This window comes from Anabrus simplex, chromosome 9 (genome assembly GCF_040414725.1).
Source record: "Anabrus simplex isolate iqAnaSimp1 chromosome 9, ASM4041472v1, whole genome shotgun sequence".
Taxonomy (NCBI): Eukaryota; Metazoa; Arthropoda; class Insecta; order Orthoptera; family Tettigoniidae; genus Anabrus; species Anabrus simplex.
Window position 1 is genome coordinate 84,861,652 of NC_090273.1, and position 1,153,433 is coordinate 86,015,084.

The 1,153,433-nt window shown below is 39.9% G+C and overlaps 4 protein-coding genes across 11 annotated transcripts; 1 reads left to right on the forward strand and 3 right to left on the reverse strand.

Moving 5' to 3' along the window:
* Positions 1 to 168,771: 168,771 nt before the first annotated feature.
* Positions 168,772 to 402,878, reverse strand: lace (serine palmitoyltransferase long chain base subunit). Of its 3 annotated transcripts, none has more exons than XM_067153519.2 (12): positions 402,745 to 402,878; positions 310,557 to 310,773; positions 309,886 to 310,062; positions 303,581 to 303,735; positions 295,545 to 295,690; positions 269,699 to 269,917; positions 269,266 to 269,429; positions 241,783 to 241,944; positions 218,214 to 218,340; positions 187,791 to 187,926; positions 174,283 to 174,412; positions 168,772 to 172,859 (listed from the first exon to the last, which is right to left on the reverse strand). In XM_067153519.2, exons 2-12 carry the CDS (start codon positions 310,728 to 310,730, stop codon positions 172,749 to 172,751), a joined length of 1,701 nt encoding a protein of 566 aa, XP_067009620.2. In that variant the 5' UTR covers positions 310,731 to 310,773; positions 402,745 to 402,878; the 3' UTR covers positions 168,772 to 172,748. The 3 variants fall into 3 exon arrangements, with proteins under 3 accessions (XP_067009620.2, XP_067009622.2, XP_067009623.2); XM_067153521.2 differs by lacking the exon at positions 402,745 to 402,878 and adding an exon at positions 383,496 to 383,513; XM_067153522.2 differs by lacking the exons at positions 168,772 to 172,859; positions 174,283 to 174,412 and adding an exon at positions 180,221 to 180,718.
* On the forward strand, positions 310,946 to 885,448 carry LOC136880962 (reticulon-1-A). 6 transcript variants are annotated; one of them, XM_067153514.2, is made up of 6 exons: positions 310,946 to 312,426; positions 760,803 to 760,838; positions 859,848 to 860,055; positions 868,355 to 868,563; positions 879,882 to 879,987; positions 883,673 to 885,448. In XM_067153514.2, the coding sequence occupies exons 1-6, from the start codon at positions 311,112 to 311,114 to the stop codon at positions 883,734 to 883,736; spliced, it is 1,938 nt and encodes a 645-aa protein (XP_067009615.2). In that variant the 5' UTR covers positions 310,946 to 311,111; the 3' UTR covers positions 883,737 to 885,448. The 6 variants fall into 6 exon arrangements, with proteins under 6 accessions (XP_067009615.2, XP_068085292.1, XP_067009616.2 ...); XM_067153515.2 differs by lacking the exon at positions 310,946 to 312,426 and adding an exon at positions 717,934 to 718,245; XM_068229191.1 differs by lacking the exon at positions 760,803 to 760,838.
* A 40,059-nt stretch (positions 885,449 to 925,507) lies between these two features.
* On the reverse strand, positions 925,508 to 996,814 carry RfC3 (replication factor C subunit RfC3). The gene is made up of 8 exons (XM_067153466.2): positions 996,660 to 996,814; positions 996,461 to 996,525; positions 988,431 to 988,558; positions 983,800 to 983,962; positions 968,048 to 968,207; positions 953,924 to 954,135; positions 936,231 to 936,308; positions 925,508 to 930,357 (listed from the first exon to the last, which is right to left on the reverse strand). Exons 1-8 carry the CDS (start codon positions 996,740 to 996,742, stop codon positions 930,203 to 930,205), a joined length of 1,044 nt encoding a protein of 347 aa, XP_067009567.1. The 5' UTR covers positions 996,743 to 996,814; the 3' UTR covers positions 925,508 to 930,202.
* A 43,025-nt stretch (positions 996,815 to 1,039,839) lies between these two features.
* On the reverse strand, positions 1,039,840 to 1,118,351 carry RnrL (Ribonucleoside diphosphate reductase large subunit). The gene is made up of 14 exons (XM_067153996.2): positions 1,118,217 to 1,118,351; positions 1,112,317 to 1,112,405; positions 1,106,745 to 1,106,922; positions 1,096,779 to 1,096,939; positions 1,088,224 to 1,088,426; positions 1,087,447 to 1,087,672; positions 1,081,341 to 1,081,582; positions 1,076,250 to 1,076,451; positions 1,071,215 to 1,071,364; positions 1,070,867 to 1,071,088; positions 1,063,056 to 1,063,268; positions 1,057,791 to 1,057,886; positions 1,056,220 to 1,056,408; positions 1,039,840 to 1,044,269 (listed from the first exon to the last, which is right to left on the reverse strand). The coding sequence occupies exons 1-14, from the start codon at positions 1,118,257 to 1,118,259 to the stop codon at positions 1,044,045 to 1,044,047; spliced, it is 2,439 nt and encodes an 812-aa protein (XP_067010097.1). The 5' UTR covers positions 1,118,260 to 1,118,351; the 3' UTR covers positions 1,039,840 to 1,044,044.
* Positions 1,118,352 to 1,153,433: the final 35,082 nt, after the last annotated feature.

Consider the following 1,153,433-nt stretch of genomic DNA (forward strand, 5'->3'; position numbering starts at 1 on the left):
TTCCTCGGTCTCAGCGAGGCATCCCACCTCTACCGCCTCAAGGGCAGTGTTCTGGAGCGTGAGACTTTGGGAAGATGGGCCAGTACCTCACCCAGGTAACCTCATCTGTTATGTTGAACAGGCGGTTTTGTTGGGGGTTGAGAAGATCGGAAGGGATGACAAGTAAAATGGAAGGAAGCGTCCGTGGCCTTAAGTTAGGTACCATCCCGGCATTTACCTGGAGGAGAAGTGGGAAACCACGGTAAACCACTTCGAGTATGGTTGAGGTTGCAATCGACCACCCCCTCTACTCAGTTGACCTCTCAAGGCTGAGAGGACCCCGTTCCAGCCCTCGTACCACTTTTCAAATTTCGTGGCAGAGCCGAGAATCGAACCCGGACCTCCGGAGGTGGGAGTTTATCGCATTAACCACTATACCACAGAGGCAGACAGAAAGTATTCCGCATTTTAAAAACCGAGGCGAGAGACCACCCGAGCTAATTGCGCTACGACTATAGGGCCAATGTTTCGGGAGACGAGCGGGTTCGAACACCACCCTTGGTGTGTGTGTGTGTGTGTGTGTGTGTGTGTGTGTGTGTGTGTGTGTGTGTGTGTGTGTGTGTGTGTGTGTGTGAAATCTATCAAAATGAGCATATTTGTCGTAAAGGCTACTGCTTATCCTTTATATTTCTGTTTTTACTTGTATAGGTGAAGGAAGCATTTCTTACATTTCATTTGAATGTTTCAGCTACAACCTTCTATTGTTTTTACGATGCGGTCACCATAAGTGAAAATGAAAATCTACAGCCTGTTTCCAGTCATTTGACCGGGTCTGGAATGGAATGAATAAAGCCTCCATCTAGCGGCGGCGAGGATAGGAATATTGTGCCGGCTGCCGAAGCCTGTCGTACTTCTCTGGGGCAATGATTAATGACTGACAGATGAAATGAAATGATATTGGAGAGTGTTGCTGGAATTAAAGATGACAGGGAAAACCAGAGTACCGGTACCCGGAGAAAAGCCTGTCCCGTCCCCGCTTTGCCCAGCACAAATCTCACATGGAGTGACCGGGATTTGAACTACGGAACCCAGCGTGCTGCCGCCTGAGCCACGGAGGCTTCATTCGCCATAATTGGCTTACATACATTCTGGCAACTTTCCTTTCACCCTTAGTCCATACTATAGGCTGGTATAGGGGTTTTTTTTCCTGATTTTGATGCCTAAAATAATTGTTAATGGTAGCGAGAGAGTTTTCTTATCCCTCTAACTTTATTGGCCACTTTCTTATATAAGTCTTCAATTGGATTTGAGATCAATTTTCACTCTATACCGTCAATAAAATACGGTACTTCTGGAAGTACATGTCCTTGTTGTCATGCTCGTACCGGTATCGCTTTCTCCTTTAACGCTCTTCCACCGTTGACCAAATTTCATTGTACGACTAATTTAACGTTTATGACATACTCCCAACTCCCCTCCCACTACCCATGACCGTGAGTAGAGCCCTGCGCGGATATATAAAATAATATCTGCATCCGCCCTTCCTTCATCCGCACCCGCATCCGCGAATGGTTAGCCGCATCCGCAAAATGGTTATCCGCGGATAATTTAAATATTGAACTACAGTATATTACACCCAAGGTGTTAAAACGGATTGATCTGTTAACATCATACAATAGACCTGATACCCCTGCAATCGCAGGTTTATGAGGGATTTTCTCTTGCGACAACTACCGACATACTGACTTTTGTTCCTTCCTTCCATTAATTGCGGGCAGGAGCCAGTTAGGCTTAGGTCAGATTTATGGCTTTATTATTTCAAGGCTCTTTATATATCACTATTCTCCCCTACCAATGTCAAGGGTCGCCTAACCACAAGCAAAAAGCAAGAGTATACCTGAGTGAAAATCAATAAACGTCACTATTTAGAAATTATCAGCAAAATTATTCGCATTGCCATACAGTTTGTATCCGCCAAGACACTAACTTCGCAGATATCCGCGGATATCCGCACCCGTGGATGGCTCTAACCATGAGCTCTTAACTTGAGGACATGAAGTAGCGAACTTTTTGTGCGTGCCGCTACAGAGAGTATGTACACACCTTTGCCCGTCTCCTCGTCGTGCATGAGGTGAGATAAAATTATCTAGCATGCTTTTACGGCTGGATGCCCTTATTAACACAAAAGACAAATATTTGTCTTTTATACTTCTGTTTTACTTGGATAGGTGAAGTAAGCATTTCATTTGAAGGGTTCATCAACAACCTTCTATAATTAATACGATACGGTCTCTATAAGAGGATTAAATACATTCTGGCAACTTTCCTTTCACCCTTAGTCCATACTAGAGGCTGGTATAGGTTTTTCTTTTCTTTTTTCTTTTCGTGATTTGGATGTGTAAAATCATTGTTATTGGTGGAGAGAGATTTCTTTTCCTTCTAAATAACTTTATTGGCCACTCTCATATATAAGTCTTCCATGGAATTTGAGATCAATTTTCACTCTGTACCGTCGATAAAATATTTCTGCAAGTACATACACTTGTTGTCACGCTCGTGCCGGTATCGCTTTCTCCTTTAACGCTCTTCCACTGTTGACCAAGTTCCACTGTACGACTAAGTTAACGTTTATAATATAGGTACTCCCAAATCCCCTCCCACTTCCCATGACCATGAGCTCATAACTTGAGGACATGAAGTAGCGATCGATGAGCCCAGGCTTTGGTATGATTTTGCTTCTCTTTACAGTACTATTGGCAGGCTCCTCTTCGCCATTCTTGCTATACAACATCCCTTGCGTAACTCTTCTTCTCTTCCGATCCCGACAGCAAGTGTGAGACGCATATTGAGCCTTTCCCTTTCTTTTATCGGTATATTTATTACTCCAAGGTTCACACATTTTTTCCCTATAATTTGAGTTAAGAGAGGAATGATTAACCCTCCATACTGTCGTAAAATTATAATCGTCACTATTGTCACACTTGCCCTTTCAGGTTAAGAACTACTATTTTTCTTTCTTTTTTTTTTTTTCTCAGTTGATTGTCAACGAAGCGCTATGAAATATGTGGCCAATTGATGAGTTACTAGTAGTTTTAAAATGTTTTGAAATGACTGGATTCTGCCACTTGTCGGTTGCTATTTTCGTGAGTTATTCCATATTTCGAAGAGGATTTAAGCATTCTCCACACCTGTTCCTCAGTCTTTCCCTGAGATGGTTGCCAATGGGTTATTTATAATTTATTCGAGTCATTAGCAATAATAACATGCAATTCCATAGAGGCATATTACAATCATAAATTGAAAATTGGAAAATAAATAAATAGCATGCTTCGGATTATATTATCTCCACACAGGCCACTTTTATAGCACTATCACAGCCTACCATTAACTCTTGCGTTGTGCACGAGTATGGACACAGTTCGCAGGTACGCGGGTGTAGCATTGACTGTCTCTCTCCACACTCGCAGAGATCTGAATCCTGTAGGCATCCCCATTTGCGCAAATTCACTCTACATCTCCCCACACCATTCCGAAGGCTGTTGAGCGATAGCCAGATTTCCCAATTGGTGTCGTGACCTACAGCAAGGCTTTCTTTGGCCTTCGTCCACTCTGGTGGTAGAGTGGATTGCTACAGCAGTGTCCTGGCTACCTCAAGTTTTGTACTGAACATTGTTGTTGCCTACACAAAGCTTTTTCTTGATTTGATCTATCTCCTTATAGTTTGATGAAGAAATAGTGGGTGAGCTTGGTCTTCTATCGACTTTGTTCGTGCAGATTGAGCAATGATATCAAGACGTACCAGAGGAGGGGTTATTCCTGTCAACGAGTATAGTTTATAGACAGGTGCAGATTTCAGGCAGCCAGAAAATATTCTGCACGAATCATTGAGAGTAATATCCACTTGTTTCCCATGAGCTGAATGATACCGTACATTGCAAGCGTACTCAGCAGCAGAAGAACAAACAGCTAATGACGTTGTACTTAGTGTCTGAGCATGGGTATCCCCGTTTGCCCCTATCAGTTTACGAAGTACACTATTTATCGCGGACAATTTTTGTTTGGTTTTCATATAATTTTCCTTGTAAGATAGGGTGCGATCCAAAGTAACCGCTAGGTATTTTGTCGTAAAACAATGTTCAAGGTGATCTCCTTCCCAGCAAATGTTGAGATCCCTTGCTGCTTCCATGTTTCTGAGGTGAAAAGTGCAAAACTGCGTCTTGGATGGATTCGGTTTGAGTTAATTTCTCTTGTAGTAAGTAGAAATATCTTCCAGAGCACCAGTGCAACTGCACCTCCTCTTCAAAATTTGCATGTGTGCTGTCAGACAGCGATCATCAGCATAAACTAGGCCTCCTTAGTATACACAGGCCCCGATTTACAAATGGGCGGATCGAGTAATTATGGCCTGCGTGAATTACGTCTTAAATTCATTACACTCAAGTTACTTTTACTTTCCACAAATTATTCCAATTATTTTATTAGCCTATATAAAACACTTTAAACTATTCTAACTTTAACACCTGAATTTAATCTATATATTTAAATTTTATGAAGAAAATTAAACAACTGCAAACAATAAGAAAGGTATTATGTAACTCGTGAGTGTGCTGGATGCGCAATTGTAGTTGGTGGCTTGGCAAGCCTGTCAGTCTAGACTGTCACTGCCCTGTCTGTCATTGGCTCGTGATGGTTCGTGTGCGTATTGTTGTTTACAGTCCGGCTCCATGGCTAAATGGTTAGCGTACTGGCCTTTGGTCACAGAGGTCCCGAGTTCGATTCCCGTCAGGGTCGGGAATTTTAACCTTGATTGATTAATTTCGCTGGCACGAGGGCTGGGTGTATGTGTCGTCTTCATCATCATTTCATCTTCATCACGACGCGCAGGTCGCCTACGGGAGTCAAAAAGACCTGCATCTGGCGAGCCGAACTTGTCCTCGGACACTCTCGCCACTAAAAGCCATACGCCATTTCATTTTGTTGTTTACATCCGCTCACCATCAACCTGATAACCTCACCTAGCCAAATTGTCTTGTGTAATTTTTACATGTTTTTCAGTATTTAACCATAAGTAAAAAAGTTAAATGGTTCTAAATACAAAAAACGCGCTGCTAAAAAGCAGAGTGACGAACTTGAACTACTTAAGGAAGTGCTTAAAATGAGAAAGTTGTTTACTTTGACTCGTACAACTCCAACCTCGGAATCGGAATGCCAAGATGACTTAACAAAATCTTCGACTTCGTCATCGGTCCCATTTAACTTCACACAAGATGATTTACAAGGCCTAGATAAGCAAACTGATCAGCCGTGTGTTAGTATTAAATTGAACGATGAGCCTGAAGTTGTCCAGCAGCCGTTTGGAACTATTTCACAATCACAACCTGAGGTAACCTTACCTCATTCATTTCCTATACAATACGCGAACCTTTTCTTTAGCCCTGAGCTCCCTAGTGCTGAATCAAGACCGACTACAATATATCAGACCTTAATGTTACTATCGATTGGGAGGAAAATGGCGACTTCGTGGGCGAGCTTTTGATACATGTGGTTGGTTCATATCTGTGTTTACATTCTGTTAAAGAGTGTTATTTTGATCGAGTAATTGAAGTATAAAGTATATGTTTGGTAAAATAGTAATCTATAACGGTTTATCAGTATGGTGTTTTGTTAGAAGTTTATTTGATGGTATTTTAAATGTATAATAATGTTCATATTGCCGTGCTGTAACATAGCACAAAATGGGTCGTTCCTGCTGCGTTCGTGGTTGTAGATCTAATTATACCGTTGCTGACGCTTTTAAATTCCCTGAAAATAGATCTCTACAGTAGAAATGGATAAGGACTATTCACCGGGAAAATTTGGAAATCAAAGACCAAACTATCGTAGGCTATGTGTGTAACCAAAATTTGTGGTTAGGGAAGATCTCTTTCCAGCCTATAATGGTGAGCCTATTCGTTTTTGTTTTCTTATTCAGTCGGAGTAATTTCATGTAAGTTGACGATAAGTATTAGTTTCTATGTAGAATATAAGTGTGTGAGTGTATTTATATGGGTCAGTGGTCACTAAGATCTGTAATTATACATAGTCATGTGAGAATATGTTTGTTTTGATCGTGCTGTGAACCGGATTTAAATCGAACTATGGCAATGCCTCTCATACATCTATTCTTAAGTTCGCTAAGGAATGAAACATTAAGAGAGAAGTGGATCAGGAACATACATCGTGAATATTTCTACAAAACAGTAGTGTGCATATGTCATCTGACAGTAAGTCTGAGATTAGGGAAAACTATTTTTCTAATTCTAAATGGTGGACCTATTCGTGTTCCTCGACAAAAAAAAACAACAACATTTAGATAGTGATAATTGATATGGTGTCTATGTGCTTCAAAGTGTCGTGTGATTTAGATGCAATTGTATTTTGAAAGAATCTGTGCTTGTCTGCGGGAACATTTGGCTAGATCTTGGTGTATAACAAAACTTATAGTGTGACAGATGGAGCAATCTGTACACTGTTACACAGAAGAAATAGTGACTTGCAGGGATAGTGGTGGTGGTGATTATTGTTTTAAGAGGAAGTACAACTAGGCAACCATCGTCTATATAACACTAATCACAGAGAAAGAATGGAAGGGGTCCGACACTTCGAAAAATGAAGGTATCGCCCGAAGGAAGACAAGGGGCACGAAGGGAATGAAAATGAGACACCCTAGGAATCCATACATAATACCGTTGGAGTCTGAAAAGAACAAGTGTTGGCCAAGGGAGGACGGATAGGATAGATGAAAGTGAGGAGCCTGCCATAAGTAAGTGGAAGCAATTCCAGGACTCAGGTGAGGGCCCCGTGGTCGCCAACCCACGCTCCAAAGTTCAGATCCCCTGGGATACAGGGAGGGGATACCGTGGATGTTATTCTACCGCCCCTACCCACAGGGGGGGACTTGCAGGGATTAGCTTTGTTTGTAACTCAGGGGTTTTATTGTACCAATACCTTCCGATTCATACTGTAGATATCAGCTATCAAGCAGTCTACACTAAATTGTAGCTCGTCCATGTAGGTTAAAGACATCATTGTTTAGAGTCAATAGAGTTGTTTTACTCATGTTCTTCAATGGGGAAAATCCTATTATATCTTTAGTATCTGAACGCTTCATTTCTAAGTTTACCATCATGGTTGGAAGTGCTACTATATCATATGTCATTATACGATTTAAGAGTTTCCAGTAAGGAAGGCTTAACATCACCGGGGCTGTTCATTGAGCTGGCGTAATTATTTCGGGTGTACTTCATTTTCATCGAGTGCTGAACATTAGAAATTGTCCACCACTTCGAAATTAATGCAACACGTTATGTTTCATAGTTCTTATGAGAGTGAATGAATTGAGGAATTTCGAACCTTAAATTACTTTTAAACATCCCAAATGATGTTATAAATATCATTTTAACAGTTTTATAATGTATTTCCATCTATCCAGCGAAGTGTAATCTAAGAGAAAACGTTGACTAAGTGAAATTTCGAAATAATCAGCTTGTTGTTCTCTTTTGCTGTGGGGTTGTTCATCTATTCTAGCACAATATGTGTGATTCTAGTTGTTTATATGTGATGAGTACTTGTTCGCGAAGCGTTTTCATCGGTGCAACAGTGATTTTTCCCTATGATGTTACATTTACTATGTTAAATTACCTACCACCGTTTGCAAAATATGTACGTGATCTTTTCGTAATTTCTGGCTGATTGAACTAGATATTGTGTAGCTCTTTCAGTGGTATCAACACAATAATTTAATGTGACGCCGGGCTGAGTGGCTCAGACGGTTGAAGCTCTGGCCTTCTGACCCCAACTTGGGGGGTTTGATTCCGGCTCAGTCCGGTAGTATTTGAAGGTGCTCAAATACGTCAGCCTCGTGTCGGTAAATTTACTGGCAGGGAAAACAATTCCTGTGGCACTAAAGTCCGACATCTCCGAAAATCGTGAGTTAGTTTATCGTCGAAATGAAGTTATTGTGTGCTACCCTAACCTTCATCAGTAGACAGCTACTGCGCCCACGACGTCCACCAACTTGGTTTTGATATTACGGTCTGATATATTGTAGTCGGTCTTGGCTGAATCGATAGACCTCGGCGGGCAATAAGCAACTAGCTGTGTGTGGTTCGTGCATAAAATCAATTACTGCCGAGGACGACTACATCATCTGTGACGGTAAGTGCCATAGAAAACATCACAGAGCGTGTGTTAAATTAAATAAACGGGAATTCAAGACACTAATTGAGGACAAATCAAAGAAGTGGTACTGCGGCAAGTGTGATAGTGTGAATGGTGATCTGGCTGTAGGGCCGAGTGACCATAAGCTTGGGGATATGGAATCTGTAGTTAGGGACATCCACAAAAGGTTGTGTAAACTAGAAGAAATAGAAGCTGAACAAGCGGAAATTAGAAAGTCGGTGACCTTCTGTGCTGAGAGTTTTGACGATATTAAGCGTCAGCTGCACAAAATAACTGATGACTTTAAAAACGCTATGGCAGAAGTAGCGGCATTGAAGTCTAAGGTTGCTGTCCTCGAAAGGGAAAAGACAATAGCAGACGAAGAAGTCTCTAAGCTTAGAGAGGAAAATCAAGACCTCCAACAGTACGTCCGGAGGAACAACGTAGAAATTCATGGACTGCCTCAGCTTGGTGACGAGAATCCAGTCGCAGTTGTGAAAGCACTTGGCAATGCACTCGGTGTCGAAGTGACCGACAGTGATATTGATGCGTGTCATCGTCTACCCCAAAAGAAGCAGGAACTCCCTCCTCCTCTCCTTGTAAAATTTTGCAGCCGGTTAAAAAAGGATCAGCTGCTCGCAGCAAGGAAGAATAAATCAACACTAAACTCAAAAGATTTAGGTATCCAAGCAGCTAACCGAGCTGTATATATCAACGAACATCTGACATCGGGGAATAAATATCTCCACAAGATGGCCAGGGATCTACGGCAACATGGATATAAATATATTTGGACAAGGGACTGCAAAATCTACGTAAGAAGGACTGAAAACCATCGATCAGTGCGAATTAGGAGCATTGATGATATTAGAAAGTTGCAGAGCGAAGACACAAGTGTAACGGCACAGCCAAGATATCATACCAACACTCGTTAATGGCAGTACCTAAGTGTTACAACAAATATTCCATTTTTCCATTAGGCTGTTATGAAATACAATACGATTCCATAAATAATTTTGTTTTACAGAACTTCAGTTCATATACAGTTGCTTCTCACCTGGACGGAAACAGCTCTACTGGCCCGTCAAAATCTTACAGTGCGGTTAGGTGCTTGTACCTAAACAGCAGGAGTATCCGAAACAAACTTGAGGAAATAGAAATTCTGTTGCACATTATAGGCCAGGTAGATATATTGGTTGTGACAGAAACTTGGGTAAAAAGTGAGGAGGCGAAATACTATAATATACCAAATTATAGAAGCATCTTTTCACACAGAGACGGCAAAGCTGGAGGTGGCTTAGGTATTTACATTTCGCACTGTTGGAAAGCAAATGTGAAAATGAATTGTGAACTTGATCATAGCTTGATATGGGTTGAAATTTATAGGGATAAATTTAGTAGTAGTAAATATAAAAGTATTGATTTGATTGCAGGATATAACCCAAATAGGAATAATGCCATACCATTTCTAGCATCCCTCGAAAATTTTCTAAGTAAAACAAATAAGAATTTATGCCTATTTTTGGGTGACACGAATATTGATATCTTAACTAGTGACCAACTAAAAAGAAAATACATGAACCTGCTTTCTTGCTATGATTTCAAGCAATGCAATAATGTATATCCAACACGAATATGTGATACCACAAGCACTTTAATAGATCATGTGTCTATAAATAATTCTGGAATATATTATTATTTATCAAATGTTGGTAGCTATATAAGTGACCATAATATATTAATATTTGATATTCTTTTGCCAAATTCTAAATCTCCATCACAATCGATTGAACAGAAAAGGCTGAAAGCAACTAATGTAGACCAAAATAATGATAGACCTGAAAATAGTAATATCACTGAACATAACACAAAAGTCATAAACAACACTACTAGTAGAATTGACATAATGTATAATTCCTTTATTGACCAGCTACCGCTTGGTACACAAAAACAGAAAGCACAAAGTCATCGAACACAAAGAACTGGTAGCTTGCCATGGATATCTTCTGAACTTCTCAGCCTTATTAAGCGACGTGACATTTTACATGCAAAACTTAAAAATCCCACCCTAAAGAATAACATCAATCTCAATCAGGAATATCGCAGGTGTAGAAACAATGTGACAAATCTAAAAAGGAGCTTAAAAAACAAATATTACTCTGAAAAATTTAGAATTCATAACAAGAACCCAAAGGAAACGTGGAAAATAATCAATGAAATCATACATAACAGAAAAACAACAAAAGGCGATAATTGTACATCTCTAGAAATAGTTAACAAGATAATTACAGACAGTCAGGAAATATGTGAATCATTAAATTTATATTTTACAAATATTGCTAAAACCCTGGCTTCAGCAATCCCTCCCCAGAGCACTGAAACACTTGCAGTTCCTAGTTACTTGAACTCCTTTTACCTATATCCAACTGATGAAACGGAAGTAAGATCTATAATATCAAATCTAAAAAACAAGAGTAGCTGTGGGCAGGATGGTATAACTGCCAACTTTCTAAAAGAATTCCAGGGTTCTTTAAGTGGGATGCTAACAGATATCATTAACGAATCCTTGGCATCTGGTACATTACCTAGCGAGCTAAAAGTAGCTAAAGTAGTTCCTGTTTTCAAGGGTGGGGATGGGAGGAATCCTAGTAACTATAGGCCTATCTGTATTCTTTCCATAATCTCCAAAATATTAGAAACTATTGTTAAAAAGAGACTTCTCACTTTTTTAAACAAAAATAATTTCTTTTACAATGCACAATATGGCTTTCGTGAGAACTCTAACACTGAAATAGCAACCGTAGATCTCATAAATATGCTGCAAGAGTCAATAGATTTTAATAGTTTTGCTGGTGGGTTGTTTATAGATCTAAAGAAGGCCTTTGATACAGTGGACCATGAAAGACTGTTAGCTAAATTAGAGAGAGCAGGAGTTCGTGGTGTTGCATTGAAGTGGTTTGATAATTATCTGTCCGATAGGAAACAGTATGTAGTGCTGAATAACTGTAGGAGCTCAGCAATTAGGGTAACCCATGGCGTTCCACAGGGGTCAGTATTAGGGCCGATTCTCTTCCTAGTCTACATCAATGATATTGCAACTTGCCGCTTGAAAGGACGTATCACACTGTATGCCGACGACACAAACTTGTTCTATACTGGTAGTAATATAGACTCCATTGTTAAGGATATGCAGGAAGACCTCAATACTCTGTGCTTTTGGTTTCAAGCAAATAAATTAACTATTAATGTGCAAAAGACTAATTATATGATAATGACAAAACAAGGTCAGAATGAAATCCCACACAGTAAAATATATATGCAGAATACTGAAATAAAACTAGTTAGTACTGTCAAATATCTTGGGTTGGTGATTGATAGGAACTTGAACTGGACAGACCATGTTGAATACATTACTAAAAAGATCACACCTGTTGCAGGAATTTTAAAGAAACTTAGTTATCTTATCCCACAACATCTTCTAAAACACATCTACTACTCTTTAATTCATAGTCACCTACAATATTTGAATGTAATCTGGATGCGCTGTAAGAAGTCCGACTTGAATGAGCTAATGGTAGTACAAAATAGAGCTGTTAGAAATATACTTAATCTTCCCTACTTAACACCAATAAAATATCTATACCTAAGTGCTAAAATACCACCCCTAAACATGAGTGCAGAATTCAATACAGCTGTACTCATGTATAAAATAAAACATAAATTTATACAACACAACACTACATATACTCTGAATTCTGACAACCATCCATATAGTACTAGGCATGCAAATGACTTTGCCTTATACAATGTTTGCTCATATAAATATGGTATAAACAGCTTGAAGTTCTCTGCGATCCAGTTATTTAATAACATCCCTGTGGAGATAAAAACAGCACCAACTTTGGCAAAATTCAAACAAAGAGTCAAGCATTATTTTTGGGAAAGGTACAGTGCTGTTTAAATCAAAATATCAGATGTCATTTAAGGCATTCTCCCAAACAATCTTGCAAACTGTCCGGAACTATTCTTGTACCTCTACAACTTTTATGTTATGTAAATGTAAATACTCTGTAATCTGTTCTTGTGCCTCTGCAACTCTGAGTTTTGTATATATACTGTAAATACTCTGTAATCAATTCCTGTACGTCTGCAACTTTTGTGTTATGTAATTGTAAATAATCTGAAATCTATTCTTGTACTTCAGCAACTCTTATGTAAATGAAAATACTCCATAATCCATTCTTGTGCCTTGCAACTTTCATGTTACGTAAATGTAAATACAGTCAGAAATAATTCTCTGTAATCCTCATATTGATGATGTACATATTTTATATATTGTATGTGTTTATATGTTCAACCATTTACTAATTATCTTATATACACAAACTATATTTTGATGTGTAAGTGCCCGCCAGTATGTAATGTCCTGTACAATTCCTATGTATGAGCCTGCAGGCTCGTTGGAATTAATTGAAATAAATGAATGAATGAATGAATGAATCTTCGACATCCTTATTGGCAACCTTTGAAACACAAACTATGAATTGCTTGTTCATCACTGTGCGACACCTGGCGTACACTTTACGAACTAGTACTGTTGTTGTTTACACAGCAAAGCCAAACTATATAATTCATGCTAGTAACAAGATTCGCATCGAGAAACGTTATATAGTGATAAATAATGTATGTGTGACACAGTTGTTGACGTAAGATAATAAATGTGTAAAAAATTTATATCGAGCGATCATATCATCGATTCAATTCAGATTTCATTTCCATCCAGTTGGCAGTATAACCGGAAACTGCAGCGCTCCCTCCTTACTGCTCATCCCGTAAAAATCGGGCTCAAGGAAAGGTTCGCGTATAGTAGGTGAACCTGCTACTTGAAATGTAAAGTTAAATTCTGAAGTTCAGAATATTATTAAACATAGTCCAAAACAAAACGTAATGGTGGATTTTTCGAAATCTCTGCGAACTTACAATGATGATAAAAGAACATTGTATCAAAACATGTTTAAGAGAACTCTTCCTAATGGAGACGTTGTTTTAAGAGATTGGTTATTGTATTCACAGTCAACTGGGAAAGTATTCTGTATTTAATGCTGTTTATTTCAACCAAGCAATGCAAAAACACATTTTTCTACCGTTTTTAATGACTAGAAGTACAGCTACGAACTACTGAAACATCATGAACATTATCATGACCACAAGCGTAATGTTCTTACGTACATAACCAGACAAAAAAGTTAATGCAGGTTGATAAAATTTTGTTTACATATTATGAAGAAGAGGCAAACGACTGGCGAAGTGCCGTATAATGTCAAGAAGAGTTTCTGTTGTACGATTTTTGGCAGTTAGGGATTTACCTTTCCAAGGAGACAATGAGGATTTTGGTTCAACTTCAAATGATTTATATTTTTAATGCCTCGAGTTAATCAGTGAATATGCCCTTTCCTTGCCCAGCACATCGGGAAATATGGTAATAAAGGTCCAGGGCACACCTCATACCTGGCTTCTCAAATATGTAGGCCTAATGAATTTATTGAAGTTATGGGGAACTGTGTTCTTAAAACTGTAGTTTATGAAGTAAAGAAGCTAGATACTACTCTCTCATAGTAGCTTCGACGCCTGATTGCTCTCACACTGACCAGTTGGCTATTGTTTTACGATATGTACTTCAAACAGAGCCAAAGACTGTAGAACGACTGCTTAAGCTTCTGCTTGGAATATCAATTACATCTGCTGGACTGGAAAAAGCTGCAGTTGACTGTCTTGAGAGTTTCGAAATCAACATCAAGAATAGTAGGGATCAAAATTAGGATAATGCTTCCAATATGTCAGGAGCTTACTCAGGTCTTCAGCAAAGTCCCCTTGCTGAATATATACCGTATGCAGCACATTCATTAAATCTTATTGGTTCGGGTGGCAAAGAATGCTACACTGCCACAGTAGTTTTCTTTGGCTTCGTCCAGGAGTTGTATAATTACTTTTCTGTGTCAACGTAGAGAGGGGGAAATGACTGCATATAAAAATAATATTTTATATGCAGACGCCTAACGAATGAAGGGACGGATTATCTCCCGGTATAAGGAAATCCTCTATACCAAGTGCCAATAGTCACTTTGAGAGTGGATGAGCGGGTATGGGTAAGGACACTCTATTGTCCTGGGGACAAGAAATTGTTCCCAAAGGCGGAGGAAGCAGTTTGGTCAAAGGCATTAGGATCTAGAAGGCAACTGCCTGTATCCTGAGAGATACATACATACATACATACATACATACATACATACATACATACATACATACATACATACTTACATACATACATACATACATACATACATACATACATACATACATACATACATACATACATACATACATACATACATACATACATACATACATACATACATTATCATTATAGACTGTTATGCCTTTCAGCGTTCAGTCTGCAAGCCTCTGATAATTTACTAAATTTACTACATTTACTGAGAGATATTCCAATAAATTCACATGGCATGGCTGCAACGTCAAGATCAGAGCTGGCTGTGTGAATCGTCTACCTCCGTTTGGAGACGTCTTAAGAAGAAGAAGAAGAAGAAGAAGAAGAAGAAGTCAACGTACAGGTGGAATATTTTGAAGCAATTCTTGGCAAAAAAGACGGTACGCCAGTGGTAAAATTTTGATGAGAAACCAGATGGTCTGCAAGAGCAGACGCTGTCAGAGCTTTGGTAAAAGTTTGTGAAGAAATACGACAGTCGTTGAGGCAGCTATCTGAAGATTCCAGTGTAAAACCTGCTTGTAGACATGAGGCACAAAACTGTGAACTTAAATTTCAGAATTTCGAGCTCACTTTTCTGTTAGTTGTGTGTAATAATATTTTGGAAAGAGTTGACAAGTGTTCTAAAACCTTGCAGTATGAAAATCTTAATCTTGAGAGAAGTAAAACAATTTAAAACCCTGGAAGGATTCGTCAAAGGGAAAAGGAATGAGTTTAGACATATATGAGCAATATGCTTTGAAAATAGGTAGATATGATGTTCCAAGCTACTCAAGAGTAAGAAAACGGAAAAAATTTGCGGATGAAATACGTGGGATTGAAGGAGCCCTAGATGCAAAAGCAAATTTAAAAAATAATGTGATCCTTAAAATAATGGACACACTTAGAGGAAACTAAGCAAGAAGGAAAGAAGCATATGAAGTCGTAGCTTCCAGATTTCAAGTGTTGCCTCTACTACTGACTTGCTCATCCGAATTAACAGAAGTGAAGAACGCTGCTTTGAAACTTACTTCGCTGTACCTCGAAGACATTAGTCAAGATTTTGTAAATGACGTGTACACTTTCAAATGCATGTTGAACTCGGGGGATTCCAAAACTTGCTTAAAGTGTTATTCTTACATTTAGCAAAACAATTTGTCAAGTACTTTTCCCAACCTTGAAATTGCAATTAGGTTTTTACCTTACCAATATCCAACTTTACTGCAGAAAGGGATTTTTCAGTTTTAAGCAGAATAAAAAAATGGCAACTCTTCTTAATGAAATGTTAAGCTCATTAGTCCTTATGTGCACTGAAAAAGATTTAACTTTGAAAACCAACTTTGATGAAATTGTTCAAGAGTTTGCCAGGAAAAATATTTCATGTAAAGTAGTATTATATACAAGTAGCCTATAAAAAACCTGTATTTTTAAATGAGATAGAAATAAATTAAGATAAATTATTGATAATGTTGTATGTGTCTTATTTCTAAAAGTATTTACTTACACACAAACTATCAAAAGGAACCAACGGCTTTTTAAATAAAAACAGCCCGATCCTTATTTGGCTGTTACCTTTATTTGGCTTGATAAATTTAATTATGAGAATGAACTTTATTTTCATAACGTGCTGTTTTAAATTTCACAATCTTGAAAACTGTAATCTTCAATTTGTAAATAATTATTTTTATTAGAGGAACAGAAAAACAAGCGGGGGGGGGTCCTAAATATTGTTTGCCCATAACGCTAACTACATGAATTTGGGGCCTGGGTATACTGAGATATAGGCAGATCATTGGTATAAACCTTAAACAGCGATGGTGAGAGAACACTGTTGTATGGTAGATAATTTCGTTGAGTGTTCCAGCAACTACGTGTTCCTTGAAATTCAATGAAGAAACTCTGGTTTTGGATAAGGCTAGCAACCATTTTTGTGAGTCCAAACTCTTTTGTAATATGGTATAGTTTACGACGTAGAGTCTGATGTTGAACATTATCACAGACAGCTTGTCAGATCTACAAAGATTGCTCCAGTTAATTTCCTGTTCTCAAAACCATCTTCAATATTTTTTATTAGGTTCAATACTTCCAAAGCACAGCCCTTTTCTGGTCTAAACACCGTTTGTTATGGGATCAGTAGAATCAGATAAGAATCCTTCTCTAAGATAATTTATGTAAATTGCACAACAGTGAAACCGGTCTGTCGCGCTTAGAATCATATGGATCTTTTCCAGGCTTCAGGAGGGATACGACTTTGGCTTTCTGCCATGTTTTAGGAATCTCTTTGCTGCATAGGATGTTATTGAAAACTTGTAGGAGCTATTATTTTGATTTGTTTCATGTGATGTCATCAAGGCAAGCCACTTCACCACTTTTCCACATTCTTATGGACTTCTCTAGATCTGTTAAACTGAAGAAACATGAAAGGTCACTTGTTTCATTCTCACAGTCGCTTTGGATTTTTGATTTCTGCTGGTGTTTAATGAAAGTTTATGAGCTATTTGATTGGGAGAGACTTTACATGGACGTTTCTTTTGGATGGTTCGTTGTTCAATATCTTCAACAGTCTCCAGGCACTCTGGCAGTTTTGAGATGTGTCAAGTCCTGATACTCTTTGCGCCCATATCTTTGAATTAATTCTGCAATTGCAGTGGTAAATTAACGACCTAGTTGAACGTTTCGCTTCCAAGTGGATTACAATTTAAGAAACAAAAGTACTCAGAATATACACTTATTGTTTCTGAAGTAAGACCTGCAACGTACATGGTTCTATAATTGATTATTATTGATTGATTTATTATTATTTTTCTCAGATCTACAGTAACAATACCCATTTGATCCGTTCAAGAAAAAAATAACAGTGTCCAGCCTAAGCCAAAATTCACACTCCATGTACTGTACAGAAAAAGAAAGAAAATAATACACGCAACAACGGAAAATGAATAGATCAATTTAGTAAAAGAATGATACTCTTTGGGCATGGCATGAATCCCCTCGGATACTCCGGAAACGTGACCCCCCCAAATGCAGGTCACCACGGTAGTCATCCTCGGCCTTTCCATGTCAGGTCCAACTTCTCTCCTGAATATTTCTATTGTCTTCCCCGGATATGCAATTTAAGCGGTATTATGAATGTCACAGACCTTCATGCCCCTGCTGAGTATACACGCAACCCTTTGCACATTCCATTCCTCCTACATTTCCTCTACTTGACTCCCTCGGGGTTGCTGATTCCATACTTCCGTTGCACTCACATTCTGTTACTAGGTATACTGCTCACGTTGCAACTTTTTCACTGCACTACTTATCCGTTCCTGCTCGTCTTATTCAACCATGCTTAATCCAATTTAAATCATCATCTACAACCATCTTTGCTTACCGATCACCATTAACTAATAAATCACTTACAAATACCATTTAAACTGCGCTACCTCTCTTATTATCTATCCATCATCATCTTTCATACTTGAATAAATACCATCTAACCTTCGCTACCTCTCTTATAATCCATCTATCGAACTCCACAATTCATCCATCTTATACCTAAAGACACCATCACTTGAATAAATACCATACAATTACAGTACACTTAAAAAACATTATCACCTCGCTACCTCTCTTATCCTTCATACATCATAACACTTCTATTCCAGGCCACATTTGCTTTAACCATTACAATGCACATACTTAACACTTCAATTCAGCCCTCATTTGCTTTACAATTATAATACACATTAAAACACCTTCATTGAATATATACCATCTAAACTTCGCTACCTCTCTTATCATCCATCTATCGAACTCCACAATTCATCCATCTTATACCTAAATACACCATCACTTGAATAAATAGCATAGAAGTACAATACACTTAAAAACACCTTATCACCTCGCTACCTCTCTTATTCTTCATCAATCATAACACTTCTATTCCAGGCCACAAAAACACCTTGTCACTCACTACCTCTCTTATCCTTCATCCATCATACAATACACATGCAGACACCATCACTTGAGTCTAACCATCATTACATATTTATCGAACAACACATTCTTCCAACCTCCCATAACACGTCTATTCCAGGCCACATTTACTTTAACCATTACCATAGACATACACTACACATACAGACACCATTACTTGAGTAAATACCACCTAAACTACGCTACCTCTCTTATCATCCATCATAACACAAGCAAACCAGGTTACTTACTACTGTTACTTGTCTTTTTATTTCTCATAATTACTCCTTCTTCCATTTTTCCCTTTTTACCCCATAACTCCTTCAAACTCAAGCTTCTCCGTTTAGCCACAACACTTCTTACTTCTGCTTCTTCCCTTAAACCACTATTTTCGCTCTGATTATGTCCACTTGTCATCCCCTGTGTTTCTTCTTCCATCTTCTCTTCCTGCATCCTGCTTTCTTCTCCAACGCTGACCTCCGTCACTAGTTCGTTCATTAATTTCCTGACTTCTTCTATCCTCCTTGCATTTACACTTTCCTCAGCTCTTTTTACGATCGCTTCCAAGGAACCCCTTCTGCTCGGTGCTCCTCCCTTAATAATATGTACATCAGCCCTGCTAGTTTCTTCTTGCCTGAAACTCTCATCCATTGATTTCAGTTTCGACACTGTCCACTTTCGGGTTCAATTCCTGTCGCTCACCACAAGTATCTGGCCACTAATATACGCTCTCAACCCCTGAATTTTTGCTTTCACTAAATGTTTCTTAAGAATTTTGAAATTCATACTCTCTTGTCTTCCGAAATCCCTCTTAACTCCAATTTTCCGACACCCTAGATTACCAGCGTTCCTTGTCACTATATCTGCCATCAATGAAGATAGCAGCGACACTTTTATGGGCCTGTGCCCTCCCACCTTGCACAATATTTCGGTTTGCGATGACATGGGGAAGGGGGACCTTTTGCATCTCTTGAAACAAAACAAGCCCCAGTACCCAGTTTATGTGGTGGATAGCCAGAAGGAACGGGCATAAAGTAGTTCAGACGATTATGTTGAAGACTTTATTATCTCTTTAGGGTCAAGCGAGAGTGAAACCTCAACAGACGATGACAATGCCGATAGTGACTGAGAAATGAGTGGTATATTCGCTTTGTAGGATTATTTCGTTCGTTACGGGAAACTGAATCTAACAGCAACGCGAAATCTTCTACATGGTGAGTAGAAATTTAATTTAATTTTCTCACGGTTTATCTCTTCGAGCATTGACATATTTTTATCTTGTAGCCTTATCCCAAATGTGTTGTGCATTATTGATCTTACGTGAATCATGTATGTTGCTACAAGGAATAACCGATTATGGACTTATATTCCAGTATTTACATTTCTGTTCGTGTTGTGTATCGTAAATCAGCTGTTTGTATTCGTGGCAATTTGGCACCACCGGCTGACTTCCGGCTAACTGTCAAGTCGAAACTCATAAAAACGGAACTATATACTTTTCAACATCTACACCAATGATAAGTCTCGCCCACAAGGGACAAAGGGCCTTATTTATGCAGACCCTGTCGCTCTGGCAGCTCAAGAGGAAATGTTTGAACTAGTTGAAGGAAAGCTCTCCCATGCTCTACAAATTCTAACTGGTTATTTCCCAGAGAACCAACTAAAGCCAAACCCATCAAAACACAAGTCTGTGCCTTCCACTTAAAAACAAATCGACAGACAACGAGAAAAATGCAAGTGATTTGAGAAGGTAAAATATTAGAACACTGTTTCACTCCCAAATATCTAGGAGTAACACTTGTCCGAGCACTAACCTATAGAACAGATTGTCTGAACACCAATAGGAAGGAACAACATTATCCGGAAATTATCGGGTTCAGCCTGGGGGGCGCATCCTCTCCTTTTAAGAACATCATTAATAGCCCTCAGTTTTTCAGCATCAGAATACGCCTGCCCTGTCTGGTGTAGATTTAGTCATGCTAATCAAGTGGATGTCGCCTTAAATGAAACCTTCTTTTTCTTGAGGCGCCTTCTCCTAGCGGAGGTTGGCGGTCCACATAGCCAGCTCTGGACGTGATGTTGCAGCATGGAAAGCATCTTCTGAAGTGCAGTTGTGCCATCTTCGGATGTCCTTCAGCCATGAATTCCTCCTCCTGCTAACAGACCTTTTCTCCTGTATTTTACCTTCAATGATGAGTTGTAATAGGTGGTACTTCTCGACTCTCATAATGTGCCCTAGATATTGGGTTTTTCTTTTTTAACAGTAAGTAATAGTTCTTTTTGTCTCTTCATGCGATGAAGGACTTCGTCATTTGAAATTTTCAGCACCCAAGGTATTCGGAGTAGGCGGTGATATGGATACATTTCAAAAGCATCATTACAGGATGTTTGAGATCTACACCACTTGATAAAGTTTATTGTCTAGCAGGTATCCCACATCCAGATATTCGCAGTGAGTGTGCATCCAGACTGGGGAAATCTAAAGCACTGAACCTGACAACCCATACTTTATATGGGTACCATCCAGCAACCCAACGACTCAAATCAAGGAAAAGCGTTTTCCATTCAACTGAAAGCCTCACTGAATCACATGGAAATTCAGAGTGAATTCATGGCGTTCCACATCCAGCCACCTTGCAGGATGGATGACGCCAACCGAAAGACTTCCTCCAGGCCACAAGGAAAGCTGGTCAACATGGAAGACGCTCAACAGGTTGCGTTCAGGAGTTGGAAGAACAAAGACCAACATGAGAAAGTGGGGTTTTGTTTGTGACTCCACTATATGTGAATGTGGTGAAGAACAGACAATGAGCCGTCTTCTTGTTTGTAACTTGTGTCCAACTAATTGCTCTCTCCAGAACATGATCGACACTACCAAGGAAGCATCTAAATTAGCCGCTTATTGGTCACACCACAATGAATTAAATTTGTATTTATGTAGAGCTTAAATCACATCGTTCCCTGCCATCATCAGAAATGATTAATGATTATAGTACCAGGTTTGTTATTGTCCTGTATAATTGTAAGTATAATGTATGTTTCTGACACGATTAAATAAATAAAGCGAATACGGCGGTCTTCCCTTTTGAAAGTGGCTCGTGTGATGGTGGAGGGGAACATTCCGGTCTTCTTTTTTACTTATTATTTAATTTATTTTTTAATTCCAACGAGCCAACGGCTCATATTCAGGAATTGTACAATACAATTTGTTTATCGTCTAAAATTAATACAATACATATAAATTGGCTGCAAATAAATACATATATTTGTTATAATGAATGTTACTCTAAATATTTCCTTTACGTTAACATTACACAAAGTTTTATCAATAAAGTGGTCTACTTACTTTGGTACTGAATCCATAGAACTTTAATTTAATTTTGAAATATGACAGATTGGAAACTGATTTTAAATAACTTGGAATATAATTATTTGATTGAATGGCTGAGAAATTAATGCTTTGAAAAAGAGCTATGTCGCCTGTTTGTTGTATGTTATAATTATGAATGTCTGAATTCAGTGTGTAGTTACTATCGTGCAGGACACTGTTTAGTTTAATTTTGTGAATTAATATTGATGATCTAAAAGCAGTGCACATAGATAAGGGCATAATTTTACTATTAGCGTATAGAACTCAAGGGGGTGTGTCAAAAGGAAGATTATAGATATTTTTGATTGCTCTATTTTGTATTACCATAAGTTCGTGAAGGACTGTCTTCCTGCAACGAGACCAACTTACGTTTAGGTATTGTAAGTGACTGTGAATATGTGAGTAATATACTGTGAGTAGTACTTTTACGGGCAATATATCTTAATCTCAATAGCCCAGATACTGGAGCTATCTTTTTTGCAATGTAATCAACATGCTCTACCCAGCTTAAATGTTATCTGTTATTAGACCCAGATATTTAAAGTGTTCGAACTCACCTATTTCCGTGTTGTTAATATCTCTTTGAATGATTAATATTTTTTATACTCGGCTTATTTATTATCATATATTTAGTTTTATTGACGTTCATAATTAATTTATTGATACTGAGCCACTTGTTTATTGCGATTATGTCTTCTTGCAAATTATTGATTACCGAGTCCACTTTTTCACCAGTGTAGAATACATTTGTATTATCAGCGTAAAGCATAATTTTACCTTTTAAATTTAGAATACTTATATCATGTATGTATATCAGAAACAATGTAGGGCCCAAGATAGACCCTTGTGGACCCCACAATTCACCTCGTTATCCGTGTTCTGACAACAATTGGCAAAAATAAATTGCTTTCTTTTACTAAAGTAACTGCGGAACACGTCTAATGCAACACTACGAAGTCCAGCATCTTCTAATTTAGATAACAGAATTTTGTGATTTCCCGTGTCGAGAGCTTTAGCGAGATCAATAAACAATCCGGCCGTAATCTGGTTATGGTCAACGCTTTCCTGAAGCATCGACACAAGATCAGTAACTGCGAGTTCTGTGCTGGAATTCTTGCTGAACCATACTGGGTTCGATAAAAAATCTGTTTTTAGAAAAACCTTGAGTCTTACCTTTATAATACTTTCTAATATTTTGGAAATGATGGGTAGAATGGATATAGGTCTACAGGCCCTGCGTTACTAGTGTTCCCTCCTTTGAAAATCGGGATGACTTTAGCAATTTTTAGAGCCTGCGGTACGAATCCAGTTGCCATGGTTTCATAAATTAATGTAACAAGCTTAGTTATTAGCTGTTCATCAAACATTTTGACCTTAGTAGCTGTAATCCCATATACTCCATAACTTTTTTACATTTTAATTTCTTAATTACACACGTGACTTCTATGTTATCTGTTGGATATAAAAAAGTTATTCAAGCTGGCGGTTACTTTTAAGATCTGTGATATCATGTGTGGTTATCTGAGATGCCAAATTATCGGCTATGCATGTAAAATATTTATTGAATTCATAAGTAATTTCTTGTTTATCACTAATTACCACGTTCCCTATTGACAGAGTTTTAAAAGTTTCTGAGCTGTGCTTTTTGTTATATATCATTTCATTCAGAATTTCCCACGTTTTCTTAGGATTTTTATCATACACGTTTTATTTTTCCGAAAAATAATTTGCCGTAAGTTTTCTTTTTAGGAAATTTACTGAATTTCTACATTTAATACACTCCTCTCTCAAGGGAATATTATCTTTGTGTTGCCCAATCTTAAGTTTAGAGTGAAGAGTGTTCCGTCACGTAACGAGTTTTATCATTTCAGATGATATCCAGGGAGTTGAAACATCTGTTTTGAATGCGTTTTTCTGCTTTATGGTATGGTGAATGCCTCTATTTGTGGTTTTTTATTTGAGAAATGAGGGAGTTGTACATGCGGTTCATCTTAATTACCTGGGCAGAATGTCTTGCATTCTCTGGCAGGAAATTCGTGTTATTTAAATTTATTTTATCCATGCATTTTAAGGGTTAAGTCAAAGTGTTGTTTTGGATTGTGATAGTACATATATCACACCCCCGTATTATATGCAGAAGTTAGAGATATTATTGTCAGTATTCGATTTATTATTATTATTATTATCATTATTATTATTATCAGCATTTCATTTGTATATTTTGCCATTTATATTGGAAAGCTGGAAGATATCCACATATGTAGGTATGAGTAATTTGTTTTGCACGAGTGGGAAAACATTGCTTTAATAACTCTGGTAATTTGAATGAGTCATATGGCTACCCCAGTATTTGTTGTGGTCGTCGGGAAGTTCGTATGAGTCATGTATATATCCCAGCCTGATGAAATGAGCTTGTTGTTGTATTAGGAAAATTTGGTGATTCATGTAAAACTCCCGAGAGTTTGTTATTGTCTTGGGAGGAAGAAGTAGTTCAGGGCTTGGTCTTGACTAGAGATCACTCATGATTGGTGGGCAAGCACCAATCCAGACGTATCATCTGAGAGGAGGGGGATGTTGATGTCTATAAAGGTTGATGATACGGCGGCAACCAGAGACATTGTAAGGAACATTGTAAGGGTGATTGTAGAGGTGATTGTAAAAGGAACGAGAAGGAAGATAACTACAACTACAACTGAGGCACTGTACGGGAAGGAAGTGGTGCTGATACACGGTACTGGAGTGACACGGCTGCAATGGACTGGACTTCAAACGTTCGTGGAGCGTAGTCTAGTTATGTTTGTGGAAAGTGGCTGATTGTGGAGAGTGCTTGCGCATTAAGTATTGTAGCACTTGTGGCGGCCTAGCATTATATGTTGGTGAAAGCTATCTCAGACTTTCCATAAATTTATATGTTGAGGATCGACAGACGTGTGTATATATCTTTACAACAAGTGTTAAAATATGTGAACACAGTAGTACAAGGTACAGTATCTGTGTGATGTGATAACTGCCGATTATGAGAATCGGTAAGTCGAATTGATACAGAGACAGTGAAGGGTATTTATCTTCATACATGTACATTGTTCATCGGACTATTTACAAATGGTAACATAGTTCTCGCTTTCGTTTTCCCACGATTTTCATTATTATTGTTGTTGTTGTAAATATGGAGTCTTCCAGCAATATTTTATGTGTGTATTATATGTATAATGTTGTATGTTGATGAGGTGCTCATGCACGGAATTTGTTAAGAATATAGTTAGCTATTTTAGAATCAGTGTTATTGATGAACCTAGGTGCAGTTCCTACCTAATTAGTCGTTTTCAGGAGGTTAGGTAAGGCCTGCAGCAGATGTACCAGTACGCAGCATTATGTACACGCCCTGGGATATAAAGTTTATCATGCTCTTATCTAAATTCGAGGGATCCATTCTGGTGAACTCTGGCGCCCATACTATGGACATTTCGGTTAATTATGCTTATTAATTTTATTAAGTTTTTGAGTAATTTTATTTATATATTTTTATTATTATCATCAAAAAGTTACAGGATATAGGTTCTCTTATGTGGCTGTACAGTATCTGTGATAAGAATGTTATGATCACTTGTGTCATTATCTACATTCGAATCTGTGAAATATATTTTAACTGTGTTAACTGCTACATGATCCAGAAGAGTTGATGATTTGTCAGTCGTGCGTGTTGCACAAATTTTGTTACAAATGGGGAACCCATAGCATGAAAGGATATTTATATATTGTTTTTTAATGATCTTCAGTTAAAGTGGCAATGTTTGTATCACCAATAAAAAATCAAGGATTATTGTTAGCCTGAGAAAAGAAACTTTTCAAAGATGTAAAAAAATGACACTGCATTGGCCCTCACGTGATTGTATCCTCCAATTATTTGCAAATTATCTGAATTGGATTACCACCTGCGATGTCTCCCCAAATCTCAACCCAGATTAAGCTATGTTTCATTTCACATTTATTAAGTACCGGTATTTTAAATTTCCACTTCTTATGGATAAATATCCCTGACCCACCACCCCCTTGTGTATCTCTGTGAGCAAATTAAGATGAGTAGTTACTTAAATTGCAATATTTGTCCTCGATACTTTTAACCCAGCTTTCGGATATACCTAACCAAGAAATCGACTTCACCTAAGATATGGAGCAGTATTTCTAATTCGTCTGGCTTATTTTTAACAGTTCTACTGTTAATATGCAGTATTTGTAGTTTATTACAGTCTGGAAGCATGTTATTACTATGAATATTGTAGTCATGCACACTCACGAATTTTAATTCCCTACAGTCGTAAGGACAAGACCAACTCCAATCCTCAGACCGTAATATTAAAAAAACATGGTGGACGAAGTAGCCGGACTGCTGGTATTGGCTAACACGAAAATTTCACGAACATATTATATAAACGGCGGTAAATTAACATGATAAATGTAACATCATAGGGAAAATCACTTTTGCTCGTATGAAAACGCTTCGCCAGCAAGAATCACATATATTCTACTAGAAAAGAGACCAACAAACTGATTATATAAAAATTTCAATTCGTCAAATAACGCTTTTTCTTAGATTTCATTTCGCTGGATAGATGAAAATGCATGATAAAACTGTTAAACTTCTAACAACGTTTTGAATGTTTCAATTTTTTTCTTTCTTTCTTTCTTTCTTTCTTTCTTAATCTGCTCACCGTCCAGGGTTGGTTTTCCCTCGGACTCAGTGAGGGATTCCACCTATACCTCCTCAAGGGCAGTGTCCTGGAGCGCGAGACATTGGGTCGTGGGATACAACTGGAGTGGATGACCAGTACCTCGCCCAGGCGGCCTCACCTGCTATGCTGAACAGGGGCCTTGGTTGGGGATGGGAAGATTGGAGGATAGACAAGGAAGGGGGAACGAAGTGGCCGTGGCCTTAAGTCAGGTATCATCCCGGCATTTGCCTGGAGGAGAAGTGGGAAACCACGGAAAACCACTTCCAGGACGGCTGAGGGAGGAATCGAACCGACCTCTACTCAGTTGACCTCCCGAGTCTGAGTGGACCCCCTTACAGCCCTCGTACCACTTTTCAAATTTCGTTGCAGAGCAGGGAATCGAACCCGGGCCTCCGGGGGAGGCAGCTAATCACATTAACCACTACACCACAGAGGCGGAATCATAATAAATTAAGGTACGAAATTCCTCGATTTATTCACTCTCATGAGAACTGTGAAACACAATTTGTTGCCTTAGTTTTGAAGTGGTGGACAATTTCTTAAATTCAGCACCCAACGAATAGGATGTACACCCGAAATAATAATGTTATTGGCTTTACATCCCACTAACTACATTTGTTACGGTTTTCGGAGGCGTCGAAGTGTCGAAACTTAGTCCTTCCGTAGTTCTTTTACATGCCAGTAAATCTATCGACACGAGGCTGACGTATTTGAGTACCTTCAAATACCACCACCGGACAGCCAGGATCGAATATCCAACTTGAGGTCAGACGGCCAGTGCCTTAACCGTCTGAGGCACTCAGCCCAAGTACACCCGAAATGATTATGTTAACTCAATGAACGGCCCTGGGAATGTTAACATAATATTGACATACGGCATAACAGCACTGATAACCTTAGTAATGCAACGTTCAGACACTAAAGATATAATAGGTTTTTACCTATTAAAGAACATGAGTGCAAAAACTCTATTGACTAAACATTTATATTTAACCACATGCACGAGCTTCACTTCGGCGCAGTTTGCTTCATAACAGATAACCACAACATGAATCGGAAGGTTGTTGGCAGTGTAAAATTCTCCGTTACAAACCTAGCTAATCCCTCGAAGTCACTATTCCTTCTGTGTAACAGTATACAGATTGCTCCATCTGTCAAACTTAGAAGTTTCATTATACTCCAAGATCCAGACAAACATTTCCGCAGGCAAATTACGAATTATTGTAAAATAAACTTGCATCTAAATCACTCGACACTTTAAAGCACATAGACAGTGACGGAATAACACAATATCAATTATAATTTTAATCTAAATTTAATTTTTCGAGGAACACGAATAGTTTGGAAGTAGAGAAATGGCTTCCCTAACCTCAGATTTATTCTCAGAATGATGTATGCACGCTACAGTTTGTCGTGAACTTCAAAATAATCACGATGTATACTCCTAATCTATTTCTATCTTAATGTTCTATTCCGTAAGGAACGTAATAATAGTTGTATGAGAGGCATTGCCATAATTAAACTAAAACCTGGTTCACCTAGTGCACTCATGTTCTGGGTAAAAACACGATCAAAGCAAGCATATTCAAAATTACTGTGTATAATTACATATCGTATGTGTCCACTGGCTCATATAAATACACTCGCACACTTATATTCTACAAAGAAACTAACATTTATCGTCAACTTTCATAAAATTACACAGACTACATACCATAATAACAAACCAAAACAAACCCAGATTTTCAACAATTCCGGCTACTCGATTCGCCATCTTTGAACGATCGAGAGGAGCATTAAGGTCTGAGCACCGCCGTCTTAATCTCTATATACTGCCTGTTCTGTGCCACGAGAATTGCGTTTACAGCGAGTTTGCAGATGGCAGCACTTACCGCACCCAGAGCACTTGTTGGTTAAATGAGAGTTGGTCCGTAACACCAATATAAAATGAACGTGTTACTAACTGAGAAGATAATGCACAAGCAGAAACAACCTTTTCACATTTGAGCTTGGCTTAAGATATAGAAACGTAAAATATATAAAATCTTACCAGTTACAGTAGATATATTAGGATCATCCCATGCTGCATTGTACACACAAATTTCAGAATTTTCTAGACACGAGTAACCGAGGTGGACACAAAAATATTCTATCACTATTTTGCTGACCCTTTATTCATGACAAGTTTTCAGGATACGTTTTATAGCACAATGCAGTGCGTGCGTTCGTCATGTCATTACATCCACCACTCAATCTCACTGAACTAAATAGAGCTTCTATTGCGTCTGCAGAAAATCATCTTGTAAGAACATAAAATAACCAATTTTGTAACAGATAAGACACACATTCCACTGTAGATTTCACATTTAGCGAGACAGCATCTGCCGTCTCATTAGTCAGACACTTCAGTTTTTCACGTTTTGATTCCAAGCGAATTATTTTAACGTACTCGATGAAACCATCATTCAACCATTGTAAGTATTTTATCTGCTAGTGAATAGAAATGCACACAACCTGGATTGTTTTGCCGAAAGGCATTACAGTAATCATTTTTGAACTAAAAGGGATAGATCGAAGACTTCTAAGCCTTTAATGAGGAAGTAGGCAATAGGACTAGGACTAAAGTCGGATTACAAGAAAACACAACAGTTTATTCGCGAGAGCTGGAGATTTTACAATATATGTGCTGCATACACCTTCAACATTGGCCACGCAAAGGAACTTGTCACTGGTTCGGTCGTAGAGGAGCCGTACCTGATTAGCCATTTAATCGGCGATCACTGTTACACTCCTCTCTGTTGGTCTGAGAGTTTTACATTCAGCTCTAAGTATTTCCTTCACTAATTGAGAAATCCCGACAAACACTATCAATATTTTCCATTTAGGCTACCTGTCCAGAGTAGTTTGTGACGGAGCTGACACTAGACCAGGAATCCTGCCATATACGTAACCGTTTGGGATACTATTCCAAGTGCCACATAGTACCGCGTGATTTGTTCTGACTGCCCGGAGATTGTCTTGCGAAAATTATGGGTTCGATTTTTTAAACGGTCTTTTTCCTTTATATTTGGGCGTTTCATTAACTTTATTCAGACGATCAATTTCTGGGTTGTCTTCAAATAGTTTCTGTAGTCTCTTAACTTCATTATGGTTAGTCATCAGCTGTTATCGCAGTCTCAGAATTCTTGATCGGAGCCTTATCACTGCTGTCATTCTTACTCGTTGGAATATTGACTTGGATTGATACATCGTTGTTCAAATGAATTTCGTACTCGTCATCCAATGTATTTCCTGCGGTTGAAGAGATTGTTTCATCAAAGATTTCTTCCGAAGAAATATCTTGTCGCCGTCTGGTCTTTCGTGGAGCTATTTTCCTGATTTCAGGGTAATAGGGATAATTCAAAGACCGACTAGGCACGCTCTTTGGCTTCAATATATTTTTCTTTTAGTTATATCTTTTATCTTCATCTCCACAATTCAGGCTACAAACACGAGAATAATCGGATGGAATCTATTGATTACCCTTGGTTGATCCTTACCTTGATAAAGCGTTTAGCCAATTTTCCCAAAGTTCTTTATTTGGGGGATAACAGGAATCCTCACACCTGAAGAATTTGAATTTCCTGCTTTGATATACGCAGAGGAACACTACAATTAATCATTTTACAACCAGAGACACACACATAAATGCTCGATGCAAACGCACTGGAACACAATAACGTGGGTACGGAGATAAGTTGGGTGCGTTAGCTGGCGCTCCTAGCGGAGGTTCGTGACACTGAGACCTCACGCTGAGAAGCATGTTAACCGCATAGCACAGAGCAGGCAGTATATAGGATTGAGACGGCGGTGGGTCTGAGCAAGACCAACTACAATTACATCAGACCGTAATCCAGGAAAAACATGGCGGACATCGGTGGGCGATATGAGAGGTTGCATGTTTATTCCGAGTCACCTAAAGAAAAGATCGCAAGTCGAACGTCATAAAATTCAACTCATTAACTCGAAATATGAATAATTAAACACCAAAAGTAGCGTTATCGCGTATTGTAAGTCTAAATGTAATTTCAGAGGGGAAAATAACGAAGGGAGAATTATTGTATCAACGTCCGGTTGAAACAGACACAGAGTACTGTATAAATATATTTCATATATGAATCTCCGGTCAGCAAATACGATATATAGATGTCAACAAAGCATTATTATCCTTATATGGAATACTATGACACCACCATTAACCACAGCCCATTATGTAAAAAACGCAAAAAAATTTCTTCAACAATATTTCAACCCTCCAAAATCCACCTTTATTGTTGAGTAGGTACAAGCGATATTTGTATGATACACTTGACCATCTAAAGCACTCGTCACCTTAAAACTCGCCAGAATTGATGGCATAATTGTATATTATATAAAAAAGAACATAATCGTCATGTTAACTCACGGGAAATGGGGTTAGGTTTAGTTTACGCACGTTCATTGTAAAACGTTGAAAATTAATTACATCATTCTTGCACCACCGTTTAAGATTAATTTCGTCTCTAAGTCATAAATCTTGATCATGATTTTCCGGATCTTTCTGGGACTGATTTAATTTTCTTTGTAGTAAGGTACGTTGGCTGATAGGGCATCATTAGTTTAAACTTCGAAAGTTTGCGCGGCACTCGAATTAGATCATCACCTTCTATGGGTATATAATGTCTTCCCTAACAATACATTTGATTTTTAAAAATAAAATGATTAATGCACAGAACATTATTAGGCCTATGATTCGGTTCGAAGTTTTCCTTACGAATGCTCTTAACCCAACTTTGCCTTAATACTAGGTCTTTTGGAAACGGGAACACTGAAACTCTTATACTTACACCCAGGCACACAGCACATTAAACTATACACATATTGCATAGGTAACTAAAAATGAAGAAAATACTTTCAGAGAACAACACGAGAATGAACATTAACCTAATCACTACCGATATTGTTGGAATAAATAACCTCTTTGAGAACAAACAACTTCTTACGGCACTGCAGGAAGATCTATAACCTTCTTAAGACTATAAATAAATATAATGTACGATTAATAATATTCAAAATTCGGTGTAAATACTTGGTAACAACACGACTTTCACAAATCAAAACAAACGCATGCTAGCACTCCAGCTGCCGCCATTATGGACAGTTTCGATAGGTCGGTTAAGGTCTGAGATATTGTAGTTGGTCTTGGTCTGAGGATTGGAGTCGGTCTTGGTAGGGATTAGTGTAGATAGTGTGGTCTATCGATATTGTCCCTGTCGTCATTGGCGCTTTACCGCCAAGGCCATCTTGAATGTCCACGGAGATGCTGTTTCTAGTTGCTGCTAATACGGCTTCCATTGTCTTGGTAAGATGTCTTGTTCGTTATTTCGGACTGAAGATCGCAGATGTCCAATATGCTGGTCCTTCCAGTGTCGTCCTTTTTAACCTTCGAGCATACAAATAGATCGAGGGGGCGCTGCCAGCAGAACGTGGCGCCAAGATACAAATCAGCTGATGTTGGGCACCTATCGTAAATTGCGCGGGCCATCGGCGTAAGCGGGGAGATATCAAGGATTCATTGTCGACAAACCAGACATTTTCTATGCAATTTTGATGTGTTACAAACATAAAACATGCGTATATTCGTTTATGTGATAAGTGAATTACACCAGTCTGAAAGAATAGCAAAAATGGTCACCTCTTGCTCTGCTTACACTTGCAGTCAGAGATTTGAAAAGGGGAGTAAGATATCTTTTCACGGGTAAAGATTAAAATCTGTAACTGAAAAGGCACTGTCTTGATTTCGTACAGTATCTAGGCTGCCAGAGAAAACGAGTATAAGTTAGAAAATGACTTGTACTCTTCTCCCATACATAGATATTAACATGTTTACTTGTACCGTTGGGACCAAATGAAATATTAAGCCTTGTGACTTATAACTACATCGTGGACATATCTTACTTTGAACTTTTCTGGCATAATCGTTTTACCTGGTAGCCTAAATTTATTTCTGGACCTCACAGCACAGCCATAAGTCGCGCACTATGACTACGCGGCTGATCCGGATGTCCGGAGATAGAAAGTTCTAATCCCGGTACTGACTGGCCATCCTTAGAGTAGTAGTTTTCCAATAATCCTTCCAGGAAAATACCAGGATGGTACCTTGTTTAAACCCCCCTCCCCAACCTACCTGAATCCTAGACCTTAAAAACTAGTTACACACACTAGGTTATGAGACAAATTCAACAAACACCTGAGGATAAGGGGATGATGGCCAATACGTCCCAAGCCGCTCAAATGAAGTAACGTCATAATTTATTTAATGCAACATATAAATGTTTGGGGAGGGGGAATAACAGTGGGTTATTGTGGGATACATTGCTGGATATCACCCTCTAAGCATAACTGATTATGTTATTATCTTATTTCAGTTTCCCTTCAGACCCCAAATTGCTGAAGAAATGGGTCATGAATATGAAGATAGAGGGTTTTCAGCCATCAAAATTTAGTAAATTTTGTTCAAAGCATTTTGAACCTAGCTGCTTCCTCTGAAAGGATCAGTTCCAACTGTTTTTGAATTTCCAGAACACCTGAGCAAACATTCCAGGCATCATAAGCCACCTAAAAGTCGAAACACCCCTTGCACTTCATCTTCACTTCCAGTAATTGAAAGTAATGATAACTGAGCAACATGCTCCATCCACTGAAAACATTCTCAATACTAGTTCTAACATTCCTGGCAAGTCTAAAAAAAGAAAGCATTACATTGGTGATTTTGAAGAAAGTGACATGAATTCCCCCAAAAAGGCAAAGAGATGTCTCTTCAATGCACACAGCACAATTTGTTCTCAAAACCTACTGAAACTAAATACAAGAATTAAGAAATAATTATTTAAATTCATTGGTGGCTCATTTACAGAAGGAACTGATGATAAATGAAAATGCTGCAGCAATGTTAAAAGTCAATAAAACTCTTTTATACTCACTACATTTGTTTATTTTTCCAGATGTGTGCTACATGCTGAAATTGGTGAGGAATTCTTTGGCTTCTTTGGGCACAGTTTTTAACAGTGAAGGTAATGCCATAAAATGGACATACCGGTATGTATAAAAACTAGTGGAAATACAACTAGAAGAGGGATTAACACTTGCTACTAAGATTCGTAAGTGCCATATTAATTGGGAATCGGAAAAGATGAAAGTCAAATTAGCAGCCCAAACTTTGAGTAACAGTGTGGCTCAGTTTCTCAGGTATTTGAAAAATTCAGGGTATGATTTATTTGAAGACTGTGAAGCTACAGCTGAATTTGTAGATATTTTTAATAACATATTTGACAGTTTGAACAGCAGGAATATATTACAAAAGGGATTTAAGTGTGCGTTCTCTCGGAAAACAGAGGTTTTTATAAAGGATTTCCTCAGCAAGGCAGAATCATACATCATGCAGCTATTAACATCAAGTTCGTTAGACTCTTCTATCCTTCACTCAAGGAATAAGACTGGATTTCTTGGAATTTTGGTGTGCATTAGAAGTTGCCTCGGCCTTTATAAGTATTTAGTCCTCAGTGAACAGCATAAATTGAAATACCTGTTATTGTACAAATTCAGTCAGGGCCACTTGGAGGTATTGTTCTCTGCCATTAGAAGGAGAGGTGGTGATATCAATAACCCTACTGCTGCTCAGTTTAAAGCTGCGTACCAAAGAATGCTGGTTCGACAAGAGGTAAAAGGAGCAGATTCAAGCAACTGCATTGCCTTGGATCAAATTAATGTATTGAGTGCATCTAGCTCCGAACCCAGTTCAGATTTACAGTGTCATGCAATTCTCGCAGTATCACAAGATATGGTTGCAGATATCCCACTAATTCCAGGTTTTGATCATGACTACTGTACTCATCCAGCATTTGAACAGTTGTCCCCATATGTGAGTGATGTGACATACCGGTATATTGCTGGATTTGTGGTGAGGAAGGTGGAATGCACTATGCTTGAGTGCTCTGAGGAGTGCCAGAGAGAACTACACAGACTACGCTTTAATCAAGGAGAAGATTTCTGAGTGGTATTCTTTTCGCTCTTTTTATGAAAGATTTTGAAGCGGTCATTTTACGTCATGCTCGACTACAGGCGTATGCTGATGATTTTTTGCTTTATTGTACACATGAAGATTTACAGCTCTGTAGACAACATATTAGTTTCACGCTTCATGAAGCTCGAACATGGTTAGAGGCCCATGGGTTAAATCTTTCCATAGCGAAATGTCGAGCAATGATATTTACACATCACCGAACCTCTGACCGATCGCCACTTGCTTTTGATCAGTATGAAATACCAGTGGTTAGTCACCATAAATATCTTGGGTTATTTATCGATCAAAAACTTACATGGAAACGTCACTTTTTATATTTGCGTTCGAAGAGTGAACGGTATATTCAGGTAATACTGGCCGTAACCCGTAGGCAATGGGGGGCAGATCCCGTTGTGGTGCTATCTTTGTACAAAACCACTATTAGGACGATATTGGACTACGGATCACATATTTTTGACGTAGCATCTTCTACGAACTTGAATATTCTTAATACTTGTCAATATAAAACAATACGCTCCTGTATTGGAGCTTTAAAGTCCACACCTACCAATGCACTTTTAGTTGAAGCCTGCGAAGCTCCCTTACAAGTACGTAGAAAAATACTTGCGACGAAATATTTACTTAAAAAGTTTTCTTTAACAAGTCATCCTTTAATTCCGAAGTTACAGTTACTCTTGGAGTATTATTCCGTTCGGCGCCAGGGTTTACGCAGATTGCCTGTACTGTTTCATGCTTTTAATACATTGAAGTCGAAACAGTGTACCTTAATACACAGTGTTACTTTACTACCCTATACCTTACCCTATCAGGTTTCTTATTTTAAGCCTCAAATAATTTGGCCTATGCGTAAAGGCTCTACTAACGTTCCTTGTCTGCAGGGGACCGAGATATGTCCTGTTAAAAGAGTGAAATTTTCTCATATTCCACGAAGCATAAACATTTTTACAGATGGGGCAAAGAATATTAATGGAGTTGGTTCCGCTTATTATATACCTTCTCTAAATGTTAAAGAACAATATGGTTTGCCTAGTGACTGTTCGATTTTTACGGCGGAGCTATTCGCCATACAGCAAGCTTTACTTTTTGTTCAGCGACAGGGATATACGCGAGCTACAATCTATACGGATTCGCTGAGTGCATTACAATCTTTGGTTTCGTATGAGTTATCCTATAATTGGTATATATACAATGTCAAGAGTCTCCTTTATATGCTGGACAACGTCGGTATTTCCATAACTTTAGTATGGGTACCAGGTCATGTGGGTATCGACGGTAATGAAAAAGCAGATTGTTTTGCAAAACAAGCTTCTCGTCATCCTGTTCCGAATACTAACAATATTGTTCCAGCTTCTGATTATGTAGTTGTTATCCGACAGGAGGGGCTTCAAGACTGGCAGAATTTCTACCGCCAGACTCCACAAGTCAAAGGTAACTTCTATTATCATTTACAACCAACACTTTTAGTTAAACCTTGGTTTGTACGAGGATCTTATACTAGACGACATATTATTAACATCATTCGGTTACGGTTTAATCATGCCCTTACACCACAATATCGATCCCGATTCCATTTAACGCAGGATACAAACTGTTTGTGTGGTACAAATATACGTAATGGCGACTCCAACCACATTTTATTTGAATGTTCTTTATATGCTACCCCACGTAAAAAACTTATGACTAATCTTAGGCGCCTCAAGCAGGTTTTTCCAACCAGTGTTTCTTGTTTGCTCAGTAATCCTACAGTCGAGATTATTCGAGTGCTAAATTTGTTTCTAGATGAAGCCAATATCGTGTTATAATTCTGTCTGTAATATAGGGTGAGAATTAGTCATGCTTTTCAACGTTCCATTTGAGTGATTCCTCATATCATTGGTGTATTACTTGTGAGTGCTATTTTGGATTCTTCGTGTGGGTAAAGCTTTAGACGCAGTGTGATTGCAAGATTGGAAGTTTCCCGTATGCCAACAGACTACTTTAACAAAATGGGGTTGTTATGTGATATAGTGAAGTCCCGTGTTTTGTTTTTTTCTACTTGCAAGCTCCAGCATCAATTATTGAAGTGAAGTTTTCATTTATACTAGTGTGTTTACATGAGTAAGCGAGTATTGACTGGGTGAAATGTCGTAGACACAGCCCATAAGCATCAGCAAGCAAGCAAGCAAGCAAGCAAGGAGAAGATGTGCTCTGGAGGTGAGGGATTAATCGTGCCCTCCTAAGATGTGATAGTGTTGTGTAAGGTGACTGAAAGTGCACTCAGAAATATCAATGTACTAAGGAGCAAAGAAGTTTGTTGAGGTCAGTGAATGGAACCTTGTTTTATTGTATAAAGGACCATTTACTTGAGCAAGTACTTGCAAAGAGCCATGAAATTGACTTGGTTAAGTTAATTGTGAAGTGTTATGTCAATTCCAGAATGCGACATGAATGTGCTAAGGAAGAGGATAAAAGAGACAGAAAAAAAAGTAAGAAGTGTATTGAATAAATAGATATTGTTCAATCATCAGTGATTTAGGACAGTATTGTGAAGACATGCAGTTCTGTATTTTCAAAACATTCCTGATTAGCAGCCTGGAGAAGAATGGTGAATAACTTACATGTAAATATTTGTTTCCTGCGTTCTATCATCCATTTGGGTATTAACTGTCTGCAGCTGTTTTGGTGACTTGTAGCCTACATGACTTCCTGTCTTCCATCATATTGTACATTTTAAGGATAGTTTTGTGAGTGTTACATCTCATTAGGCTTAACTAACTCAGTTATAGTTTGATATAGCCTGAGTATTTAGAACAGCTGAACAACATTTGGTGTGTGTGTGTGTGTGTGTGTGTGTGTGTGTGTGTGTGTGTGTGTGTGTGTGTGTGTGTGTGTGTGTGTGTGCTTTTTCATATCTGATAGTGGCTGATAACCTAGATGTTAGGTTGTTCTATGTGCGTTCATGCATGATAGCGGCTGATAACCTAGATGTTAGGCCCTGTAAAACAATAATTATCATCATGCCTAATAAATGTACATTTGCAAACTAAATGTGATGATGGTGATAGCTGTTTTTTTTAACAACAGAACCTAGAGGTTATCACCTGCGTTATTGGTAATTTCAAACTTTCTTTGATCCTAATTATTATAGGTGCAGTGGGAACGATTGCGTTATTATCGGTCATGTTTCTTGATTTATAAGGCTTAACCAGCATTTTATCGGCATTATTAGAAATACAGGTTATTGGTATGTTTGTTGAGTTTATTATTTGCAGCACTGTGAAAATATTTTAAAAATAACTATTTCAGACAAATATTACGGAGAAAAATTAAACTTGCGAAATTAGGAGAACTAAAATAGGTTAACAACGTGAGACCTATTCGTGTCACCGTATCGCTTAACTGATACATAAACACATCAGAATATCACACATATAAAATGATACTTAACATTTTTCATACAAAAAAGGAATGGAAATATTCCTAGGGGATTGCGTTTATCACCATCTTCAATAGTTTAAATCAATTAATCATAAGGAGCACGCTTAAATCGGGATTTAAAAACACTCCGCAATGCTCTTCTTATGGAAGACCGCCTTGTTTTGCCCTACATCAGCTGATCACTCAGAGCATGATATTGGTGCCACGCTTGGCCGGTAGAAACATACGGAGCGTCCTCTCTATCTATGCTCGAAGTTTTTAACATAAATTTTACAGTCCTCCGTCCAAACATACTTAAATCCGTACTGTCGAAGATCCCTTGCCTTTTTTGCAGATATTTATTCTAGGATGCCATGTGTTCGTTGGTATATACACTCCGTGACTTAGCTTGAATCCCGGCACCACTGGAGGCGTTGCCTACGGGATACATAAGGCGCCACTCACAATGCACACGTAACCGTAAACTTAACGACGTAACGTAACCGTAAAATTAACGTAACATTGTGGTACTCACAATGGAGGAACGTAACATGAATGTTAGAGTACACAGAAGCCAATCAAAACACTAGCATGTTATTTCGCACGGAAGTCGGGTTTTGGGCTACCTCGCAGTTTTATATTTCAGTACCTCGATGGAATCAAATAACGTGGTAGCGGAATTCTTATTACATCAAACATCTATTGCTTTGTTCCTGGGAGCTGTGTACCTGAAAAGGCGATCTAAACAACGGTGCCGAAAATTGATTCATCCCTTGAATCAAATAAGCTTATCTCAGGGCGATTTCGGTAAACTACTGCAAGAAATGACCTACATCAGTTCGTTTTGTACATGCGGATGAGACCTGAAATGTTTGCCTTTCTTACGAGTTGCTTCCCCTTTTCTAATTAAAAGAAATGTAAGGTCTCCTTTACCGACATCTATGCCCCTATCTATCGCACTCCGATGAGATGTTTGGATGATATCGATTTCGTAAACTAGTAGTCTGTCGTAATGTTAAGAAATATGCAGGGAGACTGTTTTATCCGTTTTTACTTATGACAGGGGTCGTCCCTCGCCCGGTCGCCAGCGCTGCGAGCTTGTCTCCCGCCATTTACCGTCAGATTCCATTGCTACAACATATTTATTTTCACATATTCTCTTTCGGTACAGCGACTTTGTAATTCTTTTCCTTTTTATCATGCATGCACACAAAGATTATTTGAAAGAGAATTACAAGTGTTTCATTAAAAGAAGTCATTATATCGCGCACAAAATATAATGTTTGCGTCTGCTTTGATTGGCTGGTTCTTAGACCAAATACAGTAGAGACAATACGCGACACTGAGCGAGATATCGAGGGACAGCTATTGGAGCGCACTCTAGCGGATAGACCTGAACGGTTCTGATTCTGTCATAAGAGCACGTGTATTTTTGTCTGAAGTTTTTGGTGTTATTTATGCGTTTTCAGTGAGTTGACATAATTAAATAGTAGCGTGTGTCATTCCTTGATATCTCCTCTCAACATGAGGGGAAAGGTATGTGCTGTGTTTGGCTGCAGTAATTACAAAGTAGAGAAAAATGCGCGGTCGTTCTTCAGGTTCCCTCGTGACAAGAACATGTTAGTAATTGTGTTTGCATATATATTCTTCCAGTGACAGAGATTTATATAGTACTTCATAATCTTCTGACCTGCTCGACCCATGTTTTAACGGGCTTAAAATACACTGACTGACAGAGCAAATGCAACACCAAGAAGGAGTGGTTCGAAAGGGATGAAAGTTGGGGAAAAAACAGAAACGGCACGGACGAATAATTGATGTTTATTTCAAACCGATATGCAGGTTACACAATGCGCACGGCATCGACTCAGTAGGATGTAGGACCACCGCGAGCGGCGATGCACGCAGAAACACGTCGAGGTAAAGAGTCAATAAGAGTGCGGATGGTGTCCTGAGGGATGGTTCTCCATTCTCTGTCAACCATTTGCCACAGTTGGTCGTCCGTACGAGGCTGGGGCAGAGTTTGCAAACGGCGTCCAATGAGATCCCACACGTGTTCGATTGGTGAGAGATCCGGAGAGTACGCTGGCCACGGAAGCATCTGTACACCTCGCAGAGCCTGTTGGGAGATGCGAGCAGTGTGTGGGCGGGCATTATCCTGCTGAAACAGAGCATTGGGCAGCCCCTGAAGGTACGGGAGTGCCACCGGCCGCAGCACATGCTGCACGTAGCGGTGGGCATTTAACGTGCCTTGAATACGCACTAGAGGTGACGTGGAATCATACGCAATAGCGCCCCAAACCATGATGCCGCGTTGTCTAGCGGTAGGGCGCTCCACATTTACTGCCGGATTTGACCTTTCTCCACGCCGACGCCACACTCGTCTGCGGTGACTATCACTGACAGAACAGAAGCGTGACTCATCGGAGAACACGACGTTCCGCCATTCCCTCATCCAAGTCGCTCTAGCCCGGCACCATGCCAGGCGTGCACGTCTATGCTGTGGAGTCAATGGTAGTCTTCTGAGCGGACGCCGGGAGTGCAGGCCTCCTTCAACCAATCGACGGGAAATTGTTCTGGTCGATATTGGAACAGCCAGGGTGGCTTGCACATGCTGAAGAATGGCGGTTGACGTGGCGTGCGGGGCTGCCACCGCTTGGCCGTGGATGCGCCGATCCTCGCGTGCTGACGTCACTCGGGCTGCGCCTGGACCCCTCGCACGTGCCACATGTCCCTGCGCCAACCATCTTCGCCACAGGCGCTGCACCGTGGACACATCCCTATGGGTATCGGCTGCGATTTGACGAAGCGACCAACCTGGCCTTCTCAGCCCGATCACCATACCCCTCGTAAAGTCGTCTGTCTGCTGGAAATGCCTCCGTTGACGGCGGCCTGGCATTCTTAGCTATACACGTGTCCTGTGGCACATGACAACACGTTCTACAATGACTGTCGGCTGAGAAATCACGGTACGAAGTGGGCCATTCGCCAACGCCGTGTCCCATTTATCGTTCGCTACGTGCGCAGCACAGCGGCGCATTTCACATCATGAGCATACCTCAGTGACGTCAGTCTACCGTGCAATTGGCATAAAGTTCTGACCACTCCTTCTTGGTGTTGCATTTGCTCTGTCAGTCAGTGTATAATGCGCATATTTTATTGTATAGTGCAGCAGTTAACCTTCTATACCGATGTGTTGTTGTAGGTGTGATCTGTGGGTTTTGAAATGTCACAGAAGCGATTTGGATAAAGTGTACAAGAAAGAAGGGATGTTACGCTTGTATAAGAATTATAAGATCTGTTCAGATCATTTCCAGGCCAGCGACGTTAAAAATCCTCGACTATACAGCCAAGGGTATGTTACATTTTTACTCTAATTGTACGTAAATATTCCTCAAAGCATCACTATCGACAACATTTTCAAACTTTTCTTTCTTTTATCCCTCTTCTCAGATTAAAGCCGGGATTTATAGATTTTCTTTCTGTTAGTAGGCTTCATGTTAAGAGGAAAATTGTCCAGCTATTAAATGTTAATTCATTGCATCATATGTGTAAGGAATGTGCCGATATTTTTATTGACAAATGTCTTAATGTGATGATACAATGTTTTTAAATGAGGAAAAAAGACAAATCCAACCGTAAGATTTCAGGCAGGTATGCTAAAGCTAAAAAAGTAATGCATAAATGAAAGATCAAGCCATTTCACAGCAGTCCATTTCACACCTTGTTTATATGTCTAATTTCAGTCTTTGAATAATAACCGTTTAAGCAATTCTTCATTCATTTATCCAGAATTGCTTTAGCAAGTTCGAAGTTAATATCTCAATGCCACATTCTTTCTAGACGTAATTTATTTATCCATTTCCGTATATACATTTCCATTGATATTTGAATTAAGCGCGATTTGTTCAGGTCAAGTCACTAGGAGCGCCACCGTCGAATTGTCTCCCATTTTAGCAAGACGAAATCCATAAGTGTCGTGTATTGTCTCTACTGTATTTGCTTAGAATTAACGTAAAATTAACCGCAAGAGCTTGGAGTTTGCAATCCCTTAATTTTACCAACTAGCAGTTTACATTGGCGCATTGTGAATAGTTCCATTAGATAACATGGCCGCTAACTTCTAAGTTAACGTTAATTTTAATTTTACGTTACGTTTGCATTGTGAATGGGGCTTAAGGCCGGGAAATACAGCACACTACACTCGGCCTCGAGGTACTTCCGACAAGCGCCGCTAGATTTCTCTTTACTGAGCTGTCTCGCCCGCTCATTCAACATGTTCCAGTACGAAAACCTATAAACATTCATTAAAACAAGCTATATCAGATGACACAAAACAGATGTGAGATAAAAAATAGAACAAAAGCAGTTGTGTGACTTACTTTCTACAACGTATTTCTTACACATTGCTTAACGAAATAAGTAATTCACGAAAACGCAGAGGAGTCTATTAGCGAGTTTGTCACTTCTTTCGGTTTTCTCTAATTCTGTCTCAGTGTATCCGATAAAATAATCGAGATTGCGGTCATAAATAACTTTGGGTTTAATCACTATGTTATAAATTATAAAGTATCCTCCTTTTCCTGCACATATCTGATGTTGCGACATTCGCATTGAAGCCGCAGTTTTGGGGAGCGATGTTATGCCCGATTCGCCATTAGAAAATCCTATATACATTTTTAGAATCTTCTGATGTGGTACAGTTAGGCAGTTCAAGGATCTCAAATCTGTAGCCGGTAGGTGCTTTCCTATGCCAGAGAATGCAAACTTTTAGCGTCGTTTCCCCGTATTTCACGTTTTCTTGCCGTAAGGTTCAGTTTGTTCTAACGGGAATAAAGGTCGTAAATGATCATTTGTAACATTATTTTCAATTTGATTTATTTTTGTTCAAGTTCAGATACCTTAAATCATTTTTCTGATATCATTGCCGTACCCTACTTCTCAATATAAAGACTGTTTTCCGTAATCTGGAATTGAAATCTCATCAATATATATTTAGATTTAACAGAGATAGTCGTAGACTTTCATTGACACAGACACGAGAATTGTAAGTACTTCTTTTTTGTTTGTGGGTGACGTAGATCAGTTATATGCTGAAGATATGGTATGTTTATCGTTACCTGATTCAGAAATTTGGAGCCGGCCCCGTGGTGTAGGGGTAGCGTACCTGCCTCTTACCCGGAGGCCCCGGGTTCGATTCCCGGCCAGGTCAGGGATTTTTACCTGGACCTGAGGGCTGGTTCGAGGTCCACTCAGCCTACGTGATTAGAATTGAGGAGCTATCTGACGGTGAGATGGCGGCCCCGGTCTAGAAAGCCAAGAATAACGGCCGAGAGGAATCGTCGTGCTGACCACACGACACCTCGTAATCTGCAGGCCTTCGGGCTGAGCAGCGGTCGCTTGGTAGGCCAAGGCCCTTCAAGGGCTGTAGTGCCATGGGGTTTGGTTTGGTTTGGATTCAGAAATTTGACTACATTTAGACGGCAATACGTCATTTATTGGAGCTGGAGCCTTCCTGCGTTTCACACTTTTCTGTTGTGAACAGGATATACACTAAAAACAGAAGGAACTTCATTGGGGAGAATTCGGTTGATTTAATGCTTACACTGAAATCTGATGTATTAATTCCAAGCTATATACTCGTGCCTCGAAATAGCTTGCTTGCAATTCTCTCTTAAACCGCACTCCGAAGGAAAATTATGGAACGTCATATTTTCTTGCTTTTTAGCGCTATCCTAAGTACATAGAGGTACACAAGAGTGCACCATGCTTTTAACCTCACGAACACTCACCGACAGAAACAATACGCACAATAAATTGCATAAAATCAACACATAATCACAATTACTCCGTAGACAACGACCTTAAAAACATAGACTGATAATCTGATGGCCATCTTTGAATCTACTTGTTCCACTGGTAGCCATGACACTTGAAGGCAAAACATATGCATATTTCCTCTGAATTTGCCATAGAAAGGATCTGAAGAAGTTGTTGTGTGATGGTGTACGGTCTTTGAGAAGGTGTGCAAGGTTAAACTAACTAACTAACTAACTAACTAACTAACTAACTAACTAACTAACTAACTAACTAACTAACTAACTAACTAACTAACTAACTGACTGGCTGACTGACTAACGAACTAACTAACTAACTGACTGACTAACTAACTAACTACCTAACTGACTGACTGACTAACTAACTAACTAACTAACTAACTAACTAACTCACTCACTCACTAAATAAATAAATAAATAAATAAATAAATAAATAAATAAATAAATAAATAAATAAATAAATAAATAAATAAATAAATAAATGCAGGCTGATAGAATGAAGTCAGGCGAGGTTTGACCAAGAGAGGTCCGGTAGAAACATTAAAATGGTGAAGCTGGTAGGATACCGTAAGTGGAAGGAATGCTGCACTCAACCGGGGATCCGGTGGTCTCAACTTTCGAATCTGTGGTTACACCATTTAGTGGCCCCTTACGACAGGAAGAGGATGCCGTAGAGATATTCTACACCGCAACCAACAGACGTATGTGCTGAATGTTGCACAGCAGTTCTTAGAAAGTAGCCATAATTAGCAAAAAGCATAGAACATAACAAACTAGACCAAGAAGAAAATTCGTACATTATACCACAATGACACTGAAGGTATGTCATGAAAATGCAGTGGTATCTTTCTCTACGCGTCTAAATTCCTCAATGAACTGCTGTTACGTACAAAATGTCTTTCTGTAGTGAATGACTTTATTGTTAGTGCATGACGCCGAATTATCTATACTTCTACATACATAATTCTTGTTTTAACCAGGCAAATGCTCACCATATTCACTGCGCTTATTTCACTATAACATCAATGCAAAATTAAGCATGTTTGAAAATGTCGTGTTTATTTTTAAATAAATCTTTAATTTGCAGTATTATAATTATAATCTCATCAATTCATTGAACTGTCAAGACCAAGAAGTGGCAGCCCCCATGACAGTTACAGGCAAAAGTTAATTCGCTGTGCTTCAACCAGGAGCGATGTAACGAGTATGTCTATATCTTTCATGTCGTTGTCCGTAGATCACAATATTAAAGTCCACCATTAGCAGAACAGAAACCTGACATCTAGCGGCCAAGCCGTGAACACGGTCGGCCGTCTTTTCAGCGGCAAATTAGTATTTATGTCCCAGCCTTAGGTCAATCTTGGTTTCCTTCTCTTTGCTGTTAGAATTTCTTATTTATTCAAGCGACTGCAAAATTTTACCAACAGAAGGGGCGGTAGTTCTGTTTTATTTTGAGGAAGTCTGTGGCACGCGTCAATGTCATTGGTGTTTATGTCTACTCCTAGACACTAGCCAACATCTTTCACGATTTGGTTAGGCTTCTCATTGATAACCACAGGCAGCCCATGAATTTCGAGGTTATTTATGCGAACATATTGCTGGAGCTCATTATTTTCAGATCTGAGCCACTGTACCTCGTTGTTAGTTATATCACGCACGTTTTGAAATGTTTGAACATGGTTTCGCAGAACAGTGATTTCCATCATAGCTTTGTTGAAATTATCGCTCATTTTGATTAGCTCAGCTTTCATTTCGTCAAAACTTGCGGCACAAAACGATACAGACTTTTGAATATCTTTCTGTTAACACTCGAGACAGTTCCTTCCCGTGTCCACCGCTACCAGTTTCGATGAACAGTTGATACATCACTATCAAGTCTTTCTGCAATATCGCGGGGAAAAAACCGCATTCTCGTAGTCTAATTACACGGTAAGTTGCAAACCGAGTAAACTGCTGATATTGCCTTTTTCGTCTCCTTAAAGGCATTTTTGACTCACGCCTACCTCGCCACTTTGACACGCACGATGCCTAACGGTCACGAAGTGTACAGTGAGTATTTAAAACAATCTTCTTCGTTACTCTTCGTTGCAGAGTCGGCAACCGATCAGAAAGCGACCTTGACGCATACAATTGTTTAAATGGGCATTATTTTCTAACAACAGATGTAAGATTTACTATTCCTCAACGCAATCAAGCTCTGTTTCAAAAATAATTTGTTAGACCGAATGGTGTTGTTATTTTGGCAGTCGCATTGAAGCCAGAATTCATATCACCCTCATGAGATATTCTTCAAACCTTATCACTCTACCAATCGTCAATTTAACTTTGGGGGAACAATATTATAGCCTGTTCCGAAATCAATAATTAACATTAACGTTGTACTATGCTCAACTTATAATTTATATTGTACCGGGAACAGCGGTACGGAACTAAGTCTCCGCAGGTAAAATTTAAAACTTCGCGCTACGCGCCGTCCAGCAACAAAAGTCAGCCAGAAACAGCGAGCAACCTGTGTGTGTGTGTGTGTGTGTGTGTGTGTGTGTGTGTGTGTGTGTGTGTGTGTGTGTGTGTGTGTGTGTGTGTGTGTGTGTGTGTGTGTGTGTGTGTGTGTGTGTGTGTGTGTGTGAGAGAGAGAGAGAGAGAGAGAGACGTAGAGCGGGTTGACGTCACAGCTTGCCTCCCCGTGACACAGAGAGAGCCTACGTCAGTATGGAATGTTCCATATGTTCCTCACAATAACAGCTGGATAATTTCAACCACATCATCATGTAGCCCCATATTTTATCTCAATTCCTACAAGGTTTGGTAAAAATCCGGCAAGAGACTGCGAAGTTGTTGAGCAAAATGTAAAGACATATTTTGGCTTGGATCGTTTATAAATTGAAAGCTCCTTCCCTCAGCAGAACAGTGTGTCACAGTGTGTGTGGAGTTCGTGCGGCGAGCTGCGGGCGGTCGGCACATGGGGACCGCGAGTTAAAGACTTAAACCCATCAGAACGGAGTTCGGACTTTAAAGATCTTCATCGCTACGCGAGTGACAACCTCATTTCACCGAGTTCAAAACTTAAACACCACATTTGAACTTATAAATATTTCAGCGAGTTTCAAGTGATAATTTTATTTCGCCGAGTTCCCGCGATTCACGAGTGATAGAATCTAGCCTCAGTTAAGATTGATTTAAACTTTAATGGTAATTTATTCGGACAGACGTTTCAAACCTACATTTCTTAAAAGTGTTCATGACCCATGATTGATGAAACAATCCGAACATTGACACATTGTGAACGACATTCGCATTGCCAACTAATTGAAATATTTCGCAAATTTTGTATGTCACTACTCTTCAGACTGTGACAAGTGATTAAGTAATGGATTAACTTCAATCTATGACTGTGTCTTCCGACTTATAGAAATCGTGAAATTTTCCAATATCTCGTGTATTCAGAGTAGACATTGGACTGTGATTAGTTTCAATCCGTGTACTACGCATTTAATCTGTGCAGACCTTGTACTGTGAGTTAACGATAGACTGTGAATTACATATTCGAACTTTGCATTTATGGTAGACATTGAAACGTGTTAAGAATTGAATTACATATTCGAACTTTACATTCTTGATATACATTAGACTGTGTTTAAGGTGTACATTTACCACAAATTAAACTGTTTATTTATGACTAGGAATGAACTGTGCATTTAAACTGTGAGTTTTCAATAGACAGTGTTTTCTTTTGTGTGATCAAACCACGGACTGTGGAAGAGTGAAACCTATTTCATTTAATTTCAAATTAATGAACTAAATTAGTTTACAGGTGAAACATTTTCTTTTTCAAGTGACTGAGTTAAAATAGCACGTAACCGTAAGCAAATATTTCGCGTGTGATAATTTCAAGCTGTTTCAAGTATCGCATTTTCTTTAGTCAATTTTATTGACTTTTGATTACGCCACACTACGAGTGATTCTTTGTTCAACATTCAAATCCGTGATTCGAGAAACTCTTTCCGTGCCCCAGGTGCTAATGTGTACAGTCATAAGTCATTCCCCGTGCAACCAAATATCATTGCTCACATTACTACGTTATTCCGATCTTCTGGATGTCGTATGGATATTCCAGAACTTCTAGAATTTCCATCGTGGGAGAAATCGTAGTTCCATGGTGCCGAGAGGAGACTGATGGCAGTACGAGGAGGGCAGCCGGATTTCGAGTACATCCCCAGCCTGATCGAGGAAAGAACCATTTCCTGCATATCTGCTGTATGAAAGTGATGAGATTTGAACTTTGTTAATAAATTCAGAATTTTAAAAAAGAACTTAAGTATCATTTCAAATAACCCCTCTCCCTCTGTAAGCACTCCAATCAGAACGGTACACGCCCTGCGTCTAACTCATGCTCATCAAAGTACCATATTTACTGTTATAATATATATTTACTACATCATACATATAACAGTTGATGGTTTACCTCTACTGTTCTTACCGCCAAAAAGTTCCTGAAAAATTAACTGAACAAAGCCTGGTTGCCTCAAGATGTGTCCTATCACACTTTCTCTCCTTCTAGCTGACTCTGCGGATCAGTGGTAGAGTGTTTTATAATATGTATTTACTACATCATACATATAATAGTTGATGGTTTACCTCTACTGTTCTTACCGCCAAAAAGTTCCTGAAAAATTAACTGAACAAATCCTGGTTGCCTCAAGATGTGCCCTATCACACTTTCTCTTCTTGTAGCTGACTCTGCAGATCAGTGGTAGATTGTCGTCCTCTGTATCGCAAGATAGGAAGTTTCAAACCAGGCAGAGGTAGTCGGATTTCTGAAGAGCTGAAAAATGTCCACTCGACAATCCACGTCGTAAGATGTCGGATTGCAAAAGATACCTGGTGACACGTTTGGTGTTTATCCGATAAATTTAAATAAATCTCAGCCACAGACGCCCTAAACGGATACGGTTTACTCTGTCTGCCATCTAGCAGACCTAGAGTAAAACGGAACGTCGAAATTGACGAGCAGACAGCAAGATGGCATCAAATTAAATTGTCTACAGGCGGTAGGTGGTGAGACCATACGATTATTATTATTATTATTATTATTATTATTATTATTATTATTATTATTATTATTATTATTATTATTATTATTATTATTATTATTATTACTGTTCCGAGGTATATGTGGAACAGCAGAGGGGAAAGAAGGTGCTGGGTGGAATAGGTCTCAACTTACGAAATTAAAGTTAATTTAAAACTAACAAAGGTTATATTTTCTTTCAAGGTAAATAAATAACAGAATATAACAGGTACCAAGTAGCAGATCAACAATTTAAGAAAGTGCAATTTTAGTTCGTTACAAAATTTGGGCTTCGAGCCCGACACTCACGAACCTTGAGCTATAAGCCCAACTTTACCTATATACCAAGTTCAAACAAAGGGGCAGAAAACCCCAATCATGCCAAGGAGCATTGGCTCCTGATTACCATATTAAGCATCCTCGAGGCACGCAGAAACCAAATTTAAGAAAGAGCAAACCCGCTCTCAAGGTTCAAGCCCATCAAAGGCCACAAAATAACTATACTTCAAACTGCCTCAAGGCATACCAAGAACAGGGGTAATAAATACCCAACCTACTGGGCCTATTCAGTAAAGAAACAGGTCAATTACATGGCCCAAAATTCTGAGTTGAATGGAGGCGTAACTTGCACTCCTAATACACTTTGAAAACCTACTTGGCAGGTAGGCCGCATACACAAGGGCTAATCCCATACTAAAGAGGTGACTTGTATAAGAAGACTTTATTACATTAAGAAAGGAAGAAACGGTTGTGAAAACAAAGTCACCTCAAAACAATAGGAGTGGGAGCTCGAGAGGGTTTAGCACTCTCTATCCCAATTTATAGTTAAAGAGACGAAGTTTTACCAAGTGTCTATTACATTTTAAAGATAGGTTACATGAGAAAAGTTTCGAACCTGCCCCGAGGGTTAAATTGCTGAGCTAGCGAGAAATGAAGTTATTAAATAACCATTACCTTATGGATGAACTGCTGCCCGAAGAAAGAGGCGCTTCCCGCCCGCTGCTACATAATCACACTAGGAGAGATGTTACTGAAGTGGCACCGAGACAAGAAAATCAGCAGTTTATATACCCTCGTGGAACATTCAAGACCTTTCATGAATGATAAGACACACCCACAGCAGTTTATTGGTTACATAACACAGTTACAGAGCAGGTTGGGGAAGAAAGCCCCGATTGGCCGAAAATTAATTTAAGAAATTCGGGATTGGCTAATTTAAAAACTGGCGGAAGGAAAGGATAATATTGCCAACCTACAACTGACAGAACAAAATTTAGTTAAGACAAAACTTATGAATACAAAATTTCTTCAGGAAGGTACATTCCTTTACACCAGAGTGCGATATTAGTTTTGGTAGAGACGTCTGTTAGAGAATGTTCAAATTTCTTGATCCGGCGGAAACACACACAAGTCGAAATAGACACCGTTCAGACACTGCAAAATTACCAAATTTACTGTGGTGACATCTTTCGAGAAACCATTGGATTAATATAGTTGGTTAAAGTTCAGGCGTTCTCCTGTAGAGGAGTTTAAACTGGCGCAATATTTGAATTTGCATTGTGGAGGTGTACCGCCCGGTACAATTATTATTATTATTATTATTATTATTATTATTATTATTATTATTATTATTATTATTATTATTATTATTATTATTATTATTATTATTATTATAGTCAAATTTCACCAAATCGTTCTCCTCCCACCAAATTGGCCACCTGGACGACTGCCCTAAATGCAGATCAGTAGTGATTGATTGATATGGAAATAATCGAATGAACCTTAAATATACTTAAGTTCATTAATTGGGAAAAATTTTGCTCACCTGTTTCATTTTTATACAAAAATAACAATATTTTTATCTGTCGTGTACTCCAAGCCATCATAGAGATCTTTTTGATTCATCTATATCAGTTAATTGTTTCTTGTGACAACGTTTTGTTTTATTTGGCAAATTAATTTAAACACTTGCTAAAGGTTTTGAATCGGAATATATGTTTGCAAACAATTAGCTCAACTAAACCAAACACTTGCTTCCTGTTCGATCCAATATTCTCTTTATATTTTGGACATGGGTAGCCAGCCAGGCATCCTCAGGTACCTGGACATGTCCTTTTTAGACCATTGTCCGGGGGTCTATGTGGATTATTTAAAAAAGCTAAGTGCTATATGTCAATGTCATACTATTATAAAGTGTACACACCGGTCATGTTCCAAACCCTTTCACACCGTCTCACGCCATTGTCTCTGGTTTTCTCCAGATACTTTCTTTCCATTTTTCCTTCAGCTCTTGTTCTGCTCGGTCCTGGTGTCTTTCGTTAGAACTTATTTTATTTTATTTTTATTTTATTTTATTTTTATTTTTTTATTTTATTTTATTTTATTTTTATTCTATTAGTTTCTATTTATTTCTTCTACAGCATTCGTCCCTGATTCGTCTGATGTCCTTTCTGATACTTCTCACGCACACACGGTGTGATAGAACATCCCAATTGGAGCTTAATGTTGTCATCAGCTTCCGTTTGGACCGCTGTGCCAACGTACAGTGAGCCACCTGGTTACGAACGAGCGTGCCACTAGAGCTTCAACGGTAAATCACTCTTAAATTCAAGTCCTCATTATTGTAGAAATCATCCTCGTGAACAGTCGAGATGTTCTTCTGAAGACGTGGAGCAAAGCTCTCAGCGAAACGTGAAGTGTTTTACCTTGCTTTCTTGACACGACATAAGTTCCATAAGCCCATATCATTTCTAAAAGTACGGGACGTGAAAGCATCAATTTTAACATTAGAAACCTCTATGGGAGGCATATTTTTGGAGGGCTTCTAAACTCAGCAAAATATGGAAAAAGACATCCATTCTTATTTATGTTTCTTCTGAGATGCTGGGACCATAACATCATTCCCAATGGTGTGAAGCTGAAGCAAACGTAGTGCACTAGCAAGGCTCTTGTTATCGAAAGAGTGCATCACACTTGGAACTTCAGTCTCCCGAGATTTGTTCAACTTACACCTGCTTTTAAGCAACACTCTTTCTCAGGGATCGGGGTTGTCTTTCGATAGCATTACTGCTATACTGGCTGAACGAAAATTCAACAGAAGTCTAAGTTCTTCCGATTTGTTCAAAAGCAGGCGGACTATCGCACGAACCCGGATGCTAGCAAAATTGTCGTCAATCTTTTGAAGAAATTCTTCGATGAGAACCAAACGGCAGTTTTAGCTAAGGGACTTAATTTTGCTATCGGTCCCTCTAAAATTCCCATTGAAGAAATAGTTATATCCGTTAAGGCAGTCATCCACAAACTACCTGCAGATGAGGCTGAGGAAGTACGACAGAAATTTGTGAGTCTTGAAAAGTTCTGCTGATGTACCCGCGCATAATTTAACTAGAGGCGAGAGGAGAGCTCTGAAGGAACTTAAAGATGAACGTGAACTGACCATTCTCTCAGCTGATAAAGGGGAATTCCGACGGTGGTAATGGATACTGACGAATACAAGAACAAGATCTCGGCTATATTGTCGGAGACTGTCTACAGACTAAGCTCACGTTCCCTTACCGCTCGTTCACTAAAGCGCCGAATGACTTGGTCATGTCTCTCATTGAGGATATGTTCCCTGAGAACATTACTAAGCTATTTCAACACTGCATGATTTCAGATACTTCTTGTGGGATGGACAATTTTACGAACAGACGGATGGGGTGGCTATGGAAAGACCAGTCTCACCGGTAGTGGCTAATTTATGCAGCATTCTGAGAAGGAAGCTATTGATTCGGCGCCCGTCAAACCTATGATTTGGTGGAGGTATGATGGTTACACATTTTTGGTATGGACAGAATGTCCTGAGAAACCTCATGTATTTTTAAACCACTTAAATCTACAACATCCTTCAGTTAAATTCACTAGAGAGAGTGAGTCGGACGGATGGTATTGGAATAAATTATCTAGGGAAATGTTCAAGAAATTTCCTAATTCGTTTAAAATATTTATGAAAAAGCTAGGTAAACAACTGATACGGTATCTGCCACCTGAGCGACAGCCCTAAATGCAGATGATTGATTGATAGATAGATAGATAGATAGATTGATAGATAGATAGATAGATAGATAGATAGATAGATAGATAGATTGGTTGATTGGTTGATAGATAGATAGATAGATAGATAGATAGATTGATTGATTGATTGATTGATTGATTGATTGATTGATTGATTGATTGATTGATTGATTGATTGATTGATTGATTGATTGATTGATTGATTGATTGATTGATTGATTGATTGATTGATTGATTGATTGATTGATTGATTGATTGATTGATTGATTGATTGAGGTCAGTGTCCTTGATGACGGTTTACTGCCTGCTGTGAAGCAAGAGCTAGGCAATGGTCTTAAGTTCTGGATAAAATCATCAAGGCCGGTAACTTCCATAAAGAATCATCAGTATTAACTGTGTTCACAAAGTTAAAAATTACGAAATCATATTACTTTTCGTCTGAAAAATCATTTAAGACGCGAACAAACATTCAACCCACGCCCATTAGCTTACAACTAGCAAAGTTAAAAATCATGCAGGCCTACTTGTACAAACATCTGCCATAAAAGAGTAAAACAGTTTTAATGGAAAAACATAAGGCACCTAGTCCATTGCCATTAAATGTCGTTATCAATTCCTACGAAGTACAGTAGCCAACTTCAAATGTGCATTAACAATGTATTTTTAAAATATCTGTTCACCTTAAAGAACATCACCTATGATTGAGAGGGGAAAATTATAACCAAGCAGACACGTTATTTTCTAAAGATAATAATTTGCTGCCAAGTTTTAACCAATCTTCAGTTCTTGGTTTGGAGATTATTAGAAAATTATTTCTTCTCCTTCTGGTCCCTATCCGTTCCGGATGTCGGCAGCCATCTTGGCGGTGTCTTCTCTGTTGTGAGCTGCCTTGAGTAACTCTGCCGATGTCTTGAGAGTCCGGTCTCTGAGGTTTTTTAGCCAGGAGATTCGTCTCCTGACAACACCTCTCTTTCCAGGTATCTTTTCTTGCAGGATTTCTTGCAGTATATGGTACCTGCTTCCGTTTCTCACGATGTGGCCAAGGTATTGTAACTTTCTCGTTTTTAAAGTGGTCAGTGCTTCCGTATCTTTTCTCATTCTTCGAAGGATCTCTGCACCTGTGACATGATCTGTCCATGACACTCTTATTATCCTTAGGCATAGCCACATCTCAAAAGTCTCTAATATTTTACTAAACGATTTCGTTAAAGTCCATGTTTCAAAACCGTAATAGAGAACAGAAAATACATAGCAGTGAAGGAGTCTCATTTTTGTAACTAGTGTTATCCCATGACTTTTAAACAGTTTTCCCATTTTGTTGAACACAGTCCTAGCTTTTCCAATGCGGGACTTCACTTCAACTGAATCACCCCATTAATCATTAACGATGGTGCCGAGATAAGTGTATTTCCGGACTCGTTCAACAGGTTTATGATCAATTACTAGATGGCATGCGGGGATAAAGTTTTTACTTATAACCATAACTTTGATTTTTTTATATTAATGTCAAGACCGTATTCATGGCTAGTGAATGCTACTCTTTCAATGAGATATTGTAAACTCTCTAAACTATATGCAAAAATTACAGTGTCATCTGCATATCGAATGTTGTTTATCCATTGTCCATTTAATGGCACTTCCATTTGTATATCATCCAGTGCTTCCATGAAGATATAATCTTAATAGGTGTTAAATAGCAATGGAAACATTATACGACCCTGCCGTACACCAGCTGGACATGTACGTCTTCCGTATTTTCCTCTCCCAGTCTAACAGAAGCAGTCTGATTCCAGTAAAAGTTGACAAAGATTCTTAGATCTTTATCATCTAGACCAATACTTCTTAATATTTCAAGCATTTTGTGATGTTGCACTTTATCAAAGACCTCATGATAGTCAATAAAACAGGCATAAATATCACGTTTGATGTCTCTACATCGCTGAAACAGTACCTGAATGCAAAATAGAGCTTCCCGTGTGCCAACTGCATTTCGGAAACCAAACTGTGTAGGTGAAATTTAATCTTCGCAGAGTTTGTATATTCGTCTTTGAATGGCCTTCAGAAAAAGTTTCAACAAATGGCTCATAAGACTTATCATTCTGAAATCTACACATAATTTAGCTCCGGGTTTTATAGGTAATGCACCCCCTCGTGTGTGCTTTTACAATTGTAGGTGGCTAACCTTAGTTGCCCTCTTCAACTGAAGATCCTCTGCGAGGTGAGGGGGACCAGTAGCTCCTTTCTTGTGATGCCGAATGGAGCCCTGTTGGGTAACCATTCTGTATACAAGGAGGAGGAAGCTAAAGCACCACCCAACCCTAAGGTGTAACGTGACCCTTGCCGATGGGGTGCATGGCACATGGGAAATGTGTCTTGAACAGAGACTTCGAGATTCTTGGCGCCCTCTCGAAGTAAGTATCCTTACCCGGGTATGGGGGGCTCTGCCTGGGCGGACATCATATTTTCCTAACTACTCGTGGGACCTACATGAGTACCGTAGCAACCCAAAAACTGGTGAGCTCATCTGCTGCCTCTGAGAGAAACACCAGCTCGACGACAACCGATGGGGACTCTTCGGACATACCGCCGGACTGCACGACCTCAACTGTAAGAGAGCTCACTCCAAAGGTGGGCAATCTTCTAGTTCAGGGGAAGAAGAAGAAGTAACAGCGCTCCGGCGCTGAGAAGAGAAGGTACAAGAAGGCTTTAAAGGCTCGGGAACAGGCCAAAGAAGGCCTAGCTTCTGGAGCTGAGAGGCCTTCTACTGCCATGGCAACGACGACTGGACGACTGCGGGGGATCCAATGGGCACAGGAGTCGGGACCCTGAAAAGGGCTCTGCTTCCAGGATACAGAGGACTCCTCCCACCAAGACGCCAGTGGGAAAACGACTCCTGTCGGGGGCAACCTCAGAAGAAGATCGGCAAGCCCGCAAGACACAAAGTTGAGTATGCCAGGATGGCCATAGTGCCTGAAGGATATCCTGACCAGCAGCTAACTGAAAAACAAGTTGAGTCTGTAGAGGAGGCTATCACCAATCTGATAGATGAGTTTCCGGAGCAGGGACCAATTAAGCCTAAGTTCCTGGAATGCTATCTGTCCAGAGGTGCGGCCATCATCATTGCAGACAATGACGAGACGGTAGAATGGCTGTCTAGCCTTGTTACAGATATGCAGCCGTGGAAAGGAGCAAGGATCACAATTGTGGGCATGGATAAACTCCTCTTCTATAAGAGAGTCATGGTCTGGATACTAGGACAACCAAAGTACAACAATTTCCTTTTGGGAAGAATGACACGCCAGAACCATGGTCTAAACCCCAGTAGCTGGAGAATCTACGACCGCAAGGAGAAGAAGGGTGTCCGCCTTGCGGTCAGCATGGACTCCAGGGATTTGGAAAGAGTGGTGAAGAAGAAGATCTTCTGCGGGGTGCATGTTTCTACCTTCAACCTGGTGGAGGGAAAACGCAACAAGCAGAGGACCAACCCCACCACAGACAATACTGAGAGCAGCAGGGGCAGGGAACAGGAGCCTGGACAGGAGCCGGGGCCAGCCAGGCCTCAAGATTCATCGCGGGAGACGGAGCTACATGTTGCGGAGACTGCATAAAGTAAAGCATTGCATGAAGGTAAGGAATTATTACTTTCATACAATCATACAACATTGTATAGCGGCCTCTAGGGTACTTATAAGAAGTAACCAGAAAGGTGGGTTTTCGGTCGCCCTGATACAAGAACCCTGGCTTAGACAGGGACATATCATGGGACTAAAATGTGCAGGCTTCACTATCTTCAGTGGAGTAGTGGAGAAAAGGCCTAGAACATGTATAATAGTTACGGATCATAACGCCTGGGCTATACCGGGCTTCATTAGTAGAGACCTAGTAGCAGTCTTAGTGAGATATGAAGACGGCGGACAGCCAAGAGATTTGGTTGTCTGTTCTGCATATTTCCCAGGAGACTCTCAATCTCCACCCCCGCCGGAGGAGTTCAAGAGACTGGTGCCATACTGTAGGAAACAAGGACTTAACCTCATAGTAGGATGTGACGCCAATGCTCATCAAAGCATTTGGGGAAGCAAATATACAAATCGAAGGGGAGAGAATTTCATAGAATTTCTATTTACAACCGATCTTGAGATCATGAACATAGGTGATACCCCTACCTTCATCAATAATAGGAGTGAGGGGATCATAGATCTTACCCTGGGTTCCATGGGAATCATACAGGAGTTTAAAGACTGGAAAGTTTCTTTAGAGACTTCCTTGTCAGATCACAGACACATTGGTTTTCATATAGAGGGCTCCTTCTTACAGGAATCCTAGACAAACCAATTTGGCGTCTTTTAGGGAGGACGTGAGGAGGGGACTAGAAGGAGGACTCTCAAATATAATCAAGAATAAGGAGGAGCTGGAGATCAGTGTAAGTTTTCTCACACAGACACTAGTTACTTCTTATGAATTAAACTGCCCAGTCATTAAGGCAAAAAGAGCAACAGGAAGCTTCAAGTGGAACAGTTATCTGGAACACCTGAGGAGAAACACATGAAGGCTTTGGAACAAATACATGAAACTTCAAGATCAAGACAGTCTAGATTCTTACAAAGAATCACAAAGAAAGTACAAGTCAGAAGACAAAAAGGCTTCTAGGAAATGTTGGAGACAGTTTTGCGACTCCATCGAGAGTCAACATGAAGCGGCAAGGCTTCACTAAATTCTAACTTTGGATGGAACGGCAAGGCTGGGCTTAATTTGAGTCTCCTTCGGGTGGATATACATCAACAGAGGGAGAGACCCTGAGCTTATTAGTTGATGCCCACTTTCCAGGTTCAGTAGTCACGAATAGTGAAGCATAATCGAGCAGATCCTTCCGACCCGATAGAAGTGGCTAGAAGGAAGCCGTAGAGATTGTTACCCCAAGAAGCGTGAAGTTGGCATTAGAATATTTTGCACCTTATAAAAGTCCAGGAATGGATGGGACCTTCCCAGCACTTCCTCAGGAAGCGGGTGTGTTCCTTATACCATACCTGGTATTTTAGAGCCTGTCTCACTATGGGGTACATATACTCCTTGTGGCGTTAGGCGAAGATAGTGTATATACCTAAACCCGGAAGGTCTTCATATAGACCTAAGAATTGTAGACCCATTAGTCTAACGTCTTTTCTTCTTAATACTTTGGAAAGACTGGTGGATAGACATATGAGGGAGAAAGTATTAATAGATTGTCCCCTGCATCCTCATCAACATGCATACCAACCAGGGAAGTCGGTTAAGACGGCACTACACCAGCTTGTTTCCAGGCTGTAGAGCGCCTTGGATCAACAACAACTTGCTGTGGTGGTATTCCTAGATATAGAAGGGTCCTTTAACTACTCATCTTTGGGCTCCATAGAACATATCATGCGAACAGTTGCCAAACAGATATATTGTATGATTCATTCATTAACCAAATACGTCAAAAGGACAATTACCGGTATACGAGCTGTCCTAATAAATACAATACAACATTAAAGGGCATAAACAAACCAAGGAAAATTCCGTGGGTTTCTAATGATCTTCTTACCCTTATAAAGAGACGAGACTGCTTGCATGCAAAACTCAAACATCCTACTCACAAGAATAACATGCTTCTGAGACAAGAATACTGCAGGTGTAGAAATACAGTAACCGACTTAAAAAGAAGACTCAAACATGACTACTACTCAAACCTTTTCAAATCTCATAATAACAATCCAAAACAGACATGGAATTGAATGAACGAAATCATTCATAATAAAAAAGTAACGAATGTCTCGTGTACCACGTTTGAAATTGTAGGTAAAGTAATAACTGATAAACAGGTTCTGTGTGACTCATTCAACTCCTTTTTTATAGACATTGCCAAAAACCTAGCTCTTATTCCTGAACATAATACTGTGGCTTTCAGTGAATTTACTAGGCGGGCAATAAGCAACTAGCTGTGTGTGGTTCGTGCATAAAATCAATTACTGCCGAGGACGACTACATCATCTGTGACGGTAAGTGTCAGAGAAAACATCACAGAGCGTGTGTTAAATTAAATAAACGGGAATTCAAGACACTAATTGAGGACAAATTAAAGAAGTGGTACTGCGGCAAGTGTGATAGTGTGAATGGCGATCTGGCTGCAGGGCCGATTGATCATAAGCTTGGGGATATGGAATCTGTAGTTAGGGACATCCACAAAAGGCTATGTAAACTAGAAGGAATCGAAGCTGAACAAGCGGAAATTAGAAAGACGGTAACCTTCTGTGCTGAGAGTTTCAACGATATTAAGCGTCAGCTGCACAAAATAACTGATGACTTTAAAAACGCTATGGCAGAAGTAGCGGCATTGAAGTCTAAGGCCGGTATTCATAGTCAGCGACTTATTTCTCTAATAAGAACGACTTAACAAAGCTGTACTTATTCGTGAAGTCGACTTAAACGTTTCTCGTATTCATAGTCCTTGGTCAAGTTCTACTTTATTAACCTGGACTTGATAAAGCGTTACTTATTATGCAGACGCTCTGCACAATTAAGTTGAACTTTATAGTATGAGAAATAGTACAGCCATCATCACAACAATTGAATATGCGAGTCATCCTTCAGACACGGCCAACTAGATCCACGCTGCGCTCCTTATTCCGAGTTTATTTGTTTATTTATTTGTCTTATACCTGTTCCTCAGCGGCTAAAATTGTAGTTACTTTTTCTTAAATGGATATGAAAAGCAGTCGCAACCATTTTACTTCCGTTGAAAAGGAGGCTTTCAAGGATATTTTCTTGAAACATTCTCAAATCATAACAATCTAATATAAGCAAGTCGGTCTATAAATATATATATATATATATATATATATATATATTTATATATATATATATATAAAGATACAAAAATGAAAATAGACGTGAATTAAACAGGCAGTTCCAGGCATCTCAGAAACTTACAACTTACTAGAAAAATCGAAAATTCTCAAAACTCCCTGAGGGCTTCAAATTTTGGGCTCAGCATAAGAACGCACTTATATATATTTACCCAAAAGCAATAACGTATAGGTTTAGTGGGCTTAAAAAAACTTTCAGAAAATTCCTCATTTTTATCCCCCTTCCCCCCCAAATCAAGCTGGCGGCACAATCTGCCAGACGAGCTAGAAAATTGAAATTTGGCGAAGTTATAGGTTTCAGCCTGTAAACGACGGAAAAATTCCAAGAATTTTTAATTTTTCACTTTTTACTCCCGATTTTTTGTCGTATCTCTCTCCCTTATACGTTGGATGTGGCTGTATTTCTCGATTGTACGTACATTTTGTGATTTTTATAGGTATATTTCATAGTTTGACACACTTATAGGAAAGAGAGAGTCATCGAATTTGGCACGCAAACTGACACGGCCAATGCTGGCCATATGCGAGCCAAATTTCATGATTCTAGCTTCCACGTAAGTATGCGAAAAATAATAGTTAAAACGTATCCAAATTTCACCCCATTCAAATTTTCTAACTCAATTGAACCCATAAATATGGGAGATACGAGAAAATGTTTGAGGATCAAACATGTAGAACGATAAAAGCGGCGTCTGACGGCTTAAACCGTCTGTCGATATGATGAACCGTTTAGGAGCAGTATATCTAGAAATGAAGGTCTGCACTTACAAACGTGCCCATGTTTATCTGTCATTTATATATAAAAGCAAGTCGGTTTGGAGCGATGTAGAAAGTGTGTGTCATTATTATTAATACTTTACAAATTGATAGTGACTGTCAGCAGGAGAGCGTTTCCTGTTGTTATAAATTCTCCCCACATCTACTTTGACTGACAGTAAGAATGGGATCCACCGAGCTCGACAGCTTCAGTCTCTTAAGTGCGGCCAGTATCCAGTATTCGGGAGATAGTGGGCTCGAACCCCACTCTCGGCAGCCCTGAAGATGGTTTTCCGTTTTTTCCCATTTTCACACCAGACAAATGCTGGGGCTGTACCTCAATTAAGGCCGCGGCCGCTTCCTTCCCACTCCTAGCCCTTTCCTATCCCATCGTTACCGTAAGACCTATTTGTGTCGGTGCGACGTAAAGCAATTTGTAAAAAAAAAGAATGGGGTCCTTCTCCAACTCTTGTATAACTGGCATTAGTAAGAAGGGCCTACCATTTTAATGAATAATTCCCTTCTCAGTTTGGCTAGCAGATGGCAAGGGAACATGCAATTTTGTTCAAATCCCCCCTACCCGATTGTGTCTGGCAGTAGATAAGGGTGCCCGCCATTATAAACAATTTTACCCATTAAAATGTGACTGGCATTAGGCAAAGTGGCCTGGTATTGTAATTGAAACTCACCAACTCGAGTGTGACTGACAGTAAGCTGACTGGCATTAGAAAGGGGCCTGTCATTATAATGATAACAGCATAACTCAATAGTGATTGGCAGTAGGGAAAGTGCCTGCCATTGTAATAAAAGCTCCTCATCTGTAATGTGTCTGGAAGTAGGAAAGGGGCCTGCCATTGTAACGAAAACTCCCCAAATCGATTGTGACCGGCAGTAGACAAGGGGGCCTGCCTTTATAGTGAAACTTTCCAACTCGTTTGTGAATGGCAGTAGACACGTGAGCCTGCCGTTATCATCAAACTCCACAACTCGTACGTTACACGGGAAAGAACGTACGGGGTCCTCCCGTGGCCTTTCTTCGATAACGCTAAGGGACATGCTATTTAATAAAATCTCACTCACCGCGTGTACAGTAATTCAAGTAGAAATCTGTATACAATGTAAAATACCGTAGCGAAGCACGGGTACATTTACTAGTAGAGAATAAGAAGACGAACGCGGTATCTACTAAGCAAAAGGAAGATGCTTGGTTAAGTATTGCTGAAGAATTCAATTCAAGTATTATTATACCTAGCACTAATTTGGTTATAATTTATTATAGCGATATGCTGACAATTGCGGGAGGTATGGGCGAATATGAAATGCCATCACAGGAACCTTTTTTTGAATTCCACTTCACTGTAAAATTCAACATTTTGCAAGTATCGCTTTGGAGCACGGATGTCTTCTAACACTTCCTCAAAATCTTCATCCAATTTATAGGTTAAGATGCGAAATAATCAAGGGTCTGCTTGACTTGACGAAGTTCAACTTATTTCATCACATACACATAAGTAACACTTAAATGACTATGAATTCCAATAAGTCCAGCTTCATGAAGTTAGACTTTATGAAGTACATCACCATTAAGTAGGACTTATTTGTGCCGGAATCTGAAAAAAGTCGAGATTTAAGTTCGACTTGAAGGCCCTGATTATATATCATATGATATGCTCCGGATCCTCCCTCTACGTGCTAAACAAGCTTTATTAGCTCTCTATAATAATATACTTCTCACTACTTCTGTTCCTACCTCTTGGAATGAACTTTTTTTGGTGCCTATCCCCAAACCTGGTCAACTTCACACTGACGCTAACAGCTTTCGAGGGATTGTCCTTGGTTCGTGTATCCGCAAGACGTTTTTAAAAATTCTCCTTCAACGAATCCTGTGGTCTCTTGAATATTATAATTTGGTTCCCAAATATCAATTCGCCTACTTTAAAGGCCGTTGTGATCAAGATGCTATTAACATTTTAATTATAGATATCTTACTAGCGCAAATTCGTAAGGATTGTCTTACTGCTATTTTTTTGGACATACGTGGAGCTTTTGACTCCATACCACTCCATCTTCTCTGGACTAATCTCGCACAGAAAGGTTTTCCTGTCATTTTCTCCACATCTTGCGTAATTTGTTTTCGTATCGGAAACTTTCACTTAAATCCGCTTATTCTTCTCTTCCTTGTCGTCTGTCATCTGTCGATGTTCCTCAGGGAGACATTTTAAGTGGTCTGCTGTTCGCCCTGTATATGAGTAATCTTGAACAATTGGTTACACAAAAAGCTCGCATTCTCTTTTATGCTGATGATATAGTTCTTTATTATTCTCATAGTAATGTCGATGTGTGTCGTCATCATATATATCAGCTAATGAAGCAAGTCATTACATGGCTTACTTTCCATGGTCTTCAACTTTCCACCTCCAAATGCTGTGCAATGTTTTTTACCTCTAAACGTAGGTTTTACTCTGAGCCACTTGTTTTCGATTTTCATGTCATTCCTTTTTGTTCCTCCCATAAATACATTGGTGTCATGCTAGACCGCTCGTTATATTGGAAACATCATATTACTCAGTTACGTAATTCTTCTGATACGCATATTAAAAATCTCCAAGCGGTTACTAGACGATCATGGGGTGCTGACCCTGGCACAGCTCAGTTGTTATATTCCGCTACTATTCGCTCTAGACTCGACTACTGTGCGTATGTTATAGATACTGCGCAGGATACTTTTCTTAACCACTTAAATACTTTACAATTTAAAGCCCTGAGAACTTGTGTTGGAGCATTGTTGTCTACCCCTACTAATGCTCTCCTTGTCGAGACCGGTGAGCTCTCTCTTCCAATTCGCCGTAAAATGATAACACCTAAATATTTACTTAAACAATTTGCCCTGGCTCAACACCCATTCCTTCCTAAATTGCAGTTATTAGATGAATACTCTCTTCTTTCACAGGCCCGCCGTCGTAAGATGCCTGCTTTGTTGTATGCATATCAATTTCTTCTCTCCTATAAAAATACTATCTTACGCACTGCTTCTTCTCCCTTTTATTCAGTACATTTTGACTGTTTATTTTTTGTCCCTTCTATCATTATCTCCCCTATATCTTCTTTTTCCTCTTCTATTCCTGGTTCTTCTTTGACTGGCCTTCCTATTAAAAACTACGTTTTGCTCTAAGCGATTCTGGCGTCAACATATATACAGATGGCTCAAAAAACTCTTGGTGTTGGAGCAGCGTTCTATATTGTCAATACCAATGTTGCTGAACTCTATCGTTTACCCAGTGACTTTTCTATCTACACTGCGGAAATTTTTGCTATTCGTCAAGCTCTCATGTACATTAAGCATCATTCTATACCTAAAGCAGCTATTTATACGGATTCTATCAGTGCCGTTCAGTCGCTCATATCCTCTCATCTTTCTTTAACTGGTATTTGTATCATGTTAAACGTCTAATTTATTCCTTGCATCAATCTGGAGTGGTTCTCACTTTTGTCTGGATCCCTAGTCATATAGGTATCTATGGGAATGAACAGGCGGTTTTATTCGCTAAGCGAGCTGCTCGTGATGGAAAATCCCTACTTAAAATTGCAGTTCCTCTACCTGATTTTTACCCTGTTCTTAAACATTCCGCTTATCGTCAGTGGCAAGAAGATTGGACTCGATCAGCTTCTTATAAAGGTCGCTATTATTACAATATTCAGCCTTGTATTCTTCCCTATCCTTGGTATTTGAAGGGCAACTATTCTCGCCGTCACATTACCAACATTATTCGTCTTCGCTTTAATCATGCCCTTACTCTTCTGTATAAACATCGTTTTAACCTCTCCCCCACTCCTCCTGTCTATGTGGTACTCCGAGTGCTGATGTAAATCATTTATTATTCCAATGCCCTGTGTATGATTCTTTTCGTCCGGCTTTTATTTCTCGTCTTATCAGTCTTCAGAAAGCTCTCCCCACCAATGTCTCCTGTTTGCTTACCGATATGTCTCCTGCTATAATACATGCTATCAATCAATATTTGGATGACTCTCATATTCATTTGTAAATTACTGTCTTTTTATTGTTGGCACGGTTACATACTCCTGCTTTCACTGTTTTTTACTTCTACGCACTTCCTTTGTTATGTTACGCGCTACTTAAGATGTGTACATAGACATGATGCTCAACTTTGTTCTTGTGACCTGCGTAGTGAGACTCATTGCGTGTGACCTTCGTAGTGTGAATAATTGCATGTGACTTCGCATTATAAGTGTAATATTACGATAATAAGTGTAGTGGCTAGGTGAAATAATAGAGCCCATAACCTCTCCGACAACAACAACAACAACAACAACGACAACAACATTCATTATCAAGGTTATGCTACACATAGATATTTTCCAGATAGGGCAATGATTGCTTTAAGTGTTCACTGCAGATGTGTGTGTAACATAAGTAAATTAATGAGTTTTGACTTATTATTTTCCTTACTTATGAAATATATTTTTGTTCTGTGTGTGACATATTTATATAGGATTAAATGTTTTTCTCGTTTTTGTAAGAGCCTAACTTTTGTTTAATATATTGATAATAATGTTATTTGCTTTACTTCCCACTAACTACTTTTACTGTTTTCAGAGACGCCGAGGTACCGGAATATAGTCCCACATGAGATCTTTTACGTGCCTACGAGGCTAACGTATTTCAGCACCTTCAAATACCAACGTACTGAGCCAGAATAGAGGTGGTGGTGGTGTTATTGTTTTAAGAGGAAGTACAACTGGGCAACCATTCTCTATATACTGTAACACTAATCAGAGGGAAAAATGGAAGGCATCCGACACTTCGAAAAATGAAGATATCGGTCAAAGAAAGACAAGGGCCACGAAGGGCGTGAAAATGAAAGACTCCCTAGCCCTCGCAAACCAAATAGCGTTGGGGTCGGAAAAGAACAAGAGTTGACCAAGGGAGGTCGGATAGGATAGATGAAAGTGAGGAGCCTGGCACAAGTAAGTGGAAGAAATGCCAGGACTCGGCTAAGGGCCCCGTGGTCGCCAACCCACGCTCCATAGTTCAGAACCCCTGGGGCCTGAGCCAGGATAGAACCTACCACGTTGGGGTCAGAAGGCCAGCCCCTCAACCGTCTGAGCCACTCAGCCTGGCAGGTTATTATATAGTTATTGGTTCTTGCACTCAAGTCTTCAATTGTACTGTAGTTGGTCTTGTATAAACCAAGACCGCCTTCTGTATCTTAGATTATAATGCTACTGTCGTTTGGCGAGATAGTGGTGGAATTTGTAGTATTCGTAAGGGGTGTGTGGTACGCACATATTTATGTTTGCATTGTGTATAGAGAAAAATAATACCGGTATTATTGAAGTAAAAGTTTATATGCACAGTATATAAGGCGTAATTAATATTTTGCTATGATGTCTATAACAGTATCTGCATAATAGTGTGTATTGTTGAATTCAAACGTCTGTAACAATTCTCAAAATGGGTTGTTCGTGCTGCTTACATGCTTGCAGAATAAATTATACTGTTCGAGATACCGCTATTGCAAATTCCTTAAATTTAAAGTAATACACACCTGGAAAGTTTCTAAGTTAAAACCCAAACCGTTTAACATACGAACTAAGATCTGTGGCTAAGAAATATACCATTCCAACGGTAAGTGGTGAGTATTCTAAGGAGATAAGGTGAAGGTTGCTAAGTGCTGAACACAAGTTTTGATATTATACATTTGATGACTTCAGAACGAACAGCTGGTTCCGTTTAACGTCATGATTAATGATTATTTTGTTCTTTTTTGAGGTTGCCGATGGTAGTAGATTTGACGATATCTGTCAATTAATCAATTAATGTATGTTTTGAAGTGTCCAGTTCCTTGCATGTGTTTATAACAAATATACCTTCTAAGTAAAAGCTGGGATAAGCTATAGAATTTGGTGAGTCATCTCTCGATTTATAATTATGAAAATTACTCAAACTCCAATGGGCTTCATAACATAGTGCATATTTTAGAGGATGCTGGATTACAGATACTGATATGATATCCTCTAAAATATTCACTAGTGTATAAGTCCTATTGGATGTTGAGTGATTTCGATAATTGTAGGACCGAGCTCGATAGCTGCAGGGAAATGCGGCCATATCCAGTATTCGGGAAATAGTGGTTCCCGAACCCCACTGTCGGCATCCCTGAAGATGGTTTTCCGTGGTTTCCCATTTTCACACCAGGCAAATGCTGGGGCTGTACTTTAACTAAGGCCACGGACGCTTCCTACCCATTCCTAGGCCTTTCCTGTCCCATCGTCGCCATAAGACATATCTGTCTCGGTGCGACGTAAAACAAATTGCAATAATAATAAATAATTGTAGGAAAAACATCCTTTGGAATGAGAGATAGATTTATTAGATAAATAATAAATCGTCCATCCTCCAATGAGCGTAACCATTCGTATCCGGAAAACAATCAGGTTGCAACATCAATATAATTTACAAGCATCAAAAATTGGTAATCTGTAATTGTTAATGTTATTATTCTCTCCTTTTCTTCAGAGGGTGGGGTGGAGTAATGTTAACCATGTTCTCAGTTATAGATGGAAATGAACGATGTGTAGAGAGTCCCTCGGAATCTGTACCATTACATTTTCTATTTTGCAGAATGGAATTTTTAAAAAATATTACGGACGTATGACTAGGGAGGGTGCTTCCAATTCCGAACAGCAGGCCTCTGATAATCCACTGATCAAGAGGTATTTTGTACTTTGTTGACAGGTAGCGCAAGCATAGTTCATAAATAGCTTGTTTTTCTATATCCACATCCTTAGCCTGATTTGAATCTCTTTCGAAGCGAATGGTAGGGTCTAAAACGATTGTTTTACTCTCCTTTCTGCTGATGGCTATGCCAGCTATCCGTTTAGAATCACCGAACCTCCTCGCGTAACTCCCGTCCATGCTGTCTCGTACACTCTGGTGGCGATTGTTGTGCATAAAGTCAGTTTTCCGGCTGAATCCCAGAACATGTCCAAAATTTGCTGTCTCGTTGCAGCCATTTTTGCTACAATGGGTTATGGTGAATAACCGACCGGGACACGATCTGACTGTGGTGAAGTTGCATGATATCTTCACAGCGTTTAGGTGCTCAGAAGAGGACAAAAGTTATTTATGTAATTATTATTAGTTCCAACTCATGTACAGTATTTGCCAGATTTTCTGATATGGGCTGCTACAATTTCTTACACATATCTCGTAGCCTATCAGTCAATACAAAGGACTCATTATATGACTCTCTCTCTCTCATCATGAATATTTTGAATATTGAAGCTTGCTCCAAATGTTTGCAAGAAATCTCTGTATCCCACAGCTATCGAGTGGCAGAAGGTTTCGCTAGCTATGAACATGAATCATAACATTATTGTGGCATTGGAGATTTTACATAATGATGATGCACTTACTTCTGATGGCAGTACCGGTACCCAATTTCTGAAATATCTAAATAATGGTGCTACAGAGATGTGCTATATGTTCACGTTAACATACTTTAAATATTCTACCGTAGCAATTTTTGTAACTGCTCAGTTATGCAAAGCTGCTTGTTAGATAAAATGTATGTACTGCGTGTCATAATTATTTACGTACATGTTTCGTTATGACAGTATAGTGTTATTCATCCGTTAAATCATGCCAAAGTATTGAATTAATCTAATTAATGTCATTATTAGTACCCTTCTTCTTGTTTATTGTGCAACAGTTTAATTATTGTCTAAAAAGTTCATGTTTTACGTTAATATTTGAATTCCTAGAAGAAAGTAATCTAACAAACGAAGCTTTCGCATCGAAATGAATTAATTTAGATGATGGCCTAACCTTTATCATTCGACAACTGATCCCCCTATGACATCCACCATTTATGTTTTGATATTACTATCTGTGAAGTCGGTCTAGTAATACAGCACATGCGATTATTCCATGCCTTCCTTGTATTGTAATAATAGACGCTATTTACCATTCTGTGTATTGCATGCTCCTCCCTCAGCAATACCGTTGCCTACGTTATAGACAACGGCAATACAGCACCTGGACACTGCCATCAATGTTTAACAGCTGATAACGTGACAAGTGACTGGAGATAAAAGCGGCATATAAAGGAAGTAGTTCACGGACGCGAAATGATACTTTACCCCGTACTTGACTTGCCTTTAACGATACATACAATCCATTTAGTGTTTCCTATTCCGGTTACGACATTCGCATTCGGTCTCCATCTCCACATGGACAAGAGTTGATAGCTTGAGGTATTATTCACATGTTTCTGTTGTTTCATTAGTTAATCGTGTGTTAATCATATGTGCATTCCTATTTACGTGGCAAATATCTAAATCGACACACACGCATTAAGAATGCCTGAACGGAAGTGTAAATTTGCAGACGTAGTCGATAATAATTGCAGGAATTAATTTGTAGCCGAGTGCTAAATTTTTTGGAGTATCGGTTTTAAATAATGTTGAATAATATATTACTTATTGCAGGAATGCATATAATACGATATCATAATTGTCAATGCTTATAAGGTTTTCTTACTAAGCAGCCAAGATTTGAGACATATATATCATGTCAAAAAACATAAGAAAAATCTTCAAGGTTGCAGTTCAAGATCCAAAACTTCTGCTTTAACTCACCTGGTTCTTCCTGGAGAGGCACTGGCAGTCGACACTATTAGTCATCACTCTACCTACAGATCCATGGACTGTACACCAAAATTGAGTGAGGCTATTTTCTTTGATTCTGATGACATACGGATATATATTACCAGAACAAAAACTGTGTGCGTTTTAACCAATGTTATTGTTCCTCACGCTTTAGCTATAACTTCAGAATGTATTAAATGGGATATCACACTTTGGAGTTACTGCTGATGTAAGTAACCACGGATGTGTAAAACTATTTCCAATTGTTATTCAGTGTTTCGATTAAAAACTGGGTGAAATTAAAAACAAAAGTTGTAGAGCTTAAATCAACCCCAAGTGAAACATCTGAAACAATTGCAGGATGTGTTACAAAAACACTAACAAATTCGGGCATTGCGAATAAGTGCGTAGAATTTACAGGCGATAATACAAATACCGGTACTGACTTTGGTGGCATAAATCGTAAGGAAGGTAACAATGTGTATAGCAGATTAAAGAAAACTTTGAATAATGACAATTTAATAGTTGCAGGCTGTCCGGCCCATATATTACATAATACAGCACCGCATTCAGCTGGCTTTTATATGTTGATACAGAATATTAAAATTTGAAAATATGTCGTTAGTTTTCCACTTTTGCTGTGATAACAGAAGATTTAAATTCTTCCTGTGAATTTGTTGACATTAAATAGGCCTACATACAGTTACTCTCTCAAAGCAAAACTAGATGACCGTCTCTTTTCTCCTGCATCGAAAGAGTGTTGAAAATGTATGCTAGATCAAAGTCTTATTTCTTACCTTAATGCGGGCTCACTACGACATCATTTGCAGTTATAAAAAATAGATTCAGTGAAGCCTATTTATGACATTTACATTAATTGATGTCCGCGGTTTATGGAAATAAAAATGGACGTAAATTACATTTTGGAAAAAATAAAAACCAGGCTATCGTTTTTCATGTCCTTCAAAACAAATTGCAGGGGAAGTTAATTTGCCTTCAGAGTAAAGAGCAGTTAGAAAATGTTAGATAAGAAGGGTTTTTATAAAGAAGTTAATGTTTTATGGAGGAAGCACGCTGTTGTGTTACACATGCTATGAATACTTAAAACAATGGACCCCCTGTGGGTGGGGGCGGTAGAATAACACGCATGGTATCCCTTGCTTGTCGTATGAGGCGACTAAAGAGAGCCCCAGGAGATTTCACCTTTGGAGTGTGGGTTGCGACCACGTGGCCTATAGCTGAGTTCTGACATTGCTTCCACCTACTTGTGCAAGGTTCCTCGCTTTTCGCCTACTTTTCTGACCTACCTTGGTTCCCCTGTGGTTGGGGGCGTTAGATTAGCGCTCTCGGTATCCCCTGCCTGTCATAAGAGGTGACTTAAAGAGGCCCCAGGAACTCTGAACTTTGGAGCGTGTGTTGGCGACCACGGGGCTCTTAGCTGAGTTCTGGCATTGCTTCCACTTACTTGTGCCTGGCTCCTCACATTCATCTATACTTATCGACCTCCCTTGGTCAACCCTCGTTCTTTTCCGACCCCGGCGGTATTACGTATGGAGGCCTAGGAAATCTTTCATGTTCACGCCTTTCGTGGCCCTTGTCTTGCTTTGGCCGATACCTTCATTTTTTAAGTGTCGGACCCTTTCCATTTTTCTCTCTGATTACTGTTATGTAGAGGATGGTTGCCCAGTTGTACTTCCTCTTAAAACAATAATCACCACCACCGCCATCTCCCTTGGTCGACTCTAGTTCTTTTCCGACCCCGACGGTATTAGAACAGTCGAGGCCTAGGAAGTCTTTAATTTTCACGACCTTCGAGGCCCGTATCTTTCTTTAGCCGATACCTTCATTTTTCTAAGAGTCAGACCCCTTCGATTTTTTTCTCTCTGATTAGTGTTATTTAGAGGATGTTTGCCTACTTCTACTTCTTTCCCGGCCAGGTCGGGGATTTTAACCTTAATTGTTAATTCCAATGGCCCGGGGGCTGGGTGTATGTGTTGTCTTCATCATAATTTCATCCTCATCACGACGCGCAGGTCGCCTACGGGAGTCAAGTAGAAAGACCTGCACCTCACGAGCCGAACTCTTCCTGGGATATCCCGGAACTAAAAGCCATACGACGTTTCATTTTTACTTCTACTTCCTCTTAAAACAATAATCACCACCGCTAATAATCACCAAAATCACCTGACAGGAGAAATCTAGCATACGTAATAAAATGAAATGAAATGTCGTATGGTTTTTAGTGCCACGATTTCCCAGGACAGGTTCGGCTCGCCAGGTGCAGGTCTTTCTATTTGACTCCCGTAGGCGACCTGCGCGTCGTGATGAGGATGAAATGATGATGAAGACAACACATACACCTAGCCCCCGTGCCATTGGAATAAACCGATTATGGTTAAAATCCCCGACCTGGCCGGGAATCGAACCCGGGACCCTTTAAACCGAAGGCCAGTATGCTGACCGTTCAGCCAACGAGTCGGACTTAGCATAAGTAATTAGATATAATAACCACAGCGAACCTAGGTCAGTACAAATTCTCAAATAAAAAGCCTTTCTAGGTGTAACTGTAATATTGGAGGAGACCCATTCTTCAGAAATATAGAAGCCCGCCTGATGGCCGTGATCGTTAAGGCGCTGAAACCTAAACGGTCTGACACCATCAAAATGTTAGCCGTCAGGGTATGGGAGGTGTTGGTATAAAATTACTAATCGCTAGATTGCGTGCCAAAAGCCTGGATAAAATTACATAACTTTCCGCAGTGCTCATATGGAGTGACGGCATATGACGCTGTTGATGGTATTTCGTCCGTCGGATGCGGACGTTAATCCTTGAGTAGACCCCTTGGTGCTATTCGACAGGAGTAGGCTATGTGCCGGCACCGGGTTTCACCCTCTCCCTAATATCATATATCACGTCATTCATTTCATCTCATTAACTCCTCTGATGAGGTTGACGTTAGGAAGAGCATCCGGTCATAAAAATCCGCCACGACTGATTTATCTCACCTCACACCCGACCACGTAGAAAAATGGGATAAGGGATGGACAAATAATCTTGTCCAGAAACATAGGACATGAAAGCGCGCTGTTACCAGCCAATGTATTTCCAATATTGAAATGATGCTAACTTTCCATTGGTTCAAATCATCGCGTCACCTACGCTTACTTTAAAACCCTCTTTGTGCCAAGTCATTTTCTGAAATTCTAGCCAAGAATGCCAAGTTATTTTTAGTGGTTCAGCAGACTTTCAGATAAATATTCATTAAAGATTTATTTTGAAAAATATATGCATTATTCTTGCAGTATTATATAAAATATACTTCTAACTTTATCAAGAAATGCTTAAAATGGAGAAAAACATCTCCAATTCAGTTTTAAATTGGCAACAATTTAACAATTGTTAATTTTTTATGTTTAATTCTAATTTTGGAAATACAGTTTGTGACATTGCCTAAATCCAAAACATAGGTAAAATATACACACAATTCTAAACAAAACAACATCATTAAAAATTTTATCAATTTAACTACAACTGCCGCAAAAAGTATGTTTTTAATCTGCACTCACCATTTTCCTCACTGAATTTTTTGTTCCGACGTCAATCGTACCTGACATTGAACAATAATTTAATGCTAAACCCTTTTGTAGTACACAAATAATTATTAGTGAAAACTGTAACAATGAACATATTTCAACAGTATACACCCTTAAATTCCTTTCTATAGTTGATGAAAACAAATTGTCAATGCCACGTGACCATGTCCTCTACATTTTGCCGTCATGATGTTTACATTCAAATTATTCAAACTACAAGGCAATAAATACAACAATGTAGCCTACAAATGATTAAAACTGCAATACAATGAGTACAACAATATAGTCTACGTCTTGAAGTTTATCATCCCCTGTGGGTGGGGGCGGTAGAATAACACCCACGGTATCCCCAGCCTGTCGTAAGAGGCAACTAATAGGGGCCTCAGGGCTCTGACCTTTGGAGCGTGGGTTGGTGACCATAGGGCCCTTAGGTGAGCCCTGGCATTGCTTCCACTTGTGCCAGGTACCTCACTTTCATCTATCCTATCCAACCTCTGTCAACTCTTGTTCTTTCCGACCCCGACGGTATTAGTTTCCCGAGGCCTAGGGAGTCTTTCATTTTCACGTCCTTCATGGCCCTTGTCTTTCTTTGGATAATACCTTCATTTTTCGAAGTGTCGTGTCCCTTCCATGTTTTCCCTCTGATTAGTGTTATATAGAGGATGGTTGTCTAGCTGTACTTCCTCTTTAAACAATAATCACCACCTCTTTAAGTTTCCTTATACTGCGGAAGATAAAAAATATTCAAGAGCACCAGAGGAGTTATCAGCTATCAGCAAAGATAGGGCTGACGAGGAGGAGAGGGGATCAAATGAGGTGGGTAGGGTTGAGGCTCTGGTTGTTCGGTCTCGTTTTAGAGTTGCTTACTCGTGTTGAACGAGGCCTAGCTCTTCCCACAGTCCACGAAATGCACTTCATTAAGTGGAAAGGGAAGGCCAACATAATGTACATTACATACATCCTTTATTCACAAAACTATTTACACTGTACAAAGTCTACATTAGGACGCCGTGGTCCATGTTGTAGCACACAAACACAATACCATTACCCACACCCGTCCAAGTCTCGGAACTCACTGACGCCGGTGAGGCGCGTGACTCTGTCCCCCTTCCACTGGGGCTGTAGCAGTCTGATTGTGCGGACGTCTGACGAAAAAAAAAACACATGGCGTTCAACATAGCGCCCACCTAATTTATATATAAATTACAAACATAAATATTATTAAGAACAATAAAAATTAGCACTCACACTGAAAAAGTCAAATGAAAAAACCAAAGTTTTAGCACATAAAAGATTACACCTTTTCACTAATTACACTTTTTCACTATATACAGTTTCAACCTCTTCTGGGAAGACACAAAGTTTTGCAATTGGGCGTTTGAAGGTCTCCTTGGGAGTGCGAATAGTGGACACTCGCACCAAGCCGTCGGCACCTGCGTGCGTATCTACCACGATCCCTGTCTGCCACACGAAAGGTGGCAAGTTGTCTTCCTTGAGAAGAACCAGAGTTCCGGGTTTAAGGTTGACCCTTCCTGCTGACCACTTAGTCCGCTGCTGGAGTTGACATAGATAGTCCCTTGACCACCCCTTCCAGAAGTACTGTCTGCAACGCTGAAGTACCTAGTTGCCATCTGGACAGACGAGAACCTGAAACTGCAAGTAAATCTGGCTCTGGGATGATTGTGAGAGGTTCTCCAATCAGGAAGTGACCGGGAGTCAGGAATGAATAGTCATCAGGGTTATCAGACAATTAGGTTATTGGTCTCGAATTCAGGCATGCCTCAATCTGGACTAACAACGTGGACACTTCTTCAAAAGTCAGTACAATATTTCCTGCAACCTTCTTCAAATGGGACTTAGTAGACCTTTATGCCAGCCTCCCACAGCCTACCAAAATGAGGGGCATGCGGTGGAATAAAATGCCACTGGATTCCACATTGAGATGCGAAGTCATCCACCTTCCTCTGATGTACTTGAGATCTGAAAAGGGTGTGAAGCTCCCGTAGATCGTTTCTTGCTCCCACGAAGGTACTTCCATTGTCGCTGTAGATATTCTGGCAGATACCCCGACGCGATGTGAACCTACGCAGAGCAGCTAGGAACGCATCAGTAGAGAGGTCAGAGACAAGTTCAAGATGGATCGCCTTGGTAGCCATGCAGATGAATAGAGCAATATAACATTTTAGCTTTGTTTTGCTCTTACGAGTCCCTTGCTTAATGTAATGTGGACCCCCATAGTCAACTTTGCAGTTCAAAAATGGTCTGTTGGGTTGTACCCTGTAGTGTGAGAGCTGGCCCATGAGTTGATTTGATGTACTTGCCTTCAACTTGTAGCAAGGGAGACACTTGTGTGTTATGGGCCTAATGACAGACTTACCATTAGGTATCCAATATCGTTGTCTAATGGTTGCAAGCAAAAGTTGGGGTCCAGCATGCATAAGTCGCATGTGCTCACACATTACTAACAACCTGGTCACATGATGATTAGGTGGTAGGATGATGGGATGTTTCTGGCTGTACGGAGCTTGAGATTGTTCCAATCTGCCGCCCACCCTAAGCATCTGGTTTGCATCTACAAAGGGATGAAGAGACTTCAACTTGCTGTCCTTTGCGATCGGTCTGCCAAGTCGCAGATATTGAAGCTCCTTACCATATTCTCGTTCTTGGGCAGTACGAATGATCCTGTGCGATGCCTCTTGAAGTTCTACTACAGTCAGACTTCCCACCTGTCTCCTTGAAGCATCAAGCCTGAGGTTGTTCATGTATCTCAGTATGAAGGCCATGACTCTCACCAACCGTGACCAAGAAGAAAAGCGTTGGACGAAATCTTCAAGGTAATGACTGACAACAAGTAAGCAAACAGCTGGTTTCCGTTGCTCTGGTACATCAGTGAGTTCGGAAGTTTTCTTCATGTCGCTGACAGGCCAGGTTGACGGTGACTGGTAGAGCCAGGATGGTCCCGCCCACCATAACAGATTGTCTTGAAGAAGATGTGGTTCAATCCCTCTCGAAATGTTGTCAGCTGGATTGTCCTGTGACGTCACATGGTTCCATTGTTCTACAGATGAAAGTTGTTGTATCTCAGACACTCGGTTACCAACAAACGTTTTCTAAGATGCGGGCTCTCCTGCAAGCCAAGCTAGTACTATAGTAGAATCAATCCAATAGTAGTTTTGTTCAATTTTGAGGTTAAGTGCAGTTTTAACCTTATCCATTAATTTTACAAGGAGTAATGCACCACATAGTTCAAGTCTAGGGAAAATTATCTGTTTCAGTGGTGCTACTCTGGATTTGGAGCTTAACAGCACCACTGTTACATTATCCTTGACCGTAGGTAAACAGATGCTCCAAACGCTCTTTCTGAAGCATCAGAGAAACCGTGTAACTCATATCGTTTAATTTCTCCGTCTCCCGTCACTCTTCGATGGATGCGAATGTCGTTGAGTGATGGCAAATGTGCGTGAAACTGTTTCCAAGTATTTAATAGCTCAGGGGGCAAACTCTGATCCCAGTCCACTTTCGCCTGCCGTAAGTGTTGCAAGAAAATTTTACATTTTATTATTACTGGACCTAAGAGGCCCAACGGATCAAAAATGGAAGAAATGCAGGACAACACACTACGTTTTGTCCAGGTTGTGGTCATCTGCATGTGACTGGTAGCTACAAACTGGAAGATGTCCTTTAGAGGATGCCACAGTAGTCCCAAGGCCTTAATGGTATCCTCTTCCTTGTCATCCAGACTACAGGGCAGTTGTGATTCTTGGTGCTCAAGAGGTATGTGCTCTAAAAGAGTGGGATGGTTAGCACACCATTTACGAAGAGGAAAGCCTGCGCTACTGAGTAGTTTGATCAGCTCTTGTTGCAGATTGAGTGCATCTCCAATGGTTTCTGCTCCACTCAGAACATCATCAACATAGAAGTCTCTTCGTAATGTCTCCGACGCTCTTGGCTATTGCAGTGCACCATCGTTGGCAAGTTGTACCAGGCATCTCGTGGCTAAAAAAAGGCGCTGCCGAGGTACCATAAGTTACAGTGGAAAGTCGATAAATCTGGATAGGCTCATTCGGAGATGAACGCCATACAATGCGTTGCAGATATTGGTCATCAGGATGAACTAGAATTTGCCTGCAGTGAAGGCATACTTATCTGTTCTAAATCTCAAGATGATAGAATACAAGTCTTCTTGCACCGTAGGTCCAACCATCAAGATATCGTTCAGTGAGTAGTTACTAGTAGTTTTAGCAGAGGCGTTGAAGACGACTCTGACCTTAGTGGTAGTGCTCGACTGCTTAATTACCGCATGATGTGGCATGTAATATGTTGGCTTATTGGTTTGCGTTGTCACAAGTTCCATGTGATGAAGATCAGCATATTGTCATGAACTCAACATAGTCCTTCTTCAAGTCTGGTTGGCGATGTAACCGCTGTTCAATTTGACTGAGGCAACGAGTGGCATATTTAAATGAATCCCCAATTTTCTCAGGGTGTGGTTTAAGAGGCAGTCTTACAACATATCTTCCGGTGCTATCCCTAGTAGTGTTGTTCACAAAGTGTTCTTCGCACTGACTTTCTTCCTTAGAACGCGGGGGAGACATCTTTACTTCCTCTTGTTGCCAAAATCGTTCGACTTGTACGTGCAGTTCATTGCCGCGCACAAGACAATACATTACTTTCTTGCTGGTAGACTTGAGAGAGTGTGGTGGTATCTTGCCTGCTTCTACTACAACCAAATTCAGTGTCCTGTAGTACAGGATGATTTTCTCTCGTGAGTTGACCACGACGCAGTATGTCAAAAAACACAGAAGCCCCCAGTAGTAAATCAACTTCACCTGGTGTACTAAACTGAGGATCCGCCAAGGGAATGTCCTGTGGTAGCTGCCAGTCAGACGTGTCAAGCTGTACTGTAGGAAGCTGACCAGTTATGCGAGGAAGTACAGTACAAACAATAGGGGTAGTGTAATCTGTGACCCTAGATGTAACTTGGATTTGACAAATATGTGATGATTCGGTTGCCTTAGTATCACTAATTCCCCTTATAGGCATTGAGTGCCGACACAATTCAATCACTAAGCGATCTGCCAAACGCCTGGACATGAAATGCATTTGAGACGCACTATCAAGTAGAGCTCGGCACTGATGTGCATTCCCACGTTTGTCTGTGAGCACTACGAGAGCTGTTGACAATAGAACTTCTACATGAGTATAGTTGCTCTTCACAGCACAGTAGGTTTGCTGCTGAGTCTGGTTGGTTTCTGATGTAGAAGCATTGTAGGATGTACTCTGCTCCTTGTGCAACAGAGTATGATGTCTATTATTGCAGATTCGACAATTTCCTGAACTACACTCCTTTAAAGTATGATTAGCACCCAGACAGTTAAAGCAAAGTTTACACTTCTTGGTGAAATCTATTCTATTTCCAACGCTTGCTTCGCGAAACTTAGGGCATCTTGTTAGGGTGTGAGAAGCCTTACAAAACTCACAATGAGTTGCTGTTGTGACAAAGGACTTCTTACTGCTCTTATCACCACCATGTTTAACTATTCTCCAAGAAAGCTACTAAATCCTTCAAGCGAGGGAACTTCTTATCTGAGGATTTAACTTCCCACTGTTTTCTTAGACAGAGGCTGATTCGATCTAGCACTAAGCGAGATAACAAAATTTCATGCAGAGGCACATCTATTTCCATTACTTCAATAGCGCTCAGGTTGCTCAGCAGTTGATTTAGCAGCACTCTTAAATCCTTAGCTGGTTCTGTTTTAACTGACGGAAGATCTAGCAGTTGCTTAATGGGTAGGTCTACATTTCATTTGGGGTTATTATATCTCTGAAAGATTAATTCTCAAGCTACCTTGAAATTGCTTTCAGTGACAGGCAAGCTTTCAACTAATTTATGAGGTTCTCCCGATAAGCATGATAGTAGGTAATAGTACCTCTGTATGTCTGTTAAGGCATGATTGTTAATTACTAGTCTCTGGAAGGTATCTCGAAAATGAATAAATTCAGAAATAATTCCTGTAAATTTTGGCAGTGAAATTGTAGGGAGTCTTATTTCATGCATGCTACTGGTATGTGAAGAGCTAGATGTTGCGGGGGAAGTTGCACTCGAATTTGCATCGTTGTATTCCTCCTTACTTGAACATAGCAGCCTTTGCCTAACTCGAATATCATTCACATTTGAGCCTTCATTAAATGTACTGACAAAACTAGCTCTACGCTTTATACGAGACTTAATAACTGCTCTCTTTTTTTATGAGACCTTTCGCTGGACAGGATCCATGGTGAAGGATAACAAGAAATAATGGATATATTATAAAGGACTGGGAATGCCAGACTACTTACAGATCAGGAGGATGTATCCTTCCACAGCAGGGCTGAAAACCAAAGAGCACTGCGCGGCTGGGCTGCACTCTGGTGGTCACTCCTCGAACTACTGCTACGGATCTGGATTACTACTCCTTGGAATTGTGTTGGCAAGACTGTATTCTTCCGCGCAAGATGGCGGCAACACACGCTTCAATCTCGAAGTTTAAAATGAATGAGAACTGTATTAGAACTCAGTTAATCACATCACAAGTCACAGTGTTTCATGTAGAAAATGGTTGTGAATCACATACACGGCACGTTAGTTGAAGTCACTCATTTGTACCTTACTGCGCAGTACTTAGCACGTGGGTGGTTGTAAGTTTGGCGGTAAAACGAACACTTTCGTACTTCACAAATGTAAACACGTGTAAATAAACTGGAATCACTAATAGGCCTAAACGCGCAGATTATGAGATGTAATATCGTCACTGAATCACATCGGGCACTGGAGGACCAAAATGTTCGGTCTCGTTTTAGAGTTGCTTACTCGTGTTGAGCGAGGCCTAGCTCTTCCCACAGTCCACTTCATTAAGTCATCGCCCTCTACTATGACTGCGCTAATACGCCTTCTCATTCGCCCAGTCACATATATAAACGAGCGAACACGGTGTAGTTACAAGTTCAGGCGCTTGGAGCGCTGAGATGCTGGCATTAGTCTGCTTGACGAGACACGCTCAGTGATCTTTGCTAATATTGCTGCTGTAATTTTAGCCTGTGTTTACCTTATTTGGCTTGTTTCGTTGGTCCTGAACCTTTTTAATGTTTATGTACATAATATTGTTTACTACTGTGTGCCTTAATGTAAGATGAAAAGCAGATCGGCAAGTGGGATTTCGTTTCATGAATTTACTTTCAACGAGTAACAACGTAATAAATGGCTAATTGCTACTTCAAAACAGAATTTCTCACCGAATTTCAATTCAAGATCATCGAAACGATATGTTTACCACACCGAATAAATCCACACTTTCACGCTACGTAGGAGATATAAACTGCGAGACTGGAATAACACTCTTAGTAAAGGAACGCCTCTTAGCAGAAAGTCAGTGCCTAAATGAAGAACAGAGACTGTGAATGTTGGTAGTCCATCGAACAGCAGATGTTATATGACAAGTAACTCGACACCTTCTTTCAACAGTAAGACGCTTCATTCCATGTTGAGCGAATAAAAGCTACTCAAGATGACTGTCATGCTAGCGAAAGTAGAAATCGAATTACCTTAGTCAATAACCTTTTCTGTTTTATTATTTCTGCTGTGACTACAAAATAAAGATTACAGCAGTATTTTTCTACATACTTTAACACTCAAAACAACAAAGGAATTCGAAGCTTGCGGTTTTTTCGTTTTGCGCATTGTGAGTGACAAACATAAGACTAATGTCAGCAGGATAAGAAGAATGTCTTCCTCAAAACACATTAAACCGAAGATCTGTTATCCTATTGATAGTGAAATGCCTCTTCTTGCTTTCGGCAAATGACACATTCTGAAAAGTAAGAAATTCTTTACTAAATGAATCTGTGTTTGATGGTTCCCAGGTAATAAAGGATGATTTTATCAAGAAACTGTATCAGATGCAATCAAATAAAACTGTGAAACAGGTTCATTTTTCTTACATGCAAAAACATCGAGCCGCCTAAATTTTAAAAAATGAATGTGCGACGCGCGAATGATATTTTCGCGACTGAAGTAATAAGAGCTCTATAATATTTCAAAAACCATTCGTATACAGATATGCACGATTTTTAATGCAGGTACCACTGTCAAATACAAGTTATCGATAAACAATTGGTTCGAAATACGTGTCAGTAGCACAAATGTAGCAACGTTACAGCCGGACAAGATGCTTGATTCTTTTGACAAGACTAAGGTGTTCAACAGTGCTAATGGACTTGATATATAAAAGAGATTAAAACAGCAGGCTGCAGTACCCATCTGATTTGCCACTGTGGATTTTGAAAGTTATTCATGATTTTGTATTAAAAGCACAACCATTTGTGCATAAAAATCCTGTTGCATCTATGAGTGACAATGTACCTGTGTGAGCCGGGCTGAGTGGCTCAGACGGTTGAGGCGCTGGCCTTCTGACCCCAACTTGGCAGGTTCGATCCTGGCTCAGTCCGGTGGTATTTGAAGGTGCTCAAATACGTCAGCCTCGTGTCGGTAGATTTACTGGCACGTAAAAGAACTCCTGCGGGATAAAATTCCGGCACCTCGGCGTCTCCGAAAACCGTAAGAGAGTAGTTAGTGGGACGTAAAACAAATAACATTATTATTAGTATTTACCTGTTTGCGTGATTTTCCTCATTTCAGTTGTCCTGAAATCGGACATTCATAGTTATTGAGTGAAGTTATTTGCGAGTGTGCTATTCCTGTATTCTTAAATAACATACCCACATAAATAACAGAGATCTTTGAAAGATTTGAACGCGAGAACGCGAAACACTTAAACAGAAAAGTGTGCGAATATAATTTTGTACAGTATTTACTACCTACCGTTAATATTATTTTGTACGGTTCTTCTGCTGCGGAGGGGTACGTTCTTCACTGAATTTCTTTATTAAGGTGTGATTCAAATATGTTTTTGAGTGATTGGCTATATATTTGAACAGAAATATACTAAGCACTTAACGTGTGCTGTAATGAACAATCGTGTTTCAATGCCAGCGATGCAGCGCTCGGTGGTAGAAGTGGGAACCAGGCCCATATCGCTCATATTGCTGTATTGGGAAGGCGTATTAGCGCAGTCATAGTAGAGGGCGATGATTAAGTGCAAGGGGAAGGCCAACATAATGTACATTACATACTTCATTTATTCACAGAACTATTTACACTGTACAAAATGTACATTAAGACGCCGTGGTCCATGTTGTAGCGCACAATCACAAAACCGTTACCCACACCCGTCCAAGTCTCGGAACTCACTGACGCCGGTGACGCGCGTGACTCTGTCCCCCTTCCACTGGGGCTGTAGCAGTCTTATTGTGCTGACCTCTGACGAAAAAAATGGCGTTCAACACTGGTCATGGGGGATTCCATCGTTAGACACGTGGGAAAAGTGTGTGGAGGAAAGGGAACCAGGGTAGAGTGTTATCCAGGAATTAGGTTGAAGCAGATGTTGAGGAAAGTAGAAGAGAGGGAGGAGGGGAAGGAGAAGGTGGTAGTGTTTCACGTTGGTACCAACAACGTAAGGCAAGCTAATATAAGTACCAACATAGTTGAAGATGTGTGGGATCTGTTAAATGCAGCAAGGTAGAAGTTTAGGAAAGGGGAGATTGTTATCAGTGGAATACTGTGTAGTGGGATACTGACTGGAGGATGATTGGGGATTTAAATGAGACTATGGAGTGGGTATGTGGGATGCTGGGAGTGAAATTTCTAGATCCTAATGGGTGGGTAGGAGATAGGTATCTGCGCTCAGATTGCCTTCACTTAAGTGGTACGTATAAGGTAGGAAATTTGGTTTGAAGGGTAAAATGGAGATACATTAAGGGAAACGGGGTGGCCTAGGGAGCGGTGATAAGGGAACAGGGAACTGGGAATCAAGTAGGGATGACATAAAAATGTTAGTGTTGAACTGTAGAAGTATTGTAAAGAAATGAATAGAATTAAGTAATTTAATAGATAGATATTTACCAGATATTGTAATAGGAGTTGAATCATGGCTGAGAAATGATATAATGGATGCAGAAATTTTCACACGGAACTGGAGTGTGTATCGTAGAGATAGGATATGAATGTTGGGAGGGGGAGTATTCATTCTGGTGAAAGACGAATTTGTAAGCTACGAAAAAGTTAAAGATGAGAAACATGAAATTCTAGGTGTAAGGCTCATTTCTAAAGATAATAGGCAACTTGATATATTTGGAGTATACAGACCGGGAAAGGGTAGTGTTGACACGGATTCAGAATTATTTGATAAGATAATCAGCTATGTGGGAAACGACATGGAAAGGAATGTGATTGTAGCGGGAGATCTGAATTTACCAGACGTCAATTGGGAAGAAAATGAGAACGACAGGAACATGATCAACAAATGGCAAATAAGTTAATATGGGAATGACAGCTGAATCTCGATGGAGCCAACGAGAGGGAAAAATATCCTGGATGTGGTGCTGGTAAAACCAGACGAACTCTACAGAGAAATCGAAGTAATAGATGGTATTAGTGATCACCATGGGGGTTGAATTTGCTCACGTCCATAGGTTTGGAATGACATTAGTAGACGAATAAGTTTGAGTGGCGTTTATAAAAGTAGGAAAGATCACAATATGAAGATAAAGTTGGAATTCAAGAGGACAAACTGGGGCAAATATTCATTTATAGGAAGGGGAGTTAAGGATTGGAATAACTTACCAAGGTAGATGTTCAATAAATTTCCAGTTTCTTTGAAATAATTTAGGAAAGGCGAGGAAAACAAGACATAGGGAATCTGCCACCTGGGCGACTGCCCTAAATGCAGATCAGTATTGATTGATTGATTGATTGATTGATTGATTGATTGTTTGATTGATTGATTGATTGATTGATTGATTGATTGATTGATTGATTGATTGATTGATTGATTGATTGATTGATTGATTGATTGATTGATTGATTGATTGATTGATTGATTGATTGATTGATTGATTGAACCTCACATTGCCCTACACGTGACCCCCGGGTGGTGCTAAGCGAGCAACAGAGATTAGATGCCGCCATACTGTCCTCAGTGACCTCACGGCAATGACAATCAAAGAGTTAGCCCTTTTTAGGGCGCAGCATCCTACACATGGACACTGGGCCCTCAATTAACCATCTGTCAACTAAACCTTGAGGGTATAAGTAGAGCCAAAAATGAATACTTATCCAAGATACTTCTGGATCATTCTGTTGATATTCTGGTACTACAGGAAACTAATTGTGAACATTGATTACCAGGGGGAAAATACCTGGGTACAAACTAACTACCGGACTTCACCACCCTAAATATGGCATCGCCATCTATATGAAGAACAATATTGACAACTATGAAGTTCTGCCACCAGACTCAATGCATAATATCTTCACCACATGTGTCAAAGTTCAAAATATTACTATCACAAACGTTTACAAACCATCAATGGTTAATTGGCCTGACCATATCACACGAAAACCCACCGAAAATAGTGTTATCCTAGATGAGTTTAACAGCCATCATACATTATGGGGCTATAAGGATAGCAATGAGAATGGCGATAGACTATTGCAATGGATAGACATTAATAACCTGACACTGGTGTATGATGCCAAGGACAAAGGTACATTCCATTCAGCACGATGGGATCATGATTATTCTCCAGACTTGTGTTTTATGTCACATGGACTAATGAACCAATCTTCACAAACACAAAGGCAAGTACTGAACGATTTCCCACGAAGCCAACACAGGCCCATAATCTATAAAAATCGGCCTACAAATCCCAATAATGAGATCAACACCTAAAGCTCGGTGGAATTTTCAGAAAGCTGACTGAAAACTGTACTCCTCGTACACTGATGCTAACATACGATGGCAAAAACCATCTCCTGAGAACTACGTCCGTTTCTTGGGACTAATCAAAGCTGCTGCTAAGCGAAGTATTCCGAGAGGTTTCCGTAAAAATTACATACCTGAGTGGAGTGAGGAAACTAGCCGTATATACAAAGTGTACGAACAAGACGACAGTCATGAGAAAGCTACTGAACTGCTGGCATCCTTGGACAGTGACAGGAAAGAAAAGTGGAACAAAACTGTTGAAGGGTTCAGCTTTAATCACTCAAGCCGGAAAGCTTGGGCACTTATCCGAAAATTGGACTCATCAAACAAGCCAGCAAGAAAACGATCATCTATAAACTTAGAGAACATTGCCAACTACATTGTCTCCTCATCCAGGCCCATGAAAGATAAAAAATATTCGATCTGAGCTCAAGCGGTTAAGACAAGAAGCTGAACCTCATACCACCTACTCTCGACCATTTTCTCCAGAGGAAGTGCAACATGGCCTGAAGTCCCTTCAGAATGGTAAAGCAGTTGGATTTGACGGTGTATACCCAGAGCTACTGAAGAACTGTGGCCCCGCAACTGTACGCTGGCTGGCGTCTTTCTTTAGCAGTATACTGCACTCTGGACGTGTATAGTATTTCGCCTCCTCACTTTTTACCCAGGTTTCTGTCACAACCAATATATCTACCTGACCTATAATGTGCAACAGAATTTCTATTTATTCAAGTTTGTTTCGGATACTCCTGCTGTTTAGGTACAAGCACCTAACCGCACTGTAAGATTTTGACGGACCAGTAGAGCTGTTTCCGTCCAGGTGAGAAGCAACTGTATATGAACTGATGTTCTGTAAAACAAAATTATTTATGGAATCGTATTGAATTTCATAACAGCCTAATGGAAAATGGAATATTTTTTGTAACACTTAGGTACTACCATTAACGAGTGTTGGTATGATATCTTGGCTGTGCCGTCACACTTGTGTCTTCGCTCTGCAACTTTCTAATATCATCAATGATCCTAATTCGCACTGATCGATGGTTTTCAGTCCTTCTTACGTAGATTTTACAGTCCTTTGTCCAAATATATCTACATCCATATTGCCGTAGATCCCTGGCCATCTTGTGGAGATATTTATTCCCCGATGTTAGATGTTCATTGATATATACAGCTCGGTTAGCTGCTTGGATACCTAAATCTTTTGGGCTTAGTGTTGATTTATTCTTTCTTGTTGCGAGCACAAGATCCTGTTTTAACCGGCTACAAAATTTTACAAGGAGAGGAGGAGGGAGTTCCTGCTTCTTTTGGGGTAGACGATGACAAGCATCAATATCACTGTCGGTCACTTCGACACCGAGCGCATTGCCAAGTGCTTTCACAACTGCGACTGGATTCTCGTCACCAAGCTGAGGCAATCCATGAATTTCTACGTTGTTCCTCCGGACGTACTGTTGGAGGTCTTGATTTACCTTTCTAAGCTTAGAGACTTCTTCATCAGCTCTTGTCTTCCCCCTTTCGAGGACAGCAACCTTAGACTTCAATGCCGCTACTTCTGCCATAGCGTTTTTAAAGTCACCAGTTATTTTGTGCAGCTGACGCTTAATATCGTCGAAACTCTCAGCACAGAAGGTTACCGACTTTCTAATTTCCGCTTGTTCAGCTTCGATTCCTTCTAGCTTACATAGCCTAACTACAGATTCCATATCCCCACGGTTATGGTCACTCGGACCTGTGGCCAGATCGCCATTCACACTATCACACTTGCCACAGTTCCACTTCTTTGATTTGTCCTAGATTGAATTCCCGTTTATTTAATTTAGCACACGCTCTGTGATGTTTTCTATGACACCGTCACAGATGATGTAGTCGCCCTCGGCAGTAATTGATTTTATGCACACAGCTAGTTGCTTATTGCCCGCCATCTTTGGTATTTTCGACACGGTAAATCACGAAATTCTGTTATTTAAATTACAAGATGCTGGAATTCGTGCTGTTGCATTAGAGTGGTTCCGCAGCTACCTTAGCAGAAGAAAGCAATTTGTTTCCGTCAATGGTTTTTCAGAGCACGGACAAGGAGGTGAAATGTGGGGTTCCACAAGGGTCTATCTTGGGCCCTACATTGTTTCTGATATACATAAACCAAACCAAACCCCATGGAACTCGAGCCCTTGAAGGGCCTTGGCCTACCAAGCGACCGCTGCTCAGCCCGAAGGCCTGCAGATTACGAGGTGTCGTGGGGTCAGCACGACGAATCCTCTCGGCCGTTATTCTTGGCTTTCTAGACCGGGGCCGCTATCTCACCGTCAGATAGCTCCTCAATTCTAATCACATAGGCTGAGTGGACCTCGAACCAGCCCTCAGGTCCAGGTAAAAATCCCTGACCTGGCCTGGAATCGAACCCGGGGCCTCCGGGTGAGAGGCAGGCACGCTACCCCTACACCACGGGGCCGGCTTCTGATATACATACATGATATAAATATCCTACATTTAAAGGGTAAAATTATGCTTTGCGCTGATGTCACAAATGTATTCTACACTGGTGACAATTTGGACTCGCTGATCAATAATATGCAAGAAGACATAATCGCAATAAGCAAGTGGCTCAGTGTCAATAAATTAACTATGAACGTCAATAAAACTAAATATATGATAATAAATAAGCCGAGTATAAAAAATATTAATCATTCAAAGAGATATTAGCAACACGGAAATATGTGAGTTCGAACACTTTAAATATCTGGGTCTAATAATAGATAACATTTAAGCTGGGTAGAGCATGTTGATTACATTGCAAAAAAGATAGCTCCAGTATCTGGGCTATTGAGATTAAGATATATTGCCCGTAAAAGTACTACTCACAGTATATTACTCACTCATCCACAGTCACTTACAATACCTAAACGAAATTTGGTCTCGTTGCAGAAAGACAGTCCTTCATGAACTTATGGTAGTACAAAATAGAGCGATCAAAAATATCTATAATCTTCCTTTTGACACACCCACTTGAGTTCTATATGCTAATACTAAAATTATGCCCTTATCTATGTGCACTGCTTTTAGATCATCAATATTAATTCACAAAATTAAACTAAACAGTGTCCTGCACAATAGTAACTACACACTGAATTCAGACATTGATAATTATAACATACAACAAAAAGGCGACATAGCTCTCTTTCAAAGTATTAAGTTCTCAGCCATTCAATCATATAATCATCTTCCAAGAGATTTAAAATCAGTTTCCAATCTGTCTTCTTTCAAAATTAAATTAAAGAAAGTGCTATGGAATTTGTACTTAAGTAAGTAGATGACTTTCTTGATAAGATTTTGTGTAATGGTAAAGTAAAGAAAATATTTAAAGTAACGTTCATTATAACAAATTTATGCATTTACTAGCTGGTGTACCCGTGCTTCGCTACGGAATTCTACATTTAAGTATTATCTGCGCACTTTTTATCGATTGATTTGTGCACGGGTTTGAGGAGTAAGGAGGGAGCATTTCCGGTTCCAGTAGTACTGCCAACGGAATGGAAATGAAATCTGAATTGAATACCTCTGCAACTCTGTGTTATGTATATATACTGTAAATACTCTGTAATCATTCCTGTACGTCTGCAACTTTTATGTTATGTAATTGTAAATAATCTGAAATCTATTCTTGTACTTCAGCAACTCCTATGTTATGTAAATGAAAATACTCCATAATCCATTCTTGTACCTTTGCAACTTTCATGTTATGTAAATGTAAATACAGTCAGAAATAATTCTCTGTAATCCTCATCTCGATGATGTACATATTTTATATACCGGTATTGTATGTGTTTATATGTTCAACCGTTTAATAATTCTCTTATATACCGGTACACAAACTATATTTTGATGTGTAAGTGCCCGCCAGTATGTAATGTCCTATACAATTCCTATATATGAGCCTGCACGCTCGTTGGAATTAATTGAAATAAATGAATGAATGAATGAATGAATGAATGAATGAATGAATGAATGAATGAATGAATGAATGAATGAAAGTACTTGCAGTCAGAGAAAATTGCGAACAGCATTGGTGTCCTACTTTATCGGAATTGTGTACGAGTATAGAACTAGTACTAATATAATCAAGTATCGTGTCTGGGTGAAATAACGAGCCCAAATCCACTTCAAGAACAAGAACAGTAGTGTACCTAGTGTACACCTTGTGAGCAAGATTGTATTATACTGCATAGCAACGTTACCCTAGAAACGCGATGGGGAAGTCACCGAACGTCTTTTCTCATATGAAGACTGGGTTAGGGAATTTTCATTGTGATGGTAGGTCTGCTTGCCTGCTCTGTCACAGTCAGGTTGGGGAGTTTTCATTATACCGGTAATGGCAGACATTCACTCTCCACCTGACTTTTTACATTCTCAGAAAGACTGCCTTAGTGGTTTTCCCAAGTGAAATGAACATAGGTCATTACAATGACGTCAGTAGGAATGGCGCGATTAAAAGCAATATGAAATACTCGATCAAATGAAAACAACACATTTTCTCACTTTTAACGAACAGTACTACGCTGCCGATCTAACAGTCCAAATTTCCAGAGCTAAGCCGCACAGCCTTGATCCGTGAACACTCTTCGTCTTTTTTCGTCGGGAGGGGGGGGGGGGAGGGGTGAGGGTCGAATAGCGGGGAGTCCCAGGAGGACAAATCTATGCCCTTTTACTAATCACTTTCCTAGGAGTACCCAATGAGCCGGAAAATCTCATTTCAGTACACTGGTGGCAGAAAAATCTATCTGACTTGGAGGCAAATTTTCCCTCCAAGCCAGAGGAGAAAACCCCTCTTCAACGCTAATTTTGAACAAAATGAATGTAGAATTTAATAAAAGTGACCATTCCACCCCAAGAAGGACATTTACTTTTATAACCTAATAAAGATTATTACACGCCATGTTAATTACTGAAGTAGGTACTTGTATACTTATTGGCCAATGTAAAGTGGCACGTGATCACCTTCCGGTCAAGTATGTTGATGATAATCCGTTACCAACCGCATCACAATAAAAGCGCAACTCGTATACGAAACTAGGGGCCTAAGCTGCTTCTAACCGTCCAGACCAATGGTCTTGTCCACGGCAAGTATCCTAACCGTCCAGACCAATGGTCTTGTTCACGGCAAGAATCCTAACCGTCCAGACCAATGTTCTTGCCTAGATCCTATCCTAACCGTATACGAAACTAGGGGCCTAACGCCGCTTCGCGGCTTCTAACCGCCCAGACCAATGGTTTTGTCCACGGCAAGAATCCTAACCGTCCAGACCAATGGTCTTGTCCACGGCAAGAATCCTAACCGTCCAGACCAATGGTCTTGCCTAGATCCTATCCTAACCGTATACGAAACTAGGGGCCTAACGCCGCTTCGCGGCTCCTAACCGCCCAGACCAATGGTTTTGTCCACGCAAGAATCCTAACCGTCCAGACCAATGGTCTTGTCCACGGCAAGAATCCTAACCGTCCAGACCAATGGTCTTGCCTAGATCCTATCCTAACCGTATACGAAACTAGGGGCCTAACGCCGCTTCGCGGCTTCTAACCGCCCAGACCAATGGTTTTGTCCACGGCAAGAATCCTAACCGTCCAGACCAATGGTCTCGCCCAGATCCTGTCCTAAACGTATACGAAACTAGGGGCCTAAGTCCGCGAAGTCCGCTTCGCGAATGGCAAGAACGAGGAACAATTCGAAGCATAGTTCCTAAGTACAGACGTTGGCAGCACTAAGCACTGCTGCAGAACATCCTTTCCAAGAAGGCCGCGAGCGAGAAAACAAAGGACAGTCGTTACGCGTCTGTGTGAATAGCGGTCCATGAGCTGGACTAATGATGCAGTGTGTTACGTACCAGCAGTATCAGACAATGTATGAACCAGAGGAATGGCATGCTAAAGAAAACCGTTTTTTAACTCCCCAGCTCTTTCCCGCCAATATTAAGTCAGGCTGTTAGGCCCCATTCAAAATGCAAACGTAACCGTAAAATTAACGTAAAATTTGTGGTATTCACAATGGAGGAACGTAACATTAACGTAAAGAGTACACAGCAGCCAATCAAAACACTGCCATGTTATTGAGTACGGAAGTCAGGTTTTGGGCTATCTCGCAGTTTTATATTTCAATACCTCGATGGAATCAAACAACGTGGTAGCGGAATTCATATTACTTCAAACATCTATTGCTTTGCTCCTGGGAGCTGTGTAGGCCTACGGTACCTGAAAAGGCGATCTAAACAACGGTGCAGAAAATGGTTTCATCCCTTGAATCGAAGAAGGTTATCTCAGGGCGATTTTTGGACATGCGGATGAAACCTGGACTGTTTGCCTTTCTTACGATTTGCTTCCCCTTTTGTAATAAAAAGAAATGTAAGGTCTCCTTTACCGACATCTATGACCCTATCTATCACACCCCGATGAGACGTTTGGATCTATTTGTTTGGATGATATCATTTTCGTAAACTAGTAGTCCGTCATAATGTTAAGAAATATACAGGGACACTGTTTTATTTATGACAGGGATTGTCTCTCGTCCGTTCGCCAGCGCTATGAGCTTGTCTCCCGCCATTTACCGTCAGATTTCATTACTACAGGAAATTTATTTCCACCTAGCCTATTATTTTTCGGTACAGCGTATTTGTAATTCTTTTTCCTTCTATCATACATATCCTATACACAAAGATTATTTTGAAAGAGAATTACAAGTGTTTCGTCGAAAGAAGTCATTATATCATGCACAACACACAATGTTTACCTCTGCTCTGATTGGCTGGTTCTTAAAGTTAACGTAAAATTAACCGCAAGAGCTTGGAGTTTGCAATCCCTTAATTTTACGGACTCGCAGTTAAGTTTACGTCGGCGCATTGTGACTGGTTCCATTAGACAAGATGGCCGCTAACTTCTAAGTTAACGTTAATTTTAAGTTTACGTCGAGGCCAACGTGAGAGACCTCGTAGGCCTCGGTTTACGTTACGTTACGTTTGCATTGCGAATGGGGCTTTATATTCGGTACGCAACAGTAATCCCATCTATCAGAGTTGAGGGCACGATAAGAGGCAAAGAACATCACAACAATGGTCAATGTAATGTTATTGTTGATCAATGTTATGCGCTTTCCATATTGTAGGCCTTCGCATTTAGTTTTTTTTCCTCCTCTGAAATACTACTCCTGTCACAGTTGGTACAGTAAAACTGAATAAAACATAAATGATCGGAAATTGTATTCTCTATAGGTAACTTTTGTGTTGTACCGGTAGTACTTTTCTATAGGAGCAATAACGAAGGTATTTAAAAATTAAATTTTAGGCGCCTACCCCTAAACTACCATTTCACCCATGTTCAGTAAAATTGTTTATAGCTTAGACTACAGTTTTTTCTTCCCCGACTCTATATATCGATTTTCATTAAATTCTGTTTACCCATTTTCTCGTGGCTCGGCGTTGATGTGGACTTAGCAACAAAAATCGAAATTCATGAATATCAGTGTTATCATAGCCAGTACGGTAAAATTGTATAAGACATAAATGATCGGAAATTTAATTCTATGTAACTTTAGTTATTTATCGATAGGACCACATGAAATATAAATATTTGAGAATTGAAATTTAGGCCTTCCCCTAAACTACCATTTCACTCAGCGTAAATGATTTATAGCCTAGATTGAGTGGCTCATCCCCCGACTTTATATACCGATTTTCATTAAATTCTCTTCAGCCGTTTTCAAGTGATGCATGTACAGACAGATAGACAAACAGACAGAAATTACTGAAAAGAAAAAAGTGCGTTTCCTTGTTACTGTGGACATGAACGATACAGAAATACCATTTTTTTTCAAATTCTGAGCAATGTACAGACAAAACTCTTACCGGTATTTTATATATATAGATTTGCAGCCAATCTATATGTATTATATATTAATTTTAGACGCTAAATAAATTGTATTGTACAATTCCTGTATATGAGCCTTGGCTCGTTAGAATTAATTAATGAAGGTAAAGTAAAAATATCTGGAAAAATCAGTACTCATGTTCAATAATACCTTTACACTGTTTATTGAAGTTTTTCTTGACGAGTAGTTTTCCTAGCGTTCCTGAGAGTGGTATACGAGGAACCTCATTACTATCAGAATTACATGTAGCAGAAAACAAACCAAGATCACTCTGTCAAGCAACTGCACATTCTCTCATCAAGCTTAAGCAGGCGACTGAAGGTATGGTGAAATAGCATTGCAACATCGCCGGATGAAGGGTGGAGAGCAAAGTGGTGAGACGGTTGACCTGACGCCTGCAATGATGTGTCCCAAACCACAGAGGTTGCCAGGGTGCCTAGCAAGTCTAAACTACGGGGAGTCACTAAGAAAATTTCACCAAAAATAAAATTGAATCTTGCTACTTGGAATATTCAAAGTGGAGCACAGGTTGGAGGGTATGTATGTTCAGTCGTCAGCCCTAAGGCTGGTTGGATCCTCAACAGCTCCGCCATCAGCTGTCACAGATGGCCTGGGCATCACTGGGTCCTGCCAGCAAGATGGAACAAAAATGTACTGAAGTTCTGAAATTTGGAATTGAACTTGTAACCCTTACAGAGTTACAATTACCAAGATTTGGCAGCAAAGAAACCCTCAATCTAGATGCCAGTGAAAACATGCAAATTCACTTTTTTACAGGTCAAGACAAACACAGTACAGAATTGTATTCCTCATTAATAACAACTGCAACAAAACAGTAACATCTTTTGAAGCAGTCTATGACAGAAATGGTGTCGAACTTAAATAAATACCAGTATACATTGTAAATAAAAGGAACTGTGCTAGTCACCATTCTGGCAGCTTACGCACCTACAGGGGTCAACAGCCACCAGGAAAAATATATTTTTTAAATTCACTTGCAAGATTTGGTCAACACCTCTCTAAAATGTGGCATGCTACTATTGACAGATGATTTTAACATACAAACTGGGATGTACGGTTCAGAATGGAAGGATGTGATGGAAAAATTTGGTTATTATCACCTGAATGATAACAGTCATTGTAGCAAATATGATCAACTTCTTTCTTAGTAGTAGACAATTTCAATCATCAGTACAAGATGTGAAAGTGGTCAGAGAAGCCGAAATTGTTTCCGACCATCGCGTGCTGAAATGCAAGGTTCATATGAAACTGAAGGCCATGAGATGACCTTCTACTGAATCCCGGTATCAGCAGCACTTATTGATGTCACAGCAATATCAATTGGATTACCAGATAAATTGTCTAACCATTTCACACTACAAGTTCTTACAGAAGTTGTGGAATGAAATTAGAGATGGCATGAAATGACAAAGTAGCAACCATTTGCTCAAAAGTTGAAAGAAAGTACCACCAGAAATGGATTTTCAACGGTATAATAGACCTGATACAAAACTGAAACCAGACCAAATATAACAACTAAGCATTGGCAAAAGAACTAACCGAACAGATCCAAACAAAGAGATAGAAGACTACAGGGACAACCTAGCTGTTGACGTAGAGGAGGCAACAGAACGTGGTGATCATAGACCTCTATTCACGACTCTGAAAATGTATTAATACCAGCATTCCAGATGAAAGTAGAAATATTTTTAAATCAAAGGAGGAAGAACTCAAATGCTGGAAAAAATATGAGGATTGGGGCAAAAGTCATGGCAACTATTTTTTTTCTTGTAGATATGTGAACGGATCACAAACGTATATGTGTCGTGTGGAAGTTCTGCAGACATAGTGTGTATGCAGAACAACAGATGGCTCTGTGATAGCTGGTAGTAGTGCAGCGAGGGCTGTGAAATAAGTCAGTTGGTGAGTGTCGTGCGAGATGGAAGTAACCCGTGTTGAGCAGCGCGCTTACACCAAAATAGTTGTTCTCCAAGGGAGAAATGCGATGGAATGTCACAGTGAATTAGTGGAAGCCCTTGGGAATAATGCCCTACCATACCATACAGTGGATAGGAAAGTTTCAGCAAGGATGTGTGTCAACCAGTGATGAGCAACGTGTGGGACGACCTGTCAGTGGGCGGACCGACGTGGAATGTGCCGTCATCGAGCAGCTCCTGGATGAAGACGGACAATGGACGCTACTGGAGTTAGAGAGGGCAAGTGGCATTGAGAAATGCACCGTCCACAGGATATTGCATAATGAGCTGCAACTACGTAAAATCGCATCACGCTGGGTACCGCATGCACTGACAGAAGTTCAGAGGTGGGTGCGCTATGCATTATGCTCTGACCACCTTGCACGCTGGCAACAGGATGGCGATCAATTCTTGTCACGAATAATCGCCATCGATGAATTTTGATCCAGGGCATACCGAAACAGAACTGAAACATCAGTCCGTGGAGTGGCGACATGCTGAATCACCAAGGAGGCAGAAGGTCTGTCAGAATCCTTCCCCAGTCAAACTGATGGTGATCGTCGCGTATGACGTCAGGGGTGTCATTGTTTGCCACTTTGCTCCACATGGCAGAACAGTGACCGCACAGTACTATAGGGACTTCCTGGTGCGACAGATACAACGTGGCATTCGGGAGAAACGTCCGGATCTTGTGGACAGTGCAATAATCCTGCACTTCAATGCACAACCACATAAAACAGAGTGTGTAGGGCAGCTACTGTGAAGTTGGGGATGGGAAGAATTGGAGCTCCCACCGTACTCTCCCGACATTTCGCCCTGTGACTTTGATCACATTCGAAAGATTAAGGAACCACTATGTGGTAGGCGGTTTGCAATACGAGAGGACATTGCTAATGCTGTGCACCAACAGGTGACCTGATTCACACATGGTACGGCAAATGCTGAGGCAGATAGTATGCAGCGCCTCCCAAATCGTTGGCAGTGTGTGGTATCAGTAGCAGGGGACTACTTTAAGGGTCTTTAGGCCCAGGTTTGTCATGTCAACTTTATGTGTACTGTGTTGTCATACTTTTGCACCGGGAAGGCCATATTGCCCTGTATACTACCATAATAAATTAGTGTGTTATGATATTTCAGTGCTATTCATTGTCTACACATGTAGTTATCACCTTGTCCTTTCGTCTGTATATGTCACATTTTCCAACCGGACTGGTATCTTCAAGAAAAAAATTAGTTGCCATGACTTTTGCCCCAACCTTCGTACTTTGACTCATTGCTAAATAGTGAATCACCTACCCAAAATCGTATCAACAACAGGTGGTATGCAAGAACCCACACAGATAACAAAAGAATGAGTTACAACAAAACTGGCTCGCATGTTCTGTGAGAAAGAAAGGTGAGATCAATTCACGCAGTCAAGGTTGGCTGCATGCAATTAAGTTTCATACGTAAACAAGCAGCCACAACATGTAATGGAAAGTTTAATCACAACCTGGTTAGAATGTTCTTAGCCATTTTGGAGGTATTTTCAACAGACAAAGACTACAAAAGGAGCTGCAATATCAATTTTAAGTTTTAAATTTTCAATGCACACACTGTTTTTAGAGATATATCAGAATATTTTAAGAAGAAAAGATTTTTTTTAAATGTTATTTTAAAGCTTTTATTTAGATGACAATTCTTGTATTTTAATTTATGACTTATTTGATTGTATATAGTTAATATATTTTTGAATCAAGTCCGCAGATTATTTGGTGGATTTCTCGGTTGCTGATGAGGAGGATCAATGTGGTTCTCAAACCATGTACAACATTTTAATTAATAAGAAATTAATAGCTTTTGATTAGTATTGACTGTGCAGATATATAACATTACCAGTGATTTTTCAGCGTTGTTATTACAAACCGCATAGTCGAGCATCTTGTCTCCTTACTCTAAACTCTTTCCAGCCCTAAGTTTGCAATATTTTTGTAACACTACTCCTTTGTCAGAAATCACCTAGAACAAACCTTGCTGCTTTCCTTTGGATCTTTTCCAGCAATTGAATTGATGTTACTAGCTCTGCATATGACAGACAGACAGACAGACAGACAGACAGACAGACAGACAGACAGACAGACAGACAGACAGACAGACAGACAGACAGACAGACAGACAGACAGACAGACAGACAGACAGACAGACAGAAGTAACTACTTTATTGATCTTTTGAATGGTGGTGAGGGCAGTGAGAGACAAGAGAGTGAGCAAGTTAAGATGAACCAAGAGAATGGGGTATAAACCATGCAATCCCAATCACTGACTGAAGTGGAACTGACAGTGAAATCTTTAAAAAGTAATAGCTGTACCTGCACAGATGTTTAAAGTAGAATGAAGGCAGATGCTAAACAAGTTATTTGATCTGAATACTTAAGTGTAAATGGAAAAAAAAAAAAGGAAGTGCTTTTTCTTTTACAGTTGGCTTTACGTTGCACCGACACAGATCGGTCTTATGGCAGCAATGGGACAGGAAATGGCTACGAGTAGGAAGGAAGCAGCCGTGGCCTTAATTAAGGTACAGCCTGGTGTAAGTAATAATAATAACTTAAATGTTTCCACCTTTTCAATACAATATATTCACAAGATTACAAAATTATACGGTACTAGTTTCGACCCATCTAGGGGTCATCATCAGCCGTATTGGAGCAAAGATCATTTGTGGCGAAATCCTAAGACAATATTATTTTAAAGAATAACAAGTGAAATGAGATGTTGTGGTAATAGTTAATAATACAAGGAATATACATAATAAGAGGTTTTTAACAAAGAATAAAGTATAAATGGGGTGTTGTAAAAATTATAATCATGGAAATCAGTAAGTTCTTTGTTAAAAACCTCTTATTATGTATATTCCTTGTATTATTAACTATTACCACAACATCTCATTTCACTTGTTATTCTTTAAAATAATATTGTCTTAGGATTTCGCCACAAATGATCTTTGCTCCAATACGGCTGATGATGACCCCTAGATGGGTCGAAACTAGTACCGTATAATTTTGTAATCTTGTGAATATATTGTATTGAAAAGGTGGAAACATTTAAGTTATTATTATTACTTATATATTGTTCAATACGGACCAAAAACATGAAATTCATAACCATCAACAGCCTGGTGTGTAAATGGGAAACCACGGAAAACCATATTCAGGGCTGCCAACAGTGGAGTTTGAATCCACTATCTCCCAACTGCATGCTCACAGCTGTGCACCCCTAATCACACATCCAACTCAATCTGCAGAAGAAAAGAAAGTAATTATGCCAATCGATAATAAAAGTGAAAAAAGAGAACTGCAACAATTGCCTCATATCACTACATAATAAAATTTGATTAAGTTTTTGTTTATCTTATTTTTTTGTGCATTTATTGCTTAAATTGGTGATGCTGATTGTGAATATATGAGCAGTTTTTCTTAATTGTCAATATTTTGGATGTAATAATGAATTTTTCATATTTTCTTAAAAGCTACTAATATTGCATGCTTATTTAATACAACTAGAGTCCTATAAAAGAAATCTAACATACTGGGATTTTATTGGTGATGAGGTCCACTCTGACTACCATTGTTGCTTGATCATAAATGTTTTCCAGGAACTTTATATACCTTGAGTTTATCATGGCATTTTGCAGTGCCTTCATGATTGCCCGAATCTCCACTGAGTCAAAAGTTTTTTTATAATCAATGAAGGCCAGATGAATCTTGATGTTTTACTCATTGTTTTTTTTAAGAATAAGGTGAATAGTCTGGATGTCTTCGACAGTTGAGAAACCTTTACAAAATCCCGCCTGCTTGGCAAGTTGATAAAAATCCTGTTCTCTTGTGAGGTGGTTGGTTACAATTTTAGTCAGGAGCTTGTAAAGGTGTGATAACAAACTCACAGGACGATAGTTCTCTAAATTTTCCATATCACCTTTCTTGGAGTGTAGTATCACTTCACCAATTTTCTAATAATAATAATAATGTTATTTTCTTTACATCCCACTAACTACTTTTACGGTCTTCGGAGACGCCGAGGTGCCGGAATTTTGTCCCGCAGGAGTTCTTTTACGTGCCAGTAAATCTACAGACACGGGGCTGTCGTATTTGAGCACCTTCAAATACCACCGGACTGAGCCAGGATCGAACCTGCCAAGTTGGGGTTAGAAGGCCAGCGCCTTAACCGTCTGAGCCACTCAGCCCGGCACCAATTTTCTAGTATTCTTCCCAAGTTAATGCACTTGTTGAGGAATATTCTCACAGTTTCTAGCAGATCTCTTCCGCCTAATTTCAGCATTTCATTTGCTATTTTATCCTCCCTTGGGGATTTTTTTTCCTTAGTTGTTTAACTGCATTTTCAGTCTCAGCAGTGGTTACTTCCGGTGTTACTTAATGTGTATAATTCTGGGCTAGTTGTTCATCACTGGGTGGTTTATTAATGGTTGATGTAATAATAACTTCAGTAATATTTTGTCTGTCTGTGACTATTTCTCCATTCTGGTTCTTAAGTTTTGTAATTTTTAGTCTTCTTGTAGACATGCTGTTTTTTTAAAATCTTCATGTTTTTATTTTCTTCAATTGTCTGCATGATCATGTTATTATTGATGTGGAATTGGTTCAAGAACAGGTGTGAAAGAATGCAAAAATGTTAAATAACACAATCTTCATACAACAATGGTGACCTTCAAAAATTTACATCAGAACAGCTTTTCCTCTATGTTCTTCTGACTCTTCTGCTCGTACTATATTGTACCTCACACATAGTCTCCCATCATAGCACAGTCCCAACGTCCCTGATACCTTCTTTTCATGAAGCGAATGCTCTGGTGAAAGCATTCACCGTGTTCTTCGCTTACAGCTTACAACTCCTAAATTTGGCCTGAAGAAATCAATATGAGAAAAGAAATAGTGCATTTTCACATTCTACATCCAAGTACATGATAACTATGTATCAAATTTTCTATCAGTTTCATGTAATTCTCACTTCTATTGCTGCCCAAAAAACTGTTGCACTACCATTCTGGAAGCATCCCAAGCATTTTGTTTATCAAGAATCATTGCATCTACAAGTTCTTTTTATTTTAACATCACACGAATCTGAGGTCCGGTGAAAATTGCACCTTTTATTTTTGCTTCAGATAACTTGGGGAACATTTGTCTGATGAGGCACAGAGCCTCACTCTTGCTATTTAAACTTTTGATGAATTGTTTAGCAAGTCCAAGTTTGATATGGAGTGGTGGTAACAGAATCTTCTCCCTGGACACAAGGAATTCATTTCTTAAGTTGTGTTCACGTGGAATGAGTTATTTTCTTTTTTGCCATTCATTCCCGGTGTATTGCTGATCATCTGCTCTGCTATCCTACAGGCAGAGGAAGCAAGAATATTTAGTGTAGCCACCTTGAACCCCAGGAGAAATCCCAAAATCTTAAAATCACCCAAACATACCATTTGTTACATCCATATTTTAGTTTTTCCAAGAGTAGTTTCATATTTTCATGAGTCTGTTTAAATTGTGCAGAATAAGCTACAGGTAGGGAAGGAAACTTGTTCCCATTGTGCAGTAAGACAGCTTTGAGACTTCTACTTGAACTATCTGTAGACACCATTGATCTGGTTCATGAGGAATCTTAATGTGTTCAAAGAGACCATTAACATCACAACAAAAACAAAGATTTCTGAAAATTTGGTAGAAGCAAGCAAAATCCTTATGCCTTACCCAATATTTTGTTATTTTACAGGATTTATCAAGCAAGTTATATTGCTTTAGATAGGATGCAAGAAGTTCAGCCTTTATTTATTTATTTATTTAGCGTATGGCTAACACATCACATTATAGATACAATAATAATAAATAATATTTACAATTTGAAGTATTTACAGGTTCAAATTATTTACATATTCAACACACAAGGGTGAGAGCAGAAAAAAGTCTCTTGGGTTTCCCTGGTAGGCAGTGAGAGGACACTGCTCCACAATGTGCCGAACTGTTTGCTTCACAGCACCACAACTGCACGCTGCCGAATTAAGTATTCCCCATTTATGGAGGGAGTCGCCACATCTGCCATGGCCAGTACGAATCCTGTTGATAGTTGTCCAGGTCTTCCGTGGAAGATCAAAACCCTCTGGTTTGTTTTTCAGCCATGGTAGATAGTGATATTCTGATGGAGCACTGGATATCCATACTTGCTTCCAGGCCTGAAGCAGATTAAAGTTAGCGTCTGCTAGGTTTCTGGCTGTTCTAACAGGTGGGCGTCTTGATTTTAGCCTGTTAATAAGAACATCATTCATGTCGCCATGAATTGGCAACTGACTGTTGTTAGTTATTTTCTTATAATCTCGTAGGAGAGCATTTTCTCGGCGGAGGTGAGGTGGTGGAATATGGGATAGAACAGGTAGCCAGAAAGTGGGAGTAGATCTAATTGTCCCTGATATCATACGCATAGTGTAATTCAGCTGAGTGTCAATTAATTTCGTGTGACTGCTGTTCAGCCATATTGATGAGCAGTATTCTGCAGCAGAGTATACAAGACCAAGAGCTGAAGACCGTAGGGTAGATGCTAATGATCCCCAGGTGGTTCCACACAGCTTCTGTAAGATGTTGTTTCTTGATCGTAACTTAGCAGCCGTATTCTGAAGATGTTTCTTGAAGGACAGAGTTCTGTCAAGAGTAATCCCTAGATATTGTGGATATCTGTTGTGGGCAAGACAAGTGTTCTCAAACTGAACCTTCAGTTCACTATTGGCCATTTTGTTGCTAAGGTGAAAACATGTAACTTCACTTTTATTTGGATTCAGTTGTAATCTCCATTTGTGAAAGTACTGTCCCAAGGTGGTAAGATCAGCCGTCAGTGTTTCTTCAGTGTTTTCCATGAATTTATCTTGTACTGCCAGAGCCCAATCATCAGCATATCCGAATTTCCTAGAGCTAGTTTCAGGTATATCAGCTATGTACAGGTTGAAAAGCAGAGGAGCTAATACAGAACCTTGGGGAAGGCCATTGTTTAGAGTTTTCTCACTGCTAGTGCCATTTCCCAGTATTACACGAAACTTCCTCTTGGTGAGCATGCTATCAATAAGTCGTGCAGTCTTCTTACATGGCAAAACATGTAATAGTTTGTAGATAAGTCCTTGTTTCCACACAGTGTCATAAGCTGCAGTCAAATCAATAAATGCCACAGAAGTTTTCAGTTGTTTTTGAAAGCCTGCCTCAATAAATGTTGTTAGTGACAAAACCTGATCTGTACAGCTGCGGTTTGGTTGGAACCCTGCTTGTTCAACAGGCAAATTTTGAAAAATTACGGAACTAATTCTGTTATAGATTAGCCTTTCCAGAAGTTTGTATATTATGCTCAGAAGAGCAATAGGACGGTAATTTTTGGGTTGATCGTTAGATTTTCCTGGTTTTAGGATAGCAATGATCTTCGTCCGTTTCATAAGCCGAGGGATAGACCCTCTCTGCAGGATGTCAGAGTAGAATTTAGCAAGCCATATTCTAGCCTTTGATTTGGTTAGTTGCAACTCCCTAACAAGGTCATCAAATTTTGGCTGAATAAAAAGCTATGGTTCCAAATTGCCATCATCACTAAAACTGAGATCACTGTCATCACTTGAATTCATCTCTACATCCTTTTCACTAGTATTCTGTTTTGGCGGTGATGGAATTGGCAGCTCTTCACTATGTGGTTGTGGGGCAATAAATGAGAGTATGCTACAATTTGGAATATTTTTTTCTGCTTTTGTAATGTGTAATAACCACCATTCAAAAATAACAGTTGTGATGATTTGTAGGCTCTCGTCATATTTGAGGAATTGCAAATGGCATACATTTTCTTGTTCCACGTAGTCAACCCTCTAAAGTAGATGGCCAGGTACCACAAGTCACATGGGGAACCCATATAACATGTTGGTCTTCTACTTGCACACCTAAATAAGCACAGTACGCCTCGCAGAACTTTGTACCAGGCACAATTTTATGTTTCACTTGTTTAGAGTCAATGTATTGTCCACAAACATAACAAAACATGTCTGCTCACAATTTACAACTTCTGGATGTTAACATTTTACGTTAAAATACAACAATCAACGTTACTTATAACCTCAGAACTGCACCTACGTTCACAAACAACAGGAAGACATTTTGGGAAAAACATCAATACATCTCAATATATACAGCTGGATTTTGAAATAAGTTGATATATTGAACCATTCAGATGTATACCAATAAAGTTGGAACACTACATTGGAGCAATCTAAAGTGATTATCTCAAACAACTAGGATTGCCAGAAAAAGTGGTAAATTCACAATTTTTTGAAAACCGTTGAAATATCAAAACGTGTCAACATTTGTCAGGCAGCAGGTAGAGACCCTCTTTGGAGGCAGCTCTACCCAGGAGTGGTACCCCTGCGTATGTGAGTCCCAGAGCAAACTGACCCGGTGTGTAGTATCTGGTAAGGGTCCCACCTCAGGGTTGTGAGTGAAGACCTCAACGACACCAACGGCGGAGAGGGTGACCTTCGCTAAGGCGGAGATATTGGAAGAGGCAGCCCTGTACTTGGGGATTAATACCAGTACAACACACAACGGGCGCGATGGCTCCACATGTTAGTGGCGGTACCCCGACAGCGTCTTTTCCTCAGGTTAGGGGAGGCTGAATCAAAATTCACCAGCATGTGTGGCAAGCATGATGTTTTATTTCCAAGCACCTTCCATAAACTCCTATGACTTCAAATTTTCAAACAAAACTATCCCAGGTGATGAGAGTGAAAGACTCAGAATCTCACACTGATAATACATCGGTCTCCCTCAAGGATTCTGGGGGAGGCAAAAATTCAGAAAGAACGACTAAAAAAGTAAGAATAGCCACATTCAATATAAGAACTATGAGCCTAGAACAAGAACTCTATGACTTAAAATGGGAAGAGCCCTGATGGACAAACCAGGAATGAGATAGATTTTATCCTGCCCAACAAGAAGAAATATTGTACAGATGTTACTGTTCTCAACAGATTTGATACAGGAAGTGACCATAGGCTTGTTCGAGCAACTTTCACATTTCACTCAAACTTGAATGATCCAAAACGACAATGGGGCACACTTTTCCAAAAATAGAGGACTTAGAAAAACATCAATCATCATTTCAACAAGCTCTTACCGAAAAACTTAACCCAATAGAAGATTTGAAATACTTGGACATGAACGAACTCAATGATAAATTTACAGACAGTATTCAAAATGCAGCAAAGAAGATCCCATTGAAGGAAACTAATAAGAGGAGCCAACATTCACTTAATACCATACAGCTCATTAAGGACAGGAAGAAAATCGACAGGGATACAACAATGGTTATCAGAGTGGACCTCATCACCGCGTAGAGGCGCACGGCTGTGAGCTTGCATCCGGGAGATCGTGGGTTCGAGCCCCACTGTCGGTAGCCCTTAAGATCGTTGTCCGTGGTTTCCCATTTTCACACCAGGCAAATGTGGGGCTGCACCTTAATTAAGGCCACGGCCGCTTCCTTCCAATTCCTATCCTATCGTCGCCATAAGACCTATCTGTGTCGGTGCAACGCAAAAAAAAAAAAAATAGATCCAAGAATTAAAAACTGCCTCTGCTAAGATTGGTTTGGAAATGAACATTGGTAAAACGAAAATATTAAGCCCAGACAGTCAACCACTTAAAATGGGAAAGCAATATATAGAAGCACAAAGATCGGAGCGTCTGAAGAAGTGCTGGGAGGACCGCAAAGCCCAAACAATCCCTTCAAAGAGACCTGAATGATGGACTGACTAAAGTGATCCTATGCGGTCATAAAAGAAGAAGAAGAATAGGTATGAGTTGGATAGCATTCCGAAAATTAAGATTCATCCTGACCAACAAGGATGTTCCAATTAACCTGAAGACCAAGGTTTATAATACGTGCATGCTGCCAGTTACTGCTTACGGTCTAGAAACAATGACTCTGACTAAGCCAAGTGCTTGCATGCTTCAGCGAACACAACGAGCCATGGAGCGACAGATGCTAGGGATCAATCTTAGGGATAAGATCGGTTCAGAGGACATCAGGAGAAAAACAAATGTAACAGACATCCTGGAGAGAGTAGCAAGTCCAAAATGGCAATGGATAGGACACATAGCTCGACGAGACTACAACAGGTGATCTCTAGGATTGTTCACTGGAGACCATGGGAACACAAGAGAGGCATTGGAAGACCCCAGAAGAGATGGCTCGATGACAGAAAGCTGTTGCCTGGAACATGCTGGTTCCAAGTGGTTCAAGACCGAAGACGATGGAAGCATATGGAAGAGGCATACATCCGGCAGTGGATTGAAATAGGCTAGAAAAGAAGAAGATTGACATTTGAAAAAGTCTAATGGCATATTTGCGTTCAGCACTTTGAATTTTTGCAATAAACACAAAGAAATAAGCATAAACAATTTTTTATTGCGTAGTTATTCATAAAAAGGAACAAGAGATTACCAGTGTAGATTCCAAGCTAACTGCTCCACAGTCATCAGATTCTTACCATCAAACAGATTCTAGAGAAAACCTGGTAATGTGATGTAGCAACAAGGCATATGTTTATATATATTTTCAAAAGGCATATTGTGAAATAAATAATATAGCAGTTGATGATATAGCTTCCTCTACAGCTCAGTGGTAGTGTGTCAGCTTGTGGATTCAGAGATTGCAGGTTGAAATATGGTAGAGGTAGTTGGATTTCTGAAGGATGCAAAACAAACAAATTGGCGGTAGGCTATTGCTATTGTAACGGCCGCATGGTTTTGAGGGTTTTGTAAACTTACTTATTAGAAATAAATGACAAACATTATGAGGATAATAAATTTTATTCAATATATCTGTGTAATATGGGTCTGTGATATGAGAAATAAGAGATATAATTCAAGATTTTGGGAGTAATATTACGAGTAAGAGTTAGATCAATAAATGAATTGCCCAATGTGCTGGGATAGTTGCTTGGCACAACATTCAAATTAAAGTGATGTTTGAGAAAATCAAATGCCTTTTTCTTTTCTATGGATGTCTATATTCAAATCGGCCATCATGATAATTGGCACATCAACATCAAACTCGTTGTCAATCCTTAAACTTGATTCAGAGTAAAGCATAATGGACATATCTTCTTGTTATACAGTGAACTTTTGCAAGAGCCACACAACATAAATCTCTCTACATTTGAATCTGGAAATGCTTCTCACAATATACTAACCATATGTAAGTAAAGTAAAGTAAGTTTTTGCCTTCAATGCACACAGTATTATGCAACCTGGACTGTTCACGCATCGCTTGAAAGCTTTGACCCGACCATCATATGTGTCAATGAAACGTGGTTGTCCAGCAAAATTAATGACTCAGAAGTGCTTCCTGACTCGCTGATACTGTTCCATAAAGACCGATCCCACAGCTTTGCAGGGGGAGTTCTAATTGCAGCCAAGCCAGAATGTCATCCAAGAGTTCATCACCTGGAGACAGCAGCCGAAGCACTGTGGGTGAAAGTGACATGCAACAAACACAAATTCCTTACTGGATCAATTTATCAAGGGTTGAGTGTGTTGTTTGTGTCGTTCCCGGAAATGAACGATGAACTAATCCTCTCTCTCTCGAGTGTGTGCGACATGTACAACAAAATCACAATGCCAATTATATTGTCGGCGATTTCAACCTAGAAATTACATGGTCCAGATGTGCTGCACCTGTTCCAAATAACCCCCTTGCCAATAGATTCCTTTCCGCTTTCTATGATTTATTCCTTCATCAATTAATATTCGAAGTCACGCGTATTACACAAACAACACACTCAACCCTTGATCTTTTCCTAAGTAACATACCACAATCTGTCCAATATTAATATTGTTCCTAGATTCTGTGAGCATCAGGAAATTCTCGCAACACTGACCTATATAAAACCATCCCCCAAGCTCCATACCAGAACATCTTATAAATTTTCCTGAACAAACTGGAACGATCTATCCACTTTACTATCATACCTCAGATTTCACCGGTAGTACAGACATAAACAAGATATGGCAAGACTGGAAGAAAAGGAAATATAACCAGCAGATAGAAATCCCCATGTATTACCAAGGAGACAGTACAAGAGATTCGAAGAAGGGACTGCCTGTACCAGAAATGGAAAAGAAACAAAACCGATTCTGAATGGGAGAAATACAGGCTGGCTAGGAACAAGGCTAAACAATCTATCAGAGATTCCTACAATTGTTATATTCACAGTCTTAACACCAACTCCAAGGAACTGTGGGCTTTTCTCAGAAGTAAAGGTTGCAACAGAGTTCCATCTGTACTTAAACATAATGGTACAGCAGTCTCCACACCACAAGAAATTGCAGACGCCTTCAACAGGAAATTTAAAAATAACTTCTCTGCCCCTACTGAAGAAGAGAACATGCTCTATTCAAGGACAATATCTACCCCTCTCTTCCCTCTAACCAACCTGTATTTCTCAGCAAATGAAGTCAAGAAGAGCCTTCTGAAAACACGACCACATGCCGTGACCAGGCTGGACCGAGTGCCAGAAAGAATTCTCAAGAATTGTGCAGTTGCCTTAGTGTCCTCTCTTTGCGCTCTCTTCAACTATTCCATGAATACCGGATCTGTGCCTGTGGAGTGGAAAGAAGCCAACGTAGTCCCAGTTTTCAAAGTTGAGATAAGGAAAACGTAGATGATTATCACCCAGTTTAGATAACATTAGGGGTCTGTAATTGTATGGAACGTCTAGTTGTTAAATATATCTTGGATTTTCTCAAGAACAGAAACCTGTTGAACTCAAACCAGCATGGCTTCATTCCGGAAAAATCCTGCACAACACTTTCAACAAAAGTCATTGATGGCTGGCATTAATGACTTGGAGCAGACTGATGTCTCACAAATAGACTGTGTGACTCTGGACTGGAGCAAAGCTTTTGACCAGGTGTCACATCAAAGACTTCTGTTAAAACTTAATAACTACAGCATTCAGGGTAAACTTCTGGCATAGCTGAGGTCATTTTTGGTGGGTCGAAAGCAATGTGTTGTGTATGGAGGAGCCAAATCAGATCAAACCACAATTACTTCTGGAGTAATTCAGGGCAGTGTGACAGGGCCCCTCCTGTACATGATTTATGCTCTCGACTACTAGATTGTGTAAATTCGACCATGGCGCAGTATGTCTATGACACAGTCATTTACAGAGCCATGAAAAAGAATGATGATATTGTACAATTCCGATCGGATCTGGATAGTATAGCTCTGTGGTGTGAGGTAAATAAAATGTATATAAATATTGAAAATGAAAACCTACAACCTGTTTTCCAGTCATTGCCCAGGTCAGGGATGGAATGAATGAAGCCCCCATCTTGCGGCAAGGATAGGAATTGTGCCGGCTGCCGAGGCCTGTCACACTCCTCTGAGGCAGTGATTAATGACTGACAGATGAAATGAAATGATAATGGAGAGTGTTGCTGGAATGAAAGATGACAGGGAAAACCGGGGTATCCGGAGAAAAACCTATCCTGCCTCAGCTTTGTCCAGCACAAATCTCACAAGGAGTGACCAGGATTTGAACCACGGAACTCAGCAGTGAGAGGCCGACGCGTTGCTACCAGAGACATGGAGGAGAAGTGTAAATATATAAGACTAAGCAGAGCTAGACAACCACTCCAGAACCAGCCTACTTTATGTGGAATCCAACTAATGACTTCTAACTCCATCAAACTGCTCGGTATTCATATTACGGACAATCTAAAATGGGATAAGCACGTGGAGGAAGTGAGGTGTACGGCATGCACAGCGCTAGGTTTTGTCCATTGGAGGTGGGCTCTCAGGAGCACATGAGCAGGGGAACACCCAGTTGTAACGCATATTCACACATTCATGGATACCGGCAATTAAAAACTGTTTCCTTTTTTCGACCTGATTTCGTCAATCAATTGAAAGCATTCGACTTATATCGAAGCTCCGTTACACCGACAGCTGTTCGTTTCGACTGACAATGCCAGGGAGCACACTGGAGATATTGGTACGTACCTTAAGACTATGCACAGATATATCTGTAAGCGAGGAGCATGGTAAGGAATGTGCCTTTCCGTCTGTCTACAACCACCCTCAAACCAGAGATAGTATTACAGTTGAACACAAGAGCCCGCCATCTCCCCTGTTACTGTTGGCCACAGCTCCCAGAAGTTACTATTGCATTACATTGCCGGAAGATTTCGCTAGTACCTAATTCTGAACAGATTTTCGTAATCACGGGATCAGAAAGCCAGAGCCTCAGCCAAAGCCTGAGAGACTCAGCTTGGCAGTTGTAATTTTACTTTTCTTGTACACTCACAGATCAGTCTCGGGAAAATGCATCCTTGGTTATAAGGGTTCTACCATGTTATGAGTAGAGAAGCAACCATACTAGGAACTTTTAGTGAAATGATTTAAAAGTCTACATATATGTAAATATTCAGTAGAGTTTATATACACATACATGTGGGGATGGAGGCACTTCCGTGTAAGTGGGGTTTGCCCTTTCTTGATCTATCACCGATATAATAATAATAATAATAATAATAATAATGATAATAATAATAATAATAATAATAATAATAATAATAATAATAATAATAATAATAATAATAATCTTCTTCTTCTTCAGCTTTTCCCGCTCATGCAGGGTCGACATTTTTGACAAGTCTTTTCCATTTCCCTCAGTCCCAAATGGTGTTTTCAGTTAACTGCTTCGATATAATAATAATAATAATAATAATAATAATAATAATAATAATAATAATAATAATAATAATAATAATAATAATAATAATAATAATAATAATAATAATTGTACCGGGCTGTACACCTCCACACTGCTAGTTCAAATATTGCGCCAGTTGAAACTCCTCTACAGGAGAAAGCCTGAACTTTAACAAACTGTATTAACTCAACAGTTTCTCCGAAGATAGCTCTGTGTGAATTTTGATGTGTTTTCGTTTGTATTTGATCAAGAAGTATGGACGTTCTCTACCAGATGTCTCTACTAAAAACTATGATTACGCACTCTGGTGCGAAGGAATGAACTTTCTTGAAGAAATTTAGTATTCATAAGTTTTGTTTTTACTATATTTTGTTCTGTTATCTTTGGTTTGGCAACATTAATCCTTTCTATCCACCTGTTTTGAATTTAGCCAATCCGAAATTTCTTTAATTTATTTCCAACCAATCATGTATGTCTTCTTCGACATAGATATGTTGCTCTAAGCTATCCAATAAAAGCAAAAGGGTGTGTCTAATCATTCCTGAAAGGTCTCGAATTTTCCACGAGGGTATAAAAACTGCTGATTTTCTTGTCTCGGTGCCACTAGTATAACATCTAACTCAGTGTGTGAATATGTAGCAGGGGGCGGGAAGCGCCTCTTTCTTCAAGCAGCAGTTCTTCTACAAGGTAATGGCCTGTTAACATCTTTATTTCTTGCTAGCTCAGCAGTTTAACTCTCGGGGAGGGTTCGAAACCTTTAGTATGTAGCCTACCTTTTTAAAATGTAAATTCCTTTTCTGTCTATGTAAAATCTATAAATTTCTTTTACTGTAAAGCGGGGATAGAGAGTGCTTTGCCCTCTCGAACTCCCCTTCATTTTGAAATTGAGGTGACTACGTTTTCATAACCGTTTCTTCTCTTCCTTAAAATATTAAAGTTTTCTCATACGGGTCACCTCCTTAGCTTGGGATTAGCCCCTGTGTTTCGGCCTAGAGCCACTTAGGTTTTAAAAGTGTATTTAGGAGTGCAAGTTCACGCCTCCAATCCCTTCTGTACTTTGGGCCAGTAACTTAACCTGATATTTTGTTTTCTTCTTGTGAAGGTCCAGTAGATTGGGTACGAGGTACCCCTGTGCCATTATATGTGTGCCTTGAGGGCAGTTAGTGTAAATTCAGTTTATGGCCTCTTAAATAGGCTTGAAGACTTTGAGAGCGCATCTGCTCTTTCTTGTGTGTGAAAGGTGCCTCTGGGAGGCTTGAGTTAAAAGTTGGGAGCAAGGGCTCCATGCATTTAGGGGTTTTCTGCCCTTTAGCAATTGTGGTGGTGAGTTGAGAGCTCAGAAATTAATCTTGGGGCTCGAAGCCCAAATCTTGTAATGAACTGTAATTTGTTAATTTGTTGATCTGCTACTTGGTACCTGTTATACTCTGTTATTTGTTGATTTTGAAAAGAAAATATAACCTTTGTTAAAGTTTTAAATTAACTTTAATTTTGTAGTTGAGACCTATTCCAGCCCGCACCTTCTTTCACCTCTGCTGATCCATTAAAACACGGTAACAATAATAATAATAAAAAGTTTTCACTCATCATTGCCATTGTCACATCTTTCATAAACCAAAATCTGCGCAAACATCACATGCAAAACCAAATTCATTGTCCAGAAAATGCTGCTTAACTACTTGCTGTACGATATATCAATGCAATTCCGATGTTGTTCACGAGCAGTGCAGTCACGTCCTATTGTGGAATTTTCAAATCCACTGGTTCACTTTTCTTGTTTTCTAACAAAGTTGTACTTGACGTAGATGCATCTTATTTACTTCAAAGTAGTTACTGTACTTATTGTAAATTGTTTTTGCTCTGTCAATTTCTCATAGTAATACCTACTGAGCTCTTTTTGTGTCATTTCTTTTATTCCTTCATCATTCACTTTCCTCGCTTCAACTCTTTCTTTTGCACATTTTTGCCGAAACCTAATCAAATCTTTTTCTCCCATTTTTAAATTTGTTATTCTATACAACTGACCATGATGTATTCACAAGACAGTTAACCTCCAACTGAGTGTGCCGGCTCCTTATGAGATGCCATAAGGGTGCTTGCGCAAGATGGCTGCTACTCTTATTAAGAAAGCTAGCTTAGAGGCTGACGTGCCGTGCTGGTTCTATTCATTAAATTTGGGGCTTAAATACAAAATGTTAAATATCTCGGAAAACGGTGTGTCGTAGAACAAAACGGACAAAATTTTTCTGCCTAATACTGAGTTTTGCAGTATAAGGAAGATGATAGCATAAGAAAAACAGTAGTCTAATGATGAGATCAACGGTTCGGTTCCTACTTAGGCCCTTTGGCATTTCGTCTGTTTTAGCTTGTATTGAAGCAAGTTTTCGTAACTTAAAATTAGGTCTCCCTATGGTAGAGAGTGTAATGTGCCATGCTTGTTCGATTCATTAAATTTGGGGCTTAAATGCAAAATATTAAATATCTCAAAAACGGTGCGTTGTAGAGCAAAACGGACAAAATTTTCCTGCCTATTACCCAGGTTCGCAGTATCAGGAAAATGATAGCATAATAAAAAAGTAGTCTAATGATGAGATCAACAGTTCGGTTCCTACTTAAGCCCTTTGGCATTGGCAGCTATCTGATTCTACAAGAGGGCGGCTATACATAGCTTCTTATGAGACAGCTTAAGGGTGCTTATGGCTGCTGCTCTTATGAGACGCCCTACGGATGCTTGCGCAAGATGGCAGTGACAAGATGACGGCTATACACAGCTCCTTATGAGACAGCCTAGAGGTGCTCACACACGATGGCTGCTATATACAGGCTCTTATGAAGAAAGCTAGCTTAGAGGCTACTGCGCAAGATGGCGGCTGCTGTTATGCATGCGGTGGAGGGCAATTAAAATTCCACGTGCTCTTCAAAGCTACGTACTTTTTGACAGCGGCCATCTTTAATAAACAAAGCATCGTGCTGCCATCTTTAGCTACTACCTTTGAAATGTGGTGTTGACAATTTCTACATGCTTTTTTGATAGCGGCCATCTTTAATCAACAGAGCATCATGCTGCCAACTTTAGCTACTACCTTTGAAATGTGGTGGCGGGTAATTTGAAAAATCTACGTGGTTTTGACAGCTGTCAGCCACCATGTTTTAACAACAACACATCGTGCTGCTATCTTTACGGCACTAAACCTCATCATGGTGGAGGGTAATTTGAAAAATTCGACGTGCTTTTTTGACAGCTCTCATCTTTAATCAACAGAGCATCGTGCTGCTATCTTTACAGCACTAAACCTTATACCTTTGAAATGTAGTATTGGGTAATTTAAAAAATTCTACGTGGTTTTCTGACAGCTCTCATCTTTAAACAATAGCGGCTATATATAGGCGCTGTTAAGGCCCCATCCTCCTCCTCCTCCGCCTCCTCCTCTGCCTCCTCCTCTTATGTCAAGGCATAGTTTTATATCTCTATCGAACATGCATCGCGAAGGCAAGAGTGTGCAGCGATAACAATATTGTGCATGTTTAGACTTGCAGATTACAAAAGAAGTGATTGAAACGTAACAAGACTAGAATCGAACACTGTACTCGATGTCGTTAACTTCAACATGTGATCAGAACATTGTTTGATGTGTTCAGATCACTACATAAGTGATCAAGACTAGAATCGAACTCGATACAACATGTGTTCAAAATCAAAATCAAATCAAAATCTCTTTATTTGCAAATGAGGTGTCTACCTCGGTGGCAAATGGTACACTAAAATACATTATTGTCAAGCACTAAATATTAAGTTAACAAGAGAAGAAAATTTTTCCTATAATACAATATTATACAATTTACGCTAACAATGTTTTCTATTAAACACACAGCTCATCCTTAATAAATTTATATTGTTTACAAAATTCTACTTATAATATATCCTGTCCTACTTACAAATATAGTCAACTGATATACAGTATGTGGAATTACTTCAAATGATACTATACAACTGGTATAACATTAATATTTACATTGCATTTATTTATTTATTTATTTATTATTTTTTTTTTTACCCGTTCTGGATCCTAAGTAGCATAACGACCTGCTGCGTCTTAACCAGAGCCCCTTTTGCCACCACTTTTCAGAGTTCCTGAAGGGCCTTCACAGCTACCATAGCGGTCCCAGGGCCCTCGAAGTCCCCACTGTACTTCACCCCTACAGGCAGTCCCCTACTTTGGCTGTCCAAACTCCTTAGACCAGGGGATGGAATTAATTTATTCACACACATTTTTTTATATACAATAACCTGCACTGGTCGAATGCCCTCTAACATTTCATTTAGAACATGTCAGGGGATACTTTTGTTCTAAGAAGATTAGATTACAAAAGAAGTGATTAAGACTAGAATCGAACACTGTACTCGATGTCGTTAACTTCAACATGTGATTAGAACATTGACTGATGTGTTCAGAACACTAAATAAGTGATCAAGACTAAAATAGAACACGATACACGATACAACATGTGTTCCGAACATGTCAGGGGATACCTTTGTTCTAAGAAGATGCATTTGAACAGAGAAAAAAATAAAAAGACTAAAATTCTGAACAGCTTGTGCAAGATAGCGGCTGTTATAACGTCCTCCTCCTCTTCCCGCTCGGTTAAGACATATCTCTATCGGACATACAACGTGATCTTATGCATAAGGCAGTGCACATATTGCGTAGCCAACTCGATAATATGAATACAACAAAAGTACAACTTCAAATGATTTGCCTTCTATCATTTGTCTTGTACGAAAAGCAGTCAAACAAGTTATCGCATAAACATATAACATAAAGTATCGGTTCGGAAACATATTATTTCAATCTGTTAGCATGGGTTACAAGCATGTAGCTTGTGCAGGAGAGGACTACTATGCAAAATGCGTCTGTATGTGGTGCATGTGGACAAGTAGCTCACGGTGCAGAGCAGTGCACAACTCCGTACAAGTGCACTAACTGTTCTGGTTTTCATTCTCCTCGGGATTGGAACTGTCCGACGTATCTGAGTGCGAAGAAGATCCACGAGATCAAGACCCTGGATGGTCTTTCCTACCAGGAAGCGTGCCGTAAGTTGAATTCCACGAATACACCTGCCCGTACACTTGGCTGTAGCATGATACCTCAGAGTCTCCCAGGTTCATCATTTACGACATCGTCACCTGTGCTGATCACTGCGCCCAAGGCTACTGTTGCTCCTCAGAGCAACGTCGCAAAGAGTAAAAGCTCGAAGAGGGGGACCACCCCACCTTTGACCAACCAGAAGTCTGTGCCGGCTGGCAGTTCTAAGTCGGCACAGCAAGTGGGTAAGGCTAAGTCTCCCCCCCCCCCCTAAGAGGTCGGCGAAAGACGTGCCCCAGTCGGCGGAGGCAGCATCATCGACCAGGGCTGGGAAACCAACTCCCATCCCATCTAAACTAGAAAAGAAAGCGACGAAGATGAACGTCCTTACCGCGGGCTCTCGCACTTCCCCTGTGAAGGAGAAATCATGCCCTCCATCTGGAGGGTATGAGTCTGCGCCAGCAGGTACTCCTGCTCCAAAACCTGCATGCTCCCCTTGTAGGAGAACTTCCCGCACCCAAAAAGCATCGAAGTTCTGGCCATCGTCCCCCTGCCTTGTCGATGATGGGATGGACGTCGCGCGTTGATAGTGTTTAGGCTTCCAAGCATCTTGTCGCTCATAACCTAACACTCCTTTTATAGTCCACACTATGGCACTGTTACAGTGGAATTATAACGGTTATGACAGGCATCTTGCTGAGCTACGCCAGCTCATTAGTGAGTACGCAGCAAGTACAGTCTGTATTCAGGAGACAAACTTCAGACCAGGTCTTCATATGGTCTCGGGAAATTTCAGACTATACTAGACAGAACGATATTATGCCCACCGGGCGTCTGGTGGCGTGGGTACTTTTGTCCGTTCTGATACTTATAGCGAAGAGGTTCCTCTAAGGACCCCACTGGAAGCAATTGCGGTGCGGGTACCTCTGCCTGTCATAGCAACAGTGTTGTAACGTTTATTTTCCACCAGGCCAGCCTCTTAACATAAATGATGTCACTGATCTTATAGATCAACTTCCACCTCCCTTCATCTTGTTGCGAGATTTTAATGCCCATCACCCCACATGGGGGCTCTGAGAAGCCTTGCACCCGGGGACGAGAGCTGGTACCGGTAAGATTAGTAATAGAGCTGGATTTATGTATTTTGAACACAGGGGAACCAACTCACTTTAGTGTACGTTACGGCACATATTCTCGCATAGACGTGAGTCTATGCAGCCGAACGTTGGTTTCGCTGTTTCGGTGGAATACACACGATGATCTCTGTGACAGAGACCATTTTCCCGTCATCCTTACTTTGTTGAAACAAAAATCCGTCGAGGCTCCCCCTCGATGGATTCTTAAACATGCTGATTGGCCAAAGTACACATCACTAACTGTCTTCAACGACGACATCAGGTGGACCGTCGGCAAGGAAATCACTTACCTCACTCAAGTTATTCTTGCTGCTGCTGAGGAGTCCATTCCGTCCTTCTCGGGGACTCCTTGCTGAAAACTCATTCCTTGGTGGAACGAAGAAATAGCAGCAGCTACCAAAGAACGCCGTCCAGCTCATAAACGTTACCATAGACAGCTACTGTGGCCAACTTGGTAACATTTAAACAACTCCGTGTTAAGGCGCCAGTTCTTAGTCGCCAAAGTAAGAAAGCTTCGTTAGAGAGATATGTGTCATCTATAATGTCACAAACTCCATCATCTCAAGTGTGGACTAAACTGCGATGCATTTCGTGTATCCAAGGATCATCTTCCGCACCGTCCGACTCGTTGTCTGAACGGTCAGCGTACTGGCCTTTGGTTCAGAGGGTCCCGGGTTCGATTCCCGGCCAGGTCGGGGATTTTAACCTTAATTGGTTAATTCCAATGGCACGGGGGCTGGGTGTATGTGTTGTCTTCATCATCATTTCATCCTCATCACGACGCGCAGGTCGCCTACGGGGATCAAATGGAAAGACCTGCACCTGGCAAGCCGAACCCTTCCTGGGATATCCCGGCACTAAAAGCCATACGACATTTCATTTTTACTGAGTGTGCGAGTCAACACAGCACACAGAAGAGGCAAACATGCTCGACTTTGGCTATCTAAGCTAGCCACTAATATTTTTCAGACTGGCAAGCTACCTTGTTTGTTTAAATTGATGAAGATCATAGCCATATTGAAGCCTAGGAAAACCACCAACAGATCAGACAGCTATAGACCTATCTCACTGTTGAGTGTATGCTACAAGTTAATTGAGAGACTAATCCTGAACAGAATCGCCTCAAAAGTGCTTGAGGTAATTCGCATAGAACAATTAGGATTCAGACCACAACGGAGTTGCATGGACCAAGTACTCTTATTAACCACCTACATTGAGGCAGGGTTCCAGAATCACCAAAAAAAACATCTGTGGCATTCATAGACCTTAAGGCAGCTTATGACACTGTTTGGAGAGAAGGTGTTATTTACAAACTACTTCAGGTTATCTCTTGTAAGTCATTGGCTCGTCTTGTAAGCAACATGTTGAATGATAGAAGTTTCCAGGTTATCATTGGCAGTAAAATCAGCAAGCCAAGTAAATTAAACACTGGACTTCCTAAAGGATCAGTGCTTGCGCCACTCTTGTTCAGCCTGTATATATCAGATTTACCCCCCACAAAATCCAGGAAGTTTGGGTACACTGATGACTGGGCAATTGCTGCTAGTTATCCATGTTTTGAGAGAACAGAATTGATGCTGACAAATGATCTCTCGTTTTTGGGAGACTACTTCCAAAAATGGAGAATTCAACCAAGTACAACTAAGACTGAAGTTGCTTGTTTCCACATGAACAATAAAATGGTAACAAGGGAACTTGCAGTTTCCGTTAATAACACCCTCCTTTTCCATAACAGACATCCCAAATATTTGGGTGTAACACTGGACAGAACACTGTTATTCAAAGAATATCTACGAACGATTGCTGCCGAAATGAAGACAAGAAACAACATCCTGCAGAAATTTACTTGGGGTACCAGTGCAACTACTCTCCGTTGCTCAGCTTTAGTTTATTCTGTTGCTGAGTATTGTGCTCCAGTGTGGATAAACAGTCCTCATGCAAGATTAATAGATGTACAACTGAATAACACCATGCACATGATTACAGGAACAATTATGTCAACTCCCACACAATGGCTCTCTATTCTCAGCCACATCCCTCCACCTCATTTGCAGCGATACAACATTCTGATAAGAGAATATCGGAAGATCCAGGCCAATAAACAACTACCTATTCATGGTGACCTTACCAATCTACATGTGAAACGATTATGTCCAAGAAATCCACCTATCTGCACAGCAGAGAACCTTGTAGCTAACAAATTCAATCTGGCTGAGAGATGGTCTCATGACTGGAAATTGTTTGCCCTCCAGAGAGTTCAGAAATGCCCTACCAGGGTTCATTCAACCTAGAAAGATCTGGTCGAAATTAAATAGAATTCGGACCAATCATGGTGTACGTGGGGATCTCTCATACAAGTGGAGGAAAAGACTTTCACTATCTTGCAAGTGAGGCGCTGTAAGACAGACTGTTAGGCACTCAGTTTAAAAATGCCCACAAACATCTTACAGTGGTGAATTAAGAGACTTCTTCCTAGGGACAGCATAGGCACTTCAATACATTTGTAATCTTGAAGTAGAATTATAAATCATTTTCATGTATGCCATACGATAAAAAAGTACAGAAGTGTGTGTGAAAGAAGGTTGTGTATCAAGGCAAGGACCAGACTTATCTTGCATAGTGATCTGAAAATGAAGTGGAAACCTACAACCTGTTTTCCAGTCATTGACCAGGTCAGGGATGTAATGAATGAAGCAGATATAGGCTGTTAGTACGATGGGGTCGCCACTCCCAAAGTGATTTATTAATGACTGATAGATGCTATGAAATGAGAATGGAGAGTGTTGCTGGAATGAAAGATGACAGGGAAAACAGGAGTAACCGGAGAAAAACCTGTCCCGCCTCCGCTTTGTCCAGCACAAATCTCACTTGGAGTGACTGGGATTTGAACCACGGTATCCAGCAGTGAGAGGCTGACGCGCTGCCATCTGAGTCACGGAGGCTCTTTACACAGTGATCTATTTAGAGGATTTTCTTAAATATGGAATAAATTGAGGACATAAGGCATTTCCAAGTAGATTTCATTTTTATCTAGCAGGAAGAAAACTTGTTAAAACACCAATATGCACTTCAAGTATAAATGACATTATAGTGAAAGGTAAATGATCCAAATCTTACCTTGTATTACTTGTAAGGCAGTGAAATTTTTATAACCTCATCATCACCAGTTCCCCTTTTCCAGCTGACACCAGGTGTGGGCACATATGATTCCTCTCCACTTCATCCTGTCCCTCCACCATCCCTCATCCAACAGTGTGTTCCAGTCCAAGTTCTGTTATTTTTCACTTTGTAATCTTGGTCTCTCCCAAACTCTCTTCCCTGTCATATGTCTTTCTAGTGTTTGTCTCAGTAGTCTTTCTTCTTTCATCCTCTTGACATATACAGACCAGCTGAATCTGTTCTGTTCCATTTTTTCGTTTAGATTTTGTACACTTAGCTCTTTTTGTATGTCTTCTTTTCTCACTGTATTCCTCCTTGTTTTCTGTCCCGCACTCCTCATGAATGTAACAAAAACTTTTCAGTCTGTCAAACACACAGCAATTACAATATAATTTATAACACTATAAATATACCTGTAAAAATACACACTATTATAGAAAGAATGACATGTTTCGTTCTACAAGAACATCCTCAGATTCTATCAGATCACTTAAAACATGCCTATATATATACATATGTCATTCTTTGTATAATAGTGTGTATTTTTACAGGTATGTGTATAGTGTTATAATTTATACTGTAATTGCTGTGTGTTTAACAGACTGAAAAGTTTTTGTTACATTTAACTAAGTCGACACTGAAAATATGGCTTCATTCTTAACACACAAACTCCTGAGGAATTTCATTTCTCCGAGTCATTATTCAGGTTTCTGCTGCATATGTCATTATAGGTAAATAATAATCCTTGTAGATTACTTCTTTAGCCTTCATTGGTACATCTTTATTCCATATTAATCTCCATATCTGGTGATAAAAGGCACTCCCCAGTTGTATCCTTCTACTAATTTCCATATCCATTCTTCCATTTTCTGTCAGTTCACTTCCCAAGTATTCTACTATTTTCAGTTCCTTGTCTCCAATTTTGATAGCTCCTTTTCCTTCTACTTATCACCATTGTCTTGCCCTTCTCTGCAGTGATCCTCAATCCCTGTTGTTCAATCCACCTATTCAGTATATTCAGCTGTTATATCTCCTCCTTGTCTTCTCCCCAGATTTCATCATTTGCAAACATCATTACATTCATTCCTTTACCTCTATAATCTTCCCTCGCTGCCTTTACAATGTCATCCATTACCATTATGAACAGTAAAGATGACAACACACTCCCTTTAGCTAATTGTCAGTTCCAAACTATTCTGTTCCACCCATTATTGTCTTCACACATCTGTAATAGTTTATATATTGCTTTTACCTTTGTTATTAGCTCCTTGCCAATGCCCCTGTGCATCAGGCTTTCCCAAACGTTTGGTCTGGGAATACTGCCATATGCCTTTTCTAAGTCTATAAAGTCAATACTATATCCTTCCCATATTCCCAGCTCTTTTCCATGATTTGTATCAGAATGAAAATGTGTTCTATTGTCGACCTTCCACTTCTCAATCCAAATTGTTCCTCCTGTAAATGACTTTCCACCTTTCCTCTAATTCTTCTTTCCAATATCCTTTCTATTATCTTGGCAACAGTGAGAGAATGATGATTCCTCAGTAGTTATTGCACATCTTCTTATCTCCTTTCTTGAATATTGATATCATAACTCCCTTTTCCCAATCCTTGGGCATATGTTTCTCTCTCCATACACACTTAAGGATTCTATAAGTCCACTGGACTCCTGCTGGTCCTGAAGCCTAATATAAATTATGCAACATTTTCTATACTTCCTAGAATAATATCACTTTCAATGGCAGAAATTAATGGAATATGGCATCTCTCCCACAATTCAACACACACAGATTCCACTACCAACTACTGAACAATAAAAAAACATGTTAAATCAATGGGTTTTGTCACTAATCAGGGCATTCAAAGACCAATAAAGAAGGAGTGTTTCAGCAGTTGGCAAAAGTTAGTAGGAAGTACCCAGCTAAGCTGGTAACAACAAAAGACTATCATGCTGCAGCAAGATGCAGTGTGCTGCTGTGGAACACCTAGCCTACGAAGCTGATACTGGAGTTCTACAGGAATATGGATAATAAAACACAAAGAAAGATCAGTGTGATGCCATCTTCCTACATGCGACTATCACCGTGCGGCTTCATGGCTAAATGGTTGGTGTGCTGGCCTTTGGTCCACAGTGTCCCGGGTTCGATTCACGGCAAGGTCAGGGATTTTAATCTTCATTGGTTAATTGTAATGGCTTGGGGGCTGGGTGTGTGTGCCATCTTCATAATTAGAATTCATCATAGGTAGGGCCCCATTCTCTCAGATGCACAGGTTGCTTATATGACGTCAATTTGATGCACCAGGCTTCTCAGGAGGCCACACACTATTATTATTACTGTCCCTCGTTTGTTCCTTATTTACTATATATGTCCATATATGCAGTATATACCTTTACAAATAACTATGGAACTATACACTAGTGTCCAAAAGTTAAGCATAATCACTAAACGAGGCCATACCGCCTGATAGGAATGTCAGATGGATTGCTGAACAAACAGAAGCAGACTCACACACCATGTCACACAACTTGTCCAAAGAAACAGTGTCACAAAGGTTCTGATAGCTAAGGTACGCCTTTGACAACAACTAACAAAACTTGACAATACCTTCCACAACAAAATATGCCGTTAATAGGGCGTATGGTTACCCCTAATGGCCACACATGCTTCGCAGCGACGTGGCATGCTCTCTATCAGATGGTCAATGAGCTCTTGTGGCAGTCGATCCCATTCCTCCGAAAGGTCAATGCGAAGGTCTTGGAAGGTCCTTGGTGGAGGCTGACGGGATGCAATTCACCTTCCCAATGCATCCCAGGCATGTTCTACAGGATTCAGATCTGCAGACCTCGCTGCCCAGTCCATGCAATGATTGTCTTCCCCAGCCAGAAATTAATCCAACAGAGCAGCGCAGTGCAGTCGGGTATTATCGTCTATTAAGAGGAAGTCTGGAACAACCGCACCTCTGAAGAGTCAAACATGTGGTCTCAGTACCTCATCCCTGTATCTCCAGGCGTTAACAGTGTTCCTTGAACTACCCATGAAGATGTGCAAGTCCGTACGGCCATTCAACATGATGCCCCCACCACCATACTGGTCCCGCTCCACGATGTTCCTGTGGTTGTATCGGCTACCCGGTTCTCTCCAGATTAATGAGTGACGAGAATCGTTCTGCAAACTGAAGCGAGATTCATCTGTGAAGAGCACATGCCTCCATTCATTCATAATCCAGTTTCGATGTTGACGGCTCCACAGTAAACAGTAAATGGTCTCTGTGCTGGAGTGAGTGGGACGCACACCGCTGGACGTCGGGCAAACAGTCCCGCTGTCTGAGCCTCCAGTACATAGTTTGCCGGGAAACAGCAACCCCTGAAACGGCTGCAAGCTCCGCCAACAATTGTCTTGCAGGTGCTCTCCAATTTCGTCGGGCGGTTAAGGCCAGATATCGGTCCTGCTGTGGGGTGGTTACCCTTGGTCGACCTGGTACTGGCCTACGACTAACATCTCCTGTGTCTCAAAATCGTCCCCAAAGCCTGGAAATGACACGTTGTGGCACATTCAAGGATACGGCGACTTCGGTCTGTGTCTGGCCTGCTTCCAGGCAACTGAGTATTCTACCCTGCAAAACGGGGTCCAAATGGCGTCGTTGTGCCATTATGTTGTCACGTTCACCACGAGGCTACGCTCTGCACACCATAACAGGGCAAACACAACTCAGGGAATATGGGGCACAGGTATTGGCTGTGTTTACATTGTGATTACGCTGCTAGTCAAAGCAGGGAATGCTCCTTTCCTATACAGAGCGAACATGTAAGGTTGATAGGTGCATATGTTGTGCGATTTGCGGTCTATTTCCTGTTGCTCTGCTTACTTGTAACCTATGCTTAACTTTTGGACACTGGTGTACTTGTACAAGATTCTTGAGGCTAGGAATCAAAACCTTGAGAATTTCATGACACATCTGAGTAAAATTTATATTACTGCACTCTCTGTTCTGTATAATCACTCCCTTGAAGAGCAAGACTTGAGTTGTTTTACAGGATCACATTTTCAATTAATGTGTCGTAATGCATACGCAATATCCTTTTCGAATATTTAGCCTTCTGAATACTGCACATTTGTTAATATTAACATAACTGTTCACCTGCAAAAAAAATAAATAAATAAATAAAAAGGAACTCTTCGAAAACAGCCAAAACATTATTAGAAATTCAGTAAAATTAAATGCTGTCATTCCTTTGAATTATACTATCCCAATCCCTACAAATATTGATTTTGCAGAAATATTACCCATAAATGATCCAAGGAATACACCCTACTTTGTCAAATGAACCAGTAAGGCTTCTTCTCCCCAGCTCACTGCATAATTTCTTATTCTAAAAATGCTTCTATATTCTTGATAAGAAAATATGCAGGTAAATATGAAAAAGTAAAAAGGTGAAAATAACAGTGCTGACTAGATCAGATTTCAATTTGAAAGCAACATCTTTTCAAAATAGTTTATTTCACATGGTGGAATGAAAAAATAAAGACATTTCTGCCACATAACATAGTGTAATACATGTTTCTTTTGGAATAATGGTTTATCACTATTAAAATATCAAATTAACCAGAAAATCACTGCATTAGGAAAAGTAATATAAATTTATAATAGCTAGTCAAGAAGGGAATAACAATGCTCATAAATACAGCAATGATACAAAACAAGAAACATTAAAAAAATATACATATAATATTAACACCATGAAAATGGTTAAGAATGAATTCTGTTCCCATTATCGGTCATTTAAAACATATACAAAGAAAAACCAAAAAATGTTCAGTTCAGGAAACTAAGGGCACCATACTTTGACACTATATGCTGCAGGAGGAGCAGAAAATGAAGGATCCAGGCCAATGTGAACCTGGAAGCTATTTGGTCAATGCAATTCAAAATATAACATGTGGTGAGGAAGATTTAAGAGCAGAGTAAAGAGAAAGGTAATTTAAAAGTACTAGAAATAGAGTAGGTATACATATCTCAGGCAGCAAAAGTATATGAAAGGGTAGTTTTCTATGGAATAACCAAATACTTTTAAGTATAAAGAGAACCCTTTATCAGGTATATTTTGTGCTATTAACTACATATGCCCTTGAAACCTGTACAATCAACAGTAGAGATAGTAGGAGACTTCAAGCTGCAGAAATGAAGTTGCTGAGGTCAGTGCTACAGAAAACAAGAAGAGATAAGATCTGGAATGAAGAGATACATCATAACATACAAGTAAAAGCAGTTGCTAAGTGAAAATGTAAGAACATCAAGACTATACGGTATGGCTATGTAAAAAAGATTGATCAAATGAGAACAGCAAGAAAATGGCTACAAAAGGAACTGGAAGGCAAAAGACATAGAGGCAGACCAAGGAAACGGTGGATCAGTCAAGTAAAGCAGTACCTGGAAGGAAGAGGAGTGGAATGGCACTAAGTTGAGGAGGAAGAAATGTTCCTGGATAGACAAATATGGAGGGAGTGCTTTTGTACTGCCCCCAGGTGACTGGAGACGGTTAGAGGATGATGATGATGATGATGATGATGATGACTAGAAAAGAAAATAAGGAGAAAGGTGGAAGGACAATTGGATAGTGTTATGCATCACTTGACCAAGCACCAAAATTAATATTTTAAGATTATTTTTCCATCTGGTAGCTAAAATTGTAAACTTTATGTAGTTTATTGTCTGGACCTTTGTTCTCAGTAAGGCTTTGTGGGAAATTAATTTTGACCAAACCCAACACCTCAATCATTAAAGTTTTGCATCAAGTAACTAACCACCATTTCTGAGTCTGAATTACACATCATTTCATGTTGTATTCTGTTATTATATAGGATGTTGTTTAGGAACATTTTATATGAGCAATCTATGGCGTAATTCTTACGTTTAAAACCTTTTTGTTCTATTTGGTGTTAAAATTGCAGGCATTTGTGAAAGAGGTCTGTAGATGAATATGATCGGGTAACACATGATTGGTACTTGAAAGAATATAATCCTGTACTTAAATAGGCAATAAAATTTGCTTAAAAGTGCCATATCACTGCACTGAAAATTTTAAAGTCAAACTGAATCACTAAATGATAATTTTGTTGGTTAGTAAAGTGATGTAAAACAAAAATCTAAAAGGAACCACAATAAAGCATCAAATGACCATGCGCCATTATCTCAGATTAAAATATACCAGTACTTAAAATATCACTAATGCTGATACATTAACAAGAAAATATATATATTTTTATCTTCATTTTGGTAAACAATACAGTACATAGGAATTAAAACAAAGGATTTGTCGTTTGTATAAATATCTCGGAATCTACTTTTGGTGTTTGGTCAAATGATGCACACCACCATCCAATAACAAGAAGAAATGGACCCATAAACATAAACATTTGGAATACTGAAGAGGTATAGTGAATACATTCCTTGATTTAGAAAAACGGTTTACGATAGTGTACCCTGAGCAAAGGCATAGGAAGTAAGGCAATGGAAAGGATGTGGAAAATAATGATACTCTACGTGCAAGCAATATACAAAAACTATTGCAACAGTGTCTAAACACATATAGGAGGAGAGAGTGATTTTGAAAAGAAACTAAACTACAACAAGGAAGTGTGCTGTCACTACTCTGATTCATAACTTATGGATGAAATTGTGAAGGCAGATGTTATTGTTATTGTTATTGTGGTGTGGGGAGAAAACAGAGAAGAAGTACAGTACAATTAGACATGTTGAGAGATTATTTATGGAATGAAAATTAGCGTGGAAAAGAGTATGGCGTTGACTACAGGAGAAAAGGAAGGGAAAGAAATTATAAAAATAAAAGGATAAAACATTGAAATTGTGGAGAGCTTTGAGTACTTGGGAAGTGAACTGATGCAGGGTTAGACATGGAGATCATCCAAAGGATTCAACAGGGAAATGCATTCTACCAGAATGTGGAAAACCTGGTGTGGAGGAAGTACCAATGAAGTGTAAAGAGATGATGTATAAGATGTACTACTACCCAATACTGACATACAGTATATGGCAGAGATTTCAACACTGACAAAAGGATAGGAGAATAAAATGCAGGCCAGTGAAATGAAATTTTAAAGAAGTATGATAGGAAAAACAAGAAAATACAGAGTAAGAAATGTGGACATAAGGAAGGAAATCATAGTGGAAAAGCTTTATAACAATGGAGAGGGATAAATTTAGATGTTAAGAGGATGGAAGCCGGTAGAATGCTGAAGTAGATGACGGAGACCCTGCTAGGAATGAGGACAAGAGGGAGACCCAGACTAAGGTGGCTGAAAGCAATCAAGAATAGTGTAATTAGAAGAAAACTGGACTGAAACATAATTAAGGAGGAATAATGTTGGTTGGATAGAGGAAGATGGAAACGTGCCACAAACCTCCCAACCCGATGGCAATGAGAAATACAGTAGATGGAATGCGAAAAGGACAAGGACATATTAAATGAATGACAATATCAGATCACATGAAGTTAAATAAAAGATGTTGACAGTAGAAATTCTCTTGTACACAGAAAACATAATTAGTGGTGGTGATTGTTTTAAGGGATATCCTTAGCTGATTTTCGTAGAGTAAAAAACAAAATTCTGAAATGTTATTACATTATCAGGCTAAGGATACTCAATAATTTGTGCTTTCACATATTCACAGTGGTCTGGATTGAGTTTAACTCACATAATGCCATAAGGAGTATAAACATCCAGAGGTTTCTATCACATACAAATTAGCAAAGTTTCTTCTAAAATTAAAGAAATTACCAGTCATGATCTAATTCTCTTGAGATATTAAGGCTCATTTCACAAGGTAGAGGGACTAGAATTCATTCTGTAAAAACAAGCGTTAACTGCATGCCCAATAAAAAAATACATTTAAGTAAATCTAACAAGAATATATTAAAATATAAAATGAGCATTCCTTTATCAAAAATTTAAAATGGAACAAAAGAAATGCTTCATTCATTGAATCTATTTTAGCAGAAATCACAAAACTGTAACAAGCTTCTTTCTTTTGTTTCAATTTAAGCAAATCATTCTGTAATATAACTTACAAAATATTCTTGCATGTACTTTCTTTTCTTAATTATCCATGTCCAGTAACATACAGTCGTCAGAAAAAAAAAGAACTCTGCACGCAGAAATCGTCTCAGAATTAGCTATAAGTTATGAATAATTCTCCAGTTGTTAGACATCAGCCACAAATTACTACAGCTAAATAAATATATCCTATAAAACGAATAACATTTTGTGACCTTTTTCAAAAAAAAGAAGTTTCAGAAAAATGAGTGGTACAGCACATTAGAACACTATCCTTAAAATAATGAAGATATGAATGGTACTGTAATAGTGTAATATCATTTTCCAGAGAACAATGAAAGGAAAATAGCAATGTCTAATGAATAAATATCTCAACAAATATAAGAACCCATAAAAAGACTAGCCCCCTTAAATATATGTAATCCAGTTGGTTTTATTTGTACTTGAATTGACCGACTGACAATATCCAAAGAGCTGTTAACAAACACGATAATCTAAACAAATTATAATTAAGATCATCTTGTTTGACAATTAATAAATTAATAAATAATGCCAGTCTGAGTAGTTCAGATGGCAGAGTGCTGGCTTTCTGACCTAACGGTGATGGGTTTAATCCCAGGTCAGTCCAGCGGTATTTGAAGGTGCTCAAATATGCCAGCCTTGTGTCTGTAGATTTACTGGTATATAAAAGAACTCTTGAGGTAAAAAATTCTAACACACCTCAGCATCCCCGAAAATCAGGTGCTCAAATATGCCAGCCTTGTGTCTGTAGATTTACTGGTATATAAAAGAACTCTTGAGGTAAAAAATTTTAACACACCTCAGCATCCCAGAAAATCATAACAGTAGTTAGTAGGATGTAAAACCAATACTATACTACGTGTTTAATGTCTCTCTAACAGCTACAGATTGTTTAGAAATGGAGTGACTAAATATTTTCCTGAAAAGGGATTTTCAACAGCAAATATCTGATAATGATCTCTCATATTTAAGCAGTCTTAAATGCCAACTGACTGGTAGAATATGGTGCCACAACTTTGAGCATACAAGCCATGCAATTACAAACTAAAGGGGAGTTTACTTACATCAGAACATCGCTGAATACCTGGTGTTCTTACATAGGGTATCCACAGCATGACAAAATGAGCAATTCTAAACTGTAATAGCCTTTCTTTGTTTGAGCTAATTTTCTTTTCCTAGTGGTTCACCATCACATTAACACATCAACGGAAGGATGGGAAAGGATTAGGGTTGGGAAGGTGGTGGCCGTGGCCTTAATTTAAGGTAAAGGTCCTTTGCCTGGTATGAAAATGGGAAAATATGGAAAACCACTATCAGGGCTGCCGACAGTGGGATTCAAACCCACCATCTCATGAATGCAAGCTCACAGCTATGTGACCCAGCCAACTCTTTCAGTGTTTGTGGTAGTAGTATGCATATTTTTATATAAATGACCAAGATTTCATACTATACAGGATGAAATAAGGTACATCATTTGAACCACTGGTGAAAGATGATATTCTAAGCAAACATCTTCAACAAAAATGTTACTTCTGTCTTAAATAGTGTAGGGAAAAATAAATTTTAAAAATTCAGTCAATGTTTTTGAGCAGTCAATAGGTACTGGAATTTCTATTCTGCTTAACAGAACGTCAACACAGCTGTGATCTCCCAGGTCACCCTCCCATCCAAGGCTGTGCAATGTAGGTCAATTGACTGCGACCTGCAGACAAGCTCTGAGTACATGTGAAATGGCTTTATTAAATCATGGAATGTATGATATAATTTTAATTTATGGAGAGGCAAAAGGTAATAGAACAACAGAACAAGGGCAGGATGAATGTATTGGGAACATTTTCCCAACCAAAGACACCAAAGAGATCAGACGTTTGTCTCTGTTCTTCAGACTTCCTCACTGAGGCTGATCAAAATTATTTCGTCCTTTAAAACAACAATCAATTAATCAATGACTTCCACACTTATTTAGTAGGCTACAGAGTACTACTGGTCAAAATATACAGAGTCTTTCATTGTGAGGTTGCAGCAACAACAGCTATTAGTTTACATAGGCATTTTACAACACAAGCACTGCTATTCTCTTACTATCAGCCGACTCCTCCCTGCCAACATGCAATGTCATGTTAGTATTTTGCAACAACTTCCCCTCACTGACATTGCCTCACCCCAACTGCCTCTAGCTATAGCAGACTTGGTTTGCCACTGCTGCCTGAAGAATTACTGAAAACCTAAAAACTTTGCCTTTTTAATATTTAATTTTAAATTTAAAGATAGCAGGCAATTTTACTGCATAGGTTGCTTAGAATAGTCCCTTTTATCACTTATTAGACAGACATACCTTATTTCATTTTACAAACTGTTTTACGTTGCACCGACACAGTGGTCTTATGGCGACGATGGTACAGGAAAGGCACAGGAGTGGGAAGGAAGCAGCTGTAGCCTTAATTAAGGTACGGCCCCAGCATTGGCCTGGTGTGAAAATGGTAAACCACAGAAAATCATCTTCAGGGCTGCTGACAGTGGGGTGTACCTTATTTCAATTATCCCCTGTATTATATCCCATATTCCATTATACTGGGTGCAACATCAGTCAGATAACAGAAAATGCATACTGCAGCATTAAAAATTTATACAAAAACAATTGATGTCCCATGGAAATTGTTCAAACACTGACTTACATATCACGTCACACAAATCCCTATTATTATTATTATTAAATGTTTTCAAATTCTTGTTGAATCAAATCTCTTAAATACTGTAGGTTTAGTGGCTTTGTAGCAAAAACTTCCTCTTTTAATATCCCCTAAATTAAAAGAAACACATGTCGAGAGATCTGGTAATCTTCGTACCCCTCCTTCCTATCCACTCTTTAAAAATTCACAAGCATTTAATCAAGAGTGCAGTGGGGCACCACCTTCCAGGCAAATTAAGGTTTATTCGTACTGCTTCAAATACAGGGATACTGTCTAATCCTTTTATAACTTCTCTTAGGCACAACTTAAACCTTCAATATTTAGTTGGAAAATATGGATTGAAGGTCCAATGTCTATCGTTGAGTGGTTCTGAAAAGAACTGTTATTTCCAAAAGTTTGAGACATTATGTCGTTCAACTGCACACCTTATGTCACTGTTGCTCTATTAGCACCACCCGGGGGACACGTGCAGGGCAATCAATAGGTAAAATCCTGTGGATGTGAGCAACGGTCATCCCCGGTCAAAATGAATTTGTTGTTATAATCATCATACGATTAAATAAATAACTTCTCTTAACATTTGAAGATACCTGTTCGCTTTCATGGTATCATCACTCCTTTGCCGCACATATCTATTCAAAACATGACTCTAGGAACATTTAATTCCTCCTCAATTACAAATCATACTTTTTCAGAAGCCTAATACATGCAATTATATTTGTTAACTTTTCCATTTAACTTACAACATGCTTCATCAAATCACAAAATTGTTTTTTAAAAGTTAGGATTGCTTTCACTTGGAATCACATATCACTCTCAGAATTCATGTCTTCGATCAGGATCATCCTTGTTTAGGGCATGTAACGATGCAGGCTTGAGATGCAATGTTTTAAACATTCTCTTTACACACTCATCAGAAACTTGTAGTTGCTTAGAAGCTCTTTCTGCCAATTTCTTTGGTGAATGAATTAATGCCTCGTCAATGGCCTGCAGACATTCTTTCCCTGTTACTCATTTTGGGCGGCCACTGCATGGTAAGTCTGCTACAGAACTTGTCTCCTTGAATCTTTGACTTAATTTATTGATAGCTTGCCTGCATGGTGGCTCAGTATGTGGGAACTTTTCAACAAAAGATAGTCTTGCTTCTTCATAATCCAATCAAGTTGCCACCACTCTTCAAAAATTCACAGACAATGGTAACATGTGCTGTTCTGTGGACAATTTTTTATTCATAATGGAAGCTTCTCACACTGCCAAAGAATACACAACTGAAGCCAGCATGTCACTTGTTACCAATAAGCCAGTTGTCCTACCATTACTACTTCTTCTTCTTCTTCTTCTACTACTACTACTACTACTACTACTACTACTACTACTACTACTACTACTACTACTACTACTACTACTACTGATTTTCCTCCGTTTGTGGGGTTGAGAGTGCGAACTACATTGCACATGTGGATTTGGCCCTGTTTTACGGCCGGATGCCCTTCCTGGGACCAACCCTATGTGAAGGGATGTAATCACTATTGCGTGTTTCTATGGTGATTAGTAGTGTGGTATGCTGTCTGAATATGAAGAGGAAAGTGTTGGGACAAACACAAACCCGCAGTCCCTGAGCCAGAAGAGTTAATCACGTGCGATTAAAATCCCCGACCCGGATAGGAATCGAATTCGGGACCCTCTGAACCGAAGGCCTCAACAATGACCTTCAGCCAAGGAGTCGGACTTGTCCTACCATTACTCTTGAAACAAATTTCCTTCTGCACATAGGTTCTTCCATTATTTGATAAGCTTAAATTTGACCATTGACAAAAATGTGCAACGGTTAACTGACTTATACAGCTTCCTGTAAATGACATGGAAGTATTATCACCCTAATATTTTGATATATTCATACACTGTATGTGTTAATAAAATATTTGTAGTGTGAAATTCTGTACGTGTTATCAAAATGAAGAATTTTATGTAATTTTTTTATACCTTTATACTTTTACTTATACTTTCACATATGCAACGTCATCACGAGCTAATTAAGGTATTCTGAGTTACTTTTCAGCAATTAATCATTACACCACCATTGATTTTTCAACAGAATGATTATCACTATTAAATTTAGGACCTGTAAAGTGATCATTCATCCAAGTTCCATTGACATATGTCTAGTTCCACCCAAACACACCACATTAAAGTAAAATCCCCATTTGTAATAATGTTACTTGTTCAAGGTACCTTTAATTGCTACAGATTTTAAAACATGTCAGTGTGTTAGAATTTTGTCCCACAGAGTTCCTTAAATTGCTGGAAGTCAATGACTCCAGATTAAACACTTTCAAATGCCACCAGCCAAAGGATTGGAACCTCTGTCTTCAGAACAAAAGGGCAAACAACTAATAGACTACACCACAGAACTCAGAAAATCCCCATTTAATAATTGTTTTATATCTAAACACTACAGGAGGATGAAGTAGGTATAATATTCTACTTGTGCTGTTGAAATTTACAGAATGCAGCAAAACTTAAATGATTGCATTCTGATTTAATTTCATAGACAATGGAAAGTTTTTAACTAGAACAGAGTTAAAGACATGATGACTGATCTGGATTTGAACAGGCAAGAAATTTGAATTCAAAAATTACCATTAAGGTCTGTGTTACAAAGAAAGTTCTGGACAGAACCACTATACATAGGAAAGGGAACTAAATATGTTTTTTTTTAAACCTTAAATACTGTCAGAGGGTTTATAAAAATTAGACCAAATTCAAAATCTGGGAGAGGGGGGCGGGGGAATAATTTCTGCTGATAAATAGAGCATTTTTAAAATGAATGAAAACAAGCTTTCAACTCTCATTCCATTTCACTTGTTTCTTCTTTTTAAACACAGGACCATATTCCCCTTTACTTAAAACATATTTTCAGTAAATCCATGATGGACATACAAGAAAAGAGAATGAACATAATTCTAAATGGTCATTACTTGTTTTGTTAGAAACTTGCATTTATTTTAAATGTAAAACCATTTTTTTCTCTACAATGATATTCTGATATTATCTACACTAGAAGAGGATTTGGTGTTGTTACTCAAATAGCAAAGTTAGCTTTCTACTGACTGGACAAAAAGACTGAAGATAAAATTAGATGGCAAGAGAAATAGATCTTAAAGAGTGTTAATTACTGTGAAGTCTTGTTTACTATCAAGCATATCTTTTAAAGTTTGGTGAAAGCTAAGAAAGCAAACCTCAAGTATTCTGGTAGTTATATGTCCTTCATTGATGAGCAGGCAGCCTAAATGATATCAAATTAAGATGCCTGCAAACAGCAGCCAAGGCCATACAATTATTATTGTTATTAATTATTATGTACCTTCAAACCCATGTACTTAAAGCTAGGAAAGTAGTAGTCTGGAAATGTCATGTGTTAGTCAATTACGATTTGTGTGCTAGAAAATGTAGTCTATGTTCAACACACTTTTAACATTTCTCATTGGATCTAGTACCTTCTTCCAAGGAATTTTTAAAATGGGACAAATAATTTTCTACTGGCTATAAATGTCAAAAGTTTCTTCCTTAACCATCAGTTTCTGATAACAGATGCATGCCAAAACAAACAAAAAACAAAAAAACCAGTACAAAAAGAATTTAACTTCAATATATGCTGCACCAAAATAGCACAGACATCAATTTCATATTGAGAGGTACCAGTATTTCTTTACATAATATAAATGTTATAATCAACATCTGTAACATAAAGTGAACACATTTCAATCATAATGCAACAATAATGTTCTGGACTTGGTTTGTTAATTCTTTTATTATCATCTACACTTACCATTCCTTACCCATAACAACTTAAAAGAAAATGGACAATGAGTCTTTTGTATTGTTTTTTCTTCAAACTAGAAAACCATGTCCATTACAGTTTTCCCAAGTTTCTAATATTAGGTGTACAGGAAGAGTCCAATATTAATACTTCAAAAGTAAATACACCAATTTTCTTATGTAAAAAGGAGTAATTACATGTTAAAGAAGAAAACTGTAAGACTGGTAACACTTAATATAAATTGTTCCTTTTATTATAGACAAAGTATTTTTATTTACTCTACTTCTTTATGTCAGTTCACTGAATGTTGCAGGTCGCTTACAAGATACTAGAATATGCAGCAGCACTTGTTCTCTTCTTGATTTTCAAATTTGCACTCATCCATGGTTGAATATATTTCACAACATTAGCTTAAAAATTATTACATATATGGTAATAGTTTCATGATATCCAACTATCCTCACATGTTTTCCAAGAGCTCAATATAAAAGATACCAAGTTCAACTAAAAATAAAAATGAACTAGTGGCCTGTCACAGCAATAGCTGTGAGCAAAACTAAAAAACTAATCTCTGAGCCTCAACTTGAGTATATTGATCAACTAATTATTCATGGAATCGTTTCTTGACCTGATGTAAATATGAGAAATTTTCTCTGATTGCAAGCCTGAAGCAGATGAATTGAAGCATGGTAGTTTATTTGCTTGATGAATACTGTCATTATGTGCAAGTTTCTTGTCCCAAACAGAATCAATAATTAGGTTTCAGTTACGTGCAGACTATGAGATAAGCAAGTGAAGTTAGTTGTATGCACTAAAGGAACCACAAACAAAACCACTGTCGGAGAGAATACCCATTCACTGGTACTATGGCGCTGTGCGCGTGTAATGAAACGGCCAACATTTCATAGAGCTACCTATCAGATTAACATAGAAAGATCTACACAGACAACTTTCACAGAGCCATCTATCGGGCTGGCATAGAAAGAGCAACAGAGACAACTACCATAGATCCATCTACCGGCAAATGCAGTTAACTGCAATGACCTATTGATCGTATTGCGGTTTTCTCACAATACTGCATTACATGTTCGGCTCGCCAGGTGCAGGTTTTTCGATTCGACTCCCGTAGGCGACGTGATGATGAATGATTATGAAGATGACACATACACCCAGCCCCCATGCCAGAGAAATTAATCAATGATGGTTAAAATTCCCGACCCTGCCGGGAATCCAGTTCAGCAAGCTAACCATTTAGCCATGGAGCCGGACATATGTATAGATGAATAGAATGTAAAATCATAATAAATTTAGTATATTTTTAGAAATCACAATAAAAAATCCTGAGGTAGAGACCTTTCATTTGATGTATAACATATAGGCGTTAGTATTGCGGTTTTCTCACAATATTGCGTTACATGTTCAAATTATATGTATAGATGCTTAGAACATAAAATCACCGAGCTCGATAGCTGCAGTCGTTTAAGTGCGGCCAGTATCCAGTATTCGGGAGATAGTAGGTTCGAACCCCACTGTCGGCAGCCCTGAAAATGGTTCTCCGTGGTTTCCCATTTTCACACCAGGCAAATGCTGGGGCTGTACCTTAATTAAGGCCACGGCCGCTTCCTTCCCACTCCTAGTCCTTTCCTGTCCCATCGTCGCCGTAAGACCTATCTGTGTCGGTGCGACGTAAAACAACTAGCAAAAAAAAAAAAAAAACATAAAATCATAATAAATTTAGTATATTTTTAGAAATCACAACAACAAAGACATTCACTCTCCATTTCAACAATAGTAGTGAGCGACTGAGAAGGTAATGATTCTCAGAACAGAGCAAGTCATCTCAACTTCTCCTGTAATTGATATGCAGAAGAGAAGAGATAATCCACCCGATTGCCGCCGCAATTAAGGAATCGAAAGATCGGCCACCTAATCAATTCATATGAATAATATTTATTTTATATGATGTTTGAATTAAGCAGGGCTTGAGTCATAACTCAAGAGTACTATTGCCACCATCAGGCAGATTGTCTCTTTCAGATTTTATTTGAGAAAGAAAATCCAGTACATGCTTCTTCAAGTTAAGCAATGCAAGTGGTGTCTTACAATCGCCAATGAATTTTTTTATGCTGAGTTCGCTGTGGTCTGGATAGTAGTGTCCAGGATTTTTGTTTATTCTTAAAAAGTTCAGCGTCTCCTTAGGAATTGTCCCTCTAGTGCCAATCATAAGGCCAATAACTTGCCACTTTGCAATTTTGTACTTCTTTCCAAGATCCTCAAGGCATGGTTCATATATGGCCTTTTTCTCCTCACTCACTAATCGAGGCTGCTGTTCATTTTTCACGAATCTTACAGTGGGATCAATCACCGTACCTATACCTATCGCCCAGTCAATGACAACAACATCAGCTCGTCTTGTGGATCCATTTGTGGAAAGACATCTTACTTCTTCATGGATCTCCAAATGATGATGTTTATGGAGATTTCCAGCAATGAACTGGTGAACTGTATTGTGCCTGTGGATCCTCATCAGCTCTTCCTTACGACAGAACCCTAATACATGAGGTAAGGTTTTGAACTCGTCACATCTTCTACAACGGGATATAGAGAAATATTTATTAAACTTACTCAACTAAGGAAGATAATTTTATAGGAATCTGAGTCCAGAAGAATAATACTTCACATTTTCCAAGTTGAGTTGCAACACTGAGCTATGTACCCTTTCCATTTATATGTCATTAAAATGGTAACATTATACGTACAATAATATTTGATTTTATTTACCATCAAGTGGCCGCAAGTGTTAACGTGCTACAGCTAAGGAGCAAGCTCTGCATTTGGGAGAAGAGTTGGTTTGAACCCCACCATTGGCTGTCCTGACTATGGTTTTCTGTGGTTTTTCATTTTTACTTCCAGGCAAATGTTGGAACAGTTCCTTTTCATAAGCCAAAGCAGATTCCTTCCACCTCATTACCCATTTCATTCACCATCATTCATTTCATCTTCGTAAGCTCCTCAACTGAGGTTCGCAAAAGCAAGGGCATCCGGCCATAAAATTATGCCAAATAGTTTCATCTCACCTCATCCCAGACTCCGTATCAGGAAATGGGACTAAGCTCCGGACATGCACATATATGTTTATTAGTGATTTAAGCCCATTAGGGAGCACTTCTGACAAGTTCTTTGTGGAAGTTCGCTTTTGTTACCAATACCGCTTGAGTCCTGGTACAGTAGAGTCTTGATTATCCGACCTAAATGGGACCTGGAGTACATCGGATCACCGAAATTGTCGGATAATACAGAACAACCTTGAAAATTAACTGAAACAAACAGGAAGGCTGTACTCTAGTACTAAAACAATTACATGTTTTACGGTATTCTATTCAATTTAATTCAATTGTACAGTACATGTAGTATTGAACGAAAGCATTCCAAATGTCTTACGAAAAGAAACTTGTCAACAATGTCTGCTTGCCTGCTGATCCATGTTTTCTTGCTGCGAGATCTTGCCATCGACGAAAATTCAGCACTTATGTTGCGCTTGCTTCCGGCTGTTGCTCAACATAGGTTAATGCCATTTCCAATGCACTTAATCCTTCACTGTGAGTCATCGTTTTCTCCTCTTGTTCTGCAATGCCTCATTCTTCTTCATGATCCTCATTTCCATTAGCATTCACAAAATCAATAATATCAGGGTCAGTTAGTTCACACAGCTGATCTTGTGCACACCACTTACTCACATCTTCAGTCGTAGCATCCTCACAGCCAGGAATGCAATTCAGTAGGGGCACAATATTGTCCAGGTCTTCTTTCACCACCTCCTCTGATGTTCAACCTCACTCAACAATATGTTCCAAGACTTTGCTAATGTCGTTGTTTCAACTTCTTCCCAAGACTGCGCTATCCAGTATACCACGTCTTTCATGTTGATTCGTTTGAACTTTTCTATCATGTTGTTGCCATTGTCCATTTCCTCTATCAGGGATGAAAGGAGTTTCCGCTGATATTTCCTCTTCAATGTTTCCAGCACACCTTGGTCCATTAGCTGGCATAATGACGTCACATTAGGAGGGAGGAACATGACTTTGATGTCACCACTTCTAAGTTGCTCTTCATTTGGGTGTGATGGAGCGTTGTCTAGTAGAAGCACTTTTCTAGGGAGATTGTTCGAAGCTAGAAATTTTTCTACATCTGGAACAAACTGTGTAAAAGTAGTCTTTAAAGATGTCAGCAGACATCCAGGCAGCCTTCTGATTCGTGTAATGGACTGGAAGAGCATTAACAGAAATGTTTTTAAAAGCTCTAGGCTTCTTTGTTTTACCGATCATAAGCAATTTTGCTTTTAAGTTCTCAGTAACATTACTACAGGCAAGAACAGTAACTCTTACCTTACTATGCTTGTAGCTAGGTGCAGACGTCTCGGCTTGGGCTGCAAGAGTTTTTGATGGCAGCATCTTGAAATTTAGCCCAGTCTCATCACAATTAAAAATCTGATCACCGGTTAATCCTTCAGCAAGAATTATTTCCTGAAATTCCTTTTAAATTTCACAACCTCATCGGATTTAGCTGACAGTTTTTCTCCACAGATATTAAGCTGCCTAATGCCGTACCGTTTTTTCCACCGATCAAGCCACCCCACACTGGCAGTAAAATGAGGGTCCCTTTCATTAAACTCCTTCTGGAAATACACCGCCTTTTCTTGCAGAATGAGGCCAGATATTGGCAGGCCCTTTTCCCAGTGTTGAGTGAACCAAAGAAATAGCGCTTCACTTACTTTTTCGTACTCACATTTTTTCATTGTTTTTCTAATTTTCAGTGCATCACTTGTTGCTCTGGTAGAGCACCACTTTTTAATTTCTTCCCTTCTTTTTCCAGTCTCCCACTGTAACACGTCCAACACCATAATCTGAAGTCACTTTTTGAAGAGTTTCCCCTTTGTCCAGTCTCTTTAATGCACTCAATTTGTCTTCCATAGAGACCATCACTTTCTTCCATTTACTCGCCATACTCACAGAGGATATGGAAACTATAACATCCACACCCAACCAATACTACAATGAAAAATGACTGAAGGCTCACTGCACCTGTCCTTGAGAGAAAAACCGGTCCTACCGCCAGCGGTCAGACCAGTGCTTGTCCCACAGTCGCACCCTCCACACCGGGAGTCCCTGAATTTAGTCTCCACCAAAAGTTCAAATTAAGTCTACCAGTGCCGGATAACACAGAATGTCGGATGAGCGGGACTCTACTGTATTAGTTTTTACTTTCTTTACTGTGCAAGAGGTTTGCGAGATTTAACATTTCGTAGAGGAGACCACGAATTTACCAATTTATCTTAAACAAAAAGCTGAAGATGAATTCAATTCTCTCCCCACATCAACATAAAGTTTAGCTCCTAATTAACTACTTGTACCTTTTGTCTTGAATATGGAAATGTTTACAGAATTTGTTCACCTACAGAACTGTCACTCTTCACCATTTAAGAAAACATTTTAAAAAAGGGAAGAGAAAACATTAAATGTTTAATATTTGTCTCAGATGGGAAGACATCCTGGAACAGAAGATTTATGCAGACAGGAAGTGATGGCGAGCACTTGTACGCCATACTCGGGAAACTAGAGTTGAAAAATGATATTTGCCCAAGACAAAGTAAACTTACTTTTTGAAATATTCAGTAATGTAGCTTTGAAAAAGTATATATAATAACAGATTCCATTATTTTCCAGATGGCCATGCACAAGAACTGGCATCTACTTTGTATTAGATAGCACTAGCATATGCTAGCTTCTCTGATGCAATGCTATGAATATTATTGCTCACAAGGACACAGGCCTCTCCGCCATGTGAATGATAATATTTGACTAATTGCAAGGTAATCCAGATCAATTCATTGCAAATATACCCAACAGTCCAAAATGTTAATTTAAACCCACAAATAATAGTATAAATAATTGTTTGGTTCAAACATTATTGAGAGTTTAAATGGCAACATATTAAATGAGTAGAAGCCTGCCTGATGGCCATGTTCGTTGAGGTGTGAAGTCTACATGCTTTGACACTGTAGTTGGCTGGTTCGAGTCCTGTTCGTTGAAATATCTTTCACAAGCAGAATGTTGGCAGACAAGGTAGAAGAGGTAGTGGTATACAATTTCTAATCACTACATATTAAATGAGTAGAGATAAACACATCCAAACCATCTCAACTATTTTGTCTGAATATAATGTAGTGATGTTACCCTTCAATACTTTTTTCTGTAATAATTGTATTTCAATTTTTTGTCCTCTTGATTTCCTAGTTGACTCTTGCCAGATTACCATTTCTGCTGCTTCTAAATTTTGTAGATTATTATTTCTTAATTGTCATACTTTTGATTCATAAATTACTAAGCTCTTCACCACTGTATGGAAATATTATGTTTTGCCCTTTTAGTATCCAAAAGAAATTTAAAGTTGAATTTACAGTAAATATCTTGAACAAGCAAACAACCTTCAGTTTTAATCATCATAATCATCATCAGTTCTGCACTCCAGCAGGCCAGGTGTGGGAATGAACAAGCCTCTTCCATTTCTCTTCCACTATCTTCTTCAACTTCAGGTTCTGCCTAGCCATGCTCTCTACATAATCATGCCAGATAGGGTGGTGTTGAACAAGTCTTTGCCATCAATGTCTGTCCAGAAATGCCGCCTCTCTCACCAGTGACTCCTCTTCTCTCCATATCCTCTCAGCTGATGGAGTCATCTCTTCTTAAGTCTTCCCGCTGGCCTTCTTCCTTCAACCCTTCTTTCTAGCCATCCTCTTCGGCAATAGGCCTATCGAGTCAGCTGGAAGAGTACAAATTGGTATCAACCAAAAAAATGAGCAATGTCCTCTTGTATCGGTTATTTTTAAAATATTCTTTTATTACAATTTTTCTTTATGTACACTCACACACATAGGTCTTATGGCAATGATGGGAGAGGAAAGGGCTAGGAGCGGGAAAGAAGCGGCCATGGCCTTAATTAAGATACAGCCTCAGCATTTGTCTGGTGTGAAACTGCACCTGTTCCGGTGGTATTTGAAGGTGTTGAAATATGTCAGCCTCGTGTCGGTAGATTTACTGGCATGTAAAAGAACTCCTACAGGACAAAATTCCGGCACCTCGGCGTCTCCGAAAATTGTCTAAAGAAGTCAGTGGGACGTAAAAACAATAACACTATTATTATTAAATTGCATCTGTTTTGTCCTTATAAGGTGACAAAACCTTTTCAACTTATGATGCCTCCAGAATGTCAAGTACACTTCATTCCAACCCTAGCTGGAAGCAGATGGATTCATTTATTATTATTATTATTATTATTATTATTATTATTATTATTATTATTATTAAGAACAGACCACACTAATACCAACACTTCACTGCTACTTCCTCTCTCTCCATAAGATGCAATAAGATATTGATAAAGTACAGTATTAAACAGAAAAGCAGCAATGCATCAATCCACGTTTATAATGTCAATGTATAGTATGTGCAACTGGAAGACTCTGAGGGAAATACTGTAGGCTTAACATTTATAGTCTTCATTTATGAACAGGTTACACCATCAGGTCACACAAAAATGCCTTGTATTGTAACAGTTTCAAAAAGAGAAAGCATACTTTCATTTGATAATCACATACCGGTACACTTTAACGCAGTGATCCTCCATTGAGATCACATCTTTCATAAATCACTATCATTAGAGGTGGTAAAAGGAAGATGATGAACATAGAAGTGAAAATTTCACTTATGCTTTGTCAGCTTTATGCAAGAAGAAAACTTGCAACATATTAATGGGGTATTATGAAAAAATTAACGATATTATAATAAATCCCCCCCCCAATGGCACAACAGTCCCGAAGGGCTACGGCCTACCAAGCAACCGCTGTGCTCAGCCTGCTTTTTTTTTTTTTTTTGCTTTACGTCGCACCGACACAGATATGTCTTATGGCGATGATGGGATAGGAAAGGCCTAGGAATAGGAAGGAAGCGGCCGTGGCCTTAATTAAGGTATAGCCCCAGCATTTGTCTGGTGTGAAAATGGGAAACTATGGAAAAACATCTTCAGGGCTGCCGACAGTGGGATTCGAACCCACTATCTCCCGATTACTGGATACTGGCCGCACCGAAGCGACTGCAGCTATCGAGCACGGTGTGCTCAGCCTGAAGGCCTACAGATTATGATGTGTCATGTGGTCAGCACGACGGATCCTTTTAAAGAAATCACTGATTTTTTTTCTTTTTCATTCGGCTGGAATAATACAAAAGTGAGCACGGAAAAGAAACTACTACATTTTTCGTTCTGTTTCAAAGCATAGAGAAATTACGAGGCTACCATCAATATGCAAGACTGAACATGATATCTTGTAACTTTCAAAATAATCTTTACCTATCATTTTTATTTCAGTTAGCATTTCAAATAATTTGCCATTTACTTGGCAAATAAATTAATTGTTTTTAAAATAATCATCATAAACCTAGACAACTGGGGGGGGGGGGGTGTACATCTTTGAATTGACTAAAAAGACGCCCTACAGAGGCACCTGAAAAATACCTGTGTTTAATTTTAAGAATATCATTGGAATAAGTATGATGATTTCGATAGTACTGAAGAGATAAGAAAGTACCTCATCCAGAACTGGTGAAGTTATTGATTCTGCTGACGTAGAAATGAAAGTTACCTTCATCATCTTTTATTTTTCCCCCATTTTGGCTTCCAGTGATGTACTGTATATCAATTACTAGATTGTAACAATTAGAATTTTATTTCAAGAAGGAAATTACATTTTGAAAAACTTCACAATTACAAGTAAAAATTACTAAAAATGTAATTGCTACAAGTGATTAGATTACTTTTACTTGATTACTTCCCAACTCATCATGTTGCTTAGTAAACCGAGCATGAGCACTGGTATATGATAGAAAGAAAGTGATATTACAAAGTCAGTCTTGGAACATAATGTTTTGTGTGTACAATCTCTTTAAGGAATGTTCCAGTGAAGAATTCAGAGCAAAAATTGACTTTCCCAAAAGTCAAATTCTGATTGTTAAAGCAGGTGGTGTAAGTAAGTCCACCATATCATGTATGGTACATGTCAGAGTCCAAAGTCGAAATTGCCAGGTACTCCAACATTTTTGAGACACTGGAAATGCATTCATTTTTTTAATACTGTTTGTAGAACTGTTTTTTAATTTTATGATTCAGGAGCATTTCAAACTGTTCATAAAATATCTGCAGCTCTGATGAAATCACTCAAAAGCAGAAACATTTATTAGATTCCTCGGAAGATCAGTGCTGGGACGTCCGACCCATGATTATAGGTTCAGTTCCAAAAAGCAAAGAAAGAAAGCAATAAAGCTGAAAAATTGCATTTCATTTTAGCAGATCTACCTATAGAAACATTATATGAAACTTTCCAAAAAGTTACAAGAGGACTATTTTAGACATGAAATAGAATATGAATAGATTTTACAACCTCTTATTACAAACCCACATGGCACTGGATTAAATTTTCAAGGTATGTTTTGTTTAATAATTCTCACTGTTCCTTTTTAGATAGGGGGATGGTGAATACTCTATTTACCATGCTATAGTATGCTGCTTTTTTATGAGATTGGAGATGGAGAGAATCATTTTGGATTATACTAACTGTTTGAGTTGGTTTTCTAAAGATACGATAAGATAGTCGGTTGGGATGTCTAGTAATACTTAAATCTAAATAATTTAGATTCTGTTGGGATTCAGATTCCAGTGTAAAATTAATATGCGGGTCTAGGGCGTTTAAACTGGATAGGGTATTTGTCGCATTTCCAAGGTCATGATTTAATATAGCCAGAACATCATCCACATAGCAAAACCAGTAGCAGATATAATTAAATATGGGTTTGTTTAAGATCTTTGCGTATTCTAAATTATCTAAATAAATTTTTGCCAATATCTCTGAAACTGGCGATCCCATGGCCAAACCATTCTGTTGGTAAAATAACATTATAATGTCCTATCTAAAAGAGACCTTCAAAATGAACTAAATGTTATACAATCAATAGCTAAATCAAACGGTTATAATGCGAACCCACTGCCCGGTGGGAAACCACTGCAATCAGTCACCCGAGTATTGGCGGGAAAACCATAACGTTTGAGGGGTATGGAGGAAATGCCTACTCCCAGCCCTGAACAACCAGGATGAATCACCTTCCCAGATCACATCTGGGATTGTAACTCCTGACCACGGTTGGAACATAGATCAATGATCAGACAATCAACTTATCATGGAGAGTCTTCTAATGAAAGAATCCACCAGCTTGGACATCCAACATTCTATACCCAAGCAAAGACACCATTCGGATACGGTGGGGTGTCACATGGAAGATCATGGCGAGTCAGAGAGCCTGAAAACCCACCAGACGAACCATGGATACAGACACAGACTTAAATCCAGTAAACCAGGAAAATTCTCTTTCTTTGCAACATTAAACATCAATTCAATAATGAAAGTTGGGAAGTTGAAACACTTAAGTGATGTCATGGATCAACACAGGATTCTAATCACAGCCCTACAAGAACTTCGGAAAACAGATCAGGACCCATTTGAATCTGGGGGATATCGTCTTTACAAAGGACCTCCAGGAAAGAGAGTAATGAAAAATGTTCCCCAATTTGGAATGGGATTCCTGGTTCATACTAGCATATTAGATTCAGTGGAGGAATTCTCATCGAACTCATCAAGAACTGCAACCTTAAACGATTAGAGTAGAGAACAAAATACAGTATATACACTGATTAATGTCCATGCCCCAACAAATGAAAAAAACAGGACAAATAAAGAGGAAACTGAAATGTTTTGGGAGGAGCTTGACCAACTGATTTCAAATATCCCTGACAACCATGTTAAAATTATGCTTGGAGACTACAACGCAAAAATTGGACAAGAGAGAAAATATCGCACAGTGGTAGGTAAATGGCAAGCACACAAATTGACAAATAGAAAGGGTCAAAGATTAATTGAGCTTTGCACAGACCGTGGGCTTATTCTTGAAACCACACAAATTAATGACCTGGAAATGCCCTAATGTTAAACTGGGTTTCAAATAGACCAAGTAGTAATGGATAAAAAGTACCATAGAGAAATTTATAATGTCAAAGTCCTTCGTGGGGTGGACATCGATTCTGATCATTATATTTCAAAGATTAAAATCAAGTTAACCCCAAGAAAACATCACAAACCATCTAAATTCACTAGAAGGAGGAAATATTACCCCAGCTACTTAATAAATAATGCTGTGTATACAGAGAGATCCAAAACACCTCTAAGCAACAAACTGGAAATGATTATTGATAAACTAAAAAATATTGCCGAAGAAATTGCTCCTATGAAAAGGAGAAAGAAACACGCTTGGTGGAATGAGGAATGTGATATGGCAATACAGAAAAGACATAAAGCATGGCTTAATGACCAACGAAAGAAAACGGCACAATCTCGAGATGAACTAACTATTGCTAGAAGACAAACGGCCAAAGAACTTAGAAGAATCAGAAGAGACCATAAAAAAGAAAACCTAACTAACACAGATGAATCATTCAAACAACATAAGACACGAGACTATTACAGGACATTTAAACAATATCAATCAGGGTATACTTCACCTACACTTATGATGAGAAATAAACAAGGACAACTAGCAAACAATAATCAGGAGAATGCCAAAATTCTAGCTGATCACTTCAAAGAATTACTAAATGCTGAAGACCCTAAAGAATACCTAGAATTTTCACCTGATCCAAAAAATAAAACATGCTTAGACAAGGTTATTCCACCAGACTTCCATGAGGTACTTCAAGTGATTAATTGGCTCAAGTATTATAAAGCTGCAGGAGAAAATCAAGTGGTTGCAGAGCTGTGGAAGAATGCAAATAACCAAACACTTCAAAACCTACACAAACACATAGACATATGGAACTCTGAAAAACTGCCTGCAGAATGGAATACAGCTATAATTCATCCAATACACAAAAAGGGGGGTAGACTGGATCCAAATAATTACCGAGGGATCTCTCTTCTTGATATCACATGTAAGATCCTGTCTAGAATTATCCTCACGAGAATTCAAGAACAGCTTGACCAAGAACTTGGAGAGTATCAGGGGAAATTTCGACCTGGAAGAAGTTGTCCTGACCAAATCATTAGTCTTAAGTGGATTATGAACCATCAAAGAATGAGAAACACAAATTTAGTTATCACTTTTGTTGACTTCAAGAAAGCATATGACAGTATTCATCGTGAGTCATTACTTAAAATCTTTAAAGAATTTGGGTTACACCAGAAACTCATTAATCTTGTTGGTGTTACCCTCAAGAACACTAGAGCAAAAATTAAATTCCGAGGAGTGTTGTCTGAATCATTTGAAATCCGGACTGGACTTCGACAGGGGGATGGTCTCTCACCAATACTGTTTAACTGTGCATTTGAGAAAGTAGTGCGAGGATGGTCTAAGAAATCTCAAATGGCAAAAATATCAAACTCAATTGTCTAGCATTTACAGATGACCTTGCGATACTTGCAAGTAGTGTGGAAGAGGCTATACTCCAAACTGAAGAATTAGAACCAATAGCATCAAAATTGGATTACAAATCTCCTTTGAAAAGACGGAAATGATGCCATCCCTCAAAGTGGAAACATCACCTATCACACTGACTAATAACAAACAAATCAAGGTTGTTAATAAATTCAAATATCTTGGAGAGATTATAACGTGGAACTTAAAAGAGAAATAATCAGTTGAAAATAGAATTACCAAATTAAAACAAGCGCAACACATTACTTGGTCAACCTACAAGAAGAAATCTCTCTCGATAAATGAAAATTTTAAACACTACAACTCCGTTATTAAGCCTGAAGCAACCTATGCTAGTGAAACCTTATTCAATTTGAATACAAAATCAACTACAGATAAATTACAGAAAATAGATACACGAATCATTAGAACATTTCTAAACAAAAAACACCAAGTAGATGGACAATGACGATTACTACCTAATGAAGTTGTATACCAGGAGACTGAGTCTATAATAGATACAATGTGGAAAAGAAGAGCTGCTTTTTTTCTGTCACATATCACAACTACCAGAGACTAGGATACTCAAACATTTATTCAACTACTTTTGGAATAGTAAAACTAAAAATCACTGGTTCAAAGAAGTCCTAGAAGACTTAAATGAATTAGGCTTGACAATGCAACAAATTGAAAACAGGGAAGAGAAGAGGATCCTGAGAAATAACGACGTGAGACTTAAACTGAAGACCTATACACGCAAACAGTACAACATAACTGACGAAGAATGGGCAGTAAGGTCAGAGGGAATTCATTTCTGGGAAAAAAAGAAGAAACATCAACCAAATTTGTAACCAATATTCAGAAGACTTGACTATATATAGATTGATTTCAGTGCTCCAATATGGGCGTAAAATAAGTTTTTTAAAAATCATCAACACAACTAAAAGACGTCAAATTTCCACTTTAAACAGAGAATAGTAGACAAAAGAACATAGTCCTCCTTCACGTTCAATAATATAAACATATACCAAATTACTAATATTTTCAAGAAGCATAACCAACAAATAGCTTTTAAAACAAATAATAACAATTTAACCAATTTCTTTAACACACGTACTGTCAATCAAACTAATAAGTTTTCTCAATCAGGTGTCTACAAACTGCAACGTAATAGCTGTGAAAGTATGTATATTGGGAAAACAGGACGTAATTTTTCAATAAGATACATGGAACAAGTCAATGCTTCAAGATAGAGCACATGACATACTCAAAACATAAGAGAGAGAGAATCCACAAGGGATAGCTGCCCTAGAACAAGGGGTACCGTACGGTAACAGCATCAAATTATTATCTATTTTTGCACTATTTTTCTTAGGATAAAATGGGCTTATATATATTTTTCAATTTTAAATTTCCCCTGTTGTAGCCCTACAGCTATCCCCGATCAGGGAAACTATTTTTCTTTACACATACCATACAAATGATGATTTACCATTGCCAAAGAATCTCGTAAATTATCTAAACAAATATCTTTTAGATACGAAACGAAGGAAGAAATTCATTGAAAATTTTGTGACAGATCCTCGCGCACCGAAGAGTAACCCAATCACTTCCCAGTAACTGGCGTGTATGTGATACTTTTCTTCAAAGTATTTAAAACAGTAGATAAGAAGGGCACCATGCTCAACATATTGCAGAATTGTTACATTCATTTAGAACAATACTTTAACCCTAACCATAATATTAATAAATATTCGATATTATCATTCCTATATACACAAAGTATAAACGGAAAAAAGACACATAAAGTCCACCGATCAGTTCAAATCTACCTACTCGCACCCCACCTGCCTCTCCTCACACATCCCTGCCATCATAAGCTATACTCCTGCTCCCTCTCAACAATCAGTCTGGTGTTGGTATCTGTACCAAGTGCATGTAACTTACGAACAACATAGTGATGAGTCTCATATAGCTATACATTATATCTTGATCATCTTGTTTCCTTATATTCTCAATTAATTTACTTCAAATTATTTTCTTTTCAGACATTCACCCTCAAATAAATTAAACAACAGATCACTACATTGATAAGGAAAACCTATTCAAAGTACAAAATAATGTTCCCCTTAAAGCTCCATACTGTAAGTCTTGACCCATATTACTATTGAACAGACATGAATATCAGTCAAGTTGCTCATCTACACAGAAAAGGATACCAATTCCCAGATCAACTCAAAAAGAATGGCTGCTGTAGGAACGACAAAATATTTCGCCACCAACCACAACACTCTTGGTGTGTTATTTAGTTCAAAGTGTGGACACGTTATTCGGACTTCATCAATGGTTTAAATTAAGACTATAAATTGTGTCATACAAGTGTTTATATCATTACTGGTTATATGTGTGCTTATGTCTTCCAATTGGAGCATGGCTGAAGATGACCCAATATATATGGGGTCGAAAGTAGTCCCAGTGTTATAAGACAATATACAAACTAATAGTATTGAACAGGCGGACCCTTCCTACCCTTTGATAGTGATCAATTGTCAATACGGACCATAATGAAATTCATAACTTATGATCAGCAGCCTTGGAAATAGAACAAGAATACTCTTCCAACCATCTACATTTAAAAGTGAACAGAAAATTATTGTTCAAAATGGACAAATTCATTATTGTTGTAGAAGCAATATTTTCATTAATAGAACTCTGGAAGCAAGTTATGTACACCCAACCACACAAAACTTGGTCGTTGCAGAAGATGAACTTTCAAAATCCTCGTTTAAAATAGGATGAATATATTGTGCGCAGGTGGTAGGATTCCAAGTATCATCTCTTTGGCCACCAGCTAACCATAGTATGAATATCCTCGCATTTTGAGAATGTATAAAATTAAATATTTCTTTGTAGGCTAATTTTTGTGTGGTTGGGTGTACATAATTTAATGTTATTGGTTTTACATCCCACCCACTACTTTTACGGTTTTTGGGGATGCTGGAATTTTGTCGCACAGGAGTTCTTTTATGTGACAGTAAATTTACAGACACGAGGTTCGTGTATTTGAGTACCTTCAAATACCACTAGACTGAGCCAGGATTGAAACCACCAACGTGAACATAGGCCAGTGCTCTACTGTAAAAATTTATCTTTATATAAAAAAAAAAAGATACTGGCATTTTATTTCACAAAAGATTTGCTAAAAATTCACACTTATTAACATGTTACCATGAAAATACCAGCCCATTCTGATAGCTTCAAACTCTATGAATATAATATAAATGTTGCAGCATTATATGAATCATGTAGTTCCAAACACCGTGAATCCAGTTTCTATGAAAATAGAGATAAAGGTCCTTTGGATTTTGCTCTGTGAATGTCACTGCAGTATACTATTACTATACATCAAAACTTGCCCTAACCATTCGAAATTCAATGTCAACATAGGGAGTTACTTTCATATTCCACCATCTCCAACAACCTTGCACTCTGACATAAATAACATAACCAGCAATCTCTGTCTGCCAATAGGAAGGCAATAAGCGCCCATACGCGAGGAGATCTTGGCGCGACCGTGAGAGGAAGCATTTCTGTTGACAGTGTTGTGCAGATGTCTATAGAGATTCATCTCATAAACATATTAAGAAGTGTAGCCCTGGCAAGGATAGGAAGAAGTTACAGAACAGCTGTGGAAATGCAAGAAGCAAAAGTATCAAGGTATGTTTTCTTACAGTAACAATAGTAACATTGTGTTATTACATTCCCCTCTTGTCAGCCTAATTGTAGTACTGTATCAGAAACTGCAGTTTTAGAATAAGCTTTAGAAAACATTCACTGCTGCATGAAGTCGGTGCGTGATGTTGCGCCGGATCGGTCATTCTCCTCTTGCAATGACAGCTGCAGTTTGAATCCTAGCAAGTGCACATTCTATTCCCAAAAGCCTGTACCACTGTGGCTCGATGGTTCTGTAGCATCTGATATTACTTTATATGGACACGTTGAAATGCGCAATTGTCTTTCCTTCCTGATGCAGACCATTCATAAATAGCTATGATTTAGTAAGCATACACATTCTCGTGTCAAGAGTGTTTATTACACAGGTACTCGGTGGCTGGACCTCCTGTCACACCAATATCAGGCCACAAATCTAAGGCCAACCAGGGCAAAGATATTTCTTTGTTGGATGTGAAGAAGTTTCACTCTGTATTCTACTGAACAGCATAAAAATGCAGCAGGATAGTTTCATTATCAAGCATGTTTCTTATTTACCAGTGGCGAGATGCAGGCCAGTTAACATATCAGATCCAGAAAAGCGCACACATTCAAGTACACTGTTCGTAAACAGGATGGAACAATACCAGTTTGCCGACAAGCATTTATGGGAGCTCTCCTATTGAAGGAGGGTAGAATTCAAGGGGTACTAAAGCATCATTCTGAATCTGGGGGAATGCCTGTGGAGAGAAAAGGGCAAGACAGAAGAAGCTATGCCAATGAATCAAAACAAATGGCTATCGGTAAACTTATTGAATCGTTTCATGCTAAAGGGCTGCACTAATGCTGTACCAAGTCAGCAGCACGTATGCACCTGCCATATGAGCGAAATATCAAAAAAACTGTGGAAGGAATACAATACTACTACTGAAACTGAATTGCAAGCAAACCACTCCTCCTTCAGAAAGATCTTCAATCGTAACTATGATATTGGTTTTGGAAGTCCAAAGACTTGTGTTTACTTAACCTGCTCACATCTAGACAAGGAACTGAAAAATGGCACGCCAGAAAATGCAAAACTTGACCTGCAGACCAAGAAATGAGTCCACAAGTTAAAATGCAATGCTTTCTATGAGTATATAAGAGAATAAGATGAGTCTATTCAGTCTGTTTCCTTTAATTGGCAAAAGAACACGTTATTGCCCAAGCTAAATGACCGAAGTGTGTACAATATCACCGCAGTGTTTGGAAGCTCTAAGAAGTCACAGATGCATGAAAATGTGATCTATTTGTGGAATGAAGTTGAATTTTGTAGGAGTGCAAATAAAGTAGTAAGTTGTTTGTTTCATACTCTACCTACTGTATTTGTAGATGGATGTGGTGGACAGATTAAGAAGTGTTCTTGTGGGTATGGTTAGTAAATGGCTTCTATATACACCAATGAGTGTAAGAAATTTAAATTTACATTCCTGTAGTTGGGCATTCCTTTTTACCACCCAACATGGTGTTTGCACATATGGAGAAAGATGTGCAAAAGAGAGGGGTTATCCTTAAAGCCGGAGGAATACAATGATATTTTCAGTGAACATGGGATGCTTCTCCAGCCTGGTTGTGAAGTGCCAATATTTGACTGGAAGAATGCTGTTCGAGATATTTTGAAACCTGTCGGGCCCGTGGCACTTTCAGTTGTCCTGCAAAAAGAATTTTTCTAAAAAGGAGGAAAAATAATATATTGGTACAAGGGAAAGTTGCTTACCATTGCACATTTGGCCAGCCAAAAAGTGTGTTAAAAAGAGGCAAAACCTTTTCCGGACTGGTTCCACAGTTAATCGAAAAAGATAAGATTCCTTTAAACAATGAAAAAGTGAAGGATGCTTGCATATTGGTTGAGAAACACTACAGGGCTAGATGGAGGGAGCTTGCATATCTCCAGTATTAGGTTTTGTTGTAAACAAGACAGGCTGAACATCATCGCAGTATAGCAGAAGAGCGCAGGAAGAATACTGTGAACCAAGGGATGATTCCATATCCTTGTTGTATTAGGCTGCAACAATCATTAAGAGATGTTTTCTTATTTTTCATCAGAGACAAATGCATTGCATATTCTGAATGAACATTTAACCATTTTATATTCCATGTCAATTCTTTTTCCATTTGTGTGTTGCATAGATGCTAGTAGGTGAAATAAAAATAGTTTCTTTGAGCATTAGACGGTAAGAGTGTGTTTGCAATATCCACATTTACTTCCAAAACTTGCCATGTCCACCTGCGACTTTCAAAAACTTCTATGTTCAAGATAAATATTGCCCTAGTACAAAAATGTAGAGATGAAACTCCATAAATTTTGTGTATATTGTTTAATATGAGCTAATTTAAATAAAAATAAAGAAAATGTTATAAAAGACTGTAAAATGCAGTTATGGCATTTTTTGCCCTTCCTGAAAAATTAGTTTACTTGGAGATAGGGTTTTTTTGAAAACACATGACTCCTGTTCATACGTAATGTTGAATTAATTGTATGAATTTGGTAGCAACAGAAACTTTTGTTCATATTCCTGAAGTATGTTTATACAAAAGATAAGTTTAACCTTCTAAAATTGCAATATTTCCCCATCTAACATGTTTTCAAAACTCTCTTTTTTCCTAAACACCACAACCTACAATTAGCAGATGTTTGAAAGGAAAAAAATGTTTATCTTCCTTGCATGGTACTTCCTTATTCTAGATCGAATTTGTCACACTTTAATAAAAGGCACTTTCCTGTTGTATCCTTTTACTGATCTCCATGTCCAATCCTGTATAATTTTGCTTCCAAAGTACTTGAAGCTTTCCACAATTTCAGAGTTTTGCCCCACCAATTTTTACAGTATCATTCTCTTCTCTTTCTCCTCTAGTCAACACCATTGTCTTATTTTTCTCCTTACTTATTTTCAATCCATAATTACCAATATACTAACTCAACATGTCCAATGGACTTTGTACTTCCTCTCCAGTTGCTCCCCGAACCACAATGTTATCTGCAAACATCACCTCCTGAGTCATGTCCCCGTACTTTTCTTTTGTCTCGTTCACTTTTTCATCCATTACCATTAACAACAGCAACACTAACTACACCACACTTCCCTGTCTTGGTCAGTTAGATTTCAAAATTTCTTGAGGAAATTGTTCTAAGTAAATAAGAATCCAGTATACTTTGTCGCAAGGCAGACTCTGCATGAGAGGAAGTATTTCATAAAATAAAATAAGCATTTATGACACCCCACCAATTTTGTTTGAACAGCATAAGGACTTCTAAATAATATTGGGTTCCAAATGAAAATATGTATACTTCAATACTAGTGATGGGCAACGTTCCCGCTCGAGACTCTCGCGAGAATCCCGAGACCGATCCTCCTGTAGTGCAAGCTGTGCGACGTACCAGTAACTACGACTGTAAACTTGATAGTATATCATTGGCAGTTATTGCATGAAATAACATTCTCTTATGAAAACGTGTGAACCAATTCATTTTGTCAAAAGCCGGTAAAATTACTGCATGTTCAACTATGAACCCCTTAATACCATTAACTAAAGTGGAAACAGAATGTCAGAACAGAACTGTTCACGACTTATTTGGGCTGGACATCTTAGGTGAATAACAATGCATAATTTGTGAATAACTGTAGATATGATGTACACCTACTTGGATACTAGAGGCGTGCATTATTCGAACCTGCGACGGGGAAGATGTGCTTTGCTACATACGCAACCCCCATTACACATGAGTGGAACGTGTAACAGCGATGATGGGCAACGCTCTCGAGACCGATTCTCGTGTGCTGTGAGACGTCCCAGTAACTACGAGTGTAAGCTTGATAGTTATCATCAGCGGTTCTCACATAGAAACGTGTGTGATGATACATTTTTCAAAATCCTATGAAAGCACTGCATGTTGAACTATGAGCTCCTTAGCATTAACGAAAGTGAATACAGAATGCCAGTATCTTAAACTGTTCACGAGTTATGTCAGGTGGACTTCTTAGCTGAATAACCTGTATTTGTTAATAATTGTTATTAGGATGTAATCCTACCTGGATGCCTCACAATCGTTGTCGGCAGGGTAGTTTCTTGTGATTCAGACTGGGCCGGAGGTGTTCTGCGACGATTCCTCTTCATTGATATTATGCATTTGTAAGTGGACATCTCTTAAAAACAACCAACATCCATGACTTACGTTGCATTTCAGACATCGTCTTCAAGTTGTTGCATACAATTCGACACAGTTCACATTGCACCGTCATACATCGAAGTACCTACCTAATTATGACGCAAATACTCTATAGCAATTTAGATTGCACATTCCACTCACGCGTCATGGTGGTTGTACATGCAGCAAGGCGCATCTTGCCTCGTCTTGAGTTCGAATAATGCAGATCTCTAGTATCCAGTTACGTGTACGTACAGTAGCCGTCAGGTTCTGTACTTAAACCACTCATTCGTGTACCTACCAGTGCATACAATGCCCGAATGCGTATCCTTTATAATTATGTTATACTGCGTCAAAATAGACCTCAGTATAAATGAACACCCTAGTCGCTTGTTGACACGTATTTACGAAAATGAGAAGGCCCGTGGTTGGCTATTCGCATATTCGGAACAAACAACATTCAGCTCCGACTACCTGCAGGCCTACAACACGCTGCTCGCCGCACGTTGTGGGGACAACGCTCTCGAGATTTCTCTAAATTTCTCGCGAGAAGTAATGCCTGCGCTAGTCTCGAGAAATCCCAAGACCTCGTCTCAGACTGCCCATCACTATTCAATACTAATATATATAACTTTTTAATTTGCTTTACGTTGCACCAACACAGATAGGTCTTATAGAAAGGCCTAGGAGTGGGAAGGAAGCGGGTGTGGCCTTAAGGTACAGTCCCAGCATCTGCCTGGTGTGAAAATGGGAAACCATGGAAAACCATCTTCAGGGCTGCAGACAGTGGGGTTTGAACTCATTATATCCCGGATGCAAGCTCACAGCTGCGCTCCCCTAACTGCACGTCCACTAATATATAAAGACAGACTGAGTTTGTTTATACAGTATGTCATTTTCTTATTCATACAGTTTCATATTGTGAAAAGAGCAGTAAATTTTGGACATTCAAATGGATGTTATTTTAATTGTCTTTTAAGAAATTTATTTCTGGTAGATTTTTTTACAATGCCATACAAAAATAATATTTATAATAACAGATAGTACAAATTACTCAAGAATACAAGAAAACATGAACTTTTACTACGTCACATTGTTATTCATACAGATGCCAGTTCTTCATGCTGCTTCTTGTTTTAAGGGGCCTAACATCGAGGTCATCGGCCCGCCAGTTCTTCAACTGAACATATGAATGAAATGAACCATAGCACCAATCCTAGTATTTTGTGGAGTAACTCTAGGCTTTAATGACAGCTTGACACCTACGCTGCATGGAATTTACTAGCCTCGCACACGTTTCATGGCTGACACTGTACCATTCTTGGGTCACCACTCGTTCTAACTCATCTTAGGATGAACCCTAGACTTCAAAAATGCCCATAAATGTTCAATATGGTCAGCAGACTGGGGAAGTGTTTTTAATTGTTTTGGAATGTTCCAAATTAACCACTCCTTGTTCAGAGCAGCGGTAAGTTTGGGGTCTTTATCCTGTTGAAACATGTAGGTCGGTAGCATTCCCAAATTTTCAGCACTTCATTTAACATTGTTCTTCAAAATATTATTGTACACCACTTTGTCAATCATGCCTTCAATAAACTGAATATTCCCTACATCTACTGCCGACATACACCCCCACATCATAACCGATCCACCTCCGTGTTTCACTGTGGGAATTGTATTGGCCACATCGTTGTCCGCATTGGCCTTTCTCCACATACTGCGGGCACCATCGGAACCAAACAGGTTAATCATCGGACCAGACGACATTATTCCACAACTCCTGGCCCTTGTTTTCGTGTTCTTTCACAAAGAGCAGTCTTGCAACACGGTTCTTCTTAGCAACATAGTGACTCTTCCTTGGTACACGGCCATGGTAACTGTGTCGATGTAAAACTCGCCAGACCGTCTGAGTACACGTTTTCTTCCCAGTAACAGCTCTGCCCGCAGCTTTGGAGCACTTGTGAGAGAGTTGGATTTCACTCGCCTCACAATAAGTCTTTCTGCTTTTGGACTTCCTTTCTTTTGTTTGGGTTTTCTTGGCACATTCTCCACTGCCCCTTCGTACTGAAACTTATTCACGACATATCAGTCCTATTTTTTGCAGGGAGTACCCTCTAAGTGCTAAATTGACAATTATCTGTTTCAGCTCATAGCCAAACTCTTTACCCTTGCCCATTTCTACCAGCACTCTCACAGGTCTAAGACGAACACAACCAGCAACACCTCTCCTCGCATCACACCTACTTATGTAGGCCTATACCCCATTCAAAGCTGTCGGATGATGCCATCTATACTAGTGTATGAATAAAAAAGTGACTTGAAGTTTTGGAGTGTATGCAGTTTTTATTTGTTTAAAATTTGCACTCACGAAAAAAAAAGTGCAATAAGTGGTTACGTCTTGTTATTACATTCATGACACACAAATCAATAATTTCCATAATTATACAGGCACATGGAACGCTTTACAACGAAATGGGTTGTGTATGAATAGGAAAGTGACAATGTATGTAACAGGTTATCTCAGAAACTACCAGACCAATTTTTAAATTTCTTTCACCATTTGCAAGATATTATCCCAGAATACTAAAGGGTTCCTGCGAGAACTATGATTTAAGGAAAAAATGGCAGCAATAATGAAACTCAAATTTTGTATGTTTGCTGCCTGTAAAAACTACTTGAACAATGGAGCTCAAATCTGGCAAGTATATAGCCGATACCATCGGTTAACATACAGGCTACTTATTAATCACACTACATTCAAATGGACTATGTAGCGAAAGAAAATATGAAGCAAGTCAGAGGGAAACGTATGCTTGGGACCATTTAGATTGAATTCACTGCCTAAACACTAAGCACTATTGAACAATGGAGCACACCAAGTGTACCAGAAAAATTGATTTCCCAGAAAAATGTTTATATGAATTTTCTTTGTATCTCTAATAGTTTTCAAGAAAAAGTTTTGCTGTGTTTTTGCGCACGCTTTATACTTTGTGTCTGTCTTGGTTTCTTTTACGTAAAAACTACCTGATGGACCACGCTCAAATTTGGCAAGCAATTAACAGACAGGCTACTTACTAATACAGTGTAACTTAAGAGGGCCCTGCACGGAAATAAAACATGACAAGTCTTAGGAAAATGTATGGCTGACACCTTTAAAAGTGAATATCCTGCCTAAACAGTTAGTCCTATTGAATAATGGAGCCAACGAGTGTACTTAATATTCTATTTCGTAAAAGAAAGTTTCTAAGCATTTCCTTCATAATTCTAACAATGTTCAAGAAAAAGATGCTTTTCCGTGTCTTACTATCACTCTCTCTCTCTTAAGTGGGCCATGTAGCAAAAGAAAATGAGAAGCAAGTCAGAGGAAAATATCCGCTTGGGACCCTTAAAAGCGACCAAGCCAGCTGAACATTTAATCCTATTAAGCACCAGAGCACAGTTGGTGTACATAAAAACTGATTTCCCAGAAAAACGTTTATATGAATTTTCTTCGTAACTGTAGTAAAATTTCTGAGAAAATAATATTTCTGTTTCGGTGCATACTTTTAGGAGTTGGAGTATGATGTACTTACTTTGAATGAATAAAATAAGCCACAAAATGGCAGAAGCTGTACCATTTAAACTGAGAACTGCTACACACATTCGTGTGTGATTCATTTGCGCCCACTCACCTTCTTGCCTTTTCTATAATTTTTGCAGTAACCGAGTACAAAACATATACATCAGACTCAGTTTCAATTTGAGGTCTGTACACTAGTGTAGAGTGCAAGTCTTATTTTGAATGCTTTTGATTGGCAAGGAACCTGAATAGACTAAACAAATGCAAAACAAAAACACTCGGTCAGCTATCAGAGTATGGAGGTTCACTCAAAGATACTGCACTAATGTAATAACAGAGATCACTCAGTCGTAGACTTCTATAAGGAACTGTTTTACACGTTATCTATACGCAGGCCAATTATCCAATATATTATGCCAACAATCAAATACAGTAGAGTCTCGCTCAACCGACCTTCGCTTATCCGACACTCCGTGTTATCCGACACTGGTAGGCTTAATTTGAACTTTAGGTGGATGCAATTCTGGGACACGGGGTGTGGAGGGTGTGACTGTGGGACAAGCACTAGCAGTCATGCGGTAGGATTTTGCAATGTAGTATTGGTTGGGTGCGGATGTTATAGTTTTCATATCCTATGCGAGTATGGCGAGTAAACGTAGGAAAGTGATTGTTTCTGTGGAAGACAAGTAGAGTGGGTTAAGGAGACTGGACAAAGGGGAAACTCTCCAAAAAATGGCTTCAGATTATGGTGTTGGACGTGTTACAGTGGGAGACTGGAAACATACGAGGGAATAAATTGAAAAGTGGTGCTCTACCAGAGCAACAAGTGATGCATTGAAAATTAGAAAAAAAAAAAAATGTGAGTACGAAAAAGTAAGTGAAGCACTATTTCTTTGGTTCACTAAAAACCAGGAAAAGGGCTTGTCAATATCTGGCCCCATTCTGCAAGAAATGGCGGTGTATATCCAGAAGGAGTTTAATAAAGGGACCCTGATTTTACTGCTATTGCTGGGTGGCTTGATCGGTGGGAAAAACGGTACGGCATTGGGCAGCTTAATATCTGTGGAGAAGAACTGTCAGCTAAATCCGATGCGGTTGTGAAATTTAAAAGACAATTTCAAGAAATAATTCTTGCTGAAGGATTAACCGGTGATCAGATTTTTAATTGTGATGAGACTGGGCTGAATTTCAAGATGCTGACATCAAAACTCTTGCAGCCCAAGCCAAGACGTCTGCACCTGGCTATAGGCGTAGTAAGAAAAGTGTACTGCATCTACTGTACAATTAAATTAATAAGACAATAAATAGAGTCCCGTAAAACATAGTACGTAATACAGTATAGTCTTCCCGTTTGTTTTAGTTCATTTTCAAAGTTATTCTGTATTATCCGACATTTTCAGTGATCCGACGTACTCCAGGTCCCGTTTAGGTCGGATAATCGAGACTCTACTGTATGAATAATATTTAATCATTTTTCCCCTGAATTTGTACATCTGCAGACATTTTTTTTTTTTTAAACAACACTTTTTTACTTAATATTGCTGTCATGCTTGTTTTCTGTCCACTGACTTGTGGAAACCACACAGAAAGTCTTTCTGAGTACGTAAAAAGACAGGTGTCGAGTGAATGTCTGCCTATTGTAAGAGGCGTCTAAAAGTGCCACACAGGCTCTTAATTTGGGAGTGTTACCGAGCTCGATAGCTGCAATCGCTTGAGTGAGGCCTGTGCCCAGTATTCGGGAGATAGTGGGTTCGAACCCCACTGTCGGCAGCCCTGAAGATGGTTTTCCGTGATTTTCCATTTTCACACCAGGCAAATGCTGGGGCTGTACCTTATCAAGGCCACGGCCACTACCTTCCCACTCCTACCCATATCCTGTCCTCTCATCGCCAAAAGACCTATCTGTGTCGGTGCGACTTAAAACAAATTGTAAAAAAGAAAAAGGAACTTGGGACCGTGGGCTGGGGACCACGGGGCCCTTAGCCGAGTCATGGTATTGCTTTCACTTGTGCTAGGCTTCTCACTCTCATCTATCCTATCCAACCTTCCTTCGTCAACTCCAGTTCTTTTCCGTCCCCGGCTATTAGAAACATTCGAAGCCTAGGGAGTCTTTCATTTTCACGCCCTTCGTCTTTCATTGACCGATACCTTTATTTCTTGAAGTGTTGGATCTGTTCCGTTTTTCCTCCTCTAATCAATGTTAATATAGGATGGCTGCCCAGTTGTACTTCTTCGTAAAACAATGATCAATACCACCACCACCCACCTCCTGTAAAAAAGGAAATGGAGTTTGAGTGTGTGTCAATATAATGAAAACTGCCGAACTCAATTATGGTTGGCAGTAGACAAGGGGACCTTCCATTAAAAGTAAAATTCCCTAACCCAGTCTTCAAATGAGAAACGACGTACAACAACTTCCCCATCGTGTTTCTGGGGTAAAGCTAAGAGCTATGCAATTTAATAAAATCTTACATGTACCGGTACACTACGTCATCTAGAATTCTGTATACAATGAAGAATTTCATAGCGAAGCACACGTACTCCAGCTAGTTTAACTTTTCAGTGGGTGAATTTAGAAGGAAATAAATTCCTCTCAACTGAATGGTATCGTGAACAGTTCAAATATTCACACAATAAAATAAGTCCCTCAGGAAACAAATGCACATTGTTTTACTATAATATTTCTTTGTTTTTTAAAGTAATTTGGAACTAACACTCTGCCTATCAACATACAGGGAGAGTATGTTGGAGACAAAGAACAGCCATGGTAATATTCAATTATTGAGCAAACCAAAATTAATGAGTTAACATATTTTAAAAACCAAACGTTTCAGTCATTTGTTTATTGAGATGAACACAAGACTAACACGTGGATGCCAATATAAGGATCCTGTTTTTAGAGACAGTGATGTCAACTGAAGCCTTTGAAACAATTTTTAACAATTTAATGGTATTAACAAACAAGTAATCTTTCAGTTGGAACTATAAAAGTTTGTTCAAAATGTCAGTTGTTAAAAATGTAGATAACATTACATTAACAGATAAGAAAAACAGCTACAACTGAAAGTGGAAATACTGATGACGACATTTTAAGGGACCTAATATTGAAGTCATTAGCACATCTGGAAACACTATTAGCAGTCATTAAATAGAGAGAAATATGGCACTCATATACCTTCTTTTGGTTTGGAAGTATCACTTAATGATTCCATAAAAGATTTCTCAGCATATTCTGAAAATGTTCAAAATATTTGTATGTTAAAAGATGTACAAGATCAATAACATATAAGCTCTTTCTTCAAAAACGTAATTTAAAAAAATTAAAGAACAACATAAATGCTGATGATATGATACTCTTTTCAACAAATATTGAAAATATCCTTGAAATTCTAATTATCATTCAGTCCAGGAAAAGAGAAATTTAAGTATGAAATAAATCTGCAAAAATAATAAACCAATACAATACATAATACAAATTACAGTGCTCACAGTAACAATCCATTACTTTTCACATAAATATATACATAACTAGAAATATAAACACTGGACAAGTTTGTACATAACATAAAGTTTCAGTACTAGTCTTTAAAAAAAAAAATAAAGCTGCAGTAATGCATTTTAGACACAGCAAAGCAGTCTATAAGAAAGAATAAATAAGAAAGTTGTAACGAATATATTTGACAACGAACAACAAAATAATATGTATATAATGTGATTTTATCACTATCACGGCTGGATGGATAAGATTATATGGTACATAGACGACTGTAATAACTGCTGTTTCCCCTGTCCAATTATATGTACAATGATTTAACAGGTAATAATGTCCTCAAATTTCAGAGACACGGGAACAAAAAAATTATAAAGAAAGAGAGATCAGTTTCTCGTTATTTGAGGCAAAGACAAAATAAGTTTATTCTGATAAATTATGTGCATGTCTTTCACATCCTTGCCATAGTAACTCTAAATGAAGCAAATTAAATTAAAAAAGAGAGAAAAAAGGCAGATAACTCTTCAATAAAATACAGTAAAATCTGTCTTAAAGCGGAAATTTACCTGTAACAGAAAATTATCCTAGTCCCTTGACTTGGCAGTAAAATGTAATACAAAGTAATTGGATTAAGCAGAAATGGGAGACAAACTATGCCCTTAAAAATGGGAGACAAACTATGCCCTTAAACAGAGTTTCCAATCCTTATAGTCTATTGTTTAGTAATATCTTAACATCTTATACATTCTAGCCAGTCTGTAATGCAAGGGAGGTATTTTATATGGCACAGTACATTACTTCTTTCCCAGTCTTTTTGTTATGGGTTTTCACTTCCTGGCATTTCCTTTGATTGCTTGGAAAATCCACTTTCTGTACAATACTCTACTCTACAAACATCCTTGGAATTCACCATCTGTGGTTCGGTCGTTCTCACCATGGGTAAGAAAACAGAAGAGGAAAAATACGATGACACTATGTTCAAAGAAGTGATTGAGTACAGACTGAAGACTTATAATAATGCTGTCAGAAGTGTGAAGGAGCAACACAAATTCACCCTTTGACAACATTATTTGGATATAATTTCTGTGGCTAAAGTTTTAGTGGAAGGCCAGGCATTCAAATATAAGACTACTGCAATTCAGGAATACCATGATTTTTGGAGTGCAATTAAGTTGAAAATGTAGACTATTTTCTAGTACACCTTCCTATATATTATAGTCTCTGGTATAGGGCATATACTGTAAGTCTGTAGTAAGACCCCAACTAGAGTACGGTTCCAGTGTATGGGACCCTCACCAGGATTAGGCCTACTTGATCCGAACACAGGAAAAAAATTCAAAGAAAAGCAGCTCGATTTGTCCCGAGTGATTTCTGACAAAAGAGTAGGCGTTACAAAAATTTTGCCAAGTTTGGGCTGGGAAGACTTGGGAGAAAGGAGACGAGCTGCTTGACCAAAGGCCGGCTCTACCACCTACTGGTAAAGTAGCGCGTAACTTGCCCTCCGTGTAAAAGGATACTTCCGTTCGACCACTCCCAGGTAGCGCTATCGGCAGCATAAATCGTTGCTACCCGGCGCATGATTTATCGGCCACTTCCGAGGGCCCGATATGGCTTTACCTGCTGGGCAAGTTTTGAGAACTGAACATTATTAGCTGGATTCTCGTGACATACAACTTAAATTAGCTTAGTACATTGATAAAAGCATGAGACCATAACAGTGATCGATACTGTATTGCAGGATTTTAAACATTAATGCTTCCCGTGAGTTGCAACGGTTACACCAGCCTCTCGCATCGACAGCGCCGGGGAAACACTTTATATGTCGAGCTTTCGCAAAAAACTCTACAACTTATTGTTGTATTCATCTGTACGACTCTTTTCATAGTTCTTTTGTTAATATATTTCATTGAAATGTTTAATCACAATAATATGTCTACTAGGAAAATGCTTTATATGTGTGCTACTTATATAAAGTGATGTTATGATTAATTTCAAACATCATTATAGTAGTAAAGCATATAGCAAATAGGACTGTCGCTCAGGTAGCAGATTCCCTATCAGTTGTTTACCTAGTCTTCTCTTAAATGATTTAAAAGAAACTGGAAAGTATTCCATTCCCAAATTCCTCTTCCTATGAATTGATATTTACCCCGATTAGTTCTTTACATTTACAGTACAGTACCTTCCAACTTTATCTTCATAAAGTTAAACATTAGAATGAAATGCAATATCAATAAATGGGAGCACGTGGAACTAAACAAGGTCACAGAGCTAGTTGCAAATAGAGGATCATGGAGATACTTGATGAATTCTCAGAAGCCTGCAGATAGAATGCTCAAAGGCAATAAGTCTGTAAGGAAGATGTGCGTGTATATACGCATATGAAAGCCTGTAAAAGAGTTAAGAACAATGGCAGGGAATGAAAATAAAAGCTTTAATGCAAATTAGAAAGACGGAGAGAACCTGTGTACCTTCTATTACGGAGCTAGTGACTTGACCAATTACTACGAGAATACTTTCCAAAACGCTGCCTTACATGACGGGTTATAACTGGCGTAAGAAAATGTAATCTTGACATTTTAATCCCAATTAGGTGTTGATTTTGAAGCTCATAGATTAAAATCACGAAAGCTTGACAAAAATCGTTCTCCATAACTCATAAGACTTCCCTTTTATTAGGCTGTTTGGTGACAATCAGCAGATGCAAGCACAGGAAAATAAGACAATCGAAATGAACTTCATGCATCTAACGATAGATAGCACCTCCCTCGAAAGCGAGAAGTCGCTGAAAATCGGTCTAGCCAACCCTGTATATCGGTGTCTAGCTCTGGGTACCTACCTAGCGCTTGCGTGGAGGTGGTTGCACACAAGCAAAAGTACCAGCTGATTCACAGCCCCAGGTACTTAACCTCCCATACGCTGCCAGCCACTTTACCAGCAGATGGTTGAACCGGCCCTAAGTGGTATATACCAATATAGTTGGTCTGTTTTTGGACATTATAAATTTTCCAGCTAACTCATTCCTGGTTGCCAGCGTTTCACCCCAGTTCATTCGGAACAAATATTTCAGGTTCCTATGGGAATCAACATCTTTATCATAACTAGTACATTCCAAACTGTCAGAGGGAAGATGGCGTGGAATGACGTTAGTAGATGAGTAAGTCTGAGTGGTGTATTCTACTTTTAAAAAGATCACAATATGAAGATAAAGTTGAAATTCAAGAGAACAAATTGGAGCAAATATTTGTTTATAGGTAGGGGAGTTTGCGATTGGTAATTTACCAAGGCAGATATTCAATAAGTTTCCAAATTCTTTACAATCATTTTAGAAAAGGCTAGGAAAACATCACAGGGAATCTGCCACCAGAGGGCGACTGTCCTAAATGCACATTAATGTTGATTCTAAAGCAGAAACGGTCATCTCAAGAAATTTTTCCCAGCCCCCTTAAGATTCCACTGAAGAAAGGTTTTACTGTAATAATAATAATAATAATAATAATAATAATAGCAGCAGCATAGCCTTCCTAACCCTATTTAGAAATTTCAAATTGAATTTACTGACTGGTAAGGAATGTGGGGCAATGTAACTTTGGGAGTCTGAAAAAAGCAATAATTTGTGCAAATGTCGCAATTCATTTCTCAGGGTAAGATTTACAAACTGATACCTAACAGCCAGCTGATGAAGGTTCAGCATGAAGTTCAATTGCCATTACGTATTAGAATATTTATAACTCTTCAATACAGTTAATTCCTCATTAGGTATAAATGACAATAAGCTTACGTGGGACAAGTCAAAATGCCAAAATGATTGACAATGAAAAATGGCGTATGGCTGTTAGTGCCGGGAGTGTCCGAGGACATGTTCGACTCACCAGGTGCAGGTCTTTTGATTTGACACCCATAGGCGACCTGAGCGTCGTGATGAGGATGAAACGATGAAGACACACCCAGCCCCCGTGCCAGCGAAATTAACCAATGATGGTTAAAATTCCCAACCCTGCCGGGAATCAAACTCGGCACCCCTGTGACCTAAGGCCACCACGCTAATTAATACTATTAGCCCTACTGACAGAATGACAAAGTACTAGTGTCTTTATCTATAAAGTCAATGTAATAGAGAATTTTGTATACAAAATATCTTCCTTGGATGTTGCAAATAAGCTTGTTAGTACATGTGGCAAATACGCCCATCGTTACAAGATACTGACGTGTTCCAGTTTTAATGCATCTTTCAAAAATCCATATTTGTACTCAATTTGAGTTGTATGCCATTGTTTGACAAGTTTGCTCAACAACACAAGAGTACCGTATATCACTGCATTATCGTCCCACTATTTATACCAACATTTTTGAAAAAAAAATTTTAAGGTACGACTATTACGCGAAGAATTTTTAATACCAATATTTATATTACTCAAAAAAATAATTTTTAACTATATTGTATTTGATACTAGAGTAAGGTGCACATAACACTCCTGTATATACATAGAAATAATTATAATAGTCCAAATCAAACATATAAATAAATGAATAAATAAATAATGCCAGTATACATACGACGCATGATAATTAGAGTATGGTTCCAATGTATGGTACTCTCATCATGATTGCTTTATTTGAGAACTGGGAAAAAGTCCAAAGAAAAGTAGCACGATTTGTAGTTTGACAACAGGTCGCGAGACAATATAAATTTATTCACCAGTGATATGAGTTTTCATTTGAAATGCATAAGGCTGTAAGTTATCACTTGTTGGCAACGTCACTGGGAAATACCAGCACCGCACACACTCGTCTACTAGTACGGCTTTCAAAGCCTAGTAACCAGGGGTACACTGGTATCAGAACATGCAGGTAAACGGCGACAAAATGAGTTGCTGAGAATCTAATTTTTTTTTAAAGTTTATATTCGTTCTTGTCAGTGGTAACATTGAAATTAATGTTTCCTTTTTTCATTAACGTTGTATAATCAGCCGCCATGGGCCACATTCTTGTGGTCTGCTATAATGCATAATCGAATATTCAGGTATTGGGAAATTTACGAGTAGGTACATCCCTGCTTACAACTCTTGTACTTCACCACAAATGAGCCTCACATGTCCTGGGAATATGATGTATGTTTCTCCTGTTTCGTGTTTGTCAGGTACAGTACTCTTGCAGAAGTATCAACTGATCTGGAATGTACAGATGCATGTGCGTGTGTAATGTACAGATGCATGTATGTGTGTGTGAGTGAATTGATTACTGTGCTATAGACGTGTGTGAATTTTCAGTTTTCTGTTTTTTGGCGTGTTTGTAGAAATATTTTGTTTTTTAATACAATAATACTGAACAGTTATCAGCAGTAATTTACATAGTAATACATTGAAGTATTTGTGATCATGGGTAATTGGAGAAACTATTCTGCAGTCTTCAAGCTAAACGAAATTGTCTTCGCGGAAAAGTATGGAGACAGAGCTGAGGAAAGAAAAGTTTCTGTGAGTGAAAAGGAGGTGCGTAACATGCAAAATTTAAAGGCAAGTTAAAAAACAGAAACTATTCTATACGTGCATTCGTCAGCTGGAGCGGCAGCTTTGTTTTACGTCACGTGATCACAGCTGATCAACATGGCGGGATCCTGGTTCTCTGACAGTCTCCACATTGTTGATGGCAACGTATTCGACAAAAGTTGTGCCGACATCTCGCAAATGTGCTTGTGTTGCTAAACTCCCCATACACCATGCACGTATTTAAACTGCGCTTTCATATGCAAACTACATTGCAGTTCCGTTTACCTTTTAAGTGGCTTGAGAAACAAAATTTGAACACATGGCGATTATACAATGAAATTTTAAAATCCCATTTTGTATTGAAAATAAAGGATGCGACGATTATGCGGTGAAGTACGGTAAGATTCTAGAGTAACTCATGACAAGGTTCTGTTCCATTCTTCTAAGTATTTTAGGATCTGTTTGTGATCTTCATGAACTCACTTATTACTCACACATTTTTGTTTCACATAGTAGGCTATTGCATGTATACTGTTGTAGCCCACGAATATTTTACCTCTCATGAAAAAGAATTTGTCACTTTTCAAAGCAGGAAAGCAAAGGTCACATAAGATCATGTTAAAAACAATTTATTCCACAAAACCACTCAACATCCCCGTACAGTCAGCCATCTAAAATCTGGTTTATTCACAGTAATCTTAAACTTGTTCACTTTGATGTAAATTCCTTCCTCATTGCCGTAAATGTAATTACTTTAAATTTAAAAAAGGAAAACAAATGTTAAGTAAGTATTGGAAAGGAACAAAAGTGTCAAATCAAGTCATGTACATAAATGAAGATATGAAGGTCCCACACCCAGGAGTATATGTGAAATTTGTACTGTATTTAAAAATATCATTACGAAGTTATTAAATATACTAACCTTATTTCTGTAATCCCCCTATAACCTTGCGCACAAAAAAAACCCACAGTGTTTGAATTCTGGCCAGAAAAATATTCTATGATGAGCCAGTGAGTACAACAGGTTCTTTCATTCAAGCACTCTTAAATACCAACAGAATGATTTTATTCTATCACATATAACCTTCTCCCAGCTAACAAGTCATTCAATGCCCATACTCATTAAACAAATAAGACCATCCATTCTTGTTTCTCCTATTGCCCCTCTAAATTGGGCATGAATACACTTACCAGCAAAAAACATATTTCAGACAAAATTTAATGTCGGTCTGTTTTAAACCTTACATAAATCTATCATGACATTACAATAATAAGGAAATATATCTTAGGTTAAAAAGTTTCTGTGCAATAAATCAGAAATATCACTGATCATAAAATTTGCAACAGCAATATTACCGTTTCCTGCTTTTGGGCCACATCAAATACAAACAACTGTTAACTACAGATTTATTGCATGAATTCTCAAGCACTGTATTTTTATGATCATTATGGCTTGTCAGCAATAATTAATCTCACTTCTAAATCAGATACAATGGCTCTTATCTTCTGAAAATGCAGCAAGGGCCATATCATTAGCAGAGGAAAGGGGACAGTATACACTATGTGGCAAACGTTATAAGCACATCTTGTTCTAACATGTAAAGAACTGTTAAAAGGTACAGAGAGGAGGCCCGGTTTTGGTCGTAGGAGAAGCACTACTGAGTGTGACAACTGCTCTCGCGTAATACAAGACCTCCATGATCAACATAAAACAGCTGTGGAGGCCGAAAATAATCCGTAGTAAGTAGAAAGCACAAACATCAGCAAAAGGATAGTACAAAGGAGCTTGTATGAAGCAGAATTAGTCCAAAAAGTCCACCACAGGCCTTCTGCTTACACATGCACACCCCGTCTCTCGGATGCAATTTGCCGACACCCATCCAAACTGGACTGTGGAAAAGTGGAGCTTGGTGCTTTTTGCAGCTGAATCCAGATTCTGTTTGAGGGCACCAGATGGAATGGAGAGTGTTTGGAGAAGGCCCAGGGAATGTTATTCCTCCAGCACTTTCTCTACAAAGACACCATTCAGTGGAGAATCTGTCATGGTCTGGGCTGAGATTACCATTGGTGAGCGAACAGAGTTTGTGTTCGAGAATGACAGTCTGACAGTCCACCAATACATCAAGATTTTAATGAATCACGTGGTGCCTTTTGCATCTGTCATCAGCGAGATCTTTATCCTGATGCATGAAAACAATTGCCCACACATTGCCGTCTATGTACACAGGGACCTGAATGAAGGAAATGAGCGCATGGTGTGCCTACTTGTCATCCTGACCTAAACCCAGCAGAGCATGTCTAGGATATGCTTAGAAGACATGCTAGGAGTTACTCCATTGACACACTGAGGCAAAACAAACGTGTTCAAACAAGTGGACAAATGGACTACCATAAAACGGTGCACAGCTCCAGGTTTCTTTTTTTTTTGGGCTATTTGTTTTACGTCATACCGACACAGGTCTTAGGCGACGATGGAATAGGAAAGGCGTAGAAATTGGAAGAAAGCGGCCATGGCCTTCATTTACAATATAATATATATGTCTGGTGTGAAAATAGGAAACCACGGAAAACCATCTTCAGGGCTGCCGATAGTGGAGTTCGAACCCCTTTTCTCCTGGATGCAAACTCACAGCTGCTCCAGGTTTCAACATATCCGAACTCATCTTGGTGCATTGTTGTGATTGTCACAATCAATAGTGTTTCTCAAATACTGTGCTGAAACTTTTCAGGTGGGCTAATTAATATAAGAAGCCTTGGTTAACAAGACCTACAGTTTACAGTCCAGTATATTTTCTGGTAAGGACTAGGCAATTTTGTTACTTTTATTGATCTGTCTATCTTAGTCTTATCCTTGGGTTTGACAACATAAAAGTGACAGGTATGAGCGATGCTAGTAATGCCATTCCTTATGCAGCCAGTCCCTGCTATAAATGGTGTGAAAATGTTGCTCATAAGGACAGTTGGTGCATGCATTTCAGTGGGCTTAGTGAAGTGATATGTAATAGGAACTTCTGGCTCCGTGATGAAAGCAACGGCTTACTACCTCACTCCACATTTCCCTAATACGCCTCTTCAGTGATGCCTAGGCCATCTATGACAGCTAAAGGTAAAGCTGTTGAGGATCCAACCAACCTTTGGGCTGAGGACTGAACAAACAAACAAACAAACAAACAAACAAACAAACAAACAAACAAACAAACAAACAAACAAACAAACAAACAAAGAAACAATTCATATACAATATATTTTTATGTCATAACACATTAATTTTACAAGGTTTCAAATGGACTAACATTAAATTTTGTCTGAAATCCATAGTTTTGCTTTTAGCGCCAACCAGTGAATTTTATTAAAGCTTCCACTGAATTAATGATGAGAAGCTATACAAAGTATCCCTGGCATTCGTTTCATACTTACCAAAAAGATCACAGTTACAGAAAGAGGGTAAAATGATTTACAAAATCCATGAATAAGACGTATTTTGAAACTGTCAAAATGTTGCTGGTACTAGAGCATCCAACAAATTTAAAGTATACCTAGGCATTAAATAAAACAATGCCAGCATCAGTAAACAGTGAAAGCGCCATGTTCCTCTACAACAATGCTTTATTTACGTTTCATTCAAGACTTTCAAACATTCAATGCGATACTGGTAACATCAAGTGGGTTGGCCAAGTGTCTCTCCTCTGCCTACCATCTATTTGACAATTTTCACAAATCAATGTCAAACACAACATTGCCTAAAGGCGCAGGAGAACACAAAGATTACACACGAAACAATACTACGGAGGAATATACACTAATGAGCAATCATATTAGAGGTACATAGCTAGTAGCATGTAGAACCACATTTCCCCCTGATGATGCCAGAGATAAGGGTGGTTCAGGCTCGACAAAACAGCAGAAGTATTGGGAAGTCATCTTGATCAATGCACAAACCTCCCATAATGTATATATGTCAGAAAAATTTTCATGGCATGCACGTCTCTCTCGACAGCATTCCAGATGTCCTCAATAAGTTCGAGGCCAGATGACCTATGGGGTTACGCAAGCATCCCCAGGCCCATGGAGCGTCAATCGAAGCAGTTGGCTACAACGGGAGCAATTAGCTTGCTGTAGATTTAGATCTTTTGCAAGGTGCTGAAGGAAAAAAAAAAGGTGGATGTGATCCGACAGGGTTTCTGTTTTATTCACCACGTGAGGTACATTGGCAGATGTATCAGGGACCACACCATCTCACGTTAACAGTTTCCACACAAGGATACCACTACCACCAGCCTGAACTGCACCCCGCTAGCATTGCCTCATGCGCTTGGCTACACACTCGTACCCTATTGTCAGCGTGTACAAATTGGTATCCCGATTAATCTGTCCAGGTGATCTTTTACCATGCTTTGAGAGTTAAAAGGCGATGTTCCTTTGCCTATGTCAGTCTTCGTGTCTTATGACATGCAGTGAGGAGATGTCCTCTAGTGAGATGGCGGCTTCTGTACCCCAGCATTGGATTTGTGGGCAATCTGTCGCACTGTGACCCATCTATGTGCTCTTACCATCCGAGCTAACCGACAAAAAACCCTTATATCAACACCTAGTACACCACGGGAGTTGACTCTGATGGCAGTGGTTTTTCCCAAATCCAAGCATTCACGGTGGCCAGTGGAAAGCCCAGTGCTTTCACGACTTCAGAGACTGAATGACCCACACATCAGCAGCTGACAATATGGCCACCACCAAATGTGCCGAGATCTCGCTCTTAGCCTGCCTGAGTTAATTGTTACTCGCACTGCCAGTATGAGGTCTGGCAACATCACAGTCGTGTGTCACACTATACTATTACACTCGCCAGGCCAACTAAAAGGCAATTTCTCCAAAAGGGTTGTTTTCTCTAATTCAACTGCTCATCAGTGTATTAGCCAATTTTATAACTGGAAAGAGGTGACTACAATTTTCTTGTTTATAGTTGCTCCTGTTTGCAAGTCTTATCACATCTTAAGTCAAATGATCTCTTAATTACGATATTTCCAGCCAAAGAAATGTCGCAGACAATCACTTCAGTAGGGTTGCAACGAAGTACTGCTTGGTATTAAGAAAGATAATTTATTTCAAAATGAACATCAGCAGTGTGTTTTTGTTTTATACTGATACTATCAAGCATCTGTAACTTCCTACATCTCTAATCTTTTATCGACAGCCACAAAAATAAGGTGATTATTTCATGGAATAAATTGCATTCAAACAGAACCTCATCACCTTTTCTTTTTTGTGCATATGGTTTATAGATACTACATACAACTATTCTCCAATAAAGTCTCAGATCGATCAGTAATACTAGTAACTGTACTAAAAAAATGAACAAAATTAGGATTTTTACATAAAGTTTTCCTATGAAATTATAAATGAACTCAACAAACATGCAGTCAGCAGGCTTTACAATTACCCTTTACAAAACAGGTAAGATGCAGTAATTTATGCAATAAATTATATTTAAAACAAGCATAAACAATACTTTGTAAATGGAAGAAATTCAATAGCAACAGATATAATGAACTCCAGATAATGTATAGAAATGAAACAAAGTCTTGTTGGAATCATACATTGGTAACTTTCATTAAACACAGTACTATGACACAGAACTGGGCACACAGCAGCCAATTCATAGCACTGAACTGTAAAAAAAAAAAAACCCTCTTAATCATTGCACACACTTCAGGACTTCATTTTCTTCTACAGTCTCTAATGCAGTGTATTTTGAATTCTTACAGTTTTCACCTTCAGGAGAGGGTATAAAAATGTCTTTGTATTCTTAGAATGCTCTGTTCTTATGGTTGCTCACTGATTGAAATAAAATGGCTCAGAAAAAATCTAGTATAGCTTACAGACTTGTGCTTCCAGAACTGAATAACCTAGTCAACAGCAGACCTAGTGATCATTCAAACAAATAATCCAGAACGGGGGGGAATGATTAATTTTAAGCAGTAGCAGCCATAAAATATTCATCACTGAATAACAGAGCCAACCAGACTTAACAAAACAAAATACAACATTTATTGTAAAAACTTCTACATATATCTGTATGAATGGTTCTTTTGACTTATGATATGTATCACAGTTGTAGAATGCAATAGGAAATGGAACGTCGACGTTATAAGCATTGTGCTAACACTTCATAAAGCAGACCAAAATCCTCTTACAACAATTTTTGTTTTATATGGAATCTCCACGTTTTAAACTAAAACAAACTCAATTCACTTGTAAGGCAGGATGCTCATCACCAGGAGCGATGTGATGTTCCACTGTCTCCTCTTCATTCTTCTCCTCTTCTTTGTACACACAACTCCCAACTTAACTCAGACCTATACATCAAATACACTATAATCTATACCATTACTATCACTCGTCGAGTTCATCTTCTGCACCATATATGATTGGACCCTTAGGTCTAGGTTGTCGTGAATACCTGAGTCCTAAAGTATCCGATATTTCATCTATAACATTCAAGGCCTGTAAAACAAGGAAAGAAAGAAAGTTAAGTAGAATTTATATTCTAGTATTTTGTAACAAGCAAGGAAACTGTTTTGAGCTGGACGAGACAAATTTCAATGATACATATTTGGGTGAATGATCAACGAACACATATCCTAAATAGAAATATAATAACCTTTGTAGAAATATACCAATAGTTCTACTTTTAAATTACATATAACACTTTTAACCCTCTACTGCATACTGTTGCCATTAGACAACAAATAACATTTCACCTGTATAAATGGATACAGAGGTAGGGACAGAGGTAGTTTTACGGCAGACCTTCAACTGTACAGTCAAACACATATACCAATGATGCCTTGTTTTTTTTTTTTTTTTTAACATATGACAAAACAGCCCTACAACCAAAGGTATTCCTTCCACCCTGTCAACATCCACGTGTATCAACCACCGTTTATTTTACATGGGCCCTTCCCATCACATTACCACAGGCTTCAGGAATACCTCTGGCTCAACCTCAAAGACATTACCGACCTACGGTCGTTCAAGTATACTTGCGCCTTGCAATACGTACCCATGGCCACTAGGCAGTAATGTTTGGTCTTTGAATGTTAAAAGCTTAGAAGTGTGAGAAATCATATATATACCCCATTATGGCAATCCACATCACATACAAGTGTTAAGCTATTAGCCCCAGTTAAGAATTGCTGGTATATCTAAAACAATAAACGTAAGTTGAACATTAAAGCTTGAAATTTTCTTCACCAAACGAAAACGAAGAATAATTCACGCAGTAGAAAATTAATCAGGATTTTAATACGTCTGTACTGTTTTTATATATATAGCACATTATGGCCTTCATTGGATCAACGAAACTCTAGCCAACTAAAATATTACATAGTCATCTTTTAAATAGTCAGCTGTATATACACGTACACGCTATTAATGTGATCTTTTATTAGTGCAAATGAGGGAACTGCCAGATGCCTATTTAGAATCACTCATTTTGTCATGCTGTGGACAGCCTATATAACAGCAGCAGCCACCTAGTAATATTCCGACATCTTCAATGATCAGCCTACCAAGTTTTACTGCAACCAATACCTTCGATACACCATGTCCATTTAAAACCGCTTCAACAGATTACTCATTTTTCCGTGTGAAACTGATGAACAGGGACTGATGAAGAGCAAGTCAATCTGTTTAAAGACAGCAGTTTGTAAAGAGGTGGAGATTGTCCTTTTACATTTGTTCTTGTCTCCTCTTTCTGCTGTTCCCTCTTCCCATCCCATAAGGACCTGTCATTTGTTCTATTGTGTGTTCTCTCTCTCCCCTCCCCCCTCCCCCTCCTCCTCTTCTCAGCAACCAGCCTGGTGCAACCCAATAGTTCCCTCATAAGTGTCCCTTCTAAAGTTTTGTCTTAAATAAAGAAACGTACCATATCAAGCTGCTCTTTCGTATGTGAAGCTGAGAGACAGAATCGAATACGTCCTTCCATAAGAGGTGTTGCAGGAAAACCAACACCAACAGTAGCTATTTTCCTCGTCACTAGAGTCCGAACAACAGCTCTGAAAAAAAGAGGAAAATGCTTCAACAAATCAGAAAAACAAAGAGAAAACACATAATTTCAATATTATGAAAAAGTACATAATTTGAACATAGTTAGAAAAGATATTCATAATAGAAATGGAGGTTGGACCACATGTACTGTACATTTTCTGAAAGCTAGTACAGTAGTTTTACAGGAAGCTAAGTTTCAGTTCAATCGAAAGCCAAGCTTTGCAATTTTTATACTACAGAAGACTCCATCAGGAATAGTCAGGAGGCCTTAAAGACTATTTTTCTTGTACAAGGATCAACTTTGACTGAATGCTTCAGTATGAACAGGTTAAGATCACAAAATACCATACTCACCGAGGAGACTGTAACAGGGACATTTTCTTTCACGTGTGGGATGTGTAAAATGAGGAGAAAGTTTAATTAAAACAAGAAAAAGGAGAGGCAAAGAAAAAAAGACAGAGGAGGTAAAGGACAACAAATATATGAACAATACTGAAGACAGCAGTGTGTGAAGATGTAGACTTGATTCCTGCCTTTGTGAAATTATGTGTTTGTTCTTGTCACTCCAATCTGTTGCTTCCACTGCCCACACTGGCCTACGAGTATCATGTTCTTCCTTATATATGTTCTGATCTCACTTCCTAGCTGCCTATTTTTTAATACTGTACTACAGTATAATGTCCGATTATAAACTGAACTTGGCAACTGATAGTGATATAGTGGAATTCTCTACGAAAGTGTTCCAGCATAAGATAAGGAAGAAGAGTAGAGGACCATATACAACAATCAGGAGAATGCCTAAAGAGCTAGACATTTCACCAATAAGAAATATACATATGTTAAAAATCCCTCTAGATGGAAATAAATTATTGGCCCAGAATTCTGCATGCTCAACCCGATTACAACAATGGCTGATAGATCTATGTTCTGACTGGAACTTAATATAGAACCAGAAAAAGTCACCTTCCAAACTTACTACAAACTACCTTTTGAAGATTGGCTGTGAGAGTTAGCAAACAGACAAGACAGACGAGAAAACCTGTCAGAGCCCTGGTTCGATAGACATGACAATTTTAAAATGCAAGGCCCAGTTTCTTCAACAATGTTAACACATTGCAGACCGGGTGCCCTTCACCCCAAGCACTGCCCTGTTCCCGGCCACTTTTTACCTACCTCCAAACTGGAGTGCATGCATTCAAATAAACTGTCAGAACTTCACTAGCTTTTGAAGGACTACTGTGTTTTTTTCTGGTGGCCTTCCTGAATAGTTGTTGAAATGCAGGTTGGTAAGTATTTGTAGAAATCTATTTCGGCTCATAGTTTTCGGAAATATGGGGTTTTCTATTAGGGTTTCGGTTGGCCAGTAATCTTTCTGACATGATTTCTTCACCTACCCTATCAATATACACGGAGCAATATATTTTTAATTTCCCTGCTAGTGACATTCGTTCCCTTTAGTGTTTTAGGGGATTCGTTATAAGAATGGGAATTCTGCTCATAGTATAAGTTTGTCTGCTCAGCTACATACTGAAAAAATTCCTCACCAAACATAAGTCCTGTTACTTGTCCTACATTTTCAGATTCATTAGGCCACACCTTTATACCAGGAGCACCTTCAAAATTCTCTAGCCTAGGTTCACTGTTGTCCATAACCCAGTTGTCAGAAAACACTACATTTACAATATTTAGAATATTTACACCCGTAACACAATTAACAGACTCGTTTTGCGTTACGCGAGTTCCACACCTTGAAGATAAGGCTATATCCTCGTCATCACTTGAAACATAAGCCTTACATCTGATATGTTTTTGACATGCTCTATTGGTGAAAAATATCTAATTCCCTCTATGGGAATTTAGAATTTTCCATTTGGAATTGCTAGGCGGGCAATAATTCCATTGTGGAGATATTATCTCCCGTATGCAGTTATCAGACTGTGCCTCATATAAGGCTTCTGATAAGTTCACCTGCATACACCCAACGTGAATGGGTAGGGTCTGACACATCCCACTCTGACGAGTCTAGTGTCAGACCTAAGACGAAACGCTGGTTAATAGAGCAAACGCCTGAAAAGCCTTACATCTGATATGTTTAAGAAGATGTTTCGTCATCGAACTCTAAATATTCAGCACAACTTGGATATTCAAAGCTTGTATCAGCACATAATTCGCGAATAATTTAATTCTTGTCTAAACACGTGCGATCCCTGAGCGCTGCGTTGTCAGGAAATGCAGAGAAAATCTATGATATGAAGAATAATAGAAAATAAATGCAACTATCGATTGTGTAGAACCATACATAACAGAGTTCTAACACCCTTGACCTCCAAATAGTTCCAGTATATCTCAAAGGATAGCACTAAACTTCAGTCTGCTGGGTCTGCTGCTAACATGAGATAACTCGGGACCAGTCCGCAACGCTCGGCCAGGCAAACAAGTTTTCTCGGGACCGGTCTGCAATGTGTTAAGTCTAAAAAGTGCTGTTAAAGACACTTCCTATTATAATTTAACAAAATGGCTGCCTCATCAAAAATTGTTAACTCTAACAATTTGTTAATATTTGTGTTAAATTAACATGTTAGCAGCCCTGTGTTAAACCTCGTAACAGCTGTTAAAGGTAGCATATAGAACACACAAGTTAGAAGATTTACTGCTGTTTGAAGACTATTTATAAACTGAAGAAGGCAAAGGACGACCCGTACTAAGAATAAAAGAAGAGTTGTCAGAAGGTAGGTTTTCGACAAAGTACCTAATTACCAAAGCCACTATGAAGAAGGCACTAAAAGAAATTGAAAATAAGTTGGAATTTTCCACAAATTGGAACTTATCAGTGTGTCCAGTGCAGCAGTTGCTTACAATTCTTAGATATTATGCTTCAGACTCTTTTCATGTAATTGTAGGCGACTAATCACGAGTGTAAGACAGGAGTGTGTAGAATTCTGCATTATTCACAAGGCATTGCATTATTTTCCCCACAGTAAGAAAACTGCCCGAAAATCATTCAACACATTATCACATTTTCCCGGTGATGTAGGAGCCTTAGATTGCACTCATATAAGAACATACTGAATGCTGTGATAAAACAGTGCGTTTTCATTTTTCAAGCACACTCTCACATACTTTCAAATTAAATCTATAACATTTGTCTCGTGTGTTACCTCTTACTTGACATGTTTACGTTTTAGCAGTGTTTGCTAACCATAACATATCAGCAACGTATGACAAAATACTATTCCAATATACTGCTAGGAGCGCTTTATGTAAAGAAACAAAACAGACTCACTGCCAAATGCATTCAGAAATCTCATGGAAACTTGTTGTTTTTCAGAATTGTTTCGTAACAAATGTTGGAAATGTGGGTACTTTTAACAGAAGTTTCAAATTAATAACAATTGTTAATATTTGTTAAGCAAAATTTAACACAAGAGTTCAAGAAACCAGGCCTACGACTTTACATAGACTTGTGTGGTATGACTGTATAAATGTGGAATGGGTGCTAACAGCGTAAACCAAGAAAAATGCAAACTGGGCAGTGAAGACAAGAGGATGGCCAAGAATGAAATGTAGAAACAGGGCGAGGCATTATACACAGGGTTTCCACCGTTTTCCCTGTATTTTCCCTGGGATATTCCTGTTTTCCCTGCATTAAATTTAGTGGGATATGGTACATAAGAGTGACACTCAAGCATGTTCATCATACTCTGGAATTATCATCTAGAAACATATTTTGCACGAACCCTTGCAATGGCATAAAGAACTTGAGACAACTGTATCAAGTCAAACAAGCTAGAACTTGTCATAAAGTGCCAAACTGGGAAGTGGGTTATCAGTAATTCCATCGTACACAGCCACTACAAGAAGAACAATCAAGGAAAACTAACTGCACTGCTTACAGCCAAGGCTGTAGTCCCAAAATTTTTACACGGAATACTCTAAAGTTAGGTCATTACTAATCCCGATTTTCAGACCGCCACTGTCCCTAAAATTAGTAGTTGGCACTTCATAAGCAACTGATTTAGTGTAATATAAAACAAACGTGATACACAGAAACAGAAGACACTTTAAGATGGAACAATAATATAATGCATGCATTTAAACCTAAATACAGAAAACAGCTTGAAAACATAACTACAGGTATTTTGTTTATGTAGTTATCTTCTATGACAGCACCTTTCATCTAAGACACTCCAAAATACCTCCAAAGTAGAGACAATTTCCGGCATAGCCCTAGTGTAGGCACTCCGCTTGCTGTACACGGAAGCTCGGCGGCCGGTGATGCTCTTATTTTTAGTTCACGGGATTGCCGATAGAAGTGCCCTTTACGTTCTGCCAGTGATCTGCGAACTGTTGCCAACTGTTAAGGAAATGTCCAACGGACTGTTGTTGCGAAATATGTTATAGGTTACAACCACTAAATTACTTTTTCCTTGCCGCGCGGGCGATAGTTAAGAGCCTCTCGAAAGGTGTGTGGCCCCCCCAAAAGGGGGCCACTGTTCTCATGACAGAGCTTGGCCTGGATTTGGAAAGATAGGTTACAGCTACTAAATTACATATTTTTCTTGGCGTGTTTCTTGATGGGTTTTTATTCTGTGCGGGTTGGTAATGAAAGCAGCGAGTTAGGAATTATGGGAATTGCGTCATGTCGGCCAATGGCCGTGCTCGTAGATGGCCAGCTAATGGTCGATGACGCGTGAAAACTTTTGTTGTGTTATAAAAGTAAGGATGTCTTTTTGGGCGGACTCGGTGGGTCCCTGGCATTGGTAATGAACAAATCTCTCTTCTAAAAGAATTTTAAGGCACAATTCATATATATTTCTTCGCAAAGTTGTGTGTTATGTACTGGAGTGCCTACACTAGGGTGCTACTGAATTTCCAAACTGATGTACTGCTCTTCTTCTGACTACTCACTCTTCAGTACCACTATCTTCGTTTTCAGACTTTTTTTTTTACTCAAACTACCCGTTTTCAACTGATGATCCATATCATCTTGTTGCTAAACAGCGTATTGTTTGTTTTCAGTCTCAAAGGAACTGTTACTAAACACAGAAGACTCCAGAGGACAGGGATGCAAACTCATGAAGTAATTCACATTTTGATGTACGGATGATACATTGACCCAGAGCAACAAAAAACTGATCAATATACTAATGTTAGATATTTCGATGGAACACGCCCAAAAACAAACATCAGTTCACACATTCAACAGATGGCGAGAAAAATCTGATACATGTTACAACATTCATGATTATAATGAGGTAATGCTTAAGTAGGAATGCTGAAACTCAGTCGATGAATAGTGAAATTAAATCAGATCAATAAAGCAAAGCAGAAAGTATGCGCAAAAAAATCAGAAGGTATACTCTACTGAATTAAGTTAAGCAGAAGGCATATGGTGTATACCCGCGTATGCCAACTACAGCCCTGCTCACAGCAAGCCATCAGCCATCAACTCTTGACACTAACACGCCTGTGTTCATCAGGGACTTTGTTCTTGAAATTGGCGTGAGTGAGCTTGCCAGTTTCTAAGCACACTCATAACAGAAATGAACAGTTAGTGTCCTGAAACTCAGGAATACGTTCCCAGTTTCTTTAGCAAACGGAAGTGTGTTTGAATACGTATGCTGGTCAACTAGTGTGCATGGAAAAAAGCATCACTGACACATTCCATTCTTTGTAGAATTCTTTTGTAATAATTGGCTTTTCCATAATTTCTCCTTAATATGAGGCAAAATCCATAATTACGAGCAGTCCATAATAGTTAGCACCTCTACGTCATGTAAATTACATGGGGTGCTTCACTAACAGAAACCGAACAATTATTTAAACTTTACATTTTATTTTATCTATGCATTGTTTTACACTTATTTGTAATCGGCTGATGATCATGAATACTGGTCGAAACCGGTACCAATTTTAATTAAATAGAATACATTTCTTGTTTTAATAGTATTGAAAGGTGGAACCTTTATATACATTCTTTTAACTTAATATTGAAAGTCTTGGAAAGTTGTGAAGCGAACAACAATCTTAAATTGTTTCTTAAAAGCACGATTCTTCATTAATCATCCCAACTCTCGCAACAACAACAACAACAACTGTACGGAGAATGTTCAGTCAAACTGCACTACTGAGGACTTCCTTCGGCTGGATGATTCTGTGATAACTGCAGAGGAAAGAAGTGTGGAGGAGTTGGTTGCGGAATAAACAGCAGCCAAGTCTCTCACCAGTGACAATGAAGAAGATGAGCACAGTGAAGCGATGCCTACCAGTGCTGAGGCAAGTGCAGCAGAGGACACTAAGCAGATATCTGCCATCTGTAGAGAGAGAGAGGGAGTGAAAATAATTTTTATAACGTTTATGAGCTTGAACAACAAATAAGAGGACATTAAAAATAAGAAGTGTAAACAGAGATCGTCGATTCTGGACTATTTCAATAGGAAGCAGCGATTGTTTAGTTTACCATCTCGAATTAGTCTGTTAATCTTGTAAATAGGTTCAATAGTAGCAATTAAAATGTTCCAGAGAAAGAAAATTTACTGCGTGTTATATAATTCTATAGCCATTCTAAAAAGGATTTTTAAAAAACAACTAGCAAAAATAAGATTAAAATAATTTACTGTATTACACAATATTTTTAACTACCGACTGGTACCCTTCTTGTGGTCACTGGATGAGCAGAATATTTGCATTGGACCTTTACTTGAGGTAAGTACTGTAATAAGATTAACACATTGACTCCCGAAGGTGCCTTAAGGCGGATAGCATTTCGCCAGTGTATTCTCCCATATAAGAACTTTTGCAAAAATTTCAAGTTAAAAAATGCGCTACGGATCATAGTTACTTTGTTCTTTCATAGATGGTGGTTAGATGAACGTTCTGACCTTCGTAAGCATAATGTGAAAACAGTAATTTCCGCCTAGAATCACCCAGTAAAAATTTTTTTCCCGGCACATTCCAAGCCCACGCTCTTGCCTCCAGTGTTGTTGTGTTAGTGTCACTAGCAAGACACAGTATTGCGAGCAGTAAGTTTATACCTGTTGAAGAGACTGTTGAAATGATTTATAATGATGATTACGGTGATGAACTCATCCCAGATTTAGATAGTGAAAGTGATGAGGACGAAACAACAGTGCGAGATAATATTGAAATACCAGACAGTGTTGTTCTATCTGACACCTCTCCGAGCTATTCTCCCCATTACCCGAGTTTTTAGGAAATGTAGGCCTAAATGTACAGGTTCCAAACAGTGAAGATATGTCTTTTGTAAATATATTTATCAATTATATTTTTTTTGCGTATGTTTGTGAGCAGACTAATTTATATGCACAACAGGTTTATCAGTAGTGCGCTGCATCCATTCACTAAACTTGGAAACCTGTGTCAATGATTGAAATGAAACAGTTTATCGATTTGATGTTAGGTAACGGAATTATACAGAAGCCAGATCTAAAAATGTACTGGACCAAGCAGATCTAAAAAATGTACTGGACCGATGACATTTTTTTGGCATATGTTTGTGAGCGGATTAATTTATATGCACAGCAGGTTCATCAGTAGTGCGCTGCATCTGTTCACTAAACTTGGAAACCTGTGTCAATGATTGAAATGAAACAGTTTATCGGTTTGATGTTAGGTAATGGAATTATACAGAAGCCAGATCTAAAAATGTACTGGACCGAAGATCCTGTGTTTTCAATGCCTGTATTTTCCAAGACAATGTCCAGGAACAGATTCGATAGTATCATGATGTTTTTACATTTTAGCGATAGCAGTAACTAAGTAAACAGTGCACACAGGCTCTATAAAATCAGGCCAATATTAGAAAAACTTTTGGATTAGTTTTCAGCGCTGTACAATCCCGACCGAAAGATCGCTTTAGATGAGGGCATGCTTGCTTGGAGAGGCTGGTTACGTTTTCGATTACAATCCATCTAAAATAACTAACTATGGCATTATGGTTAGGATGGTATGTGAATAAAAAACTGGGTATATTTGCAAATTGCTTATATATGATGCAAGTGGAATGGCTTTAAATAGTACTGTCCTTTGAACTTCTCAGTCCATATTTAGGCCTAGGGTATTCTGTTTACATGGATAATTATTACAACAACAACAACAATCAATCAATACTGATCTGCATTTAGGGCAGTCGCCCAGGTGGCAACAGTGTTGCTCTTGCAAAAACCTTACGTGAACAGAATACCACCGTTTGTGGGATAATCAGGCAAAACAGGGGAGTACCAAAGGACCTTAAAGAACAACAAAAATCTTTGAAAAGAGGGGAAATGATATTCAGACGTGATGGGGAAATTCTTCTCGTCTCTTGGATGGACAACAAAATAATCATGATTACATCCATGCTTCTGCTGAAATGGTCGAAGTCACTTCAAAGTTCGGCAGAAAAACACTGAAGCCAGTATTATCGATTGCAGATTACAATCAGCACATGCAAGGAACAGACACAGCTGACCAATACCTTGCTCTATCTCCCTTCATGAGAAAAACTTGTAAATAGCCAAAAAAGTTTTTTTCTATTTACTACAATGCACCCTCTTCAATTCTTTCCGTCTCTTCCAGAAGTCCAATACCCCACACAAAAACTACCTATCTACACTTCATAGACAGTTTCCAGATACTATCTTGGAGGTCATAATCCTCCTGCCACTGTCCCAGTCTCAGCCCAGACTCAAGTCAGAACAGGTTCTCCAGCTCTCTCCGACGTCATAACTAGCATCCACCGCACCGCATTCCATTCACCAGTCCCCTCCCATGAAGAGCACCAGCTAAAGATCCACCATCACCTCTGGATGGAAAAGTGAATGAATATATTCTGCTCAAGTTTCCACGACTGAAAACTGACCCTTACCCGACAAGAAGATGTGGAGTTTGTCTCAAGAAGAAAAAAGTATGTGACACAAGATGGTACTGCAGGAAGTGTGGTGTCCCTCTTCACCCTGGAACATGTGACACCAGATATGACACCTTAAAATCATACTAGCATCCCTTCCCCAGGCATGTTCTAATTTTCACATTATTTCAAAGCGTAATATATGAGTAGTAAATATTTTTGTTCCACAGTGCTGAAGGCAGGACTAGCAGGCAAGGACTTTTACAAATGGCTGGGCTGGAGGTTTAAATGCCCCGGGTACTTCCTGGTAGGGTTAAGATTTTAAAACTCTGTAAATTAATGATATGTATTTGTGTAATGTTTATGCCCTTTTCCAGAGCATTTTTAAATATCGTCCCCCCTCTAGCAAACTAACAAATCTGCAAATTGTCAAAAAATTAGGAGAGCTCAAAGAAGTTGTGATTGTTCATGACAAATCAATTTTTATATTGAATGATTAGTTTTGTATGTTAGCAATACAGAACAAGCTGTAGACATGAGACTTTGTCAGAGGGTGGACATTATATATGGTAAATAATAAAATCTAGACTGAAACTTTAGAATTACAGATTGCCTAGTCACACACACACACGCGCGCGCGCGCGTGAACGTGCTTTTACACCAGTATTCCTTGAATCCCTTGAAAAGTGTAAAAGAGGGGTAATATTATATGTCGAAAGTACAAAGGATGATGACCAAAACAGTGACTCAGTACCTTCTCTGGAAACTATGCTGGGGTCTTGAACTACAAATACTGAAATATATAAATTACCTGTTACACGACTGTTTGCAAACAGTGAATATTTTATTACGAAGAGCACAACTGAACTCTAAAACCTAACTGAAGGTACAGTACTTCCTCCAACTTTAATGGCGTTGGCCATACTGTATAAAACAGAGCTAAGTTTAAGCCAATAATGCCACCTCATTCTTCGTAAATGTCTTTTACACTTTCCTAGCAGGAAACAAAGTAGTGAGGTTGAGGAAAATACATTTCTTGTATTCAACAAAAGTGAAAGTTCTACTGCATGAATTCATTCAGTTAGTTGTGAAGGCCAGTACTCGGGAATCAGCAGAAGGGTATACGATACTTAATACCACAAAGTACGAAATTGTGTCTAGTTGTGAAATACAGGTTAGCGTACAATGTGTGTGGCTGCTGACCACGAAGGCGCTTGCTAAAATGAGGGCATATTTACGCTGGTCTTGAAAGAAAATTAATCGGTTCCAGAGAGAAAAAAAGACAACTTCTTAAGGGAGGCTGGGACTGAGTTTTTGGCGAAAAAAGTAAAAATTATTGATTTTTAAATTTGTGCATATTATTGTACGCTGGACTGCTGCGGATCATTTGGCGGTGCTATTTTTTTGGGTTCCGTCATTTTTAAAGTACTAGCGTGACATTTAAATGTCCAGTTGAGTGCTGGGGAAACGCCCCCATTCACTAGCTTCTACACAACAGATACCGCTCTCACCAATGCCCCCTTTTTTTGTGCAATATTTTTGATGTTATATCTTCAAATTGCCTCCAGAGCTGCATTGGGCTGCTATCTAGTGAGCTGATGAGGTATCATTACTACGGTAACTATAGAAATACCAATGACACTAATAAATTCGAAGGCACATGTTTCTTCTGTGTTAAGTTTTATTTTTTTATATAACTTATTATTAGTTTACTTTACTTTAGTCTCAAATAATGTATTAGAAGGTGAAGTAGGCCTTATGATTAGCCTACATGACCATTTCCTTGTAGTTGTTTACAAACACATTGTCGGTATTTCCTAAAAGTTCAGAACAGCAAATAAAGTAGTTCAATAGAAAAGTGCATCTGTGTGATTGTGGGTTCATGACGAATGGTGTGAATTGTCGGTGGTGTCCTCCTAAGGGAAGGAATAACAAAAAAAGGTCTCGTACATATGCTGCTCGTGAAGGTTTAGCCAAGAAGAAAATGTCCCTGAAGTCTGATGCCAATCAAGAGATACCGGTAGGCCTATGTGATACTTCCCAAACAAAGTTCTATTCAGTCTACTCAGTCATCAACTCTGGATTTTCCTCACAATGATACCACAAGTTCATCTAAACTTCCTTCTTCAAGCTCTTCCCATAATCTCTTTACCTCCCCTCTTCACTCCAGAAGTGAGAAAAAATTTGGCCTAACCACCATCACCCAACCACCTGCATCTGTCAATATTAATAATACTTATACTGTGGTTCACTCTGACACACAGAATCAGGTGATAAAGAATTTAAAATGCCCACTTTGTGATCAGGTATCTCTTGAGGCTAATTTAACACACTGTCAGGGTTTTACCACCAAAATTTTAGTAATATGTAAACACTGCAATCAAACTGTAAGCCAAAGTTACAGTAGTCCTAGAATGTCAAGGGATAAAACAGAGCGACCTCCTTTCCAAGTGAATAACAGAATTGTAGATTCCTTCCTTTCTATAGGAGTTGGCCATAGGGGTATAGAAAGATTCTGTCAGACAATGGGGATGCAAGGAATAGATGTGAAATCCTTTATAAGGCATGTAAATATCTTAGGAGAAGAAACAATAAATTTTCAGAATTCTTTGCTTGAACAGTATCTGAATGTTGCCCGCAAAGCACATGAAACTGTTGATCCCTCTTTAGTTGGCCAAGACATAATTGATATTGCAGTGTCTTATGATGCTACTTGGCACAAGAGAGGTCATACAAGTCTGTATGGCATTGGGACAGTGATTGATATTTTGACAGGTCTTGTTTTAGACTACCAGGTCTTATCAAAGTATTGTGCTACGTGTAACACCATCTGGAACACCAGAGTATGATTTTGTACAAGTAGCTCACAGGAACAGTGGTGATTGTAGCAAGAATTATGAAGGCTCTTCTGGCTCAATGGAGGTAGCTGCAGCTGATCTTTTGTGGAGGAGGTCGATTGAAAAATGCAAAATGCGCTACACAACAGTTCTCTCATATGGGAATGCTAAGACCCATGTTCATTTGAATAATGTCCAAATTTATGGACCTGATATTCAGGTAGTCAAAGAAGAATTTGTTAATCATGTAGCCAAGAGGATGACAGCTGGGCTACTAAAAATTCAGAAAGACAAGTTAGGAGGTCATGGTCCTGGGTCTTTGAAAGTTGAGACAAAAAAATTGAGCAGGTTTTACAGAAAAGCAGTAACTGACAACCTCTCTGACGTCAACACAATGAAGAAAGCCATATTTGTCCCACTTCATCACTATTCCTCTACAGACTTCAAGAAAAGGCATTACAATTGCCGAACTGGCCTAAAATTCTGGTGTTTCTATAACAGAAGCACTTCTAAGGGAGAAACACCCAGGAGTCATAAGGACATGAAAATTCAGTTTTCCCCAAAGCTTGTGGAAGCAATAGTCCCTTTATGTGAGAGATTGGCATCAGATGAACTATTTGCTTGCTGTGTCAGAGGTGGCACACAAAACTCAAATGAAAGTCTGCACTCTGTTATTTGGAGACAGTGCCCTAAAGAAACATTCATCTCTCTGAAGAGGCTGTAATTAGGGGTTTGTAATGCAATTGCAAAATTTAATATGGAATGCTGTGCCACCCAGGAACTGAAGCAGGAAAGCAGTGGTGAAATTACACCATCAACTTCAAGGGTGATAAGTAAACGTCGTGATGGTCGACGTATCTAAAAAAGCCAGCAGTCCAGTACTGGAAAAGAAAAAATTGTCAGGAAGTTACTCAAAGCTGCGAAGTTATCTGCCGAGGCTGCTGCTAGGAAGAAGGAAGGTACTACCTACAAGTCTGAAGCATTTTAAGTAATAGGTTAGCCTTCAACCATGTTTTACTTACTAAAATGTTTTTTTTTGTTTTTTTGTTTTTGTTTTTCATATATACATTTTCAGGTATTTAAAATGTTCCAGCTGAACCAATTTGGTTTCAAATTCCATAAGAATTTCATGGGTTGTTAACACCTATATTGTCTTGATATTAACAGAAGGAATTTTTTCTAATGTTGATACTGTAAAAGATAGTAGCCTTCAAAGGGTAATTTTTTTTAGCATAATTTGAGAAAAACAAACACATAAAACATTTCTTCCTCACATTAATAGACTACATATGCAAACTTTCTCTCTGTTAAAATTCTTTCCATACCTTGAAGTGCCTGTACACCAGTTTTCAATGTGATATTTGAAGTAACTGTTCAGCTGGAGCATATATTTTTAAGCTTATTGATTTTTTTTAAATGTTATATTGTAAGTGTTAATTTCTCAGAGAGTTCTGTTGCTATTTTCCTGACAATTTGTGTATGGCCTTATTTCACCATCAGGAGATGACAAACCAAATTTCATTCAATTCTATCAATAATTACTATTTTTCATAAATTCAGTCCTAACTTCCCTTAAGGCGGCAACCAAATACAGGGCACTGTTTCAACAGGTTTTACTGTACTATGTAAAAGCAAGTTGACATTTTTTAACAAGCAAGTGTGAACTAAATTTTTTTTTAAATGCTATGACTTTTTGCTTACCCAATCTTAGAGAACATATACACAAGAAGAGGTACGACAGGCGAATCTTCATTGCCATAAGTAATGACGCCCATCTGTCTCAGTCTTTTTCGGAAATATCTTGTATTTCTATGAAGCTGCATGATACGACGTTGACCTGCACATATACACAAAATTAAATAAGAAAATTTCAGCCAAAAATACTATGACATTTATACAACCCTATAAATACCACATACATATTGTATATTGGAGGGTTTAAACTTTAATAATTGTTTCTACACACATGGAGCAGTTTGGAAGTAAATGAGTAAAAGTAATCAAATTAATCGTAATACTTCTTTACTAACTTGTTATCGTTACTGTTTACAAAACATATTTACTTAACCTTACTTCCTGAAATAATTTGTAATCATTGTTGCTTGAATCATCAGTCTATAGACTGGATTAATGCAGTGCTCCATGCCACCCTATCCTGTGCTAACCTTTTCATTTCTACATAACTTTTGCATTCTACATCTGCTCTAATCTGCTTATCATAATCATACCTTTGTCTACCCCTACCATTCTTACAGCCTACACTTCTCTCAAAAACCAACTGCACAAGTCCTAGGTGTCTTAAGATGGGTCCTTCACGTCAAATTTAGCCAAATTGATATGCTCTCACCAATTCAATTTATCTTCATTCATGATTGTATATATCCATTTCACCTTCAGTATTCTTCCATAACACCACATTTCAAAAGTTTCTATTCATTGAGCTAGTTATAGTAATGTTTCACTTCCATACAATGCCATGCTCCAGACAAAAGTCTTCAAAAACATCTTTCTAATTCCTATATCAATGTTCGAAGTGAGCAAAATTTCACTTCTTGAGAAAGGCTTTCCTTGCTTGTGCTAGTCTGCATTTTATGTCCTCCTTACTTCTGCCATCTTTAGTTATTTTAATACCCAAGTAACAATATTCATCTACTTCCTAAAGACTTAATTTCCTAATCTAATATTTCCAGAATCACCTGACTTTGTTCGACTGAACTCCATACTTTTGTTTTGGACTTTTATCAAATGCCTTTTCTAAATCTACAAACACAATGTATGTGGGCTTGTCCTTAATTCGATCCTCTAAGATCAGACGTAAAGTCAGGATTGCTTCACATGTTTCTACATTTCTTCTGAAGCCAAACTGATCCTTTCCCAACTCCGTTTCAAATTATCTTTCCATTCTTCTGTAAATAATGTGTGTTAAAATTTTGCAGCCATGAAATACTAAACTAATGATGCAGTGGTTTTCACACTTATAAGCACCAGCTTTATTTAGTATAGGTATAACAACATTCTACCGAAAATCGGATGCCACTTCTGTCTCTTACATCTTACACATTGCTGGTTTCTCCTAGGGCAGTCAGTAATTCAGAGGGAATATCATCAATTCCAGGTGCCTTGTTCTTATTTAGGTCACTCAAAGCCTTGCCAAATTCTGACCTCAAAATTGGGTCTACCATTTCATCAGCATCAACAGCCTCTTCTTGTTTCAGAACCATATCATCTACATCCTGACCTTAATACAACTGCTGGATATGTTCCTTCCATCTTTCTGCCTTGTCTTCTTTCCCTAGAAGTGGTCTTCCATTTGAGCTCTTAATATTCATACACCTAGTTTTCCTTCCTCCAAAGATTTCCTTGATTTTCCTGTATGCAGCATCTGCCTTTCCTAGGACCATATAACCTTCAACATCCTTGCACTTTTCCTTCAGCTATTCTTGCTTAGCTGTCCTGTACTTTCTATCCACTTCATTCCTTAAACACCTGAATTCTTTTCTGCCCACTTCATTTTTTGCATTCTCGTATTTTTGTTGTTCATCACTCAGGTGATGCCCTAGAGACCTCATTCTTCACGAGTTTCCATTCTTCCTCTAGTGTCTTTCCTTCAGACTTTTCACTTAGTCCTTGAGCAACATGTTCCTTGAAACAAACCCTCAGATTCTTTTCTTCAACTTGTCTAGATCCCATCTCCTTGCGTTCCTTCTTTTCTTCAATTTCAACTTCAGATGGCATTTCATGACCAACAAGTTATGGCCAGAGTTCACGCCTGTTCCTGGGAAAGTTTTGCAATCCAACACCTGGTTTCTGAATCTTTGCTTAATCATAATGTAGTCTATTAGATACCTTCCAGTGTCGCCAGGTCTCGTCCATGTATACAGCTGTCATTTGTGGTGTATGAATCAAGTATTAGAAAGGACTAAATTATGATTGGTTGCAAAAATTCAACCAGCCAACTTCCTCTTTCATTTCTTTGTCTCAATCCGAATTCACCTACTGTATTACCTTCTCTTCCTTGGCCTACCACTACATTCCAATCTCCCATCACAATTAGATTCTCGTCATCTTTTACATATTATATTAAATCTTGTATCTCTCCATATACTCTTTCGAATTTTTCATCATCCGCTGAACTAGTAGGCATATATACCTGCACTATTATTGTGGGCATTGGTTTGATGTCTATCTTGACAACAATAATCCTTTCAATATGCTGGTCGTAGTAGCTTACCCACTGCCCTATTTTACTGAACATTATTAAACCAGCTCCTGCATTTCCCCTGTTTGATTTTGTGTTGATAATTCTGTAGTCACCTGACCAAAAATCCTGCTCTTGCTGCCTCACATACCTCACTTATGTCAACTACATCTAACCTTAGTCTACCCATTTCCCTTTTTAGATTCTTTAACCTACCACAATTCAAACTCCTAACATTCCACGCTCCGATTTGCAGAATGTCAATATCCATCTTCCTGATGAATGCCCTCTCTCTGTAGTCCCCACCCAGAGATCCAAACAGGGGGACTATTTTACCTCCGGAATATTTTACCCATAAGGCAGCAAGTAGGGACCCGTTTCGGAGGCAACCCTGCCCAGGGAGTGGCGCCCCTGCCTATGTGAGCCCCAGAGCACACTGGCCCCGTGTGTGTAACATCTGGTAAGGGTCCCAGCTCAGGATTAAGAGTGAAGACCTCAACGGAGGAGATGGACTTTGAAATGGTGGAGATTGCGGACAAGGCAGCCCTTGCCCAGGGTTACGAGTGAAGTCCATAACAGCACCATTGGCAGAGAAGGCAACCTTCAGAATGGCAGAGATGGCGGATGTGGCAACCCAACCTCTCTGGGGTTAATTAGAAGAGGATACCAATGCTGCTGCCTTGTAGAAGTGGCAGGGGACTGTCAAAGGCTAAAGGAGAAAACCCTAACAGAAACTCTCCTCCAGTGTTAGGCTTAGCAAGTCAGCTGAAGAGTAATTTGGATTGCTTTCTAAACTAAAACGAGTCTCAGAAAGAAAAACAAATACCGGACTGACAAATCTTCTCACACATTTGTAACATACACTAGTGTCAGAAAGTTTAGACTCGCCCATGAATTTTCACTTACCATTAAAGATAGGGGCTATTTGTTGAAAATCAACAAGGAAATACCTATGTTTTTAGAACTAACTAGTTTTATTGCACATTTCACTAGATTTTCCTTTACACTGATCATTTACAGGAAGCTAGAAACACAATCACAACATCTTAAGCAATCAAACTGCCTCTTCATCAATGTATCCACCCTTTGCTTTGATTACTGATTTACAGATGTGTGGCATTCTAGCTGTTAATTTTTCCAAAGTCTCGGTATTTATACATTCCCAGGTTTCTAACAGATATTGCCACATTCCATCCACACTGCCTGGCACCTTTTCTTTTCACTTTTCTGTCAAGTGGCATCATATTTAGTCTCACATGGTGAGGATCAGTAGAGCCCTGCGCGGATATAAAAAATATTATCCGCATCTGCACTTCCTTCATCCGCACCCGCATCCGCAAATGATTATCCGCGGATATTGTAAATATTTAACTACAATACATTACACCCAAGGTACTGAAACAGATCTGTTTACATAATACAATAGGCCTGACACCTGGCACCAGCCCCCCCTCCACAATCACAGTTTTATGAGGGAATTTCTCTTGCGACAACTACCAACGTATTGACCTTTGTTCCTTCCATTAATTGCGGGCAAGAGCCAGTTAGTATTAGGTCAGAGTCATGGCTTTATGGTCTCCAGGTTTTTTATACATCACCATTCTCCCATATCACTGTGAAGGGTCACCTAACCACAAGCAAAAATAAGAGTATACCTGAGTGAAAAATTAATAAACTTCATTATTTAGAAATTATCCGCACCGCCATTCAGTTTGTATCCACCAAGACCCTAAATTCGCGGATATCCGCATCCGTGCAGGGCTCTCATGATCAGGGCCCAGATTTTTATTTTTATCTTTAAACTGGTGCATCATAGACAACACTAACTAATACATAAATTTTGATCATGGCCCCCTGATTACAGAAAGTGTATAGTAAGTCATTTTTCTTTTCTTTTTTATTGAGGAAGCCATACCTTCTAGTGTCGGCTCAGTTAATGTAACTTGACAGCTTTTCAGCCTGTCGAATGCTATAATGCCTATAATCTATAAAATAACATGTCCTGACTGACTGATTTATCATCACCGAGCCAAAACTACTGGGCATAAAGAAATGATATTTTGGGGATACATTTATAATAGGGTGTTGGTGCCCACCAAGGGAGGATTTTTGGATATTTCAGCACTAACGGGGTGAAAAGCAGGGTGAATTTTTTAAATGAGGATATCTATATCTCAAAAACTTAAAAGTTTACAGACGTAAAAGTTGGTATTTGGAATCTCCTTTAAAAATAAAGAAACACGCACTTGGCGGGGAATCAACTTCATAAGGGCGGGGATGAAAACTGAGTTGAATTCCTTTTAAGAGGATATATATATCTCAAAAACTGAAAATGTTATAGTGATGATAATTCGTATTTGGAAGCTCTTTTAAAGAAACGGGTACTGTTTATTTTTTGAAAATTCACTTAAGTGGGGAGTGTGAAAGGTAGTGAAAAAAATTGAATTCTTTTTCTGGAGAGACATCTCAAAACTGAAGGTTACAGACGTGGAAATTGGTATTTGAAATCTCCTTGAAAAATAAAGAAACTCGCATTTTTTGGGTGGGGTGAAACCAACTTAATGGTGGGGTTGGAGTGAAAAAGGAGTTTAATTCTTTTCATGAGGATACTTATATCTCAAAAACTGAAGATGTTACAGACATGAAAATTTGTATTTGAAATTTTCTTTCAAAGTAAAGAAACACGTAATCTTTTCTCTATAGAAAATCCACTTAAGGGGGATGAATTAATTGAAAAATTAGTTGAATTCTTTGTATGAAGATATTTATATCTCAAAAACTAAAGATGTTAAAGATGTGAAAATTGGTATTTGGAATCTCCTTTAAAAATAAACAAACATGCACTTTTGGGGAGGGGAGAATCAGCTAAACGGGTAGGAAGAGGGTGGAGGGGTGGAAAAGGAGTTTAATTACGTTTATGAGGATAGTTATATCTCAAAAAAAAAAAAAAAAAAAATGAATATGTTACAGATGTGAAAATTAGCATTTTGATTCTCCTTTAAAAATAAAAATAAAAACCACGCATTTGTTATTTTCAGAAAATCGACGTAAGGGGTGTGGGGTTGAAAATAAGTATATAAAGAGTTGGAATATGTTTATGAGGATATTATCTTAAAAACTGAAGATGTTACAGACGTGAAAATTGGTATTTGGAATCTCCTTTAAAAATAAATAAACATGTATTTATTTTTTCAACTTGAGAAGAATGTTTCTCACATGTACAGTTGTATGTCGCATGGTCGTCTTAGGCCCAAAAGGTAATACCACAAACATGGTTTACAAAGAATTTCTGGGGTAAATGAAACTCAATTTTTGGGCGAGTTTTTATACTTTTCTTTAAATGGTAACACCATCAACATGTTAAAGTGTTAAATACTGTTTCATTTAACACTGTGTTGACACTACATGTTAAACTTGACTTCCTTTGTGTATATACAGGTAGTTCATCATATCAATTTGTGGTAATACATTTAGGTGGTGTCTAGTACTTTCAAACAAGGACTCAGATGAAGAGGATTTGGCCTTTAATATTGCCACTGTTGCTTCTTGTTATAATTTAGAAATGCAATTTTATTAGGCACATTTCATACCCTCATCCTACTCACTGCTTCAAAAGCAAACAACTTTGAAGTATAAACTTTGTCCGCTCCCGCCCCCGACTTCCGAACTTTTTGCAATTCTCGACTGTATTGGGAGCGGAGGGACGCTAGATTTTTTTGACGCACTCGAGGGAACAATTATAGATAATTCCAAGTTCCTGGAAACTGTCAACTTTCTTCGCCTTATCTCTGTATTCCTTTGATGAGACATTCCACAAACAAGGCCTTTCTGTTATATCGTTAATTAAGTGCAGAGTAATCTCCTTGCTCCACTCCATTACCGACTATAAATTTTAGTATAGTGCAGAGAGAAAGGCACAACTGTGCCTACTGTATTTGTAGCTTATAACAAAAGAGAATGAGTGTTGCGGAGCGTTGCAACTATAATCCTACTTCACGAGGAGCACGTCGTTTGCATCATTTAGGCTATTTGTTGGCATGGAAACAGCACGGAAGTTGCCGAAGCTGTGCCAACATCTTACGAACAACAAATTGACATGTTTTCCACATGGAGCGGAAAACACGCCAACATGTTAAAAGTGTTAACCTCAACACTCTGAGTTTACATGCAAAGTCAATTGGAAGACACAATCACAATATACATGTCAATTGTAACATGTTAAATTTAACATGTTGGGGTTAAATGTTAATCAGTGGAGACCGGCCTTTAGGAATTTTCAGATAATGTCTTAGTACAATGCCGACGAATGATTACTTTGATCAAATTAAGAAATCCACACGAACAAAGCTGCGGGTAATTGCTAGTACTATAATATACCTGTAAGAAAATATCATTAAACAAAGAACATTTCATTCTTCAATGAACATCATCAGATTCTTATCAAAACAAACTTTTCTAACTGATGGAAACTATTTAGAAATGTTGAGAACATTTATGTTTAAATTGTGTTTATACCATTTAATACTTGAAAGTTAGAACATCTGACAAAGCATTACACCACCTTGCACTCTTTGTTGGACTAGCAAGGAGAGAGGACATACTGCTGGCACACTTCATTAAAATAAGGTCTAACTAGTATTCTGCCATTTTCAGTATTTTGTTATTTTTCTTTAAGTTGTTTTATTTGTTCTGCATTATTCTCTCTCGTGTTTCTCTACCTATTATTAGTATTGTTAGATGTCGCTTATCTATTATATTCACTCCATTATGAATTAAAGATAATGTGGCGAAAGCACATTTATTATTTTGGGCATTTCCATTCATACTTTTGGATCAATTTCTTGCTCATTTTAAGTAACTGAGGATTTTTATGTCATTTTATAGTTCACATTTCAGGTCTTCAAAATCCAAGCCCTGGTGGTGAAAGTCTCTATGCTAAAGAGAAAGAAACTGAAAACTAAGCAGTATCTTTTTCTTTGCAAACTTTGGTATCATGTGAAAATGTACCGGTTATTGTAATTTTACTGATTACCAGTTGAAAACATAATTTGTAATTGATAAAGGTAAATGTAATTCAGCCTAGTTAGTTTTCCTTGTGCTTTTCCCTTCACTGATAAGAAACATTACTTCAATCACTAGTTTGGAAGTACGTGTATTGGAAAGGAATAAATCATCGTCATACCAAATAATATATAAGTTAGAAACAAGGAAAAGGAAAAATGATACGATGAACACACTGGCAGGACAGTGTGGGAAGAGGGAGGAACAAAAAGAGAACACGTATCTTTATACACTGCCGTCTTCAAATAGATAGGCTCTCGTCTCATCAATCTCAGGTTTTCTTACATCCATCCCTTCTCAGCACCCAACAAGAGTTCGCTTCTGCTTTCCAGCTTCATCAGGAGGGTGGAGGATGGGCATCTTGACAGATTTTCAGTCTTGATGTGGAAAGTGTAGGATAAGAAGAAAGCCGGATAAATACAGGAATAGGAAGAAACATAATACAAAGATAAATACATGTGTTAAAAAAATAAGGAACACAGGAAAAACACAAAAGGATCCCAACAGGATAACAAATGTACAGAGAAGGAACAAACAAATGTCAAATCAAGTAACATACAAAAGATAGGAACAGGAAAAGGAACAAATATTAGGATAAATACATTGGCAGTTCATTGTGAAAAGAGGGAGCGAGAATGGGAAAATTTGAGATGAAACCTAGCCACATTCAGAACTGGACCGTACAGACCTGAACAAGCAGCTATTCATACCTTTTGGAAGTGGGATTTAACATGTCTAGCTAGAAAAGTACGTACAATGTACTCCTGTATAATTTGAAGAATAAACCACCTCTATGCTATGCACAAGATATCTTGCATTTCTAAAAAGAATGAAATAACTATGACATGTTAGCTGCTTCCACTCAAGTTAATGCTGCTGATCTCTAGTGTCATCTTGAAGTTACATGATATTTAGCAAGGCTGAACTCATGATTTGGAGTATATCTTAACCCATAAAAGATTGCCATAACTGCTGCAACACTATAAAAATCCATAATTTTCAATGCTTCTGAACTGATCTGACTATAGCCTCCCATCTCGCCACATGGCTATGTTGTCAGGGACAGGTCTCGTTACAACCATCTTCTAGGATTCGGCTACTAAGATGGTTTTCCTCTGTACCACGTGTCATCTCAGAGGAACCTCCTCCACTGTTTTCCCAGTCATTATATGTATTCAGGACAAGAAATTGACAGCACAATTAGCTGCCGTCCTTAGAGGTCCAGGTTCGATTCCTGGTAGTGCCAGAGATTGAAGAATAGCAGGAAAGTTGGTAAGCGGTTAAAATGGTACATGCAGTTCACCTCTGCTGGGAGTGTGCCTAGAAAAAGAGCTGCACTATCTCGGGATGAGAACACAAATCCACTTCTCACATGCCTATCAGGCATCAACTCAGAAGACCTGCATCAGGCCTCTCCAGAAGCAACACACCATATGAATTATCTTGTGAAATCCTTAATAATCGGTAAAGCTTCCATCAACGAAATATACTCAGAACATGTAAGCTGAAGCTTGGTGCACATATCCACAGAAAGGAAGAAGTTTTATTTGCCCAGTTCCTTCCACTAATTCTTGGATTATCAGAAGGGATGGTTAAACTTGTTCAGAATGGAAAGATATGTTGAAGATGACACGCTGGTTGCATCAGTGCATACTCTGCCAGGATGTTCTACCAGCACAGGCCACTGCAGATGTGCTGGGGAGTTGCCCTCAAGGAGAGCTGCTAAGAATCAAATGCCATATCATCATCAGAAACATGATTGCTAATGCTCATCGCCTCAAATCTGAAAGTGTACAAAGAAGTCCGCTACATCGCCGATGGAGGCAGCACTCGCAGGATTGATATTATAGGGATAGACAGAGGAATGAAGCAGAAATTATTGATCCAATGGTACGCTTTGAATCTTCAGTCTCTCAGCCGACTGACGTGGATAATGAGAAAAAGAATATATATGAACCATCTCTTTCTTCCTCGAGTCATAAAGCCTTGCGAATATTACTGTGACTCGACTCCTCTTTGGCACAAGGGGAACTATTCACAAATCTTTCGTGACATAGCGATAGAACTATTAACTGTCGAGAAATCTGCCAGATGATATATACGTCTCAATCAAGTACTGCGTCTCGATTCTTCGACATCATTTATATGGTTATCATAGCATTTAACATGGTTAATTATAACTGACATTATTTTTCATATTAATCTGATTTATTTGTTCAGAAAAATAATCTTTTTTCAAAAGTTTTACCGTGTATTATTGTGTCATTTGATAAAGATGTTGATTCCCATAATAATAATAATAATAATAATAATAATAATAATAATAATAATAATAATAATAATAATAATAATAATAATAATAATCGTCTTTCTTCAAAAATTTTACCGTGTATTTTTGTGCCATTTGATAAAGATGTTGATTCCCATTGGGCACTTGAAATATTTGTTCCGAATGAGTAAATTTATAATACCAATATAGTTGGTCCGCTATTGGACATAATAAATTTTCCAACTAACTCATTCCTAGTCGCCAGCTTTTCGCCCCAGTGTGCTAACTTGGGTTCATCAGTTGGTAAATAGCACACCCACCAAGACACATGGCTAGTGCCATCTCACCATTTAATAGCTCCTCAATTAAAAGTAATCGTAGAATGAGTGAACCTGGACCAGCCCTCATGTCCAGGTAAAAATGCCTGACCTGGCCGAGAATCGAACAGGGCCCTCCGGGTGAGAGATAGGCAAGTTACACTGCGGGGCCGGCTTCAAACAACAATTACCAGCACGTGACTTAAAAATCTCAAAACTTTACATTCAGTTTTACCGAGAAAACTTTGTTAGTTTCCTCTGAAAACTTTTAAGTTCAGCAACTTTGATCAGCCAAACTCTTCAAAAAATTTAATACCCGTAACTCCAAACCAAACAGCAATCGACCACAAGTAGTTTTTAATTCTCTAATCTAATATTACATACAAGATTTTATCCAAGATTTTATACACAAGAATCCAAGAACAACTCAACCAAGAACTAGGAGAATATCAGGGAGGATTTAGAAGTTGCCCAGATCAAATCATTAGTTTAAAATGGATAATGAAGCACCGAGTTCGAAGTAAGGGTCTAGTCATCACGTTTGTAGATTTTTAAAAAAGCATACGACAGTATTCATCGTGAATCATTATTAAAAAGCCTTAAAGAATTTGGCTTACACCAAAAACTTGTTAACCTCATCAGTATGACTTTTAAAAATATGAAGGCAAAAGTTAAATTTAGAGGTGAATTATCAGAATCATTCACTATAAGAACTGGACTTCGACAAGGAGTCGGACTTTCACCATTTTTATTTAATTGTGCATTGGAGAAGGTTATGCGTGAATGGAACAAGAAATGCCAACCAACTATCAAGATCGGTAGAAATATTAAACTCGACTGCCTTGCTTTTGCGGACGATTTAACATTACTTGCAAATATAATAGAAGAGGCTAAATTTCAAATTGAACAACTAGAAAAAAAAAAAAAGAAAAGGGATTACAAATTTCATTTGAAAAACAGAAATGATGCGAACTTTTAAAGTTGATTTACCAGTTATTCAACTGAACACTAATAAAGAGTTTAAAATTGTTCAGAAATTCAAATATCTTGGGGAAATAATAACATGGAACACAAATGAAAAAGAAGCAATAGAACACAGAACAACTAAATTTAAACAAGCACAAAGACTTACCTGGCCAACCTATAAAACAAATCTCTTTCGATAAACGCTAAGCTGAAACACTATAATTCCATAGTTAAACCAGAGGCAACGTACGCTAGCGAAACTTTATTCAAATTAAATGTAAAATCTACAAAAGACAAATTACAGAAAACTGATAGAAGAATTCTTAGAGCAATTAATAAAAACTCAAGTTGATGGACAGTGGAGATTGTTGCCTAACAACATTGTCTATAGTGAATGTGAATCAATAATATCTACAATGCGTAAAAGAAGAATTTCCTTTTTCTGTCACATATCAAGATTACCAGAAACCAGAATATTGAAACAACTATTTGATTATTTTTTGAAAAATAAAATCAGTAATATTTGGTTCAAAGAAGTTCAGGATGATTTGGAAGAATTGGGTATAATTCGGCAAAAAATCAAAGAAGAAAAGAGAAGAGGATTTTGAGGAACAAAAGTATAAGTCTCCAACTAAAAACAGTTGAACGCAAACAGTATACTATATCGGACACACAAAGGGCTTCCAGATCGGAGAGGATGAGAAAGTTCTGGGAGAAGAAAAAGAAGAAGTTAACTCAAATGTATTGATTTAAGTGCTCCAATGTGGGCGTAAAATATGTAAATAAATAAATGAAGCACATTAGATACAAAAGCACCCAACATGATGGCGAAATTCCTTTTTTATCTTCTATTGTAATTTGGTCACTAGTATACGGTACTGTTCGTAGTCAGTTTATGGAAATCTTGTACTGCATAAATTAGGCCCACATCGACTTTTAAAGATTATGTTGAGAATATGGTTTTGAATGTAAGTATCGATCCTCAAGTTCTCAAATGCATTATATTCAAGACCAACTCTGCCCGTCACTAATCATAATAAAATTGGAAAGAGAAAAAATATCATTAACACTTCCGAAATTACGGTTATGAGCTCAGCTGGAAAGCGCGCTCGCTGTACAAGTCGGTATGAGTGCGAAATGATACAAAGTTTTTAAATGTAACGTGTGCAAATAAAACGACAGCAGTTTTTATAACATTTTAACACAAAAACGTGAAATTCCCAGTCTTATTTTAGGACCAAAACAGTAATAGGCAATCTCATGGCTTTATGTAAGGTACAACATCTGTTCTGGTCTCAATAACAAAATCGTATACAATAATATTAAAACACTAAATTTGTGTTACTTAAGAAGGAGCAGTTTTGATTCCTGCCTAAAAGCCCAGTGACTATACAGTGCCCTGAGGAAAGTGCCATAACCTGTTCAGCGATACACACTAAAAAAGTAACAAAGTAAACATGTTACCCTAGACAATAATGTAGACGTTTTGCAAGTACGAACATTTGACGAAACTCATTCTGTCTTCAAGTAGAGCGCTCTCTCTCTCCTTCCAATTGTTGTCGACACTCACTGCTTTATGATTTTTGAGGATTCTCTAAGCAATACCACCCGAATGCGATGCTAAGATGGTGCATTATGCAAGTTCACCGGTGATCGCTTTTCCAGTACAGTACAGTACTTCCTCAAATTATCGCAATGACAGGACGTTAACACCAAGATACGTAAGTATGCCGTAGCCGTCCTTTAGTGAGATACAGTTTCTTGAAAAAACACGCGATTGAGGATTTAGCGTTGATGGAACTAAAATTTTTGGAAGGTTGATCCGGGAAATCATTTCTTCGAGGAATGGATAATGCAAGATTTTTACAACGTGATTTAGGATGCCCGCGGGTCCATGTAATTTGAACAAAGAATACGGGAAAACGTGGCCGCCTCTCGCCGCTGCGTTCCGTGGTTCAAATCCCGGTCACTACATGTGAGATTTGTGCAGGACAAAGCAGAGGCGAGACAGGTTCCTCTCCGGGTATCCCAGTTTTCCCCGTAATATTTCATTCCAGCAATACTCTCCTATATCATTTCATTTCATCTTTCATTCATTAATCATTGGCCCAGAGGAGTGAGACAGGCTTCGGCACCCGGCACGATTCCCACCCTTGATGTTAGAGGGGGGGCTTCATTCATTCCATCCCTGACCCGGTCGAATGACTGGAAACAGGTGGTGGATTTTCAATATGGGAAAACGTAGTTTCCGGGAACGTATAATCGAGGTTCTACTGTATTGTGTCATTTGGCAAACATAAAATGTCCTGGGTCAGATTAAATAAATAAAATATGTGAGAAAAATTTAGGAACTAATGGAAAATCTAAAGTAGCTGGCATATCTGATAAAGAATGCTACAATGCATTTGAAGTGTCTGCAACATGTACACAAGGTGAATAAGAAGACTACAAAGTCCACCCCAGAGGAACTTCATGATACTTTTGACGACTGTTTCATATTACATGTAACTAATCTCATGATTAAATGCTTACTGTATTGTGATTTTTATTCCACCTTTTCAATACAATTGGTTTTATGTTAGATCATAATGCTACAACACTATTTTATAGGGACATGTTTCGCTTGAATTTCAAGCACCCTCAGCCTATATAATCATCTCAAGGTCAAGATCACAGAAACTACTTCGACAACGCATAAAGATACCCCTCCACACAACACGCCAAGGACCAACGCCCAACGCCCAACGCCCCGCCTACAGTCTCCTCCCCTACCCCCACCTCGACAACAGATAAGGACTCCTCACCACATGATACGCCAATGTCTAACGCCCCGCCTAATATTTCTTCCCCTAAATCTCCTACCCGCCCTTCACAACAGCTTTTCCATACGTATAACACAAGGAGCAAAACCACAACACATAACGTAATGTAACAAAGTCCACAAGGTTTTGTAGTAGCAGTCAAAGGGGTAAGTGAATACATACCATCAGATCACTGTAAAAGCACAATAACACACAACATTATTCATGTAAATTTCCTTTGTTACAGACGCACCATCATTCAAATAATATGAAAGAAACAAATCAACAAGATTTTTGGATTGACGTCCCTTTTGACTAAAACCCTCATAAATACAAACTACAGTAGAGTCTCGATTATCCGACTTAAACGGGACCTGGAGTACGTCGGATCACCGAAAATGTCGGATAATACGGAATAACTTTGAAAATGAACCAAAACAAATAGGAAGGCTATACTGTATTATGTTTTACGGGACTCTATTTATTGACTTATTAATTCAATTGTATAGTAGATGGAGTAGTCTTTTCTTACTACGCCTGTAGCCAGGTGCAGACGTCTTGGCTTGGGCTGCAAGAGTTTTGATATCAGCATCTTGAAATTCAGCCCAGTCTCAACACAATTAAAAATCTGATCACCGGTTAAGCCTTCAGCAAGAATTATTTCTTGAAATTGTCTTTTAAATTTCACAACATCATCGGATTTTGCTGACAGTTTTTCTCCACAGATATTAAGCTGCCCAATATCGTACCGTTTTTTCCACCGATCAAGCCACCCAGCACTGGCAGTAAAATTAGGGTCCCTTAAGTAAACTCCTTCTGGATATACACCGCCATTTCTTGCAGAATGGGGCCAGATATTGACAAGCCCTTTTCCTGGTTTTTAGTGAACCAAAGAAATAGTGCTTCACTTACTTTTTCGTACTCACATTTTTCATTGTTTTTGTAATTTTCAGTGCATCACTTGTTGCTCTCGTAGAGCACCACTTTTCAATTTATTCCCTCGTATGTTTCCAGTCTCCCACTGTAACACGTCCAACACCATAATCTGAAGCCATTTTTTGGAGAGTTTCCCCTTTGTCCAGTCTCTTTAACCCATTCTACTTGTCTTCCACAGAAACAATCACTTTCTTACGTTTACTTGCCATACTCACGGAAGATATGAAAACTACTGTATAACATCCGCACCCAACCAATACTACATTGAACAATCCTACTGCATGACTGCCAGTGCTTGTCCCATAGTCGCACCCTCCACACCCCGTGTCCCAGAACTGCATCCACCTAAAGTTCAAATTAAGACTACCAGTGTCGGATAACACGGAGTGTCGGATAAGCGAAGGTCGGTTGAGCGAGACTCTACTGTACTACCAACAGAAAATCTGATCGTAAAAACAAGACTAGTTCAATGAAACTAATTAATTCAACATTTTACTGTTCAAAACTATTAAATTATAGTAGCAAGCCTCAACATTAAAACGTGAAGCTGAATTCCAATGTATCCAAGATTTTAATCTTCATACACCAATAAGTCTTAACTACAATTACGACTCAAATTTTAACATAGAAGTCAAATTACAGTTGTTTTTAATAAACTAGAACTTTGAGAAAATAATTTTAGCCAAATTTTCAACATTTGAAGATACTTTTTTTTGGACGTCAATATCTTTAGAATTAACGGTTATTCCAATTTTAGTATAATCATTCATGTTGTTAAACTATTAATGTGTTCACAAATTCCTATGTTTATATGGTTTATTACTTAATTTTAGAATTATAATTAAGCACAAATTTGTCAAAACAAAATAAATATCGTCCCCACTCTGGCAAACTAGCGAAAGTGACAAACTAGGGAATTTGGACTTCTGAAGTTTTGGTGTAGATTTTATTGGTTAAATATTGTCTACCCTCTGACAAAGTCTCACATCTGCAACTCGTTCCTTATACCTAACACATGAAACCAATAATTAAATATAAAAATTGATTTGACATGAGTAATCACAACTTCTTTCAGCTCCTCCAACCTTTTGACAATTTGCAGATTCGCTAGTTTGCCAGAGTAGGGACGATATGAGATGATTATATAGGCTGAGAATGCTTGAAATTCAAGTGAAACATGCCCCTATAAAATAGTGTTGTAGCATTATGATCTAACATAAAACCAATTGTATTGAAAAGGTGGAATAAAAATCACAATATTGTAAGCATATTAAGATTGTTTCACAGTCAAGAATTTTAACATTTACTCTTTTCCTCCTCAAACCCCCCTCCCACAGAAGATTGTATCAGCTAATCTTTGAGTCTGGGCAAGATCCAGCCTTCACATCACATAATCATTTCCATTTACCTTTTATGTATTTAACCTTAACACTTGGTACTTCTAGAGTGCATTTTTCATATTCAGTACATATATTCAGTATCTTTCTTGTATATATTGGTACCTCTGACACGAATAAATAAATAAATAAATAAATAAATAAATAAATAAATAAATAAATAAATAAATAAATAAATAAATAAATAAATAAATAAATAAATAAATAAATAAATAAATAAATAAATAAATAAATAAATAAATAAATAAATAAATAAACCTTAACACTCAATGTTATCCATGTAGACATTAATCCGAATGAACACATTTCTCTCCCCTACTTGTAAAAACACAGCCAAAAATTTTGAAAGATGTATGCCATCAATTTGCATTCTTACTTGGCAAGTCACTACCCCCACATGTTTCTGTTAGTGTGAATAAAGTTAACCTCACAGTTCCAGCTTCAATTTGTTTGTTAACTGACCTACCTGAATATTTTGTATTGATGGATCACTACGCATTTAAAGCAGGAACAGAAATAATCCCTCAGATTTCAATCAAAGGGAAGAAAGTTTGTATTTAAACAAGATCTGGCTTCTAGTACTCAAATAAATGGCTACTGTCACAAATCTCGCCCAAACTGGACTGTGCAGTAAAACAAGTGTGCCTCTATTTAAACAGAAGAAGTTAATCAAGCTAACCTATCAGACCAGCACGAAAAGTCTACTATATCATAGATGAAACAGACACTACAAAATTGCAACCACAGCCTTAACACAGGGAAGATAACAGCTTTCCCTCAAAATTACTATAATTTTAATGTTTCTATTGTATCTAATAATGTATTATTTTATAGCAGATATCTTCAAAAATGCTGAATATTTTCTGTGATACCTATCATATTGAAGTGAGGGAATAGATACCTCTGTGTATCAAAGAGCAAAATTTATTTTGAAATAATACTTTTAGGTTCTTCAATCTGTTGAAATTAATTTATGAATAAATAAATTTAGAAACTACTCAAAGAAAATATAGCAGAATCATACCTGAAAAAAAAAAAAATAAAAAATAAAAAAAAAATAAAAAAAAAAATAGAATGACATGTTTCGTTCTTGAAAGAACGTTATCAGATTCTATCATTTCACACTCTGAAATATTTAATAATATATTTATTGCAGCCAAATAGCCATACAGAAAGAGAGAGAGAAAAAAAAAAAACATTTATATACACTGTACTCACGCGCTTGCACCTTGGATTGCATATTCTTTAATTGTTTTTGTTCTTTTGATGCAGAGTTCTATGTGGTAACATTCACACATGTATCCACATAGTTTGCACTTGCATGTCCCTGTCGGGAAGTAAGTATAAATAACCACCTAATCTATACTTTATTAATGCCTCAGGCAAAATTGAATAAAATTAAAACTTACAGGACATGTTTCGACCACTTAGTGGTCCTCTTCAGCTGTATAAATAAAGAACTGAAAAGAAAAACATTGACAATAAACATCGATACGGTCATGAAATGGACAACTTGTAATGTCCCTGTCGGTTCATGGTATGAGCTGTTGGTACAAATTAGATGGTGCAAACCATGTACTGCCAGTCTGGTGAACACGTGCCTCATCTTGAAGTAGGATGTTGTCCATGTCCGATCTATCATGGCCCCAGTTCCGAAAAATTCCGAAGGAATATCTTTTCTTTTTTTGTTGAGTGTTGCTAGGAGATTTTCTGATGCTCTGGTGTTGGGTAGGGTCAGGTGTGTTCTGAAGTCTTCAATGAGGAAGGATTCTAGCGCTAGGAGGTAGACGAGTCGGTCTTGTTTACTCCGACTGCTCTTTTTATGTATAGAGCTTTTACTCTTTATAGAGAGGATAGGTTCTTTTCTGTGGGGTATGGCCATATGATTTCTAACCCATATGTTAGTATAGGCATGATTTTTTATCTAAATAGTGCCATCGCCATCTCTAGGCTGAGTGTTCTGATGTAGTTGATTTCGTGCATCGCCCGTACTGCCTGTTTTGCTTTCTCTATTACATGCTTTGTAAAGCATTTGGCACTTGTTTGCAGAGTAATGCCAAGGTACTCGAAGTCGTTTACCATGGCTACTTTCTGCCTCTTTATCTGAGATTTCTGCCATTGCTGGGATCTGTCCTCCTTGCCTAAATACCATCATTTTTGTTTTTGATGTATTAATTTCAAACTTATGTTTGTAGCACCATTCATCCATATCTTTTATCAGGTTCTGTAGTTTCGTGATGTCTCTTGATCCGATCACTATATCATTGGCATAGGCGTATGATACTACGTCTTCCTTATGGGTTATTCTCATTATTTCTTCAGCTGCCAGGATGAAAAGTAACGGGCTGATTGGGTCACCCTGTAATACTCCGTTCGTTTGAAGTATTGGTTCTGAGAGTGATATATTGTCAGAGATTCTTATTTTGTTCCATTGTAGTATCGCTTTTATGGTTTTAGTCCACACATTGTTTCTGTTGAGGGCTTCTTCCAGCTTCTGGGTCACAAGTTCCCGATTTATGAGGTCAAATGCTTTTGTGAAGTCTATAAACACTACGTAAAACTTTTCTCTTTTTTCAAGGACTTCCCATATGTTATTGAGTAGTAATTGTATGGCGTTAATAGCTGATCTTCCTTTCCTGAATCCGAATTGATTTTCTGGTAGATACTCATCTATTTCTTCCCTGACTCTCACCACGATTGTTTTTGTGAATATCTTGAACGGTATGTTCTCCAGAGCGAAGCCTCCGTATGTGTTTGTGTCATATGGGTCACCATTTCCTTTAGAGAGTACTTTAATAGTTGAATGTCTCCATCTCTCCGGTATTGAGGCCGTCTCAATGCATTTCTTTGTATAACTTTGTCCATATAGGCAGTAGGAGATGAGCAGTGTCTGGGTACTCACTGTATATGTTGTCTGGTCCTGCAGCTTTGTTTTTCTTTGTGCTTGAGATGATGTTTTGAACTTCAATTGTCAGCGTAGTCCATTCTGTTGGCGATATTGTATTGGTACTTTGACAATTTTCTGGGATGTTTGTTATTCCTTCTTTGTTGAGTATATTGCTAAAGTGTGTCATCCATTCTTTCATGTTTATATAGTGTGTCTGTGTTTCCTTCCTAGGACGTAGAGCGAGATATAGGCCTTTCTTTGCCTCTTTTACTATTCTTCTACCGTCTTCCTCCCAGTATATCCTTTTCTTTTCCTGCGCGAGCGTTTTATACTTTTTTTTTTCAGATGTATACCTGAGTGTAAGGTTCTTCTTGTTAGTTTTCGGTTCATGCAGGGCCTTCACTACTTTTCTTAGCAGGTAGCATTCCTGGTCGAACCAGTTATGACTTTCAGGCCTTTCTTGGGGTTGCGGCTTGTATTAGCAATTCCTCTCGTGTTTGTGCCGCTTCTTCTAGTCTTGATTCTTCAGTGAGCGCTTCTATTTTTCTTATCTGGTCGACCTGTCCTATTTTTTCGACGTCAATTTTTCTTAATAGGATTTTGCTTGTTTGTTTGGTGATCGCCAATCTGGACCTAGACCTACCTACAGACCAGGTGAATGTTATGCTCCTCTTCCTTAATATTATTAACTCAGTGTCTTTCTAAATTTACTACTATTATAAACTTACTTTAATTCAAAATAAATATTATCACCGCATGCACAAAGGACGATACAAGTTAAGAAAATTTATTATTTTCGCAAAATGGAAGTCCATAAATGAATGTTAAGTTAGTGTACCATATTTTTGTAGTACAGTCTACATGTTAGGCCTAAACTAATTTTATGCGTTCTCTTTTTATTTTAAAATCATTTACTGTCTATTCAGTGCCTATTTAAATTGAAATATGTTTATGAATTTCAGTTCAGTGTGTTAGCAAGTCAGCCTGGAGTAAGTTAACATTGTAAAATGCTGCCGTGATTTAAAACAGTGTGTCATTTATCTTTAATGACAGAGTCCCTAAGATACGGTAATAACGGCAATATAATTCAATGTCCTTTAAAATTTAAACTTTATTTGTTGGTAAATAAGTTATTCCACAAGCTAAAAGTATTAAAATCATGTTTTGTGCGACCATACTTTGCGTTTCTTTGGATTGCGATCGCCTCCTTAGCGTGACGTCACAGCGCTGTTGTAAGGCCTTATTATCTAGGTGTTCCTCGGTGCCGGTAGGTGACACTGCTTGGTGGCTCCTGTTTGCCTCCTGTATGGTGTTGGTAGGTGTCTCTTCTTGCTGATTCTGGCCGTTGCCGGTAGATGGAACTCTAGGTTTGTTCTGTTCGTCGTGTGTCAATGGCATTACTCGGACCGTAGTGACGTCGTTTGCTTTCTGGGTGGTGTTGATAGATGGGACTTTTTGCTGGTTCTGTTTGTAGTTGCTAGATGGCGCTAGTCGTCCCACAGGGGTGCTGTTTGCTCCCTCAGTTGTGGCATTTCCTTGGTCACCCGTAACCTCTTTTTGGTTCTGTTCGTTGTTAGATGGCGCTAGTCGTCCCGTAGCGGAGCTGCCTGCTCCCTCAGTTGTAACATTTCCTTGGTTACCCATAACCTCTTTTTGGTGTATCGTTTTTTCCTCTTTTGCTATAGTTAGTTCTATTTTTAATGCATTAAAACAGGTCTTCAGAACACTCACCATTGCTAGAATGTTCTACTTCAGTTCTTTTTTCAGGTGTCCTCCTATTTCCGCAATTTTTTTTCAAACTTCGTAGAGCTTCTTCTACACGTTCTTCCACTTCACCCACCATTTTGTCATGAAATCATTCGGAAATATTTAAAAATGTATAAACATGTATGTAGAAATCCTTAAACACTTCAAATCTGGAACTCATCTTAATGAAGTCCTCCAATAATGCTTCCTCACTCCTTTCTAGTCTAGCATAGAATGCAAGGTGGACTAATACTCTGTCGATGTGATTTCAGCTGCCTACTTAGTCAACTTTCCATTATGTCATGCTCCAGTCAGGTCAATGACATGCTGAACTGTACTCTTAGGTTTTATTACTCTTCTTCTTCTTCTCATGATTATTATTATTATTATTATTATTATTATTATTATTATTATTATTATTATTATTGTTATTATTATTATTATTATTATTATTATTATTATTATTATTATTATTAGACACACACCAGGCTACAGACCAAGATCAATAAAAGGTCTAATGGGAGGGTGTTTTCAATTGAAGAAAGGAAGAAAGCATTTATCAGAATGAGATACTGGGCTGACAGGAAATAAAAAAAATCTTTTATATAACTCACTCGAGTCACCCAATGTAGGCCATAATTGCACAATACAATTAAATAAATAAAGAAGTAAATAATCATCAGAGACACATCTGCACCTAGGGTGTAGAAACAAGACATACAACTCTAATGAGTGTCCATGGTTCAATCAATCAAGACAAACTCAAGGATCCAGGCAAAATTCAAAAGTTCTGGAAAGAAATAGAAGACAGACTGACAAAGATTCCAGACAGGAACATCAAGGTACTGATGGGCGATTTCAATGCACAGATTGGCAAAGAGAGAAAGTACAGAAAGATAGGAGGATATCCAACATACTGACAAATAAGAATGGTGGAGATTCATTGAACTGTGCCGTGCATTTGATCTCCGGCTGATGTCAACAAATTTCAAACATTTACCAAGAAAACAGAAGACTTGGTCCTAATGCTACCTTGGGAAGGTTTTAGATTGATCACGTAGCAATTTCTAGGTCAGCAAAGAAAGAAATCTTGAATGTGAAACTAGCAACGGGAACAGAAGTCAAATCAGACCATTACATGCCCAAAATTAAAATGTTTCTCCCAGCCAAAAACGGAGTGAGAAGACAATTTCTAAGATATGACATAAGTAAATTAAAGTTCACTGAGGATGTAAAGAAAAAACACCAAACACCAAACACCAAGAAGAATTGAAGAATGCTGAATCACGAAAATGGGATGATACCAGATACAAGATCAAAGGTGCGGCTGAGAGGACGATCCTCCAGGAAAAGCAAAAGAGACGGGAGTGGTGGAATGAAAAGAACGATGAGGTACTCTGACACAGGACAGAGGTGTGGAAGAGATGGAGCACAACCAAAAAAGAAGAGGGTTTATTATCTTTCAGAACCCAGATGAAACTAAGGGACCAGATATTCTGACGGATCAGAAGACAATACGAAAGAGATCAGTTGAAGAAAACACAAGATGACTACCAGAAGAAGAATAATACACGCAACTTCTACCAGACCTTCAAATCACATTTTTTTTTTTTTTTGCTAGGGGCTTTACGTCGCACCGACACAGATAGGTCTTATGGTGACGATGGGATAGGAAAGGACTAGGAGTTGGAAGGAAGCGGCCGTGGCCTTAATTAAGGTACAGCCCCAGCATTTGCCTGGTGTGAAAATGGGAAACCACGGAAAACCATCTTCAGGGCTGCCGATAGTGGGATTCGAACCTACTATCTCCCGGATGCAAGCTCACAGCCACGTGCCTCTACGCGCACGGCCAACTCGCCCGGTCAAATCACAATTAAAAGGATATCTAGCACCAGGAGTCTGCTTCAGACACGAAGGGAAATTAGGGATGAACAACATGGACAACTCTGAAATTCTCACCAGATACTTCAAAAATATACTGAATTGTGATGGTCTGCAGGAAAGTTTGAAATGAAGTCATCGAGGAAAAAAACAACTAACTCATTACCACCTGATGAAAAACTGACGCAGATTATTCAAGGGTAGATGGACAACAAAGTTGCAGACAACGAAGACATTGGGGCCTACTGAAGTCGTAAAATCTCTGACTCTCTCGGGAACATGTAAAAAACCGATAGGATCCTTAAAGACTGGCTGACAGCTGTGATACATCCATTGCATAAGAAAAGTGATAAGGTGGATGTTAATGATTACAGAGGAGTAACTATAGTTTCGGTCCCATACAAGAATTTCTCTAAAGCATTACTAACCAGAGTAGAAGGTATACAGTATCGAGAATTGGGTATCAAGCAGGCTTCTGGAAAGGTAGATCATGCGAGGAACAAATCTTCAACCTAAGGAATATCATAAAATACAAGACGCTGGGGCAGAACAAAATAATATGTAGGAGTTTTTGTGGACTTCAGAAAGGCATGACTCCATTGACAAAAAAACCTTGAGAGTTCTAGAAGAGTTTGGAGTAGGCAACAAGAGAAGAAATTTAATCTGGCAGACAATCAGTGACACTTATAGTAAAACCTCGTTAAGACGTTTCTGCAGGGGACATCAAAAATGAACATGTTAAGCAAGAAATCATACCACTGAATATACAAATAAAAATTATCCAACATGGATATGGAAACAGTAGATACGATTTTTTTTCCGACATGAGGGCATTTTAAGTCGTGTATCCGCGGGTACAGTGAAAACTATCTCTACTATTTCTAGAGATGAGAGGAAAGTATTAAGAGGTGTGAAAAACATGAGAGAACAAATATGTAAACCTTTTCTGTTGGGGCTTATAAAATAAATGCACTGAAAGGTATGAAAAACACCAAACAATAAACATGAAAACATATGCACAGGGGTCAATAAAAATATCCAAGCATTATTGCAGAGCACACTCTTTCTAAAACAAATGTTAGTAGATGCCTTTTAATTCAGAGGAGTGGGTTATTAAACATTATTTTCTGGCAACACTCTTACACAATGAATTGGAGGTTACACTCTACCATGTGCGACCAGGAGGAATCAGGAGGAATGACTGACCGCCATTTTGAAAAACTTTGACCGAGTCGAATAATAAAGTCGAAACTCAAAGGTGGCGAGTTCAACATTCGCGACCTATGCGCACTTCAAGATGCAGATGCCAGTCCACTTCTGAAATATTCTAATTTTGTCTTCATTAGCAAGGAATTTCACGACTTTTTCTGTATCCGTAACTAGGCTACCACAAGACAAATATGCAGTCAATTTCACACGATTATGTTCCTAATCCAGATATAGGCTACCATATCATGCAACATATAATCACTACACTTCACTGCACCCCTTAACACAAAATAAATTTCTAACTTCGGAATGGAATGCGAAATACAAGACAAATAGACTCATTATGTAATTCAGCAATCTTACTGCTAACCGGCAAGCAAAACTGAACATTCCCGAGGCTAACGGCTTGCTCCCCGCACATGCAACTTATCCTGTGAAGTTCAGGAATTTAACGCCTTTTTCCGTTACTCACGCAACTGTAACGATGGATCTTACCTGACTTGGAAATCACGTTTGTTTCACAAGGGATGACAAATAACATTTTCAGGACTAGAAAAAATGTGATCGTACTAAGTGGTAATAGCAAGAATTCATGATTCGATAAGTGAGGTATATTTATATAGATTTAATATGATGAGAATCGGGACTTCGAATTTACGACGTGCTAAGCGGAAAAATGTGTTAATGAGGAATGCACTAATGAGGTTTCACTGTATTCCAAAATTAAGCTCATGGAGGGAGATCTCTGGGCTCTTCAAAATCAAAACTTATGTAAGACAAGGAGACGGACTCCCACCAATCATGTTCAACTGTGTTCTGGAAAAAGTCATAAGGGAAGAAGGGAATTCCTCATTAAGGGACTTTCAAAACTGGGAGGGGTAAGGAGAGTATAGATTATTTGGCATTCACTGACAATATAGTGATCCTCACCAGTGATATAGCAACAGCTAAGAAAAGTACTGAAGAATGCCAGACGACATTAAAGTGACTGACTGGGCTTCTAATTTCATTTGTGAAGCCTGAGTTCACGACAAACATTAAAGAGGCTCCCGAGCTGCTGAAGTTGAGACGAAAAAATAAAGTAGAGATAAGAGCTTTAAGTATTTGGGAGAAAACTTGCAGGAGAATGGGCTGGAAAAGAACGGCATTAAAGACCGGGAGAGAAAAAATGGAAATGGCTTTTCAACTTACGAGGAACACCTACAACAAAAAGGATCTATTCTTTAGGGCTAAACTGAGGCATCTAGACACTGTTATACCTGAGTGCCTGCATGCAGCATAAACACTGGATATGATTAGAAAAGAAGGATTTGAAGATATCCAGAAGGAAAATGCTCAGAAAAATTCTAAGCCCAAATGTAAAATACAGTCCACTCCCGATAATTCGCGGTAATTAATGCACGCACTTCCGCGAATTATCCGCAGTCAATTTTAAGCCTGGTAAAAACAAAACCATAGGTTAAAATAATGAAATGTATTTTATGAACAAGCAGAAAATAATTGTAACACTTCATATTGTATTGTAAGACACACTAGAGAAAAATTACAAAATGCCATGTGGATTATGCCAACATTCGTATCTAACGAAAAAAATAAGTCATCACTTTTTGTTTCTTAGAAGATTGTTCATTTTTTCTAATTTTGGATCATACATTTCTCAAGAAAACAATATCTGAAAATGAAAATTCATCACTATTTTCTATTTAAGAGATAAGCGTGACTATGGAGACAGTAGCTTGGCTGTGGGAAATTTTCGGAGTTTCCGTTGCATCACTCCCGCACTCGATATCATCTGAATCTCAGTCTTCCTCACCAACCGTCAAATTCAGTACAATATCCTCCTCACTTTCATGTCAGAAACCATAATCATCCTTATCGACGTCTAACCACTCTATAATGTCACTTTCTTTTGCATCTTGGCATTTATCCAGGTTATTCAGTAATGATATCATCGTAGCGAGACTAAGTTGCCCGTTCGAAATATCGTCACTGTAGCCAGCATATGATTGCTCTTCACCTAAAACAGATTTCCATGACCGTGCGAGTGTAGTAGCGGTAATTTTGTCCCATGACTTATTGACTGCATGATGAGCATCCAACAAACTGAAGTCCTTCCAAAATGTTGGAATATCGATGCCTTCCTCAACCAATTGCTGGAACAGAGATGACCTGTAGTTCTTTAAAGCAGCAATAACGCCTTGATCCATAGGTTGGAGAGGTACATTCTCTCATTTAAAACAACGGGGTTTTCTGAATTTCCCTATCGCTAATAATTTTAATTTATGATCACCATTTGCGTTAGCACACACCATAATTGTTATTCTTTCCTTGAATGTTTTGCGGCCTGGGGCTTGCTGTTCTTGTTGCATCACTAATGTTTGGGACGGTAAACATTTCCAATATAACCCTGTTTCGTCCGCATTGTAAAGTTGTCTAAGGACAAGCTGTTCTTTTTCAATGAATGACTGAAATTCTTGTGCGAACTTTTCAGCGGCACCCGTGTCTGCGCTAAGACGCTCTCCGTGAATAGCAATTTCTTGTATTCCGTAGCGTTTCTTAAACCATGTAAGCCAGCCAGAAGATGCTTTAAAATCGCCTTCTAAAACAAAAGAGCATTGTAAAAATATTTTGCTTACTCAGCACACAGGAATACCTTCCGCTTGTTTTTGATTAAACCACCGTATCATGGCTTCGACTAGATTTGCATAGTCCGATATTCTCATTGATTTCCGGGACAATGAAGATCACAATTAGCAGAAAATTTGATGAGGGTTTCCTTTTGCTTCTTCATGTCTCACTGTTGTTTCACCCACACCAAATTCGCAGGCTAACTTTGACGACGCCTCGCCTTTCTCCAGTCTCGTAATCTATAATCTTCATTTCCATATTGACAATTGCACAATTAAAAATAGGAGAGGATTTCCACCAATCAATACTTATTTATTGTATATATTAAACTACAGGACCGGTTTCGACCTCATATTCAAGGTCATCTTCAGCTGAACCATATATACATATTAATATAATGAAGCTTTGATTAAGATTGTGGTGTTGAAGGAATGCCATATGATGATGATGTACATTTAGTTACATACAAATGGGGCACGTCTTAGCGTGAGCTGGCGTATATGTCATTCTGTGCAATATTGCAACTGTATGTCTAAAATGTTGAAGGTCTTAAAACTAGTGTATAAAACACGTCTTTTCCTAAACTAACTTATATATATGTACAAGATAAAAACAATACATAAAAACACTCCATGTACATGAACATTCGTTCTTGCTTGGTGGTCAATACATCGACTAACTTCCGTATTTAAGTCTTATTCACAGTTGTACACTTCAGCTGCTATTCTTAGATGGATGGATAAAAGTTTTGTCTTCCTGTGCGTATGTGAGATAAAACACTTTCAATTTAAAAAGGGTGCCAAATGTATGGATGAAATTCAAGTAAAATATGTTCAGCTCTGCTGTGTGACCTTTTATAAGAACCAATTCATGTTTTCTTATTGGCGTCCGTAAATTTGGGTGACATTGGTTTCAAAGTAGTGGCTCCTTTCCCATTTGTAGCTGTGCAATGATGTTATGTTAATCTGTGGAAGATAAGATTGAGTTATAAGTGATATTGTGCGGAGGAATGTCTAAGGGTTATGTGTGTGAATTGGAATATGTACTTACTGTTGTTGGTGTAGCTGAGTTGTGTTTGACATGCGAGCTTGTAATGTACTACTTCGTGTTCTTCTTGGGCTTATGCTAGCTGCTGTGAGGGGAAGGAAAGGAGGGGTAGGGAGAGTTGTTGTTGTAGGGGTAGGGATGGAGCTGGGTGTGTTGTTTGGTGTTTTTCTGTTGCTTGTTGCATTCTGTTTATCGATTAACTTAAGGTAAGGGTTTTTTAAGGCGGGGATAACTGTATTGAAGATGTTAGTTTTTTCTGTGATTTCATTTATGTTGTAATTTGGATTGGTGTACTGATCCAAAGTGATGTAGAATTCTTCTGTTATGTTGAGCAGGGGGCCTTTGGGGTTTATGTTTAGGATTTGCATATCGTTATCTATGTTTGTGAAACTGTGTTTATAGTCTGCGACATGTTGTCCTATTGAGGAAAAATGATTGTGTTTCACTGCATTTATGTGTTCGTTATATCGGGTTAGGAAATTTCTACCGGTACGTCCGATATAGCTGGTCTCGCAGTTATTACATTTGATGCGGTATACCCCTGAGTGGTTGTATTTGTTGTTGCTGTTGATTGTCCTGACACTGTGTATGATGTTGGTACTATTGTGTGTAGTTCTGAATGCTATTCTTAGGTTATGTTTTTTTAAAATGTTAGTTATGGGGTATATGTGTACATTGTTGAAAGTGAATAGTCTTTCTTGGGTTCGTTTACTTTTGTTAGTTTGGTTTTGGGTTGGGATTTTATTTTGTGAATGATTTTGTTAACCATGTCTTTCTTGAATCCATTGTTTTTAGCTATGTCATGAATTAATTGTAATTCTTTGTTTAGATCTTCTTTTGTTAACGGTATATTGAATGCTCTGTGTATCATGCTATAGTAGGCTGCTCTTTTGTGTATGTTGGGGTGAACGGAATCCATTTTAATTGTATTTGAGGTATGCGTGGGTTTTCTGTATATTCTGTAAGAAAGGTGGTCATCATGTCTAGTTGTCGTTATGTCCAGGTAGTTCAGTTTGTGATTGTTTTCGGATTCCATGGTAAATTTTATATGGGTATCTATTGTATTGAGTTTATCTAATATATCAGTTTCATTTGTGGACCTATTGTCGAGGATGATAAAGATATCATCAACAAATCTACACCAAAAAAATATATGGTCTATTTTGTTGATGAATGTGTGCTCTAAATAGTCTATGTAAATTTCGGCAATTATACCAGAAGCGGGAGATCCCATTGGTAAACCCTGTTGCTGATAGATAGTATCATGGAATTTAAAGTAGTTGTTACTAATGGCAAAATTAAGTAATTTAATGAACTCTTCTATTCCCAAAGTGCTTAGATTGCTATGACTTTTTAGGTTAGATTCAATGATTTCTATTGTTCGTTTTGTGGGAATATTTGGGTACATGTTTATTATGTCAAATGATGCGAGTTTGTGATATGGTTCAATCTTTAATCCTTTTGTCCTATTACAAAATTCTATTGAGTTCCGTACTGTTTTATTAGCTAAGAATACGTAGTGCTTTTTGAGAAATCGTTGAATAAATTGCGAAAGTTTATAGGTTGGGCTTGCTCTGTAGTTAATAATGGGTCTCATTGGAATATGTTCTTTGTGTATTTTGGGATAAGCTTTAGCAGTAGGTATTTGAGGATTCATTGCTATAAGTTTAGAGGACTCTACTTCTGTTAAAAGAAAGTGTGTATTTTTTAATAAGGTTTTGAGGTTCCTTTGTATGTTATTGGTCGGGTCTTTACGTTTGATGAGGAAAGTGTTATCTTGAAAACATTCTTTGGTTTTCAATATGTATTGGTCTTTGTCGATAATAACTGTGGTATTGCCCTTATCGGCTTTCGTTATTAGTAGATTATTCTGTTTTATCTTGTCTTTGAGTTTGTTTATGTGTACTTTGTTGGTTGATTTATTATTTTGGGAATTACTGTGAATTTTGTCAATATATTGTGGGAGCCTTTTTTTAATATCATATCTCGGCTTACAGTTCAGCAACCTTGGGTCGTGGGGAAAGGGAGGGTAAATTCCGAGTGCATTCCTCTTTCATCGTCTCTGCTTCCAAGATTACAGTAATCTGTGCTGTGCCACGCGCAGCAACATGCTCGAATGTTTTCAAGTTTGCAGCAGTGGGCATATAGGCCTACTGCTACATCGTAGAGAAACGAAGTCCAGTCACCTCAAATATCAATGATTTTGTCTCCACGCATTGCATTAAAATTCTTTTAAACTAGGCAGAGATAATTTTACTCAGCCTGATGATTAGTGCGTGTAAGAATTAATACTTTAAAAAAATAACTCTCCGAGACCCGCAAATTAACCGCGTGCGAATTTTCAGGAGTGGACTGTATATATACACGCGCGCGCGCGCGCGCGGGGAGAGGAGACTCAAATTTAATACAGAAATGTACCAAAGAACAGAAGGAGTGGTTGTATTGATAAGAGAAAGGTACTATGGACACTTTTTGGGGACGGACAGTAATAGACTGATGAAGAGAATGAATTCCTTCAGGAAGAGGAAGACAGCTGAGGCTTTGGAAAGCAAGGTTGGACTTTACTAAGGTGGAGGTTACAGAAGACGATATAATGGACAGAAATAGATTTAGAAAACTTGTCAAGAAGTTCTGCAGTTTATAGGAGAATGAGGAGACACTAGTGGTGATTATGATGATGATGATAGCAGTGAAGACTGAAGAACCCAAGTTTTCAATTAAGTGATTCTACACTGAAAAGAAATGGCTTCAAATCTCACAAAGCTTTTAATCAATCAATACCTTCATTTGTTCCATCTAATCCCATGATTATTTTCATAGATGTGATAATCTGCATTGCAACAGGTGGCGACATTGATGAAGCATAACATGAGGCGTGACTGTATGCCCTTATGTAGTTAACGAGTTTCTGAAAAGAAAGGAGAAAAAAGAAAATAAACTTCCACTCCCTATGACATCTGCTGTTTTAAGGTGGAAAACAATCATTGTCAATCTCTCAAATGAATTGGTACACAGAGAAAGCAAAATATCAAAGATTCAACAAAAGAATTTGTAACAAAGAACAAACACTTCAAAAGGGAATATCTGTTTCATACGTAAACAAACTGTCAATCCCAAAATCTTATCCTCCTCACCCACACAGTAAATGATGAGATCACAAAGAGCCTTGTCATCAGCAAATACGAAATCCAAGCGCTTCAGGTAGGTGAAGGTCCTACTCAGGGTCAGAGTATTCTACATACTCGGCTGGAAAAGTAGGGCACAGTAAAACTGAGTCCATATGAACGCACTGGGAGGGTCTTCTCTCTTTGAGAGGTAACAGTTCACAGATCTTCCAATGACCCATCATAAAACTATGTAAAAGCTCCCTCTGTATCAGAGGTAGAGTGCCAGAATCTGAATCCCCAGATTAGGAGTTCACACCAGACAGAGGGAATTGGACTTTTGAAGGGCAGAATAAAAAAAAGCATTCGGTACTTCATACCGCAAGATGTCGGCATGTAAGACATCTAGTGTACACTTGGAGTTTGCCCAACAATATTAATGAAAACTCTGCCACAGATTGCAACAGGGGTGCAATATTCCTGAGTAAAACTGAACGTCAAAATTCACAGGTAGGCAGCCTAAAAGGTGTCCAATTAAAATGTCTACATGCAGTAGCCGAGTCCATTCAATTAATATTATTATTGTTAGTAGTAGTGATTCAAGCCCACTTGAGAGCGCTTATGACTAGTTCTTTTGGATGCTAGCTTTCGTTCCCAATACCTCTTCAGACCTGCAATTAGTTCTTCCTTTCTTTCCTGTGAAAGAGGTTTGCGTGTTTTAACAACTTTTGGTAGAAGATACCATGAATTTGAAATATATACAAAATTTAGGGCGGTCTGAGACATCAGTATCAGAAATCCCAGCGGAAGCCAAGTTTTTTTTAATTATTATTATTATTATTATTATTATTATTATTATTAACTCGCATAAAAAGATGAGATCTTCGTGATCTACTTTCACAAAGAATAGAAGAAAAAGGCCACAAAACCACTGTTGTCCTAATTGCTCTCAGCTTACTAAGAGTTATGACAACTAGCCACTCGTACTCCCATGAGACCAGAATTGGTTTAATATACCTGAGAACCAAAAATTCCAAACAGGATCTAGGGTCTAGGTGGTAGCTGGTCCTTTCACAACTTGGTGTGGTAATTTTCCGCTCTATTCCTCAATGTCTTAAACGCCTTGCTAAGACTATTCTGATGACAGCTTTACAGATCTCCGATAGGTCACAGAACTGCTGCACCAACAGGTGATATTCAAGAGAATCAGTATACATGAATTCTCTGAGCCAAAAGCTGCAAAAAAATAGTCTACTCTAAAAGGGAATGAATCAAAACAGTATAAAAATGCAGCTCCAACACCACACAGTAAAAATGGTGTCCCAGAAATGTGCAAGTATGAACTACAGTGTTTCACGACAGAAGTTCCAGGAAAGGATGCAAAGTTCCAAGTTGAGAAAGTGTACAACAGAGGATTTTACTATAGAAAAATGTACCTTTTTGATGATATTTTGTGGGTGGGGACAGTAAAAGAACATCCATGGTAAACCCTGCCTGTCATAAGAGGTAACTAAAGGGGGCCCCAGCAGCTCTTAACTTGGGAGCGTGCGATGGTAACTAAGAGGGCCTTAGCTGAACACTGGAATTGCTTCCATTTACTTGTGCCAGGCTCCTCACTTTCATTTTTCCTATTCTACACCACTACAACCGTTTTCTCCAACCCCAACAATTGTTAGGTTCCCAGGCCTAGGAAGTCTCATTTTCATGCCCTCTGTAGTCCTTGCTTTCTTTGGACAATACCTTCATTTTTCCAAGTGTAAGACCCCTTCCATTTTTCCTTTTGGTTAGTGAATAGAGGACGATTGCCCTGTTGTACTTCCTCATCTTGGCATGCTGGGAATCTGAGTGGTTAGCTATCCAAACTCCCAACAAGCTGAGAGCAATTAAGATAACTACCGTGTGGTGGGCCTCTTTCTGGCCTTTGCAGAGAGCAGCAGTGGCTGGAAGCTTGGCCTGCAGGAGACACTCCAACTCACAACTAGATGATGACGTGAATACTGTTTATCCCATTGTTTGCTTTATGTGTGAGTGGATTAATTAAGGGCATATAAATTTAAGGAGTTTTGTTACTTAGGGAGCTTACGTTCCCTTTTGATGAGTTTGTGACCTTTCCAACTTAATTTATTTAATTTTCAAATTCCTTTGTACATTTATTCTATTTTTTGTCTCCATTTAATTTGTACAGAGAGGATAATTACCTAGTTGCACTTCCCCTTAAACTTTTGATGACTTCACTAATACACTGCTCCAACTGTTTTTCAGCAACCATCATCCTTCGAGAGCTAAGGGCCGAATTCATAGTCAGCAATAAGGGATCACTTATAAGTATTCACTTATATGAGTTTACATTTCATAGACAGCACTAATTGATACAGTAAGTATCACTGGAGATGTGGCAATGCTGTATATTATACCCATGCTTCCTGGATCTGTAGTTCTGGCTACCAAATAGTGGGATGATCTATTGTGCTTTTCTTATCGAAGGACATCGCGTGACTGAGCGCAAAATTTTTGAGGTTAAAAGATAGTCTATATTGTAATACCAATATAAATGGTCCGTTATTGGACATTATAAATTTTCCAGCTAGCTCATTCTTGGTTGCCAGCGTTTCGCCCTCTTGTGCTAGGGTGGGCTCATCAGTTGGTACCTAGCACACTTACCAATACGCTGGCTAGTGCATACCGTGGAGGCCACTGCGTAGGCTAACTGGAGCCACCAGCAGTGCCAATGCACTAAGAGACTTTGTCTCATCACTAAAAATTGATGCCTGCTTGGCCATCAGATGATATAGATGTTGATTCCCATAGGGAATCTGAAATATTTGTCCTGAATGAGCAAATTTATAATACCAATATAAATGGTCCGTTATTGGACATTATAAATTTTCCAGCTAGCTCATTCTTGGTTGCCAGCGTTTCGCCCTCGTGTGCTAGGGTGGGCTCATCAGTTGGTACCTAGCACACTTAGTGCATTGGCACTGCCGGTGGCTCCAGTTAGCCTACGCAGTGGCCTCCACGGTATGCACTAGCCAGCGTATTGGTAAGTGTGCTAGGTACCAACTGATGAACCCACCCTAGCACACGAGGGCGAAACGCTGGCAACCAAGAATGAGCTAGCTGGAAAATTTATAATGTCCAATAACGGACCATTTATATTGGTATTATAAATTTGCTCATTCAGGACAAATATTTCAGATTCCCTATGGGAATCAACATCTATATCATAGTCTATATTGTATTCAGTTATCAGAATGGATAACAAAACAGCGAGGTGAGGCGGGACCTGCAAGAACTTGTGTCGAAGTACATGCACATTATATAGAACAAGTGGACCGACGCAGTTTCTAGTCAGAAAATGAATGACTTGGGAAAAACTTCTTGTGGATAATGCAAACTAAGAAAATGCCCAGTCTGATATAATCCGGCAAACGATTGTTTGACTAACCTGATATAATTAGCACAAATCAACCTTAAAATAAATGGCAGTAGTGCAACACGTTCAGTTTTCTTATAACTCAGTACCGGTATAGGTTTTTACTATTCCACAGGCCTACAGTCTTGATAACTTGTAACACGTTTCCAATTAAGCGAAATAACGGTAATGATGATGGTGATGATAATAATAACAACCTGAAATTAAGAGGTGGCATAAAATCTCAAAACAAGTATCATTAATGGTGAGATAGCGAGTCCTCTAGAGGTTATGTTCACTCTCTCAATCAAAGGAACAAAAATATTCATAACTCTCACTTTACTAAAACGAAACCTTCTTTACATTGTTGGTCACATTACATTTCAACAGGATTTTCCATCTTTTCTGTGGGCAAGGAAAATATTCTGTGAACGAAATGCAACATATTCAGCAAAATCATCCTCCATCTTGCTGCAACATAAGTGAGTCACTTAAGTGTGTGTGGGAGGTCCACTTATAGCAATAAGTGCGACATTTAAGTAGGTAATATGAAATGAAACCTGGCCTTATAAGGGGCACTTATGTATACGTGCCGTCTATGAATTCGGCCCTAAATCTACACACAATGAAACAACTGTAGGCCCAGAAGCAGGAACTATTCGACTGACAGCAATTGCAAACGGAATGACACACAATACAGATCTCTAAGGCACTCTTTCTTGAAGGTAATATGAACTTGCCCACTCAACTTGAACTCACAGTAGCCGGAGAAACATAATATTCTCAATATACAAAGGGTGCCAATAAAATATACACACACTTTGACAGGAGATTATTACAAAGCTGAACACACAAAAAAACCAGTAATGTGTAGTATGATGTTCTGTAAAGAGATATACTGTATTTTTAGGTAGGTATATGTACAAAATTACGCATTTACCTGATGTCAAGTAAATTAATGTGAAATTCAACTCTGCTGCTCACACTACTGTATTGCATTGCTACTGCAGTCAGACGGAAGATTGTGTAGTTGTGTAGCTAATCTACAGTAGTAGCTGTGAGGCGGGTCGTTGGTAGAAGATTAAGCAAAAAGCACAGGTACGTTATGCTAGTGTTGCTATGCCACAGGCAACAATGAACAAATGAAGCAAAGATTATCGTATGATGTTCTGTAAACCGATGTGTTTCACATGACGTTATGCTACGTATTGCTACTGTTTGAACAATGGAAAGTAATTTTGAAGTGGTATTGGAAAACTGAGATTGTTATTGAATTTCAATGGCAATAGAGACATGTGGAGAACAGAACCGCCAACACGAGTGACAACTGAACGCAAGAGACAAATTTGAGACTCATGGTACCATATGCGATATTCACAAGGGCATATCTGGGAGACCTCACACAGCAACAAGCCTTGCGTCTTCAGCTATGATTCTGGAATGCCTTGAGCTCTCAATGCAGAAATCTACAAAGCAATCTGCACACGAGACTGGGATTAACAGAACCAGAAAAGGCAGTGTTATTAATACAGCAAAAGTTGAAAGTTTTCATCCCCAGACTTTTGCATGGATCAAATGAAGATGACCCTAATCGGAGAATGTAGTACTGTGAGTGGTTTCGTAACATGGTGCAAGAGGATGAGGCCTTTGTAGGGAAAGTTGTTTGGTCCAATGAGGAACAATTAAACAAAACTGTTAACTGGCATAAGTGAGTCTACTGCTGAAAACAATCCACATGTTTTTGTGGAAAAGGCTGTTAATTTACCTGGAATTAATGTTTGGTGTGGGTTGTTATCTAGGGGTCAAACTGGACCATTCTTTCTAACTTTCTGTATGTTGCTACATAATTCAATTAATGTAATCAACGCCTAACAATTGGTTGTTATACAGTGGAACCTCGATTATCCGTTCCCAGAAACTACGTTTTACCGGGTACTGCGTTCAAATTATGTGGTCCCACGAGCATCGTAATTAAATCACGAAAAAATCCTGCATTACCCGTTCCACAAAAAAACAATTTCCCGGATCAAGCGTCCAAAAATTTCAGTCCCATCAACGCTAAATCCTCGATCAAGCGTTTTTAAATAAGCTGTATCTCACGAAAGGACGGCTATGGCATACTTATGGATCATGGCGTTAACACCCCGTCATTGCGATAATTAGAGCAAGTACTATACTGAAAAAGCGATCGGCGGTGAACTTGCATAAGGGACCATCTTAGCATCGCATTCCGATCCGGGTGGTATTGTTTAGAGAATCTCGGAAACCATAAAGCAGAGAGTGGCCACAATTGTAAGGAGAGACAGCGCATTTCGACAGCTCTATTTGAGGACGGAACGAGTTTCGTCAAATGTTCGCACTTATAAAACGTCCACATTATGTCCAGGGTTAGATGTTTTGGTAGAAATATAGTAACGGTGCCTTAAGGATTATTAAATAAAATGTTACTTTAAATGCTGTTATTCTCACCTTAAAATTATCATGAAAGAGAAATGTGTTCAATACGCTTGCCAGGGACCAACCCACCCGCCCTAGAAGTACATTTACGTTTAAAACCAAAAATTCTGTTTTAGACGCCATACTCCATACTTTATAACGGGGATTGGTTCACGTATGGAAGAGGACGACGTCATTGACACCTAGGACGAATCCAAGATTTTGTTACCAACCATTGCAGAAGAAAAAAAAAAATATGAAGCGGCCACGGAAGTTTAAAAGACCGCGACGCATACTGTCCACCTGGCAAGAAAAAAGGTAGTTTAGTAGCTGTAACCTATCTCTGCACATCCAGGCCAATATTTGTCATGAGAACAGTGGTCCCTTCGGAGCCACACTCCCTTCAAGAGGCTCTTTTCTATCGCCGCGGTGCATACTGTCTGCATGGCAAGAAAAAAAAGTATAGCCATAGCAAACTGACAGTTGGCAGCATCGTCGTTTCTCTCGGGGCTACTAGCGTGACAGTCAACGTGCGTGCGCCACCTAGTGGTGATTCGTGTTATAAACCTTGAGGCCTCTTTACTATAGTTTTGCCTAGATGTTTATATTTTTACCTTTTTCGATTGTATTGCCGAACAGATTTTCGGCACTTTCCTCAGGGCACTGTATAGTAACTGGTCTTTCAGGCAGCAATTGAAACTGCTCCTTCTTAACACAAATCTAGTATACGATTATGTTAAGTTCTCGAGACAAGAACAGATGTTGCACCTTACTTACAAAAGGCCATGGAATGTCTTGGGATTGCCTATTACTGTTTTGGTCCTAACATAAGACTGGGAATTTTACGTTTTCGTGTTAAAATGTAAAAAATCGCAGTTGTTTTATTTGCGCACGTTACATTTAAATGGTTTGTATCATTTCCAACTCGTACATGTGCAGCGAGCGTGCTTTCCTGCCGAGCTCAAGGTCATGAACAACCGTAATTTCTGAAGTTTTGATTATATTTCTTTTATCTTTCTAATTTGATTGGATTAGTGACTGGCAGAATTGAATATAATGCATTCGAGAACTTTTGAGAATTGAAACTTACATTCAAAACCACATTCTCGAGTTCAACATAACCTTTAAAAGTCACTGTAGGCCTAATTTACGCGTTATAAGATTAAGAGAAACTTCCTACGAACAGTATAGCGTAGTCCAAATTACAATGGAAGATTAAGAAAAGAGGGGATTTCGCCATCATGTTGGGCGCTTTGTATCTAATGTGCTTTATTTTATGAGATGAGAGAATTAAAAACTACTTGTGGTCGATTGTCGTTAGGCTTGGCATTATTAGATTTGTGGCCTTGGTTTGGCTAATCAGAGTTGCTGAACTAAAAGAAGTTTTCACAGGAAACTGACGAAGTTTCCCCTGTAAAACTGAATATAAAACATCAAGATTTTGAACTTGCGTACCGGTAATTAATGCTTGATGCTGGTGTATGGTCTAAATTGCCTGCCTCTCATCCGCAGGGCCCGTGTTCGATTCGCAGCCAATTCAAGCATTTTTACCTGGACATAAAGGCTGGATCAATGTCCACTCAGCCTACGTGATTACCTTTAATTGTGGATCTATCTAATGGTGAGATGGCGACCCTGGTCGAGAGAGCCAGGAATAACGGCCAAGAGGATTCGTAACACAGACTATGCGTCACCTTGTAATCTGCAGGCCTTCGGACTGAGCAGCAATCTCTTGGCAGGCAAAGGCCCATTGGGGCTGTAGTCTGGTTTGGTTTAGGTGTGTTTGTAAGATTATAATTATACATATTTCATTTTTGTGATGTTCGTCAAATTTATTGTTGATGGTTTTTATTAATTCCCAGATTTTCCGTTTTCCCATGTTGTACGTTTTATTTTCAGGGTCCCTCCGAAAACGGAAAATTGAGGTTACACTGTATTATTATTATTATTATTATTATTATTATTATTATCAAATGTGCTCTTAGATTCTTCAAAGACATTTTCACGAAGAGCTTCAAGAACCGATGGATGGCTCAGAGGATGTCGTCATGTGGGACAATACAATGGATACGAACAACTGCACTGATGAAGATTATCCAAGAAAGACTTGAGCCCGGTTTCCTCAACACATGTTAAATATATACTGAGTTAACATTTTAACATCTTGTTAGGTTTCTTGAGTTTCATCAAACTTTTCTTGTGAAATGTTAACTAATCGACTGTTAACTCTCCCAATATCGCGAACTGGTGCGAATCAAGGAGGCAGTGGTATGAACATGCTGTTTTACAGCGCGCTCCGATGCGCTTTTGTTTGAGTACAGCTGTAAAATATGGTGCGTGAAATGGAACGGAATCATAGTTCTAATTTTTCCTCCTTCAAAAAAAGAGCTGTTAATTGAATTAGTTAGTAAATATATATAAGTTATTGAGTGCAAGCGCACAGATGGCTTAACAATAAAAGAAAAGGACGAGGCGTGGGAGAAAGTCCGCGAGGGTTTCAATGGGGTTAACAGATACTTTTTAAGTGGGTATCCGCTGTCACTTAACAAAATCACTTCGTTAATTGTCCCACTTCAAACTGTGCTCCGATATGGGAGTTATTAGATATTGTATTGTCGTGTGCGGAACCAGACCACCTAGCAAGTATATCCCAGATTTGGAGGTTAGGCTCACTAATCACCTGAACATTAACATTAACAGGGAAATATCCCTTTCAATTACGATATATTTCGGTCCAATCGTCTCCAGGTGATTGGATTCTTACATGTGTGCAATATATTGCACCTAGAACAAACACAGGGAAAAGGGCTTATTTCATAGAAGTCGCGGATAATTTGCTGACGCCCTTCTACTAAAAGGAATGTTATATACCTCCTTCTCATGGATGCTATTGCTGCAGACACTCGACAAACAACTCTACTAACAGTGGCTTTAGAAATTCCAGCACTGTCTCCAACCATTATGTGAAAATAACCAGTAGCAAAAAATTGTAATATTATCAGTACCTGCAACATTGGAGAAAGAGGTAAGTTTCCCTTCGTAGGATATTCCAACCTCACTTGAATTTCGTCAACAACCTTAGCAACGACTATGTTCGATAACCTGTATCTATGAAGAAATTCCGCATCCGTCAAATTTTCAAAGTCATTATGTCGCTGAACTCTTCTTCGATAAGGATTCTTTTGAAAAGATCTATATAGAGCAATTCCACATCAAAAGCGATATTCACAGCAGCCATTTTGAAACAGGTTGCTAAATGCTAATGTTAGCCATTTAACATTGGAAATGGCTGATGTTAACTTTAATACGCAGTTTAACATTTGTTAATGTTAACAGTTGTTGATGAAACGCAAATTTTCTTAAATCGTATGTTAAAAGTATTTAACACATTGTTAAGTACTAACATGTGTTGATGAAACCGAGCCTTGGGAGACTAGAGGATAGGTACATTGATTTTATTTATGCACCTAATGAGCTAAGTTTGATTCGCACACTTTTAATGCCTGCTATTTATTAGAATCAACAAATTTGACCATTTTCGGTCCTCAATTGGCCTGTATCGACTAAGCTCATGGAAAACTACCATGGGTAGTCGTTGCGTCCACCCTGTCAATATTTATAAAGTTGTTAGTTTACAGAATTATTATTCGTACAAGTTTCGAGAGATGGCCCACTCTCTTCATCAGCAAATTTGACATCATCAACCTAAATTCCTCATATTGTAAGATGCATAAACCTAACTTACAGCAAATTTGACATCATCAACCTAAATTCCTCATATTGTAAGATGCATAAACCTAACTTACAACAAAAACACAAATAGTTAAAAACATAACAAAAGAGTTAAAATCAATGTAGAAAAAGAAAGCTATCAAGACTCGTGACATGGAAGCTATTACTACGGATCTTCAAAAAGTACATTCCCAATGTCATTACAAATGAAGTTTATTACAAGAAACAATTACATTTTGTATCATTTAAAATTCATGTTCTCTTTTATTTAAAAAAATCTGTTAGACCTATGATGACAGTGTAGCCAAAAAGGGAGCTGATGAAGTATGCTCGATAACTCTGACAATTTTGCGACTTCCATTCTACCTACAACTGTTTGTAAACTAGCAATATTCTGCGATAGTTTTCCCAGGCAGAACGTAATTTGCATTATTCAGTGGCAAAACACAAACGATTTGACAGTGTGAAGGTTACCTTTCCAATAAGGGTTCAGAGTTACAGTAAAAACTTGTTAATTCGAAGTCGTTGGGACTCAAAAATCGGACTTCGAATTACTGCATGAATTTAACCTTGATTCACAGTTTATACCTTTCAAATGCTATGAAAAAAGAACTATTTCCAAAATGTATCCAAGAAGGTGCATTTATAGTATTCAAATAATGCACTCGGATATCTCACTGGTAAACATAACCTCACGCAACGAAAGAAAGAAAAAAAAAGGACGATTTAAAGACGAGGAGAAATGTACGCTCGCTCCCATGTGCACATGCTTTAATAATTGGATTACTATACTGTATGCATTTTAGATACCTTGTGTTTACACAGAAAGTACCCGATGCCCTTAAAATCGAACTTTCCTATGACTCTATCCTTGTACGATTTTCCGCCATGGCACTTCTCTCGTACTTCAGAAATGTAAACACTGGCCGCGTCACGAAGTATTCTAAGACCCATTAATACATGCAATCACCTCGATTCACAGTTTAAACCTTTCAAATGCCATGGAAAAAAACTATTTCCGAAATGTATCCAACAAGGTGCATTTACAATGTTCAAATAATGCACTTGGATAAATCACTGACAAACATAACCTCACGCAACGAAAGAAAAAAAAAAATCACAGAATTCAAAGACGAGGATAAATTATGCCGGTTCCCCTGTGCAAATGCATTATTTTTTGGGATTTCTTTACTGTTTGCATTTTTATTATAAATGCTTTGTACTGGCATGGAAAGTGCCCGACGCTCTTAAAGCATTGTGGCTTATCGAAGTTTTCAATGACGAGGGGATAAAGTATCTCGCTTCCATGTGCATTGCAACGCACTACTATGACCCCCATCCCTCACACTGTACGATTTTCCGGCTGGAAATTTCTCCTTTAAAAAACCATAAGACCGTTTGGGCTCGCATTAAAATAAAGCAATGCAGTTTCACCGGCAATGTCAATATTGTTCGGTGCCTACAAATTTATTATATTTGCCACGCTTTTTGGTCAACTGTCGACATCACCAGTGTTCGCGGATTCTGTTTTCCCGCACACTGCATGTTGCGTGTTATTACGGCGTTCCTTAAAAGGTTGAACACAAAACAGTTCAGGTTTCATTCAACTTAGCAATCATGAAGCACACTGTAGACCCACCGAAGTGAGTGTAAGTGCGGAAAGCTAACCTTCCACGTGCCGGAACGCGCATTCTATTATGACGCGGAGCAGATAAATTTCGAGTTGACATACTATTGTTTTAAAATGTAAAGGCAGTTTCGAATTAAAGTCTGAATTTCGGTAATGGGGCCGACATTGTACTTCGAATTACGAATTATCCGTATTTCGAATTAAACAATTAAAATAACATGCAAAACTGTATCTCATGTTTCCGGGAACGAGAGCTTCTTCGTGTTAGGCGGGATTTTGAATTAACCGATTTCGAATTATCGAGGTTCTACTGTATTTAGAATGTGATGTTGATTTGAGTCTCATTAAACATCCTACATCATGTTTCCAGAGGAATGGAGGGAAGTTACAAGAAATAATCAAACAAAACAATCTATTTTCAATGTGACTGACTGTAAACAAAAAATTGTTTAAAACTTTGACAGATTTTTAAAGCCTAGATAGATAGATAGATAGATAAAGCCTTTATTTTCTGTGGCAAAGTTAGGGCTCTTGGCCCTTTCTTACACTTAACCACACACATATTATTATTATTATTATTATTATTCCATACAATGACATTAACTTAAAATACTAAGAACTACAAATAACACTAATTTTTAAGACAAAAATTAGAATATATACATGCAAAGAAGAATGAAAGAAAAAGTAACTGCCTACATAATACAGGTTTGAGGAAAAAGAAAAAAAAACAACAAATCAATACACAACAAAAGAAATAAGAATGTAAAAATACTAATAAGCTTAATAAAAATACTAAGTGAAAATTTAACTAATTGTATCTGTACCGGGTGGTACACCTCCACGCCGCTAATTTAAAATGTGCGCCTTTTGAAACTCCTCTGCTGGAGGAACTCTGAACTTTATCTACGCTATTAATTCTCTACCTTCTCAGAAGATGTCACCACGTGGAAAATTTTGAGTTTTAGAACTGTGTCACTTTTGATGTGTTTTTGTTTCGCTTGAAGTAAGAAGTGTGAACCTTCTCTTCTAGAGGACTCTACTGAAGATCAACAATAGTGCAACCTAGTGAGGAGTCAAAGAACTATTTTTTTGGAGAAAATTTAATTTCAAGAGTTTGTTCTTTGTTAAATTTCTTTCTGTCATTGTTTAAGTTGGCAATATTTACCCCTTTCTTCCCCTTGTTATGAATGTAACCAATCCCGAATTTCTTTAATTAATTTCTGACCAATCAGGGGTACCTTCCCCCAACTTGAATCTGTTGCGGGGTCCTATCCAATAAAAACGTTGTGGGCGGGTGTTTTCATTCCCCTAATGCCTAGAACCTTCCACGAGAGGTTATAAACTGCTGATTTTTGGGTCTCCGAGCCACTTCTGTTCCATCTTTCAGTGTGTTAAGTACATAGCAGGGGGCGGGAAGCGCCTCTTTCTTCGGCAGCGGTCAACAACAAGGTAATGGCCGATTAATAACTTCTTTCCTTGCTAGCTCAGCAGTTTAACTTTCGGGGCGGGTTCTAAGCGTTCAACCATGTAACCTTTTCCTAAAATGTAACTACTCTTTTCAGATATTATCTTTTAAAGCTTCATACTGGGATAGAGAGTGCTAACCCTCTCGAGCTCCCACTCCTATTGTTTTGAGGTGAACTTATTTTCTCAACCTATTCTTCGATAACGTAAAACAAAGTGTTCTTTTCTAAGTCACCTCTGTAGTATGGGATTAGCCCTTGCATCAGTGGCCTAAGAGCCAAAGTAGGTCTTAAAATCAAAGTGTATTAGGAGGGCAAGTTCGCCTCCTCTCAAATTTTATTTTAGAGGTCATGTATTAATCTTCTTGTTATTTAACAGACCTCAGTAGGTTGGGTATTTTGCCCCTGTGTATATGTCCTTTGAGGACGGCTTAAAGGTGGAGTTCGGAGTGGCCTATGATAGGCTTGTATTTTTAGGGGGAAGTTGCCCTTTTTGAAAATTGTGTTTCTGCCTCAAGGGGGCTTTTGGATGTAATTGGAAGCAGATGTTTCTGGCATGTTTGGGGGTTTTCGGCCCCTTTGTTGTATGGTGTTCATTGTAAGGTGGGGCTCATTGCTCAAGAATTATGTTTCTGACTTTTGAAGCCCCAAATGGGGTACCTATGTAAATGTATTTGTCAATCGTGTTTCGGCTACTAAGTACCTGTTCTATTTGTTGTTGCCTAATTTTGAAAAGAAAATATAACCTTGTTAAATTTTAAAATTAATTTCACTTTAGTAGCTTGAGACCCGTTCACCACCCCGCACCTTCTTTCATGCATAACTACCACCAAAACACGGTAACAGTATCCTTGCAAGACTAGATCTAAGTTAAATACTGTACTTACTACTAGCTATTTTTAGACTACTTCTACTCCGTAAATACAATGTGGATGTTTTTAATTTAATTTAAATTATTATATTAAACCAATATTTATTTTATTGTGCAATAATCTCATATCATTTTCACACACAATCACTCGTTCCACTCATACAGGTACTGTACCTTGCTGGAAGCACTTAACGAGGAACTGCTGGTAGGAGGTTTTAAATATACTTTTTTGATGCAGCATCCTTGATGTCTTTGGGAAGAGCATTCCACCATCCCGAAGCGGTGATAGTAAACGATCGATGGTATGTGGTTGTTCGGTGGACAGGTATTTCTAGGAGGGACACTGAGCGAGTATCATGGAGATGTAAAGAACCAAGGTGACGAAAATTGCTGGAGAGATAAACAGGGATGTCTTCCGAAAGTACCTGGTACGTAAGAGTATTTGCATGTAGTTTACGCCTGTCGTCTAGTCGTAACCAAGATAATTGTTTATAGTAGGGAGAAACTCGAGCGTCATACCGTAAATCCATAGCATATCTAAGACAAGCATTTTGAGTGCGTTGTAGTTTCAAGCTTAATTCTTTTGTTATATCCGTAAGAATTACATCACAGTAGTCAAAAATGGGAAATAATAATGACCGAACAAGTTGAATTTTTAGTGATCGAGGGAATACATTTCTGAAACGTTTTAAGGGGTGCAAGCCACAATAAACCTTTTTGCAGATATTCTTAACTTGCGCTGACCAGTTTAGAGTTTCCGTTATAATAACACCAAGGTTAGAAACTGATTCACAATAAGGTATAACAGTACTATTTAAAGTTACGGGAGGAATGAAATTTTGTTTTAAAATGTGAAAATTCTTTGATGTACCGATGATAATGGCTTGCGTTTTATGGGGATTTAATTTAAGGTTGTTTTTAATTGCATAGCTATCTATTTGCTCAAGGTCAGCGTTTACATTACATATTGCTTGTTGTATATTATTAGTTCTAGTGTGGTAATAAATTTGCAGATCATCAGCATAAAGATGGTACTTGCAGTGCTTAATTGATCTGGTGATATCATTTATATATAAAGTGAATAGGAGAGGGCCTAGGACTGACCCTTGTGGAACACCAATATTTTTTGTTCGCCACGTTGATTTATTATTATTTGCAACCACACACTGCCGGCGGTTTCTGAGGTAAGAATAGAAAAATTCCAGCACTTTCTGACTAAAGTTTAAGGACTGTAATTTGGAAAGAAGCAACCTAGGATCGACAGTATCAAATGCGCTACTGAAATCTAAAAGAGTAAGTATTGTCACTTGTTTGTTGTCCATTGCATATCTAATGTCATCTGTCACTTTCAGCAGAGCTGTCATGGTACTATGTTTTTTCTTAAAGCCTGATTGGTAAGAGTCGAGTAAAGCATATTTATGCAAGTACGTAAGGATTTGCTCATGTACCAGGCGTTCCAGCACTTTGGACAGGGGTGGTAGGATAGAAACTGGTCGGTAATCTGAAGGAATACTGGGTCCATCCTTTTTTGGGATTGGGATGACGAGGGCATCCTTCCACGCCGTAGGGAAAATTCCTTGGGTTAAACAGTAGTTAATAATGTGTGTTACGATCGGCAGGATGGCACCAATGATATATTTGTAGAAAGACAGAGGTATGCCATCGTGTCCAGCAGCATCTGATCTGAGAGAATACATAACTCGTTTTACGTCATTTATACCAACCTCTTTAAACACAAATGTATCTTGAATTGGCATAAAATGAATATTATTATTATTATTATTATTATTATTATTATTATTATTGTTATAAAAATTATTATTATTACTTGTACAGTTATGAAAATTATTATCATTATTATTATTATTATTATTATTATTTGCTCTTACAGTGGATTCGGCCGACGTGAAGTGTAAATTTAAGTCATCAAGGGATACATTCGGCGCCTGCTTTGTTAACGTTCGACCTATACCCATCGTTCGTAATTGTTTCCATATTTCTGTCGAGTTCTTGCATTTCGATACTTGACATGTGTTTATATTTACTGTTTCTGATTAACTGTTTAACCCTGTTGCGGAGAACGCGGTAATTTTCAAAGTCATTAGCATTACCCGTTCGTTTAAACCTTCTGTACCATGAGTCACGCTTTGCCATTTCTGATTTAATCTCACTAGTCAGCCACGGAGAAGGTGGTCGAGTCACCCGGATCTCTTTCTTGGGAGCAAATCTGTCATACAGTTTATAGTTTATTTATTTTTACGTCAATATCATCCATGTGTAAAATATCGTTCCACGGCAGATAATATGCTTCGTGTCTTATTCTTTCCTTGTCCAGATTTTTTATATCCCTGCGTGTTATATATTTAGTTTCATATTTTGGCATCTTTAATGAATAGCAGACATATATTAGATCATGGGTAGAAATACCTGGCACTGTAAGCTGTCCGTGATTTAAAACTTTCTGAGTATTGCTAGTTATGATGAAGTCAATCAAAGTATGAGTCGTCCGGTTTACTGTATGTAGATGGTTAGTAGCATTTAGATGTAGGATGTTCAGGTCTAAGCTAAAGAACATATTTTGTAAATGTAATGAGTCGTTTGTCGCAGTCAGCAGATTTGTATTAAAATCTCCAAGTATAATTATATTTTCGTACAGTGGAATTAACTTTGCTAAGCAAATTTCAAGGTCCGATATATGTCTTACGTCTGGGGGTTTGTAAACTACTCCGATCAGTACTTTTTGATTGTTAGCTAAAACTTCTATAAACATAAACTCAGGTCGATTGGGAATCGTCTGGTCTGAAGTAGCCACTATTTTACTTTTGAGATCATTACGACAGTATATAGCACACCCTCCCCCTATACGTTTTCTTCGGTCTAGACGATGTAAAGTCATGTTATTTAATTCAACCAGGCCTGAGTTAAGTGAGGGTTGTAACCAAGTCTCAGTTACACATATGCAGTGCAAGGTATTACTATCATGAAAGAGGGATTGTATTTCGTCAATGTGAGCCATTAACGATTGCGCGTTAATATGACAACACTGTAGGGCTCGCCGATATCTTGAAAGACTTTCCCTGAGAATGTTTCCCGCTGACGCTGCTGAAGGGTAGGGTGAGGGGGGCGACTGGGAAAGGGGTGGGAGCGGGTCACTGACATCAAGGTTACCACAATCGGTAGAAATAGCACTTGTATTGTGACTAGCCATTATCTAGAAAAGACTTCTGCTTACTCACCTTGTTTTCACCACAAGTACTTCCAGGGGCACAATCACATTCACTCACACACATACACGCACATTTACTTAAAACTACAACATTATCCATTAATGCCATCTCAGTAATGAGTCCGTATCAATGCTCACTCGTGTTTTACATTAAACTAACAAGTTGTACCATTGTTGTAATTAACACCTTTCGTCCATTGTCACATAGCACAACAATGCGACCGTCCTGGCTCCAGACACGATTTAGGCCAAAGTGATCTCGTGCACGATTTAAAATGTTTTTCCTGGTAGCCATGAGCGATTCCGTCAGGAGAAGGTGCGTGCCTTTTAGCCGACGTTTAGCCCTCCAAATGCGGTCACGATCCTGGTACCGCAGGAACTTAATAATCAGTGGGCGTTTACCCGTGGCAACCACATCAGCCGTTGTTCGTTTCGGAACACCTAGGCGATGGCAACGGTCAATGTCTGACATATTAAGCTCGATATCCAGTTTTTCTTTAATAGTTGATAATACTTTAGCGTACACGTTTTCACCTGGTGCTTCCGGGACGCCATGCAAAATTAGACAGTTTCGGCGGCTGTATTGTTCCGCTTCGTCCATCCGTTCTCTTTGCTCGTCCAGCTTTTCTTCTATTTTTAAAATATTGTTTTTTATGTCTTTCAGTTCACCAGACACTTTCTCTTGAAACGCACAGAACTCCTCCTCCAGCCGCTGTAGTTTCTCCTCCCGGTTGGCGCTGCTGGTCGCCTCCTTGAGTTGGGCGCGAAAATGCTGCATCGCATCTTCAATTGCCGATACCTTTTGAACTACATCCCGTAGCGTCATGATTTTTGTCAGTATTGGACGGTGATTATTAAAACTATGGAGATTAGGTCGCGAACGGCAAGATAAACAGCAACTATCTTGCAGATTTACGAGTTAGCCTTGACACACACTTTACACTATGACTGAGCTCTCCGCCATCTTGCCATTGTACCAGAAAAAATGCCCACTGCCAACAAGACCTATCAGACGCATTTTTGCAGATAGATCTACATCTCAGTTTATTACAATTTAAGTTACTGAGCTAGATACTCAAGCCATGAAGTTACTGTTCAAATAAAGATGCAAAAAGTGAAAAAGGATCATCAACTAGATATGGGCATGCCTATCTAACAACTGAAAATTTTGTTCAAGGCCCCAACCCCAATCTCTCCTGCAATGTACGACCTGCTTCTGTATCTTTAAGATTCAAATCAATCAATCAATCAATCAATCAATCAATCAATCAATCAATCAATCAATCAATCAATACTGATCTGCATTTAGGGCAGTCGCCCAGGTGGCAGATTCCCTATCTCTTGCTTTCCTAGCCTTTTCCGAAATGATTTCAAAGAAATTGGAAATTTATAGAACATCTCCCTTGGTAAGTTATTCCAATCCCTAACTCCCCTTCCTATAAATGAATATTTGCCCCAGTTTGTCCTCTTGAATTCCAACTTTATCTTCATATTGTGATCTTTCCTACTTTTATAAACGCCTTTCAAACTTATTCGTCTACTAATGTCATTCCACGCCATCTCTCCGCTGACAGCTCGGAACATACCACTTAGCCGAGCAGCTCTTCTTCTTTCTCTCAATTCTTCCCAACCCAAACAATGCAACATTTTTGTAACGCTACAATTTTGTCGGAAATCACTCAGAACAAATTGATCTGCTTTTCTTTGGATTTTTTCCAGTTCTTGAATCAGGTAATCCTGGTGAGGGTCCCATACACTGGAACCATACTCTAGTTGAGGTCTTACCAGAGACTTATATGCCCTCTCCTTTACATCCTTACTACAACCCCTAAACACCCTCATAACCATGTGCAGAGATCGGTACCCTTTATTTACAATCCCATTTATGTGATTACCCCAATGAAGATCTTTCCTTATATTAACACCTAGATACTTACAATGATCCCCAAAAGTAACTTTCACTCCATCAACGCAGTAATACTCATTGGCTGAATGGTCAGCGTACTGGCCTTCGGTTCAGAGGGTCCCGGGTTCGATTCCCGGCCGGGTCGGGGATTTTAACCTTCATTGGTTAATTCCAATGGCTCGGGGGCTGGGTGTATGTGCTGTCCCCAACATCCCTGCAACTCACTCACCACACATAACACTATCCTCCACCACAATAACACGCAGTTACCTACACATGGCAGATGCCGCCCACCCTCATCGGAGGGTCTGCCTTACAAGGGCTGCACTCGGCTAGAAACAGCCACACGAAATTATTATTATAACGCAGTAATTAAAACTGAGAGGTCTTTTCCTATTTGTGAAACTCACAGCCTGACTTTTAACCCCGTTTATCAACATACCATTGCCTGCTGTCCATCTCACAACATTTTCGACATCACGTTGCAGTTGCTCACAATCTTGTAACTTATTTATCACTCTATAGAGAATAACATCATCCGCAAAAAGCCTTACCTCCGATTCCACTCCTTTACTCATATCATTTATATATATAAGAAAACATAAAGGCCCGATAACATTGCCCTGAGGAACTCCCCTCTCAACTATTACAGGGTCAGACAAAACTTCACCTACTCTAACTCTCTGAGATCTATTTGCTAGAAATATAGCAACCCATTCAGTCACTCTTTTGTCTAGTCCAATTGCACTCATTTTTGCCAGTAGTCTCCCATGATCCACCCTATCAAATGCTTTAGACAGGTCAATCGCGATACAGTCCATTTGACCTCCAGAATCCAAGATATCTGCTATATCTTGCTGGAATCCTACAAGTAGAGCTTCAGTGGAACAATCTTTCCTAAAACCGAATTGCCTTCTATCGAACCAGTTATTAATTTCACAAACATGTCTAATATAATCAGAAAGAATGCCTTCCCAAAGCTTACATACAATGCATGTCAAACTTACTGGCCTGTAATTTTCAGCTTTATGTCTATCACCCTTTCCTTTATACACAGGGGCTACTATAGCAACTCTCCATTCATCTGGTATAGCTCCTCTGACCAAACAATAATCAAATAAGTACTTCAGATATGGTACTATATCCCAACCCATTGTCTTTAGTATATCCCCAGAGATCTGATCAATTCCAGTCACTTTTCTAGTTTTCAACTTTTGTATCTTATTGTAAATGTCATTGTTATCATACGTAAATTTTATTACTTCTTTGGCCTTAGTCTCTTCCTCTATCTCGACATTATCCTTGAAACCAACGATCTTTACATACTGCTGACTGAATACTTCTGCCTTTTGAAGATCTTCACATACACACTCCCTTTGTTCATTAATTATTCCTGGAATGTCCTTCTTGGAACCTGTTTCTGCCTTAAAATACCTATACATACCCTTCCATTTTTCACTAAAATTTGTATGACTGCCAATTATGCTTGCCATCATGTTATCCTTAGCTGCCTTCTTTGCTAGATTCAATTTTCTAGTAAGTTCCTTCAATTTCTCCTTACTTCCACAGCCATTTCTAACTATTTCTTTCCAGTCTGCACCTCCTTCTTAGTCTCTTTATTTCTCTATTATAATAAGGTGGGTCTTTACCATTCCTTACCACCCTTAAAGGTACAAACCTGTTTTCGCATTCCTCAACAATTTCTTTAAACCCATCCCAGAGTCTGTTTACATTTTTATTTACCGTTTTCCACCGATCATAGTTACTTTTTAGAAACTGCCTCATGTCTGCTTTATCAGCCATATGGTACTGCCTAACAGTCCTACTTTTAAGACCTTCCTTTCTATCACATTTATTTTTAACTACCACAAAAACAGCTTCATGATCACTAATACCATCTATTACTTCAGTTTCCCTATAGAGCTCATCTGGTTTTATCAGCACCACATCCAGGATATTTTTCCCTCTGGTTGGTTCCATCACTTTCTGAATCAGCTGTCCTTCCCATATTAACTTATTTGCCATTTGTTGGTCATGCTTCCTGTCGTTCGCATTTCCTTCCCAATTGACATCTGGCAAATTCAGATCTCCTGCTACAATCACATTTCTATCCATGTCGTTTCCCACATAGCTGACTATCCCATCAAATAATTCCGAATCCGCGTCAGTGCTACCCTTTCTCGATCTGTACACTCCAAATATATCAAGTTGCCTATCATTTTTAGAAATGAGCCTTACACCTAGAATTTCATGTGTCTCATCTTTAACTTTTTCGTAGCTTACAAATTCTTCTTTCACCAGAATGAACACTCGCCCTCCCACCTTTCCTATCCTATCTCTACGATACACACTCCAGTGCCGTGAGAAAATTTCTGCATCCATTATATCATTTCTCAGCCATGATTCAACTCCTATTACAATATCTGGTAAATATATATCTATTAAATTACTTAATTCTATTCCTTTCTTTACAATACTTCTACAGTTCAGCACTAACAATTTTATGTCATCCCTACTTGATTTCCAGTTCCCTGTTCCCTTATCACCGCTCCCTAGGCCATCCCGTTTCCATGAATGTACCTCCCTATTACCATTCCAAACAAATTTCCTAACTTATATGTACCACTGCGGTTTAAATGAAGGCCATCTGAGCGCAGATCCCTATCTCTTACCCTTCTCATTAATCCTGAAGCTAAGAGATTTTACAACTTGATGTTGGATGGACTGAGTGCAATGAGAAGCACGACGACATGTAGTTCAACTTCATCAACAATAATAACGACTAAAGGTAACATACTATTTATCTACACCAACAATCATTTTTACCAGCTTATACCCGATTTCACCATACCATGATCAAATAACATTATTTAATTTTATACACAGTTGCATCGATCCAGAAGAAAATGCAGGAAAGCCGTCCACGCTGGTTTGTGCATGTGTTGCCAATGCTGTACAAAGCACCCAAATCTAAAAATTTTAAGACTATCAAAGACTTTGAACTTATTTCTACGAAGCTTCTCAGCTACTGTTTTTTATTTTATTCGTGAATGACAAGTTGTCAATCTTATACTAATTACATATTCAAACCTGGACATTTAGCATAAATATGCTTTGTATTTTAACTTGTTATAGATAGTTTTAATTACGAGGGTCAATTTTGTGTCTTTGTATAATGACCCTATTTGGCTGATGATGACGTCCATAGATGTTGAAACCGGTACCATTTAATAAAAGAGGTTGTAATTTTAATCAGCAACATATCTTATATTCAAAAAGTGGATCTTGTACAATTTCACTTATTGTTTCGTAATCTCTATTCAATACCGAAAAAACATGAAATTCTTGACTTTAAATACATGTGTTGCAGGTCCAAGACAATACATTGGTAAAGTCAGCGTACATCAGAAGTCAATGGAAAACGACAGAAGGGATGACCAAGACAGCGATGGACTGCTACAGTGCACAATGATCTGAAGGCTGTAAATCTCCATCCAGACATAGCCACCAGGCAGGACAAACGTTAAAGAAATGGAAGACGAAGTAGTAGTAGTAGTCTGGAGAATCCTTCCTAATGAAACTGCCTATTGAGAGTTTGACCCAATCACCAGCACAATGAAGAAGAAAAGACTCTTCGTATTTCTTTCACATCTTGCAACTGCCAGGAAACAGGATTTTAATGACAACTGGTGATGAGAAATCTTGGAAAGAAGACAGGAGGACAATGGATCCATGAAATTCAGCAAGATCTCAAAGCAGTTAGGCTTGAGATAGCAGATGCAAAGAACAAAAATAAAATCAACACCCTTCTTAAGATTTGCAAATTTTCAACAGAAATGACACACAGAAGGACTATAGCCATTTTGGCCTAATTGAGAAAATTACAATCTGAACAAATGAAAAAGTACTGAGCAGATCATAAGAACCAAACAGTACAACTTTCAAAGAGAAAGAACGTGGAACAACTCAAACAGCCCAATGTGATCAATAAAGTTAATAATATGTACCATTATTTATTATTTACATTTTATGGCCTTCATTGGACCACTCTAGCCAACTTTATACAAATAATTTTTCAGTTTCCTGTCAGCCCAGTACTTTTTCATTCTCTCTGATCTTATCCTTCTTTCTTCATCGGAAATCACCCTTCCTATTGTCTGTTTGTTGATTCTGATTTGCAGTCTTGATTTTGTCGGTTTTGTATCTTAAAAATTAAGTTTCTAACACTGTAATTATACTGGATTTACACTGAAATTTTTTGTTCAATGGACTTCTTCCCTCTAAACCTTCATTTACATTGTTAATTTTTGGGGAAACTAGACGATCATTGAAAACACTCATAAAAAATTTGATTCATATAATTTTCTATTCAGTTGTTTTTATTTTTCAGGTATAACCTGTTATTATATGTTTTCTTTTTCAGGTTTCTAAACTTTTATATTCATAAATTAGGTTCAACAGACTGAAGAACGTAACAGTTATAAATTAAGAGTCAAACTAGGAAATGGCTTCCACTACAACAAATCATGTCCATTAAATACAAGTTCAAAGTTCTTCATTATCTTACCTTTGATCCAGCTATATATCCACCAGCAGAGCCAAAACTTTTTGTAAATGTTCCCATTAAGATATCCACATCATTAGGGTCACAGCCATAGTAATCACAAACGCCTCTGCCTCTTTCGCCCATGGCACCAACGCTGTGTGCTTCATCTAGATAGATATAGGCCTACAACAACAAAAAAAGCAAACAAGACTTAATACATGTAATAAATATGCAAAAATCTAAGCTACATATTAGCACACCACCCAACTGACGAGCCTAACTTAGCACACGAGGGCGAAACGCAGGCAACCAGGAATGAGTTAGCTGGAAAATTTATAATGTCCAATAACGGACCATTATATTGGTATTATAAATTTACTCATTCGGGACAAATATTTTAGGTTCCCTACGGGAATCAACATCTACATCAAGTGTTGTCATCATCGAGTAGGTTTTTGATCTGTTATTTTTTCTTGCTTAGTCCTTCTGCCTTGTAAGTACAGTACTTCTCTTGATAGCATGCTATGATTCTACATGTAAACGCATTAGGTACAAATTTCATCAGAGTACATTTCTTTTATTTCATTCTGAGTTTTTATAGTCATTGTTCTACCCAAATAGCCCTTGGCATTGTACTGTTCCCCTGTCTGGCTAAATAGTTATCACACAAAACTGACCGACGTTCAACTGAAGCTATGAGTATTATTTATAGGCACAGTAAAATCCAACTTTCTAGCTGTCATCCCTGAGTCATATTCCTCCACCTCATCTGCTCTATGCAGAGAGAATTGGATAATAAATACGGAGCTAATCAACCAATCCACGACAATACTGCAAACTCCAAAGTAAACAAGCTCCATTCTAGACATCCTCCGATAAGGAAAGCTGAAGACCTGGCAGTAACAATGGATTACCAACTCTCTACCACAGCTGCACAATTTTCTGAAAAGGCAGTGTAAAATTTGATACTCTGAATTTCCCCTGCAGAACATGGTTGATGCTGAACAGGGTAAAATATGCTGACTTATTTTACTAAAGGAGGAAAATCAACGAGTCCAATATGCAAATGTGGATTTCACTAACAAACCATCAATCACACTGTCGAGCAATGTCCTCTGTCTTCCAACACTGGATGCTCCTGATTAAACAATCTCCATACTTGCAGGAGCCAAGAATATGAGCAAAAGTTTCAAATTCATTCGTACTTTAAAAAGTGCTTTTGTGCAGTTACTTCAATGGATGATAGCATCTTATGTGCTGTTTCACAGAGGAAAGAATGTAGTTCCTAAATATACCAGGGAACACATATATTCATTAATTTCCATTCAAGGTTATAAATTTCATTATTGGTTCCATGTTGAATTAAAATTGCATATAATTTACAAAGCAACAAAATTACTTTCTAATGCACACTGGACACTTTACTATTAACTAGCTGAAGACAAAATATTTAAAGATTTAGCCAAAAAACAACATAATTTAGAGCATAAACTGAATAAATTAAAGAACTCTAAACTTTACGACAATCAAATTAGATACATTAGCAGACCTGTAGACGATTGCAAGCAGTTCCATCCACCTATCATCAATTTGTTCATTTTCACTTAGGGGTGTCTTGGATAAGTAATTTTAGCCAAAGGACCCAAGCAAAACTGGCCCAATTTGAATATAATTAGTTCAACCATCACAATGATCACAGAATCAGAGCTAGCTATCTCAAAAATGCCATTACATACAAGATGAATTAGGAATTGAGGTAAAAAAAGCAGCTCAACAACATCCTTTCTCTTAATAACTCACCCAACCTTTCTGACAACATTAGAAACAAGAAAATAATAGCCAAGCAAAAACTTCTACATGCCCTAAATAAGAAAATAAAAGACAATGACCAAATTGTGACTAAAGCCGACAAAGGCAACACAACAGTAATTATCGATAAAAATGAATACATCAGTAAAACATTCCGTAATTAAAAAAGATCCTACACAAAAAGTCCATAGACTCCTCAAACAATCCTTAAAGAAAAACACCACCTTTCTGCTTACTGAACCAGATAAAGTCAACTTATAAGTATGAACCCGGGTCTTCTTACTGCCATAGCTCTCCCGAAAATACATAAGGCCAGCGTTCCCATTCGACCAATCATTAATTATAGACCGAGTCCATTGTACAAAACATCGCAATTTATCCAAAGGTTCTTAAGGAATAACTACCAATTCTTATTTAAGAAGTCCATTAAAAACACACATGAATTAATAGATAAACTAAATAAATTCAGCATGCAATCCGATTATTCTTTCCACTCTTGATATTGTAAACATGTACCCCAGCATCCAAATTTCCAAGTTAATTCCCATCATTGAAAATAACCTGAACAAAAATATAGTCATTTGAGTAAATTAGAGATTCAATACTTTATTACGTTACTTAAATTGGCCGTAAACAACAACTTGTTCACGTTCAATGGTACCATCTACCAACAGAACGGTCTGGCAATGGGTTCACCAGCCTCAGGTAATCTTGCGGAAATTTACCTCGATTTCCTTGAGCACACCAAAATTAAAAACAAATTCGATAATATCCTTTTCTGGGCCAGGTATGTTGATGATGTTCTAGCAATTATAAATGAAAAATCAACAGACGCTCTCACCACCCTTCAAGGGCTAAATAGCATTGACTCCCATATCAAATTTACTCTGGAATCAGAAACAGATCAAGAGATCAACTTTCTAGATCTAACCATCATAAGACATCCAGATTCTTTAACCTATAAAATTAATAGAAAACCCACCAAATCTGCAGTTACTATTCGTCAAGATTCAACTCGCCCCCAATCTCACAAAAGAGCAACATATAATAGCCTAGTTCACCAAGCAATCAACATACCCATGACCAAAAAAGGTCTTTCCATTGAATTGAATACTATTTGCGGTATAGCCAAATTCAACGGCTTCGGTAGCCACTTTCTATAAAGTATTATCAATAAACATAAATTTTGTCCCAAAATAACACTTTTATTAATTTTTTTATTTATTTATTTTTTTATTTATTTATTTTTTTATTTATTCACGAAGCACAAGATACAGCTACACTGAGCAAATTTCACTTGCACTGTCAACAGACTATTTAACAAACGTAAACTTTCATAATAAAATATAACAAAATATAACAAGATCAGGTACACAGCCTACTAATAACTGTCCAAATCGAAAACCATGAGAATGTCCATGTTCATAGCCAAGTCGTCGTGGGTCAAGATGGCGGTATAATCCCTCCACATCAACTTATCCTTAAGAGACTATTTACATGCCTCTCGAATACACTTTTATTTGATGCTATATCAAGCTCTTGTCTCCTATTAATATTTTTTAAAGAGTGTTGGGAGGCGGATTAGGAAAGATCATTGAAGTATTGAGTGCTGAGTACGGGGAATGTTGAGAAGACCTTTGGTTCTGGTGGAGCGAGAAGGAACACGGAGAGAGAAGAGATAAGATGTTCCAAGCGGTAATGCCCATTTAAGATCCCGTGAAGGAAACTCAGGTCGGCTACCTTTCGCCTGATGTGCAGCGGTGACATAACTGCCATTAATACCTGCTGCGTAGACAGATTTCTGAGCTTGGGGTTTCTGTTCCTTACAATTGCAGCAAAGAAGGACACTGTTCTGTCTAACTGCTTAGTATTGGAGGGGGAGGCTGTTGTCCAAATAGGAGAGCAGTAGTTTAAGAGAGGTTGAATGATCGTGAGGAAGAAGTGACGAAGAGCAATGGGGTCAGAAATTTCTGTGAAGCCATAGAGAATGCCTAGTAATTTCATAGCCTTGGTTGTATATGTTTCCATGTGGGTCTTAAATTGTAATTTTGTATCGAATATTACACCTAGGTCACGCTGTTGCGTAACTACGGTGATGGGCTTGTCGAGTAGGTAATATGATGTCGGTAGAGGAGATTTACGTAGTGTTATGGTCATGTGGCTGCATTTTTGTGGATTGGGGATAAGTTTCCAAGTACGGCACCAGTTCGAGAGGGCATTAAGTAAGGACTGTAGCAGAGCTGCATCTGCTGGATTCCTGATCTCCCTAAATATCTTGCAGTCATCAGCAAAGAGTAGGGTATTCGCTGTTTCGTTGAGTTCGGATGGCAGATCCTCCATAAACAAAGAAAACAGCAAGGGGCCTAGAGTACTGCCTTGTGGGACACCGGAGGTGACTGGTAACCATGAGGATGAATTGCCAATGGTTATGTAGGAAGCCAGAAAGAAGGGTCAGAAGACTGCCATGTATATTAAATCGTTCGGAGAATTTATGGAGCAACAGAGTATGGTGTACAGAATCGAAAGCTTTCGAAATGTCTATGTAGCAGATATCCAGCTGTGATTTAGCTGCAATGGCATGTGATGCAAAGCTATGCAGAGTGGCCAGGTTTGTTAGACAAGAGTCACCTGGTAAAAAACCATGCTGCTTGGTTGAGATATACGGCAAAGTGAATGAGAGGAGACATGGGTGTATAATTTTTTCAAAGATAAAGGATAGTGTGGGGAGAATAGAAATTGGTCGGTAAGATGAAACATTAAATTTGTTGCCTCATTTGAAAAGTGGAACAATATTTGCCTGTTTCCAGGTAATAGGAAAATAGCCCGCAGCAAAACATCTGTTAAATGATTTAGACAGAGGGACGCAAAGAATGCTGGCAGTCTTTTTTAGGAAAAGAGGACCCAGTGTCGGCACCGGTAGCTTTGTTGGTACGAAGAGTTTGAAGAAGGTTATGAACTTCACTTGGTGTGGTAGTTATGCTTGATAGCGTTCTATTTGAAGCTGTACCAACGGGAGGGAGCGGTTGGTTTTGTAAGAGAGGGGAGAAGTTGGAGAAGAAATACCTGTTGAACAGTTCATTGCGATCAGCGCCGTCTGCTGTTGCATCGTTGTGGTTCACGCTGACAGGAATCTGCTCCGTCCTTCTCCGTGTGTTGATGAGACTCCAGTAGCGCTTGGGATTGCTGCGAACGTTTTCAGTGACGATGTCTACGTGTGTTTTGTAGTCTCTTCAGACCATAAACCTCGCGTGGCGGCGAATTTTAACGAAGGTATTGTGAGTGTGTGGGTTAGGGAAATCTTTCCACAGGCGCCAAGCTCTCTTCTTATTAAATAGTATCAGTCTGGTCTCTTGTGACATCCAGTGTTGATATTTGCTGGTAGTAGCCCGTTGTGCAGGTACGAAGTCTTTAATTGAAGCTTGCAGCCAGTCGTACAGCAGGTCAAGAGCCGATTCGATATCAGCTATTTCGAGCAGACTCCAGGGAAGGCATTCCAGAGCACAACACATTGCAGGCCAGTCGGCACGGCGCCAGATGTAGGTAGGGCGGTCGGATGTACTGCTGTGAGGCTTTGAGGCGGGGTGGGGAAGGAGGAATGTAGCATCGAGATACTGGTGGTTGCACAGGAAAATATTCCTGCCTGGGGTTAATGTTTTAAGTTCTAATGAAGAGAGTATGAAGTCCAGGATGTTGGGTCCACGGACTGGGTACATATTAAACTGTTTCAGTCCGAGGCCATTAATAAAACTGTCTATAAAGTATGTGTCACAGTTGTTAGCTGACAGTTCGATAGTTGGAGAAGACCACTTTATAGACAGGTTAAAGTCGCCCATTAAAATTACTTCACCATGAGGGAGAGCCGCAATGACTGAGTCCAGGCACTGTTCAAGGTCACAGAATGGGCTGTTTGGTGGTCTGTAGTAACATCCCACAAGTACAGGGCGTCGAGGAAAGAGTAGCTCCACCCACACTAACTCACAGTTCCGTTCGAGATCTTTCGTTTACATGGTAACGCACTGTTCACTGCTAGCATCACTAAACCACCTAGAGTAGCGTGATCACGACGGAATATGCTGTAATTAGCACTGAGTGGTAGTTCACTGTCACTAGCTCACGAGAGCCATGTTTCAGTAAGTCCGACCACGTCAACTACTCTTAAGTCTGGCAGGGATAGTTCACAATCAGACAGCTTATTGTTTAGGCTTTGCACATTCTGACAATAGATGTTTATGTCTGTTTTCATTTCACAAGTGGTGGGACCGGGGTTTAAGTGGACATCTCCAGCCAGTAGTAGGAGGCAAAGCAAGCCCCTAATCGCTGAGCGACCAGGCCTAGGCTTGTTCGGCTCAGAGCTAGTAGGGAGGCACCTGTAAGTCTGGAAAATGGCGCATCCAGCCAGAGAGAACGCCGGAATGTAGTAGTTTCTCTCTGCTAGTAGCCATGCAAAAGGAGAACTCACTTTTTCACTTACACACACCGATATCTTAACTCGAGTAGACCCGTGCAGAGAACCGTAAAGCGCAACAACTCTGATAATTTCCACACAAACAACACAAACTGCAGCAGCACTAAGCTTGCGCGTGTCTATTCTCTACTTAACCTACACTTAAGAAAGAACTACCTAAACACGAATCCTTTTCCACTTTCACTTCTAATAACGAAATTCATAAGATCACTAATATTTCCAAGAAAAACAGCGTAAAAATAGCATTCAGAACCAATAATAACAGTACACACATTCTACATAACATAGCACACAGCAACAAGGTCAACAGGTACGCAAAATTAGGTGTTTACAGGCTCAAATGTAACACCTGCACTAATATGTCTTATGTAGGGAAAACTTGAAGAAGTTTTAATATAAAATATTTGTAACACATCAACGCAGTCAAATATAATAAATTTTCAGCTATCGGCCAACATATGGTTGATTACAATCATAAATTCACGAGTATTGAACTAGCCATGGACATTCTCGAAATAGCAAACAAGGGCCCTCTGCTTAATATAACTGAGAATTTTTATAATCTGGACCAGTACTTTAATGCTAAGTATAACCTTAACGAAATAACAGAAAAGTCTACTATTTTATTTGATTTATTCATTACCTATTTCAGAAAAAAAATTTAGCAGATCCAAAATCTTTTCCTTAAGTTAATTAAAGGTGCTCCGCCGATACAATCACCATCATTCCCCCACCCACCGGGCCCGCCTTAAGCCACTTACCATTTCCCCGCCCCTCCCTTCACACGTCACCCGCTCCACTGGATTGCTCCTCCCTTCACCAACTTTCTTCCCCTCCTATTCCATGCCATTCTCATTCCCTTAGTTGCACTCTACCGGTCAGGTCGTTCACACTGCGCGCAAGGTGAGTACTCATTGTTTTCTTTCTTCGTTTTTCATCATTCCCTTCCTTTAAAATATCTCGCGTTAATTCCAACTTTTTCATCATCAGGTTCTATTGGTTCCAACTTGAATTGGGAATTTTCCTCACACCACAGCAAGAATCCATTATATTATAAGAATGTCATAGGGTTTTATCTACATTTAACCCGTAGAGAGCCAGACAACCATATATCGTTTTGTATATACGCGTAAAGTGCCAACCACGATATATCGTTTCGATAGCGCGCTTTTCTGTACGAGTTAGTACAACTTGTGCCATCAGATGACAACGTCTTATGTGTCGAATCCATAGAGAAGGGTCAGATTTTAACTACGCCGCTAGACAGTGCGTAAATTCATTCATTATCACGCACTGAATTTCTAAAATCAGCGTTCATCTACGACGTACGATCTCCATGCCGCGTGAGTAAAATGGCGACCAGCGTGGGAAGCTGTTTTGTTAACGATGACGAACTGGCTGTATTTTCTTAATAATTTAAATGAAGAAGAGGATGATGAAGACTTGGATGAGGAATTCATTCCTCCAACAAGTAAGGGGAAAGTGAAAGTGTTATTGGGAGCGATAACAGAAATTTTTCTGTTAACACCCAACCACGTGCTCATTGTCCGAGTGTAAACAATGAAGGTGGTAATGACCGTCTGAGTGACAGTCCTGATGATGACGGCTGTAATAATATCCAACAGCAACATCTCCCTGTTTTCCGTGAAATTCAGTTAGGTCAAGATGAAAAATACCAACCCCCACCTGGTTATTATGAGGCTCCTAGCCTGAGACATACTCCTTTTTCAGACGCAAAACCTACAGCGTATTTTTATTTGTTCTTTTCATGGTTCAATTATGGAACCTCGTAACTACAGAGACAAACAGATATACTAATCAGTTTTTAAGAAGTCATGCCAGAGCACAGCAGTGGTGCCCGATTACATTGACTGAAATGAAGGCTCTCATTGCTGTTTTGCTGGAAATGGTTATAACTAGAAGGCCGAGGACCTTTCTTATTGGTTCAAAAACTCCCGTTATATTCCATGGTTTGGAAATATGTTCTCAAGAAACAGATTTAAATTGATCTTGAGATTCTTCCATCTTGTGAACAATGGTAATCTATCACTATCTAGTCACCCAGACTACAACCCATGTGCCAGGTTCAATCCCATTGTTGAACATGCCCATTGTGTACTCCGATACCGTTGTGCATAACTCTTACACTACTCAAGATAAAAATGTGAAACTTTACATGTTTATTCATCTGAAATAGGACATTTCAAAGAAGGCATCCATATTTATCGTTCCGTTGAATTTTATGATTTTTCTGTTTTGTTACTAATTTTTAATTTTTGGTGTTTTAAAATTGTTTGAATTTTTTTTCAAAATATCGAAGAGCATTTTCATGTTATAATTTAGTTCAGCAGTAAGAGTGTATTCTTGTTAACATTTATCAAAAATTTCAAGTCATAGTGATAATATTTGTGAACCATATAGCCCAGAGAGTGAGAACCTGCAAAATCCTGTAAATCTGTCTGGCACTCTTGGCATACTATGAGGCACCTGGGCCTGGCATTAAGAGGGTTAATTTCTGTATCAGAAATATTGGACCTCAAGCAAGACAGACATCCTCTACGCCAATGTTCAACTTTCAATTCTCTACCTGAAGATGCACTTGAAATTTAGAACTCAACAGAAGTATCTGGACTTTGAATTCAACCAGCATATTACACTTTTAATGTGCAATTTTAGAGGATTCACTAACAAGGGCATATTTTAATCATAATTGTAAAATTTGTGCGATACTATTCTTACAGTTTAATTGAAATTGACGTAAATCTTGAAAATTTTATTTGTCATTGATCAGTACAACATTATTTTATCTACAACATTTCATCACTCCACCATTTTATATGTACATTATCGCATCACATACACAGTTCGTTTTTTAAAATCTTATTTCCACTATGTAATTTTGTCTTAGGACTTCAGCAAATCCATAAGTGTATCTTAGTTAGGCTGATGATGACCCACATGGGGTTGAAACTAGTACCTTGATAACATATTGTAATGTTTTTATGGGCATTGAAATTATTGTACAGTATTGAGTAGGTGGAATAAACTTTGTAAATTATATGTTAATTTCCATATAACTAACTAGCAGCATGTGCCCGCGGCTTTGCCCGCGTTTAATTCAACCGTTAGATGTTTCTAAATTACTTATTTAAAAGCAAATTAAAACATTATATTTATTAACTCACATTGTTTTGACGTAAAGTGCATGAAATACATTATTTTATTTTTATTATATTGTTACTTTCAATACTTAAGACATCGGGTTGATGGATGGTACATATAATATTAAAACCATCTAAAAGACCATGTTATATAATACAAAATATATTGTTTCCTTATATTGCTTCGGGATAAACTATATTAATATCCTTCCATTTGGAGGTAAGAAGTATACTGTATTGTGTTTGCCTTTTGAACTCTTGAACAATCCACATACACCTGACAATGGGAAAAGCACCGTTTTCAAAGATGGAGTCCTACAACTTTATGATATAGATGTTTATTACCATAGGGAACCTGAAATATTTGTCCCGAATGAGTAAATTTATAATACCAATATAAATGGTCCGTTATTGGACCTGGCAACCAGGAATGAGTTAGCTGGAAAATTTACAATGTCCAATAACAGACCATTTATAGTGATATCGAACAACTTTAAGCAATTGTTATTGTGTCTTGTTGATGCACACAGTGAAACTCAAACGGGGGAACTGCAATCATCTAAATTGAATCTATATATCCGAAGGAATTATGTGAATCCGAGGAATAAATATTACTTTGCTCGCGGTATGTCAAGTCACGAGAGTGGCTTCAATAATATTCTGCATCAGTTTCTGGACTGGAAGTCGTGTTCCGTTGCAGAGGGAAGCAGGATTCATATCCCTGAGAAGGATAGTCTGTGGTACATTCATCCACTCCAAGATGTTCGAGGATACCGGTACTCGAGGTGACTCCAAATTTTTCAAAAGCTCTTGTCGTGTATTTGACAGCCTCAGCAGTAGTACATATGTCCATAGACTTGTAAATTTGGAGAACAGCAGGTAATTCTTGCGGCCAGTATCCTGTAATCGAGAAATAGTGGGTTCGAGCCCCACTGTCTGCAGCCCTGAAGATGGTTTTCCGTGGTTTCCCATTTTCACACCAGGCAAATGTCGGGGTTGTACCTTACTTAAGGCCACGGCCGCTTCCAACCAATTCCTAGACCTTTCCTATCCCATCGTCGTCATAAGACCTCCCTGTGTCAATGCGACGTAAAGAAAAAAAAACCCGGTAATATAAGTAATTAATGAAATGCATAAAGATTCATCTGAGAATACACCTATGTCAAAATTTTAGTCTCTGCGTGTCGTAGATTTGACTGGACTTCGTACACAAACACTTCCGAATAGTACGAGCTGATTGCTCCTCGTGTCGCGGACCGAAAATGGCTTCCTACTCAATGGACTTACAATCCGAGGAATACTACTTCGCCTGCGGCATGTCCAGGCATGATGGTGGCTTCAATAATATTCGTCATCAGTTTCAGAGTCGTGTTCACTGCAGAGGGAAGGTTTCATATTCCTGGGAAGGATAATCAGTGCCACAATCGTACACTCCAAGATGTTCGAGGGTACTCGCAGTGGAGAGCCTCATCTGTATAATATGTCGTGTCGATAGACTTTTCAATTTATAGAAAACTGGATAATTCTTGAGACTGTTGCTTGATGACTGACAGCTTCATGTCTTGGTGAAAGAATTGCTCTTACACACAGCCATGTGTCTTAGGTGAAAACCTGTGCCCACCGATGACAAACATTTCAGATCTTTGTTTGCCATAGATTTGGCTGGGCATCGCATACATGCACACAGACAGACATCATGGACTGAAGGAAAATGGCTTCCTATTCCATGGACATATGGCATCTTGACTGATATATGTATTAATCCTTGTTTATTATTATTGTCTATCTTGTGTCCTATATGTTTCCTTTAAATGCATACATGTCCAACCTTTGTCCCCTTTTTTTTATGGGGTATGGGTATGACGTAAGATGAATCTTCATAGCGAGCGTTCACGACAGGATGACTTTCATGACGTCAACTTAACCAGACGAGTTAATGAGATGAAACGTATGATATATGATAGTAAGAATGAAGAGGATGAAACCCGGCGCCGGCACAAAGCCCACTCCTCTCGAATAGCTCAAGACTTAACGTCCCCATCAGACGGACGAATCACCATCAACGTCATATGGCCTGAAACAATATGTAATAGTAAAGATTCTCACAATGTGCAAAGAAAATAATTTTAGCTCTCATTTTCATCGAGGCAGAATTTAGTCAGTGACACCAATCTTTTCCTGCATGACATTGCGTGGTACCTTTCACAGCCCTTGCCACACAATTTGCAGAAGCACTGTGAATCGTTTGGTTCATGGTAGTTGGTTCTGCTGCATAACCGGTGGTGAAATCCATGAACAGCAAATCGAGTCATTACATGTCTAAGCTGATAACCGGGCTTTTTCCATTCGCTGTTTAACATAGCGTCTGTAGAGTAGAAATCCAGCCATATTTCTTCCCTTTTTCTCTGAAGGTCAATGAGCAAATTTTCGTATGCCGGTGTAGAGGGTAGTTGCAGTTGTAGGCGGAGATCTTCTATGAAAAAAGTTTCTCTTGCCAGCACATACACCAGGCGTGATCGGGTGTACTTTGATACACATAAAGCTTTTTTTAAGAATTTGGCTTTCACTTTTTCTATATCTGCTAGATTGCTTTTGGTAAGATACTCCCAAATTAATGCCATACCATATGTTATTACGGGGGTAATTTTCAATTTGAATATTTCCATTGCCATCTCTAGTACTTTAGTACTAGATCTAGTAGTTCATGGATATTTTTTGTACGTTAGTTCTTTTTATGGAAATCTAATACCTTTTGCGGAGGTAGAGTAGAAGCTCTTCTAGTGCAGCAGAAGAATAATGAATTTGATAAGAAGTTTCAAAGCCAAGTGCCCATCTTTTCATGTTGAATTCGGCAAACATATTTTGAAGATGGTGGATTCGTGATCCAATTTTTTAAGAAATCTGTCCATGCCGAACCTAGAAAATTGCAAAAGAAATTGCAGTTTCATGAGTATAATACCATTAGCTATATATATTTCCCCAATATAATTACAGAAAGTGTTTCTGAAGTTAGATAAGAAATGGCAGCAGCCAAGTCCACAGAAACTTTAAAATATTTTCAAACTGTCGAACACACAAGCTCAACATAAATACCGTATTTACTCGTGTATTAGACCCCCCTGGCTCTTCGAGACGAAGAAAATGGAAAAAATCTCGCCTATAAGACCCCCCCCCCAACGTAATTCGCCAGAGAACAACAACGAATCCGCTTCAAAGCGGGTACAATTCTTTTTGCAGCTCTGATGACATCACACAAATTTGTGAATAGTTCCGTCCATACGACCTATGCAATGGAAATGCATCAAATCCATGCGGTACATCTGTGCTCCGTAGTTAAGAAATGTCCGCCTCTGTAGCATAGGTCTACTGCAGCTCTGATGACGTCACACAAATAGATGAATAGAGCTAGCTTCGTGTCCAGCCCGCGCATTGCAAGCATGCATCAGTCATGCTATATGTCTGTTTTGTAGTTAATAATGTCCGCCAGCGTAATGGTTAGCACAATTAGTTCCTGTTTTCGGGGGTCTGACTGATTTCCGGTACCGTGCTGGCAGAGATTTGCGAATGGTAGAAAGGCTGATATGCGGTAAAAGCAGTACATGCAACTCCCTCCACTGGGGGGTCTAAAAAGAGCTGTACCACCTCGGGATGAGGAAACGAGTTTACTTTAGTTGAGAAATATTTGCGGTTGTTGCTATTTATACAGCAGGTGAGATCATTAACAAAGTGGTCGTTTAATATCTCATAACTCGGACTAATATAGGAATATATTTGGAGAGAAGTAAGTTTAAAACGTGATAAAAGCTATCCAATTAAAACGATTGTTTTACTCACCAATGTACTTAATAATGATTTTATGTCCTCACGTACTTTCAACGATTTTCGAAGACGCCAAACAAAACATACTAGGGTGTGCGTTAATTAAAAAAAAGGGAGAACGAACGTACTAAATTAAACATTATGATAATAAAACGCCAAACCTGTAGATATCCATAAATGCGGTATATTTTCCTATTGTTTATTTTTATTTTTTCCGTCAAACTTTTGGCTCTATCAGGGCGATAATATACCTAACCTAAACAATGTGGTCTGTCTTATCTCACGAACAGCTGTTTACGCAAATCCTGATGTGATAAATGTAGAGAACAAGCATGAAATGTACTTAAAAATAAGGGTTTGTGTTTCAACAGCCACAGTTATCAAAAGAATGTTTCCAGTTACTATGTATTACATTCGGAAGTACAACTCGTAACATACGCTAGTTATCAGCTGATGGTTTGACATGGTTTTATTCGGAAGGAGTGGCTTCTGTTACATATACAGCAACTGGGAATATCAGAGACCATCTGGGAATAGACTTGCACTGTTTAGACTCTATAGTCAGGAACAATATTATTTTTAAAAGGTTCAAAAAGACGGGACCTCATACGCTCTTGAATGCAGTGCATGGCTGAAAGAGAATGAAGCATGACTGACGCGACTGGCGAGAGATAGCAGTGAAGATGACGTCACTTAGAATGCCGACACGCCAGTAGCAAGGCAGGGAAGTTGGCAACGCAAGGCGATAATTCAAATGAAAGCAGTGATCAGGTTTACTGTGTGCTAGGCCTACTGCTGAACTGACAGAGACAAGTAACTGGCCATTTTTCTTTTGTAACAATATTTAATTACACTATAACACGGTACCCTCATCCCTTTCTTCTACGGGATCGAGTATGAATCAAGACGAATCTTCGTAGCGAGTTTTTACGGCCGTATGCCCTTCCTGATGTCAGCCTCACCTGAGGAAGCAATGAGATGTAAGAAATGATGTGATACGAGTATCCAAAACGGACTTTTATATTTACCGTAGGCCTAAAAGTCGTGTTCACCATTTATTGTCTTTACGTTTAGAAATACTGCGATGCTTGTTGTTTAAAGGGGCCTAACATCGAGATCATCGGCCCCTAGAAATACTGCCTTCCGATGAAAATAGCCAGTATAACTTAAGTACATTCTAAGTTTGTTAAATAACAGTACGTTTAGAATGTTTACACGTACAATTTATAGCTCTTTATAACCTACAAGTCATGTATTCGCTGCACAAAATGTTGAGGTTATCGCATATTGGACCCCCCTTTACTATTTTTTGCTATGAAAGTGGGGAAAAAAGGGGTCTAATACGCGAGTAAATACGGTATTACACTAGAACATACCCGTAAAAAACACAGTATTAAACAATATTTCAAGTGAATTTGTGTGCTTGACAGACAGACCGAGACACTTAACTGAGTCGCCACTGGGAAGTATGGATTCCTCATTAACAAACAAGTACTCAAAATCGCTGAAAGAAAACTAAGAATTTATGAAATTTTGGAATTCTGTTTTCGAAATGAAAAAGCCTGTAGGCAAGTACATCTTTCTAAATTTGACGAAGTTTGTGAAGGCAGTGCGCTGTTTACCACATTCTTCTGCTCCAACAGAATGGTTTTCCCCCTGCTTTTATTATTAATAAAAACAAATTCAGAAACTAACTCCAATCCTGTATACTGAATGGGCTCCTAACAAAGTGGAAACTAAAACACATGTCTGCCAAAAATCTTCATATTTCAAAACAGTTTATCGCTTCGGCAATGTTTTCGAAGGATTAACCCATTGGACGCCGACCCATAATAGGTCATCATATGCATAGAATGCCGAGCATGTTTCAATGGATTTTGCATCACTGTATAAAATTTTTTATTTACGTCCCATTTTAAAAGATATGGAGGTAAAATTTGGTATGTGAGTTTGATATATTCCAAGGAACATAAACATGTGACTTGCATTTCAATAAACAAAATTTTGTGGAATAATGTGCACAGAAATATTACTATTTTTTATTTTAAAAAGGGAAAAACATAATTTAAATTTAATTAGCAAATTTTTTTTTTGCTACGGGCTTTACGTCGCACCGACACAGATAGGTCTTATGGTGACGATGGGATAGGAAAGGCCTAGGAGTTGGAAGGAAGCAGCCGTGGCCTTAATTAAGGTACAGCCCCAGCATTTGCCTGGTGTAAAAATGGGAAACCACGGAAAACCATTTTCAGGGCTGCCGATAGTGGGATTCGAACCTACTATCTCCCGGATGCAAGCTCACAGCCGCGCGCCTCTACGCGCACGGCCAACTCACCCGGTAATTAGCAAATTTTACACTGAATCCAAAGTGACTAAGAGATGATATTTAATCTTAACTCTTATCTGGGATCATATATACCAATTTATATTGTTAAAGTAGGCCTATTTTCCAATTTATAAACTAATTTCCAAAAACATTGAACACATGGAAAGAAAGATACCAACAGTGTAACCTATCAACGATTGTATATTTTATGTATTTTGGGAGAGTAATAGTAATCATCTGAGAGAACTGTGTCTAGTAGCAGTATTTGTTACTACAGAACAGTTCAGAAGATCAGAACAACATACAAAATATACTAATAGTGTCAGGAATGAAACTGTAAAGAACAGATTGAAATATTCTATGGGTGAAACATCAGGTTGAGGTAGGACTACATGTTTTGGCCCTGGGATTTGATAAAACTGGTGGGATGGACAACATTACTTTCCGGGAATATGCATTCAGTCCAAGAATCATCTAATTCACTGTCATTTTCTTTAGCACTGTCGCTGTAGTTTTCATTAGCACTGTCACTATAACTCTTTGACATTGCACGAAATGTTGTAAGCCCATTAGCCAATGACATGGCTCCATCATTCTCTGGTGCGCTATCTGAAGACCCCAAAAACATCATAATCATCACTTTCGCTAAAATTACAGTCACTTACATTTTCAAAGGAACCCAAAAGTTCCTCAATTTCTTCTCCCGAATTAGGCCTACGTGATGACATGCCTTGTTGTGATAAATGTACTATTTACAACTTTATTACGACCTAAATAAATTGATAAGTAAATATAACTACAGTAGAAATAATAATAAGCTTAATATATTACGATAAATAACTCCAATGCGTTAATTAGAACGTAAAATCATTGAAAACAAATCACAACCCGCGGACATAAACAAACAAGGAGGCTGCCATATTGGATCATAGACGTCAAGCACTCGCAGATTATACACTCGCAATCGAGGAGTAAACTAGCAAAAATGAAGCTACGTCAGAGCCATCTAATGAAATAAGAAGGAAATACAAACATTCTACCTTCTTTCTACTTGATTTGTGGCGCAATCTAGCGCCTTACAGCATAACCACACGACTTATAACAGGATTACAAGTAACTATTGCCGATCGAATCGGCATCCTGGCATTTTTCGTACAGAATGCAAGTGCCGATGCATTGGCATCTTGGCACTGTAAGAGTTAATAAAACACGCGCGTGTGCGTGGTGTGAATGTTGAAATGAAATGCGTGAGAATATTCAATAGTGTTCATATTCTAAACATAAATAAATGACACTCAACTCGTAGTCAGCTTGGAACTGGAAGTTTAAGAATGGTGGTGATTGAAGCTGCAACATTGCTGCTTCCCATCAAAGATATCAAAACCAGTAAGTTCCAATCATTACAAATCTCTCACCTAATAAAAGCATATTTTTGATAGGCATATTTTGTTTTCTGTACTGCCTTTATGAATAATCCTACTCCATTATAAAAAAATGGATTTAGTACTTTCTTCCATAATCTAGTACCTTTAGTACTGTGCTGTTTCCATGTGGAACATGAGCCACAGCGCGAGTGAAAACAGCGAGCACGAGGTCCGGAAACATGGCGCCGGAACAGTCTAGGCGAGAACTCAACTATATACGTTGAATACGCGAAGAAGTGATAGTGAAGAGAGAGACTTTGCTTTCATCTTTGAACGGAAAGTAGTGTAAATACATGTAAATAACTTTAAAATTAAGTTAAATGTAAAATGGAAAATGTACAAAATGAGACTAAACCAGAGATCGTACGTACAAGGGTAATGTTATGCAATGTAAAACATCGATAGTTGTTAATAAGGACGGTGGCGACAACTAGGTATCGATAGTTGTAAGTAGGTACTTAAGATAAACTTCCACATCTAGTGTGTAATTCTGTTATTCCATGTCTTGTTTTAAAACGAAAAGGCGCAATACAAAGCCTGGTCATTGTTCATTGTTGGTGTCGATGTAATGGTAGTGTGAAATTGATACACGGAAGCTTAAGAAAAGTTGTTGCTAAATGAGCATACAATGACTATGTAAATTGAATGTGAAAAGAAGTTATTAGGTGATATGTACGCGGTAAATGAGTGCAAATAGGGTGAAATAACAACGAAATACTTAAGAGTCGTACAAGGCAAAGCCATTACACGGAGAGCAACGTGATACATAATAGAAATTGTCTGTATCTCGCAAAAATCTACATACAATTGGAAGTATATGCATTGTTGGTTCAATAGTGATTGTGTGTGTATTGAATAATCTAATGTTAGCCTTTTTCAGGTGTGATCTGCACGAAAGTAAAATAACAATGTTAGAAAGATATCCAGGAAATACAAGTACGCAAGAGAGCATGGAGAGTTAAAACTGATACAAGCAAGTCCAGCTGAGATGATGGCGTGGTTACAAGGAAGGATAACCTAGGCCATGTGCTTTCCGATACCCTGGCCATCCAAGTCAGTAGTTTTACATTCTTCTTAATAATAATGCCTTGTGTATTTTATTTTATGCAGCATTTATTTACATACTATTTTATTTACTAGTATCCTCAATGTAGATAGTAGTGTATATTCAGTACATGTCCTGAAGTAGTTCGTTAAGACATAATAATGATTGCACAATGAGCGACGTGATATGTTAATTTGGGCTGTAGTAATCCATACACGCGTTTGGTGACACGGTATTCAAAATTCTATGGTATCTTGTGAGTGAACGATTAGTTATGTCAGTAGGCGACTTCGGCATTGTTTATATAATGTTGTGGTATCGCGATTACTGAAAGGCACGAGCTTATGTATGCATATGTAACATGCGTTAGCATAGAATCTGAGCATATTTATTGTGAAGTTAACACAGGTAACGCAGGTAAATGGATACATGATTTAATACAAGTACGGAGACAGCAAATGATGCAAGTTCAAGGGTACGCTGCTCTTCGAATGATAATTGCAGCAGGTTTACTATAATTACGAGAACGATCATGAAGCAACAGCATATCGAAGTAACAATGGAGATGTTCTGCAGGTAAGTGATACAAATATAACAAAGTTACGAGTGATGATACTAATGTGAATCGACGTGAAATAAATATAATAATAATAATAATAATAATGATGATGTGAGTGCCAAGTGTATTAAGTGCTTGCGATGGTAATAGTTATTGTGTTGATAAATAATATAGAGTAGGGTGATATCGTGATACACAAGGCTCATGTGAGGTTCAGTGATTGAAATAGTGAAAAGTGCTAGTGATAGTGATAGTGAAAATTCATCCAAAAGCGGTTACGTAGAACGTGCATTTTAACTTGTTACGTTGCTGTAAAGTAAGATCATGTAAATGGAGGTGTGATGTTCATATACAAGTTAATGCTGAGATTGTAATATCCATGTGTAAGTGAATGCTAAGATTGTAATATCCATACATGAGTGAATGCTAACATTGTAATGTTCATATGTAAGTATAAGCTAAAATGATGATGATGATTATTAATTGCGATGCGATGTCGGCCACGGTTATTCAATCGATTACCACGACATTACGGATGCCATATTCAGAATTTACGTTCGGTTACTATGATTTCAGTTGGTACGATGGCGATACATTTGCGGCGTGCAGGAAGCTTATCACGGACATAACTACGAGGACACATGCCATGATATCGGTTAGGTTAGGTGTTTCACTTCATGGGCATAGTAGTCAAGTTTAAGTAGTAGAGATATCATGTGATGTTTGGTTGGCATTTGAGTGCACATATTTCTTGTTCTTACTCTGTTGTTTCTTATTATTCTTTCTAAGCAGTAGTATTAAGTTAATACGATCATCGAAGGTATGTGCAAGGATGGGCGTCTAACTATTGTTGCGTCGATACGCCCCTCATCAGGACAGCATAAGTTAGTTAGGATGGTGATTATTGTTGATTTTAGGTAGGATAGGCATCACATGAAAAGGCATTATTATTAGCTGGACTTGTTCGAAGAGAGTAAAATTAAACTTCTCGTTATGTAAACATTGTATGAAAGTAAAACAAAAGGGGTACCCATAACAATGAAAGTAAACAAAGAGTATGATCAGATAAGTGATATATGCAAACAGAACAGGTTAAAAATGAGATCTCAAAAATAATTATTCATTTCAAGGTTCATGTCGATTAATGAATAAATGTAAACATGTGTTCGTAATTTCGAATAGCTCTTGGCAAAATGAAGATTAATTAACTCAAGATCACTGCATTATGTTGAAATAGGTCTAAATTAATTGAAGTAAGTCAGCCGTCTTAGTGTCATTATCAATGATTTCAAATATTGAAAATTAGGGTCACGCTTTGGTTTCGCCTTAGTTAGGCAGGTTCACTTAAATCGATAAACAAAATCCAATCCAGAATATCTCCATCCTTTCATTATAACCTAGATGTAAACAACCTTACCGTTAAACTTAATTCAAACCTCAAGGTCAATTGAAATATGAGTAACTTTAACCTAAAACAAAGTCACGGTCATTACATGCATGGTACAAATTATAAAAATAGATAATGCAAACTGAACAGCGATGGACTGAAAACCTCAATGTAGAAATTAAGAAACTAGGTCGCCCGATAGGATTCCAAATCCAATTTTTCACTACAGATGTGACACGTATTCATCTGAACACCTTAGCTATCTGTGGCACATACAAAAACCTGCGACTCTCTGAAATAGCCCCACAACAAGAAGAACCTGTTAAGGCCCTGAGTGTAGAGTGCTCCCAGTGCTAATCCACGGGGCAGACCCGAGAGGATACAGTACGAACACTTTTTGCCTGGTGGCAACCCTGGCCATGGACGTAAAATAGCTCCTTGAATTGTGTTCTCTACCTATCTTATGTAACTTGCCTAGCGACAGTGACTATGCATTTAATCTTGGTGACAGCATGTTGGATTGTCATATCCCAATATACATTTCCCGATGGTTTTTCGTTTGTAACTCACTAACACTCAAAACACACACAGACAAACACTTCCTTTCATTATTATAGATGTTCAAACTTCACATCTGTCGCAGGTCATGTAAGATTGCACTCAGCAGTAGATGTGATTTTTAAGATGAGTTGGTTGAATTTTAAAACAAAGTACAGTAGAACCTCGATAATTCGAAATCAGTTAATTCAAAATCCTGCCTAATTCGAAGAAGGTCTCGTTCCCGGAAACATGAGATACAGTTTTGCATGTTATTTAAATTGTTTAATTCGAAATACGGATAATTCGTAATTCGAAGTACAATCTCGGCTCCATTACCAAAATTTAGACTTTTAATTCGAAACTGCCTTTACATTTTAAAACAGTAGTATGTTACAGAGTAATTCCAACTCGAAATTTATCCGCGTCATAATAGAACGCGAGTTCCGGAACGTGCAGAGGTACCATAGCTTTCCGCATTTACGCTCACTTCGGTGGATCTACAGTGCGCTTCATGATTACTAAGTTGAATGAAATCGGAATTCTTTTGTATTCAAACTTTTAAGGAACGCCGTAATATTACGCAACGGGCAGTGTGCGGGAAAACAGAATCCGCGAACACTGGCGACGCCAACAGTTGACGAAAAAAAAAAATGTGGCTCATATAATAAATTCGTAGGCACCGAACAATATTGTCATTGCCGATAAAACTGCATTACTTTATTTTAATGCGAGCCCAAACGATCATATGGTTTTAAAGGAGAAAGTGCCAGCCGGAGAATCGTACAAGTGTGAGGATGGGGGTCATTGTAGTCTGTAGTGCGTTGCAATCACAGCCGTGGTTGCAGTTGCAATAAACTGCACATTGAAGCGAGAAACTTTATCCCCTCGTCATAGGAAAGATCGATAAGCCACAATATTATGGGCATCGGGCACTTTCCGTGCCAGAACAAAGCATCTAAAAATGCAAACAGTACAGAAATACAAAAAAATAAAGCATTTGCACAGGGGAACCAGCAATAATTTATCCTCGTCTTTGAATTGTGTGATATTTTTCTTTCGTTGCGTGAGGTTATGTTTGTAAGTGATTTACCCAAGTGCATTATTTGAACATTGTAAATGCACCTTGTTGGATCCATGTTGGAAATACTTTTTTCCCATGCATGGCATTTGAAAGGTTTAAACCGTGAATCGATGTGATTGCATGTATTAATGAGTCTTAGAATACTTTGTGACGCGGCAAGTGTTTACATTTCTGAAGTACAAGAGAAGTACCATGGCGGGAAATTGTACAAGGATAGTCATAGGGAAGTTCGATTTTAAGGACATCGGGCACTTTCTGTGTAAATACAAAGCATCTAAAATGCTTACAGTATAGTATTTCAATGAATAAAGTACTTGCACATGGGAGCCAGCATAGATTTCTCGTCTTTGAATCGTGCTTTTTTTCCTTCTTTCTTTCGTTCCGTGAGGTTATGTGTGTCAGTGATATATCCAAGTGCATTATTTGAATACGGCAAATGCACCTTCTTGGATACATTTTGGAAATAGTTCTTTTTTCATGGCATTTGGAAAGGTATAAACTGTGAATCAAGGTTAACTGCATGCAGTAACGGGCCTTAGAATATTTTGTAACGCAGCGAGGGTTGGTACTTCAGAATTGTGAATTGGCGGTTAATTCGAAATCACGTAATTCGAAGCCCGATTTTTGAGTCCCAATGACTTTGAATTAACGAGGTTTTACTCTAACACAAAATTATGGAGAAGCTCACATTCCAAACAGATCCAGCCTGTGGCTGAAAACTGTGCTAAATGAAAATGACTATTAGTGATTGCAAGAATTACATTGAAACACATGAATACTTTACACCACCATCCGAGGATGAAAACAAAAATACTGATAACTAATTAACCAGGTGACTGCATTTTAATACTGATGAAATGGTCCTAAATGTTTTGTTTACATTCGACATAGAACAACTTAATTACTCAATATTTGTATGCAATATTTTCTGTGATTACTTCTTCAGACAGGAATTTCGGAGAAGTTGGGATATTTCATCAAGGATTGGAATTTTTTATATTATTTTTCTTCCTTCTTTTAAATTTTTAATCTTTTATGTGAACAAAAGTTTTGATATTTTTATACTCATTTAAGATCATGCCACCTTATACAGTAAAACCTGTTCAAGATTGAAGTGGTCGGGTTCCAACATTTTTTCCGATTTGGACAGTATTTAATGTGACATTGTTATACACTGTCATTTCAAAAGTCTTAAAAGTGAAAGGCATGCTATACAGTGTGTGAAAACTTGTACACTAGGCAACAATACTTACGTTACTAAAAGCCTCCAGTGTCTTATCCATCAATGAATCTGGATGTAATTCCAATTCACAGCACAAATTTTGTAAACACTTAAAACACTAAAAGTTTAATAACCACATTAAATTAAAAATGAACACTAAGGCTACTACAAAACTGTTCGTCCATACACACAAATTTATTTCTTGCTGCTGGAGCTCCAAAAGTCAGTCATCTTCACCTGCTTGGTGTTGCGCTGGATTGAACTTTTCTCGACGGTTTCTTTAACCCGGTATAAATATTCATATAGTTGAGGCAAATTCCGTGTGGCAGCGAATTTTTTATTAGACCCTTATGTGCGCAAGAGCTTCACTAAAGTTAAGAGATTTCTAGAGAGCGACTCCTCTTCCTCATTACTTTCATCATCATTTTGCCCTGTTTGTTTCCTCAAGTCTCTCAACAATGATTTCTGTCGCAAAATCAGCGGTTTGATATGACATCACAATTGTCGATGTACTGGGCAGGATCCATGTCAAAGTTCCCAAATGAACACATGGATGATATGGCTGCATACTATCATCCACTTCATCCAAGAGTTTGTTATCTCCAGTGCTGGGAAGAAAATTAGCCTTCCTGAAATATTTGTAACAGTTTCTTGCTTTATTTTCTGTACTGCCATGTGGATCCAGTTCAATGCATCCAGCACATAAATAGATTTTGCCATGTCACTGGCACTAGCTTCCCTTCTCCATCTTCGCAGCTATTGCCTGTAGAACTAGTCTCCTGTAGTGACTTTTAAAGGTGTAGGTATCACCTTGGCACATGGGCTGAGCGATACTTGTGTCTGTGGAAACCATGCTAGTGTTATGTTGGAAAATTTAATGTGTGGATGGCATGTAGCATTTTAAAGGAATACCAACACATTACAATTTTCCCACTTCATTTTGGCATTGAAACTAATGAGCCATTCCTCCATCAGAGCACCAGTCATCCACGCCTTTCTGTTTGCTCTCCATATGACTGGAAAATTACGTGGATCTAGATGTATGAAGCACTGTGGCTTAGCTGATTTTCCTATCACCAAAGGTTTTTCAAGTTTTCCCGCCAAATTCCCGCAAAGAAAAACAGTCAACCATTCTTTAGACATTTTGCTGCCTACACATTTTTCTCCGTGCAACGAGAGCTACTTTGAAGGAAGTACTCTATAGAACAAACATTTCGTCTCCATTGTAGATGTTTGGAAAAAACCCATCCAATAATGTCAGCTTTACCTGCCACTCACAGTAAGGTGAACATCACTTGCTTCCCCACACACCTGATTCCAAACGATATTATGCATATGTCTAAAGTTTTCAAGCCAACCATCTGAAGCCTTGAATTCTGGCTTATTCAATTTTTTGGCAAGTTCAACGACTTGGCTTTGAAGAATAGGTCCACAAATAGGCTTTTTTTTTAAGGAGCATTAACAAACCACTCCAACAGCAACTCAATTTCTTCATACCCTGTCAGTTTCTGCTTCCATTTCATGTCACCATTATTACCTCCCAGTCACTTGCTCATTACGAGATCTGTGTTTTACCGCAATGAAACTGTAACATTATATCCTGAACTTTTCTTTGTTCTTTTTCCTTCATTTCTATCACTTTGACTTTGTCGTGTAATGACAGCGCCACATTTTTACACAAGAATAACCATATTCACTCCACCACTTACAGGGACTGGAAAGCCAGATTGCTCCCCTGTAAGCAATGCGGAGGTTCTTGCCGCGACTGTCGCCCTAGAACAAAGGAAGTTTGTGTTTACCTCCACAGCCTACTGTTGCGAGTTGCTTGAAACTACAAACTGTTTTAACATAAAATTTACTTCAGCATAGCCTGTTCAAAAAGTGAATCCTGTTTTAAACATAATTTACTATAGAATAGCCTGTTAAAAATGTGAATTCAGTTTTGAAAACTCAAACAATTTCCGTTTCCGCATTGAGCAGTTTCAGTTTTATTCAGAAAAAATAACAGGTAATACATATAATTTTAGTCTGGATCAAGAAAATATTCCATTATAGACAGGATTCCATGTTATCCAGTGTCCGATTTGGACAGGTTTCACTATATAAATCTATCAGCAGTAAGGTCAAAATTTTGGTGATGATTCAATATACAGGGTTTTAAATAGCACCTGCAGAATGCTGTGAACTGGTCTGGCATTCTAGTCATATATTTAGCATATGGCCTGGGCGCTAAGAGGATTAAATTATTAAAACCAGCATGAGTTTTGAGATATCAAAGTGATAGAGTCAAACACCCCTTATTATATCCAGAAAATAAAAGTGCTCTCTTTCCTCCAAAGGATGAATACAGAAAGAAAGAATGTTTAGCTGAACATGGGACTTTCATCGAAAAGGCAACTGAATAATGCCCAAACAGAATTGAACAGTACACACATCCAAATAGCCTGAAATTTTGAAACACTTTCTTCCCTGCTTTTTCCGCACCCTGGTGGAATCACGAATATGATCTGTTTCTAATATGTGGACTTGATCCTCTTTTATGGCCAGATGCCCTTGCTGACCAGTATCGTATGCGGAGGGATGCGTTTACTATTGTGTATTTCTGTCGTGGTTGGCAGTGTAGTGTTGAATATGTGTGAAGATGAGATTCTTGAGACAAACACAATCACCCAGTCCCCAAACTGAAGGAATTAACCAGACGCGATTAAAACCTCCGACCTGACGAATAATTGAACCTGGGACCCTCCGAACCAAAGGACTCTACGCTGACTTGGCAGTCTAGGAGCTGGACAATTTCATAACCTACTTAAAATATTTTGTAGAAAGTCGTAGAAATGTCCCACATTAGTTCAGATGTTATTACAACATCCACCTTGTGCAAGACCAAACGTGCTAACAGACTTTTTTGGTTTCAATTTCTGATGATAAATATTAGGACATACCAAGCGTTTTCAATTTTATATTTGATGATTGTTTTTTTATACTTTATATTATTCCCTATTATGGCATCTATGACTGAGGATGACCTCATATGTAAAAATTGTGATAAATTGTCAGTACAGATACAGAATGAAATTTTTTACCTACTTCAGTGCTCTCCCTAGAACAATTTTTAATGGGTGCAACACCCAGCTGTTTTTACAGACCAGCCAGCTAACATAACCTACACAGGTGCTAGTTACATAATATTCATACATATTTGAGTCATTTTGGGTACTCCAAATTCACAAGTAAATACTGTAAACAGTTTATTCATTATTGTCAGCATAACTGCATCAATTACATTGGAGTTCAAATGTTTAGCTTGACTATCAAGTAGTGTTGTGCGCGAGTGTTGTCTGGATTAGCGTGGAATCACGTTCTAGAACGATTCCACTTGTCACAAACCCGTACAACAATCCACGGCAACGGAGTGGTAGGCCTAAGCCCGTATTACATGATTATGAACGAGCAGTAGAAAACTAGAAATTAAAAATACTCTTATGTCTTGCTCGTGATAACATTAAAATAGTCCAGCTTTGCAGTTAATGTTTATTATTTATTTATAGTTAATGCCCTGAGGAGAATATTGAAATTGTTTTCATATTGATTTCTTACGTAGTATTCCCTGCCCGGCTACTCATTCCTACCACCTAGCTGACGAAAATTTCTGGGTGGAAAACTGTACATATAGGGTCAAATTTGGCAACAATGTGTAAAGGCGTCTTATGAGAAATACATCTACCTGGATTGAAAGCACCGTGTGTCATTACTGACGATCTAGAGAGAGATTTATTAAAGAAATAAATCGTCCGTCCTCCAATGAGGGTGACCATTTGGATCCGGAATAAAATTTAAATGGAGTTTAAAAATATCAAGAAATGAAAATTTAATCGTTGAAGCTGTTATCTTTTTTCCCAGGGTTGGTGAGGGAGAAATGTCAATCACGTTCTCAGGTACAGATGGAAGTGAATGATTTGCAGAATGTCCCTCAGTATCTGTATTACTATTTTTTCTAACTCGCAGAATGGTACTTTCAAGTTTTGTAGGAAGTTCGATGTCTGACTAGATGAATTGTGTAATGTTTCATGAACTTACTAACGATTCAGGAAGTAGTTATTTTTTTCAAACTGAAAACTGTACCATAAAAACTTTGGTTCACTACAACAGTGTGTACATATTCAAATGGATTCGCTGGGAAATAATTCTTAGACAAGTGTAAAAACAAAACTAAATTACTGATAGTGTCATCATAACATCAGGCAAACTACTGTAGTACAGTATAAGTTAAATTAAGGAGAATTTTTTGAGATTGTATGTATGTTTTGTTGACTGACTTAGATATTAAGTTTAAGCTTGCAAGGCGATGTTCACAATGATGTAGGTCAACAATCATTTGTTATTTTGAAATACAAGTAGCTGGGTCTTGATTTTACCCCCAGATGTGTCTAGTTAAAGGACAGCAACCACCACCCACTGCGACGCTGTTCCATAGCATACACAATGCCTTGACTAGTGAAAGCTGTGATTAAACACAAAGATGTCTGTAACACTGTAAATAAATGCCAGTATATTTGATATTCAAAATGTTGTTAACACAAAAGTTGGTATTAAAAAAATTAAGCATTACAGGACTGGAATGAAAAATGTATTAAACTAAAAAGTCACAAGTTTCACATGTTATTACCTTGTACTTTTTTTTAAGTTCAATTAGTTCAGGTAAATGGACAATGGATCCCTCCATACTGTACACACCCTCAACAACAATCAGGATCTTCTTCCAAGGTTCTCCAGTTTTAGGCTGACCAGAAACAATGCTACGTTGCAATATCTTCTCCAAACTCTTCATATCTACAAGATCACAATGTGTTTTTAAATTTTTCAAACGAAGTACAAATATTGTAAGCTTTGTCAATAGTGACAATCTTGTAAATCAAGAAAAAGAAAACAAAATACACTGCTTTATGCTAAATCTGCCTTAATAACTCAAAATGTTAAGGTAGTAATAGGCACATCAATAAGGCACTGTGAGGCATTTTAAATGAGAATTAATGTACTTGAACACTAGTTTTTGATCATGTATGTAATAGTAGTAGTTTAATAACTGAACGGTAACATACTATTGTGCTTGAAAACCTTGATGGTAGCTCCAGACATTCGCAGTCCAAGGATGAGTGATGCATGGTTCTTTTCGTCGCTCACAACTAGACAACCAGGAGACAAAATGGTGGGAAGGTTCAAAGCATTTGTAGCAAAACCCATTCCAAACACAACAGCATCTTCCACGCCCATAAATCTTGCAGTTAATGCTTCCAATTCTTGTATTAATGGTGTAGTACCTACAAATAAATAAATGAAATAGCTTAACAATCATCATTTCCTCTATTGTAAGGACAAAACACTGAAAATAGAAAAAAGTTTTAAGTCATTACATGAAAAAATCCAAAGGCTACTAAAAGGTAACCTGCATCATAAATCAGAACTTATGAATGGACACCTTGTATCTGCAATTTTGTCTACAGAGCAAAAGAACAAAAATTAATTTCTGTATAATAATAATAATAATAATAATAATAATAATAATAATAATAATAACAACAACAATAATCTGAAACCTGTCAAGACATGATGGTCAATGAGGTAAATATTTATTGAAGGATTTCCTTATATATGACATTCCTTGTACAATTTTCGTTACATCAAACGGACACGTCTTACGGCAGCAATGGGATAGGAAATGGCTAGAAGTGAAAAAGAACTGGCCCTGGCCTTTGCCTGGCATAAAAATGGGAAAGCATGGAAAACCATCTTCTGTGCTGCTGACAGTTTGAAGCTACTATCTGCCAAATGGAAGCTAATAGCTTAGTGACCCAAACCACGTAGCCCCTTGCTCCGTGCATTCCTTGTACCTGTCGGCATTATTCCAACTTTAAAATATCGCTCTCTTGACATTGAAACCTTTAATTGGCCATGGCTGAAAATTGCCTGAGGTAAACTGAGATCTTTATGTCCCTTGGGGTTTACTGGTCATGATACCAAATGCCAAACGAACTGGAAATTGATGCCTCTTGAAATAAAATAGAAGTGTTTTATCAGATATGGTGAAGTCAATTTGAGGGATCAGAGCTCTGTCCAGCCTTATCTTCACTTATTTTCTCCAAATCTAACCATTTTTGTACATACTTCTTTGAATTAGGCTCTAATCTGTTTCTGATGAGGAGCCGTAGGGAAACATTCAGATTATTAAGGAGCATAAAGGCTCTAATTTTTAGAATAAGCATACATGGAGGCAAACCATAATGCCAATGAATTCAAGAATTCTGAAGGAAATTGAAGTAGCTAGCCTTCCTTTCATTTTCAGTATTAATTTGTTGATGCTAGTGTATGGTTTTGAATTACTGGGCATAAGCTCAATGACTTTCCAATTAATTCATTCATTCACTTCTTAAGAATGACATCTTTGAAGAAAATTAATATATTTTGCAGAAGTGAACGCTTTGCTGTCAATTTCAATTACACTATCAACATGTGCTAAAATTCTGGCTGGTTGTTCAATAACATTTGATCAATCACCATCTACACAGAAGCAGTCACTGTTACCAATGTCTTGCAAAACAAATCAGGAAATTCCATTTTGTGTGTTTTGCCCACATATTTCTATGTAGGTTGGAGTATTTTGAGAAAGGTTAAAAGAGGATATTACTTAATATATTTATGAATAGATATGATCTATAAAACCGTGAAAAATGCCTGAGAGGATCTGTTGTGCTGACCACACGACACCTCGTAATCTGCAGGCCTTTAGGCTGAGCAGCAGTCGCCTGGCAGGGCATGGCCCTTCGGGGATGATACAAAATGGGGTATGGTTTTATAAGTAATTATTTGGCATATGACAAAACATTTATGAAATCTCTACCGAGAACAAGAAGGAATGGAATGTAATTTTCTATGATATATATTTTAGAAGACAATTTACACACATTAATAAATGACTATTTGCCACTGGGACTTTATCCTATATTGGGCAGTGGTAATCTAATATCGCCAGCTGCTTTGGAATATAATTTTAAACCAGACACCGAATTCTCACATAAATTTAGAGGAATGTTGAATGTAACATGCACTGTTCAACAGCTGGATTATCAAAACAATGGTTTTCCCTGTCCACAAACTCCCCTTCCACCTCCTCTATCGTGACTGCCTCTCAGCACTCTCACAGTTCAGGCGGGCTTGGGCTCGCCAGCAGGCAAGCGCATTAGCCAATCAAAATGCTACATTTATTTTCATTATTTAAAAATATACGGCAAGAAAATTTTATGCTTTTAAAGACACACTGTAAATCTACAGGCCAAGAGCTTTTGTCAGAATGCTTTATGATGACCATTGGTTAAGCGGTTCTCTCAAAATCAATGTTAAAAAAATCAGCCTAGTGTTTTAAATATACAGATAATTGTATGGACTCTGCTACAGTCATTTTGATTAGATGCCATCTAGGCTATCAATTTCAGTGTTCCATTTTACCAAATGACAGAATGAAACAATCTCTCTTGGGTGATTTTAATGAATTCTGTTATGCTCACTTTGTATGCCATGGAATGTCAAATGGACTTTTTTTTTCTTTCATACTTCAAAAATTTAACCACCTCTACTGTTAATGTAGATTTCAATTCCCATAGGTCTCCACTACGTGCACTAGTCATGTGTTTTGGTAGGGGTGCTAGTTACCAACTGATGAGCCCAAACTGGCACACAGTGGCAAAACTCTGGCAACCAAAAATGAGTTAACTCGAAAATGTATAATTTCCAATAACAGACCAAGTATATTGGAATTACACCTCTGCTGGGCTTGGGATCCAGAGACCATCACTACAACTGATTCACAAAGGGAGCCAGTTTTTTGTATTTATCAACAGGATTATCATCAAATTGAATTTATAATTTGTAACTGGTGCTTCATTCTCTCGATTCTCAATCACACAGGACAGGATTTTTGTTTGTTTGTGAAATCAGACTTGTTGTTACACATGAGGTCTCCATTCCTAAGCAACAAAATACGAGACTGACAGAGCTATTAGTAAGAAACACTTTCCACACATATCACAAAACACCCACACACACACACCAGTATATGCACACAAATACACACACAATATAAATGAGATTGTCATCAGCAAACCAGTATATGCACACAAATACACACACAATATAAATTAGATTGTCATCAGCAAAAATAGGGCATTATTTAATACAAAATAATGAGCCATACACTGCTACTAAACTCCAGCAGAAACAAGCAATTAAATAGGGTTGGTTTTTTTTTTTTTTGGAAAAAGGAGAGAGCGATCTAGTCACATCCACACTAGACTACTCAATCTACTTCAAACAATGGATGCAACAAGAAAACTTACCAGTTTAACTGATAATAGTTATATATCTATACAGCTATTTGTAGCTGTATATGACCAACCTGTAAAGAAGACAGTTTAATTTGCTGAAATCAATGAAAGTACGACACGCATCGTTTCACTACAATACATAAAATACGGTAACGATATGATAACATTGATATTCAACAATAATTACGTACAGAATGCTAAGAGTTGTTATTACAAGATATTAGAATCATTGCGTATTGACGGTTTTCACTTTACAAAGGAAATATTATATGTATCCTCCTAATTCAGTACAAAATGTAATTCCATCATTAGATGGAGCAATAAAATTCAAACATATTTCGACTCGTTTGAGCCCCCACTTATTTCATTGAAGAAGTCTAAACATGTTTGAATTTTATTGCTCCATCTAATGCTGGAATTGTTTTGTATTGAATTAGGATACATTTAATTTTTCCTTTGTAAAGAGTTGATACTGTCGACTGCTTTAAACATTTAGGTAATATATCGTCAGAGGAAAGAAAATAGGACGAAAAGAGACAGAGAGAGAAACACAGATTGAACAAGCCACAAAGTTCCACGGAACAAGGACATGCCACCAAATTACAAGGATGTTCTCAACGAGACGGACGCTTCAGCAGCCTGGACACTGACCGAGAGAAGCAAGAGCATCCAAGCAACTGAAATGAGGTTCTTGAAAAGAATCGCAAGAAAAATAAGACAAGGTACACAATAAAGTGATAAGAGAGCTGGTGATGACAGGTTGTAGGACAAGACTGATTCAAAGATGAAGTAGTTTGGGCACATTATGAGAATGCCAAAGCAGACACACAAGGATAGGATGACAGGGAAGAGGGCTGGAGGCCTGCCCAGAACTAGATGGAAAGATACAGTGAGGGAGTGCAATAAGGACAGAGGAATCAATGCTCACAGTGTTCACAGAGGAGTGGTAGAAGGACAGAGCGAGGTGGATGGCCTGCCACTACCGTACCCAGAGGATCTGGAACAGGGAATGGATGACTATGTACAACAGCAATACTTACTAGTCCTGAAGCAGACTACACAACACATCCAAACTTCCTAATTAAATTGAAAAGGCATGCAATGCATTCTGAACAATTTCTTCAGGTCTCTAATGCATTCTAACGTGGATTAATAACTGCTGTCCACCCACTTCCCTTTCCTGCATTTCAACACAATCCAACTGATATCTACAATATTCAGTCTACATATTTCAATACTGTGACCACGTTTGAGTGATTTGACTCTTAGAGCCATTAGTTAAGTTACACTACAGTTTGCATTCAGCAGGTAAAATGAAGAAAGATTTCAAAATTTCTATTCAAACTAAGACAATGGAACAAGTATAATCTTTCTAATACCTGAGTAGGATAATATTGGAGGACAGCTACTGTCAACAAGACGTCAAAGTGTGGGTTGGAATGGAAAGAAAATGCTAACCATCTGTGCATTGAGCCTAGAGCTCAGGAAGCTATTGGTTAAAATATTTGTGTGGCGAGTGGGATTGAACAGTGTGAAACATGGACACCTAATTCACCCTGACTGGTTGTGTTCTGCATTTGTGATGTGGTGTTGGAGGTGCCTACTTAAGATTCCCATGACAGATCAAATCACAAATGAGTACGTACTTAATCGAGTTGATGAAGGAGGAATAATTCCTAGACAACTGCACGAAAGACCACTCAGCCTGGACTGCGCACACACTGTGAGGAAAAGAAACAGCAAGACTACAGCTCACTTTTATAGATCAACTAAAATAAGAAGCACAAGATCAGACATTTCGGCAAATGAGGGAAAGGGCTCTCTGTCAATGAAAGTTGAAGGAAACCAAACTGACAGATGGCTGATACGCTGCAGAGGGATGGAGTTTGCATGTATGCACTGGAAGAGCTTTAAAAGCTATGCAGAAGAGCTAGAACTATTGCTTTATTAGCACCTCCAGCAAGTCACAACTAGGATACCTTCACACTAGCACGACTGGGGTTAGAAGCATACCTAGAAGGACCATCATCCATCATTTTCACAGCTGTGAAATATATGTCTAGAGTAGGGTCTTTCAAATCGCAAATATATCGTACAACATTAATATAATAATTTTCTACATTATAGAGCAAAAATACACAACTATATAATGTAATTTAATGTGATAAAACGAATACAATGTAAGACAAAAATATTCCTCATATCCATTCTTTCCTCTGCAACCTCAAGTGTCTTCAAATTTCACACAATTAGTATGGAACTGCTGGAACAGTCAGCTGCAAACTCAATTTGCTGGAATGGTCCAGCTGCAACATCAATCATCATCACACTTCACACAAGTGTACTGGACACCGCTGGAGAAAGGTCCACATGCATACTTGCTACATTTGACACACGTGATGAGATCTATTCTTGTATCTACAACCTCCAGTGTGGTAAGTCTTTCTCACTGAATTTCTATACGAGACTGGATTAGGAATGTACACTGGATGTCTTGCCAGTGTGTTCGGTATAGCCATTTCTTCTCACAGCTCAAAAATGAAGTCCTGGGAAGATATTTTGTCACCTATGACTTCACGATAAATGATGCATGCATTTATTGCGGCAATGACTAACATATTGAAAAATACATGCATGGGCCACCTGCGACCTCCATATTTATTTATTTATTTATTCATTCTTGACTTACCTTTGTGGCAAAGTTAGAGCTCACGGCCCTTGCCTATGCTTGACCACTTCCAATAAGAACATTGAAAAATTTAAACAGAAAAATAAAAGGAGGGCAAAATAATTCTTAAAAAACCAGAGGTGCCAACCTTTGAAGTGGGTTATCAGTAATCCCATTTTTAACAACCACCCCCCCCCCCCCCCCCCCCCCCCGCGCCAAAAACTTTTACGAGTTAAATCCAAAGCACCCCGTTTGTCCTACAGCCATCTATTCTAAAGTATATCATATAACGCAATAAAATTTGCTCATTACCTGTTAGTTCTGCGATAAAAAATTCTTTGTAGCTTTTTTCGCACCCAGCAGCTGCTTTTCGGTGTAGGTTTTCTTGTAACATACTTCCCCCTGAGATGACATTTTCGTCTTCAGAACCATAAGCGATTCCAGTGTAGATGTACTTAGTGTAGGCCTGAATTCTGTCTGATTTTTCCTAACAACACTGAAAACTCTTTCTGTGGGAGAGTTACTATGAGGTACACTTAGTTCTGCAAATACAACATTACTTAAGGTTTTATACTTAATCTGTCCACTTTCATTTTTAAGCTCTGCAATCTGGCCCCAATTCACATCAATGTTAGGTCCATGTACAATATATTCCGGGAAAGTATCACATTGGTAAACTGCAAATTCCTCTTCAAGTTTGTCATGTTCACTTTCTTTGACCAAAGTTGGGAATCATCGAATAAAGTATTCAAGAGATGAATAGGAAACCTTCGTTCTGAGAGAGATGTCTACAACTTCGGCATGATGAAGAAATTCATCATCAAGGGGAAATTTCCTGGTAATGTAACTGCAAGCTGCCATATAAAACTCTCTTACAGAATTATAAAACATCTCTTCATCACAGTCATTATCTTTCAAGTATGCCCTACCTTTTGCTCCAATTACCAAGTCCTCATTGGCTTTCTGGTATTTCCTCCTCTTGAATTCAACACTCAAAATGGAGGTAGATTCTGACTGAAGAGAACATGGCTGAACAAATCTGACCAACAGGTCAGTTAAAAGACCAGTAAGTTTCCTCCTAAGATGTATGGCTGGAGCATCTTGTTGCAGAAATATATTCACAGAGTTAAAAACAGGAAGTGTACTCTGAAGAAAGTAGCAAAACAGTATTGTGTGTGGGTCTTGTATGAAAGATTTCACAGTTTCAAATTGCTTGGTGGTCTCACTTTTATGGTGGGTCTCACTACAAAACATGAGTGTCAAAGCTTCCCACTGCTCAAGAACTCTATCAATAGACTGAAGAAGCGAGAGCCAACGGGTACTAACATATTTCAAAATTTTGTGACCCTCTGTGCCACAAACAGCCTGATAAACTTTCAACGTGTTTTGTCTTTTAGAACTCTTGTCAAGATAGTAATATAACTGAACCAAAAAGTTCTCTACATTGACTGGCAATTGGGCTGATGCTTTTTGCGCACAGATGTGTATGAGATGACATGAACAACCCGGGACATAAACAGAAGAATGCCTGTCCTTCACAAATTTGGCAACACCTTTATTTGCCCCTATCATTGTGTATGCATTGTCAGATGAAAAAGAAATGCAATTTTTCCATGGAATGGCTAAAGAAGACAATTCACGATTAATTACAGAGAAAATTCCCTCACCAGTACTGTCACTACTCTCTAACAATGACAATAGAAGAGTTGATATTTGACCTCTCTGAGCATTAAAGAAAGAGACAACTATAGGATCTGCATTTGAATCCGTACTACCATCAGTAGCGAAGGAAAAAGGCGTTATTTGCAAAAGTTCACTTAATTCCCGTTTTGCCTCAGGTGCCGTGTATTGAACTAAAGCAGAGGTTTTAATTCCTGCACAACCATATTTCTGAGATATTTTTGAGTCGGGGAACATTGATCTAAACAAATTTCCAGCGTGGTCTGAAACTGATAGCGGAATATTATGCTCCAAAAGAAATGTGAACAATAATTCGGCATTTGTCACCGCAGTTTCATTACTTTTTACGAAGAACGATGAAACAGACTGGTTTCGTAATTTTGATTCACCGTATGTGTGATGTTTCTTGGATTCTATGTGTCTTCTGCAATCATCTCGTCCACCGTGAGCCACAGAGAAATCAAACGAACACACACTACAGAACACGTGGTTTTCACTAACACGTGAGGCAAGCAAGCATGGCCATTCCTTTGTGTAACCGTCTCGATATTTCTGTAACACTGCTGTCTTCTTAGAAGAAGATGCAATTTGACAATTGCTCCGCTTCATTTCACAAAACCAATCACTACTTTTCGAATCAACGTCTAGGATAATTAGAATTGAAATGCGCTAAATATACGAGTATACCATTCTTTCTACGAACACAACAGAGAGCCGAATGTGCGCACTGGAGAACAGCAAGGCAAGGAGTAGCGAGTTGGCAAGGAGTAGGGCCTACCTCACGGCCGACTTGATACGTCACGTCTTTCCCGCGTCATTCTTGCTAAGAGAGCAGCGTATATCTATGTAGCTGGCCGTGATTTCACAACGCTCACGGGAAACAAAAGGAAGTGACGACCAAATAACTGCCAAATATGTTTGGTAGCCAACGTACAAGCATTGAAACGAGGCGGGTTGACCAGTAATGCTCTAAGAGATTTAACATTTTTTACTTCTTTCCTTTTTTTTGCAGAAATTAATTTTTATCGTGACAAGGTTGCTTTTCATATATAAGTAATAATTTCCCCTTCGACCGTAAAGCCGTAATCGCGAAGTGAAATCCGTAATCATTACGGACAATCCGTAATAGTTGGCACCTCTGAAAAACCAAATACTGTTGACTGATACAATATAAATACAATTAAAATTAAATGCTTAATACTGTACATATAATGTTATCTAAATACCTGCACCTAACAGTCAAGTGAAACAAATTTATATTATTATTCTTATAACAGATGCAAGGAAATGTAAACTTCTAAACTACTGTTGAGTATTTTACATGTTAATTACCAAAAAGCATGATGAAAATACGAACAATTAAGATCGGGTAACAAATTCGTAAGGCAATAAGAGTCATAATACTAGTAATAATAATTGTACCGGGAGGTACACCTCAACGCCGTGCATTCAAAATAAGCGCCTTAAAGAACTTCTCTATCAAACAAAAGTGAAACTGCTATCACAACAAGTTGGAACTTTAATCAGAAGATGTCACCACTGAAATACTAAGTAATTCTTTTGTTGTGAAATTTCCTAAACTGACTGAATTTCTCCCCGTTTTGCTTGTCTTTCATCAAGAAGTTTGGACATTTTTCTACAGATGACACTACTAAAAACTGGGGGACGAGCGTTGCTTTACGTCCGTAGGTGAAACCTTAAATTACCCTACACGTGTCCCCCGGGTGGTGCTAAGAAAGCAACGGCGAAGAGATGCGATCGAACTGTCTGAAAAGACCTCTCGGTCATAATGCACAGAGTAATGAAGAAATCGGTCCTTATCAGGACCCGGAAGCCTATAGCCGAAAAATCGGACCTTCAATTCGAATATGCCATCTTAACATCGAAGGCATCAGCAGAGCAAAATGCGAGTGTCTAGCTAAAATTCTGAAAGGTCAACAGATTGATGTCATTGCGCTACAAGAAACTCATACAGCCAATGAAATGCAACTAAGAACAAGAGGCAAGATCCCAGGCTTCAAGTTAGTGGCTCACAATAACCACGAGATGTATGGCTTAGCTACCTATGTGAGAAACAATATTACTAACTACGCAGTAGTCGACTGTAGCTCAAGTGATGACATTTTCACTGTCACAATTAAAATCAATAATCTAACAATAATGAATGTATATAAGCCACCAAACACAATGTGGCCCACTCCTCCTCTACCATCCTTACAACACCCAACCGTAATCATAGGAGACTTCAACAGTCATCACACATGTTGGGGCTATCAACAAAATGATCTAAATGGGGAGGCAATTGTTGACTGGATGGACATGGAAAATCTTAAACTAATCTATGATGCTAAAGAAAAAGGAACCTTCTTCTCTGCCCGATGGGGTAAGGAATACACTCCAGATCTTCCCTTCATAACCCAATCCCCAAACTCTCCAAACCAGATACTTCGCTCAGTTCTCAACAGTTTCCCTCATAGTCAACACCGGCCTGTCATACTCCAAATTGGCATGTATATTCCTGTCATTCGATCTTATCCGAAACCTAGATGGAACTTTAAAAAAGCTAATTGGAAAAAATTTAAAGAACAAACTGATGCAAATATAAGATGGATTAAGCCAACCTTTAATAACTATGACAGATTTGTTGGAGTTATAAAAGGTGCTGCTCGGCGCTGCATTCCAAGAGGATGCCGTAAAGAATATATTCCTGGATGGACTGCAGAGAGCGAGAGCCTTCTTAAGGAATTTGAGGAAAATGGCAGCAATGAAACAGCCACAAAACTTATTCAATCACTGAATGACAATAGAAAACAAATTTGGAACGACACTGTGTCATCTCTTGATTTTACCCACTCAAGTAGAAAGGCCTGGTCTCTCATTAGAAAGCTTGACTCATCAAAGCCAGCTGGCAGGCAGAAGCTGAGTGTTAACATTAATGATCTAGCCAAACACATGATCTCTATCTCAAAGATCAATAGAGATAAACAAGTTGTAAGGGAAATCCGGTCAGCACTGAAACATAAAAAGCAATTAGCAAAACAGTCATCCCAATTCTCTTGTCCTTTCACAAGAGAGGAAACCCTAGAAGGCATCAAGAACATAAAATCCGGGAAAGCAGCAGGTATAGACGGCATCTATCCTGAATTCCTGCAACATCTTGGACCTGCAACAATCACTTGGCTCACCAAATTCTTCTCCAATATTTTGGAGACAGGTAACCTTCCTTCACTATTCAAGAAGACCAAAGTAATATCGATCTTGAAACCCAACAAAGACCCTCTGAGAGTGGAAAACTACAGACCCATTGCACTGCTAAGTGTTACTCTAAAGCTCCTGGAAAGACTAATATACAATAGGATCTCAGAAACCATCAATAATCTCCTTCCCACAGAACAAGCTGGCTTCAGACCTGGAAGAAATTGCGCTGACCAAATTTTTGCATTGACCTCTCATATTGAAAATGGATTTGAGAATCGGAAGATTAGTATGGCTGTCTTCTTAGACTTATCAGCAGCCTATGATACTGTCTGGCGAGAAGGGCTTCTGCTAAAACTTATCTCTGCCATCCCCTGTGTCAAGCTTACTAATCTCATTGGCAATATGATTAGCAACAAAAACTTTCAGATCTTTTCGGATGATGCAGTAAGCAAAACCTACAAACTGAATGATGGACTTCCACAAGGATCTGTTCTGGCACCCTTACTTTTCAACCTCTATACTGCTGACTTACCAGCAACTAAGTCCAGGAAATTTATTTACGCAGATGATATACTACTGGTTAGCCAAACACCAAGTTTTCCAGAAGCTGAACAAATTCTTACAGCAGATCTAGAAAAGCTAGATACATACTTCCAAAAGTAGTGTCTCCATCCAAATCTCCAAAAGACTGTTGTATCTGTGTTTCATCTCAGAAATAAATTTGCCAACTACAAGCCTTCAATAACATTCAGAAATCAATCCTTACAACACTGTCCCTTCCCAAAATATTTAGGTGTCACATTAGACAGATCCCTAACATATAAACATCATATTAACAACACAGCCGCCAAGATTAAAAGTCGGAATAATATTCTTCAAAAATTAGCCGGCACATCTTGGGGCGCAAACAACCAAGTGTTGAGATCTACTGCTCTAGCTCTTTGCTATTCAGTTGCTGAATACTGCGCTTCAATTTGGCTGAACAGTGCTCATACTGCGAAGATTGATGCTCAACTAAATCAAACAATGCGCATCATAACCGGTTGTATTCGCTCTACAAACGTGGCCTGGCTGCCTACACTCAGTAATATTCCTCCGCCTTGCTTAAGAAGGTCTGAAGCTCTTCTAAAACTGTGGAAGAAGACCAGCCAGGACTCCAACCTCCCCGTTCACCAGGATATTACTCAACCTGCCCCTCCTCGACTTAAGTCTAGATCTCCACCCTGGCGCACTGCACTTACACTGGAAGAATCTGGGTTCTTCATCACGAACGCCTGGTTACACCAATGGCAGCAGTCTTCTGTTCCCAATCAACATCTTGTGACTCTACCTCATGTTCAACCTCCTGGATTCCATCTACCCAGACGTCAATGGAGGACTCTAAACAGGATAAGAGTCAATCAAGGAAGATGCGGCTATACGCTTTATAAATGGGGCTGGCAGAAGTCTTCTGGGTGTGATTGTGGAGCTACCTCACAGACCATCCACCACGTAATTGCCGAGTGTCCACGGAGAGCATTTCAAGGTCCTTTGGAGGACATTCATAACGCAACTGAGGAGGCCTTGACATGGATCAATGGACTTGATTTGGAACTATAGGCTTCTGCTTGTATATATTGTGTATATATTGTATACTTATTTATATAATCTATCTGTGCACATCATACGATAAATAAATAAATAACTACTAAAAACTATTATCATGCACCCTGGTGCAAGATGAAAGAACTTATAATTTTAAAAAGTTTTGTATTTCTAGGTCGTCCATAACTGATCTATGTTCATTTATTTTTGGGTTGGCAATACTTCATTTTCTTTCCGCCAGTTTTCAATCTAGCCAATCACTAATTTTTGTAATTAATTTTCAACCAATCCCACATTTCTTGTTCACTTTGTGTTAACCAATAAAATTTTAGAGGGTGTGTCCTGATTAATCTTGAATGCTCTCGAACCTTCCCTGAGGGTTTATAAACTGTGGCTTTTCACCTTTCCTGGCCAATTGATCATCGTCTATCTGAGTGTGTGTGTTTAAGCAGGAGGCGGGCGGCCTCTTTCGTCGGCAACTAGACCATCTAGAAGGTAACGGCCACATAATTCCATCTTTCTTGCTGTAGCCGCAAATTATTCCGAGGGGAAGGTCCGAATCTTTAACTATGTAATCTACTTTTCTAAAATGTAACCTTTATTTCGACTGATGTAAAAACTTCATAAAATCTACAATTGTAAATCTGGGATAGAGAGTGAGTTACCCTCTCGAGCTCCCCTTCATCTTGGTTTGAGGTGACTTCATTTTGTAACGATTTTCTTCCTGTAATGTGTTAAAGTGATTTCCATGCAAGCCACCTCAGTAGTTTGGGAATAGCCCCTGCTTCATCGGCCGAGAGCCCTACAGGTTTTAATACTTTATTATCTGGAGCGTAGTGTTCACCTGCATTCAGTTTGTGTTTTGGGCCGTTTACTTAACCTGCTCTTTTTCACAAAGGCCCCATAGGTTGGGTACTAGATACCCCTGTTTCAAATTATAGTTGGGCCATGGAAGGCCAGAGAGTGTAAAATTTTGATGATTGCCTTGAGTGGGCCATAAGAAACAGAGCCTGTTAGCTCTTTTTTCAAAGTTTTGTAACTGTGAAGGGTGCCTCTGGGAGGCTTGACATTGTAATTGAGGGAGCAAATGCTCTTGAATTAAGGGGATTTCTGCCCTTGGATAAATGATTCCTTAGTTTGAATTAAAGTTTTGGTAAACTGAATCCGGTATCTCTGACATTGTAAAATAGGGGCTTGAAGCCCAAAACTGTTAACATTCTGAATCTTGGAGTTTCCTAGTCTTGTTTGAAGTTTGCTTTTGTACCTGATGTATTGTTATGTTCACTCAGTGAAAAATATTGTTGTTAAGTTTGCTTTTGGAAAAGAAACTTAACCCTTTAAAGTTTTAACTCAACTTTGATATTGTAGATAGACCCATTCACCCCGGCACCTTCTTTAACCTCTTTCTGCTCCATGGGTATCCCCGTAACAATAACAAAAATAAGAAACACAGCAAAAGGATGAAGAGATTTTGGGAAGACTAGAAGAAACGTTGTGCTAAGTAAGTTCACAAGCGCTCCTTAGTTGGGCATAACGAATCAAGAAAATAATAATAATAATAATAATTGTTACGGAGTTATCCGTGGTAGTTAAGAGGTGAAAGAAGGTGCTGGGATGAATAGGACTCAATCTACGAAATTAAAGTTAATTTTAAAATTTAACAAGGTTATATTTTTCTTTTCAAGATCAAGAAATAACAAATATAACAGGTACTCAGTAGCCTAACAACAAATCGAGAATGTTCAATTACAGTGTTACAGGATTTGGGCTCCGAGAGTCAGACACACAATTCTTGAGCAGCAAGCCCAACTTTACCCAAATACAAGATTCGACAAAGGGGCAGAAAACCCCAATCATGCCCAGGAGCACTTGCTCCCAATTACCTAATAAAGCCTCCTCGAGGCACACAAAATCAACTTTTAAGAAAGAGCAAACCCGCTCTCAAAATTCAAGCCTATCAAAGGCCACACCGAACTCCACCTTTAAGCTGTCCTCCAATTACAATAACACAGGGGTAAAAATACCCAACCTACTGAGGCCTATTCAGTGAAGAAACAGGACAATTACATGGCCTCCAAAAATACCAACTTGAGGAGGCGAAACTGCACTCCTAATACATTTTGTTTAAAATCTACTTGGCACTAGGCCGTTAATGCAAGGGCTAATCCCATATTAAAGAGGTGACACGATAGGAAAACTTATTACATTTCGAAACGAAGAAAAATGGTTGAGAAAACGTAGTCACCTCAAGAACAATATGAAAGGGAGCTCGAGAGGGTAGGCACTCTCTATCCCAATTTGTAGTTTAAAGAGATAGAATTTATACCAAGAGTCTTTAACATTTTAAAGGAAAGTTACATGATAAAAGTTTCGAACCCGCCCCGAGGGTTAAACTGCTGAGCTAGCAAGAAAGAAGTTATAAGGCAGCCATTACCTGGTGGTTAAACTGCTGCCCGAAGAAAGAGGCGCTTCCCGCCCCCTGCTACATAATTTACACACTGATAGATGTTACTGAAGTGGCGCAGAGACCCGAAAATCAGCAGTTTATATACCCTCGCGGAACATTCGAGACCTTTCAGGAATGAGAACACCCGCCCACAAGCCTTTTATTGGACGACCAAAAGATTACATGTCAGAAGTGAAGAAGAAAACCAGGATTGGTGGAAAATTAATTACAGAAATTACTCATTGGTCGAATTCAAAACTGGCGGAAAGTGGAGGGTTATACAGCCAACCTAAACAATGACTGAAAGAAATTTAACAAAGAACAAACTTATGAACAAAAAATTTCTCCAAAAACACAGTTCTTTCACTTCGCACTAGGGTGCATAATTGTAGTCCTTCAGTAGTGCCATCTAGAAGCGAATGTTCACACTTCAGGCAAAACAAAAATACATCGAAAACAACACCGTACAGAACACTTCAAAATTTACAAGTAGGGACATCATCTGAGAAACTAGGGAATTAACACTGTAGTTCCAAGTTCAGGCTTCCTCCAGTATAGGAGTTTCAACTGGCGCAATGTTTGAATTAGCGGAGCGGAGGTGTACCGCCCGGTACAATAATAATGAATGAAGTGTATACCAGATAAAAGAAAACCTATTCACATAAAATACGCACACCGAGTCGCACAACTCAGTTTTATGTTCTAAGGAAAAACTGTCAGCAGGCAGATTTGAATTTAAGAGGGGAAGTCAAGAGCCGAATATCAACTGGGAGTGCATTCCAGAGTCTTGATACAGTAACTAGAAAAGAATTCTTGTAAGAATTCAATTTAGCAGAATTTCAAGTAGGGAACCACAACAGGTACTAATTTTATGGAACGAGAGAAGAAAACTAAAATTGGAAGAAGTGTTTGTCGAAAGTAGTTGGTAAATAAGTGTCATTAGGTGAAAATTACTCTTGTTCACTTATGCGTAGCCATCCCAATGTTTTGAAATATTATTAGTTGTACAAAAGCGGGATACTGGACGAAAATGTCTACTCCAAAATTAGTAGTATTATAAAACTTTGCAGATTCTGGAAGCTGCTTCTCACTTTGTCAATAGTCACCAAAGTGTGTACAGTAGTCTTTGTAGACGGTGGCACCTCCCAGCATGTTCTCTTTACAGTATGAACCAAACTATTCTCCAGACCACCTTTTGAGCAGACTAAAGCGGAAGTGAGTGTATGGACCAGGGGAAGGCACGGGCGATAGGGGCAGCGCCTACAGTGTTGTCATTATCAGATACCACGAGCACACTAACGCAATAAAATACAACAGGTTTTCAGCCATCGGCCCCAACACATGCAAGATTATAACCATAATTTCACCAATATTGAACAAGACATGGACATCCTCGTATTAGCAAACAAGGGCCCTTTACTCAACATAATGGAAAATTACTACATACACCTAGACCAATACTTTAATGCCAGTCACAATCTCAATGAAATCTCAGAGAAACCCAACATACTCTTTGATCTATTTATCACTTTCCTCAGAAACAATAATGCAGCCAACCTAAACTCAATCCTAAATTTAATCAAAGGTACTTTTCCAAGACAATTACACTTTCTCCCAGACCCTTCAGCCCCACCTTAAGCCCTCTTCCTAAGCCATATATAATTTTATATATGTCATTTCAATACAAGAACTTACTGATTTCCATGATTATAATTTTTACAACAACCCATTTATACTTTATTCTTTGTTAAAAACCTCTTAGTATGTATATTCCTTGTATTATTAACTATTACCATAATAACATCTCATTTCATCTACCACATTCACTTGTTATTCTTTAAAATAACATTTTCTTAGGATTTCGCCAAAAGTGATCTTTGCTCCAATACGGCTGATGATGACCCCTAGATGGGTCGAAACTAGTACCGTGTAATTTATAATTTTGTGAATATATTTTAGTATTGAAAAGGTGGAAACGTTTACGATGTTATTATTATTACTTATATATTAGGAGTTTTTGTAAGATTATAATTATACATATTTCATTTTTGTGATGTTTAGCCAAATTGTTGATGGTTTTGATTCATTCCCGGATTTTCCGTTTTCCCGCGTTGTATGTTTTATTTTCATGGTCCCTCGAAAAACGGAGAATCGAGGTTTCACTGTACTGAGGGAAAGGACAATAGGCTTTACAGTGGAATAATTGTTCATCCACTATGATATTCTCTGTTGGTTTATAGCAAAAAATTGCAGTTCTCTACAATAGGTTTCCAGATGGGTGATGTTGCTGTAAAGCAAATTGTTTGCAGACGTCACAAATATGCGACTCATCACAACGAATGGGGTGCATGGTGTCCTGGTAAAAAAACTGTGGTAAAAAAAAAGTCTTAATAGGAAGATTTTGAACCCGTACACTCTACAAACACATTACCACAAAGGGAACACCTTGTTCCTCTAATGACAAAACTCAACTGTCGTCCTGAAGTTCTTCCCTAGCTCAAGCTTCCCTGCAGGATTTTATATTTCTTAGCATTTCATTAAGCCGGCCCCGTTGTGTAGGAATAGCGTGCCTGCCTCTTACCCGGAGGCCCCAGGTTCGATTCCCGGCCAGGTCAGGGATTTTTACCTGGACCTGAGGGCTGGTTCGAGGTCCACTCAGCCTACGTGATTAGAATTGAGGAGCTATCTGACGGTGAGATAGCGGCCCCGGTCTAGAAAGCCAAGAATAACGGCCGAGAGGATTCGTCGTGCTGACCACACGACACCTCGTAATTTGCAGGCCTTCGGGCTGAGCAGCAGTCGCTTGGCAGGCCAAGGCCCTTAAAGGGCTATAGTGCTATGGGGTTTGGGGGTTTTTAGCATTTCATTATCAATGAAGAGCCACCACGTACTCGAGTGATTACCATTAATGATGTTCATCTTAACATGTGCAGTTGTTCCTGAAGTCTCCCTTCGTATGTTCTGTTGCTGCCAGCTAAATTCCCGCATGCAATGATTGTCCATTACGTTCTGTCGGCAGAGTGTTCTTTATCTCCTATTGCAAACATCAGCAAGCATTCTTCTCCTCAACTTCGACAACGCGCAGGCCTAGATGAAGTAGCCATTGTTGATGTTCTTGATAAGCCTCTGATAATGAAATACTGTATACGTTACATTCATATTTTATCCCTGGTTGAATAATTCCAAGTGAAAAGATTGAGCTGTCTATTCAGTTACACTATAACCACTGTATTAGGTTCTTCAGTCTCTCAAAACTAGTTTATGAGTAAATAAAATTTGGAAAATACCTGACAAAGAAAACATTAAACAACAGATTATATCTGAATACAAAATTAAAATAGAATGACCTTTTTCCATCTTGAAAGATCAGTTTCTATCGAACTACACACTTTTTAAAATTATTAATATTATTAAAAAATGCCTATCAAAAAAATGGACAACAGACTAAATGCCATGGCATTTGCTGAGGATGTGCAGTTATGGGAAGAAACAGAAGCTGATGTAGAGAAAACACAATATGTTCAATAAATTTGAGATGAAGATAAGTAAAACAAAGACTGTAGATATGACCATCAGCAGGAAAGGAACAAACTCAAACCTCTTTTTGGAAGGAGCTAAATTAGAATCAGTTTCTCACTTCAAAGGTCCTTGGAAGCACAACATCCAAAGACAGCACTGCAAGCAGGAAATACTCAGCAGGAGGAGAAAGCATCAAACTTTTCTATCAAGTCGGAGATCTACTCTGGGACTGCAAAATACCACAAAAAAGCAAAAACAATCCTGTACCACACCTAATTTGTACAGATTCTCACATATGGTTTAGAGACATTTTATACCTACCAACCCAGTTTCAACGAGGCCGTACCTAACCTGGAGAATAAAAGCATTTTGCTGCCGCCCCTAACCTGGAGAACAGACGCTGCCTTCTGGGTTTCAATGGCATTTGCTCCACATGGGGACCAGCACCATACGAAAGGAACTCCCCCACCAAAAGATGTTGGCCCCTTCAGAAAGTCTCATTTACCACCACCCAACATTGTCTCATTTACCACCACCCAACATTCAGCTTTGAGTTGTTGGCCTTACTGTCTGCTCCATCTCATAGAAGTTATGTCCATATAACCACATTACTCAGAAGAAACAATACATTATAATGGTACAGTACCATGTCATTACAAAAACACTGCTTATGAACATTTACTCGGATTCACAAGCAGAGGCGCTAGTTACACTTTCGTTGTGTTGATACCAGTTGGGAATGCGATATTCTTCAGCAATGTTTTGCAAATATAATGTACGGAGGTAGTTTACGGCCATTGGCAGTAATGGCCAACATCGCCATACAATGTAACTTTTCGTTCTTTATAAATAAAAAAATCCGTTACCAGTCACAATTCTTATTGATTTTTCTCCACAACGCATTTCAGAGTCTGGGCTCCATTGACAGGTGGCAAAATGATGACATTCAACTGTTGCTCTACCCGATACACAACTGTTTCGAAAGAGTTAATCTATTCCATTTAAGAGTACAGGCTATCTGTGTTATGAATTTATAACATCTACGTTGGATCAGTTGTGTGTGGTCGTCTATGAAATATACAGTAGCTATGAAGTTTAATATTGATTTTAAATATTAGTTTTCAATGTTATCATTGAGAATCTATTAACCAATTGCTATAAATTTTTAGAGTTTCTAAAATATTTAATTTTATTCGTTTTGGATGTGTGTGTAAAATGAGAGAATTTTGAATATTTGGTATTTCATGTCCTGTGTCATGTAAATGTGTAGCAACTGATGATTTTTATGCTTACGTAGCCGAAGTGCTGCCAGGTGTTCTTGAAATCTGATGTCAAATCCTCTTCCAGCTTGTCCACTGTAAAAACATTGTTTTTTCACAGGTGATTTTTTAAATATATTCTTGGTATGATACCAAATAGGCAGAACCCTCCAGAAACATAATATATTCATCAGCTTCTCAACCATAAACAACCTGGATCAGATTCTGCCACACTTGGTCAATATACTTGAGAAATTCAAGCAGACTTTATATAAAATCAGAATCATGGGTTGACAGAATACATAACCATACCTGCTAACTTTGGAAAGAGCTATCAGTAAAAATTGTCCGTTATTGGACATTACAAATTTTCCAGCTAACTCATTACTGGTTGTAGCGTTTCGCCCCCGCATGCTATGTTGGGCTCATCAGTTGGTACACAGTACACCCACCAAGACGCTGGCTATGGGAATCAACATCTATATAATACCCCGGCTTGACGGAAAATAATACTTCTGGGCTACAAAATACAATAATTCATGCTTTAAACAGGATACTTCAATGAAATCATATCTACTTACATCATAGGCCAATAATTTGTAGATGAACATAACGATCAAGAAGAAATCCATGTTAATCAGCAGCAGGCATGGTGAATATTAGTTTGGATTTGACTTAAAAATCATAGTTGTGACCTTTTTAGCTTCCTTCAAAGAGTCTTGAGAAAATATGTCATAACAGAAACCAGAACTCCTGGTCTTCAAAATAGAAATAGACTCCAGAGATTCATTGGACAAGCATGATCTGAAATCTGTTCTATTTTTATTCACATGGCTGAAAACACGATAACATTCTGCATTGCTATGGGGTATGGTGAGAATAGAGAGCATTACTCTAGAAATTGGGCCATACTTAAGAAGTACATCAGCTCCACGAATTCTTGATATTTGTGCCCAACTGGAATGACTTGCAGCAACTTGATTTGTATTGCTCGCACACCGTCTTTATCATGTATCATATCTGTATTGTCTTGTTTCCTCTAATTTAGCAGAAAGTGAGAGGATTACAGTGGAACTTCGATTCTCCGTTTTTCGAGGGACCATGGAAAAAATACGTACAACACAGGAAAACAGAAAATCCGGGAATGAATGAACTATCAACATCACAAAAATGAAACAAGTATAATTATATTGTTACAAACACTCCTAAACCAAACTACAGACCCAATGGGCCTTCACCTACCAAGCGACCGCTGCACAAAGGCCTGCAGATTACGAGGTGACACATGGTCAGGGTAAAGAACTTCATTCCGGTTCCGTGTTGACTTTAAATATGGAGATAGAGCATGGTCAGTGCGACGAATCCTCTCGGCCGTTATTCCTGCTTCTCTAGATCGGGTTTGCCATCTCACCATTCGATACCTCCTTGATTAAAGGTAATCGTAGGCTAAGTGGATCTGGAACCAGCCTTCATATCCAGGTAAAAGTGCCTGTCCTGGCCGAGAATTCAATCCGAGCCCTCCGGGTGAAATGCAAGCAAGTTAGACCGCAGGGCTGGCAGCAAACATTAATTATCGACTCTCGAAACTTTACATTTAGTTTTACCGGGAAACTACTTTCTGTTCAGAAACACTGATCAACCAAACTCTTCGAAAAATCTAATAATGCCAAGCCAAACAACAGTAGACCACAAGAAGTTTTTAATTCTCTAATCTAATAAAATAAAGCAAAGCACATTAAGATACAAAAGCGCCCAAGATGATGGCGAAATCCCTTTTTTTTAAATCCTCTATTGTAATTTGGTCACCGCTACACTGTTCATAGTTGGGTTTCTGGAAATCTTGTACAGAGTAAATTAAACCTACATCAGCTTTTAAAGGTTACATTGAAATCGAGAGTATGGTTTTGAATGCAAGTATTGATTCTCAAAAGTTCTTAAATGCATTATATTCAATTTGTCACTAATCGTAATCAAATTTGAAAGAGAAAAAATATCATCAAAACTTCAGAAATTATGACCTTGAACTCAGCTGGAAAGCGCACTCGCTGTACAAGTCAGTACGAGTGGGAAATTATACAAACATTTTAAATGTAACATGCGCAAATAAAACGACTGCGGTTTTTATACCATTTTAACACAAAAACGTAAAATTCCCGGCCTTATATTAGGACTAAAACAATAATAGGCATTCCGAAGCTCTCCCATGACATTCTGCATGTAAGGTGCAACATCTGTTCTGGTCTCGATAACATAATCGTATATAATAAATTTTATTGCGCACAATGTGCAAAATTTACATATTACATCAATTAAATTACAATTTGCTTAAGGAGCACTTTGTTCAGAGCAAAATTGCTTCAGAGAGACTGTTCTCTTCTTGCACTTCATTACGTGATATGTATCACACTGTTCTTTGCACAGTACACATACACACTCCTGGCTGGCCCGGTGGTAGGACTTCTTGGCACAGATACGGTGATGAAAGCCGTGTATTGCAAAGCGTGTCACCAAATGTCTCAACTCATATTCCTCTTTCAACCAATCCTTATCAGTGCGTCTGTACTGTAAAAGCTTTCCTCGATCGAGTCCCTTTTCTCTCGTAGTTCTCGTAACAACTCCTCGTATGCCGGAGTTTGCTGTAGAGGCATTTGTAATCTTAAATCCTCTATCAAGAAGGTTTCCCGTGCTAAGACATATACGTACCGGGATTGGGTGAATTTAGATACCCCTAGGACCCTCTTAAGGTATCTCGGTTTCATGCTTTCCAGTTCTCATAGCTGTTTACATGTTAGGTACTCCCATATTACTTCTAATCCGTATGTGAGCGTTGGTAGCACTTTGACTTGGAAAAGTTTCATGGCCGTCTCCAGCGACATTTTTTGCAGATGTTTGATTTCACTTATGCTTCTAAGTGCAGCAGCTAATATCTTCTTTATGTGTACTGAGAAGGTCATCCCGGAGACTTGTAGTGTGTCCCCCACATACGTGAACTGGTTTATCAGTGTTAATGTGTGTCCCCCACATACAATGTAGTCACCTTTCGATAAGTGTCCTCTCCTGAATACCATTAATTCTGTCCTTAGATTCATCCTTAGCTCGTCATCCGCCCATTGCGTGACAAGTTCCATTCTGTTTTGCAAATCTTTTATGTTATCAGCGGCTAGTGCCATATCATCCGCATATATGTATATGCTTACATTTTGTGCTCCCTCTTTGATTTTTGTAGGGAGATCCTGGGTCAGCGCATTGAACAATAAAGGGCTCAAGGGGTCCCCTTGTAGCACTCCGATGGTCTGATCTATCCAGTCTGTTTGGGATACCCCGTTACTGGTTTGCACTTGGTTTGCTGCTAGTATATTAGCTATTAAATTCGTCATATCCGATCGTCCGACCTGGCTTTCCAGTTTCTCGATTAATTTCCTTCTACTGACAGTGTCAAAGGCTTTGGTGTAATCAATGAAGATTACATACTTCTTCCCGTGGGCTTGTGTTCTTTCTTGTATGTCCTTTAGCAGGCAGCTCGTCGCTATCAGGGTGGATCTCGCTTTCCGGAATCCAAATTGTTCATCAGGTAACAGTGGTTCCATCAGGTTACTTATTTTCTGTGCTAATGGTTTGGTGAGTATTTTAAATGCCACCGACTCCAGGGCTATCCCTCTGTAAGATTCTGGTTTGCTTGTGTCCCCTTGTCCTTTATATAGCATCTTTATGACTGCCTTCCACCATGCATTAGGTATGTTACTAGATTCCAGGCATTTGTTCATTAGCATTGTCCACACTGGTTCTAGGTATGGTAATGTAGCTTTTAGATGCTCTGCGCAAAGTCCGCCTATTCCCGGTGCCTTGTTTACCTTGCTTGTTGAGATTCTCACTTCCTCACTTGTGAAGATTGTAGTTCGTTCTATCACTTTCCTCTCCTCTAACTTCGGTCTGGTTTCCTTAAGGGCTAACACACCTCTCATATGATTCTCCCAGGTCTCCATGGGTATGTCTGCTGGAAATCGCGGCTGCCGTGGTCTGAGTGGCTTATAAGGGTTCTTCTCAGCATCCTTTACAAGCTTTTCGTCTTCCTTTGCCCTAAATTCCCGTTTTTTCAGCTTTAGTAGCGCCTTGAATTTCTTCCTCGCTGTCTGGTAGTATTCCAAGTCTCTTTTGTCTTTCGTTCTCCTAGCTATGTGCAATTTTTCTAGTGTAATTCGCCTTTCAATGTAACACTCCTTGTCGAACCATTTTTTCGCTTTCCTGGTGTCCTCCCTTGGTGCATTTCCTTCTTCGATGAATTCCGTTATTCCTGCTATGGCCTCATCCAGATTTCCCTCGCTGATATCTTGTAGTATGCGTGGTATCTTACCAGTGTTCTCCTGGAGCATATGTGGGTCCAACCTTCTTTGTATCCTTTGTGTTTTTATTTGTTTATTCATGTGTGTGTTTGTCTTGAGTGTCGTTCTTACTGGTGTATGTTTCCTGATTAACGCTGCCTCATTTCTTATTAGGACGTTATGCTCCAATGCATCGAAACCTCTAATGGGTGTGAGGTCTATGGCGCTTCCTCCATTGTGGCATATGTATGTGAGTGCCTTTTTGTCATTCACTAACGTGAGCCCTTCCCCTAGCAGTTAGTCCAGTACTATTTCTGCTTTGTTATTTGCTTTATTTATTGGGCAGTTCAGGTCGCCTGCAATAATCACTCTTTCATTCGCCTGTATAGTGTCTAATGCTCTCTGTATACCGTCTACTATGTTTACTGCGCTGTACTCTGGTCTGTAATATATGCCTACTAGTGTTCCTATTTTTGTTTTAATCACCAATTGATTCTCCTCCTTGAGAATTGTTTCAAAGGGGGTAAATTTTGAGTTGATTAGGCATGTTATTCCACCTGACGGCCTTCCTCTATCGCCTTTCCTCGCAAATGCATGAATGTTATAGAATCCTTTCACTTCACACTGATTCCGCGGTAACGAATATGTCTGTCAGTATACAGATGTCGAACTCACTGAAAATGTCCCTCGGCATCTGTCTTAATACGCCTTCTAGCCCTTCTACGTTCCAGCTGAGAACTTTCACTTGATCCGGTTCCATCCTATGATCTATTCCTGTACCTCCAGGGATCTCGAAAGGGCCGGCATATGACGTCCTTTGGCCAAAATGCCCCCTCATATACTTTGTCATGTTCTTTCATTGGGATGCCTATTATGAACGCTCTCCTGGTATTGGTGTAACTAACCATTCGACAGTTTATTGTTCCAGACACCCCATTTTCCTTTAGGTATTCTTCTATGTCTTCTTCCGTGGTTTCCGGAGTCAGATTTCCCAGATATAGCCACGCGTCTCCCTGCACTGCTTTCAGCTTGCTTTCCCCTTGTCTTGTGCCCCTTATCCTTTCTCTTGTTTCTTTTTCTCCTTCCTCCTCCGATATGATAACATTGAAATACAAGATTTGTTTAAGAAGGAGCAGTTTCGATTCCTGCCTGAAAGCCTGGTGACTATACAGTGCTCTGAGGGAAGTACCGAAAACCTGTTCGCCGATACAATCGAAAAAAATTTTAAAAAATAAATGAATAAATAAATAAATAAACATTAAGCTGGACAAAATGTAGACGTTTTCCTAATACGAACATTTGACAAAACTCGTTCAGTCTTCAAGTAGAGCTGTCGAAATGCGCTCTGCCTCCTTACAATTCTTGTAGCCACTGTCTGCTTTGTGATTTCCAAGGATTCTCTAAACAATACCACCCGAATGTGATGGTCTTTTATGCAAGTTCACCGCCGATCGCTTTACCAGTACAACACTTGCTCTAATTACCGTAATGACGGGACGTTCACACCACCATCCATAAGTATGCCGTAGCCATCCTTTCGTGAGATACAGTTTCTTGATAAAAGCTTAATCGAGGATTTAGCGTTGATGGGACTGAAATTTCTGGATGGTTCATCTGGGAAATCATTTCTTCAAGCAGCGGATAATATTGGATTTTTACGAAATTTAATTAGGATGCTCGCGGGACCACAATTTGAATAAATAATCCGGGAAAATGTAGTTTCCACGAACGTATAATCGAGGTTCTACTGTATATGCCTCTTTAACACGACCAATGCTACCTTACCATCTCTCGTCACAAGTTTCCACTAACGATTCTTTTATTCTGTGAAGTCTTTGGATCTTTCCATACAATTCCATCCAAATACAAATTAAAGAAAAAAGAAAGCTCCACTAACCTAATTCTTGAACTGGACTGCATGCAGCTAAACCATATTTTCTTATTGCATCTATAGCACTCTCAGCACATGGACCCGTTGCTTCAGCAAACCCCAGGTAATTGTAGGATCCTAGATTCAAGCATTTTGTTTTAGTGCCTGTGAATCTGCAATGAATAAAAGAGCAAGTCATTGTAATGAATGATGAATGTGCAGCAGAGCAACAAAATATAAAAGATCCAGCTAAACAATGACGTCTAATCTATATACAACAGGAAAATCACTTTTACAGAGACATAAGTAGATAAGGCAAGCTATTCTTATAATATGCACTCATGAGCTAAAGAATTAAGAGACAGCTGCTGTAGTGGGGACATGGCACTGTGCTTGGCCCAGCAAATGTAACAGGAAAGCATGGCATGTAATAGTGAGGATGTCAGACCTCGTACGGGCAATATGAGTAACAAATGAACACAGGAGAGCAAGACACGAGATCTCGAATTCGATCGAAGCCAGATTGTCGGCGCCAGACATCTAGGCAACTCCATCTCTGAAGTCGTGCAGGCACTAGGCTTCCCAAGGGCCCCATTTTCAAGAGAGTATGGAGTATGGATTCGGGAAAAGCCATTGCTGCCACAGTCAACTGTCATGGTGTACAATGCATTGATGATAGAAGTAATCATCAGCTAGCTCAGATTTTAAGAGAAAATAGACAAGCCACACAGCCGCAGATCACTCGTCAATTAATTTTTATTTTTTTTTGCTATGGGCTTTATGTCGCACCGACACAGATAGGTCTTATGGTGACGATGGGATAGGGAAGGCCTAGGAGTTGGAAGGAAGCGGCCGTGGCCTTAATTAAGGTACAGCCCCAGCATTTGCCTGATGGGAAACCACGGAAAACCATCTTCAGGGCTGCCGATAGTGGGATTCGAACCTACTATCTCCCGGATGTAAGCTCACAGCCGCGCGCCTCTACGCGCACGGCCAACTCGCCCGGTCGTCAATTAATTGCAGGACAATAATGACGTATGAGCAGCCATTCCATCCACAACCATCTCCTCACCAAGAGGCCTCCACGGTATGCACTAGTCAGTGTCTTGGTAGGTGTGCTAGGTACCAACTGATGAGCCCAGCCTAGTACACGGGGGCAAATCGCTGGCAACCAGGAATGAGTTAGCTGGAAAATTTAAAATGTCCAATAACGGACTATTTATGTTGGTATTATAAATTTACTCATTCGGGACAAATATTTCAGATTCCCTATGGGAATCAACAGCTATAGCATAGCAAAAAGTCGCCTGGACAGATGAGTCAAGGTATCAGTTTGTATAAGCCAATGGCTGGGAACAAGCAAGTCACCAACCACCAGGCAATGGATCCTCTTGCTGGTTCAGGCCAATATTGATAGTATCACCGTATGGGGATTGCTCACGTGGGATGAAATGAGACTGAAATGAGACCCCTGGTATATATGACAACGTCCCTCAGCAGAGAACGTTACATGAACCTGATAGCAGATAATGTTCACCACTTTGTTCACCTCAAGCACGCTGCAGGCAACCTGTACCTCCAGACAACAGTGCTCCAGCCCATCACTTCTGAACTTCAGCTGACTGGTTCGATGAGCACTCAACGGATGATTTGTTTAGAAGGAAGCCATACTTTCAGTGTTGACTTAGTTAAATATAACTTAAAAACTTTTTAGTCCATCAAACACACAAATCAAATATAAATATTACACTATAACATATCTGTAAAAGAACACATTATTAAACAAAGAATGTCATGTTTCATCCTTAAAAGATTCTATTAAGTCACACTCAAATACTTAGAATATTTACGTTTATTTCTGTTTAATATGAACTTGAAATCTGGATCTTATCTTAATGCTGGAGACAAAGGAGGACATTACTACAGCTAGGAATTTTAGGTGTTGAACCGTAACTCTTTTTCACTATTAAAATGCCCAAATTAGGCAGTCTTGCAAAGAAAACGTAAAATGAAAAACCCTGTCTTTTAGAGGCACCTTTTTGGACCTTTTCTCAATGCTAGCCATTTTTGCACCTTTTCTTAATGTCAGCACATTTTTCCACTCGTTTAATATTTTTTGACTCCTTTGCGACATCTTATTCCTAAAGAAATTAAACAAGAAAAGCCGACTATTTCCTCTGTAAAGCTTGCTTCTATGTAGTTCCTCAATTCATCGCTAGAATCGTAAGCTCCCTATACTGCACTAATAGGGAGCTTAAGTACAAACCTGGTGATTGTTGAACTAGTAGTTTGTCACCCTTCGTCAGCTGTTTAACTTGTAATCTATCAGTTTCATGTCCGTATTGATACTTAGTATCTATAATCACAAAGAATGGGTACTGTCCACCTAATCAATACTTTATTATATCTTGTTACTAAGCAGTACCGGTTTCGACCTTCACAGAGGTCATCTTCAGCTGGTCATAAGATCTAAAGTTAACTTAAAATAATTTTAAAACATTACTAAATCTAATGAAGAATGTCACATGATGTGAGTAATAAGATTAAAATATACAATATATAGAATATACAATGATATGATGTATCTTCTGGTTTAAAAACAAGCGTCAAAATTCTATGACATGTATGTGTTACATAAATTTCTAGTGTACCGGTACTGTTTGTGAGTAGTAGATAATTTGGTGAAATACAATTTCAACAAGTAAAATGTTTATGGCGTTCTTGAAGTACACTTTGAAGTTCAGTCCATATTGGTGAATTGTTCTATACATTCATTGGTATGTTTATACTAAACATTCTGGAACATTCTATGATATGGATGTAATAAAATTTATCAAATAATACATTAAAATACGAAAAAAATGTTCACATGATTCTTGTGGTACGTTTTGGAATTATATTAATTTTGTACATTCACAGATATGTTTGTACCAAGCATTCTAGAATATTCAACTATGTATGTTGTTTTTCTTTTAAGTTCATATGATTAAGAATGTTAAATAATGAACATGAAAATATTATGATGTATCATTAGTTTTCTTGGTACTAATCTCGTTAAAAGATATTGAGTAGGTGCAGATGCTCCCTCTTTGTAGTTTTGTTGCTGGACATTCAGTAATCTGCGAGAACAGAGAAGAATGAAGTATAAGAATTTTCTCAGCGGAATGTCTAATGAACGTGTGGAATAAGTGTTTACTTACATAATCCTGTTGACTGGTCGAATGTGTACTGTTAGGGAGCACGTCGTGTACTGCTCCGTGTACGTCTAGGGCTAGTACTTGCGGTAACGGAGAGGGGAAGTGGAGGGGCATGAGGGGTATTGATTGGGGAAGGTGAGGTAGAGTTGGTAGAGAGGGGAAGTGGAGGTTCAATAGGGGCAGCGAGAGGTGGAGCATGGCTGGGCGTGTCTTCGGGAGGTTCCTTGATATATATTGGATTCTGTTTTATAACTATTTTTATGTAGGTGTTTTTTAAAATCGGGATGACTGTATTAAAGAGGATATTGACTTTATCTGTAATTTCGTTCAAGTTATAATTTGGGTTTGCGTATTGATCTATAGTAATGTAAAATTCTTCCGTTATATTGAGCAATGAATGTACAAAATGTACAAAATGAATATAATTCCAAAACGTACCACAAGAATCATGTGAACATTTTTTCGTATTTTAATGTATTATTTGATAAATTTTATTACATCCATATCATAGAATGTTCCAGAATGTTTAGTATAAACATACCAATGAATGTATAGAACAATTCACCAATATGGACTGAACTTCAAAGTGTACTTCAAGAACGCCATAAACATTTTACTTGTTGAAATTGTATTTCACCAAATTATCTACTACTCACAAACAGTACCGGTACACTAGAAATTTATGTAACACATACATGTCATAGAATTTTGACGCTTGTTTTTAAACCAGAAGATACATCATATCATTGTATATTCTATATATTGTATATTTTAATCTTATTACTCACATCATGTGACATTCTTCATTAGATTTAGTAATGTTTTAAAATTATTTTAAGTTAACTTTAGATCTTATGACCAGCTGAAGATGACCTCTGTGAAGGTCGAAACCGGTACTGCTTAGTAACAAGATATAATAAAGTATTGATTAGGTGGACAGTACCCATTCTTTGTGATTATAGATAGCTGTTTAACTGCCGGCCTTCTTAGTATTACGTACGTGACTGCTCAGAATACGCTTTCACTGTGTGTGTGGTGTATGCCACTGGCCTATTAGCAAATAGGCTAATATTATGCTATTTGCTATTACTGTAGTATCAGGTATGCTGAAACAGAAAATGAACGCCGAGAAAATACGTGATAGTACTAAACGGTTTAGTGCTGATGGTATTCAGAGCGACGGGTCAGTTCTGAGGTTCAATGTTTGTGATATATCAACAACTGATTTTTTTAAAACACAGACGTAATCCTGTTATGCAGTATACAGCTAGGGCAAAACATGTGACGAATAACTACGCTATATGACGTAAATGCGCTCTAGTAATGGACACAAAGGAAGCACTGGACAGTATTGCAAAGCAGATACTAGAATAGAGCTTAGCCTAAAACCTTGATGTTAAGTATGTTGTAACAAACAGGCATTTAGTATCGACTGCAAACAAAATATAATACACCACTTGTGTCTGTTGACAGTGAACATTCCTTTTGTAAGTAATTACTTAGTGACCGGAGATGTAACCTCACTGAAAATAACATTGAAATGTTAAATGTTATCTGTTTTTACAGTTTTCTAGACATGTGACTTTAATAACATTGTGTTCTGCGAATTGTTTTAGGCAGATTTTTAATACACAATGACATGAGCGAATTTCGTGCCCTTTTATATGATGTAAAATTGGTTTTGTTGATGTTTGTATGAATGTTTCCATTTAAATTTTGCACCTTTTTAGACTACATTAAAACACTTTTTTTTTTCTTTCTTTTTTTTTTTTACCAAACTTTTGCACGTAGAATTCCTAGCTCAATTACCTAGTAAATGCTGGAGTAGTGATGAGGGAGGACATAATTACTGCCAGTAATGTTCAGTTTCTAGAAAGCTTGACTCATGAATCATTTTATCAAGAACACGTTCGAAAACCTGTTCTTGGCATTTTAAGTCCTTAATAATAGCTCAATTATTCGACCATTGGAGTCTTTCTGTTCACTTTTCAGGCAAAGCGGCAAGCCTTCACAAGACAGATGGAGAAACGTTTTCTCATGAGTGCAATTACAAGGTTTTCATTGCCTAGGAACGACACTTTGAAAATCATGAACTTTTTTCTGAACTGCTCACTGAAAACAGAAGCTACACTAAATCTGCGAGACGACTCAACGTTCTCCTAGCAGTACGCATACCGTCATTTGAATACCGCTGAGCTACACCACACTAATGCAATACTAGATAGTCCGCACGCCTTGTGTACTGCCATCTTTAAGCGTTTAGCGAAAGGTCGTCTATCTTTTTCATTCACTCTCTTTCACTACCAAGTGCACTCTATCATTATCTATCAAAGTATGATTCGCTGCATATGACTCGCATCTCGTCTACATATCAGTCTCGCTCAGTTATTCCGCTTAGGTACAGTCAGGTTGAAAATTTAATTTGGGCATGGGAAGTCATTTCCCTGCGTTTTCCCTGTATATTTTCTGCATTTTTATTTCCCTGTTTTTCCAGAAAATGGGTACTCTGCCTATTCAAATGACTGCAATTTCCTGTTGAAGTACACTTTGCTATGACAAACAAAGCTCAGAGGCAGTCTTTGAAAGTTGCTGGTGTGGATTTAAGGAATGATTGTTGTTTTTCCCAGGGTCAGTAACATGTGGCCTGTTCACGTGTAAGCTCTCGACAGCCTTGTGATTCTGCATGCACAGGAGCAAACGAAAAATGCAGTTAACAAAGAAGTTTTATAAAACAACCCAACTTCAAGAAGACCTGTGAACAATATAATTTGAACGACAGTAGAATTCAATTGTGACTGGCTGTAGGCAAGGGAATTTGCCATTGTAACGAGAACTCCCCCAGTCGATTCTGACTGGCAGGAAGCATAAGGAGTCCCACCATTATAATAAAAATACCCCAACTCAACAGTGAACGGCAGTAGGTAAGAGAGGCTGCCTTTGTAATGAATCCCTAACTCAATTGTGACTGCCATTAAAATGAAAACTCCCCAAACCAGACTTTAAATGAGAAAAAAACCAATGGCAACCTGCCCATGGTGTTTCTTGGATAACGTTAAGAGCATGTAACAAAACTTTATTTATAATGTGTACAGCATTTTATCTGTATACAATGCAGAATTCCGTAGCAAAACAATGATATATGAACTAGTTTGTAATATAATCAGTGAGAAAGTGTAAAAGGAAAGAGCAAAACTGCAGTATAACTGGAAGTACACGTATTGGTATGTTATTAAGATGCATGAAAAAAAATGTTCCAGTGAAATCAACAAAATCTAGTATCAAGTAACAAGCATATTATTTAACATTTTAATTTAACTATCACAAATTTAGTTCTCCTCCTCTGTAACCAAACATTCATGTAAATATCCATATTTATGTTATTAGAATATCAAGGTCTCCTTTGAACTGGGATTTTTTTGGGGGGTGTTGCATAATAACTACCATTATCAGCTTACTTTAATCCTTGTATCCTTTAATCATTTTGTATCACTTCAAGAAATAATCATGAAATGGTTATGCAAGAAATGTTCATCTTGATATGAGAAATCCGTTAAAAATGGTACGATCGGTTTTGTAAAAAACATGTCTGGACAATTATACTTAGAAAACCATCTCTTGGAATATCTTCTTAAAATGTTTAAGGAGAGAACAATCTTGTTTGAGAATTTTTTTCCTACGTATGAATCTGAGAAAACTCGCTCACTCCACCCACTCCGTAAGCTTCTGAAGGAGGTGAAGTTCCCATGGCAATCTCACGATCCACTTCCATCCTTTTCAATATTGAGCCCGCTTTTCCCAGTTATCAAATTGGAGGGTCCGTGATACCTTGTTGATCTCCTTCTTACAGGTGCTTCGGGATCTTCCTGAAGGTCTTTTGCCATTAAGAGATCCCCTGTAAAGTTGTACTGGTGCTCTGTTATCCTGCATCGTTAGTACATGTCCAGCCCAGCGCAGTCTGTTGGATTCTATCACACCCATAACACTGTGTTGTTGAGAGATGGTGTAAATCTCACAATTAGATCTTTTCTGCCGGCTTTGGGAGATAGGATCGAACCATGGGCCAAATATTTTTCTATAAACTTTATTCTCATAGACTTTCAACGGCTGCTGCTCTTTCTTGGTTATACTCCATGTCTCGAAACCATACAGAAATACTGGTTGGATGACTGTATTGTAGACAATCATTTTTGCATTCCTTGCTAAAAAACTTGGGAGCCTAATATAGAGCTCAGAGTAAAATGCCTTATTTGCATTCTTAATTCTAGCTTGGTGTTTGTTGCCTTTGGTTTTGATCATCAAATAATTAAATATATGCAGTAACACACACAGTGGAGAGTACAATTATGTCAAACAAGCTCGCGCTTGGAGTCAACACGAAGCATTGATTTTCTAGATGAAGTTAATGACTGGTATGACATTCCAATTTAAATTTTTTTTTGACATGTTGAATGGAGGAATCTTAAAGATAAAGAATCCCTTAATTTGTGAATATCAGCAAGAATCACATCTACATTTGACACGTATTTATCGGAACCTCCACAAATACCCCACACCCAGACATAGTTTTTCTTGGTTCTGCTCTATCTTGCAATAAGTGCAAGATTCAAATGTTAACTAGATTTCCAACAAAAGGGGAAAGACGAGGGTTTCTCAAATAATTAATTGAAATATAAATCCATACTAATGGCGAAGTATTAATAAAAGAAAAAGTCTTCAGTAGATATTGGCTTCCTATTTTCCATAGTTTTGCCTTTGCATAATTCAATCCCTTCCCTTATGCACTGCATTGCACTGTACAATAAAAGTACTGAATAATTTTTTTTTCCAACCTTACAATCGTAATTGCGAAAGAAATCAAACACTTACTCAAAAGTCCAACCATAATCCCTGGTGATCCTGTCCTTGAGAACTACTTCAGCACCAGGTACACTACAAATAGGTCTGTTCCAACAGTCACGAACTCTGCGATAAACGTAACGAAGATAAAAGCTCTCGAACTTATTATACAACGGCACATAGCCCTGAAAAAGAAATAAATATTTAGTCATTTTAACATGTACTACTTGTAAATATATCTCTACTGTACTACTGAGATGTAAACCACAAAAAGCATGGTGTAGGACAGTATTAAAATCTGAATAAAAACTATTAAACATAAAGAGAGTAGTATAATGATCTAATGATAGGCTGAACTTTCAAACTATACTTTGGTTGTGAAAGGTGGGCTGCAACTTATGAGTGAAATTTCACAGAAATATCCTTTAACAAAACTCATATCGTACATAGAATAATTTAAAAATATAACCTGCACCTCAGCTGAAATACTGCAGTATATATAGGTATTGTTTGGAAATAAGCAATGAAGTGTAAGGCTATTAAATTCTGTAACAAAGCAATGTTTGATACAGACATTTGTGACTGTTGATACTGTGTGCATTTTCTTGTTTTCAAATGGTGGAACTAATAAATAATCTTTGCATTCTGCCAGTGTGAAAAAAACCACTGAAGAGCATCAAGAAGATTTTGGGAATTTGGTGCAACTAAGGTTTTATAAGGAGATTCCCACCTTCCAATACTTGTCAATTACCTATATAGCTAGTTTATTGTTTACATGATATAATCCAGCTTAATCTCTAGGTGTATACAATATAGAACATGTTTCGTTCTGATTATGGAAAGTCATCAGCTAATAGATTTAACAAAAATAGCAGGACAATTAAACACATGTAATGATTATGGTGATGAAATAAAATGTTCATTCGTGTTGGGTTAAAATTTCGAACAAGTCAATGTCCAAGTAACTAATAAAATCGGTATAAGTTGAGCTCAACTTCAACAATGGTTGTTTCAAGAGTTCCCCCAACAACCATATTTTAAGAAAATCTTTTATATTCTCAATTTTATCTTCAAGATTAACAAGCATACATGTCTCTAGCATAAAGACCCCTTATGGCATTCTAATAATTTTTATGTTTAGTCAAACACCTACAATGATATCCTCTTTTTATGACTTGTAAGAATAATTAGGATCCTGATTTTTCACCATACAGGTTTGAGTTTGAGGCTGATGATGCCCTTAATATGGGAGAAACACGTCCCTTAACATTTTATAATAATATTTAATTTTTTAAAAAGATCTCTTTGTATAAGTGGTGGATATAATTTTTTTTTAAATTACACTTGTAACATACTTTGTATTCAGGCACTTTTATCCATGTAAAGGTTAATCCTATAGCTGTCCAGTCTTGGCTGAATGGTTAACGTACTGGCCCTTGGTTCAGAGCACCCCAGGTTCGATTCCAGCCGAGTCGGGAATTCCAAACGTGTAGTTAATTTTTCTGGTTCGGATCCTGGGAGAGTTTCTCTCAATACACACAATCTATACAAAACACACCAAACTACAAAAGACCACAGAAACGTGTAATAATGAATGCATGCATCCACGTAGGGTTGGCATTGGGAACGGCATCCCACCGTAAAACAAGGCTGAATCCATACCAAGTGGCAACGCCAGGTAATGAGAGAAAATGTCCAGGAAGACGAAGAATACCTCCACTTCAGGGACTGGATGTCATCATCATCATCCTAAACCATCTCCAGTTTCCCGGGTCTGGTATATGAGCCTCCTCCATCTCATCCTGTCCTTGTACCATTCTTCCTCCACCAACTTGTCCCAATCATGACCTCTCAGCAGTACATCGTTCTTAACTAAATCTATCCATTTCCTTCGTGGCCTCCCCACGGGTCGTCTTCCTTCTACTTTTCTGTCAAATTCCTTCCTTGCAGTCTGTTTACTGGCATCCTCTTCATGTGACCAAACCACTTCATTCTTGATATCTGAATCTTATTGAGGAGAGATATCATCTATTCCTTCTTCTCTAATTTTCTCATTCCTAATCTTGTCTTTCCTGGTTTTCTGGATCATAGTGCGTAGCACTTGTACAATGTCATTTTTCTTTTCATGGGTATTTGCTCATCCCACAGCAGGTGTCTTACCTGGTGGTAAAATTGTGTTGCCTTATTGATTCGATTGTTCACCTCATGTTTTGCTAGGTTGTCATTTGATATAACGCTACCCAAGTATTTGAAAACTGGAACGCTGTCCAGTTGGGCTTCATTTAACATGACTATTGGTTCTGCTCCTTCCCCATACACTTTCATCACCACCGTTTTGGTCTTGCTGATGTTTAAACCATATTTCTTAACTCCTCATTCCAGCTTTGCATTCTCTCTGCTGAATCCTTAGTTTGTATTCTTCCTTTATTTGGACTTCTTCCAACTTCCAAGTTTTAACCCTTGGTTTTTTCATAAGAATTTTCTGTGTTTCATTAGTCTTATGTTTAAAGTCTACTACCAACAATCTGTGGTCACTATCTATGCTTTCACTAGGGATGACCTTTACATCTGTGATGTACCTGCCACCATCTTTATTCGTGATTACGTAGTCAATCAACGTTCTATACTGGTACCTTGTTATTCTGTGACTGTCTTTTTTTTGAAGAATGTATTTTTGATTATAAGATCATTTCTTCTGCACAGATCTAATAGTTGTTCTCCTTCTGGGTTCATTTGTCCAAATCCATGTAGACCAATGATGTTCTCGTACCCAAGTCTGTCTACCCCAACTTGTGCATTTAGATCTCCAATCATAATAATAATAATAATTAATTATTATTATAACAACATTTTCCTCATTAACTGTATCTTCCAGGTCTTGCCGAAATTTCTCTTTGTCTTCTTCACTGCAGCCTGTCTGTGGGGCATACACTTGTATGACGGTGTACTTAGTGTTCACCAGTTTCATGAACATTTTAATGATTCTATCACTTTTGCAGGTAACTTCAGCTGTAGCATCAGTCCCTTCGTTAATTAAGAATCCAACACAATTTTTCGCTACCTTCTCCTGACCACTCCAGTATAATTTATATCCTCCACTAAGTGTCTTACATCCAATCCCTTTCCATATGGTCTCACTTAATCCCAATATTGATATTTTTCTTCTATCCATCATGTCCGGGAGTTCTTCTACTTTCCACTTAATGATACAATGTTCATAGTTCCGATTCGTTATTTGGGTCTCTTCTTTATTTGGGGTTTCCTTTCAGAACATTTTATATCATCAGCCTTACGGTCATCATACTTTACAATTGTCTGAGAGGACATATCAGTCCGGTCTATAATCTTCTTTCCAAGGCTCTTTTTCTTGATGATGTTTGTTGTTTTAAGGGGCCTAACATCGAAGGTCATCGGCCCCCAGCTCTTTTTCTTATTGAAAGCGCCTGTACTCAATACTCTCCTGCTGACTTGCTAGGCATAAGAGGATTTTCTTTCAGGGTTTACTCCCTTAGCCTTTGAGGATGCCTTCCTCGTCCTACAAGGCAGTAGGTTCCATCTGTACACCTCAGAAGGATGGGTTGCCTCTCCCGCCATCTCCACCGTACCGAAGAGGGACTGGATGTATTGATTTAAATACATGTCTCTTCATCTACATACAACACACACACTATCAACCAACACAGAAACACGTAATAATGAATACATCTCTCCAAATACGACTGGCATCAGGAAGAGCATCCGAATGTAAAACTGGGCCAAAATCATACGAAGTGTCAACCCTAAGAAATTGGGAAAGAAATCAATGATGTTATGAATGCTGGGCAATACAGGCATCAAAATTATGACAGTGACTTAGTGTGAAATGTCAAATTATTGGTCTTCTTTCAGTAGGCCACCCGCCTGGTGGCCATGATTGTTCAGGCGTTCAAGTCTATTATGGTCTGACATGGTGGTTAGCCAGTTCGAGTCCCGTTGGTCGAAAAAGATTTCACCATCATAATGTTGGCCAGCAGCATAGGGCAGATGGTGGTATACAATTTCTAATCACTAGACTGCGTGCCAAAAGCCTGGATTAAATTCGAAAACCTCTCTGCAGTACTCGCATGGAGTTAGGGCATATGATCCAGTGAATGGTGATTCGTCGGTTGGATGAGGGCGTAAAGCTTTGAGCAAACACTTTGGTGTTATTCGACAAGAGTAGATTACGTGCTGACACCGGGTTTCACACTCTCCCTACCTCATCATCCGACATTGAGACCCTCAGGTCGCCTATGGACATCAAATAGAAAGACCTGCACCAGGTGAGCCAAGCATGTCCCTGGGCAATCCAGGGACTAAAGGCCATATGATAAATAAAAATAATTAAGCATATAGGCTATGCCAAGCAAATTGAGGCGTAAGGCAGACTTCATTTAGGTGTACAAAGAATATTAATTTACCACCATCGGTCTGCTTGCCTGCCATCAGAAGTCAAACTTTATTTCGGTACAGTAGACTCCGCCTGGTTTGACTTCAGTTAGTTTGGGCGCCGGACAATCCGGGCGGCACCTGTCCTTGAATGAAGAAGGAAAAATTAGTCATGCTGAGGGTAGTGCAGCTTTGCAATCGGCAGCGACTTATATCGAGCAGCAGACAGAAGCAACAACAGTAGATGTACTGTAATGTTTATAAAGAAGTGGCGTGATTCTGCTTCTTAAAAAGCAACTCACAAAAAAAAAAAAAAAAAAAAATAAGATTACTTTTAATTGTTGAATTATGCCAAAGTGTCAGTGTACCTTTAAAAATTGAATTCTGAGTTTCTGTAATGTTTTTCTGCATTTAATTTTCCACCATGAGTGTTGATCCTTCATAGGGAGTGAAACTTCAATAATGTCTGGAGACATCCTTGCATCCGGGAGATGATAGGTTCGAATCCCACTGTCGGCAGCCCTGAAGATGGTTTTCCGTGGTTTCCCATTTTCACACCAGGCAAATGCTGGGGCTGCACCTTACTTAGGGCCACGCCGCTTCCTACCAACTCCTAGCGCTTTCCTATCCCATCGTCGCCATAAGACCTATATGTGTCGGTGCGACGTAAAGCCACTGGCAAAAAAAAAAAAAAAAAAACAGCAACTCATTTTGGGTGAGTAGAATACACTTGGGAAAGACACCTTGATACTACTTGCCTTATAATTAGTTCTTTATTTATGTACTGTATTTCGCTTACGCTAAATATTGGTATTTATAGCATATTGTCGGATAGTCCGGCCTAGGATCCGGTCGTGAGTAATATTAATTTACCACCATCAGTCCGCCCGCCCAGCATAGCAGGGTTAGACTTCGATCAGGTGTGTGTATTAACTGATCACCATTCACTTGATGAAAGAGGTTAGACTTCGTTTGAGTATGTATACATTTAAACAATGCTGGTAGAGATGGGTAGCCAACTGTCTAGATGCCAGCAGTACCTACCGCTTGACAATTCCACCACAAATACGGTCCGCGTACCTTTTAACGATATTACTTTGTACAGGGGCGTGGAGTAAGGAGGGAGCTCTCCCAGTTTCAGTTATACTGCCAACTGAATGGAAATGAAATCTGAATTGAATTGATAATATGATCGATCTGTTATTATTTATAAGTTTAATTTTCCATACTGATTGGATGCACTATACAGACAAGAAATGTGTTCCACCTATCAATACTTTATTATTTATTATAAACGGATTTGGGATTTTTTAAACATTTATTATCTTACGCCAACAACTGTGTAACACATACACTATTTAACATTATATACTATTTCTCGATGCAAATCTTGTTCCTAGCATGAATTCTAGTTTGGTTTTGATGTGAAAACAACAACAGTACTAGTACATAAAGTGTACGCCAGATGTCGCACAGCGATGCATAAGCGATTCATAGTTTATGTTTGAAAGGTTGCCAATAAGAATCTCTAAAATAACCGAGGTCGACCCATTCAGCACTAGGCTGTGCATGTATCACTAAAAGGTGCGCGTACTGTATATATTCTATAGTTACCATACTAAGAGGGATATTAAGTAGTATCCTTACTAGCTGATAACTGTACATGGCATCCCAACAAAGAAATTGTTCAGCAGTCTTGTTTAATAACCTCACTCTTTGTCAATCATAATGCTGAAAAGACATTATGTCAATTCTTGTTTTCAAAGTTCAACCCGTACAGGTTTCAAATAAGAACATATGAAGCGATGGAAAGTTTTCACATGCGATTTTACATAAGGGAATTTACCAATCCCATGCAATATTTAAGCCAAATTGAAGGCCCTGCAACAGATCATAAGCGCATGCACTTACATTCACTACTACCATACCTCTCTATTCATCTCTTTGGCTTCTTTTGGTGTAAAAAGCAACTGATTTAGATATCCTAAGAACATTAGTAGATAGAACCCCAAGTATGTCATCACAGCTGTAATCAAGGGCACCTCCTCAAATGATTCCCTTGATCTTCTTCTTGGTACTGATGCATCGGCCGACTGCTTGACTTCCTAGAAAATACGGAAGGAGATAGGCGAATAATAATTCTGAATCATATAGAACAGTCCCCAAAATAAACACTGCCAGACACACATGAACCATCTTAAGATATACGTTATTAACATTACAGATTTCCACACGTTAGGTGAGAACAACGGTTTTTAAATCCATGCCCAAATACCGTACCTGGACACTTATTTTAGCAACATGCCATGTTATACGAACTATAAACAACTGATGTTTTATTTTTATAATAGCGGCTAGAGAAACACACCCCACACCGCAGAGCGCCGGTCGGCGTTTTCGCAGAAATAATAAATCATATCTGAATCTTCCATATTGAGATGGACAGAATGCAATATGCAGTTCCAGTCGCTATACAAATTATTGAATAAATTGAAATGTTTAACACAAAATGTCATGAATTTTACAGAAACAACATTCCAAAGCATATTCTATTTAGTACGCAGACAATGCACAATATATAACAAAAATGACTCCTTACCTTTACTTTTCCATTTTTCCATTGTTCTGGGTGTATTTTATGCTTGCCGTTTATTTCATTTAATACGTGTTTTCCATTCTGGTTGCCTGACTTAGAGGTACACACCACACCATTCGCAGCCATATTTGAAATGAATGTGGCACGCGAGCGCCGCAGACGGGGGTTGGGCGTCATTGCAGCAATAATGTTCTGCGCAAGCGTGTGGTCAGAGTAGAGACTGAAATAAATAAATATAGTTACAATAAATGTTTAGAACACTTTTACTAATATTTTTAAATATGACCTGAATTAATATATATAGATAAATGCAAATTTTTCTCCAACAGTTTATATAAATACTCAAGTTTGAAATATCCATAGCTGCCCCTCCTCATGACTCATCCTGCTGCTAGAGGGAGTATGTGATAATACCGGCGTTCGCTCGTGACATTTGACAGCCGCTCAAACCAGCCGTGCTACTGGAACTGTTTGGACTACTATTAAATGGTAAATTGAAAGTGAAGCAGTGTTCTCTGCGAAAGAAGTTCTGTTAAATAGTGCAATTGAAGTTTCATTATGGAATCTACACCTGTAACGAAGGAAGACGTGAAAAATCAGCTGAGCGATGTCATACCGTCCTTCACGCCCGTCGGAGCAACAGGAATGCGAAGGGATCATGAATCTATTGATGATTTCGAGCATTTGGAACCAGAGCCGTCACCCGTTAAGGAAACCGCTGGAAAAAATTCCCCGGAATTATTGGATAAGCTTGTAGGTATTGAGCAAGAGTCTGTAAGCGGATCTGGCAGAGAATCTTTGATCTCTGGGGCTAAAGCACCTGAAAGTCAAAATTCTTCAGATTTCTCTCTTTTAAGTGATTCGAAATTGGATTCTCCGTTGGCAGGAAATACTCCCGATATGATTGAAGAGATGACAGTACCATCAGGTTCTCCCGGTAAGATAATTGATATTACTAATGCATTTAAAACGAACGATAATGATGTATTGCCCGATGTATCCATGCATGAGAAGAAATCTCCCATTCAGCAGCCCGAAGAGCTGTCATCGACTGTGAAACAGGAAACTGAAAAATTGTTTTCGAAGGCACAAGATTTATTTTCCTTACAGCAATTTGACACTGATCCAAAATCAGTTTCACGATCATTTATGACCACGGAAAGGGTAGAGGCTATGGCTGAGGGTGATGTACCAAAAGTCGAAAAATCAAGCAAGTTTTCTGATGACCTAGAGTTTCTGAAGTATGAATCACAGCATGAACCCAACTTGGATACTGTTAAAATGTTGAAAGATCCAACCGATTTAAGTATTCCTACCGAACTTGGCTCATCTCTGCCAGCACATGTCAGAGATGATCTTCATGATGATGACAGTTTTAAGGATACAGATTCACTGCCAGAATTAGTGAAATCAAGTGACAGACAGGTGGATATTCTCCCTGAGGATCCCAAAGTATATAAGTCTCCAAAGGAAGACGAATTTGAAGATGGTATTGAAGATGATTATGATATTCCTGGTTTGTCCTCTCATATCCAACTTTCTGATAAACTTGAGCAGTATCAAACCAAAGCACGGAATGAGGCAATGAGTGATAATGAACCCAAGAAATCTGATGACTTGCCATCTGCAGCAAGTAATCTTCAACACCCTGACAAAGAGCCACTTTTCACTGAAATTGCAAAACCTGACATCACTCCTGAACCTATCTCTAAAGCAGTTTCTGAACCTTCCATAAAGCCAACACCACTAGTCTCTGAGCCAAGTCCTGAAACTCGTTCACTACCTAAAACTGATATTAAGACTGTACCACCAGCAGAGAAGCATGTTCCTGAAAATATTGGTGAACCATCCTTTCTTGCTGCCATGGCATTTGGTAAGTACTTTTTATTTATTTATTTATTTATTTATTTATTTATTTATTTATTTATTTATTTATTTATTTATTTATATAGGTAACCTTTTATTCTCAATTAGGCCTATAGCTTTTTAATGTTTTGCTTTTTCAAGTATTCCTATCCAAAGTCTGATATAACAAGTTAGCTGTTAGTTATGTAAAATGAATTAGATGGAAATAATTCATGATCCATCTTGTAAGCTGCATGCATAAGATGAGGGTTGACAAAATTTCATTTTGTATTGTACGAATTATTATTTGGTGTTCCATAATTGTTCAACTTGTGTTTAGATATTGGACAGTACTAGTAAAACTTTGTCTGATCTGTAAGATGTGTTTTTCTGTTCAGGTTTTATATTACAGTCATTTTTCTTAGCAGTTACTTAATTCCAATTGATCTTATTTCTTCCCCTAAAAAAGAATGATAGACTGTATTAATCAGTGCATTTCTGCACTTTGTTTCTAGCTGGGAATTTAATAAAAGGAATGTGCACAAATGTGCAAAGAGATTAATGTTTACAAGTCTCTGCTATAATTGGACAGTACAAGAAAAAGAAAAATCTGACTGTAGGAAGTGCTTTTCTGTTCAGGTTTCTTATTTAGCTCATTTTTCTTCGCAATTTAAATCCTATTCATCTTATTTCTTTCTGTGGAAAAGTATGTTCTGGGTGATTTCTGACGGAAGAGTAGTGTTACAAAAATGTTGCAAAGTCTGGGCTGGGAAGACTTGGGAGAAAGAAGACTAGCTGCTCTTCTAAGTGGTATGTTCAGAACTGTCAGTGGAGAGATGGCGTGGAATGACATCAGTAGACAAATATCGATAGCTGCAGTCGCTTAAGTGTGGCCAGTATCCAGTAATCTGGAGATAGTGGGTTCGAACCCCACCGTCGGCAGCCCTGAAGATGGTTTTCCGTGGTTTCCCATTTTCACACCAGGCAAATGCTGGGACTGTACCTTAATTGAGGCCATGGCTGCTTCCTTCGCATTCCTAGGCCTTTCCTATCCCATAAGACCTATCTGTGTCGGTGCGACGTAAAGCAAGCAAAAAAAAAACAAAAACAAAGTAGACGAATGAGTTTGAGTGGCGTCTTTAAAAGTAGGAAAGTTCACAATATGAAGATAAAGTTGAAATTCAAGAGGACAAATTGGGGCAAATATTCATTTCTGGGAAGGGGTGTTAGGGATTGGAATAACTTACCAAGTGAGATGTTCAATAAATATCCAATTTCTTTGAAATCATTTAAGAAAAGGCTAGGAAAACAACAGGGAATCTGCCACCTGGGTGACTGTCCTAAATGCAGATCAGGATATGACAGACTATATTAATCATTGCATTTTTGCATTTTCGGCTCTAACTGGTAAATTAATGAAGGCAGTATGCACAAATGTGCAAAGAGATTGAAGTTTACAGGTCTCTACTGTTCTCATTAATTTTGCCATTGATGCTTTCACGGCCCGTACTTATAGACATGATACTGTATGGCTTTTAGGGTTATGCCGTGTCAAGAAAATAAGGTGAAATTCTTTATGAAGAAGCCTTTCTCATGGACAGTTCAGATTTTCTTCTGATGACACAGAGCACAGTTCTCTGCAAAACGTAAAGAATTTCACCTTATTTTCTTGACACGGTATAAGCCCGAAAGCCTATACAGTATCATGTTCTCACCAGTTGTCTTTTGTTTTGTATGATGCGATATCAATTACATTTATCTTCCCACAGTGAGAAAACACAGTTGTTATTTGCTTTGTGAAATTGTGCTGTACATAATTTATGATGGAATCCATGTACTGCCATCCTTGCGACTGTCGTAGTTCATAGTTTGCTTCGGTCCATTTCCGCTGTATCATAGTGGCAGTGCCTAACTGGACACAAGTTAGTAGATCTAAATTCTATAGCCCTGCTTATTTTTTTATTCTTTTTCTATGACATTCTGCGTGTTCCCATCAAAGTTTTTAAAAAGAACTCTCTTGTTACAGAATCCTTCAAAAAGCAAATACGTCACTTCAGGTCATTGAGACGAGTAGAAAGTATATTCTTGGCTATAGAGGTGTGATCAAAAGAAGCAAATTATGAAGTGTAAGAGGAGAAATGTTAAGGCTGAGAATACATGTAAAACCTTCAGACCTCAAGGAAAGAGGCTACTGCAAAAAGTTTTGCTAAAGAAGCTCAGTTTTGGCACAGCTCTCCCAGTAAATTATTTCAATATTACAGTGTCCCCCATTTCACTAATTTTATCAAAGATATCATTCTGCCATTGGCAACAAAAGTGTAGATCAGTAGCCCGGTTTTATTTCTTCTATATGAATGAATGAAGTCTTATTTCATATTTAATGCAGCCTGTGACCACATATTACACCATCACTGTGTGGTGGAGAAACTTGTCAGGGAAACATCTCTCTCTTTGCAGTAGCCTACATTACATTGTATCTTCCGCACATCATCCAGCAGTGTTTGCTAATGCAAACTGATCCTGGCTATGAAATCTTGAATTTCCCCATATCAGATGGTGAAAGCTGTGCACCGCAAATCTCGTTATCACATGGCATAGCTCATAATTTGCTTGCATCCAGTCCTGAAAAAATCGTACCATCACTGGCAAAGAAGTCGGTCCAGATTTATCTTTTTATCATTTTTATCATTAGCTCATGCAGGAAAGTCTTGTGCCCAGTTGTTGCTGGCAGAAACATTGTTAGCCATAGCTCTTCTACATAATACTGTTCTCTGGCTTATACATGTACAAGACGGAATGGTGTGAACTTGGTATTCCCAGATGTTTTGTCTGCCATAAGTTATGTTGCTACAGGTGATATGTTTACGTAGAATAGTTTTATGTCTGTTCTAAGTAATGAATTGGTGTATGGCTTTTAGTGCCGGGGGGTGTCCAAGGACTTCAGCTCACGAGGTGCAGGTCTTTTGATTTGACGCCTATAGGTGACCTGCATATCGTGATGAGGATGAAATGATGATGAAGAAAGCACATATACCCAGCCCCCATGCCAGTGGAATTAACTAATGATGGTTAAAATTCCCCGATCCTGCCAGGGATCGAACCTGGGACACCTGTGACCAAAGGCCAGCGCACTAACCATTTAGCCGTGGAGCTGGACTTCTAAGAGATAATTTGCAGAGGTGCTTTATGTTGTTCGTTGCTTTTATTGCTGCACTGTGCAAAGTGTCAAGTTACATTGCTGGGTGTTTGAAACATCGCGCAGAGATATTTGAAGTCTGTCACTGTAGGTTTTGGTCGGGTCTTACGATGGAATACAGCTTGTTTTCCTCCTCTCCTGAAGGTCAGTGACATGGTCTTTCCCTTGTTAATATACAGTTCATTTCTTTCTGCTCAGTCTTCCAGCCAATTGAAGGTTGCCTGTAGTTCATTTTTTGACGTAGAGGCTATTACCACATTGTCGGCATAGGCCTACATTTTAACCCCTTCAGAGGTTACTGACTGAGGGACATCTGCTATAGCTGTTATAAATAGTAGAGAGCTTAGGATCTAAGTAACTTGAACACTCCTGCAGAAAAGAAAATGCTTCCCTGATCTCCCTACGGCATCTCCATTCGCCAAAGTCACAGAGTCTGTACAGCGCGCCCCACTGACGAGACACGCCTAGTAAGATTGTACCACTTTACTTGGATAACTGTGGTAATTCTACAGCTAATACATGCAAGCAGATTTCGATCAAAAGCACAACTCCTGGCATTATCAATTTCTCGAAGTAAAATATTAAGAAATTAAAAGAAATAGGAGAAAGAGGGACTGTCTGAAAATGTTGCTCATTTCAAGTAGTCGTAATCAACATGAATGACAGCAGTTCCAATTCATCGGAACAGTGATTTTCAGACAAAGAATATTGAATATTGATTGTAAAGGTATGTAAATAATGTAAGTTAAATAGTTACGTAAAAATTGTACAGTGTGACGGTTCCAAATTAGGAAGCCAACCATTTCTAAACTGTAATTGAATTCCCAAAGTCCTTATGAGAAAGATGATGGAAGTGGAATTTGTATGAGGAAATGAAAGGAATGGTTGAAAGTAAACAAACAGCTGTGTTTGTTGTGCGCTGTGTTTACTACTGTAGATGATGTTGGCTGGGAAGGTGCTCACCAAAGATGATGTGCAGAGAAACATCTGTGGTGGCTGTCTAGCGATCTCTCCATTTCTCCAAAGGGTCATAGTTGGTAGAACCCTTATAACACCATCATATAATGTTGGGGGATGTGACTTGAGCCTCTGCAGTATTAGAGCGGAGAGGTTTTCTAAACCTGGTACCAGTAGTTGAGAGTTTCTGCAAATCTTCTTGTACTCCCCAGTTAGAGCATTTGTTCTTTTTAAATCAGGTGGCATTACATCTGACAGAACTGGGAGCCAGTAAATGGGAGTGGATTGGCTGGTGCCAGATAATAAACGCATACTAGTATTTAGCCGAGTGCCACACTGGTGCACATTACTCAACACAAGAGAAAATCAGTCCAAAAGCAGAAGCTCTTAAAGTATTTGTAGATGTTCTTCAACTTGTGCCACATAGTTTCTGAAGGGTGTTGTTGCTGTTTTAAACTTTTTAGACTAAAATAAATATAACTAATGTATATTCATGAATGATCATACAACACTGGACAAAGAATTCAGAATTTTCACCTAAACTAAATAATACCCTTAATGAAGACGTACTAATGATTTAATATTAAAACTAGCCCATCAAGTCATTATGGTCTGACATCATGATTAACCATTTTGAGTCCCGTTGGTGGAGAAAAAGATCATAATCAGGATGTAGGCAGGATAGGAGAGGTGGTGGTATAAAATTTCTAATCACTAGATTGCATGCCAAAAGCCTGGATTAAATTCCAAACCTCTTTACTATGTTCATGTGGAATTAGCGCATATGAAGCTGATTCGTCCATTGTATGGGGACGTTTAAGCCTTGAGCAGACCCCTTGATATTATTCGACAGGCCCCCTGTGGAGGAGGGGGGGCGCAGGCGAAGAATACACCCACGGTATCTCCTGCCTGCCATAAGATGCAACCAAGGGATGATTGATTTAAAACCATGATACTACTTGGGATTAGTACATCACGTGGGGAACTCCTTTACTTGAGAGTAGTACCACTATTTGTCATGTCTCTTTTGTTTTTCATTTGTTCCTTTATTATGTTTTTAACACATTTTTGGCTTTTATTATGTAAATTACTTTAACCCTCTTCTTTCACTGAAGATGGCTCAAACGAGTCCAAATACGTTTGAATTTTATTCCTCCATCTAATGATGGAGTTATGTTATTTATTGAATAGGAGGACATATTAAATTTTCCTTTGTAAAGTGAAAACCGTCAATACGCAATGATCCTAATATCTTGTAATAGTACCACTATGTTAGGTACACAATACATTTGTAATTAGTAGCAGCAGAGAGTGGTTCACTGTGGGTTTACAGTACCAGTACCCGTGATTAGTACCACTACATGTGGAATGCCACAGTCTTACGTTGCCTGTGATTAGTACCATTGTGTGAGAAACACCACGGATTTGGGCGTTGCCTGTGAATAGTACCCACTGTGTGAGGAACACTGCGGGAATACCGGCGCCCGTGATTAGTACACCTAGGTAAGGAACACCATGGGTTTGCGTTGCCTGTGAGTGGCGCCATTATGTAAGAAACGCAGGTCTGTGTTACCTGTGCGACATACAATACTTGTGAGTAGTACCATAAAATGTGGAACACAGTGAGTCTCCGCTACTTTTGATTAGTACCGCAACATGATAAATACTATGGTTCTGCTTTTCTAGCGATAGTACTATTATGAGGGGCCATTGACCTTGATTTTGGACCCTTTTAGACAACAAGCGTCATCGATTCAGGATTGTGCTTGGAAGCAATCCCTTCGTCAGTAATTCTATTTTAAGATGGTTTCTGGAAGTTGGGGCAATGCGGGTTGGATACACTGATTGTTTTAAGTTCATAATCATTGTTCATCGTCGTCTTTTTGAATTCTAGTCAGTGGAGTGATTTTGGAATTAGTTTTAACTTACAGTATTGTGAGTTGGATCTGCTAATTATTTTAAATTCTTATTCATCCATTAATTCTTCATAATCTCGTTTTGAATTCTGGTCAGTGGATGAATATTGGACTTTTAAATTGTCGTGACATTTTCTCATTTTGTACCATTAGGGGCTGATGACCTAGATGTTAGGGCCCCTTTAAACAACAAGCATCATCATAGTCATTATTCGACAGGAGTAGACTATGTGCTGACACCGAGTTTCACCCTCTCCCTGCCTCAAAACCTTTCAGTCCGTGTATGCACAATTGTGTGGATTAGATGTTTATTTTATTTCTGAGAGTGTATTGGATGCCTTCTTCAGGTCAAACCAAGCTACACCATTTGTGCAAGTTGCATGGATCATTCTTCTCTGGCTTGGCCAGCAGATTGCAGTAAGAATTTACAGGTACCTGGTTATCATTCAGGTTTGAAAGTGTTATCATAATCATCTTCATGCATCCAGATGCGTAGGTCGCCCATGGCCTGCACCAGGTGAGCCAAACATGTCCTCGGATACGCCTGGTTCTAAAAGCCATGTGCAAAATAATAATAATAATAATAATAATAATAATAATAATAATAATAATAATAGATAAATAAATAGCTAATAACTCAGAAATAAGAGTAGTTGCATGTGCAGTATACTGCTCAAACATTTACAAGCTTCAAGTTGTCATTGTCTAAAATATCAAAGCACAATGGTCATTCCTGGTTAATTACAAGAATACTGGTAAAGATTTGCGCGGCCAAGCAAGTTGGCCATGCAGTTAGGGGCGCGCAGCTGTGAACTTGCATTCAGGAGATAGTGAGTTCGAACCCCACTGTCGGCTGCCCTGACGATGGTTTTCCATAGTTTCCCATTTTCACACCAGGCAAATGCTGGGGCTGTACCTTTAAGACCACAATCGCTTTCTTCCCACTCCTAGCCCTTACCTTTCCTGTTGTCGCCATGAGACTTAGGCCTATCTGTGTTGGTGCGACGTAAAGCCAATCGTTAAAAAAATATTTACGCACTTTGGTTTTTGTTTTACACTGCAAGACCATAAGCAAACGTGGAAGGTGATCATAGTCAACTAAATTCACATCTTGTTCTTTATCTATTCAGTATTTTCAAGGTTGAATGTGCACTCAACAAAATCACTTTCTTGGGATCACTTTTTACCATTTTTACCCATGATTGTCAATATGTCCTGTATCACTAAGAAATTATAAATTATTTATACACACATCTGAATTAATTCACCTCTGCTCTCTAGTCTTGCACCCTTCTGGAAGAAGTTTAAAAGTGTGTATAAAGTATGGCAGTGCATAGCATTAACTTACGAGCAAATAATGGCACTTCATGCCAGTTTGGTATAATGCTAGCGTTTTCTAGCATTTTCTCTGGTTTAGAGCAGACATCCCTTGACAGTCGTAAGAGGCAACTAAAGAGTAACCCTTAGGAGTTCTCAACCTGGGAGTGTGGGTTGGCCATCATGGAAACCCTGGCTGATTCTAGTAACTTCTAATTGCTTATACTAGGCTCCTTACATTAATCTTTCTTACCTGACCTTTTGGTCAACTATTGTTTTCTTTCAAACCCACCGAGCAAGTTGGCCATGCGGTTAGGAGCGTGCAGCTGTGAGCTCTCATCTGGGATATAATGGGTTCGAACCCCACTGTTGGCAGCCCTGAAGATGGTTTTTCGTGGTTTCCCATTTTCACACCAGGTAAATGCAGGGGCTGTACCTTAATTAAGGCCACGGCCGCTTCCTTCCCATTCCTAGGCCTCTCCTGTCCCATCGTCGCCATAAGACCTATCTGTGTCGGTGTGACATAAAGCAAATAGCAAAATATATATATATATATTTCAAATCCACCAGTGTTAAGTTTGTTAGACCTAGGGACACTGTCATTTTCACAACCTTCATGGCCCTTTCCTTTCTTTTAATGATACTTTCAGTTTTTGAAAGGTCAGAGCACTTTCTAATTTTGTTCTCTTAGTTTAATGTTAAGAGAGGGTGGTTGCCAAGCTGTACTTTCTGTTAAAATGATTATTACCACCAACTTTGTGGGGCTTGCCCTTTACAAATTGTCCTCTTTTGTGTTCTTCATAATGACTGAATTTTTGCTGTTATTATATTGAAACAATCGGCTATGGCTATGCAAGCTACCTGTCATTTTTCTTTGAGGCTTAGACCTTTTGCTTTACATAGTAGGCTACCCAAATGTTCCTCAGTCTTTGACTTCACTTCTGTCACTGCAGTTTAAGAGCACTCCCAGGATTCTGTCAAATCTGCAACTTTCTTCCTAAAGATGGTTCTGTCTTGGAATTTCTTTGGGCCTTTTGCCAACTTCCTTTATATCTTCGTGCACTTCTAAAAGTCAACAGGGATGAGTTTTCCATTTTTCCGGAAGAGAGTATTCTATATGCATATCTTTCCAGGTTTCTTTTCTTTAGAGGTCTGTAAAAAGTTAGCCTCTTTCTGATTGTGGTGGTAATTTTTTTTTAAATTCTCGTTTCGGTCTTCTATGGACATGCTATTTTAATTGCTTTCTTCTATCTTTCACGTTTTCTCAGTGTTCTCGCATTCTTCTTCGGCGAGCATCCCTCCGATCTTCGGTCCACTTCTTGCTGGTTTTCATTTTGGGTATTCCCCAAGTTTCTTCTTCAAAGAGTTGCATTCCAAGATGTCCTCATGTGAGATCCCTAGTTCTTGTAGGTCTTTTTCTACCTCTGTAAACCAGATCCCTTCAGTTTTCTTTCCCGCAAAGTATGCACAGATTCAATTGGACGATCTTCTGGAGCACATTCCTGCCAAGTGGCCATAAAAAGAGATTCTCTTTTTGCATATGGTGTCTGTTATCTTCTCCACGTGTAGATACCGTTCATTGTTGTCATCTTCTGTACTCTTCGTGTTCTTTGACTGGGCCCGAGGTCTTTCTTAAAATCTTCCTCTCTTTGGCTTCCAGTTGTTCCGCCAGGACTTTCTTATTCAAACTAAATCTGAAGCCCTGCCTTTGCTGCTTGCATCTGTAGTTGACTGATTTGTATCGTGGCCATGTCAAGAGAATTAGAGAGAATTGCAAGGTCGCCTACAAAGGCTAAACAGTCGATTGTCAGGTCCTCGTTCTTATAACCTAGTCTGACCCCATTCTCTAAACCTTCCTTACACAATTGTTTACGCCATTCGCGAATAATTTTCTCGAGGACACAGTTGAATAGCAGAGGTGAGAGCCCATCTCCCTGCCTTACCCCTTTCCATATTTCGAAGGACTCTGAAATCTCTCCCCTGAATTTCACTTTGGAGGTCGTGTCCGACAGGGTTTTCTGAATGATTGTTCTTGTCTTATTATCTAAACCCAATTCTTTTAGAACCTGGACCAGGGTACTTCAATCCAGCGAGTCGTAAGCCTTCTTGAAGCCAACGGAGGTTATTATTATTATTATTATTATTATTATTATTATTATTATTATTATTATTATTATTATTATTATATAAGTCTTTTCTGAAACAATAAAGCAATGACCCTTCCCTTTCTTTTGCTGATACCTTCATTTTTTGAAAGGTCAGAGCTCTTCCAATTTTATTCCCTCAGTTTAGTGGTTGCCAAGTTATACTTTCTCTTAAAACAATTACCACAACCAACATTGTGGGGCTTGCCCTTTACAAATTGCCCTCCTTTGTGTTCTTCATAACGGCTGTGAAGTGTCGTTATATCGAAACAGTCAGTTATAACCTGTGAAAGATGTTTTTTTCCTAACCATAGAGGATGGTTGCCTGGTTGTACTTCCCCTTAAAATAATAAACACCACCACCACCACCACCTTAGGAACCATTAGAACCTCAATGCCAGCCCCATGGTCTAGGGGTAATGTGTCTGCCTCATACCCACAGGCCCCAGGTTCAATTTCTGGCCAGGTCAGGGGTTTCACCTGGATCCGAGGGATAGTTTTGTGGTCCCTAAACCTACACGAAAACAGTTGAACAGCTATCTGACTATGAGTTAGTGGCCCTGGTCAAAAAAGCTAAGAATAACAGCCGAGGGCATTTGTTGAGCTGGCTACACGTTGCCTCTTCTCTTGTGTTCAATTCATGTTTGTTAAGTTTATTTAAAATATGTTCATTCACATTTAAATATAGTTCACATAATGGAATTGCAGAGCAACTATGATAATAAATGTATAATACTTGCTGCATAAATCATTTTTTAGACTACCTTAACTTGATTTTACTGTAAACTTTTCAGTCCAGGGAACCTCCAATAATGGGGAGGTTTGAGGTAAAGTGATGTTGATTCAACCATTTGTTTGGATGAGAATTAGGATTTTGTCTGGTGCCACATTTTCTCTAGGGTTATGCTTATTCCATTCACCCTATAATATCCAAGTTATCAAAAACAAAAATACACGGCAGAGCATGTTCTCCCTTTAAAATGCTACACTTCTATTGGCAATATTTATTTATATCAAACACAGTGTATGTAGTAGAGCTGTGCAAAACAACTCTCCCAAACTCATTTACAAGAACTGGGTCGCACTCAGTTGTGATAGTACATATATCACACCCTCGCACTGTATTCAGAAGTAAGATATGTTATTGTCATTATTATTGTTACGGGGTTACCCGTGGAGCAGAAAGAGGTTAAAGAAGGTGCGGGCTGGAATGGGTCTAACTACAAAATCAAATTTAATTTAAAACTTAAACTGAAGGTTCTATTTTCAGAATTTCAAACTTAACAATTTTTCATCATAATAATGAAACATCAGGTACAGTGATAATCATGAACAAGTGTAGGAAAAGACAAGATTAGTGGTCTTAACAAATCCTGGGCTTCAAGCCCTCGCTTTACATTTCCTGAGCTCCTAGCACAAATTTATACAAGGACAGAAATCCCCTAATTCAAAGAGCACTTGCTCCCAAAATTACAGTATCTAGCTTTCAAGAGGCATTCATAAATCTTACAAAACTTTGAAAGAAAAAAAAGAGCAAACAGGCTCTCAGTTTTCCCAGCCTCCTCGAGGCAGCCTCATCTTACAGTTACAGGCCTCTCAAGGCCCTATTTACAAATGGAACTTATTTTTACAGGGGTATTAAATACCCAACCTACTGGGCCTTCGTGGGATAAGAATAACAGGTTAAATTAATGACCCGAACACAAAATGAATGGAGGCGAATATTTGCACTCCTAGATATGAACACTTAAAACTTAAAGGGCACTAGGCCGATGAAACAGGGGCTATTCCCAAACTACTGAGGTGACTCGTATAAGGATAAATTAATGCATTACAGAAAGGAAGAAGAACAGTTACAAAATGTAGTCGCCTCAAACCAAGATGAAGGGAAGCTCGAGATGGTAAATCACACTCTATCCCCGATTTACAGTTAAAAATTTGTTTTTACATTTGCCGGCAGAAAGTTACATTTTTAGAAAAGGAGGTTACATAGTTAACTATTTGGACCTTACCCTCGGGTTAAACTGCAGAGGTAGCTACAACAAAAAAGATGGAATTATGTGGCCATACCTGGTAGCAGTTGTAGCTGCCGACAAAAAGGCCCGTCCACCTCCTGCTGTGACACACACACTCGGTGAGATGATGATCAATTGGCCAAGAAACGTGAAAATCCGCAGTTTATAAGCCCTCAGGGAAGGTTCGAGACCATTCAAGATACCGTTGAATGGTTAATTTCAAAGTTACACTCAGAATCGAAGAAGAAGCCGGTGATAGGTGGAAAATTAATTACAGAAATTAGGGATTGGCTAGATTCAAATAAATGAACATCAATCAGTAAAAAAACTTATGAATACAAAACTTCTTTGAATTATAAGTTCTTACACCTTGCACCAGGGTGCATGATCATAGTTTTTAGTAGTGTCATCTGTGGAAGAATGTCCAAACTTCTTGATGGATAGCAAACAAAACTAGTAGAAATTCAGTCCGTTCAGGAAACTTCACAATAACAAAATTACTCAATATTTAGGTGGTGACATCTTCTGATTAAAGATCCAAGTTGGTGTAGTTTCAGTTTCACAGTTTCTCCAATAGAGGAGTTGATTTAGGCGCTAGTTTTAAATGCGCAGTATTGAGGTGTACCTCCCGGTACTATTATTATTATTTCATTTGTATATTTATTCGGAATATTTTAAGCTGGAAGGTGATATGAGTAATTTGTTTTGTACAAGCGGGTGGGAAAACAGTGCTATTAACAACTCAGAAAGTTTCCGTGGGTCATGCGGACAGCCCAGATTCCGATGATGCGGCCTGGTTGTTAATGTCTTGGGACCTGGAAGAGGTTTGGGGCGTGGTCTTGGTATTGCAAGATCATCTTCCACTCATGATTGGATGGCCAGGAGCAGTCTAGACATATCATGTGAGTAGGGGGAAGCTGAGGTCTATTTAGGCATGTGAGAAAACAGCGAAGAGAACTTGACAAAAAAAACAGCGGAGGAGTTGATTTAAATATTTTGGTGTACGTAGAGGATATGTAACGTTTGTGGAAGATGTTAAAATTTTGGTGGAGCGGACTTTTCTTCAAACTTTCATGGAACGTGGTTGACGTGAAATTTTGTGGAATGTGATATGTGGTACTGACTAAAAAACTGTGGAATGCTTCGGCACTGGTATTTTATCACTTTAGGGCGGCTTAGTGTCTTATATGTTGGTGAGAGCTATAGGGTGCTGTATTTCAGACTTTCCATAATTTATGTTCTGGAACAACAAGCATGTGTTGCTCGAATGAATGTATCTTTAAACCAAGTGGTCGAGTCACAGTATTATAAAGGTACAGTATGTGTGTGATATAACACGTGCCCATTATGAGATTATACAAGTTGCGTTGCTACACAGAGGCAGTGAAGGGTATTTATCTACATATGTATGTGCTTTGTTCAACAAACTGACTTCAAATGACAGCTTGATCCTCGCTTTTGGTTTCCCACTCTTGTTATAAATATGGAGTCTTCCAGCAGTATTTTGTGAGTATTTTATGTATATTTTGGTGTTTTGATAAGATGCTCATGCATAGATGTTATTTAGAATATAGTTAATTATTTTAAAATCAGTGAAGTTATTGATGAACCCAGGTGCAGTTCCTACCTATTTAGTCGTTTTCAGAAGGTTAGGTAAGGCCTGAAGCAGATATACCAGTACGCAGCTTTATGTAGCCTACATGCCCAGGGAGAGAGGATTATTATGCTTTATTAAAATTTGAGGGATCCATTCTGGTGAACTCTGGCGTCCATACTACGGATATTTTTATTTTATTAATGTATTTTATTTTTATTATGTTATTTATTTATTTATTTATTTATTTATTTATTTATTTATTTATTTATTTATTATAATAATTTCTCACCTTCTAGACTTGTTCAGAGCTTCCAGCTCGAGGACTCTGTTCAGCGAGTGTTTCGAAGGATTAAACTCAAAAAGGCACCCATCTTCACTGTACAAATGAGTCTACTGAACTGTTCTTACTGTCTGATCACAATGAGCAGAAACAAGTGTGGACAGATTGAGAAGCTTTGAAACTTGGAAATTCAAATGACACTCTCATTGTTACACTGTTGCCGCATGCATTGGTTCTCCGCACGTCTTTCTTGTACTGACACTGCATGTAAAGCATGAATGTGAAGCAAAACCAAGACAACAACTCAGTCTGATCACCCACTGATTGACTGAGCAACTGACTGGTCTGGTATACAAAGCTTGTTATAAAGTTTCAAGTTTTGGTTGAACCCCACAGTCGGCAGCCCTGAATATGTTTTTCCGTGGTTTCCCATTTTTCACACCAGGCAAATGCTGGGGCTGTATCTTAAGGACACGGCCGATTCCTTCAGACTCCTAGTCCTGTCCTATCCCATTGTTGCCATAAGATCTATCTATGTCAGTGCGACGTAAAGCAACTTGCATATAATTAATCTCATAATAGAACCGTATTGAAGATAATATATTAAAATGATAAAATACTTTTATTTACAACCACCTACTCAATACAATACAATACAATACACTCGTAGAATTATGAAATAATCATGAAGTGTCTTAAATAATGGGACATGTTTCGTTCGGCATAGCGAACATCATCAGCCGTTAATGTACAAAGACTAGGTCAGGGCCCTGAGCTTAAAAATGATCAAAATTGTGTTCTCATATTAAAAGAATAACAATGTCGTAATAAAAAGTAATAATATAACATTAGACTTAGATTGGAACAATATGTACAGATTAATAGCGAGGATTTGTCGTGGAATGCATTGAACGAAGGATTGCTAGAACTCTCCATATATTAAAGATCTTCGTTACTCTTTAATGAGTCCATTATTGGTGTTCTGCGTTACATACAATTTTAGTTTTACTGCTAGCGCGTGAATATTGACTAGTTTAACTTGTATTTTCTTCTGGCATCAAGATTCTTTCTCCTATAGAATTCGCAGCTATTGGAGATCACGTCATATATCATCCTTAGTTCCGTCGTTATGCGCCTTTTGACTGGTTCAATTTGGACTCGTAATATTCAATGAACTCTATCCTCAATAATTAATCTACGCTTCACACATTGACGTACATTTTAATGTCCACAATATCTATTGTTTTACTTTAACAACCCCGTGATTGTTTTTAACTCACAGATTACCATCCTTCAATGCATTCCACGACAAATTCTCGCTGTTAATCTGTACATATTGTTCCAATCTAAATCTAATGTTATGTTATTATTACTCTTTATTATGACATTGTTATTCTTTTAATATGAGAACACAATTTTGATCATTTTTAAGCTCAGGGCCCTGACATAGTCTTTGTACATTAACGGCTGATGTTTGCTATGCCGAACGAAACATGTCCCATTATTTAAAACACTTCATGATTATTTCATAATTCAATGAGTGTATTGTATTGTATTGAGTAGGTGGATGTAAATAAAAGCATTTTATAATTTTAGTAAAGCAATTTGTAAAAAAAAAAAAAATTTTGGTTGACTCCCACTGTTCAAATATCCCCTTTTCAACTAAGCAGCAATGAATCTGGTTCATGCCTGTCCAGACTCGTTCATTTGAGTCTCTCTCTGTTCATTCTAGTAGCAGGCTCATTCTCAGACTCTTTCTGTAGTGTGTAGTGAACTAGCTCATGAGGAGAAATGGAGAATAAAGCATTACTGGGAACTTGGAGAACAGTTTTAAAAACTAGATATTGTGGCATAGATTAATAGCAGGAGATTGAGATGGGGAGGTCATTTCATGAGAAGGGAAGACAATAGCCTACCATTACCTGGAAAGTATGGTGTGGTGAAAAAGAGGGAAGGTGGCCACCAGAAGATCTGAAAGAAGGTAGTGGGATCAGGTCCGGAAAGATATGAGAAGGATAGGCCTGGCAGAATGATGCATCAGACAGAAATAAATGGCAGAATTGTGTTGATGAGGCCAAGTACCAATTGGAGAATCAGTGGCCACATCATTAAGTAAGTAAATATGTTGTATATAGTTAATATAAATTGTTTATCTTTATTTATTTCCTCGGATCTTACAGTATTTAAACCAAGCGATCCTTCAAGGAACACATTAACTCTAACCTAAGCTATATATTGGTAAAACTAACAAAAAATTATATTAAATTAGGGTATGCTAACTAACAAAATAAAATAAATTAGGGTGATTAATCATCACCACGGCAAGGTGGCCCTTGGCCAGCTCCTATTGGAGATCTGATCGCCATGGCAATAAGTCACCAACCAACATATCAAAACAAATTTAAAAGTATATTCCAAAATTACGAGACAACTAGAATAAAAACACAGTAATTAAGTAATGGCAAAGCAAACAAAATTGAGCTCTGATTTAACAGTAGCTGGCAACTCGGCATAAGTATAAAATACCTTGCGGCAGAAACAGAACAAAACAAATAAAATAAGGATCGCACACCGGCATACCATGGAAGGCTAATGGCCTTTCTCATCCTGTGATGTCAGCAAAACCCGGCTGACTGCTTCCTCCCTAACCCAGGCTAGCTGACACCAACTCACCTCCTGCTCAAACTCTGAGCTGTGCCTACCTATTCAACAACATATGCACTGTTCTACTTTAAGAGACATTTCCAGGCCATTATGACCCAAACTATATATTAAATTACATACTAAATAACTTACTCACTTTAACTCAAATACAGTTAACAAACGCACTCCACTACCTACCTAATTTAGCTTCTTAACATTACCTCTAACCATTCACAGACCAAATTTTAACCACCTTGTAGCTGCCCCCAAATTCCAATCGCCTTCTATCTGCCCTTCATTCTAACACCAAACTTCATAAGTAATCGCATTCATAAACCACCAAATCAGCCCTTTATGAATAACAATACAATTCCAGCATTAACTTGCTCTCTTGTACAGTTCACAAATACAACTCTAATCACTCTTAGCCCAAACTCCTCTTATAATTTAAATACATCTATCACTCTTAGCAAACCGTAAACACTTCCAATCCGCAATGACCCAAACTCCACATTAAATCACTTAATCATCGTCACTGTTACTCACTATGTACTCATTATCAAATACTCTACTACTTAACCCTATTCACTCCCACATATCACCAAATCAACCCCTTTGAATAACAATCCAAATACACCAATCCAAACTCCACATATTACCTAGCTTACTTACTAATACTACTTAACTTTTTACTTCTCTTTACAATGCCTTCATCACTTTTCCCTTCCTTACCCCATAGTTCCTTTAAACTCATGCTTCTCCCTTTATTCATAGTTCCTCTTACTTCTGCTTCTTCCCTCAAACTATTATTTTCACTATGCGTTTGTCCGCTTGCCATTTCTTGTGCTTTTCTCTTCCTCAGCACTTCATAAATTCCTTTTGCAATCGACTCTCTGATCTCTTCCGATCTCGACGCACTAAGATCACACAGCTCACTGATTCCATTTGATCTTTCCTTTTCATCATGTCCGTCTTCTCCAGCGCTACTTTCTATTGTCTGTCTTTCCTCCACTCTCTTCCCTATCACTTATTCCTACCTCAGTCCATCCTCTAAAGCCCGTAGTTTCATCACATTCCAAAATCAGACCCATATGCCATTAGTTACCACTAATTGCTGCCCCCTAATGTGTGCTCTTAATCCTTGTAGTTTGGCCCTTACTAAATGTTTTTTTAGGATTTTCAGATTCTTGTTCCCTTCTCTACCCATGTCTCTCTTAATCCAGATTTTTTCACTCTGTAGGTTCCCCGCATTTCTTATCACTATTTCAGCCATCAAAGTGGATATTAACTTCATTTTTATAGGCCTGTTTCCATGCGCTGAACCTATCCTTTCTACATCATGTATGTCTACTTAGCTGAAGTTAATTTTCATTTTGTTCTGGATGACGTCCACAACTTTATAAATTGTCCCCACTTTGTCCTCTCCCTTTTCTTCCGGTACCCCATATATAAATAAGCATTTCTTCCTCTGCTCCTGACTACTGCGTTCTATTTCTGTCTTCAACTTCGACATCTCTTCCATGTTTCTTATTTTCTCTCTGAGCAACACAATTTCTCCCTCGTTGTTCCCCACATTGGTCATTGTTTCGTCCGCTTTTTTCTGGATCAATTGTCTCATATTTTCGAACTCCTTCACTTGTTCTTGTGAAGTTTTAATCTGTTCAAACGGGCAAACTTCTTCTACAACCACTCTCTTTATGACTTCCACATCTTCCCAGCTCATGTTGCCACTGGAAATCGGCCCGGGGTTAATTTCCACGCCTCCTATGATTAACATAACCATAACCACCGCTGCCACCAACATCCAGTCACCCTTCATTCCTAGTTCCACAATACCTTCTTCTCTTTTGGCTGTATTCTTCTTCCATCTTCCCTGCCATCTTCCAATAACTACCCGATACTGCTCCACACCAATCATCTTCCTCTTCAATTTCTACTTCCCTCTAGCACTCACCGCTCACACTCCACTCCCGTTCTACCGGCACGCTCGACTCAGCACATCCATACCCGTTACTGGCTGAGGTTAGGGTGAAATTGTTTATCATTGGCTGTAAGTTTTATGGTTAGTTGCCACCAGATGCCAAAGTAGTAATCCTTTCCTCTGAGACTAGGGGTGGCTTTCAGTTGATAATTCATTCTCTGGTACACGCTGTCAAACGCCGACCTGATTCAGGGAGTAAATAGAAAACAACGCCAGCTGAGGACCGATTTCTTCGTTTACAGGCCCTCTGAAATTGCCACAGTACAGCCAGAATCCTGTAAGGTGAGCTAATTAATGCACACAGGACTGTCGTCAGTACACACAGTCCACAATAGACTAATGGAAGGTCAGCTGAATTTTGGAGACCGCTTAAAGTGCCCCGGTTTACCCCTCATCACCGAAGTTACGGTCTGCAGTTTACAAAACGGTGTGTCAACTGGCCGCTCAGACACTGGACTCCGGTATTCTTTGCCGATGATTCCAGATTTCTGGGTCAGACAGTTGTATCAGTCTGGTGACATCCAGAAGAATGAAATTTGCCTTGGAATGTGCAGGAAACAGTAGCTTACAGTGGTGGATCAGTGATGATTTGGAGAGGAATTTCTTTGAACCATAAGTGACCTTGTAGACATTCAAGGGCATTTGACAGCTTTGCGCTATATTGAGGAGGTTCTGGAGACCCATGTACTACCCATCACAGACAAATTGGGCAAAATTTCACACGAGTGCATGATGAAGCCACTGCACGTTCTGCTAGGGCCACCAGGGACTTCCTTGCAGCTGCTGGAATTCAAGTAATGAACTGGCACGCATGTAGCCCTGACTTCAGTTGTATCGAGCATCCATGGCATCTACTTGGTAGGCGTATCCAAAATCGCCCACAGTAACCCTGCACACTCCAAGAGCTGACAGCAGCATGATTGGAAGAATGGGGAGCCATCCCCCAGGATGCAATTCCGAGGCTTATCAGAAGCATGCCACGCTGGTGTGCTGCTGTGCTATGAGCCACAGGTGGGAACACAGAGTAGTGTTAAGTATGTTTGTTTGTTTGTTTGTTTTTAGTTGCATTCAAGTGCCATGACTTTTGGTTTTGGACCACTGTATCTGTTCGGGACAATCAAGCATAAACATGTGTATGGTGTATTTTTTTATTTTTTTGTTAATTTTTTGTTTCTGTTGAAATTAATGAACATGTTCAGGTTCTTTGTAATCTATGTCTGTACAATAAAGGCACACAAAGTATTACAGCCAATCAAAAGTTTGATATATGTGTATATATATTTTATTATTATTATTATTATTATTATTATTATTATTATTATTATTATTATTATTATTATTATTATTATTATTATTATTATTATTATTATTGTGAGCTGTATAGTTAATACCCACTTTGGATTCCGTAATAGTTGGCACCAAAGAAGCATTGTTGGGGATGCAGGTTCTAGTGCGAGGATGCGTAGGTATGTCTATGGATGTATACACTTGTTTTATTGATTTGATGCATATTCTACATGATACTGGCCTGGATGATGGAGACGTCGGCATTATTGCCTACCTTCACTAGGATCAGACCGCACACTTAAGATTGATAACACGAACACCTGTGCTATTGAAATAAAGCTAGGAGTGAGGCAAGACTGTGTTCTGTCTCCCCTCCTATTCAGTATCTTCTGTAAAAGGGTATTTTCTGAAGCACTGAAAGGAAAAGAGGAGGGTATTATTGCTAATTGGATCACAATAAATAATCTGCAATATGCAGATGATACTTTTCTGCTTGCAACAAGCGCTGAAGATCTACAAACTTTACTAAACTGTGTAGTCAAACACAGTGCTGCTGCAGGTCTGCGTGTAAGCACAAAAATGACCAAAGTAACTGTCTTAAGCAAACAGATCATTCAGCATGTTAACTTGACAGTAGCTGGCACACCACTGGAGAAAGTCCAACACTTTAAGTATCTTGGCTGTGTACTTGATCACAGTTGGAAAAATTCTGTTGAAATTAGGTCCTGGATTGAACAGGCAAGAATTGCATTCAAGAGAATGAGTAAACCGCTCTGCAGCAAGGATTGTAATATTAATCTCGGTCTTCATTGACTTTGATGTGTTCTCGATCTTAGTTTTATGGTGCTGGGACTTAGAGACCCTAACAGAGGGGGGGGGGGGGGGGGGGGGGGGAAACCCTTTGAGATGTGTTGCTACCAACGTCTGCTCAGAATATCCTGAATTGATAACATACGTAACACTGAAGTCCTCAAATACCTCAATAAAGAGCTAGAGGTCATGCACATCATCAAAAAGAAGAAACTTGAATTGTTTGGCCGTATCATTCAAAATGAGTATTACTCCTTCAGCTTATCTTACAAGGTAAAATTGAAGGAGAATAATTATCTTGGCTAAAGAATCTATGAGAATGGTATGGACTCTGTACCCACCCACCCTCTTTGCTGGCTTACTGAGAACAAGAATCAGATAGCCCTGATGGTAGCAGACATTGATGAATATATGATTCAAGATGATGATACTTGACTGCAGCCCCCTGTCCTAAGACTAGTGTTAAATTCTTTGATGACGAGTTGAATCGGCTTCGTGTAGCTGTGAGCTTGCATTCAGATTATTATGGGTTCAAATCCCACCATCAGCAGCCCTGAAAATCCATGGTTTCTCATGTTCACATTGGATAAATGCTGAAGCTGTACCTTAAGGTCAGATCTGCCACCTTCCCAATCTTAGCCCTAAGGTGATAATTTGGTCCTAATGGCAGACTGTACTGAAATAAAAGCAGACAGAGATGAAGACTTTTGGTTTTTAATGATTTAAGTAGGTGTGAAAAATAAGGCCACAGAGATAGTTGTAAAATAGAAGATTGTGGAGGCATACAGTTAATTCACAGAGGGGGGAGGGGGGCAATGACCTTTGCTGTTAGGCCCCTTAAAACAACAAGCATCATCATCATAATTCACAGAGGCTTGCAGACTGAATGCTGAAAGGCATACCAATCATTAATGAAGACAATATGTAAGGATATAAAACTGAATTACATGTTCATGTCTTGCCTGGTGGCATATGTATGCTGATTGTGAGCAGAGTGAGAGTAATCATGACAGTTTACATATGACTGATCATTTTATAACTGTTAGGTTCTTCAGTACACTGAAACTAATTTTGAATAAATAACTTAAATTTATAAACTAGGTACCGGTACCTGAAAAAGAAAACGTATATACCTGAAAAATATAATTGAGTTGTTTCTTTTTCAGATAGTGTGTAAATATATTTATTCAAAATTAGTTTCAGCGGACTGAAGAATCTTGCATTTATAAATTAACTGGGACAAAACTGAAAAGAAATGACTTAATATATCACAAAATATGGCTGATCATACTGTATGTATGTATAAGCCTACATTATAGGTTCTCAAGATTTCTGGAATACTTGATATTAAGTTCAAATATTTTACATAGGCCTAAATCTGTAATAAAACGTATGTTTTGGTTTCAACAATATTTTAGTACAGGTACAAGCGAGGTCAGTAATACTATTCCTTATGCAGCTAGATCTTCTGTGATGAATGGTGTTGTAAAGGTGTCACTGGTCAGGTCAGTTGATAAATGAATTTCAGTAGGCCTGGCAGATTAATAGCAACTTCTGGCTTGATGAAAGAAGCGACAGGAAACTACCTCGTTTTTCATTTTACTAGTATGCCTCTTTGGTATCATCCAGGTTCTCTGCGACAGCTGAAGGCTGTTGGGGTCAACCTGCTACTTCACTGAAGGCTCAACAGAAAATCAATTATTTGAAATACAGAGTAAATAGAAACTAAAGATAAATACAAATACAGGGTGGTCGGAAACAACGTGAACCGGGTATCTCACCGTTAAAGGGTTGGTCTTGCTGATAAATGATTTGAAAGAAATAATCCTATATCCCGCAACGTTCTTGTTCTATCAGCTGCTGAATTTAGCCCATCAAATCACTTCGCAGGCGAATACAAATGGGTTTTGCGCGGCACTGTTGCTAATTCTGCACATGGCTTAAGACCGGCATGAGAGCACCAGTCAAAGAATAAAACTTCGCCAGGGGAAGGGATTGAATACAAACCTCCGAGGTGACAGGATTACGCCAAAGCAACAACGCAACGGTGATGCTGGCTGAAACCAATGACGTGTTTGAATCTAATTTCTCGGCATGGCTCTCAAGCCATTCTTAAGTCTCATGTAAATTTAGCAAGAGTGCTACGCAAAGCCCATTTGAATTCGCCCACGAACGACTTCATTGACTTACTTCAGCAGCTGATAAAATGACAACGGTGCGATATATAGAGTACCGGTATTTCTTTCAAATTATTTATCAGCATGACCTACCCTCTAACACACACATACCCGGTTCACGTTATTTCCGACCACCATGTATATTGATATAGAGGGTTTATGTCTTGATTTTTCCGGGCTGAGTAGCTCAGATGGTTGAGGCGCTGGCCTCCCGACCCCAGCTTGGCAGGTTCAATCCTGGCTCAGTCCGGTGCTCAAATACGTCAGCCTCGTGTTGGTAGATTTATTGGCACGTAGAAAACTCCTGTGGGACAAAATTCCGGCCCCTCGGTGTCTCCGAAAATGGTAAAAATGTATTTAGTGGGACGTGAAGCCAATAACATTATTACAATCTTTATTTTTATTTTTTTTTCCCCTTACATGAGGTCTCAGCCACCTTCACTGACCTGTAAATATGATGGAATTACTAGTTTTCACTGTTATGGTTCTCGTTCAGAGCTTTCCTTTACAAGAAATAAGATTGTTAAATAGCTTTGATTAAGATTTAGAATATGACTTGCACACTATAATCAAATTTGACTTGGGACCATTGCTGTAGTTGGACAATATTTTTAGTGCGTACTGTGATTACCATTATGTCAGAGAAGGCTCCGGATGGACACATAGACTTCTTTTGTGTGATTGCATTTATTATACTCATGTCACCTAGCCAACATTAGACTAAAAATTGCCGCAGTGAAATTGAAAATGGCTAAAGTCCTTTGTAACAATTATGAAATATCTTTAATGGCTAAATGAACTTTCGAATAAGGCTGAGCTTCATTTCAAAGCTAAAGAAATTATTTGTCTGAATTGCTGTTTAGGGTTAGATTTAGCCACAAGTGGTTGGATTGACAGCAGTGATAAATTCATTCCCCTTCTACAGTCACCTGACTACATGGTACCTTCGTGATGTTTTAAATAATCAAACCACTGCAATGGAACTCTTCGGCAAACCGCGAAATTTTGAAATTATCTAATCACATCGCAGAAACTCTTGAGGTGGCGTGCATGCTTTTCAAGAAAAGCAAACAGTGAACGAGTGTTTCAATAAATGCAATAAAATACCATTTTAAAAGTGAAAAAGGTTATAATTCTAGCGTATTTATAAAGGTTTAAAACAGCTGGCAAAAACTTCAATGTTTTATTAAGATTAAAGGAGTAGTTTCAGTTTTATAATGTTTTGAGAGTACATTAACCGTTAACCAACTACAGCACTGCTCAGAACAAAATTACTCTCACTTATCGGTTATAAGGAAACATGCTTGGCAGCTTGTAGTTCAGAATTTCCCCAACACATTTTTGGAATTCCTAGAAATATTTAAGCAAACGTTGGAGGACCTTGGCTGTATGGTGTATATGTTGACCAGGGGCCAGATAAAGAAGCGTGATTTACTGTAGGTCGGCCAAATGACTATTTGTATATTTTCAATAAAATTTTAGTTAGTATTTATTAAATACTCTTCAAAGAAAGACGTTCATTTTAATTTTACAACTTATAAAAACTGTCAACAGAAATATTAATTTCATATGTATACAAAAGCCTTTCAATAAAGAAATTCCTATTAATAATTGTCTCTGCAAATAAATACATATATATTTTAAGATTATCAGTTAGAATGGTAAACATTACTTTAAATGCATAGTTCTATTGGCACTAGCAGTTAAATGTGGCATTTGAGTTTGTCTCTTGGAACACAAATCTGTAGGCAAACAGGAAGTTATTCAACAGTTCGTTAATGTTGTTTTGGAAATTGACACGCTTACATGCAGTATCAGTAATGGGAACGCTTGTCATGCACTGCTTGACAGATATTGAAGGAGGTTGGGGGAGAGATCCAGTAGACCGTGTATACTGACCAGTTTCAAAGCTAAAGAAATTATTTGTCTGAATTACTGTTTAGGATTAGATTTAGCCACAAGTGGTTGCATTGGCAGCAGTGATAAATTAATTCGCCTTCTATAGTCACCCGACTACATGGTACCTTCGTGATGTTTTAAATAAGCAAACCACCTGCAATGGAGCTCTTCGACAAACTGCGAAATTTTGAAATTATCTAACCACATCGCAGCAACTCTTGAGGTAGCGTCCATGCTTTTCAAGAAAAGCAAACAGTGAACGAATTTCTATCCATGGTGCCAGACGGCAGCATGTCGAATCAGCAACGTTCGTATGCAGCATCCACTACATGAAGACAGCGATTGAGTAATGACGGTTCGTGAAAGATGTTATACATTTTTGGAGGAAACCGAATTATATTTGCTATTGAAAATAGCATGGAACTTATACGTTAAAGTCTAAATACTCGCATCCACTCGCAAGGAAAGCAGTATTAAAGTGAAAGCGATATTCATGGAAGTGGATATGCAGTGACCACCAAACAAGAGTTTGCAGTAAATTCAAGCGAGGCGCGCATCGCGAGCTGACGGGAAGAAGATGCTATGGTATTCTCCGTAGAACCTTATTGGTCCTTCCCCGCTGGAGACTGCCGCTGTTCCCTTCTACTGTAATATCATAGCAGCTGCTGAAAATGACTTGCATTTTACTTTATGCAGAACTCGCATTTTCGAAAGAAATTCTGTGACACGCCTTGTGCCTTCTCCTTCTGTTATTTCACTTATACTGTCCTAATTCCACTTTCCAGGACCTCAGTTTCACGCGGGAAAAATCAGAATTTTAAGCCTTCTCAGCACTGATTTGGGTGTGATGCCGCACTCCTGCGCTGAACGGCAGACGATTTACGAGAGCTAACCTGCAGCAAATAAATACTTTATTAAAGTATTTGCCTGCAGTCTGGCATGCATATCTTAGTTATCCGTCATTTCTTTTTAAGACGAATCCGGTTGCGCGTCACTTTTCAAAGCACGGACATACGGTTTTGATGGTATATAACTTCCCGGAAATAGTTTGGAATACCTAATTCTGCACGCACACCTATCATATGATTTTGTTTTAAATATGTGTTTCAAAAATACACACTCGTTGCTCAATGGAGTACTTACTGTATATTGTTACTGTGCAGTATCACATAGCGCGTCAAGTGAATCGCGTGTTTCATTATTACAATCACAGAGCTCTACTAAGGACCGTGCCTTGTAGGAGAGGAAATGGGACAAATAAGCTTTTGCATGTCCTTTGAGTGGGGGGAATACAGCCTGTCCCCGTCAGCTCGCTATGCACGCCTCGCTTGAGTTTAAAACTCTTATTTGGTGATCATTGTACTAAGAAATGCTAGTATACTATGGAGAGGTTGTAAATCATAATGGCATCTTAAAATCATTTAATAAGATGATGGAATATATTAAACGGAAAGATACTGATACTAAAGTACAACACAGAATGAAGCATGATATAACATTACGCACGTAAGGCTGACCTATTAACTATGTATGGATGCGGGTGGTGTAGGTGGTGATTGTTGTTTTAACACTAAACAGAAGTGAAAATCGAAGGGGTCGGCCAAAGAAAGACGTAGTAGTTAGTGGGACGTAAAGCCAATAACATTATCATCTAAAAACTTACCACTTTGTAGGTATTTGTTTCAGTTTTGATGTATCCTACCCGCTCCCGGCCCGCTATATCCCTGAAATTCGGGTACTTTTTGTTCTTGTGCCCCCTCCCCCGCCACTTAATTCCCTATCGCCGCTACTGGTTAGAGAAAAGAGGTCATTGGAAGGAGCTATTAAAATGGAGAGAGATTTATTGGACGCTTGTACAAACACATGTTTATGGTTAATGTTTTGGGCGGGAAGAGAAAAAGGCAGGCCAATATTGCAGTTCATTAACCAAATAATTAATTATATGAGGGTTTACTGAAGAATGGGATTGGAAAAGAGAATAGTTGCCCTGCAGTCACCTGAATGATGACCCAAGAAGAAGCGTAGCCATGACAATTTTTTTCTGGCATCGCGACAACTTGATCAGTTTATACATATTTTTTTTCAAGTTGCGTTGCGTCGCACCGACGATTTATGCCGTTTTACTCATCAGTCGTACTTCCCCTTAAAACAGTAATCACCACCACTACTACAGTTTTATCCATCCCTACTCAGTACTTCTCCCTTCATCGACTTCAGACTGCATGCTATCTACATCCGCAATAGGCCTTAAAATCTATCCTACGAATTGTAGCTGAAAACCGAAGTATTTTCTTTCTCTTACATGAGGAGCAAGAATATTCTGATCTGATCATTTTCCTGTTCTGTGATTGTTTGCTTCCTTACTCTAACAGAAAGGTTTATTATAAACCAAGTGTTAAAGACCTTAGTATTGTGCTTGCGTGACATTTAATTTGTTTTACAGTAATTAGGCTTATTATAAGAGGAGTTCACCTCAGTTTACCACGACTTGCCTCGTGTGTGTTAATTACGGTCTGCTTATTTACTGAGCCACATGAAAGTAGTTCTAAGTGGTCTGTCTACAAAACATTCGGCCTTGGCTGTAGCAAATAAACATTCCCTCAAGAAGTACCTGCAATTCTGCATGATATTTCTGCATATGCGGCTAGTCAGTCCCCTGTTTCTCCATTGCAAAGTCATCTCCGTACAGGCCATGAAGGCCCCTGGAAGGGTGGAAGGTAAAGGCTCTACGCCCGGCCGCTTTTGGCCCCAGGAATTAACCTGGTACTCATTATTTGTATAGGCTGAGTAAACCTCAGGGTCTTGTGCACCTTCGGAAGTGGAAATCTCGTTTCTTAAATGTTACGGCTTCCTCTCGGGGAATCGAACCCACGTCCTTCTGGGTGAACCGAGCACGCCTGTACCACCTCGGCAGGCAGCTCCTCCTGTTTCTCTATTGCTGATGTAAATTGGAGCCCAACCGTGATGATTAAATTCTTCTATGGCCATTTAATGTCCACATTTAGTGGCTACTGTGATACACCGCTTGTAAAAACAGCTACAGTCATTGAGTACTGTTGGAAAGCTTTGCTATCATGTTTTTGATCGCTGACTTTTTGTTTCAATATACAGGGAGAGTCAGCTAAATTGCTCATTTTAAGTAACTCTTCAACAGTTTGAAATTTCAAAAATCTTTTTCCCTTTCAGTAATATTATCAAGAGGCTCATTATCTTTCAGCACTTTTCCATGGCACAAATATATGTTGAGATAACGGCATCATTCGAATATGCCTCATTGCTAGCGAACGAAAGTTTGAAGACATTTCATTTTTTCGACAGTACTTGTCAGATTTTGAAAGTAATATCTCCACTGAATTTGGAATATGCATGGGCAATCCTCTTCGAATGAATGTTGTCGTTTAAAAGCATATCCTTTTCTTTCTTTATCTGTTACCTACGATGACATTAGAAGATTTAAGTCGTAGAATGTTAACCGTACTATGTTTAAGGGTACTGTACAGCGATATTTAAAGTAGCTGTCGTAAGGAAGTGAAGGAAATCGTACGTAGCGTGCTCCGTTGGACGGCTCATTCTAAAATGCCGCATTAGTGTTCGGTGTATTTAATTATGCTATTGGTTTGTTCTTTAGAATAATAATCATTACCACCTCTACGGTGGGGTTTATACCACAAAAATAAATAATGAAATGTTACAGAGCAGAAGTCTGCGGGGTAAAAATTAAATGAATAACTGTATTCCTCTCGCCGACGGGTTAATGAACAATTTACAGCCATAGTTTTATAAATTTTGTTACATTCAGTGTGTTGATAAAACTAATTTCCGGAGATAACGTAATTTGGAAGTTTGTGAAACAGTCATAATTGCGTACATCTCCGTTATTTTTTGTGCGATAGGTCTACTATAAAATCACTAGAAAGGTAAGAGTCGGAAATTATATTGTACGTAACTTTGAATAAGTAGACAGGCTCAAGTTTTTCAATATAGCTAACATTAGGGGAGAAATTTGACATGTCCTGTTATAGCCCACTTAACACTGCTCCGCCACTGCATACAAATCGAATTAATACTGAATATGGCCATTATGCAGCGCGCAGCTGTGAGCTCGCATCCGGGAGATAGTGGGTTCGAACCCTACTGTCGGCAGTTGTGAAGATGGTTTTCCATGGTTCCCCATTTTCACACCAGGCAAATACTGGGGCTGTACCTTAATTAAGGCTACGGCCGCTTCCTTCCCATTCCTGGGCCTTCCCTGTCCCATCGTCGCCATAAGACCTTTCTGTGTCGGTGCGACGTAAAGCAAATAGCAACTTTTTTTGAGAGAGAAAGTCCACGAGAATCCCGGGGCTAATATTATGCCCCTCTACTCATCTGTTTCAGGGGAATGCCGATGAGTCGGAAAGTCTCTGGCCTGCTACACTAGCGGGGGGAAAACAATCTGGCTGAGAGACAGTATTACCTCCCGTCAGAGATGAAACCCTCTCTTCGGTACGGGGAATGAAATCAAATTTAGGGGGTTACCCCTGAACTAAGAGACTGTTCCGATAGATTCTGTTTAGCTGTTTCCCCATGATGGGGCACACACACACGCACACACACACACACACACACACACAGAGAGAGAGAGAGAGAGATTGAACCGAACGTATTTCCGACTTTGTTAAGGCCTATACTTAATCCGAAATGCAAACAACGTGAAATGAAAATCCACAGCCTTTTTCCAGTCATACGAACGGGTCACGAATGGAATGAATGAAGCCTCCATCTAGCGGCAAAGATAGGAACTGTGCCGGCTGCCGAAGCCTGTCGCACTCCCCTGGGGCAATAATCACTGACAGATGAAATGAAATGAAATGACATTGGAAAGTGTTGCTGGAATGAAAGATTACAGGGAAAACCGGAGTACCCGGAGAAAAAACCTGCCGCGCCTTCGCTTTGTCCAGCACAAATCTCACATAGTGACCGGGATTTGTACCACGGAACCCAGCGGTCCGAGGCCTGAGCCACGGAAGCTTTTATGGAAACAACGTATGAGGCTCAAATTTCAGATGTATTGACAAAATTTTACACTGCTTAAAAATTAAATGTGGTCATTTTTTTTATGTTCACGCCTCCATGATAAGCATACATTGGAATGGAGTTACTTGGGCGCTCATTACACGACGTCATTGCACAACGTGTCATAACGTGGTCCCTCGTAATACTGTACACCGTAATAGCTACGTGGTAATTAAGCATCTTAATGAATATTGCCACCCCTCACATGGATAACAGCTTCACAGAGCCTTCACATTCTTCTGACAAGGTGCTGCACGTTCAGTTGAGGTAGACTTCTTCCCTTTTCCAAAAGGGAGTCTTCAAGAGTTTGTAGTATTACGGGTGGTGGATTTCTTGTTAGGATGCATTGCTCCAGATGATACCAGATTTGTTCCATCCGATTTAAGTCGTGACTTTTGCATGACCACCGTATTCGTTGCACTTGGTGCTTTTGCAAGAATCTCCCAACGATGTTGGCATCATGCGCTTTGCCATTATCATCATGGTAATTACATGTGGCACTAAGATCTCGTAAATGTACCGTCGAGCAGTTAACGAACGATTGGGAATGATCAGGAGATCGGTTTTCGTGTCAAGACTTATGCCTGCCCACACCATTACAGATCCACCTCCATAAGACATGGTAGATAGTACAGCTGTCAGATGAAATCTCCTCACCCCCCCTCCCCTCCCTCCATACACACACGTCTTCTCCAGACTCGCTGTCGACCATCTGAACTATATAAAGCGAAAAGGGATTGATCCTAGAACAGCGTTGGACACCTATGCAGGTGAGCTCTAGCAAACTAGCCTCTCGGAGCCTTTTTCTGACTGTTTTGTCAATGGATGGTGTGAAAAAAAATGAGTCTAAGCGAGTGAGCGTGTGCTCTCTGAGTGCCTGAGTGTCTCCCTGCTGATGAGCTTCCACTCCGCATTTGCGGTGAATAAAAATATAGAGCGGAAGCACAGCGTACACTCGAGTGTCTGGAGCAGCCACTCAGTTCACTGATCAAGGTCGTGCACGTGCCATGTATATAACACCTTAGACTGTGATAACACTTCGATGACTTCCGGGTAGTTCAATGCTTAACATGGCAGACGGCAGTGTGAAATTCCAGTCCGCTTTTATCTCCATTTTAAAGGAACATACAATTATGTTTTCAAAGTCACAGTTATCGGATAAGAAGCACAAGAAAACAAGTGCAATAAATGCAGTCCAGTGTGAACTACTCGCTAAATTTAACTTAAACTTTTCCGTCCAACAACTGTCTGATTGGCTGAATGGTCAGCATTGAGGCCTTCGGTTCAGAGGATCCCGGCTGGGTCGGGAATTTTAATCGCCTCTGATTAATTCTTCTGGCCCGGAGACTGGGTGTTTGTGTTTGTCCCAACACTTTCCTCTTCATATTCGCACAACACACTACGCTACCAACCATCACAGAAGCACGCAATAGTGATTACATCCCTCCATCTACGGTTGACGTCAGGAAGAGCATCCGGCCGGAAAACAAGGCCAAATCCACATGTGCAACACAATTCGCACAGAGGTGGGAAAAGCGGTAGAAGGAGAATAATTTCCGTCCAACAACTGTTGATAATAAATTACAAAACATGAAAACAAGACTGAAATATAAAGTAGAATTAAAGCGTACGGGAAACAAATGCATATCGTTAAAATAATGGGAGAAGCGGCTGATGAATCTGATGCAGGGGAAGAATAACCCTACCATCGGCCGTCTGAAAGGTAGGAAATAATAGCCTAAATATTACGACATTAATATATTGAGGAAATTGGTAGACCTATAACGTAAATAACAAACATTAATTATGAAAATAATATATTGACAAATGAATAAAATGTTTAAGGAGCCAGGTCTACAGGACCGGATGAGTTGGCCGTGCGGTTAAGGGCGCGTAGCTGTGAACTTGCATCCGGGAGATAGTGGGTTTGATCCCCACTGTCAGCAGCCTTGAAGTTGGTTTTCCATGGTTTCCTTCCGACTAGGCAAATGCTGGGGTTGTACCTTAATTAAGGCCACGGCCGCTCCCTTCCTACTCCTACGCCATTCCTATCCCATCATCGCCGTAAGACCTATCTGTGTCGGCGTGACGTGAGCAAGTTGTAAGATCTGCAGAAGTTGTCATCCCTTCGACTTCCTGCAGAGGCGTCATAACTGTACAAACATCGGAGTTCCTCCAAATTCGGGAGTCATAGACAGTCAGGCCGTGATACATCTACATGGGTTGAATTCTTCCTTTCCATTGCAAGTGGCCTGTACATTAATGCTAGGGACGCCTTTTTTGTAAATGTAGTAATTCCCATGAACATGTGGCTTCTGAATGTGTACACGAGTACAGTCTACAGTTCCAACAGCATAAGGGAAGCTCAAACGTTCTTGCCACTATAATCTGCTTTCATTTCTGTTCATGTCAGAATCTGCGAAAATGTTTTTGACACGGTTCTCAGAGATGTCTTCACCAACTCCACTCTGAAACCCAGGGTCACCAACATAACACAAGATGATTTACATTTTTTCTTCATCTGTTAGTGCACCACCTCTTGTTTCTTTGGAGAGGCCAAGGAAATGCTCCGCTAACCGTTCAGCATGCTCCTTGAAAATCCACAGCCTGTTTCCATTCATCTGACTGGGTCAGGAATGGAGTGAATGAAGCGGTGAGGATAGGAATCGTGCCGGCTGCCAAAGCCTGTTGCACTCCTCTGGGGCAATGATTAATGACTGTCAGATGAAATGTAATGATAAAGTGAAATGGCGAATGGCTATTAGTGCCGGGAGATCCCAGGAGAGGTTCGGCTCGCCAGGTGCAGGTCTTTTGATTTGACGCCCGTAGGCGACTGTGCATCGTATGAGGATGAAAATGATTATGAAGACAACATATACACCCAGCCCCCGTGTCAGGGAAATTAACCAATGATTAAAATTCCCGACCCTGCCGGGAATCGAGCCCGGGATCCCTGTGACCAAAGGCCAGCAGGCTAACTATTTAGCCGTGGAGCCGGACTAATGTAATGATATTGGAGAGTATTGCTGGAATGTAAGATGACAGGAAAAACTGGAGAACCCGGAGAAAAACCTGTCCAGCCTCCGCTTTGTCCACCACAAATCCCACATGGAGTGGCCGAGATTTGAACCACGGAACCCAAAGGTAAAAGGCCGGCGCGCTGCCGTCTGAGCCACGGAGGCTCTTCAGCATGCCCCTTACTGGACCTTTATAACACTCTGTAATCAAGTTGAGATGATTCTCTGCGAAATGTATATAATTTTCTTTTCCGATTAACCACCACCATTACCTCTGCCATGCTGTTGGACTTGATACTATCATTTGGAGTCACCTACTGAGTTAGCTCAAGGAAACATGAGCAGGCGCTTACCGGAAAGATTGCCTGCTTTATCTTTATTCACCAGAAATCTGGAGCGCCCACTCTGCTACTCGAGCGACTGGAGTGTGCTCAAGGCCACAGGTCTGCTGTGAGTGACTGCTTCCGACAGGCGGTTTTTATTCAGCTCATTGCGAGTGCCTGCTCTAAATTCGCGAGTAAAGAGTGCGTGCTTATTTTTATTCACACCACGCAATTAACTTGTACTCAGAAGCCCGGTGTAGATTCACCTGTAATGCTCGTGGTGTGTCTTAGCTGTTTCGGAGAGCTTGTTGACGCGCAAGACGATCCTGCCCTGGGGTTCTTTGCTTTTGGTGACCCGTGCCAATCTCCGCAGATACCGAATCGTATTCTGGCAACATATATCTGCGAGTAGCTTTCTTGAAGCAAGTGCACGAGTGGCTTCATATCCCGTTGCGTAGCTCTATCCGCCAGGACTTTTAAACACCAGTCCAATGTTCCCCCTAGGACCTATCTAATGCGCGCCTAATGACCGTCTGGCTAACATAACCTAGATATGTGCTAGTTAAATAATATTAATACATATTTGAATCATTGGATGCTCCAAATTAAAATGTAAATACTGTAAATCTGTTTATTTAAATGATAAATTTTCGTTATTGTCAGCATAATTGCATCAATTATATTGGAGTTTAAATGTTTAAATTGAATATCACGCAGTGTCGTGCACGAGCGGTGTCTGGATTAGCGCGGAGTTGCATGCGAGCACTCGATTCCGTACGTCGTCACAAACCCGTATGGCACTCCACAACAACAGAGTGGTAAGCCCCAGGTTTACGTGATTATGAACGGGTGGTAGAATACTAGAAGTTCAAAATACTCATGTCTTTTCCGTGATACAATACATATACAATCAGCCATTTCAATCATTAAAATGATGTGGCCTCTTTAAGTCGTGGGTATAGGTAGGCCTTCAACAGTCTTCTCCAAGTAGAACGGTCTTGGGCAGATCTCATCCAAGTGGTACCAGCGATCTTCTTGATATCTTTGTCCCATCTGTCCGGTGGTCTTCCTCTAGGCCTTCGATGTTCTCTCGGACTCCACTCCAGCACTAGTTTTGTCCATCTATCATCATTTCTTCGTGCAACATGGCCAGCCCACTGCCATTTTAAGGAGCGTACTCTCTCTAAGATGTCTTTAACCTTTGTAACAGACCGGATGTCATCAGCTCTTTTCCTATCTTTCTTTGTATAGCCTAGCATTGACCTTTCCATGGCTCTCTGCGCGGTCCGAAGTTTCCCTTTTGTGAATTCGTTCAGAGTCCAAGTCTCACAGCCATAAGTCAGCACAGGAAGGATGCATTGGTCAAATACTGTTTTCTTCAGATTTGCTGGCATTTTTGATCTTAATACTGAAGAATTCCTTCCAAATGCTTGCCATCCGAGCTTGATGCGCCTATAGATTTCTGGTCTTATATCACCTGTCATATTTATAATCTGGCCAAGGTAGATGTAATCACTGACCTCTTCTAATGGCATGTTCTTAATATTCACATTTCCAGCTTGAACCCATTCGTTGGACATAACTTTTGTTTTGGAAAGGTTTATGCTTAGGCCAATCAACTGACATTCTAATGCAAGATCTGTAATTAAGGTCTGGAGCTCTTCGAAGTCGTTTGCCAGTAAAGCAATATCATCTGCAAATCTCAAGTTATTTAGCCTTTTCCCATTAATTCTAATTCCCTTTTCTTCCCAGCTCAGCTTAGACATAGCCATCTCTAGGACCGCTGAGAATAGTTTCGGGGAGATGGGATCACCTTGTTTGACACCTCTGTTGATGGGGAATTCTGGGGTTGATTTACCGATATTAACGAAAGCTGAAGAAGTCTCATAGATATTGTTGAGCACTTGGATGTAAGCTGCTTCCACTCCTTGCTCATGTAAAGCTTGCATGACAGCTGTATGGCTGACAGAGTCAAATGCCTTTTCAAAATCAACAAAGGCAATGCAGAGAGGCAAATGATATTCATTTGCTCTGCTTATCACTTCTCTTACAGTCAGTATGTGGTCTATTGTGCTAAAATTACTACGGAAACCTGCTTGTTCAATAGGTTGGGCTGAGTCAAGGATGAAACTGATTCGATTTAACAAGATCTTTGTAAAAAGTTTATACAAAATAGAGAGCAAGCTGATAGGACGATAATTTTTGATACTGTGAATATTTCCTTTCTTATGTATCAGTATGATCTTTGCTTTGTTCCATGATGTTGGAATTGAAGCCGAGTGCACACAGGAAGTGAATATTTTTGCCAAGTGATTTATTGTCTCCTCCCCTGTGAGTTTCAGGATGTCCACACAAAGCTCATCATCACCCGGCGCAGTTCCCTTTTTCATACTATCTAAAGCACACTTGACTTCCGAAGGGAGAATATCTGGAACATTAGATATATCATTTAGTTTAGGTCCATTCAGGGCTTCCTTTGGTTTGCTATACAGATTGCAATAAAAGTCTCTGATGAATTTCAAAACTTCCTCCTTTTCAGTAATTCGACCATCATTTCCATCTAGAGCAATTAGCTGCTTTTTACCGATTATGAGTTTTCGTTTGGCTGTCTTGAAACTCGTCTTGCTCTCTAAGCTTGTTCTTAAAGTGTCTTCCCTGAATTTCTGTAAGTCAGTTTTCATTTCTCTTCGTACTGCCTTACATATTTCAGAATATTCTATCATGTCACGATCAGTCTGAATTTTCTTTTCTCTCCTTCGCTTTAGCAGGGTTTTAGTTTTGTCACTGAATTTCTTTGGTTGGTCACTTTCCTTACATATGCCCCCGATTTCTTGAGCACACGAAACAATCATTTCTGCTAGATCTTCAGCCTTAGTTACATGGTACTTACTTTGAAGAGCTGCCCGGAATGATTCCGAATTGTTTTCTAGGTTTTTGAGATTGATTCTGTTGCTCTTCCTTCTTATGAGTTTGTTCCTTTCATATCTTACATTAAGTTCAACTCTTGCTCTCACAAGACGGTGATCACTCCCAGTGCTGAATCGGTTTAACACTGATACGTCTTTTACAATATGCGGTCTATTCGACAGAATAAAGTCAATCTCATTTTTTACACTGAAGTTAGGGCTCCTCCACGTCCATTTTCGTTCAGGATGTTTTTTAAAGAATGTATTCATGATGGACATATTGGTGTATTCAGCAAACTGGACTAATCTCTCACCTCTATCATTTCGGTCATCAATTCCATATTTACCCACCACAGTGTCACCTTGTTTCTTGGTACCGACTTTTGCATTAAAGTCTCCAATAACCATCTGGAAGTGGCAATCACTTCCCTTTTTGCAGGTGTTATCAAGGCTTTCATAAAAGGACTCAATTTCTTCGTCTGGATGGCTTGAAGTGGGAGCATACACCTGAACGATCTGCAATTTGTATTTATTCGACAACTTAGCACTAAAATAGTTCAATTTTGCAGGGGAATAAATTGAAATGTTATCATATTCATTTTCTGCGTAGTATTTCCCGCCTGGTTACTCACTCCTGCCACCCGGCTGAAGAGAATTTCTGGGGAGAACACTCCACACCAACCATCGCACACACTTTGAATTTGAGGTACTTGTACGTTTCTACAGACACCTTCCAAACATCTAGATGACGGTGGAGCCCCCTGTTAAGTAAAATGGACGTGTTATTTTCGTAATAGACCAATTCTCATCCAACTGTGCATTCGTGTATTCGTACAATATAGGCCTAATTAGCGACATTTAAAGACGCGAGGATTTTTAAAAAGTGTAATACAGTAAAAATATGTGAGCGCAGAAATCGCAATGATTGTAACATGTCTCAGGGTGAAAGGATAAACACTATTGCCATTATTTATACTTGTGTTATGAAATATAGAAAATATTATGGTTATCCCGTTATACTTACTCTAAAAGCATTATCGTCGTAACCCCCACTGCCGCCACCACCACAACTATAGAAAAGCACTCGCACATAATCAGCCTCTTGCACTCGGCTTTAACTTAAGTAAATTGATTATAAAATTATCCTAGCCTAAATGTAACATACATGTTTTAATTAGTACAATAAAACTGTAGAGCTACAGACCTATAAACGTATCAGTCTTTTGCGATGCCGAAATGGCCATTAACAATCACTAATGCTGATTCCCCCCCAAGTCTTGGGATCAGGAGACACTCTCTACTCCTGATCTACAGAGAACATTGGCATTTGATAAAGACAGCAGTGTGCGTTAGGAAACACATTTAAGTGCTCTAAAACGCCCTCTCCATAACCAAGACCATGTCATTTTCCAGATATCGCAGCAGAGGAGATTAACAGGGTGTGCATTAAAATTGGATCACGGAGCTACTGTTTGCTCAGCAGCACCTAAAGACAATAGGAGCGCTTAGCATGTACATACAACACAGCCGTTGTGAAAGGGTATTTTAAATTAGAGGAATTAGCTTTTAGAGGAGACTGTGGTTGCGTTTCGTCATCTGGTGTCCTCCTTCACTTAAAAATATATACTAACCACGTATATTCAAGAGATTAAGATTGATTGAGGAAAATGATACGGGTTAGAAATTTCAGCTAGGTGAAATATGTATAGGGGTATGATGCGCTTAGGTATCACCCAAATATCACTGTAAAATTTCTCACAAATGTAACATAACTATTGCTTTTACACATATCAAGTGAAAAATCTCTGGCAAATTAAGAAATACCGTCGTTATTTGAGAAATATGAAAACATACTTAAGGCTTGTAGACAGGACTGGTTTATGTCGTACTCTGCTGCTAATGCCGTCTTTTGCTACTTTCTTGAGGTCCAGGGCTGGCACCGAGGAATGCGAGTGCTATGTCTGTGGATTCTCATTATCCTTGTCCATTCGCTGCTGGTGCTGTCTTTTGTTACTTTCTTCAGGTCCAGGGCTAGCACCGTGGAATGGGAGTGCTATGTCTGTAGATTCTCATTATCTTTGTCCATATGACTAGAGTGGCCAGTTCAAACAGCAAAATGGAGGTCAACAGAAAAATAGCATGATCCCTGGACCAATAAATATTTTTATTTCTGTTCGAACGAAATGGACCAATAAATCACCAGTCCACTGAATTTTTCTTATGTACATTGGCCATACCATTTTGTCGCCTATTAAATACTGTATATCGCGATACAATTCATGAAATGATGTCATTGACAAGTGAAGCAATGAAACGAAAGCAAAGAACTTCAGTGAACACAGATATCATACACGAAATTGTTGAAAGTGTAAGACAAAAAACATACGTGTGTCACTGTGAGCGCAACACCAAATGGGACCAAATGTACTTGTAAAGTGGTAAAGTACGTATACATAATATTCTCCAAAAATCAAATATTTCTTAATTTGCCAAAGATTTTTCACTTGATATGTGTAAAAGCAATTATTATGTTCCATTTGTGACAAATTTTATAGTGATATTTGGGTGATACCAATGCGCACTATACCCCTAACATGAATTTATCAAAGACAGTCTGTAGAAGATATGTGTGAGTGAAGTATATTTGACAGCCTTTGTTTACCTCGAATGTATCAGTTGAGGAGTTCGTTAGAAATGAACTAATACCATCTACTATTAGGTCTATTCGTTATAGTTGTCAGATTCCAAAATACCCATAATTTCGGCCGAATGCGTTCTTGTAATACGTTGTTCAGAAAGGGAATAGTAGAGTAAAATAAAATAACCTCACTTAAAAGCAAACTAATAATGTATTAATTATTGCAACTTTTTTAACCACTGCGAAAGTGAGGAAGTTATGTTCACATCTAGTGAGGTATATACACTCTTTACCTTATTTGTTAAGTCTCCTGAACATTTTTCCTGGAGTTACGAGATCACATGGGTAAACCACACCAGCAGGACATGGCGCACACGGTGAAACATGTGTGAATTTTCTCACCGCAATCGAAGTCTCTTTCACAGCAGTTGCAGCATTTACTCTCGGTTCTAGACGCAGCCGTTGTCGTTGTCGTTGTTGACGTTGATGACCCTAGCGATGATTCTGGTTGTGCTTTATTTTCCATTATATTTTTCAAATAAGTAGTGGTAAAAAAAATATACACAAAGTAAATAAATAGCTTATTGCATTTCATTATATTCTAGTAGATGGCGCAACAATCTCTAGAAAGGAGCCTTAAATGTAGTCCTTGAAGATTCAATGTCAGGTTGTCTCCTCTTTGGTGGACATTCCCTTCTGTGTACTGCCTTTGAATTTCGTAGCATAAAATCTTGTACGTTGCAAATTGTCACACACATCACAGCTGTTAGTGACATTATTCATGTAACCTAAAGGCTTTACCAAGATGCCATTGAATTTTGCTACTAACATTTATATTGAAAAGTAAACGTGTTACTCTTCATCCCTCGTTGTCTATAATCTCGAGTTTACTCGGGGACAGTCGACTGGACAATAAAACAGGACATGATAGTATTTTCCTCGTGTACACGAACGATTCTAGGACAGGACAATGACTAAGCTATTGTCTTGCGAGATAGACTTGCTTCCTAGCTACTCTACCATCGTACGTATTGTCCTGCCAATCGTGTGAATGCCCTCAGGACAAAACAGTAAGAAAATAAACGTGGATTAAAGGCTCAAGTATTCGTAAAACTGCCGCCAAAGTGAGATTCTGACTTGAGTTCGAAGTTCATTGTGTTTATAGAGAACACAAATGCCTAAAAACTATAAAAGCGATGGCTGAGCCAGATTTAGATGAAAATGAAGTCAAAGATGATCAAAAGTGTAGGATAGAAGTAAAAAAAAAAAAAAAAAAAAATACAGGTTTCTATACTGTCTGGCGCTGGGGTCGACAGCATGTACAAGCCAAAAATACCTAGATTTTAGCGAATGGATGCCTTTCAAGGCTTCATTTTTATAAGTTTCCTTGAAGAGCACGGCGTCGTGGATCCATTTTTACTTTAACGATGAATGAACGGTCTTGTCATGAGAGCTGTTCACAGAGCATATATTTCAGCCAATGCCCATGCATATAAATAAATAAAGTATTATATCTCTTTGACATAGTTGTACCAAATATTTTCGTTTCGGTACACCAAGGGTACACAGTTCATAGCATGATATATTTCACATGCTTGTTCACATCATTTGCACACGCTGTCAGTACCTGGATCATGGAATCCTACAATTTCACACTTCATGGTGAAACCTATATACAGCGAACCTGGTGGCTGTATGCCGTAGGTCGTATCATGTACGTCTCAAAACTCTTATCATCGCATCTGTTGTATAGACATTTATTGTTCCACAAGCCTAATTCACACGGGGATAGTTTATTGGGGTCAAATATTTAAGCAAGTCGACTTTCCTTCAACTTTTCGCGTATGATTAGCTCAGGACAGTAAAGTTTTAACTTTCCTTGCAAGTAAATTTGAGTTGCCGAGCCGTCAACTTTTGCGTCCTCTTTCCCGTCATGTTTCCGACTTAACTCCCTTAGTTGTCCCGTCTGAACCCCGACCTCTACGCAAATTTGAAAACAGAGCACGTGCACTTGTCTCGAGGTTTTTAGTGTATTTGTTGGTATATAATAATGGATGCTTCTAACAATAAGTGGAATGCAAACCAAATATTAAAATTTCTCGACATTTATGAACCTATAAGCTAACAAATCCTCTCCAGCTAGTTATTTCAACAAGTTGTTAGATGCACCATGCAACGCCCTTCTTTTAATCCATCCTTTAACTCAGATTTCCCCTCTTCTGTTTTAAGACAAGTTTGTAATTCATGCAACAGTAATGTGCAAATTAGCTGTACGCATTCTTGTATTTGTCCACTTGGCATCTCCACTTTAATAAACTGAATGCACATTCACAGAAGTTGCTAGTGAATTGCAGTATTAATCAAAGAAGTTTACGTGCGCTTCTAAGAACCGTTAGCGTGCGCTTTCCCCGTCTGATTAAAAGTATTGGCTTTAAGTTTAAAGGTTTCAAGTACTTGACTCCAGTAAACTATTATTCTCGTGTGAATTAGGCTATATTGTAGCTCTGTTTTGTGAAGCTCCTGTTGTAGTTCCTTTTAGCTCCGAGTAGATGACATGAAAAATTGGGTCTTAACCACAAACTGTATGCTCCCGCGCGATCTTCAGTTCGGAAAGATTGGGAACAATTATCGCAGTTTGCCGAGTGGACTGCTCACATTATCACTACACTCCGCGATCTTTGACAACCAGCTACACGGAAGACATTCAGGACCTGTACTGCATTGAAGCGGAAAGTGGCTACCAGAAGTTTCTGATGGTTGTCAGAATTTTATTATATCTTTCAGCATTAATTCTGAAGTATATATACAGTAAAATCTTCTTTCATCCTTCAGGATTTGGAAGATCAGTGTATACAGTTTTCCCAGTTCCTCTCTCGAAACAAGTGCTTCTTCTTTTCCGCCTAAAACAAGAGCATGAACAATAACCACTGACCTATATTTAATTAAAAATGACTCTATGCAATTAAAAATGTCTGCACATCCATTATATGTCTCGGCTTGCATTCGGGAAACAGTGGGTTCGAACACCTCTGTTAGCAGCCACTGAAGATGGTTTTCGACGGTTTCCCATTTTCACACTAGGCAAATGTCTACAAGAGCCATATCGCGCGGTCTATTGTATTTCCTCGTAAAGCAGTAATCATCATCATAATCATCACCACCACTCGCGAAGTCTACCGTGTAAGCTCGGTAGCCTGAAGTACAGAGACGATATACCGACTGCGTCAATACCGCGCTCTCGGGAATACCGTACTACCGGGCGAATTGGCCATGCGGTTAGGAGCGCGCAGCTGTTGGGTCGCATCCGGGAGATAGTGGGTTCGAACCCCACTGTCGGCAGCCCTGAAGGTGGTTTTCCGTGGTTTTCCATTTTCACACCAGGCAAATGCTGGGGCTGTACCTTAAGGCCACGGCCGCTTCCTTCCCATTCCTAGGCCTTTCCTGTCCCATCGTCGCCATAAGACCTATCTGTGTCGGTGCGACGTAAATAAAAATAAATGCCATGCTAGTGTGGGGACTTCCATTTACTGTAATGTAATTGGTCATCGTTCCGAATTATCCCGGACTGAAATCGTGTCTGCGTATGGGAGCCTTCATCTTACTCTAGGAACGTCTCCTTCGCAAGAACAAAGACCAGTTGGGATAGCATTTATGTTGCACGTTCAAAACTCGTTTTAGGAACCTTACCTTCAGATGTTCAATTTCCTGGTGTTGTCCTTTCGAGGATAACTTTCATATTAATTCCATACCGTAATATGGCTGACGGCAACACTTTCACTCGGTAGACTGCACGATATCTCCTCGGCAAACAGTCGGGAATCCATCTTTGGAGGAAGAAATTTTACTTCTGTTACCGTTGATGCTTTCACGGCCCGTACTTATAGACATGATACTGTATAGGCTTTTGGTCTTATGCCGTGTCAAGCACACGTTAAATACACCGAAGGCCAGGAGAATATATATATATATCAACGCGCTAAAAAGGCTCTTCTGGGCGAGAGACTGCATTACACTCGTAGGGAACTGGACTGTCTTCCGAGAGTGGTTCCGTTTACACATGCTGTTAAGCAACACACTCTCGCAGGAATTGTGGTTGACTTTCGATCGCATTACTGCTATAGAAGCTGAACGAAAATGCAACCAGGTGTCATTCAGCCAGAAATCAAAGTTCCTCCGACTAGATCAGAAACAGGCGGTCTCTCGCTCGAACCCGGATGCTAGTAAAACTGTTAATCTTTCCAAGAAATTCTTGGACGAGAACCAAACGGCAGTTCTAGCTAGGGGTCTTAATTTTGCTGTCGCTCCTTCTAACATTCACACTGAGGAGTTTATTACTTCCGTTGAGGCAACCATCCACAAACTGCCTACGGATAAGGCTGAGGAGTTAAGACAGAAATGTGTGAGGCTTATAAGGTTCGCTGTTGTACCCGCTCCCAATTTAACAAGAGGCCAAAAGAGAGCTCTGAAGGAACTTAGAGATGATTTTGAACTGACCATTCTCTCAGCTGATAAGGGTAATGCGACAGTGGTTATGGACACTGACGAGTATAAGAATAAGATCTCGGCTATACTGACAGAGCCTGTTTACAGGTTGAGCTCACGTGACCCCACCACTCGTGTGTCCAACGCCAACGTGGAGCTCTTATAAGGCAATCTTCAATTCCAAACGCGGAGGCTAAACATCTGTCCCCAGGGGATGCAGTGCCACCTAGATTATATGGACTGCCTAAGATCCATAAAAAAGATCCCCCCCCGCCCAGGCCTATTGTTAGTGCGATAGGTTCCCCTACATAGCCCTGGCTTGAATACCTAAGCAAATTGCTTCAGCCACACATAGGACGTACTGAATCATACGTCAGGGACTCTCGGTATTTCGTCAACAAGCTGTCAACCATAACCCTTTAACCTAATGCACTTTTGGTGAGTTTCGATGTGGAGTCCTTGTTCACTAAAGTACCAGTTGACTCGGTCATGACTCTCATTGAACACCTGTTCCCTGGGGACATTACTAAGCTATTTTATCGCTGCATAACTTCCTGCTATTTCTTGTGGGGTGGGAATTTTTACGAACAGACGGATGGAGTGGCTATGGGAAGTCCACTTTTGCCCGTAGTGGCTATTTTTTATGGAGATTTTGAGGAGGCTATTGCTTCGGCGCCCGTCAGACCTATGATATGGTGGAGGTATGTTGGTGATGCATTTGCGGTCTGGACAGAAGGTCCTGAGAAACATCAACATCCTTCAATTAAATTCACTATGGAGATGGAGTCGGACGGATGCCTTCCTTTCTTGGATGTTCTGGTAAGAAAGAAACCGGACGGCTCTTTAGGACATACCGTCTATCGTAAGCCTACCCACACAAATCGCTACCTTCATGCAGATTCTCGCCACCATCCAGCACAAAAAAAAAAGGCATTCTCGCGACTCGAAGAGAGTGCGAGACGAATTTGTGAGCCATCAAATATCCAGAGAGATGGACACACTCAGTCACGTTCAAGGATAATGGTTACAGCGATTTGCATATTCATAGAGCATCCCAGAGAAACGACCAATCAAAGCTCACAGAAGGAAGAAGGGAACTGCCTACTTGCCTTACATTCACAACACCCCATATCGAATTGCCAAGGTCCTCCGCAAACACAATATAAAAACCGTGATTGGCACCGCCACTAAAAATGCTGACAGTCTGAGTAAAACTAAGGACAAAGTTTCCCCACTTTTACATCCTTGCGTATACGAAATTCCCTGTACTGGCGATAAGGTATACATCGGGCAAACATGCCGGTCCATTGGTACCCGTATCAAGGAACATGAACGTAACATTCGTCTCAACCAGCCAGACAAATCGGCAATAGCTGAGCACGCTCTATCGTCGGGTCATGATATCATGTTCCAAGATGCTCGAGCTCTTACCCACACTAGACACTACAGGTCCAGGATTATACCGGAAGCTATGGAAATACGTAGAAATCCTAACAGTTTCAACAGGGACACTGGCTATCAGTTAATACCTGGTTGCCAGCCATTAAGGATTTACGTAGGTAGTTCCCTTCCCTGTCCCGTCACTATTGTTATTTCGTCTTGGTGGTGTTTTCCAAATTCGTACCGGTACGTTCCTCATTGCCAGGTGTTTCATTCCAGGCTTGTGTCAATGTTATACACCTGTCAATGTCATATGTTACGTAGGGCCTACACATGTTATGTGATCCTCTTAGACTGATTCTGATGGTTCGGTCAGCTTCCGCTTCGAACGCTAGCGCTGTGCCACGTCCGGGGAGCCATCTGGTGACGAATGAATATATCATTTCCACCTCTATTATAACGTCTAAATTTCAAAAAGTCGTTGTTTAAGAAGCCTTTCTCGTGGACAGTCGAAATTTTCTTCTGATGACGCAGAGCACAGTTCTCTGTGAAACGTAAAGAAATGCACCTTATTTTCTTGACACGGCATTAGCCCATAAGCCTATACAGTATCATGTCTAAGTTTTACTTCTGACGGTCGCTCTTGAAGAAGACGAAGATGAGTTCCAGTAATTAATTTCACCTATTCAATTTAGAAGGTCTGTTAGCATGCATTAAACCCACAGAATATGAAGAACAATCTGGACCGGCTGTATTGTGATCAGAATTTAAAAAATATATAGCTGAATTAAAGAAAAGTAAGGCACTAGTGTTAGATGCCATTCCTCCTGAGTTAATCATCAACGCTGGCGAGCAGCTTATCTTACGTGTGCTTATGTTTCCTGGTTATCTGTTCTGTATGTCTTGGAGCTAATTATGAGAAATCGATCCTGTCAGTCGTGGTGCCAGCTACCACATAAAGGAAAAGGAGTAGTGTTATATTCAGACTGCCCGAAAGCAAACTCCTGGATGACTCGTAAATCACCTCTGTCCTCTTCTGAATACATAAACGCAGTGAAGATGACATGCAAACTCACCGCAGTCAGGTCGGTTCCCGGTAGGTCATTCAACACAACCCGTTGCCGCCAAAATGGCTGCAACGAGACAGAAACCCTTGGACATGTGTTGGGATTCTACCGGAGTACTGAGCTAATGCGCAACCATCGCCACCATCGTGTAAGAACGTCGATTGCTCAAGGCTTGAGACAGCGTGGATGGGAGGTGCACGAGGAGGTTCACTCCATCTCTACCGATGACTCTAATCGGAGGGCGGACATCGTAGCCATCAACAGAGAGGACATGAAAGCGATGGTCTTAGATCCCACCATTCGCTTTGAAAGAGACCTTAATCAGGCACGGGATGTGGACCTAGAAAAGCAAGCTATTTATGTTCCATGCTTGCCTTACTTTTCATCTAAGTATAAAATACCTACTGATCGGTGGATTGTCACAGGCCTGCTTTTCGGAGCAAGAGGCACCCTCCCTAGTCAGACATCGAACTTCCTACAAAATTTGAAAGTTCCATTCTGCGAGCTAGAAAAAATAGTAATACAGATACTGAGGGACTCGCTGCAAATCATTCATTTCCACCTATACCTGAGAACGTGAGTTACATTCCTCCCCAACTAACCCTGGAAAAAAGAAGATAACAGCATTAACGATTAAATGTTCATCTTTTGATATTTTTAAACCATTGAAATTGAAACTGTATTCCGGATCCAAATGGTCACACTCATTATTTCTTTAATAAATCTCTCTCTCTCTCTGGGCAGTAAATTTGTATATGACGGAAGAAGCAATCGACACACGATGCCTTAAATGGTACACATTCTGTCAGGAAAATGGCTGACCGTGAAATCGAGGCAATGGTAGCTGTTGTTCAAGCGGTTACTTCTGGGGTAATTTATTCTGCGACGTCGCCGGAGAAGAAAAATTACGGTGGTTGAATAGAAGATAGTGGACAAAAGCGTGGATATTACGGCAAGGCGAAGGTGGACATGAATTACATAGCATCTTGAGCGATGAACTGAGGACAGAGGGCATTGATTCCTTATCTCTTCTAGACAGTGTTGCCAACTTATATTTTCAAGATCCGCTAAACACTACTTAAAAACCGCTAAAATTCCGCCAAGAAATCCAATATCAAATAATGAGCAATAATAATAATAATAATAATAATAATAATAATAATAATAATAAAAGTAAATGTCTGCACTCACCTGATCTGTTAGTTTCACTGGCATTAACCCCCTGCCTGCGAGCCAGCGACCTAAAACTTGTAGGCGTTTTAGTGCCGGGTGCAAACTAGGTGAATCCCCTACCTCAAGTGCCACACACAAAACAGGCCCATTTATTAAACGGCCTTCCTTCATAGCATGAATATAAATGCTACTCTTTCACAGTTTCACTATCTTCGTCTTTCGTCAACTAAGAGATATGTACCCTTTCCCCACGCATTAGAAGTTTATAATACCATGATATCATAACGGTTACGTGCCAGATGCGACCGTGCCGGATGCGACCCGGTCATTATCGTGCCAATAGCGACCGAGCGGAAAAGCATCGTGCCGCATGCGACCCATCAATCACTTACAATTGATCTGCATTAAGGGCTGTCACCAAGTGGCAGATTGCTTAAGTAGCTAACTTGGTCTTTTCTAAAATAAAGGTCTGACACCGTTGTTAGCAGGTTCGAGTGCCGTTGGTCGAAAGAAAAATATAATAATGTTGCTGGCTTTACATCCCAGTAACTACTTTTATGGTTTAAGGAGACGCCGAGGTACCGGAATTTAGTCCCGCAGGTCTTATTTTACATGCCAGTAAATCCACCGACACAAAGCTGACGTATTTGAGCACGTTCAAATACCACCGAACTGAGCCAGGATCGAACCTGCCAAGTTGGAGTCAGAAGACCAGCCATCTGAGCCACTTAGCCTGGATTTAAAAAAATCACCAACAGAATGTTGGCCGACAGGGTAGGAAAGTTGGTGGTAGACAGTTTCTAATCACTAGACTGCATACCAAAAGCCGGGATTCAAATCCAAAACTTTTCGCAGTGTTCAAATGGAGTGCGGGGATATGATGCTGTTGATGGTGATTCGGCCTTCGGATGGCGACGTAAAGCATTGAGCAGACCCCTTGGTATTATTCGAGTGGAGTAGGCTACGTGCCGAAACCGGGTTTCATCTCTCCCTACTTCATCATCATAATCGCACATCCAGACGCGCAGGCCGCCCAAGTGTGTTACGTAGAAAGACCTGCACCAGGCAAGCCGAACACGTCCTCGGACACTCCTGGTACTAATAGGACACGATAAATAAGTAGGCCTAAGTCGTAAATAATTTTAGAGGATTAGGATCTTTTTTTATTGCTAGCGGCATTACGTCGCACCGACACAGACAGGTCTTAAAGCGACGATGGGATAGGAAAGGGCTAGGAATGGAAGGGAAGCAGCCCTGGTCTTAGTTAAAGTACAGCCCCAGCATTTGCCTGGTGTGAAAATAGGAAACCACGGAAAGCCATCTTCAGGGCTGCCGACAGTGGGATTCGAACCCACTATCTCCCGGATGCAAGCTCAGGGCCGCGCGCCTCTAACCGCATGGCCAACTCGCTCGGTGGGAAAAAACATAAACGCATCACCATGTTTCGTGTTGTAAAACGCGTTTCCCCCAGAAGTGTTATGTAAAGTAGGGGCAGTAGCTGCTTATAGGACTTAATGAAATGGCATTGCACACCGTTTAACTTACCTTATCTTGGGTGATGACACAACTTATGAAATGACAATTTGCTTGTCAACGCCGGTCGCATCCGGCACGGTTACAGATTATGCGGTCGCTAGTGTCACGGGTCCCATGCGGCACGGTCGCATCTGGCACGCCACCATCATAACATGAAATCCAAATAACATATTTTCCTCGTGTGACCTCGTGTGACTGCTAGCTCCTGACAAGAAATACGGAATAGCTCGGAGACACTTGAGTACAAATTTAAAAAGAACGTAAAATGGATAAAACACTAAATTCCGCTATAATAAATCTAGAATTCCGCCAAAAATTCCGCTGTCCGGTAAATGATACATTTATCCGCCGACAGTCTTCTAATTCCGCCATATTTAGCGGAAAATCCGCTAAGTTGGCAACACTGCTTCTAGTACGTCGACACTGCATTTGTGTTTAATCAGCGTGCTAGTTGGCCAGTGTCTTGTAGAGGTGATGTTTACAACTGATGCTCCCAAGCCACACTGGGGTGAAACATTGGTGGTTTTAGGACTAAGTTTCCTTAACTTATTATGTACGTATTTTACTTTCCATAAAATTAATAAATCATTTAATAATATCCAACAATTTTTATGTAATTGTATGTTGGAGAAATAAGGTGGTATTATAAATATAAGCTGACACGTAATGCTTAACATAGTCGCCTAATTTAGATGGAACAGTTTCCTTATCATCATTATGTCAGAATCTGGCAGCAAGCTCACTTCTGCATTACAAGTTCTTCATTTTGGCAGAACATGTTCTGTTAACGCAGCTTATCATAATACAAAATTGTGGGCTTACGCATTTGCCCTGAACCTGCTCCACTTTTCTTCCACTGTTTTATCTTGTTGAGTTCAGTCACAAATGAAGCACCGGTACGTAAACTTTCCATTTTCATCATAATGCCACTGGTAGTTCAAGATCTAAAAATATCCAATGCACTTGCAATTCTTTCCAGAGGGTTTTTTTTAAATACTTATTCCGGTAATTTAGTAACTTAATATTATAGCAACAAGTCTCTTCCTTGTACGGATTGGTTAAACATTTACTGCCAGCCTGGTCCATTCCATTTGCTCACACATAAACACTGGTAGCACTACTCCAGTAACCAGTATCCAACTACAATGGCTAGGAAAATGGCACAATATGCCATCATTAGTTGGCACGCAATCTACAAACTAGTTCATTGCTTGCCACGAGATGGCGAGCAAGGGAGACATGTCTCCATCTGCACAGGTCTGAAGTTAAGTCGAACTTCATACCGAAAATACACTCGAAGATTACATTAATGGTGGAATGATCAAAGACGCGTAAATGTTAGTAGTCTCTGATTGGTGGAGGAAAAATAAAAAAAATAAACGTGCGCAAGAACAGTTTTTTCCTAATTCTACTCTGGGTCCGTTGTGGATCGTGAGAGTCTGAGCTGAGATAAACCTCAGTACGTAGTCATTTTGAGTTAATATATAACCTAGTGTTGAATGAAGCTGACTGATCTTGTGATGTTTTGCTGTACGAAGTCTTAATAGTAAAGTTCACTTAGTATATTTGCAGAATTTGTTTGTTAAACTGTAGCTTGTGATATGCATTTGTGGGTTCTTTGGTTATACGTAATGATGGCCCAAGTATTACTTGGTAATTACTTCGGCACTTGGGTAAAGGAGACTCTTCAGAACTGGAATTCTTGTAAGTATGATTGTTTTACGGTTAGGTTGACCTTTTATCTCTGGAGTGCTGTAGTCTTCATTTTGATATGGTTAGGACTGTTTCCTTTGACTTAACTGGTAATTCATGTTTACGCTGTCATTCGAGAATTAAATTAAGATTACTTCTATTCATTATCGCTGGAGCCTCTCTGTGAAGTCTTTTGAATATTCATTAATATTCGAAACCATTGAACTTGGTTATGTCATTATGAGTCATGCATCTGAATTCGTTGATGCAACATTGTGGCCTTTCGTTATAAATGTTTATGTTCAAATGGTTTCTTTGACAGTCGCTTATAAATATTTCAGATATATTTTATTTGATTCGCTGTATGTATGAGGTACTATTTTTCTATAGTTCTCTTCCTAAATTGTATACAGTAAAGCAAAAACACCTTCGTAGATGTATACAGTACAAGTATTTTAGTATACGTTTTTGGGAATTACTCGTCAAATTCTGTAGTTTACGTTAATCTTCATTGAATAAATAGAATTTAGATTCCGTTCCTAGCTTGTGTAGTGTTAAGGTTCAGTTGATGGTGAAGACATTATCGCATAACTCCCAAAAATCCCTTAACCAATCGATATTATTTCCTCCCACCACCAAATTAAACATTCTTAACTTCCTTTCACTATACCTCCAAATTAAACTCTTCTCTTGGCCAGAGAGTGAACGTTAACCACAAGGTAGCATGCCTCACCCTTTAGATGGGAAATGACATAATGTAGGTAGATAATAATTATGATTTTAGGGAGAAACAAGAACGTTGATTTAACAGGAATTGTTTACCGATTCTCCCATCCATAATACTTACCCGACATTGTAAACAATATTTTATGAGTAGTATAATAATGTAGTGTAATTTGAAGTATTGTCTGCTGAGACGGCACTATGGAAGAGGTTAATTTGAACCGAAATGGCAAAGACAGACATGGCTATATTTTCTTATGTTTACATTTGCCATCTGTTGTACAGTGGAAAAGCTGTAGAAACGGTATCGAATGAAAGATGTGCAGCCACTCTCAAAACCTACCGTATATGATGACGAAACTTGCATTGATAATTGTGATAACCAGGGAACGGATTTATATGTAAATGCATATCTCTTTAGGAAGCTAAAATTAATTATAGGTTGCATTATCTTTACGAATCATGACGTGTGGAGCTGAAAATTTGAGTATTCATTTTCCATATTTTGGAGTTTAGCACATATGTTCCATATTCTTCGTCATTAAATTCAATATAGTCCATATTTCGGCTAAAAAGTATTAAATTGTATTAAATTAGCAGTCCTCTCAATAATGGGGAAACAAAATTAAAAATCTATATTCGAAAAATTAATATTTTAACTGATGTGCAGGTCATTATCACGCCTGTCCACGTCTGGGCTGATAAAATAAGCTGATAAGCAGTGCGAAGAAAGAGAAAGGTTGAGCCCAGAAGTAGTGGAGATCAGCCGGTCAGTACCGTGACCATCTGAATCTCACTTACAGCACTGATAAGCTGCATTACATAACATCGACTGTGTCTGTGCCATAATTTCGTAACTAGGGAAATCTCATGCATCGACGATGTACTAGTGGTTTCCGGATTAGTTCGTAATTCGGGAATTCCCTTTGATTACTTCATAACTCCATCTCGTTCACTACCAGACAATCACAGTTTGAATTAGCAGTGAGACGGATCATAGTGTTCTTGTATGTTAAGTGTGTGGAGTTGTATATTGATATTCATTGAAGACATTAACGTTGTTACAATATGCCTAAAGTAGCTCAGTCAACCAGTTTAAAATTGAAAAGTTACGTATCAGAATTTAAAGAAGAAAGTTTATCAACTGACAGTAAGATATTATTCTATTATTTGTGTCATTGTACAGTGACATCTACTGAAAGGTTCCTTGTGTTTCAACCAGTAAACACCAGGCTAACAATCAACGAGATTCCAAGCAGAGACAGTTGTTTCTGACACAACCACCAACTTCCAGTGTAACGTCCGAGTTCAACACCGATCTTTGCCGTACTTTCATCTCTGCTGACATGCCTCTCTTCAAACTGAATAATCAGTGCTGCAGGGAATTCCTCGAGAAATATACTAAACGATCCATCCCGGATGAGTCAACGTTCAGATAAACGTACTGTTCAGCCATATACGATGAAACTGTTCGGAAGATAAGGCAAGAGATTAAAGACGGTCCAATTTAGGTTTCCAGTGATGAGACCACAGACAAAGAAGGCAGGCTAATAGCCAACGTAATCATTGGTTTGTTAAGCGAAGATTATTGTAAACGGATTCTCTTACACTGTGATATTCTAGAAAAGTGCGATAACAAAACTATAGCAAAACTGTTCAGTGAGGCTGTGGGTATCCTCTGGCCACAGGGCGTTAAGTATAATAAAGTGTTAACTTTTATTAGCGATGCCGCACCGCATATGATAAAAGCCGGAGAAGCATTATGTGTTGTATATCCTAAGATGACTCATTTAACATGTGTAGCATATGCCTTTCATCGTGTGACAGAAGTGGTTAAGAGGCAGTTACCAAAAAGTAGTTTTATTGATTTCCTCAGTGAAATTTTTTTCTCAAAGCCCACGAAGAGTTAATCTTTTGAAAGAAATGTACCCAGAGATTCCATCGCCGCCTAATCCGATTCTTAAAGCAGACCCTACACGATCAATAAAACTGTCAGTACCGAAAAATATTGACAGTAATACTGATCGCGTGTGGACTGGAATGATGGAATGAAGGCCAGTACTGAAGCAGATCCGGATTTCCTGATCTGCGAGCGTCAGTACTGTAGAGTGGTGGGGATACTGACAGTTATACTGACCGTGTGAGTGCGCTTGTCATTATTTCTGTCAGTATCAACGGAGCAGCGGTGGGCGACAAATGCGTTTCTCACCAAGGCCAAGTAGAGGTGCTTGTGGAACCGTCAAGTAGGCCTATTGCAAAAGTTTATCGAGCTATATGAAACGCTGCCAGAATAAACGTACTCAACACAATACTTTACATGTTTCCACAACTGCTGTACTGATGGAAACTGGTGACATTATAGCGGAAAACTTTAAAGCTTCAAAATGTATACCAGTTTGTAAGATACCTCACTGTCACCGCTAATCTCTCTGCCACCGATAAACAGCACCGCATGTTTGTATTTTGCCTTATTACAAAAGTCTCTACCATTCGTAGTAATTTCGCAAAAGTACCCTCACGCATTCGGAGATACCGTAGTTCTGATAATCTTCTGCTTCGGTATATTGTGTTTCCCTCAACACTTCATATGAGAATACTCTTCTCTTTTCCTAAGCCAATCTTGAACCCATCGTTTACGTTTAAAACTGCGTTTCGTGCAGTACTAATATGATAGCTACAAAATACCCGTCTTTTAAGATCCATTTTGATAGAATACCGCAATTGCATGTTATGAATCTCATTCCGTAGTGACGGTTATTGACTTTATTTGTAAAGTGAGAATGCCGCGATGGTAAGTACTGACCAAAATATTGACAGTAATAATGATCGTGTAAAGTCGCTACAATATTGATGCATACTGTCAGTATTATTGACTCAGTATTACTGATCAGTATTACTGGCCGTGTAGGGTCTGCTTAAGTAGATGGGGTACGTGGTGGCTGCAAGCGGTTGAATATTATGTTGAATATATAGACTGTATTAAGAACGTTCTGCATGCCATGGACTCTGAAGATGCAGCCTCAATTGAAGCTGCGAACAGAGTTGTCTGCGATACAAGTGTGAGAAATGACTTATGTTACATTCATCATAATTTTTCATGCATCACAAAAACACTGAAACGGCTCCAAAACTCGCATCTCTCACTTTCTGAAAGTTGTGAAATTGTGAATAAAGCTGAGGAATAACTAAATTGTGGTTCAGGTAAAGTTGCAGATGTAGCAAACATGATGGCCACTGTATTTTCAAAGAGCCCTGGATATGAAGAAATGACAAAGGTTGCTACAATGCTGTGTGGAGATTTAAGTGTAAAATTAATATTGGATTTAACTCCAGCAGATATTGTGAAGTTGAATTATGCCCCCATTACCTCTTCCGATGTTGAACGCAGTTTGTCAATATAAATCTGACCTTAGAGATAATAGGAGAATATTCACTTTCCAGCACTTAAAAGAACCTTTTGTAATCCATTGTTTTGGTAGCAGAGAATAAAAGATTGTGTATTCTTCAAATATATTAAAATGAAGTACAACATTATGTTGCATGTTGTTTAGCTTCTTTGAACTTTGATATTAAATAGAAATTAATGTTATATGTGTAATTTTAAGTCCATGTATAATTCCATATTTCAATAAAAATAACTAAATATATATGTACCTATTTCAATAATTATTAGTACATATAAATCCGTTCCCTGGTAATAACTATTGAGACTTAGATGTTAACATAGTTTTTAAAAAATGTTAATTTTCACTTATGCAAGAGATAGTTTGCTAACTACTTCTCCTCTTAAAGGTGAAAAGGATGAACACACAAGTGCCCATTTACTCTATTCTAGTATCAGAAAATTAGAAATTAAAAATTGCGAATTTTCCCCTGACGGGGCCTATCATTGGGGAACCTCATGCAATTTTCTTCTAAATAGACTGGAATTGTGCCTTACTTAAATTTTCAGCACATCCTGTTTTGATCCCCTTAATAGTGCCACACCACTGTACACTTATTAAATATGATGTAGCCTTGAACAAACTCCGACTATCCTTCAATTTCGAGAAATTCTAGACCGGCAGATGAAAATCGAACAGAACCTACTTTCGAATTTTGTATACTTAATCAGAGATTTTAAAAGATGCGGAGGATGAGGCAAAAATTTCAGGTGTACAGACAAAATTATAATTCTGTCTAGTGCCTATATAGATGAGGATGGATTCAGATGGATAAAAGAAATTAGGGAAGATTTGAAAGAAGCTGGCCTTAAACCGAATGACACTATGGATAAGAAAAAAGTAAACACAACACTTTACAATATGATTTCCACTTTACACTCATAGGAAGAAAATCCCAACTGGAATATTCTCTACACAAGAAAGGGCAAGATTATCAACACGTATGAAGAAGTACTGGGAGGACCGCAAGGCTCAGACAATTCCTACCAAGAAATCAACAAACCAGAGGGTTGATTAAAGCGATCCAATGAAGAAGAAGATAGGGGCGTGGCCAGAATGAAAGGGCAATGCCACCCAGCTGTGGCCGCAGAGATCGCTACTCGAGGCTCAGCAAGCTCCTGGGATCTCTTACCCATACACATGCTGTTAGATGAGTTATATGACTTATACGTATGATGTCCTTATCGTAGATTTCGAATTAAGAGGGGGGGGGGAGAGATTCTTTATTTTTCCGGGCTGAGTGGCTCAGACGGATTAGACGCTGGCCTTCTGACCCCAACTTGGCAGGATCGATCCTGGCTCAGTCCGGTGGTATTTGAGGGTGCTCAGATACGTCAGCCTCGTGTAGTAGATTGACTGGCACGTAAACGAACTCGTGCGGAACTAAATTCTGTCACCACGGCGTCTCCAAAAACCGTGAAAGTAGTTAGTGAGACGTAAAACAAATAACATTATTAATTTCTTCCCCCCCCCCCCTTTTCCTTAGTTCCACATACCAAGCAAGTGGCTGTGCGATTTGGGTCACTTAGCTATGAGCTTTTATTCGGGAGATAGCGGATTCGAACGCCTTCCCTTTAGGCAGCCGTGAAGATGGTTTCCCATTTTTACACCTGGGAAATGCTGGGGCTGTACGTTAATTAAGGCCACGGTCGCTTCTTAAACTCCTAGCCCTTACCTTTCCTTTCGTCGCCATGTGTCGGTGCGACGTAAAGCAGATAAACTTATTTTCACGTATCGGTCGACCTTGTGGAGTGTAGTCTTTTTTGTAGTAATGTCTTCAGTTATACTAGTAATTTGCTTCATGTCTAAAATGAACCTTTCCGATTTTTCACCTTCTCGGCTGACTGGAATCGAACAGTTGCCATGGACAGGAAGTGGATTACGTCACGAACCATTTTCACGTCTGACTCACGCTACGCTGCACAGGTTGTAGGGTTTCATTTTGAGTCAACTAAACTCTGTTACTGGAAATGCCTGCACGTCGCGCTACTACAAATAACCATGCTTCATTCTGTCTACATCTTCCATCCATGAAAGTACACCTTATGAGACGTGTACATGACAACCACAGGGATGTAGTTGAGTCTAGTATTACCGAGCGAGTTGGCCGTGCGGTTTGGGTCCGTAGCTGTGAGCTTGAATTCGGGAGATGGTGGGTTATAATCCCACTGTACAAGCCCTGAAGAGGGCTTTCCGTGGTTTCCCATTTTCACACCAGACAAAGGCTGGGGCTGTACCTTAAGACCACGGACACCCTCTCCCATCCTAACGTCGCCGAAAACCTTCGAGGATATATCCTGCAGTCTATTGTACTGTCAGGTTATAATCCCGTCATATTTTGATACTGGAATCAGATTAAGAAGTTAGATTCTAAATGCCGCGAGGGAGTTATTAATGCGATAAGATTAGATATTGCAATAAAATGGAACATATTGAGTGTAATTCCAAACGGTTTGTTACAAACCTGAGACAATGGGAACATAGTGTACCTGTAACTGAAGTCCCAAAATTCTTTTTCCATTTGTTTGCTTTCCTCTACTATTACACATAATTAAAAGGTGCTTGATCTTGAATATCTATTTTTTTAATAGGTACATAAATAGTTTTTAGAAGTGTACCTGTAACGCCTATTATTGGGACACATTGACAACAATATTATTGTACTGAATATGTAAACAAAAGTGAACAGTAGATGAAAAATAGGATTGCCATTTGGTCAAAACATATGAGACATGCTAGTCTTTATCATGCTGTATGAAACCAGAAGATTTACCTGAATTATTGATCTTTTGCGATGACATTATTTTGTTGAAGAAATCACTATAACCGAAATCTTGTCAAAAAGCTGTCCCAAACTATGAAACTCAAAAACACCGTGTTGATTGTACCTGGTCGAGAAATGAACATGTGGTAGTGGGTTCGAACTCCACTGTCGCCAGCCCTGAAGATGGTTTTCCATAGTTTCCCATTTTCACACCAAGCAGTTAGGCCACAGTCGCTTCCTTACCAGTTCTAGCCCTATCTTATTCCATCGTCGCCTTAAGACCTATCTGTGTCGGTGTGACGTAAAACAAATGCCGGATAGAAAATGAATATGGAATTAATAATATAAAGATGATATAATAATATGGTCTCAGCTACCATGGGTAAGCATTTTGATTTGACGTCATGTTTGACGTTCCGTTTTTCTCTACCACATGGCAGACAAACGGATCACTGTTGTGCGGTCTATAACGTGAGTTTTGTATTATTGTTGTCGGGTAAACGCCACTTGTCACGATATATCTTTTATATGTCGATATCGTGTGATATGGAGTGCCGAATTTACTTTTTTTCGCCCTTCAGTATTCAGACTACCTCTACCGAGTTTGAACCCTGAATCTTGGGATCCGGAGGGCAACACTCTACCACTGATCCACAGAGAGAGAGAGAGAGAGAGAGAGAGAGAGAGAGAGAGAGAGAGAGAGAGAGATAAATATGGTGCTGAAAACTGACAACCAAGAAACTTCAATAATCTTATTAATCAAGAGTACTTTCCTTAGCTGTAGTTATTATTAATCACTAATGAAGCTCCAACTGAGCGGATGACCGGGAAGGAAGTCCACAATGTAATCTGAACATTTACAGATCCCTTGGACGTTTCATCCATCGCAAAAGAAAAGAAAAAAAGTAGAATAATTAAATTCTTTGTTGAATGATGCACGCAGTTTCATATGAACTTTCTGTTTTGTTTCGTTTTTGTTAAATTCGGCGTTAAAACGTTTGCAGCATTCTGTTATAAGGACACATTGCCATTTCATAGTTACTTATATAAATATTTTTGTAATGTTAGAGGACAACAGTATTGTATAACATAATTACCGGATGTGATTTATATAACCAGCTGTGTAATTATTTCTTAAGCTTCCTCCCTACCGTCCTTCGTAATTCTTCTGTTGCAGCGTATCGTATCGTACATGGATGTCAAATATATGATCAACCGAAAGGAGCGATCGCTTTGTAGCAAGTTCCTATTCCAGCTTAACGATGGTTGTACCTTTCATGCGATGAACTGTTGTTTTGTACATTTAAAATCCCTGTTCTCTTCTATCTGTTATAGCCCATTCAATCCCCTCCTGGGACAGATGCCTCCCACAACTTCGTCCAGATTCGTCTGTCTCGTGCAGTCTTCATCCACATTGATCCCGCAACTCCGTTTCAGAACATCAGACCATCTGGTTGCCTCACTATCAGTCTCTGGGGGTATCATTCATTTGTCATCCGTGTCCAGTTCATGGGATCCATTCTCGTATGATCTGCCCAGCTATACTTTTGAACCCAGATTTCTCTTCCAACGTCCTTTACTCCGGTCTTGCGCCTGATTTCAGTGTTGCGCAGACGGTGTTTCAGGAAAATTCCTAGTAAACTTCTTTCCATTCTCCTTTGGCAAACACTCGGTTTATTTCACTGTCTGTTGGAGACAGCCTGAGCATCACATGCAAGAACAGGCAGTACACGCGTGTTGAATGCCTTTCCTTTGACCACGACGTTCATAAGAAAATCACTTTTGAGGATAAAACTTAGTGACCAATACCTGTGGTGACCAAACAAGTTCATATACGGTCAAAAGATTCATCTTCCTTAGTATAGTTCCGGCAACTTCCCTTGCATTACTTTAATGCGAGAGGACAAGTTTTATCCAACTAAATCTCAATCTTTAGTTGAAACTCCTGAAAGCGAGATGTTAATATGTGAAATAACTGCCACTTTCAGAACCTAATTATTATAACAGTGTATAGTTGTACTTCGCACTCAACAAATACAGTTCAAAAGCTCCCAACCATGTTAGTTGCATGTAAATTAATCCCAAATGCAGGATAATACAGTATGCGGAAAAAACACACGGTACTAAATTTACGAGTACAAACATCCTTTGAACATCAAACAGTACTGCCGGGATTAGTGGCTCTTCTGACCCAAACTTGGCAGTCCGGTGGTATTTGAAGGTGCTCATATACATCAGCCTCGTGCCGGTAGATTTACTGGTACGTAAAAGAACTCCTGCGGGACTGAGTTCCGGCACCTCGGCGTCTCTGAAAACCGTAAAAGTGGGTAGTGGGACGTAAAGCCAATATTATTATTCTTATTATTCAGGCGGTACTGAATGTCGCCAGGAACCCCCCACTGCAACGACAGTGGATGCAGTAAGATGAAGATACAGTCTACAGCGCGAGGGGGGGGGGTCTCTTACCCTACTGCAACATCACTTTGAGGATCGCTTAAATTCTCATACCCCTCCCACTCCCCAGATCGCACGCCCCCTGATGCCTACATATAGGGCATGCTGAAAGAATCCGTTTTCCGGTCAAATGACCCACCTATTAATGTTCCCGAATTACGAGAGAAGATAGTAATTGTTTGTGTCCTTGTGGCAACATGTGTTCGACACGTTTGACGGTCTGCAGCAGGCATGTCAAGGTCACGAGCTGACAGTTCTGTGCGCACGAGAAACAGTTGTTACAAGCGCTAGCCCAGGACGTTATCAGATAACGCAAGCCTGGAGGGGTGTACATTATTACATTAACTGCGGTACTCCGTACAATACATGTATATTTTCTTTCTTAAAAAGACATACATAATTGTGTTCAGCGCAGCGTTTGCATGAAATGCGTGAAACAGCATGCTTTGTAATCACTGTGTACCGGAAAAATAATTATTTTAAAGGTATTCATAAAGTATGAAGCACAAAATAAAAGGCATTTTTAAGGGCAGAAGATGCTCAACTCTCCTATGAACAATTATGAAGCAGAATACTGCCAAATACAAAAGCGCTTCTGTAACAAAACGTTATATTTTTATTAACTTAAAGGTAAATAGGCTTCGATTAAAGTAGCATCTCCTGAAACTCCCCCTGTGGATGAGGGTGGTAGAATGACACCCACGGCATCCCCTGCCTATCGTAAGAGGAGACTAAAAGGGGTCCCAAGGGCTCTTAATTTTGGAACGTGGCTTGGCGATCACGGAGCCCTTAACCGGTCCTGGCATTGCTTCCACTTACTTGTGCCAGGCTTCTCATTTTCATCTATCCTATCCGTCCTCCCATGGTAAACTCTTGTTCTTTTCCGATCCCGACGCTGTTAGCTTTCCGAGGGCCAGGGAGTCTTTCATGTTCACGCCTTTCGTGGCCCTTGTCTTTCTTTAGCCTATACCTTTATTTTTCGAAATTTCGGACTCATTCCATTTGTTCTCTCTGATTAGTGTTATATAGAGGATGGTTGCGTAGTTGTACTTCCTCTTAAAACAGTAATCACCACCACCACCACCACCACCACCACCACCACCACCACTCCCCTGAAACAGCCGTATTTATACAAAAGTACACAAGTATGAACACACATTAACAAACGACTGTATCTACCCTTGCCACAACCTATGTAGCTGTGCGTTTCAACCATTACTTATAGACCAAAACAGGTAACTGGAGCCTGTCATTGATAGCGTGCACAGCCCTGGCACAGCCCTGAGTCAATAACTTCGGGAAGTACAAGTCGACATTGGGTAAGGGACGTCCGCGTGCAAAGGTTTTTTACGTCGCACCGACACAGACAGGTCTTTTGGCGACGATGGGATGGGATAGGAAAGGCCTAGGAGTTGGAAGGAAGCGGCCGTGGCCTTAATTAAGGTACAGCCCCAGCATTTGCCTGGTGTGAAAATGGGAAACCACGGAAAACCATCTTCAGGCCTGCCGACAGTGGGATTCAAACGCACTATCTCCGGGATGCAAGCTCATAGCCGCGTACCCCTAATCGCACGGCCAGCTCACCCGGTACAGGTTTTTCTAGCACGGGAACTGCGGTTACTGCGGGCAAGCAGTAGCGGCGATTGAGTGGGGGGCGGCGGCGAGGGGTCCCCACTATCTGAAGAAAATACTATTTTTAATTTCATTTTGGACGGCTTAAACTAGGATTTTTTAAAAAAAGCAGTTTGTACAAGCACTGCTGTCTTATCAGCTGGTTCTTTCCTTTATTTTCGTTAATTATTGACAAAATCATTAGCGGAAATACGAACAAAATATTGTTCCTCCCGACTAACCTATTTGTATAGCGCCACAGCAAGTAGTGTAGACTTTGCAAGTGCTGTGAGGAAAGGTAGCAGGGATATACAGTATATATATTCCGTCTTGGACACTGAGGCATGGTTCACCCGCTTGCCACGCGCATTTGTCAGTCTGGCAGTCTCATTAGTGTCTGTTAGTGTCTTAATAGTATATATCGTCAAATACTAAATGATTTTAATTGCATAATCACACCGTACTTCTTTTTAATTCTAATAAATGTGTAATATTGTTCCTTTGGTCAAAGTTTTATTGTATAGTATTGAATAAAAAATCTCAAACTATTGTTACCGCACGTAAGTTGGTAAACTGTCAGCCTTTACATCTCTGTTGAAATTCGCTCAGAGAGCATAAAATAACTTACCCTTTTGTAGCTTTTCCTTTTTCAGTTTTGATGTGTATAACCCCGCCCCCGCCCCCCGACCGCTATATCCCACAAACCCGGGTACTGTTTATCAGTGTATTTTTTGCCCCTGCACTTTTAATTCCCAATCACCGCTACTGCGGGCAAAGTTTGACACGCGTGATCTACAGGACCTTTATGAACAATGCCTGAAATTTCAGAGTGCCCATGTTGAACTAGTGCTGCACGGACGCAGTTAGATAAGTGTTGCCATTGTCACCTTGCTATTTATAATGACTTATCTTGATGTTCAGAACGTGCAAATTCGCTCCTGTTTGTTTTGCAGCATACCGAACATTCACGATATCGCCTACCTGTCGTAGCGGTGACCCTCGGGGACTGTTAGCTTGGGAGCGTTGATGGGCGCCCACAGGACTCCTAGATAAGTCTGGCATTGTTTCCACTTGTCAGGTTCCTTACATTGATCGTTCCTGTTCGACCTTTCACCCCTTGTGTCTCCTTACTTTTGCCGATATCTTCATTCTTCCAAGGGTTGAACCTCTTACTTTTTATGTAGCCTACTGTATACGACACAAATTTTGTTTAAGTGTGTATTTTATTGGGTTAGAAGGTTGGTTGGTTGGTTGGTGGATTTTTTTTTTTTTTTTTTTCTTCCGAGAGCAGTTTGCAGTTTAAACTCGTCGGAATTTGACAGATATCTGGGAGGTAGAAACAAAAATATTTCCAGTTTGGTAACTGAATCGAGCTATTTAGCTCCAGCTTTAATTCACCATTGTTTTGTTCGCTAGAAGCAGTACGCTGGTCAGTAATCTGACAGGTAATGTACGTACAGGTACTCATATATATATTTCAACTAATTTTCCTGCATCATGTTCTGGACGCCTGGCATTCGTAATTCAAGAACAATGCTTAGCAGTTTTCTTTCTTCAACGAGCCTCCGACGTTTGTTTGCATACGGTAATGCGTTGGGGTTTCGCTTTTACCTGGATGAGTTTTTTGAGTGACGTCGTTCGATGCTTTGCTTCGAAGTGTTTCAAGAGTACAGTATTACGATAGTTCATATTAAACTCTCGTTCAGTTGTGAGCATCTATGTTTACGCATTCGTAGTTCGTTATTGAACGCGTTGTCATTGAAAAAAATACCGTCTAGACTTTTTTTTTTCTTTCTCCGATGTAACATTGCAGATTACTTATACTTCTCGGTGTTGTCAGATACCGACCTTCAGAACATTCCGATTGATTGTCGGTATGTATACGTTTCTCCGAACTATTTAATTCCGTAAGGATGGTATCAATGCCTTGATAATACAATGACTCTGCTCATTACGTGCATTCGTAATTAGGTTGATGTGCTAATCCTGTGGACTGAGATACGCTTATCTCGTTTCCAAGCTAGTAATCAAGAGTATGTCTGTCGTTGCCACACCCAGTTGCCATGGCGGTTATGGTTAACTTTAATTTCCTTACAAAATATGTCACCCCTTCGTAACGTTAATCAAGGGGAGAAATGTGAAGAGTTCCGAGCCTTCGGAGTATGAAGGCCCCAGCAAAAGAAAGGAAAGGGGCCTATGAGGCGTGAAAGTGAAACTCCCGTAAGGACTTGCAAACCTAATTCTGTCGGAGTCACACGCGAATGCAAGGCGCACCATAAAATCGAAGATGCTGTCAAGGGTGTCGTTAGAGGTGGGGGAGTTTGGGGGGAGGGGGTTGGATGGAGAGGGCAGGTGGAACGTGTCCCACCCAGTATTTTTCTGTATCCTTTCTCATGTCAGTGTTTTATTTCTTCTACAATGATAAATCAGCACGTAATCATAAGTGCTGATATCAGGCTTATATCGTGCAAGGAGGTTCTTTTTCTATATTCCGATTACATATTTCAAGTAACTGAGGATTTGTAGACTGCAGTGCTGAGTGACATGTTGAAACAGTGCTGAGCTAGCGGTCTGCACCTCTAATATTACAATAACCGCTGCGTTGGAAAACGTGTTACTAACGAGGAGAAACTTAGGCTGTCCGGAGATTGCCACATCATATTTAGATTTGCAGTCAAAATTGTTGTTACAGAATAAAATCATTACATGTGTTGAGGACGCAGTGGTTGCTTCCTGTGGGATGAGCCCGGATAAAAATGTTAAGTTTCAAATATGGTTACCATTCTTCGACTTCTGTTGGTTTCACCGAAAGCAGAAAGAAGTTTCAGTACCCTACGTCATTTTAAAACCGCAGACTATTTGCGTTCTACTATGACTTAAGAGACTGGAGCATGAGGCTGTTTGCTATACACACGAAGACCGCTTAGACAGTGTTGATAACAGCAAAAAAAAAAAAAAAATACCGGAGGGAACAGTGAGGGACTGTCTCGCTGGGTTTTCGTGACAACGTCGCACGGCGCAAGTCTGGTTTAGGGTGAAAAAATCTAAAATAAGAGTTTTAATAAATAATAATGTTATTTGCTGTACGTCCCACTAACTACTTTTTAAGGTCTTCGGAGACGCCGAGGTGCCGGAATTTAGTCCCGCAGGAGTTCTTTAACGTGCCAGTAAATCTACCGACACGGGGCTGTCGTATTTGAGCACCTTCAAATACCACCGGACTGAGCCAGGATCGAACCTGCCAAGTTGGGGTTAGAAGGCCAGCGCCGTAACCGTCTGAGCCACTCAGCCCGGCAAAATAAGAGTTTTATCTATACATTGGTCACTATTTAAAAAAGAATGATAGTTCTGTATCAGTCGTGTCCACAGTAACAAGAAAATGTCTGTAGACTATGGATTGATGTACGTGCGTCAGGAGAAAATGGCTGAAGAGAATTTAATGAAAATCAGTATGTACAGTCGACGAATGAGACGCTGCAGTCTAGGGTATAAATAATTGTATTCGTGCTGAGTGAAATGGTGGTTTCGAGGAAGGCCAAAAGTGTAATTCTTAAATATCTATGTTGTTATACTCCGCACGGCTTTACTTTTAAATTGACGTTTCGCAAAATAAATTATAGCATCGTCTTACCTTTGTTGCCAGCGCGCTACTGCCGCGAGAACAGCTGATGCAACACGACAGCGGTAAACAGAACCCCTTAAAATGTAATACCGTACCCAGGAAAGCTAATGAATCGGAATTGAGAACAAATTCGCAAAAACTACACTTACTAACAACATACGACACTAAAAAGAGAATACATTATTAAGAATAAAAGGGAATGAAGAAATAACACACCACTCGTCGCTAATGGCTGGCAAAGGAAAGAGGCATGGCCTACGAAGGGAACACTCCACTGATCTCGGAGTCACTCTCTTGCTACTTGTCTTTCCCAAACTACACTGAGACCTGAAGTAAATACACTAACCAATACACGGACGTAAATAAACGTACAGTTACTCTTATACACTGAATTATTAAACCTGTCTTGTTCTAACTTACGCTATGCTAAACTGTAAACTACGCTGTATTATACTCGAGAGATAAACTAATATGAAAAACACTAATTACTGAAGAAAAATGCAAGAGATCCCGAACCGTACCGAATACGATACACTCTGAGCGAGATAGGTTGACCACGTGGTGAAGAGTTGGCAACTAGGTTTCGAGAACGCTCTCTGCCGATACAGGACCAATATTAATGGCAGTTCGGGATTGGTTGGATGTCTGCGTTTCATCGCTTAACCACCAGACAGAGCCAAAGTCGGCCTAAACGTCAATTTAGAAGTAGAGCAGCGCGGAGTATAGTGGTCCTATCGATAAATACTACGCAACTAAAGTAATATAGAATTACATTTCCGATTATTTATATGTCTTATACATTTTTACCGGGGTACTGGCTATGATAAGATAAGAGATACTCATGAATTTCAGTCTGTCTTGCTAAGTCCATATCAATGCCGAACTACGAGAAAATAGGTGAACAGAATTTTTTAAAAATCGGCATGTAAAGTTAGGGAATAAGGCACTACAGTCTAGGCTATAAAATATTTTAATATTTTTATATCATTTTACAGGGCGAGTCGGCCGTGCGGTTAGGGGCGCCCAGCTGTGAGTTTGCATCCGGGAGATATTGGGTTCGAGCCCCACTGTCGGCAACCCTGAATATGGTTTTCCGTGGTTTCCCGTTTTCACACCAGGCAAATGCTTGGGCTGTACCTTAATTAAGGCAACGGCGCTTCCCCACTCCAAGGCCTTCCTATCCCATCGTCGCCATAAGACCTGTCTGTGTCGGTGCGACGTAAAAAAAAAAAAAGTAAAAGATATTTTATTCACGTTGGATGAAATGGGAGCTCGGGGGAGGGTGCTTACAATTTAATTTTTAAATACCGGTACCTGTGTTACTGGTTCTACCGAAGAGTACTACATAAAAAAACAGTTATAGAGAATACAATTTCCGATCATTTATATCTTAGTGTTTTACCCTACCAACTATGGTTATAGAATTGCTGAATTTAAACTTGTGTTTCTTAGTCTATATCAACGCCGAGCATTGCCAACATGAAAATATTGTTCAGTGGTGATAACTGGCTATGATTTTTGTCATGACCGTCTTAAGGTGTAAACCCGTGTGGTTATCGGTCCATGTCGACATGAAAAATAGAATAAACCGTAAAAGAACGATCGCTTGAAGAATAAGACAAAGGGGAGTCGCGAAAGGAGGAATGACTTCCTCTACATTAGAAGCCCTAATATCACAAAGTCGGAAGAAAAGTTTCGATATCGATATGAATATCAATATTGATAGCTCATAAAACCGATCAACAGTAGCATTATATTGACCATTGTTGCTATGTGATTTGTCTCTTCTGCTGCCACTCGTCTCCGATAGATGGGATTACCACTGTGTTCCGAGCAAGGGCGCCCATATGATAGTTTGTACGGGGAGCCTAGACCTGGGTATATGTAGTATTTTTAACATTTTGGAAGATGAATAGCGACTTGTATTCCGCGGTAGAATAACACCCACAGTATCCCCTGCCTGTTGATAGAGGGCGGTACTATGTCTTCTACGTAGGCCTAATACCGACTTTTTAATCATTTTCTTGAAAGAAAAACACCTGACTACTTACGATTTTTCCTTCCCTTGAGAGGAGGAATTGGGGTGGGGGGCGGCCCCACCATTCCCCCGGGCATGGGAGCCCTTGGTCCCGAGTAAAACAGCATGCCTGAATATTGGCGAAATGTATAGTTGGGCCCACGAGAGTTGGGGTCTGACATTTGAGCGGCGAAGGCACTAACTACGAAGTACGCTGCATTGTAATAGTTACCTTCGTCTGCTGCATATCACCCTCTCATACCGGCAGAGTATGTAATTAAACATGTAGGCCTAATGCAATTCGGTAAACTTTGACCCGTTCCTAAGCTCGTGCTAATAATTCCAACATTTAAGACAAAGCACATCATTGTCGATAAATGAGATTTCATAATCACTAACAAAATCATCAGTTTCTGATATCCTTAACAATAACGCATATTACATACTGAATAGAACTGTACAACTGTAGCCAGTTACACACAAAAAACGACGAAAATAATATTCGGAAAACAAACGCTTAAATAAATAAAGCAGCAACAACCAAGACAGCTAACACAGTACCACTCCGAATATCATAAAAGCAACTGACAGCAAGCCAACCTACGTGGGATTGGCTTCCTTAAATGTGGCATCGCTGTTATCGTTGCCATAACAGACCATTTTCGAGCAGCGTTGGTCAACTTTTCTCGCCGGTGGCGCCAAACGTCAGCCTCAAACTCTCGTGGGCCTTAAATGGCACCCTGCACTACGGGTGGTGTGACATTAGTCATCTCGGGCTCAGAGAGAGCCTACACGAGGGGTCGTAATTGATATTTAGGCGGTCAACTCTCCGATTATTCAACAATTTTATTGCAAATTTTCAGTGTTTGGTCACTTACCATTCACATACTGTAGGCCTACTTACGTTCGCTAAAATTGCTTTCATGTATATTAGCCAGTCTATTAGCAAACAAAAGGAGACCAGGATCGCTACGGTGCTTCGAAGTGTAGTAAGTGCAAGTAATTGAGCCCTCAGAGCACGAGGCCTCGCGGGGAGAAGTTGTATCATTGCACTAAATTTACTGTTGTGTCGTCCGGCTCCATGGCTAAGTGGTTACGGGTTCGATTCCCGGTAGGGTCGGGAATTTTAACCATCATTGGTTAATTTCGCTAGCACGAGGGCTGGCTGTCTGTGTCGTCTTCATCATTTCATCTTCATCACGGGCGTCAAATCAAAAGACCTGCACCTGGCGAGTCGAACATGTCCTTAATGTTGTCATTTATTTGAGGCCTTGAATGACTTTGCGATATCGGAATATCGAACGTATCGCTTATGGGTTGCCAGAAACTATAAACTCTATGTGCATTCAGGTCTGCGGAGTGAGAGATTGCGCCAAGAGAGGCCAAATTGTTGTGAAGAAAGACGAAAGACTCGGTAATGGCTGGTGAGTCGATGTATTGTCTTTTAGTCAAATGTGTATTATGTTTACATAAATGATGTATGTTTGTCTTTTCAGCACATTTTACAATAGTTCTTTAAATTCGGTGGCGGTGACCCTCTAAGACAGGTGAAGCGCTGGATTCAAGTAACAAATTCCTTTTCAAAATATCCTTACACACACACACCTTCATCTAATGAAATAAATAAATTTAATCTACATTTGTAAACTCTAACATTCTAGAAGTGTATATATGAAGTGAAACAACAGTTGACGTGAAACAAATTTTGAGGAACAGAAGTAACTTTTAATTACATCATCATTGTCATTTATTACGTAGACCTGTTCAGTGCCAGACTCATTCTGACTTCATCATACAACGTCAGGCGACTCTTTCATATAATGACTTTCTCAGCATGCACTTATTTTTAATTTAAAAGTATATCATATCAATGTATAGTAACTATTTGTGAATACTAATAAATAATAATAAAATATCATACAGAAAATTATATAAATAAATACAATTACTCAAAAACGTAATAAAATTAATAAACATAATTAATCGAAATGTCCGTAGTATGGGCGCCAGAGTTCACCAGAATGGATCCCTCGAATTTAGATAGAGCATGATCATTCTTTATATCCCAGGGCGTGTACATAATGCTGCGTACTGGTACATCTGCTTCAGGCCTTACCTAACTTCTGAAAACGACAAAATAGGTAGGAACTGCACCTAGGTTCATCAATAACTCCACTGATTCTAAAATATCTAACTATATTCTCAATAAAATCCGTGCATGAGCACCTCATCAACACACCAAAATACACTTACAATACACAAACAGAAGATTGCTGGAAGACTCCATATTTAGAACAACAATGAAAACAGTGGGAAAACGAAAGCGAGAACTAAGCCACCATTTGTAGTTACTTCGTTGAAATATGTACATATATGTATATAAGAACCCTTCGCTGTCTCTATATCAACGCGACTTACCGATTCTCAAAATCAGCACTTATAAAATCACACAGATACTGTACCTCGTAATACTGTGTTCAGTCTTTTTAACACTTGTTATAAAGATATATACATTTGAGCAACACACGCTTGTCGTTCCTGAGCATAAATTATGGAAAGTCTGAGATATAGCACCTCCCAGTTTTCAGCAGCATGTAATACCAGGCCACCACAATATGATACAATACTAAGTTGTATGTCAGTCGCTTCTCACAAACATAAAAATACTACGTTCCACAAACAAGACTACGTTCCACAAACGTTTGAAGTCCAGTCCAGTATAGTGCAGCAATGTACCGTTTGATCAACCTTTATGGACATCAGCATTCCCCTTCCTCTCACATGATACATCTGGATTGGTCCTTGCCAGCCAATCATGGCAGATCCTCTTGTCAAGACCACGCCGTGAACTCCTTCTTGGTCCCAAGACATAAACAAAATCTGGGGTGTTTCACATGAGTCATAGAACTTTCCGAGTACAACAAGAAGCTCATCTCATCAGACTGGGATATATTCATGACTCGTGCAAAGTTTCCAAGTTCCAACATAGCAATGTTTTCCCAGCCGTATGGTCAAAACAAATTACTCATACTACATATATGGAGACCTCCCAGCTTACAAATATTAATGAAAAAATATACAACTGAAATACTGACGATGATAATAATAATAATAATAATAATAATAATAATAATAATAATAATAATAATAATAATAATAATAATAATAATAATAAATCGAATACTGACAATATCTCTCACTTCTACATGTAGTGTGAGGGTGTGATATATGTACTATCACAGTATTGACTAGGTGCAACCAATAATCTGGAAGAATAGTTTTCTAACGGTGAAAGGATGACTGAAATTGGTTTAGTGTTCTCGAGATTACCCTCCATATACAAACAAGCTCACAAACTTGTTTTATTTTTCTTTCGTTGGGTCGGCACTAACGTGAATTAAGCCCTCTTTTTTCATCTGATGCCCTTCCCGAAGCCAACCCAATCTACATGTGCTACATCACTCGCACATGCGACCCCATCCGGATGTGCGAAAGTGGCAGAAGCAAAATACAGTGTATAATATTCAGTCAGGTACCGTACATTTGCAGATACTTTCCTTAATCCAGATTCAATCTGAACTGTGGACGATTCCTAAAGTAGCGTCATTAGATAAAAAAAAAATGAACTCTGAAATACTGACTCACAGCAATCTTGCTTCAAGAACAAACTTATCGTGGAAGGAATGTGTCACAGTAATGATAAAGAGACTCTGAATGACAGTGACGTTAATGTTTTCTTGGTAGATTATCAGGATTATTTATCTCCAGCGGACGTAACGCTTTTATACGTTTACTAAGAATTAGATAACTTCAAGCAGTGTTCTTCCTCCTGAGCATATTCCTGAATCGATAAAGTTTGGTCCATGTCATATTATTCATGTCTTAGATTCTCAGTTACATAAGTATCAGCTTTGCCAGGCTGTAGCTCAGATGGCAGAGACTGTGGCCTCAGCCCAAGTTACCGAATTTCATCACGGCTGTCCTATTTTTTTTTTAAATTTTTGAAGGTGCTCAAATACGCCAGCGTCGTGTCGGTGGATATGCCGGCACTTAAAAGAACTTCTACAGGACGATATTCCAGCATCCTGGAGTCAAACCCCGTAAAAAGAAGTGTGGCGTAAAACCGTAAAATGTTATTATTATTATTATTATTATTATTATTATTATTATTATTATTATTATTATTATTATTATTATTATTATTATTATTATATTTTACCCATGGACCGGGCGAGTTGCCTGTGCGGTTAGCGGCGTGCAGCTGTGAGCTTGCATCTGGGAGATAGTGGGTTCGAACCCCACCGTCGGCAGTCCTGAAGATGGTTTTCCGTGGTTTCCCATTTTCACACCAGGCAAATGCTTGGGCTGTACCTTAATGAAGGCCACGGTCGCTTCCTTCCCATTCCTAGGCCTTTCCTACCCCATTGTCGCCATAAGATCTATCTGTGTTGGTGCGACGTAAAGCAAAATAGCAAAAAAGAAAATATATATACACCCATGGTTCAGACCACCTCGATCATGTTTTGCCAATCCAAGTTACAGTGTCCTTCGAGTTTTGTAAAACAGAAAAGAAACCGCATACCTTTTTAAAGAAAATCATTAACGGTTTAGGTAGTATTAAGTCAAGCCTTTAGGAATGCTCCTACAGTACTTAGCATAGGGTTTCTTCTGTTAACAATTAAAGAAAAAATATGTTTTGCTACATTTTAAAGGTAGGTATGTGGTCCTGGGGACTTTTTGTATAACCGTCTATGATCTACTATTCTTGCGCATGTAGTTTGTGGATATCTTAAAGAGTTTAGGCAGTACAACCCGAGAAAGGGTTCGCGTGGCGTCACTGTCATCGTTTTTTCGGTGAAAGAGTTACTTTCCTTTCGTCACGATTCAATGTTTAATACACGGAAACCTTCCTCGGGATACCTTCTAGGCAACAGCGAAAATTGGATAAGAATCTAATCAATACATACATACATACATGTATATGGCCACGTAGAGATTATCCAGCTTCTGAACCAAACAGTACTTGCCTTGGCGCACGATAATGATAAAATTCCATCATGTCAATGCTATATCGAAGTCCTAGGTAAGCGCCTTGTTAATTCCCTTATCAGCAGTAAACTTATGATTCAACTGTGGCGTGATACATGGTCACATGTAGGAACGCCCAATATTCACGTTTCGCTGCACGAGCGTCGACCTACTCGGAAGATTGTGGACAGCCTTGCGAGATGAATACTTTCGGGACCCACTGCTAACCAGTCAGGCGTCAGGATTATCGAGAACTGAGGAGAATGTATAGAGTAGCATCGAACCAGTAGCGGTGATTGGGAATTAGAAGTGCAGGGGCAAATATATACTGTATATACACACAGACGTAATTCAATATTAAAACTTTCACTAAAGGAACAATACTGCTCATGCATTACAATTAAATAGAAGTCGGCGTGATTATACAATTAAAAATAATGTAGTATTTGACTACACACTAAGAAACTAACACCAAGGAGGCTGCCAGAATGACGAATGCTCGCGGCAAGCGAGTGAATCATACCTCACTGCCAATGACCTTGGCAAACGAATATACCCCCGCTACCCTTCCTCGAAGAACATGCAAAGTCTCCACTACTTGCTGTAGCGCTATATAAACCAGTTGGCCGCGACGAACGACATTTTGTGCGTATTTCCGCTAATAATTTTATTAACAATTAAAGAAAATGAAGGAAAGGACTAGCTGAAAAGACAACAGGGTTTGTACAAATTGCTCTTTCTTTAAAATAACAAAAAAATCCTAGTTCCAGCCGGCCTAATCGCCGCTACTGCATCGAATTAGTGTGTAAACTTCAGATTTCCTCAAATTGTCGAGGTTTGTGTTTCTTAGAAAACGAGAACTGTTCCTTGCATATGATTAAATGCAGATAAGTGCGTATACGTTTTCGTAGCGAGAGAGATATTACACGATACCAAACCAAACCCAATGGCGCAGCAGTCCCCAAGCGACCGCTGCCGTTTACGAGGTGTCGTGTGGTTGGTACTTCGAATCCTCTCGGCCGTTATTCTTCGATTTCTAGACCGGGGCCGCTATTTCAGTCAGATAGCTGCTCAGTTGTGATCATGTAAGCTGAGCGGACCTTGAACCAGCCTTCAGATCCCGGTGAAAATCCGTGACCTGGCCAGGATTCGAACGCGGATTCTCCTGCTAAGATGCAGGCACGCTACTCCTACACCGCGGAGCCGGCTATATTATACTACTTCGAGATTAAAATGTACTGTAATTTATTATGTATAGGAATGGTAAGAACAGTAGTTTCTTTTGTAAATTTTAATTTTATTTCTGTAGTTGGAAATCGCTTGAGTCTTGCTGACTTGCATTGAACGAAAACGAATTAGGCTAATCGACTTCAGAAATCTAGAAATGATGTACTTTTGAATACCTTACCTTGTTCCTCTAATCCTTTCCCTTGCCTATCTAGAGCTTCACTATACAATGTTCATTTCTGTCTCATTAACTCCATTCTCTGCTTCTTCCTCCAAAGAACTCGTTTGTCGTTTGTACTGTGTGTTCTCAATAGGGGTTCCTTCTACTTCAATCTTTCCTATCCGTCCTCCTTCGGTAAATTCGTGTGGTCTTCCGATCCCAACGGTGATGGGTGTGGTTGACAGACTGAACTCTTTAATATTAGGACTGTATGACAAACACGCTCCGAAGAAGCAAATTCGAGTTTCTCACCCTTCGTCTCCTTGGCTAACAAATGAAATTAAGTCGGTCATGGCAAATCGTGATGCTTGGTATAGGCGATTTAGGCGAACTGAAAGCACTAGTGATTTCGAAAATTACCGTATTCTCCGAAATCAAGTTAAGAAATTAATTCGTAACAGCAAGTATAAATATATTCAAGAGATAACAAACAGACGAAATTCAGCACTAATATGGAAACATTTGCATCAGATGGGTATAGGTCGCAGCCTGACCATGCAGACACCCAGTATACCACTTGATGATCTAAATTCTCATTTTACGAAAGCAGCATACACTAATAATGATATTACTGACAATAATGACTATGATGCTAACTATCCTAATAATAATAATAATAATAATAATAATAATAATAATAATAATCATCAACCAGTTGATGACCTAACTGATGATGATATTAACGCCATAAATGCTCATTCCCGAGTAAATCAAGTAAAATTCACTTTCAAAAAAGTTGGGGCGAATGATGTGAAGCGTGTAATTTACTCCCTCAAGTCTGATGCTCCGGGTAATGACGACATACCATTATCTTTCATAAAAAATATTATTGGTGCCATATTACCTATTCTGACGCATATATTTAATCAATGCCTTGTACAGGGAGTATTCCCAACTGTGTGGAAGCACGGTATCGTTATTCCTATTCCTAAGAAGAATTCTCCTAGTTTACCATCAGATTATCGCCCTATATCCATTCTCCCACCCCTTTCCAAAGTACTAGAACGCTTGGTACACGAACAAGTCCTCACTTACTTGACTAACTTCTCACTGCTTGACCCTTACCAATCTGGTTTCAAGAAAGGACACAGCACAACGACTGCCCTACTGAAAGTAACTGATGATATCCGACAGGCAATGGACACTCGACAAGTGACTGTACTGGTTCTACTTGATTTTTCTAGTGCTTTTGATACTGTTGTTCCTCAACTGCTACTTTCAAAATTGGATTCATTAAATTTCAGCAAGACGGCAATAAACTTTTTCAGTTCGTACCTCAAAAATCGCCGTCAGTGTGTCAAAGTAAATAATAGCAGATCTGAGTGGCTTAACAAACCCCTCGGTGTCCCCCAAGGGTCTGTACATGGACCATTGCTGTTTGCAATTTACTTACACGATGTTGCCAAATCGATTACACATTGCAAGTATCATCTTTATGCTGATGATCTGCAGATCTACTACCACTCAAGAACTGATAAAATTCAGAGTGCTGTAGAAAAAGTTAATGCTGATTTAAGTCTCATAAGTAATTTTGCATTGAGTAACAATCTCAAAATTAATCCTCTTAAAACGCAAGCAATAATCATTGGTACTTCAAAAAACTTACACGTCTTAAAACAATACGAAATTCCTCCTGTAGCACTAAACAATACCATTATTCCATTTTGTGAAACAGTTATGAATCTTGGTGTGGCTGTAAGCGAAACATTGAACTGGTCGCAACATGTGATGAAAGTGTGCCAAAAGGTATATCAAAGCCTGCATCCTATGAAGCGGTTTAAAAATATATTTCCTCGGTCCTTGAAAATAAAGCTCATTCAATCACTCTTGTTTCCAATTCTCGAATACTGTGATACAGTTTTTATTGATATCAATAACGAGCAAAGCATGAGACTGCAACGTGCCCAAAATGCATGCATCAGGTATGCATTCGACATACAACCATACGCCCATGTATCCCCATTTTATACACAATTATCTTGGTTACGACTGAATGACAGACGTAGACTCCACGCAACTACTTTGGTGTATCAAGTGCTTTCTGAAAACACTCCTCCTTACCTATCCACCAGATTTCGCTACCTTAGTTCCCTGCACCTGTTCAATACCCGGTCAGGCTGTACGCTAGAAATTCCTGTGCATCGAACCGCAACCTACAACAGATCGTTCACTATCACCGCCACGAGCTGGTGGAATGAACTCCCCAATGACACCAGGGAAGCTAAATCTGAGACAAAATTTAAAATCCTTTGCCAGCGTCATCTTTTAAGCACTTCCAGTCTTTCTTGAGTGTGAATGGGATGCATGAATGAGAGTGAATATGGTTGTTTATTGCAATGTGTTCCTGTATATAATTTAGTTATACTTTACTCACCTTAGTTTAGTTAGTGATACTTTAGTTGCTTTAGTTATACTTTAAGTTGTAAAGATTTCATATGTTTAAATTTTATGTAAAATATACATTGTATATACATGAAGTGGTTAAGTGTAAGAAAGGGCCGGGAGCCCTAACTTCGCCACAATAAAGACGCTTTAATAATAATAATAATAATAATAATAATAATAATGGGTTTATATGGCAGTCTCGTTCATTTTCCCGCCTTTCTTGGCCTTTCCCCTTTTCAAATTTCTCATTTTCCAATGGTCAGATATTATTCCGAACACACTTTATTAATTTTACTTTACTCAATTTCTTTTTTTTTTTTAGGACTATCAAGGCGGGGAAGCGTGCTCATTTCATCCGATAGAACATGGGTTCGTTTCCCCTTTAAGAAGGCGAAAATTTAGATACGAGACCTCAATTCTGGAGGGGCATGTGATTTTGGAGTGTTCACAGCCTTCGCCAGAAATGAGTAGCAAGTTCATTCGTAGGGGCAAAGGCGGGCGGGCATAGGACTAACGATTCTATCGGACTTGGAACAGATATTTCCGCCATAGGTTGTATTGACATGTACGGTGAAGGCTTTACTACTTTTACTTATTTGCTCATATTTGTTTTACATTAAACAAAAATATCAAGATCCTTCGATCATTTTACCGGAAAATACTTTTCTGACAATTAGGACACATTTGTATCCATTAAAGTATGAAATGCCGATTTCTGACTACTGTTTGTTATGACATGTGATTAAATTTTAATCATGGAAAAATTAATTTCCGATACATCTCTGTTGGGCAGTTGTTGTGTGAAGATCAGTTCACACCATATGTCTTGCACTCCAGAGCTTCGTAAGGTCACACGTTTTTATCAACGAAGGCTGAGACCACACGATTCATTCTCTTCAGTTCTAGACCAATAAAAAATATATGTATTTTTGCCGGTCAGGGTTAGTCATGCCATCTGCCCTGAGAAAATATTCATTATCGGGTTCTCGTTTTTATCCTCTCGCGCTGCTGGGATAGGTTTTGTTAAGACATCGCTATCTCGTCTGGTAACGTGCCGGAGGGATAAGTTCAATTCTTATTTCCTCCGTAGTGGGTTCTGTTGATTATTCTTCGATTTGCTATGAAAATACACGGAAACGAAAACTGAGTTTTAATTCGGGTCTCATAATTTTTCAATATTTCTGCTGAGTTTGCACTGCTGCCCCATTCCCTATTCCAAATAAATTTGTCTAGGGTGAGCATTGCAGTTTGGCTTCCCTGTGAGCCGGACTGGTTGATAATCGCCACAGCAGCATTTGTGTTGTAGCAGAACATTTGTTGCGCCTAAACCCCCTTAAAAGCCTTTAACGGCGTGTGCCTTGGCTTCTAATACCATGTTGCCAAGCTGGCCCGGACTTTTTTCAAGTAATTTGGAAATCAAAATTAGACTATATTTGTGGTCAGCGTGTTGTTTCTAAACTTAGAGGTTTCAAGTTCGATTTCCGGGTAGGGGAGAGAATTTTGCTTTGAATAGAACGACAGGTGTCGTACCATGTCTCGTCGAGGTAAATGAGAATACAGTCTTCTGTCTATAGTCTCGTTCGGATTCTGGGGGAGACTCGACATCATGCAAGAGACGAGTCGGAGCGTCTCGGTGTACCCCGAAGAGTCAAAAACTCAGGCCAAAATCTAAAACCTTTCTAGCAACTTTCAACATAAATTCACTTACACAAACTGGCAAGCTGAAAACCCTCACCAAAGCTCTTCACGAAAATCAGATATCTATAATGGCCCTACAGGAAACAAGGTACCCAGATGAAGAGATTTTTGAATCCGAAGGCTACCGATTTTTCAAGAGCAAAGCGCAAAGAGGAATCCTCAATGGAGCTGTGATGCTTGGAACCGCGTTTGCTGTTAGAACCAAGATCCTTAAATCGGTTGCAAATTTCGAACCTGTGAATGACAGATTGTCTATACTCACAATTAAATGCGCGAACAAAACCTACGCCCTAGTTAGCGCACATGCTCCTACAAACGATAAGAACAAGTCTGATCCAGACGAAGTTGATAATTTCTGGGACCTACTGGATGAAAAATTAAGCAAAATCCCCAAACACCATGTCAAGCTTCTTTTGGGTGACTTCAATGCCCAACTAGGTCGTGAACAGAAGTACAAGAAAGTTATAGGAAATTACCCTGCTCACAAAAGAACCAATCCCAACGGCCAAAGACTGGTGTCCATTTGCGAAAATCACAACCTGCAGGTCATGTCGACCCACTTTCGCCATCTACCCAGAAAGCAAATGACTTGGCGTTCTCCCGTCCAAGCTCTCGGAGAGTTCCAAATTGATCACGTTGCAATCTCCAGAAGAAACAGCCCTGAGATTATGAATGTGAAGGTAAAGAAAGGCATCAATGTGGCCTCAGATCATTATGTCTCTTATCAAATTCAAACCAATTCCCGCAAACACAAGAAGACAACCAAACAGATCACACGCTTCGACAACGATAAACTTCGGCAAAGAGTCGAGGAGTTCCAGGAGAAGGCTAGACCAAATGACTGTGACTTTAACAACACCAAAAGTCTCCTTGTTGAGGCTGCCAAAGACGTTGCAGAAATCAAGAGAAGCAAAAAGCATGCCTGGTGGAATGGTACCTGCGAATCAGTCCTCCAAGAAAGACTCAATGCATGGAAACAGTACTACTCTACGAAATCAGAAAATGATTGGGAAACCTACAAAACCCAACGTGCCCAAGCAGCTAGGGTGTTCAGAACTGAGAAACGTAAATACGAAAAAGCTCTCATTGAAAAGATAGAACAAAACTTTAGGAAGAATGAAAACAGAGAGTACTACAGAGCCTTCAAACGCAAACTCACTGGCTATAAACCACTATCTCTATGCTTTGAGCGAAAGGACGGCACACTGGCGACGTCAAATGAAGAAAATTGCAGCATTCTGGCAGATTACTTCAAGAATTTACTTAATTGCTCTAAACCGCAAAGCGCCATTGAGAGCAAGGAACCCTTACTCAGGTACCCAGATTCCAGACCACCCGACAGAGATGAAATCAAGCGCCACATTGCCCGTCTCAAAAATAACAAAGCGCCGGGTGAAGACTCAGTAGTAGCAGAACTATGGAAATATGCCCCAGAGGAATCGCTTGATATCTTGCAAAAGCAAATAGAAGAAATTTGGAACAAGGAGACCCTACCCGAAGATTGGAAAATAGCTTTGATCCATCCACTACACAAAAAAGGCAGCATGAAGAACATCAACAACTACAGAGGAATATCTTTGCTACCCGTGACTTACAAAATTCTATCACTTGCCATCCTGGAGCGTTTGGAAGCACAAGTCGAACATCAAATAGGTGAATACCAAGGAGGGTTCAGAAAAGGTCGCTCAACAGCTGAACAGATCCAAAATCTGAAAACGATCATCAGATATTGTACACTAAGGTCCAAGCAGTATGTGTCTGTCTTTGTGGACTTTAAGAAAGCGTACGACTCCATTGACCGGGAAGTCCTGCTAAACATCTTAAATGAATTTGGAGTTGATTTGAAACTGCTGGCATTAATTAGAGCCACCCTGACCGATACAAAATCCAAGGTGAAGTTCCACGGATGTCTCTCGCATTCCTTTGCCATCAAAACAGGAGTCCGACAAGGTGATGGGCTATCCCCGATACTCTTCAACTGTGTTCTTGAAAAGATCATCAGAACCTGGCGGGTGAGATTACAGGAAACAAACTACAGTCCATTGAGAATAGGAACCAAATCCAAGGGGATCGCAACAGACCGCTTAGCATTTGCCGATGATATTGCTGTTCTCTCAAACGACATAGAAACCGCTAGAGCTCAAGTTGAAATTTTAAAGGAAATTGCCGAACAAACTGGTTTGCAGATATCGTTTGAGAAAACAGAAGTAATGACTAACATCAAGGAGGCTCCACCAAAACTCCATACAAAATACGGGGACATCACCCGAGTAGACAAATTCAAATACCTGGGTGAGATCATCATGAAAAATGGACTGGACAAAGCACTCCAGGAGCGAGTACGCAAACTGGAAATAGTCTACCAAACATCCCGCACAATCTACAACAAAAAATGCTTTTCCCAAAACGCTAAGATACGTCACTATGAAACAGTTCTAAAGCCAGTAGTTCTATATGCAGCCGAAACCCTATCTCTAAATGCCAACAAAGGACTCCTCGAAGAACTGGAAAAAAGAGAACGCAAAATTGTGAGAGGAATCTTGGGATCAAAGTACAGAAATGGAATCCATCAAAAGAGATCCAACAAGGAAGTCTACAGCAAAATAGAGAAAATTACTGACACATTCAGAAAAAGACGGGCACGATTTTACGGTCATCTGAAAAGAATGGACGGAAGAAAGTTAACTAAAGAAATCTTTCACTTTTTTGATTCAAACCCCAAAACCACAATTCCCTGGTTTAGAAATACCAAAGAAGACCTGCAAATGCTACATATCTCAGCTGAAGACGCCCTTAACAGAGATCTCTTCCGCAAGAAATTATTGACGAACGGGCTAAACCGAGACGAACAACCGAAGAGAAGACACGGTGCCCCTTGGACAGAGGAGCGTAAGCAGGCCCACTCACAAAGAATGAGGGAAATTTGGGCTCTAAAGAAGGCCAAGTTCAGTGTCAAATGCAACAAGACTTAACGTGGTCCTTGATGGCCCCAGCGAATTATATATACAGTCATAGGAAAAAGTATTCGTACACTTAATACTGAAACAAAAAATACTTTATTTAGTGCACTTATTGCCATGTGCGTTGTATAACATAAATAGGTTAGCTTTCTGTACACTATGTAAAGACATACACACCATAAAACATACAATTGATGGACGTCCCTGCCATTAATACATAAATAAATGAAAATGCCTTGATTTCATACTCATAAAAAGTATTCGTACAGTCCGGTTTTACTTTCATTCCCCACTGATTTTAGTGCATATTTAGTATTTGTTGGCAATCCTTTTGATTTTACAATGGCCTCAAGCCGCCTAGGCATTGAATGAACTAGCTTGGGGGTGAAGGTGGGGTCAATCTTACCCCATTCTTCCAAGAGAGCCATTTTCAAAGCTGGCTTTGATGAAATATTAATTGTGCCCAGTCTCTCTTTACGATAATCCCGCACATCTTCAATCGGATTCATATTCGGGGATTGGAGGTGGTGCGGGGAGTTGTTCCATATATGTGGGCGTGTTTTATAAAATCCACAGTCGTGTATCCAGGGCCGTATGGTTTGGATCATTATCCTGCATGACTACATAATCACCCAGAAGTCCCATTTTTTCGGCACTAGATACTAGACGTTTCTTCAAAACTTCAGTACAATGTTTACGGTCCACCTTTCCATCTATGAATTCTAAGGAACCTACTTCCGCTGAGCTCAAGCACCCCCAAACCATTAAACAACCTCCACCATGCTTCACTGAAGGAAGCGATTTTTTCTTCCAGTTCTGTGTTCTTTTTCCTACCCCCCTTTCTGTAATGTTCTTGAAAAATAGTGAATTATGCTTTCATCCGTAAATATAACTGGATACCATAATGCTAGAGAAGCATGTTTGTAGTCTGTAGCGTATTGTAGTCTTTTCTTCCTGTTTGCTGGGGTAATTAAAGGTTTTCGCCTGGCATTTCTACAATGATAGTCATTCGTATATAAAACCTTTTGAATTGTGGAAGCATAGATATGAAGTATTAAATCATTTCCTAGTTCAGACCTCAGTTTTGCAGCACTGATTCTAGGATTTTTCTTAAGTTTCCTGAAGTTTAGTCTTTCAGTTCGTTCGTCTAGTGTGCATGGACGTCCACATCTACGTGCATTTTTGAAAGATTTTCTCTCACCATACCTGTCAATAATTCCCTGAATTGTAGATCTTGGTCTCTTCACAAATTTAGATATTTCCGAGAGAGATTTACAGGAATTATGAGTCCGAATTATAATCATTCTCCCTTCTTGTGTTGATTCTTTCATTTTGCGGCCCATCTTACTGATAGACTGTATCACTTGTTGTTTACAACGATTGAAGCACAATTGACTTGGTAAAAGACGTGACCTTTACTGCTTTCCTGCGTTGCAAGTGATGTCATCAAGGTTTTTGATCTGAAGATTTTCCACCTGTACGAATACTTTTTATGCATCTATATTTCGAAATTATTGGATGATATGCTTGTTAAAACAAATATTACCAAAGTACTATTGTTATTTCCGGTACATATTCATAGTCATGTTTCGTGAAATACCGAAATAGAGGAAAGTAGTGAAATTTCTAGCGGCCTATGGACAATGCGTCAATTACAAACGACAATATTGCTTAACGTTTAAGGTGTACGTATACTTTTTCCCATGACTGTATATATTATTATTATTATTATTATTATTATTATTATTATTATTATTATTATTATTATTATTATTATTATTATTATTATTATTATTCACCTTCGCTAATCGGCCAACTAGGGGCCACGATAAGCCTCACTTTACAATCTGGCATTTGTTCATTTTTCGCTTGATCCACATCGTCTTCAATAGCTCACTGTGTTTAGCACCACGTTCTTCTGTCCATTTAGTACCAGTTGCCCGTTTTTCGTCCCGGAAGGTCCCAAAAGTCTTGATGGCTGCTCTGAAAAGATTTCGGTCTTGTGCATCTTCTGCTTGTAGGCCCAGTTCTTTAAGATCTTTCTTGACATTAACGTACCATGACATTGCCGTTTTTTGTTTTGAGTCAACTATATTGAAGATACGTTTCGTCCATCGAGAGTCGATCATCCGTCGTATATGACCGTAGAAGCGAACTCTGCCTTTACGCATTGTGTCCGTGATCTTCTCTATCTTGGAGTATACTTCTTGCCTGGATTTTCTAATGTAGATGTCATTTTTGTAGTTTGGGCCAAGTATGCTGTGTAGGATCTTTCTTTCTTTCTTTCCTCTCTAAATCCGCAAGCAAACATTTCTCGGATAGGATAAGGCATTCAGATGCATACAGTGATACTGCTTTGATGACAGTGTTGTAGTGACGAATTTTTGTGTTCAGGGAGAAGCACTTTTTGTTGTTGAGGCTGGTTTGGAAAGTGACTTCCATTTTCTTGATTCTTGCTGCTATGGCCTCTTTGTCAAGTCCATTTTGCTGAATATATTCCCCAAGGTATTTAAATTTACTAACACGGTTTATCGTTCCATATTTGGTGTTTAGTTGTGCCGTATCATCTTTGATATTTGTCAATACTTCTGTCTTTTGAAAGGAAATTTGTAAACCTGTTGGTTCTGCTACTTCCTTCAACACATTGATCTGTTCTGTTGCGCTTTCGAAATTTTCTGTAATAAGGGCTATATCATCAGTGAACGCTAAGCAATCTATTTCCACTCCGTTTTTCTTTGTCCCAATTCTTACGGGTTTGTAAAGGTTTCGTTCTTTTAACGTCTTTCGCCACTCCTGTATTACCTTCTCAAGTACGCAGTTGAACAAAAGAGGTGACAGCCCATCTCCCTGTCGAACGCCTGTCTTGATCTCAAAGGGATCAGAGTGACATCCTTGGAATTTTACTTTGGATTTGGTATTAGTTAGTGTTGCCCTTATTATCGCCAGCAGTTTCTCATCGACTCCCATTTCTGCAAGGATGTTAAGCAACACATCACGGTCGATGCACTGTCTTCTGGTATGGGGTAGAACAAATTTGTTAATTTTCCTGTCTTATATTCGGTTGCAGAAAAACTAATAAAAATTTGACCGAAATGTGATTGGCAATCATTCTATTTGAGTTTCCGAAACAGCAGTCAGTGTTTGATCGATCAATTTTCCATCAGATTTTGCCAGCACGTTCATACTGATCAAGCACTGATTCTCCAATCAGTGCCTAGAATCTTTAAACTCAAGGGTACTATTATTTCATTAAATAAATCTGTTTAAACGTTTTAATGATATTAAATTAAAGTTCATGTAGTTCACGTAATATTTTGTTTCCCATAGCCATTAGTCTCACATGTAACCTCAATCTTATACCGCTTTTGAACAAAGAACAAATTAATTTTTATCACTAAATTACTCCAAATATTGAAATAAATACTAATCTCTGGCATATTAATATTCATGTAAACAAAACTTCAGAATTAATAAGTCAGTATGACAAAACTTGAATCTATCTGCAGCATATTTGTGTGCTCTTTTGTCATTTTCGTACCGTACTCCGATCATTGCATGCAGTGTATCGTAGCCTGTTCGCTAGTCTGATTGTTAATTACAGTTATACCTCGTAATTTCTTTACATGTATTCTTCTGATGAAGAAATCTAACCGTCTTCTTTTCTTTTTCTACCGCTTTTCACGCACCTGTGGGGTCGAGGGTGCGAACTGCGTCGAACATGTAGATTTGGCCCTGTTTACGGCCGAATGCCCTTCCTGACGCCAACCCTATATGGAGGAATATAATCACTATTGTGTGTGGCTGTGAGTGGTGGTTGGTAGTGTGGTTTGTGTTGTGTTGTTGTGGGAAACCATCTCACTCCTCATTTCGCTTGTATGCCTCTTCAGTGATGCCTAGGTCATATGTGACGGATAATGGAACTTTTGTGGATCCGACCAGTCTTCGGGCTGACTACTTAACAAGAGGATGGTTACTTTGTTGTATGTATGTTCAGTCCGTCAGCGATTCCGCTGGTGGGATCCTCAACAGCTCTGCCATCAGTTGTCATAGATGGCCTAGGCATCACTGAAGAAGCGTACTAGGGAAATGAGGAGTGAGGTAGTTTCCCGTTGCTTTCCTCACCGAGCCAGAATTGCTATTACATATAAGTCTGCCAAGCCCACTGAAATGCATACACCAACCGACCCTATGAGCAACATTTTCACACTATTCATGGCAGGGACTGGCTGCATAAGGATTGGCATTACTAGCATCGCCCATACCTCAGTCACTTTCATATTGTCAAAGCCAAGGATAAGACGGAGACAGATCTATGAAAGTAACAAAATTGCTCTAGCCTATACCAGAAGACATAATGCACTGTAAACACTAGGTCCTGCCAGCAAAGGCATTTACTTAGTTGTACTTCATCTTAAAACAAAAATCACCACTACCTCTACTGACTGCTTCACACACAGATGGCTGAGAAATTTATATCTGTTGGACGATCTGTGACTGAGTTTTAATGAATTTTGTCGGGTGAATATCAGATGTGTGTCTAAAAATATTTTACAACCCCATATCGTACGACATGTTCTATAGAATGGACTTTATTCCGCCTTTCAAATATCAGATATCTTTGCCGCGATCTTGGGATTCGGAGCCCGTCACTCTACCACTGGCCCAAAGAGAGAACAGACATATATTTACTCTTTGAATTATCGAGTGCTTATATGTATGTATCCGAGTGCAGTTTTCCTTGGCTACTGCCAGGCAGTGGATTTTTCCTTAAAAGATTTCCTTCCATGTTTGACTTCCAAAGGCAGACCTTGTATGAAGCAAGCTCCGAGTTACAACTAAAAATTGAAAAAACATAAAAATACGATTTAAACCAAAAATAGACAAACGACATACAATGAAAAGGATATTTACAGATGAGGGACGACAGCAAAGATCAGAACGAATGAAAAGCTATCAAAGATGATGACCAGAAAATGATTGAATGAAGTGGTCCGATAAGGTCGTGAAAACAGTAGTTTGTATGTAAATACTGAGGTTCCAGCCATCTTTCATTGAATTTCTCGTCCTTCCTCCCCTGTATGCCTTTGCTGGCAGGACCTAGTGTTTACAGTGCACTATGTCTTCTGGTATGGGCTAGAGCAATCTTGTTACTTTCATTGATCTGTCTCAGCTTTAACCTTGGCTTTGACAAAATGAAAGTGACTGAGGTACGAGTGATGCTAGTAATGCCATTCCTTCTGCAGCCAGTCCCTGATGTGAATGGTGTGAAAATATTACTCATAGGGTCGGTTGGTGCATGCATTTCAGTGGGCTTGGCAGACTGATATGTAATAGCAGCTTCTGGCTCGGTGAGGAAAGCAACGGGAAACTACCTCGCTCCTCATTTCCCTAGTACGCCTCTTCAGTGATGCCTAGGCCATCTATGACAACTGATGGCAGAGCTGTTGAGGATCCAACCAGCCTTCGGGCTGAGGACTAAACATACAACACATCCTCCCCTGTACGCTTCTCCTAAAACACAAACAACACTGAGGAAGTAGAGGAAATATCTAATATAATACTGTATTTCATATCATCTAGTTATTAGAGCAACTGCGGGGCCTCACATTTCACGACGTGTAATCGGGCTGGTGTCCTTGTTGAATGTCGTCCAACAGCATTCTTAACTGTTTTCGGTAAATTGAGCAGCGCACTCGTGTCCGAAAACGTGAGTAGAAGGGGAACAGCTAGACGTTGTCAAGACGTTCCCTGGACTAAAACCATAATTACAAGGGAACCGATTGCAATGAATCTGAGTAGCATGATCAATGAAAACATCGTATACTTACTGGTAATAGAGCAGAAATTCTGGCGTAATATAATGTTTACGTACGCAAGAGATGGTAATTTATTGCTGCAGTTTTAAATGCAACGAGGTGTATCGAAGGTATAGATTACAATTAAAACATGGTAGTAGGTTTGTCAGTTAAGACATCAGAATGTCGTTGCACGCTTGCCGTTGTTACATTTAAAAAATATAGTGATTATGAAAAGGAATAGCCTATGTTTCTTCGTTCGTGCTAATACGAGGTCATATTAGTATCATGCACGCTGAAATGAAATGGCGTATGGCTTTTAGTGCCGGAAGTGTCCGAGGACAAGTTCGGCTCGCCAGATGCAGGTTTTTGATTTGACTTCTGTAGGCCACCTGCACATCGTGATGAGGATGAAATGATTATGAAGACGACACATACACCAAGCCCCCCGTGTCAGCTAAATTAACCAATTACGATTAAAATTCCGGATTCTGTCGGGAATTGAACCCGGGACCCCTGTGACCAAAGGCCAGCATGCTAACCATTTAACGATGGAGCCGGACATCATGCACACTAATGTATCGAGACAAAGATTTCATTCTACATTATTATAGCTTTCATTATAAACGATGCAGAAGTATTAAAGCCCTAAAATGGTGATACATTCATGTACTGTACGTGTTAGTAACTAAGTAGGTTTGGAGAGCCTGAAATTCTGTTCGTGTTGTCAAAATGTTTTATATTAACTTTAATATAGAACTATCAGCCTAGGAGATTTGTATCGGAGAAGGTAAGAGGGCTGGAGGCCGTGGACCTATATTAGGCACTGCCCCGGTGCAGGAGAATGGAAAACCACGGAAAACAATTCTTAGGAGAGTCTGCTATGGAGATTAGTCCTTCTACGTCTCCCGAATACAGGGGCGTGCCGTGTCCACTTCTGTGCTCGGTTGGCCGGTCGGAGTACAGAGCTGTCGAACCACGGACCAGCCGTAGCCACTTGTGAGCCGAGACCCACTTTGCGTCCGCCGACCTTAGCTAGACAGTGCATTCTCAAGGTGCTGCTCCAAGCCGCCAACAATCATTTAGAAATTAGTTACAACACTGCCGTTCATTTTGCGATAAAATTATTATTACCATTAAATTTAACCCTAGAATGGTAACAAGGAAATTTAACGCTTATTAGTAACTATACGCTTCCAAGGCGTACACGGCGCAAACAACGTCTGTACCGTCTCCTATGTTTCTTTTCTCCAACGTTCTTCATGTTAACTACATCACTAAGTATAGAGGTTAAGTCAATTATATTTTCTTTCTGAAACTTGAATTGCGTGTACGTCTATGAGGCGTATTGTTACCATTCTAGGGTTAAGATACGGCAATTCGTTGTTCACCCAAGTTTCATTGAAATCTGTGCGGTCTAACCTAAACAGGTCCCTTGTTAGTAGTCTAGGGGTCTACGTCGGTGATGGTACCTTCGCAGTAGCACAGAATGTCCAGAAGGGAAGGGAAAACAAAATTCTCGAAAATTTCAATGAACCGATTTCATAAGATCATTGACATTTTACATAATAATTCTAGTAGATACAGACAAATAAAGAATAGCCCTACGCATAGGTCATTTCACTACAAATTATACAATATTTTATTCACAAAAGAGACCATGCTGGTGGTGATTGGTTATTGTAGGAAATACAGCTGGCCAACCATCGCTATTAACACTAATATCAGAAAGGAAAAATGGAAGGAAACAGACACTTCGAAAAATGAAGGTATTGGCCAAACAAAGACAAGGGCCACGAAGGGCGTGAAAATGAATGAATCCAAGGCCACGGAAACCGAATACCGTCGGGGCTGGAAAAGAACACGAGTTGACCGAGGGCGTCTGGTAGGATATATGAAAGTGACGAGCCTGGCACAAGTGGAAGCAATGTCAGGACTCGGATGAGGGCCGAGTGGTCGCCAACCTACGCTCGCAAGTTACGAGCTCCTGGTGCCCGTTTTAGTCACCTCTTGCGACAGGAGGGGATGCCATGAATGTTAACGGTAGGAGAGATACATTCAAATATTGAACTTAAGTTCACACTTTTTACTGACGACATGTTGAATATTGAAGAGAACGAGAAAAGGACAAGCCCATGTATTAACAATGATGAAATTCCTGGCTTGGTTTTGACAGACGATATCATTCTGCTCTCTCTATCATAAGCAGCATTACGAGAACTACTGAATATTGCAGAAAACGGTATTCGAAAATTGACATTAAGGAAACAAAGTAATGGTATGTAAAAAGGAAATGAAGAAAAGGGGGTGTAGAATTATTCGTAGTAGTAAGTAAAAGAGAATATTTAGAAATCACACAAACATGTAATGGGAGTGGAATGAATAAATAGGACGAACCAGAATGAATGGGATGGCCGATATACCTAGCACGAGATGTTTGGAAAGGAAGATGTCAACTGCTGAAAATTTGCTGCATCAAAAGTATGTTAAATGTGCTTTTATAGAATCCAGAGCATTGTATGTGGCAGTATGGAGCATTGAAGTAAATAGTAAAGAAATAGGTGTAATAAGTAACACACTCTGCAGGGTGAAGAGGCGTACTAGGGAAATGAGGAGTGAGGTAGTTTCCCGTTGCTTTCCTCACTGGGCAGAGTAGGAATGAGAAATTATTGGAATAGAGAGATTCAGAACGAAGGTAGGAATCGGTAATAAAGTAACCATCAGGGTATTTAAGCAGACGATAATGACAGACTGCAAGACCAAAGAACATTAGAATCCGGCGAAATGATCCAAAAGTTGTCAAAAAAGAAAGAAAGAAAGAAAGAAAGAAAGGAAAAAAAAAGTAAAATGTTTACCAATAGAGAAGTGAGAGGTATGGCTATATGGTAGCTGATAGTTACATATTAAGAACAAGGGTTAAAGAGAGAAACATAACGACGTTGTTTATTTTGTGGAGAAACAATGGAAGGGGTGTATCTAGTGAGTGTGTACGCAGACTGAATAATGCAGGATTAAATATCTGGGTGGTGAATATAAAATAAAAATGGAAAGAGGGAAAGAATTCCATACAATTCTAGAATGATTAAACAGTGGATTGCATTTTTTGTGCATTTAAAAAATATCAAAAGAGAAGAAACGAAAATAAAATAGAATTTAAGCATTAACGAAACTAATATAGGGTAGGATACATGCTTGTCATAGAATATGTAGCATTGTATAAAAAATAAGACAAAACGTGTGATAATTTATAGAATGGATATAAACACTACCAGATTTAAGTATATTTAATGTAGTAATATATAAATGGTTGTAACAAGTAAAATCGTATGCATGTATCAAATAAATGGATTGCAATAAATTAATGCTGTCTCCCCAGTTTTAGGTGATCCAGAAACTAGGGGATGAGAGTATTCTATTGGAATACGAGGGTATGCTTTTTTAATTCTGAAGGACGTCCTGATTTCCCTAGCACTTTCATTTAAGTTAAAAGTCCTTGATCATTCAGTTGAACGGGAAGTTCCCGAGAGACCTTGCCAGCGGCGCATGTAGTATCCGCCCCCTTGACGCTATCCGTCACGAGAATCTACTGTAGTAATAATAATAATAATAATAATAATAATAATAATAATAATAATAATAATAATAATAATAATAATAATAAGAATAGTCTGTAATATTTTCTCCATCTTTTTTGCATTGCTACCGAATGAACCAATCCCTTTCCCTTTTCTTTTTTTCACAGCCTACATTTGTTTTAACATTCTGAAGCACCTAGCCCATTCAAACAAGGAATGTACACAAATACTCCAAACAACGCATTAACAAAGGGTCGTAGTTACAAAGTCAGAGGAATTAACCAGACGCGGCTAAAATCCTCTGCCTGGTCAGGTATTTTACCCGGGGCTTTCTGAACCAAAAGCCTGACCATTCAAACATTGTTTTAGAGGAAAATATATTGCTATTACTATGTGTATAAGAAACATAGTCCTGGAAATAAGGTAACAATGAAAGGAATAAACGCATAATAATGTTAAAATATGTTTATATAGATATGAAATTAAACACACGAACGAATTATAAAGAAAAATTAAAGGAATGTAATTTTAAATTAGAAATGAACGTGAATAATTTCGTACCTCATATATTTGGTTTCGTATGGAATATTAAGTCATCTATTATTCGTTTTGAGCATATGATATTACTTGCATTTTAGCATACACTTTACGGAAGTACCGTAAAGATCTGACAAGATATTTCCGACCTATTTCATTTACCGCAAATGTACTTACTGAAATTTCTCTATGAAGTGAAGTAATGTGGCATTTCTACAACCGTATACATTCAGTGTAACATTCTTGATATGCAGTAAACAAGGAAAATTACTGTGTAACGGTGAAAAGGATGCCCCTTTTCAATGGCACTATAGCCCGAAGGCTTGCAGATTATGAGAAATGGTTAGTGCAACGAATCCTCTCGGCCTTTATTCTTGGTTTTCTAGAGTGTATAAAGGAAAATAAACCCTTCAAATAAGCACTAATGTAAGTAATGAAGGATAGGAGAGCGTACATTTTTGTCGTAGTGTATATATCCTGTAGACAAACGACTGATGTGTAAAACGAGTATAAAACTCTTCTTAGGTCTGATTATAATAATTAATGAAGTAAAAGGCAAACTGCTTGTAATAAGGATTGGATAAACTAATACTCTCTCCTCAGCTGCTGGCGATCCAGAATTAGGGTAAGTGTGTTCTAGTCTATTACAGTAAACATAATCTGAGATGAACTTGTTAGGCCTGAGTTGTTTTTCTTCTGGTTCTCGAATCTATCATTCATTCATACGCCTGACCGCGTTTGTAGCTTGTCAAGTTCGAAAGGAAGTAGTACTTGAATGTAGGTTAGTAGACATACTCACGGTTGTTTGTGTCCTGATGCTAATGGAAATGTTTACTTGCTGCAGTTGTCTACACTCCTGGTTAGTTTCTCTTCATGAGAGGGTGGTAGAAGAACGGAACACGACACTAACAAAACACTGCACTATTGACTTGACCCAACAAGTGCCACTGTCACGCAGCAGCTGTTTTGTCTGATATTAAACTGGCCGGTCATGTGGGTAGCGGCCAGGAGTGGGGGAACAGTGACATAATACCGTACTCAAGCGAGATAATGTTGCTGATAGCTTAAAATCAAATGAAGCTGTATCACTGAACCAAAAGAAGGTCGCTTGCTGGCTGGATCTGTTAGAATCAAAACCCCACAATGTAGGAAGGATCAGGGGCCTTGGGATCTATGCCACCTACTCATAAACATAATTTAGATATTACATTTCGAACCTTAACCAGTCTCGAAGAAATGGGAAAGTAGAATTATGCTCTGAAATATTTGACAAGTGATAAGAACGGTCGTTTTAATGGTAGCGAGCCTGCCTCCGGTTTGATTCCCAGTCAGGTCGGAGACTTTTACCTGAATCTAAAGGCTGGTTCGAGGTCCATTCAACACGTAAGAACGATTGAGGAGCTATGTGACAGTGAGATAGCGGCCCTGATCTAGAAGGTCAAGACCACGCATCACCATGTAATCTAAAAGCTTTCAGGCTGAGTAGCGGTCACTTGGTGGGCCAAGCTGTAACACCATGGACTTTAGTTTATAACAATAGTATCAGTTTGCCTTCAGCCGGGTTCAGACGGTAGAGGCCTCCCGAGCCCAAGTTGGCGGGTTCTATCGCGGATCAGTTTTTTGGTATATGAAGGTGCTCAAATACGCCAGCTTCATGTTCGTAGATTTACCAGCCCGTAAAACAACTCCGCCAGGACAAAATTCTGGCATCACGGCGTCTCCGAAAACCGTAAAAGTAGGGGTTTTCTGCTGTTGGTTTGATGCCGCACTGACTCGGACAGGTATTACAGCAACAGTGGTTTAGGTCATGACTAGGATTTGGTAAAGTAAAACGTAACATCCAAATTGATACGCAGACAGCCTGTATAGCTTCAAATCAAAATGTCTGCATACTGTAGACGAGACCATTCGATTATTATTATTATTATTATTATTATTATTATTATTATTATTATTATTATTATTAATGTTTTAGGGTGTTGAAAAGTCCCCAGAAGCTTAAGCATGTTGCAATTACTTAATTCATATTTCCGCTACCGAGCAAATGGCTGTACGGCGTGAGTAACATAGCTATCAGCTTGCATCCGGGACATAGTGGGTTCGAACCCCACTATCAGCTGCCCTGAAGATGGTTGTCCGTGGTATCTCGTTTTCACACCAGGCTGTACTTAATTAAAGCCACGGTCGCTCACTCCTAGCCCTTTCCTATCCCATCGTCGCCATAAGACCTATCTGTGTCGACGCGTCGTAAAGATTGTTTAAAAAAGAAAGCGTTCTGCTCGGCAATTCTGTCAGTTATCCAACCATTGTTTTTACCTGTTCTGTCAAGGTTTACAAATACAGCTAGTGAATTTCCATACTCCCGTCACAAGATGTATATTTTGTAGAGGAAAATATTAGAAACTGGTGTCTCCTCCTTCCATGATGGTCTTTTCCTCATGACGCATATTCTTGTAAGCTATTATTAATTGCAGCGAGACGTAATACTAACGTTCAGGTTCCCCAGCGGGAAGTTTAGTCCAATGAACAAGATTTATTAAATGGCTGTTGTAACTGAAGTATCAAATATGAAAATGCCTCAACTCCGTAACACAGATTTTTTTCCGGAGGAGGTTTTTTTTCCCCCGTCACGAGTCTAATGTAGACGGTTACTGAAGGATAGTTATTTACCTTTGAAGGGTTGTATACGGGATGCTGTTTGCGTGCACTGACGCATTAGTAAAAGCGGTTTAGGGTGTTTGAGAAGTTGGGTTATTTTGCAATGGTTTCAATTTCAATAGTTGTTTGCTACATGCAAATAGCATTTGATTGACCGATATATTTCTACAATAACAAATAAGTTGCCGCTGTGAATCAGTGGTAGTGTCGGCCTCCGCATCCCAAGATAGCAGATTCAAACCTGGCAGAGGTAGTCGGTTTTTGGAAGGGCGGAGAAAAGTCCATTCGACACTCCATGTTGTACGATGTCGCATGTAAATGATCTCTGGTGACACATTTGGTGTTTACTTACTTACTTACTTACTTACTTACTTACTTACTTACTTACTTACTTGGCCACACAAACCTAGTCGGTCTTTGGCCTCGCCAATTAGCCTCCTCCACCTTTTTCAATCCGTGTATTCTTCGGTTAGTCCCATTTTACTCATATCATCTCTCACCCCATCTATCCATCTCAATCGTAGGCTTCCTTTGGTCTTTTGCCTTGTTTTCTTCCACCACGTGCCTGGTTATCTGACCTGCTCGACGCACTACGTGTCCATTCCACTTCATCCTCCCCTGTTTAATCGCTGCCACAATGTCTAGCAATTTGTATAATTCCTGGTGTTCTAGGTTTTTCCTTTTCCTCCATTCTCCTCTATCCCTCACTGGTCCAAAAATCTGTCTCAGCACAGCATTATCAAATGTCATGAGTTTTATTTCTGTCTTTTGGGTCAGAGTCCAGGTCTCTGCTCCGTATAGGACCACGGGTTGTATTACAGTCCGGTAGATCCTTACCTTCGTGTGTCTCGATAGAAGCCGGGACTTGAGCAGCTTTCCAACTGCAAACACCTTGACCTGTTTCCTGCGTGAATTCTAGCCATTATTTCTTGGTCTCTCATTCCTCTCACTGATTACTGCCCCAAGATATTTAAATGATTTTACTCTTTGAAAGATTTCTCCATCCACATCTAAGGATTTGTTTTTTCTGCTCACTGCAAGGTATTTGGTCTTCTCCATATTCATCTTTAAGCCCACACTAATTGCTTCTTCTCTTAAAACTCTTGTCATTTTAACAAGATCTTGCTGATTCTGTGCTATCAAGACTGCATCATCCACGTTTGCCAGGGTGTTGATTCTTCTACCCACTTGAATTCCTGTCTCTAGGTTTGTTACTTTCCTCGGCGCTCTTTCTAGTACCAGTTTAAACAGAAGGGGGGAGAGACAGTCTCCCTGTCGCCCTCCAGTCCTCACTTCGAACTTCTCCGACCTCTTTCCATTCACTTGCACTGAGCATGTTGCTTCTTGTATACATGCTTGTGTTAATATTATTAGTTTCCTGGGAACTTGTACCCTTTCCAGTTCCTGTCATATTGCTTGCCTGTTCACACTATCATATGCTTTTTGGAAGTCCACAAATAGACAGTGTGCATCTCTGCGAAATTCCCAGCTCTTTGATAATACTTGTCTTATTATATGCAGTTGGTCAGTGGTTGATTTTCCTTTTCTGAACTCTGCTTGCTGAAATCAAAGTACTTCCTCGACGTATGGTGTTAATCGTTTTAGTAGTAACATGCTCAAGATTTTATATGCTGTACATAGTAAGGTGATTCCTCTGTAATTGCTGCAACTCATTGGATCTCATTTCTTAAATATCGGGCAGATGATACTGTTTCCATTCTGCCTGAATCCTTTCTTTCCTCCAAATTACACAGATCAGATGGTGCATTCTGTCTTGTAAGATCTCTCTTCCCTCTTTCAACATCTCTGCAAGTATTCCATCAGTTCCTGGTGCCTTCCCTTTCTTCAGCATCTTCATGATTTCTCCTACTTCTTCCCTGCTAGGCAAATCATTCTCCCCTGTTTGTATTGTCGCTCTATTTTCTCTGTATATTCCTTCTTCTCCTTCTCCTTCTGAATCTTCTTCTATTCTTGTAGCGTTATTAATGTTTTCCTCCACATTCAGGAGATTTTCGAAATAGTTTTTCCATTCCTCCATAGCTTTTGTTTACCCGACAAAATTCATTAAATCTCAGCCATAGACGTCCAAGAGTATTTCGGTTTACTCGGTCTGCCATCTAGTAGGCCCAGAGTTAAACGGAACGTGGAAATTGACGAGCAGACAGCCAGATGGCGTCGAATTGATCGCTACACACGGTAGCTGAGGCCATACGATTGTTATTATTACTGTATAATAAACAGAAACTCATCTTCAAAGCACTATAATTCTCCCCTCCCTACTGACAATAGAACTATTCAGGTTGGTTCAGACACATTTCTATGAAACTTGAGTGACTGATGAGTTAACATAATATCCTAAATATAATGGCAACAATCACTTTGTCGTAAAATCAACAGCGGTGTTATAAATGTTAGCATTAATTGCTGACCAATATCTAGATGAATCGGAGCAGTTAGCTGATAACGTGGAACGACTTTCCTTATGCAGGATAGAAATATACTGATAGTTCTATTAAGTTAGCCAACGGCCGTAGCCGTGTTGAAACACCGGATCCCGTGAGATCTCCGAAGTTAAGCAACATTGGGCGTGGTCAGGGGTTGGATGGGTTACCACACGCTGTTGGTGGGGGGTAAGGGAATGGAGGAGCGGAAAGGAACTGGCCACCCTACCGCACGTAAACTCCGGCTCAGGAACACCTCTCCGGAGGTTCGGACCTGCCTTCGGGCAGAATAACACTTACCTTATTAAGTTACATGAAACACTTCATACCGAAGGTGAGTTTTTGACAAAACGATCGGAATTTAGCGTTCTTCAAACCTATTTTACTAACACGCACAGTGTATGAATATATCAGATTTTGAGAGTTTAAATACTTCTTCATGGTGTGTAATGAAAGAGAAAATATTATGTACTGTAGTAAGAATTCTTTGTCATCTATATATAAACATGCATGGTATTAACATAATTGTATATTAGCACAAACGAGGAAACCGCCGGATTTCTGTCATGCTGTGGACAACCTGTGTAACAACGGCAAGCGTGCATCGATGTTTGGAATGTCTTCATTGACATCCTACAAAGTTTCATTGTAGTCTTTCTGGTCCAACGCAATAAGTTCCCTTGTGAGCAGTGTACAAAATTTATTTTCACCATCCCTTCGGTTTAGTCTTCTGTTAGAGAACTGTGACAGCTTATGACTCTACTATAACATACTTAGTTTTTTAAAATCACATAACGTAGCTAATTTCATCGTCAGGTTGTCCCTATAAAGCGGTTGACCAGGAAAAGTGGTAAGACTCCCACACAAGTTCTGCCGTCGACTTTGTTACATGCATGCGTTTAAACATCTGAATACTCCAGTTTCTTTTACCTTTATATCTGAAGCTTCCTGCTCTTTTTTGTAACATTGTTCGAAGCTTTTACGGAGATCAGTCTCGCAACATGCCCTTATTCATAAAAATTACATCAAAAATTTCTTGGATCATTTCTTCCCAATATGAATACATGTCAACTTTTTGAAGTTTCTTTTTAATTTTACCAATAATACCAAAGAGACGCCCACAGACAAAACTTCGGCCACACATGGAAATACGGTGAGTGATGTTCTTAAATCTTTCTACATACGCAAAGAAGTACAGATACATCATTATAAAGTTAAAACATTTCCCTGAGCAGTCTTCTGTGAAAAGATGGTACTCGGTGACATTTTCTAAAATATGGAGCAACGTGTAGAATTACTGACTTTTGAAACCGACTGGGTTGGATATTGGATATTGATTTACTGTTTTCACATGTTGCAGTTCAGTTGACTCTTACCTGGAGTGGGTGTATTATACTGCATAATATCGATTATCATAGCAAAGCAAAGTAATCTCCGTACAGGCCATGAAGCCCTTGGAGTGGTGGAAGGTAAAGGCTTCCACTATTCGTAACCTCGGCAAGTGATGGTGTACAGTGGTTAGCTCTACGCCCGGCCGCCTTTGCTCCCAGGAATTAACCTGGTACTAATTTTTGGTGTAGGCTGAGTGTACCTCAGGGCCATATGCACAGCCGAAAGTGGAAATCTCGTTTCTTAAAGTTTACGACTTCCTGACGGGGATTCGAACCCACGTCCTTTTGGGCGAACCGAGCACGCCTTTACCGCCTCGGTCAGGCAGTCGCTTATCGATTATCAAAGAAAAGGTGGAATAGTTTGGATTTGGGGTCTTTTCATATTGGATGCTTCATGTGTAGAATGTAAATAGTTTTGGAATGTCTTACACTTGACACCATCGTCTGTGAGGGAGGGAATCTTGTATATCTCAACTCATGTTTATGTCTAAGCAGTTGTTTCTTGTTCAAAGATCAGAGTCCTTGTCATGCCTCATGTTTGTATATGTTGACTGACTTATTCTCGAACCACTGGAAGTTAAATATTGGGTCGACGCTCTTCCAAGGCTTATCTAGCAGAGTATTTATTTTATTTCTCGGGTTTGGAACGTATTAAGTCTATTGGATTATCTGCGTGTTACTTCCATGCGGCGGTGGGAGACCTGTATTAAGCGGGGGATATAATGAGATTCACAGCCATTTTTAACATTAACGACGAAAAATCACGATCCCTCTAAGAGTTTTAAAAGGGAAGGGCTATGAAAATCGTGAGAATTAGACAAGAAAATCTGCGAGAGCCTTACATTCAATCCCACCTTCGGGCGAGGGAGGTAGAGTACGTCCACCACATTCCCTACCTGTTATAAGAAGCGTATAAAAGGGGTAACCCCTAGCTGAGATTGCAATGTTTCCACTTGCTTATGCTAGGCTCATCTTTCCTACCCAACCTGCCTTGGTCAATCTTTGTTCTCTTCCGATACCGATGGTATTACGTTAGCGAGACAGAGAGTCTTTCGTTTCCACTTCTTTTGCCGAAACCTTCATTCTTCGTAGTGTCTGACCTCTTCCACTTTTCCTGTGGTTAGCGTTAAGAAGAGGTACAGTGTTAACAATCCATTGTATCTGCTAGTGTGAGCTAGAGCAAGTTTGTTGCTTTCTTATCTTTAGCTTTGTCGAAGGTATCACTAATAGGGTTGGTTGGTGTTCCCGCTGTGGGTGGGGGCGGTAGAATAACACTCACGGTATCCTCTGTCTGTCGTAAAAGTCAGTCCTCTGCGTATAGGATGAATGTGCGTAAAAGGCCCGATGAATAATTTAAACCAGAATGTATGCATCAAACCGTGAAGCATCCTACCTCTGTCATGTTTTGGGGGAGTAATGTCTGGCCATGGTACTTTGTAGAAGATACTGCGAGGCAGGACCAATATTTAACAGTGCTCCAAAAATCAACAATTGTCTCAGGCTCGTCAGTGATTTCGAAACAAAGAGTTATTTTTCATCCATGGTGCGACACCTTCTCACAAAGCGAAAACTGTCAAAGTTTCTCCTAGATAATGAAGTCAGTGTGCTCCCATGGTCAGATAATTCTCCAGACATGAACCCCAGTAGGAAACCTATGGGCATTTCTGAAAAAATCTGATCAGATAAACATTAAACCAAAGATCAACTGAAGCATGAACTTGTTAAAATATGATTTAACGACACTCATGGTTGTACATCAGGTATACATTTCATGAAAAGTTTAAGAACAAGCGGATGCATACCGCGTTCTAAATCTCTTAATATTCCAGTGAAGTGTGTGATGTGACGATTGTAGGTATTATTTTTTAAAAATCATGTGTACAATAATGTGGCCACCCCTGTAAGTGCAAGAATATGACGAGCACAGCTTTCTGCATCCTTAAAAGAAACGCTTAGAGTGGTATCTTATTTTGGCTTTCTAAACTGTGTCAAATTATTCTTAACTCTCTGAAACAGCTGTTCAGGACTTTCTTGAAGTACGGTCTGTTGCTGGTATCATCTGAGCTTTTCAGGCTGGTCACGAAGTGGTTCATAACTAGGTAGGCATGATGCACCCTCGATGCCGTAGCTTAATTTGGAATTCTTTCCCTTTACTTGTGATAGACTTCTCATCTTGCCTGTCCGACATCCTTTGATCCGCCTCGTTCTTTTCTTTCTTAAATGGTGTAAAGTTTGTAATTCTTAAGGAATTTCATTTTCTTTTTTCATCTCCGTCTAGTCTTTCCCCGTATTTATCCGATTTTCGAGTTGTCAGAATTACGTTACGAGGAACTGATAATCTCGTTGTTTTGTCCCATGAAAACATACTCAACCAGCCAGCATTACAGAGTGGTGTAAAATCATTTGGTTATATTAGATATGTTCACACTATACTGACACGAGACTCGGAGAACTGTTACACTTTTAACAAATTCCAATCTATTTCTCTTTCTTTGATATTAAAGCTTATGTTGTACGGTTTGCTTTCCAGGTTTCTGGTTGTGAATTTAATGGTAGGTAATAGCTATGCAGTGAGCTACATAGTGGACTCAGTGACGAGAAGGCTATCCTCCATTTATTACCTGATGTTTTTGTTACTTGTTTAACGTCTTCCAGACTCAAACATGTCTTATTACGAGTATGGAATAGGAGAGAGTTAGGACTGGGAAGGAAGTGGCCGTGGCCTGGTTAAGGTACACCCCCAGCATTTGCCTGGTGTGAAAATAGGAAACCACGAAAAGCCATCTTCAGCGATGTCGATAATGGGGCTCGAACCCACTATCTCCCGAATGCAAGCTAACAGCGCAATGGCTCATCTAGATCGCTTAGAATTTCAGATAATTCTGCATGTCTTCATTCATAGACACTACTACGTCGGCAAGATGACAACCTGAATGAAACCATTGTTCAGGGGGGAAAATTAAGGAAAAGATCTTGAGGAAGGTGCCCAAAGCGATTTATAGACCAGAGGAAAAATAGAATCAACAAAACGCTGGATCAATCAACCCATTAAGCAGAATATCGAGTGCAATAGAAGTAATTGGACAAACATACGACATGATAGGTCGCCTACTTTCATCGGTGAAAGACGGAGTTAATATGAGCTGTATAGTTATTCATACAATTGTTAATGTTGGATAACTGATTGAGCTGCGTCTGTGGGTGAGAGGAAGATAGCTGGCTTAGTTGTATAGCTGATACTTCACTGATGACTTTGCTGTCGTGATTTTAAGAAAGAGTTCTTAAAAACCTACGACCATAACTCTTCGCAGAGTCGGACATTGCTTAACTACCGTCTTGTGCCAGAATCCTCATGGCATTATTTCATTCCGACCTGCCCTTATCTATTCTTGTTATTTTGCTGTTGTAACAGTATCATTCTATGGACTGCATTGTATCATTTTTAACTTTTATTTTATTTTATGGACCATCTTCTGCACTCGACATCATGCAAAGAATCAAGAGTTCTTGCTGTTACTGGACTCGTGGAGTGTCAAGTACAAGCTAATTGCATCATTCGTTTCCTAAATATTGCCCTCTTGTCACAAGTCGGAGAATGTTGTAACTATGTCATGACTAAACGAGGAGTTGAAATACCTTTTCGACATATGGGTTGTTTTGTAGACCGTGGAATCAGGCTAACGAATATTCTCTAAATATCCAGGACGAATGACGTTTGCTGGTGGACATTGTGAGAAAATTGTGGAAATATTGAAAATAGAGATAAAGCATACATTCTTTGCTTGAATTGATGAATTGATGCCTTTCTAGTTGACGCCTGTGTGTGTGTGTGTGTGTGTGTGTGTGTGTGTGTGTGTGTGTGTGTGTGTGTGTGTGTGTGTGTGTGTGTGTGTGTGTGTGTGTGTGTGTGTGTGTGTGTGTGTGTGTGTGTGTGTGTGTGTGTGTGTGTGTGTGTGTGTGTGTGTGTGTGTGTGTAACCCATTGTGGACACAGGCTACTACTGTGGAATAACACCACGGCGCGTGTTCAGTGCTTAACGTCTCCATCAGCGGACAAATAGCAATCATACTTCCATGATAGTCGACTATTATGCTCGAAAATACGATACCCACATTTAACCGGATGTTTACTGCTGTAGAATCTTGATCAGATTTTAAGCACTTCCAGTTTATTTCTTCCGGTAACTGCCGTGTGAACAGGCCGGAAATGTGGGAAAAATATGTTCCTGTCGTAAAATGAAACCTCCTACATAAATTATTCTAAGTACTGCCCTTCACGTTTTCAAAATCAACGTTATGACAGATACTAAAAATAGAGATTCTGATACTGTATTTGAAACCATTTCTATGGCAGCAATCTTTTTATGTTCTCCAGCTACTAGTTGACATAATGTATTCAAATGAGCACAGGTCATAATTTGCTTTTTGATTGCGTGTGACCTTCGTAGAAGCATGCTGCAGGCTTTTCTGGTTGACGACTCGTGGGTGACCTGCGCGTCCGGGTGGTGGTGAGTTACGGAGAGGGTGTAACATAATGTTGGACGTAGTCTAATCCGATCGAATTACACCAAGAGGTCTGCTCAGGGCTTAACGTCTCAATCCGGTGGACGAATCACCACCAACAGAATCATACTCCTTCACTCCATATGTTTGGAATTCACCAAAAAGGCTTTTTGGCACGCAGGCTAGTGATTAGAAATTGTATGCCAGTACCTTTCGTATCCTGCTGGCTAATCTGAGGCTGTCAGACCATAGAAACTTGGCGCCTCAACGATCATGGCCACCAGGCGGGCTAATAATAATAATAATAATAATAATAATAATAATAATAATAATAATAAAAAGAGGAAGAAGAATCCCTCTTGAATTGGCTGAGGAAAATCAGCCGAAATTTGACTTGCGTTCAAGGATAAAAACATTTTTTTCGAAGCCAAAGGGACGACCATTTTTGAAAGAATAAGATGTAAAATGCCGTTGGATAATAAGCCAGGAACAATTTATCCTCCCTTGAGAGAGGTATGTTCTGCAGAACAGAGTAGGGCGTGATAGTCCAGTGACATTGTGACCAATGCATGTCAGTACTTTAAAACAAAGTCTCATCCCAGTGGTTCGAGTCCCACTGGTGTCCGGTTGGCCATATTTGTTCTGTATTTAACCTCTCTCCAGTACATACTGAGTATGGCCTAATACGTCGAAAGATTATTTGGATTTTTTAAATTATTATTTTACATCTTCACTGTAAACTGTTATGTCTACGCGTTCAATCTGCTTACCTCTGTGAATTAAGCACTGAAAATCATTCTCCATAGCCGTAGCGCGTTAACACGTAATATACAGCTATACAATATTTGCATTAAAAATCTGTTACGGATATTTCAGGACTTTCTCCTGTTGGACATCTTCGAACACCTCATGCCATGAGCTCATCTACATACACATTTTTACGCGGCGGTGGCGGCGGCGGCGGTGGTGAAGAGTGCCTGTTCAAAAGGCGCTATTTCCATCACAAGAACGTTGTGCGAAAAAACTAATATTACCGAGCTCGATAGCTGCAGTCGCTTAAGTGCGGCCGGTATCCAGTATTCGGGAGATAGTAGGTTCGAACCCCACTGTCGGCAGCCCTTAAGATGGTTTTCCGTGGTTTCCCATTTTCACACCAGGCAAATGCCGGGGCTGTACCCTTAATTAAGGCCACGGCCGCTTCCCTCCCACTCCTAGCCCTTCCCTGCCCCATTGTCGCCATAAGACCTATCTGTGTCGGTGCGACGTAAAGCAAAAAAAAAACAAAAAAAAAAAACTAATATTACGTACCCATGGTCGGGTATGATACAGATATTAAGAAATTTCATCTTTTTAATCTCGTTTGCTCATGGCATTCGATAGTATTAAATTACTGCAATGCATGTGGACTAAATACTAATTTTTATTCAGGAATGGCACCTTTTGAATACATATCCTCAATTATTCTTAGTGCGAATTCCAAAAGAATACCCTTACTTTTTTGTTTTAACATATTCGATGATATACTCTTCTTCTTGTGCAGTCTTGTCACAGGAGTATCAGAGTTGCCGTGTCGTGGATCTCGAACCCCTGTTTATTTGCTTCAACGCTCAGGATACTCTCCGCTCATGTCAGCGTTTCTACCTTACGTTTTATGATTGTGTCAAGGCTACATTCGTCATTTCGGAAGGTTTTGCGATGCAAGAGTTTACCTGGTATCATCGGTAACAATAAACTCTATATACATCTCACGCTAATTAGTTTCGAATAGGTTTTAATTTCTTGCATGACGATTCCGGTTTGATTTCTACATCCGGATTCCTTCCGCGTTTATTTGTTCCTATTAAATTTGATTCCTTCTTCAACTTCATGTCAGGTTCCATGGCTGAATATTTAGCATCTTGGTCTTTGGTCCCCGGGGGCCAAGGTTTCGTTTATCGGCCGGGTCAAGCGATTTTAATCTGGCTAATACTTTCGGCTGGGAGACTTGTCTGTGTTGTCCCCAACATTCCTGTCCTGTGGGTGGGGGTGGTAGACACACCCCCGGTATTCCCTGACTGTCGTAGATGAATCAAAAGACCCCGGAGGTTCTCATCTTGGGAGCGTGGGTTGACAGCCACGGGGCCCTCAGCTGAGTCCTGGCACTGCTTCCACTTGTGCCAGGCTTCTCACTTTCATCTGTCCTATACGACCTGTCTTGGTAAACTCTTGTTATCAATCAATCAATCAATCAATCAATCAATCAATCAATCAATCAATCAATCACTATTCTGCATTTAGGGCAGTTACCTAGGTGGCAGATTCCCTCTCTGTTGTTTTCTAGACTTTTCTTAAATTATTGCAAAGAAATTGGAAATTTATTGAACATCTCCCTTGGTAAGTTATTCCAATCCCTAACTCCCCTTCTTATAAACGAATATTTACCCCAGTTTGTCCTCTTGAATTCCAACTTTATCTTCATATTGTGATCTTTTCTACTTTTAAAAACGAGCTCGATAGCTGCAGTCGCTTAAGTGCGGCCTGTATCCAGTATTCGGGAGATAGTGGGTTCGAAACCCACTGTCGGCAGCCCTGAAGATGGTTTTCCGTGGTTTCCCATTTTCATACCAGGCAATGCTGAGGCTGTACCTTAAGGCCACGGCCTCTTTCTTCTCACTCTTAGCCCCTTCCTGCCCCGTCGTCGCCATTAGACATATCTGTGTCGGTGCGACGTAAAACCAATTGTCAATAATAATAAACCTGCTTTTAAAGATACCACTCGAACGCATTCGTCTACTGTCATTCCACGCCATCTCTCCACTGACAGCTCGGAACATACCACTTAGTCGAGCAGCTCTTAGGTTTACGAGGCCTAGGGAGTCTAATTTTCACGCCCTTGGTGGCCCTTCTCTTTATTTTGCCGATGCCGATATCCTCATTCTTCGAAGTGTCGGATCTCTTCCTTTTCCCTCTGATTAGTGTTAAGAGGATGGTTGCCCAGTTGTAGTTCCTCTTAAAATAATGATCACCACCACTATCATTCCTGCAACTCAGACCACGCACGATAACTATCATCCAAAACAATAACACTCAGTTTTCCAAACACGGTAGATGCGGCCCACCCGCGCCGGACCGTCTACCTTACAAGGTCCGCACAGTGTATCAATAGCCACTGGACATTTATTATTATTATTATTATTATTATTATTATTATTATTATTATTATTATTATTATGCATGAGGTATTTTTTGGGCTTATGCCACGTAATTATAAAAACACACTCAACGCGTTTCGAAAGGAACCTTGCCTTTCTTCATCAGGAGAGACAGAGAGATGAAACGACGCATAACAGGTTGCTAGGAGAAAGCAACAAGGAACTTAAAATGGTGCCCTAAGATGTAAACGGGACGCCATTTTAGTCCCAGATAGAGACAACGAATGGCAACAGTAAAGCATTACTCTCTAATGGTTCTGATAATAGGTAGCCATGATTCACTGAGGTTGTAGCTTGTATCGCGGTTGAAATTATCTGGGTGTTTGCGTATTTCAACCGCCTCCCTGATAATTCTTGGGCGATGTTGCTTTATACGGGCAAGAATATCCACTTCTTGGAACAAAACATCATGACCAGGTGTTAAGGCATGATCAGCAACAGCTGATTTATCAGGTTGGTTGAGTCTGATACATCTGGTATGTTCTTTGATGCGAGTACATACCGTTCTTGAAGTCTGCCCAATATAAACCTTACCACAAGTACAGGGAACTCTGTAGATACCAGGTTGTTGCAATTTAGGCAAACTATCCTTAGTTGGTCGCAGGAGTTGCCTGATCTTAATTGATGTTCCAAAAACAGTTCGTACATGGTACCTACGTAAGATTTTGGCAATGCGATCCGTCGTGTTATGTAAGTAAGGTAGGTAAGCAGTTCCTTTTACATCTTTTTCCTTAACAGACGTCCGATTATGTGTTCATTTAAGAACCGTTGAGATCAAAGCTCTGCTGTAACCGTTGCTCTCAAAGGTGGTTCTCAAGGTGTTAATTTCCTCTTGTAGAGCTGACACTTCACAAATCCTCCTGGCCCTGGTAGTCAGAGTTGTTATTATTATTATTATTATTATTATTATTATTATTATTATTATTATTATTATTATTATTATTATTTTAATCTTGGATAACTCTAAAATCAGTTTCAGAATGTAAGTTACACGAGAGAGAGAGAGAGAGAGAGAGAGAGAGAGAGAGAGAATGGAATTTTCTCACACCTTTTTATGTATTCATCTCTTCAGTAACGTGCTGTCCAAATTTTATTTATCTGGTTACTTTTCTTTACTGCTTGTAAAGATCCGTACGTACTACTGGACGTACTGAACTCAAACTCCTTCACATATTTCATTACACTGAAGAAGAGAATCTTCTGTTTTTCAAAATACATGCTTCAATTCCTCTTCAAAAATATTTTTTATTACTCGTCATGTATGGACACCTGATTCCATTGTCAGGTATCCTCCGTACTTCATTGCGAAAATTCCCAAGTTAAAGGCATTGTTGGGTGTAGCCTGGGAGCAGCATGTAGGCAGGTCACGATACAGGATGTCCCACACGCTCTTAACGAGCACACACCATCTTCTCATCAGTTGTGATTTATTGCGACTTGGACCACGCAGTTCTCTTGTACTGGCCTCATTCATCTTTACTGCTGAAGCTATTCATTTTCGGACATAGTGCAACTAGTTCGTCGCTGCTTGTTTCCTGTTTCTACTGAACCTTAAGACTCAATTTTACTGTATATCCTGTATACTGTGGAGTTGGTATATGTTCCTCCTTGCATCCACGTTCGCCTTCCAGATACGAGAAAACTGAATTTAGATTTCTTCGACCTTATGATTGATTGTAGAAGTGATCAGGGACAAAATGTGATAACAGCTCTGCTTATGTTCATGTTAGTGTTGTAGATTCATTCCGGTTATTGTACTATTATGTTAAGTTTCTTTTGATGCAAACCAGGACCAATTTGCTGTCAAAGATTTAGTTCTTGGAGATCTAGCTTTTCTTCGAAGAGCTCATATATTGTCAGTGACAATTGTTTTAAGTCCATTTTTCCTGTTAGCCTTACTGTTATTGATAATCAGGTTGTTTTGTCCCTTAAAACAATAACCAGGACAGTAATACTATCGTGAGAGGTAGCGTGCTTGCGTCTTACCCGGAGGCCGCGGTTTCGATTCCCGGCCAGGTAAGGGATTTTATCTTGATTTAACGGCTGTGTAGAAGTCTACTCAGCCTTCGTGATTACAGCTCGAAGCTATCTGATCGGTCAGATAAGAGACCCCGGTGTTGTTGTAGTAGTAGTAGTAGTAGTAGTAGTAGTAGTAGTAGTAGTTCGAGTTTCTTTCGTATTTATCAGCACCAGAAATAAACATTTTAAGTTTCGATAGTTAGTATACGTCTCATTGAAGATGATAGAACACTAACATGCAAACTTTACCATTATGGATGGTTTAAATGCAACGCTCCCAGACGGACCTCGATGACGAAAGTAGTCTACTAAATATAGAGGTAGAACATACAATCCTTTGTTGATTGTAATTTTAAAATTGACTTTCCTAAGGAGATTCTTTACTGAATATCAATTAATACGAGTAGGCTATTTCATTTTTTAAGATAAGAAAAGATCTCGTTTCTTTTTTCTGTAATTCTGTTACCAGATTTTTAAAGATTTATTTTCCATTCTTTCCTGCACCATATCACCCTGCTATGTATAGTTGCCCTCTTCGCTTGCTCTCTCCCTTCTCTCATTCCTGTTGTTGACGTGGTCCCCTTCCTCACTCCCTCCGGTTCATTATAGCTTGGGCGTGGTCGCTCATTGTCTGCCTGTTTGTCGCGATGCGGCTTTCCAGCTGATGGGACGTCCGGAAACGCGTGTTTCGATCCTACAATTCATTGCCCTTGGAATCTTGACGCACTTCCGTCTTTTTGCGGCAGCTTTGAAACTCTTCACCTATGACTACTGCTCGCTAATATACTGAAGAAGCTGTTAAAAAGTTCGCGATAAATCATTTGGACAACTTTATTGCATTAATTTTTCACTCACAAAAATGAGATCAAGGTTATATCCGCGTTACTATCTTCCGCTATTCAAAGAATAGATGGGGGATTTTGTTATTATGGACCAGAGATAGTTGTAGTTCTTCTGCCCTCTCTAGTGTAGCATCTCCGTATGGATCATCTTGAGAATAACCCCAAACACCAACAATAACAGATGCTTTCAGAAATTTGGAATTAGCAGGTAGATTAAATGAAAAAAGCTCATTAGAAGTCTTGTAGACAGATTACAAGGTTACTAACTTCGACAGTGATAATTTTGATGTGTTCCTCTGAGATTGAATTCGACAGAATCTGAAGATTTGGCTTGGCGAATATGGCACTACCATACTGATCACGTGGTCGTCCGGCCACTAATTTCATTCCTGGAACATTAGGCCAATGCTGGTGAATGTCCCTATGCGGTCGTAAAATTAAGCGTGCATTACAGGTTAGCAACATTCACATTTTAAAATTCCGTTTCAAGTATTCAGGATGTGCATTCTCCCAGGATGGTAGTATATTAAGGGAAGTTGATTCATAGTGCACCAAAGCTAATGCAGTGTGCTCGCAGTTGCGAACAACGGTATTTCGTAAGAAAAACAGCAGCTCTCGGACGAAATTAGCTTTCCATCGCTCTGTTTTAGACCGACGTTTTACGGGAGTGACAGTTCGGTTGACACAGGATATCGTCTTCCCGAGTTGAAAAAACGTAAAAGTAACGAGAATAATTACTGTAACAAACAGGTGGGAACAATGTCAGGAACGTACTCGGAATGAGGACATAAGGCTAAGTTAGGAATAAACACGTCTTTGACATCCGATTATTTCGCTTGAAAAAGGCGATTAGTTTACATGTTAAGTTACTAATTTGATAATCTCAATTTAATAGTCACAGTACTCCATTTCTTGTTTAAATATATGGTAACGGTTATACCAGTCATTGTAGGGAGATGGGTTGAGACATAATCCTGCCCGATCTACAGGATATTACCGAGTACCTCAACGAACACAAAATAGTCCCGCTACTTTATTAAACTAACAAAAGCGGTGTGAGTAATTTCTGGTAAGACTGTGCACTTTTGGCTCACGTCTGACTCGCTTACACTTCAACTGGAAAACCTTAAAAGTGCATGAGGTGTTCTGTTTTCCGTGGGAACGTTTTGAAGCTGCAGGAAGTGAACGGAAGTCAGTGCAGGATTGCATACCACGAGAGGTCTTCTCAGAACCGTCCTGTGTGCGGCTGCCCTGTGGTTTCCGTCCCATCCTGTATGCCGTCAACTTCTGCGCGTTACGAAATTTAATTTTGTACTCCTTTGTCGCTGTCGGGTCATGGGCATCATATTTCTGTACTTAACACCAATCTTGCTTCGCCCCGCTCCTTGGCTGATTGGTCAGCATAATAACCATCGGTTCAGAAGCCTGGATTCGATTCCCGGACGGACCAGGGATTTTAACTGCGTATGGTTAATTTCCCTCGTCTGGGGGATTGGGGGTTTGTAGTAGTCTGAATACAAATATCTTAATCTACTCACTACACTACACTACACTACACAACACAACACACCACACTACCAACCACCACAGAAATTCGCAGTAGTGAATACATCTCTTGACATAGGGTTGGTATCAGGCCATAAAACAAGGCCAGATCCACGCGAATAGCGGACCCCAAGAAATTGGGAGATAAACTACGAAGAAGATGTACCATTCATGCTTCATTTGTTTTGTTTTAATATGCTGGATTTTTAAAAACTATTTAATTGCTATCTTAAGAATTACTCTCGTGCGCCGAGCCGAGTAGTTCAGCCGCTAAGTGATAAAAACGCAGAAACTATTCTAGGCTCAAGCTAATGGTATCTTCGCATCTTCTTTCGGAAAATGTTCAGACACGGATCATCTTTTAAAGACTGTCCTAATGGGATGTTTATCACGTGTCATTAAGTTAGTGTCAGGCTCCGTGGCTAAGTGGTTATCATGCTGGCCTTTGGTCCAAGAGGGCCCAGTTTCGATTCTTGGTCGGGTGGAGGTTTTAACTTCCATTAGTTAATTCCTGTGACTCGGGGTTTGGATGTTTATGCCTTTGCACAATTAGATTTCATCTTAGGTAGAGCTCCATCGTCACAGACACCTGTGCGGCATCAACTCGAAAGACCTGCACCAAGCCTACCTATCCTGAGGCCACATGCCATTATTATTATTATTATTATTATTATTATTATTATTATTATTATTCATCTCGTTTTATTAGTTTGATATAGTGAGTTAGCTTAGCGGTTTGGTTCACATAGCTGTGAGCTTGCATTCGGGAGGTGGTGGGTTCGAACCTCACTGTCGGCAGCCCTGAAGGTACTTTCCCATAATTTCCCATTTTCACACCAGGCAAATAATGGGGCTGTACTTTTAAGCTACGGCCGCTTCCTTCCCGCTCCTAGCCCTGCCCTACCCCATCATCGCCATAAGATCTGTCTGTGGCGGCGCGTTGTAAAACAAATAGGAAAATAAATGTCAGGTGGTTCGTTGGAATCGTGCTATTAGGATCTTCGATCCCGGTCAATGTAGCACACATTTTGTAGGACAGAAAATACAGTGAAAAGGAAATTTATAACACGTACGATAACCACCAGATGATCATCTCAGTAGGTCTTTCTGTGCAGAGGTTGGGCTGAGTGGCTCAGAGGGTACAGTGCTGGCCTTCTGAGCTCGGGTTAGTGGGTTCGAACCTGGTTCAGTGCGGTGATATTTTAAGATACGACAGCTTCATAGCAATAGATGTATTAGCGCATAAAATGTCCGACTCGTTGGCTGAATGGTCAGCGTACTGGCCTTCGGTTCAGAGGGTCCCGGGTTCGATTCCCGGCCGGGTCGGGGATTTTAACATTGATTCGTTAATTCCAATGGCCAGGGGGCTGGGTGTTTGTGCTGTCCCCAACATCCCTTCAACTCGCACACAACACATAACACTATCCTCCACCACAATAACACGCAGTTACCTACACATGGCAGATGCCGCCCACCCTCATCGGAGGGTCTGCCTTACAAGGGCTGCACTCGGCTAGAAATAGCCACACAAAATTATAATTATTATAGCGCATAAAATAATTCCTGTTGAGGGAAAAATTCCGGCACTTCGGAGTCTTCGAAAACAAAAGTATTCGGTGGAAGACGTAAAAACAGTATTATTATTGCTTCTTGTACACAAATTAAAAACTCCCCAGGCGCTACCGGTCCCGGAGGCCCTTTAACCTACCAAGACCCCGCTGCTTAACCTGGGGGCCTGAAGATGAACTCGTAGTTAGCTTGACGAATCCTCTCTATCGTTATTGTTTGCTTTCCAGACCGGAACCGCCATCCCACTGTCAGATTGTTCATCACTTGTAATCACGTTAGCTTGAGTGGATCTCGAACCAGTTCTCAGGTGTCCGTCTCCATGGCTAAATGTTTAGCGTGCTGACCTTTGGTCATAGGGCTCCCGGGTTCGATCCCCGGCAGGGTCGGGAATTCTAACAGTCATTGATTCATTTCTCTGGCACGGGGGCTGGGTGTATGTATCGTCTTCATCATTTCATATCATGACGCGCAGGTCGCCTACGGGAGTCAAATCGAAAGACCTGTACCTGGCAAACCGAACTTGTCCTCGGATACCCCCGGCACTAAAAGCCATATACCATGGAACTTGAATTCTTCGAAATGGGTCGACTACTACTACTACTACTACTACTACTACTACTACTACTACTACTACTACCGAAAATGATCCTATTTCTCTCGTTAAGATGCGATTGTTTGTTCTAATTCCGATCAGTGCATATGAAATAATAGACAAGAAACCTTACTTTTTATGGTTTGGTTCTACAGCACTTAAAATTGTTATTCGGAAGACATACGCCTGCAAAATTTAGTCATATTGTTTCAAGGGGCAAACTTTTTTGCTTTACGTCGCACCGACACAGATAGGTCTTATGGCGACGATGGGACAGGAAAGACCTAGGAATGGGAAGGAAGCGGCCCTTGCCTTAATTAAGGTACAGCCCAGCATTTGCCTGGTGTGAAAATGGGGAAACTACGGAAAACCATCTTCAGGGCTGCCGACAGTGGGGTTCGAACCCACTATCTCCCGGATGCGAGCTCACAGCTGCACGCTCCTAACCGCACGGCCAACTCGCCAGGTACAAACAATATTGGCACTTGCTCTCTTTAACTCTTAAATGTTTGTTATTTTTTTCTTTCTATTATTAATTTGTTAATTCCAATTTAATACATAATAATCAGAAATAGGCCTATATATTTAAAATTTTTGTCAGTCAAATTCAGAATATGAAGAGATTTTAATGATTTTATTTATATGCAAAGCTGTGCAGTTAGCTGCCGCGGTTTCATCATCAGACTTCATTCTTATGGAATGTGCGTATTCATGAATGCTCAGAGTTAAACATCATTTAAATGCTGAAATATCTACACTGTTCACTCCAGTTAATTACGTGGTAGTTTTGAATAATTTTTCTTCCCTGTTCAGACAGGTTCACTATTTCACACAAGTGATGGAAGACGTACCGCTACCGAGCTCGATAGCTGCAGTCGCTTAAGTGCGACCTGTATCCAGTATTCGGGAGATAGTGGGTTCGAACTCCACTGTCGGCAGCCCAGAAGATGGTTTTCCGTGGTTTCCCCATTTTCACACCAGGCAAATGCTGTGGCTGTACCTTAAGGCCACAGCTGCTTCCTTCCCACTCTTAACCCTTCCCTGTCCCATCGTCGCCATAAGACCTATCTGTGTCGGTGTGACGTAAAGCAGCTTTAAAAAAGATGGACCCTTTAGATACCTCATCTACAGGTCTTTACGCTAAGCAGCGGTTGCTTGGTAGGTCCCTTCGGGACCGGTAGAGCCCGGGTTTTTTTAATTTGTGCACAGGAAGCAATAAATAATATTAGTTTTCGTCTAAAATCTAACGCAAATAAACGATAATAATGACAAGTTTACAAATTGTGTTGGCTTTCAACCTGTCCCATGTATGTTCGGTGCAGTTCATGTCTGGTGAATTAGCCGGCCAATTCATACGTTTGATACATGCCTCTCTCATGGAAGTTCATCACGGATGCACTTCGATGCAGGTGAGCATTATCATCGACGAAAATGAATTCAGCGCCATGTTCCCTTCGAAGAACTTCTTCAGTGTACCGCTAGACAGTTAATATTCCTCGAATTGGTATTAGAGGTGCACGACAGCAATCCGTAATCCCAGCCCAAAACATTACATCATCCCCTCCAAATCCTTGCATCTCTTGACAGTAGCGTAGTCAGGATCGAGCGATGGGGGTGGGGTGCTTATAATTACAAATTGATGACAGAACATAATGAAGTTGCTTGTACGGGTGTGGTGCGCACATACGTAAGTGGTGTTACAAGGATATACAAGTGAATTACGTTGGTATTCAGATTGCAGTATAGTGAAGAAAACTTACATTAAAATACAGAACGAGAACAATATGCTCAAGGTCAACAGTTTTACAGCCAATCTTATGTTCAGATTACAATCTAAAATCCAACTTTGGAGGCTTCTTTGAATATAGATCCGAAAGATCTGTTGGTTGTAAATATTTCTCTGTGAATGACGATTGTGATGGAACACGTCGAATGGGTCGAAATGACCTTAATTGGACAATATGCAGCCTATTGCGTACAGTTTGTACAGATACACGGATCTCTATTGCGCTTAAGTCTTCTGGTAATTGTTGAGCTGTCGATGTTGAACTTCTCTGCGCAGTTTTACGCGGATATACTGATCTTGACGTGGCGTTGTCACTATCGGTCAATCTTCCCTCGGTCTGTCGCATCATTGGTCTCATAGTACATTTTCCAGGTTTTTTTACACTGGACTTTGGGTAATCCCTACGATGCTTGATACTGCCCCTTGTGTATGGCACAATTCTGGCTCGATCAAAGTACGAAATACGCACGGCATATGAAACGTAAACACTGGCTGAAGCTTGTACTTCACTGTATCCACTACCAACAGTCTTCACCTGTAATGATATTGTTCACTCCTGGTTCAACAAAGAACGTAGCTAGCGACATTTGCTGTAGGCTAAGCACAGTACTTTGTACCAATTGCAACAAAACTACACACACCTTACCACATATCGTAACTTGCCTAAGAGCACAATATTCCAAGCTGGTTTTTGAGGTGTATATAATACCATTTTGTCATTGCAAATGATACACTTCATCATGTCCCTCTGCATAAAAAAATAAATAAAAGGAAGGCGGTTCCTCTAGTGAAGGGTTGAAACTTGTCGTCCTTGACCTTCATTTCATGAACTTCATGGTTGAATGAGCCCTTTACTTCACGCCTAGGGTGCAGGGAATCCCTAATGGAATTCATTGAGAACAATGTTGGTTATCCTTGTTCGTCGCCCTCCCCCCTCCTCTCACACGTACTCATCTCCCCTTCTTGTTTAATGAATTCTGCGGGCTGATCTTGAAAGTTGATGACCTTGATACTAATCCTTCGCTGCATTGTCTTTTCTAAGCCTTGATAACTGAAAGCACATTTTAAACTGTTCTTCATTTCCATAATTATATTAATATCAGAGGCCGATAATAGTATGACCATTGTTGTAGTTTGGGTCATCAGTCCATAGACTTGTTTAATGCAGCACTCCACAGCCACCTTATCCTCTGCTCACTTTTGATCATCAGCTCCGCGTACGTACTGTATGTGTGCACCTTTTTGAGAACATAATCTATCCCCAAAAGATTACATCTTGTGAGACATGCGTGACTACTTTGATGTCTTTCTTTGGCTGGCTCTTGTGTACTCACGAGTTCCCTCGGTTAATTCGTGTCCTTTTCCAACACTCGTTATATTAGATGTGCGGGGCGTAGAGAGCCTAATTTCCTGCCCTCTTTGGTCGTCTCTGTAATATTTATTTATGTATTTAATTTATTTATTTATTTATTTATTTATTTATTTATTCACGAAGCACAAGATACAGCTACACTGAGCAAATTTCACTTGCACTGTCAACAGACTATTTAACAAACGTAAACTTTCATAATAAAATATAACAAATATAACAAAATATAACAAGATCAGGTACACAGCCTAATGTACTAATAACAACTGTCCAAATCGAAAACCATAAGAATGTCCATATTCATAGCCAAGTCGTCGTGGGTCAAGATGGAGATATAATCCCTTCACATCAACTTATCTTTAAGAGGCTATTTACACACCTCTCGAATACACTTTTATTTGATGCTATATCAAGTTCTTGTCTCCTGTTAATATTGTTAAAGAGTGTTGGGAGGCGGATTAGGAAAGATCGTTGAAGTATTGAGTGCTGAGTGTGGGGAATGTGGAGAAGGTCTTTGGTTCTGGTGGAGCGGGAAGGAACACGGAGAGGGAAGAGTGAGACAAGATGTTCTTCATCGAAGAATCTGACATCTTCCTTCCTAATATCTCGGTAATTCTAAAAAACAAAACAAAACAAAACAAAAAAAACACCACTCAGCAATCGCTGCTGATAATCTTTCCGTTGAAGTTTAGCTGTAGTTTTTTGAGCCTAGCTTTAAAGAGAGCTACTCCAGCTACTCCAGTAACTTGCATTTCCTTAACACTCCGTAATTTGTTAGCAGTCCAGAACATACAGAGACCAGCCTTGGAAGAGCGTTCGTACTGACAGACTTTCACATTGATACACTATTAATAGTTTCGTATCGGCTATCAGTTTCATGTATTAGACCCTGATTATAAATTCTGTGCCAGTGGTGAATCTCGACAGGTCTTTAATCTCACGGAAAATCTATAGATGAATATATTAGAGTGTATGATTTCTTTCCAGCTCGTCGTGGTGGTAATCTAGGTAATGGTTTTTTGAGTTGCTGCAGAGGCGTTCGGGAAATCTGGAAGTGAAGTGAACACACTGGAACTATAGCAATAAAGTATCTTTCACCCTGCTTCACAGACTTGAAAACTGCTGCCAGCTTTGTTGGTTGTAGTGAACGAGCGCCTGGTTCTAAATAAATCACAATATCGACAAATTTCTGAAGCGCACGCTTCGCAGCAAGTCCCGAATGCATATTTACTAGTACACAGTGTGATAAGTTTGAAACAGGCAACACAAATCACATAAATTACTCTGTAGGTTGATACTTCAACCGAGCACCAGAGAGTATTATAGAGAATATTAGTTCCTGCCTCCTTGTACAGATTGTGACATTAAATTGAAGCGTACTACAATTTTTAGTGTTATAAATCTATTCCTTGAATCGGTGCGACGTAATGAAAACTGTAAAAAAAAAAAAAAAAAAAAAAAAAAAAAAAGAGTTCGTCTGTTGTCACGACGTCACGGGAAAACATTTCAACGAAATTCAGCAATGTCAAATTTCTCTGTATCGAAAACTTGTGCAGTATATTTTTTTCGATACCTTACGTTTCCTGTGTTTCTACTGTGGTAGGAATTATAACGGAGATATTCGCGATTATAGTTTTCACAAGCTTCCAAATGTATTCGGAAATATTCCCAAACCCCGAAGGGCCATGGCCTACCAAGCGACCGCTGCTCAGCCCGAAGGTGTCGTGTGGTCAGCACGAATCCTTTCGGCCGTTATTCGTGGCTTTCTTGAGCGAGGCCGCTATCTCACCGTCAGATAGCTCAATTGTAATCACGTAGGCTAAGTGGACATCAATCCAGCCCTCAGATCCAGGTAAAAATCCGTGACCTGGCCGGGAATCGAACCCGAGACTTCCGGGTAAGAAGCAGTCACGCTATCCGTACACCGCGGGGCCGGCTATTCGGAAATATTACTCCACGTAATAACGAAATGTGCATAATGAAAGTGATAGAAAATTCAATTTCCAGGCCTTGAGTGCCGTAATATCTGAACCGGAAGAAAATATGTGATGCACTCTAAGTTCCTAAAACCATCTGTCGAAGGTGTCAGTAGAAGAGACAAAGAACATCACGACAAACGATGATCAACGTAGTTTTCTTCCGACTCTGAAATACCATTCTTATCGCAGTCGGTACGGTTAAACTGAATAAAAGTCCGACTCGTTGGCTGAATGGTCAGCATATTGGATTGACCTTCGGTTCAGAGGGTCCCGGGTTCGATTCCCGGCCGGGTCGGGGATTTTAACCTTCATTGGTTAATTCCAATGGCTCGGGGGCTGGATGTTCGTGCTGTCCCCAACATCCCTGCAACTCACACACCACACATAACACTATCCTCCACCACAAAAACACGCAGTTACCTGCACATGGCAGATGCCGCCCACCCTCATCAGAGGGTCTGCCTTACAAGGGCTGCACTCGGCTAGAAATAGCCAGACGAAATTATATTATTATAACTGAATAAAACACAAATGATTGGGAATTGCATTCTCTCTAACTTTTGTTATGCAGTATTTTTTGATAGGACCAATAACATACGTATTTAAAAAGTAAATTTTAAGAGCCTTCCCCAAAACTACCATTTTATCCAGGGTGATCTGGGTGAATACAATTTATATCCTAGACTGTAGTTTCATATTCCCCGACTCTACATACCGATTTTCATTAAATTCTGTTTACCCATTTTCTCGTGGTTCGGCGTTGGTATGGACTTAACAGATATTCATGAATTTGTATTTTTGTTGCTATCATAGCCAGTACGGTAAAACTGTATAACACATATATGATAGGAAATTTAATTGTATATAACTTCAGTTATGTATTTATCAATAGGACCGCTAATAAGCTAGCCCCGGTTTGACGAGGATTGTTACACCCAAAGGAAAGTAACCTTGGAGTAGCTCTACAGATGGAGAAAACACAAAACAGAAATAACGCTGGAAGAATATTCAGAAGAAAGGAGGAAATACAAGGAAATAATCAGAAAGAAGCGACAAGACTTCATTGTAAAGCAAGAGCTGGAGACATTAGCAGTCGCTGAATCAAAACCGTACAGAATACTTGAACGAAAGTGATTCCCACTATACCGATGAACATATAGGAGGAGCATTTTTCAAGTATATATCAAACGACCCAGATGGTCGACATACAGACTCGAGCAACGCATCAGGATCCAATCGTGCCAATCACAGTGGAAGAAGTATGAAATGCATTTCAAAGATGAAAAAAGAAAAAAGAAAAAAGGAAAAAGAAAAAAAAAAGCACCAGGTCCGGACAACCTCACAAACGGGCTTCTAAAAGAATCAATTTCTCTAACTGTAGTTATATGGACAGCAATATTCAATGAATGCATCGTACAGAGGAAAATCCCCAGGAGGTGGAGGGAATCTAATATCCAGGTGCTATATATATATAAAATAAAAAGGGCCAAAGGACTCGCCAGAATCTTATCGTGGGAGAGCCCTCGAATGTGCTTCTTTTAACGTATTTACTAAGTCATTATTAGATCGCATTCTACCACAAGCTATGATGTACATACAAGAACAACAATATGGATTTACTGCCGGTAGATCAACAATCTACGCAATTGAGAGGGTACTTGGCATCATATGGGATGCTACAAGCGTAACTGGAGGCTTCGTTTATGCAATCTTTGTGGATTGTACTAAAGCGTTTGATGGAGTTAACAGAACAATTCTAATTAAGAAACTATCGGATATCTTAGAACCGGGGAATCCGCTATTGCAATTATTGGAAGATATACTAAGTTTTAACTGGCTTACGGTTAGTGATAAAGTAGGTCGGTCTGGACTTGTAACCCAGACTAACAGCGTACTCCGCCCAATGCTTTTTAATCTGGTGACCCACGATGCCATCAGTGAGGTAGCCTCGGAAGATACTGCGATGCTGTACGCTGATGACATGATATTGCTATTAAAAAAAAAACAACAGAAAATCCCTGCAACAAAGACTCAATAGGCTAAACGAATGGTCTCTGAGAAATGATCTAGAGATAAATACTGGCAAAACAAAAGTTATAAAATTTAGGCGAGGAAGAAATATTTCCACAGAAGATCTCTTCGAGTGCGGCAATAACAAATTAGAGCTGGTAAATTCGTATCATTATTTAGGCTTAACCTTGCAAGTAACTAGGAAGACGTTTACTTAACACATAGAAGAACGATACACTGCAGCGATCAAATCCATATTTGAAATAAAGAACATTGAGAAACTATCAATAAGAACCGCCCTCATTCTCTTCAACATTAAAATAGCACGAATAGTTTGCTATGCTATCAGCAAAATATGGACGCACCTCACTACGACCAACCTGAGGAGACTGGAAGCTGTGAAACCCACCTACTTGAAAAGAGCATTACTGCTACATAGAACCTTCCGGACACGGTTAGTCTACCAACTAGTAGACAGGGACTTTTTCATCAGGGAGATAAGTAATAATCTAGAATCCACTCCAGCATATGAGTCCCACATCGAACAAACAGAGCAAAAGCTTGCAGCAATAGATCCAGACTTCTACGAAACACCTGCAATGAACACAGATGAATGGAAAGAGCCCAACTTTGAACTCCGATATGTCTTCACGAGAACTGCAGCGCATGGCTTTCACCACATAATTTGTCTCCGAGGTTACCATCATGCTTCAACCCAGTGTCCCTGTACGCTCTGCGGCTTGCATTGTCCACAGTACCACTTGATTGATTGCAAGGAGAGGATAAATTCCCTGAATTTCTATGCAAACGATAAAAATTTTCAAGGGACCTTGTAATCATCCTTTGTTAAAAGTACGCAGTGTGTTTAATACATGTATATGTATAATATTTGAGAATTAAATTTTAGGCCTTCCCCTAAACTACTATTTCACTCAGCGTGAATAAAATAATGTATAGCCTAGATTGTAGTGGCTCGTCCCCCGACTTTACATACCGATATCCATTAAATTCTCTTCTGCCATTTTCTCGCGATGCACGTACAGACAGACGATTAAAAAGTGCATTTCCTTGTTACTGTGGACACGACCATTACAGAAGTAATTCTTTTTGAATTCTGAGTAATGTACAGACACAATTCTTATGTTATATTCTGCGATATGTGGACACAACGTATATGAGATAAATATTCATTCGAGAGTCATTTTCATAATTAGTTGAAATGAAATTTTAAAAAAAGGAATGCTCTTCGAAATCTCACCTGACAGCAATATTGCAAAAATTTCGAATTATACCATACGACCGAACTTCTGCAGTCATTAAATACTGCAATAACTAACGCAGCATGAAGAATGATTCATGGCTAATACATTCAGAAATTTAACACCTAATAGCTTCGTCGTTCTATGAAATTGGCGCGACTTCTTCCATATCTGTGTCGGAATCCTCACTTTCACATGATATTATGCTTTCACATTAAGAATAACTGATTAACAGCAATATCCGTAATCCAGTCAAATTCTCACACTTTCGCATTTGCCTTTAACACAGGGTTGACTCATTCATGCCTGTCACTTAATAGTTGTCTTGAGACAGTGCTGTATTAACTGAGCTGCGTGGTTTTCGTAATATAAATTGTTTTGTACCGCAAAAAAAAAAAAAAAAAAGACGACTTTCATAAGGACTCTCACAAATTCGATAGGTTTCAATTCAGTGAATTGGTGGTTATTTTAATACACAATGCCTTGTTTCTTTGCAATATACTGTAGTTGGACTTTAATGACCCAGAATAGAACTTCCTGATTTAACCAACCATACATAAGCAAGTGTTCATTATTTATGCTGGGCTACGTTGTACTGTCTATTATAATCCCTCTCTCGAATTCTAATTTAGAGATTATGTTTAAAGACGTAGTCTTCAAACAGGTCCCTTTTCATTTCCTCGTTAGGTGCTTCAGTCTTTTGTTTGAATAACACGTGACCACCACCAATAGCGTAGCCAGGATCGACCGATGGAGGGTGGGGGTGTTACAAAATTGATAGAACTTAATGAAGGTGCGTGTGTGCGTTGCGCGCAGCAATGGGTGTCATAAGGGCACTGACACAAGTGAATTATGTTGATATTCAGATTGCAGTACTGGTACACTACGAAATTTTACATTAAAACACAGAACAAGAATGATATGTTCAAGGTCAACAATTTTTTTAGGCGAATAGTATAATCAGATTACAATCTAAAATCCAAATTTCGAGGCTTCTTAGAAAATAGACTCAAGAGATATGTTAGTTTTACGACTGTGTATCTATGAATGTTCAAAAGAGCTGACCAGTTGAGTCGAACTTTACTTGTTCATTGTGAGTTTCCATTTATTTTCTTTTGTAAGTATTCCAGGGGGAGGGGGCATGTGTGGTCCAAACCCCTTGGTTACGCCCCTGACCACCACCAAAGAAACTGCAATCACTTCAAATATGCCGTAAACCCAATCCTTTCCACTTACCAATCAGTTTGTTCAAGTCTTGGTAAGCCAGATAAAAATTCTTACTGCCTACCTGTGCAAGGTTTTGCTGTATTTCAGCCTTCATTCACTAATGCCTTGCCAAAGGAAATACGAATTTCGCCCTTCCTTCCTGTGTTGACAATTTCGCTTTAATTAGTCGTCGCTCCACAATATTTCTATCAATAAAACGGATTTATAGTTTGTCGTTACGAACTCAAATTCCCACCTGTTTCTATTTCTTTATCAGTGCATTTTTTCTCGTCTGTCAGTTGATACGGGCCGGAACAAAACTGAAGTCCCAGTCTCATAGATGTGACTGTGTATAAGCTGACGAGGAATCCTATTCGGAGCACTACTAGTGAGTCTGAGTGTTATGTAACGTGTTGCTCAGGGTCATAGGACCCGCCATTCGTTTTTTACGGTTTCCCCACATAACTTTCGGTGGTACTATAAGAGAATCCAGTCAGCCTCCGGGCTTAATGACCTAAGAGATACTCAGATCCATTGGACGTTAAAAGTTCAAAGACCGTTGGCCTCTTAGAATGTGGAAAGTCCTAATCAGAATGTCATTCCAGTGTTGATTTCACATGAGATCGTCGTCACATCTAGAATAGCCTGCTCTCATTTGCATTTCACAACTGGTGATTATAACGAACTGATCCCATTAAATTTACCACCAACACTTGACACTACTGATGCTTAGTGAATTCAGCTGTTAAATTATTTGGATACTTCTAAGGAAACTTGGTGAGCACATTTAAAACCGTTTTTTAATACTTCCTAGAGACTGTCTGAATGATGTTTCACAACGTCCATTATCTGCACGGAATTAAACATGACTACGCGTGGACAGCTTTAACACACTTCTCTTAATTTTGTCGTCCGCTATATATATATATATTTTAATTTCCGGCACATTACTTAAAAAGAATAATGTTGGAAAACTGTTTGTGGTTTTAACATCGCACTGGGTTTTGGGCGTGGATGGGATAGGAGAAGGGCTAGGATTAAAATGGAAGTGGCCGTGGCCTTAATGCACATTACAGCCCGGCATATTCCTGGTAGAAAATGGGAAAGCATGGAAAACGGTTTTCAGAGCTGCCGGTGAATGGATTCGAACCCACCATCTCCCGAACACGAGCTTACAGTTGCGCTGTCTGTACCACGAAGCAAACATGCTCGGCACAAGTAAATTAAAATATTTCAATTCAATACGGTGGGAAATAATGGTCGAATGCAGTGGTGTGCGCTGAACCCCATCTACCCCAGCGCTGCTGGGGTAAAGAACTTTGTATTAACATTTTCCAATTATTCCTTAGAACGCTTTTTATAATGTTTATAACATTGCGAACATCTAAACCAAGCCAAGGAGGCCTACAGCTGTCTCGACAATCCGCTCGCACTACCGTAGTTCAGCTGCTCCAGCGAGCTGGGTTTCTTTGCCGGCGCGATAGCTACCCCCAGCGAAATTTAAGGTCTCTTGGGTGACTCATGCACTTGAAGCTTCCTCAAGGCGAAGCTGAAGCCCCTCCCCCGACAGCAATTTACGGCGACAGGCCAGCTAGCTAGGTAAGGGGTGTTAGTTCTAATACTTGACACTCGAAGTCTTCAGCGCCACACACCAGAGACTGCTAGAAAAATATCAACATCTTAACAGTATAGCCACTTGCACATCGTCTTGCTAATAATAATAGAGCCAGTGTATGAAATCAATTGTAATATAGAAGAATATATTTTAGTCTTGGGTTTCGGCATGTATACAGTTTTTTCGAGCAATTCATTGATGGCACGTGTAGAGTATGTGTTCCGATATCTGCAGAAAAATATTTAGGTTGCTCAGCATGAACACAGAGTTAAGCGCGAATGGTTTTCTGTGATGGTGGTATATAGTGAATTTTTGTAGTGTTCCTTTTGGATTAAGGTGAAGGTTTGTCGAGTTCTGTGGCATTCTTCATGAATATAACGTGTGTTATACGTCCTGACAAATATTTTCCCTCATTTGCCGTTGATGCACGTACACTCAGTATGCGAGTGAAACTATAAAACTTCAGCGACGATAAAATACCAGTTAAATTTTGCTGACTAGTTCAGATTAAGCTTTTTAAGTAAAAAAATAAATAGTCCCAGTGTATTTTTGTGAAAACCATGACTGTACTATCACGAAGCGTCACCGGATGAAACTGTAAGTACATTGTTTAAAATCTGCTATAGATTAAGTCAGGGCCTCTCAAACGCCCAAAATCTCACGCGTGCAAACAGCGGTGCAGAGTTCCTGTGCACAGTCCATCGGTCCCGCTCGGCTCGGCTCGGACCAGCGCTTCGTCTCTGGGCTACTCGGCTAAGCTCGGCTCAACTCGGCTCAACTCAGCTCGGATTTGGAGCGCTATGGAGGAAGTGAGGAAGAGGGAGACGGGGGTGGAGTGGGGGAAGCGAGCGAGACAGGCGTGGGGAAAGAGAGAGACAGCGCTATTGCTCCAAATCGGAGTGGGGGTCTGCACTCTGGTCAACCAAGCGAAGTCGTCTTTTGCACCGTGCACGGTGCATGCACCTGAGAGGCCCTGGGTTAAATTATAATGGTGTCGTCACTGCCGTGAATATCAATTTGGAAGTATGGGCGAGCGTGTGGTTGAAAATATTCTTAAAAGATCTTTCTGAGGTAGACCTTGACACGAAAAATGCAGCCTTTTAAAATGGTATTGTTGACTTTAGAGAGTGCAGTAGGGCTACGATAGTTTATATTTCACCGAGCTCGATAGCTGCAGTCGCTTAATTGCGGCCAGTATCCAGTATTCGGGAGATAGTAGGTTCGAACCCCACTATCGGCAGCCCTGAAAATGGTTTTCCGTGGTTTCCCATTTTCACACCAGGCAAATGCTGGGGCTGAACCTTAAGGCCACGGCCGATTCCTTCCCACTCCTAGCCCTATCCTGTCCCATCGTCGCCATAAGACCTATCTGAGTCGGTGCGACGTAAAGCAACTAGCAAAAAGTTCTTGAAATATAAACTTTTTTTTTTTTTTGCTAGTTGCTTTACGTCGCACCGACATAGATACGTCTTATGGCGACGATGGAACAGCGAAGGGCTGGGAGTGGGAAGGAAGCTGCCGTGGCCTTAATTAAGGTACAGCCCCAGCATTTGCCTGGTGTGAAAATGGGAAACCACGGAAAACCATCTTCAGGGCTGCCGACAGTGGGGTTCGAACCTACTATCTCCCGAATACTGGATACTGGCCGCACTTAAGCGACTGCAGCTATCGAGCTCGGTCAAGAACTTTTTTTGCAGCTGGGGTAATGCATATGTTCACCGCACGCCACTAGTTGAATTTCGCAGGATACGAGACAACCAATCATAGCTAGCTGCTGCCTTATGCAGTTATTTACGCCGGGCTTCGGGCTACGACAAATTGTAGGTAGATACGTTTGGTCCTAGTATTGTAATTGATGCCGTGAGCAGTCATCGTCGTTGAATGTGATGTGATACGTGTGTCTGATGAATCAATTCATAACTTTTGTTTATGGATGTGACGTCAGGTTACGTGATGAACATAATGGGTTTATTGATACAAAGCTATGCTAAGAACGCACACATATCGTTATATTGCCCTAACGAGGTATGTACTTTCTCGTAAAATATATGCAGATCCACCAGTAACAATTATTCTCGTGGGTTCGAACCCCAGTGTCGGCAGTCCTGAAAATTGTTTTCCGTGGTTTCCCATTTTCACATCAGGCAAATGCTTGGGCTGAACCTTAATTAAGGCCACGGCCGCTTCCTTCCTATTCCTAGCCCTTTCCTATCCCATCGTCGCCATAAGACCTGTCTGTGGCAGTCATCCAGGATCCAATTAACAACTTCACGCGCCGAGGTCAGACGCTGTTTCCGGTGCCTTGATGTCAGCAGTGGTACTGCGGCATATCTCCTGCTCTCATAGCACAGAGGTGTTAAAGAACGCTGCAATGACCTGCTAGGTATGCGTCTGGTACCTTCTCCATTGAATGTGGATGTGATTTGAACCAGTGTGGCTTGTCCGTTACCACGAACAATTCTAGACAGACGCCGCTGATTTCCATCATTAAGCATCCGTGGTCAGCCACTGCACTGTTCTCTGTGGGTGGTAATTCCTTCCATGAAGTATTTCCGACGCACACGTGACAACGTCGATCGAGGAATGTTAAATGTCTGTACAGCTTTGACAGTGGAATGTTCCATTAATCTGGGCTACCACTATCATGTCCCGTTCGAAAGTCTATAATTCACGTCGCCTTACCACGACCATAACATACGGTGTTTACACTCTCTCTATTCTTTTTTTTTTTTATATATTTATATATATAGCTGTCAGATCACACCTGATACAGGTCTGAGCGCTTCCAAGACGTCACTGTGCGGTGGCGCCGCCGACTACTACCTTCAAATACATACTGCAATCCCATCACTTTTGGCATGAGGAGAGAGTATTCATTTTATTGGCAATTAAGTCATATACATATTACTTATAACAAACAAACGTAATTTAAAAGAAGTACACTATGGAGTACATATCGGTGAACAGAAATACTACTAGTATCAATCAATCAATCAATCACTACTGATCTGCATTTAGGGCAGTCGCCCAGGTGGCAGATTCCCTATCCGTTGTTTTCCTAGCCTTTTCTTGAATGACTGCAAAGAAATTGGAAATTTATTGAACATCTCCCTTGGTAAGTTATTCCAATCCCTAACTCCCCTTCGTATAAACGAATATTTACCCCAGTTTGTCCTCTTGAATTCCAACTTTATCTTCATATTGTGATCTTTCGTACTTTTAAAGACATCACTCAAACTTATTCGTCTACTGATGTCCTCCCACGCTCTCTCTCCACTGACAGCTCGGAACATACCACTTAGTCGAGCAACTCGTCTCCTTTCTCCCAAATCTTCCCAGCCCAAACTTTGCAACATTTTTGTAACGCTACTCTTTTGTCGGAAATCACCCAGAACATATCGAGCTGCTTTTCTTTGGATTTTTTCCAGTTCTTGAAGCAAGTAATCCTGGTGAGGGTCCCATACACCCGAACCTTACTCTAGTTGGGGTCTCAGAACAAGATATTAAAATTATCTAACGTAATGATTGTTGTTTTTTTATATTATGCTGTTCCACACTTCTGAGTCACAATTTTTCGTTGTGTTCATCCATATTTACGAAACGTCATTTTTACTTCCCCATACAGATTGGTTCTTTAGAAATAAGTAATATTTTTTGCATTGTCTTTATCTCCACGAACCTACCATGTATCGTTTATTCGAATCGCTGCTAACAGTTAAGATTGCCTGCGAAAAGAATGCATGAGCTCGAGGCGAATTGAACACCAGTCTATGGTTAGAATGCTGAGTCACTACGTTGTATATTTAATCAGAATTTCTAGAAGCGTTGGACTTGCGTAAAAGGTTCCTCATGATCAAAATACCATGTATTAGATATTTTAAGTTATCGTTTCCTGGAAAAGTAACAATGTTTGGAACCGTTAGGGCTACTTCTAAGGATCACAGAGACAAGCTTTTATTAGTAAATAACCCTGGGCCTGATATGAATTTGGCTGATAAAATCAGAAACTGTACTGTAAATAGTATACTGTACATTGACTCATATTTTTCAGAACCTTCAATATTACTTACTCAGACTTCCTATGACGTCTGGCTGCTGTGTCTGTGCTTTAACAGACACCGTTTTCGTTCGTTTATTAGAGCAGAGCTAGAGAGTGTATGAAACTCCAATTGAGTCCGAGGAAGAGCTCTGCGCTCGGCTGCTTGCAGGAATTCTTTCTCATTTTTCAAAATGGGCTTGTTAGTTCTTGTTGTATTGGTGTACGCTTGCAAACCCGTTAATGAAAACTTGTTCCATATTTGCTCGTTAAGATTTAAATAATATTCTGGAATATTCCAACAAATCTTATTTTCCACGCATGTGGCTATCTTCACAAATCGTAAGCTTCAGATATATCTACTCCTCTTTGTTTCTCTTCGAAGAGTTTGGTGAAGTTCCAGCGCCTTTCAGTCCTTTCTAAACTAGCTTTCATTATTTTAAAAGGTTTTGCAGGGATTGTAAATTCCTTTATTAACTTTTGTGGAAGCTATTGGGAACTATTGCATTTTTGTTAAACTGAAAAATGCTGTAAATGTTTATAATCAATCATTAATCGGTCTTACCCTTGTAAATACCATTAATCCACTTTTGAAGAACGTGGAAAAGAAGGGGACAAGTGAAAGAGCAGTGTTTTGGATAAGTAGCCTACAGTACAGACGATCTCCCGGTGTAAAGCCTAAGACGTTGGACAGAGAAAAGGGATATTATGAATGTGATTTTTAAAATAGATGATTCGTTGAAGATTTTCGTTCGTTCAGAGATCGTCTGACGAAAGGTCCAAGTCTGTAATGAAAATGTAGTGTCTGGCATTCATATTCAGGCTACTCACTTGAAATTACGAAAAATAATCCTAATGTAGGGTGACCAGACGTCCCTTATTTTACGGGATTGTGCCGTATTTCTCTAAAGTATCCAGTTGTCCCAGCAAAAAATAAACGGGACGCTTATTGACCCGTTTTTCTTGAACCGTCCCGTATATTTTTTAAATACCGTGTTTAAACTTTGTCACAAAGCTCTGACGTATAATTCTAAATGTGTAAAGTAAGTACAATTTGTTTTGGTGGCACGAAATGTAACAATCCAGAGAAACAGGCGTAAGTTAAAATGTAAAAATAGCAACTTAAAAATCCTGCATAGTGAACATTTTTTTTTCACTTGATGTTTTTGTTATGCACTGGAATTGAGCCGCTTGCGGTTTTTATAATCTACTTTACGTTGCACCGATACAAATAGGTCTTACAGCGACGATAGGACAGGAAAGGGTTAGGAGTGAGAAGTAGGCGTCCGTGACCTTAATTAAGGTTCAGTCCCAGCGTTTGCCTGGCGTGAAAATGGGAAACCACGGAAAACCATCTTCAGGGCTCCCGATAGTGGAATTCGAACCCACTGTCTCCTGAATGCCAGCTCACAGCTGCGCGCCCATAACCGCACGGCCATCTCCCTCGGTATAATAATAATAATAATCCATACTAGTTTTCTATAAAAAACGGTATTCTTTGTGAAGTCTGTGTTCATGTTAAAAAATTCTTATCTTAAATAGGGCGTAAGAAGCAAAAGCAGTCGAAGCGTCCCGTATTTGCATGCTTGTAATCTGGTCATCCTACCGTAATGTTTGGTATATTTTTGATCCTGGACTCTCTTGTCCAGCAGTAGAGCAGTAACTAACTTTTTAAATAGTATGTTCTCGTTAACAGTGCAATTACGAATCGCAAATCACGGTCTCGCCGTTCGGTGTTTAGTCTGTACATTCGACCTAAATATACTCTTTACGATCCCCTTGCATAGAGCAGACAAGGCAACCACCGTATCTTGGTTTGAAATACTCTCTGTATCCTTGTCTGTCCCCTTTTCGTTCCCACGCTGACTCGTTGAGGGACGGGCATACAAGCATACGAATTCCCTCAAACTCTCGTAAAACTGAGTTGTTCCCCACACTGATTCAATACATGACCATTAAGAGACAGTTCGCGGTGCAAGAGATTATCACTTCCCGATTCGTCACTATGTTGTTTCTGTGACATCGCACTGCACTAGTTAAAAAAACTCACAAAGAAAATAAGTTCATAAACGCGCGAATCACACCTGACTACTTGCTAGCGACGACAGACTATAAACAGCAGCTCTTTAATACGGTAGTCAAGCTAGTTACAGATGGCACCACTATACTAGCCATATAGCAACGGCAATCAAATTAAAATATTTTATCTTTATTTTACGACTAGCTTAAACCTTACAATTTTTCAAATGCTCACATTTTTGTAAGTAAATAAACGATTACAAGCACTATACGAACTTAAATAAGAACTGATATGTATACAATGCGTAACTGTATCTAACATGAAAAGTAAGGGATTGGTCATTCTGATTGGCGGGTGACTTTTTTGTTGAGTTGGTGCAAACATGAATTAAAACTGTCAAGTGCAACCTTGTGTGCCGATCCATCATTGTGTTCCGAGACAAAGAGCTCAAAGCAGAAATCTTCGTTATCTCCATTCTTACCTTCACTATCCTTCCGCCATTGGTCAACTGTAATCTTTTCCCAATCCGTCAGTTACGTTTTTTAACTTAGCGTCTAAATTTCGTGTATCACCTTTCAAGAAATCGTTTAATCCCATGAGGGTGGACGGTATCTGCCGTGCATGGGGACACTGTGTTATTGCGGTTGAGAGTAGTGCTTTGTTTGGTGTGTGTGAGTTGCAGGAATGTTGAGGACTGCACAAACACTTCGTCACCGAGCCAAGGGAATTCCCCTATTTACGCTTAAAATCCCACGACGCAGCGGGGAAATTTAGTCACCACTCAACCATGGAGCCGGATTCAATTTTCATTGAAATACTTCAGACACTTCCAGCAGTACAAACACACTGATTATCTGAGTACACAGTCTTGTCTGTAGTTCGTTCTAAAAATAAATGCTGCAGTTTTCTTCGTCTAGGTTCCTCCATGTCCTTATGGCCCTTCAGAACTTCTCAACTTATAAAAGAAAAATGAGAGAACGCCTCTGAGTTAGTATTTGTTTTTTCTCGTTAGTGTCTTGTATTTTTAGCTGCCCGCTAGTTTATTTAGCTGTACTTCCATCGTAAAGAAGGGCGTGATCTCTTTAAGATCAGTTTTCTAGTTTGACTTGCAGGCTCCATCACCTGCTCGCTCCAAGTTCAGACTGCAGTAATGCTCGACATTGAAGGAGACGAGAATATTTTTAGAATTTATGTGAGCTTGGGTCTGTTTCTCATTCATATTTTTAGAATGTAGAATTCTTTGGCCGTTGAGTGTGTTATACATTCGGGAGTAAATATAGAATTACTTAGTTTTCATGCACAGCTGGATAAGTTTGGTTGTTGCGGTTGAAGTTCACAGAGCACCCACTCACAGAAGTAACCTGCACTGCTGAAATCCCTTTTCTCCTTCCAAGTCGGTTGTTTTTTTGCAAATGGTTAGGCGTTCATCGATTGTATGCTAAATACTGAGATCATATTTCAGCTGTGTAGTCAGTGGTTTTTTTTTTCGTAGACCTACGTTCAAAAAAACTTTCGAGGTCAAATGTTCGGTATCTCGTAGAATCTCCATACCATCTCAAGACAGCCGCCGCTGTGGTCTAGGAATGTGGAAGTGGATTCTAAAATTCTACGTTTTTCAGTTGAGCAGAAGAACTCAAATAATAATTGTGAAGTGATTGTAAGAATGATTTTTGTTTTACTTCATGAAACTTAACACTGAAATGCTATTGCTAAGTTTGTATGCAATTTATACTCTAAACCTCCAATTTGTAGGCATGAGTGAAATTGCACTAAGCCATATGGCAGTTACGGAGCTGCCAGTATTTCGAGGATGGTTACCTAGTTGTACTTCTTAAAACTAGTCACCACAACCACCTGCCAGTATTTTCATCGAACGAAGTTCGCATACTCCTCGCTGGCTTTTTTTATTTCCTCTACACCGATATAAAATGTCTGTCCGTTAGGTCATCAGCCCAGAGGTTGGTTGGATCCTCAAATAGCACCACCAAAGGTTATGCGGTTATAAGGAAACCGCAAAAACCAATGGCAGCACCAAAATGAGGCGTACTAGGCAAGACGAGGAGTGAGGTAGTTTGCCATTGCTTTCCTCACTGGGTCAGAAAATGCTATTGCAGCACGACTGACCTTATGAGCAACACCTTTCATAACACTCAGATGCACTAGTCGTGCTCCGAATGCCATTACTCAGTACCACCCATACCCCAGCAGCTTCCATATTGTCACAGCCATGGATGAGACTGGTACTTCGGTGAAAGCTACACTTTACTCTGGCCTGTGCCAAGAGATGGATACAAAAGTACTGTATCCATCAAGAAAAGGCAGCAGGCAAAACCGATATAAAACATTCTCTTTAGATCGTAGTGCACGGGTAAATAAATGCGCAGAACAAGAAGTCTTTGTACACTCCACTTTTGACCACGCTGCCTTAGCTCTCACGAAATGTATAGTTGCATTTTTGCTAGTTGTTTGACGTCGCAGTAACACATCGAAGGTTTTCAGCGACGGAAGGATGGGAAATGGCCTCAATTAAGGTACTGCTACAACATTTGTCTGGTGTGAAGATGGGAAACCACGGAAAATCATCTTCAGGGCTGCCGCCGGTAGGATTCAAACCCACCAACTCCCGAATGCAAGCTGACAGCTACGCGACCCCAACCGCACGGCTAACTCACTGGTTTATAGTTCCTCGCAACTCGCAATTCTCACTTTGCATGGACACTGTATATCCTAATTATACCTCTTCAAGGAAAGTCAAGTCGCACATCTACATAAGACACCGAAAAGAAACGTTCTGTGTTTTCCACTTCTTGCCAAGACGACCCTCACTCTCCTCCTCTCATTAAAGAGTGCAAGAAATTTTGCAAGGAATAAACCGATGAACACAATTCGACCCGTCCCAATTGAAGGAGGAAAAGCTTCAGTTAATACGCAGTTAACAGCCATCTTCTTGAAATGAAGGTACAGCTACCAGTTTTTTTATCGGCGCTGACCGCGGTCTCTCTGAAGTTGGTGACAATGGAGTCATTCGCTGGAAACATCAAATTTTTGTCGGCTATGGATTTCAGAATGTTTGACTTCTTACAGTATCCCTTTGTGAACAATTTTTACTCCCTTCTTTAATTTCAATGTTTTGTTTGGATGATGTGAATTTAAATTAGTACTAAATTTTCAAATCTGCCTGCGGTCCACTTATCCCACGTTCATGTACCAAAAGTTGAACAACGTTGGTCTAGGTAAAAAGCCAGTATATCTAAATTAATGCGTTAATCATGCCTCTGTATAGCGCTCTTAATACCGAAATGATAATAATTGAAAGTAGTTGAACGGAAGCACTGAATGAGCAGTTAGGTATGTTCGTGTTGAAAATCCGGTGGGCATACTTCAGAGAATATTTACTGTAGTTATCAATGTGATGTTCTGTGAAGGAGATGACATATTTAAGGAATGTGATATCAAAGTATACATCTTACACACCTTGATGATGATGAAAATGGATGCCGACTAGAGTATCGTAAATGATCGGTGCCGCAGACTTCACGCCACAAAATAGACGTGTTTCTATTAGTGCCGGGTTTAAGAGCGCTGTAGTACAGGAATTTTGTACTTAAAAAAAGATTCCTAAATGTGCCTTTCACACCTGTCAAATGCGGGCTGTATCTTACGGCCACTGTCCATTCCTTCTTACTCTTAGCCCTTTCCTGTCCCATTGTCGCCATTAGACCTATCTGTGCCGGTGCGCCGCTGGAAATATTTATTGAAATGGGGGCTCTCAACTTAGGTTGCCCTTAACCGAGTCCTGGCATTGCTTCCATTTCCTTACTTACGCCAGACTTCTCACTTTCGTCTATCCTATCCGACGTTGGTCAAATCTTGTTCTTTTCAGACCCCGACGATATTAGAGAACTCGAGGCCTAGGGAGCCTTTCAGTTCCTTCTTGGCCCTTGACTTTCTTTGGCCGATACCTTCATTTTTCGAAGTGTCGGATCCCTTCCATATATTCTCTCTGATTAGTGTTACATACAGGATGGTTGCCTAGTTGTACTTCCTCTTAAAACCACCACCACCTGATAAGAAGAACCCTTCAAGTACTTAATTAGGGATATTGAGTATTCCATATAAGCAAATATTTCAACATTCGTCGATGCCATATGCTTTTACAGTTTTTGTCGACTGAATGGGCAATATTATTTTCACCGTCGCATTTAATACAAGATAAGCTGCTCCGTGTTCCCTGGCGGAACTTTTCCTCAAAAGAATTTGACGTGTAACATGCGTAGTTCTTATGAGAGGAAGGTTTCCAATATAACTATCACACCAGGAGAATGTGAACAAGAACTGTTTCACTAACTTGCCATTGACCTTATGTTCGGCGACTGCGTCAGTTGCGCTATTAATAAACCGTTTCTTTTTTAACGCTGGAAGAAAGTTTTGAAAACAAACTGCAAACTGCATGTGCTGGTCAACGTTTCTGAGGCTTAGCGCAGGACCTACAGTTGACGAGTCTGTATTAAGAATTCAATGGTCAGTGAACAGTTACAAGTTTGATGTTGTTCGGTGATACCTAAACGTATTATAAAACTAAGTCGGATTGTATAGAGCATTTGTCGAGGAAGGTTTAGGTTTAAAAATATTAATATACAATGAAAGGGAGCCAAATAGTGGCGATTTTCGTGAAGGAAGTCAAAGGGGGAAACAGCAATCAGAGTGGTTTCTTTACTTTCGCTGCCTAAACCATCAGCGACAGACAGCAATTATGTGTGGAAAAATTGTAGAGCATAAAAATCTCTATAGAAAAACAATCCGTGATGGTGTTAATCTACGGTATTTGTAAAGCGTTGCCCTCAACAAGTTTATGTTCTAGGTTGCAGTTAAAAAGAAACTAAAATTAACTAAAATTGAGATAAATAACGTAATCGTTTTTAAAATTTAATCTTATTAAGATGAAAGTACCCATTACAGTATATAAATTCAGTGAATATTTTAGGAGTTACCGTCGTTTTAGTGAAAGAGCAAGAAGGTTTTAAAAATCGTATACGGTGAAAGGAATGAGCTAATAGGTAGGCGGCCGGAAAGGCCTTGGTAAAAACCGCACTGAACTACGTTACATATCATGCATCAGTGCCCTCTGTGCCAAACATCTTGCACAGAGCATTATATCCTACAAGCCACTCAGAGTGCATTGGACATAGCAAAATACTGGGCATGTGTAATATGATCTCACATGTTATGTTTTGTGTACTTCAAACTGACTTGTATATTAACGTATGTTTTCGACTCGAGTATGATAATTTATAATCAGGAGGAAACCAATCATTAACGTCATCTGCAAGGAAATCATCCTAAATTCAGCATTGCTCCCTTTCAAAGTCGGGGCCGGTCGCTAATACATACAGATATATACTGTATGAGGGAGAGAATAGCCCTCTTGGTGGCCATGATCATTAAGGTATCTAGTTTATATGGTCTGACACCGTGGTTTGTCCGTTTGAGTCTCATTGGTCGAAAAATTTACGCTGTTTGTGATGATTCGTCCGTCGGATGGCGACGTTAAGCCCTGAACAGACCGCTTGGTGCTATTAAACTGAAGTAGGCTATGTACCGGCACTGGGTTTCCCCTTTCCCTTCCTACTATCATAAATCACGTCATTTAGGTGGTTCTAAAGAGCAATCCTTTTGAACTAAAATTACTACTTACGACAAAATTGGAATGTAAACCGTTTACATTTTAGTCATGTACAGAGTTGTACTAAATTCTTCGTAATAGGCCGCTTATGGACTGTGTATAAAATATTCCAGGCTGCACTTGGATATGTTCGGTCAACTCTTCGTTTTGCGTATGGACGGTTCTGGAAGTTGTTCGTTGCAGCTTGCTCGAAGCTCGAGTCGGCGTGAGGCTGATAACCTCATCTGTCGTTACCCTTCGAAGTACTCTGTGTACGGCTTAGAAAGAATTACAAGTTTCCATATTTCATTGTGGAAAAAATAATCCTGGAGTGAATAAGAATTTAAAATGTTTGGGAAAAGGATTGTAATTTAAGAGAAGTAATGCATTCAGACAACAGGTAAATTACATGATTGTGAGAATGCTGCGTACATTGACCATTATTCAAACCACGTCATGTTAATACAGAGCAAAGAACTTTGCTCCCCCCCCCCCCAATTTGATTTCTGGGTTTTATACCCTGGGCTTCGTCTTCATAGTTCTGTCAGCACTGCAGTAATTACTCGAAAGCTAATACCTCCTCCTCCTCCTCCTCCTCCTCCTCCTCCTCCTCAGTATTTTTCCGTTCGTACAGGGTCTACTTTGTGGATCAATGTTAAGTGCAACTCTCCGAATATACCCATACCAGCGAAGTCGTTTTCACGGACCTCCTCAGCGATCGGTGCCACGCCAATACGCTGCCTGATGTGATAAAGTAGAGAAATGTTTATCCACATAAGCTTCCTCATTTCCATGCTTTGGTGGGAATGCTCTGCACATTTTATGGTGTTACTTAACAGCAAATTTGCTTAGAGCTAATTCGAACAGAAATGCAGGGCATATTCGGGGAGGGGGGAGGGGAGAGAGAGACACTTTACTTGGAATCAGTAAAATAGTTTTCCACGTCTCAGGAACTGAAATATTCTGGAATTATTATTTTATTATTCTTTCTTTCTTAATCCGTTTACCCTCCAGGGTTGGTTTTTCCCTCTGACTCAGGGAGGGTCCCGCCTCTACCGCCTCAGGGGCAGTATCCTGAAGCGTGACACTTTGGGTCGGCGAATACAACTGGGGAGGAGACCGGTACCTCTCCCAGGCGGCATCACCTGGTATGCTGAACAGGCGCCTTGTGAGGAGATGGGGAGGTTGGACGGGATAGACAAGGAAGAGGGAATGAAGCGACCGTGGCCTTAACTTAGGTGCCATCCCCGCATTTGCCTGGAGGAGAAGTGGTTGACCTGCCGAGGCTGAGTGAACCCCGTTCCAGCCCTCGTAACACTTTTCAAATTTCGTGGCAGAGTCGGGAATGGAACTCGGGCCTCTGGGATGGCAGCTAATCACACTAGCCACCACACCACAGAGGCGGACTTTATTATTATTATTATTATTATTATTATTATTATTATTATTATTATTATTATTATTATTTATGGTCTCGTCTACCGTGTGGAGGTATATTTTTATTTGACGACATTTAGGGTGCCTGTGTGACAGTTTCGCCGTTCCGTTTTAGTCTACCAAATGATAGAAAAACGGATCTCTGTTGGGCGGTCTGTGGCTGAGTTTTAATTAATTTCATCGGGTGAATATCAGATGTGTCACCAGAGAACTTTTATATGCTTTTCTGCCTTTCAAAATAATACTATCTGTGTCGGGTTTGAGATCCGGAGGCCGGCATTCCACCACTGATCCCCAAAGGGAACTGTTAGAATGGTAGCCTATTCAGAGATAGAAGCACTTTATTTCATATCTTACCTCCAATTAATGGCATATTCATACATTAGGGTAACAGAAGTTACTGTATTCGAGATAAGTTGTATCACAGCCAGTAAGTACTCAGGGTTGATGACCTCTATTTCCGTTGTAAAAAGAACATTCAGGAACGCCATACAAGGGCGTTAGACACGGTACACCTCCTGACACACAACTGAGCAGACTCTTCCGTATAAGGCACTATTTTTGAAATGTAGAATAACCTGTCGCATGTTACCAAAGGTAATATTTGCTTGCGAAGATCATTAATTTTGTGTATCAACATAATCAAATGTAGCAAGAAACTGCCACCTACTGGATCACATTATGTAGAACCCCGATACTTCTGTAATCATAGTAGAATTTAGTCTAGCCTTGTAAAATGTGAAATATTGACATTCTGACGATTTTATTTTAATATGAATCAGATAGAACATAAATCATATGTAAAATGAACATGTTACAATGTTGTAGTTATTGAGAAAATCTGTGTTCTGCGTTGAGATCTGGTTACAAATACTAAATAACAAGATAAAATATTTCAAGTTACTAATTAAATCTGTCACTATACTTCCGGTAAATTGAACATACACATGCTCATAGAAAATTGAGATGCATTGAATGAAAAACACTAGAAAGCAAATCTGACAAGTTATGGCAGACACGAGAATGTCTTACTTCGTGGGTCCTTTCGTGACGTGTTCTGTTTTTAATTCCAGCGATAGTTCGTGATCATGGAAACACTCCAAGCGCCCCGGTGGCATGTTCCATCCATTATCGTGACAGCATGATAGCAGCTTTTCAACCAGTGACCCATATTTCGCATTTTTCATGTTCCGTAGAAAGTGTCCCCTGGTTCTTCTTTTAAACTTGATTGAGCATGTGCTCAATATGTGTACCTTCTATTAAATATCGTATCTGAGGACCTTAGTTTCTTCGTATCTTCGTTTCTATGTATGAAAATTCTCTTCAGATACTGAGTGCCCGTTCTTTTTTCTTTAAACCTTGATTAAACCTAATATTATTTGTGGGGGAAAGAGGATCAATTTAGGAGGGTCAACTAGAAGTTCTTGATTTCTAAAAAAAAAAAAAATATAGGTGTAATTGAAGCATGGGAATGTCAGGTTCTTTCTGCATAGTGGTTTACTTCACCCTACTAAAATATTCGCTTAAAATACAGAGTACACGGTGCAAGCTCTTTAATCTCAACTTTCCACGGTTTCCTCCTCAAAATTGGAGCCTGGAAATAAAATTAAAAACGAATATTTTAATGTTGAAAACATTTCTTAGTAAAGTAAGAGTCCCTATACTACGAAAAACGTAAAATTAAGCAAATTCCTCAATTGTGCCGGAAAGGTTTCAAATTGTCACTCTTGGACAATTCTATCAAACTAAAAAGACACAATATTTCGAAAATCACTTCCGGCTTAAATGCAGTTCCGGAAAAACAGCCTAAAATCGCGTGTTCCTTTACTCGTTTTCTTTTTTATTCAGATCCGAGCCAAATTAACATATTTACATAATTTTTCTATTATGTGCTCCTTGGTTCAATACCCTCAGGATTTTTTTGAAAAATGGTCACAGAGAATGTAGTTATAAGGGCTTAAGTGAAACTCTGCATTGACTCACATTAGCGCTCGTAGTGATAGAAAAAGGCAAACTGCTAATCTAATCGACCGGATAACGATGATTAAGAAAAGGATTGTAATTTTTAGGAATAAATAAAGCTTATATTCTCATACTTTATTATATATTTTATTCACCTAAAATTCGTAGCTCATATCCCAAGGATGTTTTCAACATTGAGTTATTTGCCTGACCTAGAACTGACTTTTTATGTAATTCATCAGGAAAAGTGCTTTCAGGAACACCCAGTATTTTTCAGAAAAGTAAAACTGTGTAACGCAATAATGCACACTTAGCTGCTGCAGAACACAGTAGTCTGTACACGGAGATAGCGACAGTAGTTACTCTGTGCCTGGAATACACCCATTGACAGTAAATAGCATGATTCACTCTTGGAAATCTGATGGAGTGATTAATGTTAACACAAGAAATGAATTTCATAATTAGTCCGTATTGTCAACCTTAACAAGTTAGTTGTTAATGGTTGGGTAATTCCACCTTTACAGTACTATACAATTTTATTCCGTTTTTCTATTTTTAGATTATCTTTAGATTATTAGATTAATTCACACAATCCTCAATATATGGAATCGCATGGTTGTCCAGCAACGCAACCAATACATTGAGGACATTCAAAATGAAATAAGCCCCGTTCCACTACAAACATACGTACTTCAAAACATCAATAAGCCTGTGACGAATTCAATTAGTCGCATAATACTATAATATTATTGTATTCAGAACATTGTTACTCTAATATTGAACTTTTTAATTTAAGAATTATAAATCCAGTGGAACCTTCAATTTCCAGCAGTTTACCTTCATGATATAATATTTTCATCACAATATATTTGAACAGTATGAACTACTTTCAGTTATTTTTATGCTTGATTTGACTGAGTCATATTGACTCCTAGATGTATGGATAAGTCGTTGTTTTAGATTGTTATCAGGAATATTGTGTTTCACTATAATTGTATCAAGGCTGAAGATGTCTCATATTAGAGAGACGATGCATGTCCCTTTTTAAATATAAAAAAGAAATAAAATTGTATAGTATTGTAAAGATGGAATTATCCAACCATTAAGAACTCCTAACTTGTTAATGTTTAACAGTAATTGTCTTCCTCGGGCATGGCTAAGTCGGGGCCCGATCCCGGCCACCATGAAGTGATGCTGGTGTTGCGACGGCCTGGCGGGTGGGTGCTGCGGCCCAATCAATACATTGCTCGCCGCCCGCCGCCCGCCGTCTGCGGCCCGTCTCGCTGACTACTACAGCGTTCATTCATCTGCGCACTTAAAGGTACTGTATGTACGTGTGTGGGCCCGTCTTCTACCTATGTCCGGTGCAGTTAGGCTACTCTGCGCTACATTCTGAACAAGCATGATTTCATGTCGTCGTAGAGGGGTTCGTTATTTCGGGGACTTGCTTGGTTCTAGACAAAAACTGTGTCGGAAATAGTCCATTTCATTGGAGATTGGGAAGGATTGTAGAACAATGTACGACAACTCCCCTCATCTTTCTAGACCGAGACCGCTATCTGACCGTCAGATAGCTCCTTAAACGTTCTCACGTAGGCTGAGTGGATTTCAAACCAGCCCTTAGATCCGGGTAAAAATCCCTGACCTGGCCGGGAATCTAACTCAGGGCTTCTAGGAAAGAGACATGCTCGCTACTCCTGGACAACTGGGCCGGCATCTGCTGTATTAGGTAGTACGAGGGCAGATCAGAACATAAGTTGCACTTCCCAGTTATGGCCATTTATTACACCACCTATACAACAGCAACACGACTATAACGACATACACTGTAAGTCACTTTTCCACATACTTTCCAAGAGATTCCAAACATTTTTGCGAACGCACAACCAACTTGTTGATGCCGGATGCATAGAAATTTCCTCCAGCGTTCTGCAACCACTCGGAGACAGCGGCCTTCGCCTCCTCATCGGTCTGGAAACGTCGACCACCAAGCTCCGTTTTGAGCTTACCGAACAGATGGAAGTCACATGGCGCTAGGTCGGGACTGTAGGGTGGATGTTGCCAGACCTTCCACTTGAAACGCTGCAGCAGTTCTCTCGTTTGGCGGGCCTTGTGAGCTGTTGCGTTATCGTGCAACAAAATCACACCGGCGCTCAATATCCCCCGGCGCGTCTCTTTAATCGCTTTACGCAACCGGTGCAACGTTTGACAATACGACGCCGCGTTGATCGTCGTTCCTTTCGGCATGAATTCCACGTGCAGCAAACCCTCCATGTCAAAGAACATTGTCGCCATAACCTTACCGGCTGGAGGTTGAACCTTGGCTTTCTTTCGTTGTGGTGATGAGGGGTGCACCCATTCCATTGATGTTCTCTTCCTTTCGGGGGTGAAGTGGTGGACCCACGTTTCGTCGCCTGTGACGATTCGCCGCAGAAACCCGTTGCCGTGTGGATTGGAAACGTTGCCCCTTGTGCTCATTGGTGAGAAGACGTGGGACCCATCTTTGACACAGCTTACGATATCCAAGGTCCTCGTGAACAATGGCGAACACACTGTCATACGACATGTTCAGCTGCGTCGGGATTTCTCGCAGTTTAATGCGCCGGTTCTGTCTAATGATCACATTCGCACTGTTGACCTTTGCACGGGCCTTGGACGTTGCGGGCCTGCCTTCGCGATGGTTGTCCGTGATATCCGTGCGTCCGGCTTCGAATTGCCGATACCACTTTACGATACCTTGCCGGGCAATGGCCCGCTCCCCATACACAGCACTAATTTCACGATGAATGTCCATGCAATTCTTCCTTTTGGCCCATAGGAATCGGATTGTCGCACGAACCTCATATTTGGAGTGAACGTCCAGTTGACGCGCCATTGCATTTGGCCGCTATTCATACAATACTATACGAGACACCACAGCGACCTGCCTAACAGACGTGTGGGCAGTGTCTGTCCCTTTCTCCGCTGTGCCCACGTTTGCGACACACAGCGCGGTACTGCGCCGCGTTAGTGCAACTAACCTTTTGATCCACCTACGTATATAAGAAATGATTACGAATACATCTAGACACAAACCGAACTGGAATGGTCATATATTATTTCAGACTATAATGAGTAGTGTATCTGTGAGGAATGTGCGTTCTCTTTCAATATTGAATACTACTTTTTTCCTCCTGGTGGTTTTACGTTGCATTGACACAAAGTTTTTCAGCAACGTAAAGATGGGCAAGGGATAGGATTCGGAAGGTAGTGGTCGTAGTCTTAAGGTACAGCCCCCCAATATTTTCCTGATATGAAAAATAGGAAACCATGAAAGAACCATTTTCAGTGCTAATGACAGTGGGATTCGAATCTTCCATCTTGCAGATGGAAGCTCACAGCTAAGTGTCCCAAGCCGCGCGGCAAATATTATCGGTGGAATTCTACTCTACGGAAACTTCTGCCGGATTTCTGAAGTATTGCTTCTGCATAAGAAATCAGTAAATGTGACAATTCCCTATAACTGCCCAATGCTGGCAACATTTTGTTTAACGTTTATGACTGGTACGAATACACATACAGTGACTTGCCAGAAGTCATGGTAGAGGGGTCTAGTATCGTGTAGGCCCTCCTCTAGCTCGGCCAAGTGCAGAAACTCGTCGCGGATTCGATTCCATAAGTACAAGAAACTCCTGTGGAGAGATTCTGACCCATACCGTTGGGATAGATACGTACAGCTTCCTGCTATTTGCAGGTGCACAGTCTTGGGTGTGAATGGACCTCTCCATCACGTCCCATAAATTCTCGACAGGGTTCATATCAGATGAATGAGATGGCTGCAGCAGTCGTTGAAACTCTACAGAACGCCCTTCGAACCTATTCTAGACAACTTGAGCCCGACGATGCGATGCATTATCGTGCTGGAATATCTCGTTGTTGGGGTACGTGAAATCCATGAAGGGCTGCAAGTGATCACCAATCAGTTCAGCATAGCAGTCGCTGGTTAACGACCTGTTCAGGAGGATCAGCAGATCCAACCCATGCTACCTGAACACATCTCACACCATTATAGAGTTACCACCAGCATATAGGGTGCCTTGTTGACAGGTGGAATCCATGGCTTCTTGGAGCCTACGGCTTATCCGAACCCTGCCATCAGCCCGGTACAACTGGACCAGTGACTCATTGTACGAAGCTCCATGTCGCCAGTCCTCTAGGCTCCAGTAAGTAACGTCACGCGCCCAGGTGAGACACTCTGCCGGGTGTCGTGGTGTTAAGTGGTACTCGTGTAATTCTGCTCCCATATCCCATTGACGTTAAGGAACGCTGCACTGACCTGCTGGATATGCTCTTGTATTAAATGTGGATGTGATATGAGCCAGTTACCACAGACAGTTCTAGCCAGATGCCGTTAATCTCCATCATTAAGCATCCGTGGTCGGCCACTGCGCTGTTCAATGAAGGTGGTAATGCTTTCCATGAGGCTTTCCCGATATTCACGTAATACTGTCGATAGAAGAATGTTAAATGTTCGCACAGTTTCGACAATGGAATGTTCCTTTCATTTATCTGCCCCCAACTATTATGCCTTGTTCGAAAGACTGTAATTCTGGTCGCCTTGCCACGACCAGCACAGACTGTGTTTGCACTCACTCTCGAGACGTCAGATCACACCTCGATACAGGTCTAGGCACTTCGAAGACGTCACAGAATGGTGGCGCCACCGACAGTGGCCTTTAAATACTGCTATCCCATGATTTCAGGCATGTCAGCGCATTTAAAATGCACTTATTAAGGTATATGGAGGAACCAGTGAGATCGTACTCAGAAGTAATGTTCACAAGTATAATGCCAAGTCACTTAAACAAATCGATGTAACTCGTTACAGACTACAAAATACAGGTTCAAGCCATTGCATTCTTCAGTTAAAATTCTTTAATAAATTGCCTTAGTTCGGATATTACTATTCAAACCACCTATCTCGTGACTCATATCGATAACTTTCAGGTATGAAAGATCTACGATTCAATATATTCAGATGTAAGCTTAAAATGTGGTTAATCATGCGTCGTTTTTAATCTTTCGAAATGAGCGAGTATGTTATCTGTTCTATTATTCCAAGTATGTGGGCCTATAATTCGGCGGCATTAAGCAGAAAGGAACCAACCTTCAAAACCACAAAAAGAAATGAGTTAATGAGATTAAGTGTTACTTCCCAAGGCATATTTTCAGCAAAAGGAACTCGTCCTAGATCTATACATCATTAAATATTCTTGTTGGTAAGTTGTCTCTATATGAAATACAGCATTTGCATTTTGGGAGAAGGGAATCTCGTAGTCGCCACTTTCGACTGTAGAGAAAATGGACGCCACTAGCCAGTGGCTCCTGTATATAAATAATCTTATTTTACTGTTTGTATTCACTATAAAGGAGTCATTGGTTTAATTTCGACTTCAGTTTTCTCAGAATGTAGTATATGGTGGATTGTCTCTTTATGACTAATGCTGTCCAATTATGGTATTATTTTCTTTGACAACGTTTATTGTAACATACTTAATGACTTCAGTAAATAAATTATATTCTATTGCCATATTCCAACACAGGTTTCTCTCGGATAAAATACTGTTTAGCTCCTCAGAATGAATCGTACATATCCTCTGATTGTAACTACTATTTTGTGTCTGTTTCGAACGCTCTTATTCTGCAGGCTCTAATTTCCTTCCGTTCATGCAATAGCTTACAAGTCAACGATAAATCATACCTCCATTTGTAAGTACTACCCCGCTCCAAGTAAAAGCATTAATGATGTACTTATCGACTTCGATCTGCGGAGTGCAGGTGTGAACAAGTCAGAAATATGCATTGAAAAGGACGTTTGAGGGCGAAAAATATCGGAAATATCAAAACAGCATTGAATTTTAAAACGACGGACATTTGAGACCATGTTTGTCTTCAACGAAAATCTAAAAATGAATGCACGACCCAGGATATAACAACAATTAATGTCGAGTTGGAAGAGATATTCAATTTAATGTTCCCGGGGGCTTGACACAATCCTGTCAGGGTCTCAATCACGGAACTGCAGCTGAGCCTGACATTGCTTCCAGTTGAAGGGTCCAGTGCAAAAAATACATAAGTCCACTTACTTTTGTGGTAAATGAACTTTCAGTACCTACTCTAAATGTTCCTTGAATTAATATTTTTCTATCAAGTGCTACTCCTTGACTAAACGGCCGGCACCGAGGCCTTCGGTTCAGGTGGTCCAGGGTTAGATTCTCGGCCAGATCGTGGATTTTAATCATATATGATTAATTTCTTTGACTCCGGGACTGGGTGTTCGTGTTTGTCCCAGTATTCTCCTCTTATGCAAACACTACCAACCATCACAGAAGCACGCAATAGTGAATGCATTCCTTCAAATAGGGTTGACGAAGAAGAGCATAAGGCCGTAAAACACAGCCAAGTCCATGTGTGTCGGTTCTCACCCCTGACCCCATCAGGGTGTGGAAGAGGGGTAGATCATGATGATTCCCTCAAGTTGTTATTTTTGTAACATGAAATAACGAACCTTTCGTAGCTTTATCCATGAAAGACTAGCATAAAATAATAATATCCTTCTAAAATATGAAGAGTGAAAAAAGATGGACTTCGGCATTTTTGTCCACAAATAATTGAAATCGGAATTTGCAGTAATTTATGAAAGAACATTTTCTTAGCAACGCAAACCACGCTACTATGAAGTACGTATGTTACAGGGTGACCCAAAAGTCCGTTAACATTTGACGAGGTAATACTTAACGGAATATTGGACGTAGAGAGATAATAATCGACACATATGATTGGCATGACATGGTGTTTTATTGACACCAAAATAGAGTACACAAAATGACCAACAGATGGCGCTTCAAACGATACACAAGCAATAATCAGCATAGCAATCGAGGTTTAGCAAAGACGATGCTCTTTATTATCACACGCTCAGTATGTCGGCTGTCATTCATCAACAGTACCTGAGGCCAATGTTGTGAACAGCACTGTACAGCATATCCGTAGGTATGGTGGATAAATTTCCGTCGGTTGTTGTCTTTTAACATCCCTAATAAGGTCCGACGATCGCGGTAGACTCGCGCCTTTAGGTAACACCACAACCAATAATCGCACGGATTGAAGTTGGGGGACCGGGGAGGCCAAGCATGACATGCCACGCCGCGATTGTAGGCGTACTGACGTGTTGCTGTCCAGAGTCATCTGTTGTTCATTTTGTGTACATTTTTAATGTTAGAAAACTCCATTTCATGCCAATCGTGCGTCAGTTATTACCTCTCTACCTCCATTATTCCGTGAAGTATTGCCGTGTCAAATGTTAACGGACTTTTACGTCATCCTGTATGTAAGCATTTTACAAATGCACAAAAATCATCCTATAGTTACTTACCAGAGTCCATTTTTGTTCTAATACGTTGATCTGGCGGCTTCAGTCGACTACTCTTGTAACCATTACTCAGACAAACACGTTGTTCGTTAAATTCATCAATGTAATCTATATCATTCTCATTATCTTGGATCATTACCATCGCCTTCACCTCCCTTGCCTTGTATGGTTTACTATAAAGTTAGCTTTTCACTCTGGTGTATAGTGCAAGAGTTGCAGGATAAGAACTTTCTTTGCATGTAATTGTGACATAGCTCCCATTAAAATAAGGATGGTACGGTGTCTTCCCCCTGCGGCATCTTCACATCCAATTTGTACATTGATCTTGTCATCGTATGGATATACCAGTGACACAAGTTTTTAAATCCTTCCCGAATAAACCTAGACCTCTTAATGTGATCGTTACAAATACATGATTGGACTAGACATTTCATTCTAAAATGGATTTAGTTATTTTTAAACAGTAAATATTTATCTTATCTTAGATGCTATAGTTGTATGGAGAAAGGTGCTACTTTCAAAAGAAACAGAGTACACGTTCAAAAAGATCGCTAGGGTAAGCACCTTATATTATGTATAAAACAAGAAAAGCTCAAAATTAGACTTAAGCATTTCTTGGATTTGGCCTTTCAGTTATATTCCTGATAAATCTTCAATGGTAATGTTCTTGTTGGACCATTGGCACTCACTACAGCTCTTTTTATAACCAAATTGTCATTCCTCTCAACTGCTGAACGACCTTAGTTAATATTTCGTTTTCTAACGCCTGTCCTTTGTGAAAGGATCCGATAATCCCGTTATTTTTTCTTAAATCGGTAACAACCACCACCAGGTTTACTGAACGTTACAATCTTGTTCTTTTGTCGTCAGCCCATAGATTGATTTGAAGCAGTGCTCCATGTCACCCTGTCATGCGCTAGCCAACAGTACCATTTCTGTTTTACTGTTACATCCTATATCTACTCTAATCTGTTGTCATATTCTTGCTTTGCTCTGCCAGTACTGTTCTTAATGCCTACACTTCCATCAAAAACTAACTGAACAAGTCCTGGGTATCTCATGATGTGTTCTCACTCTCTATCTCTCTTGTTCTCGTCAAATGTCGTCAAGTCATTCTCCTCTCACTAACTCGATTCAGTCTGTCAATTTGTGATCCGATCCAGTCATCTGACCTCCAGCATTCTCCTGTCACACATCTCAAAAGTTTCGATTCTCCTTTCTGCTGTAGTTATTGTCCATGTTTCACTTCCATACAGTGCGACGCTCTACCCTTCTAATATACATATTCGTGTTGTCTGTGAGAAAATTTATTTTGTTAAGAAAATCTTTCCTTGCTGGGGTAGTCTGCATTAGCCCTCGTCACTTCTACCGTCGTTACATTGTTCTGCTGCTCAAGTAAAAAAAATATTGTCTGCTTCCTTTTAAGACTTAATTTCAGAATCTCATATTTCTTGCATCACCTGACTTCAGTCGACTGCATTCCATTTACTTTCGTTTGGATTTATTGATTTTCATCCTGCATTACTCATCCTAGACCAGGGTTGACGAACCTATGACACGCGTGCCACTAGGTGACACGCGAACACGACTTCTGTGGCACGTCAGACCACATATTTTAATGTTTTTAACATGTAATAAATAGGTCGAAAATCTAGCAACGTACCACATTACGCTTTAGTAAAGTATGTCCAGTTAATTCTATGGCCATATTTAAACAAAAAGCAAAAATATGCCTTATTCTTAAAATTTACCTGTTTTTAAAATGCAGTTTTCAATGCAAAATAAAATAGTAAAACATTCAGTTGAATGGATTTACATGTTATGCAATCTAATACCTAATTGAAGTCAAATGAGGGGTTTCATGATGAGTTTAAAGGAAAATAACCGATAGCGCACTAGACAGTAAAAGGTAATACATAAGACCTTAAATAACACGCTAGTTGGTGAAGTTTGCCATCGCTGTCCTATACTGTCATTTTCAATCAACAATTTCTCCAGATCTGCCGTAGACTCAGATAAAATAACAATTTTATTGGCGTGTCTCAGGGTTTTGATTACCTTTACTTGAACTTTGATTTCTTTTGATGATGATGGTGATGACGATGCTTGTTGTTTAAAGGGGCCTAACATCGAGGTCATCGGCCCCTAATGGTACGAAATGAGACGAAATGGAATGACAAATTAAAAGTCCAAAATTCTCCACTGACAACAATTCAATACGTGAGGACGAAGAATGAATGGATGGGCATGAATTTAAAACAGTCAGTGGTTGCGACCCGCAATGCCTTACATTCACAGAAACTGACGTAAAACAATAGGATTACTGACCAAGGGACTGCTGCTAGAGCATGACACTGAATCGATGATGCTTGCAGTCTATAGGGGGTGCAAAATCCAAGTTATCGGCCCCTCATAACGGTAATTATCGCTAGGAAAGTAGAACCATGGTATTTGTCATGTTGCGGTACGAATCAAAAGTAGCAGAGACTCGCGGTATTCCACACATAATGGTACTACTCACAGGTTATGAAATGCGACATATAATACAGACCTACGGTTTTTCACACTTTGCGGCGCCATTTACAGGCAACGCAAACCTATGGCATTCATCACGTAAGAGTACTAACCACTGGGACTCGTACTATCCGGTCGGCTTTTGCAGTACCTGTGACTAGTACCACCATATGAGCAGGACCATGGGACCTCATATAGTGGGTACTAATCAGAGGCAAGGCAGAACCATAGTAGCTATCATCCCATGGTCGCCTCTTACGACAGGCAGGGGATACCGTGGGTGTATTCTTCGTCTGCGTCCCCCACCCACAGGGGATATTGTGTTTGGTCCGCGAGATGTATTTTATTTCCCTCAAGTCCGCCGGCAAGCCGGTTAGGACCACCCATCCGCCACCTGAGACGCGCCACGTGGGAGTATCACCTCTCCCCCTGCTACGCCAGTGTAGTAGGTTCGTAGTGATTTCTTTTATCGCTTGTTCTGTATAAATACTGAAAAGGAGCGGGGACGAATTGCAACCATTCTTCTTACGAACTAAATTTCAACGTTACTACATATAGAAATATACAAATACTGCTGCTCTACCCGTCGTTGACGAGACAATCACTTAGTTTAGTATTTGCATGATTTAAGTTTTGTCGCCCATTTATTGAGCATTCTATATAGAACGCAATCAGATCAGATTAACTTACAACAAAATAGTCCATATGGTACGTATCTACGTATCTAACGATATTTGCCCAGTATTTAGGATGTCTTCCAAGTGTCAGGTATTTTTCGACATTGAATCCTCTTAAATTTTAAACTTCTTTCAGAAACGTCTGTTTGTTCAAATTATTATACTATGGTGGTATTATAAACGGAGATATTAGTTCATTACTTTTTTTTTCACACCTCCATCTCTGCTCTCCTCCCTTCTCACGGATCCAAAAATTCAGTATAAATACAAAGTATCACGTTAATATTAAAAAGCACGGTCAGACGTAGAAAGCGTTCAAAACGTTGCCGTGATTATTTCCATAGCAGCTCTCCATGCAGCTAGTTATCGGCTAATGGACTTCAACTTCCGCACAATCGCCACTGATATTTCCCTCACTTTCTCACTGTATTGGAAAATAGGTATAAAGCAAAATAGTTTGTAAATAACATTCTAAATAGATGTTGTCTTGAACAATTTGCTTGTAGAACCAGCTGTTAAGAAATATACTGTATATCGAATTTTACGTTTTAGGTTCCTCTGAATTCTCCCCTCCTGATGAATTATTTTGAACAGTATGCCGGGTGAGTCAGCCGCGCCTGGCGTTTCTGCCTTTTGGCATCCCAACGAACGTCAGTGGCTTGATGGTCCATTTTCCTTTGCCGTATACCAAGCTACAGTCGCCTTTAAAGCGCTTATTGAGTCATCACTGCACGACTTTTGCAAAAACATCTATGCGACAGGTATTTACATAGTACATCAAACTGTCATACGGTTATGTAAAGTGTACGTACCTATTATAAGCTTTCGATTGGTTATGAAATTATCGCTAAAAGTGATGGCATACTGATAGAAAACGTATCTGAGTTTGTGAAGCAGGACGTAGTTTTACACCAAGTAAGCTTGCTGATAAACTGGAGGCAACAGTCACCGTGGTGTAGTGGATGTGTTGACGCATGTTGCGTTGGTAGGTGGGCTCGAATTCCACGAGCGATAAATATTTTTATTCACATTTTAAACTTTTGAGGACTAAATAAGAGGCCATTCGTTCCCCATTCGACCAATACCATGCATGTTGAATGTGTAGTGGCCTGACACTTGGTATAGCCTAGCAGTCCTGGTCATTTCTTCGCTGTGTATTCAAAGGATGAGTATGTTGACATGCTCCTCATCTACGGTTAAGAAAGACAGAACGCACAGGAAGCACAGTGCCTGTACCAGGAAAGATTTCCACACAGACAACAACCAAACGCAAATACGTTTAGGAGGGTGAAGCGACGTTTGCGTATAACTTCGTCACTTTCCCGAGCAGGTCCTGTTCGAGATGCACCAGTTACGACCGGTGAAACTGCTAAGATGGTTTTGGACACTTTCCGGGAGAATCCTCACACGAGTACCCGGGCAGTAGCACAACAGGCCAACATCAGCCAGTCATCTGTTGTAAGGATATTGCATTTCAGTTTTTTCGTCCGTATCACCTGCAACTACATCAAGAGCTCCACGGACGAGATTTCGAAACTCGTGTTGATTTCTGTGCGTGGATACTGACGCAAGTGGCAAATGATCCAGCGTTTGTATCTCAAATTTTATTTTCGGAAGAGGCACGATTGCATAATAATGGCTCTGTGAATCGTCATAATATGCACTACTGGAGTGTTGAAAATCTTCACTGGGTAAGGCAGGCAGCATTTCAGGCACGATGGGAAGTAAATGTCCGGTGTGGTATACTGAATGAATACCTAATTGGACCATATTCCTTTGAAGAACATTTGACAAGAGCCCGGTACCTACAGTTTCTTCAAGACCAACTACCATTGCTGCCAGAGGATGTGCTCCTGGATGAGCGTGTAACCATGTGGTATCAACACGACGGAGCTCCCCCTTACATGTCAGCAGATGTTCGCAACTACCTGAATGTTACACATCCCGGTCGATGAATAGTAAGGGGAGGACCTGTCACCTGGCCTGCTAGATCGCCCGATTTGACTCCAGTGGACTTCTTCCTGTTAGGCTATTTGAAGTATGTAGCGTACGCTGAGCAGCCGGAAAATCCTGAAAGCCTTCGAAACCTTATTACGGAAGCCTGTGAATCCGTAACACCTACAATGCTTCAAAGAGCCCGAATGGCAGTTCAACGACATGCTGAAACGTGCATTACTGTAGAAGGCCATCTATTCGAACACTTATTGCGCTAACAGGCTGTTGCTCAGTCAAGCGGATTCAAACCCCCAACCATTCTATCCTCGTCCAGCCCTGCTTATAAAACATCCACATAAGCAGCCTTAATGGCCTAGAACAGTGCCAAGATACAGTAAATAAATAAATAAATAAATAAATAAATAAATAAATAAATAAATAAATAAATAAATAAATAAATAAATAAATAAATAAATAAATAAATAAATCACAATGTGAGGGCATTCGGATACATTGGCTCTATGGATGATTCTCGAAGTACAAAATGCGAATAAAATTTACAGGCTTAAGGGGGATTCGAACCCACCTACCACACGCAGCTGTATTAACAGCACCGCACTTAACCTATGGCACCACGGTGACTCCAGCGAGTAGGTTTCCAGAAAGCCTACTAAATGGACTACTACCGGGCGAGTTGGCCGTGCGCGTAGAGGCGCGCGGCTGTGAGCTTGCATCCGGGAGATAGTAGGTTCGAATCCCACTATCGGCAGCCCTGAAGATGGTTTTCCGTGGTTTCCCATTTTCACACCAGGCAAATGCTGGGGCTGTACCTTAATTAAGGCCACGGCCGCTTCCTTCCAACTCCTAGGTCTTTCCTATCCCATCGTCGCCATAAGACCTATCTGTGTCGGTGCGACGTAAAGCCGCTAGCAAAAAAAAAAAAATGGACTACTACTTCCGCTTCATAAATGCACACAAGTTTTCTATCAGTATGCCATAGCTTTTAGTGTTCATTTCATACCCTACTGAAAGCTCGTAATCGACACGTACTTTTTACATAACTGTACGACAGTTGGATGCATTGTGTAAATGCATGTCGCATACGGTACATGTTTTTGCAAAGGTAATAGTGCAGCGAGTGATTAAAGACGATTGTTGCTTGGTATGCTACAAAAGAGAATAAACCATAACGACACCAGTAACGTTCGGTGGGATGCCTAACAGCATAAAACGTTAGGCGTGGCTGACTCACGCGGTATAGCCAAGACCCTGCTTGCCCTTATCCCGAACGCAAGTGCCAAGTTTGATTTATTAAAAAAAGCCACCTCTCGTAATACTGTAACAAACGGCCATACAAAAAGTAAACTAAGCCTGACATAAGCTATTTTTGTCCTGTTATAAAAAAAACTAGTATCAGAAACATATTCAAAAAGTACAGACAGAAAGATGATTCTATATACAGATAGATGTGATCGGCCTACATATTATTGCCTGGTATGAAATATCGAGTTGACTGCACGGTTCGGACCGTGTGACTTGGCTTATTTTCGGGAGATGGTGGGTTCGAACCTCTGTCGGCAACCCTGAACATGGTTTTCCATGGTTTATTTTCACAACAGGCAAATGCTGGGGCTGTATCTTATTTAAGGCTTCGATTGCTCCCTTTTCAGCTACAGCCCTATCCTCTCCCAACGTCGCTATAAGATCAGTGAGTCGGTACGACGTAAAACCAATCGCAGGAAAAAACTCTTAGTACTATAGTGGAGAACTAGTGGAGGTTGAATCTTAATAGAAATGTTTCAGGACGCCATTCCATGGACTTTTCCCATTGATCAACTCAAAGTACACGAATACCGGGTAAAACGTGTTTTGATTTAGGAAGTCACAGATTTATAAGTTCGATACCGTACGTGGCTATTGACGCGTTCGGTTTCAGTTGTGAAGAGCAAAGCGGGTCGTCTGTAATTTCACTCCGTCGTTTCGTGTTACATTGAAAGTAGGGCGTTGAGCCGCACAGCAACAGAGTGAATACATGTGGCGCTCTGGTGGGATTGTGACTTGCTTCATCATCGGGGGTTAACAGTATCTCCCTAGATATTCACGTAACCAAAAATAATGCTCATCTTAATAAAAGAGCGTTCCAATAAATGTCCCACGATAGGACCGCGAAAGCAAAGGTGAGCAGTTTATTCGTCGATCACGGCAACTTTCGCTGGCCATTCTGGGTTGTTGGTTGTCCTTATTGGAAGACTTGGCCCAAGTAATACAGAGACATATTTCTACAAACATCTGCGAGATTTGGTCGTGCGGTTAGGGTGGCGTAGCCGTCAGCTTGCATTCAGGAAATAGTAGGTTCGAATACCACCGTCGACAGCCGTGAAGATGGTTTTCCACGGTTTCCCGTTTTCACACCATGTAAATGGTAGGACTATACCTTAAGGCCACGGGCGCTACTTTCTCATCCTTGTGTCGCCGAAAACCTTTGATGTGTTAGTGCGACGTTAAACTACTAGAAAAATAAGTGTATCGACTGTTCTGAATTTAATTTTGCAGCAAAAGCATAGTAAAATGTGATGCACAGTTGATTTTCATTCGTGATTAATAAGGCACGGATGTTGATGACGTAAAGAATATTAGAAAATGCACTTTAAAATTAAAAATGACATTATTAAATCACCTAAAAATTAAGAAAATGCATAATAAAATGTAAAAAGTTAAAAGAATTAATGTTTTAGAGTCCTTCACAAAATAATAGGTTAGACACAAACTTACAAAGTACATGATATAGGTCTTACATTTGGAGCCTGCTTGAAGACAAAAAATACATTGAATGTTGGTTGAAAAAGAAAGTCTGAAACGAACTAGAAATAATAAGACGATTTGCGAAATTAAATTGTAATTTTTTAAAAAATTATAAAGGATTTGAGAAATTAATTTCTACAAAATATTAAAATATAAATGTGATTCAGAAGCAAACTCGAAATAACAAAAATAAGACTACGTATTATATTAAAAATTTTTATTTCAGTATTTGTATAACTACTAGTTAAGGCTTTCAGACGTAATTTCATAAAATATGATAACATGACAAAAAAACAAAATGGCCTAAAGAGAAAAGATCCTCTAAAATCAAAAAATGATCTCAAATTATAAAAAAACAAATATGTAAAAAATGCAATTAATGCAAATTAAAAATAATACATTTGTAATCGAGGTTCCATGAGCAGAGTTTGTATATATTGGAGCATTTCACCTGACCACTCAATAAAACGACAGGTCATCAACATCCGGGCTCCCAGTGATTTATGAAGAAAAGTATATTTCCTGGTTCTTAAAGACCTGTACCGATTAAAGCTGACGTTAAATATAATATAATAATACAATAATAGTAATAGTCATTTTCACAGAAACAATCAGGAAACGCAGACTAACCACAGTATACAACGTTCAAATGTCTGACTTGCTGTTATCTTCTATGGACGAAGTGGAGATGAGGTGCATTTTCAAGGTGCTTCGCGTTAAAGAACAGTGCGAGGAGCTATTTAATAAGGAATATTAGGAATTACTTACCCTTTTCCAATGAGACTTTGGATATCGTAAATTTCTTGTGGAACTCCATTCCCGTGCTCTTTCTGCTCCACGAATCTCGTAGCCCCAGATACCTAGAAGAGGCGATCAAAAAGTTTTCGTTCGACGGCCGTACAGTCCTGAACCGGCATGCCAATCCGGCAAAATCGCCGTGAACATTGAGGCACGCTCATGCCTGAACGTAATAACTCTAGGAAATGATACACTTAGTTTGCTTCTAAATTAATTTATTGAACAGCGGAGGAGCGAAATGGACTTCAGGTAGTTCCTTCACTGCCTTTCGAATATTCTTTATTAGCTGTTATATACCGTCGTTTGATGGGCTGGTTTTTGTACTTGCAGCAGTAATGTTATCTAGCGGTGTAGAGTGGCTGCGGAAGAGAGAATAGAGAATACACCTCATCTAATTAGCCAGTCGTTATTGTTGGTAAAACTAGACGGCCATCGTACTCCATTGTCCTGGATCAATCAACTTAAGTATCTCACCTAGCAATGGACAAAGGTCTGACATGAAGAGAGAATATAGAACAGGCCCTGCAACGAGCGTCGGCTGCCGTGGCTAACCCAGAACTTCTGCTTTATAGTAAATATATCTCTGTTAGGTCATCAGCCCGGAGGCTGGTTGTATCCTCAAACAGCATCACCAAAGGTTATGCAGTTACAGAAAAACCACAAAAAACAATGGCAGTACCAAAACGAGGCGTACTAAGCAAGATGAAGAGCGAGTTAGTTTGCCATTGCTTTCCTCACTGGACCGGACAGTGCTATTGTAGCACGTCTAACCCTATGGACAACACCTTTCATGATACTCAGACGCACTGGTTTTGCTCTGAATGTCATAACTCAGTACAACCCATACCCCAGCAGCTTCGATATTGTCACAGCCATGGATGGGACTGGGACTTCAGTGGAAGCTACACTTTGCTCTGGCCTGTGCCAAGAGATGGATGCAGAAGTACTGTATCCATCAGGAATGACAGCAGGCCATCTCTATGGACCCTGAAAAGGCCCGTTTTTTGGGTAGCAAGGTTCCCCCCCCCCCCTCCCACTCACTAAATTCTCCATTATTCTTTTTCCCCAAATTATCAGCGAAGACGGGGTTTTCAGCTCTGGCTTGGAGGAAAATACCGCCTCCAGGTCAGATTGTTTTTTCCGCCGTCACTGCAGTAAAATAGAGATGTTTCCGACTCATCGGGTAATTCTAGGAAACAGATGAGCAAGAGGCCATAGTTTTCGTCCTGGGACTCTCAGTTTACTCGTCCCAACCAACAAAGAAGAGATAAGGCCAAGACCTAGCAGAAAGCCATTTTACTCTTATTTTGTTTTCTTTTGGCTTTGCGATATTAAGGTATTTGAGACATAGCTCTTCAACCCTCCCTTCCCCATTATGATTCCCCTTTCCCCTATCATTCGAGTGATTGTTCCTTCAAGTTTTTCTTATTTCGATATACCGTATGCGGCAAAACAACCGATACTGAAATGCTATTTAATTACTTTGCTATAGCATGTGTTCAAAATGTGTACCATTACGTGCCACATTGTTAATAACTTTTCGGAAGATTAGTGAACATGCTGATGAGCAAAGGTTGTTGTAAGCACACACAAAAATGCCATTCTTGCGTAGGTCGGAAATATTTGTAGGTGGGTCTTGAAAACCGACTTTTCAATATGCCCCATATGTACTGTATAAGGTGTAATCAAAAAGTTTCCGTTTGAGGGCGTTGCTGCAGCGAACATGCAACGTAGCGAGACTCCAATGCGGGTATATAAGCACATGTAGGCAAAGAGATTAGTGTGGCACGTGTGCGGGTCGAGTTTCGACTCAAGACCCTGGTCGATCTGGGAGGCCAGCCTCATCCATTGAACGACAAGCGGACGGCCCTGTAGTCCTGATCTCTCTCCCCATGCGATTATCACTCCTTCGGTTCTCTCAAAAAGGCCTTGAAGGGTCCACGCTTCCGTCGGACGAGAATGTGCGGACTTCTGCACGCAGTAGGACACGGTGTTTTACCACACGGGGATCTTCAACCTTGTGCGTCGGTGGAATGAGTGTCTCGATGCTCGCCTGATTGGCATCCCGATTCAGGATTGTACGACCGTCGAACGGAAACTTTTTGATCGCCTCTCATAGTATCAGCATTTGATCCTGTTCCGTCGAGTTCCGTCACTGTCCTTGTGCTACAAAACTAACTAACCACGAACTGTCGCGCTTCAGCGGACAGTATTGAGGAAGTACTCAACAGTTATTGTCTGTCGGGAGTCTGACTGTAATTTGTCACTGACTTCTCACCAGGACTGTCACGGTTCAGATCTCGGCTAGACTTGATGTTTCATGCAGATTCTGAACCACTTCTTCTGTAATAACCCGCGAATGCTATAATAGCGGTGAATGTTTTGGACGCTGTGGTTTTGGATTAAATGTCACCACTGCTCTGTTCGTAATACAATAATAATTACGTGTGGCTCTTACTAGCCTTTGCAAGGAATCTGTGTGTTACTTTGGAGAATGTTTTGTGTGATTTGTAGGAATGCTGGAATAGCACAAAGACTCAGTCGCGAGGAAAGGAAATTAACCGTTTAAAATGAATATTTCGACCCTCTCGGGAATCAACCCCGGGACCAAGATACTGGCCACTTAACCATGGAGCCGGACGCTTTATTGATGACCATCTACTCTCTAAATACTGACTCACTTAGTCACTGAGCTCAGTTTCCAGACCAAACTACAATATACTGTATGTTTACACTGCGGTACATAATACCGCAACTTACTGTATCCCGTTATGGATTTGAGACTTGGACTACTTACAGAAGACACTTAAAAATCTGGAAAAAATACCACCAACGCTGTCTTAGAAGAATACTGAGAGTAAAATGAGAGGACCGTCGAACGATCATCACCGACGACCCAGACGTTAGGCCCCTTTAAACAAGCAAGCAAGCGTAATCTTGGAAGAGACCGGTTCCGCGAGCATTTGAGGCAATGATTGTAAATTATCAGCTTTAATGGGCCGGTCACGTTGCTCGCATGCCTAACACACGCCGCTCTCAAAGCAAATTGTTTTTTCAACTGAAGAATGAATAACTTATTCAGAGGTGACATTAAAAGCTATTCAAGGAAGTTCTAAAAAAAGTCAGATATGATGAAGTGCCAAAATGACATCGGCATCTGGGAAGATATAACTTCTGATCGGCCGATGTGGCGACGTCTTGTCCAAGAGGGCCCACAACATTTTGAAGAACAGTGACAAAGGCATGAGTTCGATAACAGATCACAGAAAAGAACGAGGAAATCACAGAATTGTCCACCAGGTTCCACTACCGCAAGGAACTCTGGCGGTTTTGATGTGTTAGCTTTTCGGCAGAGCTTGTGCTTCCAGAATTGGTTTCTTTAGACATTAGGCTATTCTTCACCCACAATCGGTCACCTTGATGCATTCGGAAGACTAGATAATCGCCAGCTGGTGGATGATGATAATATACCGTATAGGGAAGGTAATTAGTCTAGCCATATTTGCAGGGAAGTCTAGTTGTTCCTCAGTGGAGCGTTGGGTAAATATTTGAATACAAATAGGATATGAAAAGATCGCCCTAGAAAAAAGAAAAAGAAATATTTCATGAGAAATAAAATTAAAGGCAGTGAATGACACACTTTTTTTTACACCACATTTTAATTTAAAAAATTATAATCATTATTATAATCATTATTATCATTTACAGTATCTAGATCTTGTAATCTGCCGACTTTGAAATCCTGCCAGTATCCTTTAAAGCCATTCGATCAGTGCCTTCTTTCGCTCCTTTGACAGAGACCCCCTTCAGTCTTCTGGGCTCCGATTCACTTTAAAACATGGATAACTTTTGACCATCCACCTAAATTTATCCCTGTCATTGATTTCATTTCTTGGAATAACGATCCGTCTCGTATCTTACGATCTAGGAGCCATCTCAGCTTCGTCGCCTTAGTCTGTCCTCAGTCATAGGGAACGTGTGCCCATAGTTATCTTTTCTTTCGAAGTCGCTGTGTTATTGGTTTTATCTTGCTGTGTAATTTCTGATTAGATCTCAGTCGTACCTGTCCGTCAACCCATCTGTTTTTTTTAAATCTTACGTAATTTATCTTGCATTCTCTTTTTACTAGCTGCTAGATTTGTCCCTGACCACTCAGTCTCCGAAGTATATAATCCTTCTATTCTAATCCTTCTCGCTTTCAGATAGTGATCCCTACAGCACACCTTTTAAATCAAGCATGTCTTCTCTCTATTGATACTTATCGACAGCCCTGCATAGAGATTAAGATGGACGAAATACTTTATCTGTCGGGAACACAATACACAGTTACTGTACCAGACGTCATAAATGGCCTGTTACGCTCGACTGTTACCTCTTTTCAATATACAACACGTATGCTTCAACCTGTAGCATTCTCCCATAGGCAGAAGCCACATTTATCAGCTGGTTGATGTTTTTCGAACGGAATAATACCGGCGATATTTTAACGACTACGTCAGAAAGTCAAGAGAAAATCTAAAACATATGTGCTTAAGAACACAGAAAATATGGAAACAAATTCAATGGGCAAACTTATCCAAAGATAGAATTAGAATAAGTTTATTCAGGATTAAAGTGTTCCAGAAAGTCTACACATACGTCGTCACTTGTTGCGGACCAAGATTCTACGAATATAATTAAACCCTTACGCTAGAACGTTAAAATTCCAACAACGATGAAATGCAAGCAATGCTTTGGTTCGTCGTTTACTACCATCGAAACTGCAAGAAATCATTTTCATGACAGCATTATAAAATTCACGAATTATTTAGTCTAGAGCAACATTACCGACCCTTCATAGTCAGTGTAAAGTTTCCTCCAGACATCAAAGCCCTTGAAAGTACCACCAGATAAGGCAAGACTTTCCTTGTGGAAATCTAAGCAACAAGAATGGATGGAGCCGCGTGAACAACTTATGAAGACTGGAGTGTTTGGAGGTCCCTTAACCGATTAAGAACTGGTATCGGCAGGGCTAAGTCCTCACTTAAGTTATGGGGCTTCACATCAGAGGACAGCAAGTGCAACTGCGGTAAAGAACAAACATAACAAACAGTGAGCCATATGTGTCAACGTCCTCTCTGCCCATTTTCATGCTCAGAGCAAGATTTAATGCTTGCTGATGACAACGCCGTAGGTGTGGCTCAGTTTTGGAAAAACACCATCTAGATGTACAGTAAATTTGGTCAGTTTCCTTTGTTAATTTTTGTAAATAGTTTAATTATTAGTTTATTTTTAACTTTATGATTAAGTATGCTTCTTACACGAGTAAATAAATAGTCGGAGTGTAAAACTTTCACACTTCCTTACCTATAGCGAGAAAAGAAATGCAAAATTCTAACATGGGATGAATAGTTTCCGTAATGCAGTATATGGAAAAAATTGAGCGATTATGGAAATGAATTCATCTCGCAAAATCCGTAGATCGAGGAGACCGGGTGTTTCTCACAGAAATTTATTAACGGTGGAAGAACATTGCTTGGTGATGGGTATTTATCGTGGTTCCTGTTCTGTATAAGAATGAATACATTTTACAAGTTTTCGGTCGGTTCCTATTCGTGTAACTAACTATTGCCAGGGGTAAGAGGGTTGATAGCCAATTATATTCCGATCACAGGCGATCCTGTATTTTACCAACTACAAATTTCACTTTGTAGTTCATGTAAGAATGCTATACGTGTATTCATTCATGTATGCCCCAAAGTGTAAGCCTTATCGCGCAGCCACAGAGTTCTATCTTGAGCAGTTCTGTGCAACAATCACAGGCCATTCCACTAGCCAGCTTTTTAAATTCGGGCTCGTATAGCCGTCCTATTCCCCTTTCACCAGCAACTTTTTCTTCAAAGATGTTGCAAAGGAAGTCACTGTATCTGGAAATGTGCTCTAGTGTTTTTGATTTGTGTTTAGATCACAATGGACCGGATGTTTTTCACCAACGTCTTTGATAATATTGTCGTTATTTTTCATTTTTATTATTGATTTCACATCCCACTAACTACATTATGATTTTCGGAGACGCCAAGATGACGGAATGTTATCCCGCAGGAGTTCTTTTAGTGCCAGTAAATCTACAGACACCTTACAAAACACCAAATTGAGCCAGGATCGAACCTGCCAAGTTGGGCTGAGAAGGTCGGTGTTCTACCGCCCGAGTTACTCAGTCTGGCTTAGTGTTCTTTTATGTTTAGTTTGTTTGTGTCACCCTTCTTCACAGCCACATTTCAGCTGCTTCCAACCTTGCATTTCGCGTTTGCCTAGTATTCAGCATTGACATCCATTATGTAAGTACACTCCAGACAAACATCTTTACCAATACCTTCATCGTTTCGAAATTTACGTTCTTACTGGTTAGCAGATGATTTTGCTCTAAAAGTCTTGCTTAGCCGTATATATTCTCTTCTTCAGCGTTTGTCACTGGTCACTGCATTTCCGATATAGAAAAACTGGCGTATCTGTTCAGTTTCTGAATTTCCTACCTTTCAGTCTGAGGTTTTGGACCATGGGTAGTAAAACTATAATGCACTGTTTCTCAAAGTTTACAGCATCGGACGGCAGGAGAAGGTTTAAGATATAGACGGTAGGACGGCATGGTTCAGAAGAGCTTAATATTCAATATCTACATAAGTACACAAGTAGAAGACAAAGCTCTTCACAAATACAGTGCCTTCCTAGTTTCGATATTTTTGTTTTTACTGGTCAGCAAGTGATTTTGCTCCGAGCCAAGGACTCTTTCATTTCCCAGTCCTGTCTCAGCATAGATTTGTAGATAGGTAAGACATGGTTTTGCCCCGGATAGGGGACGTGTAGAATTTCCAGAAGTGTTCAGTATACTTCTCAATATCGTTACCGCAAGTACTCGAGAATACCGAATGGTCTTCTCAAACGGCGAACGATCAGGAACGACATCTCGTCAAGACATGCTGAAAAGAGCATTTTGTACATTTTATGACAAACTCTGTTCTGTAACCAGCAATTACGTTACACTATATTATCAGGACGTTTTGTTTCAACATCAGATTTCATGTCAGTAAAATGGAGGTTGACATAATATGCTCATCGCGCACAAAGCATGTAGCACATTCAACAAGTATTCCCTTTTTTAATTGGACTGTTTACTAATCTAAACTTGAAATTCGTTTTTGTCTTACTAAGGAATGGAGACCTAAAAGTAACAAATGCTAACATTCCATCAGAGATCTGGAATGCGAGAAGCAAGCAGTAATAAAGAAACTGAACGTCCGTAAGCCAGACAACCACCACTGGACGGGTAGGCGAATTCGGAAAGTCCTGAGGTCAAGCCTTGCGCATCTGGTCCTCTCACAAATTAAGGGGAAAAGGCATTGCAGTATATGCAGACCATACTAAAGCGAAATTCTGGGTTAGCAATCGAACGGGATTATCAAACTCTGAATGGGCAAACGCCCTGAAAATGACCTGTAACCTATTGGCGGTTCCCGCAGTACCCGGCAGATGCTCAGGCACAACCTACTGCCGTCATCCAGACTGTGGCGAGATCGAAACTATAGGACATAATGCTTGAATTCTGTCGTAAGGGAAAATTGCACCACAAAGTGAGAGAATGCGGGAATCAGGTTGGAAAGTCCATGTGTATCTTCTACTGGATCTGTAAGAAGAGCAGACATCGTTGCGATCCATTGTCAGTCGCATCGAGCCGTGGGGGTTGATCCAACTGTCCGTTTAACTGGACGTTAAACAAGTCAATGAGGTCAATTCTGAAAAGATCTACGAACCGTACATCCCGTACCTCAGTAAACACTACAACGTCCGTTCGGACAGATCGTCTCTAATAGGCTTGTTATGCGATTGTAGAGTCAGTGTAATCAAGTACACATAGTGTGATGATAATGATGATGATGATGCTTGCTGTTTAAAGGGGCCTAACATGTAGGTCATAGACCCCATACATATGGAGTTTCAAGAAAGGGTTGGGTATTTATTACCCTACATTAGAGAACGTAATAATGAATATCATAAAACACTGTCAGCATCCTAAATCACCAACTCTATTATACCTAGGTCACGGCATTTTACAGGTTCTGATTTGTGCTACTCATAGTATTTTTGCGAGTCATTTTATTCTATAAAGTACTAATGTACCTTTGTAATAATATCGCTTCCATTTACAATTCAGGATCTTAGTGGTCACTGACATTTGTCATAACTGTGAAAATATATCAACTCTCTTGAAAGCTGAAGTCCTGCGTCTGAAAAGCATTAAATCACTTGGCAATTTCCTGTACTGGTTGGGATCAGAAACAGGTGTTGGTTTAAGGGTTATCCACCGTAAAAAATATGGGGTTTGGGTGAGTTTAGAGGAGTTCATCGGGAGCCGCCCCTTCCTGGCCCAGTACTTACTATACTGTTCTCAGCCTAGGTCATTCAATTCTTGATGAGATTTAAAACTCGCGCGATGCATCGTTCGTAATGTTTAAATTGCCTGTAGAATTCAGCGTGTGCAGTGACAACATTCCAGCAGTAATAAGGTTTTATCAAGTAGGGTAAGCAATCTGATAGCGTTGAACAGCACTGCTTGTTGGAGATAGTAGCAGTGATCGTATCGACGAGACTTTTAGTTTTACGTGGAGTCTAAACCACAGTGCAGTAAAATGTACATACTTTGCATATAAATGTCCACTGGAGGAACATATGAGAACCAAGGACTGATTTTTCTTTCCCTTAGGGAAGAGCTTTTCTTTTTGTTGAACATAAAGCAATACTTTCAAACGATACTTTTCTTACAGTATATCCACACGAGTACTCCATCGTCGCCATAATTACTGTCAGTGCATGTGCGATACAAAACAAATAGCAAAATTATTATTATGACGTTACTGCAGAATATTAATCTGAACTCCATGAATTAGAAATCAACCAGATACCTCGAGTGGGGCCTGTAAGGTATACATGTATAATGTTCTGCATATTTTGGCTGGATGTTATAATGTATGTCGAATGTAAACTTTCGATCATGCGAAATGTTAGGAATACTAACATATTTCACAGGTACTGGGGTCGCTATACATTAAGCGCGCGCAAATTGCTATACTTTTTTGCCTGCAATGTTTTGCGACCGAGAATCCCTTAGAGTCGATCAAGTCGATGACGTAGGCTGTATGGCATGTTCGTTACTAAGTACTGATACAACATTGTCATAAATTGATTGATATTATTGACCCTGAAACTTAGAGTTCAGAAAGGATCAAGGATCTGCTTACACTTCACGCTGATAACCGCAGGACGTAAGGTCAGCCAACGTGTATCACGCTCAATTGGTACTGCTGATTGTTGTAAGCGGCAAAGCAGCGGCATAAGTGACCTTAGCGTCTTAGTTGATTATCTGTGCGCCTTCTCTTCTTTTCCCAGTATGGCAGTTGTGATCCTAAGGTCAGTATCATTTGATGGTATTTAAATGCTACAACTCAATATAATTTGCTTCAAACATTTTCAGGACAGAATCGAGTCACCCTTGAGTCTGTTACTTCGCTTGCAATAAGAACGTACGTTCAATAAATAACATTAATCATTTGGAGAGTTCAGAATTAAGATGAGCCAAATCCACGAAATTTATTTCTGAGAAAACTGATCTCGAAGTTGATTACGTGCAATTGAATTGACTTCTTATTCTTCTTGCTGATTCAATAACGTTAAACTATCTTTGATTTAAATTATTTTGTTGGTGTGTGTGTGCATATCAATACTGCAATTATTGTATCATGGCATTCGAGTCTATGCTGGATTTGGATTAATTTAATTACTTTTACTGATTTTTTTGCTTTGTGAAATTGTTGGAATTAGACTAGTCATAAGGATATAATTAAACTGATGTGTTATCTTACTAAATGTTAACTCTGACAAAACAAATATTACATTTTGATAACAAAAATCATGGAATTACGGTTTCATTTGTAGAATCTGTTTTCCCGATGTTCTAGTCGTAAACTAATTCATAATTTTCCCCACCCTCACTGTGCATGGAAGCACCACTTGCTTGAACATTCAGAAATACGGAAAGCTGTAATGAGCTGGAGAAGACACATTTTGTAAAGACTGCAGACCTATTGCTACTCCTGGAATGGAAGTGTCAAACATCGCTGAATGTTTCCTTGAAACTAATATTAAAGGTCAAACCTTTCACAAATCTCAATAAGCGTATCTTCAATTCACTGGATTTCTCTGTGTCCTTTTCCTGTTGGATATTGAAAATTGAAATTTGAATGACTTGCTGTTCAGGTATGAAAACTACATCGAAATGAGTCTTCTTCCTCACATCTAGGACATGGGTTACTATAACTTTGAAAGATACTTTCCTGTTGCAAACAAGAACTGCTGTTATCTATTCGATAAGAATTGAACTGGAGCCTTGGTTCATTATTACACAGAAAAACACAATATTTCTGATGTACCATGGCGAGCGATATTAGTGCAAATTCGACAAAACATAGATTTCGTTCATTTCAACTCTAAATCCTCCATTTATTAATGGAAGTATCAGCCTTTCTTAACCATAATATTCGGAGAAAGAGAAAGAAGTCCAACTTTCGAAGACGGAAAGTGTCGGAGACTATTGAAGACAAAAGAAGGTCGGATAGTGAAGATGAGTCAAGCAGTATTCGTTCTTCATCTCGGTACCTGTAACTGCAATCTTGAGGTTCTCTTAAGTCGCATGAAGAAAATTCGCGGATATTTAACGGAAACGAAAAACAATACGTAAAGTCGAGTTAACAAAAATAGTCATATCGTTAATATAAAACAAGAACGAAGTCTGTGAAATTTACTGACAGAAGGAAATTCAAGCGTCTCATTTCTCTTCTGGTTAACAGTGTGTTACACAATTGTCAGTTGCATGACAGGTGGAATTGGAACATAACAGTAAATTCCTGGAAGTTAATCTCTAAATCTTAATTTGATAACCCTTCATTTAAATGGCAATGTTCTTGATCGTTGATATGAAATTATTTCGTGACAAACATAATCGCACGCTGGTATATAAATCATTACTACAGTGGGAGGAGGTTGAAGTAATGACTGGGTATTTTCTTCTCTGACTGACTAGAGTAGCAAAACCTGGCTCCGTGCCATGTAGATTGAATGGTGCTGAACAAGAGGAAGTCTGCTCTCCAGAGAAGTATTGCGCCACATTCTTTTGCCTTCCTGACCTTGGTGTTTAAATGACTGTAAAAGTTCGTTATCAACTAACTTCCTGTGACTTCTGATGTTCTGAATATGATACCGGCTCTGCTTGTTGGTAGTAGACTTGTACCTGTATCGGTCATGTCCACAGTAACAAGGAAATGCACTTTTTACTTTTCCGTAATTTATGTCCTGCCTGCCTGTCTGTACGCGCATCACAAGAAAACGTCTGAAGAGAATTTATTGAAAATCGGTATGTAAAGTTGGAGAATGAGCCATTACAATCTAGACTAAAAATCATTTTATTCACGCTGACTGAAATGGTAGTTCAGGGGAAGGCCTAAATTTTCATTCTCAAATATTTGTTATTAGTGGTCTTATCGATAAATACTACATAACTAAAGTTATATAGATTTAAGTTTCCGACCATTTACCATGCCGTTCCTCTTTACGTCGCACCGACACAGACTAGGCTTATGGCGACCATGGGACAGGAAAGGACTAGGAGTGGGAAGGAAGCAGCCGTGGCCCCAATTAAGGTACAGCCCCGGCATTTGCCTGGTGTGAAAATGGGAAACCACGGAAAACCATCTTCAGGGCTGCCGACAGTGGGGTTCGAACCCACTATCTCCCGAATGCTGGATACTGGCCGCACTTAAACGACTGCAGCTATCGAGCTCGGCTGCCATTCCTCTGGTTCATACATGTTCTGGTACTGCTGGTATGTAACACACTGGTTCATCGTAGTATTCCAGCTGTTCGATCCCAACTCTGACGCGCTGATTGGAATGATCAGTGTGCACACTTAACGAAATGATGGTAGAGGCTCATGTATGACCTGGTGTCTACAATTACAGTTTCGGCCTATTCCAAATTATAGCACCGCAATTCACTAAATAACTCAATTCAACCCTGAAAAGAGCCATTTCTTAATAAAAGCTTCTTTCTCCGAACTTTCATTAAATTGTACATTCATATTATTCCAAATTAGCAGCGAAGAGCGGGTTTCTCCTCTGGCTTGGAGGAAAAAATTGCCTCCAAGTCAGATAGTTTTTCCCCCGCCAGTGTAGTGAATTGAGATTTCAGACTCATCGATCGGGTACTCCTATTAAATATGTAAGTAAAAGGCATAGATTTTGTCCTGGGACTCTATGCTATCCCCCCTCCCCCCCTAAATTAGTGCTCACTGCTGATTGCGGCCTGGTCATTCCAGCTCTGGAACTTTGGACTGTTAGATCGGCAGCGTAGTACTGTTCGTTAAAAGTGAGAAAATGTGTAGTTTTTTATTTGATCGAGTATTTCATATGAGAGCATTACTTTTAATCGCGACTTTCCTACTGGCGTCATTGTAATGACCTATGTTGATTTCAGTTGAGAAACCCCCTACGACAGTCTTTCTGAGGATGTAAATAGGCAGGTAGAGAGTGAATGTCTGCCATTATGATGAAAAGCCCCAAATTGATTGTGACTGATGGTAGGTAAGAGGGCCTACCATTACAATGAAAATCCCCTAATCCAGTCTTAACATAAGAAAAGACGTTTGGTGACTTCCCCGTCGCGCTTTTAGTGTAACGTTAAGAGTTATGCAATTTAATGAAATCTTACTCACAACGTGTACACCACCTAACCTAGACCGGGCGAGTTGGCCGTACGGTTAAGGCCGCGCGCTGTGAGCTTGGATCTGGGAGATAGTGGGTTTGAATCCCACTGTCGGCAGCCCTGAAGATGGTTTTCCGTGGTTTCCCATTTTCACACCAGGCAAATGCTGGGGCTGTACCTTAATTAAGGCCAAGGCCGCTTCCTTCCAATTCCTAGGCATTTCCTATCCCACCGTCGCCATAAGACCTGTGTCGGTGCGACGTAAAGCCACTATAAAAAAAAGATGAACAGCTTTTTTGCATTCGAACTTCAAGTCTCTGTAAATGAACTACACTTCGCCATAATAGCGGCTACAGTAGCACTCTTTCACTCCCGTTTTTGCGCATGTTATCTTTCGGCATTAAAAATTACGTTAGTTCGAACAAGCTCAAATGCCAGAAGAACGCATAGCGCGGAAGTTCAGGGCAGGTGACGTAGATGACAGCAGGGAGTAACCATAGCAGTGCAGCAACGAAGTGTAAAACTTCACTTGATGCGTATGCTATATTCAAGTATTATTATTATTATTATTATTATTATTATTATTATTATTATTATTATTATTATTATTATTATTATTATTATTATTATTATTATTATTATTATTATTATTAAACTTCGGAACAACAATGAAGTCTAAAAAATGTGGAAAAATTTTCAGAGACCATGAAGAAAGAGGTTATCATTTCTCGGACATTTCTACAGAATAGACAAAACCAGTCTAACCAAAAAGTCATTCGACTACCTCTGAAACAACAAGACAACGATGACATGGATTAAGGTAGTTAGTAAAGATCCAGAGAAGTCCAACATCTAGGAAGTTCAGATGTTAGACAGGAAAACATTTCGGAGCATGATTGAAAATTTGGAAGGATTTCAAGTCGAAAGAACTGCAAAGACGGGAAGAGCCTGGACGGATAAACGGAAGAAACAGCGTAGCGCCCATATGAAGCAATACTGGAAGAGGAGGAAACTTCAGAGAAAAAAATGAAATTGTAGCGTGATCCTAAGTGGTCAATTCGCAAATAAAATAATTGTAGCAAGGATAGAAAAGCAAATCATATCCTCTTTAGTGCGCATCTTAAAGCCTAATTAACCTACGCTGCTCCATTCGCCTCACCTACCCCATCACCTGAGCCGGTTCATCCTTAGAGGAACGTGCTCATTCTTGATCTAGCGATCGTTTAGAATACCGCTTCGTTGTTGCCTGGTGTTCGTGAAAGTAATTCTTCTTTCCATTTTTATGTCCTGTTACTTCCGTTTATGCGTTAAATATCCCGAATCCATCCAGCTGTGCATTCGTGCAGCAAAGTCGACCTGAAAACTTTAAACGCAGATCCTAATAACTTTAATTTATTCACCTTATCCTCTATAATCATTTTGTGTGGCTATTTCTAGTCGAGTGCAGCCCTCCTAAGGCAGACCCTTCGATGAGGGTGGGCGGCATCTGCCATGTGTAGGTAACTGCGTGTTATTGTGGTGGAGGATAGTGTTATGTGTGGCGTGTGAGTTCCAGGGATGTTGGGGACAGCACAAACACCCAGCCCCCGGGACACTGGAATTAACCAATGAAGATTAAAATCCCCGACCCGGCCGGGAATCGTACCCGGGACCCTCTGAACCGAAGGCCAGTACGCTAACCATTCAGCCAGCGAGTCGGACACTGTCTCATCTGTCTCATGGCTCCATGGCTAAATGTTTAGCGTGCTGGCCTTTGGTCACAGGGGTCCGGGTTCGAGTCCCAGCAGGGTCGGGAATTTTAACCATCGTTGGTTAATTTCGCTGGCACGGGGGCTGGGTGTATGTGTCGACTTCATCATCATTTCATCCTCATCGCGACGCGCAGGTCGCCTACGGATGTCGAATCGAAATACCTGCACTTGGCGAGCCGAACTTGTCCTCGGACACTCCCAGCACTAAAAGCCATACGCCATTTCTTTTCATTTTCCTCTGTGGATCAGTGGTAGTGTCGGCTTCCGATTCCCAAGATTGCGGGTTCAAAACCGGCAGAGGTTGTTGGATTTTTGAAGGGCAGAAAAAACCTATTTGGTGCTTCATGTCGTAGACTGTCATTTGTCGGTATGTAGAACATCTCTGGTGACAGATTTGTTCACCTGTCGAATTTATTAACAGATCGCTCAACAGAGTCATGTTTTTCTGATATCTGATAGATTAAAAGGGAATGTTGAAATTGACGCGCAGGTAGCCTAGATGGCGTAAAATCAAAACGACTTATCACTGTATAAGAATATTTATTTATTTATTTATTTATTTATTTATTTATTTATTTCATCGTATTAATTGCAGACTCAGAAAAAGACGTGGATAGAATGCTGAAAGTCCTCTCAGGCACTCTTAAACGATGGAAATTAAAAATAAACAAACGGAAAACGAAAGTAATGGTAGTACGGAAAAATATGGAAGAAATTAAAACCAATATAAAAATTGGTGACGTCAGAATTGATCACGTGAAACAATTATGTTATCTTGGTAGTATGATAACAGAGGATAATTGATGCTTCCTGGAAGTAAAGAGAAGAATAGCATTGGCAAAACAGGCATTTATGAGCAAGAAAAACATTTTAACCAGCACACACATGAATATAGATGTCAGAAAATCCTTTGCAAAATCATTTGTGTGGAGTACACTTCAGTATGGAAGTGAGAGTTGGACTCTGGGTAAATTAGGAAGGAATCGACTTGAAGCTGCTGAAATGTGGATATGGCGGAAAATGACCAGAACGAGCTGGACGGAAAGAAAAACCAACCTGGCAGTCTCAAGGGAATTTAAAGAAGAGAGACGATTTTTAAACGAAATGGAAAACAGAAAATTAAAATTTATTGGACCTTCATCACTAACATAATTGAAGGGAAAGTGCTGGGAAAGAAAGGCAGAGGAAGACCTAGGATGAAGTATTTGGACGACATCAAGAAAAGGTTAGGTTGTGTCAATTACATGGAAGTGAAACGAACAGCCAATGAAAGAAAAGAGTGGTTTGCATGGACAAGGCATTAGCCTTTAGAATATTGATCGATTATTTATTTACATTATGTTTTCGAGATAATATATCTGATATAAAGATCTTCATGCCACTGCATCATTATTGTATGCCATGTGTTCGACTCTTGGGCTGAATAATCAGTACAGTGGCATCTGAGTCAGGGGGTTCGGTTCCCGATCGGGCTGGGGAATTTTTCCTAGATCTGATGGCACCTGGGGCCATCAAAATGCTCCTCAGTTGTGAAAACGTTCTCATCTGTAAAGCGTATTTTCCTGTGAATATTTCGCACGTACTGCTTAAATAGGTCTCGGCATTTGACCAGCTTCTCCTTCAGCTGTATTGTGAAGAAGTGTCCATTGCTGCGACAGATAACTTACGGACCAAGATGACTTCTTAACATCCTGGACATTGTTCGTCTCGAAACGTTCATCTCTCTTGCCATTAACCTTCGTTTTCGCTCAGGATTTCGGGGAATTTGAAGTAGCGAAAGGCAGTATTGAGAAACTTTAATTTGCGTTCTCCTCATTAATGCAGAGTAGGGCGCTGTAACATTAGGAGACTTCGCAGTGTACCTTGTGTGGGCGGAGGGCGTGGATAAACTGGCTCTGGGTACGAGTATCGATTAGGGATTCTAAATGTACGCAGCACTTACGTAATGGAGTTTCATTCATGTACCTTTCCAATCCTCTACCCAGTACGTTACAGTAATCGACCGTGGCATAGCAGTTGAGTACGGGCCGAGGGGTCGGGAAAATCAGTGAACAATGCTAAAACAAGGGTGTTGGAACTGGTCAGTCACCTGTGTGAATACAGCAGAATCTTGGAATGAGGCGAAACTGAAGTACTCTTGCGGCAAACTGTGTTCAACAACATGTTCGACAATTTACAGGGCCATTATGAACAATACGGGACACGTGAGGGTGCACATTTTGAACACACGCTGTACCGATGCTGTGATGTACCTGTCACTGTCGTCTCCTTCCATGTTATAATGCCGGATATTGATGTTCAGGGCATGTTTATAACCACATTACTACTCGTTTAGCCGTATGTTACAATACAACTTCTCTTGCCAGAAACAATCTGGGACACAACCATATTGCCTACAAGTTTGCCATTTGCAGGTTTTCGATCTTTTGACTTGTATATTTGATTCGGTCCAACAGCAGCTCACAACTTACGAGACATAATGTGCCGGTCATTGATTGAACTAAGACGTCCGTTATCTTCATTTTTGCCAGCCTTCCCTCTTTCGTCCACCGAACCCTTGCCTGTCGTAAGAGGCAAGTGCTGGCGGCAATCTCTTGAGGCTTTCAACTTCAGCCAGAGTCTGCGGATTCCACTTCTGCCACACTTCTCACTTTGAACTTTCCTACTCGACTTTCTTGGTCAACTCTTGTTCCTTGTTCTCTTCCAGAAATCTGGCTTCTTCCTACAATCCTATTGTTAGTCACTAAAAGCAATAGAAAAACAACAGCCGCCACCGTCATTTTATTCAGTCCTGTGACTGTATTTGTTCTTCGAATAGTTCATAATCCTGCGTTCTCAAGGAATGTCTTCACTTAAGTATTTCTTCTTCGGAGTATCACTATATTTTACGTAAACTGAGGGACATAGACTTAATAAAATGTCGTCTAATCTAACAACCAAGCCCAGCTCCATGATCCTACAGTCCTGATGGATTTCAGCCTCCCGTAAGACTGCTACTAAGCCCAAAGGCCTGCAGATCAGGGTGACACGTTGCCAGCGCTACCAGTTGTTCGTACCGTAGGCTGACTGGACCTCGAAACAATAATACCTGACCTGGATAGTAATCAAATCCAGGGCCTCCCGGTAAGAGACAGATTTGCTTCCCCTAGACCGCGGAACTGCCACCAATCTAAAACTGTAATCAGTTAACATTTGTACTGTATCCATTATAGCACGGGTTCCTTCGTGACTCAGACGTCGGTCTTTCATCGCTATATCCTGGGTTCAGATTTTGTTGACTCCATAACAAATATTTGCTGGACAAAGCGGAATATGGGCAGTTTTTGTCCAGGATCTCTAGATTCCTCCATCAGTTTAATCCCAGTAACGCTCAGTTATCTTCTTTCACCTCCGAGGTGTGCAACAAGTTTCTCTCTTCGTGTTAAACACATCACCCGCCACTTGGTTGAAGTCAGATTGAGTATATATTTTGAATCCTTTCAGGCATAGACGAGCATTCGTCAAGCTGTAGTAGTATTAGTGGTGGTGTCTTCGTAGGTATCTGCTACATGTACGTAATGAAGTTGTAGTCGAGAATTCTTCAAAAAATAAACGAACTTTTAAAAACCTCTGTAGGGGCTTTCCTGCAGCCTGGTTAACTTTGCCTCCTTCAAAGTATTCCTCCACACTATAAATACAACGCTCCCAACATCGTTCTCACTTATGGAAGCAGTCTTGGTAGCCAATCTGGGAGATCGCGAACAGATTCGTCTGCGATGTGTTAGATCTTTTCAGTTCACTGAGATCTTTCTGGGTGAATTTCAGTTCGAGGAATAGGAAAAAATCTGCCGGGACTAGTTCAGGTGAGTAGGGTGGTTGGAAGTGCACAGATATCTTCGTGTTTGTTAAAAACTCGCGAATTCTGGTCTTTTTCTCTTGACATTTTCTCTGACGTCTCAAGACTTCGAGATATAAGCAGTTCACCCTTCATACCGCACAACGCCAACAAAGCCAATGTTACGTTCGGTTTGACCTGTCTCGCTTTCTTTGGTCTCTTCGAATCACCATAAACTGTCTTCATCATTTATTACGTCTCTGTAATAGTTTTCCCCGGTGTGAATCAAAAGCGAATGTTGATATGCTACTTGCCAACGGCCGTAGCCGTGTTGAAACATCGGATCCCGTGAGATCTCCGAAGTTAAGCAACATTGGGCGTGGTCATGAGTTGGATGGGTTGCCGCGCGCTGTTGGTGGGGGGTAAGGGACTGGAGGAGCGGAAAGGAACTGGCCACCCTACCGCACGTAAACTCCGGCTCAGGAACACCTCTGCGGAGGTTCGGACCTGCCTTACCTACCTACTTGTAACATTGAGACATCTCGACCGTCGCAACATACGCTCAACATATTCCCATGCACATAGTTGCTGAACAATAACTCATTGTTTCAGAAATATGCGGAAAATGGCTAATTTACTTTAAAAAATTCCCTACTGGAAACTGCTAAGACTTCACATTCGCGCGGTGTTTTCAAAGTTCGGTTATTTTTTGAACAGGGTGTCTATAGTAATGAAGTCGCCTGTAATTTGAGTTTACGTCTGGAATGGCGGATACCATAATCTCTCTGTACATGTGCTATTTTCGTGTCTGTGGTCAATGTACTAAAATTATTCAGAAAGGGCAAGCTTCGCGGGAGATGACTGTGTACAAGTTAGAATGCTAAAAATATACTTTCTTCGTTATTCTCTTAGAGGGTAGAGGGGGATTAAAAATACAATCCTATTATCTCTTCTTTCATTTATTTTTCTATTCACGGAGCTTGCAGTGATGTATGAGTAAAAGTCGAACACTTAACTTCTATCATCATTCGTTTTTCTTCAGCTCGCGTTAAGTGATACGCTTATTGTAAACAAGTTGAAAATAACCTTCTCATCTCCCGAGTCTCGTGGTTAGGATATCTCGCCTGCTGTTAGTGATCGTGGATTAGATTATTTCTATCCACCTTCTTAGCAAAATGGGCATTGTTACGTTCAGTGATTCAGTATACCAATTTCGGCGCTAACAGAGACTTTTAAGCAAGTACTTTTTTCTTAGATTATTTCTCATACAGCCACTATTACACGCTCGCGAGGTGAATTTTTTTTCAACTTATAGTTCTGTTGATTACCTAAAACTCTCTTGCGGGATTCGTTACAGTAATGCAATATTTAGAAGTGTATCAACCGGCGTTAAACATAGTTAAGTTTCAGTATACAATACTAGCTGTTGTGTATCCGTCGCGTCTTTGATAAGTTAGTTCTTGTATAATTGCAACAGTTACCGCCACCGAACGGGGAAGAATGACAAGAGAAGAGACAAAGCACACCTCAGCCAACAGTAGTCAGTTTAGTGTTACGTTTTATAAGTTTTGGGAGCTTGGGACTTTGTATAGTCTGTCATTAGTTTTTCTTCCTGCTCTGCGGTATTAGGGCATACTGGGCCTAGACTTTCAACCTCCCCCCTCCCCCGTTCCCTTGTATGATTTTTCTCATTCTTCGAGTGTTTGCTCCTTCACGTTTGTACAGTATTTTCATTTCGATAGCCATCTTGATTATCTTCCTGGCCAGTAGGAGCTAGTGCCCATGCAGTTTTGTAGCTTATAAAAACAAGCATAACAGCAACATCCACGACCTTCGCCAGTTGGTTCGTTACCATGATGACTCAACAATATTTTCACGCCAGCTGTGCTTTCTATTTATGGACTTGGTAATAGGAATCGAAACTCATGAATATATTATCGCACGCCGGCCCCGTTGTGTAGGGATAGCGTGCCTGCCTCTTACCCGGAGGCTCCGGGTTCGATTCCCGGCCAGGTCAGGGATTTTTACCTGGACCTGAGGGCTGGTTCGAGGTCCACTCAGCCTACGTGATTAGAATTGAGGAGCTATCTGACGGTGAGATGGCGGCCCCGGTCTAGAAAGCCAATAATAACGGCCGAGAGGATTCGTCGTGCTGACCGCACACCTCGTAATCTGCAGGCCTTCGGGCTGAGCAGCGGTCGTTTGGTAGGCCAATGGCTGTAGTGCCATGAGGTTTGGTTTGGTTTGGTTTTATTATTATCACACTGAAATGAAATGTCGTATGGCTTTTAGTGCCGGGATATCCCAGGGCGGGTTCGGCTCGCCAGGTGCAGGTCTTTCTATTTGACGCCTGTAGGCGACCTACGCGTCGTGATGAGGATGAAATGATGAAGACAACACATACGCCCAGCCCCCGTGCCATTGGAATTAACCAATTAAGGTTAAAATCCCCGACCCGGCCGGGAATCGAACCCGGGACCCTCTGAACTGAAGGCCAGTACGCTGACCGTTCAACCAACGAGTCGGACATAATCGCACTGAAGTCCTGCAATAACCTTTGAGAATGCTCAAATCGACTAGCAAAGAACGCTGTGTGCTGTAAGACAACATGCACAACGTTCGTGTCATGCAGACTGCATACTTGACCTGCAAGGGGAATATGTGCGATATTTCGATATGTTGAAAATATATTCCCATATTTTCATGGTCTTCATGGCGTTCATCGCGACAGAAATATAACTGTATTGTCCATTTGAACAGGACAAAGTTCGGGAAGTTTTTTAGATTGAAGAAGGTTGTGACAACATGGTTGCGTGCGCAAATCCTAACTAAACAAAATGCTGCATGTGCTGTTATGGACAAGTTTTTGAAGTGAGATTAATTTCCAATTAACATACATTTAATTGATGTTAAAATGTTCAGGTTTCGTCCCCGAGTTTTTAAAAAGGCAGAGGAGGTCGCCATTTAACGACTTAAAAAAGGAAAACTCTTTCATGTGCAACGTCTGTATTAATAACTCGGGTAATTCGTCTGAAAAGTGTGATAGTGTAACAAGGAAGAAACTTGGAAGTCGTACATCCTCTGGTGACGTCACTAAAAGTAAGGCAACTAGTGGATACAAATTTATAGGTTTAGACGTTTTATGTAATGCGATACCTTCTTTTCGTGTGGCAACTGTGGCATATACTAAGAATACTTATGGCCTGCATTAATTATTTGTTTTAGGTAAACCATAATTCAGATATTCTTTATTTCTCATAATTAACACTTCGATTGCGTAAGGGGCATTTCTGCTTAACTATTAGAACTATTGTGCTGAAATTTATTTGTTATTTTAGACACTTCATTTTACAATTCTGTGGAACAGTTTGTTTCATATACATTTTGAAATATATGGAGTCATATTTATATATACTTTCCTTATGCACAGTTTTTCGACACAGCTTTTGTATATCTAATCGGGGACAAAAATGAAGCATGACGCAAAATTTCAAGTTTACAGACAAAATTATAATTTTATTAAAATATATGCACTGTTTCTTAAGAAGATTACAGATGGATTCTAGATTTCCTCCTATATTTGCTTAAGTTCTTGGTGGACTAATTGGCCCAGGTAAAGTACAAAAGCGCTTGTCCTCAATTCGTTACGTTCCGCTGGCGATCATGATTAGCTGAGATAGGTATCCTGCAACTCATGAGAGCGAAACCTATTAACTTTATTGTGAAGCCACATGCTCGTGAACATTCGTATGGTTTTGAAGATAGTGGCTAGTCTATTCATACAGAGGGATAAATGCTGTTCCTGCCTTACTTTTGTAGCCTACGTCATAAATTGCGAAGAGAAGTGTCAGAAGACGCTCAAAATGAAATAATAAAGGGTGTCTAAATCGACAAGTAATCTCCTGTCATGTGTCCTGAGTGAAGAGAGATCTTTTAGAAGACCATATACGCCTTACAAGAAATTCCAAAAGACGAGTTTTTGTGGGGATGCAACAGTGTTATGCCACTCAAATATCGATTTAACATTAACAATTCAACACATTGTTTCAAAACTGTGTAGCATGGTATTTTAATACGCGTCGTCTTTCTTAAATTCCCCATTTTATTGGGGTCCGCACATATGGATTTGTCCCAGTCTTACGGCCGAATGTCCTTCCTGACACCTACCCTATATGTAGGGTGGTGGTGGTGCTTATTGTTTTAAGAGGAAGTGCAACTAGGAAACCATCCTCCATATAACACTAATCAAAGAGAAAAAATGGAAGGGATTCGACGCCTCGAAAAATGAAGGCGTCGGGCAAAGGAAGACAAGGGCCACGAAAGGCGTGAAAATGAAAGACACTCTAGGATTCGCAACCTAATACAGTCGGGACCGGAAAAAACAAAAGTTGACCAAGGAAGGTCGAATAGGATATGAAAGTGAGGAGCCTGGCACAAGTGGAAGCAATACCAGGACTCAGCTGAGGACCCCGTGATCGCCAACACACGCTCCAAAGTTGAGAGCCGCTGGGGCCCCGTTTAGTCGCCGCTTACGACAGGCAGGTTATACCATATGTATTATTCTGCCGTCCCCACTCGCAGGGGGAGGGGTGTATTCACTGTTGCATGTTCCTGTGATAGTTCGTAGTGTTAATGCTCTAAAGTATATTAAGACAAACACAAACACCCGGTTTCCGAGCCATAGGAGTTAACCATATGGAGTTAAAATCTCCGGTTTGGCCCGGAATCGAACCCGAGGCCCTGTGCACTGACCATTCAAGGAGCACTCTTCTATTTAATTACTTTAAATTATTTTTTCATTTTTACAAATTTCTCAGCGGTTTGCATCGTTACCTCACAGAATGCCTTTTTGTACAGCAAATTTTGCTGAATATGAAAGAGATCTCTGTATATCATGAACTATTCATTGAAGTAAGTTTGAAGTTAGTTAAATACTAGGGCACGACAGAGAAGGTATTTCCTGAGTCTTGATTGGCATTAATGCAATCAGCATGGTACATCACTCAAGCAGTCTCGCATTTACCAATGCCCGGTGGAGTGGTTCAGACGGTACAGCCCAAGTTGGTGGGTTCGAGCCCGGCTCGGTCTGGTGGTATTCGAATATGCTTATATACGCCAGCCTTGTGTCGGTAGATATCTTTTTAGCATGCCTGTCCACCTCGGACGTTGGCGATCAACATGGATATTCTGGCTTTATCCATTGAAATTCGGAACAGTTCTGCAGATGTTTTGTTGAAGCAGGTTTTAAGGTTGTCGAGCCAGGAAATTCTTCTTCGCCCAGGAGATCTTTTCCCTTCTATTTTCCCTTGCATGGTAAGTTGAAGCAGCTCATATATTTTCTGATTCCTCGTGATGTGTCCAAAATATTGTAGTTTACGACACTTGGTGTTGTTCAGCTCTGGTTTCTTGTTAACTCGGCGTAGAACCTCAACGTTTGTAACTTTCTGAGTCCATGATAAATCGGTATGTAAAACCTGCGGGACAAATTGACAGCACCTTGGCGTCTCCGAAAACGGTTCAGTACGGTGGTTAGTGGGACGTAAGACCATCCTATTATTAATGAAGAGTGAGAGGCATGGGGATGCTTTCATTTTTCCGTCTTTCATGGACTTCCCTTTCTTCAGTAGATGGTATTGTTCTTAGGAGATGGTCGTTTTGAACCTCACGAGCGGTAGCCCTGGAAATAGTTTTCCGTGTTTTCCCCGTTTTCACACCAGACGAATGCTGGGACTGTTCCTTAATTAAGTCCACGGTCGCTTTCTTCCCAGTTCTAGGCCTCTCCTATCCCATCCTCGTGAAAACCTATCAGAGTTAATGCAACGTTAAACAACTAGCCAAGGAGATATTGGGAGTCGCGACGCCTCCTAGTTGTTTTGTCCGTAAAAATACAGACCACCACCACCGTATTCATTGTACGTATTCACATCTACATTTACAAGTATTATTCTCTGGCGTGATCTGTTGTTTAGGATAAGTTTATCATGCAGTGGACCCGGCTTTTATTCTTGAATCTGCTACGAATTTGAGTGGTTTCAAGGTCTCGGAGTATTACCTGCAAATTTTGCGTAAGATAACGGACATTTCTGTTCTGGTCACCTCTTCAATTGCCATTGAAGACGAGGTTTTCCTTTTCCCGATATATTTATTTAAAAGTGATCATAAGATCTGCCGGTCCCACAGTCTAGGGATACAGTAATTGCCTCTCACCCGCAGGTCCCGGATTAGATTCCAGGCCAGGTAGGGATTTTTACTTGAATCTGAGGGCTGTTTCGAAGTCCATTCAGCCTACGTGATTGCAATTGAAGAGCTGTCTATGAGGTAGCGGTCCCCATATTAGAAGCAAAGAATTACAGCAGAGATCATTCATCGTGCTGACCACATTGATTCTGGATCGTAAGACCTAACTGGTTGGAGTACAGCGAGTAACTATAGATGCAATTCTACGTTATAGATCACTTTGTATCTTTATTTTAAAACTTTAAAAACCAAGCGAGTTGGCCGTGCGGTTAGGGTCGCGCAGCTGTGAGCTTTTATTCGGGTGATATTGGGTTCGAACTCCACTGTCGACAGGCCTGAAGATGGTTTTCCTTGGTTTCCCATTTTCATGCAGCCATATGCTGGGGCTGTACTCTAATTATGGCCACGGCCGTTTCCTTCCCACTCCCAGCCCATCGTCGCCATAAAACCTGTCGATGTCGATGCGACGTAAACCAAATTGTAAAATAAATAAATAAATAAATAAATAAATAAATAAATAAATAAATAAATAAATAAATAAATAAATAAATAAATAAATTTCTAAGAAAGATCAGTCTTGCAGAGATTGTGAAATGTTTTGTACTGGGAGTATTTGTGTTATTTGGTGTGTACATAATATTAACCATATAATTTTTTCTAATGTATATTTGCTTTCTTTATTTCCAGGTGAGTATCGATTTGGTACTTGATGCTGCCTAATTTTGTAAAGAAGATCGTTCTGCTTACTGTAAGTTCTTCATAACATTCATAACCTCTAGTCTGTTACGGAATAAGTAACTGTTGCATGTTATAAGTACATAATTATGAAGTTAAAGCCTATCTGTTGTCACGGTATTGTTTTCATAGACATTGTTAAAAGTTATTAATCTGCGACGGGACAGTTCAGTTTAATAAATAGTTGTATCTTCAGTTTTTTCTCTCCCCCAAGATTGTATAGCTTGTCTGTTTTATTGAGCGCAGGCGCAAACAAAGATTCTTTAAACTTAATCTGGCTAGAGAGCGCTCATCGGGCGCATCTCTACATTGCGCCTAGCGCAGAACTATCTTCATGTCGAGTGTAGAGGAGGAAGGTAAAGTTGACAGTTAGGTCGCTCGACAGTGCCTCTGTGACCTTACCAGCCTGTCAGCTGGTCCATTTTTGAAGACGTTTCAAGAATTCTCAAGTCTCGAGCCTGACTTTGATTGAATATCAAACCTTTTTCGCTTTTGGCTGAGAATCTTCCCCATTACTTCCAGTTCCAAGTGATAGATCTGTAGGTCAATACCCAGCTAAAGGGCGTATTTCTTCAATCCCGAAATGTGCACGATTTTTATAAAGTACTTCAACAGTGATATCCTCGACTGCATGGGCAAGCTATTCAAGTTCTTTCAATGTTCTGTTCCATGTATGTATGTATGTATGTATGTATGTATGTATGTATGTATGTATGTATTCCTGGCCATGGGGTTAGGGGCGCGCAGCTGTGAGTTTGCATTTGGGAGACAGTGAACTCCACTGTCGGCAGCCCTGAAGATGATTTTCTGTGGTTTCCCCCTTTTCACACCAGGCAAATACTGGGGCTGTACCATAGTTAACGCCATGGCTGCATATCGTTGCCATAAAACCTGTCTGTGTCAGTGTGACATAAAGCAATTGTAAAAAGAAATTGGCAGTCCTGAAGATGGTTTTCCGTGTTTTCTCATTTTCACATCAGGCATATGCTGGGGTTTCCTTCACAGTCGTAGCCATGTCCTATCCCGTAGTCACTGTAAGACCTATGTCGGTGTGACGTAAATAATCCGGGATAGTAACCATGTGTTGTCACGCCAGTGTGCACTCTACCTTAGACTTTTAGGCTCTGTGCCTTCTGAAACTGCGCCAACAAGCACCGGTCTTGCTGCTTGAGGCAAGTGCTGATTATCATATGTATGTCACAGTTTCTATTTGTTAAAGTCTCGGCATGCTTTTAAGAACCATCAGGGATAGCTACGGGCTGGAACAGTGTATCACAATGTTCTACTTGATATGCACAGCCCTCATTCATAACACTCGTCACCCGAATTATTTGAAGAATCCATAGATCTCCTATTGCATTTCAAATATTCTCACTGTTGATAGTTGTAGCCTTCGAAGTCGATAAATAGCAGGTATAAAGCAGCTAAGAGCTTGAAAAACTGGCTTTCCTTGCTGCTCAGTATACTGCATTGCCATTGCAGCAATATCTGTTACCTAACGGCTCCAGCAACTTGTAATAGAGCACGGGTCATAGATGTCTTCTATTATAAAAAGTAATTAGTTTTACAGCGTCACAGCCGACATCGACCGGATATGTTCTATTATAATTTGTAGAATATTTAGTGATGAAAGAGCATTTAGTCACCCAGATTCCGCTGTTTATTTCTGGTGATTAGCAAAATTGTGTACGCTGAGATTTTTCAGTCCAGATCTGAGTTTAGTTTCCTCGTTCGCAGAAATTATCTAGAAGGCGAGGAAAGGACGTCCGCAACCAATAAACCGAATGTCGTGGGGAAGTATTTAATATCCGTAAGTTGGGATCTTCAAGATTCTCGAGAGGACATTGCGTCATGGCCATTTATGTGGATTAAACTGTGGGTGTACAACATGGAAACTCGTGACATGCATGACACGCTGACCACGAGACTGATTAGTGTGCCTCAGACAGTCCGTGTGGGCAGAGGTCTTGGGTAAAGCGGTTCTGATTGCGTGCTGTGCGCGTTTGGCTCACAATATTGGAATCGTAGGGAAGCAGAATGGCATAGCGAACACATTTGCATGGCAATACGTGTGGCTGGATCATCGGCAGATTATAGGCCAGCCACAGTCAGAACGAGGTGGGCCGGTAGTTGAATGTCGCTCGTAGTGTCATTGCACGAGTGTGAAGAAGGAACGTTTAACTGCATTACGGACAAAGTCCACCACGTGCAACAACCCAGCGTCAGGATCGTTATATTGCCCTAAGTGCCCGAAGACTTCCAATCGGCACAAGTACCTGCACTGGCTAGAGACCTCGTAGCAGCCTCTGGGTCACACATCTCCCGTCAGACTATCATCGGCTTCGAGAGGTTGTTCCGTTTGCTTAGCGACCTGCCGGATGTATTCTTCTCACACAAAGGCGTCGTGTAACTCGTCGAATGTGGTGCCGTTCCCACCGTGATTGCACCCATGAACAGTGGGGTTGTTTTCTTCAAGGATGAGTCGCGGTTTAGCCTAGAGAGTGATTTTCGCTATTAATCTGGCGTGCCCCTTGGACTCGTTACTATCCTGCCAATATTGTGCAAAGGGACCGATATGTTGGGCCACTTTTCTCGTCCGGGGAGCGATCATGTTAGTACGTACAGATACTCCCATAAATATTCGGTCACTCTGATTTTTGACACACTTTCATTGGTTAGTTACTCTTGCACTATAACGATAACGTATAATACAACGAAACATGTAGGAAGACATAATAACACGTGCTATAAACATTGTGATGTAAGTCAAGCTCTTCTGACCGTCATTAGTACGCCATCTGTCGTATATTAAATAAAAGCTATAATTCCAGTGCCGCCTCAAAAATATTCGGCCACTATACAAAAAGCAACATAAACTCGCATAATTCACAACCCTATTACACATTCATTTACTTTTTAGGTCACCTTGATGTTTCATGACCTCTTCCAGTCGATTAAGCATTCTGTCTATGAAATTCTTGATATAATCAGGACTTAATGCCGCCCATTCTTGTCGAAGTCTTCTCTTCAAGTCTGTGAGGGAACTTGGAGGTCGCAATTGCAAACCTGCTTTCATTTGACTTCAAACATTCTCGATGGGGTTCAGGTCGGGTGATTGTGGTAGAGTATCCAAAACCTTTAGGCAGTTGTACAGCAGCCACTCTCTGGCAAGTTACGACTTGTGCTTGGGGTCGTTATCTTGGTAGAACTTCAAAGTACGCTGTATATCAAATTATTCCGCAGATTGTCACAAATTGTTTTTGAGGGTAGCCAAATAGTCCTCTTTTGTCAAAGTATGTTCACTGAAACTCAGTGCACCAACCCCGTTCGATGCAACACATCCCCGCACCATCGCATATCCTCCACCATGTTTTACCGTTACTTGTAAATTGCTTGTTTTCAGTTCCTCGTTACATTTCCGCCACGCCAATTGCTTTCCATCGGACCCACTGTCGTTGAACTTTGACTCATCAACAAATAACACATCCTCCCACCAAGCACTGGGTTTGCTTACGTAGGTTTTTGCGAACTCGCCACATCTTTTTATTTACCGCAGTAATGTATGCTTTCCTCCTAGTTCTTCTCCCAAAGAACTTATTCCTTCGCAGTGCTCTTCGCATGATTTCAGTACCCACTTTCTTTCCACACTCCTCTAAAACAGCTCCTACCAGTTTCGGGGCACTAATTGTCGGATTACGTTTCACATTCTGAAGCACAAACCACTACTCTCGTTCTGCCAGCCTTCTTTGTCTGCCTGTCTGGGGAACTGAACCAATTCTGTCTTCGTTTTTGAATCGCCTTATTGTACCTCCGACTGTTGTTCTGCTTATGCTAAGCATCTGCGATGTCTTTCTAGCGAATTACCTCGAGCATGATGGAATATCACGAGCTGGCGTTCTTGAAACGTGGGGCATCTCATTTCACCCAAGTGAACAATGTCCTTTCTTTTACATCATACTGTACATCAATGCCCCTTGATTCCTCTTCGACATAAGCAAGCACATGTAGTATACATGTATAGACACATTTGGTTTCACATTCTGCTCATGTTTGCGTTATTGTCATCACTTTTTCGCAGATTTTATCAGTGGCCGAATATTTATGGGAGTGACTGTATTTCGTAAGGGCAGCGTGATGGATTCGGTCTATAGGAATGGTATTCTGCTGAAGTTTGTGCGATTGCTTCGTGGTGCATGTAGACATGGGTGACGATGCCCCCCCCCACACACACACACACACCCAGGACGAGTACCTGCAGCATGGACATCACCTGTTTAAAATAACCAACTCGCTTCCCGGACATAAGTCCGATTGAACATGCATGGGACGCTCTAGACCGAAGGATTACAGCTCTAACACCGCCACCCCGGACAATTGTTGACCTCCAAAGGACACTAGTGCAGCAGTGAGGTACGTTACCGCAAGGCATGATGGACGGCCTGATCCACAGTGAAGTTCAAGACGGTGACCACTCGACCTTGGATTAGTGTAGAGTAGTCCGACTCCTTGACTGAATGGCCATTGTTGTCTCATTCGCTTCAGAGGGCCCCGGGGTTCGATTCCCGGCCGGGTCAGAGTTTTTAACCTTATATGGTTAGATTAATTCCCTTGGCTCAGGGACTGGGTATTTTTACTGTCCGCAACATCCCTGCAACTCTCATCTCACTCACAACACTATAATAACAAGCATTTTCCTATACACAGCAGATGTGTCTCACCTTCACCGAAGAGTCCGGCGTATAAGGGCTGCACCAGGCTAACAATAGCTACTACTACTACTACTACTACTACTACTACTACTAATAATAATAATAATAATAATACTTGGATGCACCACTCCAGGAATTATCGTGGCAATGCTCAGCGATCAGTGTTTCTTTCCTTTTAATTTCTTCTGTAATGTTGAACAAATAGGGTTTTTGCGTGACTGAAAATGGAAGACGACATTTAAATCAATACGAGATTTTACTACCGCCTAGGAATGGTTCATGAATGTTGTAATTTTTTTGTTCCTTGGCTCGTCTCCCAGGCGACTCGCTGCCGAGTATGACTCACAAGGTGAAAATTATGCACTAAGTGGTGCCACGACCCAGTTTTTTTGTTCTTTCTGTCTGTCTTTTTCTTTACTCCTAGTATATGGAGTGTGTCATAGCAGTGCTAATTGAAACTCAAGAGTAGGAATTATATTAGTGTGTGAGTAAGCGGATAGACTGCAAGAAAGGAATCTTGTCCACTTTTGCATTAAAAGAAGTATTCGAATACCAACGACAATTTAGTAAATATAGTTTTCTAACCAGGTTATATACAGTATATTCACCCAATTCAATCCGATGAGTAACCGAACGGTATCTCTTAAAAATGTATCGCCATGAAATTACACATTTATCTAGGCCATATGTCCCACTATTTTTACAAACGATAGACTTAAATCTTAAACGGCTACTTTGATGTTTAAGATTGATGTTCCGAGTATTATGAGTATGTTGAACATGTAAGATTTCAGAACAAATTATTCCATCTGTGCTCAGATTAACAGATTTTCCCATGTTCTTAAAAAATTCTTGCACTACACCAATCGTTGGAAAGATCTCACGGTCCGATATCTCTCCTTCTCTACTTCACCACATGGAACAGAGTACAATTTGTAAGACTTTGGTAGAATGACCGCAGGTTCCCAGCTGAGTCTGACAATACTCACACTTACTTTTGCTATACTTTCCTCTTTTATTTTTAGAATTTGCTTTACGTCGCACCGAGACATATAGGTCGTATGGCGATGAGATAGGAACAGGCTAGGAGTGGGAACGAAGCGGCCGTGGCCTTACGGTACAGCCCCAATATTTGTTTGGTATGAAACTGGGGAAACCACAGAAAACCATCTTCAGAGCTGCCGACAGTGGGTTTCGAACCCGCTATATCCCGAATGCAAGCTGACAGATAAGTGCCCCCAAACCACGGGGACACTCGCTCGGTCTCTTTCATCATTATCAGACCTCTCTCGATCAACTCTTAGAGTCATCCTATAGATGAATATTAAGTTTTAGAGACTTAGGGGGTCTCTTACTTCCGTTTCGTGTTTAGTCCCTCATTCACTCCTTCTTTATCCTATTCTCTCAAGGAAGAGTTGAGAAGTTGACGACGGAAACCACAGCACAGAGCGATGGTGGGCTCCAAAGAAACATGTGGAAAACATTACGTTTTAAAACTGCCCGTAGCCCCCGAACAAGGATGAGAAACCTGGAGAGCGCGCACCTACTACCTACGTGGTTCGCGGCAGAGCCACCCTCTGGGAACGCTGCAGGCCCATTGCCTATTAAATTTCTCTGACCGGGCGAGTTGGCCGTGCGGTTAGGGGCGCACAGCTGTGAGTTCGCATCCGGGAGATAGTGGGTTCGAACCCCACTGTCGGCAGCCCTGAAGATGGTTTTCCGTGGTTTCCCATTTTCACACCAGGCAAATGCTGGGGTTGTACTTTAAGGCCACGGCCGCTTCCTTCCCATTCCTAGGTCTTTCATCTGCCATCGTCGCCGTAAGACCTATCTGTGTCGGAGCGACGTAAAACAAATAGAAAAAAAAAAAACTTCTCTGATAGTCGGTGTTGTCCTGGCTGTTGTGAATTGCCGTCTGGAGTAGTGAGACTTTCTGCATAAGTCGATGCTCCTATGAACAAAGGTTGCGTACAATCTCGAGAAGAATGTTTATTATTGTTTACACGAGTGTGTGTTAAACTTGTGTTATTTGGGAATTCTTTAAAGAAGCGATTGAATTTTTGTACTGAAGGTTTTATTTTTGAATTTCCAGTTAGTCTCTTCTATAATATTTTGCACATGCTGCTTTTGCCCCGTCACCTTTCTATGCCATGGGTTTCGTCGTAATGAAATGTAATGTCGTATGGTTTTTAGTGCCGGGATATCCCAGGACGGGTTCGACTCGCCAGATGCAGGTCTTTCTATTTGACGTCCCTAGGCAACCTGCCCGTCGTGATGAGGATGAAATTATGATGAAGACAGCACATACACCCAGCTCCCGTGGCATTGGAATTAACCAATTAAGGTTAAAATCCCCGACCCGGCCGGGAATCGAACCCGAGACTCTCTGAACCGACAGTACGCTGACCGTTCAGCCAACGAGTCGGACTGGTTTCGTCGTGATTCTCCTCGATAATTCCGCAAACCACCTCTTTTTATCGCTTATAGAGACTGTCACCTTAAACCACCACCACTCTACTTAATTTCTTTAACAAACTTATCCATTTCGACCTTAAAGTGTAACTTCATTGGATACTAGCTTTTATTCTGGTATCATACACAGGATTAGTTTGTATGCCCATTCATAGAAATGATGAACGCTGGAAATTATATCAGAAATGGCTGGATAGTTTTTGAGAAACTATGGAACTTACAGACTCTTTGAAGTCGTTGGCCAGAAAGTGCGATTTCAACCAATAATAGCTCCCACCTAGCTCCATGTGACTGTTGTGAAGCTTGCTTGTATGAACGTAGGTGGCAAGTGCGTGCGGGACGTTATTTCCTTAACCATTTCTTGATGGATGGATACTACTGATCGAAAGAGCACATTCCAATATATATTCTGTTATTCCAACGCTTTTCTCACACCCTGGCGGGGTCGCAGAGGCTGATTGTTTCGCACATGTGGATTTGGTCCTGTTTTACAGACGAATGCCCTTTCTAATGCCAACCCTTTGGATGAATGTATTCACGAATGCAATTTCTGTGGTGGTTAGTAGTATGGTGTGTTAACAGAGAGGAGTGTTTTGGAACACACAAGCCTGCTGTAGTGGGCATTTCTTTTTTCGTAGATGTTATTAAGAGGTACAAATGTTACTCATATATGATAATTGGATGTCGACCTATCTGTAATAGTTCAGGCAGCGTATTCATTTTTAATGGTTCCAGGTACATATTTTATCGATTTGCTCCTCTTTCTATTCGAATTGCTTGCTCTCCAGATACACTAGCATAATTATAAAACGCGCGGCCAGTATGCAGTATTCGGGAGATAGTAGGTTCGAACCCCACTGTCGGCAGCCCTGGAAATGGTTTTCCGTGGTTTCCCATTTTCACACCAGGCAAATGCTGGGGCTGTACCTTAATTAAGGCCACGGCCGCTTCCTTCCCACTCCTAGCCTTTTCCCTGTCCCATCGTCGCCATAAGACCTATCTGTGTCGGTGCGACGTAAAGCCACTAGCAAAAAAAAAAAAAAAAAAAAAATATATATATATATATATATATATATATATATATATATATATATATATAACGTGGAAGAAATGCTCTAGTGTCTGTCGCTTAAGTTCGGAGGCTGATTGGATCCTCAAATAGCACCACCAAAGGTTACGAGTTCATGGTGAAGCCACAGGAACTGACGGTGGTGTCATGAGGTATACAGGTGTAAAGAGGAATGAGGTAGTTTGCCGTTGTTTTCGTCACTTGACTAGAATTCGCTGTTGAAGCATAATGTGTCTTATGAGTAGCATCTTTCATAATATCCTGACGCATTATTGCCCTAATGCCATTATTCGGTACCACCCATACCTCATCAGCTGCCATAGCATCTCCGCTTTTTTTTTTTTTAATGATAAAAGAAATAATTAAATCGGTTGAGTGAATCGCGAGATTGGCCTCCTCATACAAACTCACAAACTTTCTCTCTTTATAATAGTACAGAATAGTGTAGCTGTGAGCTTGCATTCGGAAGATGGTGGGTTTGAATTCCACCGTCGGCTGCCTTGAAAATGGTTTTCCGTGGTTCTCATATTTACACCAGGCCTTAAGGCCATGGCCGCTTCCTCCCCAATCCTTGTGTCGCTGGAAACCTACAATATGTTGGTGGCACATTAAACCACTAGCAAAAAGGAGAGCAAGTGCACAGTAGACTTTATCCGACACTACATTATTATGGTGCTTTTCGTTATTGCAATATATTTTTATTTCCTCGTCAGTTACGCAATTTAAGGGAATTTTAATTACACTATGTTTCGATTCGGCCATGTCCAGTTGTAATCGCGCAGGCGAAGAGGAAGGTTGTTGAGTGAGTGAGTGCTGACATGGGGATTTCAATAGAATTGTACCGGGCGACGATAGGTCGTTGGCACGGTAGAGGCAGGCCCACAAGGCGCAACATGGGTTGCAGAGCCGGACAGCAGATGAGTTTGATTTCAATTTTGATGGCTGCATCAGTGATGGCAGTGTTGTTGGTCATTGGAGGGGTCGAAATGAACCCCCGGACCTGATCATGATGATGCAGTTGGATGGGAAGAGATGGAGAAGATAAGGGAAATCGGTAAGGCTCAAGCTCAAGCTGAACAAATGAGAGAATTACTACGAGTGCAATCAAGTGAACTACCAGAAATAGTGAAAGAGGAGATAGGCAAGGTGACAGAAATGGTGGTCCAAAATAATAAAGAAATATCAAGTTTGAGGGATAAGGTAAGAAGAATGGAGGAAGAGATGAAAGAATTGAGATGGCAGGAGAAAAAGCGACAGCAGGAAACCAGAAAGAAAAATATTTTTATACACTGACTGACAGAGCAAATGCAACACCAAGAAGGAGTGGTTCGAAAGGGATGAAAGTTGGGGAAAAAACAGAGACGGCACGGACGAATAATTGATGTTTATTTCAAACCGATATGCAGGTTACACAATGCGCACGGCATCGACTCAGTAGGATGTAGGACCACCGCGAGCGGCGATGCACGCAGAAACACGTCGAGGTACAGAGTCAATAAGAGTGCGGATGGTGTCCTGAGGGATGGTTCTCCATTCTCTGTCAACCATTTGCCACAGTTGGTCGTCCGTACGAGGCTGGGGCAGAGTTTGTAAACGGCGTCCAGTGAGATCCCACACGTGTTCGATTGGTGAGAAATCCGGAGAGTACGCTGGCCACGGAAGCATCTGTACACCTCGTAGAGCCTGTTGGGAGATGCGAGCAGTGTGTGGGCGGGCATTATCCTGCTGAAACAGAGCATTGGGCAGCCCCTGAAGGTACGGGAGTGCCACCGGCCGCAGCACATGCTGCACGTAGGGGTGGGCATTTAACGTGCCTTGAATACGCACTAGAGGTAACGTGGAATCATACGCAATAGCGCCCCAAACCATGATGCCGCGTTGTCTAGCGGTAGGGCGCTCCACAGTTACTGCCGGATTTGACCTTTCTCCACGCCGACGCCACACTCGTCTGCGGTGACTATCACTGACAGAACAGAAGCGTGACTCATCGGAGAACACGACGTTCCGCCATTCCCTCATCCAAGTCGCTCTAGCCCGGCACCATGCCAGGCGTGCACGTCTATGCTGTGGAGTCAATGGTAGTCTTCTGAGCGGACGCCGGGAGTGCAGGCCTCCTTCAACCAATCGACGGGAAATTGTTCTGGTCGATATTGGAACAGCCAGGGTGTCTTGCACATGCTGAAGAATGGCGGTTGACGTGGCGTGCGGGGCTGCCACCGCTTGGCGGCGGATGCGCCGATCCTCGCGTGCTGACGTCACTCGGGCTGCGCCTGGACCCCTCGCACGTGCCACATGTCCCTGCGCCAGCCATCTTCGCCACAGGCGCTGCACCGTGTACACATCCCTATGGGTATCGGCTGCGATTTGACGAGGCGACCAACCTGCCCTTCTCAGCCCGATCACCATACCCCTCGTAAAGTCGTCTGTCTGCTGGAAATGCCTCCGTTGACGGCGGCCTGGCATTCTTAGCTATACACGTGTCCTGTGGCACACGACAACACGTTCTACAATGACTGTCGGCTGATAAATCACGGTACAAAGTGGGCCATTCGCCAACGCCGTGTCCCATTTATCGTTCGCTACGTGCGCAGCACAGCGGCGCATTTCACATCATGAGCATACCTCAGTGACGTCAGTCTACCCTGCAATTGGCATAAAGTTCTGACCACTCCTTCTTGGTGTTGCATTTGCTCTGTCAGTCAGTGTATATGGGCTACCCGACGACACTAAAGATGATCTGGTATCCAAAGTGTTGGAGCTAATTAACGAGAGGTTGAAGATTAGCTGCAGGGAGGCCGATATAGACGTGATACAGAGAATGGGGAAAGCAAAAGGCAAGAGACCTGTAAGAGTGAGGTTCGTATCAACCCTACTAGTGAAGATTTTGTATAATACAAGCCGATTGAAAGGTGAAAAATTATTAATCAAACAGGAGTTGGAGAAAGAAGCCTTCAGGAACCAGAAAATGCTGCAGTTCCACCTAGGAAAAGCTAGGCGTGCAGGATTAATGGCCTACATAAGGCGCAACAAATTAGTGGTGGGTGACGGGAAGTGGACGAGAACGTGGGGGGTAGAGCAGTTTAAAAATATGTACAACACAGCGAGTACATTGGCCGAGGAGGAAGGTGAACGCACGAGGCAGCTGAGATCAGCAGAAGGCGGAGCAGCGAGTGAAGCGACAAGAACAGAGAGAGGAAGAAGCAGACGCAGAGACAACTAATAGTGAGGGCCGTCCTGGTGACCTTCGGCGACAGCTGAGTGCTGAGTCCATGAGAGAAGCAACACCGAAACGCAGACGTGTGAGTCTCAAGGATTTCTGGCACAGAAAAGGTAATTTAAACGAGGGTGGCCTCGATAGGGAATGTGTTAATACTCTAGATGAGAACTCTGAACTGGGTGTTACTAAGATTACGAGGTCTAAGAAGAACAGCCAGAGTGAGGGACAGGGGAGAAAGAAATAACTAGAAATAATAGTAGGGTGCGTCAATATTGAAGGCCTTAGAAGTAAGTTACAGAATGAATCTTTTAAAGAGTTAAGTAGCTTGCATATCCTCGCATGTGTGGAAACCTGGATTCCACCGAAAAGTAATGTAGAAATAGAAGAGTTCACCGTCTATCATAAGGCAAAAGAAATACGAACCGGCAGGGGTAGATATCCGGGTGGGATAATGGTTATGGTTTGGGAGGATTTGCAAGCTAGAATAGTCCAAATTGAATCAGAAATGGAGGAGATGATGTGGGTCAGAATAAAGATGTACGATGAGAATGAACCAGATTTATGTATTGGTTTTGTCTGCAACCCTCCTGAAGCCTCGCCATTTGCGAAAAGGGATTTCTTTGATGAGTTGGCACTGGAAATTAATAGAATTCAAAACATTTTTGAGGATGTAGGCATTCTAATAATGGGGGACTTCAATGCGAGGGTTGCAGATCAGAAGCCGGTGTACGACAAGGAGGCAGAAGAAGTTTATGTACAAAAGAGAGTGAGCCAGGATAAGGGTTGTAATAAAAATGGAGGAAAGTTGCTAGAGCTATGTGGTACGGTAGAACTATATATTTTCAATGGGGGTGGCATGGCGACGAATTAGGGAAGCTGACATACATAACGGAAAAAGGGGGTAGTAACATAGACTTGGCGCTATGCTCTAGGAATGCGTTGCCTGTGATTAAATGCATGAAGGTTAAGGAATGGGGTGAGTCACATCATCTACCAATTATTGTTAGAGTAAGAGAAAGAGAGGGTAGGGCATTAACAAGCAATACGATAACATTCAAAGAAACGTTAGTTACTAAATACAGGTGGAGAGAGGAGCTAGAGGAGGAGTTTATGGGTTATTATGAGGGAAAAATAGGCCAGATAGTGGAAGCTGGAATAGATTCAATGATCGAGATTAACCAAACGAGTACAGCAGTTAAAATAATAGAAAACACTATAAAGATGGCAGGGGAGAAGATGAGGATAAAGGAGGAGCAGAACATAATAGGAAAATGTTGGTGCAATGACGAATGCAGGCATAAAAAGTATGAAGTATTGAAAGCATTGAAGGCATATAGGAAGCATGGGGGAGAAAACCATAGGATGGAATTTTGTAACTTGAGAAGAGAATATAGGGAATTACTGTATACAACTAAGTCCGAATGGCAGGAGCTGAGAGTTGTTGAATTAAATAGCAATGCAAAACAGAATGATAGTAGGAAAGTATGGAGTACAATTGGGAGGATTTGTGGAATGCGGAAGCTTCCGCGGCAGACTGAAATAAGTCAGGCTATTTGGGTGGAGCACTGTAAGAAACTATTAGAGGTTGAAGATAGGTGGAGACCGAGAATAAATGAAAACGGAATATCGGTAGGGCTGGAGTGTACTGTGCCTGCATTAGACAAGGAAATATCAGTCGAAGAAATAAGAGAGGTGTTAGGGAAAGCCAAGAAAGGCAAATCAGGAGCGATTTCGGGCATCACTAACGAATTTTGAAAGCAGGTGGCGCAGAATAAGGATATTCTAGAAAGTATGGTGAAACTACTTAACAGAATATTTGAAGGAGGGGTGTTTCCGAAATCTTGGCAAGAGGGAGTGATCTGCCCAATCTACAAGAAGAAAGGAGATAAATCTAACCCAAATAATTACAGGGGCATAACATTGCTGGATACATTAAGTAAAATATATACAGGTGTGTTAGCGAAAAGGTTAATGAAGTGGGCAGAGGGGGGTTCGATTCTGGAGAGACTTCAGTCAGGCTTTAGAGAAAGGTTGAGGACAACAGATAATATTTTTGTAGTGAAAACAATAATGGATAAATATATTTTAAAAAAGGTGGAAAATTGTACATTACTGCTATTGACTTGGAGAAAGCATTTGATTCTGTGAATAGAGGGGCGGTTGTGGCCAAGATGAGAAGGATCGGGGTGTCTCAGAAGATAAGAGCGGTTGAAAAACGTGTGTTTAGAAGTGAAGTACTCAATTAAAACTAAGAAGGGAGCAGTATTTGGGGAAATATTCTCTAAAGTATGGCTGAAACAGGGTTGTAAGTTGTCACCAGTACTGTTCCTACTCTTTATAAATTATATCTTTCAATCGAAAGGTTTTGAGGCAGGGGTTTACCCAAGTCTTGAGAACCAGGATATTCCGGGTCTCATTTTTGCTGACGACATCCTTCTGCTCACTTTGACACCCAATAGTATGCAGGGTAGTATAAATGTAGAGGTAAATTACTGTACAGAGTGGAATTTAAAAATTAATGCACAGAAAACCAAGGTAATGGTGTGCAAAAAAGGATATACATTTTCAAAGAATGAAAAATGGTGGATGGGCGAGACGAGGTTAGAAGTTGTCAAGAAAGTGGAATACTTGGGTTTGATATTAAGTGGAAATTGGAAATGGACAGAGCAAAAAAAAGATCGAAACAAAAAGGTATGAGTGCACTGTCAGCCATTAACATACTGGAGACGAAGATGCCCAACACAGACTACAGAGTGCATAAAAATGTTTTTAATGCAGTGGTTAAATCTAGAGTGTTGTACGGAGCGGAAATTTGGGGAGTTGAAGGGAGGGTTGATTCACTTGATACAATTACGAGTAGATTTGGTAAAATAATTATGGGTCTACCCAGTTGTACAGCTAACTGTGGAGTGAGAATGATGTGCAAAGATATAAGTTTGCAAGTGGATATTATTAAAAGGATAATAAGGTATTGGCTGAGAATGAAGCTGCGAGAAGGAGGCGAAGTATTACAGATTGCATATCAACACCAAATGAAACATCAGAATCAAGGATACTGGGTGGATGGGGTACGGAACATTTTGGAAACGATAGGAATGGGATATTACTGGAAAAGAGGCTGTATAGAGAAGATGAGAATATGTAAAAAAAAAAAAAAAAAAAAAAAAAAAAAATAGTTCTAAGAATTAAGGATATTAAAAAGCAATGTATTGATGCACAATGTAGAAGTAAGAGGTCATTAGAAGAATTTTGTAATGTAAGTGGGAGAATGAGGATAAATGTAGAGATTATAACTAAAAAGGGAATGAGGGGTATAATATGGTGGTTAATGGGGATACATAAAAATAAAGCATACAGACAAAACAGAGATGAAAATAAATGTTTACTATGTTGTGAAGAAATGGGATGGGCACACCTGATAAGATTATTCAATGACAAAGCAAATACGAGAGAAATTTATAGATGAGGAAGATGTAAAGAAAATTGAGAACGAAAATCAATTGTGTACAATTGTAAAGTTATTGAACAGAGAATGGATGCACACGGGGAGAATCGCAGAATTATTTAACATTATTAGGGGGAATGTGGAGCAGGAAACTGAGGGAAGGAAAGGATGTGATACATGTCAGCCAGGAACTTAATTGTACCTAAGGTATCCTAGACAATATAACTCCGTTGAAATCTAGAGCCATTAGGTACATTGGCTTAAGGTATAGTATGGAACTACCTTGTTGCAGTAGTTCTATTAAGGCCGCTTCACACTAGGCGACTGGAATGGGCGACAGGAATCGGCGACCAGCCGCCCGTGCTTGTGAAACATTGTTTTAAATGGAGCTCTTCACACTGGGCGACTCGGTAGCCGAGCTACAGAAAGAAGCCTGGCGACTGACCTTGCAGTAGCTCAGTCCCGCTACCGGGCGCCGAGGCAGATTTCTCAACCCGGGCTGGCGACAGCTGGTGAACCATTGTTTTGCATTGGGGTCTTCACACTAGGCGACTGTGTGGCCCAGCTACTCGTCCTCTTTGCGTTCCATTCAGAACATCATTGAGTGCCTTTGTGCATTTCAAATTCCTTCCCGTTACGTATTCCGTTTCAGAATATTATAAATTGTACTAATTAAATATATTACATTCAGTAATTATACAAATTGAGCAGCGTCCACCTGGAACTTAAACTGTGACGAGTACGCCATAGTAATGACGTTGAGAAGATAAATGCATACTATGAAGTAATGACAGTTTTTCTGCGAAATAAGCTTTGTAATTTAAGTATTACAAATATAAGCGACATCACTTTTATTAAATTTCAATATAATTAAGATTTTGCTCTCCGATTCGCTTGGCTGTATGCTCAGCACAGCGTCCTTCGGTCCAGAGGGTCCTGGGTTCTATTCCGGGACGAGTTTTTTTTACAATTTGCTTTAGGTAGTACCAAACAGATACGTCTTATGGCGATGAGGGTGTAGGAAAGGGATAAGAGCGGGAAGGAAGCGACTTTGTCCCTAATTAAAGTACAGCCCCAGCATCTGTCTGGTTTCAAAGTGGGAAACCACGGAAACCCATCTTCAGGACTGCCGACAGTGGAGTTCGAACTTATCATCTCCCGAACGCAAGATGACAGCTACGTGGACCAAACCGCGTGGCCGTTTGCTCGGTCGGGGATTTTAATCTCGTATGGTTAATGCCACTGCCTCGGGGACTGGGTGCTTTTGTTCGTCTGTACACACAACAGACCACACTACCAACCATCACAGATACACGCAATAGTGAATATATCGCTCCGTAAAATTGGGTCAGATCCACATAAGGTACCGACAACTGATTGGGAAAACGCCCGGCAGAATAAGAAGATAATGGAGATTTTGTCGATACAAGGACAGGTATTTTTTTTTTATTAATTTGTGGTTGGAACGATATTTAAGGCACCTTGTTGCGATCGTTCTTGATTTTACTTGAAAAATCAACTTATAATTGTCAAAATGCGGCTGTGTGTACTAATCAGTAATCACTCTACAGTACCGTCTTCTCAGTAGTCTACAGAGAAAAACGAAGTGCCGGTAAAAAAAAATGGTACAATCATCACATAAATCATTAGATAGTTTATAGGAAAGTACTTTTTCCAAACGATCTTTCAACATAGGATGTGCATCAAACCTACGAAGCTTTCCTTCTTTCTTTCCGACAATAATAATAGCAGCAAGAGACACTCCTCTGCCTGAGAACTCATTAATGAAAACTGTCACTAGGCCGGGGAAGGCGGCTGAGTAGCGCGGCCGACTACCGCACGGCGACGCGGAATTCACCCGAGCTACTCTGTAGCCGATTCTGGTCGCAGATTCCTGTCGCCTAGTGTGAAGCGGCCCTTAGTCTGCCGTATTGCCGAATACTTTTCAAAATGCCATCTGTCAACGTAACTCCAACATTCAATTTACATTATTCTTTCTCTGTTCAATCTCTAATCATCTGTTCTATATTATAGTTGGGGACAAATGACGACCTCGCCTCACACCACTGCTTTCCAGCGGCAGCTCTGTGTCTATTAGCGACTTACAGGATTTACTACCTCTACTGCAGCCAGAGTTGCCAAATCGGCTACTGCATTCCACATGAAGAAAGGGTAAATACTACAGAGTGAGGAAGAAAGTGGTTTGGCAGCCTCTCCGAAACAAACAAGGATCACTTGGAACTCGTTAACTCAGCAGGGTGCAAGGTGTGATTGACTGCTGGCTTCCAGCTCGCTTCTAGGAACTGAGGCCGTCATGTTTTGTCCCCAACTATACCAGTTATTAACACAGTTCTCAATAGTTATCTCAAGTTACTCCTTCTAATTTTGTATACTGCATGCATCACAAATTATGAAACGATTACAATAAATAATACCCTCTCCCTAATCTATGGTTTTCGAGATTAAGGGAGACGGGTATCTTTGACTTTGACTTGACTTTGACTTTATTCGGCCATGTATGCACTATGGTACTTCAACTGGTTTTCTCCATCGTCCTTAACCTTTGTCGTATTTCTGCATTCGTCTTCGATGAGCTCCCTTCCTCTCTTCCGTCCACTTATTATTGGTGTTGTTGTTGGTGTTGCCGCCGACGCCGCGGTGTAGGGATAGCGTCCCTGCCTTTTACTTGGAGGCCCCGGGTTTGATTTCCGGCCATGTCAGGGATTTTTTAGCTGGATGTGAGGGCTGGTTCGAGATCCACTCAGCCTACGTGATTACAGTTGAGGAGCTATCTGACGGTGAGATGGCGGCCCCGGTTAGAAAGCGAAGAATAACGGCCGAGATATTGACCACACGAGACCTCATAATTTGCAGGCCTTCGGACTGAGCAGCGGTCGCTTGCCAGGCCATGGCCCTTCGGGGCTGTTGCGCCATGCATTTCAAAAGTGAGAGGTATTCTGGTAGGAAAAATAAGTATTCGATACATTGACAAGGTTCTAAATATATCCTTTCTCGATGTACTGCTGCATCTTACCCAAAAGGTTGCTCTTCCTGTAGGTCATTGAGTAAAGTTTATCTGCAGTGTGGTCTTCCGATTATAATGGGAAAAGAGGGTCATATTCTTTTCAATATGATTCATAAAGTGTCTGTGTAACTGTCAGCACATAGTGTACTTTTAAGATCGGGACAATTGACTTGCTGTGATTTCCGGTTGAAAGGATGCCAGTTAAGTAGTTAAATAGTTGGCACGGGCCCCATTAACATTCCGTGATGTGGCCAATTAGTTCCCTCTCATTTGATTCGCCATTGTAAACGTCGAGAACTGTTTCTAGATTGTACGTTAGCAGATGGATGACCGATTTTCTCCGACCCACGTAATCGTCGGAATAAAAGAGGATCAGAGAGAAAGAATGCCAGTAATGCATGAATGTTTTAAAAACCACAATGAAGACAGAAATTAATTCCTTAGCGATCACTACTCATTAAACTTGAATGGGGTTGAGTGGCTGAGACAGCAGAAGCGGTGGCCTTCTTAGCCTAAGTTCATGGTTCGTTCCCGGCTGAGTCGACTGATATTTGAAGGTGCTCAAATACGTCAGCATCGTGTCGTTAGATTTACTGACACGTAAAAGAACTTCTGAGGGACTAAATTCCGGCACTTCGGCGTCTCCGAAAACCGTAAAAGTAGTTAGTGGGACGTAGAGCCAATAAATGGCATTATTATTATTATTATTATTATTATTATTATTATTATTATTATTATTATTATTATTATTATTATTATTATTATTCAAGGGATCGCGTGTTGCCACTTAGTAAGCGGGATACAACCAGTTGTAAGTGCATTATAATGCAGTGTTTCTGAAGCAGGGGTACTCGTGAGGATTGATAGGGTGCATTTATTTTTGCCTGTAATATTGGTAATAATGTAATATATAAGATTAGACAGTGCCGAAAACTCATTCGAAAATGACTTTTCATTGCCGGATTGTCATAACGTACTAGAGTATTACTTTTGAACTACTGTATCGTATAAAGTTATCACGAAATCGATCTCATATTTCCCATTAAATCAACTTTTCACAACCAAACTAACATTTTCTTTATACCTACTTTTCTAACTACTAAGGCTTTGAACTTCCTTTTAATAATAATAATAATAATAATAATAATAATAATAATAATAATAATAATAATAATAATAATAATAATAATAATAATGATGATGTTATTTGTCTTACGCCCCACTAACTACTTTTTAAGGTCTTCGGAGACGCCGAGGTGCCGGAATTTAGTCCCGCAGGAGTTCTTTTACGTGCCAGTAAATCTACCGACACGACGCTATCGTATTTGAGCACCTTCAAATACCACCGGACTGAGCCAGGATCGAACCTGCCAAGTTGGGGTTAGAAGGCCAGCGCCTTAACCGTCTGAGCCACTCAGCCCGGCAAAAACTTACTTTTTGCAGCCCTGAAGGTGGTATTCCCTAGTTTTCCATTTTCACTCTAGGTAAATGCTGGGGCTGTACCTTAAGGTCATGGGCGCTATTTTCCCAACCTAGGCCTTTCCCATCCTTGCGTCGCCGAACATTAAGCCACTAGCAAAATAAATTTAACTTATTTTTATGTAAGTTACAATAATGACATTCCTGTATTTTTGAATTAATAAAATAACTTCGCCAATTTCATATTTCATGTTGTGGTATTCATTGCGTTGATCCTATTGATGACTAAATAAAATAACATATGTTCGTTCTAGTGGTTCAACGTCGCATTAGCACAGTGAACGTTTGGAAGGTAGCGGCCGTGGCTTTAATTAAGATAAGCCCCAGCATTTACCTGGTGTGGAAATTGGAAACCACGGAAAACCATATTCAGGGCTGCCGACGGTGGGATTCGAACCCATCATATCTCCCGATCGAAAGCTCACAGCTATGCGACCCTAACTGCACGGCCAACTCGCTCGATCAAAAATAATGACTGTATATCTAGTAACTTAACAATGGTTGTTAAATGAGCTTGTTATGTTACTGTGGGGGGGTATTTCGTCATTACTTCTGTTTTGTTCTAAACACTTTGTACATCCTAAAAGATATGATGTATCGTACTTACCTGCGAGAGTAAAAAACTTAATTGTAAATTGTAATACACACTTTCAGGCCGTTCAAGTTACATAACTTACTGCAACATTTTAGTGGTTATTTGTATATGGAACACCCTCCTGTTTTCAATAGCTACTTCTTAGCATACAATTAAACCATAAATGAGTTTTAAGGAAATTAAGCAATACATTTATATTCTTGTTTCCCTCTCAACTTTAGATGCATGAGCTACAGGGTAAAGTTACGCTCTAGCATCTTTCTGACCGTACCCGTGGCAAGAGGTCCCGAAATAGCAAATACAAATTTCGTAGGGGTCCAAATTGCATATCAGTCCAAAATACACTTATTTTCTCCGTGCTAACATTCGTTTCATAGAAATGAGACTAGCGTTCAGTTCATTTTCCTTCGCTTCCTCTAATAAATATTCTGGGTAATGTTTCTACCAAACCTCAGTGAAGTTTCTCATGATTATTTCACGTGAGAATATCTCTATCAGCTTGCATTCGGGACATATTAGATTCAAATCCCACTGTCGGTAGCCCTGAAGGTGGTTTTCCGTGATTTCCCATTTCCACACGAGACAAATGCTGGGGCTGTACCCTAATCAAGGCCACGGTCGCTTATTTCGCGCTCCTAGTCCTTTCCTATCCCATCGTCGCCATGAGACCTATCTGTGTCGGTGTGACAAAGCAAATTGTAAAATAATAATAATAATAATAATAATAATAATAATAATAATAATAATGAAAATAATAATAATAATAATAAATAAATAAAATATCTAGTTTTCAGGATGAGAAAACGAGAGGTAGCTGTAGTTTGCGTGGCAGCGTTGCTAAGCGAGTAAGTTTACTGAGGTAGCAATTCGGATACTGCTTGAACTGAGAGACCTTTTTCATGTCGGAGATTTCTTGCTGTGAACTCTCCCACGGCATTGAGTCTGCAACTCGTAACTAGTCGTATCGCGACGCCCTGGAATTAAGCGGTAACAGAGCCTATTGCAACTTATTTGAAACTCAAATCAAATTATGAAACTTTGATATATTCGGGCTTATAACGTCAGTTAAGCAATATTTATAGTGGTCTTTCGTTGGGTGGGTGGGCGCTTCAAGTCACGGGAGTTGCGTGAGAACTTTCACTCATACCTACATTGGGATACAGTGAGACCGTCCACACACCGTACCTATTCTGGTATAGTTAGTAGAAGAGTTTGTAGTAAGGATGTGAAAGAGAGAGCGTATAAGTCTATTGGTGAGACCCCAGTGAAGAGTATGGCTCCAGTGTGTGGAACACTCACCAAGACAACTTGATACGAGAACTGGAAAAATTCAAAGAGCAGCACGATTTGCTCTGGATGACTTCCGACAAAGGAGTATTGTTACTAAATTGCTGCAAACTTTAGGCTGGGAAGACTTGGGAGTAAGGAGACGAGATGCTGAGCTATGTGGTATGTTTCGAACTGTCAGTGGTGAGTTGGCCTGGAATGACATAAGTAGAAGCATAAGCTTGAGTGGAGCTTTTAAAAGTAGGAAAGATCATAATATGAAAATAAAGTTGGAATTCCAGAGGACAGATTGGGGCAAATATTTGTTTATAAGACGAGGAGTAATGGATTGGAATAAATTATCGAGGGAAATGTTCGATAAATTTCAAAGTTCGTTGAAAATATTTAAGAATTATAAATAAACTAGTGGACCCGTGCGCTGTTCCACAGCATTCCTTATAAATATGTCAGATAACTTATCTTGGTATGCCTGTCGTCATATTGTTTTTCCTGCCCATTTCAATAATTTTATGAGCATTTAATACCGATAATATAGTTCATGGACTTTCCAAAAATTTTTAAAAAATGTGTTTATTTTTAAAGAAGATTCCAAATACCAATTTTAACGTCTGTAACATCTTCAGTTGGACGATCCCGTCCGTATGTGTGTCTTACCCTACAGTTTTCTTTCCCAAACAGTAAGTCATAATATGTTTACCATACAGACTGGGAACGAACTTTGACTTAAACGGCATTCAGTGTGTGTCAGTTCATCTCATCTGTCGTTTTCGGATTTTTAAGTTTTACCCCCTTCCTTTAGGGGTGCTAGGGGTTTCTTGCCCCTATAGTAATTTTTCCGGATAAAAGCAGAAATAAGTTTTAAGGAACTCATCATAATCTTCACATACTGTTGGGTAGGCAACCCGCTGATCGGACTTGTCTTGCGGTTTGCTTATCTTCCCCTATTATATTTTTCACCCCTTAGTGCCGAACTGCCAATCAGATTTCGTTCAAACTACTTCATAATCCCTCTCAGATGCAATAAGAACAAACTGTGAAAATGTCATCGAAATCGGTCCAGTAGTTTTTGAGTCTATTAGCTTCAAACCAACATCCAATTTTATATATATAAATATGAGGTAAACAATTGATAGGGGTTCTGCCACCTGGGCGACCGCCCTAAATGCAGATCGTGGCTGATGGATTGATTTGATACGTATCATCCACAGAGTTAACAAATATTCTCCGGAGTTACTCCATGGATTGGTGACCACTCGCTTTTCTACGCCCGAGTACGGTGAGAGTCACAGTTACACACACGCACGCGCGCGCGCGCGTAGGTTCTGGACCTTCTCATACAAGGATAATCTGGGTATGTCTTGAACTCATGAAACTCATTTTCTTCAAGTAATCTTGCCGCATCCTTCCTGAATGTTGGATTCTAACACAATTGAACTGCCAACTGACTCCGTAGTTCCAGTAGTCTACAGTTAATTTATATATGCATGTCGGCAATACCCTACGTATAAGAACAGACATGTGGTGTTAATGTTCCCCATCAGCTGTTGTCGGTTCACACGCCATGGATAAATTGTTACGAGCCACAGACCGTTGAATTATGGCTTGTAATCGTCTGGACATCCGCTCATGTAATAAGCCTTCCGGCTCATTTTTGTTCCGCTCTTTGGCTCAGAATGGGCAGATTTCCATCGTTATTTCATCCTCGATATCGTGGATCCTTTTATTTCCAGTTTGCAGAATTTACTAATACTATGGCCTCTGATGTGAAGTCAATCGTTTCGAGTCGCTGTGTTAGAGAAAATGTCGCTAGTGGAATGCTGAAAATGCTGTAAAGCAGAATTCCTTAAATTTTAAGCTTCAACCGCAGTACAAGAGAAGTGTGGTGATTTACGTACCGGGCGGAGACCTGAACCTAAGTAAACTCTTTAGCTTCGGTGTGTTTCAAGCTTATAAACCTGTCCTGCGTGTGAAATTTAATCAAATTTCAGGTATCTCCTCCGTTTGGCGATTATCAATCATTGCCCCAGAGGAATGCGACAGGCTTCGGCAGCTGGCACAATTAATATCCTCGCCGCTAGATGGGGCCTTCATTCATTACATTCGTGACGCGGTCGGATGACTGGAAACAGGCTGCGGATTTACATTTACAACTAAAATACAATTATTTCAACTCATTTAGTGAAGAAGAGCACATACTTATTCACCATAAGGAAATATCTCCCTTTCAAATTTGTGAATTTGCGGGAGGAAAATATAAACAAACTCGTTTACATCGGTATTCGCATGTCTTTTATATCACAGCCATTATAAAGAGTGCAGTTTATTTTAGAACATTAGCTTCAGTCTTTACGTTTTGAGTTAGGATGAACATAACAAAATAACTGGTCTTCATTTCGTCTTTCCATTATCAAAAGATCATAGATTACAAAGAATACGCACCGGTATAAGGATAACACGCTACAAGAATCTGTTTTTGAGTGCATGGGTGATCGGATAATGCGGGTACCCACTTATTTCCCGTGTACCCGAGTGCCACTTCCCCTAATCAAAACTGTGGCCTTCGGGTAAGAAGCACAGGTCAGGCAGCCTTGGGATATCTACGTGCAACATGCTTCGGCAGCTGGCACAATACTATCCTCGGCGCAAGATGGGGGCTTCATTCTTACATTCCTGACGCGGTCGAATGACTGTCGATAATGTCTGGATGTTCCAGTTGCTTTTTTTGACAAATGTCCTGTTCGTTCCCAAGTAATATTATTATTATTATTATTATTATTATTATTATTATTATTATTATTATTATTATTAACTTATCCGGCTTTTTGGATGAATGGTTAAAGTACTGGCCTTCGATTTCCGGCCGGGTCAGGGATTTTAACTGCGTATGGTTAATTTCTTTGATCGGGGACTGGATGTTTGTGGTCGTATTAATACACTTATCTGCATACAACACACCGTACTACCACCCAGCACAGAGACTCGAATAGTGAATACATCCCTACACTTAGGTTTGGTGTCAGGAAGGGCAACCGGCTGCAACATTTGGCCACCCTAATGCTTTAGAAAAACGCCAGGAGGAATTGTTATTTATTACACTTATGCGAGCTTACCCAGTGCTGCGTCGCACCGACACCCAGCTCTTACGGCGACGATGGGATAGGAAGAGCCTAGGAATGGAAAGAAAGCGGCCCCAGCATTTTCCCGGTGTGAAAATGGGAAACCACGGAAAACCATCTTCAGGGTTGCTGACAGTGGGGTTCGAACCCACTATCTCCAGGATGCAAGCTCACAGCTGCGTGCCTCTAACCGCTCAGCCGACTCCCCGGTAGTACTCTTTCAGTGTATGCCTACCCGTTAGTCCAGTTTCCTGTTCACCGAGCTGGATAGCTGCAGTCGCTTAAGTGCGGCCAGTGTCCAGTATTCGGGAGATAGTGGGTTCGAACCCCTACTGTCGGCAGCCCTGAAGATGGTTTTCCGTGGTTTCCCATTTTCATACCAGGTAAATGCTGGGGCTGTACCTTAATTAAGGCCACGGCCACTTCCAACTCCTAGCCCCTTCCTGTCCCATCGTCGCCATAAGACCTATCTGTGTCGGTGCGACGTAAAGCAAGTAGCAAAAAATTTTCCTGTTACGTGGTCGGGGAACTCCGTGCTGGAGAATTTCATTCCTGCATACATATGGCCTTTTACACATGGTTTTTAATTCATCATATTTACAGAACTACCGAAGTTTTCCGTTGAAGGAAACTAGTCACCGAGCGAGTTGGCCGTACGGTTAGGGTCGCGCAGCTGTGAGCTTGCATTCATTCGAACCCTGCTGTCGGCGACCCTGAAGATGATTCTCCGTGGTTTCCCATTTTAACACCCTGGCAAATGCTGGGGCTGTACGTTAAGGCCACGGTCGCTTTCTCCCCACTCCTAGCCCTGCCCTCTCCCATCGTCGCCGTAAGACCGATCTGAGTCGGTGCGACGTACATTGAAACTAGTTTTTGTTCTCGCATGATTAGCTTGAATTGCCAGGGAATATTTCATGGTAAAGGATGCTCATTTCGCGGTAGCCTGTACCTTGTTAACAAGATGTGATGGACGATGATACCGTGGTGTATTACACTGCTCCCAACTGAGCATGTTGTAATGTGATATAAACGGTAAGTATTTTCATACTGCTACTACAGTGTTAAGTATTGATCTCGTCTCGCAACCACGTGGTTATGCCGGTACAGGTGGCTCCATGGCTAATGCGTATCTCGTGTCATTTGATCCCTGAAGGAGTAGGAATACATTGGAGTTAATCTAGTATTCACGGGTGTTAAAGTAAGTGGCCGCGTGGTTTGGGTTACGTAGCTTTAGCTTGCATTCGGGAGATAGTGGGTTCGAACCCCACTGTCGGCAGCGCTGAGGATGGTTTTCCGCGGTTTCCAATTTTCACACCAGGCAAATGCTGGGTGTACCTTAAGGCCACGGCCGCTTCCTTCAAACTCGTAGCCCTTTCATATCCCATCGTCGTCCATAAGACCTATCTGTGTCGGCTCGACAAAAAGCAAATTGTAAACAAAAAATTAAAAAAATGTAAAATTGGATAGATCCAACAAAGGGAACTAGGCAATTTACCGACTGCAGTTCATCATATCAATAACCTAGTTTGTCTAGCCTTTCTGTATCTTGGATATGATAATTCTGTGATATCTCTGCTCTAGGTAAATACTAAGACCTTAAGAATGGCTGTTTTGAGATGAGAGCATTTAAATATTTAGTTTGTATAGAGCAGCGGTTTCCAAAAGGCGGCCCGCGGGCCGCATGTGGCCCGCGAGAGCACTGTAAGAAATAATGTGAAGAAATGTCACAAAAATATTAAATAACTCGTTCAAAAACGTATTAATTTTTATACACCATATAGACCCAAGTCAAAACTAATCTTCTTGAATACTAGTTCTTCTTTTCAAGTATTCACTTGTTCTCAATAGATTACTGTATTTTTAATTTTAAAACATTAAAAATCCAAATTTCATGTAATAATGTTGTTCTTTTTGCATCCCACTGACTACTTTTGATGGTTTTCAGAGACACCGAGGTGTCGAAATTTTGTTCCGCAGGAGTTCTTTTACCTGCCAGTAAATTTACCGACACGAGACTGACGTATTTGAGCACCTTCAAATACCACCGGACTGAGCCAGAATCGAACCTGCCAAGCTGGGGTCAGAAAGCCAGCGCCTCAACCGTCTCAGCCACTCAGCCCGGCTCCAAATTTCCCTCTTTTATGGAAATTTAAAATAATGTTTTAAGCAGTTAAAATTATTAAATCCTCCTTTCAATTGAACTATGCATATTATTTCATAATGGTGCTTCTGTACTGTTTGCAGAATTTTACGAAAACTGGCCTGTTCATATGCGGCCCGCGAACATCACTAAGGTTTCCAAAATGGCCCTCGAGCCCTTAACAAATTGGAAACCCTTGGTATAGAGCAACAACTGTGCTACTTGTGTCCGGTTCCATGGCTAAATGGTTAGCGTGCTGGCCTTTGGTCACAGGGGTCCCGGGTTCGCGCAGGTCGCCTACGAGCGTCACATCAAAAGGCCTGCACCTGGCGAGCCGAACATATCCTCGGACACTCCCGGCACTAAAAGCCTTACGCCATTTGTTTTTATTTTTTATTGAACTAGGGCAGTGATATACTAGCTGTTTTCTCATGATAAGAGGGACGTGATATTCTAGTGATATAGTTACTGACTTATCATAAAGGTGACTGCTGTTCGAATTCTGAGCCATGCATGTCGGATTTTCGAAATTAAGTCGTGTTGCTGTGTTTTGGATTCCATATAAAACTAGATATCCCGTGGCTATGACCAGGAAATCAGCAGTCACCTCAACTACAAGCTTACTTGCTTTGCTGATTTGTCATTGTAACCGTAATTTGTATGATACCAATGAAAATGATGCCTTATCGTCCCTAGGCATGTGATATTGTCGTTTTCGTCCGACTCGTTGGCTGAACGGTCAGCGTACTGGCCTTCGGTTCAGAGGGTCCCGGGTTCGATTCCCGGCCGGGTCGGGGATTTTAACCTTAACTGGTTAATTCCAGTGGCACGGGGGCTGGGTGTATGTGTTGTCTTCATCATTTCATCCTCATCACGACGCGCAGGTCGCCTGCGGGAGTCAAATAGAAAGACCTGCACCTGGCGAGCCGAACCCGTCCTGGGATATCCCGGCACTAAAAGCCATACGACATTTCATTTTTTTTTTCAGTCAAATGAATGTACAGTAGTACTGTTTTTGTATATGTGGGTTTTTTGTTCACCCTACGCATCTATGGAAGTCTGTCAGCTTTTAAACTTACTGTAACTTAAACTGCTATCTTATTTAATTGAAATTTAATTTCGTGTGTCTATTGCTAGCCTGGGCCGGCCCCGCGGTGTAGGGGTAGCGTGCCTGCCTCTTACCCGGAGGCCCCGGCTCGATTTCCGGTCAGGTCAGGGATTTTTCCAGATTCGGAGGGCTGGTTCGAAGTCCACTCAACTTACGTGATTACAATTGAGGAGCTATCTGACGGTGAGATAGCGGCCCTGGTCTAGAAAGCTAAGAATAACGGCCGAAGGGACTCGTCGTGTTCACCACACGACACTTCGTAATCTGCAGGCCTTCGGGCTGAGCAGCGGTCGCTTGGTAGGCCATGTATTTTATTGCTAGCCTGATGCAACCTTTGTAAGCCAGAACCTCTGACGAGGATAGGCTGCGACTGCCGTGTATGGCGGAAGCTACGTGTTAGTGTTGGGGGATATTGTGTGTTGTGTATGAGGTGCAGGAATAGTGGAGACAGCACCAACATCTAGTCACTGAGCCAAGATAATTAACCGTTTATGAATAGAATCCTTACATCCGGCCGGGAGCCGATCCGGGGAACGCGAGAACCAAAGGCCAAGACTCTGATCACTAAGCCACGGAGTCGGACGTCTAATTGAATGTTAATCTGAAGTTTTCGTAATGTGACCATTATCTAAATAATAATTTAGGTGGTAGCTGAAAAAGTATTGTCTGTAGTTGGCTGAACTGGTAAACACTTTAAGTCCTTTTGTGAACAATGTTCCGTTTCGTTGAAATTGGAACAGCCATTGAATTTCTGCGTTATTGGAATGTAAATTAGAATTGAGAGGTGGTAGCATGAATAGTAACACATCAGTCATGGATAAAAAGTAAGAGTAACAGTTCTGTCTTAAAGAAGTTTGCTGGAAAAGAAAATCTATGCCTATCGGTTGTAGTTGACAGAAACTAATAACTCTGTATACATTTAACGCCTTCTTGTTAGTTCGAGCGAACTGGCTACGTGGCACGTGTCGTGTAGCTATAAGCTTGCGTTCGAGATGTAGTGGGTTCGAGCCTCGCCATCGGCAGTTATTTTCCCATTTTCACACTATGCAATTTCTGGGATAGTACCTTAATTTGGTGTACATCAATTGCACTCGAATAATTAAAAGGTAATCAGTGGCGCTCGAACCATTTCGTTGTAAGTACGTCAGTTATGCTCGGAGTTCATTTGTCCCCAGTAAGTGCCAACACTTACTTTCTTTCTTCTGATTATAGGAGCACAATGATGTCGGAAAGTGGTTGCAGTGGACGTTGGTTTAACAGTCCTGGATCCAGTAGAAATTGGAGATGTTTTTTTGATGAATTGATTAGCGTCCAACTAGTCGATCAAAAACTCAGATTTCAATGGTTATTAGGTTACAAAGTTCACCTCTGATTAGCTTGTTTGGTGAGAACGAGTCTGCTGCTAGAATGAACAGGGAGACAATTGAATTTAGAGAGAGGGGGAGAGGGAGTCGTAAATGAATTGGTCTGGACAGACTCGAACCAGCCTCTTTGCTGTTCAGTCAAACTGGGCGATATTTGAACAGTGTGATTCAAACTCCATAACAGGTTTGGTATACCAGACCACTCAATAGCTTAGTCAGTCAGTCAAGCGTACGTGGTCAAACAGCGAGTAGTTGCCTTGTTTTTCCGCTTCACGTTTGGGTGTTACGGGGGTTACTTGCAGTGGCTGTACAAAAGAGATGTGCGGAGAAACAATGCGTGTGGCAATTGTGTACCTATGAATGAGTCACTTGAACTTCCGAATTTCCGAGCTTTTTGATCTGTCCAGACTCATTTCTGCTCATTGTGATCAGACTACATGGACAGTTCGTTAGACTTACTGTACTTGTTCATTGAAGTTGAGCTCCTTTTCGAGTTTGGTCCTTTCAAACGTTCATTGAACAGAGTGCTCGAGCAGCAAGCTGGGAACGAGTCTAAACTAAGCGGGACCCCATTTGTTGTAAATTAGTTTGAGCGAGTCTTGACTTCGTTTTGCACAAATGCACGTGAGACATTTTCATAGCCCTTTCTCCCTTACTTTCCAAAGTGCACGCCCACATATAGTGTTCACAATTTTGTAAACGCTGTTCTTCAAACATAAACGAATACATATAAATTTATTGTCCAGCTCCATGGCTAGATGGTTAGCGTGCTGGCCTTTGGTCACAGGGGTCCCGGGTTCGATTCCCGGCAGGTTTGGGAATTTTAACCATCATTGGTTAATTTCTCTGGCACGGGGGCTGGGTGTATGTGTCGTCTTCATGATTTCATCATCATGACGCGCAGGTCGCCTACGGGGGTCAGATCGAAAGACCTGCGCCTGGCGAGCCAAACATGTCCTCGGACACTCGGCACTAAAAGTCATACGCCATTTCATTTCATAAGTTTATTAAATTGAATGACATAGAAAATGTCACTTGTCAATCAAAAATATAAATAAACAAACATTACGTTGAAGAACTATTTTCTCAGCGTAGGCAAGGAAATATAATACTGCTACTATATTATACTATTGCATTTCTTCAAAAGCAGTACGATTATAAACATAAAGATTAGTTTTGTTCCGACTGTTTTGTACACTTTGACGAATACAAAGCTATGGGTACATTATTTTACACAGCAAATTTAGCCATACTCGTTGATAGCAAACTGCTCCACAGAGTGCCCTATATGTCTCTATAAAATGGGAAGGAAAACGTTACCGCGCGGAAATTGGGCCGACTGATATACAGTATATCTTAATTTGACTACCCAGCAACTGATGTGTTCCAGTGAGGTATAATTTTATCTTGAACCCAACTGATGAACTCCTCTTCAAATTGAGGTCACGGCTGCTACTTTCCTATATTATCCTCTAGCATTATACCAGTCGCCGATAAGCTAAATGCGTTACGACAATGTTAAACCACTAGACAAAGAGAAATAACCATCTGTTTTCGTTTAGAGATGCAGTAATTGTTGCGTTGCTTTGAAATAAACTTGGTGTGCTTGTGTTCATGTGTGGTTGTTGCGTGTCCTTGTGAAACATTAGATATGACCTTGCCCTTGTAGATTCATTACAAGATGATAAATTTGTGTGGAATGCGTAGTAGTTCTATCAGCAACATCCTTCCAGTGACGTGTAATCATAAGAATGATAATAACTCTCTCGTTAGACAATCTCATCAGTGATTCATTCAGAATTCCTTCTTGTGTGAAGAGTTACCATAAAAAAAAGTATTGGGCTGAATTAGTTACTTTAAACATATTTCTCACATTATTGCAGACTACTTTTTCAAGAAGTAATCAGTAGGGCCCAGATTCTTATATAATTACTCATTCCATTACTTTACTTTTTTGCAACTGAAAATGAAAGTCAGCTAATCGCGGTTCTGATATAGTTATACCTGTGCTTCATTTTACATATTCTTAGTAATATTACATGGTACAGTATTATGTGAAGAATGTAACATCTTATATATATATATATATATATATATATATATATATATAAGATATCAATCAATCAATCAATCAATCAATACTGATCGGCATTTAGGACAGTCGCCCAGGTGGCAGATTCCCTATCAGTTGTTTTCCTAGCCTTTTTCTTAAATGATTTGGAAGAAATTGGAAATTTATTGGACATTTCCCTTGGTAAGGCACTCCAATCCCTAACTCCCCTTCCTATAAATGAATATTTGCCCCAATTTGTCCTCTTGAATTCCAACTTCATCTTCATATTGTGATATTTCCTATATTTAAAGACGCCACTCAAACTTATTCGTCTACTAATGTCATTCCACGCCATCTCTCCGCTGACAGCTCGGACAGTAGCGTAGCCAGGATTTCAGTTTGGGGGGGGCCCATTCATCCAGAATTTTATTTTGATAGGTGTCCAAACTTCCATAGTTTAGGTGGTGTAGAATACCTTAAAAGGAAATGGGTGTCCTTGGATCCAAGTAAGAGTAGTGGATTCGTGCGGATTCCGGAAGCTAATAGTAATATCCTTCTTCTTCTTCTTCCCCACTTTTCCCAAATCTGTTGGGGTCGCGGGTGCGAAATGTGTCGCACATATGGATTTGGCCCTGTTTTACGGCCGGATGTCCTTCCCGACGCCAACCCTATATAGAGGGATGTAATCAGTGTTGTGTGTTTATTTGGTGGTTGGTAATGTAGTATGTTGTCTGAATATGAATATGTTGGGACAAACGCCCAGTCCCAAGCCAGAAGAATTATTCAGATGCGATTAAAATCCTCGAACCAGCCGGGAATCGAACCCGGAACCGGCCTCAACACTGATCATTCAGCCAATGAGTCGGACTCCGGAAGCTAATATTAATGCACATTATATATAAAATGCTCAATAAAAGAACTTTAGTTAAAACTCCTGAGGTGTCTGGACTCCTTGGACGACAGCCCACCCCCGGCTACCTCTGTTACTCCCATCGCAACATAACTGCAGCATTTCATATATTCCGCGTAGAAGTGAAATGAATGCAAGAATAAACACTTTGAGTAAGGATGAAATATTCTGGTTTAGAACAAATACGGTAATGTTATAATAATAATGGTCATGTGATAAGCAATAAAGAAGTGACATTTTATACAAATAATGCGGCAAAGATACACACACAAACACACACGCGCGCACTTGCGCGCGCGTCGAATACAAGTTTCTCGTCCTTCTTGTCCATGGCTAGATGATGTAGGCAAGAGAATGATGGCCCACCGTGACTCGTTATTTCGACATTATAAACAAACCCTGGATGACACAGACTTCGAATCTAACCGCATCTTAAGAAATCGCACAAAGCAGTTAATCAGAAATTTAAAAAATGCATATATTTTCGGATTTTAGCTAACAACTTAAATTCTAATCGCGCATGGGACCAACTTAGAGCTCTGGGAATAGGAAAACGTCAACAGAGACAGACAACTCCTGACATTCCACTTGACGAACTGAACGATTACTTTGGTAGAATAAATATTCAACCTACCCAAATTAACTGCACCGACTCACCGCCCTCCCCTCCAGCCAATCCGCCATTCACATTTCACAGTGTCACAGAAAATCAGGTTAAAAGGCTTTGTACTCGATTAAATCAAAGACTACAGGTGTATATGATATTTCTATTACTTTTATGCATAACATTACGGGTGCTATCTCGCCTATACTGACGCACATACTGAACTACTGTTTACTAAACGGAACTTTCCCTACTGTACGGAAAACAGCCAATATTATATCGGTACCTAAGAGTTTAGACCCACAATCACCCTCTGACTATCGTCCTATGTTCGTACACCCTGCGCTTTCTAAAGACTTTGAACGTTTAGTATACGAGGAAGTTCTGGAATACCTAAATAAAAATGCTCTTTTGGACCCTTTGCAATCTGGATTTGAGAAGGGTCACAGTACCGCGACAACACTTTTGAAGGTTACCGAAGACTTTAGAAACGCTATGGACAAACGACTGCTCACTATACGTATCCTTCTTGACTTCAGTATCGCCTTTGACACTGTACTAATTCCGACTATGATACAGAAAATGGAACTGCTAAATTTCGACCTGGCTGCGCTTAAGGTTTTTAGTTCTTATTTGAGTAACCGTCAACAGCGTGTAACAGTAAACGACAAGGCCTCTAAATGGAAAATGAAACTTAGTGTTGCCCCACAGGGCAGTATTCTACGGCCCCTACGTTTCTGTATTTATATCAATGACATACCATCTGTGACAGGAAATAACACACATGACCTCTGTGCTGACAATCTTTAAATAGGCTATATCGACACTGCAAGACAAGATATTATCAGGGACCTCCGACGACTCAGTGTATATGCACAACGAAGCTCTCTTGTACTAAACTGCAAAAAAACTCAGACAATTATAATTGGATCACGAAAATTACTGAGCTTCTCAAACAATGTCGCAATCCCGCCTATCCTACTGAATGGTAACATTATTCCCTACAGTAAAACGGTTAAAAATCCCGGCGTAATGATGAATGTAACAGTTGATTGGTCTGATCAAACGAAAGAAATACGTAAAAAGATTTTTGGAGTACTTCACCCTCTTAAACGACAGAGGAATGTATTTCCATTTGAGCTACAGGCCAAAGTAATACAGACACTCATTCTCCCTATTCTTGATTATTGTGACGTTGTTTTTGTTGGCATGACGAGAGAAGAAACACTTAAACTTCAACGAGCACTGAATTCTTGCCAGCGATTTATTTACAATATCGGGTACGATGATCATATCACCCCATACTATCAGGCTGTCTCATGGCTGATGTCTGATAAACGTCGGCAGCTACACACTTTAACGATGGTGATCAGAGTGGTAGCTGAAAGTCAGGCAATGTATATTTCTTCTAAATTCATCTTTTTATCATCTTTTCACAACTTAGTCTAAATACACGTTCTAGATCCATTCTTTCTATTCCACTGCACCGCACAAATAAAATTATTAGATCATTTGTGGTGACTGTCGCCAAATTATGGAATTCCCTGCCAGTTCAGGTCAGAGAAACTAGCTTTTTAAAATCACGATTTAAGGTCACCTGCCGAGACTACCTGCTGAGGACAGCTGACAGAATGGTTGAAGTATGAATGTGTGCGTTCCTGAGGATTAGCCATGTTTAAGAGTTTTTAATATTAATTAGTTCTAATATTAATTTAGTAAGTAATTTATTTAAATTTATTTTAAATTCTATTAATTTATGTAGTTTTAACTATTTTAAGAATCTCGGTATTTTATTTAAGATTTTGATTAGTATGTGGTTAAGTGTACAAGAGGGCCTGGAGCCCTAACTTCGCCACTGTACTGAAGGCACTAATAAATAAATAAATAAATAAATAAATAAATAAATAAATAAATAAATAAATAAATAAATAAATAAATAAATAATGTAAAACGTATGGGTATAGATATTTTGTTTAGTTGGTAAAGGAAAATACACGTTACAACAAATGCTATGTAGGATTTACCTTGTCCTGTTAGTTTCCAACGCGGTTAGGGCCACGCAGCTGTGAGCTTGCATCCGGGAGATAGTGGATTCCAACCCCACTGTCGGCAGCCCTGAAAATGTTTTCCCGTGATTTCCCATTTTCACACCAAGCAAATGTTGGGGCCGTACCTTAATTAAGGCCACGGCCGCCTTCTTCCCACTCCTAGGCATTTCCTATCCCGACGTCGCCATAAGACCTATCTGTGTCGGTGTGACGTAAAGTAAATTGTTACTTACTTTTCCACGCAAGTCTGGGATACAGAATATAGTAGTATAAAGTTAGAGTATGCCTTTGCTGGCAGGACCTAGTGTTTACAGTGCACTATGTCTTCTGGTATGGGCTAGAGCAATTTTGTTACTTTCATTGATCTGTCACTGTCTTATCCTTGGCTTAGACAATATGAAAGTGACTGAGGTATGAGCACTGCTAGTAATGCCATTCCTTGTGCAACCAGTCCCTGCTATGAATGGTGTGAAAATGTTGCTCATAGGGTCGGTTGGTGCATGCATTTCAGTGGGCTTGGCAGACTGATATGTAATAGCAACTTCTGGCTTGGTGAGGAAAGCAACGGGAAACTACCTCACTCCTCATTTCCCTAGTACGCCTCTTCAGTGATGCCTAGGCCATCTATGACAGCTGATGGCAGAGCTGTTGAGGATCCAACCAGCCTTAGGGCTGAAGACTGAACATACATACATACATACATACAAAGTTAGAGTTTCGTGACACTAATATTCGTATCTATAATTTTTATTAACGTGCCAGAAATCAACGACACTGAGCTGTTGCCATTTCAACACCGTTTTAAGGGTTACCGATCCAATCCGGGATTTGAACCTGCGAACTCAGACTCAGAAGGACAGCGACTCAACCAACTGAGCCACATGAAAAGGAGGCGTTTGTGATTATTGTTATAAATAGATGCAGCTAGTATTTTTACAAAGGTTTTATGAGGAGCATTTATTAAGGCGTACGTTTTCTTACTGTCCTAAACGCACGAGGCCGTACAGAAGAACTAGCTGGAAGCTAAGGAGCCTTGCAGGGGTGTCGCTTCCTTCTCTGTTCACTTTTCCAAATCAAACTCCATGACGTAACAGCCCCGAAGCGCCATCGCCTACCAAGCGACGGCTGTTCAGCCCGGAGGCCTGCAGATTACGAGGTGTTGTGTGGTCAGCACGACGAATCCTCTCCGCTGTTATTCCTGGCTTTCTAGACCGGAGCCGCCATCTCACCGTCAGATAGCTCCTCAATTATAAACACGTGGGCTAAGTGTACCTCGAACCAGCCCTCAGATCCAGGTAAAAGTCCCTGACCTGGCCGGGAATAGAACCCGGGGCCTCCGGTAAGAGGCAGGCACGCTACCCGTACACTGTGGGGCCGGCTGGTACTTTTAGGTCTCCTTATTTTCGAATTTGACATAAGACATCCTGCATTCGATTCCCGGCACTGACAGAGTTAAGAAAGGCATGGGATGGGGAGGATACAGCCTAGTTTTTGGGTGCAGTAGAGTTTTCCTTGAGTCTCTCGCAATCGAAATATATACGGCCTGGAAGGTAGTCACCTTCACGGTGGTTCCTTTTTTTTTTAAGAAGACAAATTAAATGAAGATTCTACTTCCTCACAAACGAAGAACGATATTATCAATTTTACGAACAGTTTCAATAATGCAGCCGGTTTATGTTAAGGACCGGCTTTCTTTTCATATTCACCGGGCGAGTTGGCCGTGCAGGTGGGGCGCACCGCTGTGTGCTTGCATCCGGGAGATAGTGGGTTCAAACACCTCTGTCGGCAGCCCTAAATATGGTTTTCTGTGATTTCCCATTTTCACACCAGGCAAATGCTGGGGCTGTGCCTTAATTAAGGCCACGGCCGCTTCTTCCCACTCTCAGCCCTTTCCTTTCCCATCGTCGCCATTGAAGATCTACGGTGCGACGTAAAGCAAAATCTAAATAAAAAATAAAACATCTTTTCACAACCCCTTCCAAGGAAAAGTTGTATCCACACTACTGGCCAATACTGAGGCCTCTACAGGGAAATATCCTCGCGCATCACACTCCTAAGTGTCTTCCTTTCATTCAAGCAGTACAAATATGGAGAATTATGTATGTGCCTATTGAGTCCTACTAATAGATTCTTGTCGCTACGTTAATTTAACATTTCGGCGTACGTTTTTAAGTTGTTCGTACCGTACGTAAAACAACGGCTAATCCTCGCTCTAGTTTCAGAAAATATTTTGGGGGGGGCCCGGCCCCCCTGGCCCCCCCCCTGGCTACGCCAGTGAGCTCGGAACATATCACTTAGTCGAGCAGCTCGTCTTCTTTCCAGATGTCATTCGCCAATTAGTTTACTATAGTCTGAAAATTAAATAAGCTGACAATTTCTAAAATTTTATTATCTACGGGTTGAGGCTCTTGTCATGGGGGATTACTCTTTGACCGCGTGTGAGCTTGCATCCGGAATATAGTGGGTTCGAACCCCACTGTCGGCAGCCATAAAGTTGGTTTTCCGTGGTTTCCCATTTTTACACCAGGCAAATGCTGGGGTGTGCCTTAAGGTCACGGCCGCTTCCTCCCCATTCCTAAGCCTTTCATATCCCATCTTCGCCATAAGACCTATCTGTGTCGGTGAGACGTGAAGCAAAAAAAAAAAAAGCTGCTCTTTGAGGCTAAACGTGATACTTTGGAAATGATTTTTCCCCAAAGTTATTTTATTTTGTGACTTTAAGCATTTCAAACAATTTGCCATTTACTTGACAAAATAGTTTTTAAAACACTCATCGCTAAGCCTCTATCTCTTGGGGCAAAGTACATCTTTGGTTTTGCTGAAAAAAATGTCCTACACGGGCACTTGAAGGAATACCCGTGCTTAAGAACATCCTTGATGGTGGCAGATAAGTCTATTGTCTTTTGAAGTACTGGACAGATAGGGAAGTACCTCATCCAGCTCTGGTGAAGCTACTGGTTCTGTTCTAGTAGAACCGAAAAAGTTACCTTCCATCATCACATTTGTTCAATTTTTGTTTACATGTTATGTGACCACGTGTGGAATGTAACGATTACGGTACAAGGTAATTTCAGGAAGTAAATTAAAAGTAAAAATTACATTTTGCAGAAGGTAACTATTGCCGATAAAAATTTCCAAAAAACATTCGTTACAAGTGATTCGATTACTTTGACTCAACTACTTCTCAATTTTGAAAGTATTATAAATGAAGTCTCATCGCATAGCAGTCATAAGCATAACTGTATTGTATTTTCCTCGTTTGACCTTCCTCTTCGTCATCCTTCCATTGTTCCTTCTTCATACCTGCAATCATTTTCTCTGTAAGTTTTGTACAGTACTTCTCGAATCCACTGCCATGGATTAGGGCTTAACACAGTACAGGGATTGGCAACGGCTCGGACCGCTGTCAACTGTTCCGATATTGCCATTTTTGGATGACTCCTCCTAGCGGGCTTGTGAACAGGCGACTCTGTTTATGGCTGACCGTAAGCGGACAGTGTAAAATCTAACTTACACATTCTCTGGAACTCTCTGGAATGCTTTTAAGTTGACAACCATAACGCATCTCGAAAGTTCTTGATCGTAGTATTATAGAGTGGCACTGACTGTAAATACGGTAGACAGGTGACGTGTGGATTAGCTGTGCCACATGCGATCGAACTGACTTCATTAGTATATTCCTTTGCTGTGTTACTGTTGCCTTTTGGCAGTGTAATTCTCACCAGTTTAGTAGAAGCCTTTCGTCTTACTGAGTCATCCAGGAGGCATTAAAAAAAAAGACTTGACCACTATTAGTAAAATGGGTGAGGGGCGGGAGAAGTTCTTCGACTACTTATGCTGAAAGATAAGTCCTCTTCCTAACCATTCACCAGAAATTGTCTACAGAATACGCTATGGGTAATAAATTTGGGAAGGTTAAAATGTCTGCTCTTTGATAGAATGCAGCGTCAAGGGTCACTCGTCAGCTGTCTCTTGAAAAGTTTACCCTTTTTTTTTTTGGATAGAACTAATAATTCCACAGACCTGTTAAGTTTGTGAAAAATGTAATAATCGAGTATATCTCCGTTATCATTCCTCTCCAGCTTCTTGGTTGAATGGTCAGCGTAGAGGCTTTCCGTTGATAGGGGCCCGGCTTCGATTTCCGACCGGGTCGGCGATTTTCATCGCATGTGGTTAATCCTCGGACTAGGGAACTGAGTGTTTGTACCAATACACTCTTCCTCATACACACACAACACGTTACACAACCAACCACCACAGATACACGCAATAGAGGATACATCCCTCCTCGTGGGTTTGGCTTCAGGAAGGACATTCGTCTGTAAAACAAGGCCAAGTCCTCAGGTGCGACATTCGCACCCACGACACCATACACCCCTTTCTTGTAGGCCTAAGCTAAAAACGCATGGAACATGTAAAATCGGAAATTATATTTTACGTACCTTGTATTATGTGTGGTTTTGCGATACAGCTAATATTATCGGAGATAATGGACATTCCTGTTTTGGTTTCTTTAATATTGCTTCGACAAAATATTGTAATCAAGTGATATAATCTAGTGCACTGCCCGGCTGTTCCACGACTTGAATATCGAGTTTTCATAAATTCTGTTTCCATTTTATCGTGATTCAGAAGACAGAATAAATGAACTGAACCTACTTTCGACTTTTATATACGAAATTAAAGATAAGAACGAAGTATCAGGCAAAAAATTAAAGCTTACAGACAAAGTTATGATTTTATTGTATTAGGTTCCTGAAAATGATCAAGGCTGCCACAGGGACAAAGCATAACAAAGACACAAAATATAATTATACAATTGCTGATAAAATATAGGAAAATAGTAGAAAAGATGAAATGAAATCTCGTATGGCTTTTAGTGCCGGGATGTGTCCGAGGACTTCGGCTCGCCAGGTGGAGGTCTTTTTGATTTGACGCCCATAGGCGTAAAGAGGATGAAATGATGTTTAAGACGGCACATACACCCAGTCCCCGTGCCAGAGGAATTAACCAATTGTGATTAAAATTCAGGACAATAACACATTATTTTGTAGCATATAAGAAATTTCTTAAAATCACCACAGATCCCTGAAGGGCCGAGATTGCAGTATATTTTATAGTATTATTAGGGATGCCTAGCATTTTGCAGGTCTTCACAAAAAATGCTCGGTATCGTTCCATGAGCACCCACCGTCAACCCAATCACGTCAATACATTCAAAGTTGTACTTTTTTTTTTATAGTAGGGCACCATAAGTTCGTACATACCCTTCTCATTGTCAACCTCTTGTGGCTAGTCTGAACTCGGTTCAAATCTCGCAGCTGAATGTAGTAAATAGCCAGGTTTTTAGTCGGCTTTAAATGCTATGATGTCTATTCGTCTTGTGCTCCATTATACTGTATATCGATCTCCGAGTCTTCCTTTGTAAACGAGTCTCCTAGCATGTGACGAATGATGTGGTGACGGGCATTGCGAAGAGTTTCACCGTGCTAGCAAAAGCCAAGGACGAGTGGAAGGGTTTTTTCGATCTCACGTGGCAACATCATCCGATCAGAATAACGCATCCTGCTATCTCTAACCATTCATATAAAACAGTAGGCAGTGACTTTTGCATTTCGACATATGTACAGTTTCTTAATTCGGTTGATTAGTGAGTCATCGGAGTTTAATCCAGTTTATATAATGTATTTACGTCCAAAGGGAAGGAAGCTCCAAGAAGTGGAGCTGGGCAGGGCATGTAGCAAGATCAGATCCCCGGAATTGGACATAAACAGTAACGGAGTGGTATTCGAGAGATGGAGAACAGTGGTCAGATGTTGTGGGACCATTGTGGAGATCTTCCCAAGAGAGAACAACTTGGAAAACGATGTGGGCGGCCTTTGTTCGAAAAGGGGATTGATCAGGATAATGGATCATATAATACTGGCTTCCAGAGAGTTCTTGGTGCAGGTCTTTTGAGTTGACGCCCTTAAGCGATCTGCGCGTCTGTGAAGATGGGCGTACCAGGGATGAAATCTAGTGTAAAAGTCAGCACCAGTTCCAGTCTCCGAGCCAGATAAAATGATAAATGAATGTAATTCCCGCCCTAGCTAAGAACTTAGCCTTAGACTAAAGACCAGCATGTTAACCATTTAGCCACGGAGCCAGGTTATGTCATCCTGGCACTCGGCTTACCAGCCATGTGGGAATTGCAGGGAACGAACTTGGGGATCTAGCTGAGAAAGAAGCGGTATTTCTACCACCTAGGAACTCGTACATCCTATGAATATCATGTTCTCATCTACGTCGAACCATCTTTAACAAGCTGAGAACAATCCAGAAAGCAACTGCCATGTGGCGATATTTTCCCGGCCTTTCACAGAGAGAAGCTAAAGTTTTGTGTAGGCTGAGGTCATGGAAGATCTACGTACAAACCTCCTAAAGGGGGAAGATTCCAGCGTGTCCATGTGGTGCCGAATTCACTGTGGCGCACATCCTAACAGTGTGTGCCGATCTCTGGTATAAGACGGAACCTCCGCTTGCAGGAAATACTCGAACTCATTACTTGAAAATACTGCTGATCTCGTCATTCGCTTTTTTTGTTTTTGAGTGGATTAATCAGGCGCTTGTAAATTTGAAGTGTGTTCTTCTTCTACTCAGAATTTAAGCTCCCTTTTGGTATGTTTGTCTCCTTTTCCGTACAATAAAATATGTTTTCTTCTATTTATTTTTTACTTAATTATCAAATTCTCTCGTTGAATACATAATTTCAATTTATTTTCTGTTTTTTTTTTTTAAATTTTGTTGAATAAAGGATGATTGCCAAATTATACTTCCTCTTAAAATAAAAATCACCACTACTACGGAGTCGATGATGATGATGATGATGATGATGATGATGATGATGATGATGATGATGAACTACAGTATTTGTTGTTGTACTGTATTATAAGACTTATTGTCGTCTGAGGCAGGTACATGCTTGGGGATCGTTAAATTTCGTTAAATTAAGTGGTAAATCCAGGTGTACTAAAATATTTCACTTGGCCTTCATGAAAGAGAGAGTACTCATTATTTGCGCTAGGCGTTCGCCTCGGAAGTGTATTTCATCATTATTCATTACTTTACTTTGATCTCCATTGAGCGTGACATTGCTGAAAACCTTCGTTAGTAGTTTTGGTGCAGATAGTTGATGTACATGTTTTGAGAATTCCACGATGAGTGTTTTGAGCCCACGCCTGAGAGACCGCGGAGAGCTTGTAGTTAGTTAATCCTTTGTTTAGATTGTGAATACCAGCATGTTCGCTGCTCTCCATTATTCCCTTGTATTTGTCTGAACGTGGGTAGGATTTAATTTTTAAATTAGATTTCATACTGTAAATCGTACTTTCTAGACCTGCGTTCTATTTGTGATATGAATTGTATATTATCAGTGCATAAATGAGCATTTTGGCCCTGGTGTCACTTGAGATATCTTTCAATCGATAAAATAAACTAATTAGATGCCAGGATGCATATGCGGACACGTGTGGGATGGTGATGACAATAATAATAATAATAATAATAATAATAATAATAATAATAATAATAATAATAGCGTGTGACCTCCAGAGAGGCCTGGTGCAGGACTTTCGAGTTGACACGTTATAGGCGACCTGCGCCTATAAAGAAGACGGCACAACACACCCAGCCCCCGAGCCATCGGAATTAACCAATGAAGATTAAAATCGGGGGCCCCCTTGGACCAAAGGCCAGCACGCCATGAGCCGGACACGTGCACGATGATGATGATGATGATGATTATAATAATAATGATCGAATAGCCTACACTACTGTGTGGGGATATTTTGATAAGTTATGACGCCATTTTGGTTGCCTGCTTCTTGATTGCGGCGTTCTGTTTTCTTTACCAGATGGCAGGGAAACTATGAATGATTCCTCTGTGGGTGGAGGCAGTAGAGTGCATCCACAATATATCCTACCTATCGTAAGAAACGACTTAAAGGTGATCCAGGGGCTCTCAGCTTGGGATCGTGGGTTGGTGACCACAGTTCCCGTAGCTTTGGCACTTCCATTTGTGCTAGGCTCCTCGCTTTTATCGTTCCTGTCCGACCTCCCTTGGTTAACTCTTTTTTCAAACCCGACGGTTTGCGATGTCTGGGCGGGGGTCTTTTATTTCCATGCCGTTCCTGACCCTGTACTTACCTTTTGCTGATACCTTCATTCGAATGTCAGAAGTCTTCCTTTTCCTTTTTGATTAATGCTAAGAGAGGGTGGTTGCCCAATTGCACTTTCATCCCTACCGTCACACTTCTGGGTGATCTGTGGCCGAGATTTTAATTAATTTCTTCGGGTAAACCCAAAATATGTCATTACACCACATGGAGTGCCGAATGGTTTTTTCACCCTTAAAAAACCCGGTTGCCTGTGCCGTGTTTGAACTCGTGATGTTGGGATCCGGAGTCCATCAGTGTACTACTGATCCGTCTTCTCAGAGGAAGCTAGTGTGGTGTTTATTGCATTAAAATATCCCTAATTTTTTTCTGCCGGTGGTTAGTTATTCACGTGATTTTGAGATGGAGGTTTCAGAGTATACCGAATATATTGATAAGTTTATATTTGTTTCATCTTGGACGTTCTGATTCAAGTGCTTTAGCCATGCGTACCGTGTTATCAGAGAGGTCTTTAGCAGTGCTGATTTTAAAGAAAACCTCGCCTGTTCGGCATCCGATTATCACCTTAGCTAAGTACATTCGTTGGGAAACCTTTACTCATTTGAAGACGCCAGTAGGAAGTAGTGGCTGAGTTACAAGTACTTACAAGAGTACAAGCAATCCACGCAGTTTTATACTGTTCCTTTCCTTGTCAAAGGCATAACTATGTTGAAACACTGAATCCCGCGAGATTTCCGAAATGAAAATGTTGGTCGTGCTGTTCGCTAGAGGAGCGGAAAGAAGCTGGTCACCCACATCAAGTAATCACCGACTGACAGTGTCTAATCAGTGGCCTGCTACTTAGTTGGGGGCACTAACTAGTTTGGATAAGGCTGTAAGGTTTTCATTCCCTTCTTGTTAGAATACGTGGAATCTGGAGTTCTCTCCTAAGTCTTTTTAGCCAAGCCAAGGTGGCATTGAACAAGAAAAGGATCATTCCAACCACTAAAATCCTAGTCCATGGGTAAAAGGTTAGCGTGCTGGCCTTTGGTCACAGGGGTCCCGGGTTCGATTCCCGGCAGGGTCGAGAATTTTAACCTTAATTGGTTAATTTCGCTGGCAGGCTGGGTGTATGTGTGGTCTTCATCATCATTTCATCCTCACCACGACGCGCAGGTCGCCTACGGGAGTCAAATCAAAAGACCTGCATCTGGCGAGCCGAATTTGTCCTCGGACACTCCCGGCACTAAAAGCCTAGTCAAAGAAGTTGAAAATACAATATTGATAAACAATTACATCTAGCATGTTTTCCATGGTTCGGAAACATAGGCCGTTGGCAAAAATAAAGAGAAGATTAGAGACATTCGAGCTGTGGTCTTGGAGACGACTGAAAATAATACCTTGGACGACAAAATGTACTAGTGAAGATGTGTTTCTCAGAATTGGAGAAAAGATAATTCTTGGTAAGGAGCTTCTAAAACGATGAGATTGGTCTATTAGACACTTGCACAGGCACAGCGCCTTTATAGTTAATGTTTTGGAAGAGAAAGTTGAGGAAAAGAAAGAGGAAGAGGCAGACAAGATTGCAATTGTATTCATAGACCAAATGATTGGAAAAAAAGAAGAAGAAGAACGCTGATAAATTAAACTAACAGAGTTTTTGAAACTAACGGCGTTTTTGAGTCTTCATCTTGCTAGCATTAATGTATACAACAAGCACACAGGATGGACGTTCCTTGAACTATAATGTTCATCATGTATATCACTGTTTCATGTCCTTACCTGATTTGGGATCTACTGTAGTTATGTCAGTAATGTTAGAAATAATTATTTTAGGGGAATGGATGGCAGAGTTAACCGTGTGATTCTACCCGTATCAAAGAGAATGAAGTTCTGCTTAAATAAGCTGAAATTATCTTATTATACTAGAAAATGTTTTCTGTGATTTATAGAACACTGTTTAGTCTACAGTCAGTGTTACTATCAGCTGTTGTTATTTTAAATGTGACTTGCTTGGTAATATAACTTTTTCATTGAAACTTTGAAATATAATACCCAATTACCTAACTTTAGCCAGAACTTTAAAAAAAAAACCGAAAAGCGGGCTAGAAACGTTATGATAATTACTATCATATATATGAAATATATTTGGTAGCGTTTCTTGCTGTGGTGTGTAGAGTGATATCTATAACTTAGGCTAGGAATTAGAAAGGTAACAACCGTGGTGCATGTTGCTGGCTTCTCCCTAGCTCTTTTCTGGGATGACACGAGAAACCACGGAAAATAACTTCGAGAATAATAACATTAGAGTCCCCTTGGTTCCGGAATGTATAGATCATAGAGGTTAAAGATCCTAATGACTTGCCATAGATCGGGTTCAGCGTTAGGATGATGTTTGTAATGATCAGCCATATAACGAATTCGAGATATCCATTCTGTTTCTACAATAACTGGTATTTGCACTCTCAGGACTACTTACTTCCACGAACGAGGAAGTGACTGCACCAAGAATCACGTGTCATGTGAGGCGAATAGAAGAGGATGGGTTACCTAGGAGAATAATGGACTCTGCCATGCAGGGTAAGAAAAGCAGAGGGAAGCCCAGGTCGACGATGGTTAGACTCAATTTTCATGCTTTAATGGTAAGAGGTGAGAAACTAAAGAAGGCCACACAGCTAGTTGCAAATAGAGGATTGTGAAAGCGCTGTTAAATTAGACACTGAAAGGCATAAGTCTATAATAAAGAAGTATCCACGTCTCTGTTACTTTCCTTCTAAAGTCTCCTCGTGCAAATGTTAATACAATTGAAAGTACAGCATTACATTCGCAGGAGTCCTTTGGTTTAGTCTTAATTTCTCTGATTCGAGTGCTTGGTGGATTGGTGAGCATATTGGCCTTCGGTTCAGAAGGCTCTGGGTTCGATTCCCGTTCAGGTTGGAGATTTTAATTGCGAATGATTTTATTTCACTAGCTCGAGGACTGACTCTTTTTTTTCTCAGTGCCTGAATGTCTACATACAACAAACCACACTATCAGAGAAACACACAGTTTAGTGATTTCATCGCATTGGCGCCAGAAAAGGAACCTGGACATAAAACTTAACCAAATTTACACGAAGTGCTGATACCAAGAAATTGGGGAAAAGGCCAGGAAGAAGTCGTAATTTCGGAAGTTCCTGCGTTCTTAATTCGTTCGTCCTTCGGCAGTCAAATATGTCTGCCCTTATTGTCTATAGAATAGATCAGTGACACTGCATGGTAAATTTCTATAGATTTTTTTTAATGCGGTGGAGATGAAGTAGTCGTCGTGGTCCAGCCAGGCTAGACGCCAGCTGCCGTAGCGACGGAGCGGGTCGATGTGCCGCAGCGTGCCGCAGTCCCCCGCCAGCCTGTTGCTGGCTTATTCCTATCCTTTCCAGTACCGAGACGTATCTCAGATTACTCTCCTCTTCCTTTCTAACTAGTGATGTTCCTCATTTCCAGAAACCATCAATATCACTTCCAATGACTGTCTCTGTGATTTGTGTATTAGCTTGCAATTTTTATTTTTATTTATTTATCTTTTTTTTTGCATCCACAAGCTTAAGGTACCCATTGCCGACCTTCTGAGAGCAAACTTCTTGAAAATGCCGGTCGCAATTTTTAGTGAAACGTTGCGAGTTGCTTCCCCAATTCGATGGCGGCCTACAAGCTCGTAAAATAATTTATTTCATACTATAAGCCATCGAATTTCGTATGCGTACGTTTTTCTAAATACACTATATGGAAAGTGGAACTTTACGTTACTGTTATTACTTACCGCACTCTTCTTCCTGTCCTTATCCCAATTATTTGGGGTGGCACTACATGTAAAATTGACCCATTTTTACGTCCCGATGCCCTTCGTGACGCCAACCCCATGTGGAGGGTTGTGAGCTGTAGCCTGTTCACTATTGCGTATCTGTGGTGGTTGGCAGTGTGATGTGTTTTGTGTGTGTGCATGGAACCGCACTCGGCTTCTGTAAATACAAAAACATACCGTCAGAAACTTTTCATTATATGTAAAATAGTTGTTACTTAGGTACTTATCATATGGCTATACTACGTCATGTGAAGAGTCAATAATTTATCGATTTTCTTTAATGAAATCGAGTTCTTTCATGGATGTCGTCCGCTCTTCGAAAGCTGGGCCCTGAACTGAGCATAATGAGTTCATCTTAAGATTATTTAAATAAAAAACACACATTCAGCACAGTAGACTACAGTATTAAACATTGTACGTTATTGAGGGTGGTAAAACATGTCCACGGTATCCCTTGAATGTCGTAAGACGCAATTGAAAGGGGAACCCCTGGGGCTCCCATTTTGGAACTGTAGATTGGCGACCAGTGGGCCTTGCAGAGTCTGGCATTGCTTCCACTTGTGCCGTCTGCTCGCTTTGATCTTTCCTTTCCGAACTCCCTTGGCCAACTCTGGTTCTCTTCCGAAATCGATTTGCGAGGCCTATGGAGTCTTTCGTTTTCACACCCTTAGTGGCTTTTTTTTTTGTTTCGATACCCTCATTCTTTGAAGGTTCAGATCTCTACCTTTCTCCTTTCGGATTAATGTTAATACGTTGCCCAGTCGTAGGCCTATTTCCTTTTAACTAGTAATCCCGACTCCGACTGTGTAAGGATTTCCAACCTTGGAAAGCCTTTCATTTTCCTGCCTTCCGTGACCCTTCCCGTATGTCATCGCCACATCTAACTAGAGTTCCACTGCCACCCGGTCTGTTGAAGGTATACCAGCAACGGTATGTGACTAACAACAATCTTTAGATGGATTTCTTCAGTTTTTTCTACACTCCAGAATACTTTCTCAGTATCATTCTCTAACATCGTTGGCACTAAAATAACAGAAGTATTTAGAGAGAAAATACAGAGTGAAGCTGCAATAATCTTAGCCATTAATCGAAGTAATATTAACAACCAAAATGTTTCTAGATGCCATCCTCTCTACATATGTACTACGCTAGTGTCCAAAAGTACAGTAAAGCATAGGTTACGAGTAAGCAGTGCAACAGAAGATAGACCGCAAATCGCACGAAATATGAACCTACCAACCTTACGTGTTCGCTCTGTATAGGAAAGGAGTGTTCCCTGCTTTGAACAGCGGCGTAACCGCAAGGTAAACACAGCCAGTGCCTGCGCCCCATATTCCCTCAGTTGTGTTTGCCCTGATATAGTGTGGGGAGTGTAGCCTCGTGGCGAACGTGACAACATAATGGCACAACGACGCCATTTGGACCCCGTTTTGCAGGGTAGAATACTCGGTCACCTGGAAGCAGGCCAGACACAGACCGAAGTCGCCGTATCCTGGAATGTGCCACAAAGTGTCATCACCAGACTTTGGAGACGATTTCGAGACACGGGAGATGTTAGTCTAGGTCAGTACCAGGTCGTCCAACGGTAACCACCCCACAGCAGGACCGATATCTGGCCTTAACCGCTCGACGAAATCGGAGTGCACCTGCAAGACAATTGTTGGCGGAGCTTGCAGCCGTCTCAGGGGTTGCCGTTTCCCGGCAAACTGTGTACCGGAGGTTCAGAACAGCGGGGCTGTTTGCCCGACGTCCAGCGTCCCGCTCACTCCAGCACAGAGACAGGCCCGTTTTTTGTGGAGCCGTCAACATCGAAACTGGTTCATGAATGAATGGAAGCATGTGCTTTTCACAGATGAATCCCACTTCAGTTTGCAGAACGATTCCCGTTGCACATTAAGCTGGAGAGAACCGGGTAGCCAACACAACCACAGGAACATCGTGGAACGGGACCAGTATGGTGGTGGTGGCGTCATGGTGTGGGGCGGCATCATGTTGAATAGCCGTACGGACCTGCACATTTTCATAGGTGGTCCGAGGAACAGTGTTAACGCTCGGAGATACAGGGATGAGGTATTGAGACCACATGTTCGACTCTTCAGAGGTGCGGTTGGTCCAGACTTCCTCTTAATGGACGATAATGCCCGACCGCACCGCGCTGCTCTGGTGAATGAATTTCTGGCTGGGGAAGACATTCATCGCATGGACTGGCCAGCGAGGTCTGCGGACCTGAATCCTATAGAACATGCCTGGAATGCATTGGGAAGGCGAAATGCATCCCGTCAGCCTCCACCAAGGACCCTCCAAGACCTTCGCATTGCCTTTTCGGAGGAACGGGATCGACTGCCACAAGAGCTCATGGACCATCTGATAGAGAGCATGCCACGTCGCTGCGAAGCATGTGTGGCCGTTAGGGGTAACCATACACCCTATTAACAGCATATTGTTGTGGAAGACATTGCCAAGTTTTGTTAGTTGTTCTCAAAGGCGTACCTTAGCTATCAGAACCTTAGTGGCACTGGTTTTTTTTGTGGGGGGGGGGGGGCGAGGGGGCAAGTTGTGTGACATACGGTGTATGAGTCAGCTTCCGTTTGTTCAGCAATCCGTCTGACATTCCTATCAGGCGGTATGGCCTCGTTTAGTGATTATAGTGATCATAGTTGATACACGATCTACGAGGAAGGGGAAGAACAATATGTTAAAATGAAAAAGTACTGAAACTCCCTGAAACTTCGAGTATCTTGACGGTATCGATAAGACTTGACGGTCGAAGCGCGGTAGTTTTTCATGGGAAAGGAGTAGGTTGTGGTTGTGGTATACCGAAAAACGAGTGCCATAATTGTGATACATCATCAATGTTGTATTAGTTAACGACTTTCTGGTTATATGTTAAGTGTGTGAATAAATTATTAAGGGAATCAACAAAAGTGTGATTTCTCTAACTACAAACGTCACAACAGAATAAAATACAATGAATTCAGTTTACGTTTCAAGTATTGATTATAGGAGAGTGCCATACACTGTAATTCTTAACTTCGAATTTTCCAGACTTAAATATTATAATAAAATTGAGAAGCCACCACACAAAGGTAGCTAGTGCTAATTTGAGTGAGAAACTTTAGTCGTAATTGTTACCAAATTTGGAAGATAATTGAACAGCAAATCACTACAGATTAAGAGGCACTGGATCACTGAATTCTCGATTAATACACGAAGCGCCACTGCCCGATGTGAATACTTTGCTATGTTGCGCTATAACTTCACTAAGAATGACATGCAGTGTGCATATTTTCAACAAGATTTGGTAGCGGCTCGCATTGTTCAGGATTCCTTGGAATCATAAGAGGGAAATTTTCGATCACAGGAACTTAAATGCAAGTATTATGGCCCCAGCGTTCTCGCGACTTTAGCATATGCGACTTAATTGTAGGGATTCCTAAGGGTGCATCGACAGTTGTATCAGACCACCGTTGTGAAAACAGAGTTCTATATCGAGATCGTGTATCAAATGTGATACAATGATCGTATCGGGGATGTTCCCACTGAGAGTCTGTCTTTTTCCGTCGCATCAAAGGAAAGGTACGTGATACAGATACAATGTGGACGGAGCTTTTCCCCGATCAGCACTCCGTATCATGGCCTCGTGTGCTGCGCATGCTAAGAGACCCGGTAACTCTTTTCAATTCACCGTCCTTCCGACTTCGTTCACTTTTGAATGAACCTTTGTTTGTGGATCTTCCAATTTGAAGAAAAATGGATTCGGAGTGGTCCATGGAAAAAGTTCAACAGTTGATAAGTTACTATCAACAAAAGGCCGTTTTGTGGGCCCAAAGGATACGCCCCATTGTAATCGGTTGAAAAAGAGTGGCACATGGGAGGAAACCGCGAATATATATTGCAAACGCTATTGAACTGTACAACAATAAAAAATTAAAAAAATCTGATCGCGGCTCTTAAGGCCTGTTTACACGCGGACAGTAATTTAGTAGTAACTAAATTTTAAACTTAATTATAAGTGACTTGCAGCGTGTGAACTGCGACTTTAGTGGCAAGTGGTAAGTAAACGATTAAGTAACAATTTAGTTAAGTGGAATAGAATCCAATCTCTTTCCTTTCAAGTAGACCTCCCACAAGCGGCACGCGCACCCGTCGGAGTAGTGGGGGAAGCATTGTACTTGCTACTTACCACGTGTGAACAGGCGCTATTTATTAAAGTTCATAAGTTGTGGGTGAAATTACGGTGTTGATCATCCCTATGGGTTCGTTTTTCTTTCGATCGTTCCTTCGAATTGCTGAGAACAATGGCTACATGGACATAAGATACATAAATCATTATAGACAGTTATGCCTTTCATCGTTCAGTCTGCAAGCCTCTGTAACACTCTAAAATTCATTAGTGAATACGTTCATCACGAGTAGCTTTGGAATACTAAAATGCACTGCGCATGATAGTATCTCTCTTTTGTATCAAAGGTTCAACTTTATGCAGTAACTCATTAAATGTTACTTCTGACGTTCGCAAGGTTAACAAATAATGTCATTCACTTTACGTCCCAGCAACTGCTTTTGCGGTTTCTGGAGAGCAGAGGTGCCGGAATTTTGTCCCGCAGGAGTTTTTACGTGCCAGTAAATCTACAGACACGAGGCTGACGTATTTGAGCACCTTCAAATACCACCGGACTGAGCCATGATCGAACCTGCCAAGTTGGGATCAGAAGGCCAGCGCTCTACTGTGTGAGCTGCTCAGCCCGGCTATTAACAAATATTTCTGTCGATCCTCCTCGGATAATTATTTAATAGGAATTGTACCTGTTCCGACATAACTCCTTCTGGTTATCCGTTTTCACTCCTAATTTCGGTCACCTAATCCTCAATTTCCTCTAAAATGTCATCTATAACACGCAAACGTCACTAACAAGTTTTACTCGCTGTTGATGGCCGATCATCTTATCTCTGATCTAGTTGACGATGCAAGAACGACTGAGTCAACTAACTTGAGTGACAAATTGCCATTTGTCAAAGAGCTGGTAGCAGCCAACTGTATTTGAGAGCCAACACTGAACAGGCGATACAAGACCGATGTGTGGAAAACTAAGAGATACGCATAGATGATACAGATCGGGCAGCATCGCTTACCAATTCTTGACACAGATACGCTGATCTGATAAGTGTGGTCGCACCTTAAGGAGTGGTGTCTACAGGAATAACCCATATATTGCAGAGGAATTCAAAGGGCATAATAGGAAAGGAAATTTTAAGAATTACTGAGTGGTGGTGATATTGATATTTTTTAAGTATTACAATTTCGTAACCGTTCTCTTAACAAACTAAATGTAAACACAAATTATATGTTTCAACAGATGAATTTTTGAATAAGAAAGGGCGAAAGAAACACAGAAATGAATTCAAAAAAGGTCGATATGGACACTAATACATCAAAGTTCCCTGAGTAAATGGACTACTGAAATATAAATGCATTTGATTAATCCATTTTCACACATACAGCGAATGACGAGATCACCAGTATTAGCGACATCGGCTAGTAAATGTTAGTGATTCCTGCGGGCCGAGGTTCCGTCTTAGGCCAGATAGTGACGCACTCAATTAGGAGGTGGACCTCGGTGAATTCCACTCCACATCAACACACTGAAGGGGTCTTCCCTCCTTAAGAGGTAAAAATGGGTAAATTTTCCATGACCTATCCTCAACTTGCACAAAATTACCTCTCTCCATGAAGGCTTTCACGGAGAGAGGACCTCCATACGGCAGTTGTCTTCTTTATTATTCTCAGCTTTTTTGGGAGTTCGGATTGCTCGCTTCTCTGATTTCGAGGATGCCAAGATGGATCAGCGTAGCTGAGGGCAAATATGCCTGATATACCTGGAGGATGATGATGATGATGATGATGATGATGATGATGATGATTGTCGACGACGATAATACTATTGCCTGAGCTACCGTGTGCAAGCATTTTAATTTGACGCCACATGGCTCCTCAATTTCGACTTCCGTTTTACTCTAGGCCTACTAGATGGCAGAGTAAACCAAATCTCTCTTGGGCCGCGTCTGTGGCTGAGTTTTAATGAATTTTATCGGGTAAACACGAAATATGTCACCAGAGATCTTTACATGCTGACATCGTACGATATGGAGTGTCGAATGAACTTTTTCCCGCCTTTCAAAAATCCGGTTACCTCTGCCGGGTTTGAACCCACTCTCTTGTAATCCGAAGGCTGGCACTGTACGCAGCTTGAACTACCAGTTTGTTGCCACAATGACACAATCTAGCTAGGTCATGAACCTACTGAAGCAAAGCTGTCGGGAGTGAATGCAGATTTGTTTTTTCCGACACAGATAGGTCTTATGGCGACGATGAGACTGAAAAAAGCTAGGAATAGGAAGGAAGTGGCCATGGCGTTAATTAAGGTACAACCCTAACATTTGCCTGGTGTGAAAATGGGAAACCACAGAAAACCATCTTCAGGGCTGCCGGCAGTGGGGTTCGAACCTACTATCTCCCGAATACTGGATATTGGCCGCACTCAAGCGATTGCAGCTATCAAGCTCAATTCAGATTCCATTAGTCAGGAATGGGTGTCTGCAGAACCATGTGTAAGGAGTGAAGGTGGTGTAAGAAATATCAGGAGTAACCAATTTTCCAGGAATCATTATTTCTTTCTCAGTTACATGTTCCTCTCTTTCTTTCTGTGACATACACACGTGCAAGAACTCGCCATGTTTCATCAACAGTGTTATTAAGATGTATTAATTAGTGTACAGTATATTGTTAATATCTATACCAAACCCCACAATTTTTTTGCGGAAATATGTTCGGGCAATTCTTGACATTAGTGTCACAAAGCAAACGGTATACCCTAATCCGACCAGTTTCAGCTAGCTACAAAATGAAAGTTGGCCACTCTCTTGTCATTATTATTATTATTATTATTACTACTTTCTTTAATACACCGAGTTGAGCCTCTATGGACTGCGTGGTAACAACCACCTTCATTTTAGTGTCTAGGTCTTGTTCTTGTTCCGGCTTTGACTTCCTGCCAGTATCTTCTGAGCCCAGCGACGAGTGCCTGTTTATGCTCTTCAGACAAAGGTCCTTTCCGTCTTCTGGAAGTTGATGCCATTTTGAAACCTTAATAGTTGTTTACCAATCTTCTGAATGCGTTCCTGTCATTATTGTAATTTTACACCGTGGAAGTTTTCTCGGAGAAAGCTCTCTCGGCTCATATTGCATATTCAAGCTAATACCACTTTAACTTTTAGCCTATATTTTGATCCTGGCGGTTTGTTCATGTTACATGAACAGCATCAAGCAAGATTTGCACAGACCATATCTGCATTGTTTTACACGAAGTAGGAAATATCCTCCACATCGTGATGTTGCTGTGGTCTTGGTGCTGTGAAGACTAAATAATAAATAGCCGTTTCAGTCTATATTGTGTAACGTTTCATAACGGAGTGAAATCAATAGTCACCCGATAAGCGTAAAAATGGATGCTGGTTCGGAGTCGAATAGCGGCCTTTTAGCTATTGCGCAATCAGTCCTAAAACATGAATATTCATAGGTTTCTGAGACTGTTGATAGTTTTGTAAGTTTTTTCATTTAAAAACGTATTTTGAGCGTACAGCATTTTCATTTATCTCTAAACGAAGCAAGAATTATTGGAACTCTTACTGGGGTAAACTAGAACCAATTGACCCGCAAAATAAAATGAAAAATCTTATCGAAGAGTTAGGTTGGTGCTTTCTACATATCCTTTCTTAGTAGTCCTTCATAACTCATTACAGCAATCTGCTGTTAATTTCGACTTTCTGCATAGTTCGTTAAACGTTCGCCTCCATTGTTCAAGGTGGCCAGGGACAAATCCCACCATAATCTGTTGACATCTAAGAGTGCATGAATGTAGAAAGCTTCAAAGAAATTATTTGTTAAATTAAAATTGATTCAATATTTTATCACTGCCCGACAGTGGCTCATACATTAGATGGACTGTAAAAACTAGTTACGAACTGACTTAAATGGAGTTACATTTTTATGGATCAAAAAATTGAATTTTTAAATTATCAGAATTAAAAACTATTAAAGTCATTTGCATGGACCCACTGTGAGTGGGGGGGGGACGCAGACGAAGAATACACCTACGGTATCCCCTGCCTGTCGTAAGAGGCGACTAAAAGGGGCGACCAAAGTATGATTTAATTAGAACCATGAGACTGCTTGTAATTAGTACCATCACGCAAGGAACACCATGGGTCGCCTTCACTTCCGAGTAGTACTACTATGTTAGGTACACAATAAGTTTGTGATTAGTTGCAACAGAGGTTGAATCAGTATGATTTTACAGTGCCCGTGATTAGTACCCCTATATGCGGAACATCACGGGCTTATATTGCCTGTGATTAGTACCAGTGTGAGAAACAGCACGGGTCTGGGCGTTGCCTGTCATTAGTACCAGTATGTGAGGAACACCACGGGATAGTACGAGTCCCTGTGATTATGAGGGGCTGTTGACCTGGATTTTGAACCCCTTTAGACAACACTAATCATAGATTCAGGGCTGTGCTTTGGAAGCAACCCCTTGGTCAGTAATAGTATTGTTTTAAGATCGTTTCTGGGAAGATGGAGTATTGCGGGTCGAATCCACTGATTGTTTTACGTTCCTAATTGTTCATCGTCTCTTTTATTTTTTTAAATTCTAGTCAGAGGATTAATTTTGGAATTATTTTTAACTTTCAGTATTGCGAGTTGGATCCGCTGATCATTTTAAATTCATATTCATCCATTCATTCTTCATCATCACGTTTTGAATTCTGGTCAGTGGATGTGTTTTGGACGTATGAATTGTCAGTACATTTCGTCTCATTTCATACCATTAGGGGCCGATTACCTAGATGGTAGGCCCCTTTAAACAAAAAGCATAATCATAGTCATCATTTGCATGAAATTTTGCATGGCGTTGTATTTTATTTTCATAGCCAACATGGTCTGGATTATTTTATTTAATACTATTAATTTAACTTTTGCAACTTTTTTTTTTACAACTTGCTTTACGTCTCAGGGACACAGATAGGTCTTATGGCGTCGAAGGGATAGGAAAGGCCTGGGAGTGGGAAGGAAGCGGCCGTGGCCTTAAAGTACAGCCCCAGCATTTGCCTGGAATGGGAAACCACGGAAAACCTTCTTCAGAGCTGCCGACAGTGGAGTTCGAACCCACTATCTCCCGGATTAATGCTCACAGCTGCGCGCCCCAAACCGCACGGCCAACTCGCTCGGTGCAAGGCAATTAATTGTAAAAAAATAGTACATTGATAAACCTTCTTCCCGGCCTTCCAATTACCTGGAGTGGGCACTTTGTAAGGATTTGGCTCAATTTTACGGCGGGATGCCCTTCCTGACGCTAACACTATTCGGAGGTATTACAGTATTGCGCGTTTCTGAGATGGTTTGTGGTGAGATGTGTGTATGAAAATGCAGATGTGTATTAAGACGAACACAAATATCCAACCCTCGAGGTAGAGGAATTAACCAAAATTAAAATCCCCGACCCTGCCGGGAATCGAACCCTGGACCCCTGTGACCAAAGGCCATTTAGCCATGGAGCCGGACAACGATTAACAAAAAATATACTTCATATTGTGTCAGCGAAAGAATCTTATAAATGTTCAGTGAACAGTATTGATAGTGCAAACGTCATTTAGCTGCAAAAAGAAATGTGCAAGTTGAATTTAAAATTATACATAATTAAAAGGCTTTTTTTTTTTTAAGTGAACAATATTTCATGAATGATAACGAATATTTAAGCATGCATCAGTTCAAGTAGCGTTTGTAGTTGTTACGCTATGACAGTTTCAGGTTTCAGTCTGAACGAATCCATAATTTTAAACTAGATGGATTTGTATTACAACCACTATATTTGAAGAAAATGAACTAATAGAAATGGAAGAGAATGTTAAATTGAATGCGCTTGCTAGTACCGTATTTCTATCCCGACATATTTATTACATTCTGCATCGTTTCTGTTACAAATCCCTTTCTCGGTGGAATGTCTTTCTTAATGCACAATGCGTTCGAGCACAAAGTTTCAAAAGAGAAAAGACTTTGAAGGAATCCAGTGTTATTCTGCCCTGACGGAATATAAAGGAACCAGTCAGTGCTATGGAAATATGTTTTGTTCGTTGCCTTGAACCTGTAACATGATTGCAACCAACATTTGTAAATATAATTATGCTCAATATAAAGTACTCGCCCCTCATTGGTCGTCAGTTGTTACATTACTTATTCTACTTCCCATGAACTATAAATAAATAAATAAATAAATAAATAAATAAATAAATAACGGAAATTTCCGTAACTTGGGCGCTGGAGTTCACCAAAATGGATCCCTGGAATGTAGATAGAGCATGTTCTCTCTCCCAAGGCGTGTACATAAAGCTGCGTACAGGTACAGGGTACATCTCTTTTAAGCCTCGCCTAACCCTCTGAAAACGATTAAACGGGTAGAATTGTACCTAGGTTCTCCAATAACTTCTCCACTAATTTAAAATAATCTTATCTGTGTTCTGATATAACCATAATCCATGCATAAGCACTTCTCGACACATGATAAATCTATTTATTTATCGTACGAGTTCTACATGCAGAACTACAGTATTGATTGAAAGATGACAAAAAGTACTGTATACATTGTATACATACACATGATATAAAACGTGTCTATATTCCTAAGTCCAATCTATCCAGCCATTGTATCACAGAAGATGTGGCCTGGACGAAGTCACTTGCGTCAACTTCGTCGGCCCGCAGACTGCACTCGAATGTGATGTGTTGTATAGACTGGGAAGGAGTACCACAGTCACACTGGGAGGCCGAACTTTGCGCAGATTCCGGCGTAAATATACATTATAAACCCACGCAATCGACAAACATTAACAAGTTCTGGGAGATTCGCTCTATTCACAACAAAATAGTCCTATAATAAAATAATTTGGGAAATACAGGAAGAAATGAGTTGCCGTTTGTAGCAAGCCCGGCGGCATGAAATATATATATATAATATGCATTTTTGAAATTTTACCATCAGTGTATAGCTTATTTCAACCTCTACAACCTCCGAAAGTCACAACAAAAAATCTGATTTATTCACGCCAGGAAGCACTTTTAACAGTTTTCAATGTTCTGACATTAGTCGCTTTATTTAATTCGAAAGGGTCATTTTGAGTTGTAACTCTTTTTCAGATTATAATAAATGATGTAAGAACACACCAGTTTTCATAACATTTTTGTAACAAGTGTAATTTTGAGAGGCAATCATGTAAGCTGCTAAAACAACTCTTCTCCTGAAAAGTAATTGATTTTGTAATTGTAACCCTTTCGTTCTCGGCCGTCGACTTGTTTTGTGTATAAATAAAAGTTTCAGAATTTCACCATCGACACTTGGTATCCTGAGTTGAATTCATTCTCTTAAATGCCGTTCCTTTTCTATTTACTGATTTCATCACTTGAGTAAATTAATTATACTTTCACTTGAGCAAACATAATCTGCTTTTCTATGCCTTGGAACCGGGCCATAGATTTTTAAGCACTTTTACCCTTAACATAGTTATTGCTATCCATGGGTAACAAATTTGTCCACACAGTAGGTAAGCGTGCTGTAGTAAGTCTGAAACAAAGCACAAGATGCTACGAAATAGGGAGCTCTAGGCTACCCTGTATCAATGATATAACGACGACGATACACGCTGACTAGTGACTCTTGTATCATAGTTATCTTCATTTCCGCAAGCAGTGTATCTACTCTAACAAGGGTTTTGCAATTACTATGCAACCCCTCACAGGATAATGAATAAACTAAGTTACCCCACAGGCAATTCCATAAATTCTGTTCAAGCGCACGTTAGACATTTTAAGACAGTTTTTAATCTAATGAAGTGTGCACACACTGTCTTCCAGACAATTTCGATTTCAAGAAAGCTATTTTCAATATTTTGAATGTGTTTATAATAAGACACAAACTTGTATGAGGTTACAGCGATCTTAGTTTTAGGCGTATATCAAGTAATGTGTGTCTTAATATTAATTTCTTCTTATTTAGTGTACTGTATAAACTGAAGATGATTCCAAAGGAATCGAAACCGGTACTTCTTTATTAAATTTGTATAAGTTGTACCTAGCAAAGTGTTGATTGGTGGAACATTCATCGTTTGTGTTATATGAAAATAGTGACTCTCAATCAGTAGTTGAAATGGAAATAGCCACAATTCTCAGCAGTACCGCGCGAACCCGGTACCATGAGGAATTTTAGCCCTTCGACCTATTGAGGCTTTGAGTACTCTTCCGTGATATTTCTAAGGTAAGGCTGCATTAGTGTTGATAGTTTGTTGAACTTCGAAATTTTAATCGCACTGAACAAGATATGGTCTGCAACCCTGAAGGGGGTGGTTTAAAAGATAATGTCCTTAGGCCTCCTGTACCTACGGTGTCATAGTTGCCTATGTTCATGGTCGGTGAATGTTTACTCAGCGAGCACGTCATAAAACTTAGTGGCTGTTACTTATCCTGCTATGAATGGTAGGAAGTTTGTACCGTTCAATGCAGGTCATTGTCCTTTCATATCACTGAGCGGGCACCTGTTAAGCGGCGCTGTACCTTTAACAGGTGGAGTGCCCCAAATAGGGCTGGCATACTCGAGTATTGGTCTAATTGTCGACTTACACAGCTGGAGCTGGTTTTTTTATGGTTAGCCCATTCTCGGCTTTTATTATCGCCAGAAATTTAAATAATCACACTTGGCTGCGCAGTCATGCTATGTAAATATGATCAAACGTTTGTCCTCTGTCTAAGGTGACACCTACTTCTTGGTCCATCTGATGACTTCGCCGAAAAACATGAAGGGCGCTCAGTGGACAACGTTTCGTTAAGAGCTTGACACTGCTTTTCGAAACGTTTATTTTAATTCTCAATTTCTTTAACCAGGGTCCGAGAGTGGAGAGTGCGTCTTGAAGGTTGTCTTTCAATTTAGATGGGGGCCAATGACCTTAGATGTTAGGGCCCCTTTAACCAACAAGCATCATCATCATCATCATCATCTAGATGCCTGCCACGAGATAAAAGATATCGCTCTGTCATCCGTATATAAATGTAATTTCGCATACGTTGGTTTTGGCATGTCTGTCATAAATAGATCGAAATTGTCGATGAGATCATACTGCCCTGTAGGACTCCCGCCTCAGTCAAGCATGTCAAGGCCTTTCTCAGCAGTTTTTTAAGAAACTATACTGACTCTTGTCAAGTCGAGGCGATTTTCTGTTCTTGAGTCTCTTAATAGCAGCGAACAATTCGGATGGCGCTATGTAATCAATTTAAAGTAACCTCGTGAGGTTCGTTTTCGGCGAATTCTACGAAATATTTGTCGCAAGGCTCGTCGTTTGGCGTACTCGTGCTCCGAACGTGTCCTCCACAACGTTGGCCTTTTCTTTGCGTTGCGTGCGAGTGGTGCCATTATACGTGACATACCATGGGTCTGCATTACCTGTGATTAGTACCACCATGCGAGGAACACCGTGAGTCTTCGTTACGTGTGATTAGTACCAGTATAGGAGGAACGGTTCTGCTTTGCCAGTGATTAGTATGAGGGGCCGGTGACCTGATTTTGGTCCCCTTTTTATAACAAGCGTCATCCCAGAAAAAAGGCATTGTGAAGTGGATCCACGGATTGTTTTAGATTCATTATCATTTTTTTTCATGATTCGTTTTTTATTTTAGTCAGTGAATAAATTTTGAAGTCGCCGAGCTCGATAGCTGCAGTCGCTTAAGTGCGGTCAGTATCCAGTATTCGAGAGATAGTAGGTTCGAACCCCACTGTCGGCAGCCCTGAAAATGGTTTTCCGTGGTGTTTCCCATTTTCACACCAGGCAAATGTTGGGGCTGTACCTTAATTAAGGCCACGGCCGCTTCCTTCCCACTCCTAGCCCTTTCCTGTCCCATCGTCGCCATAAGACCTATCTGTGTCGGTGCGACGTAAAGCAACTAGCAGAAAAAAAAAATGAAGTTTTAATTATAGTTTCATTTCGTTGCACCTCGTACCATTAGGGGCCGATGACCTAGCCTTTAGACCCCTTTAAACAACAAACATCATCAATTTTGTCTGAATAGGCCATTCCATTCCTACCATGGAGGGTGGATATAACAGACATATTTATTTTATTTATCGTATGGCTTTACAGATACAGTACATTCGTACATGATTTTGGAAAGCAAACTATATCTTTAGCCAGACATACTTTCAGTAAATTTCCGAGCCAGCCTGTAGCGAGCCGTCAGCCACGTTCACGTCCACGATTCTAGACTGCCAGGCGTCTCTAATGATGTTCTTTTCTTTATCTTAATTTGGGTAATTATTTCTGATGGGAGCGTGTCGTCCTTACGTTGGACTACGCTCGGTCCCACAGCGGCAGTCTTGCAGTCCGTTAGGCTGTTTATCTCGACCGCGCTTATCACACTGGGGTTGGAACCCTGTGGTGGGTAATGCTAGTTTTAACAAATATGCTGCCCAGCCTGCGACCGTTGCCACCAGGGCGGTCGTTCCTGTAAGAAGAGTAATTCGGAACGTGGCACGACCAGCCAGGTTTTTAACCAGGTTTTACAGGCAAGAACGATGTGTCGGTGAACTCTAAATGATCTCCTGAATGCTCTCGCCATTCCAGTAGATAACTCTTAATTGTTTCGGATGTGTCTGCCTAGGATTGTGCGACATCATTAAAGAATATAGCAGCGTTCGTCATAATTTCAAGCTTGTATACGGGGATAGGGGCTTGTGAGATTTTGTATGTCTCCCTGAGGATTTAGAATATTCCTCGGAGGGAGGGTCTGTGAATAGCTTCATAAGGTCGAGGAAATTGTATGTATGTGTCGTTGCGCCGGGAAATTTTCTTGAAGTGGTGGTGGCGGTTGGGAGTGCTGGGAAATTGGTAATCGAAAGAACAGGTGGAAGAGGCCCTGGACGGAGTCCCGTTACACATTACAGACCTCCTTCCCACCTCAAAACTCTCCATGCCGTACCCCGCTTGTATTGTGGCTGTTCAGCCAGGAGGGAATGATATGCTGCGCTTAATCTCCAGTGTAGTCGTCCTGCGAGGCACATCTTGAAGTAGAACTTTTGGGGCTGTAGGTACCAAAGTGTCATCATTCTCCTGGCTGCGTTGTTGACGCATACGCGTGATTCATAAAGTTTCCCAGGTTTTTGTCAGCTCTGTAAATATCTATGTATTTCCCAACTACTGTACAAAATAAATTACGTTGAGGATTCAATATGGAGACCTTCCAGCTTCTCACATACATACATACATACATACATACATACATACATACATACCAGTGGCGTATACTGAGGGCTGCCAAGGCTATCGGTGACACCCAAACCTCAAATGAGAACGCTGGAAATCTAAAGCGCATTATAATGTAAGCATCTGACACATTGTTCCATTTACAAAACCTGACAGTAATGAGAATAAAACGTCAATCGCGTTTTTGAGAGGAAGGCATCGGAGACTGATCTTGCAGCCCAGGCTCTGCGTCCCTCTCCCCTCGACCCAACCTCGTGCGGCTTGCTGTTGCATGTCTGATAGGTGCAGGGACCGGCGGGGGGGATAGGTGCGCTAGGCTTCGCTCAGTCAGATCGCCACTGCTAACTAACAACCATGCGTTACTCATCGGGGTCATCGTATATATTTTCACCACCTCATACTTCTGACTTAATTATGTAGATAAGAGTGCTGCTATTTCACTCCCGTTTACTTCTACATCCTTGTAAGAAGACACTGCAGGGCTGCTGTTATCGGAGTAATATAGTTTTCGTTTTATAGGTAGATCTGCTGAAATGAAATGCAATCTTTCAGGTTTAGTCTTCCGTTTTGTTGGATGGAATCGAACCCGTGATTATGGGTTGGACACCACCACTGATCTCCCGAGGAAGCCAATGAACCAGTGAACGATGGGTACGACCGCTGTAAAATTTTAATTCAGTGATGATGATGATAATAATAATAATAATAATAATAATAATAATAATAATAATAATAATAATAATGGTATCTGTATAGGCTTGGTGGTGACCTAATGAGGATGAAATGAATGGCGAAGAGTCAAACCCCAGTCCATACGCCAGGGCAGTTAACAGTACGAGGGGGGTGATTCTGAGAATTGAGCCGGGGCCATCGGACCAAAGGCAAGCATTCTGTCCATGTAGCCACAAAGCCAGACTTCAATTTGCTAAACCTTAGGCTACCATCTCCACTGATCAGGCGTTTAGTATTGACTGTAGCAGAGGCCAGGGCAGTAGCTTGTGAAGCAGCCTTGACAACACAGCAGGCGTCTCCGTTGGGTATTGGCTGCAGCTCAAAACGCTTAAGGCTTGACGTTCACTAAACCAACTATCGAAAAGGAATAACCTAAGTCTATTGGTAGCCTACGTCTTGATCCTAGCATACACCAGTGATACATACATACATACATTTCAAATGCCCGAATGAGATTAGTCAAACCGGCATTCAGCGTCCACGTTTCTCCATAGTATAACCCTACCGAATAAACACATATCTTAACAAATCGCTTCCTGAGTCTAGGCTCAAAGCACTGTTGGTCAGCATTTTATGGTATTTGTAATGCACTGCTTTTGCTATTCCAAGACATCTTGGATACCTGCTAGTATGTTTGTTCATCCGCAAATTTCAGTGTGCGCACATCTCGACTTGCAAACTTTGGGCCCATGTTTGTTCCTCCGAAGTCCGAAGGTCTTGATGATTGCTTCAGCAAAAACATTGCAGAGACCTGGTGACAATAAACATCCTTGGCGAACTCCCTTTTAAATTCTTGCCGATTCTGAATAGGCACCACCTCTTAACTACTGCTGAGAGGACCTCGAACCAGCCCTCAGATCTAGGTTAAAATCCGCGACTTGGCCGGGAATCAAACCAAACGGCTCGCTACCTTTAGACCAAATGAGGTATTTGATCCTATAGGCCGTCTCCTAGAAAAATACCTGCACCAGACCTCTCCGGACCGAGCTCGATAGCTGCAGTCGCTTAAGTGCGGCCAGTATCCAGTAATCGGGAGATAGTGGGTTCGAACCCCACTGTCGGCAGCCCTGAAGATGGTTTTCCGTGGTTTCCCATTTTCACACCAGGCAAATGCTGGGGCTGTACCCTAATTAAGGCCACGGCCGCTTCCTTCCCATTCCTAGGCCTTTCCTATCCCATCGTCGCCATAAGACATGTCTGTGTCGGTGCGACGTAAAGCAAATAGAAGAAAAAAAAAAAAAAAAAAAAAAAAAAAAGACCTCTCCGGAGGCCATTCGCCATTGTAAGAAATATCACACAAACTCAACTGGTGCTCCGTGACTACCACCGTCGCTGGGGTTCACAACAACTTGAGAGAGAGAGAGAGAGAGACCAAAGAAATTGAACGGCGATGAAGCTGAAGTACAATTCTGCGTTAGTCGTTTTTATTGCGATACCAGTTTGTTAGAATGCTTGCTCTTCGTAATGTTTCAGATCAAAATACCTCCCACCTCCGCACTCGCTGTGAGAAACATCAACCAAGATCGTGGATATATCATCGGCGTCGATCGGCTCTTTATCCAAACAGCAGTATTCCTTCACTTGCCCGGAAAGTAGGAGATGATTCGGTACCCAACTTTTTCTTGATGGAGAGATAGTTTACAGTAACAAAGTAGTGGTATGGTCTGATGATTAATACTTAATTTGTGTCTCTTTCCTGTCTGTTGATAACAGCTAGCGAACTTGGACGGTGTTATGGACGGAAATTGGATCATACTTAACTCTGCTTTCGACAGGAACACTTCATCCATTAGCGTTTGGTTTATTAGCCGGTCATTTTCTGGTATGAGAGTTTTAAGAGCGCCAAAGAATTCAGAGAAAGCAAGAACGGCGAAATACTGTATGCTTGCAAATACCTAACTTCGCTTTCGATATCGACGGGATTTCGTAGGCCTACTGTAGTTAACATTGATGAAGCCGGGGAGTTATTGTGGAAAATCATGAGGCACGGATCTTTTGCATGCAAAATTTCTATTTCATTATCACAAGTTTTTAAAATCAAAATAGGCTTTCATAGGAAGAAGGTATGATTGGCTGTCAGCAAACGGGGAGTACCTATGTAGTTCCGAGTTTGTAATTAAAATAATAAATTTCCACGTTGGAATAAATACCATATTATGTTGAAAACTTACAAGGAGTTATTATTATTATTATGTTTATTATTATTATTATTATTATTATTATTATTATTGTGTTTTAACGTCTCTTTAATTGCCATAGATTTGAAGAAATACCAGGATATCGTATATTATCCTACATGAGCGAATAACTGGGGAGTTGTTGTATTTGAACGCCCTCAAATGCTGCCGACCTCATCTAATATCGAACCCACCACCTTGAGGAAAACGAAAACCATCACCGACTGCTGCACTGAACTGGGCAGTGAAAGATATACTATGGAAGACTGAAAACATCAAACTTCAGTGCTGGACTACTTCGAGTACTTCACCGAGCGAGATGGCTGCGCAGTTCGGGTCGTATAGTGAGCTTGCATTCGGAAGAGTGGGTTCTAATCCCACCGTCGGCAGCCCTGAAGATGTTTTTTTGTGGATTCCCATTTTCACACCAGGCAAATGCTGGGGCTGTACCTGAAGACTACGGCCGCTACCTTCCCAGTACTAGACCTTTCCCATCCTTGCGTCGCCATAAGAACCTTCGTGCTAGTGCTATATTGAATCACTAGCAAGAAAAAACTCGAATACTTAGGTTCGCAAGATAACTGTAGAATAATACATTATAATCAAATTGTAGCAATGCTTACACTGGGTGTATCATAATAGCGCAGATTGAAACGGCTGTAAGTACACATTACTAGTTAGTGGCTTTACGTCGCACCGACACAGATAGGTCTCATGTCGACGATGGGACAGGAAAGAGCTAGGAATGGGAAGGAAGCGGCCGTGGCCTTAATTAAGGTACTGCCCCAGCATTTCCCTGATGTGAAGATGGGAAACCACGGAAAACCATCTTCAGGGCTGCCGACAGTGGGATTCGAACCCACTATCTCCCGGATGCAAGCTCATAGCCGCGCGCCTCTAACCGCACGGCCAACTCGCCCGGTACACGTTACTAGAAGCAAAAAAAAAAAGGTCTTAGTAAACATGGGTCTGCAAACGAGCCACCTCTGATCTGATTGTGCGCAAACGCCATCCTAGTTAGGAATAGGAAAAGGTACCAACACAACATTACGAGCAGTTATTAGATAATTTGGTAGAAGTGCAGTTGTTTTTAATGAACAAAAAACAGTTACACGTTACGTTACAATGACTGTACAATGTACTTATTCGTCGTTAAATGAAGTGTTCAAAGTGTCGTCCTTGTACTCTGATGCAGACAATCCTGGAAGATGATGCCGCAGAAACCGAAGCTACTTCCGTCCGTTGAGTTTTGTTTGCTAAAACGTACGGCCTAATAAGAAACGTCACTGGGTAACATACTACGCAAGACTACGCATGGATGACGTTTGCACACAATCAAGCCAGTGGTGGCTGGTTACCACACATTCTAAATTATCTCCCTAACGGCTCGTTTGCGGCCAAATGTTTCCCAAGACTTTTGGTTCTAGTATCGTGTACTTACAACGGTTTCAGTTCGAGCTGTACTTACGATACATCCTATATAATTATATACATAACTGTCTGAAAGTCATTATGTATTTCAAACGTAATCAGTGCAAAAAATGAAATTACATCGAATGATTTGATTCTATATAACTGAAGTATCAGACTTTTTTCACAGTTTTATTAAGAATAGAATGCTTGTGTAGCCATCCGAAAAGACTCGAAAAGAGGAGTGGAAAGCAAGGCTAAACAGTAGCAAATAATGGAGCATTGTTTTTACTTACTCTCTGATATAAACGGAAACCTTGAAAAATTATTATTCAACCTTGAACTCTCGTGTACCGCATTCTTCGTAGTGCAGGAAGTCTTTGCATATACCTGTTCTTCAGTTCGTACCTACACACGTGCAAATTAGAACATTAGTTTGTTGTTTTCTTTGCTCTATGCGATCATTATCGTTATTTCTCAGGAAGCTGAACATGAAAATATTTACCTTAGCACTTTTTGTGAAGGGTCGCTAGCGGAGAAGATTCGAGAAGGTGCCACTGTTCCGTTCCGCTACGTGTCATCATCGTATTGAAGCGTCCGGGTGTCGATCACCTTCAACCAAGGTTCTTAAACACTACTAAAGGTTGGGCCCAACGCGAGCCGAGCTGCTATTGGTTAACGAAATGGCGTCACAGTAGGAGCAAAGCAGCCGAGCCCAGAGCGCGCAAATCAGTAGGAATCTCATAATATCAGCAAACATTACAGTTTCTCAGAACTAATTGCAGACCAGACAAAGATGACTGCTGTTATAAGATTGAAAAAGAGTACAGCATAGTAACTTTTAATTATTTCCATTACGAATAAGGCGTAAATGAAACGTGACGGCACACTGACCAACACTTGAAATTTATTAACATTTCCAAGTTCCTCTATATAGTTTGAGGAAGGTTACGCGCTTTCAAATCTATAAACATAAATATTTAGAGATATGAAAACTTTGTCATATTAAATCTTTACAGCAGAAATTCCGTTATGGAACTAGCGTATGTTAACATACGATATACTGTCTCAGTTCCGCAGGTATCGAGTTTAAATCTTAACACATATTATAACAGCAGCAGAAGTAAGTTCATATTCTAAACCATGCATAGATAGTGCTGGAAAACCTGCAACCTGTTTTCCAGTCTTTGACCGGGTCAGGGATGTGATGAATGAACCATATATAGCCTATTATTACAATGGGGTCGCCACTCCCAAAGTGATTAATGACCTGATAAATGCTATGAAATGATAATGGAGAGTGTTTCTGGAATGAAAGATGACAGGGAAAACCGGAGTACCCGGAAAAAAACCTGTCCCGCCTCCGCTTTGACCAGCACAAATCTCACATGGAGTGACCGGGATTTGAACCACGGTATCCAGTGGCGAGAAGCCGACGCGCTGCCGTCTGAGCCACGGAGGCTCCGCATAGATACGTCTACTTTTTAAAAATTAAACAATAAGAAAGAACAGGAAAAACACTTCATTAGAACACAGTCCTACCTGTGAGATTAGATGTCATGAAGTGGTTGCTTTTGAAGATGTAATCCACTGTCGTGCCTTTCGCCGATGAGCTGCTATGGATTTTTCAGTTCTTCTCCGAATGTTTATTTGTGGTATACGTATAAATATTCTCGTTCTAACGTACAGTTTAATATTTCTGGTGGTACAGCGGGGAATTTACTGCTAATTATTTGACACACTTTGCGTATAATATTAGGTATGCGTCACAGTTCAGCACGTCCGTGAGTGTCCCTGAAAATTAACTCAAATTCCTTTATTATTTTTGGTTTACCATTCTAACGATGGAACGAGTAGACCTCCCCGAGATAACATTTCTATCCATCCCACAGGGCCTGTACCAGAAGAAATGTAAATCATTTCCCCAGTGGGACTTAGCATTGACCTGTCATATTTTCTTTCACGGTAGGCGATGTATCCTGCGAGGTACCGAAATCCCTCTGCTGAACAATCAGGTGTCGCTGTAGATTGCGGTGAGTCTTTTGCTATTCGCTTTACGTCGCACCGTCTTATGGCGACGATGGGACAGGAAAGGCCTAGGAATGGGAAGGAAGCGTCCGTGGCCTTAATTAAGGTACAGCCCCAGCATTTGCCTGGTGTGAAAATGGGAAACCACGGAAAACCATCTTCAGGGCTGCCGACAGTAGGGTTCGAACCCACTATCTCCCGAATACTGGATACTGGTCGCACTTAAGCGACTGCAGCTGTCGAGCTCGGTCGGTGAATCATTAACGGCACAGTTTTCTGTCGCAATGACACTGTACAATGAACACATAAATTTCACTCCAGCTACTATGACACTGTTCACGCAACTAATGAAAAGAAAATAAGTGCACCTCACTGCACGAAACACAGCAACAGAGATCTCACAGAAACGAACTACGACACACACACTACGCAAAATACAGCAGGCCACTATATAAACCAACAGCAATATACGGAAAGAAATTACGTATAGTTATTACGTGGAAATCATTTCTTTATAAGACGATAATATATAAACGCAGTCACGGTGCTCCTGTGATGACGTCACTACAGAACGAGGGAAAACTAACATCTACTGCGCAACCAATCTGGGCCACCCGTGACCTTCAACTGCCGTAGAAATCGTAGCTTATATGACATCTGTAACTGTTGTAATTCAGAACAGAACGAAACTTCCAAAAGACCGCGTAAGGATGCAGAATATGAGCTGCCGCAAACAAACAATGGACTTCAGTAACACAGGCATTTTAATTTTTACATCGCTTTGTTGATGATCAAAACTATTCCTGTGTGGATGGCTTTTTAAAAGAATTGTGAACTATTTTTCTTTTATGTTATTGTACCGGGCGGTACACCTCCACTCCGCTAATTTAAAATTTGCGCCAGTTGAAACTCCTCTGCTGGAGGAAGTCTGAACTTTATCTACGCTATTAATTCTCTACTTTCTCAGAAGATGTCACCACGTGGAAAATTTTGAGTTTTTGAACTGTGTCATTGGTGATGTGTTTTTGTTTTGCTTGAAGTAAGAAGTGTGGACTTTCTCTTCTAGAGGACACTACTGAAGATCAACAATAGTGCACCCTAGTGCGAAGTCAAAGAACTATTTTGTTGGAGAAATTTTTATTTCAAATGTTTGTCTTGGCTAAATTTTTTTCAGTTATTGTTTAAGTTGGCTGTATACCCCTCTCCTTCCCCTTGTTTTGCATTTAACCAATCCTGAATTTCTTTGAGTTATTCCGACCAATCCGATGCATCTTCCCCCAACTTGGATATGTTTCTGTACCCGAGCCAATAAAAAGTTTGTGGGAGGGTGTTTTCATTCCCCTAACGCCTAGAACCTTCCGCGAGAGGATATAAACTGCTGATTTTAGGGTCTCCGGGCCACTTCTGTTCCATCTTTCAGTGTATAAAGTACATAGCAGGAGGCGGGAAGCGCCTCTTTCCTCGGCAGCGGTCATCAATAAGGTAATGGCCGATTAATAAATTCTTTCTTTGCTAGCTCAGCAGTTTAACTCTCGGGGCGGGTGCGAAGCGTTCCTCCATGTAACCTTTTCCTAAAATGTAACGATCTTTTCTTCTATTCTCTTTTAAGCTGCATATTGGGATAGAGAGTGCTAACCCTCTCGAGCTCCCACTCACATTGTCTTGAGGTGAACTTATTTTCTCAACCTATTCTTCGTTAATGTAAAACAAATTGCTCTTTTCTAAAGTCACCTCGGTAGTATGGGATTAGCCCTTGCATTAGTGGCCTAGAGCCAGATTAGGTTTTTAAAAAACAAGTGTATTAGGAGTGCAAGATCGCCTCCTCTCAAATTGTTATTTTAGAGGTCATGTAATTGCCCTTTTTTTTTAATAGACCTCAGTAGGTTGGGTATTGTACCCCTGTGTCTATGTCCAGTGAGGACAACTTGAAGGTGGAGTTTGGTGTGGCCTGGGAGAGGCTTAAATTTTGAGAGCGAGTGGCTGTTTTGAAAATTGAGTGTTGTATGCCTCGTGGAGGCTTTTCTGTGTAATTTGGAGCAAGGGCTCCTAGGTATGAATGGGGTTTTCTGCCCCTCTGTTAAAACTCGTGTTTGGGGTAAAACTGAGCTGATTGCCCAAGCAGTGTAAAATCAGGGCGCGAAGCCCAATTCCTGTAAATATTGTAACTACCCTGTTTGATTTGCTACTTTGTACCTGCCATGCTTGTTATTTCTTTGTTTTTGAAAAGAAAATATAACCTTGTTAAATTTTAAATTAATTTTGCTTTCGTAGCTGGAGACCTATTCACACCCGCACCTTCTTTCACCTCTACCTACCACGGAAAAATCCGTAACAGTTATAAAGCATTTGTACATATCAAGCCCACTTAAAATATAAATTATGGGAGTAGGCATTTAAAATTGTTTCACTCATTCATTATTCGTCTAATGGTCCTAAATGCATACTAAATGTGGTTTTTTTCTTTGAACACGCCATACCGTAAATTCCTTCGCATTCAATATGTAGGACAGATTCCTTTTTAAAACCTACTACTACTACTACTACTACTACTACTACTACTACTACTACTACTACTTTTTAAGTGGTATTAACATAAAGTGACCAGACGTCCCTTATTTTACTGCATTGTCCCTTATTCTTCTAAAGTGTCCCGTTGTCCCAACAAAATATATATACGGGACGCATATTGTCCCGTTTTTCGCGAACCGACCCGTATATTTTAAAATGCCGTGTTTAAACTTTACACAAAGATACATCAGAACTTTGTGATGAATACAGTTTATTTGGTTGGCACTAAATGTAACAAACTAAATTGTGAAAATGGCAACATAATCCTGCACAGTGAACATTGTTGTGTCATGAATGTCTTATGACTGAGGGTCATCCGAAAATTTGTGTAACGTGACAAAATATGTGACGGAAGTGGTCACATTAGTCGTTACCGTAGGTCTTAGACGCCAAAAATGCTCTGTGAAATGGTGCAAATAAATCGTTCTATATCAGTATTTGAGTTTCATTTATTGAAAGACATACTTATAATCATTAACTTTTCGCAAAGGATTTTTTTTTGGCAACACTTTATATACGGAAATTGGTCCGCTTCCATTTCATTTCAAAACTTCAGAGGGCATTTAGACTGACATGAGATCACTACAATAAACGAGTAATGTCACGTAATGCTAAATTGAAACATTACAAAACAGTGATTCTACCGGAAGCACTATATACATCAGAAAACTTAACTTTAATAGGTCATTCTAAAATTGCAGATATTGAAAAACTAGAACGTAAAATTCTTAGACAAATTTTCGTCCCCATAAAAGAAAATGGAATTTGGATCAAAAGGCGAACTGCAGACCTCTATATTTACACAGATAGTTTCAACAGTACTGTACGGATGAGACGTTTGAAATTTTTGGACACGATTTTAGGATGGATAATAATAGACTCACAAAAAGGTTATTCAGTGTAATAAATTCTCAAAAGAGGAGAACAAATTGGCTGGAGGAAACAAGAGGAGACCTGAATGAATTGAACATCGGGGAAGACATCATGAAAAATCGTCAAGTCTTCAGGACCTCAGTAAATAAACACACATTTGTGGTCAAAACTAGCAGCAGAACTGGTACAAAGTGGTCAGAAGAACAGAAGAGGCAACACAGTGAGTTCATGGAGATATTTTGGAAGAATAGGAAGGCGAAAGTCAGCAAGCCAATGAAAAAGTTCCAACGCGCTCTTTGAATGGGGATAACGAAACTATGGAAGCAGGCTGGAGACAAGACTGTAAGCAAGCTGACAGAAATTCTACAAAACATCTGGGAGACCGAAACATTACCTAGTGACTGGACCACTGCACTGATTCATCCCTTGCACAAGAAAGGAGACTTGACTGACATCAATAATTATCGAGGAATCTCATTGGTACCAGTCACATACAAAATTTTCTCTAAAGCCTTATTAAATAGAGCCGAACCTCAACTAGACCCACAATTAGGAGAGTACCAGGCAGGATTTAGAAAAGGACGCTCTTGTACAGAACAGATACTCAATCTGCAATCAGTATTACATCAAGCAAAAATGGCCGGTAAGAAATACGTTGTCATTTTCGTCGACTTTACAAAGGCGTATGACTCGGTAGACAGACCTACTCTTATGAAGATTTTGCAGGAACTAGGACTTGATGAGAAGACCCATAAGCTAATCAAACAGACTTTAAGCAACACCAGGTCACGAGTAAAGTTCAGAGGAGTCATATCAGAAAGTTTTGAAATTAAATCAGGAGTGAGACAGGGAGATGGTCTGTCCCCTCTCCTCTTTAACTGTGCCTTGGAGAAAGTAATAAGAGAGTGGCGAAAGGAGTTAGCTAGAATGGAGATTCCAAGTGGCATTTATTTGGGACATAAGCGCAATGAGCTCAATGTTGACTGTCTGGCGTATGCCGATGATCTGGCCCTGATATCTAATTCAATAGAAACTTCAGTGAAACAACTAAATGTTCTCAGACAACAAGCAGCAAAGGTTGGGCTACATGTGTCTCTCGAAAAAACACAATTCATCACGAACATCGGTGAATCTCCTTGTACGTTGCATCTGGAACAGGGAGAGATCAGGAAAACCAATAGGTTTAAGTACTTGGGAGAATGGTTGGAATCCAATCTCTCTGAAGGAACAGCTTTGTCAACTCGAGTTAACAGGCTTGAAATGGCCTACCAACTGACCAAGAATACGTATAATAAAGTGTCTCTCTCGTAATACTAAGATGAAGCACTACCAGACAGTCATCCGCCCTGAAGCCTTATATGCTTCAGAATGTCTAACATTCAACAGGAAGGGACTCATGGAAAAACTTGAAATCCAGGAAAGAAAGATAATGAGGAAGATACTGGGGCCAGTCAAGGAAGGGGACAGTTATAAAAGACGGCCTAACCAAGAGCTCTACAAGTACTGTGAAAGAATAACGAATGTAGCAAGGAAGAGACGCCTAGCATTCTATGGGCACGTCTACAGGATGCATCCTACCAGGTTGACCAACCGGATTCTCAGCTACTGGCAAAATAGGAAGACCAAGTCACCATGGTTGATGGAAGTGAATAAAGATCTACAGGAACTGGGAATAACAGAAGGAATCTTAAAGGATCGTACAGCACTCAGGAAGATGCTTAAACATAAGAAGTTCCAGGACAGATTATCAACAAAGAAGACTGGCGCCCTTTGGACAAAGGAGAGGAAGGAGCAACACAGCCTGAGGATGCGCAACTACTGGGCAAACATCAAAGCCCATTCCAAAATGCAATAGTTGAATGTCGTGGTCCTTAGCTGGCCTATACGAAACAAGAATAATAATAATAATAATAATAATAATATTTGTTTTCTATAAATAAATGGTACTCGTGTCTAATTCTGATCTTAAATAGGGCCTAATAATCAACGGCAGTTGAAGTGTCCCGTATGTTCATGCTTGTAATCTGGTCACCCTATATTAATACAATGACACAGAGATCATTATCCGCATGACTGAAATAGAAGAGCAATATGACTATATGATTGAGGGTTTTGGGTAATGGATGGAGAGGACCACATAAGACTGGAGACGGAGTCCTTAGGCCTCGCTAACAAGAACAAAACATACAGAAATGACGCTCGTGATAGGAAAATAATAAAATCACCAAGGGATGTCAGGCAAGAAAGAGGAAAAAAGGTGGGCCGAAATAATTTAAAGTAGCGCCGCTGTTACTTGGGACCCCGTGATTGCCAACGTCTCGTCTTAACCTGAGTCTTTTTTTAGTTAAGTAAAATCTCAAAACCATTACTTCAGTTCAAGCGAGTGCCAAGCACGACCTGTCTACATTTCATTGAACCATCTCTCATCGACCATTTTCACACGTTTGTGACGTATTTGGCAGTAAAGCTGCACTGCAGTCCGAACACTGTTACATGCTTTGCTAATTCTGTTCAAAACTTGAAATAGGCCTAATAATAACATAGTTCCCAGTCTTGCAGGGGGAATAAAAAGGACATTTTGAATGTAGGCTGTCTTTCCTGCATCTCTCATGTTGAATTACATGTGTTCTTAGCCTCGCACCTTGGTATTACGCAAATAAAGGACTTAATGAATGAAATAAATTATATTTTTCTAGTAATCCTGAGATGGAGACCTTTCTTTTGATGTATAATAGGTGTTAATATTGCGATTTTCTCACAATATTGTGATACACATTAAGATTATGTATACAGTACACACAGTAGACGTATTATCGATATTTGAATATGAAGGAGGCTATTTCTTCAGATTTCCAACAGGGAACTCCGTCATTGGGGAAAAATTACTTAAAACCTCTTAGCGTGTATAGTACATGGATTGACTTTCTCTGTTTCTGAACTTCAGCGGCTTCTGAAGTTAATGGTGGCATATAAAATGTGCTTTAGAGTAGACTTGCTGTAGTGTACCCGTCCTTCGCGGGTTGGTTTTGTAACTGTAATGTCATCTAGTGGAGATGAGTAGCAACATAAGAGACAGAGCAAATCTCAACTAACAATAGTCATTCAAAGCATGGCGTTATGTTTTGGGATCTTATGGAATTACAGGCCATCGCATTTTTCTTCTGGTGCGGCGATATTAGGGCATTCGATTCCTAGGCTTTCAATCCCCCATTTTAATTTCGTTTTTCCCCTTTGAATGATCGTTCCTTCACGTTTTCGTTCTCATTTCGATAGTAATCTTCATTACCTTGCTGATCGACATAAGCTAGTGACACCGCATTTCTGGACGTGACAACCACCACCGTCGCTAGTTTGTTCATTACCGTGACGACTGAGTAATATTTCTTCGTCACCAATGCACCCCGTTACTATTTCTCGTACAATAGAAACGGCTGAAACATAAGATAGATAGTTTAATTTTCCGTAACCATTATTATGCACAGGTTTCGATAAAGCCAATATTAACAGAGAAATAAGACACGAGTACGGACAGAATTAAAATCGTATTTATGTACATATCATAAAACCCGTTAAAAGGAATTCCTCACTAGGTTCCGATGAATGTTCCGTATAGTCGCTGTTTAAGAAAATCTTATATCGATTGAAAATCACGTCACGTCTTCAAGCGGCCATACTTTACATCCTTTTAATGTCGAACACAGAAGCTACAGTACATGCCAAAACTATAGGCAAATCACACCGGCTGTTCGCGCGGTAGTGTAGAAGGACGATGTGGTATTTAAGTTTCATATCATAATTTTATCAAAATACGTATAATTAAGTATTTCATCAAGTCTGAAAAAAACCCACTATGTATTCCACATATATATAGTCACATACGTTTGTAAAAACCCGATATTTCGTATGACATTAAAAGGTATCATATGTGCATACGTAATATCTAGGCTTGTATTAATTCATACTAATTATTCATATGTACCGTATAATACCGTATTCATGCCTAGAATTGTAATATTGTAACTTACACGATCGTGGTGTTCACTTGCCTGGAATGTAGTAAAGCACTCTGACAGGAAGTGTATAGTGGAGTTATTCCTTGTGTTAGTAGTCTGATCGTGTTAGAATTAAGGAGTGAAAGGTAAAGTACACAAATTATACACACATTACAGACCGACAGAGGAGCGCGATAAGGTGCACCGGTATCGGTACCTCACACACCACCTATCTAGTCACATACAGGGAAGGTAGTTAGAATGCACGGCCGCCCTATCCTCGGATGAAGTGAACGGACTATATCGGTATTTCATGGAATTAAGTTATTTTGAAACTTGTGTGTAGATAGATTTTCGGTGGTCATTTCTTTTTACTTTATAAAGAGTTGTATGCTCGCTCTCAATAATACCGTCATTATGCCTCGTTGAGCAGCTTCATTGACCCTTTAACGAAGGAAGGTTTTTGTTCATATCTTCGTGTTATAAGAATCGAACTGTACTTTACCAGTTGGTTTAAAATCTTCAAACATCACAAATATATTGAATATCCCAACTAACATGTATCGGCAAAATATTTAATATTTGAAGTTCAAAAACCTATTCTAAGGGAAACAATTTGTTTTTAATATACTAGTCCAGTAAATCAGCATTATTTTCGTTGCTAAGGATGGAATTACTGGCAGAGAGAGGATAAATTTAGATTCCAACACGTGCGAGCTCGTACTCTGTATTGATGACGTCTTGATGTCTGTGAAGTAAAGATTATCTCGATTAACTTGCAAATAAACTATTAAGCTCCGAGTCATGCCAGATGGTCTATTCGACAGGCGATGTTTCCACTGAATAGCAGAGAATATTTAGATAATTATTGTCCGGAATATGGCAGCGCTGCGCAAGTTCTATTTCAGTATTCTGGTTATTGTACATCTTGACCATCCTGCTTACAGTAAAGATTGTATTGATACGGTACAAGCCACGTAACATACGTTTTATTGAATTTCAATTAGATCAGAAGATGCCTTCAACTCGAGTTCTGACTCTAAGAAATTAAATAAATGTCGGATGCAAGAAGTTAACACGTAAATAAACTGAAGTACATATTTTGAAACCAAATGAGACCAATCTGTCGCTAGAGTTACAGCTGAGTACCTCAAAAAGTCGGGAATCAGTTTCCACTTTTCGGCTCTACAGCAGAGCCCGACACCGAATTGAACACATTTCCCTCAGAATACTTGCCAGACTAAGAGTTCAATATTTTTCCAAAAACTCTTACAAACACACACTGGTCAGGTGGGGCTGCATACCACCCTGTGTCGTCGTCGTCGTCGTCCCTCCCCCCAGCTTCTAAATATTTCCACTATAAGAAACATTCTAGGCCCTGAACTCACCGACGGGCAATATCGACTCAGAGGCAGACTGGAAATCGAACAATACACAAGTATTCATAGTGACATTAGAAAACGCGGGTTAAGATTCTATGGACACATAAAAAGTATGCACCCTGACAGACTTACACACCAAACAATCGAATTCTTTGAAAGCATGAGTAAAGCCAAAACAGACGCAGTGAAATGGATTGGTGAAATCAAAACTGATCTGAAATAGGCAGGAATTACTCCAGCAGAAGTCCAAAACTGGGTAATCTTCAGATCCAAAACTTCACAAATGGCAAGTTGATAAAGAGGAAAGATCAAAGATGACCGGAACAGCCTGGTCTGAAAACAGAAAGAAAGCCCACAGTGAAATAATGAAAGAAATACGGGCACAAAGGAAGGCAAAGGCTCGCCTCGAGGTACTCTGCATAGTCCTAATGGGCTTATTCGCATATAGGTATATATATATAAATATAAAACTAGCAAGATACCCGTGCTTCGCTACTTATACTGAAATTTATAATTGAATGCTTAACGTTTTATATATAATACGCCGAAATTAGCGATCTGACTAGTTTTCTGAGAGAATTCGCCAAAATTCGCGATCTGACTCGTTTTCTGAGAGATTACGGCAAAGTTCCTCCCATTCTTCAATCTTTCTTTCCAGCAATCGATTTCGTACTTCCCGGGCTAGGTCCAGGTATTCCTCCCGGTCAGTTGGGTCCCTAAATCTTCGCCATCTTTTCCTATAAGCATTTTTAATATGGATCAAATACTTGAGGAGATTCGGCGTGGTGTCGTCTTGGGTGCCTTGGCGGTACTGAACCCACGGTCGGACTGCATTCGTAGTTATTACCCGGCCAGGACCGGTTTCCAGTTGAATTTAGGTTATCCGTTCTTGAGATATGTGTCCTCATAAAAGGAATTCAACTCCTTTTCACCCCCGCCCCCCCCCCCCCGAGATGATTTCCCCCCAAAAATGCGTTTTTCTTTCTTTTTAAAGGAGATCCAAATACCACTTTCCACGTCTGTAACAACTTAAGTTACAATTACTTCAATTAATTTTTCAATTCTTTCTTCTTCACCGCCCCACCCCCTCTTCATTGGATTTTCCGAAATCAAAGGATACGTGTTTCTTTACTTTTAAAGTAGATTCCAAATACCAATTTGCACGTCTACAACATCTTTCGTTTTTGAGATATCAGTATCCTAATAAAAATAATTCAACCCCATTTTTAGTCATTTTACCACCCCCCTACCCCCACCCCCCACCCAAGTGTTTTTTCCGAAATAAAAAATACATGTTTCCTTTTATAGAGATTAAAAATACAATTTTTCACTTCTGTAACATGTTAAGTTTTTGAGATATACTGTAGACATGCTCATTTTAAAATTCCCCCCTTTTTAGTTCCCCTTAAGTGGAGTTTCCGAAAACAAATCACCTATGTTTCTTTACTATTACAGGAGATTCTAAATACCAATTTTTAAATCTGTAAACTTTTAAAGTTTTGAGATATAGACACTCATTTTAAGAATTCAACCCCCCCCCCCACCTCCCCCTATCGACGGAATATCCCAAAATCCTTCCTCGTAGTTTTGGCTCGGCGATGATGAGTGAGAGTCAGGACATGTTCTTTTATACTGTATATATAGATGAAAAAACTGTACATTTAAGCTATGAAAGTTCTGAACAGTATGTTCGCATGTCGCAAAACAACATTGTGCGCACTGTTTTTCTCGAGAAATATTTTTTAAAAAGACATAGTAAAACTGCGAATTAGTTCGTTGTGTGGGTTACTGTAGTCTCGTCCTGCTTCGTAAACCAACGGCTGAAGATGACCTAGTAGTAGTCCTGACAGTCGGGATACCAGTTACTATGGAATTTGAGTGGACATCTCGTATATCTTGAATCATGGCCCTCCTTGTGCTCATGCGGCTAGGACTATAAAATCCATCGGTGGTCCCTAAACCGTTAGAGGAGAGATTCTCGCTGGGACTGTGTATAAGTGGGGTAGCATCCTCCTTTACAGAATTTTTACCGAGCACGCTCAAAACGTTGTAGGCAAGCCTCGGACCTATGAGAGTAATGGACTCCCACTTTCTTTTGACAGATGAGGGACTCCTTGGAAACAACTCTGCAAACGAAATGGAATTCGTTGTGGAGCCATTAATATAAATGGGGCTTATGGAAGAAAGAAAGTAGAACTGGCTGAGTCACTGAAGCGAATGCGTCTGGATGTTAGGAATTAATCATATTCGGGTAAGGGGAGATAATTGGGAAGGGAGAGAGATCATAAAATATTTTTTACGGGTGTTAAAAAGGGAAGGGCAGAGTGTGGGGTAGGAGTACTATTGCATGCAACGTGGTTCCTGTTAAGCACGAATGATGTGTCTAGATTTGGCTGTTGGAGGAGTTAGGTCGAGAATTGTCCCAGTGTATTCACCATGTGAGGGTGTAGATGAGGATGAAGTTGACAAGTTTTATGACTCACTGAGTGACATCGTAGTCAGGGTCAACAGCAAGGATAAGGATGATGATGATGATGATGATAATGATAATGATAATAATAATAATAATAATAATAATAATAATAATAATAATAATAATGTTTTATTTATTCTGGCAAAGTTAGGGATGTGCTCCCTTTCTTACACTTAACCAGTCTTAACCTAGAACACTTCATAATAACTACTGATGATCATAATATGATAATGTTAACAATAGAAACAATAATAATATTAATAAAAGTAACCACACTTAATAGAAAATAAAAATCATATCATATATATTATACACTTCATACGTAGAGTACCTTAAAATATATGAAGGAGTACTATAACTACTACTTAAAAGGAAGATTAGAAAAAAGTATACTTTTCTACAGTACACCGAAATATCGCCTTCAATGAGAGGTGAAGAGAAGGATTAGTGAGAAGAAGAAGTTAATTATTAAATTAATGCTATTGGCTTTACGTCGCACCGACACAGATAGGTCTTACGGTGACGATGGGACAGGAAAGGGCTAGGACTGGGAAGGTCACCTGATTTTCAATTACAAATACTCTCCATAGTGAATTTAAAACTTTAATTGGAAGTGGCCGTGGCCTTAAGGTACAGCCCCAACATTTTCCTGGTGTGAAAATGGGAAACCACGGAAAACCATATTCGAACCCACTATCTCCCGAATATTGGATACTGGCCGCACTGAAGAAGAATAAGAATAAGATGGAAAGGAAGAAAAATATATGTGAAAGGAAGAGTGGGAAATAATGATGAAGAGGCGGTAGGAGGAGGTGTTTGCAGGTCATAATTTGATGATTCATGCATGTTTACCTAGTATTTCGACACAGGCATGTTTAAAAGCTAAGCTTCTGGACATGCTTCTGACGTCTACTGGTAAGAGATTCCATTGTCGGGCTGCGGTAACGGTGAATGATTTCGTGTAGATTGCTGTTCTGTGTACAGCAAGGGATAAACACATGGTGCTGCAGGATCGGGTATTTTTGTTATGGTCTGTGGAGAGGAGCTTGATGAATAGGATACTGTTTATGGACGATTTCAATGCGAGATTTGGAAATACAACTAAAGGATATGAGAAAGTGGTGGGTAAATATGGAGAAGACACGGAAGCTAATCGGAATGGGAAGCGTTTAATGGACTTCTGTGCTAGTATGGAAATATCAGTTATGAATACATTCTTCAAACATAAGAATATTTACCGCTACATATGGGAGGGTAAGACCGCCAGGTCCATAATGGACTATATCATAACAGACTTTGAATTCAAGAAACCTGTTAGGAGTGTGCGGATATTCTGGAGATTTTTCGATGATACAGACCACTATCTGATCTGTAGTGAACTAAGTATCTCCATGCCCAGAATAGAGAAAGTGAAATCTGTCTGCGGACGAATAAGGGTAGAAAATATCCAAGATGAGGAAGTTAGAAGTACATGGATATGATTGCTGTGTGGAACCTTTCACTAGACAGTAAGCAGGTTCAGGGTAAAGGGAATGGGTGGCATACATAGATTCTGTAGCAGAAACAGCAAGGGAATGTCTAGGAACAGCTGTGTGTAAAGATGGTGAAAAAAGCTATCATCTTTTTGGAATGGTTTTGTTTCATGCGGTGTGGTTCGGCCCTAAATTATCAAACATACCATAGAAGTGAGGGCAACGTGTAAACGTAGAAAGACGTATCAGAAATTGCTCCAAGCGAGGACTGATACATACAGGGAATTGTACGTGGATGAAAGCAGCAGAGCGAAACACCTTGGTTAGCCGGTTCGAGTCCCGTTGATGGTTCTGTTGCTCTCATTTTACTGTAACTGTAATAAGGCCACTTTCCGCTTACTTGTAGAAAATAAATCCTCCCCCCCCCCCAAAAAAAAAATTGCTGGCAAGGTAGGGGAGGTGGTGAGGTCGCATTTGCGATCAACGGTATTCTGTAATAAAGAAATCGGCTCCAAGACGAAAATATCTTTACACCGATCTGTTTTGAGATCATCTTCGCTTGCGCGAGTGAAAGCTGGGTGGACTCAGGATATCGTATTAATAAATCAGAAGTAACAGGCAATGGAAGTAGCGAGAATGACCGCTGTTACAAACAGGTAGGAACAATGGCAGGAGGGTATTCGGAATGAGGAGATAAACGCTAAGTTATGAATGAACTCGATTAATGAAGTTATACGCATACTTCGGCCTCAGTGGTTACCTTGGAGAATAATGGGTTCGATTCGGTCATAGAGGGTAAGAGAAACAGAGCGAGACCAAGATGACCATGGTTCAACTCTGTTTCCAATCTTTTAAAGATAAGAGGTATTGAACTACACGAGGCCATAGAGCTAGTTACAAATAGAGGATTGTGGAGGTGTTTAGTAAATTCATAGAGGCTTTCAGACAGAACGCGGAAAGGCATAACAGTCTAATGAAGATGCACTTTTTTTTTAAAGCGTGCTTGCATCCCACATAGTACTTCTTGTGTCTCTTGTCAAATTTTAATGTGTGGCGTCTTCAAAAGATTTCTCAATAATTATCAAGTATTTCAAGCTATTTTACAAGTAAACTTGTGAAATATTGACAATTCTTGTGGAGTCATGAAGTCTTGAATTTAAAAAAAAAAACTGATCGTGCACAACAGGCTTCAGACGAAAGGCGGGGGGGCAATGAAAGAAAATGTGGACGAAACCAAAGAAAGTATACGTCTGGAATCCTTAAGAGTCTACCTAATCTGTTCTCGAAGTACAGGTTCTGGAGCAAGTAATATTTCCTAGCTACAGTCTTAGACACAGTAATTGATGTACAGGCCATTGGGTGGTGTGGGGGCGAAGGCAGATACAATTAGAAAGAGAGGGTGATCAATTTTTCATCAGCCTGTGTAAAATTAATATAATTCACGTAACATTAAGGCTCTCTTCAGTCTGTCAGTTGTAAACTTGCATTCGAGAGAGGGTAGGTTAGAAGATGATTTTCCATTTTCACACCTGTCATTTGCCGAGGCTGTACCTTACTTCAGGTCACGGCCAATCCTCAACCCTTTCCGATCTCAGCGTCACCGAGTGCAACATCTAACCGCTATAGCGATTCTGTTTTTAATCGAAACATTCTTTGGTCATAAGTTTTGTAACATAAGGTTTAACCTGGTGATGTATCAGCTAGAATGACTTCCTCTTGCGAACACAGCTCGAATTATTTACTGTAACGCGACACAAGGTTATCATGTCTATCATCTCATCTCATTCCGGATGTTCATGTGATACTATGACCAGTTCATAGCGAACTTCCTCATCTTTCATAATTTCATATTTCCCACGACACAGCTTGATGCATCAACAGGGTATGTCAGAATTATGGTCTGACCAAGCATAGTCTAATTTAAGTCTTTGGAGGCAGATAAAAATTAACACCCAGGCATCTTCAAGCATGCCAAGCAAGTTCGAAAGTATGCCCAGTGAAATTGTAAGATATTTTGTACCACAATTTTATGACTTGAATGCGAATTGTAAACGAAAGGATCACTCAAAGTTTACGGTACGCCAAAGGAAAAGTTATATTCATAAGTGATATCAGTGTATCCGGCTAATTGTATAATACTGGACATACAAATTTGTTAAAAATGAAGCCATGTTTTCCAGTGTTGACTTAGTTAAATGTAGCAAAGGCTTTTCAGTCTATCAAACACATATGTGTAACTTCTGGCACCGCACACAATGGACATCCTATTCCAACTTTTTACACGATTACATTAAAAAGGAAGCAATCCGGAAACAGAAGGTTATTGACAATAAAATACGTAACCTAATGATTAAACAGAAAAGTCCAGAAAACGCTAAGCACAACAAACTCGCGAATTTTCACCCTAGATTAATTAACAGATCAGACTACCTTTTCAAAGAATGAAATAGATCTGCTAGAGAAAGGTCTCAAATTCAACTGCCAGGAACGTCATAACGAAAACAACATAAAACAGCTCATCACTGACGTAGAAATTGCCTGCGACAAAATACCCTCTCCACAAAGAGAAATAATAAAAAACGTAGCCACCAACGAAGCCCTAAAAATAATCGCACATGAAAATTCCACTAAGCAACCGAATTACGCCACTCAATACTCGGCAATGAAAACAGTTAAGAACAAAATTAAAAACGACAACCTTATCATCACGAAAGCGGATAAAGGTAACACAACAGTCATAATGAAGAAAGACGAATACATAGAAAAAACAATAGAATTCATCAACAACAACGGTATTCAAGAATTGCAACGCGACCCTACAAATAAATTTCAAAACCAAATAAAGCAAGCTATCAAGGAAACAGACTTAATTTTCACAAAACAAGAAAAAGAAAGCCTCATAATCAAAAATCCTAAACTCCCCACACTAAGAGCCCTGCCCAAAATACACAAAGAGCTTTGTCCCATTAGACCAATAGTAAATTTTAAAGATGCACTATGTGTTTGATAGACTGAAAAGCCTTTGCTACATTGGACATACAAATCGCAATGAAAGAACTTTAATGATAAATGCATATTTCCAATGTAGTGGACTGTTTTACATAACAATAGACTACAAGTGAGCCAGGCCGATCGCATTCTCAAATTAAGAGTCGAAAAACATTCAGTAAGTTGATAATTGATTTGATACTCGTATTACGGTAAGTATCAATATACGTGTTTTGTTCCTAAACATATGTTTTCAGTGTACCTTATAGCTTTCAGAAAAACTTTCGCGCTGGGTGAAAAAATGCTTCCGCCAGCTTACTATTGCTGTTTTCCTTCTGAGTCCTAATTTTGAATCATCATGTATAATAACCCCCCCTCCCTCCAGTTCCTAGAATCATCCAATCTGAGGCACGACGCCGGATATGGTTCAAGAAGATGACACTTGCGCTTAACTTCCTAGGCGTGACGATCAGACCTGCAGTTAACGGAACTGGGTTCCGTGCGGTTTCATTCCCTTCGAATCCAGGCCAGGTTAGTGACTTTAGTTACGTTACAGGCTCATTGCTTTATCACCTTGCATGCGGCATGAAATGCTGTAAATTTTGTCGAACGCTCGTCTTATGGTGGCTGTTATTGTTTTAAAGATGATATAATCATTCCCTCTGGACCGTAATCAGGAGACTAAATGACGAAGAATGAAGGTTTCTGTAAAAGTAGAGTCGCGTAGATCATGAAAATGTGAGTCCTGGAATCGTCAGAGAACAAAGGTTGTCCAAGGAGAGTCTGATAGGGAAATACGAAAGCGAGGAAACTGGCAAAAGTAAATGGGAATTAATGTCAGATCTTCGTAGAGGACACATGACCGTCACTTCACATTCTTAAATTAAGAGCCCCTTGGAGGAAGTTTTCTACAGATTCCATTTTCATTCAGTACTGTAAACTTGTGGGGTTCGGCTCCTTGGCATTCGATTCAGGGGTTCCCGTCCTCGATTCTCAGCAGGTCCAGAGATTTCAACCACATCTTGTACCACGAAGGGCGTGGAAATAAGATACCCTAAGCTGCACAAACCTTATACCGATGGGATTGGTCTGCTTGTTTAGACTTTATTCCCTTTCCACTTGCTGTTCATAGCCAGTTAATTGTAATGATTAATAGTTGCGTGATCAATTTATCCATTTCATAATAATAATTGTTTCAGTTTTATTACGTGGAACGGATGCAATAAAAAACTATATCAAAAAAGGCAAAATTACGACATTATAAAACATTAGTTAAAACAGAAGTACTTCATGCATCTGAAACTAATATAATTGGTGGCAAATCTCGAATAAAGATGATCGAATAACAAGAAAGGAAAATCATCAGAAAAAATCTTAGGCCCAACATGAGAAAATGGAATTTGAATAAAAAAGAAATCACAGAAATCGAGTAACAGAATAAATCAGATACCATCAGGAAACGGCTATTACAATTTTATGGTCACTTACATAGAATGGGTAATAACAGGTTCACAAAAATGTTAAACTTAGCCTTATCAATGAGAAATCACAATTGGCTAAAGGAATTCAGTGAAGACCTAAAAGAGATTGGCGTTAATGAAGAAACCATTCAGGATAGAATAAAATTGATAACCTTAATTCACAAACACACATTTTCTGTAAAGCCCACCTCACTAAATACAGGATAGACTGGACAACGCAAAAAGGAACACGGTGAGAAGATCAAGAGAGATTGGGAAGAGAAAAAGAAATTTCTAATAAGTTCAAACGCGCTCCTTGATTGGGCACAACGAATCAAATGATGATGAAAATAATAATAATAATAATAATAATAATAATAATAATAATAATAATAATAATAATAATAATAATAATAATAAAGTTTGCAGTTCTGTTAATTCCATATACTTCAGTCGGTGAATATTTAGTTGGAGTATTGAGAGTGATTAGAGCCTCCGTGGCTCAGGCGGCAGCCCGCCGGGCTCTCATCGCTGGATACCGTGGTTCAAATCCCGGTCACTCCATGTGAGATTTGTGGTGGACAAAGTGGAGGCGGGACAGGTTTTTCTCCGAGTACTCCGGTTTTCCCTGTCATCTTTCATTCCAGCAACACTCTATCATTTCATTTCATTTGTCAGTCATTAATCATTGCCCCAGAGGAGTGCGACAGGCCTCGGCAGCCGGCACAATTCCTATCCTGGCCGCAAGATGGGGGCTTCATTCATCCCATCCCTGACCCGGTCATTGACTGGAAAACAGGTTGTAGGTTTTCATTTTCATTGAGAGTGATTGATGGTTTTCATAATTCTGTATGAAGTGAGCTTTTAGCAATTCCGCTATCATGGACTGGAAATTAGCAATAATAAATGAGAATAGTTTTTCTCCGCTTTGTTGAATGTGAATTATTTATACAGTTGAATGTATATTACGCGAACCTTTTCTTGAGCCCTAATTCCCATTCAGCACTATGGAGCTCAGGGCTCAAGAAAAGGTTCGCGTACTATACAAAACTTCGGTTCTTGCAAAGAGTGGTATGTTTTCACTGCTGACAGGAGTCATTTTAATGAGCAGGGGGAGAACGCAACCCGTAACGTCAAATTATACGGCAGGCTCGTCGCATTGATTATTCTTTAAGGGGCATTCCCGCCTCTTCCCTTAGAACGGAGTTTCTTAACCTGGAATCAGTTGACCCGTTGAGGATCCGTTGAAGGTCTACAGGGGGTCAACGGAAGTCAAATAAAAATGTAAAATTTGCATACACTACAGTACGCAGCAGAATGCTGTGTGCGAATTACAGATAATTTTATTTGCCACTACGTAACTTCGTGAGGCGGGGCTGTCAGCTTTTGTTTATACATAAGTTGCTATACGTGTTGCCTTGTCAAAGACAATTTCACAGCATTATCTTATTCATGCCGGACACGTTCGAGTTGGGCCCACGGTCAAAACATTCCCCTGCGGATTACGGATGATCCTGGAAGGGCCGAAGTCTAGTTGCGCCCCTGTTCAGTGGGGTAGGTTTCTCTATTTGTTAATGCTTGGCCACTCGTTTTTATTTGAATGTCCTTAATATTAACAAGTATAAAAATGACATGTTAATATAAATAAAACAGTTACTGAAATTATTACATCCCCATTTAATGATTACCACAACGTCTTAATTATACACAAAGTTATGGCAAGTGAAATTGACAAGACTTCCGTACACGCCAAAACAATGAGTAAAACACACTCTTCCTAGAGCTAAGAAACTTTGAAGAACCAGGAACAAAAAGAACAAAACCGTGAAAAAATACACGATATTCCAATTATCACGCACCCAAACCAAATATGTAGCCAGAACAAACAACCTGACAAGACAGACACTGTTACTTCAGGCAGTCTAACATCCAATGAGATTGAATTTCAAGATCAAGGAACAAGCCAACAGAACAAGGAACACACTAAAGTAATCACTACCGGGCGAGTTGGCCGTGCGCGTAGAGGCGCGCGGCTGTGTGCTTGCATCCGGGAGATAGTAGGTTCGAATCCCACTGTCGGCAGTCCTGAAAATGGTTTTCCGTGGTTTCCCATTTTCACACCAGGCAAATGCTGGGGCTGTACCTTAATTAAGGCCACGGCCGCTTCCTTCCAACTCCTAGGCCTTTCCTATCCCATCGTCGCCATAAGACCTATCTGTGTCGGTGCGACGTAAAGCCCATAGCAAAAAAAAGTAATCACCTGGACAACAGTAATAGGGCTTAAACAAAGGCCTATTAGAATTCCGACGTATACACAAACCCCACATAATCAGCCACGAATAAGAAGACCCCCAACCATTCAAAGAGGAACTGCAACATCGGGTAATTTGAAGGCAGCAGAAAGAAACGTATGGGTCTATCTCGGACACCTAAGCCAAGAAACCGCGGCAAAAGACATCACGCAATATCGCAATGAAAACGGCATTTAAAATATCACCGAATGTGAAATACTAGACACGAAAGGTACAAACAGAGCCTTCAAAGTTGCAGTACCCTTCAGGTATAAGGAAACTATATTCAGTACTGACTTCTGGCCAAAGGATGTAACATTTTGGCCATTTCGGTTTCGTCAATTCCGAGCTGAAACTACTTCTCTGGAATGTTGAAGGACTAAGATCCCTAATGAAAGCCCAAGAATGCTCTTTAATGGACCATGACCTATTAATAGCCACAGAAACTTTTCTTCTGCAATCAGTGGATATAAACGATTATTACTCTTTGCATGCATTAGCAGAGGCAGGACACAAGGGGAGACCCGCTGCTAGTGTCATGCTTTTATAAGCCATCCCTTGGCCAACTAATTAGCAAACATATCGAAGACAACACTCTGATCGTTGTATTCAAACAATTGGCAGTCATCGGTATGTACACGAAACCCACAGCTACAACCGAGGCCGTCATAGAATCGTACACGACCTTCACAATGTTGATATACATCCTCCTAATATTAGCCGGTGACTTTAATTGTCGCAAAGACAAACCCGACAGGAAAGCTCTCGCGGTCTTTCAAATGCTGGAGAAAGGATTCTCTCTAGCCAGCAAGGAGGTATTACCAACCTATATTGTTCACAACGGTTCCAGTATGATAGACTAAATATTTTATAGAGGAAAAAAGTAAAGCCAGCGAATCAGAAGCACCTATGGACGTCCATACGGAAGCACATACCGATCCAGATCAACTTCTACATAGACTTAATAGAATCCAAAAGAGTAGTGTAAAGATGGGACACCTCGCCAAATCAACACGAAGGGGCTCAATGGAAATCTGGACAGAGTCACAATCATAGCGCTTATTCAGACTGGAAATATAAACAGAGTATTAGATACGCTCGAGGAATTCATCATTAGATCAACCAGAGAGAAACCGCCAAAGAGAATAAGCAAACCTTGGTTTGATGAAGAATGCTACACCCTAAGAAAATCGACTCTAGATAAAATGCACAAATGGAGAGACGCAAACAACCGAAGCACTGACAGAATTCACAGAGGAAAGGAGGAGGTATAGAATTCTAGTGAAAGAAAGGAGTCTTCAGTATGCCAGAAAAAAAGAGCTCGAAAACATAACGGAAGCGGAAAACAATCCTTATAAAATACTGGCACCTCGACGATGTAACAAACTCTGAAGTGCCGAATGGAGATATGGGAACAACACTTCTCAAGGGTCTATAATAAATCACAAAAGTCCGAAGTGCAAAACGAATTCACAACAGAAGATAGTATCACAGTAGTCACAACAGAAGACGTCTGGGTGGCATTCCAGCAAGGGAAACCGCGAAAAGCAGCTGGTCCCGACAAACTGACCAATGAAGTCCTAAAGGAGTCGCTACCATTCACTATCGGGCTCTGGACTGCTCTGTTCAACGAATGCATCAAACAAGGAAATATTCCTGAAAAGCGGAGAAAATAAACTATCCAGATTCTGTAGAAGGGAAAAGGACTGAAAGATGTTCCAGATTCTTACCGAGGAATTGCGTTTGAATGCGTTCCCTTCAAAGTTCTCTCAAAGGTTATATCAACATATAGCACATATGCCAGAGAAACAGTTCTGTTTCATACCCGGCAAATCCACACTCCAGGCCATTGAGAAAATACTTTGAAACATATGGGACGCCACCAGTAAAATAGGACATTTGTACGTCGCCTTTGTAGACTTCACTAAAGCCTTCGATAGTGTGAATCAGAACATCCTGATAAGGAAACTCTCTGCCATTCTAGGACAACGTAACCCGCTCCTGCAACTAAGCGAGAGTATACTAGCGTTCAGCTTGCTATCAATCACCGATAGAGTAAATCGATCTAAGCCCATACTCCAAACAAACGGGATTCTCCAAGGAGACCCTCTTAGCCCGATGTTATTTAACATCCTAACTCATGACTTGATCAGAGAAGTTGCATCAGATAAGGTATCAATGATCCTTTACGCAGATGATATGGTTCTTCTTTCGAAAAGCAGATCTGCCCTGCACGTAGGACTAAGCTCTGTAAGTGGTCACAGGAAAATGAATTAATGATAAACACCAACAAAACAGAAATCATGAAATTCAGGAGAAGAGGCAGTATCTCCAAACTAGACAACTTCCACTGCGGAAACGATGAGATAGAATTAGGGAACTGTTATAAATACCTAGGAATAACCCTTCAAGTCACAGGGAAAGCGTTCACAAAACATACAGGAGAAAGATGCACCGCAGCAACTAGAGCCATCTTTGACATAAAGAACATTGAAAAGCTATCACTTGACACAGCTCTAAAACTCATTTACATTAAGATTGCCACTATAGCCTGTTACGCAATCACCGAAATTTGGATCCACCTCACTCCCGCTAATCTAAGAAGGCTGGAGGCCGTGAAATCAATCTATCTACGGAGAGCCCTTCGGTTATCCCGAACGACAAGGACCAGACTCGTTTATCTACTAGCAGACAGACTTTTCATCAGGGAGGTAGCAATAAAGAACAATCTGCCGCAAACCTTACCATACAAATCCCATATAAGGGAAAGGAAAGAAAAAGCTAATACAATAGACCAAAGCCATGAGCACAGATGAATGGAGGGCCCCTAACTTCCCACTGCGACACCACGTCTATACGAGAATGGCAGCGCATGGATTTCATTTCAGAATCGGATCCAACGAGGATTTCACCAGGCGTCGCCTCGATGTTCCTGCACTCTACGTGGACAACGCTGTGAACAGTATCATCTACTCGATTGCATAGCAAGGACAAACTCTGACATTTTATGCAGATGATAAAAAGTGTCTGTAATATACAACTCTCATGTACACATTGTGTTTAATAAATGTTATTTATAACGTCTTAATTAAAACGAATTTTAAACAAACATGAAATAAGGTTTAAAAAATTTCATTTATGATTAAATCATTACTTAATAATCTAACCGCATTTAAAACTTACTTCAAATGTATATTTTAACTGATTTCCAAAAGTTATGGCTACTGCGAGCAGTTTCATGGAGGCAATTCGACCCTCACTCCGAGCTGACCATGGGCCCAACTTAACAGTCCTTATCACTGACCGTGGGGCCAACTCATCATCCCCTTTCATGCCAAACAACAAAAACAACGACGATATCACTTGAATGAACTTTAAAGCTGATTTAAAGATTTGTTTTTCTTCAGTTTGCACTCGATTATATTTTATTCTTGTATGGAGTTGTCATTTTTTTTTTTTATGATTAAGACTGAAAGACGGTTTTTTGGGTAAGGTTGTTTACTTTATTCATACCGTGTGGACGTCATGCACTGCACGAGGTAATCCGTTTTCAATAAAGTAAATACGTTGTATGTGTTGATCTGGTTTATTTATGGCAGAAATTACCCTCCCCTGAGCGTGATTACGGTGCAACAAGTTAGACCATGCAATACATCACCCAAGAGTGCACTTTAAGACCGTACCCTGGTGATCTTGCGAACTTTTTGATGGCAAATGGATCATCCATCATACTGTCAATACTGTCTGCCCGGAAATAAATCATCTCCAAATTTTGCAGAAATCAAAGCAGTTTCATTCTTACATAGGACGACTAAAAATAGAATGAAGTGCGTTCGTTTACCATAAAATATGACATTCTTTCAAGTTTGGTTTCACTGTTGTAGCTAAGAAGTAGTAACCTCGTCTTGTGTTATCAGAATGCTTGGCATAAAATTCGATGTTTCTCAACCGCGGGGCCAGGGATACTGTAGTATACAAAGTATGGTACTACTGGGGGTACGTGCATTTATCGTAGCTTCTGTTTTCAGTGAGCAGTTCAGAAAAGGGTTGAGGCTGCTCATTTTCAATAAAATCTTGTTTTCATTTAGTGTTTTTGTCTCCCCCTACAGAATCCCCTTTCCGAACTATTCTTTCTAAAACATGTATCAGTTTGTACCTCCCATTGACTAGGTATGTAAAAATGCATACTTATGCTGCATTGCTCTTTCTAAAGTTTTTGTTTCGAAATCCTCTCATTCACGTTAATTTTTTCAGTAGCACTGTATATACGAGGGTCGAGTCATAAGTCATGGCAACTATTTTTTTCTCGCGAACAGGAGACAACACGGAAAATCTAAGATATGCATTTGGAAATATAGGGCGTGTACTTATGCATAGTACCTGACGACAAATTCTGACTTCAGGTGATTCTCGTAGGAAAGTGACAGAACACAGGCCATTGGTAAACATTATTTTATTATGGTATAGACAGCAAATACACAATATTACGTACAAAGGACAGGTCTCCACTGGTTACAGACCTTCGAAATAATCACCCAAGGTTTCCACTGTGCGTTGCCAGCGGTGTGGCAGGCGCTGAATACCATTCGCTGCATGTGTATCGCTAACGTGCGACACCTCTCTCTGAAATGCTGTTACGATGGCCTCTTTGTTAGCAAACCGTCGTCCACGTAATGGCTTCTTGACTTTGCGCTTCCCGCAGCACTGCATGGCATTGGCGTGCATTTCTGCCGCGGAGAACTGCTGTTTTAATATACGATCGTTGCTCCTGCTTGTTGACTTCCATTTTGCGCCGTTCTTACTCACACACTGAACTTGGGGGCATGCTTAGACCCACACTGTTGTTTAGTACATACACCATCTTGTGGCATCATACGCAATTAAATACCGTACGTTTCCAAATGCATATCTTAGATTTTCCGTGTTGTCTCCTGTTCGCGAGAAAAAAGAATCCCCTCCGGAGAGGCCTGGTGCTGGTCTTTTTCTAGTAAACGGCCTATTAGGCGACCTGCATGTCTGTGAAGATGAGGGCCCTACCGAGGATGATTTCTAATGTTAAATACGCCACACACACACACACACACACACACACACACACACACAGCCAGCCCCTGAGCCATTGGAATTAACCAATTAAGGTTAAAATCAACGACCCGGCCGGGAATCGAACCCGGGACCCTCTGAACCGAAGGCCAGTACGCTGACCATTCAGCTAACGAGTCGGACATAGTTGCCATGACTTATGACTCGACCTCCGTAGTAGAATAGTAATTGTTACATTAATAATACTAGTGTGTATATATCGTTGCTAGGCAATGAAAACCTCGTAATTCCACTCACGAGAAAACCACGTTCCTCCATCTATCTTATGAAGGCTTGCCGCATTGTCTGAGATGGGAACAGAAGACTCCAATAATTGGCCTATCGTTAAGCAATAAAAATGCCATTGCTGACCGCTCAATTTTGGGCGTCCCCTGTAAACTTTACTCCGAAGGATTTTCGAGGTTTCCTTTGCCCAGCGACCATTATATGCAATACATTAACCAAGGGAGGTTGGATAGGATAAATCAAAGTGAGGAGCCTGGCACAAGTACACAAGAACCTCGTTTATCCGGCCCTCATTAATCCGGATCTCCGGTTTATCCGGATCGAAAATAATTTATTTTTACTTGTCGAGTATTTTTGTGTTACGGGGTCGACTCTTCTTGAATGTCTTTTCCGCCAAGGATAGTTAAGGACAGGAATTGGAAGTAATTCGGGCACGTTCTGTCATGGTACTGTTCCGGCATTTGCCTGGAATTGAGAATAGGAAACCGTGGAAAACCATTCCCAGGACTGCCGAGGTGGGATTCGAACCCAAGCTTTTCTGAATGCAACGCAGTACTAACGTGTCTCAGCACGCAGAGCTACGACGCTCGGTAAACATTGTTTAGTCACTTCATCAATCACTTTTTTAATGACGGTCCTGCTGACGTGGAGTCCATGACACTCATCAGCTACTGCAGACGTTGTTATCTCGGGTTCGTATCGTTACTCAATAATGACCCTCTGTGTGATTGCTTAAATAAGACGATGAAAGTGGAAGGGAATGAGTCATCATATACAGTAGTCTGAGAGAGATCACAAGCAGCTGAAGGTTAATACCACGTTGTACAGTGCAGTATTTTCCTGTGCGGTATTGCATTGTTTGAGTGAGAGTGAAGTGGCTTCAAAACGGAAGAAAGTGGTTGTTTCCATGGACAAAATGTTACTAGCATTAAACAGGCTGGACAAAGGAGAATGTTTGAAAAATATTGCTATAGACCATGGCGAAAGGACTTCCAACTGTCTGATTGGAAGAAAAACCTAAAAGAAATTGAAGACTTCTGCTGTAACATTATGACGAAAGATAGTTTAGAGAATCGTGCCACAGTAAAGAAAGCTAGAAATGAATCTCTAGATGACGCATTATTCGTGTGGTTTAGTGAAAATGTGAGCATGGTGTTCCGATTTCAGGGCCGATTTTACAACGAAAGGCGCTTAGTTTAAACAGCAAGCTAGCAAATGGAGATCCTAACTTGGAAACGTGGAAAGCTCGTCATGGCATACGCCAGCTTTCAGTGACTGGTAAAAGTTTTTCAAGGGATAAGTCGCTGCTGACAGTTTCATAAAGGAATTTCAGGACATTACTTGCTCCAATAACTTAACGCCAGACCAGATACATAACACCGTTGAATCTGGGCTGTAAACGTCTTCGTGATCGTGCTGCGCGCAAACGCTATACACATGTAATAGGGCCTACAAAAAAACTCCATTTTTTTGCATAAAACAGTCGTAAATGTAAGAAAAGTTTTCTTATATTTTTGTACAATTGGAAAAAGGTATTACTGTACAACCTACGTTAATAGATTATATAACATGTACTGTATTTGTTTTTTAGTGTTTCCAGATTATTCGGATTTTTGATAATCAGTTCCGGTCCCACTCAGTCCGGATAAACGAGATTCTTGTGTAAGTGCAAGCCATATCAGGACTCGGCTAAGGGCCCCGTGGTCGCCAATACACGCTCCCAAGTTGAGAGCCCCTGAGGCCCCTTACGACAGGCAGGGGATACCGTGAGTGTTGTTCTACCGCTTGAAAGCTCTGGAGCTTGAGCATGGAGTGACGATTACACTGGTTTCTGACCTTTCTTGGTCAAATCTTATTCTGTTAAGAAGGAAGCCATACTTTCCAGTGTCGACTCCGTTAAATGTAACTTAAAAGTCGAACGCACAAGTTCGGTATACCTATTACACTATGACATAATATCTGCACAATAAACCAAATTAAACAAGGATTAAAATACACACTATTAAACAAAGAATGATATGCTTCGTTCTTAAAAGATCGTCATCAGATTCTATCAAGTCACACTCAATATTTGGAAATATTTATATTTACTTTTAAATGTTAATCTGACTGTTGAGCAGTAACCTTAGTGTCTACTGTTGGTTTTTTTAAGGTATAATGTGCCTTTAAGAGCCTAAACCTGTAAATTTTGGAGAATAGTCTCCTGGAGAATAATTGTGTGGAGCAAGGACGCTCTTTTTCTACTGTGGTAAATTCTGGAACTCGGTCCCCTTGAGTGATGGTTGAAGGGAGCAGTAGTGCTCTTGTTAAATTGGTGACTAAAGAGCTTCAAGCTCATGTTGTTAAATTGTTATTGATTTTTCTAACATTGTTACTCAAGCTCACGAGCTAGACTTTGTACCTGATTCATTGTTATTTGCTTAGCAAAGTGTAATGTTTAAAAGTTGAAAAGTGACAAAAGGTCAAAGAAATAAATATAATCACAAATTTTTAAAGTTTTAAATTAATATTCCATTTTTTTCTATATCCACCCATTCATGCCCGCATCTTCCTTAACCTCTGCGTTCCACAGAATCCCCGGAACAATTATTATGTATCTATTCACTAAACTTAAATGTAGCCGGGCTGAGTGGCTCAGACGGTTGAGGCGCTGGCCTTCTGACCTCCTTCTTGGCAGGTTCGACCGTGGCTCACCCGTGACCACCTCGGTGGTAATTGAATGTGCTCAAATAAGTCAGCCTTGTGTCGGTAGATTTACTGGCACGTAAAAGAACTCCTGCGGTACTAAATTCCGGTACCTTGGCGTCTCCGAAAACCGTGAAAGTAGTTAGTGGGACGTGAAGCAAATAACATTAAAAATTGTATTAAACTTAAATGTATTTATTGGAAGTCGCCAAAAAATAATCCCCTTCAGTTATGGTACGATAATTAATATTGTTATGACATATATTTTTTAAATGTTTAAATTGATGCTTAATGATGGAGCGAGTACCTTTTGTTATGTTAAGTTACAATTAACGCCCAAGTGTGGGGCAATGGTTATTGGTATATTACTACAGAAAATACACTGTTTGGAGTTCGTGGTTATGTCTAATGCAGCGTCGTTTTGACCATAAATACCGTATATGATGTCATAATTGAGTAATTCTTGATTTCAGCAGGTACAGTAAATAAAACTCTGGTCTGTCTTGTGACACTCTTGTGTTGAGAAGATAATGATACTTTGTACAGACACTCGCTATGTTGCGTTCGATTGCGGGTTGTGGTTTCGGTTTTAATGAGGATGAGGAAATGGCTTGAAACTGAAGCTTTTATCTTAAATCGTCTTCCTTGTAAACATTTCAAGTTGGAAAATTCTGAACCATAGATACAAGACTGAAACGATAGCTAAAGTAGCCATAAGTGTTCGTGGTGTTTTTTAAAAGCAATTCTGAATGCATCTCATACGATGATGATGATGATGATGATTATGATTATGATTATTATTATTAATTTCAGATGCCAAATATATCTCCCTAGCTTTCATCAGATGCAGTATTTCGGATGGACTATGCAGTATGTGTCAGCTAAAATAATTCGTTAACTTTTAAGAGATCTTGAAAATCTCTATCCGCTCTTGTTAATATTCTTAAAGGGCTCATCGAACTTGCGGTACCTTTATGAGTAGGAGAGGCAATGGAAATGTAATAAATTAATACATTTAATAAATGAATGCATACTTAAATAAATTAATAAATAATATAAAAATTTAATAAAGGTATATCTATCTAATTGATATGAAATACTTCCATTACATAGGTTATGCTTAAAAATGTATAAAAAAATAATACAATTTAGTACAGTTTAACGAAAATGCCTATTCACGCTATTATCACCCTAGACGGAAATTCAATTCGAAGGGTGTCGCAGTTCAAGTACCTAGGCTGCTGGCTAATATAAGAATAGAATCAAGTTGTAGAAACCATAACCAGGATCGCCATTCAAGAAGTTTGTTTCTGAAATAAAAACAGCCTATGTAACAACGACCGGCGTGCGGCGATGGCCCCTTCGTGGCCTTTGCCTTTCGTACGTCGATACTTGCCATTCTGCGTATGATCGGAATTCTTTCAATTATCCTACGATTAATGAAGAGGGACACGTTACGTTATTGTTTCACTCCTTAAGACAATTACATAACAACCACCAAGAATCATTATTGGACACGTTCCACATGTAACTTACAAGCCTATGGAACTGATATATTATAATTTTGTCTGTGCACCTCAAAGTTCTGTCTCATACTTTCTTTTCATCTCGAAGTATGTGATCAGAATCGAAAGTAGGTTCAGTTCAATGTTTGCTTGTTTGTTACATCACGGGAAAACATTTGAACAGCAGTTCTCGAACCTCTGTATTTAGATTCAGGGATAGTCTGGTTGTGCACTAACTAAATGTTATTTTATTAGTATACAATCGCGTAGTAATATTAAAGAGAGGAAAACTGGAAACGTCAAATTTCTCCGTGATACTTAACTGTATCGAACTACCGAGCGAGAGGCTACGTGGTTTAAGTCACGTAGCTGTCAGCTTGCATTCGGCAGATGGTTCGAACTGCCGGCAGTTCTGAAGATAGTTTTCCATGGTTTCCCATTTTCACATCAGGCAAATGCTGGGTCTGTACTTCAATTAATTAATAGCCCTTTCCTATTCCATCGTCATCATAAGACGTGTCGTGTGTCGGTGCGACGTTAAGCAAACTGAAAAAAAAATTAATATTCCAGATTATATATTATTGAATAACTCTCAAATGTCGATAAATATTAATTCTGTATATCATGTGTGCACAACACAAAATGGAAAATCCAATTTCCAATCCTGTATATTGTACGGTATACTGTTTTTACATTAAAAGCTGCAGTAATGGAGATATTTACGTATTTAAATTGCTAGGCCCATTAACGACGAGCATCGCTGGCATGTAAATATAGTTCAATCGTCAGCGTATCAATTTATCTGGCGATAGTGATTGTTGTTATCCTGATTCCTTTTTTTCCCTGTAAGGTGCAAAATCATATCAGGAATATAACATTTCGGAATTGTTTTCAATTACTTTTTGCTGCTAATTTTTCGGTTGTTACTTATTGAGTATGCTCTAAAATAAAGAAAGTAAATTTACTGTAGAAACCAATAATGCTTCGAATCTAGTTTTGTACGTTGCGTTAAGTTGTGCAGTGTTAGTGTACAATTAAAACTTAAGGTCGGGAAATGACAATACACAATGCATTGCATAGTCAGCTTTGTAACGCAGTTTGCTTCGTGCTCGCCTCTGCTCGAGTCGGCGAATCTAGATTGAGGTGTTAACATTAAGGAAATGATATGACATAGCATGGTACCCCTGTGGGTGGGGCGGTAGAATAACATGCACGGTACCTCCTGCCTGTCGTAAGAGGCGACTAAAAGGGACCCCAGGGCTCTCCACTTGGGAGCGTGGGTTGGTGACCACGGGGCCCTTAGCCTAGTTCTGACATTCTTTCCACTTACTTGTGCCAAGCTCCTCATTTTCATCTATCTTATCTCTTCCGACTTCTACGCTATTAGAGCATTCGGGGGCTAGGGAGTCATTCATTTTCACGCCCTGCGTGACTCTTGTCTTTCTTTGGCAGATACCTTTATTTTTCGAAGTATCGGATCCCTTCCGTTTTTTTCTCTCTAATTACTATAGAGGGTGATTGCCTAGTGATACTTACCCGTAAAGAAATAATCACCACCACCACCACTACGTGACATAACAAGGCATATCACATTTGTAAATAAAGACGAATGCTTTCACTTCCTGGAGTTTCAATACTACCATTAGATCTGTATTTAGTATTAGCTTGATTTTCCTTCAACCAAAGTTCGCAGGGTTAAATTCGTTCACATATATAATACTCAGATCTCTTCCTTTTCCAGATGAATGTGTATTTTAAATTTAATTTAATCGTAATATTTTTTTTAAAAATCAGAGGTTTTCCAGAAATAATAAATATGTAGATTGCTCATCTTCTTCATCGACAGATTCTGGGTCCGACTCTGTAGGAAAAACAGACCCGAAAATTAGTCATCGCTTTTCATAATAAAAATAACAAGGAATATTGGTTTTCTTACCCTAAGACCAGGAATGCCCTAGGAAGGGCTACGTAACCGTAAGTGTAATCCTATTGTGGTTTGGCAACATCTCCGTACTTACCACACAAGCTGTATCTTCCACCAAGAACATTAGGCGACGTTTTCAATCGTCTGTTATCAGCCCAGTTAAAGAGCCACAAATGGGTTATAGGATGTTAATACTGTAGCTTTACAAAGCAAGTTTTGAGAACACACCCTGAATAAAATTGTTCGGAAATTCGAATTACTTTAATATTCAGAGATTAAAATGTATTTGTCCTCATATGTGGACATTGGATCCGAAGAGTATATTTGAACGTAGGCATGAAAAGGCATGCTAATTTGATTACGGTGTTCTAGCTTATATGTAGATGCATGACCTTTCGCATTAACGATAAACGCGATAAAATATTTTGAAGCCATTTTGAGATATCTTAACGAATTACATGATTATGGTTAAGAAATTCGTGATTTCGTTTTCGCGAATTATAGCGAATTAAAGCGAAGAGTTGGTGAAGGTTCCAGGGCATTGCCAAGGCATTATAAACACTACAACAAAAGTGGTTTTCATCTGCCCTGGAAAACTTGGTCAACCCTAAACAGGATTAGGACAAACAATGGCAGATGTGATAATCTTCTCCACAAGTGGGGACAAGTTCCCTCACCAGAGTGCAGCTGCGGTGCTCCCAGGCAGACTATCCGACATATCGTGCACGAGTGTCCGTCACATTCATATAAAGGCAATTTCAGCGACCTTATGGAAGCATGTCCAACTGTGATAGACTTTATTAACAACTTAAAGGTCAGATTGTAAATATGTAATATACTCTATCTAATTTTACAATTATTTTTGATATGTACTGCGAAACGCTAAATAAATAAGCGCTATCCTTAGCCCATCGACAACAATCCTCTTAATTACTATTGTCCTTGACCACCAGGTTTTGCAGCCAGAAGCTCTATAGATCATTCCATGTTAAGAAAACAGAATTGCTCTTATGGCAACAGGGATGCCATATCGAACGGTTCTGCTCAACTGCACCATGGGAAAACGGTGACACGTAAATTTGTGAAACTCTGTATTTAGGTTCAGGATAAAACGGGGAAGAAAATAAGCTGAAAATTATGAACTCGGGGAAACTTGGGGTTTAGAGGGTGGGGGGGGGGGGCTCATTTTATTATTCACAGCATTACGGGAAAACGGTGGCACATAAATTTATCAAACTCGGTTTTCAAGTTCAAGATAAAAGGGACAAGAAAGTAAGCTGCAGATTAAGCACAGTTTGTAACTGTTCCACCTCGTCCAAACACTTGGGGAGATGAAAGTTATTATCTTGGGACACATGAATATTAAATAAACTATTTGTGGCTTGCCCGCAAATTGCCACGGAAATAGAAACAATTAACATTCCATGGTTCCCCATTTCTCTATGTAATGTTTGGGCGCCATGGTTACACCAAAATTTATATTTACTAGCATAGAGACTTGTACTTAGATCACAGGGGTAGGATTTTAAATAATTAACCATTAAGTATCGCTTAAGAAAGAAAATTAACGCAATATAAAATACAAATGAATTTATTATACAAAAAAATGAGATGAATCTGAAAAGTTTCCTTAAAGCGTGGAGGGATTTAGAATTTACTGAATTTACTATTGCTTGCTTTATCTAATTGAAGCTCACCAATTGCAGCTTCCGTTGAAGTCATCTGGTTTCCGTGGTTACTCGTTCTCTCCTTCTCGATGTAGAATTTGCTCCATGGACATCCTTCCTTCCTTCTCTGATATGGTACGGGCTATCTGGACTAACACTCCCTACTTGCCTAGTCTTTAAAACAGACATTGGCCCTATACTTGTAAAAACTGATCAGCGTTGATCGTGAGAGGAGAAAATTCAGAGATATGAATTTTTCCATATTAGTAGAAATCTCAATCCAACTGAGCTATACTATTTATACGGTACAGACTTGTATCAAATTTCCGTAGACTTGAACTAAACATAGTTCTTCGTCCACAATATTTACTGAATATCACACAAGCCATAAGCTTGTTTCGTTTCACGTAGATCCGATAACATAACCGCACCTAAGTACTGTATCGAAGCGATTATACATTGTACAAAAATAACTATGTCGCGGAGCGACCACACACTGTTTCAAAAATCAAATAACGTCGTTCATAGTAGATGTTCACAGTAGAAGTAATAGTGATGGAGTATCTCGTTAGGTTGTAAGGTTGTCAGGTTGTAAGGCTGTAAGGTTGTAAGGTCGTAAGGTTGGAAGGTCCCCTTCTCGTGTTGAGAATCAGTATATATCCGGGCTCACCCCCACTCTTGGTAACAGTTCAATCTCAAAACTCATATACAACGAAGTATCTGATTCGATAGATCGAAGCATCAACTCCCCTTCCCTTCTTCCTCGACAAGTCCAGAAGGCGTGGCGATGATATAGCTGACCAGCTTGCAAGCCTCGCGCACGGGTCGCTGTTTACTAGCCTGGGTCATAAAATAAACCCATGACTCACGCAAAATCCCAAGCTTCAAGAATAACCCTCCGTATACACAAATATGAGATGAAATGAAAACAACTATGTCTCAACATATTGACCGTATTTACAACATAATTAATTCTTATCCTACATAATATAATAATTTAAATAATAAAACGATGTTATCATATATACAATATGATTCCAAAATGCCTTGATTACAAATGATTGACGTTGAATAAATATGTGATTACAAATAATTGCCGATGGCGGATAAACTTGATATCAAATGATATCGCGTAAAATGATATTATATTAAATTAGTAGGGCTGGAGAAGCCTGGACGGTTACAAGTTTACTGTTGTTTCTTCCTCAGCCTCATCCAATAAAGTAAATACATCACTGTATTAATGTTAGCGAACGAAATCGCGCACGTAGCTAATTAATCACATAACACTCACTCGACACAAGACAAGTACACACTGATATAAGGACTAAAAACATACGCATCGTATAAATAGATTATCTACAACAATAATAAGCTTTCAGGATTCATAGACGAATGATTTACGTGTTACATGTACCAGAGCAACACAGAAGGAAAATGAAGGAAGACAACAAAGTTATGGCTGTTCGCACCATTGTGGTTCCTCTCCACGAATGTATTTATGAAATAGAAAAGCTTCAGTAGTTATTTTAATAACTCATAGGAAAAAAAGTCTCATCCTTTTTTTCTTTCTATCATAATACAATATAAAGTAGATTATAATATTCCTTAATCACGAGGAATTAGGGGAGTCTTGTAGGCCCATAAGAGCAATACTGTTCACTTAACATGGAATGATCTATAGTTAATTTGTTGTGTTAGCATTGCGGCAGAGATTGTGGTTCTAAGAATTTAAAAACCATGCTCACCAGCGACAGAATGCGTATGTCTGTTCCCACCATGTGTGTCTGCTTTTTGCTATCACTGTAAGTAGGAATATGTGCGAACTATTTTCTAATAGTATAATCATGACGAATAGAATACCAAGTGAGATCACTCACCTAGTTCAAGCGCTCTCCCGCAGAGCGGCGCTGGTGGAGCCTAACACCAACGCTACACAGTCAGCTGATTTAATGGAAATTACACTGATACGCAAATAATCAAATACAACACATGAATAACACTGTCAGAGAGTTATATATAATATTATCAGTCCGCACGAAGAAATATCTTTGAACTGTAATAAGAGAACACGCGAAATAAAATGAAACATTACGAAAAGCGAAAGCATATTGTGCTTTACATACTTAAAGAATCCTTTTTAAACAGAGCAAATTAAACATACACCATACTCTAAATAACACTGACACTTTACTCAAATAAATTAAGTAAATTGCTCACCAAAACTAGTTTGAGGCCACTTTCGATAGTTTACGAGTGGACTTAGCAGATTGTCGAGCTTGCATTACTCTGTGGATTTCTCCCGCTCTGAAGAAGAATTGGCACTATAGTGGGAGACCAGGTTTGGAATAATGTTCAAAGTGTGTTCAATACGACAGCCAGCTCCTGATGGCACAACTGAAATCGCCTCAATCTAGTCAAGACACTCGAAAAAAATATCGCTCCACATTAAATTGAATCTATCTTAGTTTAACCTCATCGAATTTAACTATCCCGTACCGTTTATTCTTGTTCATTTCATCCTTAAAATAATGTGAAATAGCACTTAAGCAATGAGGATTTACACCATAGGGACATTTAAGTCCTTTGCAGAGTTTCCTCAAATGGCTTTGTGGGGGAAGAGGTAACCAATTATGCCTATATCCTATCCTCTATGTGATGTTATTCTAAGTAATAAACTCTCTAAAAGAAAATCAGTACTGTACCTCATACCATTGGGAGATTTTACTTGACATTTCTTTTACACAGTGTAATAATTTTCTGCTTCTTACTAAGAAATTTACAATCTGTAAATTGAAATTGGGTGTTCTTAATCTGCCCCTGTAGGACATTAATCCCAGCTTTGGCTGAGGAAAGACTGCATTTAGCTCACATTAAATTACGAGTTGCATTCTTTAGTTGCTTTCTAAGAGATAATATTATGTTTTCGGCATCGGTAAGAGAACTAGATTGACCCTGAATTTGACTACAACTAGGCTGACCTTGAACTTTAACTTCACCGCCTACTGTTGTCATCACTGCTTCACTCCGTGATTCTCGTTCCTTATCTTCTTGATACTGTCCTCACTCCTTTTGCTACTGGGTGCCTTTCGCGATTTTACCTCAGTGGATAGGTATTTCAGTAAAAATGAAAATATGAGGTGCCGCTCCTGGTTTTATTTTCCAGCTCACACGAGGAAGATAAACGTTTCCACCATTCACAACGAAACAGTCCGCCTTTATAATTAAATCTGCCGAAAAATGCAGGTCACATATTCTGCTTTTGGCCGACAATTGCTTATCTTTGCGCGGAATAACTCTAGCCCACTTCCCAAACACATTATTTCCCTTTGGCGGTGTAAAATATCGTCTACCACCACGCTTCCTTCCATAACCCGATATACAACCAGGAACGAAACAGTACGACATTTTCTCGAAATAATAGAAAACTAGTTGATTGCACACACAAAGAGCACTGCACAGATACTAACACGGACTTTCAGAAAATATTAAAACAAACTAATAGGCATTAAAATTATCACCATGACTTCACGCACGCTCGCTATACATTTGCCGGCAATTGGGCGCACGTGTCGTTGCAGTTGGATCGTTGAGTCTGCAGCGCCACACTCCGGCAGGACCACTAACTACAATGTTAAGAAAGCGGAGTGATCACACTTGGTATTCTATGCGTCATGGTATAATGTTTAATATATCTCGATTAATGCTCATGAACAGTCACGTGGGAGATTTTGACCTTGCCATGCTAGTTCGTCGACCTATCACTTTCCCTTTCTACCATATCAAAATTGTGAAATCAGTACCTCGTGTAATTCTCCCTGTAATAGTCTATCAGCTTAGCAAGGACCGTGAAATTGGGTGAGCACGTAATGACAGTACAAGTTCTAATTGATCTGATTCTACCCAAGACGTCTCTAATTTGCTACCGTGTTCTGGTTTTAAATATTTTTGGTGAAGCAATTTCATGACGATTTCATGAAATCTGCAGAGGATAACGTTCACAGTGAGTTGGCTACGCGGTTTCGATACGTAGCTGTGGGCTTGCATTCTGGAGATGGCGGTATCGAACCCCATTGTCGGTAGCGCTGAAGATGGTTTTTCCATGTCTTGTGTGCTGGGCTGAGTAGCTCAGGCGGTAGAGCGCTAGCCTTCTGAGCTCAATTTGACGGATTCGATCCCAGCTAAGTTCGGTGGTATTTGAAGGTGCTCCCTCGTACCACTAGATTTACAGACAAGTGAAAGAACTCCTGCGGAACAAAGTTCCTGTCTGGGCCGGTGCCGCGTAAACTCACTAAGGAAGAAAATGACGACGTTGGGGCGATGAGCACTTGGATGGTTAGACTGCGAACTGTTAGCTGAAGGGATAACGGAGAGAGATTGCCCGTCTTACTGAATGTAAACTTAGGCTGAAACTGCCTTGCCTGTGCTTTCTTGGCTTATCTGAATGAACCGACCAAGTAATCTATGTCCAGTCATGAAAAGAATGCAGATTAGCACTTCAGAGTGCTTTAATGTGAAGTATATTGTCAGATTTACTGGCTCCTTAAAGAAAATTCCGTCAACTTGTAAGACTAATTGAACGGATGTTTTACACAAACAAAACAACCTTGGCGCAACTGCCCCGGAGGGCCTTGTCTTACCAAGCGACCGCTACTTAGCCCGAACGCCAGCAGATTACGAGGTGTCGTGTGGTCAGCGCGATTCCTCTCGGCCGTTATTCTTGGTTTTCTAAACCGGGGCCGCTATCTCACCGTCATACAACTCCTCAAATGTAATCACCGTAGGCTGAATGGACCTCTCTCTCAAACCCGGTAAAAAACCCTGACCGGGCCGGGATTCGAGCCAGAGTCCTGCGGGTAAGAGGCAGGGACGCTATCCTTACGCAGCGGGGCGGGCTGATGTTATACACAATTATTATTATTATTATTATTATTATTATTATTATTATTATTACTGTAGTGTACCTGTCCCGGGAATCGACAGAGTACTTGAGTATAAAATCCTGCTTCACAAATATGTCACGGATGGAGATCTTATGGATGAAGAACTTCGGAGAATCAGACTCGGGCATCGAAGTCCCATCCTCCCTACTTTCATTCAGAGCAACGGCTACGCTAGAGAGCGTACGGGTCACAGTTCTGTCCGGTGAAAATAAAGTGGGCATCTAACATAAATATCTTGACAGTAGGGCACGATAGTAAGAGGAATACATTAATCTAAGAAATGATACGAATAGATTTTTACCAAATTCAAAACAATTTTATTTACTGAGAGATCATTAAGGGAAAAAGGTATACACACATGAGATTCTAAATAATTGCCTGCGTGGCAATTTTTAAGATCCACTACACTTAACTTATCGCATGGCTAATGTCATTTAATATCTTTACAAGTTCGTTAGGCACTCTTGAATTGCATTCTGACATTCCCAAGCCGAAACCACTCAGCACTGCATATATGACAAATTGACTGCCACATGTTAGGGACTTTTGCCTTTCACTTTAATGATATCATTTGTATATCCACTGCATGATGAAATAACTCAAAAATTACATGACGGTGGCATTTCAAATGTTTCCTCGTAAGTCTTGGATTTCGAGAGTATCGGACCAATACATTCCTTATGACATCATCAAATTCCTAGTCATGAAAATCCCGCCGTCGCCTATCATTAATGGTCCCTATTAATTTCACATTGCACATTACCACGCTACTGAATATACGTGTCTCTCCGTGGTAACAAACTTATTACTACTATTTAGAATGCAGACATTACAACGCTGGTAAGCCTGTAACTCCAAAATGAATCACCATGTAATTACACAAAGCGCAGACAATAAAATGCATAATATGGTGGAGCATTATCCCTGTAAACAAGACAATAAAGTACACTCCAATGCTTCCAAAATCTGTGATCCTACATAGGTCTTCTGGGATCGATCCAAGGACTTCCACACCAGTCAAGTATCGAGTCTTCTTGACTTCGAGGTGCTATCTGAAATTTCCTAACTACGACTTTATTTTAATACCCTCATTGGAGATGTGTATCTACTACCGGTTTACTAAACACAAAGCCTTCCGATAGCAACGCCAATTCTACTCAAGCGAATATTTAAATACTGTGTTTTGAAGTGGGCGATTCTACCTCTGCAGGTCAGAAGCACCACGTGCTTGGGGACAAAGACCTTAAACAAGTGAGAGAGAGGTCTGGAGTTTCATCTCCCCCCTCACCCTTCTCCACAGAGGCCTAAATCACTCGCCTATGGAAACGCGCCCTAGCTAAAAACAGCTGAGCGGAGATACATAATTCCGTCCGGAATAAACGATTAATTATTAATTCATCTACCACATGTTTTCCAGGCATACTACCCTCCAATAGCATTATTCGCATATCATTCACTTTGTATATCTTCACATATTTTCTCTATCACCTTCAGTTTGAAACACGTACTTAATATACACACTATTCAAATACCTTCTAGAATATTTTAAGATGACCTTTACCGACAGGGAATTACAATATAACATTTCACACACTCGCGTATCTTTCTAGATCATTGGTTCGCACCTCGAGTCATCGTTTCCCTTCTTCACTTATCAGCGTTCTTAAACTAAGGAAGACGTCTGTAATCATGCAAGATTTTGATTTGTAAAGCACCTGGACAATTAAAGATCGGAGCTTAAGAATATCCTACCAGATAATTTAAAATGGAAACTCATAGAAGTTAGCCGGATTGTTTAAATCCACCCATCTAAGAGTGCTTCACTGTAGCCATGCATAATCCCGGGGATAACTTTGGTGATTAATCACTAATCACTCGGAAGACAAGAAAAATAAAGCTACAAAAACAACTATACCCCTTTGAGAATCAAAATGCATGCTGCTGAATTTATCTACGAAGTGTATCACGTTAATGCGACCTTTGACGGATTTTCATGCTAAGACATCGTCGGAATGTACTTATCATTTCGGTGTGTAACCCGCTGTCATCTGGCGATACCCATATGAATTTAGTTATCCATGACCGCCATCTCGCTGGTAGAAGATTCTGGGTTCATCTGGCTCCGCGTTTGACTCCACGATGTACTGGAAACTACTACCTCCAAACCGTTGAAATCCCACGCTGTCCTTCCACTCAGGAATACCGCTGGCTCATAGGCGCGATCTGGTAGCTGTAGGTACTTAGTCTGCACTGTGACGTGAACCACACGAAGAATGGTAGAGAATAAGATGAAATGTGCAGGGTGGGAGCGCCTTATGTAGTCGACTAGTGAATTTCGCTAGGGAGAGGGAACGCTCCTCCCACTTTTACATATTGGCTCCGCTAATAGTAATCTTCCACAGTCGAATAGATACTCTATTTGTAGCTCTTTACACCCCCTTACTACTGAAATATTTTCATTTAGATCGGATCGCAGGCTTCATGGTAATTACGAATACGTCCTTTGGCTTTTTAGGCGCGCTGGTTGTGGGTAGTGGAACTCTCCGCTCTGCGTTAATAAACCCCTAACGGCCTTCTGGTATTCATCACTGCGATGTCTCAAGTGGCGTCATTACGAATACGTCGAGAAGTAAATCATATTTTTACATCATTAAATACTGCAAATTATGCGGAATCCACTGATCCCTTTTAAGTAGCTTTTCTGGGCTTGTGACGAATTATCATTAGTAGTAAGTTCGCGAAATATGTGGGTTGGTATCCAGGAAATAGGGAGGGGAGTGATGGTAATATACAGTTCTTAAGTTGAAACTTTGTAAATTAACCACGCCTACTGACACAGGCAGCTTTTTGTCTTGCGTCATATCGCTAGCTCCCTTGCACTATAGAGATGGTAATACCAAGGTCACGCTGTACTCAGAGCTTCTCACTCTCCTTGTGCGTAATTAGGCCTCCTGCCTCCGAGCTCGCAGTCATATGCATAGTTTTCTTATGAAATAATCAGCAAACATCCCATTCAGTACTTCGTTGCGGTGAAGTGCGTAGATTAATACGTGTGTTCGTGAGCTACTGGGCTTGTGACATGGTAAATTAATATTGTATTAATTTAACCTGATGTCTGTTATAATTGTCTAATCATAGCAAGTGGAGTAGGTGAAAGACCTTCGCCAAAATGTCTATGTGCTGAGTTCGACATGCTGCGAGTTACTAGTTTTCAGCTTCTTCTACTTCTTGTACAACCTTTCCTGAGCCAGTTTTAATTTTTTCTGCCCCAGGCTTCCAAAGCCAAGGGCTCCACTTAATCATTCTTGGAGGGCTCGGAACCTTTCTCTCATAACATCTATGTTAGTGAAAGGTTGAATTCACAATGTTGAAGCTACTGTACCTTTGCACATTTTCTGATTTTATTTGCGTTTTGACGCTTCATTCAGAACTATAGAAAAGTAAATATACAGTGTTTTAGTAAAACTACTTCATTAACCACACAGTTAGTCTGTATTTGCTAATGTATCTAATGCAGCCGGGCTGAGTGGCTCAGACGGTTAAGGCGCTGGCCTTCTGACCCCAACTTGGCAGGTTCGATCCTGGCTCAGTCCGGTGGTATTTGAAGGTGCTCAAATACGTCAGCCTCGTGTCGGTAGATTTACTAGCACTGCGGGACTAAATTCCGGCACCTCGGCGTCTCCGAAAACCGTAAAAGAGTAGTTAGTGGGACGTAAAGCAAATAACTTTTTTTTTTGCTATTTGCTTTACGTCGCACCGACACAGATATGTCTTACGGCAACGATGGGACAGAAAAGGCCTAGGAATTGGAAGGAAGCGGCCGTGGCCTTAATTAAGGTACAGCCCCGGCATTTGCCTGGTGTGAAAATGGGAAACCACGGAAAACCATCTTCAGGGCTGCCGACAGTGGGGCTCGAACCCACTCTCTCCCGATTACTGGATACTGGCCGCAATTAAGCGACTGCAGCTATCGAGCTCGGTAATAACATTATTATTATTATTAGTATCTAATGCATGTAATTTTAAAATGCATGTATCAACTGGAAATGTGCGACAGAGTTCAATTTATATACACGGTACTGAAGAGGAAATGGCAATAATTTACAGTTATGATATCGTCCATTATTCATGATGAAAATTTCATACTAAATCATGCCTTGTTGAAACCTGTTTCCGAAACACGAATTACCCTAATATTTGATTCGGTGTCAAATGCGTACGTCCCAGTTTCGTACAGGAATAATGTAGCCGCTATTCCATAGTCTGGTGTGTGAGGAAGTTCTACTTGCGTACAGAAGGGAACAAGTTTTCCTTCACACTTCTTCTAGGCTTAGGACTGGCAGAGTTAAATATTTTGGCTTGTTTAAAAAACTGTGAACTGTAGCCTAATTTTAAAAATTGTCTGTTAAAATTCTACACTTACAGATTAAAACAGATCTAATTTAACAACGAGGACATTTTTAAAACATTGCTTCATATTATTTTAGGGCCATGATCATTCAGAATGCGGGTAATTCTTTTGTTTAACCTAACCAACCCCATGGCACTACAGCCCTTAAGGGCCTTGGCCTATCAAGTGACCACTGCTCAGCCCGAAGCATGACGATGGATTTCTTAGGCGGGTTATCGAGTGGGTTGAAATGTTCCTCCGGTAAGGATAAAGGTTTATTGTTGTCCTCATAAGAAATGAAAACGGTTTGCTCAGGCGTTACGGTCTAATGAACGAAAGAGAAATGTTTTGGAACAGATAGTACTTCAGAAAACACATGCTTGCGATTGGTTCCTTCGACTCTCAAACATGCTATAGACAGACTGTAGGTAATAATTTTGTTTGGCTATTGCTAAGCCTGGTGTTGTCTTTGTAAGGCTGACTTCCGACTCTGGGAGGGCACCTTCTGCCATATGTACTGTACAAGGTAGCTCCAAAAAATAAGATAACAAGAGCTCGTATGGAGAAACTTTATTTTACAGCCAGATACACAGTATTAGGGCACTGATATGCTTTACTATTGAAGATACTCACCATTCTTGTCCAAGCAGTTGTTCAACGGTGCGCCAAGACTTTGATGCCGGCATGAAAGGAATCTTGAGCCCAGTACCTGAAGCCACGTCAAGATGGCCGTATCCTCGCTGAATTAGCTTACCACCAAGGTGCTTCTTCAACGGCCCGGAGAGATGGAAGTCACTGGGTGCCTGGTGCAGGCTGTAGGGAGAATGGTTATCGCTCAGCACAGCTCGACTAGGTTTGCCTCGTTCTAGGTAAGATAGAGTGAATAGAGCTGTGTTAGTATGTGTCCCTGTTTTGTGTTGGGGTGCCGTGAGGTTCCACCCCGCTTCACAGCCCGTGGTGACCTACCTGTTTGACGAATGACCGACAAGCGAGTCCTAACACAGTAGCATAGCCTAGTACAAGAGTACGAAATAACTTGAGGTGGAAAGGCTAGTCTTCTGCCAGCTACTTCCACCCCTCCGTAAAGGAGAAGTTATAGGAAACCTTCCTAAACACACCAGGCAATCCCATATCCCTTTTCGGCACTGGTTACCCTGTCGCGGTCGTACCAAGACGTCCCCGGCGCTAGACCACTGCCGTTCAAGCGCCACTGTCACCCCCGGTCCATGGCCGCCTGCAAGGCTTTCAAGGAGGAAATTCGAAAAGCTACCAGTAGGTAGTCGGTGAACAAAAATTTTGGCGCGCGGTCAAGAGATAATAATTGATCCTAGAAACGGTAGTCTTGCAAACGCCCATGCGGATGGTCAGTCATGCAAAAGCTCTTCCCTACGGAGCTACTTCTCATACTCCCTTCAAATTACTATACTGTTGCAGTCACCTCTTATAACAGTAAGGGCGGACCGCATAGAGAATGTGGTGTCACACCGTTGTTGTTGTTGTTGTCATACAAGGCAAGTTACGATTTTAAATCTGATAATAATGATGGAGTGTTGCCTCCGAAGAGGCCTGGTGCAGACGACCTGCGCGTCTGTGAGGATGGGCCCCATCTATGATGATTTCTAATTATGAAGACTGCACGGACACCCAGCCCCCGAGCCGTTGGAATTAACCAATGAAGGTTAAAATCCCCCGACTCGGCCAGGAATAGTAGCCGGGACCCACTGGGCCAAAGGCCAGCACGCTAACCATCTAACCATGGAGCCAGACATTAAACTTAATGACTAGGTGTTGTATGTCCGGCGCTCCCTTTCTCGCTCCACCAGCCAGCTGCACGCGCGCCTGTGTATCATTCTGCTAGCTTCGACGCGCAGCCCTCAGTGCGCGTGCCTGACCATCGATTGTACTATAAATAGGAGCTCCCTGCCTGCTCAATTGGGCCTTCTCTCCAGGATCTCAAATCTGGGTAAACCTCAAGTGAACTCCACAACTCGTCGCAGAAGACACTCCTGTTATTTTTGATCGGCCGGGTGGCTACACATCTTTACTTTCCACTCGCGCCGAGCCAACAAAGCATATAGGCCGACTCCTCGTTGGATGTCAGCCTCCCTACCACCAACCACCATGACGACCACCACCACGACCATCACCACTACCTTTGCGACCGCTGCTCACACCTTTTCCTCGCTTTCCATCACAACTGTTACGTCGTCCCATTCATCGCCGCTTCTATCCACCTCTCTCTCCGCGCTACCTCCTGTTGATCCACCTCGACTATTACGTATTCCTCCCCGCTACTTCACCCGCCCTTCTACGCTGTCTACATCTGCCTTGCCGACCACGACATCACCACCACCACTGTCCGTCGAAACAGCAGCAGCCGCTCATCAACTTCCAACACCGTCCGACACATCTGCCACAAACGAAGTCTTCAGTTGCGTCGTCCGCGGCGTAAGCCCACTCATCCCGGCAACCGACATTCAAGAACAACTTCGCCTTCAAGCCATACCCGTCAAGAGGGCGTTCCGTATCTACAACTCCACCGGTCCGACGTATTTAATCAGACTTCAGCTTCGCAGCGCAGCAGCCGTCGCCCACCTGATCTCCAGCGGAGCACTTCTCTACGGCCGTCGTCATCCCGTCGAACCCTCTCGCTCACCTCCCCGCCCTAGATATCACCACTCCACATCTCGTCGCAATACCCGGCCTGATCATCCTCCCTTCCAACGCTCTATCTATGTCCGTCCAACTCCTTCTTCTGCTAATATCTCCATCCCACCACCACCGACCCTTGAACATCTCCGACACCTCACAACTGTCCTCTATCACATCGCTTCAACACTTCACCACCTTACACTCCCAGGAACCTTCCTTCTCGACACTCCTGTATAGCCATTCATCCAAATTTTCACACCGTTTTTCCCTCTTCTTCATTTGACACCTCTCACTGTTCTCTCCACATCTCCCGGCCCGAGAGATCGCGACACGATCTAGGGGGCCCGCCCCGTCCTTCGGGCGGGGAATGAAAGCTCTGCAGCAGCAGCAGCAGCAGCAGCTGCTCAATTGCCCACTTGCCCGGTGTCCAGCTCCAGAATACACCCTACGTCGAGCACGGAGGCTACTCCTCTTGAAAATGTGCTTCGACCAGGTGGACTGAATTTCTGGCAGTACGAGGTCTCACCTCTGGTCACCGCTCCCTTACCTGTTTCCGCTGCCTATGTTCCATAATTCTTTTACAAGCCATTTTCATTCCCTAATTTACGCAAGCTCCCTTAGTTTCGCTAGGTGGAATTTCTTCAATCAATTGAACTTGCTTTTTAGGAATTCAGGCACTTCAACAAACAAGGACTCTCAAAGACATTCATGTTAGTGTGCCAGATAGTTCTCGACTATCAACGTGTCAATTCACAAAGACTATCTTTTCAAGATAGAAGTGTATATAAAGACTGTAAACTTGTACATATTGTATAAAGACAGACTTTTCTCAAGATTCAATATTCTTTTTTGCTTCAAAATAAATTTCAGTTATTTATGTAAATATCATAAAGTGAAGCAATAAAAGTTGTGTTTGTAAATTTCAACCTTGGTTACAACACTAGGGGTTACTTCAATATATTAAAGCTCGCACAACATTTACGTCTGGTAGAGGAGAAACAGCTGATATGCCGAGCATCACATCTCGACAGCTCTGGTCTTCTGGAGGAAATTCGCCGCAATATTAACATTGCACTGCTGGATGTTTGACCAGTAACTAACGATGGGACAGGTAAATGTATAAAAAAAACCTTTTCACTGCCGGAAATTTAAAATCTTCCCTTAAATAGCGGTATTGAGCAATAGAAAAATCTTTATTTCTACTTCATTTCAGAAGAGCCGTTCGGGATAACTGGTGGTGGTGATGGTTACTGTTAGGACACGTACGACTAGGCTACCACACCTTTTAACGCAGCTGTATCGGGGCCACATATCACGCGATATACAGTCTGTCTCACCATGTTTGAGAGTCGGAATGTGCAGTGTCTGCGAGGTTTGGTTTTAGTAACGCACTTCCTTTATGAACATCTGCACAAAATATAACGTTGCTCGACTTACATAGTTTAGAAGAAATGTAACAAGCCGAACACATTATGCTCGTTTAGGAATATAAACATTTTGGATTTGATGTTGCAGTATGTTTCTATTCAAACAGGCAGCTAATATGTCAATAAGTTTGTATATATAGTCAGGTGCATTGTAGCTGGCGTGAATTTGTACATGGATAAACATTAGGTTGTTCTTACCTTCAATTTCTCTACTACAAACCTCTCGGCGGAAAGTCGAATTGTTCTAACTTCTCTGTGGGGGGGGGGGGGAGAATCGTAATAATGAGGATTATTGCTCACACGAAATAGTCTAATGAACGAAAGAGAAATGTTTTGAAACGGGTAGTATTTCAGAATACACGTACTTGCGATTGCTTTCTTCGACTCTCAAACATGGTGAGACAGACTGTAGTTAACAGTTTTTCCAAAGGCGTTACCATAAAAACATTGAAAGGTATTTGAGTGTTTGAAGTACTTTATGATTAGTCCGGAAGCGATCTATAATATATGCTGATCGAAATTAGCACGTGCGGCTGGCACATGAGTAAAGTACTACGGTAGTGACGAATGCTTGTCTCCCCAGTTTAATTTTCATTCGTCCACGTGCCGCTCAAGCGTGCGGGTGGTCGCTGACGGTTTTTTATATCCCCTCGCTTGCCGATTGGGCTACTAATTAGGCGTAAGTTGCTAGCTGAGAACGGCAGATGTAAATTTAATTATGGGCTGGTTTCAGTAAATATGGCCATTGAGAATCCTGAAGGTTAATAGCAGACCCGCTATTGCCTTTCTTCAGACTTCAGCAGACTGGAAAGTTGTACTTTCCAGAGAACCAAGACTTCTTTTATTCTCTACCATGATTTCTTAGAGACTGAGGCGTCCGCCAAGTCTGGCATTGTTTCCATTTATTTGTGTTCACACCTCTGTCATCTCTCTTCTGTGGACTCGAATAAGGGAACTGTTTGGACTGGACTAGACAGATTTCTATGAAACTTCGATGATTGATCATTTGACACATCTTAAATTTAATGGTAATTATTTTGCCGTAAAATTAATGATAGCTGAAAAATAGCTGAACAACTCGGAGCAGTTAGCTGATGATGATGTAGTGCGTGTGACCTTGTGTATAGATGTAGAAACATATCACTAATAGTTCTACTTTCTTCTTCTAACACAGCTTTTCCCACACCTATGAGGTCGAAGGTGTGAACTGTGTATCACCTATGGATTTGGCCCTGTTTTACGGCCGGATGCCCTTCCTGACGCCACATCTATGTTGAGGGATGTACTTACTATTCCGTGTTTTTGTGGTGATTAGTAGTGTGATGTGTTGTCTGAATTTGAAGAGTCCCCGAGCCAGACGAATTAATTAGACGCGATTAAAATCCCCGACCCGGCTGGGAGTCGAACCCGGGACCCTCTAAACCAAAGGCCTCAACGCTGACCATTCAGCCAAGGAGTCCGACGACACTAGTTATACTTGAAAGTTACATAAACTACTTATACCAAAAATGACATTTTGACAACACGAATACAATTTCACGCCCTACATATTTCTGTATTGGCTGTTGCCCGTGATTAGTACCACTATGTGAGTAACACCATGGGTCTGTCCGCCTTCGTAGCGTAACGGTTAGGGTTATTAGCTGCCGTCCTCGGGGGTTCGATTCCCGGTACTGCCAGAAATTTAAAAAAAAAGGCAGGAGGGTTGGTATGTGGTTGAAATGGTACATGCAGCTCACCTCCATTGGGGGGTGTGCCTGTAAAGAGCTGCACCACCTCGACATGAGGATACGAATTTTCCTGTCCGGCTCCATGGCTAAATGGTTAGCGTGCTAGCCTTTGCTCACAGGAGTCCCGGGTTCGATTCCAGGCAGGGTCGGGAATTTTAACCATCATTGGTTAATTTCCCTGGCTCGGGGGCTGGGTGTATGTGTTGTCTTCATCATTTCATCACGACGCGCAGGTCGCCTACGTGTATCAAATCGAAAGACCTGCACCTGGCGAGCTGAACCCGTCCTTGGGATCTCCCGACACTAAATGCCATACGTCATTTAATTTACCATCGGTCTGCGTTGCCTGAGAGTAGTATCATTATGTGAGGGTCGTGTTGCCTGTCGGTGGTACCATAATTGTGATACGCTGTGGGTTTGCATTGCCTATGATTAGTACCACCAGGTGAGCGGCATACGTGGCCTGTGTTAGTTCCACTTTGCGATGAATACTGGCGCCCGTGATTAGTCCCACTATCTAATGAACACAATGGGTTTGCGTTGTTGGCGAGTGGTGCTCTTATGTGAGCAACACCATGGGTCTGTGCTGCCTGCGAGTAGTGCCATTGTGTGTAACATTCCATGGGTCTGCATTACCAGTGATTAGTACTAATATGAGGTGTCGATGACCTGGATTTTGGACCCCTTTTATGTAATAAGCATAATCCATGAAAAAAAGGCACTGTGAATTGGATCCACTGATTGTTTTTGGATTCATGGTTATTTTTTAATAATCATTCGTTTTATATTTGTCAGTGGTTACATTTTGAACTTTTAATTATCTTTTCATTTCGTTGCACCTCGTAGCATTAGCTGTTAGGCCCCTTTATACAACAATCATCATCATAATAGTAACATTAAAGTCTGAGATATTGTAGTCTGTCGTGGATATAATGTATGAAATAAGGAAGCTAAAGAAACCGGCAAACATTATTGGGTACGAACATTATCCAGCTTACAAGCTGTAATTTGTCGAGAATCTCGATGAAGCAAATTTAACTCAATTACGTTTTGCATCATTTTATCGGACAGAACTTAGTTTTCTCATCTTAGCTCTCAAATTAAGAAGATATGCTCAACTAGCTGTATAAAATGAAAGGCTGTGTAATTGTGGAGAACACGTTGCTTGATAGGAATCCTGAAAAGCTGACTGTGCAGGTTGCGTAAGGTGACCGGTTGGATTCGAGTATAAACACCATCTCGTTGACAGTCTCGTAGACCTTGAAACTACACTCACGCTCGATAGCAAGAGTCTGACCTTGAGGCTACATAAATTTGTGGATGTACGAGACAATTTCTTCAATTTGGTACCGAATAAATTAATTTAAAATTAGAGAAAAAGCCCTACAGTTTCAAAGCTCTAGGTAACGTCCAACTTCATGACGATAGTGTATAACCTGGTATCTTAACTAATAATAAAGACTTGAATATTTTTTCGCTATTATTTGTAGAAGAGAAAATTTTAAACGTGAAATATACTATCTGGCTTGATCAAATCACTGTGCCATCAAACTGGTTAGCCAGTCAGATCGCTTCGCGGGCGAATTCAAATGAGCTTTGAGAGGCGGTGATGCTACATTTCGAAATGAGGAATGTTTAGAGACGAAGGAAGATGTGATCTGTCATATGACCGTAAGAAAAATAACTTACATATATATGGTACGGTACGTACTTAGTGAGTTGGCTGCGCGGTTAAGGGTCACGTAGCTATGAAGTTACATTCGTAAGATGGTGCGTTCGACCCCACCGTCAACAGCCCAGAAGATGGTTTTCCGTGGTTTCCCATGTTCACACCACGCACATGCTGGGGTAATACCTTAAGGCCATGACCGCTATCTTCCTTCCCATCCTTGCATCGTTTAAAAGCTTTGTGCTACCGGGACGTTAAACCGTTATGAAAAACAACAAAATTTATATACACTATCACTAGAGACTGTTTTGCCTTTCATTGTTGAGTTTGCAAGCCTCCACAATCCTCTTTGAAACTAGCTCTATGACCTCGTTTAGTTCCACATCTTTTACCATTAAATCATTAAAAACAGTCTCCTTGGTCTCCCTCCAAATATCTTACCTCCACGGCCTAGTCTATTGTTCTCCTAGGTAACTTATCCTTCATTCGCCTCACATGACCCCATCACCGAAGCCGGCTTATGCGTACGGCTTCATCCATCGAATTCATTCCTAACTTAGCCTTTATCATACCAACGATCTTTCTCGTTACTTTCACCTTACGAATAAGATATCCTGAGTTCACCCAGTTTTTACTCCCGTATGGCAAAGTCTGTCTGACCGTAGTAAAAAAGAGTTTCGTCCGGGATCAGACGTTTTTCTTGCGGAATATTGTAACTAAGCTCACTGTATCAGCTTTGCTGCACCTTGATTCGGACTTAATTAAAAAGCAAATTGTAAATTTGTTGGTGTATAAGGCCCTTCGGATCCAAACATACAAAAATCCAAGCAAAATTTTAATGAAATCTCTGTTTTTGCATATAGCTGCGAATAATGTAGTAAATGATCTCGCTCATTGTTCGGAGTATCCGGTGTGTGCGCCACGATACTTCCTGTGCGGAAGGGAATGTATTAACGCCAGATGTCGTGTGCATGCTAAATTTTATCTAGCCGAGATGTGTGGTGTGGTCCGGTCTTATCGATTGTGTGAGTCACCTATTCCTCCCCTACACCTGACGTGCTCCACCCTTCGCATTTCCTCGCTTCATTTCACATAGCCTTTACCTCTCGCCTCCTCAGCGAGCTCTTACCTGCCGATCAACTTTTAAAGAGCGATGATTTTCTTCGTCCATGCAGTTTATCAAACTATAATGAGACCGAATCGAGCAGTCCAATGCTCTGGAATACAAGATACTGTACGTTTATAGGAGAGACTCCCGGTCCACTGGATTGTGCCCACCTTTCAGCTGAACAGTCAACCCTATGTGTGGTTGTTTATTGATGCACTTGTATTTAATACGAACTTGGATGAGGTTTTTAAAATGTAATTAATGTCTGAAATCGCAGGTGACAACTTCAAGGTTCTTCAGATGATATTTAGTAAGATAGGGGAGAGTACACGGATTGTCTATTTTCCTCTCTCATGTTTGACTTATCTTAATGTCGCATTAGTCTCGAATATGACCGAGCTCGATAGCTGCAGTCGCTTAAGTGCGGCCAGTATCCAGTTTTCGGGAGATAGTAGGTTCGAACCCTACTGTCGGCAGCCATGAAGATGGTTTCCCGTGGTTTCCCATATTCACACTAGGCAAATGCTGGGGCTGTACTTTAATTAAGGCCACGGCCGCTTCCTTCCCACTCCTGGCCCTTTCCTGTCCCATCGTCGCCGTAAGACCTATCTGTGTCAGTGCGACGTAAAGCAATTAGGAAAAAAAGTCCCGAATATGACGGCTGGGTCGATAATATACCCACTTTTTATTTTATTCGTCGAAGGCGATGATTTCTCTTCGGCGAGTGTTGCCAATAGTAGAGATGCCACGAATTTCATGGACAACCTTACCGAAATCATTCTGGCTTTTACGTTGCACCGACACAGATAGGTCTTATGGCGACGATGGAACAGGAAAGGGCTAGAAGTGGGACTTCCTGTGGGTGGGGGCAGTAGAATAACGCCCACAGTATCATCTGCCTGTCGTGAGAGGTGACTAAAAGGGGCCACACGGGCTCTTAACTTGGCAGCGTGGGTTGGCGGCTATGGGGCCCTCAGCTGAATCCTGGTATTGCTTCCACTTACTTGTGTCGGATCTCCTCCAATATTTCCTCTCTAATTAGTGTTATATAGAGGAAAATATGGTTGCCTAGTTGTACTTCCTCTTAAAACAATTACCACCACCATGGGAACAGTGCAGTCATGGCCTTAATTTACAGCCCCAGCATTTGCCTGGTGTGAAAATGGGAAACCACGGAAAACCATCTTCACGGCTGCCGGCAGTGGGTTTCGAACAAACTATCTCCCGAATACTGGATACTAGCCGCAAAGCGACTGTAGCCATCGAGCTCGGTTTTCAGGCTCTTGGCCAGATTTGGAACGAATATTGTGATGTCTGGTATTACAGTATTTAGTTGCATCGTGCGTACAGTGACCTAAGATGTGAGGGTGGGAGGGTTTCGATCTTATAACAGTGAAAAAACGCTACTGGCGTAGCATCTTACTCCAGGAATGAATCGCTGAATATACTTCCTAGTCCTCTCTGTGTATACTGGTGTATACGAAAATACGTAAGATGGATGGATTTGTGTCGTGAAGACGGTAGAAGTCTATCCCTTATTTGCTGTTATATTATGACATCACCTTCACTATAGCTTCTGGGTGTTCACATTAGTCACTACGACCCTCGGTACAACGACGAAATTAATGCGTATTTTGGATGTTTAGGCACTAATTGATACTGTCAGATTATTAAATTTTTACGGGTATCTGAGCAATTACGAAAATATTTTCTTAAAAGCTCATATTCGACAAACCCCGAATTACAGGTTGAACCCATACTGCCTCCTTTTGATTTTCTTCTCTGCGAGAAGTGCAGTAAACAGCAACATCGCACAAACTTCGTCGATTCCATGAAAGTAAAAGGAAACAGCACTTAAATAGGAATATATGTCTACCAGCTCTCTAGCATTGCATTTTTCCTGTATCGCTTTACAATACTGTACTCTGCGTTACATTACTCATTTTGAGTACATCCTACATACCGTATTTAAGTTTGTGTACGTTACTTTTCGGACCCAGTCCTTGATTTTCACGTTTTCCGGCCTTCTAATTTTAAATCTTTACCGGTGTTTCTAGAACCCACACTGAGATATTTTAGATGATTTAGACCTCGCCTAGTAACTAGACTTGCAAAGTTGCAAGAATTGCTCGTGCATCGTGCCGATTGATGTAGCACATGTCTCATACACAGAACTCTGTGTCCTTCTCTTCGTGTCAAGGTGTTGAGCGGAAGCACGCTTGGCAACGTAGCGAGTTTCCGCGATGTGCTTTACTAGACATGTCATTGATCTTTAAACCAGACTAGACTGAGCACTTGTGCTTCTAGTTAACAGATTAAAGGACGTATGCAGGTGTATCAGCCAACGTTGCAACTTGAGTATTTCCAGAAGAAAAAGAATTATGAGAATATTTCAATATGAATTTAACTCCAAGGGGGACTCGCAAAGAATAAGTGTGTTAACAGTTTTTCGAAATATATATATATATATATATAATAAGAGTTTTGTCTGTACATTGCTCAAAATTTGAAAAGGTTCGTATTTCTGAATAGGTCGTAGCTATAGTAACAAGGAAATGCACTTTTTAATTTTCCGTAATGTCTGTCTGTCTGTCTGTCTGTCTGTCTGTCTGTCTGTCTGTCTGTCTGTCTGTCTGTGTGTGTCTGTCTGTCTGTACACGCATCACGAGAAAACGGCTGAAGAGAATGTAATGAAAATCGGTATGTAAAGTCCGGGAATAAGTCGCTACAATCTAGGCCATAAATGATCTTTTTCACGCTGAGAGAAATGGTAGTTTAGGGGAAGGCCTAAAATTGAATTATCAAATATTTGTGTTATTAGTGGTCCTATTGATAAATAGTATAAATCTAAATTATATATTATTAAATTTCCGATCATTTATGTCTTATACATTTTTACCGTACCGGCTATGATAACAAAGATATTCATGAATTTTGATTTTTGTTGTTGCTAAGTCCATATCTGTACCGCCACGAGAAAATGGGTAACAGAATTTAATGAAAATCGGTATGTGAAGTCGAGGAATAAGGAACTACAGTCTACGCTATAATTAATTTTATAAGACGCTCTAATATTACAGAGTCTACAGAGTCGAAAGAAAACTCTATGTGAAGGCCTACAATACAGAAAGCTCATAACTTTGATCAACAATAACATTACATTGGCCATTGTTTGTTGTGATATGCTTTGTCTCTCTGTTGCCGCTCATCTCCGATAGATGGGATTACTGTTGTATACCGAAGTTTTTTAAATTTGCTTTACGTCGCGCCGACACAGATAGGACTCACGGCGGCGATGGGATAGGAAAGGGCTAAGAGTGGGAAGGAAGCGGCCCTGGCCTTAATTACGTTACAGCTCCACCATTTGCCTGGTATAAAAATGGGAGACCACGGAAAACCATCTTCAGGACTGTCGACAGTGGGGTTCGAACCCGCTACCTCCCGGATGCAAGCTCACAGCTGCGCGCCCTTAACCGCACGGCCAACTCACTCGGTCGTACTGAGTATAACAACCTGCCTGAATATTGGCGAGAAGTAGCTGGGGAGTTAGATAACTTCTGTAGCATGCCATTCGTCTGGTTCATAAATTTTCTGATACTACCGATACGTAACAAACTGGTTCATCATAGCATTCGAGCTATTCAATCCCTACTCTGAGGAATAATGACAGAGGAGTGTTCACGGCTGTCTGCGTTCTGGCCATTCGAACACGGGAACTTTGGACTGTTAGATCGGCACCGTAGTACTGTTCGTTAAAAGTAAGAAAATGTGCGGGTTTTCATTTGATTATTTTATACGATAGCATTACTTTTAATCGCTACATTCCTGCTGACGACTTCAGGTAGGAAAACCACAGAGACAGCCCTTCTGAGAATCCCGTACATCAGCTAGTGAGAAATAAAGAAAGTGGGTTAGGTGGGTGACTGGCAGTACAGCCTAGTAATTAGTCATGAATATACGATGGCAAAAATGTTACATTATGGAATATGCACATAATATATTACTGAAAATGAAAACAAATTTACGGGTTTTTGAGGTGAAGATTTTAGCCGCCTCGCCCCGTGTACCTAAATATATGTTATTCAATGATGTTACCAAGGCTCTCCTAATCAAACTTGCTGCACTTTTCGTGGCTGTCAGTATCTGCCGAGAACTGTTGTAACTTTGTATTTTTAAATGGAACTACACCGTTTTTAATGTAATTGAATTTCGCACCTACCATTAGAAATATGGGCATTGCACACTCAGAGATGTGATTTATTTTCAAAACCAGACTAGTACTATTCGAGAAAATAGAATGTCTTAAGACATTCTATTTTTTCGGGTAGAAAGTACTAGTAGGGTTTTGAAAATAAATCACATAATTAGCCATGGGACCTGTTCGAATGAATTTCCCTTCTGGGCGGGGACGGTGGAATAACACCCACGGTAAACCCTGCCTAGGCGACTAAAAGGAGCTCCAGGGTCTCCGAACGTGGGAGCGTGGGTTGGCAACCACGGGGCCTCTAGCAGAGTCCTGGCATACACTTGTGCCAGGCTACTCACTTTCATCCAGGGCTAGGGAGTCTTTCATTTTTACGCCCTTGTCTTTTTTTCGCCGATATCTTCATTTTTCGAAGTGTCGGACCCCTTCCATTTTTCCTCTGATTAGTGTTATAGAGGATGGTTGCTCAGTTGTACTTTCTCTTAAAACAGTAATCGTGGTTAGGGGCGCACAGCTGTAAGCTTGCATCAGGGAGATAGTGGCTTCGAACCCTACTGTCGGCAGCCCTGAAGATGGTTTTCCGTGTTTTCCCATTTTCACACCAGGTAAATTCTGGGGCTGTACTTTAATTAAGGCCACGGCCGCTTCCTTCCCATTCCTAAGCCTTTTCTATCCCATCGTCACTATAAGACATATGTGTTGGTGCGACGTAAAGTAAAAAAACAAAAACAAAACAGTAATCACCAACACCTGTTCGAATAAATCGCTAAGCAGGCGGTCTGATAGATAAGTATTCGCTCTACTCTGTCCGGAAATATACTGTAATAACATTTATGATTTACAGATTCGATTATCTCCATATGTAAGAGGTAAAAGAAAAACGGATATGCGACGGTTGTTAAAGGACGACATTATTCGAATAGGGTAGCCCAGGGCTGGCTACGACCAATTACAGGTCTATAGTTTCCTATAGCGACGTCACATCGAAGTTGACTGAACAAACAACAAATTTCCAAATCCTTTCATGAACTACACCAATTCACCCTCCCCCTCAACAAACGTCATTTAAAAGCTTACAACTATACCACATGACGAAGTTTCGGAGTATTAAGAGTTTATTTTTACTGCAGGCCATTCTAACTCAGCGTTTGAGGGTTGGGGAGCTCCGACGCTGCCCCATGTCTTCCAAGAGCTGACGCCCCCCCCCCCCCTCACTTCCATGTGTCTTTAAAGAGTTGACACCCGCCCCCGTCATCCCAACTACTCCATGGCTTTGGCTGTTACAGTGAAATAACGCGCGCGCAGGGTTTCTGACTTTACCTTTCTAGCCGACATTAAATTATTAAAGGTTTTGATTAGTGCAGTGTGCGACAGAATTCGTGCTTATAAGATGGCACTTTCGTCGTTAACAGGAAGGGAGGAAGAGGTGCAGCTTTTCAGTTTTTAAGAATGTGACTTACCTATTGATAGTTACTGTGAAGCTCTTAAATAATTCGAGAATGGTTCAGACATATCGATCACTTGAATTAAACATTTTCATTCCTCCCTTTTCTGTACTTTTTTTGAACAAGCTGCAGTCAAATTTCAAAGAGAACAAAATAAACTTAATTGTACTACAATTTTGAAAAATAGGTATTGCAATATTCTAGGCGGCCTCCTTGCATTTTATAAGAACTTGGGAACCAAAAAAAATATTACCTTTATCTACGCATTGGCATGCAAATTATTTACATTACTTGCCTGTGCACACATTTGCATACCTACACGTATTCTCCATCTTGAACCAGAACAAAAGTAAAAGGAGCTTGTGTGTGTTCGATGTTGCGTTTGAAGAATTCATTATGCTCAAACAATGAAATCAAATAAATGTCAGATGTCGTTCTAAATGCAGAATAAAGTACAGTTTTAATAATAATAATAATAATAATGTTATTGGTTTTACGTCCCACTAACTACTTTTACGGTTTTCGGAGACACCAGGGTGCCGGAATTTTGTCCCGCAGGAGTTCTTTCTCGTTCCAGTAAATCCACCGACACGAGACTGACGTATTTGAGCACCGGACTGAGCCAGGATCGAACCTGTCATGTTGGGGTCAGAAGGCCAGCGCCTCAACCGTGTGAGCCACTCAGCCCGGCAAGGACAGTTTTATTGTTTGAATTGTTTTTAAAGGCTTATTTTTGTAATAGGTCTACTTGAATTCTTTCTATCTCATAAGATGTGCCGTCTGTACACTTCACTCCCCTCCGCTTTCCCACTCATCTCTTTCCTTCAGGGCACCCTCTCAGCTCCGAGATTACGGCTATGCTCACTTGGAACTGCCTATTACTGCACAAGCTGCTTCTTGGGAGTCCCAGGAATGGTGGCCACGTGTAATAATCGCCCATCACTGACTTAACTGACTAAAATGCAGACACAGTTTAAGAAATCGAGCCCTGGTTTGTCACTTGCCTATGATTATTTTCATTTTTTGCTTGTGAAGGCGTCATGAAGACCAATACTTAGTCATACTTCAGTTGAATACGTGCTCACCAATGTTATTGGTTTGACGTCCCACTAACTACTTTTTAAGGGTTTTCGAAGACTCCGAGATGCCAGAATTTTATCCTGCGTGAGTTAATTTGCGTGCCAGTAAATCTACCGACACGAGGCTGACGTATTTGAGCACCTTCAAATACCACGGGATTGAGCTGCGATCGAACCCGCCAATTTGATATACTTTAGATATATTGGGTAATTATTGGGGTGGTGGGGGCATGATTAACATGGACATAGACATATGAAATGAGGAACAACTAGTAATTCAAACATTCCTATGTAATAACAATATTCACAAACAGACAAAAGCAGAACAACAATAGCGCTTCTTTCTCAAATTCATTTTTGAACGAGTCTTATGAACGGAGCTTTCGATAATATTTGCACTTAAACAGCAAAATAGAACTGATTCATGAATACAGTTTTTTGAAGGAATGTTTTATGTACGAAGCTATCAAAAATAACAAGTAAAAGCATTAGAAGTTGCTTCAAAAATACATTTTCTTAATAAATATCGTATTATCGTACTGTATATGATGCATTTCATGATGAGATATTTGAAAGGATCTACCACTAGTTGTACCGCCTGAACAGTCTCCATTAGGAAATGTAGTTCTCTGAAGAAATGCCTGCTTTCTAATCTCATTTCTTGATATAAAACCATCTACCACATCCTACGGGTTTAATTCCTTAGCAGCCTCTGAAAACTAGAGGACTTAACATCTAGGAGGAGAATTTGGCACTCTGCCCCCCCCCCCCAAGACATCTGACATTTATTTGATTTGATTGTTTGAGCATAATGAATTTTTCAAACGCAACCCCCTGTTCCATAAAGTCTACCATGAGCGAGTGTTGGATAGAGTTGAGAACATGATTCAAAATCGTGAAATCCACCTACATAATTATGTAACTTTCACTCTCCTACAGAGATCTAGCCTTCGCCGTTATTACCCGAATAGAGGGAACCTGCATATTTCCAGTGCTGTTGTACAGAGTTGAAGCTTAGATATTGTCCACGGCATTTGAGACGAAGATCAAAAGTTTCAAAATGTTGATTTTCCAGCAGCTGATAAGGATATCATAGATTGATACCGTGACAAATGTAAGGGTATTACGATGGATTGACAAAGATGAATTACTTAACACTGAAGATGGAATAGGTTGTCTTTGCTTTATTAAAATGAATGATGTAATATACCGTATATTCCGACTCATGGTGCATTATATTATCTTGGTAGGAGAGGACTTGGATATCGACGTATCTCTAGTTGAGAAACGTGAGATTCTGGTGTAGTGTAGTTTCAATGACCGCAGCACATTAGCGCGAATATCACGTCAATGGCAGCCCAAAAGTACGCAAAAATCGTGACTAATTCGTGAAAATTTTAAGAATAACACAAAGCCTGTAAGCGCGAAAATATGATTGTAACATAAAATGCTACATGTCCTGTTGTGAAATGTGGTAACATGAATACTTCGGTTGAAACTTGAGCCCCATTTTTGTTACAAACTCCAACCTGGTATGTAACTACTAGTAAAAAACATTGAGACATCCGCAATGTACTATATCCTAAGACAGTGTTTATCTGTGTACATAAGTACTCAAGGTTTGCTTCACATAACATCACTATACAAATACCTTCGTCTATAAAACGTAATTTTTCGTTTTTTTTAAATATTGCTATTTCCCAGCTGATTTGTAGCTTCGTCCAAAGTTTTCTCGAATAGTGGGAACAGTTTTTCGGTAAGTTCTGTACGTAGTTTTAGGTGTATTTACACCATTACTGTACGAAATGTTTTCTAATGTTTCCTGAATTTAACCAGGACGCTTTAAACAAAGATTTGCTTTGCGTTTGCATACGTCTGTATAAATATGAGCTGAGATCCAGCTTCAGTCATTGTAGGATGGTTATGTAAATTTGGTGGTTGTGGACAAGTTACCATACAAGAGTACGTCTGAGAAAAATGAGGAAAACCTACTGTGAAAACTTCGTTCCAGCTAGTTTTTATCACATGTTGAGGATGTTTGATGGGGTTATTCAAATCGTTCGTTGGATAAAATATAAAATGAACGCTAATGTTGTACAACAAGGTTACTAAAGGCCTATTTATTTTCTTTTTCAATTTTCATGAATAATGAAAGGAAAATGAAAATGGTTTGCACTTTCAATACTGTACGTATTTTAAAGGTCAAGAACTTTGGAAATTTATATTTAAATAAATCAATCATGCCATTTTTATCATCTTTGATAAACACTATCTATTTTTTATTAAGAATTTGTGTGAAATGAACGCTAGAACAGATATAATTTCAGTTAGTACACTTACAGGAATGTTCTACAGATTGTTGAAGTCTCTCTCAAATTATCACACTTCATTAGGAACTTTAGTTTGACTAAACGCTACTCTGCTATCTTACGCAACTGATCATTTAATTCGCGTGCGGACATGTATCTCCATTAGTATCTTCGTCCAACCCTACTTCAGGTTGTCTGCTTTTTTGTGGTTTTAAGAGGTAATTGATGAACTCACTGTGGGGAATATATTGTTGCAAAACTGCTATATCTGTCAGTTTAGCTTCGTCAATTTTTCTCAAGTCCTTGTACTTTCTTGGGAACTGAAATTGTGATGGACATCCTGCTTGTTCTCGATGACAAAGATTAACTGTATCATTTTCCCCATTGTAATGGTGTCTTATTATATGTTACATCACATTAGGCTTTGAGATGATAAATTGTACAAGATTTTCTTCACTCTTGGTTCTACATTTGAACTTACCCCTTAGGTGTTCAAGGTGGTGGTGGTGGTGGTGGTGGTGGTGGTGGTGATTATTGTTTTAAGAGGAAGTACAACTAGGCAACCATCCTCTATTTAACACTAATCAGAGGGAAATAATGGAAGGGATCCGACACTTCGAAGAATGAAGATATCGGCCAAAGGAAGGCAAGGGCCACGAAGGGCGTGAAAATGAAAGACTCCCTAGCCCTCGCAAACCTAATAGCGTCGGGGTCAGAAAAGAACAAGAGTTGACCAAGGGAGGTCGGATAGGATAGATGAAAGTGAGGAGCCTGACACAAGTGGAAGCAATGCCAGGACTCAGTTAAGGGCCCCATGGTCGCCAACCCACGCTCCAAAGTTCACAGCCCCTGGGGCCCCTTTTAGTCGCCTCTTACGACAGGCAGGGGATACCGTGGGTGTTATTCTACTGCTCCCACCCACAGGGGGATTAGATGTTCAAGACTGACGAAATCAGATTGTTGCATGTTTGTAACTGCAAAAGTTTTCTTATGGCTACCTTTTTTAAGATTTCAACCCACTGCTCGGGAGAGTGCACAAACTGTACGTGCCTTCAAACGTTACTTTCCACTTGGCCAAAATCTTGGTCGGAAGGTAGTATTGTATAGCCAGGAATGGGAAAGTTGTGTTCATTAGTTTCAAAACGTCTGCTTGTAACCAGGTAACTCCATAACGAAATTACCGACCAATTTTTGTTCTGGCATCTGCAATTGTCTGTAATCATTACAAGTCTCTTACCAGTTAAGTTCAGTGCCTTAGAGTGTTTCTTCCACCCATGGGCTCATCCCAGAAGTAGCCTTTTTCAGTTTTGCAGTCATGTAGGTTGAGATTATAGCCCGAACATTTGGTTGAATAGAAAACTGATCCTGTACTTAATTTTGAAATGCGTAGAGCGTGTTGGCAGTCAAAAGTAAACAAGAAAACAAGAGTGTTCTGAAATGTCCCTGTTTCTGACTTTTTTTGTTGTTGTGATATTCTTGCCCAGTGATTGCTCTTTTCAGAACTCTGTTCAGCCTACATTCTCTGATTTTGAGATACAATGTATCGCATGTTTTGCAAGTGCCACGTTTGGGATGATTAAAACCGATAATGAATATTAGAAATATTTTTCTATATTTATCCATTGAAACTGAAGTGATACACCGGTCTTTACAGAGATGGTTTTGGTAGTCGTCGCAAATAGTTGTCATTGAAAATTTGTGGCCTTATCTATATTATGTCGCCTCCTGGAGTGGCTTTGATACTTTGGAATTTTGTTTATTTGTTCAAACACAAAACCCTTCTGCTCCTCCTTGAACAGGTTCTTCCTTGTACTGCGAGAATCTTGTTTCTATTGGTGCTGAGCTTATGCCTTCTGATATCTTTCTAGCTAACATCTTTATTATTTCCTTGATTTTTCTGAAGCCCATGTACGTTAAGAAAGGCTATTTTGCATTTATCTTAGTTCCCTCAGACGCTTTCAGGACAATATATTGAATACTGCTGCTTCGCCTGCCACCTTCGTCCTTTTTATATCTACGTTTTACAGGCGTCGTAATTGCCATGCTCCCAGAAGACGGTAAATAATTTCTGTTTGGTTCCCTTATCGAACACTTTGAAACACTTAAGTTTACAATCACGGTCTTCTCTAATGCAGGCGCTGTCCAGAGTGTTATCCCTTGCCTGTAATAAAAGAAACTCAAATACTGTACGAAGGCATACACATTATTGTGAAAGGTATTTGTTACTACAGCTGTGCTAATGTTATTTACAATTTATTTCAAATATGTAACGCGTGTAATCTCTTGTTTACTCTTCTTTGATTCCGTCTTATTCTTTGATTGGAATACCCTTTGAGCTGCCATTTTCCGCTGCGTGATCACCGTTGTTTCATTGACTAGGCTGTAGAGCACCGTTTTGTGTTCCCATGTTCCATTCCGTATCAGTACAATTCGTTTTGGGTATCTTAAAACCTGGGAAAAAGCATTACAAAAAGGGTAGGAACACCTTGGTAACTGACTAAAATGCCATATTTTAGGATACAAAACTTGGTAATCCATACAAAAATTGTGCATATATTACTATGTAAAATATTGTAATTTCTATTCATTCTAGAATCAAAGTTCATCAAATGGCACTGATCAATATACACTTTCTCGGAAACAAAACATGGTACTTACCTCTACTCTCACGAATTTGAGTTATTACCTTCATTACAAGGGTTTTATTCACTTCCAGAGTACTCGAACAACACTTCATTAATATTCAAATCTTACTTATTCAATTGGGATCTCAGTTTATTTGCTATTTTCCTTCCAGAACCTCCTCCATTTTGATTTCTGGGTTACCTACTATTTTTGTTCTCCAAATTAGACTGACGTGGGTTAACAAAACAGATGTAGCATTGTGTCTATTGGTGATAGGTGTTACTACTTGGAAACTAGATGGGAGAGGTAAGGAGGTGTGTGGGCGCCATTTTATCTCTGAGTAATAGCATGCGGGTGGGTTACCATGTTCCTGCCCACATCCTCTCAACAATTGTGTATATCCCACTATAATTTTAAAAACTACCCTATTGGTATGAAGAAAAGCCTAACATCGTTTGTGTTTACATCTCCATGGAATATTTCCACTTTGTAACTTTATTGTTAGTGTTGGATTAGATACAGTGAAACACTTGGACACCCACGGTTCGTTAAAAATGTGTCCAATGTAGTGGGTGTCCAACAGGGTGGGTTTACAGTACTGTATTTCAAAAGTACGCTGACAGTGCAGGAAAAGAAAAACTCTGAACTAGTGTGTACTGTATATACATAATAACAGTGGTTCTTTGAATTTATATACGGTATAGTACACTGAATTTCATACCTACTAAAACATTTTTAAAATGCACTACAGTGTTGTCCTATGTTTTATTTTTCATATTGGACTGTGCGGTACTCGTCCTTTAATGCGTAGCAAAAAATCAATCACAAGACTGTTTTATTTTTCGACTTCCGTACATGCTCATTCTGATTCCATTTTCCTACGTAATCCAAGTAGTTTCGATCATTTCTTGCTGGTTATACACACACTCATAACGTTCAAACTCATTAATACAGTGCACAACTTTCTGATGAATAGGTTGTCTTGGGGACAGAAACTACTTCTTCCTCGTGGACTCCCAACACATTATCGAAATTACTAAAAACACCAACGTCACATTTCCACAATGGTTTCTTTATTCGACACGTCCATCTAAGCACTATGAATCCAGCAAATTGCGTCGAGGACCATCACACTCCGTATGAATTCTCTTGCATTGTTGCAGTTATCAGCCAAATTATAGGGAGCCTCTGTCTTAACATTGTTTTTAAATGCTCTTGGACAAGCAGCATTGCCAATTACAATGTTAAAATTGCTTGCAATAAACCATTACAAAACAGCAAAACAAAATAGTTTTGAACCTGCCCAAACTGCCATTTAATGGCTGTCCAATGTCGAGAGTTGAGGGGTGTCCAATGTACAGAGGGTATAGAGAATTTAGACGGTGTGCTCCATATACACTGAGTGGCCGAACGTCTCGGGAGGGGCCATGTATGACCCCTGAGCGTTGCGGCTTGCTGCAGCGGAGCTGAGCAGTCTGTCACAGACACCATTGGTGAAGATAGCAACACGTCGCGAGTTAACCGAATTTCAACGTGGGATGATCATCAGCGCACGGCGCATGGGTCATAGCATTGCGGAAATTACACACGAATTCGGGTTTCCGAGGTCAACAGTGTCGGGGGTGGATCTTCAATATCTCGGAGAGAATGTTACCATCCGCGTAAACCGCCGCACGGGAAGACCACAGGTGTTTAACGAACGAACATCACGTCGCCTCCGCAGAACCCACTGCCTGCTCGATCTGCATCCGATGGCTGCTTATACTGCCTGCTCATTACAACTTTTTAACATGGCACTAAATGAAACACTCCGCTTACAAATACCCACAGCAGGTGGCAGCACCAACCGGCTCCAGACTTGTCTGAATGAAATAGCGGGAAATAGGGTAGTACTGTACTTGTTTTCAGTGAAAATGGTGTACTGCTGCGTGTCTTTCTGCAAATCAAAGAAAGGGAAACCAGAATGCCGTGGTATTTCATTCCATGACCCGGGCTTTTTCAGGAGATCCAGTTGAAGGCATGTTTAGTTCTATAAGAATGAGAGGAGGGTGCAGTGATATGACTGACTCCCGGGCTGCTCAGAATTCCATAAAGAAAATTCTGAAATCCGGTATTTTAATGTCCACCGATGGTGCTAACGTTATCCACAAGCAAAATTCAAAATTTTCTGCCTGAGTGTTCTCTCCCGGACTTGACGAAACAGAACCAGTAATGCCCGCTGCGTATGTACTTGATTTGGGCCCCACTGGAAGATGTTCGTGAACCCCCTGAGTCAGTGTGTGTCACTTTGGAAACTGCTTCCCGGGTATTAGTGTGTGGTTATTTAGTGCGTGTAATCGAAGTAAAAAACAGAATGCAGTACGTGCTTGAATAACGTTTCCACCTCAGTCAATGCATCCCCATTGATGAACTTAATCAGACGGTCGGATAGAGGAGGCCTGCGCTATCCCCAGCAACGATTCCTTGGCCTAATTATGGGGCTACAGAAATTTGTTGAGGCGGCTCTATCGTGCTGTAAGAAATCTGAAAGTCTGCTCCATACCATAAAAAAGTTATGTTCTACCCTCTTTGTGCCAGTGTAAGATTTTAAAGTGTTTTAATAACAATAAGCACCAGAAACTTGTGTAAGAAACTGTGGTGGCCAAATTCGTGAAACCTCTACTTAGTAATGTAGGGAAGTACCATACAGACAAAGTTTCCAGGTTTTCTTGTTCGTCGAAACCTCTTTCTCGAAAAGTCCTGAAGCTATCACTCTAGAGCACTACTTTATGCGTACGATTCTTTAATTTTTCTGTTACTTTCAGATTTAAAATTTTGCTTGTATACTTATCTAACTGTATTCACGCGATAACTGGGTACGTCTGGTACTGTCATCTAACGGCAGATTGTTTGTAAGTCGTGTTACACGTTTGAATATGGAATGAGCAGGCATTATAAGCAGCATCGGATGCAGATCGAGCAGGCAGTGGCAGAACCATACTGGGCGCTCGACGGGCCACTGTGAGTCGGTTGAATGTGGACTGTAAGGAGGCACCTGCACCGCATAGGCTTCACTAGCCAACGACCAACTCGTGTCCCTTTGCTGACACATTGACACAGCTCAACGACGTGCATGGGCCCGAGAACATTGGCAATGGATCATGGAACAGTGGCGGTGGTGGGTATGGTCCGATGAAAACCGGTTCCGGTTGTATCGAGCTGGTCAGCGCGTGAGAGTGTGGAGTATGCCCCCTAAAGTTATGGATCCTGCGTGTTAACAAGATTATGTCCAGCCGGGAGGTGGCTTTCTCGTGGTCGCAATTGGACTCCATTCTCCGGATGCAGGAAGCGCTGACAGGTGAACGTTATGTGGACATTCTTTCAGACCATCTGCATCTATTTGTGGCCCTAGAGTGCCTTGATAGAGATGCCATGTTTCAACAGGACAATTCGCCATGTCACCGCTCTGTAGTAGCACGCAGGTGGTTGGAGGAGCACTCCAGTGAAGTTACAACCATGGATTGGCCCTCCATAATCGTCGATCTGAATACAATCAAGTATTTATGGGATGCTGTCGATGCTGGTGCACGCTCCATGAACCCCGCATCAACTGCACAAGACCAACTGTGGGGTAGCAGTGCAAGATGCGTGGGTCCAGAACTATTCCAACACCTTGTAGAGTCGATGCTCGGCATTTTGCTGCCGTTTTGAGGGCTCGCGGAGGAGCAACTCGTTATTAACATTACATTCAGTGTCTTCCCATGACTTTTGGCCGCTCAGTGTATGCTCAATCAAAAGGGAAGAAGTGTCCAGAGTGAGGGGTTTCACTGCATTTAATTTACGATAGTACAGTAGTTGCTAGTTAAAAATCGTCTTTTGATTGCTTTCCGGTTGATTTCTTTCACAGATTCTCAGTATGACCTAGACATGACTTCCAACCTCGCAAAATACTCTTCATTCCTCTCTTCATCTTTCTCCTCCACTTTTCTCACACTCGGATGTGGTCGCGGTTGTTCTTCCTGGCGCCATATCTATTTCAAGGGATGCAACTTTTCTGGTGGTTAGTAGTGTGTAAGTCGTTTATGTCGCACCGACACAGATAGGTGTTATGGCGACGATGGGATAGGAAAGGGCTAGGAGTGGGAAGGAAGCGGCCGTGGCCTTAATTAAGGTACAACCATGGAAAACCATCTTTAGGGCTGCCGACAGTGGGGTTCGAACCTACTATCTCCGGAGTGCAACCTCACAGCTGCGTGCAGTTAGTAGTGTAGTGTATAAATGAAGAGGAATGTATTCATACAATTACTAATAGTCTCCTCGAACCAGAGGAATGAATTGGACGTGGTCAATATACCCGACCCGACCGAAAATGGAACCTGTGACCCTCCGAACTGAAGCGAACTATGCTTCGGCCAAGGAACCCTACAGTTTAAACCTTCCAGCAACATAGTAGTATGTCTTTCCACTGATCTTGTTTAATACTGATTTTATCGTAAGTGTCTCTATGTAGTTGACCCTTAAAACACGAGTTCCGCTATTACAGCTCCTAATATTGTGTCAGAACTAAGATAAATTATGTAATTTTTGATATCATTTGTCACCGGCATAAAACGTCAAATACATAAATTCTATACTACATCTTATCAGCTGACCACATAGTCGCCCTCATTAGCAACGTTAGCGCGTCGTTACCTTGGATTGCAGTATGAAGTTCAGTAGGCATCCAGTACCTGTTTCCAACACACGTATTGAAGCTTCAGCTCGGAGCTTGGACTGTTGGTTGTAAGGTCCCAATTTTCGAAAATTCCATTTTTAGGACAAGACATACTGCGTTTAGAGGGTCACGAGTCTCTCTGGCTTAGGACCTAACAACATGGAAATTGGCTCTCAAAATACAGTAGTTGTTTCATCGCTTATTGCAGCTCCCGGGAGCTATACTGAGTCAAAATGTACTACTTCATTAGTAGATCCGGTGGTTAGAAAGGCAGCTGCATTTTCCTTCGGGTACAATTGGGAGAGGTGATTGCCTTAAAATGAGTGCCTTCACCTCAGTGCATAACTGTCCGACTCGTTGGCTGAATGGTCAGCGTACTGGCCTTCGGTTCAGAGGGTCCCGGATTCGATTCCCGGCCGGGTCGGGGATTTTAACCTTCATTGGTTAATTCCAATGGCTCGGGGCTGGGTGTTAGTGCTGTCCCCAACATTCCTGCAACTCACACACCACACAACACTATTCTCCACCACAATAACATGCAGTTACCCACACATGGCAGATGCCGCCCACCCTCATCGGAGGGTCTGCCTTACAAGGGCTGCACCCGGCTATAAATAGCCACACGAAATTATTATAATGCATAACTCGCACACTTATCTGGAATCATGATGGCTCTTCTTGTCCTGTTTGCAAATAGCTGTTGTCAGTTTCATGTGATCTAGCTCTCCATAATCCATTGGATTCCATTCCAAGCATTCTTTTGCCTTCTGTAGATCCAAGAACGCTTTTTTTTTTCCTCTAGGTGGTGTTCTATTACGAGGCGTTCAGGCAGTCCCTTACTTTTTTTCGAAACCACACTGGTTTGGTGAAACTTCTTCAGTGATCGGGAAATATGGCCAATATGTGCTCGGAAATCTCGTTGTGTGACCCAGTAGACTTTAAGAGATTGAATGTTAGAACCTTAGTTAACATTGTCTAAGCTGAGAGGCATAACAGTATGTAATGTAGCCTATTGTTTGTATGTGAAGAAACGCAGCATGTGTAGCTGATTGTGTTGTATTGTTAAAAAATGCTGTCTTAACTTTTATGAAATTTTCCATCATACTTAAAGTTCATTGTAATAATGAAATATTGACTTACGGGAGAAATGAGCATTACTTAGTACAAACGATAATGTTTCTTTTTCCTTATTTCTAGGTGAGTATTGGTGCTACTTCTCTGGTGAATGAAGACTATCGGGTGTCTGTGAGTGACAGAATTCTAAAAAAGAATGTAGAAGTTTGTGGCTGATGCATGTTGATTCAAAATTGCATTGTGATATTGTATAAAGGGATGTGTTCATTTGTTAGCATGCAGCATGCAAAGATTTGAAATTATAAATGAGTTGTTCATGTATGAACAAAAAGTCTTAACTATTGTACCTATAGATACAGCCATGAGAGCCAACTCTAGGGTTGCCAGATGGAAGGTTTTGGCTGGATAGAAAATGCGCAAACACGTAAAAGAAATTCCGCAAAAAAATTGTCATTACCGCAAAATATTTGTACCTCCAAGCACAGTCAGAGATGCGTTCGTAGAGTTGAATGGTATTGCTCCCAGTCACAAATATTGTTACTGTATTGTTAAAAATATTGTTTAATTAACACTGTACTTGAAAACTATGTTAGTGAAGATGGTAAGTTTCCCCTAATTTATGGGCCAGTATACCAGCAGATGAAATGAGAACTACAAAAATGGTGCGGAGTCGTTTCATCGACATGTAAAACAAATCCCATCCTTGTATCGATGAGTTTACGGAAGCTTTAAAGAAATTTCAAAGTGAAACATATCTGTGCTTTAATCCAGTGCATTATTATTATTATTTCGTATGGCAAAACAAGGATACATTATAAGTACATATAAATACATATATCTTAAATAAGTATGTGATTACAAGTCAGCATTCAAAACTTAATGTCCAGACTTTTCAGCCAGTTCACTGCTTCTGTAGAGGCACTATGTAGTTCTTTAATGGATCCATTGAATCTTCTTTTTGGGCAGTCCATAACAACGTGCTGGATAGTCTGAGGCACATTATCACAGTCACAGAATGGGTATTCAGATTTTCCCCACTTGTGAAGCCAGAATTTACACCTTCCATGGTTTGTTCTGATTCTGTTTAGAGATGTCCATTCCCTTCTCGGTAAGTTGAAACCAGGAGGAGCTCTACAAGGATGGAGGATTAAACCCAGGTGGTCAGGATTTGAAGAGGTCCATTCTTCGCGCCAGATCTCATCAGCATCAAAATGTGTTTCCAGGAGCTTCTCGCCTAACTTCCATGATGGGTTTCTGGACTTTAATCTCTTCGGTTTCTGAGGGTTGCAGTCCTGATGTAAGGGCAGTTGAGGGTTACTGCGACATTTCTGCCATTCTCTTACTAGAGCCAGTTCTCTTCGTATGTGAGGGGGATGGATGTTGGATAAAACGGGTAACCATTTTAGGGGTGTCGATTTGATGGTGCCTGATATTGTCCTCATGGTATCATTCAGTTGTGTATCAACTTTTGAAGTATATACACTGTTAAGCCACACAGGACAGCAGTATTCTGCCACTGGATAGATCAAGGCAAGAGCTGATGTTCGTAGTACTGTCGCGTTTGCTCCCCATCCTGTTCCACTGAGCTTGTGTAATATGTTGTTCCTTGTTTTTATCTTGGCTGCAGTGTTAAAGAGATGTTGCTTATATGAAAGTGTCCGATCCATTGTGACGCCCAGATACTTTGAATATGGGTTATACTTAAGTTTTTGGCCTTTGAATTCGACTTGAGGTACATAGTTGGCATTTTGGTTGTCTAGGTGGAAGCAGCTTACTTCAGTTTTGTTCAAGTTAGGTTTGAGTCGCCAAGTACTGAAATATTTGTTCAGGTTATGGAGATCCTTTGTGAGTGTAATTTCTGCTGTTTTGAAGTCACTCGATTGGGCAGCCAGAGCTGTGTCATCTGCATATATGAATTTCGTGGAAGTAGTTTCTGTAAGATCTGCAGTATAGATGCTGAATAGTAGAGGAGCAAGAACTGATCCCTGGGGTAAACCATCGTTTAGTATATAGGGCTTACTCTTATTGCCGTTTAAATGTATTTCGAACGCTCTATTGCATAGCATGTTGTTCAGCAGTGTTGCAAGTTTCTTACAGGGAATGATCTTCAAGAATTTCAAAATCATCCCTTGTCGCCATACGGTGTCATAAGCTGATGTCAAGTCCACAAAAACAGCGATTGTCTTCTTCTTGTCTTGAAATCCGTTCTCAATGTGGCTGGTGAGTGCCAAGACCTGGTCACAGCAGCTTCGGTTAGGTCGGAATCCTGCTTGTTCGGTTGGTATGCGTTGGAAGGCTGTGGTTGAGATTCTGTTGTAAATCATTCTCTCCATTAACTTGTAGCAAATACTTAAGAGTGCTATTGGTCTATAATCTTCAGGACTATCTCCACTTTTTCCGGGCTTTAGGATGGCAACTATTTTAGTTCTCTTAAGCAAAGATGGAAGCCTACCATTTCTTAAGATGTCATTAAAGAACATAAGTAACCAGTCTAGGGTTCTAGGTCCACAATGTTTCAGGAATTCTGGATATATCCCATCCACTCCTGCTGCTTTGTCTGGTTTTATTTCTTTTAGAGCTGTTGAGATTTCTGAAGATGTGAATTCCCCTGAGAACTGGGGGGTTGATTCAGTCGAGGATAGCCTAGTTTTTAGCTCTTTCTTGAGTTTTTTGATTAATCTTTATTGACATTTTCTGGTATTTTGGACAGTTTGATGATTCTTTTAGCTACATCTACTGGAGATACCTCTGAGCTCTTATTAATATATTTGGGAGTACAACTACCAAGTTTTCTAAGAAGAGTCCATGCTTTTCTGCTTGAGTGTTGGAAATTCATGCTTGCTGTCAATGAGTTCCATTTATCTTTTCTGGCAGAATCTAGGCTTTGCAATAGTTCATCAGCGACTTCTGTTCTGTTGCTGATTTGGTATTCTTTGTACAGCTCATCACATCTTCTATTCCATCCGGGGATATATTCTTTTCTAAATCCTCTGGGAATGTGTTTCTTTGCTATGGAGCATGTTAAACTAACAAATCGCTTATAGTTGTCCAGTTTGGGTGGAATCCACTGGATCTTGTGATCCAACTCCTTAGTAAACGCTTCCCAGTTTGCTCTTTCAAAATCCCAGCGAGGTGCAGGTGTTGATCTTATTATTGGGACTTCAATGCCAATTTTTAGAAGAATTGGTCTATGCTGACTTCGGGAAAAATTGTTCAGTACTTTCCTGCTGCATTGTAAAGGTCTTCCGTGCTCGTCCCTTGAAACAAAACAGAGGTCTGGGTTGGTGTCCTTCTTCCATCTTCCTGAGTGAAAGGAGCCTCTCTCTTTTGCATCGTACACAAGGAAAACATCTTCTGTTTCAGACCATTCTAACACACCAAGACCATCTGAATTAGTATCTCCATACCCCCAGGAAGTATTCCTACTGTTGAAATCTCCCATAATGACTGCCGGATGATTTACATTCTTGATGGCTTCATTACACCAAGGTTGAGATGGTGGTTTGTAAATGTTGACTATTTCCAAGTCTGCAACTTTAATCCTGGTGGTGAAAATGTTATCGGAGCTGATGTCAAGAATTTTTACTTGCTCAATATTATTTCGAATGTGCGTAGAGATGCCATAGGTTTTATGGAAGGTAGCTGCAACAAGATTGAATCCTGGTAGTTTACATCTGGAGTGAAGTTGGTACTCATTCTCGCAATGTGTTTCTTGAAGTAGTACATCATCTACATGGTTGTCGTTAAGCAGTTTTAAGAGATAGTCACTTTTGGATCGGCTTATACCCTCAGTTGTAGGACCTTCAAAGCGGGCCCTATGTCCTTTGTTTGGCTCTGAAATGAGCCATTTTGATTGGAATAATTTTCCGTCATTATAGTCGAAGCTAAATGTATCTTCTATTTGCTGGGATATCCGTTAAGCAGAGCTTAAGGTCCAGCAGCCAATTTCGTTGCTTATTTAGCACCACCCAGGAGACACGTGTAGGGTAATTTAAGGTTATACCTACGGACGTAAAGCAACGCTTGTCTCCCATCCAGTGCATTATGAAAGAAAAATAGACCTGGCCGTGAAAATCATCGTGTTGCTACTCAATTGTGGGACAAATATCATTGTGGTGGATTTCCATTAGTGGCGTGCGTAAAAATAATTGTACATCGGTTCCAGCTTATCCCACTCTTTATAGGACAAGTGCTTCACTGGGGCAAGCAGTGTGCTGCGCTGCCAGTTTTAAAGGTAAGCTGTTGAACACTTCCTATTTGCGGTAGTGATTTTTAATATTTTTCGGTAACGCAAATACGAGGTTTTGCGGCAAAGTAATCCGCCGAAAGTTTTTTTTTTATCATTTGTTCCGCGTACGGTGTATCCTGACTGTGCGCCGAATGTTCAGTTTCTTTAAATATCGCGGTTTAGACAATCGTGTAATATCGAAAAAGAGCGCGATTGTGATAGAGTACAAAATATTCTGTATTCTGACCAAAAATCAGTCAATAGTCATTGCAGTTGAGAACAGCTCATCTGGCAATGTGCTAGCGGTACTAGTGTGCATGCAGAGCATGTAAAGAATGTGGGAATCATATTTTGGTGCATGTAAAGAATGTGGGAATAATTTTTTGGTAACAAAGTGACTCACTCATTAATTTTTTATTTTTTTTTTACTGGAGGAGTTATGTCTGTGAACATGATTTTAAACATGTTTATGAGGTTTGTGTTGATTATTTACCGTATGTAAAAGGTTTGATTTTAGTGATTCTAATGTTTTTGCTCTGAATTGTATAACTGTAGAAAATTCACCTCAGTTTTAAAGTTAAAGACACTAGGTTTAGAAGAAACGTTGAATATGGATGACGTGTGTTCAGAAGTTGTTGAAATAGTCAAATTTTTAGGAAGGGGGTGGGGGGGGTAAAACAATACCTAGAAAATACTGAAGAGTATTTCAGTGGTACTTACGTTGTTTGTTGCATTTCCATCGAATGCATTAAAATGAAAAGACGACAAAAACAGAAGCTCTGTAGATTAATTAAAATAATGAGCCATTTGTATACTTCAACTATCATGAGAATTGTAAGGAATTTCAGAAGAAAGTTTTGTTGAGTAAGAAATTGTTGCAAATTGAATCTTCAAATGACAAGCACCTGTGAAGTGTGCATTTCAGTCTAAACACTAACGCATTATTAGTTTGTAATAATGGTAAATTATTACCGGTACTTTTTAGTTAACATATACCTGGTCTCTTCTCGTTCACTAAATGGCTATGGTATATTATTTTAGCGCTATATGGCAAAGAAATTGGAAGTGTTCCTTATTTGCTATCTGAAATCTGACAACCCTATCCAGGTCCCTTCTCCCCCACTCCCCCACTCCCCCACCAAAAAAAAACCACACACACACACACACACACACACACATACACGAAATAGGCTGTTAAGTAAACGAAGACTGAGTTGTTGACGTTCGTTCGACTCCTACGATCGACCCCTATATCCCCTTCTGCAGTAGAAAGGTCATTTTCGAGTGTGAGAAGAGTGAAGAACTACCCGAGGTCAACGAATTTTAAGCGCCTACGCAATCTTAATCCTGAACTATCAGACATTGGTCCACTTCAGCATTGTAAGGTTACAGCTATTAGTTGCCCTCCTTGGAGGTCTGAGTTCAGTTCTCGGTACTGCCAGGGAAGGCTGGTATGTGGATAAAAATGTACATGCAGCTCAACTCCTCTGCCGATATGCCTGGAAAGAGCTACCTCGAAGAATACAAGGGCACAAAGTTTACTTTGTTAGCGAATGAAATATTGTAAATGAACAAACCTATTCAATGAGTGCTTATTTCTTAGGATGTTTCCTATTACGAGGTCGACGGCAAAGACCCTTGGCTTGTGACAGAAAACCAAGCCTAAGAAAATGAATAGTATCCGGGCTTGCCTACCCCCTTCCACACACTCTCTCTCTCTCTCTCTCTCTCTCTCTCTCTCTCTGTGATATATACAGGGCGAGTTGGCCGTGCGATTAGGGGCGCGCAGTTGTGAGCTCGCATCCGGGAGATAGTGGGTTCGAACCACACTGTCGGCAGCCCTGAAGATGGTTTTCCGTGATTTCCTATTTTCACACCAGGCAAATGCTGGGGCTGTACCTTACTGAAGGCCACGGCCGCTACCTTCCCAGGTGGTGGTGGTGGTGGTGGTGGTGGTGGTGGTGGTGGTGGTGGTGGTGATTATTATTGTTTTAAGAGGAAGTACCATCCTCTGTATAACACTAATCAGAGAGAAAAAATGGAAGGGATCCGACACTTCGAAAAATGAAGGTATCGGCCAAAGAAAGGCAAGGTCATGAAGGGCGTGAAAAATGAGACTCCCTAGCGCTCGCAAACCTAATAGCGTCGGGGTCGGAAAAGAACAAGAGTTGACCAAGGAAGGTCGGATAAGGTAGATGAAAGTGAGGAGCCTGACACAATTAAGTGGAAGCAATACCAGGACTCAGCTAAGGGCCCCGTGGTCGCCACCCCACGCTCCAAAGTTCAGAGCCCCTGGGACCCCTTTTAGTCGCCTCTTACGACAAGCAGGGGTATACCGTGGGCGTTATTCTACCCCCCCCCCACCCACATGAGGATTGCTTCCCATTCCTTGGCCTTTTCCATTCCATCGTCTCCATAAGACCTATCTTTGTCTGTGCGACGTAAAGCAAATAGCAAGAAAAAGATATAGAATTTGGCATACAACACAACTCTTGTAGTCTGGAGCAGTGGTATTCAAACTTTTTGGTTGGTGTACCCCCAGAAACCAGTTGTTTTACCTGCATACCCCCGAAGTACGAGTATATTGCGATTATACCAGAAATAACATAATTGTTGCTGGATGCCAGATAATATTAACCATCATCATCATTATCCGCAGCTTATCTCGCTTGCTCATGGTCCCTGCACGCACTGAGGCAGACGGGAATTTAAGGTCTCATGCCCTTCCTGACACCACGGGATTTTCAACTGATAATTCTACCCCAGCAACACTGGGAATTAAATCACGGTTACCGGAATGACAAGCAAGCAGCTAAGCCGCTACACCACCCTGTTGCCCAATAATAACAATAACATATTGCGTAGAATCGTCTTCGGGCAAAGGAATCCTCGTAACTCCTTCGGAATAAAGTGTGCAGAAGTCCAAAACTGAGCGGTCAGCGATGGCCGGAGAACGTTTATTCTGGCATTTTCATTGCTTAATTATGTTCCAATTATTCGGCCATTGGAGTCTTCTGTTCCCTTCTCAGGCAGCGCGGCAAGCCTTCACAAGACAGATAGAGAAACGTGGTTTCCTCGTGAGTGGAATTACGAAGTTTTTATTGCCTAGCAACGATTTATACAAGGGTATTCTTCTTCTTCCGAATTTGGCCAACTGTGGACCGTATAAAACTTAAGGCTTGTTGGCCTTTCTTCTCTTCTCTTCCCAGAACCTTTTCATTCTCTCGCTTCGTATTTTTCTCTCCTCCTCAGAGATTATCCGGTTGGGCTTCTTTTTAGGTGGTTTGTCCTAAAAAAAAATTGATTTTGTTGATTATGTTTCTAAACTCTTTCCTTTTATTGATCACCTCTAGTGTAATTCCAACTTCTTCTGCATCTCTTTTGACCCCTTCTACCCACTTAGTGGTGGCCTTCAATCCTACAATGTACTTAAAGATCTTTTTGGTCAGTCTGCTTTCATCCATTCTTACTAGATGTCCGTAGAAGTTCAACGTTCGCTTCCTCATTGTGTCTGAGATCTTTGCCGTATGTTTATAAAGATCCTTGTTTTTCCTTTTTTTCCAGGTTCCATCAGTAGTTTTCTGGGGTCCCAGAATCTTCCTTAGGATCTTCCTTTCTTTCTTTCTTTTCCAGTTCTTGTAGCTCCCCTTTTTTATTCAAAATAAGACACTCTGAGGCATACAATCCTTCTAGTTTGATTACTGAATGATAGCGTCGGATTTTGGCCATGTAGGATAATGCCCGTTTGTTGTACATACTCTGGGTTAGTTTGTAGGCCAATTCTAATTTTCTGATTCTTCCTTTGATAGCCTATTTGTCTAGCCCATTGGGTTGGATCCATTCTCCCAAATATCTGAACTTCTCTGCCCTTTTAATCTTCCCATACTTTATCTCCATGTACTTCTCATTTCGGTGCCTATACTCCATATACTCCGTCTTTCCGTAAGAAACTTTAAGACCTGCTTTTCCGGCGATTTCGTGCAGTTTCTCTATCATCTTTATAGCGTCTTCTCGATTTTTACCTAAGACGGCGAGGTCATCGGCAAAAGCTAGACATTTAATTTCCAAGTTCTGGCCTTCTCTTCCAAGGTGTATTCCTCTTATCCCTTCCGATTTCAGAGCTTCTTCCCAAGTTTTCATTATTTTCTCCAAAACTAAGTTGAAGAGGATCGGGGACAGTCCATCTCCTTGTCTGACCCCTGTCTTGATTTCGAACGGGTCAGATATATCTCCGAGGAACTTGACTTTCGAGATGGTATCCGTCAGGGTTTGTTTAATGAGTTCTCTAGTTTTCTTGTCAATTCCAAACTCCTCTAGGACTTTAAATAAGGTTTGTCTGTCTATTGAGTCATATGCTTTTGTGAAATCGATAAAGATGACTACGGTGTTCTGACTCCTTATTGTTCTTTTCGCAGTATACTTTTGAGGTTGAAAATTTGTTCTGCGCACGACCTTCCTTTTCGGAAACCAGCTTGGTATTCTCCAATGAGGTGGTCAGTCTGTTCCTGAACTCTGTTTAGTAGAACTTCAGAGAATATCTTATAAGCAATTGACAGTAAAGAGATCCCTCTGTAGTTGTTCGGGTGTGTTCGGTTACCTTTCTTGTGAAGCGGATGTATAAGCGCACATTTCCAGTCTGCAGGGATCTTCCCAGTTTTCCATATCTTCTATACAGCGATGAATTGCTTCCGCTGTGATTTCTCCTCCAATCTTCCACATTTCTGCCACTACGCCATCTTCACCTGGCGCTTTGTTATCCTTAAGCTCTTTGATTACCTGTTTGATTTCGTCTAGATTTGGAGGTTTAGAATCTGGGTTCTCATGGATTGGTTGCTGGGTCTCTAGTCTGTCCAGAGGTTCTTCACACTTTAGCAGCTCTTTGAAATAATCTGCTAGGAGTTGGCAGTTTTCTTTGTTATTGGTAGCAATGCTGCCGTCTGTTCGCTGGAAGCAGAGACTTGGTGGTTGATAACCTTGTAGTTCCTCTTTGAATATTCTGTAAAAATTTCTGGTGTTCTTTCTAAATTCTTCTTCTGCCTTTTCCACCCTATCTCTGTCATATTTTCTCTTTTCACCTCGTATGATTTTGGCTGATTCCTTCCTTTGATTCCTGAACTTCTCACCGCTCACCACCCTCTAGGACCCCGGTACCACCTAGGGGTGATGAGGTGAAAAACCTTATCCACCAGGGAGAGAGAAAAAGAGAGAGAGAAAAAAAGGACGGAGAGAGAGAGAGAGAGAGAGAGAGAGAGAGAGAGAGAGAGGGAGAGAGATAGAGACCCTGGTGAGAAGGTTGTTAGCGTGTCCGCCCCAAAATGGGAGTAATAGCGAACACGAGGAAGAAGATGGGCACAAGAAGAAAAACACCGAAGTTCAAGCACAATTTAAAAACAAGAAATCATAGAAATAACTTACCGGGAGCAGCGAGGAAGACAACTAAAGGCCGTGGAAATTAATGCACAAGAAAATCAATGGCAGTGCTCCACCGAACGTGGCGAATGAAAACCAGCATTTACATGAAGTAAAAAAAAATTTAATGGAAGGGCAAATAGTAAGTAACAAACCAAGTTATTAAGATGATAAAGCCTAAGTTTATTTTTAAAACATAATGGCAAAATGTAAATAAAATCAACATAAGGTTGAAAAATGGAAAAGGAAATTAACAATAAGTAAAATAAATTAGAATATACCCAGGTGGGGTTTTAAAGAAAATTAATTCATTACTAACTAACAATTAATGAAAAATAAATACTCTTTAACAGATAATAAATGGGGAGCTTTATGAAAACAACAAAGAAGGAAAGGGGTGACCTCCGTACCAAATAAAATGTAATCAGAAAACAACGGAAAACCAATAGACTCTCTTACATAAGTACAACTTGAAATAAAATGTGATCGATCACGGATAGTTATTTAATAAAAAAACTAAGTTAACAATTATTCAATAAACTGGATCTTCAACGCGGTCGTTTCTAATAATTACCAGATTTGAAAACGTTCAGTTTACACCAAGGACAGTTTCCAAGGCAAACAGAATTTTACGTAAAAAATACCTCCTCACGCGGGGCAAGGAAATGGTAACACAACATTTAAGGAGGAGAAAATAAATAAATTAATTTAAACAGTAAACGATACACTCAACCCCGAAATATATATAATTCAAGATCCACACAGGCTCAACACGCCAGACAACTCTTAACCCGACAACAATGCACACACGAACCCTCGCCAAGGTAACCACCAAAAAACAAGCAAGGCCTCCTAATACACGGAGGAAAAACAGGCCAGAGAAAATAATTAAATTCACCCAAACCCCGGAAGGGGGGGGGAGAAGAAAACCTACCAAACGAATTAGAAAACAAAACACAGGAAAGCAAACAGAAAGCCGGAAGAGGTAAGGTTCGGTACCTTGGAGACTGTACCTTGGTTTACAAAGAAAGTTACAATTTAAAATGCCAAAGTAGATCAGTAAAATTTTAAATTAATAATTCCAATTTAGTTCATGGTGAACCTTCCACATTACTGTGATTAGTTGCCGAAACAGTTTTCCAGATTTTCGATACCACACACGCAAATAGGAATAAATTTAACGGCGAAGTCCAAATATTTATTATTATTATTATTATTATTATTATTATTTTTCCAGAAATCTTCGAAAATATCAAAATCCTCTTCAGGACGACGTTTAAAGTGTGTCAAACACTGGTACGTACCTTAGGTGATGAAGAAATGAGAAGAATTTTTAACCTGACATTGTTGACGAAGAAATACAGTCAAGCCACCGGGATCCAGACCTCGTTGTGAAGTATCCAGACGAAAAATAAATCCAAAAAACGCTCAGAAGAAAAGGCAGGAGGTCTTCAACTAGTTTACCTGGGGAAAATCCCCGTTAACATACAATTTACGGTGGTTTCTTGGTACTCCAACACTCCATGACGCCGGACACAAATACACACCAGCACAACATGGCTGCCTCAAGCGAACTGAGTGTCGCGTCGGCCAGCTGGAAGCAGGCCAGTTTTGCCTGGTAGTCGACCGCCGGGCGCATGCGCAGTAATGCGCAACCAATCACAAGACCAGACAATGGCCCGCTGACTACAGTAACTTTAAAAAAAGGTATACTGGCGTAAGCCGTTTGACACAAATTATTCTAGGCCGCAGGGCCAGTTCAAAATGGTTATAATGGGGAGGCTCACATTATTTAATATTGTCTCAAACTCTTCCCACTTTTCCTCTGTCTTGTTGGAATTCCACCTCTTCCAGGATTTTAATCTTTTTTCAAGTGCTTCATCACATTTTTCAGTCCACCACCTGTGCTTACGTTTTCGTGGAGGGTTCCCCAAACCTTCAGATGCTTTGATCAAGGATACTTTCATTTCTTCCCAGTTATTCATGTCCAGGTTTGACAGATTCTTGATGTACTTTTCTTTGTTCTACTTTAGTATTTCTGTATTGATTCTGGGTTTCTTGTTAGCTTTTGGCTTGATTCTGTTCGGTAGGAATCTTGTTTTGATTTCCGAGAGGTAATGGTCTGAATCAATGTTGGCACTTTTTCTTACTTTTACATTAAGAATTTCTTTTCGATTTCTGGCTGTTATTGCCACATGGTCTATCTGAAATTCCCCAGCATTGCATAAGGGGAAACCCATATTTTCTTCTTCTTTGGGAGTGCTTTGAAGTATGTGGACATTAATTTGAGGCTGAATTGTCTACAGAAGGCAATGCGTCTTTCACCATTCCTATTTGTTCGTTTATGTCCCGGGTAGTCTCCTACAATTTTTCTGTACTTTTTTTCCTTGCCCACCTGAGCATTGAAGTCACCAAGCAAGATCTTTGTGTGATGTGGAGGAATTTTTGAAGTTGCATCTTCGAGCATTTCCCAGAAATCTTCCACCTTTTCTGGGTTTTTCTTATTATCTTCATTTATTGGTGCGTGCGCATTGATAATCGTATACACCTTATTTCCCGACTTGAAAGAGAGGAGTGAGATCCTCTCTGATAGTGAAGCGAAATCAATTACGGATTCAATTATGTTCTTTTTGACTACAAAGGCTGTTCCAAGAATCGTTACGTTGTTGTTGTTGTTCTTTATAGCAGGTTTTCCTTTGAAGATTCTGTAACTTTCTGAATCCATTGGGTTTTCATCAAGGTATCTGGTTTCTTGTAATGCCATTATGCAAATGTTCCGTTGTTCCATAACTTTGATTAGCTGCTTCAGTTTTCCCGTTTTTAGGAGGGTATTGATATTCAACGTTCCAAGCAGGTGTTTTTGCTTGGGTCGTACCTTCTGTGATGAGGTTCTGGGAAGCTCCGACTCTTCCCCACATGTTGTTTCAGGCTCTCCAGAATCCGACGGCGTGATTGCATCGCTCATGGCGATGGGGGATTTCCGTTTCCGGCTGCCCCCTGGAGTAATCTTTACCGAAAGTGTTTCCATCATGCCTTAAGTTGAAAATAATTGAGAGGATGGGTACAGCCCATACCTCAGTGTTAAAACTGAAGTTGTAAGCCCCAGAGTTTATTTTAGATCGCCCCTAACCTGGAGAACAGACGCCTTTTGCAGCCGCCCCTAACCCTGAGAACAGACGCCTTTTGCAGCCGCCCCTAACCTGGAGAACAGACGCTGCGTGTGTTTCAAAGATAGTTCTTCCACCTTCTTCGCCGTTGGGAATTATATTCCTCATCCGCCGTTGAAGCTGTTGACCTTCTTCTGGATTTATATTGTACTCGTTTTAATCCCCTGAGTACAGGGTTGCTCCTTCTGCCCTCTCCGCCATACCGAAGTCCACCTTCTCTGCCGCAGACGCCATTGAGGTCTTCACCCATAACCCTGGGTTGGGCCCTCCATATTTATGACCCCTGGAGAGAGGGTGTCCCAGTATTATCAACCCCCAGGAATTGGGCTGCCTGTTGGTCCGCGGGTTCCTTTCCGTGGTATTTGAACCAGCCCACATTTCTGTGAGCCCCCTATCCGCCACCTGGGGACGCGCCCTCTAGGGGTTTCAGGCTCCCCCGACGGTATACAAGAGTATTATTAATTCAACAATTACTATTGTACGACATACACTGCTACTGAAAAGAATTGAAGCGAACGAGTAGATTTCGAAACAAAAATTTAAAAAAAGCAATACAGCATAAGTAAGCATTTTTCATACCAAGTAAATGGGAGGTAGGCTACAAACCGACACATGTTTTAGAATGTATAGTTCGGGAAGGGGACGCCGCGTAGTGGTAGACAAAATCACTAAATCAGAATAGTATTGAATTGAAAATAAGGCTCAACTCATTTCCGAGCAGCTCACAGGAAACGGTTAAAAGCTACGATAAATTTACGTACTTCCTGAGACGACACCTCGTACCCCAAGTGGTACGCGTACCACACTTTGAATACCACTGGTCTAGAAAGCTTCAGTTCTTAGACGACCGATTGCCGACGCTAACATCGACCATTTCGAGTATCCCCGTTCTCAATTGTATTTTCCCTAGTGTGCCGAAACGTACTTCCAAGTCCTTCCTCTAAAATAATGTATTTACTCATTAATACAGACACTTCAATAGTAGAGGATTCGGTAACTTGGGACATCAGCGACATTTATAATGTTATCAAAAATAAAAGGAATTGTGCTGATACGCTAAAACTGTTTTTTTTTTTTTTTTTTTAAACAAGGAACTGCTTTTTGAATTAACTCTAAATTACAGTTTTTGTGCGTCAGAAACAGTTTACTCCTATGCAGACATTGAACTGAGACCAAGCAGAATGACCGCAGAGCTTCTCCTTTGATAAATTATGACTGCAACCCTACGAAGGAGTGAACGGCTTTGGGCAGATGAGCTCCTTCAGAACGGTGGTGGTTCCTCACTGGAAAAAATACCACTATAGAACAATCTAGGTAGCGTCTGTGCTTCATGTTTGGGGCGGCTGCAACTGGTGTCTGTTATCCTTGTTAGGCAGCAGCTGCATTCCTATAGGGAAAAGCAACGGAGAACCATTCCAATGTAGGCCTAATGTTTCCCAGGAAGTGAATATCGAGAATGTACTCAAAAGCCAAGACGCCCAGTCCCGTGCAGCCCTTAAATGGACAAAGGATGCTATGAATCCCCGGCGCAACGTAATGAAGTCTAGATTTCGCTTTTCCACTTACAATGTTAGAAGCCTGTTTGTTTGTAGCAGTAAAGTTCGATAACCGGTTACAAGAAGCCAGACGAATGCAAATTCACATGCTAGGAATAAGTAAATTAAAATTGCCAGACTCTGGAATTTGTCATCGTGAACAGAGTACGTTTTACTATTCTGACAGTGACCCGCAAAACCGTAAATGCTGAAATGGAGTTGGAGTTCTTGTATAATCTGAATACAACAAATACGTCAGAAACTTCATACCTACACAGACGGACTAAGTGTTCACACAGCAGTGGAGACATTTGACATGCACATATTGGCAATAGTAACTGCTATTTTAAGTAACATAAATATAGTACGTTTATAACTGTATATTTAAATACAGAATACACAAACTTCAAATAACTCTTTTGCTAAAAATAAATAAATAAATAAAGGTTGTCTTTTAGTCTTTTAATGGGTGGACATAAATGTTCCCACAGCAACTTAACACGTTTGTCACCATTTGTGTACAGTTTAGTAACATGTGTGCATTCACTCATTGTGAATAACACTTCCTAATCTGTTGGGAATTGAACCTACTAATTTTCTTGTGACTTCTTCACCAATAGTATTCCATTCTTGTAGAAGCAATTCTTTCAGCTGTTTTTTGCTGGATATGTGGTGTTTTCTGACTTGTCGTTCGAGTTCATCCCTTTGATGTCCAATGGGATTAAGGTCGGGGGACTGGGAAAGAGTTTTCAGGGTATGAGGTTGTATTATAAACAATCCGATAACTAACCGTATGATCTAGGTTGTTGTCCTGCTGTAAGTTGTAATCAGTCCCTAGACCCAGTTTTTGGGCACTATGTCGTAAATTGTTTGTCAAAATATCCAAAAAACGTACTGGTCCATTGTTCCATCTATAACCAATAGGTCCCCAACACCTGAAGCCGCCATTCACTCCTACACAACACCTCCACCACCGTGTTTAACTGTAGCCTGGAGGTTGGCTGTTTCAAACTCGGTATTCATTTTCCTCCACATCGGCATTTTTCCATCCCGGGAAAAATGTTAAATTTGCTTTCATCTGAAAAAATAACTTTTTTCCAGAAGTCATCCTTCATTATGTACTCCTGAGCAAATGCCATTATCTTCTTTTTGTTTAGTGGGATGATAAATGGCTTCTTTCTGCGACTTTGAGCATGTTATCCAGCTCTGTGAAGAGTTCTACGAATGATCTTAGGATGGTACTCCTGAAGTTCTGCTGCAATTTCAGAAGATGATATTTTCGGAGTCTTGTACGCTGTCCTAACTACAGTCTTCTCTTCTTTCACAGTGAGCTTACGGAGACGTCCACTTCTCTCATTATTTATCAATATTTTTGAAACGTTGTACTTCTTAATGGTACTGCGCACTGTGTACCTGCTTCGTTTATTTATTTGTGCAATTTCGGCTATGATTTACCTTTTTCTTGCAGAGTTGCTCTTATTTTTTCTTCCTCAATGTTGAAGTCAAAACCGATGCGTACTAATCCGTTTTGTTGATAGCTTTCATCGTTGTGTATAAACTTCTGTCCAGGCATACCACCACTGCCTGGCCTTATTTTCCTCATCTCTTCACATATGAGCAGGATTTTACTGTACGTATTTTAGCGTATGTATGCATAATGTATCGTTTCAATTCATGATGGACCGAACAATGTACGAAGTTTCTGCCGTGACTATTTTGTACTGCCTAATGGGTCAATGAGCCTTTGTTGTAACACTTACGTCCGTCAGCGTATGTTAGGCCGGATTATGTTAGATTCCAAGTCAGCCCTTCAACATTAGCATTATAAAAGTACGTATATGTTCCCATATCAGACAAAGCTTACGACGACGAAGTTCAGGCATTAGATGCATTAGATTATACAACAAACTAAACAGCTATGACATGACATTACAATAATATCAGGTGACTTTTTAATGTCAAAGTTGGACAAGGGTGAAGATTAAGATGACTATGGACTATGTGTAGGTAACGAGAGGAGAGATGCGCTATTTGATTTTTGCCAAGAAAACGAACTAGTAGTCACTGACACTATGTACAAACTGCCCAAACGTCGCTTGTACGCATGGATTTCACCTGTCTGTTAGGTCATCAGCCCAGAGGCTAGTTGGATCCTCAAATAGCACCACCAACGGTTATGCGGTTAGAAGGAAACCACAAAAAACCAATGGCAGCACCAAAATGAGGCGTACTAGGCAATATGAGGAGTGAGGTAGTTTGCCATTGCTTTCCTCACTGGGTCAGAAAGTACTGTTGCAGCACGACTGACCCTATGAGCAGCACCTTTCATAACACTCAGATGCACTAGTCATGCTCTGAATGTCTTTACTCAGAACTGCCCATACCCCAGCAACTTCCATATTGTCACAGCGATGGATGTTGACTGGGACTTCGGTGGAAGCTACACGTTACTCTGGCCTGTGCCAAGAGATGGATGCAAAAGTACTATATCCATCAAGAAATGACAACAGGCAGGGATTTCACCTATAGGTGCAAAATACAATGAACCAATAAGGAACCAGATAATTATACCTTGATTAAAAAGCTATTTGGGAACATGATCAAAGGAGTGGCAACATATTCTGTTGCAAACTTTGGTTCCGATAATGTCCCAGTACTATCAGATCTATAGTTGGAATTAAAAAATGGTTAACCCAAAACAGATTTAAAATAGAATGAACATTACTAAACTAAAAGATACTACAACGAAAGAACTAATAAAAGAAGAGTTTAACAATAAACAAGGGGATGACATACTGAAGTTGATGGAACAAAGGAGACGAGCAAAAGGTAATATATAGGATTATCGGCAGGTACAAAGAAAAATTTTAAGAAAATACTAATGCTCATTAAAAAACCAGAACACCTTGAAAGAGTACAGATAGGAAGTTCATATTTACAGGACATGTTCATTAGTATATTCTACAGAAACGGTTATCATTTCAGTCACCTAGGTTCAGCATGTGTCCTGTTGCCTAGTAGGCACTGGGTCCTCCATGGGCACTGACACTGCCTTCGTGATGTCCAGGCTGTACTGTAACAAGCGCGGGAAAGCAATCAGCTGATCGTTAGGGGGGAAGTTTAGCACGTGAGTTAGTAGAGTTAAACATAGATTTTCGCAGTTTTATTGACATTTTTAACGATGGCCGCGTGTTCACTCAGATATATGTGAGAATGAGTCGTCATCGACTGCATTATTAATTGGAAAGTCGTTAATTAGTGAAGAAAACTTAGTGTGAGCGTGTATTTATGTGAAGCTATAGGTTAAGAAGATCGTTCTTCAGTGTTTTAATTTTGTAGTTTATTTGTGTACAGTTATATTTATAATGTAAAATTAATTAAGTTAGTGCATTCTGTGTTTTATTATTAACAACGAATTATATATACTTGAATTAAAGATGATCAGTGAGGGAAATCACCATGCCTAAGAGTTACTGTGTGCCTGGCTGCAAAGCCAATTATAAACAAGGAGAGTACATTCCGGTATTAGTGTTTCCTTCTGATGAAGAACGAGTTAAGTTATAGAAGAAGGCTATTCCCAGGGGGAATTTAATAGTTAATCACAATACAGTTGTGTGAAAACACATCCTGAGAGAAATATGTGTCCCGTCCAGATGGTGAGTTAATTTTTTTATTATGTCATAAACATGGGTAACATTAGGTAGGCCCTATATTTTTATGTAATCAGACCTACGGCTTACCTAAATTCGGTGTATTTGAAAATGCAAGTCTTATTTATGAGGATCACCGAGCTCGATAGCTGCAGTCGCTTAAGTGCGGCCAGTATCCAGTATTCGGGAGACAGTGGGTTCGAACACCACTGTCGGCAGCCCTGAAGATGGTTTTTCGTGGTTTCCCATTTTCACGCCAGGCAAATGCTGGGGCTCTACCTTAATTAAGGCCACGGCCGCTTCCTTCCCATTCCTAGACCTTTCCTGTCCCATCGTCACCGTAAGACCTATTTGTGTCGGTGCGACGAAAAGCAAATTGGAAATAATAATAATAATAATAATAATAATAATAATAATAATAATAATTTTAAAAAATTATGAGTATCAAACAGCAGTGCGATTTATGTAAATCTTATCTTCTGACAGATTCAGATCTTATTTATGAATTACCTCCAGAAGTCAGATATCTGAATTTCCTAAATCGAGGGGGCTTGAAGTATCCATCAGACATGTCAATAGAACTTGGAATTGAGGTGTACAAAGTATTTTGTGTGTTAGTGTCAGATACATATAAGATGGTATTTCTGAATTCAGACTATCCTAAGTGTGTCACAAAATCCTTGGCTTTGGAGTCAATGCAGTTGGCAGATTCCCTAGTCATTTGTGACTGCGGGAAGAAATTGGAAGACCTGGATGGACAGTGTAGGCATATATATGGGTGAATATATTTTTTAATAACTTTTCCAAAATTCACACCGACTTGTGTATTCAACAAAGTGCTTCAAAGCGAGCAGACCTACTCCATACTGGTGTAACTTCCTGTAAGAGGAAAGCTGCAGTGTTCATGGAGTGGAAACAGTGAGGTACAGAAATAATTTATAGTTGTAATAAATAGTAATGGTAATTGGCTGCATGTTTTCTGTCAGTGCGTATGATGTGAATGTTCCAGTTGACCGAAAAATGGATAACATCGCAAGAATGTGTCTCAAAGTGTTAGGCTGTACTCGCGCAAAAGAACTAGAAATAGAAAAAAAGAAATAGAACGTTACGGAGAAGGATATGCATTGTATGTCAGAATTAACAAATATTTGAGGATAGGTTTTGGTTTTATAAGGTGTTAACAGTTCTTTAAGTAATTTAAACGAGTGTGTTATTCAAGCGGAGCGTATGCATATCGCCTTCAAGTCCCCCCAAAGCGTGACGTCATCAGAGGTACAGTACGGCCTGGACATTACGAAGGCAGTGGCACTGATAACTTGTTCCATGCGTGATGGCATCGACGCGTATAAGGCGCGAATGGCGTTCTGGGTTATAGCCATCAATGCTGCATTCACCTGCTTCCACAGTTCATCTTCGGTGGTTGGCATTGGGTCACAGCGCCGCACCCGTCGTTTCTCCATGTCCCATACATTTTCGAATGGCGAGTAGTCCGGTGATCAGGCGGGCCAGGGCAACAGTCTGACATCCTGTGACATCAAGAAGGCACGTGTTCGTGCAGCAACATGCGGTCGCACATTGTCCTGCTGAAATATGGCGTCTGGGGTATCGTGCAGAAAGGTACGGCTACGGGTTGCAGGATGTCATTTACGTAGGTCAAACTGGTCACAGTGCCCTCGACACGCATCAGCTGTGATTTGTGGTTGTACCCAATAGCACCCCACACCATAAGACCTTGAGTCGGCGCTGTATGTCTTGTGCGAAGGCAGTCAGTGTGATGCCTCTCCCCCTGTCTGCTGCGAACCAAAATGCGACCATCATTTTCAAACAAACAGAACCTGGATTCATCCGAAAACACTATCTGATGCCATTCTGTCCCAGCGACGTCGTTCAGTACACCATTGCAGTCCAGCATGTTTATGCACAATAGTCAAAGGTAGGCGGAGAAGTGGACGACGCGCCGGTAACCCAGACCGTAATGAACGGCGACAGACTGTCACTCCTGATAGTGTACGATGTGTTACACTGTTCCACTGTTGCGCCAGAGCCGAGGAGGACGCAGATCACTCCTGCAATGCCATTCGGATGAGGTGTCGATCTTTTCCTGGGGGGGGGGGGGTCTGGGTGGTGCAACCAAACCCATCTTGTCGTGTTCTACAACCTTCTGTGAACCATTCTGTACACACCCGTTGCACTGCCGACACACTTCGTCCCACACGAGCAGCAATTTCTGGGATGGATCCATCAGGTTCTTCATGCCAATGATGCGCCTTCTTTCAAAGTCACTAATTTGACGGTGTGGTTTTCTGCATACGTCTGCGAGGCATCTTGCACGTCTGCTCAAGTCAGACTGATCCATTACCTTCGGTTTATAGCGACAACGAGAGCCGCAGGCACATTTTACCAGTCAGTGGTGGTGTGCCGATATATCTATGTGGACCTTGAACCTGAGGGTCGGCATGGTTCAAATGCTAATCATTTCTTCAACATACTAATGCACATGTCCTGTGAATATGAACTTCCTATCTCTAGACTTTCACGGTGTTCTAATTTTTATGAACATGGGTGTAGTTAAAGAAAAATGGATGCCAGAAAAGTGCAAAGAACTGAGATAAACGGGGAACATGACAACTTCAAACTACATAAGGAGGTCAAGGAGACAGCATCAAACACCATTCTTCTCGACGACACCTACAGACCCATTCGTGATGAGCAAGAAATCCTACACACCTGAGAAAATTTCATAAATCGCTAGTTCGGGGGTGGTAGAGGAGACAGTACGATATTCAGTTCTGTTGACGGCCCAGAAGTAATGAAGGCCATGCTGCATGCTCTAGCTTTAACTCCTAGTATTAAAGCATCATAACCTGATAAGATCGCTGCTGAAGTTTCAAAATTGATAGCAGAAGACAATATTAATTAGATCACCAAGCTCTTTAACACAATATACACTACTGGTGATATTCCGGATGACTGTCAAAAATCAACATTAGTTTCCATACCGAAGAAATCGCACTTAAGGAAATGTACTGATTACAGTCTTATAAGTTTAATGAGCTACATGCTGACATTTCTACGGATTATGTATACACGCATAAGATCGAAGTGCGAAAATGGACGTGGGCGACTACTGAATAGAGTTCAAAGTACCATCGGTAGCTAAAAGGTATTGTTCGGTGTCAATATTCTCCTTAAATGATGCATAGAACAATGCACATATGTGTTAGCATGCTTCATTGACAATGGAAAGGCATTCGATAGAGTTAAACACGAAAAACTGATCGAGATCCTCCAGCAGAAACAGATGTAAAAGATATTTGCATCATACAAATTCTTTACTGGAATCGGCGAGCTACAGTCAAGATCGGACGAACGAGAACTTTAGATATATGTGTTAGAAGAAGAGTGCGCCAAGGCTAATTACTTTCACTGTCCCTATTCAACTTCTGTGTTCAAAGAAGGCTTGCATGAATCTGAGTTAGGTATGAAAGTAAAGGGGAGTAATCATAAACAGTATTAGATATGCAAATGACACTCTTACACCATTGGATGTCTTCGAGAAATATTAGAATTTCATCTCAGTGCAGTAAGATACGATCTGAACACACAAAAACAAAATTCAAAAACTAAAGTCATGGTCTTTAGCAGAAGCAACCATGAAGGTCAGTAAATAATCAATATATATATATATATAAAGAATGAGTCAGTTCACATACCTTGAGACTACCATACGACATTTTGGATTCTGGAAAAAAAAATCTGTCCACGTATTGAGATTTCTAGATCATCTTTCCAAAAGATGATTTCATTCTTTTGTGACTGTCTAAACCTCAAACTCAGGCAATGTCTCTTGAAGTACAGTACTGTCTGGTCAACATTGCTTGATGGAGAAGAAACCTGGACTGCCAAAGGTTCTTCTGTGAAGAGATAGATGCCTTTGAATTGTGAGTACATAGGAGAATGTTCAGAAAACGTTGGGACATGACGACGACGGCAATAAGTAGTAGTTTCCATTCGTTCCCTGAAGGGGAGGCGGGCCACCTTGCAGGTAACTCTTATCTAGCCATGAGAACTGCGGGGGTTGAAGGAGATTTGATGGTTATGGGAGATGAGTGAATAGATGTGATAGGAGTTGGCAACACGAGTAAGAACTTTCAGAAATGTCTTTAATATGAAAATATTTTCAATGTATGATTTGGAATATTAAATTATGGCTTTTCAATATACATATATATTTTATGCATTTATTTACCGGTACGGTACCTTCTTTGTGGAAGAAATAAGTATATTCACGTTCTCGTACTTAAGACGTATTATTTCCGCCATACGATGCACCACATGGGCTAAACATGTAACATGCTCCAGATTGGTGTAAAATACTTTAAGGGCTTTTCCAGCCTTCACCATGTATGGCGCAGCATCATTCACCAGTAGGAAAACCCTTTCCCTACCTAAATTATTTGGCCACAAAATTCCTGAAATATCAGTAAAACTATTCGAATTATTTTACATTTTAAAAAACGATGCATAAAATGTATGATGATTGATGCGACTACACACTCATTCCTTCATCGAAGAAGTTCGCAATTGAATGATTTTTTACTGAACTTTTCAGCACACAAGATGACCTTGACCAGGTCCATTCTCACTTAACTTTGCAACTGTCAAATTGACAACATATCGCCCTACTGAGTCCGTAGTTTCGTCCACAGAAGCTCATAAGTTTGAATCTCCCAAGTAGTTTCGAATTTAATCTAAAACATACTTGGCGAAATCAAAAGTAAAGTACTATTCATGTAAACCAAGTAACTTGGAAGTTACCCCTTATCAAAAATGAATTTCACACTTCCAAATAACATTACTTGGAGGTCATGTAAAAAGTAGCGTAAATAAATGTATAAAAATCTTTTCTGTACCTGTGCATATTAATGTATATTGGAAGATTTTTTCTTAAGGTTGTGGGATCTGGGATAAAATGTTTCGTACACTTCTCTAAAAATTATTTCAATACGGGATTTGCCAGTTTTTCAAGCATTATATTTGCCCCAACAGAGCATAACATAAATCCATCAAGAATGGCTTTGGGCCTGGCTTACTGGTGTTGTGGTGATAAAAGTTTGGATAAATTCAGTTTTGTTTTCCTTTCGTTGTTTCATTTTTGCAATGTGTGAAACGGAACTTATATGTTGATCAATTTTAAACTTTTTTGAACATGAACATGTGTCGTTCGTTTTTACGTGTGCATTTTCCAGAAATAGTAAATTTTAAATGAAGTGGGGCACTGCCTAGTATAAGGTGCTAATAGAAATTCTTAAAGCGATAGACTAATAAAGAAAAATAAAAGGAAGCACGAGAGCTTACATCTTTATGGCAACAATCACAGTAAACTACATCGCCTTCCGTTCTTAGAAATTCCTTTCCTTCAATCCATTTAGACACGAGGTCTCTTATTACACTTTTTAACAGACGGCATGACGCTTCACAACACAGTCCAACACAAAACTGCAATCTGAAGCCTACAAGCGTTCTGCTTCCCAACTGCCTTCTTTCTTTCAATTACTGTATTTTGATCTCAGGCGTGTGATGAGTGAGAGTTCCACGTAGGAAATTCCAGGATAACAACGGAAGATGGTTCAGTGCAAAACCAAGGTTTGTAAGTCGCCATCTCAGTCTTCCGGCTTACGTCAACGTTTGCTCAAGCGACAGATAAGAAAGTGCTTGGTTCTCACTATACCAACTTAGATTGTCAGGTAGGATGCCAGGAATAGATTATTTTTCTCTACGTCTCTCAACAATGGGCATATAACGTGGTTATTCTGCAAACCAAAATTCATGAAAGAACTATCATGCAACTTTTCTATATGCGCCAAAGTCGGAAGAAAAGTCATTGTGCAATATAAACGTACAAATATTCTCCTAAAAAGGCCAAAATATGCAAACATCCAGGGGGAAAGAACGGTTATTTCGAATCGTAAAGTCATAACCTGGTGGACTCGCCCGAAGTTTTCATCCACAGGAAGTTTACGAATTTGGGGACTAATGAAGATTCTGTGCAATTGACTGTACACATCTAAAGTATCAAAAACGGGTTATATATCTAAAACGAGAGCAAACTAAGAGTTTTAAATGTCGTATTCGTTTCTAACACACCGAAATTGGTAAGAAATAGGTATTTTTAAGTCGGTAACAACTTGTTGTTCAGTGTAATGAAAGGCAACATAGAAGGCAAACGAAGAGCTGGTAGATCACCGAGGTCATGGCTACAAAACATCAAAACACCTGACGACTCTTAAGATTGTCGGAAGAAATGGGTATTTTCTCCAGGGTGATAGTCATTCTGAGAGTCGGAATATAACAGAATAATAATAATAATAATAATAATAATAATAATAATAATAATAATAATAATTGTGAGATAGACGTTGTATTGTTCCTCTTCATCACGACCTGTGATTATTGGACAGCACTTCTCATACATCCGGTATATCTGTCGGTGTAAACAGGCTGGGAATCAAGACAGTGGCACATCCGAACTTGTCCAACTAACTGGCTGGTTTTTCTTTGAAAAAGAAGAGTTTGAAGAAACTTCTTTTTTACAATATGAAGTTCAAAAAATGTAATCTTTAGTAGGTATTTTTTCCGCCAATGCGAATACCCCTTTGACTTCAGGTATAGAACCTAGCAAATCATTTATACATACCGAAGACACAGCTTCCAGAACACGTTCCATTTCACTATCGGGTCTAAATAATTCATGCAAAATCTAAATTAAAAATATATATTTAAATACATTTTCTCTGTTTATAACAATTCTGTAAAAAGAAAAAAAGATCACAAGCCTTTCCCCGTCCCTCGGAATTTCCCTGATTTGAAAGTGATTATGTAGGAAGAAAATCATCTGTCAGTTGTTATTGAATTCCGAGCTGCAGATCTCGTAAATAGTCTGCTCATTCCTTAACTCCGGCATGAAACAAAGATCCCCAGGGACCATCTTGCAGCTAGCGGCTTGTACCATGCGCTATTCGAAAGCTGTATCTCACGGCTCCATTGTGAGATACTACACCTGCTTTATAGTGGTCGTAAGTCGTAAGGAGCAAAAAATGTTGAATATGGTACCGGTACTTATACAGGTGTGACGTCATGGGGAATGGCTATGACTCATGCTGACACAGACATGTGATCTTCGGCAGTGGGTATGACCTCGTTGTTGGCATTAATTTCTTCAAAGCAGGTCACTCGGTCGAATGCAGCTTAGCTCTCTCTATGGAGCAATCTGTGTACTACATGCTGTGCAGTGTCACTATTATTGGCCGCAATGCCAAAATGAACTGGTAGTTGCCCGGGATCTAGCTAACTCTGCAGCTGAATGTGCATGCAAGCGATACTATTTTTTCTTCCATAACTAGACCCATGCACTGTAAATAAGATTAGTTTCTAATTTTAATGAGAGCCTTTGGCATTTAAAGCGAATATGCATGCACATATGCACTAAAAATGTTGCAAATATGCACGAATATATGCACTAAAAATGCAACAGAATGCAATTACCAAACCCATTATTTCATTTTTACTCAGAGTTAAATTGTAAAACAAGGTTAATATTTTGCAAAATGATGTATGGCAGTAGGTTTCAACAGTTGTTTTCGATGTATTCAGGAGTCAAAGACTTTCTGTTGTCGGACAGAATTCATTTATACGCTGAAAATGATAATTCTACGTCGACGGACGTAAATGGGCAATACTTTTACACCGGCACTGACTGCTCAGTACATTCTTCTGGCAAAGACTTTAGGCATTTTTACAGTTTAATCTGGTAAAACACAGCAATAGACGAACAGCAAGTTAACAGATGAACGCACTTGTTTAAGCAAACCATGCCAGGGTACTATAAGGAGAAGGAGAAATGAACGTCAGAAAGAAGGAAATTGCTGTCGTGAAAAACGTCATTATCCATATACCTGCTTGTACTGCGACACTGAAAGCACTTTCCTTGATCTGGGAAGTCTTCTCATGTTGCCAAGTGATGTTCAATATACAAAGCTCATTAAATATTTTATTTCGTTCAGAGATCTTAGATAACCGATCACACATAAGAGAAAAATATGTCTGTTTATGCACTAACGTTCAAAATATGCATTTGCATATGCGCATATGCATTTTTTTTAAATCCGGGCCCTACTCATTAGTTATGGAATCTGGAACAAATGCATTCGAATTCAACAGTCTTTTATTCTCGCAGTTTTGTTGTTTTCGTATAGTTGTGAGCAAATGCTAGGCTCGTACAGGCCACCCCTTAACATTTAATATATTTTAGGGACCGCTTGGGTATGAAATACCCCTAAATTTAATGAAGAACTTGCATCATTATTTTGCAAAATCCCGGGTTAACTTGAGAAAAACCTACAAATTAAGTCTACCTCTTAGTCCAGTTACCTGATATGGGGTGAGACGAAATGAAATCGACATGTTTGATGGTGAATAAAATTGGATAAGGAGGTTGAAGGAATCTGCTGTGGCCTGTGAATAGGAACTGGCCCGGCGTACCTGGAAGTGATAATGGGGAAACTGTGGGGAAACCATAGAAAACTATTATAAGAACAGTCGACGGTGAGGTTCGAATCCACTCAAAGCTTGGCTCCATAGCCGTAGCGCGTTGCTTAATGTTGCCATTAAAAAAAAAAAATCAAATTACTAGAGTACCGTACGAATTGCATTGGTTTTTATAAAATAATTTTCCTTGCTTTTCCTTCTGCAAAAGAGATGATGGCATCCTTATCATTTTTGTTAAATTAGCCTTTTCATTCGCAATGGAACATCGGAACCTCGTATAGGCCTACACTTCCGAAAATCAATAATATGATTGGACTTTCTTTTTGGTATTCTGATATCTAAATACAACACAACATTGGTATGAGCTCTCTTTTTTTTGTCAAACGTTTTCCTAGAGATTCTTAGCTGTGCCCAATTTCACGTTTTCAAATTTACACAAATTTCCAGCTGCTACCCCAGTAGCAACCGCGCCATGGTAGCCGTCTATAACACTGGAATCTCAGGATTTATTTTGCGGCCCTGCCCTTAGACAAGCCGATTCTTCCGTCTCCCGGGGACTACGAAAACGTAATTCTTCCACGTATTCGTTGTCTGATGAAAGAAGCAACTGAAAAGTACATCCCAAGGGCTCCCAACTGACGAACGTGGGTTGCCGACCACAGGGCCACGAGAGGAAGTTTGCTAGTTGTACTTCCTCTACTACTACTACTACTACTACTACTACTACTACTACTACTACTACTTCGTCTCTCCCCCTCAGTCACTACCCGCATACTCCCTTAATCCAGCACTGGGCCGCGGTGTTTGCTATTACAGTAGTTCCCAGTCTTAAAGATGCTAATGTAAACAGATCCTGAAATGAAATTTAAAATGCTTTCATATCTAACTTAATTGAACATTTTTAGGGTTTAACATTTATTAATGATGATTTAGTAAATTAACGTACACTGCATACATAGATAACCATCTGTCTGTCTGTTAGGTCATCAGCCCAGAGGCTGGTTGGATCCTCAGATAGCACCACCAAAGGTTATGCGGTTATGAGGAAACCCCAAAAACCAATGGCAGCACCAAAATGATGCGTACTAGGCAAGATGAGGAGTGAGGTAGTTTGCCATTGCTTTCCTCACTGGGTCAGAAAGTACTATTGCAGCACGACTGACCCTACGAGCAGCACCTTTCATAACACTCAGGTGCACTAGTCATGCTCTGAATGTCATTACTCAGCACTACCCTTACCCCAGCAACTTCCATATTGTCACACCCATGGACGTTGACTGGGACTTAGGTGGAAGCTACACTTTACTCTGGCCTGTGCCAGATAAACATATGTAGTCCTAATGATTTCCCTGAGAACTTGATGTTGCAGATTGCATATCTGAAGACTTGTAAAGATATTTAGGAGGCGGAAATATAGGGGACAGGGGTGCAAAATGCCTAAATGTGGGTCTGTGGACTTCTTCTTCTTCTTCATGTGCCATGTCCTCGCAGAACGTTGGCGATCAGTAGCATGATCTGTTGTTTGTTCATAGCTGTTCTGAACAGAGTAAGCTTTGTCACCCCAAACCACTGGCTCAAGTTGCCGAGCCATGATGTCCTACTTCTCCCCGGACCACGTTTTCCATTAATTTTCCCTTGGAGTATTACTTGCAGAAGGTGGTATTTAGAGTTCCGCATCATATGACCAAAGTATTCTAGTTTCCTTCTCTTGATGGTAGTGAGAATTTCTGGTTCTTTGTTCATACGGTGCAAAACGTCTATATTGGTCATTTTAGCTGTCCAAGGTATCTTAAGCATCCTTCGGTACGTCCACATTTCAAATGCTTGCAATCTCTTGCACATGGTCTCAGTTAGTGTCCATGCCTCAACGCCGTACAACAGAATGCTGAAAACGTAGCACCGGAGTAGTCGTGTCCGTAGTGAAATGGAAAGGTCACGGCTTGTCAAAAGTTTCCTAAGTCTCTGAAAAGAAGTTCTGGCCTGCTCAATTCTGCATCGGATCTCGTGAGTAAGGTCCCAGTCATCATTGATGTGACATCCCAGGTATTTAAATGTTGCCACTCTCGCGATCTGTTCCTTCGCTGTTGTGAGATTACCTCGAATGCCATCTTCATTCCTACTTATAACCATCCACTTGGCAGTAAGAAATCGAATAAGTGAACTTAAACCTCTGTGACTTCAGTCAGTATGTTGTGTTTAATATCATTTTATTTGCTTATGAAAACCTAGCGTCATGTTGGGTGTTAGCGGTTTCTGTGGCATAAAGGCTCATGGGCTAGGTAGTCGTGATGTTTTATTGGAATTGAGAGAAGACGAGCTGGCTGGCTCGTTATATAAACTGAAAGTTAACTGTGTACTTTTTTTTCTAATTTATTTAGGTCCGATCGACACCATTTCAGCCTAAATAAAGGCTGTAAAAGAAGTAACATTTGCATGCTCGTTGATATTGTCAGTTCAGATTCTGTTTTCAAAGTAAATTTTTATTCATTCGATAGCCCACGCGCTCTAGTGAGAGTTACGGAAATCAATTCTTCGTTGTTGCCGCTAGATAGCAGAGCGGGAGCTGAACCAAAGAATGAACAAGGCACAAAATGTCTCTCCCTGTGCCATCTATGAAGGACTAGCGCAACCAAGAAAAACAAATTTGTCTGCGATCGAGTAGTGTTCGTTGATCCATTTAATAGCTTGGGGCATTGTTCGTGTTTGGTTCTTGTTGCGAAGAGACTACTTTAAAATGCAATTGGGCCTAGGATTGGAATAGGTTTCTCAGGACTTCAGAATGAGATACTTTTCCGGAATCTGATATCCACACGAAGTTACTCTGTCATATGACAGTTCGGCCCACAAAGGACTATGAAATACAATTCAGAATTAGTTTTGATTCGGACCCCACTGTTGACATCCCTAAAGATGGTTTTACGTGGTTTCCCATTTACACACCTTAATCAAGTCACGATTCACTTCCTTCCCACTCCGCCGTGCGCGTAGAGGCGTGCGGCTGTGAGCTTGCATCCGGGAGATAGTAGGTTCGAATCCCACTATCGGCAGCCCTGAAGATGGTTTTCCGTGGTTTCCCATGTTCACACCAGGCAAATGCTGGGGCTGTAGCTTAATTAAGGCCACGGCCGCTTCCTTCCAACTCCTCGGCCTTTCCTATCCCATCGTCGCCATAAGACCTATCTGTGTCGGTGCGACGTAAAGCCCCTAGCAGAAAAAAAACCCCTTCCCACTCCTAGCTCTTTCCTGTCTCATCGTCGCCATAAGACCTATCTGTGTCGGGGCGACGTAAAGCAAATTGTGAATAATAATAATAATAATAATAATAATAATAATAATAATAATAATAATAATAATAATAATAATAATAATAATAATGTCCGCCTCTGTGGTTTAGTGGTTAATGTGATTATCTGCCACCCCCGGAGGCCCGGGTTCGATTCCTGGCTCTGCTACGAAATTTGAAAAGTGGTACGAGGCTGGAACGGGGTCTACTCATCCTCCGGAGGTCAACTGAGTAGAGGGGGGGGGGTAGGGGTTCGATTCCCTCCTCAGCCATCCTTGAAGTGGTTTTCCGTGGTTTCCCACTTCTCCAGGTAAATGCCGGGATAGTACGTAACGTAAGGCCACGGCCGCTTCCTTCCCTCTTTCTTGTCTATCCCTTCCAATCTTTCCACCAACCCTCCCCCCTCCACAAGGCCCGTGTTCAGCATAGCAGGTGAGGCCGCCTGAGTGAGGTACTGGTCCTCCTCCCCAATTTTATCCCCCGACCCAATGTCTCACGCTCCAGGACACTGTCCTTGAGGCGGTAGAGGTGGTATCCCTCGCTGAGACAGAAGGGAAAACAAACCCTGGAGGGTAAACAGACTAAGAAAGAAGGAAATAATAATAATAATAATAATAATAATAATAATAATAATAATAATAATAATAATAATAATAAATTTGAGGGGTTCACAGAGCCAGAAAAAGTGACCAAGAAGAAACATTAGACAGCTGAAGTGGAAGAAGGTGTAAGCTAGAGAAGGAAGGAATACTGACGCCAAAGGCAACTGAAATATGACAGAGTTATTTACGTGGTCGATAGCTGGCCAGAAACGATTTTGAATGAATGTGGCTTCAGCTACCGTGAGCAGCTCTTTTGATTTGACTGCCTTTGTGTCAATTTCGACGTTCCGTCTCTTACTCTATTATGTCGCAGAGAGAAACAGAGCTCTGTTAGGCGAAGTATTGCTAAGTTTTGATTAATTTTGAACAGCAAACACCAATTATGTCGGCAGATATCTTTTACATTCTGGCACTGTACAACCTGGAGTGCCGCATGACCTTTTTTCCACCCTTCAGAAACCTCTGACGGCTTTGAACACGTGATCTTGGGGTTCGGAGGTCGACACTGCAACTGATCACAGAGGGAACTTGTTTTACGTCCCACTAATTAATTTTTCGGTTTTCGGAGACGCCGTGGCCAGAATTTTATTTCGCAGTTCTTCTACGTGGTGGCAAATCTACAGACCCGAGGTTGGTATATTTGAGCACCTTCAGATAACAACGGACTGAGCCGGGATCGAACTCGCCAACGTGAAATTAATAAAGACCTTGAGGAAAGGTAGCTGAATCTCTTGGAAACATGTTCAGTATGTATCAGTACTGTCGATTATATTGTCTCCGAACCTGTCCGTGCTTTCATATAGTACATTCATTTTCGTTACTTAATTTGCAATTAATCTGTATTATTAACAGCTTAGCCATAAAGAGTTTTGTGTACACACTTAAAGTACTTGCCTAGATATTCATTGCTTAAAAATGCATTATATAGTATAGCTGAGTGTTCTTACAACAGGGTCAAATCAACTGCTTTAACGCCCAACGCAGAGTTTGAATTATCGGGCGGTACGGGGGAGATGTCCTCCTCTTGTCAAAGGACTTCACCAGCTCGTCAAAGAATTCCTTCCCTGCAAGGGAAAACTTTTTGCCGTATTTTGTGAATTTTCACCGTGTAAACACATTTCTTCTCGAATGAATCGTCTGCATAATGCGATTCTGCATTGCATTGTACATATGGGTTAACAACACACGTAACTCCGGATTCTAATGCAAACGAAATAATAATAATAATAATAATAATAATAATAATAATAATAATAATAATAATAATAATAATAATAATAATAATAATAATAATTATTATTATTATTATTATTATTATTATTATTATTGGCCACATTGGACCACTTGAGTCGTGTTCCACGTTCACTTTATCTTTGAGGGTTGTACTGTTTAATCTGCCCAGTACTTTTTCATTCGTTCCGATCGTAATTTTCTCAATTCGTCTGAAATTTCTGCAGCCCTTCTATGTGTCATTTCTGTTGAACACTTTGGGTCTTAAGGAGGGTATTCGTTTTATTTTTGTTTTCTGCATTAGCCATCTCGTTTCCGAATGCTTTGAGATCTTGCCAAATTTCGTAGATTCATTGTCCTCCTGCATTCGCCCCAAGATGTTTCACCATTAGTTACCGTTAATGGACCATATTAAAAAGATGTTCCTGCCGAACGCTATGCAGCAGAAGGATGAAGCCGGACATCATTCTGCAAGACACACCCCACAGATGGGTCGACAAATTTCATTACATTTATTTTCACTGCTTTATAACAAATAGTATAGGCCTACGTTCTTCATTCAGGGATTGCCATAAGACAAAGCATACTGAACACTATAATGTTATAACAGGGATTGGAGAATATGTATTTATTTAATTTGAAATTAGGGTCCGTTGAAATGATTGCGTAAGTTTGCAATGAGTCTTGCAATTACAAGTAAACAGTCCCAGTAAATTCGGTGAGTGTGTATTCTTGTAAGTTATTTTTAGAATATGTTCTCTGATTCTGATTCAGAAAGCTTTTCCTTTGCTAATATTCATCGGACTCGCTGTTTTTGCTACCTGTATTTTTTGAGGTTACATATTTATTATATTAGTACATTGTATTAATAGTAGTAATCTCCTCTCATCTCGTCTCCTCATCTCACCAAAACGTTTTCATTCAAATCCTGCCTACAGACCTGTTATTCGATCTATTTTAAGTATAAACCTCGTTCTAAGAAAAAAAAACGACCCTCCTAGCGTATGGAAAATTACTCATAGTTCGAAAGGAAGCATTAACTGACCAAAAGAAGTCGAATCGGAATTGATTTCCAAAGAAAAGCAGATCGATTTGTTCTGGGTGATTTCCGACAAAAGAGTAGCGTTACAAAAATGTTGCCAAGTTTGGACTGGAAAGAACTGGGAGAAAGAAGACGAGCTGCTTGACTGAGTGGTATGTTCCGAGCTGTCAGCGGAGAAATGGCGTGGAATGACATTAGTAGGCGAATAAGTTTGAGTGGCGTCTTTAAAAGTAGGAAAGATCACAGTATGAAGGTAAAGTTGGAATACAAGAGGACAAATTGGGGCAAATATTCATTTATAGGAAGGGGAGTTAGGGATTGGAATAACTTACCAAGGGGATGTTCATTAAATTTCCAATGTCATTGAAATAATTTAAGAAAAGGCTAGGAAAGCAACAGATAGGGAATCTGCCACCTGGGCGACTGCCCTAAATGCAGATTAGTATTGATTGATTGATTGATTGATTGATTGATTGATTGATTGATTGATTGATTGATTGATTGATTGATTGATTTGTTCATTTTTCATTCGGGAGATAGTGAGTACCAACCCCACTGTCGGCAAGCCTTAAGATGGTTTTCTTTGGTTTCCCATGTTCACACTAGGCAAATGCTGGGGCTGTACCTTAATTAAGGCCACCGGCCGCTTCCATCCCACTCCTAGCCCTTTCCTGTCCCATCATCGCCATATGACCTATCAGTGTCGGTGCGACTTAAAGCCAATATTGTAAAAATAAAAAGAAGTGTATTTATCAACAGAGTCCTTACTTTTCCAATTACAGATGTAATAAATTCAAATAATAATACTAACAACTAAAATAATAATAATAACAATAATAATAATAATAATAATAATACGCATTGTACAGTATACCGTAGGTCCTATACATATTTACAAAACACATGGAAACCCAGTGATGTAAAGAATTTAGTTGATATTATTGCCGTATCCCGGGGTGGGGATTAAATGAGCCTATCAGCGCAATAGTGTTCTAACCAACATTTTTGAATGGTGTGATATTGGCCTAAAAAAGACTTTTATGGCTCTGGAAACCCGGTGCACAAACTACTAGCTGTTTTACCACATCCTGAATATTAACGGCAGGCGGCTTTGGTTAAACACTGAGTTGGTTAAGGCTATAAAGGGGTATTATAAGCCGATATCGCACTTCATCAAAAAAAAAAAAAAAAATGTTGATTAGGCTACTATTCTGCTGACAGCCTCAAATAAGGGTGGTTATAGAAATGTTGATTGACGGTCGTAAAATTAAATCGAAGAATCTCCTTAGTTATCAGTCTATAGCCTATAACAGCGAAATTCGATGAATCATTTTTGTAACACACCCTGTATCTTTCACTCCTACCGATCAAGTCGACCATGTGGTTTGGGTCACATAGTTGTGAATTTGCATTCGGGAGATAGTGGGTTTAAACCTCACTGTCGACAGCACCGAAGATGGTCTTTCTCTTGTTTCCCATTTTTACGCCATTAAAATGCTGGGACAGTACCTTAAGGCTTCGGTCTCATCCTTCCCAGTCCTAGCCTTTTCCTTTCCCATCGTCGCCATAAGACCTGTCTGTGCCGGAGCGACGTAAAATAAATAAATAAATAAATAAATAAATAAATAAATAAATAAATAAATAAATAAACATTGCACTCCCTGAACTCTATTTTTTAAATATTTTTTTTAGCAATGCATTTCTGATAAACATGACGATTGCTGGCTTGGCTTGTCTAAAACTATACGAAGTTTACCTTCCCCATTCCTTTCCTGGAAAACATTGAAATTCATATTTCAGCAAGAATTAAGCAACCTACATTTGAAGCTGCGACATTGCATACAAGGATTGGTCTAATCACCACCTGTGGGTGGGGGGATACAGACGAGGAATACACCCACGGTATCCGCTGCCTGTCGTAAGAGGAGACTAAAAGGGGAGACCAAGAGATGATTGAATTAGAACCATGAAACTACTTGTGAGTAGTACCATCACACGAGGAACACCATGAGTGTCCTTTACTTGCGAGTAGTACCACTATGTTCGGTACGCAATAGGTTTGTGATTAGTAGCAACAGAAGACGAATCAGTATGGGTTTTACAGTATCCGCGATTAGTACCATTATATGCGGACCACCACGGGCTTACGTTGCCGGTAATTAGTACAATTATGTGAGAAACCCCACGGGCCTGGGCGTTGCTTGTGATTAGTACCACTATATGAGCGACACCGTACGTCTGCATTGCCTGTGATTAGTGCCCACTATGTGAGTAACACCACGGGAATACCGGCGCCCGTGATTATTACACCTAGGCAAGGAACACCATGCGTTTGTTTGCCTATGAGTGGCGCCATTGTGTGAGAAACATAGGTCTGCGTTACCTGTGCGACGTACAATACAGTACCACAATGTGTGGAACACAGTGAGTCTACGCTACTTTTGATTAGTACCGCAACACCAACCAGAAGTCTGTGCCGGCTGGGAACTGCCAGCCAGCACAGCAAGAGGTCGGCGAAAGCCGTGCCCCAGTCGGCGGAGGCGACATCGTCGACCAGGGCTGGGAAACCATCTCCCAGCCCGTCTAAACCAGAAAAGAAGACGGCGAAAAAGAGCGCCCTTGCTGAGCGCTCTGGCACTTCCCCTGCGAAGGAGAAGTCATGCCCCCCATCTGGGGTGTACGAGTCTGCGCCAGTTGGTACTCCTGCTCGCAAACCTGCGCGCTCTCCTCGTAGGGGACCTGCTCGCCCCCGAAAAACGTCGAAGTTCTGGGCGGCATCCCCGCCGTCTGTTCATGACGGGATGGATGTCGCGCTGTCCTCTACTACGGATGTAGATGTTGATAGTGTTTAGGCTTGCGAGCATTTTGTCGCTCATAACCTAACACTCCTTTTATAGTCCACACTATGGCACTGTTACAGTGGAATTGTAACGGTTATGACAGGCATCTTGCTTAGTTACCTCAGCTAATTAGTGAGTACGCAGCGAGTATAGTCTGAATTCAGGAGACCAACTTCAGACCTGGTCATCATATGGTCTTGAGAAATTTCAGACTATACTGGACAGAACGATATTATGCCCACCGGGCGTCTGGTGGCGTGGGCATTTTTGTCCGTTCTGATACTTACAGTGAAGAGGTTCCTCTACGGACCCCACTGGAAGCATTCGCGATGCGGGTTCCTCTGCCTGTCATAGCAACAGTGTGTAACGTTTATTTTCCACCAGGCCAGCCTCTTAACATAAATGTCGCTGATCTTACAGATCAGCTTCCAGCTCCCTTCCTCTTGTTGGGTGATTTCAACGCCCATCACTCCATCTGGGGCTCTGAGACGCCTTGCCTCGGGGGAAGAGAGCTGGAAACATTAGTAACAGAGCTGCATTTATGTACTTTGAACACAGGGGAACCAACACACTTCAGTGTACGTTACGGCACGTTGGTTCCGCTGTTTCGGTGGAATAAACACGATGATCTCTGTGGCAGTGACCATTTTCCCATTATTCTTACTTTATTGAAACATAAATCCGTCGAGGCTCCCCCTCGATGGATTCTCAAACATGCAGATTGGCCAAAGTACACATCAATAGCTGTCTTTAACGACGATACCGGGCGGACCGTCGGCGAGGAAATAACTTACGTCACCCAAGTTATACTTGCTGCTGCTGAGGAGTCCATTCCGTTCTTCTCGGGTCCTCCTCGTTGAAAACTCGTTGCTTGGTGAAACGAAGCAATAGCAGCAGCTATCAGAGAACGCCGTCGAGCGCATAAACGTTACCGAAGACAGCCTATTGTGGCCAAGTTGGTAACATTTAAACAACTCCGCGCTAAGGCGCGAGTCCTTATTCGCCAAAGTAGGAAAGCTTCTTGGGAGAGATAAGTGTCGTCTATGACGTCATATACTCCATCATCTCAAGGGTGGACTAAACTTCGACGTATTTCGGGTATCCAAGGATCATCTGTACCGGGAATTTCCATTGCAGGCAACATCGTCACTGAACCACTCTCGATTGCTAATCATATAGCTAGCCATTTCGCGGATGTGTCTGGTTTCGGGAATTACCATCGTGATTTTCTCGCTCTGAAACGGGAGGCAGAACGTCATCACCTTAGTTTTGCCACCCAAGCTTCAGAGGACTACAACGTGCCCTTTTCTGAGGGGGAACTCCGCAGCGCCTTAGCGCTTTGCAAGGACGCGTCTCCTGGACCGGACAACATTCATAACCAGATGTTGAAACACCTTAGTGATGATAGTCTACTATATCTCCTTCGTGTGTTCAACCGAATCTGGATAGAGGGTGATTTTCCGTCTCAGTGGCGAGAGGGTATAATCATTCCTGTCCTCAAGCCTGACAAAGATCCTAAGTATGCAGGAAGTTACAGACCGATTTGTCTTACGAACTGCCTGTGTAAGCTATTTGAGAGGATGGTAAATCGCCGACTCGTGTGGTGTCTGGAGAAACAAGGACTCTTGTCCGAGTACCAATGTGGTTTTCGAGCTGCTCGATCCACCACTGACCACTTGGTACGCCTGAAGAGCTCTATCCAGGATCGTTTCTCCGCAAACGGCACTTGGTAGCTGTTTTCTTTGCCACCACGTGGCGATATGGTATCCTTTCAGTCCTGCATCAATGGAGATTCCGAGGTAACTTGCCGGTATGTATTGCGAATTTTTTGTTCCTCCGTCTATTCAGTGTCCGAGTAGGGAGGACATATTCGCAATACCACGTTCCGGAAAATGGAGTCCCACAGGGATCGGTCCTTAGTGTCACTCGGTTCGCGATTGCCATAAACGGTATTGTCGCTGCTGCTGGTCCAGCAGTAATTCCGTCGCTATATGTGGACGATTTTGCTCTGCATTATAGCTCGTGCAGTATGGCAGTCGCAAAGCGACAATTACAGCAAGCTATTATGAGGGTGGGGCAGTGGACCTTAGAAAATGGCTTTCGGTTTTCTGCCACAAAAACCTCTGTTGTCCACTTTTGTCGTCAACGTACTCTTCACCCCCATCCTGAACTTTATTTAGGAAATGTCGTTCTTCCAGTTGTTGACACTTACCGATTTCTTGGGCTCCTTTTCGATAGTAAATTATCGTGGGAGCCACACGTGCGGCAGTTAAAAGCGCAATGCACCAAGAGGCTTAATCTCTTGAAGTTTCTTAGCACTAATCGGGGAGCGGATCGCACGGTGCTCCTACGATTCTATAGGGCACATATTTTATCCCGGTTAGACTACGGCAGTGCAGCATATGGCTCAGCAAGACCAAGTGTCCTTTCAAAGCTGAACATCATCCACCACAGCGGGGTTCGTTTGGCGACGGTAGCCTTTCGAACAAGCCCCATAGCTAGCCTGCTCGCTGAGTCTGGTGTGCCGCCTTTACATCTGAGGCGCCAACAAATGCTTCTTACCTGTGCTGCTAATTTGCGACAGATGCCACTTCATCCAAGCTATACTTGCGTGATTAACAGTGGCAACCGTTTGCTGTACGCTGCTTGTCCTCGAGTAACGTGGCCGGTTGGAATACGCTTGGATAGCAGTTACAGATTGTTTTACGTACCTTCGGTTCCTTGCCTTGTTAGACAACCAAGTGCGGTACCTCCGTGGGTCGTTCGACGACCTGAAATAATCCTGGATCTGCACCCTGGCTCGAAGGAAAACACGGACCCTTCGATTTATCGGAGGCTCTTTCTGTCCGTTGTTGGCCGCTTTCCAGATTCAGTCGTCGTCTATACGGATGGTTCAAGGACAGATACGAAGGTGGGCTGTGCGTTCGTTGTCGACAATGATAGGTTTCTTTTTGCTCTCCCGGAAGCCTGTAGTGTGTACACAGCAGAGCTCTATGCTATCTATGGAGCTCTGCGGTACGCACTGTACAATGAGCGCCGACACTTCCTTGTGTGTACCGACTCCTTGAGTTCGCTCCAGTCTATTAATACTTGTTTACCTCGGCACCCTCTGGTGCAGCGGATCCAGGACCTGCTGGCCGGGTGTTCGGATGCCGGCACCAGAATCACGTTTCTGTGGCTCCCAAGCTACATGGGCATAGAGGGAAACGAGTTAGCAGATCAGGCTGCCAAGGAGGCAGTTACACTGCCCCCGTTGCCCTTCAAGGTTCCAGCAAGTGATATTCGCTCTCAGCTGAGACATCTGGTTATATCCCATTGGGAGATGGAGTGGCAGGCGATTCCACTTCCCAATAAGCTAAGAGCGATGAAAGGAACAACGAAGGTAGGGAGGACTTCCCTTCGGGCTTCGCGGAGGGAAGCCGTGGTATTATGTCGTCTTCGGATCGGCTATGGTATCCTGACTCACTCGCATCTTTTGAAAGGAGAACCCTCTTCGGTGAGTACCTGCGGCGACCATCTTACCGTGGTACACATCCTTACGGAGTGTATGGACCTGGTCGATCTTCGCCGTAGTCTTAACCTTCCTGGTACCATCTCCCTTATCTTGCGAGATGACGAACAGTCAGCAGACCTCGTCATCCGCTTTATGAGGGATAGTGGTCTGTTTTATCGTGTCTAATGATGTCCTTTGTCCTCGTGTATTTGTGTCAATTGCGCTTTTATCCCATTGACTTCCTTTTAGTTTGTGTTTCGTATTTTAATGTGTTATTTCAACGTCTAACGTAAATTATGATGTATATATATCTGTACTACCAGGCAATGCCTTATTCCTTTTTCCCCCTGTATTTTCTCTTATTTTTTTAGAAAATAAGGCATTGCGAATTAGATCCACTGCTGTTTTAATCTCATACTCATTTTCTCATCGCCATTTTTTTAAACTCTTGTCAGTGGATACATTTTAAAATTTTAAATATCATGTATCATTTCGTCCATCTCGTTCCATTAGGGGCCGATGACCTATGTTAGGCCTCTTTAAAGAACAAACATCATCATCATCAGTACCGCAACATGAGAAATACCATGGTTCTACTTTACTAGCGATAAGTACCATTATGAGGGGCCGTTGACCTGGATTTTGGACGCCTTTAGAAAACCACCATCGATTCAGAATTGTGCTTTGGAAGCAGATCCTTGGTCGTTAGTACTATTGTTTTAAGGTAGTTTCTGGGAATTTCGGGTCGAATCCGCTGATTGTGCATAATCATTGTTCATTGTCGTCTTCTTGAATTCTAGTCAGTGGATCGTATTGGAATTATCTTCAACTTTCAGTATTGTGAATTGGTTCCGCTGATTATTTTAAATTCATATTCATCCATTCGTTCTTCATCTCGTTTTGATTTCTGGTCAGTGGATGAATTTTGGACTTATAAATTGTCATTACATTTCATCTCGCTTCATACCACCAGGAGCCGATGATCTAGATGTTAGGCCCCTTTAAACAACAAGTATCACGATCATCATCAACATTGAGATATCTTTTCAGTGCAATGTCAACATTCTTTAAAAATGAAAAGTATACCAAATCGAAAAACATTTTGTTCTTGAGCTTGTCAAAGCTTGCAGCTGGTCTAGGGGCCGCTGGTCTTGCAACCTAATCCAGAGTGTACTTGCAGTAGAATAGCTAAATTTAGTTCTTTTCGCTGTTCCTCCAGTCAATCGGCACGCGGTTCACCCATCAAAACGCTGACCACCCAGTGTTGCTTAACAAGATATGATGTATTTATCCTGGCAAAGTTAGTGATATTTTATCTTTCTTACATTTAATCAGTCGTGAACTAATACACTATTACCAGTAACAACTACACTCCTGTAATGCAAATAAGACATATTGACATTACAAGTATAGACGAATCGTATCATGTACTGGATAAATCATACATAAAAATATTCAGTCATTTAATCAGTCAACATTGATCTGCATTTAGGACTGTCGTCCAGGTGGCAGATTTCTTTTTAATTGTTTGCCCAGTCTTTTCTAAACAACTTGGAAATTTATCGAAAATTTCCTGTTACATAGAAGGAACTTGGTATACAGTAACACAACATAGAGTTTATTGCTTCAATAGTTTTATACAGTATTTACAGGAAATATAATGAAACTCGTCTTGAAGCTTGATTGATTGCACGCAGTTAATGCGGTTATTAAATGCTAGATTGAAAGTCTGTGGCACAAACATATATTTACAAAGAGAGAGTCCTATATACACATTTACACCTATCTAGAGGAGATAGCCTATTTCACTGGAAATGTCCTTGGATATTCGAAAACTATCTGTCATGAGATAACAAGTGTAACTTGTGAAGAGAGTCGCGTTAGTAGAATACTAATATTGGACTTAGACTTGCAAGGAACTTGCATCAATATCTTAATTCGCAGAATGCTAAGATAGTCGTCAGAGCATTGGTGAGGACCTGAGAGTGTAGCAGGATGCTTGACTCGGGGCTCGACGTGGCTACGGGGATCAGGGAAGACGAGGCAATGTCCGGAGGTGAGACCTCACAACCAGCAATCTGTCCACCTGTTCAAGACACATTTTTAAGAGGAATGCCTCCGTGTTTGACTTGCGGTGTGAGCTGGCCGTTGGACACTGGGATAGTCCTCGGTAAGGCGAGGAATGTCGCTCCTTATATAGCGCTGGCTGACGTCACAGACGAGCATGCCAGGCGCAGTGCAGTCCTCTCGTAGGCTCTGGAAACATCGGTGATGCGGCGGGTTGCGGAGCTTGTAGGCGCGGAGCTGAGCGCGGAGGACACACGCAACATTTCCCTTAATAATTTACTCCATTCCCTAATTCCTCTTGCCACAAAATATTTACCCCAATTTGTCCTCTTGACTTCCAACTTTATCTTCATATCATGATCCTTCCTACCTTTTAAAAGCTCCACTCAGGCTTATTCGTCACTTGTCATTCGACATCATTTTCCTACTGACAGCTCGGAACATCCCGCTTAGTCGAGCAGCTCCTCTCCTTACGCCCACGTCTTCCCAGCCCAAAGTTTGCAATATTTCTGTAACACTATTGTTTTGTCGGAAATTATCTGTAACATATCGTACTGCTTTCCTTTGGCTCTCTTCCAGTACTCAATCTTGATGTGAGTCCCATGCACTGGAAGTATACTTAAACTGGGATCTTACCAGAGATTTACACGCCCTCTCCTTCACATCTTTACTACAAAGTCTAAATACTCTCATAACGCATAACCATATGAAGATATCTGTAACCTTTATTTATGATCTTTCTTAATATCAACACCCAAGTACTTAGTGATCCCCATGATGTTCTATCACACCATCACCATGGTAAGTAAAACTGAGAAGACTTTCCCTCTCCGTGAAACTTACAACTCGACTCTTCTTCACGTTTACCATCATACCATTGTTTGCTATCCATCTCATAACATTGCCGAGGTCTTTTTGTAGTTGCTCAAAGTCCTGTAACTAATCTATACAGTATATCATCATCTGAAAAACTTACCTGGCATCCCAGTTCTTTGCTCATATCATTTATGTAAATCTGTACCTCCTCCTTAGTCTCCTTATTTCTCTGTTATAATATAGTGGGTCTTTACCAATCCTTACCACTTTTAAAGGTACAAACATATGTTTTCACTCCTCAACCATTCCATAGGCTGTTTACATTTAAAAAAAATATTTTCCACTGGTCATAATTACTTATTTAAACTCCTTAGTATGTCTCTAATAAATTATGATATTGTCTAATAGTCCTAGTTTTACAACCTTTCTCTCGCATTTTTAACTACGACAAAAACAGCTATCTGATCACTTGCACCATCTGTCACTTCAGTTTAGATCACCCACTACAATAACGTTCTTTTCTGTGTCGCTCCTCGTATAGCTGATTATCTTATCAAATAATTCTGAGTTATCGCCATCCTTTCCAGGTCTGTTCTAGAGTTGCCAGATTTTTGAAATGCCAATAAGGGACAGGTCATGCCGACACGACATAATGGCATTTGCTCAAGGAAACACTGATATATAATTTACTGTAGGTCTACATTGTAGGAACAAACACAAACTTTATTATAGTATTTTTCTGTTTCACTTTCCACATAAACTATTTAAAACCCGTATTTTTCTTCACTTTCAGCCTTTCTTCAATAACGCCGGATGTCCCTTAATCGCACATTATAACAACACCCCACCGTAACACAACACAAACTGCCAGCTTTAACTATTCTACGAAAAGCATTTGAAAATGAAAGAATGCAGGGTTTCAAACCAGATGCCTCTGTGTCTTACTCCCGCGAGTCCACACTTGGGCTCGGCGCCGTCGGTTCGCTCACCTGCTTACTACATGTTTCGATCATAGTGCAAGATGAAGAATATTGGATCGGTAAATGCTGTGCATTGTAAATAGATAATTTTAACCATGGCAGTAGCAAGTTGTTTGAATACGGGGGGAAAAAAGGGCGTCTTGTATGCAGTTAAAACGGGACACAGTACTTCAGACTTTCAAATACGGCAAATCCCGTATAATATGGGTCTGTACACCCCAGAAACATCAAGTTGTCTATTATCTTTAGGGATGGACCTTACACCGAGGATTTCGTATTTCTCGTCCATAACTTTCTCGTTGCTTACATGTTCTCCTTCACGAGTTCCTCCCCGCTGCTACCGTTCACAAACTGTCTCTACGATAAACACTCCAGTTCTGTGAAGAAATTTCCTCATCCATAATCACTTTTTATTCAAAATTCAACTCCTATTACAATATCCGGTAAATTATATATAAATGACTTAATTCTATTCCTTTCTTTACATTACTTCTACAGTTTAACAACTACCTCCGGATCCCAAGATAGCGGGTTCAAACCCGGCAGAAGTAGTCGGATTTTTAAGGACGAAAAAGTCCATTCGACACTCCATGTCGTACGATATCGGCATGTAAAAGATCTTTAGTGACAAATTTGGTGTTTACCCGACAAAATTAATTAAATCTCAGCCATAGACGCCCAAGAGTTTTGGTTTACTCGGTCTGCCATCTAGTAGGCCTAGAGTAAAACGTAACGTCGAAATTGACGAGCAGACAACAGATGGCGTCAAATTGAAATGTCTGCACACATGGTAGCTGAGGCAATACGATTATTATTATTATTATTATTATTATTATTATTATTATTATTATTATTATTATAACAACAAACAACTTTGTCATCATTACTGGGCTTCCACTTCCCTATACTCTCATCGTCGCTCTGTCCCTATAAAGCCACAATAGTACTGTTAAAACTGCATAATCTAAAATAAATAACTTTATTAATTAAAAAAACATACGGAATACATACGAATTGCATGAAGAAACCAAAATAGCGCTTTCAAGAAAGAGGTGAAGAAAATGAAAATTAAGAAAAAGATGAAAACTATCCATATACGGAAGAGGGAAGTGATGACTGAGAGGAAGGAGGAGTTTGAAGATCACGTCTAAATGATTTATTCACGTTTTCTTAGCGTTTTCACTTGGGCTAGTGTAAAAGCCAGTTTACTAGACATATGTGTGATGTCCACTAGCTGCCTGTTTCAATGTATAGATGCGGTAACATGAATAATTTAGTGTAAGAGATCACTAGAGTGTGATGTTTCTATGGCTACACGATGGACCCGTGCATCTTACTCGGATCAGGGGTATTTTTAAGAAGATTTTGTGATAAAGCTTAGGCACTCGGCTGGATTTACTACGGTACGGAACTCTGGTCTTATGTAACAAGACCTAAGTAAAGGTAGCATAAAGCTGCCTTGTTTATGTGAGGCCAACTGTGAAGTTGATGGCCTACGAAAACAGTCTTATGCAACGACCGTGGATCGTACAGTTCAAGCCTTCCATCTTCTTGGCTTCCCGCCCGACCCTGCCGGTCTCATTATGCGTCAATTTATTCTGTTCTCATTGCAGCATTACATTGCGGCGATTACTGTAGGTCATCTTATCAACCACAGTAATATTGCAAACGAATGAAAAACATTCCTTTTAATGTTTTACCTCATTTTAAAATTCTTTTAGTTTGAAGTTGCAAGAGGTGAGGTGACCGCGACACATACTAGAGTGGGTTTAGTACTATTTAATTTGTCTTTTGCTTTAAGGAGTTCAGTGTCGTTTCTATGTGGTTGAAATAATCTAAGATCCTCTCTTTGATAATACCTTGGTTCCTGTATGGTTTCAAAGGCATCGAGCTTCTTCCAGTCGATTCATTGTATGTTATTATTATTATTATTATTATTATTATTATTATTATTATTATTATTATTATTATTATTATTATTGCTAGTTGTTCAGGGTTGGATTCACCCAGCTAGGTTTTCGGCGTCACTAGAGTAAGAATGGTCTTACAAGGGAACTATCGATACTGTCATATCGAAACCGACAATGCAATTTCGCTGAGAGAATGAGACCATAAAATAGCGATGTACAGAAATTTAGCTGCTATTTCGAAATGTAAGGTGTCGAAAACTTGATTCAGAATCCGTGTGACTATGCAGCTACTGGACAACCTTTGCATTTCGCTGTCTGCGCCAAGGTCACTTTATTGTTAGGGAACGAATGTAAAACATAAAGGAGGTGCATCAATTACATGGTAAAAACACAAATATTTTTGGCACCACGCACAACAAATATGCGCTTTAGGGCCACATTGTTCTTCAGGTTTCTTTACTTGTTTGAAGGTAATATTTCGCAGGCACTTCGAAAGGGGAGGTCTCTGTTGTGCAGTTGGCTGCGAACCACGAATAGTTCTGTCCTTGAATCCTGGGGAAAAAGATTGAAAATGAATTCAGTATGCTGTTTCTCTGATACACATTAAACTGAAAGTCTTCAGAATCCGGCCCAATGTCTGTTAAAAGGCGAAATAAAGGGTTATATTTTCCCCGTAGTGCCGGTAAGAATCTGGACAATTTCTATACTGTTGTCTGGAGGAATGTCTTCAAGATAGCGTTTATCACTATAATTAATCCCGGAGTCTTAACAGTAGCAAACACTTGTCTTCGGCGGATGGGAAGAAGGCTTCTTTAAACCAATACTTTAACTCCTGTTTTCTCATTTTCCCTGATTTTGTGTTTGTTACAATTATATTTTCGGCGGGAAACAGTTCTTTGGAAACTCTCGACCGAAAGTTTCAAGTGCGATGAATAATTTCGGGAAAAGAGTACCGACTATATTAACTGTGGGCATAATTGTGCACCGGGCGAGTTGGCCGTGCGCGTAGAGGCGCGCGGCTGTGAGCTTGCATCCGGGAGATAGTAGGTTGGAATCCCACTATCGGCAGCCCTGAAGATAGTTTTCCTTGGTTTCCCATTTTCACACCAGGAAAATGCTGGGGCTGTACCTTAATTAAGGCCAGGGCCGCTTCCTTCCAACTCCTAGGCCTTTTCTATCCCATCGTCGTCATAAGACCTATCTGTGTCGGTGCGACGTAAAGCCCCCAGCAAAATAGCATAATTGTGTACGAGTGGGTGAGCACACCAACTGACTGAACAACTGTTTCTGTTTGTTCTTCACCAACAAACGATAGAGTCCGCCCCGCTTTCATTTCGCGCACGAAACTGATCTGTATTGTATATTGAAGAAGGGATGTACTCCAAAAATCGTTCTGTAGCTGCTCCCACAAATTTCTTCGCGACTTATCTTTTTCCTATTCTTCTCGCAGATACGAGGTTCAGATTTCGTGATTTTTCTACTTTTGATTCTTTACTCTTCCTTGAAGTGACTCAACCAAGCCGTAGATGCGCTGAAATTACTTTCTCGTTGATATCTCTCTTGAAAGCTCCAACACCCACTGTTACACGTCTTCATCGCAAATATTCCGCTTCAATCTTCTGCAAAGCGAGAACTACTTTTTACGTCACTTTCCTCATCAGTTTACTGCGTTCAACGGGACTTACTGGCGTAGATTCTTATTGTTTCTTCTACATGTACAGTAGTCTTAGTTGGAGCCCTGCACGGATGCGGATATCCGTGAAGTTAATGTCTTGGCGGATACAAACTGTATGACAGTGCTGATAATTTTGCTGAACATTTGTAAATAATGAAGTTTATTGATTTTCACTCAGGTATCCTCTCATTTTAGCCTGTAGTTAGGCGACCCTTGACACTGATGTGGGAGAATGGTGATATATAAAGAGCATTGAGACCATAAAGCCATAAATCTGACCTAATCCTAACTGGCTCCTGCCCGCAATTAGTGGAAGGAACAAAGGTTCCGAAAGAGAACCACTCAATTTGTCGGTGGAGGCAGAGGAAATTTCTTATAAACCTGTCATTGTAGGGTTCTGGTGCTAGGCGTCGGGCTTATTGTGTTATGCTAAGGGATTTATCCGTTTCAATACCTTCGGTGTAGTTTAGTATTTACAATAACGTGGATGCGGATGAAGGAAGTGCGGATGCGGGTAATACTTTGTATATCCGCGCAGGGCTCTAGCGTAGTGACTTCACCATTAAAGAATTTTTGCGAAAGCCGAAAATGTACAGCTTTTCTCGTGTACGCAAGATCTACAGCATGTTTCACTTTCTTCTGTGCACTGGAAGCATAGCTTCAACTGATAGATTTTTCGGGTGACTGGGGTGCCACTTCATTGGATTGACGGGAATCGGACTCGGGGCCCAACCTCGGATTGTAACACCTCTCGTACGTGGCAATGGTGTTCTGCCTTCTCTTTCAGATAATGCTGATGAGGTGTCGCTGCTTTCACTATCACTTTCGCTACCACCATTTCTCTCCAGACACAACCTCGAGACAATGCTGGCACCCATGGGATGATTTTCAATTAGTTCGATCATATGTGCTCCCATCTTCTTTTCTTCCGAAGTTATTTCCCAGGAAGAAGAGAAACCTTTTTCACGAAAATAACGTAGTACACACTATAGAACATTAGCCGGATTCATGATGGCTCTTTCAAAGGAACATACGTATGTTAACTGCCTCGCACACAAAAGCTCAAGCTAACGCGATAGCTTCTGGTGGTCACCAGGACTGCTAACGTGTGCAATCTTGCTATACATTTTCTTATCGATTTCAGGACCTAACAGCTCGAAATAGCAGCTACATTTTTTGTACATTGATTTCTTATGGCCCTCTCATGCTGTCTGCGAAATTTCAATGTCTGTTTCGATATGACCGTATCGATAGTTCCCGTGTTAGTATGGAAATTTAGCGGTAATTGCTGTAAGTTACAGCCACGGCGTTTGTGAAAATGAGAAGTAGTCAGAAAGTTCGATAATAAGGGAGCGACAGAATTACCTGTTGTGTACTGACTGAGCTCGTTGAAGTTAATTGATGCATGTTTTCTGAAACACCCTCTGGTGCAAGATACCCCACGTTCCTGCTGGCCGGGTGGTGGACGATAAGCGCCATAATTACGTTTGTATGACTTGCAAGCGACATAGGTGTAGCAGGCAATGCGTTTAGCTGATAAGGCTGCCAAAGAGGCAGTCACGTGCCCCCGTAGATATGTTCTAATGTCTCACTGAGTGGAGGAATGGTAGACCATGCCTGTTTCCAATAAGCTGATGGCAATTACAGGAACTTTGAAGGTACGGTATTGGAAACTTCCCTTCGGGCTTCCTAAAGAGAAGCTGTGATATTGTGCCGTCGTCGGATCGGCGATGATAGAGACGCATTCCTATACGTGTTGAAGAGAGAAGACCCACTTCTTGTACTAGCGGTGCCCATCTTACCGTATGCCGTCCACATCCTTACTGACTGCGGGGATTTGACCTATCTCCGCCGTAGTATAAAACTTCTAAGCACGATATTCCTCATTCCACGAGATGACGAGCAGTCAGTAGACCTCGTCATCCGTTTTTAACAGTAAATTATTCTAATTTCATTTTAAAGAAATTGTAAATATTTTCTTCAGCTTATCCCAGCTATTTTTACAGTTGCTCGAGCCATCCTGGCTCATTTTGGTTTTAGCCAGGGGTTTAAGGCATGCCCTTTCTGGCGCCACGTGATTTTTTTTTAAGATGAAAATCCCAACCCAGAATCGCCCGGTTTTGAACCTCGGCTTTCCAGGAGGAAAGTACTGAACTAATCACGTACTCGCTATCTTTTTGTAAATTAACTTTATTTATAGAATTATTTTAATGTAAAGCTCACGTTTAGTCCTTTATCATTTGTCCTAGGGGCTCTTAACTTGGGAGTGTGGGTTGGCGACCACGGGGCTCTTTGGTGAGCTTCGTTGCTTGCGCTTACTTGTGCCAGGCTCCTTACTGTCATCCATCCTATCTGACCTTCCTTGGTCAATTCTTGTTCTTTTCCGACCCTGACGGCATTAGGTTTCCGAGGCTTAACACAATGCCTTATTGACTTTTATTACATTTTAGTCTTTTTGTGAAAAATAGTGCATTGCGTATTATATCCACTGATTCATGTAAATCATTTTATTCAGTGGTTAAATTTTAATTTATTTTATTTCATGCCATCTGGGGTCGATGACCTAGATGTTGGACTACATAAAATTCCAACAAACTCCCGAAAAGCAGCTCGCTACCAACTCGCTCGATGATAAGTACGGAATATTATTTCAGCGCCATTTCAGCACTACGGGCGTTCTCGGCGTTCCCTATACGGCATTTTCTCCCAATGTCTGATGCTCCTTCGACACAAATCCATGTTCCGAGGTATATTTTTAATACTTAGAAGGGATAGTATAGATAGTGAAATGAAGGTTATGCCCTAAAGCTCGATATGTAGGAAAATCAAATTAAAGCCAAGAAATGCACTAATTCGTTTGCTGGCGAGATGTAGTGTTTACAGGGCACTATGTCTTCTGGTATGGGCTATATCAAATTTGTTACTTTCATTGCCCTGTCTGTCTCATCCTTGGCTTTGACAATATGAAAGTGACTGAGGTATGATTGATGCTAGTAATACCATTGCTTATGCAGCCAGTCCCTGTTATGAATGGTGTGAAAATATCGCTCATAGGGTCGGTTGGTGCATGCATTTCAGTGGGCTTGGCAGACTGATAAGTAATAGCAACGGCTGGCTCGGTGAGGAAAGCAACGGAAACTACCTCACTCCTCATTTCCCGAGTTCGCCTCTTCAGTGACGCCTAGGCTATTTGACAGCTGTTGGCGGAGCTGCAGAGGATCAAACCAGCCTTCGGGCTGATTACCCAACATACATACGAGTTGATTTTATTACCAGTGTAGTTCATTTGACTTATTACTGTTATTACAACCCTACGGGTTATTTCTTGTAATCATTCAATTATCTTTGATTACAACATTTTAAGTTGTCTTTTCCTGAACTAAAACTCCCTTTACGAACTCGACTGATAATCAGGCTAACGAGAGTTGACAGGAAGTTGGGAGTTTCCCTTTGCATCGGAGTTACACCCACCACTCCGACGTTGCAAACCTAGAAAGAAGGGACTTGATGGCTCATTGACCTAGGTGACGGTATTGGTGATCGTTGTTTCAGGGAGAAATATGAAATAATTATCCACCTGCATGTGGGATTGTGGTTCTACTGCTGAACAAATATGGGTCTTGGGGATTATGAACATAAGATTAACTGTTCTAGCAAACTTGGTTGCATCCGGGAGATAGTAGGTTCGAATCCCACTATCGGCAGCCCTGAAGATGGTTTTCCGTGGTTTCCCATTTTCACACCAGGCAAATGCTGGGGCTGTACCTTAATTAAGGCCACGGCCGCTTCCTTCCAACTCCTAGGCCTTTCCCATCCCATCGTCGCCATAAGACCTATGTGTGTCGGTGCGACGTAAAACCCCTAGCAAAAAAAAAAAAAACAAACAAAAAAAACTTGGTTGCTTGCGAATCGAAAACCGATGAGTCATTTTCAGACGCCTCGTTCTTTGTACTCAGTATGTTGTTAGCCAAAATCTATGGACACAGTACTGGGTGCTAATGCGTTTTTATTGGCCGTCAGAATTAACTCGTGAGCTTCGAATTGTTAGCTAATTGAGCACTTCCTGTTGTAATGATTAGTTCATCCATTGTATTTTAATGTATAGCGGCAAAGTCTGATCTATTGTCTACTTATGGTGATTTGCTTTTATCAACAGTGTAATACACCATATCATTTGTTCATAATAATGCACGATTTTGGTTTGTCCTTGTACTCTCTCTCATGATTTGGAGCGTTGGAAGAGACTAAGCTGTGGCCGGGTTGACAAAAATGACATCGCAGCAGGTTAGAGAAGACAAGTCCCGATAGCTTTTTTAAGCTCATTCTAGTTCAGACAATAACTAGCTTGGGTTCTGTTGGTGAGAGGAGTCATTTGTGTCATTTAATTGTTTCAGCTAAAGGCGATAATGTTTACAGTCTCGCGTGGTTCAGGCTGTGGAGCTGTACGCTTACATTCGGGAGATGATGGGTTTCGAATCCCACTGTTGGTGGCCTTGAAGATGATTTTCTGTGACTCCCATGTTTACACTGGCCTTTTCCCATCTTATCGTCACCGAAAATCTGAGTTCGGTGTTAAACTGCTAAAAAATACTTCAGCTTAGGGATTCAGAACTCGTGGTGTCAGTCGTTCAGAGATGAATATCCACACAGACCTCAATAAGAAATCCATGTCAGGTTTACTTATTGAAGTCAATTCAGTAATACAAATTTGTCTTTCAAGCAGCCCTTGATCAGCCAAATAGCAATGAAATAACGATTACATGTTTAATAGTGCGCGCACAGAATACGAGGGCATGAGCTCGTATAGCAAACAGAAGTGAAAACCACTTGGTCCACTCACCAACGGTCCCCAAGGAGAATTGGCAGAAAGAAAGATGGAAAAGAGACAAGTCCGCTGTCCCACTCTGTTCAATTCCATGGCTATCTGTTCATACCTCAACGTGTATTTACAATTGTATAATTAGTTCAGTTATCATTCGTCGTATAAAAAAAACTGTATAAGACAGAAATTACTTCTTCTTAAATCAAAGCCTCCATCATCAGACAGATCAGAAATTAATTTTTCTATTAGGCCTACATTTTGTAATGCACATTTTTTAATGTGACTAACGGAATATTAGATATTTCTTTTTTAAATTATCTCATAACCATCATTACATTCTGTGGTAATAAAATAATGTTTAATCCAATTCAAATTCCAATCCTTCTTTCAAAAATACAAAGTTTCTTAAAATACTAGGCCAATTCATTAAGTAATCTACATATGTTTTGTTATTGTGATACGACTAGTTGGACATGGGCCAAATGTTATACATACATCAAACACAAACCTTCGTGACGGCCTGAGTGGCTCACTCGGTTGAGGCACTGGCCTTCTCACCCCAACTTGGCATGTTCGATCCTGGCTCAGTCCAGTGGTATTTGAAGGTGCTCAAATACTTCAGCCTCGTGTGAGTAGATTTACCGGCACGTAAAAAAACTCCTGCGGTCCTAAATTCCGGCACCTCGGCGTCTCCGAAAACCGTAAAAGTAGTTAGTGGGACGTTAAACAATAACATTAACAAACCTTCCTTGACAATGCTACAAAGTTTCATCGTTGTCGCATGATAGTTTGGTTGTAAAATGGCTATTTCACACGAAGTACGTACAATACAATGCTGAGATTGAATTTCTCTTTGTGTGTCAGGAGACAATTGTAAACATTTACAGGCACTTACGAAGTGTCTGTTGGAGATCAGGCTGTGGATATAAGTACAATCAATCGCTGGATAATCAGAGAATCAGCGACACAACGAGGTAAAGGGAGACTCGTCAGACCTTTGATCGTTTGATGTTCGGGACGGCCGCGTGCAGCTGTGACATCAACGACTGTTCAACGCACAGACGGACTTATTCGGAGAGACAGGCAAATAATAACCAAAAAAGTGGTTACCTGACATCTCTGTGGATAGTGCCAACACAATTATCCACCGTTTAGGCTTTGTTTCGAGTGGGTCTCTAGGTGCTTAACTGACGACAGTAAGGAACAATGGAGGACCATGTGTGCAGAGTTGCATGAACATCAAAAGGCTGATGATGGATTTTTTATCCAAAATCGTCAAGAGGGATGAAACACGGATTCATCATTTTGAGCCTGAGACCAAGCGACAGTCCATGGAGTGGATATGACAACGCAAGGCCACACACAAGTAATCGTAAAGCTACGGTGCATTGTTCTTCTTCGTCCACCCTAGAGCCGGCACCTAGCACCATTTAATTTTTATTTGTTTGACCCTCTTAAAGATGCACTCCTTAGGAAGCGATAACACACCTATGTGGCGGTCATTGGCGCAGTCCGAACGTGGTTGAGAAGGAAAACAACTGAATGGTTCCGCATTGTTATACAGCCTCTTACATCTCGGTGGAGGAACATCATAGATTCGAACGGATACTATCTATATATTTTTTTTTTCTTTATGAAAACTAAAGTCAGTCAGTCCGGCCATTCTATTCGGTCGATTTCCTTCATTTTTTAACTGAAAGGTATTCATGTACAGATTTGTCATCAGGTACTAGAAATCGCTTAACTTCCGCCTTCCTCAAATTATTTTTTTTCAATTGTTTTTGTCTCTTTGAAGCAATCATATCTTTGGTTCTAATAGAGGTACGGAGTTCGTTTTGGCCTAGGAACACTCGGTAGATCAAGCTCTTTCATTTCAGCTCTTAACTATTCAAATTAGTTGATTCTGAGGAAAGTTATGAGTGCACATTCAATTTGACGTTTCATTTCCTCAACATTTTACTCATTGAAGCAATCATATCTTTCGTTCTAATTGAGGTACGCAGTTCGTTTTAGTCTAAAAACACTCAGTGGACCAAGCGCTTTCTTTTGAGGCAATGACTACTTAAATGGGTAGATTCTGAGAAAAGTTATGAGTACATTTTTCTCCATGACGAAAATCTTTGAAGGACTTTTTAACTGTTCGGCGCGTAGTGTTGTTCCAAGGAACGTTTAATTAAATTTCTTTGTGTGATGTACTTTCAGGTGTTTTGTTGACATAATATTACTTTCTATTACCACAGCAGACCATGTGCTTTGTCACTAACTCGAAACTTTGCAAATACATCCGTGAGGATAGTAACGAACAACACCATACTTTGTACATTGCGGGCGGAGCCAGCGGGAAACTGCTAGTGTTGAATAAGATGTATTTGTAGATAATGTATTGGGAATAATGTGATATATTCCCTGTTCCAAATTAATAAACACCCAATGAGAAAATAAATTAATACTAGCAGTTTCCCGCTGGCTTCGCCCGCAATGTACAAAGTATGGTGTTGTTCGTTACTATCCTCACGGATGTATTTGCAAAGTTTCGAGTTAATGACATAAAGCTTATGATCTACTGTGGTAATAGAATGTAATATTATGTCAACAAAACACCTGAAAGTACATCACACAAAGAAATTGAATTAAACGTTCCTTGAAACAACACTATGCGCCGAACTGTTAAAAAGTCCTTCAAAGATCTTCGTCATGGAGACAAATGTACTCACAACTTTTCTCAGAATCTACCCATTTAAGTAGTCATTACCTCAAAAGAAAGCGCTTGATCCACTGAGTGTTTTACACCAAAACGAACTGCGTACCTCAATTAGAACGAAAGGTATGATTGCTTCAATGAGAAAAATGTTGAGGAAATGAGACGTCAAATTGAATGTGCACTCATAACTTTCCTCAGAATCAACCAATTTGAATAGTTAAGAGCTGAAATGAAAGAGCTTGATCAAGTGAGTGTTCTTAGGCCAAAGTGAACTCCGTACCTCAATTAGAACCAAATATATGATAGCTTCAAAGAGACAAAAAATTGAAAAAAATAATTTGAGGAAGGCGGAAGTTAAGTGATTTCTAGTACCCGATGACAAATCTGTGCATGAATACCTTTCAGTTAAAAAAATGAAGGAAATCGACCGGATAAAATGGCCGGACTGACTGACTCACTGACTTTAGTTTTCATAATTTCTTTTTTAATGTATGTAATTATATTACAACAGCTTTCACATGATGCCACAATAGGCTACAATTAACTGAATTTAAGTTCTAATTTTGTTTCCGTTATCCGATAAACAGTATTCTGTAAGATGGAAGTCGGCTCCCGGACGAAACTATCTTTACATCAGTCTGTTTTCAGACTAACTTCGCTTTACGGGAACGAAAGCTGGGTGGACTAAGGATAACTTATTCATAAGCTAGAAGTAACAGGTATGAAAGTAGCGAGAATGATTGCTGGTACAGACAGGTGAGAACAGTGGCAGTAGGGTTCTCGGAATGAGGAGATAAAGGCTTTAGGAATGAACTCGATCGATGAAGCTGTACGCATATGTGAGGCGAATCGAGGAGGATAGGTACCTAGGAGAATAACGGACTCTTATGGAGGGTCAGAGGAGGAGACCAAGACGACGATGGTTAGACTCATTTTCTAACGATTTAAAGATAAGAGGTATAGAACTAAATGAGGCCACAGCATTAGTTGCAAATAGAGGATTGCAGACTGAACGCTGAAAGGCACAACGGTTTATAATAATGTATGTATGTATGTATGTATGTATGTATGTATGTATGTATGTATGTATGTATGTGAAATGAAATTAAACCAAACATGAGAAAGAAATCACGTCAGACGTAATGACTATTTCATTGGTACAGTAGTATTGGTGACTCAGTTTCGCTCAGTTACGAGCTGTGATTTAATGGAGTTAAATGTGACATTTAAAAGACTTCGTCCTGCTTTCTTTTCCGGTAGGATGTGATTGTAAGGCTTCTGATTATGGAACTGTAAGGATGTAGCACATTTTTGATGATACTGAGAAAATGGAAGTTTAGGTGATCGATGCGGTCTGCAGTAGAGGGAATGTACTGTCTTTTGGAATCATCCCCGCCTCTGCGTTAATGCTCTTTGCCAGACTATGACGTAACCTTTCGCTCCGACGATTTGCCTGACATTTTGCCAGCACCCTGTCGCCGGCTTTCTTGAAGTGCCACTTAATGTAAGATGTTAAGTAACGATGTCTGTGTTCTACTACGTTGGGACGAATTTAAATTTTATGTAGGCATACATATCAATAAAAAACAAAGAGAAGTATAGTTGCAATAAATGAATTATAAGAAATGACTTCGTTGATTGTTGCATTATATTAAAATAGCTGGAGCATTGACTCTTGGAGGTAGTGAAGAAAAAACCTGCCTCATACGGCAAACAGAATTATTTTTTATAAGTGGGTTGTTCTTCTCTGAAGTGTTCCTTTGGGTAGCCAGGAGATTAGTGGGAAACTACATCGTTAGGAGTTGTTAGCTTCTAATCTCGAGCATTCAACAACTATCCTGAGTCTGATTTTCCACAGGAACCTCTGACAAACATGATTTAAACTTTTACGTGAAAAATTCTTTAAACAATGTTGTAGTTTCGAAAATATTTTTCAACCTATTCAGTATTGATTTTATTGGCAAATGAGACTGTTGCGTTTTTTTTTGTCCCTTGTGATGCAATAGGCAAATCGCCTCCTTGGAACCTGGAACAGGCAAATGGTCTCCACATAACCTAAGCCACCTGTTTTACGTCGCACCGACATGGCGATGGGACAGGACAGGGACAGGAATGGGAAAAAGTTACCGTGATCTTAATTAAGGCACAGTCCCAGCATTTACCCGGTGTAAAAATGGGGAAACCACAGATCATCTTCAGGGCTGATTACAGATTCTCCTGAATGAAAGCACACAGCTACGCGACCCAAACCGCCTAGCCAGTTCGCTCGGTCATAATCTAAGCCTGCCCCTATCAGTGTGGTTTCTTCATGGATTTTTGTTTTTCCATTGCTGGCCGAACTCCTCTTCCTGTTCTGCCACAGAAGTTGCCAATCACCTCGTTGGCAAAGTGCCGCGGAATTCCAAATGCGATACTGGTTCAATTTGTCTTCCATTAAAAAGTCTTCCCATGCATGATATAGTACAGTACTCGCATCTAGCAAGTAATGAAGAAACTTTGATTCACCACCTTCTCGATTTCCATGTCACTGAATAAAACGAATGGACTTGATCGAATCTATCCACCCCTGTCATGAACTTACTATATAGTCTGTTACTCACTTTTTTTTTCCCCGTGTAGCAAACAGAAGCCTATTATGATATACTCACCAGATGTTATTTATTACTTATATCTAAGCAATAACGATGAATATTCATTCGAGAAGTAGGCCTATTCAAAAATAGCCTGTATAATTTGTATATGTATGTATATTTTATCATTAACATTTAAACTATTAAAAGTCTCAAGGTACACCGAATGAGTTGGCCATGCTGTTAGGGGCACGCAGCTGTGAGCTTACATTCGAGAGATAGTGGGTTCGAACCCCACTGTCAGCAGCCCTGAAGATGGCTTTCCATGGCTTTCCATTTTCTTTTTTGCTAGTTGTTTCACGTCGCACCGACGCAGATAGGTCTTATGGCGACGATGGGACAGGAAAGGCCTAGGAATTGGAAGGAAGTGGCCGTGACCTTAATTAAGGTACAGCCTTAAGGTACAACCACGGAAAACTATCTTCAGGGCTGCCGACAATGGGGTTCGAACCCACTATCTCCCGGATGCGAGCTCACAGCTGCATGCTCCTAACCACACGGCCATCTCTCCCGGTCTTCCCATTTTCACACCAGGGAAATGCTGGGTCTGTGACAAATGGCTATTTCACACGAAGTACGTACAATACAATGCTGAGATTGAATTTCTCTTTGTGTGTCAGGAGACAATTGTAAACATTTACAGGCACTTACGAAGTGTCTGTTGGAGATCAGGCTGTGGATATAAGTACATTCAACCGCTGGATAATCAGAGAATCAGCGACACAACGAGGTAAAGGGAGACTCGTCAGACCTTTGATCGTTTGATGTTCGGGACGGCCGCGTGCAGCTGTGACATCAACGACTATTCAACGCGCAGACGGACTTATTCGGAGAGACAGGCAAATAATAACCAAAAAAGTGGTTACCTGACATCTCTGTGGATAGTGCCAACACAATTATCCACCGTTTAGGCTTTGTTTCGAGTGGGTCTCTAGGTGCTTAACTGACGACAGTAAGGAACAATGGAGGACCATGTGTGCAGAGTTGCATGAACATCAAAAGGCTGATGATGGATTTTTTATCCAAAATCGTCAAGAGGGATGAAACACGGATTCATCATTTTATCCCATCGTCGCCATAAGACCTATATGTATCGGTATGATATAAAGCTAATTGTAAAAAAAAAAAATGTCTCGAGGTAAATATTCCAGTCATTGTTCCAAACAGTCGGTCTTTCTCTCTCATGACCAATGATGTCCAAAAGTCGAAATATGTCATCACGTCAGTGCAGTGCGATATATAAAAGGAAGTGAATTTATGAAAGCAGGGAGTTTTAAGTTCTGTTACCTCACTAGGATGGTAGTTTGTTATGTCAGGTGTTGGTAAATTATGTCAACAAAAAAAGCAAATACGTAAATTGAGCAAAATGGATTCGTAATTTCGGAGTTTATGCTGATTGATGTAATACTCAGCATGCGCATCCGTAATTTTCTTGTTTGTCCAACTCGCAGAAAACACAGATATAGTACTACGTGCCAAGTGTCTTTGCGGCACCATCGCCCTCTAGGCGATGGTGGAGCCAGCATGGAGCCCATAAGCAGCGATAAGAATGGCAGCAGTATAAACTCGCCCAGTATGAATTCGTAAAACTGGTCTCATGTAAAAAATATTTCCAGATGTGACAAATTGGCGAAACACCCATACTGTGGATGGAGTAATTCATCAAGACTGAATTGTTCTTATAATATATCACATAAAAAATGTAATTTCAACAAATGTCAAGGCACAAACTTTTTAACCTCAACAGTGCATCGCCGTTGCGTCTAGAAAAACCGCTATATGATTATATTTCAGCTTAGAACTCTGACCAGAAAGGTTCTGTCATCTAAGGTTCAGTATTGTTTGAACTGTCTAGTCCAGAGCAACGAATTTTCGTTCGAAGTGATACATGTGCGGCGGCTCAGTATTTCTCCCGACATCGCTGTCACATAGCAACGACTATGTGTATACTCGGTATTTCTCACTGTAAAGTACGATACAGGCTATATACTGTCCGTAATGTCCGACTTGTTGGCTGAATGGTCAGCGTACTGACCTTCAGTTCAGAGGGTCCCGGGTTCGATTCCCGGCCGGGTCGGGGATTTTAACCTTTATTGGTTAATTCCAAAGGCCCGGGGACTGGGTGTTTGTGCTGTATCTAACATTCCTGACACTCACACACCACACATAACACTATCCTTCACCACAATAACACGCAGTTACCTACACATGGCAGATGCCGCCCACCCTTATCGGAGGGTCTGCCTTAAAAGGGCTGCACTCGGCTAGACATAGCCACACGAAAAAAAAAACTGCCCGTAATGATGGACAGCAAAATGTTTTGCTCATATTTCATTTGCTTGATTTTCTAATGTACTTGTTTGCGAAATATACAGTATTTATTTATTTATTTATTTATTTATTTATTTATTTATTTATTTATTTATTTATTTATTTATTTATTTATTTATTTATTTATTTATTTGATGAGGTTGACGTCAGGAAGGGCATCTGGTCATAACTCGCTATGTCATCTCATTTTATACGCGGCCCTTCTCAGAGAAACGCATTAACGGTTTTGACGCACGCGCGCGTGAGGTCGTGTAGATTTTTGCTTAGTTTATCATTCCCGGTATTTTCAGTCATACCCCCTATGGGTGGGGGACCCAAACGAAGAATACACCCACGGTATCCCCTGCCTGTCGTAAGAGGAGATTAAAAGGGGTGACCAAGGGATGGTTGTATAAGAACAATGAAACTACTTGTGATTAGTACCACCACGCGGGGAACACCATGGGTCGCTTTTACTTGCACGTAGTACCACTATGTTAGGTACCAAATAGGTTTGTGATTAGTAGCAATAGAGTGCGTTGCCGGCTTCTACAGTACCTGTGATTAGCACTACTTTAGGAGCGACACCATGGGTGAACGACACCATGGTTCTGGCTTGCCTGTGATTAGTACCCACTATATGAGGAACACCACGGGATAGTGCGGGTCCCTGTGGTTAGTACGCGTATGTAATGAACACCATAGGTTTGCGTTGCCTGTAAATGGCGCCGCAATGTGCGAAACACCATAGGTCTGTATTCCATGTGTGAATTTCATTACCTGTATGTAGTACCATATTGTGTGGAATGCCGCGAGTCTACGCTACTTTTGATTATTACCGCAACATGACAAATACCATGGTTCTACTTTCCTAGCCATAAGTACCATTATGAGGGACCGATGACTTGGATTTTGGACTCCTTTAGACTACAAACATCATCGATTCATTATTATGCTATAGAAGCAGTCCCTTCGTTAGTGATACTATTGTTTTACGCCAGTTTCTGTGAATGCGAGACATTGCGGGTCGGATCCACTGATTGTTTTAAATTCATATCCATCCATTCATTCTTCGTCCTCACGTTTTGAATTCTGGTCAGTGGAGGATTTTGGACTTTTAATTTGTCATTCCATTTCGTCTCATTTCGTGCCATTAGGGGCCGATGACCTAGATTTTAGGCCCCTTTAGAAACAAACATCATCATCATCATCATCCAAGTATTCGTCGAGAAGTCGCTGCTGATCAAGAACGACTGAAGGTTGAGAACGTTGAAGCTCACCCGCTGTTTGGTCACCAACAATCTCAATCTAGGCTGAAATCCAGGAAAAGTTTCCTCCAGACATCAAAGCCCTTGAAAGGACCACCAGATAAGGCAAGACTTTCCTTGTGGAAATCTAAGCAACAAGAATGGATGGAGCCGCGTGAACAACTTCCGGCTGGCTACAATGAACGCTGGAGTGTTTGGAGGTCCCTTAACCGATTAAGAACTGGTGTCGGCAGGGCTAAGTCCTCACTTAAGTTATGGGGCTTCACATTAGAGGACAGCAAGTGCTACTGTGGTGAAGAACAAACAGTGAGCCATATGTATCAATGTCCTCTCATGTCCTTTCATGCTCAGAGCAAGATTTAATGCTTGCTGATGACAACGCCCTAGTGTGACTGAGTTTTGGAAAAACACCATCTAGATGTACAGTAAATTTGGTCAGTTTCCTTTGTCTGTTAATTTTTGGAAATTATTTTAATTATTACTTTATTTTTAACTTATGATTAAGTATGCTTCTGACACGAGTAAATAAATAAAATCATCATCATCATCATAATCATCATCATTTTCAGTCATAGATGGTACTTTTTGCTGATTGATGAAGTTCACTGAATTTCAGGTTACATAGAGTGAGAACTGTGGTACAGATGTTTGGACCGGGGTTTATTTTTTTTCGTAGTAAGTTAGAATTATATTATAAAATAGGTGGCAAAACGATGGTAGAATTTTTGGACTAGTACTTTTCCAAGTGATTACTCATTTACTACCGGCCATCAATTAGAAGGTTCCCCCTCATCGTCTCTCTCTCAACGATGGTTGTAATTTCCTCGATCAATGGAAAGGGAATTGTAGAATTTTCCAGCACGTTAGTCCAACCGGCCATTTAAGAAGTAATTGCGTTCTTGTCTTTGAAGCCAGAGATAGTGATGTACTATACCTACTAAGAGATCTTCTACGATACATGAGCTTTAAATGTCGATGTGGGATGGGGGGGGGGGGATTATTGAATTATAAATAATTGCTCAGGTGGGAACTGTAAACCGTAATATTGGTTACTTCAAAAGTTGTAGCGTACTTCACATTTTGTATATCTTTTGCTTCTTAAATTTCCGACTTCATTACTAGAATTTTGTTTTCATTCACCTGTTTTGACTGATAATATATTTATCAGGACCTCATTATATACTTTCTTAACAAACCCCCTGGCGATACAACTCTGATCGGCCTTGGCTTACCAAGCGACTGCTGCTCAGTCCGAAAACCTGCAGATTACGAGTTGACATGTGGTCAGCGTGATGAATCCTCTCGTCTATAATTCTTACGCTTTTTAGGTCGGGGCCGCCATCTCACATTCGGATAGATATTCAACTGTTCTTACCGATGGACTCGTACCAGTCAGGAATCGAACTCGGGGGTCTCCGGGTAAGAGGCAGGCTCGCTACCTCTAGACCATGGGACCAGCATAGTGTATTACTAAATGAGTGTAAGTCTATTCATTTTCAAAAAATAATGTGTAGGGGAGACTCGGCTAACTTCACAGTATTAAGGTAAAATTGAAAGTATGACGCGTTTTGAGAATGGAGATGAAAATACTATGTATACACTGCCACAATAATTACTCGTACTCTATTTACTTAGGACTTCAAAACAAATTATTTACTTTGCAGTTATTATTATTATTATTATTATTATTATTATTATTATTATTATTATTATTTATTATTATTATTATTATTATTATTATTATTATTATTATTATTATACAAGTTGCTTTACGTCGCACCGACACGGATAGGTCTTATGGCGACGATTGCATAGTAAAGGGCTAGGAGTGGGAAGGAACCAGCCGTGCCCTTAATTAAGGTACAGTCCCAGCATTTGCCTTGTGTGAAAATGGGAAACCACGGAAAACCATCTTCAAACACCCCGTCCCTTCCTACTATCATGTATCATGCCATTCATTTCATCTCATTAACTTCTCTGTTGAGGTTGACGTCAGGAAGGTCATCCGGTCATAAAAACCCGCCACGACAGATCTATCTCACCTCATACCCGACTCCGTAGAGGAACGGGACAAGGGTCGGACAAACATTTTTAGAAAGAAACGATGAAAAATATCAGTTTTAACTATTTTGAAGCTGAAATAGAACTTATAATACAATCTTGCGTATGTTTTAAGCAGTCATTAAAACTTGGTCAATTTGTAAGGCGGAGTCGGGAGACGTGTATATTTAAAATGGCTTTTTATCTTTCGCCATTTATAACTACAGCTGTTTCCCGCGATAGCACTTTTTCCAAAGGTCGCCGCCGCTTCCTTGCCAGTTCTTTGCGTAGCTCCGTATAACTAAGACAGAGAGACCTGCGCGATAGACTGTTTCCCAGTCCACATTCGTATCAATACATTGTTTTTGTTAACGAGGTTCGGGAATTACCTCTCGCCTAGTCAGGTGTTGTATACTCATTATACAGACTGTTATGCCTTTTAGCATTCAGCCTCTGTGAAACATTGAGCCTGTATAATCCACTCTTCGCTCTGTGGCCTCGATTAGTTCCACACCTATTAAGTTGGAGAGTTCTTTACAGGACCGGATTGTTGTCTGCCACTGTGGTGTAGTGCCACCCCCTCCCCTCCGGAGGTCCGGGTTCGATTCCCGACTCGGCCAGCAAATTTGAAAAGTGGTACGAGGGCTGAAACGGAGTGAGACCACCTGGGCGATGTATTGGTCCTCCGACCCAGTTGTATACCCCATACCCGAAGTCTCACACTCCAGGACACTGCCCTTGAGGCGGTAGAGGCGGGTTATCTCGGGAAGTCTGAGGGAAAAGAAACAAACCTGGAGGGTAAGCGGATTAAGAAAGAAAGCAGTTAATATTGTTAAATTCATTTTACAGTGCATATCTTTAATGTGGGGTTGTTATACAAACCGAACGTCATATCATAACAAACGAAAAAACTGTTGTTTTAGTCGGCCTACGTAATATATCACATCCCTACATTTTATTTATTATTGCGTCTAGTCTGTATTAAACTATTATTTTCATATATTATACGCAGAAACTGGGAAGTTGGCCATAGTTGATTATACATGTATATGTGTACAGTACATGGAGAAATCAAGTCTTGACTGTAACCCGAAAAGTTACATGTATCATCTGAAAGAACGCAACGCTATCCGTTTCTTGGCCGTGGTAAATCCGTGAATGTGGACCTTGGAGCGAGTGATTCGTGCGGGAAATATCTCGCTCTCCGAATTAGACAGGACTTACCTACGCAGTTTATTTCATGGCAAGTTGGAGGTCTATTTAAGGCTGGCATCCGGGAGATAGTAGGTTCGAATCCCACTATCGGCAGCCCTGAAAATGGTTTTCCGTGGTTTTCCATTTTCACACCAGGCAAATGCTGGGGCTGTACCTTAATTAAGGCCACGGCCGCTTCCTTCCAACTCCTAGGCCTTTCCTATCCCATCGTCGCCATAAGACCTATCTGTGTCGGCGCGACGTAAAGCCCCTAGCAAAAAAAATAAATAAATAAATAAATAAATTAAGGCTGAATTTGACAGAGTCCATCTTTATGACGCGCTTACTGAGAGCAAAAATTCACTGACCATGATCTCCCCAGTACAAGTGAGGATATCTAGATAGTCGAGTAATCTTTGATGAGGACTGTACTGTACCTACCCGAGTAGGATATGAAAGGTGTATCTCGGTACAGAAGTCTCAACCGTTGGACTAGAGCAACGCAGTGCTAGGGAGAACATGGAAGGCTTGTCGACCATGCTAGTACCTACATTGAATCACAAAAGTATTCGACCAACCTATTATTTATTTATTTATTTATTTATTTATTTATTTATTTATTTATTTATTTATTTATTTATTTATTTATTTATTTATTTATTTATTTATTTATTTATTTTACTCTTCCAACATTTGAAGCCCTAAAGAAGCAATTCCCAGTCCATTTAGTAATGTGAATATTAACGTACAATGCAGCACACACAAGTCACCGTAAAATGTAATTAACTATATGCAATTTTAATTTTAGTTATAAGGCACTACAATATGTAGCCACGTAAATATTCGAGCACTTGTCGCGCAGGCAGGAGCAGGTGGGAGTGTGGGGTAGTAAGCAAAACAATCTCATTATGTGCTTCTGAAAGAGATATTGCCGTATTGTTACAAATGAGCAAGAGTATTGTAGGTCATATTGTAAGAAGATTCAAGAGAGAAGATAGAATTGAAGACAAACCCAAAAAAGGGCGAACAAGGAAGCTGAGTAGAACAGAGGCATCTGAAGTAATAAGAAAAATTAAGAAAAATCCGAAGTTACCGACAACGAAAATTTCTGCCTCAGTGCTGCAAAAATATAGGAAGGAATTTCTCCCTGAAACTGTACGGAAAATTATCAGAGAAAAATCATTGGTAAACGCTTGGAGCAAGTGATAAAGCAAAAGGGACTTAATACAAAGTATTGAAATGCACTGTGGTGTGTTTGATTCACATGTCGCCCAAAAACTTCTGTGGATGCGATATTGGGCATGGTTCTTTAAGTATTATTGTTTGTTGCTTTTGTTAAGTTTTCAAGTAATAAAATGCGGTTGTGTTATTTGTACCACAATGCAAATTCTAATATTGCGCCAGTTTAAACTCCTCTACAGGAGAACGCCTGAACTTTATTAATCCAATGGTTTCTCGAAAGATGTCACCACAGTAAATTTGGTAATTTTGAAGTGTCTGAACGGTGTCTATTTCGACTTGTGTTTGTTTCCTCCGGATCAAGAAATTTGGACGTTCTCTAACAGATGTCTCTACAAAAACTATAATAACCCACTCTGGTGTAAAGGAATGAACTGTCCTGAAGAAATTTAACATTCATAAGTTTTGTTTTTGCTAAATTTTGTTCTGTGGTTTGAGAGTTGGCAATGTTAATCCTTTCTTTCCGCCAGTTTTGAAATTAGCCAATCCCGATTTTCTTAAAATAATTTTCGGCATATCGGGGCTTTCTTTCCCAACCTGCTCTGTAACTGTGTTCTGTAACCAATAAACTGGTGGGGGTGTGTCTTATCATTCATGAAAGGTCTCGAATGTTCCACGAGGGTATATAAACTGCTGATTTTCTTGTCTCGGTGCCACTTCAGTAACATCTCTCCTAGTGTGATTATGTAGCAGGGGGCGGGAAGCGCCTCTTTCTTCGGGCAGCAGTTCATCTATAAGGTAATGGCCATTTCATAACTTCATTTCTTGCTACCTCAGCAGTTTAACCCGCGGGGCAGGTTCGAAACCTTTCTAATGTAACCTATCTTTAAAATGTAATAGACATTTGGTAAATTTTGGCTTTTTAACTATAAATTGGGATAGAGAGTGCCTAACCCTCTCGAGCTCCCACTCATATTGTTCTGAGGTGACTACGTTTTCATTTCCATTTTTCCTCCCTTCGTAATGTAAATAAGTTTTCTTATCGTGTCACCTCCGTAGTATGGGATTAGCCCTTGCATAAGCGGCCTAGTGCCAAATAGGTTTTAAAAATGTATTAGGAGTGCAAGTTACGCCTCCATTCAACTCAGAATTTTGAGCCATGTAATTGACCTGTTTCTTTACTGAATAGGCCTCAGTAGGTTGGGTATTATTACCCCTGTTCTTGTGTGCCTGGAGGGCAGATTGAAGGTGGAGTTTGGTGTGGCCTTTGAATAGGCTTGATCTTTGAGAGCGGGTTTGCTCTTTCTTAAAAGTGGATTTTCTGTGTGCCTTGAGGAGGCTTTACTGGGTAATTGTGAGCAAGTGCTCCTTGGCATGATTGGGGTTTTCTGCCCCTTTGTTGAACCTTGTATATAGGTAAAGTTGGGCTCATTGCTCAAGGATTGCGAGTCTGGGGCTCGAAGCCCAAATCCAGTAACAAACTGTAATTGTACTTTCTTAATTTATTGATATGCTAGTGGGTGCCTGTTGTACTTGTTATTTCTTGATCTTGAAAAGAAAATATAACCTTTATTAAATTTTAAATTAACTTTAATTTCGTAATTGAGACCTATTCCACCCAGCACCTTCTTTCACCTCTGCTGTTCCACAGATACCTCGGAACATTATTTATTACATGTGTCCCATTTCAATTTATGCCAAGATTGTTTCTTTCTTTAATAAAGGTCGAAAAATAGCACAAAACACTAGTGCCTAATTACTTTTGTGATTCACTGTCGTTATACAGCGGTCAATGCTTTCGTGATGTATTCGTAATACAGCATTAAATAATGCGTGTTTGCACTCATCACACTGCATATCATTTTACGGCAAACCCATTCATATCTGGCTGCTCTCTACTACACCCACTACGTCGGGGGTCTCCAACCAATGAACCGCATAGGTTAAGCATGAAGAAGGAAAGGGCCACATTAAAGGAGATACACAAAAGTAGTTATCATGTAATTTTGCAGGTTTTATTAGCAAAACTAATAAAATCAGTGTGTGTGTTTATACAAAAATTAGCGGAATACTTGTAATTGCTTTTCGGACATATTTATTTCCAAGTTTGGCGCAAATTTAGTTGTTCTATTCACCAATATTGAATTCAAATATTCGTTTGGAAATGAAGTGCAATATTTGAATTTTCCATAATTAATTTTAGAGAAAAACATGTTGAACTAAATGCTGAAAACTTAGCACAAGCACAATTCCTTTTTTTTTTCTTTTGGAGTTTTCGATAGGCAATGCTATATCAGAGTTCTAGAAAGTTCTTTCATTGACAGTTTTGTTTCATTTCACTTGAAGAAGGGGCTGTCAGTTTCATATATTGTCCATGACATAGTTTAAAACGGAAAACAATCGAATTTCTGATTTTCTTTTTTGTGAAATTTAAATACGGTATACCATAGCTGTAATACTGAATTTTTGTCTACGACCGGTCAAAATTTTGTCGGCTGGATCTGGCCCACGGGCCGAGTGAGGCCCCTGCTCTGCATGGGTATGAATATTATGGCATTCGCAAAGATGTGCCAGGTTGCAAAACTCATTCGTTCACAGGACGAGTTGGGTAACTCAATTTCTATAGCGATTATAGAGTTATTAGTCTAAAGTCGTGTGTTAGTGCATTGAATATTATGGATAGATATTCTTTCTTTTTTTTTTTTTTCATCTTATGTGTATTAATGGTCATCTGGAAGGCTCTTAGTTTCAGACAACGCAGATTTTAAAAATGGGAAAATATCACTACATCATAGCTTAACAGTAACCAGGCTAAAGGTTTCTGCTCTGCGCGTAAATGAGACGAACATTTAATTTGGTGTACAATTAACATAAAGGAATTTGGCACTAGTTCTAAATACCTCTTTCTTTACCCTACTTTTTTCTTTACGGACACACTCGTATCTGCAGGCAGTGCAGCTCACGAATACGCTCGAGGATCTACAGTGTGTCTTGACGTCACCTTGGCAGCTGCGGTGATTACACACGCTCGCGCACTAATGAGTAAATATCACGTGAATGTATCATGTAGACGATGTGATGACTGAGCGCCTCTTAGTGAAGGTCAGGGTTTGCACATTACATTACGGTAAGAAAACGGGGAAAATATTCTCGAGTCAAGGCTTCGAATTGTAACGCAGGCCCCATCCCACCTCAGAAATAAACATAATTTTATATTGGAATGTAGAATTTAAGCAAATTAATTCCGTAACCTACGATTTTTGAAGGGCGGAAAAAATGTCCATTCGGCAGTCAAATGTCATGCGATGTCGATAGGTACAAGATCTCTGGTGATATATTTTGTGTTTACCCGACAAGATAAGTTAAAACTCTGCCATAGATCACCGAAGAGAATTCCGTTTCTCTGCCATCTGGTAGAGTAAAACGTTCCTAAGGATGAAGGCCACGAATGTAAATAAATAAATAAACTCGTAGGCAGCAAAAATGCCTGCACACGGTAGCTGAGGCAATACGACGTATTATTATTATTATTATTATTATTATTATTATTATTATTATTATTATTATTATGTTGATGAAGATACTGAAGTTGTAGCTATTCTTTGCTGATACTTATCTTCACTCACTTTCGACAGCAAAGATGAATTGTTTTCTTGTAATAAATAATTGTAAAACTCTCCACATGGCATGATTTTAAAGTTGTACTGCACTGTTAAAATACTCTTAATCGACTCTGTCAGCAAACGGTTTCTTTCTTCTGACCACTGTGTATTAATCAGGGAAAATACTCTTTCAACGATTGCATTGCAGCCTGGAATAGCGAAATAAAAGTCAAATTTTAAGCAGCTCACCAAATGTTTGGATGTCAGGGCTACGTTTGGAAAAACTCACACCACTGCTTATCTAGTGCTGTCTGTTTATCAATTTCGAAACTCCTAGTGTAATTCTGAACGTTGCAAAATTGGTCAGAAAGTTTAGAATTGTCTAACTCCACACCTTTAGATTTGAAATACTCGAGACAAGGAAGAACGTCTTCAAATTTGATGTTTTTCATACTATGAAGCTTCATCCATTGGAAACACTTAAATGTTTCCATCGTAGGTTTACTCCACTTTAATAGATATTGAATGCCACATTTCATAAAAACCATGTTCTGCAGATGCAGTGCATTCTCTTTCGACGCCATTTTCAGTGGCGGATTTCAGAAACTTTTTGACATTAAGAGACATAAATTTATTTTCCATCCTATCATAAAAACTTACTTTGGTGAATGCCCGTCGTAGTTCAGCTGAAAACCAGAGTAGGGAGGGAGAACATGAATGGTTTGGTGCTATTAGCGATTGCATTGCAAGTTTTACATCACTGACCACATCAGAGCGCTTTTGCATCAAATAACCAAGGGAGTAAATGACGTATTCTGACAGGGGTATCCAGAATGTGGACTGAAATGGAGGAAAAAATTCAACAAAAATAGCTTTGCAACAGAAAAAACAATAGGAAACTAAATAAGTAAGAACACAATACAGTCGAACCTGGATATCTCGAACCTCCATTTCTCGAATTTTCAATATCTCGAAGTAAATTAAATTTCCCGGCAGTTTGCCCTATTCTTCACGTGTATATATTTCTCTATTACTAGAAATTCGGTTACACGAATTTTTCGAATTCTCGAAGCAAACATTTCCTCCCTTGAAGCAAAACATACTCTGCAACTCGAATTTTGTGCAACATTAACTGTGCAATACGGCATTTGTGGTTTGTGAGGAACAGTTAACAAGTAAAGAAAGGGTTACAGTGATGCTGGGAGCTAACATGACGGGAACCGAAAAACTAAAAGTTCTAGTAATCGGAAAATCGGCGAAGCCTCGCTGTGTTTAGGGAGTAAATTAATTACCGGTCACGTACGAAAGCAACCCCTGAAGTCGCCGATGACAAGCTCCATGTTATTGACGAGAAGTTTCAACGTGGTAGGAGGAAAGGTTAACAGTAACAAACATAAGAGACTAACGGATTTTACCAAAGGTGTTAACGGAAGTATGTTTCTTGTTTCACTACTGTATGTACTGTATCCTGTCTTCTAAAAAGTTACTATAATAAGTGTTATAATTAAGGTGATCCCGCAAAATAGTTTGTATATTTTTAAATACTGTTGAAAATAGTGTATTCGAACATAAGCCCATAAATACATGATTCAATTATGTGTTATACCTGTTCAAAAACTGTATCCTCTATATCTCGAAATTTAGCTCCCGAGGTGACTCGAGATATCGAGGTTCCACTGTATGCATTCAATTTAATATGTAATTATTTTTACATTTAGAATTACATTTAATAGCAAATTAAATACTGTAGGCCTACCTGCCAGACAGAGGACAAGCATTATAAACCGCCACCCTGTGTTTACACAACCAATCTGTCCTTCTGTCACGCAGACTATTGCCCTTCTCTTTACACTCTCGTCAACAATTCCTTTAAGTCTTCTTTTTCTTTCTCGCTCTTCCACCGACATCTTCAGAGTCTTGGTCAGTGGTTTTTGTGGTGCATGCCTCAGTCCCACAACCTTTTTCCTAAATGTTGTTCTGTCCTGTACCTCTTCCTCCTTGACACCTACCTCTGTTAGGTCCTTATGCATACTACTACTACTACTACTACTACTACTACTACTACTACTACTACTACTACCGAGCTCTATAGCTGTAGTCGCTTAAGTGCGGCCAGTATCCAGTATTCGGGAGATAGTGGATTCGAACCCCACTGTCGGAAGCTCTGAAATGGTTTTCCGTGGTTTCCCATTTTCACACCAAGCAAATGCTGGGGCTGTATCTTAATTAAGGCCACGGACACTTCCTTCCCGCTCCTAGCCCTTTCCTGTCCCATCGTCGCCATAAGACTTATCTGTGTCGATGCGACGTAAGGCAAATTGCAATACTACTACTACTACTACTACTACTACTACTACTAAGTTTTTAATGTTGATGGATTCCTCACTTAACGACAAAGTCTTACTTAATATGTATTTATCTAAAGCAAATTTTGTTGTTCAGTTGTTCACTGAAGCTCATACTGTACTGTATACACTACTACCAGTCTTCACCTGACATGACATTACGTATTTTGCCGTACGAGCTAAGATACGGGAGTTGTTCACGAATTTAAATTTTTAAAAGTCTATCAGCGGCGAACATCCACTGACGGAAATACTATTCACTCATCGTGGTAACGAGTTCACTAGCGATGGTAATGATTGTTATCCTGATTGTTTTTATAAGATGCAAAATCACGTGGTCATCAGCCCCTATTGATCAGGGACTAGACGAGTGATAGCAAATAACCCCCTGTGGTTTGCAAGTTGTTAGTCGTCGGGTCGAGCAGCTAGTTTCGAATAACGACAGTCTTGGCGCTATCTGCTAAAGGAACATGATGTAGGCTACATAACTCTTGACTAAGTTCAGCCGGCTAGACAATAGACTGTTATGTTGTGAAAGGGAACACTTCAGTTCCGTCATCCTGAATTTGAATCTCTTAACTCTTCTAATCACATCTCTACTGCGACGTAAATCACATTGCTTAAGCGACGTCCTAAAGATCTCCGCTGTCTCCACGTATACCTGATTCAAAAAAATATCTTAAGTTCTGCTATCTTATCAGCTTACATAAGTTTTAACCTGGTGATCCATCAGATAATGCAGCAGGCTACCTCATTGCATAAATTCTTGGTATATGAAAGAGGATCGGCAGATGGAACCTCATGTTTTACTTCATGTGCGGTAAGGAATTCCACGAGGTCAGGAGTATGTCTTGGCTTTCTCGACCGTGTCCGATTCCTCTCGATCAGGCAGCTTCTCAGTTGGTCTCACGAGACTGTGTGAATCCCCGTTCCAGTCCGCAGTCCAGAATTAAAAGGCACCGGGACTGGCGGAGAATTTGACCCGGGGTCTTCGGATTAGACAGGCTGACTGCTCCTACATCACGGAGCTGACAATGATGATGAGGATGATGATGATTGATCGATACGGCCATTGTGGGCACGTTCATACAATCTACCTGCCCTTCTGTCACGCAGTTTTTTCTTTCTCGCTCTTGCACCGACATGTTCCATGGCTTGGCCAGTGGCTTTTGGGTGCATCCCTCACTTCCGTAACATTTTGCCTGGATGTTGTGTCCTGTGTCTCTTCTTCCTTGATAACCACTTCTGCTGTGTTGTTGTGCACTTGTGTAAGCTACCCAGGCTGTTTTCACCACTTTTCGTGCAGAAGGAGTATTCTGTTGGCCAACCACTATATATATATAATAATAATAATAATTTTTTTTAGTGATACCCGTTTTCTGAGGAGGGAGTGTGAGTGTTGTCTCTTGTTTTCCTCATCCTGAATTAGTGGATTTTTATACATTTTGATAAGTTTTAGCCCATTTCTTGAATTGACAGTTTTTGTCATGGCGTATTCCATTAATTTCATGGAACTTTGAGCCTGGAAACGAACAGATCTATGCGGTAGAGCCAACTAGCAGAGAAGCTAGGTATTATAACTAGTGTAGTATATAAGGCTCGTTCAGTCCAGCCAATACGCCATGTTTGCACCCAACAGGTGCGAATTATTATTATTATTATTATTATTATTATTATTATTATTATTATTTCATTTTAAATATATGCATTTCTTCTGCACGGAGCAAATAATATTGTTTTGAAATAATGACTACATGATTTTACGACTCGGCATGAGCAAAATTGTTATAACGTGAGAAATGCCTTAAGAGTGTGTATTGTGATAGGTGTTGTTGATTGCTGCGGGATTCCGTGATTGTATTCGTCATCTCGGCAACCAATCGAGTACAGTGGGGGCAATTGCTGGTCCCGCCCGGATAAAGAGTCTAGGGCGTTCTCCACAAACGACGCGCAAAGATCTCGCCCAGATCTTGTGAAAAATTGGCAAGGGCTGCTGAATCAGGCGCGGGATCGGCTCGGCTGAAGAAGTCCAGGTAAGGGTAGGAACCCTGAATGTTAGGTCAGTGGTCAGAAGTGGGCGAGAGGTGGTAGGCATGATGGTGATAAGGAAAATTCCCATCCTTTGTATACAGGAAAGGGAACAAGGCCAGAGAACTGGATGAAGGTTATAAACTGTTTAGCAGTGTTACTGATAGGTGGAACAGAGATGGAGTAGTAGGAATTGCATGAAACTAGGATCTGATATCAAATGTTCTTATTAGTGTTAACCGTAGATGTGATACGATAATCAGCGTTAAAGTAGAAATGGAGAAAACATTGAACGTATCATGTGCGTATGCTTCACAAACAGGATGCGAAGAGGAGATGAAGAATGCTTTCTGGAGAAGGTTGGAGAAAGAAATTGGTGGAATACCTCAACAGGAGAGCGTGATCTTAGTCGGCGACCTGAATGGCCACGTCGTCAGAGAAAGAAATGTGGTACAAGTGAATGGTAGACGGGCGTGTAGATAGAAACATAATATGGTGGAGTTTGCCTTAGCATCTGATCCGGTGTTATGTAATACCGGAAACTTTTTTTTTAAAGACGAACTTCTGGTGACGTATAAAAGCGGAGGTTATAAGACTTTTTGCTATGGGCTTTACGTCGCACCGACACAGATAGGTCTTATGGCGACGAAGGGATAGGAAAGGCCTAGGAGTTGGAAGGAAGCGGCCGTGGCCTTAATTAAGGTACAGCCCCAGCATTTGCCTGGTGTGAAAATGGGAGCTTGCATTCGGGAGATGGTGGATTCGAATCCCACCGTCGGCAGTCCTGAAAATGGCTTTTCGTTGTTTTCCATTTTCACACCAGGGAAATGCTGGGGTTGCAGCTTTATTAAGGCCAAGGTCGCTTCCTTCCCCATCCTAGACATTTTCCGTCTTTGCGTCGCCGAAAGCCTTTGTGTTAGTGCTACGTTAAACCACTAACAGGAAGATAATTGTTACTCAGTATCTTCGATCGTAGAATTTCCTGGTAACTATTGCTGATATCAAAAAAGAAACTGTACAGGGCCTGTTAGTCATGTAGGCCTCCTGTACAACATCCGTTACTTCCAGCTTTTTCTACAAATTTAATGTAATCTAAACCTGAATTAACATTGTATCAGAGATGCCACAACCTGTACTAAATTACAGTTTTTTGAGTACAGATAAGCCTGGAACACATTTTCCATATCTTCTGCTGTCCCAAAAATAATTCGAGCTATGTTTCTTGGAATTCTAGCTATTCCATGTAAATTATATTCATAATAGTTCTGCATTTAATTTCTCGATGGGTTCAAAAGATTTAAAATTATATTAAACTTCATGGGTTCTATTCCAAAATCAGACAATTTTAAAAAAATCTTCATTCCTTCAGATGTTATATACTGTAGATCAAAAAACTTCGGGAATTATATTTTGAGAAACACTTCCCCCAGTAATTTTTTTCCCTTCACAACCACAGTTTTAAGGAAGAATGCCGCTGCTGGTGAGACCTAGTGTTTACATGCACTATTTCTTCTGGTATGGGCTAGAACTATTTTGTTACTTTCATTGACCTGTCTGTCTTATCCTTGGCTTTGACAATATGAAAGTGACTGAGGTATGAGTGATGCTAGTAATGCTATTCCGTATGCAGCCAGTCCCTGCTATCAATGGTATGAAAATATTGCTCATACGGTCGGTTGGTGCGTGCATTTCAGTGGGCTTGGCAGACTGATATGTAATGGCAACTTCTGGTTCGTTGAGGAAAGCACCTCACTCATTTACCTAGTACGCCTCTTCAGTGATGCTTATACCATCTATGACAGCTAATGGTGAAGCTGTTGAGGATCCAATCAGCCTTCGGGCTGAGGACTGAACATATACACTTTAGATTGGTGTTAAAACTAACACCTCGAAGTAAAAAGTACGTTGACTCCACGTTACAGTAACTGTGAACTTTAATCCAAGTACGAAGTATCATCGACAGTTCTTGAGTTGATATTAAGTACGATTTTTATGCCATTCGTATCTTCAGTAGGTCTCCAGTTAATTGCGGCTCCGTGCTTAGACACTACAGTAACGTAGATCAAGTTTATTCTTATCATTACAGATATGCATAGCTGATAGGAAAAGCTGACTCTGAATCCTTAAACATTAACATTTTTCCTTCTTAATATTCTTAGCTGATCACAAGTTACACATTCCAACTTGTGACCTAAACAACCATTTTCCCGCAGTGCAAAACGGCGAGATTTTGTCCAATGCAAATCTCAAATTGATTTTATTAGCTTACTTCGAGTAGTCCATTCCTTATCAGTGAGTCACCTTCGTTATCACTTCTGACTCGTAGCAATTCCCTCTTAGAATTGCGTATGTTACGTGATTCATTACAAAAATGTACGAAGTCGAAGTTCTTGCAAGTCACAGAGTTTAATCATTCATCGTTCAGGGTTCGCGTTCAATCTAAATTTATCTCGTCAAGGTTGTAGAGTTCTCATGGCTGTTCATGAACAAACACACATTATTCACTATTCTCAAGAAGTGTTCTTCAACATTACTAGAGTTGCCTTGAGACACTATCCCTCATAAGGATGTGCCTTTTCTCACCTTCAGGGTGATTCAAGACGTGTTACCGCCACGTACGGAGCTGATAATTTGTCATATGAACCTGTGTCTTCTTCTCAGTACTTACGAGTTACAATAATTTGACATTTTCTTAAGCATATTTTCCGAGTTTCTTTCGTTGTAAAGGTAAAATAAAATAAAATAAAATATTCACAAATAATCATTAGCTTGTGTTCTGAAGCTTAACATGAGTTTGAATTCCTTTGTAACAATTATTAGATACGAGCAATCTAATTTTGTCGTTAAAAATTTAAACAATTCTGTACGAAGCAATTAAGACAGTTATATAATTGGATGTGTGTACACTGATGAGAGATTGATTTAATGATACTTGGCTTGTAGTGCGAAGCACGCCCTTTCACCCTATTGATTGTGGCAGTGCAGAGTAGCATGGACCCCACAAGACACCAGACGCTTGGAGAGTCGTTCTGTTCCATGGCCCCTGCACAACCTCTCGTAATGCACAGAGTCAAGGCCACCACACACAGAAAGCTAAGCTACGCTACACTATGCTACGCTAAGCTATGCCAAGCTGTGGTGTGCTATGACATGAATAAAAAGCTAAGCTAAACTATGCTAGGCAGCACTTGTCTCGCTGTTGTAAATAATCAGTTGCTCTCTCTGCAATACTGCTCGGTGGCATGATTTTTTTTTTTTTTTCGAAGTGGTTCGACTGGCTGAGATTGTGTAGGTGTGGGGACGGGCGGAACAGATGATGAATCAGATATATGTGATAGGGAGTGTAGGTCATCACATTCCGGACTCTCAGTCATCTGGGTGGCTACTTCAGTTATCTCTCGACGTTGATATGTTTCCTGCCTGTCAATGTTTGAGTGTGTGCTGTAAGGAAAATTAAGCTATTAATACACATCCAAACGTATATTAAGTAATGACACATGGAGATCTGTTTATGGAGAATGAGCATATTGAACTGTCCTAGTCCTTGTGCATCACACGCAATTATTCATGTTGTTCATTTTGTTAGTGAAATGTTGTCTTAGCTGCAAAACATAAGAAATCCAGACGTTCATCTTTTCTTATAACCTCGAATGAATTACATGCGTTTTAAATTATAATATACTCAGCATATAAATTCACTTATAGTTTCATCAATTTTTAATATTTTAAAAAATATTTTAAATAGTCATACTGCGTGCGTTAAAATGACAGCTCACCTACTTGTAGAAATATAAGGCAGAAGGAATTCCATTTGTTTGTGGAATCTCCACTCCATTTTTTCCCTTCCTGTCCACTTTTACTCTCGTTTTGTCTCATTAGGGCCTCCCTAAAATAGTCTCTCAGTCTTTTTCATAAGTTTTTAAGTTCCTTACCTAAAACAATATACGCTATTATTTTACCTTTCACGTTCTTAGTAACTGCTGATATAGTTAAGTATATGACATACAGTTGCAGAACATTATCTGCTAAATTGTAAATAATGTGCGTAAAGCCATATGGAAAAAGTATTCTTCTCAAACAATTAGAATTGTCAAAATTGCGATTATATAGCTAATTCATAAATGTAGCAAAGGCTTGTCAGTCTGTCAAACACATAGCAAATACAATGTAAATTAAAACTGAGTGTGTGTTTTACAGATATGCCTTTAGTGTTTTAATTTACATTGTATTTGCTATGTGTTTGACAGACTGAAAAGCCTTTGCTACATTTAACTAAGTCAACACTGGAAAACATGGCTTAATTTTTAACAAAATAATTCATAAATGGTAGCCTACTTACAATCAATTTGAAGTACTGAACTTATTTCCTGCCAACAGTTTTTCTATCTTATCAAATCTCTGTAGTAATTTGATGACGTATCATAAAGACCGGGATATCTTTTCACCTCCTCGGTTAGCCGTTCTTCTTTTGGCTCGTTATCCATTGTATTGAAATATCGAAGTACTACCAGAAGAGACTCACACGACACGACTAAACACACACGACAGCCCGCCAGACCAACTGCTCAGAAATGAAAAGCGCATGCGCCAGGCCAGCTACAGCCAAGAAAATCGCCTGCCTAGCGATCTGTCTAGCTTAGCTTAGCTTAGCTTGGCATGGTATAGCTTAGCATAGCGGCCTGTGTGTGTCATCGTACTTAAATGCATTGGGAGCGATATTTTTCACAACACCGCGTAGCTTAGCTTAGCTTAGCCTAGCTTTCTGTGTGTGGTGGTCTTCAGAACAGAGTTCAAGGGGTTCACATCCCTCTCCACAACATCCCAGATGTGCTCAATAGAAATGAGTTCGGGTGACCCTTGGGGTCAAAAAGTATCCTCACGTCCATGACGTGTTCATCAAACCACTTGGCCACAGTTTGGGAGTGATGGATTGGTTCTTTTTCTTGCTGTAGGTACAGGTCTCCTGCAGCGTGCTGGAGGCGAAATAATGAGTAGACATGATCTGACAGTAGGTTTCTGTATCGTTCCCCATTGAGGGACGTTGACAGATAAACTAAGGGTCCTATTTCGTCTCACGTGAACAGTCTCCATACGAGGATACCACCACCGGTCTGAAACGCTACCCTGATAGCAATAGGCCATTACATTTATTATTATATATTGCCTCCTGCACTTGGTGACGCACACTTACCCTGCCTTCGGCATTTGTGAACTGGTACCTCGACTCATCTGTCCAAGCGGCATATTTCCATGCTTCAAGAGTCCATTGATGGTGTTCATTTGTCTGTGTCAATCCTTGTGCCTTTATGATGTGCAATGAGCTAAGGTACATTAGTGGGATGGTGGCTCGTGTGTCCCATTGTGAGAATATTGTTCTGATGGTCCATTCTTCGTTGCTGTACAGTACTGAATTCGGGAGTGATCTGGAGCATTGTGGTCAATCTATTCGCTGTTAGCATCTAAGCTAGCCGACAGTGACCCCTGACATCAACACGTTGTACGCCAAGGCGGTCGATCCTAGCGATGGGATTTTTTGCCCGAGTTACTCACGGTACACTCTTCACACGGTGGCCTGTGGAAAGCCCGGTGTCAGCTCTGGTTCTGAGATGGAACGACCTATACGTATGGCACTGACAACTGCCCACGATCAAATGTGCTGATCTCTCTTGCCTTACCCATCCTATTCTCGACTGTTACTCACACAGCCAGGATGAGGTCTGGCGACATTTCTGTCACGAGCCACGCTGTACTATTACATTTGCCGGGCTCACCACAGCTCTATTTTGCCAACACGTCTAATTCAGATGCTCATCAGTTGACGTCCCCCGGTGCACTGTCACTGCAGTATCTTACAAAGGAAGCTTGCAATAGTATCTCAACGGCGCCAGCGTCGAGGAAACGTGTCGCTGTCTGACGAACCCGCTGCTACACTGGGGCGAAACGGTGGTAATTTCACGATTGAAAAGGTCCTAAGCATTTGAATACTTGAATATTCACAATCAGTGAAGTTAAATAATGGTTTACTTTTGGGAACTTACTTTTTTATACAATAGTTGTGTTTGATACTTGCTTGCCTTCTGCTCGCTGTGTGGAATCCGAAGCCATCCGAAGTACAGTCAGTACCTTATTCTTGCACCACACATGCTGAGAGATCTCAGTTTTAGTGGTGTGCCAGTTGGAGGCGCCAGTACTAGCGTTTCGTGCTGGCGATCGTGGTGTTATATTATGCCCATTGTAAGCGATTGTCTGTGGGTTGATGGTTTCTTTACGCTCTTGCTCTCTTCTTTCGGAAAATATTCAATTTCTGTCGACAAATCAACAGAAACAAACATGTTGTAACATTACTAAAATATACTGAACGCATTCTGATACAGTGTTCAGTGTTCATCAGTTCTATTAATGGCCGAAATTAATATTCAGGCATTGGAAGCCGCGAACTAATCTATTTCTTAATTTTAAATCACAAGAACCTAAGCTTCCTCGTGGTAGTGTGTCGTTAATTGTTGTCCCTAAAATCTTGTGGACTTCGTTCCCTAGAATGTGTGTGTGTGTTTACATATACGGTATGGGATCATCGTCCTTCGATATCAGAAAACTTACGTGCTCTGTAGGGAGCGGTAGGGAGTGAGTTTCTGTATAAAGGTCAATAGATAGCGGAATGTCAGTGTAACACCGCGGTCAAAAAAGTTGCTGGACAAAGTACACCATATTTCAGAGCTTCATATCGCCTCCATTAGTTACATAGCCATGGGTCGACATAAAGACTAATCGGGCAGGAAGCTTCTGTGCTACTGGGATGGACTTCATTTTACCCATCAGAACAAGACAGCTCCCTCTTTGAATCGCTCGTAGTTTGTCGGCCTACTGAGCATGTAGCTGCGCGGTTTGGGTCACGTTGATAACAGCTTGTATTCGGGATATAGGGGGCTCGAAACCCACTGTCGGCAGACCTGAAGATGGTTTTTAGTGGTTTCCCATTTTCACATCAGGCAAATGATGGGGCTGCCCCTTAATTAAGGCCACGGTCGCTTCCTTCCCACTCCGAGTCCTGTCCTACCCCATCGTCGCCGTAAGACCTATCTGTGTTGGTGCGACATAAAGCAAATTGGAATGTCTGCTGCCGGATCCTGAGATAGCCGGATTTTTGAAGGGCATAAAAGTGTCTATTGGACGCTCCATGTCGTACGATGTCGGGATGTAAAAGATCTCCGGTGACACAGTTGGCGCTTGCTCGACAAAATTAATCTGAATTCAGCCATACAAGAGAGATCCGGTTTTGACATCTGGAGGAGTAAAACGGAACGTTGAAACGCCGCGCAAGCAGCCTAGATGGCGTCAGATGAAAAAATGCCTGCACACGGTAGCTGAGTCCAGACGATTATTATTACAGGAACTTAAGAGTTTTGTTTGCTCGGTATCGTTGCTAAAGTTACAATCTTGATAAGAAAGGCTAAAGTAGCATTTTAAAAATAACTAAGAGTTTCGATCGTTTAAGGCTTATTTTTCTGCTGCGGGAGTAGCATGTTAGCGATACAAAACATTCACAATATAGACCCTAATTCTTCGTTTAGGTCGGTAGATGCAGAGTGGGTTGTTGTCCCATAAGCTCTGTACTCTGACCGGCCAACCGAGCAGAGGAGAGGTGGTCACGGCTCTACCGTGGCTCTACGCCTCTGCATTCGGGAGACGGGCCTGGGGCACAGTGCTGCATTTCTTGCCTGGCCTCGTCCGTGGGCTGTCCTGAGAATGGTTTTCCGTGGTTTTCCATTCTCCTGCACTAAGGCGAATGCCGGGACAGTTCGTAGTATAGGCCACGGCCGCCTACCCCTCACCTCCGCAAATCTCCTTCATCGTAAGCAGACCCTACACGGTCAGTAATACTGATCAGTAATACTGAGTCAATAATACTGACAGTACGCATCAATATTGTAGCGACCTTACACGATCATTATTACTGTCAATATTTTGGTCAGTACCAGTGTACTAGCTTACCATTGCGGCATTATCACTTTACAAATAAAGTCAATAACCGTCACTACGGAATGAGATTTATAACATGCAATTGCGGTATTCTATCAAGATGGATCTTAAAAGACGGGCATTTTGTAGCTATCATATTAGTACTGCACGAAACGCAGTTTTAAACGTAAACGATGGGTTAAAGATTGGCTTAGGAAAAGAGAAGAGTATTCTCATATGAAGTGTTGAGGGAAACACAATATACCGAAGCAGAAGATTATCAGAACTATCTCCGAATGCGTGAGGGTACTTTTGCGAAATTACTACGAATGGTAGAGCCTTTTGTAATAAGGCAAAATACAAACATGCGGTGCTGTTTATCGGTGGCAGAGAGATTAGCGGTGACAGTAAGGTATCTTGCAACTGGTATAAATTTTGAAGATTGGTAGAGCCTTTTGTAATAAGGCAAAATACAAACATGCGGTGCTATTTATCGATGGCAGAGAGATTAGAGGTGACAGTGAGGTATCTTACAACTGGTATAAATTTTGAAGATTTAAAGTTTTCCGCTATAATGTCACCAGTTTCCATCAGTACAGCAGTTGTGGAAACATGTAATGTATTGTGTTAAGTACGTTTATTCTGGCAGCGTTTCATATAGCTCGATAAACTTTTGCAGTAGGCCTACTTGACGGTTCCACAAGCACCTCTACTTGGTGAGAAACGCATTTGTCGTCCACCGCTGCTCCGTTGATACTGACAGAAATAATGACAAGCGCACTCACACGGTCAGTATCGCCACCACTCTACAGTACTGACGCTCGCAGATCAGGAAATCCGGATCTGCTTCAGTACTGGCCTTCGGGCCGATGACCTCGATGTTAGGCCCCTTTAAACAACAAGCAACAAGTACTGGCCTTCATTCCATCATTCCAGTCCACACGCGATCAGTATTACTGTCAATATTTTTCGGTACTGACAGTTTTATTGATCGTGTAGGGTCTGCTTAACAAATCTCCCGGCCTGAGGGACGGCGTAACCGTCTAAGAGGCCCGCCTCCCCCTTCAGGGGAGGAATGAAAACGTTTAGTAGTAGTAGTAGTAGTAGTCTTCGTTTACAAATACTGCCTTCCTTCGAGGTGCAAGTTTACGAAAGCATTCATACAGTACATTATACAGTTATGCCGTTTACTGTTCGGTCTGCAAGCTTGTGTCCATTAACTACACGCCTCCACAATCCTCTAATTGGAAGGATCACTGTGGCCGCGTTTAGATCTCTTGTCTTTAATTCAAAACAGGGTCTAACCGTCGTCTCCATGGTCTCCCTTTATTTCTCTTACCCTCTAATTGCCTCACATGATCCCGCTGGCGAAGCTGGTTTATATGAACAGCTTCATCCTTCGAGTGCATTCCTAACTTAGCCTTTACCTGCTCATAGAGTACCCTCCTGCCATTATTCCCATATGTCTATATCAGCAATCATTCTCGCAACTTTCACTTAACTGTTACTTCCAGTTCACGAATAATACGAATAAGATATCCCGAATCCATCAGCTTTCACTCCCATGCAGCAAAGTCTGTCTGAAAACAAACCGATGTAAAGATAAACTTCATGTCATAGCTCACTTCTTTCTCACAGAATTCCGTTGATCGAAACTGCAAGCTCATTGCGTTAACTTTCTTACACCTTCATTCAGTTTCACTGAGTTACATTAATATCTCGCAATTCACCCGGCTTTGCCAGCCATGTCCACTTGGTCAAAGTTGCGCAGTCAAGTGCCAGGACACTCCATCAGCGCTCCCTTCTCTTGTGAACTGGAAGTAACCACGCACTGGGTAGATTCCGAGCTTGGTATCGCTTCCTGGCTGCTATGTTCTTTTCATTCATATTAGTCTCTCTTAGTCAATTCTGGATCTCTTTCGTTCCCTTCGGTATTTCTACGAATGTTCATGATCCCTTCACTTCTTTATCTGATACGGTACCTTCATTCTTCGAAGAAATGAAACTAGGTTAAAGGAGTAGTTTGCCTTAAAACCACTAACATCCAAGCAGTGCTAAGGAGGTAACTGAGAAGTAGTTTTCGACTATTGCAAGGATTAAACGATTATCTCAAATTCAACAAAGCTTGACCGATCTTGCTGTATTTACCATTGAAAAAGTTTTGACTTTGCGATTATTTTACGAAGATGTAATAGACAAATTTGCTGATGACCGGGCGAGTTGGCTGTGCGGTTAGGAGCGCGCAGCTGAGAGTTTGCATCCGGGAGATAGTGGGTTCGAACCCCATTGTCGGCAGCCCTGAAGATGGTTTTCCGTGGTTTCCCATTTTCGCACAGGAAAATGCTGGGGCTGTACCTTAAGGCCACGGCCGCTTCCTTCCCATTCCTAGGCCTTTCCTGTCCCATCGTCGCCATAAGACCTATCTGTGTCGGTGCGACGTAAAGCAACTAGCAAATTTGCTGATGGAAGAAAAAGCAAGACCGAAACCAGTTTATCTGGTGATTCATTTGGAGGTGCATACATAGCAGTGTTTTGGGAAATCGGGTAAGGGTGAAAAATTGTTTGGGCCCATGTGGGCAGTGGAAATTAAATTCGGCCCTGATTACAACCATATAGATAGCTTTGAACGGATGCGGATATCCGCGGATTTAGTGTCTAGGTGGCTACAAACTGCATTGCAGTGCGGATAATTTTGCTGATAATTTGTAAATAATGAAATTCATTGATTTTCTGTCAGGTATACCCCTATTTTTGCTTGTGTTTAGGCGACTCTTGACATTGATAATGGAGAATAGTGAGAGGTTAATAGCCTTGAGACCACAAAGCCGTAAATCTGACCGAAGCCAAACTCGCTCCTGCCCGCATTTAATGGAAGGAAAGAAAAAATGACATTGCTTTGGTAGTTGTCGCAACAGGAAACCCTCATAAACCTGTGACTTAGGGGTTCTGGTGCCAGATATCAGGCTTGTTTTATGTTAACAGATCTGTTTATTTAGATACCTTAAGTGTAATATACTGTAGTTAAATATTTACAATATTCGCGGATGACCATTCGCGTTTGCGGATGAAGGAAGTGCGGATGCGGAGCGGATGTGGATAATATTGTGTGTATCCGCTCAGGGCTCTACATACAGACTACGCAGGTCAGCAGTGTGTGCTATTAAGCATTCTTCACACACATGACAAAGGATACAACTAACTTGTGAAATGGACTTACGAAGAACGAGTTTCCCGTCGACATTTTTCTTATCTGGTAACTGTGTTTAAAATAAAATCTGGAAAGAAGAAAATTCATATTATTTGTATTTTCATTCGTTGTTGATCACAACAATACTATATTAATTACGATAGGAAGAAAATCGCTAGGAAACGGAAAAATTATAAATGTGTTATTGTTCTACTTAGTGACTTAGTCGGAAGTGAAAAATGGTCGAAAAGGTTGATATTAATTCCTATTTTGTGAGTCTCTCTGCGGGAGATTCCTGTTTGATCTCTAGGTTCGGTGAGTAGAACTAAATGAGGTAATACTGTCTACGATCCTCTAGGGCAGGCGTTCTCAATATTTTAAAGATTACAAGTATCACTCACATAGAATCCAATACCTTTAATAAATAAGCATTTTAAAAAACACACCAGACTAATGTGATCTTTGAGCTTAAATGTTACTCAGAATTTGTGTGATTTCCAGGGAGATGTCGCGTTTATTCTAGTGGTTTAACGTCAGACTAACACATCGAAGATTTTCGGTGACGCAAGGATGGAAAAGTGCTAAGATTGGGAGGATAGCGGACGTAGCCTTATTTACGGTACATCCCCAGCATTCGCCTGGTGTGACTACTTCGGATCGAGTAGGGGTATTTCAGTCGCCTTGAAAAAGAACACTGCAATGTATTCGAAACGTCGGCAAACTGTACGTAATGTACAGATAACAACAACACGGTTCAACCCGGAAAATAAACTAAATAATGGAAAACCATCTTAAGGGGTGCTGACGATGGGAATCGAATCCACCATCTCCCGAATGCGACCTAATCGGACGGCCAACTCGCTCGGTGAAGGAGCATATAACCACACGTTAACAGTCCAGCAGATATAAATCAATTGATCGTGATTTATACTTAAGTTATTTCGTTGATGAGAAAGCTTTCTCGCACAGGTGATTGATCTCGAATATAGCCGAATATTTGAGTGAAACACTCCGCAGAATTTGAAGCACCGATGCCTTGGCTGAATGATTAGCGCATTGTCCTTCGATTCAGAGGGCCCCGGGTTCGATTCCAGGCCGAGCCGGGGATGTTAGCCACGTTTGGTGCTTACCTTAATACCCGTCTTCATCTAAACAGCACAACGCGCTACCAAGCACCACAGGCACACACGTCCCTAGACGTAAGGTTGGCATCGGGAAGGGTATCCGACCGTAGAACTGTGCGTGATCCCCATTAGTGCCGTCCCCAAGTCATTAGAAAAAAGGTCAGAACGGAACTATTTGTAACCTATCGTATCTTCCGCTCCCCGAAAGGCTGTTAATTTCCTTTTTTTCGAACATACATTGTAGCGCTAAGCAGTAGATCTCAGTTCAAGTTCTGAACGAGCAGCCATATTATGATATTATTATGAGCAACTTAACAACTTTGAAAAGCGCAGACACTATTATTCCTGTTCATACAAGAAAGTTTGAATTGAAAGAAAGACCTCAGGAGCGTTCGTTTTTGTGAGCTTCGTCTACTGACATGACGAGAGCACTAAATGTCATTTAAAGAGCACCAGGTTGAGAACTCTTGCTCTAGTCTTCCACCTGATCAGATGATGGATGACTCTAGGGACCCAATCACATCTCTTGAGGGACGACTAACTTTAAGAAAAGTGTAAATTACTTTTGAGATCAGTGAAGAGGATCGTCTTTAAAGTATACTTTTACTGAAAGACCGCCGAATAATTTTGTGACAGATTGCAAACTGTCTCAGACCGATTAGAAGAGACAGGTGGAGGGTGGGGGGATATTATTGTGATGAGTGGCAGTAGTGTTAAAGGTGATGGTGTTTTTTAAGGCATGAAACAACGGGATCGTCAATACCTCTTACACGAAAGAGGAAGGTTTCGAAGAACGTTGAACATTGAACACGTAGACTACAGAAAGGTGTGAAAATGGTTCCCTTGGCTTCACGAAGTACGAATCTAATCCTACCTAGGGGCGGTCATAAAGGAACCCATTTGCGTTGAGATATGTGGCGATACATGCACTTGAGATTTGTATCATGTATCATTTCAAAACAAACACACAGGCCGAATCATGGGACATCACCTGGGACGGATATTTGTGGAAATCGCGATAATAACATGTTAGCTTGAGGTTATTTCTGCTAATGTTTGGGGACTGAGGGGTTCAGGTGAATAATATCTAGCTGAAACAAGCGTGACATATCGCGTAATGGGGCCCCAAAAGCGAAATATGAACAGAATCGTGAATTACCTCTATTGTGTCGTTTTTAGGGAATTCCACGCTGAGGTGTGTTAAAGGCTTCTTTGCTGCTGGATAAAGTTTCGTTATGCAGGCTTCAACTTAGAATACATAAACACGGATATAAGCTGTGCATATATAAAAATTCTTCCCAAAAATCCAAATTTGCAGATATGATTTAATTATTTTGTTAGCACGCGTTAAAGCTGATACATTGATACCGTGAAAGTTAAGTACACGTGATTTGTATCGTAATGCTGATACCTGGAGTGTGTATTGGTCCAACTACTATAGTAGTATCATCGTGCTTATGAGAATGAGAGTTGAAATTGACAGTGGGGAGACCGGTTGGGAAGATACAAGAGAGGATCCTGGAAGCAACGCCAGTTTCGAGTGGAGTCTCATGGTCGGCACACCATACTCTGAAGTTCAGCAGGAGGGTGCTGGGGAGGAGAGTGGTGATGCTGCTATTGACGAACTTGTACACAGTGTACTTACAGGCACACTAAGCCACTGTTGATTATGATATACACTTTGTGTGTATTATTCGTATGACAAACGAAACAGTGTGAAATAAGTACCTGTAATTGGTAAATGCCGTTTACACAAGCGATAATTGCAGCAGTCACGGGGGTGGAAGTAACAGATGTGATTTCCCCCTATCAAAAGCCACTCCACAACCCTTTCTATGTACTTTGTATTCCTTTCTCATGGATAACGCAGTTTAAGGTATTCATTACTGCTACAAGTGGTCTGCTAAACAAGTGCTGTAAGTAGGACAACGCTTTATGAATACAGCCCTTCATTTTCTTTGTGCTCTCTGCAACAAGCATCCTCCGTTCACAGTGGTTGGTTCTACGGAGTTACTCATCGCTAAATGTTTCTGGTTCTGTCCAATCTCTTTGTTTTAAGGTACAATCAACACTTACCAGTCCGTTGACTCCGACAGGAGTAACTAGGGCCTAATAAGGAAGAAATTATCATTAGCGGTATTAGCGGACTTGTTTTGATAATCTGCAGCCTGGCTTAAATATTATTATTTTTAAATCTTTTAGATGGAATTGCCTTTTGAGGTCAAGTTAACGAATCAATCCCGGCTCAGTCCGATGGTATTTGAGGACAGTGCTCAAGTACGTCAGCCTCGTGTCGGTAGATTTACTGGCACGAGAAATAACTGCGGGTCAAAATTACGGCACCTCGGCGGCTCCGAAAACCGTAAAAGTAGGTAATAAGACGTAATACCAGTATCATTGTGACAAATTCTACGTTTTTCTTATTTCTGTCTAATCATACTGAGACAAGGGGCACTGTATCTCTAGTCATTTCAACATTCCATAATCGAATGTGTTGTACACATCGCTGCATTTATAGCTGATAAGGTCTGCTATGGCGAAAAAGGCTATTTTACAGTACTATTTGGGAAAGAAATCCCGGAATTGAAATGGGAGAACCTTGGGCAGGGAACCAGTGTACCAGTTACTCCACTGATCTGGAGCTCACAATTTTAAGAACTCGTGATGTTACTAATTGGCAAAGCAAAGTCACCTCCGTACAGGCCATGAAGGCCCTTGGAGGAGTGGAAGGTAAAGGCTTCCACCATTGTTAACCTCGGCACTTGATGGGGTAGAGTGGTTAGCTCCACGCCCGCCTTTGCCCCCAGGAATTAACCTGGTACTCATTTTTTGTGTAGGCTGAGAGAACCTCAGGGCCATATGCGCCTCCGGAAGTGGAAATCTCGTTTCTTAAATTTTACGACTTTCTGACGGGGATTCGAACCCACGTCCTTCCGGGCGAACCGAGCACGCCTTTACCGCCTCGGCCAGGCAGCCCCTGTTACTAATTGGCAGGTGCGAAATTACATGATCTGGGGGATTCCCACCCACCGACGATTTTATTCCAAAAATGCCCCCCCCCCCCCCGCAAGTTTCCATACACATACCTTAAATTTCCCGGAGGAGAGAAGCCTTTCTTTATAAAACGGGCATTAAACCAAAAGACCTGCGCGTCGTGATGAGGATGAAATGATGATGAAGACGACACATATACCCAGTCCCCGTGCCGAGAAATTAAGCAATGATGGTTAAAATTCTCGAACCTGCCGGGAATCGAACCCTGGACCCCTTTGACCAAAGGCCAGCACGCTAACGATTTAGCCATGGAGCCGGACTTCACTTCTGTCAGTGCCATGCAAAGATGTTTATGAAACTGAAAAAGAAAAATCGAACGGGGCTATGTCAAGGTCTGGGTCACACGTACTGTGTGATAGATATTAATGAAACAAAATACACAAACATGTATTGGCTGTCGCAGCACATTACTTTCTTTCAAATTCCTCTTGTTTGAAATAGGATGAGCATACTCTGCAGATGGTAGGATTCCAAGTATCATCTATTCGGCCACCGGCTATCCACAGTTTACGAATATCCTCGCGTTTCGGAGAATGTATAAAATTAAATATTTCTTTGCCCGCCAACTTTTTTGGGATGGTGGTGAAGATTGTTTTAAGGACAAGTGCATGTGAGCAACCGTCTTCTATGAACACTAATCATAGGAAAAGAGAGAAGAGGTCCGACACTTCAAAAAATGATGATATCGGCAAATGAAAGGCAAGGGCCACCAAGGGCGTGGAAATGAGAGACTATAGGCCTCGAAAACTTAATACCGTTGGAGTCGGAAAGAACAAGAGTTGACCACGGAAGGTCCGATAGGGGCCTGACACAGCTAAGGGAACCGTTGATCGTAAACCCTCGCTCTAAAATTCAGACCCCTGGTCCCCCTTTCAGTCGCCTCTTACGACAGGCAGGGAATACCGTGGCTGTTATTCTACTGACCTCACCCAAAGGGGATTTTTTGTGTGGTTAGGAGTACCCCTCTATTAACCTTGGGTGTACCTACTCAGTATGACTTTTGCTTTTTTAGTGGACATTTTATTTCTTAAATCTAAACAAATTTACTCTTCCTACACTGGGACGGTATAATAGCCTACTCAACTTGGGGCTCCAGCCCTGCGGAACGATGGTCGGTCGCCTTCACTTTGAGACGCCCCTGATAAGACTTTTGACTCTCGCCATTGGTGATTTTGGACGTTTCGGAAATAAACCACTGTATCCTCTCCAATGTATTTTCTATCATTCTGAAGCCATCTATTGTCCGTATGTCGCGACATTTTACGAATGGAAGACATTTCTCGCACTTCTTCGCACTTCAGTTTTTCACATGCTCACAGTTTGATCATTTTCGCCGTATGCTTGTAAAACTCGCCGAGTTGTAAAACGACACCTCGCACAACGTTCTACCACGTTGGAATCCATAGTTAAAACTAATTGTAAGCCGCGCGGCACGGCGATTTTAGTGCATGAATGTGGTGGCGCTAATGTATCACCCTATGATGTCGAACCTAAGCCAGAGTCTTGATCGAAGATACAGTGAACTTTCCTCTGTGCAATTAAATACTGAACACTCGTCGCACAAGTCGCCCAGAAAGAATGATTTAGATTTTAATGTTTCATGTTTTTGTAACGCTCACTGTCCCAAGTACGGTTCGGAAACTAGACTAGACTTATTCTACGTCAAAAACTGTTAACAGCTGTTTAGAGGAATTAAAGATTTACTGAAATTGAATAAGCTGGTATGTGCAATGAAACAAGTTACAGAGGTATACTTTTTTTTTCTTTACGTCACACCGTCACAGATAGGCCTTATGGCGACAATGGGATAGAAAGGCCTAGGAATTGGAAGGAAGCGGCCGTGGCCTTAAGGCACACCCCCAACATTTGCCTGGTGTGAAAATGGAAAACCACGGAAAACCATCTTCAGGGTTACCGACAGTGGGATTCGAACCCACTATCTCCCGGAAGCAAGCTCACAGCCGCGTGCGCCTATCCGCACGGCCAACTCGCCCAGTGGTATGCAATTTATAGAAGTTAATGCATTCATTACACCGTCGAACTATATCATTATAATAACAGAATTATCATTCTGAAAAGTATAACCATTTATTCGTCATGGTATAACGTTGCAGTCTGAGTCCCATTGATTTTCCGATCGCATGTCTGTCCCGTATTTTGATTTCAAGTATGTGACAATCCTGGTACCCAGCCACCTGAATGGGTGTGAGGAGACGCATGAGTTACATTTCGGTAAATATATGCAAAAATATACATGTCTTCATTGTATTCATAAAGGTGATATGTTTTAAAGCTCCAGCAGAGATTTAGAAATTCAGTACTGCTGAAGAATCAATCATCTGAGGTGGAAGACAATTATTTTAATCTAAGTTACTATCCTCCAACTTTATGTCCTATTTTCTCATAATGTAGTATTTATTACAGGTACCGGTACTATGAAACAAAATGCTCCTTGTGTTACACTTGACATCCAGCTCTAATTATGTACGGAAAATATAGTTTTCTCTGGATATCGCGGACAGTGAAAAATAACTGAATTACTGCAGAATATCTGGCTTTAAAAGTGTAAAATTCTTCTTACTCTGAGAAAAAGAAATAATTATTTTCGTTACTCGTATATATTGCCAAGAGTATAACAAAATCCAGATAAATTTCTATTCCTTACTGTATTTACTTCCTGTTCTTGGACTTAAAACTTCATCAGAGTGCGCATTTTCATGACATTACTTTTTAAAGTATTTCAATACCTGTAATGTGGGATAAAAGCTTGAAAATGATCAGTTTATTTGTTACGAATTTTCCAAATTAACTCAAGTCCCTTTAAATTTGCATTTGGGTGAACAATATACATGATAATTAACAATGTTTGTTTAAAAAAATATAAATTGTGGTTAGTTACTGAGCTTACTTTTATGGGCTCAAGGTGGCTCAGGGATATGTTAAATGTGTTTCAAGAGGATGCAGGCATTACATCACTACCGTGTTCAGACGTCATAACAACTATGTAGTGTTGCGACCAGTATATCATAGATGGCAGGAGTTTAGCTAAATTGAGCCGCATCATTAATGCCAGTATTCATAAATAAAAGGTACTCGGGACAATTTTCAGTCCTAAGACACTGTTTAATATAATGAAAATATAAATACTTGAATTGATTGTTATGCAACAGGAGTATGTGATTGAACGAATATTCGCGCGACCGGCAAGAGCGGGAGAGTAGGTTAGTGGAGTCGTCACGAGAGCGCGGAGGAGTGGTATAGCAGTTCGAAGTAGAGGGGCGCGAGACGACAGAGGAGAGAACTTTAGTCGGCCGGTCGATAAGCGAAGAAATATCTAGTACTGCCTAGTTGTGTTAGATTCAGTGAACAGTGAGTGAAGTGTGAAACGAAAAGAATTATTTCAGAAACGAAATGGATCGTGAAGTATCTTCGACGGCTTCGACTTTAATAGAAAGCGCAGCTAACTCGCTCTTGTCGAATGGTGCTTCAGAACCTGCGAAACCGACCATCGTTACCAGAACAGATAACCATCACAAATTCTTTTGGAGTATTTTGGATCCACGTAAGTTATCACTTTTACAGTAAGCATCTTAGTCTTAATTACTTCCACGAAATTGGATCCTAGGAATTTGGCGGGAGAAGTAGGTGAGTTGTCTTTGTTTGAATGTTCGCCTCTTCTTTATGGCGTAGGTGCTTGTGCAGTACAGTGTATACAAATGTAAAACAGTCGTGCTGGAATTGGCGGCAAGAAAGTTTTCATAACGGTTATTGCTTTACAAGTCATTACGTTATTCATAGCTTGGCAGTTTGCTCAACCAAGGTTGTAAGACTTTCTGGAAGACATTTCTTTTAAAACAGATTTCATTTTGGTTTTACGCCTTAGTAAAGTGTTTATGTTGCATATTTAAGATTTTCATTTGTTTAATTTGACACAGTACGTATTATTATCGTTATGACGAAACATGTAGTGTTGAACTATTCCTTTTGAAATTCGAAGGGATTTAACTGTTACTTCCTTTCATACCTGTGAATATGGTTTTAAAGTTTTATTTTGTTTAGTTCGTTGGTGCCTTGTACTTCGCTGTATTCCTTGGCTCTCCGCCAAATGTGTCCAACGTATATACTACGAAAATCAATTGTCACTAATGTCTCACGGTAGGCAGTTCAAGTTCACGGAATATTTCTATAGCCCTTTTTCCTTTCTAGCATTTACAAAATGTCCGTTGAACTTATTTCCCTTCTGAACATAATTATTGCTGTCGGTTTGGCAGTACTTACTGCGGAATTGAGCGACAGTACGTAGTTCATAATTAAAATCTTAGGAAAGATACCCCGTTTTGCGGAATTCAACTATTACTGTGCACTGACCTTGGCTTGTAATCCATGTACGCTTGCTGCTAATTCCATAATTTTAGAAATAACCCTTGGACTATGGACTGGTAGTCAATCCTGGGTGTTTTGACCACGCCCATGATTTTTCTCGTAACATAATACTATTAAGGCTCCTAGAGATTTTAGTGGTCATAATACAAAAAAGAAAATACTCGTACTTCCGCACATTAAGGAAGGCAGACTATAATCTACATAAGGAAGGTGGACTATAATCTAAAAGTCCCCCCCCCCCCCCATTCCACGTTCCTGAACTTTGCTTGGTGCTGTAGTAGCAGTGACGAAGCTTAATTTGTTTTCCTATCATAAAGTAAATGTCGTACTATATTGACTTTGAAGTTTTGAGAGGACGTAATTTCGTAGTATCATTGTTGCTAGCTCCTTACCAAGGCTTTTGGGTTGTGTTTTTTGAAGTCCGACAATATCAGTAGGTTTCTTTGTTAACTTCGTTACCTGTACGCGATTTCAAAAAGTTCGGGGTTCATCGAAAATTTTTGGAATACGTACTTGTATATATTTTGCTATGCTTTCACGTTTCTCTTCCGAAACTCATTTCTGTTCTAATTTGACCTGTTACTGTGGTACTGAATGATAACTATGTTGTATTGTCAAATTTGATAGTTCTTCTATTCTTCCTACCTCTCCCATTTTGGTTATGATCCTGCATAATTCAAATTTACTACATTGAATTTTACATTAAATTGTCCCATATCATGACTAATCGGTACATACATATCTGTACAGTTGAGTCTGGTTCAGCATTGTAACCTTACTGCTGGATGGCTTGAGTTCGATTATCGTCTCTGCTACGTTTGGGAATAGTGGTAATTCAAAACAGCCGCTTTTACCCCTTATCAGGCTCATTTGGAACACAATAATTTTCGGGGACCATGAAATAATAAATCGGCGTCGCATACTTGGGCGAATGTCACTAAGTTCTTAACGACCAAACGAGATATGCCCCTTCTATCGATCGCTAGTTGAGCGTCGGTCCTCTGATCACAAGATTGCGGGTTCATACCCATCAAAGATACATAGTTGAATTTTTTTAGAGCAGAAAAATGGGCCATTTGATACTCTGTCGTACGTCTGCATGCAAGAGATCTGATCTCTGGTGATTTAGTGTTATGATGAAACGTTGAAATTGACGCGCAGGCAGCTTCGATGGAGTCAAATTAAAATGCATACCCAGTGTAGCTTATTTATTTAATCGTGTGAGAAGCATACATTATACAGCATTGTAGTTGTAATACGGCGACGATCATCGTCATGAGTGAGAGGCGAGCGAGCAAAGAAAGATTGCAAAAGGAGTGAGGCACTAGGTGAATTTTGAGCTTGTGTATCTCAAACCCTTCAAATGAATATACTGTAAAATGTGATGAGTGGTATAAAGGTAGATATTAAGTTTCCTGTTTTTTTTTTTTGTTTTTTTTTAATGTCTTCTGACACTTGGGTAGGCCTACATATGCTGTTTTATTTCATGTTACTATTTAGAGGCACTGTTTGCTTACCAGGTAATATTATGTACTCGAAATTTGCTGTAGTTTTCTAATATTCGGAGTGGGGTTCTCAGTGTAGTCTTGAGGTTTGTTCGACTCATGAGGTGGTGGTTTGCTCAGGACCAATCATTTTCATTTCACATATTTGTTACTTGCTATCAGCGCAGACCTGTTGGCTGCGCCTTGCATTCGGGAGATGATTCGTTCGAACCTCACTGCCAGCAACCCAAAAGTTTGTTTTCCGTGGTTTCTCATTTCCATGCCCAAGTAAATGACTAGGGTGGATCTTGACTATGTTCGTGTTACGAAGCACCTTGCTGTAATGGACGCCTAATAACTTTGTAATGAACTTAGGCCTACCACATAAATACTGGAGTGATGTTGCATTACTACCACTGGTGGTGCATGAATTACTATAATATAAAAAGCTGAAAATATGACTGCTTTCGGGATTATTTGTTTCCCGAAAATTGTGACGCAGTTTGAGAACTGAAGGCTGGTTTTAAAAAGCAAAGAATAACAGCAGAGAGGATTCGTCACGCTGACCTCGCGTCATCTCGTAATCTGCAGGACTTCAAGTTGAGCAGCGGATACTCGGTAGGCCAAGGCAGATTTGGGCTGCATTTACGTCTGCATCTCCGTTAATACTGTGTATATCGAGTGATTAAGTTAGGTATTATAATACAATGTTTACTGTTGATAATTTTTAACAACAAATAAGTTACTGTAAATAGATATTATAGCCCGCGCATTTTCTCTCTCGTATAGAAATCGATCTTTGGAAACAGTTATTGGGACATTAAAACTCGACTATATGTTGAAACTTACGATCTAGTCTAGGGGATAGCTTCTTGTATGTATGTTAAGTCCTCAGCCCGAAGGCTGGTTGGATCCTCAACAGCTCCGCCATCAGCTGTCATAGATGGCCTAGACATCACTGAAGAGGCGTACCAGGGAAATGAAGAGTGAGGTAGTTTCCCGTTGCTTTCCTCACTGAGCCAGATGTTGCTATTACATATCAGTCTGCCAAGCCCACTGAAATGCATGCAACAACCAACCCTATGAGCAATATTTTCACACCATTCATAGCAGGGACTGGCTTCAGAAGGAATGGCATTACTAGCATCACTCATACCTCAGTCACTTTCATTTTGTCAAAGCCAAGGATAAAGCTGAGACATATCAATGAAAGTAACAAGATTGCTCTAGCCCATACCAGAAGACATAGTGCACTGTAAACACTAGGTCCTGCCAGCAAAGGCATGATAGCTTCTTATGAACCCTAAAGTTCTTAAGAATGGTCAGTTTTTTTACTTTTGTCGAATGAGAACACGGTGTACCGCGGAGGATTCCTGAGACAGTAGTGTGGATTACTATATCACTGATCACGAAGGCAGTGACTATACCCTCCGGTTAACGCACGTATCAAGGGTTCGTGGTTCGGGTTCTTTCGTATAATAATCACTACCGTTTGAAGATAATCTATTCTTTACAGCCATTCTACGTACTAACGTAACCTAAAGCCTTAACCAAACGTGGACGTTAGTGACCTAGCCTTCGATCCCAGCTAGGCCGCAGGTCGCTGATCTCGCATCCGAAACCACTTTACTTGCGGTAGGGTGCCAGTTCCTTTTCACTCTAACCAATAGCTTTGAGCTACCCGCCCATTTGGTGACCACACGCAACGTTGCTTACATTCGAGGGTATTCGTCGCGCTGATCACGCGGTACCTTGTATATTTGCAGGCTCAGGTTTTAAGTTGACCTTTAAAATGATAGTTGAATTTAACAGTTTCTACACACCTCTAGACTGATTGGTCAGAATCTAGTAGTATTGTGAAATGAAATGGCGTATGGCTTTTAGTGCCAGGAGTGTCAGAGGACAAGTTCGGCTCACCAGATGCAGGTCTTTGATTTGACACCGTAGGCGACCTGCGCGAGTCATATTGACAAGTTCTCTTAGAGTACTTGACCTCGCTGATTGCCTTATCGTGATTTTAATCTGAGCAATAATATATGTTCCTATTTTTGTTGGTGTTTGAATTCCCCTAGCGTGTCCAGGTCCAATGGAGTGATAGTTGTAAACTCAACCGCATTGGACGTCGCACGTTATGATTTTTTTTTCAAAATCCTCTTGTTTAATACACTATGAACATATTGCGCAGGTGATAGGTTTCAAAGTATCATCTCTTCGGCCACCGGCTATCCACAGTTTACGAAAATCTTCGCATTTGAAAAATGTATTAGATTAAGTATTTCTTTACCGACCAATTTTTGTGCGGTTGAGGGTACATAAATCTTCCCAAATGTGGATATATCCATTCCCTTTTCGAGCCACGAAGTAATGGCCCTCGTCATTTTAATTTTCCTGTTTGAAAATTGTGTACTCTCAACTGGTGCGACACTGTTGCAAGACTGCAGGTGGAACTGATAGGTTATCAGATGTATTTGGGTCAAAGATAGCAATTACTGTCCAGGGCAGAAATAGTAAATATCTTGCAAGGTTTTTTCGTATCCACCCTTACAACACATTCCTCCAGGTGGATTTTTTTTTTACCCTTCTTGTTGCCTTCCTGTTTAACCACAATTCCCTTCATCTTATTTGATCCTTCCATGTCTTACCAAGCATATTGATTTCTTCGAGATTGTTATTCCGTGCCTTTCACTTCCTTTTACGTAAATCCCAGTTGTGGTTGGGGATCGAACACACAACTTACTTACTGCATGAAAAAAAACAAGCTATAATGTCCTATTCGGGCCCATTGTGGATGTGGGTGGTAGACTAACTTACCCCCCTGGCTGTCTTTAAGAGGCGACTAAGAGGGAAAGCCCCAGGAGTTCTCTTTTTGGGAGCATGGGTTGACAATCTCGGTCCCCTGGAAGAGTCTGATAATGCTTCTACTCGTGTCAGACTTTTCACTTACTCTTTCCTATTTGACTTTGGTCAGTTCTGGTTCTCTTCCGACCCCGGCTGTATTAGGTCTTCCACTTAAGTCGCCACATTTCTTTTCGGTCTTGACACGCTATTTATAAAAGCCGATCTCTTATCTGTTAATTCTTTATGTGGAACTGATAATCTCGTTTTGCTTCTTTACCTCCATTACACAGCGAAGATGTATTGCTTTGGCAGAGTGCCCTACAGATAATGACTCTTGATTGAAGTGGGTGGTTTTCAATGAGGTCATTTGGGATGCCTAAAAGCTTCAAATTACAGAGGATGGTCCCTTACACGGACCTTATGCATATGAGACGTATAATTTTATAAGAAATTCTTGTATGACTGGTAGTTCATCTGCTATGGTTCATTGTGGGTTCTCTTCCGTAGTGTCACGGGATGATACTGTGAATTAAAAAGTTCATACAGTTCACCTTCATTAGGGGTTTGCCCGAAAATGCTGAGCTGTTAATAATAATAATAATAATAATAATAACATTGCATACATACATTATCATTATAGACTGTTATGCCTTTCAGCGTTCAGTCTGCAAGCCTCTGTGAATTTACTAAACGTCGCCACAATCTTCGATTTGCAACTAGTGTTGTGGCCTCATTTAGTTCTATACCTCTTATCTTTAAATCGTTAGAAACCGAGTCTAACCATCGTCGTCTTGGTCTACGTCTACTTCTTACCCTCCATAGCAGAGTCCATTATTCTCCTAGGTAACCTATCCTACTCCATTCGCCTCACACGACCCCACCACCGGAGCCGGTTTATGCGTACAGCTTCATCCATCTAGTTCATTCCTAAATTAGCCTTTATATCGTCATTCCGAGCACCCTCCTGCCATTGTTCCCACCTGTTTGTACCAGCAATTATTCTTGCTACTTTCATGTCTGTTACTTCTAACTTCCTCCTCTACGAACCATGTGACCTTGCCGCGGTGGGGAGGCTTGCGTGTCCCAATGATGCAGATAGCCGAGCCGCAGGTGCAACCATATCGGATGGGTATCTGTTGAGAGACCAGACTAACGAATGGTTCAACGAAAGGGGGGTAGCAGCCTTTCGGTAGTTACAAGGGCGGCAGTGTAGATGATTGACTGATACGGGCTTGTAATAATACTCAACATGGCTTAGCTGTGTTGATACTGCTACACGGCTGAAAGCAACGGGAAACTACAGCCGTAACCACCTCCCGAGGACATGCAGCTCTCTCTGCATGAATGATGTACTGATGATGGCTTCCTCCCGGGTAAAATATTCCGGAGGTAAACTAGTCCCCCATTCGGATCTCCGGGTGGGGACTACACGAGAGGGGGCGATCATCAGGAAGATGGATACTGACATTCTGCGAGTCGGAGCGTGGAATGTTAGAAGTTTGAATCGTTGTGGTAGGTTAGAGAATCTGAAAAGGGAGATGGATAGGCTAAAGTTAGATGTAGTTGGTATAAGTGAAGTACGTTGGCAGGAAGAACAGGATTTTTGGTCAGGCGACTACCGAATTATCAACACGAAATCAAACAGGGGTAATGCAGGAGTTGGTTTAATAATGAATAAGAAAATAGGGCAGCGGATAAGCTACTACGACCAGCATAGTGAAAGAATTATTGTCGCCAAGATAGACACCAAACCAATGCCCACCACAATAGTGCAGGTCTATATGCCTACTAGTTCAGCGGATGATGAAGAAATTGAAAGAATATATGAGGAGATAGAAGATTTAATACAATATGTCAAAGGTGACGAGAATCTAATTGTGATGGGAGACTGGAATGCAGTGGTAGGCCAAGGAAGAGAAGGTAGCACAGTAGGAGAATTTGGATTGGGACAAAGGAACGAAAGAGGAAGTCGGCTGGTTGAATTCTGCACTGACCATAATTTAGTCCTCGCCAATACTTGTTCAAACATCACAAACGACGGCTGTATACGTGGACGAGACCTGGAGACACTGGAAGGTATCAAATAGACTTCATTATGATTAGGCAGAGATTCAGAAACCAGGTGTTGGATTGCAAAACTTTCCCAGGAGCAGACGTGGACTCTGACCACAGCTTGTTGGTCATGAAATGCCATCTGAAGTTGAAGAAATTGAAGAAAGGAAAGAATGCAAAAAGATGGGATCTAGACAAGTTGAAAGAAAAGAGTGTGATGGATTGTTTCAAGAAACATGTTGCACAAGGACTAAATGAAAAGGCCGAAGGAAACACAGTAGAGGAATAGTGGAGAGTCATGAAAAATGAAGTCAGCAGGGCTGCTGAGGAAATGTTAGGAAGGAAGAAAAGATCAACTAAGAATTAGTGGATAACTCAGGAGATACTAGACCTGATTGATGAACGACGAAAATACAAGAATGCTAGAAATGAAGAGGGCAGAAAAGAATACAGGCGATTAAAGAATGAAGTGGATAGAAAGTGCAAGGTAGCTAAGGAAGAATGGCTGAAGGAGAAGTGCAAGGATGTCGAAGGCTGTATGGTCCTGGGAAAGGTAGATGCTGCATACAGGAAAATCAAGGGAAACCTTTGGAGAAAGGAAATCTAGGTGCATGAATATTAAGAGCTCAGATGGAAAGCCACTTCTAGGGAAAGAAGACAAAGCAGAAAGATGGCAGGAGCATATCCAACAGTTGTATCAAGGTAAAGATGTAGATAATTTCGTTCTGGAACATGAATGGGCTGTTGATGCTGATGAAATGGGAGACCCAATTTTGAGGTCAGAGTTTGACAGAGCTGTGAGTGACCTAAATAGGAACAAGGCACCTGGAATTGATGATATTCCCTCTGAATTACTGACTGCCTTAAGAGAAACCAGCATGGTAAGGTTATTTCATTTAGTGTGCAAGATGTATGAGACAGGAGAAGTCCCAAGAAAGCCGGTGCTGACAGGTGTGAAAACTACCGCACTATTAGTTTAGTATCTCATGCCTGCAAAATTTTAACACGTATTATTTACAGAAGAATGGAAAAACAAGTTGAAGCTGAGTTGGGGGAAGATCAATTTGGCTTCAGAAGAAATGTAGGAACACGTGAAGCAATCCTGACTTTACGTCTGATCTTAGAGGATCGAATCAAGAAGGACAAGCCCACGTACATGGCATTCGTAGATCTAGAAAAAGCATTCGATAGTGTTGATTGGACCAGGCTATTTATGATTCTGAAGATGATAGGGATCAGATACCGAGAACGAAGAATTATCTACAACCTGTATAAAAATCAGTCTGCAGTGATAAGAATCGAGGGCTTTGAAAACGAAGCAGCAATCCAGAAAGGAGTGAGGCAAGGCTGCAGTTTGTCCCCGCTCCTTTTCAATGTTTACATAGAACAGGCAGTAAAGGAAATCAAAGAGAAATTTGGAAAGGGAATCACAGTCCAAGGAGAGGAAATCAAAACCTTGAGATTTGCGGATGATATTGTTATATTATCTGAGACTGCAGAAGATCTCGAAGTTGCTGAATGGTATGGATGAAGTCTTAGGTAAGGAGTACAAGATGAAAATAAATAAGTCCAAAACAAAAGTAATGGAGTGCAGTCGAACGAAGGCAGGTGATGTAGGAAATATTAGATTAGGAAACGAAGTCTTAAAGGAAGTAGATGAATATTGTTACTTGGGTAGTAAATTAACCAACGATGGCAGAAGTAAGGAGGACATAAAATGCAGACTAGCACAAGCAAGGAAGAGCTTTCTTAAGAAAAGAAATCTGCTCACTTCAAACATTGATATCGGAATTAGAAAGATGTTTTTGAAGACTTTTGTGTGGAGCGTGGCATTGTATGGAAGTGAAACATGGACGATAACTAGCTCAGAAAGAAAGATAATAGAAGCTTTTGAAATGTGGTGTTACAGAAGAATGCTGAAGGTGAGATGGATAGATCGAATCACGAATGAAGAGATACTGAATCGAATTGGTGAGAGGAGATCGATTTGGCTAAATTTGACGAGAAGAGATAGAATGATAGGACACATCTTAAGACACCCAGGACTTGTTCAGTTGGTTTTTGAAGGAAGTGTAGGTGGCAAGAACGGTAGGGGTAGACCAAGGTATGAATATGACAAACAGATTAGAGCAGATGTAGGATGCAATAGTTACGTAGAAATGAAAAGGTTAGCACAGGATAGGGTGGCATGGAGATCTGCATCAAACCAGTCTATGGACTGATGACTCAAACAACACCACTTCTAACTTATGAATAAGATATCCTGAGTCCACCCAGCTTTCGCGCCCGTAAAGCAAAGTTGGTCTGAAAACAGACCGATGTAAAGATAGTTTCGTCTGGGATGTCACTTCCTTCTTACAGAATACTGTTGATAGCAGCTGCGAGCTCACTGCATTAGCTTTACGACACCTTGATTCAATCTCACTTTCTATATTACCATCCTGGGAGAACATACAACCTAAATACTTGAAATTATCGACCTGTTCTAGCTTTGTATCACCCATCTGACATTCAATTTCGTTTAATTTCTTACCTACTGGCATCAATTTAGTCTTCGAGAGGCTAATTTTCATACCATACTCCTTGCACCTATTTTCTAGTTCCCAGATATTAGACTGTAGGCTTTCGGCACAATCTGCCATTAGGACCAAATCGTCAGCATAGGCCAGACTGCTTACTACATTTCCACCTAATTGAATCCCTCCCTGCCATTTTATACCTTTCAGCAGATGATCCATGTAAACTACGAACAGCAAAAGTGAAAGATTACAGCCTTGTCTAACCCCTGTAAGTACCCTGAAGCAAGAACTCATTCTACCATCAATGCTCACCGAAGCCCAATTGTCAACATAAATACCTTCGATTGCTTTTAATAATAATAATAATAATAATAATAATAATAATAATAATGCCGAGCGAGTTGGTTGCGCGGTTTGGCCATGCTGATGTTAGCTTGCATTCCGGGAGTTCGTACTCTATTGTTGGTAGCACTGAACATGGTAACGTCCCTTCTTTCTTGTACACCTTATCCAAATCACTTCTGTGACATTTCAAAACCCACAGATCACACCTACAACACCACATCGGTATTGAAGGTTAATTGCTGCATTATACAATAAAATAAGCGTATTATATTTTAAGCCAGTTAAAATATGGGTCGAGCAGGTCAGAAGATTATGAAGTACCATAAAAATCTCTTTGTCACTGGAAGAAAATATATGTAAACACAATATTACTTACATTTTCTTGTCACGAGGGAGGCGAAAGAAAGACAGCGCATTCTTCTCTACTTCATAGTTACTGCAGCCAAACACAGCACATACCTTTCTCCTCATGTTGAGAGGAGATATCAAGGAATGGCACACGCTACTATTTATGTCAACTCACTGAAAAAGCATAAATAACACCAAAAACTTCACACACAAATACACGTACTCTTATGACAGAATCAGTAGTTCTCAGGTCTACCCGCTAGAGAGAGCTCTAATAGCTGTCCCTCGATATCTCGCTGAGTGTTGCATATTGTCTCTTCTGTATTTGGTTGAATGTATGCCATTTTCGATGTTTTTTGCGAGATGACTGAGAAACGGATGCACGCGGGGTAGTGATGGGAGAATCGAATACTTTTAATAATCGAATAACCTCCATCCGATTATTTAAATAATAGAATGAGTTTAAAGTAGCATTCATATGTATCGCATAGAATATTCGGATGCGTTATGAATCAATTTTTCGGTTTATGCAGCACGAATAGAAATGCATTGTGTGACGGTTTCTGCTGGTTGATATGTTCCTACACTACGCGGCGTTGGTGTAGATAGATCAGCTGTCTCCGAACATGTGATTCTAAATGAGATCTGAAGTGACATAATTTGTGTAGGGGAGAGTCCTACAGTACTGGCCATTGCTAGTTCTCGTTTTAGGTGCTATATGGCAGTAGCTTACAGGTGGCATATGAAGGATGCTACATTCCCGCGTGTCGTACTTGTGGGTTTCGTTTAGCGTTAAGTCTTTTGTGAGATGTGAGTATTGTACGTTGGCCGGCTTGCGATCGCGCGCAAAAAGTTATTTTCATGCCCCAGTTACTCAATTTCCAGGTGAGCTGTTGATTTTGTCTTTACTTATATATTACATACAATCTTTGCGAATGCTATAGCTGGTAAAAGTTTCACGACATCATCTATTAAACAATATCCAGTTGGGGAAGTTCCTTCACGTGAGTTTCGTACAGTACCGGCCAACCATGTCTTCCAGTACCGGCCAATAGGACTGTTAAAGAAATAAAATAATATCCACTTCTTATCACTTTCCAGAGTGAAATGACCGAGAAAAGGGGTAAAATAAAATGAAAGTGGACCGAGGACGGGATGAAGATGGCACTAAACTAAATTATTTTTGACAAAATGACTGCCACGAACCTGCTGCATAGCAGTGGGAGAGGTGATACTCCCACCTGGCGCATCCCAGGTGGCGGATAGGGGCGTCCTAACCGGCTTGCCGGCGGACTTAAGGGAAATAAAATACCTCTCGCGGACCACACACCCCCCGTGGGTGGGGGAGGCAGACGAAGAATTCACTCACGGTATCCCCTGCCTGTCGTAAGAGGCGGCTAAAAGGGGCGACCAAGGGATGATCCAATTAGAACCATGAAACTATTTGTAATTAGTACCATCACGCCGGGAACACCATGGGTTGCATTTACTTGTGCGCGCAGTACCACTCTGTTAGGTACGCATTAGGTTTGTGATTAGTAGCGACAGTTTGTGAATCAGGATGGGGGGGTCCTACAGTACCTGTGATTCGTACCCCTATATGAGTGACACCATGGTTCTGCCTTACCTATGCCCAGTTCCCACTATGTGAGGAATTCCACGGGATAGTACGGGTCCTTGTGGTTAGTCCCTTATGTGTGGAACGCCATGGGTTTGCGTTGCCTGCAAACGGCGCCGCAGTGTGCGAAACACCATAGGTCTGTATTACAAATGCGCATTACACTACCTGTAATCGTACCATAATGTGTGGAATACCGCGAGTCTCCGCTACTTTTGATTAGTACCGCAACATTACACATAGCATGGTTCTACTTTCCTAGCGGTAAATACCATTATGAGGGGCTGACGACCTTGATTTTGGACCCGTTTCGACTATAGGCATAATCGATTCAGCATCGTGCTGTAGAAGCAGTTCCTTGGTCGGTAATACGATTGTTTTGTGCCAGCTTCTGTGCATGTGAGGCACTGTGGGTCGGATCCACTGATCGTTTTAAATTCATATCCATCCATTCATTCTTCGTCCTCATGTTTTGAATTCTGGTCAGTGGAGGATTTTGGAATTTTAAGTTGTCATTTCATTTCGTCCCATTTCGTACCATTAGGGGCTGATGACCTCTATGTTAGGCCCCTTTAAACAACAATCATCATCAATCACCAAAATGACTGCAAGGCAGGCTGTTGAGGCTTTTTCTGCCCCAAGAAGTACGTTACGAGCTCGTCTGAGAGCATTTAGAGTTGGTATGGCTGTGGATCTAACTCTTCAGATGGGAAGAATTAAAACATCCTTCGATTACGATATGCAAAATCAGTTGGTTGCTGGAAAGCAGTTTTTTTATGATTATTATGTAAATACTAAGGAAAGTGAAGAAAACACATTATGCATTATTTGTTGTGTATTATTGAATCAAGAATGGTGCAGTGTACAAAATGCGAAGACTGGGCAAATGTTGTATGTGTAGACTAAGAGAATATTTTGTATTTTATTTGTAATTATTGCAAAAATGAAATCAAAGTTGAAGTTAGTGGATGTTAATTCCAATAATTGTGTTGTCGAGTTCATTCTGATTTGTTTGATGTTAGTATTTCTTAGACATACATATCTCAGAAAATAGTATCTGGCCGGTACTGGCAGATTATTTTTGTAGTCCTTGGAAATTAAACTTTGTTGTATTTTTAAATATTATAAACTTTTGGTAAGGTTCTATGGAAATCACACCCTGGCATTGCAAAAGCATTTAATGAAGTACAAGGTTATTGTATTAAAATCTCATACCGTACATCTTTTTATTTTTTAAGTGAGAAAGTTAAGGTGGCTGGTACTGTAGGACTCTTCTCTATGTGTCTATAGAGCTAAGTTACATTTCATTAATTCACCACAAAATCAGACTCAGTTGCAATTATAAATTATAACCTTAAGAAACACATGTTCAACTGTTAGTATACCTGCTATGTAATATAAACTTATTAAAACTCTGCAGACACCCCTACATGATTGTTATGTACTGGTATGTCGTACATTTAATTCCTACATAAATTATATTCATATGTTAACATGCTCAGCTTAATGAATCTTACCAGCACTGCACTCCATCAGTCGGTTAATTGCACACCTCGGACATTTTCCGGGCATGTTGTTTTGCGGTCGTACCCCGGAGGTAAACTATCCCGGCATTCTTGAAATATTTCTCCCCATAATGCTTTTTGTACATTGATTTCTCACAACTTCCTCTACATGAGAGAACATCAATAATTCATTTGATGGGTAAATGTGATAATTGGATGAGTTACATTATTCTTGTAGACTAGTTAGGACTGAAAATGGACTGCCCTTTGCCTGCTCTGTATTGTTTTGCAGAGACCCTATACATGCTGTACGCCTGTCACTTTGCTTACATCTTTTAACCTTATACCCACAGAAGTGGATTAGTAACATTCATTTTTGAACTGGTGAAAGGAGCTATTTGTTCATCTTCCCAACTTGATATTGGTAGCTGATCAAAAGTAAGCTTGCTGTAATTTCTTTACTGAACTGTACTTATGATTTTGGCATTCTCTTTGACAACAGCATTTGTCATGGCTCTAATCTGACTGAAAAATTAGGCGTGGGATAGCCTTTGACCACTTTGAGAACACAGTGGGATCTTCTGGGGGTGAAGAAAATGCCGTTCTTAATTCGAATATTTATCGTAATCCGATATTCACATGCGGTAGTAAATTGAAGCATATGCCAAAGTAAACCTCTTGCTTCTCTTTTTCACCTTTCAGTTCACGAAAACTTAACACCAGATATTTTGCCCGTATAAAACTTGAATGTATAAAACTATCCAAAGACCACAAACTGTTTACACACTTCCATATTAAGCCGACAAAAAGCGCGTACTTGGACTTTATATCGACAGCAGTGCTGCAAGTGGCGGAACACCATGTCTGTTAACATGTTATTCAAGAGTCGACACACTAGGCTTATGTGTGTCGGTTTGGATAATCGATTGAAATAAACGAATAGTTTAACTCTTATGGAACATAGAAATACGCAGTTTTCTAAACGTATCTTGAAATGTTGAAACTAAATGAGTGAATTAACTGTCTTTAACATCACTTTTCATTTGATTATTTTGAAAGCATTCAATATACAATTGGCTCATTCATTCGAATGAATAATCGAAAAAATAATCGAATAAGTGAATATTTTTATATTCACTATTCGATTTTCACTCATTCGAATGAATAGTCGAATAATATTTTGTATTCGATTATCCCATCACTACTGTGGGGGCGATCTATGGCTGAATTTTAATTCATTTTGTGGAGTAAACACAGTGTGTCGTCAGATCTTTTTCATGCCGACATCGTGCGGCATGAAGTGTGGAATGGCCTCTCTACTCCGCCCTTATACAAATTCCACTACCTCTGTCGGGTCTAAACGCAGAATCTTGGGATCCGGTGGCGGGGATACTGCCGCTGAGGGATGGACTTGTATCTTCATTTCGCCGATGGTACTAACCATGTTCATGCTGTCTTTCGTCGATAGTGGAAAAAGTCAGCCCACTTGCTAAAGTACACACAGGACGTGTGTCCCTAGATTACTTGCACTAGGACAAGGTTGTGGAGATAAAACCCCATGGCACTTAACGCCCTTGAAAGGGCCTTGGCCTGCCCAGCGACCGCTGCTCAGCTCGATGGCCTGCAGATTACGAGGGCTCGTGTGGTCAGCACGACGCATCCTCTCGGCCGTTATTCTGGGCTTTCGAGACCGGGGCCGCTATCTCACCGTCAGATAGCTCCTCAATTCTAATCACGTAGGCTGAGTGGACCTCGAACCAGCCCTCAGGTCGAGAGAAAAATCCCTATCCTGGCCGGGAATCGCACCCGGAGTCTCCGGGGGAGAGGCAGATACGCTACCCCTACACCACGGAGCCGGCACGGTTGTGGAGATAAATCAGTTCTTTATGTCGGCACGTGATGTTAACTACTGTTTCTAGTGTTCTTCTGTGGGTGATATCTCCGCGACTTAAGAGGCAACTAGAAAGGTAACCTCGAGGGGATCTCAACTTGGGTGAATAGGTTGGCATAACTTTCGTCTTTTTCTATCCGACCTTCTTTGGTCACCTGTTGATCTTTTCCGACTCCGATGGTTAATTTTGCGTGTCCTAAGACGTCTTTGTCATATCCCATGGCTCTGCCTTTCTTTTGGCGATACGTTGAGGTTCGTGTTCAGATGTTGGTGGTTCACTTGCACTTCCTCTTAAATGAACGATAACCACTACCACCACCTGTCCCTAGTCCTCATTCTTCATTTTCTAATGCACACGATGTGACTATTCTATTGTAGTTGACGTTGTTCCCTTGTCCAGTTAAATTTGTTGCAGAAACTTTACGTGGACGTCAACATTTTCTCCTGTGGACGGACTCTACAAATTCGTTGCAGTAAATCGATTTGTTTTCCGCGACTCCCTTTGGTTCAATGTATACTTGAGCTACTAGCCGAGAAGCTTAAAACCGGTTCGAATAAAAAAGTAAAAACCAACTTCGTCTCGTGTAACTAGAATCCTAGTAGCTAGCCAACTGACACATCTGAAGGCAATCGAAGAAGTCATATTTCTGATTATCAGGAGAGTTTACTGATGAGTCATAAATAAGAGAACTCTTCAGGCTTATTTCATCCAGGGTTGGGTGCATACGTCTCATTAGCAGATGTCTTTTAATGAATTGGTTTGATCACTTTGTTAGGATCATTAGATTCGTAAATGTAGAAGTTATCGTAATTTAAAGAAATTGTCTTTAGAGTACTTTTATTGTGGTTGATAATACTTACAACGGTGTAGTAGGTTTTCCCACGTTGTTTAATGTTTCATTAATCGGATGTATTTTTGGCGAAAGTGGTATAGGACAGGGCTAAGACTGGGAAGGAAGCGGTCGTGGACTTAATTACGGTACCTTATGGCTCCTGCGTTTGCCTGGTGTGAAAAAATGGAAAACCACTGACTTATCTTCAAGGCTGCCAATGATTGGGTTTGAACCCACCACCTTCCCGTTGCAAACTTCCGTCTACGCGACTCATTCTACGGTGCCAACTACCCCCTGCGGATGTGAGCGGTAGAATATGTCCGTGGCTAATCCTTAGCTGTCGTAAGAGGCGACTAGAATGGGACCCCTGGGGATTTCAGCTTCGGAGCGTGGGTGGCGACCACTGGGATCCCAGCTGAGTGGGACATTGGTTCAAGTTGTGCCCGGCTCCTCGCTTATCCCTTTCTTATCTGATCTCTCGTTCTCTTCCAACTCTGATGGCAGTAGGCTCTCGAGGCCAAGGGTATCTTTCATTTTCACGCCCTTTGTAGCCCTTCACTTTCATTTGCTGATATCTTCATTTTTTTGAAGAATCGGAACCTTTCCATTTTCCCTCTGATTACTGTGGAGAGGATGGTTGTCCAGTCCCATTGGCGCGCTTCAGTATTAGATTAGAAACAAACGTTCATGATAGTTGTTCTGTTTTTGAACTTTGGCTTAAATTTAAATGGAATTTGTATGGCAGCGAGAAGACAAGGCGCGTCATTGCGAGTGTTGGTCTGACAGCAAATGAATTCTGCTTCGCGTCCCTCCGTAGTTAACACACGTCACGTCTTTAACATCCCCACTGTGCTATGTTAGATGACGTGTTTAGTTTATCATAGCTCTCTGTGTGATGCATTTTTAAAATGCTGCAAGAACACTTCTGAATGCTGACGTATTTGACGGCTTATAACTGCAAATTTGAAAGCCTAATATCTGGAGCCCATGAGATAATTTCCAGATATTTATTAGTTTTGTGTCCATGTAAATTAACCTCACGAAAGTTCGACAGAATCTGTGTCCGCCAGAGCTGTTAGGACCGGGTGAATGAGCTTGCATCCGGGAGATAGTGGGTTCGAATCCCACTGTCGGCAGCCCTGAAGATGATTTTCCGTGGTTTCCCATTTTCTCACCAGACAAATGCTGGGGCTGTACCTTAAGGCCACGGCCGCTTCCAACTCCTGGCCCTTTCCTATCCCATCGTCGCCATAAGACCTGTGTCGGTGCGACGTGAAGCCCCTAGCAAAAAAAAAAAAAAAAAAAAAACTGTTAGGTCTTTTTGTGTCTATATTATGTAAAGATTCCACGGAAGAGTGCAGAGTAATAGGTATGGTGGGCCTATATGCCTGATTGCCAATAAACTGAATACTCTGTCCTCAGTTTCTGGCAGTTTGAAACTGGAGGAAGGTATTCATAATAGCCGCATCTCCCTAGTTTCACGAGTTAGTTTTAAATCCTTCCACTAATTTTTCCTGTAACAGTTCATGTAGTTACTTTAATACGTTTTCCCTCTGCACAGTGCTTGTCCCTTTTCTGAATCCCTAGATCTGGAGCATGAGACTAATGTGGAGCAACTACAGCACTGAATTCAGACAGTTGAGTAACTTAAGTGTTGCCCGTTAATTCGTTCCGTATCAAACTATGGAGAAAGAGGCGCGCTTGTTGCTGATTGGCGAATTTCACGGGTTTATTTCGCCTAGTCATTTAGAGTTGACGGTGGGTAAAGAGACATGTTAATTGCTTTCCATAATGTTCCTTCGATTGCAGTTCATAACAGTGGTGTTTCCGTACCGTATTATATTGATTGACCTACTGTAGTGCATAAGAACTAGGTTCTATAGCAGAATGTACCTAATTATGATTGTAAGAGGCCTCTTCTTATAGTAATGGAAATTTTTAAATGATTCCAAAATTTGTAACTTTATCAAAAATTTCCTTTCGTAAATTATTCAAATCCTTAATTCCTCTTCCTATGAACAATTATTTGCCCCAGTTCTTACGAATTCCAACTTCATCATTACGTTATGGTCTTTACTACTGTTAAGTTACGATACTTAGACAAAACATGAATTTAACAAGTCTTAATAGACTACTGCCGGTCCTGCGGTGTAGAGGTAGCGTGTCTGCCTATTGTTCGGAGGCCTCGGGTTCAATTCGCGGCCAGGTCAGGGATTTTTACCTGGATCTGAGGGCTACTTCGAGGTCCACTCAGCCTGTAGGATTACAATTGAGGAGCTAACTGACATTGATATGGCAGCCCCTCATAATCTGCAGGGGTCGCTTGGTAGACCGTGGCTCTTTGAGGTTGTTGCGCTGTGGAGATTGGGTTTGTTTTTAATAGATTACTGGCTGTGGAAATAGGGTGGAAAGTCTGTTTTATTATTATTATTATTATTATTATTATTATTATTATTATTATTATTATTATTATTATTATTATATTTGCTTGAGCCTACTTACGACGAACGGGGCTCTTGTTGACGCTTTACGTGGGTTTTTGTTTCTTCTTGGTCCAGAAAGCTTTCATTCTCCGGCTGTGTGCCAGCTTCTCTTCCCTCCACTTCGGCCTGGTCTCTTGTGTCGTTCTTGCTGGAGAGGGATACCGGGAAGACATAGTGCTTAGTAATCCGTTGGAATTGGGATCCGTCCTGTATGGTGTTTAGTGAAATTGCTAATTGTTCAAGGTCCGATTTCACTGCTATAATTTGTTCTTGGAAGCTTTCTCTACCTGTCGTGCTGAAGATTTTGTTGGTGAGTCTGCAGGGCTCCATGCAAGTCAAATGGCCGTAGAAAGCTGATCGCCTTTTTTCTCGTGGATGTGATTGTCTACCTGATGATCATAGAGCTCATTGTTGTGCTGCTTAAGATTTTTCCGTTCCTTGAGATCTGTTTTCCTGAGTGTGCCTTTCCTGGTCATCAAGAAACATTCAGAGGTGTAGAGCACAGGGAAGACTTGAGTATGTTTAAGATTCTTGGAAATATATCGTTGTTTTAGGGGTAAAAATCATGAAGTGCACTTTGGACTGAAGTTGAGTTATGCGATTTCAGCACAAAATGCACGCTTCAAAAATAAAATAAAATACAATTGGGGGGGGGGGGGGCATGTTTTTGAACGTATGCTATGCTCCACAAAATAATACCTCACACCCAGGTATATTACTAACTAAACCTGTATTCTTTACCGTTGAAGTATACAAAAGAACATCGATGGATTCGCGTTCATTTTCAGAAAACAAACGGAAATGTCCAAATAGGGACGAAAAAAAGTGATCAGTCTTCCAGGATGTATTTTTATCACTGTTCAAGAGCTTCAGTATGGTGTATGTCCTCCACGAGCATTCATCACAGCTTAGCACCTACGTGGCATGCTCCGTGTAAGTCGACGAAGGTCACGTTGCGGTATCAGGTCTCATTCTTCAATGAGAGGCTGTTCGAGGTCTTGGAGAGTCTGTGGTGGAACAGGACGCCCCCGAACACTTCTGTCAAGCCTATCCCAGGTAGCCTATGTTCGATGGGATTAAGGTCGGGATTCACTGCTGGCCATTCAATCAATCACTACTGATCTGCATTTAGGGCAGTCGCCCAGGTGGCAGATTCCTTATCTGTTGTTTTCAGAGCCTTTTCTTAAATGGTCGCAAAGAAATTGGAAAATTATTGAACATTTCCCTTGGTAAGTTATTCCAATCCCTAACTCCCCTTCCTATAAATGAATATTTTCCCCAATTTGTCCTCTTGAATTCCAACTTTATCTTCATATTGTGATCTTTCCTACTTTTAAAGACACCACTCAAACTTATTCGTCTACTGATGTCCTCCCACGTCATCTCTCCACTGACAGCTCGGAACATACACCTGTCACAATTATACTGGCAATAGATATGTTTACAAATGTCACAATGTTATTTTCGGCAACTAAAAATATACTCGCACAGTTGAAGAAACATTCGCCAGTACTCTTTATTTACGTACAGAATATACAAGCGGAACACGAAAATAAAATAAAAAAATAACCCTTACAAGCAAAACACGAAATTAAAAATTAAACGTTATATACAAGTGGAACAGGAGATTAAAAATAGAACTATAGGCCTACAAGCAGAATACGAAAACAAAAATTGTGGGATATTAAGATCGAAACGTCTCGTCATTGTGTCGATAGATCATCTCTTTCCAGACAAAATAGAACATAAATTGCATTTCACTCTGTCCGGTTTTATTCTAGTAAAAAAAAGTCGTAAACGACTCCGGTGTAACATTATTCAAAGTTTACAGTCTTTCGTACGGTATGTATTACTAGGCTTCAATGAAAGCATTCTTACAAAACAGAACACATTAAGTTATCTGCAATGTACCGAAGGTCTGTTGCCGGTGCAACGGAACTCACAGAACAATGAGGATACGACGGAGCACGGAACACTGCAGCACATGGCGACACACTGCTGGTATCGACAATCAGCTAGTGGGCGAAGGACAGTGCATCGTGGCGCTTCTGACGGGGTAAGAATTTTTCGGCCAGTGTGAAATACACACAACACGGTTACAATGGCAGTACAGTTGCTTAAAAGTAATTAATCCAAGGATATTTTCACCAGTTGAATGTATCGGCCTGTATTGAGAGTATTTAGGGCCAGGATAAAACTTCACGGCAAGTGAAAAAGCAGTTGGAACTCTGAAATAGGCACCCAGAAAATCATGTCTAAACGTTATTTGAGAATATTTCGGAAATGAAGGTCCGTGTTCCGGAACAGCTGAACATAACTATGCACTGACAGTGTGCCGAAACAGGGACATACTGCCCAACCCTACTCCGCAGTGCTCCTATGGAGTGAGGGCATGTGATACTGTTGGTGGTAAGTCTTCCGTCGGATGGAGACTCAAATCTTTGAGCAGACCGTTTGCTATTCGACAGGAGTAGGCTACGTGCCCACACCGGGTTTCACCCTCTCCCTTCATACTAGTATCATATATCACGTCATTCGTTTAATCTCTACTCTACTTCTCATATGAGGTTGACGTAAGAAAGGGCATCGGACCTTGTAGAGAAACGGGATAAGGGTTGGATATATTATTATTTATTGCTCTTTAGTTAACCGGTGAAAGAAACTAATAATACTGTATAGATTGGACTTACTAATTATAATTGGTGATTTGGCTTGTGCTTCTCATTTTGATGCCGCCATCGGGTATTTTTCCTTCCTGTTTCCCTATAATACCTTGACCTTTGGTGATGCTTTTTGTGAATCCAACCAGTCTCTGGGCTGGTGACCTAATGAAGGACGTAAGATGTAGTACATGGCAGCTGTATCCTTTCTCTGCGTAGGATTAGCATGTGCAGTAGTAGTCATCTTGATGGATGTTCTTTACGAAAGTTCAACGATACGTTTTACAACGAGATCACTTTATGCAGATGGATCGTCCCTTCATCGCGTTCTGTGTCTTGTAAGAAAAACCAGTTCAAATGTTTTGAACGCACATAGGCTACTAATATAGCTTCCCTTTCTGCGGCCTTATCTAACTCACCAAACACCTGCTACAGTGTGTTCGGAACACCTGTCCTTTTATTCTGTTGCTGTTTTGACTTCCTGCAGCTTTTAGCTCGTTCCTGTGCTGGAGTTAATTTCGACATGAAACCGTCATGGCAGTTCTTACGTGGGTTTTGTCAGTTCTGGCAGATAATTCGGGCTTGTATTTAAATTTCTGTCAGACTACTTCTCCAGTAAGTGGCGTAGAGGGGAAGAAACAGTAAAAAGGCAACAGGTTGTTCGTATGCTTCGTATGCTTTTGTGTGTAGCAATAAAACATTACTGCGGGCGATTTCTTCATGAAAATCAAATTAATGTTGAGGATGTAGACCTATTCGCGTATTATTTTCTCTTTTTTCCGCTATTCTGCAGCAAGTTCATGCCGCGAGGGATAGCACACCAAACCCGGTACTGATCTATGTCAGGTACTCGAAAAATTTAGCAAATAACCATTTCACACGGTACCTCAAACATGTTTACAGTATGCACTGTAGACCGATGTCTGAGACACAATGTACCCCCTGCGGGTGGGGGACATACACGTAGAATACACCCGCGGTATCCCCTGCCTGTCGTAACAGGCGACTAAAAGGGGCGACCTAGGCGCGCACATGGCTTGTCGTTTGATATGTTGGACCTCCTGTGGATGGGAGGGGCTGAATACATTCACAGGTAATCCCTGCCTGTCGTAGAAGGCGAAGAAAAGGGCCACGTGGCCATGGTCCCCTCTTTATTTTTTATTGTTTTTTTAAGGGTTACTTGTAGACCGATTCAAAATTCTCGGTGTGCGTGCTGCTTGGAGATAGGCCTCCTACTTGTGCGATTACGCTTGAAAGCCCGTGCAGTGACCACCCGGGGATCGGCGGGTAGGAGTGTCATATACCCTTGCAGTAGTGCTCTGAACACCCTATGGGTACATGGTATTGTGGGTGACTGGAGGAAGGGAGTCCTCGTGCTCATTGCCTCAATCCTCCCGTATTAGGCATCGTCCAACATCGGACCCCGGGCAATACCGGCTATGACCAGGTTGGTATTGCCTTGGCTGCTTGGTTCGGCTACAGAGACCCCTGATCGGAGTGTGTGGCATTCGGGGAGGATGTTTTCGGGCATAGCGTCGAAACCACGTCCGCCTGCCTCATCGGGTAGTTCGCTACCCAAGTCTTAAATTATGATTCCCTAAGGGTGGCAACCCCCTTGGGAACAAGCGCAGCATATTAGTCTCCTGTGAGCAAAGCCGCAAAGAGAACGAGCTCGAAGGCGGGTCTATTCCGGCCTTCGACCACCAATAAGCCTGTGCCGGCTAAGAAACCTACGCCGGCACAGCAGGGGAAGAAGACAACGTTTCCTTCCCTCACAAGGTCGGCGAAAGCCGCGCCTAAGCCGGCGGAGGCGGCATCGTCGACCAGGGCTGTGAAATCACCTCCCAGCCCGTCTAAACAAGAATCGACGGCGAGGAAGAAGAGCGCCCTTACCAGGCGTTCTTCCACTAATACGAATGGGGCCTCACGCCCTCCACCCGGATGGTCTGATTCTGCGCCAGCGGGCTCCTCCTAGAAAACCTGCGCGCTTCCCTCGTAGGAAGAAACCCCGCCCCCGGTCTACGTCGAAGAAATTCGACTTGCATCACGTGTGACGAAGTGATGCATATGGAGCATTTCTCTTCTTCGGATGGGGATGCGAGTGTAAGTTACATAGCACTACGCTGCTTCTAGCCTAAACCTAGGAAGTCCACACCCACACTATGGCACTGTTACAATGGAATTGCAACGGTTATGATAGCCATCTTGCTGAGCTGCGCCAGCTCATTAGCAAGTATTCGGCGAGTATAGTCTGTATTCAGGAAACAAATTTCAGACCAGGTTATCATACGGTCTTGAGAAATTTACGACTATACTCGACAGAACGGCATTATGCTGACCGGGCTTCCGGTGGTGTTGGCATTTTTGTCCGTTCTGATACCTACAGCGAAGAAATTCCACTAAGAATCCCGCTGGAGGCTGTAGCAGTTCGCGTTCCCCTGCCTGTCATAGCAACAGCGTGTAATGTTATTTTCCACCAGGCCAGCCTCTTAACATAAATGTCACTCATCTTACAGATCAGCTTCCCCCCTCCCTTTCTCTTATTGGGTGATTTTAACGCCCATAACCCCATATGGGGCTCTGAAGCGCATTGCCCCAGGGGAAGGGAGTTGGAAACATTACTAACAGAGCTGGATTTATGTATTTTGAACACGGGTGAACAAACTCATTTCAGTGTACGTTACGGCACATACTCTCGCCGAAAATTCGTTCCTTGGTGGAACGAAGAAATTGCAGCAGCTATCAAAGAACGCCGTCGCGTTCAAAGACGTTATCCTACGCAGCCTACTGTGTTCAACTTGGTAACATTTAAAAAACTCCGCGCTAAGGCGCGAGTTCTTATTCGCCAAAGAAAGAAAGAAAGCTTCGTGGGAGAGATGTGTGTCGTCTATGACGTCACATACTCCATCTCAAGTGTGGACTAAACTTCGACGTATTTCGGGTATCCAAGGATCATCTTCTGCACCGGGAATTTCCATTGCGGGCAGTATCGTCACTGAACCACTCTCGGTTGCTAACCATCTTGCAAGTCATTTCGCGGATGTGTCTTACTCTGGGAATTACCATCGTGATTTCCTCGCTGTGAAGCGGGAGGCAGAAAGTCGTCACCTTAGTTGTTGCCACTCAAGCTTTTGAAGTCTATAACGTGGGGATTCCGCAGCGCCTTGGCGTAGTGCAAGGATACGTCTTCTGGGCCAGACAATGTCTATAATCAAGTGTTGTAACACCTTAATGAGGATAGTCTATTGTATGTCCTTCGAGTGTTCAACCTAATCTGGATAGAGGGTGAGGTTCTGTCTCAGTGGCGGAGGGCATAGTTATTCATGTCCTCAGGCCTGACAAAAATACTAAGTATGCAGGAAGTTATAGACCTATTTCTCACTGTTTGTGTAAGCTATTCGAGAGGATGGTAAATCGCAGACTTGTGTCGTGTCTGGAGAAACAAGGAGTTTTGTACGAGTACCAGTGTGGTTTTCGAGCCGCTCGTTCGACCACTGACAACCTGGTACGCCTGGAGAGTTTTATCCAGGATGCATTTCTCCGCAAACAGCATTTGTTGGCTGTTTTCTTCGACTTTGGAAAGGCCTGTGACACCACATGGTGATATGGTATCCTTTCAGTCCTGCATCAGTGGAGATTCCGAGGTAACTTGCCGGTATTTATTGTGAATTTTTTGTCCCTCCGTCTATTTCGTGTCCGAGTTGGGAGGGGATATTGGCAATACCACGTTCCAAAAATGGAGTCTCACAGGGATCGGTTCTTAGTGTCACTCTGTTTGCGATTGCCATATACCGTATTGTCGCTAATGCTGGTGTAGCAGTAATACAGTCGCTGAATGTGGACGATTTTCCTCTGCATTATAGCTCGCATAATATGGCAGTCGCAGAGCGGTAATTAGAGCAAGCTATTAGGAGAGTGAAACGGTGGACTTTAGAACATGGCTTTGTTTTTCAAGTGAGAAGACCACTGTAGTCCACTTTTGCCAGAAGTGCACTCTGCATGCGGGTCCTGAGCTTTTCATAGGGAAGGTTGCTATTCCTGTAGTCGACAGCAATTTCTTGGGCTCCTTTTAGATAGCAAATTATCGTGAGAGCCACATGTGCGGCAGTTGAAATTGCAATGCACCAAGAAGTTAATCTCTTGAAGTTTCTTAGCAGCACTAATTGGGGTGCTGACCGCTCGGTGCTCCTGCGATTTTATAGGGCACATCATATTATCCAGGTTAGACTACGGCATTCGCCTGTTGCCATTTCTTGATGGATGCAGTATTTTTGTATCCGTCTCTTGGCACAGGCTAGAGCAAAATGTAGCTTCCACCGAAGTCCTAGTCTCATCCACGGGTGTGACAATATGGAAGCTGCTGGGGTATGGGTGGTGCTGAGTAATGACATTTGGGGCACAACTAGTGTCCGAGTGTTAGGAAAGGTGTTGCTCATAGGATCAGTCGTGCTGTAGTGGCACCTTCTGGTCCAGTGAGGAAAGCAATGGCAAACTACCTCACTCCTCATCTTGCCTAGTACGCCTCATTTGGGCTCTGCCATTGGTTTTTGCAGTTTCCCTATAGCTGCATAGCCTTTGGTGGTGCTATTTGAGGATCCAGCCAGCCTCTGGGCTGATGACCTAACAGACAGACAGACAGACAGACTACGGCAGTGCAGCATATGGATCAGCAAGACTAAGCGTCCTTGCGAAGCTGAACGGCATCCACCACGGCGGGGTTAGGTTGGCAGCGGGAGCTTTTCGTACAAGCCCCTTAGCTAACCCGCTCGCTGAATCTGGTGTGCCACCTTTACACTTGAAGCGCCAGCAGCTCCTTCTGTCGTATGCTGCAAATTTGCGACAGATGCCACTTCACCCAAGCTCTTCCTTGCGTATTCAACAATGGACACAGTCTACGCTGCTTGTCTTCGAGCAGCGCGGCCGGTTGGAATACGCTTGAATAGCAGTTATTGTTTCACGTACCTTCGGTTCCTAGTGGGGTACCTCCATGGGTAGTACGACGACCTGAAATAATCCTGGATCTGCACACTGGCCCGAAGGAAAACACGGACCCTTCGATTTATCGGAGGCTCTTCCTGTCCGTTGTTAGCCAATATCCAGGTTCAGTCGTCGTTTACACGGATGGTTCAAGGACAAAAGAAGGTGGGCTGTGCGTTCGTTGTCTACACTCTTTGCTCTTCCGAATACTTGTAGTGTGTACACAGCAGAGCTATATGCTATCTGAAGCTCTGCGGTGCGCACTGTGCGATGAGCGCGGCCAGTTTCTTCTGTGTACTGACTCCTTGAGCTCGCTAGTCTATTGATACATGTTTCCCTCGGCACCCAATGGTGCAGCCGATTCAGGACCTGCTGTCCGGGTGTTCGGATGCTGGCTCTAGAATCACGTTCATGTGACTCTCAGGGCACATGGGTGTAGAGGGAAAAGAGTTAGTAGATAAAGCTGCTAAGGAGGCAGTTACACTGCCCCCGTTGCCTTACAAGGTTCCAGCAAGTGATCTTTTCCAGTTCTGGAATCAAATAATCCTGGCGAGGTTCCCGTACACAGGAACCGATACTCTAATTGGGGTCTTACCAGTGACATACGCTCTCTCCATTACATTATTTTTCTTCATGTGCCATATCCGGTCCCCCAGACTTTGCCGATCACCCTGGAGAAAGCACCCCTTTCTTTAGCTATCTTGGAAAGTTGTTCGATGTTGATGCAGTTCAGTCTTTTGTTTTTAAGCCGTGACATCGGTGGTCTACCAGCTCCTCGCTTGCCTTCTTTCCTAGAATGGGATTTATAAGCCCGTACTTTCTGCCTCATAGAACCTGGCCTAAATAAGCTGTTTTCCTGGCTATGTTGATGTTTGCCAGCTCACTCAGCTCTAGCTCTCGTTAACACTACCTTGGTGGTTACAAAATCTGTCCAGGGTATTCTGAGCATTCTCAAATGTAACCACATTTCAAAGGTCTTAAATATGTTCATGGGGGAAGCTTTTACAGTCCAGGCCTCTACTCCATAAAGCAGTGTTGACCAGATGTAACATTTCAATAGCACATCCTTACTACAACCGCTAAATATTTTATCTTCACTATATGTAGAGGTCTGTAACCTACATGTACTACCTCGTTAATGTAATTACTCCTATGACGATCTTTCGTATATTAACTACTGGGCACGTACCCTGGTCCCCGTGAAGTTTTTAAATTCCATCAACACTGTAATTGAAACTAAGGGGACTTCACTTCTTGGTGAAACACCCTGTCTTTTCACTCCGTTTACCACCACATCCAACGAGCTATAATATTTTCTAGATCTGTGATCATGCCATTGTCTGCTGTCCAGCTCAACTTTGCCAGGATCTTTGAAAGTCTCACAATGCTTTCTATACAGTTTATCGTGTGGAAAAGAAAAAAGCCTTAGCCTCTAAGTAGGGTTGGCATCAGGTAGGGCATGTGACTATAAAAAGTGGGCTCAGTTCACATTAGTGCCGAACTAGATAATGGAAGAATGGAATAAAAATACTCTGCGCGGATTTCTTTTATTTCTTAAACAAAAGTTTGTATGTGTATACCTCCTGTGTTTTCCAGTGTCCATAATAAATACTCAGCCTGCTAGAAGATACTCTATGCAATATACACTCCGACAGTCCTTATTCACAGTAGTTGGATGCCTGGGAGGCGAATCGCGTCAAGTTTCTTTAGGACTGTTTCTTGGAGTTTACCTTGAGACGGCGCTTCCTGTCTGCTATGGACTGGTAATTTTTTTGTTCCTATCGTCTTACTTGCGGCAGAAGACACGTCATGAGACTTCATGCATGTATAACTTGCTCTTATCGGAATATTCTTTTAATTTCAAATTTCCAGTAATGATGTAACGAATATTCATACGGCGACAATATTAGAGAATGACCTTGTTAGGTAGGTTGTTACAGGGTGTTTAAGGCACTAATGTTGAAAATCGGACCCGCTGTACGAGTTGATGGTAGAATGAGTACTTAGCTCAGGGTCTTTCATCTTGGTTGTTCATTAGTATACATGGTGATGAATGATATTTACTGATAAGTATAAATAACAGGGGGAGACGCAGCTGAGTGGAAATGTAGAAAGCAGTTTGATTTATATCGACGACTTGGGTCTTAATGGCAGACTGCACTAAAAGTCTGCGATCTAATATCTTTGGATTTACAAGGAGATGCAAAGTGTATATGAAATTGAACACTTCCAAAACTTTTTGTCCTAGTCTTACGTTTTTCGATAATGGGTATGTGGAAAGAAAAAAAAGACGCCTTTTTTGCAAGTTTTTACGTCGCACCGAGACAGATAATATATCTTATGGCGACGATGGGACAGGAAAGGGATAGGAGTGGGAAAAAAGCGGCCGTGGCCTTCCTTAGACTCTTAACGATCGGGTTGAAAGGGCGTATATTGCCGAGAATATTTAACTTACGATTATGTTTAATGTCGCAATAATTGACAGATAAGTGGAGGCTACCTGTTGGAAAAAAGAAAAAATCTTAAACGTAGTTTTCATGAATTAGCGCTTGAAAGTAAGGCAACATTTGTGCTAAATATGTGACGTTGTGTTGACTCGCGCGGTCGGTTGGAAGTTAGCTGTTGTAAATACATCGTGATAGTTGTTTAGAATAACTACATTCTATTGATTAAAATTTATTATTCACGTAATATTTGTCTTTTATTTCTGATAAGCAAGTCTTCGAAACATTCAAAACCGTGCGGCTTTTATGATATTGACAGCCTACCGCCAATTTTTGTCCTTTTTATATTCCCTGAAGAAATGAAAATCCAGCCTGTTTCGTCATTTGACCGGATCAGGAATGGAATAAATGAACTGATACTAAATGTGAAACCTGGATGAGGTGGGTCATTTCAAATATTCAAGATGTCCTCCCAGGATGGTAGTTTCTTTAAGTGAAATTGAATCAAGATCCAATGAAACTAATGCTGAGTTCACATTTGTAATCAATAGTATTCAGTAAGAAGGAACGAGTTCTCAAACGAAATCACCCTTGCACTGCTGTTTTCAGGCGAACTTCACTATTCGGGAGTGAAGCAGAGTTGACTCAGGATATCTTATAAATCGGAAATAACATACATTAGAGAGAATTATTTCTGCCTCGAACATATAGCAACAGTGGCAGGAGGGTAACTGCAATGAGGGGATAAAGGCTAAGTTAAGAGTAGACTCGTATGGATTAGCTGTACAGTCTTCGTTGGTTAGTCCATGCGAGTTATAGTTGCAGTTTGTTCAGATCACTTTTTCGTTTGAATAGGCCTACTCATTTGTTGCTGCGATTTCCTAGATCCGTATTTTAACGAATGTAGTTGGCTGGATGTGCTTCACTTTGCTGCTTGTAGGCCGGCCGGTGTAGAGAGGATGACGTGATTGCCGTGGACGATCCCCTCTCTTCACAATCATTATATAATCCCATTAATCTTGTTATATAAATCAGGCACTGCCGTGTATCTGTGGGACTGCTAGAAATACAAATCTTGAGTTGTCGCTACCATATATACAGTAGTCTTAACTGCTCTGCCCGACAAGCGGCATTGTTTTAAATTCCACCGAAGATTTAGGACTCAACCGTTATGTAGATAAGCGTCAAATTTACCGCCGTGTTATGATTAGAGCCCTGCGCGGATATACAAAATAACATCCGCACTTTCTTCATCCGCACCCGCATCCGCGAATGGTTATCCGCGGATATTATAAATATTTACCTACAGTATATTACACCCAGGATACTGAAACGGAGAAATCTGTTGCCTGACGCCTGCCACCACAACCCTTACAGTCACAGGTTTATGAGGGATTTTCTCTTGCGACAACTACCGGCGTATTGCCCTTTGTTCCTTTCTTCCACAAATTGCGGGCAGAAGCCAGTTAGGCTTGGGTCAGATTTTGGACTTTATGTTCTCAAGGCTCTTTATATCACCATTCTCCCATACCAATGACAAGGTTCGCCTAACTACAAGTAAAAGTAAGAGTATACCTGTGGGAAAATCAATAAACATCATTATTTATAAATTATCGGCAAAATCATCCACACTGGCATACAGTTTGTGTCCGCAAAGACACTTAACTGCGCGGATATCCGCATCCGTGCAGGGCTCTAGTTATGATCTTTGATGGACTTGTATTGCTATTTCGTCCTGAATTCATAGATTGTTTTGCTAGGTTTTTTATTAGATCACGCTGCAGTTGTACCTTTGACGGCTTGTACTGCTTCTTACTCCTGTGTTCATAGATGGTTTTGCTCGGCGTTTTATGGTATCACGCTGCAGTTGTATTTTGACAATTTAGACGGGCCGACTTGTGCGAATTAGTTCCATTATCCTCAGATTTATTAAATCCACGCACTCATCTGAGTACTTTTGATGTATTGGTGAACATACTTATTGCTATGTTCATTGGGATGAAAGACAAATTTCATACAAGATAACATGTTTTGAGGTAGGCTAGGAGGAACCTGGTATAGATGTTTCCACCCAGTAAAAAAGAGCACCCGAGTGAGTTGTTCTATGCAGCACTTCATGCTTTCTTGCTTAGTGCAGCTTCTTTTCTCTAGGCCTCAACAAGCCAGAGTGCTGTCTAGTTCCCGACCATCTGTTGTTCCATGAGACCCGTACTAGTACCAATAATCATGTTATTGGCTTTACGTCCTAATAACGGCTACGTTTACGGTTTTTTGGAGACGCCTCTTGTAGATAGATTTGCTGGCACGTGAAAGAACTCATGCGAGACTAAATTCCGGCACCTCGGCGTCCTGTAACAGTCTTAAAATGGTGTAGGCTATAACTTTTATACCTGGTTTATAGCCCTCTGGTGGCCCTGATCGTTAAGGCGTTGAAGTCTGTATGGTCTGACACCATGGATAGTCGGTTGAGCCTCGTTGGTCGAAAAACTTTTCACTCAGAATGTTGGCCGGAAGGATAGAAGAGGTGGTTGTACAACATTTCTAATCACTAGATTGCGTGCCAAAAGTCTGGATCAAATTCCAAGCCTCTCCGTAGTGTTCATATGGAGTGAGGGCATAGGACGCTCTTAATGGTGATACGTCCATCGGATGGAGATGTAAAGCTTTGAATAGACCCCTTCGTGTTATTCGACAGGAGTAGGCTACGTGCCGACACTGGTTTTCACCCTCTCCCTACCTCCAACCCGCGCGCACACACACACATCCAGACGCGGAGGTTGCCCATGTGCGTCAAATAGAAAGACCTGCATCAGGTGAGCCGAACATGTCCTCGGAGACTCCCGGGCACTAAGTCATACGATTAATAGATAAACCAGGTTTATACACCGTTTGTGTGCAATTTGTTACACATGAGCCGCGAATAAACCTCCTGTGCATACATCTTGTTAGTTTATCGCTGAATTGCTTACACAGACCAGGAACCTTGTATAGCAGCGAGTGGCGAAAATGAAACGAGTGATCAGTTTATTTTAGTGTTTACTGTCCGCAGTAATCCAAGCCTAGTTTTAGTGTTATTTACCGTCTGCAGTAATATAATCTTCGTGAAAATATCCTCTACCCGTTAAGCACACATTGAAAGATTAGAAAATAACGTGATGATCTCCACAGTTTTTTTTTTTTTAATACATAGAGTTGAGCCTCTATGGACTGCGTGGTAACAACCAACTTCATTTTAGTGTCTAGATCTTGTTCTTGTTCCGGCTTTGACTTATTGCCAGTATCTTCTGAGCCCAGCGACGAGTGCCTGTTTATGCTCTTCAGACAGAGGTCCTTTCCGTCTTCTGGAAGTTGATGCCATTTTGAAACCTTGATAGTTGTTCACCAATGTTCTGAATGCGTTCCTGTCATGAATTTCTTGGTCCGAAATACCAATCTGCCTCAGATCTTTTTCGCATTCCTGGAACCATCTCGGCCTTGTTGCCTTAGATTGAATAAAATTCCATATTCTTTTTGTTAGTCGATCATCAGTCATCCTCGAGAGATGAGCTTAAAATAGTAGCCGTCTCGTCTTAATTGACGCTGTGAGAGGTTCTGTCTTGCTGTACAAATCCTCATTTGGTCTCATTCACCACTGTCCATCAACCCACCTTTTACCTAGGATTTTTCTTAGTATCCTGCGCTCTCTTTTTTTTCAGCCGGTCAGCTTGACCTTTACTACTTAAGGTCAAAGTTTCAGACGCATATAATCCCTCAGGTTTTACAAATGTGTTAGTGTCGGAACTTGGCCCCTATACTCAGACTTTTTATTATAGTTATTCTTTGTCATTTGGTATGCGTGGTCTAACTTCATCCTGACATTGATTGTTTCCTCTTCTAATCCATTCTGCTGGATGATTTCAAGATATCTGAAATTCTTGACACGACCGATTTTTCCAAGATTAGTGATCATCCATTCAGGTCCATCAACAGATGTTTGTCATATTTTGTCTTCGGAATAGAAATCTGGAGTCCTATCTTTTCAGCAACTTCTGACGGTGTCCGGACGTTTCGTACCACGGACATTCCGTACCACTTGATTTTTGAGGACATTTCGTACCACCTAGGTCGTTATCTACCTGCGAACGGTTTTCCCGTAATCTCCAAATATTTACGCCAGGACAATCCGTACCACTTGATGTCGAATTGGAATTTCATGTCCAAGCCAACGGGCGTAATGAGCCTGACATACACTTTATAAATCTGAACAAAAATTATTTACAATATTTGCTGAAGAAAACTTCTATAAAATTTTAATAATAGTCCTTTAAACTACCGTATATTTATAGCTTATTCTTTTCCTGCCGCTTTTTCGCACGAACTGCGTCGCACATGTGGATTTGGCCCTGTTTTACGGCCGGATGCCCTTCCTGACGCAACCCTATATGGAGGGATGTAATCACTATTGCGTGTTTCTGTGGTGGTTGGTAGTGTGGTATGTTGTCTGAATGTGAGGAGGATAGTGTTGGAACGGACATATACACACAGTCCCCGACCCGGCCGGGCATCGAACCCGGGACCCTCTGAACCGAAGGCCAGTACGCTGACCATTCAGCCAACGAGTCGGACTATACTTATCACTTATGTTAACGTAAATAGGCCCTATTAACACAAGAAAGTAGAATTTTTTAAGTATAAACCCTGAAACAAAACAATGCAATAGAAATACTACACGTGTTCTGGCGCAATGTGCCTGACGAGCATCAGGATGGATAATATAACCATTATTGTGAATATTTATAAACTCCTGGATTATTTCATTATCAAGTAGGTAAAATGAAAGATTCTGATGAACTGGCCGATATGGGCTTGAAGGTCACGAGGAAATAGGATACTACTGAAAGGTGGAAGTAGCTCGTATATAGCCCCCCCCCCCACGCGAATGACAAATACGAGATGAGAATTAACCCGTGTGCTAGTCAGATCAGTTGTACTCGACGGAAGGTTAACACCAGTAGTGGACGATGAATATTCATATGAATTACATTATTTACGATATTGTTTTTACTTCGCAATATTTCCCACTCTTTCAAGTGGTACGGAATGTCCTCTCCTAAATATTTTAAAGTCGTCGGCTGAGACTTCGCAGGTAATCAGACGGTCAAGTGGTACGAAATGTCCGGTGGTACGAAATGTCCATGGTACGAAATGTCCTAGAACCCTTATGACAGTCTATTGATCTTGTTGACTGCTGAATCTATGTTAGCAAAAGTGGCCAGATCATCCGCAAAGGCCAGGCAGTCAACGTACATCCCTTTGTGCTTAGGACCAAGTCTGAACTTATCTTCCTTTGTTTCTTCTTGGTCTAACCACTTCCTCCACTCTCGAATGACTGTTTCCAAAACACAGTTGAAGAGGAGTGGGGATAGTCTCATCTCCTGGTCTGACACCCGTTCTGATTGTAAACGGTTCTGAGATCTCACCCATAAATTTTACTTTCGACACTGTGTTGGTTAGAGTTTGTTTGATCAAATTTCTTGACGTATCGTCTACTCCAAACTCTTCCAAAATATTGACACAGTATTTTTACCATAGAAGACAGAATATTTTAAAGTTATGGAGGCTGGAAATATTGGTAAAATTAAACACATTTAAGAGGCGGAGTGACTCACTTCCCCTAGATGAGGGAAATGTTAAAATTTAATATCGATTTACGAAGGAGTATGCTCGAATTGTCGTTAAGAGTCAGAAATGACGTAATGAAAGATCCTACAGGTAACTTCAAATTCTCACAGCACTACGGACATGAGCGTGGAATGAGGTTAGTAATTATCAGTGACATTATTACTATGGAGCGTTTCTTAATTTAAGGAGCCATTGTGCACCCTTCTACCATAAGCTTACAGAACTAATCATCTGTTCGGTTTTTTGTGCGACATCGCTCACGCCTTCGTTTTCAGCGACTGAGTAAGAACATGTCTAAGCTTGGGAAAGTAGTGGTCGTGGGTTTAATGAAGAAACAGCCCCGGCATTTGCCTGTTATGAAGATAAAGTAAAAGATCTCCAGTGTTGTAGACCGTGGGGCTCAATCACCTACATGACCCATAGGCCTACTCTAGGAACGAAATATTACCTAGTGATCCTCTTAATGAGAGTTTTTACTGTTAAACAAGTAAATTATTAGATCTTAGTGTAGCAATCGTCTGCTTGAGTTTTTTTTGTTGTTGTTGTTGCAAAAACTCAACATAGTCCAGTGCTGGTCTTTTCCTGTTATCTTTTATCTTATCCTACGCGACCCACTACTTCCTTGTTTATAAACTTACAAATCCAGTTTACTTTTAGCAGTTATTTCGATATCTAAATATCAGATGCTTCCAACAGCTATAATCCAAAGGAGTTGCTTTTCAACTTTTTTAAAAAGTGGCGGTTCATGTTTTAGATCCATGCAGCACAGTACTCCAAACTTTACATTTATAGTCAAAGGTTTATATCGACGGAAGTTAAATCCATAAAATTCTTCTGTGAGGGCACTTCTCTATCGTCAGTTTTTATTTTATAGATCACACCCTTCCAACGATACGTATTTTAATTTTGTTGATTTCCATTTCGAGGAAGGCGAGCACGTGCCTTGTAAAAGGTGTATCTATTTGAATGACTTGAAAAGGCGAAAAAGATGTGGAATATTCTCTAACGTATACTCTGCTCCCATCACTGCTGCTCTTGCCCTGAATACACACAACACTTCTACTGGTACAGTTTTCGTGGAGCTGTTGCCCATGCTATTCATGCATGGGAAAGCTGCAGTCTAGAAATGACTTTGAGGATCTATTTTCTTCAATAAAATATTAGGACTTGTATACTGGTAAAAGTTATAAATCACTACATAAGGCACATAAATAAGTGTGGCGTAATTGTTTCATCATCACGTTCGTATGGAGCAAGTTTGGCGACTGGGTGGCCTGGGCTGCATGTTGAATTCTTCTTCCCTAGCCTTACCCTCCTCCTCCCCCCAATTTATTGTGGTCGGCACTTGGTGAGGATTTAGCCCAGTTATACGGAAGGGTGCCTTTTCCTGGCGCCTACTCTATGTGGAGGTTTGTTTCCACTATTGCTTGTTTCTCTGGTGGCTGGTAGTGTGGTGTTTTGTGTAGATAAAAACTCACCAACACATACTAGCAGAGCAAGAAAAGTCTCCTCCCGGCTGGGAATCGAATCCGGACTCTTGTGAACTGAAGGACGGTACGCTGACAATTTGTCAAGGAGCAGCTGTCTGTGAAATTTCTTCCAATTATTTGCGTGCTTTCCCCTGTGGGTGGTTGTGTGAAAATTCATCCACCGTATCCCCTGCCTATCACGAGAGCAAAAGGTGGGACCCCAGTTGTACGTCCTTTTAAAAACAACCTCCCACCACCACCACCACCACCACCACCACCACCCTTAGAAGCTCTGTACTTGGTAGCTTGGGTTGGAGGCAACGGGGCCCCGTGCTGACTCTGATATTCTCAGGCTCCTCACTGTCAGCTTTCTTATCCAACTTCCGTTGGTCATTTCTTGTTCTCTTCCGATATCAGTATTATATTTACCGAAGCTTAAGAAGGACTCTCATTTTCACGCCCTTCGTGACCTTCCCTTTCTTATGTTGACACTTTTTTTTGATGGGTCGGACCTCTCCATTCTTCCGATTAGTGTTAAGTGAGGATGGTTGCCCAGTTGTACTTAATTTGTAAACAAACAACCACCACCACCACCGCCACTTGTGTGCTAGACTATCTTCCTTGTTCGACCTTCGTGGGTCTAATTAATCTTGCGACGTTGATGTTTTGTGAGGCCTGGGACTCCCATCTTACAATCTTTCATAGCCTTTTTCCTATGGATTTGAAGTCTTCGTCGTACCTTTCCATTTCCTCTTTTTTTTTTTCTTCTTATTTTATGCGTTAATTTACAAACCTTCTTGCTACAGTGACTTCTGTCACTGTCTGCTTTATTATTCGACTTGGGGCCGGTTCTACCACCTACTGGTAAAGTAGCGCCTAACTTGCCCTCCGCGTAAAAGGATGTTTCCGTTCGACCACTCCCAGGTAGCGCTATCGGCAGCATAAATCGTCGTTACCCGGCGCGTACTTTATCGGCCACTCAGAGGGCCCGATAAGACTTTACCTGCCGGGCAAGTTTTGAGAGCTGAACATTATTAGCTGTATTTCTGGTGACATACAACTCAGATGAGCTTAGTGTACTGTAAAAAGAATTACACTGTAACAGTGGTCGATATTGTATCACATGATTTTGAACATTAATGCTTCCTTTGAGTTGCAACGCTCACACCAGCCTCTCGCATCCAAACACGCTGCCTTACATGACAGGTTATAACTGGCGTAAGAAAATGTAATCTCGAGATTTTAATCCCAATTAGGTATTGATTTTGAAGCTCGGATTAAAATCACGAAAGCTCGATAAAATCGTTTTCCATAACTCTTAAGACTCCCCTTAGGCTTTTTGATGATAGTCAACCGATGCAAGCACAGGAAAATGAAGACAATCGAAATGAGCTTCATACATCTGACGATAGATAGCACCACACTAGAAAGCGAAGTCGCTGAAAATCAGTCTAGCCAACTCCGTATATCGGTGTCCAGCTCCGGGTAGCTACCCAGCGCTTGCGCGGAGGTGGTTGCATGCAAGGCTAAGTACCAGCTGATTTACACCCCCAGGTAGTTTACCTCCCGGGCAGCTGCCAGCCACTTTACCAGCAGATGGTAGAACCGGCCCTTGGTTGTATGAATTTCGATATAGTGTGGTCTTTACTCTCGTATGTTCGGTGAGCTGTGTGATCATTCCAATCATTTTTCAAAATTCCTAATACATTCGGAGAAATGGAAGGGCTCAGTTATAGACTAGAAAAGAACGTTACGTGCTCTGCTACACTGGTCGTGATTGCTGTATTCAGGACGGAAGCTAATTTACTATGCTTATCTTTTGAACTCACTCGTCTTGTTACGTCACTGGTTTCTGGATCGATTCTTCCCTGCCATGCTACGCCGCCGTTCTGAATGCTCGCAGCAACAGAGTTTTGTGGGATTACTTCAAACGAAACTTAAATGTTTGCCGTACCTACTGTATTTTCTTTGAACCTCTGTTGATTGTAGCCTCTGAATATCAGTAGGTCATTGATGACAAATAAGTTTTCCTTAGTAGGCTAGATATCACAGGATACACCCATTATCTCGTCTTTGACCAGATGTACAGAGATTTGATAGGGCACATTTTACGGCACCTTAGCTTAATTTAGTTTTTAAGTGAAGTGTAAGGGGTAGACCAAGGCATGGAGAGTATAGTACACGTAATATTCTGTGTAGTAGTTGCGTAGAAATAAAGGTTAGCATGGAATTTAATGGCATGGGGACTTCAAACAGCTGTATGGACGACCGGAACTACGTCTTAAAGATATACAGTACAGGATGATTCATTTAAGGCAGGCAGTTTTTAATACTATTTCTGTTTGCTGATAGCTGCAAAAATGGTTACTGAATATATAGAATCTGTGGGAGAATACATACCCTCCCCGTAGCTAACAGTAGTCTGAACATGACCACCTTCTGCCTGTACACACATCCGTAACAGTCTCTGCACGTTTCTGGCAGTTCACTGCAGTACGTCTGGGTTAATATTGTTGATTTCAGTGACAATATTCTTCTTCAAAATCTTCAGTTCTTCGCCAATTATTATAAACTAATCTTTAAGGTATCGCACAAGAAAAAATCTGGCAGCGTGTGGGCAGGCGACGTGGGAAGTCCTCATATCGGTGAAATATAACGTATATCCTCATTGGTCAGTCGAAGAAATGAAAGTTTCTGGATTCAGCAAAACTTTCTCCTTTTGTGGCTGTGTCGATATTTTTCGTTGCTCTTTTCAACTTGTGTAATTATACAGATATTAGCGCTGTAAATATGCTTCACAGAATATTGTTTTGATAATACCATATTGTGTAGTAAGTAAAATGTTACGGAACTGATCTAATGTAGCATAATTAAGCATGTCGATAAAAATTCTAGGCCTATTTGTAGTAACTCCACAAACACATTTTGACAGAAACCATTTTCCACTATAATAGCCAGATTTGTAGATGTTGATGGTTGATAATTCTTCGTTCTTCCCTTGTGGTCTTGTGACATGTTTATCTGTGTCGGTGCGACGTAAAGCCCTAGTAAATAAATAAAAATAAATAATTGTGACATGTTTGTAGAGGGAAGAATGCTTTTTCAACATAAGTCTGTAAGTGGGGTGTGATTTTGATATAAAAACTTACTTCATGAATTCATGAAACCTTCTCGTGCTGCATTTTTTCTAGATATGTAAAGTGTATTATTGTCTAATTTTTCTGTCATTGATACATTCGGATGAGTGATAAGTGCGTATAAACCTTTTTCTTAATAGTACTGTACGTTCTATATGTACTTTTTACCCTTGGTTAGGAATTACCGTCCTAGTTTCTTCATATTTTTTCGTATCGTAATTTTAGTTCCATTATAGTTAAAGGTAGATTCCCTTCATAATTGATCACCTAACTCCTCTGGATTCTTGGTAATATCTACCTCCGGATCACAAGATCGTGGGCTCTAACCTGACGTATTTAAACTTTTGAAGGGTGAAAAAAGTCCAATCGGCACTCATTGTTGTGCTATGTCGGCATATAAAAGATCTGGTGACACATTTGATGTTTACCGGTTTTAGGAAGCTCAGCCGTATATCGCCCAACAGAAATCCGTTTTTGTTGCCTGGTTGAATAAAATGTAACGCCGAAATTGACACACATGCAGCTTGAATGGCGTCAAATCAAAATGCCTGCACACGGTAGCTGAGGCGTTACGATTATTATTATTATTATTATTATTATTATTATTATTATTATTATTATTATTATTATTATTATTATTATTATTATTATTATTAAAGTTAAAACGCCTGATCTGTGTTGCAGAATTAAACCATTCTTAGTAATGGTGATAGGAAATGAACTTCTATCTGGATGACTAGTCATTAATTCATTTATTCATAAGTTATGCTTTCCACCACCGGTTGTTTGCTGTGAGGGCCAGTACTCACGTCTGTTGTACCCTCGTACCACCTCTGAGGAGAAACTTTCCATAGGCTGGTTTCTGTACATACCGTACACGAAGGAACGACTGCTTTTCAGAAGTCCAATTTGCGTACGAGTCAATTGGACTAACATCGGGTTTCTTCACCGGGAGACCATTGAAGAAAATCGCACAAATCTCCGTATCAGCTTCCATCCGTCTGCAGAATTCCAGCAAAGTTCTGGCTGTGCCTGGAATCTCTTCTTGACGCTGTTCCATCCCTAGAAGTGTCTTACTCGTACAGTACGGGAATTTTCTTTATATCAGTCAACCCATACTCGTTTATAGAAAGATAAATTAGGGATTGGAATTATTTGACGACGGAGAAGCATTTCTGGTAGACGACAGCGTTTATAAATAAATAAATATATATATATATATATATATATATATATATATATATATATATATATATATATATATATATTTCGTGCAACGCATCTTCAATTTCCCAAGGAACAAAATCCTGACACTATCATGAAGCCTCGCAGAAAACTTCTCGTACTGCCGAACGAAATTACCTTGTTTTGCATCGACACTTCTGTACGTTTTTGCACGAATCTTTCCGCAGTTTGCAATAAACATCCACGCTTCGTCTAAAACGGTCAGACCACCTCCGATCTGCTGTCAGATGACGCCTGTACCTCTTCTTGCAGTTGGTTCGCTCTGCTATCTGGGTTCAGACCCGAATGCTGACTTTCCGTACCACCGTCAGACATAGCCAGTTATGAACAGTGTTTTTCGCCAAAAGTAACGATACGGCTGATAGTTGGTTGTAACATAGAGAACCATAGCATGCAGTGTCATAGTGTTCCCGGAAGCATTCAATTTGCGAATTCTACACAGCACTGGTAGTCACTTTTACTGATATGTTTCGGTTCGGTCTTTGTCAGAAACACAGATTCCAGTGATATATACCCCCTGTGGGTAGGGGCCGCAGACGAAGAATACACCCACAGTATCCCCTGCCTGTCGTAAGGGGGCGACCAAGGGATGATCGAATTGGAACCATGAGACTACTTGTAATTAGTACCGCCATGCGAGGATCATGGGTCGCTTTACTTGCGCGTAGTACCACTATGTTAAGTACAAAATAGGTTTATGATTAGTAACAGTGTGCGTTGCCGGCTTTTACAATACCTGCGATTAGTACCACTATATGAGCGACACCCTGGTTCTAGCTTGCCTATGATTAGTACCCACTATATGAGGAACACCGCGGGATAGTGCGGCGTCCCTGTGGATAGTACATTATGTGATGAACACCATAGGTTTGCGTTGCCTGTAACTGCCGCCGCCAGGTGCGAAACATCATAGGTCTGTATTTCATGTGCGAATTTCATTACTTGTGAGTAGTACCATACTGTGTGGAATACCGCGAGTCTACGCTACTTTTGATTAGTACCGCAACATGACAAATGCCATGGTTCTGCTTTCCTAGCGGTAAGTACCATTATGAGGAGCGGATGACTTGGATTTTGGACCCTTTTAGACTACAAGCATAATCGATTCAGTATTGTGCTATAGAAGCAGTCCCTTGGTCAGTAATACTATTGTTTAACGTCAGTTTCTGTGAATGTGAGGCATTGCTGGTCGGATACACTGATTGTCTTAAATTCATACCCGTCCATTCATTCTTCGTCCTTACGTTTTGAATTCTTGTCGGCGGAGGGTTTTATCTTTTAATTTGTCATCACATTTCGTCTCATTTCGTGCCATTAGGGGCCGATGACCTAGATGTTAGTCCCCTTTAAACAAGCATCATCATCACCACCAGGTAATATATGTATATCGTCGCAGTATGGGATTCTCTGTAGATCTTTCCACACGAAACCAATGCATCTGGCACTTTTGGCTGTGTTGGAAGAACTTCAATTTGCAGCGGTGCTTCATAATAGCATTCCCATAATATATGTACGGGGGAGTGGGGAAACTTTCAGCAGCCTTAAGCTTCACATTGCCCGACCCATCTTAACAGAAACAAGCAGCGCTGCTTTTGCGTGCCTTTTGCACGTTTCAATATTCAGTGTCACGTTTCAAAATAATCCAGATATAGGCTAAGTGAATGAACCACTTATTTGTTAATTTGCTTGATCATTTTTAATCCTCGGTGCGAGTACCAAATGTCATACGACGGGTTGTAGGATTCTTTTCAGCATAAGTACACGGTCATGAGCTGTAATAAATCAATGCTGGAAATATAAAGGCTACTTCTAAAACCATTTATAGCATATAGATGAATACGTGCAGAAAACACAACCATATTCTGTGTGAAGAACTAAATATTAGCATATTTACTGAAATAATCCTACAATATAGTATTAGTTATGTAGACAAAAATGATACATTGCTTGCTTGATGATAGTAATTGGTTGAAGGTAACTCTTGACGTGAACATGAATAAGTGATCTTTCTATCCGTATGTCGGAAAGAAAATGAACACACTTTTACTTCATTTGATACACTAATGTAACGTAACCTACGCAAACTATATAGTCACCTGTTAAAAGAACCATCATGGATCACGAGTACACTTATTTCTTTCTATAATTTTGCTGTAATTATACTGCTTGGTTGCATTTTGGTCTAAAATGGTGCTTGCCTGCTAACCACTAACTCTCATTCTTTCAGATGCATGGTTCAAGCCCGAGAGGCTACACCCTAAAGGTGAGTCTTTTGTAAAAAAATCTTCTTCTTTCTCTTTATTTTTGCATTATGGTAACATTTTAATTGCATGCTAACTTCTGGGTGCTGAGTATGAAGGATGAAGGTAGACAGTTGGCATCTGTAGACATAGTACTGTGTTTTAGGTATACAATCTTCCTTGATTCTTTACTATACTTACCAGTGAACAAAATTTAGTTCGTGATTTTATTGAACGAGGAAAACAATCGTTAAATTAGTTCTTGGATCCATTCCAGATTTTTCTGCTTTTATTCTTAAAACAGAAGTCTCCTTTTTAGAAACGACTTTGCTCTGTTGCACCAAGCTTGCTTCCAATGCGAAGTTCCTGTTGGAAGGAATAATTTATTGACATTCAAATTCATAAGTTAGTGGAATTGTTTAGGCATATTTATAGCTCGGTAATGGGGCAACGGATTTCCTTTGTGTTCACTGTGATTCTGTTATAGATCGAACAACTTAGCAGCACACGTTCGTTTGTTAATTCATTGTAATAGATTTGTGTCCAGTATCATGTATGCCATACAGATACATGTGGATAAATGAACTTCAGTCCATGTAATAATAATAATAATGATAATCTGCTTTGATCGTTGCATTAAAAATTCCGTAATGTCCACCTGTAGCCTGTGCAAATTCCGCCAATCTTCAAGCGTTATGTATTTTTTTTTCTTCCATTACTTGGTACTAACGCCTCATAAATTCACACACTTATCAAAGTGTGTGGTTTCATCGCCAGAATTTTCATTCTTTGTATTAACGTAGCAGACTGCCTTTATACGGGTGTCTCAAACCTTTTGGGTCAAATTGAAATAAGTGATAGTAGGTCCACAACCGATTATATTGAGATAGGGCATGGCAACAGCGCATGAAGTTCTGTCGCATTCTCTCAAAGATCCCTGGTGACTTGTACCAGAAGACAGGCAAATTGGACCCTAGCAAGCAGGTCTTCATCCGCTTCCACGGGGGTTTCATACAGACTTAACGTAACCCCAGAGGAAGTCCAGAGGTGTGAGATCCAGTGATCGCGCTGGCCATGGGACAGGACCTTCGCTTCCAATCCAACGCTGAGGGTACGTGTTGTTCAGGTGCTCGCGGACATTTACATCGAAGTGAGCTGGTGCACCGTCGTTGAAACCACATCTTTTCGCGGACAACAAGGGGGTACAGTCTCCAGGAACTGTGGCAGTACATCTCTCAGGAACACAAGGTAACGTGGACCAGTCAAACGGGGAGGTCTTGGACAACGCCCTCACATACTTCGACATAGCATCGTTGCTGGATGCCACAGATGTGGGTGGCGTGGGGATTATCCCCACCCCAGACATGGCTGTTGCGGTTGTTGAAAACACCACGGTGAGTGAGACCTCATCCGTGAACAATACTACCTGTACAAAGTTCGGCACTACAGCACTGCGGTGGATAATCCATTGGCAGAAGTGAACGCGGGGTCCCAGTCCCAGTGCTTGCACATGTTCTTTGTGATAGGGATGCAATACCTGTTCCCCCAGTACTTTCCACACTGTATCTTTCGAAGTGTGCGTTTCACGGGCAAGTTGACGGGTGCTTTATTGTTGAGTGGTCGGCTACATGATCCAACACAATCTCGGTCTGGTGTTCGGACATGTTTTTGGCGGGAACCTTCGCCGGCTCTCTGGCGTGAAAGACCCCGTCTCTCATAAGTTAGTATACACGGTGATAAACTTCTTCCAGTTCGGATGACGCTTGTTGGGAAAGCGTTCTATGTACATTCATGCTGCTTTACGGGTACTATATCCTGTCGCACCGTACATTAAATACATGTCTGCCAGCTCCGGTTACGAGTAACGTTCCATCTTTGAGTAGCGTCATGCACCGAACACACCTTACCATAGACATATCACAAGCTGTCTGATGCAGTGGACAACTGACACCAGGGATAGTGGTGTGTGTGTGTGTGTCACAGGCTAACATTAGAACCGCCGCTCAGTCATTTGTGACCCAGCTGTTAGTTCTTTCTCCCCTATCTTGTGCAAAATAACTTTGTAGTAAGTGTACATCCAAGAAATATACTACATAGTACCTGCGCTGGATATTTTATTTGAAATTTAATACACATAATGTATTTTGATGTAGAAGTAGAATGTTTAGTATACAAATAAAGAACATGTAGAAAATAAGATTGTCCCACTTCGTTGACCACAATGAGTCCAGTTCTAATCCCTTGTTCCTATGGCATCGCGAATGTACAGTATAGCAAGAAAGGTTTCCATCTCAACTTTTAGAGATCAATCATCTGACATCAGTACAGACGATGTACATTATGCTACGTATAGTTCCTTTGTAGGAATGGCATTTAACACGACACACGTTGAGAATACATAATATTCCTTGGCTGCACACCTGCTACAAATATTTTTGCCGATGATAGGGAGGAAAGAACTAACAACTGGATCACAAATGACCCAGTCGCGGTTCGAGTGTTAATGAGCAGATATGATGCGGTCGTCACATGTCACGTGCTATGAGTTAAGTTGTGTACAGTAAGTCGTCTATGGTCAGGGGTGTACGCTGTTTATCACCCGCTGCCTGTTTGTGTACAACAGACACCAGGATCTTGGCAAGAGTGCGGCAGAACTGCTTGCTCCGTTGCAATACATGCATTGAGACTGACGGTAGTCACTTCGAACCACCTTTGAACAGTTACCATGAGCTACGTTATTGTAATGCGGTGTACGCTATGTCTATAACACAATAAATATCCATTTCCGACATTGATTCCCCATCTCAATATAATAGGTTGCGGACCCTCTATCACTAGCCTGTTTACTGTCGAAATAGCGGGGAGTCTTGTAATTGGGGGTTTATATAATGCGAATAAAATTCTGTTAGAATTGACTGGGTACAATGAGTCGTCTTTCTTCCCTTATTTCTCAATTCGCTATTATTACTCCATGTGTCCGACTCGTTGGCTGAAAGGTCAGCGTACTGGCCTTCGGTTCAGAGGGTCCCGGGTTCCATTCCCGGCCGGGTCGGGGATTTTAACCTTAATTGGTTAATTCCAATGGCACGGGGGCTGGGTGTATGTGTTGTCTTCATCATTTCATCATTACGCGCAGGTCGCCTACGGGCGTGAATAGAAAGACCTGCACCTGGCGAGCTGAACCCGTTCTGGGATATCCCGGCACTAAAAGCCATGCGACATTTCATTTTTTCATTACTCCATGTGCTGAGAGAAACAGGAAATTGACTTGAAATGATAAGATTCTGTGCTAGCTAGTTGTAACAGCCGAACTCAAAAAGCACTTCTGTAGATAGGGTTTATTGTTTCAGCACATACCGCGTACACCGAAGAGCCATTACGTTATGACCACCCCAAAGAGAACGAAACGTCGAAATTTGCCCAGGTTGCTTAGTTGGCGTCAGTCTGAAATTTGCATTTCAGTTAGCGGTTCAATTATGTTCATTCCTGCCTTATTTCTTTACCTGAAATTTAAAATATAAGGTGTATGATTTTCTTTAAATTTACGAAATGTAAATTTTTTATCAAAGTTGTCTGTAGACTTCGCAAACCCGCCAAGTTGGACTGCAGATGACAGGTGGTATTTTAACTACTTCGTTTTACTTCTATACAGCTATTCACAATAAACTTACACTTTGATTTTTGAGAAACTCAGCTCACGGTGAACGGAAGTCTTACATTGCACGATGTGCCGCGCGAGTTTTACTTTGGAACTGCCTTCCGAGGTCCTGCCTTCGCCACCAGGCAAGAAAGCCGAATCGGTAAGGGGATGGAGTTTGAGACCTAACTGTGTCGTGTGGTGTTAATCTCCGTCTAGTAGCTTATGTATTCTTACTGCTACGTTCGACTTTAGAAGCGTAATTTTTTAATATTAGTATACCCTCGTTCGTCTCCCACAGACCTGGACGTAGAGATCAGACCCGGGTGTATAGCTGGGACGGCGAGCGTATATCCAGTCGGAAGCTTCTGATCCCAAAACTTGGCGCGACCTAGTGATAACGAGGGTTGTCAGTCGGCCCGCACTGGTGATAATGAGGGTTGTTAGTCGGTTTCTTTCTTCTGGACACAAGGTGCGCGTGTCGTTTAAGAAGCAAGCGAGTGCTGTCAAGAGCATGGTTGTCATATTTTGCGTCGATTGTTTAAACATCTTAGCATTTAATTTATTCTAAAGGCAATATATAAATATCCGATCATGAACTACAGCGCAAACCGATATCGCAGAATATTTTGTTTCGAGCATAATCCGTGCAGTGGTCGCAGATGTTAGAAGAAAAAAGAAAGACAAAAGAAAGAATCGGTACATAAATTCGACAAAGAACTTTCAAATAGCCGCGCATGATCGCCATGAGCTATTTTATATACAAATAGCCGTTCTCTCTACATAATGTGCTTGAATTCATATCAGAGTAAACCTATTAAAATATTACTTTATGTAGCTAATATCAGTGTCTCGTGTCAGAAAAGAAAAGTAAAATCACGAACTATGGACTGGGAGGATGATGATATAACCAGATACTAGGACCGATCAAAGTAGATGGCGAGTACAGAAGACGACCAAACCAGGAGCTATACAGTTACACTGAAAAAAATCACAGACTTAGCCTAGAAGAGGCGTCCGACATTCTATGGACATGTCACGAGGATGAACCCAACTAGGATAACCTGCCGGCTTCTCAACTACTGGGCAAACAGAAAGATAGGGACGCCATGACTAACAGAAGTGAAGAAAGACATGCAAAAACTGGGAGTAACTGAAACATCAGAATCCGAGCCCCTCTCAGAGGAATAATCAAACTAGAGTTTTCAGGACAGACAATCATGTAAAAGAGGCGCCCTTTGGACAAAGGAAAGAAGAGAGAAGCAAAACCAGAGAATGCGCGCGTATTGGGCAAATATAAAGTCCCTCTCCAAGCAGAAAAGTTGAACATCGTGGTCCTTACTCGGCCCATTCGAAGAAATAAGAATAACATAACCCTTTTCGTAACGTATTCGTATGCGTTACATACCAGCCGTTGACTTTTGAAGTTTGTCCTTTCTTTTCTTCGAAGAACTAGTAATACTTAGTAGAGTATCACTCGTGGTCACCGAACCGTATCACTGCTACTGGTGTTCGGTTGAGGATGGATGGTGTGTACTGGCAGATTTAATTCAGAATCTTATGGTGCGTTAATTTCCAGGCTTGATTCACACGGCCTCCACATTGTTGCATGAAGCTAAGTAAAAAACAATGTACTTCACAAATATTAATACTAATGAAGCAAATATTACAAGACTTTCAAACAGTGAACAAACCACGTGCGAATTGTCTGAGCTGAAAGAGACTGACGAGTATTTAATAAGACGTACATTGGCAACAGAGCTGTAAGAATTCCTGTTTGGGAATGATAACTTTAAAAGCCTACTATCACAATAAATCACTCCCCACTGAGCTAACAAGTGACGGAGAGATCAAACGTTTGCCGAACTCTTTGAGTGCCGGTGGGTATGCGTTGTCCGTCTTACAAGGGGAGGTCACGATGTCCGCATCACCAATTTCGTTTAAACTTTGTAGGTTGGTAATAAATAAATAAATAAATAAATAAATAAATAAATAAATAAATAAATTAGCCGTGTGAATCCCCTAAGGGCTACGGCCTCCTTCAATGCAGGGACAGTGCTCAGTTTAGCTCATCAGGTGAGCAGGTCCTGAAGAGCATTATTATCTTGGTTAATCTGTAGTTTGTTTCATGATAACGTATTACCGCATATTGTACACTTGTGAAGTCTCACCCCCGAGTGAATGCAATGTTGTTTTTCTGGATCAACAATTCGCGAAAACGCACTGTTGCATTGACACGTGTACACTTTTTTCCCAGGGAGGGTTTAGGTTCCTTCTAGGTGAAAGCGTAAACTTAACACTCTTCGTTCTTGCATAGCTTCTCCGAATGTTGTAGACGTTTCTTGTTATTCTTGACCTTATCCTCCGTTGAAAGTGCATATCCTCCTTCCACTATGTGTTCCGTGATGAGTTATATCACTACTTCATGCAAACGTCTGTCTGTCTGTCTGTCTGACACTCGTCTTGCTATTCTCCGGAGTGCTCAGAAGATGACCATCACGGTATCCTCTTCGTCGAAGCGTACAATTGTATGTTGTATACTTCGCCCCTGTCCTGAGAACGTACTTCAACATATTTTACACTTGCACGGCTTCTTTCCTCATTGTACGCGAGGATGATAATTTTATATTCACCACTTCACGAAAACCTCTTTTTATCAATTTTACTATATTATGCCTTAGTGATCAGTGAGGTGACCTTCAGGTCTCTTTGTAGAAGCGCACTGTTGCATATTTCACCGCTGCACAATATCTATAATATGTGTCTTATCGACCTATGTTATCACAGGGCTTGAACAAAGGTGTATCCCGTAATATCAGTAATGTAATGTCGTATGGCTTTTAGTGCCGGGATATCCTAGGACGGGTTCGGCTCGCCAGGTGCAGATCTTTCTGTTTGACTCCCGAGGCGACCTGCGCGTCGTGATGAGGATGAAATGATGATGAAGACAACACATACACCCAGCCCCCGTGCCGTAGGAATTAACCAGTTAAGACCGGGAATCGAACCCGGGACCCTCTGAACCGAAGGCCAGTACGCTGGCCGTTCAGCCAACGAGGCGGACGTAAGGTCAGTGATCTCTGCACAAAATTTTTCCCAGCTCTTTCCACTCTTGCCTTATCTTTGCTGTTCTTGTCCATTATTTTCCTCCCCATCTCGCAAAACCAGTCTGCTCATCTAGTTCTTTGCCTTCCCACGTTCCGTCTTCCTTCTCTGGGATCCCACTTTGTCATTTTGTAGGTCCATCGATTTTGCTCCAGTCTCGCTACGTGTCCTCCCCATTTCCACTTTAGCTGATCGGCTGTCGTCAGAGCGTCTTTCATGCTGGTTCTCCTTCGTACATCTTCGTTCCGTATTATGTCTCAATGAGACCTGGAGTATTTTTCTTTCCATTTTGCACTGGCATTTCTGGACCATTTTCCTTTGTCTTAGTGTTAGTGCCCAGGTTTGGCATTCATATAGTAGGACTGGTATCACACATTTTTCTAGGACTTCAGCTTTAAGGGTGAGTTTCTGAGTCTTGTCTGTCAGTATGAACTTTAAGAGACTAGATCCTCTTCCATGCTTGTCCTATTCGCCGTTTGACCTCTTTTTCTGAACAGTTTGAGAATATGTTCTGGCCAAGGAATACACATTCCTCTACATATTCCAGTATTTCTCCGTTTACGCTAACTGGAGTTTACAGTGCATTAGTCATCTTTGCTTTTCTTGGATTCATTGTCAGGCCCGCTTTGCTGATGTCTAATTCTATTATAATTTGTTCTAGCTCTGCTCTGCCACCAATACGATGTCTGCAAATCGTAAGTGCGTTAGTCTTGCTCCATTTATTTTGATGCCGTATTTGTTTTCCCAATCTAGTTTTTTGAACTGATTCTCTAGTAAGCACGTGAATAATTTTGGTGAGACAGGGTCCTCTTGCTTAACTCGTCTTTCTATCTTGATGTTCTTTCCTTCTTTGTTTTCATTCTGGCCTCGCTGCCTTCGTAGAGTTTATCCAGGAGTCTGATGTATTTGTTCTGGATACCTTGTTTGCTCAGTTCTTCTAAAACGTATTCCCGTTCCACGGAGTCGAATGCTTTATTGTAGTCAACAAATGCTATATAGACATCCAGATTGAATTCTTGTGTTTTCTCGATCAGTTGATTCACTGCTTGTAGGTGGTCTGATGTAACTTACTGTAATTTGTTCTAAATCTGCTTGTGTCGCTGGTTGTTCATCTATTGTCTTCGCCATTCTCTGAGTTAGGATATTCATGAAGAGTTTGTAAAGATTTACAATTAGGTTGATAGGTCTGTAGTTATTTATATCGTCTTTGGCTCCCTTCTTTGTGCAGAAGTATGATGCTTTGTTTCCACTCCCTTGGTATGTCTTCTGATTCGAGTATCTTGTTAAATAGCGTAGTGATGAATGGGGTTATGTCATCTTCACCCCATTTCAGATATTCATTGTAGATTCCATGTTCCCCTGGGGATTTTGCATTCTTTGCTTCCCTTATGGCTGCTCTTACTTCACTGGGAAGAATGGGTGGTATTTCTTCCTCATTGTCCTCTTTTGGCGTCTTGTGACACTGTGTGCCATTTTGGGAATTACTTGGATATAATTTCCTGTAAAATTGTCGCTTGTGTCGCTTTCTGGTCTCTTTTCGCTTATCTTTTACCATTACTGTCTTTCACTCCCAGTATCCAATGTTTGTCTGGAGTTAATTCCTTCCGATTCTTCTTCATTGATTTTGTATTTTCCATGATTTCTTTGACTACTTCCGTGTTGTGGTCTCCGATGTCTTTTCGAATTTCCCTTTTCGTTTGTTTATTGATTTTTGTATATTCCAGCTTTGTGCGTTCATTTTCTTTGGGTTTTGGGTTCAGACGTTCTTTCTTCGATCAGTCTTTTAGTACTATCCTTCAGTTTTATTCTATTTCTTCTTCTGTTTCCCGGTGTCGAGGATTGCTGGACTGAGAGGGATATGCAGTTTACGAGCTCTATATAATATTGTTGTCCCTTCAGGTCTGTTTGTTGACTAAGCTCTTGGACGTTGTGAGAGGATCATGGCATTATTCCTAAAAATAACAAACATCAAAATAATCCAGGTATACGCACCCACAGAGGCAAGCACAGAAGAAGAGATCGAAGAATTCTACACGCTTCTAAAAGACACACTAACAGACTACAAAGCACACAGAACATTCGTTATTGGTGACTTCAACAGCAAAGTAGGGAAAAAGGAATACGAAGACGAAGAACCCATGGGACTATATGGATATGGAACAAGAAATGAAAGGGGAGGCAGGCTTATACAGTTTGCACTAGGACAAAGATTAAAAATTGTATACACCTTCTACAAGAAACACCCGGAAAGTAAATGGACGTGGATCGCTTCGAATGAAAAAACAAAAAATGAAAATAGCCTAGAAGTTGTAAAAGACATCCAAGTACTCATTGGTCTAAAATTCGATACAGACCACAGAATGGTCATACTGAAAATGGGAGGCACTACTTCAACAAGACGACCTCAAACCCCGAAAGTACCGATCGGCCAGAATACACCAAAGCACCACATGATAGTAAGTACTAAATCACAAAAACATACTGGCAAAGTAATATCGCGCAACTCTCAAATTTCCGAAAAAAGCGATTTTGAAAATGTTGAGAAAAGTTAAGAGGTTTTGGGATGCCAGGTACCATCAACAAAGACTGTGGCGCGGTGGTCGAGTGGTTAAGGTTCTCTAGTTATGAAGATGGCGAGTTCGAGCCACGCTCGTCTGAACTTTTTTTTTTTTTCTGATCCCCTTTTTCCTCGTGTTGCGAATGAGAGCAGCCGTTGGTCGTTTTACGACACAACGCGGCTATCATCTTACCGTGGTACACATCCTTACGGAGTGTGTAGGCCTGGTCGATCTGCGCCGTAGTCTTAATCTTCCGAGTACAATCTCCGTTATCTTGCGAGATGACGAGCAGTCAGCAGACCTCGTTATCCGCTTTATGAGGGATAGTGGTCTGTTTTATCGTGTGTAATGTCCTTTGTGCTCGTGTATTTGTATCAATTGCGCCTTTATCCTATTGACTTAATTTTAGTTTGTGTTGCGTGTTTTAATGTTTTTTTAACGTCTAACGTAATTTTGTATATTTGTGCTACCAGGCAATGCCTTATTCCTTTGTCTCCTGTATTTTCTCTTATTTTATTAGAAAATAAAGCATTGCGAATTGGATCCACTGATTGTTTTAGTCTCATTCTCATTTTTCATCACCATTTTTAACTCTATTCAGTGGATACGTTTTAAAATTTTAACTTCGTATCTCTTGTCGCCCATCTCGTTCCATTAGGAGCCGATGACCTTCGATGTTAGGCCCTTTAAAACAAGCATCAGCATCATCGAATTATGTTGGAACTGAAGCGTTTTTGAAAGTGAAGCTACGCAAATTGCAAGAGTTCCCGGGAAAGCAAAATAATAAACAGTTGAAAAGGGCCATGGCTTACGTCGAGCACCTTCTTTGTGTACATCGCTTACTGGATCCCGGCGAGTCTGTAGGGATTACAGAAGAGGCCGAATTATTGGGAAATAAAATCGTTAAATCTATTTTGACGGCAATGTAAGAAAATAAATATATAGTAGATGAAAAAAGGGCGAAGCTGGTAGCAGCATGACTCGAACTCACCATCTTCATGACTGAAATGGAGAATCTTCACTCGACCACCTCGCCACAGTCTCTCGCTTGATGATACCTGGCATGCTAAACCTCTCGTAACTTTTTCGACATTTTCAAAGCTTTCTTCGAAGATTTCGAGAGTTGCGTGCTACTACTTTGCCAGTGTGTTTTTGTGATGTAGTACTACCAACCTACACAGTTTGAACAAAATCGGTGCGGTGATGCGGACATCGTGACCTTCCCTCGTCAGCTATAGCATGATGTTCACAACTTGCTATATCTTCTCAGCGAGTGGCAGAATGGTAGTCTACTCAGCATTTTTAGCGGCAGGCGGGGATCAGGCCAAAATTCGGAGTCTCCGTTCGGGTGTTCTAAATTGGGCGAAATTATCGTGAAACTAGTCTTGTTCCTGGCTCGTGCACCATTCTTGAGGTATACTTCGGCGCATGGGAGTTCGTCTGACATTTGAGCGGCGAAAGCAGTAACTAAGAGGTGCGCCGCACTGCCATTGTCGCCTCTACCTGTGATATAATCATCCTTTAATACATACAGTACTCTTTCATAAAACATGTAGGCCTAATGTAATTCAGTAAAATTTGAATCGTTCCTGTTAATAATTTTAGCATTTAAGACAGCACGCTATTTATGATGAATTGAGATCTCGTACAGTAATCAATTAAACAATCGCCTGCTGGCAATTACATCAACAAATGCATAACAAATTGCAGTCAGCGCATATATTCATCAGCCAGTAAGTAAGTTAGGTTATAATACGGAGTAAAACTTTTCCCAAATTCGTGTTTGTAATATTTAACACAGATTGTAATGTAGCCAATGATTTACTAAACAATGTTAAATGAAATAATCATCGGAAAACAAACATACAAAATAATTTCGAATGATACCGCAAAGGCGACCAAGAGCAAGCCAAGCAACTTATTTTCGAGCGGCATTAGTTTCTCTCGTATCGAGCTCGATAGCTGCAGTCGCATAAGTGCGGCCAATATACAGTAATCAGGAGATAGTGGGTTCGAACCCCCACTGTCGGCAGCCCTGAAAATAGGTTTTCCGTGGTTTCCTATTTTTACACCAGGCAGATGCTGGGGCTGTACCTTAAGACCACGGCCGCTTCCTTCCCATTCCTAGGCCTTTCCTCTATCCTATCGTCTCCACAAGACCTATCTGTGTCGGTGCGACGTAAAGCAAATAGCAAAAAAAAAAAAAAAAAAAAGTTTCTTTCGTTGCTTATGTCAGACTCCAGGATAAAATATCTACTTGGAAGGACGTAGGGTTTTCTAAAATTTGCGAATTATGTTTAACCCCCGAAAACAGACACATCTGGAGCGCATTTCAAATTGTATTCAGATCCGCCTCATTTATGTGTCTATACTAAGGCACACGAGAGTTCGAGTCTGACGTGTTTTGGCGTCACCGGCGCGAAAAAGTTGACTTACGCTGCTAAAGAAAGGTCTGTTATGACAACGATAACAGCGATGGCACATTCAAGGAAGCTATCGCCCCGTGGGTCGCCTTTTTTGTATTCGGAGTGGTACTGTGTTAGTTGTTTCTGTTTGGTTTATTTACATGTTTTCTGAATATTATTTTCGTTAGTTTATTTTATGTAAGTTAATCAGTGGTTAGTTGTACAGTTCTATTATGTATTGAATATATGCATTTGTTGAGGTTGTCAGAAACTAATGATTTTGTTGGTGATTATGAAATCTCATTTATCGGCAATGGCATGTTCCGTCTTAGATGCTGGAATTATTAGCGCGAGCTTAGGAACGGGTCGAAGTTTATTTAATTACATTAGGCCTGCATGTTTTATTAAACACTCAGCCGGTATGTGAGGGTGATATGCAGCAGTTACGGTAACTCTGATAACGCAGCTTACTTCTTAGTTACTGCTTTCGCTGCTCAAATGTCAGACTCCAACTCTCGTGGGCCCAACAATACATGCTCTCCTACGGTAGCCAGGCCACACTGCCGTCTTCAAAGAATGCGACGGAAGCTTTAATTTTCGGCCCAAGATGACTCCTATTTTTCTGAATTGTTAAAATAATTGCATGAATGTTCAGAAATAGAGGTCATTTAAACATCATTTCGTACATGTTATAGGAAGCCGTGACGGCCTATTCTTTCATTGGATAGGAGCCGTGGGTACAGAATGACTTCATTGATTTTCCACAAAGGCGATTGTGGCTCAGATCCCGACCACCTCGCGTGGAAATATAATAATAAAAATATCATTGGTTCGGATTTTTCGTAAAACTATTGGTCTTACGGCTAAATATAAGATTAAACTGTAACTTTCTTTCCCTTCTCACTGACCTATTTGTTATTCAGACATAACGGGGAAGTAGTGACGGTGGGATTTGAACTACCCCGGACTGATGAAACCATAATCTCTTTATGAAAACACCCAGTCCCAGTCCTGTCCTATTCCATCGTCGCCATAAGACCGTATGTTGATGCGACGTAGAGCAACAATAAAAAATATGAAAATAAACAAATCATCCCGCTGTACCACACTACGTGTGATACCTCTTGGATTTTGTAGGTTGTCTAAGTCCTGCATGTCTGCTCCTTTTTAGATACGAATAACAGTTTATCCGTTACTGTATGTTGGTTATCGGTTAAAGCATGCGCCAAAGCACAGATAAGCTGGTTGAGTTAGGAAGAATGTTTTTCATTTTTGGAGAATTTATTTCCAAGTACACATGGGAGGCTCCATTTTGTAATAGGACGAACTGTTCATGTAGTACATTCACTTTAAAAGGGCCTCGGCTGCACGATTTTTCAGCTTTAAAAAACTGACAAATATGCATAAATATATAGCTTATAATAATCTTGGGAGAAATAGGCTTGCTAATGGTGAAATAATTACTAAAATAGTTTTAGTGGCTCCCGATATTACCCTGTATATACTGTAGGTTCTAAAAATAAATTCTCAAACTCTCTCTCTTTTACAGTATTAGTATAGATTATTATTGAGGTGGTACCGACAGAAATGCCTTCGTCATTGTTCTTGTTTGCTTTAGATGAATTACTTTTTTTGCGGTTCCAAGAGCAACTTCTGTTGATGAAACTTGGATTCTTTCTGAAGAAATATTATCAATGTTTATTCTCCATGAAGATAGGTGTTGGGGCCATTGGTCTGCTCTTGTGACTGGCTCCGAACGCCACGCTATTGTCATCGATCGCCTTGACTTTCACGGCAGAGCGTCAATACCAGGGCACTAGACGGCGGCAACAAGGTCGCTGCGGCAAGATTGCAGGCGTGTTTTATGATGTATCCTTCTGTTTGTGGAGTCATTGGATTAATTCGTTATTAGTAGGAGTTAGATTTGACATCATCCTTGTTATTCAGAACTTTGATCTGTTGGTTAAAAATGTGTTAATTGTTAACGGGGTTCGATGATTGCGTGTAAAATTTATAGAATTTTAAATACCCTCAGTTCTTCAGGAATCTGAGAACTGGCTTTGGAGTATAGTTTTTAAGTGCTTGTTTTTGACGGTTTAACTGGAAATGCCGGCCATCTGGACTCGAATCTTATGCTCCAAGAAATTACGTTGCTGCATTAAATTTGGTGATTTATTCATGTATGCATTATTTCCAGCAGTGTTGCACACTGTCTTTAACCACGATTTTAAACTGCTTCCTTCCAGCCCATATGTAACCTAACACACACTTGTCTTATTACTTTTAATGGAGGCAGCAGGAAACCCTTCATTTTGAAAACAGAGATGTATTGTATTCCCTTGCAGCATAGACTTGTGTAGCTGCAAATGGTGTCGCTGTTAGGTGATCGTAAATGATGGGCAACTATTGTACTGAATTAGTGTAAAGTGATCATCAGATGTTCCTTCCTATCCTGCTATCAAGGTATTTTAGTCTCTCATGTGCTGTGATTCTTTTCCTGTTTTGCAGTTCAGAGATGTCTAAGATTCCTAGATACAAATATGCCGATACTTGATGAGACGCAGTCAGTATCAACAGGCGTAAAGAAAAAACGGAATTAATCAGACAAGGCTCGAGCCCCTCACCTGGTGACTGGACGTCTGGGTTTGCCTCAATATTAACCTCTTCATATACATACAGAACACGCACACTAATACAGAAACACATTCTTCCATATAGAGTTGGTGTCGGAGAAGGCATCCGACCATAAAACGAAGTATATAAAAGTGCGACGTAGTTCACACCCGTGACCCCACCAGGGTTTGGGGAATGCGACAGAAAAAAGGGGTTGTACGGGATTCTTCCATCAGCAGTAGTAAGCTTAGTGTTGAGTAAAATTAATTATCTCACAAAATGGCCTCCGTTATGTTCGAAATAAGCCAGTATAGTGCAAGTTGATTTAGACCACCTACATTTTAAGACTATTTTTGTCATGTTTTCGCGAAACCTATTATTTGTAAAAGAGGACCCCTTTCTCAAGTAAAATTATTTCGAGAACAAAGTCTGTGGTAAACATTTAAATTGTGAACTGTTCAGGATTGTAGATTGCTGCTTCTACTTCTTTTCCAACATAATTCGTCCTGCTTAGGATGACGAAACGCTGAGGCGGATTCTTCTCCATGCCGCTCGATCGTAGACTAGCATCCCCTTGTGGGTGGAGGCGGTAGAATAACACCCACGGTATCCCCTGCCTGTCGTAAGAGGCGACTAAAGGGGCTTCAGTGGCTCTGTACTTTGGAGCGTGGGTTGGTGACCACGGGGCCCTCAGCGGAGTCCTGGCATTGCTTCCACTTGTGCCATGCTCCTCACTTTCATCTATCCTATCCGACCTCCCTTGGTCAAGTCTTGTTCTTTTAAGACCTCGGCGGTATTACGTATGGAGGCCTAGGGAGTCATTCATTTTCATGCCCTTCGTGGCCCTTGTCTTACTTTGGCCGATACCTTCATTTTTCGAAGTGTCGGACCCCTTCCATTTTTTCTCTCTGATTAGTGTTTTATAGAGGATGGTTGCCTAGTTGTACTTCCTCGTTAAACAATAATCACCACCACCACCACCACCGCAGACAGCAATTCATCAATGAAGGCCTACATTGTCTTCTACATACCAGATGTGATAGTACCTCTCCATCTTGTTCGTGACGTACGTCTTCTATCCAGGTGGATCCATTTACAGCAATCTCTTTTTCGTGTATTTGTGAGTAAGATAATAGTTAACCTTGTGCGAGCATTTCTCTATTCCAAGATCTTGGTCCATTGACCTATCGCTATATTCGCGGTTGAAAGAGCGTAACTCGAAGGAGCTGTCCGCTCAAGGTAGTTGGAGTATTCTAAGTACCTTGCTGTCCGCTCATAGATATTTTCTTGTACAATCATAATATGTTATAAAGTACGGAAAGCTAATTCGCCAGGACCAGAATAATCATACCTATATTTTATTTCTAGTATGGAAAGAGTGGAATCAACTGGATGATACATTTAAGTGAATGGTTTTGTCCATTTATTTTTCTTTGTACGGTATACATTTGATGTGCTTGTTTTTATGGGATATTGTTATTCACTGAATCGCGTGGTCACTCAGTCATGCACCCTTCCAAACGAATTCCGGAAATAAGGGGGCGAGTGCGTGTTTATCAGTGAAACGTGATTCACCTGGTATGAGTCACTTAGCCATCGCATTTGTATCCTGTGACTGGAGTCTCAGATTGGCGGTGACGTCACATTGCGGAGCGTGACTATTTCTTCCAGGATGTCCAAGGTTCGTAACAGGAGGGAATTGCCACATGATCTTCCATATCGTGGTAAGTGGTGGTTTAGAGACATGAACGAAATTATCAGCACTAATCTTCAATATTATTTCATAAGAAAGCGATGAACGTGGAGATAGCCCTGCTTGTGTGATTGGTCTATTACCAGCGAAGCAACTCTACTTTCCCCTACTGAAGTTTCTAACAGATTGTGAAACAAACAAAATCTTGTCTCATAATAATAATCCTTGAGATGGTTGTTCTTCTGGATGAGCTATGTTCATATATTCTATATGTATCTTAATATTACTCAAAATGCCCTGGCAGAGTAGCTCTGACGGAACGGCGCCGGCCATCTGAACTAGAGTAAGAGGGTTTGATCCCGGTTCCGTCCGGTAGTTCTTGTATGTGCTTGGATACATCTTCCTCGTGACGTGAAAGAACTCTGCGGGACAAAATCTGGCGCCTGGACGTGTTCGAAAACCGTATAGGTAGGTAGTGAGACGCAAGATAATCAGTGAGTTAAAAATAACTACAGTTTTATGAAAATATAAACTTTTATATAAAGGGCTACTAGATATACATTATTAGTCAAGGTATAAGGGCACATCACTGTAGTAGAATTCGGACCTACAGTAGATAGCATGGGCTCTGTCTTCAATCATTCCTCTGAGACTAGAGCCAGTACAGGAACAATTAGGTTGATGACCTCAACAATTGTCCCTTTAACAGATTGAAGACTCTCATAACGGGCAGGCATTGTGTTTGTAAGGATGTATGACACTGTATTTGGATTTGAATGCTATAATGCAGCAGAAGGCATTCAAGCCATTGCCTGAACTTACATCTCGAAAAGGGCGATGGACGTGGCAACATTTCTCTCTAATTTGCCACCTACAAATGAAGATTGATGAAACATGAGAAGCCGAAGTGGTTTTGTCCATATTTCACCCTCTTTCGGTAACTTTCGTCCGGTTCAATCCGGTCTTAATGTGGATAGCTCATTCTTTCAATTCACAATCCAGTTTTCCTATCCTAGCTCCAATCTAGTCGGTGTAACACAGGTACGTTTATCAATCTTATTTATCGTATGACATATGTATACAAAGTTGCTACAGTTTAATATACAGATTGTCAAATAGACTATTGACTGTGGTGTCCTTGGGTGCTCATCTTTTTGATCACCCCTGTAGGAATTCTTTGTTCGAAATCTCTCGAGGTTGATCGAAGCCGGGAACCCTTTTCGTGATGGCCTCGTTTCAGAACACACTTGGGGCGCAGACTTCATTCATGTGAATAGTACTCGCGGAGATCGTCGTTGGTTGCTACAAGATTCTCTTGACATACAAATAGGGGATGTTTCGATTGAAGGCTCAGTATGTAGGTGATAGACATGTCCTTTAATGAGCAATTTGCAGTTATTTACGACGTATAATATTCCTTCAACACTGCTGCATCTCTGGCGTGGTGGAGGAATATGGCTTAGTAGTTTAAAGCTACTGAGCTGCAGTTAACCACATTATCAAAATCGTACGCGTGGTGGTGTTAAGCTAGACATATTCTCTTCACGCAAGGACTCTTTATTCAAACTGGGGTCCAGAGTAAACTAAACCTCTAGAATGGCGATAAGCGTGTCTTTAGTCTTCTTTCAGAAAACTAATTTTAGTTACTATAATGTATAGTCCCTTACAAAAACGAATGTGTGATTGATAACATATGTTCCTCATATTTAATATTTATCAGCATTTTAATTATTGACAAAATAGAATTCATTTCCCTTGTAGATACAAACCTCTGTGGACACTCATAACAAACATACTTATAGGTTCAGTTGTTTCTGAGAGGTTGTACCTGCGAGGAACTTAGGCAATACCATGTGTTCGTCCTTTTTTTACCCACTGTATTGTCACTGAGCTTCCCTTGAAATCAATCTCTCTCTCTCTCTCTCTCTCTCTCTCTCTCTCTCTCTCTCTCTCTCTCTCTCTCTCTCTCTCTTAGGATCAGGGAAGAGTATCAATTTATTGTAATATATTTTAGCTAACAAAAAATAATACAAAAATCATTAACTTATAGTTTATCCTTCTTCGACGTATATTTCATAATTACACTTCTGATTATTTATTCCTAGACTATAACAGAATCTAGGATACCTCCTCTTGCATATCCTTACTACTAGCTACGCGCATCTTCCCCATTTTCACCTTCATTAGATTTATTTTTCCATGTTCATCTGATAGGTCTAGTATTACATAGTTTTGCTGTTTTTTCCATAGTTTGTTCTGTTCTGTTTTGTTTAAAAACAAATGTTAAAGTTCATTCTCAATTATACTTCTCTTTTCCATTTACATTCTATTTTTCTATGATTCTTCTCGTTTGTTTACAGTCTTCTAGTAGGTGTGCCACGTCCATGTTCCTGTGGCATAAACTGAATTGATTTTCCTCATTTTCATTTGTATATATTACCATAAAGATTCTCCTCATTTCCCTTTCAGTTAAAATTTCAGTCTGCCGTATTTTTTAAACTTATAGTACATAATTCTGCTAGTGTTCTGTTACATGGAATTTAAGTAGCGATACCATGTTGATAATTTTCATTAGAATCTTTCTCGGAACATTTTGAGATCGATAGGGTTCTCGTCTATTTTGTGGTGTGCGGCGTCAGGCAGTGTCCTGCCGTAGGCTTTTGTGGTCAACATATTGACGACCTCGTTGTTTGCAACAGAGTTCTTATACGTTTGAACGTACGCTTATCCTGAATGATGCATGTATCACTTGACATTTCTATTTAAGATTAACACGGCAGTGCTAGTATACTATACACAAAATCTTGAATACGCTATCTTAATGTTAATACATTCAGTTATCGACTGTTTTATCAACATATATCAACACTTCCAATTTCTCTCCTTTAGTTCGGATTAATTTTATCGAATAAATTATACTCGCAGTCTGATTAAGTTTAGGGGCCTATGACTTCGAAGTTAAACAATTAGTTATATTTACTTAGTGCAGACTGAATCTTTTTTTTTTTGCTTTGCGTCGCACCGACATAGATAGGTCTTATGGCGACGATGGGACGGGGAAGGGCTAGGAAAGGGAAGGAAGCGGCCGTGGCCTTAATTAAGGTACAGTCCCAGCATTTGCCTGGTGTGAAATGGGAAACCACGGAAAACCATTTTCAGGGCTGCCGACAGTGGGGTTCGAACCTACTATCTCCCGAATACTGGCTACTGGCCGCACTTAACCCTCAAGCACACGCGCCAAATCTTAGGACGCAGACACACGCGTGGGGGTGCTTTCCACCCCACTTATCATTGTATTGTAAAATATGATTTACTGTCTTAATTGGAGATTTTAAGATAGATTATGTACGAATGACACTTTCTGCTGGGATCCAGCCAGAAAGACACAAGAGCGGGGAGAGCACAGAAAAGTTATTTGTACATTTCACTAGGAAATAAAATGAACTGGGGTGGATTCCTCCCCATACGCGTGTGTTTGAGGGTTAAGCGACTGCAGCTATCGAGCATAGTTTCGTTTCAGATCTCTTAAAATTGCACTTGTCAAACGCCCATTTTGATGAGTATAGTATTCGGTTTCTCGATCAAAGGAACGTACAGTTCTGAAAATCTCTTGTGGGTTCATAGCGCATATTACGAGACATTATAGCCGTCATGTGGAAGTTTGGGGGTGAATCCCCTCTAACGCTACGGCCAATTTTGGTATGTAAGTATATATAATTTCGTATGGAACAAATGATCTACATTATTGAACACAAATATGTACTCAATAAATTAAAAATGAATATCAAGACTCTTTAGCCAGGAAAGTGCTGGAGCTGATTCTTTCATGAACTCTTCCCAAAACGCCTATATACACACTGACATAACGAACGTCTATTACGTGTTATCTAGCAGCATACCGGGCATATTAGGTTGGGACGGGCGTATCATAGAGGAATATGATCGTCTTTGCCCAATGTTTCCGTATTTCAGGCGTCCGGAGCATGTGTTTTCACGTAGCACGCAAGTTCGAACCTCCTTCAATAATTAAAGAACGATTACAGGCGATGTGATTGCAGTTTTACGACCGTCCTTAGAACAACGAAGTGGACTAGTATTTGTGCCAAACAGCCCTTGAAGTTTTAGGTCTTCTGGAGCATGGCACCGAGGAAATTAGCACGAAAGAACATAAATATCTGGAAGAAAAACTGTCAGTCTTCCTTACGCAAAATAAAGAAAAAAAATATTACAAACAGGATTCGGACCTAATATTTCGTTCACATGTCCTGGGTTTCCCGAATTCCATGGATTCTCTGCGGCATGAGACCCACCAGGTTGCGGAAATAGCCTTAGTCGTGGGCGAGATTTTCACGGACTCGGAAAACTTGATCGCACAACTGGTCTGCATTTCTCGATGGGTCGTCTGCATAGACGCTGAACCTCCTTCGTTTCATCATAGCCCCTATGTTTTGTATGCCATTCAGGTCCGGTGACTTCGCAGGCTAATCTGAATCTCGGGCCTCCTCCGAAACTATACCGGATCGACTTGGTTATGCTTTGCCGGATGGTCATCTTGCTGGGGAACGAACCCTTGGGAGGTAACTTTTAGGCCGATAAGAAGCAACGGCTTCTCAATGTCGGTGTATTAATGAGCGGTTAACCGCTCCAACTTTCCAGCACCATCGCCAGGGATCTAGCTAGCACGACAAGCTAAAGTGTCCTGACTTTTGACACCGGTGTACATAGCGTTGAGTCATATCTGATACGAGAGCCACGATACACTCTGTCAGGGTCCAGTCAGTTAGTTGAGATGCATGTCTCGTCAGAGATGACGTTTCTCCAGTCTACATTCTCCCAACTGACGACAGGCTTCACGGTCCACAGCATACTGCTCTGTTGCCTCTTTCCCAACGGCCCTGCGACTGCTAAAATTACGACTCTTCTGTGGATCAGTGGTTGACTGTCGGTCTCCGGATCCCAAGATCGTGGGTACAAACTTGGCAGAGGTAGTTGGATTTTGAAGGGCGGAAAAAAGTCCAACTCACATCGTTACGATGTCGGCATGTGAAACTTTTTTTAAAAATCGTCCATAGCTCTCCCCTGAGAGATCCGGTTTGCTTTGCCATGTGGTAGAGTAAATCGGAATATCGAATTTGACGCGCAGGCAGCCTAGACACATGGTACCGGAAAGTTAATAGAATGATAATCTTAACTCCTATCCAAATGTACGTGAATAGAGGAAGGAAAAAGTGATTCTTTGTCAGTAATGGTAAAATCGAATTATTGTTAGAGAAATGTTAGTGAAAAAGTAACTAACAATGTTTATCGTCGCGGCGAAGTTCGATCCTTACATTCCGAGGTTCGGGAGTGAGCACGCTTTCACTGAGCCAACTAGACGCGACTGGCGTCATTGTCACCCCGTCAAAAAAAAAAAAAAAAAAGTGGAGACAAATCAAACACCAAAACAATGCTGATTTACTTTTTTCATGGCAAGGGCTTAGTTCATTCATTGTTTGTTCCCCCAGGTTAGACCGTCAATCAAACCTTTTCTTTGGAAGTTTCATTTGCGCAAAAGTATTCCTCAAAAAAGACACGATTTGTGGCAGACAGGAAACTGGTTCTTATACCACGACACACACACAGCCCAACTCTGTTAGATAGTTTTTGGCTAAAAATGGCATGGTTCCGCTGCCCCACGCATCTTACTCGCCTGACCTGGCTCCGTGTGACTTTTTCTTATTTCCACGCATGAAAAGGTGCATGAAAGGTACCGATTTGACAACATTGAAGAGGTCAAGAAGAAAACTAGGGAGGAGCTGTCAGTCGTTTCTAAAGATGACTGCAAGAAATGCTTCGAACATTGGAAGCACTGGTGGGACGAATGTATTATTAGTTGCAATGGAGAGTATTTTGAAGGGGATAAGATTGTTTTGTTAAAAAAAAAAAAGCTTTTAAAATATTTTCCTTTTTTCGGGTACCCCTTCATATCTGCGATGTCCCTTACCAGGCTGGAGACAGTCAGGAATAAAGGGAACTCCTCCTTGACGGTTCAGAGGGGAATAAGAAAGCGAAACTTGTGAAATTTGGCAAAGAATTTTTGCCTCCTTTTTGTGCGAATTAGAACGAACTGTAATGTTGCCGTGTATTGCAAGTGTCTACCGAATGAATTTTTCTGCAGTTATATACTTTCAGGTACACAAAAAGAGCATTGTCTAGCACTTTTTTGTTCTACTTCTCTAATAGGTTCTTACTACAGGTTGCGAATGGTTTAAAGACCTTGTAACCCCCTGCGGGTGGGGGATGCTCATGTAGAACACACCCGCGGTATGCCCTGCCTGTAGTAAGAGGGGACTAAAAGGGGCCCAAGGAGCTCTCAACTTGGGAGTGTGGGTTGGCGACCAGGGGCCCTTAGCTGAGTCCTGGCATTGCTTCCACTTACTTGTGCCGGGCTCCTCACTTTCGTATATCCTGTCCGACCTCTCTTGGTCAACTCTTGTTCTTTTCCGACCCCGACGGTATTAGAGCATTCGAGGCCTAGGGAGTCATTCATTTTCACGCCCTTCTTGGCCCTTGCCTTTCTTCGTTCGTTACTTCATTTTTCGAAGTCACGGATCTCTTCTTTCTTCTTTTTCTGTCTGCCCCCTGTGCGTGGGGGTGCAAGCGAAAAATGCACCCACGGTATTCCCTGCCTGTCGTGAGGCGACTAAATGGGGCGACCAGGTGTAGGGGTAGCGAACTTGCCTCTCAACCAAGTCAGGACTTCTTACCTGGTTTGAGGTCCACTCAGCGTACGTGAGAACAGTTTGACGTGCCGTCTGACAGTGAAATGGTGATCTCGGTCTAGAAAGCAAATAACGGGCGAAGGTGTTCGTCGCGCTACCCACGCGTTACCTTCTAATCTGCAGGTTTTCGGACTAAGCAGCGGTTGCTTAGCAGGCCCTCAGGGCTGTAACGCCGTTTTTTTATTTTTTTATTTATCATGTGGTCAACTTCTAGTATAAATGAAGGATATAAGCACCATTTCTGGTCTATTGATAAATTTTGAGCCTGTCTCGATACTTCTGATCTCGGGTGCAGGAAATGAGGGTAGTGTAGTCAAGCGTTGCAGCTCGATACGCTCCCCAATCGAAAATATCCCTTCGGGTTCTCATTTAGTCAGCTACCTACTGTTTCCATCTTGAGCAAGCAGTCGGAAACAGGGTTAGCACAGTACTTTCGTCCTAGATCTGGTACTTAACATTTTCTAGTACTTAAGTACTTTTGTGAAATGTTATACCTTTTCCCCTGAAGTTGCATAATAAACATTGTTTTTAATAAATACAACTGGATACCACAGTTTAAGAGTCATTTCTACTGTTCTTAAGAGTTCGTCTGCATTTCCTAATGCTTGCTTAGCTTATTTACACACACGTGTGATCGCGTTATCCTTCATACACCACTGTGTGATAATTATAATATGTAGGTTAAGTTATTTGTTCCACGTGGCTCTCTTGCTCATTCCTCAAGATAGTATACTGCATTTGAAAAATATTTAAATTCATAACGCTTTGCAGAGCTTATTTTCAGTTAGTCACAAGTAACCGAATGAAAATTGGAATTTTGAACGGCTAAGCTGTATCGTGGTCGAGCAGGACTTATTCAGAAGTGAATGACAAACTGCTGAGCCTTTTCGCCATTAGTGTATATTGTTAATATAGTACTATTAATACACAGTGTATTATGGACTAAGGCATGTACAGTATAATTTTTGGTCTAGAAATTTAATAATATATGAACACCAATACTCCGAAGTTAAATATTTTGATAAATATTCAGTGCTTTATTTTTTCTTTTTGGCAACGCTGGACGGGAGAACTGTCGTAAATACTTATCACTACAGGAATCTAGCCTTATTCTTCCATATTAGAAGCTAACACATATACCCATTGAAATACCGAAACCTTATGTCACTATTTAGAAGTTCCATGTTCGTATTGACAACATAGTGTTAAATTTCATACAAAATTGTTTTGATGTGTACTGGCTAATTTGAGAATATTGTTTGGTGTGTGTGATTTTAGTTTAAATATAACCTGGTTTATCAGATACCTTTTGGGAATCATTGTAAGTATCTAGGTGTTAATATAAGGAAAGATCTTCATTGGGGTAATCACATAAATGGGATTGTAAATAAAGGGTACAGATCTCTGCACATGGTTATGAGGGTCTTTAGGGATTGTAATAAGGATGTAAAGGAGAGGGCATATAAGTCTCTGGTAAGACTCCAACTAGAGTATGGTTCCAGTGTACGGGACCCTCGCCAGGATTACCTGATTCAAGAACTGGAAAAAATCCGAAGAAAAGCAGCTCGATTTGTTCTGGGTGATTTCCGACAAAAGAGTAGCGTTACAAAAATGTTGCAAGAATTGAGCGAAAGGAGAGCTGCTCGACTAAGTGGTATGTTCCGAGCTGTCAGCGGAGAGATGGCGTGGAATGACAATAGTAGACGAATAAGTTTGAATGGCGTTTATAAAAGAAGAAAAGATCACAATATGAAGATAAAGTTGGAATTCAAGAGGACAAATTGGGGAAAATATTCGTTTATAGGAAGGGGAGTTAGGGATTGGAATAACTTACCAAGGGAAATGTTCAATAATTTTCCAATTTCTTTGCGACCATTTAAGAAAAGGCTCTGAAAACAACAGATAAGGAATCTGCCACCTGGGCGACTGCCCTAAATGCAGATTAGTATTGATTGATTGAAGTAACACCGTGTAAGCTGCAAGTACCATATTGATGTTAATTCTTAGTAAACCGTCGGCCTTTTCTGACGGCATAGTCTTCGTAGCAGACTATGCTGAAAGCCTGCAGTCTAATCATCTCGAAGGAGGTTAAGCGATTTTGGTATGCAAATTAGTATATGTTGAAGCGATGTTATTAGGGAAGAAATGTAGGAGGATTGAATGGTCAGGTCGAGAATACAAAACCGGAAAAGGTGGATTATTTCAAGTATTCAGGCAGGATGTGTATTCTCCCAGGATGGTAAAATAAGTGAAATTGAATCAAGGTTCAGTAAAGATCAATACATTAGCTCGCAGTTGCTATCAGCAGTATTCTGTAATATTTATGCGTATGGGAGTGAAAGCTGGGTGTACTGCAGATATCTAAGTTGAAATAAACGGACATGAAAGTAGCGCGAATTGCTACTGCAAACAGGTGGGAACATTGGCTGGAGGGTTTTCTGAATGAACTCGGTGGATGAAGCTGTTTGCATTAAGGAGGTAACTTGTTGACTAGCGAGCTTACTTCCGGTGTCTCTAATATCACCACCAGATCTTGTTTTTTTCCGAGCTCGTAGGCGGTCTTGCTGTAACATATTATGTTTCCCCTTCTGTCTCTGCCTGCAACTGTTTGTTGGAACGGAGGGCGTGAACCCCAGCTGGAGGGTTTGGAATGTGGATGGAAAGACATACGTCGATTTTATGTCCTTTGATGCGTCATATATTACTTCCCTGTGTACCACAGGTACAGCCTACGCCCACGGAACATTTAACTTCTCAGGGGTGCACGGACAAAGTCGTAAAACAGTTCTTGTCCAGAGAAAAAGGCCTCTTCCCTGGGGATTTAGCGGGGATGTAACAGCAGGGGTGGGGAACAGTTGACTCTTACTAGTTCGTCTGCTCAGAAAACTTGTATTTCGTGACTTTTCTTATTCTTCATTATATGGGCGTAACAATAAGCGGACAAGCTCGTTACCTACTAGATTTTCAAGAAAGCCATTTTGGTTTCAACCTCAACAATCCAGTTGAAATGTTTAAGTGGCAAACCACGTGCTTGCCCCGGTTCAGCGTAGAAGTATGAGTCCCGTAGCTTAGTATTGCGCACATAAGATGGCTCAGAATTTAGTACGGTGTAGGTAAATTGTATCTTTATCTTGCCACAATGTTCATTTGGTAGACCTTCTGATATATTGGACACATTGTTTTACATTTTAAATTAGGGAGGACGCTAACAGAGGTTCCAAATCAAGAGATAGTAAACAAATTATCATATTCGAAAGATCATACATTGCCCATATTTAAATCAGCTGTCTTTTAAACATATTTCTTAGTTTTTATGCTGTGGGCTTTTGAAATTGTTGCTGTAAGGTAGACGTGGCATTTAAATACAGCTGTACAGGCACATGCCTTACTTAAACCCTTACTTCCCAGCATTTAAATTTGATCGTAGAAAAGTGCATTTTCTCTGGAAATATCAGTTCCTTTAATATAAAATTTTCAGCATGAATTCTTTCATAGACGTGCATCAATCCGAACTAAAAAATTGTAAGATAAAACGTTTCAAAGTAGAATAAATCAATTAAAAATATTTATTGAGAAACTAATAATTTCATCCCACCAGATTACTCCCCGCACGTTGAAATTATAGCAAGAAAAAAAGTGATTAGCAGGCTTACCATGGGTGATTCCATAGATAATCTGTGAATAATTCTTGCAACCGCACAGGAAAAAACTAAATAAAGAAAGGATAACGATAAGCAAATGAACTACCGTATGTTCCTAAATGCACTACATATTACTTGGTTCCATATATATTGTCCAACAATGTCAAAAACTTTCTATGGTGGTTGGCGTCCCCTTAAATTGCTTGAGAAATCGTGGAAGCCGAAGCAGTGTGTTTTAGATGCCGGCCAGAGCAACTTTGGCGTCCATTTGGGTATGGCATTCCTCCAAAATTTGACATACACCAAAAGAATGCTGGGACCATTCCTTATTTCGCGTTATCGTACATCAGTCTTAGAATAACAGATAATGTTTGCTCACAATTATGTGGTTAATGACTGAGTTGTCCTTGGCCACTAAAATGAACGTATGGTGTATTGTAACAACGATGCAGGACTTCCCACAGGCCGTACTGTACCTCCGATGACAGTCACACAAAGAGGCGAACTGTTTCCTCCGTTCGACCCGTGTAATGCGAGGACATGATGCGTCTGTACCTTTTGTAATTATGAAATATTTACAAATGCTGTATTAATATTGCAGGTGAGACCACTAAAACCTGTAATCGCATCATAACCCTTTATTCAGGTCTATGTAATTTTAGAAGTAGTAGTTTAAGTGCGATCTACCCTGTCAATTCATGTACCCAACAAATAATTATGCATTAATGCAACTATGGAGACAACAAACTTGCAATACTAAACTTTACTTCCATACCTCTAGACTTAGCCTACAAGGAATACAAAGCCTGTTCACTCGCAGTGTTCCCTTCAGAAACAGTGTCCGCCTGGCAGTGCGCGTCTTGACCACTGCAGCGCTAGTATACCACCTCACATCAGCACTCAATAGCATTGCTAACGGGAGTTAAAACCTGCACAAATTTACCTCTACACTATACTTCCTGTATATTATATACGTTACTGAGCAGAATGAAGTAGAAAATAATAAATGTTCACCTTTTACCCCTAGGATTTCAATTCAGCTGTGGATTTTAATTTCAGATAACACATAACTGTCGAAATTTATGTCTGGCATTTAAAAGGATATAAGGTCTGCACTAGATATTTTTACTACCGCACCGTAGATTTTCAGTGAAAAGGAACGACTTTAACCATTTTTCTTTATATTTTCTTCTCATAAATTGTTTTTCTTCTCGAGAATTATTCTCGGCGATACTCATCTGTCATGTCATTAGCGTAGTTAGTGACAGAGGGGCACAGAAACTTCTGCAGTATTTTTCCGCTTAGTTCCTTAGGATAATCACTTTTTCCACACTGTAGAACAGGATTTTTAGCAACACGTGGCAACAGTATTTCGGTTAATGTTTGTGCTATTTTTGGACTGCACAGTGTTACCGATAACATTTCGTCCCTTACTTGCCCCAGTTTCATCAGCAGTGAAACAAAACTTGGCTTTGGATACCTGAGACGTGAGACCACCTCTGATTTTTATTAATGACGTTAGTTGAGATGGACTCTGGATACTACTGTACTAATTTTATCAACACACTCTTGGCATGGCATGTGGTCTTCGACAACTCTTACCAAATACCCTCCAATATATGCCATTGCAGCACTCGACGGACCGGTCACTAGGGTTCCATAACTTATCTTTGGTACCACCTACACAACAGAATAAGGAAATTATCATCAGAACAGGAGCAATAATAATAAGTAATTTAATTTTTGCCGTCACATGGTCTGCGTATTTACTGTACCATACCTTGTCTGCTTATTGCTTTAATCCATAATTCCCTTGTTGACTCTTGGCAAGGAAATTCATGGAAACTACTTCCAGGAACTTCATTTCTAGAGCCTTGTTTACAAAACGGTACACAGCAGTACACCAGTGTAATATAATTGACGTATTTTAACAATACCGTTTTCCCGTTTTGTCAGTGTGTGAGTTAAGTCGAAAGTGTCAGGTTCCAAATCATCCTGAATTTACAAGAGTTTACCCATTTCACATCTGATGGTAAAATTATAATCTGTGACGTTTGCAGCAAAGAGGTGAGTGAAACTTGTTTTATATTCCCCCTAACGAATTATAATGAATTTAGAAAAATCAACATGGTATTTTCAGTAATGCGTATTGAGATAAGTAAAACTGCAGCTGCCTAAAAATATTGTAGAGCCTATTTGAGAGTCTGTTTTAGGCAGCTAAAATAACATTTTAGCACCTAAAAATCAGAGGTCTAGTAATCACTATATCAAGTTCCTGTGGTGGTTGGAAGTGTAGTGTGTTGTCTGAATATGAAAGGAAAAGTGTTGGAACAAGCACAAACACCAGTCCCCGAGCCAGAAGAATTAAGTAGACGTGATTATAATCACCACTTCGGCCGGCAATCGAATCCGGGGACTTCTGAATCGAAGGCCTCAACACTGACGATTCAGCCAAGGATTCGGGCAAAATAAAATCATTATTGAGTTTCATTATTTCTACCAGTATTAACATTCAGCTTTCGTAGTAGACGTCACCAGTAAGCATACAAGGTGTAGAAATACCGCCAACCGAGGTGTTCATGTGAGGTTGAATTGCAGCGTCTCTAGCGGCAAATATAGCATCCATAGGGCGGACAACTATGAGTGGCTATTGGGCAGGCTTTGTATTCCTTGTAGGCTAAGCTCTAGATGGCCATAATAACAATAGCTTTCTTGGCCTTTTGGTGTTGTCTTCTGGCACTATCATTCGAAGATTTTCTTGAGACCCTTTCTTCTATACAAACATTTGTATCATTTTTTTGTCTTCCCAAATATTAATGCACTGTTCAGCCATATGTATTAGTTATTTCCCACATTCACGGAAACTGCCGAGGAATGGTTTTTACTCGCATTAATTTTGGGGATAAAAGGCAGCGCGTACTCAACATCACGAACCCAAGAAATAACCATATGTAGGTTCCATTGGTGACTGTCGACCTTTATACTTGTTCTGTATCAACAATTAAACGCTCCGCTGTAAATCTGTGTAGGCTAACAAGGAAGTCAAAAGCAGAACTCATCAGCTCTGGAAAATTAGTGAAACATCCACCTTTATTCTTCGTAACAGGTATTTTTTCGGTTGGGATTTTAGTTTTCCGTACAGGTAACCTGCCCCCATACGAAGACAATGAAAATATTAATGCCTATTTACTTGTGTAGTTGTATTTTCACCGTGGTACGCACAAGTTCTTAGCATTGTGGCAAATGCGTACTTTCACATACTGTATTTAAATTTGTAGCACATATTTCCACAAAAACGTGTTATACGATAACAAATGGATAATTTACACGAGAAGTATTACGTCCCTTGAATTTACATTACTCACCACGTGAAGATACCATGTCTAACCTAAGCTACGAGGTATCATTATCTTAACAGTTGTTTACGTAAATCTTAATGTGATAAATTTAAAGAAAAAACATGCAATGTAGTTAAATATAAATTTGTCTCTCAACGGTTACAATTATCCTAAGAATGCCACCAATCCTTATGGATTGCATTCATAAGTAAGAAGTACAATTTGTAACATTGCTTAGCTCGCCTCAATTGATCAGCTGACTGGCTTGGCGCGCTTTCTACAGTATGGCATGTATATTACGAAGGCAGTCACTGCCTTCGTAATGTCCAGGCCGTACTGTACCTCTGATGACGTCACGCTTGGGGGGGGGGACTTGAAGGCGATACGCATACGCTCCGCTTGACTAATACACTCGTTTAAATTACTTAAAGAACTGTTAACACCTTATAAAACCAAAACCTATCGTCAAATATTTGTTAATTCTGACATACAATGCATATTCTTCTCCGTAACGTTCTATTTATCGCGTATATACGTTCGTTTGCGTGAGTACAGCCTAACACTTTGAGACATATTCTTGCGATTTTATCCATTTTCTGGTCAACTGGAACGTTCACATCATACACACTGACAGAAAACATGCAGCCAATTACCATTACTATTTATTACAAATATAAATTATGTCTGTACCTCACTGTTTCCACTCCATGAACACTGCTGCTTTCCTGGACCTCTTACAGGAAGTTACACCAGTATGGAGTAGGTCTGCTCTCTTTGACGCACTTTGTTGAATACACAAGATGTGAAATTTGGAAAAGTTATTTAAAACTATATTCACCCAAATATATATACACTGTTCGGCCAGGTCTTTCAATTTCTTCCCGCAGTCACAAATGACTAGGGAATCTGCCGACTGCATTGACTCCAAAGCCAAGGATTTTGTGACACACTTAGGATTGTCTGAATTTAGAAATACCATCTTATATGTATCTGACACCAACACACATAATACTTTGTACGCCTCAATTCCAAGTTCTATTGATATGTCTGATGGATACTTTAAGCCCCATCGATTTAGGAAATTGAGATATCTTACTTCTGGAGGTAATTCATATATAAGATCTGAATCTGTCAGAAGATAAGATTTACATAAATCACACTGCTCTTTGATACTCATATTTTTTAATTTGTTTCCTATTTGCTTTTCGTCGCACCGACATATAGGTCTTACGGTGACGATGGGAGAGGAAAGGTCTAGGAATGGGAAGGAAGCGGCCGTGGCCTTAATTAAGGTACAGCCCCAGCATTTGCCTGGCGTGAAAATGGGAAACCACGGAAAACCATCTTCAGGGCTGCCGACAGTGGAGTTCGAACCCACTGTCTCCCGAATACCCGGATACTGGCCGCACTTAAGCGACTGCAGCTATCGAGCTCGGTGATACTCAAAAATAAGACTTGCATTTTCAAATACATCGAATTCAGATAAGTCATAGGTCTGATTACATAAAAATATAGCACCTACCTAATGTTACCCATGTTTATGACATAATAACATTTAACTCACCATCTGGACGAGACACTCTTATTTCTCTCAGGATGTGATTTTCAGGAAAGTGCTTGATACACACAACTGTGTTTTGATTAACTATTAAATTCTCCCTGGGAATAGCCTTCTTCCATAACTTAATTCGTTCTTCATCAGAAGGAAACACACAAACCGGAGTGTACTCTCCTTGTTCATAATTGGCTTTGCAGCCAGGCACACAGCAACTCCTAGGCATGGTGATTTCCCTCACTGATCATCTTAATTCAAGTATATACAATTCGTGGTTAGGCCTAATAATAAAACACAGAATGCACAAACTCCATTGATTTTACACTATAAATATAACTTTTTCTACACTAATTAACGACTTTCCACTTAATAATGCAGTCGATGACGACTCATTCTCACATATCTGAGTGAACATGCAGCCATTGTTAAAAATTTCAATAAAACTGCGAAAATCTATGTTTAACTCTACTAACTCACGTGCTAAACTTCCCCCCTAACGATCAGCTGATTGCTTTCCCGCGCTCGTTACAGTACGGCCTGGACATCACGAAGGCAGTGGCAGTGCTAAAACCTAATTCTCGAATTAATTGTAAACCCTTTGGATTGGACTAGACTTTACACCTTATTTGTAGCTTTAAATTTTGCAGATTTGCAAACCTGATTGGTTACGTCGTGAAGGACTTGATTGTGGAACTTTTCTCTACATCTGTTTGAAACTGTTGGCACTTCTTAAAATACCCAAGTTAATTTTCTGCAGTATTTTGTACGACATGGCGTGCCTGTCCCCGCATGTTTAAAAGCTTTTTCTCCTGGGCGGCCTTTAGTTGGAGAGCCTGTATTCTTAATTTAGCTGCACACGAATTTACAATTATTATTATTATTATTATTATTATTATTATTATTATTATTATTATTATTATTAATCACAATAGACATACATGAAATATGGATGCACATTTGAGGCTGAAACTGATACTGCTCGTGGTGCCCCTGCGTAGATTTTCTGATTTTCCTGGTTTAGAATTTCTAGTACTGAACTAAACGTCATTACTGGGCGAGTCGGTAACCAGACGTTCTAGAGATCGACTGGGTAATGGTATACCAACTAATGCCACCGAACATCAGCTCTTTTCAGAGATGGTCATCAGCACTTGGATCTTATACTGGAGGAAGCTGGATGGATTTTCCAGTTGAAAAGAAAACTCTTCCCTTTCCCGAATTATGCTGAAGGTTTAAATACCATAATCTCCGCAGTAGAGTACATAGTTAAAAGGCAGCAAATATAACAGAAGGATGTCAATGAACAGAACTAGATCAGTGGCGGGTCACAAAAAGACTGCTAGAGTCTAAGACAAATTAGTGGTTAACAAGACACTGCACGCAAATGTTCCTGAGAACTACTAACTCCTGCTGGGGGCTCATTATTTATAACGGGAAGAGAACTGGGTTATGCGAGAACTTTCTTTATCTTTAGCCAGAGAAGTTTCAAGGATAGTCGTAAAATGGGGTTTTACAGAAGTTTTCAAGCTTTTTCTTGGGTAGCGAGGCATTTCAATGAAAGTTCTTGTCGACGAAGTTTCTGTAGGATCTTTTTCCCTTTTCCCAAAAAAGTACTGTACTTACAACATAACGTGAACTATTCTTAGGAAACTGATGCTCTGCATGACATAGTGCGTCGTATTACAATTATTTCATTAATGGAAAAGTACTAAAGTAATGAAATGAAATACCTTAGTACTCCATTCAATCCCACATTCAACCATGCATTCATACAAGCTGGCTGCGCACTTACTGTAGGAAATCCTGACTAGATCGTTCAAAAGAGGCTAATGTAATGCTGTTCCTAACTCTGAGTGGAACAAAATTCCATAGGCTGCCACCAGACACGAGAAATGAACGATTGTACACTGATGTACTGATTCCAAGCTCAAATAATTATACAGTAATAGCATGGTCTCGGCTACCGTGTGCAGGCATTTTGATTTGGCGCCATTTAGGCTGTCTGCATGCAATTCTGACGTTCTCTTTTACTTGGTGGCTAAGAAAATTCTCCGTAGGGCAGCTTATAGCTGAGTTTTTAAATGTAATTTTGTTGCATTACAACGAATGTCACCAGATATCTTTTACACGCTGCATCGTGCTACATAGGATGCCGAATGGACGTTGGTCTGTAGGGATATGCTGAATGAAACATGCATTTCGATTATCCAAACGCGATGCCCCAAAATACATCTGATCAGTTTCTCGCAGCTAAAGAAAAGACTTGTTACCAAGAATGTTTGCAAACTTAATAACTGGTTTGATAGAAGGCAGTTTGGGTTTAGGAAAGGTTATTCCGCTGGAGCCGGCCACGTGGTGTAGGGGTAACATGCCTGCCTCTTACCCGGAGGCCCCGGTTTCGATTCCCGGCCAGGTGAGGGATTTTTACCTGAACCTGACGGCTGGTTCGAGGTCCACTCAGCCTACGTGATTAGAATTGAGGAGCTATCTGACGGTGAGATAGCGGGCCCGGTGTAGAAAGCCAAGAATAACGGCCGAGAGGATTCGTCGTGCTGACCACACGATACCTCTTAATCTGCGGGCCTTCGGGCTGAGCAGCGGTCGCTTAGTAGGCCAAGGCCCTTCAAGGGCTGTAGTGCCATGGGGTTTGGTTTGGTTTGGTTTGGGTTTATTCCGCTGAAGCTCAACTTGTAAGATTCCAGCAAGATATAGCAGATCTCCTGGATTCAGGTCAAATGGACTGTACCGCGATTGACCTATCTAAGGCATTTGATAGGGTAGATCATGGGCGACTGCTGGAAAAATGAGTGCAATTGGACTAGGAAAAAGTGACCGAATGGGTGGCTATATTTCTAGAAAATAGCATTCAGAATTAGAGTAGGCGAATCTTTATCTGTCCCTGTAATAATTAAGAGGGGAATTCCACAAGGCAGTATTATTGTACCTTTGTTTTCTTACATATAACAATGATGTGTAAAGAAGTGGAATCAGAGATAAGATTTTTGCACATGATGTTATTCTGTACATAGTAATAAGTTAAAAGATTGTGAGCAACTGCAAAATGACCTTGATAATGCTGAGAGATGGACAGTAGGCAATAATATGATAAACGGGGTTAAGTCAGGTTGTGAATTTCACAAATACGAAGAGTCCTCTGTTTGAATTACTGCATTGATGGGGTGAAAGTTCCTTTTGGGGATCATTGTAAGGAAAGTTCTTCATTGGGGTAATTACATAAATATGATTGTAAATAAAGGGTACAGATCACTGCACATGATTATGAGGGTATTTAGGGGTTGTAGTAAGGATGTAAATGAGAGGGCATATCAGTCACTGGTAAGACCCCAACTACAGTATGATTGCAGCGTATGGGACCCTCACCAGGATTACTTTATTCAAGAACTGGAAAAAATCGAATGAAGAGCAGCTCGATTTGTTCTGGGTGATTTCCGACAAAAGGGTAGCGTTACAAAAATGTTACAAAGATTAGGCTGGGAAGACTTGGGAGAAAGGAGATCGAGCTGCTCGACTAAGTGGTATGTTCCGATCCGTCAGTGGAGAGATGGCGTGGAAGGACATCAGTAGATGAATACGTTTCAGTGGTGACTTTAAATGTAGGAAAGATCACAATATGAAGATAACATTGGAATTCAAGAGGACAAATTGGGGCAAATATTAGTTTATAGGAAGGGGAGTTAGGGATTGGAATAACTTACCAAGGGAGATGATCAATGAAGTTCCAGTTTCTTTGCAATCATTTAAGAAAAGGTTAGGGAAACAGATATAGAATCGGCCACCTGGGCGACTGCCCTAAATGCAGATCAGTAGTGATTTGATAGTTCTATGTCTTGGTGACAGCCTATGACTAAACATCCTTACGAATTTGATTGGAAGGAGCAAAAATTAATGAAATGAAAAAAGACTGACTTTGGTTTGAGTTATTTTACGGACACGAGGCTAGCGTATTTCAGCACCTAGAAATACCGAACTGAGCCGGGATTGAGCCCGCCAATTTCAGCTCAGGAGATGAGCGTTCTATCAAATACAAGTATTTGGTTCTATCTACCACCATAACTACTCAGCCCGGCAACTGCATCTAGTCATTCAAAAAAAAAAAAAAAAAGTGCAGGTACAAGTTTCCCAGGAACAATTGAACTGTAGATACAACGTTCGTTATGGGTATCCACAGGGTTTGTATCTACATGGACATTCAATTGTATTTTGAACATACAATACCATGGGATAATTTTGTTGGTTTTACTACACAAGCTAGAACAAACTTTTGCTATATTTCTGTTTGTAGAACGAATCAGCCACTGGTTTTCTGATTATACAAATGCTAACAATGACCTGTCACAGCTAATTTAACGTATTTATATTTCACACAAAACTACTATACTCGTCACCCTGTTACACTTAGGGGCCATAACCATAGCAAACTTTTGACATTATTAGACAAAACGGTACCTGTAGAACGATACAATAATTGATTTACACGAATATTTTACCATGCATTCTGCATTTATGGAGCAATAGGTAGTTCAGTTTCTTAAGTTCTATTTTGACATTTTTATTTTATTTTTCCTGCATAGTTGCAGAAATTATGTATTACCGGTACCTCTGAAACCACCCATGGTACAGATCTCAATCGTCTTGCTAGTACGCCAATTTGGTGATGGCCTAGGCCATCTATGACTGTGGCAGAGTTGAAGTTCTAACCAGCCTTCGGGCTGAGTACTAAACATAGCTTATTGTAGAGAGTAATCTGATCCAACAAAAGTTTCTCAATTAATGCCGTATTTTGAGACAATGCATTAAGATGTTTTGTACTTATTTCTTGAGAGGAAACTAGTTATCCTACACTATTTTTTTAAGTACAGTTCTATAAACTACTTTGAAAGAACTCATGATGAAAATTACATATGAAAGAAACTGATTTTCCAGAGAAAATGCATCTTTTGTAAATGCTGGAAAAAAAAAAGGTTAAATTAAAGCATGCACCACTGAACGAGTGGCGACGTGGTTTCGGTCACGTAGCTCTCAGTTTGTATGTGGAAGATAGTGAATTCGCGAATCCCACTGTCGACAAACCAGAAAACTCTACTTCATAATTCTGCATGAAAACTAAAGATTAGAAAAACTCATTATAATCGAGCGGCGGTTTGAGTTTTTGTACATTGCAACAGTATTCTCCTCCTCCCCCCCCCCCCCCTGTTTTTTGACCTGGAGCATTGGTTAGCAAAGTTTCAGCATGAGACTAGACTGTAGAGACGGTTCACATGTTAAGTGCGAACTGTAATAATTTTGTGGAAGAACACTTCATGAATTAGTGTGTTGGTTTGAAACTCCATTTATTAACACAGTCCTCATGGTATGTCAGCTTTACTGGAGTTTCATTACAACTGGAAGGTCAATTTTCTTGACCTACAAGGTGGTTCGGGTGGGGCGCGGCTCGTTTTAATGCGTGGGTGTTGCAGTACGAGCACCGGGGACTCGCACTACCTAGCGGCCGGTAAAGGTACTACGTTAACTCTCCTAGCCAGTCGAACTGGACCAGACGTAAAAGCATTTTGAGCTACTGGCATCTTAGACGACTATATTGTCACAAAATTATTCAGTCGGCGACCTTATTCATGACCGTTTCAAGCGAAACTATGAAGGAAAACTGGGATGACGCAAGAGATCTCAACTATTTTGACATTCATTGTACCGTTTTCTCCGGGTCATTGGTATTAATTTCAGTGTTTACTCTCACTGGTTTTCTGAATGTTGGGCAATGGCCTAGCTTTGCGTTGTTGTTGTTGTTGTTATTATCCTTGGCTGAACTGTCAGCATCGTGTCTTTTTGCTCAGTTTCTTGATTCGATTCTCGGTCTTGTAGGGGATGTTAATAGCATCTGGAGCCGGGGACGGGGGTGTTTTGTCCCAATACACGACTGTTCACGACCATATGTCGTCAAATATTCTGCTCAGTTGAGGGAGGCCAGTACTAGGTACGGAGTACTTCATTTTGAAAAATAGATGATTTTTTCATCTTTGTTCCGTACTAACTGAACATTTCAGCAAGCTCTGTTAATGTAATGTTCTTTCCCAGTACCGATTCTGTTCACAAATAGAATTCTGCAGGTCTGAAGCAAAAGAGAAGTCTTTAAGAAGGATGAAGTGCATAATCCAGCACATCTATAATTTCCCCACTCATTTCCGCTCTGTTCTCTGCTGCCAACGCATTGATTTTCTTTGCTGTCTCGACGCATCATAGTAGGAGTTGAAATTGGTATCACTTTCTAATCCTTTCAACTCATTTTTTGAAATTTCTCAGGTAACATTAATCTTTATAAAAGATCCTCACAGTAGTCTGTGTAGCTAGGCAATCTTATGTGCCCGCGTGTCTCTACTTTGATAAGCCTACTCAACGTTGCTGTTCACCAGACATATTTAACCAGATTAACAGCTACTCTTTTCCTTCTCCCGGTAATATGTAGGTGTAGTTAAGAATGTGATCGAACGGGTCAAAGTAAACAAAACAAAACAAAACAAAAAGAAAACGACCTGTTTTGGTACGGAAAATCGCAAGAATTAGTGAGTTTCTTTAAGTAACACTGGTGTTCCAAGCAGAGTGCTGTCACTTCGTATCTCACACTTCATGTGACTGAAGGGAAGTTAACCTGACATTACGCATCTAGCTAAGGTCGAAACTGAGCCATTTGTCGTAGGGATAATCAAGAGACACGACTGGAAGTAGTATAACAAGACTCGAAATGCTGCATTCTTCATGTGCCATCTCTTCGTAGAAAGTTAGCGATCATAACATCTATCTGGACGTACGATGTTGTTGCTATGATCAAATCACTTTTGGTACAGTTATATCACGTTTTCAGGTTGTCCAGCCATTATGTACTGCCGCTAATAAAAAGCATATTGTATGTTTCTCGCATTTAATATTAAATCAGCCTTAATTTTAAATATCGCAATATAATTCGCGTCCCATGTAGATACAAATCCTGTGGACACTCACATCAAACATATCTATAGGTTCGGTTGTTTTCAGAGAAAAATGTATTACCTGCTTGGAACTTACACAATCCCTTACATTAAAAAAAAAAAAAAAAAAAAAAAAAAAAACCTCCTACTGTAAGTCGTCTATATAGCCTGAGTTCTTCTGCCTTGTATTTTCCGTTGAAGGATAATCTCTAACTGTTGGTATGTGTAGTGTTCTTTTTCAGAGTCCATGTTTCCATTCCGTAAAAACGAGTTGAAAATACGTAGCACCTCAGCTTAAATTTTACGTTAAAACGTGAGTTCCGTATTGCAGAGGATTTATAATTTGACAAGTGAATAGTTAATTTTACATGCTAGGAATGGTAACTTAAACTGTTTCGCGCTTGAAATATTTTCACTTATGACCTTGAGCAGGATACCAACACCTCCCCTCCTATAGCTGCAGTTGAACTTACGGACGGGCGCTTTTATGAAAGCGGTCACTAACACTTCGAATTTTAAATAATTTTAGTTTCATTATTTTAAGCCTTTTAGTGTTAAGCGTAATGAATGGAGTCACTCGTTCATATAACATTTTTTTTTGCTAGTTTTACGTCGCACCGACACAGATAGGTCTTATGGCGACGATGGGACAGGAAAGGGCTAGGAGTGCGAAGGAAGTGGCCGTGGCCTTAAGGTACAACCCCAGCATTTGCCTGGTGTGAAAATGGGAAACCACGGAAAACCATTTTCAGGGCTGCCGACAGTGGGGCTCGAACCTACTATCTCCCGAATACTGGATACTGGCCGCACTTAAGCGACTACAGCTATCGAGTTCGGTATAACTTTTTTAAAGGAAATAATGGTGAATAATACGTCTGCGAAGGAAAGCTGTTTCTAAGCTCGCAGTGTGAACTAGATAAGCTGTGTTTGTACATGGCGGTAGGGTTTCATTCTTTTTATAAAGATTCCATTGTTAGCTATAACGTGGTGTATGGCAAGTCGTGCTCTAGGTTGGTAACGGAGGATTTTAGAATACCACATCCCCTGCTACTTACCTCAAGGACTCTCGTGTTGGACGAGGTGACTTTCATTTGCAGAGTCTCAAGCTGACAGTCTTGTAATCGATCTTTCGTTGTCGACCGTTTCAGGACCTTTCAACAGCTTGTGGGGTGAATATTTTCATGACTGTAAGACATTACAAAGAGACTCCGTGGCTCAGACGGCAGCGCGTCGGCCTCTCACCGCTGGATACCGTGGTTCAAATCCCGGTCACTTCATGTGAGAATTGTGCTGGGCAAAGCGGAGGCGGGACAGTTTTTTCTCCGGGTACTCCGGTTTTCCCTGTCTTCTTTCATTCCAGCAACACTCTCCATTCTCATTTCATAGCATCTATCAGTTATTAATATATCACTTTGGGAGTGGCGACCCCATCGTAATAACAGCCTATATGTGCTTCATTCATTACATCCCTGACCTGGTCAATGACTGGAAAACAGGTTGTAGGTTTTCATTTTCATTTTCAAGACATTACAAACAGCTATTTAGTCTAGAAACACTTATGTTTTCGAAATAAAGGAAAAATACTTATATTTAAGGTGATTTTCGATATCGTGATCACAGCCACGGGAGTTTGAGTTTTACTTAGAATTCGAATGATGGGTCTGTGATTTTTCATTTCGAAAATCCCACATACATTTGCCGGAATTCGGTCCACATCCACGATGGTGAGAGGCCGGTGACTATCTCACTCGACTGTAACACCTCTTTTGCGAATATAGGAACTCGCAATTGGTTTAAGAACATGAATAAAGATGCGTACACTGCGGTGAAGAACGGGCATCTCTCATCTTGTCACATTCTGTATGCTGTCACCAGACGGAAAGTTGGCATCGTCCCATTTAATGAGAAAATGCCCGAGAACGTCTCCAGTGGTATGGCCATGACCTGCTGCACCGAATACCATCTAGATGTTAATGGCAATCGTCTGAGAGAAAGACCAAAACAGTGGTGGCAGGACACTGTTAACTCAGACACCAAGCTTCTGCATTTGAAATCAGACGACGCGTTTGATACAGTGAAATGAAGTTTTAGGATCCATAAAGCGGATCCTGTCATAACCGGGACAAACGCGAAGATGGTGGTCGAACGGCTCCTTGGGTAGTCACCGTAATGATCATCGGTTAAGAGGACCCCGAGTTTGGTTTCGAGGAATGAACGCGCGTCTGGTTTATTCCTCTTGCTCGGGAGCTTGGTATTTGTATTCGCTGCAGTACCAATGCTCATTTACATACGATACGTTCAATGTAGTTGATTAACGTGTTAAGTGCCTCCGGTTTCTAGGACTTGATTGCGGTGGCCATACATGTGATCACTACTAGGGTGCCTGGTTTTGTTTACAAGTTGTCTTGAACATTTCTGCAGTCTGAATACAACGTTCTGAAAATCGTAACAAATGATCTTCTTGAGGTTTTACCTGGATACTCTATCCAGTCTTTTATACAAATCTACATGCCGTTCATCGTAAGTGATGCAATCTCGAAATTACGTCTATGGTTTATTTCATGGGACTGTTGTAGCCTGTTGCAGACTTTGTGGAGATTGGACAGCGTCCATTGTGACGGCTGGCACTATATATAGTTGCAATGGACGAACGTGTTGTATGTATATGACAGAGAAGTATAGTGACATTACAGACGCCTTTCTTCTTTTCTTCATGGGGCCTCTAAATATTAGTTCCTAATTAGCGTCGACCTCTAAGATCTTTTGCTACCATGTTTTCCTTCATTCCCACCTACATATACCTGCTCCCTTCACAAAGCTGCAGGTTGTTCTTATACGATCTTCTTGGATTTTCTCTCTCTCTCTCTCTCTCTCTCTCTCTCTCTCTTCACCTGGTAGTCCTAGAGTGGAGAGTCGGATTCTACCCAGCACCTCACATTCGAAAAGTATGTTCAGCTGATTCCTCTGCTTCATTGCATTTCCTACATTTCTCTTATTACTCCAATTCAATGCAGGTGTTTTTTTTCAGATGGCAGTGTCCTGTTAACAGTCCTACTAACCCATCTTATATTTTCTCTGCTGAGTTTCAACAGTTCTTTAGTATGCTTCTTGTTTGGTCCTTTTATCAGTTCCTTTGCAAGCCTACATCCTGGTGTATTTTTCCAGTTTTCCATTTGTTTCTTTTGTACCCATTTTCCTATGTAGTGTCGGGTTTGTCCATGGGAAATCCCGCATACAGGTTCTGGGCCTACAGAATGTGTTTCTGCTTCTTTCCTGGCCAGTGTATCTGCCTTCATTTCCTTCTGAATGCCGTGGTATCCATATTATTTTGACAATGTTGTACTTTGAGAGCTTCAGGAGAAGTGAATGGGAATACCAGACAATTCTGGATATTATCCGGACTGCCTCTAGTGCCTTAATGGCCGCTTGGCTCTCCTTAAAAATGAAAATGTTCTTATTCATATAGTTCATTTTCAGATTTGCTTCAAGACGTGAAAGACTGTAGTGTGTCTGCCCAGACTCATCTGGATTGAACTCTGTCTTCCCCTGTTGATCCCTCCTACTGTGCCATCCCCAGTCTTTGAGCACACTATATCTTCTTTTTCAGTTTTCGATTTATTGATATTCCAGTATTTTTAATATCTGGGTCTCAAACGGGTTTTCAAAGTTGTACTTCGGTATCATATGATCAGAAGGCATGTGTAGAACTTCCTCTGTTATTACTCTGCTAATTTTACAGTGTCTTAGATTGGGTCTTTGTGTATCCCAGCACTCTGATTGTGCCAATTTATATGAACTCATTCTAGCCTGCTGTTTTATGAAATTGCATAGTGATAGGAAGTCTAGTAAAGTATTCAAGGCTTCTGTCGGCGTAGTTCTTATAGGCCCAGTTATGGCTATGCATGCCATTCTCTGTAGGCTATCCAATCTACTGCTGACTTTCCTTGACTTTCTGCCACCAGATGATTGCAGCATAGACCATCAACGATGTAATGACCATTGTGTATATCCACATTACCATTGATGGTCTTAGGCCCCCATGTCTTCCCAACGGCTTTTTTACATGCGTACAAGTTCTTGGCCCGGGTTATGTTCCTTTCTATGTGGATTCCAGGTTAGATTTTTATCTAACACTACACCTGGGTGCAGTGCCTGTTCTTCCATATATATTGCCCAAAGAACTTCATTGATCTCTTTCCCTCTAATTTTCTCCTTGTAAAAGGGACCAGAGTTCTCTTGTTCGGGTTGACTGATAGTTGTTCTTCCCGACACCAGTTCTCCACAAGGTTGAGTGATCTTTGCATGAGGTTCTGGATAACATTTATAACCTTACCTCATACCACAGCCACTAGGTGACTAGGTCATCTGCGTACCCTTGTGTATAGAAACTATGTTCGTTGAGCATAGCTATGATTTTGTTCACCACGAGGTTCCACAGCAGAGGCAAAAGAACTCCTCCCTAAGCACAGCCTCGGATGGCCCTAACCGTCAGCGTTTCTTCAAACAGGGTTGCTTTTGTCTTCCTTCCGTCTAACATGGATTTAATCCACTTGACGACGGTTTTACTCACATACACATTGCTCTTTTCCAATGCTTTGATCATAGCCATAGGTTGTATTGCTGAAGGCAACTTCTGTATCTAGAAATGCCGCCAGTGAAATTTCTTTATATTCTAGGCTTTCCTCTAGTTTACAAACCAACTGGTGGAGTGCTACTCCAGTGGATCTGCCAGGTCTACATGCAAACTGATTTTCATGTACCGTTCTTCTGATATATTTATCCAGAATTTTCTCCATTGCTTTCAGCACGAAGGTTAAATATAATGGTCTGTATGCTTTGGCTTGGGCATAGTTTACCCTTCCAGGTTTAGGTGTGAATACTGTTTTAGCTTAAGACCAGACCCTAAAGCTAGATTAGCTTTGAAGAGGTGAGGTCCCGTCCTTCCTGTAGGAGTATCGGAAGTATCTCATCTGGCCCCGGAGCCTTTATAGGATGAAACGTGTCGAGTGCCCATTTTACATGGTTGTATTTTGCACAGTTCCAGTCTGCTCTTCGAGCTCCGGTCTCTGTTCAAGCCATTTCTTCTTCTGTCATCTCCTCAGGGAAAGTGACACGCCATTAGCATTTCCAGCGTTTCCATCCCCGCCTGAGTAAACGGCCATCTGGTTTCTCCATTGCCCTCACCTTATTTATATGGGTTGCTTTAGGAACCTTCTGGAGCCTTGCTACTTCAGTGTGTGATTCCACTTTCTCACGGAAGTCTCCAATATTTTCTCTTCGCTTTCCGTATCTCTAGGTTATACTCAGTGAGTTTCCTATGATATAAGTCCCACATACCATGTCTAGATGATATTCTATACAACATCCTAACATCTTTTTTCATTTTGGCTAGTTGTAACACCACGTTACTTTTTTGGTGTTTCTCTTTTCTTTGAGAGGGCAGTTGTCATGGAATGAGTCTATAATGGCCTCTTCCAATAGTTCCACTGTCTCATCCAATTCTTTCTGCCCTCTCACGTTAGTTACAATTTTTTGTACAGCTTTCCCTAGAACTTCTCTGCATCTATCCCAGTTAGTTCTTTTTGGGTCTCTGTACATCTCAATCCCACATAGTCTCGCATCTATTGCAAATTGGATGTGCTGGTGGTCTGCCAATGATGGTTCCTCCAGCACCTTCCAGTCTTGAATAAAGTTTGCAATATGTGTAGTGCTTAGTGTAATGTCTATTACCTCCTTACGATTTTTATTGATAAATGTAGGCTTGTTTCTTAGGTTTAGTATCGTCAACTCGGTTCCAATAATAAGCTCCAGTAAAGACTCACCTCTTGCATTGCATTTCGTGCTGCCCCATGCCATGTGGTGTGAATTTGCATCTATTCCAAGGACTAGGTGTTAGCCTCTCTTCTTTGCGTTGCAAATTAGGTTCGCAATTTCTTCGGATGGGGGCAGATTAGTTGAGTCATATGGAAGGTATGCAGAGCCTACGGTTATTTCTCTGGAACTTTCCCAATTTCCAAGTTTTATCTTGGCCGCCACTAAGTCCTTTGAACAATGTTCCTGCAAAAGGCATTTTAGTTTTCTGTTCACAAGTAAACACATTCTAGGCATATTCGATGTAGAATCGTACATTAGCTTACTTCCAGATTCCGCCAGTCCTGCTACTCTGCCCAGAACTACCCATGGCTCGTGTGTAAGAGCCACATCGATAGCCTCGGACTTGAACTTCCTAGCCACAGCTGATAATTTATGTTGTAGGTTAGCCTGTAGAACTTTCAGTACCATCCTTGCTGACGGTAGGTTTTATTTTTCCCTTAATTACTTGAAATTTGATCTGCCGAAGTCCAATCTTGGCCTTAAGCTCTTCAAAATCTCTTTCATTAAGGGCCAAAACAATTGTCCTTCCTGTCCCTCTATAGTTATATGCATGCAGCACTCTCCACTCTTTTGTCGGAAGTTTGATGTCATGCTCATGTATCCTGACAAACACGTCATCAACCTTCATCTTTTCAAAGGGAGAATGAATCTTGATGACCTTTGTAGTATTCAGCACCTTCTTGGCTTCTGCCACCTTCAAATTCTCCCCTCTCCAAGGATTGCAATGGGCCACTGTCTGTTCCTGCCAGCTTTTAGTTTCTGGATTTGCACAGATCGGTACCATTGCTCCACTTTCCAGCCTTGGAAACTCGAGGAAGCCTGGAAGGCATCCCTCCGACAGCGGTTTCATTTGCGCTATCAGAGCAGATGAAAGTTCCTTCACGTCTTCCTCCTTCAGTTTCCCGCCTGGAAAGGTTTTAGGTATTATTGCTACCTTGATTGAAGTTAGTCTTTCCGAAAAGGTCATGACCGTCTCTTCTGTTTCTTGGCGAGCGGTTTTGTAGTCCAACTTGATGGGCGTACTATCCCCTGACCTTGGCCTTTTGGGCGTTGTTGGAGGGATAGCCTCTCGCCGATCCCTGTTCCTTGGCTTTTCCGTCCAAGTTCCAGCTGATATTTTGGCTTCCTTCCTCGCTCTCTTCCTTTCCTTGTAATATGCACTGTTGCGAGGTGGTCTGTCGATATGAAAGCTGTTTATTTTTGATGCACAAATCTTCAGTTCTGTCTCTTCGGACGTTCCTGCGTTGCTTGTGGTAGCAGTGTGCTTTACTGGAGCTTCCGTTACCATTTCTTGTTTTGAGTGGACGACAACTTGTCCAATTGGGATTTTGTCTCCATTTTTTCATCTTGGGCTTGCTTCCGGATCTGCTCTACTTGGGCTTCCATGACTTACCTTGATGTCCGTTTTTGAAATTGGTTCTTCATAAGCATCCATATTTCAATCATAGGGTTTTTGCCCCTTCTAGGGTCCTGAGCGTCGTTCTCACCATCCGTGGTGACGCATACAGCCAGACATTGTCCTCCCGCAACTCAGGCTCTCCGTAGCAGAGACCACGCCCTTCAGTCCATCCAGCGGTCCGCCCCTGGTCCGAACCTAGCCAGGTTTGTTCCCCCTTCAGTAGGCCTTCTCACGTGGTCTCCGCTTGGCATTATCATGACTGAGTTCACAGCCATTACATTCCCCCTAGGTTGGGATCGCCCCCTTTCCCAACTCGCGGCTCGTCCAGGCTACGTAGAGCAAAGTGATGTGTTGGTTCCAGCAGCCCGCCGTGTGCCTTCACCTCAGTCACCAGCCCCACTTCACCTGAACCACCGTATCACCCATGTGGAGGAACCCTGGATGCCTCTAGCATGTGTGGGCGAGGCCTCCACTTCCAAGCCTTGACTTGGGCTAGTAACAATCACAATGCCTCAAGACGTTTTCTGGCAATACCTGTTTTTGGTCCACGAGAGGGTATTTTATTTTCCTCAGACCCTCCAGACAAGTCCGGAGGGCCCCCCTATCCACCACCTGTGACGCGCCCTATAGGGGAACAGGTAAGAAAACCCCCACGGGTTACAGACTCCTAATTCCCGAGGCATTGAAATTAAATTTCCATGTTTAAAATCCTACAGGCCGACGAGGAATTGAACCCAGACTCCCTTAGACCAAAGGCTAGCACAGTGCCACTCGGTCTAGGAGGCAGAAACGTTCAAGGTGGTCCCAAACTTTGACTGTGGGGAGAATATAGAGGTTCCTCTTATTAAAGACTAGCTGATGTACCCGTGCTTCTCTACGGAATTCTACATTGTATACAGAATTCTACAATTTCATCCTGGGTGAATAAAATTGTCTTTAGCTTAGACTGCTCATTCAAAACAGCGCGTCAGAGTAAGGATCGAATAGCTGGAATACTATGATGAACCAGTATGTTACGGACCAGCAGTATCAGGAAATGTATGAACCAGAGGAAAGGCATGCTAAAGAAGAAAGTTTTCTAACTCCCTAGCTATTTCCTGCCAGTATTCAGTCAGGCTGTTATACTCAATACGCAGCAGTATCGGAATTCAGTGGCAGCATAAGAGACAGTGAAGAACACAACAAACAATGGTCAGTATAATGTTATTGTTGATCAATTTTAAGAACTTTCGATATTGTAGGTGTTCCCATTTAGTTTTCTTCGGACTCCGAAATACCACTCTTATCATAGTCGGTACGGTAAAACTGAATAAAACATTGTATTCTCTCTAACTTCTGTTATGCAGTACTTTTCGATAGGACCAATAAATAGGAACTTATGTTTTGATGCCTTCCCCTAAACTACAATTTCATCCAGGGAGAATAAAATTGTTCATAGCTTAGAGCGTACAGTAGTTTCTTGTTCCCCGACTCTATATACAGATTTTCATTAAATTCTGTTCACTCATTTTCTCTTGGCTTGCGGTTGATATGGACTAAGCAACAAAAATACAAATTCACTAATCTGTTATCATAGCCAGTACGGTAAAAATGTTTAAGACGTAAATGATAGGAAATTCAATTTTATATAACTTTAGTTACGTAATATTTATCGATAGGACGACTAATAATATAAATATTCGAGAATTAAATTTCAGGCCTTCCCCTAAACTACAATTTCACTCAGCGTGAACAAAATAATTTATAGCCTAGATTCTAGTGGTTCATCCCCCGACTTTACACACCTATTTTCATTAAATTCCCTTAAGCCGTTTTCTCGTAATGCTTGTACATACATACAGACAGACAGACATTACGGAAAAGTAAACAGTGCATTTCCTTGTTACTGTGGACATGACCGATACAGAAATACCATTCTTTTCAAATTCTGAGCAATGTACAGACAAAACTCTTATTTTGTATATGAATCGGTCATTTAAGAAAGGGCACATGTCCAGAAACGCAACTTTTCAGGAGGAGCAAAAAACTGATTTAAAAGCCAGTCTTGCTAGTTACGTTAAATGTATTTTGTCCGTTAGTGTTAACGATTGTGGATAGGTTACGTTATAGAATATGGGATAAAGATTAAGGACTTTATGGTAATTGGTAGATAAAAAAATTGAATATATGAATGGATGAAAACCATAACGGTATAAGTGACTTAAAAAAAAAAAAAGTTAAGTGCAGGGTGTAACTCCGGGATGATGTATCCTTTCACCAGCAAAGAGATACAAGTGATAGCGGTAATATTCTGCGCTCTAGTGATGGGTGGTATATCTACAAATAGCATGCTTTATATGAGTGTTGAAGATGTTTAAATGCCTTTTTCTCTGAATGACCAAAATGCTACTTATACCGTTATGGTTTTCATCCATTCATATGTCCTTTCTACAATGATAGCGGAATGAAAATCAGTTTTGGAGGAAAAACTCTTTGTTTATTCATTAACTTAGACACACTGTGTCGTTGTTCTACAATAATAATCATTTGAATGATGACAGTTAATCACAATCATCGTCATGAAACACGAACAGTTAGTCATGCAAGTATTTCGTTGTAAAAGTCTTTGTACTGCCCCTGAATGTACACTTCTAGACGCTTTAGGTCATTCATCTTATTCCTGTCAATAGGAATTGGTTCGTCGTAGGCTAGTTCGTTAGGAAGTTTAACGTTGCTGTCTAGATGCAAACGGAAGTTGTGTTCAGTAAGGCCATTGATGAACTGTTTTGTCCGTACGGTTCCCGGATCATTGGCCGGGTAAAGAAAGTGCATGGATGATGCTGGCTGGAAACGAAATTTCAAGTTGGTAGGCACTCCTCTTCCTCGAAATTCATCTGACAACCCTCCCCTCTTATAAAATTACGGCCACCATGCAGTAAAGTTGAGAATATTACTCGTCTCTACCAGAATGATGGTGAACTTGTCATGACGAATAGGTGCCCGTAAGATGATTTCACAATATTGTTTCACATCATAAATTCGATCAATTTTTAACAGTTTTTTTTTTTAATGATAGCAAAAGCTCTATCACAGACATTGAATGAGTGCCCTCGCTTAGGGAAGTAATGGTGAATGGTTTCAAATCGCTTCATGTCAACAAGTCCTGCACATAATCTGATCACTGTATGATTTTTGTTCTGCCCTACAGCGCCATTAGGGAGCATTCGAAGCTATTTTACACTCTTGAGTACACATGTTTGGATATAGTCTAACAAAAAGCTATACATTTCATTGGCACCTGTACGAGCTTTACCTTTGTAGTAAACATAAAGCACTGACCAATTTGTTTGTATATTTTGAATGCAAAACGTGTTCACCCAAAGCTGTCGCATGTAGAATGTCCTGCACTGGTATTTTTGGCAGGGGAAGGTTTTGACAACAATCAAAACACAGTCCTAGTATTTTGGGATTACTCTTGCATTCTAATGTAGTTTTCTTCGGGCAGAACAGGCAGATGTTCCATCCGGTAAGCAAAAAAGTCATTCAAGAAAGGGCACTTATCCAGGGATATGTGCCCTTTCTGAAATGACTTCCGAACAACACCCAAATGAACCTTAAATAACAGCATGTTACTGGCTGGATAAGTGACCTTTCTTTTGTGACAAGGTGCGCAAGGATGAAAACAACGCAAAAAGAAACAAAAAACGACAATTTGGACATGTGCCCTTTTTTAAATGACTGATTCAAGCGATTATCTGTATGTAGCGAATTATATATTAAATGGCGTGGAGACTGGCATTATCGTGCATTCACAAATTCTGCCTATGAATGCAACGAAAGGTAAGATAATTATGGCAGTTTCATAACTCTGGGTATGGCCTACAAGAATTACCTAGCAGACTCGTCCGTTGCTGGTATTTAGTCTCTTCCACAATCTTTATCCTTTCCGGTGCACTTAATTTGAGGCGAATGTTACAAACGTCAGTTTTTAACACTTCTTGAATCGTATACATCAAATACTGGACTTTAGTGACTGTCTCAATCTCTTACAAGAGACACGTTTTGCCCAGTTTTACTTCCTCTTTAAACAACCACCACCACAACCACCGCCACCTTCTACTTGGAAATTTGCTTTAGAATTCAACAGCGCTTGAATAATATACGATACATAATTTTTGGGATAGGCAAACTCCTCATAACGTTGTGCGTACTGTGTTTAGTCGAAACATTTTTCGCTTAGCGTCGTTTTCTTACGAGTTGTTTAGCAGAAATCATTACAAAAGCAATGATCAGCACAGCACAAATACCGTCAAATGCAAAGGGAGTAAAATGTGAAATTCAGGGACAATTATTTTCCACGAACCTGCCCCATAAGAAAACTACTTCGTCCTTGTCAAGGCCTGCCGAGAGCGAACAGGCAATTGCTGCAAATTTGTTACTCCGCTAAACAAAATGTTATACGTCCTAATTCAGTACAATAAACTGTTTTATAGGAGCAATCCTGACTTCTACAGCTACGGTAACAACTAACTGTGTGGGTGAGTTATGTAAATATTTTGTGAACTGTATATATACGTTGTGGCAAAACTAAAGTATTCATAAAAAGAACTTAAAAGTGATGAGCTAACGATATTAAACAACAAGCATTGTTCAACTGAAGGGTCCAGAATTGTATTTAGATTACCATCACATTCACTCTATTTGATCTACTGTGTATTATGTACTTATATAATATATATATGATTTCCTGTTAAGTTAATAACAGCACTTTTCAAATTTCTAAGTCACCCACGACATAGACTGTCAAGTGAAATAGAATGTACTCGTGTCACTTGTGTCTAGGGAATGAAGAGACCAACATTGGAATAACTGTAATATATAAATTACACTATCAAACTACTGGTCATTGAATACGTGCGTGCTGCTGGCTGCACCTCGTCATTCCCTAGACACAAGTTGTAAAAGACTAGCGACCCGCCCTGGATTCGCACGGGAGCAATTTTGAATTTTTGATAATGTAGTATAAGGTTTCCTTGTGGGCGGTGTTCGTTGTCTGTCTTCTTGTATATGCTGCGGCGTTGTTCCAAGGTCATTCTGACCTCCCACAGCTCACTCCTTTTCACTTATACTTAGCGGTATTTAAACCATTCCCGTGCTCTCACGGAAACGGATGACGATTCGACCATTCGTGCAAATGGGGTACTATAGAGTATTGTTTTCATGTTTCGACTGTTCAGGCGAAGAACCAATTTGTTTGGATAAGGATTACGTAATTAACCTCAAAATATGGTTTCCAGGGTAGAGATTCGATTGCGGGTGCCTATGTTTAGGAAGCGGCAAAAACATACAAATTATGTGAATAGATATCAGAAGTAACTGCGAGGACAGATCCTTTCTTTATGCTAGCTAGTAACCTACTACTTCGTCCCTAGACATATATTTACTTAGACCAAATACAGTAGAGATAATACTTGACACTTACGGATTTCGCCTTGCTAAAATGGGAGACAATTCGACGGTGGCGCTCCTAGTGACTTGACCTGAACAAATCGCGGTAAATTCAAATATCAATGGAAATGTATATACGGAAATGGATAAACAAATTACGTCTAGAAAGAAAGTGTTATTGAGATATTAACTTCGAAGTTGCTAAAGCAATTCTGGATAAATGAATGACGAAAGACTGAAATTAGACACATAAACAAGATATGAAATGGGCTGCTGTGAAATGGCTTTTGATCTTTCATTTATGCATTACTTTTTTAGCCTTAGCATTCCTGCGTGAACTTTTACGGTTGGGTTTGTCTTTTTCTCATTTAAAAACATTTTATCATATTAAGACACCTGTCAATAAAAATATCAGCACATTCCTTACATACGTGATGCAATGAAATAACAATTAAAATCTGGACAATTTTCCTCTTAATATGAAGCCTACTAACAGAAAGACAATCTATAAAATCCCGACTTTAATCTGAGAAGAGGGATAAAAGAAAGAAAAGTATGAAAATGTTGTCGATAGTGATGCTTTAAGGAATATTTACGTACAATTAGAGCAAAAATGTAACATACCCTTGGCTGTATTGTCGAGGATTTCTAAAGTCGCTGGCCTGGAAATGATCTGAACAGATCTTATAATTCTTATATAAGCGTAACGTCCCTTCTTTCTTGTACACCTTATCCAAATCGCTTCTGTGACATTTCAAAACCCACAGATCACACCTACAACACATCGGTATTAAAGGTTAACTGCTGCACTATAGAATAAAATATGCGTATTACATTTTATGCCAGTTAAAATATGGGTCGAGCAGGTCAGAAGATTATGAAGTACTATAAAAATCTGTCACTGGAAGAATATATATGCAAACACAATATTACTTACATTTTCTTGTCACGAGGGAACCTGAAGAACGACCGCGCATTTTTCTCTACTTCATAATTACTGCAGCCAAACACAGCACATACCTTTCCCCTCATGTTGAGAGGAGATATCAAGGAATGATACACGCTACTATTTAATTACGTCAACTCACTGAAAACGCATAAATAACACCAAAAACTTCACACAAAAATACACGTGCTCTTATGAGAGAATCAGTACTGTTCAGGTCTATCCGCTAGAGTGTGCTCCAATAGCTGTCCCTCGATATCTCGCTCAGTGTCGCGTATTATCTCTACTGTATTTGCTTAGACTATACAGAAGAATTAAAACGGTCGCATTTCGCACATTTGCATAGACTGTTTTCTATTTACTATTGGTCGTCTGTGATGAAGGCATATTTGCTATTGTCCCCGATAGAGTTCGCATAATATCCGGCGGCAGGGCTGCCACCTTCGATGACGAAACTAAGAAAGGCGTCCAGTTTGAAATTGTCATGGCGTGTGCGGGCTGCTACTGCTCAGTCCTCGGATGTTTTTACAGTAGGTAGCCATACATTTTTATCATTTACGGGCATAATAAAGCAATCTGGTCGTTGTGCAGTGTGAAGTAGACATTGTCTTATCACTCGCCTGTCCGGCTCCATGGCTAAATGGTTAGCGTGCTGGCCTTTGGCCACAAGAGTCCTGGGTTCGATTCCCGGCGGGTCGGGAATTTTAACCATAATTGGTTAATTTCACTGACACAGGGGCTGGGTGTATGTGTCGTCTTCATGATTTCATCCTCATCACGACGCGCAGGCCGGCTGCGGTAGTCAATTCAAAAGACCTGCATCTGGCGAGCCGAACTTGTCCTCTGACACTCCCGGCACTAAAAGCTATACGCCATTTCATTTCATCACTCGCCAGACCAGTGGGATACTACGAGCCCTGTACGCCGCTTACTGGCATCGAATGGTCTTGTCACTGTCACATGGGGACCCTGTTGACTGAATTGTGACGTCAGTGCTAGGTTTCTGACGTAATTTTTGGGTACCTGCAACCGAATCTTTACTGTTCCCAATTTGAAGATTGGATTTTTGCGCAAAATATAACATAAACCTGTTTCTGAGGGCTACATTTTAACAGATACGTATATACCGTCCAGGAATTGTTTGCAGAGCTTTTTCTACGGAACTGGTTTTCCACACATACTTGGAGTCTTATATTTTACGGTTTAGGCAGCGTAACCAATAAACCTCCGGGGTGACAGTTTTTTCTTCGACCTCTTTCTAAAATCTCCACTAATCGGTTCCCTTTTGTCGTAGATTGACCTACACCTTCCTTGAAAACAGTGAAAATCCATCAAAATCCGTTTAGTGGTTCTCAAGATTAGCTCGCACACACACACACACACACACACACACCGGGATATTTATAATATGTACAGATTTGTTATATATTCGTATATTGCCAGCTTTACTTAGTCTGTACTTCTAGTTCACTTATAGTCCCCTGTGAGTTATTTGAACGATTAAGTAGTATTCACATGAGAGAAACGGAAGTTGTTTGTGACTTGCATATCGTAACTTGTAGGATTTCCTTGTTCGTATCTTCCTGTGCCCGTTACGTGTAAGTTTTCCCCACAGACATTTGCAAATCCTTTTGCACAAAAAGTAGCATGTATGGACACCGCAACAACCACTGATTGTCTGTATCTAGTTCAGCTAGTATTCTAAATAAACCAAAATAAATGTTTTATTTTGCTGGGCCGAGTAGCTCAGACGGTAGAGCGCTGGCCTTTTGCGCTCATGCTAGCGGGTTCGATCTCGGCTCAGTCCGATAGTATTTGAAGGCGTCAAGTACGCCAGGCTCGTGTCAGTTTTAATTTTTAGTACTGCTACACTTTTCTTCCTCTGCTTTTCCCACACCCTGCTAGGATCACGGGTGCGATGTGTCGTATTTGTGGGCTTGACCTAGTTCTGCGGCTGGATGACCTTCCTCACGCCAGCCATATGCGAAGGGGTGTATTCCCTATTGCGTGTTTTTGTGGTAGTTTGTAGTGGTGTGTGTATTTATGTAGAGGAGTGTATTTGGATAAGCACCGAGGCCCTAAGCAGAAGAATTAACCAGACGTGGTTAAAATCTTATCCTCGGATCATCTGAACCGAAGTCCTCGACGATGACCATTCAAGCTACACTACTCTATACTAATTAAATAATATAAGGATTAGTTTAGGAAGTGGTCCACCTCAAATATCTTCTGATCCGTTAAAAAATATATACATTGCTTTAACATTTCGTCGTATTAAGGGGCTCATACAACACTATCCGTTACGTTCATAATTACAGCGAAACCGGTAGCCATTTTTTTTAGTGATACACTACAGATTTCACCCAGTAGAACTAAGAATCGAAGGGCAAGTTCAGTGATGTGCTTATTTTGCAAATCCGACGAGTACTTTTGGGGATATTAAAGGGTTTCATGGGTGTAGGCCTTACCGAAAGCGATACGCCACTCCCTCTGATGTAGAGGGCATGCTGCGTGACTCACGCTTTGTTGATAAACGCATAATTATACAGTACCTCGTCCTTATCGTTGCGGCCTTGCCTTATCTCGAACGGTACCCCATAAATAACATCATGTACAGCATTTCGAAATTACAAAAAAACTTTTGTTTCATTGATGTTGAATCGGAAAGAGTGAAGATGTAATACTTTTAAGTGGTTTGTTATCCTTCTCAAGAGTACACGGTGCATGAAATGAAATAAACTAGTCAAATCTCGATATCTCGAATATCTATTACTCGAATTTTCAGTATCTCGAAGTAACTTAAATTTTCAGGCCGTTTTCCCTATTCTTAACGTGTATTTGTGTCTATTACTCGAAATTCGGCTACACGAATTTCTAGATTTCTCTAAGCAAACATTTCCTCACTCGAAGCAAAAAAAAAAATACTCTAACTCGAATTTTGTGCAACATTAACTGTGAAATACGGCCTTAGTGGTTTGTGTAGAACAGTTCCCAAGAAAGAAAGGATTACAGTGAATCCTGGGAGATATGACGGGAACCGAAAACCGAAAAACTTCTAATGATCGGAAAATCGGCGAAGCCTCGTTTCTCGGGTGTGAATTACCGGTCACGTGCTACGAAAGCAACCCCCGAAGTCGCGGATGACAAGCTCCATTTACGAATTTCCGCTGCGTTGTATTGTCGAGAAGTTTCAACGTGAAGGGAGGAAAGGTTAGCAGTAACAAACAGAAAAGACTAACAGATTTTTTGCAAAGGTGTTAACGGAGGTATGTTTCTTGTTTCACGACTGTATGTACTGTATCCTGCCTTCTAATAAGGGTTATAATTAAAGTGATGCCGTAAAATAGTTCGTATATTTTTAAATACTATTAAAAATGATGTATTCAGTATAAGCCCGTAGATACCGGTACATACTGTATGATTGAAATGTGCTGTACATAGTCAAAAATAGCATTCTCTGTATCTCGAAATTTCGTTAACTCGAAGTAAAATTTAGCTTCCGAGGTGATTCGAGATATCGAGGTTCTACTGTACTTCAAAATCCAATGAACGACATGGTCATTCAAGTCGCTCAAGAAGTGATTGAGGTATGTGTGTTCATAGTAAAAGAGCAAGTCACGCAGCATGTCATCTGCAGAGCGAGTGGCGCATCGCTTTCTGTGTATTGCCTGCACATATGAAACCATGTAATATCTCCAAAAGTACTCGTCGGAGTTACAAATTACATCACTGAACTTGTCGCTTGAATCTTGTTCTTTTGGATGAAATTAGTATAGTTGCATTTAAAACAACAAATTTGCTACCAGTTTCTCCTTAATTATGCGACAAAAAAGAATGGGACATAGTTTTATGAGCGTCTTAATGCAATTTAAGAATTTGAAAACAAAATATCTACACTATATATATATTTTTCTAGTTGCTTTATGTCGCACCGACACAGGTCTTACGGCGACGATGGGACAGGAAAGGATTAGGAGTAGGAAGGAAGCGGCCGTGGCCTTAATTAAGGTACAGCCCCAGAATTTGCCTGGTGTGAAAATGGGAAACCACGGAAAACCATCTTCAGGGCTGCCGACAGTGGGGTTCGAACCTACTATCCCCCGAATACTGGCCACATTTAAGCGACTGCAGCTATCGAGCTCGGTACACTATATCATATCTAACGGATCAGAAGATATTAGAGGTGGACAACTTAGCTGAATAACCCTGCATAATCGAGTGCACAATCCGGCCGTTTCAACGAAGTGTTTCCAGAAATTGTTACGCCGTTATCCTGCGATGTAATTCAAGCAAACATTGAACTGAACGTCCTTTCGACTTTCGTATACCTCAAACAAAACTCCATATGGTAGTGCAACAGGCACCGGGGCCTACCAAGCGACCGCTGCTCAGCATGAACGCCTGCAGATTGCGAGGTGACGTGTGGTCGGCACGACGAATCGTCTCTCTCGTTATGGCAGTTGCCCGGTCTAGAAAGCAAAGAATCTCCTGTAGCTCCTTGGTTATAATCAGTAATCACGTAGGCTGAGTGGACCTCGAACCAGCCCTCAGATCCCCATGTGGGTAACATCCACGTTATCCCTTGCCGGTCTTAAGAGGCGATTACAAGGGTCTTTTAACTTAGGAGCGTGGCTTGGCGACCTCGGGGCCCGTAGCTGAGTCGTGGTATTGCTTCAACTTACATGGACCAGACTCCTTTTATCTATTCTATCCGCCTCCCTTGATCAACTCTTGTTCTTTTCTCACCTCGACGGTATTAGGAGGCCTAGAATGTTTCATTATGTGCTGTGGCTGGTACCTTCATTTTTCGAACTATCGGACCACTTTCATTTTTTTCCCTCTGATTAGCGATAATAAGAGGATGGTTGTCCAATTGTAATTCCTCTTAAAACGGTAATCACCTCTTCAGATAGAGGTAAAACTCCCTGCCCTAGCCGGCAATCGAACCCCGCGCCTCCGGGAAAGAGGCAGGCAAGCTACCCCTACAAACCGGAACCGACATTGTATATGTAAACTGAGACAAAAACGGAGTATGAGGCCAAACTTAGAAATGTACAAGCAATTGTGTATATACTATAGACGTGTATTTTAAATGTCATTCCAGTACGCAGAGCGTTTAGAATACAAGGATGTGGCATAATGCTTACCTTCTTTTTCGGATTATGTTTTGACGGGAGACTGTTGTGGTCCCTGGAGAATCGATGTTTAAGGTTTGTAATTGCTTTAATGACTTAATTGACTTAATCGAAGTTTTTTAAGGTGAGTATGTGGTTAATCTTTCTAATTCTTCACGAATGACGAGAATATTTGTGCTTTGCAAGTTGTTCTCGACTTGGTGGTTGTAGCCTCAAGTTTGATTAATTTAAGCACATATATATCGTCTGTTTCCTCGCTTTACTGCATTGCACCAAAACTGTTTACCATGAAACACTTCTTCGGTGTCGCTGTAGCGTAGTGTTGTTCTTCCACGTGCTAGTACAAGGAACAACGGAGGTCTTTCCCCAAATCATGTTATTTACTCTAAATACTAAGCAAACTTGTTAAATATGAGAATTCATTTTTCATATTAATTTCTAGCGTACGTGCTCTGCAGACCGCCTACTTGTGCTCCTTCACCATTTTATGATGTGGATAATTTCACTTGATCGGTTCGTTGATACGACGCATGCGTTGCACAAGCTCTCAATAAATCTCGTCCATACTCTCCGCCGCCTGACCAGATCAAGCCTGGTCTGACTCGTCATAAGTGTCATGGATTTCACATTCTGATCAGAGCTCCTCACGTTTAAATTGTATGGACTTAACAATAAATTTAGCAACGTATTATCCAGATGAACACGGGGTATTTCTTCAGTTTGAGATATCGCTTCTTCCAGGTTCGCCTTTCTGATACCAAACACTGTCGATTCATGCAAGCCGTGCTTCGTTGATTTTCGCGTGTGTACCTGTATGTATAAGAAACCTGCATTTAGTCATGACATTGAAGGACTGAATTTATATCATTTGGAAGTACTTGTTTAATTGAAACCAGGAGAGGAAGGTTGACACAACTGTTTGTGTCCTGAGGTAGGGCGTTCAGGTGTCATGTTAAAAAAAAAAAATGCAGTGTGTTTAGATGACAGACATGTTAGTCGAAAAAAAAAAATATCAACTCTGAATAGCCTAATGTTCTTCAATTAGCTGAAAAATCAAATGGCAGAGATTGCGTAAAAGAGGTTTTGGATTTTTTTTTTCTGGTTTACCAGTTGATGTATCGTCCGACTCGTTGGCTGAGTGGTCAGCGTACTGGCATTCGGTTCACAGGTTCCTGGGTTCAATTCCCGGCCGGGTCTAGAATTTTAACCTTCATTGGTTAATTCCAGTGACCCGGGGCTGGGTGTTTGTGCTGTTGCCAACATCCCTGCAACTCACACACCACGCATAACACTATCCTCCACAATAACACGCAGTTACCTACACATGACAGATGCCGCCCACCCTCAACGGAGGGTCTGCCTTACAAGGGCTGCAATCGGCTAGAAATAGCCACACGAAATTATTATTATTATTATTATTATTATTATTATTATTATTATTATTATTATTATTATTATTATAGTTGGTGTAACGCTCGTCGAACGTTAGTATGTTTTATTTTAAACATGTAACGCTCGCCGGACGTTATGTTCGATTCGTGGATTTACCTAATTATTATGCGGCTATATTGAATTGTTTCTAGACTACACAGTCAGCTCCAGGTTGAATTTTTAACTCAAGCTGAAGAAACTTCATTTAAAGTGCTTAGTGTGATGTTTTTTATTCAAATACTAAGTTGGGAAGATAATGAAATTAACTTAATACCAATAAAAAAAATCATCGCTAAATGTTCTTTCAGAAAGGCTCGGATTGGGACCTTGTTCAATCCACGGCTATTAACCAACCTCAAATCTGATCTTATTATGAATGATGGTTACGTCTGATGTTTATCACCAATCGTAAGTCTCCGAATGTGCGATTAGAGGCAATGCAATGTTTGTAAGATACAAAATGACAACGAAGAAAATAGCGTGGAACAGCGACAAGGAATAGGAATATATGGAGGACAGAACTTGACGGCAAGAAGTTTGTGTAAGATTCGACCATGTCCTTGTTCACTATATTAGTTCCTAAATGTAGGTCTCGGTTGCCTGTGATTATTGTTAAAAATTGGAGAAATTTGGTGGGTGCCGTTTTTACGATTAAATTGTACGTTGTCATTCTTGATCAATGTTTTTCGCCCTCTTTCCATGGAACTTCAATATTTTCCACCGATCATTTCCTGTATCCTAGTGTACTCGAAGAAAAGAAACAGAAAAGTTATGATTCATTTTCCGTAGAAAAAGAAAATTGGCAAAATTCGGCATATTAGAACACATTTCTTCGAAGTAGAACATTGCGTAGATACTAAGGTTATTATTATTATTATTATTATTATTATTAAGTCTTCGTTGTAAATAAGCTCTTAATGCTTACTCTTTTGCTTAAAGCCACAATTAATTAATCGAGGACCAACTTGTATCCGCAGTACAAAGTGGCGGACTCTAATATTGCCGTAATTCAAGGGTACCGAACAAGAACTTTCGACAAGCCATTGTAACACGCGCCTGTAGAAAAAATGCGCAGCTTATCGTTGTCGGTTATCATCAATGGATTTTTCTCTTAATTTAAGGGTACATGCTCACAGTATTAAACTTTGTAAACATTAAGGTAAATTTTTTGGAACCTATATTGAAGTTTGGTATTGAAGATTTTTTCAGCCTATGCAGTATAATGCATTTCTTGGCTTGAAACCGGAATGGTTGTTTTAAATTTGTTTATTTGTGAAGTTTTTCGCAATATCTAATTTTCCAATATTCTCTCGCATTTTTGTCTGCCATATATATAGCCAGAGTACCATTTCAGCTTATGCATGAACAAACTACAGTATACAGAAAGTGAGGAAGTTTCAGTTTCCTGCATTAAAACTGATATGAAAATGTTCCGTAAGTATTTTTAAAAATCTTATGGGGGTGAATGGTTATTAATCTGGTGACTTGTCTATGCCCGTGTGTAAAATTGACATCCATCTGTGTTTGCCTGACAAAACAGTGGTCGGCTTTGCTGGTCCAAAGTCACGGCTGTAGTACGTGGAGCATATGTAGTGTTTCACAAAAAAATACCTACGTTTGAGATATAGACATAATTTATATACCATTTATACACCACGAATTCGAAATTAATGAATGGTATTTTTCATAAATTTTGGTGGCTCCTGTCCCCTTGACGTACACTGGGATGGGAAAGCTAGCGGCCGCGGTCTTACAGTACAGTTCCAGTATTGGTCTGGTGTAAAATGAAACCATAGAAAACCAGCTATATGGTGGTTGACGGTTGGCCTTAAACCCTCTCATGACGATTACCGTGTAGCCAGCTCGCTGGGTTAACGGAAGCAACATTACGACATTAGTACAGCACTGGTCAACTTCCAAGTGTGAGGTTAATATTCTTATGATTTGTTGTTTCTACCTTGAAGCGTTCTTATTTTATTTACTTTGTAGCTGTAATATATATCCCTTTCAGACCCGAGAGTACAATTTATACAAAAACAACTGTTTCATCTTTATGCTGGAAAAGAATGACAAATTACAGGGAAAATGTTAAAAAATAAATTAAACACAAATTTAACGGTCTTCTCTACCAATCGTTTACCTAGCTCTCTTGTTCATCACTGGTCATTTTACTCAATTACTTTGCCTTTATAATTAGCTCTAAATACAACTACAATTAAATGACGCACAATGCTTTAAGTCCTTCGGGTGTAAGCACATAACTTTACTTCACTTCAAATTAAATCAGTTTGCATACTTCAAAAGGCTCGAATACACTCAAATTACAGTTTTAATAGTTAACTGACATATTGCATACTTATTGTGAAAATTTTTTAAATTGGATCCTTTGATACACACCAACTTTTCAGAATAAAGTGCTGAAGCTCATTGGCGATTATTGGAATATTCACTATTTGAAACAGAGAGAGCAAAGCCTACACAAACGTGTGGTGCAAGTTTGCACTGTCTAGCGGGAAATATGAAAGATGTTCCTGACGTACAAATGTGTGAGGACAGAGTGGAAGTTAGAGATGTAAATGTACAATTAATTTGTACTGTTCTTACAAATATTGTTGGTTTAATATTCCAAGTGTCATTAATGTTCTTCTCGTACTAGTTTCCTTTTTCTTTGCACTCTTCAAATCAGAGATCGCCATTGCGATTTATTTATTTCTTTAGTGACGTTTTTTATGGAAGCAGTTCAACAAAAAATGTTGAAACGAGAGAACTGATGAGTAATAAGAAATCGTTAGTTTGTCCATATTAAAGTTGCGGGCTAGAAGCTGCATTCAATTTTCCCGTCACGTCGCATTTGTAACGTCGGCGCCTGGAGCGCACCGTTTAGTGCTGCTGCCTGGTGGGGAGTGATGCTGCTGGTCTGTAGGTCTGTACGTTTGTATTGATCGCTTCGCCTGCCCTCGTTGTCGTCCTCTTCATACTCGGACCAGACAGAGATAGAGCACGGAGCCAAAGTGGTACACTACCTTCTTTTTATATTTAGCTCGCCGGACGGGAAATGTGCCAATGGAACGGGGCTCTTCTCAGGGACCACTGAGTGGTTGGAGTTCGCTGGTGGTGCCGGTGGTGTGAAGTGCTTTTGTGCGGTGGTAGTGGTGGATGTTTTCCTGCTGCAAGTGATAGTGGTGGAAGGAACACTATTCAACGCACCCTCATTTAGTTTGAAAAGTACGGACTTTTAAAAAATTCATTTTAAAAGATAAATCTTCCTGTGCTATCGATAAGACTTTGTAAGGGTGTAGACTGAACGAACGCTTTTTCAATTAATCATTCCGAAGAAGTGACAATACTTCTTAATCCAAAAAACATGGGACTTCGAAGACAAGATTGTAAGTATTTCATCCTTATTTGTGCGAGTTGTAGTTTTCGTAGCAGCATTGTATCATCGTGGCTCCTCCCCCTTTGTTCATTTGGAAGTAGTTATGTGAACTGTCAGTACGGTAGTTTCTCCCACCATGGATTGTTGCAGAAGGGATAGTGTACAGTGCACAAATTTCCTTTCTGAACTCTCTGGTGGTTTCTAATTATGAAGGTATCTGCTATTGTTGCGATTTTGGTGTGTAGTTTACATTACAAAGTGATTAGTATATTGTTTGTACTATTTATTGGAATGCACCCGATGCTTTTGACAGATATTGTAAAGAAATAATTCGCTATTTTTCTTAAAATTATATATAGACCCTACTGCCCTCTGTGTTCTGAAATCGTAGTCGATTCACGGTAGTTCCTTTGGTTTATTCTTATTATATGCCGGTATTGTATATACGAGCCCCGGGGAAGACTTAAAATATCCCCTCCGCTCACCTTGAACAATTAGCCATTGATTTCGTTAAGCCAAAGGAATTTCATATAATACCGGGTTATTCATATCCTAATATTTAGAAACCGTATATTGATATATTTATTTTCAATGTTCAGTAAAAACTTTAGCTTATTTAATTATTTTAATTTGGCCTTGGGCCAGTAGTGCAAGACTCTGCAGGGGGAGGGGATATTTAACTGTGCGAATATAGAAGGCAGTGGGTTACTACCGATTCTGGGATACTCATTCATGTTAACGAATGGGAACTTACATCCAACGTGCAAAACCAGGGAAATGATTTTCATTCGATGTAGTTTGTCACGTCATTCTTGTTCTTGAAGATTTTCGGAAGAAAAATAAGTTCTGATTCTGTGTTTAGCAGCTTTGAACATGAGCATTAAACAGAAAAAAACTCATTACTTTATTTTGAATTATTATTATTATTATTATTATTATTTTTTTTCATTGACAAGGCTGACATTCTTGCTGATAGTTAGTTAATATCTTTGATAATTGAGAATTATTCAGAAGAATGAAGCTGGGCTTCTGTGGTGAAAGGAGTGACCACCACGAAATTTCGACCGGTAGGTTGAAAGTAAACAAGGTTTACTACTGTCGAAGTCCAAATTTGAACCGTAAGAAGTGGTTTATTTCAAATCTCTCCGCAGTGCGTAGGAGAGATAACATTTTGCAACTCGGGGGCATATGAATTTATCATTTCTTAAATATGATTGAAAAGAAGTCGGTCTGGAAATAGTTTGCACTCGCGCTGTGCGTACTTCAGAGACATATTCCCGTTCTGCGATCTTCCTGTGGTGTGTTTGTGGCTTACAGTATAAATTTGCTCTCTGAGAGATTGCGGTTGGATGATGGGCGGATGAGTTTTGATAGCTAGTGAGTTTTAATGTTGGGATAGTGAAAGGAACGATTATAGTTTTTTGCAGACTTACGCTGTATGAGTTTGCCTGTCAGTACTTGTCAATGATCGTGTTCTACAGAGGAATTTGAGATGAATGAATGAGTAGTATGTAATAAACCAGGCATTAGGAGGAGCTCGGTGCTATTCCCAGCCTAACCAGCGTATTCTTTTTCTAAATAATTACCATAGCTGTTTAGAGGTATGGACTTTTAAGTATCCATGAAGCCGTGAAAGAGTCCAGTTACATAAATAGGTTCGCAATCACTTTTTTCATTACTCCAGGTAGTAAATTCAGAGGCTTGCAGACTGAACGCTGAAAGTCATGATGGTCTAAGATTATTACAACAAGTATAGTGTTCGATCAAATGCAGTTATTCATTGCGTTGGAAAAAGCGTTTCTCCTTCGGGAAGAGTTAATGAACCAGTACGAAATTTCACTGCGGTGTCTTCTTGTTATAGTGCTTGTTGCACAGGGAGCAGGCGCCGCAGCACGTGGGCGCAGCAGAAAGGGTGCAAGTTGAATAACCTCATCGGACGTTTCACAAGTAGGTGGAGTCAAGTCACCTTTACCGTAGTACTGTAGGTACGGAATACTGGCATCATGCCTTTCGCTTTTTTATATTTTTTATATAATAGGATAAAGAGAGAAGGACCGGTGTGTTCATATTTCATGAACTTTTAAGATTTATGGAATTTTTATTAACATGTTAAGTTGGAGAGGTCATGAAATTATATGATGTTAATAACCAGTAACAAAGGAGAAACTTCCACCACTGCATACTTCTCTATGCGGAATGGTCTGGGTCTGTGTGTGTGTGCGCGGGGGGGGGGGGAGTCGCAAACATGGGGCATGCAGTTAAACTTATTTAAACTTCTACGGCAATGAAAATGCGTTGTTGATGGCCCTTGAGAGCGGTTTTTTTTTTCTTTTTTTTCTTTTTTTTTTTTTCTTTCAAGCGTACGACTTCCAGTGCTGGGTGTGTCCGAGGACATGTTCGGTTCGTCAGTTCTCTAGCAGCTTTTCCTGGTACACACCATGAGGGTGATTTATTCATCTTATGGCTTTTAGAGTGTGCTGCATTTACCGCTGTATGGGGGTGTCGTGTGTGGGTGTAGGTGTAAACGGTACGTGCTAGGAATGGGAAAGAACCGACCGTAGCTTGAAAATGACCTTTCCCGCATTTATCTGCAGGAGAAATCGGGAAACCATTTCAAGGATGGCCGATGGGGTATTCGAACCCACCCATCTCCCGAGTACAGAGCTAGCCACCATAACTGGCTGTGCCGCAGCATACTGAATTGACCTGTTCGGTCTACTTTTTATGAATGCCCATTGAAAAGGGTAAGAAAACATACACTGCTATTTTTCCATTCGTGTTCAGTTTAAGCAGAGCTATTTTTCTTGGTTACATCAATTTTGTGACAAAACTTAATTATTAAAATGTTTGGTGGCTCGCTTGCAGATATTTACCCTCTGGATGTAGTATCATATATTAAATCAATAAGAACATGTTTAAGTATGGAGAGTTTAGCCATTGATCAATAGGGTGGGTAGTATACTACGATAGGTAGTATTTTGTTAGTTGAATTCTTAAATACGTGTATCATCTGTTATAATTACGTAAAATACTATTGCGTCGTTATTAATCTGACCACTTTTGCAAAAGATTGTTCCAGAAATATCCCCATTGACAGAATAAACAGGGCTTCAAATCTGTCGACCATTCTCGAAATAGATTTTCATGGTTTTCTACTTCCGCTCTTGGTAAAAGTTTGAATGTTTCATTGTCTTTTGATATTAAAAAAAACATGAAACACATGACCGTTTCCTTTCCTTTTCTTCGGTTAACGTATGTTAATAAGTACACGATACTCCAAAATGCGTAAAATGAAAGAACTGTGACAAGACAGTTTATTACTGTGGAGGGCATCGTAACAAAGTGCCATAGTCACTCCTCACCAAGGCGGCCACGGTTCGAATCCTGGTCCATACATGAGATTTTTGAAATGAAAAGGTATGTCGTAGTAATTCGTACTGTGTTATCGAGTTTTCGAACAATTCTTAGCCATTGCTTTTAAACTTATTTCTCCACCTTTCTACAAAATACGGATGCGGGACTTGGAGTCTGCAGAAATGTCTGGAAAAGCACCACCAAACGCTGGTCTAGTCCTACTTACAAATCTTACAGTAAAATGGAATCGCCGTCGAACATCAGCGTCTTGGAAAAGGCCAGTACCACGAGCATTGAGGGGATGATTAAATCAAACATAAACTTCGATGGGCTGGCCAAGTCGCCGGAATGCCTCCCAAAGCAAGCGAAGTACCGCATTCTCAACTGAAAAGTGGACAACTTTATCAGGGATGACAGGCAAAAGCGATTCAAGGACGTTTTAAAGTCTGGTATGAAGTGTCAGAGACATCGGCACTTGGAATGATAGTGTCTGATCGGCCGATGTGGCAGTATATTGTCCATGTACATTTTGAACAAAGGAGACGAATACACGAGTCCGATAAGAGAGATCGCAGAAAAGAACGAGGAAATCGGAGAACAATTACAAGAGTACAAGAAGCTTTGCCAGTGTTAATGTGCCAGGATTTCAGCAGAGCTTGTCTGATGAGAAGCTGTAATTGTCGACCTTGATGTGCACTCGGAAGACAGTTGTTCTACTCGCCAGCGAGTTAAATGCATGACGACATTGATTTTGTAATCCAGCTTTATACGTGCTGTAGGTTAGTAGGATAAATTTGTAGATTAATTTCTATAATATTCGTTTTGAAAACCTAGGATTAAAGAAACTATCATCCATAGTCCTGCAAGCAAGCATCATCTTTTTTGGAGAAATGTAAATTTTATGTAGTAAAAAAGTACTTGGAATGCAAAATGTCTTCATGAATTATTGAAGCATATCGTATTACATCTTGCTATCTACCCTTACTTAAACGAAAACCACATTTTGACTAAGAAAAGGATCTAAAAGTTTGTAGTAAATAGAAATCACACAAATGGCTCCTTTGGCGCCATTAGAATTAGCCTCCTATAACGCCACTTTCACACCCCTGACCACTAACGAAAATTACTCAAGACAATCGGTAACGGGTATTGCAACCTTTTGTGGCAATAACTGCTCTCATCCAATTGGGCATGCTGTCAAGTAAGGTGGCGAGGTCATCTTGTCGTATTGCATTCCATTCTTCAAGAAATGTCCGCATCTTGACCAGGGTATAAAACTACTGTTGGCGGACTCAACGCCTGAGCTGGTCATACATACACGTGTTCGATGAAATTTAGGGTGGGGTTTTGTGCTAGTCAGTCGGAAAGTGACTATTTCTGTCTCCTGTAGGGATGTTGACACGCACCGAGCAGCGTGAGACGGGCGTTGTCGTGCATTAAAAAAAAGTCTGATATAAGAAGCAAAAGGGCTGATAGATTCATGAAGAATCTGTATACCGTGAACATTTAGTGCCCTGCTGAATGAATGTGTCAGAACTCTCACAAAGTCTCATCCACACCCTTTGCCTTCCATTTGCAGAGCCCAGGTTGAACCTGGATTCTTCAGTGAAGAGGACATTACTCGTGTGTCTAATTCTGATGTTACCGGGCGAGTTGGCCGAGCAGTTAGGGGCGCGCAGCTGTGAGCTTGCATCCGGAGATAGTGGGTTCGAATTCCACTGTCGGCAGCCCTGATGGTGGTTTTCCGTGGTTTCCCATTTTCACACCAGGCAAATGCTGGAGCTGTACCATAATGAAGGCCACGGTCGCTTCATTCCCAGTCCTATCCCATCGTCACCATAAGACTTGTGTCTGTGCGATGTAAAGCAAATTCTAAAAATAAAAATAAAAATGCTGATGTTCTTGAACAAACTGAAGACTGGCTAACCGATACTGGCGTATCTGCTTCTCTTAGTCTTCTCATTGTCCACTCACTAATATGGACTCCGCCGTCTAATCTGTACAGCTGTAACTTGTCGATCTCTAAAGTTAAAAATAGATAATTTGGTTGTTGTACAGTATAGATCTCTGACGATCTGATTCAGGCCGTCTACGAAAGGTGTGTTTTTGATAAACTCCATAAAACTCGGTGCACACTTATGGGTGACGTTCCCAGCAAATTAACAACGTAACGGAAGCTGTGACCATTATCAGTTAACTTCGTGCTACAGCTCTTGCAGAATCATCCGAACTCAAAAGTTATCTCGAAAGTAATTTTCTTTCGCAGAAACTCGTGAAACACTAAACGAAAAGTTGTTCGCAGACCGTCAGGTACCAATTCAAAAATAGGGACATCCAGAAAGATCCTTCGTGGGAATTGGTGCCAAAAGGACATACTTGCAAGGGCTTAAATTGCCTTTATTAACATTCAATTTGTTGGCTCAAAGGTGTAATCAATGATATTCCTCAAATTCTGAAAATAATTTGCATTCCAAGTACCATTTTAGTAAAATTAGAATGTCTCCAGAGAGAAAAAAGTTGCTAGTCATGGTATTATTCACTCTCAAACGCAACTTCTTGCCTTTTGCTACGTTATAATCTTGATGCCTTTGTTGGCGGGACCTAGCGTTTACAGTGCACTGTATCTTCTGGTGTGGGCTAGAGCAATTTTGTTACTTCCATTGATCTGTCTCTGTCTTATCCTTGGCTTTGACAATATGAAAGTGACTGAGGTATGAGCTATGCTAGTAATGCCATTGCTTGTGCAGCCAGTCCCTGCTATGAATGGTGTGAGAACGTTGCTCATAGGGTCGGTTGGTGCATGCATTTCAGTGGGCTTGGCAGACTGATATATAATAGCAACTTCTGGCTCGGTGAGGAAAGCAACGGGAAACTACCTCACTCCTCATTCCCCTAGTACGCCTCTTCAGTGATGCGTAGGCCATCTATAACAGCTGATGGCAAATCTGTTGAGAATCCAACCAGCCTTAGGGCTGAAGAAGCAACTCCTGCTATACTCTAGCTATGGATTCAATACTAATGTTACTGGTCTTTCTCGGTCTCCGTCGCCAGGTGGTTCGGACTTTGTTTCGCCAGGAGGCGAACAGGTGGTTGGTCAGTCTGTTGGATGGCGGTCTTGTCACATGACCATAGAAAGTTACCCTCTTTTTCCTGGCACTGTCCGAGAATCTGTTTCCGAGTAGACTCGGAATTGTCACTTCTCCGGTATGCCCCATCTTCCAGCACTGGGCTTACGAGGGAAGTACCCCAGCTCGAACGGCTAAAACCGACTGGAAGTGCGCTTAACATACGAAGATATGTCTGTTCTACTACCCGTCAAGGGCATTTATCTGTAAAACCCCGCATCAGTGTACAATCAATATTTGCAAGTTACGGCGTACAAACATTGCAGAAACACAATTCGCAACAGAAACTACCGTGCAACAGGCACTTCGGACCATTATACTCGTAGTAACAAGAAACAGATGTGGTGCAGTATCATCTGGCTAATGGTTGAACACGTGCTTGCAACAAGAACTCTTGACACATGCAGTATCGTGTTGACATAGTAATCTTTCCCACAATAGAATATACTGTGTTGTCCTTGATTCGACGTCGAAGTGTAAATGTGGAGTTCCAATGATGTGATTAAAACACAGCGGAATGGAACAGTATGCACACTTAACAAGGGCAACATGTAGACATACTACATTATTTACAATGTTCCCGCTTTGCAATAGTCCGAACTCAAATGCCACGGTGATCACATTATCAAACGAAGCAAAAGGAACATCCACATCATAACCTGCTCTTTGCCATGCATATGTTAACATAGGTCTGTATCTCGGTGCAGATAGTTGGTTGTAGATGATGGAGTGAAGACGGATGATGATGTATCGATCATGTAACGTGGCCTGCGTGGTATCTATTTGCAAACGTACAAAATAAACAAGACGTCTGACATACAGCTTGTATTGCCTAAAAAAATATACATCCAGAGGTTGACAGTATTTGGTTGCCTTTGGTGGCAATATCTTTAATGTAATATCTTTATTTGGAAAACATTCTTCAATAACGCTGTAGTCTTTGTGTCCTGACCAGGAATCGCAGAGTAATAGACCTCTCTCACCAACATGTTCAGCGAGGACCGAATTACAGAAGCTTTTCATATGTGCTTTAGTCATTTTTCCACTTTTACCCGCTTCAGCATGGATGTTCCGTGGACACATTGCTGTCAGTTTCTTTGCAACCTGCGGACCAAACCTTCCATCCTTTTCCTGAAGACAATTGTAAAGCTTATTCGCTAATTTGCCATTCATGGACACAGCCACATCAGTTGTGTAGCTATGCGTTGAACTATGCACAGACTGTACCAGACCAACTGTTGATTTTTCACCTCTGTTTGAAAGTGTTGCAGAAGACGTTAGTTCATTAAAAAAATTGGTTCTGATCACTATTCCACATGCATTCCTTCATTATATTCCCGTCTTGAATAAACATGTTCACGTCTGCCACAAATGTTTCTGCTGTTTGTATAATAACATGCTCTTCTATCTCTTTGCGAGCCATGAACATAGTGATATGTCTGGACGAAATATAGTCTTTGAAGGCCCTGACAAAATGCGACGGAACTTCAAAATTGTCCAGGGAAACTGCTCTAGCGGCCTCTAGAGCCCACGCTTGAATGTGCCAGTAGTGGACCACTGATCCATTATCTCTAGCTCTGTTACATTGTGCTTTTAAAAACTCTTTTAAAGACTTCAATTTTAATGTTTTGTCTCCCTTGAACAAGCCTGGGTCTTGCCTTTTGCGCATCACATAATCTAAAATTGCCTTGCAGTTTGATTTCGACAGAATTCGTCTATAACGCTTCATTAGTTTCTGATAACTGAATCGCTATTATAATAATCCTCATAAATGTTGTCCAATGTTCGGTCATCAGTACTTCGTATCACGCTTGTTCGTACACGTTTTGGGGGGTGGCTTCCACCTACTCATGTCGGACGTTTGTGTGTGCACTACACTACGACACACTGCAAATGACTGACCGGCATTGCGTGTACAGCTCCAATGCAGCGCGGCCTGTGCGCTGACTTTCAGATGGCGCTGGCGACCGAACATGTACTTTTACAGATGAATGGCCTTGATAGCTATTGACATAGGTACAAGTGTATACTTTAAGCCTACTTTCTGTCGATTTTAACCATTCGAGCCGGGGCACTTCCCTCGTTAGAATCTAAATTCTTCCCAGTTTTTCAGTCAAGCCTGTGACTATCATTTCATGGCATTATTATTCAGGAGACAGTTTTTGAGAATACTGGTTAAACCCGTCTTCTTGAACATTGTAGACAAATATTTCTCTTAGTGATTATATCGACGGGCACAGTTGTTTGTATCGACCGAGTGACTTGGCTATGCGCTTTGTTTCACGTAAATTAGCTTACATTCGGGAGGTAGTGGGTCGAACCCCACTTTCGGCAGCGCTGATGGTTTTCCATTTTCACACTTGGCTGTACGATCGCTTCTTTCCCGGTTCTAGCCCTGTCCTATCTCATCTCCAGAAGACTCATCTGTTTCGATTCATTGTAAACAAATTAGTAAAATGAATGTTTGAAATGTTTGGAAACTGAGTGGTTTAAAAAAAACCAACATATTATTTGCTGCCCATTGCTTTGACTCAATCCACGATATTTGTTGAAGACTACACAAAATTCCCTTTGCATTTTTTTTTTCAGAGTCAGTCTTTTCCCGTGATTTTTTTATTTAAGTTTTCTTTAAACTTTTAATGTCAAAATTATTTCATAACTTAAGGTAATTTGACATGCGTGTAGGCATTCGGGCTGGGCAGCGGTCACTTGGTAGGCCAAGGCCCTTCGGGGCTGTTGCGCCATGGGGTTTGGATTTTGTTAAGACTCAACCATTTCTATGATTTTTCGTCGATAATCTCAATATATATTGATAGCACACCGTCAATTTCGTTTGCCGGCTGTTTCCAAAGAGTGCCGGGCCTGTCGAATGAAAGTGGGACTCCCACTCCCCCAGGTTGCTAAAACATTGTAGGGTTGCGCAGTAAGTTCCTGTGGAGTATGTAGGGCGCTGGCCTTGCACAGTCCTAATGAGAACATTTCACTGGGTGGTTTAGTAACTACTGATGTTTTGGGTAATACTGTCTATATATAGTGGTTTAACGTCGCACTAACACATTCAGGGTTTTCGGCGACGCAAGGACGGGAAATGGTTAAGATTGGAAAGGACGCGGTCGTGGCCTGAAGGTACAGTCCCAGCATTAGCCTGGCGTGGAAATGGGAAACCACGGAAAACCATCTGCAGGATTTCCGAGGGGTGGGGGTTCGAACCCACCGTCTCCTGAATGAAAGTTCACGGCTACGCGACCTTAACTGCACGGTCAACTCGGTGCCGCCTAAATACAAGGAGGGTCAAGAATGTCAATGTCCCGATTCTCCGGACCCTTCTCCAGGTAACCCTGTTGGTGCCCGTAGTTCACGAATTAGGACGTAGCTACAGGAATCCTCACTGCGAACCACAGCCGTCTTATATCGTTAGATAATACCCTATTTTTAAATAGAATGTATTGCATCTTGCGATCTATTGTTGTTGGCTATATTTCAAGGTAAACACGTTGCCAGTGGGTCAGCAAGGTTGAGGCTGTCTGACTGGGATGGAGGATTCATACATCTTCAATGCCAGTAAGAACCGTCACAGTGGTACGTCGACATTCGGTGATCTCAAAAACTGGAGTGGGATTGGTCAATGCCTGTAGAAATCAAGGTTACATACCCAAAGAGGAAGCTGCGGACTACATTCGGCCATGACCTCCATCCTTAGGCAGTAGTACAAGAGGCGGAGAATTGATGATGGTAGTTACACCGGCCGGGTTTTATGCTAAATATACCTCGACTGAGACCGGCTTTGCAATTCCTTGGGCGTTGCTGGTCGATCGTCCCAAATGTCAAGGAAGAGCAAGTGTTTTGTACGATGCTAAGAATGTAGTATTTTCTTATGAAAGAAAGGTTGTTATTCTAGCTCATTTGATCTTTGCCTCTGATTTCCCCCTTACAATCTTACGCATTAGTGATCGAATGTGAATCTAACTCGGTGTCTCCGAAAAGGAAACACATTCTCACGTGCATCATTGGGTTGGTTCCTGCATGGTGATAATTGATTTAAATTGAAGTGCAACTGGACAACCATCCTGATCACACGCACACACAAAGGATGAGTTCCGACTCTGCGAAGAATGGAAGATAGGCAAAAGAAAGAGAATAGCCACGAATTGTAGGGAAATGGAATGATTTCGTAAACTCTGCAAACCTGACACCGTCGGGATCGGAAAATAACAGGAGTTAACCAGTAGACGTCATATAGGAAATAAGAAAGTCACGAGTCTCGCACAAGTAGAAGCTATGTCAGACTCAAGTAAGGGACCCTCGTTGACCAACTCACGTTCCCTTCCAGTTGCTTTTTACGACAGGCAAGGGATACTATGGATATATTCTACCGCCTCCACCCAGTGCCAGTATGTAAGGTTATTTGAAAAGAGATTTCTTGTATGAAGACATAGAGGTTAGAATCTTCGTTTATTACGATTGTGTTAATAGATTTAAAAAATGAAAGCCGATAAAAAATAATTCTGCCTGTTGATTTATACCCGGTTGGACGGATTGGCGTTTGAGGTCAGGATTTATCTTAGTAAACTGAGGTCCGTATTTACCTTAATCAATATCACCTCAAGTTATAGGACTTCGGTTGAAGCTTGAGGCACGATTACGCCTTGTTCTGCAACAGTTCGGGAATCAACCAAAATGTCATCCATGCCGTTGCCCTCACAGCATTGTAGGCATCGATCGGATGTAGACTCCTCTACATTTATCCTCATGTTCAACACCCTCGTGTGTGCTGCAAATTACAAATATTTTGGAAATTCATATTCCACTACCTTTATTCGTAACTGCTTTATGCGTCATAATTCTGCATAGCCGGGCTTGAGTGGCTCAACCGTCTGAGCCGTAAAAGAGTAGTTAGTGGGACGTAAAGCAAGTAATATTGTATTATATTATATTGTATTGTATTATATTATTAATTCTGCATAAAGGGGAGTTCTTGTGATTCTGTGTTAGTTTTCGGCGTGAAGAATATATTCCGGAATCTGAGAGTTACATTACCTGCATTTTGGTTTGTCATGTTTCCTGGTGTCATTCCTGTTGGTAAGTATGTTGAACGGAGTACTCGTCTCCAAACCCGAAATAAAGATAAGAGTATGGGCGCTATATAATACACTTTGATATTATGAAAAACCCAACATTGAAGCGATATAGCTTGCGCATTTTCTCCTAACAGTCTGAGTATAAAAATATTAAAACCAAGTATCTGTACTAAGCGTTGACGACAGGGGGTAATCGTCTGTTACCTCGAAGAGTGGATAGACGGGCCACAGTGCAGCAGATCACTCGTTAATTCAATGCTGGTCAACGACGACGTGTGAACATTAATACCATCCTGTGCAGTTGATAGCCGGGTACGAGTGCATCGTCAGTTTCACGAGGCAACGGATCCCTCCTGGCAGCAGGTTATAGTTCAGGTTGGTGGTAGTGGTGATCGTTTCCTAGTACAGCAGCTGTTCAAATGGGATGAAATGGGATCCCTGGTACATCTGACAACGCCCCTCGCCGGCCCGGCGGTCGTTATAGGAACCTGCTGACAGATCATGTTCACCCCTTTGTTCGCCTCCAGCACATTTCAGGCAACCTGTACCTACAGCGAGACACTGCTCCAGCCCATCGTTCCCGAATTGTGGATGACTGGCTCGATGAGCACTACACGGACGTGAAGATGAATTCTCAATCTCATTGAACTCATCTGGGATGTTATCGAAAGGAATGTGCGTGCCGTGGATCCTGCTCTAACCAAACTTCGACTTAGGGTGTTTGTGCACCGATCGTAAGTCAGTACGGCTCCCCAACACTTCCAGTGTTATGTGGCGTCGATGCCACTACGCATTTTGTGGCATCGCCGCAGTCAAGGTGAAAGGTGGGACGGGGTAGTGGTAGTGCTACCCACTACATAGCCAGGTATATCTACTTCAGTTGTTCATGAGTTTAAAAGATTAGTGACTTTCCGGGGACTTTAAAATTGTACGCTTTAAAATGAAGGATCGCGCGCTGAGATCTGTTCTGGCGTTTTCTGTGTTTCCATTCCTGAAAGCAGCTTGTCATATTATGCATAGAAATACACACTGTCACAATTTATGATTGACTTAATACCCTTGTTCAACACTTACGTTCAAGCTGTCCCTAGCTCTAACTACTCACTAGATGGGCATGTTCGTCGGATGGAAAAATCAGTGCTAGCCTTCATTTTTTCAGTTACCTAATGGAGAAAGATCCTAAAGATCTTTACAACTTTGAGAGGGATTATTACCAAAGCCAGAGAAGCAAATAACTAGGATATAAAACTCAAAATCGGAAATTGCTGATGTAAATGGAAATTCTGGCTTAAGTAATATTTTCACAGGAAATTTGAATTGACTGGGTAGTATCCTTTAGCACAATATTTTAGTGAGAGTACCTGGGGTTCTCTTGATGTCTTCCACGAGTCATTTGGTACTGGTATTTGTGAAAACTAAAAAGTCCGTGATTGTCAGTAGTTCGTTTCCTTAATACAGTATACCGTCAGTTTTCTTACTGCATTATACCGTTTTGAACTTCCAAGAAGTCTTGGTTAGTACCATGATTATAATTTTTACTGCGAGATTCTTTATGGGTCTTTCTAAAAAAATCATTTTTTCTGTCAGTCTTCTTGGGTCGTGCAGCCGGCTCTAGTCTGTATTAAGTTATTCTCTAATTTTAGTATAATGTTGTTCAAAGCTAAGTTTTGAACTTCAAGTAAAGATAACATGAACACCCATGGCTGACGCCGGACTCGAACTGGCCGCAGACGCATAGCATAGTTCCTTAGCTTCGCACCATGGTGCTGAATCTGGCTAAGGTTCTTGTGGTGAATGGGTACTGTGTAACATTGACTTTTGACGTTGTCTACTTGCAGTTTGAACAATGTTGTATTTTAGTAGTGATCTTTGCGGTTATGGTCGTTCCCAATATCGTGAAAGGAATTCCATGTTTGTTTTAATGATTTAGAAAGTGCGTTGTGAACTTCCGTAAAGGTGAAATAAGAAACAGAACTTCGTAGGTAACAGATCAGCCTCTCATTCACCTGATCTTCCTTCCTTCGAGTTCTGTATAGCCTCTTGTTCCTACCAAGTTGTGGTAAATGAATAACTACTCCAAGCTGAGCTCAAAATTGCTTAGTTTGTTTCCTATTGTTCATATCAGGTAGGTCCTTCATGGCTAAGTGGTGGTTATGAATACAGACAAAACTGTGCTGATACTTCTCGCTTGCATTTCCGTTCGTATTCTCCCCTCTCGGAAGTTCAGGCAAACATGAACCATAGTGAGCTGCATTCGGCTGTGGTGGGAGTCCTGTTGGGGGACGGTTGAATGCAATGAGCTTTGGTAACAGTACATATGGGAAAGATCGCATCACGAGCCGTGCGTAGATTTTACGTCGGGGAACTGCTTACTATGATACTTGAGTAACGTGTTAACTGTTAATGTTTTATTTTTACTACATGAGAAAAAGGTATACTATTGTTCACATTTTCATGCTGAATATATTTGCATCTTTTACTTGACAATTAAAAAAAAAAACTTACCTGTCTCGAAGATGCAGGTTTATTAATCATCTCAAAGGTCTTGTTTGTTATTTTTCGACTGAGGACTAATGGCAGAAACATGTGCGTTTGGAACGTGTAGAAAATATACAACAGACTCTTATCAGAGCGTGTGTAGAGACTGCAAGCACGATTTTGCTAAACTGTTCATGATGTCTGAAGGTCAGTTACAGTTCATCACTTCGTGGATAAGCTTATCTCCTCACTTAAAATTAGTGGTATGTAATAGCTGTGAAGTTTAATTCTTCCGTCAAACTGCTAGGAATTATGATTGACTAAGCGATATTTTCATAGCTGTCAATACAGATGCCGTTAGTTGACAAATTAGTTTGAGAGGAGCTTTTCAAGGTAGGAACGATCATAATGTGAATATAAAATAGGAATTGAGGACAGATTGGGGAAAATTGTAAAGACTAGGTAAACAATTAATACAAAATTTGTCATCTGGGCAGCCCTAAATGCAGATTGAAGTAATGTGCAGCGTTATCCTCAATAATCCAATTCACACCAATAAGGCGTACACGATAAAATGAAAATACCCTAACATTTTCTACTGCGTGTTTTAAGATTATGAAAAAGCTAAGAGGGTGAGTGAAACCGCGAACGGACTAGGCTCACTGCACATTCTGTTGTGGAAGGCATTTTCTCTGCCTTCTGTATCTGAATGTGTTAAAAAAAAAAAAAAAAAAAAAAAAAAACACCGTCTAGCCGAAGAACATGCACTGTGAAGGAGGTTCAGCTCTCGTCCAGCAGTAGTCCGGCCTCATGACTTGAGTGATTAACGTCTTTACCTTGGAGCCCTCGGTTCGATTCCCGACACGGTCGAGGGATTTTAATCGTGCACGGAAAATTAATTTGGCTCAGGGACTTGATATTTGTGCTGTCCCCAACATTTCTGCAACTCACAATGCTGTCTCTCCATACACGGCTGACGCCACCCTTCCTCGTCGGGGGTTTTGTTCTTACAAGGGCTGGACCGGGCTAGCAGTAACCACAGTAATAATTACGTAACATGGTTTAAATGAAACACTGATGCAGTGAACTGTGCGTTCAAGTATTGTTCCAGACAAATGCTCTGGCTGTATCTTAAGGCCACGGCCGTTTTGTTCCCACTCCTAGGCCTTTCCTATCACATCGTCGCCGTAAGACCTATCCGTGTACGTGTGACATAAAGCAAATTGTAAATTTAAAAAAAAGTTCCGGGAGACTAAGTCGCTTTCATTTTCTGTTGGGTTTTTACTTCTTTTCAAGGAGTAAGTTCTGTCTCTGACAGTTATGTTTGTTACGCTTTGACTCCATTATTCTCTTAAAAGTTCTTCAGGAATACTGTATAGTCAACAATCCCTGCTTTAAATTCCAGGCGTAAGCGAATTCTTTACGGTTATAATGCCAAACTAAACAGAGTCTAGGCTCAACATTCTCTGGCAGCTAGTCATTCAGTTATCCCGGGTTTCGAGCAGTTAGTCTCCCTACTCCTAAGTGTTCTCAGCCCAAAGTTGGCAACATTTTCGTAACTACTCTTTCGTCGGAAATCACTCAGAAAAATCGTGCTGCTTTTCTTTAGATATTTTCCAGTTCTCGTGTCAAGTAATCCTGACGCGAGTCCCACACACTGGAACCCCACTCTGATTAATTGGGGTCTGATCAGGAACTTACGCGCCTTCTCTTTTATATCCATACTACAGTCCCTAAACACTACCATGACAAGAGATCTGTAACCTTTATTCACAGTCTCGGTTTTAATTACTGTGTTGATGGGGTGAAGTACCTCACGGGGATCACTGTAACCCTAGGTATAAGGAAATATCTACGTCAGATAATGCCACACCTACTCTAATTTTCTGACTTCTATTTTATAGAAATTTAGCCACCCATTTAATAGCTTTTTTGTCTAGTCCCATAGCCCCCATTTTCTTCAGAAGTCTCCCATGCTCTACCCTGTCGAAAGCCTTGGATAGGTCAGTAGCTGTAAAATCCATTTGACCTCCTGAATTTGAAATATCTGCAATATCTTGCTCGAATCCTACAAGCTGAGCTTCACTGGAATAACCTTTCTTCAACCCGAAATGCCTTCTATCAAACCAGTTAGTAATTTCGCAAACGCCGGGCTGAGTGGCTCAGACGGTTGAGGCGCTCGCCTTCTGACTCCAACTTGGCAGGTTTGATCCTGGCTCAGTCCGGTGGTATTTGAAGGTGCTCAAATACGTTCAGCCTCGTGTCGGTAGATTTACTGGCACGTAAAAGAACTCCCCCGGGACTGAATTCCGGCACCTCGGAGACTTCAAAAACCGTAAAAAACGTAGTTACTAATTTCGCAAACGTGTCTAATACAGGTATAAATAATGCTTCTCGGAGCTTACAAACAACACATGTCAAGTGGACTGGCTTATAATTATCAGCTTTATCTTTATCACCTCCCCCTGTGGGTGGGGTTGGTAGAATAACAGCCTTTCGTAAGAAGCGACTAAAAGGGGTCGCAGGGGCTCTTATCTCTGGACCGTGGGCTGGCGAACACGGGGCTCTTTAGCTGAATCGTGCCATTGTGTCCACTTGTGCCAGGCTCGTCACTCGCATCTGTCCTATCTGATCTTCCTTGGCCAACTCTTACCTTTTCCGACCCCGACGCTGTTAGATTCCGAGTACTATGGAGTTTCTATTTTCACGCCCTTCGTGGTTCTTGTCTTTCTTTAGCAGATATCTTCATTTTGTGAAGTGTTGTATCGCTTCCATTTTTTTCTCTCTGATTAGTGTTGATGGTTGCCTAGTTGTACTTCCTCTTAATAACCACTATCTTTATTGCCCTTTCCTTTGTGCACTGGGGTTATTGTATCAACTTTCCATTCGTTTGGTATAGCTCCTTCATGCAAACGGTATAAGCATTTTAGATGTGGCAGTAGGCTATATCCCAACTTCCCAGAAATCTTATCAATCCCAGCTGCTTTTCTACTTTTGTATCTTTCTTTGCATGTCTTTATTATATGTAAATTTCGGTACTTTGCTAGTATTAGTCACCTCAACCTGAACATTATCCTTTCATCCAATTATCTTTACAATTACTGACTTAATAATTCTGCCTTCTGTAAGTCCTCACATATACACTCCCTTTGTTCACTAATGATCCTTGAACAATGTTCTTCTAGGGACCTGTTTCTGCCTTAAAGTATCTATACATACCCTTACATTTGCTCCCTAAAATTTCTGACTGCCAATTAAGTTTTCTGTCCTAAGCTGATTTTTTGCACAAATACATTTGCCTGCAAGTTTCTTCAGTCTCTCCTTCCACAACCATTCCTAACCCTATTTCTTTCTAACCTGCACCTCCGTAATCTCTTTATTTCCCCGTTATAGTGTAGTGGGTCTTTGCCATTCATTACTACCTTTCACACCCCTTAACCATTGCTTTATACCCATCCCATAGACTGTTTACATTTTCCGCAAATCATAAATACTTTTTTTAAACTTCCCCACGCCCTTATCACCCATATGATATTTAGTTATAGTCCTACTTTGTAATGCGATTGACCTATTATTGAATGATAGGGTCAGGTTCTCAAATACGGCCACCAAAGTATATTCGTATATTTTATTCGAAGGTGAAAAGGAGTACAACGACAAATTGAAGTGGAATTGAAAGGTACACACCTACTAAATGCAGGAATTCAAAAGAACTGTATTATAGATGAATTTACTTGAACTTATTTAGGATCATTGCAAAACGGCCGTATTAGAAGACAGTCTTGTAAGATGGCCGTCTATGGAAAATTGTTTATGAACACTTTTCACACACAATCTTTTACACCATGTTCATCTGCACATTTCTTATGACACCACATAGTGCACTTCATACAACACACCCAGATTTGCCCGTCGTGGTCTTCGCTGAAAGGTCCATCATACTATCCACACCTGCTATCATCAGTGTTTCGTGCGGATCCATTTTTCGCTTTCGGGTTCAGTTTCGCCATTGTCTTTGCTCTTCGTTCTCTTGTGTGTTGTGGGGAAGACAAAAGTGTGGCTTTTTGACTTCTGCCTGTATTTTTCATCCTTGGTCCAGAAGACGTAGGGCATAGTTGTTGCTGCTGCTGCTGCTGCCAGGTTGCCGGCCATGTTACAAGACCATACACTTCCAAATAATTCACGACCTATCTCACATATGGCAGCACTAATCTACCGTAACGACCGAGCTCGATAGCTGCAGTCGCTTAAGTGCGGCCAGTATCCAGTAATCGGGAGATCGTGGGTTCGAGCCCCACTGTCGGCAGCCCTGAAGATGGTTTTCCGTGGTTTCCCATTTTCACACCAGGCAAATGCCGGGGCTATACCTTAGTTAAGGCCACGGCCGCTTCCTTCCACTTCCTAGGCCCTTCCCATCCCATCGTCGCCATAAGACATATCTGTGTCGGTGCGACGTAAAGGCAAAAAAAAAAAAAAAAAAAACCTACCGTAACGAACTACGCTTCTCTTCACTGAAGGCCATGCTTTAACAGACAGTGTTCACCGTTTATAATTTAAAACTCATACTGCTACAGTGAATTATATTTCAAGATCACGAAAAATAAAAATGGCTTTGTCACACTTTACCTTTAGAATGTGCATGTTAAATATTCACTCGTAGAAAAGCACCGAACAAGTATGGCAATGATTTTAACACACTCTGTCGGGTTCCTCTCCACATAGGAAGGCGGTAGATTTGAAAGAACGAAATATGGTCGTTTTACAAGAGCGGCCGTTTTACAAGACTCGACCCTATTCGTTTTGAGTCAACCCACGAGTTCGAAATGGAGGCAGATACTAATGAAAAAGTTAAAATATATATATATGGGACAGGAAAGGCTAGGAGCGGGAAGGAAGCGGCCGTGACCTTAAGGTACAGCCCCCAACATTTGCCTGGTGTAAAATCGGGAAACCATAGAAAACCATCTTCAGGGCTCTCGAGAGTGGGTTTGAACCCACAATTCCCGAATACTGGATACTGGCCGCACTTAAGCGACTACAACTATCGAGTCAGGTGAAAAACATTATAAAAGGCCTCGCCTAAAGTGACTCCAACCGTTCCGTGCCGAATGTGTACGCCGTCTCCCTTGAGAGGAAAGTCTTATTTACTTGCCCAAGCAGGAGTCCTATGAAAATGCCTATGTGGGCAGTCTGTTATATGGGAAAGATGTAATATAGAACGCTAAGACTGAAACATGCTCATTCGTTTGATACAGTCCCAGAGAATGATCGAATAAAAGTTTTAAATACTTCTTTCAGAATCTTGTATTAGGAAAGTCACTATAATACTGCAAAATCAAGCATAAAACTTGCTGAATAAAGTATTAAATTACTAAATGAATAACGACTGCCTTTTCTTAATGGAAATTTTGTAATTTCCATCCAAGAAATGGTAAATCGAAGCTTGCACGCAGTGTGTAAAAACAGAAAAAATAAAACCATGTCAGTTAATAAAAATAGAGTGCAAAATAAATCAAACAAATTTTAAACTAGTTTTTCTTGCTATTTTCTTGCTTTAATACTGCGCTTCAATAGGTATTTCGTTGAAAATGGTGCGAGAAAAGCTTCGTAGTCTCAATCAAACGTTACTGCTCTTGTGCCGTGCTGTGTGCGCTCTCTCTATTGTCACGTATAGCCGGAGATAACAGTCTCCGAAACGTGTTGTGAAGTGAATTATTTTAAACTTCAAAAGTTACAACAGAGGTTTGTTTTTCACAAAGACTTGTCACGGTCAAGGCCTACGTCAAAACATTGTTATGTTTAAAATGACTTTTTCCGTTGGGTCATTAAACAATTACCACCGGGCGAGTTGGCCGTGCGCGTAGAGGCGCGCGGCTGTGAGCTTGCATCCGGGAGATAGTAGGTTCGAATCCCACTATCGGCAGCCCTGAAGATGGTTTTTCGTGGTTTCCCATTTTCACACCAGGCAAATGCTGGGGTTTTACCTTAAGGCCACGGCCGCTTCCTTCCAACTCCTAGGCCTTTCCTATCCCATCGTCGCCATAAGACCTATCTGTGTCGGTGCGACGTAAAGCCCCTAGCAAAAAAAACAAAAAAACAAAACAAAAAAAACACAATTACCTATACGTAATCAAACTGTGATTTTGGGGGTTAAGCTCATTGTGCCTAATTTGTCTCAATGATGGACCATTTGTAGGTGCTGGTGATGTGCAAAGCTAGTTGGATTTAGCTGTAGTATGGGAAGCCGTTTTTAGTTTTTCATGCAACATAATCATCTTGTAACGTCGGTTGTTTTCGTAATTATATGAGAATTCCGGCTATCTTAATGTTGGGATCCATATATACTTTAAGACCAAGAAATATTTGGATGTCTGTGAGGACGTTCGAAACTGAATATCGATCATAGGAAAGCTGCTAGAAGTTTCGGCAAATTCGCATTTATAGCCTGACAGGTGACGGACGGGACGAAACGAAAATTTCGAAGCACTGCCCTGTTACACTGATAAAATGACGTGGGATGTTATCTAAGATGCATTGGTATCACTAATGCATGTACATTTTAGTTAATGCCGGAGGATGTTTGAACCTGGTTGATAAGGATAACAATTTACTCCTCACGAATAACATGCCCTGTCATCGGTTAACTCATCACTTCACATACAGTGGCTTTTCATTGGCCGCCATGGTCACCCGATCTTTGTTGCATTGATAACTTCGGAAATAACGCAGGTTGACTCTCCTACTACAGTAGTAAGGTTGCGAGAATTTAGAACGCCTTGTTCGGTCTGCGTCTTACATATACCCTAGTGTCACATTAAGACTTCACCGTTTTTACGAAAAATGCTGGCAAAAAAACATGTTTACTGAAGCTATAGCGAAGTCTTCGTTAAGCCCAATTTAAAGGGTTCGTTTATTATTTAGAGTGATCGATGGCCAGTTACCGCCAGGTACAGGGCAAATTGCTGAAAAGACAGTTTTAGGCAAAATATATGATATGAACATGTCCCGTTTTCAAAACTTGCGGAGTTACTGTAATTTGAAAGTTGTCTGTAAAACACGTCTTCAGTTCATTTCGTTTGAAGGGTAAAATATATTACTTTTAACAAATAATCCGTTATTTAATTGGCTCATGTTGCTTAATACATAAATGTTAAAACATTTTAACGACAACATTACATTTTCGGTATAGAATAAAGTTACGTATAAATTCAGAGCACACGTTGAGCTTCAGAACACGAACAAAGTATAGGGCACGGGTTCATATCGGTTAATATTTTTTGCCCGGCAAGTCTTCAGAAATTGGCTCCTTAATTGGCAGTAACTCCTCACGAATCTCCCTAAATGTTACGTATATAGACTTGAGTCTTTAAATTGGTCACTTCGACGTTGGTATCTAATTGGAATTTTTCATCCGATTCACTTCCTGTCTGTTACGGTACCAGTGGATTCACAACTAAATTTATCCCGAGCAGAGCGTACGACGATGTGTGGGCATTCCTTGGCTGCTGGATGCGTGTCGACCTGTGCTGGCCGGATTCCACAAGTTGCTGTCTGGTGATCCTCGGGATGAAATACTTCGACTCATATTGCTACAGAGTTTTTTCCATTGTTCTCTTTGTCCAAAGATCACAATTATATCATGTTAAAAATAGCAAGTAAAATTCTTCTGCATTGTATTTTTTTCAATTAATTGTTTCGAAATAGTTTGTGGAACAACAGTCAGTGCTAGTCTTTGAAGATATATGGCCATCAGACATACGTTCAATGAAATTTCAAATTAAATAGCATTCTCCATTTTATTTTCTGGTAGTCTTACCGCGATTTTTAGGAGTTGCCACTGCAACGATGAATAGGATTGTTCAGCTGTTAAAATGTCTCAAATACTTCCGATGTGGTATTCCTGTAGTTAGGCCTAAGTTGCACTCTATTTTGAAATAAGAAAAATGTTGTGTTATCGAAGCTCAAACGTCGATCAGCATTCTCACTCCTAAATTACGACTAGTAAGGAAGGTTGAATAGTCAGTGTGAGGGCTTCGTTTGAGAGGGCCCTGGGTTCAATTCCTGGTGGGGCCGGAGATGTTAGCACCAACTCTCGCTCGGGGACTAGGCTTTTGTTTTGTCCCAATATACTCTTAATATGTACACAACACACCATACCTCCCAGCCATCTCTGTAACTCACAATAATGAATAGATCCTTCCGTATTGGGTTGGCGACAGGAAGGTCATCTAGCCATGAAGAAGGGCCAAGTCCATATGTGCGACACAGTTAACACCCGCGACCCCGCCATGTAGTAGTAGTAGTAATGAAACACTGTATTTATTAAACAAGTTCACATTCATATTCAAGTGACGCAAGATTTCACTTAACACACACCGCAGTGTGAATATTCCTTGAAAGGACTACGAATTGTTCGTTTTTACATTGTATTTCTCTTGCATCTTTCAACTGGAGGGTATTGATTTACATTTCAGAATAAAAGGATCAGTGATCTTTGGTAACATGCTATTTTTCATTTAAAAATCGAAGAATCCTTAAGGTATCAGTTTAATTTGGCTTTATTTTAAAACCTGAATTCTAAATGTTGTTTTTATCCTAATAGGCCTATATACACACGTTTTGACATTGCCGGACTGATAACTCTGTGGTAGAGCGCTGGTCTTTCTAATAAAAGTTCGCGGGTTTGATTCCGGCTTAGTCATGTGTTTGTAGATTAACTGGCACTTAAAATATCTCTTGCGGGACAAACTTCTGTCACCTCGGCACATCTCGAAAACCGTAAATTAGTTGAACTTAAATTTTTTATTATTATTATTATTATTATTATTATTATTATTATTATTACAATTTTAGCATCCGGAGTCAGAGCGAAAATAAATTCATGCATCCATAACCAGCAGCGTTGCTGATTTTGGATTATATAACTTATTCTAAAAATTCCAGGTATTACTGAGCGTTTCGGATTTCAGGCGTGCAGTGATAAGACTGCAGGGTCTAGGACTCTAGGTTGTCCATGAAGTCTTTGATTATGATTTTCAGTTCCCCCTTTCAGATCCCACAACCCCACTACTCTCACTGGCGCCGCCATCGCTTCCAGAATCGAAGATATACGTTTACAACGAATCCAGAGTGACTAGTTAGATTTATTACACGCAGATCTGTTTACGTGCATGGGACTGATCAAAATTCCTCAAGCCTCGTGCCGAAAGCTACAATCTATGTTTCAATATTAAAAAGCAACCCCAACATTTTTAGGCTATATTTGGACGTGCCGACCTTGGCTGCATTTTTCCGTTTTTCAAAAATCCACCTACCCTGGTCGGAATCGAAACTGCAACCTTAGCTCAAGAAGATAGCCCTGTAACCACTTGACCAGTAGTGCTGACAATTCCGCACTTCAATAAGTTAATATCCGTGGTCTTTGTGTCGCCTCGTATCTTGGAACCAGGTTAAGTAAATTATCTTTTCACTGCCTTCTGTGCCCTACATCATACATGCAGAGTTAGATTATTTTCTCCCAGTGAAGAGCTTTCCTCGTTCACTTTCTTCATATGAACAAAAGAGTCAGAAGAAGTAACAAGAAATGATGATAATAATATATAGTCTCAGCTACAACGTGCATACATTTTAACTGGATCTTTTGGACGTCTGTGGCTGATTAAAAAAAAATATTTTGACACCACATGCCACCAGATATTTAACGTGCCACCGTCGTGCAACAGTGGTACTCAGTCTTTCAAAAATCAGACTTCCTCTGCAGAGATCTTGGGATCCAGAGACGGACGCTACCAATGATCCTCAGAGGGAGCTATTATAAGCCATGCAGAACTGTAATGTGGGTCAGTCTCATTGAATTCACTTCTCGTTCATTTTGGAAACCGAGGAGAGATCGAGCAATGTGACCGCCAATACGAGGGCGAAATCAACTGATCTACTTTTAAGCAGCGTGTGCGCGTTTGACTGCACCCGCTTCTTCCCCTTTGGTTGCTCAAACCGTGCGTCTAGTTAAACCTCTCGCCAGTAAAAATACTGTGTTACCGTGTACATTGCCTGCAAAACCTGTTTCTGCTGAGCTTCATAATTGCTCATTAGATAGGTATTCAGTCCTTGACAATATTAAGAAAATGTAGAATACGGAAAGCAGACAGTGATTCAGTCGGACGTTTTCTGAATAATATACAAAATATACAAAACGCCTTTTTTTGTTCGCCTGAATGAAATGTCAAATATGTTCTCAGAACTTGGATTTATTGAGGTCGACCTTGAATTCGCAATGCTTCCTTATCTTCGAATTTTGAGACCATTCAAAATCAGACTACCTCTGCCGGAATTGAACCCACGATCTTCGGAGTCAGAGGCAGACATTCGACTACTGATATAGAGGGTTTACAAATAATAAAAAAAACATAATAATTCAAACGCCCGGGCAACTTGGAAGTTCAGGCTATTTCTGGTTTAGAGAAATAGAATGAAATGTTATTACAATAGCTCTGTAGCTTTTTTAAAGCAATGGATGTTAGTGATTAATCGACTGCTTATACTGTGCCGATGATAGGTTACTGTTACTTAAATGGATTTCCCTTAGCCTATATTTCGTCCTTTTAATAATCAGGGCGGAAAATTTAAAGCACTAAGAAGTTGATATTCGAGCTCGACATGTAATCACTATAGAGAAATCTAGTGGAATATTTTATTACAATTTGGGCGTAAGTCGTGTGTAATCCTATCGATGTTCATCAGTGATTAAAAAAAAGAGCACGTGGCAGGGTCCTCGTAGGTCTGCCTGGCTTTTGTATAACGGCGTGCCAAACACCTATGAATATAAGTTTGTTGGCAGCGTATCAAGTGATCCCAGTCTCATATTGTCCCAGCAACTGACCAAGAATATATCCACTCATTGCGAGCTGCTTAGCTTCTTGCAGACTTACTGTATATACTGTACGTCTGGAGTTTTTGTGATGGGTTATCTTTGCGAAGACTGTGATTGGTTATGATAATGAGGACAGTTCGTCAATGTTAACGCTACACAAAATTAAACATCTCTCAGCTATGCCGTTGAACATTTTTGATTGATAGCATTAGGATAGTCAAACTTCGGGGACTATCGAAATTGATCGCGCTTTTTTTTTTTCAAGCTTGTGCATATCGTAGTTGATCGTTGTAATACAAGCTAACCTTTATTTATTCCTTGAGAAAATACGGATTTATTTTACTGTTTTGCATTTTGCTGCAGTGAGTTGAACAGTAATGGTGACAGGGAGTGGGTAAGTTAGAAATAAACAAGGTGGAGGAATTTGTGTGTGAAAATTGTTTTTGATCATGACTCTGAAGATAACTTACGAAAATTTACTGTGACGATTCATGTAAGTCGTTTGGACTTAGAGAATGGGTTGATAATTTGAATCCCATTGAATAACTTTTTCTTTTTAAGCGTTTGGCTTTGTGTTGGGGTGTTCGAAGATATATTCGGCTTGCCAGTTTTGTTGCTTCTTTTCTCACTACACCCAGTTGGGGTGAGCTGTATGAGGTGGAGTGCATAATTGTACGGACTAGGAATGGGAAGGAAGCGGCCGTGATATTATTAAGCGTATGGAATTTACAGAATGGACAAGTATATACAATATTATACCCATCTGTCTTGCCGTGCCGTAACACACTGAGCTAGCATGTTTGGTAGTAAGTGCAGTGTTCTTGAAAGTTCTGATCGTTTAATTCCCTCAGTGTCTTATCGATCGATTTCAGAGCCGCATAAGATTGGAATCACGCTGTTGAGCACTTTTAAAATGTAAAAAATTGCGACAAACTATTCCTATTTCATGATACAGGGATGTTATCTGTGTAATAGGCCAGGGTTTCTTTCTTACCGATCTTAGACCCAGTTTAAGTATTTGGCGGAACATGTTCGCCGTCTTCCATTGTTCAGGATTCCCAACGCTTTCGCTATCGATTATAGGTGTGGTTCAGGTCAGAGACAATCTGTGGTGTTAGGACTGTATTCAGTGCCGAAATTCGTAAGCGGCCAGGTGAGCGAGGGAGGGTACTTGGACGACGGAAGAGAGGACAAATGAGGTAACTGTTGGTAAAGCTTTCTTAACTTTTATATAAGTTGAGAGCTGGTGAAGAGGTGATCCTGTTACAAAGAGTTTCCAGTGACCTGTGAAACTGTTAATATCAGTATTTTAAAATTTGCTTTATACAGTATTTGTGAGATTATCGTTGGCCTAGAGTTCATTTTAGTTTTAAGCATGCCCGTTACAGTACTTGCATAATTGAAACAGTGCGCGGTCTTCATTATGTGTTGTAATACGAGAATTTCTTCTAGTGCAGGGATTTCGCCGTCGTTATCACTTTTCTCCCCTGCGACACTTAAGTCTTTCCACTATTTCTTCACAGACTGCTGTTATAGTGGTGAAGTATAAGTTAGGCAGGTGGTCAACTTGGAGGGTGAATGGTATACAGATGGGAATTTGAGAGTTCCGTAGAAATGTGGTCAGTTACGACATTCTCACATCACGCGTTTGTGTCTTTGGAGTGCGTTTCATGCGTGTTTAGCCAAATTACCCAGGTAACAATTCCGAATGTTCGGTAAGATCTCTCCTTGCTTAAATATAAATGCAACAGGGGTATTTAATTGGACATGTTTTACGTTGGCTGTTGGTCGCACCACCGTAAATACTTGTGATCACGAACAGATTAGTCGTTTCTTACGACTGACAGTCACGCAGTGTTTCGTCACACACTCATCAGATGATAAACAACGGTACTCGCAGTACAGTGACCTACGGACATAGTCTGCCGGAACCGTTTCCGGTGAAATAAGCGCTCGCCATGCGCACTATCTGTACCTCTACGCTTACATCTAAGCAAAAAAAAAAAAAAAAACACAGTTAATACCTAACAATGAACCTGATTACTTGAGACTGGCAGTCAAAACATTTGTCCCATTATGACCCCCTTCTGCCATTACTAACCAGAATGAAACTATTGGATTCCGCCATAATGCGTAGTCATTCTTACTCTGGTTCTTTTAGCTTTTAAATATTTTTATTTTTGTCCATGTTCTCGCTCTTCATTGTGCAGCTTTTTCTTCACCTCTAGTCTACCCTACACTAGCTGTGTAGAAAAAAAACTTACAGTAGTATACTTCCCTTGTTCCACCACAACGGGTGTATTAATTGCGTGTACGAACTCGGCAACCTGTTTTTTTTTTTTAATATCCGTTCAGTGGGGCTATGAGAATGACGGGTATGTGATGGCGATGAGATTTTACTATCTCAGAATTTTCTAGTTGTAAAACATGAACCACTTGAAAACATTTTTGTTGATATTTTTCTTTAAAATATAATTTTGAGATTGGTTCAAGGTCTGCAAAAAAGGAACAAAAATGTTAAAAATATAGTGCCATACGTGTTCTGGAAAGACACGTTCGTACTGGTTAACCAGCCTTCGGGCTAATAACCTGACGGACAAGATAGGTGTTCATTGAGCAAGTGTTCCCATTATTGGACGCAATAGATTAATAAAAGTAAAATGTTTTCCAACTTCCTACTCCTTCCAACTCCTAGGCCTTTCCTCTCCCATCGTCGCCATAAGACCTATCTGTGTCGGTGCGACGTAAAGCCCCTAGCAAAAAAAAAAAAAAAAAAAAAAAAAAAAAAAAAAAAAAAAAAAAAATGTTTTAAATAGCTCCAAACTATCTTTGGCCACGAACCTACTACGCTGGCCTAGCAGGGGGAGAGGTGATACTCCCAGGTGGCGGATAGGAGGTTCCCAACCGGCTTGCCGGAGGACTTGAGGGAAATAAAATACCTCTCGCGAACCAAACACACAACCCCTCTGTAGGTGGAGGACGCAGACGAAGAATACACCCACGGTATCCCCTGCCTGTCGTAAGAGGCGATTAAAAGGGGCGACCAAGGGATTTTATTAAAACCATGAAACTACTTGTGATATTTACCACCACGCGGGGAACACCATGGGTCGCTTTTACTTGCCCGTAGTAAAACTATGTTAGGTACCAAATAGGTTTGTGATTAGTAGCAGTACGTTGCCGGCTTCTACAGTACCTGTGATTCGTACCCCTATATGCGCAACACCATGGGATTCGCGACACCATAGTGCGGGTCCCTGTGGTTAGTCCACTTACGTGAGGAACGCCATAGGTTTGCGTTGCCTGTAAATAGCGCCGCCGTGTGCGAAACACCATAGGTCTGTGTTACATGTGCGAATTTTCATTACCTGTGAGTAGTACGTGGAATACCGCGAGTCTACGCTACTTTTGATTAGTACCGCAACATGACAAATAGCATGGTTCTGTTTTCTATTTCCCTAGCGGTAAGTACCATTTTGAGGAGTCGATGACCTGGATTTTGGAACCGTTTCGACTACAAGCATCATCGATTCAGTATTACGCGTTAGATGCAATCCCTTGGTCATAATGCTATTATTTAACGCTGGTTTCTGGGAATGTGGGGCATTGCGGGTCGGATCCACTGATGGTTTTAACTTCATATCAATCCATTCGTTCTTCGTCCTCATATTTTCGAATCTGGTCAGTGGAGGATTCTAGATTTTTAATGGTCATAACATTTCGTCTCTTCGTACCAGTAGAGGCCGATGACCTCGATGTTAGGCCCCTTTAAACCACAAGCATCATCTATCTTAGGCGCGCGGGGCGGGGGATGTAATGACAAATTATATTGCTTGACAATTTTCAACATAATTAGTTATTTATATGAACAAGATTGTCAAGTGTTTAATTTGTTTCTGGCATGTAACTTCTCACCATTTCGAAGGTACGTGGAACATTTTATTAGTCATCACACTTTACACATCTAGTTTTTGTTCTACTTTTGCTTCGATAATTTCTAGGCCAGGCACCATCTGGCCTAGCACAGCGATATACTTAATAGAACACACTAACGGACCCGGGCAATCATTGCAACCCGGATTGACGCGGCATAAACCGACCCGTTAGCACGCCAGATCTGTTTACACACTAACCTTCATGATCGTATGGATCATGTGAGAAAGGGTTAGGCTAGGGGATGCATGTCAAACTGCCCCCTCGACTCTTTCTGGAATTTAAGAGCTGTTTTAAACTTTTGAATGAAGTACAATCGTTCTTATACGGACACTTGAGGAATCAGGTAGTGCCTAGGTCTTGCAAAGTGACGGGGGTAGAATGAGTCGTGTACTGTACTTCTGGTCTACCGAGGCAGCATAGTTTTACAAAAAACAGAATGAGAATGAAATATTTTTCGCAGTCGATGGCCATTTGAAATACACAATTATACCACTTTTCACTCCACATTGCAAAATTCGGAAAATTCGTGCCTCTTCGTGCAAATCCATTACGTATCATCCACCGAACTCTTTGCAGCGCTTGCAAATACTGACTGGGCCTGGGTGAGGAAATACTTGAGTTCTACCAAGTAATGGAAACCATGCACAGCAAGTCTGGTCATTATTATGTCTTAAGTCAGTTTCCTCGCCTCCAGTCCTGCGATATCATGGCATCGGCACCATAGAATTCCCTCCAAACATCTGTTATTTTGATATTCTTCCAGGGTCATAGCTGGCAGAAACATGTTGAGGTGTAGTTCTTATATATAAAAATCAGTTTGCTAGTTAAAACTTTTATAATTTGGGACGGCGTGAGTTTTGACTTTGTTCCATTTAAAGAAAACTAGTTTTGACATTTGATTAGAGTTCTTTCAGCGATGTCTTTATTAGATATGGCCGGGCGTGTTCTAGATCATAATGAAGCAACAGGTGATACCGTCGCGTGGAAAAGTTTAATCTGAATCGACTGAATTTTCTGACATTATTTATAACAGCCATTCCTTTAATAGCTGCAGGGACTGATGTTGCCATGAGGTTGTAAACACACCCAAATATTTGAAGTGTCACAGTAGAATGGGATCTGGGCTTTGTGAATGGATTGAGAAGCTGCGTACTGGAATAAATTTGCTTAGCATAAAATTGGATCGCCAAATATATTTCCTTAATCATTTGCAAAGTGACTGGCTTTATCTGTCACAATTGCAGACACTTCGCTAGTGTTTCAAATCTGCTGCTGTGGTGGTCTTGTGAATACACGGTATTCGTGATGCATCTTGGAATGTATTCATGGAGTCGTTTTAAGGTTGGTTTATGGCTTGCCTGTAAGAATGAGCGAGTGGGAGTCGATAGTTCCTGTTTAAATCACTCTCATTCTCGCTGTATTTTAAGGCCTAGCGAATATTCTTTCATTGGAGCAGTTTTCCCTAGGTCTACGCTTACTACGCTTAGTTTTGCGAGACTTACCCCCTTGCACTTCATGGTCTTTCTCGTTCTCTACCTGACACTCATTCTTCGAGGTGTCTGATCTCGTCCTTTTCATCCTACTGTTACGGGTTCATTATTTTGTCCTTGAATTCAAGATTCATTGCTACCGCCATTAACTCGTTACCCCTAAAGATATGCTGCCTTTATTTAGTTGAGCTCTTTTAACGGTGAAAGTTTCGCACACTCGCCCAGAATTACGACCAATCTGTGTTATGCTTAAGAATAATGGCGATTCTCATACTTGACGCATTTATGAAACTAGAGTGGTTCACTGTGGGTTTCCAGTACCCGTGATTAGTATCATTGTCAGAACCACCACGGGTCTGGGCGTTGCCCGTGATTAATACCACTGTATGAGCGACACCGTGGGACTGCGTTGCCTGTGATTAGTACCCACTATATGAGGAACACCACGGGAATACCGGTGTCTGTGATTAGTACACGTAGGTGAGGAACACCATCGGTTTGCGTTGCCTACGAGTGGCGCCATTATGTGTGAAACACCATAGGTCTGCGTTACCTGTGCGACGTACAATACTTGCGAGTAGTACCATCATGTGTGGAATACCATGAGTCCACGCTACTTTTAGTTAGTACCCTAACATGACAAATACCATGGTTCTACTTTGTTAGCAGTAATTACTATTATGAAGGGCCGTTGACCTGGATTTTGGACCCCTTTAGCCAACAAGCCTCCTCGATTCAGGATTGTGCATTAGAAGTGGTCCCTTGGTCAGTAATACTATTTTTTGTTAGTTTTTGGGTCGGATCCTCTGATTGTTTTAAATTCATATCCATTCATTCTTCATGACATTTTTTATTTTAGTCAGTGGATGATTTTGATCGTTTAATTTGTAATTACATTTCGTACCTTTAGGGGCCGATGACCTAGATGTTAGGCTCCTTTAAACAAAAAGCATCATCATCATCAGCATTTATGAAACTTGGGATGTTGTCCTACACCTACTCACCGTCTATTCTAAATAAATATAAGTCAATCCGCCGGGCTGAGTGGCTCAGGCGGTTGAGGCGCTGGCCTTCTGACCCCAACCTGGCAGGTTCGATTCCGGCTCGGTTCGGTGGTATTTGAAGGTGCTCGAATACGTCTGCCTCGTATTGGCAGATTTACTGGCACGTAAAAGAACTGCGGAGCTGAATTCTGGCACTTCGGCGTTTCCGAAAATCGTACAGAATTAGTGGGGCGTAAAGCCAATAACGTAATCACTTGCTGTACTAGTAGATACTTTCACGATGCAACTATATGAACGTTTGCAATAGTAAATCTCCTCGCAAATCACTAATAATGTTGCCAAAACGAGTTAAAATATAATTGCAAGATGATTTGACAAGCATGCCATCTTCACTGTATAGGTGGCAACACAGAATGCAATCCGATAGTTGCAAAATAACTATAAATCACTAACTTCAGTAGTAATGGGATAGATATAGTAATAAGGTTTATCCCTTAGGGACCAACATTAGGTGACGCTGACTATGCCAACTACTTGCTGGGCCTTTCGAGATCTTGTGTTGATACTTGTTTTGTAAGAATCTCGGTTGTCCCAGCATTGTTTAATAAAACATACTTAGACCTTCATGGCAGGATAAATGTAAAAGCTCTTATTCAATCAGTATATTTAGAATACGTTCGCCCTTCGGCTATCAGTGTCATAAACTACAGAAAGATATTCATGGAGAATATTTTATAGTTGTGATAACCCAGGCTGCAGAACTGTTGTGTGTAGGTGCGGCCTGTGGAAGGAAAGCATCGTAACTGATGAAGGGAAATCAGACCGCACCTTGCCCCGGTGACTTTCATAAGAGGCGCCCGGGACTGTTCAGTACGCAATGCTCTCTCGATAGTATCAGTATAAGAGTAATGTGGGAGGCTCTTAGATGCATTTCGAATACAGCAGTGACGTGTTCGTTCATAGTTTTGTGATCTTCCAAATTCTGACGGGAATATGGATATTAGCAAACGGAAACTTGCCTATGTACAGAATCAGATATTCCATTTCTGATTAAAACTAGCATGTTTTACTCACTCTGAATTGCCATAGAGTTCTATGTACAACTTGTAAGTCCTGCCTTATAAGACTTATGAGAGAGAAAACCTAAAAGATGCTCTTAAAACATCCACTTCGAAATCTTTACTGGCTGTTTTATTGTAAACATTGAAAGCATCCCGACGGCACACGCTTAACAGAGGACTGGTTCATGACTTCTGTTCCTTTATTGCAAATATATTTACAAAAATCATTGACGATCTTCTTCCTGTTTTTTTTTTCCTCCAATTTATTGGGATCGGCATTTAATGCGAATTTGGCCCAGTTTTACGATACCCTTCCTGTCGCCAACCGTATGAGAAAGGATGTATTCACTTTGGGGTGTTCCTGTGATGGTTGGCAGTGTGTAGATGTAGATGTGAAATGTATTAAGACGAAAAACATCCCAGTCCCCGAGCCAGAGGATTAATCATTCGCAGTTAAATAGCCCGGCTGGGAATCGAATCAAAGGCCCTCTGTACCAGAGACTAGTATTGACAGTTAAGCCAAGAAGCTGATCGACAGTAAAACTAATAGAAGGTAATCAAAACACTATGGAACACATTCAAATTTGCCATTCTCTGATAAGAACAAGCATGACTTGTCCACTAAGAATCTCCAGCAACCGAGAAAAAAGTTACGTTGGTCAGCAAGAATTTCAAACAGAATAATCGGACTAATCTACAATATTTTTACATCAGAATAATATTTTTTTATTTGATATGTTGCTTACAAATATGATTGTTAGTGTACCTTTACGGAAGATTGTTTTGTGTTCTGTAAATACAAGTCGCGTTAAGGAATCTGTTTTGAATCCTTTTCCTTCATCCTGTGTACGATGTCCATTCTCTGCGTCTGCTTTTGGTCTGTTACAATCTTCGCTCGTAAAGGGTGGTTTGTCTTACTGGGGCCGATGGGCATGCATTTTTATCCCTGGAGATAAGTAGAACTTTGTATTTTATTTTTAGAATTTGCTTTACTTCGCACCGACACAGGTCTTACGGAGACGATGGTATAGGAGTGGGCAGGAAGCGGCCGTGGAGTTGGTTAAGGTACAGTCCAAGCATTTGCCTGGTGTGAAAATGGGGAAACCACGGAAATTCATGTTCAGGGCTGCCGACAGTGGGGTTCGAACCCACTATCTCCCGGATGCAAGCTCACAGCTGCGCGCCCCTAACCGCACGGCCAACTCGCCCGGTAGAACATGTGGTCCATACATCCTATTCAAGAAGTGTCGCGGTAGTAAACGTGACGAGTTAGTCAATATTAGGGTTTCTTTACGGCGTTCGCTACATCTCATAAGTTGAACTCGGAGGCTGACTGATGACTGTTCTAGACTTCCAGATCAGGATTAAAATAATTTGAAGAGTTGAGAATAGAACCCGGGACTTCTGAGACAAGGCACACTATCCTACACCCCGGGGTTGGCGAAGCATTAATGCTTTATTTTGCTTTGTAAACGGTGAGAATTTAATTGGTTTCACGTCTCATTTACTTTTACGGTTTTTGGAAACGCCTGGGTGCCGCCATTTTGTCCCACGAAACTTCGTTTACGTGCAAGTTAATCTACAAATACGAGGAATGCGTATTTGAGCACCTTGAAATGCCACCGGGCTGGGCCAGGATAGAACCTACCAACGCCAACTCAGGTCAACGCTCCACCCTCTGAGGCACTCATCTCGGCTTTGCAAAATAATTTTCAGCGCGTTAACTAATTGCACTGAGATAAATGCTCAAAGTTGCCCAGCCAGTTCTTTTAAACGTGCATTATATACGGGCGTTACATTCTCTTAACAATCCCCTAATATACGGACATTTTTTATGTTTTGAAACTAGAAATTGACATTTAAAAAGGTATTCGTTTCTGTGGCGATTTTACCTCGACTGGATGGGCATTGCCGTCATAGATGTTTGTTTCCAGAGCATTAAGTATCAGGCGCACTGTGCCGGTGCTGACATATAGCCTGCTCTTCTCGAATAGCACTAAGGAATCTACTTAAGGGTTAACTTCACCATCCGACAGACGAATCACCATCAGCAGCAGCAGCATATGTCCTCCCTCCATGAGCACTGCGGAGAGGTTTGGAATTTAATCCAGGCGTTGGGCACGCAATCTGGTGATCAGAAATTGTATACCATAACCTCTCCTACCCTGCCACCAACTTTCTGATAGTGAAAATATTTTCGACCAACGGGATTCGAACCGGCTGACCATGGTGTCGGACCATATAAACATGCCTTACTGTATCTTTATGAATTAGGAAAATTAAGAGGCTTTAAGGGGACAGTGGTCAGACATTCCAACGTCTCTTAATTTTTGAAGTATGTCTTATAGAAAAAGCACTGGCTACACTCAAATTGAATTTGCAGACGTTTCAAATGTTGCGCGCTTCATGTGTCGTGTCACGTGACATGTGGTAGGCGGTGCATGATGTTGAACCTGCCTTAGGTACTGCCGGTCTTGGTGGTGGTTAGACATTGCTCCACTGGGCTAGGTGGTTCCTTGCTTGCTCTCTTTACTGTTCGCGTGGTACCTTGGTCAGACATACATAGTCGTATACTTCAAATAGTGTTCACTTCATCAGTAACAAATGGGGCGCAAACCGAGACAACTTTCTGACAAGACTGAGGATTATCCAGATAGAGGTCCTGGTAAGATAGACACCTTATTTTTTACATTTTTCTTGTGATATTTCACGGAATGGGTCATTTGTTAATGATTTTCTCAGAAATACAATGCTGGTTTGTAGTCGTGGTTTAGCATGCAGATACGCGCTCTGTATCAGTTATTTCCTGCGAACAGCTGTATCATTTCAAGGGCGACCATGCTGTCATTGTCCCATGCGTCTGGCCCACTCCTGTCCACATGGGTTCGTTGCGTACGTAAGTTCGCCACGTAGTCGGATATTAAGATGTGAAAACTATGTCAGCAGCAAATCCCTGGAATTTCTAGCCAATAACTCTTGGAAGAATGAACTAATCTAGACATTCCGAACGATGTATTTCCTATATGATTAAGTCCTCTAGGCACCATGAAATCAAATTGCTTGAAGTAGTGATACCAGCTTGAATGTTAGAGTAGTGATTTCCACTTTCTTTTTACTTCATTATAATTTTAATTTGTGATCTTTAAAACATATGCACGTTGTTGCAATGAAAGAACTGAAAATTTCCCCATTCCATTTCAGGTGTTTGAATATTTTGGTTTTGACATGAGGGTTGTTAACTTCATTATAATTTTCTATATAAACATTTCGAAATTATTTTTGAAGGCAGAAAATATTTAGTTCAAGGACGGTCATTGTTAATCTTCCATAATACGCGGCAATTCCATTCTAAGGTAGAAGTAAAAAAATGTGTGCGTGATATACATGCGGTAGAATTCAGCTAATTTAAGTCAACTATTGAACATTTTAGAAATAGGTCACCTGGATAAGGTGTCCCAAATATAATTCAAATTTACAAAATTGTTATTCTGTAGGAGTTTTTTATTTAAAAGATATAGTTATACTCCACTTACCAATTGAATTATATTTAATTAATAGCAGTAATACAGTTCGCCTAGAAAATATAAAATGTATATCGGTAATATTTTGCACGGAAAATCATAAAAATGGTATTTCTATGCAAATACCATACTACTGTATATTGTAGCAGCTTGTCTTTAAAATGAGACCTCAGGCGAAAAATCCTACTTTTGTAACTAATTTTCTTTTGGCTTTGTTTTCAAGGCACTTGCGACGTTTTAACATATGTTATCACCAGGGTTGGGTTCTCTATGTAAATGCACATGTTCTTCCATTACCTAGCATTAAACTTTTGTCATACTGTATCTTTATGAATTGGGATATTGGAGGTGATTTAAAACATAGCCTATTTTATTTTCTATATTTGTCCACATTTCCTCCTTTAATACAAATGTTCACATACGGTATTGGAGGAAAACTCGCATATATTTACGGAATCTAACATTTTATTTTGAAGTATCTTCCCTATTATATAGTTTCTAAGTTATTCTTCCCATAAAATACTTACAAAATTTACTAGTATCAATAATTAAAAGCTGGATTCTGGTACAGTATTTCTATGAAATACAGAAAAGAAAGTTCTGCTTTAAGCACATACTTTTCCTTCTTGTTGGCTCTAGCTTTGTCACTCAACCCGCTGTGACCCATGACAGTTTGACACAAAAATATATTCTTTATATTATTTTGCACAAATTTTGTAAATTTTACTCCATATTTAACTCCATGTTTTGAATTTTTTTTAGCCTATATATAGAGTCATTTTTATTGCATATAAATCCTAGCCCTGTTCATCACCTAAGAAAATCTCTTATTTTTCATCATCTTAGGCTGGTTCTGAAATAAAATGTACTGTGTTAATACGACTGTAGACCTATATGACTAATTATAATAACTACCACTATCAGCACTGTTATTAAGATGGCTTTGATATTTTATGATTATAATCTCTTTAACATAAAATAATTTTTATATAAAACTTTGTTCCAGAAAACTGGCTAACATTTTTTTTTTTTTTTTTTTTTGAAAGTTTTGGCTGTCTCATTTTTAGTTATAAATTATCCTCATTTTGTTTGCAAAAGTTTGAATTGCTGCCAGCAGTGTTGCAGATACTTGTAGGGAATTGGTTATTATTGGTATAATGCCAGTTTGTATTTTAAGCTGTACCTTACTTCCATTTGTTAGCATAATGTTAAGCGTTATTCTTATATTGCGTTCGTTGCAGTTGTGGAGCTAGTCTACTGGCGTGATCCCAAGAAATCTGGTATCCTGTTTGGAAGTGTGTTGGGCATTTTGCTCTCCCTCTCCTACTTCTCTCTGATCAGCGTTGTGGCCTATCTGTCCCTTGCTGTCCTCACCGGCACCATCAGCTACCGTATTTACAAGAATGTTATGCAGGCACTCCAGAAGACTTCAGATGGACATCCTTTCAAGTAAGTTGAAAGAAAGAAATCCTATTTTTACCTTTAATTTAAGGATATATTCAGGAATTAGAATACAGGTTTGCTAGCATAGGGTGGAGGAAGTGTGTTTGAGGTTTTTTTCATGGCTTTTTACTTGAACAGTTAATAACAGCTAAACATTTTTTCAACCCAGCATGTTGGGTACAATAGGGTAGGAAAGAACTGGGAAGAAGAAATTGGCTGTGGCCTTACTTGAGGTACAGCCTTACCATTTGCCTGGTGTGAAAATGTGAAACCACAAAACTCTTCAGGACAGCTTATTGTGGGGTTTGAACCCACCATATCTAGAATGCAGGCTTATGGGTTCACGGCCCAAACCACACCACCAACCAACTAGTTTCGTGGTGGTGGTACTTAAGAATCAGTGTGAGAGAGAAGAAAGTAATCATCGTGGCAGGAATTAAGAATTTTTATTTGACGTTCCTACGCTAATGCGTTCTAGATTTAAGATGTTGTCTTCTACATCCATAGTGTGGAATATTGAAAGACTGAGGAGAATATGAATTGTCACCACCTCTCTACTTACTGCACCAGGCTGAGTGGCTCAGACGGTTAAGGCGCTGGCCTTCTAACCCCAACTTGGCAGGTTTGATCCTGGCTCAGTCCGGTGGTATTTGAAGGTGCTCAAATACGACAGCCCCGTGTTGGTAGATTTACTGGCACGTAAAAGAACTCCTGCGGGACTAAATCCCGGCACCTCGGCATCTCCGAAGACCGTAAAAGTAGTTAGTGGGATGTAAAGCAAATAGCATTATTATTATTATTATTATTATTATTATTATTATCTACTTACTGCCCTCTGTCTTCGAGTCGTCCTTGTCCACAGAGCTCCTAAGTCAGGCAGTGGATAGTTGACCTCTGTTTACAAGAATTCGTCGGTTTTAACCACATGGAGTTCTTTTTCGAATTGCACAAGTAAAAATGAATCTTGATCTATAAGGTAGGAAAGAGGAAAATCTCTAGGTTTATAGTATTGCAGAAATTGAGAGATAACAGGTCACTGGTAGAATAATTCATCACCTTGGTAACCTATTTTAAGTTACTTAACCATATTTTGTGGTTGAATTTTTGGATAATCTTAAAAAGAATTAAATAATTTTCTACTCTACTTGAGTTATGTTGTTAGGCCTTATTGAATATTTATGGGCATCTTGGTGGATAATTAATGCTAGTGGTTATTTAGGGACTGTTTGAATAAGGCTATGGTGTATTAGTTTGCAACATTGTCATGCGAAGGGGAAAATACATACTGGCCATCTAAGCTCAAGTTGGCAGGTTTAATCTATGCTCAGTCCAATGGTATTTGAAGGTGCTCAAATATATCGGCCTCGTGTCTAGATTTGCTGGAATGTAAAAGAACTACCTCTGAGCAAAATTCTGGCATCCCAGTCTCTCTTAAAATCAATAAAGTATATAGTAGGATGTAAAACCAATATTATTTACAAAAAAAAAAAAAGTTTGCCCTTTGAAGGGTTCATTATTATAAACAAGGTAACTATGATCAAGTGCACAAGGCGAAGTGCAGGAAAAGCCATAACAAGCAGCACACAATAACTCCCTATTATGTTCTGGTTTTGTGCACGGTTGACCTTAAGGGATATATTACTGTAATAACTTCTTCAAATCCTTGTGCTGGCAAATGTGTGTTACGTGGGTGGAGAAATGAATGTTGGGATTTTGAGTGAGAATCCAACATCTCTCAGCTTGAGTCTTGAGTTTTGTTCGTCTTAAGATCGTGACAGTCCAGAAAATTGGCTATGGGTAAAAGATGTCTATGTAGAAGAATTTTAAATTGCCAGACTTATTGAACTTAACACTAATTGAATACCAAAGAGGATAATCCAAAACTGTGACAACATGAGTTGCTAGACTACATTTTGGCAGATAAAAAAGTTCTTTTGATGTACCATTAACCATTGGCTTTATTTTATTGGAAACTAATCTTAGAATTAAGTGTGAAATAGTTGGTAATTGATGTTTGAGTACAGGATACAGTTGTTAACTGTCTTGCAAAGAAAGGTATTAGCTCTGGTCTCTTTTAGTTTTAAAATCCTTCCCTTTCCTCCACTAATGTTTCTGGTCGGCTTGCTGTTACGCTTGAACAGAACGATCCAGGTATGTTGGTGCAGTATTTCCAGAAGTGAAGGTCAGAATATTATGGAGTGTAACTTGAGAAAGTTGTTTTGTAGTAAGTCTCTTTCTAGGTTCCCAAGCCTTGGCTTTCTCATTCTAACAGAAGCATTGAAAAATCTACTATATTTTTCTGTAGGGCATGTTCTGAAATGATCTGTTCAGGAGAGTAATATTTAAGGGAGTAGATTCCTTCACTAGGTAAAATCTCCCTTTGGACTTGTATTTACTCAAAGATTCAGCAGATGAGTGTTCAAATGCTGCCAGCATGAGTTCAGGAGACCAGTGCTCCACCCTCTTAGCTACTCAGCCTGGCGTTGTTTCTGCAAGTCTACTTTTCAAAACTGGCAGTTGCACTTGCAAGGATTTTGTCACATTCATCGGGTGTTCACCCTGTACCTGGCTGAAGTACAAGCTGGCCAACTCGCTGTAAAATGCATTGTGCAGAATGGAATCGTGCAGGGAAAATTATCCACTGTATCGGTCCTTATTTCCTTCAGAAATGTTATCATTTTTGCAAATACAAGTTCTCAAGATTGACAATGGTCCTCTTTCACAAGAAAAAAATGGACTCTGCCAGACTGTTAAACTAAACCTTTTTCCTTGCAACTTCATGCCCAGTGCATATGGAATTGTTTGAATTCAGTCACGATCATAGGGTTTTTCTTCATGGGGCCTCTTAAATATTAGTTCGTAATTGGTGTCGACCTGTAAGATCTTTTGCTACCATGTTTTTCCTTCATTCCCACCTAGACATACCTGCTCCTTTCACAAAGCTGCAGGTTGTTCGTATTGAGAATTCTTGGATTTTTCTTCTGTCTTCACCTGGTAGTCCTAGAGTGGTGAGTCTGATTCTACCCTGCACCTCACATTTGAAAAGTATGTGTTCAGCTGATTCCTCTGCTTCATTGTATTTCCTACAAATGTTCTCTTATTACTCCAATTCTATGTAGGTGTTTTTTCAGATGATGGTGTCCTGTCAACAGTCCTACTACCCATCTTATATTTTCAGAGTTTCAACAGTTTATCGTTCTCTATACGCAATTTTTTATTTTACAAAATAAAAATATCACACGAGAACACGTTTACTAATTTCTAAACAACTTTATTGTCACTACGAAACTTATCCTAGTCTCGTCAATCTCTCTTTTTAAACTGCACTGTCTTAACTTTTTTCATTCCTGCTTGAAAGATAATTGCTCTGCTTAAACAATCTACAAAGAAAATATACATGTTTCACACCAGAGACCTAATGGTGGTGTTTCTTGACGCCATATTGGAAGTCTGTGTGTCCGTACGTCCGTTGCTATGTTAAGCAGGATAAGCGTATGTACGTTATACGTCCAGGGACATGAAACATAAATATATTAACATAATACTTTTGACTCATCGTAAAACTTCAAAATACGATCATTGAAGATTTTATCATAAGATATTTGTCTTACGACAAGTTCTTTAGTATGCTTCTTGTTTGGTACTTATATCAGTTCTTTTGCAAGCCTGCATCCTGGAGTATTTTTGCAGTTTTTAATTTGTTTCTTTTGTACCCATTTTCCTATTTAGTGTCGGGCTTGTCCATCTGAAATCCCGCATACAGGTTCTGGGCCTACAAAATGTGGTTTCTGCCCCTTTCCTGGCCAGTGTATCTACCTTTTCATTTCCTTCTATTCCTGCATGCCCTGGTACCCATATTATTTTGACAATGTTGTACTTAGAGAGCTTCAGGAGAAGTGAGTGGCAATACCAGACAATTCTGGATAATGTCCAGACTGCTTCTAGTGCCTTAATGGCTGCTTGGCTGTCAGTAAAAAAGAATGTTCTTATTCCTTTAGTTCATTTAAAGATTTTCTTCAAGAATCGTAGGGTTTAGTTTCCGCATACAAACTGGGTTTGATATGACTATGCTCGTATCAACAGTTGTGTAAAACTGCAAGCTTGCTTGTTTACTTTGCTTCTCACCTTCTTCCTTGCAATTGATGTTAGAATATTTTTTCATTTCAGTTGCAAATTGATGCTGTCTTGAGTAATAAGTTGGTAGTACTAAAATATCAGCTCCTTCAATTTAACCCATTAACACTCCCATTATTTTTTTCTTAGTTTCTGACGAGATTTTTATTCAGAGATGTTTTAAAGGTTAAGATACATAATGTTTTAGGAAGCATGTACGACAAGTGTCGCAGATAATACCAGTCCTCGTATGAGGGTGTTGGACGTTACAGATACAAAACAGCAGTTGTGTAAATCATCTCGCGTTCAATTGTATGCAGAGGGTCACATTGCATTCTTGACAGTACATTCTGGATTTTGCTGTAAGGTATATCTTCTCAGATTGTCTCTTGTGCAACCAGATGACCAAACCCATTGAATCTCTCATCAGGCACAATTCTCAAGAGACTTGAATGTGGCATCAGTGGCCTTCATTTGGGCCAGCAAGTAATTTAAAAAGTAGCTGTTACAGCTCATCTGAAATTCAAAGTATTGAAGATATTGTTCCCATATATATGCCTGTAAAGAACGAATGTTAAAATTGCCATATTAACAAATCGCTTGAAAAAGAACCCAACACTTTTTTTTTTTTTTCTCTGGCTCCAATGTCATACTTTCCTATTAACCAGTCATTACGGTCACATCCTCCCTTAGGAACTTCAGTTTTAAAATAACCCTTGACAGTCTTGCTCCACGTTGAAATGCTTGACAAAGGTTCTACACTTCAAAATTGGTTGCAGCTGTTACCATATTTATCATTTCATTGCACAGTAAGAACTTCACCATTCTTATGTACGAACACTGTTCTTTCTTCATTTTTTTACTCATTTTCAAAGGATGGTCACCTGTTTGATTCTCCTTTAGAGTACTTGTTGCTCTATGTTGTGGGGATCAAAGATGAATCAGGAGATCTGTTGGTGAAAAGTTGTCTAAGAACACTAACTACTAGGATGGTCTTCAGTCTGGCATGTTCATTACACATGGTATTAACATCATCCTGTCTGATTCTTTCCACACTACAGTTTGAAATTAAAACATTACCGTAACCACTAGATCCACTTGTACCCAAATCTAATAGACTTGCCTTTGATGAACCGTTTCTGGTTATGTGCGTAGGGCTTAGTATTTTACTGTTGAAAAACTGCTTTCGTTGTCTGAGGCTGTATCTTTAACCCCTTGTCATTCTTGTTTTCATTGGCAAGATCATTATTGCAAAAATGAAAGTCTCTTCAACTGAATCAGTACATCCAAGTAGATGAAACAAATCCAACAAGTCTATTCCGCGTTCTTCAAATGCGTGCAGTGTTTTAGCCCAGATCCAAGAACTTTCGTAAATTACCAAACATTTCACATGATTGTGTGGTATAATTAGTCCTTTTGTTTCAAAAGGTTCACATGTCAAGATGATCGTGGCAAGACTGATAAGTCTATTCCTAGTTATACAAACCTACGACAGTGTTTTTTAAGCCAAATCCAAGAACATTCTTACAGTGCCATGCGTTTCATGTCAATGTGTATATTTTCTACTAGTGCATTTGTTTCCAATAGTTTGAAACAAGACCAAGAAGTGTATTCCATATTCCACAAACACACGACAGTGTTTTAAACCAGAACCAAGAACTTTAAAAAAAGTTCCAAGTATTGCATACCATGTGTACGTTACAATTCAAGGTGTATGTTTTGCAACCCATTGATGTGTTTTTAGGGAATCACCATTATGTGTATAATTTTTTTTTTATGATGTCTTACGTCAACCAATCGAGATGTATGTAGGCAACCCTAATGATGATTATCAGATTCCCCTCGATTTGATATTCAGCAAGAACTGATGATGACTCCAAGGGAGTCGAAACTGGTCTTTCTCAATAAATTTAATATATTTTACAATGTGTGTAATTGTGGAACATCCCTCAAACTCTATTATATTGGCACACAGCCGTTCACAAAAAAAAAGTGCATGGCATAACGTGCAGTAGATACAGATCCCGAAACGAAGCGACCAAGAATATCTAGCATTACCAAGTAGTGAAAGATCACAATGGTACTAGGTGTACAAGCAAAGTAATTCTGAACAGGTGTAAAGATTACTTCAGTAAAGTAGCAAACAAAGAATTTCCCCATGCTCAGATACCAAAAGGAGCAGAGGTCATTGAAGCAGTCAATTCAGTCAAAGAGCTGAAAAATGCAGTTGAAAGAAAATGTATTCATTGTCATTCAGAGTGTGAGTACATTTCTTTTCAGACACTCTGCAAAGCTTATTTCTGTAAAAGAATATTCAGTGATCATATTAGAGAAGAAACACAGACAGTGGTTTCAAAAGACCTATGAGGCCTATATGAAGTTTCAGAAGCCCTTAAATATATGAACAGAAAGAGGGCAACAGGACCAGATGATCTGTGGAAAATCCCACAAATGCAGCCACGAGCTACTACATGGCTTAGTTGTGTTTAACAGGATCATCAGAGAGAGAGAGATCGCCACAGCATGGAAAAGTAGCATTACCATCCCGTAAACACAAAGGTGATCCAGCCAAATGTGTAAATTATAGAACAGTCGCACTTCTTTCACACACCATGGAGGTATCTGGGAGAGTGCAGGAGAGGGGATTATGGAAGATAGTAAGCATTTACAAACCAGTGTGGATTTGTGAAAGGGTGTGGTACAATAGATGCCATACATCACAAGAAGAAAGCTGCTAGACGGTTGGCCTTGTGGTTAGCGTCGTACAGCTGTGAGCTTCTATTCAGGAGATAGTGGGTTCAAATTACACTGTTGGCAGCCCTGAAGATGGTTTTACGTGGTTTCCCATTTTCACACCATTTTCACTCAAGGCAAATGCTGCGGCTGTACCTTAAGGCCACAGCTGCTTTCTACCCACTTCTAGCCCTTTCCTATCCCATCATTGCCAAAAGACCTATCTGTGTCGGTGTGACGTCAAGCAGTTGATAAGAAAATGCTGCTAGATAAGTACAGATAACAGTACATTAGAAGCAATAGCATTCAAGATACATTGGAAAAGACAGAAGATATACTTCTAAATTGTGCAAAAAAATTGTATAACAATATACAGTAAAACCTTGTTAATTCAAAGTCTTCGGGACACAAAAATCAGACTTCGAATGAAGTGATTTGAATTAACTGCCCCCTCGTAATTCAGAAATGCCAAACCTTGCCGTGTCAGAGTACCTATTCTAAGACCCATTAATGCATGCAGTCACTTTAATTAACAGTTTAAGCCTTTCAAATGCCATGGAAAAACTATTTCTGAAATGTACGCAACAAGGTGCATGTACATTATTCAAATAATGCACTTGGATAAATCACTGGCAAACATAACCTCATGCAACGAAAGGAAAAAAGTACACGGTTCAAAGAAGAGGACAAATTATACTGGCTCCTCTGTGCAAATGCTTTATTTTTTTGCATTACTGTAGTGTTTGAATTTTTTAGATGCCTTGTACTTGCACGGAAAATGCCTGACGCCCTTAAAACATCATAGGTTATCGAACTATTCTATGACGAGGGGAGGAAGTCTCTTGCTTCCAACACAATACAATAACCCCATCCTTGTAAAGATTTCCTGGTTGGCACTTCACTCTTTTCAAACTGTAAAAGTCCGTTTGGGCTCTGCAAGAACAAACAATGCACTTTCAGCGGTATTAACAACATTGTTCAGTGCGTACGAATTGATATATGAGCCATGCTTTTTCGCCAACTTTCGGCATCACCAGTATTCACCGATTCTGCTTCTCATGCTCTATATATTCGCTACTGGTGTAAATCCAGACCAGTCGCAAGGTAGGGATGGAAGATGATTCAACAGGGGGAAATGTTGAGTTTGGACTCGACAGTGTGCTATGCTAGAAACCTGATTGTGTTGAAGAGATACATTTGTAAGTTACCCCATAGAGCCAAGAGTGTAGAGGTATGAAGACATTCTTGCTTTGTTCCATTGGGGCTGTCCGCTCAAGAATATACTATCCTTCAGGGCTAAGTCTTTAAGCTAATTTTGATGTGGTTTGGTACTTGGAAATATTGCAAGTATAAAATATCTGATCATAAAAGGTATAAAATCTCATCTGATAATCCTGTGTATGTGAGACTTTCCTAGCTATAACATCAGCCTTGAAATTGGGTTTTTAATGTTTTGCAGGGACATCTTGGAATTGGACTTGACACTGCCACAGGACAAAGTACGGGAAGTGACAGACACTGCTGTCGCCCATTTCAACGCTGCTGCTGCAGAGCTGCGACGACTCTTCTTGGTGGAAGACCTTGTTGACTCCATCAAGTTTGGTATTCTTTTATGGTGTCTCACTTATGTGGGCTCATGGTTTAATGGCATGACCCTTATTATAATAGGTAAGCATTTTAATTACTCCATATTATGTGTTGCCATTTGTCACCTTTTGGTGTGATTGTCTTAAGAGTTCAAAGGACCTGATTTGCATTTAGCATAACTACATGCATTTTGTTTCTTATCACTAATATATATTTTCCCCCCAACTTTTAACTAGATTACTTGGTAACTGAAATTATTGCAAATAATTAACTTAATTGATAATTCTAAATATGGAAGAAAAAATAAGAATTATTTCATGTCCTCCAAGAGGGGCAGATTTGTTTATTTTTCCTTAAGTGTTAATTAAAATGGCAAAATTATTCAAAATCTAGCTGCTCACTATCAATCCTTTTACACTTATACTAAACAGAAATTTCTTCTTTATATTCTGCACATGCATATAAAATTCTGGGATTTTCTGCGATTCATAATTCACTTTTTGCTGTTTGTCGGTATACTTCCCCATTTCAGCCAAATTACTTGCCAGAATAAGGAGCCAATGTTTTAAAAATTACCTCCTGGAGTGTAATAGATAAGAAAATGAAATCAGCATATTTAGTATTAAAAATGGTCTATGAAAATTGCAAAACTTTCTAAAAATTGTAGTCCCTAGATATCATAGTCACTTCAACTACTTTTGTATGTGTAGAGATGCAGAGTACCTAGATTTTACTCTTAAAAAGAAAATTTCTTCAGAGTATCTCTAGTTGGGCTAAGAAATTTGTCCCTTATTTACCCATCATATGCTGTAAATCAAGATTTTCTGACTGGCACAACTTGGCATAACCCATCTTATGTTTTATGAAATTGTAGAAAGATTTTAAAAAGTTTTCAAATATTTTAAGTGAACTTTTTGTCATTAAGTTAAAATCAACACTTCATTAGTGACATAGTGCATAAACTGGAAGCAAAAATCTCTCACCGAGCTCGATAGCTGCAGTCGCTTAAGTGCAGCCAGTATCCAGTATTCAGGAGATAGCAGGTTCGAACCCCACTGTCGGTAGCCCTGAAGATGGTTTTCCGTGGTTTCCCATTTTCACACCAGGCAAATGCTGGGGCTGTACCTTAAGGCCACGGCCGCTTCCTTCCCAGTCCTAGCCCTTTCCTGTCCAATCGTCGCCATAAGACATATCTATGACGGTGCGACTTAAAGCCAATAGCAAGCAAAGCAAGTAAAGCCAATAGATGCAAGAACACTGAGCTGAATTTAATGTTGCTATAGGTTTTACTTATACGGACACATCCCGTCTAATTTTCAGGCAAATAAATGCTTTAGGAAGGAAAGAAAGTAAGCTTAACATTTCAAGAAAATTTCAAAATTTGCAATGAATATCCTAATATTCCTAAAATAGTTAGTTTATAACCTGTTCCTGTTTCTTCTTTCTTTTCACCCTCTTTGTGTGTAATTATTTTCTTAGTGCCCAGTATTTCTTCATTCTTTCTGATCTTAGTTATCATCCGAGATAATAGGCTTGGCTTTTAATGTAGATATATCTTGGAACCCCTCCTCTGCGAACCATGTGACCTTGCCGCGGTGGGGAGGCTTGCGTGTCCCAATGATGCAGATAGCCGAGCCGCAGGTGCAACCATATCGGATGGGTATCTGTTGAGAGACCAGACTAACGAATGGTTCATCGAAAGGGGGGTAGCAGCCTTTCGGTAGTTGCAAGGGCGGCAGTCTAGATGATTAACTGATACGGCCTTGTAATAATACTCAACATGGCTTAGCTGTGTTGATATTGCTACACGGCTGAAAGCAACGGGAAACTACAGCCGTAACTAACTCCCGAGGACATGCAGCTCTCTCTGTATGAATGATGTACTGATGATGGCTTCCTCCCGGGTAAAATATTCCGGAGGTAAACTAGTCCCCCATTCGGATCTCCGGGTGGGGACTACACGAGAGGGGGCGATCATCAGGAAGATGGATACTGACATTCTGCGAGTCGGAGCGTGGAATGTTAGAAGTTTGAATCGTTGTGGTAGGTTAGAGAATCTGAAGAGGGAAATGGATAGGCTAAAGTTAGATGTAGTTGGTATAAGTGAAGTACGTTGGCAGGAAGACAAAGATTTTTGGTCAGGCGACTACCGAATTATCAACACAAAATCAAACAGGGGAAATGCAGGAGTTGGTTTAATCATGAATAAGAAAATAGGGCAGCGGGTAAGCTACTACGACCAGCATAGTGAAAGAATTATTGTCGTCAAGATAGACACCAAACCAATGCCCACCACAATAGTGCAGGTCTATATGACTACTAGTTCAGCGGATGATGAAGAAATCGAAAGAATATGAGGAGATAAGATTTAATACAATATGTAAAAGGTGACGAGAATCTAATTGTGATGGGAGACTGGAATGCAGTGGTAGGCCAAGGAAGAGAAGGTAGTACAGTAGGAGAATTTGGATTGGGACAAAGGAACGAAAGAGGAAGTCGGCTGGTTGAATTCTGTTTAGTCCTTGCCAATACTTGGTTCAAACACCACAAACGACGGCTGTATACGTGGACGAGACCTGGAGACACTGGAAGGTATCAAATAGACTTCATTATGATTAGGCAGAGATTCAGAAACCAGGTGTTGGATTGCAAAACTTTCCCAGGAGCAGACGTGGACTCTGACCACAACTTGTTGGTCATGAAATGCCATCTGAAGCTGAAGAAATTGAAGAAAGGAAAGAATGCAAAAAGATGGGATCTAGACAAGTTGAAAGAAAAGTGTGAGGGATTGTTTCAAGGAACATGTTGCACAAGGACTAAATGAAAAGGCTGAAGGAAACACTATAGAGCAGCCCTGTCCAACGCGGGCGCCATGGCACCCGAGGCGCCCTTTTATGGCGCCCTTCGCAATTAATTTCCAAATTAAATTTTACTTAATATTTGAAAACAATACTTTTGCATTTCAATAAATATTCTTACTTTTCTCTTAAAAATATCGTCCTCAGTCAGGAAATTTGTTATATCCGTACCTCCAAATACAGAAAGAGCTTTGAGTAAGCCATAAATGTGATCTAGGCCTAACTGACTCGTGTCCGCAATTAGTGAAGAGATAGAAGAAAGGTTCAGAAAGAGAGCTATTCGACATGTAAGTAGTTGCGACAAAGGGAAATCCTCCACAAACCTCTCACTGTGTGGGGGCTAGCGCCAGGTATAAGGCCATCTCTAATCACGGGGCCAAATATAGCCGCACATTGATTCTGCCAAACAGAACAGCTTCCTTATGATTCACTTGATTGCAATGCCATAAACTACCTACCATGACAGAGTTTCACCAGGACGACAATGGGACACCCAATTTTCCCACAAAGTAACTTTAATCCCAACAAAGCTGTGCCGTTAAAAATGAACAAACGATTTATGAAAGTCTTGCAATTGGGATGTTCCCAGTTCCTAGCTTTCAGGCGAACATTCTGTATTACTTGTGAGCTTATGCAGGGCTTGTGGAATACGTTTTGAGTGCCTTGTGTTGTGATAAGTTGTACATTCAACATGTTTCACGCGCTTTTCTTCATTACTATTTAAACTTTAAATTATTCACCTTATAATCAGTTATATTTCATTAAACATAACTCTTCTTAAGATGGCTAAAATGCAAAGAAATTATAACTTCAACAGTCAATGGGAGGACCAGTATTGCTTTATTGAAAACAAAGGAAAGTCGGTGTTTATTGTGTAATGCTAGCGTGTCTGTTCCTAAAAGAAGTAATGTACAGACATTTTTTGACTAATCACAAGAAATTTGACAGTGAGTTTCCTGTTAATTCTGAACTAAGAGAACACAAAGTGAAAGACCTAAAATCTGAATTAGCATTGCAACAATGTGCGTTTAAGAAGCCAGTTCAGCAAACGCGTAACGTGACAATAGCTTCTTACAAAGTTTGTTACGTCCTAGCTAAAAGGAAAAAAGCTTTCAGTGATGGTGAACTAGTGAAAGAAGCTATGCTAAATGCTGCTGAATCTCTGTTCGAATCTCACAAAGATAAATCTGAATTGATATCTTCAATCAAAGGACTTCAGTTGTCTCACCAAACTGTTGCTAGGCGGGTTGAACAGATTTCTAATAATATGGAATCTCAATTACATCAGGATTTGAAATCGTGTGAACATTTTTCGCTCCAGTTTGATGAAGGTGCTGATATGTCTGACACTGCTGGGTTGTGTGTATTTGCTAGAATGGTTTTTAAATATTTTACAGTAAAGGAAGAATTTGTCAAGCTATTGCCACTTCATGGACGTACTAGGGTAGAAGACATATTTAATGCTTTCGTTAAATTCACCAAAGTAACCATTGTCAAAGCTTATTGCTATAACAACAGATGGGGCACCGTCTATGACTGGTAGAAATAAGAGATTTCTTTCTCTTTGCGCTAAGGATGAATCATTTCCAAAATTTATTTCTTATCATTGTGTTATTCACCAAGAAGCTTTATGCGCAAAGGTTTTAAAGTTCGATCATGTCATGAAAATTGTAACTCATGTCGTGAATTATATAAGATCGTCGTCTACTCGTCATCTATTGTTCAGAAATATTTTAAGTATGTCGGAGTATGGTGACGTCATACTTCATGCAGACGTAAGGTGGCTTTGTAGGGGGGAAAACACTCGAACGGTTTTGCTGCCTGTTGGATGAGATACGAGACTTTATGAAATCATCTCCTGGGAAATATTATCACGAACTTGATGATATATCTTGGCTAATCGAATTAGCATTCTTGGCAGACATCACCTCAAAATTAAATGAGTTAAATCTCAAATTGCAAGGAAAAGATCATAATATTTCATGTATGATAAGTATTGTCAATGCATTTGAAAAGAAACTTAAGGTATGGATTGTCCATTTAAATAGAAATTCCCTTTCACATTTTCCAAATTTGAAATCTATGGCAGATACAGTAAATGGCGGCAAGCGTGATTTTTCATCTCTTGCGAAACATCTTGAAATTCTTGGGTCCGAATTTGGTAGCAGATTTAGCCAGTTTTCAGTGCTTGAACCAGTGATCATGTTTGTCAATAATCCCTTCGCTTCTGTTGACATTTGTGAGCTTGGAGGGAGGGTGTGTAAATATTCGAAAATTATAATCCTGAAGAATTAGAAATGGAAATTTTAAGCCTTCAGTCAGACCTTTTTTTGAAATCCTCCTACGCAACATGTGGCAATTTCTGGACTCTGGTGGGCGGTAAAAAATATCCCATTACCCGCAGTGTTGCTCTGAAGATGCAATCTTGTTTCGGTTAAACATATCTTTGTGAAGTCGCGTTTTCGACTATGAACATAATAAAAAACAAATACCGATCCTGCCTGACACACTTACACCTGGATGACATGTGAAGAGCAGTCTGTTCTAGTTATACACCAAACCTTCAACTTGCAGCGAGCATGCAGTGCCAGATTTCACATTAACTATGTGAGTAAATATATTTTCATATAATTTTTAATTCTAGATATATTATTATTATTATTATTATTATATAGTCGTTGTAGTACCGATAACAGTAGTCGAATCAGTGGAATCGTACCTGGTGCCCGCATACCCTTCATTATCATGTGAATGTGCTCGCGTAGAAACGAACGTTGGACAGCCCTGCTATAGAGGATGAGTGGAGAGTCATGAAAAATGAAGTCAGTAGGGCTGCTGAAGAAATGTTAGGAAGGAAGAAAAGATCAACTAAGAATCAGTGGATAACTCAGGAGATACTAGACCTGATTGATGAACGACGAAAATACAAGAATGCTAGAAATGAAGAGGGCAGAAAAGAATACAGGCGATTAAAGAATCAAGTGGATAGAAAGTGCAAGGTAGCTAAGGAAGAATGGCTGAAGGAGAAGTGCAAGGATGTCGAAGGTTGTATGGTCCTGGGAAAAGGTAGATGCTGCATACAGGAAAATCAAGGAAACCTTTGGAGAAAGGAAATCTAGGTGTATGAATAATAAGAGCTCAGATGGAAAGCCACTTCTAGGGAAAGAAGACAAAGCAGAAAGATGGTAGGAGCATATCCAACAGTTGTATCAAGGTAAAGATGTAGATAATTTGGTTCTGGAACATGAAGATGCTGTTGATGCTGATGAAATGGGAGACCCAATTTTGAGGTCATAGTTTGACAGAGCTGTGAGTGACCTCAATAGGAACAAGGTACCTGGAATTGATGACATTCCCTCTGAATTACTGACTGCCTTAGGAGAAACCAGCACGGCAAGGTTATTTCATTTAGTGTGCAAGATGTATGAGACAGGAGAAGTCCCATCCGATTTTCGGAAGAATGTTGTTATACCTATTCCCAAGAAAGCCGGTGCTGACAGGTGTGAAAACTACCGCACTATTAGTTTAGTATCTCATGCCTGCAAAATTTTAACACGTATTATTTACAGAAGAATGGAAAAACAAGTTGAAGCTGAGTTCGGAGAAGATCAGTTTGGCTTCAGAAGAAATGTAGGAACACGTGAAGCAATCCTGACTTTACGTCTGATCTTAGAGGATCGAATCAAGAAGGACAAGCCCACGTATATGGCATTTGTAGATCTAGAAAAGGCATTCGATAATGTTGATTGGACCAAGCTATTTATGATTCTGAAGATTATAGGGATCAGATACCGAGAACGAAGAATTATCTACAATCTGTATAAAAATCGGTCTGCAGTGATAAGAATCGAGGGCTTTGAAAAAGAAGCAGCAATCCAGAAAGGAGTGAGGCAAGGCTGCAGTTTGTCCCCTCTCCTTTTCAATGTTTACAAAGAACAGGCAGTAAAGGAAATCAAAGAGAAATTAGGAAAGGGAATCACAGTCCAAGGAGAGGAAATCAAAACTTTGAGATTTGCCGATGATATTATTTTATCTGAGACTGCAGAAGATCTCGAAGTTGCTGAATGGTATGGATGAAGTCTTGGGTAAGGAGTACAAGATGAAAATAAATAAGTCCAAAACAAAAGTAATGGAGTGCAGTCGAACGAAGGCAGGTGATGTAGGAAATATTAGATTAGGAAATGAAGTCTTAAAGGAAGTAGATGAATATTGTTACTTGGGTAGTAGAATAACTAACGATGGCAGAAGTAAGGAGGACATAAAATGCAGACTAGCACAAGCAAGGAAGAGCTTTCTTAAGAAAAGAAATTTGCTCACTTCAAACATTGATATCGGAATTAGAAAGATGTTTTTGAAGACTTTCGTGTGGAGCGTGGCATTGTATGGAAGTGAAACATGTACGATAACTAGCTCAGAAAGAAAGATAATAGAAGGTTTTGAAATGTGGTGTTACAGAAGAATGCTGAAGGTGAGATGGATAGATCGAATCACGAATGAAGAGATACTGAATCGAATTGGTGAGAGGAGATCGATTTGGCTAAATTTGACGAGAAGAAGAGATAGAATGATAGGACACATCTTAACACACCCAGGGCTTGTTCAGTTTGTTTTTGAAGGAAGTGTAGGTGGTAAGAACGGTAGGGGTAGACCAAGGTATGAATATGACAAGCAGATTAGTGCAGATGTAGGATGCAATAGTTACGTAGAATGAAAAGGTTATCACAGGATAGGGTGGCATGGAGAGTTGCATCAAACCAGTCTATGGACTGATGACTCAAACACAACAAACGCACATCTTGGAACCTTATGTTTTCATCTTTAGTTGTTACTCTTAGCTATTCGATTGAGTAGTGAATTTTCTGTAATTTTTAATTCTACTATGTCATCAGTTTCTTAAAACCAGTTTTGCAGTTACGGAAAAAGTCAAGATTATTTTTGTTAATCTACTTAGTTCATACTGAGAAGATGACTAACAATTTATCCTTTTTTTTTGCATAGTATCTGGGAGTTTTTCAATTTTCCTGTAGAGCGTTTCATTTTTTATGTACGTTCTTACTGTCCTGAAATTTTGGTCCTATGATCTTTCTTAAAATTTTCCTTTCCTTCAGCTAGAGTTTTTCCAGCTGGCCTTTGAAATTCATGTCAAGTGTTCTGCTGTGTATAGTGCTTCTGGTTTAATCTCTGTTCCTGTTTATTTTTTATATACTGGTTTTAAAAATTGTACATTTGATTTTTCTTGATATTACAAGACCTTCAAGTGTTTAGTTTATTTTTTTTACTGTGTGAGGCACACAGGTTTTTTGCAAGTTGAACATACTTATTTTTTTATAGGTTGTGGTTTTGAAGTATTACTCTTTTAAGGAACTTTGTGGAGGGCAGAAGCTTTTGGTAACAGTTATACTTTCAGTTAGTTTTAGGTGTCAGCATTTTTCTTTTGTATAAAATTATTTAGTCGTTATGTAAATCATGATCTTAATTCTTCTTCCATATTTATCTCTAAATATATTTCTTTATCATTATATTGTTCTCTTTTTAAAATGTTGAGATTTCTATTGCTAATCTGTTTGAATTCTTAGTGTTCTTTAGCATGTTGCAGATCGCTGTCTTACTCCACTGATCAGAGCTTTGTACCTGAATATTTGTGTTATTTTAATGTTTGTAGTTCTCACTGGGGATAAAATTGGATTGGTCTTTCATAATGAAATTACAAAATAAAGATGCTGCCAAACTACAGGTTTGCGCATCAGATTACAGTCGAACCTCTGTATAGCCATATTTTCAGGCATGAACAGATTGTATTGTTTTTAGTATTACTGTTATATTGAGGGAATAGGAAATAGCATGCAGAATAGTTTGACCTACAAATTAATTCAGGGTAACATGCAAAAAGGCACAAAATAAAATTGCAAATATGTACGTATATACTGTAGTGTTCATCTAGTTTGTTCATGATATTTCAAGCCATTTGTTTTCAGTTTTGAGTTGGGTACTTTATAACATTCCTTTAGTCTGTTGAAACTAATTTGAGTAAACAAATGTATAAACTACCTGAAGAAGAAAACTTATGTTAACATAATTATACTTGAAATTTAATTAAAAATTAAGTTGTTAATTTTCAGGTATAATTCTGTTACGTATTTTCTTTTTTCAGGTAGTTTATAAATTTATTCATAAATTAGTTTAGACTGAAGAACCTGAAAAATCAATTAGTTTTAATTATATATTAAAAGCATAATGCATTACACAATAGCATTGAAATTAATTGTTGCTGTGCTCATCTGTTTTGGAAAGAATTTGCTAACTTTTTTAACTCATAGACTTAATAAATACTGATAAATAAAAGATTCCTATTGTCTCGATTCAGTCATCCACATCATTAAACTCTGAAAATTGTTTTTCAAATTGATTGATATATGTTGAGCAGAGTCCAATCCCCTGCTACTGTCTACAGGGACCAACTTATTGCTTCCCTAGAAACATTTAAGGTGAATGCATAAAATTACAAAAGTGTTTCTGAAAGTGCCTCTTTCCTGTATTGAATAAAAATGAACATTCTTAAGATTGTAATTTACCAGGACCATACAAAAATAGCACTTGATGTGCATTTACTGTTACATTGATCTTAGTTATATGGAAGTTCTATTGTACATACTTGGTAAATACAGTTCTATTTTAGAGAAGTAGTGTATGGAGGCTGTTGGGAAAATTCGTGAATTGGAAGTGCTGCACAATTGCTATAAAACAAAGTGAAGTGATTGTCATGTGGGAATATAGTAACATTCTGAATTTGGGTTGATATCAGTGAAACAGATTGCAGTTGGACTACATTTTCTTTGCTATAACTGATGGTACATTACAATGGAGGACAAGAAGGATGTACCAGTAACTATCAGGTGAAGAATTACTTTTGAATTTTGTTATATTCTTGCAAATGAGGCTGGGGAAACCTTTGACATGGTCTGTGAAGTATAATATGGTGAAGCAGCAATGGACAGATCCACTTTTATTAAGTGGTGGTAGTATGTTAAGGATGCAAATCCATTGTACAAGATTGATCCAGAAGCGGATTTCCATTGGTATTGGTGACTAATGAAAGCATTCTGACATCTTGAATGTTATAATACCAATATAAATGGTCTGTTATTGGACATTATAAATTTTCCAGCTAACTCGTTACTGGTTGCCAGCGTTTCGCACACGTGTGCTAGGTTGGGCTCATCAGTCGGTACGTAGCACACCTACCAAGACGCTGGCTAGTGCATACCGTGGAGGCCACTGCGTAGGCTACTTGAAGCCACCGGCAGTGCCAATGCACCATGAGAGACTCTGTCTCACTACCAATAATTGATGCCTGCTTGGCCATCAGATGACATAGATGTCGATTCCCATAGGGAATCTGAAATATTTGTCCCGAATGAGTAAATTTATAATACCAATATAAATGGTCCTTATTGGACATTATAAATTTTCCAGCTAACTCATTCAGGACAAATATTTCAGATTCCCTGTGGGAATCAACATCTATATCATCTGATGGCCAAGCAGGCATCAATTATTGGTAGTGAGACAGTCTCTCATGGTGCATTGGCACTGCTGGTGGCTTCAAGTAGCCTACGCGGTGGCCTCCACGGTATGCACTAGCCAGCATCTTGGTAGGTGTGCTAGGTACCAACTGATGAGCCCAACCTAGCACACGAATGCGAAACGCTGGCAACCAGGAATGAGTTGGCTGGAAAATTTATAATGTCCAATAACGGACCATTTATATTGGTATTATAAATTTACTCATTCAGGACAAATATTTCAGATTCCCTCTATATAATCTTGAACATTACCGAAGGCAGATTGACATTTGTTGGTTCATGAATCTAGTACTAAACTGAAAGTTAGTACAAGCAAGATATCATCAAATCCTCAAGGTGTCCTGAAAATATCCCATGTTATTTTCAAGGCGGATGCCATGTGTAATTGAACAAAACCATAGATACGTTGGATGTTGCAAAGCATTTCTTTAAAGGTTAGTGAAAGAACCTTGCTCTGTGGTCAGAATAATGTCCAGCAATTAGTCCTGAATCATACATTACTATTCTGAAAGTTGTCTGGCAGAATGTAGCCGTTTAAAGACTCCAAAGTTACATTGAGGGGAAGGATATCCTCATAATGTTGAGTTGTTGCATGTAGGCCTATTACGGAGAATCTCAAGTACTTCTCAGTTATGAGGCCTTGTATTAATATAGGACTAGGTGGGGTGGAGAGGTTGAAAGAAAATGTGAATTAGCAGAAGGTAAGGCATGTTTGATTTGACAGTGGATGTGTTTGTTGCATTTTCCTGCATTAGTGACTTATTTTTGGGAACACTGTAAATACAGACCGTTACTAATCCTTGTTGTGATCCGTAATATTTTTAGTTACTACCAGTGGTGTGCAGATGCTGGTGATAATTCATAGTGTTTGTATGTGCAGCTCTCGTTGCGCTGTTCACCCTGCCCAGGGTGTATGAGAACAGGAACCCGATGATGATAAATTTATTTTTGTGTGCAGCTTTCGTTGCCCTGTTCACCCTGCCCAAGGTGTACGAGAACAACAAGTCTCAGATTGACCAGAATTTGGAGATAGTGAGGAGCAAATTGGCAGAAATCACTGCCAAGTAAGTTACTATATTATAATCTATGCTAGTTTTGTTTGTAGTCTGGCTCTAAATACTGTTATAACAATATATGGAGAAATGTTAGGAAGAGAGAATACCAAATTTTAGATATGGAAGAATTATTATTTATTGGCCATATTGGACCACTTGGGCTGTTCCACATTCACTTTGAAGATGTACTGTTTGGTTCTTGTGATCTTGCCATTACCTTTTCATTTGTTATGATTGCTATAGCCCATCTATGTGTCATTTCTGCTGAAGTACTTGGTCATATTATGGAATTGAAGTTTTGGCAGAATACTGATGTAATCTTTCAATTACACAGAATTCATTTTCGTTTTCTTAACCCATTGAGCCCTGAATATTTGTTGGACTGAAACTGCATTGGGGCTGGAATTATTTTGGAAGAAATATAGTGTCGCTACAGTCTAATATGTACAGTCGCGAAGCTCTGATGATATTTTTCATCGAGGCGACTACAGCGCTCCAAGCAGCGAGGTAGAGGCAACTTGCTAGCAGACAACTGGGAACGAATTACCACTACAGTCTAAAATGGTCATAACTTCTGAACCATTCATGCAAATAATGTCCTGACAAGGTTATTGTAATCCTTATGAAATAGTGGAGGAGGTCAAACAATTTATTTCGATGAGTTCAAGGATAATATTGAAATATTTATTTAATCTTAAGGAGTTATTTTTCTTTACCGCGGACTATAACATAAAATCACTTATAGAGGGCAACCGGTTCGAAATAGGTATATACCATCGCGGATTTTTTTGTAGAGGTTTTTATGCTGTACAATTCGTACGCTTACACTTGGGGTCTATCGTTGATGGTCAGTTACTTGCTTTAATATGTTCTACATACTCATGTTCTAACTTATTGTAACTTATTGTAACTTTTTACCTTGACTACAGATATTTTAATTTCATGCTACTGTATACATTTCCATCCCCCATTAGACATCCGGATGTCTAATACAATAACAACTTGTGATTTGTCTTAATGGCTGAAAACTAATCATGTACTAGCTGATGATGGCCGTTAAGAGCCGAAACCGGTACTAGTGTAATCTATTTAAAATAAATTGTGTATTGATTGGTGGAAAAACACATTTCTTATCTATACTTTACATAGACCTTTGTCAGCTATAGCGCAAAAGTACGGGAAAGTAGGACTACAGGTCTGCCTGTGATTACGGTATATCTACTGCATATATAAATGCACATCTTTATTTTTCAAGACTTTTCTTATTACGTCAATCATTCCATGTCATACTCATATCAAAGTTGTCTATGCATTTAATTGATTTATGTTCGACAACCATTGTTGCAATTGAAATGTGTTGTGCCTTTCACTGCAAAACATAAATAAATCGTTCAATACAAGCACAAATAAAAACATTCTATCCAGATTCCTTATACCAGAGTACGCAATACGGAAAATACCAGCAGTTTCTAACTCGGAGTTTATAATTGCTGTTGTTCGCGATTTTGTTTCGTTATGGCTCAACTGATAGCGTACACAAAATGGGGGTAGGGGAGTGGACATGAAAAGAAGGTCTGGGCCTGTAACCAGATTTTGATATCCCGACGTACAAAATCTCATTACATTCATTGAGATCCTCTACCCGGGCACGTAATTTCTTTAAATAAAAGGATATTTAACGTTGTTTAAAGGTGGGTGATTTATTTTAATTAATTTCATATCTATGTCCACTCTAAATGACATTACCGACAGCTTCAAGGTGTTTCAGACGTAAATAATAACTTAAGCCTAGGTCGGACGCGGTACCTTATCCCACGTTTGTCCACGCCCGATGGTGCTTAACTTGGGGTTGTAGCCACGAATTGACAACTTACCGGAATTAGCAGGAATGAAAATATAAAATTTGAATAAAATGTGAGTAAATAAGTTTAGGTTATTTATTATCATTATGTGTGAAACAGAACGTGATTTAAAGGATTTCAATAATTATAGTACGTAAAGAAGCAAAATATAGCACCGGTCTCGTTCAACAGCTAAGCGGCCGGCAAGCGAGAGGAGAAGGGGAACGTGCTGGGGAGAACCAGTTGGAGTGGGGAAGGCGGTGCAGAGGGTGTGTCTCCAGACGGGAAGTGTGTGTGCCGGCTTAGCATTGGCCAGCTGGTATTCATCGCTGATCGCGCGGAACTTGAAATGTCGCAACTTTTAGGCCCCTTAGTTAACGCGCTAATGAATGTTGGCGCCTAAAATTGATGTTGGCATTGTTTTTACATGTACCTCAATGTGTTTTCTAAGTTTCATCGCGATCGGCGACTTTACCATTGCCAATGTTCCCTTGTAACATCATTGCTTATGCTGATGACATGCTTTTGTTAAATCTGACACAGACACTGATTTAAGTACTACAGCAGACATAGTGTTAGATGTGTTATTTAACTGAGGTTCCAAAAACAAGCTGCATTTTAATCCACTGAATACCAGGGTCATGGTTGTCAAAAGAAGAAATCTGATGGAGCCACAGCTCTTGATGAATGGACCGAAAATCTCACTGCAAGATCAACTTTCATATTTGGGAGTTCTGCTGGACAAACTCTTAACTTGTAGGCCACATTTCAATAAACTACAGCTGAAGTCTGATAATTTATTCAAAGGCATCACTGTTGGATACAGGCAGTCATGTGGACTAAACTTGGAAGTACTCTGCAGTATATACTACAGTCTTCACTCCATTATTACAGTTTTTTTACTCCATTTCAGTCTTTCCTCAAATCAATAGGCTAAGGAAAAAATTGCATTTAGAGAGGAATCCTCCTTCGAAATTCTTGTGCCTAATGCACAATATTTACACAAGCAACACTTATGACTGGGATAAAGCCCTTATTCTTATTTCATCAGAGGAGCTGAACTTACTATCTTGCGTCTGACGAGGTTGCAGCAGCTTGTAGGTACGGCAGTACCTTAGCTACAAATATCGGTTGTGCCAGACAATGCAAGCTCTCTCAATCAATGCATATTCCTTAACAAACTGTTCACTATGCAGTATATACAGTCAAAGTGTAACGAAGGCACAATTGCTCAACCACTTCGTAACTTCACAACAGCATCTCAATTCGCAAGTGTCACCACGGAAGGAACAGATGCTTATCAGGCCTGGAGACTTGAGATGGGCGCATGCGCGGTAGCCTTCACATGACTTCTCGTCAGAAGACCATAGTATATTAATGAAGAGAAATCTAACATCTACTTCGTGAAACCATTTTGGAGAAAAATTCACTTTCCAGAATCCAGTCATCCCAGTATTGTAAAGCTATTCGCAATAGCTGATTTTTTTTTAGCCAAGGGACTTAGTGTTAGTGTTATTCTAGGCAGCCCTTTAGTTTCTTGTGTTTGGGACTGTAAAAAAAAAAGTACCAGGCCATTTATTAAATCTCAACTTTCCTCATACCAGCACCACTTGTGAATCTTGAATTGTACTCAGGAGAGTCTGTTGGAAATGGTAGGTTTTTTTTTTTTTTTTTTTGAGATGGTTCTCCTTGTACTAATTCAATTTTCCCATCTGACTTAAGTGGGACTTGCAATCTTATGATTTTCTCCATATGTTAGTCACTGTCTTTGGAATTGAAATAGTAAGCTGTCTATTATGTTAAAATCTATAAAATATATGTGCCATTTGAATCTTTTGATTTGATGTTTTCAGGGTGAAGACATTCAATCCGATAGCAAAGAAGCCTCCTACGGAGGAGAAAAAGAAAGATAATTAGGGAGTGAAGCAAAGAGGAGATGAGAATTGGTGATGATTGCCAGGCACATCACGAAGAAAGAAAAGTGCGGTTGAGCCAACTCTTGAAGTTGAACGTTGAGCAGAAAAGTTAAAAATATTTCTTTTACCCATCCCATAAAATTTCACATCAGTCATGTTGAAATACATGATTTATTTCCAAAACTCTTTGATTTCCGTATTATTTTCTTCCTCTCGTCACATTCTTTCCCTTGATTTTTTCATTAGTCTAAAATTCATGTAAATAATTTAATTTTCATCTTCATAGTTCGATAAGTTCGAACTGTTCCCTGTCATGTTATAAATGTTTCTCTTGTATTTGTAGATTTTTGATTGTAGTGCTTTGGCACTTGTGAGGGAGGGGGGATGTAATATTTTTGCATATACAGTGGAATTTTTGTCAGTAGTAGGGACTTCTCTGTGTGTGGATGAAGGTGGGTGGGATGTGTGTATGAAAGTGTGAAACTTATCAGATAATGAACCCAGTCATCCCTCCCTCCCCAATTTTTTATATAGATTACGAAAGTTTCAGCATGTCATGTGACGTGTGAATGAGAAGTTGAGCTTCTTACGTGAACGTTCTACTCACAGGTGATATATACTACTCGGTAATGTAAGTAAGAGATCCTTTTGTCCTTGAGACTTTATTTAAAAAGAGAATGCTGTATAAGAACACATTTTGAGAATTTGAGTAAAAACCTCGGAAAGTAATCGACGTAAATGAGTAATCATGTGTTTTAAGTGTAGTTGTTATAAAAGAATTATCCATAGCTAATTGTTTGCATGTAGAAACAGTAAAGATTGCAAGGGAAAATTTTTGAAAGGAAAACTTGTTTCATCTATTATCTTGTTGTGAATTCTTTTAAAGAAATTTGAATCGATTTGTTGCCCGTTTTTTATTTAAATAGCTTCTTAAAAATGCTTATCGCTGTATTATCATAATCAGTGTTGATCCTTTTTATGAAGACTTGTTATTTAAAGAGAACTGCTGTTTGAAATCTTTTTAATGGAAAAGTGATTTGGTGAGTTTCCTAATTGTTGATGTCACATAATGTATTTTATATCTTCAAGAATACAATCAGAATGGAGAAATAGCAAATCATATATGACGAAGCATGTTAAGAATTTTTGTGGCATCATCAGTGGGATCATTTTCCTCACTCTTTTCTGGTGAGTCGTGTGTTTCATAATTATACAGAAGGCTGTGGGGCCTCCACTCATATTTCCGAGTGTTTTTTCCGCTTCATGATGTTTAAAGGGAAGAAAATGCCCTCCAAATCAAACGCTTGAGGATTGGTGGGTCAGAAAAGCACACAAGTATTTTTTGCCGAATGCACATAAAATAGATTAATACTTAGCCTAATTGTTGGGAAAAAGAAACTGGAAAGGATTTCTGCATCCTTATTTAAAAATACAAACCTTCCCTAATTGCATTTCATACCAACATTGCAGATTCATATTTATGGAATATAGCTGTTACTATTCTTTAACTTGAAAGTAGTTTTTAAGTAAAATCTTAAAAAATGTGGTGCAATGCAAAACAGTTGGATGATGGTGTCAATGTTAAATGAAAAAATTAAAATACTTCTTACTAAATGATTCATGCAATTTTTGTCATATTTTGGCAGATAGCTACTACATTAAGTTGTATTAATACATGTGCTTTGTACACAAATAAAAATAATTTGAAATGTGTTTGAATTTTTAGTTGTTTTGATAACTTTCCTCTCTGATTCCTAATAACCCATCATATGTCCTTTGTTACTGGAACAGCTTCCTTAGCCCAACTGAAAAGTCTGGAGATGGAGGTGTTTCTATCCTCCATCCTGGTGGTTGATGAAACCATTGGCAGTGGGTGATAGATTGTTTCATTAATGTCATATATATTTGAAAGAAGGGAGCAAGTAAAATTTATAGGAATACAGTAAAACCTCGATGTATTGTTTTTCAAGGGGGAGGGGGGAAAATGACGATGGATGTGGGAAAACTATAAATGCAGGTGATATAAAATAAGGGGAAAGCAAAATACTAAAATAAGAGTACTGTATTTGGGCATTTTTCACCATTTAAATATAATAATAATAATAATAATAAGAAGAAGAATAATAATAATAATACTGGCATGTGGCCTCCAAAACCAGGTACAGATCTTTAGAATTGTTCCGTGATAGGCGATCTACATGCTTATGAAAAGGCGGCTCTATACCTAAGATGAATCCTTCATCGCCATAAGACCTATCTGTGTTGGTACGACATAAAGCCATTAGCAAAAAAAAAAAGAAAAATCCTACTGCGTAAGTCGGCACCGCACACATGTCCCCTCGAACTGTTGGAATTAACCAACGTGCTAACCATTTAGCAATAGAGCCGGACATGCTCATAACGGTATCAAAATATTGCAATCATGATATACGCGATGAAAATAAAAAGCGCGACTTTTACCTAGTTTTGTTTAACTTTTCCTTAAATCTCGCAGTAATTGGAAAACCTTCAAGGTCGCTTCTCTTATTGCAAACTAATGATGTACGTTGAAATTACGGCGATAACCTGTATTTTACAATTAAAAATAGGAAAGAATTTCCACCAATCAATACTTGTTTATTGCTTATATTAAGCTACAGGACCGGTTTCGACCCCACATACAAGGTCGTCTTCAGCTGAACCATGAATACATATTTATATGATGAAGCTTTGATTAAATTGCATTGTCAAGGGAATGTCATATGATGATGTGCATTTAGTCACATACAAATGGGGCACGTCTTAACGTGAATTGGCATGTCAGTATGTACAATATTGCAACTGTATGTCTAAAATATTATGTTGAGGTCCTAAAATTAGTGTATAAAACATATCTTCACTTAAACTAACTTATATATATATATGTACAGGATGAAATAAAATATATAAAAAACATTTCGTGCACATGAACAATCGTATCTTGCTTGTTGGTCAATTCATCAACTGTCGTATTTAAGTCCCATTTTCAGTTGTACACTCAGCTGCTGTTCTTGGAGTTTAAAAGATATGGTTGTAAAATTGCATGAGTAAAAGATTTAGTCTTCTTGTGGGATAAAACACTTTCCAATTTTAAAAAAGTTGCCAGATGTATGGATAAAATTCGGCTAAAATATGTTCAGCTCTGCTATGTAGGTTGCCTTATGTTGGAATCAAATCTTGTTGTCCTGTGGCGTCCGTAAAATTGGGTTCAAAGTAATGGCTCCTTTCCCATTTGTAGTTGTGCAATGGTGTTATGTTTATTATTGTTGGTGTAGCCGAGTTGCGTTTGACGTGCGAGCTTGTAATATGTGTATGTGACTAAATGCACATCATCATATGACATTCCCTTGACAATGCAATTTAATCAAAGCTTCATCATATAAATATGTATTCATGGTTCAGCTGAAGACGACCTTGTATGTGGGGTCGAAACCGGTCCTGTAGCTTAATATAAGCAATAAACAAGTATTGATTGGTGGAAATTCTTTCCTATATTTAATTGTGTAATTCGTCAATACGGAAATGAAGATTATAGATTACGAAACCTGTATTTTGGTAAAGATTCCATAGACCCTTTGCAAACGATAGGTTAGAGATCCCACATGGCACGGCTCGGACGATGTCACTGCGGGCTAATCGATGCTGCCAACTATTTAGTTTTAAGACCAGGCTAGTGAAAAGATTATTGGTTTGGCTTGTAACAAGACAATTGGGCAGGGGGCAACAAAGTGGTCAACAGGCCTGTAGCATCCCACACACATCACAAGGTACGACGCGATTAAATAACCCTGTGACTAATTGAAACGTACCCGGCGCACACCGTGACTATTTTAACCCATTGCCATGCAGATATTTTCCTTGAGAAATGTACCTCGGAATGCAATTATTTTTTCTACTTTTTATGTTACGGATGCTAAAATGATTACAGAAGCATACTGTATCAAGCTAACAACATTTTGAGTTAGAGTTCAACTTACTACAGTTAACTGAAGTCTTAAGGTATGGTACACCTTGAAACATCCATCCACATGGACGGCGACTTTGCATTTGTTGCACTCGAAGCAAAATTCGTTCCGGATTCCACGCTCAAACCAGACTTGACATCTCCTTGACGTGGCTGATTTACTTGCTGTAGGAGTAATAGTTTCACGTAAATGACCCCAGTGCATTCTCTGTAGTCTGATTGGTGTGCTACCTTGATGTACCTCCTATAGTGGTGTAATCAGGAAGGGTGAAATCTTCCAGAATTTTATTTGCATACGCATTGGTTTCCTTGCAAATCAGCCCCCCCCCCCAAAGTGTCAGTAAGGAAATGACTCGCGTCATATTCTGTAGCTTTATCACCCAGACGCCTCCTGACTACAGTATTTATATCCCGAACAACTGCACACGAATTGCCTTTTGGAAAATTACTGGCCAAACTCCATTTTCAATTGTTTGATGCGGTGAGGTTATGTACGAAGTTATCTTCATCCTCACTATCACTTTCATGAGCGGAGTCACAGTTCTCAGACGCACTATCACTGCTAAAACTACTACCAGATAATTCTGAAATATCTTAATCACCACTATCAAGCGGGAATTGCAGAATACTTTCCTCTGCCTCCTCGCGATGTTTACGCGACATCTTGCTGCGTGGTAGCATTCCTTTCATGAACAAGATGACCAATTTTAGAAGCAAAATAAACATTGACATAATAGCCTTCGGATAGTAACATCGGCATGTAAACTCGCTAGTCAGACGTATTTCCAACTTGAGTACACGGCGTCATTGCATGTTAATAAAATGTGGAACTCTTGACGGCTGTACCAGTCATTGTAGTGGAATGGGTTAAACTGCACGATTTTCTCCATTTTCAACGAAGCTAACAACCCTAGCCAGCTAATAGCAACACAGAAAATGGTGGCAAATTTGAGTTTTACAGTGCCTCCGTTTTAATTCTTCTAAATAAGAATACATATAGGGGCCGGTTAGTGGGTCGAGGAGAAGCGTTGGCACAAGGAGGCTCGTGATGTTGCACGTGAACAACCTGCGCACAGCACTCCAGCCTGATCCTCGCTCAAGACTAGAAACTCGTAATTGCTCGTACATTCTCGCGTAAACGGTTGCTATTATATGCTAAGAGTATTCAGCCGTTTCTTTCAATTCAAAAAACTTTTGCACTTACGTACGATCGATCCATGCAGAAAGTGTGGCCGAGGACACATTTTCTTGACGATTGATGCGATAAAACGATAGTTCAAGGAACGATAGATGCGGGGGAATTTAACATTGGTTCATATGTAACATTTTCGGGATGGAATAAATTGAACGATAGATATGGGAAAACGATAGTTCTGGGAACGATGCATCGAAGTTCTACTGTCTAAGCTATCAATACCTAAGTCTTCAGAATACACTGGTATGCTTAGCAATTGGTCTGCAAGCCCTTGTGAATTAATTTCCATAATTTTAATTAGCTCTGTGGGTTAAATTGACTAATACCATGTTGATTCCGTATTGACTAGAAATAATAAAATTATTATTCCTTTACACGGAACATATTTCCGCCATTCAGTACTTAAAAAGATAAAACATATATTAGAACATGTCACTTTACTCGACCTCCTTCATCTCTTAATTAGAATATGGTTATTTAATAAATATTATTACTAGCTAAAGAAGGTAAACTATACATTTTAATATTTATCTTTTTTAAGTATTGAATGGTGGAAAAAATGTAAAATATTCCATGTAAAGCAATTATTTTATTAGCTCTGTGGCCTCTTTCACATCGGCGCCCTCTTTAAGACGTGGCTTGTCAATGCGGTAGATATTTATTGAAAGATTTCTTTTATACTACATTCCTTGTAATTTTTTTTTAGTCCGCTTTACGTCGCAGCGACATAGATAGGTCTTATGGCAGCGATGTGATAGTAAGGAGGCAACCGTGATGATTCAACATGCACTTATTTTAATTTAGAAGTACCGTATATCATCATTTTACAGTTCCAGTTTCCTGGGTACTGTTGACAAGCCTCTTCCATTCTGTTTTATTGAGATACGTTCTGTTGTTAATGACGTCCTCCAGTGTTCTTCCCCGATCTGCAATGTCCATCTTTACGATGTCCATCCAGTGGGTTCTTGGTCTTCCCACCATCCGTTTCCCTGCCACATGTCTCTCAAAGTTAACATACGCTGTCCTTGTTGGCTCCATCTGCATTACATGCCCAAACCACCTCAGTCTGGACATGCTGACCTGATCTAACAATGATGTAACGATCCCAGCTTCTAACTACATCATTCCTTAACTTGTCCAGTTTGGTTTTTTGAATTGTGGACCTAAGGAACTTCATCTTGGATGCCTGCAACCTTGATGAGTCTTTCTTAGTGATGGTGCGGGTTTAAATACCGTAGGTTAAGATTGGTATGAAGTACTGATTGAACATCACCAGCTTGGATTTTGTTGGTACTTTGGGATCCCAGAGGAGTGTTCATACTTGCTGGTAAAAGTGAGAGCTCGTCTGCACTCTATAGGCTACCTGTTTGGGGCTAGTGTATCTCGAGATATTACACTGCTGAGGTATGTAAAGCTTTCCACACTTTCTAGTGGATGGTTTCCTAGCATGATGTTTGATGGTTGTCCCCTCTCTGTTTATTGCCATCACTACTGTTTTGAGTTTGCTTATCTTGAGATTGAACTGGAATTTAACTTTCCATTCATTGAATCTCTACTGTACTTCCTCAGCTTCTCCCCAGATCATAACGTCATCAGCGAAAGCCATTGCATTTAGTTCACCAGAGGTTTTCTTGATGTTCTTCATTATGTCATTCTTGATGGTGATAAACAATAATGGGGATAGTGCACTGCCTTGCTGGACTCCACTTTCGGTTTTGAACCAGCATGAATGTCAGTCACCTAATCGTACACAGCTGGTACAGTTCTCATACAGCATCTGAACTTTCCTCACCAGTCCCTATGGCACATTCCTTTTTCTCAGGCATTCCCATATCTTCTTTCTTGCAATGCTGTCATATGCCTCCTCACTGTCAAGGAAAACCATAAACAGATCTTTGCCCTTTTTCTAATATTTTTCCATTAACATACAGACACTGAAGATTAGGTCTGTTGTGGACCTGTTAGACCTGAAGCCATACTGTTCCTCTTCAAACTGTGGCTCTAAGATTTTCTCAAGAATCTTTAGCCCATGAGAAAGGAGTGTTATTTCCCGGTAGTTGGAGCATTTTTGGCGATTTCCTTTCTTAAACGGGAATAATGACACCCTTGCTCCAATCAGTAGGTATCCTGCCATCTTTCCAAACTGCATTGAGCACTCTGTGTAGCCACTGTAAACCCTGGACTCCTGCTGCTTAAATCATGTTCTTGCTGACTCCATCGATTCCTGGGGATTTCCCTTGCAGCATCTTCTTAAAGGCTGCTTCTATTTCTGCCCCTTGTAATGGGAGGTTCCTCTGCACAGGTTTCAACACCTGGTTCTTTTCTCTGATCTGCTTCTGTCCTGTTCAATAGGTGATAAAATGATTCCTCAGAACCTCTCTGATGTTCTCTTCTTTCCTGACCAGGTTTCCATTGCTTTGGTTTCAACTGAATTCGTTTTGTTTTTGATCACTCTTGAACAATGGTTTTAAATGGCATCTGCTGTCTTCCTTCAGTTTTTGAGTAAATGTCTCCCAGCACTTTATCTTCTCTTCTTCTACTCTTTTACCTCTCAATTTCTGGTCCCGGTAAACTTGCTTGAGGTCTGTTCTTCCCCGTGCCCCTTACCTGTTCTGGCTTGGATTTCTCTCTATCTTGTTCTTTTTGTGCTATGTTCCTTTCCTTTATTGAGGATCTTACTCATTCATTCCACCAGGGTGTCTCCTTTTCCCTTACTCTCACACTTGTCTTCCTGCAAACCTCCGTTGCTTCTTTTATCCAGGTGTTTTTTTTTTTCAATCTTGTCCACTCTACTTCACCACTCTTCACTTCTTCTGTAGGCAGTTTCCCCTTATACGGTCCTAATAGTTGGTCCTTTTTCCAGTCTGTTGTAGTTCAACAACTGGTGGTCGCTATTGAGGTTCTCACTTGGAATCACCTTGAGATCAGTCACAAGCCTACTTCTTTCTTTATCTGTAATGACATAGTCAATGACAGTCTTGTTCCAGCCCAGCTGTAATGGGCAAAGAGAATATGTAAGAGTTGACACTCAACATTATTTTTAACTTCTGTACACAACGGCTGCCGCAAAGACTGCCGGGAATTGCATGTTAGCGCCTCTGGCAGTCGTAGTGTAAAACTAAAATTACCGGGCGGGCGATTTAAATCGTTTAGCACGTCGGGTACCCAGGTTCTCATCCTCCCTCCACTCTTAAATATATTCATTTTTATTTCATATCTTTTTTCTTTCCTTTCTTTCTCTTACCTTTTTTTAAATCATTCTGAACAATGATACACCTGAAGGTTGGCCTGTTCTTTATTATATTATTATTATTTATTTATTTCTTTTCTCCTTGCTGGAGAAAAGAAGCTTACCAGCCTGTGCTGCTTATTATAATTTTATTTTTACTAATTCACAAAGCCATGAAGGAAGGGACTAACTGGACTGACCTGTGCTGTTTTTTTCTGCTGAGGAAAAAGGAGGCTAACTTGCAAAGGAAGGAGGAAGGAAGGAAGTAAGTGACCAGAAGGTGAGTGGGATTGGCAATCCTTATCTCCGATTATGAACTACGACAGAAATACACTAACATCACCTCGTACTTCGGTCCTCTTTAACTCACCATGAGCCAACCTCAATAGTCAATAATATCAAGATATGCCACTTATGCAGGAAATGAAATATAAATACAATGTAAGAAAGAAAGCTATACACAGGAACCAAAATGATTAAAGGAAACTCATATGCTAAGGAGGGAGTTTGTAGGATTCAAAGGTAAATTGAAATTAAACATGATCTTTTGATTTATGGAGCTATATATTCCACCTACTATCCACACTATTACAGGTATAAAAATTGTATAGAAATTTCCACAAATTTTTTTGTGATCTTAGTATATCATAATTTCATTAAGGTACATTCCGTAGTGTTAATCATGAATTAATATTCATCAGCCAGAAAACAATACAATACAACACAAAATCATTCATTTATGTAAGAAAGACTAATTGTAATGTTACAACATAATAAATACTTTTCTGTCTTTTTGCAGTCTAACGTTGCACTGACACGTCAAAAGCTTATGGCAACACCATTCGTATTATCTCAAGAAACTTACTATACGATACAGTCTTTCAGTCTGTCAAATGAGGCATGTAGGGCCACACACTGAGGAATATTGAGATTTGTACTTCTTTTGTATCTGCTAGAGGATGGGAAGTCTCTGGCAGAGTAGTGTTTGAAGAAACCAAGACATGATAGCACATACTCTGTTCCTACATATTGCATCAAAACACAACATATCATTCAATCAGTCATCTGCATTTAGATAATAAACAATGTCAAGCTAAAAAATTGTACGCATTCCTTGTATTTACAGTACTTAAAACTGTTTTATTTCATGTGACAGTAAGATATATCTAAATTTCTCTGCTACACGGAAAAGGATAGAATCATGAATATGTTTATGGGCTTAAAAGACAAGAAAGCGATTACAGATTCCGTGCTTGTTCCCCTCTTACAACATGCAGGAAGTACAAATAATGCTTCCTTTCAGTCCATCCGCAGGGGAGGAGTTCCAATAAATTGAAAGAAATATGTAGCATCAGGATCTACGTACAATAATATGGTAGCTGATCCAGCTCAAAACAATCGCATGCCACGTCACAAGATAGCTCAACCTATTAAGATCTACGTCCAAGGAATTGGTCGCTAATTTATGTACAGTATTATGAACAATATGCTGCTACCTTCCGCGACATTACCGTGTGCAAGGGGCTTTGCTGTGACCCAGTCAAAGGCAGTGAAAACTCGCTTCAAATACAGTGTCATTTGTACCTACTGTATATTGAAGGCAGAAACCTGTGTCAGTGGTTGCAGAGTAGGCTAATCCGTGGTCTGACAGCACTGCACTCCTACCGGCCAACCGAATAGAGGAGGGGCGGCCATGGCTCTACACCTCTGCATTTGGGACACAGAAAGAAGCTATTTCCCTACCACTGGCTGTCCTGAGAATGGTTTTCCTTTCGCCTGCAGTAAGGCGAATGATGGGACAGTTCCTAGTATATGTCAAGGCCACCAAATGTCTCGCCTTCACCACAAATCTCTTTGCCTAACATGATGATGCTTGTTGTTTAAAGGGGCCTAACATCTAGGTCATCGGCCCCTAATGGTATGAAATGAGACAAAATATAACAACAATTTAAAAGTCCAAAATCATCTACTGACCAGAGTTCAAAACACAATGACGAAGAATGAATGGATGGATATGAATTTAGAACAATCAGTGGATCCGACCTGTAATGCCCCACATTCCCAGCAACTAGCGTTAAGCAGTAGTATTACTGACCAAGGGACTGCTTCTAAAGCACAATCCTGAATTGATGATGCTTGTAGTCTAAACGAGTCCAAAAACCAGGTCATCAGCCCCTCATAATGGTACTTATTGCTGGGAAAGAAGAACCACGGTATTTGTCATGTTGCGATACTAATCAAAAGTAGCGTAGACTCGCGGATGGTACTACTCACAGGTAACTTAATACGCACATGTGACGCACACCCATGGCGTTTCTCACATTGCGGCGCCATTTACAGGCAACGCAAACCTATGGTGTTCTTCACCTAAGTGTGCTAATCGCAGGGACTCCTACTATCCGGTGGTGTTAAATTTTCATCATTTCTGTCACGAGAAAAATGGCTGAACAGAATTCAATGAAAATCGGTATTGTATGTCGGGAAATATGCCACTACAATGTAGGCTATAAATAATTTTATTCACCCTGGATGATTGATCCTATCGAGAAGACCCCGGCATTTGTCTGGTGTGAAAATGGGAAACCACGGAAAACCATCTTCAGGGCTGCCGACAGTGGGGCTCGAACCCACTATCTCCCGATTACTGGATACTGGCCGCACTTAAGCGACTGCAGCTATCGAGCTCGGTGTAGTAGTAGAAACAGCAATACTAAAAGTGATAGTAACAGTGGTAGAAGTAGCAGCAGTACTGGTAACAGGAGGCAGTGGAAGCAGCAGCAGCAGCGGAACTCATAGCAGCTGAAGGACCTGACCGACGTCCAGACATCTATGTGGGGGGGGAAAAAAAATCACTAAGATATGAATTTTTTTTCTCCCCTACTACAGTGAATGCAATCATCATTCATTTATAAATATGTCTATAGTTATTTTGGTCCTCCTACAGTTCTTAAGGTAGGAATAACAGGAATAAAATTACACTGAGCATGTTGTCCACCAAAATTCGTTAAGCACTTGACTGTATTGAGGGATATTAAAGGACTGATTTTTCTCTGTTTGTTTGGTTGAAATTAATGAAGAAAACCTTACTGTTATTGCAAATTTGATATTCACTGACTCCAAAAGTAGATCCCTACATGCTGAGAGGAACATGGACAAAAATTTAAAAAGGTACATTCAAATATTGAGAATTTCAGCTACACTCTGCCTCTGAGAGATGTACAAATTTCAACTTACTAGGTAAGGCAAGACTAGGTATGACGGGCATTACAGGGACTTTCATTATGAGAAGCAAGGTTCAACCTTGTCTGCCACTGTTGAATTTACCATAATTAACCTCCAGAGAGCAATCTGAAATGAACAACAGAAAAATTTGAATGGTCACAGTACTGTGACCATTATTAATAATAATAATAATAATAATAATGATAATAATTACGTACTTCTGAGACAGTATCTTTGATAGAGGTCCTGGATAACTGGAGCAGCGAAATTGTCTCAAACACAGTGTGGTTCCTCAGCTGCTTTGAAGAAAGCTGCTACAACTTTCAGATTCCCACAATGTCCAGCCACTTTTTGCAAATATCACGTCTAGGAACAGAGAAATGGTAAAATAAGATAAGATTCCCTGCTGCCGGAACTCTTCGCTATTGGTTTATATCCCACAAATTTAGCACTGTCAACAGTTTATACTTTTACTGCTAAATTCAATACCATCAAAATGATAGTGGCTTATCAGAAATAATATATTAGGCCTACATCAACTGAATTTAATAAATTAAGAATTTATTTCAGCCAAAAGGCCATAACATGACATACACATGTTATTGTTATTAAGAACCACCACCACGCAAAAATACTTCTAGAAAATATATTTTTGGGAACAGAAACAGCTATCAATCATCAACTTAATAACTTACATAACCTCCTGTGGCCTAGTGTTCTTTTAAGAGGACACTGTTTAAAAATAGAATCAGATATCCTGCAAAAAATATTTTAAACAATAAACTAAATATAACATTGAGTAGGCCGAAAAGTTGGTGTTATATTTATTGGAATTTCATTTACATTGATGTGATATGCATTTCATATTCCGGCCTCAGGAGGTTAATAAAATAATAAGGAATTCTTACCTCAAATATCTTCTACTTCTTCGAACAAGAAATTCCACTCAGAATTTCACTGAAAAACACCCGCAGAGCATGAAAACGAAAATAAAAAAGAAGATAAACAAAGACGAATGGTCTCACACGTGGTTATCAAAGCAATGATTACAAATTTATTTCAGCCGAAAGGCCATAACATGACATAAATATATATGTTACACATGCTATTGTTATTAATAACATACTCGCATATAGTGAAATTTAAATTAAAAATGGGTTGGCAAGTTCAAAACGCATAATTACAAACTACAACGGCGACAAACGGCCCCATCGACTGGGAATTCTCAACTCGAAATCGACCAATAGCAATCAGGAGATGTTTCTACCAATAGGAGCTACCGTATTTGTCACGTGGTGCTCGGTGAAGTGACGTGAGGTACAACAGCGGCGCACGTCGGTCGTAGGGTAAAGTTACTCAGTCTGAGCGGGCCGTCAGAAGCGTAGGATCTATGCGACTGTCAACCCCCCTGGTAATGGGTAATCTTGTGACTGACTCTTTTGTTGAACCAACTGTTTTTTACTACCAAACAGTTTCTTATGCAGAAGTCTAGGAGATGTTCCCCTGCTGAATTCCTTCTCCCATAGCCATGTCCCATCACCTTCTCATAGCCATTCCTGTCTGCCCCGAGCTGTGCGTTGAGGTCCCCGATGATGATTGCCCTCTCTTCACCGATGGTCTCTTCTAGTTCTTTGAGAGCCGGGCTGAGTGCCTCAGACGGTTAAGGCACTGGCCTTCTAACCCCAACTTGGCAGGTTCGATCCTGGCTCAGTCCGGTGGTATTTGAAGGTGCTCAAATACGACAGCCCCGTGTCGGTAGATTTACTGGCACGTAAAAGAACTCCTGCGGGACTAAATTCCGGCACCTCGGCGTCTCTGAAGACCTTAAAAAGTAGTTAGTGGGACGTAAAGCAAATAACATTATTATTATTATTATTAGTTCTTTCAGAAACTTGTTCTTTTCATCTAGACTGCAACCCATCTGAGGGGCATACACTTGCACCAGTGTCAGCTTCTCTTTTCCAAGGTGAACTGTTGCCTTTATAATCCTCTCATTGATGTACTGGATCTCTGTAGTACCATCTAACTCTTCAGAGAATACCATTTCTCATCTCTCTGTTGTTACTATTCCAGTAGAAGATATAGGTTTTCCTCAACTCTTCCTTCCCTTTACCTTTCCATTTAGTTTCACTCAGTCCTGGGATTGATATTTTCCTTCTCTCCATGATGTCCACTAACTCTTCACATTTCCCACTCAAACTTAATACACTGATCGTTCCTGTTAAAGTGTGTTGTCTTCTCCGGGGCCTCGCGCCTCTTATCTCTTTGGTGGTGGCGCTAACAGTCGAAGACTTGGGCTGAAGTATTGTGACTTCAGTTGTTTGATTGTCCTCTTCTTCGATTCTTGGTATGCCTCAGAGAGTGAGTGGTAGCAGAGCATGGTTTGAATACACACACAGACTATTTGCTGGCCATAGTAACAGGAGTCCTCACCAAAGCCATCCTTCCTCAAGGGAAACTGGCCACCAACAACATGGTACCAGCAGCTTGCGCCAGGGTGGGCTGTGGAAAACAGTCAAGTCAAGTGGCACGCTAACCAATACCAACTTCATAACAACAAAGCTCCACGGAATATCCAATGGTGAGGAATCATCGCGTAGTTATATTACAATTTACACCAATAAGAACCTTAAATGTACGACAGTTATTGCAGAGTTGTGTTACATTGGGCAGAGTTAAACAATAGATTCCTTTCTCTTTTTCTTTTAAATCCCACACGAACTGATTTCCAGTGTAGGGGTAATTCCACATAGTCCTCATAATTATACCGCTATAGCCTCTTCGATATGTGTCGGCAACGTGCACACGCAATTTAATTATGTAAACTCCACCATCTGTGCTGAATATGGGCTAGATTACCACTCTATCATGCTGTATGACTGTAGTCATTGCCTGTGCTCGCATCGACTGTGTGTAAACATCTACTTGGCAGTATGAACATGGTACTGGCCACACCGTATTCATCATTTCTGTGCCACTAATAATCCTGTCGACGACACTGACTTTGTGCTGTTGCCATTACTTTATAAGGCCAAAGATGTAAAAACTTTCATCTCTACGAGTACCTGCCCTGTGATGCTTCAATTCTGAATCAACAATGTGTGTGAACTGTCATGTTTCACAAGTCACTACCTGTATATTTCAACTCCACTTAACACCCTACCCTGGTGTGTGCCTTTGGGGCGTGAAGTTTATTTTATAACTAAGGTTCTTCAGTTTGCCAAAACTAATTTTTGAATAAATATTTATAAACTGCTGGAAAAGGGGACATGGTAAACAGAATTATACCTGAAAAAGAAACAACTTAATTAAAATAGAATGACATGTTTTATTCTTGAAAGATCGCCATCGGATTCTATAAAATCACACTCAAAAATATTTAGAAATATATAAACACATTTAGGTTCTGTTAAAATCCTGAAATTTGGAACTCTAGTAACTTGCATTCTATGCCAACAGTTTTAAATTAAGAGTCAAAACTGGAAAGAAATGGCTTCAGATATTCAAAATCATTTATAGAAGTGTTCAGTGTTCAGAGATGTGCTGTGTATTTGGTACCTATCAGAGCTGACTTGAATCACACCATAACTGTTAAGGGTGACATGTTCCTGGTCCCTAAGTTCTTGCGATATTGCCACACTACTATGGTCTGGGCCAGTAATAGTTTAAGGGCAATAAGAAACACTGCTGTGAAAGGACTGTAATGCAGAGACTTTAGGAAGCCAATCTGAGATAAGAACTACCTGCTGTTGGTGTGAAGCTTACTCCCAACACTGAATAGTGCGATTACAACTTGTGCATGAATACTGGCGCTGGACTGTAGACCCAGTGATTCTCTTCACAGATAAGTAACAATTTTGTTTCTGGTCACCTAATGGTAGGAGGACAGTATGGAGCGTCCTTGGTGAAGACTCGTCCTGGCATTGCTTCCACTTTTGTCAGGCTCCTCACTTTCATCTATCCGATCTGACCTCCCTTGGCCAATCTTGTTCTTTTCCCACCAGGATGGTATTACATATGGCGACCTAGGGAGTCTTTCATTTTCACACCCTTCATAGCCTTTGTCTTTCTTTGTCGGTTATCTTCATTTTTCAAAGTGTTGGATCCCTTTCATTCTTTCCTCTGATTATTGTTGGAGAGGATGGTTGCCCAGTTGTACTTCCTCTTAGAACAATAATCACCACCTCTGTAAAGATGTTCCGAATGCACACTGATACAATGAAGAAGTGTTAAGAGCATGTAATCCACTTTGCTCCATTTGTCAGCAGAAACTTCACATTGATTACACTACAACACCTGCCCGCCCCCATGTCACAATGTGTACTGAAATGTTGTGACGCAAGCCGTGAGCTGGCTAGCACTTTAGCCCAGACCTCAATGCCATTTAACACCTATAGGATATGCTTGGATAGAATGTTAGACATTGAAATTTTAGTATTCTCAATGAAATAAGTGCAATAGTATTGTTGAGTTGATGCGTATCCCCCAAGAAACAATCTGGGAACTTGGGTAACATGCTGCAACGTATGGAATATGCCAGCGTCACCAGGGATAGATCAATGCAATAATAGAATGGTGATGGCAAGACAATGTTCAATTGTAGGACTATAAATTAAGATAATCCCGTCTCCTTTTAATTCTATTCAGTGAAATTGCAAACAATGAACTCTGATCATACAGTGCATGGGCACAGTCAATGCAGTGTGTGCAGTAATATGAGTAATCTGTAAAAAAAAAATATTAAAAAAAATAAAGATTTTGGTGGTACCCTACATTCCGCATTAATCCCGTTATTCCTTGAAGCCATTTCATCCTTTTCCTCTCTCCGCCTGCCCATATTTTTTTTTCCATTTCAGGTCTAACCTAGTCTATTCCTGCTGCTTTTATAGTTGATTTACTATCTATATCACTTGGAGTTGAATCATCAGTGAACAAAACAAGATGTATAGAATTTTAATTTTTTGTGCAGAAACATAGTGATCAAGCGAGGTGGCCATGCAGTTAGGGTCGCATAGCTGTGAGCTTGCATTCGGGAGATAGGGGTTTGAATTCCACACTCAGCAGCCTTGGTGGTGGTTTTCCGTGGTTGCCCATTTTCACATCAAGCAAATACTGAGTCTGTACCTTAATTACCGTCACAATTGCTACCTCCCCAATCCTAGCCCTATCCCATCCTTCTGTCAACATCAACTTTTGATGTGTTGGTGTTCATTATATCACTAGAAAAAGAAAAAAAAAAAATCTACCACCAAAAACATAGTGTAACAATGTAAAAGTAACATCAATTACACAATTTTGAAAAAGCAGTTCATCGAGCTTGATAGCTGCAGTTGATTAACAGCAGCCAATATCCAGTATTCGGGAGATAGTGGGTTTGAACCCCACTGTTGGCAGCCCTGAAGATGGTTTTCTGTGGTTTCCTATTTTCACATCAGGCAAATGCTGGGACTGTACCTTAATTAAGGCCATGGCCTTTTCCTGCCCCATCGTCGCTGTAAGACCTATCTGTGTTGGTGTAATGTTCACCAACTTGTAAAAAATAATTAAAAAATGCAGTTTACAAGATAAGCTTATGAGGCTTCAATTGACATTCTCTCTGGACCACACCTCTTAAGGTAGGTACTGTAGTAAGTAATTATGTATTTTGCAATTCATAAATCGTGCCCCTAAAAATTACGGAAGATGTTCTTCCATAGCGGTCATATCATCCAGGCATACTTGGTCTAGCAAGGTTCCGACTGCAGAATATCTATGAATTAAAGGTAATCGCAAAACAATGATACATAGGCAGTTGTTTCTTTGTAATTTCAGTGGAACAACTGAATGGCTTGGTGGAAGAAGGGCCTATCCCACATTTTAAAGTTAGAAGGAAAAAGGGCAATCAAAGTTCTTTGAGAGTAGGAAAATGGTGAATCATAGTAGGCATTTTTTATATTTTAGGAATATGTTCTTAACATATCGGGATGTCTGCTATAAATATTTGAAGAAATTGGATTATGAATATAAGTGAAATAAAAAAAATGACAATAACAATTTACTACATTAATTTACAATCTGAATTTAACTTTTCATATAAAAGACAGTTTATTAAGACAAAAAACGACCATTGTCACTACTGTGCAGTACAGAAATGAAATGTTATCTGTTAAACAAAGGTATGATTTTACCTACCTTTTAAGAACTACACATAACACAGACATTACATTTGACACTGTACATATAACAAAACATGCTGTACATCCATAAATTCAGACACAAAGCTTTACCTCCTCTTAGTCCTCTTGTAGTTGACACATCAAATCAAGTCTGTTCACCTCAGCATCATCCTCTCGTAGATTTCAATAAGTCATGGTGACCAGATGGGATGAACTTCAAAAGGGAGAGAATATCCTGCAGTTTGTTCCTTTTTATTGCTGACTCAGAGACTTAGTATCCCCATCAGGTATGTTAGTAAGAGATTTTTCTCCTTACTTTCTGATAACTGACATTCTGCATCTTCTAAGGCCTCCACACATATACCTAATGTCCACTTCATGTCCTTTATTTGCAAATTTATATTTTTTGCCCAGATCTTTCTGACAATTACACAGTTCATCTCTCGAAGTTTTGAAAGTTACAAAATTAACTATTAACTTTTCAAGTACATCAAATGGTTTTACTGTGAAAATGAAATGGCGTATGGCTTTTAGTGCCAGGAGTGTCCGAGGTCATGTTCGGCTCGACACGTGCAGGTCTTTCGATTTGACACCCGTAGGTGACCTGCACGTCTGATGAGGATGAAATGATGATGAAGACGATACATACACCCAGCCCCAGTGCCAGTGAAATTAACCAATGATGGTTAAAATTCCCGACCCTGCCGGGAATCGAACCCGGGACCCCTGTGACCAAAGGCCAGCACGCTAACCATTTAGCTATGGAGCCGGACGGTTTTACTGTACAGGAGCGTTACGAGTTCCATCGAGTCATGGTGTGAAAATATAGTGGGTTTTTCTTTTCAACTTTTTGATCATTCCAAAGCCTGCATTGCAGGGTAGAAAGGTATTGACCTGACACAAAGAACTGATGCTCGATTTCTTCAAACCATTGTATTTGGACCATATAAAAGAGACTCATGATCACAAAATTCTTTTCCTATCCTGTACAAGAATTACTAAATATTAATGGTTTCTTCGACTCCCCCTCTCAATTCATGTTACTCAACACCCTGTGCAAATGGCTACCTATTTCTTCTGCTCCTCTGCATGCTGTACACTCTGGCCAGATACACACAGCAGTTTCAAAGTTGTATCTCCACAGTTGATGAAATCACACTGCTATCTAGGCAGTTTGCATGCAGTGTTAAAATTACAGTTGAAAGTACTGATAGATGGAACATTCCACAGGTACGACATTGCCCTCATCATAGGTTTTACGTTATAGACTGTACATATCTTATAAACGAGTTACAGATGTAATATATATAATTTATGAGGATTATTCCTCAAATTATGTGATCTATAATGCGGGAATGACCTTATGTTGTTTTACTGCTTCAGCAACATCATCCTTAACTGCATGGAATCTGTTGGTATGTTTATACCTACCATCCACTTCAGATCATTTGATCCTTGTGGAATATGTTGTGCCAGTTTGGCAGAAATATCAAACATATTTCAAAAGACTGAATTTGGACTAACGCCAGTTTTTCTTTATTACATCAGGTTTCTTTGCAAAATCAAAAAGAATATTTAAGAATCTTGTACATACAGGATTAATACCACACCACATGTAAGGAATACCTTTTTTGTATATTTATTTTAACACTTCTAAACACTCCCATTTACACTTAATTTATGAGAATATTAGTGTTGGCTCTACTGTTGTAGACCAGCAATGCCACTGCAGGGAAACTGACAAAATATTCAGAATATCAGATAAGATTTTGCATATGATAAATTTCATGTTTAATTCTGTATCGATGTTGACATTCATCTATTAAGAGATTTATTAAAACCTCCTTTTCAATACAAATCGTGATACAATGGATCACAAAGTTAATTGGACATATACAAATTTATAAGTCATATTAAAATAGGTAATCTGAATGAAATTTGAGAAAAATACAACATCCTTTTTGATGAATTATTTAAATCATTAAGAAGCAAGATATTAATTCTGATGCAAATACAACCATGCAAACTTCTCTTAACTCTACACTTGCCCTGCCTACACCAGTCCCTCCCTCTGCCTCACCTCAACAGAACTGCTTCAGAGCCTTCACGGTTACACAGAGATCAGTGGCAGCAGGTCACAGTGCATCCAGCAGGCAGTACGTAGTTCATTTACGAGTCTGCAGTTCCTGTTTCAACATATCCTTTTCCCTTTTGTTTTAGACTCCTCATTTAACCTTGGTGAACATCGTTTAGTCTTTTTGGCCTTCCAACCCGTTGCTATTATAAGATTTTTTCAGAACTTTGGTCACTTTCATATATCAGAGATGTTCCTAGATAATTGTAACTCTCACATATTCAACTTGTTCATCACCTGGACATTTTCCCACAGTAATTGGCTATTTTAATGTGACTTTGACATAACTCCTGTAATATTAATAAAATCAGTTGAAATTGAAAGCATTTTTAAGAGTGTTTCCATCATATAACAGTGTATTGTTACTGTATTTTACTGAGGCATTGTCGACCATACAGTTGCTCAATGTTTTTAAGACTATACGAGGGTTCATAAATACCCCACTTCAATCTTTAACAGTGTTATTTTAATTATGTGTAATTCAATAATGTAATCTGCGTAGCTGAAGATGTCGCATAGAGGAACAAAACATATTCTAAATTTTTAACACGACTTATAATTTGAATGGTTCATGGCGTGGGTTACTGTAGTCATGTCCTAGTTCGTGAACCATGGGCTACAGCCGAGTGGCCTAGTAAGTGGTCCTGAGAGTCGGGATACCAGTTGCTATGGAATGGGAGTGGGCATCTCGGACATATTCTGAGTCACGGCCCTCCTTGTGCTCGGGCGACTAGGACTATACAATCCACCGGTGGTCCATAACCCGTTAGAGGAGAGATCCTCACTTGGACTATGTGCAAGTAGGGTAGCATCCTGCTTCATGAATTTACCAAGCTCAGAACATTTTAAGCAAACCTCGGACCTATGGGAGTAACGGAGTCCTACTCCCATTTGACAGGCGAATGACTCCTTGGAAACAATTTGGCGAACGAAATGGAATTGGATGGGGAGCTATCAATATTAATGGGGCTTACAGAAGAAAGAAAGTAGAACTGGCTGAGTCAGCAAAGAGGATGCATCTGGATGTGCTAAGAGTAAGTGATATTCGGGTAAGGGGAGATAACGAGGAAGAGATAGAAGATTATAAAGTGTACTTGACGGGTATTAGAAAGGGAAGGGCAGAGTATGGGGTAGGGCTGTTAATCAGGAATACCATTGCATAGAACATAGTTTCTGTTAGGCACGTAAATGAGCGAATGATGTGGGTAGATTTGGCAGTTGGAGGAATTAGGATGAGAATTGCCTCAGTGTATTCACCATGTGAGGGTGCAGATGAGGATGAAGTTGACAAGTTTTATGAAGCATTGTGACATCATGGTCAGGGTCAACAGGAAGGATAGAATAGTGCTAATGAGCGATTTCAATGCGAGAGTTGGAAATAGAACTGAAGGATACGAAAGAGTGATTGGTAAATGTGGGGAAGATATGGAAGCTAATGGGAATGGGAAGCGTTTGCTGGACTTCTGTGCTAGTAGGGGTTTAGCTGTTATGAATACATGCTACACATGGGAGGTTAAGGGTACCAGATCCATAATAGACTATATCTTAACCAACTTCGAATTCAGGAAATTTGTTAGGTATATACAAGTTTTTCGGGGATTTTTCTATGATACAGAGCTGTAGTGAACTAAGTATCTCTAGGCCTAGGGTAGAGAAAGTGAAATCTGTCTGCAAACGAATATGGGTAGAAAATCTCCAGGACGAGGAAATTAGACAGAAGTACATGGATATGATTAGTGAAAACTTTCGAACAGTAGACAGTAAGCAGGTTCAGGATATAGGAAGAGAATGGGTGGCATACAGGGATGCTGTAGTACAAGCCGCAAGGGAATGCCTAGGAATAGCTGTGTGTAGAGATGGGAAAACGCGAACATCTTGGTGGAATGATGAAGCGAGAACAGCTTGTAAACTTAAAAAGAAGGTTCATCAGAAATGGCTCCAAACACGGGCTGAGGCAGACAGGGATTTGTACGTAGATGAAAGAAACAGAGCGAAACAAATAATTGTTGAATCCAAAAAGAAGTCATGGGAAGAGATTGGTAATAACCTGGAAAGGCTAGGTCAAGCAGCAGGGAAAGCTTTCTGGACAATAATAAATAATCTTAGGAAGGGAAAAAGGAAATGAACACTGTTTTTAATAATTCAGGTGAAATAATAGATCCCAGGGAATCACTGGAGAGGTGAAGGGAATATTTTGAACAACTTCTCAATGTAAAAGGAAATCTTCCTAGTGGTGTCGTGAACAACCAAGTTCATGCGGAGGAGGAAAATGATGGTGAAATTACGCTTGAGGAAGTGGAAAGGATGGTAAATAAACTTCCATTGTCATAAAGCAGCAGGAATAGATGAAATTAGACTGGAAATGGTGAAGTTTAGTGGGAAGGCAGGGATGAAATGGCTTCATAGAGTAGTAAGATTAGCATGGAGTGTTGGTAAGGTACCTTCAGATTAGACAAAAGCAGTCATTGCACTTCTCTATAAGCAAGGGAACAGGAAGGATTGCAACAACTATCGAGGTATCTCATTGATTAGTATACCAGGCAAAGTATTCACTGGCATCTTGGAAGGGAGGGTGCGATCAGTAGTTGAGAGGAAGTTGGATGAAAACCAGTGTGTTTTCAGACCACAGAGGGGCTGTCAGGATCAGATTTTCAGTATGCAGCAGGTAATTGAAAAATGCTACAAGAGGAATAGGCAGTTGTGTTTATGTTTTGTAGATCTAGAAAAGGCATATGGCAGCGTACCAAGGGAAAAGATGTTTGCCATACTGGGGAACTATGGAATTAACAGTAGATTATTAAAATCAATCAAAGGCATTTATGTTGACAATTGGGCTTCAGTGAGAATTGATGATAGAATGAGTTCTTGGTTCAGGGTACTTACAGGGATTAGACAAGACTGTAATCTTTCACCTTTGTTGTTCATAGTTTACATGGATCATCTGCTGGAAGGTATAAAATGGCCGTGAGGGATTCAGTTAGGTGGAAATGTAGTAAGCAGTCTAATATCTTGGAACTTGAAAATGGTGCAATGAGTATGGTATGAAAATTAGCCTTTCGAAGACTAAATTGATAATAATATAAGAAAATTTATTGGAGTCCAACCTCTTCAATACATTACAGGATGTTAACATTTTTAGTTAAACATCGTTAAAATAGAGACATGTTTCGCCCCCTATGTGGGGTATCATCAGTCATATCAAAGCACCTCAAAATTACACCAGACATCTGGTTGGGACTTATGAACATAATATGCGAGAAAGAGTACATTAAAAAACACTTACAAGGTCTTATCTTAGACGAAATAACAGATTGACTAGTTACACATAGTAAAATACGTTAGTGGTTCTTAATATTAAAACAAGGCCATCACATGTACAGTATGACAATGAAGGTAATGAAATTCTATTTGATGTTGAGTTCAAAGGTAGTTTTACGTATTATATACAAATGTTGGAAAATAAAATACAATTTACAATTACTGTTCACTTATTTATAATTGTTAAAATTGATGAGGAGAAACATTCCAATTTTGTCTATTCGTGATTTTGGCTCCAACCAAAATAATTCGCCCAAGGATTCATGAAGTAGTCACCTCCGTTGGTCACTCTCTATATGGATGAAGTGCATAGTGCAAGTGAACTGCAGTTTTTATTGATTATAAAACGAGGCTGTGCTAAGACAGAATTAAAACAACAATGGCTTCAAATGAAGACAGTTAAAATGTCATTAGAATTCTTCTTAGTTGACTAGAGGTTTGCATAATATTTTTGTTGTTGAAGTGTGGAAAAGTCAGTTGTTGGTTGAATGGGCAACGGTCGAAAACGTTGTGCAGTGCAATCGGTGTTTGAGCTGTCTTACGTATGAGGGAATCTTAAATGGAGCATTTTTTAATTAGTTAAGTGAAATGACAGAAAAAGAGATGAAAAGAGGAGGGAAATCATTGAGAAATGAAAATGTGAAAGTTGAAGCTTACCTTAAAAGCTGTTGAGCTGTTATCTAATTGCTAGGAGGTTTGTGGGGCACTGGCTGTCGCTGATGTCCTGCTCCTCGTGTTGTACGTGTGACGTCTTAGAGGAGGGGAGTGGATTTGAGAAGGCGGGGCTGTGGGCATGTGATTGGCGCTTGGGGAGGAGTTGTGTGTATTGGAGGGAGAATAGGGGTCTAGCCATGGGTGATCCCATTTCGGGAATACTCGCCGAAATTTACATGGACAACCTCGAAAATAGTAAAATAACAAACAGCATTAATGGTTTGTGTCTTTGGCTACGCTATGTCGATGACACATTAGCAATAATAGACAAAAGTTGCAACAATAGTGAAGACATACTAACTTACTTGATAATTGCAGCCTTGATAATTGCATCAAGTTTACTAAAGAAGAGGACAATAATTTCATCAATTTTTTAGACATTACAATCACCAGGACTTTAAACAATTTCGATTTCCAAATTCACAGAAAACCTTCATTCACTCCCACAACCATAAAACAAAATTCTCTTCACCCATAATCACACAAACAAGCCTCATTTTACAGTTTAGTGTACACAACGTTAAAAATTCCCATGTCAACTGTCAACTTTAAAAAAGATTTAAATACCATAAAAGAAATAGCTGTTTTCAATGGATACAATCCCTCAATCATACAGAAAATAATCAATAAAGTGAAATTGAAATTGGCCACGAACCTCTCCCCAATAAAAATAAATAAGCCTAAATATGAATCTTTCACCTACATTAACTCCATCATACATCAAATCGCTACCCCTTTAAACAAACATGATATTAAGATAGCCTATAAGATCCATAATTCTAATCAAAAGCTATTCTTCAACCACAATAGGATAAACTCGGACAACAATAAATTTTTGGGATCTGGCATTTATAGACTGAAATGTGCTGAGTGTAACAGTTCATATATCAGTCAAACTGGTAGAAACTTTGCAACTAGATATGCAGAACATTTCAATGCCCAAAAGCACAATAAACACTCAGTCATGAGTATCCATATGAAAGACACCGGACATAGTTTTACCACAATCGAACATGATCTCCAAATTTTAAAAAGACTAGATAAAGGCAGACTCATGACCAAGTTCAAAAATTTATACTTTTTTTGGACCAAAAATATAATAAGAATAAAAATTTAAATGATCCAATAGACAACCGAAGCCCTCTTTATGAACAATTAACATTTTCGCTCAATAGTTTAAATCTGAAAGACAAAAGACTTGTTAACGCCCTCAAAACAATATCTCCAAGCACCCCCACTAAGCCGTTCAACTCATCGCGCCCCTATTCTCCCTCCAATACACACAACTCCTCCCCAAGTGCCAATCACATGCCCACAGCCCCGCCTTCTCAAATCCACTCCCTTCCTCTAGGATGTCACACGCACAACACGAGGAGCAGGACATCAGCGACAGCCAGTGCCCCACAAACCTCCTAGCAATTAGGTAACAGCTCAACAGCTTTTAAGGTAAGCTTCAACTTTCACATTTTCATTTCTCAATGATTTCCCCCCTCTTTTCATCTCTTTTTCCGTCATTTCACTTAACTAATTAAAGACAAATCCTCCATTTCAGATTCCCTCATTCGTAAGACAGCTCAAACACCGATTGCACTGCACAACGTTTTCGACTGTTGCCCATTCAACCAACAACTGACTTTTCCACACTTCAACAACAAAAATATTACGCAAACCTCTAGTCAACTAAGAAGAATTCTAATGACATTTTAACTGTCTTCATTTGAAGCCATTGTTGTTTTAATTCTGTCTTAGCACAGCTTCGTTTGGTAATCAATAAAAACTGCAGTTCACTTGCACTATGCACTCCATCCATATAGAGAGTGACCAACGGAGGTGACTACTTCATGAATCCTTGGGCGAATTATTTTGGTTGGAGCCAAAATCACGAATAGACAAAATTGGAATGTTTCTCCTCATCAATTTTAACAATTATAAATAAGTGAACAGTAATTGTAAATTGTATTTTATTTTCCAACATTTGTATATAATACGTAAAACTACCTTTGAACTCAACATCAAATAGACTTTCATTACCTTCATTGTCATACTGTACATGTGATGGCCTCGTTTTAATATTAAGAACCACTAACGTATTTTACTATGTGTAACTAGTCAATCTGTTATTTCGTCTAAGATAAGACCTTGTAAGTGTTTTTTAATGTACTCTCTCTCGCATATTATGTTCATAAGTCCCAACCAGACGTCTGGTGTAATTTTGAGGTGCTTTGATATGACTGATGATACCCCACATAGGGGGCGAAACATGTCTCCATTTTAACGATGTTTAACTAAAAATGTTAACATCCTGTAATGTATTGAATAGGTTGGAGTCCAATAAATTTTCTTATATTATTATTGAGATTCTTTCAATACAGAAAATAAAATGATTTTCATTACTTGTAAAGACAAAATTGATGTCAGTAAGTAAGAAATTCAGCAGAATTGAATGTCAGATTGGTGATACAAAGCTACAACAGGTCAATAATTTCAAGTATTTAGGGTGTGTGTTCTCCCAGGATGGTAATATAGTAAGTGAGATTGAATCAAGGTGTAGTAAAGCTAATGCAGTGAGCTTGCAGTTGTGATCAACAGTATTCTGTAAGAAGGAAGTCGGCTCCCAAACAAAATTATCTTTACGTCGGTCTGTTTTCAGACCAACTTTGCTTTACAGGAGCGAAAGCTGGGTGGACACAGTATATCTTATTCATAAGTTAGAAGTAACAGACATGAAAGTAGCAAGAATAATTGCTGGTACAAACAGGTGGGAACAATGGCAGGAGGGTACTCAGAATGAGGAGATAAAGGCAAATTTAGGAATGAACTTGATCGATGAAGCTGTATGCATAAACTGGCTTTAGTGGTGGAGCCATGCATGGCGAATGGAGGAGGATAGGTTACCTACGAGAATAAAGGACTCTGTTATGGAGGGTAAGAGAAGTAGAGGTAGACCAAGACGACGATGGTTAGACTCAGTTCCTAATGATTTAAAGATAAGAGGTATAGAACTAAATGAGGCCACAGCACTAGTCGCAAATAGGGGATTGTAGTGACGTATAGTAAATTCGCAGAGGCTTGCAGACTGAACGCTGAAAGGCATAACAGTCTTTAATGATTATGTATGTACGTATGTTATAATTTGAATGTCTTGTTAACTTGGTGATCCTTTGTTCCAGATATGTATTGAAAAGGTGATTTAACATGTATTTTAATAAGCGAATATCAGATAAGAACTAAGTATAACAAAGTTCAATATTTTTATTTTTGTAAATATTTATGACTCTTTTTATTAGTTCAGTTCAACTTCTGTTCAAGTGAGAATATATCGTCAGCGTTTAGGCAGAAGTGACCAAGTCAATTTTTTTTTACGAATGTGAGTTCTAGGATATATGCTAATTGTGTGTTACGAAATGCGAAAGGTTTGAAATAATGAAGCGATTTCTTGTGCAGGAAAATACGTGTGATTACGTTACCGTGATTAGTGACGCTAGTAATAAATATAGTTGAAAAATTTAGGGAGGTATACTCGGAAGAATGGCCTTGTTTAATGCATTCCTCAAAATCTCATTCACACGTGTTTTGTAGTGTGTGTAGCCGCGATGTTTCGGATGTGCATGATGAAGAACAAGACTGAATTTCGTGCTAATATAAACTCCGAACTGTTAAGTGCTCTGTTAGTGCAGAGGATGCACATGATATGAAAAGAAAAAGCATGTCACCAGTGTACGTTTACCAAAGAGGAACTACAAGCTTTAAATTAAATGATATGTAAGTTAGTAAGATTACGAAAACATATTCTATGACCCCCCCCCCCCCCAACGGCTGCATTACGAATGACCTTTCTTGAAAGTAGGCATCTCTGTAACTTCTGCCAGAACGCCAACATCACAGCAGAAATGTTACTTAGCGAATAGTTATGAGTGTGAATGCATGTTTTTTCTATAAATTCGAATAATTCAGAATTGAATTATCCTGTTCAATATATATAAAAAGTACTAAAACTAAATGGGAAAAAATCTGTTAGACAAATTGTTTTATATTTAGTGTGTTAATTACAGCATATTTCCTCAATCTCCTCTTTTGATATGGCCATGATATTTTTCTCAAATAATGAAATGACAAAATGCATAACAGTAATTTATGCCATTTGTCTATGGAAACAGGAGAAATATCAATTTCTAAGGAATGTTAAGAAAATAAGATAACCCAAAATATTTTGTTATCATGGAAGCCATTTCTCTTCAGTTTCAGTAGTTAATTAAAACTCTGAGGTTCTTCAGTCTGTCAAAACTAATTCAGTATAACAGTTATTAGCATATTATTATACCTGAAAATGATATACATTGTGAATTGATGAATATTATTAACACTGCAGTGCTCGTGGGTGACTATTATCATCCAGTGATACGATTTTCTTAGTATACCAGTACATACATTTAAAAAATGCAATTAGAGTATATTATGTAATTCTCAAAAATCAATTGTTAAAGATATCTCTGAAGTTAAGGTTAATTTCTCCCGATATTTCATTATTATGGCATCTCAAAGGCAAGTGGATGACAATAGTCATCCAGGCGAGCACTGGCGTTACACAGTCTTGTTAACTTATCTAAAACCCATATTCACAAAGTTTTCAGAGCGATTACGGTATGCCATAAGACGAGACATTATCTATACAGTGGGAGCTAAGCACTCTATCCCTCTTCTCCATGAAACAACCTTCCCGCCCAACTCCGCCAACAAAGAGATTATGAGGCGTATACAAAGTAACAATACTGCATACTCAACTCACGTCAGGATATAGTTGTTCTCTATAAATGACTGAGGGAGACTTCTTGCGATTTGCTTCAGTGTAACACATATTCACTAAAAGTAACGGTATCTCTTGTTCTTTTCTATTTTATAGAGATGGGCGTTACATATCGTAACATGATAATGTATCCTATTCCATCAGAGTAAGCTGTTCCCGGAATATTATGTTCCACCGGAGACCCTACTACAAAAGTAGCTGTCTCGGTGAAACCAAGGGAAGGTAGGGAGTTCCTGATTGGCTAGTGGATATTAGGAAACACAGCAGCTCGCTTAAGCGTGCACTCCTGTCCAGGCACCAGCGATAATTTTGAAACAGTTTAGAGGCAGTACTAGCATTCCTACCCAGTTCTTGCAGGCCGGTTACAGATATTCTTTAGTAATTTGAAATGCTTTGTATTAGGTTTGCTGGTGGTAATACATATAGAAGCGTAGTTCCTCGAAACAGTTCCGTATGGTCTTCACACTTTGCATTTCATGTTTCACGCAAAAGACCAGATACAATTTCTGTGGACAAAAACTCAATTACAGGGAAACTGTTTCTAATGTGAAAAGACAAACAAAGAAGGTAGGAGATAATTTTTAAAAGTCTAGAATTTCTACTGGTAATAATAATAATAATAGTAATAATAATAATAATAATGGCGTATGGCCTCCGGAGAGGCCTGGTGTGGATATTTATCTCGTAGACGGCTTATTAAGCGACAGGGCCCTACCTAGAATGATTTCTAATGCTGAATACGCCACACACACACACACCTAGCCTCCGAGCCAATGGAATTAACCAATTAAGGTTAATATCCCTGACCCAGCCGGGATCGAACCCGGAACACACTGAACCGAAGGCCAGTACGCTGACCATTCAGTCAACGAGTGACATTTCTACTATCAATATCAATCAATACTGATCTGCATTTAGGGCAGTCGCCCAGGTGGCAGATTTCCTATCTGTTGTTTTCCTAGCCTTTTCTTAAATGATTTCAATGACATTGGAAATTTATTGAACATCCCCCTTGGTAAGTTATTCCAATCCTAACTCCCTATTTGTCCCTCCTGCAACTGCAACCTGTGGGCCAGTGCAGCAATGGTTGCTATATTATAAATTTTTACCAGTGCAAAACAAAAACCTAGGTATTAATATAAGGAAAGAACTTCATTGGGGTAATCACATAAATATGATTGTATATAAAGAGTACAGATCTCTGCACATGGTTATGAGAATATTTAGGGGTTGTAGTAAGGATGTAAAGGAGAGAGCATATTTGTCTCTGGTGAGACCCCAACTAGAGTATGGTTCCAGTGTATGGGACCCTCACCAGGATTACTTGATTCAGGAACTGGAAAAAATACAAAGAAAAGCAGCTTGATTTGGTCTGGGCGATTTCCGACAAAAAAGTCAGGAGTAGAAATGGTGATAAGACAGGCGCTGCCGGAACAGATAGGTCCATCTAGTATTAATTGAACAAATATTCTTAAGATCCCTCCCAAAGACCAAGCAACACGTCAACGGGAACAATTTTCACACAAGACTGTATCAAGTGTCTAGGAGTTTCTTCTCAATTAAGCAGCAGCCTTAAACTATGAAACAGCTTAATATTGTACTCTTGTCAATTCCTTGACGTTACATGAGACCCAAAGTCAAGGCGCTAACAGTTTCATTCACAACGTTCTTGACCAGTCTACCTACAACAATCGGCTTTTAAATCTCCACTTGTGCATGACAACACATTTAAATATTAGTTACGTCAAGAACATGAAAATGAAAATCGTGGGTCAAATAAGCCCCAGTTTTAATATCACCCTTTCTCAAGACTTATGATTTAAAAAAAGAAGATCAGTTTCATTTTATTTTTATTTTTGAACATTTTAAGTTAACCAGAATAGAACTGCCAAGTTAAAACACATTTAATTTAAATTTATATTTTCAATCTTGACCAACCTACAAGCAACAATCAGTTCAAATCTCCACTTATTGTTGACGACACATCCTGTCACCAGACACGGTACGTCAAGAACTTAATATGATATAGGGGTCACATAAACCCCGATATGCAATCCTCTTTACCGAAAAGAAGATCCATTTTAGTTTTGGACATTTTTCATATTAGATAGATTAGGACAAAAAAAAAAAAAAACACTTATCTGTATTAACTTATGTTTGTATATATTGTATATAATGTATATATTGTATATAGTGTATATATTGGTATGTTTATATTGGTTAAAAAGGTCCCAAACCTTGACCTAAAGGTTGTTTACAGGCTGAAGATGCCCAAAATAATGGGTGAAACATGTACCTGACCAAATAAGTCTACATAAAATCATGTAGAGAATAACCACATTAAACGTGGAAAGTATTGAATAGGTGGTTTTTTATTAAATTATCCTTGATATCTATGCCTAACGTCATCTTCAATACGGAACAATAATGAGAGTTGTTACTTGTAAGTGGTATGTTCCGAGCTGTCAGTGGAGAGATGGCGTGGGAGGACATCAGTAGACGAATAAGTTTGGATGGTGTCTTTAAAAGTAGGAAAGATCACAATATGAAGATAAAGTTGGAATTCAAGAGGACAAATTGGGGAAAATATTCGTTTATAGGAAGGGGAGTTAGGGATTGAAATAACTTACCAAGGGAGATGTTCAATAAATTTCCAATTTCTTTGGAATCATTTAAGAAAAGGCTAGCAAAACAACAGATAGGGAATCTGCCACCTGGGCGACTGCCCTAAATGCAGATCAGTATTGATTGATTGATTGAAGGGGCGATACACAGAAAAAAACGCTGGTTAGGACTTAGACACAGTTGTTTATTGCATATTTCCAATCTTTGTCTAGGATGGAAGATTATTTTTTGAGTATTTTATAATGGATTTACCGAGCAACTTAGCTATGTGGTTAGGGTAGAAGACTAAGATTTTTGAGCATTTTATAATGGATTTACCAAGCAACTTGGCTATGTGGTTTGGGTTACGTAGCTGTTGGCTTGCATTTGGCAGATGGTGGGTTTGAACCCCATTGTCGGCAGCCCTGAAGATGGATTTCGGTGGGGCTGCTTCTCAGTTAAGCCCAAGGTCTCTTCATTCTAAATCCTGACCTGTCCTATCCCATAAGATCAGTCTGCGTTGGTGCGATGTAAAAAATAAAAAATAAATACTGGATTACTCTTACATTCTGCGTGATAGAAGGACTATTTCCTCATCCGTCATTCCGGCAGTAAATGAAGAGTGTAAGACACTCATTCGTCCACATAGCCATAATGGCTGGTCCGACTGCATGTTTAACTACAGATCCTTGGACATCTAGGAATACATAGAGCTATCTAGCAGTCACAACACTTTTTATAAATGAAGGTTTTGAAGTATCAGTTCAGGAAGTATAAATGGGTCATTGCGAACATTTTATAGGAATAGTTAAGAATGTGAGTGACAAGCTGGTGAACGGGACAGTGGGAGAGAAGAAAGAGAGATGGAGAGATAAAGTACAGCCATTTCCGTACTTTCCAAGTGAGGCTACGGACTGCAAGAGACAGAGGAATACTGACTGTTCCTCCTAAAGTTGACCTTCAACTTTTATTATGTTACTTTTATAAACTAATACTGCAGTGTAACAGATACACAGGAACATGAAAATGGAAAGTAACTATTTGTCCCAAACCTGCTATTTTATCTGAGTTAGTGCTGTGATGTTACACGAATTATATGTAGAGGTATAAATGTAGTTTCTTTCGTCAAGTTTACTGCTTCGGCAGCAAAATGTAGCTTTCATTCATTCTTTATTTTTCAGACGATAATCATATCACTGGAAAATAACCAAATTAGGCAAAAGCTGGATGAGGAAACTGGACTGTGATACATGGGATGGTTCAAATTAGAAACGGTTGAAGCTGGTCACTGAAAGTATTTTTTGATCTGATGAACATTGGTGGAATCAATATGGAAATATCTTGAGAAGAAAATTCCTGTACGACCTGTCAATGGATCTCATCAAAACACATATCTTGAGAAGGATACAACAAGAAATGATACAAAGGAACTGACAAGGAGGTGCAAGTTAATTGTGAGAAATGACCTGCTGACCATCCACAAGCCGGAGCATGAGGAAGTTGCAAAAGGCCCATCTGGAAATCCTGCGATACGACCTGATCACGCAGATATAGCCTGCCTCTGCTGTTCATGGGAAACAGGAGGCAACAGACAATGAGTGGTTGAGAACACAAAGATGTAATATGAGCCGTTGGAAATTTTGTTCTTTTTGTTTTTTTCTATCGTGTTCCTTAACAGATTGTTTGTAGCATGTGAGGATGACAACGTGGTTTGTGAACCGTAGTTGAATCAAGGTCTGGGAATGTTTTGAGGCACAGAATGTTTTGTTATTGTGAATTGCTCACCAAACTTATTGAGCTTACTGCTGTATGTCCAGAGGGACATGTATCAACTTGAGAACTGTTATTCAGCATTCAGTATATGTTGGACTGGAATAACTTACCAAGGGAGAGGTTCAATAATTTTCCAATTTCTTTACGATCATTTAAGAAAAGGCTAGGAAAACAACAGATAGGGAATCTGCCACCTGGGCGACTGCCCTAAATGCAGATCAGTAGTGATTGATTGATTGATCGATCCTAAGTTCAAAAAAAAAAAAAACTTATACTTTTCTAACTAAATAGTATTGTTATTTTACAGATAAAATCACTTGTAAACTACATACATTAATACTTAAGGTAGGCCAACAGAATGAATAAGGATGACTTGTCATCCATGCAAGCTCTCACGTTAAAATTTACAGTGTAAAACAAAAGCTAAAGGTTTCCACTTATTCAATACTGTTTGTTGTAACCTTAAAATAGTTCCATATATTTTTTGAAACTAGTTTCGGCCTTCAACAAATATATGTAACTTTTTTAAACGTTGCAACAAACAGTACTGAATAGGCGGAAACCTTTAGCTTTTGTTTCACACTATGAAAACCTACAACCCGTTTTCCAGTCACTGACCGGTCAGGGATGTAATAAATGAAGCATATATAGGCTATTAGCACGATGGGGTCGCCATTCCCAAAGTGATTTATTAATGACTGATAGATATGGTATGAAATAAGAATGGAGTGTGTTGCTGGAATGAAAGACGACAGGGAAAACCGGAGTACCTGGAGAAAAACCTGTCCTGCCTCCGCTTTTTCCAGCACAAATCTCACATGGAGTGACCGGGATTTGAACCACGGTATCCAGTGGTGAGAGGCCGACGTGTTGTCGTCTGAGCCACGGAGGCTCTTGTTTTACACTATACTGCTCTTCAATACAGATTAATATGAAATTTAGGCTCCTTTAAACAAGCCATCATCATCACTATGAAGTTTATTACCTGTGATTAAAATTTACAGTGTGAGCAGCATAGTGTTAAGAAAGGCAAAATAATTTATATTTAAATTCTGTTTATACCCTTCTAATAGTTGAATGTTAGAACTCAATGAAGCACAGTTGTGCTTCCTTTCTCTCTCTTTACTAATCAGGAAAGAGTGCAAGTATAATAATAATAATAATAATAATAATAATAATAATAATAATAATAATTCTTTGCTTTAAAGAAAACTTTTTGCTGGACTAGTTTAGGGACACCGGACCCGCAGTGTAGGGGTAGCATTCTTGCCTCTTACCTGGAGGCTCCGGGTTCGATTCCCGGCCAGGTAAGGGATTTTTACCTGGATCTGAGGGCTGGTTCAAGGTCCACTCAGCCTACGTGATTACAATTGAGGCGCTATCTGATGGTGAGATGACGGCTCCAGTCAAAACAGTCAAGAATAACAGCTGAGAGGATTCGTCATGCTGACCACACAACACCCCATAATCTGCAGGCCTTTGGGCTGAGCAGCAGTCGCTTGGTAGGCCAAAGCCCTTCGGGACTGTTGTGCCATGGTTTTTTTTTTGGGGGGGGCGAAGTTTAGAGACGAAGTACAGCTGGAGCACTTCATTAAGATAAGTTCTAACATTCAAGTATTATAAGGGTATAAGTAGAATTTAAACATAAATGTTTTTACATTTCTGAATAATATTCACCAATTCATAAAACAGCTGTTTCAGTATTTCGAGTCTCGTTAGTCTGATATTTATTATTTAAAGTTAAAAACTTCATACCTGTTCCGTATTGAACTGAGAAATACAACGTTAAAAACAGAGAGAGGTTCTACCTATTCAATACAATTATAAACCGTTGCACAAACTTATGTCGCAACATGTTTAATTTGGTTTGGGACCGGTTTCGACACACATTTATGTCATCATCAGCCGATAGAAAAACATGGCAAGAAGTGTACAATTATCAACACACAAAAAAACACATTAAAGGATAGCTGTAACACATATAACACTTTCATGAAGAAGTGAACAATTGAAGTTCATGTAGTTTTTACACTCTTGCTGTGAGTGTTAAAAGAACTGAAGGATCAAGTGAAATGTAACACTTTTCAATGAAGATAATTTTTTGTAGAGATCATAAGCAGTGTGACTTTCTTAAGCACTCTTGCTACAAGCTTTGAAGTCAATATATTCGATCTTGAGGTTGAAAAGGATCTTGAAGGATTCAGCATAATTTACACTTGTTGCTAGGTAACGAATAACATGATTTTGTTTTTGGTACTTCTAAAGGTGGATAGTGATCATATATATATATATATATATATATATATATATATATATATATATATAAACTCCTAGAGTATATTGTATCAGTAGTGATATGGATTTATAAGATCTATAGCAAAAGGAAAATAAGTTAGAAATAAAAAGTTAAAAAATGGGAAAAATGGCAAGATAAGAAATACTATGAGGCTTAATCTGTTTAGCTTGCCATGAAGTATAACAGGAAGTAAGAACAGAAATTGAGCACAGGTAGAGGATAGGAGGTGGGGGTGGGGGTAAGGGAGTAAGGGAAGTTGTCTAAGGTGGATCAGGGGGGTGTTGTAGTAAGGGCAAGTAACGCGAGAAGGTGTTGTGTATAACATGGAAGATCGACTGCCTACCTGTCAACTTCAAGCTTAATGACTTGTCTGAAAAACCGAACATCCTTTTTGACTTCCTTATCTTAGTTTTCAAAAGCTTCAAGTTTGTTTTCATCATAATTGAAAGAGGTTCAGGTAATCTGTAGGATTTTGTTTTCATAACTATTGTGCTGTAACGTTTAACATAAGTAAATTTTGTTGTGTACACAGGCTTTTTCGTCCACCACGAATTACCAAGACTATACTGTACGTGTGTGTGTGTATATATATATATATATATAATTTTTTAAATGATTTAAAAGTGCAATTTGATAGAATCTGATCCCATGTGGGTAGGGGCAGTAGAATACATCCACGGTATCCCCTGCCTGCCATAAGAGGCGAATAAAAAGGGCCCCACAGGCTCTTGGGAGTGTGGAATGGCGACCACATGGGGAGAGTCCTGGAATTTCTTCTACTTATTTGTGCCAGGCTGCTCACTTTCATGTATTCTATCTGACCTCCCTTGGTCAACTCGTGTTCTTTTCCGACCCCGATGGTATTAGCTTGCGAGTCCTAGGGAGTCTTATTTTCATGCCCTTCGTGGACCTTTCATTTCGTTGGCTGATACCTTCATTTTTTGAAGTGTCGTATCCCTTCCATTTTTCTCTCTCATCTCCTACCGAGGATAGTTGCCTCGTTGTACTTTCTCTTAAAACAATAATCACCATCACAACCACCACCACCTGATATAATTGATAGAATCTGATAATGTTCTTTTAACAACAAAACATGTCATTCTGTTTTTTTAATTCATGGAATCTTTTTAAGGTATAATCTGTTAATAAATGTGTTCTTTTTCAGGTATTATCTAAATTGGTTATACTGAATTAGTTACAATGAATAAACTTTTAATGTCCACCTATTCAATACAATAATAATGTTGTTTATAGATGTAATTACAACATTCTAATTATATACAGCACTAGTTTTGACGCATTTTTGCGTCATCTTCAGCTGTACAAATAATTCGGAAAATAGGTAAATTATATAAAACTCATGATATATATTCCATTGTGTGTGATATAAAACCCTATGAAATCTACATTAAAAGTATGACACATAATAAAACCTTATTGAACAAGTTAAAGACTTGCAATCAATCAATCAATCAATCACTACTGATCTGCATTTAGGGCAGTCGCCCAGGTGGCAGATTCCCTATCTGTTGTTTTCCTAGCCTTTTCTTAAATGATCGCAAAGAAATTGGAAAATTATTGAACATTTCCCTTGGTAAGTTATTCCAGTCCAACATATACTGAATGCTGAATAACAGTTCTCAAGTTGATACATGTCCCTCTGGACATACAGTAGTAAGCTCAATAAGTTTGGTGAGCAATTTACAATAATAAAATATTTTGTGTTTTAAAACATTTTTAGACCTTGATTCAACTACGGTTCATAAACTACGTTGTCATCTTAAAATATTATTGAGCATATGTCCAGAGGGACACGTATCAACTTGAGAACTGTTATTCAGCATTCCGTATATGTTGGACTCGCAAGTCTTTAACTTGTTCAATAGGGTTTTATATCACGCACAACTTAATATCTATCATGAGTTTAATATACGAGGGCCATCCGGAAAGTAGTACCCATTAGCGCCGCATGAAGAGCTGACGACTCGGGTTGCCGCTGGGCAAGGTCAGACCGCATCAGTGGCTTGTCTGCCTGCTCTGTGCGAGGTTGCGTGACGCTAGCATTGCCTGTGTTGTGTCTGTGATCGTTTAAAATGTTGAAACAAATTGAGAAGCCCGCCAGTTGTGAAGTGAGGGCCGTGATTAAATTTCTTAATGCACGAAACGTTCAACCTTGTGATATTCATCACCAATTAACGGAGATGTATGGAGACAATGTGATGGATGAGTCGTCTGTTCGGCGCTGGTGTCGCAACTTCAACCTGGGGGGGGGGGGAATACACACGAGGAGGAGCGTTCAGGGAAACCATCTGTCATTACAGACCAACTGCTGAGCGCAGTAGACGAATGCGTGAGGAACGATTGGCGCGTCACAATTGACGAACGCTGTGAACATTTTCCTAATGTGTCTTGAACAATTGTTCATGAAATTGTCAGAGACCATCTGCATTATTCAAAAATCTGTGCAATGTGGGTCCCTCGCATGCTTACAAAGGAGCACAAAACCAAGCGTATGGCTGCAGCACTGACGTTTCTGGGACGTTATTCCGAAGAAGGAGACTCTTTCCTGACTCGTATCATTATTGGGGATGAAACATGGGTTTGTTATGCATCACCTGAGAGTAAACGACAGTCAACGGAGTGGCATCATGCTTATTCACCAACCAAACCAAAAAAATTCAAGACAGTTCTGTCCACCAGGAAACTCATGGCAACTGTTTTCTGGGATCGCCGAGGTGTACTGCTCATTGATTTTATGGCTCGTGGAGACACATTTAATGCTAATGCATATTGTTAAACATTAAAGAAGTTACGGCGGGCAATAAAAAATCGACAGCGAGGTCTATTGTCTACAGGCGTTATTCTCCTTCATGACAATGCCAGGCCTCATGCAGCTGCGATAACACAACAACTTTTGCAGCAATTCAAGTGCGAAACCTTTGATCATCCCCCGTGTAGCCCGGACTTGGCCCCCTTCGGATTTTCATCTCTTTACGAAGCTTAAGGACTTTCTGGCAGGAAAAAGATTTGACAGCGATGAAGAACTTAAACGAGCCGTGACTATGTATCTCAATACGCTGGCGGAGAAGGACTATGACGCTGGAATACAAAAACTCGTCCCACGTTATGACAAATGCCTAAATTTGCTTGGAGATTATGTGGAGAAGTAGTGTAAAGTATGCTCTTTCCAATAAAAATGTGTATATTTGTTAATATTTAGTCCTGTGTCTTTATTGCGCAAACGGGTACCACTTTCCGGATGGCCTTCGTAATTTACCTATTTTCCGAATTATTTGTACAGCTGAAGATGATGCAAAAATGCGTCGAAACTAATACTGTATATAATTAGAATGTTGTAATTACATCTATAAACAACATTATTATTGTATTGAATAGGTGGACATTAAAAGTTTATTCATTGTAATTCTCAGTTCAATACGTACAAAAAATGAAATTTCTTACGTTAACTGAATTAGTTGACAGACTGAAGAATCTTACAGTTATATATAATTATATAAACCCAATAGCTACCAATGCTTTTCACTTTAAACTAATATTTCCAGACTTCGTAACATGTGTAAAATTTTGAGGTGAATACGGGTATCATTATTAAAAATATCTTGGGAGATATTTACTGTACATATTGTAAATACTGATAAACAGTAAATAGCGTATAACTTAGCTTATAGTACACTAGCTGATGTACCCGTGCTTCGCTACGGAATTCGACATTGTATACAGAATTCTAGGTTAGGTAGTGTACACGTTGTTAGCAAGACTGTATTTAGCTCTTAACATTACCCTAGATACGCGACAGGGAAATCACCAAACGTCTTTTCTCATATGAAGACTGGGTTAGGGAATTTTCATTGTACTGGTAGGCCCGCATGTCTACCATCAGTCACAATCAGGCTGGGTAATTTAATTATTAATTATTTATATGCAGGCGGCTAACGAATGAAGGGACCGATTATCTCCCGGTATAAGGAGATGCCCTATACCAAGTGCCAACAGTCTCACTGAGAGTGGATGAGCGGGTATGGGTAAGGGCTCTCTATTGTCCTGGGGACAATAAATTGTTCCCAAAGGTGGAGGAACCAGTTTGGTCAACAGCATTAGGATGCAGAAGGCAAAGAGAAACCACTGCATTAAAGATCCTGAGAGATATTCCTATAAATTCACATGGCATGGCTGCAACGTCAAGAACAGAGCTGGCCATGTGGATCGTCCACCTCCGTTTGGAGACGACGTCTTAAGAAGAAGAAGAAATTATAATGGCAGACACTCACTCTCCACCTGCCTGTTTAAATCCTCAGAAAGACTGTCTTAGTGGTTTTCACAACTGAAATGAACATAGGTCATTACAATGACGTCGATAGGAATGGCCCAAGTAAAAGCAATGCTTTCATATGAAATATTCTATCAAATGAAAAACCACACATTTTCTCACTTTTAACGAACAGTACTACGCTGCCGATCTAACATTCCAAAGTTCCAGAGGTGGATTGACCAGGCCGCAGACAGCCGTGATTCGTGAACACTCTTAGTCTTTTTTCAGGTGGGAGGTCAAATAGTGAAGAGTCCCAGGGCAAAAACTATGCGTTTTACTAATCTATTTCCTAGGAGTACCCGATGAATCGGAAAATCTCAGTTCATTATACTGGCGGCGGAAAAATCTAACTTGGAGGCAACTTTTTCCTCTAAGCTAGAGGAAAAACACCTTCTTCACTGCTAGTTTGGAATAAAATGAATGTAGCATTTAATAAAAGTGGAGAGGAATAAGCTCTTCTTAAGAAACGGCTCTTTTCAGGGTTGAAATTCGACTTATTTAGTGAATTGTGGTGCTATAATTTGGAATAGGCCTAAACTGTGATTCTAGACCTCCTCCTCCTCCTCCTCCTCCTCCTCCTCCTCCTCCTACTACTACTACTACTACTACTACTACTACTACTACTACTACTACTACTACTACTACTAAGTGAGCCTCTGCTGTAAGTGTGCACACTGTTCATTCAAAACAGCATGTCAGAGTAGGGATCTAATAGCTGGAATACTATGATCACTGCCTTCGTAATATACATGCCGTACTGTAAAAAGCGCGCCAAGCCCATCAGCTGATCAACTGAGGCGAGCTAAGCGAATGTTACAACTTGTATTTGTGAACGTAATTCATAAGGATTGGGAGAATTCATTGGATAATTGAGACTGTTTAAAGACAGAACTTTATATTTTAAGTATACTGCATGTGTGTTCTTTATCATATCGGAATTTACGTTAACAGCTGTTATTAAGATAATGAGACCTAATAGTTTAGGTTACGTATGGTATCTTCACGTGACGAGTAATATAAATTCAAGGGACGTAATACTTCTCGAGGAATTTATTCATTTAATTGTTATCATATAAGACGTTTTTGTGGAAATATGTGTTGCGAATTTAAATACAGTGTGTTAAATTTCGAAGTTGGCACAATGCTAAGAACGTTTGTGTACCACGGCCAAGATACAACTATAAATACACTAATATATTCATTTCCTTCGTATGATACCTTTATAAAAAAAGTAAATCCCAGCCGAAAATATACCTGTTATAAAGAATAAAGGAGTACATTTCAGTCATTTTTCCGAGCTGATGAAGAGTCCTGCTTTTGACTTTCTTGTTATATAGATTTACAGCAGGCGTTTTATTGTTGATACAGAACAAGCACAAAAATGGACAGTATAACTAACAAGGGAAACATGGGATATTCCTAAAAATTAAAAAAAAAATATACAAATGTTTGTGTGGAAGAAAGCATCTGAAGAATAGCGCCAGAAGTGTCAAGAAAAAAATAAAAAGAAAGCTACTGTATTTATGGCCATCTAGAGGTATGGAGGTAAAGTCTTCTTGTTCTTTCTTCGTTATGCCCGTTTACAGAGCGCGTTGGAACTTGTTAGCTTGATGATGGTTTTCCTTTCTTCTTCTCCTCCCAAAATCTCTTCATGAACTCGCTATGCTGTTTGTTGCGTTCTTCCGTCCATTGCGTCCCTGTGGTTCTTTTAGCCTTTTCTGTGAACGTGTGCTTTGCAACCAGGTTCCCAAAAGCCTTGCGATCCCTGATGATATCTTCTGTGATATTCATTTCCTTTAAGTCCTGCTTCATTTCCTCTAACCAGCTTATTTTGACCTCCTTTGATTTAATTCTACCAAGCAGTTTGTTTGCATATCTAGTATCGTCCATTCTACAGATGTGGCCGTAGAATTTCAATCGTCTCCTGCGTACGGTGTTGGTGAACTTAATCTAGGATGCTAAAGAGTTTAATGTGTCACCTATTCAATACATATACATTTTTAAACATTAGGAATTTATTATTAATTCCATTTGAGACATGTTTCGCCCTTCATTGAGGGCATCATCAGTCAGATTATCTCCTCAAGGCAAAAATCAGGTATCTGATTAGTAATTAAATTATAAACATTAAGATACATTACAATGGGAAAAATTAAGCAACCAAGAAAAATTTTGTTCACTGGTGATACAGTTAAACAATATAAGTTTATAGACATAGTAGTCGGCACCAATGCATAAAATCGCTGGGTATTTTAGCAGAGTCCAGCAGTGGTGTTCCAAAAAATAATTGACACACTTGTTAGAAAATCATAGGAACACCACTGCTGGACTCTGCTAAAATACCTTCACATACCGATTTTCATTAAATTCTCTTCAGCCGTTTTCTCGTGTGCACGTACATACATAGAGACAGACAGAAATTACGGAAAAGTAAAAAAGTGCATTTCCTTGTTACTGTGGGCATGACTGATACAGAAATACCATTCTATTCAAATTCTGAGCAATGTACAGACAAAAAACTTATTTTAAACATATAGATATGCAAGTTTTCAACTGAGATGGAGACATAAATGTAAGTGGGACTCTCCTTTTCTTCATCTTCCATTCTTAAAATGTATCACAATTTAGGTAAATAAATAAATAGTAATGAGTTATGGTGTCAATCATAGGAAATTACAACTGTTTATATGTTTATTAACACTACTTCTTTTTAAAATTCAGTATGTACAGTTCTTTTCTCTGTGCATTATGAATACATTTCAAATGCATTGTTTTTGTAATCTACATCAACTTCAGATCCAAGTATGAAGAATGATTATTAACACCCACATTTACATTTCACTTTTCTTCCTGGCTCTGGTTGAATATTGTTTACAGCAGTTTGTATTTTAAAACATTTGTGCTGTATACAGAATGAAATATATTGAATATTCATAACTATACAGTGTGGAATGAGTTCATTATTTTTTAAAAGACCTGAAATTTAAAAAAACTTAAGTACTGTCACAATGATACCTATCAGTAGAAAGGTGTAGTGTCAAGAAGCATTACGTATCATTGGGTCCAGAGATGTCTGTAAAGGGTTCTTAAGAATACTAAAAGTTGACAGTGGTGCTCAGTCCTCAAGCTCTCACATATGAAAGGTGCAATGTGTGATTTGCTTCTTTTAATTGGTGTTCCTTTTTCTGGTAGCAAATGGGTTATTTGAAAGTAAAGAACAATGGTTTGTTGTTAGTCAACATTCTGTTGTTTCCTTCCTTGTAATTCTTTAGTGAATTATCCTATACAGAGAAGAAAAGTAGTCAAAAGTAGTTTCCCAAGAGTAGTCCAAATTTCTTTAACACTGAAACTGTGATAGATAAGAATGTAAATACAAGAAAATTAAAACTGAATGTTTAATATTCCCATCAAAATTAGCATGAGTCTATCTGAAAGAATCATACAGTGAGGCTAAGAATGGCTGTAAGGTAAAAGTTTGGAAAAACTCAAACACGTAAAAGACATTCATACACAGTCTTACCAATAAACTTTTATACCAGATTTATACACAGTTCATGTCCAATTTGTTACTAATAAACCGTGTATAAGCCTCCTGTGTACACATCTGTTATAGTTATTCACTGAATTACTTGTACAGATCAAGAACCTTGTATAAGCGTTTTATAGCAGCGAGTGACGAAAAAGAAATGAGTGATCAGTTTATTTTGGTGGCATTTACTGTTTGAATCAGGGTGAAATATCCCACTTATCCATTGAGCACACATTGAAAGAACGGAAAATAATGTTGATGATCTCCACAATATCTTTAACATACAGTAGAAGACATAACATTTTGAGGTTATAGAGGCTGGAAATGTTCGTAAAATAAAACACTTTAAGAGGCGGAGTGACCCATTTCTCTTCGCCTATTCTAATTCTCTGAGATCTATTTTCTAGAAATATAGCAACCCATTCAGTCACTCTTTTGTCATGTCCAATTGCACTCATTTTTTTCCTGTTATATTTCTAGAAAATAGATCTCAGAGAATTAGAATAGGCGAAGTATTATTGGACCTTTATGTTTTCTTATATATATAAATGATATGAGTAAAGAAGTGGAATCAGAGGTAAGGCTTTTTGCAGATGATGTTATTCTGTATAGAGTAATAAATAAGTTACAAGATTGTGAGCAACTGCAACATGACCTCGATAATGTTGTGAGATAGACAGCAAGCAATGGTATGATGATAAACGGGGTTAAAGTCAGGTTGTGAGTTTCACAAATAGGAAAAGTCCTCTTTTAATTACTGCGTTGATGGGGTGAAAGTTCCTTTTGGGGATCATTGTAAGTATCTAGGTGTTAATATAAGGAAAAATCTTCATTGGGGTAATCACATAAAAGGGATTGTAAATAAGGGGTACAGATCTCTACACATTGTTATGAGAGGGTTCAGGGGTTGTTGTAAGGATGTAAATGAGAGGGCATATAAGTCTCTGGTAAGACCCCAACTAGAGTATGGTTCCAGTGTATGGGACCCTCACCAGGATTACTTGATTCAAGAACTGGAAAAAATCCGAAGAAAACCAGCTCGATTTGTTCTGGGTGATTTCCGACAAAAGAGTAGTGTTACAGAAATGTTGCAAAATTTGGGCTGGGAAGAAGTGGGAGAAAGAAGACGAGCTCCTCAACTAAGTGGTATGTTCCGAGCTGTCAGCGGAGAGATGGCGTGGAATGACATTAGTAGACAAATAAGTTTCAGTGGCGTCTTTAAAAGTAGGAAAGATCACAATATGAAGATAAATTTGGAATTCAAGAGGACAAATTGGGGAAAATATTCACTTATAGGAAGGGGAGTTAGGGATTGGAATAACTTACCAAGGGGGATGTTTAATAAATTTCCAATTTCTTTGAAATCATTTAAGAAAACAACAGATAGGGAATCTGCCACCTGGGCGACTGCCCTAAATGCAGATCAGTATTGATCGATTGAATGACGGAAGTTTTAAAATTAAATATTGTTTTACGAAGGAGTATGCTCGAATTGTGATTAACAGTCAGAAATGACTTACCAGTAATGAAAGATCCTACGGGTCCCTTTATATCTTGTGAACGTCTCAAGTTCTCACAGCACTATTGACTTAAGCGCGGAAAGAGGTTAATAATTATTATCAGTGACAATTATTACTGCGGAACGTTTCTTCTAATCTGAGGATCCAATGTGCACCCTTCTGCCTTTGTTCTTTGAACTAAGAACCCCATGCACAAGCACACACTCGCAAACTACATAGACTTTACAAACACAATCCACTTGTCCTCAAGAATTGTACATTCATCACTAATTTTTATTGGATCAATATTATACTACTAATAAAATGAACACTGCACTGCATACGACTGTCTGGAGATTTAAATGCACACTGTTTTGGAGACCCCTACTGGATATTCAATTAATCAGCCGTGTCACGCATGAAACGTAAACAAACGAGACGTTCTTCCGGTCATAAATTAAGAACTAATCGAGATAAAGACTTGAGGTTTGTTTTAAAAATAACTTCCGTATCTGAAGACCATTTGCCTCACTTTGACACGCCCCCCGTGTAAAGTTAATAGTAAAGACGCTGCGAATGACTTTTTCGTGCTCGCACACACCAATTTCTGAACATGACAATAAGGAAAGACACATACTGAATTTTTTTATAATTCAAATTTAAAATCACACTTATCTATGTTGAGCCGAAATGTCTCTTTACCAGCAGTGAAAAAATTACAAACATAATGAAGATGAAATGGGAGTTATTGACATGTTAGGTTCCATGCAATGAAATGTTTTATTTGACATAACTTTCCATTATATTAATATTTTCACACTTGATCACTTTTTAACATTATTTTCATTAACTGCATTAGATATGGCTTGAAATTCTGCATAACTGGATATTCACCTATTTCAACCGATAACATTCAGATTTACACACAGATAGGCCTAACAAGCAAAAGCGACCACCATGAACGTTAAGAAACACTTCAGTGAACTGCAGGAAGAGATTCCCACGGTTTCGAACGAGTGTATACGTGCACACAATGTGTATACAACATTTATTGGTAAGAAAAATATGCAACGCTTATACAGGGTTTATTCAATGTATAACTATACAAGTGTTAAACAACTGTATAAGGATTTTTATTAGTAAGACTGACAATCAGAATGTTCAACATTATCTACTCCATATGTCTAAGTCACTCGGGGAAAAAAAACCCCCACTAAGCTATGGTATTTGAAAAGCACAATTCCCTAATTGGCTAAGAAGAAACAAAGAGAATATAATTTGCAGATCTATGAATAATAATTGTAACAAAGCACATATGAAATGTCTGCAGGACTTGATTTTTGTTTATTTCTGAGGGCAGTAATTTTAAATTGATCCTCAATTAATTGTTAGAAGATCAAAAGTAGTATTTTGTTCCTTTGATTTAATTCTCTAAAATAAATACTTTAAATTGTTTGAAAGAGAAAATTTCTAATAAATAATTTGCTGTTTATAAATTTGGCACTCTGCACCTTTCTACTGATAGACTAAGTATCCAATTATGCATGATATTAAAAAAGGCAAGAAAAATATGACCAGCAAATTCTGCACAAAAATTACTGAAGAACCTTGGCTTCTGAGAGCAGATACTCAAGTTAAGGCACAGCCAATAGCACAAATGTAAGGCATCCAAAGACAAATTTCTCAATCAGCATGTTCTCCCACATGCTCTCTAACTTGAAAAAATGCTGCCAAGAGTGCACCTAGTTGGACATCTTCATTGGCCCCTCCAGCAAGACGGCACTCAATCTCAGATAATTTCACAAGTAGAGTTGAAGTAATCTTTTTTGGGAATTTAACTGAAAATAAATGAATAAATGTATTAACTAATAATTTTTGCCTTGCTTTGGAGTATACTGTAATGTGTTTCAAATAATGGTCCTTAAAAAACATACATGACAATTTAAAAAATCCTTTGGCATTGTCCCAATCTAAGATACTTTCTTAAAGAAAACCACTTATTCATGTAAATAACTGGGCCTCTTGTTAGCCACTTCAGTGAATTCAAAATTTCACATTGTTGTTAAAACAATAGAACACCATAATTTACCTTAAACCTAGTATTAAAATGTATATTCTTTCTAGTAGAAATTGCCCCAAAATGTATTACCAGTACAAAAAACATATGAAAACAAAACTTTCATACATTTCTGAAAACTAATTTATAAAGTATGGGCTTTGTATTCAAAGCTAGGGGAATGTTAAATATTTTGTTTACACTTTATATGAGAACCATTATTTAAAAGAAAATATTATGAGAATATGTGGCTGTTTTGGTCATCAGTCCATAGAGAAGTTTGATGCAGCTTTCCATGCCACCCTATCCTGTGCTAACCTTTGCATTTCTACAGAACTACTACATCCTACAACTGCTTGTCATATTTATACCTTGGTCTACCCGTACAGTTCTTACTGCCTACACTTCCCTCAAAACCAACTGAACAAGTCCTGGGTGTCTTAAGATGTGTCCTATCATTCTATCACTTCTTCTCATCAAATTTAGCCATATTGATCTCCTCTCACCAATATGATTCAGTATCTCTTCATTTGCGATTTGATCTCTCCATCTCACCTTCAGCATTCTTAAGTAACACCAAATTTAAAACTTTTATTCTCCTTCTTACTGGGCTAGTTATTGTCCATGTTCCACTTCCATATAATGCCATGCTTTAGAAGAAAGTCTTCAAAAACATAGTTCTGATTCTTACACCAATATTCAAAGTGAGTAAATCTCTTTTAAGAAAGGCCTTCCTTGCTTGTGCTACTTTGCACTGTATGTCATCCTTACTTCTGCCATAATTAGTGATTTTATTACACAAGAAATAATATTAATCTACTTCCTTTAAGATGTCATTTCCTATTCTAATATCTGACTTCGTCAGACTGCACTCCATTACTTTTGTTTTCAACTTACTTTCATCTTGTACTCCTTCCCCCAAACTGTGTCCATACCATTCAGCAATTTCTCAATCTTCTGCAGACTCGGATAAAATAAAAATAAATAAATAAATAAATAAATAAATAAATAAATAAATAATAAAAATATCACTGCCAAACCTCAGGGTTTTGATTTCCTCTTTTTGGATTGAGATTCCCTTTCCAAATTCCTTTTATTTCCTTTACCACCTGTTCTGTACAAACAAAGAAAAGGAGAGGGGACAAATTGTAGCCTTGCCTAACTCCTTTCTGGATTGTAGCTTCTTTTTCAAAGCCCTAGATTCTTATCATTGCAGACTGATTTTTGTACAGATTGTATATAATTCTTCTTTCTCGGTATCTGATTCCGATCACTTTCAGAATCCCAAATAGCTTGGTCCAATCAAAATTATCGAATGCCTTTTCTAAATTTATGAATGCCATGTACTTGGGCTTGTCCTTCTAAAATCCTGTAAGATCAGAAGTAAAGTCAGGATTGCTTTGTTCCCTAACATTTCTTCTGAAGCCAAATTGATCTTCTCTCAACTCATTTTTATTACTTGTCTTTCCATTCTTCTGTAAGTAATACGTGTTAAGATTTTGCAGATGTGAGATACTAAAATAATGGTGGAGTAGTTTTCACACTTGCAAACAGGTATAACAAAATTCTGTCAAAAGTCGGATGACACTTATCCTATATCATACATCTTGCATACTATGTGGAATAACCTTGCCGTGCTGGTTTCTCCTAAGGCAGTCAGTTATTTTGAAACGAGGCAAGGATCCCAAATCACCTCAAAGCTATAGACCCATATCTCTACTAAGTGTTACATAAGCTTTTAGAAAGACTGATCCTCAACAGAATATCTCCTGCAATTGAACACCATATTCCTCTTGAGCAAGCTGGTTTCCAGCATGGTCAAGACTGCGGTGATCAGGTTCTCGCTTTGATGTCCTTCCTTGAAGCAGGATTCAAGAGAAAAATCTGTGTTCCTTGATCTCACAGCAGCTTATGACACCGTTTGGAAAGAAGGCCTTCTCCTGAAACTCATCAGGGCTATACCATGTAATAAAATTTTCACCCTGATAAAAAATATGCTCAGTAACAGATTTTTCCAAATTCATACAGAACATGTCCATAGCAGATCCCATAAACTTAATAATGGCTTGCCACAGGGATCAGTCTTGTCTCCCATTCTCTTCAACTTATACATCCATGATCTCCCAGAAACCATATCTCGCAAGTTCATCTATGCAGATGATAATCAACCTCACCATACAAACAACAGACTTCAATGAGGCAGAAGACATTCTATCCCAAGACCTTGACAAGATGGGTGATTATTTCAAAAAATGGCGCCTGAAACCTAGTCCACTAAAGACAGAGGTAGCTGCGTTCCACCTAAATAATAGGCTGGCAAACTGTCAACCTACGATAAGGTTCGGAAACCACACACTGCAGTGTAATACCAACCCAAAATATCTTGATGTAACTTTAAACAGGTCCTTAACCTATCGACGCCATCTTGAGAAACTGGCTGCTAAGCTTAAAAGCCGTAACAACTTGCTGGGTAGACTAGCTAGTACTTCATGGGGCGCAGATGCATGCACACTACGAACAACTGCTCTAGCAATAGTATATTCACCAGATGAATATTGATCCTCTGTACGGCTCAATAGCTCCCACACTAGTCTGGTTGATGTCCAACTGCACCACACAATGAGAATTATATCTGGTACATTGCGCTCTACTCCTATTCAATGGTTACCATTACTGAGCAACATTCAACCTCCTCACATCAGATGGCAAAGCGCCCTTGTTAGATTGTGGGCCAGGATAGTGAAGAGTAGTTACCTCCCAATACATCAGGATACAGATGAAAATGCCGTAATGAGACTCAAGTCACGGAAACCTGCCTGGAAGACGGTAAAGGAATTAGTTAATTCACATTTCAAGCCTGATGAAATATGGAAACGTGAATGGTCTCAATCACACCCTCATGGCATTGTCAACATCAGGGATCCAACTACAAAGTTGCCTGGGTTCAACCTTCCTCGCCCCACCTGAACCACACTCAACAGGATACGCTGCGGAGCAGGAAGAAGTGCTTCTGCCCTGCATCATTGGGGCTGGAAAGACTCTCCACCTTGTGACTGTGGTGCTGAAGTGCAAACCATCCTGCACATTCTGAAGGACTGCCCTCTGCGAGCTTTTGCTGGTTCCATCGAGGACATTCACCGAGTGACCCGTGAGGCACTGTCTTGGCTGGAAGAGCTGGACATTCGTTTAAGAGACTGAAAGACCCCCACATTAACCTTTTTTAATGTGGAGTTTGTATATATATTGTATGTATATAAATTCAAATTTTTTGTGTGTGTGTCTGTTAAGATCTTGTATATAGTCGATTGTCAACTGTAGCATCATACGCTAAATAATAATAATCATCCACTTATTTCCCTTGATACAATTGTTGGATATGATCTTCCTTAGAAGTGGGTTTTCCATCCGAGCTCCTAATATTCATACACCTAGTTTTCTTTTCTTCAAAGGTTTAGTTGATTTTCCTATATGCAGTATCTACCTATCCTGCACTTTCTACCTATTTCGTTCTTTAATCGCCTGTATTTTTTTCTGCCCTCCTCATTTTTTGCATTCTTGTACTTTCACAGTTCATCAATTAGGTCTAGTATCTCCAGAGTTATCCATAGATTCTTAATTGATCTTTCCTTTTTTCATAACCTTTATTCAGCAGCCCTACTGATATCATTCTTCACGACTGTCCATTCTTCATCTATTGTTTCCTTTAGCCTTTTTATTTAGTCCTTGTGCAACATGTTCCTTGAAACAATTACTCACAAACTTTTCTTTCAACTTGTCTAGATCCCATCTCCTTGCACTCCTTCCTTTCTTCAACTTCAGATGGCATTTCATGACCAACAAGTTGTGGTCAGAGTCAACGTCTACTCCCAGGAAAGACTTGCAATCCAACACCTGGTTTCTGAATCTCTGCCTAATCCTATAATGAAGTCTGTTTTATATCTTCCAGTGTCTCCAGGTATCGTCCACATATACAGCTGTCAGTGGTGGTGTGTTAACCATTAGCAAGAACTAAATTATGATCGGTGCAGAATTCAACCAGCCGACTTCCTCTTTCATCCCTTTGCCCCAGTCTGAATTCTCCTACTGCATTATCTTCTCTTCCTTGGACTACCACTGCATTTCAGTCTCCCATCACAATTAGATTCTCGTCACCTTTTACATATTAGAACTCTCTCTTCATATATATTCGCTAGATTTCTTCATCATCTGCTGAACTAGTAGGCATATAGACTTGCACTATTGTGGTGGGCATTGGTTTGGTGTCTATCTTGACAACAATAATCCTTTCACTATGCTGGTGGTAGTAGTAGATTACCCGCTGCCCGATTTTCTTATTCATTAGTAAACCAACTCCTGCATTCCTCCTGTTTGATTTTGTGTTTTTAATTCTGCAGTTGCCTAACCAAACATCCTACTCTTTCTGCCAACTACTACCAACTACATCTAACTTCACTATCCTTTTCCCTTTTCAGATTTTCTAACCTACCAAAACAATTCAAACTTCTAACATTCATGCTCCGACTCGCAGAATGTCAGTATCCGTCTTTCTGATGATTGGCCCCTCTTGTACAGTTCCCACCCGGAGATCCGAATAAGGGACTATTTTACCTCTAGAATAATTTTACCCTGGTGGAAGCCACCATCAGTACACGATTCATATACAGAGTGAGCTGCATGTCCTCAAAAGTTAGTTACAGTTTCAGCCATGTAGCAGTATCAACATAGTTAAGCCATGTTGAGTATTATTACAAGGCCACATCAATCAATCAGTCAATCATCATCCAAAATGCCGCCCTTGCAACTTCCTTTTCGATGAACCATTCGTTCGTCTGGTCTCTCGACAGATACCCATCTGAATGTGGTTGCGCGTACGGCTCAGCTACCTGCTTCACTGGGGCGCACAAGCCACCTCACAGCGGCAGGATCATATGGTATGCAGGGGAGGCTGAGAATATGAAAAATAGGAAAATATATATCTCTTTGTTACAATTTTTTCAGTAAATACAGTATTCAGAAAAATTGTATGCAGAAACCAACGAAGTTAATTTTTTTATGTTAGCCCATTCCTAACACAATATATAAATTATTGTGTGACTATGTTAGAATAAATAGTATACTCTTGGTTTTGGACATCTTTAAGAGATACTTATCAGTATGATTGAATATTATAAGCTAAGTCATCTTACATTCCAGCAACATTTTTCAATAACATTTCATCTGTCAGTCATTAATCATTGCCCCCGAGAAGTGCGACAGGCTTCGGCAGCCGGCACAGTTCCTATCCTCGCTGCTATATGGGAACTTCATTCATTCATTCCATTCCCAACCTGGTTGAAACTGGAAACAGGCTGTGGATTTTCATTTTCAAACAAAAATATATTCTGTCCCAAAACAGAACCCTGTAGATCTCTACGATCAACCAATCTTATACATTTTCACATACTCTATGGTTAGAGAAGTAGGTAATTATATTTTGAAGTTCACAAGCAAGTCCTGCAACCAACATAGATGAACACCTTGCGATGGCTACAAAATGTAGCTTAAAGATAATTATTAAACAAACTATTAATCTCAAAATACTTTAAACCATGTCCCATTGAATGTTTCAATAAATGTATTATTCTTAAGAGGAAATTAAAAATTGGATATACTTACTTTGATGTATGTACCTATGGACTTCTTCCAGAATGTCAATTAATGCCAATCCTTTTGCTACTTTAAGTTCTTTGGTTTCTGTTTGTAAGTGAAGGAATAACAAATATAATATGTTACAATCTATCTTGAATGTAAAATATAGTTCTGGAATGGATGGGACATACCTGCCAACTTTATGAAACAAAAAATCAGGATATTTTGATATGAAAAATCAGGAGAAATCAGGAGATACAATTGGTCAAAACTGCTTATTCTACATGTCTTATGCAATACATACTTTATACTAGCAAGCTCAATGCATCATGTGGTCAAGTCCACATTTAAATTAACACATATTTCCAGGGAAACTGAGTGGAATCTAAATCCACAAATGTTTTACTCTCACATGTATTCACATACAGTGACACCTAAATACTCGTATACAACAACGGAAAATTTATAAGAACATGTATGGTATGGTAGGCCTACCTTCCATCTTACTGATTTACAGAAGCTTCTCCACCAGTAGAAAATTGCTGTTGATTAAAAGATGCAGCAGTGGCAGATTTTGCCTGTCTGAGAAAACCTCTGTCAAAGGTTTGTTGAAAGCAGTTGTCTTGTAGCCTTGATTTTACTGTCAACAACCTCTCTAAGTTTTCATCACCAATAGATGACTTGAACTGTGTTCGTATTTTAGTCACCTGACTATATATCCTCTCGCATTCAGTGTTACTGTGAGGGATTGTTGAAATACCAAGAATAACATGAACTAATCTACCCGTGAAGTACGTTCGAACCGATGAGAAAAATTCCTCCTTCTCGGCATGTTTCAGGTGCTCTATGAATTAGGAAGTGCAACTACGAATAACCAAGTCACAATCATTCTTCCGGTTTCCCCTGCTGTGGTAATCGACTTCCAAAAGAGAGGAGGATTTAACCACTGAAGGTTGTACGAATTTTCATATCAAAATTCCTTAATGTGTCCAGCATCAGATCTTGCAGTAAATGGATGTGAGGCACACTTGACTGCAAAATTAAATTTAATTTACCAAATGTATGTATAATATTTGATAAAAACACACATAAATGCATATTTAAATTTGATGACAGGAACATAAAAATCCTTTCTTCACGAGACAGAGTACACTTAATGAAGGAATCCTGTTTAGTTGTTTTGGGTGAAGAAGTACATGGGACTGGTGATTCATTGGTTCTTCTCCTTGAAGGGGGAGCACCCTTTACTGATGTTTGTTTCATCTTAGGAATATGGTAAGTTTTGAGGCTTCTAAGCTGACTTGTCTTACCAGACTTCATTTCATAATTGAGCAGACTGGATAAAGGCTGCCACTGTTCCAACAACCTGGATAAATATTTGCCCACAGAAAGCCACCAGGTGCACACATGCTTTAAAATTTTCCTTGACTTGACACTGTACAATTAGCTTTACCTCGCATCGACACAAATAGGTCTTATGGCGACAATGAGTTAGGACAGGGCTGGGAGTGGGAAGGAAGTAGCCGTAGCCTTAATTAAAGGTAGATCCGTAACATTTGTCTGGTGTGAAAATGGGAAACCACGGAAAACCTTCAGGGCTGCCGCCTGTGGGGTTCGAACCACTATCTCTGCAATGCAAGCTAACAGTAGTGCGCCCCTAACCACACGACACCAACTCACTTGGTCCGATTCCTTAGCTTTGTACATATGACAGCTTCCCCATAATCACACATTAAATTCAATAACAGGAACAAAGACATACCCTTACAAGACTAGCCATTCATGGATTTCGTTATAAGATATGTGAGAATAAGCTTTTTCATTCGCCAAACTAAAGGTGTGTGTGTGTGTGAATTATGCGGACAGAGCTGTATCCTGTATGTCAGACAAGGACAAAATCTTTGTCTGATTACAGCAGTGAAAACTAATCCCTGTTCGGGAGATCATTTCAATTTTATTATGATTGTTTACTGCACTCTGAATCAGGTCTCCATGAGTGTTAAAGTATGTTTGACCGGGCGAGTTGGCCGTGCGCGTAGAGGCGCGCGGCTGTGAGCTTGCATCCGGGAGATAGTAGGTTCGAATCCCACTGTCGGCAGCCCTGAAAATGGTTTTCCGTGGTTTCCCATTTTCACACCAGGCAAATGCTGGGGCTGTACCTTAATTAAGGCCACGGCCGCTTCCTTCCAACTCCTAGGCCTTTCCTATCCCATCGTCGCCATAAGACCTATCTGTGTCGGTGCGACGTAAAGCCCATAGCAAAAAAAAAAAAAAAGTATGTTTGGTTTGTAGCTAATGCTCTTTTGAGTGTACCTTAATAAATTATAAAATTAAGAACACTGCCACTACAACTCCAAACAATACAGGAGTACTATGGTATATATTATAAGACTTATTGTCTCAAAACCTGACTATTGCTACAAGGCTAAAAATTACACACCTCCCTCACAAGGAAGTATGTGAGTGAGACGATCGGTCTCTGATAAGCCTTCCGAAAATAGTATAAACTCATGCTCCACACATGTGAATCACTCTTACACTTAGATACCATTACTTAGCAAATGCACAGATTAATACATTGCATCACGCGCCTGTGCAATTATGCGAAGTGCAATGCTATTTATCTATAGATATAAAATAACATGTCCTGACTGACTGATTCATCATCGCCGAGCCAAAACTACTGAACATAAAGTAATGAAATTTCGAGGATACATTTATACTACATTGTAGGTGCTCAAAAGGAAGGATTTTTGGATATTTCATCGCTAAGGGGGTGAAAAGGGGGGTGAATTTTAAAAATCAGTATATATCTCAAAAACTCAACAGTTTAAAGACGTCAAAATTGGTATTTGGGATCTACATTAAAAACAAAGAAACACATTTTTTTTTTTTATTTTGGAAAATCCACTTAAGGAGGGTAATAATAAGTGAAAAGGAGGTTGAATCCTTTTTATGAGGATACTTTTATCTCAAAAACTGAAGATGTTACCGACGTGAAATTTGGTTCATGAAATCTCCTTTAAAAATAAAAAAACACGTATGTTTTTTGTTTTCTGAAAATCCACACAAAAGGGGGGTGGGGGTGAAAAGAAGTGGAAATGAGGGTGAATTCTTAAAATGATTACATCTCAAAACTCAAGATGTAAAAATTGGTATTTGGAATCTCCTTTAAAATAAAGAAACATTTTATCCAAAGAATCCACTTAACATGTTATAGACATAAAAATTGCCATTTGAAATCATTTTTATAATGAAACAAGTATTTTTGGGGGGGGGGAAAAATCCAGTTAAGGGATAGGCGGTGAAAAGGACTGAAGAAGTGGTTGAATCTTTTAATGGGGATACTCATATCTCAAACACAGAATAAGTTACAGACGTGAAAATTGGTATTTGGTACCTCCTTTAAAAGTAAAGAAAATCCTTTTAAGGGGATGAAAAGGACTGAAAATGGGTTGAATTATTTTTATGATATATATATCTCAAAAACTTAAAATGTCACAAGCATGAAAATTGGTATTTGGAATCTCCTTTAAAAATAAACACACATTTTTTGTTTTAGGAAAATCCACTTAAGAGGGATTAAAAGAAGCGAAAATGGGGTGAATTTTAAAAAAAGAGTATATCTCAAAAACATAACATGTCACAGATGTAAACATTGGTATTTAGAATCTCCTTTAAAATAAACACATATTTTTTTTTTTGTTTTCGTAAAATCCACTTAAGGGGGTGGAAAGAATTTAAAAATTGGGTACATTTTTAAAATGAGTATATTTACAGTATTATGTCTCAAAAATGTTACATGTACCGAAAATTGGTATTTGGAATCTCCTTTATAAATAAAGAAACATGTATTTTTGTTTTCGGATAATCCACTTAAAGGGGGGAGAACAGTAGTGAAGGAGGAGTCTAATTCTGATACATATATCTTGAAAACTGAAGATGTTAGACTCCTACTTGAGGGATTTTCAGATAATGTCTTTAGTGCAGTACCGAGGAACGATTACTGTTATCGAATTACAAAATCCATGCGATCAAAGCCGCAGGTAACAGCTAGTCAAGTAATCAATTAAAATTCGCCAGATTTGCCTCCAAATGGCTCCTAAAATTTCTAGAAAAGTCACTAGTCGTTATCTTTGAAATTCTGTCACTAAATTACTAAAACAAGATTTCAAATCTAGTGACTAGTCTCTAGAATCGACTAGACTGGTGTGAATGAACACGAACATAGCATTACAAGATATTAGAATCATTCCATATTGACGGTTTTCACTTTACAAAGGTAAAAAATTGAGTGTATCCTCAAACATGTTTCGGCTCGTTTGAGCCATCTTCAGTGAAATAAAGGGGAGGGGTTGAAATAATTTACATAATACAAACTAAAAAATGCCAAAAACATAATAAAGGAACAATATACAATATTCACATCATCATTGCTGCCAATTTTGTTTCCATCATGTCTCTCTTTAGTTTTTTAATTTGTTCCTTTATTAAGTTTTTTGGCATCTTTAGCTCGTATTATGTCGATTATTTCAATCCCTCCCCTTTTTTTCAGTGAAGCTGGCTCAAATGAGCCGGAAACATGTTTGAATTTAATTACTCCATCTAATGATGGAATATATGATGTACTGAATAGGAGGATACACTCAATGTTTTGCCTTTGTAAAGTGAAAACGAACACAGAACCCGAGAACGAGAGATTGACAATCGATGTATGCGTTGTGATATACAGGTTTCAATAAACATCGCACTTTTGCGCGTGTTTCTCGTATTAATAAACGTTGATATTTCATTTGAAAGCAGCCAAAGAGTGAAGAACTTACGGCCATTGGCGTAAAAAGCTGAAATGGTGGGATTTGAATGTTTGAAGTTCACCAAAAAAAATAAGCTAAAATCGGGAGAAATAATAGAATAATTGGGGGGGGGGGGGGGAACTCTCGAAAATCTGGAGTCTCCTGGGTAAATCGGGAAAGTTGGCAGGTATGGGATGGAGGAATTCATCTCAGTTCTATGTCACCGGACAGAGGAAGGGTCTCAAATTTAAATCCACCAAAAAAAGTGAATAGAGGCAAAACTCTTCAGATATGTGGATTCACAGCTTTACCAATTAGGAGCAGACCTCCTTCTTCTTCTCCTTCTTCTTCTTCTTCTTCTTCTTCTTCTTCTTCTTCTTCTTCTTCTGTTGCTTTCTCCCCACATCCTAGTTGGACTTTGGATGCACACTATGTCACACATATGGATTTGGCCCCATTTTACGGCCTGATGTCAACCTTATGTGGAGGGATGTATTCACTATTACATGTTTCTGTGGTGGTTGGTAGTGTGGTGTGGTGTGTTGTATGTAGATGTGCACTGAGACAAACACAAATACTCAGTCCCTGAGCCAGAGAAATTAACCATACACAGTTAAAATCCCTATCTGACTGGGGTTCGGCCTGGAGCCTTCTGAACTTAAGGTTGCTACACTAACTATTGTGCCCAGGAGCCAGACACTGGAGCACAATCATACTTGCAAAATTAAGCAATGATCTATACAAGGAAGCAAAAGAAAAAGGCAATTTATGACCGGACCTGGATATGGATAAAGCACTGAGATAATCAACATTTCAGACTAAGCAAGCAGTGTCTGAGGTACCTTCATTGCAGCGTCGCTCTGCTGTTCCCTGTCCACTGTGACACATGCAGTCATGCCCCTTCACTCTAGAAAGGTAGGTATCCCACTATACAAGTGGGCTTCCATTGATTTCCGTCAGAATATCTCGTGTCTTTTTTTTTTTTTCGATGGAGGCAGTTAAAGAGAAGGAAATCTGTTGTGGAAAAGACAGAAGCAGGAGCATATGTGGTGCAGAAAAATCACTAGTAGGAGAGTGGAACATGGTATATGGAAGTCTTAAGGACCTTACCCCCCCCCCGCTTCTAATCTTGAGTCATACCAGGAAGTGCTAGAGTGGCTGGAAGCCCATTATGAAATTTACAATAACATGATCAAAGCATTTGACTTTAACATTCCCACGATAACAAGTATAGGACTCGATCCCTATGATCGTGCTGATGATGTTTGTAGTTTTAAGGGGCCTAACATCGAAGGTCATCGGCCCCCCTATGATCGCAACAGTCAATGTCAGATGATAAAATATTTTATGAACCTTTTTGAACTAACATCTCATAACACCATGCAAAATTGCAATGGGAAAACCCTTGACTTAATTCTTACCAATTATACTCAATTAGAAGTTTCCAGGGATACATTCGCTCTTTTACCGGAAGATAAACACCACCCTTCATTAAAATTAAATTTACTACTAAAAATGCTCAAGAGAATTTCAGGCTAAAAATGGAAACAGGATTTAATTTTAGGAAAGCTAAATTTGAGAAGCTGTACACAGAATTAAGGGATGCTGACTGGAATGAACTATTCAATAGCACGGAAATAAATTCAGCAGTAAATACTTTTTACAGTCAACTGTACACAGTATTGCGGAGAAACATTCACGTGCCCAATTCACAGAGGCTTAGTAAATACCCCTCCTGGTTCACAAGAGAAATTATTAGGGAGACTTAAAAGAGAAAGATTTCCATAGGAAGTGTAAGGGCATCTCCCAATACAGTGATATGAAATTTAAGTAACTCAGAAGCAAAATTAAGGCAGATATTAAAGTAGCTTTATAGGAAATACGTAACGACTATTGAAGACATCATTACATATGATTGTAAAAAATTTGGTCTTATGTAAAAAGTAGAAAACGTAACTTAGGAACTTGTAATAATACCGTATTTCACGGCATAATCGTCGCACTTTTTTACAAAAATTTTCGAAAAAAAATGTAGGGTGCGACCATTATACGATGAATATTTAATACCAGTATTTGTATTACTCAAAAAATGTATTTATAACTAAATTGTATTTGATACAAATTTAAGATGCACGTAATACTCGTGTTTATACATCAAAATAATTAAAATAGTCTAAAACAAAATTCATAATTTTTCGCAACAATTCGGCGAACGTTTTTCCAACCTGAAAATAAAAATGAACGTATTAAGTTAATTTGTCATTAATTTGAGTATTAAAGTTAAAATATTACACTTGCAAAAAATTATCGCTTTGTTATGAAATGCGGACTTACCGGTACAAAATTTATTCCAAATCTTCGGTGTCGCTATCGCAGGTTTCGCTATCTGATGCGCCGTCCTCGCCTCTGTTAATACCAGTATCAGATCCTTCGTCTCCCTGCCACACTGCGTCATCTTCGGAACCGTCTAGTGCATTCGAAATCCCAGTCCTTTTGAAGCTCTTGGAGACTAGTTCAGGTGGTATAAGATCCCAACTCTTCTTCACCCACGAGCATAACAAGTCCAAGGGTGGACGCCTGATATTTCCGGCGGGCGTCAATTGCTGATCGCCGCTCATCATCCACTCGTTGTAAAATCGACGTAAGTGGTCTTTAAAGGGTTTATTAACACATACGTCTAATGGCTGCAAAGCATATGTTAGGCCACCAGGAATGACTATCTGTCGTGTCTTATTTGTAATGAGAATTTGCTTCACTTCGTTCACGAGGTGACCTCGGAAACTATCTAAAACAAGCAGAGCTGGTTGTTTTAGTAGTGCACCAGGTCTTCTATTCCACATAGTTTTAACCCAGTCCAGCATGAGTTCTACGTCCATCCAACCCTTTGGTTGCACTCGTACATGAATTCCACGGGGAAACTGTATATTCTTAGGCATCGTTTTCCTCTTGAAAATTATGTAAGGCGGCAACTTTCTCCCGTCAGCTGTAATGGCTAGCATTGCCGTGCATCGCAACTTCTCACTACCGCTGGTTTTCATGAATACACTCCGTGATCCTTTTAGCGCAATAGTGCTGTTGCGAGGCATATCAAAAAAGATTGGAGTCTGATCGGCATTACCGATTTGAGAAAGCAAGTACGAAGTTTCCTTGCGCAAACGTACGACAAATTGGTGAAAATTTACAATCTTGTCCGTGTAATCAGCAGGCAACTTTTGGCTTAGTGTTGTTCTCCTTCGCACTGACAGATTGTGTCGTCGCATGAACCCCTTAATCCACCCACGAGTCGCCTTAAACTGAGTTAGGCCTACCAGTATGTTGTGTTTGCGCGCTACCTCCTGTCTCTTAATTTGTAACATTTCATATGATACACTGCAGCCATTGTTACATATTTCACTGACGTACCTAAACACTTCTTCGTCAATTATAGGAAACTTCCCTGTTTTAGGACCTCTAAACGCGCGTCTAGAAGGGTTTGTGCTTTTTAGCTTGTTTTTTACTTTCCGCCAGTCACGCACCAACTTTTCACTCACAGAAAATTTTCTTTCTGCAGCTCTGTTCCCGTGCTGTTCAGCGAAGGCAATTACGCTTAGCGTGAAGCCCGCAGAATAGTTTCTATATATACCCATAATCGCTTATAAATGCTTCACACGTTAATGTTTTGCGATATAAATGACTTTCCGTAATTGTTCACTATTAAAACAAATTATTTCTGCAAACACCCAAAACACAAATTAAAAACTTAAATTCTCACGCACACATGTCTACAGTAATCACGTAAATCTGAAACAAATAAATGCATCTGTGATCTGTCCATTCCAGAGCAGCCAATACTGTTAAGCAGCAAGGAAGCATGCAACAATTTATCAGTTTAGCTCGTTGGTTGCGACACACTACTGCGCTTGCGCAAAGCTCGCAAACCGAAGCTCTAGCTAGTGCGGTGTAGATCTACTGTATAGTTGACTGTATTCCGAGACGTCAGTAACAAACATTCATTTTTTTCAATTTCTTTTAAACATACGGTAATTAGGTTAATATTTCTTCCAGTTATTGATGATTTTACATTACATTACTGACGAGTTTATAAAATAAAACTTTAATAGCATTGGATAATAATTATCTTGACTGCTTGGATAGAAGTTTTCATCCCATGCCCGGACACTTATGACGTAGTAGTAAGATAAGAGTCTAGCGATGACAACTGAGACATCGTAAATAATTCGGCTGAATAATTCCGTGGAAATCTGCGTTATTGTCTTGGATTTCACTTCGTGCGCAATAACACAGGAGCCGGCCCCATGGTGTAGGGGTAGCGTGCTTGCCTCTTACACGGAGGCCTCGGGTTCAATTCACGGCCGGGTCAGGGAATTTTACCTGTATCTGAGGGCTGGTTCGAGGTCCATTCAACCTACCTAGCCGGTATTTCCTGGCGACGTTGCCGATAAGCGATAACTTACAGCCTTACGTATTTCAAATGGGAACTCATAATATGTAGGTGGTGAATAAATAGTACACTGTCTCGCGACCACGTTGTCAAACTGCCGATAGCCTACCGGTAAGCATAATATGTAGGTGGTGAATAAATAGTACACTGTCTCGCGACCACGTTGTCAAACTGCCGATAGTCTACCGGTAAGCCATGCGTCGTACATATACCGGTATTATTTATTTATACGTTGTGCAACATGTCGCAAACGTGACTGTGTTGCCAAATTGCCCGTAAACCATACACGTATTGAAATTGCGCATTCATGTGCAACTTACGTTGCAGTTCCATTTACCTTTTAACCAGATTAGTGAACAAAATTTGGACGTGCGACGATTATGTAATTAAAGGTTTAAAGTCCGATTTTTGTATTGAAAATAAAGGATGCGACGATTACGCGGTGGCGACGATTATGCCGTGAAATACGGTATGTGGTACAATAATACGGACTTAAAGGGTGGTGAATCAATTGTGGATGGCTTTGCTAGGTATTTCAAATCGGTCTACACTGCTCTGTACAATATTCCGGCAGATAATACGAGTGACCCAGAAGCTTTACACATCGACAAAATAACGATGGAAGACATTGACAGAGCAATGAGAAAATTAAAGCCGAAGCCATCTGCGGGTCCGGATCAGATACCTCCATATATAGTTAAGAGGTGTGCGGAAATTCATAGGAAGCCATTATATCGCCGCTGTTCAGGCAAAAGGTTATATCTCGCACTGTTCTCTCTACTATCCACTATTTTCCTTAAGACTTGTCATGCCTCTCAGCCACATACAAATATGCAGTCCAGCAAAACAATTTTCGTTGTGCTCATTTTCGTATGCTAATGTGTAAAGGAAAATGAACCTTAAGAAAATTATACTGTAGGGGTGCGTAAATAAATCGTGCAAACATACATTCATAGAAGCGGTAAGGTAAGGTTCATTTTCCTTTATAAGTAAGCAAAGGAAAATGAACACAACGAATATTGTTCTGATGGACTAAATATCCATATGTGCCTGGGAGGCGTGACCACTCTTAAGCAAAACAATGGATGTGAAGAGCATTGTGAGATATAACCTTTTGCCCGAACAGTGACGATATTTTCCTTATAATCTTGCTCTTAAAACACAAACTTTTCCTCGTGTTTGCCCCATGTTGAAATCAGGTGATCAGCTGTTAATTAAAAACTATCGAACAAAGTGAATCCTATCAGCTACTTCAAAAATTTTTGAGTTTATTCCTCATATTAAGATTATCTTACACAATGGACCACTAATATCTGACCAGCAACATGGGTTTGTATCTAGTAGATCTACAGTCACACAACTTGTCCAAAAAAACAGTGTCAGAACTAACAGGTTCAACTAACAAAACTTGTCAATGTCTTCCACAACAAAATATGCTGTTAATAGGGTGTATGGTTATCCCAAACGGCCACACATGCTTCGCAGCGACATGGTATGCTCTCTATCAGATGGTCCAAGAGCTCTTGTGGCAGTCGATCCCATTCCTCCGAAAGGGCAATGCGAAGGTCTTGGAGGGTCCTTGGTGGAGGCTGACGGGATGCCAATTCGCCTCCCCAATGCATCCCAGGCATGTTCTATAGGATTCACATCCGCAGACCTTGATGGCCTGTCCATGCGATGAATGTCATCCCCAGCCAGAAATTCATCTACCAGAGCAGCGCAGTGCAGTCGGGCATTATCGTCCACTAAGAGGAAGTCTGGACCAACCGCACCTCTGAAGAGTCAAACGTGTGGTCTCAGTACCTCATCCCTGTATCTCCGAGCGTTAACACTGTTCCTCGGACCACCCATGAAGATGTGCAGGTCCGTACAGCCATTCAACACGATGCCGCCCCACACCATGATGCCACCACCACCATACTGGTCCCGTTCCACGATATTCCTGTGGTTGTATTGGCTACCTGGTTCTCTCCAGATTAATGTGCGATGGGAATCGTTCTGAAAAATGAAGCAGGATTCATCTGTGAAGAGCACATGCCTCCATTCGCTCACGGTCCAGTTTCGATGTTGACGGCTCCACAGTAAATGGGCCCGTATCTGTGCTGGAGTGAGCGGGACGCACACCGCTGTACGTCGAGCAAACAGCCCTACTGTTCTGAACCTCCGATACAAAGTTTGCCAGGAAACGGCAACCCCTGACACAGATGCAAGCTCCGCCGACAATTGTCTTTCAGGTGCACTTTGATTTTGTCGGGTGGTTAAGGCCAGATACCGGTCCTGCGGTGGGGTGGTTACCCTTGATCGACCTGGTACTGGCCTACGACTAACATCTCCTGTGTCTCAAAATCGTCTCCAAAGCCTGGAAATGACACTTTGTGGCACATTCAAGGATACGGCAACTTCGGTCTGTGTCTGGCCTGCTTCCAGGCGGCCGAGTATTCTACCCCGCAAAATTGCATCCAAATGGCGTTGTTGTGCCATTATGTTGTCACGTTCACCACGAGGCTAAACTCTGCATACTATAACAGGGCAAACATGACTGAGGGAATATGGGGCGCAGGCACTGGCTGTGTTTACCTTGCGGTTACGCTGCTAGTAAAAGCAGGGAACAATCCTTTCCTATACAGAGCGAACATGTAAGGTTGGTAGGTGCATATGTCGTGCGATTTGCGGACTATTTCTGGTTGCCCTGCTTACTCGTAACTTATGCTTAACTTTTGGACACTGGTGTAATAGGAAACAATATGTTTAGTATCTTGGAAATTCCTGTATGGAATACAATGTAAATTCGGGAATCGTTCAGGGTTCGAACCTGAGCCCAATTATGTTCGTGATTTTCACAAATGATTTGCCTAAACATGTAAAAAATTCCAATTGTCTCCTTTACGCCGATGACTTGAAAATATTCAGACCAGTTAGTTCAACACAAGACTGCCTCTTACTACAAAAGGACCTTGATGATATCCTAATGTGGATCAATATGAACAAATTAAAATTTAACGTCTCAAAATGTGCAACAATGTCATTTATCCAGAAAAAAAAAATCTTTCCATACAAACTGGGTCCAAACGCCCTGCAGGAAGTGGATGTTGACCACGTCAGTGATCTTGGCACCCAGCTTGATAAGGGTCTTGCTTTCTCAGCTCATGTAAACAAGGTCAGGAGAGGGCTAACAGACATTGGGATATATCATACAGAACACAAAACTGTTCAGTACTCTGTAATGCCTTTGTACAAAAACACTGGAATACCGTATGCTAGCATTGTATGGAATCCAAGGTTTGATAAATATTTTAGGTTAATCGAAAGAGTGAAAAAATGTTTTGTAAGATTCCTACATCACCAAAAACATGGCTTCTACCCATTTATTGTGCCATTTACTAACTAGTGTCCGAGTGACCAGCCTTGAAAATCAGAGGAAAATAATTTATGCCAAGTACCTGCATAAATTATTAAACAATAAAATAAATAATATGAATTTACTGGCGTTATTGAATTTTTGTGTACCTCGCCTGCGCTCAAGAGAACACAGCACGTTTAGGACTGAAAGAGCTCTAACAACCATCCACAACCATTCGCCACTCTACAGGTTATGTAACACCTATAATGAAGCTGTTAGCATAGAAAATAACTTGGACTTCGACATGTCAATATCCAAATTCATAAAACCTTTTGCAGCTACACTGCCGCAACACTAAGAATTAACATCCCACTGAAAGTTATTTTAGGTACTGAATAAGTTAGTTATTAAGTTTTTTAGTTATTAAATTCTAAGACTTGTATCAATGTAATTGAATGAATGATTTAGTTAATTGTATTTTTAGTTATTAAGATCGAAGACTTGTGTCAATGTAATTTAATAAGTACTTTAAAGATTTTTAGCAATTACATTAAATAAATAAATAAATAAATAAATAAATAAATAAATAAATAAATAAATAAATAAATAAATAAATAAATAAAAGAAATGAGGTAGTATATGTTGGATTCATACATACATGATGTAGGCTTTTTGGGCTTATGCCATGTCCAGAAAGTAAGGTGAAATTCTTTACGTTTCCCAGAGAACTTCGCTCTGCGTCTTCAGAAAAAAATCTTGACTGTTCACGATGAAGACTTCTCCAGGAATGAAAGTTTGAATTTAGACGTTAGTAATAGAAGTGAAGGTGGTATGTTAATTCGGCATGAGATAGCTCGCCGTACGTGGTACAGCGCTAGCATTCGAAGCGGAAGCTGACTGCACCATCAGAATGAAGTCTAGGAGGGGCACATAACAGGTGTACACACATTATGAAAGTATGACACTGACACAAGCCTGGAATGAAACATCGGGTGATGAGGAACGTACGAAATAACAGGAGTGAAGGTGAAGGGCCAGGGAAGAGAACTACCTACATAAATCCTTAAGTGCTGGCATCCGTGTATTACTTAATTGATAGTCAGTGTCCCTGTTGAAATTGTTAGGATTTCTACGTATTTCCGTAGCTTGACGTATAATCCTGGACCTGTAGTGTCCAGTGTGGGTAAGAACTCGAGCATCTAGAAACACAACATCATGACCCGACGATAGGGCGTCCTCAGCTGTTGCTGATTTGTCTGGCTGGTTGAGACTAATCTTTAGTTTGTGTTCTTTGATAGGAGTACCAATAGACCGGCATGTTTGGCCAATGAATACCTTGCCGCAAGTACAGGGAATTTTGTATACCCCAGGATGTAAAAGTGGAGACAATTTGTCCTTGGTTTTACTTACACTGTGAGCAATTTTAGTGGTGGTGCCAAATACAATATAAAAAACGTATATTTACTATTAAATGTTTCTGTGGTGGTTGTTAGTGTAATGTGATGTGTTGTGTGTAGATGAGCATTGAAACAACATCTCTGAGCCAGAGGAATTAACCATACACAGTTAAAATCCCTCGTCCAATTGGGAGTCGAGCACATCACCATGTACAGTACATCTGAACAACCAGGAATGTTTGCACACATTTGAAGAAACTTCGAGTGGTCGACAACTTCAAAAACTTCATTGGCAGAATCACAACAACAGTTTCATAAGCAATATTCAAAGGACACATACATTTTTTGAAAAAAAAAAGCCAATCCAGATTAATAAAAGCCAGTAAAATAACATTCTTGTGTACTCTTAAAGTAACTGGCTGTATTATGGTTTCTAGAGATGTTTATACAATCTGCTTACATCCCACCGACATAGACTGGTCTTAAGCAGACCCTACACGGTCAATAAAACTGTCAGTACCGAAAAGAGAAGAAGAAGAAGAAGAAGAAGAAGAAGAAGATCAAACAGCCATCAATCAGATGAAGGACGGAAAGGCAGTGGGACCAGATAAAGTAGAAGCAGAGTTCTTAAAACTGATGGATGAACATCATGTAAAATGGTTGACCAAAATTTTACAACCGAATTTATGTATCCGGGAACATTCCATCGGAATGGCTCAAATCAGAGTTCATCACCTTGCCAAAAAAGCCTAACGCAAACCAATGTGGAGATTACCGCACAATAAGCTTGATGAGTCATCTCTTGAAAGTGTTCTTGAGAGTGATACACAAAATATAAAGACTGTGTGAAGATCAGATAGCCCCTAATCAATTTGGGTTTATTAAAGCAGTAGGTACGAGAGAAGCTTTGTTCAGTGTGCAGGTCCTCTTTCAGAGATGTAGAGATGTAAATAAGAATGTATTTGCTTGTTTCATAGACTACCAGAAAGCCTTTGACTGTGTAAAACATGAAAAATTGATGGAGATTTTGAGAAATATTGGAGTGGAGGAAAGAGATCTGCAAATCATCAAGATGCTGTACTGGAATCAAACAGCGGTGTTGTGTGTTGAAGGAGAACACACCGAAGCAGTCAAAATCCTGAGAGGAGTGAGGCAGGGATGCATCTTGTCACATATACTATTTAATTTGTATTCAGAATACATATTTAGAGAAGCCTTGGAAGATCCAGAAGAAGGAATTTTGATAAATGGAATGAGATTAAACAACATTCGGTATGCTGATGATACAATTATATTTGCTGATACCATCCAAGCACTACAATCACTAATGGATAGAATTGTAAGAGTCAGCAGCCAATACGGGCTTGAAATAAACACCGCAAAGACAAAACTCATGGTTATAAGTAAGGAAAATATTTCCGGAATAAACTTGGTTATAAATCAAAAGAGTATAGAAAGGGTAAAACAATATTCATACCTTGGAACCATAAAAAATGAAGACTGGGATTGCTCACAAGAAGTCAAGGTACGCATTGGAAAAGCAAAAAGTGTGTTCCAGAAAATGAGTAATGTGTTTAAAAGCCACAATCTAACTTTAGGGACTAAAATCAGACTTCTGCACTGTTATGTATTTTCTGTTCTTTTATATGGTGTAGAGACATGGACCTTAAATAAAAACACAGAGAAGAAGCTGGAGGCCTTTGAAACATGGCTTTATAGGTGGATCCTGAGAATATCTTGGACCCAGAGAATGACAAACGTGGAAGTAATGAGAAGGATGAACACAACACCTCAGTTGATCAAGATAGTGAAATGCCGAAAGCTGCAGTATCTGGGACATATAATGCGCAACACAGATACAACCTACTCCAAAAAATACTCCAGGGGAAAATCAACAGCAAAAGAGGTCCTGGAAGAAGACGAATATCTTGGCTTGACAATCTTAGAGGCTGGTGCAATATGTCATCAGTTGAACTGTTCCGCGCTGCCACAAACAAGACGAAAATAGCCATCATGATTGCCAACATCCGAAATGGATAGGCACCGAGAGAAGAAGATGAAGAATACTGATCGTGTGTGGACAGGAATGATGGAATGAAGGCCAGTACTGAAGCAGATCCGGATTTCCTGATCTGCGAGCATCAGTACTGTAGAGTGGTGGGGATACTGACAGTTATACTGACCATGTGAGTGCATTCGTCATTATTTCTGTCAGTATAAACGGAGCAGCGACGGACGACAAATGCATTTCTCTCCAAGGCCAAGTAGACGTGCTTGTGAAACCACCAAGTAGGCCTATTACAAAGTATATCGAGCTACATGAAACGCTGCTAGAATAAACATAACACAATACTTCACGTTTCCACAACTGCTGTACTGGTGGAAATTGGTGACATTATAGCGGAAAACTTTTAAGTCTTCAAAATTCCTATCCATTGCAAGATACCTCAATGCCACCGCTAATCTCTCTGTCACCGATAAACAGGTCTGCTTGTTTGTATTTTGCCTTATTAGAAAAGGCTCTGCCCGCCCCTGTGGTGCAGTGGTTAGTGTGATTAGCTGCCACCCCACAGAGGCCCAGGTTCGATTGCCGGCTCTGCCATGAAATCTGAAAAGTGGTATGAGGGCTGGAACGGGGTCCACTCAACCTCACAAGGTCAACTGAGTAGACGTGGGTTTGATTCCGACTTCAGCCATCCTGGAAGTGGTTTTCCGTGGTTTCCCCACTTTTCCCCCAGGCAAATGCCGGGATGGTACCTAACTTAAGGCCATGGCCGCTTCCTTCCCTCTTCCTTGTCTATCCCTTCCAATCTCCGCATCACCTCGTAAGGCCCCTGTTCAGCATAGCAGGTGAGGCCGCCTGGGCAAGGTACTGGTCATCCTCCCCAGTTGTATCCCCGACCCAGAGTCTGAAGCTTCAGGACACTGCCCTCGAAGCGGTAGAGGTGGGATCTCTCGCTGAGTTGGAGGGGAAAACTGACCCTTGAGGGTAAACAGAAGAAGAAGAAGAAAATGCTCTACCACTTCTATAATTTCACTCGTTCGGAGATAGTTCTAAATCTTCTGCTTCGATATGTTGTATTTCCCTCAACAACTTCATATGAGAATACTCTTCTCTTTTCCTAAGCCAGTCTTTAACCCATCGTTTACGTTTAACACTGCGTTTTGTGCAAAGTGCTAGTATGATACCTACACATGCCTGTCTTTTACGATCCATTTTGATAGAATACCACAACTGCATGTCATAAATCTCATTCCGTATTGACGGTTGTTGACTTTTTATTTGTAAAGTGAGGATACCGCAATGGTAAGCAAGTGCATTAATACTGACCAAAATATTGACAGTAATAATGATCGTGTAAGGTCGCTACAATATTGATGCGTACTGTCAGTATTATTGACTCAGTATTACTGATCAGTATTACTGACCGTGTAGGGTCTGTTTTATAGCGACAATGGGATAGAAAAGGGCTCGGAGTAGGAAGGAAGCGGCTGTGGCCTTAATTAAAGTTCAGCCAGAACATTTGCCTGGTGTGAAAATGGAAAACCATCTTCAGGGCTGCCAACAGTGGGGTTCGAACCCACTATCTCCCGAATGCAAGCTCATAGCAACGTGACCAAAACTGCACGGCCAACTCGCTCGGTGATGAATGTATCACATACTGTTTTTATGTACCACCAAGGGACTAAAAAGTATACAATCTTCAAACACACAATAGTAGTACAAAAAATCATTAAGAAAAGGATACTTTTAAATGCTGCCAGAATTGGGTCATTCAGTAACCACAAAACTAAGTTGCTAATGTCACTTTTCAAAGGATGTCCAACACAGGTATAAACATTATCCTCATTAACTACAGCAAAACTCATAGCCGTACTTTGAAGAATATTTAGAACTTTTCGCATATCTCCCTGTGACAGTGTAATAAGGGCTTGCTTTCCATCTTCTGTGATATTAACCCTGTAAAATGAAAAAAATAGATTAGAAAAAAAATAACGAAGAGAGTACAGTGAGTCACAGTTCAATGTCAAGGACAAAAAGGTAAAGGAAACAAACAATTCCAAATATGGACTGATTGCCATCTGAGTTATGTGGTCCACAAGGCAAATTCCATATTTACTAGTGTCTTTCCAGTAAGTCTCATGAGGCCTAATTAAACCTTTTAGGACCACGGACGGATGTTTAAAACCAGGGCCCCTAAATCAATCAATACTGATCTGCATTTAGGGCAGTCGCCCAGGTGGCAGATTCCCTATCTGTTGCTTTCCTACCCTTTTCCGAAATGATTTCAAAGAAATTGGAAATTTATTGAACATCTCCCTTGGTAAGTTATTCCAATCCCCAACTCCCCTTCCTATAAATGAATATTTGCCCCAGTTTGTCCTCTTGAATTCCAACTTTATCTTCATATCGTGATCTTTCCTACTTTTATAAACGCCATTCAAACCTATTCGTCTACTAATGTCATTCCACGCCATCTCTCCGCTGACAGCTCGGAACATACCACTTAGTCGAGCAGCTCTTCTTCTTTCTCTCAATTCTTCCCAACCCAAACATTGCAACATTTTTGTAACGCTACTTTTTTGTCGGAAATCACCCAGAACAAATCGAGCTGCTTTTCTTTGGATTTTTTCCAGTTCTTGAATCAGGTAATCCTGGTGAGGGTCCCATACACTGGAACCATACTCTAGTTGGGGTCTTACCAGAGACTTATATGCACTCTCCTTTACATCCTTACTACAACCCCTAAACACCCTCATAACCATGTGTAGAGATCGGTACCCTATATTTACAATCCCATTTATGTGATTTCCCCAGTGAAGATCTTTCCTTATATTAACACCTAGATACTTAAAATGATCCCCAAAAGGAACTTTCACCCCATCAACGCAGTAATTAAAACTGAGAGGACTTTTCCTATTTGTGAAACTCACAACCTGACTTTTAGCCCCGTTTATCAACATACCATTGCCTGCTGTCCATCTCACAACATTTTTGAGGTCACGTTGCTCACAATCTTGTAACTTATTTATCACTCTATAGAGAATAACATCATCCGCAAAAAGCCTTACCTCCGATTCCACTCCTTTACTCATATCATTTATATATATAAGAAAACATAAAGGTCCGATAACACTGCCCTGAGGAACTCCCCTCTCAACTATTACAGGGTCAGACAAAGCTTCACCTACTCTAACTCTCTGAGATCTATTTTCTAGAAATATAGCAACCCATTCAGTCACTCTTTTGTCTAGTCCAATTGCACTCATTTTTGCCAGTAGTCTCCCATGATCCACCCTATCAAATGCTTTAGACATGTCAATCGCGATACAGTCCATTTGACCTCCAGAATCCAAGATATCTGCTATATCTTGCTGGAATCCTACAAGTTGAGCTTCAGTGGAATAACCTTTCCTAAAACCGAATTGCCTTCTATCGAACCAGTTATTAATTTCACAAACATGTCTAATATAATCAGAAAGAATGCCTTCCCAAAGCTTACATACAATGCATGTCAAACTTACTGGCCTGTAATTTTCAGCTTTATGTCTATCACCCTTTCCTGGTGTGGTGAAAGAGACCCTCTTTTCATCATTTGATAAATATGTTTTAATTAAAATTGTGATATAACTTTCTCAAAACTTTGAGAAAACTATAAATTTTATTCAGAATAAAAGAACTATATTAAAACATGTTTAGGTTAATAACATTGATGAAATATTACCAGTTGGTCATCTTAGCAAATCTGGCCAAAAAAAATAGGTGATACGGTATATTGTCAGTTGGTCCTTTTCACAGGAAAGTGCATTGATGATAATAATAATAATAATAATAATAATAATAATAATAATAATAATAATAATAATCGTAATCGTATGGCCTCAGCTAATGTGTGCAGACATTTCAATTTGATGCCATCTGGCTGTCTGCTCGTCAATTTCGACGTTCCGTTTTACTCTAGGCTCACTAGATGGCAGACCGAGTAAACCGAAACTCTCTTGGGCGTCTATGGCTGAGATTTAAAGAATTTTGTCGGGTAAACACCAGATGTGTCACCAGAGATCTTTTACATACAGACATCGTATGACATGGAGTGTCGACTGGACTTTTTTCCGCCCTTCAAAAATCTGACTACCTCTGCCGGGTTTGAACCCGCTCTCTTGGGTTCCGGAGGCCGACACTCTCCACAGAGGCAGCTAGTGCATTGATGATTATCACTAATTGGTCCTACAAAGGATTAAACTCATCCCAGACCATTATTTAAACAAACTCTGGGAGAAGCTAAAACCATTAACCAAAAGACTTCAACAGCAGGCCAAAAGTAATTCTGGTAACTGCTTTAAAGCAGTCACGTCAAATTACATGAGGAAGAACAGTGTAACACTGTAAACTGGATCACTTTTAATAAAGCAGCAGTACACATGGATATTCTGACAGGTAAAGAAGCAATGTGACCATCACTGTCAAGGTTAATTCTAAAATTATTAGACTGAAAATGGATTGATGTGTGCTATAAAATGTCTTCGGTCAAAATAACATCAGACATGCAAGCAGTGATGGGATTAATCGAATACAAAATAATTGCTTGTTTGATTATTTCACTTTCTTCTTCTTTTATGACTGCATAGTATCACTTTAGTCAGTCCATTGTTCAGGTCTCTTTGAAGGGATTGTTAGGGCTTTGCAGTCCTCCCAGTACTTCTTCAGACGCTCTGATCTTCGTGCCCTTTCCTCGGTCGAAATATGCAAGTTGTTGCTTTGTTTCATGTAAGGGTAAAACGGAGGTTTGTATTCTTGAGTTTTGTATTCAATTTTATCTTATTTGTGGTGTCTTCTGCTCTAAGGCCTATTTCCTTCAGATCCTCCCATACTTCTCTGATCCATTTACATTCTGTTGTGGTATTTTTTGAGATGAGATTGTGTTGTACTAGTTGTTTCAGAAGTCTTGAATCCTGCATCCTCATAATATGTCCAAAGAATCCCAGTATCCTCTTACGCATAGTATCTGTAATAACTCTTTGTACACGACTTTGTTAGGTATTACAGTGGAACCTCGATTATCCGTTCCCGGAAAGTACGTTTTCCCGGAATATGCGTTCAAATTACGTGGTCCCGAGAGCATCGTAATTAAATCACGTTGTAAAAGTCCCGCATTATCCGTTCCTCGAAGAAACGATTTCCCGGATCAACCGTCCAGAAATTCCAGTCCCATCAATGCTAAATCCTCGATCAATCGTTTTTTAATAAATTGTATCTCACGAAAGGACGGCTATGGCATATTTATGGATCTTGGCGATCGGCGGTGAACTTGCGTAAGGGACCATCTTAGCATCGCATTCGGGTGGTATTGTTTAGAGAATCTCAGAAAATCATAGGGCAGAGAGTGGCCACAGCAATTGCTAGAAGACACAGCTACAGCTCTGCGAAGACGGAACGAGTTTCGTCAAATGTTCGCACTTATAAAACGTCCATATTATGTCCAGGGTTAGATGTTTTCTTATTTACATTTTTTCGATCGTACTGCCGAAGGGGTTTTCGGCACTTTGCTCAGGGCACTGCAGACCTAAGTGGGCTTTCAGGCAGGAATCGAAACTGTTCCTTAACACAAATTCAGTATTTTTTATATTATTGTACATGATTATGTTAGCGAGACGAAAACAGATGTTGCACCTTACATTAAAAAAAAGAAAGCCATGGGAGGTCTTGGGATTGCCTATTACTGTTACTAATGTAAGACTGGGAATTTTACGTTTTCGTGTTAAAATACCAAAAACCGCAGTCGTTTTACTTGCGCACGTTTCATTTTAAATGATTGGTATCATTTCAAACTCGTACTGACATGTGCAGCGAGCGCACTTTCCAGATGACCTCAAGGTCACGAATAACCGTAATTTCTGAAGTTTTGATATTTCTTTTATCTTTCCAATTTGATTGGATTTGTGACGCACAGAACTGAATATAATGTATTCGAGAACTTTTACGAATCGATACTTACATTCGAAACCATGTTTTCGAGTTCAACATAACCTTTAAAAGTCGATGTAGGCCTAATTTGCGCGGTACGAGATTTCCAGAAACTGACTAAGAACAGTATACCGGTGACCAAATTACAATGAAAGATTAAGAAATGAACGGATTTCGCCATAATTTTGGGTGCTCTTGTATCTAATATGCTTTATTTTATTAGATGAGAGAATTAAAAGCTACTTGTGGTCGATTGTCGTTTGGCTTGGCGTTGTTAGATTTTTCGAAGAGTTTGGCTAGCGTAATCAAAGTTGCTGAACTGAAAGAAGTTTTCACGGGAAACTGACGAAGATTCCCCTGTAAAATTGAATATAAAGTATCGAGATTTTGAACTCGCGTACCGGTAATTAATGCGGTTCGCGGTCTAACATGCCCGGCTCTCATCCAGAGGGCCCGGGTTCGATTGCGACCAGGTCAGGCAATTTTACCTGGATATAAGTCTGGTTCCAGGTCCACTTAGCCTACGTGATTACCTTTAATTGTGGAGCTACCGTATCTAATGGTGAGATGGCGACCCCGATCTACAGAGCCAGGAATATCGGCCGAGAGGATTCGTCGCACTGACGATGCGCCCCTCGTAATCTGCAGGCCTTCGGGCTGAGCAGCGGTCGCTTGGCAGGCAAAGTCTCACTGGGGCTGTAGTTTGGTTTGGTTTAGGAGTTTTTGTAAGATTATAATTATACATATTTCATTTTTGTGATGTTTAGCCAAATTGATAGTTTTCTCATTCCCGGATTTTCCGTTTTCCCGTGTTGTACGTTTTATTTTCACGGTCCCTCGAAAAACGGAGAATCGAGGTTTCACTCTATCCGCCACTGTCCATCTTTCTGGTATTTTTTGTTGATACAGGTTCTTCCAATCCTATTTTCAATTTTCTGAAGTCTGTCAGTCTTTGATTGTCTGTTTATTCTTCTTCTTCTTCTTGCTAGGGGCTTTACGTCGCACCGACACAGATACGTCTTATGGCGACGATGGGATAGGAAAGGCCTAGGAGTTGGAAGGAAGCGGCCGTGGCCTTAATTAAGGTACAGCCCCAGCATTTGCCTGGTGTGAAAATGGGAAACCACGGAAAACCATCTTCAGGGCTGCCGATAGTGGGATTCGAACCTACTATCTCCCGGATGCAAGCTCACAGCCGCGCGCCTCTATGCGCACGGCCAACTCGCCCGGTGTTTGTTTATTCAGGTGAAAAAGGGTTTCTGCTGCATATGTAGCTTCTGGTTTTATAACTGTGTTGTAGTGTTTTATTTTTGCATTTATTGATAGGCATTTCTTTTTGTAGATATTCCATGTTAATGTTTGTGCTCTAGCTAATCTATTTGTTCTTGTCTGGATTGTGTTATTACTTCTCCAAGCTATTTGAATTGAGTTATTATTTTGATTTTATTGCCATTTATGGTAACTTCTTTTAGTTGTGTTGGTTTTTGGGGCATAAATCTGTTTTTCAAATGATATTTTGAGGCCAATTTTATTTGCAATGTTTTGAAGTTCTGATATCTGGGTTTTTGGTTCTTTTATGTCCACTGCTAGTAATGCTAAATCGTCGGCAAAACCCAGGCAATTTGTTTTGATTTTTTTGGCCAATATTTTTGAGGGACATTTCCTAAACCATTCCCTCATTACCATTTCTAGAGCACAATTAAATAATAGTGGTGAGAGCCTATCTCCCTGCCGTAGTCCAGTTTTAATTTCAAATGACTGATGTTTCACCCCTAAACTTCACTTTTGATTTGGTGTTAATAAGAGTCAATTTTATCATGTTTATTAATTTGGGCTGTAGTCCAAGTTGTCTTAAAATCTTAAACAGAGATTCTCTATGGATGCAATTGTCAGTTTTCTTGAAATCTACAAATGCTATCACCATATCTCCGTTTCTTCTCCTGTTTTTTTTTTGCTAGGGGCTTTACGTCGCACCGACACAGATAGGTCTTATGGCGACGATGGGATAGGAAAGGCCTAGGAGTTGGAAGGAAGCGGCCGTGGCCTTAATTAAGGTACAGCCCCAGCATTTGCCTGGTGTGAAAATGGGAAACCACGGAAAACCATCTTCAGGGCTGCCGATAGTGGGATTCGAACCTACTATCTCCCGGATGCAAGCTCACAGCCGCGCGCCTCTACGCGCACGGCCAACTCGCCCGGTCTTCTCCTGTTATAGTCCATTATCAACTTAAAACTCATGATCTGATCAGGAGAGCTCCTCCAGGGTCTGAAACCTCCTTGATATTCTCCTAGTCCTTTCTCAAGCTGTAAACTTATCCTATTAAGGATGATTATCGAAAAGATTTTGTATGTTATGTCTAAGACCGAGATTCCCCTAAAGTTATTAGGGTCGGTTTTGTCTCCTTTTCTTATGCAGTGGGTGAATGAAGGCTGTTGTCCAGTGTTCTGGTAGTTCTTCTTTAATCCAGATAGAGACAAGTTTGTTGATGGAGGGTAATGTTTGCTGATCTTCCTGGATATTTCCAGATTTCTGCAAAGGTCTGATCTTCTCCTGGCGCTTTGTAGTTTTTTAATTTATTCAGTGATTGGTAGACTTTCTTTATTGTGGAAGGATTGATGTTCTCTGGTGGTGGTTTTATCGGGGTGTTGGTATCCAAATGAAAGAGTTCTGTAGGTTCCTCACAATTTAAAAGTTTGCTGAAATATTTAGCCACCGAGCTCGATAGCTGCAGTCGCTTAAGTGCAGCCAGTATCCAGTATTCGGGAGATAGTAGGTTCGAACCCCACTGTCGGCAGCCCTGAAAATGGTTTTCCGTGGTTTCCCATTTTCACACCATGCAAATGCTGGGGCTGTACCTTAATTAAGGCCACGGCCGCTTCCTTCCCCCTCCTAGCCCTTTCCTGTCCCATCGTCGCCGTAAGACCTATCTGTGTCGGTGCGATGTAAAGCAACTAACAAAAAAAAATATTTAGCCAGAATTTCTGCTTACCATTTTCATCCTTCATCAATAGGGTTGGGGGTTCATATTTTTGGAGCTGTTTTCTGAAGGTTTTGTAGTAGTCCCTTGATTGAGTTTTATTGAATTCTTCTTGTAGTAGTCCCTTGATTGAGTTTTATTGAATTCTTCTTCAATTAATTGCAGTGTGTCCTTATGATGCTGTCTTTTTATTCTTCTTAAGACTCGGGTAGTTTCTTTTCTCTGTTTTACTAGATTTTGATAGGATATTTCTAATTTTGGGGACTGATGTAATAGCCATGCCTGATGTTTTTCTCCATTGTTTCATCACATTCACTGTTCCACCATTGGTGATTTTTACGTGGTTTAATTGGAGCCAAGTCTTCTGAAATTTGTTTAAACTTGTGTACTAAGTATTCACGTTTATGTGTGATTTTTCTTTTTTCTTTTGCTTTCTGGTAATTTTCATTGTTATTTAGCTGGGTAGGATCTATTTTTCTTTTAGTTTTAGGAGCTTGCTTTGGTTGTCTCCTCTGGGGAGTGAGTTTAACTTAAATTTTAACTATGTAGTGATCTGAACCTGCGTCTATTCTTCAGAGGACTTTGACGTTATAGATCTCTTTGTGGTGGTATGTGTCCATGCAGATGTGATCCAGTTGCCATTCTCCTTTAGTGTAGTCAGCGAGTTAGGGTGTTTCGATGTTTTGAGTTTTTGAGATTTTCTCTTAAAACATGTAGATTTTGAGATTAACTTATAGTTTCTACACAGGTCAAGTATACTCTCTCCGTTTGTATTTGTTTTCTTGTGTGATGGCCATTTTCCGATGATGTCACGGTATTTTCTTTCTCTGCCTAGTTGAGCGTTGAAGTCGCCTATTAATAATTTTACATGGTGTTTGATTATTCAGTTCCCCCCCCCCGTTTGATTATTATCCATTCTCGAAACTCGATTCAAATGAATGAGGCAACCTAATAGTGAAAGCTTTCGAAATAATTGAATGAATAGTGATCCAAATTTTGTCATCAACTCATCAATCTCATCACATGGAAATTAAAATTACCTATCTCTATTCATTTACAGTAACTGTGTGGGTGGGATGATCAGTCTCTGATAAGCCTTCCGAAGATACTACGGACTCCACAGGTATGAATGAGTCATGCACTCAGATTGCATTACGTAATGTGCATAGATTAATATATTGCATCATGCACCCACGCAATTACGTGAAGCCCAATGCTAGTGTCGACTACTTGGCTCACCAAATTGATCAAGTCATAAATTAAAATTCAACTGAATTTTCTCTAAATGGCACGGTCGCTATAATTGAAACTATGTCACTAAATTACTTAAAAAAAAAGATTCCAGATTACTAGAGTTGGCAACACTGATGATGACGATGATGATATTTTGTGATAGCGGTTATTTCCCCAACCAAGAAAATGAATAAATGGTCAATACAAATCAATATGTGTTAAAAAAATTAAGGAAAATGTGGTGGTGGCAATTACTGTTTTAAGAAGAAGTACAACTGGGCAACCACCCACTATTAATACTGTACCCGATGCATTTACTGGACGTATTCCAAAATGGCGCCTACGGAAGGTAGAGACCAGCCAAGGCAAAGGAATGTGTAGCAGAGTGTCGATATTTATGTATGTAAGAAGGCCATGACTGATTTAAACCTACCACTATGAGGGCAATGTACAACAGAGTAGAATCGATCGGATTGTTTTAGAAAAAATAAGAAGGATCGAACGGATTATTATAAAAACTTACTTAAAAAATTGACTTCGTAACGAAAAGACGTGCTGAACATAGCTCTCAAGAATTAAGCAAGATTGATAGTTTCTAACGAGAATATTAAGTTGAGACGACGGTAATATTGAAGGAAACGAAGTGCTAAACCCTGAAATACGGTAAGGAGGATATAAACCCCGGAAATTCAGAAAAGTTCGTCCGGATACTTATACACTAATCGTCTTGAAGCAAAAGGTTGACCGAGACGCGAGAGCTGGAGATTGAACTACAAAAGGAGAAAATAATAGCAACGATATCGTAAATAAAGAGGCGATCATTGAAAAATTATACATCACAAAGGAAAATAAGCTAACTTTGAATATACGATTAGACGAAGCAAATAATCTTCTACTGGCCTCAAGGAATAAGAAAATATTTCTGCAGAGGAAGGCTAGCAAATATATGTCGTTGTTGCCGGGACAAAATCTCCTATGTGATAATATTTTTGGAGATATACTGACCCACAGCACATACATCAAGAAGAGCGAAAATGCCTTGACAATATGCACACAATATTGCACCTTAGATGACAGAACCTTACCGGCCAAAGTTCTAAGCTAAAATTTTTCACATAGGTTTCGTCCTGGCAACAACGATATACAGTTATCAACGATAAATACTAAGACTTCACAGAACCATGATGAATACATATGTTTCAGAATTGATGTATATTATCTACAGTATTCCTGAAGAAATGATGGCTTGCTAAATCGGCATAGACCAACCTGGAGAGAGATGTCGTCCTCGCAGTTAAAACCACCCGACCCAAGAGGAGGAGGTCACTCAACCCGAGCTACCAGAGATGAAGGACCAGTCCAATTCTCGATCCAAGGCCTGTGACCAGACCGTGGAGCAGTTGAAGAAGAGCAACTAAGGCCTGAGATATTGAATGGCGAGCTAAGTAATAATAATAATAAGTAGTATAATTTCTTATGTAAAGTATTACCAGTATATGCAATAGAACTGAATAGCCCAAGCATGAAATAATTGAGTGTGCAATTAATATAAGGAAGTGCAGTGTGAAACATTTAAGATGGTATTAACATATATTAAGTCAGTGTGAACTTAAGACGATATCTCGTGATATAATGGTTACGTATTTATATATTATCTTAACCAGAGGAGTGAGAATATGATTTTAAAAGTGACATAGTGTAACAGATATTTGCAAAGAATCCCGGTTAGCTAAAAAGATCCATGAATGATATAGAACCATCCGAACCCAGATTACGTCATAGAGGGACGCATGTTTTGAATTGTTTAATTTAAGTCACCATACTCTTTGCTGAATGATTATAATGGAAGAGTAGATACCGTATTTGGGGTTATGTGTTGAATTATATGATAAGTCGTGTTGTAAGAAATGAATTCTGCGCTAAAAGAATGTCACGTCTCGTTATATTTAATGAATATTGGAGGTTAAACGCGTTAATTGTAGATGTTGAATAAGTTAAATATAGGTTGAAATGAGGGTTATAGATGAAATAATGGAAGTGTATGTGATGTTTTAAGTGAAATATTGCGCAGATTAATAAGAAATGAGACGTATATGATATAAATAATGTGCGATATAAGGGCACAAGTAAAGCAACTACGGAAAGGAAATATGCCCCAGGGAAGAACTATAGCAAGGTATGGATAGTAAAATTATATATATTTAGATGAAGTTTGAGAGTGGTTTGACGGTAGTAACAACTGGTGATGGGTAGATTTATGCATGATTATGTCGTATTCTGAGTGAATGTTGATTGCATGGAAGATGAGACTAGTATGTAACCAGTATGATAATATAATATTGAGATATCGTAATGAAGACACTTGCATATATATATGATAAATGCTTATTGGCTGTGTGCATATTGAGCTGGAATACGTTACATAAGAAATTATCTAGCTAGAGTAGGGAAATAATATGAGATTTACATAGGATATCATCAATGTTTTTTTAATTTGAAATACTATAAGAGCGAATATTAAGCTAGGAGCCGTATTTTAAATGACAATCGGAGCAAGAAACTTAGTACGTCTTTCGATTCCTCATTTTCTTCACTTTATTCAACACCAACGAACTCAGATAATTTTTAATATAATTCAGATCACTGATATTAGAACTCAGGACACTTTTATTGAAATTCAGATCATTCCTACAATAATATGAATACTGTAATGGTAACATTTTTGATGATGGTGAATAGTTAACACCTCAAGTGATAGAATTATTTATTGAAATACTGAACTTTGACTGTGGTCAGAAGATTATTATATATTTGTGTACATAAATGGCCAGACTTAAGTTTTGATAGAAAGATGAAACAGAATTTGAATTCATTTCAGGAGTACTAAACCCAGAGTGTTGTGATATGCAAATTTAGATTAGAAATAAGCCAGCGCTGACTTAAAATAATTGATTCAGGAGTTAAAATACTTGTTTTATTAGGTTAATGACTGAAAGCTCACAAACTATTTTTGACATTTAACCATTTCTTTCGCGATTCTCAGTAATTTAATAAATATGTTCTTGATTATGTTTTATATAATTGAATGAGTTCTCATTTGTAGTGATAGACTGTAGTTGTATTTAGTGAATAAGGTACCCGATAAGCGGATATGTCTTAGGAAATGTGGATTAAAGTATACGTATGCGGAGTTCACAATTGAGCGTTGAATTACGGAATTTTGAACTGCGTAGGGTGTCACTATTTCTCTTTGGACGCACGTTAAACGGAATTATAGAAAAATTAACCATTTTTATGGAAACATGGATACCCTGAGACGTTTATCTGACTAGTTGGGAAAATAACTGTGGTCACCCTGACCCGAAGGGTGCAATACTAATAAGAGGGAAAAAATGGAAGGTGTTCGACACTTTGAAAAATGAAGGTACTGGTCAAAGAAACACAAGGGCCACAATGATCGTGAAAATGAAATAATACCTGGGCCTAGGAAACCTACTAATGTTAGGGTCGATAAAGAACAAGAGCTGACTACAGGAAGTTTGATTAGGATAGATGAAAGTTTTTTTAACTCATTCTATTTCACATTTATTATAAGCAAACATAAGCTTGTATTTTACACGACTCTTGGTTTAATTATCATTGGTCATGAGACCTAAAATTTCACATGAAATCTGAATCACAGTGGCATGGCTTTTCATTTTAAAACTCCAGAGATGCCAACCTTAGGTAGTTGTCCATAGTAGTATGGTTCCATGCCGATAAGGGATGTTTGAATTCAAAAAAAAAAAGAGAGAGAGAGAGAGGTGTGAAAGAAAATTCAGCGCAAACAACGCTATTATTGAGAGCGTATGGTATTGCCCGTTGATGCATCTAAACGCTTCCTACATTTTTTCGCATGGTGTGAACAATCATCACGTCCTCCATGTTAAATGGAAAAATCACTTGCACGTTTTACAAAACACATGTCTTGGTAAATTTTTGATGATCCTAAGCATAAAACTCTTCCAAATATTGTTTTCAGTAATACTAATTGCTGCAGATAGCTTTTGTCCAGGGCCACTCTGATCTTCACTGTTTTTACATTTACAAGAAACTGATTTATTTAATGATGGTCTTCATTGAAATAAATGCTTCTACTACACAATGTAAGTTTGCACAGAAGCACACAATAAAAGTAATAATCAATGCAAGCAACTCATAACTACATCAGAGGTAAAAGAACAGAAACCGAGTGCATATGCTGGAGATTTGCATTCAGTAAATATGTTATGCTACCTGTTAAAGTTTGTAGACAAATGACGCTATATCATAATTTTTTCTTCGGTATTCTTGACATTATGTGATGGCCAGATCTTGTCAGATAGACTTTTTGTCATAACTGGCTTCCTAAATATCTAGGTGTAACCTTGGATCGCACTTTATCATTCAAGCAAAATCTATTGAACTTATCTAAGAAACTGAAAACTCAAAACAATATTCATCAGAAACTATGCAAGACCATTTTATTTATTTTTAATTTATTTTTTTATTCAGGATCAACAACAGCATAATGCTGAATTACACAGATCCGAGGATCTACTGCAAGCACTCTACGATGTTCTGCCCTTGGTCTGGTTTATTCCAGTGCAGAGTATTGTTCTCCTGTATGGCTTAACAGTCCATATAATGGATATGTAGGTAGACAGCTGAACAACAGCATGCGCCTTATTTCAGGCAGAATCAGATTCCACACCCATTTATTGGCTCCTGCTTCTCACCGGAATAATGCCCCCTGATCTGCACAGATCGAATGCCCTCTTACGAGAGTAGCAAGAAAGAAAAAACCAAACAACCTACCGTTACTAGAAGACATCCCTGCACTCAGTATTCAAAGGCTGAAGTCACGCCATCCACCTTTGCATGATGCTGCTGGCATGGCTCGCAACAGCTTTAACACTGAAAGTTTGGGAAGACCACTGGAAATCTTCAATAGACTTGTCCCTTCACAACATGTTTTCCGGTGCGCAAATTGCTAGTGGATTTCATCTATCGTGCAGACAGCGAGTCATTCTTAACAGAGTTCATACAGGTCCTGGAGGATGCAGGGACTCACTCTATAAGTGGAACTGCTTAATGTCACCAGAATACGACTGTAGTGCCCCACGGCAAACCGTCCCTCACATCATCAACAGCTGGAAGCTGTAGCTGGGCTGATTTCTTGAGTCCATCAGAGACAGTATTAGAGTGGATGGAAGGCCTGGACATTCTGATTTGAAATTGTTTTTTTGTTATTGTATTATATTCAACTGTGTGTGTGTGTGCGTGCGTATATACATTTTATGCCATATGCTAAATAATAATAATTTTCATGAACTCCGTTTTTCAACAGGAAGCATCCAACATATTATAATTTTTCACGTTTGTGGGAGAAATTTAGAATCTATGAAGAGTAATTAGATTTTGTGACATCCATTATAAACGGTGCTGCTTCTGTATTGACGTAGTATATGTGAAAATTCATAGGTTGGCATCTCTGAAAAATCCCACGTGCATAGAATGCAGAAACTGTCCTCGTCTTTTATTTCTGTTGCTCCCTCTTCTGATGCTGACCTGTCATTGTGTCTATCCTGTCATTTTCATGTTCCTATCTTTATATTTACGACTCTGTCACTTGTCTGTTCCTTTCCATGATTAATATTCACCAAAGAAGTACTCACCCTTCTTCTTTCACTACGTAGTCCAGTCTAGGCAGAATTTGATCATTCTGGAGGGGACCAAAACGGAATCTCATACATCGTGACTGCAGAGCTGGTATTATCTTCGTTAAGTAATTGCAAATAATGCAAAATCTAACATTCTCTGTATATTTCTCTATGACTGAAACACAAAAAGAAACAAATCTTGATGATCTTCTCAGAAAGTATTACTTCTAGTAATTAAAAACAAAATGAAGTTAATTGTTGTATTGAAACTAATAATCTACTGATTTACAGTGCATAAGAAATAAAGTGGGAAAAACTGGAAAGAAAAGGACGTGGAAGGCAATCAAGGGAACTAGTGAAAGCAATATATAAGAATTGTTCCAGTTGTGTCCAGACTTCAGTGGGGAGGATGAAATTATAAAGGAAACAAAAGCAAAATATGGAGGGAATATGAAAATACTGTTGTTTGCAGATGACATAGTGATCTGGGGAGTCAACAATATAGAAGTACAAATCCAACTAGAGGCTTTAAATGAAAATACTGAGAAATGTGGTGCAAAAATCAGTGTGGAAAAGAGTAAAACAGTGGTGATGACAAGAGGAGAAAGAGAAGGAAAAGGAATTGTTAGTATCAGGGGACAAAGCCTTGAGGTTCTTGAATACTTCAAACATTTGAGAAGTGAAATAATGCAAGATGCAAGATTGGATAAGGAGATCAGCAGAAGGGTACAAGTGGGAAATACAGCGGAACCTCGATTCTCCCTTTTTGGAGGAACCACAAAAAAAAAAAAAAAAAAAAAAAACGTACAACACGGGAAAACGAAAAAGGCAGAAGGCATTCCGATCAGCAGACCAATGCTTTGCAAAAAGGCAAGTGAACTAGCGATCAGACTTCGTGTAAAAGATTTTAATGCTTCATCGGGCTGGCTAAACAAATTTAAGGTTAGACATGGTATCAGTAGTTATAATGTGTGTAGGGAAAGCAGAAGTGTTGATGCCAGGACTGTAAGATTGGAAAGAAAATCGTTTGAAAGAACTGACATCTCAATTCACTCTTAAGGACACTTTCAACGTGGACGAGACAGGCCTCCTTTTTTAATTTAATGCCTGGACGTACAATGGCATTCAAAAGGGAAAAATGTCATGGCGGGAAACAAAGCAAACAACGCCTAACCGTTCTGTTATATGCCACTAGTGACAGAAGTAAAAAACTGACTCCACTGACAATTGCCAAAATTTTCAAAGCTGCATTGTTTTAAAAATGTTGTAACACTTCCCACAAAATACACCAACAATAAGAAATCCTGGGCACTACGAAAGTTTTAGAAGAATGGCTTCAAAGCATGGACGCCACAATGGGAGCGAAAGGTCGTAAGATCTTATTATTCATGGATCGATGCCCAGCACATCCTCCTATTACTTCTTATGTGAAGAATATGATTGTGAAAATTTTTTCCTGCAAATTGTACGAGCAAGCTACAGCTGCTTGATCTTGGAGTGATACAAAACTTCAAGTTGCATTATTGTATCATCCAGGTGTAGCACGCTCTCAGATGTATAAACATTGGAAAGAAGGACGAAATGAAGATCAGCGTTACTGCTAAGATTTCTCTCATTTATTTCCTTTTTTTGTCTGTTTATTCATGTTCATGTAAAATGTTTGTCCTAGGACTTTGCAGAGTATAATGCATTAAGGGCCGTTTCACACTAGGTGACAGGAATCGGCTACCAGCCTCGCGTGCTCGAGAAACGTTATTTTAAATGGAGCTCTTCACACTGGGCTACTCTGTCTCGGCGACTGACCTAGAAGTAGTTCATTCCCGCTATGACAACCGAGGCAGATTTCGCAACCCCAACTGGCGACTGTGCACTGGGGTCTTCATATTCTTCAGCTGCATTCCGCTCAGAACTCCCTTCAGTGTCAATGTGCGTTTCATGTTCCTTCACGTTATGGACTCCGTTTCAAAATACTATAAACTGTACCAAATAAAATAAATTATAATCAATATGAATGATGCCCGGCTCCTAGGCTAAATGGTCAACCTACTGGCCTTCGGTTTAGAGAATCCCGTGTTCAATTTCCAGTGAGGCCATAAATTTTAACTGTGTAAGGTATGGTTCATGTTTGTCGCCAAACTCTCCTCTTCATATTCATACAACACATCACTCTACCAACCACTACAGAAACATGCATAGGGTTGGCGTCAGGAAGGGCATAAAACAGGGCCCGATTCACATGGGTAACATAGTTTGCACCCGCGACCCCACCACTGTGGGAAATGCGGTAAAAGAAATATATTCAGTATGATATATCGAGACAAGAGGACTGAATAAACACGGAAGATTTCATCATGAAAATTATACAACTATCTCGAACTTAAAATGTGAAGAATGTAGCAATAGAGTTGAGAAGAGATATGCATGGTCTCAAAGAATGACCATCTCAATTCAATTCCCTCAAAGTTAAGGCTAATTTTTTCTTTAGCCAGATTTGCTTTTTTCAGCTTGGTATCCATTCCCGTAATATCTTCTTTCACTATTTCGAAGAGTTCATCAAAAGTTTTCTTTGAAATCCTGAAGCAACTAATAAACTTGGTCATAACATAAATAATCGAATAATTTATTTTAAAAAAGTCTTTCCAAACGATCTTTCACACAGGATGTGAATGAAACCTATGGCGCTCTCTTTCCTTCTTTCTTTTCGACAATAACAAGAGGCAAGAAAATGATGAACACTGACAGTAGGCCGGGGAAGGTGGCTAAGTAGCGGGCTACCTGTTCGGCGACACGGAATTCATGAGCTACTCTGTAGCCGATTCTGGTCACCTAGTGTGAAGCAGCCCTGAAAGACATGATTCTCTGAGTTGCTGTTATAATAATCTTGTGCCTTCAAACAAATTAAAAACAGTAAATCAATATATACTATTTTCTTTTCTTCTGATAGGCAATGCATTACATCGCAGTGACATGACACCGTGTTTCAGAACTTACAGTTCGCAATCGTTTCTGAAAAGGTGGATTTGGAGGTAGTTCTGATGATGATTGTAATATCATCAATGATAATGACAATGCTCCTAATAATTATGGTGAATGGAGGAAATTGGAAGAGGACACATCATTCGATGATTACACAAATGTTAATGTAACCCTTGTCACTGGAGAAGCTATGACGATCTCCAAGATAGCTGAAAAAGCACAAAGGGATCTGAGTGAGGACTGTAATCATGACGACGATGATACCGAAGAGCTACAGCATACTGTACCGGTTACGACATGTACATGCTGTATTTTTTGACGAGCAATTGTACTTCATCATCACGCAAGACGTTCAGAGCGAACTTGGTTTGTTTACGTTCGGAGGAGCGAGCAGGCGAGCCGGTGACAGCTGTGTGTGTGACGTAGCTACAGGGACAAGATAGACTACCCGCCTGACACCACGTGTAGCCTGCATGGCCTGGTATGTTCTGGATATGAACGTCACCCCTTCGTGAACATTCAATTGAATTTTTTTTTAACTTCTCTAATAGTAATCGCAGCGACTTGAGCGATACGTCATTTTGAAAAGGATAACATAAACATCTCAAATTGTGAATGTCAAGAAAATCCGTCGAGGGATTCACAAGATAATCAACTTCAAAGAGATCACGTTATATGATGACATAGGAGCCTTGAACTGAATATAAGCTGAGCTCACTTGACCCTGATCAGACAGTCGTAGCTGGGAGGCCAGCCTGACTCTCCACACTACAGTGTTGTTGTTCGTCGGAGTGCTGACAGAGGCTATCTTCGAATATTCAAAGTCTTCATGTGGGACTTAAACTCCGATAGGCGTGTTGAACTTATAATTTGTGCGTGTCTTAAAATACAAAAAGTAACAAAGTCTTTATGATGGACACTGAGTCTATTAGTCGATATTGAACATAGAATTTTTGCACGTGTTGAAGATCAAATTAGGCCTATTCAGAGTCTTTGTAGTAGACTTGGATTGTATCCGTCAAGTTGAACTTATCATCTGTGCGCGTTTTTGAACTATGATTATGACAAGTCGTGTATTGGACTTAGGTGACAAAACTTATATTCTGTGCGCATGTAGAAACTTCTCAATATAACTTACTTTCGTTCTTGTGGAATTGAGTTTATTACCACGTTACCTGTGTGAAACTTAGTCTCTGAACAAACATTATTAATTACAATGTGACACTACTGCGATATACTAGGAACTGTGACATATCCTTTTACGTCTCAGTCAGCAGAACTTAATCTCTGTACAAACATGTCATTAATTACAATGTGACACTACTACGTTATACTATTAACTGTGACATTTTGTTAAATCTCAGTCAGCATAATTTCATTTATAAACAAGGGTGTTTATGAAAGTGTTCGAACTTTCACATGAATGTTAATGCAAGTGATTACCATAATTGTGTGCTAGGACACCAAAGTTTCACTCCGAACTCAAACTGTGTTCTTTATCTGATTCAAACCAAATAGTGTATTATTTCTTCTGAACAGTGTGTAAATTATTTGTGTGTGAATGACAGCAGTGTCTTTGATAAACTCTCGAACAGTCACCTATTTTATTTAATGTCAAGTGCGCCTAACAATGAACTGTGCTTTTCATTTCAACCTTATTTCTTCGTCAACATTTCTTTCAATGTCAAGTGGTACTTTATTTATTGGAAAATCACCACGAACTGTGCCAAGTGCGTGAACAATTTTCAGTTTCATTATTTCTATTCATGAACTGTGCTTTATTTTCTTCCAATCTCGATGCTACCCGCATCTTCATCTTTAGTGAACTTATAAATTCTATCTACGAGATTAAGAGTGAATTCGACTGCATATCCCAACCATATTGAATGAAACAGTGCTGTTAAACCAAAGTGTCGGGGGACTGTGTAAATTTGGACACTCGTGTAAGTTATGTGACGAGTGATTACCCCGCAACATCGTTGGAGATCGTCCAGAACGTCGAAAGTTCGAGAGTCAAACCCACATCAAACCGACCTGGGTGTTCGGGCCTTATCTCAACGTAATATTGGCAACTTGCAGAACGTGTTCCATTCCCGTTCAGCCTGGTGAGCTGGGAGCACAAGTCATCAAAAGGCGATGTTGAAGACAGCGATTATCAACAGTAAGGTGATGTGCACTTTAAAATGCATTTTCTGAATAAAAACTATTATTCAATCTATTTAAAAAATTTCTTGTAGATAGGACCCTGCCTCCTGTACCAGCCCTAGCTAGAAACCACCCAGTATTGCTCTGAGACCTACTTCGTGCTAACTTTAAAATTAATTCATAAAGTCGGGCTATTTTACTGGTACAATACTTCAGTAAACTTCTCACAACTTAAGGTAAATGTCAAGAGTGTTAGCACGACCAGGGATAAAATAAGTAAAGGACTACTTACGATTATCCCAATCAAAAGGCCGTCGCACACTGTGGAAGCTCTGGACACAAGAGGTCAAGCGAATCATCTTAAAATAAGTTTACTTAATTAATTGGCTGAAATAATAACTCAAAATAAATTGATCAAACCAAATTTAATTAGGAAAATAATTTAAAAAAAAATTTTCGACCTCAAACAAAATAACAAATGAATTACCACCGCACAATGAACGTGCACACCATTCAGAAGAATTAATTAAGGATATTAATTGAAAATAAATTATTTTAACACTGACTCAAATTGCCAGGATGAAGTAAATGTTTTGAAAATAAACAAACGTAGGGCAATTGGTGATTTAAAATTTTAAGACAACTATTTTGAAAGAAGCTTGAAAACTTTCCTAATGAAATTCTCGGTCACTCCAGGCCTGCATTTAAAATTAATCAAATCGAAGAAAAGGCATGCCTTCTGTTAATACCAAGAAATTATTCGAAACAAGGGCAAAAATCCATAATTAGGATAAATAACCAAATACTCACCAATGAACGGTAGCTTAAACCAAATGAATTAATCAAACTCAACGAAAAACTTTCCACACGCACAAACATCTACACCAAAAATCAGCAGAATAATGGTTTCCAATAATACGACGATACTTAAATGTCAATGTCAACACGGCATGGCCACGGTAAGTTTGCATTCTGTTACACAGATGTAACAGATGACGAGCACCGAAATCAAAACAAGCACTTGAAGTACCGAGGAAGTCATTAGAAGTCCTACATTAAAGTCGCACAGATTCTATTTTAGTAGCCCGACATTCGCTTGAAAATATTATAATTAAAAAAATAACTTGCTTTGGTGCACCAAACTAAAATTAATTGAAGTCAAGAAGGTAAACAAATGCCAACATGATCATTACAACACTGAAGCCTAAAACAAATATTATCATGTTACAAGATTTTTATGAAGACCTGTTTTAGGAAGTTAATTTCTTTTAAAAACACATGCCCAATTTCACATACGAATTTAAATATCTCCGCGTATTAACACAATTATCTAATCCATTCCTTGGTCGCTTAGTTCACTACAAAGATGGATGCACCTTACTTAGGAGGTCGAAGAAAACAAATATACAATTAAAAAAAAATTCAGAAGGATAACCAAATATTCAGGCCTATCGCCCAGATGGGCAATCCATCACCCATGGTCTAATTTCTCGACCATCTCCTCTTCTTGCATCTTGATTTACTAGTCTTCTTAAAGCACAATCAGTAGAGAATAGGTTCCTCCGTCTTCAGACTACAAATCAATAATCGGAACAACTGCTATCTGCATTGTCGACAGACTACGACAGAGAAAGCTTCACATCTAGCGCCCAGATAGCACCACAACTAGCTACCTCGCAGCTTAAATTCCAAGTCGACCGCTAGATAGCACACCATCATCAATTATAGAAGTCCATGGAATTCTGAAGTTTGAATACACGGTGGGCCAGACAAGAAAATAGACACATAACCAAATGCATCGTACCATCGCGAAGAATAATTTTAAATCCATTACAGCCTCCCCCCCGAAACCATCAACTTGGGGTGGGGTATAACAAGTAGTCATAGATAAAAACCATCTGTTGTCTCAAGAATATATGTAAGAAAAGTTCCATCTAGAATAATTTAACATAAACACTTCTCCAGGAGAGCAGAGGTACACTTGGGTGAGGTATAACAGGGATACATACCACACGCAGTTGTTTAGTGTTCAATTAAGTCCAGTTTTCACGCGCAATATCATCAGCACGCCAGTTTTCCTAGAAATGTGCAGATAATACCGAGGTTTCTAAGGTAATCGAACTTCGCATAATCACAATAAATTTTCAGAGGTACAACCAACACAATAAGACAGGTCTTACAATGTTTTAAACATAACAAAATTCTCTTTTGAAATTGATTCCGGGCTACAATAATAGGGGAAGACAAGACTTCATGAGTGATAACCAAATTACCACATAAATACCTCCCAAAAGAAAACACAAGAAGAAGAAAGAAAATAGAAAAATAATTAGGAAAACATAAGCCTCCACGAGAAGCAAGTCAGTGCAACAAACATTAGATAATTCTTTAAGTAACTTATCGCACTAATCACTTTATCATCAGTTTCCTCCAATCAGTACAGAATACAACTGCAAGAGGCATAAACAGAGTATCAAATCACTCACGCTAAATTACCACATCAAGCTAATAGTAGCGAATAAATCAATACATGAATAAAGATAAAATTTTAACAGTCATATCTGTGAAATCATAACCCCCCAATCAATAGATGATAAAGCCTTTCTTTTTAAATTTTCAAATCATTTCTTGGCTTAAATTAATATTCCATTCTCACAGCTTCAACTTCCATAGGCTTACTACACATATACTCGTTCCAAGCAGAAGGTGAAACAAGAAACAATAAATAGAAGAATCTGAATAACACTTTTGGAACAATAAGCAAAGCTAGCGTAGAAGATATGAAAGTTTAGAGCCAAGGGTAAAAGGTTAATTACAGTTGGAGACATATGTATAATTCAGATGTAGGGTACGCGTAAGGTGGGTCATCAACAACCGAACTATCACCAATTACCAGGCAATGAACACACAATATCAACACCTACACCGGGACAGAAAATGACCAGGAGAAACACCGGAGACCAACTAGCCTGAAATCACATAGTCCTACTACAAGCTCCCATATGCAGGTAGAGGATCGATGACTGCAATACCGACTGTACAAGGAGAATAATCCCATACTTATTCTTCTACATCACAGAACGATAAGTTACGATACCAACGACACTAATTCAGGAAAGGCTCCATTTTAAAAAAAATGCGCTAGACAGGCAGGTTAATCGAAATGAAAGTTAAGATCGTAGGATTAACAAGATGACTTCAGAAGAACGGGTTATGGCAGAGAATATAAGAAGATGAACCAAGAACCAGACGACAATCACCAAGGTACCAATTAGCTAATAATCATTCCCAAAAGAGTTGTAGATGCATAGATTAGTTCTATTTAAATCCCACTCGACACCAAGAAATCACCTCAAAGGTCATGTCCAACCTTCTCTTGATGTCCATCGAAAACTCCTCCAAACTAGATTACCACAACAACAATTCAACACCACTCTAATGATTACCAGTGCCGATGTATCAGCCACAAGGGTAAAGGACATACAAATCCTCGACAGCATCCCACCAATCACAGAGTGCCCACCCAATATCATTTCACAACAACCACAATAACACCATCATGACTTCAGAGGAACACAGTCACCTCTCAATGAAACCATAATGCCACCCCAACATAATTCCCAAAATCAAACCCATGATACCAAACTTCACCAATACTCAAGGATCAGAAACCATACCCTAAGGTCAAAAGGAGGTACACTCCTTAGGTCATGAATCCTCTAACCATCTCAACATCACCTCACAATAACGGACGGAAGAAGTAAAACTCTAAGTACATTACATGAACCTACAACTCAAATTAAACAACATTTTCAATAAAACAAGTCCCAATTTCCCCCAAAACCTCCTTAGGAAATGACGATAACAGCGATGAATTGGCAGGGTACCAGATCACCTTACAACGCGAAGTCCACACGAATATTCAATATTTCCATAGGATGAACTCACTTAACCCAACTTTCCTTACACTTCCCCTTTGAAGATGGCAAGAACACCTAACAGTAGAACATAGTTGACAGACCAGAACATAAAATAATTTTTCAACTGCCACAGGTTCAACTTTCCTCCACAACTACATCACCAAGTTGAATAAGAAGAAGGACAAGCAATCGATCCACAATTAATAATTATGTTTCAAATAATCTAGAACTAGATATCAAACAAGCAAAATCCAAGATAGAAATGGTAAACAATTCATAGCGAGGCAAAATAGGCCCGATCAGTTGGAGACCACTAGTACTATTAGATGAAGAGAGCTCAATAAGTTGTCATCACAACAGATCAACAATTAATGCCAAGCTATCAAACATCAGATCAAACAGCATAGAATTAGAGATAGCAGAAACTCAGGAGGGAACATAATCTAGAATCAGGTAACTAGCCTACTTCACAGAATCACCGATACAATTCATCCCACCATGGAACATCCAACCAATTTTAAAAAGGCAAATTAAATCCTTCGGTAGAAGAACCAACAGGGAAATAACGAGCAAGGACCCATACTACACATACCACAATTGTCCTTTGCAGAACCTCGGCGTTACCCGGTCTATAAATATGTGATGTCAAGATCACACTGTCGCTCCACAGCCAAACAGGTACCACCCCCAATATTCCCCAGGGGACGAGGTAAATAAAATATAAGTAGCGGAATAGAAGTCGAGTCGATGGAAATGCTCAAGAGTCCTTGAAGAAGACAGTTACACCTCAAATGGCCCCCATAAACCATCATTAGTAGGATTCCAGAACCGGCTAGAGGATTTGCTATTTAGTCCCATACCTAAGTATCAAATCCAATAACACCGCAAGATGACAACAACCATGTCAAGAGACATAAGAACCACTGAGAGGAAATGCCATTGAGTGGCAGGTAAACATAAAATGGGCTTTACAGAAAAAGGTTAAACACAAGAGGACCTCGGATCAATAGGCAATGAATGAAGAGAGGAAGGAAGGAACCAGATCACAAGAACCAGATACATAATTACCACGAGGGTGCACAATAACAACAATGCAAGGGACCGTCAGGCATGAGAAACATCAATCACCAAATAAGGTTTACCCCAGGATGAAAACAAACAGAAATAAAGAAAGGCCAGGTAAATTAATTAATACTCAACCAAGAAGATCACGATTACAGAAACTTGAAGTGGCTCAAACACCTGATGAATACCTCACAACCAAGGTAAGAGGGCTTCGACACATCAGAATAGCAGAACACATGCAAGCAATAATTAAGACAGGGAAAACCAGTAAAAACTCCAAGGTTTAGGTACAAGACCAACAAGTCATCCCAATCAGATACTGATCCACATGGCTCAACCATGATGATAACTGCCCAATAAACAGTTGACATATAGAGATAACCAAAACATCAACCAGGTCAGTAACGATAGTCATACAAGGTAGATGGTATTCATATCGAATTCCACACAAGGGCAAAAAAAAATATATCACTAATTGATTGTGACATAACCCATACTTGATCGCACAAGAGTGGATGCATATAACGGCACACATCAAGCTCACTACACATTAGAAGTAGGTAAATAAACCAAATTTAAGAAATAACCTAATAAGTCAGATAAGATTCATTAATTTCAGAATAAAACACACCAAAGCGCACAGCTACATCACTGATTAAATAAATTTTCAAGAAATCATGACGTGCACACCCGATCATCCAATATCAACAATCAAGGTACAGTTACCGACATGAAAATAACAGTGGTTAGAAAAAGGTAATAAGACCAAATAAATATATACCATCATCAATGTCAAGGTAACAGACCTCAACTAATAATAATGAAAGAGTGCCACATATCACAGCACACCATACCCACCTAACGTTTTACACAAGTAAACAGATATAGAAGGCCATGCTCAGAGATTAGGATGAATATTTTCTCGGGTGCTCCTTAGCTCCATAAGCATACCCCTTATTGGATGAAGAAGAGATGACACGATGAGTAGTAAAATTATTAGTCCTACACGAAACAGAGGGAGGAGGATACCTAGTGTGCCGGGACTCATCTCCATGTTTTACATCCTCGGCAAATGTACAGGCTTCCTCAAGTTCTCCAAAATTACTAGGACACTTAGTCAAAGATAAAAAGGACCGATATTGAGGAGTAATGCCTTTGATTACACAAGCTACCATCTCTTCTTCCGGTACCATGATTTTAAAAACCTCGCAATAAAATTTCAAATCCAAGACATAGGCCAATAGATTTTCATGCAAGAACTGCGTCCTATAACAATGTTTTGGAACCAGACTTTGCAACGCAAGGGACGGAATAAATCTTGCCAAGATCAACTCGTGAAATTCATTTACACTTAAATTACTGCTAATAGCCTTAGAAATTTCTCTTTTAAGAACACCTTGACAGTTGGGAAATAACACTCTAAAAATTCCCAGGGCATCCATGCAATACACATTAGCCGACTCAGATAACTCTACTAGAAACCGCAGGAATCTGATGGTTTCGTCAATGGAATCTACAGAAAAGGTCATTACATTTTTGAAAAGATCCTTAATAGAATTAGGAGCCGAACATGACCTAATCAACAAATTCTCAACCGCAGGACTAAGTCCGCAGCAATGAGATAAGGATGGATTATTGACGGTCTGAGAAGTAATTAACTCATTAGTGGCACCAAGGTTGTTACCTTCATTAGTTTCAATCTCATCACTTAATGATAACTGACCAACCTTCTTCATATTAATCATAAAATCGAGTTCAACCGAAACATTAATTACTGAAGTTAATAACGAAGTACATTGAGACATCAATTCACCTTCAGGTCCAAGAGAAATCAAATCTTGCACCCTGTTAATAAAGTGATTGGTACGAGCTTTTAATCTTCTCAATTGGTAATCTGATGGATTACACTCTTTTAACTGTTTTACAAACACTAATAATTCGTTAATAGAACTGGACATTGCCTGCACCGACTTACCCAAGTCGATGCTCATGTTACCTGGATCTACAGGGGAATCAAGGCAGGCCAGAAGCAAGTTAACATCGCCTTCCATAGAACCAGTGGACACCAAACCCCGAATATCGAGCTCGTACAACAGCTCACCCTTCCTCAGCATTCTTGGCAACAACACGGCACGTGCACTCATTTTGATATGAAACAGAAAACGCCAAGGTTAGCACTCCACACAAGCCTGTCTTTCCCTTCACAAGTTTAGTTAACTAGTCTCAATTGATTTATTATTTCAGCCAAGGTGATATCAACGGCCTGACAACATAGCCAACGGTTACAATAAACAAGAAAGAAAAATATGCTTCCACAAGATATCAGAACGTAGCTGTACAGAAAACTACACAATCTGATACCAACACAAATAATGAGAATAACAGAACGTAGTTGCAAAGGCAACCACGCTCTGCTACCAAACACACTCTCACAACTTAAGGTAAATGTCAAGAGTGTTAGCACGACCAGGGATAAAATAAGTAAAGGACTACTTACGATTATCCCAATCAAAAGGCCGTCGCACACTGTGGAAGCTCTGGACACAAGAGGTCAAGCGAATCATCTTAAAATAAGTTTACTTAATTAATTGGCTGAAATAATAACTCAAAATAAATTGATCAAACCAAATTTAATTAGGAAAATAATTTTTAAAAAAATTTTCGATCTCAAACAAAATAACAAATGAATTACCACCGCACAATGAACGTGCACACCATTCAGAAAAATTAATTAAGGATATTAATTGAAAATAAATTATTTTAACACTGACTCAAATTGCCAGGATGAAGTAAATGTTTTGAAAATAAACAAACGTAGGGCAATTGGTGATTTAAAATTTTAAGACAACTATTTTGAAAGAAGCTTGAAAACTTTCCTAATGAAATTCTCGGTCACTCCAGGCCTGCATTTAAAATTAATCAAATCGAAGAAAAGGCATGCCTTCTGTTAATACCAAGAAATTATTCGAAACAAGGGCAAAAATCCATAATTAGGATAAATAACCAAATACTCACCAATGAACGGTAGCTTAAACCAAATGAATTAATCAAACTCAACGAAAAACTTTCCACACGCACAAACATCTACACCAAAAATCAGCAGAATAATGGTTTCCAATAATACGACGATACTTAAATGTCAATGTCAACACGGCATGGCCACGGTAAGTTTGCATTCTGTTACACAGATGTAACAGATGACGAGCACCGAAATCAAAACAAGCACTTGAAGTACCGAGGAAGTCATTAGAAGTCCTACATTAAAGTCGCACAGATTCTATTTTAGTAGCCCGACATTCGCTTGAAAATATTATAATTAAAAAAATAACTTGCTTTGGTGCACCAAACTAAAATTAATTGAAGTCAAGAAGGTAAACAAATGCCAACATGATCATTACAACACTGAAGCCTAAAACAAATATTATCATGTTACAAGATTTTTATGAAGACCTGTTTTAGGAAGTTAATTTCTTTTAAAAACACATGCCCAATTTCACATACGAATTTAAATATCTCCGCGTATTAACACAATTATCTAATCCATTCCTTGGTCGCTTAGTTCACTACAAAGATGGATGCACCTTACTTAGGAGGTCGAAGAAAACAAATATACAATTAAAAAAAAATTCAGAAGGATAACCAAATATTCAGGCCTATCGCCCAGATGGGCAATCCATCACCCATGGTCTAATTTCTCGACCATCTCCTCTTCTTGCATCTTGATTTACTAGTCTTCTTAAAGCACAATCAGTAGAGAATAGGTTCCTCCGTCTTCAGACTACAAATCAATAATCGGAACAACTGCTATCTGCATTGTCGACAGACTACGACAGAGAAAGCTTCACATCTAGCGCCCAGATAGCACCACAACTAGCTACCTCGCAGCTTAAATTCCAAGTCGACCGCTAGATAGCACACCATCATCAATTATAGAAGTCCATGGAATTCTGAAGTTTGAATACACGGTGGGCCAGACAAGAAAATAGACACATAACCAAATGCATCGTACCATCGCGAAGAATAATTTTAAATCCATTACAAACTTTAATGCTGTCAATGCTCTATGGGCTATCAAACATTTTGTGATGCGCCATAACGTTTCTGAGGAAATAATGGCCGAATTGTACTGGTTTGAGAATACTGTTCACGCCGTGGCCGCGGCCAACAAAATTCCAACAGGATAACGGACTACTTTATTCCGTAAGTGACTCTTTTTCCTCTCTTGGTACTTTTTTAAATTATCTGGGTGCATTTCTTTTTTTGTTTATAATGTTTCATACCTTGGAATATATATAACTAAGCTTCAGAATTTCATTTAAGCATTTTTCACACTTATACGTTCCTTTTCCTTTGGTCCCCTGGAAAACTTATAAATGAAGTTTTACTGTAATATCATTGCTGCTTCTTTCTGTTCCTTCTGTTGTCTTTCCATGGTCTTTAGCATTTTGATTCTTCTCCCTTAACTTGCTCTTATGGTATTCCTACCACGATTTTGAAGTGTCAACAGATGGTAATGTTCCTCTTTTCTTCTTCCTCTGCACAGCATGAACATCTGCTTGTGTGGTCCGGCATATTCATTGTAATATTGCCTCAAATAGACACATTAATGTTAACATATTGTAAGCAACGCAGATGTTCAGTGCTGCATGAAGAAGAAATAACTGCAAACTACTTTAGAAAAGCTGGAGTGATTTATGCAGACGATGACATCAGAAATCTTATAAAGTGTTAGAAGACGCAGAAACAGAGGAAAACAGGAAGCGTTTGTGTGAAATGCTGGATGTGCCAACAAGTGTGAATCTTGCTGACTGCATCAACGTGGACTGTGACGTGTTAGTCTAGAAAAAAACACTAATGATGAAATTGTGATAGACGTTATGAACGATAGAAATGCACATGACAATGAGGTGAAAGAGGAAGATGGGCCTCAAAGTGTTTGACAACAGCATTCAACTCTTGTGCACGTAACAAACATGACACCGTCTTCAAGATTTTCTTTTGTCATGAAGTGATGTGCCTGAATATGTTTTAAATTCATGCGCAGTGGTTGGTGACCATCTTGAATGTTCTTTTGTGTCTGGGAATGTTCAGAAGATAACAGACTTTTTCAAAAACTAAAATCCACAACATAATTTACCGAAACAAAGTAAAAATTTACAAAAATCTTGCAATTACTGTATATCATTACCTCGTACACATACAGTATATCCTAATTTTCCTATCATATAATCAATATTAAGCTCTTTTTAATCTGCAAATTCAAACTGAATTAATGTAGATCATGCAACAGATATAACAACAGATGAATTCTTTAAGAATTGACTTATTTCACTATAACAAATTATTTTCTGAGGTCACCAAAATTTTTGTTATATTGGATTTTACTGTAGTATACTGGTATTTGTAGTGTTTTGAGGACCCTGATACCCCGTCACAAAATGTAATTAGTTTCTACACTTCAAAACCATGCAGAAAAAGAGACATCACTATAGGCAACAACTCTCTGCGTTTTCCATCTAGTAACCAGTCGAGAGAATCCACTATACTGGAGAAGTTCAAGATATATACAACCTTTACCTCCTGTTTAAACACACCATGGCAAACACAATGCTCTCTTACAGAGATAAATGTTATGACACAAAATAACTGAAAGGAGCTTACTTCGTCTCAGAGCATTTTGTGCATCATGAGTCATTGCATCTGCTTCATCAAGAATCACAAGTTTAAACCCGGAGGAAAATATTGTTCTTGTGCTGGCAAAGTTGAGAATACGACCCCGCACAATGCCAATTCCACGATCATCAGAAGCATTCAATTCCAGTACCTGTAAATAAAAAAAAAAAATTTTTAAAAAGGAATTGTTTGGTGCAATAAACAAGTACTGATAGGTGGAAATCCTTTCCTATTTCTAAATAAGCTGTGGAAATACATAGAAATCCTAACAATTTCAACAGGGACACTGGCTATCAATTAAGTAATACCTGGTTGCCAGCCATTAAGAATTTACATAGGTAGTTCCCTTCCCTGTCCTTTCACTATTGTTATTTCGTCTCGGTGTTTTCCAAATTCGTACGTTCCTCGGCGCCAGATGTGTCATTCCAGGCTTGTGTCTATATCATACACCTGTCATGTCATATGTTACGTACACACGTTATATGAACCGCTTAGTCTGATGGTTCGGTCAGCTTCCGCTTCGAACGCTAGTGTTGTGCCACGTCCTGGGAGCCATCTGGTGGCGAATGAATGTACCATTTCCACCTCTATTATAATGTCTAAATTTTAAAGAGTCCTTGTTTAGGAAGCCTTTCTTGTGGACAGTCGAGATTTCTTCTGAGGACGCAGGGCACAGTTCCCTGCGAAACGTAAATAATTTCACCTTATTTTCTTGACAAGGCATAAGCCCAAAAGCCTATACAGCATCATGTCTACATTAATAATAATAAAAGAATGATGAGATTAAATTAAGATTATTCGCAGCCTCGGTTCCACTTCTAGCTATTTCCTATCCCATCGTTGCCATAACACCTACCTGTGTCAGTGCGACGTAAAGAAAATTGTAAAAGAATAAAGTACAAGTAATGTTGTATATAAGGAAATCATTCAATAATAATATTTACCCCATTAACCATCATGTCTTGACGGGTTTCAGCTAGTAAATTATAAATAAATTAGAAATGGTTTCCTGCAGTTATATCAGTATTAGCTCATTCTATGAGAAAATGACATGAAAAAATGTTCAAAATAGCTTCCTACAAATATGGTAATTTTGTCATTGATGCTTTCACTGCCTATACTTATAGACATGATACTGTATAGGCTTTTGGGCTTATGCCGTGCCAATCAAGAAAATAAGGGGTAATTCTTTACGTTTCGCAGAGAACTGTGCTTCTGCGTCATCAGAAGAAATCTCGACTGTCCACTAGAAAGGCTTCTTAAACAATGTTTAAAGGCTAGAGCTGTTATGGTGTAATGGATACTGTTGAACATAATTTGGAACGAAAGAAGAAGTAGTGTACATTAGATATGTTTCTTACATGCAAAGTACATGTGTTGCTTTATTCTAACAATTTATTACAATATTACGTATAGAAGAAAAGGTAAAGGACTGGAAGAACTTTACTCAATAAACAATGTTTAAGAAGCCTTTCTTGTGGACAGTCGAGATTTCTTCTGATGACGCAGAGCACAGTTGTCTGCGAAACATAAAGAATTTCACTTTATTTTACTTGACGCGGCATAAGCCCAAAAGGCTATAGAGTATCATGTCTAAATATGGTAATTACTTGTAGCCTAGTTTCATTTCCAATATATCTTCTGCTCAAATATCAACTTTTTCGCTAATCATTACAGTAGACCTGGAGTGAACTCCACCACTGTCCGATCAAGTCCGGAATGCGAAAGGACTAGTTTTAGCTAAGTATGCAACCAGTTATAAAACGCCAACGCCTAGTGTTGGGCAGCAGTAACTAACCCGGTATCACCTGTTGGGAGGTGTTTGCACTTGGATTCCATGGGTGAGCTGCAGCACATAAAAAAACGACTGCTAAAATTAATGCTTGCCACCAATTAAGATGGTGAAAAACACACAATCTGAAGATTCTAAAACAATGGAAGAGCATCAAATGAAGAGAGTGCTCATGCTACATGTCGTGGCAGTCCAATGGACATGTATGAACCTGTCGAGTTCGTTGTTCCCAATGTGAAATTTGGCGGCCGAGGCATTAAGGTGAAATTCTGTTTCTTCATGGTTTTTTCTTGATCCACCAGTTTTAGTTCCTTGAACTACAAATACCGAAGCCCAAAAGCCATAACCAAGTGGTTTGTCCAAATGTTTGTGAACAAAATCAATTTGCCGGTCCAAAGCCCTGATCTAAACCCGCACTGGTTGAGGGCCTGACAACCTCAAAACAGCTACAGAACTGTTTGCTATGTTATAGGAGGAATGGAAGAAATACCTGCAGATATCAATCGAAATGTAATGGAAAGTATTTCACAAAGGGGTAAAGGCTAGAGCTATTATGGTGTAATGGATACTGTTGTACGTAATTTGGAACGAAAGAAGAAGCAATGTACATTAGATATGTTTCTTACATGCAAAGACCATGTGTTGCTTTATTCTGACAATTTACGTATACAAGAGAAGGTAAAGGGCTGGGAGAACTTTACTCATTAAGTGAAGTAAGACAGCAGAGGCAATATGGAACTATTGTTCAGGGTAATCAAAAACAAAAGGAATGCAGTTCAAACCATCAAGGCAACTGAGGATCCCAATGGAAACCTGGCCAAGGAAGATGACATCAGAGAGGTTCTGAGGAATCAATCTGATCACCTACTTTGAACAGGTCAGAAGCTGATCAGAGAACAAACAGAACCAGCTGTTTAAACCTACACAGAGAAACCTCTCATTACACGGGCAGAAACAAAAGCATCCCTCAAGATGCCACCGCAAGGGAAATCCCCAGGAACCAACGAAGTCAACCAATGAAAGGGTGCAGTACGATCTCTTGCTAGGTGGAAAAGTCTTTCAACACTGTGAATTCCAGTCCATTCTTTGATGTTTCAAAGCCATGATTTCACCTCCTACCGACACCTCTTCGACCCTGTAATTTGCCTTGTACAATCCGCTGTAAGATAAGGTAACGGTCATTTCTAAGGATGTGGCCAAGGTAAGAGATCTTCCGGTGTTTTAATGTTTGAACGAGTTCCGGACTTGCTCTTGCCCTTTTGTGTACTTCTTGGTTCGTTAGTCATGCAACCTATGAAATCCTGAGCATCCTACGGTGGATCCACATTTCAAAGGCTTCCAAGCATTTCACTGATATGTTCTTGAGAGTCCATGTTTCCACACCATATAGCAAGGCTGACCATATATAGCACTTGACCATCCTCTGTCTAAGTTTTATATTTAAGAAAATTGCACAAAATATTCCAACTACCGGGGAATAACACACATCGGCTTAAGATTTTCGAGAAGATCTTAAGAGAGCAGATTGTGAGTCATTTTAGAGCCACAGTTAGAAAGGTAACAGTATGGCTTCAGGCCTAACAGGTCCACAATGGCTCTACTCTTCAGTAACCATTTATGTAAATGGAGAAATATTAGGAGAAAGGTAAAAATCTATTCATGATTTTTCTGGGGTCTGATAAGGCATATGACAGCATTGCAAGAGAGAAGATATGGGAATGCCTGAGAAAGAGGAATGTGCTGGGGAGACTGGTGAGGGAAGTTCAGATGCTGTATGAGCACTGTACCAGCTGTGCGCAATTTGGGGATGGACATTCCTCCTGGTTCGAGACGAAAAGTGAGGTTTAGCAAAGCAGTGCACTATCTCCATTACTGTTTATCACCATCATGGATGACATAATGAAGAATATCAAGAAAACCACCGGTGAACTTAATGCAATGACTTTCGCTGATGATATCATGATCTGAGGAAAAACTGAATAACAAGTACAGTTGAGACTCAATGAAGAGAAGGTTAAGTTCCAGGAATTCAATCTTGAGATAAGTGAAACCAAAACAGTAGCAATGGCAATAAACAGAGAGGGATGACCAGAGAACATCATGGTAGGAAACCATCCACTGTAAATTGCCAAAAACTTTACATACCTCCTCAGCAGTGTAATTTCTCAATTCGCCACCACAAAGGAGGTGGCGAATAGAGGGCAAAAGCACTCTCACTTCTACTGGCAATTAAAACACTCCTCTGGGACCACAAAGTACCAACAAAAACAAAGCGGGTGGTGTTTAATCACTACTTACCGATCTTAATCTATGGTATAGAAACACGCTCACTAAGAAGGAACCATCAAAGTTACAGGCATCTGAGATGAAATTCTTCAGGTATAATTTAAAAAAAACACACCAACAACAACAACACAAGTTATGGAATGAGCTGGTGAGAAAGAAAGCTTGGATTGAGATATCACTGTGAGATCGGGTCAACGTATCCAGATTGAGGTGGTTAGGGCAAGTATTGAGGACGGAGCCAACAAGGACAGCTTAAGTTAACTTGGAGAGGCATGTTGCAGGAAATCGGATAATGGGAAGACCAAGAACCCCCATCACAGAGATGGACTTTGCAGATCTGGGAAGGAAACTGGAGGAAATATCTCAATATTCATATATAGCAGAAAAGAAATACTCTATATTATACACGTATTTCATGACAATGAATCAAGCAAGATACTAACCGATAAAATAACTGCAATAATTATTCTTCTTAGGCATTATGTGGCACTAATAGCTTCAGACCCAGGTAAGCAAAAAATATAAATAACATTACTCTCACCATAGACCCAATGTGAGCTGGCTTGTACAGTTCTTTGGCACAAGCAAGGATAGTGCTTGTTTTCCCAGTACCCGGAGGTCCATAGAACAGTAAATGAGGTAACTGCCTGTCCTTAATAAATTTCTTAACTGAAAGAAGAAAACATAAACATTTATAAATAACAACAAAAACAACAACAATAATAATAATAATAATAATAATAATAATAATAATAATAATAATAATGGCATATGGCCCTGGTGTAGATCTTTCGAGTTGATGCCAAAAGGCAACCCGCATACCTGCGAGGATGCGGCTCTACCTAGGATGAAATCTAAAATTGAAGATACACCATAGAGATGCCTTTGCTGGTGGGATGTAATGTATACATGTCTTCTGGTATTGGCTAGAATAAATTTGTTACTTTCATTGAACTGACTTAGTCTCATCCTTGGCTTTGACAATATGAAAGTGACCGAGGTATGAGCGATGCTGGTAATACCCTTTCTTATGCAGCCAGTCCTTATTATGAACTGTACACCTGTTTGGAACCCTTCTCATCAGACCTCTATCCATAGATTAGATTCAGTACAACATAAATTTCTTTGTTTATATTAATTTACAGCAGGATTCTCATATGATAATGTTGATTATATATCCTTACAACAGTCCTTAAATATGCATAGCCTGTCACAACGCCATGAATTATTGGATATACTCTTCATTTTTAAATTGCTTCATTCCGTGGTTAATTGTCCACAACTCCTTGCAAAAATTAACGTACATGTACCACACAGATGCACAAGGTTCAAGAATACATTGTCTACAAATTGGCATAGAACTACAGTAACTATGCATTCAATGGGCTAATTGAAAGAATGTCAAGATCTCTAAACAAACTGGATATTGATATATTTAACTGCTCATTGTCAAAATTGAGAAATCACTTACATAATCTCCAAATTTGACTATTACTTTCCTGTGATTACTTGTAATATAACCTGTGTATATATCTGTACATATTTTTCTACTTATACTCCATTTAACTTTCTTTTTAGTGTGTTTTGTTTCGTTTATTCTTCTCTACTCTTATGTAAAATGATATTACCGTTAATAAAGTATTAATTAGTTGTGAAAATATCGCTCATGGGGTCGGTTGTTGCATGCATTTCAGTGGGCTTGGAAGACTGGTATATAATAGCAACTTCTGGCCTGATGAGGAAAGCAATGGGAAACTACCTCACTCATTTCACTAGTATGCCTCTTCAGTGACACCTAGGACATCTATAACAGCTGTTGGCAGAGTTGTGGAGGATCAAACCAGCCTTCGGGCTAAATACCCAACATACTCACTATAGAGAGAAAGTGAGAGAATTAATTAATGTTATTTTATATCCCACTAACTACTTTTTTGCCGGTTTTCGGAGACGCCGAGGTGCCGGAATTTTGGCCCACAGGAATTCTTTTTACGTGCCAGTAAATCTACCGACACGAGGCTGATGTATTTAGACACATTCAAATATCACCAGACTGAGCCAGGATCGAACCTGCCATGTTGGGGTTAGAAGGCCAGCGCCTCAACCACCTGAGCCACTCAGCCCGACAAGAGAGAATGACTATTAATAATCTTGACCATAGTGGCCGGTATTGGATCCGTATTGACTTAATAACGCCAAATATGTTGGTAGATGGGTCCGCCTATTCAATACTATTTATTATTTACCTTTCACCTTAACATCTAGTACATGTTTCGAGAATATTTATGCATTCTCTTCCTCAGCTAGTGGATTAAAATTCAGCATACAATAAGACCTGATAAAATAGGGGGGCCCCCCATTAAAAATTCGAAACTAAGACCATTACAATGTAACATTTAAAAAATTTGGATGGTAAAAAATATGGAATTAAAATCCCATCTTGTCATGTACAATTAAAAACACAATATAGTAATGTCTGATTAAATATTGGGTACAGCGTCTTATGGTGATATGAGTTCACAGTATCCTTGATCTTGCAATGCTATCTTGCGAAGTTCAAATAAAGTTGAGTTAAGAATAAATGAAATTGCATTAAAACTTGAAGTCCTGCCAATATCCGCCGTTAATAGGTGTTAAAATAATGTCTATATAATGTCAATATTTTAATTCATATAGACATTATTTTAACACCTATTAACGGCGGATATCGGCAGGACTTCAAGTTTTAATGCAATTTTATTTATTCTTAACTCAACTTTATTTGAACTTTGCAAGATAGCATTGCAAGATCAAGGATACTGTGAACTCATATCACCATAAGACGCTGTACCCAATATTTAATCAGACATTACTATATTGTGTTTTTAATTGTACATGACAAGATGGGATTTTAATTCCATGTTTTTTACCATACAAATTTTTTAAATGTTACATTGTAATGGTCTTAGTTTTGAATTTTTAATGGGGGGCCCCCCTATTTTATCAGGTCTTATTGTATACTGAATTTTAATCCACTAGCTAAGGAAGAGAATGCATAAATATTCTCGAAACATGTACATGTGGTTAAGTGTAAGAGAGGGCCAAGAGCCCTAACTTCGCCACAAAGACATCAATAAATAAATAAATAAATAAATAAATAAATAAATAAATAAATAGATGTTAAGGTGAAAGGTAAATAATAAATAGTATAGTCTAGGCAGACCATCTACCAACATATTTGCTGAAGAGAGAATGTGTGAGTGTGTACGACTAAGAATCACCATTGTAAAACACTGTTCTAATTACGAAGTCTCTCAACGCAGCTACAGAACTTAGATTGAAACGGACCATAACTGTTGTAATAGATTTAATTTACTACAATTTATGCATCATATCTTATTTTTCTCTAAATTGCAGCAGCAGTTTAGGACACTTTGGATGATAAAGAGTAGGAATCTTGTTGCATTTTTTCTTTCTTTAATGGGTGTCTTAGAATGGATCAAGAGATAAAAGTTTTCCAAATTTTTTTTCCAGCATTACTGTAACGTAATTCTATAATGAGTTGAATGTATTTTTCTTCCTTTTGTGCCATAGCAGTCTCTTCAAAATTATTACTGTCATCTGACTCTGTGGCTAATCTTTAAAACTCACCTCTTAGTGGAGGGAGATAGATCTTTTTTCATAAATAAATTCCAGCATTCTCCCAAGAATATGTTGTCAGCCGGGTGGCAGTAATTAGTAGCCGGGCAGGGAATACTACGTAAAAAAATTGATATTATAAAACTTCAATTTATTCCCCTCAGGGCATTAACAATATCAGACAGGTAAACACTAACAGCAAAACTGAATTGTTTTAGTGTTGTTATCACCAATAAGATATAACAGACTAGTTTGTACTCCTAGTATTCTACAGCTCGATCATAATCATGTAACACCGGGGCTTACCACTCGGTTGCTGTGGAGTGTCATACGGCTGTGTGACGTCGTGCAGACTCGAGTGCTGGCATGCGATTGCACATTGATCGAGACACCGTTTTTGCACGACACTACATGACAGTCAAGCTAAATAATAAAACTGACAATAATTAAGATTTATCATAGTTTTACCATATTCATCAAGGTTTTACAGTACCAGGTGTATGCATAAGTCTTTTCCAGTTTCACTAAGAGATGGCGCCGGCGATCAATAGACAGCGTATGAATTTGACACATGCGTCAGTTTGTTCGTCTGACGTTAACCTACGAACACACACAAGTTGAGTCTGCCAAACACTAGCGCCTGTGTTGTATCGTTCTGTGATCATGTCGATGTTTGTGCCTGTAGAAGAACATTTACAGCACGCATTGCTTTTCTTATTTAATCAAAGGTAAAAGGTTTGCTGGTAGAAACATATGGTGAACACACTCCATGTGAGACATGGTTTTGACAGTTTAAATGTGGTAATTTCAATGTGAAAGACAGTGCTTTGTGTCTGATGAGACCAGAGCAGTATTATGCATTATGAACTCTTGAAGCCCGGCGAAACCGTTAATGCACAACGCTATTGCCAACAAATGATTAATTTAAATCACGCACTGATCAAAAGATGACTGGAATGGGCCAGAAGACATGGCAAAGTGATTTTGTTGCACGACACTGCGCCATCTCACACAGCAAAACCAGTGAAAGACACCTTGAAATCGCTTGGATGGGATATCCTTCTGCACCCGCCGTACTGTCCCGACCTGGTGCCATCTGACTATCAGCTCTTCCCATCAATGGGGCACGCGCTCGCAGTAATTTCGAGGAAGTTGGAAAATGACTCGACGAATGGTTTGCGGCAAATGACAAGCAGATTTTCTGGCATGGTATTCATAACTTACCTGAAAGATGAGTGAAGTGTGTAGAAGCCGATGGCCAATAATTTGGATAAACAAAAAATGAATTTCCTTTGAAAATTGCGTGTTTTCTTTACCAGAAAACCCGGCAAAAACTTATGCATACACCTGGTATCTACATTTTTATCTGGAGCACACAATGGCTCAAATATGTATTAATACTATGTAACTAGCACATATCTTGGTTATGTTAGCCGGGTGGTCTGTAAAAACGGCAGGGCGGTGCACCCATTAAAAAGGTCCTAGAGAGAACACTGAATTCTAACCATGTAATTTGGCTCTGGCATTTATTTTTATTCTGTATCATTGTGAAATATAATGTAGGCCTATATACCATCAAAACTGTCAATTCCCAAGCAAGTAATAAGGCATATATTAGTGCATTTAGACCCATCTCTCAATATTGCCATGCAGGGCTAGTTAAAGTATTAGACCTTGCTTGTATTTTTTCTAAATGTCATTAGGATATGCAAGTGTGTGACCCTCGGTATCCTTTTCATCTTTCATTCGCCAAGACTTGTTTTGCCTTTTTTCTTCATTTTTAGAATTTTAGCTCTTCTTCCCTCTGGTTACTGGTTAGGAATAATAGAAAAATAATATTTTACAATACTTGAAGTATCAGAGAGGACAAATCCTCCCTCAATACTTGCTGGGGTCCTACCAACCTGCCCCACTTATATACGAGAGCAAATCAAAAAGTAAGTTACACACTACCTCGCCCTGACAGCACGCTGTGTCTCGTGACCATGGCCGATGCGGAGCGATCTACAGTAACTGCTGACACATCCAATAGGAAGGTTGGTGTGGTATCCTGTCATGTTGTGCGTGCAGAACAGGCTAGGCTCATAGGCGCGGCGGCAACTGGATGTTCACTAAAAATTGGAGGTGCGTGCAATGATCAGATTTCTATGGGCTAAATGGCTCAATTGCAGAGACATTCATTGCGAAATCACTGCTGTATACGGCGAGCGTGCAATTCCTCGCCCAGGTATTGTAAAGTGGTGTAGGCAATTTTTTTTTTTTTTGCTTTACTTTACAAAGGTGAAAAAATTTAATTTGCTTTATGTCGCACCGACACAGATAGGTCTTATGGCAATGATGGGATAGGAAAGGCCTAGGAATTGGAAGGAAGCGACCGTGGCCTTAATTAAGGTACATCTTCAGGGCTGCCGACAGTGGGGCTCGAACCCACTATCTCCCGATTACTGGATACTGGCCGCACTTAAGCGACTGCAGCTATCAAGCTCGGTGTGTAAGCAATTTGACGCTGGACACATGAATATTGTGAAGTAAGGCCCACAACGTCCATTACCATTGCAAATGCTGACCGTGTGGATGGGATCATTAGCGAGAATCGGCGCATAACACTGCAGGAAATTGCCAGCTTGTTGAACATTTCGTATAGCAGTGTTCTCCATTGTTCACCAGCATCTTGGATTTCGTCGCACATCTGCTCACCGATGTTCACAAGGGACATTTCCAATTGTCACTGGCATTTTTGTAATGGTATTCTGTGGAGGGCAACGAGTTCCTGCAGTGAATCATCACAGGGGATGAAACGTGGGTCCACAACTTCATCCCCGAAACAAAGAGAACATCGATGGAATGGGTGCACACCACACCACCACCACGAAAGAAGACCAAGGTCCAACCTTCAGCAGGAAAGGTAATGGTGACAGTGTTCTTTAACATGGAGGGTGTGGTGCACGTGGAATTTATGCTGAAAGGCATGAAAATCGACTTGGCTTCATATTGTCAAATGTTGAACCAGTTGCGTAAGGCAATTAAAGAAAAGCAGCGGGGAAAATTGAGCGCCGTTGTGATTTTGTTGCACGATAACGCAACACTTCACACGGCCCGCCAAACGTCCGAACTGCTGCAGCAATTCAAGAGGGAGGTCTCGGTGGACGACGATTCCGTAACGATGAGGAGGTGAAAGCAGCTGTCTCCAGGTAGTTACATAGCGCTTGAGGTAATTTGTATGAATCTGGAATAGAAAAGATGGTTAACCGTTCCGAGAAATAATTACAGTCTCTTGGGGACTATGTGGAAAAGTGAACTTACATTGTATTTTGTCATAGCCGTGTTGCCTATGTGTAGGTGGTTTCATAAATGGCCATAGCTTAGAGTGTAACTTACTTTCTGATTCACCCTCATAGAAGAATTAAAACCGAACAGCCTGAAAGTACAAAATGTAACAATTTCCTTTGTTTCTACTGGGCAGCTGTGATGTGTGGCCACATTCGATGAAAATAAATTAGGCCTAATTGTTCAGGCCAATCTCTATCACGAAACACTCCCTTCGAGAGGTTCTTTCCCATGACTGCGACACATACTGTCCGCACGGGCAAGAAGAAAAAGGCATTTTGTAGCTCCAACTTATCTTTCGTCTTTGTCATTCATCTTTTGTGGTGCGTAATATGCTGATATTAGCAAGTGAGTTCAGTGCATTGTGAGGTCATCTGAGCCACCAGTACAGTAATTTGGATCTCCAACCTATATTTCATGAACCAGCAACTAAAGTTTTAAAAACTGATCAACTCTATCCCAGTAAGATGTTGCCTTTTTATATATGTTTAAGGAATTCTCAAAAATTCTTGCTACTAACAGCCTTTCTAAATTTATCTTCACCTTTTGTAGCAAATTTTCTAGTTGGCAACCTATGCAGTAAGAGATTAGCTCTTGTATTATGGGTGGATATACCAAATTAGGGTTGAAAATTTCCCTAGTGGTATGTGTTCGTGAAAACAGAAGTCGTGAAGGGAAGTCATGGAGGGAAGAAGTAGGACTCCCTTTAATTTGGATACCCTAATATCACAGAGTCGGAAGAAAACTAAATTTGGAAGCCCGCAATAATGAACCCCTATAAAATTGATCATCAACATTATATTGACTAGGCCTACTGTTTGTTGTGATGGGCTTTTTCTCCTATGTTGCCACTCATCTCCAACAGATACTGCATACCCAGTAGAACAGCCTGCCTGAATATTGGTGGGAAGAAGCTGGGAAGTTAGAAAACTTTTTTTTTAATGCCATTCCTCTGGTTTTCATTATTTATATTATTGGAAAAATTTAACCGTCTATATGGAATGAAGTTTATAACCTGTAATGCCATTCCTCTTGTTCATACATGTTCTGATAAGTACTGGTTCGTGACACACTGATTCATCACAGAATTTTAGTTATCTACCCCTGCTCAAGGCGCCAATAGGAATGGGGAGCATACACACTTACGGAAGACAGAAGAGCAATGGTCACCAATGTTTGTGGCAGGTTCATTCCAGGATCCTTGGAACTGACACCGAAATTTCAGGAACTCTGAATATTATTGGTTTTAAAATATCTCAGTATATTAGGTTAAAAGACAGCTCATTAATGTGGTATTAACAGACTTGCAACTTAAAAGAGTATTTAAGACAAGCACACAAGACAAGTGCACAACCTAGCCATCCACACACTTTTACATCATATGGAAGCCTTGCAATAGTTTAATTATATATTCTATTCTAAAACAGATGCAGCAAATGGTTTCTCATTTCACACTGGAAACTACAATGCGAGAGTGAAAGTGAGAGCGGGAAGCAAAAGGTTAACTTAGGAAGCTGCATCAAGCACGCATAATCAATCTTGATATCAAACCAAAACAATTCCTACGCATTACCAACAAGTAAAACATTTTACAAACAAAACATATAATACTGACACTAGTCTACTTACGTGTTCTCACAATTTCTTCATGGGAAACCAAGTCACAAAGACCAGCAGGACGATACTTCTCAACCCTATAACACACACAATAAAGACTAAGTAAGAAATTACATTCCTTAACGAAAGGTAACTCACGGCATGGCTCTTTTAAACCTGAATATTACGGTAAACATGAAAGGCATTTCTCAACATTTAATAGCTCACGCACCATGGCAGATTCTTCGGTTGTTCGCAGATCTCTGGTACTTTGGTCGCATTATTCTCAACAACTTCTATTTCGCTGTCGGACATTTCTGATTGAAATCACAAGTCCAAAATATCCAGTCAAAGAGAATGAGGGGTTATTTACAAACGATGTACCAATTCCCGCCTAAATCTCGAACTAAATGCAAAGTTCGATCACAACGAATCGTCGATCGTCCCCTTTGATCAACAATCGGATCAAATCGGACGTAAGTTATCGATAGCCGCTTGTGTTATAGTTCGATCAGAACGAATCGTCAATTGTCCATTTTAATCAACAATCGGAGGTTTTAAGGTGGTGCCACCGCCGTCTCAATCCTATATACTGCCTGCTCTATGATATTCGGTTAACATGCTTCTCAGCGTGAGCTCTTAGTGTCACGAACTTCCGCTAGGGGCGCCAGCTAACGCACCCAACTTATCTCCGTACCTACGTTATTGTGTTCCAGTGCGTTTGCATCGAGCATTTATGTTTGTGTTTCTGGTTGTAAAATGATTAATTGTTGTGTTCCTCTCTGTACATAAAGGCAGGAAATCCAAATTCTTCAGGTGTGAGGATTCTTGTTATCCCCCCTAATAAACAACTTGGGGGAAAATGGCTTAACGCTATATCTAGGCAAGGATCAACCAAGAGTAATCAACGAATTTCATCCGATTATTCTAGTGTTTGTAGCCATAATTTTAGAGATGGAGATAAAAGATAAAACAAAAACAAATATATTGAAGCAAGAGAGCGTGCCTAGTCGGTCTTCGAATTATCCCCATTATCTTCAAACCAGAAAAATAGTTCCACGAAAGACCAGACAGCGACAAGATATTTCTTCGGAAGAAATCTGTGATGAAACAAGCTCTTCAACCGCAGGAAATACATTGGATGACGAGTACGAAATTAATTTGAACAACGATGTATCAATCCAAGTCGATATTCCAAAGAGTAAGAATGACAGCAGTGATCAGAAAATCAGACATTAGATGCTCCGATCGAGAATTCTGAGACTGCTATAACAGCTGATGACTAATGATGTAGATGTTGATTCCCATAGGGAACCTAAAATGTCCAATAACGGACCATTATATTGGTATTAGCTGATGACTAACCATAATGAAGTTAAAAGACTACAGAGACAATTCGAAGACAACCCAGAAATTGATCGACTGAATAAAGTAAGCAGCCATATATAAAGGAAAAACGAACGCTTTTTAAAATCAAATCCATAATTTTCGCAAGACAAAATACGGGCAGTCAGAATAAATCACGCGGAAAATCCTGTGGCGTGGGGAATAGTATCCCAAACGGTTACGAATATGCTCCTGGTCTAGTGTCAGCTCTGTCACCAAGTACTCTGGACAAGTAGCCTAAATGGAAAATGTTGACAGTGTTTGTCGGGATTTCCCAATTAGTGAAGGAAAGACTTAGAGCTGAATGTAAAAACTATCAGACCAACAAAGAGGAGTGTAACAGTGATTGCAGATTAAAATGGCTTAATTAAGTACGGCTCCTCTACGACCGAACCAGTGACAAGTTCGTTTGCGTGGTCAATGATGAAGGTGTACGCGGCACAGATATTGTAAAATCTCCTGCTCTCACGAATAAACTGTTGTGTTTTCTTGTAATCCGACTTTCAAAGAAGTTCTCTAGTCCTGCTGCCTACTTCCTCGTTAAAGGCTTAGAACTCTTCGATCTATCCCTTTTATTTCAGAAATGATTACTGTAATGTCTTTCGGCAAAACAATCCAGATTGTTTGCATTTCTGTTCACCAGCAGATAAAATACTTACAATGGTTGAATGATAATTTCATCGAGTACGTTAAAGTAATTCGGTTGGAATCAAAACGTAAAAAACTGAAGTGTCTGACTAATGAAACGGCAGATGCTGTCTCGTTAACTGTGAAATCTATAGTGGAATGTGTGCCTTATCTGTTACAAAATCGGTTATTTTATATTCTCACTAGATGATTTTCTGGAGACGCAATAGAAGCTCTATTTAGTTCAGTGAGATTGGGTGGTGGATTTAATGATATGACGAACGCACGCACTGCATTATGTGCTATAAAACGTATCCTGAAAACTGGTCATGAACAAAAGGTCAGCGAAATAGTGATAGAATCTTTCCGCGTCCACTGCTGGTAAATAACATTAAGAAAAGGACTGAAAAGGTACTCCGTTACTCGTGCCGAGAAAATTCTGAAATTTATGTGTATCATGCAGCGTGGGATGATCCTGATATAACTACTGTAACTGGTAAGATTTTATAAATTTTACGTTTCTATATCTTAAGCCAAGCTCAAATGTGAAATGTTAGTTTCTGTATGTGCATTATCATCTCAATTAGTAACATGTTAAGGATTAGTTTTCATTTTATATTGGTGTTACGGACCAACTCTCATTTAACCAACATGTGCTCCGGGTGCGGTAAGTGCTGCCATTTGCAATGTCGCTCTAAACGCAATTCTCGCGGCACAGAGCAGGCAGTATATAGAGATTGAGACGGCGGTGGGTGGTGCATAAATGATCTTATATGATCCTTGGTGCATCGCTTCCCCTCTTTGCTCCACACCCTTCCGTAAGTTCACAAACCTGTTTTCAACGACTTTTCTCGCCAGTGTGGGTGCCATGTTGGTGTTTATTTTATTGTCGATTTAATTTCAATACATGTCTTAATGGGAATGTGCTTCCTGAGCGGTGTATTGGCCGAGGGGGTCACCCGATCATCGTATTTTAAAATATTACGTTTTAAATCTATCATCAAGATGTTCAAAGTGCATACTTCTCCAACTTTTGAACAAGGAAGATCCCTTAAGTCAGATTTTTTATCTCAATCTCGAACATTGACTTGTTGAGGGTTTGACCCAACATGAAGGAACATTTTATCTTATTAATATTATCAACTTGGGCAATGACAAAGAAGGATGAGAGTCGAATACAGGCGGCCGAAATGAAGTTCTTGAGGAGTATGATACAGAAGAGTAGAAGAGACAAAGTAAGGAATGAGAAAATCCGGGAAGAAATTGGAGTGGAAAAATGAATGATAGAATAGAGAAGAGACGACTAAGTTGGTTTGGTCACATAAAGCAAATGTGTGATGAAAGAATGCAAAAAAAAAGAAGATATAGAAATGCAAATGGAAGGAAGGAGAGGCCGCAGACGACCACGACTGAAATGGAAGGACATAATCCAATACAGTATTAGAGAAAGAAACCTGGACTGGGACACAGTAGGCTATTCGAGGAAGAGTGGTGGAGGGACCGAACAAAGTAGAGAGGAACCATATTTGCCCCTACCCGGCTACAGCTGGATAATGGGAAATGTTGGAATGTGGGATTCTCCATTCAACCTAACCTTAGTTTCACCTGTCAGTCATTAATCATTGCCGCAGAGGAGTGCGACAGGCTTTGGCAACCGGCACAAATCCTATCCTCGTCACTAGATGAGGACTGCATTCATTGAATGACTGGAAACAAGCTTTGGATTTTCATTTTCATAGTTGCAAAATTTACCTTCACATTTAAATACTGTTTTCAATGGCCATCCCAGTGATAGACTGTCATTTCGTTTCACTGTAAGATCTCTCGTGCGTTGACTTGCACACACAAGTGTTGTTAGGCTTGTGATAGGACTTTGTTGAACCCACTTTGTGTTGGAAGCCATGAACTGCCAACCAGTGGCAGAGCATGTTCTAAGTAAGGGGATAGACAGAGATTTTTAAAAATTTAAACTATTTTATATATATAATATATGGAATTTTATTCTCGCCGCATACAGATCTGTAGGTACTCAATATAATGAATATGAAACTAAGACAAACTCTATAACATCCTACAACCCTACGTGCACTCGCTTTGTTTTTCATTACCGTATAGGCCCTACACTAAATAGGCAGCGGGAGTTATCAAATAACAACACACTTTTAGAATAACAAAACACTGGCGTTTCCTGAAACTAGAGCGAGGATCAGCCCTTGTTTTACGTACGGTAGGAACAACTTAAAAACTATCGCCGAAATGTTAAATTAACGGAGCGACAAAGAATCTACTAGCAAGGCTCAATAGGACCATACACAATTCTCCATATTTGTACTGCTTGAATGAAAGGAAAAACACTTAGGATTGTGATGCGCGGGGATATTTCCCTATAGAGGCCTCAGTATTGGGAATGTAACCTTGTGTTGACAAATCTCAAGACATGAGGAAAAGGGTAATTAGCAAAGAATTACTCAGTATGGGGCCGGAACGTGACCACCGAGATGACGGGGGTCACGGCCAGAAACAGTTGCAAGCTAACAACATCGTGTCAGCTTTTGCACATCGGTTCCAGGAAACAACAAAGTCCTAGGGATCCTCGGGTTGTACCGTGGTTGAGAGATGTGCTGTATTTAAGTTCCAGCATTAGGAAGACTGTGACAGGGTTTTGAGCTGCACGTTAGTTTCCCATTTTATGCAATATAAGTAACTTCTTTTTGAAGGAGGACTATTTTGTCACTGAGAAGCCAAAACTATGTGCATCCTCGGTAAGTTATGAATTTTTTAAATTTATTCTAACAATAACAAGACAATCGCGGATGCGTGCCCAAGTTCGATTTTGTCAAATGCCCGGGGACTGATTGGAACCTCAAATGGCACCATCAAAAGTGCGGGTAAATATTTCAATCAATCAATACTGATCTGCATTTAGGGCAGTCGCTCAGGTGGCAGATTCCCTATCTGTTGATTTCCTAGCCTTTTCCGAAATGATTTCAAAGAAACTGGAAATTTATTGAACATCTCCCTTGGTAAGTTATTCCAATCCCTAACTCCCCTTCCTATAAATGAATATTTGCCCCAGTTTGTCCTCTTGAATTCCAACTTTATCTTCATATTGTGATCTTTCCTACTTTTATAGACGCCATTCAAACCTATTCGTCTACTAATGTCATTCCACGCCATCTCTCCGCTGACAGCTCGGAACATACCACTTAGTCGAGCAGCTCTTCTTCTTTCTCTCAATTCTTCCCAACCCAAACATTTCAACATTTTTGTAACGCTACTCTTTTGTCGGAAATCACCCAGGACAAATCGAGCTGCTTTTCTTTGGATTTTTTCCAGTTCTTGAATCAGGTAATCCTGGTGAGGGTCCCATACACTGGAACGGTACTCTAGTTGGGGTCTTACCAGAGACTTATATGCACTCTCCTTTACATCCTTACTACAACCCCTAAACACCCTCATAACCATGTGCAGAGATCGGTACCCTTTATTTACAATCCCATTTATGTGATTTCCCCAGTGAAGATCTTTCCTTATATTAACACCTAGATGCTTACAATGATCCCCAAAAGGAACTTTCACCCCATCAACGCAGTAATTAAAACTGAGAGGACTTTTCCTATTTGTAAAACTCACAACCTGACTTTTAGCCCCGTTTATCAACATACCATTGCCTGCTGTCCATCTCACAATATTTTCGAGGTCACGTTGCAGTTGCTCACAATCTTGTAACTTATTTATCACTCTATAGAGAATAATATCATCCGCAAAAAGCCTTACCTCCGATTCCACTCCTTTACTCATATCATTTATATATATAAGAAAACATAAAGGTCCGATAACACTGCCCAGAGGAACTCCCCTCTCAACTATTACAGGGTCAGACAAAGCTTCACCTACTCTAACTCTCTGAGATCTATTTTCTAGAAATATAGCAACCCATTCAGTCACTCTTTTGTCTAGTCCAATTGCACTCATTTTTGCCAGTAGTCTCCCATGATCCACCCTATCAAATGCTTTAGACATGTCACTCGTGATACAGTCCATTTGACCTCCAGAATCCAAGATATCTGCTATATCTTGCTGGAATCCTACAAGTTGAGCTTCTGTGGAATAACCTTTCCTAAAACCGAATTGCCTTCTATCGAACCAGTTATTAATTTCACAAACATGTCTAATATAATCAGAAAGAATGCCTTCCCAAAGCTTACATACAATGCATGTCAAACTTACTGGCCTGTAATTTTCAGCTTTTTGTCTATCACCCTTTCCTTTATACACAGGGGCTACTATAGCAACTCTCCATTCATCTGGTATAGCTCCTTCGGCCAAACAATAATCAAATAAGTACTTCAGATATGGTACTATATCCCAACCCATTGTCTTTAGTATATCCCCAGAAATCTGATCAATTCCAGCCGCTTTTCTAGTTTTCAACTTTTGTATCTTATTGTAAATGTCATTGTTATCATACGTAAATTTTATTACTTCTTTGGCCTTAGTCTCTTCCTCTATCTCGACATTATCCTTGTAACCAACAATCTTTACATACTGCTGACTGAATACTTCTGCCTTTTGAAGATCCTCACATACACACTCCCCTTGTTCATTAATTATTCCTGGAATGTCCTTCTTGGAACCTGTTTCTGCCTTAAAATACCTATACATACCCTTCCATTTTTCACTAAAATTTGTATGACTGCCAATTATGCTTGCCATCATGTTATCCTTAGCTGCCTTCTTTGCTAGATTCAATTTTCTAGTAAGTTTCTTCAATTTCTCCTTACTTCCACAGCCATTTCTAACTCTATTTCTTTCCAGTCTGCACCTCCTTCTTAGTCTCTTTATTTCTCTATTATAATAAGGTGGGTCTTTACCATTCCTTACCACCCTTAAAGGTACAAACCTGTTTTCGCATTCCTCAACAATTTCTTTAAACCCATCCCAGAGTCTGTTTACATTTTTATTTACCGTTTTCCACCGATCATAGTTACTTTTTAGAAACTGCCTCATACCTGCTTTATCAGCCATATGGTACTGCCTAACAGTCCTACTTTTAAGACCTTCCTTTCTATCACATTTATTTTTAACTACCACAAAAACAGCTTCATGATCACTAATACCATCTATTACTTCAGTTTCCCTATAGAGCTCATCTGGTTTTATCAGCACCACATCCAAAATATTTTTCCCTCTGGTTGGTTCCATCACTTTCTGAATCAGCTGTCCTTCCCATATTAACTTATTTGCCATTTGTTGGTCATGCTTCCTGTCGTTCGCATTTCCTTCCCAATTGACATCTGGCAAATTCAGATCTCCCGCTACAATCACATTTCTTTCCATGTCGTTTCCCACATAGCTGACTATCCTATCAAATAATTCCGAATCCGTATCAGTGCTACCCTTTCCCGATCTGTACACTCCAAATATATCAAGTTGCCTATTATCTTTAGAAATGAGCCTTACACCTAGAATTTCATGTGTCTCATCTTTAACTTTTTCGTAGCTTACAAATTCTTCTTTCACCAGAATGAAAACTCCCCCTCCCACCTTTCCTATCCTATCTCTACGATACACACTCCAGTGCCGTGAGAAAATTTCTGCATCCATTATATCATTTCTCAGCCATGATTCAACTCCTATTACAATATCTGGTAAATATATATCTATTAAATTACTTAAATTACTTATTTTGTAATTGGCGGGCGTGATAATTCAGTTCCATTGGTTTTATCTTCTCATCAGGACGGCCCAGGCTTGAATCGCAGTCGATGCATGAAACATTTTTAAAATGGGAAGTCACGTTCTATTAATACGGATTCTACTTAAAACACTAGAACCCGTCCCTTACCTTTCTTTATACTATTGAGCCATAACCGCGTCATTTATGGTGGTGTATTTTAAGTATCCAACCATTCTTCGGGCTTACCTTGTACCTTAAATGGTGAGTGGATACAGTGGCGTACCGACAAAATAATTTCAGTAAGTCCATGCCAGTAGCGTGGATACAACTTTTCCTTGGAAGGGGTTGAGGAAAGTTTTTTGTATTTTTTTAAAATTTAGAATTTGCTTTATGTCGCACCGTAGGCCTTATGGCGACGATGGGAAAGGAAAGGGCTAAGAGTGGGAAGGAAGCGGCCGTAGCTTTAATTAAGGTACAGCCCCAGCATTTGCCTGGTTTGAAAATGGGACACCACGGAAAACCATCTTTAGGGCTGCCGACAGTGGGGTTTGAAACCCACTATCTCCCGGATGCAAGCATACAGCTGTCAGCCCCTAACCGCACGGCCAACTCGTCCGGTGAATATGAAAAGAAAGCCGGTCCTACTGAGTGCGGTGACGGAACTTCAGTAGAGTTTTGATTGTTACCATGTACAATCATAGCTTCTGTACTCTTAACATAAACAGGCTGCATTATTGAAACTGTTCGTAAAATTGATATCGTTCTTCGTTTGTGAGGAAGTAGAATCTTCATTTAATTTGTCTTCTTAAAAAAAAAGGAACCACTTTGGTACTACACCCCATGCAGGTGACTACCTTCCAGGTCGTAGATATTTCGATTACGGGAGACTCAAGGCCAATTCTCCTGCACCCACAAACAAGGCTGTATCTTCCCCATGACATGACTTTCTTAACTCTGTCAGTGCCGGGAATCAATGTAGAGTGCCTTATGTCAAATTCTAAAATAAGGAGGCCCGAAAGTAACCAGACGGCCCCGCGGTGTAGGGGTAACGTGCCTGCCTCTTACCAGAGGCCCCGGGTTCGTTCCCCCTGTGGGTGGGGGCAGTAGAATAACACCCACGGTATACCCTGCCTGTCGTAAGAGGCGACTAAAAGGGGCCCCAGCGGCTCTGGACTTTGGAGCGTGGGTTGGCGACCACGGGGCCCTTAGCTGAGCCCTGGCATTGCTTCCACTTACTTGTGCCAGGCTCCTCACTTTCATCTATCCTATCCGACTTCTCTTGGTCAACTCTTGTTCTTTTCCGACCCCGACGCTATTAGGTTTGCGAGGGCTAGGGAGTCTTTCATTTTCATGCCCTTCGTGGCCCTTATCTTCCTTTGGCTGATACCTTCATTTTTCGAAGTGTCGGACCCCTTCCATTTTTCTCTCTGATTAGTGTTATATAGAGGATGGTTGCCCAGTTGTACTTCCTCTTAAAACAATAATCACCACCACCACCCCGGGTTCGATTCCCGGCCAGGTCAGAGATTTTTACCTGAATCTGAGAGCTGGTTCGAGGTACATTCATCCCATGTGTTTATAACTGAGGAGCTATCTGATGGTGAGATGGCGGCCCCGGTCTAGATAGCCAAGAATAACGGCGGAGAAGATTCGTCGTGCTGGCCACACGGCACCTTGTAAACTGCAGGCTTCCGGACTGAACAGCGGTCGCTTGGTAGGCGATGGCCCTTCGGGGCTGTTATGCCATGGAGTATGGTTTGGAAAAGTGAACAGAGAAGGAAGCGACACCCCAGCAAGTAGCTTCAAACTAGTTCTTCTATCCGGCCTTGTGCATTTAGGACAGTTGAAAAACGTACGCCATACAAAATGCTCGTCATAAAACCTTTGTAAAAATACTAACAGCATCTATTTATAACAATAATTACAAACGCCTCCTTTTCATGTGGCTCAGTTGGTTGAATCACTGTCCTTCTGAGCCCGAGTTCGCAGGTTCAAATCCCGGCTTGGCTCGGTGGCCCTTAAAACGGTGTTGAAATGGCAACAGCTCCGTGTCGTTGGTTTCTGGCATGTTAATAAAAATTATGTATACGAATATTAGCGTCACAAAACTGTAACTTTATACTACTATATTCTGTATCCCGAGCTTGCGAGGGAAAGTGATTAACAACTTGCTTTACGTCGCACCGACACAGATAGGTCTTATGGCGACGGTGGGATAGGAAAGACCTAGGAGTGGGAAGGAAGCGGCCGTGGCCTTAATTAAGGTACAGTCCCAGCATTTGCTTGGTGTGAAAATGGGAAACCACAGGAAACAATTTTCAGAGCTGCCGACAGTGGGGTTCGAATCCACTATCTCCCGGATGCAAGATCACAGATTCGCGGCCCTAGCCACGAGGGAAATTAATAGGACAAGGTAAACCCTACGTAGCATATGTTGTGACGTGTATTTTTCTTTACCAACTAACAAAATAGCTATACACATACGCGTTACATTCTATATTTATTTATTTATTTATTTATTTATTTATTTATTTATTTATTTATTTATTTATTTATTTATTTATTTATTAGTGCCTTCTGTGTAGTGGCAAAGTTAGGGCTCCAGGTCCTCTCGTACACTTAACCACATAATAATCAGAAATCTTAAATAACAAACTCAGATACTTAAAATAGTTAAAACTACATAAATTAATAGACTTGAAAATAAATTTAAATAAATTACTAAATTAATATTAAAAACTCTTAAAAATGACTAATTCTCAGGCACACGCATATTCATACTTCAACCATTCAGTCAGCTGTCCTCAGCAGGTAGTCTCGGCGGGTGACCTTAAATCGTGACCTGAGCTGGTAGGGAATTCCATAATCTGGCAACAGTCACCACAAATGATCTATTAATTTTATTTGTGCGGTGCAGTGGAATAGAAGGAATGAATCTAGAACGTGTATTTAAGTTGTGAAATGATGGTAGTGGTGGTGGTGGTTTTAAGAGGAAGTACAACTAGGCAACCATCCTCTATATAACACTAATCAGAGAGAAAAAATGGAAGGGGCCCGACACTTCGAAAAATGAAGATATCGGCCAAAGGAAGACAAGGGCCACGAAGGACGTGAAAATGAAAGACTCCCTAGCCCTCGCAAACCTAATAGCGTCGGGGTCGGAAAAGAACAAGAGTTGACCAAGAGAGGTCAGATAGGATAGATGAAAGTGAGGAGCCTGGCACAAGTAAGTGGAAGCAGTGCCAGGACTCAGCTGAGGGCCCCGTGGTCGCCAACCCACGCTCCAAAGTTCAGAGCCCCTGGGGCCTGAAATGATGGTAAACAGATGAATTTAGAAGAAATACAGTGGCTGACTTTCAGCTACCATTCTATACACCATCGTTAAAGTGTGCAGCTGCCGATGTTTATCAGACATCGGCCATGAGACAGCCTAATAGTATGGGGTGGTATGAACATCGTTCCCGATATTGTAAATAAATCGCAGGCAGGAATTCAGTGCTCATTGAAGTTTAAATGTTTCTTCTCTCGTCATGTCAACTCAAACAACGTCACAATAATCAAGAATAGGGAGAAACAGTGTCTGTATTAGTTTGGCCTGTAGCTCAAATGAAAATACATCCCTTTGCCGTTTTTCATAGAGTGAAGCACTCCAAAAATCTTTTTACGTATTTATTTCGTGTAATCAGACCTATCAACTGTTTCATTCATCATTACGCCGAGATTTTTAACCGTTTTACTGTAGGAAATAATGTTACCATTCAATAGGATAGGCGGGATTGCGACATTGTTTGGGCAGCTCAGTAGTTTTCGTGATCCAATTATGATTGCCTAAGATTTTGTGCAGTTTACTATTAGAGAGTTCGGTTGTGCATATATATTGAATCGTCGGAGGTCATTGTTAATATCTTGCCTTGCAGTGTCGATATATTTGAAGATCGTCAGCATAGAGGTGGTGTAAGTTATTTCCTGTCACAGATGGTATGTCATTGATATAAATACAGAAAATTCGGGGCCCTGGAATACTGCCGTGTGGGGGCAACACTAAGTTTCATTTTCCATTTAGAGGCCTTGTCGTTTACTGTTACACGCTGTTCACGGTTACTCAAATAAGAACTAAAAACCTTAAAAGCAGCTAGGTCGAAATTTAGCTGTTTCATTTTCTTTGTCATAGCCGTAATCACTATAGTGTCAAAGGCGATACTGAAGTAAAGAAGGGTAAGAATAGTGAGCAGTCGTTTGTCCATAGCGTTTCTAATGTCTTCAGTAACCTTCAAAAGTGCTGTCGCGCTACTGCGACCCTTCTTAAATCTAGATTGTGTAACGGTTCAAATCCCGTTACAAGATGATATCTGTATTTTATTATTGTATGATTTGATCTGTATTTTATTATTATTATTATTATTATTATTATTATTATTATTATGTCAGTATTATTATTATGTTATCTGTGATATTGTACTATTATTGTAATTATCCGTTTTATTCAATTTTGCAATTGCCTGTTGCTTGCAAGATTGCACTTAGATGTATACATAGATACGTATGTGTAGTATAACACTCAATACCTGTACAGTGAGAATTGTTGTATATATCAGAGATCGGATGTGACGTTGGTGCATTGTGCAATATTACTGGCGATTCTGCCAAGTCATCGCCGCGCCTTGGCTATGTCATCGTATTTATTTAGATATGCGCGCATCGACTCAATCGCCGCGGGGCTATTTCACCACTGGATGTAATATCTGTCGCGTAGGTGGGAGTATGTCATTGTTATTTCTGGAGATTACGTAGTTGTGTCAACCAAAGTCTATATAAGGTGGGTGCACATTGTAGCGTCAGTCATTACTTATACGGATGCAGTACAGTGAAGTAGTCTACTAGATCAAGAGGCCTTAAGTGGTCAGCCAACCAGTGTGAACGAGAGATGGTGAAGACTCAGTGAGCCAGTATTGGTCATTGAGAGAGTGAGACCAAATGGTTGGTCCGTCACTTAGTGGAAGACGCGGACGCAAGGCTTACCAAGGAGTCAGAGAGGGCAACCCTGGACCTGCCAAGAGGTCATACTATATTGACTTACAAAGAAGTCAGATGATATGGAGAAGAAGCAGTCGCAAGGATGTATCACCACGTTAGGCGTGACACATCTACAGTAAACACCAGAGCAATGGATTACGTCGTAATTACACTCAAAGTGTTGAAGGTACAGTCAAGTGAATCAGTGAGGGAAATATTTCGTATAAATTGTTAAATGTCCGGTCAAGAAGAATTCAAATTCATGCCTAGTTTCTTTCATTTGCAATGTCATAATTTCATATTCTCATCTGTTTTATCGCAACAAGACTCACTATTTTTTGATATATTATTTAAAGAATATATATTGTTCTATCAAACGAATTCAGAGTTTCATTTCATTGACAGTAAAATATCTTAACCTCAAAATTAATGGGGAAACCGAACGCCAATCTCCTTTTCCCAGAACTTATATGGTATGTTGTCAAAAGTAAGCTTATTACCCCACACCCTAGAGATAGTCAAGAGTCTCATTCTATTATTGCTGTACTGAGTGACAGCTGGCGCCCTTCAAATAACGTATGTGTAAGTAAGCAGGTAACAAGTAAGTGTGAGTACAAGGTTCGACGAGTGTGTAATTTATTTAATGAATGCAGATATTCAGATTTTTCAAGTTAAATTCAGATTTATATGTTTCAAAAGTTAGTCAGACAGGTGAGGAACAGTCTCAATGTGTCGACGCAACGTGGGACTCGAATAAATTCAGAATCTGTTCTGAATGACAGCATATCATAGGTTCATTTGGGAGGAGTATGCACAATTTAAGCCAACGGAATCATTACCGGTAAATGTTAAGAGTGTAATTTTGTGATATATATTTGTATTTTGGGGATATGTCAAGGGATTTGAAGAGGGAAATTAATTTGAGATCGCGTACTATCACTAGTGAACCAAAGATGGACAAGGAAGACAATAACAAGTCATGTGACGACGAGGTCATTGCTTCTGCGGACATCCAAGGTGAAATTCAGAGTAGGGAGCAGGTGAATATGATGGAAGATTCTGAGATAATTCAGGAAAGTGCAGAAATTGAGAAGCACACTGAAACTCAAAAGGAAATCGCGAGGGGGATGAGCCAGGATCTTTTTAATTTGCTGATGGCCAAAATGGACGAGTTCGAGGAAGAAATGAATAGGAGTTTCGAAAAGTGGAAGAAAGAGATTGATACTAGTAATGAAAATAATAATAAACAGATGGAAGAAGTGATTGGTAGCTGTAGCAAAATGGAAGAACAGATTGATACTAGTAGTGAAAATAATAAAGAGATGATAGAGATGAAAGAATTATTTAGTAGTAGTAGTAGTGAAAATAGTAATAAACGAATGGAAAAGATGAGTGAAAATAATAAGAAAGAGATGAAAGAATTAATTGATAGTAGTAATGAAAATTTTAATAAACTGTGTAACTCTCTATGTAGCAAAATGGATCAGTTTATTATCAGTAATAACGAAAATTGTAATGCGATCATTAGTAAAATAGATTCTAAGATATTAGAGATAAATAATCAAACATCTAAGTCAACATGTAAGTTAGAAAGTAAGTCAAATGAAGAATGTGTTGAAATTGAAGGTGAAATGAAGTTGAATCGGAGCAATATTCATATTCAAATTAAGCATGGTAAAGGAACTGGTACAGAGAATATCGTAGAATTAAGTGATAAAAGTTCTAGTAATCGGGAAGAAATTCATGAGGTAGTCGAGAAGAGATTGGACAAGATTTGCAATGCAGTTGGGGAAGAGATGTGGGAACAGATTAGTAGAAATGAGCAAGTTGAAAGCAAACTTGTGGAGGTCACTGAACTACGGAACGAACAGGAAACGCTATCACAGCAGGTAAGAGAAAGAGAGGAAGAATTGAAGGAAGAAGTGAGAATAGTGGAAGAGAATTCTGAGAGAGCAGCGGAAGAAGAAGATGAAGATGAAGAAGAAGAAGAAGAAGAAGAAGAAGTTGTAAACTGCCAGGAAGTGATACGGCAGAAAGGTAGATGTAAGACAGGTTTAGACGTGATAGTAGCGAGTGGTTTGTTCAGTAGGGATCGTGATTTAACTGGGTTTTCTGGAAAACAGTTCAGTTCTGTAGAATTTGTAAAAGTAGTTGAGAAAAGATTTGCAAGTAAGTTGAGGAATAATATTATTGAATGGGAATATGTGTTGGAGATTTTGTCTAATGTTTTTGTCGGTGAAAGTAGAATATGGTTTCGAGTATACTAGAATAATATGTCTAATTTAGGAGAGTTTAAAGTGTTCATTGATAGGCTTTGGAAAGAATGTGTGCAAGGGCGCGCGCGAGAGAGAGAGTGCATGATGTCTAGGGAAAGTAATATAGTAGAGAGAGAGGAGAAAATGTTAGCCGTGTATCAGAGGAGAGGGGGTGATCATGATCCGCGGAGGATTAATAGTTGTGTTGATGGTGATAGTGGTCGGAAGAGTAATCAGAGAGAATTGGAAGATGGGAGGCGTATGTATTTGAGTTATGAGAGAGAAGGTCAGAAGAGTAATCTGAGAGAATCGGAAGATGGGAGGCGTATGTATTTGAGTTATGAGAGAGAAAGTCAGAAGAGTAATCAGAGAGAATCGGAAGATGGGAGGCGTATGTATTTGAGTTGTGAAAGAGAGGGTCAGAGGAGTAATCAGAGAGAATGGGAAGATGGGAGGCGTACGGTTTTGAGTTATCAGAGAGATTATGATAGTCTTAATATGAATGTTATCCAAGTTTCTTTATGGAGCCAGAGTATTTCAGATTCACAGGGAATCGGGTAAGTTAAGTAGACAGGCTGAAGGTAGAAGATGAACTGGTATTTAGTATTTATTTAGTATAAGTAGTTATGTAGTGAAAGTAGATTTAAGAGTATAGTGTGATTGTGACCTAAGTAATGTTAAGTGAGATATTTAAGTAATGACGTAGTCGTAGATCATGCAGTAATTAATAGTAATAGTAAGGTAGACGTAAGAAGTGTTCTGTTAAGTGATGTAAGTACTTGTAATGCCGAGAATGTGATGTAAGTAGTGAGGGAATAACTCCGATGATGGAAATTGTGATATGAAGAAGGTAAGTGAAGGTACTATCAGATCTTATAACAGCCGTTGGGTGAGTCAAAGTGAGTAAATAAAATGACAGCAGTACCGATCATAAGTAAAGATAATTGTAAGTTTCAGACATGCCTTGTTGTACCAGAACTTGTGTATTCAGTTGTTTTAGGAGCTGACTTGGTTGCAAATCATGGAAGTAGAGTAGACTTTGATTTAGGTAGTGTGTGTTTGTTCTATGAGGAAACTAGCAAAGAAGTACGTGTTAATTATGATGGTCTGAGGTAAGTGTGATGGTGACGTGTGTTCTTTGAAATATATGAGAGGTAAGTGAAGTTGTTCCTAGTGAGAGGAAATGTGTTGTTGGGTGTGTTACGTGTCTATACGACCAGGATCTGAGGGATCGTCGGTATGAGGCAGTGACGTGAGGTAATTTGAGTGAATTACAGGAGGAGTAATTGTGGTCGATGTTAGGTAAGCATCGAGATGTATTTAGTGGTAAGTGAGGAAGAACACGTATATGAACATAAATTTGTAGTAAATGACCATTGATCGTTTGTGGGAGGTAAGTACCCCATTCAACTTAAAAATGCTAGTGAAGTCTAAGAACAAATAAACATTATGCTGGATTACGGAATAATTGAACCATCTTGTAGCCATAGTATTGGACCTTTAATTATTGTTGCCAAGAAGGATGTGATTTATTGAGATATGTAAGTTAATGAGGGCAAAATTGATTCAGTTTTAGTGACAGAGTGCGACTCAGAGTTCCATTTTCATCATCTGCAGAGGCGGGAAATATGTTGAAGTTATTTTTGTATCAGGGGTATTTCACTATTGTGAACCGTATCGGGAAGTGTGCATATTCCTTAAAAGATCAGGAAGGGGATATTGTCGGTATTTGTAGTATTATATATGTAAAGAAGTATTTCACGTGAGATTTGTTGAAATAAGAGTAAGATGATTAAATTTTTGTAAGAAACTGGCAAAATAAAATTAACATACATGAATTAGCGTGTGAACCAAGTGTCGTATTGGTGCATTGGAAGAATAAGTGCTACATTGCCATGTTCTGTGTGACAAAACTGAGAACAGGACATTGGACAGTTATCTGCGATAACCATATGCGAGAAAAGTTCTCATATAAGTGATATTTCACAAAATATTTTGATATGTTAAAAAAAAGGAGAAGAATGTTGTATATTGATTGAAAATTATTTGTGTGTGTTAAATCAAGTGCTATACTCTTGTGATTTGTATGAGAGAAAGAGAGAGAATGGGACACTGGACAGTTATCTACGATGGCAATGTGCGAGAAGAATTCTCATATTTGTGATATTTTATAAAATGTATGGATGTTGAAAAAGAAAATTATTGTTGTATACTCATTTAAAGTGTTTATCTGTGTCAGTGTTATATATATAATTTTGTTCATAAATCAATCGATTCTTTGTTCTTCGATTTATTTATGAGGGAGGCGAATTGTAACGGTTCAAGTCCCGTTACAAGATGATATCTGTATTTTATTATTGTATGATTTGATCTGTATTTTATTATTATTATTATTATTATTATTATTATGTCAGTATTATTATTATGTTATCTGTGATATTGTACTATTATTGTAATTATCCGTTTTATTCAATTTTGCAATTGCCTGTTGCTTGCAAGATTGCACTTAGATGTATACATAGATACGTATGTGTAGTATAACACTCAATACCTGTACAGTGAGAATTGTTGTATATATCAGAGATCGGATGTGACGTTGGTGCATTGTGCAATATTACTGGCGATTCTGCCAAGTCATCGCCGCGCCTTGGCTATGTCATCGTATTTATTTAGATATGCGCGCATCGACTCAATCGCCGCGGGGCTATTTCACCACTGGATGTAATATCTGTCGCGTAGGTGGGAGTATGTCATTGTTATTTCTGGAGATTACGTAGTTGTGTCAACCAAAGTCTATATAAGGTGGGTGCACATTGTAGCGTCAGTCATTACTTATACGGATGCAGTACAGTGAAGTAGTCTACTAGATCAAGAGGCCTTAAGTGGTCAGCCAACCAGTGTGAACGAGAGATGGTGAAGACTCAGTGAGCCAGTATTGGTCATTGAGAGAGTGAGACCAAATGGTTGGTCCGTCACTTAGTGGAAGACGCGGACGCAAGGCTTACCAAGGAGTCAGAGAGGGCAACCCTGGACCTGCCAAGAGGTCATACTATATTGACTTACAAAGAAGTCAGATGATATGGAGAAGAAGCAGTCGCAAGGATGTATCACCACGTTAGGCGTGACACATCTACAGTAAACACCAGAGCAATGGATTACGTCGTAATTACACTCAAAGTGTTGAAGGTACAGTCAAGTGAATCAGTGAGGGAAATATTTCGTATAAATTGTTAAATGTCCGGTCAAGAAGAATTCAAATTCATGCCTAGTTTCTTTCATTTGCAATGTCATAATTTCATATTCTCATCTGTTTTATCGCAACAAGACTCACTATTTTTTGATATATTATTTAAAGAATATATATTGTTCTATCAAACGAATTCAGAGTTTCATTTCATTGACAGTAAAATATCTTAACCTCAAAATTAATGGGGAAACCGAACGCCAATCTCCTTTTCCCAGAACTTATATGGTATGTTGTCAAAAGTAAGCTTATTACCCCACACCCTAGAGATAGTCAAGAGTCTCATTCTATTATTGCTGTACTGAGTGACAGCTGGCGCCCTTCAAATAACGTATGTGTAAGTAAGCAGGTAACAAGTAAGTGTGAGTACAAGGTTCGACGAGTGTGTAATTTATTTAATGAATGCAGATATTCAGATTTTTCAAGTTAAATTCAGATTTATATGTTTCAAAAGTTAGTCAGACAGGTGAGGAACAGTCTCAATTGCAAAGGATCCAAAAGAGCATTTTTATTTAGGTATTCCAGAACTTGCTCGTATACTAACCGTTCAAAGGCTTTAGAAAGCGCAGGGAGTATAGACATAGCACGATAGTCAGAGGGTGATCGTGGGTTTAAACTCTTAGGTACTGGTACAATATTGGCTGTTTTCCAGACAGTAGAGAAAGTTCCGTTTAGTAAACAGTAGTTCAGTATGTGTGTCAGTAGAATAGGCAGGACAGCACCCATAATGTTATGTATAAAAGTAATAAGAATATAATCTACACCTGTAGCCTTTGATTTAATGGAATACAAAGCCTTTTTAACCTGATTTTCTGTGACACTGTGAAATGTGAATGGTGGATTGGCTGGAGGGGAGAGCGTTGATTCGGTGCAGTTAATTGGGGTAGGTTGAATATTTATTCTGCTAAAGTAATCGTTCAGTTCGTCAAGTGGAATGTCAGGAGTTGTTTATCTCTGTTGATGTTTTCCTATTTCCAGAGCTCTAAGTTTGTCCCATGCGATATTGGAATTTAAGTTGTTAGCTAAATTCCGGAAATATATACATTTTTTATTTCTGATTAACTTCTTTGTGCGATTTCTTAAGATGCGGTAAGATTCGAAGTCTGTGTCATCTAGGATTTGTTTATAATGTCGAAATAACGACTCACGGTGGGCCGTCATTCTCTTGGCTTCATCATCTAGCCATGGACAAGAAGGGCGAGAAACCTGTATTCGACGTGTGTGTGTGTCTGTGTGTATTTATTTGCCGCATTGTTTGTATAAAATGTCGCTTCTTTATTGTTTATTGCATGACCATTATTATAATAACATTATCGTATTTATTCTAAACCAGAATATTGCATCTTTACTCAAACTGTTTATTCTTGCATTCATTTCACTTGTATTCGAAATATATGAAATGCTGCAGTTATGTTGGGATGGGAGTAACAGAGGTCGGTGGGGGTGGGGGGTTGTCGACCAAGGAGTCCATACACCGCAAGAGTTTTAACGAATGTACTTTTATCAAGCATTTTATATATAATGCATATTAATATTAGCTTCCAGAGTCCGGGTTCGATTGCCGGCCGGGTTGGGGATTTTAATCGCGTCTGATTAATTATTCTGGGTCGGGGGCTGGGCGTTTGTCCCAACACTCTCCTCTTCATATTCAGACAACATACTACACTACCAACCACCAAAGAAACACGCAACAGTGATTAAATCCCCCCATATAGGGTTGGCGTCTGGAAGGACATCCGGCGTAAAACAGGGCCAAATTCACATGTGCGGCATAGTTTGCACCCGCGAACCCACAGGTGTAGGAAAAGCGGTAGAAGAAGAAGATCAATATTAGCTTCCGGAATCCGCACGAATCATCCACTCTTACTTGGATCCAAGGACACTCATTTTCTTTTTAGGTATTCTACACCACCTAAACTCTGGAAGTTTGGACACCTATGAAAATAAAATTCTAGATGAATGCCCCCCCCCCCAAACTGAAATCCTGGCTATGCTACTGTAACATAGATATCATAAGATAAATAAGAAATAAATAGATTTTCGTACAAGTGACCTTGAACAATATTCTTGTAAATGAGTTCAATTCGCCTGTCCTTCATTTCAGCAAATGTATCTATTAGCTCCGTCGTGAAGTCAGGCATCTTGCAAAGATGCCACAGCAGTTCCTTCTCTACAGCTAGAGTTCCCAAGTCAGACAGTCTCTGGTTGGTCATCGAATTCCTTATAAATAGGTGTTAGTTCATCTGAAGGCACACGTTGACCCAAGGATGAGCTGACTGTCGTACTGAGAGGACGTACGTGCCTGTCGCGCCGCTGTCTCTCTCCTTTCACCGAGACCTTCGAGAGAATACACTACCTGCCCCAGCCGGTTAAAGCCTCTCGGTACCTAGGGTTAGATAGGGATTCCGTGGCCCAGGGACCCGCTTAACAACGGATCATACCGCGTCCACTAGTTCGCTTTCTAATGTCCCCACACAAAAACACACGGCTCCGGACTCATCTTCAAAAGCAAAAATGCGCTTGGGAAAGAGCAAATTGTCAGTGAGTCTGGGGCCATTACAGACATTGACGACGATCTGCAAGAAATGACGGAGAGTGAGGGGCTGCCGTTATCACGGCAATCTACTCACTCCACGGCCGTCAGCCCACCAGCGGAGGGTACAGCGCAGTTGTCACAGCGCATCCCCCCCCCCGCCAACCACTTTCAGTAGGCTAGGGCTGACCAGCCCTATGTCACCACACAGGGACATCCTTAAGGGCTTAGTCCTTAACATGTCTACTATGAGCCCATCCCAGGCTGCCAACGGCCATGCTATGCTGAGTACTCCGGTGAAAATCCCATCACCGCAGTTAAGCAACATAGGCCTTGGTCAGTACTTGGATGGTTGCCCACAAGCGCGCAGCTCAGCGCTAACGGCCCCCGCTACGGCCAAGGACCCGGCCGAGCGGGGACCGGTGGCCACCCACCACAGCGTGCCCCCCGGGAACAGTGAGCGAAATGCGCCAGAGGAGCACAGAACAGACATCACCACTGATTCTGTGCAAGGAAACCTGACACAGGACGCTCACGTAACGGGGTGCGCCACGCAGTTTGCGCTCACTAGCACTACGATTACAACCACCACCACAACCAGGACAACTCCCATGACCACCCCGTCAGTAGCCGCTAGTAAGCACATACCTGTGCAGCTGCTGCCCACTCGACCGGCTGGCTCCCGAACTGAGTCCTGAGAAAAGAGTGCGTAGCGCGGGGAAAGCGAACCAGGAGGCCTGACGTTATGTGCGAGTGAACGGGAACCGGGGTTCGACCATGAAGTGCCGGTACTCGCACTCCGTTGAGCCAGTGACTGAGGAGACACTCAAACATAAACAGGAGACTACTTCTCCCCCCAACATAAACCTTGCCCCCAAACCCAACCTAGTGGCAAGCCAGCCGGACGCCGGGAAAGCGGGACCCAGTTCCGCCAACCCGAGCGAAGAGACGGCGCCCAAGGAAAGGAAAAAGGGCAAGAAAAGACGGACTGGGCGGAAGGCGCCACGTAAAATCCTATCCCCCCCAAGCAAGCCGGCAAATCGGACTCTGATTCGGATGAGGCAAAACTGGTGATGGATGTATCAAGCACATCCCAGGATGCCTATTCTGAAGGTTCGGAGGGAGAGGAACTGTGCGGGCACGGGGTGACCGAAACCTTGGACCCAGCCACCCAGCTGGGAAACGAGGATGACGATTTCAGGGAGGCCAAGAGGAGGAGAAAGAGAATAGGCGAGGAGAAGGGGAAAGACACCAAGCCTCTGAACCGTAAGCCTCAGCAAGGCGGGGGCCGAAAACCGAGTACCCGAGCCGAAAGCTCCACTGAGACTCCCATTAATACGATTATGCCACCACCAACAACACAAACTACACACATGAGGCGGACACTTCAGAATCCACCTCAGCCACCCCAAACAACAAAACCAATCACCCGTAAGCGGTCTACCCCCCCCCCCCTCACGGTATACACCAAAGACACTAAGGCACTTGAAGAGGGGCTCCTCAAAAAGCTACCACATGTTCAGAGAAAATACTACTTCTCTAGGCCGAGAGTTGACGCACACGAAGCGATCCGGCTACACATGGCTAGCTTTGAGAGCTTCGAAACTGCTATCGGAGTGCTAAAAGGGCTAAATATTAATTTTGTAAAAGTATTGCCCAACAGCACTATGAAGCGGTTCGTAGTGAGGAACCCCATCAACGGAAGTAATGCGGACGAAATCCAGCTTGCATTGAAAGCACAGGATATCCCCGCATTCTCCGTGGTGCGGATGCGTACAGGGAATAGGCCAGCCAAGGGCAACCTATTCCTAGTTGCCGTGGCGGATACCCCAGGAGCGGACAACCTGAGGAAAATGCGGATGCTGGCGAACATGCTGGTGTCGGTCAAGCCATACCGCCCCCCAGCCACTGGCCCCTAATATGGAGTGTGCCAGAGGCATGGCCATCCAGGGGCGGCATGCCGATCAGAGACCAGATGCCGCAGATGCGGCGCCTCCCACTTGTCCCGCGACTGCCCCCGCGGCAACGACCCCGCGTACTCCAAGTGCGCCAACTGCAGGGGGAAACACGCGGCTAATTTTAAGGAGTGCCCCAACCGCAGGGACTTCGAAGCCGCACATCAAGGCAAAGGGCCAAAGGGTGACAAGCGTGGCAACCCTAAAGCCCAAGCAGGCCCTTCAGGCTCAGGCGCTTCACGCATAAAGAACCTAGGCCCCTCAGCTAAAAAGGGCCCTTCGAGTCCTGCTGTGCTGACCCTTCAGGTACAAAGGGCCAAAACCAAGGCCCTTCAGGCACGCAGCGCCAATCAGGCGGAGGCATTTTAAATTTTAAGCCCGTACGGACGGAAGGTAAACACAACCCCGGGCCCACAGCCCAACCAGCCCCCACCACCGTCCAAACTAAGACCTCAAGCAACAACAACAAGAAGGCCCAGTCCCGTGTAAAGAAACAAAGGCAGGTTAAGTCCACGCGAGCTCCCAACGAGCTACCTGAGGGCCCGCCCCAGGCCAGCTCCACCCCCACAAGATACCTGCCGACAGAAAACCAGCATCCGCACAAGCCACTACCATCCCACCACCTACACCTGAAACACTAACACAGGTGCAACAGCCAGAAGGGAACATGGCAGGAAGGGTGTTCAAGGAGAAGACGAAATTCTGAAAAGAGTCTTTCCGAACTTGAACTTAACCGCGATCATAACCTCTGGAGTTATGATATCCAAAATGCTGGCTGCGACCCTATCACTCCCATGGCTAGGGGACTTGGCGAACGTGATCTCCGAACTCCTGACCCTAGATGGCTGAACAAACCAACGAAGCTGATATTGATAATAATAATAATAATAATAATAATAATAATAATAATAATAATAATAATAATAATAATAATAACACGCAGGAGCTTCGAATTCTAATGTGGAACTGCCAGGGCGTCAGGTCTAGAAAATACGAACTCGAAGCCTTCCTAACCGCGAACACAATACACGTAGCTCTCCTAACAGAAACCTTCCTCCCACCGGGGAAGAAGTTCACTATAAGAGGCTACAAATTACACAGAAGCGACAAGGCTAATAGAGTCGGAGGAGTGGCAGTTCTGGTAAGGAAGGACATTAAACATATGGAAATAGACTTGCCAGAACTGGTCGAGTTGGAAGCATGCGGAATTGCCATGCCAGTGCGAGGAACACTCGTCAATGTCATATCGGCATACTCCAGACCTAAACATCTTAACACACAAGACATCGAATCGGTACTAAGGCTAAATCGAAGCACGATCTTAGGAGGAGACCTAAACTCGAAACACGCCAGCTGGGGATGCATGAAACCTAACGCAGACGGCACAAGGCTGTACAACCACATGCTATCCCAGGACTATGTGGTAACAGCCCCCAGTGAACCCACATTCCTAGCGCCAAACGAACAGGTCGACGATATTCTTGACATAGCCCTACTGCGACATGTTTCTCATAGACACAGCATAAAAGTCATTAACGACCTAGGGCAAGGCATCAACCAGTGATACTTACACTGGACGCGAACCCAGAGGAATATGAGAATAACCCCAAGCGTAGACTCAACAATAAAGCAGCCAAATGGGGTAAATTCGAAAGAGAACTCGATTCACTACTACAAGGGACTGAAGACATACAAATAGTACACCCAGCCCAAACGGATGAATCCTTAAAGACACTCATAAATGCGATCCAGGCAGCCATAACTGCGAGTATCCCGGTACACAAACCTAAACAACACACTAACATCGAAATACTGGCCCACATTAAAGATCTAATACGCCAGCGCAACCAACACAAGCGCAAATGGGCCGGATACCACCGCGATGAAAACCGGATACGTAAAAATGAACTCAGAATCGAAATCGAAACCGAACTAATGGAGTATAAGTCACGGATCTGGAATAACAAACTGAGTACGTTTGACACTAATACCAGACCGGTATGGAACTTAGCGAGATATTTCACGCGAGAACCACACGTGATCCCAACAATTAAGGGACCTAACGGACCAGTTTACGAAAACCAAGATAAAGGCGAGGTGATAGCCGACTCACTGGAAGAGGCCTTTACGCCCAATGACGAACCATCAGACCCCGCCTTCATTAGGCAAACAGAGGCCAAGGTAGCGGAATTCCTATCAAACGCACCTAAGCCCGAGGTTAAGAAGACTAATATCCACGAAGTTAAGTGGATAATAGATCACCTTAACCCGAAGAAGGCACCGGGCCCAGGTGAGATTCAGAACATAATACTCAAAAAGGCCTCGCACTACTCACTAAAATATACAGTGCAATGTTCCAATTGCAGTATATCCGGAACAGTGGAAAAAGGCGAGAATCCTTGTATTTGGTAAACCAGGCAAGGACAAATCTAACTCTAATAATTACAGGCCCATCAGTCTCCTGGACGCCCTCAGCAAAGTATTCGAGAAAATACTGCTGAAGATGCTAATAGCACATATCAAGGAAAGAGGAATCATTCGAAATGAACAATTCGGTTTCAGGAACGGCCACTCCGCCCCGCAACTGCTTACCCGGGTACTAGAACAAGCGACCATCGGACTAAACAAGCGGAGGGACACAGGCACGGTATTCCTTGATATCCAGAAGGCATTCGATAAAGTCTGGAACGACGGCCTATTAGCGAAATTAATAGACCTCGAATTCCACCCAGGGTACATAAGATTAATTAAATCATACCTGGAAGGTCGAGCGTTCCAAGTAGATGTTCATGACACACTGTCAAACACGCGACCGATCAGGGCGGGCGTAGCCCAGGGGTCACTAATAGGACCAATCCTGTTCATCCTATTTACGAATGACATGCCGACAACGGAACGCACTACCACGCACCTCTATGCGGATGACACTGCTATCACAGTACAACACCCTCAGCTAGCATCCACCCGAAAGAGACTACAAGTAGCACTGCGAACCCTCGAGCCCTGGCTAACCAAATGGCGTATCAAGGTCAACGTTGACAAATGCCAAGCTGTGATGTTCACTAGGAAGAACAGACGCACACACAGGCCAGCCAATATAAAACCGCTCAAACTATTCAATCGAGATATAGCATGGCACGACAAGGTCAAATATCTAGGAGTAGTCCTAGATAGAAAACTAACCATGCTATATCACATTAAAGAGATCCAGCGGAATACACACGCACGACTGTCACAGCTCTATCCCATATTGAATAAAAGATCCAGTATTAACAAGAGAGTAGCAATCAACATGTACAAGGCCCTAATTAGCCCAATAATAACGTACGCAGCCCCCGCCTGGGGCTACACTGCTATGACGAACCTGGATAAGCTGGAACTAATACAAAACAAATGCATTCGGGCAGTGGCTAGACTCCCGTACGACACGCCAATACGCCAACTACGCTCAATTGCGAAAGTAAGCTCGATAAGGCATCACACAATTACTCCGAATGTACACGAAGTCATGGGGTAGTAAGGTCAACCCACTTGTCAGTGGAATAGGACGCTATGACGTCGACCTATACACAAAATACCCCACGCCGAAACACATTCTGTTCAGCCACAGGGTTAGGAGGCTGAGGACCCCCAAACCCGCCCTCGCTCCTAAGCTGACACCAACCCACTACACCGCTCCACTGAATACTACGCACACAAACCACAATGCAAACACTGTATATATATCTACCTCTATCCTAGATTATGTTAACCGCACTATTACTATTCTTGTGCTGTTATGTTGCAGATATAGCCACCGCAGGGAATCAAGCGAGGGAGGATTGAGAGAAGAAATACGTCATGACGAAGGCATCTCAGCCATAATAAGGGACGACCCAAGACACCCCCGCCCCCTGCCAACGACAAGGGAGTGGACAGATAACCCACCCCTGATAATACCATTTAATATATTTTCATTATATGATTTACTTGTTCTACAGGACACGAGAGCGGAAGAGAGCGGCCCGCATTCTAAAGTTTTTTAAATGTATATATATGTGTAAAAATTGTTGCAGAGACAAGTGTGTTCCAACAACACCGCACAGAGGGACATCGACAGGCGGAAGAAGATAGCCCCTTGCATCACGTAAGGCTTGGCTTTAATTCCCCCCTCTCCAAAAGGAGACTTGGCACTAGGGACTGCTGGCAGCTGGGCAATGGGACGAACCTGTGGCCCAGAGCCCAGACGCTAGCAAACCCGAGCCACACCAGGCAGTGACAAGAAGGACTGATCCCCATAATAACAGAAAATGGCAAGGGAATGGTTATGTTTGCATGATATATTTTCCTAAGTAACACAACCTCTGGTCTATCTCCAGCCCACATCCTTGCATGTGCTATCAAAAGAAGTAAGGTTTTACATGTAAGCTCTTTCTTCTTTCAGCCTATCTGGTTTTTCCCTGACCCTCAATACCATACCTTAATACTATCCAACCAACACAATCTCGCCTGGTAACGTGTCCGACATGGAAACAGGCAGATACTCCTTTGTATCACTTCACACTCTACCCAGCTATCTCTTTCTTCTTAGAAATTAATAGCATGTCGGAGGCCATGTAGATTGAGTCGATGGTCACGGCGGGGGAGCGGGCTACGGGGCCCGCCCCGTAAAAAAATCTGAAGGCACTTATAGCGCGTTCACTAGCAATTGACGTTAACGGAATATACAGCATCAAATTAAGCAATTATTTTGTTTGCGTATGCAAGCTCTGGAGTTCATTATTTAGAATGTAAGCCAATAGTTGTCAGGGATATAATACCGAAACTATATAATATTAGCGGGCAAGGAAATGCTTGTACATGAAGGGTTATGAAGCTATCATGCATTTATTAGGTGTAAATTTGCTATACTTCGTATTTGAATATTATTATTTTTAGACGTGTCTTATAATAAAGTAATTTCAAATTAATTACATTAAAAGCATGTCTGAGATGATAGCCAATAAGAACACCTTGATAATTGATATCCAAATACTACCAAATGAGAGCAAGAAGAGGCGCTGGTAAGTCTGTCTACTGGGCGGAGAAATCTCGCTATAGGAAAGTCGTAGTTCTACAGTCAGTACCTACAGATAGCGTTAGTGTTGCTATATCTGAAATCTTTGAAAGTCAAAGGAAACATACACAGAATGGACAGCGTATACTTTCGTCTACGTGCTTCGCATAACTGACGCGAACCCTAGCATTGCAGAAGTGAGATGAAAATGAGTAAAGCGGGGAATACAATAATGTCATGAATGTGGAAATAATTAATATTCTAAAAAATAATTGAACTAACTAAACATTGTTAAGGGTACATGCTGTCTACCCTGATGCTTCGCCAGTAGTATATATGGAGAGTTCTGCGGCCTCCTCCTCCTGAGGCCCTCCGCAGAGGCCACCTCCTCCCGCGGGAAATTTTAATTTTGGCGCGAGATTTGAATTTGTAAACAAAGCCACGTGCTTTCTAACAGCTGTCACCCGACAACAACGCATCGCTAACCTCAGTGCTGCCATCTTGACGGGCCTAAACCTCAGTCCTGCCATCTTTACAGCACTAAACCTCACTAGCGCGAGATTTGAATTTGTAAACAAATCCACGTGCTCTTCTGACAGCTGTCAAGCGGCTATCTTTAAACAACAACGCATCGCTAACCTCAGTGCTGCTATCTTGAAGGGCTAAACCTCACTTTTGCCACTTTATGCATGTGGTAGCGGGCAATTTGAAAAAGTCCACGTGCTCTTGTTTGTAAACAAAGCCACGTGCTTTTCTGACAACTGTCATACGCCATCTTGCATCGCTAACCTTAGTGCTACCCTCTTTATGGTACTGCGGGTAATTTAAAATCCACGTGCTTTTTTGACAGCTGTCATCCACCATCTTGCATCGCTAACCTTAGTGCTGCCCTCTTTACTGCACTACCTCTGATATCTGGTGGCGGCAATTTTCCCGTGCTCTTGTTCGGAAACAAACCCACGTGCTTTTTTGACAGCTGCCATCTTTAATCAACAGAGCATCGTGCTGCCCTCTTTAGCTACATACCTTTGAAATGTGGTGGTGGGTAATTTAAATTCCATGTGCTTTCTTGACAGCTGTCATTCGCCATCTTGCATCGCTAACCTCAGTGCTGCCCTCTTTACGGAACTAAACCTTACGAGCGGGTAATTTGAAAAATTGCACGTGCTTTTTTGACAGCTGGCATCCACCATCTTGCATCACAAGCTTCAGTGCTGCTATCTTTAGCTACTACCTTTGAAATGTGGTGGCGGCAATTTCTACGTGCTCTTGTTTGGAAACCACCCCACGTGCTTTTTTGACAGCTGACAGCAGCCTTCTTTAATCAACAGAGCATCGTGCTGCCACCTTTAGCTACAACCTTTGACATGTGCAGGTGGGTAATTTAAATTCCATGTGCTTTTTTGACAGCTGTCATCCGCCATCTTTAATCAAGAGAGCACCGTGCTGCTATCTTTACCTACATACATTTGAAATGTAGTGGCGGCAATTTGAAATTCTACGTGCTTTTTTGACAAGCTGCCATCTTTAATCAACAGAGCACCGTACTGCTATCTTTATCGTAGTAGTGGGCAACTTAAAAAATGCACGTGCAGCTGCGAACATCTTTAATCAACAAAGGATCGTGCTGCTATTTTCAGCTACATACTTTTAACATGTGGTGGAGGGCAATGTGCTCTTTCGACAGCTGTCATCCGCCATCCTTAATCAAGAGAGCACCGTGCTGCTATCTTTAGCTACATACCTTTGAATTGTGGTGGCGACAATTTGAAATTCTATGTGCTTTTTTTGACAAGCTGCCATCTTTAATTAACAGAGCACCGTGCTGCTATCTTTATCGTAGTAGTGGGCAAGTTAAAAAAATTCCACGTGAAGCTGCGACCATCTTTAATCAACAAAGGATCGTGCTGCTATTTTTTAGCTACATACCTTTAACATGTGGTGGAGGGCAATGTGATATTTTGACAAGCTACCATCTTTAATCAACAGGGCACCGTGCTGCTATCTTTAGCTACATACCTTTGAAATGTGGTGGCGGGTAATTTGAAAAATTCCGTTAGCTATCATCAATTTTAGTGCATACGCGAACCTAACCTCTCATCTACCATCTTGAAGGAGACTATCCTTAGTTTACGACAAGATGCCCTTTCCAACGCCAATTAGCGCTTAGAGGCTACTACACAAGATGGCGGTGGCTATTATGGCCACCTACTCCACCTCCTCCATATCCTCTGTCAAGGCATAGCTCTATCGAACATGCATCGCGAAGGCAAGAGTGTGCGGTGATAACATTATTGTGCATGTTTAGACGTGCGGATTACAAAAGAAACATAACAAGACTACAATCGAACACTGTACTCGATGTCGTTAACTTCAACATGTGATTACAACATTGATTGATGTGTTGAGAACACTAAATACGTGATCAAGACTAGAATTGAACACGATACAACATGTGTTTAGAACATGTCAGGGGATACTTTTGTTCTAAGAAGATCAGATTGAAACATAAAAAGACAAGAATCGAACACTGTACTGGTTGTTGTTAACTTCAACATGTGATTAGAACATTGATTGATGTGTTCAGATCACTAAATAAGTAATCAAGACTAGAATCGAACACTGTACTCGATACAACATGTGTTTAGAACATGTCAGGGGATACCTTTGTTCTAAGAAGATCAGATTAAAACATACAAGACTAGAATCGAACACTGTACTCGATGTCGTTAACTTCAACATGTGATTAGAACATTGTTTGATGTGTTCAGAACACTAATTAAGTAATCAAGACTAGAATCGAACACTGTACTCGATACAACATGTGTTTAGAACGTGTCAGGGTATATCTTTATTCTACGAAGATCAGATTTCAAAAGAAGTGAATAAGAATAGAATCGAACACTGTACTCGATACAACATATGATCAGAAGATTGATTGATGTGTTTAGAACACGATACAACATGTCTGGGGGATACCTTTGTTCTAAGAGAAAAAATAAGACTAGAATTCTGAACAGCTTGTACAGGATAGTGACTGTTATAACCTCCTTTTCCTCTTCCTGCTCTGTCAAGGCATAGCTTTATCGAACATACAACGCGATCTTATGCATATCACGTAGCCAAACCGCTTAGTAAACGATATAGGAAAAGTACAAATTCAATGATTTACGAAAATCAAAAAACTATAGAAACTCATTGTGCACATATCGTGTAGCTAACTCGCTCAGTAAACGATATAACTTCAATGATTTGCCTAGTGCGAAAATAAAAAAACTATAGAAACACACTGTGTACATACTGCGTAGCTAACTAGCTCAGTAAACGATATAGCAACAATTCAATGATTTGCCTAGTGCGAAAATCAAAAACTACTAAAAAACCTTACCACGTAGCCAACTCGCTCGCCGCACAGCTAACACGCTCAGTAATTACAAATACACTGATATACGTTATGTAAAAATAAAAAACCATACTGCGTAGCCAACTCGCTTAGTAATTGCTAATACATCACAACACGACCAGAACACTGATATACGCATACACGTTACTCTCTTTCGATACACACGGACAATAATAATTGCGAGATACTACACCTGACATAATTACATGTTAAAAATGGGAGGATGAAAAAATAATAAATCATATTTTTTTTTGCTAGGGGCTTTACGTCGCACCGACACAGATAGGTCTTATGGCGACGATGGGATAGGAAAGGGCTAGGAGTTGGAAGGAAGCGGCCGTGGCCTTAATTAAGGTACAGCCCCAGCATTTGTCTGGTGTGAAAATGGGAAACCACGGAAAACCATATTCAGGGCTGCCGATAGTGGGACACGAACCTACTATCTCCCGGATACAAGCTCACAGCCGCGCGCCTCTACGCGCACGGCCAACTCGCCCGGTCATATTTTTTTTTGTATGCATGTTGTCTCCTCCAAGTTGTAAGACCAAATGGACGCAGTACTGTGAGTTTCTGCTACGGCTGGCTTAAACGTGGCATGTTATCTCAGCAAAAAATACGCATGACCTTGTTCCTGCATACACGCAAGTCAGACACTTACAGAAATAAAATGATGGATACCGCGATTCAAATCCCGGTTCTAGCGTCAGGAAGGGCATCCGGCCAGATCCTTATGTTTCTTGTAATTACACGTTGTCAGGAAGACTGACGATCGCGCAGGAAAGGGCTAGGAGCAGCTAGCTACCCCCTAGCATTTGCTATCTTCAGGGCTGCTGACAGTAGGGGTTCAAACCCGCTATCTCTATATTAAGTCAGAAGTAACAGAAGTAGTGAGAATAATTGCTTGTACAAGATATTGAATTATCTATCGGATGGGGGCGTTACGCCTTGAGCAGGTCTTTTGATAGGAGTAGGCTATGTGTCGGCACCGGGTTTTACCCTCTCCCTACTGCCGTATATTATATCCTCAGGGAGGTGGTACAATTTGGAATAACTAAAGGGTTTGCGAAGAGCCTGCGTTAAATTCCAAAAGAGTAAGGGCATGTAATGCTGTTGTTGGTGATTCGTCTGTTGGATGGGGACTTAAGCCTTAGGCCTAATAGGGAGGGGAATGAGGAGTATGTCTTACGATAGTTGAGCTGATAAAATTACTGCCGATGACCCTTGATGTTAGGCCCCTTTAACCCGCGGTTACTCGCATGGTTAGCGCGGTTCTCACCTCCGTAGTATATTGCCTTTTGTTGGAGTTCTACAACACCTCTACTTCTGAAACTCCCTATACCTTTCAAACACATTGTTAAGAAAGGGATGTGTCAGTCATTTTCATTACGTTTGGAAACGAAGACCCTCAATCCATTATTAGGTGCGACAGTACATGCTTGGTGACCGGTGCGCTCAGTAGCGAGTTACAGTGCTACACATATTGCGCGCATTGCAACAAGTCAAAGTTTGTCTTATGATTGTGTTTAATTTAAAATGTTTATACTGTGACGGTTGTTATTGAATTGCAAAAGTTATACTGGCATTCACTGATCAGATAATTTGATGTTTGGGTGAAACGGTGGAGGAAGTGGACTTGAACAACGAAAGTGACGATAATTAAATGAAATGGCGTATGGCTTTTAGTGCCGGGAGTTTCCGAGGACAAGTTCGACTCGATAATGAAACAAATGGGATTTACCAACGTGATCATAAATCTGAAAGCGAGTGTCTACAAGTTCTGAAGGAGAAGAAGAGGCACTTTCGTTGATTGAAGATGTATTCCATTCGTTTAAGTGAAGGATGGAAGTACCAACAGGGGCCACCAAAGTCCCGCTACAAATGTTCCAACATGGAAACAAAATTAGCAAAATTTTCCAGGAAAGATGCTGAAAGCAACAGAAGTGATGACTGTGTAAACATTTTTTTCCTATTATGCAGGATTGTATGTTTGCATTATTCAGTTCGTACTATGCATACTCCTCCTACTTCAAATGTGTTTAAATTTAAGCTTTCGTTTTCCTAAATAAATTATTTGTCTACCCCTTAGAACCGCTTCTTGATACTGAGTAGGGAATGAGGCGAGATTAATTTATATAGCTTATTTTACGGCGGATGCCCTTCCTGATGCCAACCTCTGTAGAGGAGCTAATGAAGATGGAGAATCAAAATGGGTGAGCAGATGGAAGGTACAGGCTGTGGCCTATGAATATAAACTGTCCCTTGCATTTGCTTGGAAGCGTAAACAGGAAACCATAGAAAACTATTCTCAGGACAGCCGACGGTGGGTTTCGAACTCATGCGTCTCCCGAATGCAGAGGTTGGCTCCAGAGCACTCCACTCGGCCCTGTTGCTAATTAAATAAATATCTCACATTGACTTATTAAAAATACCTCCATCCTTATATGGACATATTATGGCCTTTAAACCTAAAGGTGAGCTCTGCGCACACTAGCGAGTAACGGCGCACGTAAAGACATAACGAGTAATGCCGGGATAAACAACAAGCAAGCGAAATTACTTTTCAATAAAATCACTTTAAGCATACCTGCCAACTTTACAAAACAAAAAATCAGGAGATTTAGATATGAAAATAAGGATACAATTGGTCAAAACTGCTTATTCTACATGTGTTGTGCAATACAGAAGTACTGTGGTATATTTTATAACAATTATTGTCTCAAAACCCTACTGTTGCTAAAAATGTCACATCTCTATTCCCTCACAGGAAGTATGTGAGTGAGATGATCGGTCTCTGATAAGCTATCCGAAAACAGTATGAACTCATGCTCCACACCAGTGTTGCCAACATAGTGGATTTTCCGTTAAATTTGGCGGAATTAGAACACTGCCTGCGGAGAAATTTATCATTTAGCGGACAGCGGTTTTTTTTTGTGGCGGAATTCTAGATTTACTATGGCGGAATTTAGTGTTTTATCCATTTCACGTTAAAAAAAAAAATTGTACTCCAGTCTGTCTCCAAGCTATTCCGTATTTCTTATCAGGAGCTAGCAGTCACATGAGGAAAACATGTTATTTGGATTTGATGTTGAGATCATGTTGTCATAAATTTGTAATGCGTGGGGAAAGGGTACTTTTATCATAGTTGACGAATGACGACAGATACTGAAACTGTGAGAGAGAAGAATTTATATTTATGCTATGAACATGAAGGAAGACCGTTTAATGAACTGGCCTGTTCCATGTGTGGCCCTTGAGGTAGGGGATTCACCTAGCTTGCATCCGGCACTAAAACGCCCACAGGTTTTGGCTCGCCGACAGGCGATTAATCCCAGTGAAACTCTCAGATCAGGTGAGTGCAGACATTTTTTATTATTATTGCTCTTTTTTTGCTAGTGGCTTTACGTCGCACTGACACAGATAGGTCTTACGGCGACGAGAGGATAGGAAAGGCTTAGGAGTTGGAAGTGGCCGTAATTAACGTACAGCCCCAGCATTTGCCTGGTGTGAAAATGGGAAAGCAAAACCATCTTCAGGGCTGCCGACCGTAGGATTCGAACCCACTATCTCCCGGATGCAAGCTTACAGCCGCGCGCCTCAAACCGCACGGCCAACTCGCCCGGTTTGCTCATTATTTGATATCAGATTTCTAACGGATTTTTATTAGTATTTAGCCGATCTTGAAAATATAAGTTGGCAACACTGCTCCACGCGTGTGAATCGTCATGCAGTTAGATGCCTTTAGTTAGTATTGAATAGATTAATATACTGCATCACGCACCCGCGTGGTTATGCGAAACACAATTTTATTTTTAACAAGTAATAAATTTCAATTCGCCAGAATTGGTCTCCAAATGGCTCCTAAAATTTCTAGAAATGTCACTAATCGCTATCATTGAAATTCTGTCACTAAATTACTAAAAAAAAAAAAGACACAAAATCTAGCGACTAGTCTCTAGAATCGACTAAACTGATGTGAACACGAACACAGCACGCGAGAACGAGAGATTGACAATCGATATACAGGTTTCAATAAACCAAATACAGTAGAGACAATACACGACACTGAGCGAGATATCGAGGGACAGCTATTGGAGCTCGCTCTAGCGGATAGACCTGAACGGTACTGATTGTCATAAGAGCACGTGTATTTTTGTGTGAAGTTTTTGGTGTTATTTATGCGTTTTCAGTGAGTTGACATAATTAAATAGTAGCGTGTGTCATTCCTTGATATCTCCTCTCAACACGAGGGGAAAGGTATGTGCTGTGTTTGGCTGCAGTAATTACGAAGTAGAGAAAAATGCGCGCTCGTTCTTCAGGTTCCCTCGTGACAAGAACATGTAATATTGTGTTTGCATATATATTCTTCCAGTGAGAGAGATTTTTATAGTACTTCATAATCTTCTGACCTGCTCCACCCATGTTTTAACGGGCTTAAAATATAATACGCATATTTTATTGTATAGTGCAGCAGTTAACCTTCAATACCGATGTGTTATTGTAGGTGTGATCTGTGGGTTTTGAAATGTCACAGAAGCGATTTGGATAAAATGTACAAGAAAGAAGGGACGTTACGCTTGTATAAGAATTATAAGATCTGTTCAGATCATTTCCAGGCCAACGACTTTAAAAATCCTCGACTATACAGCCAAGTGTATGTTACATTTTTACTCTAATTGTACGTAAATATTCCTCAAAGCATCACTATCGACAACATTTTCAAACTTTTCTTTCTTTTATCCCTCTTCTCAGATTAAAGCCGGGATTTTATAAATTTTCTTTCCGTTAGTAGGCTTCATGTTTAAGAGGAAAATTGTCCAGCTATTAAATGTTAATTCATTGCATCATATGTGTAAGGAATGTGCCGATATTTTTATTGACAAATGTCTTAATGTGATGATACATTGTTTTTAAATGAGGAAAAAAGACAAATCCAACCGTAAGATTTCAGGCAGGTACCGGTATGCTAAAGCTAAAAAAGTAATGCATAAATGAAAGATCAAGCCATTTCATAGCAGTGCATTTCACACCTTGTCTATATGTCTAATTTCAGTCTTTGAATAATAACCTTTTAAATAATTCTTCATTTATTTATCCAGAATTGCTTTAGCAACTCCGAAGTTAATATCTCAATACCACTTTCTTTCTAGACGTAATTTATTTATCCATTTCCGTATACACATTTCCATTGATATTTGAATTTAGCGCGATTTGTTCAGGTCAAGTCACTAGGAGCGCCCCCGTCGAATTGTCTCCCATTTTAGCAAGGCGAAATCCGTCAGTGTCGTGTATTGTCTCTACTGTATTTGAATAAACATCGCACATTCGCGCGCATTTCTCATATTAATAAACGTCGGTAGGCCGGTTTCATTTGAAAGCGGCCAACGAGCAAATCACTTCCGGCCACTGGCGTAAAAGCTGGAATGGCGGGATTAGAAAACAAATGTTTGAAGTTCACTAAAAAATAAGCTAAAATCGGGAGAAATAATAGAACAACCGGGAGGCGGGAAAAACTGTCGAAAATCGGGAAAGTTGGCACGTATGCTTTCAGTAATAATGCCAACCTAAACAATTGTTATTACCTGGACTTTTAGAGTACAAATATCCAGGGTCCTCCCATGCGAACCATGTGACCTTGCCGCGGTAGGGAGGCTTGCGTGTCCCAATGAAGCAGATAGCCGAGCCGCAGGTGCAACCATATCGGGTGGGTATCTGTTGAGAGACCAGACTAAGGAATGGTTCATCGAAAGGGGAGTAGCAGCCTTTAGGTAGTTGCAAGGGCGGCAGTCTAGATGATTGACTGATACGGCCTTGTAATAATACTCAACATGGCTTAGCTGTGTTGATACTGCTACACAGCTGAAAGCAATGGGAAACTACAGCTTTTTTTTTTGCTAGGGGCTTTACGTCGCACCGACACAGATAGGTCTTATGGCGACGATGGGATAGGAAAGGCCTAGGAGTTGGAAGGAAGCGACCGTGGCCTTAATTAAGGTACAGCCCCAGCATTTGCCTGGTGTGAAAATGGGAAACCACGGAAAACCATCTTCAGGGCTGCCGATAGTGGGATTCGAACCCCCTATCTCCCGGATGCGAGCTCACAGCCGCGCGCCTCTACGCGCACGGCCAACTCGCCCGGTAACTACAGCCTTAACTACTTCCCAAGGACATGCAGCTCTCTCTGTACGAATGATGTACTGATGATGGCTTCCTCCCGGGTAAAATATTCCGGAGGTAAACTAGTCCCCCATTCGGATCTGCGGGTGGGGACTACACGAGAGGGGGCGATCATCAGGAAGATGGATACTGACATTCTGCGAGCCAGAGCGTGGAATGTTAGAAGTTTGAATCGTTGTGGTAGGTTAGAGAATCTGAAAAGGGAGATGGATAGACTAAAGTTAGATGTAGTTGGTATAAGTGAAGTTCGTTGGCAGGAAGTACAGTATTTTTGGTCAGGCGACTACCGAATCATCAACACAAATTCAAACAGGGGAAATGCAAGAGTTGGTTTAATAATATACAAGAAAATAGGGCAGCAGGTAAGCTACTACGACCAGCATAGGGAAATAATTATTGTCGTCAAGATAAGACACCAAACCAATGCCCACCGCAATCGTGCAGGTCTATATGCCTACTAGTTCAGCGGATGAGGAGATAGAAGATTTAATACAATATGTGACAGGCGACGAGAATCTAATTGTGATGGGAGACTGGAATGCAATGGTAGGCCAAGGAAGAGAAGGTAATACAGCAGGAGAATTTGGATTGGGACAATGGAACGAAAGAGGAAGTTGGCTGGATGAATTCTGCAGTGATCATAATTTAGTCCTTGCCAATACTTGGTTCAAACACCACAAACGATGCCTTTATACACGGACGAGACCTGGAGACACTGGAAGGTATCAAATAGACTTCATTATGATTAAACAGAGATTCAGAAACCAGGTGTTGGATTGCAAAATTTTTTCCAGGAGCAGACGTGGACTCTGACCACAACTTGTTGGTCATAAAATGCCATCTGAAGTTGAAGAAATTGAAAAAAGGAAAGAATGCGAAAAGATGGGATCTAGACAAGTTGAAAGAAAAGAGTGTGAGGGATTGTTTCAAGGAACATGTTGCACAAGGGCTAAATGAAAAAGGCTGAAGCAAACACTATAGAGGAAGAGTGGAGAGTCATGAAAAATAAAGTCAGTAGGGCTGCTGAAGAGATGTTAGGAAGGAAGAAAAGATCAACTAAGAATCAGTGGATAACTCAGGAGATACTAGACCTGATTGATGAACGACGAAAATACAAGAATGCTAGAAATGAAGAGGGCAGAAAAGAATACAGGCGATTAAAGAATGAAGTGGATAAAAAGTGCAAGGTAGCTAAGGAAGAATGGCTGAAAGAGAAGTGCAAGGATGTCGAAGGTTGTATGGTCCTGGGAAAGGTAGATGCTGCATACAGGAAAATCAAGGAAACCTTTGGAGAAAGGAAATCTAGGTGTATGAATATTAAGAGCTCAGATGGAAAGCCTCTTCTAGGGAAAGAAGAAAAAGCAGAAAGATGGCAAGAACATATCAAACAGTTATATCAAGGTAAAGATGTAGATAATTTGGTTCTGGAACAAGAAGAGGCTGTTGATGCTGATGAAATGGGAGACCCAATTTTAAGGTCAGAGTTTGACAGAGCTGTGAGTGACCTAAATAGGAATAAGGCACCTGGAATTGATGACATTCCCTCTGAATTACTGACTGCCTTAGGAAAAACCAGCATGGCAAGGTTATTCCATTTAGTGTGTAAGATGTACGAGACAGGAGAAGTCCCATCCGATGTTCAGCAGAATGTTGTTATACCTATTCCCAAGAAAGCCGGTGCCGACAGGTGTCAAAACTACCGCACTATTAGTTTAGTATCTCATGTCTGCAAAGTTTTAACACGTATTATTTACAGAAGAATAGAAAAACAAGTTGAAGCTGAGTTGGGAGAACATCAATTTGGCTTCAGAAGAAATGTAGGAACACGTGAAGCAATCCTGACTTTACGTCTGATCTTAGAGGATCGAATCAAGAAGGACAAGCCCACGTACATTGCATTCGTAGATCTAGAAAAAGCATTCGATAATGTTGTTAGGATAAAGCTATTTAAGATTCTGAAGATGATTGGGAACAGATACCGAGAACGAAGAATTATCTACAATCTGTATAAAAATCAGTCTGCAGTGATAAGAATTGAGGGCTTTGAAAAAGAAGCAGCAATCCAGAAAGGAGTGAGGCAAGGCTGCAGTTTGTCCCCCCTCCTTTTCAATGTGTACATAGAACAGGCAGTAAAGGGAATCAAGGAGAAATTTGGAAAGGGAATCACAGTCCAGGGAGAGGAAATCAAAACCTTGAGATTTGCCGATGATATTATTTTATCTGGGACTGCAGAAGATCTCGAGAAGTTGCTGAATGGTATGGATGAAGTCTTGGGTAAGGAGTACAAGATGAAAATAAATAAGTCCAAAATGAAAGTAATGGAGTGCAGTCGAACAAAGACAGGTGAAGCAGGAAATATTAGATTAGGAAATGAAGTCTTAAAGTAAGTAGATGAATATTGTTACTTGGGTAGTAAAATAACTACCGATGGCAGAAGAGGACATAAAATGCAGACTACCACAAGCAAGGAAGAGCTTTCTTAAGAAAAGAAATTTGCTCACTTCAAACATTGATATAGGAATTAGAAAGATGATTATGAAGACTTTCGTGTGGAGCGTGGCATTGTATGGAAGTGAAACCTGGACAATAACTAGCTCAGAAAGAAAGAGAATAGAAGCTTTGGAAATATGGTGTTACAAAAAAATGCTGAAGGTGAGATGGGTAGATCGAATCACGAATAGAGAGATACTGAATCGAATTGGTGAGAGATCGATTTGGCTAAATTTGACGAGGAGAGATAGAATGATGGGACACATCTTAAGACACCCAGGACTTGTTCAATTAGTTTTTGAAGGAAGCGTAGGTGGTAAGAATGGTAGGGGTAGACCAAGGTATGAATATGACAAGCAGATTAGAGGAGATGTAGGATGTAATTGTTATGTAGAAATAAAAAGTTAGCACAGGATAGGGTGACCTGGAGAGCTGCATCAAACCAGTCTATGGACAGATGACTCAAACAACATATCCAGGGTAATTATAAAGAGTGATAGTATCTGTTCCAGTATATTTTATAATTTTTCCAGTATATGGTTCTAAATTCCAGTACTTCCAGTATCAGTAGACACCCTGGAGAGGAACATGAAAAGGTAATAGGATGAACACAATGAGAGATCAGTGTGGGAAGAGGAAGCAAGAGAAAGAGGAAACAAGGATCAACATGAAAATACAAAGGACAAACAATAATCTTCACATTTTACGTGAGTTAGGCTCTCATCAACAATCTCATTTCTTCTCTGCTGCCAATGAGCTTGTTTCTGCTTCTCAGTTTCATTGGGAAAGAGCGATATTGTCAGATCTTCTACCTTGATGCAGGAAGTGTAGGACAAGGGGAAATTCATACAAATACATGAAAAGGGAAGTCATAAGATAATATTATATGTTGTAAAAGGCTAGGAACATACAACAAATATAAAAAAGAGTAAAGGATCTCAATGGGATAACACCGGTGTTGCAAAGTAAAAAATGTATAAAGTCAACGATACAGTGGAACCTCGATTTTCCGTCCCCGGAAACTATGTTTCGCAGAGTATTCGTTCAAATGATGTGGTCCTGAGAGCATTGTAATTAAATCACACTGTAAAAATCCCGCAATATCCGTTCCTCAAAGAAACAATTTCCTGGATCAACCGTCCAGAAATTTCAGTCTCATCAATACTAAATCCCCGATCAAGTGTTTTTCAATAAACTGTATCTCACAAAAGGACAACTACAGCATACCCAAGGATCTTGGCATTAACGTCCATCCCTTGCAATTAGAGCAAGTACCAATACTGTACTGGAAAAGCGATTGGCGGTGAACTTGCATAAGGGACCATCTTAGCCGGGTGGTATCGTTCAGAGCATCCTCGGAAATCATAAAGAAGAGAGTGCCCACGAGAATAGGAAAGCGTGCATTTCGACAGCTGTGTTAAAATGTCATTAAAACCGCAGTTGTTTTATTTGCACGTCACATTTAAAAAGTATCATTTCCCACTCGTACAGCGCGTGCGCTTTCCAGCTGAGCTGGAATAACCGTAATTCCTTAAATTTTGATATATTTTTTTTTTCCCCTTTCCAATTTGATTTCGATTAGTGATGTGCAGAATTGAATATAATGCATTCGTGAACTTTTGAGAATCAATACATTCAAAACCATATCTCAAAGTTCAACACAACCTTTAAATCAATGTAGGCCTAATTTAGCTGGTTCAGGACTGTCTGAAAACCGTATGGGGTCGTCGTCCTGGAGCACTACTGCAGCAGAATGCTTTAATTGTGCTAGATAATTTTAGGTGCTATTTGATAGATGCCATTAAGGACAAACTGAAGTCCCTGAAGACAGATCTCACAATCATCCCTGGAGGACTAATATCAATCCTCCAGCCTCTTGATGTGTCCGTTAACAAGCCATTAACAAGTCACTTGAAAGGACTTTATTCGGAATGGATGGCTTCTGCTACACATACATTCACACCAATTGGGAGACTACAGAGACCATCTCTAGAAACAATATGTGAATGGATTCTCACTGCGTGAACTCTTATCCAGAATGAAACTGTTGGAAAAAAAAACAAAAAAAAAAAACAACAAAGGATCTTGAATGCTCTGAATGGCAGTGAAGATGATGCCACGTGGGATGGTAATGCCAGCAGCAGGGAAGATGATGGTTCAGATGAAAGCAGTAAGGATTACTAAAATCTGAACATTGTAACTTCTAGACTTTTTGGCTGATTTTGATCCTAGCTACTATTCGTAACGACTTACAGTATATTGGTTGAACGTAAAGACTAATATTGAGCGCAATCTTGTATCTGTATTGTGTACATTCACCACGTGGTTAAGCTATCTCGCTCGATGCATGTGGTATTCGAAACGGTTCACGATCTTGTGCATTTTCATCAGTAATGTGTGTTTTTTAAATAGTTAATTCCTCATCTCTCTAGAATAGCATAGTTCACAGCAGAAGTTAGTACAATAACGTATAGTTTTTTATGGGTTTAGCAGTTCATGGTAGCTGTAGTGTTATTTATATTCGTGTGTTGGTTAGTGTATCTGGTTCGTCTGTGTACACCATGTCTGAGTTTATTCCGGGAAAGACACGTGGCAAGAAAGTGACTTGCGATCAATGGAGTGTTTCTTTTGTAGGCCATAACTTCCTGTGCCATCCCTTAGCTGTAATTTGTTATTTCCTCACTCTCTTTTATTCTTGTATTCTCATTTTAGTGTCGGATGTTGTTAGCAAGTGCATATTTTATGAATTTATTTTCCCCTCATGATTAATTCTCTTTTCTGAGTACAGTATTACATTTTATGCGGGCTATGCGCCGCAGTTGTATGCACCAGCTGAGCTTTGGAAATATAAGTACGGCGATGCTCGTATGTTTTCCGAGCTGTCAAATACAACTGACAGTGACAAATGACTGGCCATTAAGTTCATTTTCATTATTTTTTGTTAATATTGCTTAATATGGCAAATAAAAATGATTGATTATATTTTCAAGGCCTAAAAGTCCTGTGTTCACCATTTATAGTCTTTTTTAAATTTGTAAACACTGCCTTTGGACGAAAATAGCAAGTTAAACTCAGAATACTTTCATAAGTTTGTTAAAGAATAGTGTAGAATGTTTACACGTACAATTTATAGCCTAGAAGTTATGTGTTCACTGCACAAAATTTGAGGTTATCGCATATTGGACCCCCCTTCACATTTTTTGACTAGAAGAAAAAAAAAACTTCCAATACATGAATAAATACAGTAATTATACACATAATTTTTGTGATGTTTAGCCAAATTGTTGATGGTTTTCATTTGTTCCCGGATCTTCCGTTTTCCGATGTTTAACGTTTTTTACTGGGGTCCCTTCAAAAATGGAGAATCGAGATTCCACTGTACACAGTGAGGCAGGAACACAGAAAGTAACAAGATGAATACAATGACAGATCAGTGTGGGAAGAGGGAGCAACACAAAGAATAGTTTTAATGTTTGTCCTTATCTCCAAATTCTTTCTTATGAAATTTGCACTACAGGAGAATTTGTTAATTCAATTATTTCACTTTCTTTTTGCTGAGGGTTACACTTCAAAAATTAGTACAACAAAAGTCAGGTTTAGACACTGAAAAGACACTCTGCTCCAGAGATCACTTTACTAAATACATCTGTACAGTGTATACAATTAATGGTCAATAAAATGATCTGAAAGACTAAAATAGATACAAAACATTTTTTTTTTTTTACAATGTTGCCATCCAGAACAAACTAGGGTTATTTTACACAATGTGGAGAACAACCCTTGTTAGAGACTATTGCTAGTGATAAGAAAACCAAGCAATGTGATCATTATGAGAAAGAATCTCTCATGATCCCAACATTATCACTGGACAAGGAATAAAAATCTTTAATTAAAAATTTAATGAAGTACAGAAATCAATGATGCCTACCTGCAAAATAACACAAGTTAAAGAAACAAAGACAGTTAAGTCTTATTAAATAACCTAATCTGTACTCCACATAAGATGATTTCTTCTCCACATTAAAGATATTTTTAAAAACCTGGATGAAAGTGCTCCCTCAAATTGTGAGCGAGCAGCTGCATAATAAACGGGTGCTAATATTCTGCTTTCAGCTTTCCTATACAAGCACTTATAAAACTGAAAATGATCTCACAAAATTACTCAACTCAAAATGGAGCAAGTTCTAAAGCTATCAGTCGTCACTGCAAGGTGAAGAAATCTTACTTCAACAAACAAAAAATTAAGATCTTTAAATATTTTTACATGTGTGAAGAATTTAACCAATCCTAGTGACACACAAAAACTAAAACAAATATTTATATCACTATATGGGGAATCTTGGTAATTTATTACATTCACCCATGATAATAGGTTATAGAGAGGTTAAATGAAGCAACTGTTTTTAAAACAGTACTTAATCTTCACAACAAAAACACAGAATTTTAGGATACACCAACTTCACAATTATTTCCATCTGAGTGTGCTATGTACTAAGAAGCCACAGTTTGTCAAACATTTCTATTGCACCAGCCTATTCACAAATGGGAAAACTGACATTCTGTTGATTCTTTCATATACAATATAAGTACAGCAAGTAATGGAAAGGGAATAGATAACTGTGTGAGCATTCATACACATTAATTAAAAAGTTTCAATAGTTTCCATAAACAGAGTAAAGTATCAATGTATCATTCCAAGTAACTGTTGCTGCTTTTCTTTGGGGGTTTTAGAATCAGACTATCCTTAAACAGAAACACAATTTTAGAGTTATCTTACATGGTGCTACATGGGGTAATTCAACGAACACATCTTACAAGCCCTTCACAGGACTTGAAAATTCACACATAGGTTAAAAGTGTAACTCCAACGTACTTCCTCTTGAAACAAAAATCACTACGACCACCCCTATAAGTCTATTGGTAGTTGCTTTGGAATTGTTATTTAACAAATACATAAAGATTTGTATGTGAAATGTATGGTCTTTTAAAATATATATTTAAAGGTATCTGGTAATGATATACTTTGGAAGCCGCACCTTCACAGACAAATTGACTAAAGCCAAATGGTTCATATTCCACGGGAAATTGTATATTTTACTCAAAACGGTCATATTAAATCATTGCTTGTCCCCTTCCTGTTATTGGCTTATTACTTGTAATTAATATCTGCAATCAATTAGGTATGAAATTTAAATAAAATGAGCACGTCTCTGTAACAGGGGAATAGCTACGCTTGTTGTGAAATAATATTATGCAGTTGACATTAGGAGCGAAACTAGGATATCCCCACTTGTTGTTATACAAAGTTCTGTATCTCAAATTAATTCACACGCCAGGCCTTGCTCATGGTTTACGTTCTAGTGAAGAAACTATTAGAGCAGAATGTAAAGATGTGAATCTTCTTGTCTCCAATGCAAAGTATTTGTGAAGGCATTACTTACGGAGTTCAAAAATGTTTTCAATTTCCAACCTTCCTTTACCTCCTGAGCCAGTTTTAACCCACTGGTGTACATAGAGCTTTAGTTAGACTACATGGAACATTTTAAATATAACCATTGGAAGGTCAAAATAATTCCTTGCAGTATGGTACACTTTCTGAGACAGATCAGATTGCAGATCTACTGTCTTCAGAAACTCATGGTATCACAAATTGTTTTCATTAAGCTTAGTCAAGCATTAAATAAAAATCCTACATACAAAACAGTTGGTCAAATCAACAAAATGCTATCTAGAGGACAAAATGAAATAGATGAGGAATTCATTGAAGATCTGTGGTGTTTCTATCATGCACCCGTGACAGCATGTGATCTACAAAGGATATTTTCAATATATAACCATTCTTCACTGGCAGAGATAAGAGCTTCACAGAAGGAAAATCTTGGGGTAGTTTTCCTTATATATCGTAACATTCATAAATAAGTCTTAAAAAATAAAAACCCTTCACTGTACATACAAATGTGGGCTCTACTTACAGGGAGATAAAATGGAACTGTTCCTTATTTCATAACAAAACAGTTTACTTGAATTATTTAGAGAAACATGTGCCTAACAATGAAATGATTCTGCAGTCAAGCGTCCGTGCATTCGTGTGTGTGAGAGAGCGCGAGCGTGCATGTTTGTCTTTCACCAGGCTGAGGAAAGAAGTTTTGTTGAGCCAAGGAACACACGTTGAATTACAAGGACAATAAATGGATGTTGAAGACCAATTCTTAACAATTTTTACTTTCTCGATTTAATAACGTCTTTAAGCATTTTTGTGCTGTAAGAAATGCAGCAAAGACTAAGTTCTGAGTGAATCACCTGTTGATACAAAGCATCATCTAATCAAATTTTCTGCAGTCTGGGAAGCTATTAAAGCATACAGCAAGAGGTTAACAAATAACAAGAATTGTTACATAAAGCAAGAAGGAATTGAAGGTAACATGTATTTCCCTTCACAGGACTTGAAAATTCACACATAAGTTAAAGGTATAACTCCAACGTACTTCCTCTTGAAACAAAAATCACAACGACCACCCCTATAACGCCATTGGTAGTTGCTTTGGAATTGTTAATTATTGTTATTTAACAAATACAATGCAATTATATTGAAATGTAGTGACATCTGTTGAATATTAAGCGTAAGGAATTTCATGTTTTTATCCATATTGAACTGAGATCACAATTAATAAGCATATAGTAGGTTCCACCTTTTCAATACATTTACAATGTTGTTATCTGATGTTTACAACATTATTTATTACAAATTACAGGACATGTTTCGGTGTACAATTTTTAACACCATCATCAGCTGCATGAAAAGTGTATAAAAACTTGGCGGTCAAAATAATGAACAACATATTATCATACTTAAATCCTTATATACAGGCAATAGAATGTTGTTATAATTAAATTCAACATTTTATTATCCTAGGTTAAAACTAATTTGTGTGACAAGGAAATTCTTGCAGGTCAAAATATAAAATTCTTCGTTTGGTATATGAATGGTCTTCGGTTCCTTAATGTCTATAATATTATACACTCGTAATATTGGTTTCACATGCGATCTTAAATTAGAGGATTGAAGTTGAATCACAATCCTCTAATTTTTTTTATTACGAGTGTATAATATTATAGACATTAAGGAACCGAAGACCATTCATATACCAAACGAAGAATTTTATATTTTGACCTGCAAGAATCTCCTTGTCACACAAATTAGTTTTAACCTAGGATAATAAGATGTTAAATTTAATTATAACAACATTCTATTGCCTGTATATAAGGATTTAAGTATGATAATATGCTGTTCATTATTTTGACCGCCAAGTTTTTATACACTTTTCATGCAGCTGATGATGGTGTTAAAAATGTACACCGAAACATGTCCTGTAATTTGTAATAAATAATGTTGTAAACATCAGATAACAACATTGTAAATGTATTGAAAAGGTGGAACCTACTATATGCTTATTAATTGTGATCTGTTGAATAAACGAGGATAACAGAATATTTTGTAATGTTGCTTCCAGAGCGTAGCAAGCATTCTTAATCCACCCAGTCCTGTGTGATTGCAATTAAATGGATTAATTTCAAGGGCAAATCTGCAACAATATTTTGATATAAATCAATCTCCTTTTAACATATGTAAAATACCCTTTGTAAAGTAAGGGCAGTAAAAACAAACTTCTCTTAAAAGCTTTTACCAAAACTCGGTAAAACATAAGGCACTAGTTTAAAACCAAGGAACCACAAGTCTCAAGGTACTTCACAACCAAACTTCACTAGAACAGTCACTACGAATAGTCTGAGTTGTGTTATCTTCAATACTTGAAGGAGAATATCATGATCCACACATAAGGCAATCATCCTTGTTCTTCAAGGAGCAGACCATTGCACTCATATTGTATGCACTATTGTCCTCGCTTCCATTCACGCCATTTGCTGCTCCATTTTCCACAGTTCCTTGCGAACGTACATTTTTGGCTAACTTAGCCTTGTCCACAGTAAACTGGATGGCTTGAGCAGCAGGTTTGGTACGCAGATAATACATACCAGTCTTCAAACCCTGAAAACAGAACGTACACGACTTAGTATCCTGTTATTATCTAAGGACGCACATCTCCCCCATCATCGTCATAGTACATACCTCCACAGATTGTGTGAACCCCACCATGGAAACTCAGTTCATATAATGTAGTGTTAGCTCTGCGACAAGACAGGCTATGAAATCTCAATATACATTGCAAGTTAAATTCCAAATATTTTTTTATTCACTAACACTCTTCGGGATTACCAAACACATGCAGAAATAAAAAATCACAGCTGCCATATGGGAATAATCAACGTAAAAGCCAGGGTTTAATGAGAATACTTGCATGTCCTGCAGTAGACAAGATATGACAGTAAAGAAATAATCCAGCATGATTTTGTAAAGAAGGCTTTATACAAAAGCAAAATTTTGCAGAAAAAATAAAAAAGTTATAAACCCCTTCCGGACTGCAATTATTTAAGAACAATTCCCCATTTTTTGTCTGGCCAGAGTTACCTGCTAAGGGATGGAGTAGAGTGCACACCGAGCAATTATGGTAAATAACCAATTTCTTTAGGGGGCCATTGGCTTCGGGTAGAGGAGTTCCTTAAGCGGCGCCTAGACAGGGAGAGTGGAGGCGGCTAGTGGTGAAGGCAAGTACTGGCCAAGTGGTTTTTCCTAGACCAAGGCCTATACACACGGCAAGTACAGACAGCGAAATGCTGCTTAATGGCAACCAGTGAGATTAATTACATGTAACCAGTGAGCTGTCGGACACTGAGGAAACATTCATTTCATTTTATTTAATATTATTATTATTATTATTATTACAAGATATTAAAAGAATCATTCCATACTGACGGTTTTCACTTTACAAAGCAAAAAATTAAATGTATCTCCTTAATTCAATACAAAACATAATTCCATCATTAGATGGAGCAATAAAATTCAAACATGTTTTGACTCATTTGAGCCATCTTCAGTGAAATGTGCTAAACCTAGGAAAAGAAAGGAAATAAAAGATAAGTAAGTAGGCTGAAAAGTGTACCGTGTTAGATATTAATAAAGCCTTTAATGAGACATTGAACGAAGCAGTTGACGAGTGCGTTGTGGTTTTAAGGGAGAAACATCAAGAAGTTTTATGGAGACGTAGGGTTTGCATTAACGACGGGGTGGGTAGAAGAGTTATGCTAGGAGGATCTGTGACCCTCTTTTGCGAACTAACGTCTAAAGATCCTCTTCAGTACAGAAGACATTTGTGAATCAATAGTTATTTATAGTATTGACAAGGCGGACACATTACCAGTGATTTCGCAGTGTTATTAGAAAGAAGTCAATGCAGACCAAAATAATCCATAATGTTAAAATAATAAGCAATATCAGATCACCTGTGTTATCTAGACAATGGTGACAGTTTGCAATCATTAGCATTTCTATTTCAGATTCCTCCCAGCACAACATCCGCTTTTTTTTTGCCTAAAGTTCTGAAAGCCATAATTACGGTGCTGCAAAAGTTACTGTATGTGGAGGTAAGTTTCTCCATAGTGCAAATAATGAATGTACCTTTAATTCTTACAAATAATGTTGAATGTCTATATAAAATACAACATTTCAAATGTTTTAAAATAAAGTGAAACCTCGATTCTCCGTTTTTGGAGGGACCACGGGGGGGGGGGGAAGTACATGGGAAAACGGAAAATCCGGGAACGAATGAATCATCAACAAATCAGCTAAACATCACAAAAATAAAATATGTATACTTATAATCTTACAAACACCCTCTAAACCAAACCACAGCCCTAATGGGCCTTCCGCCTACCAAGCGACCGCTGCTCGGTCCGAAGAACTGCAGATTACGAGGTGACGCATGCTCAGTGTGACGAATTCTCTGGGCCGTTATTCCTGGCTCTCTAGACCGGCGTCGCCATCTCACCATGAAATAGCTCCTCAATTAAAAGTAATTGTAGAATGAGTGAACCTGGAACCAGCCCTCATATCCAGGTAAAAATGCCTGACCTGACCGGGATTCGAACACGGAACGTCCGGGTGAAAGGCAGGCAAGTTAGACCGCAGGACTGGCTTCAAATATTAATTACCAGTACGCGACTTAAAAATCTCGAAACTTTACATTCAGTTTTACTGGGAAAACTTCGTTCAGTTCGGCAACTTCGATCAGCCAAACTCCTTGAAAAATCAAATACCCTAACGCCTAGCCAAACAACATTTGACAGCAAGTAGTTTATAATTCTCCGATCTAATAAAACAAAGCACATTATATACAAAAGCGCCCAACATGATGGCAAAATCCTTTTTTAAAAATCTTCCATTGTAATACGGTCACCGGTATACTGTTCCTAATCAGTTTATGGAAATCTTGTACCCTGTAAGTCAGGCCTACATCGACTTTTGAAGGTTATGTTGAACTCGAGAATATGGTTTCGAATGCAAGTATTGATTCTCAAGTTCTCAAATGCAATATATTCAATTCTACCCATCAGTAATCACAATCAAACTGGAAAGAGAAAAAAAAAAAAATCATTAACACTTCCGAAATTACGGTTATTCGCGACCTTGAGCTCAGCTGGAAAGAGCGCTCGCTGTACAAGTCAGTACGACTGCGAAATGGTACAAAGTTTCCAAATGTAACTTGCGCAAATAACACAACTCCAGTTTTTATAACATTTTAACACAAAAACGTTAAATTCTCAATCTTATATTAGGCCCAAAACAGTAAAAGGCGACCCCAAAACCTCACATGACTTTAAGTATGCAAGGTGCAACATCTGTTCTGGTCTCGATAACATAATCGCATAAGATAAATTAAAATAATAAATTTGTGTTACTTTAAGAAGGAGCAGTTTCAATTCCTGCCTGAAAGCCCAGCGACTATACAGTGCCCTGAGGGAAGTGCCGAAAACCTGTTCGGCGATACACTCGAAAAAAGTAAAAAAAAATACACATGTAACCCTGCACATAATGTAGATGTTTTGCAAGTACAAACATTTGAAATGCGCTATCTCCTTCCAGTTGTTATTGACACACTCTGCTTCATGATTTCTGAGGATTCTCTAAATCAAATGCAATGCTAAGATGGTCCCTTATGCTAGTTCACCGCTAATCGCTTTCCAGTACAGTACTTCCTCAAATTACCTTGATGACAGGACGTTAACACCATGATCCGTAAGTATGCCGTAGCCGTCCTCCCGTGAGAAACAGTTTCTTGAAAAACGCGTGATCGAGGAGATGGGGTTGATGGGAATGAAATTTCTGGATGGTTGATTCGGGAAATTGTTTCTTTAAGGAATGGATAATGCAGGATTTTTATGTGATTTAATTAGGATGTTCGCGGGACCACATAATTTGAACGAGTAATACGGGAAAACGTAGTTTCCAGGAACGTATAATCAAGGTTCTACTGTAGTCACAAAAACTAATGAAAATTTGTAGAGTGGCCTACTGGTCAATAAAACAATTTTTGGAAAATATGATATGTTTACAGAAGGGAATATACACTGAAACCTCGTTAGTGCATTCCTCATTAACACGTTTTCCCCACTTAGCACGTCGATTCTCATATTAAATCTATATAAAAATACCTCACTTATCGTGTCATGAATTTTTGCCATTACCGCTTAATACTATCACATTTTTTCTAGCCGTGATGTTATTTGTCATCCCTTGTGAAACAAACATAATTTCCAACTCGGGTAAGATCCGTCGCCACAGTTGCGTGATTACAGAAAAAGGCCTTAAATTCTTGAACTTCACATGATAAGCTGCACGTTCAGGGAACAAGCTGGTAGCCTGAGGAATGTTCAGTTTTGCTTGCCGGTTAGCAGCACAATTGCTGAATAACGCAGTGAGTCTATTTGTACTTGTATTTCACATTCCATTCAGAAGTTAAAATTTATTTTGTGTTGAGCGGTACAGTGAAGTGTAGCGAATGTTTGTCGCATGATACTGTCCTCTTCAAATTTGGCTATCATTAGATTATTTACGGCATGTTGACATTAAAAGTTTTATTGTTCGCCGGGAGTTGTATTCATCATTTGGAAAGCTGTGTGTGAGCACCAAACTGGTTTTTTCTGTCGTTCAGAGGGACAATGCATTGATCCGTGTTCGACTGAGTGCAGGGTAGATCACATGACAAGCCAGTGTTCCCCAACGAGCCACGCGCCCGACGACCTGTGAGCAGGCAAGCTTCGAGAAACAGTCACGACCAATTACAAGAGACCCTGTGAACCAATGATCGTCTCTAAAAAGTACACACCTCCCGAGCTAAGACTATAAAATGCCATGTTCGCAGTAAATCACTCTCTCTGCTTTGCTCTGTTCTTCGCTGCTCTCTGCTGCTGCTACTCGGATTTACGCTACTCTTTCATCGGAACCCCGTGGGAAGAAAATTCAGCCGCGCAAGCAGATATCTGCTAAAATTAGTGCAGTTTTATTATAAAATCTTATGGAGTGAACCTCAACATTTGTGATCCAAGTTACGTTTATTTCTCCACGAGAACATTTAGTATTCCAGCGTGTGTGTACACATTTTAATATCTGTTGCATTAGTTACAGCCTACACTTCTGGAAGGTGACGGAATTCATCCCAGTGAATCGCCGTGTACATCAAGATGGATTCTTCCTCTACAATGTGCATCTTAATTTCATCGAGAGACGTCTACTGCCGTGCCTCCATGACCTTCTAAACGCGTAAGGCACTTCTGGTTGGAGAGGGTGAATGACCGGGAAAATGCCGGAATGACCGACTTCAACCTGGAATCGAACCTCAGCTAAACTTGAGTACCATTTTAACTGTTTATTTTCTTTCACATCTTTGTAAAACTAGAGGATCTTTCTTCTCTAAATCGTAGCTCTATTAGTTCTTGTTGTAGATTGAGTTATTTCATTTTCCATTTCTTGAGGTGTCATAGTAGTCGAGTTACGTGTGTGTGACTGAAATCTGAAACCTATTAGATTAGCTGTGTAGTCTGTCTTTGAATGAGTTCTCATACGTAGGATTTAGACAGATTTAAAAATCATTGACCACGCGATAAACCTCATTTGTTTACCTGTGATATTGGAAATAACCTGGATTGGAGTTACGTGTAACATTTGCGAGACAGGGTCGAATTTAGTGTCATTTTCAGATCACTTGCATTCTTTAGGATCGAGTCATCTAATTTCACGACATTTCAGGAGGACTGACACATCTAATAATCATTTAAAATAATAATAAAAATTAAGTAAAGATCAGGTTAAGAATTGAATTAAACGGCTGTGAGCTGTAATTTATCTTAGATTCCTTATATGTGAGATTTAATGTGCTCAGTTCATGATGCGCCTGGAATATGGCATCCTGCGGGATATTAATTGAATAATTTATTAATTGGAGAGTTTATTGTGAATGATTTGTTGTTGTGTCTTATGGGAGCACAATGTGATTTATTATAAGTGGAGCACACATTGAATACATTTCACGAATAGGGAGTAGTAATAATGTGATTAAGGCTCACGAATGCTACATTTGCGACTTGTAACCCATGTGATGGTGATGATTATGGAATTCTATTAGAATCTTCAAATTAATTTCAGAAATTTAGGCGAATTTCCGTTGCTGTTTAAGGAGTATTTCATTACAAGTGATACCACGAATTTCGATCACTGGCCACTATTGGAGTAAGAATATTTCCAGACACGAATTCATCCTCCGGATATTGTTGACGCGACCATGCTAAAAGTAATGAATAAATTTATATGGGCAGGATTCATTGCAGATATTGTGTATATAAAAAGTACATGTTACCTTGTGTGAATGTGGTGTGTGTGTTGTAATTATGAATATTTTCCATGTTTTCGATTGTTTAGTGTAATTTAATCTGGTCGTGCATTTATTGCAATGGCACGAAGTGTGTTCAGCGTTGTTTTGCCACCATGATGACTTGTTTAGCACACCTTAAGGAACAATTTGATGAGATTAGTGTCGAGTAAGACCAGGCTAGGATTTAATTTATACTTCCCAAATATTTAGATGAAAGATTGTCTCATTTTCTTCAGCAAAGGCAAGCGATTTATAAATTCATCTTTAACTAACTCACACGTGGATATAAGAAAAATTTTAATGCATTTATATTAAAATTCCAAAATATTTTCAAACTGACTTAAAACTTTAAATGCCATGCAAATATAAATTTAATGTTCACAAACGGCATAATCAGCTTGAATTTAGGTGATAACGAGTAATGATAATAATAATGAATTGGAAGGCTACTTAATTAGGTAAATGTGTATTATAATTACCATGAGAATTATTTAGTGAGATACACTAATTTGTAAACACGATTGTGTGATGATAAAAGTAAAATACTACACAGAGAAGGTTAGAAATTATTATTATTAATAATAATAATAATAATAATAATAATAATAATAATAATAATATAATTATAAATTTTGGAATTAATTTTGATTTTCCATCAGAGTTTCTACGGGTGTTATTAATGAGCGTTATACACTTTAGTTATTGAAATTCATCAGAATTCAACGTTGACCACGTGCTGAGATTGCAATAAATTAATGGAACCTTAAGTTAATTTTATTATGGAATATGAAGCGAAATAGCTGCCTACTAATGTTGTGTGAATTCTTATTGAAGTCTCTGGATACTTTCATTTAAATATTTTAATTTTTGAAGGCAGTGAGGGCCTAATCTTTTGTTAATTTTCATTCCAGAACAGTGAAACAGGAGGACGAGGATTACATTTTGGTTGTTAATTGCTACAGGAAGACCAGACATTATGAAAGCTCATTGTAATTAAATCCTAGCAAGGATATTTTTGTGTTTTGGATGCTTATGTTGATAAATGTAAGAGAGTTGTTTTTAAAATTTTTTTTTTTGCTTGGTCGTCACACTTTTCCCTTAAATGCATCTAAAAATGGAAAGCCAGGAACGAACAGTCCACCCCGGGATTTCTCGCTCACTGGCTGGGCTTAGCTTGGCAATAATGGGGGCAATACGGTAGCCTATATCAGGATTAGGACCATATAAACATACATAATGCATCACGAATTTTCGCTATTACCGCTCACTATGGGTACGATCAAATTTTTCCTAGCTCTGAAAATGTTATTCGTCATCCCTTGTGAAAGAAAAGTGATTTACAACCCGGGTAAGGGCCCTTGCCGCAGTCGTGTGATTATGGAAATAGTGAGCCTATTTGTGCTTGTATTCCATTCAGAAGTTAGAAATTTATTTTGTGTTGAGTGGCACAGTGAAGTTTTTTTGCATGATACTGTAGCCTATATCTGGCTTAGGAACATAATTGTGCGAAAATGACAAGCGTGGTGCATATTTGTCTTGTTATAGCCTAGGTAAGTATGTGGAAGTAAAATTCCTTTCTAATGAAGAGAACATTAAAATATTTCAGAAAGTGGACGGGCATCCGCATCTTTAGGCACGCAGAGGTCGTGAATGTTGAACTCGCACCTTCGAGTTTCGACTTGGTCAAGGTTTTTCAAAATGGCAGCCAAAGTCATTCTGTTCTGTCACAGTCGCACAAGGCCAAATGGCCAGTGTGCTAAATTGAGCTCATCAGTTGGTAAATAGCACACCCACCAAGACGCATGGCTAGTGTATACCGTGAGCCCAACTTAGCACACTGGGGCGAAAAGCTGGCAACCAGGAATGAGTTAGCTGGAAAATTTATAATGTCCAATAACGGACCAACTACATTGGTATTATAAATTCACTCATTCGGGGCAAATATTTCAGGTTCCCTATGGGAATCAACTACGTTATCAAATGCCATCATGTTGGAAAAAATCGTATCTAGGGTTTCCATATCCCTGCTGGATAGTTTTTATTTGTATATTCAGTAGTACTTTTTCTCACTTAACACGTTCATTTTAGTTGTCCCCCGCAGAAACGTCTTAATGAGGTTTTACTGTATACATTTTTAATTGTTGAAGAATTTTATTCGAAACCTAACTTAGGGTTTCCTCCATAAATTGAGACGTCACTGTCTGAGATACAATCGAAACTACAGTAGTACACGATTCTGTACCGGATAGCACCGGTCGACATGTACTCTGGTGGAGGGTACTGTGCTGCCATGTTGTTAGGTGTTCAGCAGTAATGAGGACTGGATATTTGCACTGAAACTCATGTCAGTGAGCTTCTACAAAAGCAACAAACAACTCGCTCATGAAAAATTACTGTCCTTGGGTACCAAGTGCATGTCTAGACAGGAAGGAACTGGCCGCCAGTAGGTCATCTGACCGCTGCTGTCCGCATCGCGAGCCACGTGAAAGTTAACGCTGAAGTGGAAAATACCCCTATAGAGGGTCAGTAGATGGACAGTTGCTGGCAGCCAGTGCCTTTAACACTGGCTGCCTCCACTTTTCTCAGTCTATACATCATTTTAAGGTAAATGATGGTTCCCAGTGGAGGAAATGCCACTGAAATAAACCATTTGTTCTCCAGGATAGGCGCAGCCGGAAAAGGCAATTGTTTTCCAGGTTATAGGTACCCTCACTGAAACCTAGGAGTTATGCTTGAAAACATAAAACGCGAGAAAATAAAATTAAATTTCTACTCACCATGTAGAAGAGCTTGCGTTACCGTTAGATTAAATTTCCCCTAAGGAAGGAAATAATCCTACAAACGGAACACACCACTTATTTCTGAGTTGCTATTGGCATCGTCATCATGTGTTGAGGTTTCACTCTCCCCTGACTCTAAAGAGATAATAAATTCAACATAATTGTCTGTGAGACTTTCTTTCTCCCAAGGTTTAATCATCTCGGATTTCGTGTGTCTTGCAACGTGGCTCCAGTTCACTGCACTTATACAGCCTACGGCTTCGAAAATGCCTTTCAACTTCCGAAACTGTGGAGAGCAGAGATGCCAACTTTCAAGAAAGGCAATTCGTAACTCTATCATTCCGGCACGGGCGGGGGCATAGAATTTTTCTTTTCGAGATGTTACTAACTTACATATGATTGAAAAATCAATGAACACCATACAATTCAACCAGATATTCAAAGACTGGCATATAAAGAGTGTATGATTCTTACATGCTCAAGTAATAGGTGATCTGCATATCTGAGTGGAGGTTGAAGGATCATTCTTTTGTTGAGTGTTGAGTACTGTAGTTGCTCCCATAACAGCGTGTAGCTGCTGTTTGGTAAACGTACACTGGTGACATGCTTTTCCTTTTGATATCATGTGCATCCTCTGCACTAACACAGCACTTAACAGTTCGGTGTTCATATCAGCACGGAACTCAGTCTTGTTCTTCCTCACCATGCGCAATTGAAAAATCGCGGCTACACATGCTACAAAACAGGTGTGAATGAGATTTTGAGGAACGCAGTAAACAAGGCCATTCTTTCGAGTATTCCTGCCTAAATTTTTGTAACTATTTTTGGTTTATTACTTAACGTCACTAATCACGGTAACGTCACTACACGTATTTTATTGCTCAAGAAATCGCTTCATTATTTCAAACCTTTCGCATTTTGCAACACGATTAGCACATATCGTAGAAGACATGTAAATTTGGCAACCAAAATCGCAAGAAATACTTCAAAAGTCACGCACACAGTATCCACAATGAAACGGAGTATGTCACCACTTTGCCGCCAAAACAAAGACAAAAGAACTCTCATACTTGCATGGAAGTCTGGTCATGTGACGAACAAAGACAACAACTCCACACACAGGTGTCTATTATTTTTTCTGGTACTGGAAGCACACACTGCGTTCGGCGCGTGAAAACTCGACATATTCTTAAACGAGGGACAGGAAAGGGGTATAAATTATTACTGAGAAATCTGAAAATACTATTCTGAGAATTCACGCTGTAATGACATTCCTTGTGTATCCTTTTGAACACTTCATACACTTAGATTTAAAAATCAACAAAAAAATCGTAATTTGTGGTGTATGATTCGTAAAGGTGTAATTGTGATGGGTAATTTGAAATTATTACGATTGAATCATAATAGTTGGCATCTCTGGAAGAGTCTGTTATTCTTAGCTACATAATTCTGGGCCCAAATCAGTTCTATAGCGTTAAAATGGCTATTGAAAACAATTTCCCGAGCCTGGCTCCTTAGTGGAGTACGCCCGAATGGTTCTTCTCTTGTGGGCTTCTTCCTTAAACGTAGGCGATGACATGACAGAATATGAAATTCACACAGGGGCCTAAAATTAACCTATTATATAACTACCAAACGAAATATTAAACAAAGATACCATATAAACTAGATCACTATTGTACCTTGTTACACACTATTCAGTACAATATAATGCGCTATACTATTAAAAAATACTAAACAATAAATAAATAAATAAATAAATAAATAAATAAATAAATAAATAAACCCTACATTACGAAATATAAACGAACAGCCTAGCACAAAGACTGCCAAATGAACTGAGCACAATACAACACACAGCTGATAGCACGTTGTAACACTAAAAGCAACAGATCGACAATACCGCTAACCAGAACTGGAATCTAACGCGCTCCATCGGACTGATCAGCTGCCTATGACTGGCAGTTGATTAATTCACTTACCCTCCACTAAAAGGCAGCACTCAAACATCAAGTCGAAACTCATAATAACTGAACTATAAAAGTAGAACATTTTAGGCCTGTTGTACACAATTAACTTTTAGTCAAATTCAAGACTTCACATGAATTTTCAATAATTCTTAAGTTTACTTGACAAATAGCTTGCAATACTTGAGAAATCTTCTAAAGCATTAAATCTTCTAAAGCATTGAAAGTATATTAGCTAACTGCTTTACGTCGCATCGACACAGATCTTATGGCGACGATGGGATAGGAAAGGCCTACGAATGGAAATAGAGCAGCCGGGGCTTTATTTAAGGTGCAGCCCCAGCATTTGCCTGGTGTGAAAATGGGAAACCACGGAAAACCATCTTCAGGGCCACCGACAGTGGGATTCGAACCTACTATTTCCTGAATACTCGATACTGGCCGCACTTAAACGACTGCAGGTGAAAGTGAATTAGAACAAGTTCTAACTGATCAAAGAATTGCCAAGACTTTTAACAGATTCGACCAACAGAATTCATAGAATTGCTAGGCATGTTGGAATTGCAGGGAATCAAAACAACAAAAATGGCTTTGTTATCATCACTGAGGGATGTTGTGTGTGTATTAATTGCCAACTATGAGGCACATCCCTGCCTATATTCAATGGACTTAATAGAGTAAGAAATAAAATGAATACAACTGCAACGTACAAAGAGATTGCCAGAGAAATATCTCAAGGACGTGGAGAGCTTTCATATTTGCTACCGTATGGTAACCGATAAGTAAATGCTATAAGTAACATTCGACTTATGACGATCTTTTATCATCATCATGATCTTTGCATATTATTATTACGGAATTCCTAAAATGTTTTCATTAATAAGACACGAATTTCCATTGCATTGCTATCATTTTTATTCAATTAATGTGAGCAAATGGAATATACCATAACCTCTACAAATGATGTTATGGTAGTAAACCCATTGCAAATTTATGTTAAAAATAACCACATTACTACCTTCCCCATACAAATGAGGGTTTATTGTACATTTCTCTTCTTTTTAAGAATGTATCCCAAAGCTAGTCCAAGAACCACAACTCCTGTCTGCCTTTCCCCCCATGTTAAAACAAAATGCTATCAAATGTTGCCAAATATTTTCAAATCTTGCCAAACCTTCAGCAATGTTGAATAATCTTTGAAAATATTTGGCAATTTTTCTTGTGAATTACTGACGGTGTGTGGCAAAATCAGAATTCTTATCAGAAATGAGATCCCATTGCGGAGCTCAGAACATCTAATAAGTTTATAGGGCCATTGCAAAGATGGTGTACAGTCATAGGTAGAAAGAGGATAAGAATAAGCAGTAATATGCTAACAAAATGTACACAACACAATATTTGAGCTTTTAGAACCTTGCCTTTCTTACCTCTTTCCAAGCATAGAAATGCATAGACGTGAGCTTTCCATAATTTGGCTCGGCAATGTGGATGTTGAGAGACTGGCTCTGATCGATGAAGGCTCCACGTTCGGCCGCCATTTTGATCACAGTCTTCTGTGAAATCTCCCACACAGTCTTGTACAGAGCCTTTATTCTGTCTGGGATGCCTGGGATGTTCTAAGTAAAGAAAGATTTTATTTTATTTGAACTGCTTCCTGAACTTAAAGGCTGGCTGACAAAGAATATCAAACAAACATATAATCCTGAGTATACATGGGTTTTTAGTTTACACAAATTCATAAAATCCTGAAAATACCCGAGAATATCTCTTTCTGGTTGGTACAGGTAGACCTCATTATATGGAACAGTTACGTTCCGCGAAATTGTAGCTCATACCAAATTCACATAAATCGAGCCATTTTATATGTAAAATATAGGGTTAGGTTTCTGTTTACTCACATATTGAGTTGAAAATAGCATAAATTCTTACTATTTTTACAAAAAATAACCATTATCATGTTTCTGAAATGCATTTTAAAGCAAAATTTATACACTTAAAAAATTAACACTGGAACACACAATAATAAACTAAAATGATTACATTGAGTCCTAAATAGGTTCTGGATCATCTACATCAGAAGAATCTAATAATGCTGCAGTCTGTTCAGTTTCAGCCACAGATTTCTTTTAATGCAAATAGTTTGTAGCTGAAGTGTTCTCGCTAGGCGCTTGACATTCATTTAGGTCCACAATGTTTTGCAAAGAAATGTTTATTAGTTGACTGCATAGTCTTCTTTGCCAGTTGATTATACAACCCCTTGTAACATTTAAGACAATGTTAAACTTCTCCCTTCACTATTGCACCTCTTTAATTCTTCACAATCATGTTCTTCGAAAATTGCCACTGCAGCGTCGATCATTCTGAAGGCCTCGGCCACTGTCTTCGTTGTCAGCTTTCTAAGAGGCTGAACTTCCCCGACTTCTGTTTCTTCTTTATTCTCACTGAAAACGATCAAATCTTTGTTGCTCAAATCTTAGGAATGAGAGTTTAAGAGGTCACACACATTCTCTTCATCGACATCAGTGAATCCAATCTGCCGTGCCATGTCCTCAATTTCTCTCGTTGCACCGGTGACATCAGTGATCACTTCACCATCTAGCACTGATACAGCATCAGACCACAGTTTCCTCCATACACCATTCGCACATTTCGGAGTAATGTCAGTCTGTGTCTCTAATAATATCAATCCAATCACCATCTTAATATAAACTGTCGCCAGAAAATCTTGATGGTAAGTTCGTCATTCGAATCACATTCTTCTATGAGATTGGAAAAAGTTTAATGCAGATGGTTAGCACTGAATGTAGACCTTGTTAGTGGGAAAGGATGGAGAGCACTGGACATAGTAGGTTACCATTAAAAACAAAAAATAAAACCCACTTGTCTGGTTTTCTCTGGGATTTGTGCTCTTGACGATAACAAAGTATAAATAAAGTCTAGCCTACAGTTACAAGAAATAATTCAGTTTAAAAAAAATGAAATCTATGGCATAACATACCTGAATTGAGCCTCCATTGGCAATAATGGCATTCTTCATTTCATCATTCCAAAGCCCAGCTTCAGTCAGATCTCGCAACAAATGATGGTTCACAACCTGTAAAGGTCACAGTACCACTTTATTGACATGAGAACCTTTGAATAATTTAGCAGGGCTGAAAAAATACATTTTATTAGGATGCAAGTTCAAATTTCTTTGGCTTGGTATTCACTCACATCCATACATTCTTTTTGTGGAGGGGGAGAAGCCCACCTTTATGGGTAAAAGTGTCTTCTCTTTACAGAATATATTTTCCCCTTTTAAGATGACCAAAAACATTATCTCCATTACTTCAAGAGATAAATTTGCATGAAATTTTGTGTGGTGATGGGGATTTCCAACATAACTAGAATAACTCACAGGTCAAATAGGTCATTCGGGTGAGCAGCGTTGCTATTGTCTAAAGCGCCTGACATCACCGAGAGCAGGAATGAAGTGGAATTTTTTTTTTTAGCTTAGTAGTTACTCTAAATACACTCCACTCAAGTCGTGAAATACAGAACTAATGGATATTTAGATGCTGTAACATTTATTATTTAAAACTTACACGAAAACATACGACTTCAAATCCGTCTTTATAAAGACAAAGAGACTCTCACAACGGCTCGAAGGTTGGAACGCAGGCCTTCTGCCCCTTGGCAGGTTCGAATCTGGCTCAGTGCGGTGGTATTGGAAGGTCGACAAGTTAAAGAACTCTTGCGGGACAACATTCCGGCACCTCTGCGTCTCCGAAAACAAGTTATTTGATCGAATTCAAATTTTAACACAATATGCAATGGGATGTTTAATACATTGTTTATATATTTCAGAACTGTTTGTTTCCAAGGGGAAAAAACTGTTATAAATTTGTAAGGCCTTTTTTTTTTTACTCAGGGTTGTTGGAAAATTCCGTTCTTGGTCGCGTTACAATCTTTATCGTATGTCCAAAGTATCACTGTGTGACTAAAAAATGCGTAAATGAATTAACTTCTGTTATATCAGTTTGTATTTTCATTGGATAGAATTATATTATGTATCACTGATTGGCCGGTACAGGGAAAGATGTGAGGCGGGGAGAGGGTTGATGCACTACTTCATTTCAACATCTGAAATAGTGTCCGGCGTGCTGGCCTTTGGTCACAGGGGTCCCGGTTCGATTCCCGGCAGGGTTGGGAATTTTAACCATAATTGGTTAATTTCTCTGGCATGCGGGCTGGGTGTATGTGCCGTCGCCATCATCATTTCATCCTCATCACGACGCGCAGGTCGCCTACAGGAGTCAAATCAAAAGACCTGCATCTGGCGAGCCGAACTTGTCTTCGGACACTCCCGGCACTAAAAGCCATACGCCATTTCATTTATTTTTGTCGGAAACAGTACGTTATTTTGACTGTTTCGCTCAGCACTAACCCATGCTCAATAAAATGTCAACACCATCAGCTGCGTGCAAGTACTGTATAACAACTTCCTGGTGACAGACAATGTGACGCTGGAGGGTGAGAGGGGAATCACTCGCTCTGCCTTTCTTACTGACATCTATGCACCCGCGACGTAACTATCAGTGGAGTTAGCTATCGACAGCAACGAGACTAGTGGCGATATTTTCAAATAAAATGTGAATCTAGAACTGACTCCGGCCGCCTCTTAACAAGGCATTACATTATTCTCCCCACACTGAAAGAATACCCGAAAATCATTCAAAACATATCAATTATCACATTTTCCCGTGATGTAGGAGCCTTAGATTGCACTCCTACAAGAATAGGCTATATCGAATGTTGTGATATAACAGTCTGTTATTTCATTTTTAAGCACACTCGCATAATCTGCTTTTGTTGTCTCTTACTTGACATGTTTACGCCTTAGCGGTCTCGGCTAACCATAACCTATAATGATGTCAACCATGTGTCTGTCTGAAAAAATACTACTTCAACACGCCACTATACCGCTTTTAACAAGAGTTTAATCCTGATGTAAACAAATAGGCAGAGCACATTGCCTTTGCACGTGGACATAGACGTAGTTGATTGGACAAGCAACCGTTGCACTCACTTGACTGAATGCAAGCTTGAAGAAAAGTAGTACGTCGCATTAATTTTATGTTAGCTTATTAGTTTATTACATTTAGAGTGTTTGGAAGAGTACGTAATCAAATTAAAATATGGTTGTCATATATACCCGTGTGTGTATATATATGTTTTTTAAATATATAAAATAGTGAATAAATAACAAGAAATGAAGGCACAAGGCGTGGTGTATTACAGGAAGTCTTCTCGTAGTGGGGGAAAGTAGTATTCATAGTGAGAGAAATGGAGCAAGAGGTAGGACCATCATGTGTAGTGAAGCACAAAAGAGGAAAACCGCTCAAAAGTGACGATAGGCAGTGCATTGTGAATGTGTTCAATAAACTAAATGAACAGAATCCAGGTTCAGTCGTTTATTCAGAAGTTCAGATCTTCGCACTGTTGTCGTACGCGATGCGCAACCCTGTACGTCCGAACATGAGACGTTGACGAGGTCGGTACTACACGCTCAGCGAATCACAACTCTTTCTTTGGCGGAGGTGTGGACATACCATGTTTACATCAGGATTAAACTCTTGTGAAAAGACATATAGGAGCGCTATATGTAAAGAAACAAAAGATGCTCACTGCCAAACGCATTCAGAAATCTTATGGAAATGTGTTAATTTTCTCTTCAACAATTGTTTCGTAACAAATGTTGGAAATGTGTTCGTGAAACAGGGTACCTTTAAACGGAGTGTTAAATTAATAACACTTGTTAGTTAACATTTGTTTAGTAAAATTTAACACAGAGTTGAATAAACCGCGCCTAGGTGGTAAGATACATAAACAACTAAAGAACTTTTTTTTCCTTCTCAATTTAGTTTATGTCGCATCAATACAGGATTAAGACGATGGGGTAGGAAAGAGCTAGGAGTGGGAAGGAGCGGCTGTGGCCTTAGTTAATAACACTGGGATATCCTTCACTTCTTTTATGACCACATAGGATCACTTTAGTCAGTCCGTCGTTCAGGTCTTTTTGAAGGGATTGTTCAGGCTTTGCGGTCCTCCCAGTACTTCAGACGCTCCGATCTTCGGGCCCTTTCCTCAGTTGAAAATATGCGTATTGTAGGTTTGTTTTGTGTAAGGGTAAAGCGGAGGTTTGTATTCTTAAGTTTTGTATTCAATTTTATCTTATTTGTGGTGTCTTCTGTCGTAAGGCCTATTTCCTTCAGATCCTCTCCTACTTATCTGATCCATTTACATCCTGTTGTGGTATCCTTCACTTATTATAACAAAAGAAAATTGTTCCTTCAGTGATCAATCACTAATGATCTACATTTAGGGCAGTCAGCCAGGTGGCAGATTCCCTATTTGCTGTTTTTCTAGCCTTTTTTTAAATGACTGCAAAGAAATTGGAAAGTTATTGAACATCTCCCAATTTGTCCTCTTGAATTCCAACTTTATCTTCATATTGCGATCTTTCCTACTTTTACAAGCACCACTCATATTTATTCGTCTACTAATGCAATTCTACGCCATCTCATCACTGACAGTTCGGAACATATCACTTAGTCAAGCAGCTTGTCTCCTTTCTCCCAATTATTCCCAACCCAAACTTTGCAACATTTTTGTTACGGCTACTCTTTTGTTGCAAATCACCCAGAACAAATCAAGCTGCTTTTCTTTGGATATTTTCATTCTTGAATCAAGTAATCCTGGTGAGCCTCCCATACACTGGAACCATACTCTAGTTGAGGTGATATGGCCGTCGAGAGACACAACAACAATTAACCAATTTTATATGCGTCAACATTGTGATATTCTTTTGTAATGCATTTTTTACTACAATCCATCATGAGACTACTAATAGACAATGTTTTGTCGTCTTTTGTTAGACAAAAGTGCAGTTTTGAAATCATTTTAAATGCCATTAATCTTGTGATTTAGTTATTATTCCAAATCTGCTTGACCATTTTCAAATGTCCAATGTGGACTTTTAAATGTGTACATTAGTGTATTTTATGCGTTTGTATTTATAGTCTTAATTCAAGTGGTTTAATCCCCTTTTCGTTCATGACGTTACTACATCCTAATTCTAATTTTATTATTAATAGCTGAGGATGACTGCTACATATGGTCGAAACTAGTACTGTTTGAGAGTAAACTATGTATTGATTAGGTGGATAATAAACTAAAGTTTTTGTAAAAATTAAGTCATATCCATCAATATCTTGAAATTTATTGCTTATACCACACGCAAGCACTCACTCATAAGTTTGCCGGAGCCTTGGCTGTTTGCCTCATTATGTCACAGTGCAGAAGGAAGAGAGGGTAAATTCTCTGCTGAATTGGCGGGAGTGGCCTGCCTTATACACACAAGTCCAAAATTTTTGGCTGCAGCTTTAGTCAGTGGATAGAAAAAGATTTGTAGGGACCTTTATTGTACTTAAGTAGACAGTATCATGAGGTAAAGGCAGGGAGATAGGCGAGACAAGAGAAAGGAAAAAAGGAGTGGGTATGTAATGTTATAATAATGTTATTTGTTTTACGTCCCACTAACTACTTTTTTACGGTTTTCGGAGACGCCGAGGTGCTGGAATTTTGTCCCGCAGGAGTTCTTTTAAGTGCCAGTAAAGCTACCGACACGAGGCTGACGTATTTGAGCACCTTCAAATACCACCGGACTGAGCCAGGATCGAACCTGCCAAGTTGGGGTCAGATAAAGCTGGGTGCTTTCCTACACTTGATTTCCAATTTCGGAATTTATAAGGGAAAGAACGTGGGAATATGGAGGTCAAAGTTTCAAGGACTTCAAATGTAGTGCAATAATCAAATATGGATTCATAAAGCTGGGTATGACTGGGGAAAGCAAGATCATTGTTATGGTTGTGCAGCAACCATATATTTATCTGTCTAATGTGTTGATAGTAAAGCCATTGTAGAAATCTGGGCAGTCTGCACTGAAGTTGGTATATGATGTTGGACGAATTGGTCATGACAACCTTATATGGAGAAAGACTTGTTAATACTGGTGACAAGGGTGCTGGGTACACACAGACAGCAGGTCTTGCAACAGTTGTGATGACAGTAGGACAAGCAAGAAATGAGAATGTTTTTGAGGAGTTTGGTGGGTGCCTGATGTGACAGGCTTTCTGGGAAGATCACATGTGGGGCAAAGATGAGAGAACATTGAACTCTTGATGAATGTATACGAAATAGTACCATGTTTTAAGAAACTCACTTGGAACTCTCCTGACAATACTCTTCGTGTGTAGATGTTGCTAGTGTAAGGTTCAAAAGACTCGTTGTTGCCCAAAATCTGAGCTGTTGATGCAGTGGGCATGGGTGCCAGCAGGAGCGAGTTCCTGACACCATGAGCAGCAATCTTCTCCTTCAGAGCAGCCCAGTCCCAGAGGTCAGTCGGTGTCACTCCCCACATGTCATACTGCAGTATCTGTGACAAGTCAGAGGTCAACACTTACTAACAACAAGTTTATATAAAAACCATAAGAAATCATAATAAAATATTCGGACTGAAATGGCAATTTAAAACTTGGGTGAGGGATTTCTTTAGCACCATCACAATCTTATCTCTAATAAGACAGAATGGTACATCAAATCTCCCTAAAATTCTGAGCCAAACTAAACGAAAAATAGTTCTTAAAATCAACGATATCAACAACAAAAATTCCATTTTAAGCACTCAATATAGCAATTAGATAAATAATATCAAAATAAGTTCCTTAAAGCTAAAAGAGCTTCAGACACAGAAGTCTAATTCACCAAATAAGAATGCATTATTGGAGTTGGCAGATTTTAGCATTTTGTTCTATTTAAGATGGAAGTGACATTTTTGAATGGAGAACTGTATTTGTAAATATCAACTGCAGGATTTTCTAGATTGTCCAGTTTAAATTCGAGAAATAACTGAAAGAAACAAAATTGAAGGGAAATTGTGAATATCAGCAAACATGCAAACTAATTTGAACCTGCTTACACATAAGTCATATTTACATACTGTATATTTAGAAAACAGTAGTTATTTTTAAAGAAAGCAGTGGGCCGATAACCTTAGATTTTAGGCATCAAGAAAGTAATGATTCCAAAGTTGAATTCAATTCTCCATTGACTTCAAGGAAATTTTGTGAACATGCCTATTAAAAGTTTTAACACGCAAAGTTTCAATTTTCAATATTCAAGACAATATGAAGGACTGATCAAAATTCTTGAAGGAAGTCGGAATCTGTCACAGCCTTCTGATTTAAAGGCAACTGAAAGGACAGTACAGACTGTGCACACATTCATCTGGATTATTTTCTTTTTATACATGAGAATATCTCATAAAAGCTCACATAAAAAAAGCTAGTAAGAGCAAAATACATAAATACATCTAAGAAAATGATGGAGAACATTAAGAACACGAAGGATAGAGTACATACAAAACAAAGGGTCCGAAATTTTCAGCTGCAGCCTTCTTTGGAGTACAGAATAATAATAATAATAATAATAATAATAATAATAATAATAATAATAATAATAATAATAATAATCATCATCATCATCATCATGGCCCTGAGTTTGTTGACCTAAAAATGCTAATAAATGACCTAAAAATTCTCAAATAATGTCCTAAAAACTAACAATAACAAAAAAGACCTAAAACGCCAACCTCCCAAATGCAAGCTGACGGCTATGTGATCCAAACAGCGCAACCACTTGCTCCGTGCGTTTTATTTCATAACGCTTACGAATGACATGCTTACAAAAAAAATCTTCCTGAAAAAGGATATAATTTTTAGAGAGTCATTTTATATTCAGGTAAATACGGTACATTATGTATGTAGATGAGGAAAGCAACGGGAAACTACCCCACTCCTCATTTCCCTAGTACGCCTCTTCAGTGATGCCTAGACCATATATGACAGATGATGATGGAGTTGTTGAGGATCCAACCAGCCTTAGGGCTGATGACTGAACATACACACATGTATAACGAAAGATTAAGAAATGTTGACCAAGACATTGCTAGTTATGAAGAAGATTCCTTAAACAGTTTAAGACTGCCTCTTAAAGATAACCATGCCACTTCTTTATATAGAATATTTTCAAAATGAAAATGAGAACAAGACCGTTGAAATGATTTTGGAATGATACCCCTGCAAACCACCAGCAGTCCAACACTCTTATCCAGTCCCAAGTCCCAATGAGAAATACTTAGTTGGAAGCAATACAGTGGAACCTCGATTCTCCGTTTTTCGAGGGACCATGAAAACGTACAACACGCGAAAATGCAAAATCCGGGAATGAATGAAAACCGTCAACAATTTTGGCTAAACATCATAAAAATGAAATAGTGTATGTATAATTATAATCTTGCAAAAACTCCTAAACCAAACCAAACTACAGCCCCAATGGGACTTTGCCTGCCAAGCGACTGCTGCTCAGCCCGAAGGCCTGCAGATTACGAGGTGACGCATGGTCAGTGTGACGAATCCTCTCGGCCGATATTCCTGGCTCTATAGATCAGGGTCGGCATCTCACCATTAGATAGCTCCTCAATTAAAGGTAATCACATAGGCTGAGTGGACCTGGGACCAGCCCTTATATACAGGTAAAATTGTCTGACCTCGTCAGAATCGAACCCAGGCCCTCTGGATGAGAGGCAGGCATGTTAGACCGCGAAACCGCATTAATTACCGGTATGCAAGTTCAAAGTCTCAATACTTTATATTCAATTTTACAGGGGAATCTTCATCAGTTTCCCGTGAAAACTTTTCCGTTCAGCAACTTTGATTGACCAAACTCTTCTAAAAGTCTAATAACGCCAAGCTGAACGACACTCGACCACAAGTAGTTTTTAATTCCCTCATTTAATAAAATAAAGCACATTAGATACAAAAGTGCCCAACATGATGGCAAAATCCCTTCTTTTCTTAATCTTTCATTGTAATTTGGTCTCCGGTATACTGTTCGGAGTCAGTTTCTGGAAATCTTGTAGGCCTACCGTGTAAATTAGGCCTACATCGACTTTTAAAGTTTATGTTGAACACGAAAACATGGTTTCAAATGTAAGTATTGATATTAGATACAAAAGTGCCCAACATGATGGCAAAATCCCTTCTTTTCTTAATCTTTCATTGTAATTTGGTCTCCGGTATACTGTTCGGAGTCAGTTTCTGGAAATCTTGTAGGCCTACCGTGTAAATTAGGCCTACATCGACTTTTAAAGTTTATGTTGAACACGAAAACATGGTTTCAAATGTAAGTATTGATTCTCAAAAGTTCTCGAATGCATTATATTCAATTCTGCCCGTCGCTAATCTAATCTAATTGGAAAGAGAACGTCATGTGGAAAGCACGGTCGCTGCACATGTCAGTACAAGTTGGATATGATACAAATCATTTAAATGTAACATGCGCAAATAAAACAACTGTGGTTTTTGGCATTTTAACACGAAAACATAAAATTTCCAGTCTTACATTAGGACCAAACCAGCAATAGGCAATCCCAAGACCTCCCATGGCTTTCTTTTTTAATGTAAGTTGCAACTCTCGCTAACATAACCGTGTACGATAATATTAAAATATGGTACTAAATTTGTGTTAAAAACGAGCAGTTTCGATTCCTGCCTGAAAGCCCACTTACTCTACAGTGCCCTGAGGAAAGTGCCAAAAACGTATTTGGCAGTACGATTGAAAAAAGTAAAAATATAAACATCTAACCCTGAACATAATGTGGACGTTTTATAAGTGCGAACATTTGACGAAACTTGTTCCGTCTTCAAGCAGAACTGTCGAAATGCGCCGTGTCTCCTTACAATGTTGTGGCTACTCTCTGCTTTATGATTTCCGACATTCTCTAAACAATAACACCTGAATGTGATGCTAAGACGGTTTTTTATGCAAGTTCGCCGCCGATCGCTTTTCCAGTACAGTACTTGCTCTAATTATCGCAATGACTGGTGCGGTAACACCAAGATCCTTAAGTATGTCACAGCGTCCTTTCGTGAGATACATTTTATTAAAAAACGATTGATCGAGGATTTAGCGTTGATGGGACTGAAATTTCTGGACGGTTGATCTGGGAAATAGTTTCTTCGAGGAACGAATAATGCAGGATTTTTACAACGTGATTTAATTCCGATGCTCGCGAGACCACGTAATTTGAACGCATATTCCGGGAAAACGTAGTTTATGGGAACGGTTAATCGAGGTTCCACTGTATAGCATTATTTATTGTGAAAATTCCAACAGGTGTATGTGAATCTGGATTCAACTGAGAATATATAACCTTATTGAACAATATACTTACTCCCTGCATAAGTTTCATACGGGTGTCTAAACATCCTTACCAGTATTCAGAGGAAGTGATAAATCACTAGCTTCCGTAGCAACCCTTCTCGTCACCTGACTTTCAAAATCAGTCTTCCAAAACGTCAGGTTCTAATTTGAAGGCAATGGAGAACTGAATTCAACTTTGGAATCACTACTTTATTTAACCCATATCTGCCCAAATTATTTTTCTGTGGAATATTGCGATATATTTCGTAAGTACAGTTGTTTGTAACCTAAATGAAAGGCTTATGATGATTTTAGGTTACATTATCATATTTTCGCGGAGATTTACCGTGTCGACATATGTCGACAGTGAGCATGAACGGGTACGGTAAGAGACATGCTCAAAAAAAAAGGAACTTTTCTTCGCATTTTAAGCTTATATAAATGTAATAATTAGTCAGTTAGTGAATATTAGTCACATAAGTGTTGAATAAGCAGAAAATATTTAAAAAACATGATTCAAAACATAAATGAACATTTTCGTCTCAATTTAGAATGCATACTGTTTCAAGACAAAAGGACAATATTCGTATGTTTATATTACTTATTATACACACAATACCAAATTTTGAGAAAGTAGGGTCACTCTGAAAATAGCAAAAAAGGAAAACTACGTGTAGAATTTCAAAACAGTTTAGTCTGCGTTTTGACGTTCATCCAGTCTGGTTTAGCGTGAGTGAAATGACTCGAAGCAAAGGACGTGGCGGCCAACGTTACATTTTTGCACTGTTTTCTGGCAGCTTTACCACAGTGAGCGCATCGCACTTTCTTCCCTCTTGTTTCGAGGTAGTGGGATACCCCATCGGAACGCACTTCCCGCAACACGCGTGAAGATACTTTCGTACTCGGTCTTCATGCGTTAGGACGCATAGCGGCACGAGATAGGATATATGTCCTAACGATGTACCGTGTGAAGCCGAGAAGGTCTAAATTTTCCTCTATGCCCTTTGGGGTCAAACGGTAAAGTTGCCATGCATTGTCCATAGAGACGTTCAGAAGGAACGCAATTAGAGGCCAGTACCATTTCTTGTTTTTGATGCTGATGCGGTAACAAGATACATTTTGATCCAACCGATCAACGCTCCCCATGTGCATATTATGCAGAATTATACATGCTGGCTGAATTACTGTTATGTATTTCATTTCAGCATTACCATTGTACCATTTTCACTTATTTTTGTACACACTAGTTCAGCATCAGCCCGGAGTTGATTACCAGAGTCATAAACATCGTTATCCCCGTCACTATGGAAAGCATTTTCAGGTTGTTCTATGTATATATTAGTGTCTAAGATGTTTTGTGATTCCTCTAGGATGATTACGATCTGTTCGACGGTCACTCTGAGAAGAATAAATGAAAATTGTATATCAGTACTTAGGCAGTCCCATTCGCGCCCACTGTCGACATATGTCGACGTGGATATTTTTTGCTCTGCTAGACAAAAGCAACTATAAATCAGCCATAAATGAATTCAAAATCTGTTAAAGGCATGTTTCGTTATTACGTTTAACGCAAAAGTCCGATCTTACTTTCAACTGTAACAATATTATAAGAAAATATTACTCTCCGTGATGGAAGCTTCATCCTCTTGAGTGTATACGGAATGATATTTCATACGCAGCCACGCGATAACGAGTGATTCTTGTTTTCGTGCTGTGCAGTAAGTATCAAACTATGAACTGTAAACAATACACCTCAAAAATATTATTCAGGTTTACCGATATAAGATCGACAATATTCAGATGTTAACGTCGACAAATGTCAACAGTGGGCACATATGGGTTAAAAATAACTAGCATTTTATAGTTCCCAATTCTCTTTGACCAGCATTCACAACAGTGAGCCCCACTACTTTCATTCAAGGTTCATGTTCATTTCTTTTCAAAAATTCAAGAGCAGATCTCTTCTAACACCTGTCACTCTAGAGGTCATGCCAACAATGGGATGATTAAATCTTTAAGAATAAACTGGAGTCACTTAACTCAATGAGTGCTAAGCCTGCCGACAGACGGGCTGACGCGGCTGGTCCAGCACTGCTACACCCGTCTATAGACGGTGCACAAGAACTTTATCAAGTTTTTTTTGAGCTTCCCGGTTCACTCTCGAGTGCCGATTCGATCTCTGGCATATTCTGCCATCTGTTGGGCATTATGCATAACTAACTGAACACGGCTTATAGCTTCAGGAAGTAACTTACAGAGCTTTTTGTAGACGTTTGTGGAGTTCATCTATGATGTAAACAAGCATTGCGGATCAACAAGCTAGTTGCTCTCACAGTGATGTTATTTTGGATTAAAGAATCTTTTAGTTATTAACCATATCGGAAAGCGACGATGCAGATGATTTTAATGAATTGTTAAGCAATTTTGAAAGTGAGATTGATACAGAGAGAATGAAAATATTGTAAATGAGAAATAAACATAGCCCCCTTCTAAATAAAAGAAGAAAAACACAGCAAGTTCGAAAACTATTTCATAACTATTTTTGTGGCAGACAGATGACTTCTCCACCAAATTTTCAAGTAACTGTGACACTCCGGGAGCCAAGTAGTGTTTGATGACAACCCCAAAATCATTTATTTTTTAAAAAACTTTTGTGCCAGTGGAGTTGGTGCAGCTGGTTGTTGATAAAACAAATCGGTATCACAAACGACTGGTGGAAAACAATGAGCACTCACCACATCCCAGGTATAGAAAATATTTTAAAATATCAACTTATGTACTTGTAAGGAGTTACAGGTATTAACTGCCTACAGATCTTAGGAAACAATTTTATTTTGGGCTCTTTACTATAAAGTTGATGAACACGTGGGCACAAAAAGTGTAATTTAGTTTTCCCTCAAAATAATATTAATCATAAGCGCAGAATTTTCCATTCGCGCCTCCTTTAAGTTTCTTAAAATCATACGCCTTGTCAGGAAGAACTCAGCACTGAGGTACCAAACAGTCAACTGGTGAAAGCACTAATATAATAATTTCGTGCGGCTATTTCTAGCCGAGTGCAGCCCTTGCAAGGCAGACCCTCCGACAAGGGTGGGCGGCATCTGCCACGTGTAGATAACTGCGCGTTATTGTGGTGGAGGATAGTGTTACATGTGGTTTGTGAGTTGCAGGGATGTTTGGGACAGCACAAACACCCAGCCCCCAGGCCACTGGAATTAACCAATGAAGGTTAAAATACCCCACCCAGCAGGAAATCGAACCCTGGACCCTCTGGACTGAAGGCCAGTACGCTGACCATTCAGCCAACGAGTTGGACAAAGCACTAATAGTATCATAGGAAGATGTACATAGTGCATATGACAGGATGCACAGGTCGGAAGGATGAGCCACACACTCACAAAACTTGGGGTAAACTGAATAAAAGTAATGGAACAGGAATAGTCTATTCCAACGTTATGAAGGCAACGATATCTTCGCTCACATGATTTTGAAGGTAATATGTTACAGTAACCCTGGCATATTTAAAACACTGAGTGGATCTTACCCGATAAAAATTTAAAAGCACCAATTCACTGAACAAAACACACTGCCCACGCATCTAGCCAGGGCATTATCAATTAAATAAAACAAATGGTCAGTGTCTCAGCCAATCAAAATTGAGAAATACTTTGTTGGAAGCAATATAGCATTATTTATTGTGAAAACTCCAATAGGTGTATGTGAATCTAGATTCAACTGAGAATATATAACCTTATTGAACAATATACTTACTCCCTTACTGACAGGGCAGCCTGCGTAAGTCTCATATGGGCCAAACTCTGCAGCTAACTCACAGCTAGCCTCTAGTGCGCCATAATAAATAGTTTCAAAAATCTGGATGTTTAGTTTCCGAGCCTCTTCACTCTCAAATGGGAAGCGCATTAGGATAAAGGCATCAGCAAGACCCTGAATGCCAATTCCAATAGGTCGATGCCTCATGTTAGATACCTTTGCCTGAAATATCCAAGACAACTGACATGAATATATGTCCATAATATTAATCCTTTCACAGTCAACATAACAAACTGGAGACAATCATAGGATACAGGTTAAAAAAATTGTGTTACAAGTAATAAATACCTCAGGTACTGGGTAATAGTTGCCTTCAATGATCTTGTTAAGATTCTTTGTGACAACCTTAGACACCTCCTTAAGTTTCTTAAAATCATACGTCTTGTCAGGAAGAACAAACATATTCACTGCTATGGAGGCTAGGTTGCACACCGCTACCTGAAAATGAAAAAATGAAGTTCTGTAATGTCGTCACATATTGAAAATATGAAATCCAGAGAGAGTGTTTGTGCGCATGTATGAGAGTGAGTTTGTATATGGAGGATAATCTCAAAGTATTTTTCTATACTTATACCAAAGAAAAACAAGAACAGAAAATCCTCACAAAAATCTTAGGACCAAAATGAATAAATGGAATTTGGATGAAAGGGATATAACATGAAATTTGTCAAGTTGCAAAAAAATCACAGATACCATCAGGAAAACAGCACTTACAATGTTATGATCACTTGTGTAGAAGGGATAATAACAGGCTCACAAGAAAATTTAAAACTTAGCCTTATCAATGAAAATCACTATAAATGGCTAAAAGATATCAGTGAAGACATAAATGAAATTGGCATTCATGAAAAAACCATTCAAAACAAAAAAAAATTCAGAACCTTAATTCACGAACACAAATTTTCTGCAAGGACCACCTGACTAAATTCAGGATGGACTGAACAATGCTAAAAGGAACACAGCGAGAGGATGAAGATATACTGGGAAGAGAAGATGAAAAACCAAACACTGTTAAGTTCAAAAACGCTCCTTAATTGGGCATAACAAATCAAAATAAATAAATAAATAAATAAATAAATAAATAAATAAATAAATAAATAAATAAATAAATAAATAAATAAATAAATAAAAAGTATATAAGCGGTGCTTTGACTGTCAGAAAGCTGATTACTAAAAATTTATTATAGGCTGTATATAATTCTGATAACTTATCTGGGATGGAAGCAAATTAAATTAAATAATGGAGCAAGTTGACAAAAATGTTTACAGTGGAACCTCGATATCTCTAATCACCCCGGAAGCTAAATTTTATTTCAAGTTATAGAAATTTTGAAATAAAGAGAATGGCGTTTCTGAGCATGTACAGCACATAATTGAATCATATGTATCTACGGGCTTATACTGAATACATTATTTTTAACAGTGTTTAAAAATATACAAACAAACTCTATTTTCCGGCATCACTTTAATTGAAGGGATGAGAACCATAGTGGGCCAAATCCACCAGCCGTCGAAATTGAGTTAATGCCACCTAGCGGTTCATTTCTGTCTTAGGTATTATCTCTCCAACTGGGCTACCTCTACGTCTTCCCATTTATGTGCTACAGGGTCACAAAATATCAACCAAATTGAACTAGCCGCTGGAGGTAGTGCCATAGTGGGCCAAATCCGCATGACCAATCACTTGCTTGCTCTGAGTCACGTGATATGCGTAGTATCATGGTGGACATCGGCCATGAGGAAAAGAGAAGCAGTGATTTGACGTGCAGCAAACCCTCCTCCTTCCCTTAATAAGTAGCGTTTAATTTTACAAGAGGAAATTTTGGGTGTATAATGTAGGAAAGGGTACATGTACTTGTGGGGTGAAGATACAGCACAAAGGGGCCCAACAGAAGTAGGTTCATGATTGTATTCTGTATTACCTGAGGAACGTCAGCGCAACAGCAAATCATTTAATAGCCTATTCAGACACTTGTGGTGGTCAGAATAGGAATCGATATATTGCATCCTTGTGGGCCACATTAGTTCATTATTCCCAATTTAAAACTATTGATCAAAAGTTTGTAGAACCTGGCCATTCATATTTGCCTAATGACAGAGATTTTAGTACCATCGAAGCTTCAAAACATACGGCAAAATCACTGTTTTCGGTAGAAGATTATGTGACCTTAGTTAAGGAATGTAGGAGAAATAAGCCCTTTAGTGTGAAGAAAAGGGAACAGAAAGAATTTGTGAACAATAAGGAGCTCTCAAAAAACTTTGTCTATCGTAAGGAAACAGTAGATGGGGAGAAGTTTGGGTGGCTCAAAATTAGGTGGTTTCGTTTCTAGTCTAATGAACCTCTTAAGATTAAGTTCAGGTACACCCTCAACGAAATGGACGAATGGAAAATCCTCGATATTTCACCTTCTCGTACGGGCAGGCCATCTGCAAAGGTAACAAATTCAGTACCTTCACCATGGGAACTGAGCCCTGCTTACACAGAACCCATTACGCTGACAAAAGCTAAATATGATGATTTAATTGCCATACTTCCATTCATTCCACCAGTTAATCATAAGTTATTTACGGATTTGCAATACTGTGATGTAACTACGGCAAAATGAATTACCTTACAGTGCCATGTGGAGTTGGCCCACTGGCGTACTGTTAAAATCCATCCTTTCTGTTTAGAGCCAAAGTGGGCCAAATCCACTCCAGTGGAAAATGATGGTATTCATTTACTTTTTATTTGTATTAAAAAGCCAGATAATCTTTGTATTTTGCTTTGTAGTGATTAATGGATCTATTAATTATAACATGCAAATGTTGTCGTCTCTGTAATCTGTGTCTGTGAATTACAGCAGTGGCTAAACTTTAACCTTAATTTTCTACATTTAAAAAAAATGGCACTTGGCCCACTATAGTTCTCAGCCCTTCAATTATAACCCTCATTATAATAACTTTTAGAAGTCAGGATACAGCACATACAGTAGTGTAACAAGAGACATATCTCCGTTAACACCTTTGGAAAACAAACAGTCTCTTCTGTTTGTTACTGTTAACCTTTCCTCCCTTCACGTTGATACTTCGTCACTACCACGCAGCCGAGATTCGTAAATGGAGTTTATCATCCGCGACTTTGGAGGTTGCTTTCGTACGTGACCAGTAATTAATTCACACCCAAGAAACAACAAGACTTCACCGATTTTTCGATCATTAGAAGTTTTAGTTTTTCGCTCCCGTTGTATTAGCTCTCAGCATCATTGTAACCCTTTCTTTACTTGTTAACGGTTCCTCACAAACCACAAATGCCCTATTGCACAGTTAATATTGCACAAAATTCTAGTTACAGAGGATTTCAGGCTTGAATGAAGGAAATGTCTGCTTCGAGAAACCAAGAAATTTGTGTAACCGAATTTCGAGTAATAGAGAAATAAATACACATTAAGAATAGGACAAACGGCTGGGAAATTTAAGTGACTTCAAGACAATGAAAATTCAAGTAATGGAGGTACGAGATATCGAGCTTCAACTGTATTTGGAAGCCTTAGAAGAAAATACACTGCCCAAACTATTACAGATACAGAAAACTGTCGATTATGTGGTTTGCAGATTATCCGTTCAGGGTTCTAAAAAAATTTCTTTATAAAGATGCAGCGTCAATGGAGCGCCACCATACTGATTCAAGCAAGAGCTAGGACTGGGAAGGAAGCGACTGTGGCCTTAGTTAAGGGACAACCAAAGCATATTCTTGCTGTGAAAATTATGTCGCTCATACAGCTGATAGATCATGGAGTGTTCAGATGTAGAACAGTGTTATAGTTCAAATCTAATGAAACGACTTATTTCGTGAGGACGTGGATGTTGAAAACATTAGAGACTGGTGAACAGTGATGCATGCTCAGAAAGCAAGGCTTGAACACGTGAACAGGCTGCTAGAAATAACATCATGCAGAAGTTAACCACAACAACTTCAAGTGCATATCCATATGCAGTTAAGACATCTGACTTTCAGCCGAGCTATTCTGTAGCTGAGTACACATGTCCAGTATAGTATAAATCATTCAAAGCCAAAATTGTGGGTGTGGAACTCAACAAGATAGGACTATTTATGTCCTACACTTTTAGAAAAGCTCCAGTCTTGTTAGTATAGCATCTCCCAACATCCATCAAGAAATAGCTGCCAGGAAAGGGAAGAACAAGGAAATGACACCTCAGACCTATTGATTGGACCATCGGCCAACATGTCAAGCAGCTTTTTAATAATAACTACTACCGCACTTACAGGGACACAGCGGCCAGCAAGGGTTCAAGAGTGCCAGGCTACAAGTCAGCCTTTAAACGAAATGGCCAACAGACATCTTCCTACTAGCCACATGACAGATGGGGCGAGTTGGAAATCACAACAGACTGTGTTAAGTTGTCGGATTCAGGACAAACTTCAAGAAATAGGAATCCCATGCAGATTTCTCAGCTTATTTGTAGCAAAGTAATACAAGCCCAGCCAGTGGTACAGCATAAGACCTGCTCAAAGCAACAACTGCTCAAAAGTCTATTCGTGCACAGTTTAGCCATTTTAAACAGAAAAATGAGGGAAGTCATGATGGTTTCTTTTGTAATTCTTTATCCTGTCTTTATAACTGATGAACAATATGATCATACTTTCTCCATTTTCCTCTTTCACAAACTGGACTGGTAATTCTTCGAAGTATCTTTCTTTTGTAATTCTTTATCTTGTCTTACACAAGATGCTGAAAGAGTTGATACAGGAGTCTTATGGCGACGATGGGATAGGAAAGGGCTAGGAGTGGGAAGGGAGCAGCCGTGGCCTTAAGGTACAACTCCAGCATTTGCCTATTGTGAAAATGGGAAACCATAGAAAACCATCTTCAAGGCTGCCGACAGTGGGGTTCAAACCCACTATCTCCCAGATGCAAGCTCACAGCTGCGCGGCCCTAACCGCACGGTCCACTGAAGTTTAATCCTGTGACCATAGTGTCGCTCAAGTAATTTATTCCCCCCACTGGTTAATGGGGATAATTATTATGTTGTTCCCTTTAAACAATTATCACCACCACTATTAGTTGATATCCTCTAAAAACTTATGTAAAGATTCATTCACTCTGTAACCTTGGTAGAAGTAGAAATATTACTGTAAATAACAAACATCTGACATATTTATAAAGTTCAGAATAGCTGTAAATGACTAATGGAATAAAATGAGAGGAAATACCAATGGGTACAATATCAACAGTCATTTGGTAAGGCAAACCTCAAAATTAAAGCAGTAAAAAAAAAAAAAAAACTCCAATTATATTTTTGTCCAATTATAAGTACTTACTTCAGTTGGAGAGGAGTATTCAATAATTTCAGTGCATAAGTTGCTCGATTTAATAGTCCCCAGATTTTGTTGATTGGACTTCCGGTTGCAAGCATCCTTGTATAGCATGTAGGGTGTACCAGTCTCTACCTGTGACTCTATGATTGCATACCACAACTGTTGTGCTTTCACTTGGCGCAAGTACCGGCCTTCATTCTCATACCTGCAATAGCATCAAGTTAATAAGTAACTAAAAACTATAACATTCTTTCATACATACAAATATACATGCATTATTCATTACAGACCACTATGCCTTTCAGAGTTCAGTCTTCATGCCTCTGAAAATTAACTAAGCACCTCTACAATCTGCAACTAACTCTGTGGCGTTTAGTTCTACTTCTCTTATCAGTAACCCTTTTCGGGTCACGTCGCAATATATTGCATCTTGCAGGAAGTGCCACAGCAGTTACGGCGCAATATATTGCATGTCGAACTTCCGAGCATCATATATTCGCTTCTCTTTGACTTTCAGCTATGATTAAAGAATTTGTCGCATCTGCCATCAATCGGCTATATTCGGGAAGCTTGCCCTAATTTGTATTCTCTTTGGGAGCACTGTTAACTTTAATTTTTCATGTGAATGTCTACCACACTTGCGAGTCAATGCGATCTGATAAACATGGCTGCTTGCAGGCATGCGGAAGTTTAGAAAGGTGATGAAAAACGAAATGTTTCAACTGATCACCGGATCTGGGAAAAAGAAACGGGTAATAATAAATTTTTACCTACTGATTTCGGCTATAAGCCTCATCTAGCCGGAATCCAGAACCAATCTTCGACTGAAAACTTTCCAGAACTAGATATTTTCAAAAGAATTTTTCCTCATAACTTAGTGGAAAAAATAGTCATAGAAACAAACTTGGCACACGCAATATGTAGAGAATAATTTGGTAATTTCTCCCACATCCCGAGCTCCAAAATGGACTGATGTTACTGTCGAAGAAATGTATGTATATTTAGCAAGTAGTATGCTAATGGGTCATGTAAATAAACATAGCTTAGAAGAATATTAGTTTGTGCCCAGCCCCATGATTTAAGGAATACCATACAAAAAACTTTTAACCAGGTAAATTGTGTGATTTCGGATTTGAGGGGTTCCACTGTACTAACAAGAAATGCAGAATTGTTGGAATAATTGAAAACAGTGGTTTCTTTTTATAGGTTGATTGTCTAGATAGCATTTTTTCATTGTTGAAACATTGTATTACACGATTTTTGTGAATATAACGTCCAACGAGTGTGTTTTGCTATTTATAGAGAGATTTATTTATGTGCCTGTAAAAACCTACATTGTGGGGTATGTGAGCGTTTAGAAAACCTGACATTGAAAGGGTTAAATAAAAAAGATTGCACGATGTAGATATATGAAAGATCTCTGGCAACACATTTCGTGTCTACCCCAAAAAATTAATTAAAAACTCAGTCATAGATGCCCTAGAGAGATACGATTTACTCTGCCATCTTGTAGAGTAAAATAGAACGTTGAAATTGATGCACAGGCAGCTTAGAGACAATTAAAGTGCCTGCACACTGAAGTTGAGGCATTACAATAATTGTTATATCACTCTGAGTATCTGCCACCCTGCCAGTGTTCCCATCTGTTTGTACGAGGAATCATTCTTTCATTATCTGTTACTTCTAACTTACGAATAAGATATCCAGAGTACATCCAGCTTGCACTTCCATACAACGTTGGACTTTCACAGAATACAAAAAGTCATTCCTATACACAGAGTGTAAAATCATAACAAACCTCCCAGCTATAATAAAGGATGTCCATCTAAAAACTTGAACCGCCGTGTAGAGTTACAAAGGACAGGTGCACTTCGTACACAGTTTAGCCATTTTAAACAGAAAAATGAGGGGAAGCAAGATGGTTTCCTTTGTAATTCTTGTCTTACACAAGATGCTGAAAGAGTTGATACAAGAGTTCATACCTTTCAAAAGATTTTAGGATGTGTCTATGGTTAGAACTTGAACAATTTGGTTGAGGTCTTAGAAACATCTGCTCAGAGGCCCAAATGTTTTAATGATTTTGCCCTGTTCTCCAAAATGAGAATTCTAAAATTCTCTGCTGTGAAGATGCAATTACCATTTAATCCTGAATACCACCCGCCACCGAATAAGACCTGCACCCTAAATTTGAGACAGCAAAATATGGGGGGGAAAATCAAATAACTTACATACCTATTTAATTTTCTTCAAATATACCACAAATATAAATTCAAACAGCTCACAATTAATAAAATCATCATAAAAATCGTAAATAAAATCGGCCCAATACTCAGATCATTCACAATTCACTGTCGTCATCCGAAGTTTCACCATGGGAACTTTTGTCACTGGCATATTTCAACAAAGAGTCATCCTCACTACCATCCACTGAATTTGAAATTCCACATTTCTTAAAGCTTTTGGACACTAGATCATTGGGATTGCGCGCCCATGCTGTCTTGATCCAGCTGCATATTAGTCCCACTTCAGGCCTCTTCACTCGTCTGGTTGGTGTTAATGTGTGATCACCATCAGGCATCCATTCGGTGTAAAACCGTTTCATGCAGTTCTGAAAGCCCGTTTCATGCACACATCCAACCGCTGTAGAATAGAAGCGAGTCCTCCTCGGTCTTTCCTTTCCTCATCATATCTTTTACGGTGACTGTCCAACACAAGCATGTTTCGTTTTTGTAACAAAGCTCCCGGGCAACATTGCCAAACGCACTTCACCCAGTCCTCTACTAACACACTGTCCATCCAGCTGGACTCGTGTTTTCTGGCAATAACAACGGACGGCAGGTTTCCTTTCGAAAGTGTTTTCCTTTTAAAAACCACACATGGAGGGAGTTTTGCTCCATCCGCTAATATGCACATTACCGTGCATCGTTGCTTTTCGTTACCACCTGTACTGATGGTTACACTTTTAGAACCCTTCGTATCCACTGTATTTTCCAACGACATTTCAAAATAGACAGGTGTCTGGTCAGCATTTCCAATTTGCGACAGCAAATAAGAATTTTGCTTCCTCAAATGAATAATGTAACACTGAAAGGCTGTTAATTTTTCTTTATACGTCCCAAGGTGACGTGAAATAGACGTACATCTCCGAATGCACAATCCCTTTCTCTGATAAAAGTTTCGGATCCATCCGCGGCGTGCAGTAAAAGTGTGTTTTGAGTTCTTTTGAGATCTCTAGTGCTTTCAATTGACACATTTCACTAGAAACACCATATCCCATATCCTAACTCACGTTTTTCTATCACAAATTTGATGAGTTGTTCTTCAATTTCCGGAAACACTGCACTCCACCCGCGGAAAGCTCTGTGATAGCCGTTACTTTTTAGAAGTTTTTCCTTCTTCCACCAATCACGAACACACGTTTCATCAATATCACACTTTCTGCCAACGGCACGATTTCCGTATATTTCAGCTTTACTCACAACTTTAAGTTTCTCACGCACAGTAAATGACTGCAGACGCAGTTTTGAATCCATCACTTGCTATCGAGACAGCACTTTCACGGGACAGATACTGAACTCGAATGTGAGTGAGGCAGACTTCTGTAACCAACAGTCTTGTCTCTCGCAAAGTACGATATCCCGTGAGACCAGCTATTCGCGCACTCAGTATCCCAGTGACACCTATGAAACAAATGACGATCGAGCATCCACAGCAGGGACTTTCATATTTACCCATATTCTTTGATTTAGGCCTACTGTATTTCATTACCTTACATTTCGCTTTTAATGCCACTGTAACCGTATTGAGAAAAAATCAATCTTGTTTTCTAGAACGCAACTAAAACACAATAAGACCTGAATGCCCATTTGCTTGTGGTATACTGAGTACGGCAACCGTATTCAAATCTATTTCAATACTCCATGTAAATGTAGTAAATATTTACGAGAATGAAAGGCTTGAATGACCCGCAACCCAAGATTTAGAACCAATATTTTGGGGAAAAAAGTGCGGGTGGTATTCAAGATTATACGGTATCCTGCTGCTTGCTTTTGTTACAATATAACCCATCTTCATTGAAACAGCAGTGAAAATATTAAAATGTAACACCTGGAATCAAAGTAAATGGAATTATCATCCACTTAAGATTTGCCGACAGTAAAAAAGGATATACAGAAAATACTATACAAATTCTCACCCATTTTTGAATACATGGGTACATACCCACTGGCATCAATAAAAACTAAAATTACAACTCTCAGCAGAACAAAACAGATCAGTCTACCTCATCCTCTGTATTTCCATTTAATATCTGTTCAGGTATTTCCATCACTCATCCGTGCTACGTGCTCAGTCTACCTACATCTGGGTCATTTCACTAGTCTTCCAACAGGCGGATCTTCATAAATGGTGAACAATGTGATTGTACCTTCTCCATTTTCCTCTTTCACAAATTGGACTGGTAATTCTTCAAAGTATTTTTTCTTTTGAAGGCATCCAGCATCTATTGCTGTTAACTTTCCGAGGCATATGTAAGCACAGGCCTTGTAAGTCGAGAGCAAGTCTCAGTTAGCTGCTATTGATCTCATACACAAAAAGTGTAAAATCATTTAAAAAACTCCCAGAGTGAAAATCTATCACATGAACAGACATGTAATACAATTTTCTTAAAAACAAAACCGCATGAACAACTGATCACGACCAAAAACATTCAAGCCACCTTGATCAACGTTTCTGAACACCACATCACAACCATAAACACGATGCAATGCAAGAGAGGAAAAGAACAGCAGATTTCAGCATCACAATATTGACTTTTCATTTTAAAGCCACCCGTAAGTGAAGAACTTGAGTTGGCAGGTGTGCATGAGGAAAACCAAATTTTTTGGCACCTGTCAGACAATTTTTTAACCAACATGTTTGAAGGGACAGTTCTGGATAAGACAGGAAAAGGAAGACCAGGTAAAAATATAACAGATGATGTACTAGGTCACCAGATGTTGAAGTCATGACAAATAAAAAATAAAAATAGGTTGCAGCAACAAGGCACAGACTTTACATGATGATGGTGACAATGATAAGAATGCAACAACTTACTTTGTGTACAGTTTTTCAAACTCTTCACCCCAACAATCTGATAGACCAGGACAGCTGTTGGGACACATGAGACTCCATGTCTCGTCTCTTTCCACACGCTTCATGAACAGGTCAGGAATCCAAAGAGCATAAAAAAGATCACGAGCTCGCACCTCCTCCTTGCCAGTGTTTTTCTTTAAATCCAGGAACTCAAATATGTCACCATGCCACGGCTCCAGGTAAATAGCAAATGCTCCTGGACGCTAAATACAGATTGTACAATAACAGTTATTAAAACAAAGAATATATTTCATTAGATAGTAAACCACAACACAGTGAAACTCTGTTAAGAAGTTTTCAAGGGACCACAAAAAAAAACTTAAGCAGGAAACTTCTTAAAAGGGGTAATACCCGAAAACTTATTCTGTACTTTGACATACATGCGAAACACACAGCCAACAGATTTCCTTGTTTGTGAACAATACCGAAATAGGCTGATTTATAAGAGCTGCTAAAAGAAAGCCACAATATAAATACAGTATTAGATTATCATGACATGTATTTTTAAAGATAAAGTAACATATTATTTAAAACCTTGCACAAGAGATAAAAGAAATACTAAGAACATTAAAACGGTAGATGGTGACCGTACATTATGTAAATTCCACACTGCATTAGACATTAAATACATTTCCAAACACAAAAGTCTAGGCTCCTGCTTGGAAAAGAAATTGTCCAGGGTTGACTGTTTTTAGGTTTTTATTGCTTTCTTGAACTACAAACCACCGAGCTGGATAGCTGCAGTCGCTTAAGTGCGGCCAGTATTCGGGAGATAGTCGGTTCGAACCCCACTGTCGGCAGCCCTGAAGATGGTTTTCCGTGGTTTCCCATTTTCACACAAGGCAAATGCTGGGGCTGTACCTTAATTAAGGCCACGGCCGCTTCCTTCCCATTCCTAGCCCTTTCCTGTCCCATCGTCACCGTAAGGCCTATCTGTGTCGGTGCGACGTAAAGCAACTTGCACACGCACACGCACACACACACACACACACACACAAAAGAAACTATAAACCTCCCACATTCCCACATTGCCTTCCATGTGTTCTGAGGCACACTGACTGAACCTTCCATAAACCACCTCAGTTTTTCACACCCCCCAACATCTTCAAGTTAACGGCAGCAGGTGGGACATCGGCAACTTATTCTTAGAGATTCTTAGAACTTATTCATAGGCCTATATCGCCCCTGCATTCCTACTAGTTGTCATTGCCACAGGCGTAGTTTCTGGCTGTTTCGCAAGTACCGCATGGACAAGCCGATATTGAGTTTATTTTCATGCTTTAATCCTCTTCATGCTAAAGGTAATGAAGAAAAGAAAAGCAGGTTCGAAGTTGCAGAAATGAGTGCATGGGAAAGTATTGGGGTATTACGTGCGAGTGATAAAGGCACAGTAGCAACACTAGCACATCTAAACATAAAACTGTTTCTTTCCCCGCGAGAATTTTATTTCATGTCTCCTCATCCTTGTGCTACGTTCTAATAATGCGATGTAATAATTACGAGTGACACGATAATACAATGTTTAGCTCGTATAAAGGTAAAAATAAAAATAACTTTCAATTTTATGCCAACACGTGATATCGCGTTGCCTCTGAGTGCGTGTGTCAGGCCCCTCTCACCAACACCCAACTGGTTATCAACATTCGTTGAACTTCGTAGACGATCGGGATCTTTCGGCCGGCTGTTTGGCGGCATAATATGTATCAGCTGGCAAGTCGGCTGCATTCTCTTTGTTCGGCTGTTTCCTGCATAGTCGGGATGTTTCTTAGTTTCGTAATAGTTTATCCACCTAACTAATAATGAACACTGAAAATCTTATCAGTTTAGTTCCAAAACGTAATTTCCTCTACGACAAGATCTATAAGCATTATTGCAACAACAACAACAACAACGTAAGAGAGAATGTCTGGAAGGAAATAAGCAAGGGAATGAAAAACCAAACAGGTTAGAATATTCAATTTTGTGGTAGATTAGGCCTATACGGTACTTTATTTCGCAATTATTGTTGACCTCATTTCAAATCATATTATCATGTTGGAGTCCATATACAGTACGGTATGTCAGTACGATAATTGACATGGCTTGGAATGTACAGTATTTACTGTGAACAATTTTGTAAGTGGCATTCCCTACAGTTGTCGTTCATGTATTCCTAACAAACAGTACGGTAATGCATAAGAAGCTGCTGTGTTGTGGACAAATACATTTTTCGGTTTTTAATTAATGTTGATGCCACCTCGATTAATAACTTCACCCTGTCGCGGCACACAACTTACTGCATTAATGTTTTATCAAACCATCCATTGCGTGCTTTGTGTTTCCCGCTTAGAATCCCATTCGATTCTATTCTGCTTGATGTAAACGGTGGAGTGGAAATTACGACTGATGGGTTCGATTCGATTCCACAAGGTGAGAGTGAGCATCTGATGGTGGTGTTGTCACAGCGTGACGTCATGTGGCCTTGGCAAGCCTGGAGAAGCTCCATGACAGATGCAAACGATCTAACACTGGGTTCAACTTGCACGGGGACTGGAGGGTTCTAACCATGAGCTGCTTTGAGCGGACGTTTTCTATCTCAAGGGGCTCTAAAATCTGAACTGTTTAACCGGGAAATATATTTACAACAGAACACTTTAAGCGGGTTAAATATACATCTATCTTAATGCTACCAATCAAGGGACCAAGAATATCACACTTCTTATGCGGGAACTTCTTAACCGAGTTTTACTGTATGTTGTTAGCTTTAAAAAACATGCCAAAAGTAAAAATCATTAAACACAGTGGGACAACACACACCTCTTGAAATAAAATTAGTACACTTCACAGTAGTTTATTTTTTGGGAAGATAATATATTAAAACGGGTAATGATAACTTACAGAAAACCAGGGAAAGGGAGTACAATGAAACCTTGTTAGTGCGTTCCTCATTAACATGTTTTCCCACTTATCATCATCATCATCATCATCATAATAATCATAATCACCATCATCAATTTTCCACTCCAGTCGCCCGGGTGTTGTTAACAAGCCCCCTCTACTCCTTCCTGTCCTTCCACTTTTCCTGCTCCATTACTTTCGCCACATCCAATCCAGCTTTTCTAATGACCTTCCAAATCTGATCCATCCAACCTCTTCTCGGTCTTCCAATTGGTCCCTTTCCCGTAACTTCTCTTGCCAATTCCCTTCTTGTTACCCGTTCCTTTCCCATTCTTTTTACATGTCCGAACCATCTCAGTCTTGCTTACTGTATGTTCAGTACTAATGTTTCTATATTTAGCTCTTATCTGATTTTAATATTTTGAATTCTATCTCTTCTGTTTTTTTTAACCAATGTTCTTAGAAATTTCATTTCTACTGCTTGGATCTTACTATCCTGTCTCTTATTAGTTACCAGCGTTTCTAGTCCGTATGTTACAATTGGTATGAAATACTGCTTACCATGTCAGATTTCATGATTACTGCTTAGTACAAGCCTCCGTGGCTCAGGCGGCAGCACTCTGGCCTCTCACCACTGGGTTCAGCGGTTCAAATCCCGGTCACTCCATATGAGATTTGTGCTGGACAAAGAGGAGGTGGGACAGGTTTTTCTCAGGGTACTCTGGTTTTTCCTGCCATCTTTCATTCCAGCAACACTCTCCAATATCATTTCATTTGACAGTCATTAACCAATGCCCCAGAGGAATGCGACACGCTTCAGCAGCTGGCACAATTCCTATCCTCGCCCCTAGATGGGGCTTCATTCATTCCATTCCTGACCTGGTCGAACGACTGGAAACAGGCTGTGGATTTTCTTTTCTTCACTGCTTAGTATGATCGCATTTTTCCTAGACCTGAAAATGTTACTGCACTTGTCATCCCTTCTGAAAGAAGCGTGATTACGGGAAAAGACCTTCCTGAGCTTTAAAGGATAAGTTGCACTTTCAGAGAGCAAGCTGTTAGCCCCAGGAATGTTGAGTTTTGCTTGCTGGTTAGCAGAGAGATTGCTGAATAGCAGAGTGAGCCTGTTTGTGCTTGTATTTCGCATTCCATTCAGAAGACAAATGTATTTTGTGTTGAGTGGTACAGTGAAGTATAGCTAATATTTTTTGCGTGATGTGGTAGTCTATATCTGGATTAGGAACATCATCGCGTGAAACTGACTAGCGTGGTTCATATTTGACTTGTCATAGCCTAGTTATGGATACGGAAAATGTTGTAAAATTCCTTAATATTGAAGACAAAATTAAAATCTGTCAGAAAGTGGACTGGCATAAGTGCGCAGAGGTTGCGAATGTTGAAATTCGCAACTTCGAGTTTCGACTCTATCATTCAAGTTGGTCAAAGTTTTGTTTGATTCAAAAGGGTGGTAAGTCATTGCTCCAGTTGCTCCAATTTATCGCTTAAGAGTGTGACCAGAAAATAATGTTTAATAACCCATTCTTCGATATTTTTGTTGGCCCCTGTGCACCTGTTTTCATATTTGTTGTCTGGTGTTTTTCACACCTTTCAGTGTACCGATACTTATTTTATAATCCCCAGCAACAAAGTTTTTTCATATTTGTTCTCTCATGTTTTTCAAACCTTTAAATGCTTCAACTTTAGAAATGGTAGTTGGGCCTATAGTTTACACTGTACCGGCGGATACACGACGTAAAATGCCCCCATGTGGGAAAAAATCGTATCTAGTATTTCCATATCCCTGTTGGATAGTTTTTATTCATATATTCATTAGTGTGCTTTCTCTCTTAACACGTTCTTTTCCCTTGTCCCCTGCAAAAATGTCTTTACGAGGGTTTACTGGCAACAACAATACCATTCTAGAAAGGGGACAAATTGTGTGTTAACTATAAAGGAATCACACTCTTATCACAAGTGGAAAAACTACTGGAAAGGATATTAGAAAGGAGAATGAATCTTCAGCATGAGGCAATTAATGGAAAAGAATTGGGAATACGAAAAGGATCTGGTCATGACATTCATAGATCTGACTAAGGCATATGACAGCGCTCCCAGGGAGAAAGTTTGGGAAATCAGTCAACAAGAGACTGTCTACACAAACTGTAGAAATGGTACAAGCAATGTACGACACTGCATCAGCAGCGTACAGACTCCGGTTGGAACAACTGAATGGTTTAGAAATGAAATTGGACTAAGAAAGGAGGAGTGAGCTGTCACCTCTTTTGTTTCTAATGGTTATGAACAAAATTGTAAAGGAGACAAAGGAAATGTACAGGAATTGGGAGATGAAGTTATTACTATTTGAAAACTATATTATGGTCTGAGGAATGAACAGGATAGAAGTACAAGAACAACTTGATGCACTGAACGAGAAAATTGAGAAGTATGGTATGAAAATCAGCGGAGAGAAAAGGAAGACAATGGTGATATCAAGATGAAAAAGACAAGGGCAAAGCCTTGAAACTGTGGATAGTTTCAAATACCTAGGAAGTGAATTAATGCTGACTATAAGGCTGGACATGGAGATTAGCAAAAGGGTGCAACAGAGCAATGCATTCTACCAGAGTGTAATAAACCAAATCTGAAATAAGTACCAAGGAAGTGTAAAGAGATAATGAGAGACCTGGACAGTGACAAGTAGGGATGAAAGCAAAATTCAAGCCAGCAAAATGAAGTACACTACCTAAGAAGTATGATAGGAAAGACAAGTAAAGACAGAGTGAGAAATGAAGATGTTAGAAAGGAAGTCAGAATAGAAAACCTAAATGAAAGAACTGACAGGAATAAACTAAGATGGTTGGGACATGTAAAGATGGAGGAGAAAGGAATAACAAAACAGATGATGGAGACAAAGTTTCAAGGAAAGAGAGACGAGACCTAGAACAAAGTGGATCGATTCAATAAAGAGGAGTGCAAGAAGAAGAAACCTGGACTGGGACAAAATGATGGAAGAGGAATGGTGCAAGGAGAGAGGAAAGTGGAGAAGTGCCATAAATGCCCTGACCTGGCAGGAGCTGGATAAGGGGAAAGGAGGAGGAAGAATGGTAACTTCCAAATTATATGATTATATGTACACACTAACCCCAGCGAGAGTTGTGAAGTATCGCATTAAACTTTGTAAAAAGCATACCTTGTTTCCTCCCTGGTCAACATATCGAGATGTGTTGTTGTACACTCGCAGCATGGGTACAATACCATTGGAAGTACCATTAGTACCACTGATGTAACTACCAGCAGAACGAATACAGTGGATATGGACACCAATTCCCCCAGCAGATTTGGATACCAAAGCACACTGTTTCAGAGTATCATAGATGCCTTCTATGCTATCATCCTTCATAGCCAACAGGAAACAGCTATAAACATAGGAACACCAAAACACACACAGATTAACAGAAGATATTATTTCAGGTCAAAGGAAAAGAATCTATACTAGAGTTAAGTGCAAACAAAACAGGACTGACAATCTAATGTCTACCACCAGGCACAAAAACAGGGATTATTACAAGAGCTAAAAGAGATTGGGAAGTACAGTATGAACTCTTGCCATTAGAAAGAGTTACCTTTCATGGGCACTGGTTATATAGAGATGATGTGAGGGGGAAAGCTTACCTCTCATAATAATAATAATAATGATAATAATAATAATAATAATAATAATAATAATAATAATAATAATAATAATAATAATAATAATAATAATAATTTAAAAAAAGGGGGGGTCATAGAAGAAGACTTTCAGAGTCGATGAGTAATAGATATATTCAAGGCAACTTTTGAAGAGTGGAGATTCCTTAAGATATGACCAGACCCTCTTAAAAACTATGAAGGACTTGATCCTAGTCAAAGTAAATATCTTAGTTCTTGAGGCTTCTACTCTAAAATACAATTACATTTCAGTACGTACCTAGACATCTGAGGTCTTGGAGTAGCAGCAGCGAACAGAGTGGGAGATGCATGCGTAAAATATCGCTCTGATAACAGATTATAAGTCTCTATAGCTGCATCAACATCATCACCATGGATTCCAACAGCAACTCGCATCAACATATGCTGGGGTCGCTCTGCCACTTTCCCATTGATTCGCAGTAAGTATGAGCGTTCCAATGTCTGTAAAAAACAGAGAAACAATACATAAAATAATCATATAAAATAGATATAAGCAATGATTATTCGAAAGACAACTATTATGATACACTACTGTATTTCTTGATTCATATATACAAGAGAGAGAGACTTACCGTGTAAGCATATCTCGATAAGAGTACACACAAAAAAGAATGGAACACATGGGTCCTAATTTTTGGCTGCACAGCTTTTGTCAATGGAGGACAGAATTAACATTGTTGACTACCAGATGATTTGTGAAGCAGGAGGGAGCAAGGGGATTGGCAAGTTGGCAAGACAAGGGTAAAAAGGAGCAGCTGACAATACAGCCAGGTCGTTCCTAAGATCACATTAGTTGATGTATAAACCTTGGAATCTTTAAGAGGAAGAGGGTGGGAAGATGGATGTAAAGGTTTAACCTCACCAATCCAACGTCAAGGTACACACAACAGCGAGGTCTCTTACAGGAACAACATCGAAGGTTACTCGACATTTATCTTGACAGCTGTTGCTAAGTTATTGAGCTACTGCCAACTGGTTTGAGAACTGGGTGTTTGTGCTAAGTCTTACACATTTTCATATACTTTTTTTTTTAATTATTTACAATTTGTTTTACGATGCACCGACACAGATAGGTCTTATGGCGACGATGGGTCAGGAAAGGCCTAGGAATGGGAAGGAAGCGGCCGTGGCCTTAATTAAGGTACAGCCCCAGCATTTGCCTGGTGTGAAAATGGGAAACCACAGAAAACCATCTTCAGGGCTGCCCACAGTGGGGTTCGGACCCACTATCTCCCAGATGCGAGCACACAGCTGCGTGCTCCTAACTGCACGGCCAACTCGCCCGGTTATTCATAAACCGTACTTACTCACATATCAGCCGCACCCCTAATTTTTGACTGAATATTCGCATAAATGTTTGCATCGATTAAGAACGGCTGCAAACAAATGGAAAGGGCGACTGCTGCACACACTCTGAACTCTACCATTATGGAGCTTGTTAATAAACACTTGCCATGGGAAAAGTTAACAGGGCTTCATTCAAGCTAAAAGAGGTGAAATTCGCAGAAGAAAATGACAGAGCAGAAGACCGTGGGGTTTTAAGACATAAAACAGTGCTAGCTCCTGCGTGTAGGAGAAGCATTACTGGAATGGGTGAGAGAGATGTGCAACAGGGATTGCAGTGTTTTTCACAAAATATTACAACCAAAAGTATAGGAAACTGCTTGATCCCATAATATTCTGGGAAACTTATTCAAGTCAAGTCGCGGATGGGTTTTTCGGTTTATGTGGCGTAATAACCTGTCACTGCAGCAGGAAAAGTCTTCGTGCAGATTGGCAATACTGACAGCATCTCTGTGTGGTTATGTAGACGAAAGGTATCGACGAAATGTCACTGTAATATTTGTCCTAAATGGAATATAATAATTCATTTTACTCAAATAAAGTGTAAAATCTGCGATAAATTAAGAAATAGTACAAAATATTTTACTTGCAGGGAATAATATGGGGATACATAATTTACTACCTTACAACTATTTTTTCTGCTACGTCGCAACGCTTCCGTATGTGTTTTATTTGTCTAACACTTTTATGCGTGATGTCTTTGCTAAGTTGTTTGAATTAATTAGGTGTCGTTTTCTTCATGTTGCTTATTCGTCTGTGCCCTAACTCATTCATTAAATGATATATTATTGGTCCAGGGATCATGCTATTTTCCTTTCAGCTAACAAGTAATATATTTGTTGGTCCAGGGATCATGCTATTTTGCTGACTGAACTGCCCGCACTAGTCATATGAACAAAGATAATGACAATTCACAGATATACCACTCCCATTCGTCGGTGCACGCCCTGGACCTCAAGAAACAAAAGAAGGCATGAGCAGCAGAATACAGCATAAAGGAGTCCTGTCTACGGCCCGTAAGTACGTATACATATTTCTCTAGTGAGGACGGTATTCCTTAATTTACCGCAGATTTTTCACTTTATTGGTGTAAAAGCAATTATCATGTTTCATTTGGGACAAATATTACAGAGACATTTCATCGATACCTTTGGTCTACATAACCTCTCGGTGTATTTTAACATGCCAAGGAACACTGTTTCTGAGAAGGGAGCAATAAGTGCTCTAATTAAAACTATAGGCAACAAAAAGTTACGTTGTACAGTGATGTCGGCCATTACTGCTGACGGCCGTAAACTACCACGTATGTTATATTTCAGCGCAAAACATTACCAAAAAACATCATATTCGTAACTGGTATCCACGAGATGTAAGTGAAACTAGCCACTCTGCTTCTGATTCCGAGTAAATGTTCATAAGCAGTGTTTTCTTAATGCATGGTTCTGTATAATGGATTTTTCACGTTACAAATATCATGTTATGGTTCGTATTGAAACGTACTTAAAAGTCAAAGAATAATACTATATTATAAATTCCACCTATTCAATACATAAGAGTTTTTTATTTAAATTTAAGAAATAGATCTTAACATATTAGATACAGGGACATCTTTCACCCACCATAATGAGGGCATCAGCCTAAAAATCTCATACCTGAAAGAATGATCAGGATCCTGATTTTTATTCGTAGTTTTTAACGAAGGTCTAAAATATAAATAAGAGGATACTGCTGTAGGTACAAATGTCTAAAAAAAGCCTAGCAAGTGGAAGACAGTAGTTATAAGTACTCTTATGACAAAGTCTTATAATCAATCCTTATTATAGATTTTTACGAATGTCTTGTTTTTAAATGTGGTAATGTGTAGTGAGTTCAAAGTTCAAAATGAATACGTAAATTGCTGCGTTGAAAAAAAAATCTGGCAAAATATGGTGCCTTATTCTGGAGATGGCGTAAGGAGCTTATAATAGCTTAATATTTAGGATAAAAGTCACTCTTAGTGGTGGTTAAATTAAAATCCAAAGTTGTTTGTCTGTTGAAGTTGATAATCTTATTTGAAAAGATAAGTCGGCAAACTTCTTAAAGCACTTAGGAGGGAGGACAAATACTTGTCAGAAACGTAACTATACTTATATTAGTAGGTAGACGTGGTTGTAGCTTCTTATATTAAAAGTCAAAAGGAAAATGTGCGAGGTTGAATAGAGCTTGTGGAGTTATGTCTGAAGCAAGAGGAGAATAAAATATTAAGGAATAAAATTAAAAGAGAGAACGAAGAAAATTTCACACACATTTTTTTCTTCAGAAGAAGAATAATGAAAATGCAGATCAGATAGAATGAAGAAATATTGGAAGGACAGATAGGGGAAAAAATCATACATGATAGAAGACCGGACAAGAAATTGATTACAGTGGTCCATTGCAGCCGTAAAAACACAATAATAATGAATATATTTGCTATTATTCCTGATAATAGTGAGCCCAGTTTAAGATTGTTGTTATAACGTTATACATGATTTGCCATAAAAGTCAGGAAAGATACCAAACTTCCACTAAAAACACACTAAAATCGCTATGAAACAGCAACCGGTTAATTTAAACATTTTCGCGGATGTTTTCCAAGCAGCGGTTTATTCATTAAAAATATTTTCTAATTCCAACAGTCTGAAAACGCATATTCAATTTCATAATTAAAAATTGTAATTGCATCACTCCAGAGTCTTGTGGCTAACATTTCCATTTTCTTACTTCAAATGGTTTCACCTAACCTAGGTTTACGGTACACATATTACGAAAACATATTTCAAGCTCCCTGTAGAATAATAACTATTTCACTATAAATGTATATGGGAACAGACGATCTGAAATTCAACAAGACCTCTGAAATTAGTTATGCACACCAATGCATCTTGAGGAGAAGTATCACATTCTTATTTTATTTCAGTACATAGTATTTAAAATAAAGCAATCGTTTACTTCAGCCTTTATTTCTAACGAGTTAACAAATGCTGCCGTTGCACTTACTGTGAACACGTTCTCCCGATGTCTGTTTACTCCAGTAGGAGTTGTGAGGAGAGCTCTGGCTCGCACAAGATCAATTCGCTCGTGCGTAGCGAGGAACTGATACAGAAGATGATTGATCGCATTCAATTTAAACGCTCAAGTAGAGTGTATGAATATTGATAACTGATAACAATTATCAAACCCTAATTAGCCCATAATAACGGATGAAACAGTAAACGGGTTCTCACTGTAAGCGAAGAATATTGCACAGATTAATATAGGAATTTCCGAAGGGCATAATAACAATGTCGTTAAAACAGGGCGTTCTCTTCTATTGTACTACAGCGGCGGCGGTTGGATGTGTATCCGAGTCCAACATCTCAATTTAGCCCTAAGTGTCCACGCCCTAAATTTCCCCTCTGCCTTGATCATCCTTAGCAAGCTTATGACATTTTCCTCATAAGTTCTTAATGTTCCATAAACAAAACAAATAGAAATACCTGAGAATTTTGTCATTTCCTTAACACTAAATGCAGGTTTTGCCCTAATGTAAAAAACGTTAAATCTATATATATATATATAAAATAAGAGTTTTGTTTGTACATTGCTCAGAATTTAAAAAGGATGGTATTTCTGTATCAGTCGTGCCCACAGTAACAAGGAAATGCACTTTTCAATTTTCCATCATTTCTGTCTGTGTGTATGTATTACAAACTATCCACTTCATTGCCGTATCGATAATGTAATCTAATCAACATATGAAAGATGTTTCCACCTAATCGATACCTTTCTTTTTATTTAGCCTTTGATTACTTCCTTAGATAAAAACAGCATACAACAATCACATTGTTTACATTAAAAACCTGGTGTTAGTAAGGGACGTATGGGTTGATGGGGGGGGGGCGTAGTGTGCGGATGGGGGCGGTTGTTACTAGGATGTTAAAACTTAAAATAAATTTAAAATACAGTAAAACCTCGTTAATTCGAAGTCATTGGGACTCAAAAATCAGACTTCGAATTACGTGATTTCGAATTATTAAGGGTTATAAATTTCATGTTGTAGGTCCGTATTGAACTGAGAATTAACCGCCAATTCGCAATTCAGAAGTACCAACCCTCGCCGCGTTACAAAATATTCTAAGGCCCGTTACTGCATGCAGTTAACCTTGATTCACAGTTTATACCTTTCCAATGCTAAGAAAAAAGAACTATTTCCAAAATGTATTCAAGAAGGTACATTTACAGTATTCAAATTATGCACTTGGATATCTCACTGGCAAACAACCTCACGCAACGAAAGAAAGAAAGAATTAGCACGATTCAAAGACGAGCAGAAATCTATGCTGGCTCCCATGTGCAAGTGCTTTATTTATTGGATTACTATACTGTATGCATTTTAGATGCCTTGTATTTACACAGAAAGTACCCGATGCCCTTAAAATCGAACTTCCTTACGACTCTATCCTTGTACGATTTCCCGCTGTGGCACTTCTCTTGTTCTTCATAAATGTAAACACTTGCCGCGTCACCAAGTATTCTAAGACCTATTAATACATGCAATCACCTCGATTCACAGTTTAAACCTTTCAAATGCCATGGAAAAAAACTATTTACGAAATGTGTCCAACAAGGTGCATTTACAATGTTCAAATGTCGGCATCGCCAGTGTTCGCAGATTCTGTTTTTCCGCACACTGCCTGTTGCGTGATATTACGGCGTTCCTTAAAAGGTTGTGTTGTACGTTTTTTTTTTTTCCATGGTCCCTCCGAAAACGGAGAAAGTGAGAAAATGTGCGGTTTTTCATTCGATCAAGTATTTTATACGATAACACAGCTTTTAATCGCTACATTCTTACTGTCGTTGTTGCAATGATCTATGTTGACTTCGGTTGGGAAAACTACAGTCAGTCTTTCTGAGACTACCGTAGCGAAGCACGGGTACATCAGCTAGTCGAATATAAAACTGCATTGCTCTTATGGAATAATTTTCGGAACTTGAAATTTCTTTCGTTAAATGCGGGTTTACGCTAAATCGAGTCACGCAAAATGGGGGTTATACTGTAGTTTCAATGGCTAAATGTCATCAGGTCCTTTCAAAATTTTGTCTGAAAAATTGCTGCATAATAGCTGCACCCTCATTTTAGAACCTTAAAATTGGCATAAAAAGTGCTGCCGATATGCAAGTAAATACGGTAAACTCAACATGCAATAATGATTACATCTCTCCACGTAATATTGTGAGAATGGGAACAGGAAGGTCCATGTTATGGGTTTTGCAGGTACTGTGGTGGCCATATGTTCATTTGGTGAGCGTTTGTAGTTAAGCCAAAGTAGAAAGCTGAGAAGTTAGTAGATGATGTTGGACGGAGTCGAGTGATGATCTTGTATGAGGTAGGATTTTTTGGTGATTTATTGCTGAAAGTGGTGCTGGGTATGACTAGACATCAAGTCTTGCAGCTGCTGAGTTCATAGGAGAAAGAGCCAGAAGGGTATGGGGGTTGGTGTGGTTCATAAAGTGAGAATATTTTTGAGGTTTGGCAAGCACCCAAATGCGACTGTCAGGCTTTTAAGAAGATCACGACTGTGGAGCGAGAACGAAAGAAGATTGTTGCTTGTATTAAAATGATATCGTGGACAAAATTAGTGACTTGTGGAATCTGGGGTGGTCAACCGAGTGGGGTAAACTGCAGTGGTAAAGCATTAAAGGACTTCCTCAGTTTGTTGTCAGAGGCATGGGTTGATTAATCCATTCACCTCAGATAGCAAGGCTGAATGGTAAAGAGAGTTTCATGTGATATGGGTGAAAACTGCTGCATTGGAGATACTGCTGATGATTGTTGGCTTTAATGTATACAGAGGTATCGATTCTGTCATCCCAGAGGTGGAGGACATCATCAAAGAAAGCAAGTGAAGCAGGGGAGATCTGCCAAGTGAAATGGGTACTGTAATTTGAGTTTAGGGATCCAGGAATGAATCAAGTAGGCTTACATCATGGTGCCACAGGAGAAAGAACTCAGTAGCCAAGAAACAGTCCTCAAGTTTTCCTGTGAAGAAGTTGGCACAAGAAGCGGGTCATATCTAGTGGAATAATTGCCCCTCAACGTTGTGGATTAGGATGTGCAGCATGAGAGACGAGAAAGGAAGTACGAGGTAGGGCACCGGGTCGTCGTGCGTTCAAGGTCTAGATGATCATGTGAGGAATGTTTTTATATAGGATGGTGAAGTCTCTTTTTCTTTTTTCTTTCTATTTGCTTTAAGACACAGATAGGTCTTATAGCGACAGTGGAGGGATTTTGGAAGTGTGGCAAGAAGTTGTAGCAATAACCAGTGTCATGATGTAAGAGTCAAGGAAATGTACAAAGGGTTGAAGATGATCATCAACCAGAGCTGAAACGGGTTCTGTGAAGAACTTTGTCTGGAAACAATGGGCCTTATGTATCCTCCCCACCATGTAAGCGTAGCCACTGTTACCTTTTGACATTTTCCCTGTAATTTGTCATTCTTTTCCATCATGAAAAAAAAATGAACTCTTTACTTTTTGTACAAATCCTTCCGTCGGATCTGAAATAATAATAATGTGACTTTACGTCCCACCAATTACTTTTACAGTTTTCTGAGACGCAGAGGTGCCAGAATTTTGTCCCTACGAGTTTTTATACATGGTAGTAAACCTACAGACATGAGGCTGACATATTTGAGCATCTTCAAATACCGGTAGACTGAGCAGGATCGAACCTGCCAAGTTGGAGTCAAAAGGCCAATGCTCTACTGTGAGTTACTCAGCCTGGCACAGTTAAATTTCTCAGCTTGGCCAGGATTCTAGCCCGATGCGCTCTGAACCAAAAGCCAGTACACTGATCATTCAGGCACGGAGATGGATTTATTTATTTACTTATTTATTTATCGTATGGCACATACATGAACGGTACAATAAATTACAGGTTTATATCTACATTATTTACATAGGTAATCGCCTGTGGTGTCGCCAGGAAAAAATCACTTGTTTCTCCACTGAAACGTCTCAGTGGGCATTCTTGTGTGATATGCTTCACAGTTTGCCTCTCAGCACCACAGTCGCAGCAGGATGATGACTTTTTCTTCCATTTATACAGAAGATCTGCACACACACCATGGTTAGTCCGGATCCGGTTTAACTTGGACCATACTTTCCGCGGTTGTTCAAAGCCAGGTACCTTCTGTGTAATGCATGGCATATTTAAGGATTCTGCTGAAGCAAATTGTCTCCATTCGATTAGACCATCTCTCAGTCAGATTGAAATGACTGGCTACGGAGATGGAAATTCATCGCCAATACTTATACCAATAATAGAAGTCAGCGATACAAAAGCCTTCTTGAATTAGAAAAGAATATTCTCATGGTAAGGAACAAATATACCAAGTTTACAACACTATCCCCTCAAGAAGTGCCACACAATAAAGGCTATTTACTTACTTTGAAGCCAAAATAGTTGTAACTGAAGTCACGGTCATATATAATAGAGGAATTGAGACGATCTGCATGTCTCCTGATGACTTCAATGTGAAAATCAGAAATCATTGGTGAAACTTTGTTTGTGTGGGGGTTGACCAGTTTGTAAAGATCTTCCATCACATCTGTAAATAGCAAAGCATTCAATGATAAGCTACTGACTAAAATGATACAGCTTTAAAAAAAATTAATTTAAAAGAAAGGAAATGAAGAACAATACCATTTATTATTATTATTATTATTATTTTCAATGATAAGCTACTGACTAAAATGATAAAGCTTTAAAAAAATTTAATTTAAAAGAAAGGAAATGAACAATACCATTAATTACACACATGAAAAATTGCACATCAATTAATTGTGATTTTTGACACTATATTTACAACAAAAACAGCGGGAAACCAGTCCGTTGAACAAAGCACATATATATGTAGATAAATACCCTTCACTGTCTCTGTGTATCAACACAACTTGCATATTCTCATAATTGGCACTTGTTATATCACAGAGATACTGTACCTTTATAATACTGTGTTCACTGACTCTTAACACTTGGTTTAAAGATATATTCACTCGAGCAGTACACGCTTGATATAGATGTTGATTCTCACAGGGAATCTGAAATATTTGTCCCGAATGAGTAAATTTATAATAGGGTCTGTTATTGGACATTATAAATTTTTCAGCTAACTCATTCCTGGTTGCCAACATTTCGCCCCCGTGTGCTAGATTGGGCTCATCAGTTGTGGTCGCAGGGGCCTCCACGGTATGCACTAGCCATGCGTCTTGGTAGGTGTGCTAGGTACCAACTGATGTGCCCAACCTAGCCCACGAGGGCGAAACGCTGGCAACCAGGAATGAGTTAGCTGGGAAATTTATAATGTCCAATAACGGACCATTTGTATCAGTACCCACTTGTTGTTCCAGAACATAAATTATGGAAAGTCTCAAATACAGCACTCCATAGCTCTCACCAAGACACCAAGCCACCACAAGTGAGAAAATACCAAGTGTCTAAGCACTCCACAGTTTGTAGGTCAGTACCACACATCACAATCCACAAAATTTCACTACCAACCACATTCCACACAAGTTTTAAGGCAAGTCATGTTTCACCAAGTCAAGTCTGTCTCACAAAAGTTACATCTGCTCTCATGTTCCACCAAAAATTCAAGATAAGTATCTCTCACAAAAGTTAAAGCTCCTCTAACTACAACAAAGGTTTGCAAATCAACTCCCCCGCTGTTTTTCAGTAAAGTCCGCTCCACCAAAGTTTTAAGTCCAACATTTTCCACAAAAGTTTTTGCCGTTTTCTCACATACCTAAATAGACCTCAGTTTCCCCCTTCTCTGAAATGGTACGTCTAGATGGGTCCTGGCCATCCAATCACGAGTGGAAGATCCTCTTGCTATACGAAGAACACGCACCGAACCTCTTCCAGGTCCCAAGACAATAACAACAATAATAATGTTATTTGTTTTACGTCCCACTAACTACTCTTTTACGGTTTTCGGAGACGCCGAGGTGCCGGAATTTAGTCCCGCAGGAGTACTTTTACGTGCCAGCAAATCTACCGACATGAGGCTGACGTATTTGAGCACCTTCAAATACCACCGGACTGAGCCAGGATCGAACCTGCCAAGTTGGGGTCAGAAGGCCAGCGCCTTAACCGTCTGAGCCACTCAGCCCGGCACAATAACAACAAGGCCACCCCATCGGACTCTGGGCTGTTCCAAATGACTCACAGAAAGTTTCAGAGTTGTAAATAGCACTGTTTCCCATCCACTTGTACAAAACAAATTACTCATATTACAAATGGAGACCTTCCAGCTTAAAATATTACAAATAAATAAGGTAATGGGACCAGTAGATGACACTTTAAGGGAAATTTCAGACACAAATATTCATATTGAATTTCATGCAGGGTGAACTATTTAATTTATTATTGATTTGTTTACTTCAGTAATCGCTTTACATAACAATATAATGAAAGTAATAAATGGATTCTTTCCCAACTATAAAATCGAACAAGAAAAACAGGTATGACAAGTCACCAGTAGATGGCATCTGTCTTTAGTCATTGCGCCAGTAGTTGACACGTCACGACACCAGTTGTTGACAGTTTGATAATAAAAAGTTACTAACCCACAAACTTTTCATTATTCATATATAGAAAACTTTAAAAAAAGGGAATACAAAGCAATACTGAAACAAGTTTATATCATTGAACCAGATATCTTAAAATGTGCGATATGTATTAATTTCTGATACTCAATAGTGTCCTCTGTTAGTGTACAATTTGGGGCTTGAAATCACTTCCTTTATATCTTCCTTATCATACCAACACTTATCGTCAGATTTTGGCCACTGCCATGCATTAGTTCCTCCCACGGCCATTACTTTGATATATGCCCGATTTGTATCTAACTTCAAAATCATTCCAGGATAATATTCACCCTCATAATCACATATCGCATAAGCTCCCTTACGTAAATTCGTTGGGACACTTGTCAAAACACGTTCTTCTGATTCACTGTCGTTTTCTGGAATTTCAGTCAACTTAAGCCCCTTCTAGACTTTTTTCATTTCTAATTCAGCACATTTTTTCTTCATAGTTTCTTCTCTGAACCTTGCTCTTTCTTCTTTCAATCTCTCTGCTTCATCTTTTGCTTTTTGCTTCCTTTCCTGGAATAACTGCCAATCTTTTGATACCACAACACTTGGAATTTTTTCCTTCTTTCTTTTTGGTGTTGTTGAAGGTAGTTCTTTAGGGTAAAATAACGCTCGTTTGAAGGGAGAAGGGACATTGCTTGCGGAACATTCAGCACCAGTAGCATTAGTATGATGATACCTATTGACTTCAAGTGAAGGTTGCATTGTTGGAGTGATTGAAATATTTTCAGTTGGATTTAGATTATGTGTTGATGTTGAGGGGATGGGCTGAAAATCTGATGATGATCCTTGAGTTGGTGACTGAGTTGTGGAAGGAGAAACCCCTGACAATGACAGTTCATTTTGAAGCATATCTGCTGTGTTTTCATTTGCAACTGCCAGAATAGTAACTTGGTTCATGACAGTAGGTGTGGCATCAAGCACTGGTATGTCCTTATCGATTACTAATGGGCTGTTTATCATGGGAGGTGAGTGGACTTCAACAATTTCCACCATCTTCCTCCACAATAAAAATTAGTTTCTGTCCTCTTCTTTAATGACTCTATCCAGCTGCCACAGTTTTTTCTGCTTGAAGTATTCAATTTTACTTCCACGTATTTCTTTTTCCATTACTTCTATGGCTACTTGGTATTCATGCCACATGCTGCTGGGTTGCCGAAACACTCGGACTTCTTCCTTCCCCTCAGTCGAAGGAATCTTTGAAAAATCAATGGCGTTTGGATGCTTTGGATGCGTATGCTTAATTCCTGGTGCCTCTTCATGAATGATGTGTACCAGGGTTTGCTAGGTTTACCATCAGTAAACGGATTGTCATGCTTTAATTCGTGCACTAATCGTTGCACGCTCACTAAGAATTCGTTTTTTGTTATTGGGAAACCAGCTTTTCCCATTTTCACTATCCAGTCACACAGCATATATTCTTCTTCTTCTTCTTCTTCATTTAGAACACTTGGTGGGTCCATTTTTCTTCTGAAAGGCGTTTGTTCACTCTTGCATTTTTTTGCAAATGTTCATCAATGTTACACGTGGAACACCAAATCTAGAGCTGCAGTGGCATATGGTGTGTCCTTAACTGCTTCGATGACATTTTGCATTGACTCCAAGGAGTGTTTAAAAAGTGATCCTTTCCCCCTGGCAGGCATGATAAGATAGATACAGGACTCTGAAATTAATAACAAAAGCAATGTTTAGCTCGGAGCATAATCTGCATATTGAACATACCTTCAACAAACTGTAGTAACTGAGCTATAACATTACTTTATCAGAAATGTATATATGGAATGCACTTAAACACACATGTACCTAAATTTGATAATGTTTAACAAATTATGTTAATTCTGACTGAAGTTAAATAGTTCAAAACAGGCCATATCCTCTGTAGTAAGTGTGCGTATAACCGTGTCATGATTTATAGGCATACATAGATTGCTACTTATCATTAATGTAATATTCCATCACCTTTAAGTTTTCCTTTCCTTCCTACAATATAATTTACCAATTAGAGATTGATATGAACTACTGTATTCACCAGAATTTGCTATCACATTGAAGTATACACATTCAGGCTGTCATGTCAACTACTAGACCCATGAGGTCTTGTGGACGGGTTGAGAAGATGGCATACCCTGCCAACTACTAGTCCACAAGCTATATTAGGGACCAATAGATGACACTAACAATATATTTCTTCAGTCGAAGTTATAACTTCCGAATATGCTAATATTACACTCCCCAAAGAATGCATTTGGTAAAAATGAATCAAATGACCAAGGTACAACAAAACCCTGCCCAGCAACATACCTGTATTGTTACTTCCTCGTTAACACTAACTTTAAGCAGACGCCATTTTTACATCGAATGCTTATACGGCTCTTTATAAAACCTCTTTGGAAACATGGAGAAGGTACTACTATATTTCACTTTATTTTATATGCTGCACTCTGGAATCATAGAAGGGAACTATTGATTGAAAACGATTATAACTTCCCTTACAAGCTTAAGAATTGGTTTAACATCTGCAAGTGCCATCTACTAGTCCACTGTCAACTACTGGTCCTTTTACCTTAGTAATGATGATAAAAAAATAATACGAATAACTGTTATTGGCCACGTTATTCACGTATTTAAAATAAGGAAACGTACTCCAATTTCAAATTTTGTTTACAGAACTCCAGGCGATGAGTATTACTAATAAGATTCTGACATCCCCTTTGAATTCGAATGTCGACGAGAGAGCTCATTGGTAGAGTTCGTGGTTTATAGCATTTAAAAATCAGAGATTTAGCGTTTTGATTTTCAGATTTAGCGTTTTGTAGCATCTAAACTTCTCAAATTTAGCATTTTGTAGCAAATTGGTTAAAAATAGGCATAATCTGCTGAATTGCACACACAACAGTTGGGAGTAAAATCATGCTGTTTAATCACACATTGCTCGTCATGCAGTTTTGAATTCACTATGGAAAATAAGACAAACATCAACATAAGACTGCAAGAAGTATTAACGAACATACAGGAATATGCTTATTTTCAAATTTACAAACACAATTTCAAAGTGAAAAATACTATTCTGAACGTATTTATTTATCACAGTACAACACACCTACAAGGAAGAGGAATTTCAATGATGATTTAAGTACAACATGCCAATTATTTAAAAGGTGTCCTCCATTTGAGACCGCCTATCAGTTACTATTATGTTGTACTTGCTAATAAAAACTCTACATCGACACTGTTCCAAATGCAGAGAAGTGCTGCCAAGGCAAAGGAAGGCCTGCAAAACGTTTTTTTCTTCAAGTTTTTTATTGCAGGGTCGGCACATCAATATAGGCCATCTGTATCCTTACATAAAAATGTCCCGATTTGTGACTTTCGGCATGCTGTTTGATCGTCACTTCGCTTATACCCATGGCTAACAGACAATAAAATATATCGCTACCGTACTTTTAAACAGAACTACTACTCAACACCAATGTCAAGAATAACCGACTAAGATCAAGGGTCAACACACAAAGAGAATGAACGTGGTGCTTGAAAGTGTATTTGCTGTTTGATTGACTGGTCTTTGCAGTGCTCTTTAGCCAGTGAAAGAAATTCCACACATTGAATGATTTAACCCTTTGGCCTGCCACTACTTGTGAAAGGAAATATTTCCTTACATACTATTTATGTTTTCGTCACTTTAACATAAATTTGATTAATCACATAGGCTACATAAGAATACACAAAGCAAAGTGAGCTTTTAGCTCGTCTATAGTAACAGGAAACCAATGTTTTTGTTCGTAAGTATTACTGGTTTCAAGGGAAGCAGATAAATTAGCAAGAAATGTAGAGGCATAGGCATAGGTTTCCTTAGTAACGTGATCCCAGAACTGTGGGGTTAGAAATTCATTCCCTAAGTCCATTTCTTTCAGATTTTTACCCAACCCCCTCCTCACTATAGAGTGAATTTCAAAAACTGGTTTACATGTTACAGAAAGAGGCTTATTGTCAACAAGATCATAATTCCAAGTATCATTTTACTAGACTTCTCAACGGGCGAGTTGGCCGTGTGGTTAGGAGCACGCAGCTGTGAGCTCGCATCCAGGAGATAGTGGGTTTGAACTCCACTGCCGGCAGCCCTGAAGATGATTTTCCGTGGTTTCCCATTTTCACACCAGGCAAGTGCTGGGACTGTACCGTAATTAAGGCCACGGCCGCTTCCTTCCCATTCCTAGGCCTTTCCTGTCCCATCGGCGCCGTAAGACCTGTGTCGGTGCGACGCAAAAAAAAAAAAAAAAAAAAAACTAAGCTTCTCACTCGCTCTTGTTGCATTCTGGTTTTGTCATGTAGTGTCAATTGACACTATCATCTCGGAACTGAAATCGGAATCACTTTCATCACTGTCATTTGAAGTATTTCACTCTCCAGAGAATCTTTTCCACTTTCAACATCACTATTTTCAAGCCAGTTACGAATAAACTCTTGGATGCCGCCACGATTGTTTACAACGAGCGGCAAAATGAGGTGCTTTTTATTTTCCGTATTTCAGCTCAGAGTTACTATTTACAGAGAGAAAATAGCTTCAGGTATCATCTGACAACTGCGATAATGAACTTATAGATGTTCCGTGCACCAAGACGGAAGTGTCCGTCAAAAAGTTACCGCTGTACGATCGCAATGGGCGCCGTCATAATTATTTCTCCTGAAATAAATAACAACATTTATATCTTATATTTAAGAAAAATGCATCGTTTAAAAAAAATATATGTTTATTTCGTATAAAACTGAGAGTTTCGCATCTATTTTGCATAAATTGTATAATTTCGCATTTTATCGCGAATTCGAAATCGCTAAAAACCACCCGTACGGGTCATATAAGATGAAGGCACATACACTGACAAAGTTTCGGCATATTTCGCATTTATCGCAAATGCTAAAAATCACAAACTCTACTCATTGGTGCACATAGCGCGAAAACTATATCGAAGATGATCAATCTTATTCAATAAAATCGCTGGAGTGCATCAGTATCGATAACGGAAAAAATAACGCATGCCAAATTGCTCGTAATAAGGAATGTATCAGTAGTAAGGTGCTCGCTGTAACCAAAGGATAATACATAGTTTAATATAGGAATTTTCAAGGGACAGAAGAAAGCTGTTACAACGGTCTTCTCGCTATATTCCACACTCGCTATAGGGGACTTCTACTGTAGTTAATTTTTCCAAAGATTTTAACTTATTTGCAACAGTCGAATACCGCACATTTAGATGAAGGGACATGTTATGCCTTCTTCCTTCCATGAGGAACAGTTGGCTGCCCCGCCTTATGTCACATTATTGCAGGTGTACCTGCCTTTTTACATCCTCAGAAAGACTGTCTTACTGGTTTTCCCAACTGAAATGAACAAACATTACAGTGACGTCAGTAGGAATGGTGCAATTAAAAGCAATGTTTTCATATGAAATACGCGATCAAATCACAAACAACACATTTTCTCACTTTTAAGGAACAGGTCTAAGCTCCCGATATTACAGTCCAAAGTGTCAGAGCTGGGATGACCAAACCGCAGACAGCCGTGATCTGTGAACAGTCTTTGTCCTTTTTTCGGCGGGGAGGAGGTAGAATAGTGGAGACTCCTAGAGCAAAAATCATGCCCTTTTACCAATCTATTTCCTAGGAGTACACGATCTGTAAATAATAATTTGACTGGGCGAGTTGGCCGTGCGCATAGAGGCGCGCGGCTGTGAGCTTGCATCCGGGAGATAGTAGGTTCGAATCCCACTATCGGCAGCCCTGAAAATGGTTTTCCGTGGTTTCCCATTTTCACACCAGGCAAATGCTGGGGTTGTACCTTAATTAAGGCCACGGCTGCTTCCTTCCAACTCCTAAGCCTTTCCTATCACATCGTCGCCATAAGACCTATCTGTGTCGGTGCGACGTAAAGCCCCTAACAAAAAAAAAATTATCAATTCACTATACTGCCGGCGGAAAAATCTATCTGACTTGGAGGCAAATTTCTCCTCCAAGCCAGAAGAGAAACCCCCTCTTCACTGCTAATTTGGAATAAAATGAATGTAGAATTTAATAAAGTGAGGAGGAAGAAGCTTAAGAAACGGCTCTTTTCATGGTCGAATGTGGAGTCATTTAGTGAACTGTGGTGCTATAATTTGGAATAGGCGTAAATTGTTATTCTAGACCAGGCCATAGGCCTACTACTACAACTACTAAGCGAGCCTCTGCCTTAAATATGCACACTGCTCCTTCAAAACAGCACGTCAGAGTAGGGATCGAACAGCTGGAATACTAAGAACCGGTGTGTTACGTACCAGCTGTATCAGAAAATGTAATGGCATGCTAAAGAAGAAAGTTTTCTAACTCCCCGACTATTTTCCGCCAGTAATCAGTCAGGCTATTATACTCGGTACGCAGCAGTAATCCCATCTATCGGAGTTGAGAGGCAGCATAAGAGATAAAGAACACTGCCACTAACAATGGTCAAGGTAATGTTATTGTTCATCAATGTTATGCGCTTTCGATATTGTAGGCCTTCACATTTAGTTTTCTTCCGACTCTGAAATACCACTCCTATTATAGTCGGTACGGTAAAACTAAATAAAATATACATGGTCGGAAATTGTATTCTCTGTAACATTTGTTATGTAGTACTTTTCGATAGGACCAATAACACAGGTATTTAAAAATTAAAGTTTAGGCGCCTTCCCCTAAACTACAATTTAATCCTGCTAGAATAAAATTGTTTATAGGACTGTAGTTTCTTATTCGCCGTCTCTATATACCGATTTTCATTAAATTCTGTTAACCCATTTTCTTGTGGCTCAGAGTTTATATGGACTTGGCAACAAAAATACAAATGCATGAATATATGTGTTATCATAGCCGGTATGGTAAAAATGTATAACACATAAATGGTCGGAAATTTAATTCTATATGACTTTCGTCATGTAGTATTTATCGATACGACCACTAATAATGTAAACATTTGAGAATTAAATTTTAGGCCTTCCCCCAAAGTACCATTTCACTCAGCGTGAATAAAATGATGTATATTCTAGATTTTAGTGGCTCGTTCTCCGAGTCTGCATACACATTTTCAACGAGATAAGACCACTAATAACATGAATATTTAAGAAATTTTTATTAAATTTTCTAGTGATGCGTGTACATACATACATACAGACAGACATTACGGAAAAGTAAAAATTGCATTTCCTTGTTACTGTGGACATGACCGATACAGAAATACCATTCTTTTCAAATTCTGAGCAATGTACAGACAAAACTTTTATTTTAAATATATAGATGTTCAATGCTGTATATGTCAGGCAGTTGTATAAAAACACAGTATTTTTGCACCTTAACCAATTCCTCGTACGTTAATAAATATACGAGCATTTAAGAGCCCCTCCAAGTGAATTGGTGATGGTCCGATTCTTTACCGTAACCCATTATTATCACCATCATCATCTATTTACTGTTTAGCCCACCACAGGGTCTCCCTTTATCTAGAATTCACAAATGCTGAATGTGATTTCATAACAAAAATGAGCCAGCAACAGATACTGAACTGCATGAAGGTTGCCTTGAAACTAACACATACAGCTGAATCATGGAGAAGGTCCTGAAACAGTTAAAACCAGGTAGAGTTGGAGTTGCACCAGATGTCCAACAGAATTTAAATAATATTATTTTCTCAAATCAAATTGCATTTGTGTTGCACCAGTGAAAAGAAGTACATAACAGTACAGTACAACCTACCACTAAATGTCTTCTTCGTTTCCTTGTGTAAATTAGAAACAGCAATTCGAGCTGCTAGTACTGCATAATCTGGATGTCTGGTTGTCATAGTAGCAGCAGTCTCAGCAGCAAGGTTATCCAGTTCCACCGTGGTCACTCCAGAATACAACCCACTGATCACCTTCAAAGTGATAGCCGGCTGAAAAATTACACATTTATTTGCATATAATGAACATGAGAAGGAAAGGTCTAGAATGCATACTGCAGTTCTCGTGAAAATATCTGAATAATTTACAGCCAGTTCGGGCTCATTCACGATGAACATTAAAAGTAAATGCATCGTTAACATAAAAATCTTGCACACAAGGTACAAAGGTAAACCCAAAAATAAGGTCTCCTATTTTTTTTTTATAAATACATAGACCAGTTTATTTCTAGAACAGTTTAAATCATTTTACAGCTTGAACATTTAGCCATTTTTCTACATAATCACCATTTTGGTCAATGCACTTTTGTAGACGATGTGACAGTTTTTGTATGCCCATGTCATACCAGCTCGCCGCCATGCTGTTTAGGAAGTTGTGAACCTCATCTTTCACCTCATCGTCGGTGCTGAATCACTTTCCAGCCAAATGTTCTTTCAACTTAGGGGAACAAGTGATAGACACTGGGCACCAAGTCAGGACTATAGGGTGGGGGTGATGATGATCCACTGAAACTGCTGCAGGAGAGCAACGGTTTGCCGGGCGAAGTGCGGGCGAGCGTTGTCAAGGAAAATGTTTATGCCCTTGCTCAACATTCTCTTCTCCGGTTCTGAATTGCCTGCCTGAGTTTTTTCAGGGTCTCGCAGTACCTCTCAGCGTTAACTGTAGTCCCAGCGGGCATAAAGTCGACCAACAATACCCCTTTTCGATCTCAAAACACAGTTGTCTTGACTGTACTGGCAGACTGTGTTTGCATGAATTTCCGCGGCTTTGGCTTGGTCTCAGGTGCAAAGTGGAATGCCCAGATTTTGTCACCTGTGACAAATGAGTCGAAAAAGTTGTCCTATTTGGCTGCAAAGCATTGAAGAAATGAGGGAAGAATCAAGTCGTTGGCACATGTGGTCTTCAGTCAGCATGCGTGGCACCCATCTTGAGCACACCTTCCAGTATTTCAACTTTTCCGTTAAAATTCTGTGAGCGGCGCTTTGGGAAACCTCAGGAACCAAAGTGCAGTGATCATCCAGGGTGATCCGCTGATCTTCACGCATGATTTGTTCAACCTTCACAATTGTCTCAACAGAAATGGATGGTCTCCCACTCCTTTGTTCGTCATGAATTTCAGTCCGACTGGCTGCAAACTCTCTACACCACTTACAAACATTTTCGACATCCATGCACGACTCACCATACACTTCCGTCAATTGGCGATGGATTTCAATCGGTTCAGTACCTTTTGCGTTCAAAAAACTAATAACTGTGCGCACTTTATGCACTTGGCGTTAACATTCAACGGCTGCGCCGCGTGAGAAACACACTCCACAATATTGTGACCAACAGCCACACGAACAAGTTCTGAATTTATAAAAAAAATAGGAGACCTTATTTTTGGGATTACCTTCGTATTCAATGAAAGCATTCACAACAACATACGAACATGCAAACAACACCTGATGCAAGCTGCCAGTGTGAGAGCTCGTAAAGTCAAAACTTCCAATTTTTCGTTCAATGGATTAGAGAGAGAGAGAAAAAAGAAAAAATCTATTGCCCTGTGAACAAACAAAAACATGTTTAATGACAAAAGATATACATTCTATAAAGATAATTATGTTATTACTGGCTTTATGTAGCACCAAATCAGACAGGTTGAACTCATTTTACTGGCTTTATGTAGCACTGAATCAGACAGGCTGAACTCAAAGAATGAATGCAAAGCATTATCTGACCCCGTAATGATTAACCTGGGGGTTCTACAAAGCAGTATCATTGGACAGAATTTCTTCCCCCTCCTACTGGTTTAACATTGCACTAACACATCAAAGGTTTCTGGTGATCGAAGGATGGGAAAAGGGATAGGATTTGGAAGATAGTGGACATGGCCTTAATTAAGGTAGAGCCCCAGCATTTGCCTGGTGTGAAAATCTGAAACTCCTTCCACGGCTGCTGATGGTGGGATTCAAACCTACCCTCGCCAGAATGCAAGCTGATAGCTGAGCGACCTTAACCGCATGGCCAACTTGCTTGGTGAATCATTTAAGAAAAGACTGAGTAAACATTGATGGGAAATCTTGTCACTTGGGCAACACAGCTAAATGCAGAACGACCGATTTATTATGGTGAACGATGGAATAGCAAAGGACTAGGAAGGAAGCAACCGTAGTCTTAATTAAGGTAGAGACTCAGCATTTGCCTGGTGTGAAAGACTGAAATCACAGAAAACCATCTTCAGTGCTATCAATGGTGGGGTTAAAGCCACTATCTCTCGAATACAAGTTCACAGCTAAGTGACGTGAAATGCACAACCAACTTGCTCGGGATATAAAGATAATTTATTTTTTTAAAAAAGAAAATATATAGAAAGAAATAGCTTATGATATGAAATCTATGGGTAATTTCAATATTTTAATTACACTCATGAGCAACTAAATTAGAGATACCTGGCTAGTAGTCTGTAACACCCCCTTTCTCGCCTTGATGACTGCAGCGATGCAGCAAGAAATGGACTCCACTAGACACCAGAAATTTTGGGGAACCATACTAACCCATGATCGCTGCAGAGCCTCCCATATCCATGAATATTGGTCAGAGCAGGATCCAGGGTACGCACATCCCTCTCTACAGCATCCCCGATTTGCTCAATGAGATTTACATCAGGGCTCATTGGGAGCCAGACAAGCATCTTCACATCCATGGAGTGCTCATCAAACCAGCCAGCCAACAATTCAAGAGCGATGGGCTGGAACAATGTCTTACTGTAGGTACAGGTCACCTGCAGGATGTTGAAATCAAACATGATTTGCCACCAGGTTGTTGTAACATTCGCTGATATGGGATGTCAGATGTACCGAGGGTCCAATTTCATCCCATGTGCACACTGGATACCACCACCACTAGTCTGAAATGTACCTGCCTCATAGTTGATGCACTCACACAGCCATACGCATGTACCAACTCGTACCTTGACTCGTCTGCCCACATAAGCTTTTTCCATGCTTTGAGTGTCCAATGGTGGTGTTTCTTTGGCCATGTCAGTCATGCCTTGGGACAGGTGTTAAGCAGACGCACCCTCGTAGGAGGCTTGCTTCTCTAGCCCGTGATGAGATGGTTCTGGACGGTCATTCAGCATGAACTGACAAGTGATCTGCAACACTGTGGCCTGTCTATCCAGTCTTATAGCTGCCTCTGTGGATCCGTGGTAGAGTGTCGGCCTCCGGATCCCAAGATAGCGGGTTCAAACCCGGCAGAGGTAGTCGGATTTTTGAAGGGCGGAAAAAGTCCATTCGACACTTCATGTCGTACGATGTCGGCATGTAAAAGATCTCTGGTGATACATTTGGTATTTACCCGACAAAATTAATTCAATCTCAGCCATAGACGCCCAAGAGAGATCCGGTTTACTCTAGGTCCGCTAGATGGCAGACAGAGTAAACCGGAACGTCGAAACTGACGAGCAGACAGCCAGATGGCGTCAAATCGAAATGTCTGCAAAACGGTAGCTGAGGCCATACGATTATTATTATTATTATTATTATTATTATTATTATTATCCAGTCTTATCATCCGAGCTAGCTGACTTGTGGCGGTGGTTTCACCTAAATCCATGTACTCATGGTACACATTGCTACTGTGCCCCTTGGAAAGCCGAGGGCCTGCACTTCAGAGATGGAGTGGTCTATACGCAAGGTGCCGACAATCTGACTGAAATCCAACGTGCTGAGGTCTCGAGTCTTATCAGTCCTGTAGTCAACTGTTACTCATACTGTTAGATGCCACGCCCTCCTATTACATTCACCAGCTAGAGCACAGAATCATTTCCCCACTACAGCAGCTATCTCTTAATTTAATTGTTTAGGAACTGTATATTATCAATATGAGAAAAACTTTCTAGGTTATATAATTATTCTTTAAGACAGCAGAAAATATTTATTAGCATCCATCGTTTTCTGGTTGTACTGATGAAGCCGCAATCGTCTACGTCTAGATTTCAGTTATTTCAAATGTAGTATAATGCACCCACAAGCTAATAGTTCACTACCTAAACTGCATTGCCACATTGTCCCAACTGGCACTGTGAACGATAAGGCAAATTTCATGTTTATATCCTTGCGTCAATGTTAATGGTTTCATTGTGAAATGGCCCTTACTCTCAACAATTGATGTTTTAAGAACATTGACATCACGCACTACTCCCATTCCACTCAGGTATCCTATCCCACCAGGTGCTGTCAAGACTCCCAACAGGTGGCAGAAGTCCCTGTGCAAGCCATAGGTTGCCCAGGAGTAGGAGTTAAATAACGTTACTCTTTTTACGTCCCACTAACGACTTCTGGAGATGCCGAGGTGCCGGGAATTTGTCCAGTAGTTCTTTTATGTGCCAGTAAACCTACCAACATGAGGCTGACATATCTCAGAACCTTCAAATACCACCGGGCTGAGCCGAGATTGAACCTGCCTGGTTGAGGTCAGAAGGCCAGCGCCTCAACCGTCTGAGCCACTCAGCCTGGCAAGGAGGAGTTATGACAAGAGGCAGCTCCAGTCCCATGCTCATTTCACTCCTTGTTGTTTGCTGCTCTCTCGCTTGCTAGCGGCAAAAATGCATGTCATCAGAAGGTAGTCTGATTGTATCCCTACCTCCTCATATCCCAAATACACCCATACAACATCAGTATGGAAAACTGGTGTGGTTTCACTGGGGCCGTTTTGAATCCAGGCTTAGCAAACACATCAATATCACCCCCAACTGCCCTCTTTTGTGGGCTTCAAAGCAGGAATGCCACAGAAGATCAAATTTATGACGGTCATGTGATAAGCGCATTTCATGATTTTCGCCACATACAGTGCTCTTAGGGAAAAAGAAGCTATCCAGTCACTATATGCAATTTTGTCAAAGAGAAAGCTTACCTTTCCCATCAGCAACAGTAATTAGTAGCAACCTAACCAAACTCTATCCCTGTTACCAACAGTACTTTCCAGGTGTGATATGATTAACAGAAATGATTGTACATTCTGGCATTAGTCCACTATGTGTTCACTATATTGACAGCCATATCAGCGATCAGTGTGCACTGAGTGGAGAACAGCAGAGTGAGGAGAGAGATGATGGCACCATGTCAATATTGTTGGAAAGCCTACTGCTTCCATTTTAGGAGTTAAGATCATTGCAACCCTGGCAATTTACACAAACATTACTAGAATACACATGTACCATATTTGGACCATTTCTTCTGGGTGCTCAACTTCCTTTTGTCAATAAGTGTATATCATATCAGTCATATCAAATACTGGTCGGAAATGATTTCCTAACTGAAATAATCCCAAACAGAAACTATCTTAGGTACTGATATTTATTCTAAGAACAGATGGGAGTGATAGCCAATAAAAAATATACATACTGGGTCTACAAAATCCATGTTTAAACCATAACATAACTTCTGGATTCTGGAAGTAATCTTGTCGAAATGCACCTCTTCTTTGCGTCCACCTGAAATGACAAAACATTCACATTACCATCCATACCATCAATACTTATGAATGAACTTACAAGGAATATTTCCATTTCTTCTTCCAGAGAGGTGTATGGATTTGATCTAGTTTTACGACCGGATGCCCTTCCCACCAACACGCTGCAAAGGTATGTGTTCACTAATGCATATTTCTGAGGTGGTTTTTATGTGATGCTTTGTATGTAAATGAAGATGTGTATTACGACAAATACAAACACCCACACCCCGGTTCAGAAGGATTTATCCAACACAGTTAAAATCACCATCCCTGTGGGAAATTGAACTTACGGCCCTCAGAACCAAAGGCCACTATACTAACCATTCAGCCAATATTATTATTTTATTAATAACAATAACAACATCATTCGTAAACCACATCATCTGCCATCTTGTAACTGGCATGGTGAGAGAAATGACCTTCAAGATCAGGGCACGAAGAGCTTTGGGCAGAGGTTCGAGGCAACACAAGGGTGAAAAGGTGATACTTTTGATACCCAATTCGGACGTTGAAATTATAGGAAAATATTTTATATCTCAAGTAGCAGAAAGAGAGAGAGTCCTCAATGCCTGCCCCAAGTATTTTTACTTGTACAGGAGTATTAAAACCTAGACGGCCTCAAACTAGAGGTAGCCACAATTTTCTTTCTTCCTACTGGCCAGCTGTGCTGAAGGCAATGTTCATATTGTCTCCAATAAAGCTCGTGCATTATGTGTGGCCACAGAGATACCACATTCGATGAAATCTCACTCTGTAATTTTTGTCACATTTTTGGTGTAACATAACTTTACTTTTTCTCACTTTGTAATTTTTGTCACAATTTTCTGTAGTCCAGAGCATGCTATATTAGTCACTACAGTACTAGCAGAGGACCTAGGGGGCAATCCTTCATGCACATGCAACCTGAGGTGCACTTCTATTTGTATTCAGTATTCTGCTGAAATGCTTAAATTTGATATGATTATCATAACAAAACATATGATCATAAAATTTTTAAAAATAAAGACAAATACAGGCAAATATCAAATTGGTGTCTTGTTAACGGTAACTTCAATAATAGCATCATTAAGTAATAAGCATCTTCCCTAGCTGGGATATTCTATAATTAAAGAATTTATTCATAATAGTAACAATAATGTGAGGAAAGCAATTGCTATGGTTTCATAATTACCACATAACCTCTGGTGGTGCCATTTGAGGATCCAACCAGTTTCTGGGCTGATGACCAGATGGACTAATAATAATAGTCAAATGACATCAGTTACGATTAGCTTTACGGAAACAATCCTCACTATATCAGGATTCAATTATCGAGCACAGACAAATTTGAAAAATATATATATTTCATATCTAGTTTATTCCAGATACCAGAAAAAATTGAAATAGAAAGGGAAAAGATCTAACAGCTATTTTGAAAACTATTACTACAAATTAAAACAATAAAAACAATGGTGTATATTATCTGCAGACATTCTAAGTCCAATTTTGAATTATCAAATACGAGTACAAATAAGAATCGTGGGCTATCTGGTTTATATGACCCTCGAATCACAGCATCTGTCTGCAGCTCACACGCAAAGATTTTACTAGATTAACAAACTCTTGATAGTTCTCACCCCCTACATCACACTCACGTGCTATGCGCTCCTGCACAATTGTCCACTGGCCTACAAACTTCCTTCTCAAGCAAAAAGTAGCGATGCACCCTACAAATTATCTCCTGAGCTTGTCTACACAATAATGAAGTCCTTTTACCTTCTGCCTCTCACAGTTGATCAATAACAACACGCTCCAAGCAACAAAAAATCTACTTCAAACTGACAGAGTGGAGAAATATCACTGAAACTTGAACCAACACCTTACAAAGTGATCACCAGAGCAATATTACACATTACTGGATGAAGGTCACGTGATACACCAAGGGATATACCAGGTCATGTGCACTGAAGTGGCAACTGCTTTAGAAGCCTGTTGGCCGTGAAGCATCCCAAACCCCCTTTGCGTACCCCAAGCCCAATGGTCTTGTCACTACCCAGACCTAACCAATCCAGCCCAACGGCCTTATCACTAGCAGGATCTAATCAAACCAGCCCAATCATCATGTCATGACCAATATTTTGTAATAATGATGTTGGCAAGCCTGTGAGTTTGTGTTAACTCCTTGGAGCTGCTGCCGCCATGTTTGCTGTATAACCTATACCTCATGAAATAGGTGTCAAAGTTTTACCAGGAGAAAGCCACCTATGGCTGTTTTTTACCAAGTCAATATAACCAATGTGCTATGAGATCACACACTAAAAATCAGCTGCCTGTCTCCAGAGCGAGGCCCCAAAACTAAACTATGAATTATGTTGTATAGTAACTTACCAATAGGTACATTTATCAACAAAATTCATACATGCAATTCAGTGTCATCAGACAAGCATAGGATCTTGTTCGCTAGCTCACATTGTTTTAATTCTTCTCTAGGAATTCATAGTCATGGTAGTCAGGTAGTGGTTCCTGTTAACGCTCCTATGGTAATCTCTTAACATTTCCTCTCCCTTAGTTAGGAATGTTTTATTTTTCCTGGCAAGATTAAGGCCTTCAGGCCTTCTCTTCCATCCCATTATCTTGTAGTCTCTGAGCCAATTAGGAGGTCTACACTGCCGATAGGAATGTATGAGACTTGTCTCTCAAAGAGAGTCATCCCCTGCTCCGCTGTGAGGCACCAAAACGGTGACTGACACCTCCTCACAACCGCATGCTCTTCTACTTGTGGTGGTGTAGCTATAAGCACCTCGCCCTCATCTTTTCTTGCAGCATAGTCTCTCGAAATAGGTTGAACATGCTGCAGCATAATCCCTTCCACATCACTCATCCACAATATTTGTCATTTCCTTCTTGCTCTAGAGTTGGTTTCTTCCTTCATTCCAATTAATGTTTCCCATGTGTTCTAATAATGACAAACATCAACATCTCGCAATCCAAGGAAGCGCCCATGACAGCGGTCGGCAGCACAGCAGAGGAGGACGCCCCATGGCGTTCAGAGGCTGCTGTCCAGGCCCAGCCTGCCAGCGTGTCTGTCGAGCTACAGACATCGATGTGCACCCCACTGGTCAGGGAACGCAGTCGGGTGTCAGCTCTGACCGATGCCACTGCCACCAGCCGGGAGAAGGTAGAAGACGGCGACACAGCGGGACCACCAGCTACCCCGAGGCCACCAGGACGAGGCCTCTTCCCATGCCAAGAAGAGACCCCAGGGAAGAAGACGCCGCCCCCCGGACCAGGAGAAGGAAGATGACGCAGGCCCACCAGGTGTGGGCCACCCAGCCGCAACCCAGGACTGCTCCCAGGACAGCAGTCGACCGAGGAACCAACCAGGAGAGGATCTCAGCGGGTAGCGGCAGTCAGGTGAAAAGTGAAACGTTCCCCTCAACAGCTCTTGCAGTGTTTCCACTGTCTGAGGTGGGGCCACCGGAAGGAGAGGTGTGGGATCTTAGTGAGGTGCAACCGTTGTGGGGGTGATCACCACTACACGGCCTGCTCAGCACGTAAAGAAGCACCGGTATACACCAACTTCGCGGGGGGGCCCACCCAGCCTCTCATCGCAGTTGCCCTGTGTTCCGGGCCATCGCGCGGGCATAGAGGAAGGAGGCCCGGCGTCATGACCCACCCCCATCAAGGAGGCCCCCGCCCAGGTGGGCTTGGCCTCATTCTCCGGGATCGGAGAGACTGGGTACGAGGGACCCCAAGGAGGTGCTGCTGTGCAGCAGACCCTCGTGGTACTTGACGCATGGCTCCGCAACTGGCAAGGCCCGCGCTAGTCACGGCAGTGCCCAGACAGACTGATCCCCTGACGACTGGAATGGCGAGACTACGGTTCATGGCTGGTGCGTGATACCTCTTCTCAACTAACACAAACTCCTGGACCTATCCAGAACCCATATCCTTACATGTGCTATCAAAATTTGTCAGGTTTTACATGTAGGCTCTTTCTCTTTCTGCCTATGTGGTTTTCCCCTGACTCTTCAATACCACACCTTAACACCATCTTACCAACACAAACCTTGCCTGGTAATGCATCTAGTGTACAAACAGGCAGGTACTCCTGTAGTACCTTACCCACTCTTCCCTGCTCTTTCTTCTTAGAATTAATAGCATGTCGGAGGCAATGTAGATTGAGTCGATTGCAACGCGGGGGAGCGGCTTCGCCCCCCCCTCCCCCCACCAAAAGAAAAAACTCGGGAGGTGAGACCAGTTACTGCAGATGGTGCAGTTCTCAGGGACAGCAATATATTTGCCAATTCCCATTTTGAATTACCAGTAGTTGACTTGAATTTTTTTAACAGGCATTTCACTGTTTGTACCACTCTTTCTGCCAGACAATTACTTGCTGGGTGATACGGGGCAGTACAACATTTTATTCCGTGCTTACCACGGAATGTTTGTAAATCCAGTGATTTAAATCCTGTACCATTATTATTTATTAACAGAACATCGCACAAATGTACAAAGTTTATTCCTTGCTGTAGTCTATCAGTGACTTTACTCTTTTTGCACAATTGCTGAAATGATATCTTTCACACTGTTTACCGCACAGGATACACAAGTCTATAGAGGGCTCATAGAAACCTTTTTGAGGGCATAATTTATGATGAAAGCTCTGAATTGCCAGTCTGTTTATTGGGCTCTTTAAGTCGTTCGGTCCAGTCCAACTCCTGCTGATCATGGCTTCAGATCTATTTCCTCTCTTTTTTTTTGTTGCTAGTGGCTTTACGTCGCACTGACACAGATAGGTCTTATGGCGACGATGGGATAGAAAAGGCCTAGGAGTTGGAAGGAAGCGGCCGTGGCCTTAATTAAGATACAGCCCCAGCATTTGCCTGGTGTGAAAATGGGAAACCACGGAAAACCATCTTCAGGTCTGCCGAGAGTGGGGCTCGAACCCACTATCTCCCGATTACTGGATAGTGGCCCTCTCTTTTCTTTCTTCTCAGTTGTAGGAATTCTGCTTCCTATTTGGTAGAAGGTAGCTGCAGTCTAAGTTCTAAGTTTGTACCACTCTTTCTGCCAGACAGTTACTTACTGGGTGATACGGGACAGTACAACAATATTTTATTCCGTGCTTATCAAGAATTCTTACAGAATGCTGCACCACTATCTAACACTAAAACGTCCGAAACTCCACAAGTGGAAAATGCATTTCGCAGGAAATCTATTACTGTTGAAACTGTCCATCATACCTCCTGTTTCACAACCCATAGGCCACCGAGTAAGAATCCGCTAATATCACAAAGGTATGCCGATTTGTTGGTAAAGATGAATCATACTGAGAAAATGAGTGTAACATATCCAGGGTACAGTGGCATGTTCCTTTTCCCCAAAAGTGAACAATACACAAAGAACTGGCAAATTAAACAACGAGGTATATGGCCCAACAGTAGACGCATTCTACATTACTTTATTCGTCCTGCGGCCAAGTTAAGCAGAATGCACTGCGTAACAACGTATGTGAAATCCCTGATTTCCAACAGAAGTCCAATGCCATAACGAGGAGTATGCAGTGCAATTATATGGTATCAATTTATTTATATAAAACGATGCATAAAAAATACAGGCTAATATATTTAATTGATACATTTTAAAAATATACCATTTCATTTTTAAGGGAGCAGTAAAGATTTTCCCAGAAAAAACTGTAAGACTGTGAATTTAATATCTACATCTTTACGCGGCTATGAAATATCGAGGTTCCCTTTCAAGTTCGGCACACCAAAGCCAACTCTTGCTAATTTTTCAATTGACTCACCTCTCTTGATGACGTACATTTTGCCTGAAGATCCGGAAACCATTGCAAGAAACACTGATTGTTAAATACAACACTTTGCAATTCTAGAATCAGATGATACCGACGTACCGACGTTAATACAAGGCGGCAGAACTATAGCGGGAAAATTGCGCGCTAAAATACGAAAATGAAAACAGGCTTGTCGAAGAGTATTACGCCTGACTTAAAACCTGACACCATCCGAATTGGTACACTGCGTTTATACTAAACAACATTGTAGTTCTCACACCAAGAAAAATAATCATTCAGTCACTTCTGTAAATGACGTTAAATAAATAGGGTGGTAGGAATGAAATCTCATCAAAACTCATCGAAGTTAATCAACATAGAAAGGGCACAATAAAAAATGATCTAACCGAGTCAAATCACATGGATGGAAAACAGCAAGTGGGAAAACCACAGGAGAGTGCTAGAGAAAGGTCAAAATGCCTCGATATATAATAAGAAAAAAATCCAGTCGAAATCAACAATTTGGTTAATGACATTTAAATTAACTTCTATCTTGAAAATAAGGAGAATTAAAAATATACTAGACAAATCAAGATAACGCAAAAATAAAATAATTGCATTTCAAAATCACAATGTATAGTCGAGTGTAGTATTGGTTTAAAAAACACCGAAATAACAGTGAACTAACAAATTTAAACAGCACAAATATGTTTTGAACTACGATAAATGGCTGTAAAAGTAAGGAGAAATTGAAGGAACTTACTAAGAAATTGATCCAGCAAAAAAGTCAGGTAAGGATAAAGTGATGGCAAGCATAATTGGCGGTCATACAAATGTTAGTGAAAAATTGAAGGGTATGTATAGGTGTTTGAAGGCAGAAACAGGATCCTAAAAGGACATGCCAGGAATCATTAATGGACAAGGGGAGTTTACATGCGAGAATCTTCAAAAGGCAAAAATATTCAGTCAGCAGGATGTAAACATTTTACCCGGAGGTACCGAGTTCGATTCCGGCCAGGCCAGGGATTTTTACCTGAATCTGAGGGCTGGTTCGACGTCCACTCAGGCTACGTGATTAGAATTGAGGAGCTATCTGACGGCGAGATAGCGGGCTGGTCTAGAAAGCCAAGAATAAGAGGATGAGTCGTTCTGACCATACGACACCTCGTAATCTACAGGCATTCGGGCTGAACAGCGGTCGCATGGTAGGCCAACGCCCTTCGGGGCGGTAGTGCCATAAAGCAATGTAAACATTGTTTGTTCCAAGGATAATATCTAAGTAGAGGAGGTGAATAACGCTAAAGAAGTATTAAAATTTACCTATGATAACAATGATATTTACAGTAAGATACAAAAGTTGTAAACTAAAAGAACAGTTAGAATTGATAAGGTTTCGTGGGATAAACTAAAGACAATGGGTTGGGATATAGTACCATATTTGAAGTACTTGTTTAATTAATGTTTGCGTCAAGGAGCTATACCAAATGAATGGAGAGTTGCTATAGCAGCTCGTGTGTATAAAGGAAAGAGTGACAGAAATAAAGCTGAAAATTACAGACCAGTCAGTTTGACATGCATTGCATGTAAGCATATCGAAAGAATTCTTTCTGACTATATTAAACATGTTTGCGAAATTAATAACTGGTTCGACAGAAGGCAGTTCGGGTTCAGGAAATGTTATTCCACTGAAGCTCAACTTGCAGGACTACAGCAAGATATAACGGATATCTTGGATTCAGGAGGTCAAACGGACTGTATCGCGATTGACGCTATATTTTTAGCAAATTGAACTCTGAGAATTAGAGTAGGCGAATCTTTATCTGACCCTGTAATGATTAAAAGTAGAATTCCTCAAAGTAGTATTATTGGACCTTCATGTTTTATTTTATATATATACTAGCAAGATCCTCAGCTGCGAACCATGTGACCTTGCACGGTGGGGAAGCTTGCGTGTCCCAACGAAGCAGATAGCCGAGCCGCAGGTGCAAACATACCGGATGGGTATCTGTTGAGAGACCAGACTAAGGAATGGTTCATCGAAAGGGGGGCAGCAGCCTTTCGGAAGTTGCAAGGGCGATAACTAGCTCAGAAAGAAAGAGAATAGAAGCTTTTGAAATGTGGTGTTACAGAAGAATGCTGAAGGTGAGATGGATAGATCGAATCACGAATGAGGAGATACTGAATCGAATTGGTGAGAGGAGATCGATTTGGCTAAATTTGACGAGAAGAAGAGATAGAATGATAGGACACATCTTAAGACACCCAGGACTTGTTCAGTGGCTTTTGAAGGAAGTGTAGGTGGTAAGAACGGTAGGGGTAGACCAAGGTATGAATATGACAAGCAGATTAGAGCAGATGTAGGATGCAGTAGTTACGTAGAAATGAAAAGGTTAACACAGGATAGGGTGGCCTGGAGGCTGCATCAAACCAGTATGTGGACTGATGACTCCAGCACACTAGGAAGATACCCGTGCTTCGCTACGGTATTATACTGAAATTTACAACTGAATGCTTAAATTTTAATGTATAATCCGCTGAAATTCGCAATCTGACTCGTTTTTCTGAGAGAATCCAACAAAATTCGTGATCTGACTCGTTTTCTGAGAGATTACGGCAAATTTCCTCCCATTTTTCAATCTTCCTTTCCAGCAATCGATTTCGTACTTCCCGTGCTAGTTCCAGGTATTCCTCCCGGTCAGTTGGGACACTAAATCTTTGCCATCTTTTCCTATAAGCATTTTAATATGGATTAAATCCTTGATGAGATCAGGCCTGGTGTCGTCTTGGGTGCTTTGGCGGTACTGAACCCGCGTCCGGACTGCATTCGTAGTCATTACCCGGCCAGGACCCGGTTCCAGCGCGGTCCACACATTTGGACGACGGTCCAGAACATTATTATTATTATTATTATTATTATTATTATTATTATTATTATTATTATTATTATTATTAATATTATTATTATGGACCTCGCAGCAAGATGCAAGACCGCTACTTGGCGGTAAATTACATCTGCTGCCATTCTCTTTGGTTACAATGTGACGAGCACCATTTTCGCACGTAGGCAAGTGCACGGGATTTCTGGCGATACGAATGATATTCTTCTGTGCATTAATGACCTTATTATAGAGGTGAACAATTGCACGGCCAATAACAACCTATTGTTTATTTCAAATATGTTAAAACTTTTATTTATATGCCAGGAAAATCTCCTGGAGTCTAACTTTAAGTTCTCCGAAGGAAAAGATGGGTCTTGAAAACGATCCCAGAAGAGATTAAAGATGTTCGGTTTATGCTCAGAATAAGTACATTATAAACAGTAAAACCAATTGGTCACAACTCCTAACTTTTCACCCCACGGCCGTTAAGTAGATTTACCCCCTTCCCCGCCCCCAAAAGAAGGCGTGTTTCTTAATATTTAAAGGAGATCCCAAATACAATGTTCACGTCTTTTACCTTCAGTTTTGCGTAATAAGTATCCCCATAAAAAGAATTCACTTTTTTCACCTCCTTCCCCACTCCTCCCCCTCCCCCTCTTAAGTATATTTTCCCGCAATAAAACTTAATTGTTTAAGAGTAAAGGATCTTCCAAATACCAATTATCATGACTATAAGCATTGGGATTTTGCGAAGAAAAAAAATCCGTCATAAAAGGAATTCAACTTTTCTTCACCCCCGCCCGCCAACATGATTTTCCCCCCAAAATGCCTTTTCCTTTGTTTTTAAAGGAGATCCAAATACCAATTTTCATGTCTGTAACAACTTTAGAGTTTATTAGATGTAAGTATCCTCACACAATTAGTTCAATTAATTTTTCGATTCTTTAATCCCCCCCCATTCATTGGAGTTTTCGAGAATACGTGATTCTCTATTTTTAAAGCAGATTACAAATACCAAATTTACGTCTGCAACATCTTTCGTTTTTGAGATAGTTGTATATTCATACAAATAAATCAACTAATTTTTCAATCCCCCCTTTAAGTGGATTTCCGAAAACAAAAATACGTGTTTCTTTATTTGTAAAGCAGATTCCATATACCAAATTTCACGTCTGTGACATCTTCAGTTTTTGAAATATCAGTATCCTAATTAAAAGAAATCAACCCCAGTTTCAGGCACTTTTACAAACCCCCCCTTCCCAAGTGTTTTACTGGAAACAAAAAAACATGTTTCCTTATTTTTAATAGAGATAAAAAACCATTTTCACTTCCGTAACATGTTAAGTTTTTGAGATACGCTGTAGAAATTCTCATTTTAAAATTTAACCCCGTTTTTAGTAACCATTAAATGGAGACTCAGAAAAAAACACCTATGTTTCTTTACTTTTACAGGAGAGTCCAAGTACTAATTTTTACGTCTGTAACATTTTACGTTTCTGAGATATACTGTAAATATAGTTTTTTCTAAAAAATCACTCCAATTTGTCACTCCTGTTTAACCGCCATTAATTGGATTTTCCAAAAAGAAAGGAATACGTGTTGCGTTATTTGTAAAGGAGATCCCAAATACCAATTTTCAGGTCTGCAATATCTTCAGTTTCCGAGATATAAGTATCCTCAGAAAAGGCATTCGACGATTTTTCACCCTTTCTCACCCCTCCCATTGGGATTTTTCGAAAACAACAAATACATGTTACTTTATTTTTAAAGGAGATTCTAAATACCAACTTTTACATCTGTAAACGTTTAAGGTTTTGAGTTATAGATACACTCAATTTTAAAAATTCACTTCCCTTTTCACCCCCGCATTAATTGGAATTACCAAAAACAAAAAAATACGTGTTTCTTTATTTTTAAAGGAGGTTCCAAATACCAAACTTCAGGTCTGTAATATTTTCAGTTTCTAAATTATAAGTATACCCATCAAAGGCATTTAACCCCGTTTTCACCCTTTTTCACTCCTCCTATTGGATTTTCCGAAAACAATAAATATGGGTTTCTTTATTTTTTAAAGGAGATTCTAAATATCAATTTTTACATCTGTAAACTTTTAAAAGTTTTGAGATATAGATACAACCATTTTAAAACTTCACCCCTCTTTTCACCCCCTTAGCGACGGAATATCCAAAAATCCTCTCTTAGCGAGCACATACATTGTAATATAAATGTATCCTAAAAATTTCATTTCTTTATGTCCAGTGGTTTCGGCTCGGCGATGATGAATCAGTCAGTCAGTCAGGAAAACTTATTGTATATCATATAGATAAATGGAATGAATAAAGAAGTAGAATAAGGGATAAGAATTTTTGCAGATGATGTAATTTTGTACAGAGTGATAAATGAGTTACAAGAGTGTGAGCAACTGCAAAATGACCTCGATCATGTTGTGAGATGGACAGTAGGCAATGTTATGATGATAAATGGGGTTAAGAGTCAGTTTGTGAATTTCATTCATTCATTCATTCATTCATTTATTTCAATTAATTCCAACGAGCCTGCAAATGGGAAAAGTTCTCTCAGTTTTAATTACTGCGTTTATGGGTGAAAGTTCCTTTTGGGAGTTATTGTAAGTATCTAGGAGTTGATATAAGGAAAGATCTTAATTGATCTGCACATGGTTATGAGGGTATTCAGGGGTTTGTATAAAGACGTGAAGGAGAGGACATTTAAGTCTCTGGTAAGACCCCAACTATTGTCGCGGCCACCAAATTAGGCGGGTGAGGAAAAATTGCGCTCTCGTCAGATATGGGAACGGGGAAGCGACAGATGGTCGAGAGTCGCTTACCCCTGGCCACGGATTGGCAACGCTGATCGTGCAGTGCTGTCAAACTGAAGCTCATCCGCTCCAGGCCACCTTACCTGAGTCATTACCTGTCAAGCAGCTGTTGAGCTCGCATCGTAAAGGCAGTTAAAGATGGATAGTGAATGTGAATTGATTTGGGCTCAAGTCAAGAGAGAGGTGGCAGAGAGGAACAAGACATTCAAAATAAAGGGCGTAGAAAAACTCACTTCAGAAGCCATCGATCGTGCGACTGCTTCAGATTGGGAGAAGTGCTTCAATCGCGCGGAAGATGTTCAAACAGATGATTGGGCCAAGGAAATAGTAAGGGACGAAAGAAAGAAGCCATTCATCATCAGTGTAAAAGACGACTCGACAGATAGTGAGATGAGTGATGACAGTGACTAAGACTGCCTTGAAGCCAGAAACCGATTCTTACTTTATTGTAAATTAATGTAAACCTATTCTTAAAGTAGATCTTTTCCTATATTACTCGGTACAATATACAGTATTCAAATATTTATAATGTAATAAAACTGATACGGATTAATATGTAATCCGAAAGAATTTACGGGGTCCTGCAGCCTGTGCTAGTGCGCGCGCCCCGAACTGCCTCACCTAGCGACATTTACATGATCGCTTTCCGGGCCATTTTCCAGAAACATTACAAGATTCACGGAAATATGTTTCAGATAAAAAATATAAGTCAAACGATTTTTTTACATTTTTCCCGCAGACAAAGTTTTATTGGCTGAAGAAAGAAAAACTTGGCTGCTTACTGAAATTTTCAATACATGATTCTACGGATTTAAACTTACTCGTTCAAGATTTTATTTTTCATAATTATTTAAAGTGGTTTATATGGAAAATAGTTATACCACTGGAATCAGCAGTCTTTTCTGAAGCTTGTAGTATAATTTGTCTCGGAACATTGTATGAAGTAACATCAGAAGCTTGAGAGAGAACAACTTGCCTCGCGCTCCGAAATGATGTGTTCAGTTAGACATTCCTTCGCCAGTTGCTACATAACCTTGGCAACAGCGTAATTTCTCTGACCCGCCTAATTTCGTGGTCGCGACAATAGAGTATCGTTTCAGTGTATTGGACCCTCACGAGGACTGCTTGATTCAAGAAATGGAGAACGTCTAAGAAAAACAGCTCGATTTTTTCTGGGTGATTTCCGACAAAAGAGTAGCGTTACAAAAATGTTGCAAAGTTTGGGCGGGGAAAACTTGGTATGTTCCGAGCTGTCACTGGAGAGATGGCGCGAAATGACATCAGTAAATGAATAAGATTGAGTGGCGTCTTTAAAAGTAGGTACCTGGGAAAGATCACAATACGATGAAAAAGCTGGAATTCAAGAGGACAAATTAGAGCATATATTCGTTTATAGAAAGGAGAGTTACGGGTTGGGATAAATTTCCAAGGGAGATGATCAATCAATCAATATCCAATTTAAGAAAGTGGCAAGGAAAACAACAGATTGGGAATCTGCCACATGGGCAACTGGCCTTAATGCAGATCAGTAGTGATTGATTTCATTGATATGATTTGAAATTAGAATAAAAGCAAGTATTTGATAAATAAACAATTGACTTTAACGTATAAAAGCTGTGTCAAATTTAAATATTTCTCTACGAATATAGTTAACATTTACTGAAAACATAAATGGAAATTCTAATTTTGGTAAAATACACGGATTGCTTACTTTTACTGTTCTCAATGCAATTTGCACCATTCATACAATTATATATTAACTCCGCATCAAGTTATTCATTCTAAAATATTTCGATTAGGCATCTTATTAACATCGTACAATGATACAAAACCGAAACGAAGTATATTGTCTTGTTTTATAAATATTTAAAAGGGTCAAACAAGTGTCAAATCAAGACATGTACAGAGATCATAGGAACAAGAAGGAACACACAATAGGACGAACATAATGGAAGGTCAATATGGGAAGAAGGTGCAACAGAAAGTGTACAAAGGACAGACCATGTTCCTAACACTCCAAATTAATGTGAAATAGCCTTCTTATATACTTCAATGGTTATAAGTCAATATTTATAATACATTTTGTGTTTAGTATTTTACACATTTGTTATCAGTTCGTGTAAATCATGTTTCATCTTTACTAAATACAGAGGGTGGCCAAATTATTTGACTCAAGGTGAAGAAAGTGAATACGTACAGTTCTTCAATAAGATACTCTTCATTAAACATACTTAATGCTAATATTATTCACTTAAAAATATCTTGGGTATATTTAGAAAATTTTTCTATTATTTGGTTTGTTGCAGTAGCACTGCAGTCAGCTGGTGTTGGAACAAACCTGTTATCCGAATGCAGAGCTTCACTTCATAGCTGTTGCGCGTTAACACGTTCGACAATTCTGGTCGCTAATGCTTGATTGTGATTTCATGAGTTATTTATTCTAACATCACAAACACACCCGAAAATGTTAAGAAAACTATTATACTTTAATAGTACTTACTGAAAAAATGCTTAACATCGCAAAATTAAAAATGTAAATAATATGAACAACTCTCCGCGAGAGTCAATAATTTGGAAATGATCTGTCGAATGACACAAAGTACGTGCAGAAAGCTATGCTAGTCACGTAATTTGAAGCTGAAGCACAACAGGCTTCTGCCCGGAGACCTTAGGAGATACGGACTATCTACAACTAAAGAGAAAATGCTTGATTGGTACGCAGGATATCAGAAAGTGAGAGTACTTGGAAAGCTCCGAGGATCATTAATGCAAGAAGAAGAATATCGGAGACCTCAAAATTCAGAACTCTATTTCCTGATAGGGAGGCTCTCTGACCGTACCAAGAAAACGAGGGTAAATTTCTATGATTATGTGCAAGATTATCTCCCAACAGACTAACCAATAGCCTATTCACTTTCTGGAAAAATAAGAAAGTTTGTAACACAGGTCTGAGGGAAAGTCAGAAGCGCATAAAAGAACTGGGGAGGACAAACTTACAAAACAGACAGGCTGTGACAAAGATCCAGAAGACAGTCCGTGGTTTTCAGAAGAAGAAGAAGCGTATCGCCCATAAATGTGAGGAATGAAAAGAGATACACCGGAGAAGATGCGACAAGACCGGCTAAAGGTCACACTGTACGCACATGATATAGCGTGCGCCGCTCACCAAACTGCTTTGAATTTACTGTCCACTTAACCCATTTAATTGTAAAATATACTGCTCTAAAATAATTTATAACATTTCTTTCTCTAAAATCCATTTGAAAGCAAACATATTTGTTACTTTATACATTTTATGCATTATTTAAATATTTTCATTACTCTACAAATATTATCCACAAATAAATGAATTTAATTTATAATATATACAGAATAGCAAACAATTAAGTATCCAAGTTATGGAGTGTTTGTAACTAAATAGAAAATGCTTGATTGACAAGCTCTAAGTAAATTTAAGTTATCAATTTCAATAAACATTTTAAAATCTTATTATGTTATCAATCGCTAGAAGATTTTAAAAGAATCAAACCTCTAAACACCGGGCGAGTTGGCCGTGCGCGTAGAGGCGCGCGGCTGTGAGCTTGCATCCGGGAGAGAGTAGGTTCGAATCCCAGTATCGGCAGCCCTGAAGATGGTTTTACGTGGTTTCCCATTTTCACACCAGGCAAATGCTGGGGCTGTACCTTAATTAAGGCCACGGCCGCTTCCTTCCAACTCCTAGGCCTTTCCTATCCCATCGTCGCCATAAGACCTATCTGTGTCGGTGCGACGTAAAGCCCCTAGCAAAAAAAAAACAAAAACCTCTAAACATTCATATTACCCTACTTACAGTGAAACATTTTTAAATAAATAGCATAAATCTTTGTGTCTCACTCTACGCACGTGTTAAAGCCAGTGGCAGATTTAGTGGGTGGTTTGCAGGACTGTAGCCACCCCTCCACCCCCGGTACTTCACACGTAATTTACACGAAGCAACATTACATATTGTAACAGGATAAGATCATGGGACCAGAGCATGGGAAGGATCTCAGGTAGTGTGCGGTTACTTATTGGAACAGGTACAGAGAAGGATCTTTTCGCAGGGCGAATAATAGATGGTAACTATTTTTGTCAATGGGGAACAAGGAAGGAGCCTCCCCGAAGATTGTTGTTAATGCAATCGGGCGTTCCCTGGGCAACGGTTTGACCGGTTGATTCTTTCACAAAAGTGCTGCTACACAACAACAAGTATGCAAGAGAACTTATCTACGCATAGTCCTTTTCAGGACCAACCAAGCACGGAACACTCATCAATTTCCATTGGTATCAACTTACGGATATGCCACTTGAACATCGAATCGATTTCAACTGCTAAGAGTCAATATCTCTCACGCCTGATGCTGCAGAATACTGTAGATATAATAGCAATACAGGAGACTCACACCAAGGATGACACAGAACTTTACAGAAGAGGAAGGATATATGGTTATGATCTGGCTGGAGCCATAAATGATGAACAATGCGGTATTGCTACATATGTCAGGTCCCATCTCACCGACTACAAAGTAACTTATCAAGACAGAACAGCAGATGTCTTTGTTTTGGCTGTAGAGATTGCCGGCATCACTGTAGTAAATATTTATAAACCTCCACAAGTCAGCTGGCCAAATCCTCCTCTAAGATCCTTCAGTCACCCAGTAGTGTATGTCGGTGATTTCAACAGCCATAGTTATGTATGGGGATATCTGAATGAAGACGACAGTTGGGCAGTTCTAAATAAATGGGTGGATCTGTACAATCTTCAGCTTGTGTACAATCCTAAAGATCCAGGAACATTCCGATCTGGTAGGTGGTTAAAGGATTATTCCCCTGATCTTTGCATCGTATCTAAATCTGGAAATAACGATATGACACAACGAAAAGTCATCAAGTCTTTCCCACACAGCCAACATAGGCCAGTCATTGTTTATTATGGTACAGAAATTCCACTAGTAACCTCCATCCCACAACCTCGATGGAATTTTCAACTTGCGAACTGGGAACTGTTTCAGAAATGTCTTGATAACACCGTTCAGTGGATTCCCCCAATTCCATCCAATTATGAACGATTTGTGCGTGCTATTAAAGTTAATGCCAAAAACTATATTCCACGTGGGTTTCGGAAGAAATACATCCCCGGATGGTCTCAAGAATGCAATGATTTGTATGTTAAATATCAAGAATCTCACGATGATACAACAGCTGATAACCTTTTGAGAGCTCTCAATAAGAACAGAAGAGAAAAATGGCATAAAACAGTGGCAGAACTTAACTTTACACATTCTAGTCGCAAAGCCTGGAACCTTATAAGAAAACTTGGTACAGATCCAAGGCTGTCAAGCACAGTCCCACGTGTGAATGCCAATGCTGTTGCATCCAGACTAATGAAGAATTCGAAAACTAAAATTGACAAGGCACATACACGAATCGTGAGAAATGAATTGTACATAAAGAGATCCAATCTAAACCACATCCTGACTACTCAGGTGACTTCAGCATTGAGAAACTTGATATAGCCTTGAATATGCTAAAGGTAAATAAAGCTGTTGGCTTTGATGGCGTATATCCAGAGTTTCTTAAAGCCATAGGGCCTAAAACAAAATTGTGGCTCATTGAATTCTTCAATGAAATTCTACGAACTGGAAGATTACCAAAGCTTTTCAAGCAGGTTAAAATAATTGTCATCCTGAAACCAGGCAAAGACGGAACCAATGCTTCTCACTACCGGCCAGTATCGCTACTCAGCGTGACCTATAAGCTACTAGAAAGGCTTATTCTAAATCGCATTCAAGAGGCCATTGATCAAACCATCCCTGTTGAACAAGGTGGCTTTAGGAAACATCGGAGCTGCTGCAACTAGGTTTTAACATTGACAACTCTAATTGAAGCTGGATTTCAACGAGGTCTCCGATCAGCTGCAGTTTTTGTGGACCTTACAGCAGCTTATGACACTGTGTGGAGGGATGGCCTGATGTCGAAGTTTATTGAAATCATCCCATGTCAAAAGCTGGCGTTTCTAGTGAACAACATGCTCTCTGACAGACGCTTTAAGGTGTTTCTGAACGGACAATTTAGCAGATGGAGGACTCTTAACAATGGCCTACCTCAGGGAACAGTTCTGGCCCCCAGCTTAATGAAGCCATGAGGGTGATCACTGGTAATGTCAGATCTACTCCCATTCAGTGGTTACCTGTCTTAGCTAATATTGCCCCGCCAGATCTAAGGAGGAAAGCAGCTAGGGTAAACTTGGTCAAGAAGATCTCTTCTCATAAGAATTCTCATTTGTATATTCACGATATGCCAGACACTGACTCATTGAAAATCCAGTATGCAGATGACCTAGCGTTAGTCTTCCAGTGTAAAGGTCTTATGCACTGTGAGAATGTACTGACAAGTGATATGACGAAATTGAATGACTAGTTCCATAAATGGAGACTTCAACTTAACCCAAATAAAACTGAGGTTACTGCATTCCATCTAAATAATAAGGAAGCCCATAGGAAGCTACATGTTACTTTCGACGGAACCGAAGTACCGCATAACTACAATCCCAAATATCTAGGAATCACTCTGGATCTTTCCTTGATATTCAAACAACAGTGCATCACGTTATCTAAGAAACTTGGCTCGAGAGTGAATCTACTCCGCAAGATCGCCGGAAGTAGCTGGGGTGCGGACGCCAATACCCTACGCACTGCTGCACTCGCTCTTGTGTATTCTGCTGGTGAATACTGTGCTCCTGTAAGGCAAAACAGCATTCACACAACAAAGATTGATGTCCAGCTTAATGAAGCCATGAGGGTGATGACTGGTACTGTCAGATCTACTCCCATTCAGTGGTTACCTGTCTTAGCTAATATTGCCCCGCCAGATCTAAGGAGGAAAGCAGCTAGGGTAAACTTGCTCAAGAAGATCTCTTCTCATAAGAACTCTCCCTTGTACGATGCCCTACAACACCCACCAACAACTCGTCTGAAATCACGCAAACCACCCTGGACTGATTTTAAAAGTATCAGTTCTTTCGACATGACCTCTGAGTGGTGACAGCGTTGGCATGAACATCCACCCAACAACGCTCACTTGGTTCAAGATCCAACAAAGAAGGTTGAAGGATTCCAACTGCCGCGTCAAACATGGTCGAAGCTGAACCGAATTAGGACGGGTCAAGGGAAGTGTGGCTACATGTTGAAGAAATGGGGTTTCCATTCGTCTGCTGACTGCGACTGTGGAGCGGAGGAGCAGACAATGGAACACATCGTTAAAGAGTGCCCACTTCGAGCATTTAACGGTGATCTGAGGCTTCTACTTCAAATGACTCCGAGTGCTCTGGACTGGTTGTCAAATTTGGACATTTCCATTTTATATATTTGTTGTGTACTTGTAAAGCCATACGATATATATATTGTCAATATTTATTAATATTTTTACGTACATCACCCTGAGGTTGATCAATCAAGATTAAATTTTCAATCAATCTCTCCAAAATGAAAAATGAAGTATAGGCACTGTTATATTCTGAGACATCCACTTGATGTTAAAAATGTATACCAAAATGAATACCAATTTTCCGAGATTTTAAACACCCTACAGTTCATCTAGGCTGTCGGTAGATGCAGAGTGGGTTGTTGTCTCATATGCTCTGTACTCTGACCAGCCAACCGAGCAGAGGAAAGTTGGCCACGGCTCTACCCTGGCTCTAAGCCTCTGCATTCGGGAGACGGGTCTGGGGCACAGTGCCGGACTTCACGCCTGGCCCCACTCGTCGGCTGTCCTGAGAATGGTTTTCCGTGGTTTTCCATTCTCCTGCATTAAGGCGAATACCGGGACAGTCCGTAGTATAGGCCACGGCCGCCGACCCCCTCACCTTCTCCGCACATCTCCTTCACCGTGACAAATCTCCCGGCCTGAGAGACGGCGTCATCGTCTAGGAGGCCCGCCTCCCCCTTCAGGTTAGGAATGAAAATGTTTAGTAGTAGCATCTAGGATCTCTTAGATAGATTTAAATTCCAAAATAACACTTTATACATAGAACTTCAGTTAATCATATTTCTACATTGCGTAGAAATTAAGTTCATCACTTGTGATGCAAATCTACAGTTTTCTAAGATGTTTAAACATAATATTAACACACACTTCCATTAATAATATGATAGTTCAAATAAATGTTTTCAATCACTTGCTATAAACTCCTACAGTTCATCTAAATCAATTTTATAAGAAAAGAAAATAGTGCACTTGTTTTACGATGGGAGATAACGTTATTCTTTCTCCAGATCTGCATAATATGTATATGATCCATTAATGTGGAGAAAAAATAACAAGTCTGACCTAAACCAGCCCACAAAAAGAAATAGAAAAGAATGCCACCAGATAGGTAGACACATGAACAAAACCATTCATAATAATAATAATAATAATAATAATAATAATAATAATAATAATAATAATAATAATAATAAAATGGCAATGAGGCACGATAAACACTCTCGCCTGGCCCGAGATCAAACCTTATTGGTGGTCTGTTGGCCATGGCAGAAGGCAGTATGGCAGTATGATAATAAGAAATTAAAACAATAACATATTACTGTGTAGAGTGCAAAAGATTCAGCAGACAGCATCTATAATTTAAACAAACAGCATATCACTTCCGGCCTGGTTCATAACTCAGCGCAATTCTTCCTGAACACGGACCTCTCTGTTGTTCTACTTAAGTTGCAAACCCAGCTTTCGTGTTACATTCACTGTCGTGCCAGTGTGCAATTATTCTCCTTACGTTTAATTACTATTGTCCACTGTTAAACTCCATCATCTCGCAGCACTTAATTTCTTTTAAAATTTCAGGCAACTCTCCACATTCACTATCTCCCTATTCATCCGCCAGCCTTGACTCATCACTTATATTTTACATCCACTCAACTACCTTATACTAACCAATTCCACACATTAACTTAATCACTAAACCTCGTGATTATTTACTAAGCCACCACACCTGCCATCACAACTCTGAATCACACTCATTCTGCACCCGCTTGTATTCACCAAACAAAATATCTCAACTATAGCCACACAAGCCTTTCACCATATTAAATTACACCAAGACATTTTACCATCTCACTATATTAAATTATGCTATCATATTTTGCAATTAGCTTTTACCCTTATCACCTACCCATTTTTACAATCACTCTCTTCCTTATTTACTAACCAAATACCCGCCTCATCTTAAATACAGCCTTCCAATACCATCTAATGGCAGTAATTAATATACACACTTCACCGCCTACTAATTTAACTACTTAATCGCTCTTATCTCAGTTACAAATAACACACACCCTCCACTATTCTCATGTGCTTAAACAATATACTTACTGCTGCTGCTTGTTTTTATTTACTTCTCGTCACTACGCCTACGTCCAATTTACTCGTCTTATCCCACATTTCCTTTAGGCTTAAGTTTCTCCCTTTCGCCAAGGCACCTCGTACTTCTGCTTTCTCCCTCCAAGCCGTATTTTCATTTCGTTCATGTGCACTTGTCACATCTTGTGCTTTCCCCCCCACCACATTCACTCCCAGTATCTTCTTTTCTTCTCTCGCACTGATCTCCGTCCTCAGCTCCTTAATTATTGCCCTGTTCTCCCTCCTCTTCTCAGTTGCTGCTTCCCTGGCACCTTCTATGATCGGTTCGAAGATAGCATGCGCGACCTCCTCTGCCCTACTACTTTCTCCTTGCTGCAAACTCTGTTCCAATGCCCGGTTTTCCTTGGTTTTTTCTTTATCCCCCTGCCCGTCTTCACCAACTTCAGTGTCTCCAATTAGCCGTTCTTCCACTCTCTTCCCCATTACCACTTCGTTCTTCATATTCCCCTCCATTTCTCGTAATTCCGTTACTGTCCAAAATATGGTCCATTATCCATAAGATACCACTAATAGTTAACCCTTGCAATCTAGCCTTGACCAAATGTTTTTCAGAGTGTTTATATTCTTAATCCCTTCTCTTGTAATGTATCTTTTAATACAAATTTTTGTCCTCCGTATATTATCCGCACATTTTATCATTATTTCCGCCATCAGGGTGGAAAACAACTTCACTTTTATCGGCATATTTCTCTGTACTTTACCTTTCCTTTCCACATCGTCATATCAACTTCACTAAAGTTAATTTTTCATAATTTTTTGGATGACATCCACAAATTTGTAGATAGTCAGCACCTTATCCTCTCTTTTTCTTCCGGCACTCCATATATAAATGAGCATTTCTTCCTGCGTTCTTGAATACCGTGTTCTATTTTTGCCTTCAGCTTCACCATCTCTTTCTTCATCTCCATTATTTTCACCTTGAGTGTTATAAATTCTCTCTCGTTGGTTTCCGCTTTGGTCATTTTTCATCTGTTTTTCCCTGTATCCAACGCCTCATATTTTCAAATTCTTTCACTTGTTCCTTCATCATATTTTTAATCTGCTCAAACGGGCATACACCTTCCACAAATTCTTTAACCACACTTCTTATGACCTCCACGTCTTCCCAGCTCATGTTGCCACGGGAAGTCGGGCCAGGGTTTACATACACCCCCTATAGCTAGCAGTACCATAATCACCGCTGCCACCAGAATCATCTCACCCATCATTCTTGTTTCCACTTTACCTCCTTCACTCCTGGCTGTTTCCTTGTTCCATCTCCCCTGCCATCATCCAATAACTACCCGATATTGAACCACACCAATCAACTTCCTCGTCCCTCCCGTCTTTCTTTTTCCACTCGCCGCTCACACTCCACTCCCGCTCTACCGGCACACTCAACTCAGCACGTCTGCTTCCGACAGCTGACTAGGTTAGACTCCCACTTGTTTTATGACAAGCCCTAATGTTCACCTAAGTGAAATGACACAAGTTTTAAAGAAAAATCTATAGTTCAAAATAAGACCTGAATTCGTCTTGAATAACAACAGGATTAGAATCCACACGAAGCGCTCTTCTTTTGGCAAATGTAGCACTATGAATCATTGAGTGTTATGTTAAAAGTTAGTTAGGGTCTAAGTGGAATTACTCACTCAAAAAATATATGAACAAAACTTATTTCACCTGTGATCTTCTTATAAGGATTGATGAAGTACTGTCCTGCGGCTTGGTGACTGGAACTTTCTGCAGCATGCAGCCAAGACTCGAACTCGACACCAGTAGCTTGACGAGTTTCATCCAATGAAGACACCACATCATCATCCCTCGTCGAAATCATGATCAATGCCTCGTCGAATCCACGCTGAAAGAAATCACTATTAATCCCACGCTGGAGATAACGTTCTACGCAGTGTAATATCACGACACTTCACCAAGATTTCCGATGTTCTTTTAAAGAGAAGTGTTGAAACATGGAAAGTTCAATTGGCACAATATAATGGGCTGTAGAATTCTCAATCATCGTGAAAGAATTATATTATACACTGACATAAGTCTTAATGCACAGTTTGTATTCTCACTTTTGTTTTACGATGTTAAATACGTGACTCAGAATATCACAGTCTATCCTACAGTGTGATCCATAAGTCAAGTCAATGCAGTAATGACCTACAGTCGTATTCAAAATGAAAAGCACAGTCTTTCACTCGCAGTTTATAAAACATGAATTGAAGACTGTCACAGTTCATAACAGTCACTGATTATGTCTTAATTAACTCGTAGAGTAATCATCACAGTCCATGGAACACTCGAGAAAATGCAATTAATATCGCTCATAGAACAGTCTCTAGAATATTAATGTTCATAGATTAAGGGGTTTTTATGACTTAATTTGCATCACATGAGTTCATATGAACTAATATGGCCATAAAATGTCCTTAACATTCAGTTAGTTTCTCATGGTAATAATCGAAATTTCGTGAAAATGCGTGAAAAATAGTCACACTTAGTCCTGTCAATTACTGAATATTTAGTGGAATGGTATTTCACACAGTGCACAGTCGTAATAGTATACGAGAAATTCGTCTCTGAATTGATTCAGTTGCCATAAATTGGAATTTCATTTTATCACGCACAATGTCCTAGTATACTGTCAGTGTCAATGACAAAGTGCAAAATTATGAAAGACTGGCATAGTCCACAATACCGTCAACTGGTAAATTAAACACTTGGATTTTCAATTATACTTCAATGCACAGTCTCTATCGTAACTTCACTTGGTTAAGACACTCGTAAATCTTATACAATGACGGTTCAGTCTGAGAAAATTTTATAACATTTCACACGACACGACGCGGTTGAAACTTCACCTGCGACGACCTCGCACAATTTCGAAGTGTAGAGTGTAACTTCCATGTCTCTCGCGAAGCGCGACGGAGCATAGTGACGTCTAGTCATGAGTCGTAGATTTTAAGATACACTGAATATACCATCGGGTCGTCGACCTATTTATATACGGCTGGCAGCAGCCCTCTGAGCCGGGCGACAGAGCGGTGGTGATACTTCCCAAACTTTATCTCTTTATATCATTGAAACCACTAAGCGGATTATTCTCAAATTTGCGACGTTATACTTTTAAAATGTAAGCTACGATTTGGTGTTAGTCTCATATTTATTGGTCAAGTCGTTGAGAAGTTTAAAAATTGTTTCGAGATGTTTCGGCGGGGAGGTGATATGCATGCGGTGCTGACGTCACTCGACCTTGCCCCACTCATGCTGTCTTCCTCACGCAGTACAGTATAGACGAGAACATTTTCTTGCACAGCTGTTCATACATCGTAACTTAGGCGTTCTCGCACGAATAAAGATTTTACGACACTTATGTGCCAGGGCCTATGCCTTACTGGTACAATATTCAATTGGGAAATATTTCCAATCCGTTCTGCGAGTTCCTTTAACACTTGATACTCCGGAAGAGCGCAATAATTGAATGCTTCTCTTCACATAATAGTGTCGTATGATTCCACTTCTCTCTCTTGGGACTGCCACGACATGGCTCTGTTATCAGGCCATAAGGCTTTGAATCACCTTCCCGCTCCATGTGCATTATAAGGCGCCCGCCAAGCCCGCTCTAGCGGTCTGCATGCATTGCAGACCAGTGTGTCTTACTTCTTGTCCACCGATCACGATAGTAGAAGTTCTAACTACAACATGAGTATTGTTAACTCAGTGCAGTTTTAAAAACTATCAAACTTAACAGTTTAACCCTAAATGAAAGGTGTGATATTAAAGCTTGAGGAAGACCTCCCCCAGAATTGAAAATCTTCCAGACTGGTAAGAGCCGTGGCAGAGAGTACACAAGAATTTTCAATCCAGATGTATATAGTAAACACGAACGGTTGTGTGAGTACAAATTTCAAAATGTACTTTTTTTGTTTCCCGTGCCTAATTTTCGGAAGTGCCAGTGAAGGGGCAAACAGTGCGTGGGTTGATGCAGAATTTCGTGATCTGAAGAGAGTGATAAAATAAAGAAACATGAAAAATCAGGGGGAAAAAGTTAACAGTGTGCTATTCTCCGGACCACGTTTTGAGCAGACTAAAGCGGAAGTGACGTCATTGCGCGCGATTCAAAGTGGTACTCCACCACTATAATACAGCACAGCTCACGGATTGAACCTCGAATTAATTTAGAATAATTAATACATTAACGTATGCGAGTTAGAATCCCAAACAGTTTTTTAACGGCTTACATTTTTAAACAATTAATTTACTGAATTACATTTTAAATGTGAAAACCTACAATATGTTTTCCAGTCAATGACCGGGTCAGGGATGGAATAAATGAAGTCCCACCTTGCGGCGAGGATAGGAATTGATCCGGCTGCCGAAGCCTGTCTCACTCCTCCGGGGCAATGATTAATGACTGACAGATGAAATTAAATGATACTGAAGAGTGATGCTGGAATGAAAGATGACAGGGAAAACCGGAGAACCCGGAGAAAAACCTGTCCCGCTTCCGCTTTGTCTAGCACAAATCTCACATGGAGTGACCGGGATTTGAACCACGGAACCCAGTTTTGAGAGGCCGGCGCGCTGCCACCTGAGCCACGGAGGTTTTCACAATTTTAATGTACTAACTACAATTTCACGCTTAAAGCACTGCGAACGAATTCTTTTGACATAAACAGTAAGCATTACATTCATTAAATTATTACTATTATTATCAATATATATATAATATTTTATTATTCATTATTCACTATTATTGTCTAAATATACGGCCTGATTCCTGATTGAAATGAGCTGCTACTCACGGGCGATTTATGAATAAGCGAGAGAAGTGAGGATTATGTATTCGTACTGGAATTAACTTGAAACTGACAGATGAAGTTGAAAACTTGTCCCACCTCCGCTTTGTCCAGCACAATTTCAGTCAATTAATTATTACAAACATATTTTTGTAAAAAAATATTATTACATATTATTACTATTATTATTATTATTATCATGCTGGAGGTTTGAGCGTCAGTTTACCTTGTGCAGCAGTAATTAATGTGTCACTATCGAGTGGCTGCACACCCAAGTCGGAATCAGAGCCGGGTTCAGCACACGAGGTAAACTAATCCCGCCGTCAATACTATTCGCGCGGAAATGCTTATAAACAGACAGAATCATATTTCTCTCACCGGACGTAAAAATCTTGCGTTTCTTCAACTGAATTTTCGTTCGGATCCATTGCACAATAATATCCAATAACGAGTAAGAAGAAACCTACAAACGTACAAGGCATACAATAATTATGAATTAGCACACAATACGCACATACACTGTTTTTGTAAAAGCGAAGCACACTGATAAAATTCTTTCACTGCTGTTTTAAACAGACTATGATTGGAACTGCACCCACGTGTTCAGGACATCCACCGGGTGATTAAGTATGGTAGCTCCGCATTGACTGCACCATTGCCAAAACAAGCTCTGAGTAACGCACCCCCCTTGACACCTCACCGACCGTGTGACAACACCCTAGGCGCAACCCCTGTCGCCCGCGCCATCCCCTGGTCTATACACTTACTTCCGCATTAGTCTGCTCAAAAGGTGGTCCGGAGAATAGACCTAGTTCTTCTAGGTTCCGTAGATATGCGCCAGGGTTTAAGTAAGGCATATCAGGAATCTGTACAGCGTCATAACAATGAAATAATAAAAAATCAGCAAGTAATATCCAGAATAATAAACTGTATTAAGTTTTGTGGGTCAAACGACCTGGCGTTGAGACGACATTGCGAGAGGCCAGACTCCGAGAATCCTGGTATATTTCTGAATTTAATTAAATACACGAGTGAACTAACTCTGTTTTAAGTCACATGTAGACAGTACTTCGTGTTTGAAAGGAACATCGAAAATGATCTAGGAAGTATTGTTGCATTGTATGCTGGAGGTAGGCAGATAGTCTATTTTGGAAGAGGTACACAAGTCTGAATTTTTAGCAAACATGCCTAACGAGACGACGGATGTGTCGGATGGATTTCAGCTTGTTCTTGTTCTAAGGTACTATGATACGCAAGGTAATCCTCCAGAACGGTTTTGGGGACTTTTAATCCTTCTGGTTAAAATGCACAGGCTATTTCAGAATGTATTCTTTCCCAGCTTAGCGTTATTCTGTAAGATTAGAAGAATAAACTAATTGCCCAAACGTACATGCGCGTCTGTTATGAGTGGTGCCGTCAGTGGCGTGCAGACGAGAGTTAAGGAAGTGTACCGGCACGCTCATTTTATACATTGCTTTGCACAACAACTTAATTTGATAATGGAGAGAGCTGCTAAGCAAAACACGAAAGCAAGAATATTTTTTGCAAATTTGTCTTCAATACTGGCATTCTTTTCTCCAAAGCGTGTCTGTTTTAGATTCTTGTGTGGCTAAACGGATACCTGCTGCTGGAGCCACAAGATGGAATTTTAAATCGAGAACAGTCAATACTGCATTCGAGAAAAAATGCTTTAATAGATTGCTTTAAAGTACTGACGGAATGATGGAATCTCAAGTTACATCACAATCAGAGAAGCATCAGCTTTGTACAAGCACCATCAGGATGAAGAGTTCAACTTCTGGCTGAAATTCTTTCATAATATCATGCCTCATATTGATATTTTATACGATCAATTTCAAAATCGGAAAGCAGATGTAGCAAAAATTCGTTGCCATGTTTTAAACTTTGTTAAAACTGTTAATGATGTGAGAAATACGATACCAGACTCCAAAGAAAGTTCTGAAACCGGAAATTTAAACAAACGACGACATGTTCAGGAAACTGCAACAAGAGTGTCTGCGGCCAAGGAAGTCTGTGACGTCATCATAACCCAGAAAAATGTCCGGTTTCAATTTCCAAATGTCAACTCTGGTGATGCCATCAAATTCTTCTTCCTTCAAGTCAGATTTTCCTGAGAAAGAGCTAAATGAATGTGTACGACTTTTTCCTACTTTTGACAAAGAAAAATTACAAACTGAACTATCTGTTTTATACTCCAGAGAAGAATTCAGATCACTGTCTGGCGCTATCCAGCTGCTTCAGTTCATCATCTCGAACAATATTCAGTCACCACTCTCAGAAGTAGTGAAACTTCTTCGCATTGCAGCAACTCTGCCAACTACCACGAGTGAACCAGAAAGGAGTTTCTCACCGATGAAGAGGAAAAAAGTACCCCCGCAGCACTATGGGTGAAGAAAGACTGACAGCTCTGGCAATGCTGTCAAAGGGAACTGCTTTGATGAGAAATATACCAAATTTCAATGAGAAGGTATTCAACACATTTTCAACCTACAAGTCTCGCCAAATGCAGCTCATATATAAATAACGTAAAATTCAGTAATTATACGTCCAACCCCCTAGTGTTAAATGCACGAGCCGCCACTGGTTAATGCGTGCGCTACCCACGACACCATTTTCAATTTACTGTCGACTTAAGCCGTTTATTTGTAAAAAGGTACTGCTCTAAAACAATTTCTAACTTCTCTTTCTGTAAAATCTATTTGAAAGTAAAAATATATGTTACTATAGGCTTTTTGCCTTAAAAAATCCCATCCCTAATAATCCTAACGCCACCCTCCTGAAAAAGTAATCGTGGACACAGCTGTTGCGTCCTTTGTGTAGGTACTCGCCTGCCACATTACATTTGTCATATTTGGCAACGTTGCTGCTGTGTTTTTTAAATATTATCAGAGTGAACTGTGCGACCGACAGCAGTACACGGATTTTGGTGTACCTCTTAATCTTGTTGTACATATGTGTATATATGCAGTGTTTTATTCATGTGTAATAAATATTTGAATCACCTTCCGAGTGATGTGTTTGTGTCTGCTCATTCGGGGCAGTCTGGTCCTTCATCTGACTGTATTAAAATTGCATTTGTGCGCCTATGGAAATAAATCCTGTTATGTGCGGCCGATATGTTACTTCGTCGTTCGCAACATAAAATTTTGGACATGCGGGCCACGATGAGAATCATTGTGAACTTTGAAGTGAACATTGTGCTAGTCACCTTAACATTTTTATCATCATGAATTGCTGCCTGCAATCGCCATTTGAGCATAACAACAAGCTTGGCGCGAAAAGCAGCGTGAACATCTTTTTTAATGAAGCACCAGCAAATCGTGCTTAAGACTAATTACCACGAATGTTTGCACTCGTTATATTAAGATTTTAATGAAGTCTACATTGCTTTGGAATTGTTTTGATATCGCACGTTAACAATCTGTTGAATGTTACCACGTGCTAACGCACTTGTTCTGTTGTTCTGTGAGCTGTATACGCCAGCTTGTACCTGATAACGTGAGGTTCGAGATGTTAAATGCTTCTTGGAATTTGGACTCCAGCGAACATTACATCGCAGACGTCATCCTTTGGACTTTCCAATCATTTTGGCCATGTGGTTCCAGTCAAGGAGTGGTTCCAGTGGCAGTGATGATTAATGATACAGCACCGCTATGTATTGTAAGCCTGTTACATTTGTCTTTATTGTTCCTACCTTAACTAGGGTGGACATCATGCCTAATATCCTAAACCTACTGCTAGCACTTTCCGTGTATAGAATTAACAGATTTGTCTTGATTCCTCATGGGCACTATAAAATTAGGTATTGATAATGTGCCGGGCCGTTTTGTGTATTTTGCATATTTTAGGACGTACGTGACTTATTATACGTTATCCCGTGCTTGTATGCATCTACCTACATTGTTGGTTCCATTGAAAGTCTGTCACTCATTCCAACAATTCAAAACGAATGCAGTGTATTCAATATAGAGCTTATTGTTTGCATAGTCACCATCAGGGTTGCCAATATGGTGATTTTGTCACCAGATCTTGTGTTTTCAGGAAGGCGTATGGTGACAAAATTTGAATTTTGCGACAAGTCGAAAATATGGTGTTTTTCTTTAAAATTTGGTGACATATTTGGTGATTTTATCATAAAATGTCAATTTAAAAAAGAACTACGGTCATGAGAGGTATAACTTAGTAAAATATTATGACCTATCATATAAAATATGATCTTAACATGTTTACGTAAAGGCCGGTCTCCACTGATTAACATTTAACAACAACATGTTAAATGTTAAAAGTGTTAAATGTTAACTGGTGACACCATCAGCATGTTAAATGTTAAATGTCAAATACTGTTTCATTTAACATTGTGTCCACACTTAATAAACATGTTAAACTTGACATCTTTTGTTTATATACAGGTAGTTCATCATATCAATTTATGGTAATACATTTAGGTGGTGTCTAGTATTTTTAAATAAGGACAATGGACTCAGATGAAGAGGAACTGGCCTTTGTTCTTGCCACTGTTGCTTCTTGTTATGATTTAGAAATGCAGTCTTATTAGGCACATTTCTTCCCCTCACTCTGCTCATTGCTTCAAAAGCAAACCACTTTGAAGTATAAAATTCGTCCGCTCCCGATTACCCAATTTTCTGAACTTTCTGCAATTCTCGACTGTACTGGGAGCGGAGGGACGCTAGTATTTTTTTCGATTTACTCGCGGGAACAATTATAGATATTTTCGAGTTCCTGGAAACTGTCGGCTTTCTTCGCTTTATATCTGTATTCCTCTGATGAGACATCCCACAAATAAGGCCTAAAAGGCATATCATTAATTAAGTCCAGAGTAATCTCCTCGCTCTACTCCATTTCTGACTATACCGGTACATTTTAGTATAATGCAGAGAGAACGACACACGTGTGCGTACTGTATTTGTAGCTTATAACAAAGAGAATCAGTGTTGCAGATTGTTGTAATTATAAACCTATTTCATGAGGAGCACGTCGTTTGCGTCGTTTAGGCTATGTGTTGGCATGAAATCAGCATTGAAGTTGCCGAAGCTGTGCCAACATCGCACGAACAACGAATTGACTTGACATGTTTTCCACTTGGAGCGGAAAACACGCCAACATGTTAAAAGTGTTAACTCAACATTCTGAGTTAACATGCAAAGTCAATTGGAAGGCACAATCACAATATACATGTCAACTGTAACATGTTAAATTTAACATGTTGGTGTTAAATGTTGAACAGTGGAGACCGGCCTTAAGCGACTCGCTTGACATTGTCAAGTTGACAATAAAACCAGCGCCATTGTCGCGTGTGAGCAAGAGCGCTGGATTTTTAACAGCACCAGTGTTGTATTTCCGTGCATTATTGATCTTATTATTAAGGTGAATAATAGCGCGGTCGACATCATTCTTACTTGTAACAGTTGTAACTGGAAAAGTTAGAATGAATCATGCGAGGAGTCCAGCTCCAGTGCCAATGTCGCTGTGTGATTAAATATAGTGCGCTGGACTTTTGAGTTGTGATTGTGTGGTAGTGTCTACTTCTTAATTCATGTTAAATGTGTTAATTACAGAGTTAGTGTAGTTGGGAACCATGGGGAAACCTCAGTATAAACAGCGATTTAGAGACGAATGGCTTAAGGATGATAGGTATAATAAGTGGTTACTAAAAGTAGAAGGAAATGCCACAAAATGCTTTTGCAAATACTGTAAAACTCAACTAGCTGCTAAATTAGGAGATATTGAAAAACATAGGAACACTGCTAAACACCTCAATGCAGCCGAACCCTTTAGTTCTAATAGGCAGAAAACTTTAAATTTTAAACCAGTTAATATTGAGACAAAATTAGTGGAAGGAAGAACGGCACTTTTCATAGCAGAACATTGCTCGGTTTAAGTGGTTGACCATCTTAGCGAGTTGTGTAAAGTGAATTTTCCCGATACCAAAGGGATTAATAATTTGAAGTTGGATCGTGCAAAATGCACTGCTATAATACAAAACGTGTTAGCTCCTCATTTTGAAAAAAACTTGATAGATGATTTACGTGAAAGTGAAATCGGTTATAGTTTGTTGTTGGATGAAACGAATGATATTTCAGTTAGCAAGTTACTAGGCATTGTTATAAGATACTATTCAAAAAGAAAAAGAGAGATTGTTGTGACATATCTACAGTTAGTAGAGTTGTCCGAACGTACAGCTGATGCTATAGTTGAGGCTTTGGAGAAATGTCTGTGTAATAAAGGTTTGGATTTGACTAAATTAAAAGCAATAGGAACAGACAATGCGTCTGTTATGGTAGGCATAAATCATGGCGTGTATGTAAAGTTCAAGGCTAAAGTGCCAAATCTACAATTAATCAGATGCGTTTGTCACTCTCTACAATTGGCAGTTTCATATGCATCAGGGTGTTTACCGAGGAACTTAGATTTCCTCATAAGGGAAAGTTCCGATTGGTTTTCACAATCATCTCTACGGCAGGTTGTATACAAAGAACTATACGAGGCAATAAATGAAGGCGACTCTCCCCTGAAATTAGTACAGTTAAGCCAAACTCGGTGGCTGTCCATCGAAAGTGCAGTGACAAGAATAATGCAACAGTGGACCGAGTTAAAAACACACTTTGAAATCGCTCGTCTTAAAGATCGCTGTTATACAGCCGTTATTTTATATTCAATGTATAGCGACCCTCAGAATTACTTGTACTTGTCTTTTCTGAAGCCAATTTTGGTTGAAGTGCAGACCGTAAATAACAAGTTCGAAAGTCGAAACCAAGATCCTACAAAATTATTAGGTGACCTAATCCTTCTCATTAAGTCATTATGCACCAAGGTTCTACTGCCCACTGTCAAAGTAGATGTCCTGTAAACAGAAATTAATAATCATCTGGACCCAAAGCCCTATCTAGGTTATGATTTCGAAACTAAAGTATCATCGTCCTCGCTTTCTGAAGACCAACAGAAACAACTACGCGATAGATGCGTGCAATTCATTGTTGAACTTACCCAACAATTGAGGCAAAGTTTACCTGAAAATATAGGGATCCTTGAAAAAAATGTCTCTCTTTTCACCCGAAAATTGTTTAAGGCCTTTTAAGTTGCAAATTATTGATATAGCACAACTCTTTTATGCTGACAATAATGTTATTGCGAAAGTAGAAAACCAGTGGAGAAATCTGCATCATATCCAGTGGACTGAAGTTAAGGACACTGTGAAATTTTGGGCAGAAGTTGATATGTATAGGGATTCAACTGGTGAAAACCCTTTCAGCGAACTTGCAAATTTAGCTATATCGACTCTCGTACTTCCTCATTATAATGCGGATGTAGAACGAGTGTTCAGCCAAGTCAATATAACTAAAAATAAACTGAGAAATGGAATGTCAATACAAACTCTCCATTCGGTCTTGTGTGTAAAATTTGGATTGAATAGGACAGGGAAATGCTGTTATACATACGATCTATCGAAAGAAGTACTGCAGAAAATAAGCACATTAGAGTCATACAACTATCCGGGTCAAGTACCCTCAACTTATACAGATAAGCCATAAATAAACAAATATAGTACAGTTTTTAATTTGTGAATATAGTTTGTAATTTAATACACTTATGTTAGGATTACGACAATTGATAACACGCAGAGAACATTTTATTATTATAATAGTGCTAGTGTTTGAGTGTGACTTGTATTCAGTTGATCATATGGCTGTAATATAGGCTAGACCTATCTTTTCAAGAGGACACCATTAGACTTACTAAACTTTAGAGGCAGAACAGCACAACTGAAAGGAGGTAAGTGTAAATTTAATGCATTATCTTTCTATATCTGGAGAATTTATAGAGTTTTCAAATCCAGATCTGGAGATTTCTGGTGTTTTTCACATCCATATCTGGTGATAATGAGTATCTAGGAGTTGGCAACCCTGGTCACCATAGTTGTAAGATTGATTTCTAATATTATCTTGTCAATAATTGATTACCCGAACTGTTCGCCATGGTGTTTGAATCCGAAGCAAAGGCTGTTGAAAAACGTGGCCTACTTAAAGGGTCATTAACTCAAATTGAAAATTACTTAAAGCAAGATAACATCAACCACTACGGACTGATTTCCAAACAGAATAGCCTGCCAGAAATTTGGACGGAATTCATTGCAGTTAGGGAGTACATAGAATATGAATTAGAATTGAAATCTAGCGAAACTCACTTCAGAGAGCATGATGAATTTGAAAACAGGTATGATACAATAGTTGGTAGAATTCAAGAATTGAATTTTTTCATTTGAAAGGCCCAGGAGTCCTAGTAACGCATCTATTGTATCTGATAACTCTACTCGATCCAGCTCCAATTTGAAATTCCCTCCCATTGAATTACCGGTTTTAAAGGAGATTTGACAAAATACTTGAGTTTCAGGAACACCTTTCAAAGCTTAATTATTAAGAATAACCGTATTGACAATGTGCGAAGACTACAATACCTTTTGTCGTCTCTTCAAGGCGAACCTAGAGATTTGTTGGATAACCTAGCCACATGGACGAGAAATTCACGCTTGCTTGGAATTTAATTGATGAAAGTTTCAATAATAAACGCTTGATTGTTTCACAGAACGTAAAATATTTTCTCAAACTCCACAATAGTACTAGTGTAACTTGTTTCAATATAGCAAATTTATACGCCGGGTAAAATCTTACATTAGTGCTATTGAGAATTTGGAGGGTCAAGTTCCACTTCATGAAAATTTGCTACAGGAATTTATTCTAAATAAGATCAAGCTCAACCTAGAAGTTAATGGGAAAACAAATTTGCCTCCACTGATACTCCAACCCAAAATAATTTAATTGATTTCTTGGAAAGAAAATGTCAAACATTAGAGCTAACAGAATGCATGAAACGATTTGTTGAGTGAAAACGAGACTTAAAATCCAACCTAAAAACACTTCACATTACCAACAATAGCACTTCCTTGAGTTGTAGGTTTTGCAAACTTGATAATCACAGCATTTCTGATTGTAGAAAGATCAAACAAGCAAACATTGATCATCGTCGAAAGATTGTAAGGGAAAATAAACTTTGTTATCTTTGTTTTTCCGCCTCTCATGTTTCTAAAGGGTGTAAGCAAAGCAAGTGCTTCCATTGTATTGGGCCGCACAACTTATTGGTTCACATGGAGCAAACAATTCCCAATAATAACAATAATAATATGAATGCAACATATTCTGCAATTGTTTCACCCACCGCTAAAGGTTTTTTCAGGACTAGGTTCTAATGTTTTGCTGACCACGGCGTTTGTATAAGTAAAAGATGGCTCAGGAGAGATTGTACTAGTTAAAGCTTTGTTAGACTCAGCGAGTCAATTATCCTTTGTGACTTCTGATCTTGTCAAGAATCTTGGTATCCGTACAAGGGCTTGTCGTCTACCTATTTGTATAGGCAATGCGAATATGTCTCCTGTAAACTCCGCATGTAACCTTGTTTTGTTCCCTAATGTATCAGATTACACATTGAAGTTGAACTGTGAAGTCTTGAACACAATCACAAGTCCACTTCCTGCGCAGGAAATTGATTATTCCAATTGGGTTATTTCTCATGATATTATTTTGTGTGATAGGATGTTTAATCAGCCCTCTACTATCGATATCTTGATAGGAGCTGATGTCTACAACGAAATTATGTCTTCTAATATTTTGCCTAAGAAAGGTTATCCCGTCTTGTTAGATACCGAATTTGGAAGAGTGCTGTCAAGCACTTTCTCCTGAGTTGTGCATTAAAAATAATGCGAAGGTTCGTCGTGCCAATTTTTTAAAACTTGATTCCATTGACACTAAACTCCAAGGCTTCTGGGAGTTTGAAGAACTTGATCAACCAGTTCTTACTCCTAAAGAAGGGGCTTGTGAAGAACAGTTTGTGAATAGTGTTCAAAGAGATGAGTGGTAGGTTTGTTGTCAAAATTCCTCCACACGCTGAGGTGCCACCTGTAACTGAGTCTAAGCGTAATGCTGTTAGAAAGCTCAAACAGATTGAAATTAAATTTGCTAGGCTTACAGACTTGAAAAGTAAGTATGTCGATTTCCTGCGTGAATACAATGAAATGGGTCACATGGAAATTGCACCTCCAAAGATCTCTAACTCGTTAAGCTTTTACATGCCCCAACGTTGTGTGCTCCAGGATTCTAGCACTACAACCAAGCTGAGAGTATTTTAGACGAAAGTTGTGAATCAGCAAATGGGATAGCATGGAATTCTATGTTAATTGTTGGTTCTCCTATTCAGCCTGACTTGCTGTCCATTGTTTTATGGTTCAGAACCTATTTTGTTGCTCTTACAGCTGACATTGCTAAGATGTACAGATGTGTGCCAATTCACACTGACCACAGAAATCTTCAGAATATTGTTTGGCGTTAATCTGCTGTTGAAGAAATCAGGGACTACCGTCTTACTACTGTTACATACGGTACAAGTTCCGCCCTTTTTCTTGCTACGAGATGTCTAGTTCAACTTGCAAATGAACGCAAGGGATCTCATCCCACTGCATCAGAGATCATTCGCTCTTGATTTTATGTTGACGACCTACTGAGAGGCACTAGTTCAGTTGAAAAAGCCAAGGAGCTTCAATCAGAAATATCTTATGCGCTTGATAGTGTACATTTTCATCTTAGAAAGTGGACGTCAACTTTTCCGGAAGCTCTTGCCTATGACCCTGTAGAGGATAGGGAAATGTTGTCGCCTTGTAACCTCGCTAAGAATGAAGCTATTAAATCATTAGGTAGTGTGCGGCATCCTAAATGTGATGAGTTTCAGTTTCAAATAAATTTGAAGAAAGCACCTAAGGAACACTAAGAGAAGCATTCTAACTCTCATTGTTTCCATATTTGTTCCCCTTGGATTGTTAGGATGTGCCGTTGTTAAGTACAAATTTACCCTGCAGTCTCTTTAGCAGTTAAAAATTGATTGGGACGATACGTTAGATCATTCATCTGAAATTACTGAAATCTAGAATGCTATCTACAGTGAGCTCCCCTTGCTTAATGAACTCAGAGTGCAAAGAAATGTAATGCCCTTTGCTAAGAATAAGGTTATTGAAATCCATGGCTTCTCTGACGATTCGGGAGCTGCCTATGGTGCTTGTGTGTGTGTTAGGACATTATCTGATAATAATGAGTTGTCAGTGATCCTGTTGACTTCTAAATCGAGAGTTGCTCCATTGAAAGTGCAATCTATTGACCGTTTACAATTTTTTGCTGCTCTATTGCTTTCTCGCTTTATGAGTAAAGTCACTGACTCTCTGAAATTCCACATTTCTTTCTCCACATACTAATGGACTGACAGCTCGATAGTTCTGTGTTGGTTACAGAAACCCGACAATTGTTTCTAATAGAGTTGCTGAAATTCAATCCCTCACTTCAGTCTCAGATTGGAGACATGTACCTACACATTGCAATCCAGCTGACCACTTGTCTCCAGGTGTTTTAAACCCACAAATGTTTTCTCTTGATGTATGGTAGCATGGTCCATCCTGGTTGCACGAATTGCCCCAGTGTATCCTGAATTTCTTGCCAGTAATGCACCATCTGCTGAAAATGCAGAATCGAAACCCTCTTTGAGAGTCCTGCTAGTTAACGTGCACCCACCTGAGTTGGATAAGTTTTGTTTCCTTATCAAAGTTAAGCGATTTTATAGCTATGTTCTGAGATTTATTAGTGAAATGAAAATAATTAGTGTGATGTAAGCTAGTGAATATGGGAAAGAACTGCATGACGTGAGGTCTAATAATGTAGTTATATCTTCGAGCTCATTGGAAACTTTGAATCCGTTCCTCGATGATTACGGGTTGTTGAGAATCGGTGGTCGACTCATGAACTCTCAGTTGGTATATAATTAAAAACACCCTATCATTCTTCCTCCGAAACACTTTGTTACAAAATTGATTGTCAAACATGAACATGAGACTCTATTGCATTCCGGCCCTCAAGCTGTATTGTTTTCCTTGCGTAACAGATTTTGGATTCCATGTGGGGGGACAGTTATTCGTGGTGTGATCCATTCGTGTTAGAAGTGCTCAGTAACAAACCTCTACTCACCACTCACATGATGGGTCAGTTACCCTCTTATAGAGTTGAACGGTCGTTACCCTTCGTTAAGATTGGTCTTGGTAATGGTGGCCCAGTCATCATAAAGGGCGATAACCCAAAAAGTAAGATAAAGTTTAAAGCGTACATTGCTCTCTTTCTTTGTCTTTTTACTAGGGCAATACGTCTTGAAACGGTAAAGAGTCTAACGACTCAGGACTTCCACACCGCATTTAGAAGAGTCACGGCGCGTAGAGGATTTCTAAATATCATGCTGAGTGATAATGGCACAAATTGTGTTGGAGTCAACAATGACTTATTAAGATTTATTAAGGACAGATACACTGAAATAGAAGAATATTCATCTAATTTGAATGTGAATTGGAAGTTTATTCCACCCTCCAATCCTCATTTCGGTGGCCTTTGGGAGACTGGAATAAAGTCCGAAAAATCACTTTTGAAGCTGACCATAGGAAAACCCATTCTTAATTTTGAAGAGTTGAGTAGTATTTTGTATCAAGTTGAGTCTGTGTTGAACCTCGAGACCTCTCTGTTCAATCTTCTTCTTGTCTTGTCTTCTCTTGATAATTTGATGGGCTTCGCGTAATAGCGGTGTATCCAGTCACAGATCTGATAATAAAACAAAAGTATGGAGGAGGCGAAAATGCAAGAGCTAAAATTAAAAAGGAGGGTAAGATTTCAACTACTAATCTACAACACACAGGAGTAACACAAGGACACAAGGCAGAACGCTTCACGCCAGATCGACTAATACTTGGCGACTTGCTACCACACGAACAACACCAGGTCCACACATATGAAAGTGACAAACGGACACAAATTAAAGGAAAGTGTTGGTGTCAGAAAGTAAATTCGATAAAGCAACGACCGTAGTGGGCGTGAGATTGAGTATCCAAAATGACAATTGGGTGGTTAACGCGAATTGTTTCCGGAAAAACGGCTGTAACCATTTTCGCCTACTAACTTTGAGCAACGGACACTGAAACAAAATATGATTAATTGTACCAACCGAAGTACGACATTTAACAGAGGTTGGAATCAACCAACTTAATACGAAATAATTGCTCAGGCGTGCACATATGATTTAGGCGCAAACAGATAATATTAGTAATGTGACGTCTAGTATAATAATGTTTAGTAAACCACGGAGAGCGTGGGACGTTCGGAAGGATCGTAAACAAACTCCGTCCTGTACGACACAAGTGGTTGCTCCACTCGCCCTGCAATAACTGTCTTATCTACACTCGAAAACCGCTCCAATAATCAGTGAGGGTAGCGCCAAATGGTACGCGATACCCTGACCTCGAGCTGCCGCCTGAGCTAAAGCATCCGCCTGCTCATTACCTGCAATATTTGAGGATTACACAAAGTAAGGTATTCCTTTTACCTAATTGGTGTAGATCGAAACAGATTTTGCGAAGATTTTGAATATACCAATTGGACCGGAAGTTGGGATTATTTAAGGCTTGGAGCACACTCAGGAAATCTGAAGCAATGTAGGCACTATCTAGATGTGAACACTTGATGTATAGATTTATAAGGCTTGACGGATAGCAAAAGCAACCGCGGTAAAAATAGTTGTCTCCGATGGAAGTGAAAATTGTTTGGAAATTAGTAACTCGAGTGAGAAAAACGCCGCCCCCCACACCTGGAGGGGTTTGACTTTTGGACCCGTCAGTAAAGAATATTGGTGAAAGACAATGAACATCCTGGGACAAAGCCAGACGGACATATTTCCTAGCACCGTGTGTCCGGGCCGGGCCAATGGGTTGAGAACCACATTGGGTTGGTAAAATCAGAGCAGGAATAGAATAATTTGCTTGATAGGAAAGAATATAATTAGTTGTTGACAGGGTACGAATAATAGAAGTGCGAACGGAATTAAAGTAATAATATGCCTAGACAAGTGCTGGGTAACGGTGTAGAAGTGTACCTTTATCTTGATAGTAACTGACTAGTAATGATAATTTAGGGACGATTGGGTGTGAGTTTAGAAAGTCCTTAGTAGAAACTTGGAGGCAAGCAATTTTCTCCTGAGATTTAATGGGAATTCCGCAACCTCGGCCAATGTTGCATTGTTGGAGGACGCTTGCAGAGCCCTAATAAAAAGTTTAATAAATTGAACCTGAATCGAATCCAATTGAGCAAACATCTGCTTGGCCGCCGTGTCAATGAACCCCAAGCAATAATCCAAGGTTGAACGAATAATATTGAGATATAACAGGAGCATAGTACCAGGATCCGATCCCTAAGATCTCTGTCGTAGGGCAAAAAAGAGCTTTTTGGAAGAGACTTTCCCACAAGATGTTTAACGTGAGAGTACCATAATAATTTCCTGTCGAAGTAAATACCGAGATATTTAGTCGACTGACAATCGGGATCGAAAAACATTGAAATCATATAGGCGGGTGATCAGTTCGCTGGGACCAAGAGAAAAGAACCGCTCGACATTTATCGTAAGCCACTTCTAAGTGATGATCGTGAAGCCAAGTAGTAAAATCAGAAAACGTCGTATATAACGACGTGTAAATAGCTTCAAGGGGTGGGAGACTAAGATATATCACTAGATCATCGGCGAATTGTATGAAGCGAGCGCTGCCGGTCATAATTTTCTCGAGGGACATCGTATAGAGTGTAAATAAAATAGGACTGAGAAGGCCTCCTCGAGGGAGGCCCGTAGCCGTCATACGTGCTTGAATATGAGGAAAATGTTTTTCATTCATTCATTCATTTCAATTAATTCCAGCGAGCCTGCAGGCTCATACATAGGAATTGTACAGGATATTACATACTGGCGGGCACTTACACATCAAAATATAGTTTGTGTATATAAGATTATTAGTAAATGGTTGAGCATATAAACACATACAATATATAAAATATATATACGTCATCAATATCAGGATTACAGAGAATTATTTCTGACTGTATTTACATTTACGTAACAAGAAGGTTACAAAGGTATAAGAATGGATTACAGAGTATTTTCATTTACATAACATAAGAGTTGCAGAAGTATAAGAACAGATTTTAGATTATTTACAATTACATAACATAAAAGTTGCAGACGTACAAGAATTGATTACGGAGTATTTACAGTACATATACATAACACAGAGTTGCAGAGGTACAAGAACAGATTACAGAGTACGGTATTTATATTACATAACATAAAAGTTGCAGAGGTTCAA

Excerpts from the sequence above, each read along its gene's own strand:
- RnrL (XM_067153996.2), bottom strand. The coding sequence starts at position 1,118,259 with ATGGTTTCCGGATCTTCAGGCAAAATGTACGTCATCAAGAGAG. Across the intron at positions 1,088,427-1,096,778 it reads ACAACTATTTTGGCTTCAAA|ACATTGGAACGCTCATACTT; the intron begins GTAAGTAAATAG and ends TGTTTTTTACAG. Across the intron at positions 1,057,887-1,063,055 it reads TATTGTCAGGAGAGTTCCAA|GTTGTGAACCATCATTTGTT; the intron begins GTGAGTTTCTTA and ends TGACCTTTACAG.
- LOC136880962 (XM_067153514.2), top strand. The coding sequence starts at position 311,112 with ATGGAATCTACACCTGTAACGAAGGAAGACGTGAAAAATCAGCTGAGC. Across the intron at positions 312,427-760,802 it reads TCTTGCTGCCATGGCATTTG|ATGCATGGTTCAAGCCCGAG; the intron begins GTAAGTACTTTT and ends TCATTCTTTCAG. Across the intron at positions 879,988-883,672 it reads TTGGCAGAAATCACTGCCAA|GGTGAAGACATTCAATCCGA; the intron begins GTAAGTTACTAT and ends TGATGTTTTCAG.
- RfC3 (XM_067153466.2), bottom strand. The coding sequence starts at position 996,742 with ATGTCCGACAGCGAAATAGAAGTTGTTGAGAATAATGCGACCAAAGTA. Across the intron at positions 996,526-996,659 it reads CAACCGAAGAATCTGCCATG|GGTTGAGAAGTATCGTCCTG; the intron begins GTGCGTGAGCTA and ends TGTGTGTTATAG. Across the intron at positions 954,136-968,047 it reads TACGTAGTGAAAGAAGAAGG|GGTTAATATCACAGAAGATG; the intron begins GTGAGTACTTCT and ends TTCATTTTACAG.
- lace (XM_067153519.2), bottom strand. The coding sequence starts at position 310,730 with ATGACGCCCAACCCCCGTCTGCGGCGCTCGCGTGCCACATTCATTTCA. Across the intron at positions 295,691-303,580 it reads GATTATGGTTGGACTTTTGA|ATTCACAGGCACTAAAACAA; the intron begins GTAAGTGTTTGA and ends TATTCATTGCAG. Across the intron at positions 241,945-269,265 it reads AACTTAAAAAAAAGTACAAG|GCCTATATCTATCTAGATGA; the intron begins GTAATAACATGT and ends TTGTTGTTGTAG.